General features: G+C 43.4%; 10 protein-coding genes, 2 long non-coding RNA genes and 1 pseudogene across 23 annotated transcripts; 6 read left to right on the top strand and 7 right to left on the bottom strand.

Moving 5' to 3' along the window:
• Positions 1-384: 384 nt before the first annotated feature.
• SRC (SRC proto-oncogene, non-receptor tyrosine kinase) lies at positions 385-90,781 on the bottom strand. Of its 2 annotated transcripts, XM_081867777.1 has the most exons (14): positions 87,355-90,781; positions 40,393-40,468; positions 32,972-33,217; positions 32,503-32,602; positions 29,652-29,669; positions 18,148-18,246; positions 15,561-15,664; positions 10,617-10,766; positions 8,893-9,048; positions 8,519-8,698; positions 7,265-7,341; positions 5,915-6,068; positions 5,439-5,570; positions 385-3,663 (listed from the first exon to the last, which is right to left on the bottom strand). In XM_081867777.1, the coding sequence occupies exons 3-14, from the start codon at positions 33,207-33,209 to the stop codon at positions 3,455-3,457; spliced, it is 1,617 nt and encodes a 538-aa protein (XP_081723903.1). In that variant the 5' UTR covers positions 33,210-33,217; positions 40,393-40,468; positions 87,355-90,781; the 3' UTR covers positions 385-3,454. The 2 variants fall into 2 exon arrangements, with proteins under 2 accessions (XP_081723903.1, XP_081723904.1); XM_081867778.1 differs by lacking the exon at positions 29,652-29,669 and having other exon boundaries at positions 87,355-90,780.
• LOC309344121 (ADP-ribosylation factor 6 pseudogene) lies at positions 66,219-67,200 on the bottom strand (annotated as a pseudogene). Its single transcript has one exon. The product of its transcript is annotated as an ADP-ribosylation factor 6 pseudogene (transcript).
• Positions 90,782-110,125: 19,344 nt separating the features above from the next.
• MANBAL (mannosidase beta like) lies at positions 110,126-464,092 on the bottom strand. The gene is made up of 3 exons (XM_081868205.1): positions 464,086-464,092; positions 116,203-116,390; positions 110,126-110,698 (listed from the first exon to the last, which is right to left on the bottom strand). The coding sequence occupies exons 2-3, from the start codon at positions 116,350-116,352 to the stop codon at positions 110,591-110,593; spliced, it is 258 nt and encodes an 85-aa protein (XP_081724331.1). The 5' UTR covers positions 116,353-116,390; positions 464,086-464,092; the 3' UTR covers positions 110,126-110,590.
• On the top strand, positions 124,311-131,895 carry GHRH (growth hormone releasing hormone). The gene is made up of 6 exons (XM_081868165.1): positions 124,311-125,118; positions 127,644-127,744; positions 128,315-128,446; positions 129,385-129,489; positions 131,169-131,300; positions 131,585-131,895. The coding sequence occupies exons 2-6, from the start codon at positions 127,665-127,667 to the stop codon at positions 131,652-131,654; spliced, it is 519 nt and encodes a 172-aa protein (XP_081724291.1). The 5' UTR covers positions 124,311-125,118; positions 127,644-127,664; the 3' UTR covers positions 131,655-131,895.
• Positions 132,617-161,772, bottom strand: RPN2 (ribophorin II). 2 transcript variants are annotated; one of them, XM_081867708.1, is made up of 18 exons: positions 161,538-161,772; positions 160,252-160,445; positions 156,962-157,057; positions 156,201-156,376; positions 155,005-155,080; positions 153,959-154,093; positions 150,688-150,864; positions 149,651-149,769; positions 148,316-148,421; positions 143,003-143,094; positions 142,182-142,296; positions 141,222-141,416; positions 139,695-139,781; positions 138,856-138,951; positions 138,107-138,182; positions 136,559-136,688; positions 135,449-135,535; positions 132,617-132,931 (listed from the first exon to the last, which is right to left on the bottom strand). In XM_081867708.1, exons 1-17 carry the CDS (start codon positions 161,629-161,631, stop codon positions 135,484-135,486), a joined length of 2,016 nt encoding a protein of 671 aa, XP_081723834.1. In that variant the 5' UTR covers positions 161,632-161,772; the 3' UTR covers positions 132,617-132,931; positions 135,449-135,483. The 2 variants fall into 2 exon arrangements, with proteins under 2 accessions (XP_081723834.1, XP_081723835.1); XM_081867709.1 differs by lacking the exon at positions 135,449-135,535 and having other exon boundaries at positions 161,538-161,766.
• Positions 336,475-360,529, top strand: EMILIN3 (elastin microfibril interfacer 3). Its single transcript, XM_081867646.1, has 4 exons — positions 336,475-337,032; positions 347,116-347,238; positions 354,043-354,290; positions 355,379-360,529. The coding sequence occupies exons 1-4, from the start codon at positions 336,833-336,835 to the stop codon at positions 357,271-357,273; spliced, it is 2,466 nt and encodes an 821-aa protein (XP_081723772.1). The 5' UTR covers positions 336,475-336,832; the 3' UTR covers positions 357,274-360,529.
• On the bottom strand, positions 363,113-402,893 carry LPIN3 (lipin 3). Of its 3 annotated transcripts, none has more exons than XM_081867618.1 (20): positions 402,741-402,893; positions 392,399-392,599; positions 388,494-388,589; positions 384,010-384,260; positions 382,968-383,075; positions 381,059-381,176; positions 379,572-380,022; positions 378,831-378,930; positions 376,696-376,886; positions 374,910-375,006; positions 374,175-374,244; positions 373,214-373,306; positions 372,054-372,103; positions 370,330-370,462; positions 368,271-368,419; positions 367,663-367,749; positions 366,679-366,831; positions 365,482-365,596; positions 365,269-365,372; positions 363,113-364,526 (listed from the first exon to the last, which is right to left on the bottom strand). In XM_081867618.1, the coding sequence occupies exons 2-20, from the start codon at positions 392,588-392,590 to the stop codon at positions 364,379-364,381; spliced, it is 2,706 nt and encodes a 901-aa protein (XP_081723744.1). In that variant the 5' UTR covers positions 392,591-392,599; positions 402,741-402,893; the 3' UTR covers positions 363,113-364,378. The 3 variants fall into 3 exon arrangements, with proteins under 3 accessions (XP_081723744.1, XP_081723745.1, XP_081723746.1); XM_081867619.1 differs by lacking the exon at positions 402,741-402,893 and adding an exon at positions 402,531-402,663; XM_081867620.1 differs by lacking the exons at positions 374,910-375,006; positions 376,696-376,886.
• Positions 419,159-464,785, top strand: ZHX3 (zinc fingers and homeoboxes 3). 3 transcript variants are annotated; one of them, XM_081867599.1, is made up of 4 exons: positions 419,159-419,458; positions 442,970-443,076; positions 457,739-460,682; positions 461,887-464,785. In XM_081867599.1, exons 3-4 carry the CDS (start codon positions 457,886-457,888, stop codon positions 461,895-461,897), a joined length of 2,808 nt encoding a protein of 935 aa, XP_081723725.1. In that variant the 5' UTR covers positions 419,159-419,458; positions 442,970-443,076; positions 457,739-457,885; the 3' UTR covers positions 461,898-464,785. The 3 variants fall into 3 exon arrangements, with proteins under 3 accessions (XP_081723725.1, XP_081723723.1, XP_081723724.1); XM_081867597.1 differs by having other exon boundaries at positions 419,159-419,365; XM_081867598.1 differs by lacking the exon at positions 419,159-419,458 and adding an exon at positions 438,380-438,558.
• Positions 430,323-781,205, top strand: LOC309345233. The gene is made up of 3 exons (XR_014158124.1): positions 430,323-430,888; positions 431,141-431,632; positions 781,183-781,205. It is a non-coding gene; the product is annotated as an uncharacterized lncRNA (long non-coding RNA).
• PLCG1 (phospholipase C gamma 1) lies at positions 470,163-561,823 on the bottom strand. 2 transcript variants are annotated; one of them, XM_081867515.1, is made up of 32 exons: positions 560,902-561,823; positions 520,523-520,675; positions 519,074-519,167; positions 517,528-517,575; positions 507,439-507,523; positions 506,903-506,986; positions 506,075-506,097; positions 505,297-505,366; positions 501,240-501,341; positions 499,627-499,745; positions 498,503-498,588; positions 497,251-497,371; positions 495,392-495,560; positions 494,455-494,577; positions 493,501-493,602; positions 492,133-492,320; positions 490,789-490,989; positions 489,248-489,367; positions 488,336-488,516; positions 486,829-486,906; positions 486,091-486,194; positions 485,092-485,188; positions 483,840-483,912; positions 481,924-482,081; positions 481,359-481,455; positions 480,364-480,588; positions 478,603-478,751; positions 476,690-476,804; positions 474,215-474,376; positions 473,547-473,635; positions 473,212-473,399; positions 470,163-471,695 (listed from the first exon to the last, which is right to left on the bottom strand). In XM_081867515.1, exons 1-32 carry the CDS (start codon positions 561,101-561,103, stop codon positions 471,653-471,655), a joined length of 3,849 nt encoding a protein of 1,282 aa, XP_081723641.1. In that variant the 5' UTR covers positions 561,104-561,823; the 3' UTR covers positions 470,163-471,652. The 2 variants fall into 2 exon arrangements, with proteins under 2 accessions (XP_081723641.1, XP_081723640.1); XM_081867514.1 differs by having other exon boundaries at positions 505,297-505,369.
• TOP1 (DNA topoisomerase I) lies at positions 580,685-657,152 on the bottom strand. Its single transcript, XM_081867660.1, has 21 exons — positions 656,973-657,152; positions 655,968-655,992; positions 621,666-621,768; positions 610,879-611,014; positions 610,076-610,131; positions 608,039-608,125; positions 606,930-607,005; positions 606,270-606,370; positions 602,168-602,283; positions 598,318-598,439; positions 596,222-596,344; positions 595,611-595,798; positions 594,235-594,379; positions 593,618-593,761; positions 592,710-592,895; positions 591,903-591,971; positions 589,972-590,086; positions 588,096-588,223; positions 584,211-584,305; positions 583,453-583,602; positions 580,685-583,248 (listed from the first exon to the last, which is right to left on the bottom strand). The coding sequence occupies exons 1-21, from the start codon at positions 657,003-657,005 to the stop codon at positions 583,146-583,148; spliced, it is 2,301 nt and encodes a 766-aa protein (XP_081723786.1). The 5' UTR covers positions 657,006-657,152; the 3' UTR covers positions 580,685-583,145.
• On the top strand, positions 602,291-604,400 carry LOC309345207. The gene is made up of 2 exons (XR_014158094.1): positions 602,291-603,777; positions 603,810-604,400. It is a non-coding gene; the product is annotated as an uncharacterized lncRNA (long non-coding RNA).
• Positions 781,206-956,036: 174,831 nt separating the features above from the next.
• On the top strand, positions 956,037-975,978 carry MAFB (MAF bZIP transcription factor B). 4 transcript variants are annotated; one of them, XM_081868036.1, is made up of 3 exons: positions 956,037-957,820; positions 972,564-972,625; positions 974,707-975,978. In XM_081868036.1, exons 1-2 carry the CDS (start codon positions 956,847-956,849, stop codon positions 972,574-972,576), a joined length of 987 nt encoding a protein of 328 aa, XP_081724162.1. In that variant the 5' UTR covers positions 956,037-956,846; the 3' UTR covers positions 972,577-972,625; positions 974,707-975,978. The 4 variants fall into 4 exon arrangements, with proteins under 4 accessions (XP_081724162.1, XP_081724160.1, XP_081724161.1 ...); XM_081868034.1 differs by lacking the exon at positions 972,564-972,625; XM_081868035.1 differs by lacking the exons at positions 972,564-972,625; positions 974,707-975,978 and adding an exon at positions 958,042-960,340.
• The last annotated feature ends 177,455 nt before the right edge of the window (positions 975,979-1,153,433 follow it).

Raw genomic sequence — 1,153,433 nt, forward strand, 5'->3', positions numbered from 1 at the left:
GGTTCAAACCTGGTCAAATGTTGCTGTATATATTTGCACAGAGGCACTTGGCTCTATTCTATTAATGTTTTGGTAGAAATCATGGAATGCCCAAACATAAGGGTTGTAGCCTATGCTAGTCCTACTCACAGCAAACCCACTGGAATTAAGGAATATGACTAACTTAGGTTCATTAATTCCATGTTCCTTAATTTCAATGGTTCTCCTCCAAGTAAGACTTACTTAGATAGACAAGCACACTGCATGTTGTTGAGGAAGCGACAGCTGAAAGCTTACCTTGACTGACAAGGAGATCCACCTTTCACTAGTGAGAGTTTTCTGACAAGATGCTACAGCAATCTTGTTGGTTTTAAAGAAGTTAAGATGCTGAAGCAATCTTGTTGGTTTTTAAAAAAATTAATCAGCCTCAACTCACGGCCCACACAACAGGCACTTTGGAAAAATCGCCCTTTCAGTCCCTTTGAGGCTGTGAGTCTGGGATGCAGTGTGTTGTCTGTAGAATTGCCCTAGTTAACAAATCAACGTGGCTCCAAGTCTGAACTCTCATGCCAGCTCCTGGAGTGCATCTCAGGTCTCCCCTAGCGTGATGTGCACAATTACTCCATCTGCCCTTGGGGTGCAGATTCCTTGGCCTAACAAGCGCTAATGTAACAGGCATGCTCCAGCCAAGTCCATTGCAGCTTTATATATTTTGCTCCTCCGTGTGAGTGAAGGTCATGGAGTAAGGTTGCTGCAGCACCAGCTGCTGATGGGACTAGGTACTGGTGCCCAAATCTCCATCTTGTTCGGTTCCTTGCTCTTTCCCAAGAAGGGGATGATTCTGGCATGCATTCAGAGATGCATCATCTTGATGATTTTAAAACAGACTGATAGTTGATTCTAAAAGCTTCCCACCTCCAACAGTGCAAAGATTGCCAAGTTGAATTCTGTTGCATATGCACAAGCTGAAATGTAAACTGCAACCAGCTGCTCAAATGCCAGCTGCTGTTAAAAACAGCTCCTGGTGTGCAGCAGGATGGATATGAGTATGGAAAGCTCTGCAGGATATGTGGAAAGTGACAAGTGATCAAGGAAGAGACTACACAGGGTGTGATCCAGCAGAAGCCTGAACATCCATTTTTAAGGACTTTTATGGCCAAACTATACACTGAATATAGTTGCGTATTTCTCTTCTCTGACATTTGCTTTTTTGAACTGAAAGCAGTTTATTGTGCTGTGAGTTTTTAGCAGAGTAACACCACATGATCTGTATCTACCTGCACTTCAACTTAACCATTTTCCTCCCAGTTTCCCCTCCACTCCGAATCAGCTCGGGAAGGGGTAATTTTAACTGAAAGACAGCCAGAAGGTACAAGTTTAAGCAGCCCTCCCCTCTAATGCTCCTTTGGTGAAACTCACAGCCTAGTGACTCAGCCTTTAGTTTACTAGAGGGGAAAATACAGGCAGTGGAATGTAATATGCAGTTTGCTCATTAGTACTTCACAGGGTTCAGCTACTGTCCTCACTTTCCCCCACTGCTTTAGCCAATAAGGCTTAAAAAGATGGAAGGAAGATAGAAGAGGCAAAACAAGGACATTTGGCATGATTTGTACCCTAGGAATAATTGGGACTAGTTTTAGGTCATAACCAAATCAGAAGCATAAACAGGGAGTTGCATTTCTTAAAGGATCGCTCTGTAGAAGGGGCCTGTGTGGAGATTGCAAGCTCTTATCAGTAGTTTTAGAACAGGGCTGGGTTAAACCCCTGACCTAAAATTCTCTCCAGCAAGGGGTCATCCTAGGGATCATATAGCACTGGGACGCAGGTTTAGTGAGGGAGGACAAAAATCAAGTTTTGCAGGGTTCTATGTATTTTGCTACTTTCTTTGTTGGATTTGTTCTTCCCCATGTGCATCACTTACTCATATACTGTATGGGAGAAGGGGGCTGCCCTCAGATGGCAGGGCAATGCAAGGCCTCTTTACCCTGTCTGAACCAGAAGTGCACCCACTGTGCTGATGCAGCACTGCAGAGCAACTTGTTCAGCTGAAGTTTGCCCAGCAGCAATATTATGCCCCTGAGGGACCAAGGAGCCTTGGAAATGGTTAAGATTAAGATGCACTGATGTGAAAAGAGAAGGAACCATGTACTTGATGAATTCTTAAAATGCCATGTGGAAGACTTTTATTCCCTGGGCTAACAGCTGGCATTTAGGGGACTTATGACCCAGGTAGAGTATATCCCTTCTTGCCAGTCTAAGACATTTCTGTTCATAATTTCACTTTATTAGGGTTGAAAGGCTAGGCTGGAAGACAAGCCTGCAGTCCAAGAACAAACACAGCTCTAAAAAAATGTGCAAGCCATCACTACCACAAGCATCAAAATTAAAATCCCTAATCAGTTGCAGAGTATGACCTCCTCAAGAAGTTCCTTCAATTCAACATCAAAGTAACCAATGTGGTGCCCTCCTAATATTGTTGGACTACATCTCCCGTCAGTTCCAACCAATACAGTCAATGATCAGGGATGATGGGAATCATAGTTCAATAAAATCTGGAGGGCACCATGTTTGCTATCGCTGTTCCAAGGCAAAGATGAACCAAACCCTACAACTGAACTGCAAACCCAGCACCCTGAGTCCTGTTTCTTCTATGGCTAAGAGCAAGTGCACCACACACACAACAAGACAAGACTGGGCAGACAGTGACACATCCTCAGTGGCCCAGAAGAGAACAGTGGCAGATTGTACATATATACACATATAAAAAAAGAGGACCATGAGTACATGGAAATGTGACATGTTCCAAATATAAGTGGGCTGCCATTTTTTCCTGGAGTGAAGCAGTCAATCCAATTCCACGCAGTGGGGTTTGGATGGGACAAGGAAAGGGGAAACTGTGCTGGTTTCAAACATAAAGGAGAACAGAAGCCATATGAATTTGAAAAGGCATAATGCTGTAGCATCACCACTAAGTCAATCAGAGATGACCCAAGTGCTTTGAAGCCATGCAGCCATGAAGTAGCCCACATCATCACCATCAGACGCAGCATTGCCATGTTCTTGCTGATGGATGTGAAGGATGGTTTGGAGGGAGGGCAGACTCCAGAGGGCAGGCGGCCCACAGGAATAGGATCCCTGGTTTTTATTTGGCCTCTTCTCTTCTGGAAGAACTTGGCTTTTCTGAAACCCTGTTTTTCTGCACCGTAGCCAACTTCATATCAAAAAGTAGAACCATGACACTGCTAATTTATGACCTATTGAGGCCTTAGGTAACCCATAACAGCCAAGGGCACCACATTTGTTTAACAAAGGGCCCCCTGTACCATCCTCAAAAGGAAGGGCAAATCAGCAGAACGAGGAAGAGACCCTGGCAGGTGCTCCAGACATGTTTCAAGTATGGCTCAAAGTCTCTCGCTTGAGCACATATGCAGTAGGAGCAGCATAGAGTCTTTGGCACTGAATTCTGTTCCCAGATCTATAGGTTCTCGCCTGGCTGATATTGAGGCTCTGTTGATGTGAAATAGTCCTCCAAGAAAGCTTGAAGGTACTCAAAGGTCGGCCTTTCCTCAGGATCCTTCCTCCAGCACTGACACATCAGATCATGCAGAGACTCTGGGCATTCTGGTGGGCAGGGCATCCGGTAGCCTCGCTCTACTTGATCAAGCACTTCCCGGTTCACCATACCTATTGGTACAAAAGCAGACAGGTGTTCAGTAAACACTGTGAGTACTGGTACTACTTGCATGTAAGTGTACATACATGCATACCACTCCTGGATCCCAGACATTATCACTTCTCAGAAAAGGAGTATGCAACCTGGCTCTTCAGTAGAACAGTTTAGCCAAAATATACAGAAGTGTCGCTAACAACGTATGCTCTTGTTTACCAAGTACAGTTCAATTTGCATTACAGTGGAGCGATTTAAGTAGTGTTCCTAAAGTCTGGCATCAAGCAGAGAGGGGGAGCCTGTGGCCCGACAGATAATGGACTCTTAACTCCCATCAGCCCCAGCCAGCAAGGACAACGTCCAGGGATGATGGGAGCCCAATAACACCTGGAGGGTCACAAACTTCCCATCTCTCACACAAAGCCTGTTACCTTTCTTCTTCTCCTGCCAGCAAACAGAGAACTAGACACTAGCTGGGTATGGGACACAGGGATTTTCCCCATAGCCCAATCCTGTAATGTGTTTGTAACATACGGATGTTTTTATTGTCTGTAGAAACAATTTTATTTTTTTATCAAACTTCTCTTGTATTTAATGTCATTTTTCTCATGCTGTACACCACTTCAGGGATTTGAGCCACCCATAATATTACTGATGTGGAACTGAACCATGAATAAAAGGGAGTGGTTTCCCCCCGTAGGCTATCATTTTGCAACAGTAATATATGAATGGGGCTTCAGAAGGAAAGCAGAAGTCTACAGAGGAATTAAAACTCTGGAGAAATCCATTTCCCATGAGACGCTTGCTGATTTTGTCTCCCATAATTGTGAAAGGTCTTATTGTTGGTGTATATCCTCCACAAATCATATATTAGCTTTCTTTTTCCAACGTTATTAATTAATTAAAATCTATCCCACCTGTCTAGCGCCCATGCACCACTCACAATGACGTACAACAATTAAAAATAAAAACAATCAAAATATATTAAAATGGAAAGAACAGGAAAAACCAAGGTGGTTGGGCGAACCCACAAGTCCATGGGCTGCATCTACTCTACCAAACCACCGGATGCAACCTCACAACTTTTATCTCCTGATCTAAACAGCATTAAAATGCTCTGCTTCCTCTTTAAAGATCCTCTGTAAAGAACAGGCAGAGGGATTTTTTTATCTCTAGTTTTGGAGCTAAGCAACACACCACATAGATCAGACATACATTTCCACAGAGTGTTGGAGGTGTGGGTGGGTAAATTGCTGACTTTCACTCTTAAAGAGCAGGCAGGCTTTATCTCTGATATTAGCACTGTAGGAGACAGTATTGTTCTGCTTTGGAGATCCCTGTCCCTTTCCATGAGTAGTGAATGAGTAGTTTGCTATAGCTGGTCTTGTGGCCCCTTTGAGCACCTGTAGAAAGGCCCACCGTATTTTTCGCTCTATTATAAGACACACTTTTTCCCTCCTAAAAAGTAAGGGGAAATGTGTGTGCATCTTATGGAGTGAATTCAGGCTGTGCAGCTATCCCAGAAGCCAGAACAGTGAGAGGGATTGCTGTATCAGTGACGGGCTGCCCTTCTCCCTCCTCGGGGAAAAGCCTGCAAGCGCCACACACACGCTCCACGCGGCTCATGAAAGGGAGTGCTGAGCAGAGCCTGGGGTGCATACAGGCTCTGCTCAGTGCTCCCTTTAAAGAATAGGTTTTTTTTCTTGCATTCCCCCTCTAAAAACTAGGTGCGTCTTATGGTCAGGTGCGTCTTATGGAGCGAAAAATATGGTATATAAAAAAACACACTTACCTGGATATGGTACTCGGCCCTTCGTGGCCAGTTCAGTCAGCAGTATTCCAAAGGACCATACATCTGACTTGATGGTGAATCGACCATAGAGAGCAGCTTCTGGGGCAGTCCACTTAATGGGGAATTTAGCACCTGAACAAGACAGACAAGCATATTGTAAAAAAACAAAACATGTCTTATTCAGCACACACAAAAGGAAGAAATGAAGGATGTTGGCAACCAAGTCTTCCACTACTTCTGCATCATTCACCAGCAGTAGCAAAAGTGCAGGAATCCAGGACATAGAATCATAGAAATATACTCAACAGTTTGTCATGTTGGCATGAAGGCTGCCTTTTCACGTTGTCTTGATAACGCTTCCTGCTTTTGGGCCGCGGGGCTTTTACTCTGCATTGCTACCCAGACTTCTTCCCGCTCTGAAGCACTAACTAGTTTGCAGCTGCTTATTTCTTCCAAGTGGAAAGTGCAGCTCATACCTTGCCTTGCTGTGTATTCATTGTCCTCAATCAGCCGGGCCAGTCCAAAGTCAGCTACCTTGCACACCAGATTTTCCCCCACAAGGATGTTGGCAGCTCGGAGATCTCTGTGTACGTAGTTCATCCTCTCCACATATGCCATGCCAGATGCAATCTGGAACAATCCCAAACACAAAAGAAAATCAGTGTGGTGGAATAGTTAAGGTAGAGCTTTCTAAACTGTGTTGTGACACATTAGTGTGTTGGTTGCAGTGTGTAGGTGTGTTGCACGAATGCTCCCCACTCTCCTCCTGGGCTGGAAAGGGTTAGTTTAACCGCCGGTTGGCTAGTAAAACTGAATTACCATGTCACAAAATGAATTACTGCGTCGTGAAAGGATCCATGTCCAAAAAGTGTGTCACCGACTTGAAAAGTTTGGAAAGCTCTGAGTTCAGGACTAGGACTTGGGACGCCAGGGTTCAAATCCCCACTCAGCTATGAAGCTCGCTGGGTGACCCTGGGCCAGTCACTGTCTCTCAGCCTAACCTACCTCACAGGGTTGTTCTGAGGATAAAACAGGGAGAAGGAAAACAATGTATACCAGTCTGAGGTCCTTGACGTTCAGGTGGGATATAAATGTAGTAAAAAATATACATTACAAATTTGCGTGAATGATTATTATGATCTATCAGAGCTTACCCGTAAAGCATTAGTCAAATCAGCCAGCTCTATTCAGCCCAGGGTTACCAGGATTCAGGTAACTTATGAAGATATAGACTAATGTAGTAAAGCCGTGTGTGTGTGTGTGTGTGTGTGTGTGTGTGTGTGTGTTAAATGTCAAACCAACCAGCAAAAGCAACGAACTTGGAGGCAAATGAGCCTACAGTTCTCTTGAAAGCAGAGGGGCTGAATAAAGCTAAACCTATGAAAAATGAAGTATTTGTCAGCCAATATCATGTGGGCTGCCTATCCTGCATAGCTGCTAATGTTGCACTGACTGAAACAGATGTTCACCAGCACTCTGTCTCAGCTGGCGCACACAGAAAATGAGATATGGGAAGAGGCTTGAATGCCAAAAAGGGAGAGAGACATGGTCAGAGATCTTATATTGGTTTAAAGGAAACCAAAGGGCCCTGGAAAATGCTTCCCCAATAAGACCCCCACCAACAGAAAAGCAGCATGTCAGGGAGACAGATTTTACAACAGCTAGTTGTCTTGCTAAATATTTGTATGCAGGGAGATACTATTATAGGCAAACATGCAAAATAGGCAATCCTCCACCAGCAGCCTAGAGTCATACAGATCTGGAAAAGCAGCATCCTTCAAGCCTACAGCATATGTAGATTGGCTCTTAAAGCATGCTACACTCACCTGAGCCGCCATATCTACCAGTTGGGGCAGCCTCAAGTACTTGCCCATCTCCCCTTTCAAGAAATCCAGGAGGCTCCCTAGAGCAGAACATACAATTGTCAGTAATTGAAGTTGGAGCAAACCCTAAACCCTTGCAGATGTTTTCCCTCTGCAGAATATGCAGCTGTTTCAATCTCACAGAGCAAACAATACAATTTAACTAAGCCAACGAGCTGTTTTTTACAGAGCGTAGAAAGAATTTAAGCCCCAACAAAAACCCTTTATTAGTTTTTTCTCACATCTTGATTGAACTGTAATTTACACTCCTCAAATGTTGCAGCAACATGGGAAGCAAGGGCTGAATTGTAAGTCAGTGGTTTGCCAAACAATCACCAGGCCTCTTCAGTGCTTATTCTTATTTATTAAATTTGTTAAAGTCACTTTTATCTTGCCTAGAGCAACCCAAAGCAACTTAAGGTAAAGGTAAAGGGACCCCTGACCATTAGGTCCAGTTGTGGCCAACTCTGGGGTTGCGGCACTCATCTCGCTTTATTGGCTGAGGGAGCCAGCGTACAGCTTCCGGGTCATGTGGCCAGCATGACTAAGCCGCTTCTGGTGAACCAGAGCAGCGCACGGAAATGCCGTTTACCTTCCCGCCGGAGCGGTACCTATTTATCTACTTGCACTTTGACGTGCTTTCGAACTGCTAGGTGGGCAGGAGCAGGGACCGAGCAACAGGAGATCACCCTGTCACGGGGATTCGAACCGCCAACCTTCTGATCGGCAAGTCCTAGGCTCTGTGGTTTAACCCACAGCGCCACCCGCATCCCTCAAAGCAACTTACAAACAGGTAATAAACCCCACACAGATACAATAAAACCACACAAACAACAATTCAGCCCACATCTGTAACACATCCATTTGGTTATGTCAGGCATGGCCAAACTTGGCCCTCCAGATGTTTTGGGTCTACAATTCCCATCATCCATGACCACTGGTCCTGTTGGCTAGGAATGATGGGAGTTGTAGTCCCAAAACATCTGGAGGGCCAAGTTTGGCTATGCCTGGGTTATGTGAATTGGTGCTTAGATGATGCCTAATTGACAAACTCATTTTCCAAATGCTGCCTATTCTGAATGACGGGGTAAAATGTTTCTGCTCCCAACATTAGATTTCTAGCCCATTTAATTTTGCCCTTTCAGTCTGAGGGAGAGAACATCCAAACAAGGCATCCTTAATGCCTGCCCTTAACACTGCCCTTAATACATTGCTCACCTTTACACATGTATTCTGTTACAATATAAATGGGTTCCTCCGAAACCACAGCATAGAGCTGCACCAGCTTCTCATGGCGCAGCTTCTTCATGACCTGTGCCTCCTGCAGAAATGCCTCTGGAGACATTGTCCCAGGTTTCAGAGTCTTTATTGCCACCCTGGTGGTGCCATTCCAGGTTCCTAGAGTAGAAATATAAGTAGATTAACAAGGCATCCTTTTCACTAATGAACACTTAAGCTGGTACCATGCCTCCTACGGTTTGTGCAGTCAGGGGCCTTGCCTAATTTCCCCTTGCTGAAAGACATGGCCTGAAATATGCCCATCAGACTAGAAGGCGAATTTTGTGGCTCAGGTACCTGCTAGAAATCCTTACCCATCCACACTTCTCCAAAACAGCCTTGCCCAAGCTTCACCTCTAACCGCAGCGACTCCCGGGGGATTTCCCAAGCATCCTTTGCCAGACCTTGTGTTTGAGGCTTGCTGGTTGGGCAGACATTGGTGAGACGATGACACAAGCCATCTGCATGTTCTGGGGAAGAGGAACATAGATATCACAATAAAGTATAAGAAACATCACTTTAAGTGAAACGTGTCTTAAGAATATGGAACTATTTATCGCCTTCTCAAACCCAGTTTAAATCTCCTTGAGTCTCTATTTCTTATACTCTCTCTCTCCCCCCCCCCTCTCTCTCTCTCTCTCTCTCTCTCTCTCTCTGTGTGTGTGTGTGTGTGATTTTTCTATATAAAATGTTCTTCAAATCCCAAGGAAACACTTAAATGGGACAAGCACGGGACAAGCACCAGAACACTTTCTAAGGTGTCTCAGACTGCATTTCCTATAAGGATTCATTGCCCTACTTAATTGTTCTACCTAACTCAGAGAAAAGAAATTGCAAAAAACAGTTATTTCCCAAAAAGTGCCTTCTTAGAACCAGGTTCCTAATGCCAGATACTGACTCCAATGTAAGAGAAAGAAACTTATCACAACTTCAGAAGCACTATCTATGATTCATCAAACATCTTACCATGCTAAGAAGTGATTTTAAAATCTTAAAATACAGTTATGAAAGGCAGATATCTATGTCTTGGTCTGATTTCATACTGATTGCCTACTAGAATTTCCAGGTTGCTGCTAGAATCTTATAACCATTTCATAATTGCCCACAATTCTACATTATCAGCTAGAAGTCCACATTGTTGGAAACAACTAATATCTTAAAGCTCTGAAGACTACTGAATGGTTGTTCAGTTGGGACTCAGAAAGTGGCAGGTCAGCTTAGGGCCAGTTCAAAGCAAACAGTGCTCCCATAATTCAATTAGGAACTGCACATTTTCTTGGATGCAGTGAAGTACTACCAACATGATCAGAACCATCTATGTCTGAAGACAGAACATCATCCAAGAAGCTGCCCAGCTTCTTTTCCCTACCATCTTGATTACCAAATGTAAACCGACTTTCTTTTTTCATCCCATCTCTCTCACTATTTACCATTCTTCACCATCACCTGACAATCACTTCCTGTCTCTAACACTGTGCCAGTATCTACCCAGGTCAGAAGTATCCAGAAAATATGTATCTTTCCAACTTATTCTCTTCTCCAGCAGAAACCTCTTGAAAGGGTGCACCTTGTTCAGTCTTGCCATCTTGCCATCCTGCTTGATGCCAGGCAGACTGAGATTTGCGGCTTTCTGGTGCAGTGGCAGCTTGACTATAATACCATTACAACCTTTCGATTTCATGAAATCATAGAACTCTGGAGTTGGAAGGGTCATCTAGTCCAACCCCCTGCAATGCAGGAAATTCTGCCTGGGTGGGCTCAAACCACCAACCTTCTGGTTACAAGCCAGACACACTGATGCTCAAGATCATGATGGATCAGTCTGCTTAATTATCATGGAATAATATACAGGGAGCCAATATAAGGAGCCAATATGCTGTTTTATGGTAGTGGGTGGCAATCTCTGTAAGTACTTATGGTGCCCATAAGATGCTGTCCAAGTATGTTCACTTTTGCTTTTTAGTTCAAGGTACCTTAGACAGAGCCTCTGTATTCTGCAATGAAATCCTGTATTATCTGAAGCCAAAATGGCACTTACTGGAGTAATAGGCCACCAGTTGCTGAAGGCTGCTGAACTGTGTGCGGGAAGTGATGTAGAAGCCACCGTTGTCCAGCTTGCGGATCTTGTAATGCTTCACGTTGAGTCCCTTGGCATTGTCAAAATCTGAGACAGAGAGGCAGTAGGCACCTACCAAGAAAAAGCGGACACAGCTCAGGATTGGGTTTAAGAGATACTTTGCAGCCACTGTTTAGCAGAACTTACTACCAGTTATTCATTATTATTAGACATTATTCATTATTTCAAAGGTTAGAATAATATTAGACGTAATAATATTAGAATAATATTATACGTTATTCATTATTTCAAAGGTTAGAATAAAATATTAACAACGCTGCAGAAGTTCAGATCAATGTTTCCCAAACTTGGGTCTCTAGTTGTTTTTGGATGACAACTCCCATCATCCCTAGCTAGCAGGACCAGAGGTCAGAGATGATGGGAGTTGTAGTCCAAAAACAACTGGAGACCGAAGTTTGGGAAACCCTGGTTTAGATGCCCAAGGAACGAAGAAGAGGTGAAAGACTGTAGCTCAGTGGTAGAGTCCCTGAATAATAATAATACCCTGCGCATCTGGCTGGGTTTCTCCAGCCACTCTGGGCGGCTTCCAACAAAAAGATTAAAAATACATTAAGACATCAGTCATTAAAAACTTCCCTAAACAGGGCTGCCTTCAGATGTCTTCTTTGCAAACCAAAGGTCCCAGGCTCAGTCTCTGGCATCTCCAGGTAGGTCTGGGAGAGACCCGCCTGAGATTCTAGAAGTATGTTGTCTATCGACATTGACAGTACAGTAGTGCCTCGCAAGACGAACGCCTCGCAAAACGAAAAACTCGCAAGACGAAAGAGTTTTCCGTTTTTGAGTCGTTCCGCAAGACGAATTTCCCTATGGGCTTGCTTCGCAAGAAGAAAGCCCATAGGAAAATCTCCGGGGACCTCTTTTAAATGCTGGCGGTGGGGAGCAAAGCCTTTCGCCCCCCTCCGGCCTTCAGAAGAGGTCCAGGAAGGCCGGAGGGGGCCGAAAGGCTTTGCCCCCCACCACCAGCATTTTAAAAGCGGTCCGGGATAGCAGGGAAGCCCCGGACCGCTTTTAAAATGCTGGCCGTCGGGAGCAAAGACTTTCGCCCACCGCCGGCCTTCAGAAGAGGTCCTGGACCTGAAGGCCGGCGGGGGGGCAAAAGTCTTTGCTCCCCCCCCCCGTCGGCCTTCCCGGGATAGCGGAGAAGCGCAGCGCGTTTCTCCGCTATCCCAGACGGCTTTTGAAGGCAGGCGGGGGGGAGCAAAGACTTTCGCCCACCGCCTGCCTTCAGAAGACCTCCGCTGTCCCGGGGGCTTTTAAAATGCTGTGGGTCGGCAGCGAAGGCTTCGCTGCCGCCCGCCAGCATTTTAAGATCGCCCCGGGACAGCAGAGAAGTCTCCACTGTCCTGGGGGCTTTTAAAATGCTGGCGGGCGGGCTTTTAATATGCTGGGGGTCGGCAGCAAAGCCCTCCTGTCCCCGGAGCTTGCAGGGCGGGAGGTGGGGAGAAGGGCTTTTCTTCCCACCGCCAGCCTTCAGAACAGCCTTCTGAAGGCTGGCGGTGGGAAGAAAAGCCCTTGTCCCCCCCCAGCCTTCAGAAGAGGTCGGGGGACAGACTGTCCCCGGACCTGGTCTGAAGGCGGTTTCCATAGGAACACATTGATTGATTTTCAATGCATTCCTATGGGAAACCGTGCTTCGCAAGACGAAAAACTCGCAAGAAGAAAAAACTTGCGGAACGAATTAATTTCGTCTTGCGAGGCACCACTGTACTCAGCTAGATGGACCTATCATTTGGCTCAATCATCTGGCTCAATAAAAAGCAGCTTCCCAAATTCCTATACCCGGATTCATATGCATATACCCTGATTCAGCCAGCACGGATGCGATATGGTCCATCTTGTAAAAAATGAGAACAAAGTACAGTATAGGAAAACTAATATATTAAAAACCTTATCTACTCATCATTTCCTTGTGGCACTTTAGGATGGGGGAAATGTTGAACACACAGGTTTTCAAGGAAGCCTCTCACATGTCTTCATGACATGTCCATGAAAGGAAGCTGGTGCTGCCGTCAGCAGGTTAGTAACTTCACAGCAGAATTCACATGAAGGGAGGGGGGCAGGATGCAGAGTAGATACCTTTGAAGAACAAAAGCAGCTGGCAAGGCCAGGTCTGTCTAATTATGGCCTCCAGCTGGCTCAGCCTCCACTCTGATCCTGTCAAACTTCAGCAGCTAATTTGTGCAGGGTTAACGTAAAGCTCAGAGACCTTTGCTGCAGCACCTCAAGGGAAGGGAAATAGGTACTGGCAGCAAATCTATAGGGAACTGTGCTTTCTTCCTGTATTGCTAATGCTATGCACCAATTATATGGGGAAACTGCTGTTGCATTAACACCCAAAAGCTGACACAAGTTCTGTGGAAGCTAGGATTATTGGGCAAAGGTTTTCAAAACACAGGACAGCAGCATTTTTGAAACTGGCTTTTTAAAAGAGCTCTTGTGTGTTACCCGCAACACATGACTGCAATTAATAATGTGAATGAACTATTTAGTACCTGAATGGGATATTAATGTTCTGTAAAGTTTAAGGCCATTAGTAAAGCATAGGTAAGGGTAAAGGACCCCTAACCGTTAGGTCCAGTGCGGACGACTCTGGGGTTGTGGTGCTCATCTCGCTTTATTGGCCGAGGGAGCCGGCGTACAGCTTCCGGATCATGTGGCCAGCATGACTAAGCCGCTTCTGGTGAACCAGAGCAGCGCACGGAAACGCCGTTTACCTTCCTGCCAGAGCGGTACCTATTTATCTACTTGCACTTTGACGTGCTTTCAAACTGCTGGGTTGGCAGTATTAACTCTTCCTCTTCTTTGGCTTCTTGTATGCTCCTAACATCTGCTCCAGAGGGTTGGGGGGAGCCTTCCAGAGCAGATGGGAACCCCCTCTGGAGGCTGGGGGGAGGGAGAAAAGAAACTGGAGCTTCTGTTGTGCAAATGATTTCCTTAGAGAGTGATCCCTGTTAGGAAGACAAATACCTAGCTAGGTACCAAAGACATCCTGGCCACATTGGCTACTGCTTTTGTCCTCAATGGAATCACCACCATCCCATTCCTTCTGCTCTGTGGCTAGCCACAGAGTGTCTCGCACATCACACATTATTTGTATGTCAGCTCTCAACTTTAGTTCCAGGCAAAAACATCTACAACATAATAAACCACCAGGTTACAGAGGTTGCATGAGCAAAACTTTCTATGTAGAGATAATTGGCAACAGAACCAGATACCCGGATTCTGAAGTGAGAAAAAGCTGAACTCTGCAACCTGCATGAATTATTCAAATTAAGCATGCTTTCCCTTATTTTGTTTAGATATTTATGCTTCTACTAATCATGAGGAGGAGCTAGGGATCATGCACAGCACAGAGGTCTTCCTCCAACATTTGGAAATCTTATTTAGCCATTTCTCCAGCTTACACAACTGAAGAGGCACTGCTTGCCTGTTCTCAAATCTATTCTCACATCCACAAGAACTAGAAGTTGGTTTCCTGGGCTGATCGCACACGAGGATTTTGTATATATGGCATTAGAGATATTTTCAGAGAAGAGCAGAGAAATCTTGAGTTGAATATATTGAACAGAATGTGGCTGGCAGACATTCTGTCACTGCTGAAGTAACCACACATTCCTACTATATCTCCAGTGCCTCTCTCCTCACTCTAATAAATATCTGACCTGTTCACAGCAATGATGCTTGATCCCTCCATGTGCTTATGCCCGTCTTGACATGCCAGTCACATAGGACAGAAATGGGAAGGGCAGGGCAAAGGACACCCACAGCTAAACTCTGCTCGCATGGCTTTTATTTCTGGCACACGTGTGTTGCTACTACCAACTGGTTCCTACAATGCCACTCACACCCAAGCACAAACTTCATTAAACCGCTCCTATAAACGCAACAACAAACTGCCCCTGGCAGCAAGGATAAGAGGGAACTGCAGAGTTCCTTGTTGCCATTGGTTACCCAGCTATTCCCAGCTCAGTGACCCAGTTTCAGCACCATTCCTTTGTAAAGAGGACAGGCACAGGACCAGAATCTCTGTTTACGTTAGATATTTAAATCCCATCCAGTTCTCCACCAATCAGATCAGAACAGGGCAGGAGTCAGAGAGAGTACTGCTTGGTTGACAGAACATACTATGGATAGCATACAAGGAGAGAGGGTGAGGAGGGGAACATGGACATAGCAATAACACAGACTCTTGGGTTAAGATACTTGATATTAAGAGCCTTGGGCCAGAACGAAAAAGGACCAGGGCTCTGGAATTGAAAACTTCCAATGCTGTAAACTTCCATTAAAAGTGAGTCCATGCACATTTGTGGCAGCTATAATGCTGAACTGCCAGCGCTACTCACCAATTATTATTGCTTGTTATTATCCTAGTTAAGTATCTCAAGATAAGAGCCCAGCTGGGGCAAGTTCATACTAGCACTCTGAACTTTCCCCAAGTAGTTTCAGCAGCCCAAGGCCGTCCATATCCTTGTGTCTGTAGGCCTCTCCTCACCCTCCCTTTGCAGCAGAAATACCTGCACTTGGAAGCAGTTCTTTAGTGCATCTCTGGTTGAGTCAAGACGCACATCCAGAATGGCGACTCGCCTAGAAACACACTTCATTGATCATCTGAGGCCACCTAATACTTACACCTGCTAAAGTAAGTCTTTTGGGCTTTACTTCCCAATTTAAATTCGGAAAGAAAGAATGCACTTTGGCTATCAGAAGTTTAGGAAGCGGTCTTTTAAGAACATGGAAAACCCAATACTGTCCCGGATGCAAGGGAAGTGAGCTCTGAACACCAGCTTGTTCTCATAGAAACTGCTATTTCGAGAGATGTTAACTTTCTCAATAAATTGCCATTACCTTTTGTTGTCTCACTCTCTCTTGCCAAGAATGTCCCCCGGGGATTCTCTGGATTGAGTAGTAACCGTTCTGACTCTCGGCGGGTTATCTTGCCAAAATACCACCTACAATAGTGGAATACACATGAGCATGGGAGAGATCCCATTTTGCCAAGTTCTTCCAGTCACTGTTAACTTTTTTAAATACTGAAGGATCAATCTTCTTATCAACGCACAGCTTCTACATGGCAAGTGCCTGGGCCAAGGGTTTTTGACCAACAGGAAGCAACACTACAAACTTTTCTTCTGAATGTTCAAACTGAAGTGCTAAGCCCTCATACTTTGGGTCAAGAGCTTGAAAGTAGGGCTCTATAAAATATAATAATAATTATGACCTCCCCAGGAATACCTTGCAACTCTGAAATTAATTAGTAGGTTCAGGACAGACAAAAAAAAAAAAAAAAAGAAGAAGAAGAAGAAGAAGTGCAACAAAGCATAACCCATATGTGAAAAATCACTGTCATAAGATGTGATGAAAACCACTGACTCACTTGGCTTTAAAAAAGGATTTTAGACAAATTCATGGAGTATAAAAGGCTACAATTCCTATTTCCAATGTTCAAGTATGAATGCCATTGCTTATGTTACCAAAATAGCACTGCCCACAAACAGAGGTATTGGTAGGCTTGGGGGAAGGTTTGTAGGAGCAACATATCATTGGGGGTGGGGGGAGAAATTAAATGGGGGAACCAAAAAATGTGCAAATAAGGATTAAGTACAGTCAATATAAAATGCTGACTGACTGTTGGGGGGGGGGACTGGAAAATGCAGGTTGTGGGAGAATAAGATTGCAGTTTTCTGGAGGAAGGCACTGGATAGGAACACTCCACACACTGCTTGTGGGTTTCCCAGAGGCATCTGACTAGCCTCATCCAAAAAAACAATACTAAAATAGATGGACATTTGTTCTGATCCAGCAGAGCTCTTTTTATGTTCTTACATAAATCACTTATCCCAGGATAAAAGACAACATTCTGAAATGCACTAAATTTTGCCAAGGGCTGCTAGATTCTTAACTCCTTAAAGCCTGATAAGTATGTGAACGCCAAGGCTGAAGGAAGCTCCTGTGTTTTCATGCCAGGAAAACATTGTCCTGATCCATAGTCCTGTGAGAGGCATCTATGGGCCAGACCAGGCCTCAGAAGTGTTAAATACTCATTCTACAGTGTTTCTCTAAGAAGGGCCTAATCATCTGCAGCTCCTTTTGTACACACTGTTTCTTACACGGGGGTAATATCAGTGGAGAGGGGAAGCATTTTGTATGAAGGAGTTCTCATTTACAGACTTTTATTCCATCTACAGATATTAAGTTAGATCACTGGAAAGTCGGGGGTTCGTCACCACAGTTTTCTAGATTCTCCTTGCCACAAAAGCTGCAATGTGAAAAACAAAACCTGTTCCAAGCACCAAAATGTCATCCGAGGATTGGAGAAACAGGCCACAAAGTTGGGAGGTGTTTCAAAATCCTGTGAAATTTTCCTGGATGGTGTGCAAAAATGTTGAAGATTCTGAACCCATTCTAAGAAGCACACCAATGTCATGGTAGCACTCATACATAAATGCTTATTCCACTCTAATGATCAAATGGTAACCTCCTTTATGGTTTTAACAAACTATAGAGCAAGCTCATATTTTTTATGGTCATAAACATTTCTGTCAAATGCTAAACTGCCCAGAAGTTCAAAAATTTAGTACCTACTAGTAAGGTGGAAATATCCAGTAGTGCACTATCCAAAAGTGACTTAGTTGGAAAGCAAACTTCAGTAATAAATAAACTGGATAGCTTCAGTAGGTACATGCAGGACATTAGGAACTGTACATCATAAACAGAACTGGATGGTATGAAAGGTTCACTGAGGGCAGGGCTAGGGGACCTGTCACCCTCTAGAGGTGGTTGGACTCTAGCTCCCATTAGCCTCAGCCAGCATGGTCAATGGTGAGGGATGATGGGAGTTGTAGTCAAACAACATCCTGAAGGCCAGAAGTTTCCCAAGCCAGGTGTAGGGAGTGAGAAACACATAGTAAACAGTTAGAGAATGGTTAGATCTCTCTCTGAGAGATGCATGTGATTTATACAATCATTGACATTATTTTTTTCAGATATTGTGGTATTCACTAGTGTTTTTTTCCTCACAGAAGAAACCAGTGTTTTTCAAAAATGGCGCTGAACATCTAATAGGAAGGCAAGACTAATCATATCTTAAAAGCCAGCAAGTTGCTATAGGACCAATTAGCCATACACATCACTCAGTTACTCCACGCTTGACCACTGAAGTTGGCTTAAAGATGTATGAGTGAACTGATTCAACCTCAGAGCATTGTGTCCAACCAAAGTGATACGAGAATTCTAGATACAGTGTTCAGTCTGAGACCACTCTTCCACACAGCAACTAAAGGATAAATACATGTGTGAACTATCCTACTGACACAAAGTCAGGAATTATCTGGGGAAATGAGGGGTGCCTCTGACTGTTATGGCTAGAAGGCTTGGGTTAAAAGCTAGAAGGCATTGCACTGTTTATCAAAACTATCTAAAATATTTCAATTACTCTTCAGCCTGGATGGAGTCTGAGGGTGCAACATAGTTACTGGGGATGTATCCTTTCTGGCCAGTTGTGAGCGAGTGAGCCAGCCACCAATCTCCTTCCCTGCAAAACACAAAGCAAAGAAATATATCAGTGAAGATAAAATAGGTCAGATTACCTTCCCAACTCACTGGCACCCCCAGACTCCCCTGCTGATTCCAATCCAGCTCCTCTTGACCCCACTGCTTAGACTAGGGCCTACTCTATGTTTGCTTGTGGGTCAGAATTCTGCAACCCCTTCGTGGATGGTGAAACTCAACAAAGTAGTTGGTGGTAACCAACAGGTGTTTGTGTGTGTGTGTGTGTGTGTGTGTGTGTGTGTGTGTACATGAAGGTACTTCCTGAACAATCTTGTCCCTCCCCTCGAAGCTGATCAGTAGGTAATCCCTTTGCTTTTCCAGAAGGTATAAGAGAAAGCAACATTACATGTACAGAAAATACATACAGTTTATGAAATGTTGTTATTATTTATGTTATTTATGTTAAGGCATTTATATCCCACCTTTCTGAATAAAAATTCTGCCAAGGTGGCTTAAGCATACATTGATTCAAATTTGGTAGGGCTGCTGGGAGCCAAATCTGATTTGCACTAGAGATGCTTGAGGAATTCAGCCTTTGTGAATTCCTGCACAAAAAACTTGGGGTCAATCTGCAGGTTGGAATTTTGCTATTCGTTGTATTTTGCACTTCTCCAAAAGTTGCAACACTGTTCTTGGACATGTAAATGTCTCAAAATACACTTTTAAATATCTATATTCTTTCAAAATACATTTACATATGTATTAAAATGCATACTTAAATAAATATTGAGAGGATTTAAAAAAAAAATTAAAAATCAGATTAATGTGGAAATGAATCAGAATGGAATTACAGGTGAAACCATGCAAAAAGGGACACAGACCAAAATAGACAGAAGTGCCCATCCCTATGCTTGCAGAACATGGATTGGCCATCCTGGCTTAGACAAAAAGAAGAGGATGTTGATTAAATAAAAACCTATTCACCCAACAAAAACAGTTTTGCATGATTTATGTGATATATTCCAATCAAACAATGCAGGATTTCTTTGCAGCGAGCTCTTCAACCCATGACTGGAGTGCCGGTAATGAGGATAACTCAAGCAAATAAGGTGGTCTCCATAGCAACTGAACTGTGTCATTATCTGAGATTCCACAGCTGGCACCTTATTAGTTTGGTTAAATGACAAATAACACAAGATCCTTTTAAATAAGGAATTTCCTTACTTAAAAAGGCATGTCAAGTACCCATTGAAAATACCTTTGGAGCCATTTGAATCTGAACCAAATCTGGCTGCTGTATGAAGCATTAGAAGTCCAAGAAAGCAGGGTTGGGAATGGGGAGGAAATAGGCACACAAAAACAAAACAAAACAAAAAAAGAAAAATTGTGATAATAAAAAGGGAACACACAGCTCAAAAGCAAAAGTTTTTTTAAAAAACGCACAAGAGCATAAAGCAATACTAGGAACATAACATTAGAGTACATACATGCAGCCCAGGGGTGGTGGTGGGAGAGAATAAGAAATGAAGGAGAAACTATATCCTAGAAAAGGACACAAACATGCTGCATCTGAAGTCGGTAGACAAAATGCTACTTGGTTGGATAAGCTAAACTATGCAGAATAGGTAAGGCAATGTAGTCTGGGGATGATGCAATCTTCTGAGTTGCACAGAACTCCTCCATCAAGCAGAAATGTAAAGGCAAAGAAATGTGAAACACACATTTAACAAACTTAGCTTTAGTCGCTCTCAATAGCTTTAGTCATGGGCATAGCCAAGGGGAGGGTGGTGGTGGGGGAGGCAGCTGCTCCCCAATCAAATAAATAAATAAAAATAATTAACTAACTAACCAATTGTGTTGCAGATAGCTTGGTTCTGCCCCACCCCCAACATTGATTCTGCTTCCCCCTTCCCACCCAACATAAATCCTGGCTATGCCCATGGGTTTAGCACAGGCAAAATGGGCCACTCTCTTAACAGTTTCGAGATCAGAAGCCAGTTGTGATCTCCTGCACTCCCCTCACCACAGGCAAACTGCACCCCTCCTACCTAAAATATCAACACCAACATTAACTAACATTAAGGTATGTGCTGGCAAGAAAGGGTGGAATCAATGCACAATTCTACAGCCCGCTCCAATTTTTAAAACCATGGTTGTAAGATTGGGGCCATTATGTCTATTAACCAACTGCTTATTGGAGAAGGATGTACAAGAGATCAGAACTGAGTAAAACAAGCTGTAAGGAAAAGTACCAGTATCTTACTTTGCAATTCTACTTGCAGCCTAGGATTCGCTGGGACACATGTTCATACCATGCTGGGTTTTATCCAACTACATTATACTTGCAGTAAGCAAGCATAGAAATCAATGGACCTAAGTAAGTCATATCTGTTCTGAGCAATGGCTACAACCCAGTGACTTCAGAAGCAGCGAGCTCAGGCTTTTACAGAAATTGTAGCTAGCAAGACTTGATTGAGAGGATGTTCAAAGCCACACTCCATCACTCTACCAAATTATGTAAAGCTGCTGTCTCTCCTAGAAGAAACTAAGTAATGCCAAACTGCAGAAGTGTTGAATTCTGAATGGTTTGTTGTGGATTTAGGAAAGCAGAATAAGTGCAATACCCACACAGGAATTTAATACACCAAATATGTTCTGGGCCCAGTAGTGTCAGGTAAGAAAACTGAGTCTCTATCTGCATCCCACACAGGACATAGCACTGTAAATGCAATATATCCTGGGGCAAAGCAGGTCAGAGGGTGAAGAATGCAGGCAGGACTACTCCCCCCCCCCCCGCATCCCAATCCCCAGGCTTGCATTCTTCTTTTCTGTGCTAAAATGACTAAGCCCCAAAGCACTCATGGAATGTCCAGGTGGCTTGGAATGTCTTTATCTTGCAGAATCACACAGAGACTGCCACTGGCAAGGAGGCAGCGGGTGGGAAATAGTTGGTCTAACTCTCCAAAATGCCTGGGAAGGGGGGGGAGGGGGGGACTGTACTCTCCAGTTAAGTGCCAACCTAATGTTTCTTCCTCCATAGGTTTCTGGATTTTACTGACTCCCCTGTCACGGAGTTATCGTATTTTTCGCTCTATAAGACACACCAGACCATAAGACGCACCTAGTTTTTGGAGGAGGAAAACAAGAAAAAAAATATTCTGAATCCCAGAAGCCAGAACAGCAAGAGGGATCGCTGTGCAGTGAGAGCAGCAATCCCTCTTGCTGTTCTGGCTTCTGGGATAGCTGCGCAGCCTGCATTCACTCCGTAAGATGCACACACATTTCCCCTTACTTTTTAGGAGGGAAAAAGTGAGTCTTATAGAGCACAAAATACGGTAACTTTCTAAACAAAAGGAAAAATCTTCCCCACATCCTGGGAAGGTATAGGAAGGATTGTATATAACCTCAAAAGCAAGCCACATTATGCATCACCACCAAAAGACAATCAAATGCTGTTTCTCACATTCTCTCATGGGTTTTTAAGAAGCATGAAGGAAGCTCCGCAAAGTGAGCAACATCTGAAACTGGACACATCATGAGACACTGAGTCGGACCACTGACCTATCTAGCAGCCAGCAACTGGCAGCAGCTTTCTCAAGGTCTAGTGGACAACTCCAGAAAAACTAGTTTGGGGGAGCCAAGTGGTGGCAAAGACAATTTTTATGCTAGCTATTTTATCAAACTTTAATGGCCATCTGCAGTTCACTCCAGGTATGTTGTATCTGCAATGTGATATGCAACTGCCATGAGTTTTCCTGGCATCATCCATACTCAGGGGCACATGGAATTGTACTGGTGCAGGATCCTTGACACAGTGCTCATGTTTACCTAGTTGAATAGGAACAAATTTCTAGCTTCCAGTGTCTGTCTCTGCAGGGACAGTCAACCAGAAACTCATGCAGATTGGAAATGATAAAGGAACCCATTCCCCCCACCTATATATTGGATTGATGCAACTGAAAATCAGACTGGTGAAATCATGGCACCAGCCTGGCCAACACAGGTACCATGAGGAAATGGGACAACAATACTCACTGCAACATGCACAGGTGACATCACCATTATCATAGGGGGAGGATGTGTGAAATAGTTCCTCTCCTCTGCAAAAACATAAAATTGCTCCATCATAGAAAACAAAATTGGTTCACATGATGATGCCAACCTTAAGCAATAAGGCAGCAGGTGACTGATTAAAGTGTAGCAAATAGTTTAGCATTTATTATCTCTGTATGGGCTCTTGGATACCCCATAAGGGGAAAAGGGCAGATTTTTGTTTACAACACTATAAAACACTGTTTGTGTTTTATATATGGGGCTATCATTTGGTTTTTCTGCCTCTGGCACTAAAAGCCATCTTTTTCATGCAAAACACCCTGCCCTGCCCACATGTGCAAATGAGTTAGTAAAGCCAGATGTGCATGCCGCAGAGAACTGCAAGGATCAATGCACACAAAACAGCTGCCGATGGAGGCTGTTTTAAATGATTCCCTGCAGAATCATGTACCACAGAGTGGTGTACACAGAAGTAGCCAACAAGGGGAGCTATTTAAAATGCTGCCTACACAGTGGGTGCACACCAACTTAATGTCTCAGTTCAGCAGGTTGTTTGATGGGAGATTCACAGTACTACGGATAGAAGTACAGTATGTAATCTGTGTATCAGGAAGATACCTCACCATGGAGAAGTTATATAAAACGATGGATTCAAGGTTACATCAATGCCCAAATGTTTGTTTGGGTTGGTAAATCTTGCATGCGATAAGCTTTCCCACCTACGTTGGGAGCATGGGTTGATAGCAGGCTTTTAGACAGAGGGGTCTTCTAAACCTCAGGCATGTTCCATCAGCACACCTGACACCTGCAGTCCCAACATGAACTGAGCAGAAACTAGTCCCTGGTGCAGATTTATACTAAATGGGGAAAGTGACAATATTCCCCCCCCCAAAAAAAATATTATCAGAGACCAAGGGCACATTCTAGCCAGGCAAAAACACTCATGGAATGAGTAGGAAAGATGGCCTGGGCAAAGCAGGTGTGGCTGGTGAGGGTTTGTGTCCTGGGGAGGCTCAGACAGATAAGCCTGGGGATTGCATTTTGGCCTGAAGGTTCCCCATCTCTCTGCTACCTGAAGGGTTGGAGGGGAAAACTCCTTATTCCTAGTGATTACATATTTTCTCACAATAGATTACCCAGCTATTGCCCAGAATGCAGACCATTATGTAAATGGGGGGGGGGGGAGCAGTATGTTGATATTGTTTACGTAACTTGTCCAAATTTTATTTGCTGTTAACAAACTGATTTATTAATTGTGACAATGCTTCGGTTACTGTTTTCGGCCTTATAGTGCCAGCACACTGAAACTGGATCCATTCCTATGGGAAAGAATACTTGGTTTGGAATGACAGGCAAAATAAGACAGTATGCCAGCCCGTTAAAAAGGGCTCCAAGATATCCCCCCCCCCCACACACACACATGGCTATTACCCAAGAGAATTATTGTAATTGGGGCAGAAGTGGGAAGAATGCCAGAGAACAGTAGGAATGTTATTCACTTGAGAAAGAGGCTGCAAGAGGCAGCCTGAATATTAGAAATGAGTGATGCTCCCCTTCTCTCCTGTGATATTTTGCTGTCCCTGTTTAATTTGCTGCGACCACAAGGGAAAACTGAGCTTTTCGTTCTTAACCCCTGCAATTTCTTCCAAGGCAGTCCTGAGAGAGACCTTCTGAAGATTATAAACTTTTCAGAACAACCTTCCTGACGAGTGAATAACTAAGCAGACACAAATTGTGAAGGATAAATCTTCCTGGTTTGGAGCCTGGCAAGACTTGGGTTCAAAGCTCTGTTCAGCCCCTATGAAAAGCGAGTGGCTCTCAACAAGCTGGTCTCTCTCTCTCCCTCTCAGCTTAACCTACCTATACAAGAGGCTGCCTCAACCCCTGTCTTCGCAGCTTGGGAATCCTTACTTGGGATCGATTTTACTGTACACCACTTAAATAAATGGTTTGAAGTGGCCTAAGCAAACAGAGTTGTTGGGATGATAAAAGGGGTAAGATAAAAATAGGAAGATATGCCACATTGCCCTGAGCTGATTGGAGGAAGAGTGGGATGCAAATAGGTGTGGAAGGAGTGGGGGGTTTACAAGGCTACAAAGCAAACCCTTTCAATGCAAAAACTCTCTCCTCATCACTGGTGACTCCACCTTGGATTCCTCAACACTCCCAGGGGCAGAGCTTTCTCTGAGTGGTGCCTTCCCTAAAGAATGCTCTGCCAACTGAAGTTTGCCAGGCTCAGTCTATTTATTGTTTCTGGAGGCTAGTAACATGATAGCACTGTACACAAAGAAGAGAGCAGAGGCTTGTTCTCTGTTGCTGCAGAGGGCAGGAGTAGATCCAGTGGGCTTAAGTTAGAGAGGGGTAGAATTTGACTGAACAGTAGAGGGAAAGGAAGAGCAGTTTGGCAAGGGAACTAATTACCCACGGGGTCGGTGGGCTCTCCCACGCTGGAGGTCTTCAAGCAGGGCCTGTCAACTGTCTGCTGAAGGTGCTCTAAGATAGCCTTCACCAAGCTGGGGTCCTCCAGGTGTTTTTGGCTACAACTCCCATCAGCCCCAGCCAGGACTCATGGGCGAAGGGCACAAAGTTGGCTAATAGAGTAGTACCTCAGGTTAAGTACTTTATTCGTTTCAGAGGTCAGTTCTTAACCCAAAACTGTTCTTAACCTGAAGCACCACTTTAGCTAATGGGGCATCCTGCTGCTGCCGTGCCGCCAGAGCACGATTTCTGTTCTTATCCTGAAGCAAAGTTCTTAACCCAAGGTAATATTTCTGGGTTAGCGGAGTCTGTAACCTGAAGCGTATGTAACCAGAGGTACCACTGTACTGCTCTGTCCACCCCTGCATAAAGGAGGGGGTTGATTTGATGGCTTATGAGATTGCCCTGCAGTTCTTGAAGGGAAGGTGGCTTCTGCAAGCAGTGCAATTCTTAAGCAGATTCTCCCCTCACCACCACATCCTCCCGACAGAACCGTAACAGCAAATAGGGTGAAGTGTAAAGAATGTGCATTTAGACCCATTCTGTCCCTGAAGTGTCCCAGTTAAAAATACAAACATTGGATGTATGGCCATAACCTAGGGTTGCCATATTTCAAAAAGTGAAAATCCGGGTTTCCCCAGACATTCCTCAGAAAATTTCTCTTGGATGCAATTTTCAACAGTCGAATCCCATCTATGTCTGGGAAATTCAAGATGTATGGCAGCTCTACCATAACCCCCACAACTAGGTTTATAGAGCCACACAGGCTAATGAAGTCCAAACACAGTGAGTTCTGGGCATGTTTGGGGCTACTCATGAATACAAACATTCCTAGGTGCATAGCAGTATATCAGGTGTGTGGAACTAATATCTGGCTGGCCTTGGCAGAGGGACAATGTATTATACTAGATCTGCAGGCTAAAGTCATCTGAAGTATGCCCGGCTAGCTGTTAATATGGCACTATTTTCACATAGCGCACAGCCAGAAAGCATCTAAACGCTGCCATGCAGTGATGCACGAGCTACCACTTCTAAAATAACAGGTACTCCTCACCCAGGCTCTGTTTCTTAAACTGTGTAAAACAGAAGGAAGATAATGAGGTACAAATGAGGAAGAGGAAGCTGCAAAAGGAAAAATCCAAGTAGAAGGAAAGCCCCAAATTCCCCGTCCTGAATAATGTCACAGGGAAGTACAGCTTGAGCAAGCACATGCCAGGAAAATCCATTGTAAGTAGGGAGATCATGCTATCTTCTCATCTTTAGGTGTCGGAATACTAATAACCACTCCCAATCTGGTGACTGCTTAGAGAGGTTCAGAAGTTCCCCAGGGTATATGTGCTTCCCCATCCACTTCAGAGGAAGGACATGCCAGCTCCTATGAGAGGGCTACAGATAGACCTCTCCATTGGAATGAATGGGGAAACCCAGAGTCAACTTCTGTCTGGGTCAATTTAATCCACACACTGCAAATCCATTGCTTGGGAAACCTCAATGAATTTTAAAACAGAATGTTTATTAAGATAAAACTTTTTTCCAGAGCCAAGCTGCTAGGTCAAGGCACTGCATGAGGCTGCTTTCTTTCGAAAGACATAAGCAACAAACTGAACGATTAGAACTTCTGAATCTATCTTGTACGGTACTAAGCGATTATCTATGTTCATCTATCTTTCAAGTAAAGGTATCCACTTCTACTAAAGGCAATCAAAAATGGCTTCCTCTCCTCTGCATACCTCTGACTCAGGTGGGGCGGACAACTACAGCCACAGCTATGGAATTATATGGCTGGGTCAGCACAACCTGCCAAATGCAGTGTGTATCTCTCAGAAACTTCCTCCCCTCGCAACATGTTGCTAGGCAGAAGGCCAGGCACCTTAGCTATTCAAAAGATTGCAGTTCATTACTGCTACAGTATCTCTGTGAGAAATACGCTCTTATCCTAAACTCCAACAGTGAAGCGATATTGGATATTGTGAAATACATAGCTTGAGACTCATTTCTCCTCTACATGCTTCAGTACAAAGCCTTTAAAAAACCACCTCATCTTCCTATGAGGGCCATTCTGTTCTCGGCGTTATTTATACCAGAGGCAGCTGTGAAGCTGCCAGCGTTCACAATATTGTATTTAGTTCATTTGAAGCGAAAGAATGCACACTTGCTTTGTACCTGGAAAGTATGCCAAATAGCCAAAGACCAGAGCTTTCAGTAATCAAAAATGTCTATTTTTGTTTCTGCTGTTTTAAAAATAAGGAAAATATTTATGTTATAAATACTTACCTGCGGAATTTAAGTTTGGATATCAGCAATACTTACGTTTTTTATAGTGAGAAGTTCAAGGAGGCAAACCTGTTCAAGGATAGTTCTACAACAATGGGCAGGCAAGCGGTTGCCATTTTGGCAGAGCTGGCCAAGACGTCATGATAATTTGGCCATACGAAGTGGCACTCTTCTTTTTAACACAGTTCACAGTCCACCCAGATGCTATCCAGTGGAAGACTCATTTTTGTGATAGGGAGAGCTAGGCAACAGCACTAATGTGCTTTTGTGCAACTCCTTTTGGCAGGTCTTGGTGGACAGATCCATCTCTCTCACTCTGCCAGCATAAATGGTGCTTTAAAAGCTGCCATCTGGTTTTGCCACATGAAAGTTCTATTCTTGCAATCTGAATGAAACGACTGATGCCCCACATGCACAAGGCTGAGCCACTTCTGACTACTGTGCCAAAACAGTAGGAGTGGCTGTAAGCCACCATAAAATGGAGAACCTCTATTGGGATACTTCCAGTCATAAGCTGCAGGGGTTCATTATATCACCATGTGCAAGCACCTGACTCTATACTGTCTGATGTATCCCTGAAATGTGGAGGCTAGTTGTGGTTGCTTGGTGGTACCAAGAAGAACATTTTCTAAAACTCTGCACACACTCAAACCATTTTTTGCTACTTCATATGTTCAAGGCCTAAGCCCTTGACAATGAAAATAGGTTCTAGCACCCTGACCTGGTCCAAATAAAAGTCCTCAGTCAGGGCTCCAAAGAAGAACAATGCAGAGCTCCATTTCCTTTGCACCATCCCAGGATTGTTTTAAAAGCCACAAATAGATTATTAGAACATTAATATTGCAAGAGAAACTTTAGCTGTGAACGTTTACTGGCCTGACCTTGACTAGGATTTTATATATATATATAATTACTTGGCTTAGAATTTAAGAAACGTTGTAGAGGAAAACAAGGAGGAAGTCAGAACCACTTGACTTGTTCAGAGCATATATTTTGGCCGGGCCAAACAGCAAGGTCTCAGGAAAAGCAGCTGTTTAATCTCTAGGTCTTAAGGTTCAACAGGTATATAATGCTTGCTGGCTACCCCTGCATGGGTAAATATGTTTAGACCAAATATAAAATCCTTCTGCTGCAGCATTTTCTCACCTCCTGTCATGAACTTCATGAATGCATATTGCATTCAGAGGCTAGTAACATGAAGTTGGGTCAGTGAAAAGAATCTCAACAGCAGATATGGAGAACAGAAAGAGGAATACACCCTTTGTCACCTTCATTTCCCCATGAGATAAAGAGAGAGGGGGGGGAAAACTTGCAGACTTATCTGCCTATATCCCATTACAGTTGATTTAAACAGACTAGGTATGTGTAGGATTATAGCCCTAGGCAAGTAAGCAATGAATGGGAGACGAGATAAATGAAATCATATAAGAGCTGGAATAATAAGCTTAAATGAATGGTGCTTGCACACTCATAATCTTTGCTGGATACAGCCAGCTCAGTTGACAACACAGGCAGTTCCTTCCCTGTATCACCACAATTCAACCAATAGTCCATAGTGCACCATTATTTTTCTCAAAGTCATCTGAATCTGAGTTATTTGGACATCTAAGGGGCCACAGGAGTCCCACTCCTGTTCCAATTCCTCCATGGTTTATTGTGCATTCAACTGGAGTGAAATCTACTTGTCTCCTTCCCAAGTTGCATTTGTCCCTCACAGGAAGAATGTCTACCCACATGGTTATAAGCAGAACAATAAGAAGTCTGGGATACACCTACATGATTTTAATGTTCTTCAGAGGAGGCAGAGCCAGCTTTATGTACTCAGTTCTTATTAAAGCATATGCAAACTTTACTCAAGTAAGGCATATGGTACTACTAGTGGGTCCCATTTCCCCCTATGAATTGAAAATTGCTGATGGTCTTGTTGAACCACTTGACTGTTTTGTTTGCCTGTTGTAGCAATTGTCATCTGCTGTGCAACATGCTGTATGATTTTTAATTGTCTTTTTACTGCTTCTTTTATTTCTTATATTGTATTTTATCGTATTTATTGAATTTGCATTCCAAAGTAAAATGAAATATAACAAAAGAGGCAGTCAAAACGCAATCAAAAATCAAAATCAATATGTAATGTGGACATGTAACAGACCCCCTGAATGAAGCTCATGGACTGCTGGTAGTGCACAGACCGCAGCCTGGAAACCCCTGAGCTACTGGACAAGTCATACAAAGGTACTTAATGATGCCTGTTTATGTTGCCCAGAACTCTGATTTTTCTCCTGTTAGAAGGTTGATCACCATGACTAAGAATTTATCTAACTCAGACACCTCCGCTCCCCACATTCCAGTTGGAAACAAAAAATAATAATGCATACATAACACTCCAAAATCTAAAATTCAGTTGAAACAACACTTCTAGAATATATCATCTGCTTGGTTACAAAAGTAAAAATGCTCAAAACCAATGTTAAAACTCCTGAGTCTGCAAATGAGAAGAACCATAAGGACTTTAAACTTAATGCATAACATTGCTCTCCCTCCCAGCCCCAAAGTGCAACCCACCCAATCCTTTCCCCCATAGTTCAGACATCAAAGATCAGGTTAGCTTTTATTGCTTATGCCAATCAAATAGAAGATACACACCTGACATCCACCTTTCTCCTAAATGAAAGCATGAGGAGCAGGATATAAGAGAGAAAGAGACAGGGCTTAGATTAAAAGAAATGCAGTTTTGAGATGCTTTTCAAAATGGGAAAGATGCATACACAAGTGCTAATAGCCATAATACGGTGGTTTTCAAAATGTATTCCTAGGAACTCTGGTGTTCCTAAAAAGCTTATCAGTGGTTCCCCAATAAGAACATATATTGAGGTAGAAAACTAGCCAGTGCGCTGCATGAACTAACCACCTCAAGTTTCTCTGAATACACAGAGGTTTCTTGGTGCACAAATGGATATGGGAATCAATGTAGAACATTTCTAACTGCCACCCTTTCCAGTGATTCTGTGATAGTAACAGGACAACCAACAGCTTCCAGTCCTCAAGACGGGTTTTTCCACTGAATGTGAAACAGTGAACTTGCAACATTCCATTCGCCAAGCCACAAACATTTCAAGTTATGATTTGAAGAGTGCAGGAACTCAATTCTGCTCACTCTAGAAGACTCCAGTCATCTCTTTAATTGAGGGGATTAAATGACAGGTGTCAAAATGACTTGTAGCTTGAGGTTGGCTAGGGCTTGCCGATCAGAAGGTCGGCAGTTCGAATCCCCGCGATGGGGTGAGCTCCCGTTGTTCAGTCCCTGCTCCTGCCAACCTTATCAGTTCGAAAGCACGTCAAAGTGCAAGTAGATAAATAGGTACCACTCTGGCGGGAAGGTAAATGGCACTGCTCTGGTTTGCCAGAAGTGGCTTAGTCATGTTGGCCACATGACCCGGAAGCTATACGCCGGCTCCCTCGGCCAATAAAGTGAGATGAGCGCCGCAACCCCACGATTGGACCTAACAGTCAGGGGTCCCTTTACCTTTACTCCTCTCCATATGAAAACTGCTGCATTGGAACAACCCAAAAGGTCCAGACCTATGTCTCTTAACGGGTTCCACAGGAAAGTTCACAAGTAGTTTATGATGATGAACCATCTCCCACATACTGTTTGCCCCCAGCATCTTGCACCAAGCCACCCATTGCCTGCTACAGGAAAGGGCAGCAGTTTAAATAAACATACCTTTAAAAGGAATAAAATAAAATTAACTAATCACAGCCTTTTCTAAAGGTCTCCCATTGTTCTGGGAAACTTTAAGGCAGGAGTGGGAGGACTCCAGAAGGCCAGAGAAGCCCAGACAGCCCACAGGGCAGAAGCAATATTTAGACAGCAGAGCAATGAGTGGAAAATGCGTTTGCTAGAAGGAAGCAGGGGGAGGTCCCAACATCTGCTATGAAGAGGCCACTTCCATCTGCCCAGTCATATGGCAATAATATCATTAATTGTTTACAATGTGCTTTTAATGTGCTAAGTGCTCTATTGTCTTCATCCCGTTTCCCTCCACAATGATCCTACGATGTAGGGCAATACTATCTCTCACCACCTAGGACAGAATGCAACCATTTACTCTCTTCTTTCATTAGACTGCTAAATGCTCCCAGGAAATATTCCCTCCCCCCCCCCCCCCGGCTGGGTAAAAATACCTTATTGCCATGTTTGCCAAGTATCCTATGAGCTGAATCTGGACTGGTGAAAAGTTACACTTTCACAATATCCCAACTGCATAAAGGACCCATGGCAGCAAGATGTAGATGCATACACACATGTGAGAATCACTCCAGAAGCCATCCCATAGATGCTCCCTTCTCCTCCTTCCATGCTGCAGAAGGATGCTGCAGTCCTCAGCAAAAACGTTTTACATTTGAAAAATGCCATAGGAAATGAGGAAATCAAGCAAACGTTTTACATGTGAAATCACAGTGGGATCTCAGCTGAGAATTCCAGTGAAGCCATTGTACCAACCTTGGAAACTGGGACTTGTGACTTCCTGTTACAACCCCAAACAGGCTTTGCTGTTGACCAATTGGACCTCCATGGCTTCCCTCTTATCTCCATCTTTCGGTAGAAACTCAAGCACAAGCTTATTCCACATGCTTAACATGCTGATCAAAGCACAAGGCTTGACCCATTTGGCGTGTGTGCCTTAGTGTGGTACACGTTGTTTGCTCCTGCCTTGTTTGATGATGTTGAATAAGTGGGTCAAGGCCTAATTACACGTTACAGGGGACATGTGGCTGCCACCTCCCCCCCCCCCCGCTCCCCTAGCCTCCCTGGTATTATTTAGTTAAACAAGGCACGCGACCACATTAGGCACAGCATTCTCCCCACTCCCACAAGCAGTAGCCAAAGAAGCGGAGTTTATGTATGGAAAGAAAGAATGGAGGAGGAAATGTGGAGAGTGGGCAGCCACATAATGCCCTGAAACACATAGCTGGGCTCTCAGTCCGGTGAGGACTGCTATGTGGAGAGTCCTTTCTGGAGGCTGAACCCTAAAGTCATTCTGGGGCAGCACTGAAAGCAAGAAGGAAAAGGAGGAACTAACTGCAAGTTTTCATTTACAGTGACTGTATGGCAGCCAGTGATTCCCTGCATGTACTGGGGAAACGAGCTGGAAGCTTATTTGAAGGGCAGAAGAGGAAATCAATATAAACCTAGGATCAGCACGGGATGCAACTTGGAACATCAGACGGTAGGACATCAAAACATGGATTTTGTCCCCCAAATGGTACCCCCTGCTCTCTAAGCCCAGGCATTTAAACTGACCCAACTTATCCTATTAACATCTAACAGAAAGAGCTGGAAACAAGAAAGCAAGAAAGGAGAAGGAAGAATTTGTCCTTTCTTATTTCCCAGCATGGGCATAGATGCTGTGCAGCAGCACAATGGAATAATATGTTTACTACAAAATTAAAATGCATCCCTTAGCTCAGCACCTGGGCAAAAGGTACTTACGTGTTGTTGAGGATTTGGAGGCGTTCCCCTTTCTTGAAAGAAAGATCTGATTCTGTTCGTGATTCATAGTCATAGAGGGCCACGAAGGTGGTGACTCCACCTGCAACAAGACAAGTTCAAGACTCTAGCTGAACACCACTGCATATCAAATTTAGTCAGGGCTCTTGTTGTAAGAGGGGGAATTAATATCTTGAAGCCCCTTTTGAGTACTTTTTACAGTACATACAATTACATGTAAGTAGGGAAGGGCAGCACTGAGGTCAACAGTCCCACCATGGTATATGAAAGTCTTACAAAGATCCCTGTGCAAAGAGTTGTGCATGGGATGGGACTGAAGACCCTGTGGGACTGAAGACACACATCTACTTTGGGGAACACAGCCTTCTTGCCACAACTCCAAAAGGATGTTCATTATACACGCTATAAAAAAGTCTGGAAAAGTTCTACTCATGGTAGGAATCATACTGACCAGCCAGAGGCCCACAGCGCTGAGGAGAGGTAACCATATCAGATGTATTTGAGCCACCAAAGAGTTTTGGTTCTGTGGTAGTTGTTCCAAATACACGACTGGGAGTCCGATGAGTATCTGACACTGTGGTTTTGCTGGGTGTCTGAGAGGCAGAGCAACCACCATGGATATTTTCTGTGGATTCCAGACTGCGCCTCCGTTGACTGGGGTCTTTGGGTTTGCTCTTACTGCTCCCCATGATTCAAGCTACAGGAGAAAAGGACAGCAAACATGAAGCTGTGGCCTGCTCTGAATGAGCAAGTTCTTGGATTCAGGAGGACACAAAACATTATCTCACTTTGTAGGGTTGCAAGATCAAAAACTGAACAATTAAGATTAGGCAGCTGCATTTGGAGAGGTGAACTCTGCTCTGTCAACACTGTTTCAGAACAATTAGATCTCACAACTGGCATGAGAAGATTTTCTTTGGTTGCAAATCCCACCTCTGGCACTACCCACAATGCTTTTTCTTTTTTAAAAAAATTCGTTAACTCATTCCATTCTAAATTTGTTGGAAGATCATTGGGGTGGAAGTTAAAAATTTTGTGGAATAAATAAGAATCCTTGGAAACAGACTGTGGCGGGGTAGACATGTTAGTCAGGTGCAGCAATAACTACATGGTCTTCCTGTTACACCTTAGTCATCACCATATTTGTATGCCGCCTTTCCATAGTTAAAACCATGATTCAAGGCGGCTTACAAGATGAAAAGATCTACATAATTGCAAACAGGACAAAAGTAGTAATAAACAATAAAACACAACAAAAAGTGCACAACCAAATTTCACAATTTCCGAACTAAAAATTAAGAAACGAATTTAAAGAGGAAGAAAAAAGAATATCAGTAATGCAACAAGACCCCCTAAACAATACTCCACCCAAATTAATCATTTTATTGTGGCAGGAGCTTTTTTAGGGGGGACTAGTCCACTGAAGAAGACTAGGGTCAAAATGTGTTTTTGTTCTGTGATACTTCGTGAGTTACATCCGTTCAGTTTCTTGATACTTTGGCAGAATACATTGTTGGTGTTTGCATTCTTTTGCAACTAGATCTTGGAAGATACATATTGTTTGCTTTTAATTGTAATCAGAATTCATAAAATATATTTTTATTTACCATACACATTCACATTGTCACACTGTGACAATTTTTGCTCCCTTTTTTTAAAAAAAATCAAATCTACAGTTGGTTGGGATTCGTTTCCCTTTTTGTACAGCTCAATACAATAAACCATGTATTACTCAAACATCAAATGGAGAGGGGGAATTCTGATCTTGCTCTCCACCTTCAAAGGCCTGTGCAAAGCGGTGCATCTTGACCCAGCACTGAAATGTATACAATGGCTTGGCCAGATGCACGTGTGGGTGTGGGTGTGGGGCTAGAAAAGCCCTCTCACACACAGGATTTACACAGGGCAAATTTCCCATGGTGGTATGACAGCCAACAGGACCGTTCCTGCAGTTCATAAAATCTAGACAGCTCTATAAAGAAGGATTTTTCAAAAGAAGTACAGTGGTACCTCAGGTTAAGTACTTAATTCAGTCTGGAGGTCCGTACTTAACTTGAAACTGTTCTTAACCTGAGGTACCACTTTGGCTAATGGGGCCTCCTGCTGCCGCCACGCCGCCGGAGCATGAATTCTGTTCTCATCCTGAAGCAAAGTTCTTAACCTGAAGCACTATTTCTGGGTTGGCGGAGTCTGTAACCTGAAGCGTATGTAACCTGAGGTACCACTGTATTCCTCTTAGTTTATTTTAAAAGGAACAGGGAATACAAACTGGGGGTGGTGACAGAAACGAATATTATGGTGAGCGTAACGTTTTCAAACTTGGTTGCAGAATTCTTTTTCGCCACAGGACTCTGAGGTCAAAGTGAGAGAGATAAGTTATAAGACCAATGAACCCAGCTAGACAGAGAAGACAGTTCTGTCTGGAGGATTTCAGTCAATAGGGAACGTGAGGCTCTTGATGCTTCATTACTTACACACTGGTTGGGCCGGGATCTCAGTTGCTGAGTGACATGACTACATGTCAGCCCGACTGAAGTAAGAGGGAGGAATTGTCACAGCAAGATTCATAAAGATTAGACCAGTTCCCTGTGTGTGAAGCCATCATCAGGAACGGATGGCAGCCATTTCCCCACTTCGAGATATTAAGGTATCATGTAGCTATTGCTAACCTGTTGTGAGATTTGGGAACTTTGACTTGAAAAGGCACTGTCATTTTCATTTAAGCTTTTCTTAGGCAGAAATAAAGGCTTCCATAAGCTCAGCATACACCACAATGATCACTTTTGTTTGATTAATCTTGGGGCAAGAAGGAGCGAGTCTAGCAAACGGCTTAAATATACAATCCTACACACACTTCTCTGGGAATAAGCTCCGCTGAACGTAGCGGGACAAATGTTGAACGAACACATTTGAGCTACTTGGAGCAAGCAATGAAGTTCAACCCTCACCTCAGCCATTATCTCACTAGAGTAATCATCTCAGATTCCCCTTCACACATTCAGTCAATGCGTGCAGAAGAGGAAAAACTGCAAAGTATAGCACAACCACTAAGAATGTAAGAAGAGACTGCTGGATCAGGCCAATGGCCCATGTAGTCCAACATCCTGTTCCCACAGTGGCTGACTAGATGCCTGTGAGAAACCAGCAAGTGGGACTTGAGCACAAGACCCCTCCCCGCTCCTGTGATTTCCAGCAACTGGTACAACATCGCTCAGCAACAGAGAACACAGTTTACAAAGGGAGGACCCATGTTCAGTTCCATCAACAACAGTAAATAATCTCAGACAAAAGTGCTAAGAGAGACCTTCTGTGCAAGACCCCAATGAACTGCTGGAGTAGTGAGTAAGGTGGACCAACAATCTGGTGTTGCACAGGGCAGCTTCAATATGTTCATACAGGTGGAATGCCAGACCTCTATGCATACCCATGTAGCAATGTAGTCGTGCCTTTCTCATGTTCTGCACAGTCCAGGAGCTGTATTTTTCACTCTATAAGATGCACTTTTTCCCTCCTAAAAAGTCAGGGGAAATGTGTGTGCGTCCTATGGAGCGAATGCAGGCTGCACGGCTATCACAGAAGCCAGAACAGCGAGAGGGATCGCTGCGCAGCGCTCCCTCTCGCTGTTCTAGCTTCTGGCTTAGCTGCGCGAAGCCTCTTCAGGGCACGGGGAGCCTTCATCCCGCTACCCTGAGGAGGCGTTGCGCGGCTATCCCAGAAGCCAGAACAGCGAGAGGGATAGCTGCACAGCGCTCTCACTTGCTGTTCTAGCTTCTGGCTTAGCCCCTCAGTCCCTTCCCCCACCTCCTGCAAGAGCCACGCTCCCTTTAAAGAGCTGCACAGAGTGTGTGTGTGTGGCTCTTGGGGGCTTCTCCCTCTTTGGATAGAAGCCTGCAAGCGCTGCACACACGCTCCACGCAGCTCTTTAAAGGGAGCACTGAGCAGAGCCTGGGATGCATACAGGCTCTGCTCAGCACTCCCTTTAAAGATTTTTTTTTCTTGCATTCCCCCTCTAAAAACTAGGTGTGTCTTATGGTCAGGTGTGTCTTATGGAGCAAAAATAGGGTATTTCTTTATCCAGAGCATTTATTTCTCACTCTTCAACCAGAAAAGTTCCCAGGCACTGGAGGAGGAAGAGGCATGCGGGGGGAGCACACCGCCCCCGGCAGCGCGATCCTGGTGGGGTACTATCACAGCTGCCCCTTCCCACGCTGGGCGCCACCCCCCCACAGGCGGCACACCACGGCCCTGGGATGTGCCCCAGCCCCACCTGCTCTCCACCCCACCCCCCAGTGCCAGAGCATGAAGGTCCACCACTGCTCCCAGGGCAGCTGACCTTTCAATAAAAATAACACAGCCCTTGCCTTCAGAATTACAATCTAAAATGATCAGCAACGCAAAAGGAAATGCAGATGGGGACAGAAGTGGGGGGGGGGAGCAAATTCTTGGATTACTAAAATAACGTGAAGTGTTTTGAACACTTGCAGATTGCCTTTGTTTGAGATTGAAGAAGAATAAACACAGAACTTTCTGCACTGTAAACAAATTATGGAGCGTTCATTCTTGGCTCCTCCAGTGCGTAACAGCCATCAATAGAGTTGTGATTTATTTCATGATTTTGAAAGGCACCTAAGCTAGTAGCTGCTTTCCATATCATGTGACAATTAGAGCTCCTGTGGTGAGCATATCTTAGGTTTTAAATCTGAAGGCACCAACTCAGTGGAAGGCGAGGGAAAGCTCTTGTCTTGAGGAGAAGAAAAAACACAGTGTTTTCAATCACAAAGATTGTACTCACACAGGGCCTTTTTCTGCAGTCTATTCAACACATGAAGGCTAGGGCAGGCCTTCCACTGTGATCCTGTCCTCACTCTTCATCCCTCAGCAAAATGTGTCCAGCCAGTGTCATTTGCAATTAATGGCTTGAGACTCTGGAAAGCCATTGCCAGTCAGAGTCGATAATCCTGGGCTAAAAGGACAATAAGACCTGGTAGCGTCTTGTGATCCTTGCAAAACGTCAACTCCCTTACAAAGTAAACTTTGATTAAAACTATGATTCTTTGAGGCAACCCAAGGTATTGATGGCCTTAGGCTCTGCGTACGCTGTATCTTTAAAGGACATTTGAAACCCGTTCTTTCCCTCAAAGAATTCTGTGCACTGTAATTTGTGAAGGGCTGCTGGGAATTGTAACCATGTGAGGGGTAAACTACACTGCCCAGAATTCTTTGCAGGAAAGACTGTGCTTTGTATGGAGAGTCTCCACCCCCATGTTCAGCCCAGACACTAAGGTCCCACGCCGAGGGCCTTCCAGCGGTTCCCTCACTGCGAGAAGCGAAATTACAGGGAACCAGGCAGAGGGCCTTCTTGGTAGTGGCTCCCACCCTGTGGAACAAGCTCCCATCAGATGTCAAGGAATAAACAGCTACCTGACTTTTAAAAGACTTCTGAAGGCAGCCCTGTTTAGGGAAGTTTTTAATGTTTGATGTTTTATTGTATTTTTAATATTTTGTTGGAAGCTGCCCAGAGTGGCTGGGGAAACCCAGCCAGATGGGCGGGGTATAAATTATATCTTGGATGCAGTTCTACAAAGTCTTGCTGCTGAGCTTTGAATAATAGTAAAGTGCCTTAATACTGATTTTTTAAAAAATGTGCATTTAAGAATATGATCTGGAGGAATATTTTCTTTCTTTCTTTCTCCTTGGTTTTCTTGGATTTATTTCCAGCTCAGGAAACAGACATAGGTGAGAGAAGAGGCTTCAAGGTCAGAGGAAACAACTTAAAGCTCGTTCCCTCAGATTTTCAAAACCTGTTCTGTTTAGCTCAATAATCAGTATATCTAGAATATCAGTCACTTTGGGTAAATGCCAATAGCGGGTTCAGACTTAGGCATGACTGAGGATCTTGCACTAAGCTTCTTTCTCAGATGGGTTACTGCCAAGCCTCAGTTGAAAATGCACTGCTCCGAGAAGACTGAACTCAGCCTTTCCCTCGCTCATGTTTTCAGGGCTCTTGGCACAAAAAATAGGATACAGGAACTGAAAATGAAGCACTGTAGGAATCAAGGAACAAAGGAACAAAAATGGAATCAAGGAACAAAGAATGCAAACTGTAAGAATAACTCTGCTACGTTAGACCAAAGGCACAAACAGCCCAGCATCCTAGTCTCACAGTGGCCAACCAAATTTCGTGAACAGTAACCTAACTACTATAACTCACAGCACTGGTGTGGTGGTAAATTTTAAAGTGCAGGAACACATCATGATGGTTTCCAATGCTATACCCTCTGTTTGTCCCCCCAATATATTCTCAAGGTATGTGTTATAAAAACAGTTTTAAAAATCCACCTTCATTTTGTTTAACATGCCTGCAATTGATTTCACACCTAGTTTGCCAGTGATGTGGATCAAACAAGACTATTAGGTTTTTTTTACACTCTCTCCCGCCATCGTCCCTGCATCTTTATGCCAAGGTGAAGTGGAGTGTAATTGGAAGCAGCCAGCATTCTCAAAAGGCTCGTTTCTGACTGATTAGACATGGCATAATAAGGGAGGCTTTCCTGCAACTGGATTAGTAATGAAGGCGAGCCCAGACTGGCAGAGGCCTCAGGGAAGAGAACTGCAAAGGGACAGAACTGTTTTGAGGCTATTGCTGGAACGGGCTCTGAATTTTCTGCTCTGTGCCCTGATAAACATGGAAATAGGGAAAGTACTAAAAGGCTGCCTAGTATAATCTCCTTCCATGGAGGCATGGCAAGTTATCTGCCACCAACTGACCAACGCTATCCAGGCCACAATATGTCATAAAGGCAGTGAAGGTATCATCTGGAAAAGTGCCTGAAGAAGAAAACATCCCAAAGGAACAAGGCTACATTCTACTGCGGGGGTAGGCAACCTAAGGCCCAGGGGCCAGAAGGCCTTCTCAATCTGGCCCGTGGATGGTCCGGGAATCAGCGTGTTTTTACATGAGTAGAATGTGTGGTTTTATTTAAAATGCATCTCTGGGTTATTTGTGGGGCATAGGAATTTGTTCCTCCTCCCCCCCCCCAAAAAAAATAGTCCGTGGACCGGCCAACAGCTGAAAAAGGTTGCCGACCCCTGTTCTACAGCAGCCTCTAGCCAATCTTACCTGGGGGAAAATTCATTCCTAGTCTCAGATATGAAGAATCAGTTAAGCTCGGAGTATGGACAAAGCACTTTTCCAGACTGAAGACACAGCAAGTAGAAGTTGGGCTGTTTTCTGGCACTCTCTCTCCCCCTCCCTCCCTCTCTCTCTCTGCAAACACCCACTATCCTTTCCTCAATTATGGAAATAGAACTCAAGATCATGCAGGTGTGAGAAAGAAATGTTTCCTGGCCCCAATAGGCCTAAAATGCAAGGCCCTTCACTCCCTATCAAGTTTTCAACAACTTTTAAAGTGTTGAACACTGAGGAGTAGTGGCTGGATAGTTCTGAATGGGCACTAGGAGAAGGGGGATTGGAGACTGACTTGGAAGAAGGGATCCAGTGATCTGGAGAAGCCTGAAACAGCCAGGAGTCAGAGGAAGGAGAAGATGCAGGACTGGACAGTGAAGGACAGTTACCGGAGGGAGACAGACAGAGAGGTCAGGCGGTGTAGAGTCAACGGCTTCCACATCTCCTCCTCCTGACCCCACCCCTCCTGCTCCACTGACTCCCAGGACCAAGAGGGGACTGAGAGGTGCCGGAACTGAGTTCCAGCTGGAAAAAAAGGCCTGTGTTTGGTGCTCCAAAATGCATGTCATTTAGTGTGTAAGCAACTCAAGGCTGATTTTTAAAAGCCATCATTATCATCATTTTTTAGAGGAGGGTCTCCATATTTTTGAACTGGCAGTATGAATTTAGAGAGAGAAAATACTCACATACGCTGTCACCTGACAGAGCTTTCTGTGGCGGACAGGGTGGCAGACAAATCAATCAGCGCAGCTCTCCTGGAATCTACAAAAGAGAAAAACATGGAATGTTGGCTAAGAATTCACAAAAAACAAACAACATCTGACTACATGACTTATAGCACCACCCTGAACGTGTGAGGTTGAAATTAAGTCAGAGTTATTTCAATGGGACTTACTTCCAAGCAAGTGCACCACTGTGTGTTGAAAGCAAGCCCCACTTGTCCAATGGGAGATTAAGGTCAAGGTCAAGGGATCCCTGACTCTGGGGTTGCAGTGCTCATCTCGCTTAATTGGCCAAGGGAGTCGGCGTACAGCTTCCGGGTCATGTGGCCAGCATGACTAAGCCGCTTCTGGCGAACCAGAGTAGTGCACGGAAACGCCGTTTACCTTCCCGCCGGAGTGGTTCCTATTTATCTACTTGCACTTTGATGTGCTTTCAAACTGCTAGGTGGGCAGGAGCTGGGACCGAGCAACAGGAGCTCACCCCGTCACGGGGATTCGAACCGCCGACCTTCTGATCGGCAAGTCCTAGGCTCTGTGGTTTAACCCACAGCGCCACCCACGTCCCTTTTATGGGGGATTACTCCCTAGTAAATGTACTTATTTATTTAATCAATTTATATTGTGCTTACTGGAACGAAATATCTTTAAGCCGTTTGCAAAAGACAATCTAAAATATTCACTAAAAACACACGCACAATAAAAGCAAACGTTAAAAAGCAAGGCTTGCATCTAAACCACGTTTCATTAATAGAATGTTGAAAGTAGTGTGCTTACACTTGGGTACATCTTTTTCTTAATGCCAAGAAGCTGTGGGGGAGCAATGCAGCTCACTGTATCTTAAGGTCCCTAAATTCACTGATTCCAATGAGCCTACTCAGAGTATGATAAATTTTAGATGTCATGCATTAAAACATGGTGAAATAAGTTGGGGGTTTTTTTAAGTGCACAAAATAATGATGGGGAAAAGACTTTTGCCGCTTATCAGGAGCGTTAACAATGCTATCATCCATTAAGATCCCCATGACACTCACACAACCTTGTTTCATTCAACGTTCATGACAGCAATAAAAATTATTCTCCTGTTTTATTTCAAATGTTTCTTAGCAGCCGTACGGGTCCCATTCGGAATGGAAAGGCAGGAAATGTTTTAGTCAAAAATATCTGGAAGTGATAGAAGCAATTTTTACTGGAAAAACATCGTGTCCATACATGAGCAGAACTATATGGAGGAAATACTTTGGGATGTCACACTATAAAATATCGCACTATTATTGCTCTCAATGTATCAAATAAATAGTCTTGAACGCCACTCCCATCCCCAAATTGTTCCCAAATTGGCCTAAATCTGCAATTTATATTAGTTTTAAAACAGCTGCCTGACACATTCCACTTTACAGCAACCTATTTATTGAACATTCAACCTGATTTGCTTGCACAAAGCTTACACAGAGGTTAGATTATATCCAGTCTTCGAGCATTTGTTCTGATTTATTTGTGGCGCAGTTGTAGGACAATGAGCATTTATCGTGATTTGCTTTTGGGATGGTTTCCCATTAATCATTTGTTGATCCCACACTTTTCAATGCATTTCTCTGTGGCTTTTTAAAAGTGGATTTGTTGCACCAGGGTGATAGAGCGCATTAATTCACTTTAATTGCAACAAACCTAAATCCCTCCTGCAAAACAAGGACAGTCTGGAGGCACCCTTAAAGGAAATCAGCATAGTACTAAATCTGGCATAAAAGCACAACACAGGCTCCTTGTGAGCCTTCTTTTGTAGATCGTTGAAAATGGGTGGAGGCAGCAGATTGCCTTTCTGATCTGTCATGTGTGAAGAAGGGACAATTCTCTGCTCCACTTCACCAAGTCAACGGGGCAAGAAAAAAGAGGTGGTGGCTGCTGGCAGCCCAAGGCTATCAACCAAGCTTATACTGCAGAGCACTTGATGAGGAAAGAATCCTATGTTTATCCAGAGCCCAGAGGGTATCCAGACAGACAGACAGACAAAATACACAGTTATAAAATATGGATACTAGCCAGGGCAACATTCTTAAAGTGCTTTTGCTGCATTTAATGGGTTCTTCCTTGTACATATCTACCTGCACCTGGGAATCAGAGTGTGTGCTTCTTGAACTGAGGAGTCCCCATCACACTCGTCAAACCCATCAAACCCCCTTACCCAGCCTGATAGCAAGAGTAAGGAATAGGGGAGATCTGTTGTCTTCATGCCCTCTTGTGGGTTTTCTAAAATCATCTGGCTGGCCACCAACTAAAGAACAACAGGATCACAGCACATGCTTTTATTAGTTACATACCTTACCATTTGCTAGATGGCATCTGCTAATCCTGTTTTTATTTTAAAACGGACTGTATGTTTGAAACCTTTTTCATCTTGCCGTGTCTGGAAAGTTATAATTGTTTGATTAACACTAATCTGAAATTTCGAAAAGTACCGTATTTTTCACTCCATAGTGTGCACTTTTTTCTACCTAAATAGTAAGGGGAAATGTCTGTGCATCTTATGGAGCGAATGCATGGTCCCTGGAGCCAAATTGCCCAGGGCGAAAAGCAGATCATGCTTTTTTTGTTTAGAAAGAGGGAAGTGTGTGTTGAAACAAATCCTCAGGCGATCGGGACCGAGATAAGGGACGCTAGCAATAAAGGAGGCTGCCTGGGAGGGGGGAGGTAAAGCCCATGGATCCTCAGGATTTTTGCATTGGGTCACCCCAAATTTACCATCAGATCACACAGCATGTCCATGACTATAGCCTGCACCAAAAAAATAACGCATCCACTGTTTCATGGGGCCGCAATAGTGCAAAAACATGGTTACAAAGCATGGATCCACATGGATTCTCAGGATTTTTGCATTGGGCTACCCCAAATTCACAGTCAAATCACATGTCTGTAGCTGCAGCATGAACCACAAAAATCATACATCCACAGTTTCGTTCAGAATATTTTTTTTCTTGTTTTCCTCCTCTAAAAACTAGGTGCGTCTTATGGTCAGGTGCGTCTTATGGAGTGAAAATTATGGTAACTAACATTAATCATCATCTTGACTGTATCAGCCACCTGAAGTCAACAGAGGGTTTTTTTTAACCCCACAAACCTTTAATAAGAAGCGATGAGAGGTTAGAGTTAGAAAAATTGCATCTTCTTTGGAATCTATAAAGCATAGTACCTAAAAAGACCTATACATCACAACAACTCTGGTTTGAATCTCGCCTCCATCATGAATTTACCACTTTCAGCCTCAGTCCCCCACCTGCAACAATATCTGCCTAACTTACAGGGCTATTGTAATTTTACTACAAGTTTACGATGTGCTTTGAACACCCACAAGTATTGTTAAAGCAGAAAGTTTCATGGCACAGACCTTGTCTTCACAGCACAAATGGTACCAAGTTTGTCTCTTCCGACTATCTTTCTAGGGATATTCAATGGAGCCCGTCCCTCAAAGTGGTGGCTGCTGGCCCACCTAATAATATCTGCCCTCAAACCTCCTTCTTAAGTCACCCTTCCCTCAGGACCAGTCAAGCTGGGTTGGCACACTGATTTTGCAAGGCCATAGGCCTAGAAGTGCAAAGAGAATGCAGAAGGGTTGCTAGGCAACTGCCCAGCTTAAAATTTCATCCCTTTCCTGGGCTTAAAGTCAGGCTTCATACTGGACTGAAGGCTTTGGCAGCCTTTTTCTTCCTCGATAGAATAGCAGGGAAGGAGGAAAGCATTTATTACAGTACCTTCCTGCCTGTCCAAACATGTCAAGGAAAACGGCAAAAAGACAGAGCATGAGGATAAGTAGAGAAAGAAGGGAAAGCCTTATCTGGGGCTGGGCTGCAAGCCCATTACCTTGAGGGGGGGGGGAATGAAGGTAAATTGAAGGTGGTTATGCAAACCTATTTCTCATATCCGTATGGAGTATCTAGATCTTGAGAAATTTGTTGAAGCCAGTCAGCCACAGAGCAGAACAAGCAACCTTCTGCAGTTGCTACCATAGGCAGCCCCTGAGGAAAAGAAAGCAGGAACCAATGCTTATACAGGAATTGTGGTTCTACCTCCTTCTGCAGAGTGCTCTCAAGACACCGCCAGCTTTTTTTGTTCCAGTCCCTGTTGTGGGAGATTAGAGCCAAATCTAACAAATGCATATTCTTGCTAGTTAGCATGAGAAGGGGTTAATACCACAGAGCTGTACTGCTGATAGGCAGGTACTCAGGCCACAGAATTACAATTGGTAGAGAGGGCTCTGTGTGGTGTCATTTCCCCTCCTCTTCTGGAAAGCAAGGAGCATATAGTACTTCCTTTTCTCTCTCTTCCTTTGACCATCGTTGGATGCAGACATGACTCTGTTCACTCCATCTTTAGGTACATGCCTGTAGCTGGTTATAATTAAATATAAGTATTGCTTATATTTGCTTATATATATCATTGTTGAGAACCAATACATGATTATAAAGTCAGTAAATCTTACTTTTAAACTTACTTTAGAAGTTGTTGCCTGATTCTTTCTTAAGCAGGGTAAGAACAGGGAGGCCAGCTTACTTTATAGCTGGACTTACTCAAAACAAGGCTTTTCAGCCTAATTCCTATGTTTTAAATTTTGCTGCAATGATAATATTTTAAAACTCTGCTCAGCACACACAGGTGGGGGAATGAGTGCAGCTGGTGGGATTTGCATGCCCCAAAACATAAGGGAATAAATGAGTTTGGTCTCCCGAGTGCCTAAAACAGAGGTGGGGAACTACATCTGGCTGAATTCTCAATTCCATCTTTCCCCACAGGTCAGGTTTGACAGGTGGCTGGGGCTGCTCACCTATCAATCCCCTCACAATGGTGTCAGGTGACCTATTTTGGCCCTGTGCAGTGTACAGTGCTTTGAAGCCCCGACAGTCGGGGCTTCAAAGCACCGTGCACCACTTTCTGTGAGCACTGCTGATCAGCTGATTGTCAGTACTTGCAAAGTACTGTGGGGTGCTGTGCACACAGCCTTGGAGGCACCACCAATTAGCAAATCCACAATTTTACCTGACCCACAACCGATGTCAGGTGTAGGGCAGGGTGGCCTGGCCTGGCCTAAACAGCCTCATGGGCCAAAAATGGATGCCTGGTGAGCCTAATTATGCCCCACCCTTGGCATAGAAGAACTGACGCTCGATTCTAAGGCTGGGAACAGTGACTACAGAGTATTTGTGTTCACACTTGTTAACAATTAATATACATACCTGCTAAACTGCCACATTTAGCTATAAAAATCACATTAGGCAGCTGGAATACTTTTAGTTTCTTCAGGCCCCTGTCTATAAGCTCTTTACATTTCTAATTTTTCCGAACAGATAACACCTTTATTTGGGGGAAGCGGAGGAAAATGAGGCCAGATATTAAGTTTGGATTTTGGCAGGAGAAGCAAGTACCCTTTTAATGAAATACCCTCCTATCAAAAACAACAACGGCGCAAATTATGAAGTGATACAGTATCCCAATAAAGGGCACTAATGAGATGGGCTACACTTTGCACAAATTGTTCCCAGGACACACACACAGCTGAATACTCCCGTGGGGAGCAAATAGCTAATATATTATACCCATTAGATGTGTCCTGGTGGGGGAAAAGAAATATTACACTCAGACATTTGTTTAAAACTGGTAACCTTGCACAATGATTATACACTGCAGTACTGCTTTAGTTTGTGATGTCAATCCTTCTTCCACCAGTGATTCCCTGCAATTTTAAAAGTGTGCTTGATTAGGAAAATAAGCAGTATTTGACTGACAGCACTTTAAGAGGATGGGTTATAATTTGTACTTGACTAATATTTCCCTAGAAATAATTGTACTGCATAAAGACAGGCATTTGAATTAAGTGTTTCCACTAAGGGCTGCAGTACATACAAATGAGGCCTTCCCTGTCCCCTTTTGTGCTATTGCAATTGACTTTTGAATAAAGGTCATGTCTTAAATATTTGGAGCTGGGGTTGTTGTTTTTTACCTGTGGTGCTGGGGGGAGGGCTACAACGTCAACTCCTGTTTTCATCTATATCACTGGCAAAATAGTTTGATTGTGAGTATCTAGAAAGTGGCACAATTTTTATGGATATTTAACCCCCAAAACGCTAAGACATGAGACTCCAACTCCCAGCTCTAGGCAGCAAAGTCCAACAATGTAGTATGGAGGGGACTACATTGGCCACCCCTTGCTTAGAATGTCAGACTAAGACAGGGGAGACCCCAATTCAAACCCTCATGCAGCCATGAGGCTCATTAGGGTGACCTTGTGCCAGTCACCAAATCTCAATCTAACCCATAATCACAAGAATCTTGTCTCTTGGAGGAAAGGATAAATATTGTTCAAATTAATAAATAAACATATAAAGTTCTAGTATTATGCCACTCTAAGGAACAGTGTGGACAAATGGATTTCCATCTTTTCATACTCTACATGGTTTATAATTGTATAAATCTCTATTACAATTTCATCAGCACCACAAAATACTAGCAGCAAGGAGGTGGGATTGTAAAACACGGTAAGCCTAGCAGCACCTTATTTTTAATGGGAAAGAGAGTGATTTCCTGCTTCTGCACCCTCCTGTTCTGATACTGAATAGCCAAGGATTTATTACAAATGTCCCAGTAAACTCATTATTTGAATTTTTAGAGCACAGCTGACCAGCTTACAGAAAGAGAGTTTGTGCTTGGAAAACCCAGGAGCTAACTATTTCCCCTCCCTATGGCAGTTTTTAAGCAGTGGGGGATGTTCTGCATAAGCTGAGACATGCATCTTCTCTCTCTCTGAAGGTAAAATAACAAGGCAGACCTTTGCAACTGGTCTCTCACTGCTGTCTGCTACCCACCCTCTACCAAAGCAATTAAAAACAAGACAGTCAGCTGTAAAATGCAGCTTAGACAGTACCAGAGCACAGACAATATCTCTTTCTCTCCCTCCTAACAATATCCTGGTTTGATCCAGGATAAGTCTTTGAAAGCTTTAGCACTCTTAATTTGGATGAGCCAATGGATGAGCAAACAGAGTGCCAACATGGAAAGAAAAAGAAGGGGGGGTACAAGGGAGTTAGACCCCTTGAAAGGGTCCAAGAAGTCTGTTCACATTCTGCTTATCATTACTGCGACAGTTGTCCCCAACCTAGTGCCTTCCAGATGTTTTGGACTACTACTCCCATCAACCCCAGCCACCATGAGATCTCCCTGAGATGATGGGAGTTGTAGTCCAAAACATCTGAAGGACTGAGGATGGCTGTTCTGTAGGAACTGTGTTGGGATCAAATCTGCAACCTTCCCATTATCAGCACCATGATCTAACCAGCTGAGCTGCTTTTCACGGGCAAATCGAGGAAATTGCTCCCAGGTTTCTTTGTCTGTTCTGTCTATGAAAATGGCTGGTTTCACCTCCTCTTTTCTCACACAACTGCAGGTCCAGCTGCCAAAAAGAGAAGAAGGTAGTGGGGGAAAGCCAAGGTGGTGCTTTCCTTGTTTCCTCAGACATGAAGCAGGTGGTTATGATGAAGTATGCTGGGTGAGTGAAACTGCAGGAGTCGTTTCTCCTCGCCCAGAGCACAGGTCAAAAGCCAGGGCTGCAAGGGGAATGTTCTGCTCCAAGTAACCTGCAGTTGCAGTCAGAACTGGAGTCCACTACAGATGCAAAGCATCTTTAAGGAAAACAGCACAAAAGCTAAAGCACTCAAAGGATTCATTAAACCAGTGATTTGCTAAACTGAGAGGCAGATCCCCATTGGAGGCACAGTCATGCTTTGGTTCTCGAACAGAATCCATTCTGGAAGTCTGTACTGCAGTGGTACCTATTTATCTACTTGCACTTTGACGTGCTTTTGAACTGCTAGGTTGGCAGGAGCAGGGACCAAGCAATGGGAGCTCACCCCGTCACAGGGATTCAAACCGCCGACCTTCTGATCGGCAAGTCCTAGGCTCTGTGGTTTAACCCACAGTGCCACCCATGTCCCACCTATTTTAAATGGAGTTATACGCAAATGCTACCAAACGCCACTAAAAAACCCCATGACATGATAATATGCTTCCTCCCATGCGGAAAGCTGAGCTAGCGCATTGCCTGCAATAAGGCTGGAAGATCACCCTCCCGCAATTTGTACATCTTACCACAATTTCCTGCCCTGGCCTTCCCGTGGGATACAAACCAAGAGAGCTGGCGAGAGGAGCAAAAAGCCAGCCCAGTCACTTAGCACCTCCCTTGATGCAGACAGACCACATCAATGGCTGCAGCCCAAGGACACCCAGCTGCAGTGAAGTGTTCATTCAGTTCTGTCTGGGAGACGCTCTTGATTGACTGTCGTCTGCTGCTAGCATATAAGAGAATGCTTGTTGCGCCCGAATATCTCAAGGCTAGATCGATATCAATGCAGTTTTAACAGTATGAGTTTATTTTTATTTTTTAAGCACACACACACACACCATGGAAGGGAGGAAGGGAAATAAAGCTAGCCTTTCATCTGTGTTTCACAATGGGAGACAGTGGTGGAAGGAGGGAGATACAAAAAAAGGGGGGGGGACGCCACACCAAAAATATGAGTTATTTGCACAAAGTCTTTAAGGAAATAAAGTCTACAAGGATGATTAATCAGTGGTCAGGAAGTCTGGCTCGTAACATAGCATAATTATCTTCACGGTGCTCTGAATTTTATAACATAATCCTCTGCCCCACGAAAACCATAAGGAACCCGAATGCATTTTTAAATGTGTGAAAGCTAAAATTCAGTGCCGCCCCCCACCTCTCGTGCCCCATTCTACAGCATTTTTGTGGCGGCGCTCAGTGCGACTGAACCAGTCACACTACCCTAAAACGGCCTGTGCCCCTCCTCCCATGTGTGCCCCATGACCTCTGCAAATCTGGAGGGAACCCCAGTACAGATTTAGGGGACACACAAGGGGAGGAGGGTGATAGCCCCTTTGCACTAGTGATAATCCTTGCACTGACAGGACCCTGACTTAGTGCTGCATTAGTTAGCCATGTTCAAATATATAAAAGGATGTCACATAGAGGAGGGAGAAAGGTTGTTTTCGCTGCTCCAGAGAAGCGGACACGGAGTAATGGTTCCAAACTACAAGAAAAAAGATTCCACCTAAACATTAGGAAGAACTTCCTGACAGTAAGAGCTGTTCGACAGTGGAATTTGCTGCCAAGGAGTGTGGTGGAGTCTCCTTCTTTGGAGGTCTTTAAGCAGAGGCTTGACAACCATCTGTCAGGAGTGCTCTGATGGTGTTTCTTGCTTGGCAGGGGGTTGGACTCGATGGCCCTTGTGGTCTCTTCCAATTCTATGATTCTATGATTCTATGATTCTATGCATTGAATACAATCCATAGTCCATAATAGTGCTTTTAATGTGTGAATGTGCCTAACTGGGGCCTATTTTGTGATATTTGCAGGCCAATCTTTCAATTCTGCCTGTAGACAGCCAGCCAACCTTGTCATCCTATAGAAGCAAGCACCATGATATACCTCTGCCAGAAAGTTTAAGATCACAGATGGCATTTGTTCAAGCACACGCAAGCATATTTGCATCCCCGTCCAAATCTCAGCAGCTTAATTTGAAGCGAGACCTTGCAGGTGAAAGATTACAGAGAGAAAGAATGGATGATTTAAAACAAATATCAGAGCATTGACTCCCTTACCACAGAGAGGAAAAAGACAAAAAAAAGCAAAGGAAAAGGCTTTTTTACTAGGAAAAAGACAGCAGACAGCCTTTCAAAAGAGCAAATCAACTTAGTTTGGCCAGGAAAGCCTTGAAGAAACAAACATCTTGAGGCCTGTCTCTACGATTAGATGGCAAACAGGAGTTTTGGATGTTACTGTACAAACCACCCATGGTCATTCTGGGGCATTAGAGAAACAATCCTGCTGTCACTACCGGTTGTATTTTGACTTGGTGAGCAAGACATGAGCTACTTGCTAAGACAGGAAACATTCCTTGCAAGAGATCTGTAAACAGACACACACACACTGGTACCTCGGTTTAAGAACAGCCCTGTTTAAGAACGATTTGGGTTACGAACTTCCACAAAACCAGAAGTTTACCTCAGTCTACGAACTTTACCTCAGTCTAAGAATGGAAACCCAATGGTGGAAGGGCACCAGTAGTGGGAGGCCTCATTAGGGAAAGCGTGCCTCAGTTTCAGAACAGTTTTGGTTTAAGAATGGACTTCCGGAACGGATTAAATTCGTAATCTAAGTTACCACTGTGTATATAAAATAAAATAAAAAACTAGGCCAGGACAGGACTATGAAGATAGGAGCAGAAGAAGGTAGAGCTGAAGCCGGTCTCTCCTCTAGAAAATATCAATATTGGGCATTCTATAACCATGGCACTCTCAGACACCTCCTTTGGTCAGCCCTATGTCTCCCACAGAAGCCAGCCAAATGGCCTTGGAAAACTGAACGGCAGGGCATGAGGTACACTGCTTTTGAACATGGAGGTTTTGATTCAGCTATCCCAGCTGACAGGAAGAGTTTCCGCACAGGCAGAGGTCCCAGTGGGTACAGCTCAGGGAAGAAGTGGCTGGAGCAGCTTAGTGGGACTTTCCAAAAGCAGCAAATTTCCCCACCCCTGCCCTCGGAAACTCAGCGTTCCCTATTTTAACCCACAAGTCAACTCCATGTTGGTGACATAACCTTGAGTGATCGAAAAATACCTGATCCTCTTCTCCGCCGCCAGCCTCACCTGCTTTCTAATCCGGCACTGTCTAGACATGTTACTTCCTTCTTCAATTCCATGCTGTCATCAACAGCTGTGTGCGTATGTATATGCTTGGAGTTTGTGTTTTTCCTTCATTAAGGGTTTGTGCCACAGAAAGCTGCTTCTCCTTAATTATCTTTAGCACCCTACTGACCCATTCCTGACCCCCTACGCAGAGCAGCAGCTTAAGTTTTGGGAAGAACCAATTACATTAAAAAAAATAAATAACCTGCCAGTGACAATGGCTGTCAAGCTCCACATTCCAACTCCCTAGTGCCCCACTGCGTGGGCATGAAACCCATTCCCACACTTCTGAGCCACAGTAAAAAAAAACCAGATACCACATTTTCTGCCTGCAGAAACTGCTGCACGCGAGGCAGTAGCCTGGAGTGCTTTGAGTCTGCCCAGATGCGACGCCAAAGGAAGTGAGGAGATGGGGCAGGTGGCAGAAGGGAAGGAATAAGGGAAGAACCCTTCCTTTCAGAGGAACTGCTTATATATTAACTTTCATTTGTGCTGTTCAGATAAATCACTGAAGCTGTCGTAACACCAAGGGCCTTTCCTGACTGTCACTCTTTTTGAGCGGGATTCAAACGTAGGCTTGCATATTTCACAAAGTGAAAATCTGGACATAAAAGTTGTTGAGCTTTGCTTTGAGGTGGGGTGGGCAAAGTTGTTGAGCTTTTTCTGTGAAATCTTGAGCTATTATAAAGAAAATCCTCCCAAAAAATCAACCCTTCCAACGTGGGTTGCCATACACCCAGGTTTCCCCAGACATTTTTACCAATCTTCGGAAATTCTGCCCAGATGCTGTTTCCAATGGACAAATCCCAGATACATCTGGGAAATCCCAGACATATGGCAGACCTATTCAAACACCAGCAAATTCAGGTTGCACAATTGTAGGAGGTAGGGTGGTCCTGCACAGAAAACCACCTTTTCCAAAGATCGTGGTGTGTTTTTATTTTTTTTGTAATAAGGAAAGTGACAGGGAAATGCAATGGATAGTGTAGGAGAACACTAGCTTTGATGCAACTGTCGTCTAACCTCCTCACAAACAAAGCAAAAGGAATGCTCATTAAAGTGCCAACATTGCCTACAAACAAAACAGGATGTATAATAGACAAGTTGTCTGGAAGCGCTCCGAAGTCAAACTAATTGCCTACCTAGCGCAGATATTCACTGCATACACACAGTACATTTAAAGTCCACTGGTTCCCCAAAATAATTACAGGAAATGTAGTTTGTTAATGGTGTTGGAAACTGTAGCTGCACGAGGGTAAACTACAGCTCTCAGTTGTCTTTGGAGAAAGTAATTTGCTTCACAGCTATTGCCTACTCTGACTGAAAGCAGTTCTCGAAGGTCTCAGGCAAAAAGGTTTTGCCAGAATGTCCTTTTTTACTGAAGATGGCAGGGTCTGACCCCAATATCTTCTACAATCAAAGCTTGTGTCCTCCGACTGGATTGCAGTCCCAAGGAACACATTTTTTGAAAAGGGAGATGCATTCATTGCTGTGCTCAGGATTCAGTGACCTAAAGCTAGGGGAACGGACAATATTTCTATCAGCTGAGCTGTGGGAATCATGCACAGGTTGGTGTCTCTCAGACTACTTTGCACATGACAAGAAGCATTTACCAATAGACTCAGGGCTTCCAAGCACACAAAGAAGGCATGCACTGAGCCACATGGAAGATTCATGTGCAAGGAACAAATATTTCCTGGAATCAAGAACCACAAAAGCATACATTTTGCTTAAGACAGCACATCAGGGAGAAGGTCAACTTTTTGTGTTCAGGGAGTTGTTTTGTTTTTCCCTGTGCACAAGGGAGCGGTTCAAGACGTGAGCTTTCTACCTGCTCTTTGAAGTGGTACAAGTAAAAAGAAACTGCAGCATGCTGATCTGTGTCTGAACCTGCTCTTGGGATTGCTGCATTTTTCAGTTGAAGAGGAATCAAGCAAATTTTAAGAAATTGCTTCTTGACTGACAATGATGCGGAAAATTCTGTGCCAGCTTACATACCAGGCAGGATGTAAGCTTGTGAAGCAGCGTTTCCCCCCTTTTCTTGACACATTTCTGAAGCTGGAAAACAAGGACTATGTATTGGGGAAAACATTTTGGTTTAAAGGTAGAAAGGCTCAGTCCCAACCACCTAAAATGGACACGACACAGAGTTATAAATGTTTGGATTCTCTGGGCAGAGTGGAATTTGTAGGAACCAGAAAATAAGGAAACGTGAACTGCAGCTGCAATAAAAATTTGAGGAACATTAATATCCCCTACCACATACAAGCACTTAGGCAAGAAGAATCCTTCAGAACACCTGCATTTTTGAAAGTCACCGGTGACACAAGGTATCAAATCTACTCGGTTTATTTATATAAATGCAAAATAAGAACTTTCACTGGATAGTGGACAAGCTCCCTCTCTTTGAAACGCTTCGTGGGTACATTTGCCAGTTTCCTACATTCTACATTTTCCAGTCGTGTAGTTTTGGTCTTGTGACGCAAGTTTTTACCACCCTTCTTCTTTTCTGGGCAGTCTGCCAAACAAGAGGCCTATATTTCCAATGTGGCAAGACAGCTGCCTGTATTACCAAACAACCCGCCCTCAAATTATGGCCTCTGACTTTTATACTATGATTAGGTGGCCATAGAGCTTGGACCTAACAAGCCTCTCTGGACTGGTGGTGTTTGCACATAATGCTAAAACCATAGTTTGGTGTTACAAGGACTAACCGCAAGAAGCCTTGGGGCTCCTGTACACCCTGCTTTTCCTTCCTCCTGCCAAATCTACTCTGGAAAGTTGGGGGGAACCTTCTGAACAGATTTAGGGCACATGGAGGGTGAGGAGAACGTTGCATTGCAGAAGCAGAAATCCTTGCGCTGACAGAACATTCACAGAGTGCAAAATTGGATGCAACCCAAAGATCCAAATCTGAGTGTACCAACATAGCAGATCTTCTTCTTCCTTCCCTCCACTCCTGCAGCAGATTCACAGCAATGAGGTGAGGTACTCACGTACCCAAGTTAGTTGGTAACATGTAACTCAATGCCAAATATTCATGTGTAACTTACATGCATGTGAGGCATGATGCATCCCTTCCACACTTACTCAGAGAGTTAACTTCTAGAGAACAAGGGGCAGGAAGGCAGGTGGGACCAATCCACAGGTAGGCATCAGGACAGCCAAAAATGTCACAAAAAAATTGAGACAGATCTGGGGGACTGCTGGGTTTTTAAATTTTCAGAAATGGCAGAACAGCCATTGTATGCTTCTTTGTTCCATCCAGCCTAAAGACGATGTGTGTCCCATCTAGCCTGATGGAAAGTTCTGAAGAAAGTTAGCTCCTTGTTTTGTCTTGTTTTTGTTAGTTATCATAGAAAGGTGTTGCCCAACTATGGATTTGGGGGGATTTCCTTCTGGAGCAACACAGTTTGCTTTCTCAGAGAGGAAAGAAACTCCACAGCAGTTTTAGCAAGTCACACTTCTGAAAACTGTGTTGCAAGAAAAAGAAAACAGTAATCTAACAGGTTTCCTTAAAAAAAAAATGTAGAAGGAAAAGCAGGCACAAAATAGGTAACAGATTATTAGGGAACACTAATAGGGAACACTCAGCAGCTGGGTAATTCCAGTGGAGGAAAGAGGGAGAGGAGGAGGAACAGAAGTCTGTAACTGCCCTGATGGAGGTACAAAAAGATGGTTTGAGCACATTAAAGGGGGTAACTGATCTTTTGCGAGCCATCTTGTGTATGAGCTCTGGAAGACAATCAAGTCACCTGACAGCACACTGGCCTTATTCCGACTCTTTGGTGCTGCTCAGATTCACTCCCCTTGATACAGGGTGTCTCCAATTCAATGATTAAAGCCCCCTTTTATATCCTCCACTCCCCTTTCATTTTAGTCTGAAGCAGAGCTTTGTCAGTAGAATGTGCTTCAAACCCATGGGGAGGGGGGAGAGAAAAACTCCCTTCATAGCTGCACTTGGGGGCCCTCACTCATGCAAAGCCAAGAATTCCTGCTGTGAGAAATCAAAGCAGCTCCTGTAGCTAAAGCACAGAACAATGCAGCTTTCTTGGCCCCTGTTTACTGCCAGAGCTGAAGAGAAGAGGCAACTATAGCCTTCCAATCTTCTTCCGCATTCCCTCCTCCCCTGAGCACGTATACTTTGATCTCCAAGCCAAAAAAAAAAAGGGTCCGCAAGCTATATTAATTGGAAAGATATTTTTTTTTAAGATATTCCACTTTAGAGAAAAACTTTCCCCATTTCCCCCATAACTTACAATGATCCCCAGATAGAGCAGGATTCCCTGTCTATCACACAGCGGCTTTGTTCCCTGCGCCAAGTAGACTTCAATAAATTCCCAAGTGTTGAGCTAGTCTAGTGAATGGCAGGCACCTGTGTGTGGATTGTGCCTTTACCAAGCCTTGGAAAATATTTTGGGGAAACATTAGCTGAATCCAGTGTGTTCAAGCACACCATTTCACCCATCAGTTCAACCATCAAAAATCCAAAATAGTCATTTTTAATCTATATATCGTATCAGGAACCTTCCCCCCCCCCAATAAAAAATTGAATAATTTTGTTTGGTGACCTGATTCTGAATCTCAAGTAGTTAGGAAATTCCTGAGACTACAAAGGGATTTTTAAAAAAAATACTTCAAGAGTTTTTTTAAATGATCTATTATTCAATTGAATCTAGCATCATTAACAACAATAACAGATCCTTGCTAGGTCAGGCCATATATCCATCTAGAACAGGGGTGGGCAACCTAAGGCCCCGGAGGGGGGGGGATCCGGCCCAATCACCTTCTCAATCTGGCCTGCAGACGGTCAGGGAATCAGCATGCTTTTACATGAGTAGAATGTGTGCTTTTATTTAAAATGAATCTCTGGGTTATTTGTGGGGCATAGGAACTCATTCATTTTTTTCCCCAAAATATAGTCCAGCCCACCACATGGTCTGAGGGACAGTGGACCGGCCCCCTGCTGAAAAAGGTTTCTGGCCCCTGATCTAGAATGACCACTTGCTCATCACTAAATAAAGGAAAGGATGGAAGTAAACATAAAATTGCTAAAATATTTGCACACACTGATTTATATGAACATCTGAATTCTGTAGTTTAAAATAAAAAATAAAAAAATTTCAAGACACCTGACCACAGTGGGGAAGGCTGTGACCAGGTTAACTTTGTGCCAGCTCAGTCTGCAGCCCAGATGTTAACTGTGGATATGCAACTTCAAAGCCTCTGTTCTCCTGTCTTCTGGTTCGTTATATTTAACCTGGACTTGGATCAGACAATCCATCAAACTGAGGATGCATTCCTTTAAAGTAGGACACATGGGCACTCTAATCTAGTCCAGCATCCCATTTCAAAAAATTGGTCCGCTATATAGGAACCATACTATAGGAACCATACATGCTATTTATCTATTTAACAACATGCAGGACATAAACTAACAGTCCTCTCTTATTCAGTCAATGAGAGATCTCAGATCTGGATAATTATATCTAGTGCTTTTTTCTAAAAAAAAAAATGTTTAGGGTATTCTCATTTTCCTACTCATATTGAAATACTGCCCCTTGGTGAGGCTAAACTTAGATTCACAAAATGTTTAGGGGTATGCGTCCCCCTGCGTCCCCCCAGGAAAAAAGCACTGATTATATCTCAGCTTAATCAGGTAAGATATGAATGAGCCTTGTGCTTTTAGACATAGCCGTTTACATGAGTGCACAAGTCTTCCATTAACTACTGTTTCCCGTTTGTATAAACCTGGAAACTATGGTTTACAATTGTCTCCACTTTTCCCACAGCTAACATGATATGTGGTTGGATCAGCTGGACTGAATTCCATGTGTGTGAACCGAGTACAATCTAGTTCAGTTCTCCACAGCACGGTTCGAAATTAGCAGGACACCAGGCGCATTTTGCACCTAAAGATTCTCCATTTGCGAGCACCTCAAGAAGTCTAGGTGCCATTTTTTTGTGCCTGGCTGACTCCCAAGGATTACTCAAATGTATGTGCTTTGAAGCCTCAAAGTATATATTAAGGATAGACAATATGTTAGGAGTTTAACAATAAAGGATAGAGTGTTTTGAAAACTGAAGTATGGCACGAATATTTTTTATCGTGAACACCAAATTAAACATGCATTAACAATTTCTGTTAAAATGTGATATTAACCATGTGTCACATGTGAATTGTGTATTATTATTATCAAAATAATAAATAAAAAGTGTTGCTGACTGCTCCTCAATAGTGACTAGACATTCTATTTTGGCACCCACAACCCAGGATCCCAGGAGCCATTTGGTTCCTAGCTTTTCTAACTCAGTTTCTAACACTGCTCCACAGCATACATTCATTTTATGCAGATCTTCTGTCTCTCCCCTTACTCCCCGTTTCCCCCCCCCCCCGGCCTAAAAAGCCCTGAACCTCGTAACCTTTCCACATAAGGGAGTTGTTCAACCCCTTGAACATTTTGCCCAGAAACACACCACAAATTTTAGAAATGAACTTCTGTGCCTGGTTAAGGAAGGCCTACAGCGCTTTTTTAAAAAAACAAATTGCCAATTTAATAAAAGGAATATGAAAGGTATCTGGGGTCAAACGGAGAACTTCATTGTCTTAAAAGAGAAAAGGGTCCTTCTCTTCCTGAAAGCTGCTGTTTTAGCACCAACCATTTCCTCAAATAAAATGCAAAGTTCGCTTTCTGTTGCTGTACTTTGGAAGCACCTCTACAAGGAAGGTTGATTGGGTCCACATACACACAAAGTGAGCTGACTAAGTAAGCAGAATCTTAGTAATGATGAGCAGATTGCTCCTGTTTGCTGTGCTCTGAGTTCATGTTTATTCCAAAAGCCCTTCTACCATCCACTGACTCACAGGCTGTTGGGAGAAGATCTACTTTTTAGGGCATGAACACAAAGCTCTAACCCCTTTGATTGCTGGTTAGCCTCAAAGGAGGAAAGAAACAAAAAACAGACCATGGATTCAGAGATGATGGCTGGAAAGTCAAGCAGATCCAAGGATGAGGCGACACAGAAGAATAAATTGTGGGTGATACCGTTAAAAAAATAAATTTAAAAATCCTGAACTAACAGCTAAGAACAGTAGCCACTAACCACACATTCACATGTTGCAAATCTAGTAGAAAAACCAAATAATTTCTCCCCCTAGGACACAAAGCCCTCCCTTTCTGATCCACAACACTAAACACAACTGGCTCCTACTCCCAGTCCCCTTTATTTGGTGTTCTGGTTATGGAATTCCTTTCCTTTCCCAAATTTGTCTGGCACCACCATCATCATTTTTTTGTATGCCAATTTCAGTTTCTCTTGTTTGCTAGGGCTTTTAGAAGCAATTATGGTTTACTGCCTGCAGTTGCTCCCTTTTCCCTGGCTGAATTGGTTTTTGTATGGTGTTTTAATTATTACTGTTGGGAGTTTTATATTCCTTTTATTGGTTTGTAAAGCTGCCTTGAGGGTTGGCTCTTTTCTTGTGTGTGTGTGTTTTTTTTGTGTGTGTGTGTAGAGGAAAGGTGGGGTAGACAGTATTCAAATAAATAAAATGCCTATGGCAAGGCCGCTGAAACCCTCTTTTACCACAAATTACGTCAAAATGGCACATAAGCCAAGGACAGAAGATATAATATTGATTTATCAAAATATTTATAAATCTGAGAGCAGCATTGCCACATGGGTAACCTTCCAGGGGTCACTTTCCAGCAAGGGGCAGAGGCAAAAGAAACAGATATGATTCTTATCTTTGTACAGTAGTCTACATTTTAGCCACTCAAAGGTCCGGTTTGCACCCACCCACCCCTCTTCATCCAGGCAAGCAGCGTGGTGTTATCACTACTCAAGGATACATTCCAAAAGCACTCAAAGAGGCTGTGAAGCAGAGCCAGCAAACACACGTTTCCAGATGCATTGTAATTTCTAAGAGTGTGTTTTGACAAAACTTGGTAGATCTCAGGTAGCAGAGGTGCTTTCAGTTGCGGCTGGCTCAAGACCTTTTACAGTCTGAAACGGAACAGGGAGAAAAGCAAAAGGGAACCTTCCCCCTAGTCGAAGAACGTACCACTCAAGGCCAGTCAAATTATTTTGGCAACTGGTGCAGAAAATACCACAAACACTTCTCCCTGGCAGCAAAAAAATAAAACAATAATAATAAAAGGTAACACTTGGCTGCATGAGGTGCCTGCCTCACCCTGTCTAATGGTAGGGCCAGGCCAGCATCTAGTCTTCTTTAAAGAAAATAATGGAACACAAGAAGCTGCCTTATGCAATTTCAGGCCATTGGTCCATCTAGCGCAGTACTGTTTGCACTGACTGGCAGCAGCTCTCAAGGGTTTCAAGCTAGAGTCTTTCAGAGCTCTACCTGGAGACTGAACCACTGAACCATGGTCATAGCTGTCATCTTACAGATTTGAATATAAGGGACCAGCAGCCTCGGAAATAAGGGATCAGCAGCCAAAATAAGGGATTTTAGTCAGCCAGCAGCCACACGAAGCCTCAAGCGGTGGTTCCCACAGCACAGCAACCCGGCAAAGGGGACGCAGCAAGGAAAACCACCGTCACCTCTCCGCTGGGAAGCGCTGAGCAAAGGCAATTCCCCAGGCAACGCGGCCGATTTGATCGGCACAAAGCATGCAAGCTCCCCCCCCCCCCAGTCGTTCTTAGACTCCTTACTGGGTGAGCAACGCAGCCAAGCAACACAGTTGGAGCCTCCCTCCTCCCTGGCCGGCAGGGAGGGAGGGAGAGGATCTGCTTCCTTTGAAACCTGGGAAATTTAAGGGACATCATCAATAAGGGACAGCAGCGGGAAATGGCGCTGGGATAAGGGAGTTTCCTGCCAAATAAGGGACGGTTGACAGCTATGACCATGGTCCTTCTGTGGAGAAGTGGCAGGGCATAAGAGGGAGGAAGGTAAAATTAGATGTGGAGTTTACAGAGCAGACATTCATACCTCAGGTCCATAACGCTTCATTTCAGCAAGGAAATATTCTCACACAACACAGCAAAGGTGTGTCATAAAATAAGTATTTTAGCCTATTGATCAATTCAGAACTATCCCTGGAAAAAATCAGAGAGGCACCTAAATGTCACCCCTTCGTACTTTGTAAGGGGGCATGTAATTGGGGAGGTAAATCAGGACCCATTTGTCTGAGACATACAGGTGGGGTTAAGGTTTTGACACAGATAAAAGAGGGGAAACACTGCAATGGCCAGATGCAAGCCATGATGGTAGGATCCTGTCCTTCTGGTAGTAGAAAAATTGGGAATCCGATGCTGGATCTGAAGTAATCAAACCAGGAGGCTTGTGCAGATGTTCTCAAAGCACAAATAGTCAACATGTGAGGCGGTGGGGAGATCAAGATCATGTCAATCCCAATCTCTACCACTTGATGACACCTTGGACACAGAACCTTGTATTTGTAAGCATGAAATGTACCTTGCAGAAAAGCACACACTCATGTGCCAACACAACATTGTCTGAGAGAGCCACACTTTCCTCCTTCTTTGTTTGCCTCAGGCAAACCTTTTAAGTAGTTTCATTAAATGAGGTTCAATGGAAAAGCAGAGCAGTACTGGGTCATTTTTGCTTTAATATTTCAGACTTTGCACTTCATCCCAGGGAACTCTGGGCAGGGTCCTCCTTCGGGGAGCGACTATAACTGACTTGTTATGCACTGGGATAGCTCAGTAGAGCCCGAGACTCTTAATCTCAGGGTTGTGAGTTTGAGCCGCACAATGGGCAAAAGATTCTTGAATTGCAGGGGGTTCAACTAGATGATGCTCAGGATCCCTTCCAACACTACAGTTCTATTATTTGCTTGCAGAAGGTTTCAGAATCAATCCTTGGTCTCTCCAGTTAAAAGGATTAGATGTGAATGGTCTCTGCCTGTGACGCTGGAGAGCTGTTGTCATTCAGAGCAAACAGGCAACAGTGGTGGGCTAGACTGACAGGTATTCTGACCTGATACAAGGCAGCTTCCTATGTGCAAGAGCACAGGAAGTTACCTGGGACAGCTCCAGACTATAAAGCTAAAGCACACCCAACACACATTTACTGTAAACCACATGACTTCCCCCAATGAATCCTGGGAACTGTAGCTTCCTTCTCACAGACCTATCATTTCCAGCACCTTTAACAAATTGCAGTTCCCAGGATTCTTGGGGGGTGGGGAGTGCCATGTGCTTTAAATGTGCATTGAATGGTGCCGAACTGCCCTATTAAATTCTGAAGAAATGCTCAAGCACCCTGAGAATGAGGCAATAAAACTGAAGCCTCTTTCTCAGAGGAGGAAAGCTTTCAAGAAAACAGAGGACAAATTTTGGCAGTGTTCAAGCCCAGTTCAAAGGTGCTGCTGGCTTGGTAGATCTGTTGCTTGATGGATAGATAAGAAGGCATAACCTGTTTGTAGAATTTGCTACCGTAAGATGTGACGATAGCTTAGATGGCTTCGAGAAAGATGAACGGAGCAAATTCATGGAGAACGTCTAGTAATTGCCACTAGACAGCATCTTAAAAAGCAGAGACATCACCTTGCCAACAAAGGTCCATATTGTTAAAGCTATGGTTTTCCCAGTAGTGACGTATGGAAGTGAGAGCTGGACCATAAAGAAGGCTGATCGCAGAAGAATTGATGCTTTTGAAGAAGAGAAGACTCCCTGGAAAAGATCCTGATGTTGGGAAAGTTTAAGGGCACAAGGAGAAGGGGACGACAGAGGACGAGATGGTTGGACAGTGTTCTCGAAGCTACCAGGATGAGTTTGACCAAACTGCGGGAGGCAGTGGAAGACAGGAGTGCCTGGCGTGCTTTGGTCCCTGGGGTCATGAAGAGTCGGACACGACTAAACGACTAAACAACAACAACAACAACAACAACAACAACTAGAAGAAGGCTAGATTCAAAAGATTCCAGCATTCACAGACTGGCTTCTTGTGAGGCAGCCAACACACTTTGCCACTTGGTAGGGCCTGGCTAACACAGGATGCCTCAGAATATCACTTGCTAGAGACAAACAACCAAGGAGGAGAGATTGTTGCCTTCACGTTCTGTTTGTGTGCTTCCCAGAGGCATTTGGCTGAGGAGCGAATAAATATATAAAGGGTGCAGAAATTATGATAAGAAAACACAGTCTACATATGCTTATCGGAGAGAAATGTTTAATTGGACTTGGGTTTTGTTTTTCTAGTGCAACACCATGTAAGAGAGAATAGAGATGCCAACATTCTGCTAGCTTTCCATGCACGCCTGAGGACCAGCTGTTCACTTCAAGACCATGTGGCAATCAGATTAGGGTGCAGCCGACACACAAACACACACAAACTCATTACAGATTGTCATAAGAAACTGATTTTCATAATCATCCAATATGTCAATCTGCTGTGTTCTGTACTACTAACCTTCTGCTTTTTTGTATATTTCAGCTCGAGTAAGCATTTTATTAAATTTAGCACCCACAAAAGATCAGCGCAGAAAAAGATTTCTGGTTCCTAAGCAGAGTTGCCACCCAGCAGCCTCAAAATCGTCTCACCAAGTATGTCTCTTTATGTATGAATGTACACGCATTTGAATCCACAGACAGCCAAATAAAAAGAAACTCAGCCAGCTGGCAACAGTTCTAGGTAATGGCCAGTTTAAAATTTTCATTTTTAAAAATATTGAAATACATCCATTATTATTTCTGTCACCCTATATAAAAGATACTACATAATTAACCAGTTTTAAATATTTTCCTTTTTTTATTTTAGCAGCTGCTCAGGAGTTACATGCTAAACATTGGAAGCAACTAAAAATACCAAAGATGAATGGATGGGGGCGGATTAATAAAATATGGGAGCAAGCTGTAATGGCTAAATTGGCAAACCATATAAGGCTGAGGAAAATGCACCAAACATTAGATATATTTATAAATAAGTCGAAACCATGCATAGGATTTGGTACCCAGAATGCTTTATTTCCAAGAAGGCTATATTGCTTTGATTTAATATGAGGAAACACAACGGCGATAAGGTACAACCTGGATTAATTAGAAATATGACGATTTCTAATAAATGCCCTAAGGCACATTTATTGTGGAATATAGAACGTTATGTATTTGTGCCTAGTTTCTGAAATTTTATTTTGTTTTAAAAGTCATATATGGCTTTGCAAGTATTTAAAAATAAATAAATTTAAGAGATTACCCTGTCTACAAGCAATGGACATTATGAAGTATCTCAAGAAGCAAAGACCGTCCTACATGCCACCCATTCTGCCCTGGATTCCCCACTTTGGATTCCACCCTCATCAATAAGCTGTAATGACAGCCGATCTGGCAAGCCCAAGAGTCTCCCTGGTTTAGACTACAGCGCCACCCTCGTCCCTTTTACCTTTTAATGACAGCTCTTTGTTAGCAGAAACAAGGCAAGGGGTACTTAATGCTGGTTTAATGTAGAACCCACACAGACAAAGAGGGCTTACTGACCATGCTTCAGATCGCTGTTTTAATTTAAAGAAAGGACAGAGGGCAAATGGTAAGATTAACCCTTGTGGGCAAAATCCTAGTTGAATGCAAATATTATCTTTCTGACAGCACCAATTTAACAGGGCGACTGCCTTCCTGAGGATTCCTGCTGGATGGTTTAGCCGCCCCCCCTTTGGCAATACCCTTATTGGGTTAATCCTTAGGATGTTCTGACCGACTCCCCCACCCCCCTTTAAAAGGAAAGGGATTAATCCATTTCAAGACATCTCCTATAAAAAGTGACTGGAAAGAAACGCTGAAATACAACAGCTTGCACAGAATGTCAGCGGGGTGAAGGATGGAGGGGTGTGTGTGTGTGTGTGTGTGTGTGTGTGTGTGTGTGGACTCCAGCACTTGCAAACAAGGGCACACCCACCTTTGTTACTCCAGCTGGAGGGAGATGCATGAAAAATGGCAACAGTGATGAGAAAGGATGCGGTGGTCTTCCAGGACAGAGAACCTGTCCAGAGATCGAGAGAAAGATAGAAAGAGGAACAGGAAGAGAAAGAGAAAGAGAGAAAGGAGGGGGAGATCTATAGGCTTAATTCCCCCCTCACAGATAAAAGATGGATGCGTGAACCCCATCCCCACACAGTTCCTTCATCCTTAAAAAGCAACAACAGGCTTGTCCTTAGGGTGAGAGGCAGAAAATGAAGAGGACCACCAGACACTCCCCTGCTCCATTGAATTCATTTGTTCTCCACCAGCAATCCTTCATAACAAGAGCCCCACCTTGATTCTCTCTTCATCTCTCCTTCTCTCCCCTACACATTAGTCACACCGCAGAGTAAGACCACAGGAAGTCAGGCCTGATTCTGACACAGAGAAGGCTGTCTGCAGCCTATTCATCACAGCTCGGTCACGGAGAAAAACACCCACCCACGGCGACACAGCTCTACCTGAATCTTGCCACAGTTACCCATAGCTGTGAACTTTCAGATTTGAAAATAAGGGATCAGCAGCCTCGAAAATAAGGGATCAACAGCCTCACCAGTCCCGGGGACATACGGGATATCTAACAATCTGGGATAGCAGCAGGAAGCAGCGGAAAACGGTGCTGGAATAAGGGAATTTCCTGCAAAAAAAGGGAAGGTTGACAGCTATGCAGTTATCACCAGTCGGCACTCTGGTACACAGACACATACTACCTTCAACACTGGCGGGTGAACACAGCCATTGCGACGAGTAGCATGGCCGGCCTACCCATGAGGCAAGCTGAGGAGAACGCCTCAGGCGGCAGAATCCAGAGGGGCAGCCGATCCAGCCTCCAAGGAATGCACTGTCCACTGCTGCACATTCCTTGGAGGCCGAATCTGCCCCCTCCTCAGCAGGTTCTCCTCCCACCCTTGTTCTCAATGTAGATAATTGTTCCCCCCTCACAGATCCTTTTTAGTATATTTTCTTTTCATTGAAAGAAATTTAAATGGTTCGCAAAAGCTTGGACACAACAGTAATAAAACATTATAAAACCAAAGTGGCAAAAAGAAATCAGGTAGGCTATAGGTATAAAATGAGAGGGGAGGAAGGGACCTTTCCAGTTCCCAAACAGAACAAGTGGGGATGTAGAAGGCAAAATGATAAACATGCGTTTACATTGCAGAAGCACTCAAATAGCCAAGGATCCAGAGATGATATTGGTGGGGCTGATTATTCAGGTTTTGAAGTCCATGAATTTTCTTTTTTTGATTATGTATTCTGGCTAACGATACGTTGAATAAAAAGCAAAAGCAGCAATATCGGCCCATAAGAGACCTTCCAAATTAGGCCGATGCCTTTATTGGTCCAAACTACATATCACAAAAGTCCTGTGAACTGTACACCAGATTCAGTGTCCAAGAAACAACAGCATGTGTGCCTTCTCCAAAATCCCATGGCAGCAGTTGGTAAACAGGATAGTGTTCCATATAGACCTTGTGCAGTTGAAGCAACCTTGGCAAGGGCATCTCAGCCAGAACAAGCAACCAAGAAGCAGGATCTTGTGTCCTCCATGCAAGAATCCAAGAAATTGGGATGGACCACAAAGGTAACCTAGTCCAACCGCCTGCAGTGTAATCTTTTGCCCAATGTGGGGCTCAAACCCACAACCCTGAGAGTAAGAGTCTCATGCTCTACTACAGGGGCTGGCAAACTAAGGCCTGGGGGCTGGCAAACTAAGGCCCGGGGGCCAGATGCGGCCCCCCAGGATCGTAAATCTGGCCCATGGACCCTGCCGCCCGCTCAGTTAGTCCCCATGCACTGCGGATACCTTGCCGCACAGGGAGTGATTTCCATGACACTAGCACGGCTTCTGGGTGGGCGGTGACGCTGGCGCCGCTGAGGTAAACCTGGCGCGGCCATGGACGGAGAGGTCAGTGGGCGGGTGGCAGGTCTGGGCCGTGCCATGGGCATTGTGAAGGGCGCGTCACGGGGCTTCAGCCAGAGCTTTGTGCGCCTGCTGCCACCATGCCTGGCTTGGTGCTGCTGCTGGTGGCGAGCTTGGCGGCCACACTGGAGCAGCTGGAGGGCAAGCTGTGTGCCACCTGCCCAGCGCTCTGCGTGCACGGCCTGCCCGGTGACCCAGCCTCGGACAATGGGTCGCAGCGCGTGGTGCACACCGCCTGGGAGCTATATTTTCAAAATATAGTCATGCCCCCTGATGAAAAAGTTTGCTGACCCCTGCTCTACTATATCTAGGAATCTTGATATGCCTCCCCAACTGACTTATGTGCCCTGGGCTTTGCAACGCAGCTTGACCATCTCGACCAGCTTCCCCATTGCCTCAGATATCCCTTCTCCAGTCAGGGCAGAGCAGCCCTGCACATGCCACCGGTGGCCTTGCAGTTTCCTCAGCCCCATTTTTTCTGCCACCTCCAGGGGGGGGCCACGCTCCAGGCAAGTCTTGCTTGTTGGCCAGCAGCACCACAGGCACCTCTTGAAAGAGCTCGTCACACAGCAGGACTTCCAGCTCAGACCTGGCCTCCTCAAAGCGAACGTAATCCACGCTGTCCACCACGAATACCAGCCCGTCTGTGTTGGGCTGGTAATGCCTCCAGAATGGCCTGACCCGTTCTTGACCACACACATCCCACATGATGAAAGAGACGTTGGTGATGGGCCTTATTGTTTCCACGTGGAAGCCAATGGTGGGAATAGTCATTATGGTTTCATTCAGCTTCAGCTTACAGAGGAGGGTTGTTTTGCCAGCTGCATCCAGGCCCAGCAGGAGAATACGAGCCTCCATCCCATAGAAACTCTGCAAAGCACTCTGAATCCGGCTGAGTAATTGTCCCATGGTGAAATGCTGTTGTACCTCCAATGCAGCCTCTGTGTAGCCCCGGGAAGGACTGCTTCCTGTATACATGTAGATAGTCGGGCGTTGTTCCATTGGCTCAGCCCTAGGGAGGCGTGGTGTGGAACTGTCATTACTGGCTTGCTGGCAGCTGACATGCTGGAAGTTTTGCAGACCGGCTCTCTGATGCAGGAAGTTTTGCTGGCTAAGAGGAGTGATTCAGCATTCTGACTGTACAAGTCATGGAGTGAGTTTTGCTGCTGCCTGAGATGCAAACAGTTTTTAATCCATATCAACAAATCTAGTTTGCTATGGTTATCTGTATTCACTGTGGAGCCTTTTGGCACTGTAATAATAATAATAGATGTTTTTCTTTTAATAATGTAAAAAACACCACTGGCAGTTTTTCAACATTTGAAAAGTGAAGTTTCTTAAGACCCACTAAGTTCTGGTTTGATTGGTTGGTATCTGCACATCTTTTAAGAAGACCAGCAAAATATAACAGATAAAAGCATTTAGAATACAGTCTTTTCATTTTATGTAGGATACAACCCATCCTGATCTGGTGACAAACAATGTAGCAGGACGAATAAATACAGATAATTTAAAATAAATTGAAATTGTATTGTCAATTGCAGTTATATTGACTATTCATGTTTCTACTTAAGATTCAGTAGGACTTATTCCTTTGGAAGTATGTTTACAATTGCATCCTAAGATTATTTCTCTCTCTTTTTAAATAAAATATCTGTTTTTATTGATACTTCTCCTAAGACCTACCCAATACAATGTATCTTTTAAATAAAATATCTGTTTTTACTGATACTTCTCCAAAGACCTACCCAATACAAAGTATCTTTTAAATAAAATATCTGTTTTTACTGATACTTCTGCAAAGACCTACCCAATACAAAGTATATTTTCATAATACACCAGAATAAAAGAAATACTTTAAAAATGTAATCTAAAAAGGGACAGAGGCAAGAAAGAAAAAAAGAGAAAAGAAAATTTAAAATGATTAAAAGACTCTGTCCTGCAGCTTAATATAGCATTTACTCATCATTAACATCCAACTATCCTATTTTCTATAAGCCAATATTTTTTTTCAATCTTCAAATTCAGATATTAAAAGTTCCCTGACATGAAAAAGAGACCCCACGTATTGCATACAGACTACAGATCAAGCCTGGCTTGGAAACTTTTATAGGAATCTCTCCTTGTCATGTGACCTTCTCTGTCCTTGCAGTATTCAATATGCTTGTGACCTGGCTAACCATGCTGTAGTTAACCTTCTGGGCCAGTATCCAGTGGGGGTACACAAAAGAAAATTATTGTCTCTAAGGCTCAAGACCCACAATAGGTTCAAACCCTGATGGAACAGTGAGATGCTCACACCTTATTGCTACCAAGCTGTATGAGTTGCCTGTAGTTTCAAAAAATTGGTTCCTAGAATTCCCCTGCTAAGAATGCTAGTCATCATAAGATATTTTCCTAGTGCTGCATTTATTTTCCTGGCTGCTGGAAATTCTTGCTAGATCGCTTTCAGAGTCATTTACACGATATCTTAAAGACATCTTAGGTGTTACTGTTGAGCCCTCTAGACTTCATGTAATTGTGTTTCCCAGTAGGAAGCTTGCCATTTACAATTAGATCAAATGTCTAAGCAAACACTAATTGGTCAATATCCAATCTGATATTATCAGGCCTTCCTGTGCTGCTCTCACAGTATCAGAAGAGATGGAACTGCCCTTTTATTTTGTCATTTTAAAGCTGTCATTGTCTGTGCTCAGTAATGATAGAGGGTAGGAAATCTCTCCCCGCCCCCCCCCGTCAAGGACCACATTGCTTGGAGATAATTTTTCAGAGGCCACATGCCATTGGTGGCCAGGGCAGAGCCAAATGTGAGTGAAGTTTGCAGCACTGCAGGATCGCACAGCTCCCTCTCTTTCTTCTGTGCCACCCTCTTGCTGGAACACTTCCTCAGCTGTGTGCCACCTCCCACCATGTGCCACCATCAGGAGAATCTCAAGAAATGAAGCCAGGGCCATGTTGCCCACAGAGTGCAGGTTCCCAACCACTGGGCTAGTTTGACACTCATAAAATCAAGAGATGTCTGGGTGAGAGCTCCCTAGAGCAGGAGTGGGAAACCCTTTTCCAGTTGGGGGGGGGTCTTTTTCCTTCTGGGCAACCTTGCACAGGCAATATGCCAGCAGTGGATGGGGCCATAGTTGAAAGTAGGCAGAACAGTAGATGTGAATTTTACCTTTGTACAGTAAGCTGGTTCCTTCCTTCCTTCCTTGTCTCCTCCATCATACAAACAAGGAAGCATTATCAAAACTCAAGGACACAGTCCAGCCAGGCCAAAAAAATGAAAGAAAGTGCAGATCAGAGCAGGGGAAGGGGGTGGTTTGGGGTGACTTGGAAGAGAGTGCCAAGGGTCAGATAGATACAGTGGTACCTCGGGGTGCGAACGGGATCCGTTCCGGAGCCCCGTTTGCATCCTGAACAGAACATAAGATGTGTCGGTGCGTCGCATTTTGCCACTTCCACACATGCGTGTGACGTCATTTTGAGCGCCTGCATATGCGCGAGCGGCGAAACCTGGAAGTAATGTGCTCCGTTACTTCCGGGTTGCCGTGGAGCGCAAGCTGAAAGCACTACTCAACTTGAAGCACATTCAACCCGAGGTATGACTGCACGTACAGTGGTACCTCGGGTGAAGAACTTAATTTGTTCTGGAGGTCGGTTCTTAACCTGAATCTGAAGCACCACTTTAGCTAATGAGGCCTCCCACTGCTGCTGCGCCGCCGTCGTGCAATTTCTGTTCTCATCCTGAAGCAGAGTTCTTAACCCGAGGTACTATTTCTGGGTTAGCGGAGTCTGTAACCTGAAGCATATGTAACCTGAAGCGTAGGTAACCCGAGGTACCACTGTATTCACTTTGTGGGCCTGGAACAAATTTATTGCTAAACAGGCTAACACTCAGGTACATAAGAAATTGGAAGCAACCAAGATAACAAACTAAAGCTTCAACCTGTAACAACTGGAGAAAATGTTTGCCATTACCCATTGCTACGTTCCCCATCTCTAGGGGTATAACATCGCATGCATGAATGTTTTTCTTGGGGAAGAGAGCACCTCTCCTATCTACCAACAGAATTGTGAGCTTTCTGTGACTTAATAAGTCTTTGCTGAAGATATCTAGCATAGCTATTAGTAGTCTACAGAAAGCAGTTGCTTTTATGCTCTGCTTTCTACGCCAAGGCTATCTAGCTCAAGTCTTAAAAACAAACATCTTTGTTTAGGCTGACTGTGTTTCCCCTGGACCTTCAAAGACTGCATGCATCGACACGCAACACATCTCTTATTCCGTCATGCTGTTTGGCTCATGCTCTACAAAGGAGCTTCGGCCTAGCAATTGGGAGATCTAAAGAGCCCTGGTCTGAAAGGGGCACTTTGTAGTTCATGGGCTCAGGAAGATGAAACCTACCATTTTCTTTAAGGTGTTCGTTTCCCCTGGCTGTGAAAAACAACACACAACTGGTCATGCCAGCAAAGTCTTCAGTAATACTAACAGACTGAAATTCTCAGCTGGTTTGGGCAACAGCTTCTGTTTTCCAGATAAGGCAGGTAGGTATTCTGTAGAACAGAGATAACCAACATGGTGCCCTCCACAAGTTGCTGATCCCTGATGATTGACTATGCTGCCTGGTGTTGATGGGGGTTGTAGTCCAACAACCTTTGGAGGGTACCATACATATTGGCTAGCATTAGATAGCTTGTTTGCTCTGCATGTTCTGAAAATGCTGGTGACTAATAGCATCATGCTGTACTATTAAAATCCTTATAGGTGCATTTGAGAGCCAGGTAGATTATAATAGTGAGTGGACTAGGGCCTATGAATCACCCACCCTCCCCTCCCCACCCCACCAAAAAATATTTTCCTAGGAGTTTGCAACTAGTGGTGAGTAGGTCTGCTTTGGAGATAAACAGATGGCTGCTGAACAAAGAGGCCCCAAGCCAGTTGGGATGAGTTTCTTACCTAACAGCTGCCCCACATGTGCTCATTTCTCTCACTTACCACCCACAAACATCTATCAAAATAGAACAGCCTTGTTCTTGCACATGCTGACTTCCTACTCACTGTGTGCTTTAAAACTCAATTGTCCATTATATTAATTAAAACATAGGAATAACGTTTTTTAACACTGATTTCCTGTGTGGCATTCCTATGCACACTTCTCTGGGAGAAAGCCTCATTGAACACAGCAGGACCTACTTCCCAGTAAACATGCACTGGATGCTCCAGCAGGCTCTCACAAGCTCCTTACAAGGAGTTAGACCATTGGTCCATCAAGCTCAGTATTGTTTACATGCTGTCTTACAATGACTCTCCAAGGTTTCACATAGGAGTCTTTCCCAGTCCTGTCTAAAGATGCTGGGAGTGCTCAAAATTAGCAAGGTCCCAGGTGCATTTAGCACCTGGCTATCAGTCACTTACAAGGGACACAGGTGGCGCAGTGGGTCAAACCACAGAGCCTAGGACTTGCCAATCAGAAGGTCGGCAGTTTGAATCCCTGTGACGGGGTGAGCTCCCGTTGCTCGGTCCCCGCTCCTGCCAACCTAGCATTTTGAAAGCATGTCAAAGTGCAAGTAGATAAATAGGAACCACTCCGGCGGGAAGGTAAATGGCATTTCCGTGCACTGCTCTGGTTCTCCAGAAGCGGCTTAGTCATGCTGGCCACATGACCCGGAAGCTGTACGCCAGCTCCCTCGGCCAATAAAGTGAGATGAGCGCCGCAACCCCAGAGTCGGTCATGACTGGACCTAATGGTCAGGGGTCCCCTTTACCTTAATCAGCCACTTACAGGTTTTAATATTTGGTTGGGAGCCACCCAGAATGACTGGGGAAAGCCAGCCAGATGGGCGGGGCATAAATAACAGTATTATTATTATTATTATTATTATTATTATTACTTAAAGCCTTACCCATGAAAGCTTACTCTACAGCACTACTGATTCACTGCTATGCCATACTCTCCCCACTCAGCCATAGACCTGCAGCTTTTCAATTTCCAAACCAATCCCGTCTTTGCAGCAAATCAATACGTTTGATAATTAGCTGCATATTGGACTTTTCCGTCCTGTGTTGCAACTAACAAAGCAGAATTACTGATGGCACAGAGGACAACTCCCAAGGTGGTCATATTAAACTTTCTTCATAATATAAATGTCCAATAAGCAGTGTATCAATCTGTCAAAATCACCAGCTGTGAATGAAATCTGCTCCCTGGGATGGTTCATTGTGAAAAATGTAATCAAGAATAAGTTTATAAAACTTATTGTGGGTAAAGGCCTAACAAAAACAAAAGGCTCACTAAAGATCCAACGTACCTAACACAGTGGGCTAGATTCTCCATTAAATAGCAACTTAGTTGTCCCACTATTTCAAGCATCCTGCATAAACAAAGATACAAATTACCCCTTCATTGTTTCTGTCTTTGGTACTAGAAAGAGATTAGAAATCTCTCCCGGTTCTCACCTTTTACCTCCTTGATTGGTTGCTGAAATTTGTCAATGACCCATCTGTGTCTGGGTGCTTCCACACTAGACTTTAGTGTGCAACAAGCATGTTTTGCTTAGTTACCTATCATGAGGTATCCACACAATGCCATCACCAGGTCATTGCCATCCTGTATTATCTTAAGACAAATGCACAATGTGCCAATCTAACCCTGCTCAAATTTGACTGGCAGTATTACCCTCAGACAGACAAAAGCTAGCTAACCAAGGGAACCCCTTGGCCCTAAGCCACCAGTTTAGAATCAAGGCTAATAGTTTCCATTTAGCGTTGTATCTGGACTCACTGCTGTGTGGGTGGCACCACGATATTACCCTGTCGCACAATTAATTACATACAATACAAATTCTTACTGGCAACCATGACAAGTACTTGTTGATTAGCTCTAAATGCAGAGGTAGGAATTGCCAAGGTCACCCAGGAACTGATGAAGAAATCAGAATCTACAGCTACAATCCAATGCACACTTACCTTGGAGAAAGCTCCATTGAATATGTGATTTACTTCTGAGTAAACATGCAAAGGACTGTGTTGTAGGTCTTCCAAGCAGAGCCTTGATTTGCATGACCAAACATTTAATAATATTTATTTATTTATACCTCACCCATCTGGTTCGGTTTCCTCAGCCACTCTGGGCAGCTTCCAATAGAATATTAAACATACGATAAAACATCAAACATTAAAAACTTCCCTACACAGATGTCTTCTAAATGTCAGATAGTTGTTTATTTCCTTGACATCTGATGGGAGGGCGTTCCACAGGGAGGGCACCACTATTGAAAAGGCCCTCTGCCTGGTTCCCTGTAACTTCGCTTCTCACAGTGAGGGAACCACCAGAAGGCCCTCAAAGCTGGACCTCAGTGTCCGGGCAGAACGTTGGCAAATTCACTTAATTTATGCTGCTAAATGAGTTGTTGAAGAAACAGTGTTTCTTTCCCTAATGAAGGGCCCCGGATACAAAATGCCTAGCTGTCACTTGATCCGGTCAGCAGTTCTGTACAAGTTGCTTACTTGTAAGGGAGCAGCATAATATTTTCCCCTAGTTCTTGCATCAAACCTCTATCCTTGTAAAGCAAAGGATTTCTCCTTGCTTTTGTACCTCGCAGGCTAAACACTCCAGAATGTTTAGTCTCAACTCTGAAAGGTAAATAGTGCAAGTCTGGAGTCAGAGCCAGACCAGTTTCCCCCACTGCAAGACAGCACAGCCAACCTTGATCCATGTTCCACTCTAGGACTTCCTTTCTTGAGCACTCCTATTAACCCCTGAATAAAATTGTTGACAATATGGAAAAGTTCGGCTCACACCTTTGCTATCCCCATATCAGCATTTGAATACTCTTCAATACAATCATACCTTGGAAGCCGAATGCCTTGGCACTCGGACGTTTTGGTTCCCGAACACCGCAAATCTGGAAGTGGGTGTTCCAGTCTGTGAACGTTCTTTTGAAATCCAAACGTCCAGCATGCCTTGGTTTCTGAATGTTTCGGAAGTCAAACGGATTTCCAGAATGGATTCTGTTCAACTTCCAAGGTATGACTGTACTGGCAAGTGCAATGATAGCCTTTCACTCTACCCAGGACATACCCTGAGGCTTTTGAAACTTCTTTTCTCATTCTTGGTGTGAGGGGCGATCTACCATCAGGCAGAGTGGAGTGGCTGCCTCAGGCGTCAGATGCCAGATGGCGGATGAGCAAACTGTTGGACGACTGAATTGTATGCATCACGTGGCCTGGTCTGCATCCCCTAAGCTAGCCTGCTACCCCTAGATGTGGGGTGTCACTGTCCCAAAACTAGTGTAACTAAAGCAGGGGTGGTGAACCCTGGCCTTTGGGCCACATTTGGGCCTCCCAGCCTTCCCATTTAGCCTGCAAGGTCATTTCCCAAAAAGCCACACCCACCTGCTCCACACCTGATGCCCTATGTGATACCAGGTGTGAGGCAGGTAGTGGTGCAGGCTGATCCCTGCCAAAAGCAGGATTGAACTCTCTGAGAATCAGCTGCAAGCCCATGAGCCAACTTTAATGATAGTTGATGCCACATGGATGTCCCTGCCCACCTGCCTAAGTTGGCCTACAGGGTGATGGGTGATAAAAGATTGGCCCACTGGTACAAAAATGTTCTATACCCCTGTATTAAAACTTTTTTTAAAAAAACAAAAAACTATTTGAAGGAACCTGAGAGTTGACCCTACCATTAGGGAGAGTTAGGCGGCTGCCTTGGGCAACTGACTTTAAAGAACATGAGAAGGTAGCAAAGTGTGAGCTGTTACTCTTGCATTTTCACTGCCGGGGGGGGGGCGGGGCGGGGATGTTTGTCAAGCTGCGTGCCTCAGCTAACAAGCCTGGTTTTGGGTACTATCCACCGTGACTTTGGGAGGGTTGCTGCCATTTTCTGCTCCATCTCAGGTAGCAAAATGGCTTTGGCTGACCCCAGTTGTATGGTTGCCCTGGGAGATTGCCAGGTGCCCAGTTTGAGGCTGTGCGGAGTTAAAATAATAAGCCCGCATATCCAACACAGAAAATAAAGTGTGGAAGGTTGGAAAGCCTGGGGTAGGGTGGAGTGGGAGCTTTAACCAAGAGTTATGAACATATGCCTTGCATGTAGATATGTGCCAAATCAGCGTTCAAAACTCCCATTGTCCTCCCCAAAAAATTATTGGAGTATTACAATATATCCAAAACAATGGGAGAAATTGGAAGGATCTCAAAAGAGAAGATAGACAGAGACTGGAAGGTGTTTAAAGGATACTTGCAAAACCATATTGAAAAATCAGAAACTCCTATTAGAATAAACAAGTTCCGTTTTAAATACTGGAATACTAAATAAGATGGATAACAATGTGTAATAGAAAAAGCAGCATGAAATTAGGTTAAGGGTGTGTGAAAGAAAGTAATAGAAGTGGAAAGAAATTGCAATTGAGTAGATTGGAAGTCTAACACAAAGGTGGGGTGAGGGGTGGTGGATAGTGATGGGAAAAGGAATTATCCGTGGGATTGAGTGTAGGTATGTTTGAACATTTTTAAGGATTGTATGAAATGTATGTTTGTATATTTGCAATATGTGTGTATTAATGCTGAATTATTTTAACAATAAAAACTTAAAACAAACAAACAAACAAAACAAAACTCCCATTGTTCTAGGCAACTTTTGCAACAGGGAATTTCATTAATGCAAGCTCTGGGTGCAGTACTGTGCCTAAGATTTCAGATTAAAACTGCCACTGCGAGAAGGAAATGAGGACCTTTTTCTGCCTCCCCACTTCCAGCCACTCTCTGAAGACAGGAGAAGGGACCCTCATAAGAATATTAGGGGCAGACAGGCAGGGGAAGTATGGCTTTGTTTTGGCAGTCTTCAGATGAGGACTAAACCATGTGAAAAATGACTGTAATATTTTAGCTACACTTCATTCATTTTCAGCTTTGTATTCTTGTTAAAAAAAAGCACGCCTAGACACTCCATTGCAGTGCCCATAATCTAGGCTGAAGGTGCCATTTAGTTCCTAGCTTTCATATCTCAGTTTCTAAATACTGTGCCAAATGCGACCCAAGACACCTCCACTCTTAGGCTCTTGACCAGTAGAGCAGACTTGGCTGCCCTCCATTGCAGTGCATGGTGCAAAGGTCCAGGCAGGGGAGCTCTTGAGCAGGAATTGGGGGGGGGGAGGGAGGGCACAAATCATACTATGTCACTTTCTGAAGCAGCAGCTGAGGGGGCACAATAACAAAAAGATATCCCTTCCTGTAATTCAAGAACTGCCTGAAGCTACCTGCTCATAGCAGAAGCACAGTTTAGACCAGGGGTAGGCAAGCTTACCGGATGATGGGTCAGTCCACACTCTGTCCATCAGAGGATGGGCCGGAGCATGTGCGCACACATGCTCTTCCAGGTTGGAGGAGTGCCCGTGCGCACATGTATTTCCGGTGCTCCTCCGACCAAGATGTGTGCTGGAAATACAGTGGTACCTCGGGTTACAGACACTTCAGGTTACAGACTCCACTAACCCAGAAATAGTACCTCGGGTTAAGAACTTTGCTTCAGGATGAGAACAGAAATTGCACGGCAGCGGTGCAGCAGCAGCGGGAGGCCCCATTAGCTAAAGTGGTACCTCAGGTTAAGAACAGTTTCAGGTTAAGAATGGACCTACAGAATGAATTAAGTTCTTAACCTGAGGTACCACTGTAGCATGTGCGCATGTGCATGGTGGGCTCTTCTCCATCCCGCACGTGTGTGCACACACTATTTCTGGTGCACATCTGGGTCGGAGAAGCACCCGTGTACAGGCACCATCAACCCAGAAGTCGGTCCGTGCGCTGCGCCAGTAAGGGCAGGGAGCGACAGGGTTCGCCATGGGCCGGATAGACAAGCCCTGTGGGCTGCTGCCGACCCATGGGCCTTAGGTTGCTGACCCCTGGTTTAGACTAGGGACTTCCCACTCTGTAGCTGAGATGCTAGCCCTACTCAGAACAGACCCATTGAAATTAATAGACACAACTAACTTATGGTACATTAACTTCATCTGGTCTAGATGAGACAACCCTCAGGCTCTTAGCCATTATGCTGAGAATCAGGTCCCGCAGCCACTCAAGATTTTGCCGCCGCCTCCCAGCAAGTGCACAGTGTTGCACTCAAAAGCTGGTGCTCAAGGAATATCCTTTCCCAGGTTTTCCTCGCAACTCCACCCTCTCTCCCTTGCCTCCCCACAATTCATCTGACTGGGGTGCCTCTCAAGCAACCCTGGCAGCAGCTTCCCAAGACCCAAGAGGCCACCCACCAAGCAGATGATGACTGCAGCAGCAATCTGCAGGCACCTGAAGCCTATGCACAATCTGGAAGACAGAAACGCAGAACAGAACTTCTCCAGGCGGTGATTAGAATGCATGCTGTTCTTTTTATTTGCAACTCCCTTCCAGCGTCACACCTAAGGCAGCCCAGATGGCTCTGATAAGAAATTTATACCCCTCTGCTTTGGGTTCTGCAACTCTTAAGGACATCCGTGTGCCATGCCCAAGGAAGGAAAGTGAGAGATTTAGGACTCCCACTGCTTCTGATATCCATTTCAGATCCAGCAACTCTGGCGTAATAACATAAGGAAAGTCTGCAGGATTAGGCCAATGGCCCATCTAGTCCAACATCCTGTTCTCACAATAGACGACGAGATGAAAAAAAAGTAGACTGAACCTCAACATCAGAATGACTAGCCCAAAGCAAACATTATTTGTATTTCATGAGTTAGCAACATAGTGGGGGGGGGGGGAAGTAGTTTGTCATGAGCAACATGGTGAGGCATAAGCCAGGTAAGGCCTCGCCTATTACTGGCATGCGCTACTGGCAATGCACAATAGGACTGGTTCAAACCACCATGAGGGCAAGGCTATAGCTGCAGGACCATAATGGTGCAGATTCGCCCAATGACTTGTGTAATCTGGTGATGAAGCTGGGTTTTTGATGCAAGGTCATCTGGTTAAGAACGAGAGAAAGAGAGGGGGGGGAAAGGGCTGTAGCTCATTTTCAGAGCATCTGCTTTGCACAGAGAAGGGCTTGGGTTCAACCCTCACCTTCGCCAGGTAGGGCTAGGAGAAACCATTGTCTGAAATCCTAGAGAGCCACTGCCAGTCATTATGGACCTGGATTAGCAGCATGATGCTCTTCAGATGCTGTTGGGTCTCCAGCTCCTTTAATTCCTGGCCATTGGCCGCACTGGCTGGGGCGAAGGGTGTTGGAAGTCCAACATCATCTGTAGGGCATCTTGTTGGCTAGCCCTGGTGTAGACAGTAGGGAGTTAGATGGACCAACTCTCTGGCTATGTATAAGGCTGCTGCTCCGATGTTCCTAAGAGTTTGATTACAATTTAGCACTCTGAACAGAAGATGAGAAAACTGTTTCCTTCAAAGTGTTATGAAATTAAGCTAATCTCAATCAGGCCTGACTTTCAAAAACCTGCTGCACTGCAACATTGTGCCCTTGAAATAATTTTAGTGGCCAGAGAATTACAGGAATCAATTCCTAAACACAGATACTTTTTTTTGCAAACTTTAGGGGAGGTCTGTGCAAGTATGTCCAGAAACTGGCCAATGAGCAAAAGGTAGCATTTACATTGTCTTGTTCCACTCACCTTTGCCTCTGACCTCACCCACTACTTGAACGTGGCCCTTGAAAGATTTTCCAGAAGGGAATGTGGCCCTTGGCTCCCCAACATTTTAAATGGCAATCTCAAATAAACAAAAACATTAAACTATCAGCCAAGGAGGCAGGATCAGCAATTAAAACTAAGGGGGGGGGGACATTATCTGCCACATACGATGAGAACCTGCTGAAATAATGCAGTATTTGACAACCAGCAAAAAAACAGCACAGGAGCCAACTGTACTTTGTGGAGCAGAATGTTCCATAATACAGGTGAAGCCACCAAGAAAGCTCACTCTCTCTTGTCTCATTCATATACGTTTTCATCCTAGGTGAGACAAGGAGATGAACCTCTCCTTCTGATCTTAGGGAGCAGGCAGGATGATCCCCAAGGTATCCTGGACCGAAGCTATTTAGGACTTCGATAAAAGATAGTCACCCAAACGTTGTGCCCAGAAGCAAACTGGTAATCAGTGCAGATGTTGGTGGAATGGGATAAGTGTGCATACCCAACCACGTCATTGTGGTTGCATTCTGGACCAGGTGAAGCTTTCTAAGGTTTTCAAAAGTAGCCCCATGTTAGAACATGTTGGAAGAACCCAGCTATGGCTTCCTTGTCGTGTTACCCAGGAGACTGTTGCTTGCTCCAGGTAACCAGGCAAATAGCTGTTTCCTAGTCTGGAAATAGTCCTACCAATAGCTGTACATTTGGAGCATCACAAACAGCACTCTCGGAAGCCAATTTTTCAAAAACATTTTCTCAGATTGAGATACACTAAATCTCAACTTCATATTACTAAAGGGGAAGTTGATGATAACAGAGGTTTGAATAAATTTCCTAAGGGGAATGCACATCACAGACAGAATTAGATCTCAAAACTTCCCACTTCCCTGTCTTGTGCTATGATCACACTTCAGATCACATGACCACAGTTTGATTTGTTTGTAGTTTTCCTCAAGTACATACCTCATTTACCAATGGATAGCAAGCACACTGGTGAGACTCTGAACGGCAACAATGGCCTGATCTTTAAGGTTGCTATGCAAAAAGATTAGGGGACATTATGAGTTGGGTGGCTTGCCATATGGTGCCATAATGCTTCAAAATGCAAGGCATTAATTGTGTTTAGAGCCAAGATGAATATGGATCATTATATTAATCCTTCAAAACAAAAGGACATCCATTACAGAAATGGACTAGGCAGAAGTCGAGAGCAGACCATTTCAAGACGCTCCCACAGAGCTAAGCATAGGATATGTGTCTATGCTCCTACATGGCAGGACCAGTTCAGCAAAGCATCTCCAAATCATCTGTGACATCCCAAATGGTGGACTACATTACATCACTTAGGCTAGGAAGTATTTGTGAACCAGCCCTAGCTGTGTGAATTAGCTCCTAGAACTAGCCTCTGCCCCCCCCCCTGGCAAAATCAATTGATTAGCAATGTGCATTTCAAGAGATGGAAGAAGCTAAAGCAGATCCTAATAGCTGGGGTCCCCTCCCTTGAAATGTTGCTTACAATTTACGAGTGGCTTTTCAAGTTGCTTCACAGTGTTAAACAGATCTCCTTACACACACCTAGGGTACAGTACTTCCAAAAGGTACCCCTGACTGTTAGGTCCAGTCGCGGATGACTCTGGGGTTGCTCATCTCGCTCTATACGCCAAGGGAGCCCGCGTTTGTCCGCAAATAGCTTCCAGGTCATGTGGCCAGCATGACTAAGCCGCCTCTGCAGCGCACGGAAATGCCGTTTACCCTCCTGCTGGAGCGGTAGCTATTTATCTACTTGCACTTGACGTGCTTTTGAACTGCTAGGTGGGCAGGAGCTGGGACTGAACAACAGGAGCTCACCCCATCGCAGGGATTCGAACTGCTGACCTTCCGATTGGCAAGCCCTAGGCTCTGTGGTTTAAACCACCTCCCTCGTGTGGAGTTGCCATGGTGGGGTTGGAGTGTGGGGGGGGGTCCATTAGATTTCCGGTTCTTTGAATGCTTTGAAGGTTGCATCATAGGGTTCCAAGTCTCCATTACCTGTAAATATGGAGTGCAGAACACACTGGTTGGAGTTGATGGGAGTTATAGCCCGAAACGTCTGCAGAATACCAGTTTAGAGAAGGCTGCTTTATTAATATCACTGACCATCAAATCATGAAAGGATGAAAAAAGAGTCACCTCCCCAGTCAGAAGCACCACCATATCTTCAGGCCTGAGCATCGCCAAGACCAATTTTTCAAACCAGCAACATAACATTGTGAATCTGCACCGCTCCAGTTCGAGGTACAAGTGAAGCGCTGCATGTCTGAAAGCTCCCCCAGTGCAAAAACACCCTGCATGTAATAAAAACTGAGTGTCAGGGAGATGGCTTCACACCCACAAGCTGCTTCCAGAAGTTCCGGGAAAGGCTTTCTGACTAACTCATTCTAGCAAGCAGTTCCAAATAGCTCATTTTAAATACACCCTCTGGACTACAGCCACTAGCTTAGAGGAATCAGAAGAGAGGTGCTGACTTTTCAAGGAAACTTCTGAAGGGTTTTAACACCAGCTGAAGCGAATCATCAGGAGGCTTTCCAGCAAGGCTATGCAACAGGAGGCCAGAAGCATTGAGGAAGTGAGGTCACCTGAGATTCTCCACCAGATATAAAAGCGCCAGCTACAAACTGAGCTGTAAAGTAGGCAGCGCAGGAAACAATAGATATTTGGATAGCCGTTCAAATTTCCTAAATTCATGCCAGAAATAAAATTTAAAGTGTAGTCATTAGTAGAAGTGGCTTTAAAAATAGCGTGTGTGTTCCTTTAGAAGTCTATCAAAGGAAAGAGAGGCAGCTGGATTAAATCAGGTCACTTCAGGGAACTCAGCCTGTGTACTCCTCCCAAAAAGACTGGTGCTCATTAGCAAACCAATAATAAGTACTCAACCTAGGGTTTCATGAATGACCAAGAAAGCTAATCTAATCTCCTCACACAAAATGCACCAGGGCAGTTTCCCAGCACAAATGAATGGGCACCGCACAACAGCACTTACTCCTACAGACTGCAGAAACTCAGGCAGGCAGAACTCAGAATCACCTCTCCCTCTGATAAATTAAAATCGCTGCAATTCCAGATGTTCTCCACTGCACTTCCTTCTCAGGCCCCTCCCCCCCAATTTTTTTTTGCACAAATATATGGCATTGGCACAATAATAGCACATTAATGGTGGGTTTAGGTAAGGTAAAGGACCCCTAGATGGTTAAGTCCAGTCAAAGGTGACTATGGGGTTGCAGCGCTCATCTCGCTTTCAGGCCGAGGGAGCTGGCTTTTGTCTACAGACAGCTTTCCGGGTCATGTGGCCAGAGTGCACGGAAATGCCGTTTACCTTCCTGCCACAGTGGTACCTATTTATCTACTTGCACGGGTGTGCTTTCGAACTGCTAGGTAAGCAGAAGCTGGGACAGAGCAATGGGAGCTCATTCCGTTGCGGAGATTCAAACCGCCGACCTTCCAGTCAGCAAGAGTCTCAGTGGTTTAGTCCACAACACGACCTGTGTCCCTATGGTGGGTTTATACTGGACCATCCACACATAATTCCTCTGTATTAGTTGTTCTGCAATGCTTTCCTAATGTTACTGCATCTGGAAGGGCACTCTTGCACTACGGTGCAACAAAGGCAGGACAAGAGAAAACCAGCCCAAGATTTCAGCAGGAAGCTATGGGACATGCACAGTCTGGAAATAAAACAGTTGTGACCTCCCCAAAACCTTTGGAGTATGGAAAGTGGGGTTGCACAGAACCATCCTGATGCCATCATGAATGTACAATAAAAAGGATGTCTGGAGGGGATCCCCAGACCCTTCTACCAGTAACAATAGATGAGCATAAAACTGAAAGACAGGAGAGTTGATCAGCAGGCTGCATTCTGGTCCAAAAGGATGCACAACATCTGGACTGGGTATGTTAGCTAGGAAGATGCTGAAAAGCTACATGTCAAACACAGCAAACTGCTCAGAGCCGCTCCCACAGACAGAGACAGACATTTAGGACTGAAGCATCATTTCAGACCTCATCTAGTCCTAGAACAATAGAACACACAAGCTGTTCATTTCCTTCTTTATCTAGGGAAATGTGTGCATTCCTTTTTGTACCTGTTCTTTCGAGCTGTGTTAGAAACATGGTCTAGTCCTTCCCCTGCCCACCCCCCTATTATTCTGATGAGGGTCTCTTCTCCAGTCTTCAGAGAGTAGCTGGAAGTGGGGAGGCAGAAAAAGGTCCTCCTTTTCTTCCACTCTGCAGTTTTAATCCGAAATCTTAGGTGCAGGACTGTGCCCAGAGCTCAGGAACTTCTCGCGCTAATGAAATTCCATGTCGCAAAATGCGCCTAGAACAATGGGAGTTTTGAATGCTGCTTTTGAGCCCCCAAATGATTTATATTTAATGCCCAGTGGTGTGTATGTGCGTATGCATTATCCCTTCCTGTTCAGGAGAAGATGTGAATAGTGATAACTAGGATATGTGATTCATTGTTTTCGATGGGTACCTCTAGGCAACTGACAGGTCATCCCTTGATGGAGGGGAATTCCAGACTTCACCCATGAGCCAGTCACCAGTGACTTTCCAATGACCTGTTACTTCCACGTTCCATGTCAGAATAATATTTCACTGGATTTTCAACCTCAAACAAGTGGTTTGCAACATATTTTATCATTCCTAAACAGCACCCAACTTTGTTACTGAAGAAACCGATGTTTCTAGAATGCTCAGAATGAAAACTGTTTTGACTGGGACAATTAACTTCCTGTTCCATGTGTTCCATGTTTGAAGAATCACTTTCACATCTATTCCAGACTGAAGATGCACATGCACTTAGGTGTGCACTCATCTCTGGGAAAGTATGGACCAGGAAGCATGCAATTATGCCAACCACTATCCATCATTAACCCGGCTTTCATTTTACATGACAGTTTTATGGGTCTAAGATGTACAGCTAGGATTCAGTCTACCAAAACAATAGTCAACATGCTTACAGAATTCTTCAGGGCAGAAAAAGTGAATCATTTCCCTGCTGTTAAGCCAGTTTCATTTCATATTAGATATCCATCTGTCTTCACTTCCCCCACCCAAAAATGGAAGAACCTGATCTCTAAATCTACTCAAAAGAGGCCAACTATGAATGCTTTCTAATGAAAGCAGCAAACATTTTCTAATTACAGCATTGCCTCTCAATCTAAGTTTTCCCCCTTTAAAACCAATCAGTTGAACAATGGAAGGGTTCACCTTGGAAGATGTTGATAAGCCTTATCCCACATGCTTTTGAAAGAAGAAAAATAATTTAAGTCAAGTGAAGAGTATCCTACCATGGCAGAACTCGCTCCAGATCAGGGATGGTGCCGATAATGCCAAGGTTGTAGGTCTGATCCTCATAAGGAACAGCTGCATATTCCTGCATTGCAGGGGGTTGGATTAGATGATCCTCAGAGTCCCTTCAATCTATACAATTGTATGATTTTGTATGACCTTAAAAAGGGACTACAGATTCATTGCAATGGGCAGTGTAAAAATTATAGGGGCTTAGCCTTATGCTACCCAAAAATGTGGGCATCTCCAAGGGGTCTTGTCACTCTAATTGTATGTTTATTCCTGTTCGTTTGTTTTAAAAAAGCACTCCTAGCTTTCAGTTCTTTCCCATATGCTGGATGTGGGGCAACTGACATTGCATCAGAAGTGGACTGGCAGGCAAAAAGGGAAAATATTCTACACACATTCCATAATTAGCTTGTGGAATTCACTGACATGGATGATGGCCATGGCCCTTGGGGAATACTGTGGCTCAGTGGTACAGCATCTGCTTTACATGCAGGTCCCAGGTTCAATCCCTGGCAATTCCCAGTAGGACTGGGAATGTCCCAAGTGATAACTCCACAGAGCGGCTGCCAATCAGTGTAGGCAATACTGATCAATGGTATAAGGCGGATTCCTATGTGCCACTTTAGATAGCTCGGGACGGGGGGTGGGGTGGAGGAACCTGTGACCTTCCAGATGATGCCAGGAACATCAATGAAAGTCTTAGCAGATGCCTTGGGCCCACGGGCACAGGGTTGGTGACCGCAGATCTATATGGCACAGTATGTTATGCCAATCTAGGCCCCCAACAATGAGAGGAGAGGAGCAACAGCCAGAAAGCCTGCAGAGCAGGCAAACTTTTGCCATCTCTCCCGGCTCTGCATTTACTGCTGCTCTCCTTGCAAGGAAAAGCACCAGAGCATCCTTGGAGGACCCATAACCCACTGATTGGCAGCTGCTGAACCTGTGGCCAAGACTTCTGGCTAGGGGTAGGGAGATTTTAAATATATATATATCCTGGGTTGACATGGCTGCCTTCTGGGCTAGGGAAGGGTGCATATCAGTGTTTGAGTTTTGTTTTTTATTTACTGGTAAGTGGGTGAGAATATCATTTTGTCTGGGTTTTTTGTTAGTGTGTTGTCAATGCTGTTATCCCTGTTATTGGAGAGCTGCTTTTTTTATAAGCTGTATGGAATGTCAATGATCTATACGTTTTTTTTTTAACTTTATAAAGTATTTCAATATATGTTCTTCAATGCTTAGTTACTTGGAGACCTTTCAGATGACAAGTGACTACTAGGTTTAATAAATAATGATGATGATTAATAGCGACAACAGTATTAACAATGTTATATATCACTGAATGCCAGGCTCTGCAGACACACAACAGGAGAGGATCTGTTGCCTTCATGCTCTGCTTCTAAGCTTCCCAGGGACATCTGTCTGACTGTTGTTGGAAGGAGGGTGTTGGATGACCGTAATCGGAGCAGAGATCCATCAAGACATTCTTCCTCCTTCCTATTGTGTATTGATGCACACATCAAGTACCAGCATGTAAGTCACCCAAAAATACTGGTTGGATTTGAGCTTGCTTGAGTGCATTTGCTTCCAACCAGGTTTTGCTATTCCCCACCACTCTTTCTGCTGCAGTTCTTCCCCACATGCCATCTCACATGCCAGGGGTTCCCTGGCCTTCAGGTGAGGCTTTACATGGGTTCCCAGAGGCTGCAAAGAGGAGGAGGTTGCACAAGCCTTAATCCAAAGGACCTTTCATTATATTCACCCTTCGCATTTATGCAGCACATTCCACGGGTGTGAAGCACTTCCCGTAACATCATGTTACAGCAGGACTTCAAACAAACCTTGTAAGCTTGGTCTAGGATCTTCTCCGTATGCCTGCTGAGACAAGCAAGGGACTTGACCAAGGCCACCCAGTGAGTTTGTGACAGAGATAAAACGGACAGAAAGACGTCCTGATTTGCACTGGACACTCCATGCATTGCACTCCAAGCAAGTTTGAAGGGAGAAGAAGATCCTGCAGTGGGAGAACACACAACTTTACTGGACACAAGAGCCCCCAAGAGAACAATGGCACCTGAAGCCTTGCTAGTGACACAAAAAAAAGGCACTCCTACAGAGGACATCCTCTCTCCACTGGCACAGAACATACCAGTTTGCTCTTTTCTCTGGCAGCTACTAAGGAGTTAACTCTGCTCCCCTCTCGAATTCTTTGCAATTTTTCAGAGTAGCGCGCGCGCACACACACACACCGTTTTGCCCTTCTCACTTAAAGGTCTTCGGGAAGATTGCCCAACCTCCGCTCCTGGAGAATGACGGACGTCGCCTTTATGTGACAATAAACTGGGTTGCCTCACATTGCATCCGCCGGCTTCACGCCGCGAGCGCGCGCGCGCGCACACACACACACACACACACACACACAATAAAAGCAGCAGCGAGAAGTTACGAGGCGGCGATCTCCCCATTTATTAGTTAATTAAGTAGCACCCCAATTTTGCACGAGATTAAATCCTGCCAGGCTGCCACCAGTTTTAAGGCGTGACCAGGTTAAAGAGAAGCGTTGTAGGCGTGCTCCTAGAACGATACTGCCACAACATAAACACAAACACTCGTACTCTCTCGCCCCCCTGAAAATGAATATTTTACCAGTCTCAAATTAAAAAATAAAAGGAGCTGGACTGGAAAAACCATCGAAGCGGGCATGATAAATATTTCATATTTTGGCCTAGATACAGCTCCCAGATTACCCCTCTCCCCCACCTTATTCCTTTGCCCAAGAGATTGGGTTGAATATATACTACGAGAGTGGGAGTGGGGTGGGGGAGAGAAAGTACAGTCCTAGATTAGGGAGCGAGCGGCGCATCATGCCCGCCGAAGCAGACGGAGAATCATAACAAAAGAAAGTGTATCGGAACCAAGTCGCGCACAACACGATCCGGGGAAAGACTCTTCGCTTCCTTTCCGGGCGGTTTCGACCTTCCACGCGCCCCTCCCCAAACAAAAGCCCAAACCGAGCAAGCAGAACCATCACAACAACTCGTATCAGGAGACACCTTTCGTTGCCTCCTTTAAAAAACAAAAGAGACCTCGGGACTTAATCCATCTGTGCCACTCGCAGGGAATGATTGCTGCCTTTATCAAAAGAAATCGAGGGGTTCAGGGGGAGCAGCAATAACGTTTGCTGGTCCTGCGGCTTTGATTTTCGCGTGCAGTCTCCCTCCTCCTCCTCCTCTCTCCAAGAACAGGATATTAACAAAGCTCGCTTAGTCAGTTGCAACCAAGGCTTAGTTAGTCAAGATCACGCCCGGCCGGAGACGCCGGGATATTAAGCACAGCAGTCCAATCCCCTCCCCGCAGCACCCGGCAGACACTTACCTTCCCTTTATTTCCTCTCTCTTTCAAGTCTCCTGGTGGCAAGAGAGACTCGCGGGGGCCAGACGGAGACGCCTGGCTTCCTTCCTTCGCCCCGTCTCCTCCTCCCAACCACGGGAACCGGCCAGATCTTCAGCGGGGACAAGCAGGGAGCAAACAAATGAATCGATGGCTCCGATTAAAAAAAAAAAAAGGCGGGCGGGGGGCGGGATCGCAGAGAGGCGAGACGGCGCGCAAAGGCAGGACCCGGAGAGCTCAGGCGCTGGCCAGCCGGCGCGCTCCGGAGTTCCTCTCGCACATATAGCTTGGAAAGAGCCGCGATGGAAGAGAAACCAAGGCGCTCGCTTTGTGTGGAGCGAGCTAGTAAATGGGAGGGAGGATGCGTGTGTGTGTGTGCGCGCCGGAAGCGCGTGCTCGCGCTCGCTCTCTCTTTCCAGAGAGGCGTGCGCCTTTACAGAGCCGGTCTCCTGATGCCTTTGCCCCACAGCAACCTTTCCCGGTGCGCAGAAGGCTGGAGATCGGCAAATGGCTGGAGAGGGATGGTGAACTTGGAGCGCTTTCGAGAAGTGAGGTCAGCAGCCGAGGTACACGCCCGCCTGCGCCTCCGACACCGTCTCCTCTCTCTCCGCCCCCACCAGAGATCCCTCAAGCTCTTCTCCGGCAGAAGCATCCAGCAAGGAATCCAAAGCTTCGTCGCCACCAGCGCCACTCCTTAGGCCCGTCCCCGTGGCACCGGGCGCCCTGGCGTCGACGCGCTACGCTATGAGAGTCTCTCCAAACGCCGCGGCTGCCACCACCGTCAGCCTCGACTGCCTTGTTTTATACAGTATTTCATTTCTCTCTCTCTCGGTTTCTTTTTCCTCCTCCCCCTTCCAAAAAAGGAATATGGCAGCGGGGCCGGAAGCGGCTTTTAAGGAGGGAGGGGAACTCCCCCGCCTTCCTTCGCTAGCTGCCGCCTCCTCCTCGCCTCCATCATCATCATCATCATCATCATCATCACCGGGGATCATCCACCCGCTTAGTTTTTCTAAAAGAGGCGACGGGAACAACAACAAAAAATGGAGCCCGCGGTGGCTCTGCCTGCCTGCCGGGGGAGTTGAGTTGGAGAGGGTATGGCGTAGTTGTGAGCAAAGGCGTGACGTCCGCAAGCAGCGAACTGACGTCGTGGGTGTCTTTTTTCGGCTCGGCCAGCGCTTGGAGAAGGCTTGGCTCGAGGGGGATGGTGGACTTTTAAGCAGGGAACTGAACAGGCTTCGAGGTTCCGCAGCGCCAAGAATTACGCAGACAAGATCTCAGCTTGCCTTGTGGGGTGGTCGGCCCTGGTTCCCAGTTGTTCCCCCTTCTTGCGCGCTGGGCTAAGCTGCAACCAAGCAGCCCAGGTCCGTTTACTCGGAAGTAAATCCCACTGATGGGTTTATTTCTAGGGAAGTATGCCTAGGATGGCAGCTGCGAAGCCTAACCACCCCCCATACTTGTTTATACTGAAGTCCCCATGCATGAGTGAAATAGAAGTTTTCTGCCATTTATGTGTGCATAGGACTCAGAGGTGCTGTGGTGAATTCATGCCTCCACAGCCACGCCTCTTTAAAAGTTTTCTAAAAGGTATAAGCAACCTGGGAACTTCCAGGTGTGATTGGACTACAACTCCTATGCTCCTTGACAGTTGCTGATACTATTGGGGATGCTGGGAGTTGGAGTTTAACAACTTCTGGAGAGCCATAGACTAGAATCATAGAATTGTAGAGTTGGAAGGGACCACAAGGTTCATTTAGTCCAACCCCCTGCAATGCAGGAATGCTCAAACCCACCCTGAGATTAAGAATCTAATGCTCTACCAACCAAGCTGTTCCCCATTTGATTTTTATAGTTCTGTAACTCTATAACAAAAATGACCATTCTAAATTAAAAAACAAACAAACCAATGCAAACGTTATTGCTTCAATAGCAAGCCGCCTTGCATAACACCCAGCCTGATGAAGATCTCTGGTGGACTCAAATGCTTGCTCACTGTGTTGTGATATTTTGGTTGGTGATAATAAAGGGACTGTGGCAGTTTAGCCCTTAGCCATGCATACCAATGTAGTGTACCTTTTCCTTTGCTCAGCTTATTTGATGTGCTTCTCTCTAAGAAAAGTGATCTCAGTGGGATGTATTTCAGAGATCTGGTATGACATTCACCCCAGAGACCAAACCACAAAGCTGCAAGTCCACAGTTTGAATCATGAACTCACTTAGAATGCCTTAGGCAGGTCACTTTTTCTTAGCCTTAAGCACCCCATCTGCGACATAGGAATAATAATATTGACCCACCTTGCAGGGCTGTTGCAAGAATTGCAGCAGCTTAATATCTGTGAAGCAACTTGCTTTTGCATTCAGTATAAATACTAAGTATTCTTAATTATAACCACACGTAGCATTTATAATTCTGATAAAGCCTTGGCTCCTTGCAAGTAAATTCTACTGAGTTCAAAGGGACTTACACCAGGGTAAGTGTGCATAGAATTGCAGTTTTAGCTTTACCCAGAGCCTCCCTAGTACAAAGTGCGAATGTGGCCTCCTTGATTTCAGCAGGGCTTGTACAAGAGGACTTCCTGATGGATTAGGGCTAAAGTTGTTGTGAGAGGAAAAGAGATTAAACATGGGGAACCACTTTACATGTGGGCACCTAGTATGCAATGATTTTATTTTGGTTTGTTGGTTTTTAAGTATGTTGTAACTCATCCAACGCCTTAAGGCTAATGCTGAATTGAAATCTAAACAGAGCAGTTGCTCTTAGGTTTCACGGAATGCAACTGAGCTATTGAGGCAGATCACAACCTTGTGTGAAATATTATAAATGCATGTTTTTCCTTCCAGCAAAGCCTGAATAATCTGTTGTATTATTATTTATTAATCCACGGTTTAAGGAGTTTCCAGCTGTCTTCCCCAGCCCCCTTTCCTCCCTGTGACTAGTGCTGTTTGCCTGCCTCAAGGATTCACATTTCCTATGTTCATAATGACAGGGCTTTGTTTTAACAATCTCTCTCAGTATGGTATTACATTGCCATTTGATTTCTGATCTAGTAACCTAGTTTGCATGTTGCCAGCATTAAATTCGTAAAAAATGAGATGATGGGACTCAAAGCCGCCTGGATTTAGAAGTCAAGCTTCCTGACCCAGAAACTGCGCCTTCTAATTCTAAGGTTGGACTCTGATGAATATTAACTTGGGAGAAATCGTCATTGAGCTCTGTGGGAGTTAATGTTCAAGTCAAGTAAGTGGCGCATAGGATAAGGCGCTATCTGTGCACACCGGCAGAAGGAAACACACCCTTTGCATACTTTAAATGTTTTATTTTATTCTTCGCTGATCAGTTGGTGCTAACCCTGCAAATGGGATGTATTTCAGAATGGGTAGCTATATTAGTCTGTGACAGCAAAAAGCAATAAAAGGAGTTAAGAGACACTAAGATGATTCGATTTATTGTTGTGTGAGCTTCCATGGAGTCTATGCATCTGATGAAATGGGCTCTAGTCCATTAAAGCTACAATACATCTATTAGGCTTTGAGAGGAGTGGGGAATCTTTTTCAGCTTGAGGGCTGTGTTTCCTTTTATTCAACCGGGGGCCACAGGCCAATGGTGAGCGGGGGCAGAGGCAAAAGTGTGCAGAGCAATGAATGTCAAGAAGACTCTGTGCTATCCTCATATGACAGATGCAGCCTTTAGATAGAATCATAGAATGGTAGAGTTGGAAGGGATCCTAAGGTTCTTCTACTCCAACCCCCTGCAAGGCAGGAATCTCAGCTAAAGCATCCATGACAGGTGGCCATCCAACCTCTGCTTAAAAACCTCCAAGGAAGGAGAGTCCACAATCTCCCAAGGGAGAATGTGTGCTGGGCCTGGGGGTAACCCGAGAACCATGGTCCAGGTCCGGTCCAGAATCCGTAGGTTCCACTAGGAGTCAGTCCGACAGGGACGAGGCAGGAAATCAGGCAAGGGCAGGTACAGGATCTCAGGCAGGGTCTGGCATACAGCAATGTTGCTCCCGCAACCTGGGGCGGGATTCAACAGCTTTTTATCTTTGTCGGGGTAACAGACGGTCCTGATCCCCCAGCGACTCACCTCCCTGTTTCACCCGAAGGCGAGCACTCCTCCTGCGAGTACTCAGTTCTCTCCTTCTCTCAGACCTGAGTCTCTGCAGCTCAGGAGACATCGGTGGGTTACTAGACCCAGGGGCCACCTCAGCCTCCCCTGACCAAACCGGTAGTGGAGCAGCTGTAAGTGATGGCCCAGCTGAAGGCAATGAGGTAATCCCTGCATCTGCAGTCAGGGCAGGCTCAGGCCCCTAACTCGACCTAGCTGGTGTTTGTTGCAGGGGAACCTGTGCAGACTGGGACTCTTCAGGATCAGGCCCCAGACTTGGTTCAGATGATGCCTGAGGCAAAGGATCCGGTACACACTGAGACTCCTCTGGTTCCGAGTCCGAGCCCAAGTCTCAGGCCATCACAGACTGTTCCACTGCTGAATAGCTGTTACTGTCAGAAAGTTCTTCTTGATGTTTAGTCGGAATCTCCTTTCCTGTAACTTGAATCCATTTTTTTGGGACCTACCTCGCAGAGCAGGAGAAAACAAGCTTGCTCCATCTTGAAGATGGTCATCATTTCTCCTCTTAGTCTCCTCTTTTCCACGCTGAACATACCCAGGTCCTTCAACCATTCCTCGTAAGACTTGGTTTTCAGACCCTCAATCATTTGGTTGCCCTCCTCCGCACACATTCCAGCTTGTCAATATCCTTCTAAAATTGTGGCACCCAGAACTGGACACAGTATTCCAGGTGTTGTTTGACCAAGGCAGAATAGAACGGTGCTATGCTTCAAGCAATGCTGTGATTCAAATCTATGCAGTTCATTTTTGCAGCAGCTCTAACTGGGGGCAGGAGCAGGAGGACACTGAGCTACTGAGATAGTCTTCCTCCCACCTTGAATACTTTTGCTACGGCTCTTGTGGCAAGGCCTTAGGGCAGCATACAGACCCTCATTCCTGGTGCGATATTGCTGCCGAGGACCCATTGGCACATATCCTCATTGTGTGCCCCCTGGTGATTTCAAAGATGAGTGCCATCTAAGATGAGAAGACATCTAAGGTTAAGGCATCTAAGATCTACTGTCAATCATTAACAGACCTTGTTCTTAATTGAACAGCGTGAGAGCTGGAATAAGGGTGCTGTCAGAGCGTTACTATTTTTAAGCGAGATTTAATCACATGCCAGAAAATTCAGGTTGCATAATAATAGTTGATGGGGTCATCTTGTGCATAAAACCCCCCAAAGATTGGGGGGGGGGTTGATGGGAAAGTGCACTGAAAAGTGTGGGGTAACACTTGCTTTGACACAATGTCATCTAACCTCCCTGCAAACAAATCAGAATAAGTGCTCCATAAACAGGTCATCTGGAAGTGCCCTAATTTGTAACAGCATCATACAGGAATGGGATTGCAAACCTATTTCTTCTTACAGGGTAACTCTGCTGCTCACCATGACACAGGAGAAACGAAGACCTATTTCCCCGCACAGCAAATTCTATGCTAGGCACTGCTACACCTGTTTATCTGCTGTCTTTTGTGGATGGTACCCAAGAGCCCTGGGGAAACAATGGCAGCAATCTGTTAAAACAACACTGGTCCCCATCCGTCACAGATTCTGCAGGCCTGATGCCAGCAGGTGGCATCCACAGGCAGCAGCCAAGGACCCACATCTGCTGCTGTCCTGAGTCCTCTTTTGGGGGACTCCGATGAGCACCAAATAGCCACAACAGCACTTGTTCCACAATTTGGTGACCATTGTTGTTGTCGTTTAACTTATTACCATCCCTTCTCCCTAAAATCCCAGGGCAGGTTGCAACACTGAAACACAACATGACAACACAATATTAAAAAAAGCTTAAAGCAACTTACAATTGTCCCACAATGATCCACAGTGGGTCTTGCAAATCAGCCTACCTCTCCCTCCCTGATTTTTTGGCATGTACTCTCTGTTCATAGTTTCCCACCATTATTTCCAATTGCGGCTTCCTAGTTCTCTAGACACGGAGGCAGTGTGATGCAGAAAATGATGCATGGTTTTTCTATTTCAGACCTGTCTTCCCTTTCTGGGGATTATGTATCCCTGTTAGTGTGCTATGACCGGTTGTGGAGTAGAGGAGAGTCAATCATTGGTTGATCCTTGAGTTGCACTAGCACAAGGGGATTTTGAAGTAATTAATCCCTGACCAATGAGTGAAGAATGGTGATAGGATCAGATGAAGTGTGAAGCTAGGTTGTTGTGTATTTAGCTTTGCAGGCTATTCATCTGCTATACCATCAACTTGTACATCTCTCTCTCTCTCTCTCTCTCTCTCTCTCTCTCTCTCTCTCTCTCTGTGTGTGTGTGTGTGTGTGTCTGTGTTTAAGGTAGTGTATCTTTAGATGGGCACATTTATAAGATACTGATCCATCATCTGAGAATCTATGCAACCCCTCCCTTTCCCTAACACATATGTTGCACAATCAACAACCAAGTCTTTGCTTACCATATTACTGTCCATTTCTTTTTTCAAGAAGAAATTGGGTGAACCAAGGAGTTATTAGATCCTCAGGACCCTTATTGGTTTTCTGTGAGCCATTACATCAGATAATAAAAAACCCAGTCTACTAACTGTGTACCTGGAGAAAACAACACCTTACATAGAGGCTCTCTTGAACTGTATTTGAGAAACATGCTGTTTCACACAAGAACCTGCCTTGAGCAACAGAAGGAAAGACACCCCCCCCCCCGGTGAATGACGTTGCTTCTCAACCCAACTGCCTGTCCCTTTTCATTTCATAATTTCCCATGATCGTGCAGAAAGCCAACACAACTGTGAGTCATGGGGAGCAAAGGAGTCACAAAGAAACCCAATTCCACTCTTATTATCACTGCCTGTGCACCCAGAGTTATTACATTGCCTGCCCCTGTGATATCGGTCTGTAGCTCTGTAGCCCAGACACAGCACACACCTGGCCAGGAACAGGTTAAAGCCCTGTCATCACCAGTTATAACAAGATCAGGTTGCAGGTGATGAAAATGGCCTCCAATTCAGACCCTGGAAAGCTGCTGCCAGATCAAGGGGACAATGCTGAGGTGTCGGGATGCCATATAAGGTGGAATCCTATGTTCTCTACTAATCACTGCAGAAAGGAGAACCTTTTGTTCAATAACATTTCTGGGCTGGATTCAACTAAATAGTTGCACTAGTAGAAATAATAAGTCCTGCTAGCGCAACAAGGTTTCCCCCCTCCTCCCCCATTTGCCTCTTAAATTGGCTGATGGGGGGAATTAGGAGAACTCCCCAAACTATGGTGGAGTAAAAAACGCTGTGAAAATGCTTTTTTAAAAAACGTTTTGAAAAATGCATTGAATTTGGCATGCCTCACTGTCGCCATCTAGTGTCACATTTGTATATTGCACCTTACAACACATTTAAAACATTTTATTTGCGGCTGTGTAGCTGAGTCCTATATGCAGGAAGAGGAAAGGAGAACCGAGAGTATTACCTTTATATTGTAAACCACTCTGTGGTCCTCAGATGAAGGGCGGTATAAAATTTTAAATAATAATTCCATAAGGCAAGCAGAAATGCTTGCACCTGACAGAACGACCATAACAGTCCAACACTGAATTCCTCATGTCTGCAGCCCCCCCCCAAGCCGTCCCGCATGTATAATTGTTGAATTTCCTCCTGCATTTCCTGGGTCTGTAAATGGAATGAAAAAGGCTACCTTAGGTGTGCATTTGAGGTGGAAATTAATATCCACTGCTCTCTGCCCACATACTAACAACATTCACAAGTATGGCCCTTCAAGTCTAAAAGTTCTTCACTGGGAAAACAACAACAGATAAAAATGTATTTATTAAACTGGTTAGTCACTTGTTACTCAACAGTCTCCAAGTGACTTGCAGCATATTAAAAGCATAATTATAAATACATAAGACCATAAAAACAGAACAAGCAAGCCCCATAACAGCTGCTGGAAGCTTGCCAGCACACTAATAACAAAACAGCATAATCTCTGTCTATAAAATGCTTGGGAAAAGCCTTTTGCCATGGGTGGACTTTGGTCCTCTTTGGTAATATTGCACCCTGAGTGAAGCTAAGATTTGGCACTCCCAAATGGATCTTCTCAATCATGGATCTTCTCAATTTTGTGCCCCTTCAGCTTAGCGCCTTGTGTAGGGGAACTGCTCACACTGCCCTAAATCTGACACTGCTCTATCTGGAATTGAAAATATATCAACAAAGGTACCAGGCTACCCTTGCTAGGGAGTGCATTCCACAGCTGAAAAGGCCGTCTCCCTCATCACCACCCTTTGAGCATCCCTCATCGAAAGGGGATGGAGAAGGGCCTCCAAAGAAGGTCTAATGGTCCACATCAATAGATTCATAGTGGGAAAGGTGACCCAGAAGATACTGAGGTCCTGAGTGTTGAAGAGCTTTATAGTTCAAATCCAGCATTTTGAGTTGGATTCAGAAGCATAATCAGCAGCCAGTGTAGTTGTAACAGAACTGATGCTATATTATATGATGCCTGTCATCCATTGAGTATCCACATTCTGCACTAACTGAAACTTCCAAACCGTTTTCAAAGGCAGCCCAGTGTAAAGGGCATTGTAATAGCACAACTGTGAGGTTTCCAAAGCATGGATTACTGTATCCTCTGGCCTGCCCACTACTGGCAGTGTGGCTTTTGGTAGGTTTCCCATAAGACAATGTGGCCCTCAGGCTAGAAAGCTCCCCCATCCCTGATGCATGTGAATTCTGATGCAGTTTGGTTGCATACAGGACAGAACAACATGCCCCTTTAACATCTTCAATGTGTAAGCAGAGCAATGTATCACTGGAATCAGCTCTCTGAGGATACTCTCACCAAGCAAAGATAACCATCAACAAATATTCACACATGCCCTGCTACACTATGAATCAATAAACAGCAGAGTTCAGCTGAAAAGCCAGCCCCTCAAGGGAAACAAAATTTGCCCTAATTGGCTCTAGGAGGCATGACTCAGCTCCCAAGATTGTACCTACTGCTGTCGCTGCTGCAAAAACACTGCTAAAACAGCAGAGAATGTTCAGTGTTGGGACTTGAACATAGCTTTTCTTTGCACAAGGAAGGAACTAAGAATGGGCTGGTCCTTGTGACTCTTTCTTAATCATTTTCTGGGATGCTTCCAATGTATAACTTTTGGCACTATGAGAAACATGAGTAACCAGAATGCTCTTTATGGAATGAGCAGAAAGTCTTATAAGAAAGCATCCCTGTAACATAGCCACACTACTAAATAGGAAACTAAATAGCTCAGCTGGTAGAACATGAGTCTCTTAATCTCAAGGTCACTGGTGCAAGGCCCATGTTGACCAAAAAGATTCCTGCATTACAGGGGGTTGAACTAGATAATGCTTTTGGTCTTTTCCAACTCTAAAATTCTATGATTCTACTATTACTGCTAATGATTTTTAAATGTTCAAGCTGCTTCCATTAATTATATCAGTAATACTTGTTGTAACAATGCTGTAAGGTCAATATAATTATCCCTGTACTGAAGATGGGACATTGAGGCTGAGATAGTGACATGCCTGAAGCTACAATCTTAAAAGATGCTGGATTTGATTCATACTAAGTTAAGTCACAAACACTTTAGTCCTATTGAAATCAATGGGGTCATGACCAGGGTATGCATCCAGCACAAAATCTGCTGAGTGGGGGCTATGGTTGGGGGCGGGGGGAGGAGACCACAGCAATCCCAGGACGGTGTGTATGGCCAGGTGAAAATGAGGCCCTAATCCTTTAATTGTTTGTTTGCTTATAGCATTTTTATCCTACCCTTGGGGGGGGGGGGGATGAAAACAAAGCTTTGCAAATTTCTTACGAATACAGTGGTACCTTGGGTTAAGTATTTAATTCATTCCGGAGGTCTGTACTTAACCTGAAACTGTTCTTAACCTGAAGCACCACTTTAGCTAATGGGACCTCCTGCTGCCGCCGCGCTGCCGGAGCACAATTTCTGTTCTCATCCTGAAGCAAAATTCTTAACCTGAAGCACTATTTCTGGGTTAGCGGAGTCTGTAACCTGAAGTGTAGGTAACCTGAAGCGTATGTAACCCGAGGTACCACTGTACAGTCATACTTTGGAAGCCAAACGCCCTGAGAGTTGAATATTTTGGCTCCTGAACGCCGCAAACCTGGAAGTGAGTATTCTGGTTTGTGAACATTCTTTGGAAGTCAAACATCTGACGTGGCTTCCACAGCTTTGGATTGCAATGCAGGAAGCTCCTGCAGCTAATCGGAAGCTGCACCTTGGTTGCCGAATGTTTTCAGAAGTCAAATGGACTTCTGGAATGGATTCTATTCGACAACCAAGGTATGACTGTATTGATGAACACATCCCTGCAACTATCTACAATATACCACAGAAAAGGAAAAGGGATTTGGAGAGAGGAGGAAATAAAAACCCAACTCAATCTCTTGTTTTTAAATTCAGAGTTCTTATAACGATCAGCCAGAACTGCAAGATTTCAAGAAGAAAAGGGAGGCAAAAGTTTCTGGCCTTTCATCAGAGCTGACAGAGAGTCCCTGCATTGCCACTTCTCTCTCCTAATAGCCTGGTGGAATAGTTGATGATAGATGAGGGAGGAGCCTGATGGGTGTGCAGTTTGTTCCGCAAGCTCAGATTCACTCTTTGACACATTAAAGGTGCAGAAACCCTGTCCTCGTTTTCAACTGGCCATCCTAATTCTGATGGCTGCTTTGAGCACACCTCTGCCCCCCCAAAAAAGGTATGAAGGGAAGAGCATTTATAAGTAGAAGCTACTAGATCAAGAACGAATGTCTGGTTTTAGCACACAGAGGGCCAGACAGTGGTGCTTAAGCCAAGCAACATTATTGCATACACCCAGGTGGAATGTACAGTCTCACGTGGCTGAGTGTGAGGCAGCCGTAATGAGAGAGTGGCCAGACTGGTTTGTACAAGTCGACAGAGATGTTCATTTCCTGGTATGGGGGCAGCTCTGATTGACACAACACAATAATGTGGGTCTTTTGATAAGGTTGGTTTCATGAAGATCAAAGGAGCACAGTTCACAAAAGAGGTGCAGTGGGTAAGATGCAATTTCTTATAGCTGCCAGGAGGACAGGGCTTTGTAAGGTGGAGGTAATAGTGTTGTTGTTTTTAACCTTAAAACCAAAGTTGCAATATTTTGTGCTTTCCTGAACTATGCTTTATAAAATCTTCATTTCAGCTACTTTATACTTTTTTTTTCCTGCCAGTGCAGGAAAAAAAAGTACAAAAGCACATGTGGATTGTCACATGTCACAATCACAAAAGCGTTTACTGTATGTTACAGCTTTGAGTTTTGTGGTTGTTTTTTTTTTTTTTAACAACCAAGCAGGAAATAAGTTTTATGGAATAAATAAATGTCTACATGGCATGCATCTACGATATATTTTGGAAAACGGTTTATCCATTTTCTATGCTTTCAAATGCCTCTTGTGACATTGATACCAAACTCATCACAGAGGTTTCCTGAGGTGGAGTGGCAGATTTCATCCATGTTTGGATGCCGGCCACCTTTTAAAATCAGATGGTGGACCAAAATGTGACTTTGGCATGACTTCATCTGTCGTTTGGCATAGGTTTGGCTGCTCCTTGAGATATCGGAGTCAAACTCGGCACAAGAGTTCCCAAGGTGGGGGTCTTCATTGATGTTTGGGTACCAAGCATGGTTTTGAATCAAGATGGTGGACCCAAATGTGACTTTGGTGTGACTATACCCAATTTTTGGTGCAGCTGGTTCAAACTCACCAATTACAGTGGTACCTCTGGTTACAAACTTAATTTGTTCCTGAAGTCTGTTCTGAAGTTGAAACCGTTCTTATCCTGAGGTGTGCTTTTGCTAATGGGGCCTCCCACTGTGCGCGCACCAGAGATGCGCTATTTCCATTCGCATCCTGGGGCAAAGTTCACAACCAGGAGCAGCTACTCCCGGGTTAGCGGAGCTCGTAACCTGAAACGTTTGTAACCAGAAGCATTCGTAACTAGTGGTACCACTGTACACTATCTGTTTAAAAATCACAGTATTTTTTTGCTTTCTAAAAATTCCCAGGCCAAGTACTCCCCAATAATATGTTATGAAGCCACATTTCCCAATCTATGTACATGTAGGAAAATATCCACTGGTTCAATAACCATGGGTAGCAATGTGTGTCTGGACTTCAGGGTTTATTTAATTATTCCTTACTTTATTATTACAGTAAGGTATCAGGAATCACAAGACAGAGAAACCAGTAGGAGAACACTTCAATCTCCCAGGACATTCTATACAAGATCTCAGAGTAGCTGTCTTATTACAAAAGAATTTCAGAAATAGACTGGAAAGAGAAGTTGCTGAATTGCAACTTATTACCAAACTTAAAACCATGGAGAGACCTGGTCTGAACAGAGACATTAGATTCTTATCTCATTATACATGATAAAGCTATTTTTAGCCATCTCACCCCTTCCTTTTTCCTATAAGACCAATTGCAGTCGCTAACAGCCAACAGGTTTACCATACCTATCAGCCAATCACCCATTCCCGCCACCCTTCTGAGTAATACCTCTCCCCACCCTCTCACTATATATAAGGGTGTGCTGACTTCTGTTTCAATGTGCATGCACACAAAAGCTCATAGCAATAACAAACTTAGTTGGTCTCTAAGGTGCTACTGGAAGTAATTTTTTAATTTTTTTATTACATTTATATTTCACCTTTCCTTCCAGGAGGTCAATTCTCTTTACGCACCTTCATTTTATCCTCACACCAACCCTTTGATACTGAGGTCTCAAATTTCAGCGGCACCCTGTGCAACACCAAAATTTGGCAACTCCCCCCAAGCTCCATTCTAAATAGTAGTGGAAGCATCTCCTGTAGTGCTCCTGAGGCTCCGTGTCCCGTGCGACCGAACTGGTTGTGCTCCCCTAAATCCACCTCTGTCTCTGAGGTAAAAAGGTAAAGGGACCCCTGACCATAGGTCCAGTTGTGACCAACTCTGGGGTTGCGGCGCTCATCTCGCTTTATTGGCCAAAGGAACCAGCATACAGCTTCCAGGTCATGTGACTAGCATGACTTAGCCGCTTCTGGCGAACCAGAGCAGCGCACGGAGACGCCATTTACCTTCCCACCAGAGTGGTACCTACTTATCTACTTGTACTTTGACGTGCTTTCAAACTGCTAGGTTGGCAGGAGCAGGGACCGAGCAATGGGAGCTCACCCCGTCACGGGGATTCGAACCGCCAACCTTCTGATCGGCAAGTCCTAGGCTCTGTGGTTTAACCCACAGCGCCACCCGCGTCAGTTAAGGCAAAAGACAATGACTGGGCCAAGGTCACTCAGTTTCATGGCAGAGTGGAAATTTGAATGCTGGTCTCCAAGCAATACCCTTCCCTTTATGACAGTGGTTTCCATGTAGGGAGAAAGTGCTGTTATGTTTGAATCCTGCTTGCTGGTTTCCCACAGGCATCTGGCTGGCCATGGTGAGAACAGGATGCTGGACTAGATGGGCCATTGGCCTGATCCAGCAAGCTCTTCTTCTTGTGTCCTTAACCTAACTGAACTGGTACTGTAAGTTGCAGAGGGAGGAATTCCAGCACTGCAGGAAGCATCAGAAAGCCATTCCACACATTTTTTTAAAAGAGGCAAACAGCCTCAACTAAACACTGTAAATCCAATATGGACAATTGCTCTTTTTCACTTGCTCGCATGAAGAGGCTCATTTCACTCTTGACAGTAGCTGTGTTCTCTGAGCATGTTACTAAGGGATGTGTGCTGGTGCATAAATCAAATGTAAAACTGCCCTGGACCAGCCAGGGGAGTGGGTGACCTTAAGCCACCCCTGCCCATCAGGGCTATAAATCCACTCCAGGACGAGAGATGCCTCGCTTCAGGTGTTTTTGAGGTGAAGGTTCTCAAGGTGAGACGTTTCCTTCGGTCTCTTGGCAAAGAGTCAGGACATATTTCTTCCAGTTTGACTAATCCTTCATCTCACACGGATGTCTGCGGCCAAGATCAAGACAGGTGACACTCAGGATAAAGGAAGGGGAGCTGGGGGAGTGAGGAAACATTGGTGGGTGATGATGAATGCATGATCTACAGCCTGTACACAAGTGATGAACAGTGGAAGTTGGAGTGTGATCTTGTAAACACTGCAAAGACTGAACAAATAATCTACTCTCCCAGCACACCAGGTCTGAGACAACAGTGTTTATGGAAGGAGTACACACGTGAAATGGATTTTATATTTATAAGAAATAACAAAGGTGCTGCTTGTGAGGAGGAAATAATGGCTTGCTGTAAAAATGGACAACAAGTAAAGGATGAAATGCATATTAAAGAAATGGGAAAGGTTGTGGACTACTGGACTGAATTTTACTGCATGTAATGCTTTGAAAGAAAATGTAATGAAAATGATATATAGATGGTACATGACCCCAGTCAAACTTGCAAAAATATACCACTTGTCTGATAATAAATGTTGGAAATGTAAGGAAAATGAAGGAACGTTCTTTCACCTTTGGTGGACTTGCCCTAAAGTGAAGGCTTTCTGGGAAATGATATATAATGAGCTGAAAAAGGTATTTAAGTATACCTTTCTTAATAAACCAGAGGCTTTTCTTTTGGGCATTGTCGGCCAAGGGGTGTCAAAGAAGGATCGAACATTCTTTATGTATGCAACAACAGCAGCAAGGATACTCGTCACTAAGCATTGGAAAACTCAAGATCTACCCACTCTGGAAGAATGGCAGATGCAACTGATAGACTATATGGAACTGGCCGAGATGACTGGCAGAATCCGAGATCTGGGAGAGGAGACGGTAGAAGAAGATTGGAAAAAATTCAAGATTTATTTGCAAAAATATTGTAAATTGTACGAATGCTAAGCAGGATGTTTGATCATAACCAATTCGGCACCATTGAATCAGACGAAGCGAAGTATGAAGATAAGTTAAATTTATGAAAAAAACAAATTTTTAGATAATTATTAGGCTAAGTTTAATGTTTTAAAGAGTGAATTAAATCTATCTAAAATTTAGGACATAATATTGGAAAATTAGATTTTAAGGTGGGGATAAGGGGATAAATTGCTGGTTAAATCTCTATAAACTTGGAATGCAGGAGCGGGAGATGTGAGGAAGTCCAAAGAAGATAAGAAAATATGTTATGATATGTAATATTTTAATATGTTTTTCTTTGTGCATCTTAAGCAAAAAAATCCTTATATATATATATATATATATATATATATATATATATATATATATATATATATATGCAGGTTTTGGTGTCCTCGGGTGTCTTCCCGTGTAAAAGTTGGGGTGTCTAGGCGACGTTTCGACGAGGTCTCACTCGTCATCTTCAGGCTGGTGCTTTCGGCTTCTTGTTACTGGAACAGAGCAGGATCTCAGTGTTTGAGTTCCTATAAATACTGTAGAGGGGGTGTGGTGTATAGCCTCCAATGTTCTGGGCAGAGAGGAAGTTCCCAGGCTAGTGTGCCTTTTCTTCTTTTGTTCCTTAATTACTTGAGAGATATCTTGAGTGATTTCTTGAGTGATATCCTGAGTACCACTTAGGTGGGTCATTAGGTGTGGATTAGTTGTTAAAGTCTTTGTGTCTTGACCTCTTGAACTTTGTGAAGAGTTTTCCTGAGAAGATGGCTGTACTGTACTTAGTTGTGCTCTGGCTTGGCTTCGTGTATAGGGGCGAGCTGTGGTTTTGTGGCTTGTGTCAGCCAGATCTGTGTAGGGATTGCAGGGGGGTGCAGCATCCGGAGGTGCCATATATAATAAAAAATAAATATATTTTTTTATATTATATAAATATATTTTATATATTATATAAAATATTTTATAAAATATTATATAAAATATTTTATATATTATATAAAATATATTTTATATATTATATATAAAAAAATAAAGAAATGATGTGGCTGTAGGAGAAATTGATGGACAGATGTTTGCAACAGGAGCAGGAAATCTAATTTTTTAAAAGAAATTGTATTAAATTAAAGCAATTTAGTTTGATTTGTAACAATTTGGAAAACTAATAAAAATAATTTGGAAAAAAGATAATGATTACATGCTAAAACAGTTACATTGGTGATAATAATAATACTTTGCATTTATATAGCATGGGGTTGAGAAGCGAGTGACCATCTAGAAATTGACTACGAATTCCATCATCCCCTGTCATTGGCCAAGCTGGCTGGGGTTGATGGGAGATGTAGTCCAATAGCCTCTGATGAGCCAAAGTTCCCCCAACCTGATATAGCACCTGCGTCTAAGTGCTGGAATGACTTTTGTGTGAATGGGATCTTTCCCCCTGAAGTCTACATGCTGTGTCTGGAGGCGGGTTTTAAAAAAAGAAGTGATAGGGGAGGGGGATTTTGAGAAGGGGGGTAGCGTCCCACAGTTTGCCAGAACTTGTGTTTCACCTGTCTAGAAGTCTTGAGGGAGGAGGAACACATTTGGCATGCCAACCTTTCTCTTGTTCCTGCCAGGTTGGGCAAGAAGACAGGAAGGCTATTTAAGTTGGGCAGAAGTAAAGCCTATAGGTGATGTGAAGGACACATGCCTGTCTCTTGCTGGGGCAAATGCCATGGAAAATGGTTGATTTTCAGTTAGAAAAAGGACAGAGCAACAGCATCAGATTTTCATTCTTGCGATCTCTGGGCCATCTAGCCTGACACAGAGTGTTGTGCAAAATGCCCAGCACGTCGTTCTCAAGCGAGTGAACGAGATCTAGGACAGTTAAGGAGACATGGGCATAATTACTGGAAGGAATAGGAGTGGCGGCTTTCTAAAAAGAGCTTGGCACATATTGTCTCCCTCTGCCCCCAGGGTGCATGTGGCCTGCTGTATTGTCTTTCAGACTGGCTGGTTATGTGAAAGCTCCTATACCATCGACATCCTGTGCATGGGATATTGGACAAGGGTTTAGATAGAAGATTCAGATTCCAGTGGTGCTTCAGATATGCTCTGCAGAAAACTCCATGGACTTAAGACTTGTAAGAGTGGCTAAGGATTTCTGTGAATTCTCAGCATTCTCTACAAATGAGAATCCCCAGAATTATATTGTGAAAGCTGTGTCAATTAAAATAGTATAGGAACCGCAAAGTTTAGTGTAGGTGTGTCCATAATGCCAAGAATTAGGTCAGGGATGGGGAACCTGGGGCTGGCTCTTCAGATTTTTTTTGGATTTGAAAGTAGGCTTAAAAGAAAGAGCTTAGCCTTGCTACCACCTTCCAAAATCCCCCTCCTGACACAGCAAGCAAGCTTCAGAAAAAAGCTTCCAATCCTGCAAAGAGCACTCAGCTACTTAGACCCAAGTGCTGTATCAAGGAAGTGGAACTTTTAAACCTCCAGATATTCATAGAATCATAGAGTTGTAGGGTTGGATGGGATTCTGGGGTCATGGACTACATCTCCCATCAGCCCCAGGCAGTGCGGTCAGTAGTCAGGAATGAAGGGGATTACAGTCCAACATTATCTAGAGGAGGTGTGAGGAACCATTAGACCCTCCAGATGTTGCTGAGCCAGACTAAACGTCTTTCCTTCTGCAGTGTTGGATGGCAGGTTGAGAGGAGTTCCCTACCAGGACAGACTTTGCTCGTGTGCTCAAGACATCGATTCCATAAAACATACTTTGTTGCACTGTGCAAAATATGAACAAGCCAGGGCTGAACTGATAACTACCCTTGCTGGTACCTTTCCCAGGAAAATCAGAGGCTCACTATGTCAGGTTCCTATTGGAAGACCGGACAAATGCTAGAAAATTAGCAGTGGCAAAGTTTTTATCGGTGGTTGCAAGAACCAATGATCCCTATATTCTGAACAAAATGCTTGTTTAACCTGGACGTAAAATTGTGTATTGCTTTGTAACGATTTGTTGGGTCTCTGGACCATAATAAAGATTGTTGTTGTTGTTGCTGCTGCTGAACCACAATTCCCATCAATCCTGGCCATTGACCCTGCTTGCTAGGACTGGTTGGATTGGGAGTTCAGCAACATCTGGAGGGCCAAAGGTTTCCTAGGTCTCATCTAGAGGACCCCAGGTTCCCTGAACCAGGTATTTTATGTAGAGATTATTACCAGATCTTAGATTTTAGAGATTATTAAATTAAGCAGCCAATTGCTTTTGAGACGTGCACTGCCTTCCTGATTGCTTAGGGCCACACATGTGACCAGACCAGGAATCACCACCCTTGCTCTAGTTTGGTTTTGCTTTCCCTCAGCCATGTTGTCTCCCCAACAACATGATCTGGTTGGGAATACCCAAGGAAGGAGAAATCACAGATGGGGTGTGTGTGTGTGTGTGACACAGAAGCAACAGCCCATGGAAACAGTGGCTGTGAAAAGTGCCACTGTTTGAGGGACTATTCCCTCCTGCTCTCTTGAAAACAGGGGTTGCTAACCTGTGGCTTCTCAGATGCTGTTGGACTCAGTCAACATGGCCAATGGTCAAGTATGACTGGAGAGTTGCAGTTGAGCAGCATGTGGAGGCAGTAGAGGCTGGTGTACTGGGGGAAATGGGGCAAGAGGTGGAAATACCTGCCAGCTTCCTCCTCCTCCTTAGTCTCAAAGTTTGCCCATGTACAGCATGGTTGGGAAGAAGATGGGGACAAAACTATAATTCCTTGGCTCTGCCTATCACTGGCTCTGGTCTCACCTACAGTTGCCTCTGGCACTGGCTTTCTACCAACCTACCAACCCCTATGGGCACCAGTCCCCAGTGTCTGGAGGGCCACCCCTGCCTTAAAATACACAGGTAAGAGGCTAGGTGCAATTGCACTTTAAAAATTGTTTTCCAGTTTAATGCTGACTATATCCAACAGCAAGTCTTCGAACCTTGCCTCCCTGCATGTAACTCTCCCAAGCTTACCCGAACCTGAAACACCACCTCTGGAAATAAAGAAGTGTGGCCCTTTCAGGTCCCAGGGAAGAGCTGTAGCTCAGTGGTAGAGCATAGACTTTGTATGCAGAAGGTCTCAGGTTCAAGCCCCACTGTCTCCAGGTCGGGCATTGAGAGGACCCTGTCCGACACCCTGGAGAGCTGCTGCCAGTCAATGCCAGTCAGACTATTGAGCTACATAGATCAGTGTTGTGGCTCAGTATAAGACAGCTTCTGTGTTCCAATGTTCCTAAGCGACTCGTTGGGGCTGTGTCCTGGTTTGCTTTCAGAGAGCATCCAGACAGCTGCTCAGAGACCTTGGGAAGGGGTGTGGTATATAAATCAAATGAATGAATGAATGAATGGACACTCCCAATCCCTTGCATTTGAACGTATATATGCCTGCGCCAGCAGGACATTCTCATTTCATGTACATTTTCAGCACCGGCATGTTGCTTCGAAAGAACCTGCTGAGAGGCAGCTTGAAGCCATCCATTTCTGACACAGAGTCGAGAAGAAATCAAGGCAGGCACCTGTCTGCTTCAAAGCAGCCCAGAGGCGTCTTCCGTTCCTCTTCCACACTGCATCCGAGTGAGTGCATTGGAATGAAAGTAAATGAGGTCTGAATAAGATTAATAGGGATTTAAATGAACTGTGCCCACCAGGATTTTTTTGGTCATGAGCTACTTATTACTGGGCCTCAGGGGATTGTTCCACCAGCGCAGGAGTCCCACAAAGGCACATTGTTAACATAATCACTTTCACTCGAAGGGACAATAAACGTAGCTAGGTCATAATGAAGAGCGGCTGATTTGCAGTGATGTGTTGCAAAGGGAGGGTGGGGAAGGAGGAAAAAGGAGGAGGGGAAAGCCCACCCCCACCTTACAATATGCAAATGTGTTTTCTGTTAACACAACACAACCTACCTGCATATTACTGAGAGGGAGAAAATGGGAGTCCTGGAGAGAGAATTCGCTGCAGGAATCTGGGGCATTATCCTCTGGGAACCTCCAAAGTAGGCCTGGCGAAAATGAGTTGGAAGGAAAGCAGCAGCACAACTGGGCTCAAGCAGCATTTTAATTATTGCTCCCTCCTCTCGGAGAAGAATCATCCCATGAGAAATAACTTAAATTAGGCTGCAATCCCAGATCCACTTACCTGAGAGTGAGCCCCATTGAACTTAATGGGACTTACTTCTGAGCAGGCATGTATAGTCTTAATATTCTCTTCCAAGATGGGAGGACAGGAGTTAGGTGCAACATGAAGATGGTAAATTCCAGCCCTCCAGCGTATTAGTGTTGGGGATTAAACTGAACCTGAGGCTCTTACCCAATACATTTTATGACAGCTCATGTTTAATCATCCCAAGGAACAGCTTTTTTTGCGCCTCTAATTAAAATTTTGTCTTACCATTGGATGGAATTTCCCCCCACTTTGCTGATTTGTACATGACTACATGACCTGGTATGTAGCCCTCCATGCTATTGCCGTGAAGAAAATTAAGGAGAAGGTATTTTTACGAAGATTGCTGTTAACTACACAGGACATTAGCTGACAGAACTATTTTGTTCTGGGCAGGAGTGGTGGCAATGAATGCTGGTGACATAATTTTAAAAAAAGCCTTTTCTTTTTTATACATTTCTACTGCTTGTATCATACATTTTGCAAAGGCCTTTTGCTAAAAGCAATAAATACAGCTGTGTGTGCTTTGTGTGGAGAACTAGATTCAATGGAGCCTGTGAGAACTTTCTATTGTTTCCATTATTAACTGTAAGGAGACAGAACTCCTAAAAAAAGAAAAGAAAAGAAAGAAAAGCCAATTCTAATTTCCATATAGATTATGCTAATTCTCTCAACTGTCATAGAAACTTCCAAGGGCAATAAAATGAGGAGTCAATGGGGGAAATCTGCCATTCACCTGAATATTTCTTATCAGTCTTGCAGTATTTAGGCTTCAGGAGTGCTTCTTATTACTAGAACATCAAAAAAAATATGGTGTAGTACTTATAGGTTACCAGGCATGGCCAAACTTGGCCCTCCAGCTGTTTTGGGACTACAATTCCCATCATCCCTGACAACTGGTCCTGTTAACTAGGGATGGTGGGAGTTGTAGTCCCGAAACAGCTGGAGGGCCAAGTTTGGCCATGCCTGGATTATACGAAGAGAGGTGGCTTTAAGGATGCAACGTGTGATATGACCTCATTTAATAATGAAGAATGGTAAATCAGGCCACCCACACTTATTATCCAGGAACAGCAACAGTGAGTGTTATTCACATGAAGCTGCTGGACAGGAATACTAAAAATACTAAAAATACCAGAAAGCTACTGACCCATAACAGAGACCTGTCTTTTATAGCACCCAGGAAGGAACTTTTGGCAACTTATCTTTATGACACCAGCAGATGATCCATTTCAGTGAGACTAAAATTCTGATATTCGTTTGTTACAAGTAGCCTTTAAGCTGCAGAACAGGTAATACTGGAGGTTCTAATATTCACAAAAGCAAAGTGTTTCTGGAGAAGTTCAAGCAGGTTGTCACCCAATTCAGAAAAGCCCATACATAAGAAAACACAGATAGAAGAAACGAACCTTAATCTCTTTGGATGGGTAGACAACTGAATTCCTAGTAACTCCCTACAGTAGACAAGATGGAAATTGTTGCCTCTTCCCAGAGGGACAATAAATACAGAAGGTGTGTAGCCATCAAGTACATTACTGGCGAGAGAAACAAAACGTGGTCAAAAATATGAGGACAGTATCAACTGAACCGCAGAATGTTCGTACAGTGGAACTTCGGTTCATGAACGTCTCCATTGACGAACAATTCGGAACCTGAATACCGAAAATCCGGAAGCAATTGCTTCCATTTTTGAATGCACCTTGGAAGTCGAACGGCTTCCGCTGCGTGTCTTTCCATTTTTCCCCAATGGATTTTGCTGACCACCCACTGATCCTCCTGTTTTCGAACATTTTGGAAGTCGAACTGTCTTCTGGAAAGGATTACATTCGAAAACCAAGGTTCCACCGTATGTTAATTTTGCTCTTTCAGGCTTTTCTCTGTGCTAAATCCAGAATGGAATTGACAACCACCCCATGCTCCAAGGTGGTTAGATCAGTCCCCAAAAACTTTGGTTAATACAGGATGCAAATATAATACATGAAATGTCAGCTAAGATAATGACATTTTTTAAAGGATAAAGCAGCAGTTGGTGTGCTCATAGACAGAGGAGGTGTACAACAGCAAGGAGTTTAGGGCATATTTTCTTCCAGAAGCCTGTTCCCCACCTTCCTGCTTCCCCCGTTCTGCAGGTTGTTGGGAGGTCTGAGTCCTTCCCCCTAGAGTTTTTTCCTAGGTTTGCCCAAGCACGCTGCCCAAGCAATCTTTTGTTTCTCAGTGGCTCCATTTTGGCTACACTGTCATCATAACTCGGTACAGCTATCAAAGGGAGTGACGAAGGCCATGTTACTTAACAGAACTGAAACCTGCATATTAGAGGAAATTTTAGAACTGCCCTACAGTTACCTCTACTGCAAGATTTCACTGCTACTCATCATTCGCGGCATATGAGTTATAGTTCCCATTCATTCAGCCCACCTGAACCTAAAAAAGAGAGTGCTCAAATACATCTCAATGCAGGAATGACAGAGGTGACTTACTCATGTAATTAGGCATGAACAATAGAGGGAAGACAGTTAAACCTGGCTGAGAACCAATTATCCAAGGGAAGCTATATTCACAGGGAGATAATTAGCAGCATTCTTTTTTAAAAAAAAAAAATGACATGAAAACACAACCATTCGGATATAAAATCAGGTATATTAAGCACATCAATGGCATACAAAATAAGAAGCTGTACAGCTGATCCCTTTCATCAATGACACACAAAATGAGCTGTAGTGAATGATCCCTCTGTCTTTTAGAAGTATGGAGAAATGCATTTTGTGGGGCCAAAATGGGACCTGCATTTCGAATCTTGAGCATCACAAAAGAGATGAACTGCTCCCTCCAGGCCCCAGTAATTGCTAAGATCTTCCATGCTACGTAGGTATGTCCAGTAAACCATACATGTATTTACAACAGATCAGATGAAACAATACTCCTCAAGCCATTTTAGGAAATACTTCCTCTTGACCAGAAACAAGAATATGCATAGCTTTCCCAAAACTGTGTTACATTTAAGTTGTACTTCATCAATGTAGTCTTGAAGAAAGCTCAATGGTCGATAGTAACCCTGTCTTGAAAGTTTCATCATTAAGCTGTTTTACCGCTTCTTCTTGGTTTCTTTCTTGGGTTTCTTGCTCAACGATGCTGTGGCAGCTTTGGGTTTCTTTACCACTTCTGAAGTTTTTGTCTCATAGTTTTCGGTGTCCTATTAAAAGTTTGTTAAGGGAAATAAAGTCAACAGAGATTTTGTTCATAGGGTGACAGCACACTAAAAGCGTTATGAGCCCCTCTTGTGTTATTTATTGGCATATCCCAAGGCTGTCATGGTGGGACAGAAAGTGGGAGAGCAGTTTTTAAAAAATCTAATATGCATTCAGTTGCTAAATCACTAGATACTTTACTTTCACATTACTTAAGCAAGAAATTCAAAAAAATGCTTATGTAGACTGATGCTATGCATATTTTCTTGGAAGCAGAATCACATACTGAGCAATTACTTCCAAGAAAGTGTGTGTAGGGTTGCAGGCTTAGAGAATGTAGGGTGGCGACAAGAGGGACTTCTTGGTGGTGATTCCTCAATTTATAGAACACACTCTCTGAACAGGGTCACTTGCCTCCAATTTTACTGTCTGTCGAAACCAGTCAAATATTTTCTTGTTCTCCCAGGTCTTTAAAGATTTTAATGTTGTTTCTACACCTCTAATTTTAGTCTCTGTTTAATCTGATCACAATTAGTTTTAACCTGCGTTTGGAGTTGTTCATGTGATTGTGTTGATGCTCATACCTGTTTTTTTCCTCTTGTTGAATGGCTGCATGCTTCTGAATGGTTTGCATTTTGTATGTTTTCATATTTTATATTGAATTGCATGTCACCTGGAGGATCATCACACGAGGCAACAGAAATATCTAACAAGCAACTACTAAATAGAGCTGTGTATGAAAAAACAACCTTTATTTTCAGAATAGGAGTGCTTGCTCCTAAGCTCTTTAAATTGAGTAGGAAAAAGAAAGAGCTGGGAAGGGTGAACTGCCAGCAGCCAGCCAAAGATGCAGAAAAAGAGAAAATAAAGACCATGCTAGCAATATGGGTTTTGAGGGAACTGGAGAATGAGGTGCCGCAAAAGGATGGAAATGGATGTTGTCCCAGAGAGAGAGAGAGAGAGAGAGAGAGAGAGAGAGAGATGGGGTGCAGGGAGGCAAAAGCTATGGGAAAAAAACAGGCAATCTCTGGTTAAAAGTAGTATCTCAGCTAGGTGGATTTTATTTTTTTGCACATGCCTGTAATACACCAAAGTATCTTTTCTTTGCTATTTTGTCAACACAAGCATAATGGCACATGCCTAAAGGGCTTTCTGTGATAAATACAGGAGGGACAGCTGTGTTAGTTTATTGTAGCAAAAACTGGACTCTAGTCCACAAACACTCATGCCATTTAAGGTGCTGCTGGACTCCATGTTGTTTATGTATAAAAGGATCATTCCTGTATATACTGTACATACAGAGGGCAATAAGACATGTAGATTTGGGCTTGGCAAGTTCTTTGGCATGGTAAGTGAGCATAGATGTCCATCCTTAGGACTGCTCATTTCTGTGAGTTTCAATGCATAGGAATTTCAAAACTTTAGTAGAAAAAACAAAACGTGGCTATTCAGGTCACCAAAGCAAATAGATGCAAATGAACATTTAAACTGGAAAGGCAACTGTAGAGAGTAATTTCAGATTTATTCATCTCAAATTAAAATAAAGAACTTGAAAATTTGTTAACAACACATTTCGCCCATTGATCTTGCTGTTGACTGGGAGAGACAATCGCAGAAAACATTTCTGCTATGGGAACCGACATCTCATCCTCTTGTTAAGAAAAGAAGAAAAAAGAATAGAGAAGAATCTCACAAAAGCATGGGAACAGAGCCAGGCTCCTGGAAGAAACCACACACAGACTGCTTCCCCTCATTAACCAAGCTTTGGTTTAAATATGTTTTAGGCTTCTAGAGCGTCTCAAAATCCATGTGTGCCAACTGGGAAAGGCCATAGAAAAATGGCAGAGAGATCTGTGGTAGCTTCCAGTTTCTAAGAAAGTGGTCCAAACGAGACAGGGGGAGGAGAACAGCTTGATAGAATCTTGATCATCAATGAGCTTGGCTTGAATCTTTCTCAAGTTACAGAGCTATTGCAATTCACACTCACGAGGCATTCCAAGAAGGGAGACTTGGCTTGCTTCCTAAGGGATGTGATTCACCCACAGGAAGCTGGCCAAAAGAGTTCAACACTCTAGGGAAATGGGGAAGGAGGCATGTATTATTCAGGGGCTCCAGGTTCATTGCAGCTGCAAGAAGATGACTGCTGCCTTCTAATCTTCAATCCAAAGAGTCTTTTCAAAAGCTGATTCCCCTACATGTATGGAGGTTGCCTGGAATAGGAAGCAGACTGGAGCAGGCAGAGTTGGGTGTCCTAAATAAGGAACATCCAGGCCTGCCTATTAGCTTATTGTTCAGAATCAATATAATTTGAATCAGAAATAAATACAACAGTGTATTGCAGAGGGTTCTATGTCTGGTTTCCCCCATAATGTACACTGCAATACAACCCTCATTCAAGTGATCCAATTATTCAATTCTCCAGCCATTTTAGGGAGGTAAAACTCATTTATTAAATAATTTACTAACCATACTTAGGGAAAGCACTGAAAACAACTGCGCAGTAATACCATTTTTTGGAAATAATTAGGAAAACCCATTCAGCACATGCAATGCTCTGGGCACTTCTCCTAAGACTGCACCCCATTGAACAAAGTAGGGTTTAGTTCCAACAAACACATGGCAAACTCTCAACAAGGAACCATAGCCAACCCTGGTCTATAATGAATGCGCTTTTTCAATCTTTCTTTTTCTTTATTAAATTTATACGATGCCTTTCCTCCCAAAGGAATCCACCTTCAGCTTTACAAACATGTTCAATGCATGTGTCAGTCATCAGGCGGTGCTGAGATTTTGCAGAATGTAAACTTCTAAACTGTCCAAAGTGAAGAGTTTCCTCCCACAAAAGCAAGACAGAACATGAGAGTCCTCTACATAAGCCATTTAAGAAGCACAAAGGGCTGCAGATCAACATTTGGCTCCATAGTGGCTAACCAGAGGCCAATGGGAAGCCCACAAGCTGGTCATTAGCACAACAGCACCCACTTGTGTTCCCTAGAAAATGGTATTCAAAAGTGTACTGCCTCTGATACTGGAGATAATGACTGTTGTGATACTATACTTTAAAGGCAATGGAGACCATCACTCTCAGGTTTCTGATCACTGTCCAGTACAGAATACTCAACAGGATGGTCCATTTTATCTGCTCTAGAATCATAGAACTGCAGAGTTAGAAGGGACCCTGTCCTGAGGTACTGGGTAATCATCAATATGCAACTGGCCCATACAGGGATCGAACCTGCAACCTTGGCGTTATCAGCACGACGCTCTAACCAACTCAGCTACCCACTGCATCTAGAGGATGTAAAAGCTGGTGATCCTCAAGGCTTCCTTGTGCACCACATTAGCTCTGTTAAATGCTCCAAGAATCCCAGCTTTTGTTCTCAGCCTGCACAGTTTTAGAGATTAGTTAGAATGCTCGATGGCAAAAGTGTCCTTTTTCATCCTAAAATGTATAGTATAGGAAAAAACTGCTGAATCCTTTCAGGTCAACCCACAGATTTCTCCCAGTCCCTGAACATTTTGTGATGCAGACCTACAGGAGCATGTATGAATCAGTCAGGTGTTCTGCTGATGCAGCAATATATACAGGTAGCTAAACTGCAGGTGCATCATTTGGGTGTGCATGGGGCAGGGCTGGATGATGGGGAAAAAGAGGTGATTCCTGTGTGATAGCTGTGGGGCTTGGGGAACATATTTCAATCACTTTGTAGACACTTCTCTTGCCATTTTATATGTTGTTTTGCTGTGAGGAATGCTCTCTAGGCCAAAGACAGGATAAATGTGGGCTGATGCGTCTGTTAAGTACTGGAAAGTTTATTTTTAGGCAACCTACAGAAGATGAAACAGCTCCCATCCAAGCCCTCCCCCAAAAAACAATCCAAATGCTGCCACACATATGGTCCACAGCTGGTTTTCTGACATATTACCCCCTCCCCCAAAGTAATACTATATCTACATTTATAAAACACCAGATGAAAGGCAGAAAAGATGAGTCATGTCAAAGGGACACCAGGGAAAAGGATGACCATCAGCAGACTGGAAAAAGAGGCCTAAACTTCTGTTTTGGGCAAAGGTTGCCAATGGTTACAAATGCAGCTGTAAGCGTCACCAGGCCCACAAAATTAAGTCCAGGCTGGTTAGAAAAACTATATTCAAAGCCAGAATCTTCCATTTGCAGTTTTATCTATTAATTGAGTAGATCAGAGAATGATCAAGTAGTCACTTCTGAAACAATCACAGGGCACCTGTTGGAGCTGCTGCTGGGTATTGCTCAGCTAGAACTTACCCACGATAGAGCCCTTCTTGGTGGTGATTCCCTGTTTGTAGAATTCCTTCCCTAGTGAAGTCTCTCTCTCTCTCTCTCTCTCTCCCATATTAACATTCAGGAGGAATTTTAAAATGCTCCTATTTACCTAGGCATTTGGTGGCTGAAAGATACTGTTCCCAGCAACCTTGAAATTTTCAGATGTGAGGGTATGTGGTTGTTTTAAAATGTTTTTAGATGGTCTTAATGTTTTATACCTTTTTTTAAAAATTAATTGTACTGTTTTATTACTTTGCTGCTTGCTGCCCTGAGATCCTTTGGAAGAAAGTACAGCATAGAAATTTAGTAAATAATAATAACACTCCAGAATACCATCAACACCAACTGTGCATTAGGTAATCATCAACCAACTCAGCCAGGAATTTGTATCCATCTCCAATCTAACCATAAATCTTGTGAGCCTTATTATTGTTAGATTAAACTAGTCTTTCAATAACCTTTAAATTTTTTTTTTTTAAAACCTAAAGAAAAGACAAGAGGCAAAAGGTAGCCATTTTCAACTATTCGAAGGGATGTCACAAATTTGATGGAGAAAATTCATTTTCTATTGCTCCAGAGGGTGGGAACAGAACCAATGGCTTCAAATGAAAAGGAAATTGGATTTAAACTAAATGCTAGTCTGATTTGAGATGCTTGACAGTGAGACAATGAGCCTCAGAAGGTATTGACAATCCTTAATTGGATATTTTTAATCAGAGACTGGATGGACAAAGAACAGGAGGGGATCTCAAAGGCCATTTGTCCTACTCCTTGAAAGAAGAAAATATGTTGCATCCCCAATAGGTGGACCTCCATCCTCTGCTTAAAAAAAATACCTTCCAAGGTAGTCTGTTTCAGTTGAAGAGCTAATGCCATCAGGAAGTTTTTCTTAATGCTAAGCAGAAATCCCGGATCTTGTAATTTTAAGTTTTTTGGTGATCTCCTTTCCTCTGGAGCAACATAAAAACAAATTTGCTCTACCATCTTGTGCAATACCCTTTCAAATATCTGAAGATGGCTTTCCAGTCCCCTTTTAAACACACCCAACTCCTTCAACCTTTCCACATGGCGTGACCTCCAGGGCCCTCACCATCTTTGTCACCCCCCTCTTCTGGACACCTTCCAGTTTGTCAATATCTTTCTTAAATTACCAGTTTGCAGAACGAGCAATTTCACTTTTTCGCTCTGCAGATAAGAACGCCTTACCATTCTGTGTGTCTTTGGAATGGGAAGGATAATGGCCAGTACGCAGATGAGTTGGAAAATGGCACCAAAGAAGAGGCCATAGTGCAGGATGTTCTCCATGAACGTAGGCTCTGGGATTTCAGGGGGTGAGAAGTCTAGCTCAGCAGCCATTGCACAAGTCCACAAGTCCACCTTCAACAATTTCCGTTCTGCTTTTGCAATGAAAAGAACAAACTTCATTTATTAATTGCTATTTATTGTCTGTAAGTGGCTTTGAGATTCATTTGAATGAAAAGCGGCACAGAAATACAATTAATCTGGGAAATTGCCGCCAGTCGGGAGTAGAATATACTGGGCATGATGAGCAAAAAGCCTGACCTGGTATAAGACAGGACCTCTATGTTCCTGTGTGTGTTTCTCTGCTAGCAGGATAGTTTCATTTCAAGTTAAGCTAGAAGGATGATTTTTATGTCTGAGTGGAAAAATCTGTGTGACTTCCTTCCCACCCACTTCAAACGCTACATTTGTTTGCTATCAGAACTGTCAAGTTGAAAACCCCATTTTGGAAAACGCTCCCACTGATCCCATGAAAGGTTCCAAGGGAAATATTTTTGATGCCTTGCCTGTGCCTCCTGGTGCAGCAGCACGTTTGCTTCCACTGTCCTAAACCCACTCCCCATTTCCAGAGGGTACATTTTTAAAAAGAAAGAACACAAGCAATAAAATAACACATCATGACCTACTTCCCCTCTTTCAGCCTCTGTGAAAGAACCAAACTAATTGCTAGTTATTCTGCGGACAGGGAAAGCGGCACTTTAAAGGCAGTTAGGAAAGAGAAAGAGGTAGGGATGGAAATAAATTATTATTAATAATAATATAGGTCAGTGGGTTAGAATAATAATAATAATAATAATAAGCTCAGTGGGTTAGAGCATGGTGCTGGTAACGCCAAGGGTGCAGGTTCGTTCGATCCCTGTATGGGACAATTGAAATTTCCTGCATTGCAGAGGGTTGCACTGACTAGATGATCCTCAGGGTCCATTCTATGACACCTGAGGTTGATTTAATGCAAGCCCAGCTTGGGTGCACGGTTTGCACCAAGCTGCATGCATCGCCTAAAAACAGAAGAGCTTTTCTTTTCTCCCCCACCCCCTTTCATCGCAGGCGTGGAGCTGGAAACCTCCCCCCGCCCCCCCATTCCCGTACAAAGCTCTCCTAGGCGCCCCCTAAGGCGCCTCGCCCCACTCCTTCTGCCCCACCAAAGCGCAACCCTTACCTGCCGCCCAGCCTCTGCCCCCGGAAGTGCTTCTGATCTCGCTAGGAAGCGCTTCCTGTTCCAGCGACCCTAGCAACCGCCGCCGGCGAGGCGTTGCCAAGGAGGCCGCGCCTCCCGTCCCACGGTTCAGGCTCGCTTCTCGACTGGGAAAATGCTAGCTCCTTAGGCCAAGAGCTTCTGAGCTGGTGCAGAGTGCAACTTTCGGGAACTGCAGCGCCTGATGCTTTCACTTGACCTGAAGCTGTTTAGCCGTCAAACCTAATGGGCAGAGGTTGCCTTTGCCCTGGGGCTGCACTGCCCCGAAATCTATACCTAGCGATGTGCAAATGTTTTAAATCTACAAACCGATCAATTAGCGAACCTAGAAGTGCAAAGATTGGGGGAGGGGGAGGAATCACTTGTCCTGGAAACTGGGACCGACCCACGTAGCAAAGCGGGATGCGCCCCTGCTAACTCAACTGACCTTGAAATCAAGTCAGGAGCCAGCCATTTTCTCTATTTGTCAGGTGATGCTTTTGTACCTGCGAGATGCCCCTATCCAGATTTATCACAGATTCGAGATTTATCACAGCTGCGTCAATGCACAAGCAGGCAGGGTGGCGTATAGACCATGTGCGAGCACTTCCCCATATATATATGTATACACACACACACACACACACACACGTGTGTGTGTGTGTCGTATTGCAATATGTTAATGGTGGTGGAAGCTAGCAAGAAGTGCACCGGGCCATTTTGAAAATTGTTTGGGAGAGGGGCAGAAAGCATTACTTGGCATCACCTTGCTGCAAAAGGACTTCTCCGTGAGCAGCTGGAAGAAACAGGATGCCAAAGGGAAGAGGCTGGCGGCATCAGGGGTTGAAGTCTGCCGCTGGTGCTATGTGGTGCCTAATGCAAATTCCTGGGAAGGTCCAGCTATCCCACAGCCACTTTGAAATATTGCTAAAAAACAAGGTGACAACATTTGTCTCAGCCACATATTGGCAAAATGTAAAGTAATAGTGATACAACTGGAATACCAACAAACTGTTAAACAGTGACATCTGCTGGTGAGTAGTGGTGGTCTTAAGATTTCAGAAAATGCTCACTCGGGTTTCCCTGCCTTCATTTGAGAAAGTGGTCTCTGGTCCATGAAAGCTTATGCTGAAATCACTTTGTTAGTGTTTAAAGTACTGTAAACCTTTGCTGGTTTCGTTCATTTATATTTCCAATCCATGCCAGGAAAGAGATGTGTGGCAGGTGACAAGATTCAAAACAACAATTTAACTACCCTACTAAATAAAATGCAAAATATTATAGTACAGTGGTACCTTAGGTTACATATGCTTCAGGTTACACACTCCGCTAACCCAGAAATAGTGCTTCAGGTTAAGAACTTTGCTTCAGGATAAGAACAGAAATTGGGCTCTGGCGGCACGGCAGCAGCAGGAGGCCCCATTAGCTGAAGTGGTGCTTCAGGTTAAGAACAGTTTCAGGTTAAGAACGGACCTCTGGAATGAATTAAGTTTTTAACCCGAGGTACCACTGTACTGAGTAAGAGTTGATTGTGTCATCCTCACTCAGGCTAATCCGATCTGCTTCCATACTAGACATTTTATCCTGAATTGGTATCATTCACTCTTAAAAACACCATGCAAGTGTAGCATACTAAGATACGTGTTCAAATAGTTTAAATGTGGGAGAGTATTTGAGGATCAGTGAATTCACAGCAAGCTGAAGTCTAGGATGGTTGTGATTAAGCATAGTAATATCCTAGACCTGTTCCATCCAGCTAATGGTATCAATTAGCACCAATTCCACCCCAGCTGCCATTTTATGCTCACTTTATTTATTTATTTTTATAAAATATTTATTTTGGTTTTATATAATGAAACAGATATTACAATCGAACAAAACAACAGAGAAATACAATAAAAAACAACATAAAAACACAGTATAAAAACATATAACAGAAAAAGTAAAAAAGAACAAAAATTAAAGAAAATTTAGTTTTTTAATTCTTATCTTTATAACCCTCTTTCCTGATTTCCTCACATCTCCCTTTCCTGCGTTCCCCTTTACTCAATCAAATTTAGCAGCTCCTTACCCTCTTTCAAATCTTAATCAATATTATACATTCCAACCAATTATGTCTTCTATTTTCCCCATTTTATGCTCACTTTAACCCACTTTGCTTCCCTTCACTTTCCATACTCCAAGCTCTCTCCACACCACTCAAAACACAAACACCAAGAATTGTTTTTTGCAAAATGCCTTCAGCTGACTATGTTTGCATTTCCTTTTTCCCAGCAGACCCCATTGAGCTTTGAAATGAGCAAGAGAAAGGCAATCTTAGATATTGTTTCAAACTAGAAAGCAGCTTAAGACCAGCTCTTTGTTCCACGAACCTTATTGAAATGACAACCCATATACTCCACAAACAGTGGAGTGGGTATAGCTATAGAGTATATGGGTTTGGGCCAAAAGCAGTACAGAAAACATTAAAGGGCCAGTTCCAGTAGTGCCAATGGCTAGGAGAAGCAGCCAGGAGCTGCTTAAATACGGTAACATTGTTGCATGCCACCCCAGTCTCTGAGCGGTGTAAGATTCCTAGGGTTCCAGGCACTTTCCCACAGTCCGTGTTTCCTTTGGAATGAGGCACAGCAGAGACTGTGGTGTCTTTATGATATACTGGTTTATTTACACATATATACAACCTGAATCTGTGATGGAGAGTTTCACAGCAATAACACCCCAAGAGGGTCTTGATCAGGCTTCCTCAACCTTGGCCCTCCTGATGTTTTTGGCCTACAACTCCCATGATCCCTAGCTAGCAGGACCAGTGGTTAGGGATGATGGGAATTGTAGTCTCAAAATATATGGAGGGCTGAGGTTGAAGAAGCCTGGTCTTGATTCTCCCATAGCCACAGCCTTGGATTTAAGCAGAAATCAGGTGTGTCTCTGACTACCTGGCTTTTACTAGTGCTGACAGGCTGGCTGCTATGACCACCAAAATTTGCAGATTATCTCCAGTGGAATGGAATCACCAGTGAAAATGGTCAGTGGGATACTCAATGACATAAGGCTAGGACAAAACAACAACAACAAAACTAAACACTCAACATTTATTGAATTTCATATCTTCAGAATAATTTCATAAACACACACAAAGAGCCAATCCGTTAGTTAGATGACATAAGGATAGGAAAACCAACCAACCAACCAACCTTAATAACACATTCAACATTCAATGAATTTCCTATCATATTACCATGCACAAAGGGTTGTAGAGGGTAAAATCAGGATTCAGAAATTGTTGTTATATTAAATTTATATACTGCTGTTTTTCGGACAATCTCAGAGTGGTTCACAAGATAAAAATAAAAATAAATGCAAGTTTCTTCATTAAAACCTATTACAATAAATTGAATGTTTTGGATGTATCCTAATTCATTCTTGTAAAAATCATGAAGGTCTATATTTTAACCATGTGTACATTGTGGAGTATATGATTTCCATTTTAATCTATTTGCCCATGTTAAGGAGGACCACAATAAATGATAAGAGTCTTTAATAGCATAAGCTAGGATACTAGATGATAATGTGGAATGAATGCTGAAGACGGGGGAAACTCCAGCTGAGAAGAGATTTGGGGATTTCGTTGTAGCTGCTGCTTGGAGATAAGAAGTGAGGAGCTGAAAATATTGCTAGCCTTCTGGATTGAAGCAAAGTATTATCGACCAGCATTTTATGTCCAGATTGGCTTATTGGAGTGTATAGGTGCAAGAGGAGCTCACAGGATTATTATTTTTAAAAACTCTTTAAAGCATTTTTTTAAAAAAATGCAGGAGAATGAAGGCATCAAGTCTAAGAGAAAATCAATATCTGAGAATTACAAGGTGTTTTCCTGGATTCTGTTCTGTGTTACTGGCTGGTTGATGTTTTGCTGTCTGCTTAGCCCCCTGGGTGAAATGCTGTTCGTGGTGTAAATTGAGGTAGCTCTAGCAACTGAGGTCTAACAGCCTCTCTCAACCTAGTGCATTCCAGATGTTTTGGGCTACAATTCCCATCAACCCTAGCCGGCATGGCCAATGGTCAAAGATGATGGGAGTTCTAGCCCAAAACATTTGGAGAGCACCAGGTTGGGGAAGGCTGGTCTAACAGCTAAGCCAGGTGCAGAAAGTAGTATAATGGAACAATTCACATGAGTTTAGGCTGCAATGTGGGACAAAGAGTGAACACTGAAAGGCATGATTAGATTCTGATTGAATCACATGCTACCAACACTAAGCCATGCACTGGCTTGCTTGATGTAAGCAGTTAGTATAAACCGAAAAAGCTCTGAGGCAGGGCAAATAACAACAACAACAACAACAACAACAACAACAACGATGATGATGATGCAGTGGTACCTCTGGTTACGTATTTAATTTGTTCCAGAGGTCCGTTCTTAAACTGAAACTGTTCTTAATCTGAAGCACCACTTTAGCTAAAGGGGCCTCCCGCTGCCGCCACACAACTTCTGTTCTCATCCTGAAGCAAAGTTCTTAACCCGAGGTACTATTTCTGGGTTAGCAGAGTCTGTAACCTGAAGCGTATGTAACCCGAGGTACCACTGTAATTTATTATTTATACCCCACCCATCTGGCTTTATACCCCGCCCCAGCCACTCTGGGTGGCTTCCAACAAAATATTAAAATACAGTAACGCATCAAACATTAAAAGCTTCCCTAAAGAGGGCTGCCTTCAGATGTCTTCTAAAAGTCTGGTAGTTGTTGTTCTCTTTGACATCTGGTGGGAGTGCGTTCCACAGGGCGGGTGCCACTACTGAGAAGGCCCTCTGCCTGGTTCCCTGTAACTTGGCTTCTCGCAGTGAGGGAACCGCCAGAAGGTCCTCGGCGCTGGACCTCAGTGTTCGGGTAGAACAATGGGGTGGAGATGCTCCTTCAGATCTGAATCTAGAGATCTGAACATCTTGCTGCAACTCAATAGTGTAGGCAATCTCATTTGTTACTATGGTGCTGCTGGGCACTGTCTGAACATGGCGCAAACCAGCACATTTGATTGCAACCTCCTGAAGACATGTATTGGGTTGTCTGACAGTGTTGAAACCTTGCTGGTTCTTAAGTATGACCTATTGAGCATGAGCTTTGTTTTATCTGTGGGTTTGTCCCCAGTGAGGAACTTTAGATGCATTATTTGCCTGGCATACGGCTGCTGGTGTTTGCAAAGGACCAAAGTGTAAAATACTCAGCTTATGCCAGCAGGCAACAGGGGAAAAAAAATCAATAAATAAAGGAGAACCAGTGTGGTGTAACAGGTTGAGTGTTGAACTATGACCTGGGAGACCGGGGTTCAAATTCCAACTCAGCAATAAAGCTCAGTGGGTGACTGTAGTAATGTTGTGGCACACCCACCTTCTTCACCCATCCTACAATCCAGCGGGACCCATTTCAGAGAGGGAAGGTGGTGCCACAGCATTTACTTTTCAGGACAAAACACAACAAAAGGGGTAGTTGCTGCCACCACTCCCTTGTCCAGGGATAGCCCAGAAGGTTAACCCAAGGGAGAAGGTTACTCTTCCTTGTTGCCAGCTGCCCCACCCTGCAATTGCTTCCACAAAATGCAGGCAGAAATTCAACAGGTTCCACAAATTACAGGCAGGAATTCACAGGTTCAGTAGGAGGCTAAGTGCTCAGACTTTGGATTCAGATTTTCCCCAGAAAGGCACACAGAACAAGATAGGAAAAACCTTTTTAAAAATTTATTTAAAAAACAAGATTAAACATACTTAAAAGTAGGCATATCTCTTATATGGTTCAGACAGGAAAATAACATTGTAAAGCATCGCTAGCTAAACGTACTTACAAAAAAAAACACCCGAGAACACAAGAAAAGTTAGAGCAGTTCGTAAAGTTCTCGGCTGAATCCGCATCTCAGGAAGACAATAGGAATTCTTCATCACAAAGAACACACATATGAATGTAGCAAGGCGACTGTCAGCATGGCGGTAAGCCTGACAGAAGGGTGGATGCACTGCACGCTTGCAGGCACCTTTCCTAAGTTTTTTATCCTTTAAAACCCCATGCATAATCGGAACCCCAAGGCCAATCAGAATTTCTGATTAATCCAAAATTTACCAATGGTCCTGAGCTGGGTAATAATTCAGCGGGTGACAGCTGAAGCTTGTTTGTCAAGACCAAAAGGTTCCTCCCAAACTTTTCAGAGACACAGCAGACCCTCCTTTCTCCTGTAATGAGGCTTGATAGCCCTTGTTCACACAGGGACGGCACTTAGTAACCAGGTGTTAAGGTAAAAGGTAAAGGGACCCCTGATCATTAGGTCCAGTCGTGGCCGACTCTGGGGTGCGGCGCTCATCTCACTTTATTGGCCGAGGGAGCCGGTGTACAGCTTCCGGTCACTAAGCTGCTTCTGGCAAACCAGAGCAGCGCAGGGAAACACCGTTTACCTTCCCGCCAGAGTGGTACCTATTTATCTACTTGCACTTTGATATGCTTTCGAACTGCTAGGTGGGCAAGAGCAGGGACTGAGCAACAGGAGCTCACCCCGTCAAGGGGATTCGAACGGCCGACCTACTGATCGGCAAGTCCTAGGCTCTGTGGTTTAACCCACAGCGCCACCCACATCCCTAGGTGTTAAATCACCACTAATCAAACCAGGTGTTAAATCACCACTAATCAACTAGAAGTTTTCCTTTCTGCAGATGCATGAGATAAGTATTCACACTCCCAGAGTCAGTCAGTCTACAGTTTAAAGCAACAAGGACACATTTCCCATAAATCCTTTGGCCTTTGGTTCTCCCACAGTGCTTCCTTCAGCTTGACCAAAGTTTGACTAACAAAAATCTCCTAACTTCACTACAGTGACCTTGGGCCAGTTACTATCTCTCAGCCTGACCTACCTCACAGGGTTGTTGAGAGGGGAAAATGTGGAGGGGAGAACTCTGTACACCACCTTGAGATCCAGGGAAGGAAAGACGGTGTATAAATGTGAAAAATGAATAAGAAGATAGCAATGCTGATAAAGAGAAAATAATAATATTTCATGAATCTTTTAACAAGAGAGACAGGAAGTAATATTAATGGTTAACCCTTGCTCATTGTTGATCTTAAGGTGGCCATGTGTCCTACTTTAGAGAGGACAGTCCTCTGTTAGAGGACGGTCCTGACAGCTCTTCAATTTGAAGTCTTTCCCACCACATTGTTTTTTCTCTCTTTAAAATACAGTAATTATTTCTGGATTTGTGCTTTTTATGCAAATCTGCACCCTCCTTTTTCCTTCTTTGGGTGACCTGTCAACAGTCATCCTAGTTGGCATTCAGATTGAAATGTTCATTTTAAAGAAATGCAAAGCTTATCTAATAAAGCAAATTTGTCTTTTAGTAAGCCCAGTTAGGATGCTAAACACAGCTATTTGAGTGACTGGAAGGTAATTGATTCTCTGACGTTCAGGAGCTTGCAGGTTTGATGAGGGAGTGAATATATAAAAGAGAGTGCGGCAATACCCACAACAGCTAGAGACTCGCCACTCTGGTTAGAAAAAGCTGGATAGGATTTTCTCTATTTCCTGGGACACAGCAAGAATCAGAAGTATTGTCAGGCAAGCAAGAAGGCCAAGAACAAGGTTGCAGACTTGAGAGGACCATTTTCCTGAAGGGAGCTGTAAGTTAACATTTTGTTTGTTTGTTAATGAATAGACGCTTCATGGTGGAAAAGTGAATTAACTATTCCTGTCTGCAGGATGCTTTGTATATTGATTAAGATTGCAGTCTTGCGCATGCATTCTTGGGAACAAATCTCACTGGACTCAACAGCATGTTTTTTAAAGCAAACATGCATAGGATTGGGTTGTAAATTACAGAGTTAAATATTCCTAACTGGACTCCAACTACGCAAATAATTCTAGGATATTTCAGATGATTTGCAAAAGCAATCTGGACGTATACTAGACAGGTACTTAATCTGGATATGAGTTGGAATTTATTAAGTGCTGGTAAAAAAAAAAAGAAAAGAAACCTGCTGTTTAAAGCTGCCATTTACATTTTATTTGTAATTCTTTGTCTCTGGAAAGTAAGTGGGTAAGTAATATTGTTCTAGCTACTCATTTGCTTATGGACAAAAAGAAAAGTGAGTTGCAGAGATATCTGGTTTATTAAAGATAGAAGGCACAAGAGGAGATGGCATTTTACTGAAAAAAACTTTCAATAGAGTAAACTTTTGAAATGTAGGCAAAAATCATAAAATCCAGTGGCAGCTAAACTTTTTTTAAAAAATTTTTAAACTATGCCTTTGGAATTTATTTCATTCTTAGGCAGCTATTTTGTGTATTTTGTGTTATGATGGTGTGTGCCAGGTCTTAGCCAAAGTTTACTCAGAAGCAAATTCCACTGATTTCAAATAGATTTTCTGACAAACTATGTCTAGGACTACAGTCTTCATCTGACATGCACAGCATTTTTTTTTAACCCTGAAAATACTACAAGGCTAAAGGAGTGCCTTACATATCTTAATCTCACAATGCTTGCATTGCTTACCAGACTGATTTAGTAAAATCCATGCCATAGTCAACAGCAGTTTATCTGCTTGTCTGCCTCTGCCTACCATTTCGTCATTATCTCTACAACTAGATTCTGCTAGGACTCACACCAATTACAGAAGTGCTAAAAAATTAACAGGAATAAATTTGTGTTTCAGGATTAAAGACTTTTGATTTGAAAGAGGATTTAAGCTACCATAGCATCTTCAGTTTCTCAAATGACATCTTGTTGGACTGTCAACTCTGCCCCATTCACTTAGGTAGAGAGAGATTGAAATCCTTTACCTTCTGAAACATCAGGATGCTTAGACTCAAACCTTGCCCTCCAACAGATGAGTAATGGTGATGAATAAAAGTGTTGTTACTGTTTCTACTGCTACTTCTGAAAACTTAAGAGTTTTCATGGCACCTTATGCACAGATTGGGTCCTGCCATCTTAAGTTCACCGGTACAAAATTAGGTGCTCCCAACCCATTCACAGGAAGATTAATGTGACCACAATTTTTGAACAGGGAATGTCGATGAACGGAAATAACTGGGATGGAAAGAAACAGAAGTCTATTAAGAGTTCAGCCATACAGCCCTGAAAATCTAAATGTTACATCCCCTGAAATGCTCACAATGGTTTTATTGTGTGAGGCTGCTTCCCCTGAGTCACTTATCTATTGGAAGCATCCGAGTTGGATGTTTCCAGACTACACAGGGTTGTAGATCAAAGGCGCAAAGAGTCATTTTGAAAATGGACTCTCTTGCCCTTTCTATTCCTCTCTACTATTGAAAGCTAGCTCAGTTGAAGTGACGGCAGTTCCAGAACAGTAGGCAAGAGATCTAGCTTGAGGCTGCACCTGTCTGCAGCTTTTCAGCTATACTGAGAAATAATAGCTCTGTATGCTTTTGTGTTTGTGTGGCAGCAACTCCCTCTATCTCTTATGTTCTGGTTGTAAGTGCTTATGTAGTCAAAACAACCACCATCACTTACAAAAGGGAGGTATCAGCCAAGTTTGCAGAAATATAAAACATTTTTTTTTTGGGCGGGGGGCGAGCCTAAGGCAGTGAAATATTGCAAAACAATTCAGGGGGACTGAGCATACTCAGTGCCCACACTGATTGTTGTAGGGTGAATACAGCGGCATCCTGCTGCAGGTCCCATTTGTATCAACATATTTCTGAAACAGGCATCCTTTTGGAACTTGTATTTTACTACAGGCTACAAGAGGCTCTACAATGGGGCTTTGATTCTTCCCACTCCCTTCGTCACACAAGGGTTGGAAGACTGAATATCAGCTCAGCAACTGTCCTTTAGGTCAGTTACTCCAAACTAAGGCTGCATATACACACAATAACTTCAAAACACATTTAGAGCGCATTTCCCCCCTTCACAGAATTTTGGGCACTGTCATTTTTTAAGGGTTGCTTGGAGTAGTAACTCTGTGAGAGGCAAACTATGGTGCCCAGCATTCTTTGAGGGAAAGAACATGCTTTTAAGATTTTGTGAGTACATAGCCTAAAGCACTATTCCTACTTTATTTACCGGGGGAAAAATGACTGCATAGCGGCTATGACTAAAATACTGCCATGAGGCTACTTATGCTACTCTAATGAAGCCAAGTGTTCTCTCTCTCTCCCCCCCTCTCCCTCTATATCTTTGCAGATTGCCCCAGAAGAGTGAAGAATGCTGGACAGGGCTGTTCTTCTTCTCTTCCTCCATTTCATCATGTGTTCCCTCTCGTCTCCTCTCTACCCAGCACTCAGGTGCGCATCTTCTCTCTCACCTTCCTGCCTATTGAAAACATGAGGTTTGACTTGACCTTTGTCATTCACAGTTAGTGGCCCTATCTATCTAAAAGGGCAGGTGAAGAATAGTTGAAAAGCATCTCGTAACAAATCTACTCTCCATCTTTCTCAAAGATTACAGGCCATCAGAATTTGGTGGCCACTGCATTTTCCGAAAAGGCCTGGGTTTTCTCTTACACCACCAATATAATTCCTGAAACAGAGGTTTTTCCCTGTGATTAGGGCTATACATATACTACCTTACAAACATTTAAGAACACAGGGAGCTAGCTGTCTTTGTTCATCTAGCCCAGCAGTCCACAATTTTAACTGCTGCCTTCATTTGTCTCACAAGCCTTACCAGCTTGTATATCAGGAGAAATTTCTCTGCCTGGCACAACAAGATGCATAGCTGGGTTTTTTTGTTTTGTTTTTGCTGCATGACCACCCCCTACCATTGTCTGCCAATTCTCGTCTCCATATACCATGCCATCAGAAACATGCGTATTGCAGTTTGGGTATTTTCTGCTTTCTCTTGATGTGTTTCAGATATAGTCCACTCCCCATTTCTGGCAAGGCAGTGAGCTTTCAACTGCAAGAAAGTGGTCCAGTGCAAAGCCACAACCTCTCAGTAGAGGAGCAGGAGGAGGAGAACTTCCTCACCGATCCTGCTGAGAAAAGGTGGGTATATCAGCACCCCACGTCCAGTAGTCAAAAGTGGCAAATTAGAATATAAGACCCCCCTCCTGGATTGAAAAGGCCCATCTAGTCCAGCATTCCCATTTCAGGCAAGCTCACAAGCAGGACATGGATATGACAACTTCCCCAAGCTGTTGCTTCCTAGAAAATGGTATATACTGGTATACTGTCTCCGAACATGAATGCTCTACAAAATAAATTTGCCTAACCTCAGCACTCAGGAGGGTGATATAGGTCAGTAGATAGACTGCTCAGTGAAAAGAACCTGCCCTGTTTATTTATTTCTTAAAATGTATATACATCTTGATTGTAAACAGACAAACACACCCCTCAAAGCTGTTTACAAAAAGAATAAACCAATGAAGTTAAAAACAATTTAAAACCTAAAAAACACTTTGAAATAAATAAGCTAAAAAACCCAATTAAAACATGTGTCAATATTGTGCATGTTTGGATAGACTTGGCTAAACAAAACCATTTTTTGCAGGCATGAAATAGTACAGTCAAGGCACCAGCCTGATGTCTATAGGAAAGTACTTCCAAATTTTGTGCGATGCCACACTAAAAGATTGATTTCTTACAAATGCAGAAAGAGTATTATGTGCCTGTGCCATTTCAAAGAGTGGGAGCTGCAACCAGTAAATCTGTGCCCTCATTCATAACCTATGTGCTGTTTCTCACTCTCTCACACAGTACACTTTGTGCTGCACCCCCAGTTCCTTCAAGCAATCTGCCAGTGCCAAGAAGCACATAGCTCCAACAGGAGTAGTTCTTAATCCACTTTAATAGCATGGGAAGCTTCCTGTTCTCAGGGACGATATATGTGAAACTGCTCTTGCCATCCAAGTAAAGGGAGGAAGCCATCATTTGCATGTTGTCCCAGGTAGGCGCGGATAAACAAAATGTCTGTGTTTTGTTAGGATGCAGCGCCATGCAGATGCAATATTTACTGATAGTTACCGCAAAGTTCGGGGTAAGATGTCAGCCCAGAAGTTATTGCAAGGCATCGTTGGGAAAAGACTCGGGTAAGTGGAACTTTATTACATATTACTTTAGTTGTAGCAGTCTGCTACATATAAGGCATAGGGTGCAAGCTCTGTGTGTTTCGATTAGGCACAGAACCTGTGATTGAAAAGCTCCTGCCTAGACATGTCCTGGCAACACAATTGGCAACAACAAGGCAGATTCATTCTTATAGTAATACGCCCATTATATTTTGAGCCACATTCAGCCCTGCACTGGAGGGAATCTCCTGTACATTTACAAAAATCTGGCAGCGTAGCCAATAGCATAAGCATAGAACTTAAGATGTAAGTCCTCCGAGTGATTTTTAACACACATGAACATTCAGTGCCAATTGCTAATGGCTTTTATTCTTGATTTGCCTCCTGCAGTTAGTAAATTCCCAATATGCCCCAAAGATATTAATTGGAAAGTACACACGGGTCCCACTAACTGAACACAATGCCTTCTCAGGAAATTGTTCATTATGTGAGTGCTTGTAATAATGAGTTGCCAATTTTCATTGATTCCTATGGGAAAATTTCTGATGTCTTCTTGACAATGGAAATTTGGCCCCAAAATGATGAAAAAACCTAGGAAAACTCTGAAACATTCCAAAAGGCAAAGAAACAAGGGAAAAAATGCTTTAATTTTTCCCATCTCCCTCCCTCCCACCCACCTAAGTTTTTGGCAAAACAGCTGCTGACGACTAGCAAAACACAAAAGCAAGGCTTGTTTGAGGCTGCCTGTTTGTTTACAGTACTACACGCAGGTCCAGCTGTTTGGATATCTTAATATTCAGTGTGTATAGTGAGGTTTGGGTACTAATTCCTTTTCTTATAATGAGCATTTGCATAGCGGGACCTGAGTGTATTATTCCTTCACAAGCCAGTAGTGCAAGTGGCCTTTCAGCTGTTGCTGGAGTCCAAGCCCCATCTATCCAAATAAGCAGAGCCAGCCCAAGACATTTTGGCACCTGAGGTGAACTACAAAATGGCACCCCCACCAAGGAAGAAGGGGTGAGTGAAGATCTATATTGGGAACAAGGGTGAGAGGAAACCAGCAGCACCTCTGATTTACCAAGAGGTCACTGTAGAGGCAGCACTGAGATCTGGTCAACAAGGGAGCATGCCATTGTTGTTGCTATTAGAAGCACCGGCAGGCAATATATGCCTTGGAAGCTCCTGTGGATCCTGCCACCTGAGGCAGTTGCCTTTTCTTGCCTTATGGTTGGGCTGGCCCTGCAAATCAGCATGACCAGTGATCAGGGATGATGGAAGTTGCAGTTTAGCTAGGTCTGGAGGGCTACAAGATCCCCATTCCTGCATTAGAGGAAGATATTGCTACACTTATTAAACTTTAAAGCAGGGGCAGAAAACCTGTGGCCTTCTAGATGTTGCTGCACTACACCTCCCATCAACCATGACCACTGGTCATGCTGGCTGGGGTGATGGGGGTTGGAATCCAACCATATGCAGATGGTCATGGGTTCCTTCTTTCTTGCTTAAAGCACTTTTAAATCATTCTAAATCACAGCCAATCTTTCAGCTGAAAGTGTTCTCACCCTTTATCTATGTTGGGTGGGTGTATATGAGGCATGTTATTGAAGACAGGTCAAACAACTTGTTCATGGTCAATCTGAAGTTCATAACTAAGCAGGGGCTTCAAGACCTTCCACTAATCTACATCGTGCTGATTACAGGGAAGGCAACCTGGGGGATGAGGAACACGAATTCATGACCCGGAGGCAGTCTGACAGCATCCTGATGGGCAGTCGCTATCACCAGCAGATGGTACTGAGGAATTTCTTGGGAGCCATGTTGCAGAATCAAAGGTTAGTATACAGATTCCCTTGGGTTCATGAGGTTGTAGGGAGAGTGGGAGAACAAGAGCTTTGCATGCCCAAAGAACAGGAGCTCCTAGGCCCAAAAGATCAGGTAGCAAGTGATGGAAAAGAACTCTGTCAAAAGCCTGTAAGGACATGTTACCAGTCAATAATGGTCAAGATGGGCAGGGAGTCTGAGAGCTTTGTATGCTCCTATGGCGTAATCCTGTCCCGCTGCAAACAAAATGGTTTACATTACATTAAGTTGTTTTATTTCTATTTCCCCACCTCAGGTCTCAAGATATCAATGATGACCACTTGGAAGATTTTGTCAGTGTCCTAACCAAGCTAATGGAACTGTAAATAAGCTTTGTCCTGCTTCATTCTGGTCAGTGCCACTCCCGGAGCACCCTGCTCTTCTTTCTGCTTCTGAAGCAGTACAAAGAAACAGACATATTACTATGTGCACCAATACTGTCCAGAATGCCATCAGGAAAACAAAGTGTGAGGGACTTCTGTTCCCTGTGCTTATTACAGTTTGACTGTTGAATATGTAGCCTCACTTCAGTTTGAAAATAAATGCCCCTAATGTATAGCAATCATATATATCCCAACTCTTTTTTTCCTATACAGAATTACTGCATAAAGGCACAGAGTTGTGTGGTATCAAATATTAGCCATGGGGGCCTCTGCCAATGAATTAATTGGGAACTGACCTTGGGATTCATTGGAAAGCATATGACTGACTTCTGATTTCAGGACCATGGACAGCTTTTACCCAGCACTATGTGCTGCTGCTAGAAATAAAGGGAACATCAACCAACCAAATGACTACAGCCAAAACAATTAGCCAAACCTTGGAATATAAGGAAAATTCACTGCACCATCAGAAATGATCAGGGAGGAAAGGCTTAGGAGACCAAAAAGGAACACACATGCAAGGAAAGTGGTAAAAAGTAGAAAAAGCACTTTCATCTAGATTGCCATGACTACTGCAAAGGCCAGGGCTGCTATCCGGAGAATTCTTTCAAATATGCACAAAAAGTGTGCCCAGATATAATAGGGCAGGGACTGGGAAACTTTTTGAACCTGAGGGCTGTGCATCAGTGGTAGGTGGAGCAACAAATGTGTATTTTACCTTTGCACAGAACTCTCTATTCTCCATACAGGCAAGCAAAAGGCATTATCAGAGTTCAAAAGGACACATTTCAGCCAGTGGCTTGGGGAGGGTGTGTGGGTGGGGAGAGTCCAAACAACCAAGTGGCCTGTACAGACACAAGTCATAAGCCAGGCTGCACATCTGCAAACCCCTCACAAATTTACAGTTCATTTTGTCTCATCCTCTTTATTCAATAAAGGAGACAATAGGAAAACAAATTCTTGGAGCCTGACAGTTTCTAAAATCCTTGGTGGCAGGCAGGTTTTTATGCCATAACTCAAAGCACTTAAACAGTCAGTTAAATACAAAATGTGGGGAATTTTTTTTTCTTAAAAAAACAAAAACAAAAAAATCCAACAAAATTCTTTTCCGTATTAGAGGCAATTCTTTTCCGTATTTTAAACTCTTCTTCGGCTCCTTCCCTCTGGAGCTCAAACTGGATTTCTTTCAAGTTTTTCTTTTCTTCTTGCATCAGTGAGTTCTGGAAGGACACACAGAAAACTTGCAAAATTAAAAATGCAGATGCAGAATAACAATTCCATGTATTAAGTAGATGCCCTCCTTTTTGGGCACAGTGAATATATAAATTTAGCATCGTAATGAAAATTATGAAGCCTGATTCAGGGATGGCCAAAAGCTTGAAGAATGCACAAAACATGCACTAAAATGGTGTTTACGGTAAAACATGTAAATTGTTATAGCCCAGTCTACGGATGCTTATTCAGATGTCAGCTCCTACTGTATTTAATGGGTATTCCAACTAAGTGTGCACAGAATGGCAGCCAATATTGAGTTATTAAAACTTAACTATTAGGACAAAATAAGGCAAAAACTGGTTTTTACTGATCAATATGAACTGACCATTATCTTTCTGAGCCCCAAGTGGTATAGTATAAAGTACATAAAGAACACCTGCATCTAAAGGATGAGGGTGATGGGTTACTAAGATAGCAAGGCTCTAAATTCTGAAATCCAACATGCAATGTGACTGGACAACGGAAATAGGAATAACACACATATAGATGCATTTCTGATGCATTAAAATGTTGCTGGCAAGAAAAAACACCCATGCAAATATCTGCTTTTAGCTATGGCCCAGAGCATAATACTGAAAGCAACACGGTTTCTTAGATATTCAGTAAGATTGGGATACTTCTCTCCTGGTAGCTTCATGTCTTTCCTTTGGCAAGTGAAGGGTGCTGCTTTCAGTATATTCAACAGAATGATAATAGTAACCCTAATTTTGTAATACAAGAGATTATCATCACCCCTCCTCAAAATATATACATGGAGGATTGTAGCTAAGGCCACGTAGCATATTTGGGCCCATACGTTCTTGAAAATTTAAGAAGGGACTTCTGTGAAACAACTTCTTAAGTATCTGTGCTTTCAGTATGCGGACCTAGGAGCAAAACCCAGAATTTACAAGAATATTTGCTTACATTATAAAACAAAGGAGAATAAATGGCCTGTACATTCCTAAGTTTTATATCCACAATGTAGATTGGCTTCAAAATATTTCATCCATGTTGGCACCCTGTGTTCACCACAGAATCTGAGAAGCAGTGCTGAATTTGGCATCTTGAAAAAATCTTTCATTCTCAAAGAAAAAACTTTCTAGCCCTCACTGCTGTATTAAAAAAAGAACTTTGAAATATGTGGGCAGTGGGCTGGTCAAAACATGGAAACTTATAAGACAGCTTTCAGTGCTCGAAGTTTCACTGCCCTGTACAGTTCTCACACTCTCTTCTATTACCCATTATCATTTCTATCTGATCTGCCTCCAGTCAACATACCATATTCTTTCAAAAACAAATCTGAGTAGCAAAATTAATACATTTACTTAACTGGTACAACATATTCTGATTGCAGAATGAGGAGGGGGTTTTTTTAAGCAAAGAGCATGAGTATTTTGGCACCTAGCTTTCAGCTTCTAAGCTATTATATGCTTAGAAGGCTCTCCAAGTTCCTTTTCTCAGACCAGGCAGAATGAATGGATAAAATATGAGAAATGAAGGTGTTACACACATGCAGAGGGGGGAAAAATCAAATAGTGTGCCAGCCAGCCCAATTTCACATAGTATCTCAGGGCAGAGATGGGATATATCCACCACATGAAAACAACAGTCGATTTGTGAGACTTTGTGGTCAATCCAGACTCAAGCTTCCAAGTGTCTCAACTGTTCAAAGCCACAGGTGTGCAATCTAAATAAATATGAATATTCTTTACTTCTGCGAAGTACTTTACTTCTGGCAGATGGAGCCACAGCCATCCTGATGGGAGATTGCCTGGGAACCACATGTACATCCCCCTGGGCTCCAGGATGGAAGAAAGGTGGAATATAAATACATGAAATTTAAATGAAATAATAAAATAAATCTGGTATCTGCCTGACTGGAAAAGTAGAAGGGGAAACAATATGTGGGATACTGGGCAGTTGTGTGTGTGTGGTGGAATCAAGGATGACTGTTCTGCAGACTTTTAGGTGAAATCCTGTGCTGCTGGACCTAGTTACTGATGCAACACACAGGTATGATACTAAAAAGGCAGTTTAAGTCAGATCTGCAATTCAGTAGATCACTTGAGCCTCCTCAGTCCATTAATGCAAGGAAAGCAGGATATTTAAAAAAAATTGGATTTTGAACAAGTATTTAATTTTTAACTGATTAATTAACAAGCAGAGGTTTAAATTAAAACTTTTTTAAAAATGGTAAAGAGCCTTACTAAGCAAGAATGCTTGTGTAAGATGGCCATTAAGACATTTACGCAGGCTTGGAACACAACCAAGGTATCAAGGAGGAATCTGAATGGTGAGATGATAACTTGTAAATGAAACTTAATTTAAAAAATGTGCCCCTTGCCAGGTTCAAAGGCATACAAGGTGGGTGGAAAGAGGTTTCAGGTGAGGTTATGTTGGCTCAGGGAGAGGCGGCTGACGAGCATGAAATGGAAGCAGCTAGTATGGCTGGGCAACAGGCAACATCCAAGGACCCTTACTTCTAGGAAGAGCTGGTCACTAGCACAACCCCCTTTTACCGCAGTGTTCTATACTTTGCCAACCTACTGCTCTGTTCTGCAGCGATCCTGCCAAAAGGAGAGATGGGGAAAAGGTTCAGAGAGGACAGTAAAGGCAAGGACAGCAACGTTGCTCAAGGAACAGACAACACAGAGAAAAGAGAAGCATGCAGGCAGCAAAACCAGGCCTTCCAGAAACTCTACTGAGATATGGGTGAGCATCGAGGACTGCCACCCTTTTGCGACATGTTTAAAGAGAATTCTTGCCCACAGACATGGGTTCAGGTGACGCTGGCCTGGGCAAAGCCATGTAGATAGCAGTTTTACTACATGGACTTTTATTAGACATTTGAGGATAAACTGAATTCTTTTATCTGTGTTGACAGCTAAATAACTATTTTAAGTTTTTAATAAAGAAAGGAATTGCAAACTTGATGCACCATCAAAACATGCCCAAAGCATTTTGATTATCCTTTCGAGCTACTAGAAGCCCTGGAAGAAACAAAACAGAAACTTAGGCCTGCTTTTACTTTTTTACTACCTTCACCACCACAGGAAGCCAACTGAAACTACATCTGCAAGCTGTTTTGTCTGTGTCAGCTTTGCTGTGCTGATTGACCTCAACTGGTTTCCCTCCGCACCATCCCTGACAACATTTGATGGCCACATGGAAGCCAAGCCGACATGTTGAAGTGGAAACACCCAGAATGGCTTACCAGGCTGAGAAGCAGTTTCTAGCTGACTCCATGCTTGCAGTGCAGAAAGGTCCCCTTCTGCATTTCTCTCAGTCTCCATAATAAATGCTTATAAGACAAGGTAGCAGTTCCTGGTTCATTTATACAACATTAGGATATCCTAAGTCAGAGGTGTCTACTCTGTGGCCCTGCAGAAGCCCTCCATTAATTACTGACATCACAAGCCAGTATGGCAGATAGGCATCTCTACCCGTATTCTATCACTTAAGAATGTCAGCTCAATGTTCAGCTCTGGACTTCTTCCTAACACCCCACATTTAAATGATTGGTCTGCTACTCAGCCAAGCTCTCTTCAAGGAGACAGGCTCTGTTGTAACCCCCACTTTGGTCGCCTTACCTTTTAACTGCTTTATGAGCCAACATTCTGTTGCCTGCTAGGAAAGTGAGGCTTCCCAGGATAGCCAGATACTTCAGGGTCTGAAACATGTTGAGTTGAGTCCAGTACACGTACATGAGCCCCAACATTGCTAGGAAAAGGCAAGGCATAGTGGGTGAGATTAAATTTGAAAAGGAGGTACATAATAAAAATCCACAGCAATGGGCAGCATACGATAACTGCATATTAATTCCCAGTGACTGGGTATTCCTGTCAATGTCTGGACCTTTGGAAAGGAAGACAATAATAAGCCTAAATATTGAGAAAAGTGCTAAGACCCCAAACCAACATCGCAAGCTGTCTAAACAACACTCTATGCTTCTTACAGTAGACAGGTAACCAACATCCCTGCATGTATATGGAAGAACCGAGAACTCTAGACTAGAAAAAATGAGTCAGACGCTATAATGAAACTTGCTACAGCTGATGCATAGACATATTGAAATTAATGGACCTAACTTAAGTCATGTTCATTAATTTCAATTGGTTTTACTCTTGAGTAATAATTAGTTGACTAGCACCCGCTGACTGACCAGGAGGAATTCAACACAGCACTATGGCAATTATTCCACAAGCGCCTGTAGTTCAGCTTGCCAGACAGAACAACCCCCCTTCTCCTCCCTCTGGAGGGTTCTTCTGACCCCACCCCGAGGCAATCGGGTGGGGGGTGGGGGAGCTCTGTTGCAGTAGCAGAAGCCCTTGCATGAGCTACCACTAACAGAATGAATCCAACCCAGAATTTCTAAAATAGTGGCACTGCTTTTTCATTTCACCAGAAAAATATGAAGTGATGTAGAATGTTAAAAGGAGTTTCCCCAGGATTTTAAAGGACAGTATGCCTCTCAGGAACACCAGGAATTACAAATACATGTTTCTTTATTTATTAATTACCCACCTTTCACCATAAGGTCTCAAGCGTGGGTTACAACAATTTTAAAATATAGTATTAAAACCAGTTTAAAACAAATTATAGTAAAGAGAAAAGGGTAGGTTCATATTTGTGTGTGTGTGTGTTTGTGTATCAGGTGCCAAAGCCATGTCCTGTAAAGGCAAAGCAATGTTCTCTGAAATAAGTTGCAAAGAGGCAACTGTCCTCTTTAGGCAAATAAGCGATGCTAGAAATTGGCTGCAGAGAACCTAAGCTTTGGCACTGAACAAGGAGCATAAAGATAACTTAATGTTTTAAATAAAGGGATATAAGGAGGCATCCCTCAAGCCTCTCTTGCCAGAATTGTGGGCAGACCAAAGGATAAACAACTGAAATGAAAACTCTGAACGCGCTGTGCTATCAAATGCATCTAAATGGAAGCAAGAGAAGCCCAGTCTAATGACAGCTGTTAAAAATGATGGGTGACATGTGTTTCTGAAAGATTGGAGAAAGGGGGGGAGGAATGAAGCGCTATTATGCCCATTATCGCTAATAGGTTGTGAGGCACTTTGTCATCAGGCTCCTGCCTGCAAAGCCTACGTGGAAAAGGATAAATAGGGAGGAATTTCTATAGCACTTACTTGCATGACCCAGGTGAAAGATAATGGTGCTTGGAGCAAAGCTGAAGTTGGAAATGTTGGCTCCGATCTTTATCCACTGAAAAGGTACAGAACATACTTTAGACAAAAAGCCCCGAGGACAACCAAATCCAGATCGTACCGACCTTTTCCGAAACAAAATTGACCTTCAGAAATGCTTCAAATTATATAGTGTGTGTGCAAATGCTCACCCTCCAACACATTAGATTTTTCAATTTCACTCAGAAAATAGCATTTGTTTAAGATATGTGGCCCAGCATTCAAACATCTAATTGATCGCCACGTAAGTCTGGGGTCTCCCATATGGAGGCAGAAATTTGGGAATGTAGAGATTTAGCTAGATGATCCTCAGGGTCCCTTTCCAACACTACAATTCTATGATTCCAACAGAGCTATATAAGGGGGATAGATTTACTGTAGATATGTTAAGGTGGTGATTTAGATATACAACCTGATGCTCTGCAGATCACTACACAGCCTGTCACTCCTGACTATTGGCCACGCTTGCTGAGTGTGATGGGAGCTGTAGCCCAAATAATACGGAGGGCACCAGATTGGGCAAGGCTGAGTTTGCAGCGTTACTGGGCAGCGAGCACTAGGACACACTGCAAAAAATGCTGGCACTGCCCCTTGAATATCTTGCCATAGAGTTGCACTACCTGTGCTAGAAGCTGAGGAGGTGGTATCAGTTGTCTGAAGGCTATACATTGGTCTGGATATGAGAAACTTACCAGAATAAAGAGCAAAAGCAGTGGGGAGAGTATCATGGCTGTGAATGTGTTGGACACCACGGTGGGAGGCCTCTTCTCAGGTTCTCTGAACAAGTGCTATAAAGAGGAGTTCATGGATAAAATGTGTAAGAAGGGTAACCCTGGAACCAGGACATCCACCCACATCAAAATGATACATTCTGGAATCTACACTGTTGCACATTAAAGCTGGGGCTTCTGTAGTTTGCTGAGTGACATAGGAGCCTCTCTTCCTCTTGAGGTGGCTCTTTCCTTTGTGTGTCATCTTCTGACAGGGACCTACTAGACATCATCCTAACGCACTTCCCAATGCAAATTTTGGAGGCTGTCCAGGAGATGAGTGTGCAAGACATTTCTGGATAAAATTAGTTTTCTTTTGCCTCTGCATGGCAGAGAAGAATGCGAGCTTAAAGCAAGTGGGAAGTGCCTCAGTGCCCCAGAAATGGATTATATGGACGTGTGTTAACACCTGAGGCAGGAGGGAGGACAAGAAGACAGACAGACAGCACAATTATGCCGACTCAGCATGAAAACCAAGTTCTACAAACACAACATTTAAAAGGGCAGATTCCTCTAAGGCTAGAGGACTTTTAAAACAACTGCTGGAACAGCTAAAAACAAAACATACAAGTAGAGCAGCAATGGGTCACCTGAGACCCTCCAGATGTTGCTGGACTATAATTTCCATCATCCCTGCTCACTGGCCATACTGGCTGGGGGTGATGGGACTTGGGAATCCAACAATACCTGAAGGGCCACAGGTTCCCCATCCTAGACAGAGAAATACAGCCAACTTATCACCTGGCTTCTAAATGCTGTACCTGTATCTCCGGCTTGGGAGTGAAAAGACTCTTTGACTGGACTGTGGCTGGAGCATCTTCTTCCGGGAACTTGATGACAACATCAGCCTATGCGCATATATAAGTGGAATTACTAGATGAAGATTTACAGCTCATGGAGAACATATGATACTAACGTAGCTTAATTTGCAAAAAAGAACTTTCCTTCACATTCTAAGTACAGTGGTACCTCTGGTTACGTACTTAATTCGTTCCGGAGGTCTGTTCTTAACCTGAAACTGTTCTTAACCTGAAGCACCACTTTAGCTAATGGGGCCTCCCGCTGCTGCTGCGCCACCGGAGCACGATTTCTGTTCTCATCCTGAAGCAAAGTTCTTAACCAGAGGTACTATTTCTGGGTTAGCGGAGTCTGTAACCTGAAGCGTATGTAATCTGAAGCGTATGTAACCCGAGGTACCACTGTAGATTAAAATAGTTCTTCCATAAACAATGAGATTGAATTATGAGTTCGCCGAACCCAACCCACCTGGTTACATTCATATACTTGTTAAAACTACACAAGTAAAAACATTCAATGTGTATTCATTGGGCAAATTTAAGGGCAAATTTAAAGAGAGAAACTTCTCATACAGTCTTGGAAGTTATTCTATTTTGTGTATGCAGATAAAACCAAAGGAAACAGGAAGTTCTGCATAAAGTTAAAACATTACAGCTTTCCAGCTCACATTGAAGGTGGCAACCTCTCTCAATAGAATTTAACCTGAGAGCGTTGGATCTGGCTAGATGCAATTTCATGATGAAGATTTGCACCAGACCAACTTTCAAGGCCGGAAGGAGTAACTCTTCAACAACTTCACAACAGGGAATATCATAACACTGTGATTTTTTAAAAGGGTCAGGACAGATTAGGTAACCAAGTGGTTACTAGGTGCACCAGGCTTCCTCAACCTCGGCCCTCCAGATGTTTTTGGTCTACCATGATCCCTAGCTAGCAGGACCAGTGGTCAGAGATGATGGGAATTGTAGTCGCAAAACATCTGGAGGGCCAAGGTTGAGGAAGCCTGGGGTACACAGTCAAAATACATTAACCTAAATGAAGTTACCTCATTGTATTTTTTTTAAAAAAATTTCTCTTTTGCATCCAAGCAAGTTAAAGCAAGGGAAAACACCTTTGTTTTTTGCGTGCAAAAGAAATAAAGGACAAGCTCAAGGCTTAGAATAGACCAGTAGTAACTTCCATTAGCAGCTGTGAGCAGACAACTGTGATTAGCTTTGGGGGATGAAATAAAGTATGCATATGGCAGAGACACCTCAAGTTACATCACTACACTATTTGAGGTAGCTTGTTAATAAGCACACTGCATCCCAACAGAGGAATGGTTTCAATTTCTGTTTGCCCGCCCTTTATATGCAGAAAAACCATGCAGCAATCTGTTTTATTTGTGTCTGAGACAAGCTGGTTCCTTGAAATTCCACCTGATTGCAGCTACTTCTCTCTGCATAACACTAAAACCAAAGGCAGGGCACAGTGCAAATGGAGCAACATACCACATTCCAGAGGATTGGGTTTTCCAAAGTAGCATCCCCAATGATCAAGTACAGGGTGTAGGTTCCAGAGGCTGAATCAAACTCCGTCTTTCTCTCTGAAGTGTCCAGTTCAAACTTGTAGATGTTTTTGCTGTCTGGTTCTGCAACAAACACCACCTCCTGCCCAGTCTTTTGATTGTGAAGTCGCACAAAGGTCTGAAGAGGAAGAGGCGATTTTAAACTCGTGCTAGCATTCATCTCCTAACATCCATCATAAGGCTTTGGGCACCACCTCATTTCTTTCAGAGCTTGGAATGAACTTTCCAAATGACTGCCCACTGCCGGAAACATCGCTAAAGAAGCCGTTGCAGATTATGCAGGGCTCAGGGGAGGAAAGTTGACCACCTCATTCTGTTTTACATTCTGCACCTTTACTATCATAATGTAATTAGAAGGCTGTATATTGTCACATGACACCCACTTTTCCAGAGAGGAATTTAGGACCTGGTTCTGGCTGGAAGCAAAGATCCTCACCGCAGGATATTTCCCAGAATGTTTTTAGTGGATCTCCAGTTGTGCCACGTTTTCTACCGCAAGAAAGGACAAGTGACTTTTGTAAAACTCCAATGCATTTTACTCTAGAATATGCACTTTTTGCACGCAGAATATGCATTCTTTGTACACACGTTGGTACGTTTTTAAGCTGAGAACTGTATCTCAAAGGATCTGGCTTGCTGACTGAATCCAGCCCCCCTCTGCTGCTCTAGAATACCGCAATCTCCCCCTGACCCTAATAAATTGCATCCCCTACTTCAAAACTGTTTATGGCAAGTTTGCGGAATTTCCCCTCCAACTTTTCTGTCACCATCTAATTCAGAATGAACTAGCCTTGGAAAAACCCCTTCCATAGGGCTTCCTTGCCAAAGTGATCTCTATGGGTAGCAAGCATGCACAACAAGGTAACTGTATGGACCAGCTAACCTGGTGGGGGATGAGTTCTGCTCCAGTGTTCACATCGACCAGCTGGAAGGACAAGGCAAAATTCTGATGGCTGTCAGCAGTGAAGGATCCTTTGGCTTTGGCTGGGTACGTGATCCTGAAAAGGAAAAAAATAAGATAAAATAACAAAGTGTCGCTGAGGAACTTGTACCAGTTGCAGCATACTGACAGGTGAGAGAGCCTGCCAAGTCGCAGAACAGAATGTTGCCCTTCCAGTAAATGAGTGAGACATGACAAGAAAGCTGTTTGTCTGGAGCTGGTTATGCTGCCCCCCCCCAATCTGCTAGAAAGGAGGATGGTGTGCCTATGTACATGTTGCTAATTGCCCACCTCTAGACTAATCATACAGTGTCAATTTCAGGGGTATTTGCTTTTGCAAATCTTGGGAACTGACCAGATTTTCCAAGGAGGGAAGGAAGGAGACTCAAGCACACCACTGAAAGATGACCATTTCCCCCAGCACGTTCAGAAAGGTTGGGGTGAAGATAGATGGGTGGAGACTGAATGGTTTGGGCTAGATCAGGACTGGAATGATGGAATGCCAATACTGCTTTAAATGTATCATAGGAATGTAGCCAAAGTCAGCGATGGCAATCTGGCACACCCAGATTTTACATGACTACTGTCTTGGAATGTGATAAAATTCTAATCATTTTTAGTATATAGGCATTTGTGTCTATCACAAACACTAGCTACCTAAAAAAACAAAAAACAACCAACCAAACAAAAACCCTTGCCATGAAAAAAGGTTAGCAAAGAGCCTGGATTCAAAGTCCTGCCCTTCTGAATTACTGGTATTTTACCTGGTAGTTTTTGGTGCAATACTCTGGTCTTTATCCACAGTGAAGAGATCCACATTTGAAATGCCAACTTCTGTGGAGACCTTGACTTTCAGCTGCAAATAAGTAAATTTAACTGTAAGGTGCAGATAAAGCAAGGTGCCGAATGCTGACATCATTACCTACTTTTATCCTGCCCTTCCTCCAAGGAACTCAGGGTGGCATCCATGCTTCCCCCATTCCCACCTCTTTTTATCTTTACAGCCACCATGTGATGTAGGTTAAGGATAGCAACCAGTCCCCCAGAATGTCAAGGTCATCAAGCAAGCTTTGTGGGGATTTGAACAGGGGTTTCCCACTATCTAAATCCATCTAGCACTTGAGCCACTATACCAAACTAGCTTTCTGATGACAAAATTCAGTTCCATTCTGATAAAGCTGCCTGCAAAAAGTACTATTTTAGTTATCATCACAATTTTTTAAAAAACTGCCTATATATTTCTCTCTTTTTAAAATGCTAATAATAGAAATGGGTCCCTTTTCTTAAAATTAATCATAGGGAAGCCAACTAAACACAAACAGGCGCATAGACAGGATTGTAAAACTAATCAGAACAGTACTAATCTGCAGGAATGAGCGTACAAAAGAGAGATTTGTAGACTGATTGGGTAACAGGCTCCCAGCACACTGCAAAACTTCAACATGTGCATTTTAAAAACAATCCATTTGTGATACTAATAATAAAGTCTTACAGAAAACTTTCTTCTGAATGACTGCAAAGGTTCTTATTAACAGAAAGGGGAAGATATTATAGCCATGGGAATGGTAGATGACCACTTATGCAAGCTTATCAGTGGTGAGAATAAAGTCAGAACAGCCTGCCAAATACCCTCACAACAAGTGCATCCACTTCTAGCACAGAGGCCCAGGGCACAGAAACGACGATGCAATCAGTGAGGATTGGGCCTGTTACATCTACCACCCTGAAGCTCAGCACTGGCACCCCACAGGGATGTGTGCTGAGTCCCTACCTGTACTTGTTGTATACATATGACTGTATTTCATCTGATCCATCCACTGTAATTATTAAGTTTGCAGATGATGCTACCATAATGGGTCTAATTACAGGTGGAAATGAATCAACGTACAGAGGGGAGGTTCAAAAAGTATTTACATAGTGCTTAGATAATAACTTGCACCTAAATATTAGCAAGACAAAGGAGATGGTGTTGGACTTTCAGAGGAAGAGAGGGGAATTAGCCCTGTTGTATATCCGGGGTGTGTGTGTGTGTGTGTGTGTGTGTGTGTGTGTGGAGAGAGTCTCTTCATTTAAATTCCTGGGAGTTTACCCTAGTGAAGATCTCACTTAGAAAAACAATATAACTCAGGAGGTTAGGAAGGCCCAACAGAGACTCCATTTCCTCAGGGTCTTGCAAAAGAACAATGTTAAACAACAACTGATGACCTACCAGTCCACAATAAAAATGTCCTCTCATATTGTATCACAGTGTGGTATGTTGGCTTGACAGCCACGGACAGAAAGTCTTTACAGAGGGTGGTGAACACAGCACATGATATCATGGGCTGTCCCCTGAGCCTGCTAGATGACATCGCAAGGGATCATTGCCTTAGGAGAGCAAGAAAAATACTCAGGGATGATTCACACCCCGGCCAGCACCTCTTTAATCTTCTACCCTCGGGCAGGAGATATAGAAGTATAATCAGGCTAAAAAACAGTTTCTATCCATGGGCTAGTAGGCTGCTGAACGGAAAATAATATAGTGCAACTGACTTTCGGGGTTGGTGTATTGTGCGACAAGCACACAGAGTGCAATGCGATCGAGTGTTTTTGTGTGTGTATGTGTGGAGGCTCGGTTAATTTCATTGTACAAAGGTTGTACATTGACAATAAAGGTATTATTATTATTAGTGTGAAGAAACACTCAGCAAAGGACCTGGTGATACCAGCATGCCCTGCATAAATGAAGTATGCATGCTGCATGAAGGCCAAGATGACATGGATGCCACTGCCCAAGATCAGCCGAAACAGAGCCAAGTGCCCACTGGAGACTTGAGTGGACTAATGGAGACACCAAATCCCTCCAGGAACAGGTACTTCATAACATTAATTGATGTCTACCCCAGATACAACACCACATACCTCATAAAGCACAAGAATGAGGTGCTGGAGAAACTTGTAGTGTTGACCAGCTACATGTTCCAGCAGAAACCAGACATAATTCACACTGGCAATGGGGAAAGAGCAAACGGGGAAAGAAATGGAAGAGTTCCTCAAGCAACAAACAGGGCACTGAGCACCAGACCACAGTACCATGTGCCCCCCAAAGAGAACCAAGTGGCAGAAAGAAAGAGGAAGACTCTGGTAGACATGGCGGGAGCCATGATGCTAGATGACAAACTTCCCAACTCATTTTGGTGAGATGCAATCATGGCGGCTACTTACCTACAGGACCAACTGCCACCAAAGGCCATTGAGATGACCCCACAAGAGATGTGGCATTGGCAAAACCAAATTTAGGCCAAAGTGACATCAGAGCTCATGTGTATGTCCCAAGTGAAAAGTGCTCGAAACAGGGAGACTGAGTGTCTAAAGATGTCTTGGTGGGGTACGGTAAAAAGTGCAAAGGGTACAGAACCCACCAGCCCAAGACGTGCAAGTTGCTAGTATGCCACTGTGTTTACTTTGATGAAAGATCCAGACCAGGCAACGTGGAACCAGCAAACACTGAATAAATCCTACCTGCAAGCATGAGCCAACACAAGGACCCAGACCAACCAACCAATCAAGAAGCAGAAATCTCAATGAGCGGGTCTGATACGAGTGTGTGTGCTGGCCCTGTTCAGGAACCGGAACCAGAGTTCAGAAGGACAAGCAGAACAACAAAGGGAATATCTCCCCGCACACTCTCCTATGCAGTAATAGCATGTAAAGTCCTCACCTAAGAGACTTACAGGAGCAAGGGATTGTAGAGCTAATGGATGCAGGTGCATTAACCAAGTTGCAGCTCAGGGATAACTACTGCAATCTCCTGAAAGGACAGGAACTCATGGAATGACGCATCTGCTGTTCAGAAGGAGTGATGGAAGCTTGACGGCCAAGATCACTCAGTTTCTAACCTAAGGGTTAATTGTCCTGCTTATAAGACAGTTAACCAAAGTGATGGTGGAGGTACTGCTTAGCATTATCTTTGCAGAGGTAGGATTGGTCAGGTAGTTCTCTGAGAGTTTCCATCTGTATGTTTGTTATGTCTCCCTGCTATGTACAAGGCCTGAAACTGATAAGAAAGACAAAACCTCTCTGTGTATTTCCCCCTCAAATTACCCAGGCTCATGTTCAGGATTTCTTTTCAACATCTTTCACAAGTGCAAGACACCCATTGGAGCCCACTGGCATCCTTTGTGTGTGTGTGTGGGGGGGGGGGGAATCAATTTCAGAGAAGAAGAAAACTCTTCGAAAACAGCTACCACCCACAACAATGAGAATGGACCAAAAAGAGAGTGCACAACTAAAAATATGCAATCCCTCCCCAAACAAAAAAAAGCACCCCCTAAACTTATTTAAATGAATAAATACTAGGATATACTGGGAGCCTTGCCAAGCACCAAGGGGGAGACAGGGTTCAAGGGCACCATGATACATGTGGACACTATTTGGGAAGCTCCAGCACTAGGAGAATGGCTGTTGATACTAAGTGGGGTTGACGCATAACGAACATAGGAAGGTAAACCTCTTCAAGCTCCAAGTGCAACGGTGTGTATGTGCACATGCATGTAGCTTCCTCTCTTGTTGTTCTGTATAGCACCAAGCACACTGTTGTACGAACAAGTAAGGATTAGGATTGCATAGCACCATTGGAAAAGCATGGCTGCTTTAAAGTGTGTGTGTGTGTGTGTGTGTGTGTGTGTGTGTGTGTGTTACTCATATAACACACACACTAATGTCAGGAAATGCTTAGCACGCTAGCCTCCAAGTTTAGATCATAATTGTCAAAAATTCTGGTGCACTAAGTAGAATTAATGCTAATGACAGCCTCTAAAAAGCAGCTCTCCCAACAGCTTTCTCCAGGAACAATGTGGCTTATTATGAGGCCGTGTTCGTACAAAGCCATCACCATTAATGCACGGCCACTAGCACTCGTCCATGCTTCCAGAGTGTTTAAGCAGCACCATCAATCCCCTTCTGATGCTTGAAGGGAGATTATTACTCCAATTACCACATTGATTTTGATATGTATGGCAGAGGTCAGCACTTGTAAACAAGTGCCTTCTTCGAGCTGCTCCACGCTGAGTGAGCAGCAAGACTTAAATGCTAATTTTTCAATTAAACAGTGAATTGAGGGCAAAAGAGCCCCAAACCAAAACATGTAGCGTAAGCAGCATTTGAAGGAACCTACACAAACACCAGTTGCTTGCAGTTACTGTAACTGCTGTGACTTTGGAAATAACATCTTTTTAAAGGGAAACTGGACAAAAAAAAAAGATGCATAAAAGAGATATACATAATGCACCTCTGGTTCTTACACAAAGATAAGCAGATACTTCTTGTTTTAACTTTATATTAAAAGCCAAATGTTAACAAGGAAAACACAGCTCCTCTCCACACCTATATCATTAAAACCTAAATGAGCAAGGATCAAATAGGATCATGATTTTAAAACCTGGTCTTTCAGCAAAGGTCACAAAAGTCAGGGAATGAGAGGTTAATGGTCAGCAAGCAGTACAAAATACAGCAAGTCTTTTCAGAAGAGGGAGGTTGCTTCCTACATGAGAGAGATAGCTTGCTTGAGAGGTGCCATTTTTTAAAAAAGTTTGAACCCTTGCCTGAAGTGTTGCTGGGCAGTTTCTCTATTCATTGTGCCTCCAAAATAGACTCCTGAGTAGCTGGACTTCAAACTGATACCAGCCCCAGCCAGCACGGCTAATGGTTCCAGATGAAGAGAGTTGTTGCCCAGCAATATCTGGAAGGTCATAAGTTCCCTCCCCTCTGCACTATAATTTTGCATAGGAAGATGCAGAGTCAAGGTCAGGGGTATTGAAATAGGATGCTAGGTGGGTCCTGCCCCAAAACGAATCATTTCAGGCTTTAAAATCCATGATGGAAATGTTTGGTTTTTTTTAAAAAAAATTGTCTCTCTTTATTTTTTATCTTTTCCATTTTTCCATATTTTATTATTTTGCTAAGTTGCCCTGACAATGTTTTTAACATTGCAGGGTGGGATACAAATTGGTAAGAGAAACGTTTCCAGCTAATGTAAATCAACTTGGCTCCAATCCATGATTACAAAGAGTCCAAATGCATTCAAAACATATACCCACCTCAACTTTGTTTGCAATAAAGCGACTGTCCCCATCGACACTGATCGCGAAATCGTAATACCCACTGGCAGGCTTGACACTCATGAAATTCAGCTCAAAGGCATTTCTGTTAAAAGAAGAACAGTGGTAAAATTGCAGGATATTGGTAGCCATGTGTCCAACAAAAAGTCATCAGAAGGTGAGATGATGCTTCTGGAACATATCGCTTCAAATAGCAAGCCAATGAAAAGAGAAGCAGCTAGATAAAATTGACAGAGGAAAGCTACACCGATTCAAATACAGTGGTACCTCTGGTTGTGAATGGGATCCGTTCCGGAGGCCTGTTCGCAACATGAAAGGAACGCAACCCACAGCGGTGCATCTGCGCACGTGCGGGTTGCCATTAGCCCTTCTGCGCATGTCATTTTGCGCGTCTGCGCATGTTCGAGCGGCAAAACCCGGAAGTAACCCTTTCCGGTACTTCCAGGTCGCCGCAGGACGCAACTTGAAAAAACGTATCATGAAGCAAACGTAACATGAGGTATGACTGTATTGTTGTTGCAGGCATCTACCTGTCTTGCAAGACAATGGAGTCTCTGGGGGTGAAGCAGCGCCAAAGTGACCAAAACAAACAAAGGTAGTCACCAACTAAGAACATAACAGCCACTGGATCAGGCCAATGGGCCATCTATTCCAGCATTCTGTTCTCATAGTGGTTGACTAGATGCCTGTGAGAAGCCTGCAAGCTGGATATGACCTCAACAGCACTCCAGCCCCTTGTGCTTCCCAGCAACTAGTATTCAGAGGTACAATACCTCTGAAGGTGAAGGTAGAACATAGCCAACATGGCTGGCAGTCACTGACAGGCTTCTCTTCAATGCATTTGTCCAATTATCTTTTAAAGCCATCCAAGTAGGTGGCCATCACTGCCTCCTGTGGAAGTGAGATCCGTAATTTAAACTATGTGCTTCATGAAGAAATACTTTCTTTTATTGGTCCTGAATCTTCCAACATTCAGTTTCATTGGATGTTCTGGTGTTATGAGAGGGGGAGAAAGAAATCACTAACCAAAAAAATCACACAGCTGGTTGATGCTTTTGGAACATGAACAAATAAACAAAGCACCTGAACATAGCCTACAGAATTGTTCTACTCTGAATTTGGAAACCCCCCCCCCAAAAAAACTAGTTAAGTAACAGTATGCTTGAGGAACGTGTGTATTTTCTACCTGCCCCAGTTTCTCTCAGTTCTTCCTAGGGTACCAGAAAATAGACAATTCAAAACAGACTGTCTTCTGTACACACCCTGAAAAAAATAAAACCGAAGCCAAAATAAAACAAAAATATATTTCCTTACCCAGACAGGGCAAAGGCAGACTGTTGAAGGACTGTGGCTTTAGTAGCAGCCGATTTTGCATGATCCAAGGTCACACTTGCCTGAGTCAGGGGCTGTGACATAACATTGGTCACTTGGAGCTAGAGAATGAGAAAGACTTGCAAGATTAGATTATTTCCCACAACCACAGCAACTGAAGTTTACCCGCTAAATTGCAGACCTGTTTTGTGTGCGTGTCTGCCAAAGACTAATATCAACTTTTACATAGCTTTTTACTGAAAGCCCATTCATGCATCTAACAAGAAGGTGTGAGGATAAGGAAGCACAGTCACACCAGTTCCATGCCTAATATCCACTGCATGGAGCAGGAAGGGCTGAAAGGGCTGGGAAGTGGGAAGCCCACTAACATAGATTTCCTGATTGGGGGCAGGCTTGTTAAGAGCCCTCAGGTGATTCAAGCCTCCTCAGTCCTCCTGCTCAGTGCAGAATGGTCAACGGTGGGGCATGCATACAGACTTCCCTCCATTGTTACCCTTTATGTGATTAAAAAACAACAACAACAACATGAGGGGCAATATTTTCATTTATGCATTTGTAATTCTATTTGTACGCCCCTTTTCCACAAAAAGAATCATGCTCAAGGCAGCTTGCAACAAAGAAAACAGGAATACTTCTCAAAGTCAACTATCGTAAGAACAATTCTGTAGCAACATAATAGCAATACAACAACATATCGAAACATTTCAGTACTACAAATATTACAAGATTACATCAACAACATTACACCTCTTGGCAACTGGAAAAACAACAAGGAAGCATTACAGTTTCAGCTGGATCCTAGAAACCCCATTCCTATTTCTGCAAGTTCCAAATTTATACTCTGCTCTATCACATAGCCCTCTCTATCTGACCCCTGAGTGCTTCATGACCCTGGGCATGTAGACTGTCCCTGATTTATGACACAGTTTCAGTGTTCTCTTCCCTAGGCTGTTTTAGTTCTCAGACTCAGGGGAATTATAGGTTGAAGTAACACAACTGATCACAGTCTAGCAACTCACCTTAAAAATGGGCTGGTGGTGGGAGACGGCAGCAGGCCCATCAGGGACTGCAATGACTGGCAAATGGTAACGATTCTGGGAAAGGGAAGCTGCAGCACAAGCCACACTAAAAGCTTCAGAAAGAACCTCGAAGTTCTTCTTGCTGAAAATTGCATTCACCAGCTGGATGATTTGATCCTGAAAAAGGAAAAATCATAAAACTATGATGCATGTGCAGACTAAAGGCCCTGGAAGCAATGGGTTGGAGGAGAGGAAGAAAGAGGGAGAAGCAATGCAATGTTCTCTTTTAATAGAGAGTAGGCAGTAGGAATTAAGACAAGAAATGGTTTTATTATAGAAGGAAGTACAGTGGAACCTCTACTTATGGACATAATCAGTTCTGGAGGTCCGTCCATAAGTTGATCCAGGTCGCTGGTAGAAGTGCCATTGTGCGCAGGCGCATTTGGCAGCAGCACACTTCTGCGCATGCGTGAATCACGGCAAACCCGGTATTTACTTCTGGGTCTGCTGCGGTCGCAACTTGGATTGGGCCCAAGTAGAGGCGGTCATAAGTAGAGGTTCTACTGTACAACAGGTTGTCTCTCCTTTAGCTTATTTCTCACTCTAGCCTTGCCTCCTGTTTGGGCCTAACTTCCTAAACTAGTTGTTCCCTTAATTATAGTCACATTTATCCTTACATACAACAAGGAAAAAAGTGTTTGGGCGATGATGGGCAGAATGAGCGGGGGTAGGGCTGTGGCTCAGTGGTTGAGCATCTGCCTTCTATGTACAAGGTCCCAGGTTCAATCCCCAGCTTCTCCGGGTAGAGCTGAGAGAGACTCCTGCCTGAAACTCTGGAGGGCCACTGCCAGTAAACAATACTGAGCTAGATGGATCAATGGTGTGAATCAGTATAAGGCAGCTTCCTATGTTCCTATTATTGGTTTGTGCACCCCATTTCCTCATGTTCCTGCGGCTCAGTAAACAGTCTTCAAACCCGTGAGATAGATCTTCGTTGGCCCAGATAATTCACCACTGCCATCACTGTTTCTAACGAAATGGCAAATTGCCATACCCTACCATGGGTTCAGGAATGCGGGTGGTGCTGTGGGTTAAACCACAGAGCCTAGGACTTGCTGATCAGAAGGTCAGCGGTTCAAATCCCCGCGATGGGGTGAGCTCCCATTGCTCGGTCCCTGCTCCTGCCAACCTAGCAGTTCGAAAGCACCTCAAAGTGCAAGTAGATAAATAGGGACTGCTTTGGTAGGAAGGTAAATGGCGTTTCCGTGCACTGCTCTGGTTCGCCAGAAGTGGCTTAGTCATGCTGGCCACATGACCCGGAAGCTGTACGCTGGCTCCCTCGGCCAATAAAGTGAGATGAGCACCGCAACCCCAGGGTCGGCCACGACTGGACCTAATGGTCAGGGGTCCCTTTACCTTTACCTTTACCTTACCATGGGTTCAAATAATTCCTGAAACTGACTTGAAAACTAGCATTGCCTCATTAAGTTAAAATGAAGTTGTTTTCTTTTAATATTGGTTATTATTTGAAACAAAAGAAAATTTATATGCAAAACAACAACAACAGTTTCTGACAACATAATTTTTAATCCATACTGAGTAATTATATTTAATAGGGCCAATTTTGGAATTATTATTTTTTAAACCATTGTTTGATGTCTGGCAGTCTATAATTTGTCATCTTAGATTTACCTGAATGATGGTGTCAAGCCACAATGGCAAAAAAGTGTTTCCACATCAAGTTTTTTTTTGCAGAAGAAGGGTGACTGAAAGCTCCCCATTCATAACCTGGGGCATTTTCAGCCTATTAGCATTTATACTAGAATTAGAGATGCTAGACATTAATTGTATTTTCAGTTCAGAGAAAGAGCTTGATGATTAGGATCTTAACCTACCATGGGGAAAAACATGTCCCAGGGACAGCACATAAGCTCTACAAGTCTGTCTCTACTTTATGAGGTCACCAATTAAGGCCCTGATCAATCATATTTTTTAAAAGCAGAAACTCATTTACAGTCTTTCCTGTTAAATTTATTTCCATCATGTCACTATGACATGCCCAAGCACGAGGCATTTTAAGAACCTAAATCTATTTGTTATTTTATGCCATAAAAATAACTCAGTTTGCCACTAAAGTTTAGAAAATGGATTCGCTTTAGATTAGAAGTTCTGGCTTTCTTTATTCCTGACCTCAAATCACCACGAAACGTTTCCTGCCCCAACTCAAACACACGTTAAAGTTAGCTTTGCATGCACTGAAATGTACAGGTTCTTTAGGAAAATTCTGCATATGCTCATAGCATATTTTTGATCTAGATTTTTCCAGGGGTGAGGAAGGACCGAAAACAAGAACAGACACACCTAATCCAAAACTGTCATTTTTTAAAGCTCTGCATGATTGAACAGACACAATGGGCACAATCTAGGTACACCCCTACACTGCTCAGTTGAGCCCCATCTCCTCTCTTGTCCCCTATGTCCATGCACAGGCATGAGAATATTGCACCAGGCAGAGAGAGAGAGAGAGAGAGAGAGAGAGAGAGAGAGAGAAGAGGTGGGAACGATTTTAGAAAGCAACCCCCCCCGACTCCCTATACATCATGATGCCTGTCCGTGTAGCCATGCACATTCACAAGTGGTAGAGGGTGGGGTGATGCACACCACAGAGCTCTACTGAGTTACATCAGAATCTTCTGAATGTGGGAGCTGCACCCTGGTGGGAGTGGATTGTGTCCACTGGATGCAGCCATTAGTGGGAAAACTCTAAACACTCTTGCTGTGCTCATCATCAGGATAATTCATGGGTGGATATGTCATAACCTTTCCAGGCACATCCATTAAAATACCAATGCCTTGTTTTCCTATTCCAATTATTTTTGGCCTGGGGACTGTTAAGAAGCCACTGGTACATGTGGACCAAAGGGTCATATGTGCTGCAAATGCACAGCCAACCCTTTTCAGTAAGATCAGCCGGTTGTTACGCTACCTCTGTGCTTTACATCCTCCCATTACTACAGATCAATACAGCTACTCTTCTGCTACAAGGCAATATTAACATTTATTTTGATAAATGAAAGAAAAGCTGTTCTGAGGTCTAGCTAAGAGAGTGGTTAAACGATGGCAGATATTACTTCACTCCTTCATGCATCAGTTCAAATTCTTCTACTTCAGGTTTGCAGTTTATGCCTGAATAAATAATTATTCACACATATCTTATCCAAAAAGTATATAGTACTGTTGATCAGGGAAAGAAGCAGCATTCAATGAGTACCTCTTTCATTGCTGGCTCTGTTCCTACATGGTCAGAGAGTTTGTATGTAGCAGCCAAAAACAATGCAGTTGCTTCAAGTCCTTCTTCAAACTGCAGATACACCCCTCCAAGGTCATCCAGTCGGGCAACAAGATCCTAGAACAGGATTATAACAAAGAACTTTGCAGCAGTTGAATGACAGCCACCAGGGCTGCATTCATACAACCGTTTATTCAGTTTTCCTGACATTTCCCTGATTCTTATACATTGTATTTGAACTTTCACATGATGCAAAAGCCACTTCCAGAAATATAGCAGAATTAGCACAAGTTTAGTGCTTATTTCTGTGTTATTTGCAAACGAATTTTTTCTGGAAGCAAATATGAAAATGAGCACCATGCAGTCTCTCTGCCACTACACAGGGTTGTTATTTATTGAGCAAGATTTATATGCCATTTGATCATCAAAGCCATTTAATTACTGTCTAGAGGATAAAGTTGCTTTTTGAAGGAAAGCTGGAGTGAAGTATGTGACTGTCAAGTTAGACAGTTAGGTCAAATGCACACAATATATTTAAAGCACATGGATTTTAAAGAATCCTGTAGTTTCTTAATGGTGCTTGGAACTGTAGCTTTGAGGGACAAACCACAGCTCCCAGAATATTTTTTGGGGGGCGGGGAGCATGACTGTTACAGTGGTATACATGCACTTTAAATGTATGGTGTGGATGTGTCATTCACAAATTCCATCATTTGTGGAACCTTGGTTATCTTTTAACAGGAACAGGAGATTCTCCGTATTGGCCCCAAATTATGGAATGCCGTTCCCTGACTGAGAGACGACTTGCCTGGTTGTGTTTTTGGAAAGCAGACTCTTCTTTCCATCAAGCATTTGGAATGGATGGAAGCTGAGTGCTGTTTGATCTTTCCTGTATCTTTGCATGGTTTTGTAATAAATTTAACTGTTTTACAGCATGGTTTTTAACTGATTTTATATTTTGGGTCATGTTGGGGCTTTCTGAGCTGAAGGGTGGGTCATAAAAATAAACAGACACCTGTAATAAATACCTCTATCTCTTCTACAATGCCTCTTAAGTCAGCTTGCTGGGACAAGTATGAAGCAGTCTGCAAAGCCTGAATTGTTCTGAAACAACAGAAACCAGAGTATGAGGAGGAGAAAAGACTAGATACAGATATAATTTTCACCAGTTAAGAGCAGACTACTGGCCTCATCAGAGGTGTCAAAGATATTCGCCAAGAACAGAAACATCAAATAAAAACCACGAACTATCACTGTCTGTTGAGTCAGGGAATGAAAGTGCCTTTGGCAGAGGGGATGCATGGAATGGTACAGACCTTTAGCTGACATCTTATTGAATTGGAAGAAATTCAGTATTATACCCTAAGCTAAAGATTTATTTATCTAACTAAGAAGATTTACACAACACTTAATTAAAAAAAAAAATCCAAGCTGCTTACAATAAGTGATACAAAATAGTCATAAAAATACCAATAAAATCTGTGGACTTTAAAAACAAGTAGACATAATAAACTACATGTCTGGTTGGGATCATCTAAAAATAAGAGTCCTAAGCAGGCATCAAAAACAGCACAATGAAAGAAGCCTACCTAAAATTAGTATTTTTATTAATAAAAATAAAATCAAGTCAAATAATGTTCAACTTTATTTGTATTGATACTGTACTGTAGATACAAAGCCTAAACTTCCTCTTATTGTCTCTCCCTGTACAATTTGTGCAATTTGATGGTGGAAACCAGTCTGTATGATGCGGGCCCATTTCTCTTTCTCTCCCCCACCCAGTAGGCTTGTCAGAGATATGAACAGAGTGCTTTTGAAACTAGGCCCTGCTTCAGTAGCCACTAAGAAAGCCAGCCCACTATTCTAAACTGGGCCATAGTCTCTACAATAATGTATCTTACTTGTGCCCCCACTCCTCTCTCTACACACAAACACAACTGAAATGTGTATAGCAAAGCCTCCCCTCCCCGCAAAAGTCGAGGAACTATTTCTTGCATTAATCCACAGTGCTGTTAACAGCTTATGCTAAAACAATAATGAAAACACGATAGCTTCAACCCTAGTCTTTTAACCACTGTACCAACTTGTTATCATTATACCTCCAAATATACAGATACATTTACCAGTGAATTACAAATGCAAACAGAGTGGCTGCATGCAAGTGGAATGACAGAAGGAACCCACAGGCAAGGAAGTTAACTATTACATTTCCTAAAAGACTTACGCCAAGACGTTCTCTTCCTTGCTGAGACGAGAAGTCAGGGCAGTCAGGGCTTCTTGGGAGGCAAGAGGGAGCCCAAAGCCACTCAGGGCTCCAACAGCATGGTAGATCTGGGTGACGGAGGAATCTTCACTGACAGCGGCAAGCAGCAGCTCCCTAGTTTCATTTGAAATGGCAATCTAAGAAAGATAAACATTGTCTCATTGTTAAACAGACCTCTTTCCCACCGTTAGTTTTGCAGTATTCATAAGCCATGGTCAGAAATGCTCAGCATTTCATCTCTGAATTGCAGGGCAAGGGATGCTTGTTTGCCAATCAAAAGGTTGGCCGTTCGAATCCCCATGACATGGTGAGCTCCAGTGGCTCTGTCCCAGCTCCTGCCAACCTAGCAGTTTGAAAGCACACCAGTACAAGTAGATAAATAGGTACCGCTGTGGCGGGAAGGTAAACGGCGTTTCTGTGTGTTCTGGTTTCTGTCATTGTGTTTCGTTGTGCCAGAAGCGGTTTAGTCATGCTGGGCACATGACCCAGAAAGCTTTCTGTGGACAAACGCCAGCTCCCTCGGCCTGAAAGTGAGATGAGCACTGCAACACTATAGTGGCCTTGGACTGGACTTAAATCATCCAGCGGTCCTTTACCTATTTACCTATGAATTGCAATTTGACGGTAAGGGTAAGGAGTTCTTCAGACTTGCCTGTCTCAGAAAGACGGATGTGCACAACAGGAGAATTAATACCATTTCCTCTACAAAGAATTAAACTCACCTCACATCCAGACAACGCCTGGCTGGCCTGTGCAGCATAGAAGAGGGAATCGACACTATTGGGGTCCACCTTTGATTTTATGAAGTTACAGGCAGCCTGCACATACACACACACAAAGAAATATAAAATCAACCACCCTGACTGTACACATGCAGGTATTACATTCAATCTACAGATATCTACTGATTCAAAAAGGAACACAAGTGTCACTTAAGAATATAAAGAGAAAAAACAATAACAAAATAGTAATGGTTATTAGATGCAGAATTTCTGAGGAATATATTCAATGTGACCAAACAACAAATGAAAGGCTTTAGCACAGAAGAATTCACAAATACATTTCCCAAGACTACAAACACTTGTGCAAACCATCAGATGCAACCACACCATCTGATTTCCCAAAGCCACATTCAAAACACAACGGAACTTTCTACCGTGCCAGTGTCCCCCGTCACCTGCAAAAGAGAGAGAGAGACCTAAACTGGTTCCTTTTTTAAACAACTGTGGTTTCTCTAGTAAAAGCCCAGAGTGCACAGAGTGGAAGGCCAGGGGCAAAGTGGCAGAGCATCTACTTTGAATGCAGAAGGTCCCAGGTACAAGCACCTGGTGGGGCTGAGAACGCCCATGTCTGAAACCTTAGATAGCTACCACCACTCATTGTAGATGTACTCAACTAAATGAGCCAATTATCTGATTCAATGTTTTAAGACTGCTTCCTATGTTCCTATGACAGTGCTCACAAATCTAAGTGCAAATCTAGGACCATCCGATACATTAACTGGCCTAGGGACCATACAGCTCATTAAAAGAGCACATGCTTTGTATGTGCAAGTTCCAGTTTCAGGGTTTTTTGGTGTCTGTGGGGTGGGGGCTTGGATAGCAGGTGATACTCCTGTTGCTTATTATCAGCTATTGCTCTTTTGCACCAGCACTGCCAAGGATGAGAATCAAGGGCCTGTCAACATGAAACGAGAATCCATCTTGCTCAGTGATGTACTTACTGAGCTACCTCTATTAGGAAGGCAGCATCATAGCAATTCCTCATGTGGCTGTTGGGTCTCAAGTGAAAGCAGGCATAAATGTAAGGGGTGGGCAGGTTCTCTTTTTCCTAGGATGAGGCTGTTCCCTCTTCAGGTTTGTGTGATTTTGGTGACAGCAGGCAGAAAGCAACTGGGAGGAGGTATCAAATGGGTGTATTTAAGTGGGGTAATTAAAGTAATTCCTATAATGTGCAAATCTGGCTACCCTACCCCCATTTGGGGAACTAGACTACATACATAAAGACAGAACAAAAAGGAAGCCTTGGCACCATCTACTGGTAGAACTCTGTTACAACACCCAAGAACTTCAGCACAAGATAAAATATTTTTTACAATGCAACAGAAAACAGCTACCTATTTGAAATAGCAAAAAGGAGGCAACAATTGGATTTTTAAAGTAGTCTGAAGAAGTGATAAGCAAAAGCAACAAAAAAGCAGCAGGAAAGGACCTTGGTTTAGGGCACTTGCTTGGCATGCATAAAAGTCCAGGTGCAAACTATCTCCAGCCCACAGCTTGAAACTCTAAAGAGCCACTGTCAATGTAAACATTACTGAGCAAAGTGGCTCAACAGTCTGATTCAATAAAAGGCAACTTCATTTGGAATGAATGGCCAGCAGTGGGGTGAACAATGGGAGCTGCATTATAACAACCTTGGTGGACTCTGTCTTGGGCTCAGGATGCTGTCAAAAACAGCACATTTTCTTTCACTTATGTCTAAGGAGCTCAAGACAGCAGACAAGAACCCAAGACAGTACACAAGATTATTCACCACTACATTATTCCCAAACAGATGCTTTGTAACAATTTGTTGGGTCTCTGGACCGTAATAAAGATTGTTGTTGTTCCCAAACAGATGAGACGACAGTGAGTGGCTCAAGGCCATCTGGTCAGTTTTGTGACCAAGTAGGAAAGTAGGGATCTAATTTTGCATTTTCCTATTTCTAACCCAATACTCTGTTCAAAGCCGCTTCCAGTTCCTGCATACTCTTGCTCTTGAAAGACTCATATGCAAGATCCTAGCAGTGCATATGAACAATACTAACTCCTGATCTTTCTGCGTCATGTGGTAGTAGTAAAATCTCCAAGCGCTGTCCAAATATCATTAACATTTTTTGTATCGTTGAAGAAGGGATTTACAGTGAATGCATTTTATCTATTGGTGTTGGACACTGAATTACTCCCACAGACAGTATTGTTATGGCTACACTAGTAAAATTTAAACTGGTCACAAAACAGTTACAGTATTCCTGATGAAATCTGGCTGCCTCTACAACATGTTGGTCATGTTTACTACAGTAAAATATTGTAGATGCAATTCTCTCAGCATATAACACCTCCTCTGCATTTTTTGAATTATTTGCTTTTTCATCCTATGCTTTAGGAGTGCACTGTGCCAATGATTTCAATAGGATTGTGTGTATAAATAACCGATTGCAACATAGGAAAGACTTCTGAATTTTGAATGTCACTGCTTCCCATGCCACCTGTATCTAGCTCCAATGGCTTGGATCCAAAGATCTGTAAGCAGAAGGAGAAAATGTTTATGTGTTTTTTATGAACTATTGCACAAGCTAGCTAGCGAAAGATTTCTCACAGTGCAGCACATTGATTGAGGGCAATGCCAGAATTTGGGAAACATGGTGAAGGCTGTAGCATACATACTTTCAAAGGCTATAGAGAGGTCTTGAGAATGTTTGTTCAAAAGCTTTTTCAAATGGAACAAGTATGTGCTGTTTTTGTCACAGAGAACTCTTTTCCAAGGAAGAGGCTTTCTGCTTGCAAAAGGGTATCTTTGGACCCAAGCCATTATGTACACACCCTCTCCTTCTGAAAGAGGGAACAAACCAAGGTGAGCAGCAATCAAAAAATTGCACTGTATTTCTAAAGCAGCATTATGGCAACTGTCTGTTTTAGTTCTCTTTCTCTCAATCTGTCTCTTTTGTGGTTATCTGCCAATCTCTGCTCTCTTCATGTCACACAAAGAGAGAGAAAATCACAACCACAGTATTGTACTACATTTCCCATCCTTGCTTTACATAAAACAGGATATGCTCTTAATATTACCACATAGCACTGTGATTCAGGAGCTCTGCAAATGCTCAGGCAGCAGAGAATGTCTTTAACAAACCAAGCAACTATTACCTGCCAGAGTTAAACAGATTCTATGCTGCTTTACCAATATACAGATACTTACAGCTCATTCTTCATAGCCTGATAACTTTCTGAACTCCACAATGACACATTCTTACCTTTTCATCAGCCACTTGCCCTCCTAATTTGTTCAGTCCTACAATGGAGTAATAACTTCCTTCCAGATCAGTAAAGGGACGCTCCAAAGAAGCTCGTAGCCTCTGAAGATCATGTTTTGTGAGATAATGGCTAGGAGTCAGAGCCTGTAAGCTGGCCACAAATATTAAGGCCAAGATGAAAATGGTGAGATATCCTGGAAATGAAGAAAAAAGAGGCAAGAACCTTAATAGGTGTTTCATTAATGTCTCCCTAGAGAATATAGTGTTCTGAATAGCTTTCTTTACTGAAGCATGTGATTATGCTATCTACCTAGCTATAATCAGACACCTTAGATAGAAGGTCTCACCACACGGCCACCAAACTGTGCAATCAACAAAACAATTTGATGCACATATCATGATTGTGCCTTACATTCCTTTTTATCAATCTTGACCTTTTTAATGTATAAGGGTTTATGTGTTCTCTATAACTGTATGATATTTGTGTATGTGTTCATGTAATGCCACTTTCATCCTGCCATTGTTTTCTACCAGTCTGTGGCAAGGGAGGTTAAGAGAAGCAAGGTCCCTTGGTCAGCTGACTGAAATGTCTGTGCCGCCACACTAAAGCAACCCAGATGCGGTGCAGGTATAATGCGGCACCTGTAATAAAAGTGCCAGTTCATCTGCTCGAAGCTGTTGCGAAATGGGTAAGGGCAATCCGGTAGGCAAACTGCCCCCAAGTTGTAAAGGGCTTCATATACCCATAGTTAACACTTTGGGCTTGGCCATGTGGCAGATGGGCCACCAGTGTAGACTTCCGAGAGCATGCATTCTATCCTGCCAGCGATTGTGCTGCAGCATAGAAATTATCCAGGGTTGGGGAAGAGGAGAGAGAGCCCATCGCTTGCATTTCAACGCGAGCCGGCTGCTTCCCTGCAAGGCTCATTTCGTCTTCGACAGGCAGAAATCCGGCATTTCCTACCACGCAACCGACGCGCCGGGCGAAGGCTTCACCGGCTGCATTTCTACCTGCTTACAGGAAGGCAAGGGAGCGCTGCAGTCTCCTCACCGGCCTTGCCCACCCCCGTGTGTGTATTGGGGACAATGAGAGGGTCGCAAGCCTAACGGCAAAGCGCCATAGCGGCCCTTCCGACCGTGCCCGGGCCCCTCCGGAGGCCTCCCTGAGGAGAACCCTGCGCCCCTCGGGGCCCAGCCCCTCCGCAAGCGCGAAGAGAAGCCGCTCTTTCGACAGGGCCGCAGCCCCTTCCCCACGCCGACGCCGCCACCTCAGCGCCGCTCCTTACCCGAGGCCGCCATTATTCTGCCGCCGCCGCCGCCTTCCGCACGCCAAGGTCCAAGGAGAGCCCCACTTCCGCCCGGAGCTGCGGAACGTACCATTTATCACGACAGCCGTTCACGGAGTACCCCGGCGTCCGATTACCTCGCTCCCTCCGCGCCTAGGAAACGGTACGGCAAATCACGGAGATTCGAACTTCGGGGAAAATAAGTGGAGCGAAAGCTCAGTTGCTTTCCTCTCCTTCTTTCTGTGTCCCCCCCTTCCCATTCCGTTCATGGTACGCCCCGACTACATTGCTTCCAATTAAAGGGAGGAGCGGCTGGGAGGATGTGTACTCCGCCGATTGGCTGAGGGTTCCGTCGTTCACATCGGAGGAGGCAGATTCAAAGAGAGCAGGAGGGAGGCTTTGGAACGGCATGAGCTGGAGGGGCGTGGCTCGGGTGTAGGGGGGCGGGGCGGAGCAGGAAAGCGCGTGGATGTCACGTTTTCCCGTCCCCAAAAGTTGGACGGTAGGTAAATATATGTAATGGAGGCAACAGGCGAGCCTCACTGGAGAGAGCATTCCACAAGCAAGGAGCCATTGCAGAAAAGGCATGTGCTCTTGTCGCCACCCGGCTTCTCCTACAAGGAATAATCAACATTAGTGCAAGATTATTTCTGCACGTGTAGGTATCTATGAGCTCCAAGGCTCTTCCTGTTTGGCTGTGTACACACGACATATTTAAAGCACATGACTCCCTCCCCAAAAAGAACAATGAGAACCGTAGTTCGTTAAAGGTGTTGGGAATTGTAGCTCTGCGAGGGGGGTCAACTACAGTTCCCAGGACTTCGGGGGGGGGGGGGACAGCCATGTTTGCAATGGACTTGAAATGTCTGAATGAACACAAATGCATAAACAAAACAAGGCCAAAAAAGAGCTTTTGGCTTGATTTTCTTTTTAAAGGCTTTCAGCTTACTTGGAACTGGGAATTCAAGCTGAAATTCCGGACCGAGCCGCTGATTGCTTTAATTCCATCCGATGCAATTTCTTGGCCTTAGTTTCACTCCCCACCACAGGGGGTTGTTAAGCCTGGAACATCATGTTAGATCATCAGCCGGAATTCCAGAATTCCTTGGAGTTACTGCATTTGTCATTCAGTTACTGTTAGCCAAACGTTCACTGCTTGCACTTGTATCCAGTTACAATTTTTTAAAGAGTTCTTTTCTTTATTTTTAAAACCAAAGCAATAATATTGTTTGTGGCCTGTGTAACAGATTTATATGTGCCTGGGCTAGAAAAAAAATACCACACAGGCTGTGTGCCTTGGGGTGGGGTGGGGGGAGTTTCCTGTAACGCCAACAAACGGGGGAACGTTTTCAGGACACCTGTTATTAACATCCTAACTTTATGTAAATATTCAGTGACTAATGGCAAAACTTTCTGGTTCATTCATGAGATAACATTCCTCAAGACAGCCGTAGAATCTACTTTCCAACGTTTAATGCTCTGTAGATGGAAAGTCCAATTCCCCCCTAAAATATGGACGAAACAACTGAATGTGATATACAGAAGGAAGGAAACTTTGGGTGCAGATTTCTGAGGCAGACAAAATCAGCTTGGTTTCCAGAAGATTCTGAAAGTTAGCAAGAACGCCTCCATTTTTAGCCAACCCTGACTAAAAACTGTGTCTTGAGACCCCAGAGTGCAGCTCTGGGGGGTGAAGTCAAACCGCTGCTGTTATGTACTGAGTTGAATAGGATCCAAAATGCAGCAGTCTGATTGGTCCTAGAACAATAGGGTTCAGAATACAGCAGTCTGATTGGTCCGCAAGAGCCACCCAGTCCAGCTCCAGATGGAAGTGAATCCACTACCTGATTGGCCTACAGGAGAATCCCATAATTAGCCAATCACGTGCAGCCCACTGTGTAAATAATGTATATAAAGCAGATACTTTGGGGGAACTTTCATTCTTCCTCACCACTATGAGCTGAATAAAGAGCATGAAATCTACTCTCAACTTCGAATATATTTCAGCTGCGTTAGCTACTGAAGTGACAGACATGGGGCGCAAGGCTGGTAAGTGAGCATGGAGGTCCTGGGCTGCTTAGATGACAAGGCCCCCTTCTTAGCCTTGCTGATGTGGTCCAAAGGAAAGCAGAGCAATATGTTTGCCATCAGATTGGCTACAGGACCTGCCAGAAGGAGGCATACAAGGCGCCATCCAACCGTCTTAGGGACTCCACTTCAGATTTATGTAGTGTTTACTCCTTAGCCTTCCCTTCTCCAAAATATATCCTGCAAGGCAGCAGGGGTTTGGGATCAGAGTTTCCCTTCTCCTAGATGGGATATCTTCCCAGGTAGATGAGCCCCACCTGTTCCTCACTTCCCTCTAAAGCAAGGGTCAGCAACCTTTTTCAGCCGGCCGTCCCTCAGACCATGTGGTGGGCCGGATTATATTTTGAAAAAAATAATGAACAAATTCCTGTGCCCCACAAATAACCCAGAGATGCATTATAAATAAAAGGACACATTCTACTCATGTAAAAACACGCTGATTCCTGGACTGTCCACGGGCCGGATTGAGATGGTGATAGGGCTGCATCCAGCCCCCGGGCCTTATGTTGCCTCCCCCTGCTCTACAGCACATGCAGAAACTTCCTTCTTGACCGTTGGATCCACTGTTGGTCTTGTCTGCTCAATCTTCCAGAGCCTGTCTTTGAATGCAGGGGAACTGTCTCTCTCACTTAAGGTTTTAAACCCATTGGCTTCCCTCAATCTGATAAGTTCAGCAACCTCCTCTGGTAGATTCTAAGAATCTAACCCCCAACTGGGCACAGGATCCCAAGAATTGGAAGGGGCTCAGGGCACCATCCAGATTGACACCCCACCAACCCACAACAGTATAGATGTAAAAAATAAATATGTATTATGTTTCTCCTGTTCAGCTTTTTCTGAGTTACTGTAGTTAGGCTAGCAGTCTTAGATTTTTAGTTCAGTACATTTTGACATCTGAGGATACGTAGCAGTACTTACAGCTACAATCCTATGCATTCACTCAGATGTTTACTCCACTATGTTCAATGCGGCTTACTCCATAGCAATTGTGTTTAGGATTGCAGCTTTAAAAATGGATAATATTATTATATATAATAACTATTTAAGACATTCCAGCAATAAACAAAGTTTTGAAATTCTCATCTGCCCTGCCAAACTTTAAACACTCACGCCCCACCAATCAGCAGGGGAATGAAATTCTTGATCTGTCCTGGAGAGGGTGCTGCAATTACATGCTCCTTGTTTTACCTGCAGCAATTTAAAAGAAGAGGAAAGTTCCAGCTCCATAAATATGTTTAGAAGGGCTGCTACCACAGCAGCCATCTACAATGAATATAGGTCACACTCGGCATATTTTCTTATCTGCAAAATAAATAAAAACCTTGCAATTTGTTTTAGAGTATGCAAATAATGTAATCCCTTAAAAAAAATAAAATGGCAAAGAGGAACACCGGAAAAGGATTTTGTGCCATCTTTTTTTTTAGGATCATCTTAGCACTGTAAGGGACCCTGAGGAACATCTAGTCCAACCCCCTGCAATGCAGAAATAGGGATCGAACCTGCAACCTTGGCATTATCAGCACCCTCGGGGTTCTAGTGAAAACCAAAGTTGATCCTGCAACACTGAAGTTTGCTGATAATATACAAACATGGTACAGTCTGAGAAGAAGAAAAAATGTCACCCTCTAACACACATACACTTATCAGTTACTGAAACCCAAATGCCAAATGAGTGAGTACCATGCAAACATGCTTCCTTTCCTGGCCTTAAAAAGCCAGGAGATGCAGCACATGCGTGTATGGTGCTGCTGCTTTTCTCTTCCCGCAGGTTGAAAAGAAAGTTGTAGGATGTTCCAGCAGTCTGTCATGGATTTACAGAATCAAGAACTGCAAGGCCCTAGCCCAGGGGTAGGCAAACTAAGGCCCGGGGGCCGGATGTGGTCCAATCGCCTTCTCAATCCGGCCCGCGGACAGTCCGGGAATCAGCGTGTTTTCACATGAGTAGAATGTGTGCTTTTATTTAAAATGCATCTCTGGGTTATTTGTGGGGCATAGGAATTAATTCATTCCCCCCCACCCAAATATAGTCCGGCCCACCACATGGTCTGAGGGATGGTGGACCAGCCCATGGCTGAAAAAGGTTGCTGACCCCTGCCCTAGCCTCATGGTACCCATTCTGATGCAAGGGGGGAAAGGTTACAGTGAGAAGATGGAATGACAGCTTCCACCACTCATCTGTTCACCTGGAAGGCAATGTCCATTCATCCCAGATGTGCTAAGGAGGCTGCTGGTCAATCAATCACCCTCTTCCCCAGTGGCATCCCTGCCCAAGCTGACTGAGGGAGTCTCTGGTGTTGTGTTGGGGGATCTCAAGGTGATACTGCTGAGTAACTTCCATATCTACTTGCAAGATGCCATTGACATCAGGCAGGCTCCTGTGCTGTATTCATTTTGGTGCCTGCTTAAAACATTTTTCTTGGTTTATATTTTGAATTTTTTAGTTACTTTTGTTTAAGTGCGCCTATCCAGTCATGTAGACGTTGCATGGGTTTTATCTCTCTGTGGTTACTATTGATTTTAATAATCTTTTGAGTGTTTTCGAACAGTTGTTTGTAACTTTTTAAAATCAATAGTGTTCATGTTTTGTTTTTGTCATCCACTTAGAAGTGTGTGTGTGTGTGTTTTATTTAAAAAATCAAGTGGTATATAAATTTTGTTAAATAAAAACAAACAAACAAACAAACAAACAAACAGCATAACAGAGTTGTGAGCTTGGTTTTTCTTCCCCCTCCCTCTGGAAATGAGGAGCTATGATTGTTTTTCCAGTAAGGCATGGCTTGGAGTCAACTAACCATACTGCTTCACAGCCCTAAAGAATGCCAAAGATGGATGCTGAGGGGAAAATATATTGGCAAACATCCAGCGCAGGCATCTTGCTGCATGCTGTGCTCAGTTGCCATGGCAACATGTGGTTGACAGATGTTTTGTGAGTAAATACGGAATGCCATCCGCAGGGGATGGGGAGAAAATTCAGTTTGGTTCACAGTTTAATGCAAGCCTACCTAATTCACACTTTCTGGAAGAATACACAAACTAAAAGGAAGTTATCCTTCAAAACTTGTGTGTACAAAAAAGCTGTATGTTAGAGGACAGTGCATATGAATTGCAAGCATTGTTGAAAATAGCACACACAAGGTATTGTATTGAGTGAAAATGCATGCAAAGATGTGTATTTAAAGAAAATGCACCGTAAAATGCTGACAAAGTTTCACGAGCACTTTGAAAACAATAACTCTCAAACTCGTGGAAATGTGGTGAATTGGAAAAATGAGAAAGTGAGAGAAACCTGAAATGGATAGTTTTGTCCATCAGCCTTCGGCCTGTTGTCTTTGTCCATGGAGTTTTCTTAGCAGGGATAGTGAAGTGGCTTGCCGGTTCCTGCTCCAGGTGGATTACGTTTAGTCAAAACTCTCCACTATGACCTGTCCATCTTGGGTGGCCCTGCACGGCATAGCTCATCTTCTCTGAGTTGTTCAAGCCCCTTCACCATGACAAGGGAGACTCTTGAGCGTCCCATGGACTGCAAGAAGATCAAACCTCTCCATTCTGAAGGAAATCAGCCCTGAGTGCTCACTGGAAGGACAGATCCTGAAGCTGAGGCTCCAATACTTTGGCCACCTCATGAGAAGAGAAGACTCCCTGGAAAAGACCCTGATGTTGGGAAAGATGGAGGGCACAAGGAGAAGGGGACGACAGAGGACAAGATGGTTGGACAGTGTTCTCAAAGCTACCAACATGAGTTTGACCAAACTGCAGGAGGCAGTGGAAGACAAGAGTGCCTGGCGTGTTCTGGTCCATGGGGTCATGAAGACTTGGACACAACTAAACGATTAAACAACAACAAACAGCAACAAGCCTTCAGCATCACTTTGGCCCTAAGGAGATGCAGAAGTATCCTTGATGGTTAGTCGGTTGGATAACAACAACATGGTAGAGAGCAGAGGAAAGATAAACAGCAGCATAGGCTGATAAGAGAGCATCAATAGCCAGATGTGGTCCATGAGTTGCCTACTGGGGAACAGGGAGGGGTGGCTAACACCCCAGAGGACAGGATCACACTTCAAAATGACCTTGACAGATTAGAGAACTGGGCCAAAACAAACAAGATGAATTTTAACAGGGAGAAATGTAAAGTATTGCACTTGGGCAAAAAAAATGAGAGGCACAAATACAAGATGGGTGACACCTGGCTTGAGAGCAGTACATGTGAAAAGGATCTAGGAGTCTTGGTTGACCACAAACTTGACATGAGCCAACAGTGTGACGCGGCAGCTAAAAAAGCCAATTCAATTCTGGGCTGCATCAATAGGAGTATAGCATCTAGATCAAGGGAAGTAATAGTGCCACTGTATTCTGCTCTGGTCAGACCTCACCTGGAGTACTGTGTCCAGTTCTGGGCACCACAGTTCAAGAAGGACACTGACAAACTGGAACGTGTCCAGAGGAGGGCAACCAAAATGGTCAAAGGCCTGGAAACGATGCCTTATGAGGAACGGCTAAGGGAGCTGGGCATGTTTAGCCTGGAGAAGAGGAGGTTAAGGGGTGATATGATAGCCATGTTCAAATATATAAAAGGATGTCACATAGAGGAGGGAGAAAGGTTGTTTTCTGCTGCTCCAGAGAAGTGGACACGGAGCAATGGCTCCAAACTACAAGAAAGAAGATTCCACCTAAACATTAGGAAGAACTTCCTGACAGTAAGAGCTGTTCGACAGTGGAATTTGCTGCCAAGGAGTGTGGTGGAGTCTCCTTCTTTGGAGGTCTTTAAGCAGAGGCTTGACAACCATATGTCAGGAGTGCTCTGATGGTGTTTCCTGCTTGGCAGGGGGTTGGACTCAATGGCCCTTGTGGTCTCTTCCAACTCTATGATTCTATGATTCTATGATTCAATAGTTTTGGAGCCAGAACTATAGGTAGAGAAGGTAGCATCTCATGGCCCCTCTTTTGAAGAGCTAGTGTGCATTTTAGGTAACGAAACACCCTTATACCAGATGTAGCATCTGACATATTGTGACGGGACTGCCAAGGAATGCCTTTGAGTCTGGGGAGGAGAAGAGTCAGAGCGGGAACAGTCAGAAGGAGACAGACAGGAAATGACGGAAGGGGGAGAGAGCAGGAGGGAGCCTGGCGGTGTCAAGGCTCACTGATGCTGAAGCAGAGCCCTAGCACCGCACAGGGAGCTCAGGGACAGACAGAGAGCCCATGCTCTCTATACATAGCTTTGCCTGAATGCATGGATGTCAGATGAGAGGAGGACAGTCTTAAGATGGCGCTGGTCTTTTTCAAAGTACCAGATAACTTCCTTTCCGCCCTTACAGCTTCTAAGGCTTCTGCTTTTGGCCATAAATCTAAAAAGTGATCCAATTTCCCTCACCCTTACTCCCTACACCACCAAACTCTCTTTTTTCCCTTCCCCTTGTGACTGAAGCATGTTTATTTATTTCCTTTATTATTATCAGATGAGAGAGAGTCAAAGCCAGAAAGCTGCTGGTGCCATTAAATACCCCGACTCTCGAATTTTAATTTCTTTTTAAAGGATGGCTATAACATATAAAATAAGTGCCAGATGACTACTAAAATCTTATTTACTACACTTTGATAACTGAGTGTGCTTGATCTGTATCCTATTACTGAGCTGCTAAAACACCATGTGAAATAGCAGGAGACCTCACCAGCAGAGAAATGGAGTTTTCCCATTGGTTTCTAATGATGTCATATTCCTGTCAGTAACATTCAGTAAACACAAGGGGCTGGGAGGTTGTGTGTGTGTGTGTGTGTTGTTGTTTTTATTAAAAAATGCTTAAATTCCAACTCCTAATAGCACCAACATTTCTCCATGCAGCAGGCATGACGGGAAAGATTTGGAGTAGAGAGAGCGATAAAAAGCCATTTTACTTCTCACCTTTAAACTCGTGCTCTCATTTTTCTAGCCAAGATGAGGGGTGGTCTAGCAGCCTGGAACTGAACTGATTAATACCCAGTCCACAGTTTCATGGGATCAGAAGGGGTACCTCTTGAAGCCTGCTTTCCATATGTAAATCAGAGCTTGCAGGGGATGCCTGTGAAATCAGCCAAGATGGCCAAATCAGCTCTTAATAGGCTGTGTAACCGTGATTTGGCTGATTTGCTTACCATTAATGGGCCTATCATCTGGAAGCTAAAAGGAAGTGGCGGGGGGGGGGGGGGGGGCTTTAAGAAAATAACACTGCTATGGTTGCTGACAGCTGGGAATCTCTCTCCCCTGCCTTTGGAATGTGACAGACTTCCACTAATTTGTCAGACCACAACTGATGGCAGCTGAAGTCAAAGAACATCTGGAGGGTCATATCTCTGGACCAAACAGAACCATGGGCTGGTTCAGCAAGATGCTCTTAGCTTGCTATTGTGCAGTGGTTTTTCATCTGTGGTAATATCAATGGGTAAGCTAGCTTGCCGTTTAACCCACTGGGTGGTCCCTTTGAGCATCTTCCATTCCCTCTCTCCCCTTGCCTCCCCAATTCCTCTTCCCCCATCCTCACCCTGCCAGGTGTTGCTTCTCCAGATATATCTATCCTTTATGTACATATATTGTTATAGCACCAGTGGAATACCTAACCCTAGACCACAGTCTGGCCTCTGAGAAAGAACAGCGGGATTCATCGGAGGGACATTTTGCATCTGGTTGGCTTTTAGGACTCCCCCTCTTCGCAGTTTCTCCCCTCCTTGTTTGTGTGTGTGGTGGGTCGCACGGCTTTCCTTCTTTGGTAAAAATTCTCTTAACAATGCCCTTTTTAGGATCAATATCTCTAGTTCTACCAGGAATGTCAGCTTGCTTCCCCCTCCTCACTTGATGCCCTTCCAAGCACTAATGGGGCTATGAAAAATACAGAACACACAGCAGGCAAACGCTCCTTGACATGGCTCCTGCAACAGCAGCAGCTAATGGGCTTCCACAAGCTGCTCTCTTTTAAAAGTACATTCTCAGGCTGTTTTGCAAATGAGTTTTCAAGATCGCCTTCTCCCCCTTCCTTCTTCCTCTATCCACTCCAACCCAACCTCCTTTTCCAGGGTGCTATCTCTTGTGGAATTTGCAGCAGCAACTATTCGGCGGCCTTCCTCAGCGTCCTAAGCAGCTGCCCGGAAAGCAGGGAGTGGGGTGGGGGAAGTGAAGGAAAACACACACAAAATGGTTTTCCCTGTAATGCAAGGGGTTATGAAAGACACCTTTTGTTCCAAGAGGTTTGAAGCAGCTTGTTGTTAACCCTGCCTGCCTGCTTGCCTGAGTAAGGCAATGGACCTTTTTGGCTGCCCTGCCAACAGAAATGTTAGGGTTATTATTATTATTATTATTATTATTATTATTATTAAGCACTGGCCCAAATCTGCTTTCCTTATTATATGGGGGGGGGATCTTGCAGTGATGAATTGCAGCTGGAATACTTTTTTGTGTTAAATTATATATGTATGTGTGTACACACACATTGTTCCTTCCCTTCCAGTTGAAAGTGGAGTTTGGGCTGGTGCCTGCAGAAGGCTTTGCTTGGAAAATGTCCTTTTGCTTGTACTAAGAAGGGATTACCTTACTTACAGTCATTTATTGGATAACGTTTTGCATGGGTATCTGCTCACAGGAGCCACACATACACAGACCCATTGAAAGTGCTACTTTCCCCTGTAAAATATGTAGAAGTGGGGAATGGGAAAGGAATAGGGACCCTTGTCCCTGTGTATTTTGTCCTGACACACACACACACACACACACACACACACACATACATACTGCCTTAAACGTGGAAGCAAGTTGTGCATAGGCTTTGTACTTGGCTATCCATATCTGCATGAGAATAGGCCTTTATCAACATGACACACTGAAGGAGAAAACGAGCCTGCCGCATCTGCTACAATAACCGCTGCTGGAAAATAGACATTGAGCAGCATCTTGAGTACATGGGTTGTTGTTCATACCACAAAAGACTCACAAGTAGCCATACATACATACCAACCAACCAACCAACCAACCAACCAACAAGAGTATTGTTGCAAAAGAAGAAAGAGCCCCCTCTTTGTATAGGCATGGACATCTGAAGAAAGAGCACTGATAACAAGTGTTCATTCATCTGTTAGTTAAACTGTGGTGCCCGTCTTACATCCATGAATTGCTCTTCCTAGGAAGTTGCCTTACAGGAAGTCAGATCATAGGTCTATGTATTCACTGTTGTCTACTGTCTGATAGCAGCTGCTTAGGGTTTCAGACAGGAATCTTTTCCAGCTCTGCCTGGAGATGCCAAGGATTGAATCTGGTGCCTTCTTTCTGCATGCAAACCATGTTCTCTGCTACTAAACTACAGCCCTCCACACAGGATTTTTTCTTGTTGAAATAGCCATTTATTTATTTTTCAAAGCGGATCTGTTTTAATTTGTGCTGTGAGCTGCCTTGGGCCCTGCACTGAGAGAAAGGTGAGATACTTAATGAATGAACGAACGAACGAATGAACGAATGATTGAATGAATAAAATAGGGGGGCAGCCCATATAATTGATCACATGACACGGTGCACACACACACCATTTGGATGGCAATGTCCATCAACTTGGGGGGGCCTCACATATTTTATGGGGGGACAAAGACCCCTTGGCCCCTAGGAGTTGGCTCCTATGCCATTGACATACACATTTTAAACCATCTATAAAAGACGTTGTGTCATATATATCTATGTATAACAAATTGTGTGTTTGAGTATTTGCAGACCAGATACTATTAACCTGTATGTTTTAAGAACACTAGAAGAGTGTTCTCTTCAAAGGTTCACATGCTACTGAACACAGGCTGTAAACCTTAGTTACAAAGTGGTGAAAGTTTTGAAATTATTGATATAGGAACTCAAGAGTGGCTGGTGGGAGCCATGCGGCCTGAGCTGGAGCAACCAGCTCAAGCCTTTTCACACATTAAGTTTCTGAGGTAGACTGGGGTGATGGACACTAGGCTTGATTACCTATTTCCTCCCAAGGTGAGGGGAAGTAGACATAGCTAAGCCTGGCAGGACAGCTTACTCTATTGTATTAACCCCTTCATGCATTAACCAGACTTAAGAATGTTGGTTATATGAGGCTGGTTATCCTACACTTACTAGGGGAAAGAGGAGAAAGGTGTTTTAGCCACCCCACCCTGCAGGATGATGAAAATGCACCCTATGCAACACAAAACCTACACTGCGGGAAGGTTGTAGCAGGGGTCGAGAAACATGGAGAGCCATGTTTGGCTCCTAGACTTGCATTTCTCCTTCCCTGTTCTTAGTAGCAGCTGTCCCTGTCCTTAGTTGCATGCAGAAGGACTCAGGTTCTTAGCATCTCTACTTGAAAGGATCCCAGTTAGCAGGGCAAGGGGAAACCTTGGCCTGAGACCTTGGAGAACCGCTGACAGTTGGACTTAGATGGATCAATGGTCTGACTCAGTATAAGGCAGCTTCAGTCATTCACTGCTAGATTGGATTCAGAAGAATTCAATCTGCATACAGTGAAGCATGTTTCGGTTGCTCTTCAGCCAGGTTCAGTTGTTGGTACAGGAGAACAAAGCTGCAGCACAGATGCATCCATTTCAACAGATAGTTAGTGCAGATGATGCAGGCCAGACACATCTCCTGCATGGTTCAGCTTGGCATTGGCCCACTGAAGGAGTGATGCTTTTGCTTTAACAGTCTTTTCAGAACTCCCCAAGGTCATTTCCTGTTCTTGGGCTGATATACAACTACCCTGAGAAAAGCCCATGCAAGGACTCCTGCTTGTGCAATGGGGCTTTCCCCTCTTTCCTTTGCCCACGTGTCCTTGCACCACTCTGGAAGGTTGGGAGAACTCCCAGAACAGGATGTAGAGGGAGGGGAGCGGAGATCTTTGCATTGGGCCAACAACATTGCTTGTGCTGACTTAACAGTCTCCTTAGTGTTATGTTGAATTCCACCTTAAGTGAAGTCCCATCGAAATGAATTTGCAGCACACACACACACACACACACACACACACACACTTTGAATATTTGAAACATGTCATAAAAATTTAAAAGCACATTGGAGATTTCCAGTGGATTGTCCTCTAAGGAACAAGTCCTAGGATATAAAAACTAGCAATTCTTTGCAAATGAGATTTCAGTTGCGTTATCCCAAAGCTGAAAGGAAGTGTCACAAGACCAATAACTCTGCTTTTTCTGAAGCCAAGCACCTCTTTTATATGCGAGTAACCATTAAGGACAGCACAACTGCCATGTTGTGAACAAAGCTCACACTAGCATTTTGCAAGTGGACATGGCCAGGAAAATAGCTTAGCACCTAATCAATAGACTATGAGCCAGGAAGAGAAGTCCATTTATATGTTCCACATGACAGGCCAGGAAGGCCTTAGCAATGAATCAACCCACCAACCTGGCACTGCTGTTGTTCCACTGACCATTAATGATGTATAAAGCACCCACTCTTTCAGGTTCTGCAATGCAGAACAGTAGAATCATTTGCTGTATATTTTAGAAAGTTATTTGTTGGTTTGCAGTGCCAGTTTGGACACCTTTTAAGATATCGTAGCCAACTTTCCATGATGGTTCCTGAGATGAAGCTGCAGGATTTTGTCTATGTTTGGATGCAATTGGATGCCATTTTGAACTAAGATGGTGGAGCAGGGATGCTAGGTCAGGATCATCTCAGACTCTCAGAGTTCAAGTCCCAATCTTGAGACCTGAGGATGTCACCGGGTGGTGATGTCATGGGAGGCAGGTTCTGGTGATGTCAAACCAGCTTATATTTGTAAATAAATGGTGTTCTAAAGTCACCTAGCTGTAGTGTCCATTCTATCTTTTTTCTAAAAAAAAAGTTTTGAAATTCATCCTCTGAAAAATAGTCGAGATGCCTCCCTGCTTTCTCAGCCTCCAACTGGTGCTGCAAAGTGGGTGTTGTTTTTTGCCGGCCCTTGGTGGAATCTAGACACATTAAAAACACTGTAAAAATGCTTCTTTAAAGCGTTTTGAAAAAAGATATTGAATTTGCCATAAGCTCACCATCACCATCTAAGTGTTGCATTTGTATAGTGAACTTAAAATGCACGTAAAACGTTCTATTTGCAGCTGTGTAGCTGTATAGCCAAGGCACTCTCAGCACAGAAATCTGGAACATTATTACAGAATATGAATTTCTCTAGTACAAGCTCTGGAGTTGCCACATTCTTGAGGATTTTGGGGTGGGCAAAGAGGCATGATCTGGTCTCATGTCTCTCGGATCTGCAGGAAAAGAACAACACTTGGGGGGCAGAGTAAATCAATCCCATTTGTTTGAGCTTCTCACCCTCTATGGTTCTTGTTTATGGTCCCAAACAGGGATGGGGAGGGTTGAAACTGGAAAAGATCACAGCTCGTTTCGCTGTCACTTACCACAGTGGGGAAATGCAAAACATTCAGATGGGTGTGATGCAGTGGCGTAGCGTGGGTTGTCAGCACCCGGGGCAAGGCAAGTAATTTGCGCCCCCTAACCCGTGGATTTGCGCCCCCTAACCCTAACCCCCAGATGTTGCGGCTGGTGCGGCCGGCCCCCCTGCACCCCCCACGCTACACCACTGCCACAAAGTAGTGCGAGGCTTAATCACATGGCGGGGAAGAAGGCAGCAACTGGGTCCCGGGGGCGTCTCTGATGTGACTTTACGGGCACCATTTGCAAGCGGGGAGCGGCACCCCATCCGCGCGAGCGCGCCCCCAGACGCAGGAGCCGCGCAGGCAGGGCTGGGGGCTGAGGCGCCAATGGAGGGCAGATGAAGGGCCTGCGAAGCCCTCGAGCACCAGAGAGCTGCTCCTGGTTTCGCGGGGGGGGGGGGCTCGGCCGGGGGCGGCAGCCCTTTTGTCCGCAGGATGGCAGCGGCGCCACCGGCCAGCCCCATTACCGGCCCGGCCAGCCTCCCGGGGCGCCAGGGCTCCGCCGCAACTAACACCTTCCCTCCAAAACTGGGCTGGTCGGATGTAGTTCTCTCCTGCGCTCAGCTCTGCGCTGGGCGGCCGCTGCATTTTCCCTCCCCCAGATAGTCCCTCCCTCGCTCTCTCTCCGCTCCGCAATGCACGCCTGGCACCCTCCCCCTCCACAGTGGGCGGCGACCCGGCAGCTCGGATCAGATTCGCACAGCCAGCACTGTGAGAGAGAGAGTGAGCCAGGACCAGGTAGGGGCAGAGAGCTCCGAGTGCGCCCCCAAAAATGTTGCGCCCGGTGCGGCTGGCACCCCTTGCACCCCCCACGCTACGCCACTGGTGTGATGAAAGGAAGTTTGCATTAAATCACTTTGCCTATCATGGGAACTTTGAGAGTCATTATCAAATCAAGCTCCCAAGCTCCCAAACTCTTATAATCTGAATGTCTGGGAATCTGAATGCCTAGTCGACTAAGGTTTCACAGAATTGACAGATAATGTAGCAAAACAAGAAAGCTGGTATGTATTAGGGGTGTGCATCGGCTCTGTGTGGGGACAAAACAAGTAGGCGAATCAGGATGATTTGGGGATCTCCCAGCACTCCCAAGTCAAAATGTGATGTCAGTATACTGAATTGGATTGCCTCCTTCCCCCACAAGCCTCCATTGAGTTGTTTCTGAATTTTCTGTACTGTATGTGCTCTATAGCTATATATTTTTCTAGGTCTGTGGGCTCTCCAAAAAGTGAGTCTGTTCAAAATGTAGGTTGTGCAACACTGAAGAAGTCTGGATTTACCGGTATTTATTTTTTGTAAAATCATAGCAGTGGAGGAGTTTTTTTAAAAAAGACACAACTTAAAAGCATCAGTTAACTTTTTCCCTTAATGCTGCATTGTTCTGCTTTAACAAAACAAACAAATGCACAAACAAACTTGACATTCTCCAGAACTTCACATGCAGCATTCTAGACTGTCTCCCATGGTAAGGACCCGTTGGGGACATGCCAAGGTCTTTATGGCTGTAAGGCCTATAGGAGAATGCAAACAACCACCAGGAAAAAAGGCTCCTGTGAAGCTGAAAACTTTTTTTAAAAAAACAGTACAAACAAGAATTTGCATTACCTGCCTACATCTTAACTATTTTAAGTGTGAAACAGACAAATCCTTGTTCCCACCCCATAAGGGACTGTGGAAGTAAGTGAAACCCTTTTACTTCCCCCACAGAAAGCCCCTGGACCTATTTGCCTGCAATTTGCCACTCTGGAGGGGCTTCTTTGACTGTAAATTTCCTTTCATGTCATAATGAATGAGGACCAGAGAGCTTTGTTTTCTACGGAGTGGATCAGAAAGCTGAAACATAGATTGAAGTGAAGACTGTACTTAACAACTCAGAAACAGATCAGAATTTACAAAACCACGCAGATAAAAGGTAAATCTTTGGGTCCAAACACACCCCTAGTACAGTGATACCTCTGGTTACGTACTTAATTCGTTCCAGATTAACCTGAAACTGTTCTTAATCTGAAGCACCACTTTAGCTAATGGGGCCTCCTGCTGCTGCTGCGCCACTGGAGCACAATTTCTGTTCTCATCCTGAAGCAAAGTTCTTAACCTGAAGCACTATTTCTGGGTTAGCGGAGTCTGTAACCTGAAGCGTATGTAACCTGAAGCGTATGTAACCCGAGGTAAACTGTACTTTTAAACATTCTGAAAGTCAGGTAGGCAGATTTGGGTTGAATATTAGGAAGAACAGCTGAAACTAATCACAGGAGCAAACTGCTTGACTGCTTTTGCCAGAGATGTCCACAAAAAGGAGTTGGAAGAAATATACACAGTTAATGTAAGGTGTATAGCACATCTGATTCCTGAAACCCACAGGACATTTTGATTTTACCCTGTGCTGGTCCTCTGACTCCATATATCCCAGAGTCCCATGCAATTGCTTAAAAGTGAGGACAGGGAGTCACAGAGCTGCATCACAGCTGTTTTAGCACGCAACAGTCAGAGGTGTTCTATATGCCTGAATTTATTTAAAATGCAAGTAGAGAACAGTTAAATTTTTTCATATTCATGGCAATGGAGCGGGTGATCTTGCATGAATTCTGTTTTCTGATGTTACACTGCTTATGCACGTAATCCACTTGCGTGAGCACTTCCTCACAAGGGGAAGCCAGCGATGTCTGAACTGGCTCTTTCTTTGAGAGCTTTATATATTTTGGGCCAAAACCTCTGCTTTGAACGTGCAGTTTGAAAGGGGAAATGGTGCGCAAGGGCAAGAATTCAGCTCCTCTGTTCACATTACATTTCTCTCCCTTCCAATTTCTTCAAAGGATTTCCCTGCTAAGAACCACCACCCCGTTTATTGCACATCCCCACCGACTCTCTGATAACCTGGGAACATCTGCTGCACATCTGTATCACTGACAAATGAAATGTGGCAGAGATGAAAGTGGGGAAGGTTGGGGTTCATTGCCCTATTACATGATAATTGCACACAAGTTTCTTTTAAGCCTCTTTCCCGCAGCAGTAGGTGCTTCATGTGGCCAAATGTGCCTGGCATGCTATGTCTGCCTCAAGAGATGAAAGGGACCCTGCAGACAGGTAGAGCATCCTTGGCTAGGCTTCCTTTCTGAAGGGCTCCTGTTTTTATCCTCTTTGCCAGGACAGAGGCCCTTTGGCATCCTCTCCCCTGCAAGCTTTGTGAAAGAATTTGCAAGGGGTGGTGGTGGAGGGGTGGAAATGGCTGGCTAGAAATAGAATTATTTATTGAATTTAGTTATTATTTATTGAATTTATAGCCCACCATTCCTCTCTAAAGAGCCCAGGGTGGCAAACATCCATCCATCCATCTATCTATCTATCTATCTGAGCAAAAACATATAAAATCACAATTGTTGTTGTTGTTTAGTCGTTTAGTCGTGTCCGACTCTTTGTGACCCCATGGACCAGAGCACGCCAGGCACTTCTGTCTTCCACTGCCTCCCGCAGTTTGGTCAAACTCATCCTGGTAGCTTCAAGAACACTATCCAACCATCTCGTCCTCTGTCGTCCCCTTCTCCTTGTGCCCTCCATCTTTCCCAACATCAGGGTCTTTTCCAGGGTGTCTTCTCTTCTCATGAGGTGGCCAAAGTATTGGAGCCTCAGCTTCACGATCTGTCCTTCCAGTGAGCACTCAGGGCTGATTTCCTTAAGAATGGATAGGTTTGTTCTTCTTGCAGTCCATGGGACTCTCAAGAGTCTCCTTCAGCACCATCATTCAAAAGCATCAATTCTTCGGCGATCAGCCTTATTGGTGGTCCAGCTGTCACTTCCATACATCACTACTGGGAAAACCGTACCTTTAACTATACGGACCTTTGTTGGCAAGGTGATGTCTCTACTTTTTAAGATGCTGTCTAGGTTTATCATCACTTTTCTCCCAAGAAGCAGGCGTATTTTAATTTCGTGGCTGCTCTCACCATCTGCAGTGATCATGGAGCCCAAGAAAGTAAAATATCTCACTGCCTCCATTTCTTCCCCTTCTATTTGCCAGGAGGTGATGGGATGGGACCAGTGGCCATGATCTTTGTTTTTTTGATGTTGAGCTTCAGACCATATTTTGCGCTCTCCTCTTTCACCCTCAATAAAAGGTTCTTTAATTGCTCCTCACTTTCTGCCATCAAGGTTGTGTCATCTGCATATCTGAGGTTGTTGATATTTCTTCCGGCAATCATAATTAAAAACATCTAAAACCAGTTACAGGGGAAAAAAACATTCTAAAAGCAGTTACAATTAAAACCACTCTTTCATTCAATGATTTGAAGGCTTCCAAGAACAGTATTCTTCAGCCACCAAATGCCTTGGAAAGTTTTTGCTTATACTTTGTCAAACCAGTAGTCCATCTAGCTCAATTTTGTCTACATTGGCAGCAGCTCCCCAGTGTTTCAGGCAGGAGTTTCTTCCAGCTCTAGTTGGAACCTGGGACCTTCTGCAGATGCTGTACCACTGAGTTACAGCCCTTTCTCATACAGACTTGCTTGTGGTGTCAGTTTGTGAACAAGTGATATGGATGAAAAGTGAGTATGAAGGTGAATTTACAGCAGTGTGGGACAGTGACATCAACATGTATAACAGAGGGTGGGGGACCTGTATGGTCCATAAGGTCAGATCTCTCTCCCTCCATCACCCGTGGGCAACTTTGTCAGTCACCTGACATCATAATGATGCCAGGTGACTGATAGGAAGGCATTCCCACCAGGAACATACTGGCAAATTCTCTACTCATTAGCTGCTAGGTGTAGATCTCTCTGTAGGGATCTGAGCAGAATGTAATTCTCTGCCCACCAGCTAACTGGCAGCAAAACAACTGATTGAAAAACTGAATAAACAGTTAATAATGGAAAAAGTCCAGTGTCACTGGCTGATTTCCACATTATTGTTCCCACTGCAATGTCATAAAAGAAAACCTCCTCAAAGTAACTGAGCACATGCAGCTTAAGAGAGGAGAAATATGCATTTCATACAAGTCAGGCTTTCACAATAGACTTGTCATCAGTTTCTTTTTTCAGAAGGTCTTCCAGATCTCTGTCTCCAAGTCCCATGGTTTTTCCAGTAAGGATGCCAACAGACAACAACAACATAGGAAACTGCCCTATTGTACAGTGGTTACAGACGCTTCAGGTTACAGACTCCGCTAACCCAGAAATAGTACCTCGGGTTAAGAACTTTGCTTCAGGATGAGAACAGAAATTGGGCAGCAGTGGCGCAGCGGCAGCGGGAGGCCCCATTGGCTCAAGTGGTGCCTCAGGTTAAGAACAGTTTCAGGTTAAGAATGGACCTCTGGAATGGATTAAGTTCTTAAGCCAAGGTACCACTGTACTGAGTCAAACCACTGGTCTATGTAGCTCAGTACTGTCTATGTTGAATGGCTCTCTGTGGCTTCAGATAGAGATCTTTCCCAGCCCAACTGGAGATATCAAGGATTAAACCTGAGACCTTCTGTATGTTGAGCAGATGCTGTACAACTAAGCTACTGCCCTTGCCCATGCAGCTGTGCTGGTCCCAGGGGTTAATCAAGAGGCAAGGTCCAAGTCCAGTCCGTGGTCAATGAAGAAATATGAAGGCAGTCCATAAAAGTCGAAGCTGGGTGCAGGGCAGGGGTCAGGCAGGAACTGACAACCACCAACGTTGCTTCCGCAACTTGGGACTGGGGCTGGCTGGCTTTTATCTGCCCTGAAGCATAGGGCGGCCCTGATCCTCAGGTGACTCGCCTCTCTTGGCCTGGAGGCGAGCACTCCTCCTGCGGGAACTTTGTTCCCTCCACCTCTCTGCCCTGAGCCTCTGCAGCCCAGGAGAGGCTGGAGGGTCATCGGACCCAGGGGCAACCTCAGCTTCCTATGACGGGGCTGAGAGTGGAGCACCTGCAGGCAATGGGTCCTCCATCCCCTCAGGAGCCAGAGCAGACTCAGCTGACCCTTCAGGCTCATGCCCCAGCCCCAGCTCAGCTGGTTCTGGAGGCGGGGAATCCTGTGCAGGCTGGGATTCCTCAGGTTCAGCATCCAACTCTGAATCCCAGGCCATCACAGCAGCTGATTTTCATCATCCAAGCATATGTCACAGTTGGAGCAAGGTATATGGGACATGTGCATTGACAGTGACCAAAAATAGATTCATAGAACTGTAGGGTTGGGTGGGGCACCAAGGGTCATCTCCTCCAGCCCCCACAATGCAGGAAACACAGCTGAAGACAAATGGCTATCCACCACCTGTTTAAAAAACCCCAATGAAGGAGTCTACCACCTTCTGGTTAGTCTGTTCCACTGTTCCACAGCTCTTACTGTCAGGGTGCTCTTCCTAATATTTAGAGGGAATCTCCCTTCTTGTAACTCGAATCCATTTGTTCAGGTCCCTCCAGAGCAGGAGAAAACAAGCTCACTTAATCTTCCATGTGGAAGCCCTTCAGATATTTGAAGATGGCTATTATATCACCTCTCAGTCTTCCCTTCTCCAAGTTTGCGTTTAACTGATATTGCTGGATGAAAGCTATCACAATTATGAGCCCGGGCAAACATCTCCCCCATCCCAGCCTAATTCAAAGCCTTTTGGGAATTCTGCTTTGCCAGCTCACATTTCTCTGCTCTTCTGCCAAACATCTCATAGCTGTCCAGCTACTGGGGAAGAAAACTCCTCCGTTAGATACGATTTATCTGCATTCATCTGTGTGATCTCCAACATTTGTTCTCACAAACCATATTTTAGTTAGGCAATTTTTTCAGGTGTGGGGTAAGCCAGAAGGAGATACTGAAAGCCTGTAAAGTAGAAAGGGTAGCTGATAAAGAAGTAAAGGTAGCAACGAAAAAACTGCCAACATATGAAAGGTCATCGAGTCCAATCTCCTGCAATGCAAGAATCTTTTGCCCAACGCGGGGCTTGAACCCATGATCCTGAGGTTAAGAGGGTCCTTGCACTGGCTTCCCCTGGTGGGACCAGATAGTTGAATTTGACCCAAAAAGCCCACCCGTTACTCAGCTCTGTCCCATATTTCTATGAAGATGCAAATGTACAAGTACAAGAATAAAGTGACTTATTCGCAACATCAGGTACTTGTGATGATATGGGATTCATTGCTATGTTTATTTACCACCTTAAGAGGAACTGCTACTTGCACGTTCACAATTGGGTCCATTACCTGCACCAACTCCAGGCTGGCACAGCTGTCAGATCTGGATCCAGCCCAAAGTTAGATGCTGATGCTGGATCCAGACCTGAGCCAACTCAGTGCTGCCTTCTCCCTGCCCTCACCCTATTTCAGAACTTCCTGCTGCCAGGGAGATTGCCAGTGGATCTCTCACCCACCTGCGCATAAGTGCACCTCCCACCCACTGAATGTCAGCCTATCATAAGGTTGGTGGTTGGGATTGCTCTGCTAGTTATCTAGAGCCGGTGTGGTGTAGTGGTTAAGAGTGGTGGACTCGTAATCTGGTGAACTGGGTTCGCGTCTCCGCTCCTTCACTTGCAGCTGCTGGGTGATCTTTGGCTAGTCACACTTCTCTGAAGTCTCTCAGCCTCACTCACCTCACGGAGTGTTTGTTGTGGGGGAGGAAGGAAAAAGGAGATTGTTAGCCGCTTTGAGACTCCTTAGGGTAGTGATAAAGTGGGATATCAAATCCAAACTCCTCCTCCTCCTCCTCTTCTTCTTTCACTAATGGTTGCAAAACTGGAAATGGTTTGACACTGAAAAGCTAAAGTATGGTTATGAAGCCCAGGTGGCAGCTAGCTCTGGAAGAACACATCAAAACAGATTGACAAGAAGGATGGTTAAACAGGATGATTTCCTCAAAATGTGATTTCCATTCTTCATCAGTGTTCAGAAAGAAGGTCCCAAACTGCACCTCTAGCAGCATGTGCCTCTTTCTGGAGTGACATTCTTACCTGAAAATTGTAGACTCTAACGCAATACAGCTATCGCCTGTAATTATTCCTTTCTATGCATGTGGGAAAATGGCAGACCACCCTTGTCATGGTGTCATGTTTTTATTATTTATTGTTTGTAGATCATATACATCTTTGAAGCACATGTTTGTAAAGTTTTATAAAAACACAGAAAGAACGAGTGTCATTGTTTCTCTTAGGGAACTATTTTGTGACTGTTCCCCAGGGAGTTGGTGACTGTGCTTATGCTAAGTTATATGCTAGAGACGGCAAGAGCTTCTGGAGTGTATGGTTCTGACTCTGCTTCATGGTAAAGGTAAAGGCACCCTGGACAGTTAAGTTCAGTCAAATTCGACTATGGGGTACAGCGCTCATCTCTGCTTTCAGGCCCAGGGAGCTGGGGTTTTCCACAGACAGCCTTTTCTGGGTCATGTAGCCAGCATGACTAAACTGCTTCTGGTGCAATGGAACACTGTGACAGAAGCCAGAGCGCATGGAAACTCTGTTTACCTTCTGGCTGCAGAATTTATCTACCCACACTGGTATGCTTCCAAACAGCTATGTTGGCATTGACTGCTTCATGAGTCAATGTTGAGTTCAGCATGCTTTCTTCCCTATTCCTCATACCCTCACCTCTGGAAGAATCAGTCAGGTAAGATGCACACTCAGTGGAAAGAGATTGACAGCGCCTGCATTCTTCAGAATTTCTCAAAGACCTAGGAAGAAAAGGACACCAGGTTGGGAAGAGGATTCCTATTCCTTAAGGAATTTGTACTCCTGCCCCATCCACCAGGAGCCAGCTGACTTCTGTCATGGCCTAGCAGGAGAGACAAAAATGTAACCAGGTTTTGTAGTATTTGTATTCATCTCCTCTGTCTGTAGAATGCAGCACTCAAAATTAACTAGTTCAATTTAATGAAGTTTACTGAATTAGTTCAAAAATCTCTGAACTACATCTTCAAGTAGTTCCCATAATTGCTGGGTGAAATGAACATTTTGTGGTAGAACTCTAATTTCTATTGAATCTTCAAGTTCATTCTCTCACGTGTTTTTTAAAAACAAACAAACAAAGTAACAAATAATACATGACTTAAAAAACACACACTTTAGGCTTTTTCTGCTGAGGTCCTTCTCACGAATGAGTATAACCACAAGGCAGCAGAGGTTTAGAATCACTTTTCCTTCTCTTAGATGGGCTACCTTCTTGACTGTCGGACCCACTGTTGGTCTCATCTGCTCAATCCACCAGAGCCTGTCTTTGTATGCAGGGGAAATCCCTAACTCAGGGGTTTGAGATCCATCAGCTACCCTCACCTGGCTTAGCCAGTCAGTCAAAACCATTTCCTGGGCTCTGGTGCTGCTGTTGCATGCGGACGGCCTCTAGGGTCCACAGGTGATTGCTGAGTGCATGGTGGGGACCAAAGGTGGACAAACTACCCCTGAAGGAGCACAATGTGTCCCCCACCAGAGGTACTACCCCTCCCCTAATACCCTGTACAACCCTTTCTTCATCGTCTTAAGTATATTTTATACTTCAGCACAGCAGCATGTAATGTTCTGAATGCTGGGTGGAGGGTAGGGAGGAAGATGAGCGATTATTTGGATGAACTTGAATTGAACAGTGGACTGAATGTAAAGAAATATGTTTGCTTTTGAAAGGGACAGATGTGAACTGGAACTACGGTAGTTCCTTCTTGGACATGTTGAACTAGTTCATTTTGAAAATGAACATTTCAAGCTCTGGTAGAAGGTAGATTTGGTGATAATTACTGATGGATTGATGGCTGAGGGTAAGAGTACAAAACAGGTAGGAAGCTGTTACCTTTTATATAATGTTTTCATTTGCCATTCCTGGAAGTCATGCATGTGATACAACTTGGACTGTACACACACACACACACACACACACACACACACACACACAGAGCCCAGATCTGATTCAGCAGTTTGGATTGGCTCTGACCACTTGACATTTTCAAGTGTATACAGTTTAAACATTGATGTATATACCTAACAACTCCTTGCAGTATATGAATCAGGTTTGTAAGATCTAGACAAGAAGATCCCGAAGGCTAGACATTGCAGTAGCCATTAATGAAGTGTAGCTGTCCACGGACAGAGCTTTCAGCATTCCTGTAGTAGCAAAACAACCCTGCGAGCTGTAGCTAAAGGGGAATCTGTTATAAATTATTCTAGTTCTGTTTCTCTCTCAAAAAGCTGTTTATTGCATTTGAGCTTCTTGAGCCATTAGGGGGTAGGAGCTTGAAAGCCACCAGATTCTGATCTAGCTCAAGGTCAAAATATGCCTTGTGGCTGGTTTTCCTACTTGGGATCCCCAGGGTTTTTGGCAGGTCTGCTTAGCATTTTGTTAAAGGTGGTTCTTGACAGCCTCAGGGATGCTCGGAATTATTCTGTTGATGTTAACCAGCGTGCTGAAGGTGCTTCACTTCCCACAACATTAACAAATTAGCAAAACAGCAGTGGCACATCTTTACCAGATGGAAAACGACACAAATTGCCAAATGTCACGGTTCCAACCACTTTGCAGGATCTCCTCCTTAGTCTACTCAAAACTGAGCATGGGCCAGAAGAATGAGAAGGGTCACACATGAAGCAGATCTCACATGTGCAAAGCAAAGCTGTGGCCAAGCCAGCTTGAGAATGCAGGGTGTTGCTATTGAGCTCAGACTGCAGACTGGCAGAGGTTTCCCACACAGCCTGCCAGAGGTTTCCCACACAGACTGGCAGAGGTTTCCCAGCTTTTCAAGCTGGAGTCTGTTTTCCTGCTCTCCCAGAAAATGCAGAGAATTAAGCCTAGGATAGCCAGCAAGCTGATCATGTGATCAAAAACTGCTAGGGGCCAAATTACATGCAACATCAAATGCAACTTACACTTGGCAGGCAGGTTTCCAAAAATGCAAAGTGCATCAGTGGCAGTAGTGTTGTAGCATGGTGGAGGCCAAGCTTTGGAGCCACCCTCCCAACACCAGCATTGGCTATAGCAGGGGTAGACTTTGGTAATCTTTTGTACCATGGCACTCTGTGTGAGGCCAAAATTTGGTGCACCCAAATGGACCTTCTTAATTATGGATCTTCTCAATTTTGTGCTCCCTCAGTTGCTGCCCTGTGCAGGGGAACTGCCTGCACTGCCCTAAATCTGGCACTGGCTGTAGATCTTTCCATTTAAAAAACAAACAAACATGGATGTCTAGTTGTCAGCCTGAGTTACAGCCCTTTCATTTTAGGCACAGTGAGATGTTCAGTACAAACCTACAATCCAGTATTCCTGAAGGAACGTCTCCACCCCCATCGTTCAACCCAGACACTGAGATCCAGCACCGAGGGCCTTCTGATGGTTCCCTCACTGCGAGAAGTGAAGTTACTGGGAACCAGGCTGTTATGTACTGAGTTGAATAGGATCCAAACTACAGCAATCTGATTGGTCCTAGAACAATAGGATTCAGAATGCAGCAGTCTGATTGGTCCTAGAACAATGCAGCAGTATGATTGGTTGGCAGGAACCACCCAATCATGCTCCAGATATAAGTGAATCCACAACCTGATTGGCTTACAGTAGAATTCCAGAATTAGCCAATCATGTGCAGCCCATTGTGTAAATAATGTATATAAAGCAGATACTTTGAGGGGACTTTCTTTCATTCCTCCTCACCACTATGAGCTGAATAAAGAGCATGAAATCACTTTGCGACTCTGAGTATATTTCACAGGCAGAGGGTCTTCTCCCACCCTGTGGAATGCCCTCCCATCAGATGTCAAGGAAATAAACAACTATCTGACTTTTAGAAGACATCTGAAGGCAATCCTGTTTAGGGAAGTTTATAATGTTTGATGTTTTATCGTGTTTTTAATATTCTGTTGGGAGCCACCCAGAGAGGCTGGGGAAACGCAGCCAGATGGTCGGGGTAGAAATAACAATAACAATAATAACAATAACAACAACAACAACAACAACAACAACAACAACAACAACAACAACAATAATAATAATTTACTCACTCAGAAGTAAATGACTTCAGTAAGGCTTATTCCCATCAAAGTGTATACAGGTTTGCAGCCCCAGTAAGTTACAGGATTTTATTAACAATGAATTAACAAGACCAACTCTGCCCGTAATTTTAAAAGACAATGCCATAAGGAAATACATCATCATAACCACCACCCATAACAGCCCAATAAGGACTGAGCATGCTCAGTGGCTGCAGAATTCTGAATGTCTTTTGGGCGGATGGCAACAGAAACCCAGTGCAGGGAAAGCATGCAGTGTCCTGAATGAAGGCAGGACTGCCTGGCTAGAACAGGACTGTTCCACTCTGCATTATTTCGCTAACAGGTGCCATTTGTGTTTATTGTAATCTCCAGTCAATGCAAGGCATTTCTGGGAATAACTAGGCTAAATCAAGGTGAAGTTGTGAGAGACTCATATCTAAAATGGAAAGGGTGACATCATGACGGCATTCCTCTTACGAGCTTCTTAATCTGTATAATGAGCTGACATTCCTCTCTGTAGAGGCAGCGGTGACCCAGTGTCCCAGCATGGAGGGAGAGAATTTTGGGTTAAGGTGCAAGGAACTGGGTTCCAGCAGCATGAGGTCACCCAAATTCCAGGCACTCGTTCCAAGAGAAGCTGCTGAGGGCCAAAGGAATGTGCAATTTCCCGCTATTATAATATTAATAAAAATACGTAACTTGGATTCTATTCTTCATTACTGATGGATACCTCCAAGCATTTGTGAGCTCCCCTGCCTCTTCCATGTATCCAGCAGAAGGCAGAAGTTAGGACAAACCTCAGGGAGTTATCAGGAAGGGACAACAAGAGAAGGTGGGAAATCATGTTATTTCAGTTAAGATTCAGCAACCCACAGCTGTAGAACTCCCCAAACTCCTCATAATTCAGCCGCATCAGACACAGCCCATTGCTACAGCTGTGTTGCACTTTTTGCAAACCTGAACGAACCCTCTGTTTCCCAAAGTTGCAAAATGGGAGGCAAACCAAACAGAAAAGCATGTGCAATTAGGATTTGTGATTCCTGCATTGCAAGGGGTTGGCAAGGTGACCTTTTGGTTCATTTCCCACTACAATTCTATGATTCTATGATCCTCAACACACTTCTTTCAATCTAGATAAATTTTAGAGCCTGCTGTCCACAAGGGTGGGTGTGGTCACAGGATATGTGTTTGAAAACTCACCCCTTGATAAGGTTACCCACACCTTTCCCTCCCTGCACATCATATGCTCCAGCACTTTGAAGTCAAAATCTGGGACGCCATCTTCCTGGATGCTATTCTGGTTGTCAAGATCTCGTGCGATTTCACATCATGGTTCCCCTTCCAAAAAAGCACTTTTGGGGGCATGGTGTCCTAAAACACGAGTTCTAGGACACTGCACAAGATTGTGACCATGAAAAAAGTGATGGCACCGTGAAATTGTGCAAGATCATGGCAACCAAAATGGCCACCGTTATCTCATGATAAAGAACAGGGATGTCCCAGTTTTTACAGGACACTTGCAGGATATGTGTACATGCCCCAGATGAATGAAGGACAAAGTGATGATTGGACAGGTGTGGATATCTCCACCTATATATCTTTTCAGGACCACCTATATCTGTTTCCAAATGGACACATTGCAGGGTAGTGCAGAAACTATCTGCAATGAGCTTTAATTTATGGGATGAAATCAGTTTCTCAAGAAGTGCTATTCAAGGGCAAAAAATTATATAATGCAATAGATCTAGATAATGTGTGGACTATGCAGGCAAAACAAATACTCAGTCTCCACTGATTCTAGAATAAAATGTTATGTGTATGCACCTAAAATGCTGCAATTTCTTCTTACAACTCCTTCAGCTTTGGGCCCACAAGACACAAGGTCTTCTGTGATTGCAGGTCATTGGCTGAACATGTCCTGACCCTTCTCTCCACTGGATTCTACGGCCCAGAGGACCTCTAAAGAGGAACAATGATTATTGTTCCTTGGCAAAAGAATCAGCCTTAGTACCACGGCACCACAGGGGATGCAGACTTGTTAATGTGTGAAAGTTTGTTTAAAAGTTCACCAAAGAGAGATGGGAGAGTTCATCAAAGTCGCTCCCTTGCTGAGGCGCCTATGCCAATAAATCCAGCTCCTTGCTGTAAAGGGCTAAATCACATCAAATCATCTTTAAATGTTTATTGTTTCTGGTTGTGCTCCAGGCCCACTGCTTTCTCAAATGAGATAGAAAACAGACCCCCAGACCCATTCAGCTGAAAGCATTTTTCACACTCACAACGGCTAACCATAAGAATAAAAAAGCAACCGCCTCCCCGGGAACAACCAAAGAAACAACATGGGAAAGGAATGCCTGTGGCAGTTGTTTGTTGGTCTGGCATTGTCCTTTTTGGTAAACAGGATAGGGCGGAGGTGATGTATCAGCCATCAGAAAAAAAAATCAGGGCATGATTTGAGGGGTGCAAAATCAATTCTTGTACAGATGTTTGCAACCTCATTGACCAATCCCCAATCCATCCCAGTGCTGTTCCAGGAGAGGGATCTGGTTACTTAGTCAAGATTTCATGGGAATTTGCCTTATAAAAAGCTTATATCATCTGTTGTTTAGTTGATTAGTCGTGTCCGACTCTTCATGACCCCATGGACCAGAGCATGCCAGGCACTCCTGTCTTCCGCTGCCTCCTGCAGTTTGGTCAAACTCATGTTTGGAGCTTCGAGAACACTGTCCAACCATCTCATCCTCTGTCGTCCCCTTCTCCTTGTGCCCTCCATCTTTCCCAACATCAGGGTCTTTTCCAGGGAGTCTTCTCTTCTCATGAGGTGGCCAAAGTATTGGAGCCTCAGCTTCAGGATCTGTCCTTCCAGTGAGCACTCAGGGCTGATTTCCTTCAGAATGGATAGGTTTGATATTCCTGCAGTACATGGGACTCTCAAGAGTCTCCTCCACCACCACAATTCTGACTGGCATAAGTACATGAGAACAGCTCTGCTGGATCAGGCCAGTGGCCCATCTAGTCCAGCATCCTGTTCACACCATGGCCAACCAGAAGCAGCTGCCTGCCAGGCAGAAGTCTTTCACAACCAGACCAGACCTGGAGACACCGATAATTGAACCTGGAATGTTTGGCAAGCTGAGTACCTGCTCTAGCACTTGACTCTGGCCCTTCCTGTTTTCTTTCTGCAGCTTGGAAGAATAGAGTCACCCTGCTGCCAAGGCAAGGAGGCAATTCTCCTTATCTTCTCAAGGTAGGGATGCAGCACAGTGCTAGGACACAAGGAAGTGCCTCTGAATTGCTTGCATTGGTCTCCATACTTGGATTTTGTTAGGGTCTGGTGCCTGGTGGTGGTATGGTCACATGGGATGAATGAACCTTGTAAGCATCATCAGGTGTGAACAGGCTTTATCTTTACAGTTTGTGCTTTCCAACTGGATGCGGGACTGTGTGTTGTGATTCTTGCATTGCAGAAAGTTGGACTAGTTGACCCTCTGAGTTCCTCCCAACTCTGCAATTATATGATTCTGTTATTCTTCTCCAAAGTTTTTGTTGCTGCTGCTGGCAGTAATGCTTTTCAGCTTTAATAATACCGATAGACGCATTTTCCCGCATTGCCTGTGGTTTGCACTTATAATGCCTCTTTTTGGTATCCTCTTGGTAGTTCCACCACCTTCAGAAATTTGGGGGAAGGCAGTTTGGGAGAGGGCATCTTTACGGCAGCCCTCACAGAGGCACATCTGGCACTTTCCTTGTATAGTTTTTGTCACATGCTGAAGCCTTGACCCTTGACCCCCGATATATATCTCTTATGGACCAGTCCTGCACTTAAGAGAGCCAGTGCACACAATATGCTCATGTCACGTGCACATGCTGCACAATGTGCTGCTGTGTCATGTGCATGCCATGTGCTAACATGTTGTGCGCATGTTGTGTAGCATGTGCAAGTGACGTGAGCACGGTGCATGGCAATTGTGTAATGTGTGCATGTTGCTGTGGAATATTGAGGAGGCCCGGGTCCTTTCTTGAAAATTTGGGGGCCCTCAGCTCCCCCCAGATGATGCTGCTGACCAATTAAGAACATAAGAATAGCCTGCTGGATCTGGCCAATGACCCATTTGGGCCAGCATCCTGTTCTTGATCAGATGCCTGGGGGAGCCCTGCCAGCAGGACCTGAAAACAACAGTGTTCTCCTCACCTGTGATTCTCAACAACTGGCATTCAGAAGTATTACTGCTTTGGACTGTGTTTTCACTTATTTTAATATTCTATTTTTACATTGTTTTAACCTGTCCAGGAACTGTAGCGGGAAGGTCAGATAAGAAATAAATAATAGTGATAAAATAAGAAATAAATGATACTGATAAAAATTCTGTGCATATTGGATCCCTAATTCACATTGTCATATCCAGGAAGTATGTGTGGTCCACCCTCTGTACATCACAAGATAACCAAAGGCCCATCTAATTCTGCATTTGGTTTTCAGCCCCAGCCAGCTGGGCACTCTAGAGATTCACAAGCAAGGCAAGAGTCTGATTCCTTCTCCGTGTTGTTTGTTCCCAGTATCCACTAATCAGAGATATACTCAAAACAAAATAAAAAAATCCTTCCAGTAGCACCTTGGAGACCAACTAACTTTGTTATTGGTACGAGCTTTCGTGTTCATGCACACTTCATCAGATGCATGCACACAAAAGCTCATACCAATAACAAACTTAGTTGGTCTCTAAGGTGCTACTGGAAGGAATTTTTTTATTTTGTTTCGACTACGGCAGACCAACACGGCTACCTACCTGTAACCAGAGATATACTGTTCTTAAATACAGAGGCTCCTTCAGTGAATCTGCCTCATGGACACTGACAGACCTATCTCCTATCTTGATGCATATTTCTGTATTTTACTTTCTGGGTAACTCTTAACCTTCATAAAGAAGCTGACTACTTTAACGCAAAGCAGGTTGAAGCAGTTACAATCCACTCCTGGATAAAAAACCCCAATCCTACCACAGGTGCTTCAGAGAAACATGAAAGAGAATTTTCCAGTGGGTTTCTGAGGAACAGCAGCAATGAAAGAGCAACATTCCTCCCTGCTAATCGCTGTCCTTACAAAATAAAAACAGGGCCGTGTGTTACACAGATGCACACACATGCGTACTCACACCTGGACATGCTGGATTTAGAGGGAAGTTCAAGAATTTCTTCGCAAAGGCCAGCACTGGTTTCTGGCTTTCATCAAACATGCTCTGATCTTCAGCCAATGAAATAATGGGAGACATAGTTAAACTTCAAGATACTACCAGCTTGCAAAAATGTGTAGGACTGTTCCATTTGATCCTCAGGGTACATGTATTCTTGCACTGATGCCTAAGTCCAGAAGATAAATATTCTGGAAGGCACAGAAAATGGCTCCATCTTATCTTCTGGAAACACAATGACCACCGATGGACTATTAAGGATGTGTCTGTGGAAAAGACAGATGTTGTTGTAATGTTGTTGTTTGAATTGGGAACAGTGAACTTCAGATCACTAATAAGTCAAGGAACTCCAGAGGTAGCAATGGAGGTCACCACTGCTTTGTGGTGAGGACAAAATGGGAGAACTCCATATTTAATGGCCTTGCTTTTTTGGAAGAATGTTGAGATATGTTCGTGCTCATTACTTGATGACTGAAACAGCCATTGCAGATGGAAAACCCACAATTAGTGTTTTCCTATCACCTGTCCTTTCCTCAAAACACAATACATTCACATGGAGGCATTCAAACCATGTTCTGGGGCTGACCCTTGAGTTATGTTTTAACAGGGCTGGAGTATTCTGTCACACCCGTTGAATATTTCTCAGCCATGCTGTTGTTCAAAGACAAGAGGAGCATCTTTTAAGGCCAGATGTTGGCAGAGTGTTACACATCGGCTCGCCAAGTAAAGCCATAGGATTTTAAGACCACATTGTACATTTGTGAACTGCTTTGTACACCAGCAATGCTGATGTGAAGCTGTGAGGTCCAACATGTCTAATGACCTGCTTGAAGTGTGTCCCAATCTGGCTTGGGACTATCTGATTTGCTATAAAGAAAAGTCAGTCACAGAAGGGTGAAATATAGGATGTATTCCGTGTTGGTCCTACCCAGAGTAAAGCCATTCAGGTTAATAGGCACCAGTAATTTAGGCTCATTAATTTCAATGAGTCTACTTGGAATAGCACTTAGCTGAAGTGTGATGGCCTAGGAATCTGATTCAGAATCTGAACCTGAGGAGTCCCAGCTTGCACAGGAGTCCCCGCCTCCGGGGCCGGCTGAATCTGAAGGGCCTGCACCTGTGCTGGATCCTCAGGAGCAGACATCAGATGTATCCACTCTGGCTCCGGAGGTGATTGAGGGCCCATTGCCTGCAGGTGCGCTTCTCCCAGCCCTGTCAGGAGAAGGTGAAGCTGCCCCTGGGTCCAATAACCCTCCAGCCTCTCCTGAGCTGCAGAGACTCAGGGCAGAGAGGTGGAGGGAACTAAGTTCTCTGAGGAGGAGTGCTTGCCTTAAGGCCAGGAGAGGCGGGTCACCTGTGGACTGGGACTGCCCCTGGCCTCAGAGGAGATAAAGGCCAGTCAGCCCAGTCCCAGGTTGCGGGAGCAACGACAGTGGAAACCTGTTTCTGCCAGCACCCAGACCTGTTTTTCCGGAAGTCGCGACCACGCCCAGCTTCTTGCTTTGGACCCCGCTTCCCCCTTGGTGGACAGTCTCCAGACCCTCGGCCCAGGACCGGACTTTGACCACGCCTCACGGTAGCCCCCCCCCCGAGACCAGCACATGAAGACTACCCTGTGTGACAAATGTCACTTCTAGTTTCACCTTTATTCTGGCATTCTAACTCCTTGACCTCCAGATGTTTTGACCCATCAGCCTCCTATCTAGGAAAAAATCCCAAGTACTGGATTTCCTGCATCAGCAGGGGGTTGGACTAGATAACTTTTGAGATCCCTCAGAACTTAGCTATTAGAAGATCTTAGAAACGAGATTATATCCAATTTATTTCTAGCAAAAATGCTTTTTTGGATTTCTTCCCAATCTGGCAGTCCTTTAATGCAACATGTCCCTGTTCTTGTCCTTCTGATGAGGCTGATGGCTAATCCACAGAAGCTTGATCCAACATCATTGCCTCATTGCACTGGATATTGTACAAACACACAGTGACCCAATGAGTCTGCAGCCTGCAAGAGGAGACAGATGAGGAGTGGAAAAGCAGGAAGACAGGGAGAGATGAGCAGCAGGCCAGTGGTAATCTAGAAACATATGTGCCAAAACAGAATTTGAAACAGATGGATTCACTGAATTAAAAAAAATCTCAGAATAGTTATGGATTAGCCAAAGCTGGGATTCACAGTTAACCCTTCTGTTAAATTACCAATTCACATTTTTGAAATATGGAATCACAAATATGCTGCACCTTACTACTCTGGAAGGGACGCGGGTGGTGCTGTGGGTTGAACCACAGAGCCTAGGGCTTGCCGATTGAAAGGTCGGTGGTTCGAATCCCCGCGACGGGGTGAGCTCCCGTTGCTCGGTCCCTGCTCCTGCCAACCTAGCAGTTCAAAAGCATGAAGTGCAAGTAGATAAATAGTTACCGCTCAGGCGGGAAGGTAAACGGCATTTCTGTGTGCTGCTCTGGTTCACCAGAAGCGGCTTAGTCATGCTGTCCACATGACCCGGAAGCTGTATGCCGGTTCCCTTGGCCAATAAAGCGAGATGAGCACCGCAACCCCAGAGTTGGCCACGACTGGACTTAATGGTCAGGGGTCCCTTTACCTTTACCTTACTACTCTGAAAAGTTAATTTTTGACAAGGCCAACCTCATTTATTGGATATGCATCCCACCTTTCATTCAATGAACTCAAGTTGACATATATGGGTTTGCCCTATTCTATATTTACAACCAGCCTGTGAGGTAGGTTTGACAGAGAGGGAACTAGGGGCTGCCAATGGGGTGGGGTTCTGTGGCACTGGGCTCCTGGTAACATCGTTGCTGCTGCTTCCTGAGATAGGGTGGGTATCATTAATTTCAGTGGGTCTGCTCTGAGAAAAACTTAGTTGAATACCACCCTATGTAACTTTAAGAACTTGTGTCCAAGTTGGCTTGCTTTCCTCTCCCCTCCACAACCCCTTTTCCTTTTGTGTTTTATATTGCAAGCCTGAGGCCTAGGATTGCCTTGTTTCTTACCGATCTTATATAAGGGGGCATTTTTGGCCGAAGAGTGTGTTGAAAAGCACATTAAGCGGAAAATGGCAACCCATATGCGATGTGAGAAACATAACCCCTCCATGAACATCCTTCACCCCTCTGTCCTATAACATGGGACTAAGGAGCAGAGCCAGATTGGGGGGCAGATTCTATGAAAGCTACCATGTGTGGAAGTGAATATCCCTACAGATATTCAGGCTGTACACACAAACATCATGAGTTGGCTTAGATGGAATGCAGGGCTGGGGACAGAGCTGCTCAGCGCAGCCCATCTTGAACACGGGAGCAAAGAACACCAGAACAGCGTGACCACCACAACATTTTCTGCATGTCGTTGAAAAGCAGGGATTCAAAACCCTTGGCTCTCCAGATGTTGTTGACCTACCACTCTCACCATCTCTAATGGAGTCCAGCAGCACCTGGAAGGTCAAACGTACCCTCATCCCTGTTTTGAAGCTATGAAGAAATAGCCAGGTGCCTTGTGGGACTGACTACCACCAGATGGCGGTGCAGACAAGTAACCTGCTTTCAAATTACCTTAGTAATTTAAAAGGACATTGCCAAGTACTTTGCATCCTTTCTGTTTATACTCTTCATTGTTTTAAGTGCTCTTTTTGAAAGCTTGAAGACGTTTCCCGCTGTTTATTGTTGCTTTCCCTGCAGGCCTAAGGATGATTTTACTTGGGCATTTTGGGGCTTCCCTGCCCTCTTTCCCAGACAAAGATATGGAAGATTAGGATTGCCACGATTTTATTGAGGCATGTTCTCATGTCTTTAATGTGTGGTAAGCAGCAATTAGGGACGCGGGTGGCGCTGTGGGTTAAACCACAGAGCCTAGGACTTGCCAATCAGAAGGTCGGCAGTTCAAATCCCCACGACGGGGTGAGCTTCCGTTGCTCGGTCCTGCTCCTGCCAACCTAGCAGTTCGAAAGCACGTCAAAGTGCAAGTAGATAAATAGGTACCACTCCGGTGGGAAGGTAAATAGTGTTTCCGTGTGCTGCTCTGGTCTTGCTGGCCACATGACCTGGAAGCTGTACGCTGGCTCCCTCAGCCAATAAAGCGAGATGAGTGCCGCAACCCCAGAGTCGGCCACGACTCAACCTAATGGCCAGGGGTCCCTTTACCTTTAAGCAGCAATTACATAGGTGAAAGCTTCTCCCTGCATTGCATCTCCCTGCTAGCAACAGATGATGATGATGATGATTTATATCTATCCCAACCTTCTTCAAAGGAATTCAAGACCGCATGCATGGTCGTCCCCCCCATTTATCTCACAACAACCTTGTGATGTAAGTTAAACCATGGCTTTTTCAGCCTGAGGGCCACTTTCCTTTCTGGGAAACCTTCCAAGGGCCATGTGCAAGTGGTAGGTAGGCCCAGAGGCAAAAAAGGGTGGAGGAATAAAAGCGGCTATAAATCTTTTCAGGGTTAGTTTTGCTTTGTGCATGTTGCAGTGGGCGGAGCAGTCAGTCAGTCAGACAGTCACTCACTCTCTCTCCGGTTTGAAGTTCAACTGGTGTTTTATTTTATTTTATTTTTAAGCAATGTGCCATACTGAAAAACCTTTGTTTGGATTTTAAGAAATTTACCAATTTTTTGTAGGATGTCTGTTTCCCTTCTCCTGCACGCATTTAGCCAGGGGTATTTGTTTATTTTCATTTTTTATTTATAAAGAAGGGAAACTTCAGCACAGTTATTCTCCGTATCAAAACAATTCACACCACCTATTTAGGATGAAGCCTTTTCATTGGCGTTCCCTTGTCATTAAAAAGGGTCTCACAAGACTATAATCACACTTGGAAAATGCCTGAGATTGTGAGTCGTTTTGATGTCAGGATCTTCTCTTTTGGTGTGTGAATGCCCACAGCATAGTTGGTATTTTGTGAAGACATGGATTTAATAAAGGAGGGTGACAATGGCCGCTGCTGCAGGAGACTCATGAACAAGGGTAGTCCAGCATTGCTGGCCTTGTGAACAACAGAAGTCCAGTTTGAACAAAGGCACCATCAGCGATGCTTCCTTCTTAAGACTTCCAGCTGGGCCAGTCAGATAAACAGGAAATGGAGAGGGATGCATTCTCTGATGTGTTGTCTTTGGGAATGTTTTACAACGAGGGCCAGACAAAATAAAAGAAAGGGCAAGCAGTAAACAAGCTAATTCGCGAGTCTCCCTGGGGTCTTGTCAGCGGGCGCTAGCTACAGTCAACACTTCTCATATCATCCAGAGGGCTGCCAAACTATTTTTCCAGAGATTGAGAGAGAGAGAGTGTGTGTTTTGGTGGCATCCTTGCCTGATCCGCTTCAGAACCTTTAAGTGCACCTCACTTAGGACAAAACAAGCTGGAGCCTGCTCATCTGTTCCTTCCTTCTGTCTTAGGAGTCAGCAACATGGTGTCCATGGTGTCTGTGAAAGGTCTCAGTAAATCCCTCAAAAAACCCTACAATATACGAGAGTCTATTTGCTCTTCCTTGGCCTCTGCTATATTGGCCCCTCCATTAAACATGTCCACATTTCATTGGATGCCAGGAGTGGACACCTGTCCTCCCGATGGATACATTAGTCAAAACTGTGTGTTTATTAGGAAAAATACAGTATGTAGAAAAATGCTGGAGAATTTTGATGCAGATTTTTATTTTATTTTATGCAGATTGCTGGAACTGAATTTAAGACAGGTAAAATGAAAAACAGAGAGAACCAAAATCATTCCACCCCTAGCAGCCACTAGGATGTGTTATGGGTGTCTTTAAGTTCTGCCTCCTGCCACAGTTAAAAGGCAGGAAAAACAAACGAAACAAAAGCCTCACAGCAGTTTTTCAAAACTACTCTAAGATGAATTTGAGCACAAATATGGAAGCAAAAGCTGAAATGGAATGGGATTTCACCAATTAAAGGGAACATGTTTTTTTCCCTGGTGCATCCTTACTAGCTATGGTGTTGCAGTTTGTGGGGGTTGGTGCTGGTGTTGCGATGGGGATGGTAACTGGTAGATGCAAAACACCATTTTAAGGCAAACGTCGTATCTGCTCAGTGAACGGAAAAGCCCCGTCAGAGCTGTTTGGCTTTAAATCTGGTGGAGGCGAATTTCCCCTCAGCTTTCTTAATGAAAGCACCTCCTGCAGTTCCAGGGTCCTTTTGATGGCACAGTGAAACCCTCAAGGTCAGAGCCTAGAAGAGGAGAAGGTGGAGGCAAAACAGCTTAGCAGTTGCGTTGCTGGGCACTGAGAGTAATACAAAATTTGAGGCTCAACTAGGTTTTTATTTCTGGCTCAGGATTAAGGTTGCGCTGGGAAGTGCTTCTCAAATGGAGACAAGGAAAAGAACCTGCCTTCCCCCCTTACTTGAATGGGTGCATCCCTTAATAAAAAGGTCACAAGCACAGCCCTCATTTACAGCAATATAATTTTTTGGCCGACCTAGATGATTATGTAATGTTGCGTTATAGGGGAAAAAGCATTTTGGGGGTGGGAATCTAAGTCTTGGCCTCAAACAAAGGAGCATAAAGGAGTCAATGCAAAAAAATAAATTGGGATTATTATTAGATTTCTAGTAGTACTTTTCTGCCAGGATTCCCTAATCCCGTTTCCGGTGCCTGCTTTTAGGCCTAGCACAGAGCTACCATCACCACCTGTTTCTAAACTTGAAATGCTTTTGCTTTATCTCCCAGTGGAATAATTGGAAAGGGGGGTGGGATAAAGGTCAGGAAAGAACTGTGCCAGGGCTTAAGAAACTGAGCTACAACTTGGAAGAGGTTTCCAGAAATAGGTTCATCCTTTCCAGCAAGAAAGCTTTTCTCTCCCAGAGGTGATGTTCTGCACTTAGCGTGCCAGCAAGTAAGAGAATTACTTTTGCTCGATAGGTTGAACATATCAGCTGCTGAGAGATTGATGTTCCCAAATGGGCGATTTGAGAGCAAAGCAAGGAAGGAGACCAAGAAACAGAAATGAATGACCTGCAATGAAAGGGAGAACAGCAAACACATATTGTGTATATAAATGGAGTAGAGGGAGGGGGATTGGGTAAGTACTGTCCTGGTTGGAAGGGTGCCATCAATCTTAGTAGGTTGGCTACTGGACAGAAGCAGAGAGCAGCGCTAACTTTCTGGAACAGCATCAAACTGGTTGTTGTAGCAATGCAGCAATAGGGAACCTATGACACTCCAGATGTTCCAGAACTCCAGGTGTCCAGATGTTCCAGGACATCAGTCATGACCATTGAGCTGTGCTGGTTCAGACTGATAGGAGTCCAACAACATCATCTGGACAGCAACAGGTTTTCCATTCCTGTAGTAAACACACACACACACACACACACACACACACACACACACACACAGATGTATATCTGTCTGTCTATCTATTTATAATTTATTTAATTAAAAACATAGAATTCAATAACATTAAAATAAAGAAATAAAGAGGAAACAATGCAACAAAATTAAGTACCCCCACACAAAAGGATCGGGTTGTCACATTTGCAATCAGTGGGGAAAATTCAGTGGGGTCGCATGGGGGAAGGTCACAGGGGCAGTTGCCCCAGGTGCAAAATTTTTAATGGGTGCTAAAATTTCAACACCCGGTGCTGCCTCAATACACCGGGCACTTCTGTCACTGGGCTCCGCTGAAAACAGCTTCTCCATGCAAACCAGGAAATAACCTCTCCAGACAATGGAACAACTCTTCTTTTCCTTTCTCTGCAGCTGCGATCTCCTGGGTGACATGAATGCTGTTAGACAGTTGAATGTGCATGTGTACTCCTTCGGTTTCCCTCCTTCCCACCCACCCCCTTCGTGCGGCCCCGGATGCTGGCAACCCATGCTATACCACTGGGGTAAATGAATGAATGAATGAATGAATGAATTGAATGAATGAATAAATATGTAAAAACTTGATCATTATAAGTCACACAGCAACCTAATGATATGCTGGCATCCATCTGTCTTGGGAGACAACAGAGGAGTGAATTCAAACTGTTACGGAGTTACAGCACCTGCTGTGGGTGTAGAGACCAATGCAGGAGAGACATGTTTTGTTGCAGCTGGGGCAGATGAAGGTGTCTGGTTTTGCTGCTGCAGATCCTTCATGGTGTTTCTTCTCTCTGTGCTCCTCCCAGCGGCCATTCATTGCCTGGTCACTGCTGTGGATGCATGGCCTGTCTGTCTCCAGACATAGCAGTCATCTACAAGGGATTCCCACATGGCAGGGTTGATGTTGTGAGCCTTCATGCCCGTTTTGCAGACATTTTTGTAATGTAGTCTGCCAGCAGGCCTGGTGCCTGAAGTGTGGAACCAGTTTTTCAGGGACAAATGTACTCCCACCAGTATCTGGTAGTGATACTACAATGCCCATGCACATGAGATCAGCAGCAAAATGCAGTAATTCCAGGAAAAGGCAGCATAATGCTAGTCTAAAATGTCTTTGCATAAAGAGCCAAAATGAGCAGTATCAACAAAACAGTCTGTCCTGTTTATCACAAACAAGGAAGAAGTGATACTACCAGCAAAAAAATTAGCAACCAAATGCGGAACAGCTCCAAACTATGAATGGAAAGGTCCTTGGTTCAACTTTTGCCTCTGCTGTGAATTCTCTAGGTGACCTTAGGCAAGTTGTTCTTTCTTAGCAACCCTTCCCATCTGTAGCATGCGGGTTATACTATTGGCCAACTTTACATGGTTGTTGTAAGGATTAAAGGGAATGAAGACTGCAAAGTGCTATGTAAATATATTTCTTTCCCCCTCCATCCTCCTGGAATATTCCTTTCTGATGTATCTCCCCCCTTTCCTAACTCTGAGCATGAATTGCGCTTCAGTTTTGGCTTCCTCTGCTCATTTTGCTCTTGATTCATCCTGGTTTTCTGGCCTTGACTTTTGCATGACCTTGGCCCTAGCTCATGATCTTGCTTGCCTTGGGTAACCTGAAACCATACAGCCAAGGGATCAAGACAAAAGGACACTGATGGACAGGAAAGCTATGAAACAGCTTGCTGGCAGATGCTTTCAATTAGCTTAACAGGCAATATCCAACCAAACTTCAAATTAGTCATCATGAAAACGACAATAGATTACTTGTTCTATCAAACAGCTGAGCTAATAATAAAAATGTGCAGCGAATGATCAGCCATAGCAGGGGAAAAGGGAGATGCTTCATAGGCCAATTAACTGAAGATTTGCAGAATGATGACCAACCATATCATTAAAGTTATGGTACATCAAAATTTATTATTAAATATACATCAAAATTTATTATTAAAAATAACAATTATCAGGCAATCATAGCCATATGCCCAAGCTTACAGTCCACCAACAGGTTACAGTTCCCTAGAATCAATTTTCAATTAACGTCTCAGGAGTTTTCCGCTCTTTAAAAAGCAATGGGAATAATTGCTCTTTGCTTTCTAAACACACTTGCTTCAAAGTGAATTTCACAAATGTTACCAAATTCCTGCAAGGGAGAAAGACACGTTAACATGACAATTCTGTACACTTTACCTAGAAGGAAGTCCCATTGAAGTCAATGGGGCTCACTCTCAGGTAAATAGGATTGCACACTTGTAACAGCCTGTGTGGGGGTTTAATTCTGTGTATGCACAATGATATGCCACAATTTGACTCAGGCTCCCCATAGCATGGAAGCCAGGTGTGCAGATGGGGCGGGCAGGAGAGCAACACAAAAGTTGTCGTGTATAAGACACACATGCAGCTTTAATGCTTGTGAATGACATCAAGGCCACATGTCCTTATGCTTAGAGAGTGCTCCTATGCACTTGATCCAGCAGAAATGGCTTGCAAGGAAGCAAGGTCTAGTGCTGGCAACATATTGCTGGGGGCACATATACACCCACAGAGCTTCCTGTGGGCATACAGGGGGTGGTAGTGTAAATGGTGCCCTATTGCTTGAGCTCCTTTTTGCTGAGAGAGAAGAAGAGGAAGAATAATTTGGATTTGGATTTGATATCCCGCCTTATCACTACCCAAAGGAGTCTCAAAGCGGCTAACAATCTCCTTTCCCTTCCTCCCCCACAACAAACACTCTGTGAGGTGAGTGGGGCTGAGAGACTTTAGAGAAGTGTGACTAGCCCAAGGTCACCCAGCAGCTGCATGTGGAGGAGCGGAGACGTGAACCCGGTTCACCAGATTACGAGTCCACTGCTCTTAACCACTACACCACACTGGCTTTCAAAACTTACAGCACACTTTAAGACCCCCTGGCTGGACTGTAACCTTTTCACCCCACGCCAAAATACAGGCCCAGAATTAAACATAAAATCAAACAGCACATGCCATTTTGAGGACTACCAGCTTTGGCTTAACATGGTTATTATTTGTCCATTGACACTGCAAAGCTACAAGGAAATTACATTTTCCAAAGAGACAAGTGTACAAAGTTACAACCGACTGTAGTTAGAAACCCACCCCTACCCCCCAGCATGTCTCTGACCTGTGATTCCAAACCACAGCATGGTCACAAAGCTAAATGTTTACAATTGGATGCTCAGCACATGCAAAGGAACTGTGGCTCATAGACTTTGCCATCCTCAGAATCATCTAACAGGTAGCTCTTGGAGCCAAAGTTGACAAGATATTGGAGACCTGTGGCCCAATCTCTTGCCTCTTTTAATTTTTTTAAAGCAGCTCTTGTGGCCCCCACATTGGATCAAGAGAACTGTTGGGATGGTATGCTTTCCCTAATGGGGTACATTACAGCTTGGGAAGGGTTAACCTTCTCTCTCCAGCTCTGTGGTCCCAATCCAATTGCCCTCAACAACAGCTGTTTTTAGCAGAGATAGGAGCTCCAGTTAAAGATCTCCAACCTCTCATCTGGTTTGGCTCCATGTTCAACATTTTAATGCAAAAAAAAGGAGACAAGCTTCAGGATTGGGGGAAGGTTGATTTCCCTAAACCTCCTGTGATATGTGCACTCCAGCTGAAGCTTTGCAAGTCAAGATTACTGCCGGAGGAGGAGCTTGGGAAAAGCCAGGCTCTTTGGAGGCACGAGGACAGGCTTCCAATTTCCCTGACAGAGTTTGTTTTCCATTCATAAGTCTAAGCAGGAAATCCACATCACATCCTACCTGGAGAACCAACACAATTCATAAGACTCTTGAGTGCTTAAAGCACAATTAGCCAGATGGTGAATGAGAGGAGTACTGAAGGGCTGCTTCAAAACAAGAAAAGATGGTTGGCATTCACTGAAAAAGGAGTGCTTTCAGACTATTACTGTTTTGGGGTGGGATTCAATCACATCCCAGCAAATTCAGGTTGTGCAATTGCAGTTGACTGGAAGCTCACTTAACAAACCTGCTTCCTCAAAAGAACCAGCTTTTTGCAGTAAGGAAGGTGTGGGGGAAATGAGCTGGAATGGGCCGAATAACACATGCTTTGATGCAATGTCATCTAACCTCCCCACAAACAAATCAGAACGAATATTCATTAGATAGCCAATGTCATCTAATCTCTCTGTAAACAGATCAGAATGAATGCTCAACAGATCATGATTAAGTGGGAGAGAGCTTAACCATGAACCTGGGTTTGGATGACATGCCAAGCCAGGTGTGGGGAACCTTTTTGGCTCCAGGATTTGGCTCCGACCTTTTATCAGGATTACGGTAACTTTGCAGGCCAGTTTCAGAAGGTGGACCACTCCTGCATTACATACTCTGGGGTTTGGCCCACGTTGTCAAAATATGGCAAGTCAGAATAAATATATCTCCAAAGGAAGGCCTTCTGTTCAGTCCCCATAACTGCCTAAAGATCAGGCCATTGTATCTTTCCGTCTTTCTTTTGTGAATCATTGCCGAACTACTAATCTTCCTTGTTGACATCCCAAAGGGCACGCGCCTGGAGTCATCTACAAATTTGTAATTGCTTCTGAATGTTGTCTGATTTATGAGCTTCTAAGTCACATGGGGTGAGAAAGTAGGCCATTAAATATTTCTTTAATTGAATACTCCCCCCCTCACATTTTCTCCTGCATATAATATTCACAGCCACCACTGCCAGCCAACAGACAAATGAATGCATCATTCTGTCATCCCTAATGGATCAGCAAATCCAATCATCAGTCATTTGCCAAATCACCAGCCAACTATTATTATGAAGAGTGTGTTGCAATTTGTCATGGTGGCAGATGTGCTGCTGTCCTCCTCCAAAGTGCCTCTGGGAAAGAATACTGACCCATTTTCTACTTCTGCTGTGGAGACATTCCAGTAGCAAAGGAGTGGTAGGATGAATGCTTCTTCCCTCCATCATATGCTGAAAAGAAAATGTGACCTAAGTATTTCACTCAAGTGACTCTAGCAGCTAAATGGGACCATCCATGGCTCTGCCTCCTCTTGAACTCTGTCAGTGCTTTGCAACTTCCTTTGTGTTTGGTTCCAGGTTTGAGGGGTTCCTTGTCAAAGGGCCTATAGACAGGAGCTCTCCTAAGTAAGTGAGCATGCCTGGCAGTGGCAGGTAGTCCTGCAAAGCCTCATTCATGTAGCCTCAATTCATGACATTGTGGGAATTTAAATGGTCGCTTCCAGACCAAGCCATTTTTTAAAAGGGGGCACTCTGGGGCCCTGGCAACTACCTCTTGGTATTGGTTACTAATGATGTCCCTAGGTGCCAATGTAGACAAACCTAGGACATGGTTGAATGGCAAATATCAGCATAGTGGTGCTAATTTCTAAATGGAATGGTTCATTCTCATGTGGGTCCATTTTGGACAGGACTCCAGGTCATTTGGGGTCCAGATCTTATGCCAAAATAAATCCATATTGGGTCCTATACAGTCATACCTTGGGTTAAATATGCTTCAGGTTGAGCGCTTTTGGGTTGCGCTCCACGGCGACCCAGAAGTAACAGAATGCGTTACTTCTGGATTTCACCACTCGTGCATGTGCAGATGGTCAAAATGATGCCACACACATGCGTGGAAGCAGCGAATCGCGACCCGCGCACGTGCAGACGTGCAGACGCAGTTTGCGTTCGCTTCAGGATGCGAACGGGGATCCGGAACGGATCCCGTTCATATCCAGAGGTACCACTGTATTGTGTCGTGCCACAGGCCATGTGCTGGTCTCGGGGGGATGTTACCATGAGGCGTGGTCAGAGTCCAGTCCTGGGTCGAGGGTCTGGAGACTGTCCACCAAGGGCGAGGTGGGGTCCAAAGCAAGAAGCCGAGCGTGGTCGGGAACTCTGGAAGAACAGGTCTGGGTGCTGGCAGAAACAGGTTTCCAACAACGTTGCTCCCGCAACCTGGGACTGGGCTGACTGGCCTTTATTTCCTTTGAGGCCAGGGGCGGTCCCGGCCCACAGGTGACCCGCCTCTCCTGGCCTTAAGGCGAGCACTCCTCCTCAGAGAACTTAGTTCCCTCCGCCTCTCTGCCCTGAGCCTCTGCAGCTCAGGAGAGGCTGGAGGGTTATTGGACCCAGGGGCAGCCTCAACTTCCCCTGACAGGGCTGGGAGAAGCGCACCTGCAGGCAATGGGCCCTCAATCACCTCCGGAGCCAGAGTGGATACATCTGGTGTCTGCTCCTGAGGATCCGGCACAGGTGAAGGCCCTTCAGATTCAGCCAGCCCTGGAGGTGGGGACTCCTGTGCAGGCTGGGACTCCTCAGGTTCAGATGCTGAATCAGATTCCCAGGCCATCACAGGCCAGGACCTGGAGGCCTCATGCTTTGCTGTGGCCCTCACTGTTACCCTCCACATTATGTAACTGAGCCAAGATGGTGTGTGGCTGTGTGAGCTGCACCCACAATTCTGAAGTGCAATTGTGGAAGGGGAAAGGCCACAGCTCAGTGGTAAAGCATCTGCTTGGCACAAAGAAGGTCCCACGTTCAATCTTCAGAATCTCCAGGTAGGACTAGGAGACAACCCAGTTTGAACCCCTGGAGAACTATTCCTGGGCAGTGTAGACGATTCTAAGCTAGTTGGATCAGTTTTTTACTTGGTATAGGGCTGCTTCCTCGCTATGTAAGTCCATCCGATACACTTCTTGCCAAGGGTGGTGCATCCAGGAAAGCTGGGAACCACAGGAGTCTAGATATACAGTATATATATTTTCCTGACACTTAGAGCACATTTGGGAAATTATTAACTTGTTTTGAAATATTTCCAGACTCAGTTGGTTTTGTTGGTTCACCCACTCCTATAGAGTCTCTGCCCCCAGGTGAAAAATAATCATTGGATTCCCAGGGTTACTTTCAAAGTACAGTCAGACCTTGGTTGTCAAACGTAATCCGTTCCAGAAGCCCATTTGGCTTCCAAAATATCCAACAACCGAGGCATGGCTTCTGATTGGTTGTAAGAGCTTCTTGCACTCAAGGGGAAGCCACGTTGGATGTTCAGGTTCCGAAAAACGTTTGAAAACCAGAGCATTCACTTCCAGTTTTTCAGCGTTCAGGAGCCGAAACATTGGAAAACGGAGCTGTTTGGGAACCGAGGTTTGACTGAACCAGATAAATTGTGGTCCTATCAGTGCAAGGATTTCCACTTGCATGACAGGATTGCTAACTGTTTTTATATATGTAACTGTTCTACTTGTCCTTATATTGTAAATTGCATTGAAGAGCCTCATGAAAATAATAATAATAATAATAATAATAATAATAATAATAATAATATTTTGAATGTTTGAAAAGAAGGTTGTTTTACACAATGGAAGCTGGTTTGGTTTTTTTTTTACTGTACTTTTGGGACTTCATCATAATTTCCTATGGGGATACATCACCATTTTTCAAACGGTTTTATACTACTAATGTATCTTCACACATTTCAACATCTAGCAGATACAACTGATTCTAAGTGCTTCTTTGGCCAAGTAAGCTGTAGTTGAACTCTTGCCCACTTTCCCAGTATGGATTGGATAGATAGAGACCTTGGACCAATGTTCACATAAAGATGTGGTTTGGGTCTCTTTGATTTTGGTTCTTGGTGGGGGTCATAGTCTACAATGCTGAACTCAGCATTCAGTCTTCTCAGCATTCAGCTTTTTGTGCATCTGTTTTATTTAGTTTTAATCTGCACAGTTTCTCATGCCACCCTATCTATGAATTTGGTTTTGAGTTTCGGGTTAACCCTCTGGGCCCTCTCAATCTCAAAGTTAAACACAGCTGAGAATGACAAGTTTCGCATCGCAATGAGCCAAAGCCATGAGCGGCACATTATTCCAATGCAAAACTGTAAATCAGAGCAGGGCTAGCTTGAAACCAGGCCAAGATTTGACTGAAAGGTTCATGAACCTGAAAGAATCTTTTGATGAGGCTTGATCTGAGAGCTGGAGTTGAAATGAAACCCAAAACCAATTGAGTTTTGTGGGTTTTATGTCATCTTAGATTTGGCTGCAAATATTTCACGTGGCCCTAGGGACTCAGCTACATCGGCAAAACTTCAGAATTATTCCTTGATGTCAATGGAACTGTTTTAAGATTTACAGTGGTGTAATGGGGATCAGCACTTGAATAGCAAAAAGTTTGTTTGTATACTTTGGCTTCCGTCTTGTTAGATCCAAGAAATGAATGTTTCCTCTGTCTCATTCAGACTGTAGACTGCTTTCACATGACTCACGCACTGCAAAGCCCCTCTTACAGCATTGCAAGTATATGTGGATGTCATAAAACTACAGAGAAAACTATAACAGTCTTTATATTCTAAGTCTAATGCAGTTTTTGCATTTGCAAATTGATGTAAAGGGGAGGGGGGAGGGTTGGGTCTACTTTTTCCAGAGATTATGCCTTTCGGTTTATCGAATGGAATGAATCCCACCAACTCAGCTCACTAGGGGGCACTGTTGGTTTACTCTGTGCCACTCATACGTACTTGATCCTAAAGGAGACCTGAAGGATGTTAAGGGTGAATTTGGTTTGCATGCCACTGACATTTCTGGTCAAAGATGGTGCACAACATCCCAAACCTTCCAACGTCAAGACCTAGTTCACAAGTGCCATTTTTACAGTGCAGTGACCATTAGGTGTCTTTCTCAGTCGACCCGGGCATGTGGCTCAAGTACCTTAACGATCTGTTTCCAGATTTCATCTGTTTTGTTTATTTAATAAAACTTTTAAGGACTGCCTTACAGGATAATGTCCTTCCTAGGCAGCTTATAAACATATAAGAGAATAAAAACAGCATTTGAATTCCTTTCAACTTTTCTTCAACAAATTTTAAAATGGAAAGTTAAGATAAACTATAAACACATTAAAAAAAGAGAAGAATTTCTAGTGGCTTTGGCAAAGCAGCAGCGACACAGGCACTCTCTTGGCCACCTTACCCAGATTGTGAGTCCTCCTTTTCCTCATGAAAATCTGCCAGTGTTTTAGTGTGAATTTCTCCGAACAAACATGTTTTTGTATGTAGTGTTGCCTAATACACACATCTTTTGCAAAGCAGTTTTCAATAATATTATATGTCCTTGTATCCTTTTTTACATAACAATTATATGCATTTTTATGCACACTTTACCTAGTATTTTTGAACACATTGCTTGGATGGGGAAGTGCTTTGCAAGATCTGCAGAAGTGCAAATTGTGGAAGATGGCTGTGTTTCAGCTGGCTGATTGTTTTAGGAAATGTCAGTCAGTCAGTCAGTCAGTCAGTCAAGTTTATCAGTCACTTTCCTCTCAGCCTGGTTCTGATAACACAAAGTGAGTCAGCTTTGGGAGAAAAGTACCTAAAAGTGATAAAAAGCAGCAAGCAAGAGGCAGGAGGCTACAACTCACCACACATCTGTGTACATTTCATTGTAAAAATGAGGCCCCTCCTCACACCTCACCCATTCATGTTTCTGCCCTGTTTACAGGGCGGAAACATGAATGAACAAACATGGCTGTATAGTTACATTGGATCATGGTTTCAGGACTGAATATGGGACATTATCAGTCAAAAGTTGCAGTCTTGATCATAAGGTCAAAGGTGTGGATGGCTGTTGTTCTCATGCTTCATCTATGCCAAGATCGTAGAAGTATGGTAGCAGGAGGCGGAGCTGAACTCCCAAAGGAAATGAAAGTGGTTAGGGGATCATAGGTCATGCCACCCGCTATCGCCTAGGAGAGAGGAATGCAAAGCCAGATGTTAGCGTGACAGACATTCATGCAGCCAAATAGTTGTGGCTAAAGCCAAGCGCAGAGGGGATGTAGATAATTTAAAACAACAAAATAGGAACTATCTTTAAAAAAAAAGTCAGAGGGGAGGGATGTCTATGTGTACAGTTTGGCCCAATGTCAGTGAAAGAATTATGGCTGTTACTGTATTCAGAAGAGTCTTTTGTGGAGGAAAAAGCACAGCCTATACAACACTTACCTACTGCAAAGAACATTACTTGCTTTGAAACATCTGGTGCTGGTTGCTAACAGATGAAGGATGGGTCAAATCCAAGATAGAAGCTCCCATGTTATTTCCCTGTGAGCTGTTGCCCTTCACTGCTCTCAGATGAAATATTGTCTTGAATCTGATGGAGAATTACAGGTCCCACTCATGCACTGATCTACCATTTATTTTTATTTTTATTTAAATAGAGTTCCATAGCCACAGTGAACTCTGGGGTTGGGATACACTTTATAGGTTTGCCATGTCAGGATGTACATTAAAGGTTCAGCTCAGGAGATCCTTTGTCAGCCTAAGCTCTGCATTCCATCATTTGACAACCTTTGGGGAAGGGCAGCTGCCCATGGTGGATGGATGAGGTAGGGGCCAAAGTGGGTGGAGCAACAGGTGTGCCTCTTACTTTTGCACAGTAAAAGGTAGAGGTTTCCACATACAGCCCCACACACTGCCCCACACACATTCCAGCTGGGCAAAAGCACCTGAGGAAAGTGCAGAGCAGGGCCATGGAAAGGTCTTGACTGGGAATAGAGGCTGTGGCCTGGGGGGAGTCTCAAGGGCCAGGTAGACCTGGTAGACTGCATTTGGCCTGAGGTTCACCATCACTGGTTTCTATTGGATTCCAGTCTCCATCAGCCCCAGCCAGCATGGCCAATGGGCAGTGTTTATGGGATTTATGCAAAATATCTGCAGGGTCCAAGGTTTTCCATCGCCAGGTTAGGAGACGCCCATTGTATGCATTCAGAAAAAGAACAGGAGAACCCTCTTGGTACCTCATCATTTCACAATGGAGGGTGGGGACTGCATGTTTCAATATTTTCATGTGTGTGTGGAGAGAGAGAGAGAGAGAGAGAGAGAGAGAGAGAGAGAGAGAGAGATGGGTATCTTTAGATGCCCACAAGTATAAATTAATGCATTTAAAATATTTGTTAGTCTCCCTTCACTGTTATGAACAATCCCAGAGCAGGGTACAGTTAAAAAACATTTTTTAAAAAACATATAAAATATGTAATAATCATTATTCACAATTTCAGCAGTCTCCAGCATTAATGCCCAGCAAATTCCTGAGTAAACAAGAACATCTTCAGTTTGATGACCACCCCCATTTGTCTGTCCCCAAGAATTGGAGCATAAGTGGTCAGGTGTTGGGAAATATTTATACACAGGGAGCTGCCTTATACCAGGCAGGCCATCGGTCCATCTAGCTCAGGATTACTGACGCTGCCTAGGAGAGGGTCTTCAAAATTTCGGGCAGGAGTCTCCCCCATCCCTACCTGGAGATGCTGAGAACTGCAGCTGGGACCTTCTACGTGCATTGCAGTTGCTCTGGCGCTGAACTACAACACAGGTGCTATACTACAACCCTTCCTCGTCTGCTGAAATGTTGCTAGTGTGATGGGCCTTTGTACCTCAGCAATGGTTCTGAGTCCCATCACGGACTGGGACTCCATAGCATAAGGTATTGCTCCTCAACCTGCTAGTAGTACACAGCTCTCCCCACTCCCACCTGTGCACAGAAAAACTGGCTAGTGTGGACCTGCTCATTGTACGCATGAGAGAGTGGGCTTGGAGAAGACCATGTTCAGTGTGGCTGGTTACTGGAGAGGGGAACACAATCCTGTTAACTAGTTTGGACACTAAGAATTCCTAACTGGCCTCCACTTCATTTTCAAGCCCTAATTACCTCAGGGCCGCAGGGACTAGGTTGGCACGGCTGGATTCAGGGGTCAGCCTGAGTGCTGAGGGCCAGCAGAGTTCCAAATACACTCCTGATGTGTTTTGACAGGTCTTAAGGACACCTGCTACTTTTGGAGACTTTTCTCTTTCACCAGCAGACTTTAGAACAAGTGTGTGTGTTGACAAGGAGTGGGGGGGGGGGAGATATCACTAGAGGGTGTTGAGGTGGGAGCAAGGGAGACATTTCCAGAGAATATGTCAGAAAGATTTTTCTTGGCCTCTTTGTTCCATAATGAAAGATGAACAACTTAGCTAAAGGTGCTAAGTCTTGCACAGCTGAATGCCAGGTCCTGGACTATGACTCTTGTCCAGGTTATTTATTTCTTCTTTTAATAGCAGTTTAATGCCAATTAATAAGCCTCCCTTGTGAAGACCACACATACATATCGTATCCTTGGATGAAGGGCAATATCATACCCTCCAACATTTCTCTGATGAAAATAGGGACGTCCCATTTCATAATGATAATTATACTATTTATACCTGACACATCTTTCTGGGTTGCCCCAGCAAAAATTTCCCTATACAGGATTGCCTTCAGAGGGTCAGATAACTCCATACCCTTTAACATTTCTCCAATGAAAATAGGGACATCCTAAGGAAAAGTGGGACATTCTGGGATCAAATCAGAAACCGGGACAGCTTCTTTAAATCAGGCACGTCCCTGGAAAATAGGGACACTTGGAGGGTCTGCAGTATAGAAATTCTTCTACATGAAACCACTGAGTGGAGCTATTCAGAATTTTGGAGCACATTGTTATTCTGATTACACACAACTCTACTCCTTTACACCTGCAGGCGAGGCAGTGAATGTGCTGGACTGATGTTTTGCCTCAGTAACGGACTGGATTAGAGTCAACAAACTGAAGCTCAATCCAGATAAGACTGAGGCACTGTTAGTGGACAGTTCCCTAGACCAGATGGATGGGAGGTTGCCTGCTCTTGATGGGGTTACACTTCCTTTGAAGGAGTGGGTTCGTAGCTTGGGGGTACTCCTGGATCCTTTGCTGTCACTTGAGGCTCGGGTGGCCTCAGTGGCGCAGAGTGCCTTTCATCAGCTTTAGCTGGTGGCCCAGCTGTGCTGATATATGGAGAGGAATCAGCTGTGCTGATAAGGCTATCAACTAGCCAAGATAATTCTGTTCTGCCTCCATAGTCAGAGGCAGCATGTTTCTGAATACTCATTGCAGGAGACTACTGCGGCAGTGGGGAATGCTCTTGCGTGTGGATCTTGCTTGTAGGTTTCCTACAGACATCTGGCTGGCTACTGTGAGAACAGGATGCTGGACTAGATGGGCCATTGGCCTGATCCACCAGGCTCTTCTTATCCCCTTATGTTCTTAAGTTGTGGAGTTACCAAGCCCTCTTTCTGCTGGTGAGGTCATTATGCATCCTGACAGATTTGTAGTTGATCCAGTCCTTCAGTGATGGATGTGTGTAGGTTTGAATTGACCATGAAATATTAGTAATGTGATTTGGGTTAAGCTGACATCCTCAAGTAATAGACTACCCCCCTAGGGCTCAGAAACGTGCCTCAGTCTATGAGCTATCATTTTCCTTCAGTATGATGTTTACACTACAGAGTTCTACTATATAATGTATGTGGAGGAACAGCTGGCTAAGGGAAAAGAAAAAGGGGGATAGAGGCCCTCAGGGCCCACAATGCCAGTTGTCATTCATTCATACACTATTTAACTTAACGTTTTCCCCCAAAGTTTTTCTGTAGAGAAACTTTGAAAAAGAAGAAGTTATGTTTCTACTATATATTTTGGAAAGTTGTTCATTTGCCATGCATTTGGATACCTCTTTATTTATGGTAATCAAATTCTGCACATAGTGCCTGGGATCAAGGAGGTGGTTTTTGACTACTTTCAGACACAATTGGTTGCCATTTTGAATCAAGATGGTGGAAAGAACTTTTCAAAACAGTACTGATTTTGGGTTTTTGTAGAATCCATGAGCAATGTTGGGTATGAACCAAAATTTAAATGTTTCCCAGTGCCTTTCAGAATTGGCAGAACTTGAGAATTTCTTAGGGTCTTATATTTGCAAAATACAGTTGTTACAAGTTGTGGCAGTAGTGGAAGAAGAAACAATAAATGCGCCAGGACCAGGAGCATATTGAAGAGTCAGGTACTGCAATAGCTTCCATGTAGGAAAAGTCATAGGTTGCTTGCACACATCTCACCAAACAAGAGTACATAAGTGGTTAAGCTGTTGCTCCACCAGTCCAGGTCTGAGCAGAAACCCGGGGAGGGGAAACCAGCTATTTAGTTGCCAGAAGTGTGTGTGCATGTTCTGTGCACCTTAGGTGCTGTGTAGGTCTGTGCTTTGCCAATAAAGAATTTAACTACTGGCCGTTTGTCCTCATTTTGCTCTGGACACTTCATCCCTTCATGGTTCTCAGCCAGACTCTGATCTTAGCAGGTACTTCCATGTGCTTCTCCCTCTTGCAGAGTAGCTTCATTGTCTAGTAGCTGAGCACTATGGCGGCAGCTCTGAAGTTCCTGCCTGGCTCACCATCTACTTTGTTCCTGTAGTCCCAAGGGAGATGAGACATGGCCAGGAACCCAGGCAGCAGGGGCAGGGATGTCCAGCTTCATTGGCTCTTCAGGGTGACTGGCAGTGTGGTCCCTTTCAGGTTCAAGGTCTAGGCAATCTTGTTTGTTCTGCCCAGTATTTAATGCTTTTATCATCTCCAATGGTTTCCAGCATTTGAGTTTCGTATTTTGGGGGACAACTTCCTTCTTTGCATCTCATGTCAAAGTTTCATTCAATACTCTGATGCAAAATATTAGTTTCATTTAATTCATCTTTAATCTTACTTTTCTTCTGGTGCTTGCCCAGTTCTATGTCACTCATCATGTAAGTGCAATTGCAGGCAAGGCAAAAAGTTGATACAGTGTTTTGAGAAATTCCATTCAGTAATATCTTTGCCTGGAACAGTGTTGGCATTAGGTTTTAGCCCTTTGAAAATCAGTATCTTGAATGCAATAGGTCCTTCACTATAAACACATCTAGCTATCCAAATTCACCGGTCTTATAAAAACAGCACTTCAGTCTATCTAAATATTTTGGATATCCTCTTGGTTATTGGGACTGGTGATGAGGTTGTATTGTAATTCATTTAAACAATCCTGATTTTGAAACACTCACTTCAACAATTCCTACATACTGTAATTCATTTTGACAGCTTTGACTTTAAAAAACCCCAACATGGACACTATGAAATGACATCGATCCAGATATGATATTTTTAAGTGCGATGACATCTGTAGCACAGTCAACCAGTGAAAATGGATGACATTAGATTGTGCCAAAATGCGTGAATGCCAAATGTCAGTTATGAACCTATCAATAGCAGACTGAGAAGCTTCTCTTCAGCTTTCACGTAAGAAGTTTGCAGTTGTAAGAATGTCTATGGAATGTGGGAAGACAGACTACATACATTCAAATTCTGGTTTGATTACTTAGTTCTCATAACTTAATATTTCTAAATGTGCACTGTACAGCTTTTAAAAATCAAGAAGGCCCGTAACCGCAATGAAACGAATTGATCATGTATTTTTCTTGATGCAGATAAAGCAGCAGATAAGAACCTGTCAGTAGTTGCCCTGATCTAACTAAAGCAAGACTAGGCAACCTCAGGCCTGGGGGTCAATTGCGGCCCTCCAGAACTTTATACCTGGCCCTTATAACTCTCCTCAAGCCACACACCCCTCACCAATTTTGCTTTGCACCCTCCTTGAGTATTTTTGCCTCGCTAGAATGCGCCTTTGCACTCTAATAATGCCTCTTGCCTGCCTGGATCGAGGACAGGGCGGGATGTGTGTATGAATTAACACTGATTCCCTCAATCACTTTTGCTTCTGGCCTTGCACACCAGTTCCATCTGGGCCTCAGAGGATTGCCCAGAAGGGAATGTGAGCCTCTGGCTGAAAAAGATAAAGCACCCATGTTTACAGTGCTGAGCTCTGTTGTGTTACCACACAGTGCACACCATTTTCTCCTCACAGGTTGATTTGGAATTGCTGGCCTTCTAGATTCTTCCACAGAACGACTGTGGGATGGTATGCACTCAATAGGCACCCATGGCTCCGCCATAGGTAAAGGTAAAGGGACTGACTCTGGGGTTGCGGCGCTCATCTCGCTTTATTGGCCAAGGGAGCTGGTGTACAGCTTCCGGGTCATGTGGCCAGCATGACTAAGCCGCTTCTGGCAAACCAGAGCAGTGCACGGGAATGCCGTTTACCTTCCCGCCTGACCTATTTATCTACTTGCACTTTGACGTGCTTTCGTACTGCTAGGCTGGCAGGAACAGGGACCGAGCAACGGGAGCTCACCCCGTAGCGGGGATTCGAACCGCTGACCTTCTGATCGGCAAGTCCTAGGCTCTGTGGTTTAACCCACAGCGCCACCTGTGTCCCCTCTGCCATACCATCTTCAAAAAAAGATGGTGGGGGGAAAAGAGAGAGACACAAAGGAGGGCCATTCTGTCTTGTTGGAAGTGTTCCTAGAAGCATCATCCCTTGGCACAACAACTTGGAAGACTAACTTAGAAAGGTCTAATTGACTACAGAGCCGTCAACTTGTCCCTAATGCCAAGTAACAGTAGTGTGTGTTATACCAAATCGTAAACAGGAACTCCTAGAATATAAACCCTCAAGGGCATAGAAAACAGGCCAGGAGGTGATAACAAAATCAGCCTAGCGCCCTGTTCCCAATGCCATTTCAAAAGCCGCTCCTGAGTTTCCTTTCATCCCTCTGCTTTGCTCGTAGCAGCATCCAGAAGATTATATGTGAATTCCTAGATATTCTGGTGACAGTTCTAGACAGTTGGCAATGGTGGCGGAGGAGGCTCATTGTTTCTCTTCACAGACGTGGCAGTCACTTCGTACTCATCAGCCTCGACTCCTGGCAGGAGCAGCTCAGCCTGTTTTTATGTTTCCTGCTTCTGCACAGAGGCCGCTCCAAGCCGAGCAAATACCAGACTTCAGTGACATGTGACCCAAGGCGCATCTCAGCCTTACTCTCCAGCCAGGAGAGGTCAGGAGCAGTGCCGAGACCTTGGTATTTCAGAGCCCCCTGAGGCACTGTACATTTTTCTGACATGAACGGGACATCTGTAAGTCCATAGCGATAGCACAGGGGAGTCCGAAGTGGGGGTTGAAAAAAAACCACACACCTAATAATCTGATTCTAACAACATTCAGAGAGCTCAGCATCCCTATGCTCTTTCAGACACTGGTCCAGTAGCACAAATCTCTCTCCTTGCCTCCCTCCTCTTCCTCTCCTCCTCAAAAAGGCTGGGGGGTGGGAGAGAAAGAAATAATGGTGATACCCTCAACTGAGAAAGTTCCTAGCAGAGTGACATTGCTCATTAAATTCACATCGTTTGTGTCAGTCTCGTGGCTGGTTGGTTTCACTCATAGCTCGATTTCATGCAGGGAACACACACACACACACACACACACACACACACACACGGTTGAATAAAAATTATATGCACATTCAGTCCTTTTTGGGGGGTACCTTTTTTGGAGGTGCTAGTACTCATATCTTGATAACAACGCTGTGGGTGTCAGCACAAAAAGGTTGCCAATGGCATAAAAAAAAGGAGATGATAGCATGCCATACTTTCTCTCTCACACATAAACACACAAACAAACCCACAAACAAATTGTGTGGTTTCCACTGTACATACCAGGGCCGGATTTAGGTTTGATGAGGCCCTCAGCTACTGAAGGTAATGGGGCCCTTTATATGTCCAGCTGTCCTTTGCCAACAACAAATTGTCACTGTTTTTTTGTGTCGAATATATGCTATATGGTAATTTATGGACCTAATAGGTAACAAAATATGTATTTTATCAAAGTAATTGTTGAACTTATCTTATATTTTGGAAATGTACATCCAGATTTTTTCCCCTTTAATTTTTTTTTTTTGCACCCCCAAGAGAGTGGGGCCTTAAGCTATAGCTTGTTTTGCTTATACATAAATCCAGCAGTGATGCATGCTGATGTTCAGCTGAAGGCTGGCTGAGACATATCCTCCAGCTGTCCCTATCAACCAGAGACAGATTTCTTGGTTGCTCTGGTAAAATCTTGCCCCGTTTTTGCCTTTCAGTAATGCAAATTCAGACGTTCAGTTTGGAACATAGGAAACCATCTTATACCAGTATTTAAGGTGGGGGAAGGGTTTAATAGATTTAATAGATGCTGATTTAATAGATGAGTATGAGTTCCTTCAAAAATCTAATTTCCTGTGACTTGATCAAAGTTACACATATAGGTATTGCAAGTGTCTGGTCCTCAGGATTTCTTTTGCCTAAAACCCATGAATCATTGTGTCACTGCTCCTTATCTGGGCCTTAGAAGACATTCCCTCCCTTTGGAATGTTAGTATGGTGCTTCTGCACAAAATCTTCAAAGCGCGGTTTTCATCAAGGTGATATTCAGCTTTGAAATTCTTAGTATGTGGAAATATCTAGGAATCCCCACCGAGTGGGCAAGAAATAAAATGGAATATCTTTGACATGTGTGCATCTAAAAATGGCCTCTGCTTTCCATTCTACACAACCCCATTTTAAATCTAAAGCATTTTCCTCTCTGTTTATAGCATTCATAGCACACTGGCCTAGTGCTCCAGTTTGCATCCAAGATGCTCCAGATGTTGGAGCAGAAGTGCGGAGCTGTGGGCCAAGAACTGTTAAATAAAAATGAATAGCTGTTTGTTTTTCTTTTGAGAAGACCCAGAAATTCTCTCCTTTGTCTTCTGTTTCAGTAAAAGCCCCGAACACACTGGACATAAAGGATGAAGATATAAAAATGTGCCTTCATGTTTCTGAACTTAAGGAGATGGAGATAGGAAGGAAAAAATATCAGCTGTTTGGTTTCTACATGCCAGGCTCCACAGTAGGAATGGGCTACCTGTCAATTTTTGGTTTTAATTAGTGTCTCATTTTTCTGAAGTTCAGTTTTTCACATTAGTTTGTGAATTCTTTCCCCCCCATATAAAATAAAATAAAACCCACACAGAAATTCATCAGTATCTTGAGTGAATTCCTCCCAACATACACAATTTTGTATACAATCTTGCCTAATAAACACATTTTTGCAAACCTAATACAGTGGTACCTCTGGTTACGTACTTAATTCGTTCCGGAGGTCCGTTCTTAACCTGAAACTGTTCTTAACCTGAAGCACCACTTTACCTAATGGGGCCTCCTGCTGCTGCCGCGCCGCCGGAGCACGATTTCTGTTCTTATCCTGAAGCAAAGTTCTTAACCCGAGGTAATATTTCTGGGTTAGTGGAGTCTGTAACCTGAAACGTATGTAACCTGAAGCGTATGTAACCCAAGGTACCACTTTATAATGTCTTGTATGTCGTTGTCACAGATATATGCATTTTCCTGCGCATTCCTTGGTTGGAAAACTGCACTGAAAGAAGTGTGAATTTTGAAGGATTGTTTGCATTTCATAGAATTGTAGATTTGGAAGGAACCTTGAGGGTCATCTAGTCCAAACCCCCTGCAATGCAGGAATCTTTTGCTCAATGTGGGGCTTAAACCCACTACCCTTAGATGAAGAGTTTTGCGCTCTACCGACTTGAGTTATTTTTCTGTTTGCGTATTGTTGGCGGAAGTGTGGTATGTAGAGTCTCCTTTAAACAGGAACCAAACAGAATTTTCCCCAGTAGTGATGTATGGAAGTGAGAGCTGGACCATAAAGAAGGCTGATCACCGAAGAATTGATGCTTTTGAATTATGGTGCTGGAGGAGACTCTTGAGAGTCCCATGGACTGCAAGAAGAACAAACCTATCCATTCTTAAGGAAATCAGCCCTGAGTGCTCACTGGAAGGACAGATCCTGAAGCTGAGGCTCCAATACTTTGGCCACCTCATGAGAAGAGAAGACTCCCTGGAAAAGACCCTGATGTTGGGAAAGATGGAGGGCACAAGGAGAAGGGGGCGGCAGAGGACGAGATGGTTGGACAGTGTTCTCAGAGCTACCAGCATGAGTTTGACCAAACTGCAGGAGGCAGTGGAAGACAGGAGTGCCTGGCATGCTCTGGTCCATGGGGTCACAAAGAGTCGGACACAACTAAACGACTAAACAACAACAAACAGAATTTCTCCCCCAACCCCCCACTGCAGAGCAGTGTAAAACAGCTGACAATCTCAATGTGGGCTGCTTTGAAACCAGCCTGCCCATTTTCTGGAAGGCTAGGTTGGGCCCTGGGTGGCCAGACAGAAAAGCCTGCTTTACACTTCAAGGCCCACTCTGCGATTCTCCTAGCTGGCTCAAGGAGAATTCCTGGCACACTGCACTGGCCCACTTAAACAGCACTCTGAAACACAGCATGCCCACTTAGCAGCAAGGAGTGCCAAAGGGCAGCTTGCTCCATGTGCTGCAGAACCTCCAAGCAGCAGATTAGCAGTGCCTCTAATCTCTTTTAAACGGGACATCTGGTTTGGCCTAGCAAGTACGTTGCATGCAATTTAGATATCACTGTGACAAATAAAAAAGGTACAGATAGGCATAGGGAAATGGCTGGCAAATGGATCTCTTAGTTATGTGAACTTTTAGATTTCAACCCAACTATCTGCCTCATTGCAGACATTTAATGAAGACATTATCCCAATATCTGGAGTTTTTAAGCTATAACTACATTTTTGGAACAAGGCTCTTTTATCATCATGTACTCACAGAACGAGTGACACAAAGCAGGTATTGATTCACAATCCAAGTTAAAAATGGCTTAACCACTTCAGCCTATGTGAAATCATTTGGACAAAGGCTACAATCCTAAGCATACTTCACTGGAAATAAATTTCTCTGGGATTAATTATTATGAATAAATATTATATTTGACTTTAAGTGTTCACAGGAGCACACACACAAACCTGGAACTTGTTCAGAAACTAAAGAGCAATAAAACACAACAGGACAGATTCAACTAATGGGTTGTCTCCACTGCTAGTCCTACTCAGAGTAGACCCACTGAAATCAATGGGCATGACTAATTTACATTTATTTATTTTAGTGGCTCTCCGCTGAGTAGTTGGATGCAACCCACTGGGAGGAGTTCAGCATAAGCGCTAAGGAGATTGCTCTGTCAGTACAAGCATTTGTGCTTGCCTGGTGGAATGATTTTCCCTCTCCCCCATCATGCATTCTTCTGAGGGTTCCCCTGACACATTTCCCCAAGCCAATGGGGGTGGGGAGGAACACACATGGGCAGAGAAGAGGGGAAATCCCATTGCACAAGCAAAAGTCCTTGTAGAGGGCCTCTGTTGATGGGGCAGGTTGGGCGAATCTTGCCCTTTGTCTCTCATGTATCTTTCAGTAGTCCAGCAAACATCTGGATGGTCTCAGCTTCACAATTTCTGTTTTAAAGGCTAGAGGAACTAGAGTCATTTTCAGACTATCTCTATTTTACAGAAGGTTTACAATTGCAAACAGACACATTTAGATTTACACAATTAAAGTGAATTGAAGTGCTCTGGGGCTCTGGCACAAAACCCTTCACTTTTTTTAAAAAAAGTCTTTTTGTATTAGGGAAAGTGAAGAGGAAATGCACTAGAAAGTGTAGGACAATGACTGATAGGAAGTCATAAAACATCCATGCAAATCTGGATGGATGCTCATTAAACAGCTTGTCTGGAAGCAGGCTAGCATTTCAGTACCAGCTGCAAAGTATATTTCAGCTCTGATATTTGCTCTTCTTGCAGAGTGACTTGATGAGCATTGCCAGCTCCTAGTTCACTAGGGAAAGGGAATTAAAAACCTCCTCTTGGAGACTGGAGGAAAAGGTGATGCTGTCACTCCCAAAGAGGCCTGTTTCCTCCTTGTTTCCCCCTGAAATGGTTTCTGCACTGACACTCCTAACGCCCCTTTTCCGCTGTAAATGAGCACAGTTCTTCCTGCACTCCCACTTCTATTCATTCCCAACTGTGTGTCTAATTTATCAGGACAATTCCCCCCTGCCTCGCTATGCCCATTCTCTGCTCTACATTCAGTGGGTAAGAAATGGGCAGACTTTCCCATTAAACCACACACGTTCCCTCCCCACTCCGCATTCTCAGCTGGAGAACTACCGGTAAATCAAAGCTGGTGACTGAAAACATGCAGCCTGTCAGTGCCCTCTGGGGTGGCAACTTAGATTCATGGATGTCCAAGCAAAAATCTCTCTGGATAATTTGGCAGCAACCTGGTTCTGAGCTGAGTGAGGAGCAGAACAACGAAGGATTCCCTTCACCAGCGTGTTTTCATTTTCAAAAACTGTAAATAGAAAATATAGGAACATCATCAGCTGACATTAACAATAAAAATATCCCAGCAATCCTGGCTGAAATGTATGAAACAATATAGACAGTCCATGTGTCCAAGCAAGTATCCAAACAATATTGATGATCGTAAGTTTTATGTTCAAATGTAGAAGGCAGTGAGTGGTGAGTGCCTTGCAGAATAAATCCCTTTGCAATCATAAGGGCTCACAGGTTTCACTTCTGTTGCCACACCACAGGAGAATAATTTTAAGAGTGAGTGGACATCCTCAAAGATCAAGGATTTTTGCAAAACAAAACTAATTAACTTTTATTTTTATGCGTGTGAGTTATGTGATCTGGTGAGCAGGAACTGCACATGATGATAGAGCTGAAGGAGGAACTTGCGGGGGGGGGGGGAGCCATGACAGCGTATGGGTTATGCACCCTTCTCCTGCTTGCTGTGTCCCTCCTTTAAACTGAATCCTCCCCTTGCTGTTTTTCAGATGGTCAGTGGAAACTTGGGTTCCCAGAACAGTGCTGACTCCAGGTTTTGTGGGACCCTTGGCCAAACGGGCTTCAGTAGACCTTCTCTCTGTGGTGCCCCTCCTCCTTTCCAAAGCACCACTGACCATTCACTTTCTCTCTCTCAGCCCAATATGCACGAGTGCCCAGAGGGAAGTATAGGATGTGTCTCCTCCATTTCAGCACTCCTGGCATTGATGGCATGCTTGGAGAAGGCAGGTGAACAGTTAGCAGCAACACAAAGGACCTCAAGATAGTGTCAGCGAGCCATAGGCATCAGCAAGTATCCAACGATGCCTACTTCTGGTGCCAACCCTGGCCCAGAACCGGGTCTCATAAGAACAACCTGCTGGATCTGTCTAATGGCCCATCTAGTCCAGCATTCTGTTTTTACGGTGGATCACCGGATAATTATGGGAAGCTTGCAAGCAGAACCTGAATGCAAGAGAACTCTTTCCTCCTGCAGTTTCTAGCAACTGGTATTCAGAAGCACTGTGGAGGCAGAATATAGCCTTCATGGCTCATAGCCATGGATAGCCTTATTGATTGTCTCAGGAGAACAGTGTAAAGTTAAGCGCATAGAGAATTTTGTTTCCAAGTCTACAGCCTGTCTCCAGACACATAATGAAGAAGGAAAACCCTCCAATTGCACCAAACCACAAGTGATAAGAATCCAAGTAAGTGGTAAGTAATGCTGTTAACAGGACAATATAAAACATGACTGCTCTTTCTCTGGCACCTCTCTACTGCATGAATTTACTATTATTATTTTTTACAGCATGCGATAAGCCACATAATTATTATTTTTTTGGATGTGTGTAATATATCCCTGGTAATATTGGTTTAAAATAAAAGATACTAGCACCAGCGTTTAAATCTGAATAATATCAGCCGGACGCAGCCTTAGAAATCTGAATGTGGGGTTTGTGTTGACACATTTTTGATTTATGCAATCTGCAGTCATTGGAAAGAAAATACAGGAAAACCCTACAAGATTTAGATGGGATTTTATTTAAAGATGGGATTATTCCACACTTTCTTTCCCCAAAGGGAGAGAGGAAAAGGGAAGGAAGTTGCTTTAAGGAGGGATTGCTACAGTCCCTTTTAATCCTCTACATCTAAAGAGAAGCTTTAACCAAAGAAGGATAGAACATTTTTCATGTATGCAACAACAGCAGCAAAAATACTCATCACAAAATATTGGAAGACACAAGATCTACCCACCTGGGAAGAATGGCAGATGAAGTTGATGGACTACATGGAATTGGCGGAATGACTGGCAGAATCCGAGACCAGGGAGAAGAGTCGGTGGAAGAAGACTGGAAAAAGTTTAAAGACTATTTACGGAAATACTGTAAAATTAATGAATGTTAGAAAAATGTTGGAATGAAGTTATATGGCTTTAGTAGAAATGTTATAAGGAATTAAGGATAAATAGATTAATAGAGTATTAAAGGGAAAATAAGGTTAGAATGTGTTAAGATAATTGTAGGATTAAAAATAGAGGAAGATGGAAAGGAATTGCTGAAAAAATTAATAGAAGTGGAATACAAAAAGAGAGGTGTGAGGAGGTCGCGGAAATAAGGGAATGAAAGATAAGATATTGAAATTATTTGTGTGTTTTAAATTGTGTTTGTTTTGTTTTGTTAGTTTAATGTTAGTGTTTTGTTAGTGTAATGTATAGTTTTTTTGTTTTTTTCTTCTTTTTTGTATTGTATTGTATTGTATTGTATTGTATTGTATTGTATTGTATGGTTTTTATTTTCTGTAGTGTATAAATTGTTGGAAAAGGTAATAAATATTATTTTTTTAAAAAGAGAGAAGCTTTAAAGCTGCCATGGGCCAATTTCCCTTAGTTTTATCTAGTTTTCAGAATGATATATTTTCAAGTAATTTGCAGGGCCCATTTTAGGATTTAATCTATTGGATTGTATTGGGCAGGAAAGGGGTTTTTTGTTTTGGTCCAAAGGCCAGGCTGGAAACATCATGGGAGATCTATAATGGGATCTTTTGGCATCTTTTTCTTTGGCTGCAAGCTGCCGCGTGGGAGCCTTGTTTGGACTGGGGCCATGGTGCTTGGGGAGGGGGTTAAAACCTTGTCCCCTGTACTTTTCCTAGAAATACCTCCCTAAAGCTGATATTAGCCAGAGCAGAGAAGGAAGATGAATATCTGCATTGTATCTGTTTTGTCCCCCAATCCCCAGAAACTAGTAGCAACTCTCAAAGGAGGAGGGCATTTTGATGGCGGAAATGCTGCAGGAAGAAAAGGTTAACCTCTTCCTCCCAACGCCGCAGACCCCCCCCCCTTTGGCGAGAATGGATCACACATATCCGCCAATTATAGCCGCCATTCATTTAAAGCACAATGGCTTCCCCCGAAGGATCCTGGGAACTGTAGTTTATGCTTCACAGAGCTACAGTTCCCAGCACTCTTAACAAAACAGGTCTAAGGAGTCTTGGGCTGGGGCTGGGGAAGTCGTGCATTTTAAATGCATGTTGTGGATGCAGCCTATTCCTTGTTTGGTGCTAAGGTCTTGGATCTGCCCCTTTCCTGGGGAAGTGGGGGCAGTGGGACTTAGAGAGCATTGAGATGAGACATTATGTTGGGCTGTAATAAAAGGTTTTCTCCTTGGACATGCTTGGTGGGTGCGTTTTGCTTTGCATTCAGGGCCTGCTAATCCCCATCTGTGGAATGAAGAATGGGGATTTCCTGCTAGATTACTTAGTGATTCAGTCTTATTGAAACTGAAAGTCATGGACCAGGTACGATCTGCCTGTGGGAACAAATAGCTCACTCATTCTTCCAATGTTAGTCCTTATATAGATGAGTAGGGTGTGTGCCCTTGCTCATCAACACCTCCTGCCATCCCTCACCACACTAATGCCTTAGAATTGCCCCTTCCCACCCCATGCAACTACTAAGCTCATTTTTCACTTTCCCAACCACATTTCACAAGGCGCTTCTTTCTTCCATTCCCCACCATTGCTTATGCCTGCAGTGAGTACAGTCTTGGGTACCCTTGGCAACCATTTATTTCACCAGCTACTCTAAAATTAACTCTCCTGCCCATTATCCAATGCACCTCATAGAGATTTCAGGCACAGCTAAGCTTGGGCAGAGGCAGGGAGAAGGAGGGGCTCCGGAATGGTAGGAGAAAGTCTTGAAAGCATCCGGGAGAAGCAAATAGTAAAAGTGCTTTCCCTTTTCTTGTCTTGCTCTGCAAGGCCTTGTATTTACATTTTGATTTTAAATATTTATTTAAAATTCAAGAGCCCGGCTAGAAAGCAGACAGCAGATGGCCTCCCACCCATATTTCAGAGGGGCAGGCTACACATGAGAAGCTGACTTCCTCAGCTGTATCCATCTACACATGGACAGGACCGGGGGGGGGGGGCTTGCTTGGCATGACTCCCCTTCTGTTTGGACCATTTATTTCACATCTGCCCTGCAGCTCAGAATCAGTGGTGGCGGTTGTGATAGTGGCAGTGATGGAATGCAGCTGCCCATGGGATCAGGGGCCTCAATGCCGTTATAGCATGACTTCTCTTTGTGGGATAATATATCAAAGGCTCCTTTCAGCTACCTGGGTTTAACCTCAACAAGAAGTTCCATTGCAGAAGGCTCTTCTTCCCCCAAACCACCCAAAATAAAGACACAATTTAATTTAAGGTTTTTGGCATAACTTAGGCCACAACTTTATTGATTGCAGCATGTGAGGGGTTGCTTAGGCATTGGTTCCAGACTACCTGAACCTGCACGGTGGCAGGGACAGGACTGACACTGGGCACCACCATATGTCAGTAAGGGAAAGCATCCTGGAGGAACTAGAAGTGGCTTCGATCTCACAGCTCACCCCAGATGCTCCCAGGGGCTCTGGCGTGGCCCTAGCCCCTTGACAGGTGTCAGGGAACTGCCCTCAGAGCTAGAGGCAGAGGGAAGGCTCCAGAGGGATGCCGGAGAGGGTCCCAGTAGGGAGAGAGGCAGCCCATCTGCTGGGGAAGGAAATCAGCGTAACACCAGTGGAGAAGGGGGGCAGATGGGGGATTTGGAGAGGAGGCTCCAAGACTCTTCGCCAGAAACCAGTGGGGAGAGCACGGGCACTCCGCTGCCCACTCCCTCCCTGCGCAGAAGACTTCCGTGCAGGGAGAGTAGGAGGAGACTTGGCGTCAAACAACTTCTTTGCTGGAAGAGATTCAAAAAACGCCCACTGACGGATTCTGCTAGCGACTGAACAGCCACGGGGTGAAGGGCTGTCTAGACAGGAAAGGTTTAACCAGGCAACCTAGCCAGGAGTGGCGGCAACTTACGCACGAGCAACCCCTATAACCATTACAACAGGGTTCAGACAAAAGCAAGGTGAGCCCCTGGATTCCTTTAACGGAATTCCCTAGCAGCAGCAATGGAGCGGCAGGCACAGCCAACCACTTCCCCTCCGAACAACATTGAACCAATGCCTAACCTTACAAAGTCGTGACGATTTGCTACACAGTAGGCAAAAACCAAGTGGCACCAGCCAATTGGCCAAATGGCAAAATTCCTACCGGGCCCCTGCTCCAAAAACAGATGACCCCTAGACAGGCATAGCAAGGCCAAAAGAACAGCCCAAACAAAAGGGAGGGGAGGGCGGGCGAACCGCTGCACGTCGCAAGAAAGTGAAACTCTCCAGCGATGTGCAGCAAACTATATAGCCCCTGGCAGCCAACAGCCATCCTGATTAGCCAAATACTGCCCCAGCAACCGAGGGGCAACAAATGGGGTGTTGCGGACAACCAAATGGTCCCGCCCCACCACAGAGAGACAGTTTACGGTGATCTCACCGCAGCACAATGGAGGACACGATATCTCAAAAACCAGTTCCTCCTCTGTGCATGCAATGTAATAAGACAACACTTAGCATCTCTATAGCAGTTCACATATTTGGATGTCTTTAAAAGAGGGCTAGATAAATTCATGGAAGAGGATAAGACCTTCAGTGGCTACTAGTCACAATGGCCATGATCTGCCTCTTCTGTTGAAGGCAGTATGCCTCTACAACATCCCTGATCTCCGGCCTCTTCACAGATCTATGGTTCTTTGAGGAGAGGGAATCACTTTTGGAAAGCCACTTTAATTCTGTGATGACAATATGTTTGGCGTGTGTCTGTGATGCAGCCTACTGTCCCTGGTACAATGATCTCAGAGACAGAGTCTGGTGCGTTGGACTATGATATGCTCTCCTTTCACCGATCCGTGTGATTTACAGAGAGTTGGCTTACTAGGGAGAGTTCAGCTTTTGGAAAGGAGCCAGGCCTCCAGCCGTCAAGCACCCAGGCAAGCACTTGAAGATCCATTAGGGCAGGAAGGGGGCTGGAGAAAGAAAGGAAGAGGGGAAGAGAAAGGGAGACAGACAAAATGAGTGCATTCCTTCCCCCTGCAATCTAGTAGTCCCACCTCTGTTTCAAGACATTGCTAGAAGGTATTCAGAGGAGCTGGTCACATGCTGATTGATTTAGCTTGCCTCTCTGCAGAATGCCTCCTTTGTTCCTCATTCTTCAAAAATCCTAGTTTCTCAGGGAAGGATTAATGCTTTGCTGAAATACATTTTGTGGAAGAGGGGGGAAGGGGACTCAGCCGAGAGGGAAATAGCAAGTACCCCAGAGCAGAATAAAAAGAGGAAAAAATGGTGGTTAAAGTGGTAGCATTCTACTTTCTTAGAAATGTTTCTTTCAACTCCAGGGGTGTTTCAGAAAGGCTTCAGCACACTTTGCCTCAGATCCTGCAATTATGGTGTTCTTAAGGCTCTGGCATTCTGTGGAGATGCAGCTTTGTTCTACCATGTAATGCAAGCCCCCTTTTAAAGTGGATAATTCCCCCCACTGGTTTCTGTTGAGCTCATGCAAGAATCACTTGTCCTCTTTCTGTTCCCTTCTTGCCCAGGGTAATTTTGGGATTGACAGCCACCACATCAAAGTCTTACTGGACTACATGGAAAGGAGTTTCAACCCTAAGCTGTTTAGGATCCAGATGCCCAAGGAAAGTCAGCTCTGTATGTGTAGCTTACCTCTCTGAAATAATGGGAGGAGGCCATCTGCTGTCTGCTTTCCAGCCGCGCTCTCAAATTTTAAATAAATATTTAAAATCAGAATATAAATACAAGACCTCGCAGAGCAAGACAAGAGAAAGGAAAGCACTTCCACTGTTTGCTTCCCCCGGATGCTTTATATTAGGGGAAATTGCTTGTAAAAGAAGTGTATATTGGGTAAAAATACATTAAAATGTGCATAGTATGGATACGGATATGCTCGTACCCCTTCCAATCTGCGCCCCATCCCGAGGGACGAGGGTAGGGTGAGCAAGGATAACTCACCTCCGTCACTGGTGTTGTGCAATGCCAGGTCTATAGGCAACAAAACCGCCACCCTGCGAGATTTCTTTATCTCGCAGGCGGTCGATCTGGCTTGTGTGACGGAGACCTGGGTGCGCGAAGGGGCAACAGTTACCTTACGAGAGATGGCGCCCCCGGGTTTCTCCGTCCTCCGCCAGTCACGGACTGTGGGCCAGGGGGGGAGGGGTGGCATTATTAATCCGGGAAGATTGTCCTTTCAGGGCTCTACCATCGCCATCGATCCCTGGCATTGAATGTGTTGGCCTAGTGTGGGGCTCCGAGGAGAGCTTGGCTGTCTGGCTGGTGTACCGGCCACCTAGCGCACCAGCAGCCACCCTGTCAGGCCTATTGGAGGCGGTGGCCGGCTGGGCCTTGGAGTTCCCTAACCTATTGGTATTGGGGGACTTCAACATCCATGCCGATACCACTCCCTCCTCACAGGCTCTGGACCTGGTGTCTTCCATGGCGACACTAGGGCTCTCCCAGTTTGTTTCGGGCCCCACACATCAAGCAGGCCACACGCTGGATTTGATCTTTGGCGTAGGTATAGATGTGATCATGTCTCCTTCGATGAAGGTGCCATGGTCTGATCACTACGCTCTGAAAGCTAGGATTGACTTTCCACCCCCACCCTGCTTAGGTGGCGAGCCGATTTGGGCTCGCCCGCAGAGGCTGATGGACCCTGATAGATTCCGCCAAGCCTTGTGGGACCTTTCTCCCTCTGGCGACTCATTGACTGAGCTTGTTGAGGGCTGGAATATCCAGCTCCTGGCAGCCATCGATGAGATCGCACCGAAGCGCCCTCTGCGACCCCGCAGAAACCGGGCTCCCTGGTTTACCGAGGAGCTCCGGAAAATGAAGCAGGACCTCAGATGGCTAGAGCGAGTATGGCGGAGTGCCCGTGACAGAGCCTCAAGAACATCTTATAGGGCTTTTATGAAAACCTACGAGATGGTGGTGAAGACTGCTAAGAAGTCTCACTTCTCGGCCTCCATTGCATCCGCTAGCTCTCGCCCGGCGCAATTATTTAGTATAATCAGGTCTTTAACGTCCCTTGAGGGACAGCCAAATTTAAATAACAATTTGACACACAGCTGTGAGGCATTTGCGAGCTTTTTTGCGGAGAAGGTCTTGTTGCTCTGCCATGACCTCCCTGCCAATTTGGATACAATAAAGGAACTGGAGGCCCCTCGACTGTCCTCGGGTCCAGTATTGGACCACTTCGACCGGATATCCCCAGCCGATGTGGACAGACTCCTCCGAGCTGGAAAGCCCACCACCTGTCCTCTCGACCCGTGCCCGTCTTGGCTGATTAGAGCGTGTCCAGACGAGGTGCAGGCCCTCCTGGGGGATATCATCAATTTGTTACTTGGCATGGGGACATTCCCAGGGGAACTGAAGGAGGCAGTGGTGCGCCCGCTCTTAAAGAAAACATCATTAGATCCTTTAGATCTATCCAATTACCGCCCGGTTTTGAATCTTCCATTCCTGGGTAAGGTGATTGAGAGAGCGGTTGCTGAACAGCTTGGTGGGTTTCTGGATGAAACATCGGCTCTGGATCCATTCCAGTCCGGCTTCCGCGCTAGTCATGGGACTGAGACGGCTCTGGTTGCCCTAACAGATGATCTTTGTAGACAGCTGGATCGAGGCGGGTCGGGGCTGATGATTCTTCTAGATCTGTCAGCAGCTTTCGACATGGTCGATCACGAACTTCTGGACCACTGCCTTGCCAACGTGGGGATCCAGGGCACAGTCCTTCAATGGCTGCGCTTGTTTCTCTCTGGTCGGGGACAGAGGGTGGCGCTTGGAGGGGAATTGTCATCGCGCCACTCCTTGGTGTGTGGAGTACCTCAGGGTGCGATACTCTCCCCGATGCTTTTCAACATCTTTATGCGCCCCCTCGCCCAGCTTGTCCGGAGTTTTGGGCTGGGTTGCCATCAGTATGCCGATGACACCCAACTCTATCTGTTGATGGATGGCCATCCTGACTCGGCCCCAGACACACTGACCAGATGTTTGGAAGCTGTGGCTGGATGGTTACGTGGGAGCCGGTTGAAGCTAAATCCTCCGAAGACAGAGGTCCTGTGGCTGGGACGGGACGATATGGGATTGGGGGGGCAACTCCCATCTCTTGCGGGGGCGCAATTAGTGCCAGCACTGTCCGTTAAGAGTTTGGGTGTAATCTTCGACACCTCCCTTTCCATGGAGGCGCAGATTGCAGCTATAACAAAGGCGGCATTTTTCCATCTCCGCCAAGCTAAGCAGTTGGCTCCTTACCTCTCTCGCCCTAACCTAGCCACTGTGATCCACGCGACGGTCACCTCCAGACTGGATTATTGTAACTCGCTCTATGTGGGGCTGCCCTTGAGACTGACCCAGAAACTCCAGTGGGTGCAGAATGCTGCAGCGAGACTCCTTACGGGGTCTTCGCTGCGAGATCACATTCACCCGGTGCTATACCAGCTGCACTGGCTCCCGGTGGAGTACAGGATCACGTTTAAGGTGTTGGTTTTAACCTTTAAAGCCCTATACGGCCTAGGACCCTCATACCTACGGGACTGCCTCTCCTGGTATGCCCCACAGAGAAACTTACGGTCTTCAAATAAAAACATCTTGAAGGTCCCAGGCCACAGAGAAGTTAGGCTGGCCTCAACTAGAGCCAGGGCTTTTTTGGCTGTGGCTCCGACCTGGTGGAACACTCTGCCACAAGAGACTAGGGCCCTGCGGGACTTGACATCTTTCTGCAGGGCCTGCAAGACAGAGCTGTTCCGCCAGGCCTTTGGCCAGGGCACAGCCTGACTCCCTCCCTTGGCAATCTTCGTGGAGCTCTGGCCCAATGGTGGCCAGTGGCTTGAATTTAATTAATTTTATAATGAATGATTTTAGAGTGTTGTTTGTGCTGTACTTTTGTACTGTTTTATTGTTGTTAGCCGCCCTGAGCCCGGCTTCGGCTGGGGAGGGCGGGATATAAATAAAATTTATTATTATTATTATTATTATTATTATTAGGAGAAATATGCAGTAAAATGTCAATAGTTTTTTTTCTGTAAGGATGTAGAAAAAAGGTAAACTAGTGCAAGACGGTGGATAATTGAATGTAAGATTGGAGAAATGAGAAACAGAGAGAACCCAAACATTGGCAATTTATCCATTCCTAGTTATGGCTCGTCCCCATCAATACACCTAATAAGCCATGATCCCTCTTTCCTGAAAACCATAATCAGTACCCCAACTTTATGTGACATGTGTGACTATAATAATGGCATTTCTTTACAGAGGACAACTTTCTATTTGAAGGAGGACTATCCAGTTCATGTCTGGTTTACAAATTGGGACTGCCATACTTCCAGAGATTACCAGGATTCCAAAGGCAGAACTGATGCCTGGGGGAAGGTGGTGCTTTGCCCTGGATCTTAGGCAAGTCAATTGAAAAAGCGTGTTTGTTTTGGCATCTACGTAGAAAAAAGTGCAACAACTTTCCTGCCCCCCCCCTCCGTTTTTACTTTTTGAAATATGGCAACCCTATTCACAGATGAAGAAACATAATTGTAGTTCTATTTAAATTATGGTCATGATTATTTCAAAACCTGCATCTATAAATATAAATTAGCACGTGTACAGCGGTCTTATTTTTTGCACATAACAAATTTCCTCTGTTTCTGTGGCGAGTGTGGGCGTTTTAATCAGGAAGATATGGATGGTGTAGTCATTTGTCCTCAAGAGCCAAATTTCCCAGTGAACTAGGGTATATAGAAGAAGATGCAGCCTTCCTTGCCATTCAGCCATTCAGGAAATGAAACATATCCTGATGGATTGGTGGGGGAAATCAGTTTCCCCTTTCTAGAAACTGATCTTGGGCTTTTGGGGGTGGGGATTCTCTCTGGAATTTGCCACCACTAGTATCCTGACTGTGTCAACAGGTGGTTGAAGTATCCTTTGCTTTGTGCATGGAGGATAAAAAAAGGGAAATAGATACATGCTTTGATCCTGGATAAGTATTTGCTTTAATTTCCCTGGCTTAGATATTAGCTTTGCACATGTTCATGGAAGACACCTGAGATGCAAGGAGAGAATTTGAGGAGATGTGCTTGGTTATTTAAAAAAATGAATTCCTCCACTCTTTCTCTCTCATCCTTCTTGTTTATTAAGTTCCTCGTTGCTCTGGCATCCACATGGGAAAGAACTACTGTCCCAGCATTAGATGCATTCCAGTAAGAAGTGTAGTGGGCATAGGCTAGAAGCACAGATTGCTAATACTGAAGATTTCCATGTGTTAGAACACGTTTGTCTTATAGGTAAAGGTAAAGGGGACATGGGTGGCGCTGTGGTCTGAACCACTGAGCCTCTTGGGCTTGCTGATCAGAAGGTCAGTGGTTCGAATCTGCATGAGGGGTGAGCTCCCATTGCTCTGTCTCAGCTTCTGCCAACCTAGCAGTTCGAAAGCATACTAGTCAATGCAAGTAGATAAACAGGTACCGCTGTAGCGGGAAGGTAAACGGCATTTCTGTGCACTCTGGCTTCCATCACGGTGTTCCATTGCACCAGAAGCGGTTTAGTTGTGCTGGCCACAAGCTGTCTGTCTTTGCCTGGTCCTGGCAAGGCTGATACAGTGGAGGAGTTTGGAGGAAATGGGACATGCAATGGTCTGGAGCAGTCACAAGAACAGGGGTCCCAATAGGCAGAATCTACTTAAAAGCAGAGAACCAGACTTGAAAAACAAGAAGATAAGTCCTTCAGAACCCTGGACAGGTCCTAGGGAGCAGATGGTTTGTATGGTCAAGTGGTTGGTGTTAACTCATAGGCTTTCTGAGTCTGACTTCCCCTTCCAGATCCAATCCCTTGCTAAGGAAAGGAGACCCTTAAAGGGGAAGTTCTCTAGCATGGTGTTTCACACTTCAACACCATTATCTCACACTGGGAACACTACCTGGAATGGCAAGTGGAGATTGGACTTGGTAGAGTATGAAACCCTTGGGTGAGGGTGAGATGCTGGCTCTGTTCTGATATTCCAGCTTGGGTGCTTCTGGCTCATGGGGTAGTGTTTGGCTGAGAAAGTCCCTGGATGCTGGGTTCAATGTCAGGAGCTGATCCAGTGCCTCAGTGGTCTGTGCTACCAGCCTTTCTGATGTCACACACCTGCCCTCTATCCCTTTATGTTTAGTGTCCAAGTCACTGGTTGGGATCTGGGTCAGAACAAAAGATGTGACACATTGTCGTTGCATTGTAAATTTCCTCTGCTCCACTCCTCTTAGAGCCAGCACAGTGTAGTGGCTAGAATTGTTGGATTAGTAGAATCTGCTAGAATTGCTGGATTAGTACTAGGGGCAAGAGTGGCAAGTATCAGAAGAGGTGTCATGGTCTGGGTTACAGGCAGTCCACGAGTCAGGAAACCAGGAGTCAGGAAGCCAAGGGTCCAAGAATCAGGATACCAGGAGTCAGGAAGCTGAAGCACAGCTAGGTGGGTAACTTGTTGCTGTGGCAAAGAGCCAGAGGGAAATGCTGGTCTTACATACCCCTCCCGGCCCTTGCCACCAGGTGCTACGAGTCTTCTGTCAAGCTTCACCTTCCAGGCCAAACTGAGGAAGGCCCCAGTCCTGCGAGGCCCTACCAGTCACAGGGCCTGGCTCCTGCACACACTCCTGACAAGAGGAGAAGGAGGATCTGGAGGTGGGGGAAGCCCAAGTAGTGAGTTGAGAGAGATCTCCACCCCATTAATGCTGGATGTCACAGAAGGGGATTGAGAACCTTGTGTGCCAGTGCTTGCCCCTCCTTCAGAGAGTTTTTTTTAATTTTTTTTTAATAAAATATTTATTAGGGTTTTTTATAAAAGAAATACAAAAATAATAAACAGCATTGCTTTGTTTTAACAAAATTTCATAACTTCTTTGGACTTCCTCACGTCTCCCGCTCCCACTTACATCGTTAATAAATTTTTTCAAGCAAATTATCATCTTATTTGCAAATTTATAACCGCTCAATTCAATATAATGTAACAATTCTCCAACAAATTTTTGTTTCTCTTAATCTCATTTATCGTCAATTTCCGATCCAATTTAGTGATGGCCAATTGTTTATAACCAAGCATCCTTATTAACATTCCTCTAAATCACAATACTTTTGTAGATAAATCTTAAATTTCTTCCAGTCTTCTTCAATCCTTTCTTCTCCCAGGTCTCGGATTCTGCCAGTCATCTCCGCCAATTGCATATAGTCCATCAGCTGCATCTGCCATTCTTCCAGTGTGGGTAGATCTTGAGTTTTCCAGTTCTTAGCGATGAGTATCCTTGCTGCCGTTGTTGCATACATAAAGAATGTTCTATCCTTCTTTAACACCTTCTGGCCGACAATACCCAGAAGGAAGGCCTCTGGTTTCTTAGTGAAGGTATACTTAAATACCTTTTTCAGCTCATTATATATCATTTCCCAGAAGACCTTCACTTTAGGGCAGGTCCACCAGAGGTGAAAGAATGTTCCTTCATTTTCTTTACATTTCCAACATTTATTATCAGACAAATGGTATATTTTGGCAAGTTTAACTGGGGTCATGTACCATCTGTATATCATTTTCATTACATTTTCCTTTAAAGCATTACATGCAGTAAAGTTCAGCCCAGTGGTCCACAACCTTTCCCAGTCCTCAAACATAATGTTATGCCCAATATCCTGTGCCCATTTTATCATAGCCGATTTAACCATTTCGTCTTGTGTATTCCATTTCAACAGCAAGTTATACATTCTTGAGAGTACCTTAGTCTTAGGTTCTAACAGCTCTGTTTCCAACTTCGATTTCTCCACCTGGAACCCTAACTTTTTGTCATTTTTAAACACTTCTTTAATCTGAGCGTAATGTAACCAGTCTCGCACTTTATCCTTCATTTTCTCCAAACTCTGCAATTTCCAATTATTTCCATCTTTTTCTAATATTTCCCAATATTTTGGCCAGTCGGCTTCCATATTGGGTCTTTTTCGGGCCTTAGCTTCCAGAGGTGAGAGCCACCTTGGAGTTTTATTTTCCAATAAGTCTTTGTATTTTGTCCAGACATTAAATACTGCTTTCCTGACAATATGGTTCTTAACAGAGAGTTGGGTTTCCATGGTTGTTGTAGAGATGGGAAGCCAATTGGCAGGGCCGGTTGAAGCAGAGGCTGAAGGGGACTCGGCAGGACAGATGCAAGTCCTGTTGCCAAAGGCATGTCACTGTCTATACTAGCATGAACAGCCCATCCTCTGGAACTTATGCCTGCAAACTAGTCTTCGTGCTTGGAAAAAGAACTGTACAAATGACTGGTCCTGGCTTGCTGTTTAAAAGTAGAGCGGGAGTTTCACATCAGGATCTTAGCTATCATCTAGTCATGAACCTAAAAGATCTGTTGTAGACTTAGCATTAGCTCAGAGCACAGGATTCCTAAGACTGTGTACTGGTTTATTGAATGGAGCTTTCTCGTTGTCTCAAGCCAAGAATTGCATCTGAGTGGGTGAGGTAGGACACACTCAGCCACAAAGTTTGCTTGGTGACATTGTACTTGTCACCTATCCCACAGAGTTGTTCTCAGGATAAAATGGGGGAGGAGAGAGAGTAATAAACACTACCTTAAGGAAAGGAAGGCAAATCAATAAACACAACAATCAAACAAATAGTGCATGGCGGATTGTGCCCAATCTCAGCATTATCACTGTGTAAATATTGTCATTCACATAATCTCACATAAAGGAATAATTTGAAGGTCAAAGACCCTCAAGAGATCAAAACTGGTGGCACTCAAGGGGTTTTAATCACAAAAATAAACACAGATCACAGTGGTTTGAGTTTGACATTTTTATATTGATGTAATCTGTCCTGTTTCTAGTTTCCAGTCTGACCCACAAGGCAGTTAAGCCAAAGTATTTGGAATTAAGCCAAGTTTTTCCTATCGACCGACTTCTGAAACTCACTCATGAGAAATAAGGCCAAGTCCCAAAACTTTCTCAGATGCTTTGTCTCTCCAATCTATCCACTGCCCATAAAACAATATTTAAAAAACCTCTAGATTCCAGAACTCTTGGCATTCTACTCACAGCTAAGTCCCTGCCCCCTTCTCCATCTCTGCTTGCAACATGAGGTGGGAGGTCTTGGCACCGTTGCTCCATATGCTTGTGAAGTGTTGTTGCTCATAATCCAAACCATGTTAAACTGCTCCCATATTCTGTGGCATTGGGCACTTTCTACAGACTTGCAGTGTTAATAATCATATATATGCAACCCCCCCTCTCTCTGTGTGTGTATGTATATATCCATCTTATGCATACTGCTGAGAGCAGGGCTGACCATAGATATTGTAATGTTCTGGGCAAGATATTAAAATGATGCCCTGTTGCTCTGAATAAGATCCTGCATTGGATCCTGAAACTTAGCTTCCCTTTCTTAGCCAGCTGTGTGCTTGTCAAATGCTGGCGGAACCTCTTTTGTTCACTTCTGTTTTTACCATTGTGTTTTGTCGGCAACCCTACACCCGCATACCACAGAGTAAGCCCCAAATGTTACCCATTTCTGAGTAGACATGAAGGATCACACTACAAGTCGCTCTTGCTGAAGTGTCCTGTTTCCCCTTTCTCCATCTATCTTTCAATAAGACCTGGCCTGCACTCCTCCCAATCCCCAGTATCTAACAGGCAGCTGCTGTTTTACCACCCAGACTGGATTTGGAAGCCTTAGGAAGAAGAGGCTTGTGAAGAGGATGCTCCAAGTGCAGATGTGCTGGATGCCAAAACAAGAAAGAGGGTAGGAAGTGGGCCTGGGCAGGCTAGAGGGATCCACAAGAGATGTGCAAAAATCCAGATTTTGTGTTTGTGTGTTGGGGGGGGGCGATACTTAGAATCCTTTAAACTGGAATTTGTCAGCCTAAATCAGATGTCCATCCCAGAACAGATCCTGTGTGTTTGCACTTTATTGCTTTCGGTGGAATGGACGTTTGCATGTGCATCCCGTTGTGGATGGAGACGTTTGCTAGGGTGCACATCCAAGTCCACGTTTCAGTCAAAGTCGTGTTGCACAGACAGTCTCTTTTCTGCATTTGGATGCTGCTATCTATCTATCTATCTATCTATCTATCTATCTATCTATCATCTATCTATCTATCATCTGTCATCTATCTATCTATCATCTATCTATCTATCATCTATCTATCTATCATCTATCTATCATCTATCTATCTATCTATCTATCTATCTATCTATCTATCTATCTATCTATCTATCATCTATCATCTATCTATCTATCTATCATCTATCTATCTATCTATCTATCTATCTATCTATCTATCTATCTATCATCTATCTATCTATCTATCTATCTATCTATCATCTATCTATCTATCTATCTATCTATCTATCTATCTATCTATCATCTATCTATCTATCTATCTATCTATCTATCTATCTATCATCTATCTACTGTATCTATCTATCTATCTATCATCTATATCTATCTATCTATCTATCTATCTATCATCTATCTATCTATCTATCAATTATCTATCTATTTATCTATCTATCTATCTATCTATCTATCTATCTATCATCTATCTATCATCTATCTATCATCTATCATCTATCTATCTATCTATCTATCTATCTATCATCTATCTATCTATCTATCTATCTATCTATCTATCATCTATCTATCTATCTATCTATCTATCATCTATCTATCTATCTATCTATCTATCTATCATCTATCTATCTATCTATCTATCTATCTATCTATCTATCATCTATCTACTGTATCTATCTATCTATCTATCATCTATATCTATCTATCTATCTATCTATCTATCTATCTATCTATCTATCTATCTATCATCTATCTCTCTCTCTCTCTCTCTCTCTCTATCTATCTATCTATTATCTATCTATCTATCTATCTATCTATCTATCTATCTATCTATCATCTATCTATCATCATCATCATCATCTATCTATCTATCTCTCTCTCTCTCTCTCTCTCTATCTATCTATCTATCTATCTATCATCTATCTATCATCTATCTATCTAATCTATCTATCATCTGTCTATCTATCTAGCTAGCTATATCTATCGTTATTGCATTTTTTATTTTACAAACAATAACAATAGCAACAACAAAAAAGAAACAAAGTACATGCATCTTATCTCCTTTGACTTCCCTCCCCCCTTATGGACCCTTATGCTGCAATCTTTTAAAGTGGAAGGAGACATTCCAAGTTCTTCATACATGAGACCACCATAGTTTATTCTCACCACAGTTAGCCTGAGAGGTAATGACTGGGACAAGGCAATGTTGTGCTCTTGGGGTGTGCAGGTGACAAGTAGTTGTGCAGATCTCCAAGATCCAAGTCCTGTACACCTATCCACTATACCATACTGCCTCAATGGATACCCTACTTATTTAATGTTTTGTCATGCATTCTTCTAAATCTGGTATCAGTTTTACACTCTTCTGAATTTTTGACCAGTCTTCTTCAAATGGGATGACCACAGCCAAATACATTGCTCCTCTCCTATGGCATGAAAAGCTGTATGGGAGACAGGAATGATTCATTGGAAGTATTATGTATGGTGCTTGATCTCTGAGCACCTTGTAAAACTGGCTGTTCTCTTGTGCCACTCCTCAGATCCGATTATAATTCCTTATGGAGACTGCTAGGAAGGAGGTGGGTGGAACGAAAACTCTTGCAGACTGAGAAAATACTTTCCATTGTTCACCCAGGCAATGGAAGAGCTCAGAAATGTCTCTCATGGACCTATGAGTTGCAGTTAATTATAAGGTAACAGTCACTCATAGGCCACAACAGTTCAGTATGCGCTGACTTTCGTGTTTGGACAGGGGGAGTGGGAAGATGGATCAAACAAAAGCAAAGGAGAATTGAAAGAGTAAGTGAATCTGATTGAAGCCCTTGTTCCCCCTTCCATTTATTCCTACCCTTTCTGAGTATAATAAGTAGAAAATTGGTGGTGACATAAGGTCAGTTTCCCAAATGTGAAACTAAAGCAAACTGGTGAATGTGAGACGTAATCTAGAGAGAGGGAAACCTTTCCATAATAAACCAAAGAAAGTCAATAATAATAAAAAAGGCTTTGCTCCACAGTAGACAGTGTCTCAGTTTCTATCTTTAAGACCCTGGCCCAGCCTGGCACATGTTCATTCAATGACAGGTTTTGTTTTCTCAATCTCCCATTAAAATAGACAATAAAAATAAACAAATAGAAGCCTCTTAGTTTGGCGAAGGGGCCTAGAAACAGCTGAAGAGCATATCGCTGAACCATGACTTCACAAAGCCACAACAGAAAACAAGCACCAATTTATTGCCAGGCACTGAACAAAGCTCTGAAAACACAGTTTTTCTTATCCTGTTTCCCTTTCTTTTACTGCTTTCTCCCATGCCCCCAGGCTCCCATTGTGCCCTGTCAGGGGCTAGCTAGGATGTGAGCAGCATTTGAAGATTTCAAGGTTGAGGAGATGGCTCCCTACAGGAAAAGTGAAACATCGTGCTTTCGTAACCTTAAGCTGGGGTAGGATCATTTTAAGGACAGAAGGCTGTACCACTTTTGAGCTGTGAGGTATTTTTGTTTGGAGGGATGGTTTAATTTAGATTGTTGAATGAGATGCCATTTTTAAGAAAAAGACTCAGGGTGTCTTATAGCAGATTTGGTCATACAACGGATTCTGAGGAACAGCATCCCTGTTGAGATATGCCAGTTGCCCACTATTTGTATTTTCCAGAAACAATTGAATATATTTTTGTTTCAACAAGCTTTTCCAAGGAGATAAAATGGTCTCTACTGGCCCAAGCATAGCAAAGGGAAAACAAGCCTTATACCATCCTTTCTGCTGGTGTAAGTTCTGTTGGGTTGCCAAGTCATGTGACTAGGCTGAATGATGTTAGGATCCAACTTAAGTCTTCCCTCCAATTTTGCCCCTTCCCTCTCTCAGAGACTTATGGGAGACTTATGTCAGCTCTAGATGCACCAGTCTTGACTCAGAGCATGGGAGTTGAGGAACATATTATCTTGGCACCCAAAAAGACAATGTTGGTGCCAGGTAAACCACACTGTGGAGAGCATTCCATATAGAGGAGACCACTACCTAAAAGGCCCTCTCCTTTGTCATCACCTTTTGAACATTTCTTGTGGGTTTCTTACCTTACCTTACTTCAGTTGTTATAGAGATCAGGCCTACCTGAACTTTAAAACCTAAAGTTTTATATATTACATTTATTGAATATATTACATTTAGCAAATTATGCAGGAAATGCAATTCTCTCAGGGTTGTTTTTTTTAAGTGTTCCTGCATTTCTTCCTTTTCCACATCCTACCTCCTTGTGCTACTGCTTTAAAGAATAAGAAGGACTTGTGTCTCTATAACACTATAATAGAATACATGAATAAAGAGTGATGACCTCTGGATAATGATTGCAAGAACACACACCTTATTGATATGGATATGAAAAGTAGAGATGGAGAAGAAATTCAATTCTGTTTGCATTTTAATGAGAATCTACCTAGTTCATACTTTTCAAGCCAAAATGCGTATCAAAACCCAGCTATCCTTTGAAATTTGGATTTCTCTAAATTTTGCAATGTAACTCTCCACACAAACGCTATGTACAAAAATGTATGTATTGGGGGTAATGTGCATGCACTGTAAATGTACTTGTCAGTGAAAATAACATCAAACATGCTTTATATCAGGGGGAAATGCTCGAAAAATGTGAATAATCCTCAAAACTGTATACAAAAGTATAAGGAGAAACCTGCACTAGAAGTTTGACAAATTTTCACTAGGATTCTTTTTTTAAAAAAACACCCCAAAACACATTGCAAATTGCTGTGGAAATACAGAGAACTGAATTTAAGAGTGGAAAAATAAGAAACAGAGAAACCAACACTGACAGATTTGTCTATCCCTAATGAAAAGCAGGGGAGCTGGCGTCGTACTTTTAGGTAGAGGTAGACGAAATGAAGTGGATTCAGAAGGTGGTAATGGAGATGGTCAGTGGTATGGAAAACAAGTCCGATCAGGTAAGGTTGAAGGGTCTGGGTATGTTTAGCCTGGAGACTGAGAGGAGACAGGATAGCCCTCTTCAAATACCTGAACGGCTCTCATGCAGAAGAGGGCAAAGATTTCCTAGAGGGCAGGACCGAATTTAATGGGACAAATTATAGGAGGGTGGGTTTCAGTTGGGTTTTAGGAGAAACTTCTTGACAGAGCCAATTACCTAGAGGAGTGGGGGGTGTCACTCTTCCTCAGTGGAGGCATTCAACCAGAATCTTGGATTGTTGGGATTGTTGTGGATTTCCAGTACTGAGCAGGGGGTTGGACTAGCTTGCCTATCGTAAGCATAGCCAACAAGGTTGTAGCTCCCATCACCCCTGACCATTGTCCATACTAGCCGGGGCTGATGGGAGTTAGAGACCAACAACATCTGGAGGGCTATCCTTGGCCTGTAAGAGCCTCTAAGCTTGTTTCCATATTAGTCCTTCTAGCTTGAATCCAGGGAGGAAATAAAGGAAGAGTACACCTTGAGATATCAAAACTTCAGCCTGGAAAGCCTAAGTGCACAGAGTGAATAGAAAGAAGGGGAACTCCGGTTTGAGATGGGACAAAGAACAGAAAAGCTTTCATTTCCCAGCAGGAACCAAGCAGAAAACACAGAGGCCTACACACCGTTCCTTGCACAGAGCAATGTCTACTGGGACGGATATATACTTCAGTCCAAAGAGGCAGTCTGCTTGCATTCGACATACTCAATCTCCCTAGATTTTGCAGGCTGCAAACCCAGCCAGGATTTGTCTCTGCGTACTGTGTGGGGAATGCATTTGGACACCTCTTCAGCTAGATGAGCTGCCGAAATTGCTTGAGCTGTTTTCTTGAGCCAGATGGCTACAACTGGTGATAAATAATGTACTACTATTTAGGGTTTTGTTATCATGCAAGTTAAACATAAGCAGGCAGCATTCCCACTGTAAACAACAGTATCTCAATTCTGGAGTGCTACTCTGTACTGCAGTCTACCATTGTGTGACTCACGGCTGCAGCCTCAAGGGGACCTTCAAAGGCCCAGCCTCCTCAATGAATTCCAGTCTGTCCTACTCCCCACCCCCCGAAATTCCAGTTTCCATTAAGAAATTCTCTTTAACCGTTTCATACTTGTGGAGATATAAGGGGAAATGTGTCAGCGGGATTCTACTCAACAGCTTACTAGGCAGTACAGTCAAAGAACTCTAAATAAACATTAAGCCTGCTCACCATAAAATTTCTAGCTATGGGCTTGCTACGAGTCTACATGGCCCTAGTCAGAAATGAATTTATAGTAAGGACTGTGCTTTAACTAAACAACTGGTCAAGGGCCAGAGATGTTTGTTCTGTCCATTCTGATGTGAAACAAAAGGCTCCTTTATAGCCCACCCTCCTTTCCTCAAACTATATAGCAACAGTGGTTTTGGCCAGGGGTCAGCAAACTTTTTGAGCAGGGGGCCAGTCCTTTTTTCCATATTTTTTATTGATTTTAATTCATTATATTACATCATACATTAAAACAAACAAAATAAACATACAAAACACAAACACGCAAAGAAGAAATACTTAAAAAAAGGAGATAATAATAAAGAAAATAAAAGAAATAGACTTCCCTTCATCTCGGTTTCGGAATGTGTTATAAAATTTTTCTATCTGCAGTTTCTTTTCCTCAGAGAACTCTTTACGTCCCAAGCGTTATATCGTACCTACTGTGATTTTTAGATTTTATACCTCTGTTTCCATATATGCCATAAATTTATACCATTCTTTATTAAACTTTATGCCTTTTTGGTTTCTTATTTTCTGTGTCATTTTTGCCAATTCTAAATAATCAAATAGTTTGGATTGCCACTCGTTTATAGTTGGGATTTTTGATGTCTTTCAATTCTGCGCTATTAGAGTTCTGGCAGCCACTGTTGCGTACTGGAAAAGTGTTTGATCTTCCTTTTTGATTTCCTCTCCAATTATCCCCAGCAAAAAGGCTTCAGGTTTTTTTATGAAGGTATATTTGAAGATTTTTTTAAAATTCATTATAAATAGATTCCCAGAATTTTCTAATTTCCTCACATGACCACCACATATGATAAAAACCGCCCTCCGTGATCTTACATTTCCAGCATAATTTATCACCACTTTTGTACATTTTTCCCAATTTTACAGGCGTGATGTACCACCTGTACATCATTTTATACATATTTTCCCTTAGTGTTGTACATGCCGAGAATCTCATACCTTTATTCCATAATGCCTTCCATTTATCAAACTCTATGTTATATCCGAAGTCCATTGCGAGCAGGGGGCCAGTCCAATGTCCCTCAGACCTTGTGGGGGGCCAGACTATATTTTGAAAAGAAAAATGAACAAATTCTTATGCCCCACAAATAACCCAGAGGTACATTTTAAATAAAAGGACACATTCTACTCATGTTAAAATGTGCTGATTCCTGGACTGTCCACGGGCCAGATTTAGAAGGTGATTGGGCTGGATCCAGTCCCTGGGCTGGTTTTGGCATTGTACTTACATGTTGCAGTATGGGAGTCTGTCTATTGGCTGATACACAGCTGAGATGGATAAGAGAACTCCAACAATGAGGAAAGAGTCCATAGAGCCTATAGAGCCTGTGTCCCATCCCAAAGGAAAGGAACAGAGGTGCAGGACAGTGTGGGGCGGGCATCCTTGCAATCAGATAATATGCCAAAGGACAGGTTGGAAGCCCACACAGGCTGGATGAGGCTCCATCAGTTGGCCATCAGTATCATCTGATGTTGGTTTGCTTCAAAACCAAGCATCCAGTTTGAAAATTATAACTTAATTAATTATGTATATGAAAGGGAAGCTGTCACAGGCTGAAACAATTCCCCCTGGTCTTTATCAGTATGATTTTTCTTCTGGCATTCCTGCTGAGGAGTTTGCACATCTGCCACTCTCATTGCTTGCCATATTTTTTCAAGGACTTGCTTCTATAGTGGTGTAGCCTGCATGACTCATAGGACCAAACAGTTTGCAATCACCAAACTGCAGGCCCATTCAGTTTTTGCATAAAAGGTGGTGGGGTTAGGGATGTAAGAAGGCAGCGATTTCTATTCTGAGCTGTAGTCATCAAAAGTGGTGCTGTTTCCATTTCACTGCGGTTTGGTTCCCACCAAATACTAAGGTAAATACTAAGGTGGGTACCTTGCTATCAGCTATCTAACCTAAGATATGGAACATATGTAACTTGGATTGATTCCAATGTAAAGGAAATGTCAAAACAATCCTAAAAAGTGATTAATTACGTTTCATTTGTGGACTTGAAAACAACAATTATGTGAATTGTATCCGCTTGACTGATTTCTGTTCTTGGCCACAGATGTACACACAAACTGCGGCAATTTCCACTTCCTTTTCTGTTTTCATTGAAATTCCGCAACATCCCTGGATGGGGACAGGCAAAGAAAATTGTTTAGAATAAACTTCTTTGCATTTTCCTCAATCTTTCATATTTCCTTCTGGGTGCGGTGAAAAAGTGAGATATACCATTGATTTCTGCAACCAGATTTCCCGGGACAAACTTCCTCTCGCTTTCAACTCACCCTGTCTAGTATAACAATCGTGATCCTGTACATTTCTTTGTGGTGACGGGCAGGGCACCTGCACAGGGCTCCAATGTGTGCTATGCTGATGTGTCCAGGATAGCAATTTTATTCATCTGCTTCTCCCGAGGCACACACAGAACTTGAACCCAAACGAGAAGAGCTTAGAATCCTTTAGCCTTGCTTCATTTGCTGCACCTGCCTTCACTTTGAAAACCTCCCTCGGGGTTTTGCATGCAATATATCTCTATCTCAATCTCCTCTCCATCTGTCCATCACTCTAGCATTGCTCTCTATGAGAGCAACCACAGAGGAATACTATGCTCATAGGTACATACAGATGCAATGAAGCAGATACAAAATTAAAGGATTCAGCAGGGGCAGGGGGAAAGGAAGTTGAATGAAAAACAATAGTTACTAGGAGTCTTAGAGGGTTTTGGCTCACAGGGGCCCATTGCCACATTCTCAGGATATATCATATTGATTATTTTCCTTTTTCTGCTAAAACTGTACTGGTAACAGGCTCCAGATGTCAATTGTTATGTAATAGAGTTTGTTTAAATACAGACAACTTCCAGATGTGGAGGTTGGAATCGGGGGTTCTGCCTGTTTCTCAGGGGAGCAGTTGAGAACAGCCGGCCCAATAAAGCCATTGTCTGCACTTAAGAGGAAGGGAGCAACTGGCTTTATTAAGGGCAGGATCACTTCTGGCTATGATAGATCTTTTTCTCTAAAATAAAACATTATTCATCATAGGCAGCAATTGCAAGACTTCTCTTTGGTTTTTGGAAGCGGTCATCAAAATGGGACATGAAACTAATCCTGGTGTATGTGTGTGTCACACACATCGAGAGAGAGAGAGAGAGAGAGAGAGAGAATGAATGAATTGAATTAACCAAAGGCTGCCCTGGAATGCAATCCTCAGCAAAGGTATCTTTTTAGAATACACATTCCAGGAGGATAGTGCAATCCGCTCTAGAATTGAACCGAGACAAGTAGAAGCTCAAATAATTTGTGGAAAGGCTTATTTGAATTGGTTTCTTCTATATTCAGTTCTTGACCAGTCTCCACAGTCTATTCTAGTATCAGCACACATGTGGGTGTGTTCAGACATTCTCTCAAATGAACATAGTGGCATAACTGGTGGGCAACTCCTCATCACTACTTACTGGCCTGATCTGAAATTGAATGGAGTGACTACTATGTATACCACCAGAAACTCACTCAGTCACTCACACACATATTCTGCAAATTCAGAGCTGCTGTGGGAAGTAGGATGGGGGGGGGGATTTCATTTGGTTCACATTTTAATATAAACATACCCATTTTTCACTTCATGAAAACAGTACACGAACCAAAATGCAGCTATCTCTTGAAATTCACACTTCTCCAAATTTGGCTAGTGCTTTATCAAACCTGTACTATCTTGAATAATCCTTACTCAGTGATTACTCAGACTCCATATCTGAACAGGTCAATAAAGCCAAGATGGACATGCCAAAAGGACAGATCTGACCAGTGCTAATGCACACACTGATACATTAAAGTGGTCTCTGAAAGATATCAGAATTATGGTATTTCTAGATACACAATACAGTTTGATATGAGCACAGACTAGAAAACAGAGATCTTGATGTGACTCATTTTTACACCAAGGAGCAGGTACAGTTAACCTGTGACCCTCCACATCTACAATTCCCACCAGTCCCAGCCAGCATGGTCAATGGCGAGGAATTATGGGAGCCATAGTTCCATGACATATGGAGGGTCACAGCTTAGTCACCAGTTCCATCGAACAAAACAGTAAAGACACAGGGGACATGAGAAGAGCCACCTCATGGAGATGTTGGAATATTGGAATGACATTTGAGACCATCGGGTAACCTAGGTCTGAAGTTCCAGGCAATTAAGATTCTGAACTGAAATCGCCAGCACTTCAAATTAAACTGCTTGTGGTTTAAATGATATAATTACTGCAAATGGTGGTAAATGCTAGCCTAAGTCCAGTTGAACATATGGACAGGCCAGGAGAACAGGAAAGGGAATGAAGTTCAGCATGGCACAGCTGGGATTTAAGGTAAGGGACTTAACCGCTTTCTCAGTGACATTAAAACTCATTCTTGTGGCTCAAGCAGCTGCAAATGGTCAGGAGGAAAAAAACTTACCAGGAGACTGCAAAGGATTGATTCCCCCCCCCCCCAGTTAAATGTGCACATCACCAGTTGTTTCTTGCAAAGGGAAATGGCCTGCACCTCTGCACAGGAAACAGCTGGAGATAATACCGGCCAGTAATAAGCTCCTTGGCATGTAGATGTTCCATCAGTGTGAAAGCACAAGTATGATTACCATAGAGCATTGGGGAAGGTTAAAGGGAAGAGAATAATGAAGGCTCTTGGAAACCTTGCAGCTGATTTTGACCTTGTTTACTCAGAAGTATGGTACCTTAAGAGCAAGCATAGGGTAGTGGTTAAGGTATCAGACTAGGGCCAGGGAGATCCAGGCTTACATGTTCACTCAGATATGAGGCCTGCTGGGGGACCTCGGGTCAGTCACTTTCTCTCAGCCTAACCTACCTCACAGGGCTGTTGTGAGGACACAATGGTGGGAAGTGGGGCATACATGCTGCCTTGACCTCCTTGGAGATAGGGTGGGATATAAATGGATATAGTATGTGGAGGACATCAAAATTTATGGGGCCTCACATAGGTTTGTAAATTGAGTTTACTTTTGACATTCCTCTACATGGAAATGGGACATGGAGAGCTTAATACTGTAAACAAATCTGGATGGACAAGTCTGTCAATTTTGGTTTCTCTCCATTTTTTATATTTCTACTCTTGAATTCAGTTCTTATTTCCAAGTCAGTTTGTGATATATATATACACGAAGCCAAGCCAGAGCACAACTAAGTACAGTACAGCCATCTTCTCAGGAAAACTCTTCACAAAGTTCAAGAGGTCAAGACACAAAGACTTTAACAACTAATCCACACCTAATGACCCACCTAAGTGGTACTCAGGATATCACTCAAGAAATCACTCAAGATATCTCTCAAGTAATTAAGGAACAAAAGAAGAAAAGGCACACTAGCCTGGGAACTTCCTCTCTGCCCAGAACATTGGAGGCTATACACCACACCCCCTCTACAGTATTTATAGGAACTCAAACACTGAGATCCTGCTCTGTTCCAGTAACAAGAAGCCGAAAGCACCAGCCTGAAGATGACGAGTGAGACCTCGTCGAAACGTCGCCTAGACACCCCAACTTTTACACGGGAAGACACCCGAGGACACCAAAACCTGCATATATATATATATATATATACTGACACCCTTGTGAAAATTCATTAGCATTTTAGTGTGCATTTCTCCTAATTTACACATTTTTTTTTTGCAGAGCAATTTCCCCATATATAATGCCCTGTTGGTATGTTATTTTCAGTAATATATGCGTCTATAAGCACACTGTGCCATAGTATAGGCATTTTTATACAAATGACTTGGTTGGAGAACTGCATTGCAACATTTGGAGAAGTGAGAATTTTGAATATTATTTTGGAAAGTACAAATGAGGTAGGTTTGCCTTTAAATAAGAACTGAATCAAAATTTTCTCACCATCCCTAAGTGTAAAGGGCCATTCAGGCATCACACATGGGCCATTATAGGCTATCAGCAACAGTTTCTTGTTGTTTAGGTTATCAGATTTTCCTGGAAATAGTAATCTGGATTAAATGGGTTTGGAAATACAGGGTGATATTTTGATGCTAAGAGTATTGTGTGGACCTGGCAACAAACATTTGCCTGCACATGTACCAGCCATCTCATAACAAACCCCCTTCTGGAACTGCTCTATAGAGAGTTTCAGGAAAAGAGAAAACCATTTGTTAATTTTATTTCAAGTTTGGCTCATACATACATGCATGCATACATAGTCAACCCTTGATTTCACATCACTTGATGATTCTGGGTTATGTGTGCTAACCAACATCACTGAAACATGGTTGTGTGTGAGGTGATGATGCAAAAGTATTTGTTCTGTCATGGCATATTGTGATATGTAAGGCACCCGTTTGATGCTGCAGTCTTCAAATGATCCACACATCTAGCAGACGTCCCCTTTATAGATATCAATATTCACAGAAAAATGAGAAGGCGCTGAAAGAGGAGGGTTATTTTTGTAAATGATTGATCAAATACATGAAGAGCACCTGAATACTGCATACTGCTTCTCAAAGGTCAGCCATCAGCCAGTATAGAGTACAGGAACCTAGAGCAGCCTAAGGGCCGAGCAGGGGTGGAAATATAAAACTCATGGTACAAAATGGCTGCAGCGTGTGTGGAAATACTAACGGCAAAGCCACACTTGGGAGAAATGGAAAAATGCAGGAGGAAGCTGTGCATAGTTTGGCTTCTGTTTTTAAAGCCCATGTAAGCAAGCGTGTGGAAAAACTATAGAGCTAGTGGAAATGTATGGCTTTAACAGAGCACATCCTCAAACAGCCCAGCTAATTAGATTTAATATAACTTCTGGCACACAGAAAACTCATTCTGTTTCTTGTTTCTTATTTATGACAGCTCTTTTGTTAGTTGCTCTATTTTAACTCATTCACAACCAACAGACAATCCAGGAATCTCAGAACAGAGACAATGGGCTGGCTAATATACTGTTACAAATGTTCTTCTTTTACTTGCTTATGTGCAAAGCAGAACCTCTGTTAATAATAATACAAAATATGAAAGAGGGGTGTGTTGTATGCAGCCAAATATCATAATGGTCACATTTTTACCAACCCTCCCACATGTTCTTGGAGAAGCAAGATAGAAAGCCAAAATTACAGACTCCTCTGGTCTTCCTTCTGCGGTTGCAAGGAATAATGGATTGCGTTCTGGAATATCAACCAGAAAATGGTGCCTAAACAGAGATGTCCTTAATGACAAACCACCAGAATATTAACTCCAGCTGAAGTAAATGCATGAAAGGTCAACCATCACTGGATTACCCTATTACTTTTTCCCTTCCAATTAAGCATGATGTATGACAGTACTCAAGCAATGTCATCCTATGAGCTGCTTTCACATACTCATGAATGACCACTCCCCACATCAAATGGGGGGGCGCGCCTTTTGCTTGGTCGCATGCAGCCCCCCCATCCCATGTGGCTCCCGGCAGTACTGCCTGGATCCCCCCCCAGCTGGACACCTGAAGGTAGCCGCCTACCTCTGCCAGTTACCCAATCCCAGATGGGAAGGCGTTGCCAGGAGAGTTGGCCAGGTAAGGGGAGGGATCAACCTGCCCACACAGTAGTGGGCAGAACTTACCTGGGGGTTCTCAGTAGGCTTCAGAGCTTCTCTCACCCTGCCCTCCCTCAGTTAAGCCCATTTTTCGCAGGCTAACCTCTTCTTCACATGTACACGGGCGCTACTATGTTATGGTCGCTGTTGAAGGGCCGGAAAGGAATTTCCCTGCATTGGCAGGTTTTGCCTTCCCCATAGCAAAACGTTACAACTTTGGCGGTTTCAGGCCTTGGGCAGAATCCTTTAGTCTATCTTCCCTAAATGGGGGGCTGGGTGAAGCAGTGACCCACACCCCCCTGTGGTGGCAATCCCAGGGTTCCCCGTTAAAGGGGTTGTTTTGAGGGGAGGCTTTGGCCATATGCCAGTAGATTGTCATTGCTCTCCCCTGTGGTGGTGGCGAAATGGGGGGCAGGCTCTCTGCTTGAACAGACGTTCTCCAGAGCCAGCCCAATCCCCACATGTTCTGGATAACCCTGATGTTCCCCAGATCCCTGGCCAGGGACTGGGAGGGATAAAGGTCCAATGCTTAAGCAAAGGTCTCCCTACATCTGAAGTTTTAATAAAGTTGTGGCCAAAATTTTAAACCTATAACATGTCGTCTTGAGTCATTATTCCATCCGGGTGTCACCCAAGGTTGGGGGGGTCTCCACCTGTCCTTGCAAAATACCCCATCACATTTATGGAGATACTTGCAAGGCTGATTAGTCGGATGGTAGAGATGTAAAGTTTGTTATGGATGGAAGGATCTGTTAATTTCAGTTTTCTCACTTTTTTATTTTCCCAGGCTTAAATTCAGCTTTCTCCACTTTTTCAGCAATTTGCAATTTGTCTTAAAAAAAAAAAAATCACCCTGAAAATTCTTTTAACATTTTAGCGTGAATTTCTCCCAATAAATACATTTTGTGTGAAGTTTTGACTAATGTCCACATTTTTTCAATCCCCCCCATATAATCATTTTTGTATGCTATTTTCATTAATATATTCATTCTTATGCACACTCCCCCCTAACATAAGCATGTTTGTAAACAATTTGGTTGGAGAACTGCATTCCAAAATTCAGATAAGTGTGAAATTTGAAGGCTGGCTGTGTTTTGGTTCTCATGTTGCTTCAGAAAATGTCTAGGTGATAGATTTGGCTTTAAATGTGAATTTAATCAAATTTCTCTCCTGTCCCCTAATGTTTGCCTACCCATCTACTAACCAAGCAATTGTGCCATATGAATGAATTCCATTGAAACATGCGGCATTTATCTTCATATACTGTATTTAAAAGTGGGATGTGAACACAGTATTAAAGGGATTTGACATTCCTACGGCTTAAATATATTTCACAGTGATTGGGCTGTTGTAGGGAAAAGTGATTATAGCAGGTTAAGAAAATCTGAGTAAAGAAAAATGTCAAGGGGTGTGTGAGAGAATTCGGGGCCCAGATTGCCCTTGGCATTTCATTCATCAGGCATTTATTTGAGTCCAAAGTCCAGAATGGAGCCATCAATTTAATACTGAGGAAATTGGAATTCCAATCTGAAGTCTGCTTAATGACTGTCTCTCATTTCTAATGCATGTCTGTACTCTGTGCAGTGGGAAAGGTGTGGGGGTAGGAAACAGGAGACCTGCTCAATGGTTGGGTGTTAAAGGATGCACCAGGTTTTTTTAGCACCTCGATCACTCATTAGAGTCTCAGACAAATCCACTATGGTGAGCTTTCATCTATGAAATCTGCAGTTGCTTTCTATGAGTAAGCATTTTTACTTTTGTTATCATTCAACTTATTGCTCGCTATTCACCAGCAAATACCTGGGGCAGGTTACAGCAATCTATAATCTGAAAAGCACATATCTCACATGTCAAAAGTCAGATAGATTCGCCCATCACTCATTGTACGTGTGCATGTGTGTATTATTGTGCAAACAACAGCATGTTGATAGTTGCAACAACACAGCATTTATCCTGGACACTTCATTGCCAACATGGCAGTTCCAAGGAACAGGCTGTGAGTGTTTGAACAGGTTTAAAGTGCAAAGTGGGGCAATCTGTGCTTATTTAATTTAGCCACTATAGCCAGTACTTTCCCAAAACTTTTTTTTAAAATCACAACCAGGGCAGATACTTCAAGTTGGGATGAGAGTAATTAGCCACTTAGAGATGACAGCAAACAGCAATAGTGAAGAGGAAGTGAATGCTTTCTTTCCTGCTCATTTTAAATGAAAGCAGAATTCAGACAGGGGGCAAAGGGATTAATAGAGTGATAATATTTGTATTATCAAGTTACTTCTGCTGGGTGTCCCCCACAATGGCAGAGCAGTGCTATTCTGCCTTGGTGAGGCCACACCTGGAGTACTGTGTCCTGTTCAGGGTTCCACAATTTAAGAAGGATGTTGAAAAGTTGGAACGTGTGTAGAGGAGGGCGACCAAGGTGATAAAGGGTCTGCAAACCAAGCCTTATAAGGAATGGTTGAGGGAATTGTGTATGTTTAGCCGGGGAAAGAGGAGTCTGAGAGGAGATATGATAGCCATCTTCAAATAGCTCAAGGGCTGTCACATGGAGGATGAAGCAAGCCTGATTTCTACTGCTCCAGAAGCTAGGACTCAAACCAATGGATTCAAGTTACAAGAAAGGTGATTCTGACTAAACATCAGGAACAACTTTCTGGTGATAAGAGCTGTTCAACAGTGGGCTGGACTCCCGTGAGAGGTGATGGACTCTCCTTCCTTGGAGGTTTTTAAGCAGAGGTAGGATGAGCATCTGTCATGTAAACTTGAGTTAAGATTCCTTCGTTGCAACATGATTCTATGATTCTGTGGGGTCATTCAGCTGCCATCATGCATTGACTGGTGCCTTCCATGCACCACTAATGTGGGAGGAGCACTATAGGTGCACAACTTCACAGTCACTGCGCAGCAGTGGAGGGTTCCCAGGAATACTGCAGAGGAGTTTCTGTGTGTTGTTACTTTTAGCACTTGCTTATGTGCTGTTGACTCCACAGCTGGTTGAGCATAGGACTGTGATTATATCATGCCAGCGTAGCCAATGTGGTGCCCTCCGTATGCTATTGAGAGGCAGTGTGGTGTAGTGGTTAAGAGCGGTAGACTCGTAATCTGGTGAACCGGGTTTGCATCTCTGCTCCTCCACATGCAGCTGCTGGGTGAGCTTGGGCTAGTCACACTTCTTTGAAGTCTCTCAGCCCCACTCACCTCACAGAGTGTTTGTTGTGGGGGAGGAAGGGAAAGGAGAACGTTAGCCGCTTTGAGACTCCTTCGGGTAGTGATAAAGCGGGATATCAAATCCAAACTCTTCTTCTTCTATTGGGTTGTATAATCAAACTTCCATTAACCCCAGCTAGCATGGCCAATATTCAGGGAGGATGGGAGTTGTAGTCCAACAACGTTTGAAGGACTAGCCCTGTATTATGCAGGTGTTAGCTCTGGCACTGTTGTAGCCCAGCAGAGCAGGAGCTTAGGATAGCCCTGCAGCTGTCAGACTGGGGTTTATTTTTATGTTATATCAGTAAAAGCATTTGGATTCTCCACATATCAGAAAGCTTTGGGAGAGATGGAGGAGGCATGTCTTTGGAAAGAGTGGAGTGCATTGAATTCACTGGAAATGTCTTAGGTTGTCTTAAAACTAGTTCTGTGGAAAACTGTAGAGTTGGTTAAACAGAGGACCGCATTGCTGCCTATGCTTTCTGTAATAAGAGGCAACACTGAGGCAGCAATGTTTTGGCAACTGGCCACACATGGCAGACATCGGAGGAATTCTGAGAAGTTCTCCATATTGCATCTAGGATTAGTATAAGATGTGTTTCACTTGTATTCCCATCTCCACACTGTAGCCTTTGAAGTATGCAAGGTTATTGAAGAGCACCATACCACAGAGAGCAAAGCAGATGGACAGGTTTTATAGGTCACCTTGACACCAGCATGCCTACACATATACATGCAACAGATATCAAACTCTGAGCCATATTATTTCTTCCTAGAAAGGTGGCAGTGCTTTGGCTATTGCTGGATCATTGGCAGCTTTCGGTCATGTTTGAAATGCTCTAAATTTGGGGCTGGGGAGTTGCCAGGGAATGCAATTACAGAGCTTGGGCCTTGGCCAGCTTTCCAGTTATTAAGCTATTATGTTCGTGAAATAACTGTGGCAATCTATTCAGTATGCTGCTAATTCTTTTTCTTTTCAGACAAGAGGCTTTTCCAACCGTTTAAGAGGTTTAACCAGGATGATACCAGTGTTGCAACCCTGTGTATCATTGTTTGGAAGAAAGTCCCAGTGAACTGAGTGAGATTTACTTCTGAGTAAAGAGACTTCAGATTGCACTGCATGGATGGATTTCAGACCCTAAACAGTCTGAAAAGCAACTTCCAACATGTCTAATTGCAATATAATCCAGTATTAACCACCATTAACATGCCATCACTGATTTTTTACTTTTAGTTGTTGTAATCATTCTTAGCATAAATAAATGGGCATACACTATATGGCTTGGCCCTGCTATCACAAGGGTTATCCACCTTCAGAAAATCAGCTGCTGAGGGCAGCAGTCCCATGCATGCTTACAGTCACAGATCTAATGGGACACACACACACTTTTAGCTCACCAGAAAACTTGATTTAGTAACCTCAGTATAGCCACTAATTAAAGAACCAAAAGACTGAAGAAGGCATGAAGACTCTATAGAATGGACAGGATCCTTCACACATCATGTCCTCATTGTACATGTTCCTGCTTTATAGATTCATTTTCTTAATTCAAATTACATCTACGTTTTAGACTATGTGCTGGGTCATTTACTTTCTCTTACTTTTTTTTTAACAATACCTCTGGAATGTTGCAAACACAAACAGCTGGGGAATAGTAAGCGAGGATGGATACCCCCTACATAGTTTAGACCCTGTGGGAATTTTTTTTTTGCAATCATGGTATATTTATTCCTTTACTGAATTGTGTTCCCATTCCGTATTTTACTATCCTAATAGTTTCATGGTCCCATTTTCAAGATATGCTCATGCCTGCCAATTTTTTTGTGTAATGTTGTCAAGGAATAGGACTTTCAGCCATTTTGGGTTGGGGTTTTGGGTTGTAAAATGGTTCCTTTAAAGGCTCTCCTACATAGAAGGTCAACAGTTTACAGGAAGGTTAAAAGCAGAAGCTGATATTTGCTCAGGACGTTGTTCACAGGAGGGTCAAAGGTTCATTATAGGAACCTGGCAATTAAGGGGGGGAACTTAGCCAAGACTTTCTTCTTGTACTGATTCACTAAAAGTTTGGGAGTGTATCTGGGTGAATGAGACTCGTCATCCCAGGGTTGTGGGTTTGAGCCTTACATTCAGCAAAATATTTCTGCATGGCAGAGGGTTGCCCTAGCTAGATGATCCCCTAGGTCTCTTCCACATCTCCAATTCTATGACTCCATAGTCAGGAGACTGTGGAGTCTGAAACTGGAACGGATGAAGCTGAAGAGTTGCAAGAGAGGAGGCAAAGGGCAGAAATGCTTTAAGACTGGCATCCAGGGCCCCCTAGCGTTGGTGCCAGTGGCACTGGTGGTTGGTAGGTTGAGCCAGAACTTATGACAAGATAGAGCAAATTTATTCTAGTTTGTCTGCTTCCTCTCCATCCCTCTCTGTGTTCCTCCATGCTGTGAAACACTGAAACTGAGAAGGAGGAAGCTGACAGCCAGTGCCACTGCTTGGAGTGGTTGTAAGAAGACTGGTATGTGGGGGCTGGCTGAGGGCAGACTGAGGTTGGCGGGGTAGTGCTATTGGTGGCCAGTGCCCAGTGTGATTCTTTGAGTGCAAGGCAGGGAGACCAACATCAGGCAGAGCCCAGAGCCAATGGCAAACCAGCCCACCCCCTAGATGTCAGGGGGTGGTTGGACGCAGAGGAATGGTGGGAGGAACCAGCTGTGGAACCACCAAGGGAAGAAGGGTTACTGCCTGGGGTGTGGTGGTGGGACAACGATGAATGGTCAGGGAGAAGCCTGGGAAGAGGAAGTGTTGGAAGCTGAGGAGGTAACAGGGCTTGGTAAGGAGGGAGAGTCTGTAGCACAGAAGCAGAAACTGAAGCAGGAGGGTGGGAGGAAAGAGGCTAAGAGGCAAAGATGAGTCAGACTGGTGAAGAGTCATGGGTGTCTCCCTCTCCTACTGCAACAAGCTCCCCTCCCTTTTGCCTCTCAGAACCAGAAGAGGCATGGAAAGGGTGGAGGCTATGAAGAGCTGCCCATTCTCATTGAAGATATCTTTTTTTGGTTCGATAGAAGAGGATTAGTTTTTTTTGAAGCTTAACCATCTGTTTGGGGACTTTGTCTGCTTTTGGCTGTGGCGGCTTGCAATTCTCATCAGTGTTAGACTTTACCGGTTTTGTTTTTAGTCTAACAAACTTGTGTGTTTCTATGAGCCGTGAAGGGTCACCGAAATCTTCAAAAAGATGGATCACCAACAGTCCAGCCCTTTGGAGCTTGTCTTTATTGGCTAAATCTGTTTGGTTGTAGACCAGTCCCTAAAGGTCACCATGCCTCTATTTTGGACCTTGTCAAATGGCTTTTGGTTTGAAATAGTATAGAAAGGGTGGAGGAGAGATTGGTGATGCTTGGAAAAAACCTTGGAGAGGAGGGGACTTAGCTGTGGTGGGTTGGGACCTTTAGTCTCAGCAACTGTTTCATGGGGGAAGACATACCGGAGATGAGATGATGTGCTCATTAGGTCTGATTCTCCTTTGCAGATCATGTTTTTACTTATAAAGAGTTAACTCCAACTTGCATGGTGTGATTTACTGCTGGCTCACTCCGGACACTAATCAACTGTAAGTAAGGCACACATGTGGGGGCTGGATGAGGCCAGGCTGAAGCTGGTGGGGCAGTGTCTCATTTGCCCTAATAGACTAGTCCCCACTACAATTAAAACGTGCGGTAATGATTTTAACAAAAGACGGCTAGTGTGTGTGTGGGGGGGGGGGAATCAATCATGCTTTATATATTTAGTCTGCTCTCCCCACGGTTTTTTTTTTTTTTTTTTTTTTTTTTGCTTTTTAGAACTCATTTTAAATTGCCAATTTCCCAAACAATTTTTAGTCCAATAAGGAGTTTCCATATTTCCCGTGGCTCTTTGGAAAAGAAATCTGTGCCAGTTACTCAGTTCTCATAGGATTGTAGGGTGAAAGATGTTTTATGATGGACACGGTGCAAATATCGTCAATGGAAATGCACTAGCATAAATCCAAGAAACACTGCACGGTTGCTGGAGATAACATAACAGAATCATGCATAAAACTCCATGCTGCTGGGTAGTAAAATGGTTCTGCTAATTACACAATGATTTCCTTATGGACTCTGGTAACATAATATGCAACAGGATCTTCAAGCCAAAGCATATTTTGGACCCAGGCAAGAAAAATACAGCACAATTCAAGTTCCTAGATTTGGTAAAAAAAAATTCAACTGGCATTTTTAGAGGCTTTTCTGTGGATTGGCTTTGCCAATGCACAGCAGAAAGCAATGAAACAATTATACTTAATCAGATACAAATGATGCACTCCTGTAAGTCACTTAATATAACCAAAGACATTTGTGTCACCACGTTGCACACTTGGCCCACAAAAGTTCTAGGATTATATTTCTCTAGCATCCCCCCCCAAAGTATTCTGTTTATTTATCTGCCTGTCCTTATACAAGTTACAACCATTTTGTGTGTGTCCAATTGACATGTGATGAAATATACTCAGAGTCGAGAGTGGATTTCATGCTCTTTATTCAGCTCATAGTGGTGAGGAGGAATGAATGTTACCCCAAAGTATCTGCTTTATATACATTATTTACACAATGGGCTGCATGTGATTGGCTAATTTCGCAATTCTCCTCTAGGCCAATCAGGTTGTGGATTCACTTCCATCTGGAGCTGGATTGGGTGGCTCCTGCAGACCAATCATACTGCTGCATTGTTCTAGGACCAATCAGACTGCTGCATTCTGAATCCTATTGTTCTAGGATCAATCAGACTGCTGCATTTTGGATCCTATTGTTCTAGGACCAATCAGACTGCTGCATTTTGGATCCTGTTCAACTCAGTACATAACATGTGACCACCAATGCACAGGTCCTTTTGGACCCAGAAGAGGGAAGAATGGGGTGTAATGGGGCAGAGCAGACTTATGTGTGCTTTGCCAACATGTGCAGGGGCCAAGAACGGAACCCTCATGCAAAATGGTCCCTGCCTGTAACCCATCTAATTTGCTGTATACTGTTTTTGGATATATTTGTTTTATGAGTATATGGATCTCTTGGCCAAGTCTAGTTCTGTGACTAGCAGTGTAGAGAGTCAAGTGCTGTTCTTGGACTTAGAGAACCCAAGTTTAAATCCCTACTCAGCACCAACCCTACCATTAGGCAGAGTGAAGTAGCTGTCCCAGGCAGCTGATTCGTAATGTCATGAAAGGACAGAACATTGTTAGTTCTTTAATTTATTGTTGTGCTTTTACTGCCAAGTAGGGGGAATGGCAGTTGTGGAGGTGCCTGTGCCAGATGCCAAAATAACTATTTGTTGTTTGCCTCGCATAGAAAAATGTCTTGGGCCAATGCCAGCCACACTACCCATTACATTGGAGTTCCATGATGTAATTCTTGTAAGACTCTTCAGGGACCTGGGAAATGCAGGCATGGAGTACCAGGTGTCCTCCAGATGTTGAAGGGCTCCAGCTGCCATCAACCTCAGCTGGCACGTCCAATGGTCAGGTATGATGGAAGTTATAACCTAGCAACATGTGAAGGACCACAGGCTCCCCATCCTTCAGTAAATGAGAGCATGCAAATATACATAATTTTACCATAATATGTACAGTGGTACCTTGGGTTACATACACTTCAGGTTACAGACTCCGGTAACCCAGAAATAGTACCTTGGGTTAAGAACTTTGCTTTAGGATGAGAACAGAAATCATGCTCTGGTGGCGCGGCGGCGGCAGCAGGCCCCATTAGCTAAAGTGGTGCTTCAGGTTAAGAACAGTTTCAGATTAAGAACGGACCTCTGGAACGAATTAAGTACTTAACCTGAGGTACCACTGTAGTTTAAACCTAAGGGTGGAATTCTTTGTCTAAAAACTTGTCTTCTGAATAAGCATGCCTAGGATTGCTCTGTTAAATCATCAGATCAATTGTTTGAGCCACTGTCGGTGTCTGTGATGGCTCATTTACACATGCATGTTGTCTCATCCAGTTTGCAAGAGAATGTCAAAGTGTGAACAAGTGCTCAGATGACAAGTTTCATGCCAGCAGGTTATGAGCCCAGATTGAAAACAAGCAGTTGACCAGAGGAACTGCTGCCATTTTGTATTCTCCACAATGCCCCAGACTCACCATTCCAGGGCTCTGTGAGGTGAAAATGACAACCACTACAAAATGGTGAAGAATATTCAGAGAAACAAAGTGGCCTTCTGTTTCTAGGGGGTTGATGAGAAAAAGAGGCATTCGACATTTTTTTCAGGAAAACATCATCTGAGAAGCTTCATTACCTGTACCCTCTTAAAGTTCTGCTGTATTAACCAGCCTACACTGGCAAGGAACTCATGAGATATGTTAAAGCTCTTATGTGACATTGGTTGTAATTAATGGGAAGAAAAAGATATGTCTCCATCTTCTTGATTCTGTTCTGTTCCCAATTTCAGGCCTTTTAGAGTGAGTTCCCAGAGGTGAGTTCCCAGAGGTGCTAACAGGAATTTGTAATGACAAGTAAACACAGTCTGGCGGCAAGACAGAATCTTCCTCTAGCCAATGAGGTATACTGTACTCTTCTTGCTCCTCTCTTTCCTTCATTGAACTCTAAAATTACCACTTCTGTCTTTCTAACCGAAACCGAAAGGTTCTGTCATTACTTAATGGATTATAAAGCAAGGGTGTAGATAGTGCAGTTTCCTTTCACCACAAAGAGATTCATATGGTTCCTCTGCTTGAATGGATTTTTTTTTTTTTTTAACGTGGCAAACTTTCCTCCCCTTTTTATCTTGAGGCAATCTCACTTCATATGTCCAGGTCTCAGAACAGTCCATGTTCCTGTCACAAACAACATGGAGAAAAGAGAAGAGGTTTGGCCTCTGTTAGCCTTTCTAGTGGCTTAGCAAGTAGCTGTGATTGTCCATCATGACCAGGAAAGAGAGAGCTATATACTGAAGGTTTCAGTGTAGAAATGGAGAAGAATTCCAGTTCAGTTCACATTTGAAGGCAAACCCACCACGCTTTCTGAAAAAATATGAGAACCAAAACACAACCATCTTTCAAAATTCGCACTACTCCAGATTTTGAAATGCAGCTCCCCAATCAAATAATATATGCAAAAATTCATAAAATGGCAATTAATAAATACATAAAATGCCAATAAAAAGACATACATTTATGAAAATAGCATATGAAAGCCCATTTTTTAAGGGAAGATTGCACCGTGAAAAAATCCCTACCAGAGAGTAGCTGAAACACCATTGATTTAGTCAATTGTGCATTTGCTGAGGATGACAAAGAACAGTGGCTTTGGCCAAATAAAATAAAACAATAAAATTAACTTTCCCAGGATATCTCCCCTCCAGTTCTATGATGGATGTGTTTACCATAAGTTGCCTGCATTTAAAAAGCTATTTCTTTTCAAAAGTGCGTGAAAGGCAAGTAACATGCAATCAACACGCTGGACAACTTTGGATTTGTAAGAGGGGGAGGGTTACTTTCCCTTCCGTTTATACCAACAGAGGATATAAATTTAGCATGCAGTCATTCTAAATTCCACCGGCATTTGAAGACTTTGGCGGCAGCAGCAGCAAGTAAGCAAAGTTCCTAAGACTAGGCCATGGAACTTTGCTGGAGAATCTCGCACTCCACCTTTCCTAGTTGCCTGCAATATAACAAGGTCTCTGTGCCTGCAGAAACACTGTAATACACCAGTATGGGAATGAGAAAGTATTGCTTGCCAAGCAAATTAAACTTCACTGAGCACTCCTCAGACACTCTTTAAACCCCCAGGCTGGTAGTTTCCAAATCCCAAAGCTTTTTAAAAGCTTTTTTTTTATTCCCTCTCTTTTTTCCCCACTCTCTTGCATTTCAGAAGGAACCAAATGCCTCAGGTTTGGCTGGATTTGCTTGGCTGACAAACTTAACAAGGAGTCAGTAACTCTCTCTCTCACTCTCATGCATATATGCATATGTAATATCCATCGGCACATATGGAAGCTAACCAGCACATAAACATTCTTTACTGTTTGGGTTATGGCCCAGTGCTCTGTGCGAGTTTTTGTGATGGGTTCTGAGCACAGAAATAGGAAACTTAAAAGACGGGGTGGGGAGAGAGAGAAGAGATGGGCACAAAACAACTGACAGAAGAGAAGAACAGAATGGAGGAAAATGTCTGAATGGTTTTCTTAGAAAGGCAGTTTTTGGAAAACTCAAGCAAAACTCTGATGATTTATTGAAGATGTCCAGAATACTCTGAAGGCTACTGTATGGAGTCTACTAAATAACCCATTGAGTTGAGTAAGCTGGAAGGACGAGATGGGAAATTTTATTTCGGAAAAGGAGGGGGGGAATGTCTATTCAGGGTTAAATAAGAAGGATTCCATTGCAAATCTCATTAGAGGGGCTTAAAATTATATTTGGGAATTAAGGGGAGTGAGGCGATTCTTGGAAGTATTTTGTTGTCAGCCAATTAAAATGACGGTTTCTGCAAAGTTAATGAGACCCATCTGGATCTCGGCTGCAGTCAAGAGTGTTGAATCAGAAACTATTCCATCAATAGCCAGTTTGGCCCAATATGAAACATTCACAGTGAATTGATGGCCAACACTGGGGATGCAGAAGCCAATTGCCTTGACTTCTTTTCCAGAGCTTCCAGAATACGTTCGTCATTTTTGCCTTAAAGGGACAGTCTGTCTTTTTCCAGGAATGACATGGCACTAGGCAAGAACCTGTTATTAAAAATAAAACAAAAAACAGATCCCAGAGGAAGAATGAGGATTGGATTTAATACAGTGACGAAAGGCACACGTTTGTTTTTAATCCACTGGTTAATATTCACAGAGCATTCAAAAAATGAGCTGTCAAAGAGTAGAACCAGGCAAATAGTTGTGGACATTTTCTGTCTAAAAAAATAGGCAATGAAGTTGCTTGCTTCAGGGTAGGAATGAGGGAGACATTTGGTTCACTTTGCATTGTAAAAAAACCTTACATGATTCCCCAAGATGGACAGGTTTGTCCATACCTACTTCAGAACTGATTAGCCTATTGAGCTAAAACCAGAATCTTGCATTCCTGCTTGCATGTCAAACCATTACAGTCTCTATTCATACAAATATGCACCATAAAGCCTAAAGAATATTTGTCTCTTTGGTATCAATATTTTCAAATCAGCCATTTTTTTCAAGCAGGAATTAAGAGATACAGCAACTAATGCATGTAGACTTACAAGGTCATTAGCTAGTGAGAACAAAACAAATTCCTTCCAGTAGCACCTTAAAGACCAACTAAGTCAGTTCTTGGTATGAGCTTTCGTGTGCATGCACACTTCTTCAGATACACACAGTGTGCATGCACACGAAAGCTCATACCAAGAACTGACTTAGTTGGTCTTTAAGGTGCTACTGGAAGGAATTTGTTTTGTTTTGACTATGGCAGACCAACACGGCTACCTATCTGTAACATTAGCTAGTGAGATAATTCTGGAAACAAACTTTGTTAATAAAATACCGCACTCAAGTTATTTTTCCAATATAAGGTCCTTTAAAAATTCACACACATCTTCTGGGTGAGAGATATTGGAACACCAATTTCAGAGATGATATAGTAAAAATATATAGGACAAATAAGCATTTTTTAAAAAAAAAAATTAGTACATCATTGAAAGAGACAGATTATATGGTATTTAGATAGTACATGGCACTCCAGGAATGAACAGGATATATTGTACTAATATGTGTGGGTGCTGGAAGCGTGTTAGGATTGGTGCAGCTTTGTATCATTTGTTATGGATTTGTCCAATCATTTAGAATTACTGGATTCAGGTATCACAGATAATTAACAAAGCAACAGGGGCCAGATTAAAATTTGATATATTAACAGGGTTGTTAATTTTTAAAATAATGTATTTAATGAAGAATGTATAAACTTGGTTGATAACCTTGCAACAGTCTCAATGACTGTGTTCCTGTCAATCAGTGTGAAAATACTTCAGTGCCCAATACAAGATAATGACTTTTTAAAGTACTGGAAATAGTTCATATGGGTAAATTAACCATTCTAGTTTATAGCAGGCAAGTTATGCAAACCGACCTCCACCATGAATCCCTTGTACTGTATACTGAAAACATTATTCTGAGTTACTTGTATTTTTAATAATATAAAATATTATTAATTTATTAATTGCATTTAAGGCCACCCATTCATTGTTCTCTTGTTCTCCATTACTAACAATGAAATGCAATTTCCAGCCAATGTGCATTGCTCTGTTTCCCATTTCTTAGTCACCCATAAGGTCCCCCCCCCCCCGGTTGCTGCTGAAAAGTGGTGAGGAGGATAAATTCACACCTGAATGTTCAGTACTCAGCTGCTAAAATATTGTGATGACTTGCATATTTGAAAAATAACATCATTTCAAACCTGGTGTGCTTCAGTGGGAGAGCTTACAGGTTTAGCTGTGAATCGAGCAATGTGCAATCTTAAAACCATTTTATTTACCTTTGAAATAAAACTACAGTGGTACCTTGGGTTAAGTACTTAATTCGTTCTGGAGGTCCGTTCTTAACCTGAAGCCATTCTTAACCTGAAGCACCACTTTAGCTAATGGGGCCTCCTGCTGCCGCCATGCTGCCGGAGCACGATTTCTGTTCTCATCCTGAAGCAAAGTTCTTAACCCGAGGTAATATTTCTGGGTTAGCAGAGTCTGTAACCTGAAGCGTATGTAACCTGAAGCCTATGTAACCCAAGGTACCACTGTAGTAAGCAATGCCACTTCATATGTGAATCAATTCCAATAAGTCGAATTGTATTGCAGGCTGAAACTGCACCATTCTCTTCAAAGCACTGCACAAATATTAACTAAGCGTCCTACCTATGGAGCCATACTTGAACACAGCTTGGCCAAAGCACATATGTCTCTTGTCTGAAGCCATGCAACAAATTGGTGATGGAGCCAGTCGTAAGGCTATGAAGCTGTTGGTCCAGATCCACCAGACCTTCTTGCCTTCTTTGCGGCTGACAACAGATAAGTGCCCATTGGCCTATTTTGCTTGGTTTCCCCCCACTATTTTTCCACTGAAACATCCAGCACGGAAAGTTCTATTTAAACCATTTCCCCCCTTTGTTTTTGGACGAAAACTCAGAGAGCTGTAAAATGCAGAAGTCGGCATCTCCCATCTAGTTTTCCTTGGAGGAAATGAGACTTAACAAAAATTTTATTGACTCCATCATGGAACCAGCAACAGACAAAATATGCATAGTGAGTGATATGGGGTTCAACTTGAAAGGAGGGGGCTATCTTGTTGCCAGATTGTCTTTTAAAGCTCTTAGATGGATACATACAACTATATGACTAAAGCTCTTCTCAATTGTGTCACTAGGATGGCATTCAAATGTGCTTGAAATAAAAGAAATACAATCAGTTATATTTTCACCCTGCATTCTGAGTACACCAAAAGTCCATATTTATTCTCCCTCTCCCTCTTCCACCCTGTTTTATATTACCATTTATATTTAACTATATAACATCTATATATAACAACTATATTAACACCCCATAACAGCCGTTCTCTGGGTGGGCTACAAGGTAAACAAATTCAGTGGCTTGTATCCAGTTGTGTTACTCCACTGACAATTCAAATTCCCTCCTTCCTTTGCACCCCAAATTCCCTCCTTTTTTGCAGCCTGCAGTTGGCTATGCTGCCTCCCACATTGTTCCAAAGGGTCCCCCAGCCATCTAGAGTAGATTGTGCATGTGCACAAGGGGCTTCAGAGAGAAGGGGCAGTTAGCAAATATTGCCCCCTTCCATTCAACCCATGGTCTTCCATCAATAGAGGAACACAAATGGATACAGCCCAATAAATATACAGTAAAGTGCGGCAAATGAAACACAACTATAGGATGAAATACACTCCTTCCTTCCTTCCTTCCTTCCTCCCTTCCTCCCTCCCTCCCTCCCTCCCTCCCTCCCTCTTATGCCCTGGGTTTAGCATATGGGCAAATATAAGATGTACCCTTCTCTTTCAACGGGTGGGCCCAAGAGTTCCCCACATCTCCTCACGGCAGGCCACCCAACCAAAATGCAACCCCCCAACCCAATGCATGCCTGGTTTAATTGTGTTTGACTTGGTCCTGTGTTCAGCAGGAATGTTAATGAGCCCCCCACAAGAAAAGAAATCTCTGGGAAAGCTAGGTAGGGGGAAAGCTGTAAAATATAATCCCTGGCATAATTATTTTTATTTTCATATTCTCCCTGCTGGCTCTGTCCAAAGAACTCACGTTAGAGGTCAGCGCCTTGTGGAGACAACACCAGGAAGTCACTGGGGTCCTTTGGTTCAGGGCGGCCAATTGACATGCCTGTCTGTCGGGGCCTCTAGTAAACTTGTTATGTAGTAGGTAGAGATATGGTAGAGAAGGAGCTAAGTGCTTACACAGGCAAATTAGACTTGACAAATGCTAAAGAATTCCTCCATTGTGGGAATTTTTCCAGCCTCTCTGGCATTCCAAGTTTAATGCATGCTGAAAGACCGAGCAATAACAAGCAGTGGCTTTATGGGTTGTTCCAATGAGTCCCATCTTCTGCCTATTCCAGTGTTATACATCCTCAACAGTAGCACAAAGGTAGGTGAAAAATAAGGAACATGTTGGTTTAAGATTCCTTTAGTAACTGGAGAGCCCCCAAAAATCACAAAAAGAGTTGGTTTATTGGCATCCAGGCCAAAGCACAGTAGAAGTTCTGTTGGAGGAAAGGAGCCTCTATGAAGGCCAAGGTAACCAATTTGTGGCGGCAGCTGGATTTCATATCATGAGGGAGCCTGTAAGCCTCTTCTTTTGGTCTTGGAGGAGACTATAATTGTATTTATAGGGTAAATTAATGGCTCATGGATATGACTGGATATGTCAAAAGCTGGCTCAAAATGTGCTGCTGAAGATGATTAATAAGGGTACACCATCAATACATGTGGCCTCATCAATCAGCAAGGAACTCAGTCCCATATAAAATCAAACAGCAACAATAATATTCAAAACTGCATGGAAGAAGGAAATAAAGATTTTTGGAAACAACTATCATGGAGAAATCTGATCTGGATTATGTTTGTCCCCAACCAAACACAGATGCCCATGTCTTAAGGAAATCCTGACACCCTGAACAGACCTGAAGTCCTATTCAGATGCCAGTGCTCCCATACAGAACAAGAAGAGAGCAGGCAGTGGATGCCAAGTAACCCCTTCCCTGGTGTCCATGCACTCTGTGTAAATATCTTTACACAGTAAAGTCACTACATGCAGTAGTCACTGGTGCTTACTGGGACTGATAGGGCAAAAGGCAAGGAGACCAATGCTAGGTGGAACCAGAGTCAGTGACAGGCCGACTTTACCCCACGCCCAGCTTGTTGTAGGTAAGAAGGCAGGCAAGTGGAGGAGGGCTTACAGCGGACAAAGGTTGATGAGACTGTGTCCCATTTGCCCTAACAGACAAACCCTAAACATAAACCTTTCCTCCCTGCACATATTTTTGCTTGCTGTTTGTAGGGCTGGTCTTACCACGAGGCAGAGTGACACAGCTGTCTCAGGCAGCAGATGACATGGTGTGGAGAGCAGTGCCAATGTATTAGAGTAGGGGTGGGGGAGCCTCTGGTCCACTGGTCTAATTAGGCACAGCATGTGCCCCAATTTGGCCCTGTGGCCTTGTTACCCAAACAATGTCCATTTGCCCCATACTGGAAGTCATATGGAAGTTGACAGGAATTGTAGTTCACAAAATCTGGAGGGGCACTGTATACAGGTTGGGCTGGAGGCAACTTGCAGCCATTTTAGAAGTGAGTGTGATGTGTTTTCAGTTTCTTTAGAACTCGTGTTTTAAAAATCTTAATTATTCCAAGGTTCTGACCACTCGCTATTCCCCTGTATTCATCTTTACCCCATGCCATTGTGTGGAGCTAGCACTCTTCTTCGTTACCATGCTTCTGATTATCCAAGAATTAATGATGTCCCAGGACAATTCTGAGAAATGACATTGTCTTAAAAGCTACAAGCACAAATTTTCTTGCAAAACATAAAGACAACAGCATATGGTGGTTTCCCCCCTCCCAAAAGACCTTCTGAAAACTGGGATAATGCTGGTGGATTTCCTGTAAACAGAGTATAAGGCAAGTTGTTTCTATTATAATCTGCCTTTTTTTGTGTCTCTTTTTATGTGTCTTCCAATCAAATCTGCTTATAGATCCAACCTACGGATCCAATTTCCATGCTTCAGTGTTGGCGTTGCATACGAAGTTGAAGAGTTCCTGTTCCGGGTGTCCGCTGGTCCCCTGCCCAGCAGTATGGCACAGCAGCTGGTAACCAGCTGTCCTATAACAATTCAGTTCCATAAGCCTGAGCCATAAATGATCCAGCTTGGCTCTCAGTTGCCTTTATACTAAGAGCACTTAGCAACCAACATGATACAGATGCTAACATCATATTTCTTTTGGTTTCTCTCTCTCACCTTCTCTAGTGCTTCCCTTGGTCTCTTTTTCCATTCTATTTTCCTTCCCAGTGAGATATCCAAGAAGAGAGTAATCCAGTCTTACTTTCTCTCTCTGACAAATGTACAGAGACGGAGAGAGGTGTTGAATTCATTCATTGCTATGTCAAAGCCACTGGCAATATCCTCCTTGAGCTGGGATGGGGCCGGTGGCCTCCTTGACCAGGGATGATCATTAATTACTCACCGTCTGTAGTCGTGGGAAGGGAAAGCAGCAGCCACGAGGCAAGAAAATTTTCACTCTCCCAAACAGCTGCAAATAAGGCAAACTGAACCTTCAACCTGCTGTTGATACGTACTCCCACAAGGCAATTATATATCAAATCCAATTATATATCCAATCTATTCTTCTAAGTATCAACCTTGAACAAACAAAAGAAGCACGAATGCATCTAAGAAGTCTGGGTCAGACAAAAGGGTCATCCATTCTTGCATCCTGTTTCCGAAGGGGTCACCAGATGCCTATGGGAAGTAGACCCAATGAAATGAATGAACCTTAGTCAGTCACGTCTGTTACATTCAACGGGTCTACTCTCTGAGTAGGACTGACACTGTATACCGCCCCATGTCTCAGCATAGGTAGTGGCAAGACTTTGGGCAGAAGACCAGGCCACTGCCCAAACACAGTAGGGTGGGTTTACCATATCGCCCCCCCCATAAAGGGAGATAGCTAAAGGTAAAGGGACCCCTGACCATTAGGTCCAGTCGTGGCCAACTCTAGGGTTGCGGCGCTCATCTCGCTTTAGTGGCCAAGGGAGCCGGCGTACAGCTTCCGGGTCATGTGGCCAGCATGACTAAGCCGCTTCTGGCGAACCAGAGCAGTGCACGGAAACACCGTTTATCTTCCCGCCGGAGCGGTACCTATTTATCTACTTCCACTTTGATGTGATTTTGAACTGCTAGGTTGGCAGGAGCAGAGACCGAGCAACAGGAGCTCACCCCGTCGCAGGGATTTGAACTGCTGACCTTCTGATCGGCAAGTCCAAGGCTCTGTGGTTTAACCCACAGCACCACCCACATCCCAATAAAGGGAGATAACCACCCCATAAAACCATTCAAGCCACACCTGGCAATTTTCCCCCCTTTTTCTTTTTCACAAAACTAATATTATGCAGGCTCCCTGTCTCTTTTGCATCTGGTGACCCTAGTCTAGAGTATAAAATTATCTTACTGCAGCATTGAATGTTGTTGTTGTTATTAAATTTTGAATATAAGCAGCACTGGAGGGGACAAGCACCAACACCTTGAAAAGGAGTTCTTTACCTCAATCTCACACCCCAGTTCATAGAACAGGCTTCCTCATACTTGGTCCTCCAGATGTTTTTGGCCTACAACTCCCATGATCCCTAGCTAGCAGGACCAGTGGTCAGGGATGATGGGAATTGTAGTCTCAAAACATCTGGAGGGCCAAGTTTGAGGAAGCCTGTCATAGAACCATAGAATCATAGCACTATTGACAGCTCTTACCCTCAAAAAGTCATTCCTGATGTTTAGTTGGAACCCCCTTTCTTGTAACCTGAAGCCATTGGTTTGGGTCTTACCCGCCGGAGCAGGGGAAAACAAGCTTGCTCTACCTGACTCCATTCACCATCCAATAATAAACATGTATTCCATTACTGCAGATGCCATCTCATTAGGCAGTCATTTCCATGCAATGAAGGAATTGGGCCTTTCGTGTGGCGACACTTACTCTTTGGAACTTTTCCCCATTGCATATTAGACAGGTACCACTTCTACAGTGGTACCTCGGTTCCCAAACACCTCCGTTGTCATACGTGTTGGTTCTCAAATGCCAAAAACCCAGAAGTAAATGCTTCTGTTTTCAAACATTTTTCAGAATTCAAACATGCAATGCAGCTTCTGCTGAATGCAAAAAGCTCTTGCAACCAATGTGAAGTCGTGCCTTGGTGTTCGAACGTTTCAGAAGCCAAATGGTCTCCCAGAACCGATTACATTCGAGAACTGAGGTACCACTGCATTATCTTTTTGGTGCCTGTTGAAGACCATCCTTTTCCAACAAGTCTTTTAAGTGGAGCTCTTCTTCTTCTTGTTCTTCGTCTTCTTCTTCTAGATTGAATCTGCATCAGACTTAGACTTATTTTATATATGCTTTTATTGGGATGTTTTATGGGAGGTGATTAATAAATTAAACGAACAAAAAAACACTTTTTATAGCGATACGCTGGTAGTGCAGCCAGAAACAACACAGAATTTCTGAGAGTCACAAGGAGAGTTTGTGATTCTTCTCACCTCACACATGCTACATACACATGAACAGCATTATAACGAAGAATTAAAGTCCTGCAGGGGCTGAACAGACCCAGTTAACAACATCATTAAACAGCCCATATAAAGCTGGGTCATGAATTGTTTTCAAATACAGGCAGCAATACCTCAGTATGAATGTTTGAGTCAGGGCCCCACAAACCGAAAACTATCCTGACTGATTCTAGAACATTCTATTCTGCCTTTTGCTAATGGGTGCTGAAGTCTTTGCTTTACAGCAGAGATGCAGGAGCCAGGCCTGTGGAGACGGCTTGAGGCAGCTTCTCATCTACCACAGAAACCAGACTTCTCTTTAAAGAAAAATTCCACACACACACCCTACATAGTTTCAAAAAGAAAATCTTTTTTAAACACACACACAAACACACACGTTTACATTAAACCATAATCAATATCAATACCTTTATGGGGTTCCCTGAACCCCCAGACTTCCCTCTCCCTCTCCCTTGGCTTCCAAAATTTATCTTCCTATTTTAACTGCATCTAATTGTATTTATCCAAATTATTGTACTTCGTTTTTATCCTTTGTTATTTTAAATTATTTTAAATTACAAGTGCTATGTCAATTCTGCTAACGTTTTTTAGATTTTTACAGTGTTCTTTAATATAGAAACCAGACTTCTCAGTGCAGAAGTTTAGTAATGAAAATCACAATACATATAACAACAATTTCCTAGAATATAATTTATGGAACTCCCTTTGTTTTTTAAACTCATCTTCGTCAGTTTCCCTGACGCTCCTCTTCAGTGTGTTTCTCCCTCTCTCTCTTCCCCTACTCCTACAGATGTATTTGGTGAAAATTTCAAGAAAACGAATTAGAGCAAGAACATTAGTACAAGAAGCATTAACGTGCAAATATAAGAACAGCATAAAAGCAGCCTGCCTGGGTGCAGGATGTTCAATCCAGGCCCTCATTTGGGTGCTGTGGGGTGCAACCATCTGGGAAGCAGTGGGTTATTACGAAAAAAAGGCTTAGTTAGTTGTGGCTCCCTATTCGTGGAATGCTACCCCCTGGGAGTCTTAATGTGATTTGGGCATCAGACAAATGGCTTTTTTATTCTCCTAGCTTCTTAAATCCTCTGTATGCTGCTTTGAAGATGCTTGCAGTTTGTTTAAATGCTGCTGGCAGCAGCCGGTCATAGCCCTTGGTCTCTTGGTACAGCCTCCTCCAGCCAGCAACAGATGGAGTTCTGCCCTCTTCCCGTCTTCTCCAGAGGAACCCCTGATCCAAGCAACTCTTCTCCATCTGTCTGCTCACCCCCGCACTTATCCACACCTCTGTTTTTTAAAAGAAGAACATTCTCCCCTTGTGACATCACACCCACATTACCCTGGCAACCTCCATTTCACAGACCCAAGCATCTTCCTTTGATGGTCCATCAACATCATGCTTAACGACTTCCATCCCAGGTGATGCCCTGGTCTGGCAGTCAAGCTCAACTTGCATTTTTTACATTGCAAAGCTGTCTCTCTCCCTGGTGAAGACTCCAAACATTTAGTAATTCCTAACATTTACGAACTCTGGTACCTCAAATCTATAACAATATTATTATTATTATTACTGATTTATTAATTGCCTTCTAAACAATCATCTCAATGCAGTTTGCACATCCTTAGTGGCTTTTAATTATCTTTAAAGCCATGAAAAGCACAAAAACAACAAACACTGTTAAAATAAGTGTAGCCCTAAACAAAATAGACGTTTGTGGTAAAGACCCATTTTCATTGTGAAAGTTGTGCTTTTAATTCATCCGTCCACCCCATTTCTGTAAAAACCTCCCAACTTCTGAGCGTGTTCTCTTTTCATGCTTCTTCATGGCCATTTTTCTGCTTCTTAGCCGCTTTATGGCTTCTTTCTCCTACATTGAGTGATCCCAGCCCATCAGGGACCACATAATGTTTTAAATGTTTTTAAGATGTTCCTAATTGTTCTTCAATGTCCCTAATTGCTTTTCAATGTTCTTAATTGTTTTTCAGTGTTTTCAATGTGTTTTTATTTTTTTAATTGCTTTGTTTTACTACTTCACTGTTTGCTGCCCTGGGCTCCTTTGGGAAGAAAGGGTGGAATGTACATTTTTAACATGGCAATAGTACTACAACACTACAGGCACTCCCCCCCCCCAACTTATGCTCATTGTACTCGCGCACAACCTCGTATATGCACAGCTTCAGGAAATAATTTAATAATTTTCATTCATACTCGGAAATAGCGGGCGAGAGCAAGAGAGTCCTCATGGCTCGCGAGGAGACCCTCCCCGGAGCCCAAAGAGGACACCAGTGAGGGCGGAGGAAGCAGAGACCAGAGCTGCAGCGGGGCTTTGTTTATGCTGCTCAGCCTACCTGCCAAACAGCTGATGTGTGGGGTAGTAAAAAAAAGGTAGTGCACCACCAGCAGTCACTTTCCTATGCATCCTCCAGCCTTCTGCCACTCCCAGAGCTTCCCTTCTAGGTAAAGGTAAAGGGACGCCTGATCATTAGGTCTAGTCATGGCTGACTCTGGGGTTGCAGCACTCATCTCGTTTTATTGGCCAAGGGAGCTGGCATACAGCTTCCGGGTCATGTGGCCAGCATGACTAAGCCACTTCTGGCGAACCAGAGCAGTGCACGGAAATGCCGCTTACCTTCCCGCCGGAGTGGTACCCATTTATCTACTTGCACTTTGATGTGCTTTCCAACTGCTAGGTTGGCAGGAGTAGGGAGCAACGGGAGCTCACCCGATCATGGGGATTCGAACCACCGACCTTTTGATCAGCAAGTCCTAGGCTCTGTGGTTTAACCCACAGCGCCACACACGTCCCTAGGTGTGGATGTTTTTGGATACAGTGTTTTTGGTATGGGTTGAAGACAGAGTGGCAGAGAGGGCATTTGAAGGGTGTTTAGAGGGTGTTTCTTATTTTACGCAATCTCACTTATGTGCACGGGGACCTGGAATGTAACCCCTGCATGATAACATGGAGCTGTATTCAATATGTGGGTTCTCTAAACAACTGAGCCTCTTGGGCTTGCTGATCAGAAGGTTGGCGGTTCGAATCCCTGCAAAGGAGTGAACTCCCGTTGCTCTGTCCCAGCTCCTGCCAACCTAGCAGTTCGAAAGCACACCAGTGCAAGTAGATAAATAGGTACCGCTCTGGCGGAAAGGTAAATGGCATTTCCATGTGCTCTGGTTTCTGTCACGGTGTTCTGTTGTGCCAGTAACAATTTAGTCATGCTGGCTACATGACCCAGAAAGCTGTCTGTGGACAAATGCCGGCTCCCTCAGCCTGAAAGTGAGATGAGCGCCGCAACCCCATAGTCACCTTTGACTGGACTTAACCATCCATGGGTCCTTTACCTTTACCTTTTACCTCTGAGTAGACCCACTGACATTAATGAACCCGACTAACTTAGGTTACTTAATGCAAATGGGTTTACTCTGAGCAGAACTGGTATCAGATACAAGCCATGCTGCTGCATTGCCAGTCAAATTTGTCCATATTTGAGCACCACTGAAGCCAAATAATGTTGATTTAGAGTGAGCTCAATATTCCTGGTCCAGTTGCATAGGATTGCTGTTAGTTGAGAGGGGAAAGGACACGACAGGCTTACAGTGCAGTAGATTTACTTTCAATTAAATACATATAGAATCACGGACTTAAACTGGTTTACAGGTATTAGCGTTTCTGTTATAGCATGGGAGGGGGAAACGTACGTATTTCCATTTCCTAAATGTAGGGAAATCACTTTATATTTTTACACCTAGCTTCAGACCTGGCTCAAGTTTTAATTCAGATACCTAACTGTGAAAATTCTGGCTGTTCCATTGTGTAATGGCTGTGGTTTTAGTTCATGATGGTTTAAAATTTAAAAAAGGAGGTGGAGGAGGGGAAAAATAAAATCCCACACTTTTTCTTCTTATTTACACGGATGCAACCCCAGTGAGGCCAGAGGGGTTTGGCAGCACTGAGAGCAGAAGTCCAGTCTAGAAACATCCACTAGCGCTTGATCTTTCTTGAATGTGATTAATCCTTGGAAAAGACTAACTGACACAGGCATCAATAACTACAGTAACTTGTTATGGCTGCCTCATTCCAGGAGGATTACATGCCTGAGCACTCCTTAAAACATCTAATGAATGTCATTTTGTTTTTATTTTCAGTGTTCATGCGAGTGAAGGGCTAATCGAGGTGTCTAGAATCGTGGTGTGAGCAGGCAGGCACAGTACATAGCTTCCCACAGGAAACCTGTGGCTGACATACCTCAGACTTGACCTGAAATACCCTCCTGCTGCTCCAGATCAGCACCCCACCCCCCTCCACAGGACATGTGGCGTACACCTGCACTTCACTAGGCATTCTCCATACACATCCAGGCATGGCTTTGCAAACATAAGGGCTAGAAACTTGGCCATTTATTTAAAATGCAAACTGAAATTTGCATTTCGTGTCCAGTTCCACATGTTGTTCAGAGCCCTTGCAAATGCTCCCGTCAAATGCTCACTAAGGTCACATCCACATGATAGTGTTATAGATGGGGGGAAGGACCCCCCCTTAAACCCTTGTTGTTGTTTAGTCATTTAGTTGTGTCCGACTCTTCGTGACCCCATGGACCAGAGCACGCCAGGCACTCCTGTCTTCCATTGACTCCCGCGGTTTGGTCAAACTCATGCTGGTAGCTTTGAGAACACTGTCCAACCATCTCGTCCTCTCCCTGCATGCAGACTGAAAGTGTAAATAGATGAAGCTATGACAGTCTCCACCATGTCTCACTTCTCCAAAGGAACACAGACCCTGGGTGAGTGCCTGGAACCCCCTGGGATCTTGCCATCACTTGGCAGAAAGTGAGGGTGTCACTCAACTTTTGTAACGATACATTTAAAACACACTTAAAGTTTCCCCCAAAGAATCCTGCATGGATATATTTGTTTCTGCATGGATCTGCCCCTTTCTCCAAGGTTCCAACCAGTACCAGCTGGTGAAATTTACAGAGCATGCACACAAACTACCCAGCAGAGTAGGACTGTTGTAATTGTCCAGTCACTAGGAATTTGATGCACAGTTGCTCAGTTGCTTATGCATTTGTTACACATCACTTTTGCTTCCCTTGCACTTTTTTTTCTTTTAAAAATAACAGCTAAGCAGGACTTGCAAGCCATCACCCCTCCATTTCCCCATTGCAGTGGGCCAAGCAGCGAGTTTGGGGCTGCTTGGAGGGAGAGCTGGCTTGGCTAGTGGTATCACAAAATATTGAGCCATACAGACTGGGAAAGGAGGGGAGAATTTTTCTCTTGGACAGCAAGCCTAGCTGCTGGTGAATGTGTATTTTATTTATTTAAGTATTTATAAACCTCATTTGCATATAACACATTGCAAGGTGGTATACAAACTAAAAACACATCGTGAGAGTAAAAAGACCCAAAAATGTCAAACGCATCAGCAAGGTATGGCTGGCAAAGGATCCCAGGTTTGGAAGGTCTGTCTGAAGAATACAGTTTTTGAAATACACTTAAAAGTGAGCAGGCATGGCTCTTGCCAAACCTCTACTGGCAAGGAGATCCACAAGGCAGGGCTTGCCACATGAAAGGTTCAGCTCCCAGTAAAGGTCAGTCAAACGTCAGGGACACATGGGGCTATCCAAGAGCACACCATCAAAAGACCTCAGCTATTGAGATGGTGCATAAGGAATTTGGCAGTCCTCCAGGTACTCTGGACCCAAGATGTTTATGGTTAACACACTCCATTCCCTTCTCCCACTGCCTTCTCACTTTTGCAAAGTTAATACCAGCAGATCCTTACAGGAGGTGGCAGTGGCATCCCACCAGTTGCTTGAGAGGAGCACAGCCAGTTCTTGTTTCTACAAGGTCCCTGGGAGGGAGGAGAAGGGGAGGAGAAGTTGCAGGGCCACCCTGTTTCATTCCAAGAGCATTTGATGCCTCATCTGTTTCATTATGAACTTCTCAAGTGACTCAGCAGGGATGTGAAACTGCCAGGGTTTGTTTTTTTTTAAAGCAGCTCTGAGACTTGCACACCAACAGAAAGCCCAGCAACAAATCCCAAGCAAGGTTTTCTGATGGTGTGCAAGTTCTGCTTGGTACTATGGGGGCTGGGTGGGTTTCCCATCAAAGCAAAAGCCACAACCTCCCCATTGCTGTTTCTGGAAATGAAATGCCTCTGGCATGCCCAGATGTGCTAAAACAAAACTAAAGGGGTAATGGTAGAACTGCACATCCCCAAGAAATGTCACATAACACAGATTTCAGGTGGAGTGGGCAGCGCAGGGTGCCAAGCCAAGGAGATGTAAAATCAAGAAAATGCATCATTTGCAGACATCAAATTTTGTGCCCAAATTTTGTGCCATATTACGAAAGATTACCGAAGTCCACCCCTGGATAACATATCAGAAACAAGCCATCTCCAAAAATTGAATAGTTCTGCTTTGAAACAGCCATACCTTTGGAGTTCGCACATCAATATTGGTCTCAAAAAGACTAGTTGGGTTTTTCCTAATAAGAGAAAATCTTCATTAACAAGATGGGAAAATTGGGATGTGTGCGACTCAAGCGCCATGTCTCCCCAAAAATGAGTGCCTGGGACACTGAAAATGTGGGTGAATGTCAGGTGTGGAAGTGCCTAGAGTATGTGTGAATTCCACAGGAAGCTGATATATTGTCATGTAGGATGTATTATTTAAGAAGCCTTTGCTTCCTTGTCCCTCTTGAATAGGACCGTTACTCTTTCTCGTTCAATTTGACATGGATCCAACAGTTCATAATACTCCAAAGCATCTCTCAGTCTTTGCTCGGGCATCCTATTTTAATAAACCAAGCCTAAAACCAACATATTCCACCCAGTGAGTCTGCTCTCATTGTCTCTGGTGCCACTCTGCTGTAGGCTGGATTTTTCAGGCTTCTTTGCCAAGATCATTCCTAGGCAGTCACACAGATATACTGCTAGTGCTTGGAAGCAGAATCTTGGTCAGCTCCAGAGGCCAGTTCTGTTAAGGATCACTTCCACATAGCTCAGATGGTGGAGATAGGAAGTCCTATTTCAGTCTGTTCCCAATCCATGCTGCACGGAAAGAGAATTCCCACTGCACTTCAAGATGCAGTCTGGGGGAGGGATCACAAGATCACCCAGAAAGGAGAAGTGGTACCGTAAATATTAGCCTGATGGATTCAACAAACTGGTGGATTCATCCATCCCTAATCATAAACATGTGTGTTCAGAGGGCTGGTTGGGGCTAGCATTTTCCCAGGTAATACAGTCTTCTCACAGGGCAGTACCACTTCCATATTTACCTGGGCAGTTGATTGTTTTAAAGCACCCTTTTGTGAAAATTTCAACCCCACACTCAAAATTAACACCCTGGAGACAATGTTTGTGTATTGGACTTCTCTTGGAGGTGTTAAGTTTTGATCCAAGGTGAAGCTTCCATGCAAAGGCTTTGTGTGTGCAAATGATACCTGGCAGTGCAGTTCTGTGAGTGGACTGAAGCATGCCATATGGTGAACATTTGAATTGGACATATGTGGAACTCACGTATGTGTGATCTGTGGCATCTAGTTGACATCTGAAAAACACTACTTTCATCCTTTTTCTGCATCATATAAGGTGGGATGCCACTGAGAAAATGAGTTCTCAAACTTGGTCATAGCTGAGCTACCCCCCTGCTCAAAGCAGTGCTGTGCCAAAAATTCCTCCAGTGTTTGTTTTGTAACCATTCTCCATCAGTTCATGAGAAAAGAAGACATAGTATAAAGATTGTCTGGCTCAACACAGAATACCGGAAGGAGCGTCTCCACCCTCATCATTCAGCCCGGACACTGCGATCCAGCGCTGAGGGCCTTCTGGCAGTTCCCTCACTGCGCGAAGTGAAGTTACAGGGAACCAGGCAGAGGGCATTCTCGGTAGTGGCGCCCGCCCTGTGGAACACCCTCCCATCAGATGTCAAGGAAATTAACAACTATCTGACTCTTAGAAGACATCTGAAGGCAGTCATATTTAGGGAAGTTTTTAATGTTTGATGTTTTATTGTATTTTTAATATCCCCAGAGTTGCTGGGGAAACCCAGCCAGATGGGCAGGGTATACGTGATGATGATGATGATTGATCAGGCCCATGCCCCATCTACTTCAGCATCCTGTTCTGACACTGGCCAACCGGCTGCCTATGGGAAGCCTGGGACCTGAGCACAACAGCACTCTCCCAGCTTGTGAGTCTCAGTAATGGGTGTTCAGAGGCATACTGCCTGACAGTGAAGATGGAACATAGTGATTGAGGCTAGTAGCCCTTGAAAAGGCATTCAGAATGAACAAGGGGTGGGGGTGGGGGCTCAGTGGAATTTTCTTGGGTGGATTGAAGGGCTTCTGCTGTGCTTACTTTGCTTTTGCAAAGGAAGAGAGCTTCTGAGAAATTTGCAGAAATAAATTGTCGCAGCATTGGTTTAAAGTTCCTGCAACTGTACCTTTGAGCATCTCCAGATGGAGGCATTTGCAAGCATTAGGAATGCTAATCTGGTACCCAAGGCAACCTCAGACCGTGACAGTGGCAATCCCAGTGCTGTTCACAGCTTCTCCAGGAGGAGTTCAACAGGTGTACAGCAGCTACTGCACAAAAAAAGCAATAGTAGCACTAACGTCCTGTGCCAGAAGTATGTATCTAGAAGTACATTTCCCCACTTCCTGTTTAGCCATTTGCATGTGGCGATTCAGGGAAAAGGCGGACAAATGATGTCATTCTTGTCCCAGGGACGGGGGGTGGGGGGGGAGCGCGATTCAAGATGGTACATGCTAAATATAGAAAGTAAGAAAATATGTTTTAAAATGACTGTCTGAGCATGCACATGCTATATAGGTGAGGCAAGAAAACAAGAGAAAAGGTTTTACAAAGCACCAGAGCTATTTGGATAATAAATATTGGAATTAATAATAATAATAATAATAATAATAATAATAATAATAATAATAATAAAATAAATAATTTTATGTACTATTCTCATAGTCTGTTTTTGTTTACTGTGTATATTATTTGCATCATTAATGTATCTCTCTTTAATTTTTTTGTTATTATACTTTGACTGGCTTGTACTTTGGCAGTAATGAGAATGCTATGCTGGGGCATAGCTGTCAACCTTCCCTTTTTTTGCGGGGAATTCCCTTATTTCAGCACCATTTCCTGCTGCTATCCCAGATTGTTAGATATCCTGTAGACTGCCTCCGGGACAGGTGAAGCTGCTGATCCCTTATTTTCAAATCTGAAAGTTGACAGCTATGTGCTGGGGGAGCACCTGATCTGATCAACAAGGGCTTTTAAGAGCGCTGGCAGAACTAACAAGAGCAGCACATGGAAGTTAGAGGCTAAAGTTCTTGGCTTGCTCTGTGGGAATGAAGGGCTAGATGGCCTGGGATGGGTGGCACAGAAGGATCAAATAGTTTCACAGTCAAGTCCAATTTGTGCAGCCCATTTGATTCTACTTTCTCCAAGTCCCTTACCCAACCCTCTAAAAGCTGTGCAGCAAGCAAGGCTTCTTTTTTATGTGTTTCCAGCTTCAGGCCACCTGAGTTCCAGCTGCCTCAAACAGCCTTTTAAATCTTTCCACTATATACCAAGTTGATTTTGTAGCGGAATATTTGAATAGCTTACGCTTTCCTGCCAAGATCATTCACCTGGCTTGCTTTTCTTAAGCCGATACTCAGCTCTACAGCCAATACTTGTTCATATTAGCTCTCTCTGGGCTCCTAGTCCTATGACCTGATCAGCAACATTTACTGTTTGTACAGTACAGAAAACATTACAAGCAGCTAGACAGTATAGATTATTAGTCCTCTGTTAAGCTATAGTGAACCTCAGTAAGTTTGCCACAGATGTTCAAGTTAATGTGAAGCATAGATGTCATCAACCTTTTTGGTCCTGCAAGTGCCAGTCACAAAATGGCTGCCACAGAGGCATGGCACAGCACAAAATGGCTGCTAGGTGCAGGACATAACATAAATCCATAGCTCTGCCCTCCCTGGACTTCTTTGTCCTCAAACAGCTAGAGGCTAGCTCTGATGTGGACTTTCTAGATCAACATTCTACAATAGAGGAAACATTATACCCATGATGTCCTGAAATGAAGAACAACAAGAACAACAAGAACAACATTATTACAGGATGCTGTAATGTGTTGTGTTAAGGGACCATGATGTTCTGGGAAAGAGGGGAATCCTGCTGGTTCAAATGTAATTAAACTGTCTCTTGATAATGATACCAACTCTGTGACCAGCAATGGAAAGAATGAAGCTAGCAGGTCGCACCATTTGGTATGCAAGTCTTTGCCATGAGGCACACAGTTTCCAAAGTGAACTTCCCTGAGAATTTCTAATCCCTTCTGTGGTCACTGCACTACTTCTGATAGAAGACATCATGCTGTGAGACCAAAGTGGACCAGACTCCTGTACAGACAGACCAATCCTATGCATTCAGATGGATTCCCACTTTGTTCAATGGGACTTGCTGCTCAAATGACTTGATAAAGTCCATGGCTAGGCACAGAGTGGGTATGCCTTTCAGATGAATTGCTCTTGAGCCAAGTAAATATGTATAGGTTCTCAGCCTTAGAAGAATGGTGCAGTGAGAAATATTCAAAGGATTCAGTACAAAACAAATGTTTGAATGAAGATCTTGACTAGAAGTCACAAGTGGCATGGAGCTGCCTTTCCACCCTCTTCCTTTGTAACATAAAGATAAAAGATTGGATCCCGATGGGTAAGTTAGTTGAACTTAGGTTCCATGGAACTCAGGCACATTAGTCAAAATGTGTACATTAGCTCACTTAGGTCCCATCCTGAACAAAGTCATAATGAAAACTAAATTCATTTAATTTACAGAGCAATCCATACCCTACACCTTACACCATGCTGCAGGGGGGCTGGATTAGGTACCCCTCCACCCCACTGTCCTGGCTTACCTGGCCATCTCTCAACCACCGAATGTGTGGGTGGCAGACCCATTGGGCCAACAACAGAAGCCAGTGAAAATCCCCAAAACAGGGTGGGGCCGAGCCAGCCTGAGATTTGCTGGGTCCCAAGCCAGTTTCATTGCCACTGCATGACAACATCTGGCCCAGTATAAACTCTGGGTGCAGCGATCAGGCCCAGATTGGTCCTGATCATCCTGTTGCCTTCTTCCACGGCTACCATGGGTGAAGATGCAAGAGTGTCCCTGTCACTCCACAAAACCCTACTGGAGGGGAGGCGGCACTGGATTGCATGCCTAGTCTGGACCCATTGGGTCATGGTATGTCACTTTCTGACTTTGCTTCCCATCCCTGGCTGTTGCACGTATAGGGGTAAGATAATGTGCAGCACAAAATTTATTGTAAGATCAAATTAAGCCCTAGGAGAACCTGTTTCTTAGTAGCTGTTTTAGGGGCATCACTATGAAGACCTCTCTCTCTCCAGATACTTGACCTGTATCCTTAAGTGTGAGGCTGCCTGCAAAGATTCTACCCAAACTATGCCCCATGGGGCAACTCCTTTCTGACCCTCATTTATTATAAAGCCCCAGAGTAGCTCCAGATTTTCCTATTAATCTGGAATCTCTTTGCTGCTGCTCAGCCTCATATTTCAAATTCCTCCTGAGCGTATCTGGTTCTCATTTAAACATATTGCACTTGCAGGGTTCTTTTGAAAGGGGGGGGGGAGCACAAAGTAGAAAAAAACAGGAATGGATTTTAAGCTAATAAATGGAACATGCAAGTCCAGTAATTCAGGCTCATCCAATGCACTTTAGTTAAGTCCAGACACTTGTTTACATTGGCTAGACATACGTAAAGTATCATTGGACATGGTCATCATTCTTGTACAATATGTATATAATGTACACATGCACTGTCAGGAACTACAGAGATTCCATGAGTTATAAAGTCTTCCTTGCTAAAGGGATAAACATGGTGGGCAGTAATCCTGGAAGCAATCAAAATGCCTCCAGTTCAGTGATTGTAAAGCCCCCATATACACTGGAGCAGAAAGTCAACCCAGAAACTTTGGGATTAGGTCACAATAAAAAACAGTTCCGATAAACAGTTTGGCCCACTATAAAACTATGGACAGAGTTCAGCAGGTGAACAGGAGGAGAAAGAGATATGATTCCTGGCATTTCAGACTGAATTATTGGAACTATCTATGAATGGTCTTTCTGGCTCCTGTGGGGAAATAAAACATAAAATGCTGGTTTTATTCCAGATGTGACTAGAGGACACAGGAAGCTGCTTTATACTGAATCAGACAATTGGCCCATAACTCATACACTGGCTGGCAGAAGTGCCCCAGGATTTCAGATAGGGATCTCTGCCAAATCTACGTGGAGACACCAGGGGTCGAACCTGGGAGCTCCTGCTTGTAAGGCTGCAAGACAGATGCTCTACCACTGAGCTGCATTCCTCCCCCTAAACTAAGGTGTAGATGTGTTCCAGACCTATTTCTCAGTCTGGACAAATGTATTAGGGCTGAAATGGACATTGCACAGAAGATCCGTGATCAGATCTCCCAACAAGTTTTAAACTTCTAAGACAGCCACAGGAGTATGACGTATCCCATGAACCAACATGTTCCATCATGCTATCACTAATAAACACATCAAAACACCAGAGAAGGAGGAAAACGGGGAGGGGAGCCTCTCCTTACTTCAGACATCTCTGTTGCTGCTTGCTCCACCACACCTAAGAAAAAGGGAAGGGGATATATTTGTAGGGGGTTGGGAACTACAAGGAATGTTAGAGCTGGGAAGGAATACTTCTAGGGGCAGGGGAGCATAGCAGGGATGGCAGGGGGATTCTTCTGCAGCTCATATTTTAATCCAAGCCAGTAAACAGTTTGGGTGTCAACCCCAGTAGATATCCACAAGGCAAGATGGTCCAGTGGGTTACAGCACCATGGAAAGCTCCTAGTGACAAAATCTGGAGGTAGGACTGAGGTCTTCAGAGCCTCTTCACCCAGCACAGCCTCCTAAGCTCCATCCTATCACCTGATGAGTGTGAATCATTAAAAGGTCATCACCCTGGCCTGAAGGGGACAACTACTTCCTGTATTTTCCTGCCTGGCATACTCCTTGTACAACTGTGTGAGTGGATGGTATGGGAAGTAGTAGACACCTCAGGTGAACTGGGCTCAAGTGAAGACATCATCTGAAGCAGAACCAGGCTAGTCCTTTCTCACTAACATACGGAGTTCTCTGAGAGTGTCAGTAAACATATAGATAGAAGTGATTCAGTTGATACGATGCAAAAAACTTCTGACAAAGTACCCAACCAAAACCTCCTGCAGAACCTTAACAGTTATGGAATAAGAGGAAAGGTCCAGTTGTGGATTAGTAACTGATTAAAAAAACACAAAAAGCAGAGAGTAAGAATAAATGGACAGTTCTCCAAATCAAGAAATGTAGAAAGTGAAGTTCCCCCAGGATCAGTATTGTGACCTGTGCTTTTTAACTTGTTCAGAAATTTTCTAGAGTTAGCAGCAAGCAATGCTTCTTCCCTACCATTCTTCCTCTCCTTGTAATCTTCATGAAATTAAGTTGAAATGGGTCTGCAGGTTGCCTGCCCCAGATTTACAGAGAGCAGGGAAGTTGTGGATGTGGATGTGGGTGAATACAAGTAGAAACCTTCGCTTGTGAGGATGGAGTTTGTGTGTCCGGGCCTAGTTAGCTACCACAGACAGGTGGCTCCCAGAAGGTTATTCACAAGGGAATGTGTTCCTTGAGAGGAAAAAAGCTCTGACCTAGGAGATGGCAGTCCAGTGGCTTTGTATGTGGAACAAAAATACCAAAGAGGCAAGAGGAAAGCATGGGCTGAAACCGTTGAAGGAAAATGGAAAAACAAAGATTGTGTTTAAGTGGCCTCCTGGAGGATATATTTCATGCTCTCAGACTTTAGGCCTGTGATTAAATCCCATCTAGCTAATGGGGAGACTAACATTTAACTACCCACACTCCCACCCACCATATTTCAGTCTGGGAAAAGCCTACAGCCCATCAAACACTCAGAAGGATAGTCTGAAGGAGGCCCAGCTATCTAATTTCTCAGCTCCAAAGCATGATGCATACTTTGGAACAGCTAATTTTAAAGAAGAAGTTGGGTGGGTGGGTGGGTGAGATAAAGAAAGCTCTAAGTGACAGATCTTCCATGAGGCCTGAAGTAAGAGGAGGTTTTATGAACAAAAAGCGTATCAAAGCTATATGTAAAACTGAAGCTGAATGAGGGGGGATTAGATTGGATTTATATGCTTACAGTGAGGAACGCTAATCATTTATTGATAGCTGGGTCACTGGCAAAAATTTGGGGCTGGGGATAAGAGAGCTATTTTGCTATATAGGGAAAGGTCATGGTTCAGTGGTAGAACACATTTTGCATGTAAAAACTTCCAAGTTCTGTCTCTGGCATCTCCAGGTAAGGCTGGAAGAGACCTCTGTCTGAAACCTTGGAGAGATGCAGCCAGTCAGTGTAGACTAGGGGTGAGAAGCTGTATCTGGCTGGCAACCACTTGCAAATCTGACATGGCGATAGGCCTGCCAGCACAATGACAACAGGTGATTGGGGCACTTTGAAGTCCCCACATCATTGGGGCTTCAAAGCACCATGCAGAACTCAGTGCTTCAGAGCAATACTGATCGGTGGGCAAGCAAACAAGAGCTTTGCTTGGCAGCTGATCCAATGGAACTTGAAGTCAGTGCCTAGCAACTGATGGTTCTGCCTTCTGCTAGGATCAGCTGTGCAAGAGTTCCCAGTGAGGAACTCCATAGTACATCTGATCCCAGCTGGCTTGCTCACCACCAATCACAGTAGCAGCAAGCCTTCTGTGGTATTGTGCAACCAGAAGCACACTTTAAGGTTCCTGGCAGTGCCTTGGCAGCCACATCTCCACCTGCCCCTCATTTGACATCACATGGTCAGGTGTAGGGGAGGCGGGCATTGCTTGCAGAAACTGGATTCATGGACCACATTGGAACCTGTGGCAGGTCTAATTAGGCTTGTGGGCTGGAGGTTCTCCACCCCGATGTAGACAATACTGAACTAGCTGGACCAAAGATTTTACTCAGTACAGAGCAGTTTCCTTTGTTCCCATGTGTATCTTCTCCTGCCCATCATTCCTTGCTTTTCTGTGTTCTGCTGGTTCTTGAACCTAATTCAAAATGCTGGTGTTTAAGCCATTAATGAGCTTGTTGGTCAAGGGTAGTAGTTCCCTAGGAATGCTGGGTTTCTTAGAAATGTATCCATGATTGCTCAGTGAGCTCAGTAGCGGTGGATAGTCTGTGCATTGCTGGGAAAAACAGACAGTTATAGGAGACTGTTGAGCATAGTCTTTGGTGTCTGGCAATTGGTAATAAGTATGCCCAAGAAAGCACCCTAGAATCTTCTGAAACGCAAATGGAAGCTATGCTTGGAAAATAAACGAATGGAATGACATGATGCACATGGAAGACATATGTATGGAAAATATGCAGGAGTCCTTGGCAGACAAATTTGTGGAAATGTGTGGTACCCTATGAATGGGAAGTTTGCGAGGCACTGGGATAACATATGCAAAAGACCTTGGATTCAAGAACTAGCAAGACCATGTCTTCAGGAGAAAGAGTATGCATCTGCTGCTGCTGCTATTACTGCAAGAAGTAAATGTAATAACAGCCAAGCTTTGATTAGATTAAAGTATGTCCCACATTGTTGAGAACTGTTGGGAGGCCCCAAAGACTTACAATTCCCTGTGATCCCTTGGAAGAGGGATCTGTTGTTTGATCACCCTGGGAACTGCCACCCTGTGAGGGGAATAGGGGGTTTCCTATCAACTCTCAGTACTCTTAACTAACTCAAAATTCTTTGGGGGAAGCCATACCTGTTTAGAGTGGTATGATGCATCTTTAAATGTATCGTGCAGATGGGGCCAAAATCCTTCCCATGCCACCTGTCAGTTTAATATCAATCAAACCTACTGAAAGCCTTTGTAACACATTGACCATATGTTGTTCACACAGAAAGACACACCTGCAAAGAACAACACAGCACTGAGTGAAAAAGGGGCCTTGACCTGCACCTCGCCTTTGCTTTATGCTGCTTTCAGTCTGCGTTTTCCATCTCAAGCCGTGTCTTTATTCATCATTTCTTCTCTTTCTTTCACACAGTTTCAAGGGTTGCTGACAAACTTTGTTTTCCCTCTAGCTTCCTGCGAAGGGGAGGTATTTTGATTGATGAGCTGAGGTTGCAGTCGACCAGTGACAAATTCAAACTACAGCGAAACTCTACTTCACAATTTGGTAATTAGTTTAGTGGAGAAAGGGCTGGAATGTTATTGTGGGAAATGGTTTCAAGAAGGCCTTCATGTAAATTCAAAGGGCCACGGCTGGGGAATGGAGTGGGTAGGAGGCTCAGAATGATGTCACTTGGACTTCTTTCTAGAAACTTCCATGGAAATATTAAGTTAGCACAGGACCTTTTTTGGATAGATCCAAAGGGATAAATTCAATGATGACTCAAATGTAAATTGAGGGGAAAGGGCTCTAATTTCTACTCAAAACTAGAAAGACACTTAAATCCAATTCATCCCTCCATCACAGCTTTTTACAGTCACTCTATGGACAAATGGGGTGTCCTTTAAATGACCCCCAACTTCCTCTACCAGTATTTATATCTGTTTACAGTGGCAAAGGATGATTAAACCTAACTTGCATTTCCAATAAAAGCTGGAAGTCTTGTAACTTTCTTACAAGCCTTGTCATTTCAAGTTTTTACAAGGCTCCCCCCACAAAATGGCATAACTTGCTATGAGAGCCTTAATGTTAGCCATGTTGACATCAGATGTTGTGATAAAAGAGCTTCAGGAATATACCAGTATTCTTGCAACAATCTGTTAGATAAGCTTTTGTTCAGGATACTTAAGTCTCTCACTGAGGAGAGCTCAGAAATATTCTTGCAGATTTTTATTCAGGGAAACAGCCCAAACCAAAGTCTAATTAAAATACCCCCCCATTTGAATATAGTTGCAGTTTTTGAAAATCCAGCCTGATTCTAGGAGCAGATTTCAGTGGAACTAATGCTAGGTACATAGGGTTCCAGCCATGCAATTGAAACCCCTCATTATGAAGGTCAGTGAAAATCCATTGAAGACTCACTATGTTTCATAAGGCTGGAGATACCCATCTCAAAATTAAAAATATGGGCTTTCAGATTATACAGTACTTTGAATGAACCACAAATATGTTCCATTTCATTTTCTTATCTTGCCTAAAAGGTGGTTGCATTTTGTGTATGGCTTTCTTTGAAAGCAAAAAGTCCCAGTTATTCAATGTAATGAGATTCAGAGTTGTGCAAATAAACAGGGAAAGATAAATAGTCAAAAGATAATTAGTCAAAGGTTTCCCTTTGACTAATCATTTACTAGCTGGAGAAACAAAAAACAGAATGTTGTTGATCTCAACTAAACAATAGGTTATTTTTTATCTATTAATAATATCACCCAAGTATGGATTGCTGAAGATGTTCAGAAATACTTGGGGGGGGGGCATTTATTTATTACATGTACATTGTGCTTTCAGATTACTTGGAAATGGTAAAACCTCGGGTTCCTCTCATAATTGGGTTCATAAAACTATTTCCTCAACCAACCTATCTGGTTATTCTAATCTCAGTTATGAATCATATTGAACCTTTCCATGCAATCTGTCTGATCCCTTTCCTAATTCCTCCCATGAATCTCCAAACCCTTCCCTCCCACTCACTTTCCTTGATTATGATTGATTTACTTGTGTGATTATTTATAATTATTTGTTTCTCATTTTATGTTGTGGATTTGCCTTGGGCATGGTGGGCTTTCCACCATTTGGAAAGGCAGATATAAGTACAAAAAATATAAACATGAATGAAATAATCCAGATTTCAGCATTTAAACAACAGGTGATTAATCAAAAGAGTGGGCACTTGGTCATCGCTATGTAGTTGTATATATGCTACATTTCTGTTCATTTAGTGATTCTATTTTTGTTTTATAGACAAAGTGCTTCTCTTGCTAGAATTATTTCAAGCGGCCATGAATGTTTCACCAGTAACTCTTTGTACTTAAAAAAATCAAATTATACTTTTTTATTAAAAAGGAGGAAAGACATCAGCAAAAAGTGGGGGGCACAGATTTACATAAAATTTACATAAGTATAGTTGCAGATTTTGGAAATAACTATTATAATTTAAATAAAAATACAGTGCATCTCACCATGGTGGGGAAGACTGTGACCAAGTGACTGGTTTGCCTGTTTTGTCTGCTACCAGGGACTAACCCCTGATGGGCCACTTCAAGGCCTCTGCTCTCTCTTATTATGTTTTTTAAAAATATTTTAACTGGCCCTTTAAAGAAAGAAAGGACTCCTTCAGTTAAAGGACTGTTCTCTAAAGTAGGACACATGGCCACTCTAGTAGCTTTTGTCATTTCCTCAGCAAGGTTTCACCAGTAAGTGATTTGCACTTCCGTTCTGAGAACCTGTAGTTTGACCACTGTGTTCTAACTTAAAACTATCTTGAAGATGAATGGCCCCACATCCAAATCCACTTCTCAGCAAAGCATTCTTGGGTTGTCTCAGTATCGCCCCTCTTATTGAGATGTATGGTTTTCATTTTGCAGCAAATAACCAAGGAATGGCATCTCCGCAGCTGTGGTCTGGTCTTGCTGAGCTGAGCTGACTCTGGTACCCATTTTAATAACTGGGGTAGCTGCTCAGCGCAGGCAACTGCAAAATGAAGGGCAGGGGGGAAGACAGCCCACCAAATTAAGTGAGGGGCAAGAATTGCTCCCCCATCCTGCCCCGGGAGGGTCCTCACAGGACCGGCAGTGCCTATAAGCCAGTCCATCTGGAGAGGAGAACACCAGGCCCCTCTGAAGGGCTAGGCGGATATAACAGCAATTTATACAGCAATGTTTCCAGATCTTTTTTTAATAGCCTCCAAATAATACCACACCAAAATGGGGAAACAGGAAAAGCAATATAGAACCCAGAGCATTTAATCCTCCGCCTCTTCCATGCCTCAGGAGGATCATGGGAATCTTTTCCCACTCTCTCACTTGCTGACATCCCTCGACATGAAAAGAACGGAGCCCTAGTTGGGAACAGCTGGTATATTTTTAAAACAGGCTGAGGCTGTGAGCAATGTGTACATTGGGACATTCCCTCTGTCTCTCCCTGCAGCACCAACAGTGTATCTGGTTCTTCGCAGAGTGATATAAAAAAGGTGTTACAAGACCTGTGTTTTGAGACAAGGAACAAGGAAGGGGAAAGGAGACACACAACTTGCAATAATGTTCAATAAAGCACTTTCAAGCGTTCAAGGTGCTTCACACGTTTTTTACCCTGTAAGTTAAATCAGTATTATTATCCCACACAGCTCCTGCTCCTGTGCCTACAACCATGACTTGCCTCTCGCCCCTTGCTCCTCTCCCTCTCAGAAAGCAGAAGCAACACTTGATGCTGGGAAGCAAGGCTCATCGCCCCACCCTGCCCGTGCTGCCCCATCCCTTCTGAGGGGGGTGGGGGTGGGACTGGGACTGAAAGAGACAGTGGCTTACCCAGGGATGGAGGAAGGGGGTGCGGTAGGTGCAGCTCACCCTGTGTGTCACCACTGAGGGGGGTGACAAAATGCCGGGCGGCACTCACTGCGGGGCCTGCAGCGCAACCGAGCCACGTGTCTCTCCTAGGAGAGATGTGGTGGCTTAGGCGCACGCAGGCTCTGTGCTGCCCACACTGTCTGCCTGCTGCCTCCCCCCCCCCCCAGCTGTAGGGCGGCTGAGTGGGAGGAGGCAGGCAAACTATGGAGGCCCCACAGTGCGCACTGCCCCTGGGCGCACCGCCCCAGGCGCCCGAGCAGCTTCCTCTGCCACTGGGCTTACCTTGGGTCACCTAAGCATATACAGTGGTACCTCGGGTTAAGTACTTAATTCGTTCCGGAGGTCCATACTTAACCTGAAACTGTTAACCTGAAGCACCACTTTAGCGTACAGTGGTACTTCAGGTTACAGATGCTTCAGGTTACAGACTCTGCTAACCCAGAAATAGTACCTCGGGTTAAGAACTTTGCTTCAGGATGAGAACAGAAATTGTGCAGCAGCGGTGCAGCAGCAGCAGTGGGAGGCCCCATTAACTAAAGTGGTACCTCCGGTTAAGAACCGTTTCAAGTTAAGAACGGACCTCCAGAACGAATTACGTTCTTAACCCAAGGTACCACTGTAATACTAAGCCAGTGTTTCCCAAAGTGTGGTAGGCATACCCCTAGGGGTAAGCAAAAGGATCTCAGAGGGTACAGGGCATAATTTTTTTAATTAACTTTATCGTAGTATAACATTCACTATGTCTTAGTAAATTGGTGCCATATATTGTATTGGCTCTAGTCTAGATAAAATAGCATCTTTAAAACCACCCCCAAATTACATTTGTCCGAGAAGGTGTATGCCAATAAGACGAAACTCTCAAAAGGGGCATAGGATTATTCTGAGTTCGGGGAAAACTGCACTAAGCCATTAAACGTTGGCTTATGGGCAGAGCAATACAGTGGTACCTTGGTTCTCAAACTTAATCCATTCTGGGAGTCCGTTCAACTCCCGAAACTGTTCAAAAACCAAGGCGCAGCTTTGGATTAGCTGCAGGAGCTTCCTGCACGCAAGTGGAAGCCGTGTTGGACGTTCGGCTTCTGAAAAGCATTCGCAAACCAGAACACTTACTTTCGGGTTTGCAATGTTCAGGAGCCAATTTCTTCGAGTACCAAGGTACCACTGTACTAAGAGTAGGAAGGCAGCATGCATTTTTAATTCCATTCAGGAGTGAGAGGCTACTGCCATCCCAGCTGGCCTGAGCACGGCAAAGGAAAAACAAGCCTTTAAAACAGAGTTTGACTTACACCACCCTTCTTTGCTGGCATACGTTCCGCTGTGTTGCCAGGCCATGTGACTGAGCTGCAAGCGTTGTTTTTTTAAAAATCTCTTCTTTCCCCCTCCTGCCCCCATCACACCACTGGGACACACTTTCAGGGGACATATGCTGGCAAACATTCTGCTGGCTGAAATCAAGGGGTGGGGACAAAACAAAACACTGCGGCTTTGTTTAACCCAGGAATGGAGAATCTGAGTCCCAGGTCCTGAATGTGATCCACCTGATCTCTCTATCTGGCCCATGTGACTCTTCCCAGGCCGCATCCCTCTCTAACCACACTCCTCACAGCCCCTGTCCCAGGTGGTTTTGCCGGGCTGGAATGTGTCCTTAAATTGATAATGTCTCTTGTTGCCTTGATGGAGGACGCAGAGGGGTGTGTACGTAGAAACAAGCCTAAGGTACAAAAGTAAGCTTTACATTAATTGTTCCACCCACACCACATTAGCCTTTGTCCCCACCCACCCCTGGCATGTGATGTGGCCCTTAGAAGGTTGTCCAGAATGGAATGTGGTTCTCAGGCTAAGAAGGATTTCCCTAGCCATATGTGTGTGTGCATGCATGCACATGCATGCATGGGGGGGGGGTTTCTTCTGGGTAGTTGGAGTGGAACCCCAGGTTCAGCTTGCCAACATATCTTATCTGATGCAAAATTTTAATTCATTTCTGGTGCTGAACATGCATTACTATACCCACATACCTGGAAGTCAACCCCACTGGCCTCAAGTGGGACTTGATGCTGAATTAGACGTGTGCAGGGTAGTGCTGTAAATCTCAGTTCCGAAAGTCCTGGGCTGTTCAGCAATGTGGTTTCGGGTATTCAAGAATGTCGATGTAAAAAACAAACAAGCCCCGGAGCACAACAAACCTCTTGTATATGCAATCTTGCTCAGTCAAATGGGTTCAGAGGGAAACTCACTGGGTTTATCGTTTTAATATATTTTCCCTGGGAGAGGGAGAAACATTCCTGAATGAATTGGTGTATATAGCGAGACGCCACACATGAAAATGCAATTGATGACTAAGTCTGTGCGCCTCTTCCAGGAGGCCGGTTAACTCAAAAGCAACACGTGCAGCTAGTGCCTTTGTTGCACAATAGCATGATGGAGCCTGTGTAAAAAAGCTATTTATACTCTCTGATTCAGTTAACGGGAGGCTTGCTCTGATGTGCTGCCAGGGACCTTTAAAGTAGCCCATCCAAACAGATAGAGGAGGGCCTTGATGATCTTGTTTATCTAACCCTCACACATCCAAAACCCTCTTGCCCCCAAACAGAGTCATATCCTCCTAAGGCATTCCCAGAAATGCGGTCTGGAGAAACAGCTGGCTGGATTTCTCCAAACTGGTTGGCTTAGTTTTTTGTTTGCTGGGCCTCCACTAGGGATGCATGCATGAACTGTGAGTGACATGCAAAGGAACAGACAGAGCTCCCGTTATTGAAACACTTTTAACAGTTGCACGGAACAGAGACTATTGGCAGGAACAGCCTTGTAAGGGAGACCCAAACCAGCCCTTACAAAGCTCTTTGCTGTGATTTGTTCTCAAGCCGAGAGATGGAGAGGCATATCCTGAAACATTTCAGAGGCTGCTTATTTTAATCTGCTTCAAGTAAGTGTTTGCTCTTCTCCTCCCAGAAGGTGATGGTGCAATGCCAAAAATGCACCGGTGTGCTGGACCCGGGGGAAAGGTACCGTGAGCGTAGTCTGAGTCCACACGAAGAGGGGCGAGGTCCGAGGCGGAGAGCCGGGCGGGGAACAGGAACGCTGGAACAGGAGGCCGAGCAGGGAACAGGAACACCGGATGGTCAGGAACAGGAGGCCGAGCAGGGAACAGGAGCACCGGGTGGTCAGGAACAGGAGGCCAAGCAGGGAACAGGAACACAGGAAGGTCCAAAGCCAACAACGACGTTGCTCCCGCAACCTGGGACCGGGCTGACTGGGCTTTTATCCTCTTCTAAGGCCAGGGGCGGTCCCGGCCCCCAGGAGCCCCGCCTCCTCTGGCCTTAAGGCGAGCACTCCTCCTGGGAGCAACCAGTTCCCTTCGCCTCTCTGCCCTAAGCCTCTGCAGATCAGGAGAGGCCGAAGGGTTACTGGGCCCTGGAGGAGGCTCACCTGTAGCCACTGAGTCCTCAAGCCCCTCTGGGGCCTGAAGGGTTTCACCTGGGGCCAGCTCCTGGTGCTCTGCCACAGGTGCAGGCTCTTCAGCATCTAGGCCTTGCCCCAGTTCAGCCGGCCCTGGAGGCGGGGACTCCTGTGCAGGCTGGGATTCCTCTGGTTCATCCTCTGAATCGGAATCCCAGGCCATCACACCATCCCCCCTCCCAGGCCCCCCCCTCAACCGAGGGTCCGGACCCGGCTTGCCGGGGTACGTCGCATGGAACTCTCGGAGGCAGGCAGGTGCGTGGACGTTGGCCGCTGGTTCCCAGGAACGGTCCTCCGGTCCGTACCCCTTCCAGTCAATGAGATACTGCAGCTTTCCCCTGCGGTATCGGGAGTCCAGGATGCGTTCCACCTCGTACTCAGGCTCTCCCTGAACCAACACTGGCTGCGGTCGGGGACGGTTCGGGTGGAACTCGTCGGGTGGGGCCACTGGACTCAGAAGGGACCTGTGGAAGACCGGGTGAACCTTCAGGGTTGCGGGTAACCGGAGACGGAATGCCACAGGAGAGACTTGGTCCACGATAGGGAACGGGCCGGTGAATCGGGCGTCCAACTTCCGCGAAGGTCGAGAGGGGTGGAGGTGGCGAGTGGAGAGCCAAACCAGGTCACCGACGCGAAGTTCCGGCCCCACCTGGCGGTGGCGGTCGGCCTGGGCTTTTTACGCTTCCTTGGCCTGGTGCAGTTGCTCCACCAAAAGCTGTTGCTGGGACTGGAGCTCTTGAAGCCACTCCGTCACCGCCGGGACCGCGGATGCCGGCAGCACATCTGGAAACAGCCGTGGATGATAACCGTAACTGGCCTGGAACGGGGTCTGCTGGGTGGACGCATTCACCGCGTTGTTGTAGGCGAACTCCGCCAATGCCAGGTGGTCGACCCAGTCATCCTGCTGGTAGCTGCAGTAACACCGGAGGTACTGCTCCAGCACCGCGTTCGCCCGTTCCGTCTGGCCATCGGTCTGTGGGTGGTAGGCTGACGAGAGGCAGACCTCTGTCCCGAGGGTCTGGTGTAATGCTCGCCAGAACCGGGATGTGAACTGAACGCCCCGGTCGGACACCACGCGCTCAGGTAGGCCATGCAGGCGGAAGACATGCTGAAGGTACAGCTGAGCGGTTTCCTTGGCTGTGGGTACAGATGGGCAGGGGGCGCAGTGCACCATCTTGGTGAAATGGTCGGAGAAAACTAGGAGGCAGGTACAACCACGAGACGGGGGTAAGTCCACTACAAAGTCCAACGAAACCGTGTGCCAAGGGCGCGGTGGAACTGGCAATGGCTGAAGTAGGCCGGGGGGTCGCCCGGTAGGGCCCTTGGCGCGCCGGCAGACATCACAACCAGCAACGTATCGAGCCACGTCAGCCTTCAGGCGGGGCCACCAAAACTCACGACTGACCAGATGGGTGGTCCGATACCGTCCAAAGTGCCCCGCTGCTGGGGCATCATGGGCCATCCGGAGAACCTCCAGCCGCAGTGGCCCTGGCGGGATGTACAGACGACCGTGGTGCAGCAGAAGGCCCTGATGCAGGACCAGCCCCGGATACTGTGGGCTGGACCCTTCAGCCAGCTCCTGGAGTCGTTCCTGGGCCCAAGCGTCGACCCGCTGCTGTTTCCGCACCCGAGCCTGCAGTGGCTCCGCCTCCTGGGTGGCCAGGAATGCAGCTGGAGGTAGGATCGTGGTGGGTTCTGCTTGCTGTACCGTGTCTGAGTTGTCTTCAGGTTTCCGGGACAGGGCATCCGCCTTCTGGTTCTGAGAGCTAGGGATGTAGCGGATCCGGAACTGGAACCGGGAAAAGAACAACGCCCACCGGATCTGTCTTTGGTTCAGCTTGCGGGTGGTCTGGAGGTACTCCAGGTTCCGGTGGTCGGTTCTCACCTCCACCGGATGTCGTGCCCCCTCAAGATGGTGGCGCCAGACCTCAAAGGCCACCTTGATGGCCAGTAGTTCCCGCTCCCACACAGTATAGTTACGCTCCGCTGGTAGGAGCTGGCGGGAATAGAAGGCACAGGGTAAGAGTGGCGCTTCAGGTCCATTCTGTTGAGACAAGACGGCACCGAGAGCCGTACTGGAGGCGTCGGTCTCCACCACAAAGGGTCGAGAGGGGTCAGGATGTTGTAAGATTGGCGCCCTCTGGAAACAGGCCTTCAACCCCTGAAACGCCTCCTCTGCCTCCTTGTCCCAGGAAAACGGCGTCTTTGGGCGCAGTAGCCGGGTCAACGGGGTGGTGCGATGAGCATAATCTGCGATGAAGGTCCGGTAGTAGTTGGCGAACCCCAGGAAACGCTGTAGGTCCTTGCGGTTCCGGGGTGCCGCCCATTCTCGAACCGCTGCCACCTTCCCAGGGTCCATCTGCACCCCATCTGGAGAGAGCCGGTGTCCAAGGAAGTCCACAGTCCGCTGATGGAACTCGCACTTGCTGAGCTTTGCGTACAAACGGTGCTCACGCAAGCGCTGCAGCACGGTCCGGACATGTCCCTCATGGTGAGCCGGGTCACGGGAGTAAACCAGTATGTCATCCAAGTACACCACCACGTACTTGTCTAACAAGTCCTGGAACACGTGGTTGATGTAGCGTTGGAACACAGCAGGCGCGTTGCACAAACCGAAAGGCATAACCAAGTATTCGAACTGCCCGTACCGGGTCCCAAATGCTGTCTTCCACTCATCCCCGGCTCGGATCCGAATCAAGTTGTAGGCCCCCCGGAGGTCCAGCTTGGTGAACACCTGTGCCCCTTGCACCCGCTCCAGCAACTCTGAGATAAGGGGCAAGGGGTACCGGTCTGGGATGGTAATTTTGTTCAGGGCTCGGTAATCATGGCAAGGGCGAAGTTCCCCACATTTCTTCTTAACAAAGAGCACTGGTGCCGCGGTAGGCGAGGTGGAAGGCCTAATGAACCCACGCTCCAGGTTCTTGCGCAAGAAGTCCTGCAAAGCCTCGCGCTCTGGCTCTGTTAGAGAATATAAGCGACTCACTGGTAAGGGTGCTCCGGGCTGGAGGTCTATGCCGCAGTCAAAAGGTCGATGCGGCGGCAGCTGGTCTGCCCCCCGTTCCTCGAACACGTCCTGGTAGTCCTGGTACACGGCTGGGAGCGTGGGTGCTGCCTCCTCCGTGGGCGCGGCCGCCAGCGTCTCGGATTGAGCATGGGAACATGGGTCTGGGAAGTGCACAGTCCGTTTGACCCAGTCAATCTGAACGTTGTGAGCTTCCAGCCAGTCCATCCCGAGCACGAGGGGGAACCGGGGCATAGAGGCAATGTCCAAAGTTCGCAACTCCCGGTGCTGCTGGAGACACAGGACCAGGGGCTGGGTCTCCTGAGTAACGGCTCCTGAACGTAGAAGCCGTCCGTCAATTGCTTCCACCTGGACCGGTTCTGGCTTGTTCCGAAGTGGCACCTGATGATGGGCAGCAAAAGCAGTGTCCATATAAGAACGGGTTGCTCCTGAATCCACCAAAGCATGGGTAAGAATCCAGGGCCCACCTGGAGGGTATAAACGTACCGGAACCATAAGATGTTGCAAGTCCATTGGTGCGGGCCCATTCTGCGCTGTTTGGGACCCCCGGTAGCTAGGGCCATCAGCTACTGGGGGTTGGCGGTTTCCCTGCGGCTGGCGTTTCTCAGGGCAGGACCGAGCGTAGTGTCCACTTCCGCCACAGTAGAGACATAGATTCCCCTCCCGACGCCGCACCTTCTCTGCGGGGGAAAGGCATGGCCGCACTGCCCCGAGCTGCATAGGCTCCTCCGATAACTCAGTTGTGACCGTGGGGCTGCCGGAAGAAACTGGTGCCGAGAACTGGAGGTGTCGTCGGCCCCGGGCCTGGCGACGATCCTCCAGCCGGTCGTCTATCTGTAGACTCCGTTGAATGAGAGTGTCTAGCGTGGTGGGGCGTTCCATTGTGGCCAGCTGGTCCAGTATCTCGTCCGAAAGCCCTTCGAGATACTGGTCCCGCAATGCCGAGTCGTTCCAGGTCAAGTCCTGTGCCAACAGCCGAAACTCCGTGGTATATGCGGCCACCGTGGACTCGCCCTGTTTCAACTGCCGAATCGCCCGGTTGGCTTGACTCCCTTTCTGGGGGTTGCCGAACGCGGCCTCCAAAAGATTGCAAAACCCCATATAGTCTGCCAGCAAGGGGGAGTCTTGCCTGAGTAGCGGCAACGCCCACTTGGCCGCCTGGTCCTTTAACAAACTAATCAAAAAGTGCACCTTGGTGCGGTCGTCAGGGAAGTTCCGGGCTCGCCCCTGAATATACAGCTTGGCTTGGGCGAGGAACATGGGAAAGCTGGCCGGGGCTCCATCAAATTTCTCGGGCAAAGCCACTGGGTACTTGCCAGGAGCCGGGGCGTCAGCCCCAGGAGCCGGTAGGGCTTCCAAGCGCTGCTGAAGTGCCGTAACCGCGTCGCTGAGCTGCTGCACGGTGTGAGTCAAGGCCTGGTTCTTCTGGGCCAAAGCCACCAGCGCAGCCGCCTGGTCAGCCATGGCCTCTGGCTCTTCCCGAACGCACCCCAACGAAGGGGGAGTGCGGGTGGGGCGGGAGCAAACTGTGCTGGACCCGGGGGAAAGGTACCGTGAGCGTAGTCTGAGTCCACACGAAGAGGGGCGAGGTCCGAGGCGGAGAGCCGGGCGGGGAACAGGAACGCTGGAACAGGAGGCCGAGCAGGGAACAGGAACACCGGATGGTCAGGAACAGGAGGCCGAGCAGGGAACAGGAGCACCGGGTGGTCAGGAACAGGAGGCCAAGCAGGGAACAGGAACACAGGAAGGTCCAAAGCCAACAACGACGTTGCTCCCGCAACCTGGGACCGGGCTGACTGGGCTTTTATCCTCTTCTAAGGCCAGGGGCGGTCCCGGCCCCCAGGAGCCCCGCCTCCTCTGGCCTTAAGGCGAGCACTCCTCCTGGGAGCAACCAGTTCCCTTCGCCTCTCTGCCCTAAGCCTCTGCAGATCAGGAGAGGCCGAAGGGTTACTGGGCCCTGGAGGAGGCTCACCTGTAGCCACTGAGTCCTCAAGCCCCTCTGGGGCCTGAAGGGTTTCACCTGGGGCCAGCTCCTGGTGCTCTGCCACAGGTGCAGGCTCTTCAGCATCTAGGCCTTGCCCCAGTTCAGCCGGCCCTGGAGGCGGGGACTCCTGTGCAGGCTGGGATTCCTCTGGTTCATCCTCTGAATCGGAATCCCAGGCCATCACAACCGGTTTGGAAACCGAATCGGTTCACTATTTTGGCCCACCCTTGACAGCTTGTCATGCAAAGCTGCACTTAGTGAAATCCCCTCTTCTCTATGACTGTTAAGGAACTGTGTCCTCCTTTCTATCTAGCTATGAAAAAGCACTCTAGGCCTGTCCCTCAGCTCACACCTAATAAAGTCTCAGATTGCCCTGAGAATCAGCTTTCACCTAAAAGCTGGAAATGATATCAACAGAGTCCCCTGAGATTGCACCCTCAGGCTTACTCTGCAGATGAAGTGCTAAGAGATGTGAACTGGCCAAAGTCTCTCATAAAGTTTGTGGCAGAGAAGAGAGATGAACAACACTGTGGATGAACAGGGTGGCCATATGTCCTATTTTACTCCAGACAATCCTCTACTTGAAGGGCTGTCCAGGCCAAAGTCTGGTTTGAATATATGTCTGGTTATCAAGGCCTTCCCCTTGAGGACGATAACACTTCATGCGTTTGGCAATATGGGCCCTAGTCTGTGAAAGCTTAGGTCATAACTCTGTAACTCTTGAAGGTGCCACAGGACTGTTGTTTTTGCTGCAACAATCTAGCATGGCTGTCCCTCTGAAAGATGTTGCCTCAGATATGCCAGTGTGCTTTCAGCTTTCTTAACTGATAACTTTTATGAATCAATTTATGCATTCATCTTTCACCACTCTAGGCATCCTCAAGGTGACATGCATCACAAAAATAACACCACTGAAGTACAATCCCCTCCCCAAAGCCAACAGCAATTAAACAGAGAGACTACGGCTGCAGGCACCCCATACATTTAGAGCACATTTAAAGCATATGACTTCCTCAAAAGAATCATGGGAACTGTAGTTTACCCCTCACAGAGCCAGCCCCCATGTCAAACTACAGCTCCCATTATCCTTTGGAGGAAGTTGTGTGCTTATAAATGTATGATGTGTATGCAGCCTATTGATTTCTATAGGAGCGGTTCAACCATTCTGATTTCTCTCTCACCGAGATAGCTCAGCTTTAGCTTATAGTCGTTCTTATTTTACTAATATGTTATGGAATAAAATGGGCAAAATTATAATACACCAGAGGGGGAAACATAGCTCCCTACCTTTTGGTTTTTTAATAAGACCTTGAGCCAATAAGGTCATTTAAATTTACATCCCTTTCCCCAAAGCTGGTCCCTAGAAACCGTTCTCCCCTGCCCCACATGAATATGCATGCCTACCTATAAGGCTTCTCTTTCTCTCCCCCCGCCCCCCCTTCTCTCAGACTTCCTGACAGAATTCCTACCCATCTGAGTGGCCTTCAAGAATGGACTGTAACTCTGCTCAGTCTAAAGTGGGGAAAGGGGGAGACAGGCTTTTCATTTAAACACCCTCCCCCCTCGATCAAGAGTAAACATTGTTCCTTTCACAAAGGAGCAGATTGTATTAGCTGGGAGATCAAGATAGAAGGAGAGACTCCTATGAGCAGAAGGCAAACGGGATGTGAATATAAATTCTGCAAATATTTTCTTTCAGCCGCTGTGCGTAATCCCAGGAAATGGATCCAGTTTCGTTGCTGGAGGTGGGGGAGTGGGGAGCACTCTGCATTCCAGTTGCCACAGGTTTCTTTGTGACAGTTTAAATATTTCATCCTGGGGGGGTGGGGGTGGGACTTTTCTTCAGACATTATTTAACCCTGCTCAGATCTGAAAAAAACACACAAAAGGAAGCAACAAGAAAAAATGGCGACAGGTAAAGGTTTTTGTAATGTGGGATAACAGAAGTGAAAATAGGGACACTTTTGTTTTCAGCACCCTCTTTTTTGCACAGGAAGATAGGAAGCCAGCCCTGTGTCAAGTCAAACCACTACTCCATCAACCTCCATCAACTGGAATATCTGGTTGGCCGCTGTAAGAACAGGATGCTGGAGGAGCCTTTTCTCTGATCCAGTAGGGCTTTTATTTTGTTCAGTATTGTCCACAGTGGCAGGCAGCTGCTGTCCAGTGTTTCAGATGAGGGAAATTCGCAGTTCTGCCTGGAATTGTCTGGGATTGAGTTCTGAATGCAAAGCAGATTCTCTATCACTGAGCTATGGCCTTTCCCCTCCAGAGATATAGAAAAATACAGAAATGCTGAAACACAGGAAGTATCAGTGCTTGGTCTCTCTCCACAAACCCCACCCTCAATCAGAACACGATTCCTACAAACCAGATGTTGCCACAGGTTTCAGAGAGCCTCTTAGTTGCTCTTTCAAAAAACCGGTGAGAGGCACGATCTCGTCTTTTATTCAGGTTTCCCAGAGTTTCTCTTGAGCTGGGTGGGCTCAATTGCATTAGACCACAATGTTTCTCGAGGCCCGCTATTCCATCTGACAGAAGCCATGAGGCAGCACTGTGGTGGTGTATGTGGTACACCACATCATTAAGATGCTCTCGCTGGATCCAGAAAAGGTTTCTATCATACACTTCAAGTTACAAACGCCAGCATCTGCCAGGTCCACCAGATGGCTTCCATTAGAGAGGCCCAAAGTGGTGCCAGTCTCAGGTCTATTTGGCACATGAAAGGGGTGCATTTTATGGGGCAATGTAGCAAATAGAGTCAGAACAAGAAGTAATTATAAAGGGCTGCCACCAATTTGAAGGTGACCCAGAAACTACAATTAATCCAGAATGCGGCAACTAGACTGGTGACAAAGTAGGTCCTGAAAGACCTACTTTGGCTTCTAGTAAGTTTCCGAGCACAATTCAAAGTGTTGGTGCTGACCTTTAAAGCCCTAAATGGCCTTGGCCCAGGATACATGAAAGAGCATCTCCACCTCCAGTGTTCAGCCTGGACACTGAGGTCCAGCTCCAAGGGCCTTCTGGTGGTTCCCTCACTCCGAGAAGTGAGGTTACAAGGAACCAGGCAGAGGGCCTTCTCGGTAGTGGCACCTGCCCTGTGGAACGCCCTCCCATCAAATGTCAAGGAAATAAACAACTATCTGACTTTTAGAAGACATCTGAAGGCAGCCCTATTTAAGGAAGTTTTTAATGTTTGATGTTTTATTGTGCTTTTAATATTCTGCTCGGAGCTGCCCAGAGTGGCTGGGGAAACCACTCTGATGGGCAAATATAAATAATATTATTTATAATAATATTTATTATTATTATTATTATTATTATTATTATTAGTCATTCATGAATTTGGATGCATGTTTCACCTTTATAAATAAAGACCGGGCATGGAGTGGGCTTATATTTACATTATAGGTTGCCTCAGGGGTCTCTGACAAGTGCAAATAGCTTTCCGTTCAGCTCCCATTGGTTATAGCCAGACTGCTGATCGACTGCATTTAGTTTCTGCAATGTAGAAGCAGATAAGAGGATGGGATGAAGCTCAAATCAACACTCTGATTTCTCGCAGCTATGCTATAACTAGGGATGGTCCATTTCAGTTTCTTTCTGCTTCTATTTTTCCAATCTTAAATTCAATGGCCCACATTTGTTCTTCAATCTGTATATTTTTTTAAAAAAATGTAATGGAAATTCACATTTTATTGCAAATTTCATGAACCGACATATGCATATGATGATGGTGATGATGATGATGATGCTATGCCTTACCTGGAGAGGAGTCTCAGATGATGACCACAGAGGTTTGGATGGGAAGAAGTAATCATGTAGGGAGATGCAAACATATGTGTAGTGAAATAAACAATAGATAGCTGCACTGGTGGAGGAAGAGGAGTGTGGGGGGAGAGCACCACCCCCAGCAGTGCGATCCTGGTGGGGTGCCATCACGACTGCCCCCCCGCCCTGGGCAGCAGGCCCCTGCAGGTGGTGTACCACGCCCCCAGGACGCACGCCAGCCCCGCCGCTGTCTGCTCTCCATCCCCCGGTGCCGGAGCATGAAGCTCTGCCACTGGTTAGCTGGCCTCACCTGTGGGCCAAAAAGTTGCTGTGACTTCTGCTTTAATGTTATTTCTCCCTGCAACCTGAACATGAATTAATAAAGACAATTAAATGGGCTTGTGTGAAAGAGGAACTAGATCAAGTGGTATGTTTGCTAAATGTTGTTAAGATCCACAGAGAAGCAAATCCCTACCATCACAAGAATTCACTATGCAAGAAAGATGACATCAGGTGACTGACAGGTGGGTTGCCCTGCCTACCTGTCAAGTTGCTTGTGCACCCAACAGTCAGCTGGTTGTTGGGTGACTGGGAACTGCAGTGCAAGGGGCTTTGTTGAGCATAAGGTTGGCAAATCTGCTTTCTGCAGGAATTGGCTGTGTGATCAAGTTACCCATTGCAGGTCTTCAAGCAGCAACTGGACAGCTTGGGGATATCTTAACACTGAATTTTCTGCATCATGCAGCGTGTGGTTGAACTCTAAAACTATATGTTTTAATTGGAAGGGGAAAAAACAGATGACTTCAGCTCCTGAGAGAGATGGGGAGCTGAGTGGTAGAGCATTTTAGACAAAACATTCAAGAATGTCCATAGAAACGTCATGATAAAAGGCTGTGTGACAGAACTCCATTGTTTACACTAATTCTCCCTTTGTTAGGGACCCCTCTGCTTTAAATTTTCCACCTTAACTTTGCTCCCAGGTTTTTCTATTATTGCCACCCTAGGTTTCCATAGAAATAACCAGGTCAGGGTAACAAAAGACTGTTGACGACGCAGAGCAAAGTGCAGAATGCAGAATGAGTTGCATCACAGCATCACCAGCGATGGGAGGATGGAATGGATGGACCACTGGTTTGTTCCAGTCTGACAGCCTCCCAGCTGTTATTCAGGAGCTGAGAAAAGGATTAAGAAAAATGCCCAATTACAATTTTCTTTCTGTCTGTTGCACATTCTTTTTAGTCTTTTGGCAACTAGTGAAGCAATTGTGTCTAGAATCCTCTTAATCACTCCTCCCACCCAGCAATAACACAATAGCTGGGATGATGCTCCTTTGCGCCTCCCCCCCCCTTCAGAGCTTAAGAATGCAGTTCTTTCACTTCACCACATCACTAGTAAATTGATTTGCAGGCCTCACCCAGAGGCATTTGCCTAGACTTTTCAATACCAGCATATTGCATACGTATTGTTCTGCCTGGGGCAGAATAGCAAAGGCCTCCCTGCAACCAGGTCAAGATGCAGAGTAACTGAGGTCAGTCAAATTTCTTTGGGATCCTACAAACCCCTCTTCCTTTCCCCAGCAATAGCTGCTTCTGCCGCTTCTCTTCTTGTTTTTTTGTTATTACTACTGCTACTATTTGGTGCAGTTACCTGAGGCAACCACTTAACTCTACCCAATGGTAGGGCCAGGTCTGCCTACAAGGAAAAGAACAGCGACCCCACTTCCAACTCAGAACCAGAAATTCCTTCTATATGGTTGGCACCCTGAGGTTAATTCTTAGACGAGTCTGAGATGGTGGCAATGGGCAGGGGAGTGAGCTTGAGCTGCGTTGGAAGAGCTGTGGCAAACTTTGAGGATGCTATTAAAATACTGTGCCTTGTCAATGGAAAGATTTCTACTTGCACGATGGGCCATCCCCCCATTCTCTCCTGTATGTCCCATGTTCTCCCCAAATCTGCTCCCAAGGGCTGGGGGAGCCTGTAGGACAGATTTAGTGGGCATGGGGGGGGAGGGAAGAGGGAGAACGTTCTCTGGTGCAAGCAGAAGTCTTTGCACAAATGAAACATTCATATAGAATCATAGAATTGCAGAATTGGAAGGGGCCATGGGGGTAATCAACATCATCATCATCATCATCATCATCATCATCATCATCATATATTATTTAAACCCCACCCATCCTGCTGGGTCTCCCCAGCCACTATGAGCAGCACCCAAAAGAATATTTAAAAGATGATAAATCTAGTTCATCCACCTGCAATGCAGGAATCTTTTGCCCAATATGGGCCTCAAACTCACGAACCCTGAGTTTAAGAGTCTCATGCTCTACTGACTGAGCTATACTGATACAGTGCTGCATAGGATACAAACCTTAAACTTTAACCCCTGTTGAGCTTCCAGTGATGCCATCAGGAGCATGATGTGGTACAGAGTCTTCTGTGAAGCCTGGGGCATCTCTTGGATGGGGTCTTCCTTGCCATAACCACTTGCATTGCTTCTGGGAACAAGGGTAATGGGCAGGGTTCAGTCCTGGTTGGAAAGGGTTGGAATAAGCTGTAGGGAGGCATCAGGCAGCCTGCACATATGTTTTTGAGATATCTGGCATCACAGAGACTACAAACAGAGTTGGATTCATTTTCAGATGTCTGCTGAATTAATCCTTTTATCTGATTAACTTAGAATCAGATGTAGGGAGTCCACCCGTCACCCATTATTGGAGGGCACATGGAAATTCTACATTACATTTGCTGCTGCTGCTTGTTGAGGGCAACTAGTACTGATATCTCACTATCTTTCCAAGTTCATTAACGTCAGGTCAAATTTCCTGGAACTAAAATTCAGTTTACTATAGTTGTATGGTGAACAGTCATTTTACACTGGCCTGGATGATTGCACTCGGATTTCTGAGAAAAATCGTAACTGAGTTATCCAGATCATTATGGAATAGATTATCCTGGTCCTTAGATGCATAGTTTGTCTAAGCGTTTGGCATTTTCATCTTCACAAGTGCTATTTGGTACTCACGAGAATGAGTTTATGTAACATGTTTTGTATAACTTGTGTTTGTTATAAGTATGTGCTGCATATGTCCTGGCAGTGGAAGGAAGTTGTCAAGAATTAACCAAAGCCAACATTGCGGAAACAAACAAGTTGGCTATATCAGTTAAATGACAATGGGTTTGGAGCTGGATAGGAGACAACAGTGTAAAAAAAGCCATTTAGGTTGCATAAACCCAAATGTAGGGCATGTAATTCATGGAAATTAAAAATATTACTCTAGTTGGCATGGGTTAAGCCTCTCTGCAGTGTTGTTGCTGGTTTTGATCATCGTCTGAATAAGGATGCAAGGAAACTGTTCCCCCCCCCCCAGCACAATATGGTATGAGGAAAGGAACTTCAAAATTATAGTGATGTGTCAAATGTTCTCCTGTTTCAGTTTTTGGATCGAAAGAAGTACTTTCAAGGGATGGAAATATTTCTTAGAATTTTTTTTGGGGGGGGGGAGAACACTCACTTGTTCTGATCATTTTCCCACTAGCTGTTATTTCTTTTTCTTTGGTGGTTCACTGGCACAGCAGTGGAGCTTGTCTTCAAGGGGCCCAGGGTGGGCAGCTGCCCTGGGTGTGTGTGTAGAGGGTGACATGAGGAGAATGCAGTAGAGCAGACACACATCCTTCCAAACAGTCGGATTGGGATGGTGGTGTTTCCTGCTTGGCAGGGGGTTGGACTCGATGGCCCTTGTGGTCTCTTCCAACTCTATGATTCTATGATTCTATGATTTTAAGGGTGCATGCCTGCTTTATCCTCCTGGAGTTGTCCTGCCAGCCCCATGCTGCTTTGCAAGGCTGGAATGTGGAATCAGACACACAAAGCAGCACAGAGATGGCAGGGGCAGCATGAGGAGCAAAATGCACCCTCAAAAAAACACAAAAAACCCTGTGTCTGACGCAATGTCCCCCTCCCCGGCTATGCTATACGATACAATAATCTTTATTGTCATTGTCCCATACAGAACAACGAAATTGAAAAAATCTACATCAGACATTCAAAAACCAACAAGCCTGCTATCCCAGCTATCCCAGCCTGGTTAGCCCCCTAAAAACTCTGATACCCCATAATTAAATACAATATACTCCCATAGAGTCTACCTTACACTGCATTTAAAACCAAAATCGCATTTGGATAGAAATTGTTTCTCAGGGGGCTAGTCCTAGACTTTATAACCCTGTACCTTCTTCCAGAAGGCAGAAGCTGAAAGAGATCATTTCCGGGGTGCGCACTATCCTGCACTATCTCTGCAGCTTTCTTATGGCACCTGGCAGCATAGATTTGATCTAAGGTGGGAAGAGTGCACCCAATTATTCTCTCTGCAGTCTTTACAACTCTGGACAGCATTGTTTTTCCCCTGACCATGCAGCTCCCAAACCACACACACAGACCATAAGTTAATACACTCTCAACAGTACAATGGTAGAATGCCATCAACAGGTCCTTTGAGAGATTATTTTTCTAGAGGTTTCTCGGAAAATATAATCTCTGCTGTACTCTCTTCATAAGGTCTTTACTGTTTTCTCCCCAGGTTAGGTCATCTCTCAACTCCATTCCCAACACTGGCATGCAGGGGCATATCTGCTATGAAACTATTCTACTTCAGGGCCCCTAAACCCAGAGGGGCCCCATAAACAACCTTAATACACATTGCTTAAAATTTTTGGGTCTAGTAGACCCAGGCTGAGTTGCACAACTCAAATTGCTATTTGTTGTTGTTGTATATATTTCAACAGTCTCAAAGCTTGAGAGCCAGTAGCACAAATGTTGTAAAGGTGTGGGGATCTGCCGTGGAACAACTCCATTGCAGAAGGTAACAGTGGTTACCCAGACCCCACTGCTGGTGGCGAAAGGATGGCAGTTCATGCTTCAGGGCCCCCCAAATGTAGGTCTGCCACTGCTGGCATGCACCATATATGAGTTATTTCAGTGGTGAGCCCGTCACTGTCTCTTAGCCTAACCTACCTCACAGGGTTGTTGTGAAGATAAAGTGGGGAGGAGGAAAACTGTGAAGGTCACTTTGAGCTCCTTGGAGAAGAGATGAGATGTCAAAGGAAAAGTAAATAAATAAATGGGCTTAAGGACAAAAATATAAGGCTGAATGGTCATGGAGAGTTTGAAAGCAAGGACAAAAAGTCTGTGCTAGATCTGGGAGCAGAGAGGAACATAGTGCAAGGATGTGTTCATTAGAAATGATCACGTAGATGTGCAAATGTTTTTGTGGGGGTTTTTTATATACAACTCCTACACAAGAGTGGTATCAGTGTAGGAAAATCAGGCCTCAAGCAGCCCCAAGAGGCTGAGAGGATTCAGATAACCATGTTTGCTGTTTTTGGAGCAGCGTATAAAACCCCATCGTCTGTGGAATAAGTTGAAACAAAACAGGTTTATTAAAATGTAGTGAAAACCAGAGCTTGTTTGTTTGCTTTAAAATATCAGATACATAGGAGCACTTTTTCGTTTGGCAAAAAATTAAAACGTACAACACTGGTTGACAAACCGTGGCCATAATTCAAATGAATGAGTTGGATGTCTTATAACTTTTAAAAAAGAAGATGGAATATTTATCTTCTCAATGGAATGAATCAACTGATAGTTTTGGATATAGTTTAATTATTCCATACCGGCATTATAGCTTCGCTAAAAGTTTCCAGCTGAGACCAAGGATGGTTTTTCCTTGAAGCTTTGAGCAGTTTAAAAATTATTTTGATGGGTTTGCAGCAAAGATGCCAAGACTTATGTCATTTGTTGTAGCTGCGATGTTATCCTCAATGCTTATTAAATCATAAACTCCTCTACTAATGTGTGCTACAGACTGAGAGGCCATAATGCATGTTCCATAATTGTGTAGAAGTATGAATGAAACAGAATCTCTGGATAATCTCTCACAGTTACAAATCAAGCCTGTGGGAAGTAGTAGCACAAACAGAAAAGGACACCTACCATTCCCAATGAATGTGCATTGAGAGTTAATTGCATGTTCACATTTGCATTCATGGTTTCCTCAGAATTTTTGCCTTTGCTTGTTTGTTTAACCCAAAACCACTACAGGAAGCCACTTTGAATCAGGACTGGAAGTTTGGGTAACAGATCTCCTGGGCATGGTCGGCCAATTGGTACCAAAGAAAGATAAGACCTTTTTTATGTACGCAACAACAGCAGCAAGAATCCTTTTGGCGAAGTATTGGAAGACTAAAGAACTACCTACTCTGGAAGAATGGCAGACCAAGGTGACTGAATTTATGGGACTGGCAGAGATGACCGGCAGAATCCGTGACCAGAGGAAAGAGACAGTGGAGGAGGACTGGAAAAAATTTAAAATCTATCTTAAAAATTGTTGTAAAATTTCGGAATGTTAAGATGTCAGGGGATTGGACACAAAGAATTACAGCTATAAATCGAAATTTATAAAGCAGAAACTCTTTTTAAAGAGAACTAAATATAAAAATGGGATGAAGAATTGCTAAAAATTTTGAAATTTGGATGCAGTGAAGGGGAGGTTTGGGGAAGTCGCATTATGTTTGTTCGTTTTTTGTTTATGTTGTAAAATCAATAAAAATTATTATAAAAAAAAAAAGGAAGTTTGGGTAACAGGAAGAGGATGCTTATTTCTATTGCTGTATGCCGTCTATCAAGTAATGGTCAAGCACTCTGCTACCAGGGTGAGGTGGGAATGCATGACCAGATCTCCCATTTTAATTTTAACTTGGAGTGGCCCCATACTATGCATTTACTGTGGAACAGCGACCCCTTCTTTTTCAATTTTTACAGGGCATCTATATATTATCATCAAACCCTTCCTGTGTTTTCCCTGAGCTCTTTCTGAGCTGAATCCAACAAAGTTTGTGTGTGTGTGTGTGTGTGTGTGTGTGTGTTTTACGTTGTAAATTGCCCTATGGTCTCTTGATGAAGGATGGCATATACATTTGATAAATAATAATAATAAAATAATAATAAGTCACTCTGCTAGCAGAACAATTTCCACTCACAGAACCCTCCTTCTCCTCCCACAGTGTATTGCCCTCCAAATCTCCTCCAGTGAGATTCTTCAAAGCAGAATTGAGGGGGAGTGCAAGGACTGAGCTGTGGGAGGAGAGGGAGGGAAAGTTTTGTTGCGCAAATGGACGTTGTTCCGCTTCTGCAATGTGTTAGTTGGACGTCTTGTTAAAGTCTGTGAGGAAAGAACTGAACAGTAGCACAATCTTTACAGGTGTAGCCAACCTTAGCATTTTCGTTCCATCTTTGTCGATTCATAGTTGTGAGTTTCCAAACAATAAAACACAGAGGAACCATGTACATGCGTGTGTGAATCAGACATAAGAAGCTGCTTTGTGCACCAGAGGCCTCCTGTCCTTCAGCAATGAACTATGGATTTGTATAACTGGTTGCTGTTCTATTTCAGCACTAGGTGAACATCCAGATGGATCCCATTCTTATTAATGGTTCAATACACATTTTGACCGCAGGCCAACAGGCGTTCAGCAGATGGGATTTTTTTTTTTGAGGCTTGCTGAACTTGTAGTGACCTGAGATTGAAACATGTATTGAGCCATTTACAAGATGAAAATATGTGTGGGGTTCCGTGATAAGGGGTGGCTACAGAATGCCACCTTATCTTGGAAAAATAACAATAACAAAGGTCATAGGAATCATTCTTCAAACAGTTGCTGATTGGGAGACTGTGTTAACATGGCTAAAACTAAGTTTGTGCCTACTGGAATAAAACACGCAAAGTTTTGTGTGACTTACATTTCGACAGGAGCAGGCAGCGTGGTGGGGCAGCACCATTTGCCTCCTGTCAGTCATGTTGCTGCTGCTTATTGGGATGGGGAGCAGTGAGGTGGTGGTGCTGTTAGTGCAGTGCAAACACACCAGCAGGAATGCTGGATTAGCTCCATCAGTGCATTCACACCACAGCAACCTTGCCACCAACTCATCCCTCTCCCTCAACTACCTGGTAAGCTGCAGCAGTGTGATTGGCCAGAAGTCTAGGATTTTATTTATTTTTTTGCGAAATTATTTGAATGTTCCTGCAACCACCTCTGTTCACTGATTGCCACAAAAAAAAAGCATCTTTGTAAACAACAGGCAAATTTATGATATATGTAGAATTGACAGGAAATCGGTCCTGTCAATTGGAATGTTCTTTTGCAAACTACACTGGGCTATTTACTTATGTAATGATGTCCCATCCAATTTGCATCAACTGAAGACTGGAGCCATGCAAGTTTCCCCCTCCCCTTGAAAATGCTGTAAAAAAATTGCTCTCTTCCTTTTGGCTGAATGCAATGAAACCAAATGAATTCAGCCCAAGAAAGAGGGCGAATGTTATAGACTGTAGCAAGCATCTTCGTCACCTGTGGTAAATGGTTACCACCAGAATTAGTGGTGGGATCAGGCTGGAACACAAGACGTTCTTTTTTTTGCAATACAGAACTAGAAGATTTATAATGCACAGCCTGTGATGCTAGATGTTGCTGGACTACATATCTCATCATCCTTAGCTATTTGCCATTCTGGATGGGAATGATGGAAGCTGGAGTCTGGCAACTTATAGAGAGGCACTGGTTCCCCTCACCTGATTCCAGTAGTGGCCATTATGGTGGGGCGAAGCTGCAGAGCCACCCTCCATACACAAGCATCCCTGCAAGTTATCTGGATAGAGTGGGGCAGAGCAGCAGTGAGGTCGGGGTTGTGAAGGTGCAATGGCAGGAGAGCTGATTTAGCTCCACCAATATACCATAAAAAAAACTAACATTTGTATGTTTTTATTGGCAGAGGTTTTTGTAGCTGAGTATCACATGCAGAGGGAGTTGGGATGAGTCGAGACAGAAGACTGATATAAAAAGCTCCCAGAAGCTGTAGCAGATGAGGATCAGGGCTGCCAGGAAACACTTTTTTGGGTAAGAAGAGCATCGTGAACGTGGAGAGCATGTTTTCAGGGTCTGTGTTTTGGAGCAGATTTGGGAAGGAGTGGATGGAGAAGCAGACAGCTTCCTGATCTGTAAACTGATAATTTTTGGAGTATAACTGAAGTTGGATTCTCTGATCTCTGTTTCGTTTCAGTTCTGGCCTATTGGGTTTGTTGGGTGGTTTGTGTAACAGGTACGCGGGTGGCGCTGTGGGTAAAACCTCAGCGCCTAGGGCTTGCCGATCGCATGGTCAGCGGTTCGAATCCCCGTGGCGGGGTGAGCTCCCATCTTTCGGTCCCAGCTCCTGCCCACCTAGCAGATCGAAAGCACTCCTAAGTGCAAATAGATAAATAGGTACCGCTTTATAGCGGGAAGGTAAACGGCGTTTCCGTGTGCTGCGCTGGTGCCAGCTTGCCAGAGCAGCTTCGTCACGCTGGCCACGTGACCCGGAAGTGTCTCCGGACAGCGCTGGCCCCCGGCCTCTTAAGTGAGATGGGCGCACAACCCTAGAGTCGGACATGACTGGCCCGTACGGGCAGGGGTACCTTTACCTTTACCTTGTGTAACAGGTATGAGGTTCGAGGCTGGAAAAGTGCTACACAAACCAGCAAACAGTCGTCTTTTAAAACAGGTTTGGACAACTGGGGTTCATGGGAGTTGTAGTTCAGCAACATCTGGAGGGGCAAAAGTTCCCCACCCATTTTTAGCAACATCTGCATGGCTGGCAGAGGTTCAGCAGGTGAAGCTTTGCCCATCATTGAGTTGCAACAATAAGGGGCATTTTATCTGTTGAAAATGTTCTGTCTCTGTCTGTGGAGGCCTCCTCTTTCTTTAAGGTTTTTGATGAAGATGGTGGCTTTTTTTGATGTGATGGCAGCAAAACGGTTACATATTGATTACATTGTCATAGCAACAGGTCTTGAGCCAATCAGAGGCTAACTGCATTACTTTATTAAATTAGGGACTAAGCATGCACGGGAAATTTTTCTACTCTTGTGCCTGGCCCCTCTAAATACCATACCAAATACTGCTCCCCTTCTAAATCATGGATGTGTTTCATATCACCAGTTGAATAAGACATCTGTTCGTATTTCTGAAAACTGTCAGAAATGGAGAGATTAAGAGAGAACATTCCCCTTGAGGAATATGTGCTTCCATGCTCCAAAGCTATTATGGATTTCAGCTGCAATATTCTCATTGACAAGAGTCAGTTGCTGTTTGCAAGGCATTCTTGGTGAAAAGGAGCACACAGGGTTTTGAAATATCTGTATCCCTTTTATTCATCTTCTGTGTTGTTTGTTTGTCTTACATTCTGTTTATGCATGATTGTGCAATTGCAGTCATCTGCATATAATCATATATGCTTGTGCGGGTATGTCTGTGCAGTTGAACTCTGGCAATGATATGCATTCCAGAAAGGATATGATTGTCTCTGTTGTTGTCGTTTTTTAAACAGAAGCATTTTTAACCTTCATAGCTGATAAGGAAAGTACACATTAAGATGATAAGCAGATGAAGGGAGGAGGACTGGGGCACTGAAATTATTTTTTCTTTTGAGAGTGCTGTGCAGCTCTGTAGACTCTGAGACATGCGGTGCACTCTTACAAGATTCCTATGAGTGAGGACCAAGCACGTTTCCCTTTGATGTAGCAGTGTCCAGACTGCAGCAGTTTGTGTTTCTCCAGAGGTGAAGGTAAAGGGACCCCTGACCATTAGGTCCAGTTGTGGATGACTCTGGGGTTGCAGTGCTCATCTCGCATTACTGGCCAAGGGAGCTGGCGTACAGCTTCCGGGTCATGTGGCCAGCATGACTAAGCTACTTCTGGTGAACCAGAGCAGCGCACGGAAACGCCGTTTACCTTCCCGCTGGAGCGGTACCTATTTATCTACTTGCACTTTGACGTGCTTTTGAACTGCTAGGTTGGCAGGAGCAGGGACCGAGCAACGGGAGCTCACCCCGTCGTGGGGATTCGAACCGCCGACCTTCTGATCGGCAAGCTTTAGGCTCTGTGGTTTAACCCACAGCGCCACCCGCGTCCCTCTTTCTCCATAGGACTGATTGACATATTTTCTCCATAGGAATGAATGGTGCACATTCATTCTCCATAAGAGTGAATGGCAAGAAACTCTTATGCGCGAGGACAGAGGTAGTTTCATCACAGCAAAAACCAAAAAACCCCAGCACTAACACTTTAAAGATGAACACATTAATTGTGACATTAGCTTTTGAGGGGCTCAAGCCCACTCCATCAGATGCAATTCATGGTAATCCATGAAAGCTTATGGGATAGCATATCTGCTCACCTCTAAAGTGCTACTTGAAAATTGTTTCATTTCTGCTGAAAGCTATGGCTAATTGGCTATCCCTTTGATTGAGATGGTGCCAGACTAATGTACACTGCACCACACAATGAGTCCATTAACAGGGAGGCGGATTTTAAAGTTAGGTCTCCAGATCCTTCGGTGTGCTTGTTTTTTTTAAAAGGTATAAAGGCAAGGAGGCTCTTACCAACTGGCTTAGTGAGAAAGAAAATGCGTAGGCAGTATTCTAAGCAAGCAAAGGGTAGTGCACTTTAAGTGCTTTAGCTATTCCTGGCAAAGCACAGACTCCTCTCTGACAAACTTGAGCAGAGGAGACAGATGAGTAGGAACTATGAGTCCCTGAAATGAATAGAGTATTCCATGTGCAGAGTATTCCAAAACAGGTATCCTTTCTATAAACAAGGCATCTTATAATCACCCTGGTAGAAAAGTCTGCTGGATCATGCCAAAGATCCAGCTAGTCCAGCATTCTGTTCTCACACCAAACACACACACACACACACACACAGCATGCGCAGTTTTTGAACCTAAAGTAAACCAGGAATGCGAACATCCCAACTTCTCTCAAACTTCGTCGCACATATATTTATGGTATCCAAAGCAAAAAAACCACCTTCAGTTCCAAAAACACACAGGCACCAAAAGTTCCAACACACAAAGAAGTCACCCACCATTTATCCTCCCAATACTCACCCCCCCCCATTAACAAAAATGAATGCAAATGATTAAGCAAAATACCAGATATTTATTATAAAAAGAGACTCACACACTGTGCCTACTATAGTCAAAAACTTTTGACTATGGCAGACCAACACGGCTACCTATCTGTAACTGTGCCTACTATCTCGCTCTTAAAAATTAATTTAAAAAACAAGCTGCTCAAACTAGCTACCACACCGTTTTGCTCGCTAGCTACAAATAATTTGTTTTGAACTGTTTGGAGGTGTTGTCTTCAAAGAAAACAAAACTCGGAGCATGCTCAAAAGGCAGGGAAGACTGCTCTTCAAGTACCTCTACCAAGTCTTGCTCAGACGTTGGAATTACCCTTAAAACAACAGGAGGGCATGGAAATCTGGACAACAGGGGCTGGAAAGCTGGCAATCCTAATGATCAAATTTCACATGGTTTTTCTACCCAGAAACACATGGGAAGGATCTCTTCACCACATCTATACTTTGGAATTAGGACTGAATGATTGGGGCAGAGATGCAGGAGTGACCCATCAATGCAGCAAGGTGAAGCCACTTGCAGTGGGCAGCTGATCCCAGCCCCACACCGCTGCTATTGCCAGCCCCACTCTTCACCACCATAGTGGTGAACTACCACCATAGTGCCATTGCTCTGAATGCTGCCCCCTTCCTGCTGCATTGTAGAGGCAGTGTGGACACAGCCACAGGCAAGGGTGCAGTTGCAGGATGGTGGCAGCTGGGCATGATGGGAGGGGCAGGGCAGAGCCCCAGATCTGCTGGGGGGCATTACCGTGGGGAAGAGGCAGCGCTAGGGCATTTTGCCTACAGCAGCAAAATGTCTTTGGCCAGCTCTGATTGGACAGAGAAAAAGAGATTGACAGAAGCGCCTGGCTAAGCCTCTGTAAATTCATAGAAGTATAAAATATATGTGGGACAGGGAAGTATGCATGGCTCTGGGGTTTTTAGGAGGAGGAGTTTAAACAATGGCTTAACATTCTCTTTGGGAGGGCTATGCCCTAGTAACCTAACTTGAAGAGCTTCCAATGTCTGTGTGTTCTTCCAGCTTCAAGTAAATGAATCTGCCTCTGTGCATGAATGCTGAAAGGGCAGAAAAGCACAGCTTATGTGTCTGAGATGCACGAGGTCCCAGAATACCATTCAACACAGAGCTCGCTACACTGAATTCTGGCACAAGGCCACGGTGACCTTTCATTCTACTTTTCCGTGCATATCCCAGAAACAGCATTTCCTAGTGGCGTAGTTGACATTTCCTGAACGGCCCAAAGGACCAATGAGTTCTGGCAGCAGAGGGTGGGAGCATGGGACGCAGATCAGAAGTGATGCGGCTTGGCACTTGGCAAAGCTTTCTGGGACAGTTTGTACAGTGCCTTCTCCTTGCACAATGGTTGTGTCTAGCCATCGCGGTCCAGCTCCCCTTTTTCATGAGCAAGCCGTTCAACCGAAAAGTAAACAGGAAAAACGTGACCATCTCAGATCTTATAAATATCTGATCGTACATTATTTATAACGCTACTTTCTCCGGCGTTCAGATTGCAACACAAAGCAGTACGTGACTGATTTTTACATTCTGCATTTTTGACATAATCTGTGTACAGGGTGAACAGTATGCTATCCCCCTTCAGAACAAGGAAGGCTCCATAGCTTTATCAAGCAATGGTTTCTACCAAGATGCAAGGTGAGCAGCAGAGACTGATTTCACCATGAAACGTTTTCTACACCTTTACTCAGCAGCACTGCGTAAGTCCACATGTAGTGTTGTAAGGTTGGGCATTTGGACAGGAGAGATTAATGGAGGCAGAAGAACTGTTGGAGACGGCCATAACAGCCCTGGAAACAGGGGCAGCCAGTGGAGAGGGGCACCATTACAAACTCGGCCTCCCATCATTGGCATCGCTGAGCTTTTGCTGCAACAGACTAACATGGGTTGGCTACCCATCTGGAAACTCCTTTGCTTGGAATGAACCAGTTCAGTTCAACAAAGTGTACTGAATTAGTTCAAAAATCTCAAAATTTCAAACTACACCCATAATTACTAGGTAAGCTGATGGCCCATCCACACTTAACTTTTGCCCCCTGCTTTCTAGGCACAGCCCACAGTGCTGTGTTTGAGTGCCTTTCTTCTTTTGCCCTGGAGCTTTTCCTGCAAAAACCCACTCTTTACTGCTAAATTGGAACAAGTGGCAATTTGGGCAAGCGCTGTACTGCTCAAGGAAGAGGGGTTTTGTTTTGTCTTTTTACATCAGAAGCTTCTACACAGAGACTGAAAGCCAACTATCGAGGATCCTGTTGCAGCAGATTTCCTGGGTTGTGTTACTACACAATCTACCAGTTCTCTGGCTCTGAGTTGGACAAGCGTAACAGTATCTTCTAATGCAGGATAATGTAATCTCCCATATGATTTTGAAATCCAGTAATCATTCTGTGCTAGTAGTTGTACTCTCTCATTTCATGCTGCAAGCTTCTGCATTCTGTGCTTCCTTTTCATGTCTGATTCACTTATTCAGAGCAATCCGCCACAGAACTGAGTGCTCATTGATCTCAGTGGTCTTAACCACAGCTAACTCTGTGCTGCTCATGGCCTTTTGGTGATGATATGGAGAGCTCATTAATGGATTTTGAGGTTTTCCTCCTGTCAGGGCATGGTGAGAGTGTTGATCATTCAGCCACTTTGCCATGTGCTCTGTTCTCAATTTTTCTACATCTTCCCGCAGTTTCCAAAGCTTTGTGGGGGTACAGTAAGTCAAGAAGGGGAGCAGTTGGTGAAACCAGTCCACAACCACATCACCACACCACCTTGGGGCAACCCTCCCCTCAAGTACGTTCATACAACACACATTTCATTATCTAAACATATCGATGCCAAGCAACTTGGCTCCCAGCTCCTGTAACACCTATAGGGGGGAAATTCAGCAAAGCGAGAGAATGGGCCCATTAGACAGCCCCAAATAAAGACCTTCCCTTGGAGGCAAAAGACCAAAGTCTTGGCCTGAGCATTATCCTAAGTGACGCTGACAGCTGATCAGGTTGGGCCTTTTAAACAATGTCTTAATTACAGGACATCCTCTGCTGTGACGTTTTCTAGGGACACTTTCAGCTCTTTTATAAAGGAGCCTTCTCTGCCCTCCCTCCAGATCGGCGGCCAGGGCTTGAGCAAGAGCTGCTGAAACAGTGAGGATATTGTTCGGTTCTCAGCCTGAGCAGCCTTGGCTTCATCAGCTGTGAAATTGCCTAGAGAATAACTAAACAAACTAGAGACAAACACTTCTTTAAAGCAGCAATTTCCCCTGCCTGGCATCTGCGTTCAAGCTGCATTTCTTGCTCTCCTTTCCCCGCTTCTCCTTTCCTCTCCTGCCTTTCAAAGGCTAAAAGTGTTCTGTGGTGCCCCCAGTAAAGAAAAGGGGGATCTTATCAGCTTGTTGGGAATGCTAAGCAATCATTGCATCAGCACCGTCTTTATTTCTCCCCAGGGATCCAGGAGCACTTCGAAACTTTGAAACTCTTTTCACGCCTTCGGTGAACTCACAGAGGGTGAATATGGATTGTGCCCATTTTCCACTGCTCAAAACTCTATGCAGTCAGCTACAGATCCAAATAGAGCCTGCCTGAGTGCAAATAGTGGGCACCTAGCTATAACCACATAATTGTTGCACAACTCCATGGACAAAAGTGTTTTTTAAGGTGTCTGCACACAGATAAACATAGACCTGTGTGCTGGTCCCGTGGGCTAACCGAGAGGCGAGGTCCGAGTCCAGTCTGAGGTCGATGGTGCAATATGGAGGCACTCCGTAGAAGTTGAAGCTGGGTGCAGGGCAGGGAGTTGGGTGAGGTCAGGAGCTCTGGCAGAGAAGCAGGTCAGGGATCAGGCTGGAACTGACAACCAACGATGTTGCTCCCACAGCTTCGGACTGGGGCTGGCTGGCTTTTATCTCCCCCAAGGCATAGGGCGGCCCCAATCCTCAGGTGACTTGCCTCTCCTGGCCTGGAGGCGAGCACTCCTTAGTTTCCTCCGCCTCTTTGCCCTGAGCCTCTGCAGCTCAGGAGAGGCTGGAGGGTTACCGGACCCAGAGGCAACCTCAGCCTCCTCTGACGGGGCTGAGAGTGGAGCACCTGCAGGCAATAGGTCCTCCATCACCTCAGGAGCCAGAGCAGACTCAGCTGGTGCCTGCACCTGAGGATCCAGCACAGGTGAGGACCCTTCAGGCTCAGGCCCCAGCCCCGACTCAGCTGGTTCTGGAGGCGGGGAATCCTGTGCAGGCTGAGATGCCTCAGGTTCAGCATCCGAATCCAATTCCCAGGCCATTACAACCTGCTTCCATGCCATCAGTTGCTTTCACAATTATTTGTGTTGTTTTTAATGCTGTTGGATGTTTTATAATTGTACAGCACACAGATATTTTGTGAGATGGTGGTCTAGAAATACTGCTATAAATAAACAAAGGACCTCAGGTTTCTGGAGCTTCCAGAGGGCAGGGAAATAGGAATTGAGGGGAGGGGACAACCGCGCACAGCACAAGTATTAAGATTCTGGAGGCATAAAACTGAAAGCACTTGTGCGTGAAAGACAGTGCACAAATGTTCACATCAAAAAAAGCAATCCACGTGCACATTAATAACCTAGTCTGACTAGGGATAAAGTAATCTGTCAATTTCAGTTTATCTCTTTCTAATTTCCTCAGTATTGAGTTCACTTCTCCACATTTAACTTGACCGACTCATGCCATTGTTTGCACTGGTATTGTATTGCAGTCTTTGCCAACCTGGCATCCTCCAGATATTTTCGACTCCAACTCCCAGTTATGTTACCAAACATCTGGTAAATGCCAGGTTGGCAGAAGTTGAAGTATAGTATTCTGGCATTATGGTAGGCATTATACTTCAATTTTCCATCCAATGTGACAAAACACAAAACAAAAATGGGCACACAGGTTGGGAAAAAAAGCCCTTAAAGTGGCCATGTAAACAACTAGCTCTTAATTCTTCTTCCCATTTCTGGCATTTAGACTGTAAGCTTTCAGTGGGAGATCTGAATTATTTATTTGTCCTTATTAACTACTTATATATAAACTTTTCAATGAGTTTTGCAATGTTCTAGCAACATGTGAATTTAATGTGTCAAGCTGGCAAAGGCCAAAATATTCTCTTAGGATGAAACTATGTATCTCATTATTTGTATATGTAAAATCGCACTTAAGTATATATGTAAAAACATACTTAGTTACATCTCAATCCTGTTCATGCCTACTCGTAAGTAATTTCCAGTGAGTTCAATAGGCCTTACTCCAGATAAATGGGTATAGGGTTGCACCCCTAAACTGGCCATTTTTATTTTGAAGAAAAAGTAAACACAGAACCTCAGTCTGGAATGTGGCACCTATTTCCTGACTAAAATCCACCCCAAGCTGCTATTTGCCCTGGCAGTGCTGCAAGGAGCACATTCAGGGGCAAATAGCAGCTGAAGGTGATCGTTTAGCGGGAAACTAGCTTCAGGTTGGAGGCCCTTGACTGTTTTCTTCTTCAAATCATAAATGTAACATATAGCTTTGCCCTCAATGGGAGCCCAGTGGCCAAAGAGTCTCCTTGTTTTTCAGAACTTTGCATAATCCTAGCTAGAGAACATTTATAGAAGTCAAGGAGTACCACATGACCCTCACTAGACTGTCAATACACTTCCTTGCTGGCCTGGCTGATTCCCCCATAATTCCCTCTTTGGGGCAGAGCTGAGTGATGTACACAGGATATACACACTCATCCGTCATCTCTCAAGCCCCCGGTTCTTGCTGGAGTCCTGACTCAACACCTTCCAATGTGTGACCATACTGTTCCGCTTTTGCAGAACATAAATATGTTGTTGTTGTTGTTGTTTAGTCGTTTAGTTGTGTCCGACTCTTCGTGACCCCATGGACCAGAGCACGCCAGGCACTCCTGTCTTCCACTGCCTCCTGCAGTTTGGTCAAACTCATGCTGGTAGCTTCGAGAACACTGTCCAACCATCTCGTCCTCTGTCGTCCCCTTCTCCTTGTGCCCTCCATCTTTCCCAACATCAGGGTCTTTTCCAGGGAGTCTTCTCTTCTCATGAGGTGGCCAAAGTATTGGAGCCTCAGCTTCAGGATCTGTCCTTCCAGTGAGCACTCAGGGCTGATTTCCTTAAGAATGGATAGGTTTGATCTTCTTGCAGTCCATGGGACTCTCAAGAGTCTCCTCCAGCCCCATAATTCAAATGCATCAATTCTTCGGTGATCAGCCTTCTTTATGGTCCAGCTCCCATTTCCACACATATCTATAAACGTAAATATAGGTATCTATTTTTCACTTAACCAGTACGTGAACCAGAATGCAGCTGTTTTCTGAATTTTGCGGTCCAGTACCCCAATTGGAAAATGGGTGCGAAATTTGCATACAGTAAGGGAATGTGCATACAAAAATTAGGGGAAATAGCATGCAAAACTGCTGGGAAATGCTTGCAGAAATGTGCCTATTAGAAGCAACATCCACAAAAATGCACATGGATTTTCATGCAAACTTTTTTTTAAAAAAAAAATTGCAGACTGATGGGGTGACTGAATTTAAGACTATGTAACCAAGATGTCATACATCCCAGTCTCTGGCAATAGTGATAAATTCACTGGAAATGAGCTTGTCGCTATATGTGCATAGTAAATACTATGAGGAATAGAAACCTTTCTCAAATGCAGGAGTCTTGGTCTGACTCCATATTATTGGGTACTTTGCAAAAGATTTGATTGGACTTTAGGGGAAGTTAAGGGACATCTCATGAGAGGCAGCCTGGTTTCTCCAATCCCCCCACACCCTAGAAAGCCAATAGGTAATTTCAGCCCTCCTATTGAAACTTCATTTCCTGTTCCAGTGACACAATCTGTAAACAGAACCTTTGGCACAGGAGAAATGAAAGGACATGTTTGAACTGCAAGGTGCTGAGATGGGGTTGAGCTATTTAAACGGTGTGGAAACGAGTGAATGATTTCTGAAGCAGATGACATCATATTTTCCTGCTGGAAGGCGCCCACTTTGCGGCCCTAACGTCTTACAGGAAAGCTTTGGCTGGAGGAACAGAACAGAGAGTGGGTCTGTGTAAAAATAAAAACAAACTACCCCACGTTGCACCTGGCTCGGGGACGACTGGTGTTTGCTTTGAGCAGGTAATTGCAGCAATAGAGAACCACTCTTTTATGGTTTGTATCCTTAAATCTCCAGCTCAATTTCCTGGACAACCTAGAGCTCTGCTTCATAAATGTTGGAGAAAGACGTACCAAAGAGCCATGCAGAAATGATGGTATATTTCAGACCCTCCAAGTGTCTATTTTCCAGGAACAGTCCTGGATTTACAGAAGTCGTCCTGGTTTATGATTTGATTCCAGAATGTCCTGCTTTTCCTTTGTTGTTGTTGTTTAGCCGTTTAGTCGTGTCCGACTCTTCATGACCCCATGGACCAGAGCACGCCAGGCACTCCTGTCTTCCACTCCCTTCCGCAGTTTGGTCAAACTCATGTTTGTAGCTTCGAGAACACTATCCAACCATCTCGTCCTCTGTTGTCCCCTTCTCCTTGTGCCCTCAATTTTTCCCAACATCAGGGTCTTTTCCAGGGAGTCTTCTCTTCTCATGAGGTGACCAAAGTATTGGAGTCTCAGCTTCAGGATCTGTCCTTCCAGTGAGCACTCAGGGCTGATTTCCTTAAGAATGGATAGGTTTGATCTTCTTGCAGACCATGGGACTCTCAAGATTCTCCTCCAGCACCATAATTCAAAAGCATTAATTCTTCGTCGATCAGCCTTCTTTATGGTCCACCTCTCACTTCCATACATCACTACTGGGAAAACCATGGCTTTAACTATATGGACCTTTGTTGGCAAGGTGATGTCTCTGCTTTTTAAGATGCTGTCTAGGTTTGTCATCGCCTTTCTCCCAAGAAGCAGGCATCTTTTAATTTCGTGACTGCTGTCACCATCTGCAGTGATCATGGAGCCCAAGAAAGTAAAATCTCTCACTGCCTCCATTTCTTCCCCTTCTATTTGCCAGGAGGTGATGAGCCCAGTGGCCATGATCTTTGTTTTTTTGATGTTGAACTTCAGACCATATTTTGCACTCTCCTCTTTCATCCTCATTAAAAGGTTCTTTAATTCCTCCTCACTTTTTGCTTTTCCTTAGTATGACCCCATTTTCATCAGAGAATTTTTGGAGGGTATGGAGTTATGTGACTCCCGAGTCAAGGAGATAAGTAACTATGCAACCTTTCAAAGACATCTGAAGGCAGTCCAGTATAGGGTTTTTTAAAAATAAAAATAAAATTTTAAAAATGTTTTAATATATATTAGAAGCCACCCAGAGAGGCTGGGGCAACTCAGATGGGTGGGGTATAAATAATAAAATTGTTGTTGTTGTTAATTATTATTCTTATTGAATATGACACCCCTATTTTCATTGGGGAAATGCTGGATGGTGCGATATTGATGCTGATCAAAATTAACAGGGATGCTTATAAGTAGGGATGGGTAAATCTGTCAAGTTTAGTTTCTTCTTTCTCCACTCTTTTCGGTTCTCCACTGGAGTTTGCAATTTTTTGGGTTGTTGTGTTTGTTAGTTTTTTAAAAAAAGAACTCCCTATGAAAATTCACCCAGCATTCTTCTACTATACAGATCTGTGCATGCAAATTTGCCTAACAGACACACCTTTCCCTTATATAATCCATTTTCGTATGCAGTTTTCACAGACACATGCATTACACACACTTTAGCCAGGCATATGTATTTGTGTACACCTCACTTGGCTACAGAACTGCATTGCAAAATTAGAAGAAAAGTGAACTTTGAAGGAAGGATGACTATGTTGCAGTTTGTATATTGTTTTAGAAAGTGCAAACTGGGTAAAGGTAAAGGTAAAAGGACCCCTGACCATTAGGTCCAGTCGTGACCGACTCTGGGGTTGCAGCTCTCATCTCGCTTTACTGGCCGAGGGAGCCGGTGTACAGCTTCCGGGTCATGTGGCTAGCATGACTAAGCAGCTTCTGGCAAACCAGAGCAGTGCACCCAAACACCGTTTCCTTCCTGCCAGAGTGGTACCTATTTATCTACTTGCACTTTGACGTGCTTTCGAACTGCTAGGTTGGCAGGAGCAGGGACCCAGCAATGGGAGCTCACTCCGTCGCGGGGATTCGAACCGCCGACCTTCTGATCGGCAAGTCCTAGGCTCTGTGGTTTAACCCACAGCACCACCTGCGTCCCCGCAAATTGGGTAGGTATGCCTATAAATGGGAACTGAATCAAATCCCACTCCCACCCACCCACCCCTACTCATAAGGAGAGTCCTGCTGGAGCCGGCTGAGGCCCATCTATTCCAGGATTCTCACAGTAGCCCATCAGTAGCCCATGCCTATGAGAAGCCTGCAATCAGAACTTGAGTGCAGCAGCTCTCTTCCGACTTGTGATTCCCAGAAACTGTTATCCAAAGGCATAGTGGCGCTGACAAAGGAGACAGAACATTTCCATAGTGGTTAGTAGCCATTGATAGTCTTATCTCCATGACTGATCACAAATGACAGGCTGATAAGCAAACTGTGTTGTGTAAGGAGTCTTCTCATTTGGGGCCTATTGACATGACCAAGCCAGCAAGCCCACAGGTTTAATGCACATGTAGTACATATGCTAAGCAGGTCAGCATCCTTTGGTCTTAGGTTATCTGGCACATTTCCCTATAACAAATGTGTCTGTATACATGCAGTCAATCAGACACTGCAGTTTGAGAGAGTTTCTGTCCACTCATATTTTTGTAGCACACAAGTGGGGGGCGGCAGAAGTATCCTTCAAACACATCATTTCCAGCAATGAGATGCATAGCAATAAAATATATTCACTTGCAGAGCAAAACAGAGCAAAACAATATCTATAAAAAAAAACCCTGCACTATAAAAATCCACAATATAAGAACCACCACATAAAGTACAGCCAGCCAAAATAAGGCTTTTGAATAGCAGTTCCCAGGATGTGAAAGTTCACTTCTGAAGCTATAAAAATTCTCTGAAGTGATGCAAAAATTATTTTGAGGCTGTAAGATTGCTCTGAAATAATGTAGAAATTAATGCGTGTCTCTGGTGGTATCTGGAAAAACTCAAGAGTCTCAGTCCAGTGGTTAGCTTGGCACTTGACCTATTTCAATTTATCTTCATGTGTTTTAATATAATATACACAGCCTCAGTGACCCATATCTTGTGTGTATTCCACAAATGGTTCAATAACCATTCTAGTATCCTTATTCTGGCAGTATAAGAGAACTTCACATCTTGAAAAGTCTGGACATGGTAATATTATGAAGGGTGATTAAAATATCATTTGAAAACATGATAAAGAGTAAGAGTGTACATGGGCCCCAAGATTCATTTTGTATCTGTAGCTATTTGTTCATTTTTATTAAATCTGTGATCTCTCTGCTCCTATCTGTGTTTCATTTTCCAAGCTACCCTATCTAGAATGAAGCTCTGTGGCTTCATTCACTATCATGGCCAATCTAAAAACAGTTTTAATTTGTCTCCCTTTTGGTGAAAATGGATGAAACTTACAGGCACTAGCACCAGTCCAGAGTGGATTACGTTTGCCAAAGAGCAGACAAATGCGCCAATGGGGTTTTGGGGGGAATTAAAATGGATTTCATTCTCCTCCTTAATCCATATTAGTTTCATAGGTTTTCTCTGCAGGTCTGCACAGGTTAGCTGAGAAGAGCTCTCTGTCTCTCTCTCTCTCACTCAGTGGCGTAGCGTGGGTTGTCAGCACCCAGGGCAAGGCAAGTAATTTGCACCCCCTAACCCGTGGATTTGCGCCCCCTAACCCGTGGATTTGCGCCCCCTAACCCTAACCCCCAGATGTTGCGCCCGGTGCGGCCGGCCCCCCCGCACCCCCCACGCTACGCCACTGCTCTCACTCACTCACACACACACACACAGAGAGAAAGAGATCTGCTTCGCGGGGGGGGGGGAGCCATATACCGTGGTACCTCAGTTTAATTACAATCCTGTTTACAAACAATTTGGTTTATGAACTCCGTAAAACCGGAAGTAGTGTCCCGGTTTGCGAACTTTACCTCGGTCTAAGAACGGAATCCAAACGCTAGAAGGGCACTGGTGGCAGGAGGCCTCATTAGGGAAAGCACGCCTCAGTTTAAGAACAGTTTCAGTTTAAGAATGGACCTCTGGAATGGATTAAGTTCGTAAACCGAAGTACCACTGTATATGTTCCACATCACTTACCACTGGCATCTGCCCACCCCCCAAAGGTTGGGCGACACTGGATGTAGACCCCTGCACTATAATATCAACACATTTTGCTAGAAGTCACTGCAATCCTCAAACCAACAGAAAAATGCACTCTTTTCACTCCCCCCCCCCAGAATTAAATACCAAGATAAAAAAAATCAACCATATATTTATTCAATGCTATTTTTGTAGAAAAAGAGGTGCCACAACTCCCCATGAACTCACCCTTGTTCTCTTTTAATGGCAATGGCACCCACTTAAGAGGTAAAAAAAGCCCTTTATGTATTTCTCATTGGTATAAACCGCCTCCTTATATTAATAATATAATATATTTTCAAGATAATTTATCGTTTTAGCTGGAAGACATATTGTGTGCTTTCTTTAACTGATAGCTTTTTATGATAATAATAATAATAATAATAATAATAATAATAATAATAATAATGCATATCCTTCACATATTAGCAGCTCTATGCAGCTGACCCAGGGAATGCTGGAGTTTGCTTTTTACCAGGTAATTCCAAGGACAGTGAGCCAGTATTTTATGGTTCTCATACTTAAAACTCCAGTGCAATTTCCTGAACATGTTGGCATGCCTCTTCATAAATGCTAGGGGAAAGTGGGGGGGGGGTGAGTAGGTTGTGCAGCTCTGTAATGCGTCCCTGAAAAATCACAACAGCCCATTAGATATCTTCATAACATAGGAAGCTGCCTCAGACCCTTGTTCCATCTAGTTCCTTATTGCTGGTTGACAATGATGGACAGTTGTTCCAGAGTCTTTCTCAATGCTGCTTAGAGATGCCAGGAACTGAACCTGGGACATTTAGCATGCAAAGTACATTTTCTCCCTGTGTGTGAGAGCCACGACCCTTCTCTTCATCTCTTGTGCAAGCAACAGAGGTCAGAGGTGCAAAGTGTCTGTGAAACCAGAACTGGCCCATAGCAAAACCTGAGGGCAAGAGACAGCCAAGGGTCAGTTTCCTGACACTTGGCCTCACTCTTTGTGATGGAAGAGAAGAATTTCATTGGGTTGACACTGCAACCATCCAGAAGGAGAAGATAACAGAGGTTTGTCAGCACCGGACCAATAAAATTAAAAAATGTTATTGTGGGCTGTAGAAGCTCTGTGGTTTTATGTTGTTTCTGTGACATGATGTGAGACTTGTACATGGTGTATTTTTGCCCTCTCCAAGAATGCTTCAGGAAAGCTTCACAAACACTGGGCTTTCCCCCACAGCCAAGCCATAGCCAGTGAAGCCAGAATATCCTCAGCAAGAATTTGTGGGGGTGAAACCAGGATATTATTCTTTACTGCAGCCGCAAAACCTAGGAGTTCTCTTTTGTACCTCTTCTCACTATCAGCTCCACTCTTTTTATCTCCTTTCATAATAAAAGCCTGTTGGATCAGGCCAATGGTCCATCTAATCCTGCATCCTGTTCTCGCAGCGGCCAACCAGATTCCTGTGGAAAACCTGCAAACAGGATTCGAGGACCAGCGCACTCTCCCCTCCTGTGGTTTCCAGCAACTGGCATTCAGAAGCATCGCAAGTGCAAGCAGTGCTTAGCTGGTGAGAGGCTGGCTCAGTCACCAGAGCTGAGTGGTGGGACATCTCTGCTCAATCCAAACCTCTCCAAGCTTGACATAAGGTGAGGGATATGGATTACTCAGTTACTGATAAAATTTTCTTCCATGTCACTCTGAAGTGCTGTGGTCTAAACCGCTGAGCCTCTTGGACTTGCTGGTCAGAAGGTTGGTGGTTCGAATCCCTGCGACAGGGTAAACTCCCATTGCTCTGTCCCAGCTCCTGCCGACCTAGCAGTTCGAAAGCATACCAGTGCAAGTAGATAAATAGGTACCACTGCAGCAGGAAGGTAAATGGCGTTTCCATGCACTCTGGTTTCCATCACGGTGTTCTGTTGTGCCAAAAGTGCTTTAGTCATGCTGGCCACATGACCCGGAAAGCTGTCTGTGGACAAACGCCGGCTCCCTCAGCCTGAAAGCAAGATGAGCGCCACAACCCCATAGTAGCCTTTGACTGGACTTAACTGTCCAGGGGTCCTTTGCCTTTTTACCTTTACCTAAGGACACTATTGCTTACATGGTCTTCTTTGCATTGCATCTATGCTATTATAACCTTCCAGTTCCAAAATTCATTTCCACTGATCCCATTCATGCCTTCTGCTAGCCTCACTTCCAACCCACCGCCTGGGATTTCATATTGCATTTGCCTTTTGCATCCACTTCATCCAATGTGCTGCTGCTTGCTGCTACCCTAGCAATTTTGTGAATGACCATGAGAACCGTGAATAGGTTTTAATGTGGATTTGGACAGGCTCCATCCTCACTAGGACATGCAGTTAATCTCGACAAATGATCACAAGAGGAAGGTTTGCCAAGCCAGCAATAAGGCTGTGTGACCACTTCAAGCAGGCATATTTTCCCCCACGAAGAAACAGGGGCAGGGGTGTCTTTCCTGAGGAGCTGAAATCTCTCCATCTTGAGACCCCCAGACAAACTCACATGCCTTCTGCGTGTGAGGGAGGGGGTGGCTGGCTACATATGACATGAGATGAATACTTCTCTTGTAGAGGGGTGAGCACCCATTGCATCCAGCTGCTCAGTCTTTATGGGTGTCTGTGTGTTTACATTCCTGAAAAGCGGGACTGGGCATCTATTCCAGGGTAAATCACAGAAAACCTCCCCCATTCCCTGCTTTTTTAAGCTTTCTGTTGCTTGGAATGTTAGGGAACATCCCCCAAGGCTTCAAGCCAGAGGGGCTGTTGGCCTGGGCCTCTCTTTCTGCCACCCACAAAGCACACAGATACCCATGAAAACAAGGCATTTATAAGGAGTATAAACTTATGCTCTGTCTGTCAACGAACACTCGATTTGCACAAATAACTTGGGCATCAGCTTTATTAACATTAACTAGCACTGTGTTCTCTGCCTGTACTGCTTAATGCCCCAGCTGTCCATTGAGAAGTCTGCACGGACAAAGTTATTTTCCCCAGATGCCACTTTTCATGAGAACATGGCATCCACATAAGGCTGAGAATAGGCTGCTGAATCAGACCAAAGGACTGTCTATTCCAGCATCATCATCCCTGAATGGCCAACCTGAAATGTCTTTGGGAAGCCTACAAGCAGGACATCAGCAAAACAGTCACCCTCCCATTGTTGTTCCTCAGCACCAGATATTTTATTTATTTATTCAGTGTTGTTAGTTGTTTTCTCTTGCCCAAAGCAACTCGAAGCAACTTGCAACCAAACAACAAAGAAGCCCACGTAGAAACATTAAAACCGAGGGGGGGGTGCATTTAAAAAATCCCACCCACTCTAAAGGGTGACAGATAGAGGCCAAAGGCCTGGTTACAGAGAATCATAGAAACACTGAATTGTAGAGTTGGAAGAGACCCCAAGGTTTGTCTAGTCCAACTCTCTCAATGCAGAAATCTCGACACATTTTTTCAGGAACAGAATATGAGAACAGGCAGTCCTTCAAGGTCACTGGTCCTAAGCCATGGTGGTAGGAAAAGTCAGAACCAGCACTTTGAACTCGGCCCTGGAATCAGTGCAGCTGACATAACCCATTTGTGATATGATCATAAAGCATTCTGCACTAACCGCAGTTCCTAAACAGTCGTCAAAGGCACCCCCAAGTGAAGTGCTTTACAGTACTTCATTTTCTGGCAAATAAGGAACGCTGTGGAGATTTTTTGGGAGGCGGGAAGATGGTGCTGGTATCTTTCATCGGCTCTACAGCCGATGCAAGATAAACAAATCAATTGCCCCTGCACACACTTCCAAGAAAATCTTTTACCCAGGTGGGAAGGGAGGTCAGAGCTTGCTGATTTGTTGACCCATGAAAAGAGGCAGTTATTCAGGTGATTACTCTGTACAGGTGCTAATTAAAAAGCAGATCAGGGAGAGGAGGTCACTGTTTGGTGTCAGTCTCTTGTGAAATTAGCCTCTAGGTGGCTTATATTGTGCCTCCTTGCACAGAAAATAACACCTTCTTGTCAAACCTCTGCAGCTGCCCTCTGTCAAACCACCAGTAGTTTATAGCTCTTCTATAGCAAGGACACAGCAGCAAGTAGTTTGGTGGCACCTAAGTCCATTTGATGTTCAGTTCTGCACAGAATCAGGCTGCCTATGTTCTGACTTAGGGGCAGGCAGCATATTCTGATGTCGAATATTAGAAGTAGGTCAGGCTATATGGCCATCTACATGTTTAGAGATGCTTGTTCTCTCCACTGCAGTTCATCAAATGCATGGAATGTTGTATTGAGTTGGCAGGCAGGTGGGCACAGGGGGTGGGGGGCAGATGGGTGGAGCAAGGTATCCATGAGGTCGGAGTGAAATGAAATGCAAGAAATACAGACACCATTGAATACATAAATTGTTCAGACTGTGGCAGGAATCCACCTAGCACTCATGGGAAAATGTGACTTGATCTTTTAGAGCAATCAAATGAAACTTTAACACATGGCACGATAAAAGTCTGTGATTTTATCAGGACAAGTTACTTGTTGTTTACTGTTGTAACAATTGTTTTCTCAAAATTTATCTTCTGCACTATGAAAACAAATAAAAACGGAAAGAAAGAAAGAAAGAAAGAAAGAAAGAAAGAAAGAAAGAAAGAAAGAAAGAGAGCCATTGATAATTGTGCGAAAGGTTAAATGCACGGAATATAATTAAAGCGACCATTCACAAAGCAGTGTTGATGACAGCACAAACATACGGGCATTTATGAATTAATAAATCAGCACATCAGGAAAAGCTTTCTGACAGTAAGAGTTGTTCGACAGTGGAACGGTCTCCCTGGGGAAGTTGTGAACTATCATTTTTCGGAGGTTTTTAAGCAGAGGTTGGATGGCCATCTGTCATGGATGCTTTAGCAGAGATTCCTGCATTGCAGTGGGTTGAACTAAATGGGCCTCAGGGTCCCTTCCAACTCTACAATTCTATGATACTCCATGATACCTGTTGGTGGAATAACAACCCATTATCCTGATTCAGGTCACAGGTGACAGAACTGAACTCCTTAGCATAACTTGAGTCACCCTTTGAAATCCCTTTCTTCATGAATGGCCACCATAGGTCACTAACAGTGTCCTGTGAAGTTGAAATGTTCTTCTACAGGTTTCTTAAAGGGCACCAAAAGCCTCGAGTTCCTAAGCAGTCTATGAGGTTTTGGGGAACCTGGTATCCAACCCCTACCCAAAATTTAGGAAATGATTGCATCACTATTCAAAGTTTGCTCACACCAGCTATTTTTCTGCAGCAGCCACATCAGATGAGGCTTCCATCGGCCCTGCTTCTGTCTGCACAAAGCTGGGTTAATGGCAGTGTTAGATAACTTTGCAAATGATAATGATACAATTTTAGGCCAGTTGTTTCATTCCATTGGAATAAGGAACATGTTTCTCCCCTGTTTTCATGTTGGGGAAGGAACTTTTATCTTGGTCACAGCCAAGGGAAGACTGCTGGATGCTATAGATTTGCATTATTTCTCTCCCCCCCCCCCAATTCTTGTTTAAAAGAGAATATTCTATAATTGGTGTGCCTCCTATTCCTTCACCTGGTGCTGCAGCTAAAGAGTGTTATCAGTTCTGGCACAGACACAGCCTTCGCCCCTGCTTTTCAAAATTACTCACCTTTCTGGTGATATGGAGTGACCTCTGCTGGACAAAGGAGGCGATGTTGTCCAGTGATGATTTATCCTGGGATAGCTCACTCAAAAGACCCCCTGATTGGCTGCCCTGGGGGCCATTCAAAAAAAAATTACATGAAGATGGCAATCAGGTACGAGAGAGGTCACGAAGGCCTCTCTGGATTTTTGTGGAGTAAACTTGACAGCCTTCCAAACACCTATAATCAACTTTAGATGTTGACTAAAAATAGGAGGAATAGATAGATGATTGTCCAGACACAAAGCTTTATCTGAATACTTTTATTTAATTTTTGTGTGCTTTTAGCAACTTGGCTAGAGTAGGCAGGACAAGTTTTCATTAATTTGTTTCAAAGCCGTCTCTGATCCTGAAGGCTCTTGGCTTGTAAATAATATCCGAAACCTGCAATCCCATGCACACTTACTAAGAAGTAAGCCCCAGTAAACTCAACAGAATTTACCTCTGCATAAGCATGCATAGGGTTGACTGTACAGCATATAAAACAGGCATTTTAAATCAGTGAAACAGATAAGCCACAATTCTTTGGCAGGTAACAGAATAAATAAGTCTACCATGTCTACTCAGAATGAAGTTGCATTGAATTCAATGAGGCTTACTCCCAGGTGCTAGGATTGCAGCCTAAATTCTCTTCATGCTGGGCGGGGGTGGGGGAGTCACTCACTGACTATACCAATGCTAGTAGAGAAAGAAGAAAGGCTGATCTTTCTTTTGAAAAATGTTACAGTTTGGAGTGAATTCTCTCCTTGTTGGATTGCCCTGGACCAGAGCCTCACTGGTAGGCCTCAAAATGGCTCAGTGTCTACCCCATGAGACAAAAAAAATCTAAACCAGTAGCTGCACAATTATGGGTAGGGGAGAAATTTGACCTCGAGCCTACATAATTCCCATTCCCTGAAACAATTTATGAGCTGAAATGCAACACACTTCTCCAATTTTCTGATGGCGTTCTCCAACCGAAAAAGTGCAGAAAAATGCATATATTAGGAGAAAGTGTGGATAAAAATGCATATATAAGTGAAAATAACATGCAAATTGCATGCAAAAAAGTGTGTGAAAGGCAAATATGCATACAAGAATGTGTATGTTAGGAGAAATTTAATTAAAACCCTAATGAATTTAGAAAAAGATAGAAATCAAAATTGACAAATTTATCAATCCAATTAGTGATTCAGTGGATACAGTACAGTTGTACCTCAGGTTAAGTACTTAATTCGTTCCGGAGGTCCGTTCTTAACCTGAAACTGTTCTTAACCTGAAGCACCACTTTAGCTAATGGGGCCTCCTGCTGCTGCCACGCTGCCAGAGCCCGATTTCTGTTCTCATCCTGAAGCAAAGTTCTTAACCTGAAGCACTATTTCTGGGTTAGCGGAGTGTGTAATCTGAAGCGTATGTAACCTGAAGCGTATGTAACCTGAGGTACCACTGTAGTTTGGGCCTGGCTTCATATGTCTACCTTGTGTGAGCAATCTTCTTCTTCTTCTTCTTCTTGGTTTATTATTATTATTGGTAGTGGCACCCTCCCTTCAGATGTCAAGGAAATAAACAACCATCTGACTTTTAGAAGACACCTGAAGGCAGCGCTGTTTAGGGGAGTTTTTTATGTTTGATGTTTTATCGTATTTTTATTATTCTGCTGGAAGCTGCCCAGAGTGGCTGGGGAAACCCAGCCAGATGGGCAGGGTACGAATAAATAATAATAATAATAATAATCATAATCATGATAATAGCTATGGTAGTTAAACCATTATAGAATTGTGTGTGGGAATAGCTGTCACTGTACCATTAGACCAACAGTAAATGATGACACACACACATTTCGCCAGGGTGATGGCAATGATGGGGATGTAGTTACTTAATCATCATGTCACTGAAAGGGACAACATTCCTGAGCAGCTGTGAGATCAGAAATACTCATGGTGCTTTGTGAGCATGTGGGGAGCATGAAGAAACATAGAGGGAAAGGTGGACTTCTGGGTTAGTTTAGCCCACACAGGGGACACTCAAATACTGCACAACTGGGCATAGTTCTTTATATATACATATATCTGCTGCTTTGCATAATTCTATCCTTCGAGCACATAAAGATGTTGTATAGGTATTGCTGAGAAAGATCACAGAGGGCCAAGAATGCTGGAACTGCTCGGCAGTAACTGTGACAAACCATAACAGGGCACAGGGTGAGATGGTGGTGTTTACCTGACCTCCTGGCAGTGGAGTCACTGCTGCTTACCAGGTGGGAGAGTGGGAGGGACAAGGTGGCATAGAAGTCAGCGCTGTGCAAACCCACCAGCAGAGCCAATGCAGTGCTCCTGCAGATGTGCTTGCACAGTGCCAGCCTCTCTACTGCCCTGCCCCTCCTACTCTCCCTCCTAGTAAGAAGCAGCAGCTTTGCAGCCAGGAGATCAGGTAAACACCACCACTCCATTGTTTACTACTGGTGACAAGTAACCCTTCCACTGACATGACCTGCTTATTGAGCATTCAACCTGATTCATTTACATGACATTGGCACTTCAGTTATGTGTTGTTGCTGTATAATGAGTATTAATTATGGTTGGTGTGTGCACAGGTTATATGGCATTTTCAGATGTTGCTATTATCTTACACTTTGGGCATGTATCTGTAGAAAGTAGAAGTAAGCATTATTTTCAATTGCTAGTGCTACTATGCCATTTCTGCAAACCTTACAGATGCAGGAAATGCAAAAGCCAAATTAAGTGCCCTGTCAACTTTCTCTAAGCCACATTTCAAGAAAGTTCCAAACCCCAGTATGATGTGATCTCAACATACAGAACAATCAGTCAGTATATGGCACTATTGCTTTAGTAGCCCTTTTAAGTGGTACAGTACATATTCTTACCTTGTTTATCTTCACAACTTACCTGAAAGGTGATCCCCATTGACAGCTGGGGAATTGAGGCTGAGTATTGGCCACGTTTACACATGAAAGAAGAAGCGTGATATCTACTTGCAAGAGCAAGTCCCAGTTTCTGAGGACAGTAGCCAATGCTAGTCTTACCAAGAGTGGATCCACTGAAATTAATGGACACGGACATCTTATGTTGATTCATTTTCAATTAGTCTGCTCTGGGTAGGGCTTAGCTGAATACAACCTTAAGACTGCGTATGCACTCCTGTTTATTCTACATCCAGTGTGCTACCATCACTGGTTTGGGAAAATGTGTACACATAACATAAGCCACAATCCATATCTACCCCATTGCTTCTTATTAAAAACTTCATTTTATATAATAATAATAATTTATTATTTATACCCCACCCATCTGGCTGAGTCTCCCCAGCCACTCTGGGCAGCTCCCAATCGAATGTTAAAAACAGTACAGCATTAAATATTAAAAACTTCCCTAAACAGGGCTGCCTTCAGATGTCTTTTAAAGATAGGATAACTGCTTATTTCCTTCACATCTGAAGGGAGGGTGTTCCACAGGGTGGGCGCCACTACCGAGAAGGCCCTCTGTCTGCTTCCCTGTAACCTCGCTTCTCGCAATGAGGGAACCGCCAGAAGGCCCTCGGCGCTGGATCTCAGTGTCCGGGCTGAACGATGGGGGTGGAGACACTCCTTCAGGTATACAGGACCGAGGCCATTTTGTTGCATTTTCCCGAAAACCAGCTTCAATCCAAATTGAGGGGGAAAATATCACCTACCTGCATCTTAAGCTGGTATTGTATACACAGTGAAGCAATTGTGTGTTCACCACTTACAAGAATCTATGGATGTATTGGAGAGGTACTGCAGGTCTGAGTAGCTGATGACTTGAACCCAGGTCTTTTAGGTCCAAAGTCAACAATATATCTAATGTTCCAAATGGACTGAGGGTGTCAAGGAAAGGGGAAAGTTCAAAAGATCAGGTCAGTATGCAAACAATTGTGATAATTTTACCACTTTGAACGTTTTGTGGCGACTAGATCCATGGGAATGAAAAACAACTGAGCTTCTTACTAACACTTAGTATCTTAAGATGAGATCTACCAGAGGTCCAGTCTGCCCAAACTGCACATCCATTCTAGAAGCTGTTCTATAAAAGCCACACACACCCCAAAATGCGTTAGTTGTGTTTATTTGCTCTTGGTGGGAAACAACATTGGAGAAGCTAAAAAAGAAAAATGCATGTTCTTCCTCATTGTCGCTTGTGTGACCTGGTCAATGGAAACAGGCCCTCCCCTAATCTGCCACACAGGTGACAGAAGGATGTAAGGTGTTGTTGTGTTCACTGAATCAGACAGTTGGCTCACCTGGCCCAGAATGCTCTCCCACTAACACTGACTGGTGGGGCTCTCAGGCTGTGCTACCTAAGAGCAGGTGATGGAACCAGGTGGTGCAGCATATGAGGTTGGAGGCATCGGATCCCTGGAATTACAACGGTGGCTTGTGCCCATTGGGAGAGGTAGGGCTGAAGATAGGATTACTGGCAGTAGGTGAAGCCACAGTCAATGACAGACAGAGCCATGCTCTGGCTGGTTGCCTGTAAGAAGCCTGGCAAGTAGGGACTGGGCAAGAGCTGTCTGAGACTGGTGTGTAGACCAGCCTCCACTGGCTATAGTGCCTTTCCCTTATGGCAGACTGGGGAACTTAGCCATCAAAGAGCAACCCATTTCCCTACTTTGATGCTTTGAAAAAGGAATAGATGGCAAAACCCCGAAAGAGCTCTGCGTCTCTTCCCAGTGTGATCTGTGACACATCGCTCCCAGAGGAGGCAATGATGACCAACAACCTGGAGGGCTTTAAAAAAGAGTTAGACAATTTCATGGAGGATTAGGTTGTCAACCTGTGGGTCCCCAGATGTTGTTGGACTACAACTCCCATCATCCCTGAGCTCTGGCCTTGCTAGCTAGGGGTGATGGGAGTTGTAGTTCAGCAACATCTGGGGACCCACAGGTTGAGGCTGGCAATCATTAGGCTATTAGCCATGATGGGGATGCTCTGCTTCCACAGCTGGAGGAGGCAGCAATGCTTCTGAATAGCAGTTCCTGGAAAGGCCAGGACAGGTGTCCTACTTGCAGGTTTACCACCAGCATCTGGGTGGCCATTGTAAAAACAGGATGCTTGACCAGACTGTGGGCTACTGGGGTGCCAGCTGCACATGGCAGTTTACGCGGCTCAGATGTGCTGGATCGGGGCACCAGAGGCCTAAGAAATGCACAGCCCCCGGCCAACATTCCCCGAAGCTGGCATCCTTGACTGGGGCATCCTCCTCTCCACTTTCTCTTGTCTCTCATCCCTGCCTTTGTTTCCCTCTTCCTCTCTCTCTCTTTTTAGAAGGCATTTGTTTGATGCTGCGCTGCGGGGGTTCGTCCCCCCGGATTGGTAGGGGTGCGCATTTCAAAGGCCCGCCGGCTGGAGGAGGAGACGGCTGGAGTATTATGCTAATCGGGAACGAGGGACCCGCCTCCCTCTCCCCGGCCGTACGAGGGGAGCCGGGGCTGAACTAGAGCGAGCCGAAGAGCGAGGAAAGGTACAAAAAGAGAGACTTGGCTGGCGAGCGCGGAGCTCCTGCAACAGCGGGCGGAGATCCTCGCCCTCGCTTGGCCAGTCTCGGTTTGGGGAGAGGATCTTTTCCCCGCGCGCCTTAGAAAACTGGATGAAGAACTTTGCGTAAAGGAGCAAAGCGCAGCTCATCTTCTCCCCTGAAGGGTCCCCCCCCCTCCTCCAGGTTTTTTGGAAAGCGAAGAGCAAACTGGCTCCAGCCAAACCTCCTTCGGCGGATCCTCGGTGAGGGGGAAAAGGGGAAGAGTTCGTCGGAGCCGCGCATCTCCCTCGCTCTCCCGGGAGAACATGAACAGGGCAAGGCGATTCTCGGCGGGAGCTTTCTCTGGCGCGTCCATCTCGCTGCTGTGCGCCCTGCTTGGCCTCGCCGATGCCAAAGGGACCTATTACCGCCACCCCGTGCCCATCCCTTACGGCAACCGATACAACCTCTACACCTCAGGATCGAGCCCCCAGCTCACGCCGGGAAAGCCCATGGGGAAGCACAAGTAAGCGCTGCGCCTCCTTCCGCGCTCCTTCGGCTCACCGAGCTTCCTCGCGCTCTCTCCCTCCTTCCTTCCGTTCCTCTCTCTTTTCTTCTTCTCAGAAAAGACCCGGGTGGGGAGAAAGGATGGCGAGGGTCTCTTCATCCGAGGGACGTTCCTAGCACAGTGGCATTACTGGCCAATTGCACCCGGTTTGTGGCAGTTTCACCCACGGGGCAATTCCTTGGAGGGATATACGTATGGGCGTGTATGCACAGATGTGCGCAAAGATAGATAGAAACAGACATATGCATGCCTATATAAATAGATATAATGCGGTATGTCCAACGTTAGTCTTACTCAGAGTAGACCACTGAAAATCGTGGGCATGACTAATATAGACCTATTAATTTCAGTAGGTTTGCTCTAACTTAGTTGGATACGACCTCCCACTCCCCACTTTAAGGCACAGCGATGTGGGACAAATGATGGAGGTTGCTTGTTTCTGCCTCTGGGTGTAAAGACTCGATCGAAATGCCTTTTTCTTCTGGTCAGTCGCGTATATAGCGTTGCCTTTCCCCCTCTCCCTCACACACCCCTTTCTTCCTTCCACGAAAAGCGGATCTGCCAAAAATTCATATGGATTTTAGCATTCTGGAATGCTCAGGGAAGGGGGTGGGTCGGTGGGGAGATACTGCATTGAATGGCGGGGAGGGTGCCCCTTTTCCGGAGAGTTTGCTTTGCTTTCTGCGCAGGAGAGCTTCTTTTGCAAAGAAAAGGAAGGATGCAGATTGCAGGACTGAAGGAGAGGTTTCTCTCTCCCCAACCGCGCCCTTCCACCCATGCATCCATCGCCGATGGTTTTTCTCTTCCTCTCTCGCACACATACCGGCAGCAAAGGGAGATTTTCCGTCTGCACGCCGTGAAAACACCGGGCCGAGCACTTTGGCGTCTAACTGCAAGCCGCAGGTGGGAAAGGGTGGTTTCTCCAGCCAGCGCTGCCCCGTAACCTTTTGCCTGACTGGCTAAGGACCTCTCTCTTTCTCAGAATTCCTCGGTCTGAATTCATCTCCTAGCTGGGTGGAGCCAGGCAAAGTTTGCACAAAGTTTGCTGGAGGAGGAGCGAGCGCGTTGGAGGGGGCATTTAGCCGGGATCAGGCCTCTCTGCCAAAGGCGGAGGGGATCCAGGCGGTCAAATCCTGGGGAGCAGCAAACCTTGTATTGGACTTACTTTTTTAGATATGGGAACAAGATAATTCCAAGGGAAGAATGCATTTGTTTCCTGGCGTCCCTGCCCCCCCCCCCTTACAGTGCTCAGAATTCTTGGAAGGGGAAAAAGGTGTTTCAAATGTGCTTTAAAAGTATAGTGTGCACTCAGCCCTAGTCCTGAAGGAAGGTCCCATTGATTGTTTAAGCAGAAGTCACCAACGTGGTGCTCATGGGATCCCCTCCTGCCACTCCCTCTCCTGATGAAATTAGGCATGAAAGCAGCATTATAGCATAGCAAATAGAATCGGTTGTGCTTGGTTTCAGTGTATCTGTGGCACCCACAACTATTTCTCTGGTTTGCAGTGCCCCAAAGGTTGGTGATTCTGACCTTACAGTTACTATAAGGGTAACTGAGTGAAGTCATAGATGGAGGACCAGTTCAATTCATCACTGATTTGGCAATTTTAAGCTGGAAAGTGCTTCAAAACTTCGTTGTTTTCCTCCTTGCAACTATGTGAGGTACAACATTATGTTTCTCATTTAATGGGGAACTGAGAGCACTTTCAGGGCTGAGTGGAATCAGAAGGAACAGGGAGTAGGGAGAGATTTCCAGCCTAGCTTAATAACCTACTGGTAGACATAGTCAAGATTAAATTGCAAGTGGCCGTTTATTTTGGGAGCATTTGCTGCTGTTGCTTTTTATGCCACACAGTAACTTCAGCAGCATTATCTATATCTGGACAGGACAGTCTCACACTGTCAAATCAAATCAAAGGAGTTTCACAGAATCATCAGCCTGGAAGAAACTTTGGAGATCATTTAGCCTCCAGATCATTTAGGATCTGTGATGCAGTGTACAAAGGTCACATCCCCAGCATACAGTACATTTAAAGCACATGGTTTCCCACTAAGAATCTTGGGAGCTGTAGTTTGACCTCCCCCTCCATAGAACTATAATTCCCAGTAGCACTCTTAACAGACTACAGATCCTATGAATCTTTGTGGGGGAGTCATGTGCTTTAAATGTCCTCTAAATGTATGGTGTGGATGTAACCTCAACATCCCTGACAGGTGGCCATCCAGCTTCTACTTAAATATCTCTGGCAAAGGAGATCCCATCGCATCCCGAGACTGCCAGGTGTGTAGTCACAGAAAAGCTGCCTTATGCTGAGTTGGACCATCAGTCCATTTGCTCAGTATTATTGCAATGGTGCTTCTCCCAGGTTTCAGACAGAAACCTGGCAATGCCAGGAACTGAACCCGGGGTTTTCTACAGACAAAAAAGGCACTGTACATTATCGCTGGCATGTAAACCCATGTAATAATTTGTAACAATTGCTGCTCATCGTGTAGAAAACTTGGCAGAAGTGCTGGTAGTCCTGACCAATAGTCACAAAGGGTCTGAAATGGAGTCAGAGGATAACCCCCTGCCCTCCTTAAACGTCCAGTGAACATCCTGGGATGGAGACTGAGAGGTATGGAGTTGTCTAAGAGGCCGGACAGTAAGTTCTTTGAAGGATATGAAATTGTGGTTTGGAAGAGGGCTGCTTCTTGCCTTCCTCTCTTCCTCTCCTCTTGCTCCCTCCCTCCCTCCCTCCCCCATAGTACATAGAATGTGGGGTCACCCAATGGCAAGGCATTCACCAAGTTAGGCAAACTGCACAGAATTAATTTATGGAATTTCCTGCCCTGAGATATGGTGGTAGCTTATATGGCTTGAAGGGGGATTAGAGAAAGCCATGGAGGATAGGCTAATCAATGAATACCCGTGTGCAGAGGCAGCATGTCAATGGACACCAGTTGCTGCTGGCAACTGCAAGAGTTGGGGGGGGGGAGGAAGCTGTGGGTTTCCTGGAAGTGTCTGCTTGGGCAGTGTGGGAAATGGGATGCTGATATAGGTCTGATGCAGCAGAGCTTTTCTTAAGACTTGAGCATGAATGGACGAATGGTTGTGGGGGCTGTTATGTGTGGATGGCGGGGGGTGGATGAGAGAGGGAGTGTGCATTTGGAGTGGCCCACCTCACTGCTGGGGCTTGATAAGATCAGGAATTAGATTTCACCCCGAGACTTCTGATTTTGACTCTGTCCTAGACTGCAGTAGTGGTCACTGAGACCGCACTTCCTCCCAGTGGTGTAGTGGCAAATTCGGAAATGCAGGGTCCATTCATGACGGTCAACAGCCACACCCCTTCTGAGAGTATACAGCCTAAGATTATATTCACTGCTATTTTTATAGAAAAAGTGGTGCTGGAACTCACCATGAACACCTCCCTTGTTCTCTTATAATGGCAATGGTGCCCACCTGAGAGGTGCTGGAACTGAGTTCCAGCAAGTTCCGGCTGAAAAAGAAGAAGCCCTGATCATATCATCATTTTACAAGTATACAACAATAATAATTGGGGATGCATTGCAACAATGGGTTCAGATCTCCATGTGTTGCTTTTCAACTAGATCTACTATTTTCTGTGCACATATGTGGGCAAATAATTTGGAGTGCTCTCATATCTTTCAGAATGACTTAAGCTGTGCTTTCCATTATGCATAACAGGACTTGCCCACCGTTCTCTTGAAACAGAAGCACCTTGTGTTTTCAGTGTTCCTGACTACTTAGGTCCGGAGCATATCGTGGCTAAAAGGCTCCCCATTAATTTTTATTAAATGGCTCTAGGATGCTGGAGACAGGAACCGCGCTGCAGATATGGAAACACATCTTCAACCTCTTGTGACCCTGGACCACGACACCACGACTTCCTCCCTGATCCTTTCAACACTGAGAAGTTTACATTGTATTTCAAACTGCAGCAGACAATATACTCATAGATGGGATATGAGCAGACTGTAGGCGTGTAAGCCGTGGGTAGGGCTGGGAACTGCATGAGGGTGTCCACTGGAATCCATGCCCTCCCTCTGTCCTACCCAACTATCATAATATTATTCTTGTGTTCATATTCCATTTCCAGCTGTACATCAAGTCTGCTGGTAAGCCTCACATCTTGTCTCCTGCTGTAACAGCTAACCTCCTAAAGGCTCAGAGTGTCTCGCCACAAAAAGTGTCACACTTAGACTGCAACAATCTCAAGCATGCTTTTGTGGAAGTAAGCCTCATTGCAGTAAGTGTGCAAAGGATTGGAATATTAAGTCCATGGTTTCAAGTAAGCATGACTTTCTATAAGAAAAGAAACAGCTGGCTATCCCCAGCCACAACTGAGGAGAAGCTGACCTTTGCAGAAACCATCAAAGCAGACAAAATGGCCAGACAGGTCAATGAATGATATGAGCTTTGTGTGCTCACCTTACCCGACTCTCCCCTTCCTATACAATGTGATATACACAGCCAAAGTAGCAGTACCAACAAGGAGAAAGCAGGGCCAAGTTGGATGAAATTTGATGTCCATTAGTCAAGTGGAGGACAAAGAGCAGAGCTCTTCTTGAGGTAGAAGAATAGGATATTGCTGCAAGGGGATTGGACATTTGTAGGTGTGTTACACATCCATGGTCTATATATGCCAGTATTATCTGCTCTGACCATCAGCAACTCACTGAGGTCATAGAACCAGGGCAGGGAGCCTGTGGTCCTCCATTTGTTGATGGACTATGGCTCCTAGCATATCCAAGTGTACTGCTGTTGATTACGTGGTTTGCTGTTACACGATCAGCATGCATGGTGCTTTACGGAATACAAGAGTACATTCACCCCAGGGCTGGATTCACCATGGTGCAGCATACAACACAATCAGGGGTTGTGTGCGTATTCAGCATTCCTACTGTGGGGTTTAGAAAAACCAAGAAGCCCTCAAGGAGCTGTGCAGAAGGATGTGAGGTGGCAAACTGGCCATACCTTGCATGCCAAGAAGCTTAACTTAAAGTTATGAAGCAAATATATGCAAATGGACTTGATTTGCATAATTTACACAGGTCAACAAATCCAGCTTTACCTAGCATAACATCCAAGCCTGGTTTAGCTCCAGACCCCTGGCATACTGAAGGTTGCCACTACTTCCTTTTGCATCTCTGAGAACTTAACATTGTGGAGTGCGGGGTTGTCCTACTCTTTGGTCTCCACTCCTCGGTTCAATTACTTATATATCTCATGTTACAAGAGCGGGAGAAAAAAGGAACTCTTAGCCATGTGGAAAGAACAGCCTGCACTGAAGGCCCACTGTCTGCATGTAAGCCTGGGCGATACATTGTCCAGCACAGGTTTGAGGGCTGAACCGCAATGGTGTCTCAAGGGGCAGGGGCCAACACTCCTTCCTCTGCCCACTGCATGCTGGGTCAGCGGCAGAGGAAGCCATTTGGGTGCCTGGGGGCAGGGCAAGCCGCCCATAGGGGTGGGGTGAGGACGGGGCAAGCTGCCCATAGGGGCAGGGCACACCGTGGGACCTCTGGAGTCTGCCTGCCTCCTCCCACTCAGCCACCCTACAGCTGGGGGAGAGGTAGCAGGCAGACTGTTTGGGCAGCATGGAGCCTGCACACACCCAAGCCACTGTGTCTCTCCCAGGAGAGACACATGGCTCAGGTGTGCTGCAGGCCCTGCGGTGAGTGCTGCCCAGTATTTTGTCACCCTGTCCCTCAGCGGTGACACCCAGGGTGGCCTGCACCCAACACCCCCCCTTCCTCCGCCCCTGCCTTGGGTGCCAACAAGAGTGGTGGGGGCTTCACGCCAGTGCTTTGTGCCTTTGTTTTCACGATGTTGAAAACCTGATATTTCCCAGCCCTGTCTACATGCTTTGGTGGACTATAGATTCTCTCTGTGTGTGTGTGTGTGTGTGCGCGCATACATGGAGCTTTCATAGGGGTCAGCTGTGACTGGTCTGTCAAACCATCATGTGCCCAACCAGTCCCTGGGTCTGCACTGCTCTTTTACCTATGAGGGAATCATAGTGAGTCCAGCATGACCCTTACCACTTATACGCCAAACTACATAAACTGGTGCAGGATGCTACTGTACTACAACACACTTAATTTTGAAAAATATAATTTCTGTGACAGGGCAGACTGTGTATGCCACCTACCCTGCCCTACCCTGCACCCCTTAAACTAACCTGCTGATCTCAGGTGCAGCCCGATCAGTCTGATCCGTTTTTGTATGTGGAACAGAGTGTATGATATCTTTGTTCCAGGCAGCAAAGTGCCTTGGGGTGGTTCCATTTCTCATGTCCTGCTTGTGAGCATCTCTTAGGCATGCCAGACTAGGCGGGTCTTTGGTCTGATCTGCCAGTCTCTCCTTATGTTCTTAGCAAATAATACCAGTCATTTTGGTTGGAGTGGGGTAAAATAGTGGAGGTGGGCTCCTGTCTTTCTGCACTGCTTGGGGGCTTTTGGGAAGAATTCAGTTGGTGACCAGTAGTCTGAACCAAACAGGGCTGCTCTTGTGTTCCCTGAAAGTCTTCCTTTACCCTGGGACACATGAGGTCTTATCTGCTGCCTGCCAGAGCTAAGGGCTACTTCCTACAGCTGGGATGGGGATCCTGGGACACCCCAGAAGTTACTGGATTCCAGCTCCTATCAACTCAAGCCAGCATGGCTAATAGCCATAATAATGTATAATAATTTTTATTAATACCCTGCCCATCTGGCTAGGTTGTGATGGGAGCTGTTTTCCAGCAGCATCTGGAGTGTACTTGGACATGGATGCAATTGTAAATTGGTTTATTTTTATTACACTGTACGTGGCAGCTTATACATTGTAGGGATAACTAACTAAATAAATAAAAATAGCACATGTGCTGCCCATGCACTTTTTGGCGTTTTCTCCTTTAAAATGCAAGTGATCCCAGCTCCAGCCATCGCTTGTGTGAAGTGGAATGCATCAACACACTCTTCCTTCTCGGCAGATGGTATTTGTGTTTTGTTTTGGGGCATTCATGCCTAGTATGCACACCCACGCTAAAAGGGCCCCTGAGTGCCCTGCTGCATCCTGTAACCATCCCCATCATGTCGTCTTTTACTCAGTGTCCCATCTTTCCTGTGGGTGGTGCTACGGAAGACAAAGATGCTCCCTTTGAGCCTGGCTGCGGATTGTATAGTTGACTGGAGCTATTTGTCACCTGTTGAGCCCAGCCACTCAAGGCATGTGCTCATTCGCTCTCATTCTCTCTCCACTGTTTCAGCTGAAAAGTGCCTGGACTACATAAAATGAAAAGTCCAGGCTCAGCATAAGCAGCATGAGAGCCTGACCTCTTTCTTTCTTTCTTTCTTTCTTTCTTTCTTTCTTTCTTTCTTTCCTTCTTTCCTTCTTTCCTTCTTTCCTTCTTTCCTTCTTTCCTTCTTTCCTCCTTCCTTCCTTCCTTCCTTCCTTCCTTCCTTCCTTCCTTCCTTCCTTCCTTCCTTCCTCTCTCTCTGCCTCTCTCTCCTTGGAAACTTTTATACTTGCAGTGTAATGAGTTGATTTGTGGAGAGATAAAAAGCACAAGTGAGCCTTCATTGTGGCAGTGAGCAGATGTGAAGATCGTTCATTCCATCTGTCTATTCTATCACTCCCTCTAACAGCAAGCTCAGGTGGTGAGCACTGACAGACATGGAGCCACAATGAGGTCACTGAGGAGAAAGCAGGCAGTATTGACAATGTTAAGAAACCCCAAGGTTTGCAAGAGTTAAGAAAACCCAAACCCAAACTCTCTCTCTCCACACACACATGGAGCAAAATCTTTCTCCCCAAACTAGCTCAATGAGGACTGAGCATGTTGAGTAACCACAGTGGCTTGAAGCACATTTTAAGCACATGACTTCTCCCAACGATTCCCAGGGACAGCAGTTTACCCCTAACACAGCTACGGTTAACACACTTGGGTTTGCTGGATTCTATGGGGGAAGCCATTTGCTCCAAATGTATGGTGAAAATGCAGTCAAGTTTGTTGGTTGTCTGTTGTGGGGTGGGAGGAAGCAGAAAATTGGAGTGAATAGAATACGGTGGTACCTCGGGTTAAGAACTTAATTCGTTCTGGAGGTCTGTTCTTAACCTGAAACTGTTCTTAACCGGAGGTACCACTTTAGCTAATGGGGCCTCCCGCTGCCGCCACATCACCGGAGGACAATTTCTGTTCTCATCCTGAAGCAAAGTTCTTAACCCAAGGTACTATTTCTGGCTTAGCGGAGTCTGTAACCTGAAACATCTGTAACCTGAAGTGTCTGTAACCCAAAGTACCACTGTACAATGTTTATCCTGCAGAAGGGAATAGCCGGTTTGCTGAAACCCTAAACAGTAAGACTCTTAATGGAGATGGGGATGCCCTTGTTCCATTCTTTTCCTGTCTTCAATCAGCATCCTTTTGTCCCCAGTACAGCAGCCTCCGCTATCCCACTCATAGTGGGCATCTTTCTTTGCAATGGCGTCGTTATATGAAGCCCACCACATTTCTTTGGTGAAGCCTGTAACTTACGCTTTTGTAAGAAATGCTGGGACCAATTTTAAATGGACTAGAGTTGGAAAAAATGTCAGGAGGGGAAAATCTCACCCAGACTCATTTTATATGGGTATCTTAAGAGTTCAACCTCTAAGCTTCAAATCTATTGTGTGGACTTTGGATTTGGGAGTATATTTTTTCCGTTTGGTGGATGCAGGTTTGTATAAGTGTGTAAGAACTGCCTTAGTGGATCTCATAAAAGGCCCATCTATTTTGGCAACAGTGGATGAACCCCGCTGGCATTTTTTTTATATATAAACTTTTAGCTAACTTCCCACACTCAATATTCCCCAATAAATCCACTAAAGATTTGCAGCACTTTCTAATGCCGAAGAGATGTTCAGGATTTTTTCCCCTTGTCCTTTGCTATGCATGCCAATTTTCCTTTCCTTTTTTTCTTTTTAAACTGAGTTTCGTTATTATCAAATTGCAAACACATGGCATTCCACTGGCAAATTGTTACAGCGGTTGCTCCAGTATTCCTAACTAGGATTCCAATGGATTTCAGAAGATAACATTGTATGTCAAACCCTCACATTTCAGATTTCCTGTATTTCAAATCCTCAGGTGTCAGATGCACTATGTATCAGGTCTGATAAGGACTATATTAGCATTTCCTTTCAAATGATGAGATCTCAAACAGGAGACCTGTCCCTTATTCTTACATCATTGCCTACTAGAAAGAAAACTACAACATTTGACATTTCCAGTGAGATCTTACACCTTCCTCTGAATAATATCTCCACTCTCAGCATCCTGAGCTTCATCTCTTCCCATCTGCCATGTCATAGGGACCTACTATCCCCATCTTTTCCCTTGATCCCTGAATTCTTTCTCCCCTCATGGTACCATCTGCTACAGCCCTGTGTCCTTAATCCTCCTTTGCAGTTTTGCCATCTTTTACTCACCGCATCCTGAATTTCTCATCATATCCCATATGTTTTCTGTTTGCATCCAAGAACGCTGGTTTGAAATACTGTCTCAAGTCTCCATCTGTCCAGCACTATACACCTGCAGTCTTCCCTCACAGTGACCTTTCATGCAGAATCTAGCCTGCCTTTGATTGCTTAAGCATAGAACCATAAAAAGCCAAAAGATGATTTAGCCCCATGCTTCTGCAGCTGGGTGTGACTTTCAATGCAACTCATCAACTAACAAGAACAAACATTATTTCTTTTTTTCCGTGGTGCGGTAGTCAGCTAAGTCTGTAGACAAAAAAATATTGGACCTAATTTAGTCATGCTCATTGATTACAGTTGGTCCTCTCTGAGTAAAACTTAGTTGAATAGCACCCATTCTCTTCCCTTTCTTTGGGTCAGTGGTATGGCATCAGTGAACTGGTTATTCCCAGAGAACCCTTTAGCTGGAGAGATCACCCGGCAAATAAATGGGCAATTGCAGGCAATGCCTGGCCTGGAGTTTTTGGAAGGGGTTTGGGAACCAGATCCAGCAACCAGATGTTTGACCAAATCTTGCTTTGTTTCAAATGCAGGAGCTACTGTGCGTATGTGGTGCAGAGGAATGTAACTTGCACCCTTCAGGATGGAGCAGAGAGCTACGTGAAAGCCGAATATCACAAGTGCAGCTGGGGACCCAAGTGTCCTGGGAAAGTCCTGTAAGTAAATGTTGGGTTGCAGTTGTAGCACGGTGGGGACTACAGAGGACTATTAGCATCTTCTGACATGGTTAGAGGAAGCGGTTGCCTCCATAGCAACTCCTGTGGATTAAACGTCATAATAAGTAGCAGCAGATGTCCGACATGCATGAACATATTTTTTCCATTTTCCTATCAAATCTCCTCCCCTTATTTCTCTGCCTGTCTGGCCATTGCTTTCTTTGCTGCCACAGGGGGGCCCTGTTGAGCAAATGTGCCACATGTAACCTTTCTAGGCACCATTGGCTTAGCTGCTATGATGTCACAGAAGTTAAATCTAGTAAACTAATTGCTAAGGGTGGACATGGGGGACCTTGGGAGTGGAATTCTCATCATTCAGTGCTTAAGAACTGCCTATGCGCCATTCTCATTGTGGTTGACAAGATTGATTGAGTGACTTTAGAGCTTGCAATGGAAAACCATTGAACAGAGACAGACAGCTGACACTTGCTGCTTGTGGTATGTGATGCTTTATTTAGGGCAAACCAGGCAGCAGCTTCCCATGCTCCCATTGGGAGTTTTGATTTCCCATGTCATATATTTAAGTGACAGAAGTGCTCTTGTATAGCACAAGCTTAAAAATTGGAAGGGTTCTTATGCTTGCCTGTTTCCAGCAAAAGGCCCATGCTAGCCAAGAGTCCAAAAACAGCTCAGCATGACCGTGTATTTCTTGGAAGTTCACCCAAATATAGCATAAATCCTTCGCATGCTGTGGAGTAGGTCCAAAGCACCGTGAGTGGAAGGAAAATAGCCGTCAGCACCATTCCACAAACACTTGCACAAGAGAGTTCATGCAGTGCTATCAGAGGTGGGTTCAATAGCAGTTCTTGTGCTTCTGCCTGCGCAAGAGAAAACACAGTTAGGAGAACATCTTAGGTGTTAACGTCACCATTTTTATGACCAGGTGGAATACAGTCCTTCATTGAGCAGGCAATGTCTTCCGTATGTAGAAAGGCACTTCTCGATTCTATATTTTTAGACAAAGGAATGGCAACTGAGCTGTGAATGTATCAACTCAGTACTGCATATTTAAGCCTGCAATCCTATACACACTTGCTTGGGAATAAGTCCCTTGGAACTTGGTGGGACTTACTTCCAAGCAAATTTGTTTAAGGCCAGGCTTCTAACAGATGCATTTCATTAGCAAGACTGAGGATAGGGGTAAAAAATGCCAAGCTCTGATAGGGACTTACCAAGCTCCAAATGGCTTTCAAAGTGTCTAGGGAGCATTCGTGGGATGTGGGTGGCCCTGTGGTCTAAACCACTGAGCCTAGGGCTTGCCGATCGGAAGGTTGGCAGTTCGAATCCCCATGACAGGATGAGCTCCCATTGCTCGGTCCCAGCTCCTGCCAACCTAGGAGTTCAAAAGCATGTCAAAGTGCAAGTAGATAAATACGTAGGTACCACTCCGGCGGGAAGGTAAATGGCATTTCTGGTTTTGCCAGAAGTGGCTTAGTCATGCTGGCCACATGACCTGGAAAAACTGTCTGTGGACAAACGTCGGCTCCCTCGGCCAGTAAAGCGAGATGAGCGCCGCAACCCCAGAGTCGTTCCTGACTGGACTTAACTGTCAGGGGTCCTTTACCTTTTTTTCTTAGGGAGAGTTTGGGACAAGATAGTTTCTGCCTGATTGTGTTAAAGATGGAGGGAGTTGATTGAGAAAAGCAGATCCAAGACAAGTTAAACACTTCTAGTTGCCCATCTGTACCACCTCTGGTTGGGCAGTTATATGTAAATATGGCATGCTTCCTAACCATTTGGCTATTATTATTATTACTGTTATTTATATCCCACCTTTTGGGGATAGAAGTTTGTCTACAATACATCCAATTAATTAACCCACTGAAGAAGGAAATGGCAGTCTTTCTACCCTGGCCAGTTAGGTAATTTTAGACTCTGGAGTCTTACAGAGAAGTGAGTCTCTCTAAAAGAAAACGTGTTCACTTACTTCAAGCCAGCCTTGCTGCATTTGAGCCCTCTTGCTCATTCTCCTGAGTGGGACCCTGGGCTCCTGCCCCAAAGTCCTACTACCATGGCACCGCCATCTCCACCCTTTCATAACAAGCACAGGGTATTTTTTAAAAGGATGTTTTTTCGAACCAAGCGAGTCCTGCCAATTGAACTTTCTACATAGCTTGGAAGACTGAGAAAGAGATGTAGCTTTTTCCAGCCACCAGGGCCACTGGTAACTGTTTATCCAGCTGCAATAAATACTTCCTGTTGCTGACATGTGGAGTGGAGTTTTTTGCACTTTGAAAGGACATTTTTTTCCTGAAAAGAAGCAGCCTCCTTTCTAAGTGAAAGCAGCACTTAAGGGCAACATGGCATGGCCGAGGCACCTCTATGCCAACTGCCTTCCCCCTTTAACCCGCAAAAGGTTCTGCTCTCTTTACAAGCCTGACTCCCTGCCAAGAGAAAGAGAGGGAGGTGGGCAGTGGCCCAGATGTCTGCAGAGAGCCAAGCCGATGGCTCGCGCCAATGTTGTTGTTGACAGTGGCTCAGCTGGGCAGCTTTCTCTGGACTCAGCAAGATTTCCAAGCGGGTTTATGCACACCAGAGTTGTTTTCTTTTTTAAACTACCGCTGTAATTTGGAGGCTTCTGCAGGGAGCCATAATCTGTAAAGGCCTGCATTCTCCAATCCCACTCATCTCAATCCATGACAGAGAGAACAAACAGACATTTACGGCAGGTTCTGGTACAGCCTGGAGTTCTGTGGCAGCTTCCCAAAAGAGGGCTGCCAGAGAAGGAGCCTCTTCCAATGTCCAGTGGCTCACCGGAAAAATAACGACTCATCCAGTCCTAAGCACATCACCGCAAACAGTTATCATAGGAACATTACATAAGAAGGGCCCTGCTGGATCAGGTGGAAGGGCTGTCTATTAAGCCAACAAACCTGTTTGACAACAGATGCCTATATGTAGGGCTGCCTCTGAAGACAGTTCAGAAACTTCAGCTAGTGTAGAACCAGGTTGCTCACTGGTGCAAGATGGTTTGAGCATATTACACCGGTCCTGGCCCAACTGCACTGGCTGCCAGTTAGTTTCTGGGCCCAATTCAAAGTGCTGGTTTTGACCTATAAAGCATTAAACAGCTCAGGACTGCAATACCTCAAGGACCACCTCTCTCCACATGAATCTACCTGGACCCTGAGATCATTACCTGGGGGCTTTCTTCATATGCCTCTTCCGCAAGAGATCCGGAAGGCAGCAACACAAGACCAGGCTTTTCCTGCAGTGGCTCCCCATTGGTGGAATGCTTTCCCCAGGGAGGTTCAGCTGGTGCCTTCAGTATACACCTTAGTGCACCAGGCGAAAATGTTCCTCTTTAACCAGGCCTTGGGCTGATTGACATCTGATACCCTTCTAAATGTGCTGTGGAACAGGAATATCTTGGGTTGTCTTTTTGATTTTATTATGTATTTTCTGTTTTTTATGTTGTGATTTTATGTTGTGAACTGCCCTGAGATCTACGGGTATAGGGCGGTATCCAAATTTAATAAATAAAACTAATTTTAAAAAATACAGTGGAACCTCGAACGTTCTGGCTCCCCAAAACCGGAAGTAATTGTTCTGGTTTTCAAATGTTCTTTGGAAGCCAAACACCCGGCTTCCGCAGCTTCTGATTGGCTGCAGGAAGCTGCTGCAGCCAATCAGAAGCTGCGCCTTAGTTCCCAAACTGTTTCAGGAATCGAACAGACTCCCGGAATGGATTAAGTTCAGGAACCAAGGTTTCACTGTATGGGAAACCCAAAAGCAGGACATGGGTCCAACAGCACTTTTTCATATGTTCTCCAGTGACTTGTCTTCAGACAGTGGTTTGGTGCCTCTGATTCTGGATGACTCGTGGCCATTAATAGCCTTATCCCACCCCTCCCACAAATTGGTCTAATAATCCCCTTTTAAAGTCATCAGATGGGGGGTGGGGCAGGGCGGTAATTCTTGTGACAAAATCAGCACTGAAATGTAGTGGGTTAAGCCAAGCCGTGATGCCTATGAGTGTGCGACAAAGTGGTCATATTTCCATCATGAACCAGCACCACTTAATTCCTGAAAAGAATGAAATGTTGTGCATCCGATCAGGGCTACATCCAACCTAATCCACAGCATTTTCTAGAGGATTACCATTAGCCTTACAGATATGTAAAAAATTAGCTTAATAGCATGAAATATGCATGTGTGACAACAAGGAGCGCGGTATAATCTGGCTCGAGGCATCTTGTCAAGGAACCACATAGCTGATTCGTTTTGTGTCCAGCCTGGAACCAATTGGATCAACTCACATTATTATTATTATTTTAGATTTCTTACCTGCCCTTCGCACCTCAAGGTTCCAGGGCAGGTTAGAACAACGTAAGGATACAATATCAAAATCGACTAAAACAATTTGCAAGCAGAACAACAGAGTGTTGGTCCTAAAAATATGCATCTTGGGGTCAAAGGGCTGAATAAACAGGTGCATGTTCAGCTGACAGCAAAAACTGCATAATGAAGAACTGACTTAGTTGGTCTTTAAGGTGCTACTGGAAGGAATTTGTTTTGTTTTGCATAATGAAGGTACCAGATGGACCTCTGTGAGGAGGAAATTCCACAGTTTAGGGGCTTCCACAGATAACAGGCTGCTCAGGCTGCAACCCCCCTAAAAAAACTTCTGAGATTGGTGGCACTTCCATGTGTCCTTGGCATATCAGAACCAGATATACAGTAATTGGTTCCAATCATATATCACAAGCACTTTTAGGGTCAGGAGACCCAGTCCTTCAGTATATATGCAATATGCATACACAGGTCCACAAATGTTACAATCTATGCATCTTCAAGGGCCGATTCTCACATGAATATAAATAATAAATGTGGTGATCCTAAACTGATTTATTGGCAGGTAACACTCACTGAAAGCAGTGGGGCTTCTCAGCTTAGGATGTCTCTGGCAGTGTCATGACACCTGGTGATCTATCACTCAAGGTCTGGCAGCTGAGCGCATGAGCTGCCTTCGCAGGAAAATATGACAGTGTTTTGAAGTCATGTTACATAGGATGAAAAGCTCTGCTTTGATGAGTGATAGCTGTTTCAAAGACAAAGCTCATCGCTTGTTATTACACTCATCAGGTGATGTGCTTGGATGCTTTCACTGTAATGTCCACTATAGTACATGATTGTGGAAGCCCACTGCATTTTAAAATACTTCATTTTATTTTATTTTTTATTTTTTAAATGTGTACGTGAGTAGGACTAAAACCCCAAACAACCCTAACTCATTTATTTGCTGCTGCTGCAGATTTTAAGTTCTGGTCGTTAGATTGGCCCTTGAAAGCTGGCCTGCAGCTTTTGAATAATCAGTGCAACTTAAATACCAAAATGGCTCTGGAGTGCTGATTAATGTTGCTTGATGCCTGAGCTCAGTGGGGTTTTTCATATTGGACTAAGTGTCATTTCTGCCTTTGTAAATCTCCAAATGAATCCGAACTTCAATATCTAAAATCCCTGGTAGAGGACAAGGATCCTGAGATCACGTTAAGGGTAGCCAAATTCTGCGCGATTGCCATAAAACTTAGGGAACAAGCTGTGTTATCATAATGATTAAGGCCTTAAATGATAATTTTAGGTTATATGTTAGCGACTAAGTTTTAATTTATATATTTTTTAACTGTTGCTATATCTGTATTGTCCCTGTTATACCTACTTGCAATTTCAAATGTATCCCTATCGTGTTTTATGACTTCCTTGATATTGTATGTGGGCTGGAACTGGTCCGTGACCGAAATAATAAAAATGCATTCTGCCTTTGTAGATCACATTCCTTTCCCTAAGCAGTGTAAAATGTGTTAGGCTTTATGTGTAAGCTACATGCACCTATGTAGCTGTGCAATTGAGTTCAGAGGACAAAATCAATAATTCAAAATCAATAAAATATTAAACACACATACACACACAATCCCTGCATTTAAAGACATATCTATGTACCTTTTATATATGTATCTTTTTATCTGGGGATTACATATTTCTCTTTAAGCTGCTTTCCCCAACCTCTGGTTTATGAATCCCAGATGATTAAGTACTACCTCTTAGAGTTGAGATTCTCCACTATAAATGCAAAAGATTATCATTACCATATTCCCTGGGCAAAGGATCAGACGAGTGATAGTACATGCAGGACATACAACTGCTGGGCAGCTGCTGCCCTCTAGTGCTAAAAGTCAGCACTTTTAAGATTTAATATTATAGGCGGCTGAGGGTGGAGAGGCAGATATATTTCCACCGCAGAGAATCCTAGAGGGTTTGAGAAGAGATCAGAAATAGATAGGGGTGAGTGCATCCATCAGTTTCAGTTTATCTCAGTTTCGCATTTCTCCATCCTTAAAATCAGTCCTCCACATTTCCACATCAGGTTGCATTTTTTTTCTTTAAAAAAAAATGCCCTCCTGAAAATTCATCAGTTTAAATTAAATTTAAACTAAATTTAAATTTAGTTTAAATTCCTCCTAATATACAAACAATTTCCCATAATATAATGCTGGGCCATTGATTTGATCCAGCAGGCTTATCTGATGCTTCCATGTGAGCAGAGATATCATTTTCCTATACTGTAATTATTTATAAATTTGCTCTATACATATAAATTACCAGGTGTGCACACTTTATGCATGTGTTACCTATCACTGATGCAAATTCTGCGTGAGTGCTGCCAAGATTTTCTTGACCTACAGATTACGGAAGCTGGGACACAGAGGTACAGCTCTTAATCTTGCTCTGCCTTCTTTCCTTCAGGTACCGCACATTCTTCAGACCCAGGTACAAGATTGGCTACAAGACAGTGACTGAGATTGTGTGGAGGTGCTGCCCAGGCCTCATGGGAGAAGGATGTCATGACAGTCCCACTGACCAGCCAGGGCTCCTTCCCCAGCACCCCAGTCCTAAGTTGCCTCCTACTCAGAAGATGTTCCCAGGTCCTAGAGTTCCCCCTCACCCCAAAATTCATGCGGACTCATTTCCAGGACCAAAAAAGAACCACTACGGTGAGTCATGGCTTCATTTAGGATTGTCTGTTGAGTTCCATTCACAGAATCCAATGGCATGTATGACACAGGAAGCTCATGGGCTAAAGATGCAGATAAAGATCACTTCTCACCCATCAAGAAGCTCCCTGCAGGGCAATGCTGTTTTTCTAGAAGAGGAGGTGCTGGAACTCACCATGAACACCTCTCTTGCTCTCTTCGAATGGCAATTGCACCCACTTGAAAGGTGCCAGAACTGAGTGCTGCCTGAAAAAAGCCATGCTGCAGGGGATGATTGAGGACCAAAGTTCATATTGCCTCAATAATAACCTTACTGGGGCTAAATTCCAATGATGGGCTGGGTGACTGGAGACAGTGAGCATATTGATGGAGGTGGTGCATATTTATCTACAGTAGGCAGTGGCGTAGCGTGGGGGGTGCAGGGGGGGCCGGCCGCACCGGGCGCAACATCTGGGGTTAGGGCAAATCCACGGGTTAGGGGGCGCAAATCCACAGGTTAGGGGGCGCAAATCCACGGGTTAGGGGGCGCAAATTACTTGCCTTGCCCCGGGTGCTGACAACCCACGCTACGCCACTGACAGTAGGCTACATTTCAAATGGAGAAGTCAGATTACCTTTATCCTCCATCCAGGCAAGCAGGATTGCAGTTCAAGGACACATTCCAGCATTTGAGGAGGACAACACTGTGTGGATGATGTGCAAAACTTGCTACTAGCTATGATGGCTATGGGTTGCCTCCATGGCTGGAGGCAGTGACGCTTCTGAATTTCTGGAAACTGCAGGAGGGAGAGTGCTCTTGTGCTCAGCTGCTGCTTGCAGGTTTCCCACAAGCATCTTGTTGGCCACTGTGAGAATAGGATGTCCGACTTGATGGGCCACTGACGTGATCCAGCAGAGCTGTTCATACATGTGCTTTACACACTAAGTGTGGGTCCAGCTTGATTCCAGTAGGTTTATAAGCATTTTGTAAGTAACTTTCTTCATTTGTGATGAACTGGAAAGTCTAGGCAGCCGCCACTTGAACATGCCCTCGGATAGGGAAATTGTGCCCCTGATTATAACTGAGGTTTGCTTCTTCTTGTTTATAGGTCGAAAAATGCCTAGTTTGTTTGGAGACCGACTAGATCGGCTAGAGGATGAAATCAGACGTCTCTCACAGTCCTATGACACCCTACACAACATGGTGAATGGCCTGGGGGACCATTTGCGGCTTGCCATCCAGGAGGACACCAGTAAGATGATTGGATCGCTGATGAACAGCCCAAGTGTGCCTGATTCAACCATGGGGTTTGGAGTCATTCCTGATGGGATTGTGGATGCCACAGACAAAGCAGACCTCTCCCCTTATCCACCAGTGGGTGAGATCCTAAGCAAAGTGACTGAGATGGGTGATTCACTGAAAACCAAGACTAACTTGCTGGACGAGGTGCATGGCATGGTGCTGGACCACGATGGACAGATCAAACACTTGCTGGAGTCAGCCCGGCCTTCTCCTCTCACCTCTATTGATATGCTAGAAGAATATGTGGACAGCAGGCTTAGCAATTTGCGGGTGGAGCTGCTGGATGGCTTTGAGAAGAAGCTGGTGAACATTCAGAGCACATGCGATTACCGGATCAAGGAAGTCCAGCAACAATGTGAGGAAGAGAAAGCTGCCAATCTCCGTCTTCAGCAGACCCTGGATGGAAAAGAACTGGAAATCAAGAAGGAGATCTCCCAGCTGGAAACCCAGATCCAAGGGCTGACGGTTGTGGAAAGCTGCTGTAGCAACTTAAACTACCTCACCAAGCGGATGGATATCCTAGAGAAGGGCTTGCACAGTATTTCTGAGTCTCAGAAGAATCTACACTCCAGGTTGGACAATGAACTTTCCACTGTTACCTTGGGGAACATAGTTGAAGGGCGCTTTGAGGACTTTGAAGCCAGGCTGAATTTTACAGAGAGGGAAATGGGAAGTTGTTGCTCCAGTGTAGAGGACAACATGAGAGGTCTGTTGGGGTCAGAGCTGGATGGCACAAGGACATTGTTTGAGGACAAAATGCGAACCTTGGAGGAGAGATTTATAACTATTGTAGGAGATGTGAACAATGTCAGCTCCACAGTGGCAATAGATGGGGCTGTAATGCCCCTCTTGGAAGGGGAGCTTGCTATCATAAGAAAGGGAACAGATGAGAAGTTGGAAGTACTCCAGAGTCGGCTGACTACCTTAGAAAGCACATGCTCATTGGGTTGCATGGCCACCTCCAAAGACGTAGAAATTTTTCGCACAGAAATTGAAGACTGCCAAAGCAAGAACCAGGATTTACTGCTCAGAATGGACAGCAACTCTGACCTGCTTCGGAAACTTAATGCTACTATCCTGGAAATCCAGAGGCGGATTGAAGAGGAAGCAGCTGAGTCCTTGCAAGGTGAGATCACTCTGTTGAAGATCAACCTGAACACCATGAGCAAGTCCTTAACTGGGCTGAAGGATTCTGTTTCTCAGTACTCAGACACGGTGCTCCACGTCAACTCCTCTCTGGATGAGCGCGAGCGCAAGATAGAAGACGAGGTCCACTCCATTCAAGAGAAGATCAACAACCAAGGCTCCCAGCTTCTGTTCAGCAACAAGCGAGTCCTCAACCTAAAAGGAGACCTTGAAAGGCTCAAGTCCAGAATCATCGGTGATTTGAGCAACTGCAAGAGTGTGGCTCATGGCCTGCAGAAGGAAGTGCTCCAGTTTGATGACCGTGTGGCCCAGGTGGAGGACATGTGTGGCAGACTGGGCATGGTAACGGGAAGCCTGGACCACATCAAAAGTGAGCTGGAAAATAATGCAGGAAGTATGTGGGGCTACATGGACCATATGAACGCAACCTTAGCTGCCCACTCTCAGGAAATAACTGTACTCAAAGATAACTTGTTGGACTGCCAGGCAAAAGTCACAGAACTAGCTGAAGACATCAGCCTCTTAGAAACCAAGCTGCAAGGCAACCAGCATTAGCTATGTCAAACCCAACTAACTTATATTATGCAGACTCCAATGTGATGATACCAGGATCTTGTTTTATTTTTGCGGGGTGGGGAGGTTACTAAATCTTAAAAGCTGCTATAATCCCATCTCTCATTCCGCCCCCGGAAGAATGACATTTTCCCGCTACAGTTTAAGCTGTACATTTGCCATTACTGTATTCTCTGTGGATAATTTAGCAGCTGCACGTATGTAGCAAAGTGCCTTCCCATAGAAGGGGTCACATTGGGTTACATTTCCAATATGTGGTTCAGTTCAGGAAGAAACTGGAGAGGAGACAGACCTATCTATAGGATTATTTGCTTTGGGAATAATGAAAAACCTGCTATTTAAGAGCTGGGGCAAAGAAAATCGGTTCTTGGCCATTATATCTATCTACTCGATGCAAAGGTCTGGTTCAGGGACCATTCTAAGCAATACTGCCAGCTATGAGAAACACTTTGGTTTTTGCTAAGACTTTCCCCCACTTCCGTATTATACATGTGTACAAAACCTGGACTGGAATTCTTCATGGCAGCATTGATTGATACAAGCATAAGGAACACTCAGTTCAGAAATCAACAGGTATTGTATGGGTGCATCCAGGAAGAGAACGCCCTATATTCACTATCTTCTCCTCCATTGCATTCATTGCTACAAATTTCAGGACAGTTTTCTGACAGTTGTTGTTCTCAAGCACTGTGGGTGCAGAATGCGCTTTGTATGAAAGAAGCGGGGGGGGGGGGCAGGCCGAATGCACCACCTGAATGCACCACCAAGGTAGCTCCATATCTGTGTCCATAAATGCATAGGACACGTGATCTGGATTCAGTCCCTGGGGGAGGCCATAGTTCTGTCTGATCCCCTAGCTAATCTGCAATGGGGAAATGCTCTCCCCTTGAAGCAAAAGGGGAGCAAACTGCTGACATGGGAAACTCGATCCTAACTGGAAGACAAAGGGTTAATACCTTCCCACTCCCACACGGAGGCACTGATCCTAGGGATTGTGCTAAATCATTGCATTAAACCTGCACTGAAGAACACAAATATGAAGCTAATGTACCATCAAGTCTGGCCCTTAGGTGGCTTCCTGTAAGCCTAGAGACTAGCAGAAGGAAGCACATGAACGTCTCCATATGGTGCTGTAGGAACGCTATGCTGTCACTCCCTGCCTTTGTAGAGAAGGAAGGAGGGAGACATGCAGGTCAAAAGATAAAAGACCAACCTGTTTTGAACAAAGTTCCTCTTCAGGGATACTCTTGAACACACAATGGCAGTCCTACAGTTGTATCCAACTAAGTTCTACTCAGATTAGCCCCACTGAAATTAATGGATGTGTTAGTCAGGTCCATTCATTCTTGTGAGTCTACTCTGCATATGACTAGCACTGGATGCAGCCCCCGGTGCTCTAGAAGCACTGTGAATCATTGCACGCACATCTGATGCAGTATTAAGGCAGTTTCTTATGTTCCCCTTACGGGATGGGCAAGAAAGTCGACTTCTAGCAGGTGGTCATATAAGTAGCAGCACATTGTGAGGGGCCTCCATCATTTGGATTCATTTCACCAGCTTGCCAGGTCCAACCTGCTTTAACTTGAGCTCCCTGTACCAAAGGGAGAATATCCTTGAAATGGCCAATGATCATTCATCTAGCCCAGTATGTGAGTGGCATGAGGGGGCGGGGTGAGGATCTCTTACTGGATCTGGAGTATGTTCAAGTGAAGCTATTCATATGTCACCATCTCAACTGCAGAGGTTTTTGTTTTTTGTTTTAAAGATGTCAGTATTTCTTTAGACAAAGCATTAAGCATTCAGAGGGTTCCTAATGCTACCCATTCTATTTCATAACCTCTACCCTCAAGCATGGCAGCTAGGTGGTAAACATGTCTACTTTGAAATGAATTCCATTGATGAAAATTCCATTCTCATTCAAGGAACTGAGGGTTTAGCCACACCTCCATTTTGCCCAGCTGACTTTCGCTGGGGAAACCCGATAATTAGTGCTGAAATGGAACAAATGGCAGTGGCAATCCAGGGATTGTTGTTTGTTCCGATTTAAATCTAAAAAGTGAGTTTTCCAAGGGAAAGGAGCAGGACGAAAGCTTCTCCAACCCAGTTCCTGCCCAGTATTCTGTTTTCAATTGTGGCCAACCTTATATCATAGGAAACTCACAAATTTTCCCCACATCCAGAGGCATCATGCTTCTAATAAGGGAAGCATCATTTGTTTTTTTCTAACCTCCCCCTTTATTCAAAAGTTCTATGAGCCAGTGGCCATCACTGAATGCTGCGACAATGGACTCTGCAATTGACTCATTTCACAAAGTGCTTTCTTATATCTATCCCAACCTCCTCAGAACCTCGGCTTGGGGTTCTTGCATGTTGAGAAATGGAGAAATAAAAGCTCTACTGAAATAACTTGCACCCGTAACCATCTCAGATGGTGAAGCAGTTTATCCATGGGAAGATTTCATATACACCCTGTCATGTTTCAATCCACTTACCATGTGCCCCACCCAAAACCCACATATTAGCAGAGCCATGTACAGCAGGTGGGGCTGGCTCAAGACATTATCCCCAGCATCCATTGTGTGCAACTGCCCCACTTTGCCTAATGGTAGCGCTGGCCCTATCAGGGGTGAGGAGAAAGACATTTGCCCCACTGCCATACTAATGCTATGGGCATACAGGGCAGCACAACAGCAGGTGCGTTTAAATGTGACAGGCTGTGCATTGGATGCCTACACTGGTGTTTCACCAATAGGCTCATATTACATATAAACTGGGCACCAGTTTGAAATGTGGGATAGAGATCAGACGGGCTATGCAAATCCTAAAAAAAGAAACTAATTTAAAATAGGAGTTTAAATAGTATCACAAAAATCAGAAACTATCCTAATCTGCAACCTATTTCTTGTAGACTTCTGGTTGGGAGTTTTCTGTGAGCAGAGTTTGAGAAATAATGGTTATGTGACTATCTCTCAGCAATGGTGCTAATGTCTGCATTTATTTCTTAGCCGGGAACTTGAATATTTCAACATTTTTCACAGTTATCTGTTTTCTTAGTTTAAAGACTAAATCACTCTGTGGTTGCTTTCAAGAAACAGGGCATTGTGTCACTTTTGAAGAAAGACTCTGACATTCATTTGCTGGTCTTGATGGGGTTTCTGCCAATGCTGGTAACAGATCCTGTTCAGTACAGTTTGTATTTTTTTTTTAAGATATTGTACATTTTGTTCAGATTGTAAAAGTTGAATGACTGTTTGTACTGTTGGGCAGGAGGGAGAAAGACTCTCACCAAGGTTTCCGAGATTGGATTACTGTATCTTCTAAACATAAAGAGCCACACACAAAAAACCCCACCTACAAAACATGAGGTTTGAGTTACTGAGAAAATCAAACAACACCTGTCTAGAGTTTGTTTTCCAGATTGCTGGTGGGATATGTGGGTTGCTATATATGGATAAACAGGTGTAGGTTCGAAACAGTTACAGTATCTACAGCTCTTTGCGTGCAACCACTGCCCAACATTTTCACCGCTTGTGAGAATGAAATCTTTGCTGCTCCTTGAAACCTGCAAGATGCCTCTTCCTGCAGCTTCTCAGACATTCCCATCTAGGGCTCAGTTCCTTAAGAACCAAAATCCAAATTAGCTGAATGCATGAGCATTGTTTTCAGTTGTGTAGACCCAGTACTGACCTCCATATTGGCCCAACAGAAGCATAGTTCAAATAATCTCAGCCTTTATCAGAGCAAGGATTGCAGAGGGGCTAAAGGCCAAGTTAGAGATGAAGAAGGAGATTATGTCTACCATCCTGGGGTTTTGGGTTTTTTTTGTTGGGCTAAAAGCAGCAGGGAGAAAAACCCATTTGGATCAGGTCTGTAGCATGGATGGGAAAGTGCTTTAATTGTTAGCAAAACAATACTGAGCTTGAATGCAAAGTTAAATATACATAGCCAAAAGTATTAGCCATGCAGAGGGAGAGATTAATTGCATGGCTAATGGAAGCTTTGGCAGGGTATTTGTGTGGGCAGATCAACCAGGGACATGGCAATTGGGGAAAACAGCATTATAGTGAATGGTTAGAGATGGTGGGATTTGTAATTCAGCAACATCTGGAGAGGACCACAGCAGGTTTCTCATCCCTCCCTTAAGAGATTTGACTTGTGAGTTAAGCAGAAAGACCCCACTACAAATCTCACAACCTGTTAGCCTTTGGCAAGTCACCCCTTCTCTCAGTTGCATTTTGTCTTCTCTCTACTACAACAGCCCTACATACGTCAGCAAAAAACAAACAAAAACACACCAAAAAAACCACACCCAACCACATATTGGGGGACAGAGCATGTGCTGAACACAAACTACCGCTCATGTCTGCTTGGAATGTGAAGGTTGGGAGGCATGCAAAAGGGCTTTGATGTTTCTTTCTACAACCAAGAGGTATATAAATTCCATGAAACAAACTATGAAATGAAAGGGGGAAATAATTTTGCAGATAACAGCATTTTCCTCATGCTTGTCGTGCCTGTTCTGTGCCCGCCTATAGCTAATTAAAGGGCCAAAGTGTTTGTTCATTGAAAAACAACCCTGAAATATTAGATTGTACAGATCTCAGGAAGGAAAGATGTCTTGCTGCTTTTTTTCTGAAGCAGAGGTAAATGCAACTTGGGGGAATGGGAGGCAGAAATATTTTCAATAGAAATATGGTGAAAGAATCAGTCTTCTGCTTCAAATTGTAGCCTCAGCGGCTTCAACATGTGAAAAAAGAAATGACATGGAACTATATATAATGTAGAGTTCCATTCATAGGCTGGAGGTAAAGCAAGTCAACCCATCAGATTTCCTCCAAATATGCTAGGATTTTGTGATCAAGGACAGGGCTATGTCTTTAAGATGGGTGGGTAGCAGCTGCTTATTATGAAAGCATCTGGAGTTTTAAGGCTAAGAGAGGTGGAAACCGAACACATTCTTTTCACATGACACTGGCAATGAATTAAATAGGGAGGCCATTGATGGGCTGTTACACCTGCCACCAATATGGACACACACACCCTTTGCTCTTTCTCCCAGAGGAAATTTCAAACCAAATAATCCATGCTGCACGTAATCTAGCTTTAAGATATGTTGGCCCTATAAATGAGGAAGCCATGGCTCTCCCAGACATTGATAAACTCCAACTCCCAGCAGCCCTAGGTACAACGGCCAATTACCAGGGATGATGGGAGTTGGCTCCTATTGGCACACTGAGAACCCCTAGGAGCCAAGATCCCTTCACCTACCCAATAAAATATTTGAGGGGGCCAGGTGCCCCCAAAGTTGATGAGATTTGCCATTCAAAATGGTGTATGTGCATTGATTATGGGAGGGTCCCACATCTAGAGGGCCAGAGGTCCCCCACTTCCCTGTTAATAAATAAATAAATAATTTATATGCTGCCCATGTGACTGGGTTGTCTCAGCCACTCTGGGCAGCTCCCAACACTCTGGGTGGCTCCTGTTACGGTGATAGAAACTATTTCAAAGGAGAATGAAGTTGCAACTAAGAAATGGAAATCTGTTGCTTGGGACAGCAGCAAATGGAAAGCCACTGGTGGTGGCAAACTGAATAGTTTTAAATATGGATCCAGGAAAATATTTTATAATAAAGTCAGAATATTGGTTCATCCAGCAGAGTAACATTGATTCAGATAGGCAGTGGCTCTGTGTAGTGTGTCTTGGGCAGAGGCCTTTCCCATCCGATGTTTCTCACTGGATGTGCCCAAAATTGGAGTCCCTCCCTCCTAGTTGGGTGGAAACACAGATTTGATGGAAACCATGAGAGATGCACAAGATATTTCAGACATGCAAAAAAACTTTATTGCTGCATCTGCACAGTAAAGTCCTTTGGCTCCAAATTATAATAGCTATAGTCTAATCCACCTCTTTGTGCACTGAAGTACCATCTAGTTTCACAAAAGGAGGTACATAAAGGTGAGGTAGAACAAGAATTTGTGCCTAAGGTTAGAGACTATCTTCACAGCAATGTTCAGGAGGGAGGGGAGTCCACAGAACTCCTCCAAAGTGCCCCAGAGAAACTTGATTACTTCTCCACTTCTTCATCATCTGTCCTTATGTGTTTCCTTCCACCTTTCCCCTCCCAACTGCTAATCCAAGTACTTTAAAATGCACATTATTTTGGGGTGGGAGTGGAGGAACGCATCATCATACATCTTTGGTGCCTTCCCATGCAAAACACACCCAGCAGCAAAAACAACAACAAAACAAAGAACCTCATAAGCTACACACAACTTGGGGTATGAAAACAATCACACCCAGTAGTTCAGGTATTATTATAACCAGCTAAAACATGGGGCTCATAGTAGCTGAGTTGTCTTTGTTTCTGTCCAACTTTCATTGCTGATCAAACTGGATTTGCTAATTTTTTGAAATGCTAAAATCAATACCTGAGAACCGAGATGGCAGTAGAAGTTGTGTACAATAGCAAAATTAGCACCTTCAGCTCTTTTGGGGGAGGGAGGGACACACAGCGAGACAGATAGACCACCCCATCAAGGATCATTAAGGCACTTAATGTCCAGGCACATATTGATGCCATTACTGAATACTGACCACAATCCAGAGAAGAGATATATGACAAAGCCAGAGGAATTCATTATCCCAACAAGCCGGAGCTCCTAAATGTCCATTAGGCGAGTATTCTTCTCCTGTTCTTCCATCCAAAGCTTGTGGTTTCTGCAGCCATCAACTATGCAAGTCATCAGGCAGAAACGGGAGGGGGGAGACTAGCAGCCATTATTAATATTCAGTCAACCCCACTATCACCAACTCTTAAATGCACCCAGGTTACAAGGTTGCAGGTAAAATGCATTCTGTCATACGGCATAAACACGTTTGTCAAACCCTGGGTTGGGAAATGTATCCCCCCCCACACACACACACAAATGGGAAATGGAGTCCTGGGTGTCCCCCCCTCTCCCTGCTATCTGAATGCGCAAGTATTGCACATTGTGGAAAAGATGCTACAAGAGGTATCTGCTGCCTGTCCGTCATATTAGAGGACCAACAGTGAAAGATGCTTTGGAATGTTGTTGGCTCTGCATCACAAGACAAAATCTTCAAAGTCAACAGTGGCCAATGGAGGTCTCCAGTAAGAGAACTGGCTGAATTCTGGGGAAGCCAATGAAATGCTCACATCCTTGCCAATAGGTGGAAACAGGAGCTCTACCACCTCACTCAGTCGGTCATATCTAGAAAAAAATAGAATATAAAGGATTAAAGACAGCAAGCCTCCTTCCTTGCACTCTCACCCACATCTCCCTTGAATTTCAGTAAGGCAGCACACACAGTTTTATCCACATACAGGGCAGATAAAAACAAGTTGTCACACTACCAGTTGGGGATCAGGACAAGCAAAAGGATGGGAGCAGACATTACATCCACACTGGGGATGCCATTTTCAGTGGCAAGTTCTTTCATCCACCTACAGTATTACTTTTAGTAGTGCTCACCAGGTGACGCAATGACATTGCAAGCTTCCATTGTCACCCTCACCCATCAATGACTGCTGTTGATCAAGAAAATAAAACCCAAACATCACACTATGCCATGTGGCATTTAAATGTTACTGGGGCAGGGGGAGAAACTGCTGTTCTGGCTGCAGAGTTTGCTTTTCCTGGTTTTTTAAATGCATACTGGTGTGCTACAGTGAGTAGCATGTCAGACTGGGACCTGGGGAACCAAGGCTCAAATTTTCACTCAATCATGAAGCTCTTTGGGCAATGAAAGGGCAGTCACCCTCTCTTAGTTTAACCTATTTCACAGAGTTGTTTCGAGGATATTAATGTGGAAAACCATGTATGCCACCTTCAATTCACTCGAGGAAAGGCAGGATATAAATGTAACAACAACGTTAAAAGCGCCATGTCTACATTCTTGCAAAGAACTTCAAATTCAATGCAGGAAATGCTCTGGATAAATTTGAAGGCTTACGTTGACTTGTGGATTTTTATGTGCTCCTGTGTCAATTCCCCCTTGGGGTTCACAGTGAATATACGAGTTTCTGGTAACGCCACTTCTTTGTAGGCATGGACATCCTGCTCAGGAGGAAATAGAGAAAGACCAAGGTCACGGGCAAGGCAGGAATTCTCCACAAGGAAGACCCCCCCCCCCCGCCCCCTTCACACACTAGGTGACCCCACTCACATTTGGTCTGTTCCCAAAAGCAGCGTGGAAAGGCTGCTTGTTGCAGCCAAAGAGGTTCCGGATGTCAGTCAAACAAGCAATTTTGAACACCTCTGGCTTCTTCTCAATCACTTCCCTGTAACAATGGCGGGCAGACATTTCATTAGTACCACGGCAGGGTGCTGTTCCCACCCATCCCCTGGCCAAATAAGGTAAGAATATAAGAGAAAAGAAGAAGAACCGACGCCAGCTTTCTCCAGCCTGGTACCCTCTAGATGTTTCGGACTGCAGGTCTCATAAGCCCAAGTTAGCACTGTAGCTTGTAACAGCTGGAAGGTGTCAGGCTGGCAGTAGCTGATGTACCCATTCCATAACAGAATCTAAGAAACCAAACCAAAGGGGGACGGGAGGTCAGACTGACTAGGTTTTAGCCTACATACACAATTGCTCCGCATTTTCTCCCAATAAATCAGTGGCTGCCAACAGTTATTTTGGGAACAAGTAAAAGTTCTTCAGTTCAAGATACTTGTAAGTATGGGTAAAACATTAGTTAAATGAAGGCCATACATTTTAACACCTTACAAAACAAATTTCAAGACTGGAGTGCCTGGCATGCTCTGGTCCATGGGGTCACGAAGAGTTGGACACAACTAAACAACAACAAAACAAATTGCACATTTACAGTTTGGATACTTTTGGAAATCCTCTCCCTTGCAAGATGTTGTCTCTCATATTTCATGCACATGATATTAAATGTCAAGGGGAGACCTTTGTGGCTTATTAAGGATCTATTATCTGAGTCTGGGTATGTATGGATAATTGTTTTATTGCAATAAAGAATTCTGTATTGTTAACACTTTCTTTTCTCTTTAACTTGGTTTTCAGTTGCAGTGTCTCTCTCTCTCTCTCTGTGTGTGTGTGTGTGTGTGTGTGTGTGTGTGTGCGCGCGCGCGCGCGCGCGCGTGTGTGTGTGTGTGTGTGTGTGTGTATCTTTGTTGGTTGAGCCTTATATTCCATGCATAAAAAAAAACCAGAAAACATTCCAATGCATAAAATGTTCCCCAAATATATCCCTATGTGCTTAATTAGCTGCCTGTCCTTCTCTACATTGGAAAAGACAAAGCAAGCAGAAAATGGTGAAACACCAAAGTCCTGCTGCATAAAGCAAACCAGCTGTGTCGCATCAACACATGGTGAGGGGTGGAAAAGGGAACTTACCTATGGAAGGCTGAGATGAGACTGCTGGGCGCCAACAGTATGGGACCTTTTGGGAGCACACAGCCCTGGTCATTGACGCATGTCAGGTATCCTTTGGTGATATGTGCCATGCCAATGGATCTGGCTGAACAGTAGAGAAACTTGTATCCATTCCTGGAACGAAGGTATAATTAATACAAAGAAAATATCTGCATAATGCCCAGACCCTTTGAGTCATATCCACACCATATAAAAACACTTTTATACCACTTTAACAGTCATGGTTTCTCCCAAAGAACTCTGGGAGTTGTAGTTTGTTAAGGTTCTCCTAGCAGCTCTTAGCACCCTTTACAAACTACAGTTCCCAAGATTCTTTGGGAGGTATGGTATGAATGAAAGTGAAAGTAGTCTCCACCTCCAGTTTCAATGGCTTGCTTTAATTACTCAGACCCATTCCTTACTCTTAGAGTAAAGCAAGGCTGTAGTTTATAGCGCTGAAATATTTCTCAAAGACCCCTCTAGTGTCAATAACATTTGCCTTTTAAAAGTCATTGTCACCCCTCTCCCATTCTGCTGCTGCTTCATTGCCCTTGTCATATGGGAAGAAAGGAGGGATATAAACAAAATAACATACATATTTTTAAAAAACAAAACAATGGTAGGGACATAGGAAAATAGTATTAGAAGAATACAGACATTGTTTAAAGGAGACTGGTTTTAAAAGAAATCACTTCCTAGGAGATGAGTTGTCATGGGTATCAAGAAGTATAAAACCTTTAACAAACTGACCAGGAGGAAAAGAAGAAAACAACATTTTCCCCTGACTTTCAGAATTTGATATGCTGAGCAGTTGCGAAACATATCTGAATAAAAAAGTATATCCTACTCTCCAGTGATTTTACATACTCGTACACATTAATTTGGCGAAGCCTGTAAGTAGACCCTGTTCTCACCTAAGGGACAAGTTTACCACCAAAGATGGACTACAAAGTAGCTACAACTTACAAGTGGATTTTGTGGAAGAGCTTTGCAATGCCTTGGTGGGTCCAGTCTTTCCCAAGGTGTGGCAAGATATGCCCTAGAGCATCAGATCTAATGGGAAGAGGAATAATGAGAAACACATATGCATATAAAACAACTATGAACTCCTAGCTCATGGTTCAGGGTCTACCTTATAGTGAAAATCTAGTGACCATTATATGTTGTTATGTGGGATTCACAGCAAATTGTTACAGAGCTTCCTCATTTCCTAAGGGAAGACCTTCTGTTTAGAGTTTCAGTCTGGCACTTAGCTATGCCATCCTCCAGGACAGCATTAGCTATAAAAGGCCCAAGCAATCGAGTCTAACCACCCACCTTCCACTAGTTTTCCATTTTTCTTTTCCAACCGATACTTAATATTCCATGGCTGCTGGAAACATGTGAGCCTGCACAGTCCTCATTAGGTTATTTTGGGTGGGAGCTTTCACTGCCCATTTCAGTATTGTGTTTTTGATTCCCAGTGCATGTTGACACTTTACTTTTGTTTCTCGGTGGCCCCATTTTGCCTCCAATCCTGCTGGCATGGTGGCACCATGTTCAGTGCTAATGGGAGTGATGCCAAAGGGACTTACCTGGTGATAGTTCCATCAATGTCAGAGATCACCACCTTGTCATCCCAGTTCCATAGATAGATGTTGGCTTCACAACGACATGTGCCCTGGTACTGAGTGGTCACGCTGAACACTACCTCATTGACACCGTCTCTCAGGTTCAGACTTTTCTACAGTAAAGAGAGAATTTAAACAAAAAAACAAAAAAAAACACACACCATGTTCAACATCTGTCCATTGCTGTTAGTGTAGATTAGCCATCATAGTGGATTATTATTATTATTTTATTTAAAAAATCAGTCAGGGGAAAAGGGATGCAATTGGTGGCAATGATGAAGGGTGATCTACACCATTCTTATACTGCTATATCTCTAAATGATGTATAGAAAACTGAAGCAACCACAGACAACATAAGCAAAAATATTACAAAAAATACATGAGGTTATAGGGAACCAGGCAGAGGGCCTTCTCGGTAGTGGTGCCTGCCCTGTGGAATGCCCTCCCATCAGATGTCAAAGAAATAAACAACTAACTGACTTTTAGAAGACGTCTGAAGGCAGCCCTGTTTAGGGAAGTTTTGAATGACTGATGTTTTAATGTATTTTTAATCTTTTGTTGGAAGCTGCCCAGAGTGGCTGGGGAAACCCAGCCAGATGGGCGGGGTATAAATAATAAATTATATTAATATATATATATATATATATATATATATATATATATCAGTATTAGTTCATTTTCCTTCTGATACACCCTCCCTCTCAGCCTCCAGGTTCTTACTCAAGGTCCAAACAAACTTTCAGACCCCCCCCCAAAAGTCTCATAACAAGAAGTGTTCCTAGTAACAGCAGACATCACCCTAGTCTCTCAGTCTAGACTTGCTTTTCACGGGCTGTCCCAAGGTGAATGGTATGTCCTCAGCCTGCCCACTGCTGTGTCTCATTCAACTGCACTCTCCACACCAAGTTCCAGATGCAGCAGATTTGTTGAATTTCCCAGGGGGTCCAAAGGCTGGGGGAAAGTATCCTCCTCTACTCATAGCTCTTTCTTCACCCTCTGTACTCTCCTCCTCCTCCTCCAGCTTGCAGTGATAATGGGAGCTTTTTTCTAAGGATGATTGCCATGTCCTGCCAATATTGCCATGTCCTTACCAGGACTCCTTGGACTACTGCAATGTGCTCTACGTGGGGCTACCTTTGAAGGTGACCCGGAAACTACATCTAATCCAGAATGCGGCAGCTAGACTGGTGACTGGGAGCGGCCGCTGAGACCATAACACCGGTCTTGAAAGATCTACATTGGCTCCCAGTACGTTTCCGAGCACAATTCAAAGTGTTGGTGCTGACCTTTAAAGCCCTAAACGGCCTCGGTCCAGTTTATCTGAAGGAGCGTCTCCTCCCCCATCATTCTGCCCGGACACTGAGGTCCAGCTCCGAGGGCCTTCTGGCGGTTCCCTCACTGCGAGAGGCCAAGTTACAGGGAACCAGGCAGAGGGCCTTCTCGGTAGTGGCGCCCGCCCTGTGGAACGCCCTCCCATCAGATGTCAAAGCGATAAACAACTACCTGACATTCAGAAGACATCTGAAGGCAGCCCTGTTCAGGGAAGTTTTTAATATGTGACATTTTAGTGTATTTTTCATCTTTGTTGGAAGCCGCCCAGAGTGGCTGGGGAAACCCAGCCAGATGGACGGGGTACAAATAATAAATTATTATTATTATTATTATTATTATTATTATTATTATTATATGGTGGGGAGCTGAGAAGGCTTTAAATTTATTGTCCTCACATGCTGCAGTTCCAATGACAATCACTCATAACCTCAGCCTAGTATTTAATTTTTTTAAAAAAAAACTACAGCTGCTCATCTTACGCCATTAATGTGATGTGTAGTTAGGCCCTTAACATCCAAAAGCCATTGGGATGTAACTCATAGTTAAGGGGTTTGAGCTGTAATTGGGAAGGACCATCCAGAAATTCCAGTGAGGCAAGCCTGTTTGGAGGGCCATCTCTCAAAGCAAAGAAGTCACATTAATACATACAAAAGGCAGCAAGGGGGGAAAAGAACCCCTTAAAACTACGTACAATTTGATCTGAAGAGAGCCTAAGGGATTTCTTGTAGGTTGGAAGAAACTTCTGCGTGAGAGCATCTGGTACGGGTCTCTCCCCTCGGCCTGAGGATATAGGCGCATCATCGCTGGATGAACCATCATCTCTTCTGCAGTACAAAGAAGCAGAATGAGAATTCAAGAGTGAAAATGGGGCAAAGATCAAGAATAGCAGCCAAATCCCAAAGAGTGGGGAAATGGCTATTCACTATTTGAGGGAAAACAGAGGTGTCACCCTACATAATTCTGGGGAATCTGAAATGAGTCAAGGTCATCACCTAAGCCACTTGTGGCCTTCTAGAAGGTGCTGGGTTCCCAGTTCCTGTTAGGATATTTCCGTTCCACCTTAAAAGGGAGCAGGCTTTGTGAGTCACAGAGTCTGCGTATTTCCTGTTCACAGGAAGTTTATGTTTTGTTATTGCTTTCGTTTCTCTCTCTCTGCCTGAACACGCAAGCAGGCAGTCATGTTTTTTCCTTTGTTCTGACCAACGCTGAATAAACTTCTAAATAATGTTCTCCTGCGTGCATTATTATTCTATATTATTTTAATGAATGTTGAATGTTATTTTATTTGCATATTGTATATTGTATTTATTTATATGATGTTAGCCGCTCTGAGCCTGGCTTTGGCTGGGGAGAGTGGGATACAAATAAAATTTATATTAATTATTATTATTATTATTATTATTATTCCTTCGCTGTGCGAATTCTGCTGATAGAGCGTGCATCAGCTCTGGAATGTGGCAAGCTATTTTCTGGAGCTCGTGTTGCTAATTGCTGATACTGTATCTAAGGGAGATCGATGGATCGTCCGGAGGCGACGTGGGGGCCATGATGGGCTTTATCTCCCTGGCAGTATCCCAACAGTTCCCACCGGTCCCAGCCAGCACTGCAAATGGTCATGGATAATCAACTCCCATGGATAGTAAGCTCTAGCAACATCTGGAGGGGGAAAAGTTCTCATTCCTGCCCTAAGCAGTTACCAGCAAGCATAGACTTGCCTAGATATTAAGTAGTAGATGCTACGTTAAAAAGTGTGACAAAATTCATGGAGGATGATGCGATCAATGACCATGATGGCTATACTCTGCCTCCATGGTCAGAGGCACTGATGATTCCAAATACCAATTGCTAGAAGCCACAGGAGAGAAGAGTGCTGTTGTGTTTGCGTCTTGCTTTGTGAGTTTTCCACTGTGAGAACAGGATACTGATGGGCTATTGGCCTGATCCAGCAGGCCCTTCTTACGTTCTTAAGCATTGTTCTCCAGAGGCTATAATACAATATCCAGAATAAACTTGGGTCTAGAAAACACAGCAATCTTCCTGAAGGAAGGAGAAACAAAGAGCAGAAGAATTTCATAGAACCATTGGCAGGCAAGTTTCCATGTTAAACAATGAAAGGGAAGGGAAGGGATGTTTGTAGCTCAATGATGCTTACAAAAGATCCCAGTTTCAATTCCCAGAATTTACAGGTAAGGCTGGGAAAGGCTCTCTGTCTGAAACCCTGGAAAATTACTGTCAGGAGATGCAGACAATACAGGCATATATGGCCCAATTGAGACAGGGATTGAGGGTTTTGCAAGATTTAAAAATAAATATGGTTTCCTCATTGTAACTTTTAAAAAGCAAAAAACAAAACCAGTAACTTTGTCCTTTGGTATCCTGAACATTGCTTCACCTCAGGGCATGCTGACATCTTACCTCGACAGTGAGGAATTTGCTCTCCTAGATTTCTGTGCACTGGATTCATGCTGTGGGCACAAGAGATTGAAAATCACTAATCTTCTTTAAGCAACAGTTCAAGCAGAAAACCAAGGTCTTAGGCACACCACAAAGAAGCAGGTGCAATGGCATCTCCAAGCACAGACAAAAATATACCAAAGAAAATATTCTTTCCTCAGGGGTGAAGGAACTTGTGGACCTCAAGCTATTGCTGGATTCTCAATAGCCTTAAAGAGGACTTTCAAGGAGCACAGGTCCCCTATAGTGTTCACAACGTGACACATTTTCATAGGCAATAATCCTAATTTTAACTCTGAGGAATCGGTGGGAGGAGGATCACCCAGCCAAGTGTGGCAATGTGAGCTTGGGTATAGGAGCATAGCATCTCCAACACACATGGAAGGAAAAAGTCTGAAATTGGGCCCTTAGCACTTTTTAATAATGCAAAAAGGTGAAAGTGAAAAGGTGACAACAGAGAGATTGCCTATCTATTTCTGGTAGACAGAATCATATTGGATTCAGAGTCAGCCCTCCTCTGCCGGAGGATGTTTGCAATTCTAGCAGCTAAGCTGTCATGTTGTGGAGAAGCTAGGCCTTTGTATCTGGTATTTTGATGTTGTAATGACACAGACATTTTATTTATCCGCTGATGTCTCACAGGGCTGGAGTCAGGAGGGGCTGTGAGCTATTTTGTGGGGGTGGGGAGGAAGGAATGCTAGTGAAGCTGGTGAAGAGACAGGGTGACTAAAGGACGTTGACCTGAGAAGCAGGAGCCTGAGGAAATAATGGCCAGTGGAGACAGCAAATTCCCAGAATTATTTGGTCGGGGGGGGGGGGGAGCCAAACCTGATTAAAGTGGTATATCAGCACTTTAAATGTAAGGTGTGAATGTGGCCTCCTCCAAATCTACCCCTGCAGCACTGAAGAGACTATCATATCTTTTTCCTGTGCTTGAGTAAATGTTAGAATTTTATCAAGAGGGAAAATATTCCACTTTCACATTCATGTTAGCTAATCCCAAGTTGAAGTTCAGCTCCAGATCAGTTGTCTACAGAAGTTCAGTCCAAAATGTTGCAATGCCACAGAGCAACATTTCCTTCTTGCAGCGTAACTTCATAGAATCATGGTGCACAAAGTACCTCCTCATGTGAAAGTTCTCTTCGCCGCCAGGAAAACCACCACCTGCCACCCTTCTTGGGCATCTTTTCCTTCATGAGCCTGTCGACAGTACTCTGATGACATAAAGAGAGAAGGAGTGGTGAATTAGGTTCAACCCCAAATGAGATCATCCACATACCATGACAGGATGTTCTTACTACCTTAATTAAAAACAGCAATTGATGAGTCATACAGATGTAGGATATGCCCTAGATTCCAGAGCAGCCAGTATCAAATGCTTGGGCCCCATCCGCATTGCACATTTAAAGCAGTATTATTCCACTTTGAAATAGTCGCAATTGTCCACAAAGAATCATGGGAGCTTCAGTTTGCTAAGGGAGCTGAAAGAAGACCCCTATTCCCCACACAGAGCAACAATTACTATCCCAAGAGAAGTAGTATGACCAAGCAGGCAGAGAGCCCCCAGAATGAACAGCTGATCAACAAGTGCTGGCACAGAACTAGCACTAGCTTGTCTTCCAGACCAGAAGTGCAGAGAACTATGATGTGTTGCAAAGTTTTGTGGGGTGAGAAGATGCAATTTAGCCAAAGAGAATTCCCATGCATATAGAGACAGGACATGTCAAAGTCAGCTTAGAAATTCTTGCTCTAGAATACAAGTACCAGCTTGTCAGTGATCTGGAATGCAGGAGGTAAGAAAAACTTCTGCTGTGTCAAGACTCCAGCTATCAAGGTGAAGTGAAAATAAAGGCTTTTAAAAGGCTGGTAAACCAACCAAAGTCAGAAATTGGTACTCATAGCCACTGTGGCCTGTGACAATGATGGATCCAGGAATAACCCCATGCTATACACTTGCTCCTTTCCATCTAGAGCTGGCTGTCTTCAGATATTAAACATCTGTGCCAAAGCATTCTTTGAGTTTTGAGACCTATGAGCTTAAGTAAGGTATTTCAGTTCTCCAACTTTGTTTAGACTACTTACCTTGGGAAGTTCCTTTTGGAAAGCTTGTAGGGAGAGGAGCATAGGGGCTGCAACTGCCCAGTTATAATATCTGCAAGCAAAGAGAGGGGAAGAAATTTCACTCTGCCTATACCCCCATTGATGTGGTAGCAAAGCAGTGAGTTATGGATGTACCAGTGAGGATGCAGCATGAAAAGACATGCATTCAGAACACTCCTACAGACACACCTGGGCTCACTGACACCTTACGGGGTACCCAAACTGTTATACTTCCACAACAGATAGAAAGCTGAAATTTGGCGTGCACTGCCCAAGACAACTCTAAAAATGGCTTATTGGTAAGGTTTTCCTCTGGACAGTGCAACATGAATTCTACCCCATAATTGCAGCCACCCACAAATGCACTACAAGCACTACAAGCCAAGCCCAGCACACCTTATTTTTACTGTTGTCAGTGACAGCGAGCTTATAATGAAGGGCTGTGGGACTTCATACATGTCAGCAAACTTTAGATTGCACAGGGAATATTTTCAGTGCAGACAGAACATAGCAGACACAGCAGAATAAGAGAGGAATGAAAGTCCCACCTTCATCTTTGATGGATGTGGGCTGTGGGAGGCAGATTTCTAAGAATAGCCAATAATTTATCTAGGCTCACCTAATGGAAGCTGGTTAATGTGTGCATGCATGTTTGCACCCGTAAAGCAGTTATTGGGGGCGGGGAGGAGCAGAGCAGAAAGTGCTCTTTCTACTAACTTCTTGCGGATCTGGATCACCAAATTTGGGTCCTCGAGTATTGCTGGGTTCTCCAAAAACTCTTGGTAGGAAACTATGTGCTTCATGAACTTCTCAGCTAGAAATGGAAGGGAGAGAGAAATATATGCCAGTTGGCCAGCAACCCTCCAGCAACTTGCAAAGCTAGTGGTGACTGCTAACTAGAGGATCATGACAAACAAGGAGCCCCTCCCCCTTGCCACAGGCAGGGTGGAGCCACCCTTTCAACTCCAGCATCACGGCAATTTACTGAGACAGTGCTGGGACAGCACTGAGGATGGAGATACACAGGCACACCCGTGAAGCCAATCGGGCACTGTTGACAGTGTCAGGAGGGGGGCTCTTCCCCATCACACCGGCCACTGCTGCCCAGGACTCCCATACAGACACGTCATCATGCTTAGTACTCTTAAGAACTTATCAACACACACAAACTTTTGTTGCTGTTATGCCAGTTATACTGCCATGGTTTCCCGCAAACTAAAGTTTGGGTGAGGGGGACAAGGATGCTTGTTCTCGTGATGGAAGAACAGTTCCCTGGGGAGGGGGACAGACACTTAGACCTAACAAGGTCTGTGGTGTAGATAAAGGTAAAGGTAAAGGTACCCCTGCCCGTACGGGCCACTCTTGACTCTGGGGTTGGTGCGCCCATCTCACTCAAGAGGCCGGGGGCCAGCGCTGTCCGGAGACACTTCTGGGTCACGTGGCCAGAGTGACAAAGCTGCATCTGGCGAGCCAGCGCAGCACACGGAAACACCGTTTACCTTCCCGCTAGTAAGCGGTCCCTATTTATCTACTTGCACCCAGGGGTGCTTTCGAGCTGCTAGGTTGGCAGGCGCTGGGACCGAGCAGCGGGAGCGCACCCCGCCGCGGGGATTCGAACGGCCGACCTTTCGATCGGCAAGCCCTAGGCGCTGAGGCTTTTACCCACAGTGCCACCCGCGTCCCCGTGGTGTAGATATGTTCCCCCAAATTCCCCTTTATTAGGGCTCTCGTTCCACACAAGCATATTTCCATTTTAAGACACAGCCTGGCAAGGAGTCATAGGGCAAATCAACTATGCCACCAGCTGGCCTGCCATTCAATTTCACTTTTCCAGCAGCTTGAAGCGGGTTTTGTTTTTTTTTAGCTCTGCATAACCAGCTGCAAGGAAGGTGGGTGGGTGGGGATGTACCATGCAGAAACAGAGTGTGCCACCCCTGCCTCCTGCAGTCACCACCCTCTCCTAGGAACAAGAACAGTAGTGTGGGGCAGACACTGCTCCCCACTCCAAACCAAAAACCGGGCAACATCAAACTCGGCTGCGGCTCCAATCTGGTGGAATGCTCTGTCACAAGAGACTAGGGCCCTGCGGGACCTGACATCCTTCCGCAGGGCCTGCAAGACAGAGTTGTTCCACCAGGCCTTTGGTCAAGGCGCAGCCTGACTCCCTCCTCTGGCAACCTGCACAGAATCTTGCTTAATCGGTTGCCATTAATTTGATTTTAATTAATTTTTATAATGAAATATTTTTAGAATGTGTGATTATTTGATTGTTTGATTATTTGATTATTGTTAGCCGCCCTGAGCCCAGCTTCGGCTGGGGAGGGCGGGATATAAATAAAATTTATTATTATTATTATAAACACGCCCCCCCCAGTCAACCAAGGAACAAAAAGTCCAAACCAATCTGTTATGATTGGCAGAAGGCCTTAGTGAGTGCAAAGATGTGCCTGAAGGCCTTGTGAGGCACCACATACTAGAATTATTCCCTCTCCTTCAGACCTACCATGAGATAATTCCCCATCATCCCCAAGACCTCCACAGACAGACAGCAGCATGTGAGGCACCCGGCTGCTTTCTGAAGGCTCCGAGAGATTATCTGCGCTGTTGTCAACAGTAGTAGCACCACCACCATGTGGGTGCTCAGAAGAGAAGCTGCCAGGGTCAGATTGTACTTGGCCACTCAGCTCAGCATCACTGACAACAGAAGAACAAAGCATCGATACCATGCAGGCCACTCAGTTACTACATTTCTTTCAACAATTGAACAAAAGTGAGAAAGGAGAAGGCAGCAGGACCCTGGTATTTTAGGAAGTTCTCCCTGGTTTTAATTATTGGGTTGGTAATATTAAGGTTCATTCTTATTTCAGAATGTTGCAGTTACACTCAAGCGCACAGCTTTCTCAAGAGCTGTCAAGCCGCCAACTCAAGAGAGCCACTTTGACCCATTTTGCTGCATCTGTGGGTGCTCCCATTTCAGCCCAGGTATCACACAGGCTTCTGCGCACGTGATACATTCCAACATCATGCGGATGCTGCTTATATGGTATGTAATCACATAATCACAGGGTGGATAAACATCCAATTAATATATATATAAATATTACTCTTGAAAAAAAGAAATGCAAATGCCACGTTTCCCTTAAAGAATAATTTGGCGAATATTAAATGATCAGAATATAAACTTGTTGGTAAAGAGCTGGTTTGCTCATAATGCTAAATCATAGTTTAGCATTATGTGCATGGCCACTGGGGTTCTGCCTTCTCCCTTCCTCTTCCCTCTTGCAGCACAGCCATGAGGAGACTGGAAGCATTTGATACAGTTTGTCATGATGTCCAAAGCAGGGCAAACTACAGTTGGTTTTTAACTATGGTTTGTCCAAACAAGCTAGGGCAGGGGTCAGCAAACTTTTATCTCTCTCCCCCAGCCCTTCCTCTCCCCCTGCTTTCCTACCGCCTCTGCCGCTCTGCCTGCGGTTGGGAGCCGGCAGTGGTGGCAGCGCCTCTCCTTTCCGAGCCAGCATTCCTGAGTGCCAGGCTCCAGCCAAAGCCCCATGACGCACCCGTAATGATGCCCACAGTGCAGCCATGGACGGAAAGGCCAGCAGGAGGGTGATGAGTCTGGGCTGTGCCTCAGCGCGCAGGCGGCGAGTCTTTGGATTGGCTGGCTGCTGGCATCAATCAAAGCCCAGCTCCCTTCCTATGCAGGGCGGGGAGAAGCCAGGAGGGAGGGAGGAAGGAGGTGCTGCTGCTGCTGCTGCTGCTGCTGCTGCTGTGTGTGTGTGTGTGTGTGTGTGTGTGTGTGTAAGGGTGGGGAAGAAATGGCACCCGGGGGGGGGGAAATGGCACAGCCCGAACGATCACACCAATCCAAGCAGCAATTCCAGGACTGTCCGCGTGCCAGATCCAGAGGGCAATTGGGCCTATCTGGCCCACGGACCTTAGTTTGCTGACCCCTGAGCTAGGATCATTAATGTTTTTTAAAAAAGAATTACATCCATGAGTTGGCACAAGACACTGTGCTACCTGAGTTGGGCGGGCCTCCCCTCCACCATAGTTTAGACCCCACACATAAACTGCTTTTGCCTCATGGCTTCCTGAGCTTGTTCTAAGAAAAGGGCCTTTCCTCAGAGGGAGGCACAGAGATAAGGCAGCATGGGACAGCTCCAGCATCACAGCTTTCTGCAATGGCAGGCAATAATGGTCAACTTACACCATGTGGCTCTCTGTGACTTATATTAGAGCTGACTCTCATGCAAATGAATAAAAATTATTTTGCAAACTTTTTTTTATTTAAGAAGGTTAAGATACCTTTTAAAGCGTTTCCAAAATTGCTTAGGAGAGGATGCTTTCTACTTGGTCTGGACACTATCCAATAAAATGTCCAAGACAGATGCAGCAGAATATACATATTTAGTGCTGGTCATGTTTGGTGGAGTCTTCTTTCAATTTTCCAAGAGAATAGTTTTAAGATACGTTAATTTCATTAGGAAACATGGTGAAGAACATACAGAAATGAATATACCAACTCAGGCATGACAGCTTGATGATGCAATAGCCGTCAAGCATCTTGAAAACAGGCTTCTTCATACATCCTTGCATATACTACGCAAGAATTATTGAACGAATCATGCTTCATACCTTTTAGGGAAATAAAGTGCTATTTGCTCTGCATCCAGGTTTGAGAGGTCCTCCAAGTAAATATCTGTGGGTCCCAGATGAGAGCTTCTCCTCATGGAACCTGATCCAAAAAGAATTATCATTTCAATAAGGAGACCTTGCTCAACAGCCATTTCTGCAATCATTCCCTCTAACAGCGGACTTTAGTGGTCAGAGCCTATCATTTAGGAACCAAAATGGGTGATCCAGAAATAAGTCAAGTGGTTTGTACATACTTCAGGGACTACCTAGATATGCAAAAAATTGTAAATTGAGAGAAATACTTTTTTTTAGTCCACAAAACAGATGAACAAGCCGCTATCCAGTTTCTTCATTGTTTCTGTGGATAGCTCACTAGCAGCTTACAATAGACTGGAGTTGAGCATTCAGGTTAAGGGAGGGAGGAGAAATGCACACCATTGTTTTTCTTTAAAAAAGCAAAAGTTCCCCTCCAGAACATTACACACAAAGAAAGCTATATGGTGGCAGAGTTAGTCCCAAGCTGTACTCAGTGATATAGCACAGCAGGGGACAGTTTTAGGAGCAGGAACAACAACAACAAAAAGTCCTGTCTGTGAACTTCAGGTAGAACTATGAACCTTTTGTTTCAGGCTAGCTGGAGCCATAAACAGAAACACTCTTTTAGGGGGTGGGGATAAGCTGCAACATTTTGTCGTAGCTCCCATTTTGCACACATTTTACATGTCTTCAAACTTGTCTTACCCCTTCTTTTCTCCTGTTTCAACTCTGGGCTGCTGCAGGGCTCTGGGCTTGTCAAAATAGCTTTCCTTAAGGATGGCATTTCCACATCCAAAACTGGTTCAATAATCTCCTCAACTGATGCTATTCCTTCATTCTCTGCAGCAGTTGCTAGGACTTGCATATCACTTGAAAGGCCGGGAGTAGTGCCAATGGGTTGAATGGAAGAACGGGTCTCTTCAATCACTGGGAGGCCATTTCCAGAAGGAAAGACAGGTGTCGGCCTAACTACAGGAGCAGCAGGAGAACACGATGCTTCGTCAGAGTCTTCCATGTCGAGGTCACTTTCTGAGTCTGGTGTAATGGCAGCAAAGTGAGTCGTCTCACCTACAGGAATGGTCGCTACTGGAGTAATGGCTGTCATGGAGACACTTGTGGCAGACTTTGCTGCTTCTACTCTGTCAGATTTGCTCACCTTAAAGGAGGAGAAATGTCTTGAGTTTGGATCACAAAACAGCACAAAAAGAGGAAATGTAGGATTGTTTTTAGAGGCTAGATATGTGACTGACAAATTATTTCTATGGCTTCCACAAGTGGGGGGGGGTAGGTGTAGGTTGGGATTTTTTGTTTGTAATAATAAAAAACAGTGTGCATAATCAATTTATGACATTTCAAAACAGATAACTCTTACTAGAACTCAAACAAAGGAGGACCCAAGGATATTAGAATATCTGAATAGCCACAGTGGAAGGAAAATGAGAAATTTATTCATCTCTAATAACCATCAGAAATAAGGGACTCCTGAGGAATAATCATGTGGTTTGCAAAAAAACACACACAATCAAAAGTGCATTCATTGCAAATGGTACCGTTTTGCTTAGATCACTTTGTAATAGAAGTCTTTTGAAGAATACCTCTTTTCCACTAAAAAGGTAAAGGTAAAGTTACCCCTGCCCGTACGGGCCAGTCGTGTCCGACTCTAGGGTTGTGCGCCCATCTCACTTAAGAGGCCGGGGACCAGCGCTGTCCGGAGACACTTTCGGGTCACGTGGCCAGCATGACGAAGCTGCTCTGGCGAGTCAGCACCAGCGCAGCACACGGAAATGCCATTTACCTTCTCGCTGAAGAAGTACCTATTTATCTACTTGCACTTAAGGGTGCTTTCGAACTGCTAGGTGGGCAGGAGCTGGGACCGAAAGACGGGAGCTCACCCCGCCATGGGGATTCAAACCGCCGACCATGCAATCGGCAAGCCCTAGGCGCTGAGGTTTTATCCACAGCACCACCCGCGTCCCACAGCACTTCCACTACATCAAAGTAAATACTGCATGCACAAAGCAGAGGGGCCCAAAAGGCACTCAAAGCATCTAAATATTGTTTCTAGAGTAGGAATTACACCTTCCCAGTTTGGCAAGGGCAATTTAGTTAGAAACAATATAGCTAATGCTAAAAGTAGCATATCAAATACACAAAGTAGCGCGCACCAGAGTTCCCTTTCGAACCACACTCACCTCAGGCAACCTTCCCCATGACCACTGCATGTGTGATTCAGAGCAAAGTGGCATTTCAGGATTTCGCATCTCCAATTCAGAGTCACTTTTCGGGGCTGATGCGCAGTTTGGAGGAAGGCTGTAAAAAGAAGATAAAAGCTGAAATATACTCAGAGTCGCAAAGTGATTTCATGCTCTTTATTCAGCTCATAGTGGTGAGGAGGAATGAATGAATGTCCCCTCAAAGTATCTGCTTTATATACATTATTTACACAGTGGACTGCACATGATTGGCTAATTCCGGAATTCTACTGTAAGCCAATCAGGTTGTGGATTCACTTCTATCTGGAGCATGATTGGGTGGTTCCTGCCAACCAATCATATTGTTGCATTGTTCTAGGACCAATCAGACTGCTGCATTCTGAATCCTATTGTTCTAGGACCAATCAGACTGCTGCAGTTTGGATCCTATTCAACTCAGTACATAACAAAAGCAAACACTTTTTACTAGCTGTTATGGAGAAGCCTACTGGGACGGGGCATCAGGCAAAAGGAAAAAGGGCTTAGCCCAAGGCATTTCTTGTCAAAAGCAGTTCTCCTGACCTGAAACTCATCAGGATAACATAAGGAGAGCCAGCAGGATCAGGCCAACAGTCCATCTCACCCAGCATCCTGCACTTGCAGTAGCTACAGGGCTATGTTTAACCAGGGGTGCCGAATGTATACCGGTCCTTCTCAATTGGCAGCAGTGAGAAGCAATGGAGTGAAAGTCCCTCTCCCCCCCCCCATCGCTTTGTTACTCCGTAGCGTCAAATATTCCCAATGAGTCAGGAAAGAAAAGCAGTTTTTTCTGCTGCGTCATTGTTACAGGTGAGTGATCCCCCCCCCAAAAAAAGCTCAACAAGTTTGAGTTCGCCCCCCCTAAAAAGGGTCAACAACTTTGGCTTCCCCAAAAAGCTCAATAAAAGTTAATAAGGGGGTGGCTAAACTAAATTTGGGACGCGGGTGGCGTTGTGGGTTAAACCACAGAGCCTAGGACTTCCCGATCAGAAGGCTGGTGGTTCGAATCCCCGTGAGGGGGTAGAAGAAGAAGAAGAAGAGTTTGGATTTGATATCCCGCCTTTCACTCCCCTTCAGGAGTCTCAAAGCGGCTAACATTCTCCTTTCCCTTCCTTCCCCTCAACAAACACTCTGTGAGGTGAGTGGGGCTGAGAGACTTCACAGAAGTGTGACTGGCCCAAGGTCACCCAGCAGCTGCATGTGGAGGAGTGGAGACGCGAACCCGGTTCCCCAGATTAGGAGACTACCGCTCTTAACCACTACATCACACTGGGTGTGCTCCCGTTGTTCAGTCCCTGCTCCTGCCAACTTAGCAGTTCAAAAGCACGTCAAAGTGCAAGCAGATAAATAGGTACCGCTCCAGTGGGAAGGTAAACGGCGTTTCCGTGTGCTGCCCTGGTTCGCCAGAAGCGGCTTAGTCACACTGGCTCCCTCGGCCAACAAAGCGAGATGAGCGCCGCAACCCCAGAGTCGGTCACGACTGGACCTAATGGTCAGGGGCCCCTTTACCTTTTAAACTAAATTTGGGGGCACTGGGTGGATCTTTGCACCCCAGCAGCACATATGTTAAAGACTGCCCTGAGTAGCTAACCATTACTGCCTTTGACCGTGGAAGCATAGCATAGTCATTGTGGCTAGAGAGATGTATCCTCCTTGAATTTATCTAACCCTCTTTTAAAGCTATCCAAGTTAGTGGCCATCAGTACCTCTTGTGGGAGTGTATAACATTTGGACTCCCATGCTTCTGGCCAGGCTAATGGAATATCTCACTCTACCACCAAAAAGCTTTTTCACATGTGCTCAAGGGGCTGTATTAACATGTGGGCTTTTGGACCTTTCTTTTTTAAACAGTTTAGCATCACATACTGACCTCTGTAGGGGAGCTAGCTCTCCATCAGAATAGGGATAAGCTTCTTTAGGTTGCAGAGCTCCAGCTCCTTCATTCTGAGTGTCAGTGAACGAGTAATACATTGTGTTGCTGGTAAGGAACATTACAAGGAAAATTAGGTACAATGACAAATAAATAGTTCTTAACCAAGTGTCTCCATAGGCCCTATTTGCACAGCTCTGTTTTACATTGACTTAACATTACTCCCACGGCAGACTGCAAACTCAGAGCATGTCATCTGCAAGTTTCTTGCATGTATTTCTTCTATGCAGCCATGACATGGGAAGTTCATGTTTTGCTTTCAAGCCACATTTCCAGTCCTCCAAATAATTACAGTGGTACCTCGGGTTAAGTACTTAATTTGTTCCGGAGGTTCGTTCTTAACCTGAAACTGTTCTTAACCTGAAGCACCACTTTAGCTAATGGGGCCTCCTGCTGCTGCGCCACCGCAGAACAATTTCTGTTCTCATCCTGAAGCAAAGTTCTTAACCTATTAACCGTTCTTAACCGTACTATTTCTCGGTTAGCGGAGTCTGTAACCTGAAGCGTATGTAACCTGAAGTGTATGTAACCTGAAGTGTATGTAACCCAAGGTGCCACTGTATGGGGAATTTGGATAGACCTGTAAAACAAAACCACATACCCTGTTATAGTTTCTTGACATTAATTTTGGATGATCACCCAGTAAAAAAGCACTGGTTATAATCAATTTTGTGCTGAGAGAGCACTTTCTCAGGTTACCCCTTATATACTGGCATTGCAGGGCTGTGCCACTCCGTTTCACTGTAATTTCCTAAAAAAGGGTGCATCTGCCCCACCTGACCTCTGACTATTAAGGAGCTTTAAACAGTCGTCTAGCCCAGTAAATGCTCTCCTGGCCAACCCCGGAACTCCCAGCAGCAAAACAGCAAAACAACAAAATGTATTGCACAGCTGCAAAGCTGGTGCAAATATCAATGATGGCTGGCATTTGCAGTAATTGAACACATGATGGCAATCCAAGTTTTGGTTACAACCTACTTACTTGGAAGTCAACAGCTTCCGCTTCTCCTCCAGAGATTTCTCACTTTCAGTCCCTCCTTCTTCTTCTTCTGAAGTGGAGTCTCCCAGTGACTCCCTCTTCTTTGGTTTCTTCTTGCGCCATCTTTTCTTGCGAAGGGCTGTTTCTGAGCCCAAGACTTCAGGGTTTCCATGCAAGCTGGACGATCTGGATACAGGCTCTGCATTTTTCTCCAGTGGGATGGGAGATGTGCACATGGAAGTGGGGATGCTCTCCTGGAACAAGGGGAGGGGCGCACACAAAAATGCTCAACCTCTGACCCAAGTTAGGAGCTGATTAATCTATAAAGCAGAAACGGGGAACCTGTGACTCTCAATGTTGTAGAACTTCACTCCCCATCAACCCCAGTCAGGAGTGGTGGGAGTTGTAGTTCAACAGCATCTGGAGGGCCACAGGTTCCTTGTGGCTACTATAAAACCAGGCAAATCAATACCTGGAATGGCAAACAGAAGAAGAGTACACTGTGGCCTCTGCAACTGGTCAGGAGAGAAAGGAATGCTGGCAGGTTGAACCCCCTCCCTCTTAGGAAAACAACATCACAGCAAGGGGAAGAACAGCCTGGCTCCATGCCTCATCAGCCAATGAAAGAATAGCTGTAGGGAGCCTTCTCCCCCACTCCTCCCCACCAGAAAGAACATTTGTCTTTAATGGTATGTTGCTCTGAGGCTATGCAGTAGAAATGAACACCACTCAGGATCCCCTATATTGACTTGAGGAGTAAGGGCTATTGATGTTAATCTGGTATTGCAATCTCTTGTAATATCATTGAATGCTAGGTATAAATCCACAGAAACAAACAAAGATAAACCTTGGATAAAATTGTAAATTTATGTGTTAGGGCTCATCCTGACTTTCTTTTGTGCTGTGCTTTCCAGTGCTTTTCCAAGCGCACAAAGGTCCGTATACAGTGGTGCCCCGCAAGACGAATGCCTCGCAAGACGGAAAACCCGCAAGACGAAAGGGTTTTCCATTTGTGAGTTGCTTCGCAAGACGAATTTCCCTATGGGCTTGCCTTCGCTGCCGCCCGCCAGCATTTTAAAAAACCCCGGGACAGCGGAGGACTTCTCCGCTGTCCGGGGCGATCTTAAAATGCTGGCGGGCGGCAGCGCTGCCACCCGCCAGCATTTTAAAAAATCCCGGGACAGCGGAGAAGTCCTCTGCTGTCCCGGGGTTTTTTAAAATGCTGGGGGTGGGAAGAAAAGCCCTTGTCCCCCCCCCAGCCTTCAGAAGAGGTCGGGGGACAGACTGTCCCCGGACCTGGTCTGAAGGCGGTTTCCATAGGAACGCATTGATTGATTTTCAATGCATTCCTATGGGAAACCGTGCTTCGCAAGACGAAAAACTCGCAAGACGAAAAAACTTGCGGAACAAATTAATTTCGTCTTGCGAGGCACCACTGTAGTTAAAGCTATGGTTTTCCCAGTGGTGATGTATGGAAGTGAGAGCTGGACCATAAAGAAGGCCAATCGCCAAAGAATTGATGTTGTGGTTCGAGGACTCGATCCCCGCTTTGTGGAATAAAGACACACGGAAGCAGTGTATAAGGTTAATGGGCAAGAAAAGGCCACAACTTCATTGATTACAGCAAGTGAGAAGGTATTGGCTTAGGCATTGGACCATGAAAGATTGACTCCACCCACTCGGAGAGGGGTGAGTCTAAAGAGGGGTTATTCACCAGTAGGAGGAGCCTGTTGATGCTAATACAACTATAAGCTCTCCCCTGATGTCACCGAGAGTTGTGCCATGGCCCCCTGCCACACAGGCATCAGACAGGATCCACGACCGACGGATTCCTTTAACGGAATACCCAAATTTGAAGGGGTAGGTGATGGCCACACCTTGCCCTTCCACACACCAACAACACATTCCAATGCCTAACTGCCATCCGAGCCCAAGAGGCTCGTCGCCAATACCCTCACAGCTATAACCAATCCCTAATACTGCTGATGATGCTACCTAACCAAATGTCATTCCCCAGATCTGAAACATGAACCCCGTCATCCCGGAACAAGGCCTGATCGCCTATCCGGATACCATCATGAGAGATAACTAGGCCATTCATAAAACGCACTTTGTGGGCAACCACACGATTTAAGAGTTTCCTGGATTTTTTAATGGCCATAATGTTCTGCGCACTGCGCCAAACTATTCTCTTTAGGAGTGAGGACCAGAACACAGTTGTTCCGGGACGTAAAGCAGCAAGCTCGTCCAAGTCTTTTTTCATGCTTCACAACAAGTCCGTGGTCTTTCTGCTGACGAGGTCATTCTCCCCCAGTTGAAGAATATGGATGTCAGGGGGGCCAAACGCAGCAACTCTTTCTTTCAGCAATAAGAAGTGAGGCAGAATGGCTGGCACGGCGGTATCTTAAACCGCAAACCAAGCCCCCACCAAGCCCCCCGGTTGGGCGCTTACCTGTGGACATGGTGCTCCAGCCAGGTGAGTGGGGCAGGGGGCATAATGCCCCCTGCGTGACGCAGAAATCGCGTCCTGCCCACAACACCTCCTCTTGAGAGTCCCATGGACTGCAAGAAGATCAAACCTATCCATTCTGAAGGAAATCAGCCCTGAGTGTTCACTAGAAGGACAGATCCTGAAGCTGAGGCTCCAATACTTTGGCCACCTCATGAGAAGAGAAGACTCCCAGGAAAAGACCCTGATGCTGGGAAGGATTGATGGCGCAAGGAGAATGGGAAAACAGAGGATGAGATGGTTGGACAGTGTTCTCGGAGCTACCAACATGAGTTTGACCAAACTACAGGAGGCCGTGGAAGACAAGAGTGCCTGGCGTGCTCTGGTCCATGGGGTCACGAAGAGTCGGACAACTAAACAACAACAACCTCTCAATTGGAACAGGTGTCAATCTGCAAAAAAACCTGATTGTTCTGATTCAGCAGTAATCAGCAGGTTTTCCCAGGGAAAGGTGTAAGGACACACACACAAAAAACACACCACTTGGACACAGACCTGGAAAGCACAGTGCAAAATAGAGACTAGATGAGCCAGTCAAATGCAAAGGATCAGCAGGCTTTATCATCTATCCGGGAGACCAATGCAGGAAGAATTTGGAATCCTATTCCTTGCTTTATCCCAGGGATTGAGGTGCACAGGCTATTAAGTCAGAATTGCTTCTCTCATTTGTTATGGTGAACTTTGGCATGATGAGAAGTTAGCAATGAAAAGGCAGGGGCATTTTAAGAAAGGCCCTTCCTTCCTTCCTTTTTTGGCCACTGTTGTAGGACCAAATTCTTGGACTTCTATTACTGCCAGAGAGTGGGAAAAGCCCAGGATATAGAAACAAGTAGTGAGGATAGCAAATGAATAGAGTGCGGAGCGAGGAAAAAAAGAGGATAACTCCAACTTTTTTCATGTATTCATTAGGAGGCAATGAACATACATGGGGGTGGGTCATTGCTTGAAAGCTGCCCCTCCTAGTTTACATTGTTGGTAATGAACAGCTGAAAGAAATCTATAAAATGCTTTATCAGCTGCTCCACCTCTCTGAGTGAGCTTAGAAATACAGGAAGTCTACTGTACAGTGCCACAAAGTCTGACTTTGGCACCCAGAAAATTTCAGCAGAGAATTATGATGGGCTTCAGAGCACGTTTCTCTGAGGATCCATTTAATAAATGAACTTTTTTCTCATGAACCTTTTCCCCTGAAGAGAAGCTTCTCTTTCATACAAAGCTTTGGACATCTATTGAAATGTGATCACTTCTTGTTGAAGAAGTACCTGGCAAAGTCTCAAAAGGTGGATAGAGTTGTCCAATTTCAAGAGAACAGGGCTTCAGAAACTAGCCAAAACAGACAAAATATATCTAAAATGAGTAAATATATGCAGATGGTCTTGATTTGCTATGCTCCAGAGAATCAGGGCCTTCCCAGTACCAACTTCACACACATTGTAGTGGTTTCGAGGAAGAGAACAGAAAAGCCCTGTCGCAGGAGGTTACCAAGATCACACCCGAAAATTTGCTTCCCCCCAAAATGTAATTTGTTAGAGGAATTGTAACTCTGATGGGTAAAGTTCCCAGGATCCTTTGGGGGAGGGAAAGCAATGTGTTTTCAATGTGACCCAAGAAAGGGCCAAGCACTGGACTAGCAAAAAAAATAAAAAGCAAGACAAGAAATCCAGTAGATTATGGTCTGAGATATAGGTGAATTTATCCAGATTGTTGAGAGGCATGGCCAAAGACTTGGGTAATCTTTTTATGATATGGTGCTCTGTGTGAGGCAAAAAAATGACACCTCTGAATGGATCTTCTCAATTTTGTGCCCCCTTGGCTTGTTGCCCTGTGCAGGAGGGGCACTACCCCCTAAAACCAGTGATGAGGACTTCAGGAGTGAGAAGTAAGGCAAAAGAGTATTGGGAAAACAACAAGCCTTCAGTGTAGTCCATTTGGAAGCTGAAAAGTTGAGGGGTAGTTTTTAATGTTAGTATCTTCCCACCTTGCATTCCTCTGACTCCTGGACAAAAAAGGCTTCTCCATTGTCACCCAGCTTCATATGCAGATTGACTGGCTCGCCATTAATTTCAATGTCAACCTACAAAAAAAGAAGGTTAATTGTTTTTAGCCTAGGAAGCAATCCCAGAAAAGGCAATGGTGAAGTTAACACAAAAAGCATTCTAACCACTTTCCATATCTGGGACTTAGAGATGTATGAGGAATTTGATCTTTGTGAATTCCAAGAACAAACTGACCTCATCCACATTGTGAGGAATAGTTATCCCCTGCCTTTCACACTTCCAAAATATTCCAGTGCTTCAGCTCAAAAAACAATAAACCACACAGGGAACTTTATGTATTGGGGTGACATGCAAATATAGTGCAGTTAATTAACAAACACATTAAAAATCATTTTAAAATGCACATTTTGAAAGACGATACAACAGAGAAATTTGTATTTTGATAGATGTGAATGAATGTTTTCATTTTTCATTTCTAAAAATGAATTTTCATGCAGGTTATTCATAAACACATATTAGATTAGTGCAGAAACAGCACAGCATGGAATTGTGTAATGTTACCTCACCAGCTTTGATACGAGTTGTTGCTTTTTATAGCAAGAGAATAAAATTAAACCAGGCACTGCTTAGTTTATAATCGCAGTCGAAACACATGCACATGTAAATTCATAATTGTACATGCTAGACTTTTTCAGGCTAAGAGAAAGAAAAACAGTCCGGCCTGGTTTTTTTTCTTTTTCTAAAAAAGATCAGCCTGGCTGCAGGCCTGGTTTTACTGTGAGAACATTTGACACAGCACATTCCAGTGATATAATTCTAATTTAAATGGGGGCTTGCTTTCCAAATGGACAACTGCCTCTAGCGTCCAAGAAAGCACCCCATCTCTCCATGCCATAAAACTAGCCTTTCTCCATCATGAACCCTCTTTAGCGGCCCATGCTTCCATTTTGTCCCCCACCCACTACATTAACAGGACTTTGGTCAGAGACAAGGAAGAAAATACACTTAGTCACATTTCCTTTCATAAATATTATGCTTCACTTAAACCCCATCGTCACGAATGAGCATAGCAGATTTGAAATTGCAGGAAGCCAGTGGAAAGGTTGAAGTACATGTTGTACCTCATTGTGTGTATATATATTTTTAAAAGGTCAGGAACAATGTGGCATGAGATAAAGCAACAAACAAGCTCGTCTCCCCACATAGCAGGCACATCTTTGTGCAATACGGATCACTTGGCTGTACTGTGCAGAACACAGGTCCAATTCAAAAATGGCCCTCAGCAGGATGCATGACAAGTACCCACCTCCACTGTAAAACTGGTAATAAATAAATAAATAAATAAATAAATAAATAAATAAATAAATAATTATTTCTACACCATCCATCTGGCTGGGTTTCCCCCGTCACTCTGGGCGGCTTTCAACAGAACATTAAAAACAGAATAAAACTTCAGACATTAAAAACTTCCCTAAACAGGGCTGGCTTCAGATGTCTTCTAAAAGTCGGATAATTGTTTATTTCCTTGACATCTGATGGGAGGGCGTTCCACAGGGCAGGCGCCACTACCGAGAAGGCCCTCTGCCTGGTTCCCTGTAACCTCACTTCTTGCAGGGAGGGAACTGCCAGAATGCCCTCGGAGCAGGTCCTTAGTGTCCAGGCAGAACGATAGGGGTGGAGACACTCCTTCAGGTATACTGGGCCGAGGCTGTTTGGGGCTTTAAAGGTCAGCACCAACACTTTGAATTGTGCTTGGAAATGTACTGGTTATGTTGTTTGAGCCAATGTGACCTTGGACCAGTGTGTTTCTAGATTGTGCTTTTGTGGCTTCCCATATGTCTCACAGGGGACGCGGGTGACGCTGTGGGTTAAAGCCTCAGCGCCTAGGACCAGTGGCGTAGCGTGGGGGGTGCAGGGGGGGCCGGCTGCACCGGGCGCAACATCTGGGGGTTAGGGTTAGGGGGCACAAATCCACGGGTTAGGGGGCGCAAATCCATGGGTTAGGGGGCGCAAATCCACGGGTTAGGGGGCGCAAATTACTTGCCTTGCCCTGGGTGCTGAAAACCCACGCTACGCCGCTGCCTAGGACCTGCCGATCGAAAGGTCGGCGGTTCGAATCCCCGCGGCAGGGTGTGCTCCCGTCTTTCGGTCCCAGCGCCTGCCAACCTAGCAGTTTGAAAGCACCCCCGGGTGCAAGTAGATAAATAGGGACCGTTTACTAGCGGGAAGGTAAACGGCGTTCCGTGTGCTGCGCTGGCTCGCCAGATGCAGCTTGTCACGCTGGCCACGTGACCAGTGTCTGCGGACAGTGCTGGCTCCCGGCCTCTAGAGTGAGATGAGCGCACAACCCTAGAGTCTGGCAAAACTGGCCCGTACGGGCAGGGGTACGTTTACCTTTATATGTCTCACAGGAGACGACTGGACAGGTAACAAATTTGGGCTCAAGGGTTAATGGAAGTTCAACTCTTTCCTATTTGGCAGGCATGTTTAGAGAATTTTTAACCAATCGTCAATGTATAATGTGAGATAAGTCTGAAGTTCTGAATGGCACTTGAAAAGTATGGCCCATTCACCTCATACGACCACCACATATGGTAGAAGTCGCCCTCCTTGCTCTTGCATTTCCAGCACATTTTGTCACCTGTTTTGTAAATTTTTTTCCAATTTTACTGGCATTAAATACCACGTGTGAGGTACTTAAAAAATTTTGGGAATCTATTTATAATGAATTAAAAAAAAAAATTTAAATACACCTTCAGTAAAAAACCCGAAGCCTTCCTGCTGGGGATAATTGGTGAGGAAATCAAAAAGGAAGATAAAATATTTTTTCAATACGCAACAGTGGCCGCCAGAACCCTCATAGCACAGTATTGGAAAACATCAAAAACCCCAACTATAAAAGAGTGGCAATCCAAATTACTTGATTATCTAGAACTGGCAAAATTGACACAGAAAATAAGAAATAAAAAAGCACAAAATTTAATAATGAATGGGATAAATTTAGGGTATATATGGAAACAGAGATAAAGGGAAAATAAAAACGTTAACAAAAAACACATATATATATGTAAAAATCACAGTAGGTATGAGACAACGCTTGCTACGCAAAAAGCATTTTTAAGGAAAAAATACTACAGATAGATAAATAAGACAATATTTTCTGAAATCGAAATAAAGGGAAGTCAATCAGTGTTACTGTTGAGTTAATGTAAGTTGATCTGTCTATGTTTTATGTATTTTATGTTTTCTTTTTCTTTTTTCTTTTCTTTTTGGTCGTGTATTTTGCATTTTGTATGTTTGTGGTATGTATGTCATAACTTAATAAAAAGGGGAAAAAAAGAAAAGAAAAGTATGGCCCATTCATACAATCTTTTTAGCATGGCAGTACTGTACACAGATTACTAAATTTGCTCAAATGTCACAAGACCAGTAATCCATATGGTTTTGTGCTGAGAAAACTATATGAATGGGCATCCCCCACACAAGTTACTCATTTTTTTATTTAGCAAAATAGTAAGTGATATATATATATCTAAGTGGTTTGCAATGCTGTCTAAAATACACATTTAAAATACCAATAAAAAGCAAATATTTTAAAGAGCTAAAAAAAATACATACAAAATAAAATTAGTAATTTAAAAACACTCACGGCTGCTAAAATCACCCGCCTGGATAGCCTTGCTGGGACTAAACAGTTGTTAGTAGATGCCAAAAACAAAATCAGCTTCCCAGCAATAATCCATAACCCACATCCTGCAACATTAAGGTTACTAAGCGTAACTTTGTGAGAATTGTCGATCGTGGTGGAATTTGGTAGTTTCCACATTTGACCTCCTTGATCTTCAAGCATATTAGTCCTTGTCAACACACATCGAGTGTCACTTACCACCTTCTCACTGGAATGCAGAACACGCAGCTTCCCAAAGCGCACATGGAAAGGTGAACAGAGGAAGGAGCCATCTGGTTGCCTCACCACAATGACATCAATGCAGCCTGTCAGGGTGGCTGGGTTCAGGCCCTTATACAGCTCCTTCACAGTGCCAAACACCGTTTCAGCGAGCTGCCCCACATAGTTCATTGTCCGAGACTACAAACAGAAAGAAGGAAGATTCAGATTTTTAAAAGTTTTCGAATAATCATGTAATACAGGGTCCCCAACCCATGGATCTAGGAATCCATCTAGGAATGCTTCCATTGGTATCACTGGGCAGGTCCCACAGACACTGAGCTTCCATTTTAAGAAAAAGAAGTAATGGCTTCTCCACACTTACCCTTCCTCTGTTCTTTCCAGGCACGGTCCACACTTCAAAGGTCTGTGTCTGTGCACCCTTTCCTTGGGAGCTCTCCCTGTGAAATCCTGCTCTTTAAAGCTCAATCAGAGCAAACGGCAATTTGTGGAAAACCTGAATTGATGTTTGCTCTGAGCAATAAAGAGAGGGTTTTTGCAGGGAAAGCTCTGGGGCAAAAACAAAAACAATGCCCTCAGACACAGAGCTTTTCAGTACAGACCTCTGCCAGGAAAGAGCAAGGCAGAAGGTAAGTGTGGATAAGCCCTTTGTCTCTAGCCTCCTAGAAAGAAAGCTATGGGGCAAAATGTGCACATACCTTCTAACTAATTTATGTGACATGAGAGTGACAGTGATGTATATTTTTCCAGTACTAAGGAATGCTCCCTGTTATTAACACCATCAGAGAGAGAAAGAGAGAGGATGAGGATAACCTGTATTCTGTAATCTCCCACAATCAGGGCATAACTGACTTCCTATGGCAAGGATGAAGTTGTCAGGGATAGTTGCCTCTCTAATTTTGTGTTATGCTATGCTCTCCATAATAGCCAATTTTGGGTTATGCTTTGCCCCCATGGCAGCCATTTTAGGACTGGCACCCCCAGCACTCTTCCAAAATTCAAAATGTACCCACAGATCCAAAAAGGTCAGCAACTTTTAGTATATGGCACCTTTAATCCAAAGGAGGTGTTATGCCATTTCTGGACTACTTTGTGTTCTATATGTTACTATCTGTTCTGAGAAGGATCTGGAAGTTCAGCCACGTCCCAGCTCTAATTTTATAAAGTTTGCAGTGTGGGCAGTTACCACTTGGTAAACAGTCATCTATAGTCAGCCATTGTGATATGACTCCTGAAGCCTAAGGACACCACCAATGAAAGCAGACATATTAGGTTTTCCTGCTTCCTAAACTCATTCTACGGAATGCATGGTGGATGATTTTACACATCAGAAGTTACTGATTCCAGGGTTCTGTGTCACCCAAGATAACTAGGAGATTCAGCTGGTAAGAAGGATATCATCAGTGACATATGAATAATGGCTTCCTGAAAACAAGAGGTTGCAAATGCCACAGAGCCAACAGATACATGACTATCATAGAGAAACCAAAATAATTTCCCCAAAGCCATCTTCCCGGACAGGCTAGTTTTCCATTTTAAGAGCCATTGGGTGTGTAGAGAGGTTTAAATCCAGTTGGGCCACACCTGCTGGGTAGAATGACTAGCTGAACAATATAACACAACACGATGGCCAATAACAATGGCACTAAACACTATTTATAAACTAATACAAATGATCAGAATGACTAGGTAGGAGAACATCTAAGCACCCGCTCTTACTCAATTCTCCCATGCAAGTATCTCCCACAAACATTTTGGTGTTAAGAGGCAAACTCAGGTTTCGGAATCTTGTGCTTCCCTTGTAATGTCTAGATCTGCTTTCAGGATACAGGACCAGCAAGTGGGCTAGAAATAATACATGTGTCCCTAACTAATATTCCTAGGTGTCTCTGAAGCATTGCAATGGAAGGAGACAGAATTAGAACCACTTGTGTGGCCCTTTGCTCCCTAAGGAGAATCAGCATGCCTGCTACTCAACAAAGTGAAGATTCATTGGCTAGGGGTAGTGGACTGATATACCTTTGCTAGCTTCTATTTTCTGCCTAGATCTAATGCCCTATCTCTAAGCATGAGATTTTTAACAGACACCGCAGAAATGAACATTCAGCAACTGTTTCGCCAGCCAATTAATTATATGGGTTTTAGCTGATAAATCAGTTTTATTGATGAAATTTACATATAGGTCAAACATTGGTTCTGAAGCAGCACAATTTGATTTTAGAGGATGCACACAAATGTCATAGCAGGTATCGCAGGAAAAGGCACGTCCACCTATGCAAGAGAAAGGGGAAATGCCCTTTGGCCTTCTAAGTTTTTTAATGTTTGTGAAATTTTAATCAAGGGCACCTTTCTAGTCAATTAAATTATATATATATATATTAATCCATTCAATTCAACCAATCTGACAGCCTTGCCCATTAGCTTAGTTTCCATCCTTGACATCCAAGAAATTAAGATCAGAACATACAGAATACTTGAAGAAACTTGCACCTCGGCAGAGCAAGCAATTCCAGTGTTGATCAACGTTACAACTTTGTTTTTTATATGAGTGCACTCGCATTATTCATGGGAAAGGCTTTGAACCTTATAATTAAGTCACGAGGAGTTATTAAGAAGACTTCAGATGTCTATAGTAACCATGCACTGATGCCCCTTGGCTGCGCCAGTACATTACACACCTACGCAAATTAAGTAATCATGATGCACTCTTCTTACACTGAAGATGTCATTACAAGCTTATTTTACATAAAACACATAATGGACAGCAATGGCAGAAGCCTTAGTTGTTATTACAGTCTATAACAAAATGGACAAAGAACTGCTTTGACCTTGACTGTGGAAGAGCTAAGGGGCAAGAAAATATGCGGCATCCTCCATGGGGCTCCCTGTAGAATCAGGAGTAAGTCAGCCCACCACCACTCTTACTCCAGGCACCCATTACACAGGAAACATAATGCTCTCTCTGATATGAGCAGCCATCTACAACAATTTAATTTCGTCTAAAAAGTAATGGGGGAACTAGTAAAAGGAGATGGTAGCAAAAAAGTCACTGGTACATAGGAAGTTGCCCACAAATGGAACCAGAGAGTTACCACTGCCAATTCATGCGGCAACATTAAGGTAAACCACCACTCCCAATTAATAGGTAATAAGATGTACAATTAAAATAATAATCCAGTGCTAAAATAAGGCATCATGTAGGAACAGAATCATCTTGGCAACTGATTTAATAACTCAACATCCAAACACAGTTCAAAAATACTTCAGTTATCCTTCAGTATGTGAAATGGCTTACTTTCTTTTTGGTTTGAAGTGGCCGCATGGAATTATTTTATAGGAACTGGCACAGTCAAATTAAGCATAGTGCTATTTGTACATCAAAGATGCAATACTCATCTTCATTTAAATCCTTGGGTCTCAGGTCACCCACTTGCGCACACAACTGTTTCCTCACGATGAGATATACTACAACAAAGCAGCCATTAAAGGCGTGATAACAGAGAGCAAGTTCAAGACCACTTGCCAAAAGGCTGAATAAGTTACCTACCAGGGATGCTGGAGCAGCGCATTTCCTGCATTGTGGAAAACTAGATGACCTTTGAGGTTTCCTTCAACTCTGCAATTCTATGACTAATTCTCAAGGATGTCATCTGGCAGCAGTTTCTTCCCCCAACAGTTACTAATGGACACCAAGGTCCTGACATTTCCATTTCTTATTAAAGAGCCTCATTGAAAGCAAACTCTAAATAATGTCTCTGTGTGTTTCTGCCCCTTTCGTGAGTTCATCTTTTTTCAAATGGCTCTCACTTGACAATCTATAAATGGTCACTGGGGAGGAAGTAACCTCACAGGGACTTGATTTATTTGGTACTCAATGTTATTTAGCAGTGCTCATTTAGACTTTTCAACCCTGCAACATTTCATAAAAGAAAATAAGAACAAGTGTGTATTTTGTAACATCCTGTGTGCTGTGCTCATTTGTTCAGCCACAGTCGGCAATGTACTGATGTAAAGAAAAAGCGGGTATTTGTTACCCACATTGTCCCATAATATTTAAAAATGAACACTGCTCCATTACACTACATAGAGCCTGGGTCTGATGTCCAAAGTTTTTCCAAATGGTCAAGGAGAAAGGAGAAATTGGGATTGTGCCTGTCATGGGCGTGGCCAGGATTTCTGTTGGGGGGGGCAGAACCTCAGTTTGCTATGTATTTTTATTGATTGGGGGCAGCAGCCCCCCCTGCCCCACCTTGGCTATGCCCATGGTGCCCAATTGCTCCATCCCTGACCTCCATTTTTGTGTAGGAGCTTACATGAGTGCTAACACAATGTGCTGGGCACATGACTTGTGTCCTGAAAAAATACAGAGTGTTCTAGTGTTACCCTAAATGCATGTCTCAAGAAGTAAGATATGCAAGAGTCCAACCAAGCTTGGTGCGGCTTACTTGGGAGGGTCAAGATAACCCCAGGACAGAATTCGGGGGGCGAAGAGGCGGTCATTCTATCAGCCAAATGCTTGCACTTGGAGATCTTTCTCCTTAATGCTACAATGAATTAAGTATATGCAGCGCTTCAGAAAGCAATAGCCACAGCAAGCAGAATACAAAAAGACACCCTCCAGCAGCGAAACTTTTGTATCCTTGAAAAACACCATTTACCTACAACAGTGATCCTCTATTGGGAAAAGAATGCTCCACTGCGACTATTGTACAATTACTGTATGTGAACACACACAAAATCCATGAACCCATGGAAATGCCCACAGCCATGTGCAGAGCATCTCAAACACACACACACACACACACACACACACACACACACACACAGCAAAGAAAGCTGCTTCTTACCCAGCAAATTTGGGGCAGTTTCACATTGCCTCCCTCCCTAGAAAGAAACCCACCTCTGCTGAGCAATTTGAGAGAGCCGATCTTGCTCCCAAGCATCTCATAAGGCCCTCTGGAATCTACACTGAGCCAAACTGAGCCAGCATGAGGACCAGACTTTTCTTTCTAAGCAGACAGCAGAAGAGCTGCAGGTGTTTACCTTTCCTATCCTGCAAATATCAAGGATAAAGTGATTCCTAGAGAGGCAGGGGGAAGGGGCCCTGGCTGACTCTGGAAACTTCATTGCCTCTGTCAGCTCCATGCTGTTCAGAGCTGAGAGAAGGTCATGAGACAGTCCCCTTGCCACAGTAACCTGCTGAGCTGAGCATTCTTTGGTGCAATTTAATTGGCAGCTACGCAGGCAAGCTCACAGCCCATAGCACAGAAACTGTTAGAGCTCCCCTCTCTGTCCTCAACAGTTATGTTCACCTAAAGTCTTGAGGGCAGCTTTGGAAAGCATTCATAAATAGTGTGCATGTGCACAACTGTGTAAAATCATACTTTGTTGACACAACATTGTTGTGGACAGGGTCCTGGGTTATAAGCAACTTCGGGACAAGCAAAAGTCAGCAGCAGGGGCTCTTTTCTCAGATCTCCATGCTGGACAAAGCCATCAGAGGCCTGGAGTTTGCATCCATAAAGAAAGCAACATGCATTTGTGGCAGAACCGTATATTTGTGAACTTCCAGCAGAGTACTCTAGAACAGTCATCTTCAACCTTTTCAGATCCAGGGCCCACTTTTAACCCAAACATGTATTTGAGGAACCATTTCTTAATCTTTTATCATATAATTGCATGGTGGTCGTGCTCCTGTTGTGACCCAGTTTAAGAGACACAGCTACAGTGGCCGGCTGAGAAGCTGGCAAGCCTAGCTGCAGGTTCAAGTTCAGCCATAGGTAGATCCCAGGCCTAAGGTTGTGGGAAGACTGTCAAATTACATGATCCAACACCAAGAGCTAAAAGGTAGAGGGAATACTCTTAAACCAGGGGCTGGTTGCCAATCTATTGCTCTCCAGATGTTGTTAGACTGAAATTCCCATCATTCCTGGCCATTGGCTGGAGATGATGGGAGTTGGAGTACAACATCATCTAGAAGACACCCCAATGAACTACCCCACTCTTAAAAAATGGTAGCGGTTCATTAGAGCAGAACACAGGAGCAGAGAGACTGTAGGCCTTGTGTTGCTGCAGATAGAAAGTGGTAGGAGTCAGAATAACAGGTCCCAAGGCCCACTGTAATTTCTCAATAAAGCCACCTCAACCTTCTGCATTTCTGACTTTTTACACAGGCAGCTGATGATGTTGTCATGAGCTCATCAGTGACTATAGTTCTGTATCAGCCTTTAGATAAAACAGGAAAGGAATGATTCCAGTGAGCCAGAGCTATGAAGTCAGTGAATCACATTAATAAATAATCTGCCTTCAGAGTCATGGAGTCTCGTGGAAGTCGAACTTTAGAACTCTATCCAGGCTCGAGAACTTAAGCTATATAAAAGGCTCAAAAGGAGGCCTAAATTTTAATAGGACCTGGCTATGAAATCTTACTAAGAGAAAGTTACATCTGTATGAGGGCATTCAAGACACATTGTAAGGCCCATCAGAAAACTGTAAAAACTTATCTGAAGGCTTGTAAAGCCTATTGGAAGAAGAAGAAGAAGAAGAAGAAGAAGAAGAAGAAGAAGAAGAAGAAGAAGAGGAGTTTGGACTTGATATCCCGCCTTTCACTCCCTTAAGGAGTCTCAAAGCAGCTAACAATCTCCTTTCCCTTCCTCCCCCCACAACAAACACTCTGAGGTGAGTGAGGCTGAGAGACTTCAGAGAAGTGTGACTAGCCCAAGGTCACCCAGCAGCTGTATGTGGAGGAGCAGAGATGCGAACCTGGTTCCCCAGATTACGAGATTACCGCTCTTAACCACTACACCACGCTGGCTCCCAAACAACCGCCAGAAAGGCTGACATGAAACTACAAAGTTTTTTTAAAAAACAAGGTACAAGCAAGAATACACACCATTTGGCTACTTCTTCATTATTTTAAGGTAAGAGAGCAAGAAACAAACTCCCAAGCCTCCCACAGTGGATGTTGCAACAAAAAGGCCCTGGACCAATTACCCTGCAATTTGGTATGTTTAAACCACTTTGAAGGGGCTCCTGTGCCCATAAATTTCATCTACTTTGGCCAAAAGGAGAAAAGGATATAACCTTTTTTAGATTTCCTGTTATACTGAATTGGGAAACACAGTGGTTTTATTTTATAAAGAGTTACACAGGAGCTGAATTGCAGATCAAAGGGATAGCACACAGAGTGACTCAAACAGGCTGCAAATGCACAGATAAACACACCTAGTATTTATCTCGGACTTGAGCACACTGAAACTTTACATTCATTGGAGCACACACTTTTCAGAGGTAATACCCAGGGCTCCAAATTTTAAAATTACCTGGTAGAAGAGACCAATAATTCAAATTCCTGAAAGCTGTTTGCAACAACACTCATAAGGGAACTTCAGAGCCACAAAGGTCATTGCTGCTTTCTAGTACAGCTCTACCAAAGAAAGCTTTCCCCGCTATTGCACCTCCATGTAGTAAAGGGAGAGACACACACACCAGCTGGGTTTCTGTCTGTCATTAGAAATTAAAGGCACAAGTGCCCTGCCGGAAAACAAAGCAGGAACTCTAAAGCCAGCCCCTGCTAACAAGAAATTCAGCCAAGGCTTGTTCTCCTTCCTGAACTGCTAAGTAGGCCAGGATGGCAAAGAAAACATCCTGTACCCTTATCGGTGTCAATGCTGTGAAAGCCATCATTATTTTCTTTATCCACACACTAAGTACCTGCAGGACAGCCACACAATAAACAAAGCTTTCTTCTCCTCAGCTAGAGTACACTGAGAACAACCACATTTTGTCATGAACATGCACCAGTATTTCTAAACTGCTCAGCCCTTTCTGCAGTCGAGTGTTTCACTCCTAGGCTACTGCTGTCCTTTGCATTTGTCACCCATCTTTCCTTCACCTGGTGATGGAAAGGCACACCTTAGAAAGAAGCTCTACTCCGATCTCCCTATCTCATAGAATCATAGAATCATAGAGTTGGAAGAGACCACAAGGGCCATCGAGTCCAACCCCCTGCCAAGCAGGAAACACCATCAGAGCACTCCTGACATATGGTTGTCAAGCCTCTGCTTAAAGACCTCCAAAGAAGGAGACTCCACCACACTCCTTGGCAGCAAATTCCACTGTTGAACAGCTCTTACTGTCAGGAAGTTCTTCCTAATGTTTAGGTGGAATCTTCTTTCTTGTAGTTTGGAACCATTGCTCCGTGTCCGCTTCTCTGGAGCAGCAGAAAACAACCTTTCTCCCTCCTCTATGTGACATCCTTTTATATACAGTATTTGAACATGGCTATCTCCACTTGCAACTTATTAAATTGGGTTTCCGTACATGCTCGGTGTATTTGACTCAGTTCTCCAACATTGCTCATAGGACATCTGTAGCAACTTCACACACCACCCAACAGCTGAGTGGTAACAACACAGCAGGTAGAAACATGCAATTTTTATCTGCTGTCTTTCAACAACTCCCACGGAAATGAGACTGGCCTGTCTCACTCATGATCTATCAAGCCAGGTGCAGGCCACAAGGAGCTTAACAGCCTTTCTGATTTTGCTGCCTGGCCATAGCACAAGAACAGGCTAGCTGTCAGGTAGTCGGCAAGCAACAATGCATAGCTTGTGAGCTGCTTGGTGAAGGGCGATAGGTCACTCATTGAGCTTCTGCTTTGCTTGCAGAAAGGTGCCAACTTCAACCCCTAGCAACTTAACTTAGAGCTGGGAGAGATCCCATCTGAATCTCTGGAGGGCTGCTGTCAGTGTAGGCCATATTGAATTAGACCAGGGATAGCCAATGTGGTGCCTGCCATACATTGGTCTCAGCAGTATGGCCAATGGTCAGGATTAATGGGAGGTCCACCACACCTGGATGACATTATATTGGCTACACCTGAGCTAGATGGACCAGTGGTCAGACTTCCCATGTTCCTATATTTGGATTCATAGGTCACAAGATGTGAACAGACCTTCATTAAGGGATGCCATACAGTTGTATTAGAAATTGCCCCATAAACTGCTTGTTAATCCCATATAAAACAGTCATAAAATACTGCTATAGATGGTTACATGCTGAAATAAGGATACAACATTGTGATTTATATTCTAATAGTAAAGTGAATTGTTCCCTTTAATATTGTTTGAAAACAATTATGAGAAAAGGGCTGCGGTTGAGACCCTGGGAGGCATTAAACTAATACAATGACTAGTGCAAGAGGATTTCCCCATCTTCTCCTGCCCATTACCAAATCTGCTCCAGAGGCTTGGAGGAATCACCAGACCAGATTTAGGGGGTACATGGGAAAGAAGATGGAAAATGCTTTTTACTACATTTTATTACATTTACTACATTCAGCTTAGTACTATGTTGAATACAACCCCATACATTTAAAGTACATGACTTCCCCCAGACAATCCTGGGAACTGTAGTTTGTTCACTGTGCTGGGAATTGTAGCACCGAACAGGTAAAGCCAAAGTTGTCAACCTGACATAGCAGAAGTGCTTTTTCGGAACGGAGGAGGCGCCTAGGCACAGCTGAAGCTGACATTAATATTGCACGAAGGGAACATAAGAGGATGCAGCCAGAAAGGCAGCTTCAGGTCAGGCCTGGAGCTAAAGGCAAGCCAACAAGGTTTAGATGCCATACAGAAATTAAGTTCTTCCCACAGACCAGAGCAGCAGGCAGAGGAGCACCAGGGAAAGGATTAACAGAATTCTTCAGGAGGACAGTACATAAAGACAACTTTATTTTTATATATCTATTTCACCCTTTCTCCAAGGAGCACGGGGCAGGCTTAAATGGTCCTTCTGTTCTCCATCCATTTTATTTTCACAACCACCTTGTGAGGCTGGTTAAACTAAGACAGTAAGCTGAAATTCTTTTGGCCATACAGTTCTTTAGCCCTACTGAATTTATCCCCCGCCAAAAGAACCTCAGCTTGCTGTCCAATTTGCAAGCTTCACTCCATTTATGCTATACACATAAAGAAAAAGAAAACAGCAAGCAACGTTTCCTCATTGTCCAGTATACAAGACAGTTCAGCGAGATACTTCCTGCACACCAAAATCCCCCACCCCAGGCTGTGTGCCACAAACTTCAAGCTGCAATCCTATACTCACTTACCTGGAAGTAAGATCCACTGAACTCAACTCTTATTTCTGAGTAGGCATTATAGGATTCCACTGTCTGACTGTTTCCAAACAGAGCACTACTTGCTTACATTCTCTGCCATAACAGCTCCCCAAATGTACACACACACACACACACACACACCAATAGTTTTCCTACCAGCTTACTTGCCAGCCAGCTTACTTGCCAGCCAGCTTACATTACCTGGATAGGACCTTCAACCTGACTTCAGTGGTTCTTGGACTTTGAAATGAGCAGAGTCTCAAGATTCCAACAGGTTGCTACCTACAGACACATCTTTTCTGTGCTCCACCTACTTACCTGGTGCTTCCTGTTTTCCTCACACCTGAATGAGGGGAGGAGTCTGTATAACAAGCATTACCAGGTTACTGCGGGCTGAGCCTATGGGGACATCAGAAATCTCTCCTGGGCTTCCTTGTATTAAGCCGCAGATGAGTGTTTGAGCTGCAGGTATTTGACAGTTCAGCCTGTCTCTCTCACCGGCTTATCAGACCTGACAGATTGCCACTAATTAGCAACAAGGAGCCCCCTGCTGTTTGATTGAGCATTCATTTTGCAGGCAATGGATTTTGCTATGTGATTTCCAAGAGCTGGATTTTCAAGGGGCTTAAGATTTTGCAGAACGACAGAAGTTGGACTCACTTGACTGTGAATGTTTTCGTGGAAGGACTAATTCCGTGTGAGTGTTGCAAGCAAGGTTTAAAAGCTCGGGATTGTGTTCAACTGGGCAACAGTGTGTGTCTCCTGTTGTGTTGCAAGGAAAGAGTGTGGACCTATGCTCTTGTAAAACGAAAGTGCTGAGAATGAGGGTTGCGTTTTGAGCACATGATACATGTAAAGCACATATCTACCTCCTCCCCAAATCCTGGGAATTGTAGTTTATTAAGGGTGCTGGGAATTGTAGCTGTGTGATGGGGAAAGTATAGTTCCCAGGATTCCTTTTGGGGGGAATGTTTCTTTAAATGTCTTTTGTGCATGCAGTCTGAAACAGAGAAATTAAGGAGGTGAAGCTTTTAAACCCATTTAGGACCATCTCAGAAAAAGCTCTGCTAAGGGAATTTCCACTAAGCATTAAGATAGTTACATCTGTCTGTCAGTAAAACAGATTGCCTTGGAAGGCAATTTATTCTCCTTTTTTAAAAGATGTTTTTAAACGGAAGCTGGACAGCCACCTATCAGAGATGCTGTAGTTTCAAGATTCCTTCAATGAGCAGGGGTTTGGACTATCAGATGGTTTTCAAGAGCCTCTCTAGACTGGTACTTTATTACAGGTGTATTCTGCAACATGTTCCTTGCCCAGTAATAGTGAATTAATTATGTTTTTGTTTTTTCTGCGATGCTTCCCCACATTGTTGATGTCTGGAGGGACTATAGTGCAGCAAAAGCAGGACAAAAATAAACAACATATGCACTGATTGGAAATGAAACAATGTGATCAGCCCAAAAGTTTTGCAAGCACAAACAACATTTTAAGTGGGGTCGCATGTGATCACACCAAGAGCATCATGAATGTGCAATAAAAACGAGGTCAGGAGGGTCCCCAAGATTCCTTCCCATTGTATTATTCTATCGCTTTCCTTCTAGTTTTACCTATCTAGGCCCATTAGGAGTAGATTAAAATCCACAGGCTTTTGGCTTTGGATAAACATTCACAAACTTTTTATTGATAATAATCAGCTAAATAGTTTGAGGATATATACAACTGTGTAACATGCAGAAAACAGCATTTTTAGAGAAATCAAAGACTGGAACTGAGGGAAGACGGGTGGGGGTGGGTGGGTTCTGTGGGGGAAGGGGGGGAGGGAGGAAAATGGGGGGATAAGGATGATATGTTTCTGGATAATATGTTTTGTTTTGATTTTGAATAAAAAAAGTTATTAAAAAAAATCCATAGGCTTCAGTTGGGATAGTTGTCCTGTTCCTGTTATTCTGTAATATATTAATTTTGTACTGCATGTGATGTCATAAAGCCACACTTTCTTCTTTTCCTACATTTATATAGCTGTTCTATAACAGGAGTTCTCCAGGTGGCTCACAAAGCATTCATGAATTAGCCCAACGCTTTGTCAAGTCCCGCTTGAGCGAAAAAGTAATGCACAGCCATCTACCAACAATGAACTCATCCTCCGAGTGTAGGATCCTTATGCTGTCCAAATGCACCTTCTGTGCACAGGGAGAAGATATCAGCACAGCAGTCTTGAGCAATTTTCACAGTTTGCAGACTTACAAAACAAAATCTTTGTATGAGAAATCATAGAAGGGACGAGAGAAGGAATTCCAAAAGAGCCCAATGAGGACTAAACACACTGACTGGCTCAAAGAGGCATGGGAAAGAAATGGAATGGTGCATTCTGGGAAAGAGGATGGCTGCCGGCTGCTTAGAACCTTTAACGTGAGCCTTCCACACTGCAACATTTAGTTGCAACGCCACCACTGAGGGAAAAGCAAGCATTTCATTTCACCACAAGATGGCAATGGTCTATCTCTACCAAGCTATATTGTGGCCTCAACTTTATTGGTTCTTCCCCTCAGTTATGAACATGCCTTCATTTCTGAAAGAAATCTGACACACACAGAGGAATGCTAAGTATAGGAAGCTGGCAGAGATGCCTGCTTGCACCACTGTCTGGCTTAGATTTCTAGCTTTCATTTTAAAAAGAGAGAGAGAAAGAAAGAGACCTTGTAGAACTGAACACACGAGGCAAAATGTGCAGACACTATTGTGCCCAGTGGTTTTATAAAAAAGGACCACATGCCTGCCTTTTAGTGTTTTTGCCCATGAGTGAAGTCTTACTTATAAATGGTTGCTATTTAGGGCAGTGGTAATAACCATAAAGATTTTTAAAGTGTACATACTCATTGCCCAAAGCAGGGACATACTGGTTCAGTTTGAATTCCTTTATTTGGTCTTCCCTGGTGGAGAAGGGAAAGGAGACATTCAGACATTTACAGCTCAGCCCTGTACATCAGGGATAGGTAATTATACTTTTCTGTCAAGGGTACATTTCTTCAAGGTAGAGATCAGGGAGAAATTTGGTTTCATTTACATTTAAAGTTATGCTTCCCAAGACGATAAATGAACAAACATGTATTTTGCAATATTTATGTACTGCTTAATCAACAAAACCCTCTTTGTGATTTAGATTTTAAAAAAACCCTCCACTAAACATTCATAAAAATACCAATAATATCAAACATAAAAAACACCTTGACCCGAAATAGAATCCAACTATAAATCAGCAGTTTTAAAAACAAATGCACAATAAATTATATGTTAAAAGTGACTTGTCTGGGTAGTCTTGCCTATGCAAAAGGGTTTTCAGAAGGCTCCAGAAGCAATGCAATGAAGGAACATGACAATATGCAAGGAGACAGGGTGGGTTGTGGCACTGATGCCTACCTGAAAGGGGGCTCAGCTGAGTCCCACCAGCTGAAAATGATGCTGATAGGTTTTGGTGATGCAAGGTTTGGATTTCCTACTGCTGGTTTTTGTTATTGAAAAAACGAATTAGCACCCCTACACTGCTGCTTTGCAGATTAGTAAAATGGTGCTCTACGGGACGCAGGTGGCGCTGTGGGTTAAAGCCTCAGCGCCTAGGACTTGCCAATCAAAAGGTTGGCGGTTCGAATCCCCGCGGCGGGGTGCTCTCCCGTTGCTCAGTCCCAGCGCCTGCCAACCTAGCAGTTCGAAAGCACCCCCGGGTGCAATTAGATAAATAGGGACCGCTTACTAGCAGGAAGGTAAACTGCGTTTCTGTGTGCTGCGCTGGCTTGCCAGATGCAGCTTGTCTCACTGGCCACGTGACCCGGAAGTGTCTGCAGACAGCGCTGGCTCCCGGCCTATAGAGTGAGATGAGCGCACAACCCTAGAGTCTGTCAAGACTGGCCCGTACGGGCAGGGGTACCTTTACCTTTACCTTTAAAATGGTGCTCTGGGAATCCTTCTGAAGTCTTTCTTCCTGTGTTTTTCCATATCCCGCCCCCCATGGAAACTTCCTCTCTATTAGTTGGGGGGGCAATATATATGCCATACCTGCCTCCCCCCTCCTTCCCCTACAGAACCAATAATAGCTCTAGGCAGTGCCTCTTTTCTGGGGGGACACAGGGGTACGCATACCCCTAAACATTTTGTGAATCTAAGTTTGGCTTCATTTAGGGGCAGAATTTCAATATGAGTAGGAAAATGAGAGTACCCCTAAACATTTATTTAGATTGCGGGGGGGGGCACTGGCTCTAGGAGAGGAGTGCAATTAAATTGTGGAAAGGGCAAGAGATGAAACAGCTGAACATTCAATCCCCAGCCCTTTAAAAAAACATTTTTTAAAAAATGAAATGTTTTCAGTATGACAAACTGGTAAGAAGTTTTCAGTATGAAAAGCCTGAGAGATTCCATTCGGGCATCATCCGTGTCATGTCCTGTTTGGCTGAAACTGAGGGAAGTTTTGTTAGGAGGAGGAGCCAGTGTCACATAGTGGTTAAGAGCAGTGGACTCTGGTGAACTGCATTCATGTCTTCGCTCCTCCACATGCAGCTGCTGGGTGACCCTGGGCTAGTCACACTTCTCTGAAGTCTCTCAGGCCCACTTACCTCACAGAGTGTTTGTTGTGGGAGAGGAAGGGAAAGGAGAATGTTAGCTGCTTTGAGACTCCTTTGGGTAGTGATAAAGTGGGATATCAAATCCAAACTACTCCTCCTCCTCCTACTCCTCCTCCTCTTCTTCAGAAAACAGAAGCAAGTAGCAGCTGAAATTTCCAGTCTAATCTACATGCCTAGGCACACCTAGGAGTTCTTTTTAAATGAACCAGTTCTAAGACAATGATACTTTCAGTTCCTCTCTTTATTATAGCGTCTTCCAAATAGATCCTCCTCCCAGTCTAAAGTCAGACAGATTGATCATCATCATCATCATCATATTTTTTTTATTATTTATACCCCGCCCACCTGGGTGGCTCCCAACAGAATATTAAAAACATGATAATACACCAAACATTAAAAACTTCCCTAAACAGGACTGCCTTCAGATATCTTCTAAAAGTCAGATAATTGTTTATTTCCTTGACATCTGATGGGAGGGCGTTCCACAGGGTGGGCGCCACTACCAAGAAGGCCCTCTGCCTGGTTCTCTGTAACCTCACTTTTAGCAGCAGAGGAGTCTAGGCACTGGTGTGGGTGACAGGGTGGAATGGAGGGAAAGGAGAGGAAGGGTGTTGCTGCACTGGAAATGGTTTCCTGTGGGGCGTCTCCACCCCCATCGTTCTGCCCAGACACTGAGGTCCAGCCCCGAGGGCCTTCTGGCAGTTCCCTCACTGCAAGAAGCCAAATTACAGGGAACTAGGCAGAGGGCCTTCTCAGTAGTGGCACCCACCCTGTGGAATGCCCTTCCACCAGATGTCAAAGAGAAGAACAACTACCAGACTTTTAGAAGACATCTGAAGGCAGCCCTCTTTAGGGCAGCTTTAAATGTTTAACAGACCACTGTATTTTAATACTTTGTTGGAAGCCGCCCAAAGTGGCTGGGGAACCCCAGCCAGATGGGTGGAGTATAAATAATAAATATTATTATTATTATTATTATTATTATTATTATTATTATTATTTCCTTCCCAGCTCTCTAACTCCATCCCCAGCCACCCCTAAGAGGCTGAAGTTGTTCCCAGCTCCTTATTTTCACAAAAATTCAAAACTGATCTGTTTGAGTGTAGCTCCCAGTAAGGAACTAAAGCTTCTATGTCCCCATCAGTGGCGTGTGGTCAGTCAACGAGGGGGATTAGGCTTGTCCTCTAAAGATTCCCCTGAAGCCTCCTTCCCAAAGTCTGGCTTAGGGTTGGGGGTGCAATGCTCCGATGGGTCCAAGAAGCCTCCGACCACCTTCACTAAGCCCGCCCGGCTTTGGGAAGGAGGCAGGAGGGCTCCAGCATCCTGTCATAGCCCTGGCATCTCCTTCACAAAGCCCAGGAAGCTTCTGCCCAGCTTAGGAAGGAAGGCGCATTGCTCAAGCACACAACATTGGGAGGTGGTGACATCACACATGTGACATCGGCCCCTCCCTATTGCCCTTGCAAGCTGGTGTTTCCGGCACTAACTGTTCCCCAGTGAAAAACTGGTCCCTTCACTCCCAAATAAATTTATGGCAAACCACGTGACCCGGAAGTGTCTGCGGACAGCGCTGGCTCCCGGCCTCTAGAGTGAGATGAGCGCACAACCCTAGAGTCTGTCAAGACTGGCCCGTACGGTCAGGGGTACCTTTACGTGGCACATAATGCACGTTATGATCCTAAAGTGACTTGGTCTACAAAGGGCACACACTAAAAATGTTGCATATCTTTCATTCCCCCTCCTCCAGCCTTCCTAGGGATTGCACAAATAGCCCACATGCAGGATTTTCCCATTCAATACAAGCTTGTGTGAACACTTTCATACCTTCCAAGTGTCCTGGAAAAAACGGGATTTCCCATTTTTCACACGAGATCTTGATGGCCCTTTCAGGGTGAGAGCGAGCTGGAGGTAATGTGACTCGCCCAAGAGTGCATCCCAGAAGACATGCATCCTGGTTTTGCATCAGAAAAAGTTGGACGGTATGCACTTCATGCTCAATTCTTTACAAAGCGGAACTTCCCATTCCAAAATAGGAAAACAACATACAGTACAACCTGTAGGGGGAAATGAAGCAGGAAGATCTGGATAAATCATTGTTTGTCAGTTATTCAATTTTCCTGTTTTGAATATTTAAAAAATCTTATTGTGCTTTTTAAAAAGCAACAACAGCAGCACACACACACACACACACACACACACACACACACACAGCTGCAGGGCTTGCCATAAATTGTCACCACCACTGCCAATACTGTTGTTGTTGGGATGTAGGGTGTATGGAAAGGGGAGAAACAAAAATGAATGCTTGATCTAACCCCAGGAAAAAACCGAGACAACCCACCCACTGTCTCGAGTGCCATGGCTTATAGTTGCATTTTTCAAAACCTATCCAATTATCCCTGGATCAAGTAAACACATTTACAGAGGGAAACGAGAGAGATAGAAACTCTTTAATGGGGGGTGTCATGTGGACAATGCAAAATAGGAACACAAACAGCTTCAAATACAGGTGTGGGCAAATCCTACACAAACGTGTCTGAGTTGCAGCTGTTCTGTAATTACAACAGGATGAGACTAAACAGTCTATGAAACAGTCTTCAATTTGAAAAAGGGAGACAGTTGCGTTCTGCGTTACTAACGCTCTCTATTTTCCAGACACTAGCTCAGCAGGAAAATCTACTTCAGAATACAAGAATTAAAGTGGAGAAGTGTCTGCCTAATGTAATGGCTAGGGATGGCTAATATATTCCCCCCAGATATGACTGGATTCCAAATCCCAACAGCTCCAGCCAGAATGGTTCAGGGATGATGAAAGCTGTAGTTCAATGACATCTAGACCACAGGTCTGCCAGCCCTTCTTTAGGAACTGGTGTGTCTGTGAGAGAGAAAGATGGGGTGGGGAATAGAGGTATCATAAGCAAAACTACTGAATCTAATTGGCTGGGGTGACCCACATGCTTTAGAGTCAATGACAGTGTGGGCCAATGAGGGCAAAGAAGGTGAAGAAAGAAAACTGCAGAGAGAACTGTGAGGTGTAGTCAATGTGATGTCCAGATGTCATGGACCTCCCATCATCCCGGACAACTGGCCATGCTACTAGGGCTGATGGGAGTTGCAGTCCAACAACATATAGAGGGCACCAGGTTGGTCATCCCTGATCTAATTCAGTATTGTCTATGCTGACTGGCAGCAGCCCTCCATGGTTTCAGGCAGGGGTCTCTTCCAGCCCTACCTAAAGGTGCCACGTGCCGAACCTGGAACCTTCTGCACACACGCAGATATTCTCCCACTGAGGCCAGTGCCCTTCAAATTGATACGGAAGCGGGGGCATGTCTTCTTCACCTTCTTCTTCGCTACAATATATCCATTTATTTCCAATTGTCAATGTCAAAAGGGACTAAAATCTATAAAATTCATAGAAACTCAACATGCCAATTTGCTCAATTTCTCTAAGACTCCCTGACACCTCCCCTGTCCTCCATAATCCCTCAAGCAAGGTGTCAAAACCCTAATCCTGTCAAATCACTCTGCCAAGCCTTTCCTCCGGGCAATGCCAGTATATGGACCATTGTCTTCTCATCACCGGTACTCAGGATGTGCTTATCTGTGCATATCTCCAGCTCTGCATATTCCCCCCTCCGTCCTCCATATGTTAATGTATTCATGATGTAATCTGTGTAACCCAACCTCTTCTTAATGTATTCATGATGTAACTGGGATGTATTTTGCACTGTATTCTGGGACATGGAGGGAAGTTTCAAAAGTTCATGTCACCCCTTTCTCGCTGTTCAATCTCACCTTGAACCTGTTGCACAATAAACTTGGATCTTCTGCAGCTTGCTCCTGTCTCTGGCTTAGCTCATTTTCCTCCGCAGGGACCCGCGGACTTAGTCCGACGAGCTGGGTGGCAGAGCAGCCTCGCACCCAGATTTTACCGTAACAAAATGAACACAAAACCATCTGGCTCAGCTCTAACTCCAGATTAATTTCCAGCACACACTTGGCAACCTATCTGGTTATACTAATGGCATTGCTAGCATAAGCTAAACTTGGGCACTTCAGTTCCTCGGTATTGTAAGAGTATTAGTAATGGGGGAAACCAAGGCGACACCTCTCAGGAACCTGTTGTCATTGCTGTTGCTGTATCCATTCCAAAGTGGCCCACAGTACAACAGAAAAATATCTAATAACATGGCAGTGCATGTCAAATGCTGGTTCCCTAGACAGATACATGGGATATAAACAAGAAGATGGCAAAATATATAGAAAGAAAGTGTGAGTGTAGCGACTGTGGGTTTATCCACACTTCCTCTTCTCCTGCTGCTCCCCCCCCCCGGGGGGGGGACACAAACACTTTAGTGCTCAATCTAAGCCATGGGTAGGCAAACTAAGGCCCGGGGGGCCAGATTCAGCCCAATCGTCTTCTAAATCCGGCCCACGGATGGTCTAGAAATCAGCGTGTTTTTACATGAGAAGAATGTGTCCTTTTATTTAAACTGCACCTCTGGATTATTTCTGGGGCATAGGAATTCATTCATTCCCCCCCAAAAAAGTACAGTACAGCCCCCCACAAGGTCTGAGGAACAGTGGACTGGCCCCCTGCTGAAAAAGTTTGCTGACCCCAATCTAAGCAAACGACAATTTGAGTTTACTCCAGACTGATGTTTGCTCTGATTCAGAGCTAAAGAGTGAGTTTTCCCAGGAAAAGGTGTGGGGCAAGGGCACAGCCGTTTGGAACTGTGCCTAGATAGTGCAGGGCAAGCAGAAAACATCTCAGACCCATGCTTCCTAGGCATGGGGCAAGTGGGAGCATGGATGAGCCCACCATGCTTCTTTAGCAGTCAGTCCAGGAATCCTGCTTTGGCAGACAAATAACAAGCAAAAATATTCAGTACTTGGGGAGGTGGGGAGTGAGACATTGTTCTGGGTTTGAGCAAGTTATTGCTGCTGCTGTTGCTTCCACATTGCATTGCTGTGGTCTAGAGGAGACACAGCAGTCCTCCCTTAGCAACTGGCTCTGTGACACCCTCTCCTTCTTCCTGCTTTACCACACTGCTTCAGGTCAGAGGGAATCCCCACTGAGAGGAGGAGGGACATTTAAAGGGATTTCCCAGCCTGCCCACTGTTCTCTCAGGAAGAGCGATAAAGAGCCATTTAAAGACACACAGAGAGACAGAGGGAGGAAGCCTGGCAAAGTATGCTGTTTCTTCTCTCTGCCTCCTCTCAGATGGTTCTCTGAAAAGGGGGGCTCTGGTTTTCCTCAGAAGATCAACAAAGAGGCTTTTCAAAAGCAAACAGTAACACAGGGATAGAAAAAAATAAAAATAAAGAATGACTGAAACTCGGTGTCAGTTTCCCTGAAGAATGTAAATTCCCATGCAGTGAAACAAAACCTTAGCCAAGCCTGGGTGGATTCACTTTCAGGGCTGACTGATTTCAAAATGCAGTGATCATGGATTGTGTGCTTTGGAAAACATCAGGCATTTGTCCACAGTTTTGTTGGGGGTGTCCGAGAACAGGGCAAAGATAAAAAATGTGCACTCAGGAGATGGCCAACTCAGTTTGCTTGGATGTATCAAATGTCATTTCTAGCGCTGGATAGAAAAATCAATTAAAACTCATTTAATTGGTGAAAAAGATAGCAATTAAATAATAATAATTATTATTTGTAATATATTTATAAAAACTGTGAATGGGAAGCAAACATGTCCATACTCTACAAAGTATGTTTTTGCTTCAGAAATATTGCTTTTACCAATATGTAAATATAATTTTTAGCTTAGTCTATTAATTGACATATGAATAACAATTTAAAATGTCTTTAATAAGTTTAAAAGCCTAGACATTTCACATATCATAAAATCTATCAAACCTAATTACTCTCTCACATGCATTTCCACAGAAATGTCTTCAAAACCAACAGAGACACTTGTGGCACCTTAAAGACTATAAAATCTATTATGACATACATTTCTGCAAACTATAATCAGAAGGCATGAAAAGCTTATCCTTTTGGCATGGTGGAATTATAAACAATGCTGTCAGAGGGAAATTAAATGCAGAAGGTGCAGACTAAATATAAAGTCACTCAGGGCACATGAGTGATCTCAACCAGTGGGTCATGGGATTTAATGGATGAGTCCTGTGGTTTCTGGTTTCAAGGCTTAGAATCAAATTAGCCTTCACCAGTCTAGTGTCTTTCAGTTGTTTCCAAGCTACAACTCCCATGCTGGTTGGGGTTGATCAGAGTTGTAGTCCAAAACATCTGGAGGGCACTAGGTGGTGGAGGCTTATTTAAATCAACACTTTTGTTTATATGGTCCTCCCATTCCGTGGGGACTGATATTGTCTGAGAAGGTTTGGTTGATGGTTCTGCCACTGTTTGAGCTATGAGCCTTCTCTTTCTTTCTTTCTTTTTAAAAATGTTTTTAATATAAATTTTATTAACATATAGAACACATACATATACATTTACACAATACACATACACAACACACTATCTTATTTTCATAACATAAAACATACCTACATTACTCTATATAATACCTACCTGTACTGTACATATCAACATACCTACACACCTACCCCACACAGACACCCAACAAGTGACTTGACTTCCAGCCGTTCTTGTTACACTACTTTATTTTTCCAACTAGCTTAAACACATTTCATTATTTCATAGAATCATAGAATCATAGAATCATAGAGTTGGAAGAGACCACAAGGGCCATCGAGTCCAACCCCCTGCCAAGCAGGAAACACCATCAGAGCACTCCTGACATATGGTTGTCAAGCCTCTGCTTAAAGACCTCCAAAGAAGGAGACTCCACCACATTCCTTGGCAGCAAATTCCACTGGAACAGCTCTTACTGTCAGGAAGTTCTTCCTAATGTTTAGGTGGAATCTTCTTTCTTGTAGTTTGGAACCATTGCTCCTTGTCCTCTTCTTTGGAGCAGCAGAAAACAACTTTTCTCCCTCCTCTATGTGACATCCTTTTATGTATTTGAACATGGCTATTTCTTTAATCTCTTCTTCTATCTTGACTTTACTCTCCTTTCACTCTAATCATTTTTTGGATTCACACAATATGTGTCAGAAATTCTACTTTTTCCACAAAATTTTTGATGTATTCCTTAAAGATAGCCCACTCCTTATTCACTTTTTGTACCATATCTCCTCTTATCCTCCCTGTTAGTTCAGCAATATGGAAGTAGTCCATCATTTTAGATAACCAAGCTATGAGCCTTCTCAGTGTTGGCTCTCTAACTTTGGAACTCCCGTAAAATGCTCACATCCCCAAGTTCAATGTCAATGTTTCAAATGACAGTGAAGACTATTCTGTTTGGAAAATGAGCCTTTTACTTTCCTGAGCTGGTGCTGAAATTTTAATATTTATTATTGTGTTACCATAAAGTTCTGGGATTGTGGCCAACCGGCAGATTCAATCTGCTACAATTCTCCCTCAAAGAACATAGAATTGTAGAGTTGGAAGGGACCATGGGGATCATCTAGTCCAACCCCCTGCAATGCAGGAATCTTTCACCCAACATGAGACTTGAACCCACAACCCTGAGATTGACAGTCTCATGCTTTACCAACTGAGCTATCCCTCAGCTCAGTAGCTACTTGGCACCATATTATTCAGCCAAAAAGCTGAATTCCTGTAGACTTGGGGTTGTATCCAATGTTAGTTTACTCAGAGTAGACCCAGTAAAATGAATGGACTTCATTAATTTCAATAAGTCTACTATGAGCCTAACTTAACTGGATACAACTCTTCCCCGAGAGATGGCTTACCCATCTGCTGACCCTGAGTGTTGTGTTCTCATCTCCCACTGCAGTTATGTTAAAAGGAGTCACCCTCCAGTTGCTGCTGCCATCTAAGCCAGAGGCTGCTTCTTTCCTGCTGGTGACAAAATTATTGTAATTTTTGAAAAATAAAAAAAGATTGTTGTTGCTTTATTACATACTTTTGTCATTATGACATTGTTTTGAGTGGTTTCATATGCAGTTTTTTTGTGGTCATGTTTTTGTTGTTTGAGTGCATACTAAAAGTGGCATAAAGTGAGTAGTGATTATGACCTGTTTGGTTTTATGATTCTGTTGCATCATCTGCTTATTGCCCTTTGGTGTTGAAGCGTGTATTGGCATTTATTGTATTTTTTTTTATGACTTTCCTTCCATAGGGTTCTTTGGAAGCTCTGCTGAGAAGTGGAGCAACAGAGGTCAAACATCCACACCATACATTTAATGCACATTGAAAGCACATGACTTCCCCCAAAGAACCCTGGGAACTGTAGTTTGTTAATGGGGCTTGGGAGTAGTAGCTCTGTGAGTGGCAAACCACAGTACCCATGATACTTTGGGGAAAGTCATGTGCTTTAAGTATATGGTGTAGAAGTTAAGTCTCAGTATTTATGTTATTAATTTTAAGTATGGTAGCACTGAATTGATATTTGACCCAACTCAAAAAGCTGAATACACACCATGGATTTAAAGTGCATCACTTCCCCCAAAGAATCATGGGAGTTGTAGTTTGTTAAGGGTGCGAGGAATTGTAGCTCTGTAAGGTTTCCAGGATTCTTTGGGGAAATTATGTGTGGTGTGCACACAGCCTAGGAATCTTAAAAGATATATATAAATATATAAAAGATGCCCTTTATATACTGAAAGCCCCTGGCAACCCCAGCTAAAGGGATCAGGTTATGGGACAAATCTTTGAGAGATGCTGTCAGTCAAAGTAGACAATATCAGGTAAGCTGACCTTGTATAAGGTCCTTTGTTCCTCCAGCCTCCATGCAGGTACAGCCCCACCTGTTAGGTGTGGTGGCACATGCTACTGTTTGCACCATCATCTAAAGCAGATCTTCAGGGTGAGGCAGTTAAATATTGTTGTCCCATTGAAATCAATAGGTGCCATTCCGGTGACTCAGTGCAGGGTGAAGACTGTAGTCAGGTGTGCACAAATACATCATTATCTAAACAGGCTGGGAAGCAATCCTGAAATAGAAATAGCAGGAGTGCAGGAAGTATATTGGCACCTATTTTTATTTATAAAGTCACACCTGCATGTATGAAACAAGTTTATGTTCTTTTTGGCCTGAACTCTGTAGGAGAGACAGCTTGAAGCCTGATAAATTGTACCTTTAAATTAAAAATGGTGAATACATTGTAACAAAAGTAACTGGTTGTAAACTGATGTGTTACTTTCTGAACCTACTATTTTCCCCCACTCCCAAGTGTTCTCAAGATAAACAGTGTCTGTTTTGGTTAGTGTCTATGTTTTGTTTCATAGACATCGTATTTATTTCAATAATTATAATACTATGTTGCAGTCCTATTCTCACTTGACTGGAACTAAGCACCATTACGCACAGTGGGGCTTACTTCTGAGTAAACATGCATGGTTTTTGCCCTACATTCATAGTTAATCCCTTCTTCTTGAACCTTGCCCCAATGAGAAAAGTTTGCATTTTTGAAGCCATTCTCTGGAATATGAATAAACTACAATACTGTCCCGTATTGTCACATTGCTTGGTCTCATTACACAAAAAACTGTCCCTGAAGGATGAAGTGCCTAAACTGCTGTCCTGTTGAAGTTAATAGAACTTACTTCTGAATAGACATGCATAGAATTGCACTGCTTAGGAAGCCACAAGCTCCTGTTCTCTGAAGGTTTTTTTTTAAAAAAAATCATTTGACAAGTACTCTATCTGGCAAACATATGCCTTGAGACAGTATACAGCACAAAACAAAACAAAACAAAAAACAGAGACCAACTATTTTGTGAACATTTCTGACAAATTATAATAGTTTCAGAAAATGACACAGTTGCTTACAACCAGCTACACTAATTACAAACAATCTAGCCATCTTTTTTAAAACAACAACACTACTACTTTTTGCTAGACTTCTCTAAATATCAGCTGTATCCAATTCTGGCTCTTTACAGAACTGTATGCACTCCATGTTCCTACAGAGACCAGAGTCTGCCTCCCAGTGCCCTATTTTCAAGGGGTCTTTCCGCTGGTTTGTGGCTTATCCAAAGTGGTGATGGAAGGGGACACAACTTGGCCAACCATGGCCCAGATGAGATAAGCAGGCACTCATACTTCCCCTTGCTTCTACCAGTTTATAGTGCAATCCTAACTTACTCCCAGGTTACATTTAATGTCAATTGAGTAGTTATATTTAAAAAGCCTTGTTGGACGGTGGGTTATATTGTCACACTGCAAGTCAACTAGGGGACAAGTAGTTGAGACCTGTGTGCTATGCTAATCCCTGCACTCATCCACATGGCAGCACACCCCAAAACTGTCCTTTCACAAATCCCCCTTTTCTTGCTCCCATGTGTCAGGTTTTAAGACCATGTGCTGTTTTTTACCCTATAAAGGTAAAAAGGGTTGTCGTCCTGTGCACTTCTGCTGTCTGAGGCAGCCACCTCAGGCTGCCTAATGGCAGAGCCGGCTCTAGGTCTATGGGCCTGGTTTGGAGGTTCCAACAGGTGTAAAACCCTGTATGGCTTTAAAAGGGTTTAGACCAATTTATGGTGACAGTGACCTGACGAGTAAGTTCTACCTCCACTGTTGAGCGAAAGTATGCCTCTGAGAATAAAAGTTGTTGGGAATCACAACTGGGGAGAATTCTGCTGTGCTCTGGTCCTGCTGGCCCACAGCTTGGCCACTGTGAGGACTGGAGGAGCCCTAGTCTTGCTCCAACCGGGCTCTTCAGATGTGCAGCATTGTGCCCCTTTTGCCAGGCAGGATCAGATCTACTATGAAACCAACAAAGCTTAAGCTTCAGGACCTCTAATCCCATAGGGGCCCCATAAGCAACTCTAGTCCACATTGTTTAAAAACACTGGGTTTAGTGGACCCAATTTGAGTCGCATGGCTCAAATTGATTTGTTGTTGTATGTATGTATTTCAACCACCTCAAGGTTTGAGTGTCAGCAGCACAGAGGTTGTAAAGGTGTGATCTGTCACGGAACAGCCCCATTGAAGAAGATAGCAGTGGTTACCCAGAGACCTCCTTGCTGGTCAGGGGTGCCAACTTGAATAAAATATTTGGGGGGCAGGTAAGCCCCACCCCACATAATTGATCACATGACATGGAGCACGCACACTATTTGAATGGCTATGAATGCCCAGAGACCTCCTTGCTGGTCAGGGGTGCCAACTTGAATAAAATATGGGGGGGGCAAAGACCCCTGGACCCCTATGTTGCTGGTCGTGAAGGGGTCTCCCAAATGTGGGTCCCTCCATTGCAAATTTCTGCTCTGCTGAGCTGAGGGCCACCAATCTTGCTTTCTTTTAATAAAAGGAGGATTTAAAGACTATTTAGCTAAATATGCTAAGATAACCTAAATAGAACTACTTGCAAGAACCAGATTGGCCTAGGGTTTAAATATGTGATGGTATAGAATAATATATCTAAAGTTAACATGAAAAGGAAGATGTTAATTGACTAAGTAAAATTTATGTGAAAATAGTTTTGGAAAACTGTTACAATGATATACATTGAAACTCAGCTAGGGGGAGTCGAGGAAGTCACCCAACAATGTAAACACAAGTGGTGGAATTAATACACTTAAGATTTATGTTTGTTTGTTTGTTTGTCTGCTTATGGAAAATCAATTAAAAAAAAAAGGAAAATGAAAATAAAAGGAGGAAACGTGGAAACAGCTGCTGAATTTGAGGGGGAGGGAAAAGGGGCGCAGAAAAATAAGACGCCGAGGGAGAGATCAAGAAGCAACGTCCCTTCTCGCCGGCTGAGCAAAGCAACGTAGCCCAACTCGACTTTAGCCAGCACGGCGCATGCGCACGCCCCGGCCCCGACTCCGGTGACGTCAGCCCTCCCCTCCAGGCCCCGCCCTCCCTCTCCCCCCGCCCTCCTCGCGGCCACTCCAGATTACAGTGTTGCCAATCGGCGCTGTTTGCTGCGCCCGCCCGCGCCGCGCTCCCCACTCCGCCCGCCCCCCGCGCTCCTTCCCACTTCCCAGCATTGCGAGCCCGCTGAAGTCCACTCCCTCCCCAGCCTTACGTCGGTTCGGCAGCCCCCCCCCCCACGCGCCGTCCCTCCTCCTCCTCCTCCCTCGCACAGGACGGAGCCGCCGTCGGGGCCTCGGCAGCTGGGCAGCAGGACGCGCCTCCTCCTCCTCCTCCTCCCGCCTCGCTCGGGACCCGGAGCCGGCGAAGCCGCGACGGCAGGAGGTAAGTCCCGCCCGGCGGCGACCCTTCGGGGGCTCGAACTCAGCCTCCCCCCCTCCCACGTCGGAGGTGCTGCCCATGGCTGGTCCCACTCCAGTACGTGCCACCTGGGGGGCTCGCACCCCCTTAACCCCCCCAAATTTCCTTCCCTCTCTCCATCAGTGGCCCCCACACGCCCCCTACTCCTCGCAGACCCTCCCCGTCCATCATGCCCTCTTCTGTCCCCTGGGACAAGCATAGGACCCCTCCAAAGTCCTCCCCCCACCACCACCTTACACCCCCTCGGTTCCCACTCATGCCCTGTCCCCCTGACCCTTTGCTTCCCCAGGACCCCCAACCTGGGCTCCCAGGCTGTCATTGCTTCCCCCACCCCTTTCCGGGAACTCCCACCCTGCGCTTGTGGACACATCAACACATCCCAGGATCCGTGTCCCTTTGTCTTCCCAGAACCACGGCTTCTCTCCCCCCAACCCCCCCCCCCCCGTCCTCAGGATTCTCACTCCCCACCCACCCTATCACTCCATGCTTCGAGCCTGCTGTCGTTGATCTTTGGCTCTCCTGACTCTCTTATTTACGCAACCCATACCTACACGTTCTTGTCATCCACACACACACACACACCCCCTGGCCCCTGGACTTTTTAGTAACTTGTCCAATCCATCCTTCAGTTTCCCACTCCTCCATCTCAGCCGGGAAGCCGCCTCTCAACTCCATTCCTTAAATAGCTTTGCTTTTGACAGCCTGGCCCTTGCCTTAAAGAGAATGGCAAGAATTAGAGACAGAGACTTGCTACCTTTGCTAAACTTTTCTAGGTTTCTGACTTCTATGCCCCTTTAGAAAGTTTTTTAAAAATATTCTCCATTGGTTTGTTTACTTTTCTTTCCAATCACTGCAAGGGCTACATTTATGGTGACTCTGGTTTCTTCCAGTGCAATCAATTTTAACTACAACTACTTAGAAGTAAGTCCTATTGAGTTCAATGGGGCTTACTTCCAGGTGAGTGAGGTTAGGGTTGATCATTGTTTCTCAGTCCCACCAGGATGTTCACTCCTACCCTCAAGTCTTGCTGGATAGCTCATTTTCTTTTGATTACCTGTACCTGGCTACGGGCTACCCAGCCATAATAACACTGACTAGCCTTACAGCAGGGGTGGGGGACCTAGGATGTTTTTAGATTGCAACTCCCATGAACCCCAGCTGGCATGGCCACTTATCAGGAATTGTGGGAATTGTAGTTGAACAACATTTAGAGGGCCACAGATTCGCCATACCTGCTTTACGGGATTTTAAAGGATTTCGTCTAGATAATGCTTATGAAGCACTTTGAACACTTCCATGAGACACCTGAAAGCACTATACAAATGTTGTTATTGATAATATTTCCTCCCCTTGTTGGGTTCTGTCACTGATCCTAGATCCCATTGCCTTCATATTTCCCCACTGACTTCTTTACTTCTCGCACTGTGTTATTTTGCTAGGAAGGAAAGGAAAGCCTTGAGAATTTTTTTTACCTGATCTCTGAGATTGCCATCCCTAGCTATGTTACTCTCCCCCTGTGTGTGTGTGTGTATGTGTGTGTGTGGCAGGGGAGACTGCGACAGAATGTTGTAGCACCTTGAAGACTACAAATTTAATGTGGCCTACGCTTTTGTGGCCTGGAATCTACTTAGATGCCTGGAGTATTTGTTCCCATTTGACAAGGGTGTGTGCATTTATCAGTGTTTATATAGCCACATGCACAAACAAGCATAGGGGGGAAATATAAACTGAGGTCAAATGACAATGAAATGCTAAAAAGTACAGGTCTGTGATGATTTTTAAAATATATAAATATACAGTGGACATTGTATATTTCCTGGTTTTATTGTACTGATTTTTATGAAGATTATTGTAAACTGCTTTTGAATTCCTAATGAAGGGTAATCTACTTTTTAAAATATATATATATATGTTTATATGTTTGTGTAAACACATACACACACATGTATGCATACACATATAAAATAATCAAGCATCATCTTTATTTGATGAAGTGGACTCTATTCTATGAAAGTGATTCCACAATAAATCTGTAAGTGTTTCAGGTGTCAAAATATTTTATTCGCTGTTTATACCAACAGGCATCTCTTAAGGTCAAAAAGCTGTTTATCCTGGAAGTTGCAATAGTAAGAAGGTGTTTTGAAAGTAGGAAAACATTATGCAGAAAAATATTTTTGCAATTTAAAGATTCACTGTGTTGACTCTTCTTAAAAACAACTACTCTATTTAGAAGTTGCCTGCATTACGTACAGTTAAAATATATTGTGTAAATTACCTTGTAAGACATCAGTTTAGTACCAAGTTTCTGGTTTTCATAGAATGTGGATGCCTTTCCCCTTCCACCCCAACACTACACACCCTCTCCCATATATTTGAGGACTAGAAATGTGGATTTAAAACATGGAAGCTAAGATTTCCTCAGTGTGTCAGAATTTGGTATTTGTTTATTGAGGTGCAGCCTGGAGGTGATACTCATGGTCAGTGGGCCGCAGTTGAGAGCAGTTGGTATGTGTGCCACAACCGCATCGAGTTGCATTGTGCATTGCACTTTTGCTTGGCCCTGATGTTGTGTTCATGCCAGCTTCTGGCAAACAGTGTATTTACCTGTGTCATTTCTCATTTATAATCCTGCGGCTCTATAACGAGCTGCCGCCAGCGCAGTCTGTTTTTGCAACGTGCTGCTAACTTCAAACCGGACACAGCATGGCAACTGCATTTGGTATATTAAAATAAACCACTGGCATTTTCTCTGGAGCCTTTTCTCCCTTTTTGAAAACAACACCACGTTAAATACTTAGCTTGACACTGATGCATAAACATAACAGGTTTGTGTTCTTTCAATTGGCTGTAGCAGCTGCCTAAAAAAGTTCATGACACACTTGGTCTTTGCTGCTTAGAAATTCAAGGAAAATGATTTTTTTAATGGTGTGGTCCGAGCTAGCCAAGAATTTTTAAATTTTTGTTCATTTAAAGCTTCTTTCCCCAATTCCTTATCTTTAGCCAAAAAATAAAGACTCCCAGAATGGCTTGCAAATCTCTACCACCCCAAATTAAATAATAATAATAATAATAATAATTAATTGTAATGACACAAAAAAGAAAAAATGACTGGGAGGGAGGAGGAAATAAGCGAATAAGCAAACTCAGGTTCAAGTTATTGGCTACAAGTTATCCTGATGACCAGCTGGAATGGAAAAGTTCAAGTAGAGGAGACACTAAAAGTTCCTGGGCTCTGAGTGATGCCAGTCAAAACTTAGCATAGCCACTCTTCCTTCTCTGTGTGCTATGGTTTTAGCACAAAATAACATTTTTTTTGAAGTGTAATTTTGTACAGAGTGAGTTCAGTTGCCTGTGGAAAATTTACGGACCAGTGGCAGTGTGCTTAAGCCTTTCCTCTTGAAGCGTGCTTCCACTCAAAATCTGCCCCAGCTTCTTTTTTCCCTTTGTGGAAGTGTATGGGAACTGGTATGGGAAGTGTATGGTTCACTTCAGGGGTAAAAGCAGGTGGGAGCAATTTTTAGGGAGAGAGGGAACAATGGGCAGGGACAGACTTAAACTCCCACAGGCCCTTCCACTGCTCCCAATTGTTGCTGCTTTTTCTTTTCTTTTTTTAAGGCAGAGAAAATTTATGCACAATTGCATATAATGAGTAGACTGGTTGCATCCGTCTGGATTCCTCATCTGTATATTAGGAATAATAGTTACTTGTCTTTTTTTGAATTACTGTGATGACAAGTAAGATATATATATATATATATATTTACAAAACACATTACAGGTTTTGTATAAATAACAGGGAACAGCAGTGATAAAAACCAACAGAAGCAACTGCTGTGAAATGATTTGAAGATGATCACTTGAAGAATTTGCAGCAATGATTGGAAGCAACACACATATCTTCCCATCCTAACATAAGACCTAGGTTTTTCTGCTTCTCCTGACACCAGGAACCAAAACTCATATGTCACTCATAGGAGTAGTGTTGTAATCAGGCCTTCTGCAAGACTTGCGTTGGCAGGCAAGACCTCTCTGGACTCAGGGACCTCTTATTTGCATTTAGCTAGCTGCAGAGGATCTTGGGAACTGGAAATGTTTGAGTGGGATGCCAATCCCAGATGGAAAGAGCGTGTGCTGGGGGGGTCTTGCGTCACTTTCACTTGGATAGTTAACATTTCTGGGAAATGACTGGTCTGGAATTATTATGTTTAAAAAAAAAATCCAGCAGGAGAGTTTTTAAAAAGAAAGGAAGAAATTCTGAAATCTAATGCTTTATGTACTCCCATAACATTTATCCTTCCCCCATCAAATCTTTATTTTTTAACCTTTTCTCAATCCCACCCATCAAGAGTTCTAATCCCAGGTGTTGGGAACAAACACAGTGTAACCATTTATTATTTTGGGCAATATTTTCCCCCATCTGCAATTTTAATTTAGATTTTAGTTTACTCCATGTTCTTTCCATGTAAGCACTTGTATTCTGTTAGTCCCAAACTTGGGATCATTGTGTCCTAAGAAACTTTGCTGGCTAATTCTCCATGGATAGGGAAGAGCCAAAAGTTTTCTCATGAACTGGAACTACTTATGGCGAATGAATTTGACCCCCCCCCCCCGTAAGAGCATGAAGGATTACAAAAGAGCAACAAAATCAAGTGGAGCAGAGAACCTGTGAGGAAGAGAAGGAAATGAACTGAAAGGAGAATTGTGTTTATAGCAGCAGAGAGGCCTTGCTTAATTGTTGTTATGTTAATTAAGTTGGCTGAGTGCTGAAGTGTTGCAATTCTAGTCCAGATCCGATGACGATAATTTTTAAAAATTCATATTCCCTGTTCCCTGACCATCAATTTTACAGTGCAATTGTATGCATGCTTACTCAGGAAAAAAACCCACTATAGCCAATGGAGCTTGTGCACAGCATGACTGCAGCATGAATGTGCAAAGTGCTTTAGGAAAATTTCTTTCGTAGCTAAATGTATGAACATTCCCATTGATACGTTTACAAATCTATATACATCAGTGCAGGATATTGCTTCAGTTTGTTTGTCATGGACTCCAGTCGAAGTAAACAAAAATGTATGTAAAGCTGCCTTATGGGGTTAGACTCAGGGCTTTTTTTCAGAGGGGGGGGGGCTCACAGGAACTCAATTCCGGCACCTTTCAGGTGGTTGCAATTGCCATTCTAAGAGAACGAGGGAGGTGTTCATGGTGAGGTCTGGCACCTCTTTTTCTAGAAAAAAAGCACTGGGTCAGACCATATCTAGCCCAGCTTCGTCAACTTAGACTGACAGTGGCTTCCCTAACTGGGAATGCATGGAACTAAACATGGGACTGTGTGATTGCAAATGCATAGCAGTGGCTCTCCAAGGTCGTCTAGTCGCAAAGGCTGGATTTATTGATTTATACTTTTATCTCTCACATTTTCTTCAAGAAGCTCAAAGTGAATTATTTGGTCGCGCCCCCCCCTACATTTATCCTGCACAACAACCCTGAAAGGTAGGTTAGATTGTGAAAGAGTGAATGGCTCAGGATCTCACAGTGAGCTTCATGGCTGAGTGAGGATTTGAACCCTAGGATGGTATTCAGCTAAGGGCAGTTCCACACCATACATTTAAAGCATGTCCAGTGCACATTTAAAACACAGAAATCCTGAGAATTCTAGTTTCCCCCACAGAGCTATAATTCCCAGTACTCTTAACAGGCTCCAGTCTCCAGGATTCTTTGGGGAAAGTCATTCATTTTAAATGTATACTGTTGTTGTTGTTTAGTCATTTAGTCGTGTCCGACTCTTCGTGACCCCATGGACCAGAGCACGCCAGGCACTCCTGTCTTCCACTGCCTCCCGCAGTTTGGTCAAACTCATGCTAATAGCTTCGAGAACACTGTCCAACCATCTCGTCCTCTGTTGTCCCCTGCCCCTTGTGCCCTCCATCTTTCCCAGAAATGTATACTGCATGCACTTTAAATGTATGGTGTTGCTCTGCCTTTTATTTTACTCAAGAGTATACCTAATGAAGTTAATGAAGATGACTAACGTAGATCCACTAATTTTGAAACTTGGCTGAATACCACTCCTGGCCTCCCGAGTCTTAGTTACTCTAGTCACTATCCTATGCTAGCTCTATATGCTGTCTCCAAAATAAGAGGTATTATAATGAACAGGAAGAGGAGCAGCGGCAGCAACAAGTTAGACATATTGCAAGCTCATGTCCTGCTTGTGAGTTTCCCACAGGCATCTGGTGGACCACTCTGGGAAGTGGGATGTTGGACTAGGCATGTTTCAGTCTAACCCAGCAAGACTCATATGTTCCTAAGGAACAGAACAAAATAATAACTCTCCCAGAGGGCCCTGAAATAGACACACAATTTGTCTTGTATTGTTCTTGCTAATAGCATATAAACATTATGTATCATTTACGTAAGAGCCCTGTGAAGAAGATATTCAATGTCTTTGTTATGCTCATTCTGGAACATAGGTGCCTTGGCACCTAAACCCATTTCTGCTATTTGGGTTTCTTCATCCGTACTGCATCTCATCTGTCAGCGAGAAATGAATTGTTAGAACCTATTGACGCCGCAAGACAAACAAGTATTTGCGTTAGGCATCTTATGAAATTTAAATATATTTTCCTGTTGGTTTAATGTCTTTATAACAGCATGGTGGGCCTCCTTTATCACAAATGAGGAGCTGAAGTGCACTGCATCCTGACAAACCTTGGAGTTGGTATTAGGATGCAGGTCTGAATACAGTTTTGCTGTTGGGTATTGCTGGCTGCCAGCAATCACCTTTCAGAAGATTGTAAACTGGGTATATGAGGTATTGCCAGCCTCTGAGGAGCTATATGAGCTTTGGTTCTCACTGTGCATTTAATGAATACTTAGAAATTCCTTTCGTGTTACTATGAGGTCAAAGGAAAGGAAGGGTGATTTCCTTGCTTGCCTCAATCACCCTTTGAAAATCTCTGTGAAGTCGGCTAGAATTAGTCCCTATTTGCAGATGAGCGACTAGAGCTAGAAGGGTAGATTCTCTCAAGGGATTTGAACCCTGATTCAAAGTGAACATTGTGCCCACATCTCGCATGGAAGTTCTCTGGATTAATTTTGTGCCCTGTAAACAAGCCAGTGTTGGATTCTGAAAGTAAGTAGTTATTGATATTTCCACAATGGTTGCCAACTGGTACATTTTTCTACAGTGACAATTGGTTGTGTTTAGTGTCTATTTAGAAGTGGCTACTTTTAATAGGTTGCCTGTTTTACAACAGGTTAGAGGCAACAGCTATATAATTTATTAGTAGCTCTTTTTAACTGTCCTTTATTGCTAACTTTAATATTGTTGGGTTTTTTGGTAAACCTCTTTAAGGTCTGTTAAATAAGCAAATCTATTTTACTTAGACTGGGAACAATTATACCCCTCATTTATTGGGTAAGGTTAGTTAGAACAGGAGCAGAAAAGTGAACCCAACACTTCAGAAAGTTTATTAAAAAATTTAGGATTGTGATTGATTGGAATGAGAATTTTCTTTATTGGACCAATGCTTCTATTGGGCTAAGAATATACAAAACCTTTTACCTGCTGAAGCACTGTGTTTAGTTAAAAAGTTGGTGAGAAACTCAACAAGAAAAATGTTTCTTGTAGAATATCAGGATGTTCATTCTTGCTTCATCAGTGTCAAGCACCTAGTAGGCTACATACACAACTGTTGGGCTGCAGTTGGTTTTGTGGATCCCATAGGTATTATTGAGAAGTTTAGAATCTCAGAACTCTCAGCATGAAATAAGCCCATTTTATTGAACACCAGATAGCCACTGTAGAAGTGTGAACCTTTAAGCGAGAGAGGTGCCTTTACTTTTCTCCAGCACAGTTGAAAGCAAGTGTGTTCAGGTAGACAATGAAATATTAAAGGCACCAGCTATGACAGCAATAAGGCCTGATTCAGAAAATCACTGGCGTGGGTCACCTACAGGCAGCACCACATGGAACAATATGTTTATTTGTGAAGCGGCCACATTTTCACCGTGACATTGCGAGCCTTCCATACATCTTGCTTTTAGTTACTTGTTCATTTCATTGTTGGCAAAAGCGTCTTCCCAAACAGAGTTACCTCATTTCTCGGAAATATGGGTTTGTTTTACTCCTCACATTGGAGTTAGTTTGCTCTGAAGATGTTTGTACACCTTTGTGGCAACACCAAAGCTTTGGTGGTACTGGAAAAATACTAGACACCAGAGAAAAGTGCGTAGGAAAGTTTTTTCCAGAAAAATTTCAGCCCAGCTAAAGGACAGATACCTAAAACTTGTCATCTAGCTCTTGTCATCTAAAACCAGGCATGACTTACTTATTTTAAGGAATAGAAAAAAACATTGTACTATGGGTCCATATGCACACTTATGGTGATGGATTTATATTCATTAGATTTTTCCCTTCCAGAAATATAAACAAAATCCAATAAGGTGAGTTGAAGTTGCCTGGAAGTATTTCTTATGCTCAACAATAATCATTGTGAGCACAGTAGAATATTACTATTGTTTATTAAATTTGTATACCACCTGAAGATCACAGGATTGTTCACAACATAAAAATACCAAATGAAAACACAAAATACATAAGAAAACAGAAACAAACCAGTAAGCCTCCCCCCCACACACATTTAAAAAGCCATAAAATGTTAAACAGCCAAAGGCCTGGTAATGGAGAAGAGTTTTCACCTGCTGCCTGAATATATGTAATGACGACTTCAGGAGCTCCTCACTGGGGAGAGCATTCCACAAGTGGGGAGCCACCACAGAAAAGGCCTGTTTGTGTGTTGCTGCCCTCTGGGCTTCTTGTGAATGGGGCACAAAAAGAAGGTCCCCGGTGTTGATCGCAGGGTCAGGTTCTGTTCATATGGGGAGAGGCGGTCCTTGAGGTAATGTTGCAAGATGCATTGACATCTGTTTCTGAATTCTTGTTTCTTTACATATTTGTGTTTGAAAATGGTTAACAAAATAGCCAATGTATTGAAAGAGGGCTAATTTGGAATGGGCTCTAGCAGTAGAGCATTTGCATTGCATGCAAAATATTGTGGTTTAATTCACAGCAGCTCCAGGTAGGTTTTGGGGGACCCTTGTCTAAAACTCTGGGTGGTGGTGCCAGTCGGTACTGAGCTGTATGAACTCAGCCACCTGAGTTATATGAAAGCAGCCACCTGTGTTCTCAGCCTTTTAGTTCTCTTATCAGTTTGTTGCTTTTTCTCCCTTTTTAAAAAAATCATCCTTTTGGTGCAGCCAAGAATGGTTGTGCTAGTCTGAATAGTTCATTAGCAGTAACCCTCTTTTTTTGTCCCTCCTCTTTCCATGTTTACTGAAAATGTGATGCCAATTTAACGTTCTCCTGCTGTGCAGGAGTTTGGGGCATTTTTTAATTGCAGCAGGAGCAGGTGTGGTCAGACCTAGGTTCAGAGGCTCTGTTTTAAGTTTCATTTTACTTGTGATCAGTCAAATTAACCGCACTGTTCTAGCTGTGGGAACAAGAAGCAAGCATTATCTCTAGTGTGATATTAATCTTCCTGCCTGCTATTTTGATATACAAGTCTAAACCACACTCTCTTTCTGTATTAACAGTGCTGCTTACTACTACTTCCTGGGCACTGTTTTTTTAAAAAATTATATAAAAAAAGTGATGTCTGTAGCTTGTCTTCTAAGTTCAAGGGGCAGAGCTGCTAATATTTGGGTTAAAGAATTTGTAAGAAAATGAAATCGCCTTGGGAAGCATGGAGGCAACATGGAATGTTTTATTTTCTTCTGAGTCAATAATGACTCAAATGTTCTAGCCCTGTGCTGCAGTCTTGGTGTGCTAATACTGAGCCATCTGGCTCATAACAAGCTTCAAAACTAAGATATTAAACACTTCCAGATTTGTTAGTTCTCTTTTGAGAATAGTCATTAGTAGGACTGATTTTCCTAACACTTTTGAATTTTGCGTACCTCATGAGATGGCTTGTATTTTGGGCTATCTTTTTGTTTACAGTCTAGTGTTTGAAAAGGAAGCAGATAAGATTTGCAAGAGTTCAGATGTAGACTGGATTGACTTGCCAGAGTTCAGAAGTTCAGCATTGGAAAAGGGAGTTATTGTTTTGTTGTTTCTGTTTTAACTATTTGTGTTTTTATATTGTGAACAGCCCTGAGAGCTTCTGATGAAGGGTGGAATGTCAGACTAATAAATAAAATAAATATATAAAAATAAGTGTTTCCTGACTATCTGGTTAGTTTATCTAAGGGCACGACAACATTTTATGATAGAGCTTCCACTGGGTACCTGTAAATCAATTTGCCAGCAGTAATTGGAGTGGATTCTATGGCCATTCCAATGTTAAGTCAAACCTAAACTGTCAGTTCACAGGTAGCTGCTGCCTTATGCTGAGTCAGACCACAGGTTGATCTAGCTCAAAATTGTCTACTGTGAGGCAGGAACTGTTTCCAACCAGGAGAGGCCAAGGATTGAACCAAAGACCTTACGCATGCAGAGTAGATCTCTACTACTGAATTGTTTGCTTGTGTTGCATTCACTAAAGATTAGTCTAGCATTCTGAAACATGCACGGATTCTGTCAGAAAGCTAAGACTCTAATGCTTCAGATTCATTATCATCATGACATGACAATTCTGTCACTGACAGATGTTGCTGAGATTACTTCCCGTATTTTCAAATATCAGGTTGTGGTCTAGGGGGCATATGCCGACAATTACCCTCAAGTTTCTTGCTGGCATCAGATTGCAAAACTCTTTTACGAATGCGGCATTAACAGAGGGCTGTGCACACACCAGGGCAATAATATGTATGTGGATTGCTGTTCCATTGTGTGCAGTTGTGCAACTTTGTTCACACACAAGTGCTTTCAATTTTATGCCTCTGAAATCGGTCTTGATGTTTCCTGACCACACTAGTGGGTGGTCCTTCATGGAATTTATTTGTTCTGTATTCTGTTGTCCTCTCCCATCAAGTAGTATTTTCCTGTCATCCATAAGTTCCGGAAACCTGTCCAGCTGTGGCCATGCACACACATATTTGCTTGTCCTTGCAACAGCACCTTTTACATTTTTTTAAATTTTTATTTTTGAAGAACAAGTTTTTTAGTACAGTGGTACCTCGGTTTACAAACTTAATCTGTTCCAGAAGTCCGTTCTTAAACCGAAACCGTTCTTAAACTGAGGTGCGCTTTCCCTAATGAGGCTTCCCGCCACCGGTGCCCTTCCACCATTCAGATTCCATTCTTAGACCGAGGTAATGTTCGCAAACCGGGACACTACTTCTGGTTTTGCGTAGTTCATAAACCGAATTGTTCATAAACAGGACTGTTCTTAAACCGAGGTACCACTATATGCCAGATTTGCACAAAAGAGCAGTCAGAAATAATGATAATAAATACACTTCCATCTCTCCAAGTGCCATGGACCCCTCGGCTCCATCAGAAGCAGGAATGCTTTGGCAGATTCAGATGGGCCGGTAGGAGAGCCAGTGTGGTGTGGTGTGGTGGTGAAGAGCGGTAGTCTCGTAATCTGGGGAACCAGGTTCGCGTCTCTGCTCCTCCACATGCAGCTGCTGGGTGACCTTGGGCCAGTCACACTTCTTTGAAGTCTCTCAGCCCCACTCACCTCACAGAGTGTTTGTTGTGAGGGAGGAAGGGAAAGGAGAATGTTAGCCGCTTTGAGACTCCTGAAGGGGAGTGAAAGGTGGGATATCAAATCCAAACGCTTCTTAGGAAGGCAGAGAAGATGGTGTGGTGCTGAAAAATTGAGACCCAGGGTTGGAGGAGAGAGGTCCTTCCCATGTGATTCTAGACGTCAGAGGATGGATGATGGGGGTGGAGATGCTCCTTCAGGTATACAAAACAACACCCTAATATTGACGGTGGGGGAGGAATCTGAGCAAGGAGGAGTGCCTGTGTGTATTCTAGGAGCTCTACTGAGCAATGAATTACTGCAGCCAACCTAGGAGCTTTTCACTTTATTGATGTTATGAATTCCCTTCTGTGTAGAGCCATACCCATTTAATTTATATGACAGTACAGTGAAATACAGACAGACGTCTTTGTATACCTGCTAGGATGGGAAATGCAAACCAAATATACAATACTTTATTTAGCATAGTTCAGCTGAAGTACACAAGTGATAATTGTTTGCAAGAGTGTAATACTCAAATTGCTTTTCAGTATTATTTTGTATTGAATTACAGTGGTACTTCAAGTTACATACGCTTCAGGTTACAGACTCCGCTAACCCAGAAATAGTGCTTCGGGTTAAGAACAGAAATCGTGCTCTGGCGGCGTGGTGGCAGCAGGAGGCCCCATTAGCTAAAGTGGTGCTTCAGGTTAAGAACAGTTTCAGGTTAAGAACGGACCTCCAGAACGAATTAAGTACTTAACCCGAGGTACCACTGTATTAGGAATTTTGATTACAGATCACTCACTCCCCCCACCCTGGTGAATAGGAACATCTTTTTTTCTCAGTTTTTCCAATTTTATTTCTACTTTTCAAGTTTATACATTTCACTAGTTTTATACATTTCACTAATTTTACAATCGTTTTAACATTTCAAAACTTGACATCCTTCCTCCTCTTTCTGCAGTTCCTTAAATTTATTTTTAATATCCTCTGCATATCCAAATTAACTTAATTTGCTCATTTATTCATCTACTTTAAATATATACTCTTATAAAACTGCAGGTTATTACAATAATCATGCCAATGATCTTATCTGTTTACAATTTATCTGTAAATATTCTATAAACCATTTCTATTCTTTCATAAAAAGTTTATAAAAGAAGGCAGAGGGCCTTCACAGTAGTGGCACCTGCCCTGTGGAATGCCCTCTCACTAGATGTCAAAGAAAAAACAACTGCCAAAGTTTTAGAAGACATCTGAAGGCAGCCCTGTTTTGGGAAGCTTTTAATATCTGAAGAACTATTGTATTTTAATATTTTGTTGGAAGCCGCCCAGAGTGGCTGGGGAAACCCAGCCAGATGGGCGGCGTATAAATAATAAATTATTGTTGTTATTGTTATTGTTTTATTGTTATCTTGATTTCTTATTCTTCTGGTGAATAGGAACTTCCATGACTGTGAATAACAGAAAGTTTCTCTAGGTTCTAAAATAAAGCTAGACATTTGACCGAGAGTGACTGCCTGCATTTGCTATCATCTTGTGCTTGATATTTGCTGAGGACCATCAAGCTAAACCAACTTATTCCCGAGACAGAATTGTGTTTAATAATCAGATTCCACGTACCTGTCCTTTTTAACCTCTTAAAAGTACTGGGGAACGAATACCCAAGAGTCACCCCCTGTAAAATACTTTATCTATTGCCTGGTAACCTTATGAGGGGGAACTGAATGCCACTTTCTCCCCCCCCATCACTGATTATGTCAGATGTACCCCATTCCAAAGGGCCCTGTACCCCAGAGCTGCTTCAAGACTGTCAGCGATGGTGGGCACTGTCTTTTTTTAGAAGACAAGCTAAATATAGATGTAACTAGCATACCACAGCACAGTGAACATCGGTCTTAAATTTGTATATGGGAAGCTGAATTTGGGCTTTTAAAATTATAAATTGATGAAGTACAGTGGTACCTCTGGTTGCGAATGGGATCCATTCCAGACGCCCGTTCGCAACATGAAAAGCCGGCAACGTCAAGCGCTGTATCTGCGCATGCGCTATTTAGCACTTCTGTGCATGTGCAAGTGGCGAAACCTGAAAGTAACCCTTTCCGGTGCTTCTGGGTTGCTGCCGGACGCAACCTGAAAAAACGTAACATGAAGCAAACGCAATATGAGGTATGACTGTATAGTTATGGTGTAATATATTAACATTGAAGAAGCTTATGTATTTCTTTTTTTGGGGGGGGGAGTAAATTCTCTTTGAACCTGTGAAGGAGACATGAGCAAATGGAGTGTGTGGTTTGTTCATAGGAAACCTCATGTAGATTAAGGCAGGTCATGTCCACATGAACATTTGCCTCAGGTTCACAGCCCTTTGACACATTTCAAATGTTGTTGCCACAAAGGGCACAACCAGGAAAGCCAGGAATATGAGATGCACCAAAGGTAGCAGCTGGCGTCGGTGTGTCCGCACAGCCAAATAACACCTAAAAGCAATAGGTGACTAAGCCTATTGCTCTTTAAAATAAGGGGGGAAACCAGGGGGAGGCAAGCTAAAAACACCTTCGTATTAGTGGTCAAGCAAGATCAGCTGAGGGGAGTAAACAAGGTGACTATTTTTTTATTAACAAAATAAGTCAGCTGTTTGAGATCATGTTGTGAACTGCCTTGCCTACAAAGTTTCCTTTACTTTCTGCAGTAACTCTTTCATGCAGTCCAAACACCTTTAGTAAGAAGCCTGTAATTATCTGCAGTTGCTTAGGTTTCTAGAACAAATAAAGGTGACCTTGCTCAGAATGGGTATGGGTGTGTGTGTGTAGAGTCCATAGCCAGAAAATATAAAGTGTCTCCTCTTAATGGAGAGTCAATTAAACTGACCTAGAGCCAGATTACTGATGTGAATACTTTAGGCTAGGGGCTATCACTTGAAGAGACTTACTGTCTACAGTGGTACCTCGGGTTAAGAACTTAATTCATTCTGGCGGTCCGTTCTTAACCTGAAACTGTTCTTAACCTGAGGTACCACTTTAGCTAATGGGGCCTCCTGCTGCTGCCGCGCCGCCGGAACACAATTTCTGTTCTCATCCTGAAGCAAAGTTCTTAACCCGAGGTACTATTTCTGGGTTAGCGGAGTCTGTAACCTGAAGCGTCTGTAACCTGAAGCATCTGTAACCCGAGGTACCACTGAACAACAAATTAGGAAACATAAGCATATTTATTGAACAAAAGCAGACCTTTGGCCAGGGCTCATTTGTGCATGTAGGTTTCCTCATATGTGGATCACTGCCTTTGGTTATATTTATGTAATACCCTGCCTTTTCAAGTATTTCGGCCTGTTTCACATGTAATGGTAAACCTAACCATGGCTTAGTATGAATTAGCAAACATGCAGGCTCTTGGAGAGGAGAACATGACAGCTTTTCTCCTCCCCAGTCATTCTGCTGTTGCACATAGCTAAACTATGGGTTGTTTAATCCAGGCTTCCTCAACCTCGGCCCTCCAGACTTTTTTTGGCCTACAACTCCCATGATCCCTAGCTAGCAGGACCAGTGGTCAGGGATGATGGGAATTGTAGTCTCAAAACATCTGGGGGGCCGAGGTTGAGGAAGCCTGCCTTAATCCACTTCTGGGTTTGTGGTTTAGCTCTCTCCAGACCAAACCATGAGCTGCAACTCAGGTTTGTGAAATAACTGCAGATCAGTTGCCTTTAAATATAGAGAGGAGATGCAGCCAGATCTGGGTGGACCATGTTACTAATGTTGCTAATTTCCCCCATAACTTTAGTCCAAAAAGCTGTCCAAGGGCAGGTCCACCATAGGTACCAATAAGTCCCTATGGCTCTACAGTGCCACCAGTAGGATGTATTCCTTGAGTTTTGAATAAGTATCATTCACTCAGGTGAAAATTCATGAACAATTTTCATGGACAAAACAAAACAAATTCCTTCCAGTAGCACCTTAAAGACCAACTAAGTCAGTTCTTGGTATGAGCTTTCGTGTGCATGCACACTTCTTCAGATACACCTTCTTCAGATACAATTTTCATGGAGTTTTCTTTTAGACTAAATAGAATGGTTTCATGGACCAGAGTTTATCAATGGGAAGCAACCCTGAAGTTCATTTGGGTGGGGAGGAATGAAGCTTACTAGAAACCTTATTTATTTATTTTTTTGTGCTAGGGCAGGTCCCAAATCATGTACACATTTATACAAATATGTAATTCATTATCCTCTTTTCAGCAGAAATGTTACTCTTGGATCCAAGTAAGCACAAACTTATTTCACAGTCCAGAATCTTCCTCTTCTGTCCTCCCCCTCAGTTTTTATTGGCACAATGCAAAATTTTATATTGTTGAAAATTACAAAGTAGTTTTCAAATTATGCTATTGGGTGCAAACTCTCTGGAACATTCCCTAGAGGGGATAGGATTGTGGAATGAAACATCTGCATGTTTTAAAGCTGTGGAGAAAAATAACTGTCCCCTCTTTCCCCATCCACACCCATTTCTTTAGAAAACAAATTTGGATAGATTTAAGCCATAGCCCTCAAAACAAAACTTTCCATATTTAAGATAAAATATTTCAAACAGCTTTCTTCTTGCATTTTCAAGAAAAGCTATTGATTTTTAAAATTTATTTTAATATTGCCATTTGTGGGCTATTATTTTAAAATGGAAATTTTCCCCTTCTTCCCAAAGTTCTTGTTTTTAGCCTGTAAATTTCTGAGTAGGGAAGAAATACTCTCTGCCTTGCCAGGCAAAAGAGTTTGGTCTGAAGTTATAAGATCAAGTGCAGGTCAAGTTTTCTGCCACACAAGCAAGAGTTTAAAGAGAAGGCAAAGTGATTGAATTTCCCACTGATGAGAACAAATGATATGTTAATTCTGAGACAAAAGGAATGTGGTGTACTTTGCTGCTGTATATGTGAATTGACCTTCCTTTCCACAGCTGTTCATCTGCCTCCCTTTGAAGCTAAGAAACTGCATTTCTAAGCCTAGTATCCAAAGGAAAACTGCTTGTTTTCTGAAAATTGCAAATGCAATTTCTGCTAAGTTTTACTTCACCAAATTAAAACAAAACAAATTCCTTCCAGTAGCACCTTAAAGACCAACTAAGTCAGTTCTTGGTATGAGCTTTCGTGTGCATGCACACTTCTTCAGATACACCAAATTAGATTTTAAAGGCATGTCTTTACAGTATGGCATTCTAACCAATCAATTAGATGTTTGTTTGTTTTTAAAAAATCCTTCCCTTGTAACTGTACACACAGTGTCTCAGTTGTAACCTTCATCTGTTGAGAAAGACCTATAATGGGACTGAGCCATTGTGCCAGAAAAATAATCTGGAATTTCAGTTTTCTTTATTTAATGCTCTGGCACTTAATTTAAACTTTCTGTATTTAACCTACAGTGGTACCTCAGGTTAAGTACTTAATTCGTTCCGGAGGTCCATACTTAACCTGAAACTGTTCTTAACCTGAAGCACCACTTTAGCTAATGGGGCCTCCTGCTGCTGCCGCACCTCTGGAGCACGATTTCTGTTCTCACCCTGAAGCAAAGTTTTTAACCCAAGGTAATATTTCTGGGTTAGCGGAGTCTGTAACCTGAAGCGTATGTAACCCGAGGTACCACTGTATTTGCCACTGAAAAACTTAAACTTGTATGGTTAAATAAAATAATACAGTTTCACAATATAATGAGTCATTCAACAATCCAAATTGTTACATCCAAACTAGATGATCACTTAATCTACTAATTCGGAAGATGCTAAATGAATTGGGCTGAACCAAAGTAAAGAAGCCAGTTCAAAAGGTATTTCAAGTAAGTGTCATAAGACACACAATATACAATTACAGGAGAACATTTTATGTGGCTATTATAAACTAGTCAAGTTGCTGAAAATACAGGCAGTAACTGTGCAATCCGGGCATGTCTACTCAGAAGTTAGTCACACTGAGTTCACTGGGCCTTCCTCCCAGATAACCTCATGGTGGCCTCATAAGCCTGCAGGCAATTAAATACACTATAGCAGATTTGGAATCCCGCATATTTGTTATTGCAAATTGATTTTGGTTTCCCTCTTGGTGGGGTGCTTAACATTGAATGGTGGTCTGTGAGGAGCCCCAATTTGAAATAACAGGTTGGGTGCCTTCATGTATTCTTCTTGCATTGGAATTCCATCCCAGATTTGTTCCAAGCAACTGAAGAAAAGTTTAAATGCAACTGTCCTGGTTATGATGGTTTCTGTCCATGGCTTCTGGCTGCAGATGGTTGACTTGCTCTGATCACAGAAATGTCAAGTTGGAAGGAACCCTGAGGATCATCTAGTTCAACCCCCTACAATGCAGGAATAGGTAGCTGTCCCATATGGCAATTGAACCTGCAACCTTGGCTTTAGCAGCACCATGCTACAACCAACAGAGCTATCCAGACAGTAAGAATGGATAGGTGAAGCAAGAGTCTAAGAGAACAGGGAAACAGGGCCAAGGGCCCGAGAAGGAAACATGCCAAGGGAAGTGAGTTGGGATACAAAGTGTTGACATTTAAGAGAGGAAGAAATTCAGGAGAGTAAGGGGGGGGGAGCTGGAGGGAGTGGGGAGAAAATGGGCAGAGGAGAGAGTTGTAGAATCGTATGGTGATTTGAAACAATCAGCCAGATATTTGGCTACAGGACCTTAGTCTACTCTAATTTCCCCTGTTGCATAACAAGAATTAACAATAACTAGCCCAGAAGAATGTAAGGCCAGGGCATAGTATGCTCCAGCAGAACTTTTGTGCAGCTTTTCAAAGCAAAGCACCCTCACTCAGCACTTTTCACCACTTGTTCTCTCATTACGTATTAAATTTTTCCTGGCAAATTCTTGGTAACTTCGCAGGTCAAAGACTTGGCATTCAGCTCTGATCGCTTTCCAAAGTGTGTTTGAAATCTTAACCCCATAAACAATAACAAGAATATATGTTTTGTAGACTCTTTTTACCGGGAAACTTTTAAGATGCAAGCTTCAAATAGTTATTGTCTTGTTGTGGGAGCCAGACTTTCTAGTATATCTCACCTTTGTTGTTGTTGTTGTTGTTTAGTCATTTAGTCGTGTCCGACTCTTCATGACCCCATGGACTAGAGCATGCCAGGCACTTCTGTCTTCCACATATGTATATATATCTCATCTTTATCTGCGAGCTAATACAGAAATGTGGGCTTGGGCGCCTTCTGATTAACCAAAACATGGAAGAATGACTGTGGGCTGGAAAACCTGAATGAGCCTTCATAGCGTCTGCTGTGACGTCACAAACCACATTCTGCTGTTATAGTTACCGAAAGGTATTGGAATCCTGCGTATGGAGCTGGGTTAAATATTGTGAGAGTCACAGCTGAGGTGGGGGGGGGGAAATCACAGGAATAGTGGCATCAGTACATTTGCTGCAGAGGTTTAATGCAGAAAGGCGTTTTGGCTTTTAAGGGTAGAAATTAAGACTAATAAAGGGGGGAAAGGGCCGAGTGAGTTTGTAAGCTGTTGAAACATACTCCTGAAAAAGTGGTAAGATGCATTTTCCCATCGACTCTGCTTTTAAAAACACTAATTTTTTTTGCTCTTGTTTGTGGAGACATGGGATAGCTGCTTAGATAAACTTGCTCTAAAATATCTGAGACTGCATTATGGCCTCTGTCCCTTCGGTCAAGACAACTGCTGCCATACTTTCATTTTACTGGCAACTTTGGAAGGGGGGCAATTTATAAATATTTACAAATAGGTTTATTATATTTTACAAATATTCTTATGCTGGTTTTAACCAAGGTTGTGTGTGAGAAAGCTTTGATTTTTATATCTTTTGTAAGCTTGTTGTGCATGCTAACCGGCTAGCATCTTGACCCATGCAGTAAGATTTGTAAGAAGCTTACCATGTGGCATTTGGCCATCAGAATCCACTCCATTTTTTTGTTCCTTTAATGCTTCACAAAAATTTTGTAAGAATAATCCTTGGTACTTCCAGGCCACTATACAATATATTGATTAACTAGCTTCCCTACAGTTGAATTTGACTGGACTTAACCATCCAGGTGTCCTTTAGCTAACTAGTTTCTGTCCTCATTCTGCCTCCCTCTTCCCCACCTCACAGTTAGTAAGCTGTTTCTGAAATGGATATTTATTGGAATACTTTTGTAGCATCATAACACCAGCACCTAAGCAGCAATTGAAATAATGGTAAAGGTAAAGGACCCCTGGATGGTTGAGTCCAGTCAAACTTGACTATAGGGTGCAACGCTCATCTTGCTTCAGGCCGAGGGAGCTGGCATTTGTTTGCAGAAGAGTAGTTATTATTCTATACAAAATGTTTCTGGTAATCCACCCGCGCTAAGGGTGCTGCTGTGTGTTAACACTGACACTGCCTCCTGCAACAAACACATGGCATAATATATGAATGTTCGGGTCTTTAAGCATCCATGTTCACACTTCATGGAATACTGAATGGGCCAGTGTTCCTTCAAACTTGAATAAAGTTGTACAATGTGCACATTTCACATGTTTGCTGTTGGAAACACTGGTATAATTTCAGTGTCTCAGAGCAATCATTATGTGTACCGCTATCCGGAAGACAGATATAGACAGCAGTAATTTGGGGAAATTAATTGGACTATTTGGATACATCTGATGCCTGGATTCCAGGCCTGGTTTGTAGGCCAATTTAGCCCACACGGGTTTCTTGTTGGTCCATGTGGCCTTTAGGACAGTGTATATATAGTACAGTACACAATCTGTGTGCCCTGATTTCTTAGGATTAGTGCAGGGGTCTCTCCTGGGGAAAGACATCTTTCTTGATCCCTTTCCAACCCCCTACTGCTTTTCACAATGTGTGTTCCAGTTACACAGTATAGCACATAGCTGGCAGCATGGGGAACTGTTGCCTGGATGTCTGTTCTTATTAGGGATGGGCAAATGTGTTGGTTTTGGTTTCTCTCCATTTGTCATTTTTCGAAACTTAAGTTCAGTTCTCTATTTTATTTTTTTATTTATTTATTTATTTATTTATTTATTTATTTATTTATTTATAAGAGGTGCTCATGATCATTTGTCTGCAAAATTTACCTAACGTGCACATTTTAAATGTAATTTTACCCAATATGCACGTTTTTGCAAGCACTTTTCATTAAAATGCATTTTTGTAAGTTGTTTTCACTAATAATGTGCATTTTATGCATGATTTACCCTAGCAGATGCATTTTTGAACATATTACTCCGGTGGTGAGCTGAGTTGCAAAATTCGAAGGACTGTTTTGTTTTGTTTTGCATATTGCCTTTGAACGTGAACTTCTTTGAATTTTTCCCTACCTTTTAGTGACACAACTGAGAACCTCTCATTTCCTACAAGGACATCTGGTGTCCCTTGTCAATTAAGAGGTTTAACTTTTAAAATTTGTGCAGATGTAGGTTTTATTACGGCAACTGCAGTTTGTGCTCAGTCACTAGAAGTACTTGAAACCTCTGCCACAGTCCTTTAGCCCATCAATTTTTCCAACAAGAGGCAAAGCATGAGTGTCATGTGTTGCTGTTTGAACATAAGCGACATGATGCTGAGAATAAGTAAGTCTGGGTGTGGTTGGTGCTTGGGTGGGAGGCTTCCTATAAAGTTGACTTATACTGAGTCTACAACAATAATAAACTAGGCAGACCAGTTTGCCTCGGGAATGAGAATCCTATGCAAACTTCCCCATGCTCTTGGACTCCAGCTCCCATCAGCCCCAGACATCATGGCCAGTAGTTAGGGATGATGGGGACTGTAGTCTAGGAACATCTGGAGAGCCATATATTCCCAGGATTGACTAGTGCAGTATGGGAAAATCATTGAGCTAGCTGACATGAGCTGGGGCAGGGCAGGGTTATAAAGAGGTTGGAGCTGCAAAGATGCTCCAGCAGAGCCAAGCCAATGCTCCTGCTGGTGAATTTGCACAGCCCTGACCTGACTGCCACCCTGCCGCAGCCCAGCCCAGCCCTGTCCAGATAAGCTGCAGGGACAGTGGTGCCGAGAGGGAAGCCCCTCCCCACAACTGACTGTCACTGCCGGTTCCTCATTCTTGGCAGCAAATAGCCAGGTTTTCAAACAAGAATCTTTCCCAGTCTCCTTTTTCAACCTTTAGAATGGACAAAAATCTCAATATTCTGGCAGGTGTATTAATTTTGGAAGTTTGAAGTAAAGCTGATTGTTTTCTTCTTTTCATTTTATTATATCGTGGATTTTTCTTTAAAGAAATGAATTATCTTAAAGGTTTCTTTCCCTGTATTGTGTGCATTCTTTTGTGTGTGAGAGTTTTACATTTGGGTATACATCTGTCTTTGACTTTAGCCTCAGTCTTTTAAAGGAAACTGTTTTAAGCAATTTACCAGTTCTGAACAGATAGAATTGACTTGCCGCTTTGAAGAGAGGAAGCCTATAGTGGAAAGCCAAGCAGAAGACCTATATATAGCCACTGGTTGTAACGGTGTTGGTTTGGTGGTTGTGATTGCTTCTCTAAACAATTTCCTGGCTAGTTGATTGTGGCATTTGGAACCTTTAGCACACAGATGACACGGTTCTGCTGCTGATCAGTATCTGAGTGATTAATGCTTATTCATTTAAATTTTTTCTGGATGCTCCCAAATGAATTATCTGTGAAACGTAATTGGCCATCATGGTAAAATGGAACTCCAGTAGCCTTCATTCACACATAATACTAAATCATAGTTTAGCACTACATGGATGAGATTCCATGAGGCTTGAGTGAAGTGTCAGGTTCACACATTCCCCCCACATAGGATAGGTAGCTGCCATGTACCAAGTCAGAACCGTTGGCCCATCTAGCTTAGAATTGTCTACACTGACTGGCAGCAGATCTTTATGGTTTCCAGTGGGACATTCCCAGCCCTACCTGGAGAAGACTCAGTATAAGTTTAGTTTTGCTTTCAAAGGATCTTGGCTTAGTGTTAGGGATTGCAGTTTACAACATGGATTATGAATATGGCCTGTTTAACCATTGATTGTTGTACTCAGGATTGCTTGCTGCTGTGGGTCTAAAGGTATTTACTAACAATATCATTTATAATGGATAAAGGTAAAGGTAAAGGGACCCCTGACCATTAGGTCCAGTTGTGACCGACTCTGGGGTTGCGGCACTCATCTCACTTTATTGGCCGAGGGAGCCGGCGTACAGTTTCCGGGTCATGTGGCCAGCATGACTAAGCCGCTTCTGGCAAACCAGAGCACGGAAATGCCGTTTACCTTCCCGCCAGGGTGGTACCTATTTATCTACTTGCACTTTGACGTGCTTTCGAACTGCTAGGTTGGCAGAGGCAGGGACCGAGCTCAACCCCTCGCGGGGATTCGAACTGCCAACCTTCTGATCGGCAAGTCCTAGGCTCTGTGGTTTAACCCACAGTGCCACCCATGTCCCTTATAATGGATAGTTACAGGGAAAAAAACTATTGGCCATGCCATGATAAAAAAGTGGATTCCTGGAGGCTGCAGTGGGGGAAAGAAGAGGAGGACAGAACTTCAGAACGGATGAAACAAACTCTGATTCTTAGGCTAGGATGCTTCTCTCTCTCTCCCTCCCTCTCTCTCTCTCTCTCTCTCTCTCTCTCACACACACACACACACACAAATATGCAGGGATTAGTGTTTTTTATTGAAGCATCCTTTCTTCTCCCACTTCCAGTATCCTGAAGTGATGCAATCCCAACCAGGAGGGCTAGACTGCATGCTTCTATGAAAAAAGAGATTTGTCTGCCTCAAAGTATCCTATGAATGAATATTCTAAGGGGCTGCAGAGATGTGCCTGATTTTTCAGACATATTGTATCCTGAGGGTCTTGGTGGTTCATTTCAGTTTCATTGAAACTGGCAGAACTTAGCGCATGCTTTTAAAAAGTTGCCTAGAAATTTATTAATGCAATAACGGTCTCTTTATTACTTCCAGGGCTAAATCGGGATTGCAGCTGTCAGGACAAAATATATTATGATGCCTAAAAGGAAAGAGAAGTAAATACAAAGTGATGCATTAAGAAAACATTGGCGATTTTTCAGGTATGCATTGGTCTTGGTATTTTTTTACTTGGCTCTCATACGTAGGGTCATTGCAGCTTTTAATGTAAAGGTCATGTATGCCAGTGATGCAGCTGTAAAGACTTTGGAGCATGAGCTCATTATGACACCAGCCCCATAGCCATGACCCTAAGGAGAGTTGAAAAATGTAGGCCACGGTGTATGCACACCCACATCCCAGCAGCACTATAGCACAATGCCCAGTCTTAGCTCACAGTCATAGACTTAGCATGAATATGTAAGCATCAAGGGTTCCCGGAGAGGCAATCACAGCCACTGTACTCCTTCCCCGGACCTTCTGCTGCTGCAGCACTGTAATCTCAGCCATGATTTGGCTTTTTATGTTGCCCAAACCTGGGCTCATGATTTGTCTCTTTCAGGCGAACAATGAGCTGTAAATCCAAAAATCAAACATGATTTGCTTAAGTGTTGTATCAGTTCATAGAAGAGAGCATAGGTGCCAACTCCCTGGGTGCCTGAGCATCAACAAAATTCCCAATGAAGGGGCTGGGCACCCACAAATTTTGGTGCCAGGGCCATGTTGCATGGCACCCAAGGCCCTCGGCACCCATGGTCGTGGGTCCTGGAAGAGAGAGATAGTGTTGTGTTTAGCACATTGGACTTCATCTAGGAGTGTGAGAGAAATTAGTTTCAGTTTGCATTTAAATGCAGTTCACAGTTTCTGAAACAATATGCAAACTGAAATACAGCCGTCCTTCAAAATTCACATTTTTCTGAATTTTGCAGTAGCTTTAAAAAAAGTGTACTAAAATGCACAAACCAGGGTAAAAATTGTCAGGAGCTTGTCCTACTCTCAAGTAGAACCTTGGCAGAGACACATGCCCGACTGGCATGTTCCCTCCCTCCTGGTCGATCGTTCAGGAGCTTCAAAAGCTTTCCTATGCCTGAACATCACAGTGACCGATGCCAACAGACACCGGCACACGTAGGGATCCGCAGAGTCTTTGCAGCTTGCGTAACAGACCTCAGCAATGCAGCATTTTGGCTAATCTGCTTTATTTACATATAAACACACACGGAGCACTGCAACATGGCTCCCTCTCTCTCTAGCCTCAGACAGCAAAGAGAATGAACAAAGGAAAATCATCCCACTTCACGGAACACAGTAACACAAACATCCTGTCTCCGTCACTTCCCACTCTGTGGAGTCAAAACATACACTGTCATGTGAAAGACAACAATCCCATGACTGAAATCACAGAGCTGGAATTCTAACAAAAATGTGCATAAAAATTAGTGGAAATAACATACAAAAAGACAGTGGAATCTCTATTTGCGACCATAATCCGTACCGGAGGTCCGTCCAGAGGTCAAAACGGGTTGCTGGGAGAGGCACTGTTGTGCGCAAGTGCAGGCAGCGATTGGCCACTTCTGTGCAAATGTGAATGGCAATTGTCCGCTTCTGCGCATGCGCGAATGGCGATCGCCGCTCCTGCGCATGTGTGAATGGTGGCAAACCTGCCAGTTACTTCCGGGTTTGCCACAGTTGCAACTTGGAATGACCACAAGAAGAGGCGGTGGTAAGTAGAGGTTCAACTGTACATTATATTGGGTAAAATTGGCTTTCAAAAATATGTATATTGAATAGAAAGATGTGTACATTAGGGAAATTTACTCAGAATGCTAAAGAGTTTTTCTGAGGATTTTTTAGAATTGCAAACTGATGTGGATTTGTGGCAAAGCAAATTTGAACTAGGGACAATGAGAAAGGGAGTGAACCAGAGCTATATATATATCAAGCGACCTACCTGCTCAACTGCTGGAGAACTGGAAAAAACATAAACACTAAAGTCCTGTCATGCACAAGCTGCCATTTCAGATGCCAGTGAGGCTCATTTGAACTGTTTAAAACAGACTGTTGTATAACTGTGTTAGTTTCTAACATAAATTTAATGTAAAGAACAGACCATTAAATGCCTTTTAAAACAGCACAGCAAAGGTTATTGCCAGTAAAGGAGTGAACACAGCATGTTCTATATTCCAACCTTCCCACCCTCAGCCAGACTCACAATGCTGGCAATTATAGTTCCTGCAGATGATAGCATCATTCCTTCTATGGAAAAAGTACAGGAGATGTCCTCCCCTTTGCTGCACCAGTGAAATATACTGTACTACACAAGTGAAATACGGTACACACAAATATTGCAGTACAGTGGTACCTCAGGTTACATACGCTTCAGGTTACATACGCTTCAGGTTACACACTCCACTAACCCAGAAATAGTGCTTCAGGTTAAGAACTTTGCTTCAGGATAAGAACAGAAATCGGGCTCCAGCAGTGTGGCAGCAGCAGGAAGCCCCATTAGCTAAAGTGGTGCTTCAGGTTAAGAACAGTTTCAGGTTAAGAACGGACCTCCAGAACGAATTAAGTACTTAACCTGAGGTACCACTATATATCAGCGTTCTTGTTATATGTGTCCCCCCTTTTTTATAGTCGCTATATTCCAATATTTGAAAATTATTATGTAATGAGAGAATCTCCACCTATTTCAACCAAACTTATCAACTAACTGAAAATTAAGCTGCTGCCTTTGCTGTTGATGTGCCCCTGTTGTGTCTCCTAGCCTTTAACTCTCCCTCAGACAAGCCATGGGACTGGTGGGAGGGGGGAGTTGCATGGAAAGGAGAGAAAGTATCTGAAACTGGTAAATGTGATTCTGCCTATTTCCCCTTCTTTCCTCTCCTGTACAAAGGTAATTTCTCCTTTTAAGATGCACTGGAGAAACCCCAGTTATTAAATTATCCTCCTAGGACAGTATGAACAGGCTCTGTCTCTCCCCCACCTCCCATTTTTGGTAGTATTTGAAGGTGTTTTTTTAAAAAAATAATCAGATTTTTTTGCACTTAGTAAAAGGTAAAGGTAAAGGACCCCTGACAGTTAAGTCCAGTTGCGAACGAATCTGGGGTTGCGGCGCTCATCTCGCTTTACTGGCCGAGGGAGCCGACGTTTGTCCACAGACAGTTTTTCCAGGTCATGTGGCCAGCATGACTAAGCCGCTTCTGGCGAAATCAGAGCAGCACATGGAAACACCATTTATCTTCCCGCCGGAGCGGTACCTGTTTATCTACTTGCACTTTGACATGCTTTCGAACTGCTAGGTTGACAGGAGCTGGGACCGAGCAATGGGAGCTCACCCCATTGCAGGGATTCGAACCGCCAACCTTCCAATCGGCAAGCTCTAGGCTCAGTGGTTTAGACCACAGCGCCACCCGTGTCCCGTTTTTATGCACTTACTTGAGAATAAATAACATTGAGTCCAGTGGGATTCACTTCTGAGTAAACAAGCTTAGAATTGCAGTGCATGCCTGCTGCTTTTGGGTGAGTGTATGTGATTTTTCATGCCCACTAAATGCTTCAAATGTGTTTATATTGTACTGTATATTGTACTGTATATTGTACTGTACTACACAAGTGAAATACCCCCCCCCTTTATCTTGGGTTTATTTTAATGGCTTTTTACTTGGGATTCTGGTTATAGTATTTCCAAGGGGAAAGCTCCGGTTTATCATTTAATCTACCACCTGTGTGAATCATCGGCTGAAAGACTGCTCAAGGTCATAGTGGTGGTGCAAAAATCAACTTAGTAGCTGCAGCTGCATTGTCTTCCAGCACGTATACCCTCTAGTGCTGGGGAAAATAGGCCCTGGGGCTTGATTGGCTAATGGGAAATCTAGCAATCTACCCTCCTGTGTCTAGGCCTTTTGGTATATAAAAAACCTGGCCATTGACTTGGTTCTGGGGCCGCATTCAGATGAAGGATCATGTTGCTATGTAACCATGTTTGTCTGGATGCAGTTTGCTGGTGCTCCTGTGACTCTAACGGTTGGTATTAGGATGAGGCAAGTAGTTTTGGTCTGTACCCAAAATGTCGGAAGGGTCTTTCATTGCTTAAACCACAACTTTAGTATAAAAGGGTTGTCTTTGCTGTCTCTTAATAAAGCATTTGTCTTTATTGGTGTGGTTTCTCTGGCACCTGCCTGCTTTGCTTGGTGATCGCTACTGAGTACCTTGGGGGCTTGGAAGGCAAGGGGTGGGTCATTGTCTCTTGCCTGGCTGAATCCCAAAGGGTGTCCAAAAACAGATCTGAGTGTTCCCTGACTCAGATATGGGGGGGCTTTTCAGGGCTGGTGTTGGTTTTCCCTGGGCATTATTTGGTTAGCTAACTCCCTCCCTAAGCAGCCTCCAAATCTTACAGATGCATTTTGGGATTCTGTATGGCTTGATATTGTACGGTATCTCTGCTAGACTCCCATCTGACACTTCCTGTCTTGTTGTGTATTTCTCTTCTGGGAAAAGAAATCCTTGCTTCAGGTGCAAACAGTCTTGGGTGACCTCCAGCTACACACCTGCACTTTCATTTGTTTTATATCAGTTGTTTGCATGCAGCATTAAGCCCTTCCAAGGATATGTCTGCTGTGGGAAGCAAAATTTCCTGGCAAAAGCTGCCAATCCCCAATTAGCCATGAAATGCACTGGGTGACTTTGGGCCAGTCACTGCCCCTCAGTCTAACCTTCCTCACAGGGTTGTTGTGAGGATAAAATGGAGAGGAGGAGAACTATATACGTACATCACCTTGAGCTCCATGGAGGAAAGGTGGTATATAAATGCAATAAGTCAATAACAACTTTTTTTTCCAGTAGACAAGTTGCTTGTTAGGAGAGGGAGCTTCTTCAGAGAGCATGCCTTCCATGCTTCATAAGAAATTAGGTACAGTGGTGCCTCGCAAGACGAAATTAATCCGTATAGCAGTTTTTTCGTCTTGCGAAGCAAGCCCATTGACAGTTTAGCGGATTAGCGCTATTAGCAGTTTAGCGGCTTTTAGCGGATCAGCTGTTAAGCGGCTTATCAGCGGATCAGCTGATAAGCGGCTTAGCGGCTTAGGAAAAGGGGGGGAGGGGAAAAACTCGCAAGACATTTCGTCTTGTGAAGCAAGCCCACAGGGAAATTCGTTTTGCGAAGCGCCTCCAAAATGGAAAACCCTTTCGTCTAGTGGGTTTTCCGTCTTGCGAGGCGTTCGTCTTGCGGGGCACCACTGTATTCTCACTTTACACTGAGTGAGCAAGGTAAGTCAGATAAATGAGATCACCTAGCAAAAGAAGGTTGTATTCAGTGCAGTGCTATGCGAACTTTACGTCAGTGGAAGGATTTCTGCTTGCACAGTGGACCTCTTCCACTGGTACAACCTCTAAAGCTGTTCTAGGGGTTTTCCCAACCCTCTGGAGCAGATTGGTAAAAGGTATAGTGGGAGGAGAGCGGGGAAGTCCCATTGCACAAGCAGAAATTATTGTTATCATGGGATATGGTAGTTGCATACTACCCAAAGACACTTACAACGATACCCTTTTCACACTTTAGATTAGATCAGATTTATTTCTGGTTCCAGAACCAGCCTTTACAACCTCCTTCAAGTGTGTTTATTCCGCCAACCAAAAAATACTACTACTTCTTTTTTGCATATACATGTAAATCTGTGCAATGCTTGTCCATCTATGCTGACTGTATAGCACACGTCCCTTCTATTCCCCTGATATTGGAAGCATGTGTCTACATGGTTTTCCTCTGAATGCAGTTGCTGTATGTTTACTATACTTTATAAAACCTGACTTAGTGTCACATTGATGCAATATCCGCTTCTCCCCCCCCCCCACCTTTGCTTTTCTCTTCCAGCTTAAAGGGGATGGGAGAACAACTGGTATCTTAGAAAAAACAGAGTTAATTTCATGTGCTGTTTTTATGTTTTTAAAAAACCAAGAAGCTGATAACTGAAGCACCCAAGCTATTCCTTTCCGGTGTTCAGCATGTTCTGAATAATGGAGCATGACTCTGAGCATCATCCCATATTCTCAGGACTTGAGTAAATGAACTTACTGTTGTACATGTTGAAAGTTGACTTTGTTTCTCGTAAGGTGATACTCAGTTTTATCTCTGCTTGTGATTTACGGAGAGTAGCTCATTGCCAGAGTTCATTAAGTCCCAAGCGGTAGATGAGAGCAATGGCAAAGAATATTTGGCCCCACTGAACAGAACCAATCCATTCAAAACTCTCTGGTTCCTTAAAATCTCCCCAGCTTGAGGGATCGACACATCTCAGCCCCAGAAAGAAGCATGTATAGCTGAAACTGGGAGTAAATTATCTTTTCTATGCCATTCTGATCTTCCGCAAACCAGCAAATGCTTTAAGGCTCACAGGTGATACTTTTCTTGTTCTGCCTCAATAGCTATTCTGGGGGGGGGGGGAATGGGGTACAGTTGCTCCCCCTCTCAATTCACTTTGCTGTCTGCAACACATGCTGTAGCATATACCCGTTGTTTGGCTTGACCCCTTCTGAACTTTTGTATCTTGGCACTGGAAATGCACTTGGTCTTTGGCAGAATGCTGTCAAAAGTAGAGGGGGGACTCTTTTGTTAACACAGTGCCAAATCCTGCTTCAACATGGAACAGTTTGTTCTGCTAAAAGAATGAGCCAGTTCAGTGAGCAGAACAACTCAGAGCTGCAAACCAGCATATTCAGAAAACTGAAAAAGTGTTCGGCTATAACGAAGTTGCTTTGAAACCAAGCTCTTAAGAAAAAGAGGGGAAAATAATTGATATTTTCTAAGGGGACAGTTCTCCCCCACCCCCATAGTCATTTCAGCTAACCGTAGCATGAAATACATCAGAAATAAGTTGTGCATGCATTCAGAATAAGAGCGGGCTCTTTTGTTACTCCCCATCTCAACATTTTGCAGAAAGCATTCAAACTTTTCTAACTTGGGTATACCAGACCTTCTGTTTCAAACCTCTGTGGTCTGATATATACAAAGCGCGTGCAGTTAATGAATGCCCACTAATAATTGGTATGTGTAATTTGCATTTAAAATGTGACTAATTTCCATGAATGTGGCGGATGCTAGGATCTGGCAATGAATGCGCCCGTTGCCTCATGTGAAATTTCTGGCATGGAGACTGCAAATTAAAAGATCTTAAGCTGGCTATGAAGTTCTAGCCCAGAATTCTTTCTTCTGAACTCACTAAGCTTCTTGTGCACCTCCACAGAAGGAATTAGTTTTAATGCTGCTATCAAGATTGTCCTCTCATTTGATCAGTGTTATAAAAGCCTGCCGCTACCTGAGTCACCTGGATTTTTGTTATTGCTTATCTTCAATGTTCTGAAACTTGAAACTGATTGTGAGCAAAAAAAAAAGTATCAGCAGATTTTTTTTAAGGGAGGGTGGGTGGGAGGCAGCAATAAGAGATGCAGAGCACTTGTTCAGAGAGTTTGTTAACCTAAGCTTTGTAACCCTGTTCCTGGTTGTAGTTTGGAAGGGCGAATTACTGAATCAAATGCCAATAGCAAAAGGTATAGAAAAAGGTATAGTGGTGAAGTTTTGAGATAAATGTTGGGTGGGGGGGAAGAATGTTGGGTCTACCCACAATTCCCGAGAGCCTCTGCATTAAAACAGTACTTAATTAAAACAGTACTTGTTCTAAGCCTGAAGTTGTGTCAGAGTTACCTTTTAGAAACCGCAGGAGGAAAGAGTGCTCTAGCACTCAGGTCCTGCTTGCATAGGCACCTGATTGGCCGGTGAGAACAGGATGCTGGACCACTGCACCAGTTGCATCCTCCCAACCAACCTCAAGGATAGTCCTACAGAGAGATGCAAATACAGATCTATGCAAATGGAAGAAAACTGAAATATAGCAGGAAATTTGCTACTTTCATATTGTGCTCTACAAATAATTGATTTAACAAGAGCAAATAGAGGCAAGCAGCTCCTAAATTTTTATGCTGCATGGCCCAGTTGGACAAAACGCATCTCTCAACAGTTTGATCCAGATTAAAAAAATAAACAAATCTCCGTTCTGCCCTGGTTTGGGAAATGAATGTGATCATTCACTCAACTGGTCTTTCTGTGCGTTTTGAAAGCCAGGCAACCTCTACAAAGCACAATTGAAGGATGGGCACAATAGAGCCATTCTTGATACTGATGCAAACTGCGTGGGGCTGTTTTACAGATTAAAATGGCAGCAGTTCCAGTGTTTACATTTTGATAGTACTATGCAAACATTTTCTTTCTTTCTTTCTTTCTTTCTTTCTTTCTTTCTTTCTTTCTTTCTTTCTTTCTTCTTAGTGGGTGATTTGTTTGTTTGGGGTGAGCCCCCTGATTTTAACATTACTAACATAGCAGCCAAATGCTAAGGGTTCTCACCATATTTTTCAGTAATCCTTAAAAAAGCAAAGATATGCTGATATTACTGCCCCCATTTCACAGAGAGAAGGCTGAGGGAGGCTAAGGGTACCATGAGTTCTTAGTAGAGCTGAGAGGAATTGCCTGCACACAGCAATTAAATGCATCTTTTGTTTTGTTTTTTAATCTGATCTGCTTCTGAGCCACTTTGTCCATTTCAACCTGTAATTCAGGTTCCGAGATGTTCTTTATGAACTGAAGGTTCATAACTTTATGAACTGTGTTCCGCACGGGGAATCTAAAAATTGCAGTTCAGTTAGGCTTGCCACTTGATTGCTTATTCCCCCTGCTTCTCTCCTGATGTAGTTTCTCGGTTCTTCAGACTGGAAGCCCTTAGCTCTCTGAAAGCAGATAAAATGTTTGAACAAGGAAGGAGCTACCTCCATATTGTCCAAGCTTGTATTGTGATGTCAGGCCTTAGTTTACTCGTCAACATTATTTTTCAATTTAGTTTTTGGCCTGAAACAACATTAAGATTTCAGCCCTTCATCACTTGATCACCCTGGCAACATGTTCAGTTGGTAGATCAAGGGATAATTAAGCTGAATGGTGGAACTACTGCGCAACACTTTGGCAAGAGCTGGTTACCAATGCAAGGGAAATGCTCTTGCCTTACTTACTAGAAGCATCCTCAGATGTCTGGATGTAAGTGTGCAAAGCTGCATCTCTTGCCTACGATTGGTCTCCCCTTCAGAGTACTTAACATTTGAGGACCAGAGCAAATCTTCAGGCATTGCAGAAATATTGCAATGAATAAGGACGCAGAAGCGGTCTCTTATTTAAAAGATTCAAGTCTTTGAAAGTGGCGCAGTCTGTGTAGAATTTCTGCAGTCTCCGTATTCTTAAAAACAAGAAAATGGATGAAGAAGCTTTGTGAAATGCAGTTGGATAAAAATCTGTTACCAATCTTCCCTCTGCAAAGCACAGTTTCAGAGGATTATTGGACGTGTTCTAGTATACTCAGTTTATATGGGTTGGCTCCAGGTAAACTGGAAGCTTCTCCTGAAGTGCACCCCAAATCTTTTTTGTAATACAAAGATTCATGAGCAGATAAATCAATGTGGAAATGGTTCTCTGCTGTTCATGGTTCTCTGTATTAGCAGACAGTGATCCAACCAGCTCGGAGACATGTTTATCAATGCTGTGATCTAAAGATGCCTGTGTGCCAAGTTTGCATGTGCACCAGGCCTTTCCACTTTCAAACCTGGGTGCAGGTGATAGGAAATGTCTGAGAACATTCCATGTCTTAGGGCTGCAGTTTGAAGCCTCAACCCGACCTCTTAAATTATGCCATTTCCCCACTTAATCTAGTTGTGCTGCTGTGTTTATCTTTGTTCTAGTCTGTGAATTTTGTTGGGGATTTTTGTGTAGGTTTTTTTAAATGTTATCATAAGTTGCCTTGGGGGTTTTTTTAATGACATGAAAACAAATACCTACAGCATTCATGTCAAAGTTATGGCTCATTTAGTGTCCCTTTAATTGGATGTTGTTTGAAAGCAGCACTTCATCATAGTTTGTTTTTAAAAATTAAGGTTACAAGGAATTTCTCAGCCCACATGCCTGCCTATATTTGTGTCTGTGGGTGTGTGCTACAGCTAATGTAATTATAACTTTAACCGGCTTAATACTGATAATTTATTTGATTTTATTTATTTAGATTTATTTATTTGATTTTATTTATTAGATTTATATTTATTAGATTTATATATTAGATTAGATTTATTAGATTTATATACCTTCATCATAAGATCTCAGGGTGGTTCACAAGATAAGGATACAAGGTAAAAGCACAAGTAAATAGTTAAAAGAAAAACAACAAAATAATAAACCCCCTCCCACAAATGCATTTAAAAGGCTGCAGAATGTGGCTTCTTTACCACCTCATGGGAGGGCACAATGCTGACCCACTCATACACAGTCTATATTTGGACGGGCCTTCCATATGGTCCCAGCAGAAATAAACTTTTCACAAGATATGGGTCCAGCTGCTTATGGGTGCTGCAGGGAATCTGCCTTTGCCATCTGTGCCAGTTGCTACTAGCATGGCAATGAGTGTGCTGAGCAAGCTGTCACCAAAAGCTACCTGTGGATGCTGTTGGCACTGTAGACCCTTAGCCTCTAGGGTTATTTAGTACACACACATCCGTATTCAGAGGTCAGAGGACTTGATCACTCATGTCTTAACTTCTCTTTTCTTAATATTCTCCCACCTTAGTTGTGTAGGTAAACTGGTACTGAAAGCTCATTAGAAGGAAAACCTTATTGAGTATTCAGTGATCTTAAGAATCTACGCTCAAACATGGCACATGTTCAGTTTTGGTTGCTAAGCAAGCCTTGGGTGAAGATCACACTTTTAATCTTCTAAATGTAGACTTTGGCATTGACCAGACTGAATGTTTTGCATTAACAACCCTGCCTTTATTAATTATATGAAAACAAGCCATTTACATGCCAGCCGAAAGGGACTGGGGCACTCTTACCTAGCGGTACTTATTTAAAACTTAATTACATTAATGTATAGATAACTTACACTTACCCAGAGTTGTGCTTTCCTTAATAAGTGTTCAAGGGCATCAAAATAACTTGGGTAGCATCAGCTGTAAGCAGCCATGAGCTCTGTAGGGATGGTACATCTTAGAGGACCTCTAATATTGTTTTTTAAAAGATCTTATGGTACTTTACTTATACCCTCCCCCTTTCAACTTAGCTGTCTCAAAGTGTAACAGTTAGTAGGTGTGATGTTAAGCGGGTTTTAAAAAAATGAAATTTCAACCTTCCTAGAATATAAATAAAATCAATGGCTAACACCATCTGAACATAACTGCTGCTGTTAAATAAGATTATTTTAGTGAGATTAGAATTTGGGACTAAAAGGGGCTGAAACTACCTGACTCCAATGCCTATATAAAAGTACAAACAACAGCATTAAAAATAAACTTTCTTTAAAACAAGGTAAAAATTGGAGGGGGGGGACTAGGTAAGGTAGAGGTAAAGGACCCCTGGATGATTAAGTTTAGTGAACAATTAGTGAAATTGCCAAACTTAAAAATAAAATAAGAAACTTTTGAAATATCCCTGAGCAACTGTGATGCTTTTACTGTAGGAAAACAATGTGTAATATAAATCGGCACTGGTTAAAGCAGTTTTAAGTTGTTTACTTTGGAGAAGAGGTCATAGGAAATGGGTACAGCATTTTTACATGTGAAAGGTCCCAGATTCCTCCCTACTGTGGAGGGTAGGGCCCAAACCAATGGATTTAAGATACAAGAAATGAGATTCTGAATAAACATCAGAAAGAACTTGCTGAATGTAAGAGCTGTTCAACAGTGGAATAGACTCCCTTGGAAGGTACTGGACTCTCCTCCCTTGGATGTTTTCAAGCAGAGGTTGAATGGCCATCTGTCATGGATGCTTTGGTGAAGATTCCTGCATTGTGGGGGGTTGGACTAGATGACCCTTGGGGTCCCTTCCAACTCTACAGTTCTATGATTCAACCCTTGGGACCTCCAGTTAAAAGGATCATAGCTTGCAAGTGATGATGAGGAGCTGTCTCCCCGATACACTGAGGAGCTGTTGTCAGACAAGACAGTGCTGGAACATATGGGCCAGAGAGGTTAGGCTGGCCTCAACTAGAGCCAGGGCTTTCTCGGCCGCGGCTCCAATCTGGTGGAACGCTCTGTCACAAGAGACTAGGGTCCTGCGGGACCTGACATCTTTCTGCAGGGCCTGTAAGACAGAGCTGTTCCACCAGGCCTTTGGTCAGGGCGCAGCCTGACCCCCTCCTCTGGCAATCTGCACAGAATTTTGCTTAATGGTTGCCATCAATTTGATTTTAATTAATTTTTATAATGAAAGGTTTTAGAATGTTGGGTTATTTTGATTGTTGTTAGCCGCCCTGAGCCCAGGTTCGGCAGGGGAGGGCGGGGTATAAATAAAATTTTTTATTATTATTATTATATGGTGGTCTTGGCTCATTGTATGACAGCGTCACGCACTCGTGCTTAAATGAACAAATTCTGAAAATTTAGAAATTGGACCTAACCTGTTGTGATGTGGAATAAGAAGTGTTGCTCCTGAGCTTGGCTCTTTTGCAACTTGTAAATACACGAGCCCCGTTTGCTTAGTAATCTAAAACATCCTGTGGTCTGCTCAGTACGCAACTCAAGTTGCAGATGCAAGTGTGCACCAGCCTTCTGCATAGTGCTTATATAACTGTTCTAGGGGGAAAAGAAATGTACAAACAGTCCCTTCGATTACATTTTGTCTGGTGTGCTGTCACTGTGCTTAAACTCCAGCTAACTTTACATGAGCGGGCCGAGCAAATATTAACTTTTTCCTCTGGGAATAAGGTCAGGCTGCCACAGTATTCCAGATCTGCCCTTTTTAGTGGTTCAGCCAAATCAAAACAGCTTTCCCTGCGGTTGTTCTGTAAATGACACACTCATCACTGCTTTTCATTTTGGAGATCCAGCCTTCATGGGGCGCTAAAGAACTTAAGGAATATTTAGTCAATCGGTAACTCTGGTTTAGCAAACCAGAATGTTATTTAACTCCTCTTTCTTTCTTTCTTTGCACCGTGGGGCTCTCTTAAACCTTGCCACATGGTTGCCACTTTACAACCCATACAGGGAAGACCCCTGTGCACATCACAGGGTTATTTAAATTGGGGGGTTCAGTCCCTTGCAATTCCAGTGAAAAAGAACCAAGTGGTAAGGGACACTGTCTGGGATCTTGGAAAACATTCCAAGTAGATAGTAGTGGGTCAGTTTCTGCACAAGGTAGATCTGTGTTTTTGTATATTTATCCCAACCACCAGAGTAATGGACCCTTTCAAAGTTGGAGTGATGTCTGAATTCCCGCACAGCTTGTTTGTGTGAAAGTGCCATAAGGGTTTGCTCTTTGCAAAGGTGCCTCTACCCACCACAAGGAGCATGGCTGATTGTCTTGCAGGAGGCGATGTTTGGGAGAAATCTGGGGTGTATCCATTTTGCATCACCAAAAGTGATCCTCTTAAGGGTATAGAAACTGCATTATGTCCTCCTGTTCTGAATACAGTCGAACCTCCATTTATGTAACCCTCTGGTTACGTAAACTTCGGGATGCGCGTGGGGCAAACCCCTCTTTAGTTATTCCTATATCCAGTGCAGTTTAATTATGTTCATGTGCAAACCTGTATGAAAAAGCGGTTAGGGAAACTTGCATAGAGAAGCCCTTTTTCTAATTTTCAGCTTCCATATGTTGACTTTGCTCAGCTGTCAACATCTCCCCCCACCCTCCATGTACTTATCCCCTCTAGTGTAAATTAGTTGTGGATTTTCTCTTTCACCCTCATAGGCATAAGATTCTATAAGTTTGCTTCTGCTAATGTTTGTGCGAGAAACCTGTAGCTTATCACCTAATTTGTCCTGCTTCGTTGAGTAATGTGTCAGACATGTATCAACAAAACAAGACATGTGTCAGACATGTATCAACAAAACAAGAAGTGTTTTCCTCCTTTTAAAATAAAGGTGTCTTTGTGACCTGCATTTGCTACAAAAACCGGCACGTATAATCTCTGCAACACCAGTTTCTGGAATTGTTTTTGGTTCCAGCATTGATGGTTCCTGCTTGCACACTTGGCTGGCCAGTCTTATAGTGATTTTTCATACATCTAATGCAATTCATTAGATGAATCGCACCCCATGGATGATATCCAATATTAGTCAAACTCAGAGTAGACCTACTGAAAATCAAACTTTGACTAGTATTCCATCTTTTATTTAGATTTAAAAACTGCATTGTACTTTAGTGAAAACAGATATAGTCATCATTACCTGGAGGGGTGGATAGAGGAGAATCAAAATTAGAAAACCTCCATGACAGCTTTAATTTGGGTCACTTTAAATCTTTCCTATATTATAGGTTGTGTTTTCTCCAAAATATCAGCTATGCCATGATGTGTGGCCATCATATCTCTCTCTCCTTAACTCTATAAAGAAAACTGCTTTCAGTTTCTCAGTTGAACAACAGAAATACTGTTTCTTAGTTAACTATCTTCTGATGTATATGCAACACAGTACAGTGGTGCCTTGGGTTAAGTACTTAATTCGTTCTGGAGGTCCGTACTTAACCTGAAACTGTTCTTAACCTGAAGCACCACTTTAGCTAATGGGGCCTCCTGCTGCTGCCACGCCGCCAGAGCACGTTTTCTGTTCTCATCCTGAAGCAAAGTTCTTAACCTGAAGCACTATTTCTGGGTTAGTGGAGTCTGTAACCTGAAGTGTATATAACCTCAAGAGTATGTAACCCGAGGTACCACTGTATATAACTGAGTAATAAACAGCCTGCAGTTGTGCTGGTGAAAATGTTTAGCATAATATTTTGCTGACATGCTATTCTTTTTGTTTCCTCAGATTCAATGGCCGACTTAAATGGTTGTCAAGACTCCTGACACACACATTTTTCTGGGCATCATGGATTTTCAGGAATATAGCCTGCAAAGCAGTCTCAAAAAGTAGCACCTGCCCTCTAATCTTTTATTATCTTCACTGATTGTAAAAATGGCCAGCAAAAGGAAATCCACAACGCCTTGCATGATACCACCAAAAACACTGGCACTGCAGGAGTCGCAACCAGACTCTGTTGGAGTTGATCGTGAAGGATCTCAACAGTCTGTTACTGCTGCAACTCTGCCTGTTAGTGACACTGTTGTTCACAATAATCACAAAAATGGGCTGTTGTCCAATGGACATAGTGGTATCTTAGATGGTGATACTTACAGATGTATGTATTGCAATTTTGGCTCTCGAGACATTAATCAGTTCCTTGGTCACCTTGATTCTGAGCACATAGACTTTAGCAAAGGCCCGTCCTTTGTGTGTGTGCAGTGCAGTTTCCTGGTCAAGAGTCACAAAGAACTTTCTTGCCACAACGCAGAGTGCCACATTGGGGAAACTGGCTTAATCTGGAATGTCGTCAAACAAGGCAAGCACGTGATTGTGGAGCAAACCATTGGAGATGCCAGCAGCAGCCAGGACCTTCTGGGGGACCTCCCTGAGGAAGGTCAAGACAGCCAAGCTGAAATTATCATTACCAAAACACCCATTATGAAGATAATGAAAACGAAACCAGAAGTGAAAAAAATCCACACGCTGAAAGAAAACGTATCTAGTAAACCAGTCAAGGATCTAGAGAAAAAAGTTGGCGAGCAGCCATTCACCAATGGACCGGTGCCAGTGAACCAATCATCAACAGGAACAGTTAAACCAACACATGTTGTCAATGGCTCAATAATAGGAAATGTACCTGTTTTGCAGGCAGGCCTCACTCAATTTGTGCAGCTGCAGCAGCAGCAGCAACAACAACAGCAGCAGCAGCAGCAACAACAACAACTTCACCAGCAGCTACCCACTTCAAAATCCCTTCCCAAGGTAATGATTCCCCTGAGCAGTATCCCGACATACAATGCAACAATGGACTCTAATAGCTTTCTGAAAAACTCTTTCCATAAGTTCCCTTACCCTACCAAAGCTGAGCTTTGCTATTTGACTGTTGTGACCAAGTACCCAGAAGAACAGCTGAAGATTTGGTTTACTGCCCAGAGGTTGAAGCAGGGTATTAGTTGGTCACCGGAGGAGATAGAAGATGCACGGAAGAAAATGTTTAACACTGTGATTCAGTCCATACCCCAGTCCACCATTACAGTGTTAAATACACCCCTAGTTGCAAGCCCCAGTAGTGTTCAGCATCTCATTCAGGCCAGTTTACCTGGCCATTCTGTTGGGAAACCCGAAGGAGCAGGTGGTGTATTGGTTACGCAACCAATAATATCAAATGGACTTCAAGGGACAACCTCATCTCTTGCAATAGCAGTCACATCTATTCCAAAGACTCAGATAGCAAAGCCGCCTGCCACTGTGTCAGTTTCTAGCACTTCGTCCCCTGTGAAAGTGGTGAGTGCTGCTCCATCACAGCTCACTGCTTGCCCAACTATAACTTCACAGGCCTTCTTAGATCCCAGTATATACAAAAATAAGAAGTCTTATGAGCAGCTCTCTGCATTGAAAGACAGCTTCTGTAGGAACCAGTTTCCTGGACATGCTGAAGTGGAGCGGCTTACAAAAATCACAGGCCTTAGTACAAGGGAAGTTCGAAAATGGTTTAGCGATAGGAGGTACCATTGCAGGAACATCAGAGGTGGCAAAGGTATACATGCTGGAGATAATACAATAATAATAGATTCTGTGCCTGAAATTACCTTCACCTCTTCTCCCAAAGCAACCCCAGAATTAACTTCCACGTTGGCAGCAACACCTGCTGTTCACACCCCAGTCCGTCGGCAATCCTGGCATCAGACACCCGATTTCTCTGCTACAAAATATAAAGAGAGGGCTCCTGAGCAGCTCAGAGCATTGGAAAGCAGCTTTGCACAAAATCCCTCTCCTCCAGAGGAGGAAGTGGACCGTTTGAGGAGCGAAACCAAAATGACGAGGAGAGAGATTGACAGCTGGTTCTCGGAGCGGAGAAAACGGCAGGTGATCAAAGACGCAGAGCGGCAGAGGGAGGATGATGCCGAAGACGACTCAGGGGAAGACGAGGGCTCCTCGGACGACTTGAAAGCTTCCAGTGAAAATGGGTCATTGGATGCAGCCACCAGCTCTCAAACGCCAGGAGAGCGCAAAGTAACCCCTATAAAAATCAACCTTAAGAACTTTAAGGTGACTGAGTCAAATGGCAAAAGTGAGGTGCTAGGCTTCAGTGAAGATGTCCAAAGAGAGAACCCCCGGAAGCCCAAGCTAAGTTCTAAAAAGACTGCTCAGCAGAGACATTTGCTCAAGCAGCTCTTTGTGCAGACCCAGCGGCCGACAAATGAACAATATGACCAAATATGTTCTCATACAGGACTTCCCAGGACTGAGGTGATTCGTTGGTTTGGAGATAGTCGCTATGGTTTAAAAAATGGAAATTTGAGGTGGTATGAGAACTACAAGCACGGTATCTTTCCTAAAGATCTATCGACCTCCAGTGAGGCCAGCAGGGTAGTCCTGCAGGACTATTTCCAAAAGAACAAGGTGCTTTGTGAAGATGACCTCCCAGGTCTGTGTGAGAGAACTCAGATGACTACTCAACAGATCAGGCTGTGGTTTGCCGAAAGGCTAGATGAAGAAAACAGGGGAGTGTCAGACACAGGAAGTGAAGATCAGTCCTCAAGTGTTGGTGAGCCAGCCGGCAGTCAAAAAGGGACAGTCGACGCCTTTTCTGAGGTTTCTGAGAACAGTGAATCTTGGGAGCCTGGAGGTCAAGATGGCAGCTCTGAGCTTGGAGATCCGGAGAGTCATCTGCCTGCCGTTCACGTTGGTAAGTGATTTCATCTTAACTGTTTCTGCTAACTTGGCCCTTCACATTTCAGCATTAAAAAGTGGTTTAAACAAACAAGTGTTGATGATTAGATGAAACTTCAGTAGGAAATCACTTCCCTCCCCCTTTTTAGAGGGGGTTAAAGATTTCACAGAAATGGAGGGCTGAGAGAGATTTTTTTGGGGGGGAATGATGGCACATCAATGTTCTGGAAGGGAATTTCAGTCATAATGTGCAGCAAGGGCCATTGTTCAGTGGTAGAGCATCTGCTCTGCATGCAGATGAGGTCTCTGATTCACTCCCCGGCATCTCCAAGGCATCTGAAACCCCGGAGAGCCACTGGCAGCAGTTCTCAACCTGTGGGTCCCCAGATGTTGTTGGATTACAACTCCCATCATCCCTGAGCTCTGGCCTTGCTAGCTAGGGGTGATGGGAATTGTAGTTCAACAACATCTGGGGACCCACAGGTTGAGAAAGGCTGGTTAGACAGTACTGAACTATGCAAGCAATGGTCTGGATAGGGCAGATTCCTATGTTCCGAAAGGGCAAAGGGGCCATAGCCCAGTGGTAGAGTGGAAGGCATCAGGGTCAACTCCTGTCATCTCCAGGTAGGGCTGTGGAGAGACTCCTGTCTGAAACCCCGGAGAGCTGCTGCCAGTGAGTTCAGACAGTATTGAGCTAGATCAGCCTTTCTCAACCTGTGGGTCCCCACAGATGTTGTTGAACTGCAACTCCCATCACCCCTAGCTAGCAAGGCCAGAGCTCAGGGATGATGGGAATTGTAGTCCAACAACATCTGGAGACCCACAGGTTGAAAACCACTAAGCTAGATGGTCCAGTGGCCCGACTCAGCTTCCTGTGTTTTAAGACTGCATCATTCAGGAGAGGGGAATTCTGGTCAGTTACAGATAGAAAAGTTAGAGGAGGGGAAATGAAAGGGAGCCACATAATACAGATAAGGTCAGAAGATAGGCAGGCAAAGAGCAACTTCTTAAGCACACAGACTGGTAGCATTGGGCAGGCATTCTAAAGCAGTTCTCAAAAAACAAACGAACACTTCCTTCTCAAAATAGCTGAGGTCATAATGACTTTGTAGGTCCGTCCGTCCCCCCCCCCCCTCCTCAAACTCACTCTTGGCCTTTCTGCCTGCTTATTCTTTCAGTATTGTAGAGTGCATTGTGACACGCCTGTGTGTTGTTTTCAGAAATGGAGTGAACCAGCCCTGCCTCCTCCGAAGGATCTGCTGCTAACTTTGTGAAGACTCAGCAGCTGTGGGCCTCATTCTGAAGGTCCTGAGGAAACACTGCCATAATGCCAAGATCATACTTTTGTAAAGCACATTGGGGAGTTAAGCAAGAGGGAACTGATTACTCAAGAAGACCTTATTTTTGTGTGTGGGAAGGGGCTCATTTTTGTATGTTTAGTTTTAGTCTAGCAGTCTGCTGCCTCGTCAAGCATAGGAGCAGAACTGCCACAGTGGCAAAAATTTCCTCTCTCTCAAATAGATTCTCCGTTTTTGTTTTCCAGTGGAAAATTTCTTCCTATTGGTATGGAAACGGTTTTTATTATATTACCGAGTGGCCTGCAAACAGGATCATGAATCTGGGGCATTGTGTTAAACGTTATTGTTTCATAGAACTGGACTATCATTGGCATAATACATTCATAATCTTTCAGTGTTTGTTCTCTGAAGGCTGAATCATTGCATATACAGAAAGAGAGAGACAGACATCCTTTCACCATTGAATCTCTAGGTATGGAAATAAAAGCTGCAACTGGCACCCACTCACCAGGGAGCAAGTCCCATTGAACTCTATGGAACTTCTGAGTTGACATAGGGTTGTGCTGCTAATCATGTGTGTGTGTTTTAGGGACAGCTCTGATGAGCAGTATTCCTAGTTTTTGTGCACAAAACAAGGATAATAAGAATATGGCAAATTACAGCTATTCTAATTGGGCATTTGATGCATGCTAGTAGGGTGGAAATCTGGGGGTCGGGGGGGGGGGTTCGGACAACAGCGACGACCCCGAACTCTGGCATCTGTCATTCATTCATCTTTTAATGACAAACAATGTGAGACTTTTCTGCAGCAGAATCTATTACTTGAATTAATCTGCAAGTATATGAATCAATGCACTTTTAAAACACATCTTAATCCAGATCCCTTGTTTAAAGCAAGCAAACTTAATTTTTTTTATTAAGAAGACTATAAGGGGGGGGCATGAAAACATTTAGTAGGTAATCATCATATTTTGCATACCCCTACCCTACCTCTGTGTTTGGACCAGAATTGTGTTTTATCCCATACCTTATTTCAGAGGGATGATCTGTTGGAAACTTTTGCCATTTCTCCCAGACTTCCTAGCCATTTATGAGCTGCTGCTCCCCCCCCTTTTTTTTTTTTGGTCAAGCAGCTTTGCGCTATCTTAATTGCACAATTAATCTTACATGGTTATAGTAGGTATGCTTCTCCCCCTACCTACCCAAGTCTTGGCCTCTTGTTGTTTTTTAAGTATTTTATTTAATTATTTTAATAGTATGGAAAAATTATAATTTAATGTGCTGGAGTTTATTTGTAGTGGCTGAAAACGTTTATTTAAGTGAGTCTGTTTGGTGGCACTAAGTAACTGTTATGCTGAGTGGTTATAGGGGAGTTTTCCCTTCCTTAGAACCACCTCAGGTATCTTCTCCAGAGGTAGCACTGGATCCAATCCCAGCTCTCTTACTGCACCTATGTTGCAGCCATCCCCAGCCTAGTGCCCCCAGATATTTTGGAATACTGTCTGCTCCAGATGGGCAGGGATCATCGGAATTGTCCTCTCAGAACATCTAGAGGGGCACTGTGTTGATTGAAGGCTGCTGTACTGAGTATATCTCAAGTCTCTGGTTCAGAAAGGTTGTCTTTGTGTGATACTTCGTTCCACCTAAATTTTGTTAGCTTGTGGATATCGTGTCCTCATGAATTCTTTCCCAAAAAGCATGACTGTATCTTGAGCCTTTAAATCACAAGTTTGTGTGTTTTGTCCAAGCCCCCTAAAGCACAACGTGGTATTTTTCAGTCTCAGAATGCACACATTGCGTGGAGTTCTTGGATTCTTAGTTTGGATCTTTTTCACAATGCAACCACTGATGCTACAATTTGAAGTGACAGCTCATCATGTGAGAAGGGGGACGGTCTCCTCTTAACCATTTCCCTTTGTATCATGTTTCTGTGAAAACCATGCCTTCCAGCCTGATTCTACAACTCCCCCCCATCCTGCCCCAGTTCTACCCTTCGCCATACAAAATATTTTTGCACACAATAGGAGATACTTTAGCACAGAAGGGGGGGGGGAATGTGCAGGTTCGCAAGCTCCGCTTATATTAAGCAGCAATCCACATATTAAAAGAAAAGGCCTCATCTTTCTGCTTCTGCTGTAAGGTCCAAAGTGGGCACTCATGGCTCTCCCCTTCAGTATCATACCTGAAGGCCATCTATGGCTCAAAGATATTTCCATGAAAGAGGTCTTGTGAATTCAGCTTCTGCTCTTCATGCTCAAGTAGGAAAAGGAGCCCAGCTAGCTTGCAATGTTAGAGCTTCAAACACAGGAACCTACTCTTAAGACGTAGATAGATTTGCTGGAGTTTCTTTCTGCTTTCACACGAGAGAAGCCTTATTAGCACTTCCATAGCTCTTTTGAGAAACAGTGTGGGATAGCTGCTAGAACCTACAGATGGCATGGCCAGGCCTGTTTATGGTTTACTTTAGAAGCAAGGGGCCTGGATCCAGGGAAAGTTTGTGCAATGAGCTTTGACTAAAATATTGTAGCTTCCTTTTACTGCAATGCCTTCATAGAACAAATGTGGGTAATTGTCTTGGGGTACAGTCTTCAAAGGAGATTGTAGGCCACTGCTATAGGAGTGAATGGGAATGAAGCCAAAGCTCTCAAATGAAAGAGCAACCTCATTCACTTCAGTGGGAGTGGCACAGGAACAGTTCTTGGCAGTCTATATCCTTGCTTTTCTATGTCTACATACATACAGGTTTGTTTTAAGTATGCACATATACATATATGCAGTTATTTTATGCATAGCATCAATATTAAAAATGTACATGTACAGATTGCTGTGTAATTGGAAATCTCACTCTGCTCTTAAGAAGGAAAAATAGTTCTGTGTGCAGTTAAAAGGACTTGGCATCAAATTTGAAGTGGGTGTTGAGGTCTACCTAAGGATGGCAGGGTGAAGGGATTCCTAAGGCTGCGAAAGCAGGATGTCAGAGAGACCAAGTTCCACGTAACTGGGTGTACAATTAGAGTAGCCAGGTTTAATAGCAAATCAGACATTTCTATGATGTACTTGGTTTGCAAGCCTTGAGTTCAGGTTTGTGGTTTGCAGACCTGAACTTCAGTGGACTCTGCGTTAGCTTGTAACTAAGTAGGTATTTAATTTAAATTGACTATCATTTAGGGTGGAACTGTGGCAGAGCATCCCTGGTGTATTCAACAGTCACACACCAACAACACTCCTAAAACATTGCAGGCACTAGCTGTGTGGCTGTACCAGTCTGCAGTGCAGTCAGATAGCATGGATCAGTTGAACGCAAAGTTCATGGTGGTTCCTACCACATTGGTGTCTGATCCAACGACTGACTAGCTTTGGGCATGTGGATTCCAATGGGGGCACACAACTCCCTCTCTCCAGAGCAAAGGTGGACAGAGGAGCATAATCGGGACTTGACTTGCTGACCTGTACCCAATTTAAAGCCATATTCAGTACCTTAATTTGAGTTTGCAAGACAGGACTGATTCCAAAGAGAGGATGCTATGAGCTAATGCATCCTCTTGCTTCCTCTCTCTCTAGCAAAACCGTAGAGTTTTAGTTGATCTCCCCAGTGGTTTCACAGCTGTGTTTCATGTCACAAGAAGCATCGCCACAATTTTGCACAGGTTTTCTAGTAAGACGTTCCAACTCTTGAACTATGTAGAAAATTTGGAAGAGGCTTTGCATACCGAAGGGACCCTGGAGAGCTGCTTAGATGAATCAGTGGTCTGACTCAGTATAAAACAGCTACCTAATTCAAAGAGGCTTGTCATTTTTGTGAGTCTTTGTCTGGAGAATGAGTTGTAGGTCTCTACTCCACCCCACAATACAAAAGCTAATTTTGACAGAGATTGGACGTTTGGTGGTAAAACAAGTCTTTTTTACATTGATTTATCAACATGAATCAGTCTCAGTTGTAGCTAGAAAATTAAGTACCATTGTAGAATTTACAGTGGAAAAAAGTTATCCTCACACCTCTCCTAAGGATATTGGAGCACTTTGGTTAGAAATGTGGCTGCTTAGCTAGTTGTAGACACTGTTACATGCTGGGCAGTTAGGCAAGGCACTTAGGAGCTGGGTTTCTTGGTGCACTGAGGATGTTTTATTTATGTGTTTCATTTTCTGAAAGCATTTATCTGCTTCTTCACATTGCATTCTGCTCCTGCCCCCACGTTTCACAAGCGCAGGAGGGAAAGTACTTGGGTAGGAACCAAAGTAGTCAAGCCCGTCAGTCAGCTTTGCAAACATAATTACATTAATTTATTTTGGCTCATTGGCTTATTTTTGAACTTGCATTATGACCTTACGTTTACTCTTCCTCCCCTGTCGAGTTAGTCCGTGTGCATGTGTGTCTCCCCTCCCGTCACAACCACCCTGTAAGGCAGACCTGGGGAACCAATATGTCTCCAGATGTTGCTGCACTACAACTCCCATCACCCTTGACCATTGGCAAGGGCTGATGGGAGCTGAAGTCCAACAGCATCTATTTGGCCACTAGTTCAGTCTTGGCATTGTTTGCTCACTCCAGGTCACCTCTTGGGCAGGAATTTGAACCCAAGCCTCCCTAGCCCCAACTCAATGTGGTGTTCACTACCCCACACTAGCTTTGAGTTGAACAGAGCCACACCATCATATTAACACAAACTTGGCGTCTGTATTGGCTTAGTGAAATCAGGATTAATACTAGTGGTACAGCTTTTGCATAAACAATAACTTGTTGACTGGCTCTCTTGGCATTGCTCAAGCTGTGAGATTAGGAGGTGCTCAGTAGATGCTTTGACTTGACAATGACACTCCATATGGCCATCTCATCAAATAAATCTTGACATAATGATGGCATAGCATTGCAGCTAGTGCCATTATTGACAGTTTCAGAGTTTGGAAATGGTGCCAGGCAAGATCATACATACACAAGGTCTTAGAAACCATTGTTCATAATTGAAACCTTTTTTTAAAAAATCTCCTCCCCCCTCCATTTATACAAAATAGGCAGATGACAGATGAAATGTGGAGATGCAAAGCATTCTGAACCAGAATGCAAAATGTTTTTAGATCAAGGGAAGGGATTGGAGTGTGTTCAGCTGCAAGCACACAGTGTCTCTTCATGTGGTATTTATTAGTCATACTTGAAATCTTAATTTCATCTGTTCCTGGTTCCTAGTGAAACTTCTGCTAGTTGTTGTTTTTAAAACTGAAAGCCAGTTGAACCACCCTTTGGAATGAGAATAGCACACTGTAAAATTCTTAATAATGGGCTGGTGTGCGTGAGGCTCACCAGTAGAATGAGCTCTGCTTGTGAAGGCGGCTTGTTTAGCCTCTTTGCAAAGAGGCAAGCCCTTGTGAGCTGCTAGGAATTTCTCCTGTGCGCCCTCTGTTGAACTGAATGAGATCTGTATGTATGAGAAGACCCACAGCTCATTGGTAGAGTGTATGCTTTGTCTTCAGATGGTCCAAGATTCATTCAACCCTTGCAATCTCAGATATGCAGCAGGTGCTGTCAAAGACCTTGGAGAGCTGCCACTGATGAGAATAGACCAAACTGAGCCAGATGAGGAAATCTACCTGATGAGGTATAAGGCAGCTTCCTTTGTGCAACTTTCTCTCTCTATGGGGCTAGCAGGAAAGCTTCTAGGTCAAGGAATGATGTAAACATACTGTCAGTGCATCTCTTCCATTAACTAGCGGTAAATGAATGGCTCCCTTATAGACCTAATGAAACCCCAACCCTGAAACCAGCTTTGAAAATGCACAAGCCTGTCAGAACTGGATTCATGTGTTAATAATTCAGTGTGTATAAAAGGGCTGGGCGGTAGATCAATAGATTACCCAAAACCAGTTTGAAGACCATATTGTGATATCAGTTTCATAATTCATGCAGAAGGCAGCGAATCACAACAGCAGGCACCAGCAAATATCACAATGCAGGAAAAATCATGAAGCCAGCCTATGCCTCTACAACTGTAACTGCATCCTTATTTCAGACATCATGATATATTGGTATATCGTGATGTGTAGCTGAAAACCAGATATCGCCCAGCCCTAGTGTATAAGCATTGTTTCGCTTGTCTCAGAAATCTAATGTTTGAACTGGCATGCACAATATGGAGAATGCATCCCCCCCCCCGAGCCTGTCCATAGTTTGCTCTCAATTTTCTCAACCTGTGCCCCTCCAGCTGCCATTGGGCTGCAACACCCATCATCCCTGCCCATTGGCCACACTGGCTGGGTACCTCTGAATCTGTAAAGCAAATTGGAAAGAGACAAATGGCAGCTGGCCTACTGGATGGTTGTGTGTGTGTGTGTAGAGGAAAGTCCATAAAAATTTAGGGTTCCTACTTTGACTTGATGCCATTTCACCCGTTTCTCATTTCCAGGTCTTCTAATGATGACAGATGATGTCTGGATCATGTTGATGAAGGATATGTTTTATTTAAAAAATGAAAGTTACTATAAGGGCATGCAAACAGTGGGGTTTTCTCAAGTGACAAAGACCTCTCAGCAATCTGTGCCAGAGCAAGAATTGTTGCTCTTCCTGAATTAGAGCTCCTTCCTTTCCCCACCTGTTGGTTTTATCCCTACCATGCTTTTCTTATTATGGAAAAATCCAAGCAGGTAACCTGAATGCCTGGAACAAATGAGTAAGAACATTTGCAGATGTTCCTGGATAGTTTCTATCTTTAGGATGTTTTTGCTATGTATACCCAGTCAGATGGGTGGGGTAATAACTTATTATCATCCATTTTTCTTCAACTTCGGTGAAATTATCTCATAAAGCAGACCGCAACACTTACTGACTTTCAAAGCTGATGGAAAACTGTTGTAAATTGCACCTTCTAATGCACCATAGAAATTTGGTTTATCCACAAGGTTGCTGTAATGTAGCTGAAAAGGGGCGCTTAGCACCAAGCTTTGGATGGGTGGTGGTCTGCTTTCATATTGGGGAAAGAGGGGGGGTGGGGCTAACTTACAAACTACGTGAAGAAAAATTGGATTCTTTTTGTACTTTTGGTAAAACTTTTTGAAGAGGAAAAAGCTGAAGGTGTTGGTGCGGGTGAATGCCAGTTCTCCTTTGGCCAGAGGGAACTGGCTCCTGGTATGATGGCACTCGCTCCTTTTCAGCAATGACGCCACTTCTGCGAAGTGAACTACAAGTTTCCCTTCATTTTGTATATGTGGCTATGAGGGTGGGAAGAGCTTGCTTGTACAGTTTGGTGATATGAGACCTTTTTGGTTGTTCCTAATAAACAACAAGGGGGAAAAGCACATTTGTAGCTTGTCAATCTTGGTGGGAGGGGAAGGGGTAGACAAGAAAAGCGATGCCTGTTGCATTGGGCTAATTTTCTCTGAATTTGTCTATTTCATTATATACCACCTTTGAGGAGTTCCAGTGTACATGGGCCTCACCCTCCAGTTTACCCTCACCAACAGCCCTGTGAGGTAGGTCCCAAGGTCATCCCATGAATTATATGTTGGGTGTGTACTTGAATCTGAGTCTCCCTGGCCCTAGTATGACAGTTTATTAACACTACAGCCACAGTGGTTCCTTCCGTAAAATTGTCACTATATTGTGGTTGGATTTGGAGTGTGATTTGGTGAGTGCAAAGTTCCAAACTCTGGTTATGAGATGAGAAAATGATTCTGTCCCCAACAGATGTATTGACATTTAAATAACTCACTATCCTGCTATATAGTTCCATACAACTGTCCTAAATTTCAATATAAGCTGCCACTTTTTGAACATTTTGGTTTATTTGCACATCTGCACTGGTGACAGTCCATTGTCCCATCCACTTTCCTGTCCATTATAAGCAGGCAGCTACAGTAAGCCACATACATTGTGGTTCTGTGTGCAGTTCCAGTGGCTGGGAACCACCGGAGGCAAGAATGCTCTTGTGGTCGAATCCTGCTTGCTGGTTTCCCACAGGCATCTGTGAGAGCAGGATGCTGGCCTAGGTGGGGCATTGCCCTGATCCAGCAGGCTCTTCTTCTGTTCCATTTTTTAAGCAAGCTTCCTTGCAATTGAATTTCCTTGAAACACTTGGGATCTTGAGCATCACCCAATTAGTGGGAAGGGTTGTCCAGGCTAGAAATTTGTCACATGTGAAAACAGCTCTTCATCTCAGTGAAGGCAGGGCTTTGGGGCTTCCACCAAACAAAAACACAAGGAAAGACTGAAATAAAGTTACTTGAGGATTTTTTATTGTGCAGTCTGATCCGTCCCAGCCAACAGCCAGCTGATCAGAATCCATAGGACAGGAGGAGTCAGGCAGGACTCTGCTCCTCATAAGAGAGTCAAACAATATATAGTAAAATACTGCCACAGAAAATGGAACTTGCCTTTGGAGACTGGAGCATGTTTGCCTCCTGCTCCTGTCTGGGAAGCCCAAATAAAAACAACTCAGTTCTGTTGGAAGGGTGGTATAGCTTCTCTAGTAAAGCACAGCAGCACAACTATCACTGCTGCCACGTCAACATGGAATGACTAGTTAAAGTTCCCCCCACCTGTTCAACCACAGCAGGAAGAAGATGGCCTAATTCCTGTGGCCTGAATCCATGGACAATGGTAGTGGCTGCCTCAGAAAGGGGGAGATGGTTTGGCAATATGCAGAAGTCTCCCCCTGCCCCAGCACCCTGCCCCATAAGGAGATACAACAGTGAAGTCACAGAGCAAGTGAAGATTGCCTTTTGTAGTATTCCTGGCCTGGAAACTTTGGCCACAGCCACAGTGCCTTTCTTCAGGGAGACCAGGTGCAAGAGCCCATAGCTTCTGCTGCACATACCTGCCCCATTAGTGATGGCTGGAATTCAACAGAACGGGAAGCAAATTTAAAAAAGTTTGTTTCAGTGGCAAGAGCTCTAACTTCTGCAGAGCTGCCTTTGGCTCAGGTTTCCCCTCCCCTCCTCAACCCTTTATATCTCAGTCACTTTTAAGCGGTAGAATGAAGTCTTCATGTGATTCTGCCTCACACTTTTCAATGAACAGGTCACCCAAAGGAAGATTATATAGGTGGCCACTTTGTGTGCCTAAAACCGTAGCTAATGCAATACATAATCCACTTTTAGTAACATTTTGTTTGGGAAAAGACAGACTCAAGGGCCTTGCATAGCTTGAGATGGCCACGGAGGCCGGGCCTGGTAGGTCCTACCAGGATTGTGCTTGACTACCACGAGAAACGCTCCTACTTCCTTCTGCCATGGAAATCACCTCACATTCTGTGCACAAGCTGTGATTAAGGAGTTTAATAACTATAATAATAATACGATAGATAGATCCAGGTCCTCTGGGCTCTGCTGGACAGCTCTGAGGGCATTATCCTCTCTATAAACTACAGTCTTGGGGAAGAAGGATGTTGATGAGAGGCCGCTGCATCCAGCCTTAGGTACTGACAAAGACATACACGTTCAGCACACCTAAGTTTACGGCTTGGTGCAGAGGGTCTTTTGTTGCTGTTGAGTTTTTGTTACAGGTCATGGTCAAGACAATGAAACCATTGATTCGTAGATTCTTTTTTAAAAAAAATTCTCCACTTGAACACCCTTCGGAAGAGAAACTCGAAAAGCTGCCTGAAAGTAGGCCAAAGCAGTGACGTTTCCATAGAAACCAGTTCACAGCAATCCGTGAGAATCACAAGCACTGGAGGGTGCTTTACATCAGGCAAAGGTTGGGTTAGAGGCGGTTGTCCCCATTCACCCGTGTCTTTCGCAGGACCCTGCAGGGAAGGGGAAAAGGGGTTGAAAAACAATACAGCTCTCCAGCAGACTATAAAAATGCAAGTTACATTTGGAAGTGCATTGAGGGATTTCTTCAAGAGCCACGTATCTAGTGACACTGTGCTGATTTTCTTGAGAGGAAAATGTAATGGCATTTTTGTTTTATTCACCTTTGTATCCTGTCCTTTTGCCAAGAAACTTCCAAGGTTTCCTCCTTTTTATCTTTACAACCATTTGTTAGGAAAGTGAGCTGGAGAGGCAGGGATCTGACCAGTCAGGGCCATCTTGTGCACCAGGATTTAATCCCAGGTCTCATCCAAACCAGCACATTGTCCACTACAACACACTGGCACCTACTAACCTTATGGGACGTTGCTGGGTGGGTACCAAAGTTTAGTCATGCATTTACTCTATAATAATCAGATAAATTTACACCATCTTCTATGACTGAAAAATGATCAATATGTGAACTGGCTGTTAGCAGTTAGCACCTGCCGTCTCTGAGGCTCGATTCTTACTTTTTGATGCTATGGTTTCTCATGAGGAGCTGTTGCCATGGCAATTTTGCACAGGGAATATTTTGCCTGGCAATCTGATTTTTCTTCCCACTTGAGGGGAAACCACTGAAAACTTCCCCATTCAATGATACATCTCTTGCATGCAGAATGAGACCCCCTAGGCCTGCGGTTCTCAACCTGTGGGCCCCCAGATGTTGTTGTACTACAACTCCCATCATCCCTGAACTCTGGCCTTGCTAACTATGGATGATGGGAGTTGTAGTCCAACAACATCTGGGGGCCCACAGGTTGAGAACTGCTGCCCTAGGCCATTGTTCCCACCCTCCCACTGCCACACATGGGAACAGTGCATCATGGCTATTCAGAGAATGAGAGGGGTTCCATTCAGCAGTTCCATTCAGTATGTGTAGTGCCATCACCATGAGGCATGCAATGGGAGCAGACCTCTATGTTCCCTGTTCCCATGGGACTAGCCAGCTCGTGGCTTTTGTGGGGGAGGTGGCCGAAAGCATGACATTTCCTCTTGCCCAACATATCCTTGCAGAACTCAGCAGCCCCCTGCCACAAATATTTGGGATGCTGGCAGCATTGCCGGCAGTGAGGGGGCTCGCTTTCCCTGTCAGGGAAGGCTGGCATTGCAGCAGAATCAACCCTCTTCCCAAAACAAAGAAAAATGATAATTCTCCTATCTGGGTGCATGCTTACTGGCCTTTGCAAGGGCAACCTTATAAAAGCAAAACATTTTTCCTTCTGCATGCATGGCTGAGTTGCAAGTCTAAGCTTCCCATGGGAAATAATACATCAAGACAAAGGCTGCTTATGCTATGCAACATTTCAAACTCCGCAAGACGTAAAGACAACCTGGCCCTGTAGAAGGGACTGAAGCTCACCACCATAAATGGTCAGTTCCCAAATGACTGACTAGGAGACATTACCTGACTTTAAGAATATCAGTCTACCTTGACTATCCAGAGCACCTAAACCCTACTGAACTCACCTTCTGTCTCGATTGTCAAAGTGGTCTGCTAGCTGCTCCTGTGACATCCGGAAATCTTCAAATGGTTGTTGATATCGGGCTTCAAAGGAGCCTTCTCTGGCTCTGCCTCCCGTCTGCTGGCTTGGAGAATCTGATGACCTGTCTCGGAAGGCCGAAGCTCCAAAGGGGCTAATCTCTCCATTCTCCTGCTTCAGAATCAAAAAGAGAAAAAAGTTGTGTTTTTTTAAATCGTGACAAGACAGTTGTCACATATTCAACTTTTTCAGCCTCAGCTTAGGGAGTCTTTTGCAGGATGCTGCACAGCTCTATCAATAGTTAAAGAGTGTAAGACTTACTTTGCCAGGGGTGATATCGATTTCCACCAGCAAGGCAGCCAGTTCCAGATCCTCACTGTAGTTGTTCTTCAAAGGCACGGCTCGGTACCCTAAAAGACAACAAAAGGAGCTACAATGGGAGCCAACTAACTGTAGTCACATAGTTTCACGGGCCCCATTCACACATAATGGAAAACCAAAGTTACTGTATTACTATGATTGTGTCTAAAGGGGCCTTTTCACTCCTTAGGCCAGTGATGGCCAAACTTGGCCCTCCAGCTGTTTTGGAACTACAGCTGCCATCATCCCTAGCTAACAGGACCAGTGGTCAGGGATGATGGGAATTGTAGTCCCCAAACAGCTGGAGGGCCAAGTTTGGCCATCACTGCCTTAGGCGCAAAGTAAGCAAACTACCACCCCTGGCTTATTTTATGTCAAACCACAATCAACAAACCAAAAACACATGTTGGCTACAGATTATACTTTGCAGGGAGTGACTCCCCAATTTGCTCCCAAGTTAAGTGTAGTTACGATTGCAGCCTTGCTTTTTTCACCCAGTTAACAATAGACGTTTGCAATGGATTACAAAGCAACTTTTCACTGATTGCACGACAACATCTATGCTCCCATGAATCTTATCAGCAGAAATGTGCTTCCAAAGATATTGGAAACACCTTTCAACCACATACCTGTCTTCAGGCCTTTAACCAGGAATGTGGCTTGAGCTAAGAAGTTCTGGTCGCTGAACATATCCTCTTCATACACAACAAACCGTAAGAAGGCAAACTCAGGGTTACTGACATGGAAGTGAAACGACTTATGAGCCCAGGCAGGATTCAGGCCATTGTCCACTATATTAAATAAATAAACAAACAAACATACAATGTCCATCATTTCCGGTATTTTAAAAAGAAAGTATTTCAATACTTTTAACAGTCATTTAGCTTAATCCATAGTAAGCTGCTAAGTCTCTAGTGTCGCAGAACTCCTTTGTCAACAACAGATTACAGAACTACTCTCTGGAAATTAACTTCCACAGCAGCACTTTTAAATGGGACACAGTTCTTCACATCCATTTATTAACCTTCCCAGTTTAAAGTTAGTGAACCCAGCCCTTAGTGCAAATCAGGTGAGAATTAAAAACAGCTACAAGCCACCTCTAACAATGCCCACCTCACCTTGATGCTGCTTCCATCTACCACCCTTCACAGCATGTAGAAGACCAGCCCATTGCTTTACATAAGGGGCTATTTTAAAATGAAGTTTGGGGGGGGGGAGCTGTATTCTCCATGGTTTTGTATAGGGTGTGGCTTGAAGGGTTGTTTCTGGGGAGTGGGGGCAACAGTCCTCTCAATGGAGCAGACCCTCATCCTGAATGCTCCCCCCTCCCAGAGCAACCTTTCAATTCGGGAGAGGGGAGTGACTGTTTTCTTGTATGTCTTCATTCAAGAAACCATGAAAGCCCTGTGATGGGAATGCTCACCTTCCTGCATCCCTAATCCTCAATTATCCATCTTTCAGAATCTCACAGCTGTTCCACAGCACCAAGCACCAACCTGTTTGCCTGGCATGGGGGTGCTGCCTCTAAGAGGAGTGTTCACATGTGTTTGTGGCACCAGCTTAATGGGATCTGTTGTTACCCATCATCAAGGAAGAGCAGGTGGTCACATCATAGACAGGTACATGGAAAAGGGTGCAATTTTTTCAGAGAGCTGTCCAAAATTTGTCACCACTTTAACTGCCTTCCACAATGAGGCTAAACTGAGACTTGCCCAAGTCCATGCAACCGGGTTCAGGGCAGAGCAGGGACCTGAGGCCAAGCTGTTCAACTCCAAATCCAATGCAATCAAACGGGCTCTCAAACTTAAGCTACCACAAACATGCATGTGTGGCACATTTATTGCTGCAGTTCACAGTTCACCTGCCATTTTCCCCACTTCCCTCCTAAGACAATGGTCTTGGACTCTTTCCTGTCTTACTGAGACACAACATTCTCCGAGACTCCTTAAGTGTTTCTTCATTAACACAGGACAAAATGCTCCAAGAACTTGCCAGGGCTGCACAAACCGGCTCCTTATTGATGACTAGACCAATCCGTACAATCATCTCCATGTCTCCATTTCTTTTCCAGCCACCTCAGTAATCTAATGCGTATCAAGCGATCTTCCCCCTCTTTTGCCTAGCATTTCTTGCATGTCAAGTGAGCAGGAAACACTCCTTGCCACATCACAGAATGTTTGGAACTGGCCAATGCTAGAACGAAGCTCAGAAAACCTTGCCTTCACACAATGATTTTGAGACATGAGAAAAAGCAGCGCAGGGGCCAGGGTAAGGCACGCAACAGGAAGAAACCCCAAATGTCAGGTCACCGAGTACACATATACTTCTGGCGATGAGAAGGAAGCTGGTTCAGTGAACAGGAAACACTTCTTGCCACCTCAAAGAGGCCGCAGTGAGCTTGGGACTGACTAGTGTTACAGCAAATCTTTGAAAATCTTGTCTTCACGTACTGAGCTGAAGGCATGAGGCAAGAGTAAGAGAGCAGCAGGAAGGGGACCCCTAATGTAAAGCGCACATGTACGTCTGGGGATGAGAAGGAAGTCAGTTTACAGGAGTGACAGGAGCGATGAATATTTTGAGGCCCTCTTCTTAGCTTGGACCAGTGCCAGATTTACGTACAAGCTAAACAAGCTATAGCTTAGGGCCCCACTCTCTTGGGGTCCCCCCAAAAAATTAAAGGAAAAAAACCTGGATGTACGTTTCCAAAATAGAAGATAAAAAACAAATAAAATAAAACCCACATGCAGCAACAGTGTTTTGTGTTGTGTAGGCTCCTATGCTGTAAGTAATGGGCCCCATCTGCTAGCCTGCTCCCTAAAATATCACTGATTTGCTCATTTCTATATATAGGGTGCCTACATTCTGCATGTGCAAATGGCTTTAGATACCTATTAGTAGGTCCATAAATTACCATATAGCATATATTCAACACAAAAAACAGTGACAATTTGTTGTTGACAAAGAACAACTGGACATATAAAGGGCCCCATTACCTTCAGTAGCTTAGGGCCTTATCAAACCTAAATCTGGCCCTGGCGTGGACTTACAAACAACACTGTCATGCCTTGCAACCCGTCTGAATTTTGGGTAGTTCAGATACTCACCCACCATCTCGGTCTTCTGCTTTGCATTATCATAATCAGCTCCAGACACCTCAACCTCTACGAAGGGGCAAACAATCCCTCTTCCATTTTTCGGAAGGTGTCGTGCCCCGAGGACCTATGCAGGGCAGGTAGGGAAGCCAAAATTAGGCCATTGCTTTGCACAGTTTGAGAAATGGCTATGCACACTGCAGCAGAGGCCGATTCCTCGATCTATTGAGGTAACTCCAGCACAGACAACGTTTTCAAAACAAACAAACAAAACATTTCACCCATTGAAACTAAATACAATTGGTTGTGGCCCCTGGACCGCTTTCTCCAACAAGACATAGTAAGTCTGTTGAGAGCCAACACCTAAATGATGCATGGGCAACCTGAAGAGCTGGGGATGAGTGTTTCATCCCATCCCCAGGAGGCTAAGGTTGCACAAACAAGAGGTTTACTCTCCTCACTTGGTGGGTACAGAACTGAAGTCTACACAGGGTCTGACTTGATGGCATTAAAAATGCAGAAATGGAGGGAAAACTTTTACAGGCACTTGCCCATCTGATATCTTATGAAAGAGCCTAAAATAATTGACCCTGATTCCATGTATACATGCCTGGGCGGAAGCCCCATCGGATACAGTTGGACTTACTTCCAAGCAAACATGCACAGGGACTACACTGAGAGTCTCACTGAAGCTGCTGGAACAAGTCAGTCATAACTAACTTAGTCCCATGCTTTCAGTGGCTGGTTGATCATGACTGAATCCCAATCAGCATGAACAACCCTAGACAGGATTTAGAAATCTTTTGTCCTGCCTCTCATATGCCCTTTTCATTCTATATAAAAGTAGAATGACAACAGAATGACAGAATTGGTGGTGTGTGCTGGGACAGGAGCGACAAACAAATCACCCTGCTCTTTGCTCCCCTGCTTTCCACTTGACTTAAATTATGAAGCCAGAGTCACAACAATGCTTTTACATTGAGCCCCAGCTAAATACAGAACCCTTGAGGTTTCTAAGTGGAGGGTGCCACCTATGGGTGGCAAAAGGTTGCATGATGCCCTTTTTCGGCCCCTATAGAATTCCCCTCCGCCCCCACACCGTGCAGTCCTGGTGTGCCTCTTCTCCCTTTTGTCATCTATTTCAATTCAATCTGCTTGGTTCTATCTCTAGAGGGCTACTCAGCACACTGATGTAAGATGGTCCATTGTTGTTCCAGCTGAGACAAAAGCACCTCAGGCTCAACATTTGGTAATTTCTTTGATAGGAGAGAAGAGCCTTAGCTTACAAAATTACTATTATTTATTAAATTTCTATACCGCCTTTCATCCAAAGATCTCAGGGTGCTTCGCAAGATAAAAATACAGGATAAAGAAAACCAAATAAATAATTAAAACAAAAACAAATCAAAACAATTACCCCTGCCCCCACCAAAACAAACACCTTGAAAGGGCCATAGAATATTAATCAGCCAAAGGCCTGGTTGAAGAGGAACATTTTTGCATGGCACTTAAAGGTATATAATGAAGGGACCAGATGCACATCCCTGGGGAGAGCATTCTGCAAGTGGGGGGCCACTGCAGAAAAGGCCCATTCTCGTGTTGCCACCCTCCGGACCTCTAGTGGAGGAGGCACTTCAGTGCATGGTATTTTTATGAAAAATGAAAAGTGGGGGAAATATTTTAGCCCAAGAGTTGCATTCCCTTGTGGGCAACTTTCTCAGGGCTCCATGCTGGTGGTGGGCAGGGCCAGAGGATCAGGTAGGTGGAGAAATAAATGTGCTACACGCACACAAAGTCTCTTCATGATGTAATGTAGCAGTATTCTGAAGCCTGGGGCTGTAGGAGAAGGGACATGTCCACGCAAACCAAAGTCAAAATAAGGCTTTGTTATAGCAGGCATGCAGAGAAGAGCATAACGCACCAACCTCAATGGAAATGGAAAGCGGCTCCACCCCCCGCAGAGTGCTCTTGTCAAATGGATCAAAGATGTCATCCCGCATGTTGCCCGGTTGCAGCATGAAGCCGCATCGGCCTCCAGACATAAACAGGGCCTGATTCATCTGCATTGGCTTATCTGCAAAAGCACAGGGGGCTTTGATGAGGAACAGCTCCAGTACTATGCAGTACAATTAAGGACAATTCAGGGCATAACACCCGTGTTCAAATGCAGCCCCTAAGGAAAGTCAGTGCTAGCTGGCCAGCTCACAAAATGCTGAACACCTCAGGTGCAGTTTCTTTTAGAAGGTAAATATAATTAACCATACTGATAATGCTGCTAGAAGGGCACAGTAAAGTATCTTCCGCCACTGAAAGGCTCGTTACAATTGACACCTGAATAGGATGAGGCAATACCGTGGTTACTTTCAGACTTCAACACCTGCATGCCCATTCTCACATTTTGCAGCAAGGGTAGCCAAAAGAAGAAGAAGAAGAAGAGTTTGGATTTGATATCCCGCTTTATCACTACCCTAAGGAGTCTCAAAGCAGCTAACATTCTCCTTTCCCTTCCTCCCTCACAACAAACACTCTGTGAGGTGAGTGGGGCTGAGAGACTTCAGAGAAGTGTGACCGGCCCAAGGTCACCCAGCAGCTGCATGTGGAGGAGCGGAGAAGCAAACCCAGTTCACTAGATTATGAGTCTACCGCTCTGGACCGTAGCTGGACACCAGACCATGCAGAAGCAATACACTACACCACACTGGCTCTCAAAACAGTTTCATCCAGGCTTCACTGGACTACAGTTCCCATCTGGGTCAGCATGATGGGAGTTGTAGTCCAACAACATCTGGAGGTTGCCATGTTGGCTACCCCCGGTTTTAAGGTTATATAAATTTGTTCTGAGACAGCATCCTAGCTACGCTGACATATGTACCAACCCAGCATAATCCATTTTTTTTAAAAAAACAGCTAACACTATTTATTTTTTTGATTTGTGCACCTCCCTTCACCCAAAGACCATAGGGCGATTCACAACATAAAAATACAATATGAAAAGACAAAATATATAATAAAACAAAAGCAGAAGCAAAGCAAAGCAACAACCCCCCTCTCCCAGACACATTTCAAAGTCCACAGAGTATCAGCCAAGCGCCTGGTTCAAACATTTTTGACTGCTGCCTTAAGACATGCAATGAAGGCACCAGGAGAGCCTCACTGAGGAAAGCATTCCAGAAACAGGGAGCCACTGCAGAAATGGCCCGTTCTCATGTTGCCCCCCTCCGGACCTCATGTGGGGGAGGCACAAGAAGAAGGGACTCAGATGATGATCTCAGGGTCTGGGTAGGTTCATATGGGGAGAGGCGGTCCTTGAGGTATTTTGGTCCTGAGCCATTTAAGGCTTTATAGGTAAACATTCAAATGAAGAAGAAAATATGGCCCAACTCCCAATCATAAGCAAGCACAAAAAGCTTTTGCCCATTGTAGTATAACAATGCAAGTAGCTGGACACCAGACCATGCAGAAGCAATACCTTTTTCCTGCAAAGTAGACATGCCCTAAGTTGAGCTAGCCAACCTTGTGTCGTCCAGCTGTTGTGGACCATAACTCCCAGCCAGCACGGCCAGTGATGGGCCTTGCAGTCCAACAACATATGGCAGGTACCATGTTGTATACTCTTGCCCTAAGCTATGTTCACCACAGAGAGGAACCATCACACCACTGCAACAACCCAGTGAAAAGGGTCTCACCTGGTGTCTGGAAGTTGAGTGCCACCAACTGGCTGCCACAGATCCACATAGGCAGAGGATCATAGTTGGAGGAGTCAAGGCGCTGTCCCTTTGGATAGATGCGGGAAAGCTGTAGCCGGTTATATTGCAGAAACTTCTTGCCTTTGATCTTGTTGACATACTTCTCTGCCTTGGTTTCGGGGAAGGAGGACATGTCTCTGTAGCAAGCCCTGTCTGTGCCAATCTCTGTACAGGAAACAGGGCAGACAATGATACAGTGTCAGAATGATCCCACCACAATATTTAACAGGAGAAGAAAGAGCAGTGGGGAGAGAAAGAACTTTTCAGTTCCTCAAATAGATATGCATATTTATAGTCATTTCTAAAAAAAACCCAAATCAATCAACTTCAGAAATCTAGAGTCAATTTTCACATCTATAAAAAATTAAGCCATAAGAATCTATGTCCACTTTTTCTTCCGTGGGATTATTCAAGTTGTGAATTAGATAAACCAGAGTCATGACTAAATAGTGTGCACCGATCCCTCTCGCTATCTCCTGTCTTCAGCGAAAGCAACGCAAAGCCTCCTGAACGCAGTGGAAGGAGCACTCCCACTGCACTCAGGAGGCTTTGCATGGCTATCCCTAAAGCCAGGAGAGCAAGACGCATGCACATTTCCCCTTACTTTTTAGGAGGGGAAAAAGTGCGTCTTATAGAGCGAAAAATACGGTATATCCAAGGATAATCAATTTGCAATGATTACAAATTAGGTTTTGAACCAATATAGAAAAGAAATACTATATTGCAACTACTGGTGTGTTTTTGACATGGTTGGCAAACACCTTTCAAATACCTACAAGTGTGAGCTTTACTAATCTACCCTGCCAGATTGGCAATGATTTAGAAGCTTCAACTAAAACATCACAAGGCTGAACTAATGCCAGTAATCAGCTCTAGCCGCGCAATGGGTCACTGCACAGCATTTGCAATATTTGCCTAATGGAATCTGCACATACTTTCTTCATCAAAGGGGACAGGACGACAGTAGATGACCAGCTCAGAAAGCTCCAGTGCTATCTTCTTCCTCCTCTCCATCATCTTGCCTTCCGAAAGCTGATAAAGAATAAAAGACAACAGGGTTTATTAATTGTATGGGCGGAAGCCCTGGCTCAGGTACACGCTAACAGAATCAACATTCAACGAGCAGAAAACAGGAACAGAAGGACAAGTGGATTTCACTATGGTTTGAAAAGTGTGTGGAATATTGTGAAAAGTGTGTGCTTTTCTACAAAGGCACATCTTCAAGACAGTCAGCAAACCTCTCCCCACTGCACTCAATCACTTAAATGCATATAGCTGGCAGAGACAGCAGGGAACCAACCACTTGCAGAGATACAAAACATGATGAGTGGAGCATCTCTATTCTGGTCTGTTACTCTTTGGGCATTCCTATATAACCCAGGAACCCAGATATTTAATTTTATTTTTACATTTCATGCAGTGATCACAAGAACCTTCATAACAAGTTCCTCAACTTTTGCATCTATGGCTTACAAAAGTTTAAGAGGCCATGTATTTTACCCTGGCATCAGCGGTTTGGGCGGCTTCACGGATCTTCTTCACCCAGTCCAACAGGTCTTCGTGTGTGTCAGCTGCTACATCCAAGGACCATCGTGTGATGGAAGCCATGCTGATAGAGAAGACAAACATGCGGTTGTTCTTGCCCTCTGGGCGGATGGCTGTGGATGAGGAATGAGCAGAAAAACAAGGATTAGACCAGTGCCTGCCTCAAGATCCTCACAGACATGATCTATACCAGAGTTATAGTTAAAAATTTCTCCATAGTATGTAGGTGGTATTGATAACTGATAAAATGAGAAAGAAGAAGAGATTGAAGAAGGGAGGCAAACATCCTAGTTGGACTGTTTCTGCACCCCACAAGGCCAGCTGCAGACAGACTGTTGCCCCTATAGACATCATCTGCCCTGTGAGAAGGAAGAAGGCAGGCTAACATCAGGGCCTTCTCAAGTTGGCTTGTCCCCTGGGTCAATTTTGCATGGTGTATCATCATTTGTTTTGGTATTTTAAAACTGTAAACTACTTTGGGTGCCTTGTCAGAAAGGCAGTACTGTATATAAAGGTAAAGGGACCCCTGGCCATTAGATCCTTTCGTGTCCGACTCTGGGGTTGCAGCACTCATCTCGCTTTACTGGCCGAGGGAGCCGGCGTACAGCTTCCGCGTCATGTGGCCAGCATGACTAAGCCACTTCTGGCGAACCAGAGCAGCGCACGGAAATGCCGTTTACCTTCCTGCTGGAGCGGTACCTATTTATCTACTTGCACTTTGACATGCTTTTGAATTACTAGGTTGGCAGGAGCAGGGACCGAGCAACGGGAGCTCACCCCGTTGCAGGGATTCAAACTGCCGACCTTCTGATCAGCAAGTCCTAGGCTCTGTGGTTTAACCCACAGCGCCACCCGCGTCCCTTGACTGTATATAAATGCAATAAATAATGTCTATTTGAAAGAAAGGGAGCAGCAATGGTATTTTTTAAGAGGTAGGTTCAGCGGATATCAACCTTCCCAAACCAAGGGCCTACATTTAATCCCCAGGCCCATATTTAAAATCTCTCTCTCTCTCTCTCTCTCTCTCTCTCTCTCTCTCTCTCTCTCTCACACACACACACACACACACACACTCACACACTCACACACACAGCCCTCTCTTTCCTCTTCCCCTCTTGCTTTGTCCATCAATGCAAGATGGTTATGTAGGAACACAGGAAGCAGAATTTTACCAGACCAGACTACTGGTCTAGCCCAGTACTGTCCACTCTGACAGGCAATGTCATCCCAAAGTCTCAGGCAGAGCTTTTCTGCAAAAACACTACCCAATTCTTATTTATTATATCTTGCCTTTCCCCAACAAGCCCAAGTCAGCTAAAAATGCAGGTTTAAACGCCAAATCAACAATCAGTATGTTTGAGAATTGGTGTTCAGCAGCAAAGAAGCAACTCAGCAGAATGGACAATGAGGTGTGTCACTTTGAACCAGACAATCCTGTTCCAGGTTTGATCTTCAGAACCAGGCATTGTAGATGAGCAGTCTATCCACTCTTCAATATTCCTGTAAGAATCTTATGTGTAAATCACTGGTGCACAGATCTTGCCTAATAGTCAGACCCACAAACTCCAGAATTCCGTTTTTGCATGACCATCTTCCCGCAGGGAGGCAAGACCCATGCATTTGAAAGGGGCTTGAAATGAGGCAAAACATTCTCGCATGCACAGCCCTTGCCAAATAGCAACCCAGAGAACTGGTCCTGCATGGCTGAGCACTTCGCCACACAAGGCCTTTATCCTGGAGCAAAGCCTTGGGAACAGAAAACCTGCAGATTATCAGGGAAAGGTGGGTTCTAAGGAAATAGTTGCAGCCGAAAATCAGCATCGGTTATCGCTTCTTGCCTCTCCCGCCCACCACACAAAGCATCCACTTACCAATCTGACAGGCTGGTACGTCTAGAACTCCTCCAAGTAGGTCTCCCAATGGACTGTTCTCATCTATCTGTTGCTGGAAGCAAGTCCATAGCTATTACTACATTTCTTCACATTTTAGAGTCTACCCTATCATGAGAACCTCAGGGAAGGCAATAGCACTCACCCACATAAATGCATTCTGTTTTAAAATAGCAAAGTATTCTAAAAATATTTAAAATGCCTATCCTTCCCTTGGCCTCCCCCTCCATTGCCAGCTGACTACCCTGCTTGGCAGCCTCCAACGTCCAATATTATTTGTGGATAGCAAATTAGAGATACTCAGTCCTTTGGGAAAGAACCATCTGACACTGAATAAATGCTAAAGAGTAATAAAATTAATTCTGGATAATATTTAGATTTGCCACATTTGAAGGGAAAGAATTTTATTACAGCAGAGCTTTCTTCTGAGATACCTGCCTGTGTGATTTCATCACACAGTCCTGGCATAGAGGTGTTAACTGTGAACAGAACCAGGAAGGAGAACTAACACAATCTTTCTCTTATCCACACACATCTTTGAATTGCAGAAGCTTGCAACCATGTATTATTAGTTATTGTTTTCATCATTGTGGCAGGTAACAAGACTTATTTTATTTCGTAACATTTATATACCGATTGTAAAACAAACAAAAACCCCTCAAATAAAGCACTTTAAAATGAATGAATTAAATTTTGGACTACAACTCTCAACATAACCTGACTATTGATCACACTGGCTGAGACTTACGGGAGTTGTAGTCTAAAACACATGAAGAACAACTAGATTGCAGAAGGCCAAATTGAAACTAATATACCAGGGAGATTTGATGCCTACAAAATGTCTGCCGGAAAGCAAATGTATTCAGGCAGCAACAGAAGGCTGTCGGCAATGGACTCTCCTTTCATGGAGTTTTGTAAGAAGAGGTTGGGGATCCCTTCCAACGCTGTGATTCTAAGTCTCACTGGGCAGAGAGACCCAGAGAATTTGCCACAACAACAGCAAAGGTCCTCTCCCACATCCCAGCTGAATGTAAACTAGGTGTTTGTGCGATGCATAGGACAGCCCATCTGGAAGATCTTATTGAGCAGGCAGGCTCACATGGAAGAAGGTGGCCCTTTGGGTATGTAGAAGGCCTTATTTCGAGACCAAATCTCAAGCTGAGCTTTCCCCAGAATCTGAAGCTGAAAAGACTCTGCAGCTCTCTTTCCATCTTTCTCCAAACTGAATGCTCACCTCCCTCTCAGGCTCCAAGCCTGTTGGACTAGCTATTTCTTCTACGTAGTTAGATGGAAACCACAGCTGCTTCTTACCACCACAATCTCCTCTCCACCTGGAAGAAATGAAAAGATGCATGTTCAAAGTCATACACGTTTGATGCAAAACTAGTGTTATTTTGTACCAAGGTGATCGAAATGCATTGATTAGAACGTAAATGTGTGGCATTAAGCAGACCAACAGAGCTAGCTAGCTGTGCACTAAGCTATAGACCTGCCAGTAGTGGAGTGCGCAGGAGGGCAAACGAGGATACTCTCTTGTTAATTTTGCCTTGATTCCAAGGAATGGAAATAAGTTACCAAATTCATGCCCCATTGTACCACTAGCAGAAACACTTCCCTGTGCCGAAGTGATCTTGACTAAGGGCTGATGCTGAAGTTCAGTAGCAGACCCTGTATCTGGAAACCCTAGTCCAGGCATCCCCAAACTCGGCCCTCCAGCTGTTTTGGGACTACAACTCCCATAATCCCTAGGTAACAGGACCAGTGGTCAGGGATGATGGGAACTGTAGTCCCAAAACAGCTGGAGGGCCGAGTCTGGGGATGCCTGTCCTAGTCATTCCCAAACAGCTGCAAAGCAGCATGGCGAGTTTATAATACAAGATGGAAAAGAGAGGGGTGGAGAAGTTGTCGGAAGGAGTTGTAAGGGGAAAGTGGTGGATGGGGGAAGGGTTAAGTCTCCCTTTCAAATCAACTCTACCAACTCTAGCTGCTTTTCAGCTGTTCAGGAGCAACCTAGGTTCCCACAGTCTGGGAACCAAATCGTTTGGCTCTAAAAGTGAGGCGGGTGTTCAGCTTCGCATTTTGCTTGTTTAAAACATATAAAAGGGGGAAGTTCTTTTCAAAAGGCATGACCAGGAATGGGAAAGTCAGCAAACACCCTGTTGCTACTTGGAGATGTGATCTCTGGGAGATCATTTTAAAAGGACCAATCATCTGGCGATTAAAGGAAACTCACCAGCCTCCTTCTTGCTTTTCCACATTCTGGATGATGGCATTTTTGGTGAAGGTGAGCTCGTCCTCCCGTTGAGCCTTATAGTCAAACAAGGCTTTGACAGCACACTGAAACACATACAAAATAATGAGGTTAGGTGATCCCGGCAGAAGTCACATACCACTCATTACCAAGCAATTCTGCAGGAATCCACTTACAATCAGGTATCAATACCTGCCTCTAAGTCTTTGTGACGTGCAAGACCACCGTGGGGGGAAATATACAGCGCAATCAATAGGAAAAACTAATGGTTGGCCAGGAATTTGCCTACCTTTCAGACTCCCATTACTAGAGTTCAGTTCTCTTTCCAATTGTATGTGAAAGTCAGAAGTTTCTATATGCAAATAACTTCATGAATATGCTAGTGCCTGGGGTTTAAAATTTAGTGTACTAATGTTTGCAGGGAGGGTAGGCATTTACATAAAGGTCCCAATGTGCTAATGGTTTGTTAAGAGCATTCTCCAGACTAAAGATTATGATTTATGATGGAGATATGCAAATGCAGCCAAGGCAAGGACTGATCCACAGGGACCACCACGGTGCTGGAGGGCAATATTAACCCTTCCCCTCTGCATAATTTCCCCAACGGAAGCCACCTCCTCAAAAGCTGCTACTTGCCCTGGTAGTGAAAACATATTGGCCACACAAGCAATTTATCAGCTGATCTCATCCCAGTCATATCTCGAGGTACAAGGAAAATACCTTGAAGGTTGGCATAGGATTGGCCTCCACATAAAATCCTGGATTCTGACCTTCGTAGAGTGAACCGTAATCTGGTTCCTGGTGAGCAAAGGAAAGAGGATGAGTCTATCTTTATGTTCAGGCATGGATCACAGGAGTTAGAAGAGGTGGCTAAAGCCACTCACTTATAAGGCGATTCCACAGCTTGGAAACAGGCTGCCGTCGTCGTCCCCCACGCTATAGAGTAGGGTAAGCAACTTTTTCTAGCCAACTTGCTAGATTCTTATCTCCCCAACCCTTGGTGGGACAAATTTGGTAGGCAGGTGAGGCTGTTTATCTGTCAATCACCAGGTGCTACAGTGACATCAGGCAAAGCTGTACAGCGGTATCTCGGGTTACATACGCTTCAGGTTACAGACTCCACTAACCCAGAAATAGTGCTTCAGGTTAAGAACCATTAGCTAAAGTGGTGCTTCAGGTTAAGAACAGTTTCAGGTTAAGTGCAGACCTCCGGAACGAATTAAGTACTTAACCCGAGGTACGACTGTACTTTGAAGCCCCAGTTGTTGGGATTTCAAGGCGCAGCACAGAGCTGTTTCCAAAAGGGCTTTCAAACAGCCATGTGCTGCTCCTTGAACCTCCAAAAACTAGAGATTTAAGAAGATCAGTGTGGGGTTGTTTACAAAAAGCTTTTTAACAGACTAGCACTGCACTTTGAAACTCCAGTTTTCAGAATTTCAAAGAACAGGGCTGTTAGAAAGCCCTTTTGCAAGCAGCCTCACACTGCTCTTTAAACACCCAAAAGCCAAAGGTCCAAGGAGCAGTGCAGGGCTGTTTGCAAAAGGAAAACTACTTCCTCCTTCCATCAGCTGGGTGGTAACAGCATACCTTAAGCTCTCAGTTGTTCCTTTGAAGCCATGCCAATACTTGTCCTGCACCTGACATCTCATATGACGTACAGTGTGATGTTAGTGGGGGTGGTTTGGGGGAAATGGCCTCACAGGTCAAATTTACACCACTAGAGGGCCAAGTCTGACCCATGGGACAGAGGTTCTCCATCCTTGCTCAAGAAGTGGACATCTCACTGAAGAGAGAATATTGTAGATACCAATAGGCTGGTTGACAAATGTAGGTCGGTCTTCTAGCTAGGCAGTACCAGAGATCCAACTATTCCATTTCCTTAGAGAAGGGATAGGGAACCTTTTTGGTCAGGTCAGGTCTCACCACCACACTACAAGCCAACTTTGACAGAGGGGTGGGGCTCGGAAAATGCTGTAAAAGCAACACCCAGTAGGATTGAAAGAAAAACCCTGCCCATCAGCTGACATAACCCAGTGATATCAGGTGATGGACAAGTGAGAGTGATTTTGAAGAATGACTTTGCAGGCTAAATTAGATCCCCTGGCAAGCAAAGACTGGGATTTGGAGATTCCCCATCCCATAGAGCCATATTCTAGAAAAACAAGAGCAGTTGCGACCAGAGTCCCAGGAAGAACGCACTGGATTCCATTTCTAACACCATACTCACCGCCGTCCCGATCTTCTCCAACATTTCCTCGTTAATCGGATACCTCAGCTTCATCTTGCGATACAGCGGGTGCTTCTCATAGTAGCTGATTAAATCCACCAGGCTCTCGAATTCCGAGTTACCCAAAATGACGGTCTGGCCATCCTGCTGGACTCGGCAGTGCTTTATCTTCCCTTCTGCCCTGGGGATCAAAACAGCAGCAGAACAAGTGATCAGTCATTTCCCAAACAAGCACTTAACAACGGCTGAAGAGAGTGTTTGTTGCATGATGATTGGGGAGGGGGGATTTACTTTCCTTCCCTACATTTCACAGCCACGACAACACATATATAAGGCTTCCTTTGAAGGTGACCCGGAAACTACAACTAAACCAGAATGCGGCAGCTACACTAGTGACTGGGAGCGGCTGCCGAGACCATATAACACCAGTCTTGAATGACCTACATTGGCTCCCAGTACATTTCCGAGCACAATTCAAAGTGTTGGTGCTGACCTTTAAAGCCCTAAACTGCCTCGGTCCTGTATACCTGAAGGAGCGTCTCCACCTCCATCGTTCTGCCCAGACAGAGGTCCAGCGCCAAGGGCTTTCTGGCGGTTCCCTCACTGCGAGAAGCTAAGTTACAGGGAACCAGGCAGAGGGCTTTCTCGGTAGTAGTGCCCGCCCTGTGTAACGCCCTCCCACCAGATGTCAAAGAGAACAAGAACTACCAGACTTTCAGAAGACATATGAAGGCAGTCCTGTTTAGGGAAGCTTTTAATGTTTGATGGATTACTGTATTTTAATATTTTGTTGGGAGCCACCCAGAGTGGCTGGGGTATAAATAATAAATTTATTATTATTATTATTATTATTATTATTATTATTATTATTATTAAAGGCAGTCCATGGTACCTGGGAGACAAACTACTCACCGAAAGGAGATTGCGTAGGAGTTTGGCTCGCTCCTCTTGCGCACCAGAAAGGCCCCATCCCGTGGCACCCGCATCAGCATGCGCTCTGCCAGAGGTCGGGTGAGATTAGCGTGATACCATCTGGGGGGGGGTGAAAATATTGCAATGTAAGTGAATGTAGCACAGCAGTACCTGATAAATGTCTGGACCCCAGGATGAATTCTGTTTCACAGAAGAATACCACTTGGCTGTATTGTTTCCTTTGGAGATTTAGAGCCATTGTGGTTTCGTTGCGGAAGCAGGAAACCAGCTAATGCAGCATCACAAGCCAAGTCTTTGTTTTCACTAGGGGCCAGTGCAGAAGCAATGTTTCCACTGTTAAGAGGTCAGAAACAGACCACATATGGTCTGTGGGTCCTTCTCTTACATACAAATCCAATCCTTCCCTGTGGCAAAGCCATGCTTAAAGGTGACCTCTGCACACGTCCCAACCATGGTGAATGCTAACTAAGGCTCCAAGCTGATCTGCACACACCAGTCAGGATAACCATGGTTAAGCTCCAAATGGATGTAGGCAGGTTTTATGCTTAGGGATTTTGTGGCACAATGGGATATTGCAGGCAAAAATCTCAAGAATGTTAATTCTCCTAGCTATTAAAGCAAACTGGAACAAAAGGAACAAAAGGAAAATGTGGTCCTTTGGCTTCCTCCTGAACTCTGTTCAGCTCCATTTCATTTCTCTGCATCTCTAAACTGGGGATCCATAATAGTTCAGAGGTAGATTTTTTATTAAAATTAAATGTGTGTCAGCAGGGAAGAAAGCTTTGCAGCTTTACATAAACAGTGCAGATGAGTTAAATGTAAGAGAATGGTTTGAGCATTCTAGAATACCATTCAGATTAGACTCTTTGGAAACTTCTGGGCAATTTGTCTTTTATGTTAACCAAGTTGTGGAGAATGGCCTGAAAGCACCAGTTGTGTGTCTGTCCTGCCTTTCCACTGAAATGTTCCAAGGGCCCACATAACAGGATGAAAATTCAATAGAAGACAATCACATAATAAGGAATAACAGCTAAAAAGAAGAGAGAGATAGCAGGTTAAATAGCATAAAACTATGTGGAAGACAGGAGTGCCTGGCGTGCTCTGGTCCATGGGGTCACAAAGAGTCAGACACGACTAAACGACTAAACAACAACAACATTGTAGTTCCTCTTCTGAAGCAAAGTAGGTTAGTAGGGCAAGGATGGGGAAGCGCTGGCTTTTCAGATATTTTGGAACTATAACTCCCATCAGCCCCAACCATCATGCCAATAGTCAGAGATGATGGGAACTGATGTCAAGGGACAGCCATAGGGCCACAGGTCCCCAACCCTGCAGTAGGACGAAAGAACTAACCAAAATAAAACCACTCCAATTAAGTGTGAGCTATATCCAAAATCATCACTTCAAGGTGCTAAATTCAGGCTACAATATTCTTGAGTGATCTCAGCCCTAACGCTTCATAGGCAACAATTCTTTTGGAATTCTGACATAAGCAAAAGGCCCAAAACGCGTTGGCTTACTCCTTGCTCTCATGAGCATTGGTCTGTGGCACAGGTTCAGTCAGCCTCATCTCAAATTCATTGCATCTGAGCGGCACCTGCTGATAATGAGTGATGAGGTCATAAAGACTGTTGAACACCAGGTTATCGGTGAGGAAGAATTTGGGGCTGCCAGCATCCTGCCGGGAATGGATCCGGCAGTGTTGCACTTTCCCATTGCGCCTGCATGCAAGAAAAACAAAGGTCAGCAGTGAAATCCCATGTGTGTTTACACAAAATAAGCCCCAGTCTACTCATTGTGGTCTAGTTCTTAGTAAATGCACTTAGAATGACAGCCTAAAATTTGTTTTTTAAAATAAAGAAATATTATTTTAGTTACATTTCCCCCAAAACAATAGCGGTCACACTGCCTGAAAACATGAGTGTCATGCGAAGAGTGAAAGTTGCTTATTCAGTAGGGTAGAATAGATAGGTTGGTAGACCTTGAGAGTATCCAACCAGCTCTTTGCATGGTTGTGCCTTAAAACAGGTGGTAAGCAAGAAAGGGGAGAAACAGCAGCACTCAGTTGACGAAAAGGATGAAGCAAAGGCTGCTTGGGGAAATTTCAAATTACACAAAAAGCTAAGACCAGGTATCCAGTAGTGTGTGGACTTCAAAAAAGCCTGACTTAAACTTCAGTCCTAATGCTACTTATCTTGGAGTAAGCCCCATTGAATTGTGGTTAGAATATATGGTTAGAATTGTGCTGTTAAAATGTTGGCATTAATGTGTGTGTATTAACAGGAACAAGTTTCTACCCCTCAACATTAAAACCTCAAAACACCTTCACAACTACTGCTAAAGCCTTAGAAATCCAAGATGTGGTATGCAACTATTCCAGTAATCAAACAGCAGGGTTCCTTCACACAGAAAAGCTTCCTGTTCAATCTAGTGACAAACTTCAAAAATGCAATGGACTCGGCATGCTGGCTTTGGATGTGAAAGACAGGTTCACATCCCTTCTCACAGCAATGCATCTCAATGTGTGGCCTTGGGCAAGCTACCATTGTTCTCACAGATGCGAGGTCCAATAATGTAAACACTGCATACAATTCAACAGCAAAGGTAAGCTAAATAGTAGTACACACACACACACTGCTTCTCAATCTGCCATTAGCCATCTTTTCCCAAGTCCTACATAAATTGAATGAATTATGTATCATCCAAGTATTTGCCTAACAGGCAAATTCCATGAATCTTCTGGCTAGAGGGAGAGAGAAAGAGATATTGTGCAATGCCTCATATCCATTAACCTGTGTCTTTCAGTTACACATCTAGTTACAGAGATACCTGAAGGGTGGATACCATGCCCAAGAGTTTCTTACCAGAAAGAAAGGGTGTAATCGCCAACAAAGGTCTCACTCTCTCGCACCAAGAAAGAACCGTCAGGGGCTCCCGTCTCTATGCAGTACTCTGTCAACAACCTTTCTGCTATGTGGCGCCCATCACGCCCAGCTCCCAGCTTGCCATGGAACCACTTTTCGGTGGAGTGGAGTTCAGTGCTGTTGCTCACCTAGTGTGGAAACCAAAGAAGGCTCACCAGCTTAGTTTCCTGTGGACAGGGCCAGCTCTGCATGAAAGCAGAGCCATATTACATTGTCTTGGAATTCAACTTCCTCTTCCCAGTAAATCTCCTTCCAGATTTCAGGAATCTAGATTCAGCGCAGGAGGAGACCAGTGTTCTTAGGAGCGTCAGAAATACTCCTCAATGTGCTATTATAGCATAAATGGCATACAGCATAAATGGACAAGCAAACTCGAGAGAGACCAAGGGGTTGGGGCATGCAACCTCTACATCTAACAATAGGCTATAACCAATTATTTGCGAAAACAATGCACTCATGTCAATGTGCAGGCAGCTGCAGGGTGCCATATAATCACAGCTTCACAGGGGATATTCAGTGGGGCCCTTTGTTTATATTTATTTTTGGTGGGAAGTCAATGCATGTTTATTTTGGGATTTAATTTGCTGTTTTTCCTTTTTTTATAGTGGCCTTCCTGTTCACCATTTTTTTCACTGCATTAAGATGGGCTTTTCTAATATGATGAGGAGTTCAGTGTTAAAGGGGCCACTGCTAATTAACAGAGGGGAAAGAAGACATGATTGGTCTGGCATGCTTTTAGCCCTTCCAAAAGCGAATCGCCATAGCACACTGTCATCAATAACTGGATCGAGGGTAATTGGTATAATAAGGGAAACCCACTTTCAGTCTTATTTGGTTTGTTCTTTAAGTTTCACACCAATAGGGCATCTTGCGTCCTTTATCACAATACAAAAAATACTGCAAATGCCCATAATGTTCATAGGTGTTTTTTTAAAAAAATCATGACTGTATTTAATGAATATTTATCTATGCTGCTCAAGGTACAGTGGTAGTATATACTTCTGAGGCAGCCAGCTACTGGAAAGTAGGGTGATGAGGCAGCAGGTAGATCAGTTCAATGCATGCTCCTATACCTGCACCACACTGACCTTTCCACCACCTCAACTCTCCAGGTAAGCACAGTAATATGGCTGGTGGGATGCTAAGTGCACAGTGGTGCCCACCTCCAGCTGCCACTGCTCCATATTTCGCACCCATACAAGCACCTTCTAATGTAGGAAGAGTCACTCCTTCCAGACCTGAATGGCTGAGAAGCCTGAAGATCTTCAGCAGCTCAGAAGAAAAATTGTGGCAAGTTGTTTCACGTACCTCCTTTTGCTCCTCCTCATCCTCATTTCCCAAATCACTGCTTCTCTCTCCAGAGTAATAGATTTTGCTACTAGTCAGGACAAAGTAATGCGGGTTCCAATCCTGCAAACACACATGTAGAAAAGATGTTCATCCTAGAATATTACCCTCAAGACATCAAGTCTATTGGGTTTAGGAAAGGATTGCGGGAAGACCAGAAGTGAAGGGGGGGGGCTTATCCTGAGACTAACATCAACCAACATGTTGAGGCAGCCTTTGGACAAGGACCTGTCTGCTTTGTAAGTGCCATACAAAGTAAAAAAAATAAATAAATAAAGATAAGCAGCACCTGCCTAAACTCTTCTCTCTTTTTTTAGTGTCAAATGCTTCCATTTGTAAAATGGAGTCCTATGAATATATTATACAGAGGGATTTGGCTTTGCTTTGTATTACAACATATTTTACTTACAGTCACTGCCCTGCAAAGGCCCATGTGATCATTTAAATAAATGTTCATGTTGGCCAGACCCAAGACACCACTTTTAGCCACATGCTGCCCCCCCCCACAAGGCCCCTGGCAGCCCTGCTCCAGTTGGCTTGTTTATTCGTTATAGGGTGGAGACATAGCATGTGGCAGTACCCAAATGTATTTACATGTTGAGCTTTCATTCATCGTTCCATTACCATGCATTCGTTTTAATCATTCTAAGGTGTCATTATGGTCAGGTCTAGGATGCTAGCAATCACTGGCTGTAGCAAGTGAGAAGTCTAGGTGTAACCAGAGTGTCAGTAGAAGTGAAAAGAGAAAGTTTTTGTGTGCATTAATTGGATCACAATACAACTATGGTCGAAAGAGGGGTTACAGCATCCCTTCTCAGTCAGCTTAATTGCTGTTTTGATCATACAGACCAACCAAGTCTAGGCAACTTAGTAGTGAAGCAGTTGAGTCAGAAGCAACAGCAACAAGAAGCTCACATGATTGATGGGGTCTTCGAGGTAGAGGATTCCATTCTTTATTGAGTTGCTAATATCATTCTCTGAATACACAGCTGTGGATGGCACTTCTTCATAAGCACTGCCCTCAGCCAGTTTCTTGTGCTGCAATGAGAGGTATACACCTCAGCTTCTCTAAAAAATGAACCCAAGAGAACAAGACCTGCCTTTTGGATATCTCTAGGGCACCCACAACTAATTATGGGGCACAACAGAGTTTGCACACTAAGGTAATGACCCTGAAGATTTCCTAGCTAAATCCTGCCTGAAGTTCAACTTTGAGAATATTACTAAGGTGAAGTCATTATAGTAGCGAACTTCCCAGTGTTGGCAGTAAGGGAGAGAATTCTGTAGATCTACAACTGTGGACCTATAGGGAACATTCAGTATCTAATGAGAGCTTTCCCCTGAGCTCTCATAAACACCCTAAGGCACAAGATAAATATTAGATTTGTTCCTAGCTCACTAAAGAAATCTAATCTTCATCTCATTTCATAGGCCGTTTATTTGCCTTCACAATGCAATAATTGTGATTCTATATTATTTGTCTAAATTCCCAGTACCAGAAAAAAGAATGATATACATTACATATCCAGTTAAACTGCAATAACTTAAACAGCAAGGATGCTATATTGGTTGGCACATATATAGGAATTCAGTGGGTCACAAAAACAGGGTTGTTGTTTTTTGCAAAAACAGGGGTTTTTTGTTGTTGTTTTTTTGCAAGATGCATCTTGTAGTTAACAGTATCCTTAGCCAGGCAGATGAATTGTTGTTAGATTTTACAAGCCAACTAGCCTTAGGCAACTTGCAGTAAAGTAGTGTGTTTGAAGCTGTAATGCCAAGAAACCATATGCCCCACTCCCCATTTTGAGTTCTAGTAGTTATCTCAGCAGCAAAGGCCATGGAAAAGACTTGCCTTTATGAGAATCTTCCTCTTCAGCTGGTTTGGAGATGGAAGTCCATCAGCAGAGATATCTACTGGTTTGGTTAGCAGCATGTCTCCAAAGATCTTCTTAAAGTTCTGAGCCATATTCCTCTGCTGGGCGATGCTGCAGTGATCCTCAATGGACAGAATAACAGGGAAGCTGAAAGCCAAACAAAAACAGCAAGTGATGGTCATTAAGCCAGAATAATGTGGACTGGATAGTCTAGCTGCTAGAGACTATTATTCTATGGTAATTCAGGAGGCACCCATCTCTCAGTATGATCAAGGCTGTGTATATACAAGTGACTCTGTGGGAGCATAGAGAAAACACAGAATGTAACGGCCAGAGTATTCAGCTTCTTCAAAATCTCAGCTTAAGGTTTTTAAAAGTTCAAGTTTTTCTTAAAAAAAATATGCTTGAAAGGGCACTAGCAGAGCCTGCTGAAATGTCTGGATCCACATTTCATGTCAAGTGAATTGCAGATTAAAACTTCCAGTAGCTGGAGATGAAGTTTCACTGCCTTGCATAGGTCCTACACCCTACCAAAGATGAGAAAAGGGACACATTATATAACTTTATTAAAAAATGCATGATGATTTATGCAAAATAAAATTAATTATGTAGCTTAAATCAGCATGTATGCCAGTTTTTTTCTTATTCCATTAAAAAAACAAAACAAAACATTTTTGTCCCAGAGTGATGCTTTGTTGATATGCAAGACCTGTGCTCAGAGACCTCCATTGGTTGTCGATAACCAACTAGATATAGTTTAAGGTGCTTTTATTAGTATACAGGGACATGGGTAGCGCTGTGGGTAAAACCTCAGTGCCTAGGACTTGCCGATCGTATGGTCAGCGGTTCGAATCCCCACGGCGGGGTGAGCTCCCGTCTTTCGGTCCCAGCTCCTGCCCACCTAGCAGTTCGAAAGCACCCCTAAGTGCAAGTAGATAAATAGGTACCACTTTATAGCGGGAAGGTAAACGGCGTTTCTGTGTGCTGCACTGGTGCTGGCTCGCCAGAGCAGCTTCATCACGCTGGCCACGTGACCCAGAAGTGTCTCCGGACAGTGCTGGCCTCCGGCCTCTTAAGTGAGATGGGCGCACAACCCTAGAGTTGGACACGACTGGCCCATACAGGCAGGGGTACCTTTACCTTTACCTTTATTAGTATACAAATCCCTTAACAACTTGAGACCAGTTTACCTTTGAGATCACCTTGCCCCATATGCCCACTCAAATGCTTCCATCGGGGAACTGGCACTCCTACAGGTGCATGTAATACCTGGTGCACATCTGTAAGAACTTGATCATTTAGTGCAGCAACACCTGGACTTTGGAACTCCCTGCTTATTCAACATCAGCTAAAAACATTCTTGCTTAAACATGCCTTCCCAGATGCCTAGAAAGTTGAGGTAATTTTGAACGGTTTTAGGATTTAAAACTTCTGCACGCTTTAAGGTAGGGTTGTAGATTTTTCTTGATTCTCCTGTTTTATTCTTTCATAATCCACTTTGAGGTTTCATACAATCAAGCAGTAAATACATTTTATGAAATAAATAAAAGTATGAGCCAAATGCACACTGAATCGTGAGTTGTTTATAGCCCAGTTTTAATATTTGTTACAGAAGGAAGACAATATTTAGGGTGGGGGTGTTTTTACCGACGACAATGCCAATGCATCATTGCAGACAGAAATACTGTGAGAGCGGTTCACATATATAAATTCTAGTACTGCACCCAGACAAGCTGCCACAAGCAATTTAGGGTTTGCATGTCAGAGGCCCTGGAATCCAAGTACATGAGCTGCAAGTTCCTGGAGGACAGAATGCCACAATCCCCACTTTACTTACTCAGAGGTCACAAAAGCATGTTCCTTGATGGTGGCTAGGACATCGGAAAACTTTATTTTGGTAGTTAACGTGTGCCCGTGATAAATCACTGGCATTCCATCGGGGCCATCCCAGCAGTCAACTAAAAAGGGGAATAATTAAGAAAAGGCATCTTACTCAAGAAATACAAGCAAAGAGTGTTATCATTACAAGGCGGCAAGGCATAGCTATGCAGGAAATCTCTAGTGAGCAAGGAATCTAGAGGCAGGCATCATGAGCACTCTGGCAGCCAGCAACCTGGCAGAACACACATTCTAGTGAACAATATCATTTCCTTTTCCTTCTTGATGTCAACATATGTGGAAGTGATGTGTGGAAGGGAAGGCAGGTCAAAGCAGTTTTGTGAATATACGTAGCATACAGCGCACTGGTGATGCTATTGGCACCAGAGCACAAGCTACAGGAAACTCTTGTAATTAAGTGTCCTGGCTTCCTTGAAAAGTTCCTGATGCAGAGAACTTTGGGCTGGGCCTGTGTAGCAGCATGTGGAACACAGGAAGCTGCCTTATAGCTGACAGGGCCGTCTTTACCCAGGGGTGCAAGGGGTGCGGGGCACCTGGGGGTACCAGGTGCCCACCGCTAAAGCCGCCTAAGCTCTTAACTAGCTACCTGTTATGAAATAAAAAATAATTTTGATCAAGCTAGAAAAACAAAATACTAATATACCTAGGTATTACCGAAATGTATACCTACTGTTTCACTAAAGGACTTTCAGCTTTGTGCGCTCATTTACCAAAGACACGCCGCACCAGCATCATTCACAACGGCACATTTTAATCTCATCACTTACAGTTCAAATTCGTTTAGAGAAATCATTAAAAAAAATAATGTTTATTTTTTTTCCGGCAATTGTCTGACATAAGCATAATAAAAGTTAATTTGGGGGCTAAACTAAATTTGGGGGTGCTGGGCAGATCTTTGCACCTCAGTGGCGCATATGCTAAAGATGGCTCTGATAGCAGGTCAGACTATTTGTTCATCTAGCCCAGGGCTGGCTACTCTGACAGGCAGAAGCACTCCAGGACTCTAAGCAGGAGTCTTTCACATCACCTGCTGCCAGTTCTCCTCAAGGGGAGACAGAAGCTGCAAACCTCAGTGTGCGAAAGCATGTGTTCTACCACTGAGCTGAAGCCCTGCTCCAAGGCGAAATCACTTCTAGTTGGCTGAAGAAAACAGCCTTGGAGACATCAATGGGGAAGAGGCCAGCACTCACGCTCAATACAGCGGCATCCCATGCGCAGGCATCGAGCATAAGCTTCCAGCGAAGACTCACTTGAGAACTGGTCTCCTGTCAGGTACCTATCCATGAGAAGAAGGCAGGAAAACTGCTTACATGACCAACAGTGAAGGTCCTATGAACACAGCGATGTTAAAAACAACACCACATACACATCAGTGACTCAAATGCAACAGAGAATTTAAGAGCAGGGTTTGGTGGGGGGTTGTACACTGTACAACTCAGTTTGCATCAGGATAGGCGTTAGGTTCATGGTGTCCCAGGCAAGAAGGGTTGGTTGATGTGCTGACATTTTCCTTCTCCCAGCAATGCACAAAATGAAATTAGTGAAGAGGGCTGAGTATAATTCCACCTCACCTGCTTCAGTGCCACAGCACCAAGGCAAAGAATTCCTAAAATTCTTTTAGCAAAAAGAATTCAACGGACTTTGCAAAATGCTGGTGAAGCTACAGAGGTCTATGCAAACGATCCAAACTAGAGGATTTCAGAGCCAGATTCACACTTTGTTCCTCCTCCCTCCAGTTTTCCACAAACAAGCAATGCAAGTGCCAATAGCTCAGGCATCTCCAACACAGGTTCAGGAAGCTCTGAGATGACAAAGATTACAAAATGCATATAACATTGCTGTGGGAAGTAGCTGCTGTTGAGGGGCAGGAGAGGAATCGGTACAGAAGTCATAGTGCTGGAGGGTGTGGCCCCAACCCAGATCACACACATGAAGCTGCCATTAACTGCACAAGGTATAACCTGCTCTAACCTGAGCAACTACCGGAAATTTCCAGTTGCAGAGGCAACCTGAACTGGGATTACAGGATAAGGGTATTAGACACCTCACTCATCCCCAGTGCCACAGCATCAATCCAAAAATGTCCCACTCTAATTACTTCTTTTAGCAAAAATATGGAAATCATTTAAGTAGATGGATTCATTTCAGGTCTTGTGTCATCCTGAGATCCCTTAACTGCTGTTGGCTAACATACTGACTTGCTGGTACAAATGGGAGACAGGTATGAAAGCGGGGGGAGAACCAGGCCAAACCCATCATGCAAATCAGGTTCTCAAAAGTAGAACAAAACAGGGAACATCCTTTATCTTCTTACGTGTTATGTGAGGAAGAAATCCAGTAGTGGGAGAGGGGATTGTTCATGTCCTCAGGACGTACAACGTCAAGCTCCGAGTTCCATATACTGTTCTCTTTGGAAAACAGGAAGGTAAGGAACTGCCCAGAGGGGGAAAAACAAGGGAGGGGAAAACCCACATAAAACACTAAAACAAGGGCAGTTTTTAAATAAGCTTTTAAAATTGTGTTTATTCCTTTACAGCATTTATGTGCCACCACTTCATCCCATAGGATCCAAAGGGCAGCAGCACAAAACAAGAATTAAAACCATAACAAAACTACAGTGGTACCTTGGTTTTTGAACATAATCCATTCCGGAAGACTGTTAGACTTCCGAAATGTTCAAAAACTGAAACTCAATAGCTGACAGCTAGGCTTCAGAGTCTTGCACTGTTTGACTTTTGAGGCGCATTTGAAAACTGAGGTATTATTATTATTATTATTATTATTATTATTATTTGAATTTATAAACTGCCCTATACCCAAAGGTCTCAGGGCAGATCACATAAAAAGATCACAATATATAAAATAAAAATAAAAACAATAACGCAATAATACCCCCCCCAAAAAGGAGCCACGTTTTAAAAGGGTATGGGATGTTGATCAGGTCAATCAAAGGCCTAGTTAAAAAGGAACATTTTTGCCTGGCACCTAAAGTTATATAATGAAGGCACCAGGTGAACTTCCCAGTTAAGAGCATTCCACAGACGGGGAGCCACTGCAGAGGAGACCCATTCTCATTTGCCCCCCTCCGGACCTCTTGGGGAATCGATCATATAAGGCAGGGATAGGGAAGCTCTTAACTGGGGACCAGATATGGCCCAAAAGGTTTTTGAACTTGGCCCACAGCATTCCCCCACTTGGCCTTGCTCCTTGCAGAGAAATTTGGGTTGTCAAAATGGGGTGGGACATCAGTGAAGTGGCGTAGCGTGGGGGGTGCAGGGGGGGCCGGCCGCACCGGGCGCAACATCTGGGGGTTAGGGTTAGGGGGCGCAAATCCATGGGTTAGGGGGCGCAAATTACTTGCCTTGCCCCGGGTGCTGACAACCCACGCTACGCCACTGCATCAGTGGGAGTTATCCCTCTTAAGCCTAAATGTGGGACCGAGGGTGGTGGGTAAGGAGGTTTGGCAGGAGAGAAGGATGTATATCAGAAGATAGATAAGGAGAAAAAGAGAGACAGAATGAAGGAGGGGGGGAGGCGAGAAAGTGTTGCACTATGCCGCATTGTAGTGTTAACTCACTACAGTGAGCAACAGTCAGGATAGCTACCTCCGGGCCTCCTTCTTCCTGAAGACTATAACCTGTCCACATGTGCAGTAACACAGGGAGACACAGCAGCCAGGACTGAGGTACCAGTGATCCCCCCCCCAGGAGCAGCAGAGAAATGGCAAGGGCAAGAGGAAGGAGGGAGGCCAAGTGTTCATTGGTTCCAGCGTGGCCGGCAGGCAGCCTATCAGAGAACAGGGAATTGTAAAGCATCCTACAGGAACTGTAAAAGGGGCTTGTGCAATGTTCCTTCTCACTTCACACACACACACACACACCAGCCCCGTTGCAGCCACCCACATCAGTAGATTCTTGGGAGTCTTACCTCATCCAGGGAAAAATAAGGCTCTTCAATTTCCCTCAATGGGTCCTTCAGAAAGTTGAACATGAAGTCCTGGACAAAGAGGAGGTTAGTAGCCCAAAGTTCCTGTAAACACAAGGAAGGAGGAAGACAAGGAAACTTTCAGAAGCCAGATTCTTCCAGCATACCCAAGCATTCAGTTCAATCCTAAGGTGCTTGACGTGTGTCACATCTATTGCTTCAGAAATCCTTAAAATAGCTCTGTAAGGTGGGTCAGTATTATCACCCCTGAATTGCAGATGAAGAGCGAAGGAAGGGTGATTGTGTTGGGCTTGAATTGGAATTGCCTAAGCTCAAATCCCTGCACAACCATGAAGCCTGGAGAAGGAGCTATTTCTCAGCTTAGCCTACATCTAGCAAGGTAGCTGGGATGTGGGTGGAGCAGTGGGTTAAACCACAGAGCCTAGGACCTGTCGATCAAAAGGTCGGTGGTTTGAATCCCCGCAACGAGGTGAGCTCCCGTTGCTCGGTCCCTGCTCCTGCCAACCTAGCAGTTTGAAAGCACATCAAAGTGCAAGTAGATAAATAGGTACCGCTCTGGTGGGAAGGTAAACAGTGTTTCCATGTGCTGCTCTGGTTCGCCAGAAGCAGCTTAGTCATGCTGGCCACATGACCCGGAAGCTGTACGCCGGCTCCCTCAGCCAATAAAGCGAGATGAGTGCCGCAACCCCAGAGTCGGCCATGACTGGACCTAACGGTCAGGGTCCTTCTAGCAAGGTAGCTACAAAGAGAAAATGGCAAACCACAGAGGAAGCTGCCCTGATCTTCTTGGGGAGTATGTGGAATGGTGAGTTTGTGGCCAAGCCAGAATTTCAACCAGGGACCTCAGAGCTCTTAACCATTATGCAGCACAAGATTTCACCCATCTCTGCTCAAAGCATCACTGAAACATGCCAACATCCAAGCGAGTGTGGCTTTCTGGACAACCACAACTTTAAGCACGTCATTTTTGCTAGATGAAAATGATCTCCATGCAGGGAAAAACAAAATTATAAAGAAAGAGAAATGGCAAGAGAAAATGCAAATCAAACCCAAACAACATAGCAGGGGTTCACTGTCAGAGAACAGTGCCCTTTCCGTATCATCATTACGGCCATTTGGTTCCCCTTGTGTGCATCCCAAAAACAATCTGTGCACACCACCAGGTACAAAGTGGGGCAGGAAAGTCTAATTCACCCTGAGCGTAATCGAGTTTGAGGCCCTGGGACACATCAGCTGCCCACTAAGTGTACTTGCAGGAAAATTAACAACCTTTCTGAGAATCAGTGATGCACAGAAATTAGCTTCATGTGGACAACAAATCACACATTCAAGAGGCCCTAAAAGTCAGGTAGACTTGTGAACCCCTGAAATGGGGTGTTTGGGGCCAAGGAAAGAGTAACAGGGCTTCAGACATGGCAGTGGTTCTGCTGCTGTTCCAAAGCCCAGAGCTTGGATTATGCCCTGTGCCAGATAATATCCCCAACTCCCATCAGAGTAATGAAGGAAAGAGCAAGGAGAGACATGGTTTATTTTGCTCTTTGACTTTATGGCTCCCTCTCCTTCATTATGTGCTCAGAAAACGGGCTGTTTTCTTTTTGTTTACTTCTCCAGTGGCATATCATCCTCATTCTACAATATCAGCAGGATGAAACAGAAATTGTGCTAGTTAGTGAATATCTTAATGCACTCCCGGGACCACTGCAAGCTGGCAGCCACATGCAACATGAAACAGCTCAGAGTGTTTTTCCAGTTTACCTGGTCTATTTAAATTTGAACCGGTGTTTTTCCCCCTAACATAGTTTTTATTCATCTCCATTTTCTTTGAACTGTTTAACATGGTTGCATTGAGATATATATCTTTGTTTACGTTAGAGCAAATGGCACACAATAATTACATAAAATTAAAACAACCATAAACACTCAGAAAGACATTTCTGAATATATTTTGTATCAGTAACAATTAGAATTTGTGGGAGGGGGGAGGGGAAATGAAATATTTACTTCACACATGCCATACTGTGTGGGTACTGTTCTACCGTATGCCTCATTGTTTGTGCAATCAATAAAGTCACACCAGGCAGAATAAAAATTGTTGTGTTTCTTTGGGCCTCTTACTACTTTTGATTTTTGTGTCAGTTTTTCCAGTAACGTCGTTTGCCAAATTGCATTGTACCATTGTGAACCAGGGTTATTGCAATAAATAATAATGGCGATAGCCATATTGCATTTCTACACCCATCCTTCTATTCTCCCAATCTCTTCCGAGAGCTCAGAGTGGCCTGACCATGATTCTCAGGCAGCCTCTCTGCCATCCTAGCAGCCCTCGTTCGCATCCAAAGTGTTCTACATCATGTGACGTCAGACTGTTCTCCAGCCGTACAGTTATCAGAAATATTTGCATCCCACTTCCCTTCTGTTTGAAGTGGCTTATGACAAAGAGAAAAGTCTATAAAACAATTAGAAATGCAGACTATTAAAACATAAAAATGAGACACAGCAGCACAGAGGGTTTTTTTTTTTTAAAAAAAACCCACCAACTCAGCAGATTCATGCTGCATTCCTACTAACCAGCTGTCAGGATTAGGACCATGGGAGGGGGGCCTCCTCAGAGGAAGAGAAATTGGATGTCATGGAAAATCCACTATAGTTCTAAGGCAGCCTAAAGCATCTAGTCTCATTGGCGCCTGGTCTCATCTGGTCTGCCCAGCTCCCCAACCACATCCTGAATCCTGCCTTAATCCCTCATCCCCCTTTCCTCAGGACCACAATAATGAAGGTTAGCAGCATGGTAGAAGTGCAACAGGAGGGTTAATTCAGTTTGTAACTTAAGAGTTATTTCTGTTAGTGTTAAAGTCTACTAGCCAAGAGGGGGAAGGGAGGCCTGCTTAGCAACCAGGCATAGTGGCAGGATCAACACCGAGGCAACATATGCTCTGATTGGCTGTGTGCTCCTGAGGGACCTTTTCCTCTGCATGTTGGGCTCAGTGTTTCCCTGCTATGGACAAGGACTCATGTAATGCCTCTCTGTTATTTTTGCCGCAAATTATATACCGTATTTTTCGCCCTATAGGACGCACCGTCCCATAAGGCACACCTAGTTTTTTGGGGGGGAAATAAAGGGGGAAAAATTATTTTTCCCCCAGGCGCGTGGCTGGGGCGGGGGAGGCCCAAGCTTCCCCCGACCCCAGTCCCCAAACAGGCAGCTCTCTGCAAGCCGTGGGAGCCCAGAGCTAGCTCCCGCTGCTTGCGGAGAGGTCCGCAAAGCCTGGACGCGCTGATCTCAGTGTGCCCAGGCTTCCGCATGCAGGCACCTCTCCACAAGCAGCGGGTGCGCTCCCGCCGCTTGCGGAGAGGTCCGTGAAGCCTGGACGCGCTGAGCTCAGCGCCCTCAGGCTTCGGCATGCAGGCACCTCTCCGCAAGCAGCGGGAGCGCTCTGCTGCTTGCGGAGAGGTCCGCGAAGCCTGGAGAGCGTGAGGGGTCAGTGCGCACCGACTCCTCTCGCTCTCCAGGCTTCAGCGAAAGCCTGCATTCGCCCCATAGGACGCACACACATTTCCCCTTCATTTTTTGAGGGGAAAAAGTGCGTCCTATAGGGCGAAAAATACGGTACACTGTTTTTGTTCACTTTTGCCCAGTAAAGTGTTATCAGGATTTATTTTCTCTCTAGACTCCATATGTGTTATTTAGGTGACTGCTAACACAGTAGAACTGATGAGAAGCCAGGTCTCCGAGTAAGAGCACTTGTTTGGTTATTATTTAATAGTAGTTACATGGGATTTAGATATTGTTTTCTTATGTGTCAGTGCAACTGTGAAATAAGGCACTGCTGTTCCACATTTTCTAATTGTTACTGTGGCTGAAAGATCCCACTTATTTCTCAGCACCTGTGAAAGGAACCCAACTTTATTTAAAGAACTCAGAATTCTCAATTGCCTGTGAGTGGTCACACTGTGTTGAGTGGTATCCCCCAAAAAAGCCATTGATTATCACATTGTGCTGCTTTCTTTCTCCATTTCCCTTTCTATTGCGCGGACTCACCTTTTGGTATTCTAGCAAAAACATCTGGAACTCCTTCAGTGATACCCTGCAGGGCTCAGATCTCTCTGCACTGCTGGAGGAGGAAGCACAGACAAGACACATTGGTTAGAAAGCATCACCCTACAGAACAAGCAGCTGCTGCACTGAGAAATCGGCTAAACAAGGAAGACAGTGTCAGAGCTGAGATGGATTACTAAAAGCAACTAGGGGGCCTCAACCATCCTCATGCATGACAGCCTTGCTCCTTGTCTCTGTTCCTCCCTCTCCCACAGGGCAATAACAAGTCAAAGAAATCAAAGGAAGAAATAGCAGTGGTAGAGGATCTCTACCACTGAGCAGGTATAATTCCAAATAATCAAAAGATAGTAACAGATCTAAAATGAAAAGCTGACTGGGTTTTGCATCAGCTAGTTTAATCTATCTGCAAAAATCCAAGTTTTGTGGTCACAGCAATGGGCATAAAAATCTCTCCAACTTGTTTGAATTTTGCAGTTTGCTGTGAAATAGATTTATTGCCATGCCAATGGTGAACTAAGAATGGGAAGAGAGAAACCTAGCCTCAGAGTCTGTTTTGAACACCCCTGATTTAGAAATTCCACCACCAAACAGCTCAGCCCAGCATTTTTATAACAAGGCCCTTCATTGAAGACATATTGAGAATAGGGTCCTATTGAGGAAACGAGCAGTCTGCAGTCAAATGTCAACATACATTCATAAACAAGTCTAATTTCCAACCCACTCAACCCTCCCACTGTATATAGGAAAGAGAGCAGTTTACCTTTCCAAGAATGGAATAGCCATCTGCAAAAGGGGGGAAATGCATACATCAGCTGATTCTGCTTGGTATATTCAGTGTCACACTTTACACTTCAGTAAAGATATGCAATGGCTTAATCACAGCCTATTATTTTCGGCTGTGCCGGCCATCATTATTTCAGTATACTCACACATGAAATGAATGAAATAAAAGAGGTGGGCTGGGGGGACAACTCAGTGATGACACTCATTCTCATCATTGTTTTACTATTATTGTTCCGTTGTTTTATTTGCAAGCTGCTCTAAAAATATTCTTACTGAAGAGTGCCATGTAGTTCTTACATAAAATAAGTTAGAGAGATGCTTGGGGTTTGGAGATGGACAAATGGTGAAAGCTCACATAACACTTTTTTCCGTAATAACAAAGACAAAATGGCAAGTAAACTTGAGACCTCTTCCTTTTCAGAACTCTACTGTCTGCCTTTGAGTCCCTTTCTCTCACACTAGCAGGTCAGCAGCACACATAGCAACAGCAAGTCCTGGTCTGTGTAGAGAACTGATGTGAGAGAGCTGGTGATCCTCACTTTTCTGATCAGGGTTACCTGTACACGGCACTAGAAACTAAACGGCAAAAGGAGCTTCCCATTTTCCACCTTCCATTTGTAGGCACAGATTTTTTTTCTAGTTAGGGTCATAAGTGCAGGTGAGGGAAATCATTTGCTATTTGAAATGTATTCAATTCACATGCTAGATAAAACAAAAGGGAAAGTAGGAAGGGAAACAGCACCAAAACAAAAGAGGAGGCATAGATTTTACAAAGTATCAAATGTTACGATTAGAAGCATCTCACCCCTTTTTGTGCATTGAACATCAGGCTCTGGTACAACTGGGCAAACTGTCCGTATGTGATATCACCATTTCTCTGCTCCACATCCTAAAATGAGAGATTGGGGAAGAGAAAATCCTCTTAATAAATAACACTCGTCCTCATGTATGACACCTCAGTTCTCTTATTTGTGGAAAACAGAGTGCTGAGATGACTGCGGTATTTTAACGCTACAATCCGTGCGATCCACCGATGTGTTTTTAAATATACAAAGTGGGAGTGCATGCCCAGAGTCTCTTAATAGTTTGATGAACAGTAGAGTATATGCTCTAGCATACGCTCATGCAGAAGGCTCTAGGTTCAATCTCTGGCATCTCCAGTTAAAAGGATCAGGTGAACAGAAGAAACATTTCTCTCTCTGAGACCCCACAGAGCTGGTGCTAGCCGGAGTAGACAATGCTGCGCTATGGCCCTTCCCCATTTGATGCTATGGTGCAGCTGATGGCAATGACTGCGAAGAGAATGCATGTTTAAAGGGGCAAAGAATATAGAGCACTTACCGTTAGCCTCTCGCGCAGAAACTTCATGTTAGGGACACGGTAGTTCACTTGTGACAGCATGTTTTTCAAATCCTTTGCAGAAATCCTAGGTGGTAAAGAATAAAAAAATAATTTGGGGGCATGTTCATGTGGAACATTTATATCCCTCACTAACCCCTAAGTCCAAGAGACTACCTAAAATACATTTAAAAGCTAAGAGCCAATAAGGAGGGGCAAAAGTACATATAGGTCCCTCCACCGCAGTTCCTGAGATGTTCTAACTGCCACCCTGATGGGTCACAGCTGGCCTCACAGGAAATGACCCTGGCCCAGAAATGGCTGCCAAAGCAGCCAGATGTTCGTTCCTCAGAGGGCAGGGCTTCCTCACTCAAAGTGCTGCTGATGCCTCTCACAACCTTCTTCTCCGGTGGCTAGCCCCAGAGTCACTGGGGGAGCTAACCTGTTTATAACCCCAGTCCTCAGATGCTGCAACTGCCACAGACAACCTGGTTGCTGTCAGGTTCCTAAAATCTGAGCTCTCGCTTTAAATCCAGAATAAGAGGCAAATACAATAAAAGCGAAGGCAACTCAATGAAAGGAGGGTGATAGGTCAAAACCACCTACAGTCCCTGCAGAAGTGGTGGTTACCTCTAAATATCTCCAAAATTACACACCTCAGAAAGCCTATTAAAGCTGCCACTTCTGCAGGATACTACTTGGGAAGGAACAAGGCCGTAATTCCTGTGGGCCTTTCCCAAACGGCAGATTGAAATGATTTCAAAAGAGCTTTAAAAAAACAAAACACAGCTTGAGAAAAACAGGTCTGTTTGCTTTCCCAGCCATCACTTGGACAGTTTTCAGAAATTGTTTGGGAAATGGTTTCTCTTCAAGCCGCATCAGGAAGAAGAGGAGAAAATAAAGGAAAAGGAGGCAGAGCACTGAGATGTAAGACGTGAGGATTTTTTTTTTAAAAGAGGAATGGGGAAAGTCATTTTTGAAAAAATCTATTTGTTTGCTGTTGGAAAGAAGTCCTCGTGGGTCTCATGGGTCTGCTTAAGAAAATGGGTTTCCAAACTGCGTTTCAGGTTCACTGGAAGCCTAGCCAGGGTTCCCAGATGAGAAAATAAGACTGCTCTGCCACATGGGGCCACAGGGGAACACATTCTAGGTTGCGCCAACTATTCATTCAGGGCAGCAGGGAGCCCATGCCCTGCATGCACTTGTGTGCCAAAAATATGACATTGCATTGGGGTTTTGTGGCAGATGTGTAGTGGTTCTGCCACCAATAATGTTAACAGAGTTCTGAAAAAAGTCAAACGTTTGAAAAATGTTGTCTTAAGGCATTGGGTTGTATTCAAAGCAGCACAAAGCAGAAATGTTCAAGCAGTGCTTGGATTTCTCCTTGCATAACAGAACATTTCACCCACTTCCTCAGCAGCCTCCCTAAATCTTCTGTTTAAGGTTTTCCCTCTGGAGCAGATTTGGGGGTGATGGAGGGGAAATCCCCTCACACAAGCATAATTCTTGAGCAATTATTTCACTGAATGCCATCCATAATCATACTGAAGTTCACCCCTCCTAACGCTTTTCAAGCCTTATTCTAGTTTACATACATACAAGAAGAGCTTGTTGAATGAAGAGAAAAGCCCATCTAGTTCATTGAAGCAGGTGTTTAAATGAAATAAAAAAACAGCAAAGCTGCTTTTAAACTGACTGGGGGCAAGGGGGGGGGAGTGGACAGCAGCTGAGGAAGATTTGGTGTGGCATATAACTTTCCCCCACAGATGAAGATGAAAAATGTTATGATCGTTTAAATTTCAGAGGGGTAAAGCTAGATCTTTTTGTCCTAACAAGCCAGATCTTTATTTTACCCTCCTGCACATATCAATGTCAAGTGACTGACAGGTGTGGCATATACCACCGCAGCAGCATCAAATTCTCTGCACATCAGCTGATTCAAATTCTGCTTTCTGCAAGCTTTGGACATGCAAGCCAGTTCCTTACAGGAACTCAGTGGTACATGTGGACTCCTGACACACCAGCTAATATGTGGGAAATTCAATCTGCCTTCTGCACCTCTGCCTCTGCCTACCCCACACTTATCATGACACCTGACATCCAGTGCACGGGAGGTGCATGTGGGTTTGAGGGAAATGGCCTGAGGAGCCTAGTTAGGTCCACGGCCCAGAGGTTATGACTTCAGGGACTACCTTCTTCCCAGCAATCTACATTTTGCTTCCAGGAGCTCATGACTACATTTCTCCATGTCATTGGTGCCAATATGCACCATGACCACCAATTCTGCCCCAGAACTATATACTGGGCTATACATTGGGCAACATTCACAACTTTTGCCCAAAGCAAGCAATTCACCATGGTGGTCTGCACCCCCAGTTAGCTATATTCCCAATTATAGACTCACCCACTCCCATAAGCAGGCATATGATGATCATTAAAGTGAAATTAGTTGCCACAGATTCAAAATAGGTTATGATCTCTGGATGACACACCATCCTTTTACTGAAGGCCTCTCCACGTATTATGTTAAAGCTATTTAAAAGCCTCCCATTTTCGATAAACTATATTGCCCATGGGTCATTGCTTGGCACTGCCAGGATCATTTGGATGTGACTGGGTATCTAAACCTGTGCCAATGTGCTATCCACTAAGGTTTCAAAACAGGAACAGTGATTAGTCAACCATTTTTGTCTGCTAGTTACAGATCATTCAGCAACATTTCATTATAAACTGCTGATGACTCTAGTGCAAGACCCGGTAGAGTAATACTGCTATTACCTCAAGAGAGACTCTGCTCCTACCTGGCAAGAAGATTCCAAAGTGTGGTGCATTTCTTCATTGAGTGCCCTCCATGCATACTGGGCTGTTAACTTAAATGAATTTCAATAACATGGGATAACTGACTGGTCCAATTACCAAACTAGGAAAGTAGAAAGCTGCCTTATAATAAGTCCATGGGTCCATCTAGGTCAGTAATGTCTACATTGACCACCGCTAGCTCTCCAGGTTGTCAGACAAGGGTCTCTCTTAACCCTACTTGGAGATGTGCAAGATTGAAGCTGGGACCTCCTGCTATTTGAGTTACAGCTTTTTTCCAACAGAGTAAGTTATCTGTCATTAAATGAGTTTGGCCTTCTCTGATTGTACAAGTTCAGTTTAGGGGCGCTACTGCCAGCGGCTCTATGTAATCAACATATTTTACCTTTTCTGCAGTGTGTAATCAAATCAAAGGGGCCTTCTCAACATTCTGATCTTGACCATTTGCTAATTAGCTGAGGTTTACGTTTGTCCAGGGATTCTCTCTGTTCCACAGAGCAAACTGATGTTGAGAGGAGAAACCTAACGATTCAGTACAGTTTGTCAGCCAAATGATGACTGATGAAATCCAAGCAAATCAGTTTCAGATGAGGATTTGCTGGCAAAGAAATCATGTGCTCCTGGCAACCCAGACACTATGGTCCCTTCTCCCCAGGAAGAGAGACTACAGAACTCCCTTCACAGCAGCACAGGAAAGCACTGGACTTAATCCAGTTAAAAAATCCTTCCCAGCTGAACTCCTGAGAGATGCATGTTGCAGACAGACAACCTTGCAGTTTGAGGATTAGCTCCAGTCATTAGGTCAGGAAATGGAACCCAGTAACTACCCATTTATTACTTCCAGATCTCAGTGGGTGAGAAAACAGTGTCTGCATTCCAAAAGGAGGAAGGGGAACTGAGAAACTGAACAAAGGACCAATGGCCACTAATCAGTTTTCCACACTGTAATCATGAGTTCATCTCCCCAACTCACCCCTCTCTCACAAACATACACTCACACACACATCAGTATACACTGATTTCTGGAACTATAACAGCTGCAAATTCAATGACTTTGTGCAACTCTCGTATTCAGATTATAGCAAAAACACTCCATGTTGCTGTGCATGTGCAGTGGCAAAGGTTGTATGAACATTCCAGCTCAGAACCCATCCAGGCTGTTTTACTGAAGGCATATTCTCCAGAGGGAAGTGAGGGGCAGATGGGGCTTGTAAACTTTAGCTGCCTTGTGGAGTATCTACACAAATCTTGACTGGAGTCCCTAAGATGGCACCTGGCACACCTCCTTCCAGCAACTCCTGCACCCAAGCTGGTGCCAAACATATTGCTTTGCTTTTATTTGGCTCAACTGTGAGGCCGAGAGAGGAATCTTGTTATCTGGGCATCCCAGGACCTCCATACACACTGCCTAGGCTTGCGCCCTGAGAAGATCACTTCAGGGCTGCTAACATAACAGTTTGACTTCACCCCCAGAGGCACACTCCATTGTCGCTCAAGAAAGATGGACGCCGGCAATAATTCTGCAGCATATTCTTGACTCAATTATAGTGCATTAGTGGTAGATTTATTCTGCTTTAGTTTGTTCTGCAGTGCTTCCCCAATGCTACCACATTACTGCTTTGAAGAGTGGCTATGGAAGTGGGACGAAGATAAAGCAGAACATTTGTAGTATACAAAGTTATGGGATTTCAGCGAGAGATTGGACTGGAAGTGGTGTGGTGTGGCCATTCCAAAACTTCTGCAGGTGCAAATAGTATTGAAAGTGGCATCATGTGTGACTGCTCCAATAGTATCATGAGCACAAATCATAATGAATGTGCAATGAAAGGGGTATCTAGAGGGGCCCTGAGAGCTTGCCAGACAAGCAATCCCACCTACTATTTCCTCACAGAATAAAACTTAAAAACATAAACACCCCCAAACCTCACAAAACACGTTAGTTTCACTTGCCACCACTGAAATTTTCAAGGCAACTAGGGATATTTCTCTCTTACAAAACCCAAAATATCTGCTTATCAGCAGAGTGTGCACACCAAAGCAGGCGATGTGGGTATGCTTAACCCAGCTAATTCCAGGAACTGTATTACTGAATGGTTTTATTCTGAAAGGAATCAAAAACACATGGCGCAAACAAGAAAAGGTAATTTACAATCTGTCTAAGAAGCAGGCTTTCCTCTGCCCGCCCCCCACGATGGTAAAAAGGGCATGTCTCTTACTTGCATAATTGCAGGAGTCAAGAAATTAAATGTACAGATTCCAAAACCATATCAAAGCCACTGAACACCCACCACTAGTCTCCATTATACTCTATAGCACATGTTCTCTGAGAACAAAGAGCAAGCAAGAAAGAAGTTCAATCAAGGCCAGGAAGTTCAAAGCAAGATGGACCTGCGAAAACATCCTTGAATTTCCGGAGTCCCACCTTTTAATAGGGAAAGCCTTGCTATTTGGAAGGTGTTCATCCACTTTTGGAATATGAACAAATGGATAGTTTACACAGACCCACTTAAGTGCCTTAAAGAGAGGTGTATATCAGGATATAAACCAGGGAGCTTCACTAGACAGAGAGTACCAGATGATACCACCAAGGAGCATCTATGTCAGACATAGGCAAACTCCAGCCCTCCAGATGTGACTACAATTCCCATCACCCCTAGCTAACAGGACCAGTGGTCAGTGATGATGGGATTTGTAGTCCCAAACATCTGGAGGGCCAGAGTTTGCCTATGCCTGATCTCTGCCAAACCTGGCAATTTGAGCCTCTCAACAAGGCTTAGTACCTAATGCAGAGCCTTCTTTGGTGATCTTTGCTAGAAGGAAGAACTTATGTGATAAAAAGCATTTCCTGAAGTATGCGAGGTCTAATTCCAGCTGCTGGCCTGGTGTGCATGCAACCCATGCTGCTTTGGCCCCAACACATGGGTTTACTGTGTGGATCGGGTGCGTATGGGAGGAAACTATACCGACAGCTCAGTTGTCAAGGAAGACTACTACCTCGAGCACGCCAGATTTCCCCAGCTGTCCTCAGCCTAAAGAACAGCTTGCAAACTCTGATTGTTCTTTATTTATAAAAATATATTTGCAGCACACCTAACAGCAAATGTGTTGGATCCAGCGTTTACTCAAAGAATCGAAGTACACATGCAGGTTTCAAATAGCAGGCCGACAAGCAAGCAAAAACATGTGAGCAATCCACTGCCAGGTATGTGTGAGCGGTGCCTTCTATGCAACCAGCTTAGCGTCAACATAGAGGACATTTCAGCGCTTGCGAAAATCTCATTTATTTTCCCAAGCTTTTTGCTGGCTATTAGTACCTGTTGGTTGTATTTATTTATTTTATGTCTACTTTGGTCTACTGGCTGCTTTTGCATTGTAATTTTAATGTATCTTTTTTATTGGACGCTGCCAAGCAGTGGCATAGCTGGGTGCCTGGGGTAAGTGGCGCCCAGTGCACCTCACCGCCGCCCCAGTCCTCCCTAGCTGCACCTCTGCTGCCAATAACAGCAGCAGTAGCAGAATGGATTGCACTTAAGCAAAAAGCAGAGTTTCAGTTCTCTCCTGAGGGGCACCCTCAATTATTACTGCCCTGGGGGCCCCCAAACAACTTCAATCTCATATCGCTTGCCAGCATGGCAAATCTTATTTGTTGTTCAGGTTGTAAAGATTCCCTTGATGAAGAGATGGTCAAACACACACACACACACACACACACACACAGCGAGAGAGCGCCAGTCAAATACACACAAAGAAGATAACTGCCATTCAGATTTCGAGAGACCTTGCTTTGACCATCTAGGTCTCTTGTACAAAAGAGCAGCTTATTTATTCCTCTGGCAACAATGGCTCTTGCTCAAAACACACCAGCCAGTTGCGTCTTTGTTTCTTCGCCCTCTCAGACAAGGGACTGTGGAAACAGGGAAACTCAGAAGACACATACAAACAAGAAGGCATGACAAAGGTTCATTTAGAACACCAGGCTGGCTTATTATATCCACTGAGAGCACTTAGCATTTTTCTGCTTTGCAGGCTGAACCATCCCCTCAAGTCCGCGGAGCAGAGTATTCAGAAAGCAGGTGGCAATAATCTCCTGAAGACACGACACAAACTCATCAATATGCAAATCATGCAAAAATGTACCCCGCCCTCCCTGACAGATGTTGCTCATTATTGGCCTCCACGCTGCGTTGGTGCTGTGGGCTGCCTCTGTCCCAGCTCCTGGTTAAATAACGATCAAGCCAAGGCCTTCTGCCAGAACAGGAAATAGGAAGACCGGCTGCACAAGGGAGAAAGGACACAAGCAAGCAGCAGAGGCGCCAGGCAGCCTTTGGCACTGGAGACACAAGGGAAATGCAACTTGTATTTATTTGCTAGGGAAAGAGATGCAAAGGGTTTCAAGTTGTGGTATCAAGCAAGTACAGTGGTACCTCTGGTTGCGAACGGAATTCGTTCTGGAGGTCCGGCCGCATGCTGCGGAATTCACAGCTGGAGGACTGCTTCTGTGCATGCGTGCGGCACGGTTTAGTGCTTCTGCGCATGGGGCAAAACCTGGAAAAATACTTCCAGGTTTGCCGCATTAGCATCCCAAAGTTTACATATCCAAAGGGATACATAAGCAGAGGTGCAACTGTACTACATTTGGCAGGTTTAATATACAAATGGGCTCTTGTGCTTTTAGTGGTTGGGCAGAGTAACTTTTGTGAGGTGTCTCCCAGCACATCAGTGCAGTAGTGGGAGAGGATGAACTCTCTAGCATTCCTCCTTCATGGCAGTGGCTTCCAAACCTATCTCAGAGAAGACTCTCCACATTGATTTACTTGCCATCTGTACTGCAAAGGATTCTGGAGGGCAATCTAGGGTGTAGACAGTGCTGGACTTAACTGTTCCCCTGTGCAGTCTAAGAGTGCACCTTAGAATACATCCAACTGTCCCCATTGTGGCTGCAGAACAAGATCAATACTAATGGGAAATGGTTACATTTCAGGAATGGAAGGTCTGAAAGCTGTAATGTAAGTGTGAGCAGAGATATTACCAGCAACATGTAACCCTTTTCCTGTTTGCAAAGGAGAAACGTCATGTCCTAACACAGTGAATTAATTGTGCATTATTCCCTTGGCCGAAAGAAACCCGACTCCCTTAAGAGATCTTTAAATATTAAACCATTCAGAAATGCTTTTAAATAAACAAACATAGGTGCTCAATCTCTGTCTCGCAGGAATACTTTTTTAAAAAATGAAACGGGCAAAACAGATGATCCTGCAGACTACCCAATCCATCAGATGCTCAGTCATCATGGCAACAATGGCATTATTCCTGGTTGCACATGCCCTTGTAAGGTGGAACCTTCGGAAAGTTTTCTTGCAGCATTTATTTTGCAGGCAGGTGGTTTTTGCTGCCGACACCATGTCTAGTTCAAAAGATCAGGTATCAAGGTGATGGGAAAGACCTTCACCTGAGACAATGGAGAGCCAGCGCCAGTCCAAAGAGACAATAATGGGTTAGATGAACTAACCGTCTGACCTAGTGCAAAGTAGCTTCCCGTGTTCCTATTGGCAGGGCCTGGGCTCCAACTCCCATTTTTGCACTCAGTGGTAATGGTTAAAACATTTCATTTCTCTAGGGGAAAAGTTCTTTTTAAAAAATCAATACTGAAAGGTTAATGTACTACTCTCTTAACATCATTAAAGGAAATCTGTGTTGAGTGGCGGAGTGGGGGGACCTAGAGGCAATAGAAGAGGACATTTAAGATGGAAGGGCAGATGGCAAGGCACACTGGCACTGACACCAAGAGCAGGCTTTTTAAAAAAGGGAGCATTTCGCTCTCTTCTAAACATGACAGCAAATGCACAGCACATTTTTTCTTCTCCATGGACTCAATATAAGCCAACATGCCAAAGGTATCCTATGTATTCACAGATCCTAAAATAAGTGGTTAATAGGGAGCAGCTTGCAAAGTAGAATCATTCTATGGGCTTTTAAATGTGTTTGTGAGAGGGGGAGTTACTGGTTGTTTTTGAATATTTACATTGTGAACCGCCCTATGATCTTTGGATTTAAGGCAGTATACAAATTTAAACAACAACAACAACAACAGCAACAGCAACAGCAACAGCAACAGCAACAACAGAAGAAGAAGAAGAAGAAGAAGAAGAAGAAGAAGAAGAAGTAGTTGTGAAGTTGTCTTGGGAATGTAAACTTATCATGCTGGCCCTACCGCGACCAGTTTTCAGATCCATCAAACCGACTGTTCTTCTCACTCAATGACCTCAGGCTGCTTGGAAAGTGGTAGAAAACCCCCAGCTTTTAAGTTACTTCAAGGATTTCTCATTTTGTGGCTGACACTCAGGATGGCCTTTGGTTGGCAAGGAAATCTCCATCAACATCCCATCTCCAGGCACAGACCTGCACATTCATTTTCTCACTTCCTGGCTTCAACTCTTTTTCTCCCACCTCCCTAGACCTATACGATCCTGCTTCACTTATCTTCAGCTTCCCAGCTCTCTTTTGTTTCCTTTCTCTGTGCCAGCCTTCCCCAACCAGGTGTTGTTGGACTACAACTCCAACATCCCCGACCATCATCAATACTGGCTGGGACAGATGAGAGTTGTAGACCAAAACATCTGGAGGGCACCAGGTTGAAGAAGGGTGCTCTCTGCTACTTCTGCCGATAGTACCTCCCCTTTACAGCTCTACACAGACTTCTTGATCACAACCATGGATTCAGATGGTTTACATATCCAAGAAAAGGTTGCACAATTAATCGATATATCTTTTTAATTAATTAAAGGTTGTCATTGTTTGATCTGATTAATTTATTAAATGCTGCAACCCTAGTTGGTCTAAAATATAATTCCCAATACAGTCAAACCTCAGTTGTCAAGCGTAATCTGTTCCGAAAGCACGTTTGGCTTCCAAAATGTTCAACAACCAAGGCGCGGCTTCTGATTGAGTGAATGAACTCAAGCAGAAGCCGCATCGGATGATCAGCTTCTGAAAAACATTAGAAAACCAGAGCATTTACTTCCGGGTTTTCGACATTCAGAAGCTGAAATGTTCCAAAACGGAGGAGTTCAGGATCCAAGGTTTGACTGTATTTGTTTAAAATTCAAATGTGTGTCTAGTCTTCTTAGTCTTCGGACTGAAGAATGTGCAAAAAGACTTCCCCACTTCCAATGCAATGGAACAGCCATAAAACAGAATTGCTGTTTACATAGTTTTCTGGATGCCCCCAATAAATGAGACCACACTGCAAACAAGAGAAATGTTTGCTCTATTTACCTGTCTTCTCTGTTGCGATCAACTGAGTAGAACTGCTTTCGGAGCCACCTGAAACAAGATAGGTTTTGAAATCTTAGTCATTCCAGTGCTGTGCTGACCTTTCGAAGCTCAGGTTATCCACAGGTTACCCACAGTTCACCAAAGAATAAATAGGTACAGTGGAAGTATACTCACTAAGCATGCTTGGATAAAGGGGGAAAAAAAGAGCTATACATGATTGGTTTCTACAGTATTGTACAAGGGTTGAATTACAAATAACCTACGTTGACCTCCAATGCTTCCCTACCCCATGTCTCTGAAAAGCAAAGTTAGAAAGGTTGTGCAACAAAATGGTCTGATAAATCCCTGCCACTTCTGACTAGACATGCATAGGATTGCATTGAATCCTGTAAAACTGGGATGGAGAACCTACATCTGACCTTGTGCTGACTTTTAAACCCCTAAACGGCCTCGGTCCTGTATACCCGAAGGAGTGTCTCCACCCCCATCGTTCAGCCCGGACACTGAGGTCCAGCTCCGAGGGCCTTCTGACAATTCCCTCACTGCGAGAAGTGAAATTACAGGGAACCAGACAGAGGGCCTTCTCAGTAGTGGCACCCGCCCTGGGGAACGCCCTCCCACCAGATGTCAACAACTATCTGACTTTTAGAAGACATCTGAAGGCAGCACTGATTAGGGAAGCTTTTAATATTTGATGAATTACTGTTTTGCATTTTAATATTGTGCTGGAAGCCACCTAGAGAGGCTGGGGAAACCCAGCCAGATGAGTGGGGTATAAATAATAAATTATTATTATTATTATTACTAATACTAATACTACTACAAAGTAGCTCTGATGGCTCAGCCCTTTGCTATGTGGATGTGCGACAGAACTGGCAATTATTCTATGCTCTGCTGGCCCTGCCCAGCTGTTGTGCCAAAGCCTTTGTGCTATTTTCCGCCATCCTATTACCCAGAAGAGGCTGGCTGGCTGTTTCCTGGTAGCTGCTAAGAAAGACTCTGCGGAAGAGGCAGGACTGATCTCCCCTCCCAAGTCCTGTCCCCATTGGAATGGATGCTTCCACAGACATAAAGAGACACCAGGTGTGGGTGGCAGGGAGAGGGGAAGAAAGAAGAGTGAAGGAACCCAGGCATCCTGCTGATGGGGGTGTCCAGCTTAGCTAAGTGCAACGACAGAGAGGTGGCTGAGCATCTGAGCTACATTACTGAGCAGCATTATTGTGCTTCCGGGAGTGAAAGATTTGGGAGTGCATTTGTTGATTGCCTGGTTGATTGAGAAGCTGTCATGGGGCACAGATCAAGGAAGACATGAAGACACATTTGTAATTCTCTCAGCTGTATGGTGGCTTCAGAATCAATCAATCAAGACAATTTCAGGATCTTTCACTCCCGGAAGCTGTAAATTATGGAACTGTACATAAATTTATTATGAAAAGGCAGTGCAGATTTTCTTTTTGGCATGCATAGTCTCAAATATGTTGGCGACGAGAGAGATTAAGTGAGAGCCACCTGCCTGTGTCTTCCTGCTCCCAATTTTTTGATTTACCTTTCAATCTGCAGCGGGGTAGCAGCCTTTAGGGTATCCGCCACGAGCCAGTTCAACCCTTTGATCCACATGCTGACTTCTTCTTCGGATGTGGCTGTGAAAATAAAGAACATGCCGGTCTTGTAAAGAAATGAGATACAGGCACTGACCCCTGTTTCCAAGAAGGAAGTCCCCGAGCAGCTGGCCTCCAGCAGGAGGAAGCTAATCCCACCGAGCTCGAGGTTTAATGGCTCTCTGCTTTCATTCATAAACCTCAAAAATATTCCCTGTGTTTCAAATGTTTGTGACTGAAAGCAGCTACCCTTTCTAAACAAACCAAGAATTTATTTTTAATACTCAATGGCAGACCTATAAATAGCTACTTCTCTGGTCGCCAGTGCCCTGGAAGAAGAAGAAGAAGAAGAAGAAGAAGAAGAAGAAGAAGAAGAAGAAGAAGAGTAGTAGTAGTAGTTTGGATTTGATATCCCGCTTTATCACTACCCGAAGGAGTCTCAAAGCGGCTAACATTCTCCTTTCCCTTCCTCCTCCACAACAAACACTCTGTGAGGTGAGTGAGGCTGAGAGACTTCAAAGAAGTGTGACTGGCCCAAGGTCACCCAGCAGCTGCATGTGGAGGAGCGGAGACACGAACTCAGTTCCCCAGATTACGAGTCTATCACTCCTAACCACTACACCACAAGGTCTGGGCAGTGAGGTGAAGGGGTTTTTCTAAATTGGGAGAAAGTTTGTCGTGGAGACATCCTTCATATCATACACTCTTAAATTATATCCCCATAGTACAGAGGGGACATACTGGCTGCAGCTGATGGGATAACATGAGAAAGGCTGGAGATTCCCTATCCCCAATTTAAATATATTAAAAACCAGATGATTAAGACATTTGAATTTTCTCAAAGCCCCAGTACATCTTTTAAACATTTTAGAAGTAGCAGATAATGATGATGATGATGATGATGAAATAACATTAAACAAAAACAAAACATCTCACAAATCAATGGTCGATCTTGCAAGCTCACATAGGCTCCCCAAAATGAGTATTGTAACTTAAGTAAACCAAACGTTATCCATTTTGATACTTGCTATGCATTAAACAGCATGAGCCTCACTCTCCAATAAGTATGACAGTTAATGGACACAAAGCAACAACAGGGCTGGCCACAGAGAAGATTCACAAGATAAGATTTGAACAAGCATCCATTTGCTCAGAAGCCTCGTGCTCCCTATAATAGCTATCTATTATGGCAGCTGCTACCAGCACCCGAGAACCTTCTTCCATCCTCTCGGTATCAGCGCCACCCCTTGCTCCCTTCTCTTCTGCTAGAAGCCAGGCTCTCCTGAAGGAAAAGTGGGTTGTGGGAGTGGTGCTGTGGGAGGAACAGGACAATCGTCGTGTATCATCTGAAGCTATATTTACCCAATAAAAATAGGAAAGTGGAAAAGAGATCCCACCTTGCAGGCTGAGTGTTTTCAGTCTGAATTCCATGCCATAAAGGATGACAAAACAGTGAGACGGATCTGGCCGGAAAGAGGGATCCTCCTGATACCGGTCAAAGTCTCGAGAGTTTCTTCCCAGACGAATCTCTTGGATTTCACGAATATCAACTGTAAGAGAAGAAAAGAAGGGATAAATTATAATGAAGCAAGATTAGGGTGCTTTAAGAAGGCGCCTGTGATGCAGGTTCCAGTATCATGTACTGTGTTAGCTAACAATATGCAATCTCTCAATATGGCTTGATCCTGGATTGCAATGCTAGTCTAGACCTCTGTCATTAAGAACATAAGAACAGCCCAGTTGTATCACGCCAACAGTCTATCTCAGTGGTTGTCAACCAGTGTGCCGTGGCACCCTGGGGTGCCTTGAATGGTCAGGGGTGCCCCAGGATACACTGACCTCTGTCCCTCCTTCCTTCCTTCCTTCCTTCCTTCCTTCCTTCCTTCCTTCCTTCCTTCCTTCCTTCCTCTGATGCCCTCTCACGTCTCTGCCTCCCAAAGACTTGCACAGCTGTTTATTGCAGCAACCCTGGCTATAAGCTCCACAGGCAAACAGTGCCTCTGGGAGGCACCTCTCTTTGGGGTACGGAGGGACCAGGGATGGCAACCAGGGATGTCTTAAGCATATGCGGCACCAGGGTACACAGATCTGCCCGGCGCCCCCCCCCCCGGTTGCCCAGAATTGTCAACCTTTTTTCAGCGCAACAAACAGCCCGAGGTGCACCGTCAAAGCGCACACGGCAGAGCTGGCTGGCCACCTCAGTGGCAACAGAGGCGCCCAAGGCGGCAGTGGCAGCAGAGCAAGGCCGGGACTGGGAGCCCTGGGGGGGGGGGCAGCCAGTGAGCAAGCAGAGCCCACAACAGTCAAGCCCGAGGTGGCGGTGGCAACTGAGCAAAGCCAGGTGCCTCATGTAAGCAGCGTACGTGCACTGGGTGGGTCTCTTGACGGCCCGCCAATCCCAGGCATACAGAAGGCCGGAGCTGGCTGGCTGCCTCAGCACCCGCAGCAGAAAAGCCTTCGGCGCTCCGATGGGCTCTGCTCCACTCGGCAGTGGCTGTCAGCTGGCCTGGCTCTCTTCAATCCCCGGACTCCAAATCTCTGCCCTGGACTCTCGGCCTGGTGCCCCTGAGAGCCCGGTGCCTGGGTGCCCCACACCCCTAGAGCCTATGGGTAAGACAGCCCTGGTGGCAACAACTGCTGTCCAGAGGACTCCCAGGGGACTCTAAAAGGTTGAAAACCTTTGGTCTACCTAGTCCAGCATCTTGTTCTCATAGTGCCTACAGGAAGCCCACAAGCAGCACTCTCCCCAGTTTTGATTCTCAGCAACTGGTACTCAGAGGCATACTGCCTCTAACAGTAGAAGAAAAACAAAGCCACTATGGCTAATAGCCATTGATATCCTCCCTGAATTTGTCTAATCCCTTTTTTAAACTATCCAGGTTTTTGGCCATCACTACATTATGTGTGGCAGTGGTTGGTGGGGCAAGTGATGGCAGGGTGGCACACCCAGCTTCTCAACAATGAGTGCCACCACTGCCACTTACTGATGGGGCGAGGCACTTAGCATGATGAGGCACAATGGCAGAGTCCATCTGATGATGATCCAACCACTATGCCTACACCACAGTGAGTTCCTGGCATCACCTGTTTCTCCATCTGCAATAATAAAGTCACAGTCACGTAAGAGATAGAGAAAGGAGGCACCGTAGCCAAAACAGTAGCAAACCAAGACAACCTGTGGTATGGATAGGGTGGCTAGTTGCAAAGGAGAACGGGGTGTAAAAGAGAGAATTTCAGCAGGTGTAGCTTGCATGACAAAAGCATGCCTGCCAAAATCCACTTATTAAAGCAACAATCATCCTGCCCCTTTTGCACCTGGTTACTCAAGGTGCAGGCACAGACTAACATCTGCTTGTATATCTTCAAAAGCCTTCTCCGGCTTAAAGGTGTAGCTTTTATTATTATTTCATGGAATAAATTCACGGAATTTATTAAAGCAAAACATCTTGCCAGTTTCACACTGGTCACTTCAAGCCCTGCCTGCATTCTAAGCAATTCTAGATTGCTCTGTGGGTCCACCTGGGACCACTAGAGGCCACTGTGACGCATCACAACCTGGTAGCAAATACAGTGGTACCTCAGGTTAAGTACTTACCGTATTTTTCGCCCTATAGGACGCACTTTCTCCCCTCCAAAAATGAAGGGGAAATGTGTGTGCGTCCTATGGGGCGAATGCAGGCTTTCGCTGAAGCCTGGAGAGTGAGAGGCGTCGGTGCTCCAGGTGCTCTCGCGCTCCAGGCTCCAGGAGGCTATCCACAAGCCTTGCGCGCCCGGGGGGAGTTCCCCCAGGCGCGGAAGGCTTGCAGGCGGCAGCCTGCAGCGCGGAGCATGGGGCGCCCTCTGGAGGATGCCCCGTGCTTCGCGCAGGTGTCCGCAGTCTGCCGCCCGGCGCATGGGGCGTCCTGAAGCAGAGCGCCCCCCCGCGCCGGGCAGACATCTGCAGCGTGGGGAGCCCTGCGGGAGTTCCCACAGGGCTCCCCACGCTGCGGATAGCAGCCTGCCGCCCAGCGCGCAGGGCGCCCTGAAGCATAGCGCCCCGCGCTTCGGGCAGACATCGGCCAGCCCCACAAGCTCAGGGGACAGCGCCGCCATCCCGCTGTTCCCCGACCTGGTTTGGGGGGGGGAATAAAGAATTTTTTTTTTTCTTTATTTCCCCCCCCCCCAAAAAAAATAAATTAGGTGCGTCCTATGGGACGGAGCGTCCAATGGGACGGAGCATCCAATGGGACAAAAAATACGGTAATTTGTTCCGGAGGTCCGTTCTTAACCTGAAGAACCACTTTAGCTAATAGGGCCTCCTGCTGCTGCCGCGCTACTGGAGCCTGATTTCTGTTCTAATCCTGAAGCAAAGTTTTTAACCTGAAGCACTATTTCTGCGTTAGCAGAGTGTGTAACCTGAAGCGCATGTAACCTGAAGCATATGTAACCCGAGGTACCACTGTAATGTCTTTGCACAAAGGGAAAATGCAGTCAACCAGACACTTCATAGAGCAGGGGTTGGCAAGGTTTAACCTCGCCTGGGCCGGTTCACTCCAGCGGAGATCCTTCTATGGGCTGGATTGCGCGTGCGCACCCACGATTTCCAACGTCTGTGTTGACGCAATTTTTGGCGCCTGTGCAGACGCAGCGAGTCCCCATGCTGTGCTGCGCCAGTTTAGCGCAGCACACAAGGACTCGCCAAGCAAGCAGCTCGGTTCAGGGGTGGCTCGTGGGCCGGTTAAATGACCCCCGTGGGCTTCTTGTGGTTGCTGATCCCCTTCTTAGAGGTTCCATAGGAGCAAATGTGAATGGATGTTTTTCTTTGGACAGCAAAAGTGAGCTGCTTGCCAGTGGCAGGTGAAGCCATATGCAAAAGTGGCTGGGGCGATGGATGTGGCTCTTACCTTTGTACAGTAGACTACAGAAGCCACCCAGAAGTCAGATGTTTCTACATTCCCTCCCGCCATGCACACCTCTCCATTCTCCACAAAGGTAAGCAAGAGGCATGATCACTGTTCAAGGCGCATTCTAGACAGGCAAATAGAATTGAGCAGTAAAGGGTGTGGCCGGGAGCAGTGGTGGCCGGGAGGGTGGGGCTGATAGGGAGGGAGACAGGGAGATGGGCACTAGGTGGAGCCAGAGCCAAGTTATAGGCAGTGCCACCTAGAATCATAGAATCATAGAGTTGGAAGAGACCACAAGGGCCATCGAGTCCAACCCCCTGCCAAGCAGGAAACACCATCAGAGCACTAATTTTGTCCCCATTAGAGATGACAGAAGAAGAAGCTGGCAAATACTACCCCCACACACACACTGGTTGTAGGTAAAACCCCAAAGGCACACTCCTCTACTGTCTCCCGAGACAGACAGATGCCAACATGTAAGGCAAGTAACTGAAGTTAATGCACCGCTCTCCATGTTTTGTTCCAGCCCTTGCTAAAGGGTTCCATTTGCTGCTGTTGAAACGTATACATTTATACCCGATGAGACCACAGGCTTGCCTAAATGCGGATCTAAGGTAGGGATCTTGTACAAACTGGGCAAAACAGTTGCACTCACCCACACATTTCTTTCTAATATTTTATTTCACTTTGCTTTGTTATATGCTTTATGCAAATACACACACGATCCAGTCAAACACCAGGATAAACTAAGCAGCTTTTATCGGTTGTTAAAACTCCAACAACTGTAAATTCCCTTCCCTCCTTCCTTCTTTCTCATAGGAACATTTTATCTGCCATCTTTTGGATCCTTGCTTCCAGGGATTTTCGCACACAGAGTGTCTCAGATAGAGCTGGATGACAGAAAACTGAAACCACAAACTGCCCTGGAGACTTCCATACAACAGGCCTCCCACTCTCTCCTGTCCCTCGCAGCTGCTCTGTCCCATGGTGATCATCAGGCAGGTTTCAAAACCCATCTACTGGCCATAGAGCTGGTTGGATGCCCACTTCAGAGAGAGAAAAACCTTCCTTATTCAAGCAGCTTTTCCCACACCCCTTTCTCCTTTTCCAACCATCCTTTTCCTTAGTGCCTTCTCCTACCTAGCAACTGTCTCCTAGCATCTGTTGCTGTGACTCTCCACACACCCATTTAGTCATCCCTAGCCCTGAATCCCCAAACTCGAGGACCTTGAGGAGCAGGCAGGGCCCCCTGAGCCCAAGGATTGCCTTGAGGGGCTTTGCAGATTGGTGCCTGATGAGAAAGTCCTGGAATTCTTGGAGGAACAGCTGGAGTGGTCCTTGAGAGCTTTGGTCCAGGCCAAAAAGCAACAGCAAGGTATGCGTTTAAAGGACCCGGGTCATCAGTCTTCTCATGAGTAGGGCTGGGCAATATCTGGTTTTCAATATCACAATATATCGCCAACTAAACATTGCGATATCTCACTATATCATGATGTCTGAAATAAGGCTGGAGCTTATAATAATCTGGGGAAAATATTGGAAAAAAATAAAAAAATCTAAATTTAATGTGCATAATTAAATGAAAATTTACTCAGTGATAGCATGCTTAACTATACCATTAAATATTTCTGGAGAATATATTACTGTTCTGTTAAGGGTGTTATATACCCATAGCAACACCTTGAACTTGGCCCTGTAACAAATTGGGAACTAGTGTAGATCAGTGTTAAAAAGTCTACCATCTAGGTGCCACTTGCCAACTGAAAACTAATTTACAGATGACAATTCAACCTCTGCTTAAAAACCTCCATGGAATGAGAGTACCACCTACCAAGGGAGTCTTTTCCACTGCTGAACAGCTCTTACTGTCAAACAGTTCTTCCTGTTGTTTACTCAGAATCTCCTTTTCTCATCACTTGAAGCCATTCATTTAGGTCCTTCCCCCTCCAGAGCAGGAGAAAACATGCTACCTCGATCTTCCATGTGACACCCCATCAGATATTTGAAGGTGGCTACCCTATCTCCTCTCAATCTCCTCTCTTCCAGGCTAAACACACCCAGCTCCTTCAACCATTCCTCATAAGGCTGGGTTTCCAGACCCTTGATTATCTTGGTTGCCCTCCAGCTTGTTAATATCCTTCTTAAATTGTAGACATATCATGCTTAGCCTGATATCAACCTGATATTGTGCTGGGTCTCCACTCTGCCTAGCAAGAGGCAAGGTGTGTGCCTTAAACCTGCATAACAGAAGCAAGAGAAAAGCCATGTGGATCTTATCTTTTGCTGATCTGAATCTCCCTGCTTTGGCAGGGAAGCTTATTTTTATGCAGACTCTGTCTCTAGCAAGAGGCACGGGGCTTGCACCTTGGGATTGTGCAGGCAGAAAGCAGCTTTTACTGCAAAGTAAAGCCCTTTACTCTGCAACCTACCGGGCAGGCAGGGGCTTATGCCTTGCAGATGGGCAGGCAGAAAATGGCTACTTACTCTGAAGTAAAGGCTTTACTTTGTAGTAAAGTGCTGCTTCCTGCCTGCCGGGTTTGCAAGGCTGAAAAAATATGAAACCTTTATCGTGGTTCATACCAACAAGAGACAAAGTATTGATATATCGCCCACCCCTACTCATGAGTAAGGAGACTATTCATGAGTCAGCCCTGATGCTTCTTCACTGCCAGCAGCTGTGGTTAGGCTACAGTTTAGCAGGCCAGAGTATTTAAGACCTTCTCCTTGAGCTTCTCAGCTGTTGTGATAGGCCATTAAACACCTTTGTGTTGCGGGCATCAACACAGGTCTCTGACTCCTCCTTCTTTGGCACTTAGTTCCTGATTCTAGTCTCCCTGCCTCGCTGCGTTGTCTGGCCTTGCCTGGCTTCCCTTCTTCTGTATCATGTTTGGGACCTAGGCTGATTCTCTGTGCTAGACCTCATTTTGTTTGAACTATACTGCATATGCAACCCTGCCTTCATTGGCGAATACTTTGGTGGAGGCTTATATATTCTATAACTCGAGCTTGATATCTTCCCAACAATTACCGTATTTTTCGCTCTATAACACGCACCCGACCATAACACGCACATAGTTTTTAGAGGAGGAAAATCCGTAGGCATGCCACCTGTAGTCATTCCCTCCTTAACACGCACAGACATTTCCCCTTACTTTCTAGGAGGAAAAAAGTGAGTGTTATGGTGCAAAAAATACGTTAATTTTCCTAGTCACTGTGATCTAGTACCAATGATCCTATTTACTCTATGGTTGGACACACAGATCCAATTTTTCCATGTGTGCTTTTGGAAATGTTTGTCCCTACATACGCACTTTCAATTAGTTCCCCATCCTCACCCATGGGCAGTATCCACATTGTGTGTTCTTGTTCATCCCCCATAATTTGCATTCCTCATCCTCCCCGATTTCCAGAAATCTGAGGTCCATCATGGGCCTGCATGCAGGTATTTCTTTACCTGTGTGTGTGTGGCTATCTTATATACATCTGCACAAAACAGTGGGTTTTAAAATGTGTGTGTCATGCCTAGGACCACGGGTAGACCACCCATCTTGAGTTTCAGAAACTTGAGGTTTCAAGTTTTGGACATGTGTGCAGATTTTTGTTTAGTTGGGCATGCAGCCAGTTTTTATTTTTGAGATAAAAGTTTTCAGATATAGCAGACTTGCACAAAATAGTGAGTTATTTCCCATCGCCCCTTTTAAAGTCCTATTTGTTGCATCCTAGTCCTGTTTCTGTTTCATGGAGTCTCACCAGCAGCCTGAGGAACACCTCACCAATGGAGGCAGGGGCTGTCGTGATAGATGGCATCCTGCAAAATGTCACCACATATCTGTAAAACATCAACAACAACCCCCATAACACAATGCGCTTTTGGATGTCTACCATTGGGTAACATGCAATTTCATATTGGATCTCCTTCCCCCCCCCAACTGCATTGTACGCAAAAAATCCAAATTAAATGGGGGGGGGATAAAGAGAGCAGGCTGCCACTTGGGTGAGGACATCATGTGAACAAACATAAAATATGCACATATAGGACGTACAGAGGTAGCTCTGGTTATGAACTTAATTCGTTCCAGAGGTCCATTCTTAAGCTGAAACTGTTCTTAACCTGTTCTTAACTTTAGCTAATAGGGCCTCCCACTGCTGCCATGCCGCCGGCGCATGATTTCTGTTCTCATCCTGAGGTAAAGTTCTTAACCCGAGGTACTACTTCCAGGTTAGCGGAGTCTGTAACCCGAAGTGTTTGTAACCTGACGTGTTTGTAACCCAAGGTAGCACTGTATACTGCATCTACTTTAAACTGCTGTGTGTGCACAGCCTATGTCACATGCTCAAGTTTTACCTCACTCACTTGCCACATGTGTGGTGAAATGTAATGTGCACCCACCCCAAGCTGACTGTGCTATGTTTCCTCAGACCAGACAGGGGGGAAAGCATAGGGAAGGTATAATGGTAAAGCAGAAGAAGAGGCAGAGGCAGGAAGGAGACAGGAAGAGGAAGCTTATGAAACAGTGTCCGGCTTTGCTGTGGAACAAGCTAACCATCTTTCCCTTCTCACAGAGCAATTCCATTCCCCCTCAGTCTTTCCAAACTTTCAGAGATCCCCAGCCTCTCCACCACCTGGAATGAGGCCATAAGCTGGTCCTGGTTCTGCTTCATAAAGTCTCACAAAAGAGAAATCCACCTGTTCCTTATAGGCTCAAAGGGATACATTCCCCTAGACGTGTAGGCACACACAGTGGTGTAGCTATGTAGGAAACATTTACTGTTCTGCATTTATCCAGCTGTGTTTCCAAGGCTATGTATTCTAAAATCTAGTATTAGGTATAATAAGCATGCACTTTTGCTTCTCAGGCCCACAAACGACTTGAGGGGAGGAAGAAGAAAAATAATTGGGGTGTGGGGGGAAGGAATAATGGAAGGGAACAGCAGAATTCAAAGACTGATGAGGACAACAGCATCTGGTGACAACAAAGATGATTACTGAAGCTCACATGGGTGTAAAAAAAAAGAGTGAGCAGAGGAGAGACCATTTATGATGCCGTCTCACTACTAACAGAGGTTCACGGGATCTTGTTTAACAAAACAAACACACAGAGAGTCAGGTCAATATCCTTCCTGGAAAATGACTGTGAAAACCCTCAGTGGAATCAATTAATGACATATGTGACTCACAGTTTTCCAGGCACAAAACATTTCCAAGCAGCACAGAGTAAAAACCCTTTTGCAGAGACCCAGGTGTAATGGAACCCCTACTGTAAAAATACAAAAACTGTGTTTTTTTCATCCACAACCTATCATATAAGCATATTTCAACCGGTCAGGCATTGTTTGCTCGTGTTTGTTTTACTTTTAAATGTGCCTTTAGAAGTAGAAACAGCTTTGGCAAAGATGCCTCTGCCCAAGACAGCAGGCAGGTATGTTTACCCATGAGCTAACTCTACAGTCAAGCCTAAAGAAGAGATGGAGAAGGGAAGAAGTGAGATGAGGCTACCATCTTTCTGAAGCTAAGCAGGTCCAGATCTGGATGGCAGACTTCCTGGGAGCCATATTTATATTGTGGCTTCAGGATGAGTCATGCGAAGTGATTCATAAAGGATAATAATAATAATAATAATCACTTCCTTGGATTCTATAATGGAAGGAAGGCAGGGTATAAATATAAGAAAATAAATACGTCAATTTTGATATATTAACTTATCCAGGGTGTTGACATATCTTTAAAGAACTTGCCATTGTGATGGATTTAACACAAGACTTAAGTTTATTCTGCGCCTTCCTTTTCAATAACACAATGAGTCCAACCTGTTAGGCCCAGCACCAAAAGGAACGTTTTACTTCCCAATACACACAAAATTATAGCAAACAAGATTTAGAACTACAAATATCAGAATGTGGAAGGAAGTGGAAGTTTTTTAAAAAATGAATAAAGCAATGTATTGTGCTTCGATGGGTATATATTAATATACATTTGAGCTGGATTAAATCTGAAATTTGCTGTTGGGCTGGCACTCCTATGCTAGCCACACGAGGGTTACTGCCATCTCTGAGCCCATATGTCCTTATGGCTTTCAGCAGGTGCGTGGAGCCCTTAGAAGATGGATAGGGTGTCCAATAGACTTAACCTTACCATGACTTTCTTTTCATTCAAATACTGAGAAAAGCAAAATGAAGCCCCCTCCCCATAAATCCACACATCCTCTGATCCCTGGAGTGAGTCGAAAACTGCCATCACAAATTGAAGGAGTCAGCCTGCCTGCCCCTCATGTCCTCAGCTACAGCTTTAGATGAAAAATGCAATAGGGATTTAGGAAGCTGCTGGGAAAACGGGCGCATTGAACAATTTCCTCAAGTCCTTTGGGTAAAACCAACGTGTTTTACTTCCAAAAACTCTGAAAGGGGGCTGATATCCAGACACTCAGCTGAACTCAAAGCTCTCGTGGCCCAATTCAAGCAAACCAAAGCTGCCCAGTTCCCTCTGAGAGCTTTGGTGGAATGCCAGGCACACCATAAGGGATTGATGAAGTGGCTGAACTGATCTCTAAGGAATTGGAGATGGCTGGGTGATAGAAGTAGTGCCAGAAAACTTCCAGCATATGACTCCCCTTTCTGATCCAACATTTAAACAAAGCTGAAATCCTGCCAACTGGCTGTTCAAAAGCAGGTGATGGGGTCTGAATTCAGCCCCCCTCCCCTTTGTTCCACACCACCCACTCCTCATTCCCCTACAATATATAATACTTTTTCAACAGGCTATATGCACACAGTCTCATGGAACACATAAAACTCAACACTAAGCGTCAATATATAAAACAAGCCATTCTAGGAACCATCACTACTCCATGATTACTAATGCATTTTTGAAATTCCCATTTAATTAGAATCAGAGTCTGAGGACTGCAACTTCCAATTCCAAAAGTCTGCAAGATGGGGAATTGCCTGAGAGGCATGGACAACTATATTATTTTAAGAATTACATCTTTACATTAAATTTTAAAGCTTATACAGGGACAAAGGATGCAATTGTACGTCCTTTTCTGTTTTGGGACATAAGGACATTAAAAAAGGACGTATACACACACACACACACACACACACACACACAGCCATCAGAGTTGCTACAGTGGTGCCTCGCAAGATGAAAAGAATCCGTTCTGCGAGTCTCTTTGTCTAGCGGTTTTTTCGTCTTGCGAAGCAAGCCCATTAGCAGATTAGCGGATTAGCACTATTAGCGGTTTAGCGGCTTTTAGCGGCTTAGCAGATAAGCGGCTTAGCGGCTTAGAAAAAGGGGGGGAAAGGGGGGAAAAGTTGGAAAAACTTGCAAGACATTTTCGTCTTGCGAAGCAAGCCCATAGGGAAATTCGTCTTGCGAAGCACCTCCAAAATGGAAAACCCTTTCGTCTAGCAGGTTTTTCGTCTTGCGAGGCATTCGTCTTGCGGGGCACCACTGTATTTTCTTCCCAGTCTTCCACATCTGTGTAGAGTGCGATTATAATGTGTTTCGGTGATAAACTAGCTCAGATGGAAAAGTTAGAAAGACAGAGAAAAATGAGACTGAGGGCAGGCAGACTGTCTCAAAGAAAAAGGTGGCATAGGAAAAAAAACCAAAATGAATGGAGTAGCAGTCAGCTAAGTTTTACTTAGAATAGAGACTTCCGGGTTAGCGCCTCCGGCAATGGCGGAGCTCCTCCGATCGGGAGGAACCGGCTCCGTGAAAAACAGGGTCTGACCGCCACGGCGAAGGCGGAGACCCTTAGAAATCACAGACGGAAGAAGTCTGTGAACCTGGGATTCGGCTGGCACCTTCTGCGTCCCCCCTACTCACGGGGAGACCCGGTATCGGGAATCCGGAGCGACGTGGGGTGAGAGGCATTTTGGGAACAAAAGTGGGTATCAGCATAGAAGTCGACAAGAACCCGGCACAGGAATCTTTCGTAATTGAACAAATTGATGAATTAGAGAAGGAGAAAGTTGCTGTTGTTGAGTACAAAGCAAAACAAGGGGGAGCCTTAACCCTAAAGAGGCAAATGGAAGATTACAACTTGAGGCCTTATATGACTGTAATTAGGAGAAGCCAGTTTTTGAAGATGGGTGCCTGGCCTGATCTGGAAAAGGAAAGGTGGAGAGATCCCCTTATGCAGGGATCAAATGACTTTTGGAATATGAATTTGAGCCAGGAGGAGATTGGAGCTTCGGGGGCCTTTGGACTTGGAAGAATTGTGAAACAAGATTCGGAATACTTTATGGGCCCTAGCTTTAACTATGGAAATCTGGCAGACCTGTCAAGAAGGAATATAAGCATTGTTGGGTTGGAGCTCCCCCGAGATCTGTTTTTTAGCACCAAAGATTATCAAGAAGATCGGCAAAAGGGAAGTGAAGAAGAGTTAAGAGCCTCGGATATAAGATCTCCAGGTTGATGGATGCTGGGAGGTTGATGGAACTGACGGCAGGGGCTGAGACCGGGGAGGGGAGACAGTGGGAGAAAATTGGGAATTTAAAGTGTATATATGGAGATTTAAAAAAAAAAAACAATTAATGAGAGATGGAAAAATCGTGGAATGAAATTTTTATGACCCTAGGGGAAATGTCTTAAGAGATTAAGTTCAAATATATTAGTTTTAAGGAGAAATAAGATTAAACAAAGTAAAAATGGATGATTAATTGGTGAAAGAAGAGAATGTTAAATTACAGTATATTAAGATAAATTAGTAGGATAAAAACAAAGATGAAGGATTTGCTGAAATATCTAACTGAATCAGAATACAAAGAGGGGAGGTGTGAGGAGGTCAAGGAAATAAGCTAAAGAAAGAAAGTTATGTAAAGGTTTGTTTTGTTCTTTTTTTTTAATTGTATGTATTATTATTTTTTCTCTCTTTTTTGTCCGTTTTCCTTTTTTTATCTTTTTTCTTTGATGGGACTTGTTTTTATGTATTGTTTTGCTTTCGTTTTTGGTTTAATTGGGTGCTTTTTTGCTGTTATTTTTTTATTACTCATGTAACCTTTAAAATTTTAATAAAAATCTATTTAAAAAAGTTTTACGTAGAATAGACCCATTTAAATTAGTGCACGTGACTAAGTGAGGCCCTCAGCAAAAAGAGGTCCCCTACCCCTAACAAACAGCACACCATTATTGACACAGGGTATCCCCTTCTCTTGTCACCTGTCCCACCCAGTTATTAGATTAGCCTTTGGGTATTTGAATGGCAGAAGATCGGGCACAAATGTTCAGCAGAAATAGAAGTCACAACCCTTGCACCTTGCCTCAGTAAGTGCAGAGTGCTCCCCTTCGCTGCCACCCTTGTGGTTCAAGCTTCCTTCCCTCCCCCTTCATTTACCAGCAGGAAAGGCACTTCTGCATGTCAAAGAAGCGAAGAATGGCTCTGCGGAAGCCACTACAGAATCAGATCAGCTACTCCCCCTCTGGTACACCAGGTGGTTTTTACCGCTCAACTCCACGTGCCTGGAAAGTTTGCTCATCCTCAAAGAAAAAAAAAGCCCTCAGGACCATTAATTTTCTCAGCCAAGAACATGGGTAGGCAAACTAAGGGCCGGGGGCCAAATCTGGCCCAAACACCTTCTAAATCCGGCCCGCGGACGGTCCAGGAAGCAGCATGAGTAGAATGTGTCCTTTTATTTAAAAGGCATCTCAGGGTTATTTGTGGGGCATAGGAATTCGTTCATTCCCCCCCCAAAAAAAATATATAGTCCGGCCCCCCCACAAGGTCTGAGGGGCAGTGGACCGGCCCCTTGCTGAAAAAGTTTGCTGACCCCTGGCCAAGAACAACCAGGTTCCTCGGGCTGCCAGCTCGCAACCCAGAGAATAATCTGTCACTTTCAAAATATACAGAGGTCAGGTGAGAGACCCCTTTAGGGAAAGGATCCAAGCTCAGTGGTACAGCATCTACTTTGCACCAGGTAGGGTTAGGAGAGAATTCCATCTGAAACCGTGGAGAAGTGCTACAGTTAGTGGATAAAATACTAGGCTACATAATGGGCCAGTGGTCTGACTCAATATAAGACAGGTGCCTAGGTTCCTAAGGTATCAGCCAACCCCAGCTTCTCCCAACCATATCATCTTGTTCTTTCTTCCACCATCACTCCTCATTGCACAGGTGGAATGGAAGGCTGTTCCCTGGGATAGCTCAATTGGTAGAGCATGAGGCATTTAACCTCAGGGTCATGGGTTCAAGCCCCATGTCGGGCAACAGTTTCCCTCGTGGTCCCTTCCAACTCAACAATTCTATGATCCAACTATGATTCTGTTAGGAAGGTAAGAAAGGCAGTGGAAAGAACCAGGTGAGGAATCACAGCTAGTTTATTCCTTACACAGAAACAAACATCTCTAGGTTGTAAGCGGTCATGAGGGCCACCTGTCAGGGATGCTTTAGCCGAGATTCCTGGATGACACTTGGGGTCCCTTCCAACTCTATGATTCTATTATCCCAAACAGTCAAATTTCCTGCATTAAAAGCAGAACCTCGAATAACATCCAAAATGAGATGCAACTGCCTTTCTCAGAAGAATACCCACATTTACGCCTTCTAAGTGAAGGTTCAAGCAGCCCCAACATGGAAGAAAGACCTCAGCTTCCTGATATATCCATAGAATGACAATACGCTAAGCGCTAGAGAACAGCAACATATAAAATTATCAGTTTTACTAGCCTGGGGTATCGGGACATGTATTCCTAGTGCATATTACAGTGGCACAGGTAACATACCCATAAGGGTTGTAATCCAGTTAAAGAACCCTTGCAGCCAAGACACAAAATTATTGTTTGTAGGATTTATGCAGATTGTTTTAATCTGCTTGCTTGAACGATCTTGGTTCGGGGCTTGCCCTGTGTTTTGTTTTTGCTTTTACAAAGCTGTCAGGAAATTCTTTGTTCAGTTCTTGGGCTGTGCAGAGGGTAACCTGTAGGAGGATGAATTGTGCCGGGCAGCGGTGGGGAAGAGAGGCGTCACAGGAGGGAAAACGGAAATCTGTGCTCAGTTGGGAGGAATATTTTCTCTAATAGAAGGCAAAGCAGCCCACGCATTCACCACACACAAACCCCCAAAGCAGGAAAACTGTACTTTTAAAGGATGGGAAAGAAAATAAAGCTCATATTGTCAGTAACTACCTGGACTTTACCAGAACAGAGCAATTACTGTTGACCTCTTTCTGGGGTGCCTTAGGGAACGAGACAAAATCCCTCGCTCAAATCAATCTGAGTGAGAAACTGGGGACATCTGGGATGAAGTGAAAGATTTACCAAAACTGCACCCCAGTTCACCTTTTTTTTTCTTCACCATCACTACCACCACCTCCTTGGTCCTGGTGTTGCTCCTGAGAGTCCTGGTGGCAGGCAGCTGGCAAGGTTTTCTTCCCAGCAGGAAAGTATTACGCTTGCCCTTCATAACAATGCTATGCTATGAAGCCAATTAAGAGTAAGGGCAATGCTTCTTGAAATGGGAAAATAAAAAGCCACCAGGACTCCTGGGAGGGCCACTACGGCTGGCAAAAGCTTGGCACCATTTCAACTCACCTCTCAACCACTCTAGAAAGCACAGGAGGTAGAAATTCAGGATTTGCTGAGGAAGTGGAGGAGAAATGAGAACATTAGCCCTGTACATGAAGAGGGCATGTGTGTACGAAATACTGAAGTTATTTCTGAATAAGCCAAAAAAAAAAAAAGTTTTTTTTAAAGAACTCTGCCCTAATTTCACCTAAATTCTCCCTCCCAATTGTTGCATGAGCTTCTGTGCTGGATTCTACTTACTACTCCTTGTGCTGCAACCCTTTCCTTCTGTCCAGGTCTAGCACACTGGATCCACAAATTTAAGATTGTGACAAAACAAACGCAAGCCTTCCCGACTCTTCCCAACCTGCGTAGCGTCATGCAAGTCACAAATAAACACCAAACACCTCGGCCAACACCAGCCACCCTCCTGAAGGTAAACAGGAAGCCCTTCCAGAGTGGAACTCCTCTTCAGTCTCCAGGCTTTACAGCACCCACTTGTCTCGAGTACAGCACTGCTCTTGTTCCAGCAAACAATGATTACTTTAGCCAGGGCCAGAGGTTACCAATCCCACGCACTGGGGTTTGGTTACATAAACATTCATTCTCCCTTGTCAATGCAATCATAGTTGAGTGGAATGAGACTTGAGCAGCTGGAGCAAGATGGCTGGCACGAAGGAGAACGCAGTAGCCCGGGGGTGGTAATTTATTCCTGTGGTCCAGAGACGAAGCGGGATGTACATCGGCCTCGACGGGCAACAGATGGACCCACTGCAGAGGTCTAGATATGTAGAACCAAGAGATGGGTGCACAGTGAAGGCCACGGAGCACGTTGCAATATTATACATCCGTATTATTCTCTCAAGTAGGGATGGGTGAATATTCATTTTCGGTTTGTCTCCCGTTTTCCATCTTAAATTATCCATATTTCTACATCAGCTCTCTCAACTGTAGGCAGTGACTTTTAGGTGCGTCTGATATGTGTGTGACCATGCATCACGCTGAACCCAGAAGCAAAAAATGTAACAAAAAGGGGCAGGGCAGGGCAGGACGGGGTATTTGCAGGCTTTTTAAATGGCGTTTCAAATACCGTATATATGATTTCACTTAAATGCACAGTGCCTTGGAACGTAACCCCCACACAAATTGGGAGTTGGCTGTAAAATATAAAATAAACGAACCTCATGAAAATTGGCAACACTGTGTGTGAATTTCTTACTGTGTATATTTTTATGGTGTGCCTAATATCCACATTTACCCTAATAGAATGCATTTTTGTATGTTATCTTCACTAATATATGGATGCTTTACCATAGCATATCATTATTATTTTTTAGCACATGACTTGGCAGGAGAACTGCACTGCGAAATGCAGATCACTGGGAATTTTGAAGGATAGATGTGTTTCAGCTCGCATATTGTTTCAAAAATGAGAATTTAGTAAGCTCGCCTTTAAATGTAGAGTGTGTCAAATTTCTCCCTACACCTACTCTCAATTTACACTTTGGAGTCCACATTCATGGCTTCAGAGGCATCATGGTGTAATGGGAATTTCAGTAGGTAATTACCAAGCCAAAGTCTTAACTTTTCACTTCTCTCATCCATTCCTCCCCCCAATTTCTGCCTTAAACATTCCTTTTGTTATTGCCAATTAGTGCAGCAATGAGATTTATACAAATCCTGCTTTTAAGGGAATAAGCAGTCACCCAGTTGCTCATTGCCGCAGAGGCTGTTGTGCCTAGGCAACATCCAACTCTGGGGATAATCTCCTCATCACTACCCCCAAAAATATCACAGCTACATTTAGTAATGTGACACTGAACAGGCCTTGTCTCTACAAATTATTAGAGTTGCCTTCTTTTAGGATGTTTTCTTCAATTACACCTAACATAACTATGGCTGGTGCTTCGGTTTTGTTTCAGTCAAGATGGTGATCTTGACAAAGTCTCCCAACATTAAAAACTATTACCTTATAATCAATGGGGAAGCATTTCCCTGGCCATTTGGTAAAGTCCTGAAAACTTCCATATTTTCAACAGAAATATTTCAAAGGGAAACTCCAGCAATTAAGATGAAGAGCTGAATTTCATTTGAAAGTTTGAGACAATCAGCCTTGGACCCAATAGAAACTGGGGGTGGCTAGCCCACAACAGAACATGTCTTTCTTTTTAGAGGTTTATGTACACTATTCAGTTTTCTTTGCCAATTCAATTGAGAGTAGTCACACTGACTCCTTTTATCTTTTACTCCTTTTATAATATCTCATCTTCATTTGTGCTCTGTGGCCTGCATTTTCTATCTCATTCTGTAAAAAAAATTTAAATCCCCTAGTATTTTGCCTACTGAGGTTTACCATCTCATGCAACTGAGGAACTGAGCTCAGACCCACAAAAGCTGATGCACCAATTAATTTGCTAGTCTTAAAATGGCAATATATATATATATATATATATTGCTGTTTTTGCTTAGCAATTTTTGGTAGCATCTAAGCCCAGTCATGACAAGAATCTGCCCTTCAGTTGTGATGCTTATGAACAGTTCTCTTTTTCTTCCTTGTTTCAAATACTTTTTACACAATAAACCTTGGGTGAGAGTTGATAGAATACTATTTGAAGTTTCCAGGAGGAATAGAATTGTCCTGGATTTAACTGACTTTAATAATAATAATAATAATAATAATAATAATAATAATAATACCAGTAACACTCCCCATTCCTGTAGGGATGTATCGAAGCCCTTTATCATCTGCTAGTGACTAATCTGGCCTCAGTCATGAGAATTACCACAGAACCACAAACCCCACCCAGCTGTCGGCCAAATACTCTCCAGGCCAGTGGAGTGAGCCACAAGCTGATAAAGGATGCTATGTAAATGGTTTTGCGATTCCAGTCAGCAGAAAGCAGCCAATTTCTTCCTCAGCATGAATTAAAAGACTGCCTGGATTAGACCATCTGGGTACCAAAACTCTTCAGTTGCGGTTCTTCATCTTCTGCAATGATGTACTTTTACTTACACACACACACACACACACACACACACACACTCAAACCCAAACATGGAGCAATAACCAGGACAGGTTGTAGCATGACAAGCAAGAATAATCACACTATTTGAGGTACATTAGGGCACAGATCCTATATAAAATTAGACTGCAGAAGCCTAGGCAAAAAAAAATGTTTAAGTCCACCCAGTAGTATTTGTCTGCAGTACTTTTGTATGGCTGCTTCCCACCCACTCCAAAAAGAACCGTTTGCTATCTATACTAGCTCTGCCACTTCCTGAAAGTGGCCCTTTCCCCACCTCACTCCAACAATGAGGATGTATCATGACGTGAATCTTGGGTATCAACAGCCATCTTGGAAATTCAAACACGCAATGAAATATAATGTCAACGTTTCCAAAAACCCAGTGCCATTTGGGCTCTCCAGTTCCCACAAGTTTGTTTTTCGCTCTTTCATATGCAACCCTCTGAATATGAACCATGGCAGATTTTTGCATTTAAAAGCAGCTTCAAGGGGGCAAATGTAGAGAGGGTGTTATATTGACCTACACCGTTCTCCAGGTCTAAATCACTCCACAAAGCTGGCGTGAGCCCCACAGCAATTAACTAACTAACTAACTATCAATGCAGGCATAATGCAGTTATTTCTATTGTTTCTGTGGGTGCAGAGAACTTATAGCAACTTGGAAGCAGGTTGTTTAAAACTGGAAAGCATAAAAGGGTTAACCCTCCCCTTCCCAATGCCACTATCCTGATCCGAATAAGGTTTTTTTTAGTGAGTGAACAAATCAATGGAAGGATAAGAGGACTAGCCATATTAGGCTGCTGCAGCAAAACCTGGTCTTAGTCTTATAACAACTTAAAGACTTCCTTCCCCGGGACAGCTGCCCAGTGAGGATCTGTAATCAATGTGTTCTGACATCCCGTCCACGAGCTGTAGTGTGGCGATGGAGGTTAAGCCAAATTGTCTTCCACCATCTGGCTGACCATGCACAGCTCTCTGGAGTACAGACAGCAATGTGGTGAGCCACCACCAACAAGGCTTTTCTTCAAAAAAGACAAAACTGAGTTCTATTTCAACTCCTAGGATGAATTAAAGACAAGTTATATAACTTGCAGCATGTAAGGAGTGGGGGGGGGGATAGACCCATTGGTAGAAGGCCCTTAGCTAGAAGGGGGCAACCTTGTTTAATTTTTTCAAACCTTCCACACTTGCTCCTCTTGCATATTTAAAAATGACATGGAAAAATAAAGCAGTCCCACGCTTGGAAAAAAAGAAAAGAAAAGTACGGTTTCATTTTAAGAACAGACTTTCAGAACGGTTCGTAAACCAAGGTTACCACTGTATATGCAGAGTAATGGGGGGAAAATGTTTCCAAATGGAAAAAAATGCAAAAAGCACAATTGAACCAATTCCATTGGAAATAGTCACAAATAACCTTTCCTCATTCCCCAGGGAGACTGCTTTGGATCCCTATTATGACTAAGGATCTGGGGGAACCAACCATAACCCCAATGCAGCCTGAAATGCCCCCTCTTATTGATTTCTTCCCTCCTCCAACCTATACCAATAACTCCTCTGATAATATCCCAAGCCCTGCCTTGATCCCTGATTCTTCCCCTTCACCCCCTGGACCTCAAGTGGCAGCAGTCACAGCAGAAAGTCCAGAATTGCCATACGAGTTTCTGTTTGGTTGTCAGAAGCCTCCGTGAACAAGGGTCTCCTTTAGTCTCCAGAATTCCCCTGGTCTAGCTCTGGCTCAGAGTCCAGCATCCCCACTAGGTGTGGTCATGAACACACAGTAATCCTTGATTTGCTATGTTAATTAACACGTGTTGTGGTGATAGGAAGCCATGGTCTTTATACAGGCCCAAAGTGACAGAATTACGCTTCCTGATAAACTGGAATTCCCCTTAGAAGTTTCCTTGCTGAAAAATGGCCACTTTCAAGTCAACAGCAGAGTCTCTTGGGTGATTTGAGCCCTTCCCCACAGGTTTCTGAACTCTGCCTTTTTTTGAAGTGAGATTTTTGTCCGTTCATTATTTTTGCATAGAGAATGGCCAATTATGACAAGAATGCAGGGACTGATGGGGAGCTGTCACATATATCATGTTGTAAGACGAGCAGGTAGAGAAACCCTTGATGTGGTGACTGATGATATTAGGCCCCTGAAAGATTGTTGCTTGAGCAGATACAGGTACGGAGCTGGCGTCTGGGTTTGTTGCAAGCTCTGGTCCCTGTTTTTGGATCTCTCTCATGTAGCCTGTTGCTGCTGGAGAATAACTCTTTTATAAGGGGCCTGTCATAAGCAGCCCAAGTCCTGTGAACGGGATTGCCCAAATCATTCATGATACAGTGGAATATTTTTAGCTGGGAGCTGTAGATGACAACAAATGAAACTGCATCACAGGGCTTAGCTATATATAACAGATCTTGTAGTATATTCTGGATGGAAGTGAGAAGCATGTGGCTGAGATGACTGGCAGAATCCGAGACCTGGGAGAGGAGACGGTAGAAGAAGACTGGAAGAAATTTAAGATTTATCTGCAAAAATATTGTAAATTGTATGAATGTTAAGCAGGATGCTAGATTATAAAGAATTCGGCACCATTAAAACAGATGAGGTGAATTATGAAGATAAGTTAAATTCAATTAGACAATGATTAGGCTAAACCAAATTTTTCAAGATATCAAACAAATTTATTTAAAATGTGTGATGTAATATTGGAAAATTAGTTAGTAAGAATGTAAACAAGGTGATAAATTGCTGGATTAAATTTTTTATAACTAGGAACGCAGGAACGGGAGATGCAAGGAAGTCCAAAGATGATAAGAAAATGTGTTATGATATATATTATTGTGTTTTATTTATTTGTATTGTAATTAAAAACTCTTAATAAATATCTAAAAAAAAAAAAAAGAAACTCAGAGAGATGGCTTTTCCATCTTACACAACTAAAAAAAAAAAAAAAAAGGAAGTGAGGAAGCATGTACAGCAGTCAGGCGCATCTGGTGTAAGGTGGTAAATATCTGTTGTGTACAGAACTGGCCACCAAGTGAGTCTGACCCAATACTTCACCAGCACTGCTGGTGCTTTCTCCTAGTACAATGGTACCTCTAGTTGCAAACACGATCCATTCTAGGGTGCTGTTTGTACCCCAAAAAAGTCCTCAACTAGAGCGACGCTTCTGCGCAAGTGCAATAAAGAGCTTCTGCGCATGTGTGAAGAGCACAGAACGCTTCTGCGCATGTGGCGAAACCCGGAAGTATACACTTCTGGGTTTGCTGGGTTTGCAAGCAGAAAAGATGCAACACGAACCTAACACAACACGAGGTGTGACTGTTCTTGCATTGATTATCATGCCAACAAAGAATGGAATTTCACTTCTACAATCCAATAACATTTTAAAAATCACTATAATTTTTGATGTTTTATATGTTTATGATGGTCACACATCAGGTGTGGTTTTTTTTCTGGTGACCTAATTTAGGATTTGGATGCACAGTAATCTAGCACGCCCTTAAAAATATAAATGTATTTTGCACCACCAGAAATCACACAAAATACATTGTGGAGCATTGAAGGAAAAAAAGGCCGCTAACAAGCTGAACATACGCTTTGTTGTTTCTGAAAAATCATTTCCGTTCAAAGCTTGCCATGCCGGCAGAATAATTTGCTGAAAGGAAGTCTCATGCGATCACCCTAGTATGTCATCCTATCTGAACTGCTGCTTTGGGAGCCAGATTATTTTATTCAAAGAGCAGCTAAGCAAGATATATGGGCTCATAATGCTCCCTGCTTCTCCCATCAATTTCAGAGCCACATCAATAAGCTTGAATTGCTGTCTGCTAATTACGCTGTTCTCTATTCTACTTCTTATTTTAAATATCAGCTTCAAACTGGAACAGTGCAGACCAGCTGAGAAATCTAATTGATTGAAAATATGCAACTTGTTTATTTTCTGACCAAGAAATCTGTTTGCAGACAAAGTGAGCCATCTCACCTAGTGTGATCGGTTTTGTTTTGTATTTATATTTTTGCAGTAGGATGTATTCTTGAGAAATTAACCTACAACTGTAGGTGGGTTGATGCACACCATGCAACTAGTTGTTAATTGTGCATTTAACATCAGAGGAGCAGAATACACACTATACTATTTCCCAAGAGATGCATGCAGCAACATACTACCACTGGAATGCTTATGGTAGCAAACAACCTCACCAGGTCCAAGACAGAGCTGGATAAATTCAGGGAGTGGGAAATAAGTTCCTCTCCAGTTGTCTCTGTTGTGGCCTTTTGTGCCAAGACATTTTTGCCACTTGCCACCTACTACCACAACAAAATAACACAATGGAACAAAATAACAGTAACAAAATAACAACCATCAGTCAGAACAGGACTCGGGCTAAATATTTCTTTTGCAACCCAAATCTGACTTTCCTTTTATGCAATGATCACACCTTGAGCCATTCTCCTCTTCCTCAACCCCAAATGCTAGAAGAAAAATTCAGAGTAGGAAAGGGTTGAGAGAAGATGCATCTGCCCCCACAAACTCTCTCACACCAGCAAAGCTTCTTAACAGCGTAACCTGTATAATTCTCTGAGCCGGATGCAACACTAACCACATATGAGAAAGGTGTCTCAGAGGACAAAGATCAATTGATAATGAGAAACTGACATAGCTCTTCCCCCTCGGCATCCAAGGCGTTTAAGAGCTGCAGTTGGGGGTGGGAGGCAATGGGGGATGAGAAAATGCAGGATCAAAAGCCGTTCTTTAAAAAGCAGGGCTGCTGTTTGAACCACAAACAGCTTTTTGGCTCAAACTAAAGTCTGGATATATCACAGGAATAAACTGTACACTCTCACACTGGCAAGGAAATTGTGTGGCGCAATATACTGGTAATGTGGATAGATATCTGCATCTAAACTAAATTAGTAATGCAAAGATGGAAAGGCCATACATCTACATTCAGAATGCTAGAAAAAGCCCGAAGGACCGTCCTCCTCGCCCATAAGCACAGAGCCTTTTTTTCTACATCTTCTGCCTTAGATCCTAGTGCCTAAATTTTAAAATATGTCCAATTGTTATATCTACTTTGAATGAGTAAATTTGTGATACAAGAAGAAGCTGCTGGTGTTTTCTTTTTGAAAAAAGGAAATAAAGTTAAGCATTTAACAAATAATCACACCCATTGTGCGCATAAACAGCAGAGAGCTGCTTCCCATGAAGCCAAGATGATTGCTTTTTCCTGGACCAGCTTTCAGTTCACAAGGAGCTCCTTTAGGTGGAGAGAAATACCTTTGCTACCAAGTACAGTATGTTTTCCCTCCCAAGCTGCAATGCAACGCACTGCCTAACAATTCGTTTGGTCCTTCTATACAAGTTTAAAAAGCTATTGGGAAGATTTGATACATTTGACAAAGATTGCATTAATGCAGGAGTATGTGCACATACTCTGGGACGCGGGTGGGCTGGGACGCGGGTGGCGCTGTGGGTTAAACCACAGAGCCTAGGGCTTGCTGATCAGAAGGTCGGCGGTTTGTATCCCTGCGACGGGGTGAGCTCCCGTTGCTCGGTCCCTGCTCCTGCCAACCTAGCAGTTCGAAAGCATGTCAAAGTGCAAGTAGATAAATAGGTACCACTCTGGCGGGAAGGTAAACGGCATTTCCGTGCACTGCTCTGGTTCGCCAGAAGCGGCTTACTCATGCTGGCCACATGACCTGGAAGCTGTACGCCGGCTCCCTCGGCCAGTAAAGCGAGATGAGCGCTGCAACCCCAGAGTCGGCCACGACTGGACCTAATGGTCAGGGGTCCCTTTACCTTTATGTGCACATACAAAAGCGAAGGTCCATCCAGCATTAAGAACTATTGCGTCCCACTGATTTAAACGGGAGAGTTCAGACTTGAATCTCACCCCTTTAAAAACAGTGGATTTTTTTATCTGTGCTTAGTTTTGCCTATATATATATATATTGCGTGTTTATTTCACTTGACACCTTTTAGCTGCTGTGATACTGTGGTCAGTTTAAAAGAACTAACAATAAACGATGGTTTATCCTTACAAGAGCAACCGCAGCTGAGCTTTACTGTTCCTGCCCCACCACAAAGAGATTTCACTTCAGTTTTCAGCAACCTCCCTCTATTTACAGGAGACTCAGCATAGACAAGTGGAAGCTTTCATACAATACACAATTAATTTAGAGAGTCTACAGCCACAAGATGTGATGACAGCTGCTGGCTTTATGTATTTTAAAATGGAGGTTTAAGATAAATGCATGAAGGACTGGTCTACCAATAGTTACTAGTCATGATGTGGCCAAATGGAACTTCTGTGTTCAGAGACCAGAGTGCCATTGAATACTACTTGATAGGAGGCAACTGTGAGAGTCAAATTTTGCCTTCACACCCTGCCTATAGGTTTCCCAGAAGAATCCACAGTAGACCCTCGGGTTACGTCACTCTCGAGTAATGTAAACTTCGGGTTGCGAAAGCGGCAAACCCAGAAGTATTTTTCCAGGTTTCGCTGCTCACACATGCACAGAAGCACATTGCATGCCACACGCATGCACAGGAGCGGCGCCTCTGGATACAGATTTTTTGGAATGTGCACAGACCCCCAGAACGAATTAAATTCGTATCCGGAGGGTCCATTGTAGTTAGGTTTAGGTTTATTAAATTTATATATTGCTTCTCCCCACCCTCAATGTCCCGAAGTGATATACAGTATAACCAAGTTTTAAAAGATGAAGATAAAGTCACATTAATATATTACAAACTATCTTAACAATGCAGTATCATATCATATCATTGGTTGATCAATGTGGGACATGATAAGACTAGACTATTGTATTTTGATATTTTGTTGGAAGCCGCCCAGAGTGGCTGGGGAAACCCAGCCAGATGGGCGGGGTATAAATAATAAATTATTATTATAGACAGACCCTTGGTCTGATTCAGGAAGACTCATTATGTTCTCATAGTTTCCACTTAAGTACTATATGAAATCAATATGTGGGAAATACACGGGAAAGGAGATGGTGTCTAATTCTAAAGAATTCTAAAGAAATGGTGATAAAATCTGCAATCTGGTGCACAGCACATGGTGAGGTCTTACGGAAACCCTGTATCAGTCCATGCAGATGACTAAACACTTGCAACCAGAAAAATTGTAAGCAACTTGTCCAAACAGCACAGAAATAAAGACAAAGGGAATGGAAGGAGCTTTACTGCTCTGTTTTTTCTCTCTCTCCACTGTGATTTTGTTTGTTTGTTTGTTTCAGAAACAGGTTAAAAGGTTTCATGATAATAGTACTGTTTATGCTTAACTTGAACTTCTTGCCCTTTCATTTAAAATGCACAAACAAATAAACAGAGCTCTAAAAATCTAAGTTTAAAATACTCCAGCTACGCCTCTCTACTTCTTCCTGTAATAGGTTCCAGCTCTCTGCTGGACCGTCTACCAAATGGCAGATGAAAGGTTCAAACTAAGTACACTCACAATGAAAGCTTTAAGATCTTAAGGGATGCTCCGGCAAGAAGAAACCAGAGAAAATCCTAGAGGTTAACTGGTATCTCTCCAGCACCGCCAAGTCCATTTTTTTTTATTACAAAACTTTTAGATCTTTACTGTTCCCGAAACAAACAAACAAAAACAGCATCCCGAAGCCGCAAGTACTTAGCACAAAAGCACCAGTCTGTCAAGTCATAATTAAACTGGCATGTTCACAGTACTCGGGCGGGCTCTTAGTGTGGTCTGCGTCCAAACAGGACAGAGGTGAACATGGGCACAATATCTCAATGTCAGCGAAAAATAATTCAAAGCATTGTTTGAGGCTTCCTGGGTGGTCCTGCACTTCCCTCCCCATTCCATGTCTTCTTTTGCTTTAGGATCACCTTCCTGACCTCAGATCTCTCTCCCCCCCCCCTTGGAAAACTACAGGCTGATCTAAGTTCAGTTTCATGGTTTTATCAGGCAAGTGTGTCATTATGACCCCTCTGGCACAATTTGTTAAAACAGATGACATCCTTTTGCCTGAGGATCACTGGAGCTATGGCCCCTTCCAAACAAACCAACTTGTAAGGTAGGCCAATGCTTATTATTCCCAGGTAAGTTACATTATAGTCCAAAGGCTATTCATCAGGAAATAAGGATTTATTTTAAGTTTTTCATGTGTGCTAAAATTCAGTCTAAGTCTTTTTAAAAAACAACAACAAAAAACACAAAACGTTTAACCATATCAGTTAACAAACATGGATACATATGCTATAATGTTATTGCTTTAGTTAAATAAATTGTTTAAATTGTTATTAAGGAAATTATCATTATTCGCCTTCCAATAAAGTACAGCAGAAAAGTTGTCCAAATATAAACAGTTAACTTATTAAACCTCACAATAATTTCATAATTATGTGTCTATGTATTTCTAAGAGTATAACCAAATCAGTAATTTTTGATATAACTGTAAAAACTACTCTGAAAATGTATTATTCCAAAAACATAACCTTCCTCTGGTTGTAAAGATTAAGATTATGCCAGCAAGAATGAGTCTGTTAAAAAAAATGATTTAAATCAAGTCTTACTGACTAGTGATTTAAATCAAATCCACCCTTCTTTTTGTCACCAGTTACTCCACCGTGTGGATTCACAGTAGACTTGAGTTGCAAACCAACCGCTTTCCAATGCTTATCTCCTTCTTCCTTAGCAACTATGTGGCACCAAGCCAAAAGGGACAACGGCAGGTATGTTACCAATGTACCTCCCTGGGGCAGATGACTTTCAAATGGATGGATGTGCAAAGATCCAAGCTTAATGCAGAAATAGAGATTGCTGGCATCATTCGAAGAATCACCTCTGATGCCTTACCTTGGGTGCCAGTAAAAAGTATTCTGTAATATACCAATGCTACAATCCCGTGAGACCATCAGGAATTACTTAGCAATTTAATCACTACAGTTTGGACTGAGGTGGGCAAGACCCACATATAAAAGACTGGCTGAACTGAGGCTGGAATACATTGAATATTATAAAACCCATGCACTAGTAAGGCTTAGAAAAGGTAGGGCAGAGGTAAATATATACCTTGGGTTACATACACTTCAGGTTACATACGCTTCAGGTTACAGACTCCGCTAACCCAGAAATAGTATCTTGGGTTAAGTACTTTGCTTCAGGATGAGAACAGAAATCGTGCTCCGGTGGCACGGCGGCAGCGGGAGGCCCCATTAGCTAAAGTGGTCTTCAGGTTAAGAACGGACCTCCGGAACGAATTAAGTACGTAACCAGAGGTACCACTGTATGTGGTGCCTTCTAGATGTTGTTGGACTGTAACTCCTATGATCCCTGGCCACGCTAGCTGAGGCTGATGGGAGTTGCAGTCTAACATCTGTAAGGCACAACACTGGCTACCCTTGTTTTATGGATTCTCCAAAGCTTACCGTATGTACTCGAGTATAAGCCGACTTTTTCAGCACATTTTTTAATGCTGAAAAAGCCCCCCTCGGCTTATACTTGAGTGAGGCGGGTGGCGGCGGCGGCGGAGGAATGAGCGGCCCGAAAGGAGCCCTTTTGGGCTGCTTGTTCTTCCTCCGCCACCGTTGCCACCACCACCAGGTTTGTGGTGTGGTGAACCAGCTTGTACTCAAGTCAATAAGTTTTCCCAGTTTTTTGTGCTAAAAGTAGGTGCCTAAGCTTATATTCAGGTCAGCTTATACTCAAGTACATACGGTATGTTGCTAGTACACAGCCTCTTGATTCTCTGGCACTATCTCTGCTAAAAGACCAACCCCTCCCATAAGAAGCAACCTACTGAAGACCTTCCTCAAGGACCTTCTTTGGTTTCTTGAAAATACTGGGGGGCGGGGGGAGAGACAATTTCATTCTCCTTTTTTCCTGCTAGCCTTCCAATGCCAGGTGAAGGCAGTGTTGTTTTTCAGAGGCCATTTGGGTGCTCTGGTTTGTAGAAGGCTTCCCTGGCTGTTTTACTGAGTTCTTTGTAAATGCAGGTTTTGTTCACTGTCCCTGCTGCTTAATTTGTTGTCTGTGTATTATGTTTTACTCTTATGTCTCTGGTTTTAATGCTATTGGCAGTTTCGCTGAAGCTTCGGTTCAAAAAGCGGGATATGCAGATATTCAGAAACAACAATGTCCTACACACTGGTAAGTGGGAAGATCTGTCCCAGTTGCAACTAAAAATCTCTTCCTTTTCCACTCCCTTTAGAAAAAGAAAAAACCCCAGAGCATTGTTCCACTGCAAAGCATTGCCACAGCAGAGCAGAGAATGGGTCGAACCATTGTTATGTCAATGCCAATGGTCCAAAGGGACAACAATGGGCCAGGTCCAATGAGCTGTCTGCTTCCCCTACCACCATGGCATCAGATCCTATGCACTACTGCATAGTTTTCACTGTTGTTAATCTCTCTTGTATCTCGCTGCTAGTGCCCCCACCCAAATGCCAGCGAGAGGACAGAGTGAACAATTTTCAGTTGCAGATGAAGCAACACTAATTCTGACACTTCCAGTCATTATGTCTGTAAGATGATTTCCATCATCATAGTGTGTGTGTGTGTGTGTGTGTGTGTGTGTGTGTGTGTGTTTAAAAAAGAGTGTGTGCGCATGCCACAATTGAAAGAGGTGGTTGTGGGATTTGAGCACTGTAATTACCAATCCCCACAAGTCCGCTGGCAGCAGAAAGTGCACGCAGGAATCCCACAGAGGGACAGCAAAGTGGCTTGCTCTGGACCAACAGGTGAAGAGCAATTTATCAAAAGGAAAGCTGCTCTGCTAAGCATCGTATCAGTGGTTGGCTGGGCAGGGGGGTGGGGGAAGACAAAAAATAATAAGTACGCATCGAAAAAAGACAGAAGCACTGCAGCTTTTGAGATTCCAAAAATCCTCAGCTCTCTTTCTGATAGGCACATGCTCTCCAAAAGATAAAGAAAAAAACCAAACAAATCACATACAAATGTGTATGCGCGTACACACACAGAGGCAATGGTAAAGCGGTTTTTTGGCTTTCCATCACCATTTGGCACCTCTCCCAGTATGTAAACAGGAAAAAAATCCATCCCAGCAGCTACCTTCAGCCTGTATCTTCCAACTGAGATAGAACCCACCTCCTCTCTTCCTCTCCAGTATCTGCACCACTTTCCATATTAGACAGAGATACTATTTACGCCTACATTTATGTAACCAACAGACATGACCATTTCCCAGAGAGAACACATGACTCTTAGTTGGTCTTATGAGGAATATATACACATTTTCATACTTCTTCATACATATTAGTAACAGGGAGAGCTGGGAAGAAATTATGGGACACCAAGTCACAAATCTTGCAATCTTCCTCACAGAATTTTAATTTGAGAGGAAGCCTTGTGCTGATCAGCAGGGCTGACTTCTGAGTCAGCAAGGGATTGGACTGTAAGGTTAGTAAAGAAGTAATATTGTCCACTGGCACAGAGTCAGATTTGAAAGGGTTATTCTGTTAGTCCCTATTTCACAACCTCGGCATCCCACAGAGAACAAGAGTCTTCTTCTAAGGAAGAACTATGCTGCAACCCACTTCACAAATTTAAAGAAGACTATAAGTCTTTTACCTGGCATTCTTCCAGAATTCAAAAAAGATTAGTGCAGGTTTGAAATCTGTAGTTAAAAGTTTTGAAAGATTCATTTCAATATCTTGATTCAAAATGGCAACCAACTAAATACAAGTGCAGATGAAAACCTGCTCTTTGATGTCAAAAACCACCACGCAAACTTTGTGTAAGGTATCTTAAGAGGTGCCAAAATGTGTGGAAAACAATTGACTTTCCAAAACTTACAGGTAAAGAACTGTTCAGTGCATTTTACGCTGCTTTCCCAAAGCTCAATGTGGAGTAAGATTCAATAATAATTTAAGCCACAAGAACAGGCATGTTATGAACATGTCCAAGAAATCTTAACACTCATCTAACAACCTCTTCAAAGGCCTGGAATTGGACATTTTCAATCAAATTGCAACCATTATTCAGTAGTGTGGGTGGGGTTGTACCAAATCCTGACACATTGCAAATGCAACCATATTGGGAACAAGCTTTGCTATCTTCTTCTTCAGTGAAATACACAAACTATGCTCCTTCAGACCACTGAAAGCAACCTCCAGGTTGAAGGAGTTCAGAAATGGGACAATGGATGGGGAAATTACTTGATGTGGCTAAAAAAAGAAAAAAACAAGAATCTAACAAAGGTATTGTGACTGGGTCATTGGGGGGGGGGGGAGCACCTTATCATTTTTTGAGTTAGTTTGCCATTTCTGCTCTTTTCAGCTATAGTCTTTCTTCAGATGCATTAACCAAAGGAAATATGGTCAACAGAAAACCCAAGAAAATTGATTAAATTACTGGCATCATTTTGTGTTAGGAGTCTGTGTTGAGCAGGCATTGCTCCTAACCCTAGGAGCTGAATGCATCCCTTGAGATCTCTCTGTCTGACCCTTGGACACCTTTCCTGGCCACACCTCTCATTGGCCTTGCTCCAAACCCTCCTTAAGTACTTTTGTATATTCTTGAACTATGATCATTCTTCCTGCTTGTTCAGATGGAGGATGGAGAGTGGGCATAGAAACATCTGTAGCATAAAGCTAAGAGTCACTTTGCCTCTGGTCCCACCCATCTTGAGCTTGCAAACCCCTGGAAGACTTCCTGAAAAGGTTCTCTAGGTAAAGGATAAAGGGACCCCTGACCGTTAGGTCCACTCGCGGATGACTCTGGGGTTGCGGCGCTCATCTCACTTTACTGGCTGAGGAAGCCGGCGTACAGCTTCTGAGTCATGTGGCCAGCATGACTAAGCTGCTTCTGGCAAACCAGAGCAGCCCACGGAAACGCCGTTTACCTTCCCACCAGAGCGGTACCTATTTATCTACTTGCACTTTGATGTGCTTTCGAACTGCTAGGTTGGCAGGAGCAGGGACCGAGCAACAGGAGCTCACCCCGTCGTCGGGATTCAAACTGCCGACCTTCTGATCAGCAAGCCCTAGGCTCTGTGGTTTAACCCACAGCACCACCTTGCATTAAAAAGTAGAGATATTCTTACAGGAACTATATTAGCAGCATCCAGAAAAGGGAGGAGGACTCAGATGACACTCAATACTAAGCTGCATTTTAAACGCTGCCTTAGTCTCAGATGCTGAAAAACAAAACAAATCAAAAACACCTCTGTTTTTAAAATATGTAAGAACACTTAAAAGCAACTTTCCTAATGCAGATTTTATTTGACCTGTAACTGATTACTGAACATCTGCTAAGAGGTTTCAGCCAGTCTCACAAAGAAGAAAGTTTCTGCTTTCTTAAGAGGTTTCCACAGCGTTTAGAGAAGAGCAACTTGAGACCACTCATCTGGCAGTCAGGACCCACAGCTGCCTACAGCAGCGTTTTATGGCTAAGATTATTTGGTCAGTCCAGGATTCATAGCTGCTTCATTTTAACTTTTGCGCTGGCTTTCTTTTGTACAGACTCAGCTGGAGGCTTGCATAATTCACCCAGTTTCCCACGATACAAGCACTCTGAGACTTCTTCCATCACCCACTCAATTCTCGCAAGCAGCAAAGACGTTTTTGCTCTGGGAGTGAAGAAAGGGAATGGTCACGTTTAGACAATTATCCAAACCATGGTTTGGAGGCCCAAGAACAAACAACAGTGAGCTTCAGGGTAACATGCTGCCTCCTTCCCTTCTCCACAGTTGTATCTTGCTGTGAGGACAAAATATGGTTGATGCAAACCATGGTTTACCACATACAGACAAAAAGGTATCTTGTTGCAAATTAGAAGCAGAATTGCTTAATCTCCTCCCTTGACATACAGCAGAAGGGGAGGAGGGAACGTACACACCTGCCACTCATACCCAATCCATCATCTCAATTCAGCCATGCTATTTTACATCACAGAAGATACAAATGGAAGATAACTTTAGCTCAGCAATGGGAAGCCTGTAGCCCTCCTGATGCAGCTGAACTCAGGCCAGCATACCCAATTGTGGGGGATCATGGGAGTTGTAGTTCAGCAGCATCTGGATGAACACAGGTTAACCACCCCTGTTTAGATGAACTACTGAAAATGGAAGCCTAGCATATTCTGTAAAGGACAGGACCAAAGGTCTCCACAATCTTCCAATGCAATCAACACAACCAGCAACTAAGCGCAAATGCAGTGACAAACTGGCCCAGCTACGCACACGAATAGTGTGGAAAAATAATACTCCTATTTTAAAATAAGTGGTGCTACTTCCACAGTCTGTTGCTATAGTGATGAAGGGCCCAGCAGAGCAGAGAATGGCTCAAAATGATCCAGCAATCAAGCAAGTGAGATGCACTGTTATCAGAGATATGGATTCTGCAGCCAGTTGCACAGCAAAGTGGCAATTGATTTATTAAAGAGAAGACCCCTCTCACTTGCTTTCTGCTCCTGTGCATCCTTTTCTCAGCTAAGTGCTTGGCTGGGGATCTTGCGTGGAGCAGCCCTACGAAAGGTTGTCTTAAGAGTAAGCACAGCACATGTAGACCTGTGATGGATGTTGATCATTAATGTGGGGCAGTCCTGCAGCCAAACAGGCCACAGCACTGCTTTTAATGATATATTTAATGAAGCATCATGAATACTCTGCAGGCCTCTTCCCTCAACTATGAGGGGAAGGAGGACAATACCTTGTGGGGTATCAAAATAGATACAGCTGCACTGGCCCTTGGACTGCTATCGCCCACAATGTATCCCTGAAGTCATTTATTCATTGCAGTACTTTAATGTATTTCCTATTATAGTGTCATCACACAAACAGAGCAGTTTGATGCTCTTCAGCAATGGAAACCCTGAAAAGAAGGGATAGGATATGCTGGATGAGTAGAAAGAGAGAATAGATCAAGCACTGGATCCCATGGATTAGCTTTCACTCCTCAGACAGAATCCAGAGCACTGGATAGTACGGCTTGAAAACAAAAAGACTAGACCAGGGGTCAGCAAACTTTTTCCACAGGGGGCCAGTCCACTGTCCCTCAGACCTTGTGGAGGGCCGGACTCCCTCACTCTCTCTCCCTCTCTCCATATATTTAAAAAATGAATTTCTATGCACACTGGGGGGGGGGCGAATAGTCCTCCCCCCCACACACACCCCAGCTCCGGCCGCCTTTTCAGTTTGCTGCCTGCCTCACTCGTCAAAGGGCTGGCAGCGGTGGCATGAAACACGCTTCCTCCCCGCCTAGAGAAAGAAGGTGCTGCACTTACCTCTCCAGGGATTGCCACCACCGCCACCACTGCCGCTGCTGCTTCTTGTGAAGTGGGTAGGCAGAGCGAGCTTGTCCACTCTGCTCTGTGGCCCACAGGAGCCCCAGGACAGTGGCAGTGGGAGGAACAGGCTGAGCGGCAGTGGCTCTGCCAATCAAACCAGGCACAGATTCTGATTGGCAGAGACGTCCCCATGCTGCGCTGAGGTAAACCAGGTGCGGTGTTTGATTGTCAGAGTTGCCGCCACTCAGCTTCTTCTTCCCGTCACCATCGCCAGGAGTCTCGGCTTCACGGCGGCTTCTGCCTTCACAGTGCAGGCCGGAATTGTGAGCCTGGGGGCCGCATCCAGCCCCCGGGCCTTAGTCTGCCAACCCCTGGACTAAACAAACAGCCTTTCAACAACAACAAAAGTATTCAGCTTAAGCACAAGACAGAACACACAGTATTCCTTAACGCCTCTGATAATACAAAGCTCATTCTTACATTCAGCCACTGATATTCATATCAATGCATTCTAGGGCCATCTTGGAAGAAGGCCTACTTTATTAAATCACTGCGAAAAGCAGAACAAGTGAAGATAGGACCTCAACTCACAAGAACGGCTGTTCCCAAGTTCAAGTACCCGAGCACAAAGTATACTAGCATCTGTCATCATTTACTAATTTTAGTATTCTTCCTTTTCTAGGTGTTACATCAAGCACACCCATCTACCACACCAGAAAAGGCAATGGGAATGTTTCCAATCTGGCCTTTTCCTTTCAAATACATGGAAGCTACAGGCAGGTGAGGATCAGGCTGTGATGCTTGAAACACACACACACACACACACACACACACACACACACACACGTGCCCTGCATTACTGACTGGCATGCTACGTAAGAGGAGTGGTGCTTAAGACCATAAGTAGGGGATGGCAGGATCACAGCAATGGCACAGCTAGTCCATCATCCTGTTCTCTTCCATGGCAGCCCACCACATGCCTATAGGAAACCTGCAAGCAGGACCAGAGTACAAGAGCATTTTCTCCCTTTGTGGCTTTCAGGAACTGGTATTCAGAAGCATTATTGCTTCTGGTTGTGGAGGCAGAGTAGAGCTATCATGGCTATTGGCCCCTGATAGGCTTCTCCTCCATGAATTTGTCTAATCCTCTTTCAAAGCCATCCAGGTTGGTGGACAGCACTGTCTCATGTTGAGTGGCAATTTGTGTGAACGAGCAGCCATCCCAGATGCAACCACTGGCAAGGTGGGGGAACCATTCTTATCATTTCAACCATAGCGCTTTCCGCTGCAATCAGTTAATACATTCACATATAAACTAGCCTCGAAACCACAGTTCACAGTTTCCTCCTTTAGAAGACCTCCCCTTACTCAGAAAGTTGCAGACCTATGGGCCACCCTCACGGATATTCCTCAAGCAATTCTTTGCAAGGGAAATCATTAATCTGACACACATCTTGAAAAGTTCCCTGTGACAAAATGCTAAAGACAACCATTGGATAGGTGGATAGCAATGCTTCTTGGCCTTTATTCAAGTTTCTTTGGCCACATTCACACATTAAGCCAGAAAACATTGTTCATTAAACCATACTCTGCATCCTGGTGCATACAGACCACAAACAGTGGTACCACGGGTTAAGAACTTAATTCGTTCTGGAGCTCCATTCTGAACCTGAACCTATTCTTAACCTGAGGTACCACTTTAGCTAATGGGGCCTCCTGCTGCCACCATAACACTGGCACGCAATTTCTGTTCTCATCCTGAAGCAAAGTTCTTAACCCGAGGTACTATTTCTGGGCTAGCGGAGTCTGTAACCTGAAGCGTCTGTAACCTGAAGCGTCTGTAACCCGAGGTACCACTGTACTTCCTTCCCCCCTTCCACAAGTGGGGGGGGGGTGGATCAGAAGCAACTAATTATGTCTGAACACAGAGTTTGTTCCACCCAAAAAATTTATGGTCACTAAGCCAACAGCAAGCCGTGGCTTCAAAACAGCTAGTGATCACAGTGGTTTGGGCAAAACAAACCATGGTCCTGGATTCGGAAATAATGCTAAACCAACCATTTCATGGTCATCTCACCTCTTCCCCATCCGCTCATGGAATTGAAAGCAAAACTATGAGAAAGAGAAATAGGACCCCATCAATCACAGCTCAATGCTGCAAAGAAGGAAAATTACTCCCCACAATGAAGCCTGCAAAAAACCCTCAATGACAATAGTGAAGAGGAGCAAAGGACACATCCCATTTTAAATCTCTTCCTCTGGAAATCTGCCCTGTTGACTGCTCCCTACCCCCACTCCCAAATTGATGCACATGAAGCTTGGGTAGAGATATTAAATTAGTATGATTAAAGGCCCAACTCACAGGGTTTACAAAAGGATTACAGCTAATCAATCCACCATCCTGCAGAGGAAAAAAAACATTTTCTTGCAAGGCTGATAAATTGGTGACTAATAGTTAATCTCTAGAGATTAGCATTTCTTATTTTGTCATTTCCAGGAGGGGTAGCTGTGATAGTCTACTTCAGAAACAAAAAAAGAGCAAGAGGAAAAGAGCACTTTAAAAATCAGCAAATTTATTGTGGCAGAGCCCACTGACTCAGATGCATGAACTGTTGTCTTTAATTGGTGAAGATTATGTATGTGTGTGTGTATATATATATATATATATATATATATATATATATTTAATCTCTCTCACTCACTCAAACAAACATGCACAAGTACAAAGGGGGAGGAATGTAAACAGTGAGGTCCAAAAGCATGAAATGTCATAAACTGTATTCTTATATTTCAGTGTCTTTCTACACACACTGCAATAAATAAATGTTATGCCACAATGTATTTATCTGTCTTGAAGGTGCAACAAGACCTTTTGCTGAGTGATATCTAGCTCAAGGAAAGGAGGAAACAGAGTGTGTTGCTATGTCAGTTGCTCACGACCTAGATTTTATCTGGCATGAGATTCAAGAACCCCAGACCTCCACATTTCATGTATGAAGAACCTCCCTGCAGGACAAACGGGGAACAAATTAGACTGAAGAGTTGTCAACTCTCTCTCTACATTCCAGAGAACATGGCAGCAGAAGGTACTGATAAAAAAGGCAGGTTCACAGAAAATAATATTTGTATTACATGGGATACTGCAGTCTTTAAGCACCTAACAATGAATGGAAGTTCACTGAGGAAGATCTATGAAGTAAGTTGGAAAATATACAGACAGTGTATCTGACAGAGGAACTTAGCCTTGAAAATAAATCCAAAAAAAGTTTCTGGTGCGGTGAACTTTATACTAGCCAATCTGCTTGTGCATACCTTACTCATTTATCGTGCAGTCACTGCAGAAAAAATACCTTCCATTTTACAAAATCTTCCTTGTCTTGTCACCTGGATACAAATATTACTCACCACAGAGAACCAGACAATTAGCTGTTCCCTGCCTGCAGGAATTACACAGTTCAAACTTGCACTGAAAGCTTTCAGAAGCTGTATTACATTGCTTCAAAAGCTATACTTTCCCCTTTACTTTTTTACAATTTACTTTTTTTACAATGTTACAATTTAAATTTTAGAATCTCCCCCCAAAAAAATAATTATAAAAACCTTTCAAGAGAATATTCAAACTTGAGAATGTGCAAGTCAAAAACCAGTTGCCATGAAATTATATATATATATATATATATATATATATATATATATAATCTCAATCACTTGAGAAAAACAGGAAATATCTTTTCCTCTTGCAGCTCTGATGTATCAACAGGGCAAGTGGGAAAATTGTGGAATGGTTAGGTGATCATGACTACTTATGTCATCAGGAAGGAGGGGAATGCTTACAACAGAATGCATTTTTTAAAAAAGTTATTCTTGCATTGGCAAGTATCTATACAAATCTGTGCACCATAGTCTGAGCTAACGGGATATTGGAATTATATGCATGCCAAACACTTGTACTACCCCTTGAGGGTGATACAAAATTCACCATCAGGCCAAGTAAGCTTGCTTTCGGTAAAACCTAAACACCTGCATTACCTTTTACAACAGCAATGGTTGGACCAGTTAAATAACGGCACCTTACAAATGTATGACTAGGGCCTTATCTATTTATTAATCATCAGGAAAGCATAATTGATTCCCCCCTTACACAGACATACACACCCCTACATTTCTTCTATCATACAAGTACCCTGCTGAATCTGACTAAAGGTCTCACCCATCTTCCTGTTCTTCAGTGTAGTTAACCAGATCTTTCTCAAAAGTCAACAAGCAGGGTATGAAGATAATAACCACCCATCACCATTTATGTATTTAATTTATTTGTAAAATTTATATCCTGCCCTTTATCAACAAGTGATCTCTGGGTGAGTGGCAACCATAAAAATACAGTACTTCATAAAATCAACCAAGGCATTAAAACAGAAGCAATATTGCACAGTTCAAACCATGCGACGTTCACCTCCTCCACTCAGTACACACCAGAACCTTTAGAGCAGCTTTTCTCAACCTGTAGGTCCCTAGTTGTTGTTGAACTACAACTCCCACCACCCCTAGCTAGCAAGGCCAGAGCTCAAGGATGATGGGAGTTGTAGTCCAACAACAACTGGGGACCCACAGGTTGACGTCCCCAAAGACTTGACAGAAAAGTTTTCAGATAGCGCTGAAAAATAACTAAAGTTGGTGGCAGCTATACATCAAGAAGGCTGTTCCATCACCAGGGTGCCATCACCAAGAAGGCTCTGTCCCAAAGATTTCACTTGACAATGCTATGACAAACAGCAGCTCTTAAGATCACAGCCAGGACAATACAGACAGGGAGGCACTCCTTCAGATAACTCAGTCCTAACCATTCAGGGCTTTGTGTGTCAGAATCTTGAATAAGGCTTGGCGGTATGAAGTATGGATCTTTAAGGACCAAGGTTATGTGATCCTGATGTGGTATTCAGCGTTCACTGCCCCTGAACCCGGAGGTTCTATTTACCCATTATAGATAACCACCACTGATAAACCATGAGTTTGTCTACTTTACAGTATATTGTAGAAAGGCTGTTCTCTATGCATTTGGACACCTCTTAAGAAATTTTGCATGATGGTTCCTGAGATCGAGGAGCAGGATATTGTCCATGTTTGGGATACAATTGGATGCTTTTAAAAATCAAGATGGCAGACAGAACCATTCAAATCTCCCCTGGATTTACCACTGATTTCTAAACTGATTTCCCCCCCTGTGTTTTATAATTCCACTGGGCATGAGACTCCTAGTCTCCTACAAAGTTAAGCCCACAAACATCTCCGCATTGTGGAGCAGGGAATGCCATAAATTATGTGTTGTAGGAAGAGAAGTATTTTCATATCCTCAGAACAATCCCATGGGATAAACTGGGCTGAGATATACTTACTGGCCCAAGATCGGCCAGTAACCTTTGTGCCAGAGGAAGAACACAGCAGAATTCAGCAGCCAGATTAAGAATATGAACTAGGCACTCAGAATAGATCACACCCATTATGGTGTGGCTGCACTGGTTGCTGAATCGCTCCCAAGTCCAATTTAGAGTGCTGGTTTTGACATATAAAGTTTTTCATGGCTAGGGACTTTTAGAAGACATCTGAAGGCAACCCTGTTTAGGGAAGCTTTTAATATTTGAAGGACTATTGTGTTTTAATATTTTGCTGGAAGCCGCCCAGAGTGCCTGGGGAAACCCAGCCAGATGGGTGGGGTATAAATAAATTATTATTATTATTATTATTATTATTATGACCCCAAAAGCTGACTGACGGCTGTTTCTGCAATAATGAGCCCTGAAATAGTTATCTGAGGCCATTCTCTGGGAGAAGAGAGACAGGGCCTTTTCAGTGGCAGACTCGCCTTGTGGAATGGTCACCTCAGGAAATCTCAGCAACATTTACACCCTCAGCCAAAGGCATTTTTGTTCTACCAGGTTTTTGGGTGCTAACATTGTCATGGTTCTTGCTGTTACTTGGGTTTGGGGGTGGTTATCCTTTTGGTGAATGGGAAGGATTTTTTAATTTTCTTTTTAAGGCAGTATAATTGTTGGTCACTTTTAATATATATTACCACTGTAAATAGGGACGTGGGTGGCGCTGTGGGTAAAACCTCAGTGCCTAGGACTTGCTGATCAGAAGGTTGGCGGTTCGAATCCCCGCGACGGGGTGAGCTCCCATCGTTCAGTCCCAGCTCCTGTCAACCTAGCAGTTCAAAAGCACCCTTAAGTGCAAGTAGATAAATAGGGACCGCTTTATAGCGGGAAGGTAAACGGCGTTTCCGTGTGCAGCGCTGGTGCTGGCTCGCCAGATGCAGCTTCGTCACGCTGGCCACGTGACCCAGAAGTGTCTTCGGACAGCGCCGGCTCCCGGCCTCTTGAGTGAGATGAGCGCGCAACCCTAGAGTCGGTCATGACTGGCCCTGATGGGCAGGGGTACCTTTTACCTTTTACTGTAAATGTTGTTGGATTTTTCTTTGTAAAAGCCACCATGGAGCAAGTTGCTCTGGGACGGTTCTTGCACAAAACAGCTCATAAAATAACCCAAGCCTATGTTATTCTAGGACCAGGATGGGGAAGCTGTGACCCTCCAGCTGTTGAGGCCCCAGATGTTGTTGGACTGCAACTCCCATCATCCCTGACTATTGACTATGCTGGCTGGGGCTGATGGGAGTTGGAGTCCAACAACAAGGTCGCAGGTTCACCATCTAAAAATCACCACTAGCCAGTCATCGCCATAGTGAGTAAGGATTTCCCCAGGTGACCAGATTTTTTAAAAGCCCATTTGTGTGCTAAACATTTGTGGATTTGCAAAACTAAGAAAGCATTACATGAGGGCAGGGGTGAATTAATATGCATGCATCCGTTAATTTATTAAGACCATCAGCTGCATCCCCTACATTAGAGGGAGAGTTCATTCAAGCAGGAGCTACGCCTTGCAAGTAATTTACTTGCAAGTAAGTCCAGTTGTGGCAAATGGACCTTCTTCCCTAGCTTTTTTCCCCACTCCAGGACTGCAGCCTCAACCCTCGAAGTACTATAAAGCGTCAAAAAAATGGATGAAAATGCTCATCACATTCCACTCAGACGCTGCTCCCTAAAATGTGTGTGTGTGTTTTCATACGCCAGACAACTTACTTGCGCCTTCGATTTTGTCCGATCCCCTGCTCCAAATGATCTGCCTGGTCTCCAGCTTCACCTGGAACGTTTTCCTTTCTGGCCTTTGGGACTTTTTGGAGTAAAACAAAGTCATCACGGTGCCCACTTCCAAGCTCCTGGAGAGGTGAACCACTTCGGCTTCGCTTGGGTTGCAGGGTCCATTGGTAAAAACAGACGCCATGGTGGCTTCCCGAGTCCTTTTTCTTCTCTCTTTCTCTCGCCCCCCCTCGGGTTCAGCAAACGCTGGGCGAATGAAGGGGGGGAAAGGGGGCAGAAAACTTCCCAAACAAAAGAAGGAGTTCAAACGCTTCTTCTACGCCAAAGCTGGAAGCAAAAGCGTGGAAAGGGGGGGACCGGGTTGTGGATTTATTTATTTTTTCAACTCCACACCAACATCCTCCGAGCCTTTTCCAACCGAGAAGCAACGAATTTCAAATCTTGGGAAGCCGTCCCTCCAGGGAAGGAGCCAGGATGCCACTACCGACCAGTGTTTATAATGCGAACGGGAGGGAAGAGGCGGACTCCTTAGCCCCGGTCGGTGGGCGCCCTCTTGGGAACCAGCAGCTCTTCGATCCCCCAAAACGAGAGAAAATCGCCCCTCTCCCCTTCGCGATCATGCACCATTTTCCCTCTGCTTGCTTTCTTTTCTTCCTTCGTTCCTTTTGGGGGTTTTATCCACACCCCCTCCGCGTCTTCTCGAGTCTTTTAAAACGAAAGCGAGCAAAAAGGGAATCGGGCCGGATAGTACGGTGGTGGCGGCGGCGCGGGAGGTAAGAGAAAACAAATATGCATAAAAATCTAAGTCCAAGTCGGTCTTCCCCAAGCGCAAGCGAGGCTGGCCGGGGGCTAGAAAGGGCTGGCTGCGATCGGGGGCGGAGAGGAGGGCTCTGGCAACCCCCGCAGCCTTGCTCCCTCCCCCTGCGACTGCCCCTCTTATCCCCGCCCCCCTTCCCTCTTCCTCCTCCTCCTCCTCTGCCAGCCCCCTTTGGCGCTGCCTCGACTCTGCAGGCAGATCTCTCTCTCTCGGAATCGATCAGAGACAGGCTGATAAAGATCTCCCTAGAGCTCAGCAAGTAATGGCTGGAAGTAGCGGGGGGAGGAAAATCTCCCGTAATCGGAGTCCATTGCACATTCTTAAATGACTCTCTTGTGTCATGCTTTGCAGCAACGTATGCAAGGTCGGAGTGAGGGGGGCGGGCGTTGTAGCAGGATTTTCTTTTTCGCATACCGCCCCCCCCCCGGTCCTACCACCCCCACCTTCCTTTCTTTGCACGTTATAACAAGGGAGGAGGAGGCTCAGGGTTGGATTCGGACGCCCTCGTCTCCAGATCCTCTCCCCAAAGTGAGCAGGCAGGACTAGTCCGCAGGGCCCAGCGAGAAGCGAAGATTTCCTTAATCCAGTTTTTCCTCCTTGCCTTTGCATGTGAAGGGCGGGGGGGGGGGGCAAAGAGATCAGGATACTTTGGGGTGGCGGGTGGGTTTTTCATCCCAGCACAAGTGAGGCAGTGGCACGTTTCTGTTGGGTCTTGTCTTCGCGCGCCCCCACCCCAAATCAAAAGGGAGCCCAGGAGAGGAGTGGTCGCGCTGGAAGGAAGATGGGAGGCGCCGGGCTTCGCAATGCAGGGCCCTTTTTGCGGCCTGCGAGTCTCGGGTCGACTCGCGTCCAGGTGGCGGGTTGGTTGGTTGGTTGGTTGGTTATTTTTTCGCCTTCTTCCCGAACACGTGACGGCGCCTAAGAGAAGAAGCAGGAAAAGGAAGCGGTGGGGTCGGGCGTCGAGATTGTCGCCGCTTGCATGGTGGAAGGCTGCACTTGGGACAGGCAGAAGAAGATGCAACAGAGGCAGACACACACGCCACTCCGCTGTGGAATTCGGATCAATGGCTACTGTGTTGTGGTGGCTCCAGTGTTGGACTGGGGAGAGCCGGGTTCACATGCCTGCTTAGCCCTGACGTTTCCCAGACGGTGTTAGGTCAGGCACCCGATCTCAGCTGCTGCTTCTTTCAATACTGTATACTTAATTTTCAAAATAAAAGCTGTTAAGTATGGTCTAGAAGTATTGGTTCCCAATAAACCAAGTACTGCAGACCCCCAACTTTGGAAATTTTTGGTATCTCTATGGTAGCTTTTGTTATGTGAATGGCGCCACAGATCCCCTGGGGTCCTCAGGCCACCAATTGGGAACCACTGGTGCAGAAAACACACAATAGGGCCTTGAGACAAAAACCTAAAACCAGTAACGCAGCGATATAAAAGCAGAAAAGCAACTGAAACGGAAATTCAAACATGTGCCACAGGGTCCATTCTTGTGAGTCAGGGAAAGCTTGGGCGGAAAGATCTCAAAAGCGACATACAGTTAAAATAAATTCTTCTGATTGGAAATCATCTTAACAGATTTTAATACAATCATACCTTGGATGTCGAACAGAATCCGTTCCGGGAGTCCGTTCAACTTCCAAAATGTTTGGAAACCAAAGCACGACTTCTAATTGGCTGCAGGAAGCTCCTGCAAACCGCTGAAGCCTCATCGGATGTTCAGGTTCCAAAGAACATTCGCGAACCGAAACACTCACTTCCAGGTTTGTGGTGTTCAGAACCAAAATGTCCGAGTACCAAGGCGTTCAGGATCCCAGGTACGACTGTATTGTATTTTTATAGAGCAGCCTGCCCTAGGATGCTATGGTGAAGTAATATCAATAATACATACCTCCCCTTCTCCCTAAGGTCCTGAGGTAGATTACAACACAACACAATACGGTTTAAGACCAAGTAAAGCCCTAGCGGAGGAGCCTCCTGGGATGTGCAGAGGCTGCATATGAGGCCTCTCCACGGCCCAGGAGTTTCCTTCGTCGGGTCCCCTGCTAACTGCTGTGGTGGGATGGGGGACCTAGAGAAACAGCCCCACAAGAGGAGCCCTTCTGTGCCCTGCCTGGCCAGCCTCTGGTCTCCTCCAAAGAAAAAACACAAATACTACAAAAACCAACCTACCTCACAGGGTCGTTGTAAAGAAAACATGGAGGGGGAGAACCTTCTACATTGTTCCTTCAATAGTACTTCCAGTTTCAGGGGTTGTATACTCCTGAATGTCACTTGTTGGGGGACAACCCTAGAAGACAGTTTTCACCTTTAGGCCTTCCTTGTGACCTTTCCAGAGGCATCCAGCTGGCCACTGTCAGAAGCAGAGGTATTTGACTGAGTTGACTTTCAGTCAAGTATATAACTCTCTATAGGTACACTCAGTTGAGAGAAAGCCCTATTTCCATTCTGAGTAGAAACACCTAGGGTTGAGCAGCTAGTGGAAAGGATACTGTTCAGGGAGAGAAACAGTGATTATTATAAAAGTGGCGTAAGAGTACTCTTTGAAGCAGAGAGGGAAAGAAGAATGTAAAGAGTGATGTTTGGTTTCTGTAATGAAAGAAACGAGGATCCAAACATGCTTAGAAGCCATGTCCTCTACCCTAGAGACCTTTTCCTCTAATATTAGGGGTTGAGATTTGGGGGGCTGTGTGTCCTACTTTGCGTAGGCCACTTCTCTAGCTGAATGGTTGTCAGAAGACAGTCTTCTGTTTGAAAGGCTGTCCAGTCCAACCCTAGTTTAACCCTAAGAATGGAGAGCAGATGCCTTGACGTTGCCCGTCCACCACACAGCTGCACACACTCTGTCCATTGAAAGCACACACACACCCCTCCTGGAAACTGCGGTGTAGACCTAACAGAGTTGCAGTTCCCAATGCCCTTAACAAACTACAGTTCCCAAGATTCTTTGGTGGGCAGGAGCAAGCAAAATGTTTCAAAAGTATAGTGTATACTATACAGAGCTGACGCACAAGTCGTCTTCCTCACTGTGGTGAGGCATTTCTGTTCAAATCATGTTGTTTAGTCGTGTCAGACTCTTTGTGACCCCATGGACCAGAGCCCGCCAGGCCCTTCTGTCTTCCACTGCCTCCCACAGTTTGGTCAAACTCATGTTTGTAGCTTCGAGAACACTGTCCAAGCATCTCTTCCTCTGTCGTCCCCTTCTCCTTGTGCCCTCCATCTTTCCCAATATCAGGGTCTTTTCAAGGGAGTCTTCTCTTCTCATGAGGTGGCCAAAGTACTGGAGCCTCAGCTTCACGATCTGTCCTTCCAGTGAGCATTCAGGGCTGATTTCCTTAAGAATCGATAGGTTTGATCTTTTTGCAGTCCATGGGACTCTCAAGAGTCTCCTCCAGCACCATAATTCAAAAGCATCAATTTTTTGGCGATCAGCCTTCTTTATGGTCCAGCTTTCACTTCCATACATCACTACTGGGAAAACCATGGCTTTAACTATACGGACCTTTGTTGGCAAGGTGATGTCTCTGCTTTTTAAGATGCTGTCTAGGTTTGTCATCACCTTTCTCCCAAGAAGCAGGCGTCTTTTAATTTCGTGACTGCTCTCACCATCTGCAGTGATCATGGAGCCCACGAAAGTAAAATCTCTCACTGCCTCCATTTCTTCCCCTTCTATTTGCCAGGAGGTGATGGGCCCAGTGGCCATGATCTTAGTTTCAAATCATAGTACAGTAATGATTTCAAAATGTGCATATAAATGAGCATGTGCACTTTTTATGCAGATCCATGTCCTCTTTTACCCACTTCTCTGGTCTTTTTTTTTTTTTACGGTGTCATAGAATTATAGAGTTGCAAATGTCCCTAAGGATCATCTAGTCCAACCCCCAGCAATGCAGGAATCCTGCCCAAAGCTTTTCCTAGGTGGACTCAAACCACCAACCTTCTGGTTAACAGCCAGATGCACTGACATGTTGCACCACCTGGACATCCTGCTGGGGACTGGTTGTGGTTATTAGCTAAAGGTTTTCCTCTTTCTAACTGGTCATCTCTGCCTTTAAGAGCTACAGTTGCAACTGAAATTGTTCGCACTCCCCCCCCCCCATTGCAATTAGGGTTTATTATCAAAATTGGCAGACTTTTCAGCTGTTTGCAATGAGCAAATCAAACAAAAGGCGTTCCAACTCAAGCACGCCTGGTGCAACTAATAAATCCCTTGATTATTTGCATCAGGTGTGCTTGAGACAACCCCAGTTGTATTTGTGCTATTGTGAGAGATTCTGTTTAGGGGGTTGAATAACAGTGAGACTGGAGAAACCAGTATAAGTTGCAAGTTCAGCTGAATTTGGGGGAACCACTTGAAGCATCCATTATGCTGAGCTATTTCAATTGCTTTTGTCTGATTTGCTCATTGCAAACAGCTGAAAGTCTGTAAATTTTGATGAAAAACCCCAATTTGCAATGGGGGCTTGAATAATTTTGATTGCAACTATATATGGAAAGCAGAAGCAAATGATGCTTTCTCTGGCAAAGCAAAAACAACAAAACAAAACAAGACCTTCCCCAGCTGTATTATTATCTCATAAGAATGGCCTATTTGATCAGAACAAGGTCCAGCTCTATTGGCCCCAATATTTTGCCTCCAATTACAACCAGCCATATATTTTTCCTCAAAGTACTTCAGGACTGAATCCTGGTGCACCTGTGTTAAGTGAAACTGTGGGTTGAAGGACTTTTGACTCATTTTAAAAATGTATTTTTATGATCTGAATGTTTATTAGCATGTGGCTTGGAGAGGGAGAGATCAGATTCTGTATTTAAGCTTTCCCCAACCCTGGGGCTGCAGAAGTAACACCAAGCTCAACCCATGTGGCCCCCTTGATCATCTGCATGACAGATGGGGGTTTAAAGGAGTCAGTGGGAGAAGCTGCCCTGTCTCAACAACCTCAGGTGTGATCTCAGCCTATGGCTCAACTTCATGTCCTCATACCCAGGCATGAAATGTTAAATGTGTGATTTTTGTATGCTTCCCGGCTGTCACTATTTTGGGGTGGGATTCAGTCACATACTGGTAAATTCAGCATTGCACAATTCTAGTTGGTTGGGTGGTCTTGTGCAACAAGACCACTTCCCCCAAAGATCGGGCTTTTTAAGATAAGGAAAGTGATGAGAAACTGCACTAAAAAGTGTGGGGTAACACTTGCTCTGACGCAACCTCATCTAACTTCCCTGCAAACCAATCAGGATGAGTGAGCGCTCAGTAAACAGTTTCTGTGGAAACACTAAGCTTGCCAAACGTCAGGAAAAGTCCTGACATGTCCTGGTTTTGGCGTGTAAAAATGGCATCGGGCGGGGGGGATTTTACCAAAGCGGCAAAGAAAACCTGAATGTATGTATGGCAATGCGATGGAAAAAGCAGCGGAAACAGCTTAAAAAGCTTTAAATCATTATTTTGGGGGAGGTCCCCCCCAAAAGCCCAACAATTTGGGTGGGGCCTTCCTAAAAAAATGCTCAAAGACTTCGCGGGTGTCAGGAATTTTAGTTTTTGAAATATGGCAACCCTTTGTGTATATTTGTTTTAAAGTTGCTGGTTTAAATTTATTTATTTTTTGACAATTTTTATGTCCTGTTGTTTTTAATGTTTGATTTTATTGGTATTTTCAATGAATATTTCATATTGCTTTATCCGGTGAACAGCAAGTGCTCTTTCTGCCTGTTCAAAACTGCCTTTTTTTTTGGTCACATACACAATTACACATCTACCCTTCTCCTTAGCGTTTTGTGTATATGTGTGTGTCTCTCCTCAACTCAGATGGGCATCTCATTCCCAACTGTCTCTTAATCATTGACTCCCATCAGCCAGCCACTCAGAGCTATTAGCTGGACATCTGCCTAGCAAATGGATGGCAGCTGTAACAAAATCAGGTGCTTCTGGTAAGGCATGGGTGAATCTGTCAGTTTCAGTTTCTCTCATTTCTCCAGTTCTCCACATTTCTTCATCAGTTTGTGGTTTATCTATTTAAATGGGGGGGAGGAAATCATCTTGAAAATTCACCAGCATTTTAATGATAATATACCATTTTTGGTAGGCAGTTTGGTCAAATATACACACATTTGCGAAACAATTGCCCCTATAATCATGTCTTTTTGTACGTTGTGTTCGCTGGTGTTTAAAATGTGTGGTAAAGGTAAAGGGACCCCTGACCATTAGGTCCAGTCGTGGCAGACTCTGGGGGTTGTGGCACTCATCTCGCTTTATTGGCCATGGGAGTCGGCGTTTGTCCGCAGATAGATTCCAGGCCATGTGGCCAGCATGACTAAGCTGCTTCTGGTGAACCAGAGCAGAGCACAGAAACGCCGTTTACCTTCCCGCTGGAGCGGTACCTATTTATCTACTTGCACTTTGTGCTTTCGAACTGCTAGGTTGGCAGGAGCAGGGACCGAGCAATGGGAGCTCACCCCATTGCGGGGATTCGAACCGCTGACCTTCTGATCGGCAAGTCCTAGGCTCAGTGGTTTAGACCACGGTGCCACCTGCGTCCCTGTTAAAAAAATGTGTGGTAAGGAACTGCCAAAAAAGGGGTTGACAAATGCCTGGCAGAACACGATATGTGACTTTGAGGTGGGGGGGCGGGGTGAGTAGTTTGGTGGGTCACAAGTTGTGGAGGCCTGCGCTACAAGCCCAACTGAGCCAATGGCAGAGGAAATGTGGTCAGGGATAGCAAGCCAGCCTTCTCCAACCTGGTGCCCTCCAGATGTTTCGTACTACAACTCCCATTAAGTTCCAGCCAGCAAAATCAAATGGTAGGGGTGGTAGTTAGTGTAATCCAAAGCATCTGGAGAGCGCCAGGTTGGGGAAGGCTGTAATGAGCCATCCGAAGAAACAGCCAGGTAAAGGGAGGCAGCTTCAAACTAAGTGTTAGTCTGTGCTCTTGTGCCTTGTTCTTACTATTGCAATTATCCCCGCCTTCCCTTTGACGTACATGCCCATTGCCTTATGTTTTCGTTGCCCTTAGGCCAGTTTGTTTCCTGCTTAATCTAGCCTTCATGGCCTCGTGGATTGGCTTTCAGACAATGCCAGCTCCTCGAAAACCCCCACTTCTTAATGAAATAATCAATCTCACACAAGAAGATCACTAGCAAGAGCTGGAACCGGGACAAAAAGAGGCAGCAGTTAAACGGTAACGATGATTCACGCTTGGTGTTCCTGCTCAAGACATGTTTGTGGACGTTGAAATATCCCTGATGTTGGCTCGGGAAAATCCTTTGCAAAAGCACCATCAAGTACCTCTTCTAGCACATTAAAGAACTCCCATGGTCCCACACTGACCTGCGTCCTTCTATGCTCCTGAATGGAAGTGATGCCATCAGATATAATCCCTTGCAATGGAACAAGGGTCTGATTCATAGCCAGAGTGGAACAGTGATAAAGGATTTTCACCTGGCAGCACCTGGGCCATAATGTTCCAGGAGAAGATAATCATGCCATTCAAGCAGAAAGAAGCAACAGGGAATTTTGGTTTGTGGCTAAGCTTTGGAGTGGCCTGGTCACTTGTGTAGTTGGTCCAGGAGTACTCCTGGGTGTCATTTTTTTGTAGTGCAAAGAATTGGAAGTGCAAGAATTGCCTGCTTTAGCACCAAGCCAAAACTGCAGGAAGAATTCTTCCAGAAAGCTGATTCTGACATTTCACGGTGGGCTTCCGATTGCTCCTTTGCTGAAAACAGGGTACGTTCACAATCATGCATCAGCTGATGGGCAGGAGGAGGGGGAAGCAGTTTCCATTCGAGGGGCACTCACACTTACAACCTCTAATGTCAGAGGCTGAAAGGATCAGCATGGAGCAAGCTTCCCCACCCCCCACCCCTTTCAACCTCCAATGTCTCTCACTTTTCTGCAAAATCCAGGGCGCTGCTGCTTTTCGTTTCCTCCTGTGCTATGCTGATTTACAGCAGTCCCTTGTAAGTACCCTTAAAGGTAATGGGACCCCTGACCGTTAGGTCCAGTCGTGACCGACTCTGGGGTTGCTGCACTCATCTCGCTTTATTGGCCGAGGGAGCCGGTGTACAGCTTCTGGGTCATGTGGCCAGCATGACGAAACCGCTTCTGGCAAACCAGAGCAGCGCATGGAAACGCCGTTTACCTTCCCGCCAGAGCGGTACCTATTTATCTATTTGCACTTTGTGCTTTCGAACTGCTAGGTTGGCAGGAGCAGGGACCGAGCAACGGGAGCTCACCCCATCACGGGGATTCGAACCGCCGACCTCCTGCTCGGCAAGTCCTAGGCTCTGTGGTTTAACCCACAGAGCCACCCGCGTCCCTTTTGTAAGTACCCTTAGTCGTGAATAACAAGACCCAGCTGTTGTGGCAGTTTTGTTTGCAATTTTTTATTTCAACTAATAAGGCTGGACCTGCTTCCAAATGAAGATGCACAAGGTTGAGCTGCACGTGTTTTATTGTTGATGCTTTTTATAAATGATTTCCAAGCAATAAAAGAGTGCCACAAAGTACCAAGAGTTGCATTTGCATGTTGAGAGTTACAGGCGTGTCAGACATCTTGCCCTTCACATGGACTTACCCAGGTTCAGAAAGGAAAGCTGTGGCAGAGAGAGGAAATGAATCTGCATTCCCCAGGACCTGAGCCAGAAGTTCATCCTTCTCCAGCCCGAAAAGAAGTCTTAGTGACCCTGTGTAAAAATAACTCAGAAAGTGCATCCTCCCCGTCCCATATAAAAATCAACTTGCATCTCAGACAGAGGATCCATTTCTTTTCCTATTAACACCAGGTTTACCATCGCTTTTGAAAGCACCAGGCCAATAGCAAAGCTGCATTGGAAACAGAACAAAGGGAAGTTTATGGGAATGAAGGGCTGATATGGAAAGTATTCCAGGGGGAGTTTGTGGCTCTCATTCTTTCCAAATCCCCTATTTCCCTTTGCCTCCCCAGTCTCAGAACCAGGCAAAGGAATCTGGATAAATAGAAAAAATTAAAACAAAAGGAGGGGGGGATTGCTCCATCATTGGGTTCAGCCATCCTGACTTTGCACCAGCTTAGTTATTTTATTAATTTTAATAAAAGTTCACCAGACATATTTACTAAGGACAAAAAAGAGACTAAACGGAATGAAAAGTTTAAGAAGCAGCCCTTGAAATAAGTAAAGCAATAAATAAATCTCTCGATGTGAAAACCAGACAGCCCTGTCTACCGCATGGTGATGTGGCTGGATGTAAAGTTTTGAAACGCTGAGAGCTCCAAGGTCTAAATCCGAGAAGGTAATTACTAAATGAAGCCATTGCTGTAACTCCTTAGTTCTCATGCCATAAGCATCCACCCAAACCTGTGTGCATGTAGCAACTATATTCCTTCCATTCATTTTTGCTCCTCTTCCCTCTCCTTCCTCTGTGGCTTCCCCATGTTGAGTTTTATATGCCAAACTCCTTGGAGCAGGGACCAGTCCTCTTCCATTCTGTATAGTAACACGAATACCGTTGGAGATATGTGTGCCTGTGTGTAGGATGGTAGCCTGTAGAAGCTTCTGCCATACCACCAGTGGTGGGTGTATTTTAACTGGATTTTGAATAAATGTACAATTAATCTTCACTGTTCTGAATTTTATTGTGTTGCTATATTCCTTAGTGCAGGGGTCAGCAACCTGCAGCCCACGGGGGTCATTTAAATGGCCCACGAGCTGCCCCCAAACCGAGCTGACAGCTTGGTGAGTCCTTACACGCTGCGCTAAACCAGCAGTGTGGAGCAGGGACTCACTTCCATGGTGCTGGGAATCACGTCTGTGCACACACAATCCAGCTCACGGAGCAATCTCTGTGGGAGTGAACCGGCCCAGGTGAGGTAAACCTTGCCGACCCCTTCCTTAGTGAGTCATACAAACCACCATTCTGAATAATGCTTTATATTGGGTAGGGGGCCTTAGGGATGGGTTTATGGAACCGGGGGGGGGGGAGGTGGCCCAAAAAGGTTTGGGAACCACTGATGTAAGCAAAGGTAAAGGACCCCTAGATGGTTAAGTCCAATCGAATTTGGCTGTGGGGTGTGGCTCTCATCTCTTCTTTCAGGCCAAGGGAGCCTGTCTGCAGACAGTTTTCTGGGTCATAGCGCACAGAAACACTGTTTACCTTCCCACCCCAGTGGTGCCTATTTATCTACTCACACTGGTATGCTTTTGAACTGCTAGGTTGGCAGAAGTTGGGACAAAGCAACGGGAGCTCACCCCATCACACAGATTAGAACAGCCGACGTTATGATCGGCAAGCGCAAGAGGCTCAGTGGTTTAGACCACAGCGCCACCCACATCCTCACCATTGATGTAGACAATACTGAGCTTGATAGGTCAATGCTTTCACTGTAAGTCAGTTTCCTATGTCCTGATCAATTAGAAGCCTCATGCCCCTTGGTGTCCTGTTCCTATGACTGAATCCTGCACCACAGTGCCAAATTTGCTAGAGATGTCTGAGGAAGCACTTGCCCACCAACACATCCGACGAATCTGCTCACCTGCAGCAGGCAGGCACATTTGAGGGAAGCTAGCTGGCAAGATATGATCTAGCAGCACAGGAAACAGTGCTTTTAAAAACACTCAAGTCGGAGGGTATCTCCGGAGAAATCGTACTCGACAGCAGGGCCCCATGAATTGTGCATAAAAGGCTTTGTCGCTTGCAACAGGAAAAGCCAACTCCATTAGCAGAATATATCACATCAATCTGGGAGCGTAGGAAGTTGCCAGTCAAGCCTGCCACAGATGAATACAGAGGATTTGGTACTGAAGTCAGATCTCCTCCTCCTGGCCAGGGATAAGCAGACATATACATAACATGCCATTGTGGGTTACACTGATCTGGTGATATGGCACCAGTACTGAAATGGACTCCAAGGAGGAGCCCTGCATAGATTGCCTGAAAGATCACCTACCTGAAAGATTGCCTTCCCTTGCATAAACCTGCAAGGCGCTGTGCCTTACAGAATTTCATGTAGGCTCTATGTAGCCTATGGTTTAAAGGTAAGAATCCTATCCATCACTTCACCCTCTTTTGCCGAATGACATGCAGCCCCCAGTAAGTTGCCCTGGGCTTAGAAATGTGCCTCCCCCACCCCTGCCCCATGTTGCATATACTGTGGTGTGTGAAGCAATGGAGGAAGTTGTGCATTTTGCACCCTTTGGACAACAGTCCAACATTTGCCAACTTTTAAATTGCAACAGAAGCGCCAGCTGCTTTTCACCTTGTGGAGATGCCCTTGTGGAAATTTATATCCATATCTGGTTTTCACTAGAGGCTCATCTTTCAGTCTCTGCAGTTTTGAAATAAACACAATCTACAGTGGGAGGTGGGGGTGGGGTGGGGGACAGAAGCAGGACAATTCCATCCCTCTCCTGAGAGACCAGTTGCCTCGCACCCTTGCTCAGCTCTGACCTAGCAGCAACCCTTTCTTCACATTACCTGAACTGTTCCCATCCCAGCTGGTCATGATGAGAACTATAACCTTTAAGAAGTGGTGCCTGAGCTTCCTTTTCCTTCCTCCCCATCTCCCACTTTCCTTCTTTCAGACTGGAATCCTGAAGTCAGAGGAAAATCTTGCTACTGATTTTTGTAAACTGCTATGGGAGCCTTTTTTGGTTTATAAATGAATGAGTGAATGAACAAAAGACTAACCAATCAGTCCAAGAGCTTTTGCTGGTGTGGTGATTCTTTGTTTCCTCTGTGAATCATCACATGGGAGCAATGACATTTAACTAAAGCCGTTTTATGGCTTTAGGTAGCAACCGAACACTCAGCCTAACAACATGAGGGGCCATTTCTCAAAGCAATCCAATGATGTTATTTGAAGGACTAATTGCACATCAGTAAACCTAGGTTTGCTACTATGCTACAACAGGGAGTTGTAACCAATCCTGGCTCAAGAATAGTGCACCAGAGTGACACTCATGTTTGTTGTTGCAGGCAGGCATTATTTTGGGGGTTATGCGTCACCCTGAAATATGCAATGTGTGACATGTATTGATCACCTTTAGTGATCTTTCATCCAAAGAACGAAAGGTGAGGATAGTTCTTATCTCCACAACATCCCTTGAAGTAGGTTGGGCTGAGAGGTAATGACCGGTCCAAGGTCACCCACAATGAACTTCCTAGCTGAGTGAGAATTCGAACCTGGTTCCTCCTTGTTCACCACTCTAATCACAACAACATATTGACACTTTCCCAAGTTTTGTTAAGCCTGGACCCTTTAAGTAATTCGTGGGGGATCACACATATTCACTGGCGTTTTCCCAGCTGGCTTTCCCAGTTGAACAAACAATCTTTACCACGAGTAGGGTTTTAGTCTTGTTTTAAATGAATTTGCTGTTTTTAATTGTTTTTATTATCTCATGTGTAAATCGCCTTGAGACGCTGGTTTAGAGAATGAGCAATAAACAAATTGTAATTAATAATATTATGTATGAGGACAGCAGAGCTTCTCATCTTTGCTAGTAACGGAACAGATCCAAATGACTTGAGGTTCATATTAGGCATAAGTCTGTGATCTCACATGTCTGATAGTGGAAAGTAGTATATTGTAAGTAAAAGGTAAAGGACCCCTGGACGGTTAAGTCCAGTCAAAGGCGACAATGGGGTTGCGGAACTCATCTTGCTTTCAGGCCGAGGGAGCCGGCGTTCATCCACAGACAACTTTCTGGGTCATGTGGCCAGCATGACTAAACCACTTCTGACACAATGGGACACTGTGATGGAAGCCAGAGCGCACGGAAACACTGTTTACCTTTCTGCCACAGTGGTACCCATTTATCTACTTGCACTGGTGTGCTTTTGAACTACTAGGTTGGAAGGAGCTGGGGCAGAGCAACGGGAGCTCACTCCGTCATGGGGATTCGAACCGCCAACCTTCTGATCGGCAAGCCCAAGAGGCTCAGTGGTTTAGACCACAGCACCACGTCCTGCAGTACCTCAAACATGAACGTTGGTGATGCTGCACCTGAAGGGAAATGGTTGCTACAGCATTTTTATCTGCACTGGCATGAACACATCATTTCAGTGAGGGAAAATCCCCCAGAACTGAACTCTAAGCAAAGCCTCTGACCTCAGAGGCAAAGCTGCTGACAACTGCATGTTTCTAGATATAAAGTTTTGGGGTACAATCATGGTGTCAAATCATGTGAAGCTTGGAAACAGCTTGCATTTTTTCACTTTACACGTCTCCAGCCATAGCTGGCCTGAAATTCTTTTCCGCAAACTACCACAGAAAACAATGGGAAGAGAAAGGCTGAAGCCCTCTCCCTCCAACATCAACTACAGTGGTACCTCGGGGGTTAAGTACTAAATTCGTTCTGGAGGTCTGTTCTTAACCTGAAACTGTTCTTAACCTGAAGTACCACTTTAGCTAATGGGGCTTCCTGCTGCCGCTGCGCCACAGCTGCACGATTTCTGTTCTCATCCTGAAGCAAAGTTCTTAACCTGAGGTACTATTTCTGAGTTAGCCGAGTCTGTAACCTGAAGTGTATGTAACCCGAGGTACCACTGTATTACTGTATTTCAATTTTTAAAAATGCAATTCCTTGTTTCTCCTCAACATATTCCTTAAAAGCTGCCTCGAGAGGGCTGTGGAGGGACGGCACTACTTCTCTCCAGGCAAGCAGAGCTCATCTTATGTCCTTATGAGAATTAGAGGTGAGACAGTAGGTGTTCAAACTGAGAAACGCATCAATCACCAGGCTTTTCAGAGTCCACATTCAGGCAACGCTTTTATCAGGACCAATCAAAATAACACAAAGTAGCAAGCAAGCACCTCAGTTTCCCAGAACTTTTAATCAGGCTGGATGTTAAGCAAAGCAGGGGTTGGGGTGAAGGGAAGGGAAAGGAAGGGGCCGGGGAAATAGTCTGACACTGAAGCCACAAAATTTCCATTTAGTCACAGGCCTCATTTGCCTGTAGGAGGTAGCAGATTTGACTAGACTGGGTGCTATGTAGGTTTCAGGTTACACCTAAAGCTATCTGAGACAAATACACCTAAAATGGTTCACTTTTTTTTTTTGAAAATATGAACCACCAGCTCCAACTAGGAACTGTCTCTTTGTTGTTGTCTAGTCGTTTAGGTGTGTCCAACTCACATAGGTTCCTCATTAGGTAGAGAAGTGTAACATGGCAGGTTTTTTTATATTAGCAAAACTGAAGATTAATTTTAGGTGTCATGCTATAGATTTTTTAAAAGCCAAGAACCCAGCTTGGGACCTTCCTTGTGTGCATATGCCTGTCTTGATGTGCAACAGTGTGCAGAAACTAGCGGACTCTACAAAGGTAAAAAATCACATTTGCTGTTCCACTCACTTTGCTTCTGGCTCTGCCCAGCACTGGCATGCGGTCCCTAGAAGATTGCTTAGCAAAGACCGTGGCCCTTTGAAAAGTGCTAGGGAATAGCCAGACAGTTAATTCTGCACCCACCGCTATAGTCCTGCAAGAACTCCAAAACACAGGCTTCATGGGTCCATGTGCAAGTAACCATTGTCACGTACAGACCAACCCAAGTAGTTTCCACATAATGGATCCTCCTTGGCATTGATGAATCACATAGGACTGGTCTCTGCAGTGCGTTGCTCCTAGAGTGCATTGCCCCTGTTGCAGTGCTGCTGCGGTGTGAAGAACATAAAAGCTCTGCTGCGTCAGTCTAGTCTTCTGCTCCCAGTGGCTGAGCAGGTGCCCCATATGGAACCCCAAAGAAGGATGGGAGCATGGCTGTACTCTCCCACTCTTGTTCCCGAGCAGGTGGTATTCAGAGGCATACCACCTCTTGACACTACACCAGTTGTAAGCATTAGCTTTGCTTTTGTTCCCTTTTTATAAAATTCAAGAATCAAAAGATATTTATTTTCACAATCTCCCTGCTTACCCTCTTCTGGGTTGCAGTCAATCACAGCTGATGCGCCTGCAGTTCATCACTGAACGCTGCAGTCGCCGAATGAACTCCTTGCCTCCACAATTATCTGCTGTCACTCGACCCAAGTTGTTCAGAGGAAGGCTAGAGCTGGTATTTCTCCCACTATGCAAGTGGTCAGGGGTTTGTGCAAGCTTGCTCCTTAGGGTTTTCAAAATGAGTCATGTGCAACCAGGAAGTAAGATGTTAAGATAGGCTAGAGAACCAACTTGATGCAGTAGTTAAAAGAGGGTTGGCACATCTGTAGCATCCCAGATTTTGTTGGGACTACATTTCCATCATCTGTGACCGTTGGCCTTGCAGGCTGGGGCTGATGGGAGTTGGAGTTCAACGGCTGGAGGGAAAGAGGTTCCTCATCTCTGCACTAGAGTGCCAAACTAGGACTGGCCATGGAACTCACTGGAGGACCTCAGGCCAGTCATCATCTCTCAACTTAACCTCCCTCACAGGGTTATTGTGAGGATAAAATGGGGACTGAGGACTATGCATACACAATGCACTCCTCAGAGGAAGCGCAAAAGTAAAATGTATTAGGTACATCAAACAGCTTAGAACATGAACACTGTGCTAGGGGAGACACTTCCATTGGTATTAGATGGTGGGAATGGAGAGAATAAAAATGGCTGTGACATCTACAGGACTTCTGGCACATTTCTCTGCTGCTCTAAACGTTTTTATGAAATAACTTCCATTTCCACCATCTCGTGACAGGAATTGGAGGACACGGCTATTGACCAGATGGATTCTAATCACAAGCATCTCTTTAGGTCCTTCTCCGGAAAGACTCAAAGCCACTCCTGCACTCTTTTCACATCCTTACACCCCTTCCTGGAGACACACAGGGAGTCAGATAGCAATGGCGTACAATGCCTTTTCTTCTTTTGTATTATTTACAGAGCATTATAAATAGAACGTTTTGTCCTCCCACATAGCTCTGGCATTGTCCAATGAAGTGCTTCTGGCATATTCTGGTCAGCATATCAGAGGTCAAATATTTAAGCTTTTTCTTACATTTATAGAACATCTTTCTTTCATTGTGAAACCCAATACACGCAGTCCAGGAAGTCTGCCTCCCAGCCAGGCACTGACCAGCCTGACCTGCTCAGCTCCAGCAAGGTGGTAGCATCACGCCATCTACAAACCACACCCCGGGACCATATTATCTCCTTGCTACAGGAGAATTTTGGAATGTTTAGCTATTAGACTCCATCAAACTGTTTTATGAATAGTCAACTGTGTGCGCACACAAAAATTATGAAGGTGCAGATACATGATGCCAACTAGAAGCACCATGAATGTCTGTATCACACCCCCATCTTATTGCGTACAACTGAAGCAGCAGCCTTTGCCAACATGGTACCCTCCAAATATTCTGGATTCTCAGCAGGCTGACCAAACAGACACTGGTTGGGAGTTGTGGTCCAAAAGAAACCTGGAGGACACATTGGTGAAGACTGAGCTACAGTGTCTTCAGGGATATGCTGGATATTCAAATGAATGGTGGTGAAGGCAGATTCAGCCCTCTTGCTGTACTTATCATCACAGGAACTCAAGGGTGCAGCAAGGGCACTGGAAAACCAAGTTCCTTACTCTCCTGTACCTACCATCATCAGGGCATCTGGATAGCTGCGGGTACTGAGCTGATCTGATCTTGGCTCCAATTTATTGCTCAAGGACAGGGTGAACTTCTGAAAGACTGCCTAAACAGCAGCTAAAGCATGTATACTTGTATTTTTCAAGGCTGCCAGGCCTGCATACACTTTCTCCATGCTCTCTCTCCCCTACTCCAAATTTAAGCTTAAGTTGGGCAAGAACTGTAGTTCAATGGTAGAGCACATGATTTGCCTACAGAAAGTCCCACGTTCAGTAGCCAGCTAGTCCAGGTAGGGATGGGAAAAAGTGGAACCTTGGACCACTGCTGTCAATTAGCCATCAAAGTGGCCTTCAGACCTTTGGTACATCTAGCTCACTGCCACCTCTAGTGACTGGCAGTGGTTTGCCTGGGGAATATTCCTAGTCCTGGAGAGGGTGGGGATTGAACAGTAGACTTCCCACATACAAAGCAGATGCTCTATCATGACTTGGCAGCCCTTCACCATGGGTGCAGAGTTTGAAGGTATAAGGCTGATTCCTATGCTCGTATGCAATGTAGGGACAGTGAACTCCATGTCTAAGCTGCGTTTGAGTGCTTGGGGCCAAATCCAACCCTGTTGACTCCACTGGATGCCAACTAGAAGTAGTGTAGGCCAGGCTAGGTGCATATTATGGAGTTTTTTTGTATGCTGTAGAAAGTGATTTTTGGTTTGTGGTCAGCTTTGACAAGGGAAATGTGTATGCATGTCAATACTCACCCCATTCTAATGGCAAAATATGTGCCTAACTAAAACATAATTATGGAAGCACTACAAAGCATACACACGCAAAACCAGATGCAGAAATGGCAAATGTCAACATGGAATGTTTAGATTCAGGATTTTTGTCAAATGTTAAGAGCCTGAGAAACTTTTGTTCACCACCCGAGTGCGCTCAGAAAACATCGCAAACAATGTCAAAAAACAACAAACGTATCTAAAAGACTGTTGATCACTTTGAACTGATTTAAATGACTGGATGAGAAGAGATGCATTTCTACACTGCAAAATGATGGGGAAACAACTTCACGGCTTAATTGGATCTGAAGCTAGAGAAGCTGCTGGTTCTTAACTATTTATGGAATAGATTCTCCAAGACTGTTGCTATCTCTCATTTGGCAGCATTGTTTCCACCAAGGGCCAATGCATCACTGTATCGAGAGGCCTTGAAACAGATGGATTTCCTACTTGCCTTAAATGCAGACAAAAGGAGGAGGGAACCCCTGGTGGGAAACACTCTCCCCTGGGATTACAGGCTTGTTCTGAGCTTCCTGTCAATAACTTCAGGCACAGAATAATCTAACGCATCTGATTAAGATGGGATGCGGTTGGAGTCAGTGGGGGAGAACATGTAAAAATAGAAAACATGTTTATAATAGGCAACATTGTTACAACTTCGGAGACATAAAGCTGTTTTCAGAGAACTTACATATTTGCTGCTCTCACCAATTTTATCACTAAAGTTAAAAAGAGGTGGGAAGGGGGATCTCCCAAAGGAGATTTTTGAAGGTATTATTGTAGGAAAGACACAGCTAGGCAGAAATGCTTCTAATGCAGTGGTTAGATGCAAGCTAACTGGGGAGAAATTCCCCATTAGAAACAGAGGGGTGAGCACAGCACCTTGGCTAAAGCTGTAGGAGTGATGGGGAGCTGATGCACTCCAACTCCATCCATCCCTGGACATTCACTATCGCTATTGAATTACCCAAATATAAACCATGTCAACAGCTCCATTCAGTCCAAATGTCCATGCCAGCAACTTGAGGTTGCTACTTGCACTGCATAAAGGTGCAATTCCACTTGCTAGCCCATTGGGCAATGTGATGAGTAACCACAGTGATAGAATATATTCGTCATGCTGTACCAAGTGAAATCTGGCACAGCAGTGGATAAGTGTGTGAGCTGTGAAGTCACTGGCTGAGTGGCTTGAGGCAAAGCACTATAGCCCTGTCCGGATGCCTCACAATTACAAAATGATTGAAAAGGACTTGCCCACACTTGCTGACCTCGCCACCTCTGCTGTGCCCCTTCTATGTGTTGGGAGGAGGAAGGTTTGAGCTATATGCATGTAAATTTCCTATGTGATTTGGAACCCTTGTTGTTTTGTGGGAGAACACCCCAATAAGGCTTAAAATAACTTCTCATCTACAACATGGAAGTATTGACCTACCTTATCCGAATGTTGTAAAGATTACTGCTAAGGAGAATATACTGAACCCTTTATTAAAAGGCATCAAAGCAAACCAGTTCCAGTGGTCAAGAGGTGGACAGATCTCCTGTCTATAGTTTCTCCTTATACCGCCTTCATTTGTCCTAGAGAAGGCTACTCTAGGCCTTTTATGAAATTCTGACTAACAAGCAAAATGATCAAACCGAGCATGCATGCATAAAAACACTTGTATAAAAAATTTATTCTGTTCACAGGGCCAATATTTTCTTGCTATGTAAATGGAATTTATAGGAAGGTGAGGCAGGTATACAGAATACATACGAGTCTCCTTACCTTTACCTGTTTACATTACCTGTGATTCTGAAACATTCATTTCAGGATCTGGTTTGAATGTGCAAATTTAAGATAAACCAACCTCAAACGGGGATTTAAAAAGGCCCTAGGGGCTGCTGTCATGCCTGATTCATTTGGAGTGGCAGTGCCAAACAGCAGCAAGGTCAATGGTCCTAAAATGCAGATTAGCACCTGTTATACAGCAAATTGAGTGCTACCCAAGATCCGACAGCTATATGTGGTTAGATGTGTATGGCTAGTGTTTCCAATTATCGATACCTTTGAATATTGGTGGTTTTGAGGCTCCAATTTCTTGTGGTTTCAAGCATACCCGATTCTTGATGCAGGCCATAAGTGCCAATTTAAGAAAAGTGAACACGTGTCCTGTCTTTTGTACAAAGGCACAAGATGACATACCAGTCAACTCTGTCAAAGCAGGTTGACTAGCGTTGAGTTCATGTTGGAGAATGCCTTAGCTCTCCAAACTCTTGAAAGCAAGACAATGGAAGATGCAGTATTCTGAGGCTCTCCAAGTCAAGAAAGCAAATGGTCTGATCTCTATAAAAAGTATAGCTATAGTCATCTTGAAGAATACAGCGCTTCCTTCCTAAACAATTGTCCTTGTTTGCTTCTAGAGAAGAGTGCCAAGAACCAGCCATGAAAAAATTGTTCTGGCTATGGATTGGAGCTAGAGGGAAATCCTCAGAACCGGGCTGCCCCTGGATAACTTGATATATATGTAGGATCCAACATGCAAGGCACTGTACAAAAATACCCAGAGAACTGGCAATCTACTATTTGGCTGCCAATGTCTATGGTGTAGAAGGCCACATGGAATCTTGACTGTGCCTCCGGTCCACAGTTCCTCGGGCATTTCATCCTAGAGAGCCTCCACACCCCACATCCTTCCCCAAAGCATCTCCTGACAGCTATTGGCCTGCAGCCAGCCATTCAGCTCTCTGGGTACAAGAACACACAGATGCTGGCATTGCGTTAAGTTGTAGGAATTTATTTTAAATAACCTACAGTTGATTAAAAGGGGATTCATGATAAAAATAGAAGATACTTGTTGAGGAAAGACTGCGGGAAACTTGTTTTTGCACCACACTAAGCTAACAATGCCTCTAAAACTAATGGATTATAGCAAAAAAGGTTTCACATTAAAATTCTGCTTTAATTTTTTTTAAAGTTTTTTGTACACAATTACAAAAGAAAAAAAATAAAAAGACCTAAGATCTTGATTATTTTTCCTTTTTTTTTTTTTTTTGGACCAAAGCTCGCTTCCCTCAAAATTTTATTGACCTGTGAAAGTTCTTTTTACACAATAAAATCTTTCAAGTAAAAGAGAGGAGGGTGGAGTTTTCTTTTTTTAAAAAAAGGAGGGAGAAAAGAAAAACAACCCTGCCAAAAAAAGCAAAACAAAACCCACAAATGTGGATATTCCTGATATATATATATCTATATATATATATATTATGTACTCAGAACAAAGTATGATGGGAAAACATTTTGTTACCAATTTATTTGTACTCATAATGCATCAACCCTCCCCAGCTCATTCCTTCCTACCCCCTGCAAATCTACATGATCTTTAAGATCAAGAAGAAAAAAAAGCTTAAATATTTTAAAATAATTAAAAGTAGTAAAAATTCACATTAACAAAAAAAGAAAGAAAAAGAAAATAACACTCAAGTCAGGAAGGATCTTCCCATCATGCTTTGCTTTGAAGAGATGTTGTATTTTTATTATAGGTTTTCAATACCATGATGGTGGCAAGTAAAAATGAAAACAACTGGGTGTTTCCATGATGACTGTTGTGGCCAGAGCCAGTGTGCTGAGAGGGCTTCAGTTGTGTTAAATTAATTGAAGGAGACGGGGCGGGAAATTAAGGGAATCCATTTTCTATTAAAATATAGAAGTTATTGCAAAACCCTAACTGTAAAAACACACCAATATCTCATTGGATTCTGTATACAGTAGCTAATGATTTCCAAGCTCCTCAGTGTAATGGTGAATTTGCCTGGCAGAAGGTTAACAAATTCCCCCATCCACTTGTCCTCCCCCTCCAGAGACAAAAACACAAACCATACAGCTAGAATTTGGGTTTCTGAAACAGGTTTAAATAAGTTGTCCATAGGACAACTGGCTCAGCAACTCTATAATATTTCCAGGCCTATCTTTTCTCAAAGATGTTGGGTATTTCATCAGACACTCGCTTTCCCCTCCCGACACCCCCCTCCCCTCCCCCAAATATAAAGGACAAGTAAGGCTCACAGTTTTATCAATCTCCCTAAAACCAGGCTATTCCCCTTCTCATTCATAAGATTCAGCCCATTAAAATCAGGTTAGAATTCAAAGTCTTCATCTGCCATGTCAATTGCCCAGGCAAATTTCTCCCGTTGGGTTTTGTTATAGATCTTCTCTATAGGTATTCCAAATTTCTTGCACCTGGAGGGAGGGAGGGAGGGAGGGAGGGAGGGAGAGAGAGAGAGAGAGAGAGAGGAATAAAAAGGATGAACATCAAGAGGTGTTTACAGCCAAACAACTACAAAAGTGCATCCCAGTAGAACCAAGGCCTCTTTTCCTTTCAAAGACTGAAGCAAGGCAATAGGATGGAGGCTGCTCTTTCTTCCCCAACAGGCAAGAGCTTACCAGGCAACAGAAATCCTAGGATCCAGGTAATTTAGTTTGGAGGTCCCCAAGGCAATCTGCTTGTTTTCCTCCCGGTCTGTAGCTTGGACCTCCAATTTCATCAGCTGTTCTGCAACCCTTTGTACTGCTTTCTTCTTACTTTCTACGGTCCTGCGAGGGGCAAGGAGATACTTTTTTTCAGGTGGGAACTATAAATGGCTTTTCTTTCTATGGGAATGAAGAACACCCAAACAGACCTGCTAGGTGAGACCAAAGGCTAATCTAGTCCAATATTCTGTTTCCCACAGTGCTCAGCCAGATGCCTCTGGGAAGCCCATAAGCAGGCCATGAACACAAAAGCCCTCTCCCTCTGTTGCTCCACAGTTACTGGTATTCAGAGGCATGTGGTCTCTGATCTTGAAGAAAGGCTGCAGCTATCATGACTAGCAGCCATTGATAGCTTTTTTTCGCAACAGGCATACATTTATTGATTCTCTTTTTAAAGCAGTCTAAAAGTTGGTGGCCATCACTACATACTGTGGTAGCCACTAGGCACTGTGTGATAAAGTTTTTTTTCTGACAAGTAAGGGGAGATATGGTAGAGGTATATAAAATTAGGCAGGAGGTAGAAATAAGGTTTTTTCTTCCCTTCACATAGTACCATCCCAGTGACAAGGTGAGCCATTTGAGCAGAAATCTCATTCTGAGCAAAGTTGGTTTCCCTGAGCGCCATGCAGAAGTGTTTGAATACACGTGAGTGTCACAGCAATGTGACTTACTTTTTAGATTTCTCATCCCTCCGGACCTTGGCATCGGCTTTGGCGCTTTTCAGTTCTCTTTTGGCATCAGCCAGCTGTTCCTTCTTGGCATCAATCTAGGGAAGGCAAAACACAAACAGAAAGCAGGAGATGGAAGGTGTGGAGCTGACAAGCTGCAAACGGCTAGTAGACTTTTGTCTCCATTGGAGTTCTAGATACCAAGGCAGCGTCTCTGTCTAACACACTTCACTGGGTGTCCAACAAGCCTTTTTTTACCTTGACTAAAGTTTCACAGAAGAGCTGGCTGGGATTTACATTTTCAGATAGGCATGCAAGGATCAAACTTGCAGAAGTGATTACCAGGACTTTAGATACCAAATTTATGGCACCGCACTTAGAAAGGAACATTGATTTACTTACTGTGAGTGGCATAAGAAGATATCCATTTAGAGGGCTGTCTCTATTGATTTGCCGAAAGCAGGGAAAAGTGACTTGAATAATCTCCTCACCCAAGCTCCTCTGTGTAGTTTGATCCATGACTAAGCTTGAAGCATAGAGCAGATCAGGCAGCCATCATGGCAGGCAATGGTGTGGCAGTAGCTGTCGCCCCGTACCAGCCTAGAAAGCCCATTCTTGGTATGTGAGCTATTATTTGTTTCTTAGGTTGCCACGGGAGATAGAGCAACATGGGGAGGCTAGGTGAGATCTAAGTGCAGGTTCTGAAGAAATATAAATGGTCCTCTAAGGTGGAGGCTGAATGTTCTGGAGAATGCTTCTTCTGAAGGAGGCCTTTACAAATGCATACAGCTCTAAATTGTAAAGCCGAGCGAGAATAAATGCAGACGACCATGTCGGTACAGCACCATCAATAATGTCAATGTTAGTGGATTCCTGGATACCCTAGTAACATTTGCTGTGATCTGCAGAGGAATGGGCAAATGCTGAGTTTCAAAGGAAAAGGGAGAAAAGTGTATGAAAGAAATAGAGTAAACCTGAGCCCAAAGCCAGAGAAGAGAAGGAAATGAGGGGGGAAAGTCATATTTGGGCAATGGCAGGGCCTAAACTGAAGGAGGCAATAGGGTGAGGATAGCCTATACAAATATTCAAGTCACATGTTACGCCTGGGAAAATCAGGAGACACAACTCATTGGTGGGGAACCTGTGCTCCTTTAGATGCTGATGGACTCCCAGCTCCCATCAACCCCAGCCAGCATGGCCAAAGTTCAGGTGTGATGGGATGGGGGAGCCTAAGTCCAGCAACATCTGGAGGCCCACATATCTCCCCCCTGGCCTAGATGGATGCTTCTCAGGCCAACCAGAGAAGACTCAAGGTTTTATCCAAGAAATATCTGATGTGTCACAAGTTCAACAGTATGCACTGTCAGACTAGAAGCCCTGGCTGGGGTGCCAAGTTTACTTCTGTTGGCAGGAGAATCCTCTGAGCAGAGCGCCCCTCAAAAGACCCTGCTGAGTTGCAGGTTTAGTAGATATTTTGGGGGGGGGGGACCTAGGGCTCCGGAAAAGTTTAAGGCAAAGATTTACATGTACAATTACACAAAACAGAGCTCGCAACCCTTCATATGAATAATGGAATTCAGGAAACAAAGTGTGCAATACAAAAGTCAATGGGCGACTGGGGACGAAGTGCATGAAGCCATACAGATGGAACCCTCCAAATAAAATTCCCATCATCCCCACTACCTATTTAAAGGTTCAGATGCACTGTGCTGGGTCACGTCAGGGAACTTTCTCAGCCCAAGCAATAATGGGTTTGTTCTAAAGCAGAGACAGGGAACCTATGGCTTTGCAGATGCTCTTGGATGCTAACTCCCATCAGTTCCAGCCCAGCAACATTTGTAGGGCCACAGGTCCCCCATCTCTGCTCTAAAGGAAAGAAAAGCAGAAGCTGTATGATCTGTGGCAAACTAAGTAAGATGATCTAAGATGAACTAAGTAAGCTGAAGGTTTGCAGCTCCATTCGCCTAAGCTGTGACTGACAGACTGTTCAGTTCAGCTAAGAATAATGGGACAGGTGAGTTGGGGGGGGGGGCGAGTTGAAGGCAAACAAGTCGTTATCATTCTGTCAAAGCTGTCAGTCCTAACAACTGAAGCAGCCAGGTTAGATATTATGAAAGCCAAAAAGAACACCCCACTGATTAATAAAACAGATTCAGGCTGTAAACCAACCTAACCAAAATGACCTCAGGGTTTTTGTCAGAAATAACCTGAAAAGTAAAAGGGTGGTTTAGACAAGTAAAATATAATCAAATACTCGATATAGATAGGCTTGCAATTCTGTGGCGGAGGAAGGTGGATAATTTTGTGTTAAACCACATCATTATCCTCAAGCCATGGACATGGAATAGTTATCTGTTTTGAACTTGCTTTAAGTTCACAAGATAATGAGAAAGTCATAGCCTTTATAGAAATCTGCACAGAATACTTTAGAAAAATAAGGCCTGAGCCACACAAATAATTCCTCACACGGTAAAATATTTTTTGGATCTGACCACTTCAGACTACAGGTAGGAGAAGAGTTGCGTGTTCAAGCTTTTCTCCAGGAATGTGGATACAGAAAATGAGCACATCAGAGAAACTACTACGATTGAAACTTTCTGCCTGCCTATTTAATTTTCTAAATGCAAGAAACTTGGAAAAAACATTCACTCAAATGATTTCTCCACCTGTGGGTCTCAAGTGGTACAGTCCAAATATAGCTTTGCCATGTGACTGGCAGTTTGTGCAGACAAGCTGGAAGTCTTCCCTGAGGTCAACTGGTCAAGAAGCTTTCAAATTCAACTATAAAACTTTTCTTCAGCATTGATATTTATGATGTCTCAGAGAAACCTCAGGAAAGCGCCCAAGCATATGTATCATTAGCTTAGTCTCTTGTTCTTTAAATCAAGTTATTCCTTTCCCCAAGAGTGTCTAAATACAGGTAGGATCCAGAAAACCAGGAGCAGAATTTTGCTCACACCTTCACCCTTCCTGAACAATCCCCAAAAAACTGTTCCTGGGAGTTGGTGGTCCCTCTCAAGCAGCATGGGAAATGGGCCAGGAGGTTAAGGAGACTGTCCTTACAGTGGTGCCCCGCAAGACGAACGCCTCGGAAGACGAAAAACTCGCTAGACGAAGGAGTTTTTCGTTTTCTTAGCCACTTCGCAAGACGCATCTCCCTATGGCCTTGCTTCGCAAAACGAAGCTTGCCCCTCAAGCTCCGGGGATAGCGGGGAAGCGCAGCGCGTCTTCCCCGCTGTCCCCGGACCTCTTTTGAAGCAAGGGGCGACGGGGAGAAGATCGCTTCTCCCCGTTGCCAGCCCTGCAATCTCCGGGGACAGAGGGGAAGGCGCGTGCGCCTTCCCCTCTGTCCCCGGACCCCTTTTGAACCAAGGGGCGACAGCGGGGAGAAGCGATTCTCCCCGCTGCCCCTTCCCTTGCTTTAAAACAGGTCTGCAAGAAGAAAAAACTTGCGGAACGAATTAATTTCGTCTTGCGAGGCACCACTGTATTTGAAAGACATGCTTTCTGGTCATGTAAGGGACTCTCTGGATTTTGCCCAGTGTCCTGTGAGTAAATCAGGATGGGAAAACGCATCATAACATCAGAGAGCTGCCAGGAGCAAAAAAATAATTATGGTACGCTTTGTGACCCCACTAGAGATGTTTTATAGACATTTCTCCTCCAGGACTAAAAGGCAACTTGCCAGATGTGCAATTCAGTCAGAAACAGGAAGGATTTGAAGAATGATTTTCTGTAATAAAATCAAGCAGGTTTGTCTTTCTAAAAATCAGAGAAACAAGCTTCACTAGTGAAGTTAGAGGAGAGTTTGACACAGGTCAGCTAAGTAACAGAGGTAGCCAAACTAAGTCTTGGTTTGGGTTTTAACGAAAGAAAGCAGTCAGTTACCTTGCTCTGTAAATTCATCATAGATTTCTCAAAGGTCTTTGGAGGCGCCCTCTGGTGGTTGCAGAGAATAGCAACAGCTCTATTGGCACGGTTATAAGACAGGATCTTTGCTGGGACATTATCATCCGCTAGAAAAGTTCAAAATGAACAAGTGAAATTTGCATTTCTGTATGGAAAAGTCTAGCTCTTTCTTGGATAATTTCACTTTTTCATGGGGAAGAGAAATTAGCAGCTTGGCTCTCAGCCATCTGTACCAAGCTTATAATGGGACTGGGGGTTGTAGCTTAATAGTAAATAACATGTTTTGCATGCAGAAGGTCTGAAGTTCAGCCCCCAGCATCTCTAGTTAAGGATCTCAGGCAACAGAGGGGAGAAATGGAGTTCAGAGGGATGACTGCATACAGAAAGACTTGCTCTTTTAAGGCGAGTCCACAGCTTAGTGGCAGAACATATACTTTGCATGTAAAGGATCTCAAGTTCAATCCCTGGCACCTCTGCTTAACAGAATCAGAGAGCATGTGATTGGAAAGGTTTCTGCCTGAGACCATGGAGTGAGTAATACTGGGGGTAGATGCAAAGCAGATTTCTACATTCCTCATGCAGGCTTGAACACCTTAAACTGCTATGAAAGTGCTAATGATTACAACGTGTATTCTAGTGTATCAGCTCCAGTATTCAGTTTAAACCCCTTGTATTTCAATAGTTATCTATGGTCTCTGATCTAACCATTATTTGCCTCTTGCATTCCTTCTCTGCAAACCTGGGCTTGCTGGATTTTAAAAAGGCACACCATCCATATGGACAACACAAACAGAACATCTTTATAAGGCAAAGCCTTGAAGCCCAGGGTCAAACCTGCCTTCATTGTGGACAGAACATCATCTGATTAAGGTGCATATTATAGACATCCACTGTGGTGGGAGATAGGTTATAATGGTTTTCTCGGGAACTAGGTAAAGTAAAGAGACCCCTGACCATTAGGTCCAGTCGTGGCCGACTCTGGGGTTGCGGCGCTCATCTCGCTTTATTGGCCGAGGGAGCCGGTGTACAGCTTCCAGGTCATGTGGCCAGCATGACTAAGCCGCTTCTGGCGAACCAGAGCAGTGCACGGAAACGCTGTTTACCTTCCCGCCGGAGCAGTACCTATTTATCTACTTGCACTTTGACATGCTTTCGAACTGCTAGGTTGGCAGGAGCTGGGACCGAGCAACGGGAGCTCACCCCGTCACGGGGATTCGAACCGCCGACCTTCTGGTTGGCAAGTCCTAGGCTCTGTGGCTTAACCCACAGTGACACCCACGTCCCTTGTCTAAGGGAACCAAATAAATCCTTGAAGGCTGTTAGAGATTTACCAAGTGTCCTGGCTAGCTGTCTTCTCTCTGGCCTGGCTAATTTAGGGCAGCCTTTGTCAACCTGGTGCCATCCAGATGTTCTGTATAGCTTCCTAGAAGTTGTAGTCCAAAACATTTGGCGGGCACCAGGTTAGCAAAGGCAAGTCACAGACACCATTCCTATACAGTAGTAACTTCCTATTTGAAATGTTTCAACACACCTTTGAAGATCTCTTGGAAACCACAGTTGTTTTAAGAATTCTGTGGTCTCCTTTTACATTCTTCGCCACTGATAAGCTGCCTCTGACCTAATTCAAGGTACTGCTGGACACATTTCAAATCCGAAATGGACTTGGAAAGGCACAATTTCAGTTCCTTCCTCTTCAGAAGGTCAGTTAGCCACAACAGCAACTTTGGAACTTTGTTCAATGTTGAGAAGCCCAAGTAATTTCCAGTCAGTGGCTCTTAAGCCTGCATTTGGATCGATGTTACAATCAACACAGAAACAGAAAAGTATGAGGTGTGTTAATCCAAAAAGTACTCACCAGTTGTGAGCTCCTTTAGCTGCTGCTGTAGCGTAATGGAGGCATTATACGTTCGAAATACCTTGGCTGTAAGTCCTTCCATAAGGTCTTGAAGATGCTTATTTAAGATGCTAGTCTAAGGGAAAGAAATAAAGGAAGCGGCTTAAATTAATTCCAGCATTCATCAGCAGAACACTTCAACCTGTGCACCCTCCTTACTCTCGTAATTTGAGGAGATGGAAAGTGGGAGGATAAGCCTATCAGTGGCTGGTAGCCACCATGGATATGTTCTACCTCTGCTGTCTAAGGAAGTATGCCTCTGAATACCAGTTGCTGCGAATCACAAGTGAGAAGGGCTCTGCTGCACTCAGACCCTGCACCTGGGCTTTCGATAGGCATCTGGCAGGTCACTTATGAGCTATATGACAATTCAGCAGAAGGGGCAGATACACTAACAGATGCAACTGGGGAAAATGGTTGTGGGCATGGCATGGAAGCAGATAATATTACTACTACTACTACTACTACTACTACTACTACTACTACTACTACAGCAACAGCAACAAAAAGGTAGAGTCTGCAGTTAGAGAGGCTGGGGTATTTTGTACAAGAAAGACACATTTCCTTTTCATGTGACACAGATACTCCAACTAAATTCCAAGAGGGACAAACTCATATATTCAAGCTAATCTTAAACCCTTTCCAGATTTCTTTTTTTTGGGGGGGGGGTGAAAGACCACCTCCAGCCTATGTGTCAAATTAAGCCCACAAGGTGAGCCAATTTGGTCCACATGGCCATCTTTGGCAGGTCACACCTCCTTGTCACTCCCCTGATGACACATGCGTATCAGAAGAGGCAGCTGCCAAGGAACAACTGGGAGTGCACGTTTTTTGGCAGCTTACCTTCAGCACTGTTTAAATTTGGCACTGCTGACATTGTTGCACTTAGGAGCTCTGGAACAGAACCAGATCCATGCTGCTTTCCGAAAGGCATGGATCCACCCAATGCCATATGATGTCAGGCATTTAACATGTGGTGAACCTTTTGGATTCCACCTCTTTCTCCAACTCTTACTTAGGGACTTATGAATGCTTGGTGGGTGGGGAGATCATGGGAAAGTGTTTCTGCCTCCATCTATATGCATTCATTAGAGCAGGCATCCCCAAACTTGGCCCTCCAGCTGTTTTGGGACTACAACTCCCATCACCCCTGACCACTGGTCCTGTTAACTAGTGATGATAGGAGTTGATGTCTCAAAACAGCTGGAGGGTCGAGTTTGGAGGTGCCTGCATTAGAGTGTTCTCTTCAGATGCATGTAGATCAGAAGTGGAGCCTGTCCTGTCTCGTCCCGTCCCCCTGCCAGCCCCACTAGTATACTCAGTGTCCCCAGAATGAATGCCTGAAAGCGGATTTAGTGAACTGGTAAGCTGGGAATAACAATCCTCTGGCCCTCTTTGGACTATAGCCAGCTGCCATCATCTCTGACCATGGGGCCGATAGGAGTGGAAGCCCAAAATCCCAATGGTAAACAATGGAGCTTGTGTTACACATTTTTTATGTGTTTTCAATCTTTACAGGGCACCCTATAACAAAAAGTTCTCAGGGCAGCTTATAGGATAAACAAAAGAGGAATGCAATCAATTGTGATGCAGCACTAAAACCAAACCCCAAATTAAAATAGAGAAACAGAAACAAGCCCGCAGTACTGTATCACACATCTTTCTCTCAAACTGCTGCTACATGACAGTTTCTACCAGGGCAGATTTCAGTTCCATGAACTCTTCTGTTAAATACAAAACTGCCTGCACCATAAGCAGCCTGTTAAAAATTGCACCCTTTTCCATGCCAGTGTAAAGGGAGCCATAAGCACAGCAAGAATTCCAATTTAAAAATCCAGCCAAGGTTATCATTTATGATTAACTCTCAAGTACCAGGTATGGAAGGCACTCACATTAAGTCTATCAAAGAGGTCATCTTCAGGCTGTTTGTTTTCCATGAACAACTGAAGATTCTTAAAAACCTACAAGGCAAACGGATGGGAGAGAAGAAGACCATTACAGCATGAAAAAAAGAAACTGGATGGACATCATTCCAACTTGATGGCGGTATAACGTGCTCCTCACTAATTCACATGTCCATGCTTCCATGTACACAATTCTGAAGGAGCACTGTTCTCTACTGGCCTACAGGAAGTGTGTTGGTGGATCCTGCAAACAAGGGATAGGAGTACGTAGATCACTATTCATCAGTTGTGTGGGGGGATGGAAGAAGCAACAAATATTTTCCTGACTGAAGAGGTATATTAAAGAACTGGGGTGCCTTCCCAATAAGAATAGGCTGAAAGCACTAAGGTAGAGATGATTTTGGGGGCGGGGAGAGCTACAGAACATTATAAAAACAATTAACACTATGGAGACAGTGAAGAAAAAGAAAATTAAAGAAGGATCCATTAACCATGAAGGTTAAATGGAACTTCCTTGTTTAGATGCAGTTGGTAAGAGCATGAGACTCTTAATTCTCAGGGTTGTGGGTCTTTGGGCAAAACAATTCCTGCATTGCAGGGGGTTGGACTAGATGACCATTGTGGTCCCATCCAAATCTACATTTCTATGACTCCAAGATGTGAAATATTTGTCCAGATGGACACTGAACTTACTCAAGGTAGATCTAAAGACTCACCAGAAGAAAGACGATTCAGTAAGAAGACTTTTCAGACTCCCTTTCATTAAATGTTAAGTGCACAAGAAAAAATTCTTACCCTTTTCTCAACAGGGACTTTGTTGTAGTATCGTATGGAATCCTTTCCAAGGAAGTCAAATTCTACCACATATTCCTGGCCATCCAACTCTGGATGCAAATTAATATGTTCTACACGGAGGGAGCAGCAGCCCACTGTGTCAGCCGTCTCCCCTTCCTCTTTCTCATTACCAGCTCTCAGAGCAAGCTGCAAGTATGAAACAATGAAAGAGAGCAGAGAGATGTCACAAATAGCATTCAAAACAGGAGGCATTTTTAACCCCATTGGTTAGCCAGTAAGAAGCTGTTTCAGGATTCCTTGTGCTAAGAAGCTATCAGTTTAAACTCCAGAGCTGAGATTATAGCATTTGTAAATGCAACTGAAAGAATACACTAGGCTTGGTCCCATGTTATCTATTTGCTTAGGTGACTGGGGGCCTGTCTGTGTGCTGTCTACATGCCTTACTGAGCTAACACGGGGCAGTGCTTATAGGTAAGTTAGTGCCAATTTTACCAATGATGTTGCAGCAAAATTCCATTTATCATCATTTGATTCCAGAATAGACCTGCCCACTTTGGCTGCCACCTCTTAACAGCATTGCAAAAAGTAAATTGTGTGTGCATGTATGTACATATGCAGAGGCGTCCCGAGGAAAGTGGGCAGAATTTTACCCGTACTCATTCAGCTCATAGTTAAGCAATCACAAAAAGCAGTGCATTTGCCAAGGAAAGCTTCCCATCTCTGCTTTAGAAATATTTCTGGATTATTCAATTCCATTGGCACCTACTTCAAACATCTCTCCAGCACATTTAGTACCGTTGTGCTTAGAAGCTTATCAGTTTCAAACCAATGCTTCAACAAGTCTAGGCCGAGGAGCCCTGTCTAGGCAATAAAAAAAGGAAGGAACTGGAAAAGTGACAGATTCTCACTTTGTCAATGAAGTACAGCGCAACCGCCCTCTGCCGCACTTTCATCTCTTTGGACTTCCAGTCTTCTCGATAATTATTTCGAATCTTATCTACACATTTCTTCAGTCTCCGAGCAGTCTCATATTTCTGCCAGTCCTTCTCACCCTGCAGAGGCAATCACAAGGAACAACATGAGGACCTGCTCCAAAGCATAAAGGCTCCAGTTTGGAGATGGAGCATATTTTAAGAACACTTTCCCAAGATTCCCTCATTGCTACCGTACAGACATTATTCGACTTGTACGTTACTGCCTATTTCAGAAGTGCCTAAAGGATTAAGAAGTTTTAAAGACCCACTAAGCTGGCAGCAGAGTCGCAAAAAAGTAATGAAGTACTCTTTGGATCTTCCATTTAATGACACATTGATTCCTTAGGAACGGTCAGTAGTTCAGTAGTCCCTAGTTCAATTCCAGCATCTCCAAGAAGGGCTGGGAAAGACTCCCATCTGAAATCCTGGAGAGCTGCTTGCAGTCAGTGTAGACGCTGCCAAACTAGATGGAGCAGTACAAGGCAGATTCCTATGATACAGAGCATTGGGCATGTCAGAAGTAGCTTGCAAGTTTTCAGACAAACTATCACCTTGATTCTAGAACTGGGATTCAACATGATGTACTTAATAGATCCTTGGATGTTCTCTGTCCATGACACCAACCAGGTCACCTTGTTATCATGCCGGACCTCTTTCCATTTATGTCCAGGGGGAGGGGGAGGAACTTTTGAATCTCTGTACAAGGGGGGGAGGGAACAAGAACACAACAATAATTTCAAAACTGAAAAGACTAAAAACCATGAATAACAGCAAAATACAACCAGGAAATAATTTATTCAGTTTAATTCATTGTAATCGAAGCTGGCACCATTAACTGAAATGAAAGTCACAATACGAACTGTCTAGATTCACCAGATTTTTATAGGCCTCAAGCCCGGCAATCAGAAAAACCAAGTGTGTAAATGTTTGCATCGATACCTGTATATATCTAATTTAAGATTCTTAAAGGTTTTAAAGCAAACAAGGCCAGTGCTATTCTTACAAATAAAAACAACAATTTTAAGCTTATTGGCATGTTAAAAACTACTATGCAATTTAGACACTGTAATGTTTTGAAACAGCCCTGTCGAGGTATGTTAAGAAGTCTTTCCCTCTGCAACCTTTACCCTGCACTCATGTTTCTACAAATCACTTTTGCAGAAATACCAAACTGCCTAAGCAGCTGAAATCTTAACTCACTCCATCAGCTCTCACCATCCAGTCCCACTTTCCCCAAACCTTGCTAACTGAATATAATATTATGCTCCTTAGGAAGACCAGGCTATCAATATTCTAAGGTCTTCTGAAACTGGGCAAATTGCTCTTTTGGCTTGAAATATAAGCTACCATGTCCTGAACTACAGATCTTTTTCAACAGGTCTGACATGGTAAACACTGGGTAAGAGAGATCCCATGTTATCACAGTATACCAGGGACCAAGTTGTGATGGGGCTATACCCTCCACAATCTATTAAAGTTAAAGAGATACGACGGCGTCTGTGAGCTAGGAAACTGGTCTGAAGTGACATAAGGCAAGTGATTTGTTAAAGTTAACCAAGTCTTAGGCTGAACAGCAGAATGCCTGTTTGTCTCAAAGTAAGCTACTTTGAGCTTCCCAAAGGAAAAAGGAGGGTGGAAATGCAACCACCACCACCTACTAATATTTAAAAATAAATAGATTCAAACATTTGAGTTTTGCCTGTTCACAACACTCTTTTTTTAAAGAAACAAACTAATGATTTGACAGTTGTTTGTGAACTACGGTGAAAAGTTCACAAGTGAAACTTAACGTGGTATGTACTGGACTTCATCTCTTGGGCTGCACTTATGTTAGAGAGGTTATCCGGAGTGAAAAGCCTGAACGCAGCTGCTACGCATTAGAACCAAAAGCCACTCCTAGCTAGTGTGTGAAATCTTCCATGCTCACTTGCTACAATTGATGATGATGTCTTCTGGCATTATCCGCCTCTTCAGCATGCCCATTTTAGGATGGTTTCCACGCCCTCTGAAGAGACCCGGAGGCTCAATCTTAAAGTTGGCAATTCTTTCCTTATGGTTATCCATGATACAATAGCCATATTCTTTTAATAACCGCTCGTTCTCCTCTTTAATTTTCTAGGGGAAAACCAAACACCCACAAAAAAGGAAAAAATTACAACACACTCCAAACCGCACTATAAATTATTCAGAACCAGAGTTACAAGAAATTCATTAGCTCCATCCAGGTTGTGCTGCAAGAGGCATTTTACAAGTACAGCAAAGCAGTGAAAGAAAGAGGTTGTGATCTTGAGAGTGTTAATAGTCACAGGCCTACTCAACACAATTTAGAAACAACTTGAAATATCCCCAGCATTTCAACAACCCATCCTTCCACCACGACTAGCCCATCTCAACCACACTTCTCATTTATCTGAAGTCTTATCTCTGGGCCAGCCTTTAATTCCTTCCTTAATTCACCATTTATCACCCATCATATTAGACTGTACCCTTTGTTTGCACCTTGAAACAACAACAACAACAAATTCTAAATCAAGTTACCTGTTTTTCCTCCTTGGTCATCTGTTTTCTGGCTTCTGACTGGGCTTTGAAATACTGACTCATATGGTTAAAGTCACACTTGCTGAGGCTGGTGATGGTACTCTTTTCTTCATGGGTCATTTCCTGCAAAAAAGAAATCTGAATCTGTAAAAGGCTTAAAAAGGAAACTGCACTCCACCTTGTTTTCAGTAAAGTCAGTTTGGATGCTGCAATCATATATAAGATCAGTGAAGTTACAACAAGAGCTATAAACCTATAAAAGGCCAAATGCAGAATGGAACAACATTATGGTTTCATCTTTGAGAGTTATTAACATCTAATTAAGAAAGAAGGCATCCTTCAGCAAACCATACTCAAGTGCTGAGAGATGAAACCTTATCAACATTCTACACCAAAGAAGCCTCTGAAGTTAGGGACTGTATGTCAAGTATATTCCTATAATTTCATGTTATTTCCAAGGGAGCTTGAAAATCCTGATTTTAAACCCCTTTCAGAATGGGGAGCGCAGAACCGAATGGAGGGAGGGAGACAAGGAAGAATTCCAGATTGCTGTGCAGAGTCACACGCCTGGACTCGGGAAGCTCTTCTTAGCTTTCCTCTAATTATTAAATTTTTCACCAGGCATTGCCCAGGATGGATTTGATATTCAAGCTTTTTAAAAGAATGCTAAGACTCTCAGGGTGCCAAATATTGCACTTGAACAATGCTCCTGCAGGCATTGTTTATTACAGAAGTATCCCTGTCTCCTAGGAGTCCAGAGTGAAATATAGGAAGCTCTCTCAGTTTATGTGAACAATGCTGTGAGGTATCTAGGCTGAGAAATCATTTCCTCCAAGCAGCTAAAGGCAGAATATGGTACTTCTCTCCAACCATTTCATCTTCACAACAACAGTGAAAGGTGGTTGAAAAACTGGTCTGATGTCATCCAATGATACTACACTAGCTAGTATACATTATTTTGATCATACTTGTTCCATGTTACATAAACAGAAGAGAACACAGCCAGCCTTGGTCACCTGTGACAGTCTATTTAATATGCTTCATCACTTGGCAGACTGATTTTAGGCAGGAAAGCTTTTAATAAAAGGTTCCTGGTCCACAGAGTTTAAGTAGAGCGTGCCTGTGAAACACAGACACATTTCACCATTTCAGACAGTTTGTGGCCATTCTAGGACAGTGCTTCACATAAAGTAAAAAAATAGTAATAATCAAGCCATTTCAACTTAACCAAAGCATTAAGCAGCACTGCTATCACCAGGCAAAAGGAGCTGTCTCTTCTTCGCATGACTGACACCTCTTGTAGTTCCCAACTTTAGGATACAGGTACAACAATGGATACCAGACAAGATGCCTCTAGTCTAAGGCATTATTTAAGCTCCAACTGCTTAAATCATGGCAACCATGAGCATACACAAGCATAATATAATTTTACTTGCAAAATATAGATTTATTTAAAAACCTAATTGCCTACTAGACAACACTGACTACAAACTGGGGGGCACAAAATTTCTTTGAATAAGCAACTTATCTGTGCATTCTAAATACCCCAAAATACAAAAGCTGAATGTAAACCTCACTTAGGAACAAATCAACCCTCCTGCTTAAACACTACAAGGAAATTCTCTATTTGCCAAATGGAGGAGGGTTGACTTCACGTCTCTGGCTTAGATTTCCTCTCGATTCTCCTCTTGCCCCCTTATAGCACAAGTAGGAATCTACTTTCTTTGCTTCTTTCTCTTCTTCTCCTTCCTGTTGTAGGAGTTTCTCTCTTTTCTCAGCCAAACAAAATGTAGCAAATCTGTTCTATTCCTCCCCAGAACATTTCATATTCTCTCTTACTCTCTCACTCAAAGTTGCACATGCAGTAACAGTGACTGGCTGTTGGGAAACAACGAAGGCAAACGCAAGCAAATTTCCTGCCCTTCCTCAAGCACAGAACCCCAAGTGTTCAATGAGGAAGCAAAGAAGCAATGAGCCATCTGCTCCTACCATAAAAGCAACAATTTAGCAGGTGTCCAGGCACGTGGCAAACTGCATGTTTACTTTAGCTACCTAAGAAACCAAACACTCCCACCCTTCCATAACCTTGACCATACCTTTCTCCAGTCTTTGAAGAAGTTTTTCCTGAAGATGTCCTTTGTAGTGTATTCGTGATCAAGCATTTTTGCAAAGAACGTTGCTACTTCTTCTGCTTTGGGACTGAGCTTCATAACTTTACCTACAACAGAGAAGGCAATCCATGAGGAAACAGGGAAAAACGAGGTGGCATCCTACAGACGCTCAACCCCTCAACCAGCCTACTCCTCTTACCTCAGAGAGAAGGGATCCAGGAACATCCCTCCCCAGCGTTGGCCCTCTGTGAATATACAATGCACAGCCAAAATAATGACCCTGCGAACAAGTTATTGAACATCCTCATGTTTCAGGGGAAGCCAGGGGTCAGGAGGAGGAGGGCTGTAACCAAAGTCACACACTGGGCTCCAAATTTTACTATGGGCAGTACAATTTTTACTTTACATTCACTAACCTAACCCAGCATCTTTACACCAGTTAGCATGAAAATAGTATTGGGTCTGATTCTATGTTTTTTCAGAAGCGAATGAAGTCAGGTACTCCAATTTTGGGTTTGTTTCGCTTTCAAAGAGGAAGAGCACAGGAATTTTTGCTCCTTTAAAGAGGTAGACTCTGGAACTGCGAAATGACAACATACTATGCGAAATGACAACATAATAACAAGTAGAGGAGGAATTAAGCTACCAAAACCACCATGGAAATAGGCCAACAGTAGAAAGAGAACATTGAAGAGGAAAAGGCTAAGTTAAGAAACCCAGCCATCGCAGACCATAGGCAGAGCCAGACTGGAAGGAGGGAAAATTTCCCCTGGAGAAGAGGTGAAAGGCCTTGAAGACGCTGCCTGTCTAATCCAGTAGGGGGAGCTATCCCACTCAGGAATGTGCTCCAGCTCTGTCCTTAGGAAGAAGTGCAATCTCCAACAAAGTATGGCATTAATGTTTTGAATTTGTCCATTGAGTTCTATTAGCTCTCACTTCCTTCTCTGGGGATACTTAAAAAAACAAAACACATTTCTTTTTATTTCTCTGAGTCTTTTCCACCATCCTCTTTACCCAGTCACACCACCCCATTCCTGCTCAACTGTCAGTCTGCAGGCATTGAGCACATTCAGGGTTTGTTTGGTATTATTGGAGAGGGGTGGAGTTATTCCTTCTTAGTTCCTCTGCCCAAGTCTTTTTGCACTTCTGCAAACCTCAAGGGTACCCCGAGTTTGCCAACGGCATCCTCCTGTGTGTGGCTTTCGCTATTTCCGGATAATTTGCAACAGCATTCAGATAACTGATTTGGAATTAGAATACAGGATGATGGAATCTCTTAACTCTTCCCCTGTGGATGTACAGTGAGACTCTTCTCTGACTACAGCGAGTTCAATCCTATTAGTCTTCAAGAGGTGAAGCAATCAAAGGATTCCCATGCATCATAGTAGTTCAGCTGTATGCTCCCACATAACAATATTGGCTTGCCTTTAGTCCTAGTGGGGCCGACCCCATTATATGCATGAAGCAAGGGATAAAGGCATCAGGCTCTCTTGGCAGAAAAAGTAATAGCTGACATGCCCATCATCAGACTGTCTTCCTCTTTATCCTGTTCTTGAGGATCATATAACTGGCACAAGAGTCCTCCATATTGGGCTGATTTTGTGCTGTGTGAGAGGACACTGGTGTTTCTAACTCCACTGGCTTAAAAAGTTGTTGTTAAAAGGCTGCCTGCTTGATATACCAGTGATTCGTGACTGTCCTCTTTCCCCTTGACTGAAGAATTGTAATAGAGGCTCAGCATGAAATAACTAGCTGCGCAGAAAGGCAGATTTTTCCCACAGCTCAAGGGGGAAGCAATTGCTGCATCAATGCGCTGCAGACCCAACATCTCCCCCTTTCTAACCAATGTGACTAATGTAGGCCCAGACAGTGTTAACGTCACACCAGTCTTCAGTGCACCCAGAGAAGGTACTTGCCAGCATTCCACAGCAATACCAAACAGGAACAAATATTTCACTTGCCAGCAGCCTAAAGAGTTGGCATTGTTTCAGAATAATGGATTCCTGTGAAATCCAATCCAGCCACTACTTGTACTGGTATAGTTAAGGCAGACAGAGAAGGCAATATGGAGTCTTCAAGATGCACAGGGTGTGCCCAGAGTGGGGGGAAAGAGGAATTTTCCACCTAGCTTGAAGGAAGTAAACTATAGAAAAGTGCTACAGAAAACTGCTAAGAAGAGTGCTTCTGAATGTTGTAAAAGATTTATGGCCATCTGATCTATTTTGTAACATCTATTTTGGAAGATTAGGAACATAGGAATGATGTTCACTTGACATTTTGTGCTCTGATAGGGATATCAAACTCACAAAGGCACAGAGGTACAATCTGAGGTTTGTCCTTTCAAATACTCAGAAGCACAATCAAGAAAGGGACTGGGTCCCTGCTTCTATCTTTGAGCACGAAGGAGGTAGAAAGTGGAGAATGAAGTGTACAGTCCAAGGCCTGTGGTCTCATAATGCTAAAACAAGGTTTCACGTAATTTCTGAATGACACCAGTAACTACATCAAGTGTTCATGTGCTATTAAGACAGTTTCTAGGATGATTTGGTAGGGAGACTGAATATAAACCATTTGAGGATTTTATACATTAGTGGCAGCTTGGTCAAACTGCATTCAACTGATTTCACTGTGATAGGGCCAGAGGTGTTTATTCCCCTGAAAATATAAATATCAAGTTAATTTAAATTGCTCACAAACTTTCTTGGGGAGATTACTTGGGCATAGATGCCATAAGCTTTCAACTAACTCATATGGGCCAATTAATCCTTCTCACATTTCATATTTTAAAGGAACTTGAAAACGTAGTTTATAATGATGGCAGCAATCTCCGGAGCCAGCCTAAATAGTCATGTCAACCTCCTTTTCAGTAAATTTAATCTCTCAGACACTGGAAAGGTTCCAACAGTCATTACAGATGAGTCAGAACCGGGAAATTCAACAGGGATAGGGTGGGAAGAAGATATGGATAATCTCTGAATTGACCTTTGGTCATTGGGCAGGGACAGTATGTTAAGTGGCAATACCTTCACTGGAAGCAAAGGACCCTCAACCAGCTTTAGCAAGACAGAACTAGAAGTGGTCCTCAATGAGAACATGCTTTGCATTCTAACTGGAAAGATGCATGTAGGCAATGAATGCACATCAGCTGCACATGAGGAATTCTGCTGCCAAAAACAACGGTACTGGGTCAGACTTGAGAAATAAAACCAATTTAAAGGAAAATATTATAACCAGACAGCACTCACTGTCATTAAAAAAAATGAAAGGGGAAAAAGCATTATCTCTGAACAACTTTCGCTATGAGAACCCACCACTGAAATACATTCCACTTTCTCAAAACAAACCTCATTTAATATAACTGGATACTTCACAAGTGTCTTCCTATGCAATTATGTATCTTTCATTCCTGCTACTAATGATTTAACATTTCTAAATGACACTGCATTCACAGCTCTGGGAATGATCCAGCACTTCTGTGCAGACATCAGGGAGCACAAGGGAACACTGTATTCTGTCTCTGCACCAGTCACAGTTCACTGTCCACACAGGGGGACAAGAGGGTTAAGGATTGTCACACCACAAGCCTTGAATGGAGGAGGAGGAAAGGGAGATGGACAGACCTGTACTCAGCAGCCTCCAGAATCCAGCACTGGTTGCATGGTTGTGCAGATGAAATTCCAACCATCTCCAGAGAATATATAAACCACCAGCCGCATTTTACCAGCATGGGATGACCCTCCCTACAAGGTCTCCCAGTATGGGCTTTTTCTGCCTTATGAATGCTCATTATAAAGACACCTATTTCTCCACCAAACACCAGCCTTTAGTAGCTTACCATCATAGTAGAATTTGACATTTTCAGGCACAGGTTCATATGGTGGTGCAAACACAGGGCCTTTGTGTTCCAAGAATTTCCACTTAATACCTTCAGGATAGCGCTCTTCCTCCCACCTTTAAAAAAAGGGGGGTGGGGGTGGGAGAGAGAAACATGTGCTCATTCAAATGCCATATGGATTCAGAATCTACAAACGGGGCATCATGAATGATAAAATTAGTCAATTCAGCAAATTCAACAATCCATCCTTTCATTTACTCCATTTACTTCTTTCATTTTTATAATGCCTTTCTGCCAAGACACTCAATAGCATATTAGAACAGGAAATAGTACAAAATTCAGCTTCCTTGCCTCTGACTTCCCTGAGAGGATATACCGTAGGTCTTTCTTAAGAAGCCCCAGGGAAGGCTGGGGTGGGGCTGCCCCAACAGTTCTCTTAGGACTTGGTGGTTATATTCTTCCTCGCCTGGGCTTCCTCGTTTCCACCTTCCCTCAGGGCACACAGGTTTTGTTTTATTTATTCACACAAACCTTCTACTATATTTTAATCTAGAAAGCCAACCCGTTGTGCTACACACATTACCCATGTCTGCATTTATCAGCCAGCACTTTCTGACCGCCTCACAAGCAAGACAATATATTCCAGGCTTCTTCACAAAGAAGCTAGCATTGTTTTTATGTCAGTTTAGATGCATGTCTTACTTGTATACACCACTTGGGGTGTTAGTAAAAGCAACAAGGAGAAGAAATCCCCAGAGTAACCTGCACTAGGGTCAGTGACCTCTCCTGTGGTCAGCAGAGGGAAATGATGATTAATGTTGCTTGAGGTACAGAAACGGCACAGGCCAAACTCATCCCCACTTAGAAGTCTGTTGGGTTGTACTGGCAGCAGGGGATGACACTTTTCTGCAATAACACTAAATCCAAACCTGAAAGGCTCAAATTCTCAGGTATTTGTCATGTCTCTACAGAAAAACCTGAAATAGGCATTTCCGGTACAGGGATTCACAACGTATCACCAGTGAGCCATATCTTTCTTCCTAGATTCACTCAGCAACTGACTTATGTGTTTGGTCTATCTGTATTGCAAGCGGCAGAACTGAAGGTCACATAGTATCTTACAGCAGAAGCAGGCCCTGGGTAAAGGGCGGTTAGATGCTATTTTAAAAAAAGTTTTGTTTTAATTGTGTGTAGAAACATACAGAGAGCAGAGATACTCCTCAACATTTTTCTATGGTGTATACCGGGCAGGAAGGGAGAGGATCTTTTAGCTTCCACTTTATTACCGTGTGGAAAGAGCTCTTAGCAACAGTTTTTAAGGTGTCCTGCAGCTATCACACTGTGTGAAGTAGCTCCAAAAGAAATAGTGGTTGGATGGGGATACAGAAAGATCCTAAAAGATAAAAAGAAACATTGGAAGCAGCCCAAAGTATCATAAATTACCTCCATGCTAGTTTCACCAGCTCTACCACTTGGAAAGAGTTGCTATGACTTAGACCTTAGCCATTTTCACCCCCTGGCTATGTGGGAATACAGAAAGACTTTATCTACCACTACAACTAGTGCTCAGAATAATAGCTTGATTCCTCATATTACTTATCTGATAGAAGGTTGGCATTACTCCTCTAAAATCTGATAGAAGGTTGGCATTACTCCTCTAAAACCCTAAACTCTAAAACCCAACCAAACAGGTTTCTTTTAAAACAACTGGCATCTTTCCACCCCCTCAATACCCCCTGGTCTTTCACTCTGTCAGATCCGCTTGAGGTGGGGGGGGGGCATCACCAGCTGAATAATTACAATTTTCTGGGAGTTAATTGGACAACGTGGGCTAACAGTTTTCATCTGAAAGCAGGATCACTTCAAAAGTGTAGTTGCTGTGCTCTACAGGGTGCAAGGGTGGGAGTGGGCAATGGTAAGAACCAGCAAGAAAGCATGGATGAACAACTCTACATTAAGCTTGAGATATCTGCTTGGCCATGTGTTTGTTTTTCCCCTAGAACTCTTGACATATATCAGCTGGTGTTAGGCTGCAAAACAGTGGTGGGGAGACATAGCAGCAATGGCCTATCGTGGCTCCCTGACATGTGCACATATTACAATACAATACAAAAAACTATTCCTTACATTCGTATTTTAAATTTTTAAGTACAGAAAAGTAAAGACAGAGTGCCCTGCATTGTAATGGGCATTGTGTTTCATGATGAAACACAGAAACAAGAAGCATAAAGCATAAAGCAAAGGAAAATTAAGGTGAATACCACAAGCTCTTCATCAGAACTATTTTCTATTGAAACTGCCAACAAATTCTCAGTGAAAACGATCCTCGGGTTTTGAAGCCATAAAGTATGTTTAAATATCTGCTGGAATGTTTTCACTTAATCAGTTTGTTGACACAGCCTCTCTCCAAGTAGTGTATCTTGAAACACTGGGAGTTGGTTAGCCAAAAGTACAGAACTAAAGAACAAACACCAAAAAGTTATTCAAAACACACTGCTGTACAAAGTGGATTGCAACGCAATACACCATTACAACACTGTTAGCACTGTGTCCATTTTAAGCAAAATTCAGGATCAAATCAGCCTTGATCCAGAAAAGCATGGAGGGATGCCATGCATGGAGTAAGGCCTTGAATTTTCAATCCTAGACAGTTGCTTTCATAGGCTTCTTTTAAAATTCCCTGTGGTATGGGGTAGGCTAATGCTCAGGAATGTTAGTAAAAAAAAAAAAAAAAAAAAGACTAGCTTTACATCCCTGCATATGCCTAAAAAAGGTTGGTTTAGTTTGTGGACTGCAGCCTGTAAGGGTTAACGTTTTGAAGGAAGGCTAAGCAGCATGTTCTTAACACAAAAGCAAGAGTCATGAAGTTTTATAAAGACTGATTCTCTTGCAAAAGGCATACTAGTTTGGAAAGTAAGAAAATAAGCAGAACTACAAATAGTATTATTATGGTTCAAAGGAGGTAAGCTTTCAACTGTTAGATTTGTCAACTAAAGCTTCAGCGGATAAATTAGTAGAGTCCAACTTTAAAATTAGGTGCCAAGCTATTTTTTGCGGGGCTGGTAAATAGGAATGTTTCAAAAACCTTCCTTGGAAGTTTTTAAGCAGGAGTTGGATGGCCATCTGTCATGGATGCTTTAGTTGAGATTCCTGCATTGCAAGGAGTTCAACAAAATGACCCTCAAGGTCCCTTCCAATTCTAAGATTCTATGATTTCACCTGTTCTAAAATGATGCAGCACTGTTTTCTATCCCTTGATAAAAAGGTGTAAACTGAGGGGGTCCATTTGCTAGTATAATTCAAGGGACCATTGGTCTGGCTACCTCAGCAACAGGGACACACTCCCTTAGTCTAAGCAACTGCTAACTGGAAGAACAAAATGAAGACAAGAGCCCTGCTAGATCAGATTAAAAGCACCAGCCTGTTCCAATCTATGGGAAACCCACAAGCAGAACCAGATTGCAGCAACACTGTTCACACTTGTGATTCCCAGCAACTGGTATAAATGAGACAGGGCTAATAGTCCTTGATAGACTGATGCTCTGTGAACAATAGCATCATGAATAATGAACAGTGGCTGTGAGCAGGTGTTTAAAAAATGTACTTAAGTGAAGGGTAGAGGGCTTTTTGAACGAACATTTTCACTGCTCCTAACTGGCAATTTTTGCTGAGCAAATATAACTTTATGAAATCAACAAAGTGCTAGTTGTAAACTTCACTTAATTTTTGTGATACTTTTGCTGCTAGTGAAATTGATATTAACAGAAAACAAAAAACTACCGCTAAACATTCTAATAACAGATAGACATGCCACCTAATAATAAGAGAAACAAAGGTTGTGACTTCAGTACCTCAGGACTTCTAATACCATGGATATTAAATTTTTGTTCCAATGATAAATCAGTTGGTTGAAAGCCAATTATTAACCTAACAAATCCTTAACTAGTTGAGAGCTCAAACTGGGGTTTTCCTTTTCCCTCTAAAATGGAAGATAATCCTGTCTGCAGCTTTGAAGTCCAACCACAAAGAGTTTTCAGTCAGCATTATTTCAGATGTAAGAGGAAGCAGCCAGCCACAGGCTGAAATATCAGAGATGTGTTACCATTTCCATTTCTGCTCCTCTTCTTTTTTTGTTTTCTTCTTCTTCATGTCTCCTTCAGGAGGCTTCTTATCTTTGCTCTTTATTTTCTTGGGTTTGATATCCTGAAAAGAGATTTTTTTAACGAGAGAGACGCTATACAGGGAGTAGTTTTACAAGATACTCTTACATTTAAAAACAAATAAATTTTGTAAGAAACCATTTGAAATGTGCTTCTCACAAAAATGGCCCTTGGTCTGAATCAAACTACTTATTCAGTTTCCTACCGGTGGCAAGGAATTATCATCAATTAACATGCAGAGTGTATCATGATATGACATAAGTAAATTGGTGACGCCATATACAGGAGGCAGAGAGAAGTGAAAGGGCATTATGTAGAGAAAAAAAGGAGATGAGGACCACTTAGCCTAAGGATGGAGGAGGAGTTGCAACTTTGTGGTGAGCAGAGCCCAGCTCTCTGCATGAATCTAGCCAAAAATCAGGATCTTTACATTCTGATCTTAACATGTACTCTAGATCGAGACATCATGTGTTTTTTTGGTTAATGTTTTCAGATGAATGCTAAATTGCATATTCTAAGCAAAATAAAGTGTTCTTTCTCCACAGTTGTCTCCATAACCTGTTATTACCCCAGAGATCCAGAAAATATAAATTCAACCAAACCTCCTCTTCTTCCTGTTTCCGCTTCTTTGATTTTTTTATATCTTCAGTTTTGATCTTCTTGGGTTTGTAGTCGACACTGAAACAGATCCAACAATTGTAAACAAATCATTTATTTCCAGTTCCGGATTTTATTACTCTCACCCTCCACACACAAATGTTGCCACTGTGCTGCTTGTAGCCTGCATTCCAAAAGCACCAACACCCCAATTCTTGTGGCTCAGATAAAACCTGCTGCTTGACTTTGTTATATGTTTCCTGAAGCCCCTTCCGTATGAACAGACACAGCTACTTTCCAGCATCTGTAGACAAATGCCAGTTCTCTACCTGTGCTGCACACACACTGACACCATATTATACATGGCTGCTGCAGAATACAATCAAGAAATAAAATCTGCTATTTTTGTATTTGACGCAACCTGTTTACCCTCATTTGCACTGATCACTTTTCTTCTCTTTGCTGTTGCAGGACCGGGGGAGGGGGGAGTTTAAAATCCCTCTGCAGCAGAAAGGGGTTACACTAGTAGGAGGATTGATACTGGCCCTGACCCAGTGTGAATCCCAGGGACCTAGTGGTCCCAGATGGGAGTAGCAGGATCCAGATGAGCACTGTGATACACACATCAGGTCCACAGTTGCTTCTATATTAACATCTCCCTTGCAGGATCAAGGCAATTCACTATAGAAGACAGCTGGGGTTCACAAAGCATTATTAACACTCACTATTCATTTGGTCCTTAACATTTTGTCTTACTCATTATTCTTTTGTTTTATAAAAGCATTTGTCAGCTACCTTTCAAAAGATCAAGGCCGCTTACATAAAATGAAAACAAACAAAAAACTGCGCTATTAGAAAAAAAGTAAACCCCCAGAATGTGGCCCTCCCTCACAGGTAATTAAAAGCATTCACTTTTCACTGAGTGGCATGATGATGTCTGAGTGACAACTGATATCTGGAATGGGCAAAAGAACTTAAGCCCTTAAATCCATTGATTTCAATGGGTCTACTCTGAGTTATGACTTAGCAAGATACTATATCTGCTTCCTATAACAGATCCAAATGTTCCATTATTCCCACTTTTCACTGTAGGTAATGTTCACAAGCTACTCACTCATCATCCTCTCGGGGTCTCTTTAGGGGCTTATAGTCTTCTTTGTAGTAGCCATCATCATCCATTTCTTCCTTAATACGAGGTGGGCTAGAGAGAAAAGGAAATGAGTTATTTAGTCAAGAACATGAATACTAAGCTTCAGCTTGTAGCCTGACTTCACCTACCACTTCAACCCACACGAGGAGAACTCTCTCATTATCCCTGCCATATTTAGAGTTGAACAGGATGTGTGACTTTCATATAGTTTCAGCTAAACTGAAAATGTAACACCATATTGCAGGGCTGGTGAGGTTCTGCCCCCCCCCCCATTTTGGTGTCAGCAAAAAAGAAAATTAAAATAAACATGCTGGAAAGTAGATCCCATCACCCTGGTGGGGATACAAATAACTGTGTATGGTTTCCTCCAAAATCTCCCCCATAACACCCTACTAGGTTTCTATATTCCTCCAGCTGTACCATTTTGGGAAGCTCTGATTTAAATTAAGGCTGCACAGAAAAAGGAGGGAAAAAATCCTACAACAATGGGACAATGGATTACAAGTGTTAAAGATGTGTCAGCTTCAAAGTACTTGATTGTTTTTTAGTTACAACAATTCAAGTTTTAAAATTGTTTTAATAAATCTACTCTCCCTACAACATCCACACACTGGATACTGGGATATTCCATAATACAAATTACTAGTTTGATTTTGTTTTACCTACAAGTATGCATGGCATTTTTGTACGGTGTGGGGGGGGAGGGGGGTATTCTTATTTAAAGAGAATTTGTGGCTTGCCCTTCCAGTGAAAATCATGGTGGGTCACAGCATATAAAACAATGTAACAAAAAGTGACTGTATTCAAACATCACATTGACCCAGACTTCCTACCTTATCATGGTTTATCAGGAATGAGCAGCATGCTAATGCACACTGCCTGATCTCACAGCTGGAAAAACTCAGCAGCGCTGGCAAATACACCTCTACAGTTACTGGGAACAAATGCATGCTGCTAAAGGAGCCATCTTGATGGAAGTCACTTTACAAAGCTACTCAGGAGACCACATTTCAGCCACTGAAAGCTAATTTATTGAGCTGACTCTAAAAATACTTTTTTTCCAAAGGCAAAAATTCTGCAGCTATTTCGCAATGAAGATTGTGTTCTGTGGAATACAAAAGATCTTAGAGCTGCAGTCTGCTTGGATGTTTCAGTGCAGTGCAAACTCCACAAAACCCAAAACACTGCAGGCAATGAGGTCACCTTCTGCAGTGCCATCTCTCTTCTAAAAAGATGTAGCCTGATCTGTTTTCCACTTCAAATATCTAACACTGATAAGATCAGCTGGTAATACAAGACAGCAGAGTAAAATACTTGTACAAGGAATGCTAGTATTTAAAAGTACAAAGGCACTGCAGATTTTAAAGGCTGTGTTTTAAATCAATCCACCATCGTGCCTCAAAATGCAGGAGATTGCTGGAAACAGGCTGCATGATAGTGGAAAAGTCTGGTGTCAGTTCCACGAGGTATTTATGCTGAGCATAATTGTTGCTGGCTTTTTGACAAGCGGGTTTTACATTCTTAAGATTGCAGTTCCTAGAAATACCAAGAGGGGTCCTTGCTTTCTTCTACTAAGAATCAAGCAGTTTATATATGCTTGAATACTGTTTTAGAAACAGTGCACAGGAGGAACAACTTTAGTTTGACCCTAAATTCCCAGTTCTTCTACCAAGCGTTTGATATTGATAGGGAACAACTTTAAAAGTCTATGTTATTTTAGAGTCTTTATCAGGGCCAAGAAGGTTCTATGTCTACATTGGATTAAAAAAGAGAAGTGCATAAGAGAATTCTTTACAATCTTATTCCTGTCCATATAGCTGGACTGGTTTTTAACATAAAAAAGCTTCCCCATCTTTGGTTTTAGGTTTTCTTTATGCCAACAGAAAAGAGGATCCCAGAACTCTCAGGGATCCCACTAAGAGAAAATCCACTCATCTTCTGGGTACAAGTCAAAACGAAAAATCTAGCAGTCTTCTTCACACAAGGCTTCCAGCTGCATACCTGGAGAAGCCATTTTCTTTTTCCTTCTTTATTTTCACTTCACCAGATGATTTACTCTGAAAACAGAAGTGAGAGCTGGTTAGTAAGCTATAAAAAGCACTGTCATATCTTCCCTGTGCATTCAAATGTAACTGACAAAAGACCCTTGTACCAGGAGCAAGTGCACCTCCAGCTATTCCTCAGAAACACTCTCAGCATTACTGGATCCGGCCAATCTCCAATACGTGCTTTGTCCTGCTGTTTTCCTATCTATCTAGATGTTCTCCGAAGTTTTTCCTTTTGTCTGGCCACAACTGCAGAATTTGCTATCAACTCCTTAGCTTATTTAGACAAGGCTTCTGCTTGTACTGTTACACTGCATAATTATGCACTCTGTCCAGACATGAACAGATGGGATAGGAAAATTATCAAGGTACTGTCTGTCCCTCTTCTGTCTGTCAAGGCTGGGCTAAGGTGTGCACCTGCATCAGTGCAATGTTTGTAATATCCTGCATCAAGTTACCTACAGAATCCCTCCTCATGTAGAACACAACGTGTGCTGAAGTTCGGCCTGTAGCTGCTATGAAGTTTAACATGACTTTTATTATGACAAGTTTACAACAGCCATTTAAACAGACGCACAGTGATGTCATCTAACACCTAATGCCACGGCTCTTATAGCCTTGAGTTTCTGTTGAAACTGTACGTGGGATTTGACTAGCAAAACAGCTTAAAAATGTCAAAAATGTGAAGCTGCTTGTTTCTTTATCCACAACAAAAGCCCAGTCCAAAGCAGTGCCATTCAGCCCACCACCATCCTGTACCTTTTCTTCCTTTCGTTTCTCCTTGTCTCTATCTTTGTGTTTGTCTTTGTGTTTGTCGTGTTTCTCTGAACTGCCATCTTTGTGTTTGGTTTTCTCCTTCTCTTTGTGTTTCTTCTCCGAGGAATCTTTGTGCTCACTGGAAGATACAAGAGTCAGTTGGGACAGGATCGGTAGCAACGACCAAGCGGATTGACACGCCAAGCCCTAGAAAGTTCTCTATTAATATGAAGAATCACACAACTGTAGCAATAAGAAACATAGTAAAGTCAAGATGCCTTGGGGACACCACAGACTAATGCATTTTCGCCTGAAGGAGTTTCAACAATATATGTGCACTGTTCAGTACACCTTAAGCCCAGTACTAACATCTTGGCATTTATGCTTTTAACAGCAGACATTAACTGGAACCTTCAGTGGATTTGTCCCCCTACTGAGACGGGGTAAAAAGAAGACAAACCCTGTAGTTATAACACCAAACATCGTATTTATGGCTCATATTGGTATTGATAAATTTATTAGGTGAGAGAAACAGAGGCACACAGCAATTAAGCAATGGGCTGTGGTTCACTCAATTCAGTCACTAGAAGAGCCAGAAACTGAGTTCAGGAGTTCTTTCATGTCTAGTTACATGCTTCTCCTGTTAGTGCATTTTAGAAACCAATGATGCTTGTGCCATATGACCTTCGCCAAGCCTCACTTCTTCCCTCTCCCCACCAGTGGCCTGTTTCACTTATGAGGGAGAGAACAAATAGAACGTATATTAAGGCTAAAAAAATGATGGGTTTTCATTACATCAGAAAGAAAATGGTATGTCTCTACAGTCATACCTCAGGATAAATACGCTTCAGGTTGAGCGCTTTCAGGTTGTGCTCTGTGGCGACCCGGAAGTAATGGAGCGTGTTACTTCCAGGTTTCGCTGCTCGCACAGACGGTCAAAATGACATCACGCGCATGTGCGGAAACGGCGAAATGCGACCTGCGCAGACGCCTCTTATGTTCTGTTCGGGATGTGACTGGGGCTCTGGAACGAATCCCATTTGCATCCTGAGGTACACTGTAATTCTATTCTAATGCCAAAATCAAAACAAAACCCAGTCTCTTTAGAAAGTGGTCTATTTCCCAATTAACTATTCAGTGGCTGCTTAGACCACAATAATCAGAATTAAACTTGTAGATTACAGAGATGAATTGTTGAAAAACCCTTGAAAATGTGGTATATCCTGCTAGGAAAAGATTTAAGGCTCATGTGTGATTACATTATATCCAAGCACATGATAAAGAAAGCAGCTCTTAGAGAACTCCAACATTGCATTTTGAGAAGTCAATTGCAGCCTTCTCCTATTACACTCATTAGGTTTCCTTACTTCATTATCCTGACCCTCTTGCCCCTCAATGACTCTGCAAGCTAAGTACTCTGGATTCCCCTTTCATTCCTCCCACTTGCTAGTGCCACTCTATTTCTTATGGTTTGATTCTCAGCTCCCACAAGCCCTTCCAATGTGACTTACTGCTTCTTGAATCTGGAAAATTCTCCGTCCCTAATGTAGAGACACATACCACAATAAAGTCAAATAAGCAACTATATTTATTACATTTTTATTCTGCCCATATCCTAATAATATTTTAATGTACTTTTTCTTGATTTTAATGAATGTATGGTATAGTTTGTTTTTTGTAAAGTTGATTTAAGTTGCCTGCGACAAGAAAAAGTATCTAATAAACTTAAATAACAACAACAATATAGAACAAGTGCCTCCCCATATTTCAGCTCACTACCACTCTGAAAAGGTTAGACTAAGCGATAGTGATCTCCTCTGCTCATCAAATTAACTTCATGACCAAGTGGGGATTCAAACCTGGGTCTCCCCAGGTCTGGTTAAACACTATATAATACCAGCCTTCAATGTCATATACCTTCTCCAAATGCCCATAAAACATTTAGTCCTTTTAAAAATGGGATGCAATTTTTGAGTCACTTCATCATTTAAGTATTTAAGGCAAGAACCACTACATATAAAGAAATCATATTTACCAAATACAAAAAGATGGAATTTCTAATACAATCTTCTGTTCCCCACAGTGGCCAACCTTTTTTGGTCCACATAATTTATTTCAACAATCCAACTTTCATAAAATGGAAAGCCCACTTGTTACAACATCTAACAAACTTAAACTGGCTAACAGTATTTTTATTTCACTTTTGTTTTATGCAGTTGTCATCCCCCCCCTTCATGAAAATGATGCTGAAAAGGTTAAGTTACATAACTTCATATCTAATAATCAGGTCTGACTTTTGCTGTCTGTTTGCCTGTTGCAAAGCTAGCAGATGCTGAATTAGGAATGCCTAAATGTCATCCGCTCCTTGCTTGGAGGACAGAGAATATACTTCTTTCTACCCATTCATGGTTTATTGTCTTGAGAAACTTGGGTTCCCAACCTCTATCGCTCCAAAAGAGAAAATAGGAGAGAGAAAAAGAAAAAGAAAAAGGGAAAATGTACAGGTGCTGTAAAGAATTAAGAGAGGATTAATACTAGCCTGGCTAAGTATGCTAGGTTATTAACCAATGTTAAGCCAGAGTTGTATGATGTAGTTTGGGTACAACAGGGAATAGGTTTAATAAAGTCAGGATTGTTGCACTGAACAGAGTGTTTGATAGTGAAAAGGGAAGAGACCTCTTAAAACCATGGTTTATAAAACAATGGATAATCATCAAAACCTGGCCACTATGATGGAGGTTAATTGCTACTATGATGTGCTCCAACAGACATGGACACCAGCAAAAAGTAACAGTTTTTAATTGCAGGAACACAACAATTTTTAGCCAGCTTTTAGTCATGGCACATTAAAGATTCTTCACATTTTTCTACTGCAAAAACATCCTCTGATCTTTTTTTCATTACTTCTACCTGGGTGTATTAAATACAACTGACACGAATTCTTGTCACCTGCAGCACTACAATCAGCTTCCCTACTTCAGTCACAAACACATGCACCCCACAGCTATACAAATTGACAAGTAAAAAAGACAGACACAGTAAGAACTTTCCTGGTAACAAATACCTATTTAGAGAACATACACGTATGAAATGTCACCACAAACAAACTTCTCAACAGGGAAAAAAAAGAGAGATTTAATTTGCATGACAGCAGAAAATAGGAAAAAACCACCAACAAATGGTATGTGTCTCTGAAGAAAAAACTCACAGACCAGTGCAGCTTCTAATAAATGAAGGTAAGCAAATGTGTCATTTAACTTAATATCGTTTTGTAAACAGACAAGAACTATTTGGAGCACCTCACATCAAGACATAAGCCCTCATTTTAAATGCCTGTTTGTTATGAATAAGATTGGTAAACTAGCTTATGTGCCAAAATAAAAAATAATAAAAAAAGATTGCCATCCTGTGAAAGAGAGAACATAATTCCCCCCATTTGACAGGTGGGAAATGGATGATATGGGGATGGCAACCTGGATCATACGTCAGCCTGAGATCAGGCAATACAATTGACTCAAATCTACACTGCAGTCCAGTCCTTACTTTAAAAAGCATGTTCAGCATGTGCAAACAATCTCCTGCTGGCACAGACAAAAACTGTTCACCTAACAACTAATAAGGTGGTGTTTTGCTGCCTGAGGCAAAAAGCCCCCGTTCTACATACAGAAGCCAAGGAGATTGGCAGCTGGATCTATCAGTGGTAATAGGCCAGTGTCTTCCATGGCTCTTGAGGGCAACGTGCTAATTGAGAGGATTCAGGACAGGCTGTTGGCACAAACAGCTCTATCCTCCAATACAGGGGAATGTTGTCCCTCAGCATCTACACCCGAAGCAGCAACCCCACTCTGCCTAATGGTAGGGCCAGCCCTGGCTCTCCTGCGCAAGCTCTGGAATTCCTTCTTCTACCAAGGTTCAGAATAAGTAGGGAAGCTTGCAGGGCAAGTTACTGTACAAAATGTTACTTTGGCCTTTTCCAAGAAGAGAACACTACAGCTGTATTCATTGCTTAATTCTCAACCTGGCCAACAGGCACAGACTACCATTTCAGAAAGCTTACCTTCTCTAGTAGGCAAAGCAACTGGTCCTAGTGCAGGCTTCCTCAAACTCGGCCCTCCAGATGTTTTTGGCCTACAACTCCCATGATCCCTAGCTAGCAGGACCAGTAGTCAGGGATGATGGGAATTGTAGTCTCAAAACATCTGGAGGGCAGAGGTTGGGGAAGCCTGCCCTAGTGAAGATAACACAGTTATCTTCCCAGATGTAGGACAGCAGTGTATTGCAGCTACTTTTACTCCTCAGCCTGGGGCAAGATGATAATGAATGGTTAGTTGCTTACTGACAGCCTCTCCTTCAGCTAGATCATAGTAAAGGACACTCTGCTCCCTTCAAATATCAGCTCACAGCTTGCCACCGAAAGCTGCATTACGTAGCTTCACCTCTGAATCATGAAGGATGGATCAAGTCTATGCACAAATCAGGTTTAGAGACTGTTGCATGAATCAGTCTTCACTCATAGCTGAGCTGGGATCACAACTTTTATTATTTTATATTTATATCCCACCTTTCCTCCAAGTTGTTCAAGGCAGCATACCTGGTCTCCCCTCCTTCATTTTATCCTCGAAACAACTCTATAAGGGCCTTAATAGCCTAATGTCTAATGACGTGGTTTTTAAGTGTTGTCTACAGAATTCTTATTCCGACAGAGTGCATAAGACAACATGCAACTGGTGTAAAGACTGAAAATTAGAGGTGGTTCTTTTTGCAGGGAGGCACTACTCTATTCTAGACACCTACTCGACCCCGAACACACTGACCAGATGCTTGGAAGCTGTGGCTGGATGGTTTTGTGGGAGCCGATTGAAACTAAATCCTTCGAAGACAGAGGTCCTATGGCTAGGTCGGGATGGCATGGGGATGAGGGACCAACTCCCTTCTCTTGCGGGGGCCCAGTTAGTGCCATTGCCTTCCGTTAAGAGTTTGGGTGTAATCCTTGACGCCTCCCTTTCCATGGAGGCGCAGGTTACAGCAACAGCCAAGGCGAAATTTTTCCACCTTCGCCGCATCAAGCAGTTGGTCCCTTACCTTTCCCGCCCCGACTTGGCCACAGTGATCCATGCGACGGTCATCTCCAGGCTTGACTACTGTAATTCGCTCTATGCGGGGCTGCCCTTGAAGCTGTCCCAGAAACTCCAGCGGGTACAGAATGCTGCAGCGAGGCTCCTCACGGGGTCTCTGCCATATTCACCCAGTGCTTTTCAAGCTGCACTGGCTCCCGGTGGAGTACAGGGTCAGATTTAAGGTGCTGCTTTTGACCTTTAAAGCCCTTCACGGCCTAGGACCCTCGTACCTATGGGACCGCCTCTCCTGGTATGCCCCACGGAGAGCCTCAAGGTCCATAAATAGCAACACCCTACTGGTCCCGGGCCCTAAGGAAGTTAGATTGGCTTCAAACAGAGCCAGGGCCTTTTCAACTCTGGCTCCGGCCTGGTGGAACGCTCTGCCTCATGAGACCAGGGCCCTGCAGGATCTGATTTCTTTCCGCAGGGCCTGTAAGACAGAGTTGTTCTGCCTGGCCTTTGGCTTGGAGCCAATTTGATTCCCTCCCTCCCACTCTCTCTCTCTCTTTTTTTTCCCTTTTCCTTCTCCTCCTGCGATGAGGCTACATTTTAATATTTTAATGTTCCATTATTTTAATGTTGTATTTTATTTTTGTTTTTAAGTTGTAATCATTCATCTTGTTTTTATTATTGTTTGTAAGCCGCTCTGAGCCCGGCCTTGGCTGGGGAGGGCGGGGTATAAAAAAATTATTATTATTATTATTATTATTATTATTATTATTATTATTATTATTATTATTATTATGTGGTCCACCAAAGTGGAGGACTCAGATTCAGCACAGGAATCTGAAAGGTTCTTTTGGCCAATTATGTATGGAGAAGCATGGTAGAGCTAGAAAACGATATTTTTGCTACTGTGAAGTGTTTTACTCAGTGTTTGAATCTGTTTCTGCTCCATGTTCCTTGTTTTCATAAAAGCTTTTGATTTGATTCATAGGAAGCAAAGTATTTTGATGATTTATTCTGAGATGTACTTAAAAAAAAACCTCTGCAAAAAGCACTTTACTTTATTAGTAGATTGATGCACAGCTATTCCTTCAGGAAGTGTTTCCTTCAAGTAGGCATCACTGTGCTCTCTAGAAATTGCTCACAACATTAATGGCATTGCTAGAGTTAAGACGTAGCTTCTTGTTTGGAGATGAACTAAACAACAAAAAAAACAAAAAAAAAACTGCACTTAATATGACATAGCAAGCCATTCTGAGCCTAATCCTTGTGGCACTTATGTATTGTACTGATTCAAATAAATACATTTATTTCTTATTTATTATCTTGAACCAGCACAGGACTTTCAGCAAGCTATATAAAGAACCATATAGACTGTAATAAACCAAAACTGATTACAATAGTTACAGGCCCTAGATAAAATACCAGCTAAAATTCTTTCTCCAAGTTAACACCAGCACCAGCACTCCAATGAGCTGAATTACATTACAGGATGTGGGTGGCGTTGTGGTCTAAACCACTGAGCCTCCTGGGCTTGCTGATCAGAAGGCTGGCGGTTCAAATCCCGTGGAGTGAGCTCCTGTTGCTCTGCCCCAGCTCCTGCCAACCTAGCAGTTCGAAAGCACACCAATGCAAGTAGATAAATAGGCACCACTGAGGCGGGAAGGTAAATGGCTTTTCCATGCACTCTGGTTTCCATCACGGTGTTCTGTTGCACCAGAAGTGGTTCACTCATGCTGGCCACATGACCTGGAAAGCTGTGGACGAACACCGGCTTCCTTGGCCTGAAAGCAAGATGAGCACCGCACACCACAGTCACCTTTGACTGGACTTAACTATCCAGGGGTCCTTTACCTTTTTACCCACAGGTAACTCTCAACTTACACATATTATACTTATGCTTTGTGCAGTGGTGTGTGTGTGTGTGTGTGTGATAAATAAATAAATAAATAAATAAATGGAAAGCAGAGGAAACCCACCATTCCCTCTGCTCCCTATTTATTTATTCTTCCCTGGCCACCTGTGCACAGCTACAATTGCAGGCTTACAAGATTTTGGGGAAGCAGTGGAAGGGCTCTGGGACGCTGCCAGAGCCCTTTCACTGCCTTCACAAAGCAGAGTAAGCAGCCCTCTACCTCACAGGAGGGGGTTGTTCCCGGCTTCATACGTTTCTGTGTTTACGCGTGGACTCCCAGAACTGAAAACTCAAGTAAGATGTGAGTTACCTGAATATTATGTCCTGCAACTTTATACTCTCTACTAAGAAGCCCTACATTTTTGCTACATTTACTTTGTACACCAGCCTGCTTTCCAAGTTGCCTCTGGGTTGAAAGATATTGGATGTTGGATCCAATATGTTGGATTTAAAAGCATGAAGATTAATCCAGAAACAATAATAAATTCAAGTAAACTTGAATGTAGGCTGGGCTCCTTTGGGAGGAAGGTTGCAGTATAATTGTAATAAATAAATTTTGCTCCCTTAATGGAATAACTTTATAAGTATGATAACAGCTATAGTCCCAAGGCAACTCCCACCCCACCAAAACTTCAATATGGCTAGCCCAAACACTCTGGTTTGCCCCTGATCATCTCTTACATGTCACCTTATGCAGGCCTAAACCATTCTACAGGAATTAGGCCCGTCCCTTTGGCCAGTTTTTCCACTTCCTGGATCCTATTAAATGTAATTCAGCAACCTGCCTCCCTAACATGGGTGTATGCTACAGAGTTCTATGTAAGCAGAGACACTGCTTGAGCACTGGAAGATTTGCTGCCGAGCCAAGTTTGAGGTTTTACTATTAGTATATAAAGCCTTTTATTTATACAGGTTCTAGTAATTCAACTCCTGACATACGAGTTCTGGTCTCTCTCTCTCTCTCCCTAGTGCAGGACTGAGCACAGGTATATTTATGAGATGAAACATGGGAGGCATGTGATTTCAAAACACAAAAGGAGTAAGAATGGAAAAAGTGACAGAATTTCTTCATTGATTTACCATATTCCTGTTATACAAAGTGGGGAATGTGCACCTCCCCTACTTGCCCTCTCAGCATGCCTGTCCCACCTCCTCAGACATCACCAGACAACTTCTAAATATGGTACATGAATCCAACCCTAAAGCACATGGACTAAGATTGCAAGAGCAATATCCTAGAAAAAATTCTGAATTCAATGCATGATCCAAGTTATGTAGTCAGTTCACGTTGAGCCCCCATATAGGCGATCTGAGGCATAAGAGGCAGGATACACTCATATACTTAATCCCCTCCACACACAGGGGAATCATCTCAGTATACACTTCCTGATCTGGCACATGAAGTGCTTCAAATTGCAAATATTATGTTCTCAATGAATCTATTATAATTAAATCATGCCCATTACACAGTGCTTGCTTGGATGGGACAAGGCAATTTATTGTGTCTACTCAGAAGTAAGTACTACTGAATTGAATAAGGTAAAGGGGCACAGCGTGCCTTCTAGAAAGAGCCAAAGTATTGTGTTAGTCAGTGCAGGAAATCATCATGAATAGGTAGCCAGATAAGGAATATAAGGTGATTGGTATATAAATATGCCCATTTAAAAAGCCTCTAAGGTTTAGGAAACAGTAAAATATGAATACAATTACTAAGCAATCATACTTGAAAAGCTCTACATACCATAATTAATTTGTCTGCATATAAATTCTAACCAAGAGCTCCTCACACAATTCATTGAATGGACACAAGTAAACAAGTGCATGATGAATAAGGTGCTACAGGTGCTACAGCCTGTGTCACTGTCTACCCTTTATCCACTGTGTTCTCACTAATAATAATAATAATAATAATAATAATAATAATAATTTATTATTTACACCCCGCCCATTTGGCTGAGTTTTTTGCTCCCCTTCTAAGGTATATATATTATCTTTTGGAATGCTGCAATGTGATTGAGATTACAGACAAGAAACACATCAGAGTAATGAGCCAAAAGCCAGGCAGGTTTTGCATTATGCCATGCAAAAAGTCCCTTTCTAAAAGGCTGTAAACACTACAGTGTGGGTGGAGGAGAGAAGGGAGTTTCACAACAATTTAGAAACATTTGGAAGCACAAGGTGAAATACCACCCCCATTGCCTGCAAAGTGTGTTAACTAGCATTGCCGGGATTTAAGAAACCAGTAAAGTGTGCAACAGCTTAGCCAAGACATTTAGAGCCTCTGCCTCCAAGGTCTATGAATGTTGTAAATTTTGGAGTCATGTTGGCTCAGAAATATCTCCCATCTATCACAAATTGGAAAATGAAATGGTTTATTAAAATGTATTCAAGTTTAGAAAAAAGCACAAAAGGGATTGAGGTGTTAAACTTGTTAAAAGGTTAAATTTGTGTAACTGTTTAGGTACAAAATACAGTGGTTCCTCGCAAGACGAAAAGAATCCGTTCCACGAGTCTCTTCGTCTTGCGGTTTTTTCGTCTTGCGAAGCAACCCTATTAGCGGCTTAGCGGATTAGCGCTATTAGTGGCTTAGCGGCTATTAGCGGCTTAGAAAAAAAGGGGGGGGGACGAAAAAAATTGCAAGACTCGCAAGACGTTTTCGTCTTGCGAAGCAAGCCCATAGGGAAATTCGTCTTGCGAAGCGCCTCGAAAAACGGAAAACCCTTTCGTCTAGCGGGTTTTTCGTCTTGCGAGGCATTCGTCTTGCGGGGCACCACTGTAAGACTATGTGAATGAAAGGGGGGGCAGTCATATATACCATAGAATGGCAGCCCCATAATTTGATATCTGGAAGCTATTCACAGGTTTTAACCTCAGTAACATTAACTTACATGTAACTTGGTTAACCCCCAAACAGTAAAAAAATAGCTGTCTTGAATTTACCATTTCAAGTGTCACTTTATGACTCAGGAAGATTATTAAAACAAGAGTTCCAATAAGAATGGCCACCAATTTATGTGGAGACCTTTGAAGTAGGGAAAGGAAGCCAGTACCAAAGCACTGCTATGCCTATCAAGAGCAAGCACTATTGGCTTTAATTTGTGGTGAACTAGCCTGCATCTCCTGCAAAGTTAAAGAGTATGTGAACAAAAGTGACTAAAGCAGGCTTCTTGCCTTGCACAATACTTAGGCCAGCCAATGTACTTATTGGCATAGTAGACACAATACTATCTGACCAACAACAGCCTGACTGGGCTAGCCAATCTCTGAGATTGCATCATGTCCACATCTCCCCCAACTATGGCTGGAAACAGCTGAGAAGTATGCCAATACAGTGGTGCCCCGCAAGACGAATGCCTCGCAAGACGAAAAACCCGCTAGACGAAAGGGTTTTCCGTTTTGGAGGTGCTTCGCAAAACGAATTTCCCTATGGGCTTGCTTCACAAGACGAAAATGTCTTGCGAGTTCCTGCGGTTCCCCCCCTTTTTCTAAGCTGCTAAGCCACTTATCCGCTAAGCTGATAAGCCGCTAAAAGCCGCTAAACCGCTAATAGCGCTAATCCGTCAATGGGCTTGCTTTGCAAGACGAAAAAACCGCTAGATGAAGAGAATCGCGGAACGGATTCTTTTCGTCTTGCGAGGCACCACTGTAGCCCAATCAGATGGGATCACATGAAGCAAGTTCAATGCGTGCCACCTCCCTACTAGCCAGCTGACAAGCACTCTGACTGTAATCTTGCAACCCCGTTCACATGTTTCCAGGCCTAGTTTGCATGTCAGGACAACAAACCTGCTGACAACAACCAGGAATCTCACCTGTTACTGTGCTTGGATTTCTCTCGATCTTTCTCTTTGTCCTTCTTGTGCTCTTTGTGTCTGTGTTCCCGGTCTTTGTGTTTATCTTTATGTTTGTGAGAATCTGAAAGCAAGAGAACAGAGAAACGACTTAAGAAATCGCTGAGAAGCTATGAAAATTTCAAGTAAGCAGCTTTGTATTGGCTGCCACGAATATGCAACCTAAACATCCCAGTAGCAGTGATGTACATCACTTCACTATATGTATGAAACTGGCATCAGGCAAACCCATGTGCATCCTCTACTGCAGGGGTCCTCAACTTTTGGGGGGGCAATGGGCCTTGGCAAGTGCCAAGAGAAGGGTTTTTAAAATAGTTTTTAATCCTGTTACCTGCCCTGGGACTTTCTGATGAAGGGCAGGAAATGAAATGAAATAAACAAATAGTCTGAGGACCTCACCCTACATGACTGTTTCTCTCTGCTTCTCTCTGAAAATAAGCCCAAATCTATTGTTATTATGTTCCCTGACATTTTACAGACAGGCACCTCTCCTCTCCTGGGAGAGACAAGTTAGTATTTCTGGTGCATGGAAAGTGACAAAAAAGTACAGGGGGAAAAGGTTTAAATGAAGTGTGCAGGTTCATCCATGTACCAACCTGTGGAAAAAAGAAGCAAAGGATCAACACAGTACAGTGGACGCTCAGGTTGCGAAAGTGATCCGTGCGGGAGGCACGTTCGCAACCCGCAGCGTTCACAACCCGCCGCACCGTGTCTGCGCCAAAACCCAGAAGTAATCTGTTCCGGTACTTCCAGCTTCGGCACGGTGCACAACCCAAAAACACGCAACCTGAAGTGTCTGTAACCCAAGGTATGACTGTACTCAGGACTTCCCTACTCAAGTAGATAAACCATATTGCCCCCAAGCGTAAAACCTTGCAAATATTAAAGGTATTGTGATGTCCTGTTCTCTTCCACATGACATTTAAAATAATTGGTGCTCCCTCCCTCCGCTACATACAAACACGAACACACAGCACCGCACAACAGATTATGTATTTTCTGCTTACTGCACAAGAAGAGTATTGTCTTTTTCTAGCCCAGATATACATGCAGCTAAAACAATTAATTTTTAATTTGGGGGAATGACGAAACTTAGACGGGTCTTTGGGCTGCAAAATAAAATAAAAAATAAAATAAAATTATTGGGTGTTCATATGTAACCTATGTGCTACAGGTTACCATCTTCTTATAGAAAAAGCAGAAAGGGCCACTAGTAAAACTGGCACGGAAGGAAAAATGTCTAGACTGGAAGCACTCCTAACTGGAAGTTAGCCCCTGAATCTAACCAATTATTTGATCAACTGCCTTTTACACATTGGATACTCAATATCAAGTTAACAAACAGTTCAATGGAGATTTTGATTGGAACATTTGATTCAAATTACCTAGAAATTCTGCTGATTAAGCAACTTTCTAAATGCAAGCAGTTTTATTTCTCCTAATATATGTTTCCTCCATAGCTGTTTGGAAAGCATCTCAATTTACTGGATCAACAAATGATGCAGTGACTATTTCCTAATGCCACTGAGGACCCGGCTAAAGGGAAGGTCCTCAAAATATTCCCATCTAGACTTGGTTCAACGTTATAGGCAAGCCAAGTTCACCTATGGTCTGTTTGCTTACAAGGTATGCCCAGATAAGTATCCTTAACAATTTGGTTTGTAATTCCACCCTAAATGTCATAGTTATAATGTACAAGCAGTAGGAAAACAAAACAAATTTTGGGGAAACAAGTCATGGTTTGATGGACTGTGGGGAAGCCTGTACTTAACTTGTGGTTTAACAAACCATGGCTGAGCATTATGTGCATACAGGGTTTTTCTTAAAACCAGCAGCCATGATATTCAGTGGTGAAGTATGGGAATAGACTTAAAACTAGATTATAACAGTTACTAAAGATCTTTAAAGCAACTTGCTTCAGTGAAAGCGATTATCTGGGAGCCTAACTGTAGAGCCAGCAATAAACTGTGTTTAATGGAAGTCTTGTAAACAAATTATTAGAGGAATCTCTTTAGACAGTTGCCTACATAAGCATAATGGAAAGTACAAGACCAATAAACAGCAAGGAGGAAGCGAATAGGAAAAGAATGTGAAAAAGAGAAAGGCTTGTGAAAATCTGAGATGTTTGGATTACAACTTGATGTGAAATACTTGACAGGAAATATAGTATATACAGTAAAGTTTACAACCAACGTTTGGATTATGGGGTCAGTAGGTGCACACTCTTTATCCACATCATACATAGGGCTGAAAGTGTATTCTGCCATACAAACCGAGGCCCTCACAACTGATCAGACTCCATAATAGAGTGTTGACATCATCTAGTAGTAATTTTGAGTTAGGCTAGACTGCTTGTACTACACTGCATACAAATATGTACATTTACATGTTATATACACACAGAGGGGAATCACTCACTTAAAAGTGGAATGACTCACCTTGAAATCAATTTCCACCCTTCATTTATTGTAGAAATCATTGCCATTTTTACCATACCTAGATTAAATTAGATACAACCACTTGAAGCAAAAAGAGTAAAGGTGGGGGTTAAATTCTTCTCCCTTTTGTAGTATCAAATACAATGTAAAATGTGGAGAAAATGACCACCACCCGTCACAGGTCTCAGTGAATCCTGTTATCCCTGAACAAAAAGTAAAACATGTCCTTCTCTTGACCTATATTCCAAAGTGCAATAGAAACAGGTAAGACACCCTGGAAACCTTTATTTCAACATTTTAAAATAAATAAAAATGAAGCACATAGAGATGCACAAATATGCAATTTATGCATTCTGTACAGACAGCACAATCAAATGATTGTATAATAAATGGGGAAATGGAAAGTAAAAGAAAGTTAAGCAAGCTGAAAATTATTGTAAAGACTCGGGTGGGTGGAAGGGGGGGCATATGAAGCAAATGCTACCAGTGAACACTTTTCAGAAAACCTTTTTGCAATTCCAAGCAAAGACCCCAAGCATTTCCTTCTTCCAGCTCTTTCTTATAATTGTTTTACTGGCCCAGTGCCCTATTAGGTATTAGAAACACTCATAGAATATTTTGAGAGTATTCTGGCACCTGTCATCAGAAAGTCTATGAAGGGAAACCATTTATGCTTATTTACAAAGATAAAAATCACTCTTGAGATCTAGAGACTTTGAACTCAGATTGGATTCCAAGGTATTTTGTAAAATGGGGAGAGGGATTAATGGAATTATGTGAACAAAGTTGGACTGAAGATATGGGTTTGTAGGCAGTAGCATTGCCCTCAAAGAGTTTATTTCATTTTATTGCAGTTTAGTGTAGAAAATAAGCTGAGCACCTATTCCCACAGAATTACACACTACACTGTACTTCACCACCTTGTAATTTCATAATTATCTCTCCAGAACAAAGAGTCAATTTTGCTAGTGTATTCTGGAAGCATTTGACCTTCTGTAATTTCACTTCATTGTTTCAAGGTTCCAAACTCCTGGCCGCCAGCACTATCTGGGGACACAGTTCATTTCCTCTAAATGTTAGCCACACATTTGCAAGAGTTTTAATCTGACCTCACCCCCAAAGGTGCACTCCTCCACTGTCTCCCAAGACAGATGGATGCCAACAATGAAGTTTAGATGCCGCACTGGTTGCAAAACCATAACTGAATGATCACTAGTGGATCAAAGGCTCACACACTTACCCCCTCCCTTGAAGCTCTGCCCATGCAAAGTTCATCATCCTTTCTTGTACTAATTATGCTTTAGAGCTACACTTGAACTGGCATAAATATAAGTTACCATAGCCTTTAAACCAGAGACTGAAAGCACTCTTGGAAACTGATTTGCTGATTTGGACAGCATGACAAACTAGAAGTAGTGTGAGACTAACCTTAAAAAGGTAAAGGTACCCCTGCCCGTTCGGGCCAGTTTTGCCAGACTCTAGGGTTGTGCGCTCATCTCACTCTAGAGGCCAGGAGCCAGCGCTGTCCGGAGACACTTCTGGGTCACGTGGCCAGCGTGACAAGCTGCATCTGGCGAGCCAGCGCAGCACACGAAACGCCGTTTACCTTCCCGCTGGTAAGCGGTCCCTATTTATCTACTTGCACCCAGGGGTGCTTTCAAACTGCTAGGTTGGCAGGCGCTGGGACCGAACGACGGGAGCGCACCCCGCCGTGGGGATTCGAACCGCCGACCATGCAATCGGCAAGTCCTAGGCGCTGAGGTTTTACCCACAGTGCCACCCGCGTCCCTCAAGACTAACCTTATAAGTCTATAAAAGCAACTAGCCTAAGAGGCTAGTAGCAGGTGTTTCCATGATAGATTCCCCTCCTCCCCAGTCAGGATGGAAAACAGGCTACAAGCTAAGCATTTGGTTTTTTACTCACCTACCATGCTCCTAATTTATTCTCTCTCAAACTTACTTGTCTGCCTATAAAGTGCAAATAACAGCAACTAGCTCAAGATGAGGCACTGCAATTAATTTGAAATCATCACATCAATGTTCTCTTTAGAAAGTATTCAAAGTGCAATTTGAACGTAAAATAAAAGCAAATTCCCAGAGGTATTGTGGCTTAGGAAATGTAAGATTGCAGTGACGTTTGTAAACCCAACTGGGATAAGACTGTAACGTAGAAAAATGGGAAGAGCTATCAATGATGACACTGAAGAAGTCTTGACCTTTGTTGAAAGATTTGTACAGAGAGAACAGTAGCCAAACCCAATTGGATGTATTTTTAAACAAATTTTGTTGGATTCCATATATATATATATATATATATATATATATATATATATATATATATATATGCTTTCGTAGATTTTCACGGGTACAGGAATGCAGGTTTTGGTGTCCTCGGGTGTCTTCCCGTGTAAAAGTTGGGGTGCCTAGGCGACGTTTCGACGAGGTCTCACTCGTCATCTTCAGGCTGGTGCTTTCGGCTTCTTGTTACTGGAACAGAGCAGGATCTCAGTGTTTGAGTTCCTATAAATACTGTAGAGGGGGTGTGGTGTATAGCCTCCAATGTTCTGGGCAGAGAGGAAGTTCCCAGGCTAGTGTGCCTTTTCTTCTTTTGTTCCTTAATTACTTGAGAGATATCTTGAGTGATTTCTTGAGTGATATCCTGAGTACCACTTAGGTGGGTCATTAGGTGTGGATTAGTTGTTAAAGTCTTTGTGTCTTGACCTCTTGAACTTTGTGAAGAGTTTTCCTGAGAAGATGGCTGTACTGTACTTAGTTGTGCTCTGGCTTGGCTTCGTGTATAGGGGCGAGCTGTGGTTTTGTGGCTTGTGTCAGCCAGATCTGTGTAGGGATTGCAGGGGGGTGCAGCATCCGGAGGTGCCACCATGGATTGGCTACTGGATGGTGTCTGTAATTCATCTGTGGAGAGGGTCTGGGTTTGGGTCTGGTGTGGTTGATTGGTGTTGGCGTTCTGTGTGCCTCTGGATCTGGTGTCAGTTTTTGTGGGGAGGGCTAATTTCCAGATGTCTCGTAAGGGGATGTGTCGTCACGCTTGTTCATGTTGTGAGGGTGTTTCTCTATCTCGATGGCTTCCATGATTATTCTCTTGTGGTGATGTTCCGTGTTAAAGAGCAATTTGGAATCTGCAAAATTAATTTCGTGTCCTGTTTCTTTCATGTGTTGGAAAAGAGAGGAAGTTTTTTCTTCTTTTTTGACGGCATTCTTGTGTTCTGCGATACGTGCATTTATTCGTCTGTTTGTTTGTCCAATGTACGTGGCTGGGCAGACTTTGCAGGGTATTTCATAGATCCCTTGGTTTTCCAACTGGATTTTATCCTTGGGGTTTCTGAGGATATTGGCTATTTTTTGGTTGGTGCAAAAGGCTGTTTTGATATTGTGTTTATGGAGGATTTTGCTAATTTTATCTGTAGTGCCCTTGATATAAGGAAGGAGGGCCATGCCATTGTTTTCTTCTGTGTCTTGGTTTTTGGGGGGTGTTTCCTTTTGAGCTTGTGAGCTTCGATGTTGTATCTTGGGGGTGTTTCCTTTTGAGCTTGTGAGCTTCGATGTTGTATTACTTGTGAGCTTCGATGTTGTATCTCTCTTCACACAAGTGCCCATTAATGAAGCCTTGACAGCTATTCAAAACAAATACAATCCCCCCGAATACATCTTGGACCTGACCAACCACTGCCTAACCAACACGTACTTCATCCACAATGGACAAAGATACAAACAGATAGAAGGAGCACCTATGGGATCACCCCTCTCACCGGTCATCGCAAACCTGTACATGGAACACTTTGAAACCAATGCTTTAAACAAGTCAGAACACAAACCCAAACTTTGGCTCAGATATGTTGACGACACCTTTGTAATTTGGCCACACGGGAAAGAAAAACTGGATAGCTTCCTCACACATCTCAACAACTTACACCCCAAAATACAATTCACTATGGAAATAGAAGCCAACAACCAACTTCCCTTCCTTGACGTCCTAATCTACAAAAAACCTGATGGCTCCCTAGGACACACTATCTACCGGAAAAAAACACACACCAACCGCTACTTACATGCACAATCACACCACCACCCTGCACAAATAAACTCCGTAGCCAAGACTCTCATCTCCAGAACCAAACGCCTGGCTGACAAAGACCACTTGACAACTGAGTTACAGAATCTCTCAAACGTGTTAATTGCCAATGGATACCAGCAAAACAGGATTACGAAGCTAATCCAAAAGGAAACACCCCCCAAAAACCAAGACACAGAAGAAAACAATGGCATGGCCCTCCTTCCTTATATCAAGGGCACTACAGATAAAATTAGCAAAATCCTCCATAAACACAATATCAAAACAGCCTTTTGCACCAACCAAAAAATAGCCAATATCCTCAGAAACCCCAAGGATAAAATCCAGTTGGAAAACCAAGGGATCTATGAAATACCCTGCAAAGTCTGCCCAGCCACGTACATTGGACAAACAAACAGACGAATAAATGCACGTATCGCAGAACACAAGAATGCCGTCAAAAAAGAAGAAAAAACTTCCTCTCTTTTCCAACACATGAAAGAAACAGGACACGAAATTAATTTTGCAGATTCCAAATTGCTCTTTAACACGGAACATCACCACAAGAGAATAATCATGGAAGCCATCGAGATAGAGAAACACCCTCACAACATGAACAAGCGTGACGACACATCCCGCTTACCAGACATCTGGAAATTAGCCCTCCCCACAAAAACTGACACCAGATCCAGAGGCACACAGAACGCCAACACCAATCAACCACACCAGACCCAAACCCAGACCCTCTCCACAGATGAATTACAGACACCATCCAGTAGCCAATCCATGGTGGCACCTCCGGATGCTGCACCCCCCTGCAATCCCTACACAGATCTGGCTGACACAAGCCACAAAACCACAGCTCGCCCCTATACACGAAGCCAAGCCAGAGCACAACTAAGTACAGTACAGCCATCTTCTCAGGAAAACTCTTCACAAAGTTCAAGAGGTCAAGACACAAAGACTTTAACAACTAATCCACACCTAATGACCCACCTAAGTGGTACTCAGGATATCACTCAAGAAATCACTCAAGATATCTCTCAAGTAATTAAGGAACAAAAGAAGAAAAGGCACACTAGCCTGGGAACTTCCTCTCTGCCCAGAACATTGGAGGCTATACACCACACCCCCTCTACAGTATTTATAGGAACTCAAACACTGAGATCCTGCTCTGTTCCAGTAACAAGAAGCCGAAAGCACCAGCCTGAAGATGACGAGTGAGACCTCGTCGAAACGTCGCCTAGACACCCCAACTTTTACACGGGAAGACACCCGAGGACACCAAAACCTGCATTCCTGTACCCGTGAAAATCTACGAAAGCATATATATATATATATATATATATATATATATATATATATATATATATATATAAAAGTACATTTAGGAAACTGCATGGAAATCAGTGGGATTGCCCTCATTTACTTGTGAGGCTAAGGAAGGCACATATGGGTTTGCCAGCCTCCCTCCCTCGTGCCTTAAGAGGATGTGGTGGAAGAGGTCAGCTCTATATTGATTTTTCCCATTATCTTGTAGCACTGCCATGGATTTCTCACAATGTAGAAAAGACAACCCTTTGACAGAGGATCACTAAAACATTCAGCAAGAGATGTTCTGCACCCAGCTAATTGTGCTAATATAGATGTACTTCTCATATAATACCAAAGTTCTATGCTATAGGCTAGAAATATTTTTAAGCTAGTTCCTGCAACCTGCCACTGCAATACTAAACAAAAGCTCTGTAATCTATCCTCCAAGTTCTCATAGCTTACATAAACTACATCTGTGTAATGCAACTACTCACAAAAGAGTTTTCTGTTTGAATTGCAAGACCTTCTACATGGCTCTTTTATTAAAAAAGAAAAAAATTCCAATAATTTCACTGTTAAAGGAGGCAAGATTATTTACACACATATTACAACCATCACTGAATGGTAGAAGAGTCCCTGGAGGAAGCCTACACATATTTCACATACTTTTCCCCTGCCTTGAGTCCTGTCAGGAGAAAAGGTGGGGTATAAATAAATAAAATAATAATACTTCAGCCAAATGGAGGTATTTGACAACTGTCATACAAAACAGTGGTGCCAGTAGTGAACTTGGCAAATGCTTTCATTCCCTAGTAGTGCAGCACAAATTGCTTTGTGAGGCACTGCTACTGCTGCAGATTACTGGCAAGCATCTTCTTAATGTACTCAGGAGCTGCCTGGCAACTTGTGTTTATCTACAGAGGCCTGTTGTGGGTTTCTTCTCCCCAATCAGGAATTCCAGTGAGACCAATATGATATTGCAAAACCTACTGAATAGAGAGCAACCGCCAGTTTTAATGGGACACAACGCTCAGGTGTCATTAATACTTGCTAATAATTCTCCCGGAGAGGACTGTATGTTGGAACTGGCTTTATTTAACAACACAGATTTAAGAGTGCTTTGAGCACTTAGAAAGAGTGCTATATAAATACTATATTCTTATTGTCTATAATCACCCTTCAACCTTCTATTCTTGAAGGCCTCAGCAGATAAGTAAATAATAATAATAATAATAATAATAATAATAATAATAATAATAAATTATTTATACTCCACCCATATATCTGGATGTTAAGGAGGAGGAAGTGCCACAGTCCTTTCCCCTGAAGAAAGACGTTTGTAGGCTGGAAGTCCACTTGGAGTCCAACTTATCACTGGCGTCTTAAGTGGCTTCTGTAGCTAAGAGTGTTTATGCCCAGCTCAAGCTGTCACCAGCTGTAATTGTTTCTAGATTGGGATAGCCTTACCTGAGTTGCCCATGCTCCTGTGTAAACCAATGTAAAAAACTATTATGTGGGGCTGCCCTTGAAGACAGTACCAAGTACTGAAGAGAACAACTCCCCCAATATCAACCAATAATGCGCAAGTGAGGCCCTGTTGGTGCCACCATCACTGGATCAGAAGCCCATCTAGTTCAACAACCTGTTCTCACACTGGCCAACCAGATGCTTTTAAGAAGCCTACAAGCAGGACGCAGTGCAACAACCCTCCTCCTGCTTATGATTCCAAACAACTGTATGCAGAGGCTTACTGTCTCTTATAGGGAAAGTAGCCATTTAAGAAAGCATAATTAAAGACCAGCTACAATTGAATTATTTTTAATATGCACTGCTGCACCCTAGTGGAGCAGCTGGTTATCGTCAACAGAGATTTATGGGTGGGGAGGGGACGGACGGACTCTACACTAGTGAATGTATGAAGCCTGCCCCATTTAATTTTAGTGAAAGCAACGGCCCTATTTTCTGGCTTTACAGAAAAGGGAGGAGGTAAATATTCTGAGGTCTAGAATACTTTTTGATTAGAAACCAGGAACCCAGATAACTTGGAGAAATAGATTCAATTTCCGAGGCTACTAACACCTTAAGCAAGTGCTGCCCAGCATTACAGTGCAATTATTTAGCAATCTAAGAAAAGCAATTTAATCATGTCAGTTGCCTCACTGCCTGAATCAGCTATACCCTGGGAAGAAAGAGGCAGAGGAAGTAAAATACTGATTTTCACTAAAGTAGACCTCACTTCACACTAGAATCTATCTTGCATCTTAAGTGTAAATAAAGGGCAAGCAGATGTTCAAACATCAAACAAAAATTTACGTCAGAAAGGATCATTCCAATATCACAAATCTCAAGGAAGATATTGCATTACAGTTATGGTTTATACTTTTTAACCCTCAGAAAACCGGAGGGAGTTCAAGCTTGAAACTCCAAATAGAGTTCAAAACATGCACACCAGCTTTCATCCAGATAACTGTCCTCAAGACAGACTGAAAACAGGTGTAGAGACCAAGGTAGTATCCAAACTTCAAATGCAGAAACAAACTAGAATACTTCTGTTATGGGGCAGCTATATAAATTAAGTAGGTAGCTAAATATGGTGAAAGCAAAATGTCACTTTAGAGAAGAATCTAAATATTGCCCTTGAAGCTTAAATTTGTTTTACTCTGAATTGTTTTATTTGATGTTTTAATGTGTTGTAAATTGCTTTGATTTTTTTCTTTAACATATAAAGCGGTACAGCAATGAAATTAATAACAATAACATTTAGATTTCCAGTCCAAATGGACTGTTGAGCAATTAAAGCCCTAAATGGCCTCGGTCCTGTATACCTGAAGGAGCATCTCCACCCCCATTGTTCAGCCACTGAGGTCCAGCGCTGAGGGCCTTCTGGCGGTTCCCTCATTGTGAGAAGTGAGGTTACAGGGAACCAGACAGAGGGGCTTCTCGGTAGTGGCGCCCGCCCTGTGGAACGCCCTCCCATCAGATGTCAAGGAAATAAGCAGCTATCCTATTTTTAAAAGACATCCGAAGGCAGCCCTGTTTAGGGAAGTTTATAATATTTAATGCTGTATTGTTTTTAACACTTGATTGGGAGCCGCCCAGAGTGGCTGGGGAAACTCAGCCAGATGGGCAGGGTAATAATAATAATAATAATAATAATAATAATAATAATAATAATAATAGTGACTGGTGCTCATTTCAAATAATGGCTTGTGCTGGACCAATTCTCTACTCTCCTGTGACACTGAAGAGAATAACCGCAGGATCACAGAGGCTGTGTAAAATGTGGTGGTGTATGTATACACATGCCTAGGCTTCTTCCACAAATAGTTCCTGCATTTGCAGTTGCACACTTAAGAGTACCAAACGTGCCTCTCATTTGTTGCCAATAGGACTCTGAGTCAAACTAACACAAAACAAATTACAATGTATCTGCTTATTATCAAAACCTCAATATGTATGTCTTTTTCTTATTGAAGAAAGTTTAGTAACAAAAGGGAATGTCAATGTTTTATTTCATTATTATTCCTATTACAGGGCTACATCAGGACCAAATTAGATTTTTTTAAAGTGCACTGATAAAAATAATCCAATGTCAGTTAATCAACTAAGACTGTTACTTTATTCATTCTTGCCTGGAATAAAGCCCCATTCCAAGTAAACATACAGAGGATTGGACTGTGAATCCCACTCAGATATAAGAATAGCAAAGTCACTGTCAGAAAAGGCTATATAAAATGAATATATATTCATTTTCATAACTCACTTCTCTCTGTCTCAGTTTCTCTCTCTCTTGAAACCTCATAACTTGATGACTCTCAGTCAAACAAGTGAACTCCTTTGATTACAGGTGTTAGCAGGTGACATGCAAATACTATTTGTAGAATTTGATGCAAGATAGGCAGTCTGCACAGGTTGAGCTGTTACTTTAACTGCAGCCATCAAACAATGAATTTTCATCTGTGAATTGAACTCGTCTCTGAGACGACCGAACAGGACAAGTTCACAAATCTGTGAGGTAACTTGCAACTTACACATATTTAACTTGTACACATTCAGGTTTACACATCTGACAAAAAATGTTTAAAAAATTAAAATGGAGGCAGAAAGGGGGGCATCCACGGGGGAAACTTAGGCAATCTCACCCACCAATGAATCAACTGTGTTTTGACTATACATGATTTTGGCTTTAGCACTATTCATGGAAACATCAGGAAGAACTTTCTGACTGTAAGAGCTGTTCAACAGAGGAACAGACTCCCATGTGTATCTAGTTGATATTCCTGCATTGCAGGCGGTTTGACAAGATGACTCTCAGTGTCCCTTCCAACTCTGCAATTCTATGATCCTATGAAACATAAACCCAGAGCCATACGCACCTGGTAAAAGCAATATTAGCAGCCAGTGGACCATCTGCATTTTTCCAACAAGCACAAGCTATTGCTTTTCCCCTTGTGCAGATTCCAATCTTCATCCTTCACAGTCAACTCCTGCTCAAGTGCTAACTCCTGTGTCAGATGCACTTGGACTTTGATTCAGGTTCAATACACACACACACACACCAGAATGCATGCAGCCATTCTAACCAAGTTCTCTTGTTATGTTTTGTCTACAAGCTCTTAAATGCCATGGTAAAGAAAGCTAGTAGTAGGAAGTGTTTTGCTGTCAGCAACAGTTTGTAGCAAGGTGGATTGTGATGCTGATCACACCATTTACTAGGAGCAATTTCAACAATCTACTTAAATCCTTTCACAGGCATTAGAAAGTGAAACCTTAATGGGCTTCTCAGCAGTTCTTTCCAGGGCCAAGATCAAGCACAAGACTAGCACAGCTGAAAGAAAAATGCTCTGACATTAAACAAAGCAATAGTAATTGAGCTTTCTAAATAACACTAATGTGTTAGTCTCAGCTCAGTTCAACACGCAATCTTTACTGAATGCAAAACAATGCTTTCTTGCTTTCCCCTCCACATTTTAAGAAGTGGCTTTATTTTTTTTAAATCTTCCTGGGAAGAGGAATCTTTCCTAACCTTTGAAAACCTTAAAATGGAAAATTAGCTATGCTGGCCATTAAGAAAAAAATCCACACGACGACAACAGCTTTATTAGATTTAACAAAATTCCACAAAATAGTGCACATACAAGTTTCAAGTTCCCAAACCCCTTTCATGAGGTGATATATTCTTTTACCCATCCTGGGAGGCCAGGGTGCCACCTGAAACCTGCAAAACACCTGAAGGGGCCCCTCCTCCAACATTCTGTCTTAAGGTTTTTAGGAGATGCAGGCACAGATGTCTCACACAACCTTTTTTCCTCTGTTCCAGCCCCTTGCTCTTCTTTACCCAGAGCAGAAAAGGCAGTCTCTGCAAAGGAGAAAGAGGAGGACAGCAATTCCAATGCAGGGATGCAGCAGGCAGCTTCTGCTGTGGATACTTGGGACTCAAAGGAACCTTTAATTATGGAACATATTTTCTTGATCCTACACAGTTTGTCATTAATCTGTTCTGCAAATTTCATGTTGTAACTACACTGATCATTTTGGGGGGGGGGCACAGAGAACCACATTCAATAGATTCATCAGTCAACAAATAAATCTACTGCACCCTATAGAAGCAACTTTACTATACAGAGGAATTTTAAAAGCAAACATTTCAATCTATACTGCATTGCTTGTGAGAGCAGGAAAAGACAACTGAGACCACTTCACAAGCAGTATGCCTCAGACTGGTGATGATTCCGTTATCTGCTGGTTTCATGCAGTCTGTCCTTACAAATGGTTGCTGAGTTTTATAAAACACACAGAGGAATACACTGGATATACACAACTCAAAAAGCTTTTTGATTCATTGCTTTCTCCACAGGACACCAGCATTTGCTGGATACCAATAAGAACAGCTTGCTAGAGAATGAACACAGCTTAATAATATTATCAAGTATTTATATAGCACTTCTGAGTGTTCAAAAGCACATAATGTTATCTCAGTAATTGTTAAAACAACCCTATAAACTACTCAAGTATTACTGTCCCCATACTACAGATGGCATGGGTGGGAGGATACCAAGGCTGAGAGAGAGAGGAATTTAAGGATTTGCTGAAATATTTAACTGAGCTAGAATACATAGAGGGGAGGTGTGAGGAGGTCAAGGAAATAAGCTAAAGAAAGTAAGTTTATGTAAAGGTTTGATTTGTTCTTTTTTTGATTGTATGTATTTTCCCCCTTTTTTATCTGTTTTCCTTTTTTATTTTTTCTTTGATGTGACTTGTTTTTATGTATTGTTTTGTTTTTTGTTTCTCTTTGTAACCTTTAAAATTTGAATAAATATCATTTAAAAGAGAGAGAGAGAGAGAGAGAGGAATTTGCCTAAGCCCATTTGAGCACCTAAATGCCACAAATGAAGGTAACAAAATTCCAAACATTCTCTTCCAAGGAAAAGCAGCTTCTTCAGAAACAGATGAGCAAGTGGGTTGAGAAAGGGGTAATAAGCAGGAAGGGAGGGCTCAATCCTTCCCTGTGCCACCCACCCAAGCATTCCAAGCATGTTTACGTGGTAAATGAATGCTTGGAACCAGTGCTTTCATTTTCCACAGAAAATTTCCCATTTTATAAGTTCACTAACCAGGTTCCACTTGTAAATATGTATTAGTCAAACTTGGCCATTTCAAAGTTGTTAGTTTGTTTAGTAAATATAAGTAAATTAAACATGCTAATTAGTTCATTCTCTAGGACATCAGAAAACTTTCCAGTGCAAACTGATACGTTTCTAATTCAAATTACCCTGATTTACATCAGAATGTTTTTAAAGAAAATTCACATTACTGTCTCAAACTCCATGGAAGAAGAAGCAACCTGTGAGGAAATGCTTACACTGGGAAAGTGAGTCAGGGAAAGTGTTGAGCCACTTCTCCATTTCAGACAGCCAACCAGCTGAAGCCATTTCCCCCCACTTCAACAACAGAGCCAATAGGCCTCTGATACACACATTTGTTTCCACAATGTAGTTTGGGCATTGGTGAGTTTATAAGGTGGGCTTCACAGCAAAGTCTATCATTATTACTTTACACTAGCTCTTACCAATACAGATTTGGAAGCAGAGGAGCAGAGTTGTTATTCACTCTGCTCTAGTCCCATGCCACTCTACTCAACTTTTGTGGGGTTGCCTAAATTAGAAACGAAGCCTACTGGGAGAGTTGGCTCTCACATGTTCTGTAGATCACAAATAAGTATCGTAAAAACTCAAACAAACTGGCAAGGACCACTGCAATAAATGGAGCAGCAGTTTCTCTAAGTAGAGCACTGTTATACCTCCCCTTCAAGAGGGGCAGACTGTTCAGTTCTCCAGCACTGTGAGTTAAGGCACTTAATGTTTGAAAGCTACACACTTTGTTATGGCATAAATAGATGCCTTTGTGTGTATTTGTTAAGTAAATCCTTATGTTTTAAGCTTTCTTGGAAATACATGTAACAATGGTGTGATTTATTGCATAAAAAGGTTATAACACTGGGTTTTTTAAAGATAACCAATTATTTTTAAATATACAGCGCTACCAACAAAGAATTATCACTGCAATGTTTCTGATTTGTTTGCATTTCAAGAAATTAAGTGTCGCTAAGAGGACAGCAGCAGGATGAACAAGATGATACATTGCCTCCCACTGCCCTGAGATGAAATATGTTATAGAAAGGTTTGCCAAGTTCTCACAGTGCATTCAGCCCTAGGACTGCCAGATCCTTGAATGGAGATTCATCCCATAATTAGGTTGCTAAGGTAGGATGAAAGGGTGCAGGTTTTCCACTGGTCCCTTTCTCCAAATCTCTTTCCTGCCTGCTTTACAACAGCAGGGATAACCTTGACTTTATCCTGCAACAACTGAGGAGGCTGGGTGGGATTTCCAGCAGCCCCAGCCTCTTCTGTTTCCTCCAATTATGGCAAGAGACAACTATACTCTCAAGGTACAAAACTGACAAAACAGGTATGTGACATGATTAAGAGACATATTTGAGTCACTATGAATAAGCGTTAGTCACTAGCCCTCTTTTGGCATTCAGCTCAACATGCAAGGGCAGAATGTGTGTAGTGGGACAGTGGCTTGCATAGCCCCATGCTACTCACCCTTTGCATGTTTGGTCTGAAGTTCTGAAGGGAGCTTACAAGCATGTTTGTCTGAATGTGCTTACAAGCATCCTTGCAGTCAAAAACACTGATAAATTATCAGGACACTGGGGACAGGGCAACATATACACTCGTTTTGCCCCCAGGTGACCAGGCTGGAAACAAGAAGACTACAAATTTAAGTTAATGCTATTGTTCTGCAGCTAAAACATTTCTCACTTTCTTGGTTTCTAGGAGAGATGCACATGTGTCATAATATGCATAAACGTGGAAGAGCCATCCCTTGTGTAAGAGAAATGGGAAAATTGTCTCTTAAGGCATTTGCCGTCTGCAATTTATCTTTCAACAGGTACAGTGGTATCTCTGGTTACATACGCTTCAGGTTACAGACTCCGCTAACCCAGAAATAGTACCTTGGGTTAAGAACTTTGCTTCAGGATGAGAACAGAAATCGTGCGGTGGCGGCACAGCAGCAGCAGAAGGCCCCATTAGCTAAAGTGGTGCTTCAGGTTAAGAACAGTTTCAGATTAAGAACGGACCTCCGGAACGAATAAAGTATGTAACCAGAGGTACCATTGTATGTCTATGTAATGATCATCACCATCTTTAACAAGTGGCATCTATTTTAGTACTGAAAATGTGATGAACTTCTAGGCCGTGTGCTAATCTTAGCCCATCAGGGGGTCCAATTTGGCCTTCAAAACCATTTCCCTCAAACCACACCCACTCATCAGCTGGCATCACCAGTGACATCAGCTGTTGAGCAGGAGGAAAAGGTTTAATGCTGCATTGGTTGTGTGCCCTGTTCCCAGTAGGGAACAGGATATGTATGGTCAAGGCAGCAGGATTTAATCCCTTATCAACCGATGAGGAGGGATTAAAGCCTTTTGCAAAAGTATTGTTTGAAGCAGCTCGTGCTTTTCTTTAAGCAAGTGGGTGAGCGAACAGTAGAACAGTCTCTCTCACACACCCCACTGCCACCTGCCAACTTAAAGAAGCACAAACAGCTTCAAGCTGCACTTTTAGGTAGCCCCCACAATCCACAATTGCCTAAAATGGGAGCAAGCAGTTTATCTTAAAGGCTTTGCAAGTATCACCACAATTCCCTTTTAAGCATCTCAGATTGGGGGCTTCAAGGGGAAGCGAGGGGTGAGGAGACTTGCAAAGCCGCAATGGGAATTTTTGGCAGGTGGATGGCCGCTTCCACCAGTAGAGTGTTGACAATAATTCTTCACCAGTTTTAAAATCTGTTAGTTTGTTATATTGAAGCACATCTGCAGGTGCGGCAGTGGATGTGCTGGACCATGGTCTTGCAGGTGGCAGCATAAGAACAGGCCTTTTCTGCAGCAGCTCCCAGTTTGTGGAATGCTCTTCCCAGGGAGATGCGGCTGATGCCTTCATTATATACCTTTCAGTGCCAGGCAAAAACATTCCTCCTCAACCAGGCCCTTAGTTAATTAACATCCTATACCCTTTTACACGTGTTTGTGGGTGGGGGAGTTATGTTTTGTTCTTATTATGTATTTTGTGTTTTTATCTTGTATTTTTATGCTGTGAACTGCCCTGAAATCTACGGATGGAAGGCGCATTACAAATTTAATTAATTAATTAATAAACACCCCACCCCTAAAGCAGATGGCAACAGAGAATCTGGAGGGGAAGGAAGCACATTCAATGTATGAAAACAGATACTGTGTGCGTGAAGATGCACATTCATGCTGCCTCTGAAGTTTATTTGCAAAGTTTGTAGACACAAGCATTTCTTTAACACTGACATGTATTGACTGCAGAAGGTTAATTCCACAGTCTGAGCCACTACACCACACGACTTTCAGTGTAGATATTTACACATAAAAAGGATTATGAACTTTCTAGGTTTTGAAGTCTAGATTTGAGAGGTCAGTCAATCCTCACTAAGCCTTGTATCTGCATTCAGCATGCAGGAAAGAAATTAGAGCCACAGGATCCCTGTGTATGATTATACAAGAACTGAAAGGCCGAGTAAGCTTCTAACTCCTCCAGGAATACCTCTATAAAAACTAGATCTACTGTTTTATACTGACTAATATTTATTTCCCCATACATAACCCACTAATCAGGAGTGTTCACTCATAAATCAACACTTACTGACAGTAAAGGCAAGTAAAATAAAGCAGAAAATAGTTTTGGTTCACCTATAATAGAGCAAATAAATGAAAGTGAAATTTACAATACGAATTTCATTTTAACAAGCTTAAACTACTCTTGCATATTGTTGGATATAGCTATTCTAATGAAAGGAAAAGCTCAAAAATAGACCCAAACAAAGTACAAAGTGAAGTGAAGATGGGGTACCTTCCATTCTACCCCTAGGCCTCAGAACAGAGGTGAGGTGTTGAACTATTTCCACTCCTCCTCCCCACATGCACACATGATACATATGTCTAGCAGGTGATGCAGAAACAAATCCTTACAGCATGGATAGGGAACCCATGGCCTCCACAAGTTGCTGCACTCCAAGCAATCCCAGCCAGCAAGGACTGCTAGAAGGCCACAGATTCCCTATCTATGCCCTGAAGGATACCTCAGAACATGTTGAGGTGGCAGGCAGCATGAAGTGGCAGGCAGCATGGATGCTGCTGCTGCTTTGATGTTCCTTTGAACTCTGGATTCTATAACATCAGACTATGGGAGGGAGCATAGCCCAGAGCAAGTCCCAGTCATCTCCAGTCAAAAGATCAGGTTATGCAGACAGTCCAGAGTACATTTTGAAACTACTCAGAGATACCACCTCCTCCTTATTAAGTCTTCCTACATGCTTCAAAAGTGGCCATTTGTTAATAGGCTGACCTAATGTAATACCCAATTATGAAATCCTGCATACAGTTACTTGAACAAAGTCCTATTGTGTTCAATTCGGTTTACTTCCAGGTAAGCCTGCACATGACTGCAGTCTTGAATGTGAGATTTCTCTCTTAGCCAACATTCCACGGCTACTGAGTCCTCACTGGGCTACCTCTCCCATTTTAGCATTATTTTCTCCCTAAAGACTTTTATGTACTTCTGAAAACCTTCCCTCACGTGTGTTAAGTGCTGCTGTTTAGGCTACATAGAAGCGGGTACTCAACCCTACATATGATTATTATATACAGCATAAACAACCCTATCAATATTACATTTAACAAATGAGCAGATCCCCAAGCCTGCCTTTCAAGAGAAGCACAATTCTCCCCATTTTGCACAAATAGCTTGTATTATAAAGTCTCATACCACCACCACCACATGGAGATCTCCAGGTTGTTCATGCTTAAAACTTCTAAGAATTTATAAAATCACCACCTGTCTTGAAATGAGCTTTTCTAGACACGTTAGAACTGGTACATGCCCAATTCCAGTTTTTCCACTATACTAGTCTAATGAGTTTATTACTGAATCATCAATGTGTAGCTTTAAAAATTTTCGACAGGCTACTAAACTGCGAGGCATTCAAACAATTCCAAGGCTAGTAAGCATTTCTCTGGCCACAATTCTTACCCTTAGTTATTCTGAACAGGCAACACTGCAAAAGCAAAAAAACCACCAGCACATAAGAAAGTGCCTTATGCTGAATCAGAACACTTGTCCATTTAGCTCATTCTTGTCTACACTGGCTGGTAGTGGTTCTCCAAGGTTTCAGACAGGGAACATTACAAGCCATACCTGGAGATGCCAAAGATTGAACCTGGGATCTTCTGCCTGCAAAAAAGATGCTCTCTCACTGAGCTGCAGCCATTCTTTCAATAACAACAAAGGGGTGAAGGAGATTCTTGGATGCATTAAAAATGTAATTGCCCCAAAGCAGAATATTTTAAGAGCATTTGCCATGCTTATTAACTAGACTTGTTATTGAAAAAATAGCAAGTAAACCTTTACACAGGGCACGAAAAAAGAGAACTACCTGTCCTGTCCTCCTGAGCAACTGATCCAGCATACCCTAGTTATGTACAAGACTACTTCTGACCAACATCACAAATTTCTTACTTTTTCGTGTCTTGCATTTATCTCCTGCCTTTCTTCCTAGGAATTTTACAGCAGCATATCTCATTCTCCTACTCACCCACATCTTAATCTCATGACAACTCTGCAAGGTAGGTTAGCTTAAAAGACAGGGGCAAGCCCAAGGAAACCCAGTGAGCTTCACAGCAAAATGGGGATTTAACCCCAAGTCTCCCTAGGCCCATTTAGTTAGCCTGTTTAAATTCTATTGACATCAATCAGATTTAGACCATTGATGTGAAGTTCTGCACATGATAGTGTGAAGCAGCACAGTTTGACTGGTATCGTATCCATTTCATTTCTCAAACAATGCATTCTTAAGGGGTGTGTTGAATTGGACAGTAGAAAAAATTACATCACAGCAAGTTTGCAATTGGATTTTCTATACTTTTGCATCATCACATCTTACTTTTACTTGTAAAACAAATGTTAGAAATGCAAGTAATGAAAACTAAGCAATATTCAGTATTTCTTTAGCTGCCATTTAAAAATTAACAAATCCCTGGAAAAATACAAGCTGCATTTACTGCACAACCTATCCTAAAGCCAATGTATGTTTGTCCAACATATGGGAACAGCCTCTCTCTAGAACAAGGAACTGCAACCTCAGAGGAAACCAAACAGCTGTTTCAACAAGTTTTGGCTGCTGTTCAAATACTGAAACGTAAGCTCTGACCAGGAATGCATATCCGTCAATGAAGAGCCCAATTTAAGCCATGCCAATTTCTTGTAGGGAAAGAAGTAATGAGCTTAAAGTGACATATTAAATTTGAGAAAGAATTGCTGTTCACTAGCATAGAAAGATATAAAATAAATGGCAAGTCCATACATTAGGTTTTCAAACAATGTGAGTCTCTACACATTACTTTTATGCCTCAAATCCTGAGACTGTCGGATTTTGTCCACCTGCTCACTTCTGAGACAAATTATGATCAATATGTTTGAATGGGTTGCTGTTCATAGTCCTCTTCAGAACTAAACCTTAAAGAGGGGAATGGGGAGACACCAGCTGACCCCACCACCTGTCAGGAATACTGTGTATTTATGCCAATAGATCAATAAATCATATGAACAGTTGCATCTTGCACTGTAGATTCTGCCTTGAACAGGGGGTTGAGCTAGATGACCTCCAAGATCCCATCCAACTCGACAGCTGTACGACACATTGTCACCAAGTTCACTTAATTCAACAAAATCTGCTGAAGAGGGCGCTTGTGCCTTTTTCATAGAAAAAGAAGCACGCCATATAGGCAGCTTTCCTCAGCATCAGCGAAAACCTACAAAGCTGGTTTATCAATGGTTCTTGAGTTCCTGCTCTGTATCAGTGGGACCAACGGGTTTATCATGAAAATAAATTCATGGTATACTGATGTTCTAGGCTTTAATTATCATTGTATGTCACTTTGGGAGCAAGGTATACACAGAACATGAAAGCAATAAAAATAGATAAATATCTATGCTTACCTTTCTACAGATGCTACCCCCACGCCAGGGTGCCGCAGTGTTAGGCCTTCCAATTCACAAACCTTTCCATATTACAAATTTGAGGCTCCAGAATGAGCTCTAGGAGTGCTCCCACACCTTACTATTATAAAGGGAGATAGAACCTCACCTGGTAACATTTCCATCTCTTCAGTTTCTTATATGAGAACACCATCTAGACATTAACAGTACAAGGAAAACTAAAAATTATAGGACTCCTTCAAAATGACAAATCATTTTGAATGATTTTAACTGATTTTATATCTACAGCTTTTTGTATTTTTACTGTTGCTACGATAACTGCTTTTGTTTCTGATATTTTTGATCTGTTTTATATTTGTTTTATGGTTCTCTTTTGTAGGCTATCTTGGAAATCTAGATTAATAAAATTACATTTTTTCAAAAGAAGACTAATCATTTTCACCATGCAATGCTACAAAACCCGTGCTCTCCCAGAGAATTCTCTGTATGCTCCGATGCACATATGACACTCCACTGCAAATGACTGTGCATGAGGATCAGTTCCAAAGGAAAGCCACTGCAGGAGCTCTGTTCATACAGGAGATTCCGGTTTTTCATCAAGTAATTTGCATTAGTAAAACTTAAGAATTGTTTCTGCCATAGGTTTCTGGTGCTTTGTTAATATGGCTGCTTACAAAAGCAGGAGTAGAGTTAAATTCCTACATGGATACAGTGGTATCTTGGTTTGCAACCGTTTTGGATTACAATCACGTCAAACCCGGAAGTGTGTGTCCCCTTTTTTGGATTACAACCAATTTTTTTGGGGGGGGGAGACCCCATTGGCGAAAGCACGCCTTGGGTTACAACCTGTTTTGGTTTACAACAGGACCTCCGGAACGGATTATGGTTGTAAACCAAGGTACCACTGTATAGGGAAATACAACTAGCTTTACTTTTGGTTTTGCAAACAGCAGTCAACTTAAAAGAAGCTGATTAACAACCAGAACAGATTCCAGGCAGAGTTGGCAAAACAATTTTTAAAAGCATTTTATCCACACTGCAGAGTCTAAAGTCTTTTTCTCACTTGTTATTTCCAACCTGTGATTCAACAACCTTCTGCTGGTGAGATTCCCAACTATTCTACGGAAACTACTTAAGATGCTAAACTATATCAAGAACCAGTGATTGAGAGGTGGGGATAATGACATAAAATGGGAAGAATTGGAGGATGTCTACTGAAGCTGATAGAGAAAGTCCATTGATCTTAAATACGAACATTATTGGATTTAACTATTTTAATGAAAGGAGAAAAGTACAAGGAATATCATACAGCCAAGAGTAATTATATTTAGCATAATGGTTAGATCCCCAAACTCGGCTACCCAGATGTTTTGGGACTAAAATTCCCATCATCACCCTGTTAGCTAGGGATGATGGGAGTTGTAGTCCCAAAAACATCTGGAGGGCAGAGTTTGAGGGTGCCTGGGTTAGATCTTTCCCAAGATCTTGCTAGTTCTTTAATAGCTAATGTCCTCTAATTCAACTGGTGGGTGTGGGTTATGGCATGATCTAAGGCATAACAACAAGCCTACCACGAAACCAATATAATGGTAAGAAAAAATGAAAATGTATGTTTGGGTCAATAGTGGATCCTGGGTCTGAAGAAGTTGAAGGCTCCTCCTCTAACTCTAAGAAGATAAGTGTGGGGGGGGGGGGAGCCAGCAACATGTCTTTAGCTAGGGCAATTCAAGTACACAGGCATCTCTTAGAAAGGGAGATCAGGTGTGATCTAGCAAGACATGTGATATACCTAAGTGAGATGCTTTGAGTGAGGCTGCAAGTACACTCTCTTTTCCTTGAGGCAGGAACTGGTCTATATTTAGTCATCTAGTAGCTCAAATCTGCGCAACACAGCAAATCTCTGGCAAATAATTTTAACAGCTTTGTAGCCTTAACAAGCATTCAATGTCATGACGACAGAAAAGTTCACACACCTCAATAAGGAACCGCAGACAACTTCTTTCTTAGGAGTTTGCTATTTAAAGAGAAAAGGTTGATTATATTCTCAAGGGCATGAATTAGGGAAATGAATTGCCTTGTCCTCTCATGAAAACAACGTACTATGCTGCAGAGACTGACAGATGGACAAGTTTATATTTTTTTAGTATTTGCAATACTGTTTTCTACCAGATGTACGTATCCATATAATTTTAACTAGATGAGCAAATGCTTTCCTTTGACAGGTGCTATGCAGTTCTGTAATGGTGGCCCCTCTTGCCTATAGTCAAGCTTGTGCCCCAACATGTGCTAACTCTAGTGAACATGCAACTCCAGATTTTCGTCCTGCCCAATTGTTTTCTGGTCAAAAAATTACTAGGCCATAAATGGGCAAACATCTGCAGGAGCGCCTCCTCTACTACCAGCCGGGGGGAGGAAAGGTGACTTGGTTTGCAGTCCCCACCAAGGTTCCTGGTTAAGGGGACAAAGGAAGAGCATTATCTGTTGTAGGGTCCCGACTCTGGAGTTATCTCCCACTAAAGGTACCTTCCTTCCTGCAGTGCCCCACCTCACCACCATTACTGGTTTTGATGTCAAATGAAGACATTTTTATTTACCCAGTCTTTGGCAGTTTGATAATGAAATGTTTAATTCTTTGCAGCAATACATGAGTCACTGCTTTGATGATATTCTACTTTAAAAACAAGGGTTGTATTCAATGTTGCACTAAGTAGTTCTGCTTGCACATAGTTTATGTTTGCACAACAGAACCTTGTCTGCTCCCCTTCCTCTGTGCAACCTCTTAATCTGTACTAGGGCTTACCCCAATCCTCTGGAGCAGATCTGGGGAGGGTGTGGAGCAAACACAGGGACAGGAGGGGCGAGTCCTACTGTGCTAGTGGTAACCCTTGTACTGACAGGATGAGTTAGTAGAATACTACTCTGCGTCTGCCTATTTTTTTCTATTTTGCTTTTACATTTGAGACCTTTTGAATGAAGGGCTAGTCACAAGTGCTCTACATTAGTAATAAAACCATCTTTTCAGGGAATTATTTCTGATACCATTTTTTAGCTCACCTCTCAAACTATGCAAGAGCTAATTACTTTTGGAAATAAAGCTATCAAGTCTCATGGAAATAAATGCATCAAAAACAGGCCCCAGCAAGGGTCTAATCATATTTCTTTGGCGAATACACAGATTATGCATGTTTTGTTCAAGTTTCTCTTTAGCTACATGCAGCTGTACATAAACAGTCCAAACATCTGTGACCAAAAATAAAAAAATTCACTACACCATACATGCGCTCCAATATATACACCATTTCAATATATACACTGTGCTTACAAGCCTATCAAAGGGGGAGGGAAAGAAGGGGGGGAAATGCAGATACAACTTAAATCTGAGATTACAACTTAAAAAGCTTAAAAGTAGGTGGTTCCTAGAATATACAATCTTCACAAGAGCATAGGGCAACTTGGCCTTTATCTAAGGAGTGTTTTGAGGAGACAAAATATTTTCACTGCATGTTTGTGATAAAGCTTTTAGAAGTTTCTGAAAGCCTCCTTACTGCCTCTTTGCTGTTTTTCTCTTGTGCTCCCTTGCATACCTTATCTTTGCTCTTTCATTTCCATCTGATGGGAAACCCTGACGCTGACATTTCACCGAACAGCACAAACTTTGCTTACTTGTTTCTCTGGGGTATCAGAACCACAAAGATTGTTCTCTTTACTCCACTACTCAATATATTCATAAAACCAAAAAGGTCTAGTTTTCAAAACAGCAAATATTGGATGTGAGCATTCTAGAGTACTAGTGGGGTTTTTTAAGTAGGTCCATTGTGATCAGGGGAGCCTCATTAGTGGAATTATGTGAATTTTCAAAGATCTTGAAAAGGGTTGCTTTATATGTTTTGTTTTTAAGTGTATTGCTTATAAAACTGCTTTGTATACTTGCCAATATCATATCTGAAGTGAATACGCATCTTCAAGTTCATTTGTCAAAACATGCAAGTTGGGCCAGTTGCAGCTCCCTGCATCATGTGTCACTGGTGCATCTTATTTGTCACCTTGTACAGAGGCTGAAAACATGTTCGTTTCAAAAGGCACATAAAGCAGGTCTGCAACAAGCACCCATTTAAATTGTGTTGCATTAAGTGACCCTCAAAATGACACAAAGAAAATTGAATGAGTTATAGAATTATGGGAGTGAAATGGGCTCTCATTTGTTAGGCAAAGGCCTGTTTCACACATTACACAGTAATAGACCTGGGTTTATAACCAAATGTGCCCTAAATCAAGGGTTGTAGCCTCTCCTAGTTCTTTGATGAGTGAGCCTACAAGATGCACATATTTTCAAGCACCACTTGTCATACTTGCACTTTACATTATCTAGTGTACAATGTGTATCTAGACAAACTTCTAATTTTGTCGAGACTCAAAATCTGTGAAACATCTAGTAATAAAATCAGAAGGTATCATGTTAATATGAATACAAGACACACAGTTCATGCATTACATTTCTATGTGTAAATCTGAGAGAAACACCCAATGCCTTGCCAAAGTTCAAAAAGTTGCTGGAAGGGAACCAGAACCAGGATACTTTAAATCACTATAAGTGTAGATAAATTATAGAACTCTTACGATAAGTTAATTCTAGGGTATTGTCTAGGTGGGAGTCACAGAAGTGCAACACCACCATTATAATGTAACGTAAGAGGCAGCCAAAGTTACACGTTTTGAAGAAGTTGGTAACTGCTCAGACCTTCCAGGTCCTACCAAGTCCAGATGAATCCACTGGTTGAAAATTACCCCCATCCAACAAACCACACATTCCTAACACAAATCATCAAGGATATGAGGAAGGAGCGTTTTCTGTCATTAATTCTGACTACCCAATTGTAAACAGTTTATCAGTCCATTGTTGCCTTTGGAAAATTTACAACAACGAAAAAGAAAAACCACTATCCCACCAAGCTGCAACCCTACACATGCTACCTTGGGAATTAAATTTCACCCAACTAACTGAAATGATGATGATGATGATGATGATGATGATGAACTACAGCAGTAGTTCCCACAACTGGAAGTCCATGAACCCCAGGAGGGCTGCGTAACCCACCCAGGGGTCCATGGCACCATTCACATAGCAACAACTATCACAGAAATGAACCCCTATATTACAGTATTATTATTTAAATGTATTACCCACTCTTCTACATTAAAAATAGTGTAAAACAACTTCTAGGTTGTACGTATCTTAATGAGGACAAGACACATTTCAACACTTACATAGCTAAATATCCCAACTAATCATCATGCCAAAAGAAAATTATGCTAGCTATGCTGCTGTTCCTGTCAAATCAAGTAGAATTAAAGTGTCATGATCTGAATGTGCAATTTAAAGCTCTCTTTAAGATATATGTAACACTCCATAAGAGATGGGGAGGGAGAGAAAAGATATATAACACTATATATTCATTTTTCATGACATAGGCTGTAAGAACCCTACTAAGGCAGCAGATTTAAAGTCTGTTAAGACAACAATCAGTTTCAGCCAAATTTGTAAAATGAATGAAAAAGACCTGTGCTGATCTTCATAAGACTTTCTTTTCAAAATACAAAATAGCTCTTCTCTTAGGAGCTTATGCTCTCATTAAAAAACAACTAAGAAGAGAGTGATGCAGATGCCAACAACACTGTAATTCACACGGTCTGGTTTGCACAATTATTCTGCAATGAAATTAATAGAACAGTTAACATGAATTACATGCCAAGTATATATTGTAATTTCTACTTCATGCTGACAGTGCAACTAGGAAAATGAACAAAATCCAGTGGGCTACCCCCCAAAAATGCCTGAAGGTACAAATGTACTCTTTGCTCTTATGCAAATACTTGAATTTGTATGTAGCTTTGTTTGAGCTAAAGATGGCTCTTGAAAACTCTGTAAATTCTGATTTACTGTTTAGACTGCAGTCTTCCTTGCGGGGTTTGGCCACTGAGATATTTATGTTCAGTTAGTTCCTCATTGACCCATTATAGTTGTGCATTTCTAAAAGTTTATCATTGAACAGTTGAAATTAACATATATTCTGATCTCACAAATATGGATTAAAGGGGGGGGGCAAACTGTTCTTATCACTAGCTGGCCGACTGCAGCTTACATCAAATCATGAGTCACTATGAAATGGCCTTGTATCACCTAAACACACTAGTCAGTAGCGGAAAGAAAGCTTGGAAGTGAGGGAAAGGGGAGATGAAATGTTACCTGTTAACAGCCATTATTTCCTTGAGCTGCTGCTTTGGCACCACTTTTGTTTATTTACTAAGCCCATCACATCTTTCTTTGCTGTGTGATCCCAGTCAATCAGGGATCATGTAATGAACATGACACTGCAGCATCAAATAGCCAATCAGATTTGGCTTCATGGCAACTTTATTGAGGGAAAACAAAGCCATGACCTTGCACTTTCTTTCTTTGGGGGGTGGGGAGAGAAGAGAGAGCACACTAACATTGCCAAGGCAACCAAACTAGAGCTGATGGTTTCACTGCCTGCTAGCGCTGAATGACTTGCATACTTACAATTCACTAGCTGGGGCAGGGTGCAGATGGCACCAAATCATCCCAATCAAGGTACTGCCCCAACCGGTTAACTATACATAACAGTAAACATCATCCTAAAACCATTTGCTCCATCCATCAGATGATCTCAGCCCACCTCAGTGAAAAATGCTACTTCCTCTCTACAAAGCAAAACAGAAAATACAGCAGAGAACCACTCACATGACTTTAAAAATACTTTCCCTTTTGATGATGAAGAGGCAAAAGTACTTGTGGACATACGCATGCATGACCCTGCATTATATAAACATTAAATAATACAAAACATTATTCCTTTATAAGCCCTCTCAGTAAGCAGGCAGGCATAGTTTTCAGTGGAGCAGTAGGTGAAACTGAACCAAACAAAAACTTGAGCATGCTTTCAGCAGCCACTGACCAGGAAGAAGCACTACCCAGTTAGCCAGAAGCACAAGAAGGACTGTGCACCAATATTTTTTATAGATGGAACAATAGCAGAACAAGGCAGATGAGCAAGGACTTATCTCCAAAATTGTACTGCATCTGAAGCACCTTCAAAGTTCAGCAGACCTGCAAAGATAAGTGCCCACACGCTGGGAGGAGGAGAGGGAATTATACCATAGTGGAACTGATTTGTGGATTCATACATTAATAAGCAATACATGAAGGCAACAAGATTCTGGAGGAGAGTGTTTATCATCCTTCTGTACCATTCACAATAATTCTATTAATTTTGCTTACGCATGACTCCAATTTCTATTAGTGACCAAGTGTCAATGACTATGGTCAATGATATCAAAAGGCACTAAGAGATCAAGTAACAGGACACAGCAACAACAGTTACTCAACAAATGTGAGACTCTTGGAAGCAAGCTGTACTCCCACAGCCCATCACCATTATTTACTGAGGATGAGGAGCACATTTCTGAGCCAACCTGAGTGTAATCAGTTCACTAAAGAAATGCCATCATTTGCAATGCAGAGCACAGAACTTTTTATAAAACGGTTAGATAATACCACACAGTAGGAGCTATAACTACTGCAGTACAGTGGTACCTCAGGTTAAGTACCGGTACTTAATTCGTTCTGGAGGTCCGTTCTTAACCTGAAGACCACTTTAGCTAATGGGGGCCTCTTGCTGCTGCCGCGCCGCCAGAGCACAATTTCTGTTCTTATCCTGAAGCAAAGTTCTTAACCTGAAACACTATTTCTGGATTAGCGGAGTCTGTAACCTGAAGCGTATGTAACCCGGGTACCACTGTAATACTATTGTAAACAAGTACATAATATCAAAGCCCAGATTTTCTTCAGTGTAAGGGCATGAAAATCTGACACTCAGTTTCAAAACTAATGCTTGCAACTGCATAAACTGCTGTTTGACATGCAAGTTCTGTATGGTCTTGTTGAGTGCTATTAATGCTACATTTTGAAACTTAATAGCACTATGGAAGAAATGGGAATGACTGAAGAACGGTTGGGTTCTCTTTAAGCATGGTACACAAATATTTACTTCAGAAAATGAAGGAAAATGTGTGGACAGTATCTCATTGAATTATACAAGATAATGAGAATATATATATACAATTCATAATCAGCTCAAGTAAATCATATCAAAGCTACCCAACAACAGGAAATAATGCAAACTTCTATCTCATCTTTGGAAATCTTTTTCAACAGGGAACTCTGACCAGAGAAGTTGCAACACTAGCCAGAATTAATAATAAAAAATGCTAATTCGGGCTACTGCCAAGCATTCAGCCAATGAGCTCTACAACAACTACCAAAGATCTTCAAGATCTGCAATATTTTTACTCACTTAGACTGCAGATTAAGCTTATCCACAATTTAAATGTGAAGAACTGAGGCAAAGAACTTAAGCAGCTTGCCAAAGGTCACATGCTAATTCATCTGCAAAGACAGATAAAAGGAAACTAAGGAGACCACACCTAGAGAGAGGGGAAGATCAGAATTGCAAACCCTATTATTCTTGAGTTTATTTGGCTTACCATACCTGGAGTTCACAGATCATATTAGAAAGGAACAGGTTTCCCAATAATTGGCTGATACAGGAAAATAAGAACAAGCTGACATTTCCCAAAGTCATTTGTTTCCTGACAACATTAAACAGACACTTGCTACCAGAACCATAGTCCTTGGAGGTTGATTGACTAATCTATGTGATCTTTTAGAATTTAAGTTTCTCCTTTTTTATTTAGCTATTGTTTACTACAAATCCCTAGTTCAAACAGCTTAAAACTTAATAAGCTATTTCATGCATCTAGTAGATTCTGCCATTTGTAAATGCTATTGGACTTGAATATTTAAAAGTCATTCTTCTACTTATTATGCCCTTTAGCATTTTGAGCAATAGAGTTGAACCAAAATTGTCATATAGAAACATTTTTGTGGTGTTACTGCAGATTCTATTACGACTCAAAACTTATTTCTGAGGAAGCAAATGTACTTCGGTGAGAAGTTCCCATCTAACAAGCCAGAGATTTGTAAAGTTGTCCTCAAGCCTACATAATATATTTCACTGCTCCACAGATGTAGGCCTCTAATCTCTCTTACTACCAATATACATTCTCACATTGACCAAAACAAAAGCTCACTCAATGATATATTTTACTGAAGATTTGTTATGCAAGCCTGTGAGGGAATGTTGAAAGCAAAATCCTATTCTACATGCTACAAAAAGTTTATTGTAAGGCACCAGGGTTTTTGTTTCTTAGTAATTACCCACCATAGCTAAAAATCTTTACTTGTATAAAAAGAAAAGAGCTATGTTTTGCATTGTCTAACATATACACTTTTTGGTAGTGGTGGGAGAACTAGCAAGTTGAAACAGAATTTAAGTCTTCAATACAGACACAACATCGTTCACACAATTTTCCTCTGCCAAACATACAAATTCATATTGAGAGCCTCAAACCCATAGAACTGTTGGAAAATATATGACACAAGTTCATTTCTTCATTAAACTAAGTTGCTTGCTTTCAGAAGCATGCAACGTGTTCATTTCTGTATCAGAGTAATATTACATGAGTTCAACCCTCCAAGCTATCAAGTCTTGGGATAAAATACAGCTACAAGATGACTAACGGGTCTGCATAAGGGGGGGAGCAAAGCCTGATGTAAAAAAATAAAAGTGAATATTGTAACTGAAAACTTTTTTTAAAAAATAAAAAGAACATTTTCTTAAAAGCAGTATGGGATTGCTAGTTCTGGTTACACTTTATACAGCAATTTCTGGATGGTTTACCCTGGAAAATTATTTTCCATCATGGGCAGATTCAAAAATCTGCAAAAGCACATGGTTACAACCCTATCTGAGCTGTACCATGCACCAGGCAGTTGGGTGAATGACATCTGAATGCACCCTCTGAATGTCAAAGAGAAGAACTAACCTTAACTGTGGCATGTTAATTTTCTATGTGGAACGTGGTGTGGTTGTTCTGATGAGAGCATATCAGCATGTACTACTACTGCTGCTGCATTCTGAAATAGTAAGCCATGGGATATACTTTACCTGAATGGTTAAACTGGCTCTTTGAATTGGCCCTATTCAATTGCTGCATTTGTGCAGGAGAATTATTTTGAAAATTATGAACAGGAGACCCTTCTACACATGGTGCTTAAGATAGTGCTTATAGATGGTGCTTAAGAAAGCACAGAAAAAATAAAAGAAAGTCACAAGTTTATAGAAAATAAAGTACCAAAATGAAGCATAAAGCAGATTTATTCTACAGAAGTACCTAAGCAGATGTTTACAAGGACAATCTGGTTAGGATAGGTATTGATACTTAACTGTCCATGGCAGGCCAAACTTGTGCTTGACAGCACTTTGTTTCCCAAACCATACTAATGCATGAATTTAGTTTTATTCACAGGAAACAATACTATGCATTAAACCAGTAGTGTTCACTGGGTGTCTCCCATCAACTTGAGAATTTCTACTATTCTTTCCTTAGCTTTTGAGATCTAAAACAGTTCACACATGGTGGCACAGCTGTACATTACCCCAAACTGGCTGCCTTCATCAAATACATATGGTCATTACATACTCAATAAACAGATATGTAGTTTTCATCAGTGCCTTTAAATAAATATGAATAGACAATAACAGTTCACTACTTTTCTGTTTAAACACTTTTTCACCTTTTTAGAACTGTGTGCTTGAAGCTACACGAATGGAAGATCTGGGAGACAAGAGGAACTAGCAAACTTTGTTAACTACAGTATAAAGAGATCTATTGAACTAAAGATGCTTTGTATGGGGTTAATTCTATGTCTTCTCCACTGCTTTACTTGGAATAAAAATGGATATTTAGGACTCTAACTTCAACATGCAATGATTCTGACTCAGAAGTCAGGAACACAACAGTGTAAGTAAAAAAAGGACATGAAGGCAAGTACAGTCTTAGTGGCAAGGTCAAAAAGGATGTGACTATTGACACTTATTTCTTGAAGAATAATCAAGAGCCTGTGGCTGATTGCAGTGAAATAACAACTAAAGAAAGGCTGGAGTCAACAAAAAGGGAGAAAAGCCATCCTCCAAAGCCATCTTCATACTTTACTTAGTCAGTGATAAACATTACTTGTTTGTGAAATAATAAATACCCAGGCTAGGAAAATGTTTCTAATTCCCAAGTATAAGACTGAAAATATTAGATACCACCACTATGTTAAGGCAGCATTTAAGTTTTAGGTACCCAAGGTAACCAGACACTTGAGATAGACCTGCTCAGTACACACTTCAAAAAGAAGTCACAATAGGGCAAGAAGCCAAAAGATTCAACACAATTACAGGTATATTGTGATTCAAACCCAAACCCCATCTTCAGCACAGTCTTAACACTGAACTGCTAACCCCTATAGAATACAACCACTGATATTTTTATTTTATGTATTTGTATTAGTCAATGGATGGCCATTACAGAGTGGTTAAAAATATTAGTGCTTATTTCTTACCAGCTGGGGAGGTTCTGCACATTTTGTGCATTTCTGAAAAATCTAAGGGTCTTAGCAGAAATATTTCAACATACAGGGAGAAATACCTGCATTACATCAACACATATTCTTAATCATAGATGACTTCATACTCGTTATACAGGAGCAGAAATTCAGAAGATAGAGAACCTGCTGTCAATCCAGTATGCAAACATGCTACGCAGAACACTGCAATGTTTCATGAAAGCAAGACAGCCAGTATCATAAAGCCCCCAGGAGTTAAAAGCCAAGGTGAAATCACCTTTCAAAAGGTTGGAGAAGCAATCTTGGCATTTTCTGACAGATATGCCATTCCAACTCTACATCCCCTTCCCCCAGAACCTATTTTCTCCTTTTAAAAGAAGAGGAAAGCTATGCAACAGTGACAAAGGCATATATAGCAGAATCATAATCCCCCCCACAACAGATTTTTTTAATTAAAAAAACCTCTCAATATATCCATCATCTATAGCTTTTATAAACTGAACACAAACATACACCATCAACTACCAAACTTTAGCAAAGTGATACCGAATACGATTCTAGAACTGCCTGTGCTGTTTTATTTTTGCTTGTTTTTAAAATCCAGGAATAAAATCCCTGTTCCTGCATCCAGATCTTAAAATATGCTGTGTATTCAAATGGATGGAGAATCAGTTTAAAAGCAACATGTTGCAACCACCTTTCTACAGGGGAAGGTTTTGAAAGAAACAGAACTGGGGGAGGAGAAAAAGAGGACGAGGTGGGAATAAAAAGGCAGGGAGGAAACTAAACCAAGCTTTGAAAGAACAAAACAAAAGCAAGCAAGCAAAAATGACGGTTTTCCCCTTTCGGGGAGAATATTTGGAGCGAGGGTGGTGATTATATCGCATGTTTTCACTGCAGGAGGCTTCTCATGGGCAGCTCGAGGGAGGAGGAAAAGGAGAAAGAGACACACACAGGGAAGAGACAGAAAAAGAAAATGGCGCAGAGACTAAGTCCCGACCGTCGACAAGGCGACTTTCCAGGGGGGAATCGGAGCCCAAGAGGGCCTCCGAAAAACCCAGCGAGACCGGATTTGGGGTCTCCACTGCCCTCACTACCGAGAAATGGGGTCGGATGGGCTGAGGGCCCTATGATTTCCGAGTATTAGGAAGCTCGATGGGAACAATGGGGCCGATGAGCGAGGAGACGGGACTTAGTCTCTGGGACGCCATGTCTGTCCTTTACCATCCTCAGCAATACAAGAGAAGGGGAAAGAGAGGGAGAAAGGAGAGAAAGCAGGGCAAATCCTACCCACTCCCCAGTACAGAGGGACAAGGCACTCACCATTCGCTCGGAAATCTGGATCGATCTATGGGGGGGAAAGGAAAAAATACATATATATTTTTTACGAAAACAGGACCTAGGTATGGTTTTATCACACACGCGTTTTTGCCCTGTTCAAGGCAAAACACGAGCCGAGCTGAGGAATCAACCCGGTGGCCCTTAAAAACTGATTCAGGGTTACCCTTAGCAAAAGCGAGGGGGCCAAATAGAGATCCCCCCTCACTTTCCCCACCCCACCAAAGTTTTCCCATCCTATTTTAATTGCCTTCTTTTTCCTCGTGCGTGGCTCAGTATTCCCAGTAGGATTTTTCCTCAACCTTCCCGCACCACCGCCCCCCCCCTCATTTAAGGGCCCTAGGTGCCCTCTAAGCGCTAGGGGAGAAAACGAGAATGAGGAGGGGGACCCCAAATTTCCCCTCCCCCAAACTCCCCCTTCTTTCTGGAACGAGTTGGGGAAGATGCGGGTTCAGAGAAATGACGAGGGTGGGGGGGGTAGGAGATGATTGATTATAGACACAGTGTCTACAGGAAATTTGAAGGAAGCCCTGCGAGAGATTAAGGTGTGACTCTCCGCAGGCAAAAGGGGTCACCCCTCAAAGGGGTCTGATGGGATGCGACGGTTTGGGGGAGCAGAGAGAGAGAGAATAAGGGGAAAGGCCTAACTACTATTAAAAGGCCGCAGCCAAATAATTCCGGTAGGAACTGAAAGCAATGAGGCTCTCTCCCTCAGAGAAAAGAAGCCCCCCCCCCCAAAAAAACCCCTCTTTATTTAGCGCCCCTCCACTATTATTAAGAAGGGAAATACCTGCTTTTGAGGAAGCTGAGGCAAAAAACACCTTCCCGATATTTATGGGAAGGGGCTAAGTTATGAGGCTGAAGGGTTCTCTTTCCCCTACACCTGAAGGGGGGGGTATCCTAATTTTCCCCCTCCCAAGGAACTTTAGGCCTCGGTCTCCATCCACGTCCCCTTAAGTACTGTAAGAGTAGGAGCCCCCCGCCCCTTACCTGGGAGTCGTTGTGCAGCTGATCCCCACTCATGCCTGTAAAGCAAGGGCGGGGGCGGGAAGGGGTAAGCCTCTCAAGAGAGCTTGGGGAGCAGGCAAAGTCTTGAGGCCGAAGGGAGAACGCAGCCCCCTCAAACAGCACAGTCAGTTGTGTAACAGACTAAGTCCTCGTTTCCCTTAACTGCGCAGGCGCCGCGACTTTTAAACCGAGGGGAGGGGCTTAGCGAACAGCGGGAGGAGGGAAGGCAAGTTCGGAGGAGAGAACGCCTTCGTTAACATGGCCCAACCCTTCCGTTGCCTCTCCTCCAATCAGCAGGCGCCGTGACTGAGATTTGCATGCTAGCCACGCCCGCCACCTCTTGGTTGGCCTCGCCTCCCCGCCCCGGCTACACTTTGCGCCTGATTTAGCCACGCCTCTTCCTTCTCCGCCGTTTACGAAAAATGCCGGTTGCTCCCCCCTCCCCCTCGCGCGTCTCTTCCTTCCTCCCCTCTTCAAAACGCCGGATTCTATTTACATATCCGGTCACGCCCCTTCCTCCGGCACCAATGAGGCGGCACGAGGCGGGCTTGCCTTATTAACATATACAGAGGCGAGTTCTCCCTGCTGCGAGAAAGGTACTTTTTCCGCAGCACGTTGTGCAAGACCCATGGACGCAGTGCGCCTGCGTGCCCTTTCAGCCTCCCCTTCCAATGGGGGGGTTTTCTATTAAAAACTCACCTCATCTAACCCTCACCCTGTTCTGGACACCTGTTAGCCGGTATGTAAGGTGGAGGAGCCTGCGTCGGAGCCAGACCGCTTCTCAGACGTCTCAATGCTGAATTATACCTGCAAAATATCTTTTGCAAAATTTATTCTGTCCTCTGTTGTGAACCACATTTTTTTCTCCCCCTCCCCCTTTTAGGCCCTTTCTATGAGCCGATTACTATGGTTTGTTTTATTATTGTTCCTGTTTTGATGATATATTTTGTGTTCTTATCTTGTATTTTTATGCTGTCAACCGCTCTTATTTCTTGACATGAAGGGTGGTATTCAAACTTAATAATAATAATATGGCCATATCCCCACGTTTCTTTTAAAGCACACTTAGAACAATTTAAAGCACTCTTATAACCCCTTGGCTTCCCGAAGAGAATTCTGGGACCTGATATTTGCTAAGGATGCTCTGAGAGTTGTCAGAAGTCCCCTATTCCCCTCACAAAGTGTTACAATTCCCAGAGACGCTTAACAACCTCTTCCCAGAGAATTGTAGCTTTTGTTGTCCAGCAGTATTTCACTTTCCATTCTTAAGTTGGGAATAGAGAATTTGCTTTGGAAAACAATAATCAGGCATCCAAACGACTTGACCAGTCCAACGATATTGAAGAATCATTGCTTCGACATCAGTGATCTTTGCTTCTTCCAGTACACTGACATTAGTTTGCCTGTCTTCCTAAGTTAAGTGTAATTTTTTTTTCTTATGAGGAGTTGGAGATGGCGTTTATAAGTGGTCCATGTTTCACAAGAGTACAGTAAAGTCCTTAAACACTTAGCGCTTCAGTTGGGAGGAAGCTGCACTCGCAGAGCTCAGACGATGCTGGATTTCGGCATCAGTGCCGGTCCTTGGGGAAAGATAACTGCCCAGGTAGGAGAAGTGATTGACATTTTCCAACATTACACCATTAAGTTGGATTTGTGATGCTGCAGAGGGGTTGTTTCGTGCTTGTTGGTGCAGCACTTTGTTTGTTTGTTTTTTGGCTATTGAGTGGTAGGCCAAGCTTTCCGTAAGCTTCTGCGAGGATATTTAGGATGGTTTGGAGGTTATCCTCTGAGGGTGTACACACTACATTGCCATCAACATAATAGTGCTTTAAATATATGGTGTGAATGTGGCCTTAGTTGTCTCCTTGGGCTTTAAATGGGCAAGAAAAGACAGCTGAGCATGCTGCAAACTGATGTAAAAAGGCAGTGTGGGGAAGCTTGCTCTCTAACATTAATTGATTAATCAATCAATCTAATAATTGTTATTCACCTTAGGGTCCAGGGTTTTATTACATATATACCTTACATTTCATCCAAGAAGCTCAGGTTGGCATACACAACAAGGTAGGTTAGGCTAAGAGATGGTTGCTGTCCTGGTAAGCTTCATGACTGAGAGGAGATTTTACTCTTGTCTCCCGGGTCCTAGTCCAACTACTAAACCACACTGACACTAGTCCTCCTGCAACCAACGTATATTTCCTGACCTGTGAGGAAAAGGAAGAGTATGAAGTAGGCAGGCAAAGAGATATTCAGGCCTGCTCCACCAGACTGTCCCCTCCCTGCCCCCTGCCCCTGCTCGACTTTAAATGAAACATCATTTGTTCTAGTCCTTTAACATTGTAAACTACATTGGGTGCCTTTGGCAGAAAAGTGGAATATAAATGCAATAACTAAGTAATAAATAAACAGAATACCTTAGCTGTCAAAGTCCAGAGTAGAGAGCTGTGTCTTCCAGCAAAGGTTGTGCAATGACAATCCTAGATGCATCTCTGTGGGGAGGGAGTTCCACAATTTAGGGGCTGCCACAGAGAAAGCCCTCTCCCAAGCCACCAGTCTCTGCACTTCTGAGTGCAGAAATTATCGTATTCTGCTTGCTGATGGCATTGTCTATAGTTACGTCCCCTTCATGGATCACTGCCTTGCCATGGCGAAGGGGGTTGAATAACTCAGAGAAGTTATGAACTATGCCGAGCAGGGCACCCAAGATGAACAGGTCATAGTGGAGAGTTTTGACCAAACGTGATCCACCTGGAGGAGGAACCGGCAAGCCACTCCAGTATCCCTGCCAAGAAAACTCCATAGGCAAAGACAACAGGCATATAAAAGTTATGACGCTGGAAGATGAGCCCCTCAGGTCGGAAGGCGTCCAACATGCTACTGAGGAAGAGCAGAGGACAAGTACAAGTAGATCCAGAGTTGATGAAGCGGCTGGGCCAAAGCCGAAAGGATGCTCAGTTGCGGATATGCCTGGAAGCGAAAGGAAAGTCCAATGCTGTAAAGAAAAATATTGCATAGGAACCTGGAATGTAAGAACCATGAACCTTGGTAAGTTGGATGTGGTCAAAAATGAGATGGCAAGAATAAATATTGATATCCTGGGCATCAGTGAACTAAAATGGACGGGAATGGGCGAATTCAGTTCGGATGACTATCATATCTACTACTGTGGGCAAGAAACCCGTAAAAGAAATGGAGTGGCCCTCATAGTCAACAAAAGAGTGGCGAAAGCTGTACTGGCATGCAATCTCAAAAATGATAGAATGATCTCGATACGAATCCAAGGCAGACCTTTTAACATCACAATAATCCAAGTTTATGCACCAATTACTGGTGCTGAAGAAACTGAAATTGACCAATTCTATGAAGACTTACAAGACCTTATAGAAGTGACACCAAAGAAGGATGTTCTTCTCATTATAGGGGATTGGAATGTTAAAGTAGGGAATCAAGAGATAAAAGGAACAACTGGCAAGTTTGGCCTTGGAGATCAAAACGAAGCAGGGCAAAGACTAATACAGTTCTGTCAAGAGAACAAGCTGGTCATCACAAACACTCTTTTCCAACAACACAAGAGACGACTCTACACATGGACATCACCAGATGGGCAGCATCGAAATCAGATTGATTATATTCTCTGCAGCCAAAGATTGAGAAGCTCTATACAGTCAGCAAAAACAAGACCTGGAGCTGACTGTGGCTCAGATCATCAGCTTCTTATAGCAAAATTCAAGCTTAAACTGAAGAAAGTAGGAAAAACCACTGGGCCGATAAGATACAATCTAAACCAAATCCCTTATGAATACACAGTGGAAGTGAGGAACAGGTTTAAGGATTTAGATTTGCTGGACAGAGTGCCTGAAGAACTATGGATGGAGGCTTGCAACATTATACAGGAGGCAGCAACGAAAACCATCCCAATGAAAAAGAAATGCAAGAAAGCAAAGTGGCTGTCCAATGAGGCCTTACAAATAGTGGGGGAGAGAAGGCAAGCAAAATGCGAGGGAGATAGTGTAAGATACAGGAAATTGAATGCAGATTTCCAAAAAATAGCAAGGAGAGACAAGAAGGCCTTCTTAAACGTTCTTAAACGAGCAATGCAAAGAAATAGAGGAAAACAACAGAATGGGAAGAACCAGAGATCTGTTCAAGAAAATTGGGAGTTATGAAAGGAACATTTCGTACAAAGATTACCATAATAAAGGACAAAAGTGGTAAGAACCTAACAGAAGCAGAAGACATCAAGAAGAGGTGGCAAGAATACACAGAGGAATTATACCAGAAAGATATGGATGGCTCGTACACCCCAGGTAGTGTGGTTGCTGACCTTGAGCCAGACATCCTGGAGAGTGAAGTCAAATGGGCCTTAGAAAGCACTGCAAATAACAAGGCCAGTGGAAGTGATGGTATTCCAGCTGAACTATTTAAAATTTTAAAAGATGATGCTGTTAAGGTGTTACACTCAATATGCCAGCAAGTTTGGAAAACTCAGCAGTGGCCAGAGGATTGGAGAAGATCAGTCTACATCCCAATCCCAAAGAAGGGCAGTGCCAAAGAATGCTCCAACTACCGCACAATTGCACTCATTTCGCACGCTAGCAAGGTTATGCTTAAAATTCTACAAGGAAGGCTTAAGCAGTATGTGGACCGAGAACTCCCAGAAGTGCAAGCTGGATTTCGAAAGGGCAGAGGAACCAGAGACCAAATTGCAAACTTGCGCTGGATTATGGAGAAAGCTAGAGAGTTCCAGAAAGACATCTACTTCTGCTTCATTGACTATGCAAAAGCCTTTGACTGTGTTGACCACAGCAAACTATGGCAAGTTCTTAAAGAATGGGAGTGCCTGATCACCTCATCTGTCTCCTGAGAAATCTCTATGTAGGACAAGAAGCTACAGTTAGAACTGGATATGGAACAACTGATTGGTTCAAAATTGGGAAAGGAGTACGACAAGGCTGTATATTGTCTCCCTGCTTATTTAACTTATATGCAGAATTCATCATGCAAAAGGCTGAGCTGGATGAATCCCTAGCCGGAATTAAGATTGCTGGAAGAAATATCAACAACCTCAGATATGCAGATGACACAACCTTGATGGCACAAAGTGAGGAGGAATTAAAGAACCTTTTATTGAGGGTGAAAGAGGAGAGCGCAAAATATGGTCTGAAGCTCAACATCAAAAAAACGAAGATCATGGCCACTGGTCCCATCACCTCCTGGCAAATAGAAGGGGAAGAAATGGAGGTAGTGAGAGATTTTACTTTCTTGGGCTCCATGATCACTGTAGATGTTGACAGCAGCCACGAAATTAAAAGACGCCTGCTTCTTGGGAGAAAAGCAATGACAAACCTAGACAGCATCTTAAAAAGTAGAGACATCACCTTGCCAACAAAGGTCCGGATAGTAAAAGCTATGGTTTTCCCAGTAGTGATGTATGGAAGTGAAAGCTGGACCATAAAGAAGGCTGATCGCCGAAGAATTGATGCTTTTGAATTATGGTGCTGGAGGAGACTCTTGAGAGTCCCATGGACTGCAAGAAGATCAAACCTATCCATTCTGAAGGAAATCAGCCCTGAGTGCTCACTGGAAGGACAGATCGTGAAGCTGAGGCTCCAATACTTTGGCCACCTGATGAGAAGAGAAGACTCCCTGGAAAAGACCCTGATGTTGGGAAAGATGGAGGGCACAAGGAGAAGGGGACGACAGAGGATGAGATGGTTGGATGGTGTTCTCGAAGCTACCAGCATGAGTTTGACCAAACTGCGGGAGACAGTGGAAGACAGAAGTGCCTGGCATTCTCTGGTCCATGGGGTCACGAAGAGTCGGACATGACTAAACGACTAAACAACAACAACATAGTTACTTATTGTATCTTAGATTTTTACGTGTTAGATTTTTGGGGTTGGGTGTTTCTTTAAGGTGTTTATATACAACTTTTCAGGTGGGCCTTACAATACAGTTTACATAGGATTATTTCCTATAGGATCAGCATGAACAATTGACAAAAGGAAAATGACACATTTACAGTGCATTTCCACACACACACACACACACAGAGAGAGAGAGAGAGAGAGAGAGAGAGATGTCTGATGGAGCTTACTCACAGTGTGTGTAAAATTGCAGCTTAACTGTGTAAACAGCAGGATGCCATGCACAGAAAAAAGTTCTGCTGATTTCAGCTCATTTTACTTCCATGTAAACATGCGTAAGATCACTGCTCATGTAAAGCTGAGTTAGCAATAGTATCTGAATTCATTCACTTGCTCCTTGACAGTTTAACATTGTAAACACTTCGAGTTATATGCTTCTCTTCTATTTGTATAAAGCCCTAGGCACGGTTTACAGCATTGTATAAATAATAGCAATATCTATACTGTAAACTGCTTGCTTCCCATTGTGTTATTTTCAGAACACTTCTTCTAAAATGTGACACATAATCTGAGCTGGTTTTTTCCACTCCATTTCTCTGATTTTATGCCAGAGCAGCTCTGCTGAAGTCAACTGTGCAGTGTTTAGCGCAAAAGTATTGTTAACACAGCAGAACAGAAGCCTCTCTGATTTCTGGTAATCCAGTTTTGAAAATTCTCTAACATCTATGATGGAGGCTCATCGCAATAGAGCATTTGTTCACAGAAAGGCCCAGCTTGCTGCAAAATGGCGCACTAGGCACTACTAGTGTTGGATGTATTAGAGACAGTGTGGAATGTCTGAATATGGAAGCCCATATTCTGAAGACTTGCAGAGCTCTGGCCCACATTTCTTTATCTCCTTACATTCACAGAGAAAGTGACATGTTTCCGAGCACTATTCAAAGTGTTGGTGCTGACCTTTAAAGCCCTAAACGGCTTCGGTCCAGTATACCTGAAGGAGCGTCTCCGCCCCCATCGTTCTGCCCGGACACTGAGGGCCAGCGCCAAGGGCCTTCTGCCGGTTCCCTCACTGCGAGAAGCCAAGTTACAGGGAACCAGGCAGAGGGCCTTCTTGGTAGTGACATCCACCCTGTGGAATGCCCTCCAATCAGATGTCACAGGGAAGAACAACTACCAGACTTTTAGAAAACATATGAAGGCAGCCCTGCTTAGGGAAGCTTTTAATGTTTAACAGACCACTGTATTTTAACACTTTGTTGGAAGCCGCCCAGAGTGGCTGGGGAAACCCAGCCAGATGGGCGGGGTAAAAATAAGTTGTTGTTGTTGTTTGTTTGTTTGTTTGTTTGTTTGTTTGTTTGTTTGTTTATTTTGTCTGTGAGGGAGAGAGCATGGCTATGTTCGTTGGTCCTGGCCCCTTCTTTGCATCTCTGATGGTCCTGCCCCCATCATCCATATTGTTTGAGGAATGGTCTGAAGGGAGACCACAGTATACATATAAGCTCCCCACTGCCTAATGGGTGGGCTGGGTTGAAACCAATTATGGCAAAGAGCAGACAGTTTCCAGTGCAAAACAGATGGGTAGACCTAATGGTGAGCTGAAAGAGCTGGTAGGTCTTCAGCAGGAAATATGGAGGCATAGTGAGAGAGCTTCTGCAGAAGCAATGAGATAAGGTCCCCATTTTAACAGCATGGCTGCAATGCCGCAAGGCTTAAGGCGACTATTGGAAGACAGCAGCATTCAGGTGGATTCATAATGGCCCCAGACAACATGGTGTGCACAGTCATTTGCTTCTTGTGTAGTGCCATCGGTCAGAGTTTAAAATATTCTTCACAACTGTGAGCATTTATTTCATTTCATGTGATGCCTTTGAGTTTAAAATCTCCCAGGGCAGCTCGCAGTGGTAAAACCCACACTCTTTTTCATCCTTTGTGGAGAGGGTAAATATTTTGTGCTGTTTTAGATTACCTTTTCTTCGGTTGAATGTTTTTGGATATTTTATTTTTATTTGTAATTCTGTATTGAATTTCTTAGCTATCTTGTATTTGATTATTGTGGATCACTTTGGGATGCCTCTGGGTCTGTGAAGCAATAAACTAGCTCAGTCGGTAGAGCATGAGGCTGTTAATCTCAAAGTCATAGGTTCAAGCAAAAAATTCCTGCATTGCAGGAGGTTGGACTAGATGACCCTCGCAGTCCCTTCCAATTCTATGATAAACTAAACTAAACTAAACTAAAAGAAGAAGAAGAAGAGTTTGGATTTGATATCCCGCTTTATCACTACCCGAAGGAGTCTCAAAGCGGCTAACATTCTCCTTTCCCTTCCTACCCCACAACAAACACTCTGTGAGGTGAGTGGGGCTGAGAGACTTCAAAGAAGTGTGCCTGGCCCAAGGTCACCCAGCAGCTGCATGTGGAGGAGTGGAGACGCGAACCCGGTTCACCAGATTACGAGTCTTCCGCTCTTAACCACTACACCACACTGGCTCACAAAACTACTACTAAGTTCCTTTTTACCTGTGAACTCATTCTGAATTAAGAGTGTTTCTAGTAATTATTTTTAAAAATAAATAATACTAAAAATAATTTTTAGAACAACTTACACACTGCTTGGTGCCTGTATGTTTCTTCATAACAAAGTTCAACTGTGTGAGAGAGAGAGGGGGAGGGAGGGAGGGAGGGAGAGAGAGAGAGAGAGAGAGAGAGAGAGAGAGAGAGCGCATACTCTTGTATACCCTTCAGGTGCAGGCACACAGTGGCTTTTAGTATACTTTATCTCAGCATCATTATGTTACAGATGTTTAGACTTAGGCTCGGAGAATCATTTCTTGCTTTAGGCTATCTAGTGAATTACGGCCTGGGTGTCACAGATCCAAGGTGTCCGTTCATGAGAATTACTTGACGTAATTCTAATACCTGTACCTGTAACTAACTGCAGGTACACAGTTCAGTTCATGTACAAAGATCAGTGGCTTCTACACAATGAATAGCTATAATTATGAGCCATAGGCCAATAAATACTTTTAATCATGAAGTATAGAAAAGAATTGCGATAGACGTGCTGCAAGAAAAACAACATGTGGTTTCTCTCAAGATAGCTAGCATTAATGTGAGGTGTTATCTCTAATGTTAATGACGGCAGAGTAATTTTTTAAAAAAATGATTTTTTGTTTGTTTTGATTTCTTTCTTTGTCCTGTTTGTATTTTGAAAATTTATAAATAAAAAAATAAACATAAAAGATAAAAATAAATTCCCCTGATTTTTTAATGCACGCAGTTATTTGTTTGCTATGCTGCTTGTGGAAACAGGAACTGTTGTACAAATAAATTATTTTTATTATTATTATTTCTCCAAATGCCCAGTGCCACATTAGTCTCGTGTGTTTAACATGGCCTACAACATGAACATGTGAAGGAGGGCAGTAGCAGGAACATGCCAAATAGTCCTGTTCCCCTCCAATCCCCATTACATTCAATCGGAGGCAGATTGAGGGGAGAGAGACTGGTACAGTCACACTGGGTGTGGAGCCTTGGAGGTGCTGCAACTATGATGTAGAATGGAAGGCAAGAGGTGGGGGCACACTGAATTTTGGTGTCACGCAGGGTGCCACTGAAATTTGAGACCCCAGGGTCTGCCGCTGATTCAACTGACTTCATTTGAAGAATCTACCTGCATGCATGTGAGGTTGTGTGATCTGTGTGAAGGTTGTGTCTAACCCCATTCCCTACTTGTGTTCAATATGAAAATGCCATATGAACAGAGCAATTGCTCTTCCTCCCTGATCAGACAAGCACATGTATTTCATTAAATATGGGGAAACGAGCATCATGTTTGGTAGCATCATCATCATCATCATCATCATCATCATCATCATCATCATCATGTTTCGTATACATGATGTTACAGAACTCTCATTTCATTCATTCTTGCAGTACCTTTATGACTGAGAGTGATTTGCCCAGGGTCTAGGGTGGCCACTCAACCTATGCATCACCAGAATAAAAAAGAAAGAAAAGAGGGCACAGGTTTCCATGAAATCTTTTGTAATGGTTCTAGGGGTTGCTTGTGTGTAAGTCGTCGCCACACCTGGCTGAGTTACCTGGGTGAACCCTTTCTGTCCGGACAGCCACTCATCCGTGGCTGTCTCAATCGCTGGCAGGATCCGTCAGTGGGCGTTTCTTGAACTTCTTCCGGCAAAGAAGTTCTTTGACGCCAAGTCTCCGCCTACTCTCCCTGCGTGGAAGTCTTCTGCGCAGGGAGGGTGTGGGCAGTGGAGGACCTGAGCTCTCCCCGCTGGTCTCCGGCGAGGAGTCATGGAGCCTCCTCACCGATTCCCCCATCTGCCCCCCTTCTCCACTGGTGCTACGCTGATTTCCTTCCCCCACAGATGGGCTGCCTCTCTCCCTCCTGGGACGCTCTCCGGCATCCCTCTGGAGTCCTCCCTCCTCCTCTGGCTCCGATGGCAGTTCCCTGACATCTGTATATGCTGATTTATATGATAACACAGTGGTACCTCGGTTTAGGGACATGGGTGGCGCTGTGGGTTAAACCACAGAGCCTAGGACTTGCTGATCAGAAGGTCGGTGGTTCAAATCCCCGCGACGGGGTGAGCTCCCGTTGCTCGGTCCCAGCTCCTGCCAACCTATCAGTTTGAAAGCATGTCAAAGTGCAAGTAGATAAATAGGTACTGCTGCAGCGGGAAGGTAAACGGCGTTTCTGTGCGCTGCTCTGGTTCGCCAGAAGCAACTTAGTCATGCTGGCCACATGACCTGGAAGCTGTACACCGGCTATCTTGGCCAATAAAGCGAGATGAGCACCGCAACCCCAGAGTCGGCCATGACTGGACCTAATGGTCAGGGGTCCCTTTACCTTTACCTTGGTTTAGGAACAGCCCTGTTTACGAATTATTCGGTATATGAACTCCGCAAAACCTGAAGTAATGTTCTGGTTAGCGAACTTTACCTCGGTTTAAGAACGGAAGCTGAACAGTGGAAGGGCACCCGCGGCTGGAGGCCTCATTAGGGAAAGCGCACCTCGGTTTAAGAACGGATTTGGTTTAAGAACAGACTTCTGGAACGGATTAAGTATACAGGTGCAAATGGGGGGGGGGGGGGAGAGAATACTATAATTTAAATAGAAACATATTTCACCATACTGAGGAAGGGTGTGACCAAGTGATCTGTGTGTCTACTCAGCCAGCTTTCCAGGTGCTTATTGTACATCAGTGGCATAGTGTGGATTGCCAGTGCCCGGGGCATGGCAAGTATTGTGTCCCCTAATCTGTGGACCGTTAGCACTCACTGAGTCTTTTCCACCAGTATATATGTTATAGTTATAGAAGTCTATTAACCCCTGTTTCAGTTTGCCTCACAATCCAGGCTCATATCTGACTCGGTGCCATGGGGGGGGGGGAGTGTGGTTTTATCGTTATAGGACACCCCAAGATATCGATGTTCCAGCTAAACTGGCTATTTCAATTACAAAGATCAGCAGAGAAGATAATAGTCTAGTGTGATTATGACTGCTTACATGCCAAGACTGCTAATGCCCATTAAGATAAAAGAGAACATCCACACATCATATTTCTACAACATTTCTGCCTTTGCTGACTCAACAAGGCAGCAGTGTAGCATGCTCATTTAATTAAGTCCAGGTGATAGCTTTGGGGGAAAAGGGGGAGGGAATTAAATCATAAATATAGTCCCACCTCAAAACTCACCTTTTCCAGGAACAGATTATACCCTATTGTAGCTAAGCAAGAGTGCATGTAATTGAAATAATTGCACATTTCCCTGCAATTTACCCATGCCTCTCTCTCCTCAACCCCCCTCTTGTTTTCTGTGTCTATTTTAAGATTGCAGTCCCCTTGGGTAGGAACCAGTATGTTTGTATATAATTATAAAAGTGAATTTATATAGTGAAAAATCCACTGCAATAGGGAGATCGGGATATTTTTATTAATTGCTTACATTTAAGATTTGGGTCCCCCCCCCAAAAAAATGTGGGTGACTTTTCAGCCCAAGTGCCACCATGGACAACCTTCTGGAGTCACATGCCAGTGGTGGGCAGGCCCAGAGGCAAAAGTGGGTGGAGCATTGGATCTTACTACATCCTTACTGCATTCCAGCAGTTGCTACTTACAGGCTCTCCACCCTGGAAGGAAGGGCTGTAGTGTAGAGGTAGCACATCTGCTTTGGATGCACAAGGTCCCAGCTTCCATCCCTGGCATCTCCAGGTAGGACTGGGAGAGATTCCTGCCTGAAACCCTGGAGAGCCACTACCAGGTCAATGTAGACAATTCTAAACAAGGTGGGCCAATGGTCTGACTCAGCTGAAGGCACTTTCCTATGTTCTTCCTATAGATTCTGATGTTAGAGCTTCAATAGCAAATAACCTGGACCCTGTAGGCTTGCAGGAGTGTGTATGTGCATGCATTCTTAGTGTCAGGAGTCAGGAGTCAGGAGTAGATCAGCAATGAAAATTACAGTGTCAGTGAAGTGAACTCTAAGAAATCAAAACAACAACAACAACAACAACAACAACAATATTTATACCCCGCCCATCTGACTAGGTTTCCCCAGCCACTCTGGGCAGCTCCCAATCACATATTAAAAACGCAATATAGCATTAAACATTAAAAACTTCCCTAAACTGGGCTGCCTTCAGATGCCTTTTAAAAGTAGGATAGTCGCTTATTGCCTTGACGGGTGCCACTACCGAGAAGGCCCTCTGCCTGGTTCCCTGTAACCTGACTTCTCGCAGTGAGGGAACCGCCAGAAGGCCCTCGGCGCAGGCCTAGTGATCACAGCAAGGAGGTCTTTTGCCCCAATGAGGCAGTTGCAAGGACAGAAGGTCCCTGCTTTCCCACCACTTTCTTAGGCTCCTCCCTGAGTTCCTTCCCCAGCAGCCTAGGGCTCCGCCCTCTTGTCTCTTGTTGCTCCGCCCTCTTCATTTCTGTGTGTTCTCTGGGATCAGGGGGAAGAGGAGCTGGCCGCAGCAGGAGGGGGAGGCTCCCTGGCTTCTTCAGCAGCCTGCCTCCACCCTGCCTCTTGACCCCCCTCTGATTCCGCCTCTGATTCTGGACCACTCTCTGCCCAGCCTCTTTCTGCTCACTAAACCCTGTTGCCTCTTCAGCTTCCAACACCTCCTCCTCCTAGTCTGCTCCTGCTTCTCCCTCTGAACACTCATCATCGTCCCACCACCAATCCCCTGGCTCTGAGTCTTCTCCTCCTGGGGGCTCCCTTGGGGTCTCTCCAGCTGGTGCCTCACACCACTCCTCTGCAACCAGCCAGTGCATGACACTTAGGCAGTAAGCGTTTATTGCAGGAGAGAGGAGCAATCGCTCTGGAATAATCTGAGGATTAAATCCTTTGTCAACTTCAGCATGGCGCCAGCTATCCTAACCGTGTTTACAGCATGCTGCCTTTGCTACAACTAGTAAGTAAGGTAGCCATGCGGTCCAACCCTTTGATAGCCCCATGCTTCACAGCAATTCTCAAAGGCCATCTTTTAATTACTGAGCCGTAGTCTAATATTACACAATTACAAGTTTGAGAGTACTAGCTAATATTGGCAAGGCTATACCAAACCTGTTGCAACAGCAGGCTAGCATCCCTTTCTGTGAGGATGACTCACAAAGAAGAAATGACTTTAAACATGGGAAGGGTGAAAACAAGAGCCGCTGATGTGTCCTCATCGAATTAAGCAGCATTTCATTAGGCCACATAAATCCCTCCCAGGTATTTTATAGCAAACTGGGTAGCACAATTATTGTCTAATAGGTGCAAATATCTTGGTATAATGGCTAGAACATCCAACTATGACTTGGGAGGCAGGTTCAAACCCCTGCCAGTGACTGCCAGCCTAACGTACCTCACAAGGTTGTTGTGAAAATAAAGTGTGGGGTGGAGGGAAGAACCCTATATACCAACCTTGAGGTCTGCAGAGGAAAGGCACAATCTAATGGGATGGATGTATGGATGGATAGATAAATAAATAAATAAATAAATAAATAAATAAATAAATAGGAATGCTTAATTGGGCCTTCTGTGTGTTGTTTCTCAGGAAGACATTTCTCAAAGTGAGAACAGGAAATTAAAAGTACTATTTTCCCCTAATATACACGTTTGTGTAATGTAGATTTTGCCTGAAAACACACGTTTTTACAAGCAATTTCCCCTAATATAATGCATGTTATAAACAGTTTTCACGAATATTTGCGTTTGTAGGCCCACTTTCCCCTAATACACACATTTTTGCACATGCAACTTTGTTGGAGAACTGGCTCACAAAATCTGGAGAAGTGCAAATTTTGATGAATACCTGTGTATTGTTTAACATATTGTTTCAAAAGGTGTCAATAGCTAGGTTTGCATTAAAATCAAAATCCTACCGGAACCAAATTACTCCTTTATCCCTAGGAATGGGACTTGGCTTACTTGGACAAAATATTACATTTTTAGTTTTCCTTCGTATCTGGTGGCATCAGGCTGCAGCAGTAGCGCTGAAATAAGGCACAGAACAGGAAGCACCAAAATAAATAATTAGTTCCTCTCGCAAGATTTAGAGCAGGGGTAGGGAACCTCGGTCCCAGGGGCTGAATATGGCTGTTCTCTATCTGGCCTCCAGACCAATTTATTTAGCCCTAGGCCAAGAACTGGGAACCTTAGATCCAGTGGACAAATGTTGCTGGACCCAAAGAGCTGGTCTTGGCCTTTAAAGCCCTGTATGACTTGGAACCATATGAATCTGCCCAGAGCCTGAAATCTGTATCTGAGATCATTATGCATCAGACTTCTGTAACTTCAAGCTGAACTTGGTGAATTTGGAGTGGAGACTTACCTTTAATCATTGTTCCTTGCTTGTTCATTTTAATTGCAAAATGCATTTTCACCCATCTCGTCACATGGATGCACTCACAAATGTTGAAGTGTGAAAGCTCACTAAAGGAAAAGGAGGGAAAATCATGTAGAAAAGAAACACCATGTGGAAAAGATATGGTACTGACCCCCAATAACTCGAATCAACTGACCAATTCTTGCTACCGTCTCCCAGTCCAAGCCCAGTATCTGAGAGCAGTTGTTACAGTGTCAGTCTAGGGCCTGGGATGCCAAGGTTGAAATTCCTGCTCAGCCATGAAGCTCACAGGTTGGAATTAGGTCGGACATTGTCTCTCAGCCTAACCAACCTCACAGGGTTGTTGTGATGATGAAATGGGGAAGGGGTGAACTACGTAGGCGAACTTGAGCTTGAAAATGTACAGTAAATCTGAACTAATTTTAAGATGTATCTTAATTAATTGATTGCCTGTTTTTATGTTCTTATGTTCTTTGTATACTGTGTTAGTTTTATGATGTTAGCCGCCCTGAGCCCGGCTCTGGCTGGGGAGGGTGGGGTACAAATAAAATGTTGTTGTTGTTGTTGTTGTTGTTGTTGTTGTTGTTGTTGTTGTTGTTGTTAAAAGTGCTAGGCAGGAATCTGCCCTCCAACGGCAACTATTTGCATCTCATTGGGGAGGCTAGCTTATGCTGTTAGAATCACTGCTCTTGTACTGTTAGGGCTACCACCTGAATTTCTGAGAGTCTCTGAATTAACATCTGTCAATTTCACTTCTCTTTTTTGGTCAGTTTCACTTAATCTGATGGGCTTGCACAGCCTTCTGCAACCTGGTGCCCCCTAGCTGTTTTGAACTACAGATCCTACCAGCTTCAGCCAGCATGTGGTGGCTGGGGTTGATGTGGGGTGTAGTCCAAAACAGAGGGCACCAGGTTGACAAAGACTGGGCTAGCATAATGTCCTTTGACACTGCCAAATACATTGTTTCAAATATCAAAAACTGGGTAGGATTCACATTTCTAAAAAAGGAGAGATGAAGACTCTAAAGCTGCCTAGAAACTACAACTTCTTGAAACCCCTAATACCAGATGTGTGTGGGCTGGAGGGAGTTATTCAGCGAGGAGGGAAGGAAGGAGAGAAAGACAAAACTTTTCACACATTTAAGGATATTATTATTATTATTATTATTATTATGGCACATCTTCCAAAGCAGAGTCCTGGCATTCATACCAGTCCAGACGGCAACTCTAGAAGTGGGTTTCCAAAATTAATGGTTTGGGAAAGATAGCTCTTCTCGTCTATTAAGCCTCTGACAGCCTGCCTAGAAACATAATTCATCTGAATCCATTTGGTGGGGATTAAGGAAGAGAGTGCAGAAATAAGAAACTTCAGGGTGCACCTGCATCAGCACAACCAGACGCCTTCATCTACCCCAGCTGCAATAAAACATGTCTCTTCTGCATTAGCCTCCACAGCCACAGTAGGCGCTGTAACTCTCCAACGGTATGACTTCATGCCAGAAGTTGCACTTTTCCATTGCCTCCTGAGACAAATGAATGCTGAGAGAGAGAGAAAAACTCAAGAGCTGATAGTACAAAACTAGTATTGCTTTATTGTTGCTGATCTAACAATCTCAAAGGTTATTGATTAGTTATACGATAGTTATACAGCAAGCATGCAAAGTACACACATTTAACTTGTGTGCATTCAGCTTTACATGCTTGACAAAATAATTTATTTATTTTTTAAAGGGGGCAGGAAGGGGCAGGCACCTGGGGGAAAAGACTTTGGCCATCCCACCCACCACTGAACCCAATGTGTTTTGACTATACCTGATTTTGGCTTTAGGCATGATCCCTGGAATATAACCTCTGCAAAACAAAACTCCCAGGTGGTTGTCACCAATGGAAGCAAAGGCTCTGAAAAAGCTCAATACGGAGGCCAACTGGCCGAAATATTGGGAAATATTGGAACAAGAAGGAGACAGATTAAAGCTGCAGAGTTTTGAAAAACTAAAAAACAAAGTACGGGATTGGCTTCATTATTATCAAATAATGGAAGCTTATAATTTGGATAAGAAAATTGGTTTTCAGGTGGAGAAATCAAAATTGGAAACAGAATTGTTAGATCCTAAAACTAAGAACTTATCAAGAATGTATAACTTGCTGTTGAAATGGAATACTCAGGATGAAACGGTGAAATCTGCTATGATAAAATGGGCACAAGATGTGGGACACAATATTTTGCTGGCTGACTGGGAACAGTTATGGACCACTGGTATGAAGTTCACGGCATGTAATGCCTTAAGAGAGAATATTATGAAAATGATATACAGGTGGCACATGACACCAGTCAAGTTCGCAAAAATATATCATTTGCCTGATAATAAATGTTGGAAATGTAAAGAGACTGAAGGTACATTCTTTCACCTTTGGTGGACGTGCCCAAGGATTAAGGCTTTCTGGGAGATGATCTATAATGAAATGAAAAAGGTATTATACCTTCCTGAAGAAACCAGAGGCCTTTCTCCTGGGCATGGTCAGCCAATTGGTGTTAAAGAAGGATAGAACTTTTTTTTATGTATGCCACAACAGCAGCAAGAATACTCATCGCAAAGTATTGGAAGACACAAGATCTACCCACCCGGGAAGAATGGCAGATGAAGGTGATGGAGTACATGATGGAGCAGGCGGAAATGACTGGCAGAATCCGAGACCAAGGTGAAGAGTTGGTGGAAGAAGATTGGAATAATTTAAAGTTTATCTACAGAAACATTGTAAAATCCAGGAATGTTAGAAGGATGTTGGAATGAAGTAATGTGGTTTTAGCAGAAATGATATAAAGGATTAGGTAAAAATTGATTTTTTAATTGGTGAAAGACAAGAATGTAAAATTACAGTATATTAAGATAAATTATTAGGATAAAAACAAAGCTGGAAAGGATTTGCTGGAATGTCTAATTGAACTAGAATACAAAAAAGGGAGGTGTGAGGAGGTCAAGGAAATAAGCAAAGGAAAGAAAGTTATGTAGAGGTTTGAGCTGTTTTTTCTTTTTTTTAATTGTTTGCATTTTTGTATTGTATTTTCTGTATTTTTTCTTTTTCTTGTTTTTTCTTTTTCTAATTTTCTTTTTGTAATCTTTAAAATTTGATTTGAATAAATATTATTTTTAAAAAAGGAATATAACCTCTGCATAAGTTGCAGACTTACTGTACAATACAGCAACAATGTTTTTGAAGCACAATCCAAGGCACAGTTATGCAGACATCGCACAGAGTTCAATCAGAGCTACTTTCAAGAAAACATACATATTCATTTTGGGAATATGGAATTTAAAATGTGGGTAGTCGCTCAGAGAACTCCATACTCCATACCTTACCTTCTGCAATATTCCATATTTGGACTGACCTGGGACTAGGGACCCCTTCATGGATCACTGCCTTGCCATGGCGAAGGGGGTTGAATAACTCAGAGAAGTTATGAGCTATGCCGAGTAGGGCACCCAAGATGAACAGGTCATAGTGGAGAGTTTTGACCAAACGTGATCCATCTGGAGGAGGAACCGGCAAGCCACTCCAGTATCCCTGCCAAGAAAACTCCATGGACAAAGACAACAGGCATATAAAAGTTATGACGCTTGAAGATGAGCCCCTCAGGTCGGAAGGTGTCCAACATGCTACTGAGGAAGAGCAGAGGACAAGTACAAGTAGATTCAGAGCTGATGAAGCGGCTGGGCCAAAGCCGAAAGGATGCTCAGTTGCGGATATGCCTGGAAACGAAAGGAAAGTCCAATGCTCTAAAGAAAAATATTGCATGGGACCAGCATGAGTTTGACCAAACTGTGGGAGGCAGTGGAAGACAGAAGTGCCTGGCGTGCTCTGGTCCATGGGGTCACGAAGAGTCGGACACGACTAAACGACTAAACAACAACAACAACAACAGGACTAGGGTAGGACACATTCACCTCATACATTTAAAGCCCTCCTATACCACTTTTAACAGCTATGGCTTGTTAGGAGTAGTTAGGGAGACCCATTACAGAGCTACAATTCCCAGCACCCTTAAACTACAGTTCCCGGGAAACTTCATGAGGCACCATGATGGTTAAAGTGGTATAAGAGTGTTTTAAATGTTCAGTGTGGATGTGACAATAGATTACTGCTCCATTCTTCTTCACGCAGTGCAGCTTGCCTTGGGTAGTTTTCACTGGCATTCTTGGGAACTAATAGAGGGGAATTTTGATTCATGGATTGTTTGCCTCCCAGGAGGTCAGCATGGGATCGTGGTGGCTTTAAAATATAAAGGAAGTTTGCATGATATGGAGCCCTCAGTAGAGACATTGGCTTGACTCACATATCTAACCCCTATCCAGAAAAGCTGTTTTGTTGAGGCTAAAATGGTTTACATTCCTCATCTAAATAGGGTAGCTACTACACTCCATTCCTTGTTCACCTACAGAATGCAGCAAGGGGCACTTGACTCCTCAGCTAGGTCCTCCAAGCCCTGTGTCATATGTTTGAGGACAAAACTGTTCATCTGTGGTGTTTTACTGCCATCGAGCTCGCCAAACCGAACAATTTCTAGTCGTTTGTCAGGGAGCACTGACATCACGGCCATGTGCTTTGATTTTTGATGAGCAAATTTATGCCAATATAGATGCAAACGGCTCTCCTGACAAGTTATCAACACAGCGACATGTCACAACCTACAGCGAACACAATGGAAAGGCTCCCACTGACTTCAAAGGGCAGTGGATCAAAATCATAGCATGCTCTGGACCTCTTGCCATGAAATATAGAGCGATCGCTGATGCTTGCTGAAATTCAAATTCTCGGCTAGGAGAGGCTTCAGCCAGGCTGTAGAAATGAGGCAAGGAGGAGCTAGAATGGCTGTATAAACCTTCAAAACAAAAGAAAACAGAATAGACATCAGTTTGATTGTATTTCAGCCATCAGCCAAAACAAAAAAGCAACAGATTGAAATAAGGGCAAAACCAATTAATAAAAGCAGACAACAAAGATTAAGCCAAGCCATTTGTGACAGAAGCATGTTAAGCATTCTAAGAGGACCTATCATATATCCTTGAAACAAGTACTTAAGTAATTGAGCTTGTAATCGGATAGTGCTCAAAAATAAGAACCCAAATTACCACTGACATGTAAATCAAAGCCAGTTTGCGGCTGTCAGAATGATCTCCTTGTGTGTGTAGCAATAATTTTCAATATAGGAAAAACTTATAATAAGACTGTAGCATACCCTCCAACATTTCTCCAATGAAAATAGGGACGTCCCATACCATAATGATAATTTTACTGTTTATACCCCACACATCTTACTGGGTTGCCCCAGCCACTCTGGGCAGCTTCTACCACATATAAAAACATAAAAAATATGAAACATTTTTTAAAAAAACCTTCCCTATACAGGATTGCCTTCAGACAGCTCAGGGGTTGGATAACTCCATACCATCCAACAATTCTCCAATAAAAATAAGGAAATCCTAAGGGAAAGTGGGACATTCCAGGATCAAATCAGAAATTAGGATAGCTTCTCTAAATCAGGGACGTCCTTAGGGACACTTGGAGGGTCTGCTATAGGCACAGAGCAAACACTCCATTTGGCTTTATAGGCTCTACTGACTGCATGCCACTGCCCAATCCATATGCCTTTTGGAATAAGGGTTAGTAGTCACCGATAGCTTTCTCCTCTGTGAATTTGTCTAATCCTCTTCTAAAGCTATCCAAGTTGGTCACCCTCACGGCCTCCTGTGGGAAGCATATATGCCATAGTTTAATCTGTAGGCTGTGGGAAGAAATACTTTGTTTTCTTGTTTGGAAGGTTGCCCAGAAGGAATGTGGCCCTCAATATGGGGGAAAAAATGGTTCCTTACTCCTGGCATAGACAATGGTGCGCTAGACAGAACAATGGCATGTGTGTTTGCATGTATTCATATATTTCACAGGGGGCCATAGCTCAGTGATAGACCACTTGCCTAGCATGCAGAAGGTCTCCAGATCAACCTCTGCTACATTCACTTACACCAAATTTGGAGAGCTGGTGCCTGGCCCGGTAGATGGACCAACCACCTGACTGAACAAAAGGCAGCCTTATGTGTTCGTAGTCCCCACTCGTCTAAGTAAACAGGGGCTCCACGCATATGCCGAAGCTGCTCTCTTTAAAGTCTTCCATCCATATCTTAATCCAGGGCAGCCGCCTTGATTTAATTCCCAGCCGTCTGGGGAAGGCCTGGACTTGTTGCTGAAACAGGGGAGACTCTCTGGCAAGTGATTTGTTAAATGGAAGCACTAGCCTGAATACAGATGCGAGGAGTGGCGAGAATGGCTTGCAGTCGGCTGGATTTATTGCCCGTGCTTCATCACCACCTTGGGAGGTGCACGTTCTAAATCTCTCTGGTCCCAGAGAAATCTGTGTGTGTTTCTGAGCGGCGTGTGAGCCTGACATTGGCTCTCCCCCGCTTTCAAACTATGGATTTAATCGTTCAGCTCCCAGACTTTTCTCCACTCGTCCATTGTTCCTTTTATGAGGTCAACGGCACACCCTCCCCCCCCCGCTTTCAACATTCAGCTAATTCTATGCACAACGCCCAAACCACCAACCAACCCCCTTTATGCCACTCAGACTGTGCACTGGGTAGCAGGGGAATGACCCTAACCTTTGAGCTCAAGGAGCGGAGGGAAGGGGGGGGGGGAAGGCTGCAGCATGCAGTCTGCTCTGTGTATGAATGTGCGGCAGGTTATTAATATTCAACAGGAATGAAAACTAGCTGGTGGAAGAAGATCAGGATAAATAGGTGTATTTATGTGAAGGCCAGACTGTGGGCTTTAGCTGGCATCCCACAGACCACTTAGGGAATTTCGGTCATAATCCTTCCTTGCCTCTCCATGAAAATCAGGAAGAAGGTTGTTGATGTTAAGCAGCCGCTCCAGGGTATAACACTAATAAGTAAATCCAATTCCATGTGCAGAAGGCTAAGGAGTTTGGATAGATTTGTCTGGCCTCCCACACAGCTTCTTCCTATGCCTGTTTCTGTCAACCAACAAATTCTTGCAAACCAGAGGATGACAGCATCGCTACACCTTTAAGTATGGCTAGGGGACAAATTCAATTTAGTTGGCATTTAAAAGCAAACTTACGGAATCCACTTTTCAGAAGAATATGTGAGCCGAAACACAGCCCTCCTTCAAAATTCACACTTCTCTGAATTTTGTCTTCAGCCAAGTAAAGCGTACAAAGTAAAGCCAAGTAAAGCCAAGTAAAGCGTATAAAGTGTGCATATAAATGCATATGTAAGTGAAAATAGCATATATTAGAATGCATTATATTTTGCTTTGCAAAAGTGTGTATTTGCATATAAAAAGGTGTACATATTGAAAGAAATGCTGTTAAAATTTCATGAAGTCATTGAAAGAAATGCATTTGCAAACTGATTTAGAAATGTGGAGAACTGTTCTTAAGGCTGGAAAAATGAGAAACTGAGGAAAACCGAAGCTGACAGATTTACCCATTCTTGCCTCTGACTTTGGAAGCACCTAAAGAAGGGGAAGCTCGGGGTTAACTTTGAACCTATTCAAAATGCAAAAGGTGGGTTGCTAATTTGAACTCTGACCAAAGCACTCTCTCGCTTGGCATGCATTTCTCAAATGCGGCAAGAGAATGAGCACTTGCACTCTGCAAAAAACAAACCCTCATGGCCAAGTTTACTGAAGTGAAAGTCCCTGGATCTGGTCGATTGCGGTCTGTACATTTCCCCTTCCTCCTACATAAATGAGATATGTTCCAGATTTCCTCCTAGAGTCAGCTCTATGCATGCTGACTTGGAAAGGTACATTTCATTATATGCGGTGGGGCTTTTTCCATAGCAAGTGTGCAGAAAATCAAGGCCTGCTTGCTAGATACAGTGGTACCTTGGTTCCCAAACTTAATCCATTCCGGAAGTCGGTTCCAAAACCAAAGTGTTCCAAAACCAAGACGTGCTTTCCCATAGAAAGTAATGCAAAATGAATTAATCCATTCCAGACTTTTAAAAACAACCCCCAAAACAGCAATTTAACATGAATTTTACTATCTAACAAGATCATTGATCCATAAAATGAAAGCAATGATCAGTGTACTGTACTATAAAATAAATAAGCCCGTATTATAGATGATAAAAATTAAAATTGAATTTTTTTCTTCCCTGCACTGATGATAGTCATTGTTTGGATGGGGGATTTTTATCCCTTTCTGCAGTCACACAATCAATCAATCAATCAATCAATCAATAGCTGCACTGGGTTCCACACAGTCACAAAAAAAATTAAACGAAAAAGCCTCAAAAAGAAAAACGCAAAATAAATAGCAAAAACAAAAGCACCAAACTTAATCTGTTCCAGAAGTCCGTTTGACTTCCAAAATGTTAAAAAACCAAGGCACAGCTTCTGATTGGTGCAGGTGCCCCGGAAACAATAGCCGACAACTGTATCGGATGTTTGGCTTCCAAAAATCGTTCGAGAACTGGAACACTTACTTCCGGGTTTTTGGAGTTTGAGAACCAAAGCATTTGAGAACCAAAGTACCACTGTAAAGAGCAACACTGACTGAAGTCTTACTGCATTCAGTGGGACACACTTCCTAGCAAGTGTGTTCAGATTGCAACCTAAATTCTGCAGTATTTCAGAGCAATTAAAATATTTTAAAAAATATAATAAAGATGCCTGGAGCTGATGACTGGAATTCCCCACCATGTGTTTCTCTAGGGGTGTCCCAGACATTTTGCTGCCTGGGGTGACGGACAAGATGGCGCCCTTTCATCGCACATAGGGAATCTCACTGGGCTGGCAGCTGAATTTTATTTTGACACCAGCAATGAGACAGCATCCTCCAGTGCATTCCATCAGCAGGATAGCTGAGAAGATATAGAACAAGCTAGCATAGGGAACTGGGGGAGAATGGATGAAGGACTGTTGCCACCCACCAGAATTTGCCACCTGAGGCAGCTGCCTCACTTTGCCTAATGGTAGGGCCAGGCCTGCATGTTCCCAATCAAAATCATGCCTCCCCAGCTGCTGTTTTTAAACTGTGCCCCCCCCCAATGCCCACCTTGAAGGGCAAACAGATGAGGAGGGGACTTTAAATCAGAAAAAACAACTCAGGATAAAGAGTTATCCATTCCACTGCAGTGGGAGAATGAATGGAGGTGCAAGCCAAAATTCAACAGGAGCAGATTTTCCTGAAATGGAGATGGAGTATGGGAAAGGCTGCACCTGGTGAATTTCTGTCTGCTAGGCAGCTCTTAAGAGCACAAGCAATTAAAGGTAAGCCTACCAATAAATGGAAAACGGCATCTGTGCAGCTATTTACATTAATGCTGCATAACTATGACTCCCCCCCCCCACTTTTATAGATGAGAGAGAGAAAGATAGGCCTTGTTTGCTGAAGAATCAGTAAAATTCTGTCTTTCTCAGTGGGAGGCTTAGAGATTCTGAAGCCAGCTCTATATTGACACATCTCCACAGATTGTCACCAGCTGACAGATGGCTTCGGAGACAAATGAGAAGAATCTCACCCTGCCATCCCTCTTGTTTGTACTCAGCTTGATTGTTCATAATGCAGCTCTAGAGGTTTTCAGCAAAAGAAGAAGAAGAAAACAGACAGTAAAATCTCAAATCCTCCCTCAAATGGCTCCAAGTTAATAATAAAAACATGTTTAGAACTGATGCAGCTCCTTCAGCGTCCTCAAAGCTCTTCATGTATATTAAGGCTATGTACACACCACACGTTCAAAACACAGTTAAAGCACACCGCTTCCCCCAGAGAATCTTGGGAACTGTCCTTTACCCCTCACAGAGCTGCAATTTCCAGTGTTGTAAACAAACTACAATTCCCTGGATTCTTGAGGGTGGGGGAAACTTGAAATGTGCTTTAAATGTAGGGTGTGCACGTAGCCAAAATCTGTAGGAGTCTCATGTATACTTAGAATCATAGAATCATAGAATCATAGAGTTGGAAGAGACCACAAGGGCCATCGAGTCCAACCCCCTGCCAAGCAGGAAACACCATCAGAGCACTCCTGACATATGGTTGTCAAGCCTCTGCTTAAAGACCTCCAAAGAAGGAGACTCCACCACACACCTTGGCAGCAAATTCCACTGCCGAACAGCTCTTACTGTCAGGAAGTTCTTCCTAATGTTTAGGTGGAATCTTTTTTCTTGTAGTTTGGAACCATTGCTCCGTGTCCGCTTCTCTGGAGAAGCAGAAAACAACCTTTCTCCCTCCTCTATGTGACATCCTTTTATATATTTGAACATGGCTATCATATCACCCCTTAACCTCCTCTTCTCCAGGCTAAACATGCCCAGCTCCCTTAGCCGTTCTTCATAAGGCATCATTTCCAGGCCTTTGACCATTTTGGTTGCCCTCCTCTGGACACGTTCCAGTTTGTCAGTGTCCTTCTTGAACTGTGGTGCCCAGAACTGGACACAGTACTCCAGGTGAGGTCTGACCAGAGCAGAATACAGTGGCACTATTACTTCCCTTGATCTAGATGCTATACTCCTATTGATGCAGCCCAGAATTGCATTGGCTTTTTTAGCTGCCGCGTCACACTGTTGGCTCATGTCAAGTTTGTGGTCAACCAAGACTCCTAGATCCTTTTCACATGTACTGCTCTCAAGCCAGGTGTCACCCATCTTGTATTTGTGCCTCTCATTTTTTTTGCCCAAGTGCAATACTTTACATTTCTCCCTATTAAAATTCATCTTGTTTGTTTTGGCCCAGTTCTCTAATCTGTCAAGGTCATTTTGAAGTGTGATCCTGTCCTCTGGGGTGTTAGCCACCCCTCCCAGTTTGGTGTCATCTGCAAATTTGATCAGGATGCCCTTGAGTCCATCATCCAAGTCGTTGATAAAGATGTTGAATAAGACCGGGCCCAAGACAGAACCCTGTGGCACCCCACTAGTCACTCTTCTCCAGGATGAAGAGGAACCATTGATGAGCACCAGCCTCCAGCTGGTGCTTGAGAGTCCCATGGACTACAAGAAGATCAAACCTATCCATTCTTAAGGAAATCAGCCCTGAGTGCTCACTGGAAGGACAGATCCTGAAGCTGAGGCTCCAATACTTTGGCCACCTCATGAGAAGAGAAGACTCCCTGGAAAAGACCCTGATGTTGGGAAAGATTGAGGGAACAAGGAGAAGGGGATGACAGAGGACAAGATGGTTGGACAGTGTTCTCGAAGCTACCAGCATGAGTTTGACCAAACTGCAGGAGGCAGTGGAAGACAGGAGTGCCTGGTGTGCTCTGGTCCATGGGGTCATGAAGAGTCGGACACAACTAAACGACTAAACAACAACAACAAGCCCCATTTCACTCAGTGGGACATCTTTACAAATACAGTGGTACCTCAGGTTACAGACGCTTCAGGTTACATACACTTCCGGTTACAGACTCCGTTAACCCAGAAATAGTACCTCGGGTTAAGAACTTTGCTTCAGGATGAGAACACAAATTGTGTGATGGCGGCAGCAGGAGACCCCATTAGCTAAAGTGGTACCTCAGGTTAAGAACAGTTTCAGCTTAAGAATGGACCTCCAGAATGAATTAAGTTCTTAACCTGAGGTACCACTGTAAACATGTATGGCAGTGGTGGGGAACCCTTTTTCAGTCTAGGCAAGGGCCCCATTCCTTTATGGACACTCTTTGAGGGGAGCACAGTAGGTGGGAGCCACAGGCAAACATGGGTGGAGCAACAGCTGTGAATTTTACACACATTCCTACACCATGGAGAGCATTTCGAAGAGCTTTGATGGCACACAGCAGTGTACCCTCCAACATTTCTCCGATGAAAATAGGTACGTCCTAAGGAAAAGCAGGATATTCCGGGATCAAATCAGAAACTGGGATGGCTTCTGTAAATCTGGGACTGTCCCTGGAAAATAGGGACATTTGGAGGGTTAGTGAACCAATTAAACACTTTGCTAGTGTGCAGCAAGTCTTCTCCACTGATGGTAGCTCTCTAAGTGCTAGGCCACAATCTCTGGTCTAGAAGGAAGAATTGCTTCCAGCTCCAAAACCCTAAATGGCTGCTCCCTGGCCAGTTCTTGCCCAGTCATCACCACCACCAGAGATGAAGCGGGTGATGCCCGGAGGACTGGCTAAAGGCGACCGCTCTTTTTCCTTGATTATCCTGCCGCCAGTGTTTGAAAAGGTGAGTCATACTTTTAAGTCAATCAACTACTCACTTAACATGAAAGGGGCAGAAAATGGAATTGCATCTTAAGAAACTGGCTGGTGAAAATCAGTAACAATTTGTTAGCACTTAGATAACGTTAAGTTAATCAACAGTTGTCAGATCATTTGTCTACAACTGAAGGCTGGAAATAACTTATAGGAAATGACTTGTAGGAAATAACTTACTCCTTTTCCATGTGCATAACGGAAATATTCTGCATTGTGTGAAATTTACACTCACTGTTAGGACTTCATGCATGAAGTAGCATTGGACCTGACTGCTGAAATATAGAAGTTGCTCACTGATGCTCACACTGGCCAAGGATGGAAGATTCTGTTGTTAAAGTAGTGTTCATAGGTTTATAGACTGACGGTTTAGCTTAACCATATACCTATATCAAAATACTTGTTTCTAATGTGAAGTATAAACCAGATTTTTAGACTAAATATACTTTAAGCATGTTCAAAGTGCAGTGGTGGTGGTGGCTTAGTGGAAATATGCAAATATTTCACCAGTATGCCTATTGGTCCAACACTGTTTAGCTGCCAGGTTTTCTCCCAAAAATAGAAAACCACCTGAAATGGAAGCCCTTAGAAAAACCACTGTACTACCTAAATTGCATTTATCATCTTTGAAAACAGACCATTTTATATAAAAAAGCCATCTCTAAAACTTTGTGAAATACTTTTACATCTTAATAATTTTGCTTTTGTGCACAGATTTTAGCATAGAGACAGCAATGTGGCTCCTATTTCAATATCTACAGTGCTTTTTTAAAAAAGGATATAAAGGCTTACATTTTGAAAACATACGGAGCTGAGTGACTTTCTCCTCAAGATGCGTGTTATGCTCAGGTTGTGCTTCTGAACTTGGACTCTGCTTGTGGGCATGTCACTGGCCGCCATGAGACTAGATGGGCCTTTGGCCTGTTCCAACCTTTGTCTCCTCCTATGTTCTTCTGACTGTGGCTACCTAGGAAAGAGATCCCTTGTGGAACGCTGAGTGAGAACATCCTGTTCTTACCAGGCCTCCGTGCATTTATAGCTGCGGCATGGAACATTTTCTAAGTGACAAGTGAACACTTGTAACCCACCTTCTCTCTGCTACTGCCACAGAACACGACATCCAACTGCAGTTGACAACTGGCCAGAATTTAGTGAGTCAGGCCGAAACAGAGCGTGCAAAGCCTAAAGATGTGCGTGCACATTCTTTCCACATCTACCTGCTTTCTACACGATGCAGTTTTAAAAAGAGAGAAAGAAAAGGAGACCTTGTATCCTTCAGACAATGACACACACATGATGAAAAGCGCTGTTCTTAACACTGATTTTTAAAGAGTGGAAAGAGAAAACACACTGGACGTACAGTACTTAGAAGCCCCTTTTGCCCTTAGATCCTTTTGGAAGCATAAATAGAATATTTGCTTTGCCTAGGTGCCCAGGAAGCCAGCACTCCGCACACACTGCGAGAAGGCTTCCGTCGGAGGTGCCCTTAAAATTCACAACAAAAGCTGCCAAGGCGTCCAGTTTAACAGACTGCTAAATGGGTTGGCGTCAATTGATTGCTTGGGAAGCAAGAGACCTCTAGTGGGCAAACGTGTTAACTGCAATGAAACAGCCAAAAAAGTTCCACAGTTATGGAAAGAGAGTTAACAGTGAAAGAGGGCCGAAATATTGAGAGCCGCAAGCCACTCTGCTTCAAACCTCTCCTTTCAACATGTGAGGGGGCCAGGGGTCATGACCAACCGGGGAGGTGAGAGGAGAGGCAGTTAGGAACAGTCTGGCAAAACAGGAGCAGTTGGAGCATATTAAACTCACCAAGCTTTAACACTGCAGATTAAATGTTGCCCTGTGATTATTCACTAGGGCTGGCAACACCAAAAATGCAGCGACTGGTGGTGACTTTCAGAGGATCTGCTCTCACTGTCCAGAATGTCTGAGGTTAGCTTACATTATGCATGCTTGAAACTTTTCAAATTAATTTTCCAAGCAAAACTGAGACTTCTCAGAGTTACTGATTTGTTTTGTTCTTATTATGTATTTTGTGTTTTTATCTTGTATTTTTCTGCTGTGAACTGCCCTGAAATCTATGGATGAAAGGTGGGTTTACAAATTTACTTAATTAGTTAGTTAGTTAATTAATTAATTATTAATATAAAAAACCCCACCCCCTAAAGCAGATGGCAACAGAGAACATGGAGGGGAAGGAGGCACATTCAGTGTATGAAAACAGATATGGTATATGTGAAGATGCACATTCACGCTGTCTCTGAAGTTTACAGTGGTACCTCGGGTGAAGTACTTAATTCGTTCCAGAAGTCCTTTCTTAACCTGAAACTGTTCTTAACCTGAAGCACCACTTTAGCTAATGGGGCCTCCCGCTGCCGCCGCGCCACCAGAGCACAATTTCTGTTCTCATCCTGAAGGAAAGTTCTTAACCCGAGGTACTATTTCTGGGTTAGCGGAGTCTGAAAACTGAAGCATCTGTAACCTGAAACGTCTGTAACCCAAGGTACCACTGTACATGGATGAAGACTGCAAATGTATTAGGTTGCTTTTACATGAAGGGAATTGTCATTTTTTATTTTTTTATTTGGTTTATATCAAGATTGTCACCATGCTTGCAATAATTAACTGGTATCTCTCAAAAATCTGTCTAATCATATTGTCTCTGTTGGGGATGTCATCATAGTAAATTTCCAGACCTGACCCAACCTTTCCCTAATCGTGGAAGATTCTACTGATCTCTGTATGGAAGCAACATGGATTTTTCCTTCTGTTATTGAATTAGAACCTGGCATTCTTATTCAACAGAGTGATTGCTGTGATCCTACAAAACAGGGTCATAAAGACTGTGGTGTCTTTATGATATACGGTTTATTTACACCAGGCATAGGCAAACTCGGCCCTCCAGATGTTTTTGGGACTACAACTCCCATCACTGCTGACCACTGGTCCTGTTAGCTAGGGATGATGGGAGTTGTAGTCCCAAAACATCTGGAGGGCCGAGTTTGCCTATGCCTGATTTACACATATATGCAACCTGAGCCTACAGTAGAAGAGTTCGCAATATTAACACCCCAAAAGGGTCATGTTTTTCTCATAGCTGCAGCATCAGATTCAAATAGAAATAAAACATTGTTCTCAAACTTCGCTCTGGCTCTCTCGTCAGCTTGCTGCTTTTCTTATAGGTCACATCACTGCAAAACTCTACTCCAAACGCTGGCTTTGTTTGTTGAGGGAGGGGATTGAAGGAGTCTGGAACACAGCTTGACACACCAAACTCACCCTCAAAGTCCTAGGTTTGATTCTTGGTATTTCTAGTTTTTCTTTTAAAGGGCCAGGTAGCCATGATGGGAAAAGACCCCTGCCAGAGATCCAGGAGATCTGATGCCCATCATTGAATGACAAAATTGTAGAGTTGGAAGGTACCTTGGAAGTCATCTAGTCCAATCTCCTGCTCAATGCAAAAATCTTGCAACTAAGGCATCCCTGAGAGATGGCCACCCTGCTGTTGTCTGGCAAAGGACAACCCACCACCTCCCAAGGGAGTCTGTTCCACAGCTCTTTTCATTAGGAGGTTTCTCTTAATGAAGGATGGGGAACTTGTTGTCTTCCATCATGGATGGATGTACCATTGGGGAATCATTGTAACAAAACAGTATTTCTAGCAAACTGACCATCACATTTTGGGCATGTGTCTGAAGTAGCCATACCCAACATGGTGGCCAATTTGCTATAAACAGAGCTTGCCCCTATGTGTCCATTCTCGATTCTTTGTTTCTAGGTTTTTCTGAGCATGGCAGTCTTTAGGCTTGTTCACACATAGCACTGAACACAGGTACAGTGGTACCTCTGGATGCGAATGGGATCCGTTCCGGAGCCCCGTTCGCATCATGAGCAGAACACAACCCATGTCTGTCCGTCTGCGTGTGCGCGGGTTGCGATTCGCCATGTCTGCACATGTGTGTGACGTCATTCTGAGCGTCTGCACATGCGCGAGCGGCGAAACCCAGAAGTAACCCATTCCGTTACTTCCGGGTCACCGTGGGACACAACCTGAAACCGTTCAACCTGAAGTGGCTTTAACCCGAGGTATGACTGTACAAGCTACTTGTTTGTGTGAAAGAGTGTACAGTTGTTGATCTGTTCAATTCAACTATTGTGTACACAGACTGAACACTCGGTATATGTGAATAACAGTAGAAGTATACAACTCAATTATTTGTGTACACATTATTTGTAGACACATTCAATGTAACATGTGTCTCTTTCTGTAGTGTGCTTATTAGGGCTGAGCACGCCATGTGGTCCTAATCCACCACTCGTCTCACACCCTGTTTCAACATACAGTTAAAATAAGATTTAAGAATATTGTTGGGAGAGGGTGGGTTCATGACTGGATCCTCTTGCTTACATAAGTGAGAGGATGCAATTCTGTGCAGTGCTGCTCTTCCACGAGCAGCTTCCTTGCATGCAAGCAACGCCACTCCTGAAGAAGCAGCACTGCTCAGGATCATATCCTCTCACTTATCAGCTGCTAAGCAGGAAGACCCAATCATGCGTGGCACTGATTCAGTGTGGCACTGATCCACAGACCCAAAGAAAGGCCTGTGCGAGTGGTTTGATGGAGGGACACTAAAGAAGGATGTCAAAAACGCATGAAGAAAGTGCAAACTTACAACATAGCCTGCAGAGTCTTGCCGCCGTTACAGACTCAGGATGGACACCGGAACAGCAAGCATTTGTCATGACTTGTCCACACCCGGGGAAACATTGATGCATTACCTATACAAAAAAACAGCATACATCAGTTGGGCCAGAACCTCCCATCTGTTCACCTGGCTGATGAAGGCAAAGGTGGCAGGCCTCCAAGTCTTACAGGTAGCTCCCTTCCCTAGGCCAATAACCAGAATAGCATGACATCAAAGCAAGCACATAAACATAGGTGAGCTCATTCTGGCAGCAGCTACCAATTTGTCCCACGGTTGACTACAAAGATGGCGTTTACAGGCCTTCCAGAACATTTTCACTGTTTGGTTCTGCACAGGGGGCAGGAAGGAGGAGATGCTTGGCAGGAAGATGGAGAGACCTAGCACTTTTCTTTTTTAGATAGATAAACTTTATTCGCATTAGCCAACGGCCATAGCAACATAAAACAAGCAATATATACAATTAAAAAGACAACAATGGGTAAAATGACCAAGATTATCATTCAGATAGTGGCCCTTAATTTCATTGCACCCTCAATAAACCTAGCAACCTTTGCTGTTGTCTGATCATTTTGGTCTGAGAAAAGAAAGAACAATGTGGCCGCAGATGGGTGGCCTGGGATGGTAAGTAAGAGTGGGGTGATGATCTCATTCCTCAGATCTTTATAAAGGGGACAGGGCAGGAGAACATGAGCCACTGCTTCCAGATTGCCATCTTTCTTCCACAAAGATGCAGCTGCCCAACAGGTCCCTCCTTCTTGCAGTTTCTCCTTCTTGCTCATGCCTACTTCTCTATCCTGCCTGACACCTGACACCTGCCCCCTGACAGCCCTGAATGACCTTGGGCTGCTCAACCCAACCTGTAGTGACCCAGGGCTGTCTCAGAATTACTCAAACAAGGCCTAGACCTGCCTGAATCAGCCTGATTTGGCTGGCAGTTTGGACCTCAACTGAAACCCTTGTGTTTATTGGTTTCTAGATATGCAAATAGATGTGAGATGAGGGTAGAGTAGGGTGCATCCAGTGGTTGCTAGTGTCTTTAGTGACTCCTGAAAGCATGGGAAACCAGTCATTTCACCCCTGCCCTGGGAGCACCTGGGGGATCTTTTTCCATCAATGACCCGAAAGGCTACTAGCTCCCCAAACATAGCCTACTACCTTTTACTCAACCCCATCACTATATTTCTAGAGAGGCTTTTATTATTATTATCATGCCCTCAAAATGGTTCAAGTAGAGATTTGGACAAGCTGGCAGACGGAGTCACAGACACATGGGACACTTTAAATAGACAACTGTATATGAAAGTCATTTGCATTTCTGTTAAGCTGGGGGAAAATCTATCTGGCTGCTCCTTTGGTAACCATCCACCTTGCAAAGATGCCCCTCTGACTCTCCCTTAAATCTGTCAGCCACTAAATATCTTGCAGATTAAACTCTTTCTGGGCAGCCCTTGCCTTCCCTCTCTCCATCATCACAATGTCCTCTGACAACACTATCATTCTCCTTAAGTGTGTATTATAGATGCTATATAAAAATAAAATGTGTCTTTACTGATGATACAAAATTCCAGTCTTAAAACGTAATTGATGACAATGCTGTAAATCGTGAACAGCCAGCATTGCTTTTTTTTGCTAACTCATGAGAAAAATCCATGGTTCAGAAATCTTGCCGATGGGGTTATTAGCTACGATCATTCTCCTGAAAACTGTGCGGTGAATTTTTCTTTCCTTAACTTGCTTGCTCGTAGTTATTGCTTTATTAATTATTTCCCCAGCCATCTGTATTATATTTCCAGCTGCCTTTTTGGGTGATCTGAAGTCACAAACGGCTCTGTTCCCTTACTCTAAACCTTACGCTCCTCTTTTTCATTTGATCTTAAGGTGTGATTGTTTGGTAGTTCTTCAGACTTTCTAGCTTCAGGGACCTCCTTACTGCATCAACTCGCCCAGTGAGCAACTTCTGCTTCTCTGCCAGGTGATCACAGAGGATGCTGTTAACACACCCATTTCATGCAGGATGTGGCCAGGGCTGTTGGCCCTCACCTTTGCTCTGTATAATTTGAGGTATGGCACACCCACAATACCTTTAAAGCACAATATTTTGCTCAAAGAATTCTGGGCACTGCCGTTTACCCCTCACAGAGTTCAAATTCCTGATGACACTTAACAAACATCAGTGCCCATAATTTTTTGAGCGAAACACTGTTCTTTGAAGGTTTAGTGTGTGCACAACTTGACAGTCCTCCCTAGAGTGCACCCACACTTCTCTGTGAGCTATGATGGCTTGCTTTTTAATGGGTTGAATTCAGCCAAGTCACTGCATGAGCAGAATGACTTCTGTCCATGCAACAGAACTTTATTCTATTGTCAGTTATGCTCTTTTAAAACTGAATTTTATATTTGACTTTCTTTAGTAATGTTTTCTTTTGAAATGGTTAAGATTTTTTTTTTGTTAACTTTGTGGCATGAAATGTGCCTTCTGTTGGCAACCTCCTTTGTAATGTTTTATTTTACAATTTTTAAGATAATAGTTTGGTTTCCTGTTAATTATGCTGCTTTGAATGTATACTTTATATCTGACTTTCTTCAAATGGTCAAATTGTCAAAAACGACTTTCTTCAGTAGTGTTTTATTGCAGATTGTCTAATTTGATGTTTTAATGTGTTTTAAACAGCTTTGAGATCCCCCCCCTTGAAAATATAAAGCAGTATCAAAATCAAACAAACAACAGCAACAATTTTCTCTCTCTCCACCTCCCCCACCCCCAGCATGCCCCTCCAAGGTTGAGAAAAACCTCTAGAACAGATTGGGGAGGGTATGCAGGTGTGCACAGAGGGATAAGTTGGAAGGAAAAATTATGTTGCACAAGTGGAAGTTGCTCTGCTCCCACAGTAACTTTGCTGGATTCAACCCAAAAAGGATTGTGTGCCTGAATGAAGGTCAGGGGTAAATCAGTTGGTAGAGCATAGGATTCTTAATCTCAGGGTTCAAGCCTCACCTTGGGCAAAAGGTTCCTGCATTGCAGGGGATCGGGGTCCCTTCCAACTCTACAATTCTATGATTCTATTTATTTATTTTTAAATGATATTTATTGGAGTTTCAGATAATACAAAAAAGAAAGACAAAAAACAAAAGAGAAAAAACAGAATTAAAAAGGAAAAAAAAGCATTCAACATTTACAATCCTTATTTTCGATACCTTTTTTCTACGACTTCCCCTCACCTCCCCTTCTTGTATTCCATGTCCAAATATTTATTCAACAAGTTCTTATCCTTAGTTTTTAACCCTAATTTGTTATTATACTTAATTCAATTTATGTATCAAATTTTAACTTATATGCATTGATCATTATACTTAAAGACTTTTTCTAAGGTCGACCCAATTTCCCTTACACAAATCCCCCATTTTTATACTAATAGCAATACAAAAAAAGAAACAATAGAAAGGATCAGAATATATTTGTACACCCTTCGGATTCCCAAACCCCACCCTCCCTTTCCCGGTTTCAATCCCCAAACCATTGTCCATTAGTCCATCTACTATCAGCCTGGATTCCTCACGTCAGAGGCTCTTAATTCTCTCTCAGTTCCTTTCTGCTGGTTTTTTTGATAGTCCTTTGTATTAACCACCAAATCTCGGAAGGGCTCTGTCCCAAAATTGTCCATGTTCCATCTGGCCGGGCCTCCAAATTTAAAGGTGGAGCTCAAAACTTGTTTCTTAATCCTTTTAGGTCCCAATGTCCCAAAATCTTCAGATCTCCACAAAGGGAGATCTTTCCATTCCTCCTTCTTCAGTTCAAACCAAATTTTCATCATCCAGTCCTTTTTTTCTTTTATATCCATCTTGACAGGCCTCCGGCTCTCTTTTGCCTTCTGCAACATTTCAGCCCCTCCTTCCTGGTGCTCCTGTTCAGCAAACATCTCTTTCTCCACTTCCTCAAGTTTCTCAAGTTTCTTGTCTTGTTCAGCTGCCTGGACTGTAGACAAAACATGACTCTGCTCTACCAGTTTTCTCACGAGAAAAGCAACCTCGTCCAGATCAGCTAATATTTTTTGACCTATTTCCATTCTTGTAGTGTCCCTGAGCCCCCTCTAGAGGGATTCTGGTTATTGAGTATTCCTTTCACTTCCAGCCCAAAAGTCCAGTTAACTTGTTTCAATTCTTCTTTATTTTCAACAATTTATCACTATATTGTAGCTAGTGTAACCAGCAAAAACATCAGAAACAAAGTTCTCTATTTTTCTCCACTTTGACAGCTAACTTTGACAGCTGTCAAAGTCTTCTATGTCTCCTCGGCAGGCTCCTCTCGTGGATCGCTCCCGGGTCTCGGGGGGGGGGGGGCACTTTGGCTCTCAAAGTTAGCTCTTATCCTCCAGCACAATTACTTATACTGTCAATCCGTGTAATTGATAGTTTTCCAATAAAAAGGAGATATTCTCTCGACCTTAATTATTTAGTCCTTGCTTCAGATTGTTTACAAGGCAGGGGAGACGGACTTCCTCTTTGCGTCTTCCCCGATCGTGCCAAATTCAGAAAAATTCTTTCTTTTATAAATCCAATTTCCGTATTACTCACGGGTTGTTGCTTTTAATCCGAATGTTCACTACAATTCTATGATTCTATTGTTGTTCAGGAGCCAGGGCAGAAAAAAAGTGCAATCTCCTTGATTCAGAGACACTGTTGGTACTATATAATGGGAGAGAAGCACAAGGAGGTAGATTTAGTGGTGCAGTGTGTCAGTGTGCCTGACTGTTAGCCAGAAGGTTGGTTGTTTGATTCTACCCAGGATGGCTGTGGGCAGAATTCCTGCATCGCAGGGGGTTGGACTAGATCAGTGTTTCCCAACCTTGGGCCTCCAGCTGTTTTTGGCCTACAACTCCCATCATCCCTAGCTAGCAAGACCAGTGGTCAGGGATGATGGGAATTGTAGTTCAAAAACAGCTGGAGGCCAAAGGTTGGGAAACACTGGACTAGATGATCCTTGGGGTTCCTTCCAGCTCTATGATTCTATGATTACCAACACACCGTGATAGACACGGGGAGCTGGGCAGCATACCAGTACAAATAATGCGATCTCTATCAAATAATCTGGGGTGTTATGGGCTGGTCTTGAGATAAGCACCATGCTAGTCATCCTAGTATGTTGCTCAACTAAGAACTCAGGTAAGCAAGGTTTGGTAGGGCAGGTTCTTCAAGGTAATAGGCATTAAGTTTCCCTACTTGTTTGGGGCCCTCAAGATCAACCACAATCAACCTTCCTGTGAAATAGGATACGGGACTAGATGAGCCCAGCCATCCCACACACATTCCATGTACTTTTGCCCCATTATTATTATTATTAATTATTATTATTAGTATTATTATTATTATTAGTATTATTATACCGCCCTATACCCGGAGGTCTTAGGGCGGTTCACAGAAAAGATCACAATATATAAAATAAAAATATATAAAATATATACAGAAAAGATCACAATATATAAAATAAAAATAATAACCCAATAACACCCCCCCCAAAAAAGAGCAACATATATTATGACAATCAGATTAACCAAAGGCCTAGTTAAAAAGGAACATTTTTGCCTGGTGCCTAAAAGTGTACAATGAAGGTGCCAGGCGAACTTCCCTGGTGAGAGCATTCCACAGATGGGGAGCCACTGCAGAGAAGGCCCGTTCTCGTGTTGCCACCATCTGGACCTCTTGAGGAGGATGCACACGAAGGAGGGCCTCAGAAGATGATCTCAGGGTCTGGGAAGGTTCATATGGAAAGAGGCAGTTCTTGAGGTATTGCATTCCTGAACCATGTAAAGCTTTATAGGTCAAAACCAGCACTTTGAATTGGGCCCAGAAACTAATTGGTAGCCAGTGTAGTTGCACCAGGATGGGTGTAATATGCTCAAACTGTCTTGCTCTGGTAAGCAACCTGGCCGCTGAATTCTGCACTAGCTGAAGTTTCTGAACCATCTTCAGAGGCAGCCCTACGTATAATACATTGCAGTAATCTAACCTTGAAGCTACCAGAGCATAAACAACGGTAGTTAGGCTATCCCTGTCCAGATAAGGGTGTAGCTGGGCAACCAGCCAAAGCTGATGGAAGGCACTCCGGGCCACTGAGGCCACCTGAGCCTCGAGCAACAGCAAAGGATCCAGGAGTACCCCCAAGCTGTGAACCTGCTCCTTCAGATGATGTGTAACCCCATCAAGAGTCGGCAACTGCCCAGCCACCTGGTTTAGGGAACCACCCACTAACAGTGCCTCAGTCTTATCTGGATTGTTGTTGTTCTTCTTGTTGTTTATTGTTGTTATTCTTTATTTTTTAAAAAATAATAGTGCCCTTAATCCGAAGATCACAGGGTGGTTTACAATATACAGTGGTACCTTGCTTCTCAAACTTAATCCATTCCGGAAGTTTGTTCCAAAACCAAAGCGTTCCAAAACTAAAGCACGCTTTCCCATAAAAAGTAAAGCAAAATGGATTAATCTGTTCCAGACTTTTAAAAACAACTCCTAAAAGAGCAATTTGACATGAATTTTACTATCTAACGAGACCATTTATCCATAAAATGAAAGTAATAAACAATGTACTGCAGTCACACAGTCAATCAATCAGTAGCTGAACTGGGTTCCACACAGTCACAGTCACAAAAACACAAAATAAATAGCAAAAACAGACAGACCTCAGCTTAACACTCAAAATGGAAGTGTGGCACTCAAATTGGAAGCATAACACTCAAAACAGAGCATGTTTGGCTTCCGAAAAAAGTCCGCAAACTGCCCGGGTTTGCAGTGTTTGGGTTCCAAGTTGTTCGAGTACCAAGGCGTTTCAGAACCAAGGTACCACTGTAAAACCACAAAATACATATTGTAATAGCAAACTGAAACTACAACATCCCACACTAGATGTGCAGCTACACACAAACATGGAGATCCAAACCACACCTTACATATTGGGAAGTATCTAACCAACGTGTCCAATCAGTGCAAGGATTTGCACTTGCAAAATGGAACTTACCTTCTCTCCTCCCCCTGAACTCCCTCTTAATCTGTTCTATGGGTTCCCCCAACTCTCCAGAGCAGATTGGGGGAGGGTGCAGGGTGCACAAAGATGCAGGCAGTTCTGCTGCGCAAGCTTAAATCCTTGCACTGATGAGACACATTAGTTGCATGCCATATATACTGAATGCAATCCGCATGTAGATCCCAGTCTTGAAATCTGGAAGAAGTAGCTGAAACCCCAAGTGCAGTCAGGGGGAACCTGTGGCCTTCCAGCTATTGCTGGGCTTCATGTCTCAGCCACACCAGCCAGCATGGCCAACAGCCAAGGATCATGGGAGATGTAGTCCAGCAATGTCTGAAGAGTCACAAGTTCCCTACCTCTGCTTTAGACCAACCTTCCCCTATCTGGTGCCCTCCAGAGGTTTCTGGACTACAATTCCCATCACCCCATACCATTGGCCTTGTTGACTGGGGCCAATGGGAGTTGTAGTCCAAAACATCTGGAGAGCACCAGGTTGGGGAAGGCAGGGATACACTAATAATGATTTAAATTGCTTTTCCAGTATCTCACCAAAACTGAAAATAGCAACTATATGAAGACAATATTGTTCCAAGGATAGATAAATAGGAATGGTACGAGTATATAGAAATAAACTTAGCACAGATAGAAAAAGGACAATAAACTGGAATTTTCCTGGAACATATCATGAAATTCTTTTGCACAAAGCAGGTAGATTTTTATTATTTAGCCAACTGGGATGTAGCAGGATAAAAAAGCAGAGCTGAGTCACTAATGATGCTTTTACATGTAGATTTTTAAATTGTAATTTGTATTTGATTTTTACATGAGCATATTTTGTTTTCCTGTTAATTGTGCTGCTTTAAAATGTGGACCATTTTTTGTATTTGTGGTTTTTTTTATTGGAATGAATTTTCATTTAATTCTGAAAATGTTAGAATATTTAGGAAGTTCTGCTTGAAGTTTGAAGACAGGTTGTAAACCACATAGCGATTTGGGGTTCAGCCAATGTTAGTTCTACCTAGAGCAGGCAAACTGAAATTAATGAACCTAAATTAGTTATGTCCATGAACTTCAGCTGGCATTACATATAACCCATGTTCCGAAATCTAAAGTGCATAGCTGTCAACTTACAGATTTGAAAATAAGGGACCAGCAGCCTTGAAAATAAGGGACCAGCAGCCAAAATAAGGGACCTGCAGCCTCACCTGTTCCAGGCACTCCAGTCTTCCTGTCCTCCTGCAGTCTGGTCAAACTCATGCTGGTAGCTGCGAGAACACTGTCCAACCAACTTTGTAACCAGAGGCTCAACTGAATAGAATCTGAATCACATGCACCACAAGGCCTATGCATCCTCAACTTAAGATGGCTCCCCGGCCTGGCTTTGCACTGCAAAGTTTGCAGCAGCACGTGCAACAACATGGCGTCCAGCATTCGAAAAACCCCTCAGCTTGCATTAACTAGCCACACACAAGGCATGCAAGCTCCACCCCCCCAGTCGTTCTTAGACTCCTTATTGGGTGAGCAACACAGCCAAGCAACACAGTTGGAGCCTCCCTCCTCCCTGGCCGGCAGGGAGGGAGGGAGAGGAGCTGCTTCCTTTGAAATTTAAGGGACATCCGTCAATAAGGGACAGCAGCGGGACATGGCGCTGGAATAAGGGACTGTCCCTTCAAATAAGGGACACTTGACAGCTATGAAAGTGAGATAGAAATGCTTTGAATAAACAGATAAATTTGGGATGCGTTGGAAAAGAAGTTTGAGTGCCATCTTGTGGCAAAATAATGAACCAAACCCATCAGATAAGTTTTGCATACAATATTATTATTATTATTATTATTATTATTATTATTATTATTATTATTATTATTCTGCTTGTCCCAGAAAATGGGATACATGAAATAAGGATACATCTTTTACTGAGTTTCACAGAGTTCTTCTGCATTCCTCTTGAAGATGAACTATTTGAACTTTGCACACCTGCTTCAGAGAAGTTGCTCCAATTCAAGCGATGGTGTTGTCTTCCCTTTACAACCCACGCATTGCCTGCTTCGGGTATTGAATGATACCACTGTGCGTCGGTTATTGGAATGGCAGCACGCTGCATGCAGAAAACCAAGTACAATGTGTTGAAACCACACGGTAAGCCAAGAGATCTACGTTTCAGCATCTCCACGCTGCAATTCCATTGCCATTAACATCTGCACAAAGCCTGTCCTTCATGTACATTAAACTATATTTATAAAGGCATTTCTTTTTGGCTCTAAAAAGAGCCCCCCAAGCAGGTTTCTATTCTATGGCTCCATCTGCACTGTACATTTAAATGGAATCATACCACTTTAAAACAATCATGGCATATCCCAAATCCTTTGGGAACTGTAGTTTGTTAAGGGTGCTGAGAGTTGAGAGGAGGCCTCAGTTCTCCTCCCAGAATTGCAATGCTCAACACAGTTTAACAGTCAGTCCCTCTTCCTGGGGAACTCTGGGAATTGGATCTCTGTGAGGGGAATAGGGATCTCCTTAACAACTCTCAACACCCTTAACAAAGAATTCTTTGGGGGAAGAAGCCATGCCTGTTTAAAGCAATAGCCATACTGCTTTAAATGTACAATGAACATAGGGCTTACAACACTAGGTAGTGTTCACTTGACACTTCACCCCGTTTGGAAAGTAGAACATCTCTCAATCAACCAAGTGAAGGGAGGTTGCTGCATGATAAGACTATCTGCCTTGCATGAAGAATGTCCCAGGTTCAATCCTTGGAATCCCCAGGAGATTTTTTTTTTAGAGTTCCCTGTGAAAAGGGATTGAGTGTTCAGCTTCTCTGGGAACAGTAGCTTTGTGAGGGGAACAGAGGTCTCTTAACAACCCTCAGCATCCTTAACAAACTACAGCTTCCAGAATTCTTTGGGGGGAAGTTGCGCGGGTGGCGCTGTGGGTTAAACCACAGAGCCTAGGACTTGCCGATCAGAAGGTCGGCGGTTCAAATCCCCGCGAAGGGGTGAGCTCCCATTGCTCGGTCCCTGCTCCTGCCATCCTAGCAGTTCGAAAGCACATCAAAGTGCAAGTAAATAAATAGGTACCGCTCTGGCAGGAAGGTAAACGGTGTTTCCGTGCGCTGCTCTGGTTCGCCAGAAGCGGCTTAGTCATGCTGGCCACATGACCTGGAAGCTGTACGCCGGCTCCCTCGGCCAGTAAAGCGAGATGAGCGCCGCAACCCCAGAGTCGGTCATGACTGGACCTAACGGTCAGGGGTCCCTTTACCTTTACTTTTTTATGACTGCTTAAAGTGGTATTATAGTGCTCGAAATGTACCGTATAAGGTGAATGCATCCCAAGTTCTTCTAGCCTGGATATTGTCACCAGCTCTGGTCCTGGGTTTGATCTGTGGAGAAGAGTGCTCCAGGGGAAGGGCTGCTTTTCATCAAGGGCAGGACAGCTAGCTAGCCTGGGCTATGGTGCTTGAGCAAGTTTCAGAACTGGTGTTTGAGCTTGCTTTCCCCTCATCCCTCCCATTCCATTTTTCCTCACATGCTGCATCTTTTTAGATCGTGATCCTGAGGGCAGGGCCTGTCATAGAACTGATTTGTATAAGCCACTCAAAGAGCCTTTCGGGCAAAAGGGTGAGGTATAAATACTGTAGATAAATTATATAGATACACACGCACACACGGCTTCTTTTGGGAGGGTGACAGTGAGATGCATAGCATCTCAGTTCTCATGGATGGCTACTTCCAGTCAGCAGCTGATGAGGCAATCCATTCATGTGGGGAATCAAAAGGTTGATGGATATAGCGATGGTCACATCACTCCCTTGTGTAGTGCTAGCTATAAACTGGCATTCTTTATGCATAATTACCAGCCTGATGGGGTGGGCATATATAGTTGGCTGCCTTCAGAAGGAAAAGTGGAGGGGGGGAGAGTTAGAAGGAGGAGAACTTTTCAGCAGGTGGCGCTGTTGTTCTTTATAACACCAATAACAACAAAAAGGACGCTTCAATTCTGCCTCTTCAAAGATGGCTTCTTGGTATGTTGATAAATAGCTCCCAAGTTGTCAGGTTCTGTGATTTAGGCTCCTCCAAATAGTGAGAATGTAGAGTTTTCTCAAAAACTTATGAAAAGAGAGAAAGATGAAGGTCTGCATTTTCTTTTCCCCTCTTAACAATCTTGGTTTGGGATGTGAGAACCGTTCGGTTCATCTTTAACTTGTCACTTCGTAGGAACCCCAGGCTCTTTCTTGATCTGATCTGGATCTGATCATCCCTTCAGCGTTGTTCGCAGTCAGGGCAAATAATTATTCCCACACAGTGGGCTATGTTTAACCCCCAAGGCCACATTCACACCATACTTATAAAGCACCGCGATACTACTTTAAACTGTCATGGCTTTCCGTCAAAGAATTCTGGGAGTTGTAGTTTGTTAAGGATGCTGACAGTTGTTAGGAGACTCCATTCCCCTCACAGAGCTAGAGTTTCAGAACAGTTGAACAATCAAACCCTCTTCATAGGGAACTCTGGAAACTGTAGCTCTGGGAAGGGAACAGGAGTCTCTCAACACCTTGAAGCAACCACAGCCCCCCCAAATTCCCTGCCACATCCCAATGGCAGCTGTGTGTCATTTCCAGTCCCCCCTCTATAATATCAGTCCCTCCAAGTGCCCCTATTTAGAGAAACTGTCCCATTTTCTGATTTGATCCTGGAAAGTCCCATTTCTCTTTAAAAGGTAAAGGGAACCCTGACCATTAGGTCCAGTTGCGAACGACTCTGGTGTTGCAGCGCTCATCTTGCTTTACTGGCCGAGGGAGCCGGCGTACAGCTTCTGGATCATGTGGCCAGCATGACTAAGCCACTTCTGGCGAACCAGAGCAGTGCACAAAACACCGTTTACCAGAGTGGTTACCTATTTATCTACTTGCACTTTGACGTGCTTTTAAACTGCTAGGTTGGCAGGAGCAGGGACTAAGCAACAGGAGCTCACCCCATCGCAGGGATTCGAACTGCCAACCTTCTGATCGGCAAGCCCTAGGCTCTGTGGTTTAGACCACAGCGCCACCTGCCACTTTCCCTCAGGATGTCCCTTTTTCCCTTGGAGAAATGTTGGAGGGTTTGGTGGGATGTCCCTATTTTTTACTGGAGAAATGTTGGAGGGTATGGAGTTATCTGACCCCTGAGCCATCTGAAGGCAATCCTTTATAAGCAAGGGTTTTTCTTATTAAAAAAAAGTTTAATATTTAATGATGCTTTCATATATGTTAGAAGCTGCCCAGTGAGGCTGAGACAACTCAGTAAGATGTGTGGGGTGTAAATAGTAAAATTATCATTATGGACTGGGACATCCCTATTTTTATTGGAGAAATGTTGGAGGGTATGTCACATCTATTGTGACTTCCCTTCTCCTTGATGTTCCACACTTCCATACTATCCACTATCAGAGGTCAATAGCTTGGAAAGGATGCCTTGATGTCAGGACACCTGGCTGGAAGGAGAGGGAGATACTAGACACACACAACTTCTGTTTTCAATGAAAGCACACTTCTAATAAAACCCGGGTATTCTAAATCTAGATACACGTTAGATAAATGAGTGGGATTGCAGGGGCAAGCATTCAATCTATGCCCTCCATGCATTCATCATGCCTCATGTGCAGAGAGTATGCTCTTCTATCTTTGGCGATCACTCATAGCCGAGTAAGATTGTCTTCCATAAATACGGTTTTAACAATGAGTCTGTAAGTGACCGTGGACTGGATCCACATGTCCTTCCACAGAGGGGACATTGGTTTCCAGGCAGGAGGTTGATCATGGTGTGGCTTTGCCAAGCGTTTCTTCCTCTTAGAACATTTCTCCCTTGCGTCCTGAGTTTGAGTGTCTTCAAAGCCCATGACACCTTTGGTAAAGGCTGTTCTCCAATTGCAGCGCTCACAGGCAAGTGTTTCCCAATTGTTGGTGTTTATACTGCATTTTAAAGATTTGCCTTGAGAGCGTCTTTAAACCTCTTTTGTTGACCACCAGCATGATGCTTTCCATTTTAAAGTTTGGAATAGAGTAGTTGCTTTGGAAGACGATAATCAGGCATCTGCACAACATGATCAGTCCAGCAAAGTTGATGTTGAAGAATCATTGCTTCAACACTGGTCAGCTTTGCATCTTTCTGTACACTGGTCTTAGTTCACCTGTCTTCCCAAGTGATGTGTAAAAATTTTCAGAGACACCGTCGATGGAATCTTTCAAGGAGCTGGAGATGGTGTTTATAAGTGGTCAATGTTTCACAAGCATACAGTAAGGTTGGTAGTACAATAGCTTTGTAAACAAGCATTTTGGTTTCCCTGTGAATGTCCCGGTCCTCTAACACTCTGCACTTCAATCAGAAGAAAGCTGCACTCACAGAGCTCAGGCGAACTCACAGACATACAGGGTTTTCATGTGCTCCCTTCCTTGACCACACAGACAGGAGCCACCTGTGTCCAAATATACATGTGCAAGCTTCATGCATGAGGGGATGTTGAATGCCCATGAGGTCTCATTTATTTATATTTATTGCATTTATATCCCACCTTGAGGAGCTCAAGGTAGTGTACTTAGTTCTCCTCCTCAATTAACCCCCACAACAACCCTGTAAGGAAGGTTAGGAGGAGAGGCAGTGGCTGGTTCAAGGTCACTCAGTGAGCTTGACCACTCATGGTCAAGTGGAGATTTGCACCCTGGTCTCCCAGATCCTAGTCCAGTACCCTAGCCACTACACGGGGGGTTTGGGGCTGTGATTCTACTTGCCCCTCTGTGTATTTAGATTGCTAGCACAGTGTTCTAGTAAATAACCCTCACAATTTCAGCTATGTGCCTGTATGTTTCTTTTCGTGAGGCAGAAGTATACCTTTGTAGTTTTGAAATGAAACACTTTAAAGGCTGCTCACCCATCCTTCTTGAATATCCATAACAATCTGATACAGACGCCCAAAGAGGACAACTGACACCATATAAAGCTATAGCAGGAGACTGGCATGGTGGCAGTCTAATCAGCTGAGCAGGGATGTAGCCAGTATACTAAATGCTTATGGAACGCAGGTAATTGAATACCTTTGGACCCTATGGCTTAAGAGGAAATTAAGTCACACTTCTGCTTTGGAGCCACTCAGACTATGCCGTACAATTTTAAAGCACCCAGCACAATAATTCTCAATGACTTTCCTTAGAAACCACCCTAGGTCCTAGCTGTAAGATTCTGGAACAAAATTAATACAGCAGTTGAGAGGATCAGGGGCTTACAATTACATTGAGAACCATTAATCTTCTTGTTAACTTATTTAAGGGATATACCATTTAACTATCGTGAATTAATTTCATACATGGGTTACTGCTGCATGAGTGTGCTATGCAAAAAAGAAAGAAAGAAAAAAGAGAGAATATTGTCCATCCCATTATGCAGTTGTGTCAAAATTGACAAGTTATACCAGAGTGAGAGGAGTGAGGCAAAGATATAACAATTTTGTTCAGATTGGACTTCCTTTGTTAATTACCGGCAGTTTCACAGTTCTACAGTTGTGAGACTCAAAGTTTAATTTACTGTAAAAATATTGCTATAGATGCATGTTTATCTTGTACAATTGGTGTATTTTGTTTCTTTTTATATTAAAAAAGTTGTCCATGTTGCTGTTGTTTATAAAAAAGAAACAATCCTAGGTCCCAGGACTTAAATCAGAATATTAGTCCAGCTCCTTTCCCTTTAGACCTGTAGCTCAGTTCTGGGCAACACAGTTTAAGAAGGATATTGACAAGCAGAAATGTGTGCAGAGGAGGGCAACCAAGATGATAAAGGACTTGGAAACGAAGCCTGATGAGGAACGGTTGAGGGAGGTGGGTATGTTTAGCCTGGAGAAGAGAAGATTGAGAGATGAGATGATAGTCATCTTCAAATATCTGAAGGCTGTCACATGGAAGAGGCAGCAAACTTGTTTCCTGCTGCTCCAGAGGGCAAGGCCCAAACCAAGAGATTTAAATAATGAGAGAAGAGATTCTGAATAAAAATTAAGAAGATCATCAGAAACATTTCCAATTGCATGGATCATGTCCCTGGTAAATTGCTGCCCTTATTTGTGCCCCAGTGTTTGACTTTAGGGGATGCTTTATTAAAACTCTGCTCATGGGAGATGCTGGATTTGCCACTTTTCACATTTCATCACACGTGTGTCAGTGCACAAGCAGGAACGAGAAGTAGTATGCAGTGTTACCATTTCACATGTTGGCAAGCAGGGGTGCCAACTTGAATAAAATGGGGGGGCAGTAAGGCCCCCCCCGCAAAATCAATCACATGACACGGCGTACCCACACCATTTGAATGTCAGTGCCCATTAACTTGGGCAGGGGTCGCCCTCTCAAATATTTTATTGGGGGAGCTGAAGTCTCCTTGGCCTCTAGAAGTTGGCTCCTATGTTGGCAAGAGTACACCCTGAACAGTTAATAACTGAGAGCAGGACAATAATGTTTCCTTAGACTATATTAAATCTAAAGTACAAATACCTTCTTGCTTTTAAAACAGGTAAATGAAATACCATAACTTCCAACAACGTGTAACAGGGCAGAGATGTGTGTATTTGTGTATGTGGGCCAGACAGTGGTTCTTGGGGTGAACATAGAGAAGTTACAAGCAGGTCCTTGTTTTCATTTGGGAAAAGTTGGAAGATATGCAATATTCTGCCTCTCCTCCCTGAACCACCTCTTTCACAACAGAGAGTGAAAAGGGAAAGGAGAGTAGCTAGCCATTCCACAGATGAATTTCTGGGGGTTTCTTATGGAAACTCTTTCCACCAAGCACATTTGACCCTACTTGAGTATGCTTCACATAAGGCTCTTATGGCACTTTAATAACACTTGTTCCTTAGGGTTCCTTCTCCCTCTCTCCATGACAAACAGAAGTGATGTTTAACTTATAGTAAGGACATGGAGTGTGTGGAATGGGTTCCCTCAGCCTATTGTACACATCCAGTGCTCTACCCAAATCTTCTTCTGGCTCTGCCCATCACTTGCATGTGGCCTGCAAAAAGTTCCCTGCATGGCAATGTGGCCCTAGAGCTGAAAAAAGCTTCCCACTCCTGCCCAAAACACTTTGTGACCCTATGCTGGATCCCTGAACCAGACAGAGGAGCTTCTCAGTAGTGGCACCCACCCTGTGGAATGCCCTCCCACCAGATGTCAAGGAGATAAATAACTACACAATTTTTAGAATACATCTGAAGGCAGCCCTGTACAAGCACTTACTGTTCCCAACCCTAACCCTGCGGAAAGCCATCTTATTAGATTTTAATTCGATTTTGACCTGTTTTTAGGAGGTAATTTAATTATTGTTTGATTTTATAAAAAGTAAAGGTACCCCTGACCATTAGGTCCAGTCGCGGACAACTCTGGGGTTGTGCGGTCACCAATGTTATATATCTGATGTTAGCCGCCCTGAGCCCGACTTCGGCCGAGGAGGGCAGGATATAAATAAAAGCTGCCTAGAGTGGCTGGGGCAACCCAGTCAGATGGGCATGGGAAGATGAAGATGAAGATGAAGATGAAGATGAAGATGAAGATGAAGATGAAGATGAAGATGAAGATGAAGATGAAGAAGAAGGACTGCTCCTCCCGGGGAGACTCACTTGGCACCTTCTTTGTTACATACGTATCTGTAAGCGCCAGACAAAAACATCCCTCTTCTTCCTGGCTAATTAAACAATCAATGACCTTTTAAACTGTGTGTGTAGGGTTATTGCTTTTGTTTGTCATTATGGTATGCATTTTTTGTTTTTATATTGTAAACTGCCCTGTGATCTTCAGATGAAGGGCGATAATTTTTTTTAATAAATAATAATGAGGAACAGGGTGATTCTCTAGTTCCAATTTTAGACGATACTTTTGAATACATGAGTGTACATTTCTTCTGAGCTGTCCTTTTCTCCTTGAGAATTACATGATTAGGCATAGTTATTTAATAGAGTCGCATCAAAATGCCTTTGAGCTAGACAAGGTGACTGACCACATATATTTGTGCCGCTAGGGGACATCTAGAAGTGTGCTTAGGCCAGTTTGCTGGATTGCAAACTTTATAAAGATATTTTGATGGATGGATGGAAGCTGAAACTAAGGAGAGATTTGGGGGCTCTGAAGTTTGCTTCTGTACCTTTGTTTTTCTGTCAATCAACACATACTTTACGGGACAGTGGAGAGTGGGTAGCATCATCCAGACAAGTTAAAACATTTTAAAATCCAGCTACTTTCAGTGGGAGAGTTAAAGCAGGGGTAGGCAACCTAAGGCCCGGGGGCCGGATGCGGCCCAATCGCCTTCTCAATCCCACCCACAGACGGTCCAGGAATCAGTGTGTTATTACATGAGTAGAATGTATCCTTTTATTTAAAATGCATCTCTGGGTTATTTGCGGGGAATAGGAATTCGTTCATTCCCCCCCCCCCAAAAAAAAAATATAGTCCGGCCTACCACATGGTCTGAGGGATGGTGGACCAGCCCATGGCTGAAAAAGGTTGCTGACCCCTGAGTTAAAGTATATGCTCAGTCTTCCTGCTGAAATCAAAGGAACTTAAATGTGTTCAACTCAGCTCATGTTCAGCCTTTTGGACTAAGGGCACAGCTTGAACAGATGGTGGAAGACCTGTGATGCAAGAGTAGATCTAAGCAAAAATAAATAGAATCACAAAATTGTAGAGTTGTGAGGGACCCTAAGGACCATCTAGCCCAGCCTCCTGCAGTACAGGAATATGCAGCTATCCCATTCGGGGATCAAACCTGCAACCTTGGCATTTATCAGCATTACACTCTAACCAAACTACTGGCTGCAGTTGTCAACAGAACACTATGAGTGATGCATGAGGAGAAGAGAGGATGATGGTGGAAGCCCTGCATGGTGTAGTTGTTAAAGTCTTGGATTAGGACCTGGGAGACATGAGTTCAAATCCCCACACAGCCTATGAAGCTCAGTGAGTGAGCTTTGTCCAAGTGTTAGCTCTCACCCCACACTGTTATTGAGATGATAAAATGAGAAGGTGAAGCTGTAGATGGTTCCTTGAGCTCATTTGAGGAGAGGCAGGATATAATAAGTATACAGTTTGTCTGTGCATCCCCCCCCTTTTTTAAAAAAGGACCAGTTTTAAAGAATTTTTTCTTTTTCTTTTAAAATAATAGCACAATATCTGATCTATCATACTCAGAGGACACTTATGGAACTTGATGGACCTGAGTTGCATAAATCCATTTATTTCAATAGGTGAGTATGAGTAACATTGGATCACACCCATGGTTAATTCTATTTTATATTCTATTTTATATATATAATATGGATGTCAGTGACCATTTCAAAACACTCCAACTTTCTAAAGCACTCTCCCCTCAAAAGTGTTCACTTTTCCCCAAGTGAAGTAGAAAGTTTTCTAAACTATGTTAGGAGCAAATAAGCTAAATTTGGTAGTTTCAGCCATTTCTGAGGGCGGGGGGTGGGGGGTGGGGGGTGGGGAACTAGGCTGTTCATAGAAGTTATACCCAGCGGCGTAGCGTGGGTTATCAGCACCCGGGGCAAGGCAAGTAATTTGCGCCCCCCAACCCGGGGCAAGGCAAATAATTTGCGCCCCCTAACCCGGGGCAAGGCAAGTACAGTAATTTACTCTCCCAAGCAGCAGCAGCAGCGAGGCTTCTCTCCTTAATTGATTCCCCCTCCACACCGCGTCGTTTCCTGGCTGCTCCCCCCCCCTTCCCCTCTCTCTCCTCCTCGCTCTGCTTGCCTTGCCCTGCCCTGCCTGAGGGCACCCTGAGGAGACTCCGCTCTCCTTTTTGACCAGGCGAGGTGGGAAAAAGGGGGGAAAGTCTCTTCCCGCCCCCTCGCCAGACTCCCTGCTCCGCTCGGCTCACTACCCAGGCGGCCAGTGGAAAGAGAGACGCAATTACCTCTCCCTCCGCTTCGCCAAGCTGTCAAAGCCCGGCAGCAGCGGCAACGGCAGCAGCAGGCGCAGCCAGACCCCCCGCGAGCCAGCCAGCCCGCCCGCCCGCCCGCCCGGCTTCCTCTCCTTTTTTTGCCAGCGGCAGAAGGCTTTGCTCTCCCCCTTCTGCGACCTCCTCGCCAAGCCGAGCGAGCGCGGGCTCCCTAACCAGTGGATTTTAGTAGGGGCAGAGAGCTGCTAGTGCGAGTGCGCCCCTGCCCAAGTTGCGCCCGGTGCGGCCGGCACCCCTGGCACCCCCCACGCTACGCCACTGGTTATACCCACCCTATATGGAATCTGTGGCTGAATTCCTTGACACAACATACAGTAAACTGTGTGAGAGATATATATATTCATTCTGTCTCTTGAATTCCTGACAAACAAAGCCATCTGGTTGCCTTAATCAAGGCAGCATATTATGGGCAGGTGCTCTGACTAAGTATTAAACATACTGTACAGTGGCATTATTTATGACTTGGACCACTACTATATCACTCTATTATCCATACTTATAGAAAAAGACCCACTGTAAGTATAATTAGTTAATAAATCACCATGAGTGATAAACAGAATGATGGATGCAGGTTTCAGCTGATCACTTTTTTATTAAGGAGAGATAAATCAGCATCATATTGTTGCCGTAAACCTCTCAAATTGGTCAAAAATCCGGCGTGCCAAAATGCAGCAAGGGAGGGTGATTAACGTGTCAATTGTGCAGCAACAAATTGTTCCCGATAATTGATATCAATCAATCCTTTTAATTTCGCCACAGTCTAATGGGTGTCATACGTCATGCCTCTCTTCCTTTGCCTGCAAGCCGGTGCCTTTTGTTTCGGTCTTCCTTGGAACCGTCAGAAAGTGCTCTTTCTGCACAGCCCAAATTAGTCCTATGTTTGATTAGCACAAGGCGAGCCAGGAAGCTGGTTCTTGCTACATGTAACGCTGGGGTAAAATGGTGATTGGTTGTCTAGGGAAGTCCTCTCCATTTTGTGGTGTTTCTGCTGCAGCTTCTGGGTTCTGCATGACTTTTTGTGTGTTCACCGTGAGTTCAAAGGTCTGCTCCCTGATATATTTGCAATGAATTCGCCTTGCGTTTTCCCACAATGTATACTTACGGTTACATTTTTATGTAACAGGAGACTTGCCCTTACAGGACAGTGGGACTGTCTCCCTCGGGAGGTGATGGACTCTCCTTCCTTGGAGCAGAGGTTGGATGCTTGAATTGAGATTCCTGTATCACAGGGCATTGGACCAGATTGACCCTCAGGGTCCCTTCCAACTCTACAATTCTATGTCCCGTCCCTGTTAGAATTCCTGATCTATGATTGCAGTCATGGGATTTTTGTCTTTCACATGACGGTATATGTTTTGACTCTACAGAGTGGGAAGTGATGGAGACAGGATGTTTGTGTTACTGTGTTCCGTGAAGTGGGACTATTGTCTTTTGTTCTTTTTCTCTTTGCTGCCTGATGCTAGAGAGAGAAGGAGCCATGTTGCAGTGCTCCGTGTATGTTTATATGTAAATAAAGTAGATTAGCCAAAATGCTGAGTTGCTGAGGTCTGTCACGCGCATGATGCACAAACTCTGCAGATCCCTAAGTGTGCCGGTGTCGGCTGGCACCGGTTGCTGTGATGTTTGGGCAGAAGAAAGCTTTTGAAGCTCCTGAACAATCAATCAACCAGGAGGGAGAGAACATGCCAGTCAGGCACGTGTCTCTGCCAGGGTCCTACTCGAGTGTAGGCTCAACTCCTGACAGTCCCACCCACCTTCAGTCAAGAAAAAGACCCAAATAATTCTCAAGCATAGGCATGGAAATCAAGTGACACACTCCCATTCCAAGTGACACACTTCCAGCAGTATCAGTTGGGAGGCAATGAAACTGGTACAGCTCAGGCAGAAGACCCAAAGTTGGCGCCAGAGCCAATGACAAGCACAGAGTTTGGTGAGGGTGGTGCACCATTCATTCTAATGGACCAGCCTCCATTGGCTTCTATTATGAAAGCACAAACGTGAACCAAAGTAACAAGGCAGAAGAAGGAGGAACAAGGCAAACTGTTGCACAGATACAGTATTTGAATGGAGCTTGAACACAGTTTTCGTTTATTCATATAAAGTGAAGGATAAGCTACAGTCTTTGTTTCATCGAAACCTAACACCCTTCCAACAATCGCCCACTGCCATGGCACCTCCATGCCGTCCTCCCTCAGAAGCATCACCATTCTTCTCCATGTACATCTTATCTGTCAGGTATAATATCCTGCTGACATAGCGTCCTTTGCTATTATACTCACCATAATATAGGGACGATGAATATCGCCCCATAAGTGCCTCTTAAGTTAATGTAAAACTACATCTCGCAACATCGTGCATTCAACAAGCTGTCATTTCCCTCGTAAATTCTGGAGAGCGTTTTTGCTTCCTGAAACGATTGGCTCGCAGATCCGCCTGAGAAATAATCACAACCCATGGCCTACCCTGAAAGCTGCAGCTGTAAATCAATCTCAAGGGTTTGTGACCGCTCGCATTCGCCCCCCCTCCCCGCATCTGTCACTCTAGTTTACAGGGATACACAGCACTATTTAAAGACCAGGCATCTGTGTAACAACCAAGCAGGTGCCAGCATGTATATGCACAAATTTCATCGCCGTCAGAAACCATGGTGGCAAGAATCAAGCTAAGAGCTGGGTTTGGGAATGTAAGAAGAACTCTGCTGTTTCAGACCAAGAGGTAGTGGCCAGCCAGAGGCTTCTTGGAAGTTTATTAGTGCTGTGCTGAAAATTTCTCCTGCATTAAAAAACAAAACAATTCTCCATCAGTTAATGAGAAAAGTAATTGCATTTGAAAATTAGCAATTGGAAGATGAAATTATCATGAATGCGTATGTGCACAGGGTTTTTGTTGTCCTTAGCTTCTTTTTAAGGAGGCAGAGAGATGTCTATGGCTGCCCTTGCTTTCACCATCTTACCAGTGGTTTGCACTCTGCAGTCCTTCCAGGTGCCCAGGGTTCAATGAAAGCCCAGAGGAATTCATACCAACGTAACTCTTCCCATGGGTCTTTTTTCAGATCAGGAAGTGCAGGCAGCTGGGGAGCCTGCAGTGGGCCGGAGCAATGCTTACTGAAAAGAAAAATGCACCCCCCAGCCTTTGCCATCTCACAATTAGGTGAGCTCAAAAGCTCCCAAAGTTCTAAGGAAATTCTCAAGGTTCCCCTGAGAATGAGGCAGAAAAATGAAAGCACCTCCCCACCCACCCGCTTTTTTGCTGGGGAAGAAATTTTTTGAGACATTGGAAGGGAGATTCTGATACAGCCCTAAAGTTTACAAGCAGGGCACAAAGGTAGCAAACCACTTCTGCTTGTTGTTTCCAACAGCTGCATTTCTTTGTGTACTGCCTCTAAACATGTACTGCCTTTAAACGTGGAGAAGTCATGCCGAGATATATCCAGGTTCATGGTTTTTAGGGACCAACAGTTGCTCAGTGGTACACATCATTCTTTGCCCACAGAAGCTTCTCATCATCATCATCATCACTTTTAATTTGTATAACGTCTTTCTATCTTACAATACCCAAGGCGGTTTACAAGATGAAGAAGCAAAGAATGTACACCTTATAACAATCTAATGCAATACAAAAATGTGATAATAAAACATAACTTTAAAGTAAGCAACTAGATCAAATAAAGTAACATTCAACAATCCTTGAATGTGCAGAATAATATTAAATATCACCATATAAAAATTAAACAGAAATACACTCTTAACAATTACAGTGGTACCTCGGGTTAAGAACTTAATTCGTTCCAGAGGTCCGTTTTTAACCTGAAACTGTTCTTAACCTGAAGCACCACTTTAGCTAATGGGGCCTCCAGCTGCCACTGCACCACCACCACACGATTTCTGTTCTCATCCTGAAGCAAAGTTCTTGACCTGAGGTACTATTTCTGGGTTATCGGAGTCTGTAACCTGAAGCATCTGTAACCTGAGGTACCACTGTACAATAAATAACTTCTAAACTACAATAAATAAAACAACAGCAAACCACAGTGCATAAAATAATACAATACAAATTAAGAAGCAGAGACTGGAGGGTGAAGCAAGGCAGGTGGAAGGAGGTCTTGCCTGATGAAATCTCTCCCCTCACCAGGTAACAGAGGCTACAAGTTCAATCCCTGTCCTCACCAGGTGATAGGCTCAGGTGATAGGAAAGACCTAGAATAGCAGGCAATATTGATCCAGATGGTCTGGTCTGTTATGAAACATCTTCCTTCACTTTTGCTCTGATAAACTCCCATTGCAGAAATATCCCATGCTATTGCTGCAGTAGATTCTTGCTAAGTTTCCTGGAAGACAAGACTTTCAATACCCATTGTCCTCCTCCCCCCTCAAAGTCTAGCATCCTTCATTTAGCCTGAGGGACCTTCCATAGTTCCAGTTACAGATAGGTAGCCGTGTTGGTCTGCCATAGTCAAAACAAAACAAGACCCTTCTCACTATATAGAAGGGTCTGGAAACTTCTGTTTCAGTGTATCTGAAGAAGTGTGCATGCACACGAAAGCTCATACCAAGAACTGACTTAGTTGGTCTTTAAGGTGCTACTGGAAGGAATTTGTTTTGTTTAGCCTGAGGGGTTTGTGATGGAAAGGTCTGCCTCCTACATGCACATGGACGTCATATGATTTCTCATTAGATTAAGGACTTAACCCATTGGGACATAGATTTTCCCATGCTAATTTATATGTAGATAAGTTTCAAGTTTAGAAATAAATACCATACTTTCAATAGAAATGCAATGCATCTCACCATAGTGAGAAGGTGATGATCAGGTGACCTGCTCATTTTGCTGTCCAGCTGCTAACTGATGATGGGCTAATAATAATAATAATAATCATACCCTGCCCATCTGGCTCGGTTTCCCCAGACATTCTGGGTGGCTTCCAGCAGAATATAAAAACATAACAAAACGTCAAACGTTAAAAACTTCCCTATATAGGGCTGCCTTCAGATGTCTTCTAAAAATGTAGTTCTTTATCTCCTTGATATCTGATGTGAGGGCATTCCACAGAATCATAGAATTGGAAGGGAACCAAGGGTCATCTAGTCCAACCCCTCTGTAATGCAGGAATCTCAGCTAAAGCATCCATGACAGATGGCCATCCAGCCTATGCTTAGAAAATTCCAACTTCAGGGACCCAGTCTCTTTTCCCATGGTTCTTTATCTTTCAACCAGACTTGGACTGGACAACCCTTCAAATAGAGAATGCTTCAAAATAGAGGGCTGCCCTATGTAAAGTAGGCCACATGGCCACCCTGTTTCTTATTGTTTGATTACTCTACACTTGATGACTGGCAGCTGAATGAACTAAGAGGATCCATTGAAAGCATTGTGTTCAAGGTAACATGAATGCGATGGCTCATTCATGTCTGTAGGTCATCATGAGATGTGGCAGTCAAAGTAGCCCTGCTTGAGAGTCCCCTTCACATGATTATAATGATGTGAAGATGAGCATGATCCTGCTTCCTGGCCCTGCCTCCTGTGTCACCTCTTCACTACTCAGTCTGCATGCCTCTCATAGGTTGCAAAGGAAACATATGCACAGTTTAGAACACTGATCTTCCAGGGTTCTAAATCACATGGGAAGTCTTCATGCTTAAAGTATTTTTCAAAACAACTTAAGGATAAGTACTACAGTGCTTTTAGTCTAACAACCAATCCAGTTTTAATGAATTGAGAATAACAGAAAATCAAACTCGTTTTCTGTTAATAAACTAAACAAACTTTAAAACAGCATCCTTTTAAATAATATTGCAGTTTTTAAAAAAGGATTCTAATTCTTATTATGTAAGCCTTGTAAATAGGGTTGATAAAGGTGGGTTGATAATAGCATAATGTAAGAAACAAATGAATAAATGGAGATGGAAAATGTATATGAGAACATAAGAAGCTGGATCAGACCAATGGGTCAATGCTGTTCCCACAGTGGCCAACCAGATGCCTATGAGAAGCCCACAAGCAGCAGCTGAGTGTGTGATCACTCTCCCTAGTTGTGATTCCCACTAGCCGTCATGCATACTGCCTCCAACAGGGCAGGTAGAACATAGCCATTGCAGCTAATAGCCACTGATAGCCTTTATCATTGGTGAAACTTGCTCATTCCTCTTTTAAAGCCATCCAAGTTGGTGGGCATCGCTGTCCCTTGTGGTGGCAAATGCCATAGACTAATTTTGCACTTTGTGAAGATGCCCTGAATCAGGGGTTAGCAAGGTTTACCTCGCCTGGGCTGGTTCACTCCCACGGAGATCCCTCTGTGGGCTGGATCGTGTGTGCACCCGTGATTTCCGGTGTCTGCGCATGCACAGATGCGAATTCTGGCACGTGGAAGCAAGTCCCCGTGCCATGCTATGCTGGTTTAGCGTAGCGCGCGGGGACTCACCAAGTGGGCAGCTCGGTTGGGGGGCAGCTCGTGGGCCGATTAAATGACCCCCGTGGGCCGCTTGTGGCCCATGGGCCTTAGGTTGCTGACCCCTGCCCTGAATCTTCCAACATTTAGCTTCCTTGGATGGCCCTATGTTCTCTAGGATCATGATGAGAGAAGGGTGGGGGGTGGAATACATTCAGCAAATATAGGCTTCCTAACCCCCATCTGGCAAGTGATACCTGCTGAAATTGCACATTGTAGAGGTGCTGATCCTCTGTCCTCCTGTATATGTGATCACCCTATTTATTTCTGCCATGATATAAACAGCTGCTGAAGACAAACCTGCCTGTGAGCTCTTTGGAAGGAAGAAAGGATTTCCCCTTTCCCTATCATCCCTGAAGCCATTTCTCCGCAGAGATGCCTTTGGGAGCCTTCAATAACACCAGCTCCCTTCTGCTTCCAAGTACCCCTGAACGAATGACCCTGCTAGTGGTGCAGTTTTTCCTCTCCCCCCTCTCTCCCTCCTTTGCCCTCCCCTCTCCCCTAACTTTGATTTGATCAGCCAAATCTGAAATGATGTGTGAAAGTAATGATATTTTGTAATTAAATCTCTGGTGATGGTGCCGCTAATTTGTGGTACATGCATTGTTCATAAGGAAAAAGGCATCAATTCATTTTCTGACTGGCTACTCCTGGGACTCATAATTAGACCAGGCTCATCTTTTGCTGCCTTGCATATTAAGGAGCTGCTGAGACGCAAAGAGGATTTGGGAAGCTTCTTCTTTTTTTCTTCCCTGAAAAGGGGCGGGGGAGAGAAAAAACAAGGTCTAATAATGTTAGCTCAGTTAGAACCATCAAGGGATTTAAAACACACACAGGACACAGAGATGGGCTACAATCCACAGGAAACTTCTCTTGAGCAAACCTCACTGAGATACACAGGAGTTGCAAAAGATGCCCATTTTTACAGCTTGCAGACATTTCAATTAATTCCTCGCGATGTGTACCTTTGTTGTGTCAATGATCCTTATGTTCTGTGAGTTCCCTTTTTGCCTTGCAAAACCAAATCCTTCATTTTCCCTTCCTTGATTCGTTTTTTTGTTCGATTCCTCCTTAGTTCTGGGGTGCTCTGCCCGCTGAGATCTGATCTATTCAGTCCTTCTCAGCATCTCACAACTTGTTTGTTTCAATTAGTTTATTCTTGATTGTGTCTGCTCATTTTCTCCTCCTCCAGTCACCACTTCCACTTCCCCCCTATTCTCTTGTCATACAATATTGCAGGCATTTTTGCTTAAGAAGGTGTCTCTGGAAGTGTGAACCAGGCATTTCATGGAATTACTGTACAATTGCAGAAATGAGGGGGTTTTTGCCTTTAGTTTACTTTTTGTTTTTTATTACTGATCAATTTATTGAATCTATATACCGCCCTTTATCCGAGGATCACAGGGTGGTTTATAATATAAAAACACAAAAAACACATAGCTTAATAACAAACAAAACCATACAACCCCCACCCCCTATTTAAAAGGCCATAGGTTGTTTAATTAGCCAATAGCCTGGGAGCAAAGGAATGTTTGTGCATGGCACCTAAAGATTTTAAAGTGGATAAAGGCTAAAAACTTCCCTTTGAAGGTGAAAAGGTGGATTGTGGGCATGTTTACAGGCGTGCAATATTCTGCAAGGTGCTTTGACAAATGCTGCTTTGTTTAGGTCAAATGTGTTGCCCCCAATAGAAATATTCCATTCATTTTAGGCTGATCCACACTATATGTTTTGAACCCGAATATGAAAAGGACCCAGCTTTAAATAGCAAAATGCACCTGCAATGCTGCAAATTGTGAAAGGTGCATGCATGTTTAAGAAGCCTGCTGTAATGCATACACACCACATATCACTGATGGCACCATGCAAAGATTTTGCCATCTAAACTCAGATTGACATTTCAAGGGTGTGGTGAACTAGATCTTTATGCTTGTAACTGCATTTTGAAGCATTGCTGAGTGGAAGCCATACTTTCGTTGCTGAACTCTTGTATACAACTCTAAAATAATATAACACACATTTTAAAGCTGTGAAACACTGGGTGAACGAGTGCAGATTTTTTGTTTCAGGGTTTCAGCTGGCAAAAGGACTTGCTCATGTATGTTTTCACTCGCTGCCCTTTGCCCACCCTTCCCAATGTATGCTTGACAGGTGACCCCGGCTAACCCTGCCTGCCTCTTTGATATACCCCGACTCTCACTACTGGGTGTTATTTGCAGACACAATGTGTCAAGTGAATATCAGAGACAACACAAAGCAGTACTGAGGATGCATCTATCTTCCTGAGCAGAGGGAGTTGATTCCAACAATAAATTCTGTAGGCAAGTACTCGTCTTATTTACTAACCAAGGCTTCATTATTTAAGTCAATCAATAGGAACAGGGCTGCAATCCTCCCCCACCCACCCTGTTATGTTGTTGGAAGTTTGGATGGACTCGATGCATTCCTCTGACAGCTCTGACAGCCTCATCTTGGTTGTGCTTACTGGTGCCCACTGGTGATGCTCCTGTGAGCAGAGACCAGCAGAAAGCCCCAAACTGGGGTGTTCTGAGGCCACCTTGGGGATGAGCCACTGAAACCCAAGCTGTTCTTACAGCCAGCAGCAGCCTGCATAGGTCCCTATCCAGATTCAATTTCTGTGCCAGGCTTGAGCTGGCAAGAGATTGGGCCCGAATCTGCCTCCCCACCACCTTCCTCTGCTGTGAGTGGTAGGCTGCAGATGTGGCAGCAGCAGCCTATTTAGATTGCTCTGTAGAGTAGCAGATTTTTTTTTGTTAAATGTTACAGTGACAAATATTAGTATAAGAAACAACAAATCATATGGACAGCTGGTGCCATCTAAGAAGATACATGCCCTCTGCTTCTAAGGCAGAGATGGTCCTCCAGTGGTGTAGTGGAGCCAGTGTGGTGTAGTTTTTAAGAGTGGTAGTCTCGTAATCTGGTGAACCGGGTTCGCTTCCCCGCTCCTCCACATGCAGCTGCTGGGTGACCTTGGGCCAGTCACACTTCTTTGAAGTCTCTCAGCCCCACTCACCTCACAGAGTGTTTGTTGTGGGGGAGGAAGGGAAAGGAGAATGTTAGCTGCTTTGAGACTCCTTTGGGGAGTGATAAAGCGGGATATAAAATCCAAACTCTTCTTCTCCAGCTGCTTCTGAACTCAACCTCCCATCAGCCCCAGCCAGCAAGGTAAAAGATCAGGGATGATGGGAGCTGTAGTCCAACAACATCTCAAGGGCCACAGGTTCCCCATCCCTTTTCAAAGACCATGTCTGCTCTGAGGGATGTCTGTGCCATTGATTTTTTTTTTAAAAGCACACACACCTGCTTTCACAAGTACACTTTTTAAAAAGTCAATTGCAGCTTGCTTTTGCAGAGTTTTGGCTACAGGTCTCTCTGTACACTTTCTTGGGATTGAGCTCCGGTGAACAGAGTGGAACTTCTCCCCAAAGAAACATTGGTTTCTTCCAATCTATTAATTAATTCAGACTCGTATTGACTTAATACTACTTTGATTGAATGACAGCCTTGGAATGGCCAGCTCTGCCAATGTAGTGGCAAACAAACTGCTCCTGATCACTTTAGTGAAGCTTCACCCCAAGAAATAAAAGCACTTTAGTGCTGAAATAAGCTCCTGTTGCTTGAGAGGGTAAGTGCAAGCTGACCCTCAGAGAGGATGGAAGAGATGTATCTCATCTGACTTTTTCATATCCATATGTGCCCTGTGAGCCAATGCATACCGCATCACAAGAAAGCTGCAAGCTGCAAGGTGTTACCCACACATGTTGAGGCAATTAAAGAGCAAAACACTGATGTACTTACATTGCAGAGTATTAGATGCAGCTTTCCAGGATTTGCTATGGGTTGGAGTTTTGTGTTGCTTGGCAGTAAGGGATGCACAAGGCTGTCAAAACTGTCAATTTCAGCACATCCTCTTGAAATTTTGTCAGCGTTTTAGTGCAAATTTATCCTAATATGCACATTTTTTATTCGATGCATACATTTGCTTTTGCAAACCAATGCCCTTCTGTCCATGTTAATGCACACTTAGTATACACATTTTTGTATCCAGTATACACATTTTTGATATTTCCTTGGCTGCAGAACCGAATTGCAAAATTCAGAAAGGGCGAATCTTGAAGGATGGGTGCTTTGCGGTCCACATATCATCTTGGAAAGGCCAAAAAATTAGGAAGGTTTGCCTTGAAATGCAAACTGAATCAAATTTATTCACCATCCATATTGGTGGTTGAGGACACTTTATTTTTTATATGCATTCCCATATATCTATACTATGGCATCTGGTTTGAAGGAAGCGCCATCACCTTCCCCCAATGAAAAGGGTAGTCCGGTAGAGGACTCCGGGAGGCGTTGCCTTGTCAGAAACCTAGGGAGGTAAGGGGCCCCGGCACGCCCCTGAGCGGTGACACCTGTGGGGTCCTAGTTGGCATACTTCAACAGGACTCCCATGGCTTGTGGATAACCCTTCCCGGTCTCCATGCCGGGTAGTCAACAGGAGCCAATGCCTAAGGCCAATACCTTTCAATTCTGTAATCAATAAAGTTGTGGCCTTTTTATGCCCATTAACCTTAAATAATGTGTCCAGTGTCTTCATTTCACATGGGGGAGGGGACCTGCCACGCAACAGGATGCTGGACTAGATGGGCCTTTGATCTGACCCAGCAGGCCTCTTCCAATGCTGTTATGTCACAGACACATGTATATGAGTTAAGGAAATGTACGGTGCCTCACACAACCATTGCTTGCCGCTTGGTCTCATTCTGTTGCTGATTGTCCTGCATGCTTTGCCCCCTTTAACAGCTAGGCACTCCTTGAAGACTTTTCCTAATGGGCTCAGGAATGGGCATCATTCCTAACGGAGGAAGGTATCAACATTTCAAAACAGTTTAATTATTCCGAAAATGCTTAGCTATTAGCAGAGACAAGAGAGCTTAGGGCTATTTTTCAGCATTAATTTTCCATTTGAAATGAATTCCTTTTGGTTACACTTTTTAAATGTTTCTTTTAATTAGACGCAATTACTTCAGAAGAATCGCTTTTATTTCCATGCCTGAAATCTCAATGATAAAGCTGTTAACTGGCCAGGCTGAATGCTGTGTATGCCTCATTTAGCTGGTACACTAAAGTATATTGAACTAGGAAATTATACAGTGAATCAGCTATTAATTCATTTTATGATCCTTTCACTCTAACATCTTGAATGAGCTCTTCAGGGGGAAATTTAGTCACAATACATATAATTGTCCAACTATATATGTGACACTCATTTACGACCGTAAGGTTACCGGCACTCTGAGCCTAATCGGAGTGCAACTGTGCAAGCAGAGTTGACTCCTGACTCTGGAAAATATTAACAGGATCATTAATGTTCTTTTGACCAGAGAGAACTGGACCACATATCATGTGTTTAGCAAAGGAAATGAGAAGTCAGAGAAGTTACACACAAGAATTTGAAGTGGGGCTTAATTTGAGCCAAGGGTCCACTGGTGTGGTTTTCACTGTCAGTTCTCAGTCCTAGAAACAAAGATGTAATACAAAAGGAGAGAGTGCCTCTGAGTTCGTACAGGGTTCATTTCCTCAGCTCTGAGTCAGGGTCTTCATGCATTGCAGCTCCTTGCCTTTCTCCATTGGCAAATGCTATTGGTATGCATATTACAGTGGGGAAATTCACTGAGTGGGTTAACGGAGGGATCACAGCTCAGTGAGAGAGCCCATGGTCCCAGAGTCTATCCCCTGGCCTTTCCAGTTCAAAAGGTCAGGTGGCAGGTGATGGGCAGAACAGCTGCCATAATCTTTTTCTATTATATCTTTTGGAAAGTGGTTTGCTTGTCTGTTTGCTGTGCATTTGGACACATCTTAAGGCACCACAACCAAATTTTGTTTGATGGTTCCTGAGATCAAGGAGTAGGTTTTAGCTATGATTTGGATACAATTGAGGGCCATTTTGAATAAAGATGGTGGGATGACTCTTCCATCCTCTCCCTCATTCTTTTTAATGTCTATATGAAGCCGCTGGGAGAGATCATCAGAGGGTATGGGCTGGGTGTTCATTAGTATGCAGATGACACCCAGCTCTACCTCTCTTTTAAATCAGAACCAGTGAAGGCAGTGAAGGTCCTGTGTGAGTGCCTGGAGGTGGATGGATGGCTGGCTAACAGATTGAGGTTGAATCCTGACAAGACAGAAGTACTGTTTTTTGGGGAAAGGGGGTGGGTGGGTGTGGGGGACTCCCTGGTCCTGAATGGGGTAAATGGGCCCCTGAAGGACCAGGTGCGCAGCCTGGGAGTCATTTTGGACTCACAGCTGTCCATGGAGGTGCAGGTTAATTCTGTGTCCAGGGCAGCTGTTTACCAGCTCCATCTGGTACGCAGGCTGAGACCCTATCTGCCCACAGACTGCCTCGCCAGAGTGGTGCATGATCTGGTTATCTCCCGCTTGGACTAGTGCAATGCGCTCTGTGTGGGGCTACCTTTGAAAGTGACCCAGAAACTACAACTAATCCAGAATGCAGCAGCTAGACTGGTGACTGGGAGTGGCCGCCAGGACCATATAACACTGGTCCTGAGAGATCTGCATTGGCTCCCAGTAAGTTTCCGGGCACAATTCAAAGTGTTGGTGCTGACCTTTAAAGCCCTAAATGGCCTCAGTCCAGTATACCTGAAGGAGCGTCTCTACCCCCATCATTCAGCCCGGACACTGAGATCCAGTGCTGAGGGCCTTCTGGCTGTTCCCTCATTGCAAGAAGTGAGGTTACAGGGAACCAGACAGAGGGGCTTCTCGGTAGTGGCGCCCGCCCTGTGGAACGCCCTCCCACCAGATGTCAAGGAAATAAGCAGCTATCCTATTTTTAAAAGACATCTGAAGGCAGCCTTGTTTAGGGAAGTTTTTAATATTTAATGCTGCATTGTTTTTAGCACTTGATTGGGAGCTGCCCAGAGTGGCTGGGGAAACTTAGCCAGATGTGCGGGGTATAAATAATAAATTATTATTAATAATAATTAATTACAAACTGAACAGTTTTTACCACTTGTTGCATAGAATTCTTTATGCAAGCTGCTAGCAGATGATATTGGGCTAGGTGGACAATCTGATGTGGTATAAGGCAGATTCCTATATCCTGCAACACTCTCAGAGTAATGGGGAGGATCTTGAAGAGCTCTGTGAGACTAGTTCAGAAACTAGGAAGTAGGAAACCTCTGGTTCCAGAGTCACTTCAGATATGAATTCAGTATGCATTTATGTAAGCTGCTCGGCTCACCCTTAGAGTGGATGCATATCTTAGACTCAAGTAAAGGTGAGCAGCCTGCAGCCCTGCACTTCCTTCAGTATGCTCTCCCTGAAGCGGGGAGAGAGAAAGAGAAAGAATGAAAGAAAATCACTGGATGGAGGATGAATGGAAGGGAAAGAAGGGGAGCTTATGTGCTTGCTTGTACAGTCAAACCTTGGCTTCATTTTTTGCCCCAAACCCAGAAGTAACTGCTCTGGTTTTTTAATATTTTCAGAAGCCGAACATGCTACACGGCTTCTGTTTTGAGTTTCCCTATTGTATTGAGGCTTCCACTTTCAGTTTTTGGTTGTCGAATGTTTGGGAAGTCAAACGGTCTTCCAGAACGGATTATGTTCAACAACCGAGGTTTGACTATATGAATAGGTGTAAGTGAGAGACATAATTAATGGGTGGTGGAGGAGTGAGTGAGAGAGAGAGAGAGAGATGGAGACAGAGACAGAGAGAAGTGTTCCATCTGATTTTTGCATTGGCCCTTCCCACTTTGTTTTGGCTCTGCCCAACAACACAGGTACATGGCCCCTGATGACTTTCTTCCAGGTGAGCATGGCTGTTTACTCTGCAGATGTTGCTCATCCCTGCCTTAGAAGATTATTCACCATGCATTGGCTTGCAGGTCATCTTTAAGGACTCTGCTCCAAACTGGCGAGCAGAGTGAGCTAGCAGGGCGTCTTCTTCGCCAATGGCCTTGAACATCTGAATGGCACCAGGTTCAGTTAGAGAAGCCTTTCTCAACCTGTAGGTCCCCAGATGTTGTTGAACTACAACTCCCATCATCCCTAGCTAGCCAGGCCAGAGCTCAGGGATGATTGGAGTTGTAGTCCACCAACATCTGGGGACCCACAGGTTGAGAATCGCTGTGTTAGAGCATCAGACTTTGATCAGAGAGACCTGGGATCAAAAATCACTGCATAAAGCTCACAGAGTGATTTTAAGCCAGTCACTCACCATCACTCAGCCCTACATACCCCCAAGATTTCTGTGAAGATAAAGGAGCAGCAGTGGGCATGCATTCCACCCTTACTTCTTGAAGGAAGGGAAAGATAAAAGTGTATTAAATAATATTACCATTTGTGAATTGCTTACCCAAACTTTCCAAAAATCAGCTGGGGCAGAAAGCAACTTTGTGTGCACTTCAAGTTGTTTTTGTGACCCTAATTAAGATTTTCCGTCTGCTTGTGTTTATCTGCATATGGGGCAGGGGGGAAACTTTCCATCTATATTTTCCCTGTTAAGTTTGTGATGAAAGGTGATAGATGGCAACTCTCCAGGGTTTTATTTAATTTGTTTTTTTTAAAAAAACCTGATATACTTTTTAATAACACGAAACCTAGTAAAAGTTCAGAAAAAGCCAAGTTTTTAAAATGAGAAGACTATAAACAGAAGGGTGAAGACAAATGTAACATTATTTTGTAGAGGTCTGGAAATGAGCTCATACTGAATCCAAATGCACATTTCCTTTCTTGAAGTGAGTTTCGAAAAAGCTCCAGCAGCAGCCTTTCAGAATGTTTAGTCTGAATGGAGAAAACCTAACTGAATGGCATTGATTGGACACTGCCTGTGACATCACCAATCCATCAGCCCTGTTAATCCTTGGGGCAGTTTTTTTTTTAAAAAATAAAGAGTATTTGGGACTGTTGTTTAGATAAGATAGAGGTTAAATAAATGTACATGGGATAAATGTACACAAGTTGCTTAAAAAAAGAAGTGAATAGACTGTTTTGAATATGCAGGCAAATGGAAGAATGAATCAACATTCGACATGTTGGTGGTGTGCAAGAATTTGGGTTCCAAGTCAGGCTCGCTCACACTGCGGCTGAAGCATTGCTACAATGCTATGCTCATGTTTATCGTAAGACACCAGCATTACACCATCAGAAGAAGTCAAAGTAACCATTGCAAATGGTTTGAACGCAGGGTGTCCACAGGATAGGTGGATGCAAGGGAGAGAGCACGGCTTTCTCGTAACACTTCACTATGCTTTACTATAGTCCAGGGAATCTGCAAACTTTCTATCCCTAAGGCTCACTTGAGAGGGGTGGAAATTACAGTGGCTCACTGCAAGGCCAGAGCTAGTCACCAAATGGTGTCAGGTTCAAGGTGGAGTCTGTCATAATCTGCTGGCAATTACTGACATCATTTCCCACCGCAATTTAATCTGTCTTTGAAAATTGTGAGACACCAGTATATTAAAATGTCTTCCTGGAAAGATACCAGGATAATAAATAGACATTTATCAGTCTGCCGTGCTGGATCACTTTCCAATACATAGCCACCTCTTATGGCAGATTCCACACTGCATGCTTACTGCAGAATAGCCATGCTTTGCCCCATCACCTTTTATGGGGTATCTGCATGACATCGTAAGCAAAGCATGATCCTCCACTGATATTTTCCCTCTTCAGCTTCTTCTCCCAACCTGCCTTGCCATAAGCAGAAAATCTGGCCTTTTTTTTATATATGCAATGGAATAGCTTCACAATTACCCCAGGTGTAGATGACCCATCACACAGCAATTCAATAGCTTTTCCATCCAGTTATGGCCTGTACATATTGCTTTAGTCATTCCCTTCTTTATGGCCCATTTCTCCTTTATAGGAATCAATTCTATCACTTTCCTTCCTGGACAGCATTGTGTTTATAACGCAGCATGGAGGCAATCATGATCAGGAGTGCAGCAAGGGAGTTGGGGGCATATTTATTTATTTATTTATTTATTTATTTATTAAATAATATTTATTGAAGTTTTTTTCAATCAAACCAAATTATATATTCCAAATTATACAAATTATCCAATAATCAAACAAATCCCAATGTTATGCCTAATTATGAATTATTATTATTTTTTAGCTGACTTCCCATGCTTCAAGATCAGAGGGAATCCTAATCTCATAGTTCTACTGCATTTCGAAATATTACAATAATTCCCTTAGTACATTCTGATGTTAATCCTTCATTATTTTCAACAGCCTCTGCGTTCATTCTGCAAGTGAGTTTAAGTCCAAATAAAATGTTTCTGTTTGGACTTTATGTCTTTACTCTTCTTCTTTATAGTCCAAATCTGTAGTCCAAGATTCCCCAATGTAAATTCACACCCTCTCTTCACAAACTGGTATTTCTGCCGAATCAGTCCAGGAGCCTTCCACTGCAGGTAGCTGCCATATCGACACACAGTCCAGATCTAATCCCTAACCATTTCTGAATTCAACAAACGGTTTGCTATCCGGGATTACTAGAAGACTGGAATAGGCTGGAGCGGCTGAAATCATGCTGTCAAGGAAATCTCTTTTATACACCTCTTGGGCTCAACATACAGTTCTGTGGCTCAGTGGTTGAGCATTTGCTTGACACGCAGAAGGTCCCAGGTTCATACATTGGCAGCTCCAGATAGGACTGGAAACATTCTTTGAAACCTTAGTGAGCCATTGCCAGCCAGTGTAGACAACCTTGAACTCAATGGACCAATGGTCTAACTCAGAACAAGGCAGCTCCCAAACATTTTCATGGTTTACAGTGCTGCATACAGTGACATGGATGAGGGGAAGCATTCAAAATGAAGTGTTGCTGTAACTGCACATAGTAATTGGTAATTATTAACTAATTATGTGCAGGATGGTGCACTGAGGATAGATCACTTTCATTAGCAAGCTAAATGGTGTTTGAATATATGTTTATCAAGGAAATATATACATGTTGCTTTGTTACAGTAACCAGAAGGAACAAAGGTAAGTTATAATATGTGCTTGGGCATGAGAATAGATTGGTGTAGAGGCAATTTATACCATAGGTCAAACATGGGGTGGGAGAAAAGTTTGCCATTGGGAGACAGGAACAACTTGGAAATCCTAAGTAACAGCTCAAGCGATCCTAATCTGGGCCTAACCTCACCACTGGGAGAATCGGAGCAGGCAATTCACTGTTGCATCTATCAGTTCTCACTCATAAAAGTTGGGTGGATTTTTCCCCTGCATCAGGTTCAGGGTGGCCTTTCAGGGCCTCCCAAATTGGACCCCTCTCCTGTTAATGGTTTGGCTGAGAGACAGTGACTGGTCCTAAGTCACCCATTTAGCTTCATAGCTGAGTAAAGATTTGAACCTTGACAGGGGCGCCAACTTGGGCCCTAGGTTATGGGTGCCCAGTACACATGATGTGGCCTTGGACAGCAACTCTGAGGTCTCATGAGGCCTTTGACATGACTTCTGGTGCTTTGCGAGGCACTGGAAGTTGTGTCGGGGGCCCTGTGGTGTGGGTGCTAAGCACCCACAATTTTTTTTGGTGGGTGTTTGGGCCCCTGGGACCCTCTATAGTTGGCGCCTCTGAACCTTGATCCTCCCAACCTTCTTAACCACTACAACTACATTGGTCCTCGTGTACCTATGTAAATAAATGACTTACTAATGTGTATAACATATAACCACATAATAAAGCTAGCTATCTCCACCTGTACCAGCAAGAAGGCTCTTTTAACTTTTGGTAGCTTGGTCAGCTCTATAGCCTTGCAAATGCATCTGAGAAATTTCCCCAAATATCAGATGCAGAGCAGGGGCCCACCCCACCATCGTATTTAGCCAGGAGGAAAAGCAAGAATTGGGTGAGACACATTTGGTCTCTGTGTTCAGATGCTTACCACTATGGCTTAGACCCTTGCTATTGCGAAAGAACTCTTACAGTAGTAAATATCTCTGGGGTCAGGGAGTGTATATGCCAGGGAGGGGGAACTTCAGGCCCTCCAGATGTTGTTGGACTTCCATCAGTCCCAGTCAGCTTGGCCATCCCAGGGACTTCAACACCTAGGGACGATGGGACTAATAGCCCAGCAATAACTAGAGAGCCACATAATCTCCATCCCTGGTATATGCATTCATTCATTTACGTAAAAGCATTTCTGAAACCATTTGGTATCTTTTTAAAGAAAAATCTAAGCTGTATACAAAAATAGCATTAAAACCAATAATACAAGATTATATATTTAAAAAGCAGGAATTCAGAAAAAACAGGGACTAACCCTATGGGTCAGGGAAAGCCTGGGCAAATAGATTGTTTCCACAAGACATGTGCCCTTCATATTTCTTTAATTATTTACTTTGCCCACCTTTCCATATTCATAAGCTGGCATACCAAGCAATGAAATAATAAAATAATTGCAATGACAACAGCAGAAAAAGAAACAAAACAAAACACCCTACCCCAATACTTAGTACTTAGTTGAGTGGAAAGGGATGGGTTTTGTACCTTCTCTGGAAGGTCAATTGTGAGTGGGAATTAGGAGCCTGGGGGGGGGGGGGAGTTCACTCCACAGCCTTGGGGCAATTAACACCCAGTCTCTGCTTCTTGCCATCACTTTCTTATCTTGGTACTCAAAGCAGGCCCTGAGAAGAGGATCAAAGCTAATATAGGAGACAATACACTGCTTGCTTTCAATATAATTCAGTTCCCCTTAATTTATTGTTCTTTATGGCTTCCTATAAAATGGACTGTAGGGTTTTCTTTAAAAACAAAACAAGATCAAGAACAAAACACCAGCTCTTCAGCAGGAGAAGGTGAATGACCTTTCAAAGGAAGCAGGCCTGCCCCCTTTTCCTCCTGTTCATACCAGGAAGGCTTGAAAAATATGATTCAGTAAAGTTATTGAGTGCTGGGTCTTCCCATTTGTCTTCAAATGGCCCTTAAGCCTTCTTCTTTTTTCCCTCCTATTGAGTTCCATCTCATTGACTTCCTATAAAGACTAATATAGAGCCACAAGCACAGAGGCATGCCTGGAATGTGATACGTGCAACCTTCAAAAGAGGCCACCAAGATCAAAGTTGGAGTCGTTCGGATGACAGGCAACAGGGAGTTACTGTGAAGAATCGCTTGGTGAAAGTCAAAAGGCCGATACCCAGCAGATACAGGCTCACAGTCAGTCGGTGAACACGAAGCTGGATCTCTCTTCTTCCTCATTCATATACTTTGGTTTGGCACCCACCCTTGAAATATTGGGGAATCCCATTTTCATGGAAGTAACAAAGTTTGCCACTAGTGAGTATTTATTTTTATTGCGTTCATACCCCACATTTTCCTTCCTACTGCTCTCCCACTCATTTAATCTCCATGACAACTCTGTGAGGTAGGTTAGGCTGAGAGGCAGTGAATCTGTATTAGCTACTGTCAATTAGTTCAGCTGTCTTCAGGCTGACATCCATCTGTCTTGGGAGACAGTGGAAGAGTGCGCCTTTGGAAGTGAAGTCAAACAATAGAAGAGTTACAGCACCTGCTGTGGCTGTTGAGACTGATATGAGACATGCTTTGCTGCAGCTGAGGCAGATGAAGGCATCCAGTTGTGCTGATGTTTGTGTACCATGGTGTTCCTTCTCTCTGCACTCCCCTCAGTGGCTGTTCCTCCTCTGGTCACTGCTGTAGATACATGACCTGAATGATTGTCTCCAGGTGCTGTGGTCATCTGCAAGGGATTCCCACACCAAGGAGTTAATGCTGCTAGCCTTCATGTCATGTTTGTAGACATGACCAATGGGCCTGGTGCCTGAAGCCAGCTCCCCAGAGAGCAAGTCATTCCTACCATTTTCCATTCTGTGGACATGACCAAGCCAGCACAGAATGTTAGGATTCTTGCTCCATGTTTGCAGTCATGGGATTGTTGTCTATCACATGACGGTGCATGTTTTCATTCCACAGTGTGGGAAGTGACGGAGACAGGATGTTTTGGTATTACTGTGTTCCGTGATGTGGGTCTATTGTCCTTTGTTTCTTTCTCTTTGCTGTCTGATGAGAAAGAGGAAGGAGCTAAGTCAGAATGCTCCAAGTGTATTATATGTAAATAAAAGTAGATTAGCCAAAATGCTGTGCTACTGAGTTCTGTTACGCAAACTGCAAATACTCTGCAGGATCCCTAAGTGTGCTGATGCCTCTTGGTATCAGTCACTGTGATATTTGGGCTGGAGAAAGCTTTAGAAGCTCCTGGACGACCAACCAAGAGGGAGAGAACATGCCAACTGGACATGTGTCTCTACCATAATCCTACATGCAAGTAGGATGATCCTAACACAGATGTCACTGAGACAGAAGTGTGAACGTACTGGGAATGTGGATTTGAGAATGTGGGCACATCTTCGTTTGAGACTCTGTCCTGCCATGTGATGCCCAAAATCTTCCTGATGCAATGCATGTGGAAGGCGTTGACGTGGTGCTCCTGGCAGGTGTCAGTTCCCCACGTCTCACTACCATAAAGCAGTGTGCTCAGCATGCAAGCCTGGTAGACCTTCATCTTGGTATTGGATGTTAGCATCACATTCTCCCATACCCTTTTGAAGAGGTGGGCCATTGCCATACCTGCCTTGGCAAGGGTCCAGCTCAGGTCCAGCTCAGCGTTGATGGCGAGGTTGCTGGTTATGGTGAAACCCTGGTAGACACAATCATCTACCACTTCAAGCTTGTGGTCACCAGTGCTGAGGCTTGGAGTGCTGGCAACATTCTGACCCAGGATGTTGGTCTCCATCATGCAGATAGTAAAAGCAAACTCCATACAGGCTTGGGCAAAACGGTTGATGAGACTCTGCAGAGCTTCCTTGGATTGCACTGTTAAGACAGCACCATTAGATCACTGGAAACACTATCAATCTTCTGCAAATTTGTTGGAAATAAGCCCCATTAAGTTGTACAGGATTATTAAAAGCTACCTTATACTGAGACAGACCATTGGTTCATGCAGCTCCATATTGTCTACATTGACTGGTAGTGGTTCTCCAGGATTTCAGACAAGCAACGTTCACACTTCTACCTGGAGATGCCAAGGATCAAATTCAGGACCTTCTACACAAAAAACATGTGCTGCACCATTGAGCTACAATGCTACTTCTGTTCAATGAGGCCTGCTCCCAGATAAGCGGGTACAGAATTGTAGCCCCAAAGACCAATATTTTATTTTGTAATATTATATATACTGAAGTTTTCAAAGTCTGCCACTTTTACTGCTTCTGTGTTTTGAGTAACATTCTGCCATCACTGTGTGGAAGGCATATAGGGAAATAATAATTGTAATTTTAAAAAAGTCTAGTTCTCCATTAATTGATTAATGTAATAAGGGAAAGATAATACATTAGCATCTGTTTATATGGCTAATTAGCTATATTCATTAATTCATTGTAGCTTTCACAACTATGCTACAAATGCCAACTGTAGCAAATCCCCCATGACTGTGTGTTAGTATACCTTGTCCATGTTGTTCTAACACGTACACCCAACCATGTAACCCAACAATAACATCTAATGATGTTCATTATCACAAAGGTGAACATTAGAAAGTGGGATAGCCAAATCACTGTACATCAAATGTATGTAGCTCTGCTTTTGTGGTCTGCAGCATATACTTTTAATTATTAATTTCACGCTATTTGCAATTATTTAACCCTCCAGACACTTTCACTCTCTATGGCTTCATTACTATTTTTAACAACTTCTTTGGTCACTAACCCAGAGCTGCAGAAATAGCAGGTTACATCCTTTGTGCAAGATGTCCACCTTTTCTTTCTTTCTTTTTAAAAGCAGCATGCATATATTCATGAGAATGAATGCTTATTCTTTATTTATTTTAAAGATTTTGGCTCTGGAACTTGAGTTGGAAGATGTCAAAAGCAGGGTTCGTGTGTTGAAAGCACATGTAGAGGGGCTGTGGGCAGGGGCGAACGAAGGCTAACCAACACCTGGGGCGGGGCAAACTGCCGGCTGCGCATGTGGTGTGCCGCTATGTACGATGCATGTGTGGCATCACTACGTACGACGAATGTGCGGCATTGCTACGTACAATGCATGCTTGCGACACCGTGCATGCATTGTACGTAGCAGTTTGCTGCCGGCGTTGCTTGGCCGCTGTACGGACGGTGGTGGGATCCTCTGATCGCAGCTACAGTCGCGAATGCAATATCCTCCACATGTGGCATGATGGCTGATCCTGCCCCCGCGCCCAGGGGTGGCAGGGCGAACACCCAGCGGGGTGCCTTCTTGTCACCTCCCCACATAGCACCCTGGGCGAACCACCCCTCACCCCCTGCCCCCCCTTGTGATGCCACTGGCTGTGGGGGCCATGGGACTCACTGCCACCCTCACATTCATGTGTCCAACTGACTTTGGAGGAAGCTCTGCATGAAAACAGGGTCCTTACTTACATAGAGCTCCACGTAAATGCATATGTATGACAGTAGAACTTCTAACATCCACTGAATGCATGGATAAAGGGGGAGGCCTGGGCAGGGCTCTTCCCTAACTCCCGAGAGGGCCAGCTGTTTGAAGCTGTACCTACTTACCTGGGAGCAAGCCCATTTGAACTGGCAGGACTTATTCAGAGGTTCTGAGTAGGCATAGAATAGAATCATAGAGTTGGAAGAGACCACAAGGGCCATCGAGTCCAACCCCCTGCCAAGCAGGAAACACCATCAGAGCACTCCTGACATATGGTTGTCAAGCCTCTGCTTAAAGACCTCCAAAGAAGGAGACTCCACCATACTCCTTGGCAGCAAATTCCACTGGAACAGCTCTTACTGTCAGGAAGTTCTTCCTAATGTTTAGGTGGAATCTTCTTTCTTGTAGTTTGGAACCATTGCTCCGTGTCCGCTTCTCTGGAGCAGCAGAAAACAACCTTTTCCCCTCATCTATGTGACATCCTTTTATATATTTGAACATGGCTATCATATCACACCCTTAACCCCCTCTTCTCCAGGCTAAACATGCCTTAGCCATTCCTCATAAGGCATCGTTTCCAGGCCTTTGACCATTTTGGTTGCCCTCCTCTGGACACGTTCCAGTTTGTCAGTGTCCTTCTTGAACTGTGGTGTCCAGAACTGGACACAGTAGTCCAGGTGGGGTCTGACCAGAGCAGAATACAGTGGCACAATTACTTCCCTTGATCTAGATGCTATACTCCTATTGATGCAGCCCAGAATTGCATTGGCTTTTTTAGCTGCCGCGTCACACTGTTGGCTCATGTCAAGTTTGTGGTCAACCAAGACTCCTAGATCCTTTTCAGATGTACTGCTCTCAAGCCAGGTGTCACCCATCTTGTATTTGTGCCTCTCTTTTTTTTTTTGCCGAAGTGCAATACTTTACATTTCTCACTGTTAAAATTCATCTTGTTTGTTTTGGCCCAGTTCTCTAATCTGTCAAGGTCGTTTTGAAGTGTGATCCATGTCTCGAATGCTAAAGTATCAAAGGAAGCACACACACAATGGTCAGAAACTTGCAGGCAGTTCCAAGGAGTAGCTGTTTTTAAATTACGAAACTATTTTGTCACTATTTTTGATTTTACAGCTTTCTCCTTGCAAGCATCATGTTCCTCCTGGCTTGCATGATGTTGAACTTGATGCCAAACTAAGTATCAACTCTGGATGGAACTGCTGTAGTCACCTGTGATTTTCACACCTTCTCAAGCTCCCACACTGTCCTCAGCTTTGCTTTCAAACTGCTCTGTGCGGTATTATTATTTCTTTTTTAAAAAATGAAAAATACATATGTGATAAAAACATCTGATGCTGCAGGTGCCACCATCTGCTCCATCTCCAGCTGCTGCGACTACTTCTGTATATCAAACCTTTCCTGAATTTTCTTCAAAATCTCTAAAATCAACCAAGAGCATCTGATTAGCAATGCCATCCATTTGCCATGTTTAAACAGATAAAATTCATATAGTGGGGATCTTGGGCTCTGTCCCATGAATGCAGAATTACAGAGTTGCAGAGAGGAACCTTGCAAGCCAAGCTTGCTTTTCGCCTGCCCTTGAACACTATTGCCCACAGAGATTGCCCTCTATTGCATGGCTTTTTGGGTGGTTTACCCAGCCTCTTGACACATCATTCATCTAGAAGTGTGTTCTCTGAACTGGTTTTTTTTAATAAGAATAAGAATAAGAATAAGAATAAGAATAAGAATAAGAAATAAAAATAATTTCTGCACCCAGATGACTCACATGGTTTGCCAAGAAAAGCAGAATCCTATGACTTTCATACATTATGCAAATTGATTCTATTTTGCATAATTCCCTCTTTGTTTTGCATAATTTATCATGCAATTTCTACCATTTTGCATATTTTATTCTGGTTTTGCTAAGTGTGGGGAAGAGTAAGGAACTATGCAGGCAGGGGCTGAAGCCAGATCTCAGTGGCAGAACAAGAGCTTTGCATTCTGAAGTTCCCATTTTTCAATCCCTAGACTGACCTGGAAAAGACTGCTGCCTGAAACCTAGACAGGCATGGCCAGTCATGCTGGCAGGTTTTGAGCTAGATGGAACAATGGCCTGACTTGGTATAAGATCTTATCTTCTTATCACATAGCAGGACAGAGTTTAAAACAAAGATGCACTCTCCCAAGTCAACAACTACCGTATATACTCTCTCCAGAAACTAAAATTGTATCTGTTCAGCTCTCTGGCCTCGAAGCTTTCAGCAAGTATTGTTCAAACACTTCCAAGTATCTATAACCATGAGGGCTAGAAACATGTTTTGCATAAGAAGAGAAAGTTGAAGTTCTCCAGAAGCTGAAGACTGCAACCAATACCACATTCTGTACATTTCTCTGTATTGCCTGAAGGATTTGTAGCAGACATATATCCTTGCACTCTTCTTATACAACCTTGCTTTTTGTCCTCTGCTGTCCTATAGCTTGGGACACGGGTGGTGCTGTGGGTTAAACCACAGAGCCTAGGACTTGCTGATCAGAAGGTCGGGAGTTCGAATCCCAGCGACTGGGTGAGCTCCCGTTGCTCAGTCCCAGCTCCTGCCAACATAGCAGTTCAAAAGCACGTCAAAGTGCAAGTAGATAAATAGGTACCACTCCAGCGGGAAGGTAAACGGCGTTTCCGTGTGCTGCTCTGGTTCGCTAGAAGCGGCTTAGTCATGCTGGCCACATGACCCAGAAGCTGTACGCTGGCTCCCTCGGCCAATAAAGCGAGATGAGCGCTGCAACCCCAGAATCGTTCACAACTGGACCTAATGGTCAGGGGCCCCTTTACCTTTACCTTTACCTTTACACCTTCATGGGCAAAATGCAAGTAGATAAATAGGTACTGCTCCAGCGGTAAGGTAAACGACGTTTCTGTGTGCTGCTCTGGTTCGTCATAAGCGGCTTAGTCATGCTGGCCACATGACCCGGAAGCTGTACGCCAGCTCCCTCAGCCAGTAAAGCAAGATGAGCGCCGCAACCCCAGAGTCGGTCATAACTGGACCTAACAGTCAGGGGTCCTTTTACCTTTATCCTATAGCTCAATCACCTCAAGAAGAACAATTTCTTTTTATTTCCTTGGGACCAAACAGCAGTCAGAAAGAGAAGTGAAGCTGAAGGAGAATCCTCACTGGTAACCTGTAGCATCCAGTGCAAAAAGGCACACCCTCTTCTCTCTTCTTTCCTTCCACTATGCACCAATTGGTGTCAACTTCACTTTGGAGAGATAGAGAAAAACCACCTCACACACATTGTAGCAGCAGATGCAAGGATCATTTGTAAGCCTAGCTCTTTCCCAAATTTTCATACAACTCACAGAAATCAAGAGGGTTTTCCCCCTCAGATGGAGTAATCTGCCTTTCTCATCCGGCAACTTAATACAGAGCAGGCATTGGTAGAAATATAGCAAACTCTGATAGTAATGTGCTACTGGAATCAATATCTTTATCTTCTGTGCTTCCATATAAAGTATCTTGAGACAGACCATTTAAAAGAATGCCATCAAACACAGAAAACCCAGCACTTGCAGATCTCTGAAAGAAAGAACTCGAGATTGACTTCTTTAATGGCTGGTTGTGACATCACCGAAAATTTTCCAATACAATGAAACAAATCTTGCAGCACATTAAACTAGAAGTGATATCTAAGACAGTGCCTGGGTTTTTGTTGGTGCCTATATATCCAAGGTCAGAGGATTTTATATCCATTGTTAGATGGCAACTGGTAATGGTTCAGAGGTAAGCATTATTTCAATGAGAAAATATGGATGGTGTCAAATGAGTCATTTGGTGATTACACCAAATCAATTTGGTCCTTTGCTAAGAAATGATCATGTAATATTTTTCCAATAAGCTGATCAAGATTAGAAGCATAGCCCCCACATAAACGCCCCTGCTTTAGGGGGAAGAGAAGTAATCACATTCCTGGCTCATGGTATACGAGGAATGCTTTTATTTAACAATGTATATTTTGTCTTTTTCTTTCACTTGAATATTTGATTTAAGCCACAGAGTTCTTTGCTAACCACCATCCATTTCAGGAGCATTTGATGGCTAGACTGATGGATGGGAAAGGCAGGCTTTTAACAGAAGTTGTAAACAGGGACAAGAGGAGGCATTCCACCAACTACTGTATGCATTTTCCAAATGCAACTTAGGGATTCACATCAGAGCTTACTGTATGTTGGCAGATGTTTTCATCCCTATTTAATTTGCATAGGCCACATGGCATTACCATTACAAAACACCAATGCTGATGCTTCCTTGTTGTAAATTTGGGTTTACCCAATACAGGGATAATCCAAACCACTAAAGTAGGTGAAATATACTCGGAGTCAAGTTTGGATTTCATGCTCTTTATTCAGCTCATAGTAGCGAGGAATGAAAGTCCCCCCCCCCCCACTATCTGCTTTATATACACTATTTACACTATGGGCTGCACGTGATTGGATAATTCCAGGATTCTCCTGTAGGCCAATCAGGTTGCGGATTCACTTCCACCTGGAGCTGGATTGGGTGGCTCCTGCGGACCAATCATACTGCTGCATTGTTCTAGGACCAATCAGACTGCTGCATTTTGGATCCTATTGTTCTAGGACCAATCAGACTGCTGCATTTTGGATCCTATTCATCTCAGTACATAACAGTAGGGGTCACAAAGGATTTGTTTCGGTGTTTTGGGGGTGGGTGATCAATCAACACTTTCTACTTACTGCCTACTACTTCCTCAAGGCTTTCATTTCCTTGCTGGCCATGCTCATAACTATTTCTGGTGTGCTACGGAAAGGAGGAGCATAATCTATCTACCTATATCTGTCTGTCTGTCTGTCTGTCTGTCTATCTATCTATGCTATCTGGGGGTCCAGGGGGGCCCAAGGACCCCCAAATTTTCAACCAGGAGGCTGGACCTGTCCCAAAATCCGCAGCGATCTTGCATGCACACCACATGACATGCTCAACTTAACCATGCAGTCAGCATGGCATGCAAGCGTCACTCACACATGCCCCAGGAGTGCGCACGATATGTCAGCATCTCATGCGACGTGCATGACTGACGTCTGCACAATGTGTGCACATGGCACCAGCACATTGCATGGCATGCTGATGTCATTTGTGCATGTCATTGCATGGTGCCTGCCCCCTCACTTGTGAGGGAAAGGTGGTGTGCTTCTATCTATCTATCTAGCCATCCCTCGACCTACTCACCTATCTCTTTTGATCCCTCATATTTCCACAAAACCAGAGAAAGGCACAAGGAAACCACACCAAACATTTCTACACCAGATATTGTAGCAATCTGAAAAGTGATTGCTGAGAATTTACAATTGCTTTTGTTTCTTTTCCATCCCTGCTCATGACTCGTCCCCCCCCCAGCTCTATTAGCTCATAGTTTAAATGAATAATAGAAACTCACCCCTCCTTTCATGTCTAGAGGTTCTGCCTGGTTCTGCCTCTCCTCTTGGCCTGATCTAGTTGAAGTTTCCACACACTGAAAAACTGTTCCACATGTACAAAGATCCTGTCATTCAGGTAGGATGGTCACTTGGGCTGCTTATCTTTCTTATTATCAGTTCCCTAGCTCAATTATTTAGAAGAGGGGGTGGGTACCTTGATTTATTGTTGCCTAGAGGAAAGACCTGCCAAATCAATCACTGTGGAATCTACTTGTATTTGCTGGATATTATTTAATATTGTATTAAGTTATAAAAGCAGGGGATTTTCCTTGCCAGTTGGTTGTAATGTTATTGACTGCCCTGTCAACTAAATCACACCCAGGGCCAAGTTTTCAAAAGCAGCTTAAATTTATGGCTGCCATTTTGCACAGACAATTTGTAACAAAAGACAAACTCTGATTCTGCATGGAGAAATCAAGACTGCACACCCATCAAAAGCAACAACCACACTAGCAGCACAACTTGAGAGCCCTGGCTAAAGCTGTTTGTGAAAGTTGATTGATATATAGCTTAAGCACAACACTAAGGGTGGAACTTGAATTGCAACTTACAAATTACACTCCTGTTTCTCATTCTGTGTCCCCTCAATAATGCGTATGGGACATTCAGAGCATAATGTGATGTGATGTCATAGCCATCATTTATTTCATGTACAAATCGCTTCCTATGAAACACCTTGAAGCATTTCAGAGTCTGTCTGTAATATTTTGTCCCATATGGGACACATAGCTGTAAACTTTTCCCTTTTTAAAAGGGAAAATCCCTTATTCCAAATAGGATTCCTCGCAAGAAAAGGGGAAAGTTGACAGCTATGGTGGGACATGGACCCATGACCTTTAGATTAAGGGTGCCATGCTCTACCAACTGAGCTACTCTCACCTATGGTATCACACCGTTGTAGTTTTTGAAGATACCCCCAGGGTTCATCTATTCCAAACCTGTGCAGATGCTGAATCACATTAAAGCATCCCTGACAGACAATTTCAAATAAGTAGATAGGAAAAAAAATTAAAACAACTACATGCATGCAAAAAATGGCATATTCTATACAAAAACTCTTCATGACAAACTCAGATACTGACTGGGATAGATAAAAACAAAAAATTCCACTGTAGCAGGTGCTAAAAAGACATTAAATAAGGCACCTGCCTTTAGTGCGGCATGGTGTGGAATGGAACTCCTGATAAGATGGTATCTACAGATTGCCGTCTCCTACAAAGCACAGTGATTGGTTCAGTGCAAAAAGATGAGACAATGTACAGAGATGAGACCATCTTTGAGGTCGCCATCACACTGTGAATAAAGATCCATTTACTTATTTAACTTTCCATATCCATTTCTTTCTTTGGTGGCGGCTGCTGAAAGTATACCTAGCCACTGCCGTTGATGTTTATGCAATGCTGCAACTCACCTCTCAGTGGATTTTAGAGTTCTAGAAAGCAGTGTTATTCCCAAGGCATCGTTTACAAAAAGAGGAAGTTCCCTGTTTCAATCTGGAGTGAGGAATAGGGTCCCTTGCTGGGATGCTGTTTGCTTCATCAAGTTACCTGCCAGAATACTGTGAAAACAATGGAGTGTAGAGGCCAATTCATCACATGTGGCGAAATGACATTTTGAAGGCTTGGAAGGTCCTACTTTGGATTGCCCATCCTTCTCAGTTGGCTTCCTCTGTCCTTCTCCCCCTCCTCTTCACTCAGTGGTTAACAATTAACCCTCGGTTAATGCACAGGTTTGCTGACGGTGGCAGGAGGAAGTCCCCATGTTGCCATGTTCAGGAAGCTGTCCACAGTCGCAGATAACAATGCATGCCTGTTCTGTCATTGAGAAGCCAGACTGCCACCTGCCTCCACTGCCTGATGCACAACTGTTCAAAGTCTTCCTTTCAAAAGCTACTCTTTCCAAGGCGATGCGTTGTTCTAATACTTGCTGACACAGTGGGCTGTGGATGGGTGGGTGGGAGTCCTTTGAAGCTCATAGAGAGTTCTGATCACTTTTGATGTCGTTGACACACTCATTGTTAGCACTAGCGAAGAAGAATCTTGTATCCAAACTTCTTCTCCATCCCCAAATGTTGGAGCCTAATCCAAGCCAACTGGACTCTTGGACATTGGTGTTGAACAGTCAAACTTCAAGATGCTTTTTACTTCTTTGCCCCTCTATCCTTTACAAACTGGCAAGAAGGTAGATGTTCTCCTTCTCACCAACCTAACTGCAACTCCACCACGGTATTCCAAATGCACTTACGCCATAGATGTGTAAAATGGCTTCATATTGACAGTCATTGTGCGATGACAGCCGGTGGAGGATCCTGCTATAGGTCAGAGGGCTGAGTTATCTTTTAACTTTAATACAACTCCTTTTAGAGATCAGGCCTCCCACAACTGTAACCCACCAATCTGAATGCAGCCCACCAAACTGAAAGCATTTGATTTTCATTATGTCCATTGTCTCAATTTAATTTACTCTTGCTTAGTATTGCACAGAATTGTTGTGAGGTTTGATTTTTGTTACAAAAAGTGCAATTTCAGAGGCAGGAAATGCTTGCTCAAAAGCCCCACCTTCCCCTCTTTTCCACATTTGGGCAGCTGTTTGCAGCTGTTGCCCCCTATCTAGGAATGTTGGAGAATTCCAATGAGAGCATGAAGAGGAGCAGAAATGGTCATTGTTTGCTTACTTTTCTCATGTCAGGAATGGAAAGAAATCCAGCAAATATGGTAGGTATTCACGGTTGTCCTTGCTTTCAGTCTTTCAGTAATTGATTACATTTCCCTCCCATTTGCAGTGAAATGAATGCAGTGGAACAATTTGATGACAACTTCATTTACGGAAGCTGCACAATACATTAGTAAGTTATGTAATTCTATCACAAGGAAAAGCAAGATGCATAACAGTTTTTCTTGGAAGGTGAACTGCAGCAGAATAGAAACACTGCTGCATGCAATGTATACAGGGCAGAACAGAAAGTGTTATAGTCTCTCTCGGTATATCTTCACAGCATGAACTCATCCAGTCAGGGATCACATAGTGAACATGGCAATGTGATGGATCTTGTGGTGCGACATAGCCAGTCAGACTTGGCTTTGTGATCCCATCACTGAAGATGAATGAATCCCCTTGTTGCCCTCACTTTGAAGGTCTATGTCCTCATTACTCGGGCTCCCCAGGCTGATGTTCCCTGACTTGCTATATTATTCTGGCAGATTCATTGTCCACAGGAACTTCAAAGCAAGAGTCCATTCCCTATCCCATGGAACCAGGATGTCACTTGTAATTGGGGCATTTACAAATGGGACAGAATGGGGATGGAGATGTGCATTCAGATATGCATCCAATTGTGCATCTCATTGAAAGTAATGGAGTGTGGATGGATGACATGTTCCTTCAGATGTTCCTTCAGATGCATATTTCATCCTTCTCCCCCATGTTACTTTCAACAAGCTAATTGAGTGAATCTGCATTCCCATTCCCATACTGCCTCAACTAGCCAGCTACACAGGAATAGATCAGAGTAATGTAGTACTGGCCTCTGTGGCAAGAGCAATTCATTTCCCTTTTCCAACATTCACACAAACAATTCTGTATCCTTTTGCAGAAGGAGAAAAAAAATGCCCAAAGGGAAGAGGGGGAATTTTTGTCAGAGGGAGTCTGTTTGTGTGAACTTGTCACAAAATGCCATCTCCTGCTTTTGGTTCATTACATTTTGCTGCACTGTCCGATTACCATGGCCAACCTTCCTGGAAGCCATGCCCCATGATTCCAGAGTTATGATGCCTGCTTCAGGCTAATGAACAGGGATGCAAATACACTATGTGAAAGCTATGGAGCAGGGGTCGGCAATCTAAGGCCCATGGGCCACAAACGGCCCATGGGGGTCATTTAACTGGCCCATGGACCCCCACCACCTGCTTGGTCGGCTCCCATGCACTGTGCTAAACCGGTGCGGAGCAGAGCGGGGACCGCCTTCCGCAATGCTGGCCGGCTTCCCATTGGCTGCAGGAAGCTCCGGCAGCCAATGGGAAGCTGCACACACCTCCTCCGCACTGGAAGGAGCACCAGAAATAGCATTTGCGCATGCGTGCGTGCACACTCCGGCCCACCATGGCGTCTGCGGGACCGTGAACCGGCCCAAGCTACAAAAACTTTGCTATCCCATGCTATGGAGCCTTTTTCTCTTCTCGATATGTTCTCACTGGGGTTGATCCCAATACATTTTGCTGCCTGAAGGACTAGATGCCATCTTCCCCCAATTCCACGTATAGAAGTCAATTAGACTGGCTGCTGAATCTTGCTTTCCAGTGACAATTGCACTTCCATGTCAGGCTTTTTGATGGGGTGCCGAACAGGCTGTGTCCTCCAATAGAGGGAAATGCTGCTCCTTAGCATATGCCACCTGAGGCAGTTGCTTCACTTTGCTTAATGGTAGGGTTAATCCCCATAGAGACCTGGCTCAAAATATACCTTACTTTCCATTCATCTCAAAGCTCTATCAAGAATTCCCTGGGAATCAGTGAAATCCCTCAGGGAGAGCACACAATTCAAAGAATTTGCTTTACTAATTTTCCCCAAGCACCCTCTTGGAGGGCTCTGACCCTAAAACCACCCCATTTCACTGACACAGCCAGATGGCATGAATCCTATAGTTCCTGACATGACAGCTATATCACTTTTACAGTGCATAATTTTAGGAGATGCAGTGAGATGATGAGAGCCTGGAGGGGGAGCTGGATGTGACACCATGATCTCTTTAGCTGCAAGTTTCTCACTTCATTTCTTAAATACCAGACTAATGACTTGCTGGATCTGCCAAAAATTACCCTCCATAAAATCCCAAGCATCTTGGCATCCCACAGTTACTGAATAACTTACCGGCACAGTTCTGTGTTAAAGTTCTTATCTGCCAGACAGGAGCAGGAGGATCACGCCAGTCCAGATTTCTACAGGGCTATTTGATTTTTTCTTTTGCATGAATAGTCCACCCCCCCCCAATCTTAAAAGGAGGGCATTTCATGTGTGGTTCCGCCTCCTGTGCAGCTGTTCAGATAGAGCTAATCTGTAAACCATTTTCACCTGCAGGGCAGGCTAGTGGCTCTCTTGCAAAATATTAGCCAATGCTGAGTAGGAATGGATGCAGACAAATTCATGGAGGGCAAGTCTATCAAAGGCTACTAGTCATGATGGCTGTTTTCTACTCCCATTGTCTGAAGCAGTATGCCTTTGAATATTTGGTTGTTTAATTGGTGCTAATATTGACATAGTGAGGAGGAGGCTTAAACTTGTCATTAGTTTTTCAACTTTGGTTGGGAAAGTGCTGTTGCACTCAGGTTCTTCCTACAGGCATCTGGTTGGTCACTGTGAGTAAAGGAAGCTGGACTAGATGAGTCACTGGATCCATCAGGACTCTCCTTATGTTCTTATGCTTAGGATATGATTTATTTATATTGCCTGTATTTTTGTTGTTGTTTGATGATTGCAAATCACCTTGATACCTCACTGTAGAAGGTTATAAATACATAAAGTTGTAGTAGTAGTAGTAGTAATAATAATAATAATAATAATAATAATAATGTAAGACGATTTCATTGAGTATCCAAACCCTTAAACTTCTTTGAAGTTCTAGGCACCATATTCTTAGGAGTCTTCTGTTTCACCATTCAGACTAGGGGTGGAAGACACTAGGCCCAGTCACTGTGCTTGTCTCCAAATGCCATGCCTTCATGGAAAGCCACAACGTCTGTCTGTCAGCAAAATGAATTCAGTGACCACTAGTTAATAATTGAACTAACAGGATGAGGACACCCAGGGTCTGTGCTTCAAGAACAACAAGCCTAAGACACAAGAGTGGGAGGGAAATGGGGTGGGGGAAGCTGGGAGGAGTTCCTTGTGCTATTCGGAAACAAAAGAAACAAGACTGAAAGCAGGAGTGATGGAGCTGCTTGAGCTGATTATGGCTAGATAAGGGTCCTAAAATGCTGGCTTGGCGGTTTCTGTTCCTCTGCCAAAATAACAGACAAGGGCATAAAATTTTAGATCAATCAAATGAGCATTCGAAGACATGCCAGAGACTTGTGACTTCCATGAAGCTTGAGATTTACTGAAAACTACCTTAATCCATTTCCTTCTGTGAGAAGGTAGCATTGGTATCTAGACCAGATATGCCAATAAAGGTTTGAGATTGAGCTACCGCCAACATCTAGACCCATGCACTGAAGTAGAATGGAAGAAAAAATAAATAATTAAAATGGTGATAATAAGTTATGGATACACAACTGTATTCCTTCTGATGGTCCCATTCTTTCTGGCTAGTAGATAAAAATATCCTGTTCTTGCAGTGGCCAACCAGAAGCCTGTGAGAAACCCTCAAGCTGGCCATGAGCACAACTGCACTCTGCCCATCTGTGATACCCAGCATTTGCTATCCAGTATCTGACAGTGAGACAGAGCATAGCCATTGCGGCTAGCAGCCATTAGACTTACCGTCTAATCCTCTTCTAAAGCCACCCAAGTTGGTGGCCAACACTGCTTCCCTTGGGAACACGTTCCACAGTTCAGCTAAGTGCTGAATAGAGAAGTGCTTTCTTTCAATGCAAAATATATACATTCATTACCTCTGTAAGATTCCAGATCCAATCTCCAGCTTCTTTCCAGCTAAAGGATCTCAACCCTGGAGTGCCACTGCTTGTTGGAGGGCTGGGCAGACCACCAAAGTGAGTCAGTACAAAGTGTGGCCACATATGGATGTTTACGCTCTCCTGAAACATGGCGTGCCATCCTAGCTTGCCAACTGGTATCTCAACCAGGCACTCAGAATTTCAAAGATGAAATACACAGAAAACAAACTTGTAACATGCACATACACACAGAGAGAGCTATAAACACACTATGGGGTTTCTTTTAATTTTCAGTTCAGTCAGAGCTGCAGGGTTGAGCCCCTCTGAAAATGAGGCCAACAGCAACTTCAAAACATATTTCAACACGAGCGGGTACCTTTTATCCTTTAAATATCCAAATGGCCACTTTTGCAGGCCTGTAGCCTTGGCTCGAACTTCACTTATTTTGCTTCCTTTCATCCCAGCTGCAGCTCTTCAGGATTTATCTCTATGGTTAACTTCCCCTTTCATAATATTAGCACAGTTGAAGCACTTGCTTTTCCTGTTGCAGGCAGTGATTATATAGCAAATTAACCACAAGCTGTTCAGTCCAAGTCCAGCAGTTGGAAAGATGCTCTTCTGAGTAATGGCTTGTGTAGTTGATGCTTTCATCTGTAATTTGCATGTGTAATAAATGCAGAAATTAAAAAGAAAAAAACCACCCATATTCCTGGATCTATATGTGCAAGAAAAGGCTTGAATGGGAAAGATAGGCTGCAAGAGAGAACACAAGGACCTTAGAAGTTAAACAGGCTGCCGGAGGCCAACATAACTTGGTTTCTACCTAAACTGTAATGTACTTGACTATAGATAGCTGTTTTCTTTACCTCCCTGCCCAAGCTGACTATGGAGATAAAATGGTGGGTCTACAGAAGATTTTGAAGGCAGATAGTACTCAGCAGGAAGACAGGAAGCTGTCTTATAGCAAGTCAGACAATGGGGCCATCTTGCTTAATATTGTCAACACTGACTTGTGGGGGTTCCCCACAGATTCAGGTCTTACCTAGTCCTACCTGGAGATGATGGGGATTGAACCAAGACCTTCTACTTAAAAAGCAGGTGCTCTACAGAACAGCTACAACCCTTCTCCCACAGTCCACCCAACTTTGGAGGTGTCCGGAGTGTGCATGTGATGTCACAAGGTGAGAAGAGGCTCCAAGGTCTGCTGCAGGTAGGCCCAGTGAGGCCTTCACAGTTTACTGCTTATTTGAAACAAGCGTAAATCCACAGAAAACCCAGTTGATTCAACAGTAAAGCACAGGCTTTCCCAAAGAAAGTAGGTGGACAAAAGAAAAACATCTGAGACACAGGAAATTACAGGACAAATGGATGCATAGATGACCCAATGTTTCCATTTAACTATATACCAAAACCCCAATATCCCTTTCCTGGTCAGTCACCAACAGTTCAGACTGCATCAGTGTGAGTACGGTTAGGATTTTGGCTCTTGAAACTTAAAAAGTGACCAATAAACTTAGTTATTATGAGAAATGAAAGCTTAGTCAAATCCTATTGACTTTATGCAGTGGCAGAGTGGGTGGAGAGCAGGCGGGGCTGGTGTGTGTCCTGGGGGCGTGGAGCCCAGCATGGGGGGGGGCAGCCGCAATGGCACCCCACCGGGATTGTGCTGCCGGGGCGGTGCGCTCCCTCCGCACCCCTCTTCCTCCGCCAGTGCCTTTATAGTTTGAGACTGGGAGTCGGACTATTGAATATAAGTGAGACTTACAAACTGGAGGAAAGTGCTAAAATCAGAAGAAATGAGTTAGGATGGAGAATGCTGCAGAGGAACCAGACTCCAGAGACAAAAGAAACTGAACTGAAAGCAAGGAGGCTGGAAGCTGTGGTGCCAATGGACTAGGATTGCTTTACTGCTAGCTTTTTGGCTCATGTAGCTAAACAGTCTGTCTAGGCTAGGTTCAGATAAATGTGTTTTTGCATGCTCTTCTGATATTTGCTCTTATGGCTAACTGCTAAAACTGTTTTAAAATCTGGTTTTCTCCTAGAAAGAGTAACTGATGCTTTTCATAACTTTTAGCACTCTCTAAATTTGTTGTTGGTTTGGCCTTCATCTATTGCCTTGTTTTCCATTCTGTGCCCTTTTTTTATCATACCACCCAGTGCTGTGAGTTGGTTAACAGAGGTTATAGGGCTGTTTTAGCAGAGGCAGCAAGGAAATAAAGGCTTCCACTTGGTGTCAGTCATCAGGATGACAGGAGGGGCTACATTAGCTGGTTTGCTTTCCTCCCCTCCTTCTCCCAGTGCAGGCTACAGCCTGTGCTGTCACAATATCCATTTAAATCTATGTGCCCCAGCAACAAGATGTACCATCCCACAATGGGGAGACCTAACTTCTATAGACCTGAGGCAGGGGGCTGACACTTGAAGAATGACACACCTAGCAGCCAATCACACAAGCTGCAGAAAGGATCTTCCTAAACCGTACATGTAAGGACACTGATTTAGCAGGGTCAGAAACCAGAAAATAAGGACTTGTTCCTGGTAAACAGAGACCATTGGAGGCTATGACTACCATCTCTGAATTCTACTGCTGTGTTGCACTGAAGGTGTAGTTTGCAACTGTAGCAGAATCTGATGTTTTCTTGGCATAGGTGATAGTTCAGACAGGTTTATGCAAGTCGATTGGGTGGCTATGACAGCAGTGTGAGACTATAACAACTGTATCAAGTTTAGCTGGAGTACTGCAGGTGAGCATGTACACACACACACACACACACACACACACGGAGGAGGAGGAGGAGGAGGGCAAAAAAGATTGAATCTTACTGGAGACTAGTGAGATTCTATAAACATAATCAAAATGTAATAGAAACTTTTTGGAAATGCTGTTAGAAGGAGAAAGCATCAATCTTCATGGAACTCCACTCAACAGGCTTTCTCCAGCTAATCAATCATGGTCAAGACATGGGCTGTCCCATCTGTCTGTGCAAGGGACCAGGAGGAGATTGCTAAGTCCCTGGGCTGAAGCTACCATCTCAATGCGAGGCAATTCATCATGCAGGAAGGGGAGGGAAAATAATGTAACACTAATAAAGTAGTCCCCCTCCCCTCCGCACGGTTTCCAATGAATTTTTAGTAAATGAGCCCAAACTGTAGGGAGGGAAGGAAGGAGAAGGAAGGAAGCTAGCTAGCTAGAGAATGCTGTTTATAAGATGCACATGGCTAAACAGCAACAATAACTGTCATCTGCATACAAGTTCTTGTAGCAAAGATTGAACTCGCCACTTCATCAGGTCACATTCAGGCGAGGAACAAATATATACTAAAGAGATAATGTCTTCCCACTGTCATCCTGCCACAGACAAGGGGGTGGAAGTTTTGAGTGTTTTCACATGCCAGATTTGTATGGCAAACACCACAGAGTAAACAAGCTTGGTGCAATATTATCAGCACAAACCCCCTCAAAAATATTAATAATTCTCGGCTATCTGCCCCTGTTCTCTTTCCTGCTGGTGGTCAGCCACTAATAGTATGTGCATATGAAAAGGATATTTGAATCTTTTTTTGCTTTTAGTTCCACCAGGCAAAATGCCCAATTCTACTTCCTGGTTCTGGTCCCTTCAGGGGCAGATATAGGGCAGTTACAGATAGGTAGCCGTGTTGGTCTGCCATAGTCAAAACAAAAAATTCCTTCCAGTAGCACCTTAAAGACCAACTAAGTTAGTTCTAGGTATGAGCTTTCGTATCTGAAGAAGTGTGCATGCACACGAAAGCTCATACCTAGAACTAACTTAGTTGGTCTTTAAGGTGCTACTGGAAGGAATTTTTTGTTTAGATATAGGGCAGTGTGACTGGCACTGCAGTACTGGGGGCCGAGTCTAGGGGGCGCCACAGGGCATTACAACTATGATGTGGTGAACTGAGCAGAATAGGTGAGAGGTGGGTGGGCAGGGTATGTGTGCCAAAATTTGGGATTGCACAGGGCACCAGAGAAAATGGACAGACCAAAGTCTGTCCCTGGTCCCTTTGGCCTGATGTGGGCAGGTTTGCAGGATCTGGTTTGATTTTTTGGTAGAACACCAAGATCCACCAACTAGAGCCAGGTGCTTTGGGGCTTGGCTATGGGGGCAAAGCCTGATGTGGCTTGGGGTGAACACAATTACTGTCTGCAACTTGTGAGCCACACAACTGGTAGTCCGCTCCCCTTCCCTGGGGGTTGGTGTTGTGGACCGGCATCCAGCCCCACCCCAGTGACCCGGTTGGAGGGCGGAGGGCTGCTGTCTGCGTCATGGGGACTCCTGGCCATGTCATGCCCCCAGCCGTCCAATCGGCACAGCCAGGGGCATGGCCGAAGACTGTTTAAACTGTGGTGCGGCTGGGGGGGGGGGACCTCCTTTTCCCTTTTCGCTGGATTTCCCAGCCCACCCACCCTCTTTTTATGCGTTGCTATAACAGCGACCTTGCTATGCACATATGTTGGCCACCATATTGATGGGGTCGGGTAGGAATTTTTCCACTTGGCAAATCGGTACCAGCCACTTGGTTTTCGCCTACCTTGTAGCAATCATCACAACTTTGTAAGGTTAGGCATTGGGTAAAGCTTTGTTTATGCGATGGGTGGTTGTAGCCTTCGCCTGCCCCTCCTCGATAATCGTATCCTGTGAAAGGGGTCTAAGGGTGTGGATCCTGTCTGAAGCTTGGGCATGGGCTAGCGCCATGCCACGACCAATCAGGGACACTGGGGGGGGGGGTGCCCCGATGTGACATATGTCATAGGGTTCCCCCTACTAGTGGTTTACCCTTAGTGAGACTCCCTGCAGATGGACAGAAGTAGGGATATAGTCTGGTTTCACCCAATGCCTAAGCCAAACTGCTTACATCTGTAACCAATAAAGTTGTGGCCTATTTTATCCCATTAACCTAAAATATTTGTGTCTGTGTGTTTATTATATAAGGGAACTGTGGGGCCCGGGGCCTTGGCACACAATAACTTGCATAAAGGTAAAGGTAAAGGTACCCCTGCCCGTACGGGCCAGTCGTGTCCGACTCTAGGGTTGTGCGCCCATCTCACTTAAGAGGCCGGGGGCCAGCGCTGTCCGGAGACACTTCCGGGTCACATTGCCAGCGTGACGAAGCTGCTCTGGTGAGCCAGCATCAGCGCAGCACACGGAAACGCCGTTTACCTTCCCGCTATAAAGCGGTACCTATTTATCTACTTGCACTTAGGGGTGCTTTTGAACTGCTAGGTGGGCAGAAGCTGGGACCGAAAGACAGGAGCTCACCCCGCCGCGGGGATTCGAACCGCCAACCATGTGATCGGCAAGCCCTAGGCACTGAGGTTTTACCCACAGCGCCACCCGCGTCCCTAAAAACTTGCATGCACAAGTGCAAATATGCATCTGAATTACTCTCTCTCAGCTTGAGTCTGCCCATCTTACAACTAGAGAAATCTTACAAAATGTTTTGAACACTTGAAAGCACTATACAAATATATATACAATGACATTAATAAGAACTTGCTGGACTAGACCAATGGCCCATCTATTCCAGCCTCCTGTTCTCACAGGGACCCCTGACTGTTAAGTCCAGTCATGAACGACTCTGGGGTTGCGGTGCTCATCTCGCTTTACTGGCTGAGCCACAATTTGCTGCTGGGTCAGAATCAAGCCAGAGTCTGTTGAAAGGTAATTACAGTGATTGTTGGGTAACAACAAGGTTGTTGGGTAATGTAGTCACTTGCTTCAGCTTGAGGACCTGTGTAAAATTATTAAATTTAAATAATCTACATCTTTGCTTAATCCACTGCTAACTGGGCTAAACTAAATCAACCAGCAAACCAACAACTTGCCCTGCTTTTGCGTGTTAGACCTGCAGAAATCAGCAGTTGAAGCTTTCCACTTCATGGATGGAGAGAAATATCACCACCTGATAACTGCTGCAGATCAAATGGCTGTTAGAAGCACCACAAAGAACAGAGCCAGTTCAAAAGCAGCCAGCCCTATGTAGACAGACTTGCCAGAACACATCTCTATATAGGTCAGTATAAAATGGTGCTGTCAAAAGACTGTTTTGAAAAAAAGAAAGAAACTGAATGGCATTGCCAGTGAGATGAAAGACTGATAGCGAGCACATCTTGTCCTCACAATATTGTGCTTTCTTCACCCAGAATTATTTTAAAGTATTTTAATCTGCATTGGTTTCCATGGGACAATTATGCCGGTACATAGCTCTTTCCTACTGATACAAAGCAGAGGGTAAAAGTGTTTCATTTTTTGGATCTTGTCATCTATTTCTATCCCTGCAATAACAGGCAATTTGAATCTCCAGTGTAATTATTATCGACAGTATCTGATGGTATGGATCCCAACATTCAAGTACTTCATTATTAAATAGTTATTGATATAGCACCTTAAGAACCTACATGCCTTCCACAATGACTCTCAACACAGTCTACATGTGATCTTTCATTGAAGCACTGGTGAATTTTGACATATCGGAGCTCAGATACGCATTGTTTCCAAGGAGCAAGAACCACTGAATTCAATAGTCCTGACTGCTGACTACAGGTACATCCCTAACATACAGTTAAAGCACTCTTATATCACTTTAATCGTCATGGCTATCCCCAAAGAATCCTGGGAACTGTAGTTTATTAAAAATGCTGGGTATTGTGGCTCTCTAACAACTCTCAGCACCCTTAACAAATGATAGGTTTGCAGGATGGTATACAATGTGGCAGGGCTGGCCCAAGAGGTGTTCCTACATGTGATGTGTTCCTTAGAGACTGGATCTGCTGCCCATGTGTATTCTGCTGCCCGAGGCACTTGCCTCACCTTGCCTCATGGGTGGGCCAGCCCTGGAATGTGGTACAGGTTGTATGGTGTGGATGTGACTAACATAAGTTCAACTTGTAAAGCACAATAAAGCTTTAACAAAGTATCTTCAGCCAGCTGATACACAACTTTTTGCTTTTCAATGATGCAAAAGACATATCTATAGAATTCGGTCAGACTGGCCGCTGAATCTTATTTCAACTCCAGTGATGGGACAGCATCCTTTACCAACCTTGAGGGCAGCAGGCTAGCTTACCGGGTGCAGAGCAGGTGACGTGTGGCACACACTGTTCTCTCCAACACTCCATGACCATTCTCCACCCTTCAGCATCTGCCGCATGAGACAGAAGCTTCACTCTGTCCAAGGGTAGGCAAAACACTTGTTTTCTGACCCACCATCCTCTAGAGAGCATAGGAAGATGTCTTAAACCAAGTTGGGCCATTGGCTAGATAGCTTAGTGCTTACTCCAGGCTAGCTTAGTATTTACTCGAGTCTAATGCGCCATCGAATCTAATGCATGCTTCAATTTTCAGAACCTTGAAAGCAAAAAAGTATTTGCTGGTGAATGTAAATGTGCCATGGAATCTAATGCACACCTTAACTTCCATGATGCAATTTGGCCAAAAATGGTGAGCATTAGATCTGAGTAAATACAATATTATCACTGGCTGATAGCAGCTCCTCGTGATTTCAGGTAGGGGATAGTCTCAGTCCTACCTGGAGATGCTAATGATCGATTCTAGAGATGCTGACATTCTACATGCAGAGCAGATCTCACCAGCGAGGATGCGGTGGTTTGTGAGGAGGAAGTGGCGCTTGTGGACTTTCTACCTGTCTAGCATCACATACTTATCTCCAGCAACATTGCTAGAGGAACATGTTCCTTCAGGCCAGACCCTGGATCATTCCAAAACAGGGGTGGGGTCAGTTCTGGAAATTCAGTGGTTCATTCCAGCTTCAACCCTATAGATGTTTGCTTGGGAGCAAGTACCAGGTTTGGATTATTATGTGCTTATTGGAATGACAGTCAAAGACAAGTGTAATGCTATCAGCTGGTTTGCTTTGTCATTTCCATGTTTTATATTCTGGTGTTCCTGGATATTGTCTTGCTTTGAAGTTTATAATAAACTGATGGGCCAGGGCAAAAGAAGTATAAAAGGAAACATAATCCTCAGGGGTAAGGAGGTGGAGTAGCAGGGGGCGGGGGGAGTCAAGCTGCTGTTCAGATCAAGATGTATCCTGACAGATCAAGTTGGTGAAACCCATTAATTAGCACTTTTGGAAACAGTTGCTAAGTTAATTATTCCTTTTTCAGATGAAAGAAAGCTAATTTCTGGCATTTACATTGACAGTGACGAGCGCTAATGTTTTTAGAGTTGACATCCCTCAAGATAAATGATGTTCTGAAATGCACATCCAAACATTTTGACGGAAAGCAATTGCAGTGAGGATCCTGGAACGCTGAGGAACATTTCTAAGGCTGCAATCTTATGCACACTTGCTTGGGAAGTAAGCATCGTTGGACTGGATAGGGACTTATTTCTGAGTAAAGGCCCTAATCCCAAATTATATGGCGAGAGACCCATTTGTCATCCCTAAGCCCAAGAAAAGCATGAAAATGTCATGTTATGCATGTCTAGCTCCCTGCCAAACCTGTGAACTTTAAAACTCCAGGCAGAGTTCAGCTGTTCGTGATTCTGTATGAGGGATGTCACAGGACGCAGCTGCGGGAAAAGGATTGCTTGGTTGACTTCCAGCCTGTACCAATATGGTCATGTCATTTATTGTGCATTTATTGTAAAATGTATATCCTGCTGTTCTATCACAAAGGGCATTCACGGCAGCCAGCAAGCCAAATATAAACATTTAGGCATATAAAAATAATATGAAGAGCAAGGGGCACAATCTAGCCAAAGGGAAACATTTTTCTAATCCTGCATGACTTTTTTTTTTAGGTGGGTGGTGCTGGTGTAGAAATGTAAGTATATGCTGAAGTCTGCAAATCCTATTCACACAGCACACTTCACCTGGGAGTAAACTCTATGAAACTTTATTTCCTTAATGAATCTCTTCCAATGAATGTCTCTGTGGAGATGGCCGTACCAAATCAGTGACGCATATCCTTCTGGCTTGTACTCTTTAAAAAGACTTGAGGAATGAGGTTATCACCCCTCTTTTATTGTCCATTCTGGGTTGCCCAGCACTGCCACACTGTCCTTTCTCTTGGCAGATCAAGAGAATGAGCAGGTGACAGCAAAGGTTGCAGAGTTTTTAGCTGGGGCAGTTAGAGTAAGATCCACTACTTTACTATTGATTCAAAACCCTAAAATGTATTTTATATAATCAACTTTTTATTTGCATTTCTTTGTATATTGTATTGTTGTTTTATTGCTATGGCCGATGGCTGATGCAAATAAAGATTCATTCATTCATTCTTCCTATGAAGCGCCTCAAAGTGATTTAACAGTAAAAGCATCAGCAATCAAAACATATATGAAACAATTCCATATATAAAAACAGTTTTGAATCCAATGCAGGAGCCCAGATCTGCAAACTGATACAACAAAGGAGGACAGGATGGCAAACTGATACACAACTTAAAAATGAAATCAAAACAAAAACATCCTAAAACAGTTAAAGCATTCTAAGAACAGTTAAAACATCTAAAAGCAGTTATGGTTAGAAGCTTTCCAATAGCAGTTAAAAACAGTTTTTAAAAATCTTCCATCCAATGGTCTTAGCATCCTTCACCTACCCTATACCTGAGTAAATGGGAACATTTTAAAATTCCATCTGAAAGTTAATAATGATGGAGACAGGCACACCTTGTTACTCAGGGCATTGCACAACTGGGAAAGGGCCACTGGAAAGGCCTTGTCATGGGTCAGCACCAGCCAGGCAGCCACTGGAGGCAGCAGTAAGACCCCATGAGCTGACACAAGATTATTAGGAGATGTTCAAGATAGCAAAATCTGTGATGGCAAAGACTGGTGACAGTATGTTAAAATGAAGTCTGAGGTTCGCAGAAGAAGAAGAAGAAGAAGAAGAGGAGGAGGAGGAGGAGTTTGGATTTGATATCCCGCTTTATCACTACCCTAAGGAGTCTCAAAGCAGCTAACAATCTCCTGTCCTTTCCTCCCCCACAACAAACACTCTCTGAGGTGAGTGGGGATGAGAGACTTCAGAGAAGTGTGACTAGCCCAAGGTCACCCAGCAGCTGCATGTGGAGGAGCGGGGACGCGAACCCAGTTCACCAGATTACTAGTCTACCGCTCTTAACCACTACACCACACTGGCTCTATGGGACCTACTCCCATATGTGCTTAAGATTGTTGCCGAAATAAATCGTGTTGATGAGCTGGGCAAGCTAGTAATCCTCTGCTCATATGACTTCACCTGGACTCTGCAATGATCATCTGAGGCCTTTCTTCAGGTGCCTCCTCCACCAGAGGTCTAGAGGGTGGCAACATGGAAATGGGCCTTTTTTGCGATGGCTCTCTGTTTGTGGAATGCTCTCCCCAAGGAGGTTGACATGGCACCTTCTTTACATATCCTTAGGCACCAGACGAAAATGCTTCTCTTCAACCAATTGTTCAGCTGATTAACATTCTATGACTTTTTAAAATGTGTTTGTGGGAGGCGGGGTTATTGGTTTATTTTTGTTTTATTATGTACTTTGTATTCTCATATTGTATTTTCCTGTTGTGAACTGTCCTGGGAACTTTGGATGAAGGGCAGTATACACATTTTAATAATAATAGTAATAGTAATAGTAATAATAATAATAATAATAATAATAATAATGATGTTGCTGAAAATGAATAAAAGCACTATATCTTGGTTTCAATTCAGGAGTGAGACGTTACTGGTATATGAATTTTGATATTAAGCATTTTCTTACCTCAGGCTCCTGTTGTGTGTTTGATATATCTTTCCTGAAATAAAAAGTGTAAGGTGAATTAGTGGAGAATGGAGGTGGGTGGGAATGGAAGCATTTCATTTGTTTTTCAATCAGAGTATGTAGAAGAAGTAAGACATTAGCAAGGTGACCTAAAGGACAGGATAGATGAGGGGATTCAGCCTATGGAAGACAGAATGTTAAAAATGCCAAGACTGGTCCCATAGACAAATCTTTTGTGGTGGGTGGCCTATGCTCATCTGGAGTGGTGGTGTTATAAGGGCATGAGAAGCAGCAAATACCTAAATACAAGCAGTCAGTGAAAAGCCTTAAATGTAAGTAGCTGAGTATGACTAAAGCCATGGTCTTTATTAAATAGTTTTACTGAAATAAAATAATGGAAACGTGCTTATTTCTTATTGAGCCATGGGGCAGATTATTGCCAGCACATATTTTTCCCTACTCACATCTTCATAAGCCTTATGACACATGTGTGAGAATATATGAGAACATCTCCTCCCTGGAAAACTCAGAAATGGTCTACTGCTTGCCTGAGGAAGTTAGACTCCTAGCTGTATTTCCGCTTAAAATCTTTAAGTTTTGCAGATTGTTACTTAAATGCCCTATTCACTTCCTCAGGCAATTTGTAAGGGGTTTAACTTGGCTGTATAACTATGGCTACTAGGGTTGTGCTCAGGCACCAAGATTTGCCATGTATCTGTGCATCAAAAAATAAAATTAAATATAATAAAATCTGATCTGATCTGTTTGTGATCCATTCTGTGCTTCAGGTTCTGAGCAACTCTGTAAAAAATGAAGCTCTGTCATCTCCATTCACTATAATGGGAGATCTAAAAAAGAACTATGACTTCTCTGCCTTTTGGCCAAAGTGGGTGGAATTTACAGGCAGAAGAACCCCTCTACAGTCGATCAAGCCTGCCAAATTGCAGACAAACAGGTCCAGGAGCCTTTCATGGGGAAAGTAACAGGGACTCAGTTTTCTCCACAATCCAGATTAGTTTCATATTTTTGATGAGGTAGTAGGGAATTGTCTTCCACTCCCTTATCTTAAAGTAATTAAGAGATGGCTGAGTGGTGTGTACTGATGCTTGTGTGTTTTGAACAACTTTATGTCATGTTTTGCAGGCCTCTGGTATGCGTTAAAATTTGAGAGTGTCTGGAACATTGCCTATCATAGGGGCTGGCTCCCCGGGGCTCTGCATGGCCCATGAAATTGCCCATGAAGGTGTAAAGGTAAAGGTAAAGGTAAAGGTAAAGGGACCCCTGACCATTAGGTCCAGTTGTGAACGATTCTGGGGTTGCGGCGCTCATCTCGCTTTACTGGCCGAGGGAGCCGGCGTACAGCTTCCGGGTCATGTGGCCAGCATGACTAAGCTGCTTCTAGCGAACCAGAGCAGCACACGGAAACGCCGTTTACCTTCCCACCGGAGTGGTACCTATTTATCTACTTGCATTTTGACGTGCTTTCGAACTGCTAGGTTGGGAGGAGCTGGGACCGAGTAACGGGAGCTCACCCCGTCGCAGGGATTCGAACCGCTGACCTTCTGATCGGCAAGTCCTAGGCTCTGTGGTTTAACCCACAGCACCACCTGCGTCCCTTATGAAGGTGTAAGGCACCCACAAATTTCAGTGGCAGGACCATGCATGCCTCATGGCACCCACAGCCCTGGGCACCCACGGTCGCGGGGCCAAGCTGACACTCCTGTTGCCTATGGACTTCTGAAGAGCTTTGTTTAAAGCAGAGCAATATAAGAGTTTTTAAAAAATAGAACTTAGCTTTTATTTTTAAAGAAATCATCTGCTGAGTGATGGGATAATGAGCTGCTTGTGCGTAAAAGCTTGATCCCTCTGGGGTTTGGCTGGTCATCCAAACCGATGCACTAACGGAGCCCCCAAAGCATGACTCCGTCAGTCGCTGGTAGAATCTGACAGTGGGCGTCTACGGAATTTACGCCAACATAAAAGCTGTTTGACGGACATGCGCCTTCGTGACTCTCTGCGTGACAGTTTCCGGCGAAGGGTGGGAGTTCCCAACGGGGGTCCCGTTACCTCTCCACTACTCTCACTGGAAGCATCCCAGAGCCTCCCCTCCGCTGTGACTCCTGCACTCCCCCTGCTGGTTCCCTCTTCTGCTGCAGATTCTCTCCTATTCTCCTGGAGCCTGTCCACCACCTGTCTCTCCGATGGCAGTTCCCTGACATCCTGCTTTGCTTTAGAAAACACAGAAAGTTCAGTACTCTACAGGCAACATTTTGGACCACACCAGTTTTTGCCCATGGCACTGTAGACATATAGGAAAACATATAGAACTATTCTTTACAGAAAAGTGCAAAAAACTACAGAGTGGCGTGAGACTTTGAATGCACTCAGATGTGGGGATTATTGTGTTAGTTTTCCTGGTTATAATGCCAGTGCTTTGGTCTTAGTTTCTAATGTTCCTTTTATAGTGTGTTACCTGTTGCATTATGGAACTGTAGTTAAAATAAATAAATCTTTTTTTTTTTTTTTTAATTTTTTATTGAGTTTTGCATAAGTATATTTCACAAACATACAAAAGACAAAAGACAAAAGTAAATAAAACAAACATAAAAAAGAAAAAAGACATACAATGCATACTACCTAAACAACACAACTTAACATTAATTTTACAACAACATTAATCGACTTCCCTTTATCTCGATTTCGGATAATGTTATCTTAGTTGTCTATCTGCTGTATCTATTCCAAAATGACATTTGTAACGTAGTAAGCGTTATCTCATGCCTACTGTGATTTTTTATTTTTTTTGATACATATATATTTCTGATTAACACTTTGATGTACCCCTTGTCTCTATTTCCATATATGTTTTAAATTTATCCCATTCATTACTAAATTTTGTACGTTTTTGATTTCTTATTTTTTGTGTCAATTTTGCCAATTCTAAATAATCCAATAATTTAAGTTGCCACTCCTTTAATGTTGGGATTTTTGGTGTTTTCCAGCACTGTGCTATGAGGGTTCTAGCGGCAGCTGTTGCGTATTGGAAAAAGGTCCTATCTTCTTCTTTGATATCCTTGCCAATTATCCCCAACAGGAAAGCTTCAGGCTTTTTGACAAACGTATATTTGAGAATTTTTTTTAATTCATTATAAATAGATTCCCAAAATTTCTTGAGAATCTCGCACGTCCACCACATATGGAAGAATTCGCCCTCCTTGTTCTTGCATTTCCAACACAATTTATCACCTGTTCTATAAATTTTATGCAATTTTATCGGCGTTATGTACCATCTGTACATCATCTTGTACATGTTTTCTTTGAGTGTCGTGCATGCTGAATAGTTCATATCTTTGCGCCATAAAGTTTCCCATTTATCAAATTCTATGTTATACCCTAGATCTACCGCCCACTTCACCATCACCTCCTTTACTTCCTCGTCCTTGGTGTCCCACTCAAGCAACTGGTTGTACATTTTTGATAGTAATTTTGTTTTACTTTCTATTATTTCAATCTGGAATCTGGATTTTTTCTCACTTATTCCAATCTTTTTGTCTTCCGTCCATATTGAATTTATTTGATGATATTGAATCCAACCAGTCAACTTATTTTTTATTTCTTCATATGGTCTAATCCTCCACCCGGATTCTGTTTTGGTTAGTAGGTCCTCATATGTCCACCGTTCCCCCTCAAGATTTGATTTTTTAATTGTTAAAATATCAATTGGTGATAGCCACCAGGGTGTTTTCTGCTCCAGCAATTTTTTATTCCTTTCCCAGACTTCCAGTAGCGGCCCTCTGAAGATATGGTTGGAAAAACCTTTATGGACCCTTCCCTTGTCTCGCCATAAATAGGCATGCCATCCAAATCTTAAGTTGAACCCCTCTAGGTCTAACAACTCTTTATTTTTAATAACGATCCAATCTTTTACCCAACAAAGGCATGCGGCCTCATAATATAACCTCAGATTTGGAACCGCAAACCCCCCCTATCTCTTAGATCTGTAAGCAATTTGAATTTAATTCTGGGTCTTTTCCCCCGCCAAATAAATTTGGATAGTAATCTGTGCCATTCTTTAAATATTGCAATTCCCCTAATTATAGGAATGTTCTGGAATAGGAAGAGTAATTTGGGTAGTAAGCTCATTTTAATCGCCGCCATTCTGCCCATCCACGAAAGATGTAATCTGTTCCATGTATCTAAGTCCTTCATTATTTCTTTCCATGTTTTCTTATAATTGTTTTCCATCAAATTTATATTTTTCATAGTTATCCAAATTCCAAGATATTTAACTTTTTTGACTATTTTAATTCCAGTTTGTATCTCAAGCTCATTTTTGGTGTCTTCTTTCATATTTTTAGTCATTATTTTTGTTTTTTCCTTGTTCAGTTTAAATCCCGATAGTTTTCCAAATTCTTCCAGTAATTTTATAACTTTACCGATGCTCTCCTTTGGTTCTTCCAATGACAACATGAGATCGTCTGCATATGTTTTCAATTTGTATTCTTGCACGCCGATTTTTATGCCGCGGATCTCTGGGGTATTCCTTATCTTATTTGTTATTGTCTCTAAAACCATAATAAACAACAGCGGTGATAGAGGACATCCCTGTCGGGTACCTTTTGCTATTTCAAACTGTTCTGTCAAGTTATTATTTATTATTAATCTAGCTTTTTGTTGTGTATATATTGCTCTAACTCCTTCTAGGAATGTGCCCTGTATCCCTGTTTTTTCCAAGCATTTTATTAGGAAACCCCAAGAGACATTGTCGAAAGCCTTCTCGGCATCAACGAACAGTAAAGCAGCAGGAATTTCATTATGAACTTCTAGGTATTCAATGATATCTATTGTGTGTCTGATGTTGTCTTTTATTTGTCTATTAGGAAGAAAACCGGCCTGATCACAATGAATAAGATTAATTAAACATTTTTTGAGTCTGTGGGCCATTATGTCAGCAAAAATTTTGTAATCGTTGTTCAATAGAGAAATCGGTCTGTAATTCTTAATGTTAAGTTTATCTGAATCTGGTTTCGGGATCAGCGTAATGTAGGCTTCTTTCCAGGATGTTGGCATTTTTCCTCCTCTTAATATCTCGTTCATAACGTCACATAGCACTGGTGTTATGTATTCCTCTAAGACTTTGTAATATTTAGCTGATAACCCATCTGGACCTGGTGCTTTTCCAATTTTCATTCTTTTAATTGCTTCTCGAATTTCCTCTATTTTTATGGGTCTGTTTAAAGCGGTTCTTTCTTCTTCTGTTATTTTTTTAGGGCTATTTTCTTCTAGATATTTTATAATGTTCGTTAAGTCTTCTTCTTCTCTTTTGTATAAGTTCTCATAAAATTTAAAAAAGTTCTTTTTTATTACAATAGGATCTTCCAGAACTTGCTCTTCTACTTTTATTTTGTTTATGATACTATTTTTTCTTCTTTTTCTCAGTTGCCACGCCAAAAGTTTTCCAATTTTATTTGCCGATTCAAAAAACTTTTGTTTCATTAGCTTTATTCCCCATTCAACCTCTTGGCTTATTAATGTTGAATATTGTGTTTGAAGCATTTTGTATTGTTGCTTATGGCTGTCATCTTTTGGATTTTTTATCATATTTTTCTCACATTCTTTCAGTTGAAGGATTAAATCTTCTTTCTTCCTTTCCTTAGCCTTCTTTCTTTGAGAATTTTGTTGTATCAGGAGACCTCTTAACACTGCCTTACTAGCGTCCCATACTGTATCTATTCCAATCTCTTTAGTAATATTTAAGGCAAAATAATCTTTTATAGTGGTTTTTGCTTTTTCGATCACTTCTTCTTTTTCGAATAGGTAATCGTTCATTCTCCATCTGTATAAACCTTGAGTCTTCCATTTTAATTGTAGTGTTATCGGGCTGTGATCCGATAAGGTTCTGGGTAAAATTTCACATCTCTCCGTTCTTGTTATTAATTCTCTCGAGATCCATATTTGATCCAGTCTGCTCCAGCTCTGGTGTGGTTCAGAGAAATGAGTAAATTGTTTCGTTGTGGGGTTTCTATATCTCCATATATCTATTAAGTCCAAATTTTCTTCCAGATCATTGAACGATTTTGGTAATTTCCCTTGGTTTAAATTTTTTTTCCTTGTATTTCTATCTAGTTCTGGTGTCGGTACCGCATTTAAATCTCCAAGTAGAACTAATTTATTGTTATCTAGATCTAATAGAAGTTGTTCCAATTTTTCAAAAAACTCCATTCTATTTGAGTTTGGGGCGTAAACTGTAACCACATTTATTTTCTCTCCCTGGTAATTAATTTGAATCCCTAGGATTCTTCCTTCCTCATCCTTACATATTTGTTTGGGTTCTAGTTTCTCTTTCGCATAGATTACTACTCCTCTCTTTTTATTGGCGTCAGAATTGATAAATTCTATTCCCAGCCTTTTATTTATTAAAATATGCTTGTGTTTTTTGGCAACATGGGTTTCTTGGCAACAAATGACATCAATGTTTTTTTTCTTTATAATCTTTTCAAATTTATTTCTCTTGGACTTGTCGTTAAAGCCATTCACATTCCATGAAAAAAATTTAAGAGACATTTCGGGTTATTACTAAATTCACTTTATCCTTATTTCTGCTTTATAATCTGGTATTATTCTTTCTTTTAGATTCTCTGCTTTCTCCTTCTTCTTCTTCCTCCGACCCTGAGTCCTCCGTCTCCCCCCCCGACCCCCCGTCCCCAACCCCGTGTCCCCCCGCCCCCCCCGCAACCACATCACCTGCTCGCTGTCCTGCCTCCTCTCTACCTAAATCTTTTTCGTATCTTCTCAGGAACTTTTCTGCTTCAAGTGTATCTGTCAACTTGAATTTTTTGTTCTTGTAATAAAACGAAACCCCTTCTGGAAATTCCCATTTATATTGGATTCAATATAAAAATAAATAAATCAATACACTGCCACGTCCTAAATTTCATTCACACCATTGAGAGTGGTGTGACACAACAGCAGACATCAGTGAACATTTTGCTGCCATTCATGAACTTCCGTTCACCCAGGATTCACCCATAAAAATTGTGGAAAAGAACTGTATGCCAGAATGCCACTTCAAATTATGTCACATGGTATGATCCATGAAAACCATGGGGAAATTACAGTGCAAAACTCCCATGATTTTCCAGGTTAATGGGGTTGTAAATGGATTATTTTCTGGAAGCAATTGACATGGAAATGAGTGCTAAACCTTTGCAAGATTCTGCTAGATTACCAGCAGTGGCTTTTAACATTGTGGGAAAGATAACATAAAATTCAGAAAGTATCAGGTAAAGAAACATGGAGAAAATTGAATGAGGTGCTGTCTGAAGGCAGCCTTTGTGGGGGCCCAGATCCCACTGGATGGGGTATTGAGAATGACCCTGAACCACACTGATGCACCTTGTTATTGATCCCACACAAGAACCAAGACATACCCATAATGGCTACCACATATGTCTCACAATCACACCTATGGATACAGCTAAAGACTAGATTCAGGACCTCTAATTCGGTCCCTACCACTGCAAATGTTTGGCAACACAATGCCATATCTAGATCTACATTCAGACGCGTACTTAATTATCTGCATGCTTAACCCAGTTTGGCAAAAAGACGGTACTACCTTAACAGAACAGAAGCATCAACCAAAGCATTTCTACATTGAGTCCCGGGAAATTATCAGTCTCTGTAGAAACTCTCCACTTTGCCGAGAACAGGGAGGTGGCACTCCTGAGCTAAGAGTCTTGCTGTGTGCTATGGAATGTAGATGAAACTGCATTCCACTCACAGACAATTCCTGCTGTCGTATATAATACTTATTGCTTTGCAAATTGCAAGGATTATTTTCTCTTAACTGCTAGTAGTTTTAGAGGATGTAATTGGAAATAACATATTCTAACTGAATCCCAGAATGAGACACCTTATACGGAAATGCTGTGTGTGTGAGAGAGGGGGGGGGGGAAGGTTCTAAGTGGAAGAATGCTTCCAGCCAAATATTTTCATGTGGACAGCCGATTTTAGTTTTGGCTGCCTTCTCACATTCATCAAAGGTGGTCTTTAATTTTTTAAATAGCAGGTGTTTTTTTTTTTTAAGTAAATAATAATCTGAGAAAAATTCAAAATCCCTCTTTCTCATCTGTCTCTTTTGTTTACATCCTGGGAAAACAGGGTCTGCCTTGAGCACTCTCTGACTCATCTATCCATGTTTTAAAGGACTGAATCAAGGATTGAAGAAAGCTGGAAAAAATCAGACCAATCCCTAGTACAGAGGTATCCAAGATGGTACCCACAAGTTGATGCTGGACTGCAGCCGCCATTATTCCTGGCCATTGTTATGCTAACTTGATTTGATGAGAATTGAAGGGCACTCTATTGGCTATCCTTGCAAAATCAGTGGAGGCGATCCTAATTATGAGCTCTGCTTTTGCTAGGGCAGGAGTTGCCAAAGTGGTACCCTGCAGATGTTGCTGGACTATAGCTCCAACCATCCCTGACCCTTGGTCATGCTGGATTCTGTTGATGGAAGTTGTAGTCCAATAGCATCAGGAGTTTCACCCTGGACAGCACCTTGACTACCTTTGTGCTAGAGTTTGTGATGCAGCAGCCACACAAATTTATTCACCTGTCTGCCCCATTTATGTATAAGGCAGTGATAGTGAGTGAACATTTTTGTGGGCTGCACTGGGCATGATTTACCATGAAAAAGGCTGCATACAAATAAACGGATGATGGTGATGTGGACTTGGGAACTCACAGCAGTGGTGGGGAACCTGTGGCCTTTCAGATTATGTTGGACTCCAATTTCCCTCATCCCTGCCTATTGACCAAGCTGTCTGGATCTCATGGGATCTGATGGGAGCTGGAGTTGAAACATCTAGAGGACCACAGGGTCCCCACCCTTGGTAGCAGCTAGGATGTCAAATGGAAATCAATAAAACAGCATGTTACACATTATAGAACTAAAAAGAAAGAAAATTGGGAAATGGGCATTGCTCAGGTTGACATAATCCACAATACACATTATTATTAATTACCTTTTGGATTGAGAAATTCCAAGATAACATCCTGTCCTGCTTTCGTTCTTACACTATAAAGCACATCAAAACAGCTTAAGATGGGATTAGATATAAGTAGTTCCAATGAGGCTGCAAATCTGCTTTTTGCTTCCTTGCATTTATATGAATGTGTGAAATAAAAAACTATTAATATAAATGTGTATATATATTTTGAAATGTATGTGTTGACCTTTGTAAATGAGAAAATGCTTTAAAAACACACACAAATACGTGAGTATTTAAATGTGAAAAAGAGGTAAGGAGCATGAAGACAAGAAGACGGTGTCCAGACTTCTATGTTGATGGATGAGCCTGATGGGGATATGGGAGCAAGGCCAGTGGGTGTGGCCCTACCCACTGATTTCATTCTGTTGGAGACATGTGCTCTGATTAGGGCTCACAGTGCTGTGATAACACCTCTGCAATAAGAACCTCTAAACTCAGATTGCAAAAAAACAAAACAAAAAACCAACAACCCCAAACATTTGTGATCATGACTGCCATTGATTTTCCAGTGATTCCTCTCTATTGTGAACAATAGAAATGGGTACTATCACATGGTTCCATTTTTAGGGCAAGTCTCTGATTACTTGCCCATGCCCATCTGAAATCAGAGCATGCACCAGCCCTGCCCCAGTACAGTGGTATCTCGGGTTACAGACTCCACTAACCCAGAAACAGTACCTCGGGTTAAGAACTTTGCTTCAGGATGAGAACAGAAATTGTGCGGTAGTGGCAGTGGCAGCGGGAAGCCCCATTAGTTAAAGTGGTACCTTGGGTTAAGAACAGTTTCACGTTAAGAACGGACCTCCAGAATGAATAAAGTTCTTTACCCGAGGTACCACTGTATATAAGAAAACTGAAAGCTGTCCTAAGCCATCAGATGATTAGTTTGTCTAGCTCAGTATTGTCTTCACTGACTGACAGCTGCTGTCAGACAGCAGTCCTTCCAAGACCTTCTTGGCGATGCATTCTACCACCGAGCTACAGCTCAGCCTTTATTATCATGACTTGATTTATTGTCATGCACATCAGCTTTCAGAGTAGATGCACACTGGATGGGTACTGCAACCCTAAGCATGTTTAATGTTGCTTGCTCTCTGGTAAGTGTTGAGGATTGCCACCCTCAGAGGAGCTATTCCAGAGTAGGTGGTTGGAGGATTGCAGCATTATTTACTTTCTCATTAATCTATGACTTTGGCCAAGAGTTAAGTGCTGTGATCCATCATCAGCTAAAGCAAAATCCAGGACATCTATGCCCAGAGAATGAATATATATATATATATATATATATATATATATATATATATACACACAACCGATATTGCAGTGCTGTAGCAATATTATGAAATCCTATGAAGCAATTTACCCGAGTCCTACAACTCGCCACTAAGAGAGCATCCTGTAACAAATGACTCGAGGACTGCTGCCAAACAATGCATTTTTATATCTTATTAGGCAAATTAATTGTTGTTAACTACTGGGATAAAGGAGCGTCTGTAAAATACTTACCATGTACTATTTTAGCATCAGAAAGGAGGAATGAAACGGAGGCTTGACAAAATGGCCTACAGAGTCCATGTTTATAGCAGTGAGAAAGAACCACTTACACCTAGACATAGCTTACAGTAGGTCCCAGTTACAGGTAGGTAGCCGTGTTGGTCTGCCGTAGTCGAAACAAAATGAAAAAAAATCCTTCCAGTAGCACCTTAGAGACCAATGAAGTTTGTTATTGGTATGAGCTTTCGTGTGCATGCAGACTTCTTCAGATACTAGTAGGTCCCAGGTTGACCTGAAAACCATTCCACACCAACCATGCTCATCTTCCCCACACTTGATGTTATATTCTATAAAGTTTATAGAAACCATGTATATTTGTATCCGGACAAACATTTTGTGACCAGGGAGGAAAAGGTACTTTAACTGGTGTTGTTGTTGAGAAGCATTTTGAAAATTTGATTGTGTGTGTTTTTAAGAGGTTATTATGTACACTGAACCTTTATGTTTAAAATGGATTAAAAGCATTTGAGCACATTTATTGATTGGGCAGATTTATATCCTGCCCTTCAAAACATGTATTTCCAGGTTGGCTAATAGTCATAATCACACAAATGTAACAAACAGGTCGTGTAGGACTTTTTTCTGCCTGTTCCCCAGCATCTGCCACCTAAAGCAGTAGTTTCATTCTGTTTTATGGAAAAGCTAGCTCTGGAAACTAAATATGCAGTTTTGGCGTCTAGATACTCAACTTTCTTCTCTATGTGAGATGTCAGTACACCATGTTTCCCTGCCATGTCATTCATTACTCCTAGGAAAATTATAACTTCTCATGTTCCTGCTTCATTTCCCTTTGTTTTACTGGTGTGGGAACACAAGGAACTGGGATCTGGCAGAAGACCTATCAGTATCTTCAGCTGGAAGTGGTAGAAAGTGGTAGGAAGTGGTAGAAGGAGCTTTGTTCTTCATTAAAGAAGAATGCCTTGATGCTGAATTACCCAACTCCACCTCCATTTTACCCTTAAGAAGAAGAAGAGTTTGGATTTGATATCCCGCCTTTCACTCCCTTTAAGGAGTCTCAAAGCGGCTAACATTCTCCTTTCCCTTCCTCTCCCACAACAAACACTCTGTGAGGTGAGTGGGGCTGAGAGACTTCAAAGAAGTGTGACTGGCCCAAGGTCACCCAGCAGCTGCATGTGGAGGAGCGGGGACGCGAACCCGGTTCCCCAGATTAGGAGACTACCGCTCTTAACCACTACACCACACTGGCTCCAATCTCTTAAATACAGATGGCGGCCAAATATCAGACCAGAGATAGAATCTGGTTGCCTTCTGGCTCCTCATTTTGCAGCATGCACACCATGATTTAAACATGACATTACTATATGACACACTGGGAGCCAGTGTGGTGTAGTGGTTAAGAGCGATAGACTCGTAATCTGGGGAACCGGGTTTGCGTTTACACTCCTCCACATGCAGCTGCTGGGTGACCTTGGGCTAGTCACACTTCTTTGAAGTCTCTCAGCCCCACTCACCTCACAGAGCATTTGTTGTGAGGGAGGAAGGGAAAGGAGAATGTTAGCCGCTTTGAGACTTCTTCGGGTAGTGATAAAGCGGGATATCAAATCCAAACTCTTCTTCTATAAATGTAAAAGGCTCGGCAGAAGTGGCACAACTACCATTGCCTTCAATGACTCTAAAAGGTAAAGGTAAAGGGACCCCTGGGTCTAGTTTACACTAAACTCTTAAAAACAACAACCCAAAAACCTCTTCTAATTTGGTGTGAGTGGCAAGCTATCTGGAATTACTTTATTACTTTGATATAAATGGGTTATTATTTTCTGTTCCCAGGTAATCTGCTGGCAGGCCACAACTGTGTTGTCAATCACTCATTTTCAGTTCCACCCCCGTAAATATATACATATGGGTTTTCCAGAAATGAATGAAAGAAAAATGGGTGGAACAGTATTGACAGCAGTGAATCCACGGCAGTAACCGAAGGAGGAATGACTGCTGGGAGGAGCACAGAGAGAAGGAACGCCATTGTACACCCACATCAGCACAACTGAACACCTTCATCTGCCCCAGCTGAAACAAAACAGGTGTCTCCCATATTGTCTCTGCAGTCACAGCAGGTGCTACAGCCTTACAACAGTTTGACTTCAGCCCCTCTGCCAAATGTGCACTCCTCTATTGTCTGCCAAGAGAGACGGAGGCCAACAAAGTATTTACATGGATGGTGTGCTGGGCCAGGAGGTAACCCGAGTAATGCGGTCCAGATCTGGTCCCAAAACCAAGGGTTCCGCGAGGAGTCAGTCTGACAGGGCCAAGGCAGGACACGAGGCAGCAAACCAGGCAAAGTCAGGCACAGGATCTCAGGCAGGTTCTGGGAAACAGCAACGTTGCTCCCACAACCTGGGGTGGGGTCCAACAGACTTTTATCTCTTTTGGGGTAACGGCCAGTCCTGATCCCCCGGTGACTCACCATCCTGTCTCGCCCAAAGGCGAGCACTCCTCCTGCGAGTACTCAGGTATCTCCTTCTCTCAGACCTTAGTCTCTGTGGCTTGGGAGATGTCGGTGGGTTACTAGACCCAGAGGCCGCCTCAGTCTCTCCTGATCCAACCGGTAGCGGAGCAGCTCTAAGTGATTGCCCGGCTGAAGGCAATGAGGTAATCCCTGCATCTGGAGCCAGGGCAGGCTCAGGCCCCTGACTCGGCCCAGCTGGTGCTTGTTGCAGGGGAACCTGTGTAGACTGGGGCTCTCCAGAATCAGGCCTCAAACTTGGTTTGGATGCCACCTGAGGCAAAGCATCTGGTGTGGACTGAGACTCCTCTGGTTCCGAGCCCGAGTCCCAGGCCATCACAGATGGCCTATTGTAATGAATGCATTATAGTACACCAGTCCTGTTCTAGTGTTCATAACTGGGGTCAACTGAACACGTGAAGTGGGAGAAGAGGCATTAATGCACTAGCATCCCCATGCCATTGATAGCTGTATGTTCCAAGGAGACTATCTTCAGCAGGTAATTGTCCTTCACCCACAGAAGAAGATCTAATGCACAGGGAAGCCTTTGGAAGTACAGAAGGCACCCCCATTGCTCTGAAGTACTGTCAGGCTTCAGAGAATCAGAGCCCTCCCCCGGTGGCAGCCCAGAATCAGAGAAACTATAAAAGTTATTACCAAGCAATTAATTCAATTATTCACAGAGAACGATGAAGGAATGCAGCTGCCCCTAATAATGGTGTTGCTCCAAGTCTCACCCCCCTACGTCTCCCCTATTCAACGTCACTCCTGCGTTGGTTAATCTGAGCTTTCTGCCTGCTCGCCTAGTACGGGGGGGGGGGTGTTTAGGAATGCTTTCCAAGGACACTGAATCTGTCAGCTGTCTCTCCCCTGGTGCTTCTTCTTCTTCCTGCTGTTCCTCTTCCAATATTTCCCAGCTTCTGCCCTCTGCAGCCTCTGAATTATGCCCTTCTGCAAACCACTGTTCTAAATCTATACTGTCCTCCTTTTCTCGGGAAAGTTCAGGAGAAGGGGGCAGGGCGGGGCGGTCTCCACCATTCCTCCTCAGTCCAGACTCTGACAAGAGCACACAAAAGGAACATGGATGGGACAGAGCAAGCACTTTTGTTTAGTTACCTCCAATTTCAAAAGCTTGAACAGGCTTGCAGTATGAACTGCACGGTATATATCTTGTTGGGGTTCTGACAGGTCATAAACAGAAGAAAAATCATTGGAAGAATGGTAATAAGATATAAGAGAAGTATATAAAACACACACACACACACACATGCACACACACACACACACACACACACACTGTCCTGCATCATCCGAAGATCACAGGGTGGTTCACAACATAAAAATACAAAATGAGAACACAAGGTACATAATAAAAACAAACACAAACCAATAATCCATATATATATATATATATGTGTGTGTGTGTGTGTGTGTGTCTGTGTATGGCTTTGGTTTTGCCTATGGATCCCGAGCACATATTACTAGGCATTGACAAGTTAATTAGGCAGCCTTAGCAGTGACCATTCATTATTAGAATTATTAGTGTTAGAATGTTCTGGTCCATAGATTATTGTCTGGATAATATATGGCTCCTGGGGATCCTGGGGATACCAAGGTTGGCTCTTTATTTAATTTAGTTTTTTTAATAAGGTTTATATACCGCTTAATAAACAAACCTTAGTAGTTTTCATAAAATAGTATAAAAAATAATTAAAAATAGGAATAAAAGCAGACTTTAAAAATAGCAAAGACAAAATATAGATGTAATCAACAGATTTTAGAAACAAATGTGCAGAATAAAATCACGTGTCTGGGTAGCCATGCCTTAACAAAAATGTTTTAGCAGGCAATTGAAAGCAGTACAACAAAGGTGCTTACCTAATATCAATAATTATCTCTTCTCTGCTCTGCTGAGGTACCTTACTTGATGATACCAAATTCAAAACCAGTGCTAAAAGGCTGTCCTTCTAATAGCATGAATGTATATATTGAATGGGCTCTAATTTCCTAGCCTTCCCTCCAGACTGGTTTAACAGTCTTCTTACTTTCCTCATTTAACTCTGCATCCCACCCACCACTTGCTTCAGAAAGCCTCAGGGCAGCTCACAGTGATGAAGAACAATAAAACCCTATCGGTACCATGCAATAAAACTGATTAAAAGTAAAACAACACCCTCCAAAAGTAATATTCACAAATCTGTACTCGCAACGGATTCCAGCAAAATATTGTTTCCCGCCTGGAGTAAAATCCACCACACCCAAAATGCTCGTTAGGACATTGAGATCTTAACCAACCTCCTGTCTGACATTTAGCGGGGCACTTTGGGTATATGTTTGTACTGGAAGGTATCACATCTACAAAACGACTTGGACACCAGCATGCTGAGCATAGATCTGAGGACAGCATCAGGGAAGCTCACTGTGACAAAGCTGGAGAACTTTGGTCTTGGGGGAACCAGGCCTGTTAGATGTACCGATCTGGCAACAAAGTGAGCATCAGCATTACACCTCAGAAAACAGGCTTTTCAGTGTCAGACTTAAAGCTGACATAGGAGGCTTGGCCACTGTCCCAGACTAAGCAGCCCAGGAGACTATGGCAAATGGGATCCCCTTGCTAGCCTGTAACATTTATTGAAAGGCCATTAGATGGTGGTGCATTGATCAGCCCACCTGCGGAGAGCTGTCAAACCCTTAAATGTGCTCTGTTTACAAACACCATCATTCTAAAGGGGATTGTATCTCCTTTTTTTTACAAATTGTATCTTCTCCTAGTGTTGGGCTCAGAAGCAAACAGGAAAGCGCAAGCCATGATGGGGTGCAAGTTCTGAAAGGTCATTCCTCTTTCTGCACAGGGAAAAGGGCCACAGTGGAGTTGCCAGAAAATGGCATGGTATAATAATAATAATAATAATAATAATAATAATAATAATAATACAGTGGTACCTCAGGTTACATACGCTTCAAGTTACAGACTCCGCTAACCCAGAAATTGTACCTCGGGTTAAGAATTTTGCTTCAAAATGAGAACAGAAATCGTGCAGCAACAGCGTGGCAGCAGCAGGAGGCCCCATTAGCTAAAGTGGTACTTCAGGTTAAGAACAGTTTCAGGTTAAGAATAGACCTCCAGAACGAATTAAGTACTTAACCCGAAGTACCACTGTACTTACATCATAGGAGCCTACACAGCACAAAACGAAACACTGTTGCTGTATGTAGGTTTTATTTTATTTGTTTTTTTCTCTTATACTTTAAAATGTATATCCATCCCCCCCCTTTAATTTTTTTTGGGCACCCCAAGAGAGTGGGGCCCTAAGCTATAGCTTGTTTAGCTTAGAAGTAAATCCAGCATTGGTGGAGAGTGCTGAGGTTTAGAGGGCTAGAGGATTCCTGTCCCAATACAAGGCGTATTTCAAGCTTACTAACGGGATACAGCTCAGGGATGTAGGTCTGACGTGGTTATGCTTGAAGAAGGTCTTACTTTTCTCAGTGAGTATCTTGTGCAGCACATGGTTGCTTCTGAATGAGATCAGCTGTACTCTCTGAATCATGTTTTCCCCTGATGAGAAGCTAATTCAAGCTTGACACACGTTGGGTTTGCTGTTTTCGTTCTTGGTACTGCTGAGGCAAAGTCAAGCCAAGCCACAAGGGAAAACAGATGCAATATGTAAGCCCCCATATAAAGTGTAGCAAAGGAGTGTGATTGTAAAACAGGGAATATTTTTTTTCCAGCTCTCCTAAAATCTGATCTCAGTTACATCAGCATGTCAGGAATAATTCTACAAATATATATTAAATTCTTCCAGTGGAAAAGGATATGGAATTCAGCAAATCACACAAGTTGCCATTTTGGGTTTTGGGTTTTTTTTTTTGGCTAGTGGACACCTCTGCAATTTTGAGAAAGTATCATGGGTGCGAGTCACAAAACAGCTGCTGTGGGGTGTGGCATAACACAAAATGGCTGCCATAGAGGTATGGCACCTCTTCTTTGTTCAGATTGGAATGGAGGTGATTTTCCAGTCCTGGTATCTAATGAAATATGGGCTAATAATAATAGCAGTGTATGAGGTGGCATGTTTAGTGGAGGAGAGGCTGAGCCAGTAGCAAACCAGAACTGAGCAGAGAGTGCAAACAGTCTCTTGTGCATTGTGGACTTTTGAAGGGAAATATATACCAAGATGTTCTATGGGCATCATAGGAGGTTCTGGTGAATACAATAGTGCACAATGACATCATGCTGGTGAACACTGGTGAACATCTTATGGAAAACAGGAAGTGGATGCATTTAGCGTGAAAGACGAATGGGTCTTTGTGATGAACTTACTTGATCTTCGTGTCCTGAATTAATGTAAAGATTAGACTAATGTGGGGAATGCATCGTATTTCACCCTTCTCCCAATGTTGTAATGCTGCCTCCCCCTCAAAAATGTATTTAAAATGCATATTGAAATGTGTTTCTGCTTTTTGAGAGAAAACACATTTAGAAATAATAATATATGGAGAAAAAATGATTAAATTACATATTTCAAATGTGAATGATTATGCATGTTAATTTTTCTTGCTTGCTTGCTTATTAATGCAGAAACAGTATAGAATGGACTTAAGAGTGAAGATGTGTGAAAGGGGCACAGACAGGAAACAAATCGATCTGTCCATCCCTGTCCTCTGGTTTCTGTGATTTTACTGGTTATACACTTTCCATGCTTATCTTGCTAGCCAAAAGAACAAGTTTTCCATGAAAACTGAGATGATCAGACTGCCGAATTCCCTCCCCATTACCAAATTTCTGTATTCCCTCCACACTTCGACGGAACTGCAGAATACACATGGCCCTGCACATGAGATCACAGAATCACAGAGTTCTTAACAAGCTGTGGGAGGCATCCAGTGCATGAAAAGATTTATGCTAGTGAAACAATACTTTCTACAAATATGCTCTGGAGGGTTGGTGGTGGGGGGAGTACCCCAGGGAGCAGAAGTGAGAGGAGGGGAAGTCCTTCCCCGCAGCTGTAAATCCTTGTGCTAACAGGAGTTCCTAAGCACTACATGGGATAAAAGCCTCTAGTTTGTTAAGGGTAACTGGTAATTGTAGCTCTGGAAGGGCTAAACTACAGTCCCCAGGATTCTGTGCTCTCCTAACAGAGGTTCAGACCTTTTGTACAGTGGTACCTCAGGTTACATAAGCTTCAGGTTACATACGCTTCAGGTTACAGACTCCGCTAACCCAGAAATAGTGCTTCAGGTTAAGAACTTTGCTTCAGGGTGAGTACAGAAATCGTGCAGTCGTGGCGCGCAGCAGCAGGCCCCCTTAGCTAAAGTGGTGCTTCAGGTTAAGAACAGTTTCAGGTTAAGAACAGTCCTCCGGAACGAATTAAGTACTTAACCTGAGGTATCACTGTACTAACTTTCAAATATTTCTTTAATAAATTTCTTTGCCACCAAGCTTATTCAGACAATTAAGAAAAACATTTTCTGTAACAGTCATCTGATGATCTGTTTTAATTTTGTGTGTGGTGTATACCGTTTTGGTATTTTTACTAAATTGGGATACAGTGTATACCAAATATTTCTCTCTCTCTCTCTCTCTCTCTCTCTCTCTCTCTCTCACACACACACACACACACACACGCACACACACACACACACACACACACACACACACACACACAGATGCCAGGCTTGTTGAAAGAGCAGAAGATTGGATAGATGAAACCACAGCTGCATCTTCTCCATTTTTGCCCATGAATGTAAAAAGCGATGCTTTTTCAGGATGCAAAATGGCAACCATGGCTAGCGAGCCACTGCTCCACTAAATTTATCTTTTTGCATGATATTTCCACAGATGATCAAATGTTCTCTTTGGGAAAAGAATGGCTTTTAAATTTACCCTGTTCTTAAGAGACTAGAGGATAAAGGCTGGAGCTGATCACATTTCCTGGTAACTGGAGCTTCATATCTGTAACTGAATTGGCTTCTGCTATGCTGAAATGATCAACCGGACAGAAAAGAGCAAGGGGAAGAAACATGAGCTTCCAAATGTACTTGGGATGGCTGTACCTTGGAAAGCGAAATCAGAAACTGTTCAAATGCATTTAATATGGTCATAATTCCAGGTCCTATGTATGATCTGTTGCAGCGATGCAGAAGTTTGCTTAAATTCTTTGTGGGGAGAAGAATGAAGAAGGGGGCTGGTGGGAAATGAACTGGCTGGTGCGGAACATCTAATTGTTTTAATCATGCTTGATACTAAACTGTGAAAGTGTAATTAACTTAAGAAGTCAGTCAAGAACAATTAATAACTGCAGTGCTACTGGAGTAATTTAAATAGGAGCTGGGAGGACATAAGAATGACCGACACACCAGGCTGCTGGAGAATGCGAGGGGTGGGTGGGTAGTTAGCTGACAAAATTTTGGGAGTTTTTTTAGTTTTGGGCAGTTTTTGAACTTTCATTTCAGTTCAAACTGATATGTTTTTGGGTGTTTTTAAATTTAATTTAATTTAGCTGATACAGCTAACCCCCCAATCAATTATAGATATTGAACAAAAAGCACAAGTAGCTTACTATATTAAAAAATAGCTTACTGGATCAAAATAACTCAAACCCATTAAAAAACCCAACTATTGCATTCCTGTTCAGCTTCATGCTCCAAGAATATGTAGGGCAGAAAAGGGAAGGTGGGCTGGCAAAGGAGACTGAAAAAACTTCTGGACACTAAAGGATGCAAGGACTGTACTCAAACAAAGGCAGCTAAAATTTCATCCTGGTTTGCATGTAATGCTAAGTGAGGAACCAAAGTGGACAATTTTCCTCATCTGTATGTGCAAACCAGGTCACTATTCTGCCCATCAGATTCATCAGTTATATCTGTTATTATTATTATTATTCTATACCACTTTACATTTTTAAGAAAATCCTCAAAGCAGTTTACAGCATATTAAACATCAATAAAACAATGCAGAATCAAACATTTCTGAAGAAAGTCAAATATAAAGTACACAGTCAAAGCAACACAATTAACAGGAAACCAAAATACCATCTCAAAGATTTCAAAATAAAACATTACAAAGGAGGTCAACTACAGAATACATATTTAACACAAACAAAGTTAACAACAACAAAAAATCTTAAACATTTCAAAATAAATCATTGCTAAGTGAAGTCAAATATAAAATGCACATTTAAAACAGCATAATTAACAAGAGAATAAAATATAAGCATGACACGGCTGTTTGGCAGGAACAAAAAGATCGGGCAAAAGAATCCAATTATTAGGATTTGTTGTCAGGCATAACAATATCTACTGCAGATTTCTTCGCTCAGTGTGAGCCGACATGGCCAGCTGTAGATTTCCACTAGAGTTTCGATCTATAGTGATGAAGTAACAATAACAACAACAATAACAATAACCCACTAGCACATTTGCAAAGCTAAGCAGGGTCCAGTGTAGTTTCAAATTGGATGGGGGGACTGTGTGTTGAGATTCCTGCATTGCAAGGGGTTGGAATAGATGACCCTCAGGAACCTTCCAATGCTACAATTCTATGATATGAACCAATTACATTACTTATTATCTGTGCATACTTTGCACACCATAGTCAGGTTACCTCATGGGATCCCCCCCCCCCTTAATAATGCAGAACTTTGGAAAAGCAGTTACAACGTATATTTGTTGAACGTGCATTTTTGATCAGTGTCACACTGCAACATGGGATTTGCAGCAATTATAGTCCGGAACAACCGAATGGTTTTGCAGCCCAGAGGGAAACAGAAGCTGAAGAGCTGCTGGTGTTAAGTGCATGTCTGAGCAAGAGGCCTGTGGGAGCTCTGTGTGTGAATGGGTCATAAGTACCATACATATAAATCTAACAGCTGGAACTGATGTAGGATGGATTCATTTGCATGCGCCCTAAAAAATAATGAGAACACAGATACAGAAGGAGTGTTGCTGCAAAATGAAAGCATGGAACTTCCCAAATGAATGTGCAGCCTTTGATTAAAATATAAGGATAGCAAACTTTGGGCGGTCGTCTTTGATCAGGATGCATTCACAAGAAAGAACATATGATGAGTCTGTTCAATTAGGCCAATGGCCCATCTAGTCCAATGTCCTGTTCTCATCGTGGCCAACCCAGATATCTATAGGCAGTGCTTTTCCCCCCAAAATAGAAAAAAGTTTAGGGGTACAGTGGTACCTCGGGTTACATACGCTTCAGGTTACAGACTCCGCTAACCCAGAAATAGTGCTTCAGGTTAAGAACTTTGCTTCAGGATGAGAACAGAAATCATGCTCCGGCGGTGTGGCGGCAGCAGGAGGCCCCATTAGCTAAAGTGGTGCTTCAGGTTAAGAACAGTTTCAGGTTAAGTACGGACCTCCGGAACGAATTAAGTACTTAACCCGAGGTACCACTGTACTCTCATTTTCCTACTCATATTGAAATACCGCCCCTCAATGAGGCCAAACTTAGATTCACAAAATGTTTAGGGGTATGCGTACCCCTGCATACCCCAGAAAAAGCACTGCTTATAGGAGATATGGAAGCAGGCCCTGGGATCCCCACTTGTGATTCCAAGCATTCAGAAGCATCCTGTCTCCATCAATGTAGGTAGAACATAGGCAATGTAGCTAGTAATCATTCATAACTTTATCTTTCAAGGATCTTTTGAAGCTATCCAAGTTGCTCACCATCATTAATTCTTGTGCGAGAAACTCCGGCACCTTATTTCTTCAATTACATTTATATACCACCTTTTCCTCCAAGGAGTTTGGGATGGTGTGCAAACTTTATCCTCACAACAACCCTGTGAGGTGGGTTAGGCTGGGAGAAAGTGACAGGCCCAAGGTCACCAGTGAGCTTCGTTGCCGAGTGGAGATTTGAACCCAGGCCTTCCAGGTCCTAGCCCATCCCTTTAACCACTACACCATACTGGTTCTCATGACAGAATAGAAGAAAGGTGTATTCATATAGGAAGTACTCAGAAGCAATTTATGGCATCGGGGGGGGGGGGGGCAGCACATACAATCCTCATGCTCAAGCCAATGCATTCAGTCAACAAGGCTGGTCTTCACCATCTCCTCTTCCTCCTCCTCCATGACCTCCCATTGCCGCTGCATCTTCTATTTGTCCTAGCAGGAAGAGGGAAGAATAAGAGTTGCAAGTCCCCTTATAACTCTTATTTGCCCCTCCTCTCTCACAAACTTCCTTTCCCACACACCCCACATGCCACGGTTTCCCCCCTCTTCCTGGATAGGCTGCCTCTGTTCCCTCTTTGCAGTGCTCTGAACCATGAAATGAAACAAAACAGCAAGCCCCAGCCACAAGAAAACAACCAGTTCATAACCAAAACCCTGACAAATGGAATCCTCCACACCCGTCACGGGCTGCACAGAAGCTTCAAAATGTTCCTTCCTTCAGTCTCCTGCTCCAAATAATGACTCTTTACAATTCTGCTCTGAAGATCAAGAGATGCCATCAAGCTATTCTGGAAAACGGCAGACAGAAACCAAACAAAAACAGACTCCAGATGGAAGATTCTTATACCCTGACGCTCTGAATATCTCTGGGGTATCAGTGCAATAGATGACCATTCTTCAAAAGGTTATCTATTGCAGCTATAATTTTACATGGAAAGCTTGCCAAATTCTCCATGACTGATTTACATCCCTTCCTTTGGGGCCTTGTCATTTATCTGTGGGGTGGCTTAAAATATACGAAACACTTCCTTGCACATGCTACCTTGCACATAAGTATTGCGCATGTATTACCTCATATTCTTATTTTATTTAACAAAATTTGCATACCACTTGATTGCAGTAGAAATTCACTGATCAGACTCGGGTCAACCTCAAAGGGTTGTTGTTACCAGGTCTTGGACCAGGGTGGGGGGCAGAAGAGTTGTTGCACTGAGTTCCTTGAAGGATGGGCACAATATAAAAAAATGATTCTCTCTGGTACAAGATATGTCATCTTGATCGTTCTCACATTTTCTAGAGACGTTTCTCAGCAAAAAGCGGGAAGGATTGTTTTCAAACAACAAAGATGCTCTTCTCTGTCGCTGAGTCTTCTCTCCCTCAACCTCTCTCTCTTTCGCCCCACAATTTTTGATTTTGATTCTCCCTCACTGACAGCTCCTGCCTGGAAGCCTACGCCGGGGGGGTGGGTGGGTTGGTGGGAGGGAAGACAGGACAGAAGGACGAGGCAAAGTGGAAACATTCTTTGACTAAGTGGGCATTAAATGTAGTCTAACAAGCAAGTGATGCCGTGTGACTGGAGAGAGGCCGAAAGTTAAAAAGAAAGAAAGAAGCTTTTTTCAATATGAGCATTCATGTAGTTTTGACAGGAGCAATTTATCACCACCATGAATGGAGGGCTTTTGCTTCCACCGCTGAAAGGCAGGCTGGTTAAACTTTTACCTGCCTCTCCGAATGGGGTGGATGAAGAAGGGCTGACCACTCAATCCTGTGATGTGCCTTTTTGAGGAGGCAGGCAGGCAAGCAGGGGGGACTGTGGAGGAGGAAGGGCGCTCCGTCCCTGAAACAGCTTGTGCCCATCCGTTCTGGACAGAAAGAAACTGTGACAAGGGGCAAGAGGAGGAGGGGAAAGGGAGCACATTTCCTGAGGCCTGGAATGCTGTTGGCATTCTGTGGGAGGGCAGTAGAATTTGATTGAATGTAGATAGCTGCAGCGAACAGAGCTCACCAGGGATGGGTAGAAAGCAGCGAATCTCCCTGGAGTTTCAGAAACGTATTTGGCAGGAATATGGCTGGGGATGTGGGCTGAAGGCGCATAAATAATCTTCAGTCAGCTGCATAAAGTTCTGTTTGTGTGCATGTGTGCTGGAGGAAAAACCCAACCATTCGTTAGTTCATTTACAGGTGTACGGTGAAAAAAGGTAAAAGGAAAAGGACCCCTGGATGGTCAAAGGTGACTATGGGGTTGCAGCGCTCATCTTGCTTTCAGGCTGAGGGAGCCAGCATTTGTCCACAGACAGCTTTCCAGCTCACGTGGCCGGCATGACTAAATCACTTTTGGCACAACAGAACACCATGACAGAAACCAGAGCGCACGGAAACGCCGTTTACCTTCCCGCCGCAGCGCTACCTATTTATCTACATGTACTGGTGTGCTTTCGAACTGCTAGGTTGGCAGGAGCTGGGACAGAGCAACGGGAGCTCACCCGGTCACAGAGATTCGAACCGCCGACCTTCTGATCGGCAAGCCCAAGAGGCTCAGTAGCTTACTTCCTTACAGCATTTCTACCTCACTTTCCCCAAAATGTCCCCGTGTGGCAAACAAAGAGAATGAAGCGCAACATATGAATAGAGAGAGCCATGTGGTGTAGTAGTTAGCGTGCCAAACTAGGGCCTGGGAAACCAGGGTTCAGATCTCCACTCAGCCATGGGAAGCTCAATGGGTGCCTTGGGCCAGTCACAGCCTCTCAGCCTGACCTACTGCACAGGGTTGTTGTGAAGATAAACTTGGCAAGGGAGAGAACTATGTATGTCACTTAGAGCACCTTGAAGGGGTATAAATGCAATTATCCCTGCTGTATGGATCCTCTTATTCCTGCCTTTTTCCTTCCTACCGCCCACCATTGGAGTTCATCTAGCCCAGGGCTTTCCAACTTTTCATACCAAGTGGGGCATAAGAGTACACAGAATATGCGGGCCACACACTGACTTGTCATGTGGGGAAGGGGAGTGAGGAAAAAAATTGATGTCCCCTCCCCAGCCTTCACTGGGCTTTGGGAAGGAGGGACGAGGCTCTGGCAGGGTCCTAGAGCCTTCCCACCTCCTTCCCAAAGCTGGGAAAGCACCAATTAGTTTTGGGAAGGAGACAAGAGGACTCTAGGATCTTGTCCGAACCCTCACAACTCTTCCCCAAAGCTCAGCACCTCACTTACCCAGCTTTGGGAAAGCAGTGCAAGGGTTGGGAGGGGTGTCAAATGTTGCTGAGGGCCACCAAAAATGCCTCAAGGGCCACATGGACCATTCTGATTTTAGCCCCTACTTCCCTTCAGTACATTCCTCTGCCAGCTGGCAAAGACATCCTAAAACCCACTTAGCTTTCCACACCTCCTCCTCCTGCTTTCTCTCAAGATTTTTTTTTATTGTGACTTGCATTCCTCTTCCTGTTCCAGATTTTGACACCCCACTTTTAAATTTTTCATTTGTCTACATAATATCTAGCCAAACAGTTGACATTTTAGGAATAAATGAAATAAAAATGATTCTATGGGGAAGGATTTTCTTTTTTCTTTTTAATGTGGATGACTCGATTGCAGATTATACCACTTAAATTCTGTCAGGGAACTGCCATCGGAGCCAGAGGGAGAGGGAGGGCTCCAGAGGGATTACGGAGAGTGTCCCAGGAGGGAGAGAAGCAGCCCATCTTTTGGGGAGGGAAATCAGCGTAGCACCAGTGGAGAAGGGGGGCAGATGGGGGAATCGGCGAGGTGGCTCCATGACTCCTCACCGGAGACCAGCGGGGAGAGCACGGATCCTGCGCTGCCCACACCCTCCCAGCGCAGGGAGAGTAGGTGAAGACTAGGCGTCAAAGAGCTTCTTTGCTGGAAGAAGTTCAAGAAACGCCCACTGACGGATTCTGCCAGCGATTGAGACAGCCACGGGTGAGTGGCTGTCCAGACAGAATAGGGTTCACCCAGGTAACTCAGCCAGGTGTGGCGACGACTTATGCACGAGCAACCCCTAGAACCATTACAAATTCATTAAGTTTTTTTGTATTTGTCTTTAAATGTTTTATTCTTAGAAACAACTCTGGAATATGATTGAAAGGTGGTATAATTTTTTTCCAAATAAACAAACAGCCAACTAGGCTGATTGTTGACATTTTGGAATAAATAAAATTATAATCTTAGAGAGGAGAATTTGGGGGGAATCTTCTGGAAAAGGTTCTAAAGAAAGTGTGAATACAGATCAGTGTATATATTTGTGTAATATTGTATGGCTTTTGCTGTCCTAGGAAGCATCTCACAGACCATCAAGAGTTGTCTTACCCCAGTGAAATTTAGACCAAGAAGAGGTATTGAACTTTGGCCATGGTTTTCAGTATGTAATCTTCAAAAAGATGTTCTGAGTCACCATCATGGCTGAAATTTCATCCTCCTGAGCAAGTCACATGAAGACCAGAGGGAGCAGGACACTTTCATCCTTCTGAACCAGTAGTAGCAGCCTAAGAGGACCAGGTTTGACTTCCTTATCCTCATAATTTGTCACATCATAGTCCCTTGGGACTATAGCATGGGGTTACCCAAGCCTGATGCCCTCCAAAACATCAACCTTAGCAAACACAATGGGCTGGATATTTGCTGTTAACTTGACAAATACTATTATTTATTTTCAGACCTTTTAAAAAATTTAGAAGAGCATCAGATTATACTGGGAAACCTCTTTGGAAATGTAGATGGCTCTAAATAACGTTCCCCGTGACCCAGCCCTCAAATCCTATGGTGCATTATAAGTCTATAGGAAGGTTTCCCCCCCTGCCATTAATTGGTGATCTTCAGAGTCTGAAATAGCATTTCTCTTTCCCTTTCCCCATTCTTTATTTCATTATCCCCAGTTCAGTACACATCACTGCAATAGGAAGCAGACTGGTTAGCTATGTTAAAAATTATTTAAATTAGGGAGGGATATATGGGTAGTTAAAGACCCAGTCTTCTATTCTTCTCTAATTATGTATCAAATTGCGGTCAAATTATACCCAAATGTAAAAGTAGGGGTCAACCTTGAATTTTGCATAGGGAATTGGTAGGAGGGAGGTGGAACAGAACAGGTGGCACTAGTGGACTTGAACTAATGCAATATGAAAGCCAACCACTATTAAGAGGGGGAAAAACCCCTCCTGTGTGCCACTTTGTTCTGACAAAGTGTCTCAGGCAGCAATTTTATACAGCCTTACCTGGGAGTAAGCCCCATTGAACTCAACTGGGTTTCCTTCTGAGTAGACATCTATAGGATTACACTGTGAGACTCCCAGGTTGTTATTATGTTTCTGATGTCCTTCTGGCTCTTCATTATAGATGCATGTTTAACAGAAATGAAAGGCATATAGTGAAACAATATTCGTGTGGAAAAGAGTCGGGGATGTGTGAGTTTTCATCCCCAGTGTCCAATGCATGCATTCAGTGCAAAGGGAAAAAATGTATGTACTTATCTTATTTTAATTATCAGGGGGGATAAAAAGAAAATCAGGCACAGACAATGCCTCTGAAACACAAGAAGATAAATTTGTGGAAGACTAACGAAGGAGAACTAGGCTACATAGTGGAACTTTTACAGCTGGCTGGCCTACAGCAATGGCATTGGGAACCTTGGTGAGAATTATTTTTGATATGAGCTGAATGGGTGAAAGTTGGGTTGGGTTGGATCAAGCAACATGTTGGGAGTTCAGCACTACATGTGCACCGTATATTTAAAGCGCCATCCAAATCTCTATCTACATGAGGGAGGCACATATTTCACCTTGTATCTGTACCTATTTTTTTAGCTAGTGTATTTTTGGAGAGTTGAAGTCACAGAGCTCCTTGAATAATAATAATAATAATAATAATAATAATAATAATAATAATAATAATAATAATTTATACCCCGCCCAATGGGACGTACCTGACGTGCAATCTCATCTCGAAATATGAGAAGCTTCCTTGAATCATTCCAGATTCAGGTAGGTAGCTGTGTTGGTCTGACACAGTAGAAATATATATACAGTGGTACCTCAGGTTACATATGCTTCAGGTTACATATGCTTCAGGTTACAGACTCCACTAACTCAGAAATAGTGCTTCAGGTTAAGAACTTTGCTTCAGGATGAGAAAAAAAATCATGTTCTGGCAGCGCGGCGGCAGCAGGAGGCCCCATTAGCTAAAGTGGTGCTTCAGGTTAAGAACAGTTTCAGGTTAAGAATTGACCTCTGGAAAGTATAAAGTACTGGACTTTTTTTTTTTTTAAATTAAAATATATTTCTATTGAATCATTCCAGTTCACCTTGTAATTCAAGGTACACACAGAGTCAGTGCTAAAGAGAGAGAGTGCACATTGCATCACTGCTGTTGTGCACAATTGTTTGAAATATTGAAGGTTTTGTCTGAAATTTGAAAGAGATCATTCCCCCCCCCATTAACATTTTTACCCTAGATTTGTTTCTCTTTCTTTTCTTCCTAGGGATGTGTGTGGATGTACAACAGAACCAGCTCTCAATTGAATTAAACTTGCCGTACAGCATTGTATGAGGTGCCCTGTGTGTTTCTCAGATTGATAAAACTTAAAGAAGCTGCAGTGGAAGATGGACAGGGAGACATGGTGAGACTCAAATGAGACGTCTATATGGCTAAAAAGTGCAGTTCACTTGAAGAGTATGGGATGCATCAAAAGGCTCAGTCTATTTCATACAAAATATTGAGCTTTCTCAGGACCTCTGCAGCCTACAAACATGCACATGCAATGTTAATAATTTCTTTGCAGAACAGGGTGTGATAACAGCAGCTCTGAAAGTGGGACAGGCAAACTCTCACCACACTTCTGGGGTGTTCATCATAATGAACTGCCGGTGGTGAGAATTATGTTGATTTATTCCTAGGCGTGGGACATGAACCCAGCTCCTATCTTCCCACTGAATCTCTTTATAGCAAGTCGACATGAAAAGCTTAATGCAACGGACCAAATCTGGCATCTTTTCCATTTCTACTTGAATCCCTTCAACTTTCTTAGCCTCCTTATTTCTTAGTCCTTACCTTGTCTTCAGCTTTTGAAATCTTGAACAAAATGGTCAAGTTTTAAAAACGCACCGGTCCAAATTTTGCAGCCTTGCACCACTAAATGTATGTGCAATGGCCACAGAATCATTAAGTCAGAGGATTGTAGAGTTGGAAGGGACCCCAAGGGTGATTCAGTACAACTCCCTGCAATGCAGGAATCTCAGCTAAAGCATCCATGACAGATGGCTCTCACGACTCTGCTTGAAAACCTCCAAGGAAGTGTTGGAAGCGCCGTGGGGCACCTCACAGCCCCCAGATTGAGACAAACCTCTCTGGGAGTCTTCCTCAGGAATGCAGCACAGGACGGTCATAACTCTTCAGTTCCGTTGCACAGCAGTGACACATATCTGAAAGTACGTGCACACTCAAACAGGAGAGTAAAGCTGGAAGCTTTATGAGGTGTGGCATCTAAGTACCATAATTTATTAAGCAATATATACAGGACAAAGCAATCATGGCATCCTCTCACATCTTCTTCTTCTTCAAGAGAGAGTAAAAGTACAAAAGTACAATACAACGGAAGGGATAGGGCTGCCTTCCGTTTCCCACACTTTCCAATTATGAAATGTAAACACAGACATGTGATGTAACAATCACACATCCAGCAACAGGAGAATGAAAATGCTGACATCAAGGAGAGTCCACCACCTCTCTTGGAAGTCTGCTCTGTTCCACTGTCAAAAGTGCTCTTACTGTCAGAAAGTTCTTCCTGTTGCTTAGTTGGAATCTCCTTCCTTGTAACTTGAATCCATTGGTTTGGGTCCTATTTTATCCTTTCTGAGAGAAGGCCCAGCCGGCACTGATTGGCCAGTTGAGCCCTCCACCAGGAGGAGGCCCACCCAAAAGTCCACCGGACTGGCCAATCACCGCAGGCAGTCAACCAGACCCCTGTCCCCTCACTGGATTGCTCCAAGGCCCATGGTCAGACCACAAAACTTCCCACCATCAAGCTAAGCTGACTATACAAATACCTGCAAAAATGGGAGTAAAATAAGAGAACAGATGTGCTCTTAAACACATCAGATCTCACACAATCTGTACCTAAGAAAGTGGGAGCAACACCAAAATGTTACGGGTACACTCTCTTGAGAGCCAAGGTTGGCTGGAGTACCTTGTGGCATGTTCACTGCTGTAGGGTCTTGACTCACAGGTACCCAGAGGTAGAAAACAGAAAGTAATGCAGTTTTAATTATGCCTGTGATTTATCAGGTGCAAAACTGATCTGAAAGTGTTTTTGTTTTGTCTTTGGCTAGGTACATATGACCTCCTTCCATTAAGAATAATGGGAACTGTGCTTTACCATTCACAGGGCCACAATTTTGAACACCTTTAACAAACTACAATTTCCAGGATTATTTGGAGGAAGTCACGTGTTTGAAAAGCCCTTTAAATGTATGGTGTGTACACCATATTTGCCCTGTGGTGCACCGAGAGTCAATTTGAAAAGCCTCCTGGTCTTTCAGAATTTGGGGTCTGGGCTTGACTCTCTTTTCTTATGCTACCAAAGCAGAGGTTCCAGAGGGGGAGAGGGGGGAAAATCCATTTGCATCCAATCCACTGAGCATTTTTAACTGCTGAAACTAGTAGACCAAATGAGTTTATTAGATTATCATTGCGGAAGTTAATAAAGAATTAATTTCTCTTCGTGTGACATCCAGAGGCAGTTATTTCAGTGCCCTGTCCATTTACACAAAGCCAAGTATTTGTCAAGTGTCAAACTCAATTCCCATGACCCATGCCTCTTCAATAATTCTGGATTAGGGGTAGCCTTAAATGACATTACAAAAATTTTATTCCAAGATGCATTGACCTCCCGGGACTACTCAGGAATTTCAGGTTCGTGAAGGTTATACAGTCAGCAAAAGCATGCTGGATAAAAGATCTGAAATGAAGGAGACTTCTTACATGCAGTATATTTTGGGCAGTGGAAAAGATCATATAGGAAGACAAAGACAGAGACTTCTCTTAGGATGTATTTAGATCTCTTTTCCTCCTTGGAAAATGCTGCAGTTAATGCCATCTGCATTGCAAAAACTCCACTTGGCTTTATGGAGTTTCCATGTTCTCCGACAAAGCAAATGCATTTATGCAGCATCTCATTCTGGCTGATGGAAGGAAAAAAGGGGGGAATGGATGTATTAGGGAAAAGAGAGAAAAGGCAGAATGAAGCCATCAATATCTGTCATGGGAACTAAGTGCTGTAAAACATCACTACTCTTGGGAGATGGGGGGGGGGGAATGGAGTTGGAATTCCCCCTTCTAAAATGCAGATAAACAATAAGAGTTTTTCTAAGAACTTTTAAAACTTATCCATATGCACAGGTGAAAGATGCTCTACTGATGACTTTAAAGCCGGTGGTCAGTAGATTTCTGATAGGGTTAAAGTGGCATTTCCTCTTCCCTACCTCCACATCTTGGAACTAGCTCATCTCTTTCTCTGGGATATCCTAGATCGGGGAAAGGGAGACACCTGCAGCCTGGGGGGCCTTATTACCTTCTGGTCAACTTTATGGGGGGCCATAGGACAGAGGTGGCCATAGTCAGTGTCAAAAGTGGGCAGAAAAACTCATGTAAGTTTTGCCTTTGCTGGTTTTGACAGGCACTCACCTCCTCTCTCTATCCTCCATCTAGATGAGGAAGTGGCACTGCCCGTATTCAAAGACAAATTACAGTCAATCAAAAACACTTGGGGCACAGAGGAGGGCCAGTGAGGGATGTGGCTTTCAGAGAGTTCCAAGCATTCTGAAGGGGAGCAACCAAGCTCCCCCACGAAGGTCCCAGCTTCCTCAGGGATCCCCACCCCACCCTAGTGAAGGCGGCTGAGCAGCCCAGGCTCATGGTGAGTGGGCACAGATGGAGGGAGGTAGGCAAGAGGCGACTCCAGCATGGGCCCCGGCCGGCGCTCCTCTCCATTGGCATCAGGGGGATTCACTTGCCAAAGGACATGCCGGCGAGCCAGCCTTCCCCTGTGTGGGCAGGCAGGCAGGCGGGCAGGCAGGCAGCACAGCACAGCCCTGCTTGGCTCCAGCAGTGTCAGTGGCTTGCCCAACCCAGGTGCCAGCAACCCATGCTAGGCCACTGATTCCAAGGGTCACATAGTGAGGTCTGTGTTGGTTTTTGTTGTTGTTAAAGAATAAAAGGAAAAAATGGATCACTGCCTTCCCGTGGCGAAGGGGCTTGAATAACTCAGAGAAGCTATGAGCTATGCTGTGCAGGGCCACACAAGATGGACAGGTCATAGTGGAGAGTTTTGACCAAACGTGATCCACCTGGAGCAGGAACCGGCAAGCCAATCCAGTATCCCTGCCAAGAAAACTCCATGGACAAAGACAACAGGCATATAAAAGTTATGACACTGGAAGATGAGCCCCTCAGGTTGGACGGTATCCAACATGCTACTGAGGAAGAGCGGAGGACAAGTACAAGTACGATCATGACTTTGACCAAACTGCAGGAGGCAGTGGAAGACAGGAGTGCCTGGCGTGCTCTGGTCCATGGGGTCACGAAGAGTTGGACACAACTAAACGACTAAACAAAACAACAACAAAAGGAAAATTCCCTGCATGCCTAGATGCAGGTTTGGAGCAGTACTCTATGGTGAGAGAGTCCCAGAAGAGATTTAAAATCACAGAGCATGCATCAAAGTAATATGTTGAAATATAGGCTGTTTGACCTTCAAAATGTCCCCTTCTAAGTTTCTTCCAAAGTCACCCACTTCCTTAGCATAGAAAGATACAAACATTTGCTAAGTTAAACATTGTTTACTTGCAGATTCATGTGCTTTTCCATACAGCAGCTAGAAAAAAACAGGCAGTTTAACTTAGGTTACAAAAAGTGGCAAATGTTTCTTTAGATGGCTTGCTAAAACCATATGGTCTGGCCTTGGAGCAACCAGCCTAGACATCCTTACTAGTTGCTTTATACGGTGGAAATCCCTTCATGCATTGATTAGAGTTAAGCATGTTGGCTCTATGAGGCTGATTTATCCCACAGCCTGGAGAGCTTCACTTGTCTCTTAGGACTGAGGTTCCTCAACCTTGTCCTAGATGGTCACAACTTCAGATAAGTTATTGTGTGAGTATTGATGTAAGTAAAATAGTCTCAATGTAGGAGAAAAAAAGGGAGTGGGTGGTTAGGCCAGACTCAGACATATCCACTTGAAAAAAGAAGTGGGATGGTTATAGGTCCAGCTGAAAAGAAGCAGGGTACCATCCCAACCATCCCATTTGAGCACTGGATGGGAAAGTTTGGCACTAAAGGGTTTAGAGTAATGCCAGCATGTTCGTAGTCTGGCAATTAGAGGCTGAGTGCCTTTGATGTCACCACGGGGCTTGGCAGGCAGAAAGATTCAGCCCCTCCATCTGCCATTGGTTTAGCTGCTCCGATGTCAGTGGGGCTTTGAAAGCAGGAAGGTCAGGTCTGTCTATCTTACCACTGGTTTAACTGCTCTGTACCAGTATAGCTGTTCATTGTAGGTCTAAGCAAATGAGAGTATGGTAGTAAGAGTGGCTTGAGTCCTTAGGAAACGTCGATGCAGAATGAGCAATTAAAAAAACCACATAAAACAGAATCATGTAAGGCAGGACCTTGGTAGCACAATCTAATTTATTCCATGCACCCCTCCTGCACTGGGCTCATTCTGAGGCAGAACATATTTATTTATTTATTAAATTTATATGCCACACCTTCCTCCAATAGAGCACGGTATCTTCAGAATGGTTAAAAACCCAAGGAGTCTATTAAGATACCATTCACCAGTAATTGAGCATCCAAAGTCCATTGAGGGACAAACCCTTTCCATCCCAGTACCCTCTCATAGTGGAGTAAGTCTAAACACTATTCAGTACCTCATAATATGCAAGGTAGCAAAATTTCCTTACTATACAGCTCTGTGTATCTCTCTAAGTCTGTTCTGTGGTTTCCCCAATCCCTCTGGAACAGATCTGGTGAGGATTGTGGGGGGAGAGAGGAGAGAGAAGGAGAAGTCCTGCTATGCAAGTGGAAATCCTTGCTCTGACAGGACAAGGGAGTTGGATACTGATTTTGCAAACCAACAGTGCCACATAACTATAGTAGTAGATTCTATTTGCTGTGCCATACACTTCCCACAACAGGTAAGCAAAGCTCTCTAGGAAGTCCTTTGCACTCTCTGAATGCTACACACCATATCTCCTCATGGATATAACATGATTCTTGTAATAGGAAGATGTGCACTTCGATCCCTGCCAAAGAGAGATCCTTGGACCTTTTAATGCGCTCATTTACATGATACTGCTATACATTTAAATACTTCCATGTGCATACATTGACATTATTTTATTTCAAGGTTATATGAAAATGTGAAATAAGATTGTAATGTGTACGAACAGGTGCTAAGCAACAGACCCCTTCAAGTGGGGTAGTGCTGAATTAAGATTTAAATGGACACTGTCAAGCAATTTTTTTATCGCTATTAATTTTTCATTCCAGCAAATTATTTTCTTTCACTCACACGGATGTTTCTCCTTCTCAGGCAGGTAATATGAGCTTCTCTTGAATTGTGAATGATGTTAACACGGCTGAGATTTTAGGGGTCAATGATATACACTAAAAGTACGTGGGCAAGAATCTTTTATTTGAAAATTACAGAGATCTTCTCTCCTAGAACTTCTGGTACTTCCTAGCACCCACAGCAAAATCAAACATGTTTTCAATGTGTTGGATAGTTAGGATGACTAAGAAATGTATGCCCAGGGAAGACTTTGTAGACCTAAAAGGAGAGAGTGACTCGGCATTGCAAACTGGGAACATGTGTGAGAGTGCGTGGGTGTTCTGCTTGTATTGGCCTAATAATTTATCCAGAGACAAGACTGAAATCCTCTTTGACTGGTGCAAAGTGCTAGTGAGTTTCATGGTGAAAAAGAGCACCACACTGACTTGAGGCCAGACAGACTCAACGATAAAATAATGTGTTGGGACTGTATCCAACTATTGGGTCCCACCAGTGCAAGCATTTATGTTTCCACTATGGAACTTCTCCACCTGTACTCACCTTGTACTGACTCCCCCAATCTGCTCCCAATGGTTTGGAAAACTCCTAGAATAACTTTTGGAGGTGCTGAGCCTGGATAGCTCAGTTGGTTAGACCATGGTGCTGATAACGCCAAGGTTGCAGGTTCGATCCCTGTATGGACCAGCTGGATATTCCTGCATTGCAGGGGGTTGGACTAGATGATCCTCAGGGTCCCTTCCAACTCTACAGTGCTATGCTATGATGGGGTGTGTTAATTGGATACCCCCCCCATGGATTCAGGGGTGACTGCTTGATAGGGCAGTGCCACAGAGTCACCCTCCTGACAGAAGTGTCACTACCACTTACCTGGACTGTGTAGGGGTGAGTCATGGTGGTGATGAAATTGGGACTACATGAATGCAGCGTCAGCGTCAATCTGTTGCTTCTGCTTCTGCAGCATCATAGTCCTGCCCTTGTCCCTGTCCCCTGTCCCCTGCCCCATTCAGGTATGCTATAGACATTTTCACAAAATAATGCTGTTTACCGGAGGTATTATGTGCATTTGTTCACACACTAGCAACATGAACAGGCACCACTTTATGCATTCAGGTTTACTGCAACAACAACAACAACAACAACAACACCCCACACATCTAACTGTGTTTCCCCAACCACTCTGGGTGGCTTACAGCACTTATAAAAACAGAATAAAACGTCAAACATTAAAAGCTGGCATCCTCATGCATATATTTATGGAGGAACATTGCAGACATTGGAATGAATATGTGCAGAGCTATCCAAAGCCCTTCATATGGTCATTGAATGCACAGAGCACTGATGGACTGAATAGAAAATGTGCATAGAATCAAATGGAGAGCAGCAGGGGATGAGGGATGGGAATGTGCCCAGCTGTTGCACACTGACTTCCATTTGTTGACTGGATCTTCTGAACAGGCTCCAAAAATGTAGAGTATAGATTATCTAGCTAGAGCCTCTATAAGCAGAGTTTTTATGCAGATAGGCTGTAGTCAGAAGGCCCAGTCAACACACAGAAGTCAAGGGTGAGGCCAGTGGGTTCGATCCCACCCCCCTCAGTCCATTAATTCTGCATGCATTTGCTGTGTAAAAAAAGACTTCTGCAGGCTTTCTTTGCCAAATGTCTTCAGCAAAAAAAAGTTTGCTTCCTCCGTGTAAACATTACACAGGGGACTGCAGGTCTTCTGAATGATTTCCTTCTGAAAACGGGCAAAGTGGAACTCACACACTAACCTTTTCCCTTCACCCATGGGAGAGATACAAGGCATTTCACCTTTGTGATTTATAACCCAGTTAAGCCTTCTCTATTCTGGTTTCTTTGTCTCTTTTGTCTCACCAGAAAACGATCTGTTAGTGAGTGCCATTTTCTTAAGTGGACTGGAGCATAGAAGTAGATCTAGGGTTCCCTCAAGTTTAACGGATTTCGAAACTGATTCTGGAGACAGGATACAATCAGGACCTGTGTATGATGGTGGGACTGGAGTTCAAATTTCTGCAATGCTAGTGCCTGGGTTGGGAATGGCTTCATTTTCTTCTGCCTCTGGGTTGGGCCTTGCCACTGCCTGCTGCAAGACAGCCTGACTCATCATAGAATCATAGAGTTGGAAGGGACCCAAGCGTCATCTAGTCTAACCCCCTGCAATGCAGAAATCCTGTCCACAGCCATCCCTGGGTGAGCTTAAACCAGCAACCTTCTGGTTAACAGCCAGGCCCTCCAACCCATTGCATTAGGAGGCTTCTGCGTCTTTGCTGCCATTGGCATTTCTGAACCGACAGTGAAATAAACTTAAATATGAAAGTAATGATTGTACCAGTGGATGGAAGCATTCCTTTTCAGGTAATCATAGAGCAATGCTTCTTAGAGATAATACCAGTCCCATTTGTAGCAATAAAACAGCTAGCACATTTGCAAAGCTAAGCAGGATCCGGTATGGTTTCAGATTGGATGGGGCACTGCATGTTGAGCTTCCTGCATTGCAGGGAGCTGGACTAGAGGACCCTTCCAACTCTACAATTCTATGATTCTATGAAAACCAGAATGGGTGGGTGACATTTCCTTCATTGTCACTTCCTGATGGAGCACAGCAGGGTGGAAAAAGACATGGATGAGGAGGGCTGACATCTAAGTTGATGCATCTGCAAAGAGGGAAGCCTCTTGAGAGCCACTGTGTTGTGTTACAGGCCCCCATGGAGTATGTATCCTGTGTAGCAGTTAAACATTAACAAGTTCTAGTTGAGCCTGAAGGCAATGGACAGAATTTGGAAGGCAGATCAATCTGCTTAGGTTGTGTGTGTGAAAATGCTGGAAAAGACTATGGTGAAAGACTAAAAGATCTTAAATCTCAAGATCTTTGCTACAGATGGTGTTTTCATCATGGCGTGTCTCTTATTGTTTTTGGCACCCCGCTTTTCCATTGCTGTTTGAGCTATGGATTCATCCCAAGTTTGGAATGACCCAATGGAGAATATTTGTCTCTGGTCATCTTCTTCCTGTCTCTAGAGGCTGAGTCTCTGATGAATGGTTCTCATAGCCTAATAAAAAAAAAAATCTACTTAACAGTTTTAGTGTGTTTGTATGGTTCTCCCCCCCCCACCGTTAAGATAAATTAGACAAGCTAATGAGACTGATTAGTCCTTAGCTATGACCTTTGGCCTTTAGGATGTACTTTGAGCTAATAGAGAGAATGGGGATTATGAGCTGCGATAATGTGCTTGTGTTGGCCTTTTAAAGGAAAACACATTTATTGCTACTTAGAGGAAATTGATCTAATTGTGCTGGAAGCATTTCTGCAGACAGAACATGGAAATTTTATTAAGTAGGTGACTCAAGTTCAGCCAAGATAGCTGGACTTGAAATAGGACCAAGATATTTTTAAAAGATTTCATATGGAAATCTTCCTTTCCAACTGCTAACGAGCTTCTCTTGATCACTCTTTGATATGATCCTCGCTATGTGGCACATTCTGCTTTGTGCTTCTTTCTTCAGCAGGAAAAGCCAGCTGCCTGGTGACTTCGGCTAATAGGCTTTTAAAATGCAAACATCATACTAAGAAAATTAACCTTTTAATTCTTCTTTGAGACTGAAAAGCAACGTCATGCTGTTTTAAAGAAATGCTGAATTATGAACATAACTGTAACTAGGAATGAGCACATAACATAAGCAGCACACAAAGGAAACAGAGCCAATAAACTATTCTGCAGCCTTATAAGCTATCAGACCACTTTGTCAAGAGTTCCTGAATTTCCTGATGCGATGGTGGGGTCACTGGCATTGGCCAGACCCTGCTTTACAGTTGGGTTTATAGAGAATCAAAGGTGTCCTGCCTCCAGGGGGAAAGACTCTCTTTACATGGGCACTTCCTGCAAAATCCTTTGCTAATTTTGACCTCATTCTACCTGAGGCCACCACACGTATGTAGCTGAGCCACAGTCTACTGCTTTGTTGGCAGCGGCAACTGGGAATATCCTTTTCACTTTCTTCTTCTCACCAGGGATTCCTGAGTCCTTACTGCTTGCTGATCCTGGCACACAAGGCCAATAACTTACCCAGGCATATCAGCATGTTGGTTTGACGGCTTCGTGCTGTGAAGCAATCTATAAATAAATAAATAAATAAATAAATAAATAAATAAATAAATAAATAAATAAATTTGTTGTTTATTAAACAAATAAACCAAAGCAAAAGATATTGGGACATCCCAATCAGTGTTTTCCACGTCATATCTACTTTGTCCCAAAGTCTCTTTGTGATGTCACCTTAATTTATATTTACTCTTTATAAGGAAACCACGACACTGAAAAAGTGCAATATATCACCCCTCTCATATTGATCAAATAAGGATTTGTTATATGTTTGTTCAGCCAACAGCCAATATCTGCAGATTCCATATGTGCCGCTATAGAAGTACCCAGGTCTGAGAAGGAGACGGCAGCGGGGATGGAGGGGTGTGTGGAGTGAGAGACCACAATTGGGCACAAAGGCAATCAAAAATAAACTATAAAATACATGAATCGGAGAACATTAGGACAAATTAATGGACTACATGAAAAGTGATTCCTTAAGGATATTTTCAAAGTTTTATTAAATGCTTCAAAGCTCCCAAAGGACTGTAATTGCACACAGAGAGGAATGGTCTGGATGGCCGCAATAAATAGTGCTAGGATTTCTTTCAGCATCATGGAGGCAGATGCTGTAACAAGCCGTGCTCAGTAATTTTTCTGGTACGCCGTTTTGTTCAAGAACAAATCAGAATTAGGTACAGGGTTGTCTGCATCATACAAGGATTTTGCAGTGGAGGGTTTCTCTGTGTGCAGAAGATTCAATATTTTATTTATATGTTCCTTTCTGCAAGGGACGGGGTGCTTAGGTAGGGTTCAAAAAGTGAAAATCCGGACACAATGCTAGTTCCTCTGCCAACAGAGACAAAATAGATTTTAGACCCCAGCCTGGCGAATAAGTGTGGTTCAATGTATATTCCAGATGCTTATTCCATTTATTTCACAAGATTTATAGACCACTTGACTGTAATAAAACATCCTGCTGTAGACCATGGATAGCTAACAACCAGTTGCCCCCTCCCCAAGTAATAATAGTAGTGGTAGTAGTAGTAGTAGTAGTAATAATAATAATAGTAATAATAATTACAATAATAATAGTAATAGTAATAATAATAATAATAATAATAATAATAATAATAATAATTACTAATAATAGTAATAATAAATAATAATAATTACTCACCCCAGAAGTCTCACAATGAGAACATGTGCTGTGCCTCCATAGTCAGTTTCTGGGAATCACTGGAGGGAAAATAACAACAACAAAATGTGCCAAGAAGTTTTTCTATATGATAGCTGCTGTGTGTCTCAGCCCCTGTGGCTGTCTTAGCTTATGACTTTGCAAATACACATATATGTGTGATTGGGGCGCCATCAACCAATTATGCAGTGGAAAAAGAAATGGAGACGCAATAGGAAGAGTTTGAGGTCCACTGAATAGCCTTGAAGGTTCTCCGAAGCAGAGATGGGGATATGAGTTGAGTGATGGGATCAAAGAAAGTAGAGTTAGATTGACTTTATGTTGTCAGGGATGTTTCCTTGCTCAGCCAAGATATGGTTATCTGTTGACATAGATACCCATTCACAAGTTTTGTGTCAATCCTCCTCCCCCGATCTGCAACTACTACTAATACCACTAGAACAACAACAAAACACACACAGTCATTTCATACAAGCATCAGAGTACACTGATAAAACCTTTGTTTTGTCCAGGTGGAAGGTCTTTCATATCTCCCCCCCTCCCCTTTACTCAACTATCTTGAGTCCTCCATGACCTTTAGCTTTAACTTGAGATATTTCAGGAAAGACATTATAAGCCTTCACATTATCTAACCTTCTCCTCTGAGCCTAACTAGGCAGAAGATACCCTCTGGATGGCAGTAAATCAAGTGGACTTACATCAGGCAGGGTTGATGTTGCTTGAAATTCTTGCATCAGTGCTCAAGAGAGCCAGAATGAAAGAATGATATGGGCAAGACCTGGTCAGTGTTCTGGTCCTCAAGGTACCATTTGAGTTGCAAAATTATCACTCAGCATGGATTGAACTAGAGATTTCAAAGGAAGACAGTAGACATCTTTTGGTAAGATACTTGGAGTTTGCTTGGTTTGAAGTAGAATGCAAAAGAGGTTCTGATTCTGACTATCCACATCTGTTGAGGACTTCAGCCCCTGCAGATTCCGTCCCTGCTTCACGTGGTTGAGAGACGGGTCTGAGGTACCATTTCAAGGTGTGAGTGAATGGAGGGGACCAGTGTTCAGTGGTAAAGCACATACTCTGCACAGAGATGGTCTTAGGCTTCATCTTCAGCGTCTTTACCATGCAGCCATATCAACATCAGCTATGTGCTCTGATCTTCCTTGCTGAATTGGAGCAAATACTTTAAAGTGAAGTTCTGGCAAATATTTTCAACGGAAGGTTAAGGGCAGTCCCAGTAAATGCCAGGTGATTGCTGAGTCATTCCAAAAAAGTGCCATAAGGCTTGCTGGTGCTCATGGTAAGCAAGACTCTATAAGGGGTACCTAGGCTATGGAGACTACTTTTGCATCACCAATAAAGAAGGAATGCATCACTGCCCTCCAAAATACAAAAATACAGTAGGCAGATGTGCATATAATTGTGTGTGTGTGTGTGTGTACATACACACTATAGCATTTGATTAATTTGATCCAGTGTCAGTTATTTGCTCTGCATTTTATGATTTTATAATTTTATGATGTTTTAATGATTTTACTGTTCACCATCATTTTTGTATGAGTTGGCAGTTAATAAATACTCTTGAATAAAATATGTATAGATGCAAATTTGGTGGGAAGGACTATGACCAGGCCAACTTCAAGCCCCTTGCTGCTTTCCCTTGTTATGGCTCTTGATCTTTAGACCAGTCTCGGGACAGATCCACACCATACATTGAAAGCCCATCCAACATTCATTGAAAGCATGCGACTTCCCCCAAAGAACTGTGGGAGCTGTAGTTTGTTAAGGAAATTGTAGCTCTGCGATGGGGCTACTACAGTTCCCAGGATTCTTTTACAGGGTGGCAGTGGGAATTGTGTGCTTTAAACATTTATTGGGGGGTGATTTAAATACATGGCGTGGATCTGCCCATGGGCTGGGCAGCCCTTCAAATGGAGATCTGTCCCTTGCAAAGTAGGTCACACAACCCCACCTTATCAATAAAGTCCAGCATGCTATAACCTTTTAACATTGTCTATGCTTATAGAACACTGGAGCCCTGGGACAGGGAGAGGGGAACTTTGAAAAAGATAAATATCTGAAAGCACCAACTGCTGCAGTCATTGCTGGTCTGCCTAAGAGCTTCCTGTGTGCAAGGAGGGATCAATCTGCAGAGACAGGTTTACTGATGGGAAGTAAAAACAAATGTGGTTGCCGCTGGGATCACAAAGAACAGAGCAAACATCGAGCAACTACTTCCTCTCATGAGTGGCGGAAGCAAGGGCTGCATTGTTAGGCTCAAATCCAGCACTAAACCCCAGCTTTTGTCACAGCAGGAACTACTCCATGGCAGGAACATTCTTCTCAACTGCATGTTCCATTTCGCTGGGATCTTTACACAAAGAGTAAAGGCCAGCGTAACAGACTATGACCCATTCAGCTCCTAGGATTATGTGGGGTTTATATCTAGCTAGCCAGAAAGTCTAGTTTTCCCACCCACCTCCCTCTGCAAGCTATATGATTGACCATTTATTTATGGACTAGAAATAATGCTAATACGAAAACAACATAAAATCATACTCTGTTGCCATATTGGTTGGATTTTTTGCTCTTAGTGTCTAGTGGCTCTGGTTCTTTCCAGGACTGTCTGGAATTTAAGCACTCTTAATCCTAGAAAAGGAAGCAACCCTAATTTTTAGAGAGCAAGGGGCCCCTAGTAATAAGGGCAAACCACACTTCAGTTACCTTGTCAAGCTAACATTTTTATTCCTCCCTTTTTTCTGATTTCACCAAATACAGTCTATCTTCCTCCCTTTCCGCCCAACTTCCTCATCCCCCCAGTTTCCTAATGAATTGAATTCTAGAGCATATACCCAAGTCAGATGTGATAAAGCACTGGGCCTTTCCGCAGTGCTGTAAATGCTAGCATGGCCTCCAATGGGTTAATTCATTACGGTCCATTGTCCAGTCGACTTTGTAGCTGGCAGCAGATTGGAGCCGACTGGAACGGATGAAGTGGGGATGAAAAATGAGCAGAGCCTTGGTTTGCATTAAATATTTAATATTCTCTCAGTGGGAGGTGTCAGGGAAAGGACCATATAATAAATACGACGAGAGACAATTCCATCATTGAACTCGTCTGTTAATGACCTCATTTGCTTTGACAGAAACATTACAAATGCAGAGTCTCCCCCCCCCCTCCCCAGGCCTGTTCAGGAGACTGCATTCCAATTTTAAAGCTCGGCCAGTTCTTCAGCCATGTGGAATTCCACTAATTCTCTCATCTTTTCATGGTCTTTGGATGGCTCAAAGAGAGCTGGTCAGGGCAAGGGGGTAAAAGTCAGCAGCAGAAGTAGGTTCAGGATTGTGCTGGAACGCCCCTTTCTAGTTCTGCTTGTGTACCTACCATTTTGGGCATCGATAGCACAAGAAGTCTACTTAGGCCACAATTCTCACCATGTCTTCTAAGACGCAAGCCCCACTAAATTCAGTGGGGCTCACTCCCAGGTAAGGAACTCCTCTTCAGATTTAGAACAGTGCCAGAAGAGGACTTGATAGTCCCGCTTCTATACTCTTGTGAACACAACTCTTGAGGGGTTGTTGGGTGAGTTGGAAGGTTACTGGCAAGGTTCAGGGTCAGAAGAGACAGCGATAGGGGAACAAACCCCCCACCCACCCCACGAGATGATGAGTACATAAAGGATGGGGAAACATGGATGCAGCAGGTAACTAGATCAGCCTCTCTGTATTTATTTGTCTGTATCAGGAGTAAATGGTGTGGTGGCGTGATGGTGGTCATCTGAGCTCTGCTTGGTAACATTGCTGCTGCGTACCAGAAGGTACAGAGGGAGGGGTAAGGTGATGGAAGGGTTGGTGTAGGACAAACACACCTGTGGAGTCAGTCTGGCTTTCCTGACAGTGCATTTGCACTACACTGACCTTTCTGCCTTTCCACCCTTTTACTCTATCTCCTCATAAGCAGCAGTGACACAACATACTGAAAGCCAAGCGAGAGTCTCTCTCCCTCTGTGTATGTATATTTGTGCCCAGCACTCCATTTCAAGGGCTTCGGGCAGCTGAGAACTACTTTAAAATGCATGTTTTACAGGGAAATGTCTGAAATCTGGTGAATACCAATATTCATGTGTATTTTGTGTATCATAAATATCTTGATATAGACAAAAGACACACCTTAGGTTACTGATCCAAATGCTTCTGAATGACACATCCACAAATGCACAAATTTCCTTCAAATGTTACAGAAATAATCCACAATGGCTATGTAGGCATTCATATTTTGTATAATGCACAAAGAAGCCCCAAGTGTTTTTGTGATGTCCTGCATGGCCCATTAATTTTTGTTTTTTTAATAATGTTTTTATTTATTTTTCATGGTACAAAAGATCCATTTTGAGAAAATGTTGCAACAGTAAACAACAAACAACTTGTCCTGATATAATTACAGATTTTTTTGTCATGCTATGTAATACAGTTTCATTTGATTACTCCAAAAGATCACACCACATTTTCCCATGAGTGTAGGGTGGATTCCTGCTACAGCCTGAACAATTTATGTATTCAATAAACATTTGTCATATGTTACGAAAGGAAAAGGGATTGTGTTTGCCCTTTGCTGCTCTGACCTGATATGTTAATTTCTCAGCCAATGCTATTGACCATACTCTGGTGTACCAAGAATCAATGTTAAGCCAGACGCCAGTTTCCCAACATCTGGCTATCTCCATATGGGCAGCTGTCAATAGAAAGCATGGTCCATTTGATGACATGCTTTCAGTTTCTGGAAAGAAGCCTGAATGAAGTGTATAGGTGTCTTTTATGACAGTTATTGTCATTCATATAAAAGGTACAGATTGTCTCCAGGCTGTCACTATGCTCTGGGAGGGATTCAGTTGCATACCAGAAATGTAGGTTTCAACAATTAAAGTGGATTAAAGTGCTCTGTCATCCTAGTGCAATAAATACACACACACACACACACACACACACACACACACCCCAACACTCTTTTTGCAGTTAGGAAAGTATAATGGGGAAATACAATGTAAAGTGTGATATGAATTGTTAAGGGCAAGGCATATATGTCAGCATCGCCCTTGAGCCAGTGTCACCAACTGGGCTCATGCACTTCAACCCCGACTGGACTAGGCGAGCTGGGTAGCACTTCCAGAGACCACCAGGTCAAAGTGCTGTGGACTCACAGCTTAGAGTTGTGAGCACCGGATTCACTTCCACAATACAGTCGTCGCACAGCAGAGTATAGCAGAGTCTGGCAGTGTATAAACAACTCGGAGAGCAGCTCTGTAGAATATCTTCTTTTATTCTATAACTACAGCTATAATACAAAACTATACACAGAGCTAAATAGGTCTAAGCATAAATGAATGCTACACTGAGTGTCTGCAGCTGCTCTTAGCAGTAACCTTATCTCTACACACGATCTCTAACACTCAGTCTCTCTCTCTCTCCGACACACTGACTGACTGACTTGGTGTTGGAGCTTAATAAGTAGAAAGCAAAACACTGCTCCTCCTCTCTGGAGAATCAGCAGACTCGTTAGGAGATTCTTGGATATGGGAGGGGTGAAATCTCCTCAATATAAACACCCCACAAAAGAAATCAGGATAAATGCTCAATAGCAACTGAACACTGTCAAACCTCTGCATAAGTTTTGTGCAAACAAATCAGGCTGAATGCTCAATCAATAGGTTATTTGGAGGAGCCTAGTATTATACACTCCAAGGCTTCAGGAGAAAGTGGGCTATCAATTTAAATAACTGTTAAGTTTTAGAAAACATTTTCTGCCTCGTTGATTTTACAGCATCTTCCAACCCTAGAATTAAGCTTGGTTAACTCAAATGTTGAGGTTTCATAAATTCAAAAGTTTGAAATGAGAGTGTGACAAATTTCATCCTTTGTCCCTTTCTGAGAAGCAGATCTGGTTGGAGACAGAGAAAGAACAAAGCAATCCATGCAGATCAAAGAGACAGCAGAAAAGTCAGGAACAAAGAGAAGGAGATGAAAAAGGCCTAGAGCTCTGACTGCACTTCTAGAAAGGGAATCCTCATCCTGTTGCACTGACTATAATTTGTAGTCATGAATGACTGCAGTAACTGCTATAAGAGGGCTTCTGAGGATCTAGTCATCTTCATGGTATTTAATCTCAACGGGCCACTTCTATGGATTTAAGAAGCCATTGCGTTCTCTTCCAACCCCTGTTTGTTACATGCAGCACTGTTTCTGTTCCACTGCAGTCCAGTTTCTGATTAAAACTAGCTTATTCATCTCACTGACCACTGTGGCAGAATTTCACAGAATTACGTAATTCCATAGCATTCATTTCAGTGCAAAGGAAGCACAGCGCAAATGCGGGGCAGAGAATACTGTCAATTATGAATCACTTGAGCACTGAAAACAACAGCAGCAGCAGATACCAGTTGTATTCACTAGATTGATTTCCATTCCAGTGTGGGGCAGATAGTTCTTTCAGCTCCCATTTCTGACATCCCTTGTCACTTCACACTCCTGTGTATATCATCACTGTCTTATGATGTGAACAGTCATAGGCCCAAATCACACAAAATCTGCACCTCTTTTTCCTGCCCTTTGGTCCCAAGTTGTATTCTTAACCTCAACTGGGTTCTTCAAAATAACAGAGCATTTCAAGCATCGAAATGTCATGGAAAACAACATCATTATCATAACATTTCCACAAGGTGAGATGCTGGTGTGCATTAAAGCCCACCTGGGGGAAAACCTCAGGTCCTACAAAAGATTTGGGAGACTATCATGTTATATGAGGTACAAGGCGTGCTTTTTAACAAAGGGAGGTTGTTCAATAACAAGAAAACAGGGTGATAAAGTAACCATTATTGGATCTTGCCAATGCAAAAACAGATGTTGAAACTGGGTCATATTGATATATCACAGAATCCTTAAAACCACACACACACAAACACGCACACACACACACACACACACACACACACACACACACACTATAAATCCCTTGCTTTGTATAAGGAAGTGAAGGGCTGAAGTCCTTCAGAATCTTGACCGACAGGACAAGAAAACGTGAGGTGAAAATGATCCCTTTTGTTGTCTCCTCTTTGGTAAAAGCCCTCCTCCTTTCCTCTGCCTGAACTGAGGTACTGAGATGTACAACTAATTTATATTAATTTAACTCTATTAATGATGAGATATCATCTCTTCACTCTGCAGGAGGACAATCAAAAGGATTTAATGCTGTGCTGCTCCTTTCATGACCCTGCAATTTGGGACACAGCCACAGCAAAAGCTCCAACCAAGTCAGCCACCAGATAGCTTGCAACCTTCCCCCTATTCCTCCAGTTTTTCTGGCTGATGGTAACAAGGGGTTACACATTTATACCCTGCACAGCTTTTGCAAAAGGATACACATTTCAATCACATTGTTGTGCCAGATAAATCAGGACGGCACACATTGCCTTCATGTTATCATCGTAACAACCATGTGAGGCAGAAGAAGTTTAGGAGTCAGTCCCCTCTGTTTGCTGGGACCTGGAACTCTCTCACTTTTTCATTCCCAAATAGAAATGAATGAGAAATAAATCAAATAAAACAAATTGGAGTGGGGGGGGGGGGGAGAGCAGAAGCAAGGAATGAATTTTCACGCCGAACTCATTTGCTTGGATTCCTGATGCTTTTCATAACTAAAAAGAATTAAATGAATGGGGCTCATTTGTTTCATTTCCCATTCATTTTAAAAAATGAATTAACACCTCTGCCCAACTCTCCTTTGTCTAAGTCCAGCAGTTTCTACTCCATCACACTGGTTTCTCCGTGCAGTGGAAGAAGTTCTGGAAATAAACCAATGAGAAAAAAAATATTTGGGCAGGGGGTGGGTGGGCAGGGGGAATGAAACATTTGGAGGAAACATTAAAATAAGCCTTTCCATTGAGGCCTGCAGTTGCTGTTTAGGAGCCCCAAGTGCTGCTTTTTTTTTGTAAGATTAGGGGGACATTAGCTCTTATGCCCTGGCCAAATGCCCACTTGGGAAATTAATTCGGTTATTGCCTCTGAGGTCTCAGCTGGATATTTTTGTGTTCCTCACATTCCATTCTCTAATCCTGTGTGGTATCCCTATGTGCTTCGAAGAAAGCTCCCAGGCTCGGCATTAAGAGGTGGCCACATCTCAGTGGTAGACAACATGATTAACTTTTATATATTGAGCAAAGTATTTTGAACTTAGCTAGCTGTTGTGACCACTAATGATGCCGGGTAAAAGGTGGTTGGATTTAAAAAAATAAAAGTATCAGGATGGAAGAGAGCTCTCCTGTAAACGTTAGATTCACACCCTTTGCTCAGCAATGAATGACTCTTCGAAGTTTCACCCCGCTGACATATTGTGTTCATTTGAAATAACCACACAGTCCTATTCCTTGAAGTGGTTGATCTAGTCAAAAATGAATGGGCATCCATGGGCCACATCTTCTGTTAGACAAATGGACAGAGGGAATGTTCCACTCAATGACTTCTATTAGGTATTAGGAGTTACAGCACACTCTAAATACTCCAGTCCATGTCAGTGAATGCTGCTCAAGAGCTCTTCTGCAAACAGTAAGTGCAGTCCTTGCTTTACTTAGAAAGCAAGGCAGTCCCTTTCCTGGCAGCTCAGCCTTTCTCCTAGGCCAGGCATAAAGAAGGGAAGAAAACCTCTTGGATTTCCTGTACATGTCATCCCCACACTTCCATGTAAGCAAATGCTGAAGTAAAAGGGTCCACTGAATAAGGTCTGCTTCCCTGTTTGGATTTGCCTCTTTCAGGGGTTCAGGAAGTCTCCTTTCTTCACATAAAAGTTGCAACTCTCTGGACACCCAGGACATTTCTCTTAGCCTCTCTCTTGCTTTAGAGGAACACCTACCAGCCCCTCTGGTGTTACCCTCCTTCATTCCTCCAGAGCTCCTTTTATAGAAAGATCTAAAGCATTTTCAAGGCTGTTCCCCACAGCTGCAGCCAACTCCAGCTGTTTCCTATCTGCAGCCTCTGTGGAACGGCGCCCTGCTTGAGCTTCTGCATTATATTTGGAAGGAAGTACCACTGCTATCGAGAGATTTATTCTTTAGCACACAGGACTGAAGGATTCATCAGCTTACTTTTTTTTTTGCATATCAGGCTGCTCTACATTGACAGGAGCAATTCTGGTAATGCCATGTAGTCTAGAGTAATGCCACAGGTTTTTTGTATAACTGCAGGGACAAATAGGGTTGTGATCAGGCCCTGATCATGACTGTTTTGAAAGTGAAGTGGGGAAGTCTCTAATCCTCACCCGCTTCAGAAAGTTAATGCAGGTAAGAAGCATTAAGAGGTTTGGAAGTGAACTTATGAAATAGTATAATTATTTGATTTGAAGGTTATTGTGAAAATATTTGGAAAATTACACACACACACACACACACACACACACACAGCATTCAGTATCTTGTGGGCTGCAAGTACTATGGAAAATATTAATGAAAATAACCTCTTGTGCTCCTCAAATTGTATACTGATCTGACATGTAGAGAGGACCTCCTCCATCATTTGCAATAGTGTTTTCAAAACAAATCGCCACATTATCCTCTGAACAAGGAATGGTTTCCAGCATTAACTCTGAGATTTCTTGAGGCTTTCTCTGGTTTGGTGGATCACAAGTTGAACAGGGCAGCACATTACTGAATGACTCCCTCCCAAAAAACAACAACAATACTCAGTTTCTACAATGAATTACGAATCCTACTAGTCTGTGAAAGATTGCCCTGTTCTTCCTGGAACTCACACAGTGTGTGGATTGAAGATATATGCTTTCAGTTCAGGAAAGAAACACCACTCATTTAGCAAAGCTATTACACAAATTTTAGCTCTGCCAGAATACATCTCAGTGGTCTCACAAAATTAGACTGCGTCGTCATATAATTTAATTTCTTGATTTGCCTCTGGCTGGTGGTTTAACGACTGGTTTCTGAAATGCACGTAGAAATATATATATATATATATGTGTGTGTGTGTGTGTGTGTGTGTGTGTGTATTAACATATTTTCTTTTGAAACTGTATGAGGCTTTTCTAAAAAGTAATGGATTTTTCTCCCCTTGCACCCCCCGCCCCCAATTCTGGGCCAAACGTATTCAAATTGTAACTCAGTTAAGTTAGAAGATCCCTATCGTCTCAGCAGGGAATCCCACCCCTTTATTCCACAAATCAGCATCCTTTTTATTTGACTTTCTGATGTCCAAAGTAAAAGGGATCCTTTTTTCCTTAAGTTTAACTCTGACGCTGATGTTGCATTGCTCTTTGATAGCTAAGAACACAAGGGCTGGTTTCAGGAGCGACTGAAAACTTCATCAGGAAGGGAAAAAGGAGGGAGGAGGAGGGGAACTGGCAGAAAGTGATACTGTTGAAACAACTCTTTGAAATTTTCCAAATGATGTTTGATGTGCCAGTTCCTTAAAGCTGAAGCAATACCTTTAGCATCAAACGTGTCTTTTTAGGGGCTCTGGGCACAAGCAAGGAAGCAAGGAAATGTAATAGCAATTTGTGTGTGTTTGTGATGTGCAAAAGGAATGAGTTTAATATTAGCCTTGTAATGGTTCCGACGGTAACATCTTTTAAAATGTATTTATCCGGATTTAGACGAGATGCTTTAATACTTTTTTCTGGTTTGGGTGAGCACTCTGTTTTTATATTTCAAAAGAACAGCGGAGACGAAAGAAAAAGAAAAGAACCGACAGATCAAAATAGATGGATTACTTTAAAAAACAAACAAAAAACCTCCATATATACCTCTGTTTGTGGAAGGGCACAGTCGAAGTGTGAATTATAAACACAAGTTCAAGCCCATTCTGCACCATATCTCTGTTCATTAGGCTGCTATGCACAACATCTTTTATATAGGAATGAGGCGAAATGTTAGGTCCACTTACTTTGATTTTTTTTACCTAATAGCTTAAGCCTCCATTTTGAGGTCATAAGAAGTTCTCATAGGCTCTGAAACTGAGTGAGAGACGAAAGTTCAGCCCTGCTTCTCAAATCTCTCTCTTCCTCCCTCTCACTCCCTCTCACTCTCTGGTGAATATGACCATTTTGGGCACGTGCTTCCCCTGTGTTAAACTGAAAGTTCAACAAATCCTGCACTAAACATTTGGTGCGCCTGCTGAATAAAGTGAGTCAGGTAAGCACAAGGGGCAGGGCCTTTTTGTGGTAGCGCCCTGGCTGTGGAGCTGTTTTCCCTGGGAGACTTGCCTAGAACAATCTCTGAGGTTTTTTCCACGCTAGTCTGTTCACTCAGACTTTTTAAATAACTTATCTGGTAAGGGGCTCCCATTTTACTTTTTTTTTAAGAACCACAAATCTGTGGTTTCAGTAATTGGGATTGTGGTGAGCTCTGTTTGGGCTCACATTCTTCTTCTTATTACTATTTATTTATCATTTATTGAATTTATATACTGCTCTATACCCGAAGGTCTCAGGGTGGTTCACAGAATAAAATCAAAATATAAAACCACAAAATAAAAACAACAAGCCAATAACCTCCCCAAATCCCCCCAAACCCCACATTTTAAAAGGGCATAGGATGTCAATCAAATTAATCAAAGGGCTGGTTAAAAAGGAATGTTTAAAAGGTGTGTAATGAAGGCACCAGGCGAACTTCCCTAGGGAGAGCATTCCACAGATGGGGAGCTGCTGCAGAGATGTCCCGTTCTTGTGTTGCCACATCAGAGCTCTGATATCAGTAGATGCACATAGAAGTTGCTTTTCACTTCCACGACATGCTTCTGAAAGTAGAGTGGCTAAGAAGGAATATCTGCCTGTTCTAGTGCATATCTGTCTGTCTATCTTCCCCGTTTCATTGGAAACAATGGGAGGGAAATTGTTAAAAACAAAGGGAGTAGGAAATTGTAAAGAAGGTAAAATGAAGGTTCTACTGCCTTGCTTCCTTTGGGCCTCATAGAGTTTTGGATTTGTTAGCTTGTCCACCTTCATTCCCCTCCCCCTGATTTGGTTTGCTCTACTGATTGTGTGCAGCAGCTCTGATGTCCTTTGGTGGTCACCACCCACTTAGTCTCTGATGGTTAAAGTGTCCAGAGATGCCCTGCAACTTGACTTATGTTTGAGGGTAACCTCTAGCAAAAGTCCTCTGGTGAGCACCCTCATATGCTGGATGCCTTCTTCTGCTTGGGTTAGCCCAGTAGCTGCACCACTCACTCACTCACCACTGAACTTGGAGCTACCATGTTAGTTTTCCTCACATTGAGGAGCAAAGCTTCACTGGGGGCATTGTGAGAAGTTAAAATGGCGGCTCTCAAGGGACCTCAGGAGGCCCTGTTAGGGTGCTGGGGCCCAGGTAACTATCTATGGGTGCCACATCATGATACTAGAGCATTAATGGGCCAAACTTAGACCTGTGACTGTCTTTCTGCATTTTTCATAACAGCTTGTATGCTGTAATGGAAGACTAACACTTTCTTGACTTCTTAGATGCCTGGGCACCAATGCTGTGCAGCAAATTATAATAATAAATATGCTTTCTGATAATAAATACGATTTTTTTTTAAAGGCCTCCTGTAATTTACTGGGCTACCCTTTCAAAGTGTTAAACCATTCATAGCTTTATGACTACATATTAATCTGCTCATTTATTGCTTTGTAAGGCTATTTTGACAAAAGTTCATTATCAAGACTGCTAAATGCTTTTAAAGCATTGATTGGAGAAATTATTGCATCATCGTGATAGACACAGTGTGTGAAGATGGATAGCGTGGCCTGGACTGGCTGAAATTTCCCCCCTTTTAATTGGATCGATCCCCAGAATAAACGAAGTTTAATTGAATTTAGAGGAAAATTGAGCAGTTGTTTTCAAGTCTCTGTCAATAGGCATTATTTCAATTACATGATGATGTGCAGTGCAGAGAGTTTGCAAACAGACAAGAGTGGACACAGAGGCTGCCCGCTAAACATGATCTTCACACTGAGTGTGTTTTACTTGACCTTTCCAGGATGGTATCAGTTTCCCAAAAGCAGATCGTTAAGAGAAAATGCTGGCCACTCAAATGATTTTGCTAATGCTGGGATAGCAAGGGAGAGCTGCATTTATGACTGAAGCCGGAAGAAGGAAATGGAATGGAAATGGGCAGCAGTTGCTCAGTTGCCCCAGTTTTCTCCCCCAGTCCCTTATTGTAAGCTCTTAGCAACTTAAATCTTAGGTTTGTGAGCCCAATGTTTGTAAACAACAGCCATTTTGCAAGCAATGCAGGAGGCAGCCACATGACCAGAGTCATGACCAAACCACATGACCAGGCTGTTACAAAACCTAGGCACCACCTTGTAGAGAAGGAGAGATAGAAACCTGATTATTAGAGAGAGAGAGAGAAACCATTGCCCATTCCAGATGTTATTATCTGCATATGATCAATAACCATATGGCAAGGGGATTAATATCAGTGAATGGGACCCAGCTAGTTTTGCCACAACCTGATGATTACTGGATTGTGGTAACACAGTAGCAGGTTTTTTCACTGGTTGTGCCAGTGTTATGGAATACTCTTCTTGGTGAAATATGAAAGGTCCCATCAGTATTGGCATCCCGCCGGCTCTGAAGACACACCTGTTTAGACAAGTGACCTGAAACTCCTGCTCTAAATTTTTCAATTTCTATTTTAATTATGATGCTTTTTTACAGCTTTGTGTTAATGTACGTTTTAATTACGGGTGTTTAAAATATTTTGATATTGTATGCAGATATATATTTTTATACTCAGTTTTACAACTTAGAAGCTATTTCGGCAGGTACAGTAGAAGATGATGGTGAAGATGAAAGGGGGATGACATCACAGAGGCAGGCTCCATTTCTGCCTGGCCCTACCATTAGGCAAAGTAAATTAGGCAAAGCTGGGAGTGACGATATGATATATAGGATGTGAGAGCTATGCATAAACTGCCCTACACCCCTAAGCTAGCCTGCTGACCCTAGGTGTGGTAGTGGTGGATGCTGTCTCAATGCCAGTGCTGAAGTGAGACTTCTATACATGGAGGGAGAAGTGGCGGAGGATATGCACCATTTTCTCCTTTGCCTCAGGTAGCAAAATGTCTTTGACCAGCCCTGGGGCCATCTGTAGTGCCATGTAGAGATGACTGCCTTACAAAAAAATCTCTCTCTGTGTTTGTGTGTGAATCCATTAGCATTCATCAAAGAGAAGGCCACAGTCACTTCCTTTAGTGCTGGAGACTTCAGCACGCAGGCAAATGCCGCTGAGTCCCCATTGTTACAGATTTGTTAGTTATTCGTTTTAACTGCACTGATCCTAATGAATTCATTTGGTATTCATTGCCTGTCACACGCACTTCTGTAAGTCTTCAGCTCTAATTTGGGACAATTAAAATGAAGTGTTAGTGAGCAATATTTCCCCTGCATTGCACAGGCTATAACATCCTCCTCCTGACACACACACACACACCCCCCACACACAAACAGAGAGGAAAGTGGGGAGCTTGGAGGTTTACTCGCTACATACTGCTGATGCTTGGGAACTGATCTTGCAGCATGATATGAGGAGTTTAAGGAATTAATACAGCAGAGATAATTTTCATGGGTCAGTGTGCCATGCTGGCCTGTAGATTTGTCTAGATTAGGTCCTGGGAGCAGCTAATTGAAAAAAGTACCTGTATCAGCTTCGCTTTAAAACAATAAGCAGATATTTGCCTTGAGGGTGAAGTGGACGAAGAAGCTGTGTAAATGTAAGCGAGACATTTGTCACACACATCACAGTCCCTGTTGTAAATGAGATAATCTTTCATAATTTCTGAGGTGTGGTGGAAAGCAAATTATTTAAATAACTAAATCCATGCGTATGTGTGAAGGGGAAAAAATTATGTCCTTTGAAAAGCACAAATGAAACATAATTCCTCAGTGTGTTCCAGTTAATTATCGTTTGCTGTGTGTCTGGCATCAAAGCTTTAGTAGCATGGAGGGGAACATTTCTTCATCACAATACCACTTTCAGGATTCATTTATCTTGTCTTTTAGACTAATTATCCCTGAATTCACCAGTAGGCTGTCACACTTGCATTCTACAATAAATGTAGTTTTAAATCAGCGGCTTACTGTGTTGCAATTGGTACAAGCCATCCTCGCATTGTATCTAACTGGAGCTATTCATCTGTGATCACAACACTAAAGGGAGAACAACAACATTGCCGTTTGTATGAATGATCATGCTTATTTATATGCAAATACGTCTGACAAATCAATAATGTATGATTTAGCTGTTCAGCGTGCATTAGTGGAAGTGCTGGCAGTCCTGGGTGGCCGTCGTAAGCGGAATGCCGGCCACCTCCTTCCCTCCTCCCATTTCTACACATTCCCCCAGTCAAGGGTTTGAAAAATGGACAGTGTCCTCTAGAGCCAAATGCCTGCACAGAATGACCTCGAGTTCCTTTGTCAGCCACGTGGACACTAGAGGCTGGCAAGGTGGCAGTTTTCTGCACTGGGAGAAGGGAGGCAGGGGAGAACGCCAGACTCGTTGGAAAGAAGGCTGCTTGGCATGAAACTTTGGAGCTGAGATGGAACAGGGAATATCCCCTGCCAAGAAGCATCTTGATGATAAATGGCCTGAGATGTCGGCACAACGCTGAGAGCTGTGTGAGTGACAACGACTGCGAAGAGAAACAGCTCAAGCGCCAGGGGAGGGTGGATTAATTGTGGGAAGAAGGAGCAGTTCCTGGCTTTCTGAATCTGCAGCACTTACTTGCTGGTTGGGACCAGACTAAGGATGTATTTGCACATGGCAGTTTGTTCCATTTCCCTGTTTCCCTGTTGCAGTAATGTTGAGGTTTCTCACAACGCAAAAGCTGCTTCTGGAAAACCAATGGAATGCAATGCCGGTTTAGTGCTGATTTCAATGTTGTTTGATTCGAGAAAAAAGATCTGTTTGTAGCCCCCTTAACCTGGAAAATAGTAGGAGTAAAGTGATAAAATTTGGGGCGGTTTATTGGCACATAGTTCTTCCCTGCTGTTTGTGTGTGGGAATCAGGGGCAAACAGAAGCACCCATGTGCAGAAAGGGTGGGGCAGTATGATTATTAATATTGTATTTATTTATATCCCAACTTTTCCCCAGACAGCTTACAGATAAAATAGAAACAGCTAAAAACATTGGGGGGACACACACACCAATAATTATAAAGCAATTAAACACTAATAGAATTAAAACTGTGTGTATCTGTGTAATAGGATACAAACAGCAGCAGCAGCAGCAACAACAACAACAACAACAACACAGCACCAGGCCTTTTCTTTAAAAAAGTCCATTCCCCAAAGCCTGTTGGAACAAGAAAGTCTTCACCTGATGATGGAAGGACAAGCCAGTCTCACTTTTCTAGGAAGGGGGTTCTAGAATCAGAGCAGCCACCGAGATGGCCTTTTCTCCACCAACCATACCTGTGAAGGTGGCGAGACTGAGAGAAGGGTTCTGGGAAGGTTCATTCGAACAATGTTTTTCCCCCCAAATGATGCTTTTTGTTGTCTCACACTAAACCCACTGGTGGGAATGAAATTAAGCACGACCTACTGGTATATCAGACCAAAAGCTACAGTTTCATGACACAGCAGGTACCGTAGTGTGAAAGGAACATGAGAGACAGAAACAGGACAGAATCTCTAGTGTTAAGCTCAGGAAAACTCACACAATATTCCCCACATCTGAATGCAGCCTAAAGTATTTTGCTGCCTGAGGCTGAACAGCAAATTGGATCCCACTCCTGCCCCCCCAAGTCAAGGTACATATCAGTAGCCGAGACTGGCTTCGTTATTGTAGCTCCAGTTTTCCTGCCGGGGGGTTGGGATTTGAAACAAAAGAAAAAGAGAATCTTCAGGAATTGCCAACCAGAGAAGAGGGGAAAGTATTTTCAATGTGTGGATTTGACTGCGGGGGAGAAGGAGTATGAACACTGCTGTAACCTGGAAAAGATGGGATTACATTGTTTTGGCACCTAAGATACAGTATCTCGCAAGCACCTCTCCCCAGGAGTACAAATACTGTAGTAATAAATAGCATACATTTTGCCCTTTCATAAAGCTCAAAATTAGTGCTGTGGAAAAATGTAGAAAAAAAGTTGTATCATAAAATTATCAAAGGGGAGATAAAAATTTGGTGAAATCCTAATGGGTGGCGTACAGGATTGGAACTTTGGGGGACTTACCTTACTTTTGAGGTGACCAAGACTATTGGTAGTGCCCTTTCTTTGCCCATATCTGCAAGACTCTTTTGCCCAATGTGGGGCTTAAACCCACAACCCTGAGATTAAGAGTCTCATACTGTACCATGGCCACTGGGCCCATCACCTCCTGGCAAATAGAATGGGAAGAAATGGAGGCAGTGAGAGATTTTACTTTCTTGGGCTCCTTGATCACTGCAGATGGTGACTGCAGTCATGAAATTAAAAGACGCCTGCTTCTTGGGAGAAAAGCAATGACAAACCTAGACAGCATCTTAAAAAGCAGAGACATCACCTTGCCAACAAAGCTATAGTTAAAGCTATGGTTTTCCCAGTAGTGATGTATGGAAGTGAGAGCTGGACCATAAAGAAGGCTGATCACCAAAGAATTGATGCTTTTGAATTATGGTGCTGGAGGAGACTCTTAAGAGTCCCATGGACTGCAAGAAGATCAAACCTATCCATTCTTAAGGAAATCAGCCCTGAGTGCTCACTGGAAGGACAGATCCTGAAGCTGAGGCTCCAATACTTTGGCCACCTCATGAGAAGAGAAGACTCTCTGGAAAAGACCCTGATGTTGGGAAAGATGGAGGGCACAAGGAGAAGGGGACGACAGAGGACGAGATGGTTGGACAGTGTTCTCGAAGCTACGAACATGAGTTTGACCAAGCTGCGGGAGGCAGTGGAAGACGTGCCTGGGGTGCTCTGGTCCATGGGGTCACGAAGAGTTGGACACGACTAAACGACTAAACAACAACAACAACAACTCTACCAACTGAGCTATCTCAGCAATTAGAGAGAGAAAGAGAGAAAACAGTACAGGGCTGACCCCACTATCAGTGTTTGCGTGTGTGTGTGTGTGTGTGTGTGTGTGAGAGAGAGAGAGAGAGAGAGAGAGAGATATCACACCCCATTAGAATATAAACCAGTGCTATATAAATCTGGCTGTCCCTAACTGTAGAGAATCCAGCGCCTGCAGTTTGCGAACTCATCCGGAGTGCAGCCAAAGCAAAAGCAATAATCTTGGCATAAAGGGTGATGGGTAAGGGCTCAGGCACAGGCAGAAGCAGCAGAGAGGGTGGGGGAAGATAGAGAAACTTTAATGACCTGTGTGTGAATTGTCAAGGAAACCCTCTGCAGACTTCAGCATCTTGGCTCCGTCTCCCTCTGACACAGGAGCGACATTTATAGGTCATAACTCTGAGAAGCAGTCGGTCTCACTGGCACTATTATGCTTAAATGTGAAGAGCTTCATCTGCTGACTATCACAGTGGAAAAGGCAACTTGAGCAGTTAAAGTACCACTTCAGGAGGATCCCTGTGGAGAGAATGAAATGAGTGAGAAAGAGGGAAAGAATAATGAAGCATTCTCAGGCCTCGGTTCTTTCGCTGGATTAGGTCCCCCACCCCACCCCCAGTTTAACATTCATCTCATTTTTATTTCTGCTCTGTATCTGTGCAGTCAGATGGCGTAATTGAATCCACAAATATGTTCATAACTACCTAGAGGCATAGACCCTCGAAGTTGGCATCCTCCCTCCTGAAAGATAAAGCTACCAGTGGTTACTCGCAATGTTCTCTCTCTGCTGCCGGAGGCTGCATGTTTCTGGATCCCAGGTGCTGGGAATTGCAAGGGGGAGGGGAGAGTGCAAGTGCACTCAGATCTTCTTTGTGGGCTTCCTGTGGACATCTGGTGGACCACAGTGAGGCCAGGCTGCTGTTTCAGAAATCAAGTTTGGCTTCAAGAAAACTCAAATCTGTGTGTCTAGAATAGATGGTGCAGTTCAGTAGGGCATGGGGCTTAGATTGCAGGAAGGAACTAGAAACGATAGAAGCTGTTACTATATGATGTAGTAATGTCCGCCACCAACTTAGTTGGCCTGAAAAGGAAATGAGACAAATTCCCATGGTCATCTGCTAGACTACTGTCGTAGGGTAACAGAATTCTCAACTAAATAGGCATTTGGTCTGATCCAACAACACTCTTCTGTCGACCATTTCATTTATCAATTGCTTCCCATGAGGCATCCCAATATAACAAGAACACAGAAAACATATATGAAATCTATTTAAACAACTGGATATATGAAAACAAATATATTATACTCTCTCACACACACTTTAAAACACACAATATTAAATTCACAGCCGGACATAAATAAAATCAGTTCACCTATTGGGATAAAGATCTGCATTTAGGAAGCTTGCTGAAAGAGGAATGTTGAAACAACATGTTCTTTACAGGCTTATCGTGATCCTGCCATGTTTCCTTCTCAGTGGGTGGGTAAAGGGTTAAGCACCCCCTCCCATCTGATATTTTTCTTCTCCACATCATGCCTTCCCTCCAGCTATTTGGAGAAATTGTGCTCTGAGAATCAGTCTGACCCTCTGCATGTTTACTCAGAAGAGAGACTCAATGGTTTCCATGGGTCTTACTTCCAGCTAAGTGTCCATAGGGCTGCAGCTTCAGTACAGCAGAGCTGAACACCACCCTATCACATTGGCATGGCAGTGCCATCCAAACACCCTTTTGTAACTACCTATCTGTAACTGAACCCTTTTCTTGGTGGCTGATTCCATTCTCTGCTGTGTCCTCTCCACTATAATGTACTAGTCATTACATGGATCAGGATTATCACGCTGTGAGTCTCCAAACAAACATATAAAGCTCAAATCCTGTGAACTTTAGTTTATCCCCCTCACAGAGCTACAGTTCCCAGCACACTCAGCAAACTACAGAGCAAACTACAGAGCCCAGGATTCCTTGGGAGAAATGATATGCTTTAAATGTATGTTGTGTGCATCATATCCTTTGGAACCTTGCTCAGTGGGACTTCTGAGCAGGCATGCACAGGTTGCATTGCAAGCCATATTTGCACTATTTTGCCACCTCTACAGCTTGTGCTCTGCCCTGTTTGTGGAGATGACTTAGGCATTTCCATTTCCATTTCATTTGCTTCCCCCACTTTTTTGAAAAAAACTATACTGCCTTGCCCATATGTCAGTTACAGACAACCAAGACTACATATCCCAGCATGCTCAATAAAAGTCCTCCCACTCCTCTCCGTGATCATAGGAAAGGAATTTGTTTCCATTCGTTAATAAAATGCAGCTTCAGACAAGAAGTCCTGCGCAGTTTGTTTTTATTAGTGGTGACAAAGCACCTAGGAATGGGGAAATGTGTATACATTACCCTGGCTTTGGGAAGGGTTTTGCTGAGCTCATGCATGCGCATAATTTTCCAGCCTTGTGCATATAAACAGATAGGAAGTTCAGCAAAAACCTCAGTTTAGGGATCTGGCTTCTGCAGGGTGCTTTGCAGTATGAAATATTAAAAGTGCAATGTCCTTTCCTGTTCATATTTCTTCATATTCACTACGGCTGCTCAATTGATATGTAAATAAAGCGGGCCACCAGTCTACAAACTGCAGCTACCCTGCATTATTTAAACATTGGAGGCGATGTTTCATCCGTTATGTGGCTCATTGGTGGAGTCCTGCTGAGTATTTGGCAATAAAGCCTCAGAGTGCCTCATCAGAAACAGCAGTTGGTCCAGGGGAAGTTCATTTATGCATGAAATATTCACAGAGCAACAATGCAAACCTTAAACATCAGTAATTGTTGGGTTTCTATTGCCGCTAACGAGTGTCTCTAAATTATTGTAAAAGATGGGCCAATTTACAAATTACATATATTTGTCATGCTTTTGTACCTTTAGTGATCTAACCGTAATGCTGATAGCAGTTTTCTTTTTCTCAAATGTACACATATTTGCTGAGCCTACAGGCTGCAGAATGGTGGGTGCTGGGCTGGCTTGCGAGGGAAAGGATGGGTAGCACATTAAAAGGTTTGTTGACACGGTGACTTAGCCGTGAACAGAGTTGGTACCTGGTCGCAGCCAAAATGTCAGCCCAGCCGCTCAGAGATAATGGAAGATTAATCTCTCAGAAATAAATTATCCTTGCTATCGTGATTCCTTAATTGTATGATTTTTCCTAGGCCCCACTTCTAGTCTTCCTGGATTATAGTGGTGGAGCTAGGAGGTTTGCTTCTTTAATCCGAATGCTTGCTATATAGTATAAGAGGGGAAACTGTCAGCTACGTGTATCAATCTCCCCACTGGGGAAAAGAATTAAATCCATTGATCAGAAGGTACTAGCAGTCATTATGCCACTTTTAAAAAAGAGAATGGTAGCATCATAGAATTGTAGAATTGGAAGGGACACCAATGGCCACCCATTCTATCCCCCTGCATTGCATTGAATCTTACTAAAGAACACTGGGATGAATGGTCTTTGCCAGATTCCTAAGGAGATACATACCTATTCTGTTTTTCTGTATGACAGTAAACAAGAACACATCAATTTTGCAGAGGCTCCACCTTGGGCCAAAGATGGGGGGGGCAGAGTTGTGTCACACATGTGATGTCATGGGTGCAACATGTGTCACGTGCATCATCGGGTGGAGGTCTTGCCTAACACTGCATAGCTTCAATGGCCATGGCTCCTCCCCTCTTGCACTTACGAAGAGCCTGCATTTGTTGCTGTGCCATGCTCAGTTTGGTGGTTTGGCCTCTACCCCCCCCCCCAGTATTTGGGGGGACGGAGCCCCCTGCTAAAGAATATTGAGGGAGCTGATGACACCTCCAACCCCTGGAGTTGGTGCAGCTGCTATTTTGTCTGTATCCATCTGTTCACACTGGAAAGAAAAACATGCCAGAAGAACCTGAGAAATTGTCATGGTTTGCCACACTGAAGAAGGTAGCAATGCTTTTTCCAACCCTATGTTTTGGACTGACACTTGTTCCTTCTCTTCTGTTCTAAATTTCAGGTGGGAATTCTATTGCCCTCTGGCATTGCATACTTTTCTACGTGTGACAATACTGAATGGTGGCAGCAGATGACAACTTCAGTTGCTTGTGGGGTAGGCAACAGGGAGTTTCACCATTTGGGATGAACACTGTTTGTTGAAACTATCTTTGTAGATCTGCTTGGTGGAGAGAGGGAAAATACAGTTGTCTGCAGGTTGGTAGGTAGCTATGTATTCATTTATTGAAGTATTTACAATCCACACTTTAATAAATGGATAGCAAGGCAGTATACAAGATTATATTAACATCAGTAAAAATGTCAATAGAAAACCAGCAAATTCTGTTTGGGTAAAATGAAAAAAAGAGATCATATTGCAAAGGCCAGTCTAAACAATACAGTTTTCAGAAAATGTCTAAAAGAAGACAGGGGCAATTCCTGCCAAATATTTACCGTGTTGCAAAATTACTGACCACTGGCCACACGGAAGTAATTCAATAATCATAACAGGCTGTATCCAACTAACACTCATAGTTAGAGTAAGCCCACTGAAATCAATAGACTTGACTGACTTTGGTCCATTGATTTTAGTGAGTTTACTCTCAGTATTACTTAGCTGGATAAAACCCAAATACTTTTTTCATTAGCCAGAAGTGTGTTTGCAGGGTTGGGGTGGCTGGTTATGCATTGTCAGAAAAGAGGACACCTATTGCCAAACACAAGAGATCAATAAGGACATGAATTTGCATATGGTTTGCATGCACACACATAGACATTTAGAAGCAATTACCATGATTTAAATAGAAATGCAATACATCTCACCCTAGGTTCTCAGGCATCGCGTGATACTGTTGGTTTGTTTATTTAGTTGTTTGTTTGCTTGCTTGTTTATTACTGGAGATGCCAGGTAATGAATCTGAGATCTTTGATGTGTAACCCATGCACTCTACCTCTGAGCTATGGTTTTGGGTACAGCCAGCTACAACCACAGTCTGATCACAACAACAGACAGAAGGCAACAGCTTGGATTAAGGAGAAAGAACAAACGAATGAAGTCTTACCAACAGCATGCAATTGTTACCCAGACATTAATGACAATAAAAATAAGCTACTCCAAACAAGCCTCTCCCCCACTTTTCATTAACAAAATTAATTCTGTTAGCAAATTCTGAAGCCATTCTCTTTCTGTTTTTGAGCATTTGCCCTGGCTCCAGGTTTCTATATGACTTGTTTTATGATGTTTTCTTGAAAGTTCAGAAAATTAAATCTTTTCCAGTTTCTGAAATGCACATGATGGATGTGTTTTGGGATTCAAATCAAAGGTAGGAGAAGGCTTCTTTAAATTATTAGCTTGGCTTCTCTCCACCATCCAGCCGCTCTGTTAATTAAACAGCGGACATATGTTAAGGCTGTTTTACAAGCATCTGGAAAGAAAAATTAACATTTTTTATCACTGTCAGAGTAATTTCTTAACTGTATGTATATGTGGACAATATGAAAATTGGGTTCATTAAAAAGTTAGGGGAGCTTACATTAATTATAAAGCCAGCCTCGTAACATGAGAGATTGGGACCATGACTGTGCTGTGGGTTATCTTGCCTTTTCAACAGGGCAGAGTCTGGCCATATAGATAACAGCACAGCTAGTTGTGTGATGCACAGCACCATCAATTCATTCAGGGGGGCTTACTGAAAAATAAGTGTTCTGAGGATTGTAGCCCCCGTGCTAAGCCAGAATTTTGGGAAGTAGTAGAAAGAATTAGGCAGTGTCAAGTTTAAATTAATTGCGATTCACTCTGAAAAAATACTGAAGTAAATTAAAATGCAGTTCACACTAAAATATTTAAATACTTAAATCAGTCAGTCAGTCAGTCAATCAATCAATCAATCAATCATGAAGCAAATAGCAAAAAGCACAGCAACAAACCAACTAAAAGCAGCATAGAACACAGTGGACTGATTGATTAAACAGAGCGTTCAAAGCCCTACAAGACCGAAAGGAAGAAACTGGTGCAAAAACTGAGGCACCCAATAGATTGTAATCAAACAGCCTGAGAGAACAAGAAGTGCTTTACCTGGTGCCTTAAAAAGCCTACAGACACCCAGCCAATCTTTCTGCGGAGGGCATTCCATAAGTGGAGTGCCATCACCAAAAAGGCCCTTTCTTGTTTAGCCACCAATCTCACTTCATTAACTGGAGAAGGGCATCCAAAGAAGATCTCAAGGTCCAGGCAGGCGAAGACAAGCCTTCAGGTGATGCACCTCCAAGTTGTTTAGAGCTTTAAAGACTAAAATCTGGACCTTGAATTGGGCACAGACATGGACTGCAAGCTTGTTGTTGTTGTTTAGTTGTTTAGTCGTGTCTGACTCTTCATGACCTCATGGACCAGAGCACGCCAGGCACTCCTGTCTTCCACTGCCTCCCGCAGTTTGGTCAAACTCATGCTGGTAGCTTCAAGAACACTGTCCAACCATCTCGTCCTCTGGAATGAGCTACTGGAAGCTACTCCCAGCTTATTCTCTCGGACTAACTGCTGGGACTTAAACCATCTACCCCAGAAGGGTGCTGCAGTGATGAATGAGAGACTTATTCTATGCCCAAGCAACTGAGGTGGGCTACTGCCCTCATATCCTGCTTGTATGTTACCCAGAGGCCACTGTTTTGAAGATGAACTAGATGGACTTTCCAATCCAGCAGAGTTTTTCCAATGTGTTTCATCATCAGTGGGTGCACTCTCAAGTGATAACACTATAATGAAATGACGTTAGTAGCCTTCCTTCCCCAAATGACCATCGAAAAAATAAATAGTTAGGAGTGGCATGCCCTGATAGACTGTATGGTGCATTTTCTCATATCGGCATTCTCAAACTGATGTATTAGGCCCATTCATACTTTCCAGAACTCCCCATGTGCGGCTGCTAATCATGACAATATGTTATATATCAGTGAGGCAATATCCAGTTCCTAATTTTCTTGAGTGATGAGACATACCTGCTTCTCCAGCTGGAGAGAATCATGTTCACAGTCCCTAATGAAAGAACTGAATGGAGCTTAGAGCCTCTGCACAGTATTGCTCTGTAATGGGCTGTGAAATTTCAAGACTTAGTGCCAAATCCTGCTTGACGTGAGTCACACATAGAATCCAACCACAGTCAACAAGGCTGTGCGTGTCAAAAAGAGCGATGACCTAAAGGAGACTGGAGGTAATTTTGACTCTTTTCTGTTGACACCAGGCAACTATTGGCTGTGCCTGAGGAGAGTGCTTATTGAGTCCATCGGCATTATGCAAAGGGAGCGAGATTAAAGAATCATTAAGGACAATGGTTCTTGGTTTCCTTCCCTATACATAGTACCAAAATAGCTGTAATAAAAAACAAAACAAAGCAATTTAACACTGTTACAGAACTCTGTGTTAGATGATCCCTTGCTATATGAAGACCAGAGCCAGCTTGAGACACTTTGCTGAGTACAGTGGTACCTCGGGTTAAGAACTTAATTCATTCTGGAGGTTCGTTCTTAATCTGAAACTGTTCTTAACCTGAGGTACCACTTTAGCTAATGGGGTCTCCCACTGCTGCTGCGCCGCTGCTGCGTGATTTCTGTTCTCATCCTGAAGCAAAGTTCTTAACCTGAGGTACTATTTCTGGGTTAACGGAGTCTGTAACCTGAAGTGTATGTAACCTGAAGCGTCTGTAACCTGAGGTACCACTGTATGTCTGTTGGCTCTGCTCTGCCTCTGCAGTTGGAGGCACTAATGCATGGGTAGGCAAACTAAGGCCCAGGGGCTGGATCCAGCCCAATCACCTTCTAAATCCAGTCCGCAGATGGTCTGGGAATCTGTGTGTTTTGACATGAGTAGAATGTGTCCTTTTATTTAAAATGCATCTCTGGGTTATTTGTGGGGCCTGCCTGCTGTTTTGACATGAGTAGAATGTGTGCTTTTATTTAAAATGCATCTCTGGGTTATTTGTGGGACATAGGAATTTGTTCATTCCCCCCCAAAAAAAAAATATATATAGTCCGGCGCCCCACAAGGTCTGAGGGACAGTAGAGAGGCCCCCTGCTGAAAAAGTTCGCTGACCCCTGCACTAATGCTTCTGAATACCAGTTGATGGAAACCACAGGAAGGGAGAGAGCTGTTTCTGCTGACATCCTGCTTGTGGGTTCCCTAAGGGCATTTGGTTGGCCACTGTGACAACAGGATGCTGGATTTAGATGGGTCATTGTCCTGATCCAGCAGGCTCTTCTTATGTTCTTATGGATGGAATTTGTTCCCTGACTTCATAGCACAGCATAGGAGCAGGTGCGGGATTGGGCCCTACACGAACATAAACATTGACCAAGCTTGGTTAAACATGATGCGTAATGGTGCCCAAGTGCAAGCTGTTAAAATAATGAATGCCCAAAGATAGATTGTTCCATGAATTAATCTAGGGCCCTTGGTGATATCACAAAGCATTGGGGCTCTAGTCTCCCAGTTTGCAATTTCATCAGACTTGCCCTCCCACCCCCACCCCCAATACAATCCATCCTTCTCCCTATCAATTATCTTAAATGCGATGCTAAATTATCAGAGAAAATCTATGTAAGTCATTTCAACATTTTATGCTTGCAAATTAATGTTTTTTAAAAGATGTCTTAATCAGACACTTTTTTTTTCATTTAAAGAAATTATTACAAGACTAAAGCTTCAGCCCCTGAGATTTAAGCTGCCATATTAAATTTTGGTTCCCATAGACTGGATTTTTTTTTAATAGCCATGTGAATGAGATTCAAGCCATGCCTCACCTCATAGAGTTAACTGATTAACATGGGTAATTTATTTAATGAAGTGATACCATGGGCTTTGAAAGGGCTGCTCTCTTCCAATCAACTGCAAAAGTACAATATCTATCACTCTGGTGGATTATTCTGAGATTACGGATGTTTATGTGTTATGCTGCCATGAGCAGAGTGTTTCTTTGGAAAAGATCATTGTACGTTTCTCAGAAGTGTTGCTTTTGCTTTTGTCTTCGCTAGGATGAAGGGCAGCATACAAATTTTAATAATAATAATAATAATAATAATAATAATAATAATAATAATAATAATAAATGATTATGAGAGTTGTACTCAAACAACCTCTGGACAGCACCATGTTGGCTACCCCTGTGTGAGAGTGATAGTACAAGTTTGCAGGGGATCTTTTTAGCATGCAAATTTATCTAAAACTATACATGCCCTATTCTCCAATTAGCTTTTAAAGTTGTTTTCTTCTTCTTCTTCACTTATTATCCATAAATTGGTGGTACTGTGAAGGTACTGGTCTGTAATACAACATGCTTTGCAGAGGAGCTTGGCATTTTTAAAGTAATACTACACCTTTGAATTTTAACATGTAAGCAGCATTGGAATAATATTACATTGAAAGGCAGGATATACATTTTTAAAAAATATTCAACTCTCTTATGTATAAGTTTGGAAAATATATGGGTTGTTTCCCAGCAAAAGCTTACTCTGAAATGAATACCAGCACCCATAGCTCGTTTCCTTTTGGTGGTCAATGTATCATGAAAACGGCTCTTTGTGGCTCCTGGGGTGTGTCTGTGCACTAAAGTCTGCAAAGGAGAAAAGCATGGATGTAGCTAATGTGCAATTGCTCCGTAGCGAATGGGTAACATGAGAACATAATGCTGGATCAGACCAAGGCTCCATCTAGTCCAGCATTCTGTTTCAATCTGTACCCAACCAGATGCTTCCAGGAAACCCACAAGCTGGCCATATAGACAATATCCATAGCTCAGTGATAGTGCAAGCTTTGCATGGAGAAGGTTCCAGGTTTGGTCCCTGGCAACTCCAGACAAGGCTGGGAAATTCTCCTTTTCTGAAACCCTAGGGTGCCGCTGCCAATAAATGTAGTCAGTACTGAGGTAGATGGCCTGACTTAGTATAAGGCAGTTTTCTAGACCTCTCCTGATGCTGCCCGTCCCCCTCCAGCAGCTGATACCCAAGAGGCATAATGCTTTAGACCTAGGGTTACATTTAGCTATCATGTCTAGTAGCCACTGATAGACCCAATCCTTTCTCTAAACCCCTTTTCAAGCCATCAGAGTGTGTGACATATTGCGGCATTGAACCCATAAGTTAATTGTTGGTTGGGTGAAAAGCACTTCCCTCCAACCTTTCTGGGAATCACAAAGGAAGAGAGTCATCTTGCACTCAGGTCCTCCTTGCAGCATCCCTTGGGCATCTAGTTGGTCACTATGGGAACAAGAGGTAGGACTGGATGGGTCTTTGGCCTGATTTAGCAGGCCTCTTATCTTCTTATGGTAATCAGAATGCCTGCAGAGGGCTTAGAATATGTTCATTTCCTCCCTCTACATTCCCAAAGTTCCCAAAGGCCCAACCTCCTCTTCGTGTGTGAATTCTGTTTGATATATCGTTTTGATTTCTTTGGTGTTGCACTTTAACCTATACTTCTTATATTGTTTTGAGATTCCTTTATACTCTGTTTATTTCCATATTGTATATTTATTTGTTTCTGTACTCTATTTGATCTCTAACTTGTACATGGTTTTGATATTCTTTTGTATGGTGCTAGACCTCTACATTGTACAATGTTCCAGCATTCTTTTCCACTGTTTTTCTTCCCCCTACGTTCTGTACATCACTTTGAGATTCTTCTGAATACAAAGCAATTAAGAACTTTTCTAAATAAATAAATAAATTCAGTTTCCCTCTCCTGCACCCTCTCCAGCTGTGCAAAATTCATTCTGAAATGGGACTTCACACAGTATTACAAATGTTACTGTATTTCAGATTTATAAAAATGCATTATGACGCAGGCCATATTGTAGAATGTTCAGCCTCTTCTACAATAGAGGACAGGAAGAAAGTATGAGAATATATATATATATATGGTATGGCTTAGAAAATACTTTCTCTGTCACACTCTTTGACTTTTTGTGTTAATGAAACCATCCGTCACACCTCCTGATGACAGATGTCTTAATGTCCAAATCATACACACCATAGAGAAGTATGCGTTTTGACAGCCTGAATCAAGTGTCTTAAGAGACTAAGAGGACTTCAGAAGTGAGTGGAATGAACAGATGTTGCAAGCCTGTCCTCCTGATTCAGTCTGCTGCAATGCAGGAGGTAGAAATGTGTTTGCAAATGTTTGGAGGGCCATGGGAAATGAAGGGCTGCTTTCTAGCACCCAACACTTGTGAATCCCAGGATAATTCTGATTTTAAGTACACCTTTTATAGATCAATTTAGCTGAATGGTACTACAAGCTAAATGAAGCAAAAGAGCAATTGAAGAATCCTTGCAAACAATATAATGTGTCACTTAAACAGCTATAACCCACCAAGTGGAAAGTGGAACTCTTGTTGAAAATTGGAAGCTGGCTATAGTTCATGCCATATTTAGCATTTTGTTTGGCTAAACAAAAGGAAATTTCAATAGCAATACAAGCTGCATAGAAAAACCTGCTGCAAGCACAGTTTTAGATGACACCCATGCATTCTGGAAGCATAAGTGACACCTGTTCAGAGTGTGTGGATGCACATGCATGGCTGCATGTGCTGTGAACCCGTTTACAAAAGTTCCACCTGCACTAGGCTGGGAAGGGTTATAGATAAATGGTAGGGCATATTCATTGCATACAGATAACCCTAGATTCAGTTGCATAATAAGCTGCTTTTGAGCCAGACCACTGGTTCAAGAGGAGGAGGAGGAGTTTGGGCTTGATATCCCACCTTTTACTCCCCTTATGGAGTCTCAAAGCGGCTAACAATCTCCTTTCCCTTCGTCCCCGACAACAAACACTCTGTGAGGTGAGTGAGGCTGAGAGACTTCAGAGAAGTGTGACTAGCCCAAGGTCACCCAGCAGCTGCATGTGGAGGAGTGGGGAACTGAACCCGGTTCACCAGATTACGAGTCTACCGCTCTTAACCACTACACCACGCTGGCTCTCATTACTGACAATGGCTTTCCAATGTTTCCTAGCCCTACCTGAAGATGCTAAGGGCTGGACCTGAGAGCTTCTGTGGGCAGAACAGATGCTCTGCCACTGAACTATGATTAATATTTCAAGTGGCTCCTTATAAATGGGCAGTTGCATCTAACATGGTGCCATTCATATACTGAGGATACAACTTACATGACTGACCATTGACCACACTGGCTGGAGCTGATGGGTGCTGCAGTGCAGCAACATCTGGAGGGCAAAGTTTTGGCTGCCCCACACTTTACTCTGATTTTTACAGGCTGTTTCAGGTTGTTAGTCGTTTAGTCATGTCTGACTCTTCGTGACCCCATGGACCAGAGCATGCCAGGCATTCCTGTCTTCCACTGCCTTCCACAGTTAGGTCAAACTCATGTTGGTAGCTTCGAGAACACTGTCCAGCCATCTCGTCTTCTGTCGTGCCCTTCTCCTTGTGCCCTCCATCTTTCCCAACATCAGGTCTTTTCAAGGGAGACTTCTCTTCTCATGAGGTGGCCAAAGTATTGGAGCCTCAGCTTCAGGATCTGTCCTTCCAGTGAGCACTCAGGGCTGATTTCCTTAAGAATGGAGAGGTTTGATCTTCTTGCAATCCATAGGACTCTCAAGAGTCTCCTCCAGCACCATAATTCAAAAGCATCAATTCTTTGGTGATCAGCCTTCTTTATGGTCCAACTCTCACTTCCATACATCACTACTGGGAAAACCATAGCTTTAACTACACAGACCTTTGTTGTTTCAGGTTACTTAAGGTAAACAGCCTTCTATCCAGCACTAGACACAACCCTTTCTCTGCCCCCCTTCTTTTTTCCCTTCCAGGATAATAAAATGTTTCTGTGATGCCTCTTGAAAGTGAGTAAAAATAGCCAGCCATTACTCCAACAGCCTTACTGCTGGCGAAGGAAAAATGTCATCTCTGCGTTTGTTGTCAAGGAATGGAAGAATTGTTTTGGGTCTTTCCCAGGCTTAATTGGAAATATCAGGGATTGAACCTGGGACATTGTGAATGCAAAGCAGATGCTCTGCCTCTAAGCTGTATCTGTGCAGCCAAAAGAATGTCAGTTGGGGGACCTGGAGACCTTGTTGTCCGAGATCATGAAGAGCCTTTGTCAACTGGGATAAGCGAGATGGGATTTGAGGTCTGGCTCAGATGTAACTATCTTGGAATGTAAGGAGTACAGGAACACAAGAAGCAGACTAATACTGAGTCAGACCAGTGGTCCATCTTTCCCAGTATTGCCTTGTCCAACTGACAGTGGCTCTCCGGGGCTTCTGACTGGAATCTTCCTACCCAGTGCTTTTTTTCTGGGAGGACGCAGGGGTACGCATACCTCTAAACATTTTGTGAATCTAAGTTTGGCCTCATTGAGGGGCATTATTTCAATATGAGTAGGAAAATGAGAGTACCCCTAAACTTTTTTTTAATGAAAAAAAGCACTGTTCCTACCCAACCTGAAGTTGCTGAATTCAAGACCTTCTGCATGCATGTTCTAACACTGAGCTCTGACTCTTCCAATTATTTCCATTGTTAAGTTGTGGGGGAACATATCAGACGACACAGCGATTCTTCCAAAGCAGCTCTTTATTTGTTAGCTGGAACAGAACTGAACTGAGGAGCTCAGTCAGCCTGCTTATATAGAGCTCCACTAGAATGCAACAGTAACCATTTTCTGTAACTAGCCAATCACTGAACATCACTTTCAATCCTTCATTTGCATACAAACTATCCAATCACTGAATGTCACTTTCAATCCTTCATTTGCATAACTATCTACAGTATCCCCCTGCTGGCCCAGGGTGAGAACTTCAGTACATAACATCCATGGCAGTGAAGTATTTTCAGGGTGTGGTGTCATTCACTCAGGCTGATCAGTGGTCATTTTGGGACTGGAAGAACTATTAAAATCTTCTGGTGTGGTGGATTTAGGGGAGAACGATTAGTTCGGTTGCACAGGACATGGAACCTCAGAGTCACTGTAGGGGGCTCCGCAACTATTATGCAGCATGGAAGGCACAAAGCTGGGGCGCCGAATTTTGGCATCGCACAAAGTGCTGCTGAAATTGGAGGCCCCAAGGTTCACCACTGGGTCTGGGACCTTACCTGAACAGTCTTCCCAACTTTGCTTCTGCATAATCCTCAGATGACTCCCTCACTTGGTCCCTTTCTCTAACTTCTGAGCTCACCTCGGACCAACATCATTGACAGGCGTCAAGAACAAGGGCTTGATTTAAAGAGTGCTGAGTGGTGATGAAAGAGAAGATTAACTGCTGAAGAAAAAGGTTCAGGCCACAGTGATTTGAAGAGTGATTATTCTCGGCTGGGGAAATGCTAATCATTAAGGCAGGTGGGATCCGTGTGGAGGGTCCGTTGCAAGGATCCCTGAGATTACGATGCACAAAGAGATTAATTGCATCCTCCTGCATGATCTCTGTCAATTGCGTGTCTATTCCCGCCCCCTCCCACTGAATGGAATGAATAAAGACACAAGACACAGAATTTTAGGTTAATGGGCGAAAAATGGCCACAACTTTATTGATTACAGGTAAGAGCGGTATTGGCTTTAGGCATTGGCCCTATCATACTAACCGGTAAACTGGGAAGGGTTAAGCACCAACAGGGGGAGCCCCCGAGATGCACATCCCTGGGCGCTCCCCGAGGGGTTACCGCTCGGGGGCGCGCTTTAGGCCCTAGCCTCCATAGGTTTTGGACGAGGCGACGCCCCCCGGAGTCCTTTAACAAACTACCCTTCAGCATTTTGGGGGAGGTGATGGCATTCCTCCCCCCATCTCATTTGCATAACAATACCCCTGCCAATGCCTAACCGCCAAAACCAAAGAGTTGTGACGATTTGCTACGAGGTAGGCGAAAAAACCAAGTGGCTTCCAAATATAGCCAATTAGCCAAATGGAAAAACTCCTACCAGGCCCCTTGTGGCGACCAGCCAAGGCCCATAGCAAAAGTCCAGATTATAACCCCAAGGGAGGGAGGGAGGGAAACCGCAGCTGCTAGCGGGAAAAGAAAGGGGCGAGTATGGGCTTCCCCGACCTTAAATGCCCCATACTCGCCCCGCCCCTGCCGCCAGCCGATTGGCTGGCCCGATGAATAATGCCTAGAAATGATCCCGAGATTTCCCCTGTTCCCGCGGGGCTGCAGCCGGCCCCGCGAGAGTGTGATTGGGGCGTGAGACCGCAAAACCCCCTCCTCCTGATGTCGGAAGTGGCATTGTCGGAAGCCTCCCATGGCAGGTGTGGAGTGCAGTTGTGGTAACATGGAAATAGAATTTCAAAGTGAGTTTTAGGGGAAATTATTGGGCTAGGTGCTAAATTTGATCCTGGTGACCCTGTTGATGAGGACTGGGTGTGCTCCCTCCCAACTGTGTCCCAGAAGGCAAATCTTTCACTTTGCTGACATATGTTAGAACCACTAGAACCAAGCCTGCCCCTATCTGCATATCCCATCTTAGGCTCTGAATCTTGGTCATGCTAAAGTGTGATGGAATCTCAGTATTATTTTTCTTTATTACCTAGTACAATGGATCCTTGATTGGAACTTTCTCTCTTACTGGATTCTTTTCGATACTGACATAATTAAAATAATACAATATATCTAGGGATAATTTCCTTAAAAAGAAAGAGAGTCACCAGAATATAGAGTTAATCACTTTAATATCTGAAGTATTCATCTGCAATCTCAATTTGCTTCGAGTCCAGCAGCTGCATTAGTTGAGATAATTCTGTCAGTGAATGCTGTTTGTACCCAGAACATGCCTACTAAATTTGTTAAAGAATACCCCAGACTAACGCATCATTACACTCACAAAGTCATCTATCTTTTACTTCAGATTAATTCTTTTTTCTCTCTCTCTCTCTTCACCTCCTCCATAAATCCTGGTGCACTTAATTAATTTCAGTTCCAGTGTAAGGTCCATAATACAGAATTGTTCAAGCAAACACAAAATTAATTATTCTATTTACGGCCTTCTCATTGAAAGGAGCATTTCATCTTTCATAATTACATTTTGGAACGTCCAATTATGAATTCAGGCTTCTGCTATTTTGCATAGCGTGATTGTACACAAGTGTCTCAATGCCGATGAGAACCAAGATTTGGTCCTTACATTTCATTCCAATTAGGCTAAAATCACATACAGTTTCAGTCTTTTCTTTCTTTTCTTTTCTTTATTTTTTAAAAAACCTTTTTCAGAAGGCTTTCAGGAGAGGCTTTATTAGACTCAAGTTATGGAAATGTATAAGCAAAGGTGAGTTCATATTCCTCCAAATATCTTTATTGCTAGCATGAAAAAGAAGTATTTGGCTGGTGTTACAGTATCTCCTAGAGTCACAATATATTGGTCAACTTCTCTTGACTTATACACTATTCTGAAGGATTATATTAGTACAAAGATGACATTGTCCTTAACCATTGCCCATGGGTAGGGCAGTGGGAATCCAAGAAAATTTAGAGGGCTGTACTTTACCTATCCCTGCATTTAGTCATACATCCAGATTGAGCTAGAAGGCAGCTGGCTACAGAGCCTGTATGCTATAGTCCTGATAGAGATTAGTGATTCAATGGATGACTGTCCTCCGATCTCTAAAATAGGACACATGGCTACCTTAGCTACAGTGCAGTGTAAAGTTAATATAAATGTTATATATTTCCTCAGTAAATTATTTTGGACATGCACATGTACATGCGTGCAAATAGATGGAATATGATAGGGTGCGGATCGATTTATGCAACAAAAGGATAGCTATTTAGATCTACAGCCATACAATAGGCAATGATTACAAACTAATCCTACCAAAAATGAAAAAAACAGTAGCCAGCTTTATGCAAAAACATTTCATACCGGAATCATGCCAAAGATGATAGGTGTTTAGAGATACTCGTATTAGGCAAATGTTAAACAGAATCTATGATGTGCTTGTAAGAATACCCAGCCTTCTAAGGGAACAAGGTATCTTGTGCAATTCCTTCATCAGCTTCTTAGTGTGGAATTCTCTGCAGAGGCCCCAAACGACATGTTTGCATTCCTTCAGAAAGGCTCACATGTGTATATGATGTGTATATGATGTGTATATGATGTGTCATCTTCTAAATCTCTGCAGAGGAGAGTGAAGCAAGTGGTGCAGTTTTTGTCAGCCAGGTCATGGAGTCGATGCCATTCATTTGGCAAGAAGGCCCAATATAGGGGAGCTGCTTGCAATCTAGATGAAGATCTGAGTCTAATCCCTGGTGTTCCAGTGAAACAATGCAAAAGCCAGATAAATACATTTTATTGCACTAGCTAGACACTAGCCCTTTTGGTCAGGAATGATTGGAGTTGCTGTCCAGCACCATCTGACCAAAGATCACCATCCCGGTTACAGCCAGGGCCGTAGCTAGGGGGTGGCGAGGTGGGCCCCCACCAGGGGTGCAGGCGATGGCCCCCTCCCCCAAATCAGCTAAAATATGTCCATAAATATCAATATCAATTATTACCTCATAAAATGGTTTTAAATAGAGGGTGAATTGAATGGTGGAGGGGGGAGTTGGAGGAAAGGCAGAAAGAAGAGCTAATTTTTCTGTGACTAGGAGGGACAATCTGGGCAGTTCTGCTAGAGGTGCAAGATCACCTAATAATGGCTCTGGTTACAGCAGCATATCACTTAGGTAGCCCCTTTGTTTCACAATATGCAGATACAGTGGTACCTCGGGTTAAGTAATTAATTCGTTCTGGAGGTCTGTTCTTAACCTGAAGCACCACTTTAGCTAATGGGGCCTCCTGCTGCTGCCGCACCACCAGAGCACGATTTCTGTTCTCATCCTGAAGCAAAGTTCTTAACCCAAGGTAGTATTTCTGGGTTAGCGGAGTCTGTAGCCTGAAGCGTATGTAACCTGAAGTGTATGTAACCCAAGGTACCACTGTACATAGAAAATCCTGCTCATATTAAAGACATTTGAAAAAGAAAAGAAAGAGCTACAAAATACAATTCTTTAACCGGTTTTCTCAGCGTGCCCTCACACACAGCCTGAGTGGCATGCGCTCAAAGAGGATAATTGCTTAATTTTGTCCATGTTGGAATCTTTGCCCTGTTCCACCTGGCAGGTTTGCTTTTATTTACTGATTTACTGTTAATTGAAGAGGCTGTTGGGGATTTGGAGGTGAACAGGGAGCTTGTAGGTTGGAGCAACCAGAAAATGAACAGAATGGACCTTTGAATGGTTACAATGTAGACCTTGTAGCCTTGTTAATTTATTAGAAGCAAATGTCACGTCCTCCTGGTCAACAGAAGAGGAGCATTGAAGAGAGGTCTTGCTGATTAGTTCTCTGAACACGTAAGGTGCCTTGAAGTTAGCTAGGAAAGATTTAGAGGAGAATAAACCACAAATCAAGTTAGGAAATATTAAGGCAAAGTGTTAGACGCATGAGCCCTGTTCAAAAACATTATGCGAATGGTGGGTGTGTATTTGTGATGATCCTACGTGTTCATTCCAAGTTCTGAAAGAGTAACCACACATATCAACTGTATGCATGGAGGGTTTTCTCCATGCAACCAGGATCCCTGGAAAAGCACAACTCCCAATGACATAAAATCCTCAGTGTATACCGTGCTGCCCCCCACATTGAGATTATTAATATATTTTCTTTGCATTTCCAAAAAGCTGAGTGTAGCTTCTTATATTCCTCAGTAACTGCTGAGGGTTCATTTTAATTGGGGAAGGCATATAAATACCCGTTAAGCACATCAGGAGAAATGCAAGATATATGCTCATTGCCATTTAAGCTTCCCACAAACATATCGGAATGAATGCTCAGTAAAGACCGGATACAATCGAACCTCTGCATAAGATTTGTGCAAGCCAATCAGGATGGAATGCTCAATAAAAAGGTCATCTCTGGAGGAGCCCAGAGAGGGCTGATGGAGACCAAGGAATTGTTAACTGGCTTGGCTTCTAATCTGAGAAGAATACTGCCTCTCCCCTTAAGGCTTTTACGAACCCTTAGAGTTTGTTTCTGAGTCTGCACCCAGATAACTTTGCCACCATCTCTCATGTTGATATTCCCTACAAGCAGACTAACTAAGCTTAGTGTACCCTGCCACAAAGATCATTGCAATGCAAGCATTTTTCAGCAGTCTTTCTGGGTGGAAAATAAGACTTAAAGTGAACCAACCCGTGCTCCTCCCAACCAATTTTGAAGAAGCCATGCCTCCAGACTTTGAGAATAACCCATTTCAGCAATTCTGTTCTACTTGTCTATATGACTAATCTCTGCTGTGCACAGGTAGAACTGTGCCTAAGAGCAGTTTGCAAAATTCCAGAGAGAAATGTTGCATTGCTGATTTTTTTAAAAAACAACAACACTGGGTTTTCATGTTTTTAAAAGTTTGTTGTTTGGTTGAGAAATCCCCAAGGGGCACCTTATTATTTGTCATATAAGGATAATATTTCAATTAAAGGAAACCTGCAGCAGCCACTGAGATATACAATGCAATGCATTGGGCTTTGGGGGGGGGGAGAGAATGCCAAGAAATCATAAGGATAGAGTGCCAATATGAAGTACTGCATAATAAATAGTAGTTAGGCAAGAATCGCCTGGCTTTTACCTTTTAACTTGAGAGGAAAGAAGAAACTTGAGATGCAAAACAAATGATATATACCTGGTACAATGTGTGCTTTGAACCTTGTTGTTCAAGCCATATCCACATTTGAAAGTCAGTCCCATTGAATAGGAATGGGGCTTTGGGTTGATTCACACCAAAAATCTGCTCAGAATGCAGTGGGTCATATAATTGCTTTACTGCTTCACCATCTCAGGGTTTTCAAGGCACATGGAGAAATTTAGCAGGTCACAGCAAAGGATTTCAATGATGGCGTCCTAAGACATTCACCTCCACTGAAAACTCAGGTACAACAAGTGTAAACATTGTTTCCCTTACTGGGTGTCCTCAGAATGGGTTCCCCAGTACAACAACAACAATGGAACCAACAACATTGGTTCCTACTTCAACTCACTACTACTGCTGCTTTTAGGATGATATTTTCCATCAACAGGTGCAAGACATGAATGACCGGGGGGGGGGGGATGAGAGAGAACACAGCCTTCCAATTAAGGCATTCTGTTTAATTGCATTGGGGAGGGGATCAGGTCCATGCTTGGGTTCCCCACTATCACCACCAACTTCCATTGTATTCCTGTTTCCCCCTTCCGTGTGTTGGAGGCCAAATGTCAGAAACAGGAAGCCTGCTGGACTCATGTTGGCACCTCTCTACAATTCAGAACCCAGATCACACAGATTTCTCCCCTGAAGATGTTCATCCTCCAACCTGTAGGTGGTAATGATGGAAGTGTGATGGAATGGTGAGGTCAGTGAACATGATTGGAATCAAATGTGACCAAGCGCTGTAACAGGACGAGAGAATGCCTTCATAATGGTCACACTTTCTATTGTTCCTGCACCAAATATTCCTTAACAGCCAAGAGAGTACAGAGACCACCTACAGTTGGTACCCCAATGAAGGGGGAAAGGTCTTGTCTAAGTCCTGTGTTGATGTTGAGTTCTTCTAAGCAAGATGCTTCAGGGACTGCACCGATCTTGCTTTATGAAAATATCATTCATTTTGTACCTGTATGAAAATGAGCATCTCAACCATCACCCCAGAGTGGTATCCAATATCAAAATTAGATTGGGGAACTTGAAGTCTATGAATATTTGCCTTGTCAGTAAGAGTTATCTATAGACAAAACCCTTTACTTGTCTGCTTTCTCTACCATGTTTCCCTCTTAATTCATTTTCAGTCTTTAATGTACTGTTGTTTAGCTTCCTCTCCCATTAGGCCCTGTAATGTGCTCCGATTGCCTTCAGCTTGACTGCACTTAATAGCCAGCGTAAATAGAACTTAGTGTAGCATGCACTAACATCTCTATCCATTGTCCGGAGATTAAATACATGCCACAAATGGTTTACGCATCATCAGCTCCGAGCCCTGGTTTCATAGCTACCAACCAAAAGAGGATATTAAATTAATTTGCAGGTTGCTTTAGCAAATCCTAACAAAAGGGGGGGGGGCAAAAGAAATCCTGGAGGTCATTATGCATATAATAGCCATCAATCACAGAGAGGGGTGGGAAATGATAATGGCGGGCCATTATAGTCAGACAGGTGTGCACAGGAGTTAGTTCTTCTATGACTAACACAGGCCAAAGCTTAATGGGGTTAACTAGAGAGGAATGCGATTTACCATTCACATATGCTTAAGAGAAAGGCAAAAGAGCAGTGGTATGGCATAACAGATGTGCCTGGTCCAGAGTCTTTGTGCTTAACCCTTTATGATACTTGAACTGGATGGGGGAGATAGATACAGGTGAGCACAAAAAGGAGCGGGGGATGAGTAGACTTAGAGAAAGTTACAGTATCAGTCTCCAAAAGCTAATCAGTGTTTTAATCAGGTTTTAAACCCCATGCACGCCTACTCAAAAGTGAGGCCTACCAGTGTTCGGTGAGGGTTACTCCCAGAAAAGTATGTTTCGGGGTTGTTTTTATTATTTAAATATATTTCTTTCACACCTCTGTGGGGTGAGTCCTCACATGGCCTCTTACAATAAAAATGCTGAAAACTGGACAAATACACAACAGCAGAGAAGCAACATATACAGTGGTACATCCGCTTCAGGTTACAAACTCTGCTAACCCAGAAATAGTACCTCGGGTTAAGAACTTTGCTTCAGGATAAGAACAGAAATCATGCTCCGGCAGTGTGGCGGCAGCAGCAGGAGGCCCCATTAGCTAAAGTGGTGCTTCAGGTTAAGAACAGTTTCAGGTTAAGAACGGACCTCCGGAACGAGTTAAGTACTTAACCTGAGGTACCACTGTATAGGAAGGAGCAAGAAGCTCAAATGCACTCTGTGAGATTGCACTTTATGCGGGTGAGTCGTGTGCTGTGAAATCGTCCCTGGTTCAAATTTTACCATCTCCAAGGGGTCTTAGATGACCACTATTTGGATAATAATGCTATGCTATCTTACAGGATTCTTATTTTTCAGGTACTGCAGGGGAACATAGAAAGCATTTTGATTGTTCTAATCTAAAATATTCTTTAAAAGTTAAATATTTATTGCTAACAACTTGGGAAACATAAAAAATAAAAAAATCAGTGATGTTTTGAAATAAGTGGTTAAAATCTGAAAATTTGAATGTTCCAGTCTGCCATCTTGATTCAAAATGGCATCCAGTTGTATCCAAATATAGACAGAAACTCATTTTCTCATGAACCTTCCTGCACAATTTGGTTTTATTTTACCCACCCACCTCTTCTAACAGCAAAGAAACCATTCTCCACCTTAGTGATGAAAATAATCCATGCCACTTTGCCATATACTGTGCTCTGCTACATAGCCAGTATCTCTAGCTTTAATGCCTATTACTGTAGAATTCTGTTAATGCTTATTCAGGCAAATTTGTGATGCTTCCTGAGTAGCAAGAATTGTCTTACAGCCTACCTTGTGCTTTTGATGTGTGTCTTCTTCCCCTTTCCATCCAGTCATCTATATAGAGCTTTCCATAGGTGATCTTTTTTCCATAGATGACTATTAATAATAATAGTAGTAGTAGTAGTTTATTATTTATACCCTGCCCATCTGGCTGGGCTTCCCCAGCCACTCTGGGCAGCTTCCAAAAAAATATTAAAATAAAGTAATGCATCAAACATTAAAAGCTTCCCATGACTGAGGGGACACACACACACACACACACACACACACACACACACCACAATCCTGGAGCAGTACTCTGTGTGTTTGCTTGCTTTTGTATGTCTTTCTGTGTGTGTCAGAGACACACACAGAGAAAATTAACTTCCATCATGCTAATGTGTTGTCATTCTTGAAAGCTACTTGTTGTTGTTGTTGTTGTTGTTTAAAAAGTTCCTCCTGGGAGGCTGTCTCTTCTGTGTTGGAAGTTGCCACCGCCACTAGATTTGGATTTATGCCTTTTATGCCAAAGCGCCATAAATCCAGTTCTCATTTCAGGGTCGTCTTCGTCTTCTTCTTCTTCTTCTTCTTCTTCTTCTTCTTCTTCTTCTTCTTCTTCTTCTTCTTCGCAAATGGTTTTGTGGGCAAAGGGAGGGCTTGACATGGAGTGGTCTGAGGGAAGTGAAGGCGGCAAGAGGAAATAGTGTGGAGGGGACATGTTGGCAATCAATCCCTCTGGCTGACTGTTGCACACTCCGGAACAATAGATGATCACTCTTCATTATAGCAGTCTGAATGTGTGTTACTCTGCTGGTTCCTTTCCTTACATTATCAGATCAATAGAGCCTTAATTGCTGAAGAAAGGGAGTATCGCACACAATCACAACACAATGGTTTAATCACTCGGACGCTTGAAGTTAATTTCAGGCAGTTAATTTTTCACTGATGTTCTCATTCCACCAGGGCTGGCTTGCCTTCTTGAGCCAAACAGGTGGCACACAGGACCTTCAGATAAAAGCTATTAATAAACCGCCTTTAACAAAATCACTCGGGCCAATTGCCAGTGGGGGACACATACATGTACACAAACACACACTCAAGGACCAAAAGGGTCTCATACTCTGCCCACTGATGTTTTGTGGAGCTCTGGATTCAGGTTGTGATGACTCTATTCCCATACCATAAAAAAAAAGATGTCAAACGGAATCTAAATCTTCCCCACAGGAAAATGTCTACCCATTGTGTACCATAACATCTTATTCCAATTAGCTGGCTGTCACAGTAAGGCAAAGTGCTGCTCAGGGGAAGGGAAGGGAATAATTGGACATTTTAGGAAGAGAATGGACAGCAAATTGTTGTGTGAAATACCTCCTGTCATCATAAATAAATAAATAAATAAATAAATAATAAATTCCAGACATGCCATTTTAGGAGGAGAGGGAAAAATCCCTTGTATAATTAGTGCTGCACACCACCCCAATCTCTGAGCAATGCAAAATTCCAGGGGTTCCAGGAATGAGGCACAGTGGGGACTGTGGTGTCTTTATGATATACTGGTTTATTTACACATATATACAACCTGAGCCTATGACAGAACAAATCACAAGATTTGTTCTGAGTACCAGAGCTGAGTTGAGCTCACTGTCCTTCCATGTAAAAATGTATTCCTGGTTTCCCTACAATTTCTTAATTTCAGCAGACTAATTGGTGTGTGTGTCATTTTGTTGCTACTATTGTTAAACTATTGGGAACCAGACATTCTTGCCCATCTAATGCAAAACACCCAGACATTTACCAATAGATGCAGGCCTACCATCTGCCCACCCCTAGTGTACATGGTTGCAGTTTTAGCCTGTTAAGTTGTGGGTGAACATATCAGACGACACAGCGATTCTTCAAACAGCTCTTGTTTATTCACAGGCCAGAACTGAACTGAACTGAAGGGTTCAGTCAGCCTGCTTATATAGAACTCCAGTACAACGTAACTGTAACAATTTTATAAAACTATCCAATCACTGAACGTCACTTTCGACCCCTTATTTGCATAACTATCTACAGTATCCCCCTGCTGGCCCAGGGTGAGAACTTCAGTACATAACATAGCCTTCTACTATAAATGGGGCAGCAGAGGAGAATTCCTATATTCATTCATATGCACATTTACCTGGGAATAAGTCCCACTGAACATAATGGGATTTACTTCAAAGTAGTCATGCCTAGGATTGCACTGCTGGGCAGCAATCCTTCGCACATTTAACAGGCACAGGAATCAACCCAGTTGTTACCCTGACTTACTCCTAAGTAAGCATGGTTAGGATTGAACTGCATGGGTTTGCTAGAGCCCTTTGTTTCAGTCTGTATGCCCCTCTCTCCCCAAATTGGGAGAAAGAGTAACCAAGATCAAGAGAGGGTCAGAGAGAAAAGAAGTCAGGATGAAAGCTTCTGCTCAAAAGAAGAGGCTTGGAGGGAAACACAATTTCTTTGTTGTGATGCTTTAGGCTAACCATTATTCACCACTTCCCCCCCATATTGCATCTTTCATGATTTGCTTAAGTGATTTTAAATTGCTTTTGCAATGCAGTTTAACAGAGACTGCAAAAAAAGTGACCCCCAAAGTCTATGAAATGAAACAGGCTGCACAAAGCCATCAAAGGCCTCAACTCCTCCGCAATGAGGTTATGAGCACCGCTGCCGCCGCTGCTCACGGGGTGCCCTCCGAGTATGAAAGAAAGGAAAGGAAGAGAGAGGAAAGCAGCCTTGATTAATGGGCGCAGGCAGAGGAGCATTAATACTTGTGGCTGTGCAGAATGGTTTATGTTAAATCTATACTGGCTTGCATTTGCCACACAAGTGCAATTAAGAGCTGTTGGAAAGAAAACCACACCGATCCTTCCCAGCTATATTTTCATATATCAGCAGTGCAGGGTGCAGAAACAATAATCCTTATAGCTGGGCAGGTGATAGAGGAGGATGAGACAACAAACTTTATCCAAAAGGAAACACTGTGGAAATTTACTCCTTTAAGATCCAATAAAGCAAAACTAGAACGGTGACAATCTTTCTTTCTTGAGCTGCTGAATACATTAACCCAGGCAGCTGCCAGAGCATTGGTGGGAGGGTGGAGTGTCAGCATTTGATCTGAATTTGGCATGCAACTTGAAATCAAGTTATTAATACGTTAAGAGTCTCTAGGGGTCAGGCTAATAGTTATAGCAATGCTATATCAATTACGTTCAATCAATGTCATTTCCAGTGCACCAGAATTTTGTTGCACAACATGAAAAAATAATTGATGTACAGGCCCCACTCCACACTTCCCTTGGAGGGGGCACTCAATGAAGGTACCTTCCTGCTGAGAGAGTGGCACCAACAGGTGCATGCAAATCAGAGAAATGTCTACTCCACTCTTAAACAGTACTGGAAGCCACCATTTGCGGAGGATAAAGTAAAAGGTAAAGGGACCCCTGACTATTATGTCCAGTTGTGACCGACTCTGGGGTTGTGGCGCTCAACTCGCTTTATTGGCCGAGGGAACCGGCATATAGCTTCCGGGTCATGTGGCCAGCATGACTAAGCCACTTCTGGTGAACCAGAGCAGCACACGGAAACGCCATTTACCTTCCTGCTGGAGCAGTACCTATTTATCAACTTGCACTTTGACGTGCTTTCAAAGTGCTAGGTTGGCAGGAGCAGGGACCGAGCAACGGGAGCTCACCACGTCGTGGGGTTTCGAACCGCTGACCACCCGCTGCCCCTTTTGCAGAGGATACCACATGGTAAAATACTTTGCTGTGAGTTGCAACCCTCGCTGCAAAGGGATCTCTGCAATGAGGCTTTGAAATGCTTTGAAGCGAATGAACTTCCAAACTGAGCATTTCACAGGCTCAGAGCTGCTCATAGCATACTGACCTCCTGTTATGTTCCTGGAAATCCACCCCGGAAATGGAAAAAGCTGAGTATTAGCATAGGACATGCAGTGACCAACTTTTCTATGAAAGCAGTGAGGGATGTGGGAAAAACCAAATTCTTTTTAAAGGAACTAGTAGTTGCAACTTCAAATTCATTGCATGGAAACCTAGTACCACATCAGGCCTGGTGAATCCAATTCAGCCATTCTTCCGGGTCTTCTTATTTCTTTCATTTCCTCTGCTATAAGAAGACATAGCAAGTAAAGCCAGAAGGAGCCCTGACAAGAGTTGTACAAGAGTGGTACCTTGGTTCTCAAACGCCTTGGTACTCAAACAACTTAGAACCCAAACACTGTCAACACTGTAAACCCGGAAAAAAGTCTTCCGGTTTGAGAACTTTCTTTGGAAGCTGAACGTGCTCCGTTTTTAGTGTTATACTTCTGATTTGAGTACCACACTTCCATTTTGAGTGTTACGCTGAGGTCTGTTTTCGCTATTTATTTTGCGTTTTTGTTTTTGCGGCTCTTTTTTGTTTAGTTTTTGTGACTGTGTGGAACCTAGTTCAGCTACTGATTGATTGATTGTGTGACTGCAGTACATTGATTATTGCTTTCATTTTATGGACCAATGATCTCGTTAGATAGTAAAATTCATGTTAAATTGCTGTTTTAGGGGTTGTTTTTAAAAGTCTGGAACCGATTAATCTGTTTTGCATTACTTTCTATGGGAAAGAGTGTCTTGGCTTTGGAATGCTTTGATTTTGGAATGGACTTCTGGAATGGATTAAGTTTGAAAACCAAGGTACCACTGTATTGTTGTGATCGAACAAATGTCATCCTATTCTCCCAACAGCAGACTGACAGATGCCTCAAGGAGGCTCAGAAGGAGCAGACTCTGAAGTAGGATTGGGCAAATGCATCAGTTTTGGTTTCTCTCAGTTGCTCATTTCCCCAGCCTTATGTTCAGTTCTTCACAGTTCCACATCAGTTTGTGAATGTTGAAAAATGGTCCTAATAGATCATAGAATTGTAGAGTTGGAAGGGGGCATGAGGGTCATCTAGTCCAACCATCTGCAATGCAGGATTTTTTTTCTGCCCAACGTGGGGCTTGAACCCGGGACCCTGAGAATAAGAATCTCATGCTCTACTGACACCAGCATTTTAAAGCATATTCCTTTTGTACACATTTGTACAAAGAAATTTACCTAATATGATGCATTTGTGTATGTTATTTTCACCGATAAATGCATTTTTATGCACAATACACCCCAGTATATGCATTTTTGTACACACAGCTTGGCCAGAGAACTGCATTGCAAAGTTCAGAGAAGTGTGAATTTCAAAGAATGGTTTCAATTCACATACTATTTCAGAAAGTGCAAATTGGGTAGGTTTGTCTTTAAATGTGGTTTGAATTGGATTTTTCTCCCATTCCAAGTGTGAGGGCAACTGCCCTCTCCAATATAGCTCCAGCAATGTTTGTATTTTTATGTTGTGATCTTCAGATGAAGGATGACATACCACTTCATGTGGGAGTCAGTTCATCAATTAATTGTGCATGTGAATATTGTTAAAATTTTGCCTAATGGTGGTTCCTGGGGTGCAATGTCAAATGCTCCAACTGAATTGGGTAACAATGCCCTAACATATCAACAAGCTCAGAGCCATCGAAGGTGTTTGTCAGATAAATAATGCAAGCATTGAGGTTACATTAAAATCCTCAGCATGAAACCTGAATCCCCCAATATATGGAATTGGTGTGACTGAGGTAAGGAGGGTAAGACAGAGGAAAGAACAACAACAACAACAACAACAACAACAACAACAACAACAACAACAATTTATACCCCACCCTCCCCAGCCAAACCAGGCTCAGAGTGGCTAACATCAACACATTAACATAAAATCAGGCAATCAATTAAAATACATCCTAAAATCAGATCAGGATCAGAATAAAATCCAATCAGATGGCAATCCGCAGATTAGGGTTGGGGATGTTGAGAAGCGATGGATTCCTTTTATAATTTATATCATGAACCTGAAATTTAAGATGGATAGTAATGTCGATATATTTTACACTGCTAATATACATAATGCTGAAACATAATGGATTATTTTCCTTAGCAGTACATGAGGAAAAGGACTCTCTCTCTCTCTCTCTCTCTCTCTCTCTCTCTCTCTCTCTGTGTGTGTGTGCGTGCGTGCGTGCAAAACACCACACATATACAGACTAGATTCCCCTTTTCAGCACCTCCCTACTTACGATGAGGTGCTGGAGGGGAAATCAAAGTGAGACGGAGGCATTGCATGCCTTTCTAAAGAAATCTGATTTTGAGGTTTTTGTCGTTACTGTGGCACAATCTACTTTGCTGCAGCTGTGTAATGAGTTCACATCTGTTAGCACCACATGTTGCTCTGCATTACGCAGATGCAAAGTCTCAATTTTTCTAATTAGCAACAACACCAAGTATATCTTAATTTTCTTTCCCTCTGCCTCAACTAAACGTGATATTAACAAGGTTACACGTCTACATCCTTGGTGTTTAATTGAATAAGATCCAAGATTGGATTAGACCGCTCTGTCCTCTTAATCTGGTGTCTGTCCAGATCTAAAACCAGGTGTTTGTAATGTTATGTGGCAGGCAAGGGGCAGGAGGTGGGGGGCATTTTACTTTGTTTAGCACAGATATTAGTGGTTGGGTGTTTTCCAGATATGGTCCCTTTCTGATTCCCTGGCTTTACTTTTTAGAGTAAACCATGTTTGTGCATATTTGTGCCATTTGTAGAGACATATAGATGCACGCAGGTAGATACTAATCTGTATTTTCAGAGAATATGCAAGTACGTTCTTTCTCCCCCATCAACTTGAAACATCACAGCAGGTCAACCTATGTCAGAGGGATAGTCTATTCCACAAATGTGAGTCCCTTCTGCACTCATTCTCCTCCATCAGCCCTTCCTTTTGCTTCCTGCTTACTCCTTCCATCCTTCTTCCCTGTGTTCAAAACTTGCTGAAGTTTCGAAAACAATAAGCACCGCAAGGCTGGTCTTCTGGCTGAGAATCCATTCTCCATATGCCAAAGTATCTGCAAACCATTTGTAGTTATTGATTTGAGAAGAGGAAGAACCCTGGACTTTTTCACTTCTTTATTGCTTCACAAGATCCTAACTAGAGCGCTGGTACAGAAGACATGTATTCGGCTTCAAATTAAGCCCTGTTTTCGGGTCACCTTGCAGGTCTCTATCGTTCCCTATGTACCTTGCCACCATGCCTTCCTTAGGTTTTTGCCAGCTTCTGAGAAGCAACAGCAGAGGAGGGCTGTTGCCTGCATTTTCTGCTCATGGGCTTCCAAGAGGCAGCATATTGACCACTGTCAGAAATGGGATACTGGGCTATACGGACCACTGGTCTGACACTACTTCTTATTTTGTGCAATGTGCTCTCTCTCATCTTACAGCAATTTAGAACAGTTGGGCATTTGCGGTGCAAATGATGTGCAACTTACTGCATATCAGCGCATATCTGATGTGCACTCAGCCAGTGGATTTGCGCTACTGCAGGGTCACGGCATATCTGTCCCCACAAAAACAGCTAGAATGTGAAAAGGGGCAACACTGTGGCATGTAGCAGCTAGAGTTTGGGAGTTAGAATGGAGAAACCCTCAGCCCAGCCCAGGGGGTTGGACTACTAGACCATGGGAAGGCAAACTAAGGCCCGGGGGCAAAATCTGACCCAATTGCCTTCCAAATCTGGCCCATGGACAGTTCGGTAATCAGCTTGTTTTTACATGAGTAGAATGTGTCCTTTTATTTAAAATACATCTCTGGGTTATTTGTGGGGCCTGCCTGGTGTTTTTACATGAGTAGAATGTGTGCTTTTATTTAAAAGGCATCTCTGGGATATTTGTGGGGCATAGGAATTCATTTGTTGTCCCCCCCCCAAAAAAAATATAATCCAGTGCGCCCACAAGGTCTGAGGGACAGTGGACTGGCCCCCTGCTGAAAAAGTTTGCTGACCCCTGGACTAGGCGATCCTTAGGGTCCCTTCCAACTCTGCAATTCTATAATTCAGCCTAACATATCTCTGAGAGATGGAGATAATGGGATAATAGGCTGTCCTGAGTTCTTGGAGGAAGGATGGGATGTGTATGGGCAACAACTGAGTGATGCACATCTGAGTGACGCACGATCATGCACACGACGCTGAATCCGGAAGTGACCTGAAAATATCACTAAAACATCACTAAAAGGGCAGAACAGGGGCAGAACAGGGGCAGGGCAGGGTGGAATGGGGGTGGGGCAGACGTAACACATTACAAGGACCCGCCAATGCGTCTGGGGGTCTGGAAAGTCAGCACTGCCTGTATCTAAGATATCTATGCATGCTGCATAGATATCAGCATCAGTTTTACTGACTGAGGTCACATCCACAGCATATATGTGAAGCATATTCAGCACACATTCAAAGCCCATGACTTCCCACGAAGTAGGGTTTTCTACCCTTCACAGATCTACACTTGCCAGCACCCTGAACAAACCACGGTTCCCTGGAATCTTTTGGGGGAAGCCATGTACTTTAAATGTGTGCTGAATGTGCTTTAAATGCATGGTGCGAATGTGACCTGAGCATATCTAATCCCACCTATGCCCCTAAAAAAAATCCTGTGCAGATGCACCTTTGCCAGTCAAGCTGTCTTTTGCAAAGAGAGAGAGTGGGGGGGGGGGAAATATCCCCCCTTAATATCAAACACTCTCCTCTGGCCATCCTTCATTCATATTCCACCTGAATATGCAGGGGGAATTCCTCTGGGATACAACAGCAATTATTTGTGTGATTTAATTGGCATTATCATTTTACTGGCTTGACAGAGACAAATCACTCGACTGGATAGGAATGCAGTAGTGACAGCACTGCAGAAGGAGAGAGCCTTCCTTCCTACAGCTGGAAAAGGAGATGACTACCAGTGCATCTTAATAATTAGCTGTGTTATAATTAATTGGACTATTTGAGAGCCAGTTTAACAAACAAATGGAGGGCTTGATCGTTCAGTAATTGACAATTTGTTTCCAAGATGGTTTCTCTTTGTACCCAATGCAACACAGAGCCAGCCCCATGGGGCTGTCCTGAGGGGGCATGCAAAACAAATGAGCCCAGGAGACAAAGAAGAAGGAAGGGTTCCTCACCCACTCCAGATTGCAAGGATCCCAAAGATATATTTTTGTCTTGGATAAAAGAGGGATTGCCGCCAGCTTTTTCTTATAGGCATAAAGCAGCTGCTGCAAAATTGCACCAAGGGCTCTGCTGGACAAATAGCGACACACTTCCAGGCTTCAGCTTTCCTGTGCTGTGTGTATCTTCAGATACAGTGGTTGTGAACAGGATCTGTTCCGGAGGCCTGTTTGCAACATGAGCAGAACGCAGTCCGCGTCTGCGTGTGCGTGGGTTGCGATTTGTCGCTTCTGCACATGCACGTGACATCATTTTGTGCATCTGTGCATGCGCGAGCGGCGAAACCCAGAAGTAACCCTTTGCGGTACTTCCAGGTTACCACGGGACGCAACCTGAAAATGCGCAACCTGAAGCAAACGTAACATGAGGTATGACTGTAATTTGGTGCACATTTGTGTCGGGGGGTAGAAGGCAGAGCGGCCAACCATAGGAGGATAGAAAGAATCAACTTGTTCTACTTTTGTCCCCTCCTTCCCCCTCCTGACTTCTGCAAGGGCAACACTGACAATTAAGGAGGAAACTCACAGCTAGTGCCCACCCTCTTGACTGGCCGTGTAAGTAAGCAGACAGTCAGGTGGTGGGCTGGCTGAAGGCAAAGTGGTTCCTCCCAGCTGTTCCTCTGCATCTAACCAGACCATGACAACACCAGTCACTGGGGTACCACAATTAGAAGAGTGCTCCTCTGCCCATATCCTGCTTGTAGGCTTTGCACATGCATCTGATAGACCAGCGGTGGAAATCGCCAGAGGTAAAAAGTGGATCGAGGAACAAATGTGATGTTTACCTTTGTAAAGTAGGCAGCATTCAAGTTATGCAGAAGTCTGAGGTCTCTGTACACACACCTCGCCATCTTGGTGAGCAAGAGGACACATTCCAGCCAGGCGAAAGCACTCAAGGAGGGGGCAGAACATGGCCATTGAAGGGTGTGACCTGAGAGAGTCCTGAGGGTCAGACAGAGAGAGAGAGAAGCCCAGAGTGTGAGCCACATTGGGCCTCTTGGACTGAGGTACCTCTTCCTGTTCTAATCCAGTGCTCTAACCACTTTACTGCTCTGTGCATCGGACAATTTAAATTAAATAGAAAGGCAACTTACATGGCATAGCTGAGACGATGCTGTGATTCTTCTGTGTTTCGTCATTAAAGGTAAAAGGTACCCCTGCCCGTACGGGCCAGTCTTGCCAGACTCTAGGGTTGTGCGCTCATTTCACTCTATAGGCCGGGAGCCAGCGCTGTCCGCAGACACTTCCGGGTCACGTGGCCAGCGTGACAAGCTGCATCTGGTGAGCCAGCGCAGCACACGGAACGCCGTTTACCTTCCCGCTGGTAAGCGGTCCCTATTTATCTACTTGCAACCGGGGGTGCTTTCAAACTGCTAGGTTGGCAGGCGCTGGGACCGAACGGCAGGAGCGCACCCCGCCACGGGGATTCAAACCGCCGACCATGCGATCGGCAAGTCCTAGGCACTGAGGATTTATCCACAGTGCCACTCGTGTCATTAAACCACCTTTATCTTTAGGTTCGAGGTACCTGCATGATCCTAGCATCTCCAGAGTTGAAAGGCTAATAAACTGCAGGTTGAATTATTAAATGATAGTAGTACATAATTGGGGCAGTCTCTGGAGCACATCTTATTTGTTGAACGTTCTTGGCATTTGACCCCATGGGTTGCGTTTCCTTCTGTGAATAATGGCCACCTGGAAGATCAGTCCTCGGCAACCAAAAAACCAGAAACTAAACTGAAAACAAAATCCGCCTCAGCTGGGCTGCTGCCGTGACAGAGTCCTCACCGTATTAGAAGACACTGGAAACACTTCTGTCAACTGACTACGTTATTCTCTCTCTCTCCCCCCCCCCTTTTCGTTTAAATGAGATATGAATAATTGATTCATCTCCTGAATAATTAATAGGATATTCAATAATGAAAGTAATTGTTTGGCACATCCCCCATTGATAATCAACCTAATCTTAGCCTTTCAATATGTGAGGAATATGCATATGTAAAGGAGCCAGAGACTTTATTGGCCAATAATATAGCTAATGTGCACTCTAGGAGGTCACCTTGTCCAAATATCTCCCTGAGTCACTCATGTGGCTTGATGCTCTATGGGTTTTGCATGTGTCTATGTGTGTGTCCATGCTGTGTGCATGCCGCAAGGGTTTTGATCCTTGTAACAATTCCCCTCAGAACAGGGTTCCTTTTGCACAACAAACAAAAAAACCTTCTGTCGCCAATTAATGCTTGCAAGTGGTTTTCTCCCTTTCCCTCTTCCAAGTCAATAGTGCACGTATTAAAGAAAGCAAACCCATCTCCGAATTTCCAGGGGATGTTCATTTCAAGAGCGATTAAAGCACAACTCCGCAGAGATGACACCAATCCTCTGGCTCTTTGCTTGAGGCAATAAGCCCCTTTGTGCAGGAAGTTTGTGTGTGTGTGTGTGTGTGTATGTGTGTGTGTGTTGTGGGACGGGGGCGGGGGCGGGGGGAACACCCAAATGCAACATTTTCAATATTGCTTTTCTGCTTTCTTTACAGTCTCTTGATCATAAAACCTAGCTGAGCCTTGGAGACCAAACATCCTGCAAAGGGGGAAACAGTTTCTGCCTAGGAAAAGCCTTAGAGAATAAGAGTTACAGACTGCAGCATATTAACTATGGGGTAATGCGGGGAGGGGGAAGAACCATAGCTCAGTGGCAGAACCATTGCTTTGTGTGTGGAAGGCCGCAAGTTCAAACCTCAGCATCTCCAGGTATTGGGAGAGACCTGTGTCTGAAATCCTGGAGTACATAGATCTTTATCTTAATTCTTCTCAACCTCTCAGTGGCATCAACCATGGCATCCTTCTGGAGCGACTGTCCGAACTAGGGATGGGTGGCACTGCTTTGTGGTGGTTCCAGTCCTACTTGGATGGTCATTCCCAGAGGGTATTGCTTGGGGAATGCTTTTCAGCCCCATGGAGTCTTCAGTGTGGGGTTCCGCAAGGCTCAGTCCTATTCCCCACATTGATTGACATGTACATGAAACCACTGGGTGGGGTTATCCAGAGGTTTGGAGTAGGTTGTCAGCAGTATGCTGATGACACTCAGCTCTATTTCTCCTTTACATCTGCAGGTTGATGCAGTGGAAGTGCTGGACCAGTAATGGACTGGATGAGAGCCAACAAACTGAAACTCAATCCAGATAAGATTGAAGCACTGTTAGTTGGTAGTTCCCTAGGCCAGATGGCTGGGAGATCGCCTGCCCTTGATAGGGTTACACGCCATCTGAAGGAGCAGGTTCATAGCTTCAGTGGCATAGCGTGGGTTGTCAGCACGCGGGGCAAGGCAAGTAATTTGCACCCCCAAACCCGTGGATTTGCGCCCCCGAACCCGTGGATTTGCGCCCCCTAACCCTAACCCCCAGATGTTGCGCCCGGTGCGGCCGGCCCCCCCTGCACCCCCCACGCTACGCCACTGCATAGCTTGGCGGTACTCCTGGATCCTTTGCAGTCACTTGAGGCTCAGGCGGCCTCGGTGGCCCAGGGTGGCTTCCATCAGCTTTGGCTGGTGGCCCAGCTATGCCCCTTTCTGGACAGGGATAGCCTAACTACTGTTGTCTACGCTCTGGTAACATCAAGGTTAGATTATTGCAATGCGTTATACAAAGGGCTGCCTCTGAAGTTGGTTCAGAAACTTCAGCTAGTGCAGAATTCAGCAGCTCACCGATCCTGGTCTGACTGCACTGGCTACCAATTAGTTTTCAGGCCCAATTCAAAGTGCTGGTTTTGACCTATAAAGCCTTAAATCGCTCAGGAACGCAATACCTCAAGGATCACCTCTTTCCATATGAACCTACCTGGACTCTAAGATCAAACAAACAACTATTTGCTATGTCATTTTTTCCAAGAAAGCTAATTGCCCCACCATCCCTCCAAGCACCCACTGTTTCTAAGACATAACCTGTACTGGTTCGAGGGGTTGCTTATGCGTAAGTCGCCGCCACTCTTGGCTTGGTTGTCTGGTTGAACCCTTTCTGCCTGGACAGCCCTTCACTTCGTGGCTGTCTCAGTCGCTGGCAGAATCCGTCAGTGGGCGTTTTTTGAATCTCTTCCAGCAAAGAAGTTCTTTGACGCCAAGTCTCCTCCTACTCTCCCTGCGCAGAAGTCTTCTGCGCAGGGAGGGAGTGGGCAGCGGAGTACCCGTGCTCTCCCCGCTGGTTTCTGGCGAAGAGTCTTGGAGCCTCCTCTCCAAATCCCCTCTCTGCCTCCCTTCTCCACTGGTGTTACGTTGATTTCCTTCCCCAGCAGATGGGCTGCCTCTCTCCCTACTGGGACCCTCTCCGGCATCCCTCTGGAGCCTTCCCTCCGCCTCCAGCTCTGATGGCAGTTCCCTGACATAACCCCTGTGCACATTTACATCAGTTCCTGGGGCCAAAAGGCCACATTATTATTATATGATAAGTTTCTCATGAAATTAAAGGGCAAAAAACTGACAAAAGCATTTCTATTCAGGGTAGAGAATGTTAGACCTTTTAGATGTTACTGAACTACAGCTCCCATGGTTGCTGTCCATTTACTCTGTGGGGCAGGGCTGCTGGGAGTTGGGATGAAATCTCAACAACACCTAGAAAGTCACAGATTCCCTTACCTTCACAATGCAGGTACTCATTTTGTGCCACTCTTGCTGTATGAACTTTCCACCTTAAGCTGATCTTGTCCTCACCGCTGTGGCATATATAAGCAGGAGAGCTTTGTAGGATGAAAGCATCACACTTGCCATGCAAAGTAAGGATGGATTTGTTCAGTCACACTTTCTGAGCTGAAATACAACTATTCTTTATATCCACACTTCTCTGAATTTCCTGATGCAGTTCTGCAACCATGAAAATTAGGGCAAAAGTTGTATACTAGGGAGAAAGCTGTGCAAGAAAAAAAAGCATATTAGTAAAAATTTTGTACAAAAATATTTGTCCGTCATAAACCATAAGAAATGGATATCTCCTGGATGTACATCTGTCCCCCTTCAAGCACTCAACTGGAAGTGCTGTGAGGAAGGATTCGGGAGGAAGAGGCAGACAGAGGGAGAATTTGATCTAAATTCTTCGCAAACAAATACCAGTTCCAAGCGACGATCACTTAATTTTATATGCACAGACATTAGAGGGTCTCATATATGCTACCGAAATCTGTTATCTGTCAAGTGAGTCCTTCCCCCCCCCTTGCTTGGCTTTAGCTAACATTTACAGTAAATCTCTTGCAGTGACCATTAAATCTGAAGCTGCCTTGAGCGATAGTTTCAATGGGTGTGTTGACAGCCTGAGTGTTAATAATGATGCAAACACTAACCTGTTTATTGATTTGCTTTTTGTACCCTTCAGCCTAACTCACTTCTTCTCACTCTGGGAGGAGAAATCTTAGAATCAGTAATCAGGTGACAGCTCCGAGGCCCTTTTTGTTCCCAGCATTGTCATCTAACCCAAACTCCCAGAGATAAATTACAGGTACCTTATTCTGCCTGTGCCAGCCACTCAATATACTGTTACTCAAAGCGAGATGTAGTATTTGTCACTGGTGCCAGCAGACAGAGGGAGGGGTGGTGGTGGCAACTACTACAGACAGAAAAAGCTTTTAACGTTTGACAAGAGATGCATAGGAGAGTTTTAAATTTAGCCCTTCAGTGAAGGTTGCTGCCTATCCATTAAAGTAGCTTGTCAGAGGTCTGGAGAGGTAGGAACAGGTCTGAAATCCAGACAGCTTTTAAGATGCTTGAGAACCCGCATGGAAACTCACAGTGTGGGTGTGCATAAGAAGAACCCTGCTGGATCTTCTAGTCCAGCAGCCTGTTCTTACAGTGGCCAACCAGTGGCCTACAGGAAGCCAGCAAACAGGGCCTTCCTCTACTCTCCTCACTTGCTGTTCCCAAAACTAGTACAGTCATACCTCGGGTTGAATGTGCTTCGGGTTGAGCGCATTTGAGTTGTGCTCCGCAGCAACCCGGAAGTAACAGAGCATGTTACTTCTGGGTTTCACCGCTCGCGCATGCGCAGACGCTCAAAATGACGTCACACACATGCACAGAAGCGGCAAAACGCGACCCACGCATGCACAGAGGCGCCGCTGTGGCTTACATTGCATTCAGGATGCGAACAGGGCTCCGGAACAGATCCCGTTCACATCCCGAGGTACCACTGTATTCAGAAGCACACTGGGTTGTATCCACAAGAGTTCTAATTGTAACAACAGACCTCCACCTGCCTCTTCTCTCACAATGCACCCTCAAAATATACTCTGGAAGGTCCTCCAATCCTCTGGAGCAAAATTTGAGGGGGCGTGGGGAGGCTTTGGGGCAGAGGAGGCAAAAGTTCCATTGAACAAGTGGATATCTGCTGTGCTGGCGTAAAAGCAGCATTGGATACAATGCTCATTGCTTTCAACAGTGGACATAGAACATAGGCATTGTGGCTAGTGGCCATTTTTATTTGTAGAATTCCAAAATGTGTCAGACGTTATTTTCTCTCTCTCCACCCCTTTGCTTCCTTCTCTCCCTGCCTCCTGTAGCCACTGACAGTCTTATCCTCCATGCATTTGCCTAATCTTCTTTTAAGCTTTTTGAAATATTTTATCATCCAAGTTAGTGGTCATCACCATACCTTATGGGAACAAATACCATAGTTTAACTACATGCGTTGACCTTTCCCCCCCCTGTTGTTCTGTTTGAAAGACCCATATCTTGAATCTTTTGAGTGTCTTTATGAGTTGATATAAGCAAGGTTATATAGCCCAGATTTGTAAGAAGAAAGCTCCACTCTACAACTACCTGCACTTGAGGACATTTCAGGATATGGCTGGCCAAGCAGCAGTAGGTGTGCCAGATGTGGTACAGGCAGCTAAAGTTTATGGCACTCTTGAACAGAAGCAGGAGAACCAGGCCTATACTCATGCTGGCCTCTAACTCTTCCTCGTCTCAGTAAAACAGGGAAACCGTAACAGGGAAACCATATCAAGACATTGTGGTGGGATGGGGAGGGAGGCATGTATTCTTGTAAAGAAAACGTTGTCCACTCAGCTGCTGTATAGAAAACAAGCTGTCCATTTAGAGGCAGTTTATATAAAAATGGTGGGCTGGTTCCAGCCAACATAGGTAGGAGAAGTCTGGTCTCACTCACAGCAGAACTATTGTCTTATTTTTAGAACAAAGCCACCAGTGAATTGAAGTCTTGCTCCAGTTTATTTATGATGGAAATTTATATCCTTCCCTTCAAACAGTGTTCCAGGGTGGCTTACAGCAGTAAATCAAAAGTACAATAAAAGCACTTAGGTAATAGTGAGCCTCCCCAAGGAGAGCATCTCTGTCCATGACCAGCATCTTGTGAAGGAGCTGTAGCTGGAAGGGAAGCTGAACCCAGATGTTGTGGAGCGGAGTGAATGAACTGGACACTAGGCAGCTCAATAGGGAACACTTGATCAACAAAGGGGATTCAGAGGAAACTGAAAGGATTAGATCCTCACTGTCAGTGTCTCCTCTTCCTGATCATCTGCAATTGTTCTTTCTGAGTGTAAGCCAAAGATGGAGAAACTTTGGCTATCCAGGTGTTGCTAGACTGCAGCTGCCATCTTCCTTAGCCATTGGCCACGCTGGTTGGGACTTCTGGGAGTTGGAATCCAACAACGTCTGGAGGGTTGCAGGTTCTCCACTGCTGATGCAGACCCTTGTACCCCAAGAGACTCTGGGCAATAGAGTCATCTGAAAGTCAATTGGGAACTCCTGTTCCAGCTCCCAACTTCGACCGGATTTACTGCCACCTTCACTCTTGGGGCTTCTGTAATGAAGGGTGAGAACTGGGGATCAAGACAGGGCTTAGGCAGCAGTTGGAAGGATTTAACAAAGGGTGACACATCCATGAGCCAAAGCATTTCAGTCTGGTTTGCAATTTTTGTAGGTTCTTCCAGATCCTCAGTTGTACTGGTTCTTTTCCATGGAGTCCCACGCTGTTGCTTAGAATCATAGAATCATAGAGTTGGAAGAGACCACAAGGGCCATCAAGTCCAACTCCCTGCCAAGCAGGAAACACAGAGGAGGCAGGAAACCTCAGAGGAGGCTAGCCAGGGGTCTGGCTTAGGGAGGATCCTGACAATTCTGTACTTAGGGCATCTGTAGTTATTTTCCCCTGTAATCAAACTGACTTAAGTAGAATGTAATAACTGCTAAAGAGACTCTCTATTTTTTGAGCCAGCATCAAGTAGATGCTGACATCCTTCTAACACTGATGGGTCTGAAAGATTGGCCAGACCACTGGCTATGAACTTCCTAGGTAAAAATCCTGAACTTTCTGCTTTTCATCTGCTTATTTTACACAAGGTCACACCCAGCATATGTGGAAAAGGAACATGGGCTTAACCAATTCACTTTCACTCAAGTGTCAACGCTCAAATTTAATAGTGTGAGTAATCCAGGAAGAGATATAGTGTAGGTTTAGTGTCCAGATCCAATCAATCTGAAATTATGTAGGACTGTTTGCGTATTGGACCTCTCTGCATTTTCCTGCACTTGGCCAACCACCAGAGTGATGGCTGTCCAGATTCAGTGGCCAGGAAACCTCTGGACACATTCTAATTCCTGATGCCTTGTTAGGAGAGCATTTGTTTCAGTGACTTTGCAGAGACTCCTCTGATTTAGCCCTTATATTAAGCAGAGTTGTATTTCAGCCATGAAAATGTAGAGAATTGCATTCGATCAATACTTCTACCCTTATCAGTCTCCAAAGATACCCAACCTCTCCTCCCATTACTCCCTGCTCAAAATATAATACACCCATCTTTACTTTCTCTTTCCGTTCTTATCAGAAAGTGGCTGGTTCACAACCCCATCCTCAAAGGCCAGGGTTATTCTCACCTGGGGGTGGGGGGAAGTGCATGGCAGTAACTGTTCTTTTAAGGAACAAATCCAATAACTTCCATATAAATTGTCTGGAGAGAAAACTTCTTTGCTTTTGGTCTTTGTAGCTGTTTCAGCATTTTTTCCCTGTGGAAGATGAAAAACTTTTGCATTGAGCAAAACACAGATTTATGGTCAATAAAGTGAAGTTTAACAGTTTATAGGAGCTATACATTCTTTTTTTTACAAACTGTTATTAAAAACAGGGTGTTCTCTCCCCCACCAAATTGTGTGGAAGGAATGTACTTCAGGGCCCATCGCATCGGTATTTCAGAGCTCCAAAGAGACAACCAGAGCCTTAGGAATAATAGTGGGCCAGAGCAGACTTTTCACTTTCACCACTTGGTGACTGCTGCTCATGCAAACCAGTGAAACTCATAAAGTTGTCACTTTTTTTGATCAGGATTGCAATGAATGCAGAGAACTGCACTGCAAACTAGAATTCCCACACACATGCAAAAAAGGGGGGGTTCAAAAGGGGGTTAGGGTAGAAGAGCTATAGTAAAAAATATCAGTAATGATCACATTGTCCTCTGCAAATTTGGTCCATATACAGTCAAACCTCGGAACTCGGACGTACCGTATTTTTCGCTCTATAAGACGCACCAGACCACAAGACGCACCTAGTTTTTGGAGGAGGAAAACAAGAAAAAAAATATTCTGAATCTCAGAAGCCAGAACAGCAAGAGGGGTCGCTGCACAGTGAAAGCAGCGATCCCTCTTGCTGTTCTGGCTTCTGGTATAGCTGTGCAGCCTGCGTTTGCTCCATAAGACGCACACACATTTCCCCTTACTTTTTAGGAGGGGAAAAGTGAGTCTTATAGAGCAAAAAATACGATAATTCATTCCGGAAGACCGCTCAACTGCCTAAACACCCAAGTTCTGAGACACGGCTTCCAACTGGTTGCAAGGGCTTCTTGCACTAAAGCGGAAGCCGCGTCGGACGTTTGAGTTCTGAGGAATGTTTGCAAACCAGAACACTTACTTCCGTGTTTTCGGCGTTCAGGAACTGAAACATTTGGCAGCAGAGCTGTTTGAGTTCTGAGGTTTGACTGTCTATCTCTTTACGTGGTTATTTTCAAGCACAAAATGCTTTATACAGTGAAAAACTGCTTAAATTGAGAGGAAGTGGACTGAGGCTACTTGGTGAACTTCATGACCAATTTTGTCCTGGTTCTTGCTGGATTAACCATTCATCAGGTGGGAATAGAATGCAGCCCTCTCAAAAGATGGTGTGGCAAGCAAGAAATTCCTCTGGCTCTTTAAGAAAGGAGTTGCAACTTCCCTTATGAAGTGACCAATAGTTTCCCTGTTTTTCTTGTTTTATAATTTTGTTTTAAAGCCTTGCCTTGCTCATTGTGGCACAAGGCTCTCCCTACATCTTCCTGAAATGCCTTGGGAATGATGATACCTCATGATGGATCATGAGGCTCTCTCCATAGGTTCTCACTGGCTACATTTTCTGGCAAGCCCCAGTAACAAATGCAGCAAATCATTCCCAAATTTTTTGGAAGAATTTATCCCACGCACAAGAAAACAAGCCCCCATTTTCATAGGAGAGAGTATTTTCAGAAATTTCGGGGAATGGGGAGTTCATTTGATTCCAGGATTAAGAGATAAGAGCCTGGTTTTCCCCCCATGATGTCTGCTGTGGCAAAATCTGAGAATACTCTGAGAATATTTTATGGCAGGCACAGCCTAGCCTCCTACTGAGATTGTTTCTGCTCACAGCATACAGGACACCCTTGAAAAATGCCTTCAGACTATACGTTAAGCACAGATCTATCATCAGCTCAGTCTCTTGGAACACAGTCCTTCCAACTGTGATCAGTGGAAGGACTCCCTTTGATCAGTGGTAACATTCTGTGAGACTCCATGCACCTACAAACATATGAACATAAGAAGAGCCTGCTGAATCAGGCCAATGGCCCATCTAGTCCAACATCCTGTTCTCATAGTTAGTTGCCTGTGGGGAACCCACAAGCAGGATCCAAGACAAGCACAAGAGCTCTCCTCCCTGCTGTGGTTTCCAGCAACTGGCATAAACAGAATCATGGAATTGTAGAGTTGGAAGGGACGCCCAGGCTCCAACCCCCTTCAATGCAGGAATCCTGCCCACAGCCATCTCTGGGTGGGCTCGAACCACCAACCTTCTGGTTAACAGCCAGATGCACCGAGCCATTGTGCCATTGATGATGGACATTGCTGAGCTTGAACTATTACTCTCATCCACAGCATATAATGAAGAAAGGTACTTTTATTGGTTAGCATGGAGAGTCAACGCTCAACTTAGAAAACAAAAAGTCAACTTTGAACATTTAAAGAAACAGCCTTAAAAATATATTCAGCAGACTAAAAGGCAGTATACTCACAATTGGTTTAGATTTATGATGGAAAGCATCATCCTTGAATAAGCCATTTCTGACTCCACTATCATGGAGGAAAACCTCGACCAGCACAGAATATTTTTAAGGCATTTGAACTTTTAGCCAATCAGGGCTTAGATCTACATCAAAATGTATCCCAAAAAAGAGGTGTGTGTGTGTGTCCCCCGTGACAGTGCCTCCCAGCTCATGCTCCTTCTTCAACCATGTCTGCTGGCATGTTTGTTAATTTAACTTAGACTCTAGAAACAGCCTCCATAAAGTTATTGATTATGGTCCCAGTCCCACTCTGAACAAAATCAATGGCAAAATTATTTTTATAATTTGTATTGTGATAACAGGGATCACTGTGATTAGATCCACATACAGGATAGATAGGCTTTATATTCCTAGATTTTCCCACCTCCATTGGTCTTCTTAAGGGTAATTTCATGTAGCATCACTAACACTTCAATATTTCTCTTTCTGCATTTAGTCCGCCTTAAACTATCTCAGCTCTGTAATTGGGTATCTTTTTACTGATACAATAATGTACTATTGTCCTACAGACTATTCCATTAAGCTGTTATGTTTGTTGGGGAGAAAATCCTTTACTAAGTAATACACAAGATATGCACCAATAGTTCTGCATCATAGTCTGTCAATTTAGGGAAGGGAAATCTTTTTTTCTTTTTCTTTTTTTGGTCTAGTGATCAGACAGAAGATTTTGTGCTGGATTGCATCTGCAGCTCCACACAATGCTTACATTAAGTTTGGAGGATTAAAGCATTGTTTTGCTGCATGCAACTAATGGACCTGAATGTGGGTGCATGCTTCTGCTCTTATTAGATGCATCTAAACAGAGATCAGCATCAGCTGCTCATGTGATTTCATTTATCAGATGAGGACATTTGCTGATAGCTAACACAGTGTAATATGGCTACTCACCCACAGCTATTTATTTGTTATATTTGCATATATTGTCCTTCTTTCCAAAGGAGCCTAGGACAACAAACAAGTGATAAAACGACAGAGACTGTGCCAGCCTAATATTCCTAATATTGGAATGCTCAGCAATTTGGGAATGGCTACCATCACCTCCTGGCAAATAGAAGGGGAAGAAATGGAGGCAGTGAGAGATTTTACTTTCTTGGGCTCCATGATCACTGCAGATGGTGACAGCAGCCACGAAATTAAAAGACGCCTGCTTCTTGAGAGAAAAAGGATGACAAACCTAGACAGCATCTTAAAAAGCAGAGACATCACCTTGCCGACAAAGGTCCGTATAGTTAAAGCTGTGGTTTTCCCAGTAGTGATGTATGGAAGTGAGAGCTGGATCATAAAGAAGGCTGATCGCCAAAGAATTGATGCTTTTGAATTATGGTGCTGGAGGAGACTCTTGAGAGTCCCATGGACTGCAAGAAGATCAAACCTCTCCATTCTTAAGGAAATCAGCCCAGGGTGCTCACTGGAAGGACAGATCCTGAAGCTGAGGCTCCAATACTTTGGCCACCTCATGAGAAGAGAAGACTCCCTGGAAAAGACCCTGATGTTGGGAAAGAAGGGGACGACAGAGGACGAAATGGTTGGACAGTGTTCTCGAAGCTACCAACATGAGTTTGACCAAACTGCGGGAGGCAGTGAAAGCCAGGAGTGCCTGGCGTGCTCTGGTCCATGGGGTTACGAAGAGTCAGACACAACTAAACAACTAAACAACAAAACCATTCCTTTTGGTGCTTATGGAGCGGCATCAGTGTATCTAAAAGTCCAGCTCTGGTTTTGGTGCTGAGGCCTTGAGCAATCTGACTTGCAGTCTGCAATGCTATGAATACTGGGGAATATACTCCTGAGTAAACCACCACAGGATTCTACTGCCAAATTCAGTTTCATAGTTTCAATGAACCAGGGGGCCTGCTGAGCACTAAGAAAAACTGAACAAGGCGTTTTGAAACCTTCAAGTTTCTCATCTCTGGAAAGTTATATATGCAAATGTGGAATTCCGCAAGGCAGTATTTTCCAAAGCAAATGCTGACATTACAGCCAGCTCCTTAAGTACTTGTATAGCTGATTTGTGCTAAACTGCTTTGTCTGACTGGCAAAGCTGTCTCTTTGCCAAAAGTAACGGTTATAAAATTATGACTTGTGCATATATAATGTTTGTGTTTAACAAGATGACAGAAATGCCACCTTAGTAAAAACTGATTGTGGTTACAGCTGCACAATTCACATCAGGCAAGATTTATTGTATTAAGGTTATGCAATCATCTCATCGTAGAGACAAGGCTCGGGTAATAATATGGGAGGCATGTACTTCAATCTGCAATGCTAGATTCATTGCCACTTTCTTATTAGCTTGTGGAAACATTAGACCTGCATTATCCATTTCGCTAGAGCCTCATTCAGCATTTCCACCAGGAAACAGATGCAGAAAAATTGGGGTATACTAAATACGCAGTGAGGCAAAGTTATCTGAGTAACCATATTGGTGTAAAAATGTGTGCACAAAGATAGGTTTTTGTATGTTGGGGGTGGCTAACCTGTGGCTTTTCTGCTGCTATTGGACTACAACTCCCAGCAGCCCAAGCTGGCATGACAGTAGTGGAGGGCAAGGTTGGGTGGTGGCACTCGCCTAATCTCTGGTTGCTTGTATCACTGCTGCATTCCAGAGGTGGAGAGGTCAGCATGGTGCATACACATTAGGACAGCCAATCTGTTACACCTGCTATTGCATATGCACTGTGCTGACCTCCCCTCTCCTTACTATGTAGCAGCAGTGCAGGCAACTGGCAGTCAGGTGAGCACTGCTGTCCCCTCCCGCTGTCCCCTCCTGCTATGCCAGCTGAGGCTCATGGGAATTGGAATTGAACAATATCTAGTCATAGGTTAGCCATCCCTGCTGTATGCATGTATGTGCCTGACTCTGCACCTTTATCAGCTCTGTATTAAAACCATGGATTCAGAAGCAAATATCCCTGCTTTCAATGAGACTTATTAGTGTATATTGCTCCACTGGTTTTAAAGTGCTTTCAGGACTTTCTAGAGGATTGTGCCTTTAGGTTGGCCAGGGAACCTTATTGTGCTTTATTCAATTTGCACGTTGATCTTTGTTAGGCACGAAGTGAAAAATGTAACAGCTCTTGTTTGAGGAAAACAAATGTACATACTGGCATAGTCCCCTTGATGCGGCAAAGTTGTCTAGGGACAAGGAAGACTTCTAAAAATACCATCAAGAGTGCATGTTGATTATTATGAGACTGACACATACCTACAAATCTGCAACACACACACACACACACACACACACACACACACACACACACACAAAATCCCATGCACAATCTACCTCATCAACTGTTCCAAATCCACATCCAGCTTCTCCTCTCTTTCCTCTCTTCCCTTTTGAGCACGGCCAGTCCAAGACTTTTACCTAATCCAGTGCTAAGGATTTCCACTTGTGCAAAGGGACATTCCCCACTCTCTTCCCATGTGTGCACCCCACACCAACCCTAAATTTTCTCCAGATGGTGCAGAACAGATTTGGGTGGGTGTGTGGGGGGGGGGAGAGAGGGACTGTCCTATTGCAGAAGCAGAAATCCTTGCGCTGACAGAACACTTACACTGGATACATGACCAGGTGATTTTGCTGCCTTAGGTGAATATTCTGCCTTAGCTGAATATCACTTCAACATGTGTGACCGGACAATGGCTAGCTTTTTTATTACATGAATCTATGGTGCCATCTCCTTTGGAATCCTTTGTGCTGTTCTGATTGCCTCACCTAAAAAATGTTGTTAGTAGAGTTGGAGAAGGTTCAGAAAAGGGCAACCAAAATGATCAGAGGAATGGAGCAATTCCCTATTGGGCCTTGTGACTAACATAATCTAAAATATAGTTTAGAGTATATAATGTAACATTATGTATGGCATGGAGGAAATGGATACAGAAAGGTTTTTCTCCCTTTCTCACTACATTAGAGCATGTGGACAATCAATGAAGCTGAATATTGGAAGATTCAGAACAGATAGTTCTTCTTTATGCAGCACTTGGTTAAACTAAGGAACTTGTTCCCACAGGAGGCAGTGATGGCCAACAACTTTGATAGCTTTAAAAGAGGATTAGACAAATTCATGGAGCTTCTGGCTATCAGTGGCCTCCCTGGTTGAAGGCAGTAATGCTTCTGAATGCCAGTTGCTGCTAAGAGTGAGTGCTCTTGTGCTCAGGTGCTGCTTGCGGGTTTCCCACAGACATCTGCTTGGCGACTGTGAGAACATGATGCTAGACTAGGTGGGCTGTTGGCTTGATCCAGCAGGCTCTTCTCATGTCCTTAGCCATTATTTCAATTTCTATTCCACCCTCCTTCAAGCTCATGAGCCCAGAATGAGTCACAATAGAAAGCACAATCAACAATAACACTGCATTAAATATTCAACTAAAACTGTAACCTTCATAGAAAAAATCACACAGATAGACAATATATCAGTGCACAGCTGGCTCATTACCTCCATCCCTTGGAAAGGCAAAGAGGCAGGTCTTCCAATGGCGTCAAAAGGCAACCAACGTTGATGACAGCCGCACCACTGAGGTCTTCATAAACAGGGTGCCATCACAGAGAGATGCATAGCACAGACTGCGGGGCACACACAGCTCAGCTCTCCAATCCCTCGACACAGCTCCCCACCCCATGGCATCTTCTACCTGAGGTGGCTGCCAAATTAAAGCCAGGCCTGCCACCCATCTGAAAACACCCTTAGTAAACATGCCTAGGTTATCCCAGTACTCAAAGAGACCATAAATTCCTCCTTAGTTCCGTAATCCATCATTGCTTTTGTCTAGATGACGAGCTGTTGCTCCTCTATTTAAAATAGCTGTGGATTTTGCTGTGTGCCTTTCAGGAGTGAGGATGCTCAGTTCTGTCAATGATTACAAGAAGGGAAAGTTTAGGAGTAGAAAGAACACCGGAATCACCTTACCTCAGCAAAGTCGGATGAAAAGACACCTCTGCATTGACAGTTGTGGGTATGTGGGTGTCCTTTTATAAGATGTCCAATGCTGATTGGTCATCCAGTGTTAGAGTAGGGGCCAGGATCTGCCAGCTGCATCCAGGAACCAAGTAGGCTTAAAAGACAAAAGACAGCTTTAACTTCATTCACACCCTCCCCATCGTATTCTATTGTTTTAGTGCCCGATTAGGTGAGGCTGCTTAGTTATGGAATGCCCTCTTCAGAGAGACTTGCTTGGCAGCCACTTTAATGTGTTTTCAGCCCTGGACAAATACCATTTTATTTTCATAGTCCTCTTTAAACTCTGTACTTTTAATCTTTGGTATTATGCTGTGGTTTTGCAACAACGATTCCAACTCTGGATTCTTTCTAGATTTTTATATTAGATGGTGTTTACTAAGATCTTAGACACTTCTTTTGATTCAGGAGTGCTGTTCTTCATTTTGTAATGATTTAAGTATAGAATATTTTTGGAACATGTGGTTTTGTGTGTGTGTGTGTGTGTGTGTGTGTGTGTGTGTGTGTGTTTGTATGCTGCCCCCCAAACTATTATTGGGCATCTGTTTCACAGATAAATGTAGGAAGTCACTCAATCAATCAATCAGTTTAGCTTTGCTACTTACCAGATGTACTGTGTCTAAAGTACTAAATTATTAAAGACCCATGTTACAGAGATTAAAATTCCAAATACTGAACATTAAAGGGAGGGTGGTAAAAAACACACACCTGCTTTATGATTTAAAGAAAAGTATTAATGATCTTGACAAGGAAAGGCAATGGCAAGGAATGTGTTTTCCAGGAATTTGGAAGTCTGCAACATTACTTTATGTAATTAATTGCATAATTTCCTTTGCATGTGGCCTTTCTCTCTCTCAAAAAAATGTTATTAATGCCTGCAAGATGCAAGACCAATCTAAATATAAAACGTGAATACACAAAACATATAATGACCTACAAAACATTTTCCCGCATTTTAAAAAATAATTCCTATTATATAAGGAATCTGATAGATTGGGATTAGTTTGGGGCTGCAGCATTCCAACCCAAATCTAAGCATCAATGACAATCTTACGAGTTTTGCTTTGCTTTTAAACATATGGCTGAGGAGAGAAGAATAGATCCGGCATAAAATGAGCTTTGGGGAATAAATGAATATATCTTTTTAAAAACTCAAGAACCTTACATCTAATTATCACTAAATGTGAAGTGTGCAATCACATTTTAGTAGACGGAACTGGCAGGGCCTCCTCCCAACCTCCTTTTTTTTTTTTAATATAACTGACCTTGTCTTTGACATTTTCTTAATTTTCTCACATACAATTTGGAATTCTGTTCCCTTCATTTACTCTCTGGTTTTAATTAGCTACAGTTTTTATGTCACCAGCGCTCCGTGAATGTGCCTGTGTACAGCTTTATTTATTTATTTTTGTTCTCTGTACATTGGTGTCTTTTGCATCTGTACAAAAGCTTGCAGTCAGCTGATTCCAGCCAATAAAGAAAAATGTACCACAGCGAGATTACTGTTTCGTTTCACATCTCCTCCCTGAACATTAGTGTGAGGGGTTCTTGGGGTATGCTTGTACTAGTGCCCGTCCATTGACCTCTTTGAATTTTTTTAGTTCCTAAATCCGTTTGGTGTGCTCAGCTGGGGCATTGAGACATGCTTATCCATAAATGATCCTGCTCTGACATTCACTGTCAAGTAACTAACTATGCACAGAATTGCAGCTTCAGGTTGCAACCCTAAACCCTGAACTGGGGAGCAAATCCCATTGAATTCAGCAGGATTTACATCTCAGTAAACATGCTTACACAATCTTAAAATGTTGCCGTAACTGCCTTCAGCTTAACACAATGGTGATCCATTTCAGTGTGATCCTTCCCACTTCTACACAGAATTCAATGGAGCTTACTCTCAGGTAAGTAGGGCTAGGAGTGCAGGTTTCATTGAAATGGCAGCATGGGAAAGATTTGGAATGTGGATTTGAAATTTACGGCGTGTTATGTGATAAAAGGAAATTATATGAAAGTGATGGATAGATGGTATATGACTCCTAGTAAATTAGCAAAATGTATAAGTCGAAATCAGATATCTGCTGGAAGTGTAACGAGAAGGAGGGTACCTTTATCCACATGTGGTGGTCATGTAAAGTTACAAAAGCTTTCTGGGAAATGATTTATAATGAGTTGAATATAAATATATATAACCTTCATCAAAAAAACCAGAAGCTTTTCTTTTAGGTATAATCGGTAGAGAGGCACCCAAAGAACAGAAAAAAACTATTTATGTATGCCACTACAGCTGCCCAAACGATTTATGCCCAGAGATGGAAATAATAAAAAGCTCCAAAAAGGGAGGACTGGCAATTAAAATTGATGGAATACCCTTAAATGGCAAAACTTACCAGAAGAATAAGAAATCAAGAAGAGAGACTTTTTAACATAGAATGGGGAAAATTTGTGGACTATTTGAAGATGTATTGTAAACAACTTAAAACGTTAGCAGGATTGATATAAAAATGTGCAGTAAGAATAAGTTAAAGGGAATACAAAAGGAAGATTAGTAAATAGGTTTGAATTGGATAAAAGATATAAATGAAGTAGCCACAAAAAAGGAGGTTGTGGGTCGAGGAGGATATGGTATTGTAGACTGATTGTGTAAAAACTTTTTCCGTGCAAATATTGTAAAATGGCAAAATAAAAAATAAAATTTATATTTAAAAAGGAGTGCATGTTTCGTTAAACTAAAGGTAACATCTCTTACTCCTTTAAATATCTTGAAAAGACACCTAAGTCATCCAAGTGAGTTTTTTCATAATAGGCAAAGTGACTTAAACTTGCTGAATTAACTAATAAATAAATTGATTAAATCAAATCAGCTAAAACTTTCTTCATGGAATCTTTCTGTTAATTTTGAAAAATAACATCAAAAACAAATAATCTAATCGTAGGAGGTCTCTCTTTCTAATTCTTTAAAAGCAGAACAGAGGGAGAAAAGATTGTCATAAAACAAAGCAAACATTGATGGAGGTTCCAAAACAGCTGGGGGAAAATAAAATACTTTGTTGTTTCTGCATGTGTATCATCTATTTTTTTGTCTGAGGTAATCCACAGCTCAGGAGGAGGGGAGAGTTTTGCTGCCTGTGTCACTGGCTCTCTTGACAGGTTGTTTTAAAGGGTGGGTCACAATAAGAACTCACACTGTTAGGAGAAAATCAGCATTTTTAATATTTTACTGAGTTGCCTTCAGCTGGCACCTTTTAATACACTTCAAAGTAGTGATTTTAATAATCTGTAGTAGAGATGGGGACCATGAGGTCCTGTTAGATAATATTGGACTCCAACTCCCATTATCCCCAGCCAGCATGGCCAATGGTCATGGATGATGGGAGTTGTGCTCCAACAACATTTGTAGGGCAGCATTTTCACCATCCCTGCTCTATAGCTTGACCCTTCCTGTTGGCAAGTATTGTGTTGGAGCATGTAGGAATTGGAATTCAACATCTTTCAGAACGCTCTGCCAGCCCTACCAAGTGAGCACACCAACATGGAGATGCGTGCGGTGAGCATAAATTTACACACAATCGAGGACTGGCACACTGAAGAAACAGGCCTTTTCCGCAGTGGTTCCCCACTTGTGGAATGGAGGTGCGGCTGGCATCTTTGTAATACACCTTTAGGCACCAGGCAGGCATAAACATTCCTCTTAAACCAGACCTTTGGCTGAGTGACATCCTATATTCTTTAAAAAGTATTTGTGGGATGGGACAGGGGCTTGTTGTTGTTGTGTTGTTCTTTTTTATTATGTTTTTATCTTGTATTTTTTTGTTGTGAATTGCCCTGAGATCTATGGATAAAGGATAGGACATATATGTTAACAACCACCACCACCCTTGCCTGTTAAGGCAGTAAATTGACCTGCTTCAGGTAGTACCATGAAATGAAGTTGGGTGGAGGAGAGAGAGGACTAGATGAAGGCAGGAACTGGCGTCCAAATGGTACAGCAAGGTTTGTTACTGGCCCAGCAGCAGCAGTTGTGAGTTTCCATTTGGGTAACTCACGTAGCGAAATGTTTTAGGATGGCACTTTAGTGTTGGCAGGGGCACAATTGGGGCTTAAATGGCAAATGAGAAGAAGCAGTTTACCTCAGGAGAGCAGTAGAAGCACTTTGATCTGAGGCTAGCTTAATAACCTTGTAACTTGCTCTTTCAGGAGGTGTTGGAAGAAGACCCAGTTGGCAGAAGACCCAGCAGTGAAGCCCAAACATCCACCCTGGCCCCTCACTCACTCATGAATGCCGCTGGAACAATACTACATCATGAAAAGGCTTCGTTCCAGAGGCATTCTGGTAGGGGGAAATGGCAGGAAGCCAGTAGGTGGTATTCTCCAGGAGAGGCTTTCCTGCTGCTATTGCCAAAAGCAGTGGCAAAAATGCAATTTATTAAAGTTCAAAGGGCAGGAAAATGAGATAGGAACCTTTAACTGAAAATGGTAAGTAGCACCCTCAGATCTGCAAAATACTCCGGTACTCAAAAGAATCAATGAATTAACCTCCCCCCGCCCCCCCCCCCCAAAATAATCAACCTGTGAACAGTCTAGCAAATTTGAAGGGGTTAATTCCATCCAAACCTTATTGGCAATCATTCAGGGCAGACACATTTCTTCACACGATGCATAATGAACTCATGGAATTCACTGCTCCAAAATACAGCGATGGCTTTTAGCTCAGATGGCTTTTAGATTGCTTTTAACAAGAATTAGACAAACTTATGGAGGATGGGTCTGTCAATGGATATTAGCCAGGGCAGCTAAGTGTACCCTCCATGTTCAAAGGCACCATGCCTCTGAATTCCAATTACTTGGAACAGACAACAAGGATGAGCTGTTGACTTCATGGCTTTCTTGAAGGCTTCCCAGAGGCTGGCTGGGAGCTGCTGGAAATGGAATACTTGATTGGATGAATCTTTGGTCCGATCTTGTACATAGAATTTGCATTCCATTGGTATTCTTTCAGAAAGGAAAACATCATCAACTTCATCTCTCCATGAGATTAAATTCACGTTAAGGCTTAAGTCAGTCACTCTTTTCTTTCTTTCTTTCTTTCTTTCTTTCTTTCTTTCTTTCTTTCTTTCTTTCTTCTTCCTCTCTCTCTCTCTCTCTCACACACACACACATACCACACATCCCTTTCATGATGATATATACTCATAAGAATATAAACATAACAACAGCCTGCTGGACCAGGCCAATGGCCCATCTAATCCAGCTTCCTGTTCTTGCAATGGTCACCCAGATGTCTGTGGGAAACCCTCAAGCAAAACATTTTATCATAGAAGAAACAAACTGCCTAGAAGAAACCTAAAGCATCTAAATATAACATGTTTGGCCTTCATCACTAATTTATTCAAGGTCCACTTTTTAGATGTACTTGACAAAATCCATTTTTTGTTCTGTGGCAACTCTGACAGAGAATATCAATATTTATGCTTAAGCCCTTTATATCATATTCAATTTTGCAATAGTATGGTGTTGGGATGTTTTCCCTTCCAATTTTTATGGATTGGTATTTTTTTTACTTTTTGATACAAACTGGAGGCAAGGCAGAAAAAAACCCTGGTGGTCTGTAAAGAGCACATTATATACATATTATGGTGCTAGATGTGCTCTCTGATCTTTAAGCATGGGTTGTGCTCTCTGTTCAGTGTATGTTCCAGGCACACATGTCCATGCTACAGGGTGCTCTTCTCAGAGGATGTAAGACCATAATCATTGCATTGCGAGATAATGCCTGAGCTAGCTCTCCACTTAGTGTTTTGTGAATTAACCATCAGCTCAGCTGATGAGGCCTTCTTCCCTTATTTATTTGATGCCACACAAGAGTACAAGGCAACATCTTGGTTTTCAAACTGGTTGTGGGAAGCTAGTGGTTAAGCAGAAATGAGAAACTGGGAGTGAAAGAAATAAGGGTCTATTCCCAAGAGACTGCAAAACAAATAAACAAAATGAAACTAAGTCCTTCTTTAGGAAGGAGTGTTTTCTTGCATGATGGGGCTGTCCAGAAAGATACGGGCCTGTGGTTTCTTTTCATGGGAGGGGGACGATTTATAATTCATCAGAGACATGGTGCATCTCCCCCCTCCAGTTGATTATCAAAGCAGAGTATACAACTACAATGAAAGCAATAGCTTCCTCATTTGCATACAGCACGCAAAAATAAGCAAATAAAAAGAGTTTAAACAAAATGAACCAGAATTAGAATGGGGTAAACACTTTCCCATGAAATGGATTTTAGGACGGACTCTTGAACTCTTCAACGGCAAGACAGATCCATTTTCAATGGGGGGTTGCTCTTGCTCTCTTCAGCTTCATTTGTAAGACCAATTACAGAGCATTCTGTACAACAATTACTGGCATTAAAACCACTCTGTTCCGTTTGATGAATTTTAGTAGTAATTGAACACAAGAACCCATCAACTGAAAGACTGTCCAATCAAGTCTGCCCACATGCTGAACTGTAATTTCCACTCCTCAAATTCAGAATGCTGTGCTAAACCATCAAACCCTCCTTCAGCTGGGTCAGACTTTCAGAGACTCATTTCCAAACAACTTTAATTTTATTTTTAAAGTTCCAACTCTAGTGAAATCTAACCAGCCATACTGCCTTGTTGCAACAAGATACAGGCAGCTCTTTCCAAAGAGAGAGAGAGAGATAGAGAGACAGAGAGAGAGAGAGGAGCTACCTGGTGTGATATCTTTTATTAGACCAACATCTGTTGATAAGAGAATGTTAAACTGAATTTTTTTTAAAAAAGAACTCAGTACCAGGTAGAAGGGAAAGCTGTCAATTTGTCCAAAATAGATTCATACCAGGATGATATATACTAATGTGAACTTTGTGTTTCCTCAGATAGATAGCAGGCTAATTTTATCTCACCCATTCTCCCTGCCAGAACCATTTTTTCCTGGCAGATATTTTAAAGTGTATCTTGTCTTCCTCTGTGTGTGTTGACTGGGATATACATGTGTGTACAGAAAGCATAATAGTAAACCTATTGTAAGGGGTGCTTGCACCACCGAGTTGGAAAGGCAAGACTATTCATCCCAAAACGTATGATCTTGTCAAGTAGGAAAAGAAATATCTCATCAAAGTAACACCTCTTAAGAAGAAGAAGAAGAAGAGTTTGGATTTGATATCCCGCCTTTCACTCCCCTTCAGGAGTCTCAAAGCGGCTCACATTCTCCTTTCCCTTCCTCCCCCACAACAAACACTCTGTGGGGTGAGTGGGGCTGAGAGACTTCAAAGAAGTGTGACTGGCCCAAGGTCACCCAGCAGCTGCATGTGGAGGAGCGGGGAATCAAACCTGGTTCCCCAGATTAGAGACTACCACTCTTAACCACTACACCACACTGGCTCTCCAGTGGATACTTCTGTGGGCTATACTAGGAGTAGTATGTATGATGCTCCTCCAGATGTTCTGGACCACAACTCCCACCATCCCCTGCTATTGGCCATGCTGGCTGCGGCTGATGGAAGCTGTAGTCCAAAACATCTGGAGGGCACCAGGTTGGGCACCCTTGGATTAAACAATGTGCTAAGCATCACCATCCTGTGCATATCTGAAACCTAAGAAAGCTCAGGAATCAAACTGATTAGTCGCTTGCTTCCCCTCATCCCTTGTCTATCATAGTCCTTGGAACACACCATAACAAAAAATAATTTTGAACATACTTTGTCTTCATTTTACTGGCAAGGCTTTGCCTGCTACGTTCTGGAATGAAACCCATGTCACTGGCTTGAAGAAAGATGCTACAGTTGTGCCTGCAAGTTACTAGAGCTCATTTTAGGGTCTTTATCGAGCGCAAGGGTTGTTTATTTTTATTTCAACACCAATGTTCTGTTTTATTCCAATCATTTTTATTGTGTAGCTTTAATAAAATTAGAACTTTGGGATTTAGAAAGTGTTTTTTTCTCACCCACTTGCCCAACCCATTTGTCAGTGTTATTTATTTAAATTTGTATTTGAATTTTATATTTCCAGAGCTAGCATTCCTACCTCCACCTCATGCACTAGAACAAACTTTTCTTGACCCCCTGCTCTCGGTCCTTCTTTGCTTGTCTGCAGGTGAATGAAGAAGTGGAATAAGAAAGGAGGCTGAATTTAGTACTGCATCGAAAGCTGCCCTCCACTTTCTCAAAACCTTCCTTTCCCCATGACAGAGGCTTCTGTTTAGTCTGCCTCACTGAGAATTTATTCACTTGTATTAAAGATTTCTCCAGCACTCTGTAACTCCCACCTGTATTTCCCAATATGAAAATGCCCCATTGGAGAAGTTACCTTGAAACACCTTCCTCGGTAAAGCTACAGGGCAGCAGTGGAGCAAGCCGATTGGGCACCTGGGGTGGCATGTGTGCCTTGTGACTGGGGTTGGGCCCAGCAAGCCATGGGGTGGGGCGAGCCGGGGCAGGACGCTCTGTGGGGCCTCCGAGGAGTCTGCCTGCCTCCTCTCACTCAGCCTCCCTACAGCTGATGTGGAGGCGGTGGGCAGACCGTTTGGGGCAGCACAGAGCCTGCGGGTGCCCAAGCCACTGTGTTACTCCCAGGAGAGACACGTGGCTTGGGCACACTGCAGGCCCCACAGTGAGTGCCGCCTGGCATTTTGTCACCCCCCTCAGCGGTGACACCCAGGGTGGACCACCCCCTTCCTCCGCCCCTGCTACCGGGTGCCTGATATCAGTGGAATAGTTGATTTTGTTTGAAATGCAAGACCTTTCTTTAACCTTTAAAAAAATCCACTCTGATTTCTTTAGAAGTAAAAATACAGCACTTAAAAAACAAACAGATGTCAGGTGCACCTTCCTCTTGCTCTTACCAGTTTTCAGGAAATGGAGGCAGCTGGAAAGGCTGCAGAGCAAAGACTACTGGAGAGAAGATTTGTAGAAGGAAAGAAAGGATACAGTGGTACCTCAGGTTACATATGCTTCAGGTTACATACGCTTCAGGTTACAGACTCCGCTAACCCAGAAATTGTGCTTCAGGTTAAGAACTTTCCTTCAGGATGCAAACAGAAATCGTGCTCCGGTGGCACGGCGGCAGCAGGAGGCCCCATTAGCTAAAGTGGTGCTTCAGGTTAAGAACAGCTTCAGGTTAAGTGCGGACCTCCGGAACGAATTAAGTACTTAACCCGAGGTACCACTGTACAAGCAAACATCCCTCGGCCACCTCAAGAGTAAGATAAGTGCAACAAAACCCCCATGGAAATTTCGCTCAGATTGTCACTTCTCTTTGGTATTTTATAAACACAATTTAGTGTCTCAGTCCCTGATAGGGAATGGTTGGGGAAAATACAGAAGTGTTCACCACAGCATTAGCTAAATTTGAGCAGTGGAGCCTAGCCAAACGAATGGTAATTATTGAAATATCTGCCTACAATTAGAGACAGAATAATGTGTCCACTTCCATTCTCTTTGTTTCTTTGTCCCCCCCCCCTCATTTTTCCATTCATAAAATCAGTTCACTCCATTTGTGCAGCAGTTTGTGGGGGTTTTTTTTTTTAAGTAAACACAAACTTTACTCATTTCTACAAATATATACATTGTTGTTTGCAATTTTCTTTAATATAATACATTTTGGGGTGAACTTTCCCCTAGCAAATGCTTTTGGGGGTGCATATTTTCCTTAGATAACTTCATTGCAAAGTTCATAGGCGTGAGAATTTTGAAGGATAGTTGTGTTTCAGCTTGCAAATTGATTTATGAAGCACAAATTAGGTTTGCATTAAAATGTGAAATGAACAAATTCCTTCCCCCTACCTACAGTGGCCCTTTTTTGTTTTTTAAATAGAAGAAATGCATTTCTGTTTTTCCTTTGCAAATGGAAGTAATCATGCCCCCGCAACTACAAGCCCCAGAGAGGAATTGAAAGGATTAATTAGTTAATGTATATATGGAACTAGAAAAGACACTCAAGTATTATTAATAAACCTGTAAAGGACCTGGACCCAGGATAAAATCTATTGAAGCTTTGGTGATATGGATGAATGCATTTGACAGCCTGTAAATCATCTTCTCAAGGTTGATGAGATGGGAAGCTAGAAAACACCTCCCTTCCCAGCAGAACAAGCTCCAAAATGAAGAATAGGCAGAAGAAACGTTTTTGTTGTTGCATAAATGTACTTTTACACGCACACAAAGTTTGTGGACAACTGTGTAAATAGATACAATTTTGTACAAAATTACTTAGCAAGTTAACAAGCAAGGAATCCCCATCTTAAAGAGAATGCAATGGCACCATTGATTCCATTTATCTGTGTTGGAACCCTTCATGCCTCTGATCACATTCTGATCAATTGTAGATGCATATTTGTTTCTGATTATGATTTGGTTACATAACTCGCATATATATACTCTGAATAGTTAGTGAGGTTCTCTATGCTGTTTCATGCTCATTGTCTCACCACTACAGTTTGCAATCAACCTTAATTAGTCATCTTGTTTTATTATACTGTATGTTCTTCCTTCTCCCGTTTTTTGCCTCTGTTTCAAACTTTATTTCAAAATATTCTTCTTACGAATCTGTTTGTCCCAGACGCCCAAAGCTCCTTCTGAGCTCTGTATTGTTGAAATAACTCACAAACGACCTATAATTCATTGTTCGTTTGTGTTGAATTTTGTTGTGCATCTATGCGCAAAATCCACGCTGGAAAAGTTTTGCTTGCAAAATAGCCCTCACATGTTTTCCTAGTGTTTTTCTACACTGGAGACTGAGATCCATTCATGCCCCATTCAGCTTTGTAACAGACAAGTAAGAGCCTCATCACCCAGAATGCTAATTTGCATCACAAACACTGCCTCCCCTTCTTCTCACAAAGTAGGAAAAGAGATGCTCAAAGATCATTTAAAACTTGTATGTGAAAAAATTGCCTTTGTGAGATGTCCATTGTCTAGATAGTATTGTACCCTAACCCCCTCTCACTATGCCTGTTAGGGTTCCAAAATTATTATACCTGAAACAAAAGTTCAAAATCACACATCTTAATTTGACATCACTTTTTACTGGACTTTTCTTTCAACAATGGTAGTTGGAGGCATGGGGTAATGCTTCATTTTGTTGCTCACCGTTTTTCTTTATCCCCCTGAGGTCTAGAAACATGCTTCATTTTTATTTCCCCCCTAAAAAATCTCATTTTTTTCTCTCTGGTGGGTAAAATACTCTGTTCAAAAACCACACTTGCTTTTTTGCAGCAGACATAGCTGTACAGATTTCTACGTTCCCTGGTTGTGAGCTGTTGTGGTTTGGTCACACTCCGTTACAAAGTGCTTTTTTGAAAACATAGTATTTGCTATTATTATAATAATAAAAAGTGTGGGTTTGGTTTTAATTTGTGGACTTTTTTTATAAAAAAAAGCACTGCAATTAGGAAAGGCGTTAAATGGTAGCAATTCCAACATAATTCTATTAAATTCTGCCTTTAAAGTTAATGTTACAGACTTTTTAACAGATGTTTTAATTAGACATTGTTATTAAAGGGAACACTGTAGAAATTAAAACCAGCCCTAAAATGTGTTAACACAGACATTTTTCCCGTGTTGTGTAGATGGCAGCAGCAGCCTTAGCAGAAGCATTTCGGCAGCCGGCTGGGAGAAGTGTATTAAAATGCAGCTCACTAAAAGATATGCATTGCTCAGCTTATAGCATGCGAAGGAAGTTGCTATAGAATTTCACATCCGGCACCACCTCAGGCCGTTGTTTGAACTGGAAATGAAGGCCGCAATTGCATTCTAGGATACCAAGCATATTTTAGCACAGCTACATTATCATAAGATAGGCACAATTAGTCAGCCTCACCGCTGTACTTGAAGAGGGGATATTTTGCAAGGCCAAAAAGAGAGAGAGCTCATACTTTAAGGAGGAAAAGTCCTCGATTAATAGCATTGCAGGGCAGGGTGATGTTTCTAGATTATGAGCAATGGCACTGTAAAACTGCTCCCTTCCATGTCAACTGCTTTTTAGCTGAAGTAAAGTGAATGTATGGGTAAGTAGGGGTTGCCCAGTCAATTTTCAAAGGCACTTCACTGAAGTAGCAGGTCCTATTCTTATTTTCTTAGCAAATAGTTTGCAGTTGCTTGTTCTGCAAACTGCAATTGACTGGTTTTTTTATAATCCTCTGACTGGTGTTTTTGTTGTGCAGTGTTTTTCTTCACATGCAAAGCAGCCCAGGATAGTTTCATACTGAGTGGAAGGATAGGATGCTGAGGGAGGGGAGAAGAGAAGAGAAGAGAAGAGCAAAGCAAAGCAAAGCAAAGCAAAGCAAAGCAAAGTGTTTAACTCTTTGCTTGGCAGCCGTTTTTCTACCCAATCCTAAATTGTTTTTCTCTGAGGGAGGGAGGAAAAGAGATTGCAGGGTGGGAGGGGGAGACAATATTCAGGATTTCAAAATGGTAAAACAGCAAATCCTCCACTGGTTCTTTAAAAAAAACACACCCTAAAACAAAGCAATGGTTTTCACTCTCCTTAGCAGAAAAATGGAGACTCAGCTGTGTTATATTTCTTCAGGAAAGGTTAGCGTCTGTGTGGCCACCTAAAAAATGTTAGTGTGTGAACCTCAGTATGGCGAATAGTCCTCGGAAGGACGGACGGGAAACCGTGACTTGCAAAGCCCTAGTGCATATCCTGGGCTTTGGGTGATATTATAAATCACTAATCAGGCCCCCATATTTTGATATCCCTATAGTCCTAACATTATCACCAGGACCTTACTTTTCAGAGGCATAATAGATGGATCTGACATTTTAAGACTCATTTCAAGTCACCTGCCCTCTGATTGCAGAGATCAGCATATTACAAAATGCCTCTTAATAATATGTAGCAGCCGGAGAGTCCTTCTCCCTATCAAGTGAGGGTTGGTGGGAAATAACAACAGAAGCATGCTTGGAAATGCACAGAACTGAGGGACAAACACCCAAGAGTTGGAAACCTTCTTTCAGTTCTGACACACCTTCTGTTTTTCTAAGATCAGTGAATCTCAACATTAACATTTCAGAGTCCCGAGATAAAGAGGAGCCTTCCCCAACATGGTGCCCTCCAGATGTTTTAGACTTCGGTCCCCATCAGCCCTGCCAGCTGTGCTGTAGACCTAAACATCTGGACAGTGTCAGGTTTGGGAAGGCTGATCTACAATTCTTTCAGTGGTGATTGTCGAAGCCACTCTGGGTGGCTTCCGACAGAATATAAAAAGCGCATGATGCATGAGACATTAGAAAGCTTCCCCATACAGGTCTGCCTTCAGATGTCTATGGGGGGGGGGTTGTATAATTGTTTATCTCTTTGACATCTGACGGGAGGGCTCTTTGACATCTAGTGCCAGATTTACGTATAAGCTAAACAAGCTATAGCTTAGGGCCCCACTCTCTTGGGGCCCCCCAAAAAAAATTAAAGGGAAAAAACTGGATGTACATTTCCAAAATATAAGATAAAAAAACAACAACCTACATACAGCAACAGTGATTTGTGTTGTGTAGGCTCCTATGATGTAAGTAATGGGCCCTGCCTGCTAGCCTGCTCTGTAAAATATCACTGGTTTGCTCATTTTAAAAATACTTCTTCTTAATTGTATTTCAGTTCCACAATTACTTTGATAAAATACATATTCTGTTTTTGTGCAAATGGTTTTAGATACCTATTAGGTCTATAAATTACCATATAGCATATATTCAACACACAAAAACAGCGACAATTTGTTGTTGACAAAGGACAGCTGAACATATAAAGGGCCCCATTACCTTCAGTAGCTTAGGGCCTCATCAAACCTAAATCTGGCCCTGTTGACATCATTCCACAGGGCAGGAGCTACTACTGAGAAGGCCCTCTGTCTGCTTCCCTGTAACTTTATTTCTTCCAAGGAGGGAACTGCCAGAAGGCCCTGGGAGCTGGATTTCAGTTTCCAGGGTGGATGATGGGGGTGGAAATGCTCCTTCAGGTATACAGAACTGAAGACATTTAGGGATTTACAGGTCAGCACCAACACTTTGAATTATGCCCTTCCCTATGCCAAAGGACTTGGCTGAACAGATGCAGATGCAAGGGAAAGGACTCCTGGATAAGCACCAGGCAATATTTTTATTATACAATAACAACTTGTTTATTTCTTTAAAAAGGCTCAGTAAAAATATTTGCATCATTAATTATAAATTATAATAGCATGTATATTCCATGACAAAAAAATGCAGCAAAAATAATTACACCATAAATTAAAATAATTTGTTTTTACCATATTGCGTTCTTACGATTACCTATCTTTTACCTAGCTATAAATTATATAGCTATTAATAAGTCCAAATTCCCTATCTTTAAAACAAATACAAGCCAAAAAAAGGTAAATTAGAAAAAAATATTATGTATAAATCACACATAAAAACAGCATGGTAAAAGTATATACAGGTAAAGTACAAATTGTACATAAATGGATATATCAGCCAATTTGTTTTCAAAGAAACAGTTGAATTGGTTTTTTCTTGAAGTCCGCTCTTAAAAGTTAAAAATTCAAACTGTCTCCTCTTCTCTTTTAAAGCTGCTCAAAGTGAAGTTAAATGAAATTATAGTTTTCAGAGTTAGGTTTTGTTGTGTTGAACCCATAGTAGTTAAGCTCACGTGGTCAATAAAATTTAAACTGTGTGAGATTACAAATACCTTTTGATTATTTTGTTGAATAATTGCACTTCTTCATTCAGTACTTTGGAAAGAGTGAAAAAATGAAGGTCCTATCAACACACAAGCAATTATGAGTGGATATGTTAAAATAAATATAGGACATGTTATGTTGCAGCATGAGAGTGTCCAAGCAAGTGCAGAATTTATCCTTACCTTAACACAGGTAACAAGTAATCTGGACACTCAAGGACAGGGAAAGTGGGAGGCATTGGGAGGAAGAGATTACCAGTTTAAGTATTGCATTTTTATATACACTAAATTCTTGAAAATCAGTAAATAAATGCAGAAAGAATACCAACCATCATGTTGATTTCCAGTATCTGGGGGAGAGATTCTTTCCTCAGTGTCACCACCAAGGCAGGTTACCACTGAAAGAGAAATAATGAGTGACATGAAAATGCAATTTTTATAAATTGACATAATAGAATAGCCTGTGCAAAGTTAGGCATGCCTAACACCATTGATTTTTCAGTGATCTTTGACACACCAAACTCCTCACAGAACTAGGTTATTCAGAGTTAAGGGCTGAACTATAATTGACATTAATCAAGTTTTTGCATTTTATGTACAGGTTTTGTTTTTTTAATGTTAATAGCATATGTGGGAGAGGGTTGATAATTATCTGGGTTGCAACAGACATGAAGTGGAAATTTAATCCTTTCCTCCCCTGCTCTGGTCCTCAGGAAACCTCTTCTGTTGCTTATAACTTCACTTATGGGTAACATATGCAGAATATCATCTGAAGTAGGGATGAGGGAAAATTCAATTTGGTTCACAACTTAATAGGAATATGCCTAATTTTCAGTTCCCAAAACAGTGCACAAATACACAAAGTACTTGTGCAGCTTTCTGGCTTTGTGCAAATCTGATGCGCTTACTAGCAGGATGGAAAAGGAACAAAAGCAGTTGTAAATTTTCAGTGCATTCTTTTCAGATATCTGCCCGATATAACTGGTGTAGAAACTGTTGGTGCAGTTTGCCTGTGTAATTTTCTGGTTTTGTGCAAAAGTCAATAATAATAATAATAATAATAATAATAATAATAATAATAATAATAAAAAATCTAACCCTAACCCTAATAAATCTTCCATTGAGAAGTTTGCCATAGCCAGAGAAGAAATGAAAGCATTAAGGAAATCCTAGGCATGGAGAAGTGTATAGCAGCAAGTGATGATTGACCCACCCTCTCCAAAACACACACAGACAAATAATCTGTTCCCCCAAGTTTGGTGGCTTGGAACCTGATCTGTCCCAAATTATCAGATTATCCCTGTATTGGGTATACCTGAATTTACAGAGAGAAAGCATCAAGACTGTTGTTGTTTGAAGAAAACATCATGTGGACCCTTATGGACCCTTCCAACTCTACGATCCTATGACTTTGCAAACATAAACAGTTGCAAACAGACAGTAAACTCCAGTGTGGACAACTTCTCTGATACTATTAACTGAATGGAAACTTTGAAACCCCAACCCATTAGCTTTTATGTTCTTTGGCGATCACTCGTAGCTGAGTAAGTTTGTCTTCCATAAACACGGTTTTAACAATGAGTCCATAAGTGACTATGGAAGCCAATTCTGAATCCACATGTCCTTCCACAGTGGGACCATTGGTTTCTGGGCGGGAGTTGATCACGGTGTGGATTTGCCAAGAGTGCTTTCTCCTAGCATGTTTCTCCCTTGCATCCTGAGTTCAAGCGTCTTCAAAACCCAAGACACCTTTGGTAACGGCTGTTCTCCAATTGGAGTGCTCGCAGGCCAATGTTTCCCAGTTGTCAGTGTTTATACTACATTTTTAAAGATTTGCCTTGAGACAGTCATTAAACCATTTTTGTTGACCACCAGCATTACGCTTTCCATTTTTAAGTTCGGAATAGAGTAGTTGCTTTGGAAGATGATCATCAGGCATCCACACAACATGACCAGTCCAATGAAGTTGATGTTGAAGAATCATTGCTTCAACACTGGTGATCTTTGCTTCTGCCGGTATACTGATATTAGTCCGCCTGTCTTCCCAAGTGATGTGTAAAATTTTTCAGAGACACCGTTGATAGAATCTTTCGAGGAGCTGGAGATGGTGTTTATAAGTGGTTCATGTTTCACAAACATATAGTAAGGTTGGTAGTACAATAGCTTTGCAAACAAGCATTTTGGTTTCCCTGCGAATGTCCTGCTCCTCAAACACTCTGCACTTCAGTCTGGAGAAAGCCGCACTCGCAGAGCTCAGGCGATGCTGGATTTCGGCATCAATGTTGACCCTTCTGGAAACATAACTGCCTAGGTAGGAGAACTGATTGACATTTTCCAATGTTACCCCATTGAGTTGGATTTGTGGTGCTGCAGAGGGGTTATTTTGTACTTGTTGGTGCTGCACTTTGGTTTTTTGGATGTTAAGTGATAGGCCAAGCTTTTCGTAAGCTTCTGCAAAGATATTTAGGATGGTTTGGAGGTCATCTTCTGAGCGTGTGCACACTACGTTGTCATCAGCATACTGAAGCTCTATGACAGAAGTTAAGGTAACCTTACTCTTTGCTTTCAGCCTGCTCAGATTGAAGAGCTTTTATGTACAGCACTTGGAGCACAGTTGGAGAAAGTGACTAATATAGCACCATAAATTAATTTAGATTGGGAGAGTGGCTCAAGGGGCAAGAGTTGCTACTCTCATGCTAGTGTATGCGGCTTTGCAATTGTTGCAACTTTTCTCTGACTCCTCAGCTACTTCTGTCTTCTCTCCTCCTGAGCTCTTTAAAGTTTAAAAGTGGCAGAAGATCTAAATGAATGGAGGCGTTCAAGCTTTTAATGATCATCAGAGTCAAACAAAATAGGAAATCATCTCGGAGCAACAATTAAGGATAAAAGGGGAGGAAAAATACCAGGAACAGAGACAAGTGGCTAATTAACTGATGTAAAACTGATACAAAACAACAGAATCTGGAAGCCAGATGAGAACCTGCGTGGCAATTACTTACAAAAAGGTAACACTTTCCCAATTAAAGCAGTTCCAAGAAGTTGCATTAATTATATAGGTTTCCTTCTCTCTCTCTCTCTCTCTCTCTCTCTCTCTCTTTTATTAAAGTCACTCAGTGCTCATGATCTGTGGGAAAAGTGCTAACATTTGCAAATTGCTAGTTTATGATAAATGAATCGTGGAAATTCAGCCGCCTCGTTGGGGCCCGGCTAGATTGCGAAGTGCCTGCATCTCCCGCTGCTGCAGCCCTGACCCTGACTTCACACTCATTGATCACAAGTGGTGCATAGCTGTGACCACCAAATGCATACACTGTTGCTGTGGGACTTGCTTTTTTCCCATAGTATTTCATCACGGTTCCACATCACAAGTGCCACAGTGACCTTTGGCACTTCTTACGATAAGACTAATACCTGCAGGAGATTTCCCCTTACCTCAGTAATCACTGCTTCTGTCACTCCAGTGGAAATTCTCCCTTAAGAGAAACCATTCCTTTCAAATGCCCTTCTTTAAATCAGCAGCAGCATGGGCGTGATTTCTCAGAATCCATGCTTCTTTGTGTACATGAAAATCATGCCTAATATCACTGGCACATCTCTCAAGAAGCAGGTCCCACTGAGATAAAGAAACTGCCAAGGAATGCTCTTAATGCATTTTTAACACACTTAGAAGTATGATTATAGTAAACACAGTACAGGGTTGAAAGGTAAGGCTGAATTCAATCATCATCATCATATTTTATATTGCATTTTAATGTTTTTTATTTTCAATGTCCTTTTTAAACATTTTATAAGCTTCAAGAAGGCAGTTTCAGCATGTGCTACAGAAGAAGAAGAGTTTGGATTTGATACCCCTCTTTATCACTACCCTAAGGAGTCTCAAAGCAGCTAACATTCTCCTTTCCCTTCCTCCCCCACAGCAAACACTCTGTGAGGTGAGTGGGGCTGAGAGACTTCAGAGAAGTGTGACTAGCCCAAGGTCACCCAGCAGCTGCATGTGGAGGAGCGGAGACGCGAACCCAGTTCCCCAGATTACGAGACTACCGCTCTTAACCACTACACCACACTGGCTCCCAGGGGGAAATGGGGGAAATGAGGGAGCAATGGGGTCCATCAAGAAATGAATAGCACTTTCCTCATTCAGTCCTGCCTGGGTTTGCCCTTTCCTTTGGTCTCTCTTGGAGCAGTGATGCTGCATTCCCCATACAACCCAATACACAAGGGAGGTGACGGGTATCAAAAGTTTCCTCCTTCGTGTTTCTCAGAGCCTGTGAATGTCCACAGAGATCGATGACAATGGTGTGGAATGGTTTGCCCCTTTCCTCATTCTATCCCCCCTTCCCTTTCATTCACATCTTTTCCCATCTTCGTTTTTGTAGCTGCAGTGCCCTGCTGCCCCTGCCATGTTGGGTGCCAGCTACAAAATGTTCAGCCATCACTACAGTGGTACCTCGGGTTAAGAACTTAATTCGTTCTGGAGGTCTGTTCTTAACCTGGAACTGTTCTTAACCTGAAGCATCACTTTAGCTAATGGGGCCTCCTGCTGCCACCACGCCGCCAGAGCACGATTTCTGTTCTCATTCTGAAGCAAAGTTCTTAGCCCGAGGTAATACTTCTGGGTTAGCGGAGTCTGTAACCTGAAGCGTATGTAACCTGGAGTGTATGTAACCCGAGGTACCACTGTACTTCCAAAAAAACAGCCTGACCACTGATGAGACTGGATTACTGCAACATGCTCTGTGTGGGGCTGCCCTTGGGCCTGGTTCGGAAGCTCCAACTGGTGCAGAATGCAGTGGCCAGATTGCTGGTGGGGGCACGTGGCTGGCAACATGTGCCACTATTGTTAAAACATCTGCTTTAGTTGCCTGCTCCTTTGACAGCAACAAGAAATGGAACCTTTAATGTCATCTGCCCAGTCTTTTAAAAGAACCTTCTGTTCTAACCTTTAAGCACCTCTTGAAAACCTTTTGATGCCACCAAGCTTAAGCTGGCAATTAAAAAAAAAAATCATTCTGTAATAGTTGAAATTCACTGGGTGACCTTGGACTTGTTGCTGTCTGAACCCATCCAACAAAGTGTTTGTGTGCCAGGCCAGACCTGTCCTCCAATCCTCCAACTTTGGCAAATGCCACTTCTGTAGATTATTGCTTCTTCTGTAAAAAGAAAGTACCAGAGATGTGTTCCTGTTTCACTAGATCACTAGATAAACTGACAGTGCCAGTTTAATAAGGCACTAATATTTCTGTGACAGAATATTGGAAATGGAGCTTAGATTGGCGGCACCCCCAGGTGTATCAGTCAGATTGTCCCAGCTATATGCCTTATGAGGCCTTAAAACATGAAAACATCTGGTGTAAAGCAAACCATCAGAGGGAAGCAGAGACCCACGCAAACATTTCTGGGAATGCATGTAGGTGCACATGCATAGAAAGAAATCTTGGCCAGTGCTAATACACATGAAATTCACCATCCATGAAAGACTCTGGATAAGAAACTACAGTGTCCCATAGAGACCCAGAGTAATGAAGTTATGGAGAGCTTGAAAATGTTGGTATTACTTTATTACAGAGTATTGAAGAGAGCTTGAGAGCTCATGCTCTGAGGATCATATTCAATAAAAAATAATATCTCCAGTTTCCACTCATGGCCACTCAAGTACCAAAAAATCAATTCTCGTCATTGAATTGGGCCCTAAGGTGCAACAAAACGGGTAAGATTCACAACAGTACAGTAAGGGAAGTGAAAAGATGTACAGCCCATGGTCAAGGACCATTTTCCCTCGCCTTTTCTTTCTTTTAGTATCGGTGCAGAAGCAGGACAAAGCTCAGCAAACCCAAAGCAAAGATGTGTGCTGTGTAAAGTGTGAACTGACCCAGAGCGGATTGCAAGAGCAAACACACCACAGACAGAATGGCTGCTTGTATATGTAGGAAGCAGAGCCAAGAACATACTGGTCCATCTTGACTTTGCTGAATAGGTTCCTTATAGAGGAGAAATAGCATTATATACTCTCATTCTTAAAACGTATGCAAAGAGTATGGAGGGTAACCCCTACAGAATATCAGGACTTGGACCATGCAGTGGATCCCAAACCAGGTTGATATTAAGTGAGGAATCTGCTTGTGCACTAACCCAAAGCTGTGATCAAATGAGAGATGCTGCGGGAGAGATTTCCCTAGTTCACACTGAATTCCCAGTTGGTCAGACTTTATTCAGTAATGCATTACAAGACAGAGTCTGAAGAGTCTGCAAGAGCTTTTCATTAGGACACACTCTATATAGGAGATATATATGTCATCTTAGCTGTTTCATTCTCTGGCCAGCTACCTTCTGCCACTCCATCGCCCCACCATCTCTCATCTAACCACAGTCCTTGAAATGCAACTTCACTCAGTCCATTTTTACTGTATGTACAAAGCCCTCCTTGTACCTTATTTAGAGTTGTTTTTCACTCTAGCAGTCAGCGTTAGGTTCCTCCTTAACTGGTTCTTACCAGAATATGGTCAGGCCATGTTCTTACATGGTGACACTGGCCTCAAGGATAATGGGTTTTACAGAATTTCTGCCTCAAAGTGCAGGGAGATCAACCAGATCGGATCAGAAGCTTCTTATCATCAGTGGGACTAATCAATGGGAAACAGCAAGGACTCCTCTCCTGCTGGCTGTAGACTTCCTGTGGGCCTACCATTATATGATTCATTTTGCACATTCTTATTAGGAAGTACCCACTTGGGATACACCATTTCTGTTGTTGTTGTTGCTGCTGCCATTTTATTTATACCCTGCCCTTTCCCCAGACTGGACTCAAGGCAGCTAACAGATAAAAACAAAACCCACTAAAAACATTTTTTAAGAAAAAACAATTAAACATTGTTAAAATTAAAACTATATACGTCTTAAAAAATATGTTTACAACATACCAATAATTACAATCACAGCAGCACAGCACCAGACCTTTAATTAAAAGCAGTCAATTCCCCAAAGCCAGTTGGAACAAGAAAGTATTCACCTGCCGTGGAAGGATAACGAGGCGGGAGCCAGTCTAGCTTCTCTGGGGAGACAGTTCCAAAGTCTGGGAGCAGCCACCAAGAAGGCCCTCTCCTGTGTCTCCACCAAGGGTGCCTGTGAGGGTGGCAGCATTGAGAGAAGAGCCTCTCCTGAAGATCTCAAAACTCAGGCTGGTTCATATGAGGGAATATGGTCTTTCAGATAGCTTGGACCACAACTTTATAGGTGACAATCAGCACTTTGAATTGGGCCCAGGATGGTTTACTGAGAAGCTTTTGCACGTTTCAGATGGTTGGGTAGTATGCTTGAGTACTGACAGTTCATACAGAATACCTTGGATTTTTATTGCTGAAAGACTAATAAAAGTGCACTTTTAATACATCTTAAAAGTGCTGCTCCCTAATTGCTAGCAGATGTTTTATGAACATTATTAAACACACACACAACAGTGTGCCATACTTCAAACCAGGGGGGAAAGCAAGACCTAAGTCTACACGCTAGAGCTTCCAAAAACAACACCTTTCTGTGCCAATAATTGTTTATCAAACTGCATTCCAAATTAAGTTGAAAATCAATGTTAGCCCCCATGGAACATGTCAAAATAACACTGATGGTGTTTTGAAGTGAAACCTGGTCTAGCTAGTGTTGTGGGAGAACAGGAGGTAAGTGACTAAGCCAATCCCCAATTCTCCCCATTTCCTCCCCATTTCCCCCCATTGCTAACATTATCCAACCTGGTCTCCTGCAGAAAAAGGATGAGAGTCCTTTTGTTCTAGGGATATCTGACATGTCTGTCCAAGTGTCAGACACAACAGGGCAACTTGCAGGATCATAAACTGTTAAGTCCCTGTGGAAGAAAATATATGAATTTCAGATGCTCATGAAAAATTCATCCAAACAGCAGAACCTTTTAATCCACATTTCGGTTTGTGTTAATCATATACTCAACACAGCAGGGGTTGCCAACCTTTTTAGGCCGGTGGGAACATTTGGATTGTTGAATGAGTGTTGTGGGTAACAGACCCCACTTTCCCCCTTCTTTCCCCCGATCAGTCCTTCCCCCACAGAGACACTGCAAGAGAAAGTGTGTGCATGCACACACACACACATACACACACACCCTTTCAAGTAATGTGGGGAGGGGGAGTGATGTGTGGAAAAGTCAGGTCCAGTACTTTTAATCTGAGCTTTGAAAATAATAATACAGTCGTACCTTGGAAGTTGAACAGAATCTGTTCCGGAAGTCCGACTTTCAAAATGTTCGAAAACCAAATTGCAGCTTCTGATTGGCTGCAGGAAGCTCCTGCAGCCAATCAGAAGCCGCGGAAGCACTATCGGACGTTCGGGTTCCAAAAGAACGCTCGCAAACCAGAACAATCACTTCCGGGTTTGCAGCGTTCAAGAGCCAAAACATTTGAGTTCCAGGGCATTTGGGATCTAAGGTACGAGTGTAATTTATTACTTATACCCCGCCCATCTGACTGGGCCTCCCCAACCACTCTGGGCAGCTCCCAACAGAATATTAAAAATGTGATAAAACATCAAACATTGAAAACTTCCCTAAACAAGGCTGCCTTCAGATGTTTTGTAAAACTCAGGTAGTTGTTTATTTCCTTGACATCTGATGGGAGGGCGTTCCACAGGGCAGGTGCCACTACTGAGAAGGCCCTCTGCCTGGTTGTCTGTAACTTGGCTTCTTGCAGTGAGGGAACTGCCAGAAAGCCCTCAGTGCAAAGCATAGACCTGAAAGAGGAAGTGGAAAATTGGGAAGTCACTCTTGCAACTTCCTCTAGCTTCTCAAGGGAGGAAAAGACAACACGATGACGGAGAGGGAATGTGTGTTGGTTGGGGGGGAGGGGAGAGAGTTTCAGGGGTTTTGCTGGAAGAAGACCACCAGAGTGCTATTGTGCCCATGGGCACCATGCTGTCAACTCCTGCTCTACAGAGGTTCTATGACACTGAAAAAACCTGGTAGCTGCTTGCTTATTGGAAGACTCAAAAGCTGTGATTCTGGTCTCAAAGGAAAGGGTGTTTACAATATTGCTATGCATATCTGTGCTGGTCACAAGGTATCTGCATAAGGAAGTAAGAGGGATCGTTTAAAAAAAATGCAGAATGAGTTGGATAGTAGGGTTGTTTTTGTTTTTATTATGTATTTTGTATTTTGATATTGTGGTGTTTTGTTGCAACTGACCTGAGACCTGTGGGGAGGGTGGTATACAAATTTTCTAAATAATAATAATAGTAGCTGGTCTGCTGAGCAACTAATATCAGACATGGACAAAGGGCTCAAGGGCAATTAGCACTACGTTCATGAGCAAAAAGAGGCAAAGGGCTCTTTAACCTCTTTCTTATCCTGATAAACTGATGGCTGGTAAAACGAGGTTTTGGCAGCATCACACTTGCCTTTCTCTTTGCATCTTGGCCCTTGGCCAGTGTCTCAAGACTGCTGGGGGTTGAAGGAAGCCTTTATGAAAGCTAACCTGTAACAGCCAAAACAACACATTTAAAGAATGATGTACAGCTTAAACCTTGATCATTAAAACCTTATAAAAACTATAGTTCAGAAGGAGTTGGTGGTGCACAGGAAGCCCAGACCCTCTAAGTGTCCCAATTTTCCAGGGAATTCCCCTGATTTAGAGAAGCCATCCCGGTTTCCCAATTTATCCCATAATGTCCCGCTTTTCCTTAGGATGTCCCTGTTTTCATTGGAGAAATGTTGGAGGGTATGAAGTTATCCAACTCCCAAGCCATCTGAAGGCAATCCTGTATAGGGAAGTTTTCTTTAATGATTAGTGTTTTATTATATATAATGTTGGGAACTGCCCAGAGTGCTGGGGCAACCCAGTAAGATGTGTGGGGCATAAATAGTAATATTATCATTATGGAATCAGACGTGTCTATTTTCATCAGAGAAATGTTGGAGGGTATGGAAGCTTCTTTTCCCAGTAGTGATGTACGGAAGTGAGAGCTGGACCATAAAGAAGGCTGATCGCCAAAGAATTGATGCTTTTGAATTATGGTGCTGGAGGAGACTCTTGAGAGTCCCATGGACTGCAAGAAGATCAAACCTATCCATTCTTAAGGAAATCAGCCCTGAGTGCTCACTGGAAGGACGGATCTTGAAGCTGAGGCTCCAATACATTGGCCACCTCATGAGAAGAGAAGACTCCCTGGAAAAGACCCTGATGTTGGGAGAGATGGAGGGCACAAGGAGAAGGGGACGACAGAGGACGAGATGGTTGGATAGTGTTCTGTCTTCAGTGGAAGACAGAAGTGCCTGGCGTGCTCTGGTCCATGGGGTCATGAAGAGTCGGACACGACTAAATGACTAAACAAGAACAACAACAACATGGAACCTCTAGCAGTGATTAGCTGGGGAACAATCTGCTCAGAAAGGGAGGGCCTCTGGTAGCCTCAGCAAGGCTGGGGGACCTGTGCCCCCCTGATGTTACTGGGCTAAATCTCCCATTAGCCCCAGCCAGCCAGCATGGCCAGTGGTCAGGAATGATGGGAAGATATAGTCCAACAACACTGCAAGGGGCACAGAATCTCAATCCATGACCTATAGTTCAACCCAGCAAATACTGGGTTTTCTCAGAGGCCCTATACACTTGCCAGAGCAAAGCTTGCAAAATCAGGTCTGTATTAATTCAGCCAGAAGCCCCATTTTATTTCACTGTGCTTGTTTTATTTTGCATTATGACCCGTGCCAAAGACTGAAACATTTCACTGTGCTATGCTTAGGATTGTAGCGCTCCAGGTTCCCCAAATCACGCTGAGCGATTTGATTCCTGCTAACAAATGACATCAAATTTAAATCCACCCAGCCTGCGCCCATAGTTTGTTTATTTCCATTATGTAAACAATCTGTGGCTTGCAATATTAGAGCAAAGAGCTTGAGGCCACTCGAAAATTCAAAATCACTTGCTGTTAGCAGATTTTACTTTGAAAAATAATCTTTTTCTTAAAAAAGAAAGAAAAAAAGGAGCAGCATAGACTTTTTCTGTTGTTCTCCTCCTTATCCTCCCTATAAAACACAAAATTGTTCGGGCAATAAATATTATTCATTTAGAACTGATGTGAACCAAATGTTCTTCTGCCTGAAAATATCCATAAAAGTGGGGTTTTTATCTTCCATCTGGCAGGGCCCCTTGTGCCAAGACGTAGCAATGGAGGCTGCAGGAGTAAGAAGACGTTAAGCAAAATCACACTGCGTCCTTTTAATACGCATCTGTAAACGGAGCTACCCATTAGCCTTTTCATCAGCCAAGATCTAGCCCTGCCAGTTTGGGTTGTGGGATTTTGGGGGGGGGGGTGGATGGGGGAAGAGAGCGATTAACAAAGAGGAACCATTATGGGATGAAAGCACATGACATGCTGGGGGGGAAATGAAATCAAAGTGCACAAATGCAAACACTTCCTTCCAGGATAATATTTAGATTTTAATTTCTTCTTCTTTGCATTTAATTTTTTCCCCCTTTCCTTTTTTTTTAAAGAAACCCCAAAGATGGCTGAGCCAGTTTTAGATAGCACACACATCTGTACAGCAATAAGGCTACTTTCAAAAGTACAGCTCTCAGCGGGATATTTATTTAATTTGTATTGGTTTTGGACCGCTGCCTATAATGAGAAAAGATACAGGCAGTTGCTGAGGAGATGGCTGCTGGAACGCGGACCTTTTTGAACATTAAAGTACAAAAAAAAGCCTTTGCGTGTATTAAGGTTTTAGTGAAAATTCAATAACTTTTGCTTTAGACACTTTGCTTCTGATGCTTATAAAGACAAGAGAGGCTTGACACAGGCAGCAAATTAGGAATTAAATCAGGGTAGGCTATGGTAAAGAATTTCTGCCAAAAAAATAAATAAAAGTGTTTTCCATTTTCTTTCGGCTTGTTCTTGCCCTCTCTCTCCCTATTTGGGCATTATTCTGCCCCCCCATTCCTCATTTAAGATTATGTAGAAAGAAAACAGATCCTCATATGCCCTGGTGCCACTCCCACCATCACATTCCCTGTTGGCTTTGGCCGTATGCTGCATACCCGTCAACATTCCTCAGATGAAAAGAGGGACATCCTATTCCATGCCCTCCAACATTTCTCTAATGAAAATAGGGATGTCCTAAGAGAAAGGGGACACAGATGGCACTGTGGGTTAAACCACAGAGCCTAGGACTTGCCGATCAGAAGGTCGGCGGTTCAAATCCCCGCAACGGGGTGAGCTCCTGTTGCTCAGTCCCTGCTCCTGCCAACCTAGCAGTTTGAAAGCACGTCAAAGTGGAAGTAGATAAATAGGTACCGCTCAGGCGGGGAGGTAAACGGCGTTTCCATGCACTGCTCTGGTTCGCCAGAAGTGGCTTAGTCATGCTGGCCACATGACCCGGAAGCTGTACGCCGGCTCCCTCGGCCAATAAAGTGAGATGAGCGTTGCAACCCCAGAGTCGGCCATGACTGGACCTATGGTCAGGGGTCCCTTTACCTAAGGGAAAGTGGGACAAACCGGGATGGCTTCTGTAAATCAAGGACTGTCCCTGGAAAAGGGGGCATCCAGAGGGTCTGTATGCTGTTCATTTGAAGCGGTTTTGCCTGTAGCTTGTCCCTGGAGACAACCATGACACAATTCAGGAGGCATCCCCATTATAGAAAAGCATAGATCAGCCTGGGACTTGATGGCTGGCGTGGAACCAGTAGGCGTGCCTCTACTCTCTCTCCAAGTGACTCTAATCTGTCTTTGCTGGCCATTTTTACATTTGAACAAAGGCTTCCAATATGCCGTACACCATGGGTGGAGGAAGTCATGCTTGCCGGCCAAATACAGACATCTCCATGTGGCCCATGGAAGTCTATGCAGGCCACCCCCCCCCCTGTTTTCTAAGGCCATATCATTCTCTGAAATGATTTATAGTGATTTATAGTGGGGGGGGCGATATTTACTAAATAGAATAGCATTTGGTTCTAATTACTGCATCTTTGTTGAATTAGTCAGGTATTATTTTCTGATTTCTGCTTGGCAGGGGGTTGGACTCGATGGCCCTTGTGGTCTCTTCCAACTCTATGATTCTATGATTCTATGATTTTCGGAGCTGCATTGCAGGTCATCTAGAATGAAAATGCAGTCGAAAAAGTGGAAAAAATGTACAAATAAATAGGTTTGCCAGACAACAACATCTGCTATCTTCTAGGACTGCAAGGTTGCAGTCCTAGGGACACTTAGGCCTGAGCTACATGAGTCAAATTACAATATAAATGCATTATAACACTGTGACACTAGACAGCGCTGTAGAGCTGAAATTGCAACTCAATTATATTTTCCATTGTGAGCTTTACAACGGTTTTTCAGGAGTGTTTTTTAATAGTTCTGTAGATCTAGCCTGCGTGTGTGCGTGTGTGTTCAAAACTAAAATCATTGCCTATAGTTGGAGCATCCGTGAATTTAGAGTATATCATTTGCTTTGAAATTTAGACGTTCAGACTTGTTTCTTAAATTTTTGAATAACAAGCTCAGGATTTTAAATGGGATACTGAACTTGCATGATGCAAAGCAACAGTATGGATTTTTGCACAGAATGCACCCTTTGAAGGCATACACGGCATATACTGAAACCACATTGGAAAATTTCAGTTACTTGGTGCAGAATATGAGTGCTCTTTAAAACAGTGATGAATAAGAGGCATGAATCTTCACATAAATTTAGGATTTTGATGCAGATTTACTTTCAGCAAATATATAGAGATATCGGGGTCAGTCTTTCTTCATACAACCAAACATTGTAAGCCAATGGAAGGTCATTAGTTAATGAATTTTAGGAGTGTCTAGTGGAACAGTGTGTACTTTATAAAGCTTGAAGATGCTTATTTCCACCCTAGTCTTCAATCTGGACTGCAGCAGATCTTCCATTTTAAGGTTACAATTCCCCCCTCCACCTTTTTTTTTTGTAAACTGTACCCTGCCATCTAAAATGGACAAGAATATATATCCTTTTGGCCTCAGAAATTTGTTAGTTTAGATTTGTAGCCAATTTCTCTATAAAATTTAAAGTGAATTGGACAAGGAATCCTGAATTATGGCACTCTAAAAATGAAAGGGTGAAAGCTGCCAGGTTTTTCATCTGGCAAAGTTCGTATAGTTAAAAGTGAGGTCAATAAATCTATGACGGTTTGCACCAGCCAAGAGCATGGCCCGGAGATCTTACTTGCTATTCCAGAAAGTCTCCTTATTCCAGAATACTAAAACCAAAAACAAATCGTGAACAAATGTAAAAGACGACTCTGAAAACCTGCTTTTGGAGGGAGTCTGCAAAATGCATACCTCATGAAGAGGATCCAGTTTAAAAAATAATGAATCTTAGCCAAGGAATTCAGTAGAGATAAACTCCACTCACTCCTACTATTCAAAGTCAATAATAATTTGAAATGACAAAGGTAGAGATGGTGTCCAGAAACTCACTGAGGGAGCGTAAGCCAGACTAGAGTTATATCTAGAAATGGAGGGCTCAACATACAACATCTCCAGGTAAAGCTTTGGAAGACCCCTATCTGAAACCTGGAGACCCATCTGAAACCATCAGTGCTAGTCAGTATAGACAATACTGGAGAGGTCTCTTACATGTTACTCCCCACCCCCACCTCAAAAAAGAGAACAGAAGAAGAGCCTGCTGGATCAGGCCAATGGCCCACCTAGTCCAACATCCTGCTCTCACAGAGGTAAACCAGATGCCTTTGGGAAACTAGCAGGCAGGATCCTAGCAAAGGAGGACTCTCCCATCCTGCAGCTTCTTGCAGCTGATACTCAGAAGCATTACTGCCTATAACAGAGCATAGCTGTCATAACTAGTAGCCTTAACCTTTGTCCAATTCTCTTTTAAAGTCATCCAAGTAACGAGATCTAAAGATTTGAAAATGCTTATTTATTTGTGTAAATACAAATTTAGAAACGATCACTTTGATAGAAATAGAAATGCAACACATCTCACTATAAAGGGGAAGAGTGTGGGCAGGTGGCCTCTGTGCCTGCTCAGTCTTCTGTCCAAGAGCTAATGGACAGCTTCTAGAAAGATCTCTGTTCATCCTTTAGGTTCCTTATTTTTAACCTGGACTTGGACTGGACAGCCCTAGAAACAGAGGATTCCTTCAGACATAGGACACATGACTATCCTATAGATGGGCCAATTATCTGACTCAATATATAGCTTCCTGTGTTCCTATGTTTTGGGCTGGAGCTCAGTTGACCAGGCACCAAGAGGAGGCCTAGCTTGTATTTACATCAAGTCTGGCCATTTCAGAGAGGAAGGGCCATAGATCAATGGTTGAGTGCATGCTTTACATGCAAAAAACCACCCCTTGAATTCAATTCTTGGCATCTCCAGCTAAGAGGATCAGACAGCAAGTGCAGTGAAAGATCTATCAGTGCAAGGATTATTTGCTTCTGCAATAGGACTCTCCCCCACTCCTTCTTCCCCTGCATGAACCCACATCCTCCCCAAATCTTATCTGCAGGGCTGGGGGAATCCCAGTAATGGATTTAGAAGGTGTATGGAGAGGGGGAAAATATCATTGCACAAGCATAAATCCTGATGGGATGCTAAATCTTCGCACTGCATCAGATACAAGCCTTGGGTTCCCAGACCTTGCAGGAGGGTCTTCACATTCCTAACACTCTTTTCCTTTCTGTATGCAGGAATGTGCACATAGAATCTAGGGCCCATTGTGTGTTGCTCCACTCATGTTGAATACCATTTAATTATGAAAACGAAGAGTCTCTGTCTGTGCTTGTGGCACCATTCCTATTGGTGAAGATTAAAAATTGCCCCAGCATTTCTGAATTACATTTTTAAACCTATTATTTCAATGTGATTAACTTCACTTCTTTTCATTTAGCTGTAAGCAAAATCTTGTTTACAAGGCAAAAAAAAAAAAAGGCATTTGCTGTAATATTGGCAATAATAATAAAAATGAACATTGTGGAGAAATAATTTATGTGTAAACCAGCATAAACTTGTCATTGATGCATGAGTTTCCTCTTCAATTAATAAAAAGGAGGAAATGTTTAAAAACAATTTATCAAAGAAATACATACAGTTCATACATCATACACTTACAAAGGAGGTACTAATATCCATTCTGTAAATAGCGGTGAAACCCTGGGTGTTATGCAGATGCTGGATTCTTCAGTGAGGCCTAATTAAAGATGTGGTTGGTACAAGGCAGGCCTGGTTCACTGGGCAGAGGGAAATGTTGTTGCATGTAGGAATCTAATGATCACCTAAATGACTGTGGAGCTATACTGGAGGCAGTTAGGTAATACTGCAAACCTGAGGAACCTTTGGGCCTCCAGATACTGTTGGACTGAAAGCGAGTAAGAGGTTTTGTGGCACTTTGCTGGTCCTCAGAACCAATTCATTATGGGTGCATGGAGCTAAATTTCATGTGGCTGTAATATAGCCAATGGTCATAAAAGCTGACCCTTATTTTGGTCTGTCAGAGATGACTTGGAGTAGCTCTGAGCCAGGGATTCCAGAAGCACCTAACAGATGCACTTCTGCAAGAAGATCACATGAAGCCAAAACTTCTCCAGCTCAAGGACATCACATTGCTCTTCTCCAACTCAGAGGACTCCATCTCTGAAGCCCCAGTGCAACCCAAGTGTCCCCTGCTCTATCATAGTAAATGTCTGCTTGCATCCTTCAAATGAATCTTTTCTTCTCAGTAAAGGTGGAAGAGACAGAGGTGCAGCTCATTTATAAGATTCGCTTCGAGAGTTTCAGCTGCTGAAGCAACATCTGAGTTCTGAAGTTAATACAGTGGTACCTCAGGTTACATATGCTTCAGGTTAAATACGCTTCAGTTTACAGACTCCGCTAACCCAGAAATAGTGCTTCAGGTTAAGAACTTTGCTTCAGGATGAGAACAGAAATCGTGCTCTGGCGGCATGGCAGCAGCAGGAGGCCCCATTAGCTAAAGTGGTGCTTCAGGTTAAGAACAGTTTCAGGTTCTCCGGAACGAATTAAATACGTAACCCGAGGTACCACTGTACAGTATTCAGCCTGAACCCTGGAGGGAGCTGTCCAGGGTTCCCTTGCCTCAGCAGTGCTTACATCAGAACACTTAGCCCTAATATACACTATTTTATACACATTGCTGCTGCTGTTGGAGAAATGCATTGCAAAATGTGTTAATTTCAAAGGATGGCTGCATTTCAGTTCATATCTTGCTTCAAGAAGTGCAAATTAGGTAGTTTCACATTAAAATGAGAACTAGAGCAATTTTCTCTCTAAACCCATGAAATCCCATGCTGAGTCTGCCAGTCAACTTGGAGAAAGTAGACAGTTGGGAGCCCCCTGAAAACTGTTGTGTCAAGCTCCATATGCCCACCAGTGATAAGTTGTCATTTAAACAAATGAGGTTCTAGCACCCATTGAATGTAGGAAACACCAAAAAATATAACGTTCTCAGCTATGACATCCAGCAAGCAAGCTTCCTCAATTTGGTGTTCTCCATATATTTTGATCTGCAATTCCCATCAGCCCCAGCCAGCATAGCCTAAAATATCCAGAGGGCTCCTGGTCCAGCAAGGCTGCATCCAAGTGCCGAGATCCAGATCTCTTTACCTCTTAGTACTCATTTGCCATATTAGGTATCCCTCCAAAATGCAGCTTATCCATTTAAAAGTGACTTTTCTAGTTTCACTACATTTAGTCTGTTTGAAATGCACCCACAACATTTCTTTCCCAGATTCCCTTTGCCCCAAGAAACCAGATAAATAAGAGGAGCCCGGTTTTAATCTTGCTCTTTGCAGGAGGCTTTCTCTGATGAAAAGTGTAATTTTCAGAAAATGCTACCTTTCATGGATTAGAGGCTAATTCCCCCCCTCCTATTTTGTCTTAGACACATTGAACTTCTTCTGTGACAAAAAGGAAAAATACCCAGATAAATGTAGGAGTTAAAGGTAGCTTGCCGCCGCTGTCACTTTTCTACTAAAAAACTGATAACAATGCCAAGTTCTAAAAATGCAACCTGAAAGGAGAATAATTTAGATTTCAGAGTTTGTGGTGCGCAGGCTGCAACATCAAAACCTAAACTTCACAGCTATCCTCGGCATTTGTCAGACAAAATAAATAGGCCGCGCAGGCTTTTTCCTCCAGGTACCCAATCAGAGTTCAGTTTCAGTCCAGGGACTGAAAATGCAAAAGCAACTTTATTGTTGATGTGCAGGAGTCCCACACCTCCCTGTGTAGTTCTTTAATGGTTTCCCAATTTGGTTTGCTTCAGAACAAAATTGTTTGTAGCCATAACATTCGAGATGTCTGGAACAGTGACATATAGGGGATTTGATCAGTGCTGACTCCAGATTTTGAGGGGCCCTTTTGAGTAGATCAGCCCTACCACTAGGCAAATTGAAGCACGAAGTGGTGGCAACAGGCTTGAGGACCAAGCCGTGTGTGTCATGTGGGCTGGCTTATATACCTCTCCCCAAAGCTAACTGCCTTCAGGTAGAGTGAAGGATAGTGTCCCATTGCTGGGGTTGAAGTAAGATTCAATGGCCACAATGTCCAACTTCTGTATATGTGAGGAAGCCATCTTATCCTTAGCTGCAGGCAGCAAAATGTCTTGGACTGGCTCTGATGGAGTTGACTCACCTCCTTCTCACTGCATGCCCATTCTCCATTGAACCCAATGCACAGAACCAGAGGGCAAGGAAAGTGGAGGCCTCTTGCAATTTCACCTTGTTCCTGCCAGTGCTCACTTTCTTCAAGAGGACAAGTGAAAAAACAGCAGTAGCCAACATAAGCAGGAAAAGCAACAACAGGCCAGAGAATGATAACATAGCTCCTACTGATGTGTAGGCCTAGGCATGTGTTCAGAGATGCCACCTCCTGAAGTCAACCTCATGTGTGCTCGTCACTTGATGACGGCAGTCTCGGGAGGGGACTTGAATGAGCACCACAGGCCAAATGCCACAAATCAGATTTTTACATCACCTCTTGCCATCTAAAACAAAATGCCTTCGAATGGAGTCAGTTACAACATTCATCAAACGGGTGTCATCAAATGCAGAGTGATTCAGGGATGAGAAATCAAGTGTTGCTTATACAGTGGTACCTCGGGTTAAGTACTTAATTCGTTCTGGAGGTCCGTTCTTAACCTGAAACTGTTCTTAACCTGAAGCACCACTTTAGCTAATGGGGCCTCCTGCTGCCACCGTGCCGCTGGAGCACAATTTCTGTTCTCATCCTGAAGCAAAGTTCTTAACCCAAGGTACTATTTCTGGGTTAGCAGAGTCTGTAACCTGCAGCATATGTAACCTGAAGCGTATGTAACCCAAGATACCACTGTACATGTGAGAACCAGTTCTTAGATACAGATGCTGGTGGTTTTTTTCTAAAGATGTGGTTCTTTCCATTCGACTCTCTAGCAAGATCTGGGATGCATACACAAAACACCGTGTGGTGATGGCCACTAGTGCTGATAGGAAGATGATAGATGGATAGAGAGATGATAGAGAGATGATAGATAGATAGATAGATAGATAGATAGATAGAGATAGATTAGAAGCAGTAAAATAAACTAGACCTCTTATTTGTTATTAGCGCTGAGAACTGAAATGGAACCTCACTGTATGAAAGCAGTATACCTATACATCCCACATATTACAGATAATCAAAAGCCCATACTGACTCTCCAAATCCTAATATGGGCATTGGCATATTAAGGGAGACATTGAGTCTGCCTCTTTTCCATGCCAACCTGGAGTCAGTTCTGCTTTGGAGTTTCCAATTTCCCATCCCTCAACAGGGTATGATCCATTTTACCACTGCAAACTCTGTGATTGTGCCCTCTTTGCGGCATTAGAAACATGCAGCTCATTTAGCGCAATGCTAAATACTTATAAAGGCTTGATGGAACAATACTGTTATAATAGCATGGGGCTTAAAACCTCTAGGTGCCACTGCAGTACAAATGTTAAAGAGCTAGAACTGGGGTTTAATAATATGATTTATTGGGTTTGTGTGCAAGTAAAAACATGTGCATCCCAAACAAAACCTCTAAAAGGTTAGGGCAAAGAAGATCCTTTTCTTCGCTAAGGTCATAAGCTCATGTTTTAAAGGTGATAATAACATTTGAACATTTTGCCTTAGCAGCAGCACCTCATTGTCTCTGATTTTTTTTTACCCCATTTCACTATTAAGGGCGACTGAATTTTCTTCCACCTTCTGCATTTTAGCCTTGAGAAACATTATAGGGGAAAGAGTAATCCATGTTTATTTTAACAATAAAAACTCCACTCTGCTGAGAACTCTTTCCAATTGATTGATTTTTTTACTACCCTGTTTCCAGCTGTTTCTGATAAGTCAACTGAAAACTGTACTCTAGTAAATTTCACTTGCAGTGGATTCCTGTTTTCTGCCAGCACAGAGACCAGGCAAACACAACTGGCTACAGCAAGAACCACTAATTTCCACTAACTATACTTGCTGCATGGCTGGTCTCTCTGTAGACTTTATGGTTATGTAACATTGACCAGAGCTGTCTCAGTTTCATACGTGATGGCTGCCAGGGATGGCCTGGGGCAGCTGAATATCACTCCAGCACTAGCAGGGCTGGCCCACACAAGGCATGGGGTGAAGCAGTTGCCTCAGGTGTCAGAACCCCCCAAGGTGATGCCTCTATGGGCTCCCCACCTGCCCCACCCCCTCCACCACTGGCAGAAATTGGCGATGGTATCAGCACGGATTTCCGACAAGCTCTCATGAGATCTTGCCACAAATTGGTGCCAGTGCCAGCATGGCTGCTCCATCAGTAGTCAAGGCAGCATGACTGATGGCACTGCAGAGGTGCTGGTTGAGGTGGGTGGCACAGTGCTGGTCGCAGAGGTGGTGGGACAGGCAGGGAGGCAGAGTGGGATAGCACTTTCCATTTTGCCTCAAGCTGCAAAATGGGACCCACTGCTGTCAACGCTGGTGATGAAGGAGCAGACTAGCTTGTGTGAGTGAAGGGGGACTGTTCCCAGAATCTACTGCCTGAGGCAAGTAAGTGTGTTGCAGCTGCTGAAGAAGAAATAAGTACAGTGGTACCTCAGGTTAAGTACTTAATTTGTTCTGGAGGTCCGTTCTTAACCTGAAACTGTTCTTAACCTGAAGCACCACTTTAGCTAATGGGGCCTCCCACTGCCACCGCACCCCTGGAGCACGATTTCTGTTCTCATCCTGAAGGAAAGTTCTTAACCCGAGGTACTATTTCTGGGTTAGTGGAGTCTGTAACCTGAAGTGTTTCTAACATACTACTGTAAAGGTATGTTGTGTTATGTACAATCTTGGCCACCTCACCATGGTCTAATCCAGCTGTTCAGAGACACACTCCCCCCCGATACCCATATCTGCAGTTTGAACTGGCAAGACAGAGCACTGCTATTAGTGTTATTCTAAAGCAGCAATGCTGCAGCAAGCAAAGGCTCTAGCAGCTCAGTCAGCTGCTTGTGGCTGCAAAGCCAAACAGGATGTTTGTGACTGTTGCCATGGAAACAAAGGGGCAGTCCATTCTCCTTATTGAGCACAGGATGTGAGCTCAGTGTGTGTCATATGACCTGTACAGGATGTACATGGGTGGAGTCTGGAGTTTCTCTCTGTTTGTTGAAGAGAGCAGACATCTTTGACTGTATGACTGCTAAAGACAGGAATAAAGACATGTAGATACATTTCTGTCTGAGTCTGATTCCCCTCCCTGGGGATATGCAGGGAGGAGGAGAAGGAGGAGAAGCAGTTGGTGTGTTTTTCTCACAGCCTGAGGAAAATCGCCGGAACAGACCTCATGTGTTGTTCCTGCCGGGAGTCGCCGGAGGGAGGTCAAAGGAATTCAGCCGGTGCCTGAACAGATAGGCACACACCTCTGACCGAGGCAGAATTCCAACAATTAGCTCACTGCACCTGAGGTCAGCCCACTAGGATAGGTGGCACACAGCAGGCCTGTCGTCCATCATTATCCCCACCCCCATCATCACTTCTTAGTTTTAGGTGTCTTTTTCAGACTCTCTTGTATCAACAGGAATGAATTTTATGTGATTGGCCAGTTTCTTCTGATCAGAAATGGAAGAGAAATCAAATTTTGTTTGCATTTTAATATTTTAATCCGCACTTCTCAAACCAATATGTGAACCGAAACACAGTTATCCTTCAAAATTTGCATTATACTGATGCAGATATCCAATGAAAGAATATATACAAATAGGCACTTATTAGGGGGAAATGTGCATTAAAATGGGTGAGAAATGCATTCAAAATCCATTAGGGTTGCATTTTGAGAGTGAAATTGTTTGCAAAATTGTGTACATTCATTAATACTGCATAAAAATGTGATCATTAGGAGAAATTCACAATAAAATACTGACAAATTTTCCTCTCTCTATATTTTTAATCTGGAAATTTCTGTGAAAAAATGGAAATCAACAGATTTTTTTCTATCCCTTCTTATTATGTTGGCTGCTTTCATATTTTTCTTATATTTGTTGCAATTGTATATTTGTTATACAGCACTTACTGTAGGTGTTTTCTGTATGAATTAGCCATATATAGAATCATAAAACTGTGCAGTTGCTAAGGACCCTGAGGATCATCTGCAATGCCGGAATTGCAGCTGCCCCATATGGGGATCAAACTTGCGATCTTGGTGTTTTCAGCACCTTGATCTAACAAACTGAGCTACCCAGTGTGTGTGTGTGTGTGTGTGTGTGTGTGTGTGTGTGTGTGTAAAATTGATTGCTTGATTAAATTTTATTGGCCACTTCTTTTGCCACAGCAGCTGAAAGTGACTTACAATATTTTAACTATAAATATAAGCTAAAAATCACCTGAGGTGTCCACCCCACTCTACCTAATGGCAGAGCCGGCCCGGATCATGTTGTGTCAGAGGGTTAAACAAACAAACAAACGGCATCAGTCCCTGCCTGAAGGAGTTTGCTATCTAAATCTGGTGGTAGTGGGAAAAGTGCGGGGCTAAATCTGGTGGTAGTGGGAAAAGTGTGGGGCTGTGGTGGTTGTGCGAGTTTAGCAAGAGAGGAATGTGAGCAAATGCAGTTGCACATGCTTAAGAACCCATTAGCATGCATAATGAAACCCCGCAGCACTGTGGATTCTATACTGTTTTGCTCACCTTTAGCTGACACACATGTTCAAGATTTCACAGGTTCTCATTGTGTAGGGAGAGTGCCAAGAGGTGCTCTCCTTCCCCACCCCCTCCGTCCCCACTGTCACGGCCTCTTCCTGGCAATGAAATCTGTTTGGTTTTGCCGACCTCTTTCATTAACAATCTCCAGTCCCTGCCAAGGAGAAGATGGAGAGGGGAGCTCTGCACAGCTGCTAAATAACACTGTCTAAACAGCGCATGGGTTTCCGAAGTGCTAAAACGAAAGGTGTGTTTGCCACTGCCTCCCGCCACCCCCAAAACACACACTTCTGCTCCCAAAAGCAGCTGTGCAAGATGTGAATCATAAAATCGGAGGTAAGAGCCCAGTTGCTGGCTCAGGATCAGAGAGTGGGACAAGGGTATAATCTAAGTAAAAACATTGGATCTGTCTGTTTATGGATCTAATAAATTATGTGAGAATGGTGCTGTTATAAATCCAGCCTGTCCAGTAAACCCAACAACTAATACATCAGTCGCTTGTCTAGCGATCTGACTATCCATTCCAATTGTTCAGCATGCAGATAACAAGGTACTGTACAAATCTCTTAGTTAAATGTCATTTGTTTCAGTGCTATAACATGCTATGGATCATTGCTCATACACAGTAACCCAATTATATTAACCTGCACAGCAATACGGTGTAATGACATGACATTAATGCGAGCACTTCAGAGGTTTTCGAGAATTTGGTCTTTCCTTCTGCAGCGGGGGCTTGGGTTTTTTTTGCCTTCTGTTTTTTCTCCCTACCGTTTAAACCAAAAGCAAATGAATGTGGGAAATCAGATAACGGGTAGGCTATAAATGCAATAAATATTTATTCCCAAGTGGCCTGCTTCATTTCTCTCCCCCCGCCCTTTAAAAACTGCAGTACATTCACAGGCCTTTTACCACAGGCAGCCATCTTCATCAAAGGTGATGCTGCAGGGAGAATTTTTGTCTCCTTTCTTTAGGGCCTGCTGAAATTTCTCTTGCAGGTTTCTGTTTTTGAGGCGGTACCTTTAGCAGTGGCCCAGGCAGTTCCTTTTAGCCAATGTGGTGCCCTCCAAATGTTATTGGACTACAACTCCCATCATCCCTGGCCCTTGCTGTTGCTATCTGGGTCTGATGGGAACTGTAGTCCCCACACCATTAGGAGGGCACCACATCGGCTACTTAAATTATACTGAGAGCCACCTGGCTGTAGTGCACTGTTTCTCAAACTTGAGTCTCCAGCTGCCGTTGGACTACAACTCCCATCATCCTTGACCAATGGTCCTGCTAGCTAGGGGTGATGGGAGCTGTAGTCCAATGACAGCCAGAGACCCAAGTTTGAGAAACACTGGTGTAGTTCTTAGAGTGCTGAACTCTATGACCCAGGAAACCTGGGTCACTCAGCCATGAAGCTCACTGGGTGACCTTGGGCCAGTCACTGCCTCTCAGCCAAACCTACCTCACAGAGTTGTTGTGTGGAGAAAATGGAGAGAAGGGGGTATGTACACAACCTTGAGCGCCTTGGAGGGAATTGTGAGATATGAATTCAATCAATCAACCAACCAACCAACCAACCAACCAACCAACCAACCAACCAACCAATGGCTGTCGCCTGCAGCAGCATCAGAACTTCTTGCAGTGCCTGGTGACCACAAGCTACGGTTATCTTCCCTCCACAGTGCCTCTGCACATAATGTAGCATCGTTCTGAAATGTCTTGGGGGAGGCAAGGAGCAAGGGATGGCATCTGCTGGAAACGGATCTAGTAAAGGGGCATTCTTTTTTGTTTTTTACCCCTAAACCCCTTGGAACATAAGACGCTGCCTTATATTGAGTTGGATTATTGGTCCATTTGACTCAGTGTTGTCTATGTTGTCTACACTCACAGGTAGTGGTTTCTCCAGGGTTTCAGGTAGGGCTCACTCCCTGCCCTATGTGGAGAGATTGAACCTGGGACCTTCTGCCATTGAGCCACAGGCCTTCCTCACGCTACATCATGGTACAGCACCAATCCAGGGCACTCTGGAGGGAAGGATATGATGCGCAGAAGGAAATGGTGTCCAGAAGATTCTGGAGACTGATAAAAGGCTGCATTCACACAGCAGTTTATTCCATTTCCCTAACTGTTAAGTTCCATATTATATGTGAGCTTTCGCACAACGTAAAAGCCACTTCTGGATCTTGCATAGTGCGAGCTGGGTGCTCATTCCTGTGTTTTTTGCCTTCAGAAAAGATCTGTTTGCAAATAATATAGAAATGAGTGCTAAACATTTGCTATATTCCACTATAGTTCCAGAGGTGGCTTTCACATTGTATGAAAGTTCAGATATAATGTGAAATTAACAGGGAAATGTCATGAAGATGGAATAAACTGCCATGTGAATGCAGCCCAAGTTGGACTTCTAAAAAAATCCCTCTCTCCCTCTTCCTGTGCCTCTGCCTCTGTTGTTACCCAGCCTAAATTCTGGAGTCAAAGTTTCTCTGAAGAGAAGAGAAATTCTGAAGAGATTTTTTTTCCTCAGTTTTACAGGGATATACAGTATCAGAATAAACCATCCTGGCACATTTACAAGCCTTTTTTCTAGATCTCTGCAGAAAAAAAAGATGTAAACCAATCTTTCAAATCAAGGTAAACCTGCTGATATCAGTTAAAAATCAGTTTCCCACTCTATGGAATGTTCTAGCATGGGAAAAAATGGTTAAAAATAAAACCTTGTGCCTACAGTTCCTTTTATCTGTTACAATGAACCTCCTTTGATCACCTAGCCTCTTTCTTTATTAGGGTGTCTAAATATTATGAGGAAATCTGTGACGATTGGTTGCAAATACAAGGCATGTGATATATACTCACTAAATTCTTTCCGCTGTGCTGTTAAATGCCTCCAGCTGTCCCTACATTGAAGTTAAATATACTATGCTGTAAGATTGAGGCATAAGTAGAAACTGTTAAAATAAACCCAGCCATTTTCTTCCCACTGAATTTATTATGGTTGGGGAGGTAAAAAACTTCATAGGGATTGTTGGATGAAAACTACAGCAAGAGCAGATGAAAGGGACATAGGTAGAAATGAATTGAAGAAGTGTTTTGCAGATATGTCAGAAGAGGCAGCCAAAAATTTACTTAACCCCCTCCTACTGAATGGGTTAGCTAGGGAGACAATGAAACAGACATCATCTGTTAGAGGCGCAATTTGAAAAAGGAGAACGCCGTGGTTTGGCATAATAAACTGAAAGGCAATTCTGTATATAAAGACTAGGATGAAGAAAAGGAGAATAAGGTCCAAGGGTAGACATCTGGGTGCCCTTATTCTGAATCTTGTGTTGCTTGATCCTGGTGGCCCATCTCTTCTGCCCCCATTGCTCATTACAACCTTGATAAAGGCTTCATTGTGCATTTATTGGGATCCTAAGTTGCTTTACTGTCCAAACATGTTATGTTAAGTTATGATAAATGTCACTGTATATTGACAGTGGGCAATTTTAAATGTTTTACAAGCTACGTGGGAAACGGTATCCACCCAAGTATTACAGAAAGGTGGCTTTTCCTCTTCTGTTCAGAAAGGGGGCAATCCACCCACTCCCCCCCCCCCAAAAAAAATATCTGGCAAAGCATAAGAGCAATGCAATTGCACATCCATTAGCTTTGCACTGAGGAAAGCAAGCCAGTGTAAGCAAGTAGCTTTGGCAGCCAATATGGCGTCCTCCAGATGTAATTGGAGGGGTAGAAACTCTCAGATTTTGCATGCAGCCACTTTCAAGGCCTTGCTGCTACTCAGGTCTCTTTGTACACCAGGAAATGGCCTAGTAGCTTTCCCCCCTCCCACTGTTCTTGGCTAAGAAGCTTGAAAAGCAATTTTTCTCCTCCCCTACAATATTTTAAGCTGCTGTGGGGTCTGTCCCATTTGCAACTTGAATGATCCTTTAGGGCAACAAATAAGAATCAAGGAAAAAGTGGTTCCTTCTTCCTAATTAATTGCACAGAGAGCATCCAGGTGTATAGCAGGCTTCGCGGCACAAAAGTCTGTCCTCCAGGGCAGGGATGCCATCTGGATTTCCTGGACCCAAAACACCTCATGTGCATTATTCCCCTCTAACAATTGCTGACAAGAACTGCTACTTGCGTACGTTTATTGCCAGAGCCTAATCTACCTAACAGGATGCAAGTGGCACTGTGGGTTAAACCACAGAGCCTAGGACTTGCCGATCAGAAGGTCGGTGGTTCGAATCCCTGCGACGGGGTGAGCTCCCGTTGCTCGGTCCCTGCTCCTGCCAACCTAGCAGTTCGAAAGCACATCAAAGTGCAAGTAGATAAATAGGTACCGCTCCGGCGGGAAGGTAAACGGCGTTTCCGTGCGCTGCTCTGGTTCGCCAGAAGCGGCTTAGTCATGCTGGCCACATGAGCCGGAAGCTGTACGCCGGCTCCCTTGGCCAATAAAGCAACCCCAGAGTCGTCCGCAACTGGACCTAACGGTCAGGGGTCCCTTTACCTTTACCTTTAATCCACCTAACAGGGATGCTGTGAAGTTGCAAATGGGGAGGCCTTGTACACAGGCCTGACCTCCTGAGAGGAAAAACAAGATACATATATAATGTAGCTTTCAAAGGCTATGTAGAGACCAATAAACATGAACCAAGGCAGGACAACAGCCTCTCCTCACTTTAGCTCAGAAGCGGTTGGGCGTAGGGTGGGAAACAGCACTTACCAGTGTTGCTACAGCTTACCAAGAGGAGGAGGCAGTGGGCTTGCAGTGAAGTTGGCACAGTGGAGAGCACCAGATTGGTTCTGCCAGTGCATTTGCACTGCACCAGCATAACCACAGCCTCAGCCCTCCCTCTCACCCTCCTAGTAAGCTGCAGCAATGCTGGTGGCAGGAGGTCAGGTAAGGGTTCCCGGCACAGTGACTGCTATCACTTTAGCTACAACATTACACAGCCCTAACATTTTATAGCAGCCCTCCCCACACAAAAATACCACCCACAGTTTGTCGACCTTAATAAACAAATTGATGAAATTCAGGAGGAGAATGCCTCAACAGGACTCTTATGCCATGTCATCCTGGCACATTGTCCCTCTCTGTTGGCTGGCTGGCTGGCAGCTCCAACTGACAGGTTAAGGAACATCATAATCTGATACTTTTAGTTGTTTGATTGATTTTTAACTGAATATTGTGTATCCATTTTGGATCTGATTGTTACCTGCCCTCCAGCCTTTGCGAAGGGGCCTGTCTACAGATTCAAAGAAACCAATCCTCCCAGCTTCGTTAACTATTGAGTGGAAAGTAATCTTAAAGCAATACTTTCAAAGACAAATGCCGCACATTGACCAGTTAAACGTTTTCTTTTATGACTTCAAAAAGCACTGAGCTATCAGAAGGCCCCACCAAGACATTAGGCAGCCAAAGGAGATGAAGTACTTCTACCCAAAGGCAATTGTTTTCCCTCCCCTCCCCACCCCCCACATATTGCCCCACTTCATTGGTCACTGTCACTTTCATTTCATGGTAAATTGGCTATATTTTTAATTATGCATGATCATAGTTGTCATTCAAAGATGCAGAGCTAAGACAAAACTCGGAATCTAGTAGAAAATAAAAATACAGGGAGCGTGTTGGGATCAACAGAGTTAGGCTGCGTGGCAAAGGCACTTTTGCATTCTTTGTATGACTACTCTGGAAAGAAGAAGCTACCGGCTCCATTAACTATATTTATTTGCACCTCCTATTTTAAAGAGTTCTGAACAGGAGTAATTTGCAGTCTCCTTTATGGTATTAGCTGGTGTGTGTCCAGGTAAGTCCAGTTAAAGGCAACTATGGGGTGTGGTCTCCTTTTCAGGCTGAGGGTCCTGGAGTTTGTCTCTTTCTTTCTTTCTTTCTTTCTTTCTTTCTTTCTTTCTTTCTTTCTTTCTTTCTTTCTTTCGAGTTCCTCTTGAACTATTGCAGCATTTCAGTCCTCACTTGAAAAGTATTCAGCAAAATGAATACCCTTTCCAATTTCACCTTCCATGAATTCTCCGTTCAACCGTGGATCCAGTTTTGATATTGTTTAATATTATTAAAGCCTATTGCTTATTTCATCCACCAGTATGAACCAAGAATTTCATTCAGCATTTTCTGAGGGGAAAGTGTTGGAAAATTTCAAAGGTATTATGTTGCTCCCTCTATAGTTTGCACTGCAACCAGTCATAGTTCTCAATACCACACAGAAACAGCCTTTAATTCTTATCTGGTTACATCCTCAGGTGCCTTGGTTACAGCTCCTTGCTGTTTCAGAGAGCTCTGAGAAGCATTTTGTTTCTTCAGGGTCTCCTGCCATGAACAATATGGTTAGCCATTGCTACCCTCGGATATTTGGTGCAATAGAGTAGTTTCCATGTTTCTGTTTCCTCAGCCAGATCTTTTGCTGCTCTCCCCCCAAAAAAACATGCCTTTAAACATTTCTGTGGTGATCAACTGTTCCAGCAGTTTGAACACCAGGAAAGAAAATTAGGTCATCAAAGCATACCTGTCAAACAAAAGAACAAGTCAGCTAAGAGAGGGATAAATTTGTCTGTGTGAAAGCAATAAGTAAGCCTTGTTGAGAGTTTCAGCAGTGACAAAAAATGGCGGTGATGAGTAACAATGAAAGGATCTGTCAATTTGGGGTCTCTCAATTTCTCACTTTTCCAATCTTAAATTCTGCTCTTGGCATTATTATTATTTTTAAAAAGGCTCATAAAAATTAATCAATATCTTTGTACAAATTTTCCCTAATAAACACAGAGTTACAAGCAGTTTTGCCAGCATAATGCATTTTGCATGTTATTTTCAACAACATATTCAATTTTAGGCATGTTTTCCTCTGATATTTACATTTTGGTAAACATTGCTTGGTGGGAGACTTGCAACGCAAAATTCAGAGAAGTATGAATTTCAAAGGCTAGCTGGGTTCCAGTTAACGTATCGTTTCAAAAACTGCAAATTTGGTAGTTTCACCTTTAAATGTGAACTGAGTTTAATTCCACCCCCGCAATACTAGTGATGAGATCCATTCAGATGTTTCCAGTGAGAATATATAGATGTTATGAGTCTCGTTAGGTGATATCTGTAACATACATAATTGAACCTTGGCATCTTTTAAAAATAGATGTTCCCTTCTGTCACACTTACTCACACATTTAGAAGGTACAGGAATAGCATACAAAAGCAACACAAAGCTGTGAAAAACGTCCTCGGTAGCGTACAAGCAATACTTTCCGTTCTTCCAGAGGCTGCTACTACTACTTTTGCCCATATCATTCAGTTGCAATGGGAGTTTAATGGGCTGCCCATTGGGTGTTGGCTTTCAGGGATATTAGGTGTCAGCTTAAGGCTGTCCAAGGACCAGTAAAAAGGATGAAATGTGCTAGCTTCCAGTTTCCCCTCTCTCTTTTCCCCCCTCTTCCCCCCACCCTCCAGTTTTGATCAAAAATAGATTTTAAAAGCCATCTCCGTTACTCGCTGGAGAGACGGTTCAGGTTTCCGTCCTGCCGCACGTCAACCACTTCAGCACAATTTAGGAGACTTGGGTTTGGATTGATTCAAAAGCGGGGGTGGGGGAAGGAAAGGAGAATTGTGTGTACCTTGGAAAGCATTACTTCACCCGGGAGCTTTTCAAACCAAATCAATGAAGAATAGCCCTGATCAGGGCCAAACTACATAGGATGTTAAATGTATCTTTGCAAATGACAGGTTTTTAATATGTGGGTTGCATTATTGGGGGGGGGTGATTAATGGCAACACAGCAGGTGCGCAGGGGAGATTTAACCTATTCCTCCCTGCTGCAGCCCTCCGTAACATCCCTCCTCTGAAGTTGCTATATTCATGAAGCATGGATGAAATCCCATCCATAGGCGCCAATGCGGGGGTAGTTTCCTCCCATGAAAACATTAGCTTCAGAGGAAGATTTTCCTCAGCAGGGGAGAAAAGGGTTGAATCTTCCCCTCCATATCTGCTGTGATCCTATTACCATATTTTTCGCCCTATAGGATGCACTTTCCCCCCTCCAAAAATGAAGGGGAAATGTGTGTGCGTCCTATGGGGCAAATGCAGGCTTTCGCTGAAGCCTGGACAGCAAGAGGGGTCGGTGCGCACCGACCCCTCTCGCTCTCCAGGCTTCAGGAAGCTATCTGCAAGCCTTGCAAGCCCGTCGGGAGGTCCCGTGGGCTCACAAGGCTTGTGGGCAGCAGTCTGCAGCCCACAAGCTCGGGGGACAGTGGGGAGGTGCAGCGCCACCACCCCGCTATTCCCCGACCTGGTCTGGAGGCTGGCGGGGGGTGGGGGGAGAAGCAAGCTTACTTCTTCCCATCGCCAGCCCCACAAGCTCGGGGGATAGTGGGGAGGCAGAGCGCTGCCACCCCGCTATTCCCGGACCTGATCTGGAGGCTGGCGGGGGGGGAGAAACAAGCTTGCTTCTCCCCATCGCCAGCCCCACAAGCTCGGGGGACAGCGGGGCAAGCCGCTACCCCACAGAGGCTAGAGAGGCTGTCCCTGAAGACAGAAGAGGGAGACGGAGCGCTCTGTCTCCCTCTTCTAGCTTGGGGATGGCTGCGCAAAGCCTCTGCAGGGCAGGGGAGTGCGCTGCCCCACAGAGGCTAGGGAGGCTGTCCCTGAAGGCAGAAGAGGGAGACGGAGCGCTCCGTCTCCCTCTTCTAGCCTGGGGATGGCTGCGCAAACCTGGGGGGGGGGAATAAATTTTTTCCCCTTGATTCCCCCCCAAAAAACTAGGTGCGTCCTATGGGCCGGTGCGTCCTATAGGGCGAAAAATACGGTAGTTGTCAGTCCCACAGGTGATTGTTTCTTTATTTAGTTCAATGAATGAAGTGCTTCCTATAAAACATCTCTAACCTGCTTAACAATAAAAATATACGTTCTCTTTTAAAAAGTATCTCTCTCTCTCTAATAACTCTCTCTGTGTGTGTGTGTGTGTGTGTTGATAGATAGATAGATAGATAGATAGATAGATAGATGATAGATAGATAGATAGATGATAGATAGATAGATGATACATACATAGATAGATGATAGATAGATAGATGATAGATAGATAGATAGATAGATAGATAGATAGATAGATGATAGATAGATAGATAGATAGATAGATAGATAGATAGATAGATAGATATAGATAGATAGATGATAGATAGAGATAGATAGATAGATAGATAGATAGATAGATAGATAGATGATAGATAGATGATAGATAGATAGATAGATAGATAGATAGATAGATAGATAGATGATAGATAGATGATAGATAGATAGATAGATAGATAGATAGATAGATAGATAGATAGATGACAGATAGATGATAGATAGATGATAGATAGATAGATAGATAGATAGATAGATAGATAGATGATAGATAGATAGATGATAGAGATATAATTTCAAATCCAGTATAGATACAGGCTGAGAGAGAAAAATCTCCCCTTATTGAAAAAGAAAGGTCTTCAGTAGGTGCAGTATAATTTGCAAAAACACATATAAGCAGTTGAGGTTGGTGAGGCAGTGCAGGCAGCATGGTCAGCCAACAGCAACATAATCATAAGCCAGTTTACTTGGTACTAATATGTTTTACTGTCTCTAATGGGCCTTACTCCCTAGTGTAAATGTGCATAGGATTGCTGTCGAAGCCTCGCTGAAATGTTTATCCCTTTGTGGATGAATGTCAGGCATTGGGAGGTTGAGGTGGGGAGAGAACACAGAGAGATCTGCTCCTTTTCTCGGGGGCCCTGTGCATCTACACTGTTTGTGCAGGATCACTGAGCTATAGCAGGCATCCAATATAAAATGCAAAAAGTGCTATTCAGATGCATCTCCCGTCAAGTAAGATTAACTTTTCACTACACAGCAGCACTTGAAAGATTCCCAAGATGCAAGCAAAGTTGCAGGAATGGAGAACTCCCTCCCCCTGCTTTAAGCCTTAGCTGCCTGGCGAATATTTCAGACAGAGTTCCGTTAAGTAGAGATCAGCACTGCCAACAAATATTGATGATTGATATAGACTTGTCTCACATCCTACCTTAGTTTTAAACATTATTAATATGCCCTTGGCAGATACAGAACAAGAGCTAGTATTTTGCTGTGGGCACTCTCTGGAAAATTACTCAAATTAGTTATTGCAAGCCTTGAGACTGGAATTTTGTGCTGCTTTGCTGCTGCCCATATGAGAGAGTAAGAGACCGGGAGAGAAAATAGGTTGTTGGGGAGAAATTGAGCATATGGAACCAGCTGTCCACCATGCTTCTCTGCTCAACAACAGCACCCCAGAGCAAATGGCTTCCTCTTTTTTTAGGTCACCTTCCACAAAATGCCAGGTTCTTACTTTGCTTCTCACGATGCTGGCTGTTGTTCTGTAGCCAGATCCTACACACATTACTTAGATTATGCCCCATTGCTTTCCAGAGGTGTTACTTCCAAACAATGCATTTAGGATCAGAGTGTTTGATGGGGCGATGAAATGTGATTGTATCATCACATTCTTAGATGCAATTCAAAGCCTTCTGTTAAATCCCATATGGTCTCAGAATCCAGGGCTGGTTCTTATGGGACTTTTCCCATTGCACAGATTCATTCTTTTGGGTTCATCACATAATGCTTTTGTTTTGGTCGGAGCCCGTGGAGTTGCATTATATTTAACCAATGAGTATTTCTCAGATATCTGAATGAGGTGTGGCTGTGCAAGCCCAGAACCAAAGTCTGAATACAGCGGTGGGCTGGATGGGGGGGGGGCATTAACAAACTGAAGCTGTATCCTGTAAAGCAGAGGCTATGTGGATGGGTGGTTCTACTCTATAGGATACAGGTCAGTTACCTGTTCCTGACAAGGTTGCAATCCTTCTGAAGGAACAGGTACATAGACAGGGAATACTTATTGATCCCTCACTGTCACTGGAGGGCCAAGTGGTCTCTGTGGCTAGCATTGCTTTTTACAACAGCTGTGTATGACCCCCACCAGCCACCAGATCTGATTCAGGCCCATGGAGGCTTGTAAGTAGAAATCAAATGGCATGCGCACATACATACACACAGGCACCATTCAGGCAGCAATTCTTGTCTTTACTCTCTGCCCCCTCTCATGGTGTTGTCTGAAACAGATTTCAGATTTTATGCATGGCAGGGCTGGACTTAGATAGATGGCATTGGTAAAGGTAAAGGACCCCTGGACAATTAAGTCCAGTCAAAGGCGACTATGAAGTTGTGGCGCTCATCTCGCTTTGAGGCCGAGGGACCTGGCATTTGTCCACAGGCAGCTTTCCGGGTCATGTGGCCAGCATGACTAAACTGATTCTGGCACAATGGAATACCGTGACAGAAACCAGAGCACACGGAAATGCCATTTACCTTCCTGCCACATTGGTATCTATTTATCTACTTGCACTGGCATGCTTTCGAACTGCAAGGTTGGCAGAAGCTGAGACAGAACAAAGGGAGCTCACCCCATCACGGGGATTTGAACTGCCGACCTTCTGATTGGCAAGCCCAAGAGGCTCAGTGGTTTGGACCACAGCACCACCTGCGTTCCATAGACTGCATATGCACCGCTATGAGAACAGAATGCTGGACTAGATGAGCCTTTGGTATTATCCAGCAAGCTGCTTCTTATGTTCTGTGCTATAACTCCTGCTGAAAACTTTTTTTTTGTACCATCAGGTTTATGCAGGCAGTTAGGAATGCATCTTTCCGCAACAGTTGATTTCTTCTTCCAACCTTTTTATAAGGCTTTTATTGTATGGTTTTATGTACAGTTGTAGCAAACTGTTTTGATATTTTTGACATGAACTAACAGTATAGAAATCTTATTTTATAAATAAAATAAAATGAATGAATGAAGCAGCTTCCTTGGTTCCCCTTAATGCATCAATGTGGAAGGGGCCACAGGTTGAGAAGGAGCAGCTGCTTTGCATGCAGAAGTTCTTTGGCTCATTCTCTGGAGCTTCCAGGTACGAGGCTCAGTTGACAAGTGGTAAGACAGATCCTGAAGAATTGATGCTTTTGAATTATGTTGCTGGAGGAGACTCTTGAGAGTCCCATGGACTGCAAGAAGATCAAACCTCTCCATTCTGAAGGAAATCAGCCCTGAGTGCTCACTGGGAGGATAGATCCTGAAGCTGAGGCTCCAATACTTTGGCCACCTCAGGAGAAGAGAAGACTCCCTGGAAAAGATCCTGATGTTGGGAAAGATGGAGGGCACAAGGAGAAGGGGACGACAGAGGACGAGATGGATGGATACTGTTCTTGAGGCTACCAGCATGAGTTTGACTAAACTGCGGGAGGCAGTGGAAGACAGAAGTGCCTGGTGTGCTCTGGTCCATGGGGTCACGAAGAGTCGGACACGACTAAACAACTAAACAATGACAATGAAGCCAGATCCTTGTCTGAAGCTGCCACCAGTCAGAACAGATGATTCTGTGCTAGATGACTCAATGGTCTGACAGCTTCGTATGTTTGTATGACTTCACTGAGTAAGTGGAATCAAGCAATTAGGCTTTGCTATACTTCGAATAATGTCCTGATCTCACTGAAGTGAGTCGTGTGGGGTCTCAACAACTCTGTCCAAATCACATGATTAGGACCAGAATGTAAATAACTCATACAGAATTTTCATTCTCTACTTAATTCCACATCCATTTGTTTTAAGACCCTCTGTTCCCGCAACAACGATGGCCTGATGAAAAGATCCCTTGCCCTTATTTTAAAGCATGCATCAGGAAATAAGGCTTATTAAAAAAACATAAATACTTTTCTTTCTTTTTTAAAAAGTGCTCCAGCTTTGGCATTAACACTACAAAAGAGAAGTGAAATCTAGCTGTGAGGAGGTAATGACTGAGAGCTAATGCCCTTAAATCAGAGAACTAGTTATACAGGCAAAGACCGAAATCAACAAATGTGTGCCACAGCCTAGCAACAGCCTACCTAGATATAAAAATAATAATTTTTTTTCCAAAAAAAAGTCAAAAGGAAAAAAGAGCAATTTTTCATATTTTAATAGCTTTCATTCTGTGTCTTAATAAATGCATGTTTGTAGATTTGTATAAGCATGATGTAGGAAGTCTGCGAATAAATGTAATTTGCAACAGGGGGATAGCTAACCACTAGCAAACACTTTTGAATAATGAATCCCTACTGTATCAGATGGACGCTATTCATAATAATTCCTTGCTTTTCTCATTTTGTCGTGTACAGTAGCGATTAATCAATTTGCAATGTTATGTCACCCACAACAAATTGCTAGCACCAAGACAAATTTATTGCTTTATGATAAAAGAACTTGTTTGGGTAGAAATAAATTAAATTTTGGGGTTGTTATTCGACTAGGATGTTTACATATATGACCCATGCCGCGTAGGCCAGCCGAGGTGAGGATATCCAATTATTACTCCTGTGTTTTGAGAATAGTTCAAAGACATGCAAAAAGCAAATGATATGTTTGTACAACTAACTAGTCCTTGAAGAGAGCAGGGCCTCCTGGGGAACAGGAGAACATGAACAAAAGACTGTAAAAAGTTAGATCACATGATCTGGGGGCATATCCTCATGTCCTGCAGTTCACTGGTTCTCTCATATGCTTTTGAAGCATTACTTTGTATTATACCATCTGTGGAGAATGATTGGCTTACAGAAGCAAATGCTAGCTGTGTGGATTGGCTACAGGATTTGACTTGCATTTATGTCTGTAGGTTTGGGAAGCAGCAAGTTCTGTTTCAGAGCTGTTCTGTCTCTTTCCATTCTACTTGTTATTTGGGACTCATCTGCTAAAAAAAGGAAGCTCTGCTTGCTTCCATTCACTATAATGGGGGATCTAAAAATGGCTAGAGTCTTTTCACATTTCACAGAACTGGGTGGAATTTGCAGGCACAATAACCTCTCCAGAGTGGATTAAGCCTGACAATTTATAGGCAAATATAACCGCATTTTTTTTCCTTCAGGGCACGTTTACAATTAGGTGTGTGTGTGTTTTTAAAAAAGACCAAACAAACAAACAAACAAACAAAAACCAAAGGAAAGGTCTATAACTTTTTCCATTTTCTTCCAGATTTGGATTCAGTTTGCTCCCCATCTGAGCGGATGAAGTCTGCCTAATTTCAGAGTGACTACTGAAGTGGTTCTCTTGCAAGGGCAAACATTACCATTTTGGAATGAATTAAATATGACTTACTTAGGCAAATTCTAAGCAAATTTACTAAGAAATAACCCCAACCATGCTCAGTGGGTCTTACTCCTCACTGAGGGAAGGATAATGACAGCTGAAGAAACTCAGGAAACCCCACCACCACCATTAAGAAGTCAACTTCTAACCAGCAAAAATGATCTCTCTGCTATTCAACCAAGGGTCAAGGGCTGGCTCTAGAACAATGTAGCAAAACCTTACAAGATCCCTTGGTAGAGATTATTACTGAGAAAATACATTCCACCGCTCACCTTATTTGCTTTTTAAATTCTCTGTGCCTTCCAGGACCTCAGATCTTGCAAAATCAGAGGATGATCACAAAGAGGGTCAGTGATGTGAAGAACAAGTCCTGTGAGGAAAGGTTGAAGAAACTGGATATGTTTAGCCTGGAGAAGAGAAGGCCAAGAAGGTACATGAATGTCACCTAGGAAGGGGGAAAGACTTTCTCTGCTGCCTCCAAGGGTAGGAATAGATTGAATGGGCTTAATTACAGTAACAGGAGAATGGATGTTAGGATAAATTACTTGTGGGTGAACAGTTTGACAATGGAATGAATTATCTTGGGGGGGGGGCACAATCTCTCTTGCTGGAGTTCCTCAAGCAGAAGTTACACATCTTTGGCAATGTTCTAACTCTAGAATTCCTGCAATGGGCAAGGAGTTGGACTAGATCCATAGTCTTCAGCCTCTGCAGAACTAGGACCCACCTTTAAACTAAAGAACCCAATCCTATTCCCACAAAATTGCTTGCCTTCTTTTAGTTTCTACACCATCACTCTTTACATCTGGGTGTTTCTTTGCCTGTTTGCTTTCTACAGTTTCCATGATATTTCCTGTTAAATGTGTGTCTAATATGCAACCACAATTTTAACAGTCCCACCACATGTGTAACAGTAACACCTTTATAAAACAGGCAGTCCAACAGTGTGTGTGTGTGTGTGTGTGTGTGTGTGTGTGTGTGTGTGTGTACACATACACAACCACATACACATGATAATAGAATGGAGTTTTGATAGGATTTGATACTATTTTTTGCTCTGACTTTTGTCTGTTGTCAATCTCTTCTGTTCAGTGTAATGGTGTGATATTTGTGGCACACTTGCCTTTTGTGGAAGATGAAAATAGAGATGAATAAAGCAAAACAAAAATATGGTTTTTGCCTCTTAAGTAGGCCCAGCAAATTTCCCTTTTCAGAAATTAGCCATTGCAGATCTTCGTGGAGATTCCCTTCTCTATTTACAGAAACACTTTCCAGATCTTGAGTTATGCTTTTAGAGAGTTGCATATTTCTTTTTTCAACTTAGGAAACATGTATCACTAAAACAAACCCAGCATGTAGTCCCTTTTCAAGCAAGTAAGCAAATGTCTTAAAAATCAACAAAGCATATTTCCCAATTAAACATGAAAGCATTTGAGAGCAGGCAAGCCATTTCTGCTAGTGCAAACACAGATTAATCGTAGAAGGCAATTCAAAATCCCCAGAATCCATCATGATACATAGAGTAGCACCAGTTTGTGATGTGTACTGGTTGCTTGAAAGGATTAAAAGAGCTTTCAATGGCACCCAAGTAGAAAGAAAAGCATGCAACATAATTACAAGTTCCTTTATTGCTTCTTTACAAGTGACAGAAGAAAAGGGGGGAGGGGGAATGGAAGGAAGACCAAAGGCGCAGCAGCTCGACTATTGGACTAGGACCTGGCAGACCAGGGTTCAAATGTGCTTATTCAAAAATTTAATGTGTCTCTAGTAATTATGTTGCATGCTTTTCTTGTTACTTGGGTGCCTTGATACGTGTAACTGTTTTACAAGGGCTTGGACCCATAGAGGAATTAAGGCCATTGAAAGCTCTTTTAATCCTTTCAAGCAACCAGTACACATCACAAGCTGGTGCTACTCTATGTATCATGATGGGTTCTAGTGTATCTGAGGGATGCAGGTGGCGCTGTGGGTTAAACCACAGAGCCTAGGACTTGCCGATGAGAAGGTCAGTGGTTCGAATCCCCGCGACGGGGTGAGCTCCCATTGCTTGGTCCCTGCTCCTGCCAACCTAGCAGTTCGAAAGCACGTCAAAGTGCAAGTAGATAAATAGGTACTGCTCTGGCGGGAAGGTAAACGGTGTTTCCGTGCGCTGCTCTGGTTCGCCAGAAGTGGCTTAGTTATGCTGGCCACATGACCTGGAAGCTGTACGCCGGCTCCCTCGGCCAATAAAGCGAGATGAGCCCCAAACCCCAGAGTTGGCCACGACTGGACCTAATGGTCAGGGGTCCCTTTACCCCTTTACTTTTAGTGTATCTGAATGATAGGCCTCTCCTTGACTCTCCAGCAATTGGTATTCAAAGGCATACTGCCTCTGATCCTGGAGAAAATATACAGGCATTGTGACTGGTACCTGGTTGTTGTTTTTTTTAAATCATTTTTATTGATTTTCCAATAAAAACAGCCAATCAACATATCCACATCATAATCCAATTTTAAAAAATAAACTAAAATAAAAAACACCAAATTACAGTCCAAATTGTTAATTATTAATTCTTCGGGGCTCCCCATAGTCTGCACCTCTGAAGAATATCTCCAATATCTTCATTCCTGCCTCTCCTGTGACTGGTACCTGTTGATGCTTCTTCATGAATTTGTCTTATTCCCTTTAAAGCTATCTCAGTTGGCAATCATCTCCACATATCGTGGTAGTTTAAGTATGTGCTCTGTAAATAAGTGCTTTCTTTTGTCTGTCCTGAATCCCTCATCATTCGGCTTCAGATTCTATTATGGTTTGAACCATTTGAAGGTACACAACTCAGCAAGCTTGCTGAAGCCAAGCAGGTCCGGATCTGGTCACTGTCCATATGGGATAATACTTTGAATCCCATGACCAAAGGCTCATGGGATCTAATTGTGGAACAAGCATGACAGCAGCATGGCTTGGTAGAAGGGATTTCTGCAGTAGTTTTAATAATTGTTGTTGTTGTTTAGTTGTTTAGTCGTGTCAGCCTCTTCGTGACCCCCTGGAGCAGAGCACGCCAGGCACTCCTGTCTTCCACTGCCTCCCGCAGTTTGGTCAAACTCATGCTGGTAGCTTCGAGAACACTGCCCAACCATCTCGTCCTCTATCATCCCCTTCTCCTTGTGCCCCTAGTCTTTCCCAACATCAGGTTCTTTTCCAGGGAGTCTTCTCTTCTCATGAGGTGGCCAAAGTATTGGAGCCTCAGCTTCATGTTTTCAACCCATTTTCTAATTTAGGAAGAAGCAATGTCCTTATTTGTTCTAGTTGCCTTGGTGGTTCATCTCTGGAAATGTATGCCGTTAGATCAGGCTTCCTCAATCTCTGCCCGTCAAATGTTTTGAGACTACAATTCCCATCATCCCTGACCACTGGTCCTGCTAGCTAGGGATCATGGGAGTTGTAGGCCAAAAACATCTGGAGGGCCGAGGTTGAGGAAGCCTATGTTAGATCATTTTTAGATTGTGTTGACAGCTCTTTAGTTCTTTAGTGTGGTGCCAGAGGTTGTCCACTGTCCTTGCTAAGACCCAGATTGACTAAAACTGCAATCCGGTGCATTATCTTGGAGTAAACTCACTGAACTTAATGGGACTTACTTCGGATGAAATAGACATGGGATTGGGTTGCACACCAAGACTGTTCTCAGCTGCCTCGGCCTCAGTGGCATTGTTCCAGGCTGATGCCAGCATGACAAGCAGAATTAAACCCAAAGGTTGTGTTATGGGTCAATGGCATCGTAAGTAATGCTCTATTAATCAGGCAGTTCCTTTGACACCTGCTCTCCCACTTTATTACCCGTGACAGCAGCCCATTGCCAATAGCAATCAGCACTCAGAATCTGATAAGGAAGTTCCCATGCCTGCTGAATACCCATCGTCTATGCGTGTGATGAAATCTGAGGGTATTTTGCAATTATTTTGCCTGTCAAATTCTCCTTAATCAACATGTTTAAAGCTAAACAAATCAGGGCCTCTGTGACTCTGCACTAAAGAAATAAAGAAATCCCAATATCAATGAATTATGTACAGGTTACAGAATTATGTAGAGGTTACAGAATATTTTAATTCCAGCTTTTTGGAGTGATGACCCACTGTAGGGTGGCTGGGGTTCCCGGTGAACTGGAGTGAAAATAAATAATCAAACTATAATCAAATAATCTCAGTCTCACGCCCTGAGATGATGATGGTGGTGATAAAAGCTAGGCTCTTCAAGAACACTGAAGTCAGTTCTTCAAGTACCAGGAGTGCTGCAGATACCACAAAAGCCCTTCCACACACCCTGAAAAAATGCTGATGAACATTAAAAGCCCTCCCTTTCAGCATCTGGCAGAGTTTGCGGTGGTATAGCTGGAAGCCAAACTTGACACAACTCCACACATGCACAGAAACACTTTCTCTACTAACTATACCAGTATTAATTAATTCAACCATTAACATGAGCTGGGCTTTTCTGATTCATTATGCATTGCTTCTGGGCCCTCATGAGGAACATCAGAAGATCCTGCTGAAAAAGTCCAGCCACCTATCTAGTCCAGCATCCTGTTCCTGGTGTGGCCAACCAGATGCCTGTGGGAAACCTGCGAGCAGGATTCGAACACAAGAGCGCTCTCCCCTCCTGTGGTTCTCAGCAGCTGGTATTCAGAAGCATTGCTGCCTCCAACTGTGGAGGCCCAGTCCAGCCACCATAACTAGTATCCCTTGATAGCCCTCTCCTCCATGAACTTGTTAAGGCCATCCAAGTGTGGGGCCATTATTCCCATGTGAGGGAATCAGTTCCTTGGCTTAACAATGTACTGCATGAAGAAGAACCTGGTTTTAGCTGTTCTCAGTGTTCCAATATCCATCTTCAGTGGAAATCCACAAGTCCTGTTGTTATGAAGGTGTGTGTGTGGGTGGGGGACTTTTCTCTATCCACTTTCTCCATGCCATGCCATACAACATGGGAGCCAACTCCTAAGAGCTGAGGTCCCTTAGCCTCCCCAGTAAAATATATGAGAGGGCCAGAGACCCCCAAAGTTGATAGGCATTGCCATTCAAATAGTGTATGCACACTGTGTCTTGTGATTGATTAAGGGGCAGGGATTACCTGGCCCCTGAAATATTTTATTCAAGCTGGCATCCCTGCCCTGCATAATTTTATAAATTTCTGTCATGTTGCCTCTTACTTGCCTATTATTATTATTATTATTATTATTATTATTATTATTAGAATTTATATAACGCCCTATACCCAGGAGTCTCAGGGTGGTTCACAGAATAAAATCAAGATATAAAACCACTAAATACATAATAATAATAATAATAATAATAATAATAATAATAACAACAACAACAACAACAACAACCCAATAGCCCCCCCCAAAACACACACACACACACACACACACATTTTAAAAGGGCATAGGATGTCAATCAGTTCAACCAAAGGCCTGGTTAAAAAGGAATGCATCTGCCTGGCACCTAAGAATGTATGATGAAGGCGCCAGGTGAACTTCCCTGGGGAGAGCATTCCATGAATGGGGAGCCACTGCAGAGAAAGCCCATTCTCATGTTGCCACCCTCTGGACCTCTCGAGGAGGAGGCACACGAAGAAGGGCCTCAGAAGATGATCTCAAGGTCCATGTAGGTTCATATGGAAAGAGACAGTCCTTGAGGTATTGTGGTCCTGAGCTGTTTGGCACTGTGGTATTGGCAGTTTTATATTCATTTTCTCAGGGATTTTTTTTCCCAGCCGGAACTCATTGGAACTTGGGTCAGCACAGAGCTTGGGGTGGCGCGGCATAGTGATCACGGATGTGTGATTATTGTGTTGGCGCTACGATTGTGTTGGCGCTATGCTCGTACCTGCATGAAGGAGGTGGAGGTCAGTGTCAGTGGGGGCTAGTGGTGAAGAAGAGAAGGTGCTTCCCTAAAAAAAGCTCAGCAAGTTCCACCACCTCTTTTTCTAGGAAAAAAAATCTCTGCATTTCCTAAGGATTCTTAGCATGGAATTTGCCTTTTTTACAGCTGCCACACATTGACTGAGTCAACATCTTCATCAAGGAACAATGTGTCCATTGTTCAATATATAAATGACAGATATTCTAGGAACTCCTGTGGCCATATGAGATCAGAAGACTCCTAGATTGCCTCCTGCTGCAACTGTTTAAAGTAGAGACATTTATGCCTTTTGTATATAAGTATTGCTTGAGAAAACTCTCAGTTCCGGATAGGTTGAGCAACTGGATAGCCACTGTGCCTTGTTTGTGGGGAGAGCAAGAGCAGAATAATGTCATTAGAAAACAAACAGACATTGGGGTTGGATTAGTTGACCCTCGAGATCCCTTCTGACTCTACCAGTCTATGATCCCTTATCACATCTGAAAATTGGTCTTTTCATAAGACAAAAACAGGAATAAAAGAGCTACACTAATTCCTGCCCCCCCAATTCAAAAAGAATACTTACACAGGTACCGTAAATCAGTTTATTACTTCAGATTTACCTGGTGCACTTTGAGTGCCGTGCCAATGGAATATAACTAATTTTTTACTTAAAAAATTGGCAAAAAAAGGTATTAAGTTTACGGCGTGTAGTGCCTTAAAAGAGAACATAATGAAAATGATCTACAGGTGGTACATGACCCCAGTCAAGCTCGCAAAAATTTACCATTTGCCCAATAATAAATGCTGGAAATGTAATGAGTCTGAAGGAAGCTTCTACCACCTTTGGTGGACCTGCCCAAAGATTAAAGCCTTTTGGGAAATGATCTATAATGAAATTAAGAAAGTCCTTAAGTGGACTTTTTCAAAGAAACCGGAGGCTTTTCTCCTGGGCATGGTTGGCCAATTGGTGCCAAGGAAGGATAGGACATTCTTTATGTATGCAACTACAGCAGCAAGAATTCTTTTGGCAAAGTATTGGAAGATGCAAGAACTACCTACTCTGGAAGAATGGCAGACAAAGGTGACAGAATTCATGGGATTGGCAGAGATGACCGGCAGAATCCGCGACCAGGGGAGAGAGACAGTGGAAGAGGACTGGAAGAAATTCAAAATATATCTCAAAGACTCTTGTAAAATTGAGGATCGTTAAGATGTCAAGGGGTATGAATTAGAGAATTACAGCTGTAAACAATAATTTTAAGTAAATCTAAAGAGAATTAATAAGGAAATTGATTAAAGGGTTGCTAAAGAATTGTGAAATAAGGATGCAGGGAAAGGGAGGTAAGGGGAAGTCATGTTTTATATGTTTTTGTTCTGTGTTCTGTTTGTTTTGTTTTTGTTGTGATGTGTCAGAAAACTTAATAAAAATTATTTTAAAAATAAAAAATAAAATAAAAATTGGCAAAAAAATAGATTTGATAAAGACATAAATCCATGTTCTACGGCACCTGCAGAAGTTTCTTTTTGTTTCTATCCACCCATTCACACCCAGCTGCATGATGGCTTTGCCATAACATAACTTAGATTCCCCGCACACTTGAGGTCATGTGAACATCAGTGCTCATTGTAACATGACTCTCTCTCCATGTGTGTTTGGAACAACACTGTATGGTTTTCCTTCCTCGTAAAAACAGTTTTCCAAATCCACATGTGTTAAAACTTGCAGTTAAATCGTCTCTCTGTTTTTTAAAACCGACTACTTTGGATTCATTTATTGCGAAGACGCCCCAAGTGAGAAAAGCGACACATTTCAGTCATGCTTTCGAAAGATCTTTCCGTCTGCTGGAGCAGAGACAGCCACCAAACAAACCTCTCTATGCGAGAGGCAGGGGCGCTGTGTCTCTTGAGCCAAATTGGGGGAGAAAGATGCATATTAGGAGGATGGAGGGCTTTCTTTTTTTCATTCATTACTGCCACTTTAATCACTTAGAAGTCCAATTAGGTATAAATCATTAGTATTAAGTTACTTTCTCCAAGTCTCTTTATAACACACATGGCTGGCTTTGGAGACTAGATTTAGCGCACAGCTGAAAAGGCAGGCATATGGAGCTCCCCCCTCCTTCTCCTGCTGCTATGAAATTGATAAATGAAGCCAACATTCTAGGTGCCGCAGTAATTTCTGTAGTGCAGTCAAGTGCTGGCTCCCTTGCCTCCTTTCAGCAATGAGGGCATGGTTCCCTTTAATACTTCAGCCTTCCCCTGGGCTGCCAAAAGGGCATCCCAGTGCCAGGAACAGTTTCATTTCTATGCGGAAATTCCCAGTGCATGGAGGAGGGACCCTTTCGATTCATTAGCAGCGGTGAGAGCCTTCCTTTAGAGCAGCCACAAAGAAGAGAGAGGCACAGCTTTCAATCTCTTCCTGGTTTCCAGCCCTTGATACTTTCATCATATCTCCCCAACAGCCTGGGAGGTATGTAAAAGTAACAGTGCTCTTGTCATCCTTTAAATTCCACATTCCTCCTCTTTCTTTCTTTCTTTCTTTCTTTCTTTCTTTCTTTCTTTGCTCCTTCCCATGGATAAAATTTCCCCAGCGGCCAGAATCGCTGTCTGGGAAGCATATTTCCTTCTAATCGGTTTTACAGCTCTTTTAAAGTAATATGTCAGATCATTTTCTCCATATACATAGTTAATGAAAGTAACCCTACAAATTCATTTTGAATAGATGGAAGTTGTTATAACCCTGATCTGGAATTTATTATGTTCATTACAATCTTGCTGAAGTAGGTAATGTAATGGACTATTACTTTTATTATCTTTTTTAATCCCTCAAAATTATTAGGAACTGACTAATATTTGGCATCACCTATTCATGTTTAAACAGAAATTGATACCGCCATTCATCTAACAAATGATGGAGTGCTTCCCCTGCCCCCCCTCCATCAAAGGGGGGGGGGGGAAATAACTTGGAAAGGTTTTTCAATCTGGATCGGTCCCAAAGTTTCCAAAAGAAAACTATAAGAATGTGATAAATCAGTGCTCTTAAGTTGTTTGAAGCATTTAAAGGATAGGATTTTAGTGGCTTCATATCCCCTGGCTATGACATTGTTGCTCCTTAATTTTAAAAGCCAATAAACCAGAAGCCTTGCATTTCTCTCTGGGTCAAACCACTTGCTTAATAACCAATTGTGCACTTAAATATAGGTGGCCTACACTATTGGTTTAATTGCAGAAAAAGGAAAAAAAGGGGGGGGGACACCAGATGCTTTTGTTTTAAAGTAAGCTCCTCTACTGAAGAGGCTAGAACAGCTCGGTTGGTTAGAGCATGATGCTGATAACACCAACCTTGCAGTGTCAAGCCCCATAAGGGACAGCTGCATATTCTTGCATTGTAGGGGACTGGACTGGATGATCCTTGGGGTTCACACCAGCTCTGCAATTCTGATTCTACATAGTTTATATGGGACACAGGTGGTGCTGTGGGTTAAACCACTGAGCCTAGGGCTTGCCGATCAGAAGGTCGGTGGTTCGAATCCCCGCGACGGGGTGAGCTCCTGTTGCTCGGTCCCTGCTCCTGCAGTTTGAAAGCACGTCAAAGTGCAAGTAGATAAATAGGTACCGCTCCAGCGGGAAGGTAAACAGCATTTCCGTGCACTGCTCTGGTTTGCCAGAAGCAGCTTAGTCATGCTGGCCACATGACCCGGAAGCTGTACGCCGGCTCCCTCGGCCAATAAAGCGAGATGAGCGCCGCAACCTCAGAGTCAGTCACGACTGGACCTAATGGTCAGGGGTCTCTTCACCTTTACCTAGGGGCCTGGACTGGATGATCCTTGGGGTTTCCACCAGCTCTGCAATTCTGATTCTACATAGTTTATAGCTGCAGGGAGTTGGTCAGATGGGCAGGGTACAAATAAATTATTATTATTATTGTTGTTGTTGTTGTTGTTATTAATTTGTTTTGCAAGAGACAATCAAAAGGCTTCTTAAATGCATAGGCCTTGCATACTCAACTTGTTTTGTCAGATGCATACCATTGTAGTCTAATTTCCTTGTACAGTGGTACCTCTGGTTACAGAAGCTTCAGGTTACAAACTCCGCTAACCCAGAAATAGTACCTTGGGTTAAGAACTTTGCTTCAGGATGAGAACAGATATCACGCGGCAGTGGGAGGCCCCATCAGCTAAAGTGGTACCTCAGGTTAAGAACAGTTTCAGGTTAAGATCGGACCTCCAGAACAAATTAAGTTCTTAACCCGAGGTACCACTGTATATAGCAAGGGGAGCACAAAATGATCTTGATAAATGTTTCAAGTGGGAGAACCCCCGTGTTTTTACATCAGAAGTACATGACGTAAAACTGCATGAAATAAACCCAAATGCACTCTTCCATTCCGTACAGCACCATCTTCAAAATATATCTTATTTATTTGTTGACTTAAAAAACAAACCAACAACAGCTTTCCCAATCTCTCCAGGCAATTCGCAATAAAAACTAATATGCATTTATACTTAAAATCAAATGAATATTTAAAACAATACATTGCAGTGTTCTGGCTTTGCAAACAGCTAGAAATTAAAAAATATCTGGAGGGACCACAAAGCATTGCTGGAGAGCATCTTTTGCATCCAGGAAGTCCCAGGTTCAATCCCAGGCACCCCCAGTTAAAAAGAGCAAGTGATAGGGAAATATCCCTGCTTTAGGTCCTGGAGAACCTCTGTCAGTATGAAAGTATACAGTGGTGGTCTAGACTGGGATGGGGAACCTTTTTCAGTCAGAGAGCTGCATTCCTTCTCAGGGTCACAAGCCAAGGGTGGGTGGAGCCATAAATAATAATAATATAATAATAATAATAATTTATTATTTATACTCCACCAATCGGGCTGGGTTTCTCTAGCCACTCTGGGTGGCTCCCAACAGAATTAAAAGCACAATAAAAACCTCCCTAAACAGGGCTGCCTTCAGATGTCTTCTAAAAGTCAGATAGTTGTTTATTTCCTTGACATCTAATGGGAGGGTGTTCCATAGGGCAGGCACCACCACCAAGAAGGACCTGTGCCTGGTTCCCTGCAACCTCACTTCTCGCAGTGAGGGAACCACCAGAAGGCCCTCAGAGCTGGATCTCAGTGTCTGGGCAGAACAATAGGAGTGGAGACGCTCCTTCAGGTATACTGGGCTGAGGTCATTTAGGGCTTTCAAGGTCAGTACCAACACTTTGAATTGTGCTCAGAAACCTACTGGGAACCAATGTAGGTCTTTCAAGACCAGTATTACATGAAACAAACATTGGCAGGGCTAGGGGCAAAAGTAGGCAGAGCAACAGATGTGATTCTAACCCAGGGGTCAGCAAATTTTTCCAGCAGGGGGCCGGTCCACTGTCTCTCAGACCTTGTGGGGGGTCGGACTATATTTTGAAAAAAATAATGAATGAATTCCTATGCCCCACAAATAACCCAGAGATGCATTTTAAATAAAAGCGCACATTCTACTCATGTAAAAACACCAGGCAGGCCCCACAAATAACCCAGAGATGCCTTTTAAATAAAAGGACACATTCTACTCATGTAAAAACAGACTGATTCCCGGACCATCTGTGGGCCAGATTTAGAAAGCGATTGGGCGGGATCCGGTCCCCGGGCCTTAGTCTGCCTACCCATGCTCTAACCTATACACACTAGGCTATACAGTATTTCAGCCATGCAGAAAGCAGTGGCAGACTTTGGGCTCTCAAATTTCAGCGGCGCCCTGTGCAACACTAAAATTCACCCCTTCACCTCTCACACTGTTCTACAGCATTGTTGTGGTGCCCCCTGCAGTGCAGCCAAACTGGTCGCACTCTCCTAAAACGGCCTCTGCAAAAGTCATGGGGTACAAATTGTAGTACAACAGAATGCAATGTAACAACCAGAAGAAGTAAGGTCAATGCAATTAAAAACCGCGCAGCACCTAGCACAGTGCATTGCAAGGGCTGCTGCAGGAAGAAAAACCATTAAGTGATCCGCCAAGATCATCGGCAATTTTCAGGTGGTCTGTGGAGAAAAAGTTTAGGAACCACTGGACTAGGGAGTTGGTTTTTCTGGGCAGGGAAGGCTCTCAAGGAGCAATAAGAATCAGAACTGGCCTGACTGTGTAAGCAAGACAAGTGGCCTCTTGGAGGAACATACTTATAGAGAGGTCAATGCAGTGTCATGTGATCCAAAGATTGCATTCAGCCTTAGAGTCACCCCCAGCATTCTCTGTGACATTGTATGGGGTCCTCCTGGGATGTCCTTCCAAGCAACGTATCTTGTTCCAGTCCTGGTGAAAGATGGAATATGATGGAAGCTATGCTATTATTATTATTATTATTATTATTATTATTATTATTACCCCACCCATCTGGCTGGGTTTCCCCAGCCACTTCCAACAAAATATTAAAATACAATAGTCCATTAAACATTAAAAGCTTCCCTAAACAGAACTGCCTTCAGATGTATTCTAAAAGTCTGGTGGTTGTTCTTCTCTTTGACATCTGGTGGAAGGGCATTCCACTGGGTGGGTGTCACTACCAAGAAGGCCCTCTGCCTGGTTCCCTGTAACTTGGCTTCTCACAGCGAGGGAACTGCCAGAAGGCCCTCAGTGCTGGACCTCAGTGTCCGGGCAGAACAACTGGGGTGGAGATGCTCCTTCAGGTATAGTGGAGCGAGACCGTTTAGCACTTTAAAGGTCAGCACCAACACTTTGAATTCTGCTTGGAAACGTACTGGGTCTCAGATATCATTGCACATCTCTCCTAAACACTGAAGAAAAGCAATAGGTTTGCTACCAAACACAAGAAATCATCTTTCAGCAGTATATGACAGGACCTCTCCTTTCTAGTCCTGCCATAATGATATTCACATCTTATGATCTGTAACGAAGATAAAAAATAAAAAGAGCCAAGGGGGGGGGGGAATCAGAATTCCAAACACTGCTTTAATAAGAGCAAAAGCTTTTTCTCTCATCCTAGCCCTGAGGCAAATAAATGAAAGTGTCTGCCCAATATTCTTGTAGGTTTAAACTGAATGGAAGTGTTCCTTTTGAAAAGCTCGTTCTGTCTGACAGTCGTGAATGTGTTCCTATTTCAGTCTCTCTTTGGACACCCATCTTGTCTGTGCTGACTTGGCTTTTCATTTAGCTAAAGATTAACAGGATGCAACAGAATGAGAGGAATCCAGGACAACTTCACTGCACAGAACGCAATTGTTCCTATGCGTGTGTGTGTGTGTGATTGGGTACCAAAAATAGTGCTGAAAGCACTATTGCTTGCAATATCCCTGACACAAAAGTACTATTATTATCTCCATATTGTTGAAATGAGAGAAAGACACTTGCCTAAGACCATTTAATTGAATTCATAACACAGCTGACATCTGAGTCAGGGACTGAATCAACTTCTTCAGCACCATGCTACCCTTCCAGCTGCAAACCCATACATACTTACCAGGGAGTAAGCCCCTTTCAACTCAGTGATGTTTACTTCAGAGTAGAGATGTACAGAGTTTCATTGCAAATCTCAAAAATTATCACCTATCTGTTTTTTTTAATACACGCAAGTGTGTGTGTGTATCTTCAGTTCTGTCTATAACTTTGCACATATATCTTTCGATTTCTTTTGCTGAGGTGTGTTAAATATAACGCCCCAAAAACTCCAGAGAACCATTTATTTCAAAAGTATTTCAACTGTCTGCATTGGAATAAATACGGCAATGCAAGTGTTGTTATAGTGATGGCTTTATAAAGTACAAAATGCAGTGAACAATGCGCCTTTTAGAGGGCCCTGGATAGTTGCAAGCCATGGCAGAACAGCGTAGAAATTCATTTCCTCTCTTTTATGATTAGTTTTCTGTAAAAACCATGCCATGTACAATCAAATGCACACTCTAATATTGCCAAACATACATCCTATGAACAGTGTGAATGGAGTGAGGTGGGTTGGGGATGGATGTGTTATCGCCAAAGCAATTGCAGCAGAACAATTATTCCCGTTTTGAATAAAAGTGCACTGTGAACTTCTCAACTGATTACAGTTCTTCCGTTCTTTCTGAAACAACTCCCGGTTCGATTAATTAGCTAGTTAAGCTAAGTATTACAGCATCTCTGTGCCATTAGCAATTTGAGGTTCTTTGCTGAAGGTCACTTTGCTAATATGCCGGAGACGCATGGAGCCTGTTGCACATATCATGGTTAAAACCTGAATGTAGGCATCCGCTTCAATTAAGATCGGATCAAAATCTACATTTTAATATCGGATTAATCAGTGGGTGCTTTAATCATGCCCGTGCATCTATTAATGCTCTCTTCGTCCCTAATTGCTTGGGAACAAGAGGACTACTAGAGAAGGGGGTTCTACAACTGTAACAACTGTGCAGCGCAGTCAAGGAAACTATTAGAAGCCAGGAGGTAAATCTTCTTGTTCCTGTCAGCAGGCTGCGTGAACAGGACCTGTGTGCATCTCCCCTTTCCACAGTTACACGACAGACACTTTACACTCTTGGAATCCTTAAGTACAGCAGAATGGAAATGGCACTGGAGAGCCGAACTGTAAGTGGGAAGGGCGGAGAGTCTCTTGAAATGAACTGCACACAGTCCGTTGTGTTGGCATGATTGATACTGGAGCATGTAGGTGTAATGAAACTGATGCTGTCTCCTCTGCACCTGTGATTTATTGAGTACAAATTTAAGATGAGAAAAGGCCCCATACCAGGAGCTGCATCTTCCCCCTCAAAGGGAGGCTGCTCATCCATCACCGACCATTGCAAGAGGCCCAATAGCGAGCTGCTCATCAGATGAGGCAATAGTCTCTTTGTTGGGATTCCTAACAAGTGTTGGATCAGCAAAAGTCTATTTAGACTTGTGGACCTTTCAGGACCAATTTGTAGTGGGTCACTGATTCTGCTTGTGTATTATCTTCTTTACTTACTTGTACCAGTTGGGCAAGCAGCAGAGATTAATGGTTTTAGCTGCTGACTGTTTGTGGCAATCTACCACATCTGGAGCCAAAGATTAAGATTTGTGTAAGAGTGTGTGCTTGTGTGCTTGTGCATGTATGGCTTACCACTGTGGCTGAGTTAATGGACAGAGGGCCTTTGTGCTGCTGAACATCATATTCTTACTATGTCACTGAAAACCACACATTTTTATCCTGTTCACTTTTTTCAGTATTTTGATGGCCATGTTTAGGGAGTCATCATAGAGTTTTATTTTTTGGAAATCCAATTTAAATACAGATATCCATGTTGTAGCTGTCATGGTGAGGCCATTGTAAATCGCTCCATATAACGAACAGTGTTATTAAATTATTACCCTTATATCCCACCTTATTCTGCAAGGAACTCAAGGAGTGTAGTTATTCCCAGCTCTCTTTTCTCATCACAGCATCCCTGTGAGGTAGGGCTAGTCTGAGAGACAGCCAAAGAATATTGAGCAAGGATTTAAATCAGGGGTTTCCCTGACCCACAGCTCTAATGACCAATCCCACACTGGTTCTTTCTGGTTTGTGTTAACCATGAAAATTGGGTGACTTTTTCCACTCCACTACCAACCTTTTCTGAGATGTTTGCACCGATATGAAGAAAACAGACTGATCCACATGATGAGGCAGTAGAAAAGACATACAATTTCTGGAAATGTTGAAGCCATGGGCGGGGGGACAACTGTTTTTTATTTTTAATGGAAATTTTTGAGGAAATTGAAATCCATTGATTTCAGGATCTCATCCAAAACTGGCACAATCTTGTCTGAAATTGGCACCAGTGGTGGCAGTGCTTCTCTTCCATCAGTCAGTGTGGCAGGGTGCATGGCAGTGGCACAGCAGGGGGTGGCAATAGCAGGTAGGTCATGGGTAGGCAAACTAAGGCCTGGGGGCCAGATCTGGCCCAATCACCTTCTAAATCCGGCCCGCGGACAGTCCGGGAATCAGCGTGTTTTGACATGAGTAGAATGTGTCCTTTTATTTAAAATGCATCTCTGGGTTATTTGTGTAGCATAGGAATTCGTAATTATTATTTTTTTTTCAAAATATAGTCCAGCCCCCCACAAGGTCTGAGGGACAGTGGACCAGCCCCCTGCTGAAAAATTTTCTGACCCCTGAGGTAGGTGGTAGCAGCAGTGGCAGCACAAAGTGGCACTCCCTGTTCTGCCTCAAGCAGTGGGACAAGAAGTGGACCCGAAAGACTTCGAAATAAGGACAAAAAATCATTTCAGGAAGATTGGGAACTTCTCTGCCCTACTTTACAAAAGAACATAATTTACCTAGATAGTGTGCACATTTTAAAATTTAAAAAGCTTAAAGCAGCTGAGCTTAGGAACAAGGAAGAAATATTAATGTGATTATACTGGACCTTGTTTGCAGTTTCCAAACCAATACATTAACAAAAATACACCTTTGAAATCCACAAATCTCTGAATTTTGCAATTCATTTCTGCAATAATAAATGTGTACATTGAGCAAAGATGCACGCAGAAATATATTATATTGGGGAAAGCTGTTTGCAAAAATGCATATATTGGTCAAAGTTACATCTAAATTCATGTACTGGGGAAATTATTAAAAATTTGCTATGCAGTTTTTTTTAAAAAAATAATAAACACAAACTGAAGGGGAAATGGAGAAAACTGAATTCAGGACTGGAAAATGAGGTATGGAGAGAAAGCAGATTTCATGGATTTGTCCAACCCTAGCTTAGGACAGAATTTCTGCATCTTCCAAGTAAACTTTAAAAAGTTCTTAAACATTTAGGGTAAATTGAAAAGAACAGTAAATCAAGCAAATGTGAAAATGAATACAAAACATCGTGCTTATCAACTACAAAACAGGTACGAAGTTTTATAAATTGCCACTAGCCAATTTCAGTTAAATGCAGTTACTCTCCACTGCCCTAGAGTGCAAAGTCAGTTTTCTTTATCACCGTACCAGCATGGACACACTGTAGTCCCCAAACTCCTATAACAGACAGAATCATACGAGTGTCAAAATACAGAGGTTAATGTCTGCTTGTTAGGAAGTCTGCTGAAAATATAACCTTGTTTGTTCGTTCATTTGCTCAAATCAATTTTACTTTTCAACGTAAAATTCTCAAGGCTGCTTACAACATATTTTAAAATCAATAACAATAAAACCATCAAAACAAAACAACAGTAATTGTTTTCTTCAGGTGGGGAATCCCAAAGAGCATTGAAAGCTACTAAACTGCCTGACCAGCCCTCATGTCTGAGCCCATTAAATGTTTGAGAAATCAAACTATTTTTACCTGGAATCTGATAAGTGATCAGATTTGTTGCCAGATGACCACATAAATGAGGAAGAGAGACAGAGAGAGATCTGTTATTAAGGTGCCACAATCAAGGAGGCCCTACTTCTAGCTGCAAGATATATCACCTTAGATGAAATGGCTTTTGTGTCAAAAAAGATAAAACAGAATTATTAACTGATTCTAACTGGTGCTGTGGTCTAAACCACTGAGCCTCTAGGGCTTGCCGATTGGAAGGTTGGCAGTTCGAATCCTTGCAATGGGGTGAGCTCCCATTGCTGTGTCCCAGCTCCTGCCAACCTAGCAGTTCGAAAGCACGCCAGTGCAAGTAGATAAATAAGTACTGCTATGGCAGGAAGATAAACGGTGTTTACCTTCACGGCATCCGTCACGGTATTCCATTGCACCAGAATCAGTTTAGTCATGCTGGCCACATGACCCAGAAAGCTGTCTGTGGACAAATGCTGGCTCCCTCAGCCTGAAAGCGAGATGAGCACCGCAACCCCATAGTCACCTTTGACTGGACTTAACCATCCAGGGGGCTTTACCTTTACCTTTACCTTAAAGCAATAGTCAAGGGAAAAATCTCAACAGCTAAGAGAAGGGCAGTTTGGTGAATGGAATACAATCAAGTTTTGTTATGCTTGGCACTGCACTCCATACCCTGGCTGGGGAGTGGCAGGCAAATTGTTTCACCAGCTCCGGGCAAGACCAGCTCTTGATCCTCTGGCAGAACTTCCATTTGCCTCCATGGGTCAGCTAGGATGAGGAGTTCCACATTGGCAGAGTGATACTGGCCTCACTCTGTGGGCCAAGGTTGGTGGAAGCTGGTAGGGTTGGAAAGATGGGCATCTCCACCTATTCAAACCCTCCCCAAGTCCAGTGTGAAGAAGGTTTGGATTGCAGCCTTAATATTTTTTTTTGTTTTGTTAACAAGTTCTAAACCAGACATAGGCAAACTTGGCCCTCCAGATGTTTTTGGGACTACAACTCCCATCATCCCTGACCACTGGTCCTGTTAGCTAGGGATGATGGGAGTTGTAGTCCCAAAACATCTGGAGGGCCAAGTTTGCCTATGCCTGTTCTAAACTGTATTGGCAATGTAAAGAGAAAGAGGGCACTTTTTACCATATGTGGTGGCATGTACATTAGTAAAGGCTTTCTGGGAAATGATATATAATGAACTTAAGAAAATGATTAAAAATAGATTTGTTAAAAAAACCAAAAGCCTTTTTACTAGGTATTATAGGTGAAGAGTTTCCAAGAGAAGATAAAAGACTTTTTATGTATGCAACAACAGCAGCGAGAATGCTACTAGCCCAGAGATGGAAGGAAGGAGAAATACCAACAAAAGAAGACTGGCAGATGAAACTGATGGATATTGCAGAAATGGCAAAACTGATGGGGAAGATCTGAAACCAGGAAGATCAAGTATTTTCTAAAGACTGGAGTGAATTTGTAATTTACTTAAATGACCACTGTAAACAGTTAAAATATTTGGCAAGGATGTAAAGACATTTATAATGTGGAATTGTTGTAATGGTAATTATGGTTATATAATAGTAATATAATAATATAATAGTAATATAATAATATAATAATTGTGGTTATATAAGGGTAAAAGATGCAGTAAATTTAATGTTAAAGATGGAACCCATGGAGGGAGGGAAGGAGATCTAAGGGTTCAAAAGAACTCTGTATTTTAATGTTTGAAATCGCTACGTTTTATATGTATTGAAAATTTTCAAAAACTTAATTAAAAATTATAATAATATTTTTTTGTTTTGTTTTAAAAGAAGACAATAAGGGTGAGCATGCTGGCAATGCATAAAACTACACATGCTTTGAAGAAAGTGGTCAGAAAATGTTTTGCTCCCTCTCCCATTATGCTTGAACCCACGCCACACATTACTTAATTGTATAGTTTAGCTCTGTGTGTTTATTTTCATTTTATGAGGGAGGCATAGGGGCACGATTAAGATTAGGGCTATGGTAGGGGTGAAGTGTTTCTTTGATCCTTTATTCCCATACCACAGTCAAAACAAAAGATGCCCCTATTCCCAAATCCCTATTTGCATTAGGAAAGAAGCTGCCCTACTGGGGACAATTTTTGTCATAATCATGGCACAGGCATAAAGGGTTAAAAAGTGCTACCTTTTCAAGTCCTGATCCTCCTGCTCGTCCACTTTCTATAGTGTGTACAGACTGAAAAAAGTAAATATACAGCGCCAAACTATTTGTTTGCTCTATAACTGAGAGTCACTCAAAAGCATTGATTGGCAGCAGATTCAGGATAGGCCAGAGAAAATATTTCTACACACAGTGCATAATAAATTTATGGATTTCAACACCATCTAACATAACATACAGACCATAAATTGCAATCCAATACACACAACAATCTGGTAAGCAAAATCTAGCACAGTTTTCCCCCTGACTCAAACCTCTTTAGATGTTTTTTATTTCTTATTTTGCTTTTCTATCCCAAGGAGGAGGATTTTTGCTTTTTTTCCTCCAAGGAGACCACAAACAGAACCTCAGAGCAACACCATTCTCCCCACCTGCAGTTCTGGGCAACTGTCATTCAAACACATGCCAAAATCATGCAACAGCAATGGAAGACAAGGAGTAAAGGCCAGTGAATGTGAGTAATTTTAATTACAATCATAGAACTGGAGAGTTGGAATGGAGTTAGCAGTCCTTTAACCCAACCTTTAACCCAACCTTATGTATGGAAGTGAAAGCTAGACCATAAAGAAGGCTGGTCGCTGAAGAATTGATGCTTTTGAATTATGGTGCTGGAGGAGACTCTTGAGAGTCCCGTGGACTGCAAGAAGATCAAACCTATCCATTCTTAAGGAAATCAGCCCTGAGTGCTCACTGGGAGGACAGATCCTGAAGCTGAGGTTCCAGTACTTTGGCCACCTCATGAGAAGAGAAGACTCTCTGGAAAAGACCCTGATGTTGGGAAAGATGGAGGGCACAAGAAGAAGGGGATGACAGAGGATGAGATGGTTGGACAGTGTTCTCGAAGCTACCAGCATGAGTTTGACCAAACTGCAGGAGGCAGTGGAAGACAGGAGTGCCTGGCGTGCTCTGGTCCATGGGGTCACGAAGAGTCGGACACGACTAAACGACTAAACGACTAAACAACAACAACCAACCCAACCTTGCTTCAGCAGCTTTGGTATTCCTGAGAGGTGACTATCCAGCTTCTATTGAAATATCTCCAGTGAAGGCCAGCCCATTCCCCTGAGGCAGGTGGTTCCCCTGTTGAGCAGTTATTTTCATTAGCGCGTTTCTCCTGATGCTTCCCTGCCATTCCCACCCAAATAGTCATTTTAATAACAAAAGCAATTGGGATTTCCATTTTTATATTTTCAGAACATTTGACAGGACACTCAAGGATGGTCTGTTTTCATTTCTGCATATGTTTCTCTCATTCACTTAAAGGTGCTGCACAAAATCGAAAAGAAAGGATAGGTATCAAGACAATCCCTTCACTGGGAATCCTTTTATTAGGACAGAGCAGCTCAGTGGGTGAGGAATGCATGCACTCAACAATCCCATTTTTAAAGAAAAGAATGCGATCATTTCTTAATAAAAATGATCTAATTATCTCAATAATTCTCTTTTTTAGTTGCAGAAAAAAGGTCTTTTCTATTCTAGCTGCCCTGTTTCAAGGATCATCAATCACAGTCATTGGGGTCATCCAACCCTACCACGATACCAGTTGTATGCACACTACTATACAGGATTTCATTTTGTGTGGCTGAGCTCAAGGACGAGATGCTGTTTAACCAGCTGATGAGACTGGGAAGACAGAAATCAGGATGATGTGAAACATTACATTACACTGTGGATTCCAAGAGGTAACGGAAGACCCAAATGTTGGGTTTTGTACAATAAAGACAGACCAACCTCAAACACTACAGTCAGCCAGGTATAGGCCCACTCATCAAGGGTAAAATAATAATAATAATAATAATAATAATAATAATAATAATAATATACTGAAAACAGGCATTGCTATAGTTCAAAATGCATCATTCATTTTAACCACAATGTCCTATTTGAGATTTACTTATTTATTAAATCTATATAGCCACCACCTCCTTCCTTGGTGACTTGCATCAGAACAGTATTCAAATGCAACATATAAGGACATGAAAATCTGACTTTTTTGGGTTTCTCTCCATTTCTCATTGTCTCCCAGGCTTAAATTCATATTTCTACATTTCCACATCAGTCTGCATTTTTCAAAAAGCCTTCATGAGAGTTCATCAGCATAGTATAAAAAAATTAATCCTGAAACACACACACTTGTATGCAATTTTGCCTAAATATACACATTATTTTTGCAAAGCAACGTCTCCTCATATGATGCTTTTGTGTGTGCTGTTTTCGCTAATATATTTACTGTTACTCATGCTTTGCCCTAGCATATGCATTTTTTTGTACACATTACCTAGCTAGCGAACTGCATTGCAAAAGTCAGAGAAGTGCAGACATCAAAAGCTGGCTGTGTTTTAGTTCATGTATTGCTTCACAAAGTGCAAAATAAGTAGATTGCCTTGAAATGCAAACTGAATCAAATTTCTCCCCATCCCATGGAATCTACAGCCATTAAAAGCAACCATAAACAGCAGCAAAACTCTTCCTTTTAGCAGAAGAATTGTGAATGCAGTTGCAGTGTTGTGATCAGTGTCCTGATCAGTGTTCGAAACTCCAGTTGTTCTAGGTGCAGTTTGTGACAGGGAATTTCATTAGCGTGAGCAGTTTCTGAGCTCTGGACCAGTGCTGAATTTACATATAAGATAAACAAGCTATAGCTTAGGGCCCCACTCTCTTGAGGGCCCCCAAAAAATTTAAAGGGGAAAAAACCTGAATGTACGTTTTCAAATTATAAGATAACAAACAAACAAATAAAATAAAACCTACATACAGCAACAGTGTTTTGTGTTGTGTATGGACCTATTAGGTCCATAAATTACCACATAGCATGTATTCAACACACAAAACAGTGACAATTTGTTGTTGACAAAGGACAGCTGGACATATAAAGGGTCCCATTACCTTCAGTAGCGTAGGGCCTCACCAAACCTAAATCCAACCCTGGTCTGGACACAGTACTGAGCCTAAGATTTCAGATTAAAACTGCAGTGGAAGGAAAAGAGGGCCTTTTTCTGCCTCCCCACTTCCAGCTACTCTCTGGAGAAGAGACCCTCTTAAGAAAATTAGGGATAGGTGGGCAGGGGAAGGACTAGACGATGTGAAAAATGAACATAATATTTTAGCTGCAGTTCACTCATTTTCAGCTTTGTATTCTTGTTATAAAGAAAAAGTGTGCCTAGACATTCCATTGCTGCCCCCATTACCAGGTTTAAGGTGCCATTTAGCTCCTAGCTTTCATATCTCCATTTTGAACACTGCTCCTAATTACAGGTTTCACTATTATCCCTCTGCCAGTGAGGTGTAGTGGTTAAGAGCGGTAGACTCGTAATCTGGTGAACAGGGTTCGCGCCTCCGCTCCTCTACATGCAGCTGCTGGGTGACCTTGGGCTAGTCACACTTCTTTGAAGTCTCTCAGCCCCACTCACCTCACAGAGTGTTTGTTGTGGGCAAGGAAGAGAAAGGAGAATGTTAGCAGCTTTGAGACTCCTTCGGGTAGTGATAAAGCAGGATATCAAATCCAAACTCCTCTTCTTCTCTTCTTCTCTGCTTCTGATGTTCAGGCTATGAATGCCATTGCTTATGATGCCCAAATGCTGGAAGATGAGAATGGAAAGCAAGGGGAATGTGGGTAGGGGACATGGAATAGATTGGCTGGACTCTGAAACACCTGCATTCCATGTTGCAAGTCCCACTAGTGGACAGTGACAGAGCTTCATGCTCTGGCACCGGGGGGGGGCGGAGAGCAGATGGGGGTGGAGCTGGCACATGTCCTGGGGGCGGGCCACACCACCTGCAGGGATGTGGCACCCAGCGCGGGCAGGGGGGCAGCCATGATGGCACCCCACCGGGATTGCGCTGCCAGGGGCGGTCCGCTCCCCACACACTCCTCTTCCTCTGCCAGTGCTTGTGGAATTATTTACATATGTTCCTGTATGTCCTTTCCCCCCACTAGTTCCACTTTTATATTATCTCACTACTGGGAGGTCTGAGGAATAGGTGGCAACATTGCTGCTATATATAGAGAGAGGTTGTTTTTTTTAACCCACCTGTAAACTACAATATTCCCACAAAAAGAGTGATTGCAAGGTGGGGCTTGGGGAGCATTAAATGAGACCGATAAAAGCAAGTGATAACCTGTGCAGCTAATCCAAGCTGTACACTGCAGCCTGCAAAGATCGATATGAACAGGCTTAGTGGACCATCTGCAGCTGAAACCCATTTTATGCCTCCATTTCTCCGAGAAACCACCAACCCTAACCCCATAACACTTCTGGTTTAGCACTAAAAACAGCATGCACTAAACAAGGGATAGTCAACTCGATGCCCTCCAGATGTTCATAGACTCCCATCAGCCCTAGTCAGAATGCCCAATAGGCAGGAATGATGGGAGTTGTTGTAGTAGGACTTGGAGGCTTCCATGTCCACTCCCAGGCAAGGCTCTATATTATGACAGGTGGTAGGATGGGCGGGTGTACATTGTCCCCTTAGCCATATGCTAAGTTGCCATTCAGGTGCTACCTAAACTACAAACCCACATCCATAAGAATATAAGAAGGGCCCCGCTAGATCAGACCAAAGGCCCATCTTGTCTAGCATCCTGTTCTCACAGTGGCTAACCAGACGCCTATGGAAACCCCACAAGAAGGGCCTGACTGCAAAAGTAGCCTCTTCATGGCCCCAGCAACTGGTATTCAGGGCCATACTGTCTCTGACATGTAGGTAGAATATAGTCTTATCCTCCACAAATTTGTTTTATTTTCCCTTAGCTGCTGGGAAATCTTCTATTTGTAATTCAATGGCAGACCAGAGTGTCAGCTGGCAATGGTGGTTGCTCGCCGGTAACCAGACAGGTACAGAACCACAAGTTCATGTCTGCCTCAATTGCTAGCAGAATCCGGGAGTAGTCCCTTCTGGGTCCTCCCCCAACATAAGAACTTAGTCACCCCCAGCCGTTTCCTTCCTTCTTTGCGTTTTACCCCTCTGCGCAAGGTATGCGACAGAAGAGACATGTTTCCCTCCTGGCCGGCTTGGCAAGGAACGGTGCTGAGGCTCCCAGCAGCATCCTCTAGCCCTTTCCCCTCCTTTACCCTGGAGGTGTGGCTTTCCCCACCCTCAGACTGAGTAGGTGTGGCGCTGGGGCTCCCAGCAGCACCCTGTGGTCCCTTCCCCTCTTCCCCACTGGGGGTGTGGCTTTCCCCACTGCAGGAAGAGGAACTGCTTTGCAAAATTTTGGGAGGTTCCCTGTATCCCAATGACCCCTCTGCCTCCCTTCCCTGTTCCGATGGCAGTCCCCTGACACAGAGGAAGAGGGCTTTGTCATGGAAAAATCTCATTGAAAAATCCTAGGAAAGGGGGAAAGTCCAGAAATGACATTAGAGTAGGTACCAGGTGGGTCTTTCTCTGGCATGAGTGTTCCATAACCCCAAAAGGGCAACTCCTGAAAAAGCCCTTTCTCTTCTAACCCACCACAGCCACCAGATTCTGTTGTTCAGCCACTGTGGATTAGGACCAGCATAGAAATTCATGCAAATCTACCTAATTTGCATTATCTGAAACAATATGCAAACCAAACCAAAACTGCCCTTTAAAGTTTGCCCTTCTCTGAATTTTGTTATGCCATTCTTCAACTGAATAATGTGTGCAAATAAATTATGCAAAGCAGTGCAAAAAAAATTGCATCATATTGGTGAAAAATCATTGCCGAATTGTGCATATCAGGCAAAATTGCATTAAAAATGTGTACATTAGGAGAAATTGACACTAAAGTACTGACAAGTTTTCATGCTTTTTTTTTTTTTAAAAAAAATCAACTGAAACTAAAATAGAAATATGAGAGATGAAGTTTAAGACTGGAAAATATGAGCAACAGAGAGAAACCAACAGGAGAAAGAGAAGGGAATGGGGAGAGAATAATGGTACATTTTGTAGTGGGCCCAGAAGAATCCTTGACTGTGTTCATATGAATTACTGGGCTGGGCACAGATAGAAGCTCTCCCAGTGTTTGAACCAATCCTCTAGAGGCCCAAACTTAACTCAGGGTGTAGAACCAAAGAGCCAGATGTAGGTGCGCATGAGAATAAACACAGGCAGCCTGAAAAACAGAGTTCAGCCATCTTGATCTCTCAGACTCCAAATGGTTCCCCTTGATCATAGAGTGTAGACTGGGAAGGTAAATGTGCCCACTTTCCTTTGGAACATCCATGGCAGCTTCTCTCTTGGGGCAATAACAGGTTTAAGAAGAGGGTATGAGGACTACCACACAGAAGAGAAAGTTTCAACCCTCCATTGGGTCATTGTTCCATCATAGCCTTTTCTTTAATCTCCCCCACCCCTTAAAAATAACACCACCACAGAACATAAATTACACTGGTTTTCTGCATATCCACCCATCCATAAGAATACCTCACCTGTTTATTCTTGCACAGCCTTGACTATTTCTCAGTTTCATAAAGGCATCTCAAAGGGTTTTCCCCTTTTGGACATCATATTTCCATGATAGGTTATTGCAAGCACAGCTGTATGTCTGAGGGTATGTCTACAACCACTGGTGCAGGCAGGTAATGGTAGATTCTGGACTTTAGATGATAATATGTATTGCTACACTTCAGGGCCGGCCCAATACATTTTGGCACCTGAGGCAAACCAAAACTGGTGCCTTCCCCACATCAGGTACAAGGCGGAAAGAAAGATTTACATCAGGATCTGCTGCCCCTGTAGATTCTGATGCCTGAGGTGGTCACCTCTCTTGGCCTCACTTCCTTAAATAGGTGCATTTGGGGGCCCTGAAGCTCATTCTACTGCATGGGGGCTCTGGACATCTGCCCCCAAATCCTGACCTAGTGGCACCAGTGTCTACCAGTGGCTAAGCATGGGGGGACACAGGGGCCATTACCCTGGGCACAAAATTCTTAGGGATGCAAAATTTCAATACCTGGTGCTGCCTCAATAGAGCTATGTGCTTCCTTTGCTGAGCTCTGTTGAAAATAGCTTCTCTATCTGAACCAGGAAGTGATCTTTCTGGACAATGGGACAACTCTTCTTATCTCTACAATGTCCTGAGTGACATGGATATTGTTTGGCAGTTGAATGTGCATGCAAACTCCATTCCCCCTCCCCCCCTCCACACAGCCCTGGGTGCTATCAACCCATGCTATGCCACTAAATGCTTGGAAAAAAGTGGTCTGTGAGCCCCTAATGAGTACTATAAATACCTAAGAAATGAGGGCCAAATCGACACATTTGGTTGTCTTGTCTGAACACATCCTGAATCAGCACTGTACTTCCAGTGCAGCCGCAGTCTCTTCCTCCTAGATATCATTTAACAATGCCCATAATTTATGTGCCCAACAAATTCAAGGTCTCCTTTTGCAAAAAATAAAATAAAATAATCTGACCCACTTTTCCTTCTCATTTAGGCTCCTTCCTAAATATATACTGGGAGGAAATGAAGCAGAGTCAGGAGAACTGTGCTTCATTAGGTGAAAAGGGAGCTATGTGAGAGTATAAGGTGGGCACCCCCTCCCTCTTTGCCCCATTGGGGACAATAAATCTGATCCAATGTTCTCTGATCAAAAGCAATGTGAAAATTGCAAACCTGACCAGTACATCAAACAGGAGTTTGAAAAACACTTTGTGGGAGGGGGTGGGATGCTAACTGTGCATCCTTCTCCTGTGACTGCACTGATATTAAATCTGGAAATAGCACAGGACAACAACCACCACAAACACAAAGACACAGAAGCTGTCAAAACAGAAACCAAACAAAATCCCTAATGGGGACTTTGGGTGAAAAGAGCAAAATAAGAAGAGTATGCAGCATAGGTTTATGATTATATTTAAATCTTTAGGCAGCATATAAGGGGATTCCAAAATTCTCTCTGTCTAAGCAATTTTTGCAACCAATGAAAGGGAATTGTTAATCAGGCTGAGTGCAAAGGCAATTTCCAGAGGACACTATACAATATGATATGGACTTGCCATTTGTTCTATGAGCAGCCTGCAGGATCTCTGAGTTGCCCTCTGCTTTGATTTCTATGTACTGTGAAATGATATAGAAAAGCTTGTTTGAGATCCTATAGAAAGCTTGCCAACTTCTTCCAGAAGGCTTCTTGGCAACCTCTGGTCAAAGACTTGGAATGATACAGCAAAGCATCTAATGAAGTTCTCTTTTGCTTCTAACACAGGACAAAATGGGGAATCAGCACAGAAGGGCCGTCTTTCCCATAGGGTTTAGTAGTGCTTTGCGCCAGGGCACCGGCTTCTCAGGGGCTCCCCAGCAAGTGGGGGAACTGCACGGCTTTGCTGATGGCCTCTCCTTTCCCTGCACGCCTGCCAGCTGCGCCTCGCCAACCATATGACTGGCGGGCGTGCAGCTTCCCTCCCAAGCTTCTGCGGGGATTGGTCTCCTCCTTAGGAGGCTTGGGAGGGAAGCTGTCTCTCCACCCACGGAGACTTGGGAGGGGCACATCTTCACTCCCAAGGCTCTATGAGGATCGCTCTCCTGCAGTGGCATGGGGGAGAGTTGCGTGCCCCCGCCCCGATGGCTGGCAGTGTGCAGCTACGGCCACCCCAACACTATCCGTGGTAATTTGGGGGCGCTGGGCGAATATTTGCACCCCGGTGCTGCATCTGCTAAAGACAGCCCTGGATGCTGAACAAATTAATGGAGCACCGATCTAGCAATGGCTTTTGCTAGTCATAACAGCTGAGACAGAAACTCCCTTGATCAGAGTTGAGCTCCATGGTTCTGGTGGTCAGATGCTGGGCAAACAAAAGGTGGTACCATTCTCAGGCCATCTTTGTCTGCCTCACGGATCCCCCTCCCCAGCCCACAAAGCTGGCAAGAATTAGTTCAGGACTGCAGCTGAAATGAATTTGCGTGGAGCAAGTTGGAATTCTCTCTTTTAAAAAAAATAATAATATTTATTAGCAGTTTAAAGATTACAAAAGAAAAGAAAAAGAATTAAACAATACAATACAATACAAAAACAAAACAAAAACACTACACAACCCAAACCCTAAAACATTGAATCAATCAAACGAAACAAAAACAATTAAAAACACATCCAATAATTTTGATATAACTTTCGTTCACTTGTTTCAGTGACCTCCTCACACCTCCCTTTTTTGTATTCCACTTCAATTAGCTGTTTCAGCAATTCCTTTCCATCTTCCTCTGTTTTCTGTCCTGTAATTTATCTTAACATATTCTAACCTTGTTTTTTCCCTTTAATACATTTACAATCTGTCTGTACCTAATTCCTTATAACATTTCTGCTAAAGCCATATAACTTCATTCCATCATTTTTCTAACATTCATTAATTTTACAATATTTCTGTAAATAATCTTTAAACTTTTTCCAGTCTTCTTCCACCGACTCTTCTCCCTGGTCTTGGATTCTGCCAGTCATTTCCGCCAGTTCCATATAGTCCATCAACTTCATCTGCCATTCTTCCCGGGTGGGTAAATCTTGTGTCTTCCAATACTTCGCGATGAATATTCTTGCTGCTGTTGTTGCATACATAAAGAAAGTTCTGTCCTTCTTTGGCACCAAATGCCCAGGAGAAAGGCCTCTGGTTTCTTCAGGAAGGTATATTTGAATACCTTTTTCATTTCATTATAAATCATCTCCCAGAATGTCTTAATCCTTGGGCATGTCCACCAAAGGTGAAAGAATGTACCTTCAATCTCATTACATTTCCAACATTTATTTTCAGGCAAATGGTAAATTTTTGCAAGCTTGACTGGTGTCATGTACCACCTATAAATCATTTTCATTAAATTCTCTCTTAGGGCATTACATGCCGTAAATTTCTTACCTGTGGTCCATAACTGTTTGTGAAAGACTGTGGCTTGATAGTGTGTTCACATTTTCACTGCTCTTTAAATAAGCCACTAAATTTGCCTTCACTGTTAGAAAATTATGGACGAAGTAAGACAGAGATATAACCAAGCCTGTTTTCCTTTTGTGCATCACCAGCTTCTTTTTCCTCCTGCCCAGATTCCACATTTCGGTACACAGGCAGCCCAGACAGCACATTTCGGTACACAGTCAGCCATCAGAATGTTATGTCCAACATCTTGTGCCCATTTAATCATAGCAGATTTCACCGTTTCATCCTGAGTGTTCCATTTCAACAGCAAGTTATACATTCGTGACAAATCTTAATTTTGGGATCTAGCAATTCTGTTTCCAATTTTGATTTTTCCACCTGGAAGCCAACTTTTTTGTCCAAATTATATGCCTCCATTATTTGGTAATAATGGAGCCAATCTCGCACTTTGTTTTTTAATTTTTCAAAGCTCTGCAGCTTTACTCTGTTCCAAAATTTCCCAATATTTCGGCCATTTGGCCTCCATATTGAGTTTTTTCTGTGCCTTCGCTTCCATTGGTGACAACCATCTTGGGGTTTTATTTTCTAACAAATCCTTATATCTTATCCAAACATTAAACAGTGCTTTTCTAACAATATGGTTTTTAAACGCTTTATGTGCTTTTACCTTATCATACCACAAATATGCATGCCAACCAAATACATTGTTAAAACCTTCTAAATCCAGCACATCAGTGTTTTCAAGAAGCAGCCATTCTTTCAGCCAGCAAAAAGCAGCTGATTCATAGTAAAGTTTAAGGTCTGGCAGGGCAAATCCACCTCTTTCTTTAGCATCAGTTAATATCTTAAATTTTATTCGAGGCTTCTTGCCCTGCCAGACAAATCTGGAAATATCTCTCTGCCACTTCTTGAAACAATCCATCTTGTCTATAATTTGCAATGTTTGAAACAAGAACAACATCCTTGGCAATACATTCATTTTTATCGCAGCAATTCGACCTAGCAATGATAGCTTCAAATTTGACCATATTTCTAAGTCCTTTTCACTTCAGTCCAACATTTTTCATAATTATCCTTAAACAGGTTCACATTCTTGGCAGTCATGTTAACCCCTAAATATTTCACTTTCTTGACCAATGTTAATCCTGTCTCCTCCTGGAACTTCTCTCTCTCATTCACAGTTAAATTTTTCTCTAAGACCTTAGTTTTCATTTTATTCAACTTGAAGCCTGCTACCTGTCCAAATTCTTGAATCAGTTCCAGTACCCTTTTGGTACTAGATTCTGGCTCCTGTAAAGTCAATACTAAGTCATCAGCAAATGCTTTCAGTTTGTACTGTTTAGCTCCCACTTGTATACCTTTAACCTCTTGGTCCTTTCTAATCATATTTAACGATACCTCCAGGACCGATATGAAAAGCAATGGAGAGATTGGGCAGCCTTGTCGTGTTCCTTTCTCAATCTTAAACTCTTCTGTCACTACATTGTTCACAATTAATTTTGCCTTTTGTTCTGAATAAATTGCACCTATACCATTTTCAAAGCCTTGACCTACCCCCATCCCCTGTAAATTCTTCTTCATAAAATTCCAAGAAATATTATCGAAAGCTTTCTCCGCGTCCACAAATATCAAAACTGCCTTGGTATTGATATTCACTTGTAATTTTTCTAGAATATTAATTATATTCCTCATATTGTCAGACAAATGTCTGCCCGGGAGAAAGCCCGCTTGGTCTTTATCAATTTCTTCTACTAGAACCTTTTTTAATCTTTTAGCCAAAATGTCTGCAAAAATTTTACAATCCACATTAAGCAGCGATATGGGGCGGTAGTTCTTAAGCTGTGTCTTTTCAGTCTCTGTTTTTGGTATAAGTGTAATGTAAGCTTCCTTCCACAACTCTGGTGCCTTTCTCCCTTCCAAAATTTCATTACAGACTTCCTTCAATGGTTGTATTAACCATTCTTTCAAAGATCTGTAGTATCTTGAACTCAAACCATCTGGTCCTGGAGATTTACCTAATTGCATATTCTGGATGGCCCCTTCCACCTCCTGATCCATTATTTTATAGTTCAACATTAACTTATTTTCCTGAGAGATTTTCTGTAGTCCATTTATTTTCAAAAATCGATCAATGTCCATTTATTTCTGCTTCTCCTGTGTATAAAGTTGTTTAAAGTACCTCTGGAAGTACTTCCTGATCTCCACTGGGTTCTGTACATTCTTTCCTTCCACTTCCAAATTCGTAATAGTATTAAGTTTTTGTCTTTTTTTCATTTGCCAAGCCAACAATTTTCCACACTTATTTGCCAATTCAAATGTCTTTTGTCTCATCTGTTTAATCTTCCATTCTATTTCCTGATTCATCATTTTCATATATTGTACTTGGTATAACTTTATCTCTTTCAGGATCTCCTGTAACTTTGGTTTTGCTCTCAGTTTCTTCTCTCCTTCCTTTATTTTCTCCAGGATTTTATCTTTTTTTTCATTTTGGGTTCTCTTCTTAACTGCATTCTGTTGTATCAAAAATCCTCTCATAACCGCTTTACTTGCGTGCCAGATTACACTTTTTTCCACTGTAGTATTCATATTTATCTCAAAATAATCTCTCAAGGTTTTTGGGGCCTTCTTGGTCACTTCTTCATTCCTAAATAAAGTATCATTCATCCTCCATCTAAAAGAACCAATTGGCATCAATTTCAATTCCATCTTCACAGCATTATGGTCAGAACAAGTTTTGGGGCAAATCTCCACTTTGCTGGTCTTCGGAGCCAGTCCTCTAGTTACCCATATTTGGTCAATTCTTGTCCATGTCATTTTAGCCTCAGAGAAGAAAGTTCCTTCTCTTCCCAGAGGATTCTTCATTCTCCAGATATCAACTAAATCCATATTTTCAGTCATGTCAAAGAAGGTTTTTGGTAGTCTACCATCTTTGGTAATTACCTGTCTCTGTGCCTTATCCATATTTGTAGACACCACTCCATTCATATCTCCCATCAAATCATATTGTAATCCATATAATCCAACAGAGTCTCATGTAACTTCTTAAAAAAATCCTATTTTCCTTCATTTGGTGCTTAAGTGCCTACTATCAAGAATTTCTCTCCTTGTTATTGGATTTCAATTGCAACAAATCTTCCTTGGTCATCTTTGAATATAAATTTCGGTGATAGGCTCTCCTTTGCATAAAGAACTACACCTCTTTTTTTAACTTTATCTGATGAAATAAATTCATGGCCCAATCTTTTATTACTCAATATCTTCCTGTGTAGCCTTATCACATGTGTTTCTTGTAGGCAAATCAAGTCCAATTGTTCTTTTTTCAATAAATGAAAGACTCTCCGTCTTTTTTCCAGGGAGTTCAGTCCATTCACATTCCAACTCAATACTTGCAACGCCATGATATAATTACTCTGATTTTCCTCCAACTGCACCCAATGCTTGCTCTTCTTCTGTTAGTAGTGTTGGTGTCACATTCACTGGGGGGTCCAGTCCAAAGGATAATGTTGCTATATCCACTATTCCTCTATTTGATGATCTTCTGACCAATGCTCTTTGCTCTAGTCCTCTATCTGGTGATCTTCTATCCGATGCTCTTGGGTCTTTTCCAAGTTCCTTCTGCAGATCTTCTTCGTGATTATACAAGAACTTTACTTTGTCTTCTACTGATCTTATTTTTATTTTCCTTCCTTTGAAACTGAAAGATAGACCTTGGGGAAATTCCCACCTGAAGACGATTTTATTCCTTCTCAATAGGGCCACCAAATCTCCATAGTTAGATCTGAGAACCAAAAGATATTTCGGGACGTCTTTAAAAATTTCCACTCTTGACTGTTGTACTTCCAAGGTCTTCTGGTAGTGCCAACCCAAAATTCTGTCTCTCTCTTCTTTAGTTCAGAGGGTGATCAAACAGTCTCTTATTCTATTCTTCTCTTTTTCCCCTCCTCTTCCAAGTCTGAAGGCTCTCACAATTCTGAACTCCTCTTGCTCCAAGTCCAAGTCCCAAAAATCAGCAAATTCCTGCGTAAGAAAGTCTATCAGACTATCCTTCTCCAATTCAGGTAAAGCTCTGATCCTCAGATTCATCTGTTTTTCTTTAAGTTCAATCATAGAAAGCGTCAATTTATGGTCATCAAGTTGCCTCTGTAGGGCTGGGACTCTCTCTCTCTCCAGTTGTGTTACTTTACATTCCACAGCAACAGCTTTTTCCCTAGCTTCTTCCGCAGTCTGCCGTATCAAGGTAGATTCCTGAATCAATTTCTGGATTGTTTCTGTATTGGTATTCACCTTTTGTCCCAGATTATTTATACTTTCTGTATTTAAATCGATTTTAGTAGTTGCCACATCCACTTTCTTGTTAAGCTGTTCCAATGAGTCATTTATCTTACTTAATGCCAGCGCTAAAGTCTCTTCTGTTGACATTCCTCTTGATTTAGAATGTACAGGTACAGCCGCAGAGGAAGCAGGGGGGCCCGATGTTGAGGCCCTCCTAGGTTGCTGCCAGGTCTTCCCAGACCTTGTTGTTTTTTCAGGAATTGACTGGTCTATTTTTTCGTTTCCATCTGCCATAACACTTAAGAAATTCAAGGTCAATCCCACAGTCACACAATTTTTATCTTGCAGCTGGAAATTCCCCCAATCCAACACTTGTAACAGTTTCAAAAGCTTCCTCTAGGGGGAAACAGTTGCTATTTGTGTCAATCCATAATGTTCCCTTTTAGAACACAGTTCAAACAATAAAGGCCCTTTCTCTTCTAACCCACCACAGCCACCAGATTCTGTTGTTCAGCCACTGTGGATTAGGACCAGCATAGAAATGCATGCAAATCTACCTAATTTGCATTATCTGAAACAATATGCAAACCAAACCAAAACTGCTCTTTAAAGTTTGCCCTTCTCTGAATTTTGTTATGCCATTCTTCAACTGAATAATGTTTGCAAATAAATTATGCAAAGGAGTGCAAAAAAAAATTGCATCATATTGGTGAAAAATCATTGCCGAATTGTGCATATCAGGCAAAATTGCATTAAAAATGTGTACATTAGGAGAAATTGACACTAAAGTACTGACAAGTTTTCATGCTTTAAAAAAAATATATTTCAACTGAAACTAAAATAGAAATATGAGAGATGAAGTTTAAGACTGGAAAATATGAGCAACAGAGAGAAACCAAAAGGAGAAAGAGAAGGGAATGGGGAGAGAACAATGGTACATTTTGAAGTGGGCCCAGAAGAATCCTTGACTGTGTTCATATGAATTACTGGGCTGGGCACAGATAGAAGCTCTCCCAGTGTTTGAACCAATCCTCTAGAGGCCCAAACTTAACTCAGGGTGTAGAACCAAAGAGCCAGGTGTAGGTGCGCATGAGAATAAACACAGGCAGCCTGAAAAACAGAGTTCAGCCATCTTGATCTCTCAGACTCCAAATGGTTCCCCTTGATCATAGAGTGTAGACTGGGAAGGTAAATGTGCCCACTTTCCTTTGGAACATACATGGCAGCTTCTCTCTTGGGGCAATAGCAGGTTTAAGAAGAGGGTATGAGGACTACCACACAGAAGAGAAAGTTTCAACCCTCCATTGGGTCCAGCAAAACACCTCAGTTTGTGTCTGCTCAAAAATCAGAGTAAAATAAAAATAAAAATCAGACATATTCTCCAAAGCTTAATGTTCTCAGCATTACCAGTTTTAAATTGTGCATTATATATGATTGTTTTTAAAAAGGCATGTTAGCATGGTTAGCTCAGTTAGTTAGAGTGTGGTGCTTATAATGCCAAGGTTGCAGGTTCGATCCCCATATGGGACAGTTGCATATTCCTGCATTGCAGGGAGTTGGACTAGATGATCCTCAGGGTCGCTTCCAACTCTACAATCTATGATTCTATGTGTAAGAGGACCATGTTTGTGCCAGAAGCAGGTTAGTCATGCTGGCCACATGACCTGGAAAGCTGTCTGTGGACAAATGTTGGCTCCCTCGGCCTGAAGCGAGAAGAGCATTGCACTCCATAGTCGCCTTTGACTGGACTTAATTGTCCAGGGGTCCTTTACCTTTTTTACCTTTTTACCAGTATTCTTAAAATTGACTAAGATTTAAAAGATTGAAGTGGTTTTTTAAACGGAGTATTCCAAAAAGGAAAGTCTCTGAAGTGAAACTTGAAAATGCTCAAAATTCAAAATATCACTTTTAAAAAATCATTTTATAAGCAGAACACACGTCAGACAAGCACCTGAGAAAGCAAAAAGTCTTTATTAACATTTAACATGCAATTAAAGCTTCCAAATAATCCTGGGAGTTGTAATTTATCCCCTGAAGTGCCTAGTGTCCTTCATAAACTACAGTTCCCAAGAGTCTTTGAAGGGAGGAATGCGACTTAAATGTGCGGTACATTCACAGCCTAGATAAACTATATTTCAAATGGAATAATTCCGGTGGCCTGGAGGGCTTCACTGGAGAAGCAGTTCCATAGCTGTAGCACAAACATTGAGAAAGCACCAGCCTGGTTACCAAGAGAACTCACCACAAGGAATTTAGTAAAGGTTCTTGAGATGTCTATTATTGGGCCGATTCTAGTTTAAAGTTGCAAGCTGTAATGTCACCCTGGAATCTTCTGCAGAAATAAAAAATATTTCCTCATGGGTGGCCAGCTTTTCATGGACACCTACCATGAAAATGTGTCTACATGAAAAGTTCAGCTTCTGTTGTGTTGCTTCAAATGTCCTTCTCCAACATTGGCTAACTGGAATCAGCATGCAGCTTCAGACAAATATAGCTGTCCTTGTTACAGACTTTCCACACACCATAAATCAGAAAGTCTTGTGAAGAGGCAATCTTCACTTAGTTAGACTTCCTTACTGCGCAAAGAGTTGGAGAGGTGTGTGAGAGAGAAAGAGAGAAACTCTCCGTCATAGACTTTCTGCTGTTGGACATACAGCATTAGAATGCTAGAATACAAAGAAAAACTCATTTGGTGGATCATTCCTCTGCACAGATGGAAATACAGAGTTTGTAGTCAAGTCAATAAACTGTAGTCAAGTGGAAACTGTTGTTATAGTTGTAGCTGCTGGTTCTAATGGTGGCAATGTCACACAACTTTTCTCATCAGTGATATGAACTATATTGATATTCAAGTGCCTTAAGAATCTCAGGTGCAAAATGTGTGCAGACAGCCCCATCCACACTGCCCAACTAAAGGATTTGGGTGTAAGCTGCTACAGCCCCAGTGCTTTCAAGGGGAATTGAAGCCCTCAAATCCAAAGCCTTTCACTTAAAAAGGATTGTGGATAAGGACAAGAATATAAAGGTGTATGCTTACCCCTCCATATCCATCTATATTCAGAGGCACTGACTAGCATTTTTCTCTCACTGGGGATCTACTACAGCTGAATTTTTAAAAAAATGTTAAAGATTTTCCCCTAAATGTTAAGGAGATGGAACCATGAGGACTAGAACCAGTTTTTTTAATAAAAAATATTCCTCGTTTCCCTGATTTCATTTGCAAGATTCACAGGTGTGTGTTGTGTGGTGCCTTAAATGGCTGTGGTGCCATTATCCACCTTCAGCCTTTTGAGAAAGGTGGGTCACAATAATCTAAGCAAATGCAGAAATAATGTTGTGCATGCCTTAGCTTGTGGCAGCTCCTTGAGTGAGTGCAAAGCTAATATTTCTGCCTAAGTACGGGTGGAGGAAGAAGGACAGAGGAAGAAAAAACTGTGGGGAGATGTTTCTGATCATAACTTAGTTCACTCAGGGAGAGCCCAAAACAGTTGACACTTGCAGAGAAGCCTCCTGGAGGCAACCCAGACTCCCAAATGAACATATATGCCTGAACAAACAAACAAACAAACAAAACCAACGGCAAATCTGGGGATTTAAGGTGCACTTTCTAATTAAGCTTAAGCGCATTACACTAATGAATTCATCAGTTACACACAAGCGATATTGCTGTGTTTTTAAATACCTGTTTGTGGGAGGGGGGAGCTGTAGAAGCGGAATACCTTTCATTCTCTGTTCATTCTGGACAATGAAAACACCTCGGGATACCAGGCCTTTGCTTCTTCCCTCTCTTCCCATAGAGATGCTCCACCTGCAGCGCTTGCAGATGGAGAGCTGGTACTGGGTCAGTAAAAAAAATAATCAAAATTTTAAAAAAGCACATGGAGGATTCGTTTACCCCGAGACATGACAGATCCTACGCTGGTTGAAAGGGTTCTGTCGGATCTCAACACTTCCAAGGATGCCGTCGGGCTGGGAGTGTCAGTAGGCCAAATCAAGGAGGAGTAGGGGGAGAGAGAGAGAGAGAGAGAGAGAGAGAGAGAGAGAGAGAGAGAGAGAGAGAGATTTCATACCTAAATTCATGGGCCATGCAGCCGAAACGTGCAAACCTCCACATTCCCACCCACCCCGTCTTATGTACGCACAACACACACTCTGATCTACAATTGATTATTAACCAGAGCTGTTTTTACTTTACACGGGAAGCTTGGGGTGTGTGGGTAGGTGGAGATACAAGCACAGCAGAACACGTCGGTTGCTTTCACAGGTTTTGAAATGTACAAAGGCAGCAAAAAGTGAAACCTTCCTTCCTGCCCTGAGATCCCCTCCCCCCCCCACTTTTTTTTTTCCTTCTCCCCTTTCCCCACCTCCCACTATCAGATCTTGGGCGACGCAAAAATGTCTCTTTGGGAACAAGTTCCTGTTCCAATCAGAACACACGATACACTGCAGACTCTCTCTCTCTCTCTCTCTCTCTCTCTCTCTCTCTCTCTCTCTCTCTCTGTGTGTGTGTGTGTGTTCTCTAAATGGAATGCGTGTAGGTAGGTAACAGGTTAGTAAATGCAGAGCTGTGCAAGGAGGGAGGGCGCGATAAGTACTGAGTTTCATCATCAACACATTTCAAACCACGTTCCACTCAGCTGAAGGAAACAGATCCCCCCTCCCTCGACGTGATTTTCAGGTTCGGGGTGTTCTTAGTTGTTCCTTTATTTTTATAGACTTTCACCTCGATCCTGACTCAGCACGTGGGCACTGAAATGAGCTTCCCAGTTATCCTTGTTAAGCACCTCTGCAAAATACGGTAAGCTGCTCCGTCAACGCACCGAGATCTACAGGTACGTCTCGGCTGGAACTAATGTGGGATACAACTTTGCGCGTTAGGAGCTGACCGGTTGCACAGGAACGGAGAACGTACTGAGTCAGACAACTGACCTATTATCAAGCTCAGTATTGTCCACACGGACCGGCAGAGGCTCTCCGGGGTTTCGGGCAAGGGGAGATGCCGGGAGTTGAACACTGGACCTTCTCCAAGCAGATGCTCTGCCGCTGAGCCACGTCTCCTCCCCAACTTACTGCGACACGATTGCCATGTCCCTCCGAATTTTCAAAGGGGTGGGGAGTCAGAATAGGAAGCTGAAGCAGCAGGGAGACGTTTTGCATTCAACCTGAACACTTTTTTTTCCCTAAATAAAGGGGAGGGTTCGAGGGGCTCCTGAACACTTGCCAGTCTGTGCTCATTCCCACAGCCTCTTTCTCCTTACGCGCACCCGCAAGCGCAGCCACGCACACGGATCCAAGCGATGAAATCCATTAGCCTTTTTTGACCTTTCCAGAGTGAAACCAAAGTGGTGGTTTCAAGATCTGTACACTTCCCTTAGGAATTCAAAAATTAAAATAAAATAAAAGTCAGCCTTTACTAATGTGAGATTTGGACTTAGTCTCAAATTCGCTGGGTTTAACCTGGACGGTGCCCTACAGAAGATTTAGATAGAATCATAGAACTGTGGAGTTGGAAGAGATCCCAATGGTCATTTAGTCCAAACCCCTCCATGCAGGAATCTCAACTAAAGCATAGATAGATAGATAGATAGATAGATAGATAGATAGATAGAGATAGTCCGGAATTTAATCACCATCAACTGGGACTCATTTGAGGCATCATTTGAACCAGGGGCGCTTTAATCTCTTTTTTGCTCTCTTTTAGAATTGCCTGCGTTTCTTTCTCGAAGACCAGGCGCTCGTTTACTTCGGAGTCTCGCCTGCTTAATTGTTTATTGAACCTCTTTACTGTCTTGCGAAACCAGCGGCTGCTACTCCCGCAGCTGTTGTCGTCCAGTGTAAGGAGACGTGTGCGGAGACCAGAGTACCACGCACGCACGCACACCTTTCCTGCATCCCTGCCACGTCGGCAGCTAGAGCATCCACAGATGGTCCCGCTGCGTTACTTAGGCGCAAGCTCTTTCGCGGGAACTTTCTGGCCAGCAAGTGAAGCTGAGGATGGGAGCCTTGCCTATCCCACATCGCATTCTCACTCGCATCCGGCTTCGCTCTTCGCCACCGCCAGTGAACCGGATTCAAACCAGGGTCATTTCGTGCGCTTTCACGATGAAACTCGGACGGGTTTCACATTTCAGTCGAACAGGGCTGTGGATCAGGTCGCTAAGCGAAAGGCTTCTGGTAGCGCCCAATGCACAGCTCCAACCTCGTAAAAGGGATTTAGACTGCAATCCTTAATCCACTACTAAATCCTTAATCCATTTACTGAATCCACTACTGAATCCTTAATCCACTTCTCAAGGTAGTGGGACTTACTTCCGAGGAAACATGCACACCCTTGTTTTTCAGGGCAGCTCCCCAATTTTATACAGAGCACAGGGAAGCAAATCTTTCTTATCTCAGTGATATCAGTGGGGTTTGCTTCCACCAGATCTATTATTTTCCATCTGTGTGCTCTTTTCAAGTAAGGGCAATACTTGCTGAGAAATTCTCCTGCGCAGGCACCTTTACAATGGATTTGCTCCTGCTTTCCTGCAGCTTCCATGGGGGTGAATCGAGCAGCCGGGAAGAGGGAGAGGACTAGATGTCTTAAGTACTTTGTATGTTTATTATAGGATGCGTTTTACCATGCTTAACTTCGAATAAAGCCCAGGGAACTCTTTCTCATCTGGAGTTCAGATCCTAAACTTATTCCACTTGGAAGTAAATCTCAAGTGTGTGTAGAAATCCCAAGAGTCCACGTTCACAATCGGGGTGAAATCCCCACTACATTAAATTCTGCGGCCAAACTCCCCCTCCTTCTCTCTCTCGCGCCCGCTCTCTCTCTCTCATTGTAAATAGTTCTGGATCGCCCAGAGTGAGCACCAGCGGATCGCTTCGAAGCGATTGCATCACCATGGATCTTAAGCTCGCGCCTGACTCTCCCATTGACACCCCATTCAAAGTGCTTAATTTTGACCGGCTGGATTGTGCGCGACGTATTTAGGATTCCAAGGTTCCCTTAAATTCGGGCACTTCTGCTTAAGTGGTTTATGGCGACTCTGCATGCCCTGTCCGTCTCTATTTGTAACCAGAGAATAGCCCTTCCTGCTCGTTACTTATACTACATAATCCTGCTACTGATGAAAACTTTGGCGACCTTAAATAAATAAATAAACAAACAAACTCGCCACTAAACTAAACCAGCCTTTAAATACGAAAAATCGGCGGAGCGCCCGAGCTCCGGTTTTTAACAAACCCGCTCTTTTTGCTTTGATTTTGTCGCAGATGATAGCACGTTTTGTAGGATGTCTCTTAAACTGTTAATGGGGAGAGATAAAAATGGCTATTAAAGGGGGGAAACCGGGGCGGGGTGGTGGTGGTAAAGGAAAGACTCCTTTACAGCTGCCTGGATAGTTTATGAGGAGCGAGAAGGGCTCAGAGAAATGCCCACGGAGGCGCGCTCGTTCGGGGGTAGAAAGAAAAGACAGGAAAGAAAGGGATCGCTGGGGGTGGGTGGATGGACTGGGGGCAGGAATCAAAGATGAAGCAAAGCAGTAAAATTTTCTCGTAGGGAAACATCCGCTCAGCCTTTCCTTTCCTTTCAGAGTCTCCACCTCGCAAAAGGATTAAGGAACATATTTTTATTGTTAAAGAAGAGCAAGTGAATGCGAGGATCGCGCTCTGAGATTAGCTTGCACAGGGATAGAAAAGAGGTTGGATGAGGGAAATGGGGTGTCGGGGGAAGAGGCTCTCCTCCCATGGACCCTTGGGTCAACAGGATCCTTGCTGAGGGAGGTTACCCCACATCCCAAAAACCCCCACAACCCTGTTTCTGGGGGCTCAGGCTCTTCTGCCCCCCTATGCAAGGGAATGGAGCGCGCGCGCGCCTTGCACTGTATTCCACATAATGCGTATTCCATATAAAGTGCCGCGTGAGCGAAAACGGCAGAGCATCCGCGATGCCTTGCCAACGAAAGGGGCTTCGGTGGGGATTGCAACCCGCCCTTCCTTCTCCAGAAACGTGCGGCGAGGTGCGTTGAATTATAAATGCTTAAACCGGATGCAGGAGAGAGGGAGAGAGAGAGAGAGAGAGAGAGAGAGCCACTCTCACTCTCTCCATCATCATAATCATAATCATCTCCATAGAAAGTGTGGATAAAATAACTCAGCAATCTGCAAGGGATGCGGTGGGGGGGTCCTATGCGGAAGGGCCGCGTGGGGAGGGGACAGCAGCTTCCTTCAGGTAAGGAGAAGGGATCAGTTGACTTCTTCTTCGGGGTAAGGAGCTGCTTCAAGGAGCAGTTGCACCTTCGTTTAGTCTCCTCTTTCTGCTCTCCCCACAAACTGCTTACACTGGAGTAGACACCTGGCTCTTTGTATCCCCCCCCCAAAAAAAAGGCTGTGTGTGTGTGTACAAACCCACCCACCAAAATACTGGTGTGACTGGTGTAGGCCGCAGCTCAGTGGCCCCGATCCAGCGGCCCCGGCTGACGTGGCAAGCCTAAACAGAGATAAACACGATAGGTTAGGAAGGAAAGCAGTCCCCAGAGTCTCAGTGGGACTTGCTTTTGAGTAAGCAGAGTTGGGGATCGCGCTGTGGAAGCCAAACGGTGAAGAAAGATCAGACAGAAATTTTACTTTGGCTTTTTTTTTAAGCCACAAAATTCAACAACGTCAATATTTCCAAAGGGTCGATCCTAAGCAAACCAGCGCGATCCTAACCATGATGTCAATGACGTCTGTGATTTACTCTTCAGTAAGCGTGGGTGCGGTCCTGTTTACACTTCAACGCCACTGAAATAAGGGCGATCGGACTTACTTTGAAGTAAACTTGCTAAGTAGAACGATGCCAGGCTGCTATAGCGAGCCTGCTAGTGGTTTATCTTAAACCAAAGGCCCCGATTCTAAAGACACCGTTTTACAAACAAGTCCACCTGGTTTCTGCGGCTTTTACTTCCAGGTAGAGATGTTTTACTTAGATATGCTTAAAATCGGAGGACGGCGGAAAAGACTATCCTGGTTGCGCCGAACTCAAAGGCATTCGCTATGAATTAATTTACAGAGCCAACCTATTACACGTCTGCTCAGAAGCCCATTGAGTTGAATGGGGCTTTGTCAATTATAGTTGCAGCCAGAAGCGCGCCTTAGTGCTGGATTGTGGTAATAATGTAACAGCCCGCATTGATTCTATTGCGCTCTACTTTCACGAAATGAATTTGGGCAGGGGGGGTGGCCTCAACCCGCTTCTCCCACCCTTCTTCTGTGATTTGAGTAGACCCGGGGATTGAGGCGACTCAGGTCAACCGCCCGGCCCCAGCGGAATCCGAACTCAGGACCTCCCGGTGCTTTTAAACCGAGAACAGTCCATTCATCAGAAAGCAGCATGAGCGATTTCCCTCGGTGCTTGCGCTCTCTTCTGGTTAATGTGCACGTCCTTGTTGATTGCGGGGGGGAGGGGGCGGCGTGGAGAGATTTCTCTCTCTCTCTCTCTCTCTCTCTCTTCCTGGATACGATTAAACGGAACAGGAAAGCAAATCTCAGAGAATTTCAAAAACAGGGAAGGGGAGCCGCGGTTCAAACCTGCATCCCTCTAATTGCCTGGGCGACTAAGTCCGGATGAATTCTGTTTTACCAGTTACGAGTAACGAGGCAGAGGATGTTTACCGAGGGCTCTTGGGCCAGGCACGTGGAAAGATGCAAAGCAGTATTGATTTTGCCTGGGTGTGTATGTTTTAGGGAGAATTGCATGTTCTGCAGATGTCCATGGAAGAAAAGACCCTCGTTGGTCTAATTTTCCCTCCACACACTTCAGATAGCAAGGAGAGGAGTATCCCCAAATTCTGAAAAACAAACAAACAAACAAAAAACCCCATCACAATTCAGCTGCTGCTGTTTGACTTGGGCTACCATAGCACGCCGAAAGCTTCTAACTTTACGCTGTCTCTATTTAACTCCTCGTCCGCCTGCATCTCTCTCTATCTGACACCCGCCCCTCTTCCTTCCTGGAGAAACAGGTAGAGTTTATATAGGTGGACACAGTATCCTTCTAGCAGGGGCTAGTGGTCACCTGGTCACCTGGTCCACGGAAGCCTCTGTCCTAGCTTTCGAGGGGTCTTTCTCCCCCCGTGCCCTCATCTCCCAGCCTCAGGAGGTTCTTGCAACACACTCCCCTCAAATCCCACCACCCTCGAGTTCCAGCCGATTGCAGTCGAAGAACCCCAGTTCCAAGCGAGCACGTTCAAGGCAATGAGGTCCGTTGGCATGCCCTGAAATTCCTTTTGGAAGAGGCCTGCGCGGAAGGCGGAGGTAATATACAGCCACCGACGGTTACCCTCGTGTTCCTGTAGTGCCTGGGCATCGCATCATGACACCTGGAGATTTCTGGGCTAGGATAAACTGAAATGGAAACTGCACTGAGCTACTATTCTATTCAAAGTTTTGATCGCATCTTTAAAAGAAATTGGGGGGGGGGCGAGGAGAGGGTAAAACCTGTGTGCATCAATAACTAGCATATATCCTCTTCCCTCTCTGAATGAAAAAGATCAGAGGTCATAGAACATTTGATCAATCAGAGGGGTGGGTGGCTGTGAAATACCCTTTCTGTGAGAAGACGGCAAGTGGGTGAAGAAATAACCCAACAGTCTCTGGTGGAAAAGGATCACTTGGATTTAAAACGCCGTGCCGGTGTAGGAAGCCGAGGTCCTCCCGATACAGATTTCACTTCGGTTGCTCCTGCCGTTTCTATTCCTCATCCATAGATGCTTCCGTCAATTTCGCCTCCTGCTCTGATCATTTCCCCCTCTCCTTTACAGATGGATGCTTTACTCCATGTGGCCACTTGGGGTCGCGCTTTATGCCTGTTTGGGGCAGAGCTGCTGAAAAGAGAAATAAGAGCGAGCGAGCGAGCACCTTAATCTCTCTTAATCGTTACAAAATGTTCAAACAAAAACAGTGGTCCAAAAAAAAGAAAGAAGAAATCTTGCAAAATGTGATCTTTGCATGCAGTTACTCGCGGAGAAGAGGAAATCACAGGCCTGCCCCAGGTGTGAAATGGAGAGGTCTAGTTCCTCCCTGCCCACCCGTCCTGTTGAACTCATCCACCACTGCTAGGATGCTCTTTTTAAAAATGATCTCTAACTTGGGACCTCGCTCCCCCGCTCCATATAATAAAAGGCCGTGCAAAACATGTGTACAACCCGCTTCCTTCCCATCCTGCAATCTGCATGCACGCGCACACACCTCACCCGCGTTTTGCCCTAACTTTCTTGTGCAATAAACCCCATCTCCTTCCCAGGCACCATAAAACACAGGGGGGAGGAGAGAGTTACAGCCCTTTATTGGCACTTTCTCTTATTCCCCCTCCCCCTCGAAGCAATTCTTTTTTGCTCCCTTTCCTATAATGGGGACGGTGTGTGTGTGTGTGTGTGTGTGTGAGACGGGCTGGTGGGGGATTTAATTAAGGATAATTAATAAAGGTGTGGGCGGGGGAGGGTGACTCGCAAAGCCATAGACAGGCGCGGGAAGAAGAACCTGGTGGCGAGATGAAAACATGAAACGCCCCCCCCCCCTCCCCAACAAGCCCGGCCGGGAGCTGGGCTGCGCGAGCTGCTTCTCCAGCTGCGAGTCAGCTGACTGGCTGCGAGCTGTCAGCCGGGCTTGGGAGCGCGGGCCCCGCCCCCCGGCTACCCCAGGAACTCCGCGCCCGGGCCGCGGTTGGTCGGCGCGCCCCCGCCGGCCCCGCCCCTCGCGCATATAAGTAGAGAAGGGCAAAGGCACGCCGAATCACAGCTGTTCAATCGGCGCTGGAGGCAGCGGCCGCGAGCCGAGCGCAGCTTGCCGAGGAGTGGGCTGCGCGCGTGTGAGAGAGAGAGTGAGAGAGAGAGGGTGCTGTTCTTTTTTTCCCTTTCCCCTCCTCTTCCTCCTCCTCCTCCTCCTGCTGCTGCGCTCTCTCCTTCCCGGCCTCCCTCCCATTTCCCAGCGCGATCGCAACTCTGCACACAAAAAGCAGCAACTGCAACCAGCCGCCCTTCTCTGCTGAGCAGCAAAGCGAGCGAAAAGTTGCTCCAGGTCGCGAAGGGAAGCCGGACTTACAAACCAGAGACTGAATCTGAATCCTTGCAGATCGCTCGTTCCCCCGTCTCTCCCTGCGAGGGGAAGCAGCGCGCGCACGTACGAAGAAGCTCCGAAGGATTTTCCTCCCCCCTGCATTCTTCCTTTTCAAAAAAAAATCTGCTCTTTTTTTGCCAGCGGGTTTCTGGCAAGCAGGAGAAACTGACAGCTCTCTCTCTCCTTGCATTGCATCGCCGGCACCGTTAGGGCGAAGGAGAACGAAGAGCCGCGGCCCCTCGAGGGAGAGAGAGAGAGTGAGTGTGTCTCTCTCTGGCTCTGGCTGTCTCCGGGACTTGGCTTGGCTGCGGCGAAGCGGCGGAGAAAGTTTCTTCCGGGCTGGCTGGCAGCGCGGAGGGTTGGAGCGTGGAGTGAGCCGACGAGGCGGTGAGATCCGTCCTCCTCCTCGTCGTCGCCGTCGTGGTCCCCTCTCCTCTCTCCGGCGGGAGAGGAGGCTCTTCCCCCCCGCGTAGCCCAGCGCGATGGCTGGCGAGCTGAGCATCGGCCCCGAGCTGCCCACCAGCCCCCTGGCCATGGAGTACGTCAATGACTTCGACCTGATGAAATTCGACGTGAAGAAGGAGCCCCTGGGCCGAGCCGACCGCTCGGGCCGCCACTGCACGCGCCTGCAGCCCGCCGGCTCGGTGTCGTCCACCCCGATCAGCACCCCCTGCAGCTCGGTGCCGTCGTCGCCCAGCTTCAGCCCCACCGAACAGAAGACGCACCTGGAGGACCTCTACTGGATGGCCAACAGCTACCAGCAGATGAACCCCGAGACGCTCAACCTCACTCCGGAGGACGCGGTGGAAGCCCTCATCGGGTCCCACCAGGTGCCCCAGCAGCTCCAGGGCTTCGAGAGCTTCCGGGCCGCTGCCGCTCACCACCACCACCACCATCACCACCAGCATCACCATCACCAGTACACCGGGGTCCCCCACGAAGACCTGTCGGGCAACGGGCACCCTCACCATCACCACCACCACCACCCTCACCATCACCAGGCGTCGCCCACCCCTTCCAACGCCTCCAGCTCCTCCCAGCAGCTCCAGAACACTCACCAGCCTCACCCATCGTCCTCGTCTTCGTCCTCCTCGTCCTCCAGCAGCGTGGAAGACCGGTTCTCCGACGACCAGCTGGTGTCCATGTCCGTGCGGGAGCTCAACCGGCACCTGAGGGGCTTCACCAAGGACGAGGTGATCCGCCTCAAGCAGAAGAGGAGGACCTTGAAGAACAGAGGCTATGCCCAGTCTTGCAGGTACAAGCGGGTCCAGCAGAAGCATCACCTGGAGAACGAGAAGACCCAGCTCATCCAACAGGTGGAACAGCTCAAGCAAGAGGTCAACCGGCTGGCCAGAGAAAGAGACGCCTACAAGCTCAAGTGCGAGAAACTGGCCAGCAATGGCTTCCGAGAGGCCGGATCCACCAGTGACAACCCGTCTTCTCCCGAGTTCTTCATGTGAGTCCTTAAAAAAAACAAAAAACCCCACCAGCCAACCGAGATATGTTTCTCCCCCTACCCACCCCCCACCTGCTCCCCAGTTGTCGTCCCCCCTCTCCCATCCTCTGACATCTCCATCCATCCTACCCTCTTGAGCTGAGTCAGAAGAGCAACCGAGGGGCCTGGGAAGGGGGTGATGCGTTGGCCTGTGTAATCCGTGACTCTGCTAATCTTTGCAGATCCTTGTCTTCCTCTAGATGAGCTGCGAAGATCCAAGCGGGAGGGGAAGGGTCGCAACTTTTTCATCTTAATTGGCCAGAGAGAGACAGAGATGTGTAGAAGAAAGAGAGAGAAAGAGACAGAGAGAGAGAGAGATGGGGCGGAGGGGGTGGGATGGGGAGAGAAAAGTAGGTGGGGAGGAGGAGAAAAGGACTGTTTTAAACAAACACACACACAAAAAAATGTTTTATACGAATCGGTTGCTTGCTTGTAGAACTTTAACCTGGACTTTGCAAAGCAAAACGATGGGCACTGGACAAGCCATCTAGAATTACCTGCTTTGGAGTGGTTGTTGTTTTATAAACGGAAGGAAGAAAACAAGAGAGAGGGGAGGAAAATACCCAATTTACCTGGAAAAAGAGGAGAGGACAATATATGCAGACTCCTCATATATTGCCTGCCTATGAGAAAGTGACAGAATTCAGATGGGACGTTGCCATGCGAGAGAGAAGGGAGGGAGAGGAAAGAAAATGAAAACTCCTCGGTTTTATTGCCTGCTTGATCATATAGGGGATAAAAATACGGAAAAAATCTGCATTAAAAATATTAATCCTGCATGCTGGACATGTATGGTAACTTCTATTTTGTACCATTTTTCTTGTTTAAACTTTTCGCATGTTGTTGATCATCGATCATATCTTCTTTTTCTGTCCCTGTTCGGTTTTTCCCCCCTTTTCTTTTCAATGAGTGAGGAAATGTCACGAGTATATATATATATAAAGCCCTCTTTTTTAACTGCTCATGCAACTGTTTCTCTATATTTCTTTTAAAAATAAATAAATCTGGGCTCATTCCACCAGGAACGTCTCCTGGGCATGTCCCTTTGGAATGAACAGGGCTGCTCTTGGTGGATTGGGCCCCCTGTTAGCTTGTAAATATATATCAGCCATATCAACCGGCGCAGGGGGCAAATCACAATAACATTTCAGCAGGCTGGCTTTTGATGGTTTTGGTCGTTCTTTAGGGAAATAATAAATTTACACACACACACACACGAGAGAAAAGAGAAATTCTGGGCATTTTGCATTCAGAAAGCAACTCTGTATATTTGGTGCACTTTGAAAAGTTGTAACTTTAAAAAAATGTTTTTAGTTTTCATTTTGATTTTTGTTGGGGCAGAGAAAATGACAAACCTAACCTCCACCCCAATGATCTTAAATATACTCTAGAAGTTAACTCTTCCGAAATCAGCGGAGTTGACCTCCCGATCTGTGCGGTTAGAAAGGGCCAAGTTCCCCCTGAATTAAATTGGATTTTTACTTCCAAGTATGTGTCGTGGTGTGTCCTTCAGAGAGCGAAAAGGAAAACAAGTAGCCCAGGCAGAATATTATTAATGTGTGACAACGCTTGGATCCCGTCCTGGGTCTTCACCGCAGTCCCCAGTAATCTTCCGTTTGGGCTACCTGAATTTATCAGACACTCAGGAAAAGTAAGAGATTTTACAACTTGGCGATTACTTCTCCCCGCCCTCGCAAGCCCCTAGCAACAATTGGCCGCTTCACTTCTTAACGCTGAGAGATGCGAGTCAGTTTCAGTGGCTGCGTCCCGCGCAACTCACGTGCTCGCGCTCTGATTGGAGTTAAGTTAATCAGTGTAAGAGTAGGAATACATTCTGAATGCATAAAAAAAACCACACCTCTTTTATTTTTTTAAAAAAATATTGTTTTGGAGGCAGACACTTCGCTTTTTCAAGTATATTCTTTTTTGCAATGTTTAACCTGCTTCTTCATGCAGCCAGTGAGAGTTTAGCCAAATTTCTTCGCAAATGCTAATACTGTAGTTAATAATCTGGAGTCTTATGGGTGTGTTTATTACTTTTTTCTTCTTCTGGTGTTTTTTTTTCCTCCTGCAGGTCAGTAAAAGGATTTTATGTTGCACTGACAAAAATACCAAAATGAAAACCTTTATTTTTTAGTTTTCTTTTAGGGTTTGCTGGCACTGCTGGCCGGATGCATTTTAAGTTTGTATTAGTTTATAAATTAACAGTAATACCAAGAATCGTGAAAAATGAAGAGCATGGTGCTTGCCGTTTTAAATATTGTGGATATTAATAGTCATGCATCAGAAAAAAAAAAATACCCCTCTGAGCTTTTTGGGTTTTTACGGATTCAACTGTGTTGAAGTCGCAACATTGCAGCAGCAGAGAGAGAAAAAATATTGTTTTTATTTCATGTAAACGTTCTGAAGGGATCAATTTAAAATCCTGCTTATGATATGAAAAATATTAAAAAAACACCTCTTGGTCTTATTGTAGTTTTATTCAGACTGGTTTCTGGTTTTTGTTTGTTTATTAAATTGTTTCATATTTTTGCTTACTAATATCATTGAAATGGCATTTTCTTTGGAGGGGGTACTTCTTTCACTACTTGGGGGTTGAATTCTCTCACTACTTGGGGGAAGAAGACATTTGTGACTGTTATTATTATTTGGGTCCAGATTCACCAAATCAGGGGACTCTGTACTTCCAGCCCGATCCATTATCAAAATTCTTCTTTAAAAAAACCTAACAACAATAACATCCTGCAGTCTGAGAAAAGATGTATTTTCTTGGAAGTAAGTTTTAACGTGTTAAAAGGGGATCTCTTCCACATAAATGCCCTAAAATGGTAGTCTTAGTCCCAGACACTTAATTTCAGAGGCAGCATATATATATCACTGTGTTTTAACCTGTATATGATAGATCAAGTTGAGGTCAAATGATGATTTCAGCAATATCGTTGCACCAAGTTGTGCTTTGGTCTTCATAATATTCTAGTTTGTCTGGAACTGAAATTCTCATTTCTTATTCTAAAAGCATTTAACTTGGAAGCGAGCATCTTTTATTTTAATGAGAGCTTCCATGGAAAAAGTGTTCCGGATCAGGATAGAACATGGAAGTTTTCTGGCTTGCTTTAGTCCAACCTTTCAGCGTCCTTAAATGAAGGGGCCACAGCATTAAGGGGGGGGGGAGAGAAAGATGCCAAGACCACGTCCTTCTGTAAAATGGACAGGCCTCGATAGAACTTTGGCCTGAGCTCAGCCGTACATCACCCTGGTCTCGAACCACCCAGGGATTGGGAACTTTTCACTCTCTGCAAAGATCTGTTTGCCTGTGCTGTTTCCAAAGAGCCCCAAACTCTCTATGCGGCTGGAAATAGTTGCTTTTTTTCAATTGGACTGAAATCCTTCGGCCTGTCTTACTGCCCCTACACACACACACACACACACACACACACACACACACACACACACACACAGTTTACCCCCGTCCAATGACACAAAACGTCGAAAGGGTTAAACGCCAACACACACACACACAGAGAGAGAGAGAGAGAGAGAGAGAGAGAGAGAGAGAGAGAGCGCCAGCTTCCACACATCTCCAGTTTCACACCTAAGAGAGGCTGAACCGAGTCTGAACTGAAATGCTCGGGCCTGACAGCAAGGCAGCTCCGAGGGGTGGCGAAGGAAAGGCTTGCAAGCTTCATCACATCAGGCTTGTGGGGGGGGGGGTGTCTCTCAGGTGTGGGAAAGGGACCTGCGGCGATCGTGCTGAAACACAGGCCCAAGAGCTTAACAAAACGTACGGGATGGGCCTTGTGTATCTGTGTGTACATACAGAGCGCCATTCCGGTTCCCCGGGGAGGAATGGGGGGGGGGCGGAGAGAACCTCTTTGCTGTTATTATTATTTATTATTATTTATTCAACAACCCGCACGCCCCCTCCCTCCCAGGCAAAACCATTCGTGAAACTGAAATCGCCTAGCGGAGCAACGCTGACCCAGAGAGCCCCGGGGGGCTACCCCTTGGAAGCACCCCGCCCCCCGGATTTGAACCGTCCTTCTCTGCGTCCTCATTGCCCCACAAGCCAAAGTCAGAGTTGTGCCATTCCTGATCTAGCCAGCTTCACCTGCCTCCCACAGACCCGTCCCTCGGTTCCCAAGAGGTGATCTTCGCCTCCGCCACTCGCCACCGCAGCTGATTCATGCTTTCACTACTCCTCTGTTAATTCACTAAGTTTAGGCTGGTGGTGGAGGTGACTAGAAGAAAAGCCAGCGGCAGCGGTCGATGTCCCCCTCCTTCCTGATACAAACAGCTGAGTCGCTCCACGCTCAGAATCAGCGCAAGAGTGTAAACTTTTTAAAAAACAAAAACCCAGCCATACAGAATTTAATTTGAACTGATTTAGGTACGCTCGAGGTGAGCCGAACCTTCCACCTTACTTCCATGGAAAGTGTAGGAAGAAAGGGAGGTACATTTACGCGGAGGTAAGCTCTGTGGGTTTCTGGGGAACACGATAAAAAAAGAAAAACCAGTCTGTAACTCAGAAGCGAAGCCTCGCTTAGTTGAGCTGGGCCTGGTTTCCTGGTACGCGCCGTCGGGCTTGCAAGCCTCAGCAGGCTGACTAGGGAGTCAGTTTCCTTGACCAGCGTGAGACAGAGAAGCAGGAAACTTGAAATACACTTCCAAGAGAACGTATGTAGGATCCGGATGGCAATAGCTTTCGGGTCTATGCCTTCTGCTCTCAAATGACGGGCAAGTTGCGCAGGTAGGGAACTCTCTTTGTGTGTGCTTTGGTTTTTAAACAACTTTCCACTCCTTTTCAGAACTCAAAGTGAGAAATACCTATTTCTGTTATTCCTCCCGAAACTGTCGTCTTGGAAGGAAGGCCGAGATGGGGGGAAGGATCATTATAATAAGGCGTGCATGAGAGAAGGGGGTCGGGGATCAGTTAAACCTGTGAGGAGGAGACTCCCACACCGACCGCACTTGCAAGCGGAAGACAAATGCGAAGCTTTGCCTGCGGGTCGATCATCCCCACCAGGCAGCGAGGGTTGTCAGTATTCGTAAGAAAAATTCCAACCCCGCACTGGCTGCTAGAGAAGGCGGAGAAGAGCCGCTGCCAGCCCGAAGGAGCAGCATGGAGGAGGGGGCTAGCGAGGGCTTCATTTTTCTCCCCCTCCCCACTTGCCAAGGGAGGCACGCTCGGCCTGTCGGAAGGCCTGAGCGGAATATTGTTCGTGGGAACTGCCATCGCATATTAATGTTCTCTCATGCATGCACGGAATAAATCACTGCAGCTAATTGAGCAACAATTTTTCCCCCTCCAGGAAAACAGGCCTCAGAGAAGTACAAGGAGGTTCCTTTTGAGGCGCCCGGATTCCCATCAAATAACTGTGTCAGTGGGAAGGTTCAAGGGCAGAGGTCCGCTGCTGTAGGAAGTGTCCTGGCAGCAGCACTCGGCGCTCTTAATAAATGTTAATTTAGCGGACTTTTAAAATTTGATAAAAATCAAAGTATCAACCTCCTGTAGTTAGGCTTGTGGGATTAAAAAATGAGTGGTGCCGAGGGGGTAGGACTTTCGAGCAGAAGTCAAGGGTCCCGCTCGGGAGAACGAGCAGGAGGACCTCCTAACGTAGCGCGAAGTCATAGACATTATTATACCATCCAAGAAGGAAGGCTGGTGCAAGGACGTTAAAGTCAGAGTGTTTGAATTGCCTAACCGTAGGAGGGCTAGGAACATGGGCAGCCGCATTATATGCCAAGCCAGATCTCTGGTCCATCTACATCAGGTTTATCCTGGGATCACCTGGGATCTCTGGCATGCAAAGTGCGTGGCACTAAGGCACAGTCCTGCTAAGATCGCTTTGTTTTTGGTGGTGTTCCCCCTCTTTCTTTCTTTCTTTCTTTCTTTTTTTTGAGGGGCACTCAGTTTTGGGCCTATGGCAGTGGGCGCAAGTTGTCTACTTGCTGACAAACGGAACCGTGAGAAAGCAGGCACATCTTGCAGAGATACAGTTACAGTATAACTCCGACCTCTGCAAATGGGACAGAGGGCGAGTTTCTCAGGCTACAAACCTTGAGGTTCCAATGCTATCAGGCTATCGTTGATGTACGCAAAACAGCGACTCTCTCTCTCCCTCTCGCTCTCATCCCCCGCCCCCCGTTTATGTAGAGGAGGCTAAACAGGCACGCACGCGCACACATACCCCGACTGCAACCCTATGCACCATTGCTCGGAAATCAGGCTTACTTCGGAGTAAGCATGCATAGAATTGAAGCGAGGCGCACATTCTCTAGGGGGCTGTTTCAAAACAGACGCCCCAACAAGGCTGTTTTGAGATCAAAGGGGAAGTGAAACTTCATGCTGAAAAGGACGGAGGAGGATTCCCCCCCCCAGCTGCTCTACAAATTTCACAAGCTTTGTTGCTATAAAATCACATACAAAACACACCATGAACACTTGTGGAAATTGGGGAAGTGACCCTTAAAAAGGAATTTAAACATTCGCATTTTATGGAGACGACCTGGTAGCTTTAGCAGGAAAGAAGGAAACCCAACGCAGCGAATGTGAAATGCTTGTGTGTGTTTGTGTTACTGGATAGAAAGTGCACCAGAAGTAATTGCAGAAAGATGGGGTGGTGGTGGGGAAGAGAGCGCACTAGTAGAATGGATGTCTGATCACAGGGACCGGATGAAATAGATAAGATGCAGCCCCCAACCTGGGCATGTTTAACTTAGAAGTAAGCCCTACCTTATCTAATGGAGCTGACGCGCTATTAAACAAGGCCACTGAATTCAACCGGGCTTGCTTCTCTGAGTAGGCATGGTGAGGTTTGCGCGGGATGTATATATGCCAAATGGCAGCCTAAGGTTTCTAGCGGCGCAGCTATGGCATGGGAAGAGACATACAGACTCAAATAGACAGACTGTAGCTGACACAAGATAGGCAGACGCCGCTGTGTACAGATAGACAGGCTCACAACTCGGAATGCAGACACGATTAGGGTGGGAAAGATATAGTTGAATAAAACTAGGGTGGTTTGAAAGCGGCGGGGAGGTGTTATCCAATCTGAGGTTTCTCTCTTCCCCCCACCCCACCCGATTTTCCTTGTGTGTGATTTTCCTCTGCACAGAAGAGAAGCAGATGAATTCACTAGCAGAGCAAAACTGCAGGCCGCCTCTTCTCGTCCCCTATAGAAAAAAACAACAACACAGATTTCCTGCATCGGGAGAAGTTCGGCCTTTTCTCTCGTTGCCTGGCCTGGAGTCTCTAGCTGGGTTGTCCACCGTCTTTTCACTCAGCCATTTCGCCTTCTCCACAATTTATTCTCTCTCTCCCTTTCCCTTTCTCTTTCTCAGACTGGCCTAAGGGCATTCCCGAATACAGTATTTTCTTTCAGTATGTCTCGATAGGTTCTCAGTTCAGAAGAACAGTTGACACAAGCATCAGCTGGAAAGAGGAAAGCGCAATTCTTTCTCTCTCTCTCTCTCTCTCTCTCTGTGTGTGTGAGAGAGAGAGAGAGAGAGAGAGGGAGAGGGAGAGGGAGAGAGAGAGAGGGAGAGAGAGAGAGAGAGAGAGAGAGAGAGAGAGAGAGAGAGAGAAAGAAAATGTATGCACACCCACCCACACAAGGGTTGCCCTTGGGCCCAGTGCTTGCTTTTATATTATTAAAAACCAAACAACTACGATACGTTCCGGATTAAGCTCAAGCTTTCAACACCCACTGCTGAAACTCCACGCATGTGATGGAAGCTAGAGATGGTAACTGAGGACTGAGGGGAAGGCGCTTTTTGCACAAGCTCGGGAACGCACGGCAGGAATACGCAATCTGAGCATAAGCCTCGGGGACGATTCCCATTAGCTTGTTAGCCTCTCACACAAAACCCCCGCCAATATTGCCAAGCAGCTTGCTTCCACCTTAGACGGGCTGCTGATCTCGATGAACTCTCGGTCGGAGGCATCAGATCTCTCCTTGCGGACTTCTTAGCCCCCTGTTCCCTGCGCAGCTTGACCCACGCGCGCGTTCATTTCCTCTTGGCTATTGATTGACAACAAAAATAGGAAGTGTTGTGCAGAGAGGAAGAAAGTGGAGTAGACAGGGAAGCGTTGGCCAGGGAAAGTAAGATGCAAGGGGCGCCATGCGGTAGGGGTGGGAGGGAAGAGAAGGGCCCAGTCACCCCCTCCTTTGTTTCAGATCACGCCTAGTGGTGATATCTCAAGAGCACTTGCTCCCCGGTTATTCTTATGCGGCACACTAAAGTAACCTTCCCCAAGGGAAGATCAAGGAACTTTGCTATGAATTTTGTTTCTCTCTTCCGCCTCTTGCAACCTAAAAGGGGACCTCTGAGAGGAGGAGATCTACAATCCTTCGAATACAGAAGTCCTGTGGCTGGGACGGGAGGATATGGGATTGGGGGGGCAACTCCCATCTCTTGCGGGGCGCAATTAGTGCCAGCACCGTCCGTTAAGAGTTTGGGTGTAATCTTCGACACCTCCCTTTCCATGGAGGCGCAGATTGCAGCTATAACTAAGGCGGCATTTTTCCATCTCCGCCAAGCTAAGCAGTTGGCTCCTTACCTCTCTCGCCCTGACCTAGCCACTGTGATCCACCCGACGGTCACCTCCAGACTGGATTATTGTAACTCGCTCTAGGTGGGGCTGCCCTTGAGACTGACCCAGAAACTCCAGCGGGTGCAGGATGCTGCAGCGAGACTCCTTGCTGGGTCTTCGCTGCGAGATCACATTCACCCGGTGCTATACTAGCTGCACAGGCTCCCGGTGGTGTACAGGATCAGGTTTAAGGTGCTGGTTTTAACCTTTAAAGCCCTATACGGCCTAGGACCCTCGTACCTACGGGACCGCCTCTCCTGGTATGCCCCACAGAGAAACTTACCGTCTTCAAATAAAAACATCTTGAAGGTCCCAGGCCACAGAGAAGTTCGGCTGGCCTCAACTAGAGCCAGGGCTTTTTCGGCTGTGGCTCCAACCTGGTGGAACACTCTGTCACAAGAGACTAGGGCCCTGTGGGACTTGACATCTTTCCTTCCGCAGGGCCTGCAAGACAGAGCTGTTCCGCCAGGCCTTTGGCCAGGGCACAGCCTGACTCCCTCCCTTGGCAATCTTCGCAGAGCTCTGGCCCAATGGTGGCCAGTGGCTTGAATTTAATTAATTTTATAATGAATGATTTTAGAGTGTTGTTTGTGCTGTACTTTTGTACTGTTTTATTGTTGTTAGCCGCCCTGAGCCCGGCTTCGGCTGGGGAGGGCGGGAAATGAATAATATTTAATATTATTATTATTATTATTATTATGAGTCGCGCCAGAATCTTTATTTTGAAGAACTGATGTAGGAACATAGGATGTCAGACCACTGGTCTCTACCCTGACCGGCAGCAGCTCTCCAGGGTTTCAGACAGGGGCCTCCTCAGAGTCTTATCTGGAGATGCCGGGGATTGAACCTGGTACCTTCTGCATGCGAAGCAGACGCTCTGCCACTGAGCCACTGCCGTTCCCTTTAGCCCTTTCCCTAGATCCAGGAAGGCAACGTCACCAGTCCACAGAAGGCGGAATAGAATGTCCCAAACATTCTGTAGGAGACGCATTGTATAATGGTCTGGAATTATGATTCAGGACCCATAAATTAAAGGGGGATAAGGCCTCAGCCAAGCTCTTACTCCTATATGCAGTGTCAGACCTGCTCCAACGCTGCAATTTAACAATAACATATACGAAGAGCGAGAGCGAACCTTGGCCCATGTGCAGAGTTCCGCCAATAACCGTAGCCAAGCCTTTCTGGGGATTAATAGTAAGGCTCAAGTTTCGGCGAGCAGCATATGTAACTTCCAGGCAGACTTCAATCTACGAAAGACACACACACACACACACACACACACACACACACACACCCTTCTCGGTGTAGAGATTAAATGCTGCCGCCCTGATATGGCTAACAGGCAAGCCATATTTTGCTGTTTTTATAGAAGCCTTCTTTGCGCAGAGAAAAGAGCAATCATGGTTATTACTGTTCTCCTTTTCTATATCAGAAACTGGGGCCAAAGAAAGCAAATTTTCCTCTGGTCCGAGGTGTGAGGAGCAATGAGTGGTGCAAAGGCTTGTGTTGTATTAGCCTATTGCATCTACAAAGGCATTGACTATGCAGTGGAAGACAAGCCTAGTAAACGTGTTTGTTTACTAGGAAGTACGGTATGTCCTGCTGTTTTCAATGGAGCCAGCTCCCAAGCAAGGGTGCACAGGATGGCGGTCTTACAGCCCCAATCCTTTTACTCAGAAGTAAGTCCTACTCATTTTAAGCGTTTATCCTTATTTCCCAGGGCTGCTAGCCTCTGCGCGCTTTTCTTAGGAGGACATCAGCGGTTACTATCTCTGAGTAAGAGCACATATGACCGGGCTACGTAACTGGGAATCTGGATCAGCGCCCCTCGTCTTTCACGTCGCCTTTGGAGACGAAATATAGCCAAACTATTCCACATTAGGAACTAAGCCCTATAGATCTCAGTGGAGTGTTACTCTTGAGTAAGCATGCATGTGGCTCAGGCTGCACACAGGAAGCATTACAGGACCCGATCCCGGAGTCAGTGCAACCTTCCCCCATCCCGAGGTGGGGTTGGGGTATATAGTTCCTGGCAGAAATACAGCCAAGCTCATACTGATGCCCCACCTCTTTCTTAAGGCGCTTGATTTCACTACCGTTTTGCAACGAACACGTGTCTTCCACTGACTCGAGTTCGAATCCCACCAACAGTTGTCACTTAGTTCCATTCATTTGCATCATGGTCCGAGATTCCTCCCCTCACCCTAGGAAAGCTTGATTGTCCCTAATCCAATTTGCCTGTGACCTTTTCTTTTTCTTTTAAGATATTGTCATTGCAGTGAGAGCTGCATGCATAAAAAAAAAAGGACAGGAGGTTTGAAGGCCGTTCAGGATTTGCAGCCTCTTCCAAATGTGGCGTCTCATTCTGCTCCTCCTGCATTCTCGAGGTGTGGTGCAGCCGCCACTGCCGAGACCCCTTCAGTGCAAATCAGATTATTTTGTTTGATCTTCCAGTTTTGCTGGAGCTATTGCTAACCGCTGTAGAGAGATTTGCATTGCTCCGGGTTTGCTCTCCCTGCAGGGCAGAGAAGGGAACGACTAACAAGGTTTTGCCCCAGAATTAAACAAGACGAGCAGGAAACGCAACGGGGGATCGCGATGGAAGGGAGGGTGTAGCAGATGATGCTTGCGCCTGGGACTAGAGAGGATCCCACTGGAATCATTTAAGACAGGCCTGGCTCAAAGTCAGATCACTTTTGGAATTGGGGCTTAGCAAATATATATACACAGAGAGAGACTTGTGAATGAGCTCCACTGGACTGAGTGTGACTTAAGTCCAAGCAAGCCAGAATTGGATCGGGCCGCAAGTATATGCGCTCCTCCTTGGAAGTAACCTCTATTCTGAACCCAGTGGGGCTGCCTTCTACATATGCACAAAAACCTGCTTTATGGCTGCAATCGTTTTGTACACTTACAGTCTGCATAATATTTATTTTATACGCAAGGAAATCTCACATAGAATGATTGGAAGGGACCATGAGGGTCATCTAATTTAACTCCCTGCAATGCTGGAATTTTTTTCTCCCAACGTGGAGCTCGAACCCACGACCCTGAAATTAAGAGTCTCATGCTTTTACCGACTGAACTATCTTGTTGCAGTTAATGGGACTTAGTCCCTGAGAAGTGTGTGCAAGATCGCAGACTTACTTGGCAGTAACCGCATTAAATTCAGTGGGACTTCCGAGCAAACGGGCTTTAGATGTGCACGAATGGGTTTGCGTGTGTGCAAATAAACTTAGTCCAACATGACTGATACTCAGAGTGGATCCACTGAAATCAAAGGACCTGACGTTAGTCATAGCCAGAGCAGACCTATTGCAACCATTGATTTCAAAGGGTCTACTCTGAGCAAGACTCAGTCGGATCTTACCCCCGATTTTCGGTGTGCGTGTGTGTGTGTTCACCATAAAAACTCCGCAGGAAAACCTCTCCCCGCCCTAGAGATGCCCGTCTGATCAACTTTTGCAATCCAGTAGATCGGCCACGACTGGTCAGGGGTCCCTTTACCTTTACCTTAGTTCATGCACAGTACTGGTTAGCTTTGAAGGAGCCAGGTTGGCAACATTATTAGGATGAGCTGGGGATTGCGAGATAACCGCTCCCAGCTGTGTTTTAGGTTTTAATGTGATTTTTTAAAAAACATTTTTTTTAAAAAAAATATATTTTAACTTGGCGAAACGCCCGCACGTCGCTCGAGCAAGCTGGTTCCGCGGGTTGATTGACAGCGCAAGGTCACCAAGCTCTTCTGGGCGATGGGTGTCAAGTTTCAAGAGCAGACAGATAAAGCTGCCGGAAAGCTCTTTTCTGCCCCCCCCCCGCCCTTTCCCTGCTTCTTTTCGCCTTGTTCTTTTTGGCATGGCGGAAGAACCCTCTTCAGACCCAGAAAGCAAGCACAACGGGCACTCTGCCCTACCTGCGCAGTTTATTCGTAGACATTGCTTTTTTCCTGCTTAGCTGCGACGCTGCGAAAAGAAGGCTTTGGTCGGGTTGACCAAATCCCAGCCGAGCTGTAAAGCTCAGGAATTTTGTCTCCCACCTTTTAGAACCAGGGGCTTGCAAAGTTTCTGCTGCTTTCAAACAACAGTGGTAAATGTTTCAAACACAGCAGGTAAGGTTTAAAAAGTTCAGGTCCATTTTGTATATTTAAGGGACGGATTTACACCCTCCCTTAAATATATTAAGGGTTCAATCCTATATAGATGTCTGCTCAAAACCATGTCTGACTACATTCAGTAAGGGAGCATATTCAGATAAGGGGGTTTATAATTGCAGCCCATCTCCAATAAATGAAAGAAGAAACTTAACCTTTATTATTATTTTTACTACATTTGCTCCTCTCTCCCCCCTTTATGGTTAAGGGTAGGCTTAGGCTGTGTGTGTGTAAGTGTCACTGAACTCAGTGCAACTTACTACTAAGTAGGTAAGCATGCAGTGGGATGCAGCAGAAACGCGCCCCCCCCCCTTTGGGAGGGGACAGAAAGGGCAAGACATATGGGCAAATAGTGTCTGGGGGGGGGGGAAATATTAATGACAGGAGTTCATTATAACAGGGGAGGGTACATTGGGGGAGAGCTTCTTGTTGGGGGGGTGTGGTTGCCCCCTGGCCTCCCTGCATGGTCCATGCATGCATAAGTTTGCACTGCACAATTTTTGCTTTCCCTTTGACTATATGCCTCCATGAATTAGTCTCTCTCTCTCCCCCGCCCCTCCATTCCAATATGTTCTGTAAGGTGGACTTCTAGAATGCAACACTGGCTGGCTGTTTTATATAAGGCAGAGGGAAGGCTTCTGTGCTTGCTTTCCTCGCCGTTTAGAACAGCACCTTAAATAAATGATACGCTTCTTGGACCAAGGCAGGAGCAAACCTTCTGCACAGCTGTGCTCTTGGAATGGAGGAACCCTTTTCTATGCTGCATGCTTTCCTCTGCACAGTGGCAATTCAGAAGTGTTAAAGGAATAGCAGAAGGATATACAGCGAACCCATGCTTGACAATGATTTCCTGATGTTTCTGCTTCGCACGGCCATAATTAGAATAAGTGTATTGCAATTACAGAAGAGGAACTCATATGTAAGGCAAAAGGTACTGACACAGACTCCCCTCTCCTTTCTCTCATCGCTTTGCTCAAGCAGTTAGGAGCAGCTTTTAGCGAGAAAGATCTGCCCTTTGAATGTATTTTATTCCCCCTTTTAAAGTTTCATTACTTCTCTCAAGCTCCCCCCCCCATGCGAAATGCGATGTTTCCACGCTCTGTACATGTGCTCCCTTAAAAGATTTGTTTAGCTAAGGAAACCGCTGCTAAGCGGTGAGAAAGGAATTAAATGTATAGAATGATAAGCTGCTGCTAAGACGTATAAGAACACTTAAATTAATAATAAGGACTTGTTCTGAGGCAAAATTCAATTTTGCTTCCTATTATGCAATCTTTGCATGTAAAGTTGCTTTAATGCAAAATAGCAGCTCATCAAAAATTCTGTTTTATTGGTATCAAAAATTTATGATATCCCGAGGCATGAGGGGCCAGGGTGCAAGGTAGGCAAGCCACGTCCTTTTAGCAAGTTTAGTGCTTTCTGAAAAGCAATGTATTTCAAACTTGGGGGGAAATTATTCCTGAGATGAAGGTATGGTGGTGGGGAAGTTTCGGTTGTGGTAAGGCTGCTTGCACGAGAAAGCCACTGAATACTGGCAGTCAGTAAGCCAAATATATTCTTTTGGCAGAGTTCAGAGATGTCACAGGCAGCTGCTATTATTGGTTGGAGAAGGAAGAAAGGGGTCTTCTGAAATATTACTTGGAAATCTTCAGTTTCCCAGCCTATATCAACAATTGTATATGCTCTCTGACCCATTTATCAGCAAATATGAATGTCTGTAGAAATGTAGAAATGCAAGGGGCCAGACCTAGACTTGCTCATGCTTAGAATGGGCCCACTAAAAATCAACGCGACTTCTTAGTCATAACTAATTTGTCCTATTCATTTAAATGGGTCTACCTGAAGCACAATTAAGTCTGGTTCCAACCCAAGCTGTCCAAAAATGAATCTGATTTTTATTTATTTATCTTTATAAAAAAAGCTTCACGTGCTTTTCTGTGCTATCTTTATTCCTCTCTTAGTACCATGCTGTAAAGCACTGTGCAAGAAAACCTCACAACACACTCTCAACAGCCTCATGAGGGTAGGTAATCAATATAAGAATCTAATCGTTATGTTGGTAGATTTAAGCTGATAGTGGCTCCTTCTGGCTGCAGGGGGATCCATGGAAAAAGTGAGCCTGGAACCCTGGTTTCCCATGTAGTGGAGCAAAATGAGTTGGGGGAAGGCCTGCAATGTTCTCCAAAACAGTAGGCTAGTTTCTACACACACTCACACACCCCTCACTGTCCTCCAGACAAAAGGCATTATCAGATTCCAAGGACACATTCCTGCCTGGCGAAAACAGTCAAGGACTGTCGCCTGGTGCAAGATGTTGTGGCTAAGGATGGTTGTGCATGTGATGTGGGGAGAGTCCTGAAGGCCAGGATCCTCAACTCTGGTCTAATGTGAGAGATGCTGATTCAGAAGTCTGTCTAGAAGCCAAGCTTTCTGATCAATGTCCTCCCACCAGATGTCAAAGAGAACAGCAACTACCAGACTTTTAGAAGACATCTGAAGGCAGCCCTGTTTAGGGAAGCTTTTAATGTTTGACAGACTGCTGTATTTTAATATTTTGTTGGAAGCCGCCCAGAGTGATGGGCGGGGTATAAATACAAAATTATTATTATTATTATTATTATTATTATTATTATTATTATTACAGTGGTACCTCAGGTTAAGTACTTAATTCGTTCCGGAGGTCCGTACTTAACCTGAAATTGTTCTTAACCTGAAGCACCACTTTAGCTAATGGGGCCTCCTGCTGCTGCTGTGCCACCGGAGCACGATTTCTGTTCTCATCCTGAAGCAAAGTTCTTAACCTGAAGCACTATTTCTGGGTTAGCGGAGTCTGTAACCTGAAGCGTATGTAACCTGAAGCGTATGTAACCCAAGGTACCACTGTATTATTATTATTATCTAAGAGGCACATGGAAGGGCTGGTTGTCAACACCCTGTGGCAAGGAAACACAGTCTGTGTATGCCCAGAGATAGTTCCATCTTTATTGCTTCCTCCAGTGAGCCATGGGGATTGGAAACAGTATCTGATGCTCAGCTCAGAAAGGTGGCCTTCCATTCTGGACTGCACTCACCGTAATAGCAGAATTAGTGCCCACGTACTGGTGGAAATGGAGCTGAGTTTGGGCTGCTGAGAAACAAGAGGAAGGCATCCTGATGTTTACAGATTTGGTTTTTTTAATCAAACCCTGCCACAAATAAAACAGAAAGAGACATCCCCATGCATCCTAAGAGCCAAATAGCACTGAGCATGCTCAGTGGATACAGGCACCAATGAATGCCAGCTAGATAAGAAAAACTGAAGGCAGGGTGGGGTGGGGAAAATGAAAGGGCAGTTGGGCTGCTGGAACTCCCAACAGCTTTGTGTCCCGGAGGGTGGCATGGCTGGCTGGCTGGCACAAACAGGAGTGCTCTATTTAGTGGAGGGTGTTATACGGCAACATTTTGTTCTACTTTTAGCACTGGGTGTAATGAAAGACTTCTTTCTGTTGCTCTTTTTGTCTGACAGTTCTAAGTAAAGACTCCTTTAACGGCAGACTTACAAACACCACACATTTGTACTGGGCATCTGCTGCCCAGTCAGCTGACCTGCGTATCAGTGGTGCTGATCAGTGGTTTGGAGTGCCTGCATCCAGTTATGGGTCCAGGGACCCCTTAATTGACCCGGGTGCTTTGTTTGCTGGGAGTGTTCCTAGGCAGAACATGCATATTTGTAGACAGGTTGCTTGGGGACTTTGCGGCACATCAACAGTTAAATTGTATTCTGCCACATGCAGATAGAAGTAGAAATTTCAGAGCTAAGAAACTCCTAAGTGATTCACACATGGTCTGGGATATCAGCTTTCTGTGCATTGTTGCTATGACTATATTATATAATATATATATAATAATAAAGGGTATAATAAATATATAAATATTATTCTGGAGATACAAGTCTAAGCAAGGACACACTAAGCAGAATCAAGCCTTCACTATGTTTGTTTCTAACCTACTGACTGTCTTATTTCTTCTTTATCATTCAGAGCTCAGTTTAAAAATTGCTTTATACACTGTCTTGTCCACACAACAACCCCCATGAGAAAGGTTACTATTGTTCTTATTTTGCAGATGGAGAAACTTGCAGAAGGCCATCCAGTGAAACCATTGCTGCATTGGGGAGAGTGTTTTGGATGAACTTGGCCCATGGGATTGCACTAATTTCCTCTTTACAGCATGTGGCTATTAGGACTCTACTAGTGCCCTGCACATCATGGTGACCAAGAACCAGGAGAAGAAGCTAAATGGATTGCAAACCTACTTGAAGAGCATGATGAAAAATGGCTGAATCATCAGCCGTGTCTTCCTCACTTTGGATCCTTCTCCCATTTTGGGGTTTCTCCATTTGCCCCCCCCCTCAAGGTACAATGTTATTTTCAAGGGCAAGTTCATTTCAGACTCTGGATGGGGGTACCTTTTGTAAATTTCTCCCATGTTAAAAAAAACCAATAATCAAATATTTGCCTCCCTTCTCTCCACCAAAAAAAGCACATCAGGGACAAAGATTGTAGACCAGCCTGCTGCTGGCAGTGCTAGTTTTGTATGTCCAGAGGTTTCTTTCATTTTTTTTAAAGAAAAAGAATACAAGGGAACATTGTTTATAACTGTGATTCCCCCATTTGTATTTGAAGTGGTACACTCCATTCTACCACCTCATTATACCACCATCTCATTCGGCTACATGGGCAGACCAGGCCTTAGGCAAGTTACCTTCTCTCAGACTCAGTGTCTCCCCTCAATTCTGTAATATGGGGATAATGCTTGGTTGTTAGGCAGGATTGCTGAGCTGATGAATGTGTAGTGCTTTGAACTCTCTAAGCACTATATAAATGCTATTATTAGCACAAAACACAAAGACACGATGTGCCATTCTGTCCACTCCAAAATATATTTGATTCACAATCTCTAATAAAGGTGAATCACAGGTAAGAATTGTGCGTCATTTATAAAATGAAAAGAGCCAGAGTTGAAGCCTTTCTTGAAGCCAGATTGTATGACTGGAATCAATTCTATTGTTAGAAAGTTTAATGATAGTAACGGTGAATGGAAGGCACTTTGTACGTGTTTCAGTGTGCTCTTGTCTTGATTATTTATGAATGTCTATGATGCAGGTATAAGTCCTGACATTGAAAACAGGTTCTGAAACTATGCCTGGTGAGTCTTAACTAAAATTAAACCCGGAATAAGAGTTAAATTTGCACTCAGAAGAAGGCTGTGTAGTAATGTCACCCAGTTCCATAATTTATGAAGCAATTTGGATCACACTTAAACATAGCAGACTTATCATCTTGTCTCTGGAATAGAATTTAAAGACATTGTTTATAATAAATCATTGCAACTCTACATCTTTTGTCTCTTCTTTAATCTGTATCCAGTTGTACTTTACTGTAAATACATCATAATTACCGGTGTCTGGTGTTTATGCATGCAATAGCTGATAGGTGACACTCTTTTGTTTAATCGTCTGCACAGTAAGCAAAGGGTTCTCTGCTGCAAATAAAAAATCAAATCAAATCAAAGATAAATGTGGTACTTGGAGGGTTAAACAAGGTCTCAGAATCTGAGTAAATATTTATATGAAGTGCTCAAAGAAGGGAAAGGAGGGGCAAAAAGCCCCTCTCAATATAACTAAATATAAATTACAGAGCTTTATATTAGCTGTCAAATTATTCTAGCTCTTGTATTCAAGTACTTGTTCCACTGGTAATGCTACATGCGACATGCAGGTTTATGCCTTGTTGCAAGGCTTGGCAAGTAATTAAACTAAATTGTTTGGAGGTTTGCACCGATTTATTCAGTCCGTGGAAGAGACAAGCAACCTGTTAACTTGACGGTTACTACGAGGGCATCATTCTCCATTACCACTTAAAGGCAGGAATGAAAGCAAGCAAGAAAATGGTTCTTCTGTACTGAACTGCGCATGTAACTTCAGATCCTTCATCAATGGCCTATTTGGGACAGAGACCATTTCCTTTGGTTTGAAAAGAAGGAACAAGATACAGTGTACTTGTGGAAATTGTTAATAAAGCTGAAACAAATTTGACACTCTCTGAATGTAGATGTCAAATTTTCATCCAATGAGTGGGACCTACCAAAAAAAGAGAGAAAGTGGAGTGCTATTGTTCAGGATTCCAGCTATAAGAAGAGCTTGCTGGATCAGGCCAATGGGCCATCAAGAGGGTCCATTCCTAAATTTTATCAACAAAACAACTATGTGAAGTAGATTAATCTGTGGGAGAGTCATAGGTCCACAGTCACTGAGCAAGCTTCATGACTTAGCAGAGGGCTGAAGAACCAGGCTCCATACTACGGCTTCCCAATGACAGACTTTTTTCTTCATGTGGGAAAGTTCCAGAACCCATAATTCCCCCATAATTCCCACCCATAATTCCCAGAAGCATGGCACAATGCTGGTCAGACTCCAGGCTTGAGGGATCTACTTTGGATGGCTTGCTGTGATTGAATCTGTAAGGTCCAGGTACAAAATAATGTCTGGGGTTGGGGTTGGGGAAGCTCAGCTTATGAATTGGTTTTTAGAACCAGAACTGATCTCATAGTCTTCTCAACTCCAGTGTGGTGTAGTGGTTAAGAGCGGTGGACTCGTAATCTGGTGAATTGGGTTTGCGTCCCCGCTCCTCCACATGCAGCTGCTGGGTGACCTTGGGCCAGTCACACTTCCCTGAAGTCTCTCAGCCTCACTCACCTCACAGAGTGTTTGTTGTGGGGGAGGAAGGGAAAGGAGATTGTTAGCCGCTTTGAGACTCCTTAAGGGGAGTGAAAGGCGGGATATCAAATCCAAACCCTTCTTCTTGTTCTCCCTAAACAGGATCAGAGCTTTTATAGAATCATAGAATTATAGAGTTCGAAGACACACCAAGGGTTGAACCCTCTGCAATCATGGCTAGAGAATCCCAGACAGATGGCCATCCAACCTCTGAACCTCCAATGAAAGAGAGTCTGCCACTTTTGGAGGGAGTCCATGAACAGCTCTTACTGCCAGAACGTTCTTCCTGATGTTTAGTCGGAATCTCCTTTCTTGTAACTTGAAGCCATTGGTTCAGGTCCTACCCTCCGGAGCAGCAGAAAACAAGCTACCTCCATCTTCCATGTGTTGGCTGTTTGAAGATGGCTATGATATCATGAGCCAAGTTGAGGTAATCGTTTTAATCAGGGAGTGTGTGTGTGTGTGTGTGTGTGTGTGTGACTAATTGCCCCAGCTCCTCTGTCTGCTTACCTCCCACTTCCTTGCCCTGGCTACCCACTCAGCTACCACTGGCTACCCACTCAGCAAGGCTCTCCATCCCCTCCTCCTCCCTGCCTTGCTCAGTGAAAGGCTTCAGTGAGTTCCAACAAAGTGGCTAGGCCAGGTTCTCTGCTGCCATGGTTCACCTTTACAAGTAGAAATGCTGTTGAATCATAGTAAAAAGCAAACTTTTTTTTTTTTTTTAAAAAAAGAAGTTTACTTTTAACTAAGTATGCCTGGAAAAACTTTCCCCTGATCAATTTTGAGATGTGGTAAAATTGTTTTAAAAACCCCAACAAAAGCTCTATTCAGAAGGAAGTTGGCAACTCTATGTAGTCAACTCAAAGTTGTTCTGTGAACCGCTTGAGACCTCTGGGTACAGGGCGGTATATAAATTCAAAAAACAACAACAACAACAATAACAATTATAATAGTCCCTAAACTGAGCCCAGAGCATAATGTGAAGACAATCTTTTAGTCTTCACTTTTGGACAAACACACACACACACAAACATACATATATAAATTTTGGACAAATAAATCTATTTCCTGGGATATTACGATTTTTCTCACTTATCTCAGAAGCTGTGTTATACTGTGTCAGACCATTGGCCAATCTAACTCAGTATTGTATACACCAGGGATAGGCAACCTAAGGCCCGAGGGCCGGATGCGGCCCAATCGCTATCTCAATCCAGCCCACAGACAGTCTGGGAATCCGTGTGTTTTTATATGAGTAGAATGTGTCCTTTTATTTAAAATGCATCTCTGGATTATTTGTGGGGCATAGGAATTCATTCATTATTTTTTTCAAAATATAGTCCGGCCCACTGCATGGTCTGAGGGACAGTGGACCAACCCACAGCTGAAAAAGGTTGCTGACCCCTGGTATACACTGACTGGAGGCAGGTCTCCAGGCCAGCTCTACCTAGAGATGCCAGGGCTTGAGCCAGAGACCTTTTTCATGCTGAGCAGTGGCTCTGCCACCGAGTTTGATACAGCTTCATTCACCTAGTCCATATGCCAAATTAACAGGGAGTTGTGCAATGCCCAGCCAGCCTTTCAAAATCATCTGGGAGGCACTGATCTGTCAAGGACTGAAGACAGACGATCCAACCAACAGGATGGGGTTAATTAAATTGCAACCACCATCTGCCTCTGCTTTGCCCCACCCATGCTGTACATACTGCATGGCAGAGCGGAAAGAGCCTTTTAGCCAAAAAAATCTTTAGCCCCCGAGGAAAGGGTGTGTTTGTTTCTCTTCTGAACTAACAACTCAACAGCTTCATTTCAGGAGCAGCCTGGGTTTTGTTGAGCTACCGTGGTTAATGGAATGGCTGTACCCTTTGCAAATAAAGAGATGCTTAGTGTTGGGATGGCTTGATGAAGATGATGCTTTTCTGTTAATTAACTGCTGGGCCTGTTGAATTAATGGGATTCCTTGTAGTCTCAGCTGATGTCTTTAATTGCTTTATTTCCCCTCCCTTGCTCTGGTACTGCAAGGTTTTGTTTCTTCCATATTGTATTTGCTTTTCCCTCTGAGTTCCTCAGGCCGGAATTTCTTATGTTCTCTTACAGTGCTAAGTTGCCCTCTGTGTGAACAGTTAAAATAGCAAAGAGTTCACTTCCCCTTGTTTGCTAACTTTTTCACAGGCCAAGGCCTTCTTTCTCTCCCAAAGGGCATGCCTGCTAGGGGAAGCCAATTTTAAGTATACATTGCGGAGCAGGGGTGGGGAAGTTCAGGCTCAGAGGGGGGCGGCGGCAGATATGCGGCCCTCCAGTCCTCTACATCTGGCCCTTCAGACTCTCTGCTGGTTACATTTCTGCATCAGCTATACCCTCTCTTTCCCCAGACCACTTTACTTTGTATCACCCTTGAGTGTTGTTGCCTGTCTGGAATGTGTCCTTAAAACAACAACAACAACAAAACAATTGTATGTAACTGTGATTATAAACATCGAGGATGGGTGAGTGGGAAGTCATTAGCATTATAGAATAAAGATTATAACTGTTGAGTGATACAATGTAGCTTTGAATCTTGAAATAAAAGAATCTTGAAAAAGAAAAAAAGGAAAAGGAAAAGGAAACCTGAAGAAATCATAACCCCCTTTCATCCCCTCCATCCTGCAGACATACAGAGATTAAAGCAATAAGAAATGAAATCACTTGATTCTGGCAAGAACTTGTTGATCTGAAGGCATAGCTTCTTCTTTTTTAAAAAAATAATTTTTATTAAATTTTCCATTTTAACAATCCAATCAAATCACATTAAATATTCCAAATTATACAAATACATATAATATAGTCCGAATATTCTGAATTATAATTTTTTATTGTGACTTCCCATGCTTCAAGTTCGGTGGGGCTCTGATCATCTTATATCTCTACTGCCTTGAATTTCTAGGCAGCACCAGCATCTCTCATATATGGGGTAAGGCGATCTTGCAGGTAAAATGGTCCCAAGTTGTCTGTTTACATCTCGCAGGAACTATATGGTCATAACATAGGCCAGTGGCCTCATGGTTTTGGTTCCATCTCATTAGGCTCCCAGTTTCTGCAAAACCTGAAGCTGATTGGCTGTGATCCCTTGAAAACCACCTTGGAGTCAAAGCTTGCTCCTCCCCTGCCGTGATTCAAAACTGAAGGGCAGCAGTGACATTGCAAAAGGGTAGACAACAGCTTTAAAAATACCATGCCAGCCTGTATGGGGAGTTAATGGGCATAGGAAAGTCCTGGTAACCATTCTGAAATCTAAAACTTCTGTAATAGATTGCATTTGGTTCAGCAGGAGCTTCACCACTCTTATATATCTCCCCACATTTAATTTAAAGTGGCAATTCCCTTTTCTCAGCCCCTTTCTCACTTGGTAGCTGTGTAGATTAAATCTAAAATAGAAAATGCTATGGAATAGATCTGTGGATGTTCAGGGATGGAGGACAACTTAATGAAGCAGCAATTGAAATACCATAAGTATCCAATAGCTTTAATTTATACAAATATTATCTTTTACAACTTTCATAACACGATGCAGTGGAATTTCAAGGGCGCAAGTATAGAGAGATTCTGCTTTCCAATATTATTTCATCCAGTTTAATGTTGAGGTTTGAATCCAGACCAATTCAAACCTGAAAGGCTACAAAGAACTGTGCTCTAATTGTTGGAATGGGCTAGCACACGTGAAAATCACACTTGTTCTGTGTATCACTCAGAAGGAGATGGTCAAATTCTGGATTTTACCACTTCAGACTGTAGGTGAGGGGTATATTTTTGTTTTCCCACATAGAAAGCTTTGATTCCAGAATAAGTGAAGGAGTCTAGGTTAATCTTCCCCAACCTGGTGGCCTCCAGATGTTTTGGAATACAATTTTCATCTTCCATGATCATTGGCCATGTTGGCTGGGGCTCATGGAAGTTGTAGTCTGTATGGGAAATCCAACCGGAAGACCAACTGTATATCAAGGAGGTAGTGATTCTAACAAGGGTACCCTTCCTGCCTCTGTTCCTTCCCCCTCCTTGGCAGCTGTTAAGTTTTTGAAGGTGTGAGAACCTTCTCTGATGTCCTAATCAGTTGTGAGGAGGTGAAGCCCCCAACATAGCTGCCTTAATCAGTCTAGGAGGTTAGTGCTGGGAACCCTCTTTAATGCTGGAAATTGTTATTGGAAAGGAAGGCATTGGGAGGAGGTGGCTACCTATAATATCAGATCATTTGTGATTTAGAAGCTTGCGCGTGGACTGGTCGGCCACAGGGCTGTACAATCTACACTAAGGCTACCTGGGGGAGTCACTTCACCACTTCTTGAGAGCTTCCAAGTGGCAAATAGGAGTGCATGTCTGGTATGCATATATATTGCTTGTTGTTTAGGAGTAAAATCTTCTCACTCACTTGTGTTTTGTATTGCTTCTGAATCATTTTAAAAAGAACCACCTTGTATTTGGCAAGACATGGTCCAACAACATCTGGAGGTTGCCAGGCTGGGGAAGACTTGGCTATACTTATTTCTCATTTGCAAAATGGAACTTCCAAGATAGTATATATCTGAGTAGCATGCATACATCTCACCACAGTAGAGAAGAAAGAGAGGTAGGACCACAAAGCACCATATTTCAGGCAAACTTTGTCCAACATTTGTCACCCCAATATTTTGCTGCCTGAGAAGGGAAGCCCTACTTCCATCCTATGAGTGGGTTGGTTTGGTGCATAATAAGCACTATTTTTGTCTCCTGTAGTATTTGGGTAAAGGAAGGCTCACATACAGTGTCTGCACAGCTTGTGGTCCATCAAGCCAAATGCAGCCTATCAGCAATGGATGGAGGTTCACAATGGACTTAGTAAGAGAAAATGGAAGTCCCTCTAAGGTCTTCTAGTCCCATCACCTGCCAGTTTGGAAAATCCAGTGCTGCAGGTCTCCAATTGGTCATCTAACTTCTGCTTCAAAACCCCCTAATGAAGTCCACCAACTTCCAAGGTACACTCTTCTTGTGGTGAATAACTCATAGCACCAGAAAGTTAATTTCAAACCCCTTTGTTGGAATTTGATGTTATTCATTCAAGCCCTCCCCTCTGTAGAAACAGAGAACAAATGAGTTTCACATCATCTGCGATAGCCTATCAAACATTTAAAGATGGATATTATGTTACCTCTTAATTGTCTCTTCTCTAGGCTCAACATACCCAACTCCTTCAACATTTCCTTATCAGACTTGGTAAACCTTCCATTGTATCTGCCTGTCTAGGCATGGAAAAACAAGGAGGAGGCTATCAAGCTTCTGGTAGGCTTTCATACACGGCTGCTGGCTAAAGTTCCATTCACAATTAGAGTAGGTCTGGTTATGGAAATACAAATTTTTGGCATGAGCTAAAGTGCCTTCAAGGGAGTGCAGTTCAGTGGTAGAGTACCTGCTTTGCATGCAGTGTTTTCCAGGTTCAATCCCAGGTATCTCAAGTTGGGTCTTGAAAACCCTGGAGAGTTACTGCTGGTCAGTGTAGGCAGTGTTGAACTACCTACAAACAGTCTGACTCAGTAGAAGGCAGCTTCCTATGTGCCTGAATCACAGCATGGCCTTGATCCCACCCCCAGGAGTGTTTTAGTCTCCCAAGAGATGTGTGGGTTCAAATCACACGCCTGACAGTCTTTTAAAAACCTTCACCTATCAAGAGGCGGCTATCAACTGGTATTAGCAGTGACAGCTGAATGAAACCTCCATGCTAGAGGCAGCATTCCTTTGATTTTGTGCACGTGGGCAAAAAACAGCCAATGGTTTTTGTTTGCATTCCCAGATGCAGGCTTCTCAGTTGGCTACCGGGGAAAACAGGATGCTGAGCTAGACAGAGCCTTGGGCTCTTCTTATGTTCTTATATTAGACCAGCAGAAAGCATTTGAAGATAGCTGTGTTGTGCTTCGTAGCTGCTGCCTGGAGAAATAGTCATACTATAAGAGACGCACTATAAGAAAGTATGTGGATTCTGTTGAACTCTCTGTACTTTGGCTCAGTTCCGTTGACGTTACTCGGAGCATTACAGAGGTGGGATTTAGGAAATTGTAGCATTTATATTATGTTTTGTCCAAGAGTCCAGAATTTCTTCTCCAGATTTTTATTTTGCAAAGCACATTAGACTTTCTGGGGGAAATGAGATGCCAGAAGGCTTCCTTGTTCTGAATAAAAGCATGGTCTGTTAGTTAGAAAAGGAGATGGCTTTTCTTTATACTTCATCCATTTTCATGATTTGTTATAGGCCTGGAATCACTTGTTTCTTCATAGACTGCCAAACATTTGGTCTGATTTTAACCCTCACCTTCAATATACACAGACTATAAAAATCTCACTCTGCCATGGGCGTTCTCTGTAAAATTCTACTCAGCTGTTAGCTTCCCTCCAACAATTAGAGTTGTGTGACAGAAAGTGGGGATTAGGGATGTAAGAAAGTATTGGGTTTTTTTGTTTTGTTTCACCCTGTATTCATTTCATGCAGCGCTGCTTACATTCCACTGCAGTCCACCTTTCCCACAAAATACATTATTCATCCCGCTGTCTGCTGTGTAATTTATGTTATTAATTACGTAAATTATATTGTCATAACCCCAACCCTTTGTAATTATAGACCACACACCCTTTTCCTCTTGGTATGTTTATTGTTGGCATCCATCTGTCTTGAGAGACAATGGAATGTATTTCCAGGGGTGAAGTCAAACTACTGTGTTAGCAGCACTGTGTTAGCAGCACTCCTGAGCTGCCCAGACATCAAGACCCACCTCTCGGCCTCACTGATGTGGTCCAAAGGAAAGCAGAGCAAGGTATTTGGTACCAGCTTGGCCATGGAAATTGCTGCAAGGAAGTGTACAAGATGCCATTCGACTGGATTTGTGTAGAGTTTACTCCTTAGTCATTTTTTCTCCCGAAGATATCCCACAAGGCAGGAGAGGTTTAGGATCAGAGTTTTACTTCTCCTAGATGGACTACTTTCTCAGGTTAATGAGGTCCATCTGTTCCTCACTCTCCTCTACAGCACATGTGGAAACCACCTTCTTGACCATTGGACTCACTATTGGTCTTGTCCATTCTATCCACTGGAGCCTGTCCTTGCATTCAGACAATGTGCCTCACTCACCGAGCGTTTGAGACCCATCACCTGGTTTAGCCAGCCAGTCAAAGCCATTCCTGGGGGTGTGGCCACTGTCACATGTTGACAGCTTCTAGGAGCCACAGGTGAGAGCTCAGTGCAGGGTGGGGACCAAAGATCAACAAACTACAGTACCCCAGAAAGAGCATGATGTGTCAGTGTGGTGTAGTGGTTAAGAGCGGTAGACTCGTAATCTGGTGAACCGGGTTTGTGTCTCCGCTCCTCCACATGCAGCTGTTGGGTGACCTTGGGCTAGTCACACTTCTTTGAAGTCTCTCAGCCCCACTCACCTCACAGAGTGTTTGTTGTGGGGGAGGAAGGGAAAGGAGAATGTTAGCCGCTTTGAGACTCCTTCGGGTAGTGATGAAGCGGGATATCAAATCCAAACTCCTCTTCTTCTTTTTCTCTCACCAGAGATACTACCTTCCCCTAATACCCCCCCCCCATGTTTTATTATTGTTTCAGTAAATTGCATAGCTGTACGGGTAGGACTTGCCGATCAGAAGGTCAGTGGTTCGAATCCCCGCGATGGGGTGAGCTCCCATTGCTTGGTCCCTGCTCCTGCCAACCTAGCAGTTCGAAACACATCAAAGTGCAAGTAGATAAATAGGTACCTCTCCTGCGGGAAGGTAAACGGCGTTTCCGTGTGCTGCCTCTGGTTTGCCAGAAGCGGCTTAGTCATGCTGGCCACATGACCCGGAAGCTGTACGCCGGCTCCCTCGGCCAATAAAGTGAGATGAGCACCACAACCCCAGAGTCGGTCATGATTGGACTTAATGGTCAGGGGTCCCTTTACCTTATCCTATACTTTGTTGGTAATTGTGACAACTTACCTTTTTTAAAAGTATTTTTTCTTTCATTTCTTTTTTCTGTAACTTGTTTGTTGTTATTTAAATTTAATAAAAACTATTTGTTCCTCATTTATGGAAGGCCCTCCTTGGTGAGGTGCACCTGTCTCATAATTCACCTTCTAGAGGAATTTTAAAAAAATCCTGTTTACCCATGTATTTGATGGCTGAAGATCCAACCGTTTTAGATCCATTGGATGAAGAGCCAATGTTTTATTTTCAATGTGTTTATTTTCAGTGTGTTTGCTCCTATGATCTCCTTCGGGAGAAAGGGTGAGACTACTACTAATGAAATAAATACTCCCAGAAGTTAGCTGTCTACCCAGCTATTTGCCATTGAAAGCTTCACAACCCTCCCACATCCATCTTCTGCAGGTGTCAAGATATCTTTTCTTCAAAAATATAGATGAGAAAAACCATCACTTCTCAACAAGAAAAACTGAGTATTGCACTAAAACAATTGACAGCCCGGGAGTTGCCAAACCATTTCAATCCTATAAAATGCATGGCTTTTCCAATAATAAGCTCACGATGCAAAGGGTTCCTCTTCATGACAACGACAATCTCCTAATTTCTGTTAAGCAGCCACCTGAATTCCTTTCGACTCCAGGCTTGCCGTCCTTCAAACTATTGCTAATCCAGTCACTTATTTCATGAATAAACGAGTTATGAATATGCATATGAGCCAGAGTAGAGCAGAGGCTGTGCTGTCACCTTACATCCAGAAGGTCATGGACATAAATCTTCCCTGATGCTAATATTCCATCTACCTCGGCTACATATTGAGCTCCTTTCCAGCTTCCAAGCACAGTGAGAAAGCGAGAGATCATAATTGGGTAGAAGCTTTCACGTCCTCATTCCCAGGTGGTTCTTTTTGAATGAAGTATGGAAGAAAGGGAGAGGCTAAAGTTAAAGAATGGGGTTAGAAAGAAATTAATATGCCAGACAATCACTGGTAGCTCATCAGTCACTTATGTGGATGGAAATGTGATGTCTTTTCCAGGAGGCTGACAAACTGGAGGCCTGATGTGGGGAGTTTTGCTGCTTCATATATGACCAGTTTGACTTGTCTTGCAATAAGACACCCCCTGCTCCCTCTCCCCCCTCAACCTCACTTCTGTACTCTGCACCCAGAGAATACATGCAACAAACTGGCAATTAACTGAGATTATTGGATTGGGTTTACCAGCTATTTGTCTTCCCCTTAAATGGCTGGCTAAGTACGGCAGGATATCCACTTGGAAAGGTCAGTGAGGCTTGAGTTACAACCCAGCTTGTCCCAATGGTGCTTTTCTCATTCACTCCTCAGTTTCCACTCTCTTCCTCTCTTCTCTCTTAGCAAATTTAAATCAATGGGATCTCCCCCTTCTCTGCCTCTCCTGGACCTAGGCTGGAACATGCTGGAACATAGATCTCTTCATTTGTTTACTCTTCAGCTTCTTCTCTGGAACAATCCCAGACCTACCTTATCAACTCGGAGATTAAAATCTGTGTATCTATCCATGTGTCTATCTTTGTCATGTTAACTAAATCAAGAAGAACTCTTGGAGCTTTACAGGCACCAAACATTTCAGAAAGACAACTCTTCCCTATTTTGCTTTAAAAAAAGCCTTTCCATTATTTTTTTTAAGCCCAGGGAGTGTCAAGAACTACAGCTAACACTTAATTTCCCCCCAGACTGGAGTGTTTTAGAGAAGAATATCATCTGCATTGAATATTTGATTATGTTCCTAATAAAAGCACACATTTGCTTTAAGCATCTGTACAGATGTTTCCATTGAGCTTCAGAAGCAGATCTTGCCTGAATATTAACTTTAGTGCGAGTGAGGAGAGGAAATGCAGTATCCTTCTACCAAAGTTCATCTTTCAGTGCAATAGGATTTGTCATAGGAAGGAGCTGAGGCATCTGTTGGAATAGATAGGCCTTGAGTCTGCTCCAGCAGGGCTCCTTATATTTTAATTCATTTTCATTTTAAATTTGTATACCATCTACATTATTTTACAACCCACAGAAATGTCAAATGGTACAACAAGAGCAGAAACATCTTGATACCTTGTAACAATTCAAACCATAACTAGAAATTATAACCTAAATTCAAGAATCCATTATATACAAAAGCACTAGCAAACTTGTACCTGGCATAAAAAAACCCATTGCAGTTTTGAAACCAGTGCCATCTTGGTTCAAAATGGCATCCAAATGTTTCCAGACATAATTGAAAATATGATTCGAACCATTTCCCTCTATATTTCCAACATCTACCTTGACTACCTTTCAGAATTTGACGTCAGCTCCACCTTCTATAGGGACGCTGGTGGTGCTGTGGGTTCAACCACAGAGCCTAGGACTTGCCAATCAGAAGGTCAGTGGTTCGAATCCCCGCAACGGGGTGAGCTCCCATTGCTTGGTCCCTGCTCCTGCCAACCTAGCAGTTCGAAAGCACGTCAAAGTGCAAGTAGATAAATAGGTACCGCTCCAGCAGGAAGGTAAACGGTGTTTCCGTGCGCTGCTCTGGTTCACCAGAAGTGGCTTAGTCATGCTGGCCACATGACCCAGAAGCTGTACACCAGCTCCCTCGGCCAATAAAGTGAGATGAGTGCCGCAACCCCAGAGTCGGCCAAGACTGGACCTAATGGTCAGCAGTCCCTTTACCTTTACCTTTACCACCTTCTAGTTTCACCTCACTCTTTTGACAGACAATTCAGCCAAAACATCTCTCTGAAAAACACCTAACCCTGCAAAGATCCAGACCCATCATCCCCTGGGAGGCAAAGATGTCATATGGTGGTGGTGAGGACCCTTTTCACCAGGGCAGCCAGTAGCAGCCAGTGGGGCAGCATGGGTGGAACTGTGTTGCTGTCTTGGAAATTGCCACATCATGTGTCTCTATCAAGAGGAGGGCAAGGTAGTGTGGAGTTCAGCAGGTGCAGTGGCACAGCCAACCCAACACTCCTGCCACAGTGCCCACACTATGCCAAACTACCACTGCCTTGCACCTCCCAGTAAGAGGCAGCAACACACAGCATTCAGAAGCCAAGAGAGCAATGCAGCTTCACTTGTGTTGCCCACCCACAATGGCGGCCAGAGGCCGAGGCAAAGGTAAGCAGAGAAACAAATGTGCATTTTACTTTTGTACAGGCGGCTAATTTCTACATGCACTCACCCGCCCTACTATCTTGCATCCAGGCAACCCAGAAGCATTATCAGAGTTCAAGGCCGCATTCCAGCCAGTCCAAAACACTCAAGGGGGGGTATGAAGAAGGGCTGCTGAGCCGTGTGGCCTGGGTGTGTGACAGAGGAGGAGGGAAGTGGCTGGGGACAGTCCCAAGGGCCAGGCAGAGAAGCCTGTGGGACATATTTGGCCCCTAGCCCTGTGTTTCCTCACCCCTGCCAGAAAGAGTGGACACAATAGTTTTTCATTTACAATTCCAGCACTGAATTGAGATAAAAGTTTGACTGCTGAATATGCTTTTTGACTTAAGCACATATTGCCTTGCTTGGGAGTGAGGATGGAGGAGAAATGGTGACCTTCACTAATTCACATTTCCTTTAAAAAAATAATAATTGCATTTCTGATAGATTTCAATTCAAGCAAAAAACAAAACAACCCCCTCCCCCCCAAAAAAACGGTGGTGGAAAATGAAAATTACAATGAAAGAAAAAAGAATACAGTCATTGATGGACTTCCCTTCTTCTCCTTCCTCTCCTTCCATGGTTCCTTTTATCTTCCACTTCCTCTTGCATTTTCCTAGTTTCCCCAATCTTTTTCTCCTCCTCCTGTGAACTCTGGTTCTAACTTAAGCTGCTGAAAATATTATCACCCTGCTAGTCTAATTGTCTATTTATAATAATTTTTCAGATAATCAATAAATATTATCCAGTCTTCCTTATATTTTTTATCCCATTTGTTTCTTATTCTAGTGGTCATACCTGCTAACTCCCCAAATTCTAACAGTTTGAGATGCCACTCTTCTTTTATCGGTACATTATAAGCTTTCCATTTTTGTGCTAATAGTACACGTGTGGCAGTTGTCGCATACAGGAACAAATTTATCTGGGTTTTTTTGGGTTTTTTGGTAACTTCTGTTGTGATTTTTCCTAACAGAAAGGATTCTGGGTTTTTGGGAAAGGTTTTTTGAACATATTTAAAAGTTCATTATAAATCATTTCCCAGTAGTCCTTAATTATACTGCAAGACCACCACACGTGGTAGAATGTTCCTTCTGCCTCCTTACATTTCTAACAGTTACCCCTTATTGATTTTGACATCTTTGCTAATCTGTTTGGCATTAAATACCACCTATGCATCATCCTCACAAACTTTTCCTTCAGTGTTTAGCATGCAGTAAACATTTGAGTAATTTTCCACAATTGCACCCATAAAGCAAAGTCAATATTGTGTCCCACATCTCTAGCCCAACTTTTCATTGATGATTTCACGGTTTCCTGAAACAATATGCAACAAGCTGCAGCTACCCTTCAAAATTCTCATGTCTTCAAATTTTGCGATGCATTCGCCAACACAGAACTGTGTACAAAAATGTGCCTGTTAGGAAACAGTGTGCATATTAGATGCATATATTCATGAAAATATCATACAGAAGTGTGATGCATTATGGGCTTGCAAAAATGTGTATACGAAGAAATGTATAAAGCACACTAAAATGCTAGCAAACTTTTCTGAGGGAAAGATAGATATAGATAGATAGATAGATAGATAGATAGATGATAGATAGATACACAGATAGATATCTCAAAGTGATATGGAAATCACAGAATCATGGAACTGTAGAGTTGGAAGGGACACCAAGGGCTGAATCCCTTGCAATATGGGAATCACAGCTGAAGAATATTTGACAGATGGCAATCCAACCTCCAAAGAAGGAGAATCCAACACCTTCTGAGGCAGTCCATTCCACAGCTCTTAGTGTCAGAGGGTTTTTCCCCTAAAGTTTAGTCGGAATCTCATTTCTTGTCATCTGACTCCATTGGTTTGGGTCCTACCCTCTGGAGCAGCAGAAATTTGGTATGTGGAACCTCAAACTGAAATGAACAGAATTGTCCATCCCTACAGGAGTTGTGTGTGCAAGTGGGTACCAAAAGGCTGTCCTGCCTGTCCCTTGAATAGCAGGACTCAGGTGTGCAGCAGGTAGGATGGAGGGCTACTCTGATACTATGCAACATTGAGTGAGTGAGGCACATTTTCAGAATCTGTGGCACAACTTATCCCACAGTCCAATAAAATATTTTCAATTCAGGACCAATCTTGGGTATGCAATTTGAAATTGCTCTCGGAAAAAGCTGGCAAACTGGGCTTGCAATGCAGGAAATAAGCACAGGCAAGTTAAGTTAGCCCCCTTTTCCCCCACCCCATCACTGACTTATGAAGCCTGTGTCAAATATTTCCTCATACTCATTTCAGAGGGAAAAAAATGGTATCCCAATCCACTTTTGGCTTATATTACATATTATAGCTGACACATCAGAGTAATTCACAGCCAATGCTACTGTCGTTTTTCAAGAGTGTGAATAGCAAAGTCTCAGATCTGAAAGCTACTGGCTATATTACAGAATTAGCTGCTAGATTGTCTTGGATCTGCCAAGCAATTATGGTAACTGCTTGGTTCCTTTGAAAAGGCTGCTTGACAATGTGTTTAGGACCAACAGTTGAACTGACTTGAGATGACATACTAACAAGCAAAGGAGGCCCCTTCATTTTAAATGAATACATAGCTTCTGCTTGCTTGCTTCTTTCAAGTCTACTTAACAGTAAGAAATAGAATTTAAACCACACATGTGGTTGATTAATGTCTCTGCAATGCAACCACCTGGCCAGCAAAGCAGGCACAGGCCACATTCACACCATGCACTTAAAGCACTACAGTAGCACTTTAAACAGCCATGGTTTCTCCCAAAGAATTCTGGGAGCTGTAGTTTGTTAAAGGCATAGAGCAGGCATAGGCAAACTCGGCCCTTCAGATGTTTTGAGACTACAATTCCCATCATCCCTGACCGCTGGTCCTGTTAGCTAGGGATGATGGGAGTTGTAGTCCCAAAACATCTGGAGGGCCGAGTTTGCCTGTGCCTGGCATAGTGCGTGCTTAGGAAGCTTCCTATTCCCCTCATAGAGCTACAATTCTCAGAAGAGGGATTGGTTGTTAAACCACTTTGTGAAACTGTAGCTCTCAGATGAGGGGAATTGGGGTCTCCTAGCACTCTTAACAAACTACATCTCCCAGAATTCTCTCTTTTTTTATAATAATATTTATTCAGATTTTTTAAAGATTACAAAGAAAACATAAGAGAAACAAAAAAACAAAACCCAAAATACACACAATACAACACAAAACAGAAAAATACAAAGAAAAAATGCAATCATTAAAAAAGAAAAAAGAAAAGAGCAATTTAAATCCTTTACATAATAACTTCCCTTTTACTTATTTTCTTGACCTCCCCACACCTCCCATTTCTGTATTCAAATTCAAATTTTTATTTCAGCAAGTCCTTTCAACCTTATTTTTTTAACTTAATAATTTATTTTAATATATTATTATTTTACTTTCTCTCTTTCATCCATTTCCTCGATTCATTTTTGCTTAATCTTCTATCTAATCATTTCCCCTATATATCCTTCCAACCTTATTTTCATTTAATTTAATTCATTTTAAAAACCACTTTTACTTTATCCAATCTTAACTCTCATCCAAACTTATACATCAATACTTATTCTTAAACCATTTCTCTAAGGTCGACCAAAATTCCCTTCCACGAATTTCCCAATTTTCATACAGATCACAAGACAAAAAGAAAAACAAGTTATAATTATATACCCTTTGAGTTCCCAATTTCTATTCCACCCATGCCCCTTTCCCGGTTTCAGTCCCCAACATGTGTCTATCAGTCTCAGTATACAATCAGCCTGGAGATCTTACGTCCGAGGCTCTTAATTCTCTCTCACTTCCTCTCTGCCGGTCTTTTTGATAGTCCTTAATATTGAAAACCAAATCTCGGGGAAGCTCCGGCCCAACAGGATCCACTTTTCTTCCATCCAGGCCTTCATACTTAAAGATAGAGCCTATGGGGTATTCCAGATCCTGTTTCATACTCCTTTCAAATCCAAATAACCCCAAAGCTCCAACTTCCACCTTGATCAAATTTGTAATCCTTAGGTCTTCAGATCTCCACATAAGGAGATCTCTCCATTTTTCACTCTCCAATTCAGGCCGGACTTTCCACATCAGGTTTTTATTTTCCTTTATTACCATCATGTCAGGCCTCAAATTACAGCTCTCCTTTGACATCTGCAAAGTTATGGCTCCCCCTTCCTTTTCTTCAGAGACAACATATATCTCCTTCTCCAAATTCTCAAAGCTCTCAGATTTCTCTATTTGTCCAGTTAAGTAGGCTTCCTGCGTCAGATCCTTGTCCTTATCAAATTCAATGAAGGTATTCACTGTTAAGTCCAAAGTTGTGGCATTTGTAGCCAAAACATCAATTTGACCTTGCAACTTTCCCAAGAGAACAAATGCTCTGTTCAGTTCAGCCTGTATTTTTCCTCCTCCAGCCATTCTTTGTAATGTCCCAAAGCCCCCTCTAGGGGAGTTTTAGTTCCTTGATGTTCCTTTCAGCACAAATCCAAAAGTCCAGTTAGTTTGTATCAGCCCTTCCTTTTTCAGGAGCAGATTATAACAAAATGTAACCAGCAGAAGCAACAGAAACAAAGTCCTCTTTTTGCATCTTGACAGCTAACTTGACAGCTGTCAAGATCTTCTATACCTTGTCACCAGGCTCTCGCAGGAACACTCCCAGGTCCGGGGGGCGGGGCGGGTGGCGCTTCAGCTCCCAGATTTAGTTTTTTTCCCCTTGCTGGCTCCCCTGCTTCCAATAAAATTCTTATAGTGCCAAACTGTGAAATTAAAGTCTTTTACAAGAAAAAAAAGAAAAATTCTCCTCGACCTTAGTTAACAGGTCCTTTGCTTTAAATTGTTTACAGAGAGGGAAGGCGGACTTCCTGTTTAGACCTTCCCCGATTGTGCCGAATTTAAGAAATTTTCTTTTAAGGTTCCAATTTCCGTACTACTCACGGGTTGTTGCTTTAAAGTCCAATTGTTCACAAGAAGAAGTCAGCGCTCTCTGACAAACGGCTGTGCGGCTTCACTCTGCGGAAGAAGCAATCGACTCTCAGCACTGAGCCGCTCACCCCGTCCCATTCCGGAACCTTTAAAAAGGCTCCTTCACGGCTTGGGGGGGCGCAAATGGTGCCCGCCGAGTCCCCACGCTCACAGGCTTCACCCGCCTGTGATTTTTTGAGGGTCCCCGCTTCGCCGCAGCGGTAACTATGTTGGTGTTATGAATATGGGAGAAGTAGGCCAAGGCCAAGCTAGCTGGGATAATAGTAGACTTTTGTGAAGAATTTGGTCTGCTAGCTATAAAGCAACTAAAACATCCATGGCAGATGGCCATCCAATCTCTGCTTAAAACCTCCAAGGAAGGAGAGTCAACAACCTCCTGAGGGAGTCCATTCCACTGTTGAACAGCTCCTACCATCAGAAAGTTCTTCCTGAAGTTTAATTAGAATCACCTTTCTTGTATTGAAACCATTGGTTCGGGTCCAACCCTCCGGAGCAGGAAAAAAACAATCTTGTTCCATCTTTCATGTGATACCCCTTTAGATATTTGAAGATGGCTATCATATCTCCACTGGATCATGGCCACTGGTCCCATCACCTCCTGGCAAATAGAAGGGGAAGAAATGGAGGCAGTGAGAAATTTTACTTTCTTGGGCTCCATGATCACTGCAGATGGTGACAGCAGTCACAAAATTAAAAGACGCCTGCTTCTTGGCAGAAAAGCAATGACAAACCTAGACAGCATCTTATGAAGCGGAGACATCACCTTGCCAACAAAGGTCTGTATAGTTAAAGCTATGGTTTTCCCAGTAGTGATGTATGGAAGTGAGAGCTGGACCATAAAGAAGGCTGATTGCCGAAGAATTGATGCTTTTGAATTATGGTGCTGGAGGAGACTCTTGAGAGTCCCATGGACTGCAAGAAGATCAAAACCTATCGATTCTTAAAGAAATCAGCCCTGAGTGCTCATTGGAAGGACAGATCTTGAAGCTGAGGCTCCAGTACTTTGGCCACCTCATGAGAAGAGAAGACTCCCTGGAAAAGACCCTGATGTTGGGAAAGATTGAGGGCACAAGGAGAAGGGGACGACAGAGGACGAGATGGTTGGACAGTGTTCTCGAAGCTACCAACATGAGTTTGACCAAACTGCGGGAGGCAGTGGAAGACAGGCATGCCTGGCATGCGCTTATCCATGGGGTCATTAAGAGTTGGACACAACTAATTGACTAAACAACAAAATCATATCTCCTCTCAGCCTCCTCTTTTCCAGGCTAAACATACCTAACTCCCTCCGCCTTACCTCATAATGCTTGCTTTCCAGATCCATGATCATTTTGGTCACCCTCCTCTGCACACATTTCAGCTTGTCAATATCCTTCTTAAAATTGTGGTGCCCAGAACTGGACACAGTACTCCAGGCCTTCCCTTGATAAGGCCACTGTACTTTCATTGATGCAGCCAAGAGCAGCATTAGCCTTTTTTTTGTTGCTGCATCACACTGTTAAGTGTGTGATCTACTAAGATCCCTAGATTCAGGAACTGATGACAAGTAATGGGAGGAGGAAGTGATGGGCTAAGGTACAATTAGGATAGTTCAGTGAATGTTTTCTTTTCTTTTTAAAAAGGATCTTGATAAAGTAGGGGTTGTCTATGTAGATGCTGCTGAACATGTCTTATGGTTGGATAATCAGGACTTCTCTCATATGAACGGCTTCTGTTCAGAGAAAAATAGCCACTCTTGTAGAAACTTAAGACTCACACATCTATTTTTTCATAAGGTTTGGTGAACTCGAGTCCACTCCTTCAGGTGCATGAAGTGAAATCTTACATGGCAGATATCTAAAGGAGAAAACTGTAAGATGGAAGTTTAATGGCAATGAGATACAGGAATTGTTGTATAATTAGTGCATAGATATATAATTAGAGTATAAATGTAGGTTAAATAGGAAGACTTTTAACCCACTGCAGTAGCAGATTGGTGATAATTGCTGAGATTATTGTATTAGCACCTGTGGTGAGGAACAGAAATATTTGCAAGGAACAGTTATAGATAGCACAGATATACACAGATATACTGGCATTGGTCTCCTTATTAACACATGTTGGGCGATTAAAAACTATGAAACTATGATAATGCTTTTGGGTGGCATGCATATTTGTGGTATGACAAGGTTAAAGTTCACAAATTGTTTAAAAACCACATTGTCAGAAGAGCAATTTTGATGGTCTGGACAAAATATAAAGACTTATTGGAGAGTAAGACTCCGAGGTGGCTCTCACCGGTGGAGGCTAAGGCACGTAAGAGACTTAACATGGAGGCCTACTGGCCTAAATATTGGGAAATAATTGAAAAAATTGGAGACAATTGGAGGTTGCTGAGCTTGGAAAAACTAAAAAACAAGGTGCGAGATTGGTTGCACTATGCTCAAATCCAGGAGGTTTTTAAAGTGGACAAAAAGGTTGGATTCCAGGTGGAAAAATCGAAACTAGAGACGGGACTGTTAGAGCCAAAAAATAAATTACTTTCGAGAATGTATAACTTGCTGCTTAAATGGAATACACAGGATGAGACAGTCAAATCCGCCATGATAAAATGGGCACAACATTATGTTTGAAGACTGGGAAAGGTTATGGAACACCGGAATGAAATTTACGGCATGTAGTGCCTTGAAGGAAAATATTATGAAAATGATATACCGGTGGTACATGACCCCAGTCAAGCTTGCTAAGATATATCACCTGTCTGACAATAAATGTTGGAAATGTAAAGAGGCGGAAGGGACATTCTTTCACCTCTGGTGGACTTGCCCGAAAGTGAAGGCCTTTTGGGAGATGATTCATAATGAACTAAAAAGGGTACTTAGATTTACCTTACCTAAGAAACCGGAGGCCTTTCTTCTCGGCATTGTGGACCAGAGAGTGCTTAAGAAAGATAGAACTTTTTTTATGTATGCTACCACAGCAGCAAGGATCCTGATTGCAAAGCATTGGAAGACACAAGATTTACCCACGCTGGAGGAATGGCAGACGCAGTTGATGGACTATATGGAACTGGCCGAAATGACTGGCAGAATCCGAGACTTGGGGGAAGAAACAATTGAGGAGGACTGGAAAAAATTTAAGGACTATTTGAAAAAACATTATAAGTTGTATGAATGTTAAAAAATGCACTTTTTAGGAAATTCTAGCTTCAGCAATTGTAAATTAATGAAATGAAAATTAAGGTACAAGAAGTCAGAGGTGGAATAATGAAATAACTTTATTGTGTTTAAGCTAAAATGTATAAGATTTGGGTTACAACATTTTTGAAACTAGGTAACATGATAAAATGAAAGATGCAATAAGCTTTGAAATAAGTTAACAAATTGCTGATGTTTTGTATCACAGAGAACGCAGGGTTTGGAGGTTGTGGGGAAGTCCATTAGATTTGTTGAAAAAAAAGAATATGGAAATTTGCAACTTTTTTATTCTATTTCTTATATCTGTCTTCTATTCTTTTTTTTCTGTATTTCATAAACTCAATAAAAATATTATATAAAAAAAACAAAAACTATGAAACTCTTTAAAGAATTTGTGATGAGTTTTAATGGTTTCATTAAATTGCTTTTAATGACATTATATGTTTTATTGTTGTGCAATGCCCTGATGTTTTATATGACAATATATAAATACTTTTATAAAAACAAACAAACACACAAACAAACAAGCTTTGGTCTCAAATTAGCCTTCACTTGATGACAATGAACTTCTTAATGAGGTCCTCTTTTTGGAGGTTAACCTTCATGAGGTTGCCACCATTGTCAGAGATAAGACTGCCTCCTACAAGAAACATATCTTTCTGCTGGTGGTGCTGTCTGTAGAACTCTCTTGCATGTGAAATAGGCCCTCAGTAGGCCCTGTTAGGAGAGCTGTAAGGACTTCAGCCAGTAAGCAATCTTGGAACTTTATTATCATCTTGTATTCAGTTGGTTTATTAATCATATAATGCTTAATGTTTTGTTCTCTGCACAGTCTACTCTGCACTGTCCTTCTCTGCCTGAGACTCAGTTGCAAAGTAGTCTGAGTCTCTTGATCCCTAAGTCAGTGTTCTTCAAGCTGCCAGGGGGCTACAGCTCCCATCACCCCCAACCATTTTTCTGCACAGCTACCATATTGGTCCTGTATGTACAGTATCTGTGTGCATGTGTTTGGTCTTTGATCCTTGAGTTAGAACAACTTCATGTTGCTCCCCCTCAATTGGCAAATGCCCAAACATTGTTCTGTTAGTACCTGAAAACTTGGCCAGACCAAACAGGGAAACATGAAGTGAACTTGCTGCAAGTTCTCCTTTCTCCTTGACGTAATCATTGTTCCAGATGGCATCTCCATCAATGTTCCTTAGGGGACAAGGAATCCATTTTATCCATTATTAAGTTCAATCCAAAAGTTTTATAATAAAAAGGCTTAAAGCTCAGCCCAGTGAGAACTCCTACTGGGACGATTCATTAAAATACACGTTTGTCACCAAAAATGCACTCGTGCATCTCACTTCTCCTTCTAATTAAGGAAACAGGTGATATGGCATCATCCTGAAGTGTGTTTTTCTGCCTTCACCAATGGCAGCCAGTCAATAATGCAGATCAGGGCTGGGAAAACACATAACGTGGCAACATTACACAGGTTTCCTTAACTCTGAGAGGCAGGGAAATGAGACTCGTGGGTGCAATTTCTGGAAGCAAAACTGCATCTATGGTAATGTCTGGCTTGAGCTTAACTCTGAATCTCTATGGAAATAAGTTCTGAGGATAATAGGGATGGGGTGAAGATTGCATTAATAGGAAGGAAGAACTAAACAATTCACATGCACCTTGGAAAAGATCACTTCCAATTTAAGTTGGGCACAGCTCCCCTTCAAGCAGAGCCCAATTTAAACTGCGGCTTCCATCCCATTTCCATTGCTGCCATGCTTTCCCTGCCAGTCCCTCCTTCCTTAAGGTGGAAAAACAAATGTTCTTGGACGATAAAACTTCACACGCTTTTGTTAGGATTCCCCCCTCTTACATTCAGAAATAGTGTAACAGCATTCTGACTTTTCAGCTGTCCGCTATATTTCACAACACAGTGTGAGTCTGCTTCACCTGCCAATGGCTGGAGCTATGAAACAGAATTTTCAGTTGAGATCAGTGTTATTTTGGAGCATAATGTTGGCTTGATCTGTAACACAGTTAAAGGGAAGAAGCAAGAATTGATTTAACTGTTTCATTTTCCCCAAGATGAGTCCCACTTGTTTGGATGAAACTTACTTCCAAGTTTGGACCTTAGCACTGGAGTAGAATTCAATTCTTCGGTTGGGGAGGGAAAGGGGGAAAAAACCATTTTTATTATTTTTTGCATCTTGCATAACTTTGCTTTGTTGAGTGTACAAATTCTTTTTTTCTATGAAAGGAAGGGGAAAAAACCAGAAAGACCAGTCTGCAACTAGAAAGCAAAATGGTTTCTGTTTTTGTTTCAAGGAATACAGTGAATTCAAGAACAGGTTCTGTAACTTTCCAATAGGTGTGATATCTCACCTACCACAACCAGCTTTTGGAGGAGGCTATTATTACAAAACTGGGAAAAGAAGCACACAGTTTTAAAATATGTGTAAAGAGTGAACTGAAAATGCATGAGCATATCAACACTTTCATTGAGGCAGAAGCACATTGTGCAGTGTGTATTCTGCCATTCTGACCCCTAGCTAGCGCTAAACAGAAGATAAAGAGCAGTAGCTGGTGATATATGGAACTGTGGTCTCTGTTAACTGAAGCATTAGGATCACATACCTGCCCCATCTCTATCACAGTTCAGAAAATGACTTGGCTGAAATGCATGCCAGTTTTAAATTAGACAATTGCTCCAAACAAAGCTTTGAAAAGTTATCAGGAATTATCACAGAACATTTCCTCAGGAAAATACGGGAAATGAAAACTGATTAATACTATAGTAATTTGACAGTAAATGCTTAGAAGGATAATTTAAAAGGACCCTAATATTTATGTTTGACACAAAACATCAGTTAATTTTTTTTCTCTCTCTCTCTGATTTTTTTAAACCACACACCATTCAAAAATATCCTAGCTGTGTACGCGAAAATAAATAGAAAGGAAAATCAAAGTTAAAATAACAAGAAATACATTAAACCCATCTGTAAAACCAGCATGAACAGTATCCTAGAATAGTTTCCTGAAAAAAACCCTGGATGAATAATAAATTCTTAAGGAGATGCCTCAAGAACAAATTTTAGGGGCTGTTCTAATTTCCAGAGGGAGTTTGTTCATTCAGTGGAGTTCCAGGGCATGTGATTCCTGCAAGAAGCCCTTACTTGAAGACCTCAAGGCTTAGAATCGTAGAGTTGGAAGGGACTGCCAAGGGTCATCTAGTCCAACCCCCTGCAATGCAGGAATCTCAACTACAGCATCCATGACCGATGGCCATCCAACCTCTGTTGAAAAACCTCCAAGGAAGGAGAGTCAACAACCTCCTGAGGGAGACCGTTCCACTGTTAAACAGCTCTTACCGTCAGAATGTTCTTCCTGAAGTTTAGTTGGAATCTCATTTCATGTAAATTGAAGCCATTGGTTCGAGTCCTACTCTCCAGAGCTTGAGAAAATGAGCTTGCTCCTGCTTCCACATGACAGCCCTTTAGATATTTGAAGATGGCTATAATATCTGCTTAGTCTCCTCTTTTCCAGGCCAAACATACCCAGCTCCCTCAACTGTTCCACATAAGGCCTGATTTCTAGACCTCTTTACCATCTTGGTTGCCCTCCTCTGCACATGTTCCAGCTTATCAATGTCCTTCTTAAATTGTGGCACCCAGAACTGGACAAAGTATTTCAGGGGTGGTCTGACCAAGGCAGAATAGGTGATAAGGAGAAAAATACATCTCTCAGGTCAGGTGGTCCTAGGCTGCTCAGGTCTTTATCTAACACCACTAAAACCTTAAATTTGGTCCGATAGCTAAATTGCAGCCAGTGCAGATATGTTATCAGTGGTGGCAGTTAGTCACTCACAACAGCAGCCTAGCTGTAGCTTTCTCCTCCAGCTGCAACTTCCAGACCAGCCTTAACAGAAGCCCCATATAGAGCATGTTGCAGTAATCCTATGTTGCAAGCATACCCAATTTTAATAAGGTTATGGCATAGAAAACCTATGGATATAAATAGTTGCTGAAGATGCAGGGCTAATCAAGCATCACTGAGGCTTATGTTATGAGTCTGCTGCCTGATTTTTCACCTTTCACGCAGCAGGTTTCCAACAACGGTAATATAATGTTAAATGTTAGATGTACGTTTTCATTAAAGTAAGCCCTTTTCCTGGAATATTTCCAGCAGCTTGAAAACTTGATTTAAAACAAGGAGTTTGGCTCAAGTATGGTTTTTAGAAGCTAAATAGAGATACAGTTGGCTGGCTGGAAGCGGGACCTGCAGAAAAATGTTGCAATCTCAAATGCTGTCCTCCACAATTCCATCTCTATCTCACCCCTCTTTCTATGGGTTATATTCCATGCTAATCCTAACTCCGGGATGTGGGTGGCACTGTGGGTTAAACCACAGATCCTAGGACTTGCCGATCAGAAGGTTGGCGGTTCGAATCCCTGTGATGGGGTGAGCTCCCCGTCGGTCCCTGCTCCTGCCAACCTAGCAGTTCGAAAGCACGTTAAAGTGCAAGTAGATAAATAGGTACCGCTCTGGTGGGAAGGTAAATGGTGTTTCCGTGCGCTGCTCTGGTTCGCCAGAAGCGGCTTAGTCATGCTGGCCACATGACCCAGAAGCTGTACGCCGGCTCCCTCGGCCAAAAAAGTGAGATGAGCGCCGCAACTCCAGAGTCGGTCATGACTGGACCTAATGGTCAGGGTTCCCTTACCTAATCCTAACTCAGAGCAGGGAATATTGACATGAATGGACATGATTTACTGAGATTCATTAAATCCAGTAGGTCTACTTTGAGTCTACTCATTGTGTTTCTCTCTCTCTCTCTCTCTCTCTCTCTCTCTCTCTCTCTCTCTCTCTCTCTCCCTTTTCTAGCTGATCCATTCCATTTTCCTCATTGGGATGTTTTGGGGACCCTGCCATTAGGATCCCCCTCCTTAAGATTGGTTGTACTTCTGAAAACCTTGGGCTTCCTCCAAGTCTGCTGCTGCCTCTCATGTGTTTGTCAAGTCAAACACTCACTTCTGAGCGGACAGATTAAAAGTACTGTATTTCCATATATGTACACAGAGAGAGGGAAGAACCAGACATTTGTTGTTAGGTTTCTTTTTAAGACCAGGGGCTTCCACTCCTGCTTGCTCAGCTCACTAATCCTGCCTACCTGTCAACCCTTTGCCAACCCCCTGGCCAAGCAATGCCTCTGGTCTTTATACCCCTCCCTTTACACCTTACTCTCTCCTTCCATATCCTCTTGCAGCTCACCCTAAGTACCTACCTTCTGACGGCTCAGCCCAGGGGACTGGGAGGCACTTTGGATAGTGGTTTATGAGAAGGAGGTGCTTGGAGAACAGTTTGCCAAATAACAGTAGCTATTTGGTTGGGGAAACCAGACTGCTGAAGCAGTTCCTGGGAAGCCCTTCGCCTGGGTACTTGCAAGGAAGAGTTTCTGGACTTGAACTGAATTGGGCCTCTTCCCTTTGTTCCTCCCTGCTGTATGTACACCAGTGATTCCCTCCAGATACTTGTTTCCAGTGAAGCCACATATTTCTTTGTCAGTTCTGAGTGGGTCGTTGGCATCCCAGGGTTACACTGCGCCAATGGCGTGATAGAAAGTGCTGAGTCGGCAAATGCTCACTTCTGGCTGGACCCTATCTCCCTGCAAGAATATATTGTGCTCTCATCATGCTGGCAAAATGTGATATCCCCTCAACAGAAGAATTAGCCTGAGCAAAGATATCGAGATCACTTCCCCAACATATAACTCACAAATGCTCATGCATTGCATGCTCACACAGTGAGGAGGAGAGTCCTAGAGTCCAGCAGCTCTGGTGTACATGTGAGGGCTGTGATGATCACTCAGAGTACGGGAGGCTCAGAGAACCAGCATCAGGGAGTGCTGCTTGTTCAATGCACCTAAGCATTTAAATAAATATTAAAGGAAGCGTTCTGGACTGCAGCCACAAATGTGCGGGCATACGTAGTAATTATCTGACTGATAATTATTTGTTGTTATGATGCAGAAAAAAAGAGGAACTGCTAAAAACGCTCTAGAAAACCCCTCCATAACTACCAAACATCCCCTTTTGGAAATACTGTAATACTTACTGAAACAGTTGAAAATAAGACGAAATATAAACTGGGAAAGCTTTGTGGGGAAATCCCAATGAAACTATGATGAAAGGCCATTCTTAAGAAGCTGGCGCATGGCTGCAACTACATGCAATAATAAAAACATCAACATAATTCTGCTAATGATAATTGATAACACATATGTTGAAACGGCAGGGTGATTAATTTGGACAGCAGGCGTGCAGGCAGACTTGTTACAAAAGAGCTACCCTAATTGTAGCTAATAATTTTCAACTCATTCTCTGAAGCCTGGTTTGGGGTTCAAATGGTAGGTATGGGGGCACAAAGTATGTGCGGGCTGTGGGCCTATGCACATTGCACCTGCTCTGACATCCCCACAGGCACCTGGTTCTTCACAATGTTGTGTGACGTCGCATCCCCCTGCCCCATTTTTCTGGAGAAGCCAGTGTCTCTAATCTGTGTATGAGCCAGTGGCGTAGCATGGGTTGTCAGCACCCGGGGCAAGGCAAGTAATTTGCGCCCCCTAACCCGTGGATTTGCGCCCCCTAACCCGTGGATTTGCGCCCCCTAACCCGTGGATTTGCCCTAACCCCAGATGTTGCGCTCGGTGCGGCTGGCCCCCCCTGCACCCCCCACGCTACGCCACTGGTATGAGCTGTGTATAAGCTGTACAGTGGTACCTCAGGTTAAGTACTTAATTCCTTCTGGAGGTCCGTACTTAACCTGAAACTGTTCTTAACCTGAAACACCACTTTAGCTAATGGGGCCTCCTGCTGCTGCTGCGCCGCTGGAGCACGCTTTCTGTTCTCATCCTGAAGCAAATTTCTTAACCTGAAGCACTATTTCTGGGTTAGCGGAGTATGTAACCTGAAGCGTATGTAACTTGAAGTGTATGTAACCTGAGGTACCACTGTATAAGCTCATAGCTGTGAAGTGTCCCTTATTTGAAGGGACAGTCCCTTATTCCAGCGCCATGTCCCGCTGCTGTCCCTTATTGGGTTGCTCACCCAATAAGAAGTTCTTAATTGACTGGGGGGTGGAGCTTGCATGCCTTGTGTGTGGCTAGTTAATGCAAGGTGAGGGGTTTTTTGAATGCTGGACGCCATTTTGTTGCACATGCTGCTGCAAACTTTGCAGTGCAAAGCCAGGCCGGGGAGCCATCTTAAGTTGAGGCTGCATAGGCCTTGTGGTTCATGTGATTCAGATTCTATTCAGTTGAGCCTCTGGTTACAAAGTTGGTTGGACAGTGTTCTCGAAGCTACCAGCATGAGTTTGACCAGACTGCAAGAGGACAGGAAGACTGCAGTGCCTGGAACAGGTGAGGCTGCAGGTCCCTTATTTTGGCTGCTGGTCCCTTATTTTCAAGGCTGCTGGTCTCTTATTTTCAAATCTGTAAGTTGACAGCTATGTATAAGCTTCTGGAAATTTTGAAGCCATGAGAAAAAAACGCCCCCCCCCCCCGTTTTTTTCTGGGAAAAATGGAAATTTTGGAAAAATTGAAAAAAAAGTTCAGTGTGGAGTAGTTTTACAACTTGCGTGAAATGCAGTGTAGGTAAAAGTATTGTGCTTGCAATAAAACAGGTAACCACCCCTCTTTCCCTCAAAAGCAACAAAAAAAGCAAGAACCCATCAACACAAAAAATAGTCAGATTAGCCTCTTAGCATTAACAGGAAATAAAGTTAAGATCCACCTCAATATTTAAGCTCCATAGAAAGTCTACTCTTTGAGTAGTGCTTTTTAAAAACAAACAAACAGAAGACACAACATATACATGCAGTTTACTCTATTTCATTTTCTGAACTACTGCTATTATTTTCCATTTCTTCTTCCTCTTCCTCTTTGTCATTTTTGTCATGGACTTCTAAAAAACGGCTTTGGGGAAAAACAGGGGAAAAACTGTTTTGCCCCCAGTTTTTCCAGTTTTTTTCCCAGGCCTTCCCATTTCTACTTGAGGACAGCAGGGGCAAAGCATAAGGCAATTTTTTTGCATGCCAGGCCCAGAAGGAACCAACATCCAGTTACTGAAAAGTATGTTGCACTAAGGCTCAAACTCTGTTTGAAAGGAAAAGGAGTGTGTGTGTTTTTAAAATTGAATTTGTTACTCTATATTATAAACCACATGATGGTAAGAGAGCTTTCTAAACAGTTTACAAAAATATACAACAGAACATTAAAATGATTGATAAAACACAGTTAAAAGCAGGTATTTAAGAGTATTCAAAAGATGATTAAAGTCAGCAGTGGTTAAAAGAAGGTAAATTGCATGCAGCTTCTACATGTTCACATGGTCTGGCCCTAACTAAAATGTTTTGAGCAGTTGCCAGAAAGAGTACAGTGCATAGCTGTCAGAGTTTTCCTTTTTTAAAAGGGAAATTCCATTATTCCAAATAGGATTCCTCACAAGAAAAGGGGAAAGTTGGCAGCTATGGTACAGTGAGAGCACCTGCCTGGTTTCTGTTTTTCCCGAAAGCCATATTTTTCATGAAAAAATGAAGAAAAAAATAGTTTGTGGAATATTCAAAGTATATCAAACTATTTTTTTCCTTAAAAAAAAAATGCTTCGGAAAACCCCCAGAAAAACCCTGTTTTTCTTCTTCTTCCAATTTTCCAATTTTTTCACAGGCTTTCCCATCTCTAGTCCCAACACTATGTCCATGAGTGGAAGCATGGACACCTGCTCCCCTTTCATAGGGTTATTTAGCTTTGGGCTCAACTTGAACTTTCAGATTGAGGCTTCCCCCCCAAATATCAATAGTAACTTTGGGCACAATCCGTTGGAAAACTTTCCTGTGCATGAGCCCCACTCCTGCTGTGCTTGCTCACTCAATGGAGCTTGCAGAGTTAAACTGTAGAATTCACTCTCACAATATGTAGTAATTGCTATCAACCTGCATGGCTTTAAAGGCAGATTAGATCAATTTATGAAGGATAAGTCTCTTAATAGCTACTATTCATGGCAGCTATGTTTTCCTTCCAGGATCAGAAGCAGTATGTCTCTGCATGCCAGTTCCTGGGAATCACAGGTGGAGAGGGTGCTGTTGTGCTTAGGACTTGCTTGTGGACTTTGTGGGGGCATCTGGCTGTCCCCTGAGAAGAGAATGTTGGACTCGATGGGCTTTTGGTCTGATCACACTCTTCTTACGGCGTACAGAAAAACCTAATGGTGTGTTTTGCCCTTTGAGACTCTCGCCATTCCATGAAACCATTTTTGTTAGGACAATGGTTTCTTCATCAGGAAAGGAAATGTAGTAACTTATCTGGGAACTGGGGAGGGGAGAAACTTCTTGAAGTTCAAGACTTTCTTAAAGTACCCTATTTTACTTGTGCAGGAATCAATGTGCTTATACAAAGGAGACCTGCATAAGCAAGTCAGCCTGTGGCAAAGGAGTAATCCATTTTACGTTGGGTGGTTTCTGTGGTGCAATAGACTGTTGGGCAAGGCTTTCCCTTTGGCAGTCCGCGCTAAAATCTAGGTCACGTTGTAAGTAAAACAAGTTTGTGAACCTCAGACAATAGAGGCCACCTTGCAAAGTGGCTTTGTGATGTGCAAGCTTGAAGAACATTAAAAAATAATAATAATGTAACGACGCGACAAGGAGACGAGGAGTGTCTCTGTCTTTGTTGCATCGAACTGATTGGAGGCAGGGCATGATGTAACTCTAACACTTATAGATGATGTAAATTACACTGTATATCTGATGTTTCCCCACATGGCCGTTTCTAGCCTCCTGCAGTGTAAACAGTGCACCTATAATTATTTAGCACAGCTGCTAGTTCCTTTTAAGATGAGAGAGTTTCATAAGGGACACTAGGCAGTAGAAAACCAATTTACTACTAATCCGTTCTTTTGATGCTTGCTACAAATAGAGTTTGCGAAGCTCACTCCAGTCTTCATTGTCGGGCTGGTGCACATCGACAGACGTGTATCCGTCCATCTCTCAGCACTTAATTACTCATTGCTTTATGCATTCCCAGTGAAATGTCTACACTCCCTCCATTGGCAAGTACTGAATTTTGGATCATGGTCAAGCTGCGATGGCTCAGTCATACGTGCAAGTCATCACTTGATGCTACTTGTCAAGGAGCAGACATTCGGGAAATGGCACTTAGCCTCACATCAACCCTGGGAAACAGTTATGAATACTTTGGAGCTCTAGACTGAAGGTGCAGGATGCAGCAATGCTAAAGCTGAGTAGGTCTAGCTTGGGTCAAAATCTGGATAGGAAATTATTTCAGCTGGATACATCTATCAACAGATATGAACACCGATGGCTATATGGATCTGTTGAAACCAGAGGTTAATACACTACCAAATAACTGTTGCTGGGAGCCAACATCACTGGGGGACTACTGCCTTTCAAGTCCTGACTGTGGACTTCCCAGAGGCACCTGGTGGTTAGCCATTAGGAGAAGCAGGACAGTAAACTAGATATTTTGATTTGATCTAATCTGCTATGGCTTTTATGTGTGTATCCCTTCCTATGCCACCTTGAGTTACATTGAAGAAAGGCGTACCTGCAATAATAAAGAAAGAAAGCAGCACATTGTTGTACTCTACTCTCCCCCGCTTTAATAGGTGCAGGATAGCTTTGGCAGCAATTGGCCCCCAAAGTGTTAGGCATATAAATAAACACTGAACACGACAGAGATTAGATTGTGGGCCTTTGATCTGGAAGATGTGGCTGATGACCTCCATGTGCCTGCTGTCGCTGCATATCCTGGGAGGAGTCACCCTATGCCACCTAAGTTCCCTATCTGAAAATCTAAGCAACCTTAAGGTTGGTGTGAGCTCAAAAAAATTATGAAGTTTGTAAAGCATTTACAAAGGTCTTTGTGTGCAAGGAGTGGTGGGAGTATTAGATGAAAAGGGCACAAGTGGGAAGTCTTGCCCTAAATTAATCTAGTTTAGAAGTCAATCAATTGATTTAAATTACCTTGAGTGCAAGGAAGAATATCTAAGAATGGAGTGCAAGGAATTGCAACTTGTCACTCAGCCATTCAGTGAAACAATGGACAGAGAGGATTATGAATTTGTACCTTTCAACAGCACCAAGTCTAGCACACTGTGTTTTGTGCAATGCATGGGCCAGAATAATGCTTAAATGATGTGCAACATGCAGCCTTGGGACCCCTTGCAATTCTGCAAGGCTCCTTGAATCTTCATTCACTTTGAGTTGAGAATATCCTGCAATTTTCCTGAAATGCATATCATCTCCTAGCTCCTGTTAACGTGCAAGTTAATTTCCAGGAAGAGGCATCTGCTATGCAAATCATCCAAGCTACTGCAGTTCTGACATGCCTGACCTACAACACACCCATCCCGCCAGCGCCTGCTTGGCAGTATCTATAAATTTGGTGTGCACATGAAGAAAACATTATATCTAGGCCCTTTCTGGTATAGGGAGGGTTCATTGAGAAAGCTGCAACCCTATGTTGCATTTTTCACAAAATGGGTGTCTAAAAGCCCCCTATTTGTGCTTCGTCTCCACATGGAGATTGTGTGTGTGTGTGTGTAACCTGTAGCCCTCCAGGTTTTGCAGAGCTACAGGGATAATCACAATGAGTGTGCAATCTGTGTGCCTGTATATAAACTGCATGAACCGCTGGCTGTGTGAGAAGGGAATGCTGGACTAGATGGGCCCTTGGTCTGATCCAGTAGACTCTTCTTATGTACACTCATACAATTATTTGCATGTAGTGTTCAATGAGTGTGCAGTCTGTATGCAAAATAGTTGAGTTGTACCAATCTTCATGTGTATGCTGTCTCACACAAACACTAGCATGTGTGTAGAGACTGCTTGCATGTATGTTCAGAGTAATATGTGAGCAAGCCTTACAGCTCCCCGTTTGTGGGATGCTGTTCCCAGGGAAGCTCACCTGGCACCTTCGTTACATATCTTCAGGTGCCTATAGTCTATAACTGGACTTTTGGCTGCTTAACATTCTATGGCTCTTTAAATGTGTTTGTGGGAGTGGGGAGATTGGTTTGCTTTTGTTTTGTTATGCAGTTTGTGTTCTCATTTTGTATTTTTATGTTGTGAATCGCCCTGATCTTCAGGTGAAGGGTGGTATAAAAATTTAATAGACAAACAAACAAACAAACAAACAAACAATGGTTTTGATTGCAAACAAATCCACATAACTGGAAAGGAGCACACTGTGAAAATCAAGGATACTGAAAACAGATTAAAGTCATCTGCACTGCTGCTGTCTACTATGCTGTGAGGCAACAGGGAGGTTGATGCAGTGCAAATGCATTGGCAGGAGTGCTGGACTGGCTAAGGTAAAGGTAAAGGGACCCCTGAACATTAGGTCCAGTTGTGGCCGACTCTGGGGTTGCGGCGCTCATCTCGCTTTATTGGCTGAGGGAGCCAGCGTACAGCTTCCGGGTCATGTGGCCAGCATGACTAAGCTGCTTCTGGCGAACCAGAGCAGCGCACGGAAACGCCGTTTACCTTCCCGCTGGAGTGGTACCTATTTATCTACTTGCACTTTGACGTGCTTTCAAACTGCTAGGTTGGCAGGAGCAGGGACCGAAGAATGGGAGCTCACCCCGTCGCGGGGATTCGAACTGCTGACCTTCTGATCAGCAAGTCCTAGGCTCTGTCGTTTAACCCACAGCGCCACCCGTGTCCCTCCACTGGACTGGGTACACTAGTTCATTTGCATCACCATGACCTTCCCACCACCTCACCCCTCTCTCTCTTGGTACGCAACAGCAACTCAGCTGTGGGGAGGTCCGGTGAGCTCTGTTGCCCCACTCTGCTATCTGCTACTGCTTAAAGTTTCTTAAGTTCAAATGAGGAATGTCTCTGACAGCATGGGGTACTTAAGGAAACTGTACAACAATTATGAATGCAGGGATGGGAGTTATAGCCTCTGAGCATATTAAAACTGCTCACTTGTCTATTTTTAATTTGCATAAATTATCCTGAGTGAAGAATTAGAGTTGTACTGTATGTGTGTGTGCACAAATTCTATAACAGATACACACAATATAAGTTTCCTGTTCAGCTATTGACATTTCCTCCCCTTTCCCCCCTCTCTTAGCATTATTAGGAAAATATGAAAAGCAGTATTTTCATGTGCCTTTTAAGGAAAGTGGAATTTTCTAAAAAAAAGAAAGAAAAAAGAGCAATGAAGCATTGAGAAAGAAATGTGTCAAAAATATTTCATGTTAAGCATTTTAATATATCACGCTTTATTGAGACATTTGGCATATTTTCTCTAGCAATATTCCCCCAAAGACTTTGGCATGCCAACTCTTTTCCTTCTCCCAAAGTACTGCTGTGAGCGTTAATTAATCGCTTTTTAGATTTTAAGGTAGCTGGAGGCAAACTTGCTTTAACTGGGGGAAGGAAGGGGGGGAAAAACCAACCTCGTATATATTGACACACCTTCAAGGCAGCCAACTTAGCTTCATATTAATATTGATAAGAGACTCATTAATTAGGCAGTTGCCAAAAGAGGGTGGGGTGGGGAGAAGACAAGTTTTATGAAATTAAAAAAAAGAAATAGTGCCATGAAAGTTGCACATTGTTCAGGACAGGGGGATGCCCGGGGCAAAAGCTATGAAGTTAATTCTGGGTATTAACTCTGGCAGTCTCTAGCCACTGGAGTAAGAACATCCTGCCAGGCCGAGAGTTCCATTTGATCAGGTAGCAAACAAATTAGCATACCCGCTTACCTTGGCTATAACGCTTGCCATCCTTTTAATTAATGTTTTATGGGACTCCCTGGCCCAGTAACTGCTTATTTTACCACACATCTGTAGTCCCACCCAGTGGGGGCCACCCCCATGTTTCTTCCTGTGCCAGCTTTAGTTTCTGCTGCTGCCTCTCCCTCTCTCTTGGAAGCATTTATAGGTTGTCCTCACCTGAATCTCTTCAGCCAAATAAAGGTTCAGTTGCCTACAGTGAGACATCAGTGTCAGGTACGTAGCTACAAGGGAGGGGAGAATAAAAGGATACAATCCCCTAAGTTTAAAGTGTATATCTGTGTCAGGAGGGTTGATTAGCTTTCCTTGCTTCTTCTTCAGGGGAAATTCATAGTCTGAGATAGCCAATCAGAGATCACAGTGATTATATCATGGGGGTGGGATCGTATACAGGGCAATGCTTATTGAACAGGTAAACATTATCATTCCCTTTTATAGCAATTCCTCCCAAAATTGCCCAAAGGGGAGCAGGCACCGTTTGGGCTTAGGGAAATGTTCACAACACACACACCCTTTTCATCTGAGCCCCAAAATATAACTGTTACAGAACCCTGCTGCTGTAGACTGCAGGTGGTGGGAAAAGGACTGTTTGAATGAATACCTGAATACAAAACTCCCTGTAGCTACAAAATCAGTATGTCCCAAAGAATGTTCTAGCCCAGGGATAGCCAATGGGCTGCCCTCTAGATGCTCCCATTATTTCAGACCATTGGCCATGCTGGCAACGTGAGAGATAGGATGAGACAACATCTGCAGGGCACCATGTTGGTTCCATCTGCTACAATCACTCAGTTTATTTGGGAAGCAAAAAATGAAGTTGCTGGTAGAGGAACAACCCTCCTTCCTTCCTTCCTTCCTTCCTTCCTTCCTTCCTTCCTTCCGCAGTATCAAACCTGAGGAATAATTCACCACAATGCACAAACTCATTCACTCATTTGTGATTATTTAGTTGGTCCTAATAAAAGCAGAATTTTCTCTTTCTCTGACATGCCTGTCTGCATCTTTTTTTGGGCCTTGTGTGTGCATATGGCACACTCAACCACTCGGCCGAGGATGGTGTTCCATACCATGGAGAGAAAAAGGTTTCTATATGTCAGCATTGCCCTCATTTCTGTTCCACAGTCATATCTGTTCAATGGGGCATTTGTCTTCATGAGCTAATGAAGAGGCTTGTAAAAAGATTAGCTTTCTAGCACCAATTTCAAAAGCAGGCAGAGTGGTGAGTCTCTGCTTCAGGTGCTCAGTGTGCCTCCTTTGAAGATGCTGGTTTGACTTCTACTCAGTGGGTGTTTTCTGGTTGACTCAGCTGCACATGGGCACCTGAACTGTCCAGCCAAATAAATTAAAAGGCATTCCTGTGGGTTGCCTATAGGGCCATAGCAAGAGTTTACTTTGCCTCTGCTGTGCATACAGTCCTTAATATCAATTTTCGTTAATGTAAAAACACCTATTTTTAGCCTGGGCTGAGGAGAAACACATGGGCGATGTCTGCTGAAGGCTCTGAGCCTGAATGGAGGAAGACCCTATTGGAAGTTGCAGACTTGCAATCTAACCTGCCCCTCTGTGTTCCCCCCCTCTCCTGAAAACGTCTCATGTTCTGTTTTCCCTAGTGTTATGCCACAAATTTCTTCCCCTTAAAAAAACCATTCTCCATCAGTTAATAAGAAAATAAAATAATTTGAAAACAATCAAATGGGAGAAATAACTTCAGTATCATTCTGATGGGTGAGGTCTTTGTGTCATTCTTACCTTACATTCCACATAGGTGAAAGTTATTTGTGTGTGTGTGTGTGTGTGTGTGTGTGTGTGTGTCCTTTCATTCCACAAAATCATGTTCTCTGGTCCTCTCTTTCCTGGGTGCTTGTGCATCCTATAAACCCCATGATATCATCAGCTGGGCTTTCGTGTAAATGCAAGGAGCTTCAACAGCACTGCAGAAAGTGAACTAATGTGGAGGGAAGTGGACAGGAGAGAATGAGGCAGCTGATTGAGTTGGAAGGCCAGAAGAGGGTCAAGGCTCTGCTGTGGTCAGCAGTTAGAGGTTAGCTGGGAACTGTGGAGCAAAGCCAGCTGTTTGGGCCAAAAATGATGTCAGAGCCAAAGGACAGGGACAAGGATCAAGGCCAAAGTCAGAACCAAAGAAGGATTTGGTGGGCCACTGTGGGAACAGAATGCTAGCCTAGATGAACCTCTGGCCTAATATGGCAGGGCCTTTTCCCAAAGGACAACCAAAGATACAGGAGCATATCAGTGCTCAGGAATACCTTGGTGCTAAACTGCAGCCCCAACTGGAAGAGGAAACTCTCATATATTACTTCTAGTCTAGCAGGATTCGTTGGCTGGACTTGGTAGGCAGAGTTAGTCCGAAGCCTGAGGGTACATTTTCTGCAGAAGCTGCCCTCTGTAGTTCAGTGGTTCACTATGAGGCAGCTGTCCACAGACACAAGCAGGAAAGTAACAATAGGACAGAATGTCAGCAAAGGAGGATCACATATTTCAATTCTGCTGAAGAATGGAGGGATATAAACCTAAGTAACTGCAGGGGTGGCTGAGTTTTTGTCAATAGTATCATTTAGAGTTGTGAATGGCACTATTTAGCGGGAAGAAATCCCAATGAAAATCCTCATTATTATGTATTTTACATGGCTGCATATTTGCATATATTTTAAAATTTTATATATGGATGTTTTATGATGTTTTATGATGGCCTATACTTGTAATGCCTAATAAAGGTTTGGTGAAGTAAATAAACATAGTAAATAGTAAAAATGTGGCTGTAGATGTGCTGGATTGTTGTCTTGCCACAGTAGTGGACTTTATGTGAGCCAAGAAACTGAAGCTCAACCTTTCTCTAATCCCTTTCTTGTAGATTTTACTGTGAAATCCCTTTAAGATACTTTTAAAGAAGTGATTCATAAATGGAAGCAAATCAATCAATCAATGATAGCTCATAAAAATACCAAAGGATGCCAAAATATCAATATTGTACAATGATTTCTAGGTATACTGTAGGCAAAAGGGACAACTTCACTTTTATTTTCTTAGCGATTCAGCTAATTGCAATCTGATAGTTGCATAGTCTTGAAAAGAATAAACAAAAGCCTAACTAGAAAATATATTCCCAGGATATTAGCACCATCCTGCTTCTTCAGCTGATGACTGAAGACGGGAGGAGACTGGAGAGGTTTAACTTATGAGCCTGTTGGGGACTTGGTAGGACTTGCCTCTTTCGCTTCCTGTCCTCTCCCACAGGAAGAGACAGGTGGCAGAACAGGCAAGAAATGTTTGACTTCAAACTTGCAGCAGGACTTGCTTGCATCTAGTTAAGGATAGTATGATTTTCAGTTAAGTTCTATTGGACTTTCCTAATTTTCCACTGAAAGGACTCCTTTGGGAGATGGTGGACTATCTTTCAATGGAGGTTTTTATGAAGCAGTTGGATGGCCGTCTGTCATGGATGATTTAATTGAGATCCCTGCATTGCAGGAGGTTGGTCTAGATGACCCTCAGGGTCCCTTCCAACTCTACAATTGTATGATTCTATGAATGGTTACAGAAAAAGATGGGGAAAGGGACCCTAACATGGTGGGAGAACACATGTGTTCTCTGCAGATGGCCTTAGATTTATTTTAGATACCTATACAGTGGTACCTCGGGTTAAGTACTTAATTCGTTCTGGAGGTCTGTTCTTAACTTGAAACTGTTCTTTTTTTTTTTTTTAAATATTTTTATTAGTTTTACAGAATAAGAAAAAGAAAAAAGATAAAGTACAAAAGTTTCATAATTCATATTTCTTTTACAGAATCTTTTGGACTTCCCCACATCTTCCCGAATCTGCATTATTTATAATACCAACTTCAGCATTTTGTTATCTTATTTCATCACTTATTGTATCTTTCATTTTGTCATGTTACCCATTTCAATATATTTATAACCCAGTGTTCATAATACAAAATCTTCAGCTATTTATTATCTTATTTCATTACTTATTGTATCTTTCAATTCATCATGTTACCAAAGTCGAAATTATTATAACCGTAATCTTATGTATTTTAATTAAAACATAATGCAATAAAAGTTTTTCTTGATTCCACCTCTAACTTCTTGTGCCTTAGTTTTCATTTCACCTAATTACAATTGCTGGGGCTAATATTTCCTAAAAAGTGCATTTTCTTAACATTCATACAACTTGTAATATTTTTGCAAATAGTCCTTGAATTTTTTCCAGTCCTCTTCCATTGTTTCTTCTCCCAAGTCTCGGATTCTGCCAGTCATTTCAGCCAGTTCCATGTAGTCCATCAACTGCGTCTGCCATTCCTCCAGTGTGGGTAAATCTTGTGTCTTCCAACACTTTGCGATGAGAATTCTTGCTGCTGTTGTAGCATACATAAAAAAAGTTCTATCCTTCTTTAACACATTCTGGTCTACAATGCCCAGAAGGAAGGCCTCCGGTTTCTTGGGTAAGGTATATCTAAATACCTTTTTTAACTCATTATAGATCATTTCCCAAAAGGCCTTCACTTTCGGACATGTCCACCAGAGGTGAAAGAATGTCCCTTCCGCCTCTTTACACTTCCAACATTTATTATCAGACAGGTGGTATATCTTAGCAAGCTTGACTGGGGTCATGTACCACCGGTATATCATTTTCATAATATTTTCTTTCAGGGCACTACATGCCGTGAATTTCATTCCGGTGGTCCATAACCTTTCCCAGTCATCAAACATAATGTTATGTCCAATATCCTGTGCCCACTTTATCATGGCGGATTTGACTGTCTCATCCTGTGTATTCCATTTAAGCAGCAAGTTATACATTCTTGAAAGTAATTTGTCTTTAGGTTCTAACAATTCTGTCTCTAATTTCGATTTTTCCACCTGGAACCCAACCTTTTTATCTGTTTTAAAAATTTCCCGAATTTGAGCATAATGCAACCAGTCTCGCACCTTGCTTTTTACACTTTCAAAACTCTGCAGCTTCCAATTGTCACCAACTTTTTCGATTAGTTCCCAATATTTTGGCCAGTAGGCCTCCATGTTAAGTCTCTTACGTGCCTTGGCCTCCGCCGGTGAAAGCCACCTTGGTGTTTTACTCTCCAATAAGTCTTTATATTTTGTCCAGACCATAAAAATTGCTCTTCTAACAATATGGTTTTTGAACATTTTATGAACTTTAACCTTGTCATACCACAAATACGCATGCCACCCAAAAGCGTTATCAAACCCTTCCAGATCTAGGACATCGGTGTTCTCTAACAAGAACCAATCTTTCATCCAGCAGAAGGCTGTAGATTCATAATATAACCTCAAGTCTGGCAGGGCAAATCCCCCCCTTTCTTTCGCATCTGTTAGTATTTTAAACTTAATTCGGGGCTTTTTGCCCTGCCAAACAAACTTAGAAATATCCTTCTGCCACTTTCCAAAACATTCCACTTTGTCCACAATCTGCAGGGTCTGAAACAAGAATAACATTTTCGGCAAAACATTCATCTTTATAGCTGCTATTCGGCCTAACAAGGAAAGTTTTAGTCTTGTCCAAATTTCCAAATCCCTTTTAATTTCTGACCAACATTTCTCATAGTTATCCTTAAACAAATTCAAGTTTTTAGAAGTCAGATACACCCCTAGGTATTTCACCTTTTTAACCACATTTAATCCTGTCTCTTTCAAAAACTCATCTGCTTCTGTAGATGTTAAATTCTTTACTAAAACCTTAGTTTTTTGCTTATTCAACTTAAATCCCGCCACCCGACCATAATCAGAGATTAAATCTAAAACTCTTTTTGTGCTAGGGACTGGCTCCTGTAATGTTAATACCAAGTCATCTGCAAATGCTTTCAATTTGTATTGTTTCACTCCGACCTCAATACCCCGAACTGACCGGTCCTTTCTAATCATGTTCAAAAGCACCTCCAGGACCGAGATAAACAATAATGGGGATAGGGGGCACCCTTGTCGTGTCCCTTTTTCAATATTAAATTCCTCCGTCACCACATTGTTTACTATCAATTTAGCTTTTTGTTCTGAATATATTGCTTCTATACCATTTTCAAACCCCCGTCCCACTCCCATCCCTTCCAAATTTTTCTTCATGAACATCCAAGAAATGTTGTCAAAGGCTTTCTCCGCATCAATAAAAATTAACACCGCTCTAGTGTTAATATTTGTTCGTAAGAGTTCCAAAATGTCAATAATGTTTCTCGTATTGTCAAACAAATGCCTACCCGGGAGAAAGCCTGCTTGATCTTTATGAATCACTTCATTCGATACTTTTTTAAATCTATTAGCCAAAATATCTGCAAAAAAATTGTAATCCACATTTAGGAGTGAGATGGGACGGTAGTTCTTAAGTTGAGTCTTTTCAGTTTCTGTTTTGGGAATCAATGTGATGAAAGCTTCTTTCCACGTTTCTGGTGCCTTCTTACCCTCCATGATCTGGTTGCATACCTCCATCAAGGGTTGTATCAAATAGTCCTTCAAAACCTTATAATATTTGGAGGTAAGTCCATCAGGGCCTGGAGATTTGCCTAGTTGGAGGTTCTGTATGGCACTCTCGATTTCCTGCTGTGAAACTTTAAAATTCAGGATTGTTCTCATTTCCTGGGAAATTTTTTGTAATCCGTTAGTTTTAATAAATTGATCCATCTCAGATTCTTTCTGCGGCCCTTGTGCATAAAGATCTTTGAAATATCTCTGGAAACATTTTCTGATTTCTTCAGGTTTCTGAACCATTCTCCCTTCAATCTCTAGATTTGTAACTGTATTTAGTTTTTGTCTTTTTTTCAACTGCCATGCTAGCAGTTTCCCACACTTGTTAGCTGATTCGAAAGATCTTTGTCTCATTTATTTAATTTTCCACTCCACTTCTTGATTTATCAGTTTCATGTATTGGGCCTGGAAAAATTTCACTTCTCTCAGCACTTCCTTAGACTTGGGCCTGGATCTTAATTTCCTTTCTCCTTCACTTATTCTCTCCAGTATCTTCTGCTTCTTTTCATTCCAGAGTCTTTTCTTTACAGTGTTTTGTTGTATTAGAAAACCTCTCATGACCGCTTTACTTGCGTCCCAGATTGTTCTTTTTTCCACCGTAGTGTTTAGATTTATCTCAAAGTAATCTTTTAAAGTTTTTTGGGCCTTCTTCACAATCTCCTGATCTCTGAATAAGGTGTCATTCATTTTCCATCGGAAGGATCCGGTTATGTTTAGTCTCAATTCCATTTTCAAAGCATTATGGTCGGAGCAAGTTTTTGGGCAAATTTCCACTTTTCTAGTTTTAGGTGCCAGTCCTTTAGTTGTCCATATTTGGTCGATTCGTGTCCATGACAGATGAGCTTCAGAAAAGAAAGTTCCTTCTTTTCCTAAGGGGTTCTTGACTCTCCATATATCAATCAAATCCATATTGTCCGTCATTTCAAAAAAAGTTTTAGGTAGTCTGCCATCTTTTGTTATATTTGCACTCTGCGACTTATCCATGTTTACAGAAACAACCCCGTTCATATCTCCCAACATAATGATGTTGTTATAGTCTAGATAGTCCAGTAAAGTCTCATGCAGCTTCTTAAAAAATTCCGATTTTCCATCATTTGGTGCATAGATTCCTAATATCAGAAATTTTTCTCCGTGTGTGTGAATTTCAATAGCCAAGATTCTGCCTTGTTCATCTTTAAATAGAAATTTCGGTGACAGGCTCTCCTTTGCATATATCACTACTCCTCTTTTCTTGACTCTGTCCGAAGAAATAAATTCTTGGCCTAGCCTTTTATTAATTAGCACTTTCCGATGGAGCCTTGTCACAAAACTGTTCTTAACCTGAAGCACTACTTTAGCTAATGGAGCCTCCTGCTGCCGCCGGAGCATGATTTCTGTTCTCATCCTGAAGCAAAGTTCTTAACCCGAGGTAATATTTCTGGGTTAGTGGAGTCTGTAACCTGAAGCATATGTAACCTGAAGTGTATGTAACCCGAGGTACAACTGTAATATCATTTCATCCTTTATATACCTGACTAATCACTGTGCTATGCAGGAGAGGATCTCCTGCAGATACCATCTCATCAAGAGGTCAATTCTGTATGCTATCAGAATCGGGCCTTTCGAGTGGTGGCACATACCCCTTGGAACTCCCTCCCATTACCTATCAGGAAAGCACTGCCCCTATTGTATTTTCGGAACCTCTTTCCTCTTTCAATAAGCCTTTCAAATGCAGGGATCCCCCCCCCCCCCCGTTGAGCAATTGTTTTATATATGTTTTAATTGTTTTGTGAAATTGCTTTGAAATGCTTTATAAGCAGCAATTCATCAATGAATCATCATGAATCAGTTACACTTTTATTCTGCCTCTCCTCCAAGGAGTTCAAGGAAGCACACAAGGTTTTTCCTTCCACCCTTCATTTTATCATCCCGAAAACTAGGCCCATGTGGAGCTTGTCTGAAGCCTGGGGCATGGCAGCGTAAGTCCAACAAGCTCCTGGCGCTCCCTCCCCACAGCTGGCTTAGCCCTCTGAGGCCCAGAGCAAGTTGCACCCTGCCGCTCTGTAAGGGTCTGACAAAAGCCCTTTCAGATAGCTACAGCTGAATGAGAGATAGACTGGCCCAAGGTCACCTAGTGGGTTTCATGACTGCAGTGGGCATTTAAAGCCATGCCTTTCAGATCTCAGTTGAACATTTCCTTGGAAGAATGAAGCCTTGCTTTTTATGACACACCCAGGTAATGGTGTTTGAGACCATGGTGCATAGGTATAAGTAACTTTAAATACAGATCCTCCAGCTTTAGTGTCTCTTTAAACATAGCATAGCCAATCAGGAATAATTTAATCAGGGTAACTCTACTGTATTCTGAGTTCCCCCAGGCCTTTCAGTGGTGCGTGAGAGAAGGGCAGGCAGTAGGTGTGCCTTTCTAGCTTTCCTCTTCTCTGTAAAAGTTATGCCTCCCACTCCTTGTTTGCTTTAAGTCTGTCTAGTCCTCGTCAAATATGTATTGCCGCCAGAATAAATTGTGTTTAACATAACATTAAACACGCTCATTTTCTATTTTGCAAAATTTATTCAAGCACAACATTTTGAATTCATTGGAGACAGTCACTGAATTCAGTGGGGCTTACTGTCAGCAAGTGGGGATGAGATTACAGCCTTAGCTGATCTTCCAGAATTGCTTAGTAGTTGTCCAGAACTGCCTGGTAGTTTCATAAGTAAGCAGGATTTAATTGCTGCTGCATAGCATGGTGAGGAAAGACCCTTGCTTGAGACCTAAGGGAGCTTCTGTCCGTCAAAGCAAACAATGCAATGCTAGTTGGACCAATGGTCTGGCACATAATGAGACAGTTCTCATGCTTGTATATGGGTATGAGTGAGAGTTAGTGAGGAGACAAGATGTGAGTCAGCATTATGTGTATATTACTCTCTCTCCAACATAGGTATCCTGGCCACACTCTTTCCCTTAGGAAATAAGCAGCTAAACTAGTCCAACCAGTCTTCTAGCCCAAAGCAACAAATTGCTTTCTGTCCATAATATTGTAGCGAATGAATCACTAATCAAGCACTGTGCTCACTATGTGCTTTCAGCTTTAATTTCTAACAGCAGCTGTATTGCCCATTAAAAACCACAATGCCCTTTGCAGTGGTGCCAAAAAGGGACATTAGCTCACAGTTAATTTCCAGACATAAACCAAGGTGATGGCTTTCATTTGGGGTATGCACTGGCCACAAGGTTCAGTTTGGAGCTGAAATTTGCATTTCAGGACACAGCCTAACATGGTTTGAGGTGTTTTGCAGGCTGCCTGACTCAGTTCAGGGCCTGCCGAAATGCACTCATATCCCCACTTCATGATTTGTTGACGACGACAATAGCTATAGAGCCTTTTTCTTTTGACAAAAGGGGGCTTTCTTAGTATTAGTGCCCAGTCAATGGGAAAGCTCATCGGACTGGTTACATATACACCTTTGACAATATTGTTTTATTTCTGCAGGCATTTGAGATCAGAGGTGGATTTTATCTGCACTGACTGTTCTAGTTATTTCCAACGCTATCTTGTAATCTGTTATTTTATTAGTTGTAACTTTAATTAATTATTGGAAACACTGTGTTTTACAAGTTGATTTTTACCCTTTTAATCATGTAAACTTCCTTGATGTTCCATTTGAACCATTTGATGGGGCTATACTGTATGTAGAATAACTTCTTAGAATGCATTCAGTTCTGATTAAATCAGTGGGATTTTGTCACTTGATGTCAACAGATTCCATCCTTCTGTTTCAATTAGTGGTGGGCAAATCTGTCAGTTTTGATTTCTCATTCTGCCTGATTTTAAGTTCAGTTCTGTTCTTTCCATATCCATTTGCAATTTTCTTTTGAAATTTTGCATTTTTGTGCAAATTTGCATTTTTGTGCAAATTCCTCCTAATATACACAGGCTTCTATGCAATTTGGCTAGTATAATCCTTCCACCAATCAGTTATACCTAATATAATTTACTTTTGTGTTATTTTCACTAATATATGCATTTTATACACACCTTACCTTCATATATATATATATATATATATATATATATATATGCAGGTTTTGGTGTCCTCGGGTGTCTTCCCGTGTAAAAGTTGGGGTGTCTAGGCGACGTTTCGACGAGGTCTCACTCGTCATCTTCAGGCTGGTGCTTTCGGCTTCTTGTTACTGGAACAGAGCAGGATCTCAGTGTTTGAGTTCCTATAAATACTGTAGAGGGGGTGTGGTGTATAGCCTCCAATGTTCTGGGCAGAGAGGAAGTTCCCAGGCTAGTGTGCCTTTTCTTCTTTTGTTCCTTAATTACTTGAGAGATATCTTGAGTGATTTCTTGAGTGATATCCTGAGTACCACTTAGGTGGGTCATTAGGTGTGGATTAGTTGTTAAAGTCTTTGTGTCTTGACCTCTTGAACTTTGTGAAGAGTTTTCCTGAGAAGATGGCTGTACTGTACTTAGTTGTGCTCTGGCTTGGCTTCGTGTATAGGGGCGAGCTGTGGTTTTGTGGCTTGTGTCAGCCAGATCTGTGTAGGGATTGCAGGGGGGTGCAGCATCCGGAGGTGCCACCATGGATTGGCTACTGGATGGTGTCTGTAATTCATCTGTGGAGAGGGTCTGGGTTTGGGTCTGGTGTGGTTGATTGGTGTTGGCGTTCTGTGTGCCTCTGGATCTGGTGTCAGTTTTTGTGGGGAGGGCTAATTTCCAGATGTCTGGCAAGCGGGATGTGTCGTCACGCTTGTTCATGTTGTGAGGGTGTTTCTCTATCTCGATGGCTTCCATGATTATTCTCTTGTGGTGATGTTCCGTGTTAAAGAGCAATTTGGAATCTGCAAAATTAATTTCGTGTCCTGTTTCTTTCATGTGTTGGAAAAGAGAGGAAGTTTTTTCTTCTTTTTTGACGGCATTCTTGTGTTCTGCGATACGTGCATTTATTCGTCTGTTTGTTTGTCCAATGTACGTGGCTGGGCAGACTTTGCAGGGTATTTCATAGATCCCTTGGTTTTCCAACTGGATTTTATCCTTGGGGTTTCTGAGGATATTGGCTATTTTTTGGTTGGTGCAAAAGGCTGTTTTGATATTGTGTTTATGGAGGATTTTGCTAATTTTATCTGTAGTGCCCTTGATATAAGGGAGGAGGGCCATGCCATTGTTTTCTTCTGTGTCTTGGTTTTTGGGGGGTGTTTCCTTTTGGATTAGCTTCGTAATCCTGTTTTGCTGGTATCCATTGGCAATTAACACGTTTGAGAGATTCTGTAACTCAGTTGTCAAGTGGTCTTTGTCAGCCAGGCGTTTGGTTCTGGAGATGAGAGTCTTGGCTACGGAGTTTATTATCCAGTAGCCAATCCATGGTGGCACCTCCGGATGCTGCACCCCCCTGCAATCCCTACACAGATCTGGCTGACACAAGCCACAAAACCACAGCTCGCCCCTATACACGAAGCCAAGCCAGAGCACAACTAAGTACAGTACAGCCATCTTCTCAGGAAAACTCTTCACAAAGTTCAAGAGGTCAAGACACAAAGACTTTAACAACTAATCCACACCTAATGACCCACCTAAGTGGTACTCAGGATATCACTCAAGAAATCACTCAAGATATCTCTCAAGTAATTAAGGAACAAAAGAAGAAAAGGCACACTAGCCTGGGAACTTCCTCTCTGCCCAGAACATTGGAGGCTATACACCACACCCCCTCTACAGTATTTATAGGAACTCAAACACTGAGATCCTGCTCTGTTCCAGTAACAAGAAGCCGAAAGCACCAGCCTGAAGATGACGAGTGAGACCTCGTCGAAACGTCGCCTAGACACCCCAACTTTTACACGGGAAGACACCCGAGGACACCAAAACCTGCATTCCTGTACCCGTGAAAATCTACGAAAGCATATATATATATATATATATATATATGCAGGTTTTGGTGTCCTCGGGTGTCTTCCCGTGTAAAAGTTGGGGTGTCTAGGCGACGTTTCGACGAGGTCTCACTCGTCATCTTCAGGCTGGTGCTTTCGGCTTCTTGTTACTGGAACAGAGCAGGATCTCAGTGTTTGAGTTCCTATAAATACTGTAGAGGGGGTGTGGTGTATAGCCTCCAATGTTCTGGGCAGAGAGGAAGTTCCCAGGCTAGTGTGCCTTTTCTTCTTTTGTTTTGTTCCTTAATTACTTGAGAGATATCTTGAGCGATTTCTTGAGTGATATCCTGAGTACCACTTAGGTGGGTCATTAGGTGTGGATTAGTTGTTAAAGTCGAACAACTAAAGTCGAAACGTCGCCTAGACACCCCAACTTTTACACGGGAAGACACCCGAGGACACCAAAACCTGCATTCCTGTACCCGTGAAAATCTACGAAAGCATATATATATATATATATATATATATGAGTACACACCAGTTCTCTGGAGAACTGCATTGCAAAATTCAGACAACTCCGAATCTTGAAGGAGGGCAGCAGTTCGATCCATGAATTATTTTGGAAAATGCAATTTAGGACGGTTCATCTTTAAACGTGAAGTGAATCAAATCTCCACCCCCCCCATCCCTAGCTCTGATATAATGAAGTATAACAGTTTCTGATTTTTGATAAAGTCAGCCAACAACCTTTCCTTGCGTAGCCCCCATTGTGATGAATAGGAATTACTTAAGAGTGTAAATGACTGTTTGTATCTGTTATATCCATCGTGCCTGCAGCAACCTCCAACGGTGCCCCATTTTAATATGCATTAGCAATCACTTTTAGTCTTGATTTATGCATTATTATGTACCAGTGCCATTAATAATGATAATAGTAATAGCATTGTCATTGATACCATGGGACTGAATAATTTTCATTTTCAAAGTACATTTTTATTCTAGTTTCCCCCCCCCCAGTGAGGAAATCAGCACCCAAATAGAGCAGCAAAGAGAGATGTCATTATCCAAATTAATACATAATGCCTGCATTCCAGAGCACTGTAAGCAGATCAGTCAAACTTAGACGGCTGGCCATGGCAGATGGAACTCTGCCAATGCACAGGCTACACTTCCTTGCTACTGCCAGTAAATTTAAATCCTACAGAAGCATCAGCGGAGATAAGGAGGACCTGATCCTCACCAGGCTGGCCACTACATCTCTGAGCTCCTTTCAACATTAAGAGAAATGTTCCTAAGAAATTAATGACAAATGGAGGGGGAAACCCAGTTATTGCAACTGCCTAGCAGATTGACATATTAATTACAGATCATTATTGTTTCATAACTGATGATTGATTAGCAAGATGGATCTCAGGTGAAATTGCAAACCCAATATCCTTGAGGCTATACAAAAGAAACTCAAGTCTATTGTCCTACACACACATATTTGGGGGGCACATTCTAAATAGCTCACTGGGATTAGGTTCCACTATTCATGCCTAGAGCTGGGCTGGGTGCAGTGCTTTTTTCTGGTGGAACGTGCTGGAATGCAGTTCTGGGACCTTTTTTAAAAAATTATTAGCAGTTTAAAGATTACAAAAGAAAAGAAAAAGAATTAAACAAGACAATACAATACAATACAAAAATAAAAACAAAAACAAAAACACCCCAAACCCCAAACCCTAAAACATTTAATCAACCAGACAAAACAAAAACAATTAAAAACACATCCATTAATTTCAATATCATAACTTTCATTCACTTGTTTCAGTGACCTCCTCACACCTCCCTTTTTGTATTCCATTTCAATTAACTGTTTCAGCAATTCCTTTCCATCTTCCTCTGGTTTTCTGTCCTGTAATTTATCTTAACATATTTTAACCTTGTTTTTTACCTTTAATACATTTACAATCTGTCTGTACCTAATTCCTTATAACATTTCTGCTAAAGCCATATAACTTCATTCCATCATTTTTCTAACATTCATTAATTTTACAATATTTCTGTAAATAATGTTTAAACTTTTTCCAATCTTCTTCCACCGACTCTTCTCCCTGGTCTCGGATTCTGCCAGTCATTTCTGCCAGTTCCATATAGTCCATCAACTTCATCTGCCATTCTTCCCGGGTGGGTAAATCTTGTGTCTTCCAATACTTCGCGATGAGTATTCTTGCTGCTGTTGTTGCATACATAAAGAAAGTTCTGTCCTTTTTTGGCACCAATTGGCCGACCATGCCCAGGATAAAGACCTCTGGTTTCTTCAGGAAGGTATATTTAAATACCTTTTTCATTTCATTATAAATCGTCTCCCAGAATGTCTTAATCCTTGGGCATGTCCACCAAAGGTGGAAGAATGTACCTTCAGTCTCATTACATTTCCAACATTTATTTTCGGGCAAATGGTAAATTTTTGCAAGCTTGACTGGTGTCATGTACCACCTATAAATCATTTTCATTAAATTCTCTCTTAGGGCATTACATGCCGTAAATTTCATACCAGTGGTCCATAACTGTTCCCAGTCAGCCATCATAATGTTATGTCCAACAACTTGTGCCCATTTAATTATAGCAGATTTCACCGTTTCATCCTGAGTGTTCCATTTCAACAGCAAGTTATACATTCTTGACAAATTCTTAATTTTGGGATCTAGCAATTCTGTTTCCAACTTTGATTTTTCCACCTGGAAGCCAACTTTTTTGTCCAAATTATATGTCTCCATTATTTGGTAATAATGGAGCCAATCTCACACTTTGTTTTTTAATTTTTCAAAAATCTTGTTCCAAAATTTCCCAATATTTCGGCCATTTGGCCTCCATATTGAGTTTTTTCTGTGCCTTCACTTCCATTGGTGACAACCATCTTGGGGTTTTATTTTCTAACAAATCCTTATATCTTATCCAAACATTAAACAGTGCTTTTCTAACAATATGGTTTTTAAACGCTTTATGTGCTTTTACCTTATCATAGCACAAATATGCATGCCAACCAAATACATTATTAAAACCTTCTAAATCCAGCACATCAGTGTTTTCTTGAAAATTCTGGGACCTTTTTTTGGTCAGATCTGCTAACTTTCTCTGGTGGACGCATCTATGTTTCTGAGCCAAACCCTTTTCTTCCAGCCTCTCAGGTGGATCGGGGGCAAATCCACACACCAGAGCAAGTGCAAAGTGAGAGCTGAGATGCTGCTGCTGAGCTTGGCCATCCAGCTCAACTCTCAGTGCCCCCTAAACCGTGCTGGAACTAAGTTCCAGTGAGTTCCATCTGAAAAAATCCCTATCTGTCTGTCTGTCTATCTATCTATCTATCTATCTAACCGTTAAGCACACCCTCAAGGAAGCAAGTCTTATTGAACCCAGTATGATTTACATGTTTAAATTAGGCTGAAAATGCTAGTCTGGGTTATTAAAAAATAATAATCTTCTCATTTGACTGACAAGATGAATAATGGGTGAGGCCTATGTATCCCAACCCCTCTGTTTTCAGTTCATAGTTAATGGCAACTACCTCACTGTGACGACCTGCAGCCTCTGCCATTCTGTGCCCTTCCATGTGATAAGCCTGTCCCCACTCGTCCTCATGCTTGGAAAGAAGGCACAACCTTCAAAGAGTCATGTCTTTTGGAACATACATATTTAAAAGAGTCAGGCCATACTAATGCTCTACCAGAGCCACACTTCTATTAGCATGGAAATAGGGTTTCAAACCTCATGTATGACACACCTGCAGTCTATGGCAAAACAGCTATTGACTTTAATGGAGCTCAGCTGCGCCCTTTCACTGATCACCATGATCGCCAAGATGCCTGAAGTCAGATAAAATAAATTTTAAATGCTATTAAATGACAAATGATAGAGTGGGCAGTGGGGCAGCGGGGGAGGGGACCTACATGAAAACCAAAGCAGGCAAGCAAGCAAAAATCTGATATGAACTTTTAATTAGGGTAAACCAAAGTGTGGGTTGGCAGACTGGCAAACAGATCTTATGCATATGAACACAGAATGAACTTAGAGTTCTTCATGTACGCAACCATGTATAAAACCAATAAAGTGGTAGCTTGGAATGATATAACAGGGGTGGGGACACTCTGGCCCCCAGGTGTGCTTCTGGGTCCTAGATGTACCATGTTCCAACAAGGATCTTTATTGGACTTGCACAATGCTATCTCAGATCTATGGGCTTAATATAACCTTGCCACCTTCTTTGTGCCTAAAAAGGAGATGTGAGTACACGTGGCCATGAGTTCATCATAGGCTTCATGAACCCTGATGATTCTAGGGTTAATAACATTCAAGGGAGATACAGAGCACTAAAGACAGACTATCTGACTGAGAGGGGGTTAGCAGTCTAGCTCCTGGCCTAATCCAGATGAACACATACATCTGGCTGTTAAAAATGGTGTATAGTGTTCACCCCTGTCCTACCTTTCACAGGTGGGGAGGATCGATATCGCAGTTTGACTACCGTGGTTCTGCTGGCAGAGCTGCAGCTATGCAGATGATTTTATGGCTTCCTCCAAATTTACCACACCTAAAAATAGTAATTGAAACCCTGGGAGAACATATTTCCTAACAGGACTTCCTGATTTTCTCTTGGTTTGTCATTACTGTGAGAAGTCTGTGTGGTTGTTATCTCCATACTTCTGCTTCTGGGACCTCCAGAACTAGGAAGTCAAGAACTTTGTGAACTTGCAAACAGTAAAAGGAATCTCTGAACTCCTCGTTAGATTTTTTATGCATTTAAGGTGCTGTTTATTTAAGCTTCCCAAGGCCACTCTTGCTGTGAACAATATCCTAGCGAAGAACATAAGCTTCTAGGTTTGTCAATGCCATGTATCACCCACCCAACAATTAGAAGCAAATGAGCTTGGCACTCTTGAATCACACGACAAAGTCAACCCCTTTTGCCAAAATCCGGGATCAAGGACCTATTGGACCTTCTTGGCCTGAAGAAATGTAGGTTAGGGAAGAGATTTGACCCAATTCTTCCACGGACAAGTTAAGGAGGTTCCTGCACCATTGCCTGAGCACCTAGGTGTTCACTCTTCCAGCAGAGGCCACAAGGGAGAGATACTGAAATCATAATGTTGAAGGGGAGCTAGGAGGTCATCTGGTTCGATCCTCTAGATGTTGAGATTCCATTATTCCTGGCAGATGACTGTCCACCTCTGCTTAAACACCTCCATTGAAGAAGATCCCACCACCACCTTGTGACCCAATCTATTCCACTGTCAAATAGTTCTTAACGTTACAAAGTCCCACCTCCTTGGGATTAAATGGAAGGATGCTTCCCTGCAATTTACACCCATTACTTCTAGTCCTGCCCTTCAGAGCAACAGCGAACAAGTCAGATACTTGAAGGTAGCTTTCACGTCTCCCTTTAATCTTCTCTCATCCAGGCTGGAGGACAGAATCCAGCATTTTCAACTGCTCTTCTCGAGCCTTAGTTTCCAGACCCTTCACCATCCTGGTCACTTGGACAGTTTGTGACACATCACACTATTTGCATTTTCCAGACAACCTCTGAGCATTCATACTGATTTACTTGCACATGATTTAGGCTGAGGATAGACTATGAGTCTTTATTGCACATTCGTTCTGATTTGTTTGTGGCCAGTTATATATCAAAGAACATTCACCCTGGTTTGCACATTTTTGTCTTCCTGTTAATCATTTGTTCATCCCACACTTTTGAGTACATTGACCCACCACTTTTCTAACTGCAAAAGTCTGTTTTTGTTTTAAAAAAAGTAAATGTAAAAAGCACCAGAAAAGCAGCAGAGCTCTTTAATGCACTTTAACTGCACAAAATTGAATCCCTCCTACAAAATACTGACAGTCTGGAGGTGACCCAACACAAAATAAAGTGGAACATCTTCTTCCATCTGAGACCTGCTAAGGAAGCCTACCTGCTAATAGCATTGAATATATAAATAAAAGCTGATAACAATTATCACACACACACACACACACACACACACACACACACACACTCCTACTCCCTGCACTCCTGCATTTATTTGCTTATCTACATTTTGCTGTTATGTTGCAATCAGGCTAGGGATGCTAGAAATGTCTCTAGCTTCACATTTTCTACAGCGCTCTTCTACCTTTTTTGTGGTTTAATCTGATTTGGCTTCTCCGAAGAACCCTTCCTTTCATTTAATAATTGTCTTAAGAGGAAATGCAGTTGCTGTGCATTTCCCCTTTTGTGGTCTCACTTAAATCTTACAAGCCTCACTAGGCTATGGGTTTCCGTTGCTTAAATGCTATCTCCTCTTTATAGCTCATTGCTTGATTTATTATTGATTCCACTTACAGCCCACTTCTGGCAACAAGTCTTTGAGGTGTTTCCAGTTTACGGCTTGCACAGTTGAAGTCTCTGATTACCCGCATTTGTTCCCTTGCACCTTACTGACTCCTTATTAATGTGGACTCTTGCCTTGCTTTTATTTGATTTGCATTTCTGCTACAGTGTGTCCATAACTTCAGTTCACTCTTTAAAGGCAACAACAATGTAAGCAGGATCTAGAGGTGCAAAAAGGAAAATCAAAATATAGAAAGCCGTTTGCTCAAAATGTATATATGTTAGAAATTTGAAAAATCTCTATAGAAAGCTCACCATCCTTCCCAAACCTGATACGCCCATACATTTTGGACCACAATAAGCATCAGTCCAGGAAGGCTGAGAAATATACACAGTGTAGGTCTTCTTTAAACTTCTTCCTGGGATTTCTTGTTATGGATGATGCTGAATATAGATGCTTTAGAGAAAGCAGTATATTGATATCACCACCACCAAATACAAATATCCCTGAAAATAGATAAGGGCCAAAGTGCCTCCTTATCTTTACAGGCCCATTCTCTCACTGCAGATGTAGGTTGTCAACTTTTGAAGTTCTTGGGAGCTGGTCAGAAAGGGGACATGTTTCAAAGTGCTGGTAGCAGATGCTTCTCTCCCCTATTTTTCTTTATATTTATTTATTGGTATTCCTAGTATGTTCCAGTATGCTACCCACTACAGTGGTACCTCTGGTTACATACTTAATTCGTTCCGGAGGTCCGTTCTTAAACGGAAACTGTTCTTAACCTGAGGTACCACTTTAGCTAATGGGGCCTCCAGCTGCCGCACGATTTCTGTTCTCATCCTGAGGTAAAGTTCTTAACCCGAGGTACTACTTCTGGATTAGCGGAGTCTGTAACCTGAAGTGTTTGTAACCCGAGGTACCACTGTATAAGGCTTTTGTGGAAGAACACCAAATCAGTTCCACAGGCACTAGTTTATTGATTGACTGGTGATACCATAACATAGTACAGCAAGCAAAAATGCCTGGAAAAAATAGGATGCCGTTCCAGGCTGTGTTTCACTGATTGCGAAAGGGAGGAGCTTGATGTGTGAGGATTCGTGAAGCAACACCTCGCTCAACGCTCACTGAGTTAATTGATGCATAGGTGTTGTGGGCTGTTTCGTATTGTTATCAATGTTTATTTTTAATATTGCCCATCATTTCTGGCCCTGTCTTGTTATCATTTAGTTATTGTGTCTTTTGCTCTGGGATTATACATGACCTGCTGTGAGTTGTCCCAGCAGGCAGCCCTCTGGCAAATTGCTTGAAATTGTGTCGCCCGGTGCAGTTTGATCTTCCCTAACACCCACGTCAGGTGTGGAATGAAGCTGCATCTTTGCAAATCTCCATCAAAGCCAGAAGAAAAGAAAAGAAGGCACACCCAGTAAAGGGAGGCAATGAGTAACAGACTCACCTAAGGTGAGGGCATTGGCCTTAGCTTTTTTCTTTTCTTTTCTGGAAACAGCTGCATTCAAGAAATGGATCTTGTGAGAAGAGAGACTGGAGACTCCTATGGGGCCCTCATTGCAAGGGTGTGAGGAGAACACAAAAATAAATAAATATGAGGGGTGTGTGGTAGAAAAAGCTAGTGATTTAGTGTGGCATCTGAGGGAATGGGAAAAGGGCATGAGTGTCTGAAGCTGGCTCCAAACCCATCCAAGACACATGGGTAGTGTGGGGTCAGAAAAAGAAAATGGCTGAAAGGCGGAAAAACATTTTCTGTGAACCACTATGACTGCTTCCAGATGACCTGCTTAGTGAACATTTATCCTAATTTGTTGGCACAAAGTTTATGGGGAGGTTAAACAATACTGAAAATGTATTAAGCATTCATTCTGATTTGTTTGCAAGGTTGCATCAAACAATTGTTACCCCACACTGCCCGCTGCATTTTCATGTGACTTGCCTCATTGCAAAAGAGCACCAAATCAACCTTAGTTGTATGACTTGATTTTGCCAGGATATAATTGAATCCCACCTGAAAATAGCAACTGCCTGGACATACCTTACTCTGATAACATGCATGGGCAAACTGAGTGGGAGCAGGGAGATGGGGGTTGGAAACAAGCCCAGCTTGTATGCAGAAAGTAGGCATAGCCAGTGACGAAGCTACCTGCTCCAGCACCAGGAGCGGTGTACATCCGGGGGCATGGCTGGCGTGTGTGTCAGGGGGCGTGACACGCATGTTGGGGGGCGCCGCCTGCGGGGTGTGTGGTGCACATCGGGAGGGTGTGTAGCGAGCACCGAGCATCCCGGGGATGCATGGCAAGTGCCGAGCGTCCTGGGGGGCAGGGGTGGCCACAATGTCACCCGGGGTGGACCACCCCCACCCCACCCCACCTTTGTCTGCCAGTGGGCATAGCATGCCAATGTTGACTCAGCTGTAAAGGGTGTAGTTGAGGGCACTGGAAGTTCTTCAAAGAAATATGGAGGAGGCTTAGAAGAGCAAATTGCATCTTTTTGTGTGTGCCATTCCTTCAATTGAGTACAGAGGTCAAGCAATCAGACTGGGCTCTGAGGCATTGGAGATAACGATGATGGCAACTGCATCTGCTTAGCCTGGCACTTCTTTTTATAACACCAACCCATTTAAAAATTATTACAGAGTGGGTGGCTGGCTCAGCTTTCAGAGCCAGCATGCTAGTACCTGCTATTGCTCCTTGATGCCTATCCCCCAGTAACCAGGGTCCCTGCCCTCCTCCTGCCAAACCTGGTGTCAGTTTTGATTGATTCTTTTTTGGGAGGGGCAGGTTAGCCATATCAAACTTTGTTGTGTGGTGCTTAAACCCAATCCTTTAATGCAGAGATGAGGAACCCTTGTCCTTCCAGACATTGTTGGACTCTTAACTTTCATCAGCCCGAGCCAACATGGCCAATGGTCAGGGAAGATGGGAGTTACAGGACACATTCACACCACACATGAAAAGCACTGTGAAACCATTTTAAACAGCCATGGTTTCCCCCAAGGAATTATGGGAGCTGTACTTTGTAAAGGGTGCCGAGAGCTGTTAGGGGTGCTACAATTCCCAGAGTGGCTGAATAATCCATCCCTCTTCACAGGGAATTTTGGAAACTGTAGATCTGTGAGGGGAACAGGGGTCTTCTAACAACTCTCAGCACCCTTAACAAACTACACCTCCCATGAGGCTTTGGGGTTTAAATTGGCATCATAGTGCTGTAATTGCATGGTGCGAATATGTCCATAGTTCAACAACATTTGGAAGGCCACATGTTTCTCATCCCTCCCTGTGGAACGCCCTCCCACCAGATGTCAAAGAGAACAACAACTACCAGACTTTTAGAAGACATCTGAAGGCAGCTCTGTTTAGGGAAGCTTTTAATATTTGATGTATCACAGTATTTTAATATTCTTTTGGAAGCTGCAGGGTATAAAAAATTTATTATTATTATTATTATTATTATTAATAATAATAATAATGTTTCAGGTTGAAGTCTATTTCTAGCTCTGCAATCCAAAATTGCGTAAGTGGAGATGTTGGAAGTCAAACCATGGGTTGGATAAATGACAATTCAATGTGATGCCCCTAAGCTTCTACTGTGGCCCCTTTGGCAATTGGCTAGCATTCAAAATTTCTCAAAACCCAATTTGCTGCAAAACCAGTCCCAGTTTGGGGCAAACTACTGCCCACTCATTTGAGAGTATCTGCAGGTGTTTACAATCTGGGGTGTGTGCATGGATTGTGTTCTACAAAGTACATAATGTTTTTTGTGTGTGCAGCAGATAATTTGTACCCTTCCCAAATTCACAGGGTACTTTGTGTAGGGTGGACTCATTGGGATTGCCTTAAATCACTCATTCTGCAAATTTCCTTAGCTTCTTCCTGCCAAAAAAGCAAACCATTTCCTAGCAAAAAAACAAAACAGGTGTAAGGGCTTAAGGAACAATGACATATTTTTGGAGAGCAGACGTAAACCATCCTAACTCTTCACACACATGACAAGCATGCTCGAAACACACCCACTCAGTTTATATAAGCCAGCTGCTATGTTAATGATATAATCACTCAATTGTTGTCTCCAGCAGCTTAATTAAAATGAACAAGGGAGCATGCTGAAGCACTGTTTGGTGCAAATCACCAACAAATTTACTCCAGAGTAATTGTACTCCAGTCAATGAAGCAAATAAATTATGGTATAAAGCTCCCAAACCTTTAAGAAGTACCATTTCCGAGTGAAAGTCCTCCTCCTAAAAATAACTGATAAAATGTGTGTGTGTGTAAAAGACAAGGGAACTGATCTAAAATTTTCAAAAGATGGGGGGGGGGGAATTATCCAGCTTTTTCAATCTCTGGACTCATGGATTTTGCCTCCTTTAAACTTGGTCTGTTTACTTTAGATGTAGGTATCATGGATTCAACAGGACTTCTTCCCAATAAAGTGTTCATAGAAATGTATTCTTTATCTACGACATTAGGGACAGGGAACCAGTGTCCCTCCATATGTCATTGGACTCCAGCTTCTATCAGTCCCAATGAAGATGGCCAATCGTCAGGGAATATATGCACACAAACTACTTTTGGTGGGTCACAGGTTCCTTATTCTTGAATTTAATGACTAACTGCAATGATTGTACCATGTGTCCAAGAAGAAATTATTTTTGAAAAATGAATGATATCTCCAAAATTTGACATAATAGTGATGGATTTGTGAGCCATCACACATTGGTCATTCAATATAGAAAAGTTCATATATATCATGCATGGTGTGGTTACCTTTCTTACTTCCCGTTTTCAAATGGTTGGATTGAGGTGTCTTCCACTGATTCCATTCAATCTTCATCAGCTTGTAAAGAACAAATATGTTGCCATGTTTCCCCGAACACTTAGCAACTGTAAAATATGCAGCAATTCAACCAGTGCAGATTTCTCCATAACCACCTCCCATGCCAAGAAATGCAGACTTGTTGAATTTCTCCTTGTACAAAGGCACAGATTGCAGGCATGCTAAGCAAACGCTTTGCATTGCTCTTAACTGTGGAAGATTCTGTAGCGAGATCTACCTGTGGACTAAATGCCGTTGGCCACGTTGACTGGAGCTGCTGGGAGTCACAGCATTGGTAAGGCCATAGGTTCTGTATCCCTGCTCTAACCTCTACACCACACTGGACGTTGTTCTAGAAGGCGAAATCCTAGAGCCAGAATCTAGTACTAAAAGAGTATTGGAATTGATTCAAGAATTTGGTCAGGTTGCTGGATTTAAGCTGAACAAGCTGAAAACTAAGGTTTTAGAGAAAAATTTAACAGAAATTGAGAGAGAGAGGTTCCAGAAGGAGACAGGACTAACATTGGTCAAGAAGGTGAAATACCTAGGGGTTAATATGACGGCTAAGAATGTGAATCTATTTAAAGATAATTATGAAAAATGTTGGACGGAAGTGAAAAAGGATTTAGAAATATGGTCAAATTTGAAGTTATCATTGCTAGGCCGCATTGCTGTGATAAAGATGAATGTGTTGCCAAGGATGTTATTTTTGTTTCAAACATTGCAAATTTTGGATAAAGTGGACTGTTTCAAGAAGTGGCAGAAAGATAACTCTAGATTTGTCTGGCAGGGCAAGAAGCCTCGAATAAAATTTAAGATATTAACCAATGTTAAAGAAAGAGGTGGATTTGCCCTGCCAGACCTTAGGCTTTATTATGAATCGGCTGCATTTTGCTGGCTGAAAGAATGGCTGCTTCTTGAAAACACGGACATTTTGGATTTGGAAGGTTTCAATAATGTTTTTGGTTGGCATGCATACTTGTGGTATGATAAGGTCAAAGCACATAAAGCGTTTAAAAACCATATTGTCAGGAAAGCACTGTTCAATGTTTGGATAAGATATAAGGAGTTGCTTGAAAATAAAACTCCAAGGTGGTTGTCACCAATGGAAGCGAAGGCTCAGAAAAAGCTCAATATGGAGGCCAAATGGCCGAAATATTGGGAAATTTTGGAACAAGAGGGAGACAGATTAAAATTGCAGAGTTATGAAAAACTAAAAAACAAAGTGTGAGATTGGCTTCATTATTACCAAATAATGGAGGCCTATAATTTGGACAATAAAATTGGATTTCAGGTGGAAAAATCAAAACTGGAAACAGAATTGTTAGAACCCAAAACTAAGAATTTGTCGAGAATGTATAACTTGCTGTTGAAATGGAATACTCAGGATGAAACGGTTAAATCTGCAATGATTAAATGGGCACAAGATGTTGGACATAATATCATGATGGCTGACTGGGAACAGTTATGGACCACAGGTATGAAGTTTACGGCATGCAATGCCTTAAGAGAGAATATAATGAAAATGATATACAGGTGGTACATGACCCCAGTCAAGCTTGCAAAAATCTATCATTTGCCTGATAATAAATGTTGGAAATGTAGAGACTGAAGGTACATTCTTTCACCTTTGGTGGACATGCCCAAGGATTAAGACTTTCTGGGAGATGATCTATAATGAAATGAAAAGGGTATTTAAATATACCTTTCAGAAGAAACCAGAGGCCTTTCTCCTGGGCATGGTTGGCCAATTGGTGCCAAAGAAGGACAGAACTTTTTTTATGTATGCAACAACAGCAGCAAGAATACTCATCGCGAAGTATTGGAAGACACAAGATTTACCCACCCGGGAAGAATGGCAGATGAAAGTGATGGACTATATGGAACTGGCGGAAATGACTGGCAGAATCCGAGACCAAGGTGAAGAGTTGGTGGAAGAAGATTGGAAAAAATTCAAAGTTTATTTACAGAAACATTGTAAAATTAAGGAATGTTAGAAGGTTGTTGGAATGAAGTAATGTGGTTTTAGCAGAAATGAGATAAAGGATTAGGTTAAAATTGATTTATTAATTGGTGAAAGACGAGAATTACAATATATTAAGATAAATTATTAGGATAAAAACAAAGCTGGAAAGGATTTGCTGAAACAGCTAATTGAACTAGAATACAAAAAAGGGAGGCGTGAGGAGGTCAAGGAAATAAGCAAAGGAAAGAAAGCTATGTAAAGGTCTGATTTGTTCTTTTTTAATTGTTTGTGTGTATTTTTTATGTCTTTGTTATTTTTCTTTTTTATTGTTCTTTTTTGTAACTTTCAAAATCTGAATGAATAATATATATATATATATATATATATATATAAGGCGAAATCCTAAACTGCATCTTACAGCTGGTGGTGCTCCCCCAGAAGACAGAAAAAGTGGTTGAATACACAACGTTGAAGCATGGTTTCAAATACATGAGTAATGTAGGGGAGAACTGAGCAGCTCTACCAACTGCTTTACTTCATGCCTGAGAAATGTGCTTTTTGGTGATTAAGTGATTGCAGCCTGCTTTTCTAACAAAGCAAAATGGTTGCTTTGCATGGAGCCAATACCTGGATGATGACTCCAACAATTAGGGAAGGGATGGGCAAATATGTCAAATTCAGTTTCTCCCAGTTTCTCAGTTTTCCAATCTTAATTTTACTTCTCCGTGTTTCCACATCAGTTTGCAGTTTATAAAAAAAGTCTTCATGAAAATTCACCAGAATTTTACTCTGAATTTCTCATAATATACAATTTTAAAATTATATTTCCCCTAATGTACAGATTTTTCAAAAATATATATCCCCATATATGATAATTCTATATGCTGCTTTTACATTTGGATGCACACTTTACCCTAGTCTGTGCATTTTTCTACACAGCACTTGATTGGAGAAATGCATTGCAAAATTCAGTGAGGAGCGAATTTCAAAGGATGGCTGTTTTTCAGTTCACATATTGCTTTGAAAAGAGTGAATTCGGAGATACGAACTGAATCAAATTTATTCTCCCATACCTAGATCAGGTGTGGCAGTCCTCTCTGAAGTGCATAGGTAGGGCCTGGTCACGCTCAAGGATAATGTTTGGGTAAAATTTCTTTTGTAATGTTTATTGAAAACAATTAGATCATGTACTGCATCTCCTGGAGGGATTTTAGAACACTGCTTCATGTGCCTTTTTGTGCATGTGCCACCAGCACCGACTCTGATGAACCCAGTAGCCTGTCTGAATTTCCAGCAAATTACAGGTGTTTTAAGCAGGCCTTTGCTGAAAGACGGGGGGAGAGATAATTGGCATTTTCTATCCCTCCAGGTTCTTTTGTGGCTGTAGTGACTCCTCCTTAAACTTGTCTGCCGAACCTGTCGGCTGATGCTATAATTTGTAGGACTGGGTCACCCCCCCCTTCCCCAAGCTTGTTAGGCAGGTTTAGTAACCGAGCCGAAGCGGAGATGATATACCTGTTCAAAGGCTGTTCAAAAGTGATGCAAGATTAATCGTGTTAGTGTATTTCCCTTGCAGCCTCCAATCTATGTTGCGGCCCTTACATCAGTGTAAATTGAGAATTACCACTGTAAGGAAGAGAACAATTAAAACTGGTTTTTGAGAGTATCTAGTATAAATCACACACAAATGTCTAAGGCTGCCTCTTCTAGTATCCCATAAGCGAAAAGCACAAGAGATGGCTTTCAGTGGGCCTTGGGCAATGCTGTTTGGCTTCTGACTTTCTTCTTCCCTTCAGGAGGTTCTGCTTCAGGTATAGCTAACATGTTACCATCATGATGTTTTGGACTACAAAACATCCTTGTATCATCCCTGACTGTTGGCCATGCTTGCTGGGGCTGATGGGAGTTGTAGTCCGCAGAATCCAGACCTGTTACCACCTTGGCTGGTAATCTGTGTCATCCCATCTGCTGCGATAATGATTGTGGTCTCAGAAATGAGGACCATGCCTCTAAAAGGGGCCTGTGTGCCATTCCCATTCAAGTCTCTCCTGGTGGTTCCTGAGGACCTTCTGCAATTTGATTCTATGGTGGTGGAGGATCCTGATTGTGGCACTGGAGTGGTGGCGAGTTGGAAATCTCTCCATCCACCCTAGTGTCACAATCAGCATTGAGATCGCTTCCTCTCCCTGCTCACTAGATTGACCATCTGTTGCAAGGACAGAGAGAGTTTCTGTATTGCATGGGAGTGTCTCTGTGTATCTCTATGTGGTGGTTTTGTGGTGTGTGTGCGTGCACACACATGCCAGCTGTGGGATGGCTACACTCACTTTGGTCATGCCTGTCGCTGGTGTGCGGTCTCTAGAGTGGTTGGAAGGTGCTGGTATGTCCCTCAAAGCTCATAGAGGTTGTAAGAAGCAGCTTGATGAGGGACAATTATCTGCTTGATATGTGGGGAACTTGTAGCCCTCCAGATATTGCTGGACTACAACTCCCATCAACCCCAGCCAGCATGGCCAAGGAGCAGTAATGAAGTGAATTATAGTCCCAAAACATCTATAGGGCACCTGGTTGAGGAATGCTGCCCTAGACTGTGAATCTGTCTGGGAGAATCTATCAGTTTCTCATTTTTTTTTTTCAATCTCTCTCCCCCACCCATCTGTGATATTTTTTTTAAAGTCCTCATAAAAATTCATCAGTATTTTAGTGCAAATTGCTCCTGATATGTGCATTTTTGTCTAATATACATATTTTTTGCAAAGCAATTCCCCTAACATAATGCATTGTGTGGAATGCCATTTTCATGAATATATGCATGTTTTAAAATTTACACTTTAGTAGATGCATTTTTCTAGATAATACTGGAGAACTGCATTGCAAAATGTGGAGAGCTGCGAATTCTGAAGGATTGCTGTTTTTTGGTTCACATATTATTTTGGAAAGTTTAAATTAGGTAGGCTCACCTTCATCTGCTGCCTGAATCAGAATCCTTCTTCTTTGCTATCGTGACACCAACCCCTGCTCATAAATAGTTGTAACCCTTATTCCAGACAGTGATGTGTTCTTCCCTGCCCCTCACCTTTGTTTTATGTTTCAGACTCATGATTCCATTTGTTAAAACTTTACTGAAAAATTAAGCAAGCTGAAGCGTGACAGGACCTTAGAGGCCTGATACAAAGAGAAGGGAAATCGATGGTAGGAAAGACTCCGATTGACTTCTGGACCCCAGTGGGTTAGCTCTTTAATGCCTCGACTGCACTCTCTCAACTCTGCCCGAGCCAATGCAACATGGCAGCAAGGGGTGTTTCACAGAGGAGAGAGGAGGTTACAAATTGAAGGCAAAATCACGGCTGCAGGCAATTTTTATATATGGGAAAGCAATCTGATTCATGGGCTGCCTCTTAAGGCTTAAGAAAACAACAATAAGGACTGTGCAAAAGAAAAAGGAATGAATCTGCCCGATTCAGGTTTTGTATACACCACACAAGATGATTCACTGTCTGGTTTTCACTTTGTTCGGCTCTGCTAGCAGACACAACTCTGCTGTGCAGCTGTGCGGCAGTGACTATAGACTTGCCCGTGCCACTCCTCCCTTTACTGTGAGGCTTTTCACTCTGGTCATTGTCTCCCAATTTCCTCTTGATGACAGGAGCTCACTTCCATCGCACATAACAAAAGTGACATTCTCTTATGTGTCAAAGAGCAAATCACCCTGGCCAGATCAAATAGTTTTCCTTTTGCAGTTGGTTCAGAGGGATTCCCCTGGTATCAGCATGGACCACCGGTGCTGGAAATTCTGGAGCACATAGTGTTTCTGTATCATTGCTCCAGACAACAGGTATCCAGAAGTGGCTTGTTGGGTGTGGCGGAGCTGCTACATTAGCTTCACAGCAGGATGCATTAATTGTAATTGCTCACAGTGCCCCAGAGTGACATAGCATCACTGCGGGACTTTATTGGCAATTACTCTCTCTCTCCTGCATTGGAACACGAGAAAAGATAAAGCAGAGAATTCAATCTGAGAAAATTTCCTGGCTCTGTCATGAGTTCCTTATTTAGCCTCTGAGAAGCCACTAATTCTCAGCCTCAGTTTCCCTTTTCTAAAATGGGAATGATAATGAGCTATCTCACAGGGTTATTGTGAGAGTGAACATGGTAGTGGACATTTTTTTAAAAAAGAAAGTATTAGACACATTTGCAAAGGATATGCCTATCAGTGCCTGTTAGCCACTGGAGGAGAGGCAGATGGTGACTGAAGAGAAGGCATTCTTTGTTCGGGCCCTCTGCTTCTGTTGTTGTTGTTGTTTAGTCGTTTAGTCGTGTCTGACTCTTCGTGACCCCATGGACCAGAGCACGCCAGGCACTCCTGTCTTCCACTGCCTCCCGCAGTTTGGTCAAACTCATGCTGGTAGCTTCGAGAACACTATCCAACCATCTCATCCTCATGTCGTCCCCTACTCATGCTGGTAGCTTCGAGAACACTATCTAACCATCTCATCCTCATGTCGTCCCCTTCTCCTTGTGCCCTCCATCTTTCCCAACATCAGGGTCTTTTCCAGGGAGTCTTCTCTTCTCATGAGGTGGCAAAAGTATTGGCGTCTCAGCTTCAGGATCTGTCCTTCCAGTGAGCACTCAGGGCTGATTTCCTTAAGAATGGAGAGGTTTGATCTTCTTGCAGTCCATGGGACTCTCAAGAGTCTCCTCCAGCACCATAATTCAAAAGCATCAATTCTTCGGCAAACAGCCTTCTTTATGGTCCGGCTCTCACTTCCATACATCGCTACTGGGAAAACCATAGCTTTAACTATACGGACCTTTGTTGGCAAGGTGATGTCTCTGCTTTTTAAGATGCTGTCTAAGTTTGTCATTGCTTTTCTCCCAAGAAGCAGGCGTCTTTTAATTTCGTGGCTGCTGTCACCATCTGCAGTGATCATGGAGCCCAAGTAAGTAAAATCTCTCACTGCCTCCATTTCTTCTCCTAGGAAATATTGCCTGGTACCTACATTGTTATCTCTTTGATGACAGGCAAGCTGGAACATGTGCAGAAGAAGGTGACAAAGATGACCAAGGGTTTGGAAACCAAACCTCATGAGGAATGGTTGAAGGAGCTGGGTATGTTTAGCTTGGAAAAGAGAAAAGAGGAGATATGATAACCATCTTGAAATATCCAAGGGCTGTCATATGGAGGATGGAGGAAGCTTATTTTTTCAAGCTCTGGAAGGCAGGACCCGAACCAATGGATTCAATTTACAAGGAAGGAGATTGATTAATCATCAGGAAGAGGTTTCTGACAGTAAGAGCTGTTCAACAGTGGAACAGACTTTCACAAAAGGTTGTGGACTCTCCTTCCTTACAGGTTTTTAAACAGAGATTGTATGGCCATCTGCCATGGATGCTTTAGTTTTGATTCCTGCATTGCAGGGGGTTGAATTCAATGACTCTTGAGGTCCCTTCCAACTCCACAAATCTATGATTCTATGTAGTATTTTCCTAGGCAGTCCTTCTTCCTGCTTTCAGAAATGAGCCCGTCATCTCTAAAGGGCACCCATGCATCAATCCGAGTGGTCCTGAGGCTGCTTGAGACCCCAGGGAACAAAAGAACTCTCAGCAGTGACGTAGTTTGACTTTCTCTTTGCTCCATTCCAAGAAGGGCTTGGCCAGCCTGAGGATGTGGCACTCGGTGTTCTTGCTTCCCTAAGGCCAGATCATTAAATTGAATTATTTATGAATTCACAATTTGCCATTCATCTCATTCCTAAGCCAGTCTGGCAGTCAAGTTCTTAGAGTGTGGACCGGAATTTAGAGACTTCCTACACTGTTCACCGGAGACCACAAAACACCTTTCACTTCCTCTGAAGAGGTTACTTGTTGAGCCGCAGCTGTCATAGGCTTAATGGCTGTACTATTCAGAAGCAAAAGCAGATAATCTCCATAGTGCCTGATAAAGTGGGGTTTGTGGATTGCTGTGACTCAGTGCACTCTTCAATCTCTTATACCAGAACATAATGCATTGTCACTTGTTATAGACAAAATAATAATAATAATAATAATAATAATAATAATAATAATAATAATGCTTTAAAATGTTGCAGCATGGAATGCTTCTTTTCATCTGATGTCTGCTGCCATCACATGACATGTGGTTCTCAGAAGCTGATACTGAAGGCTGCATGGCAGGGGTAGAAAACCTCAGGCCTGGGGGCCAAGCGTGGAACCCTCACCAGCCCAAACCTCTCGCTTTTCACCCTCCTTGAGTATTTATGCCTGGCTGGGACTCTGAAAATGCCCTTTTTCTTGTCTGGATGGAGAGCAGAAAGAGGTGTGGGAGTATGTGCAGAAACAAAGGTAAAATTCACTTTCATGTGGGAATCCCTGCATTCAACCATACTGCCTGGAGACAGACAGTCAGGTCATGTATCCACAACAGTGACCAGAGGAGGAATGACCACTGGGAGGAACGCAGAAAGATGAAACACCATGGTGCATCTGCAATAGCACAGCTGCATACCTTCATCAGCCCCCAGCTGCAACAAAACATGTCTTTCCTGCATCAGTCTCTACGGCCACAGCAGGTGCTGCAACCTTCAGTTTGACTTCAGTCTGATTCTCCTGCTTAATTTTAAGCTGTTAAATTAGCTCAGTTTATTCCTATTGTTTTTGTGTGGATTTATTTTCAGTATTTAATGAGATGATTCTTTCTAAGGGTTCTTTTTTTATTGGTTCGTTTTTATATGTTGTGAGCAACTTTGTGTAAAAGTGGCTTACAATAAACCAATGATGAGGATCCATAGAGTACACGGGAAACTAGAAATTTCAATCAGTTGCTTTATTTTGGATGAATGTCAATACATGACCATTCTCTCACTAAATAAGCAGATTTTTTTAAGAGAAAAGAAAGGGGATTTCTCTCCCCCCTTTAAAATGTTGCTCACATAAGGAGCTAGGGAAATCCGGGGCGTGCAGGCCAAGGCAGATAAGTACACCCTACTGAGATTTAATGCCGGATCACAAATTAGTCCAAGCGAGGAAGGCATTGTTTAAGAGAGTAGCTCCCACTCCAGCTTGCTAATTAATCAAGCACAAAAGGCTCATCAAGGAACAGTCCAACGACAAGAGGCAGATTAAGACAAGGTTGCCTTGAAGGTTAAAGATACACAGGTTTTAAAAATTAAATAATGAACGTTTTAAAAAATTCTGGCATCTACCTGCTTTTATATGTAATACTGAAAGTTTGAATGACACCAGCAGAAGTTGGGAGTTGCAGGAGGGTTGTTTGATACTTTGTCTGTCATTCATCCTGGTGCAGAAAGATGAAAGTGCACTGATAGTTCTTCAGGGTGGAGTATCAGTTTTAAGTTTTGTTGACAAATCTTCCACACCTATAAGAACAAAGGGTTCTTTCCGATGATGCTGAAAAATTACTTAAGGGCCACTAAATGCTGCCAAGAGCTTGCCTAATTTGAGATAGGGTTTAGTCCCGCTGTCTACTTCAATGACATTATTCAGACCTGGCACAGTGATAGTAGAGTATTTCTGAGCTTGTAAAGAGTACGTTTTGCTACCGATGAATTATGACTACCACCCATCTGGAATGATGGAGAAGGATTTCCAGACACAAAGGAGGAAATCGAAAGGCAGACTGGAGACCTGGCAACTCTTCATTTAAAAATTAATGGCTATTCCAGAGTGTCATTAGGGATAAATGGCTACCTCTGCATGTTCTCAGTGCAGTGCCTTTTAAGTCCCAAATTCATAAATCTAGGTCCAGTCATTCCACTTATGTAGATGGAAGCAGTGGTGCCATCATGGTTGGACCTGGAGCCTAGGTCGAGGGCTCCACTCAGGAGAAGCTCAATGGACCCCAATCAGCAGAATCAGCAGGAAAGTCCCACTTAAATAAGTGAAGCAATGCCCATTACTATCTAAACAGCTACTCTAAAGAAGGTGATCATGATAGAACCATAGAGTTATAGAGTTAGAGGAGATGAGGGTAATCTAGTCCTTTGAAATGTATGAATCTTTTGCCCAATTGGGAGCTCAAACCCATGACCCTGAGATTAAGAGACTCATACTCTAACTGAATGAGCTATTTCAGTAGAGGTTGAATGGCTATCTGTCATGTATGCTCTAGTTGAGATTCCCACATTATTGGGGCTGGACTAGATGACCCCTGGGGTCTGTGCCAACTCTATAATTCTATGATTCCATGAAATGGTTGGGTAAGGCTGATTTGTTCCCCCCAGATGTAGATCTTCATTCACCTCTTCTTCCCTGGTGGGAGGGGGCATTTTGTGGCTCACCTCAGGTGCCAAAATGTCTTGGGCCAGCCCTGCTTGCCTGTTTGCTATGACTGAAACTCAAAACCATCCTGCTAGGGATGTGCAAATTTGTCAGTTCTGCAATCTTTGCCCCCTCCCCGCGAAGTCCAGAGCTACCATGCCACACACAGAATGACCTATAATTTAGTGGAGACATTGGCAAGTGTAAGATGAGGGTAGGGAAATTGAAGCCTCTGGGTAAAATGTGTCCCTCTAAACCTTGCAACTGTCTCTTCACCTTTTGCTTGCAGAGACTGGAGTTGTGATAATGACGATGGTTAGAATTATTTTTATTACAATTTATTACCCACTGTGGGTTACAAGTAAAATGCAACATTAACGTGTATATCTCCCATAGCCTGCCTCCTATATTTGAGCCCTTAATGGTGTGTATTTAGCAAATGCTGTTTGCTAAAAATGGGAGAGGAACTGATTCTTAGAGTATGATTCCTGTGCCAGAAAAAAGAGACCGGTGAAGATGAAAGCAGATTAAAAGTGGTCTGAGAAAAGGTCTAGTAACAAAGGTGAGTGTGGCATCATAGCTGGGGAAAGTTACATATAATAGAGGTCTTACCAAGAATGGAGGTAACCCAAGGTAAATATAGCAGTAAGTGAAAGAGTTCAAAGGTGTATCTAGAGTATTGAAACAATAAGAGATTTTAAACTCCACACAGTCTTGGTTTAAAATGGAGTATATTTACAGTCTTGAACTCTGAACTCCCTTGAAAGAGGTTGCTTCCATACCTGTCATTTCACTCTCAGCTCAGCTTGACTCGATCAATGGACAGCTCTGTAGTTTTTGTTTTGCAGGAGAGACAGAGAGGCTTCTACAGATACTTTTGGATATCACTCATTGATGCCATACCACTCATCATGGGCCAGACATGATGCCAGTGTTGTAACACTGGGGCTATCTCACTGCCATGTTATGCTGGAGAATGTCGCTTTGAAAATATTGTCAGAGTCAAGCTCTTCTTTGGAGAGAACATGAGCTCTCTGGACCTGACAGCTAATTGGTAATAATGGGCAATTGATATTCCAAGCAGGTCACACCTTATTGCTAAGGTAAAACCTGATGTAGCAGAAGGGTCAAGGCAGATCTAGAAAAAGGTAGTTTGCAGCTGGCTGCCTAAAACAACTTTTAGGATTTGGGAACTGTGAGGTTACTGGAACAGTGTGCAGAGTGCCTGTTTCTGCACCCCTATAATGCCTGCTTTATTTGTGCATCTGTAACTGAAAGATCCTTACACAGATACTCAAAGTTTCTAGTGCTATTCTGAAAAACAGCTTATTATTATTATTCTGAAGAGAAAAAAAATTCTGAAAAAATGCTGCAGGATCCATCACCTGAGTATGAAATCCTTAAGACTTTGCAGCTAAAGCAGGCTACTGTAACAACTTTGTAAGGCACTTTGGGGACAAAATCACTCAGATTTGGGCAGAGTTGGGTGCCACAGTTAGAGCAAGTCTTCATATATGAAGCAAGAATTAAATGAAAGGGATGAAAACATTGATAATGAGGGGCCACTTGCCTGCAGTGGGTTAAGAAGTGTGTGTGTGTGTGGGGGGGGGACAATATATGGAATAAACAGTGGGTTGAAAGAGGAAACAAGCCCAACATGAACAGTTTATAGCCTGCTGTGGAGAAAATGCATTTAGTGAGGAAAACCAAAATACTGAATGTTGTAGAGTTAAAACCTAGGTAGACTACAGACTACTAAAAACATTTCAAGGCATGAATTCAAACACACCATTTTTTTCTTCTCTAAGCCACTGGTATTCAACTAGTGGGGCATGACAAGGTGGGTTGCAATAGGAACACTGCCACCATGCAAATATATGGTAAAAGGTTAAGTAATGGGTTCCCAAACTATTCCTTGTAGTAGCTTCACACAAACAATTTTCTCCCTAGAAGTTTGTTTGTTTTTAAAGAAAGAAGAAAAATGTTTAGGTCTCTGTGTTGTCCTTTGCAGCAAAGCCATTTTGGGAAGTGTGAGGTCTTCTGGGGGTAAAAAAACCCCCATCCTTCGTACAGCAAAACAGAGATCCTTCATCCTCTCTTGGAAACTTCCTTGCAGTGTGATGTAATGTGTCATGTGCTCCATGAACCTCCTTGTGTCTTGGCAGATTGAACAGAGAGATAATCTACAGGGATATGTGGAACCCAGCTTGCCACCTGCCACTTGCCAACTGAGAAATAGCAATGCCTAGAAATCAGCTGGGTTGGCGCAGGAAGTAGATCTTAACAATTCACGTAGGCAGAAGTTAGGCTGAGAGACAGTGATTGGCCTAAGGTCACTTAGTGAGCTTTGTGGCCAAATCTGGCTTTATGCAACCAAAGCTGCAACATAAACAATGATGGGTATAAACTGTGTACATTGTTTCTGTCTATGCAGTGTTCACTGAGCAGTTATCAATGCTATATGATATAATTTCATCATATTTCCCCCAGAAAATAACTTGGAGATCTATTTCATTGCAGATGACGGGCTTAATGAGGGACTACAACAACAACTACTACTACTAGTTGTTTTCAGCTGGGGAGGGATAAAAAAATAAAGCCTCATTCTTCAGTTTCAATTTTCTTTCCAACCAGTGAACCAGAAGGATTGTAGGAGGCCCTCCTACTTTTCTTCAGCAGACCTATATTTATAGCAGAAGCAGCTGTAAACAGAGGTGGGGAATGAAATGGCAATTGTGACATATGCATCAGTGCAATACCCCCCTGCCCTACTATATATTACCTAGCCCACCTGGTAAGCCCTGCTCCAATACATATTGGTTGTCTTGTGACAACAAATATGCTTAATGTTATGATGGTTGCAGAGCAGTTATAGAGCACATGCGTTTTCACAAAGGGATTAGGCATCTTGCTCTAACATGGCAGGTTTTAACATTTGCTACTAGTTGTTGGTTTTTAACATATCTCAGTAGGATTTAAGTCTTAGGTTTAATGTTCATGGTAAGTTGTTTACCATATTACTACAAGATCACCAGATAAAATCTGACATAAACTTGGCAAATTGTGTTGTGCTTTCCCTGTTTTTGAGAGCGAGTGAGCACAACAATTTTTAAAATCAAATTAAGACACTTGGAAACTTACCTGAGGGGACAGAGATCCAGTCCAACACCATCGAAGTCATAAGTGACCTCTGCAACAACAAAACAAAACAAAAGAATCCAGTTGTGCAACATATAGATTTGAGCAAGTTTTACACAGTGACAATGTACCTTCATTCCAAGAAAGGACCTCTCAAACTATGGGTTCCAGCGTGTTTGAGGGCAGGCTGTGCAATGAAATACATATCTATAACATGCTTAAATTTTATTCAAATACATACTGCCTGTGCACATAAAATGAAGTATAAAATATAAACTACATCAGTAGTGCAAACAGTGATGTTCTGGCACCTTTTGTTGGGAGAGAGTAGGACATGAAAGGAGTAGCAAGTTTACAGAAGGACAGAAGAAAAGCCCTCTTGGTACTCCTACAGTGGGCAGCCAAATGCCTATGAGGAAGCTCATGTGTGTCCAATTTTAAAACATATGAGAAACACAGATTTAAGAATAAAAATATCCACATAGTTTATACCAATAGAGCATCTTCAGGCAGAACTGGCATATTGAGTCAGTTTGGGTGTAATGCTAAAGCATGAATGAGCTACATTGAGCTGCAGGCTCAGCACACTCCTTTTCTTCCTCTTTCACACACAAGTGAAGGTGCTAAAGAGCTTCCATCTGTCAGGGATTCTTTAGTTGTGATTCCTGCATTGCATGGGATTGGACTAGATGACCCTTGGTGTCCTTCCAACTCTACAGTTTTATGATTCTATGGTCCTACTAAGCTAGAGTCCATAGATTGAAGGAAATAGCTTATCAGATTGGCCAGACCAGCCACGATTCTGGGGAGAGCATTTTATTGATGTTGATCTCTTAGCACAACCCTTAAAATTATGATGGCATCTGAGCAGTAAGCAAATGAATCCTTGCTGAAAGCTCGCAATCTATGACAACAGAAAAGAGAAAAATGAGGAAGGGGAGAAGACACTGCATAACCTTTCACTGCATCACCCTTGTGGAATGCCAAAAGTCCAAACAAAAGGAGATATTTGACCTTTATGGAATTATCTGGTCTAGTCTTTTGAACGCCATGCTTCAGTAGAGGAGCTGAGGGAGTAATAATTAAGCAATAAGCTCATCCACATGACAAGTTTGCTTCCCATTGACAGGCGCTGTGCTCATGTGATAAGGAAGCTTAGTCTCTGATGGCTTGATCTGAGATGTCTGTTTCATATATAACCAAATTCTATTGTAATATTTGGCAGTTTGTCATTCCCCACTTTTTACTGTAAACTAAAAACATACTGTCAGGGATGCAGCGGGAGCGCAGGGAGGGGAGGAGATGGAGAGCGAGGGGGAGCAATCCGAGGGCAGTGTAGGAGAAGAAGACAGTAGCCCGAGAGATTCCATGAGCCTCTCCAGCGAATAGGAAGATTCACAGAAGGGGGCGCCGGTGGCCAGGGCATGGGGCCAGAAGCAAGGGGCCAGCGGGGACTCCCAGAGCAGCAGTTGGAAATCAGGACCAGCTTCCCCACCAGAGCGCAGTGGGGGGGGGGAGGAGTCCCAGGTATCAGGACCAGCGTATTCACCACCAGCGAGAGGAGATGAGTCGGGATTGACCACGCCTCCATCGGAGAGCGGGGGAACGGTCAAGAGGAAGGTTGCCGGCTGGGCGCGCGCCAAGTTCAAATGTACAGGCGAGCGGCACAGCAGGTAGCCCGGATAGGGAACCAGGTCCTAAAGCCCGCCGGAAGGAGGGGGAAGAATCAGGGGGGTCAGCGTCAGAAGAGTCCAGAAAGGATGAAACCCCAGCGGGCAGGAGGGCCCAGAGGAGGAAGGAACTTAGAAAGAGGTGGAGCACGGCTAGAGTCTTAAACTGGTGTGGAAGGGGAGGAGACTCAGATGGAGCTTTGCCGGTCTAGGGGTTAAGACGTAGAGTTGCACGCTGCAGCTTTGAAATGGAAACCAAACTTCAATAAAGACTTTTGTACATAATGACAGCCTGGCGTTGGTCCTCTGTGAGCTGGGACCTAGGGGCAGCTCTGACACATACCATATAGACTGTTAATAGAAAAAAAAGCTATTCATTTTGCCAATAATCATTAACTTTACCCAATAATGTATCCAACAAGGAAGTGATTTAATAGAACTGTTGTCATACCTAATTAATTGGCATCCTATAATCTATATGTTTACCAGAAAGGAATTACATCAATTAGAATAAAGAATGAGATTTGAATATTTTCAACTTGTATAGTCCACAAAACTATTGAAGGTATAAAAACACCTTATTTCCCCCCCAATAAATTTACTATATCATCAATCTCATCTGTTAGACTGCAATCCTACGCACACTTACCTGGGTGTAAGGACCTGTCAATTCTGGTTTCTTCCAGTTTCTATATTTTCCTGCATTAAGTTTGTGCTTAAAAGAAGAAGAAGAAAAAAGACCTCAGAACAATTTACCAGCATTTTGTGCACATTTCCTCTAATATATACACACCTCAATGTCCAGAGGCCACTTGAGCTTTCAGTAATGATGGCTCTGCAGAGGGGAGGTTCTGCTAGAACTCCAAGCCTCACTAAAAAGGAAAAGAAAAAGGTGTGATCATGACAATGGGAGTTATAGAACCACTACTTCATGTTCCAGGCAAAGATAAGCCCTGTTGGATCTGGCCCAGTGACCCATCTAGTCCACAAGCAGGAAAAGAGCACTCTCCCCTCTGTGGTTTCCAGAAACTGGTGTCCAGTACTGCGCTTACTGTGGAGGCAGAACATAGCCATCATGGCTAGTAGCCATTGATAGCTTTACCTTCAATGAGAAGCCATCTGAGACAACCTCCAAAAGCTCGTACAGGGATATTGCTGGGCGGGCCACACACTAACAACGCCCCCCTCTTGTCTTTGATAAAGGATGTTGTCCAGAGCCTTTAAAACTCACCACCTAGTTTTCTAGTGACTGCAATGTGATGACCCACATGGTAGTGAAGGCTGTGGATGAAAACTATAATACAGTGGTACCTCGGTTTAAGAACAGCCCTGTTTACGAGCTATTCAGTTTACAAACTCCGCAAAACCGGAAGTAGTGTCCCGGTTAACAAACTTTAACTCGGTCTACAAATGGAAGGCGAATGGTGGAAGGGTGGCAGGAGGCCTCATTAGGGAAAGCATGCCTCGTTTTAAGAACTGTTTCGGTTTAAGAACGGACTTCTGGAACTGATTAAGTTCGTAAACATGGGTACCACTGTATGCCATTTGGCCACACTTTGGCCTGCTGATGGTAATTCAGTCCCATGGAGGGATCACCACATTCAGAACTGCTTTTTTAGTTTAAATGTGGCAGCAGGTGATCCCATTTTTAGCAGTTTCAGTGGGGGAGGGCTCATATCTGATCAGGATAAGAGAATCCCCCCCCCCTTTGAGGCTGCTATTTGTTTCCCCTCTTGGGTCCATTGTGGTTCTGGTGTGGCATTTCAATGCTCATTTATAGTGGTTTGCAGTGGTGGTATAAAAGCCCCATCTTGTTGTCTCAATGGAAAGGCGGCTGTTGCATCAAGCAATTCATCATCATTCATTATTTACGCTGCCACTATAACTGTACTAGGCACCATGCAAGAATTTAAAAGACATAGTCCTGCCCGCAGACTTATAATCTAATTTTGGGCAGATTTCCAAAGTCTACTAGGAGCTCAAGACTTGAGCACATTATCCCTCAGTGTGGAAAGTTTTCTAGCTTGTCAGGTAGATGGTCAGAATATGGGACTACCTGTTTCTTTCTGTACAAGTTAGATTCAATTTCTTATTTATGTTATGTAGAGAAGGAAGTGTATTCATCTGTGCTGCTCTGAGTTCCATACAATTCCCTGCATGTTCATTCAGGATTAGGAACATAGAAAGCTGTCTTATACTGAATTAGACCATTGGCTCATCTAGATCAGTATTGATTACACTGACTGACAGCAGCTCTCAATGATTTCACATTGGGTCTCCCACCTGCAAATGCTGGGGATTGAATCTGGGACCTTCTGCATGCAAATAAGATGCTCCACCACTGAGCCACAGCCCTTCCCCAATTAATAAATTTATTTGAACTTACCTTCAGGTAACTTTGTCAAGTACCACTGCCTTAAAGTATAGTGCAAAGGTGACAAAACCAATAAACAGTCAGTTTGCATTTCTTAGTGCAGAAAGTATTGATTTGATGTGTAGAGATCTTTCCTATTCTACTTAATTCAAGAGGGTTCTGGAAGCTTCTCTATGTGAAAGAAACAAGCAGAAGGTTCATGATGTTTGGGTTATTCCTCCAGAGAAGCTGAGTACAGCTGGTTTAAACTGGTTCTCTTATCTCTTTCAGTCAAGGTCATGCGGACTATAAAAGTAAGGCTGGAAGGAGCCTGGGTTTCACTTTCTCTTTCCATCTCTCTTCCTTCTGGTGTGGTCTTCCTTCTGGTGTGCCTTTCAACCGATGTCAGTGACTGGGCTTAATAACTGGTTCTGCCCAGACTGGGCTAGGCGACTGGAGCACTTTCAGAGACCTTCCAATCCTGGAAAGCAGGTCTCAGTGCCCTGGACTCACAACTGTGCATTGTGAGCACCAGACTCAGCAGAGTATAAATAACGCGGAAGCTAGCTTTTATTTCTAATAGCTACTACAACCAAAAGAACTACTGGCTTGCATGAGTGTTACATCTCCCACTCAGCCATCTAGTCACTACATAGATAAGACTCTCTCCACACACAGAGTCAGGCAGTCAGTCAGGAGCGGAAGAGTAGAAGACCAGTTTCCACCCCCTCCTTTCTCAAAACATCAGATCAGGAGATTCTTGCAATGAAAGGGGGTGAAAATATCAACAATAAGTTTAAGTTAAGTCTGTGGCAACTGGATTTCTTATGGACAGTGCCAGTCCTGAATCATAGAATCATAGAGTTGGAAGAGACCACAAGGGCCATCGAGTCCAACCCCCTGCCAAGCAGGAAACACCATCAGAGCACTCCTGACATATGGTTGTCAAGCCTCTGCTTAAAGACCTCCAAAGAAGGAGACTCCACCACACTCCTTGGCAGCAAATTCCACTGTTGAACAGCTCTTACTGTCAGGAAGTTCTTCCCAATGTTTAGGCGGAATCTTCTTTCTTGTAGTTTGGAACCATTGCTCCGTGTCCGCTTCTCTGGAGCAGCAGAAAACAACCTTTCTCCCTCCTCTATGTGACATCCTTTTATATATTTGAACATGGCTATCATATCACCCCTTAAGCTCCTCTTCTCCAGGCTAAACATGCCCGCTCCCTTAGTCGTTCCTCATAAGGCATCGTTTCCAGGCCTTTGACCATTTTGGTTGCCCTCCTCTGGACACGTTCCAGTTTGTCAGTGTCCTTCTTGAACTGTGGTGCCCAGAACTGGACACAGTACTCCAGGTGAGGTCTGACCAGAGCAGAATACAGTGGCACTATTACTTCCCTTGATCTAGATGCTATACTCCTATTGATGCAGCCCAGAATTGCATTGGCTTTTTTAGCTGCCGCGTCACGCTGTTGGCTCATGTCAAGTTTGTGGTCAACCAAGACTCCTAGATCCTTTTCACATGTACTGCTCTCAAGCCAGGTGTCACCCATCTTGTATTTGTGCCTCTCATTTTTTTTGCCCAAGTGCAATACTTTACATTTCTCCCTATTAAAATTCATCTTGTTTGTTTTGGCCCAGTTCTCTAATCTGTCAAGGTCGTTTTGAAGTGTGATCCTGTCCTCTGGGGTGTTAGCCACCCCTCCCAGTTTGGTGTCATCTGCAAATTTGATCAGGATGCCCTTGAGTCCATCATCCAAGTCGTTGATAAAGATGTTGAATAAGACCGGGCCCAAGACAGAACCCTGTGGCACCCCACTAGTCACTCTTCTCCAGGATGAAGAGGAACCATTGATGAGCACCCTTTGGGTTCGGTCAGTCAGCCAGTTACAAATCCACTGAGTGGTAGCATAATCAAGACCACATTTTACCAGCTTCTTTACAAGAATATCATGGGGCACCTTGTCAAATGCCTTGCTGAAATCAAGGTAGGCTACATCCACTGTGTTCCCTTCATCTACCAGGCTTGTAATTCTGTCAAAAAACAAGATCAGGTTAGTCTGACATGACTTATTTTTCAGAAATCCATGCTGACTATTGGTGATCACAGCATTCCTTTCTAGGTGCTCACAGACTGTTTGCTTAATGATCTGCTCCAGAATCTTCCCTAGTATTGATGTCAGACTGACTGGGCGGTAATTATTTGGGTCCTCTCTTTCCCCCCTTTTTGAAAATAGGGACTACATTTGCCCTCCTCCAGTCTGCTGGGACTTTGCCTGTTCTCCAGGAATTCTCAAAGATGACTGCCAGTGGTTCTGAGATCACATCTGCCAGTTCTTTTAATACTCTTGGATGCAGTTCATCTGGCCCTGGAGACTTGAATACATCTAAACTAGCCAAGTATTCTTGTACTATCTCCTTAGTTATTCTGGGCTGTGTTTCCTCTGCTGAATCATTTGCTCCAAATTCTTCAGGTCGGGCATTGTTTTCTTTATCGGAGAAGACTGAGGCAAAGAAGGCATTGAGGAGTCCAGCCCTTTCTGTGTCCCCTGTTTGCATTTCACCATCTTCTCCTCTGAGTGACCCCACTGTTTCTTTGTTCTTCCTTTTGCTACGAACATACCCATAAAAGCCTTTTTTGTTGCTTTTAACCTCTCTAGCAAGCCTGAGTTCATTCTGTGCTTTAGCTTTTCTGACTTTGTGTCTATACGTGCTGGCTATTTGTTTGAATTCCTCTTTGGTGGTTTCCCCCCTTTTCCATTTTTTGTACACATCCTTTTTTAATCTTAACTCAGTTAAAAGTTCTTTAGATAGCCACCCTGGCTTCTTTAGGCACGTTCCATGTTTCCGTCTCATTGGTATTGCCTGAAGTTGTGCTCTTACTATCTCCCTCTTAACAAACTCCCAGCCATCATGAACTCCCTTTCCTTTTAGTATTACTGTCCATGGGATCTCACCCAGCACTTCCCTAAGTTTTATGAAGTTGGCTTTCTTAAAGTCAAGAAATTGAGTCCTAGTATGCTTGGCTGCTCCTTTCCGCTGTATAGTAAACTTCAGAAGAGCATGATCACTCGCGCCTAATGATCCTTCCACTTCTACCCCACTAACCAGGTCATCAACATTGGTTAGGACCAGATCTAAAATGGCTGTTCCTCTTGTTGCTTCTCCCACTTTCTGGACAATGAAGTTGTCTGCAAGGCCAGTGAGGAATCTGTTTGACCTTATGCTCTTGGCTGAGTTTGACATCCAACAAATATCCGGGTAATTGAAGTCCCCCATTACTACTATCTCCCTTCCTTTTGCATGCTTGACCATCTGTTCCAGGAAGGCATCATCTATGTCCTCCGTTTGGCTTGGGGATCTATAGTAAACTCCCACAATGAGGTCCCTGTTATTCTTCTCTCCCTTAATTTTGACCCATATGCTCTCACTTTGGCTTTGAGGTTCTAAATCTTGGATCTCTTCACAGGTATACACATCTCTGACATATAACGCCACTCCTCCTCCTTTCTTGTCTGGTCTGTTTCTCTGAAATAGATTGTATCCCTCCATTATTACATTCCAGTCGTGGGACTTATCCCACCAGGTTTCAGTGATGCCTATTATGTCATATTTAGTTTGCTGTACCAAGAGCTCAAGCTCATCTTGTTTATTTTCCATGCTTTGTGCATTAGTATACAGACATTGAAGTCCATTAATCATTCCCCCGTGTCTCTTATTTAAGGATTCCCCCCCCCCCGAATGTATTGGATTTTTGACCATTATGCTCATTTGCCTTTAGTAGCAGCAAAGCTCTGCTGGGTGAAATACAATTGCCTCTGGTCTATTTTTTGGGAATCCTGCAATGTTGTTACTCTGCTAACTATACATTGAGGTTCTGCTCTGGATCAATATTGAGTAGAATTCCATGACATATACATCAATTGCACAACTTCATTCACAAGCAATATGATTTCTCATAGGCAAGCGTCCACAAAAACTCAGTGAATCAGAGCCATTTTTAATGTCCAGGAGTTTGTATAGTGTTTCTAGAAAATTATAAATTTGATTGCTCCCCCATGTAGCAAAACGAGGAAAATGCTGTTGGCCAGGCCTATTAGATTTTTGACATGTGGGAGGGGGGATATTGAACTATATGGTGTCCATAAACTTGACCCATGCACCAAGTTTTGTAATAAAAGAAGAAGGAGGAGAATTCTATCTCAATAGGGGCCTCTCTGGGCAGTGTTCAGTAGTGGAGTGTGTGATGGCTCAGATAGTTAGAGCGTGCTAGGGAAAAATAAAAATAAAAATGATAACTTTAATGAGGAGTCTCTTGATTTCCATTCCCAGTCTTTCCTTTAAACCCCAGGAAGATTATCCCAAATGCTCATGTTGGGTTAGGAAGCAAATGTTTTCTGTCAGGGAAAGAACAGGGATATTGTGCAGACCCTAAAGTTTCGGAAGAACAAGTGACCTTAAATCCTTAAGGTCTTTTCTACCCACATTAGTTTCTCATTGCACTGATAATTCTTATCTACAAAAACACATAATGAGAGTGATTATGATGGGAGAAATACTTTCATAATCCATGAATGACTAGAAGTACTACCATGCCACAAGATGAACTGAAGGGAAGCAGGAAGCTGAAGTTGACAAATCAAAATTGGAAAGAAAATGAATATTCCCCTCACTCCAGACAATCCATTCATAATACACGTGTGTGTGTGTTTGTGTGTGTGTGTGTGTATTTGTGATGCTACTCAGAGTACAGAGTCCTGGCACCTCTTCTTTTTTTGCTGCTCATGGCAGCTATTTTAGCTGGCACCCACAGCACTTTTATAATATATGAGTACCAGCACTTCATTTTTTACCTCCCCTACATAACAGAAACACACAATAGCTATCCTCTCTCCCTCCTCTCTACCCTCTCATCTCCAGAGAGCATTAGGGCCAATCTACACATGTAGAAAAAAAAGCATTGGCGATGAATTACCGCAAACTGTGCCATTCAGCCTGCAGATATGGGCACTACAAATGTGGAGATCTTCAACAGTTATGTCACTTTCTATGGAAAACATGTTAGGGGAGATGTGCAACCTAGCCTTCTGCCAGAGGTGCTCATTTTCTGTGTACAACAAATTACTTCCTGTTTGCCACTGTTTAGTCACTCTCTTTCACTTGCAGTCTACAATGGACAGGGCCAGCCCAAGACATTTTGCTGCCTGAGGACAATATCGTGCTCACCCATTACCTGCACAGAATCCAATCAGAGGGAAATTTATTTGAATCTTTCTTCGACATTGGTGACAAATAAATACCCTCCACCACTCCAGAGGACAACAGGTTAGCATAGATGTGACCCTTTAGCAGAAAAATCTTCCCATTATGGTTTCACAGGTCCTGACAACCGTTTTTATCCAAGTGTAACTTGACTAATTGAGAAGGAAAGGATGGGCCTGTATACTGTATACTGGGGGTATACTATTCCATTCCACAGTAGCCAAATGAATATTTTCTGGGGTGCTCCTCTCACAAGCAATATCTTCATCTTAAACTAAGCAGATAATTGCTTGTCAGACTGATTGATGTTCTGTAGAAGTGTCTTTTCCAGGAATCACCCCCTGCCTGTAAAAGACAATTTGATTTTGTACTAGACTTTTCTCTGTTTCCCCCCTCTTTCCTTCTCCTTCTACAAGAGCTGTAACTTTTTCCTCTGCTTAGAAGTAGTAATTATTTAATGAATAGCCATCCACATTTCCTTGTCAGTTGTTCGCTGCAACAATCAGCTGGTTTTGTCTGCCTCGGGTAGCAACAAAAAATATTAAAATAATAATAACAATAAAAAGAATGTTCTTTACTCTAACAGATACTACACCACATGTCCTGCGGAGTTCATTGTTTGGATAAGTAGACTTTTTAAAAATGCAGGCAGCCATGTTAGTCCATAGAAAGAAATCCAAGGAGAAAAGGGGATTATATTTAACTGTTTTATACTATATCATAGTTTTGCACATTTCACTGGAGTTTTGCTTATCCTTCTTCATCTTGCTACTTTCTCCATGTGCTGTCCCCAAGCACAGAAACTGAGAATATTTTAAAGGGGAGTAGGTTGGTGGGGGGGGGGAATACCCTTGTTTGTTTCCTCCTCTGCAAAGACTCGCCCCTCCACAAAAGCCAAATCTATAAACCTCTGTTGAGCTCTCAGAATTGAGGTCAGGGCTTTTACAAGCTTGAGTTTGCATCATGAACCAGTGCCCAGAGTTAATTGTACACAAAGAGACATTGTTGTTTCCATTAGGGGCTGCAATACGACTGCATTTTAATTATTTGGTAACATTTCACCCATTATGTTACTCACTCCTCTTCTCCCTTTTTCACCAAGGAAGAAAATTTCAGCCTCACAATGTGCCACAACCAACACTCAGGGAGGCCATGTGTCCTTTTTATTTTTCAACAGATGGCAGTCATCTGTCTGAAGGGCTGTGAGTGGAAAGTCCTCTGTTTGAAGGAGGCATCTCTTGGAAGGGCGTTCTGAAGAAAGAAAGAAAGAAAGAAAGAAAGAAAGAAAGAAAGAAAGGAAGGAAGGAAGGAAGGAAGGAAGGAAGGAAGGAAGGAAAAGGGTGATCAGGGGCCATGGCATAAGAATGTAAGAAGAGCTCTGCTGGATTAGGCCAAAGGCCCATCCAGTCCAGCACTCTGTACACATGGTGGCCAACCAGATGCCCACAATAAGTCCACAAAGACTCTCCTCCTGCAAGAGAGGGGAGTGGTTGTGGTCGGGAGCCGGACTCTGCCTCAAGCAGGGGGCGTTAGCCCCCTGCCTCCCACTCACCTGGCTGGCGGCCACACCCACAGGCAGGCACCCAACCAGGTGCCTGCGAGGGGGCGTGTTTAGCAGCCTAAATTGCTGCGGCACCAGCCTTCCGGCCTCACTTTTCGTCGTCCCATCGCAAATCACCCACCCTCCACTCCCTTAGAGCTCAGGGTCTCAGTTTTCTTTTGGCCTTGCTATGGACCTTAGGTTGATCGCCCTGGTTGTCCCCCCCTGTTTTAGACTCACCCCTCTCTGAGGGGGTGGAGTCAGCTGACTTAATCCAATGCCTAAGCCAATACCTTTTCACTTGCTGTAATCAATAAAGTTGTGGCCTTTTCTTGCCCATTAACCTTATATCACGTGTCCTTCTGTTTTCATTCCACTACGCGGGGATTGGATCCTCAAACCACAAACAAAATTTGAGGGCAAATGACACCAGTGTAGGATAGGATTTATGCACCAGCTAAGTAAACTATAGTGCAGAACCTCAAAGTATGAGGGACTGCTAAATGCAAAAAACAAACAAAGCACCAAATTTCAATTTTTACAAACTGGTTGCAAGATATATGCTTCCATCAGGGTGTTAGTTTTTAGTTGCATCATCTCCTGTGTGCCTGTATATATGCAAATATAACAATTTTTATTTTGTTTTTACTGTACTTTCTGTAGAATAATGCACATATTTTTTAGTACAGTGGTACCTCGGGTTACAGATGCTTCAGGTTACAGACACTTCAGGTTACAGACTCCACTAACCCAGAAATAGTACCTCGGGTTAAGAACTTTGCTTCAGGATGAGAACAGAAATTGCGCAGTGGTGGTGTGGTGGCAGCAGGAGGCCTCATTAGCTAAAGTGGTACCTCAGGTTAAGAACAGTTTCAGGTTAAGAACGGACCTCCAGAATGAATTAAGTTCTTAAACCGAGGTACCACGGTAAATTCTATGAGGCCTCTGAAGCTTAACATAGATAAGGGCTTCAGCATATCTTAACCCAGCCCACAACAACACTTTCCCTAACTATGATTCCCAGCAAATGGTGTTCAGAGTTTTACTGCCTCCAACAGGGGAGATAGAACATAGCTATTTTGACTAGTGGCCATTGATAGGAATTGGCATTGTCCATCAACAGTTAGCACCAGGACAGAAGAAAATGGGCATCTAGCACCTTCAAAATGGCTGCCTTGGTGCCACTGATGCTCCTGGAAGTGGAGGGTGTTGACAACCTTTGGTGCCTCTGGCGTTATAAAAGAAAAGAAAGCAGTGACTATTGCCAGGGTCACTACTACCGATAGGCAAATCTGCCAATTTTGTGTTCTGTCAGTTTCACACCCCCCCCCCCCATTTTCAGTTCTCCACATTTCCACAACAGTTTATGATTTTTTTAATAAGTCTTCCTGAAAATTCATTTGCATTTTAGTGCATTTTCTTCTAATATACATATATTTTATACAGTTTTGCCTAATATACCCATTTTTGCAGAGCAATTCCCCCCTACAATGCATTTTTAGGTTCTTTTCACCAATATTTTCATTTTTTATGCACACTTGACTTCAGTATTTACTTTTCTGTACATCTTATTTGGCTGAAGAACAGTATTGCAAAATTCAGAAATATGTTGGTGGCTGGCCATGCTTCAGTTCTCATATTGCTTTGGACAGTGTGAATTAGGTAGGTTCACCTTTAAATGTGAACCAAATTTCTTAATCATCCTTAGTCACTACCACCTTTCCCCCCTACAACCATCCTCTCTCTATCTCTAAAAATATCATCAAGATAGGAGTCTTGGTATGATGTTCTGTACTGGGAAGCCCCTGGGCAGCTGTTCATCTTATACTGAAATTCCCTCTGCTGTGCAACAATGAAAGGAATAGAAGCCCTCTTCACTTTTTTACCTGGCCAGTTCCACTAACTAAAGGAATGCCTCTGATTAATCAATTTAGAACTTTTGACTGATTATCAGCCCACGAAACAGATTAAAGTTTGGAGACCTAGTTGTCACACCCTTCATGGTTTGAACCAGGAGCTCTGTTTGAAAGAAGCAGAAAATGTAATATGGGCAGAGCATGTCCATATTTTTTTGTGTGGAGACAGAATATAGTTTCTGAGAAAACTCATGACTCCTACCTATGTTCTGTTCAGCATACATAACTTGAATTAGTTTGGGATGATTTAAATAGACCTAAGGTGCAATGGGGAAAATGATGCATGCAGTCAATATTTTTAAAATTCAATTAATGATATTAATAGTTTGGTATGGTGATATGCCTTTAAGAGAACTCAGAGAACTTAATCACATCACAGAAATGCATTAACTTAGGATTTGGAAGGAACTTGTAAGATGGGAATATGGAGTTGGAGGAAGCAGTTAGCAAGGAGGAATATATGTTTTGCTGTTGCCAAAGCTTGCAGTTCCTTGGTTTGAAATCTGAATGTCAGTGACTCATAATGCTTTGTTACAGAGTAAGCTTTATGGTCCTGAAAGCTCTGTCCTAACTACTTACTTACTTACTTAGAACACAGATTAGACAAGCTGTATAAGGGACAGTGAGGAGCTGAGGTAAAGTTGTTAAAAATGATTAGGGGCTATATGCCGCTTCTCCTCCAACTCAAAGTTAGAAGCAGTGGCTAGTTGCATTTCTCTTTTTCTTCTCTGTCACCACAGGTGCAAAAGCAGAGTTCTTTTGTTGATTTGTCAAACATTTTGTTTCCCTCATAATGCCCTGGACATAATTTTGTTCTGGGGTGTTGAGGAAATTAAAAATAGCCACAAACAAAAGAAGTAAATGAGGAATCGGAGAAGGGCCATAGCTCAGTGGTAGAGCAACATCATGGAGCTCAACTTCAGGGCCATGCTCTTCAAAAACTGGATGAGAAGATTGAAAGAAAGAAAAAAGTTGAAGAAAAGTGCATTTTATCATTTTTCCATGTAAACCAAGGATAACCACAAACATATGAATAATTTTGGTTCAGCCCTAGTTTCCTTTGTATACAAGTTCCAGCCCTTCAAAGTCCTTAATCATAACAAACGATATGTCAGGCTTCCCTTTTCTGGCTGCTCTTCCTCATCCTTCTAAGATGGTTGTTTCTTTGCTCCCTTTGTTCTTTGGAGAGGCCACCACATGAAAAGAGAAAAAGCTTACTGTGACACCTTGTCAAGATATATTCCTGCAAGAGATTATTTACTGAAATAAGTCATCTTCAGTCTAAGCCAGCCTTTCTCAAACTGTGGGTCCCCAGATGTTGTTGAACTACAACTCCCATCACCTCTAGCTAGCAAGGCCAGAGCTCAGGGATGATGGGAGTTGTAGTCCAACAACATCTGGGGACCCACAGGTTGAGAACCGCTGGTACTAAGCCATTCTAGCCATGATAACCCTGACATGACAAAATGACATGAGATCACTGCGCAATCTTCTCCTGTTGCCCTGCATTCATTTGTGCTGCTTGTTTTCCCTGTGCTTCCCATAGGTATAGAAAGAAGCAAAACATGGAATGCAACCAATTTTTTCTATGTTCTTTGAGGAACTGTAAAAATGTGAAGACTTCTTTTGTTCAAATAAACATATTGTGGGAGACAGAGAAAACATCTCAGGGTAGATATAGTAGTGTGCAGCAGCAGTAGCTTGTGAGGGTGTGGTCAGAGGCAATGGCATCTTCCTGGTGGCAGCAGTTCTGTGCTGATTAGGATGGGCTACAGTGAGATGGTAGTAGGAAGGTTGGGGGAGCCCCAGGCTGGCAGTGGTGGACCCTCTGGGCTGCTACCACCACCTATACAGGACTTGCCTGACCCATCACCCAACCCTTCTCATAGCCACCTCTTCTAAGTATTTGGCTGAACTCTGAACTCCTTATCAATGAAAACAAAACTTGAAGATGTGTATCTGCATTTGCCCTGCCTCTCTTCTCCTGAATTTGGATTGTAATTACTTTAGGGACAGGGACCGGTCTTTTTACCAATAATATCCTATAAAGACAATAATGACACTATAAGGCTACAAGCCCATGCACACTTAATTTGGAGTAAACTCTATTGCCCTTTGCATGTTAGGCATTTGGCAGAACTCAGATGTTCCACCCAGAGGTTTTAAAGATTATTTATGAAATTCTACATGAAGAAAGGGGATTCATAAAACTTCATGAAATCCACTTTGCTTGCAAAAAGGTGTGTGTGTGTGGAATATTAAGATTATGTATGTAAAATGTGTGGACCTAATTTGTACAAACACAATTGCTGCAAATATTTCTAAAATAGTTTTTATTAAACATTTTCTTGGATTACAAATGTACGTGCATTGTCTCTATTTTCAGATCATAGGGTTCTTTTCTACAGATTAGTTACATTCTAGGTGAGACATTAATGTTGCAATTGCTGCAAATGTTTAGCTTCTAGCCCTTTTTGATAGGAAATGAAAACCAGGATCCTAATCTGATAAACTACCATGAAGAAAAGAGACTTGGTTTACTTTGGCATTGAGATTAAATGCTATGCATATGACACAGTTAGATTCTCAAATATGCCAGAGGGGCTAATCCAAGATCCAAGTCAGTTGATTTTTGTTTTGTTTTTTTCATTCATTGACTGCAATAGACCATGTCTTTCATTCATTGCTACTCTGGACGGAACAGAGAAAACAGCAAAGAAACACAGCTCAGTGGCACAGTATCTGCTTTGCATGCAGAAGGCCGCAGGTTCACTCACTGGTATCTCCAGATAGGGCTGGGAACACCTCCTGTCTGAACCTCCAGGAGTCAGTGTAAACAATAGAAGAAGAAGAGGAGTTTGGATTTGATGTCCTGCTTTATCACTACCCTAAGGAGTCTCAAAGCGGCTAACATTCTCCTTTCCCTTCCTCCCCCACAACAAACACTCTGTGAGGTGAGTGGGGCTGAGAGACTTCAAAGAAGTGTGACTAGCCCAAGGTCACCCAGCAGCTGCATGTGGAGGAGTGGAGATGCGAACCCGGTTCCCCAGATTGCGAGACTACTGCTCTTAACCACTACACCACACTGGCTGAATTAGGTTGGCCAAAGGCGGCTACATTGCACATTGCATATAGCAGGGGCAGCCAAAATGACATTGGACTTCAGCTTCCATCAAATATCCTATTAAGGGAAAACCCATCACTGCTTAAATCTGCTCATTTTATAGGTTATTATTCAGACAGACTTTTAAGGAATACTTTGGTATTATTGGGGACTGGCTTCTATTGGATAGTTTTATTAGCTTTTCTGTTTATCCCTCCCCCCTTTACATTTAGATGTGTGTTGTGAGTTGGCTTGAACTGTATGTTCAGGAAAGAGGGGATAAAATCTATAAAGTGGCAACAATAAAAGAAACCCATCAATATAATTCCACTGGATGGCCTGGTCTTTCTTAATACCAAACTTTTTTTTAATGAAAAGAAGTATACAAACACCTGAATAAATAAATAACCCATCTCAAAATGCAGTGGTTTACTGCTTTAATGAAGGCTCCAATAAAGTGTGGTGACACCTCAAAGACTGTCTCCTTTATTGTGGTAATGGCTCCCTTTGTCAGATATCTGAAGAGGAATGAGGAAATCTACATACGTGTAGGTAAATATATCATAGAAGAGAAATGAAATTAATAAGGAGAAGAGGAATACAAGAATGACAGGATCCAAGTGCCTTTTGTGTTTTCTTTTCTTTTCTTTTATCATTTTATTTCATCAAACATTAAAACAAACAAAAAAACATACATAATACATACGCACAGAAAAGACATACATAAAGAAAGACAAATAATAACAAGAGAAAACAAAAAGAAAAAAAATAGAAAGAAATCTCCTAACATACGATACAAATTAGCTAACATTTACTAAATAGCACACAACACCAACTGACTTCCCTTCATCTCTGTTTCAGAATATATTATATGATTTTTTTATCTGCAGTTTCTTTTCCTCAGAAAACTCTTTACATCACAAGTGTTACATCGCACCTACTGTGATTTTTAGATTTTTTACCTCTGTTTCCATATATGTCATAAATTTATTCCAATCTTTGTTAAACTCTATGTCTTTTTGATTTCTTATTTTCTGTGTCATTTTTGCCAATTCTGAATAATCAGATAATTTATATTGCCACTCGTTTATAGTTGGGATTTTTGATGTCTTCCAATTCTGCGCTATTAGAGTTCTGGCAGCCACTGTCGCGTACTGAAAGAGTGTTTGATCTTCCTTTTTGATTTCCTCTCCAATTATTCCAAGCAGAAAGGCTTCAGGTTTTTTTTATAAAGGTATATTTGAGGATTTTTTTTAGTTCATTGTAGATAGATTCCCAGAATTTTTTGATAGACTCACACAACCACCACATATGATAAAAATCGCCCTCCTTGATCTTGCATTTCCAGCATAATTTATCACCAGTTTTATATATTTTTTCCAATTTTACGGGCGTTACGTACCACCTGTACATCATTTTATACATATTTTCCCTGAGTGTTGTCTTTTCTTTTATTGATAGTTCTTGATAGCAAATCTACACAACCCCCAAACCCACACATTTGTAAATATTTCTTTGCTTAGTCTCATTTTGTCTGCATTTGCCGATCATACTGAGAGGAAATATTCAAGGCATTCCTTCCCATCCGTTGACCATTATATTAACATGAAAATCAAGGAAGTTTGCAGTGAAAGACTATCCAGTACAGAAGATCATGGTGACTTAAGAGACCTGGAAAGGCCAAGGGGTGCATTACTTCTTCCATTTCCTCTTTGTATATTTTATCAAGTGCACAGGACCGGCTGTGTTGGAAAGACTGGTGCCCCTAATTAGAGTAATAATATAACAAAGGATAAATCAGCATGTCCGGTGAAATCCCCAGGGTCCTCGAGGCCTATGCACGGCATAGATGTAAGACAAGGGGAAGGAAGGCAGGGAAGTCCTACAGATTAATCAGATAATAAAGGAAATTCCTTCACTCTCAGGCCTTCAGTCCTTCCCCACAACTTGCCTCTTCAGAATGCACAGAAGCTGTGTGGATTCCTCAGACTTGAGGTGGAGATAACATTGATGCCTTGGCCATGGTAAGTCATACAACAAACACAACTTTATCTCTCATCGCCACATGGAGCCCCAGAATCAATAAGCACTCATCACTCTGACATTGTGCAGGAAAGAGTTGTAAGTGGCTCATCCTCCTGCCCCCCTTTCCCTTTTCTACGAGTTCAAAGTTCATGCAAACATGGCCTTGGCAGAAACAGGAAATACATGAATATTGGTAGAAGTGTAGGTTTTGGCAGCTGCAGTGTTGCAAAAGGCAGAAAAGGAAAATGCTTTGTAGGGTGTTTGTTTTTTTCTTATTTGTTGGGGCATCCCTCTGTGAAGATACACATCTCTCTCTCTCTCTCTCTCTCTCTCTCTCTCTCTCTCTGTGTGTGTGTGTGTGTGTAGGGGGGAGGTGTGTTTTCCTGTAGGCCTGGCAGGAAAGAGCAAGACGAAAGAAAAGAGAAGAAATCCTGGTACTGGAAACATCTGGATTTTTATATGTGCCTAGCATCTCTAGAGAGCTTGCTTTGTTTGTCCTTCTTGCCAACAAATTCAATAGTTTTCACTGAAATATACGGGAGCAGGAAATATATATATATTAAAGGTTAAGTATTCCTATTTTAGCTCAGTCTTGGGCTATTAAGAATGCCATCAATATGAGCAGACAATGGACTATGTACATCTCCAAAACAGAACAAAATTAATTCTGACTTACACAGGTCCAGAATAATTAAATAATACTAAAAATCAGAGTGAGTGACCAATTAAGCAGAATTATTAGTGGTTAGATCTTTCTCATAGGCAGGGGTTATGCTGCTACTATGTCTCAGACTGGAATCAGCCCTACTCTTTATGCTGCCTGTATTATTTTACAGCATGGGCGTGTGTCTTCTTCACAAACCTCCCAAGAAATATTTCAGCAGACCAACACTTATTGTTGTCTTCAAAAGTGTCAACAGGCTCTCCACCTACCTTGTGTGATGCCCTGGAACTGTGCAAGTTACCTAATTTGTGGCCAAACCCATCAGTCCATTGTATGTTCTCCTGCAAAGTAGCTTGAGATGGTGAGGTGAAGAAGGCATTGAGGAGAGTTGTGACACTGTCTCTTGAATAGTTTAAAGATGGCAGTATTCCAGTTCAGTTGCCATATTATTTCACATATCGGGTCTACTTCCTGGTGGGGCCGGGTTGCGGTCTGGCCATCTAACCGCTCCCCTTAGTGTCAGGGCGGGACAGCATCCTGCATCAGGCTGAGGGAGACCCCAGCTATGTCAGGTTGCCAGATGGCCAATCAGGTTGCTTGGAGGCGTGGCCGGGGACAATTTAAGCCATGGCGCGACTCTGAGGCTTCCTCTTTCAGCCTCGCGCCACGGATCTCCCACCCCCACCCCTTTTCAGGTTGTGTCATTGGCCTTGCTATGAACTTTGGTTAGTCACATTTGAGGGGCCTGGTAGGACTTTTTCCACTTGGCAAATTGGCACCAGCCACTTGGTTTTCACCTACCTTGTAGCAATCGTGACAACTTTGTAAGGTTTTGGCGGTTAGGCATTGGAATAGTGTTGTGAGGGGGGGGGATGTGCAACCATCACCTGGCCCTCCATTATTAAGGGTATTCCGTTAAAGGAATCCGGGGGTGTGGATCTCATCTGAAGCCCGGGGAGGGGCTAGGGCCATGTCATGACCCCAGCGGGAACCCAGGGGTGCTTGAGTCGATCCACATCAGTGGGTCTCCCCCTACTGGTGGTTTACCCTTTCTTGCAAGGCAGGCAGGAGTCAGATATAGTCTGTGGATGCCAATGCCTAAGTCAATACCGCTCACATTCTGTAACCAATAAAGTTGTGGCCTAAATTCTGTCCATTAACATTAACCTAAAATCTGTATCTTTGTGTCTTTATTCTCCTGGGGTGGCTTGGGGGCCTTGACATGCAATAGGAGAACAATTTATAAGCACTAACTGGTGCTGCAGTTGTTTGAAACCTGATGGCTTTTCTGCTCCTCCCATTTTAGACTGCCTATGCCAGGGGTCAGCAAACTTTTTCAGCAGGGGGCCAGTCCACTGTCCCTCAGACCTTGTGGGGGTGGCCGGACTATGTTTTGAAAAATAATATATGAACGAATTCCTATGCCCCACAAATAACCCAGAGATGCATTTTAAATAAAAGGACACATTCTACTCATGTAAAAACATGCTGATTCCCAGACCGCCCACGGGCTGGATTTAGAAGGCGATTGGGCCGGATCCGATCCCCGAGCCTTAGTTTGCCTACCCATGGACTATGCTCATTTAAATGGAGGTGTGCATACCTGGATTTCAGGGACATAGGCAATTTGGCAATTACCTCCATGTGTACAAACAACCCAGGATGGGGTGAAACAACAAGTGGGCCTAGATCAAACTAGGAGGGCACAGGACATAATTCATCATTTATCTAGCTTCTAAATCAAATCTGCTTTTCAGTTCTGGAAAAGGTAATTATTCTCCATGAGTTGATGTACTGTAGAGATCCCAGTTCTAAATCCAATCAGACTTTTTCATGTTATAAAGATTTCTGAGTTTTCCCAGATGGAATTTACAAAAGATCTTCTTGGTCATTCGAATAGTTCAATCACTACTTTTCAACTGGAAACAAACAATTTTGTTTTGAAAGAGAGTTAAAAGTGGCATAACAGAAGATGGCATAACAGGAGGAAGGGGAGGAAACTGAATTAGAACTGAAGCACAATTGAATTGAAGCACAACCCACCTTTGAAATTTCTATTTATCTGAATTTTGCAATGCAATTCGCCAACCAAACTATGTTTACAAAATACATTTATAGGGGAAAGTGTGCAACCAAAGGAAGATATTTGTGAAAATAACAAATAAAACCACATTATATTAGGGGAAAATTCTTGAAAAAATGTGTACATTGGTCAGAACTGAATGTAAAAATGTGTTATTAAAAGAAATTCATACGAAAATGCTGATTAATTTTCATGATTTTTTTTTTAAATTGCACATTGCTGCATAAATGTGGAGAACTGAATTTAAGATTGGAAAAATAAGAAACTCAGAGAACAAAATCTGACAGATTCTTTCATCCCTAATGCTGTTTCTTTGGTCTCACTGTTGCCTCTCATTGGGCAGGCTTTTCAGTTATCTGAAGCACTAAACAAAAAACACACAGAAACTATCTACTCAAGAATATGAACTGAGATGAGTATATGACCCAAAAGTGATGATGACAACTTTTTAGAACACCTTCAGGTCTGTCGCTGTTGTCATTTATCATAGACCTTTGTGTGTGAGAGAGTATCCAAAAACTGCACAGCCAAAATGGTTATTCATGCTTACATTCTGTCTAGCTAGCATAGGTTGACTCAGAAGTCATTTCTACAAGGATAGAGGTAAAAAATTTCTGGAAATAGACTGGGCGCTGAGCCATAAAAATCATGTCTCATGGGTCAAGGGGTTACTGTCAAATAGTTCAAAGTGTGTCGCCCCAGCATAGCTAAACATGTAGATTCTAGAAGTTCTGGTCCTTATCCAAAGTTTATTATCTTGTCTTCCTTAGTCACTAATGCTTTAATCTGATTCATGGGCAACTGAAAGTCATGGGAACTTCACCATTGATTTGAGATAATCTATGCTCACATATTCATACATCACTCTTTAGACATCTGGCAACTGGGGTTTGTAAGCAATGTGTAAGCTTGAAATGTACATTCAAATGTTAACAAAAATCCTGCTGATTTGAGATCAGGGTTAAGGCTGTTCCATGTTGCCTCAAGTTCTACAAATGCCTACCCAGAAAGTTGAGGTAACTTTTATCTGTTTTAGTAATTTAACTATTTTATGTTTAAAAGTTTGGTTATAGATGTTTCCTGATTTTATTGCTTTATCTTTATTGTAAACTGCTTTGAGCCCCCCCCCCCAAATCAAGTGTTGTATCAATTTTATGAAATAAATAAATACAAAACCAAGAAACTGGAAATGAAGGCTGATGCCTTCAAATATTCTTTTAACAGCAATGATGTTGTGTGATGTCACAAATTGTGCTTGCATACAATTTATCTCAGTGTCCCTGACCTATTTCCTGCCAACCTAGCAGTTCGAAAGCACGTCAAAGTGCAAGTAGATAAATAGGTACCACTCTGGCGGGAAGGTAAACGGTGTTTCCATGCGCTGTTCTGGTTCACCAGAAGCAGCTTAGTCATGCTGGCCACATGACCCGGAAGGTGTACGCTGGCTCCCTCGGCCAGTAAAGCGAGATGAGCACCGCAACCCCAGAGTCGGTCATGACTGGACCTAATGTTCAGGGGTCCCTTTACCTTTACCTGACCTTTTAAAGGTCCAGATGCAGATGGGAGGATGGAGTGCCTGGGACTAGTAAAGATGCTCTATGTTGTCTTCATTTTGTATTTCATCATGAAGCACTGGAGCCTTACTGTCAGGAGCTGGTTAGACAAAGAGGACTGGTGGGAGGCACCAGCTGGGGAACCCCCAAGGGAAATCTCAGAGGAAGAAGTCTCAGAGCCTGGGGATTAGTGGTGGGACACTGCAGAGAGGTCAGAGGGAGAAGACTGGGAGGAGGTACTCAATGTCAAAGGAGCAGCAAGGAGCAGCAGGGTTTAGTGAGTAGGAAGAGCCTGTGAGAGGGAGCAGTTCAGACTCTGCGACTGAAGCAGAGGAGAGGGGCCAAGAGGATGCTGAAAATTCCCAGGAGTCTCTTTCTCTCACTGCAACAAGCTTCCCTTCCCTCTGGTCTCCAAGAACGTGCAGAATAATGAGAGCAGAACAGAAGCCAGAGGTGTGCAGACACAGTTTGAGACTGCTTGGAAAACATCCAGGAGAGGAAGAGCCTTAGCAGGGGTGGAAGGCAGGGGCCTTCAGTCCTGGAAACTGCTCCATAGGGGCAAGACTTGCCGGGAAGTATTGATGAGTTGTATGCCATTTCCTTGAATAAAGAGTCAATTTCACTGACAATAGAGCTCTGCTTCTTTTGTGCTGACCTGCGGCTGACTCCAGCCCTGACACTTACTATGTGTTGGGTATTTGTGTGTGTATGTGTTCAGTGTGTGGCCATGTCTTGTGAGGGGCTACTTTAATACATACATACAAACAAAATTTTATATGTATGCCACAGCCCAAACCATGTTCAGGGTGGCTTAAAACATAAAAAATACATAACTACATAACTACAACATAACATAAACAATAAGTAAAACATTTTTTAAAAAAAAATACCATGAACAAACTGAACATTTTAAATCACAAGATTTAAAATATATAAAAACCCAACAACAACAACCCATCTCAAACAACACCCCCGGCCCCAGCTTTTGTAGCTGGAGTCAGTTAGGGCCCCACCCTCCCAGGCCAGGTGGAAAATGGTCTTCAAGGTAGGGAACAGGTATTCCAGGACTCACAGCCAAGATGGCCTTTTTGGAATAACTTTTGAACTGCTGCTCAGTACTTCACCAACTCAGTGAAAGTGTGTGTGTGGTCCTCAGCAAGCAAGAACAAAGTATACCCGTGGTTTTCATCAAACTTAGAAAGGATTATACAATATCCCTGCATAAAAATTGCAATAAAAGGGGTCAATGTGTCAATTTTCAGCACATTTTCACTTGTGCCAATTTCCATTGGATTAGTTTGAAATTTGGTACATTTGTAGACCCCATCAACTAGACCATGTGTGCCAAGTTTCGTGTTATTAGCTCAGCAGGTGTCTTTTTATAAGCTATAGAATTATGAGCCTTATAAAGGTGGGATTTTTCTTCTTGCTACACACTTAACTAAGTACATGTGTAAACTTCATTTCCTTGATTTGCAATGCTTAGGCTGCCATGACTCATGCACAAAAGGGAGGTGGCAGCACACACAGGGAAACCCCAAGTAGTGCAGTAGTAAAGAAAAAACATTTAGGTAAAACACCTGGGGAGGACACCACAAAACTGCTCAGTGAGGCTTCAACCTGCTCAGTGGTCATGGGATGCTGACTGACTATTGAAGGGTAAATCCTCAGGAAACTGGATGGGTGGAAGAATGGGATGGAGGAAGGTTGCTGGAACCATGAACAGGAGCACTACATCCTTCAACTATTTCGTTGCAGATTGCATTTGTACTTTCTATTATCAGACTTCGAGTTTATGAGTTTTCCCTGACGGTTTCTGATGCACTCCATTCTGCCTGGCAAATGCTAGAAATTAGAAGTCATTTTGGGTGTCCCAAGCAAGACAACTAGGTACCATAGAGCTTGCAGAAATAAAGCTATCTGGCCTGAGCCAGCTGTTATTCCAGGCCTTTACAAATGTAACAGGCTAATTGGAGCTCAGTCTCATAGTCAGTAGCAGTCAGTGTGGTGGAATAGGGTCATGGAACCAACTTCCTGCACGTGCATTGATGCAATTTATCTGGGTGGGACTGGGGTGGAGCAGGGCGAGGATCGGGGTGTGCAGAGCCAATCTGGCACTCCCACCAGTGCACCTATGCCAATCTGACACTCCCGCCAGCAGATCCAGCCCTGTCTAAGCAGGTAGTGGTGATACTGATGATTGAAAGACAGTTTCATCAGTCTGTACCACCATACTCCCCACTACTGTCCTCAGTCAGTTAATGTCATGGGGTTGAGCCAAAATGCCCTCACAATTTTGTGACTGTGATTTGCAGGTGGAGAAGACAGCAGATAATTTTGGTAAGCTGAGAGGTGGATGTGAAAGCGAGTAAGGGAAGCAACAAACTTATTCCCAGTGGGCAACTGTACACCCTTAAGCTTTTGCAGCTTTTCAGGGTTCCGTAGAGTGACAGCAGAAAACATTGCCTTCATGCTGACTGGAAAACCCTACAGTCAACAACTGCCACCCCACCCACACTGAACCTCTAAATTTTGTGTGACAGTTTTTTGGCTCCATCTTAATTAATGCTGTCTGTAAGTGCTTGACAATCCACAAACAAACATTTGTGGTCTTAAGCAGGCAACAAAAATGGAAGTGTTATCAACTTCCTTGCTGGTGGACTGAATTCAATTCATTGGTTACGGGTAATTCTTCTTTCTTTCCTTCATTCCTCTTTTAGATGGTATGGGATCCAGGGAACTGCAAACAAGCATTTTAATGGGTTCTGCCTCAACCATGGATGATAAATCCTCTAACAAGGTGATGGATCTCCCAGTGAAGACCTGGGTGAGCAGACAGAGTTCTCCAACACCAAAACTGGAGACCCTGGTATTCTGGGAGGGACCTCCCCAGGCCTGTTTCCAGAGGGCACCCTGGAAAAGGTGGGTTCATGACCCACCATTGGAAGAGGAGCTCTTGGCCAGAGAACAGTCAGCTGGAGATGGTGACCTTTGAAAAGTTGATGGGCAGAGGATATCTGGTGTCGAGGAGGAAGGAATTCATCACCAGGCTGGAGGGGTGTTGCACTTGAAATTTTGTGTTGCTTTGATGCATTGAAATGGAGTCACCTGGGGACTCCGACCTAGGGTCATTGCATAAAGGAAGATCAGAGACATGAATAAAGCATCAGTCATTAGTGAGTTAATTTAGGAGGAGCCTTACTCCTTTGACCTTTCATGTATCACTGGGGACTGGTTAAATGACTAATCTGTGATAGCGTTGTTTCAGAGGTTTCCAGACAGGAATTTTGTGGAGCATCAGACCTGGATCAAGTGAAGCAGCCATTTGTAAAGACTCTACGACCTTTCAACAATATTTGTTACTTGACTCGTAATCCATGCTGCTTTGTTAGTGTTGGAGACCCACAACACACTAGCGATATGCAAAGTTCACAATGCCTGTGCTTTTCAGGGGCAGGAAGAACTCAGTGGGCCTTTACAGCCCTAGTTACATTTCTCAGAACCTAAATCCTCCAATTTCTTGCAGGGAGGAATGAGGGTGCCTATTCTCACCATTATATGCTATGAACCTTGCAGATAACAAGGTTTCCTAAATAAATTGAAATAATACAGGAGCACTAACATAAGAAGAGCACTGCTGGATCAGGCTAACGGCCCAGCTAGTCCAGCACCTTGTTCTCACAGTTGCCAACCAGATGCCTATGGGAAGCACGCAAGCTGCAGGTGAGTGAAACAGCACTCTTGCCTCCTGCAGGTTCCAGCAACTGATATGCAGAAGCATACTGCCTTTGACATTGGGGGTGGAACATAGTCATCAGTAGAACATAGAACATAGCAGCAAGATTCCCTTTCTGAGGGATCTGCACAGGCATCTGAAAATTAAAAGTACAAACAAAACTTATTCAACAGCCTAGTTTCCCCAAAATATTCTTCCCCCCCTCATAGAATCATAGAATCATAGAATCATAGAGTTGGAAGAGACCACAAGGGCCATCGAGTCCAACCCCCTGCCAAGCAGGAAACACCATCAGAGTACTCCTGACATATGGTTGTCAAGCCTCTGCTTAAAGACCTCCAAAGAAGGAGACTCCACTACACTCCTTGGCAGCAAATTCCACTGTTGAACAGCTCTCACCGTCAGGAAGTTCCTCCTAATGTTTAGGTGGAATCTTTTTTCTTGTACTTTGGAACCATTGCTCCATGTCCGCTTCTCTGGAGCAGCAGAAAACAACCTTTCTCCCTCCTCTATGTGACATCCTTTTATATATTTGAACATGGCTATCATATCACCCCTTAACCTCCTCTTCTCCAGGCTAAACATGCCCAGCTCCCTTAGCCGTTCCTCATAAGGCATCGTTTCCAGGCCTTTGACCATTTTGGTTGCCCTCCTCTGGACACGTTCCAGTTTGTCAGTGTCCTTCTTGAACTGTGGTGCCCTGTTCATGAGAACAGGGACTTTCTTCCACACTGCTTTTAATCAAAAGGAGGACACATCCCTCCCCCATTTGGGGGGGGGGTGTTGTTGCTTTCCTAGCTGCAGGGATGGGGATCCTTTTTCAGCCCCAAGGCCACAGTCTTTTCTGAGTCAACTTTTGAGGTTAGAAATCAAATTCCCTCCCCTAACTTTCTTTTTTTGGGGGGGGGGGGACTGGATCGGTTTGAAAACTGAGGTCCTGAGATAGGTGCACCTGGGGAACCATCCTACCAAAGTTCAAAGTACCAAATTGGTCCAGGAGCTTTTGTGCTAGGTGGTTCTACCCTTGCTATAAAAAATCGGAAAAGTCATCTTTATTTTTAGCTGCTCCACCCCTTTCTGGAAGCACTCGCTGCAATGACAAAGGAAGTGAGAGAGAGCTATATATTTTTTTTAAAAAACTGTTTCTTAGGGAAAATAACAATTGGCAAAGAAGTGAGGAACTCTGGTAAAAAGACTGAACATGGACTCAGATTGGCCAAAATATTGTGAAATTATAGAATATGATGGTGAAAAGCTGAAACTACAGAGTTTTGAGAAATTGAAACCTAAAGTCTGAGACTGGTTACATTATTACCAGATTAATGAAACCTTTAAGCAGGACAGGAAACTAGGACTCCAGAAGGAGAGGTCAAAGTTAGAAACAGAATTGCTAGAACCCAATACTAAGAATTTGTCTAGAATGTATAATCTGCTGCTAAAATGGAACACACAGGATGAAACGGTTAAATCAGCTATGATTAAGTGGGCACAAGATATTGGCCATGATATTATGTTTGCTGACTGGGAGCAGTTATGGACCACAGGTATTAAATTTACGGCATGTAGTGCCTTGAAAGAGAATATAATGAAAATGATCTATAGGTGGTACATGACCCCAGTCAAGCTTGCAAAGATATATCATCTGCCCAATAACAATTGCTGGAAGTGTAATGAATGCGAAGGAACTTTTTATCATCTTTGGTGGACCTGCCCGAAGATTAAGGCCTACTGGGAAATGATCTATAATGAAATTAAGAAAATTCTTAAGTGGACATTTGTAAAGAAACCAGAGGCTTTTCTCCTGGGCATGGTAGGCCAAATGGTTCCAAAGAAAGATAGAACATTTTTTATGTACGCAACAACAGCAGCAAGAATTCTTTTGGCGAAGTATTGGAAGACTAAAGAATTACCTACTCTGGAAGAATGGCAGAGCAAGGTGACTGAATTTATGGGACTGGCAGAGATGACCGGCAGAATCCGTGACCAGAGGAGTGAGACAGTGGAAGAAGATTGGAAAAAATTCAAAATCTATCTTAAAAATTGTTGTAAAATTTCGGAATGTTAAGATGTCAAGGGATTGGATATAAAGAATTACAGCTGTAAAAATTGAATTTTTTTAAAAAAAACTTTAAAGAGAATTAAATATAAAAAGGGATGAAGGATTGCTAAAAAATTTTAAAATAAGGATGCAGTGAAGGGGAGGTTTGGGGAAGTCGTGTTATGTTTGTCTGTTTTTTTGTTTATGTTGTAAAATTAATAAAAAAATTTTTTTTTAAAAAAAAAAGAAGTGAGGAACTCTGATAGTCTAACTCAACAGCTTATGCCCTGCTCTCACTGCTAAAAATCATGTCTGCTTCAACACCCTGCCCCCAAATCCCTGTGACTGGACTGCTCTGGGGAAATAATTCACTATGATTAAAGTTATACGTGCCTATCAAAATGAAAGTACCTCTCTGAATACCTCAACACGTCTCCCTTCTCCATGGCTCCCATCTTGAATTCTGGGCATTTCCTCAGTTATCTTGCTTTGTTTCTCTGAAAATAAGGGGGGGGGGCTGCGTACTTAGCTTTATGGAAAAACCAAGGCATCAGAAGTGGTCACTCCCTGACTTGCCTCGACATGCCTTGTTAACAGCAGAATCTGACTTGGTAATGTGAAAGACTGCCTCACATCAACCCTATTCACTTTGTTATTTGTGGTTCATGCTGCTGATGCAGACTCCCTAGTAGCTTAATAATAGAGCAAGACTACACACCACACTTCAGTTGTGTTCAACATTAGCCTGATGATACCTTCTATATTGCAAAGCTCTGGTGGGAGTGGGGAGAAAGAGGAAACAGCAGGGGGAGGGCTGAAGGCCAGCTGCTTTCCATCTGATCCCACTCCCCATGACATCTGTCCCACATGGGCTTCCCATAAGCTATTCATGGGTCTGATGGGGAAAAGGCATCAGAAGGGGGAGTGGCAGTGGAAATATATAGCTGAAGGAACTGGGTTAAGTGCCCCTCTCCATTACCTTTCTCATTTGCAATGCACTCAGCAGCGGAGCTTCATGCTCCGGCACTGGGGGACGGAGAGCAGGTGGGGGTGTGGCGCACATCCTGGGGGCATGGCACACCACCTGCAGAGGTGTGGTGTGCCTCCCAGGGGCGTGGCGCATGTCCTGGGGGGAGTGACTCACCACCTGGGGTGTGTGGTGCCTAGTGTGGGCGGGGGGGGGGCAGCAGCAATGACACCCCACCGGGGTTGTGCTGCTGGGGGTGGTGTGCTCCCTCCACCCCCTTTTCCTCTGCCAGTGAATACACTCACTCCTCAGAGCTAGAGCAAAATGTGCAGTTTCACCCAGGTATATAGGAAGGCTTGCAAAAAAGAAAGAAGAAGGATTTGTTTCAATTGATGCATCCTTGATCTTCCTGCCAAGAGAGAGAAAAATACTTGTGTTGAGGTGCAGAGGATTTTTCTGGACTGTAGACATCTAAATTGGGCAGAACTATCTCCTAGCAGTGAATGAGTCAAAAAGGTTTCTATTGCGAAGCACCCATTTCCTCATCTTCCATGAAATCTCAAACAGTGAATATAAAATAAACACTGGCAAGTTTTTTATTATTATTATTCAATATAATAAAAGGGAAGGTTGGCCAAGGAAGGCAGTAGTCCAGGCAAGTCCACAGGGCAAGTCTCAACTGTGTATATGTGTGTGAGAATTTGTAGTCATCTGGGTGCTGCCAAAAGAACTGCCAAACCCTCTCTGGTTCCTGCTGCCTGCTCAAGTCTTTTCTTTAGAGCTTATAGTGCAGCCAATCCCTATGGTTAGACTGGAAAGGGGTTGTGAGGAAAGTAGAAACGATATGAGGAATACTAGAGAGGCATGAGCTCCTCAAGCTCAATTTGTGCTGGGTCCAGGAATTATTAGCAAAACTGGAAATGCTTGGAACTCAAAAAGTTCTAAATAGTCTTGTAATTGTGATGAAATTTGCCAGATACCCTTGGAAAATGTCGTTTCCCAGGGCTCCCAGTAAATATCAACACAACACTGTTTGGTAGACTGGAGAGAAGGTGAACATTAATTAATTAATTTTTATATCACTATATGCCAAAGTGCCAAAACAGCAAGGTAAGCCAGTGAGTCAGTGGGAATGGGAGTGAGATACACGTTCTTCCTTGGCTCAGGTTAAAATCTGGGCCAGAAAATAGCACACAGCCATAGGACTTGCCCTCCTATTGAAGATGAAATTATGAGACTCCAGAGTTCTTATTCCAAGTTCAACTTTTGAGTGGCAACTTGGAAAAAAAAATGTCTGAAAAAGTATATAAAACATGACTTCTCTTCATAGCTTGGAATAAATAATGTTATCCGCCACCAACAAGACACTAAATGTTCATTTTATATTTCCTAAATTTGTAATTAGTATGTCACATCTGCATTGGCTCAGTCCTCTTGCCCATGGAGGCATATACAGAAAAAATGTCATTGTCGTTGTCATTTTAGGATGATTTGTTAAAATGCCCTAAAAGTACCCCAACTATTTTTTTTAAAAATAATTCATTTACATCCTGCCCAGCATCTCAGATGTGTACAATCAAAACAGTAAAATGATTTTTTAAAAAAGCAAATCTCCAAACTCACAGCATTCAAAATATGTAGGCTCTAAATTGAGAACTGTAAATACTTTAGAGCAGCCAAGAACTTTAGTTACTTGGGCATTTCTATACTGTACTGTGGTTGTTATCTGAACTTGCCTTAAACAATGGCCTTAAGTTACTCATGAGTTTATTAAGTCCATTGATTCTAATAGGCTACTCTGAGAATGACTTAGTTGGACACCACCCCATATCCTTAAATGGTGTTATTCATTATTCCTGCTGGGTTTCCTGTAGTTTATTTTGAGGAAAACCAAAGCAGAGTGGTACAACATCAATATAACTTTGTAAGGCAAATATGTTCTGTTTCTGAAACTGGCACTCTCATGAATTCTTACAGAAAAAAAGGGAAACTAGTTTGAAGATTTCAACCTGTATCACTTTCAGATAAATCAGCAGTCCCTCTGTGGTGCTTTGAAAATAGTTAGGATGGTTGCAGTAAATGACTTCCAGGCTTGAAAAATATATAACTCACCAATCTGAATTCCTGTTCTGTTGAATCAGCTAGTATGCCACTGTGCATGGCACCTGTTTGCTAGATCAATTACTTGGCATGGAATGGCTGTACAGCCAAATGAAATATATCTATAGGCTCATAAGTCAGGCTGCTGATAAATAATATTATTGTCTATGAAAGTTTTTACTATTGTAAACCTGATGAAATTCAAGATGCTAAGATGCTTATTGCTACTAAAACAAAGACTGCTGCTGAAATTTCAAGAACTATATTAAGGGGATACACTAAACACAGGGCCCTTATATTTAGGACTGTAATAATTCAGCCCCCATGTGATTCAGTTCTGTCCTTTCTACTCTTTCGTGTTAAGTTTGGTGGGTACCAGCTATGAGATAAATTTCATATACTGAAACTTGGTTACATTGGTGAGCTATTACTATATCCAAGGCATCACACTATGTTCCATGTATGCTGAACAAGGAAGATGTAAACTTTCCTTTTGAATTTCGGTCTGGCTTCCAAATAATCCTCTGTTTTAAACTCTTCTGATTTTTCCACTAAACAATAAAACGTTGTTGTGTGCAGCGCTCCTGTTCAGGATGCTCCATTCCATTCCCCACCCACCCACTTTTACATTCCCATCCACAGCTACAGTCAGTCAGCATTTTGTCACCACTATCTGTCCAAAGTTAGTTTATATATAGATATATATAATATTTTGCAAACCTTCATATTTCCTGAAGTCTTCTGATACCTTGTTCTTTTGCATAGACGGTGCTGCTTTGGCTATATAAGGATCTACACTTGGAGAATTGTGTTCACTATTAGTATATATGATCTTTCATTTCTTATTGTATGTTACGATGAATGCGTACTGAATGAAGACAATCACGGAGTTTTTTTAATGTTTGAGAGGTCAGGTATGCATCTGTGACTGATGGAAGTCACTTAATCATATTTAAGTGGTCAACGGTCACTGCTATGAGTTCAGAAGTGGAGGGAAATGGCAGACATTAACACAATTTCCCCAGGACTGTTAGGATTCACTTGTGAACGTCAACATTAAAAAAAGTTTCACATTCTCTATAAACTTTGTTGCTCCAAAAATGTTCCTTTGATTTCTTGAAAATTTCAAATAAAATGTATGTATGGCAGAAGCTGGAAGGTATGTGATATTTATCACATTTTGTTCAACTCCCTTAAAAATGTAATCACCTTTCATTCCGTTCATGAAAAGTTTGACTTCAGAGGATCACCAGACATCCAAGAATAACAATTCTACCTGGTCTTATAATGTGCTGTGATTATTTGGCTTTGCTTATATGTCTCAGGAATCCTAGGCTATAAGATTCATAATTGTCCTTTGAGATATCCTATTCCCTTTTGCTCTGTCTGGATTAGGTTTTTAAAATATACAAATTAATTTGGTGTCTGAGTCTTTTTCTATTCATTGATGCTGCCCCTTTAACCAACACACACACACTCACTCACTCATCTGTCTTCAGGATAAAGCTGTTCTCATCAACATGCAGGGAGCCTGCTTGTCTGTCACATCGCCCACATCTTCTCAATCACTCCCTTTCATTTATCCTTTTATGCCCCTATTTTAACTTATGCTGCTGCTGATACTTGGTGACAGGAGGGATCCAGCTGAGCATTAATCCCTCTATGCCATAGAGTCTATGTCTGCGTAAGACCAGTCCAACTTGATCAGAAGAACATAACAGCACAGCAGCTTTCTAACAGAAGGGAAGGCTGTTGTGATGCAAGCAAAAGGATAAACCTGTAATTGGAGCTAATCATGAGTGCAAGGTGTTTTTTTTAAAAAGAAAATACTGACTTTCTAATAGTCAAATGGTAATTTTTGACACTGATAATGTTTGCACATTTAAATTCATCTCTATTCTCCTTGAGAAGCATTTTAGATGAATAAGCTCTATAAACTTAAGGCAATAATACTACTGTTGGTTATACAGCGAACACAGTTGCTGCAGGCACACCTGTTTCTCAGCGGTGTTTTCTACAACAGCATGGGTAACATATAGGGATGTGTGTGCTTTTTAAAGCATCTGTGTACATCTGTCAGGGAAGCCTAGCATAATCAGGGCTCCCAGGCACCTGAATGCAGGTGTTTAAAGCACATCTATATGTTAATGCGATGCATGTATATTGTCCACTTTACTGTGGACAACACAGGTAGGACACATCTGTGAACCTAATAATAATGATAATGACAACAACAATTTACAATATGGAAGTTGGTAGCAGTTGCATTCACTAAAACCCCAACTGGCTTTTGAGGTAAGCCAAAAGGGACTCCCAAATATTTACTTCTCCATATCTGAGCAAAGCAAATTTGACCCTACTCTTTAAAGGAAATGCCTTGGCAAGTAATCTGCGATGTTACTAACACACTTCTTGTTGTGTCTTAAAGATAACATTGATAATGCAGGGGGAGGGCTGAAATTAACACATCAATTGCATCCTATATTGAGTAATGCAGTTACCAGACGGAAGCATGCAGAAGGAGCAACTGGGCTGATTTTTAACACGTGTAAGTGTTGCATCGAGGAATCTGTCTATCAGTCCGTAATTGGGCAATTACAAGTCTCTGCTCAAGTGACATGCTACTGGCTGGCTGCCACATCCTTTATTGGTGGCTGCCCTATTATGGTGAGGGGTAGAATGCCTTTGTCTCTCCAGCTGCCCCTCAGAGATGCACCCTTGGGATAGCACAAAATAATAATAATAATAATAATAATAATAATAATAATAATAATAATAATAATAATAATAATTTATTTATACCCCGCCCATCTGTCTGGGCTTCCCCAGCCACTCTGGGTGGCTTCCAACAAAATATTAAAATATAGTAATGCATCAAACATTAAAAGCTTTCATAAACAGGGCTGCCTTCAGATGTCTTCTAAAAGTCTGGTAGTTGTTCTCTTTGACATCTGGTGGGAGGGCGTTCCACCAAGCGGGTGCCACTACCAAGAACGCCCTCTGCCTGGTTCCCTGTAGCTTAGCTTCTTGCATTGTGGGAACCGCCAGAAGGCCCTTGGCGCTGGACCTCAGTGTCCGGGTAGAATGATGGGGGTGGAGATACTCCTTCAGATATACTGGACCAAGGCCATTTAGGGCTTTAAAGGTCAGCACCAACACTCTGAATTGTGCTCGGAAATGTACTGGGAGCCAATGTAGGTCTTTCAAGATCGGCGGCCACTCCCAGTCACCAGTCTAGCTGCTGCATTCTGGATTAATTGTAGTTTTTGGGTCACCTTCAAAGGTAGCCCCACATAAAGCGCATTGCAGTAGTTCGAGCGAGAGATAACCAGAGCATGCACAACCATGTCACTTTGAATGGATTACAGGTGCAACACATGCATCTTCATAACAGAAGACAGACAGCTGCCTGAATAAGAATCCAGATCTCCTTCTTACCTCCCACACACGGGAGTCCCCACCTCCACCCCCATGCATCCTTAGGGCCTGAGTAGGACAAAGTAATTTGGATACAGCCCTTAGTGTTTACGATGCTGTTGTAAATGTGAGGGTGCAGTCACACATGGTATTGTGGGGTGACTCAGGATATTGCCGAAATATGTCAGGATGAAGTGATCCTGGATCCATTTCTGTCAGCCTTGAGTGACAACATCTTAGGTCCATGGCCTAGGAAGAAAACTGACTTTGTATTGCAACATGAAGGATAAATCCACATTTCAGAGCCCCAACCTTTCTGTCCTTTCTATTTTTTAAAAAATAGAAAAGCCACTTTAAGAGTTAGCAATTGACGAGACCAAAGTGGTCCTCTGGGGAGTTTCAAATACAAAGGTTTCCTCCCTCCACTCTTTATGCACCCTTCATTTCTTACTCCAGAGCTGATTTCAACACTTTGCATTTAACCTGCCATTTGTCCTTAGACTCTTGAACTGGGTGCCAGGGATTCAACCAGGGTCTTAAAACCATTTCACATATTATGAGCTTCATGTAAAGCTGTTCGTTCTCCTATGAGAATGGCCTTTATATATCTTTCCTCTGTTGATGTGGTTGAGTTAAGCATGTATATCTCCCTGTCTCTCCAAGGTATTCCATATAACCATGGCAGGCATCCAATCCATGTGTAGACCATTGTTGCTGCTATCATCGTTTTATAAAGCAACTAAAATTTGCTCTGATACATCCGCATTGTATTTGTCCTCTATATTCAGCAGTATCTGGTTACAACATTTCATGCTACTTGTCATTTGGCTTCACTGGGGCTGCAGATCTTGTGCTTCTTGTTCAAGTTCCACTAATTCTGCACAAAGCTGAAAAGAGTATTGTCACAGCTCACCTCAGCAGTGAGTTTGAAGCCACTCTACAGGGAAGGGCCTTCTCCAGACTCAGTTGGGAAGCCTGGAGAATGTCATGCCATTGTCAAGCGCGCACGCACACACCTTGCAACCTTTGAGATGCTCAACATCCAAAAATAGTGAGCAACCCTGCAAAGAGCAATGGTGTGTCTCTATGTGAAATTGACACAATTCTTCCTGTAGCTTTCCACGACTCAGGAGGAACCCCATAACCTCAGAGGTGAACCTTGCAACTTTGAGGTCATTGCCTTAATGATACATTTTAAGGAAAGGTGGGATACAAATGTTTTTAATAAATACATCAATAAATTTCACCTTTAGACTGAAGTGTCTTCACAGGCTCTGCTGCAGTCTGATCAGTTTTATAATCTATCCAACAATGATTTTGACCTCTCTCATTCCTCCCCCCCCCCTTTAGTGGATTGTGGAAAAGAGTGATTAATTTTTGAGGAAATAGAGGAAATGAAGGAGGCAAAAAAGAAGAAGCTGCAGTTAGTAAAAATCAATATATTACATTGCAAAAACATGGAAGTGGTTTTGCTTTCAATGTCTCACGGCTGAAGTGGGCAACGGCAGGATCGCAGTAGCGGATGACACTGCCATCATGCTACTGGCGAAAGCTCAAGAGGACTCTCTGAACCAAACGGCCTTGAGGGATGTTGAGATTTGCTGACAGGAAGTTCGAATAGACCAAAACAAAAGGTGATTGACAGGAAAAGGGGAAGAAACAGAACACAATCTCCAGGGAAAGCAGACAGGGCAGTAACATAAATGCATAGCTATTTTTGAATGATGTGTGCAGAACATGCACATACGGTGTAGGAATGCATGCCTTTCTCCTTGCAAGCCATGGAAACTTTCCACTGTATCTACTCCTCTAGATACAGCATTCCTTCACTTAGGAGCCTCTGGTCTTGCACTCATGGTGCATATCATGCTCAAAAGCTAACAGGCAGGCTCTACCATCATTTCCCCTTCTTTTTCTTTATAATGCGACACCTTACAGAACTAGACTTGAGTGATTGCCTTTAAAAAGTTATTTTTGTGTGGGAGGGGGGGAATGAATGAATTTTCTTTCATTCTCCCTGCAATCTCAAATTTCATTTCAGCAGCAATTTTCATGTAAAAAAACAACCCTCCCCAAAATATTATCCTAATATATGCAAATTTGCAAGCAATCTCCTGCCATATAATTCATTTTTGTATGTTATTTTCACTAATGTATACATTTCCGTGAATACCTCCCCCCTGATTTATGCATTTTTGTGCACATTGGTTTGAGAAATGCATCTCAAAATCTGGATAAGTGCATATTTCAATGGATAATTTTGTTTCAGCTTGGATATTAGTTACAAAATAGAGAATCAGATAGCTTCTCATTAAAATGCAAACAAAATTTAATTTCTTCTCCATCTCTAGTTATAGCTCAGATCTTTTTATCTAAAAACTGTCTTACAGTATCTTTAACTTTGGGAGGGGGCAACCCTCTTTGGTTCTGATCTTTTCATCTGTGGTCTCAAAGCTAGCTGCAATGGAACAGATACAATTGTGAGAAAGAACCATCCCAAAGGAAGCATTAGATCAACAGGACAGTGAAGGAAAACAAGGAACAAATGCATGAATGGAGTAAATCAAAATACAAGCCCTTATTCCTTGATGCTTTATCAGGCATGGCCAAACTTGGCCCTGCAGCTGTTTTGGAACTACAACTCCCATCATCCCTAGCTAACAGGACCAGTGGTCAGGGATGATGGGAATTGTAGTCCCAAAACAGCTGGAGGGCCAAGTTTGGCCATGCCTGCTTTAAATAAAGGAAAATACTTGAATAGGGATGTTATTCTGTACACACCTGGGAATAAGCCTCAATGAACACAATAGGGCAGGGATAGCAAACATGTTGCTTTCCAGATGTTGTTGGATTCAAACTCCCACCATCACTGACATTGGCCGTGCTGGCTGGGGCTGATGGGAATTGGAGTCCAACATCTGGAGGGCACCATGTTGGCTGCTTCCAGTTCACGGAACTGGGGTGCCTGATGCATAAGGCCGGAGGGGAAGAATGAATGGAAGAGGAATGTCCTGGTTAAGGCAGCAAGAAAAGTGGCGGAGTTGAGTAAAGTTGGGCAAGTAAGGTTGGAAAATGGAGCAAGGCTGGGCAAGTAATTCCCCCTGAACAATTGGCCACATTTGATGCTAGTAACTAGATGAGAGTGCAATGATAGTAAAGGAAGAAAACTGAGAAGAGATGAAGCAAAGTAGAAGCTGATTCTACATGAAAAGAAAAAAAGAGAAAGTTAACGTTTGTAAAACTTATTGTTCTATACTTCAATCTGCAGTCATGAAGGTGGGGACCTATAAGTTATTACGCTGAGGTTGCAACCCTATTCATGGCTGAAAGCCCCACTGAGCTCAGTGGGGCTGACTTCTAAGTGAGCATGTCTAGGAATGCATTGCTAATGTATTACCCCCCAAAATACAACATTTTCCATTACATCACTGTCCTCAGCCAGTCTATCATTTCAGAGGGCCCAAGCAAAAGCAAATGATAATCTGCATAAAATCAAAATGCAGGTTATAGATAAAAAAGTTGAATCTATGGAGCTCTCCTCAGACAGCCTGTCATGCTTCCCTGCTATACTTCCATCACTGCCGACAACATAATGCTGCCACACCATTCATGTTCCAAGGAACACCTCAAGTCAGGTAGACACATAGTAGGTTAATTAGGGGGCTTGGTAAATTGAATCCACGGACTGTAATTACCGGCACTCAAGACCTGCAATTTCTGTTTTAATTAAAATAAACAGTGTGAAGAAGCTGACATCACAGCAGAGTAACCAGCGTGTAAGTCACAGTTAATTATATTGAACTATGACCTCCACTGTTGGAGAAGGAGGCGTTGGTGGGGGCTTGATTTGAATACACAAGTACTGGACCTGATCGGTCACCTCAGTTGAGTGGATGCACACCACAAATTCGCTATTTGGGAGTGAGCCACTCCATTGCTAAGAATCTTGCATAAATGAAATCTATCAGAGCTGGTTTTTGCTTTAACCAAAAATTAGGTAGGATTTTGCTGCCATCATTTCAGAGTCCTGGTCTTTTCTTCCATTCATTCCCCCAATTCTGAACAACTAGGGGCAGCTAGCGCCACCAATTGATTAGGTGGAGCACTAGACCTATCTCAGAAAATGTCCACAGGTTCCAGCAGGACTAAATCAGCTTAAAGCCTGCAACTCTGCCGTCATTGACTAGAAGACAAAATATGAAAATATAACAAGATCTGCTGCAGAAAATATGCAAGATCGTGAACAAAGTCATGCATAGCTGGGGCGGATTTACGGCAGTGTGTGCTGTTGCACTGGGCTTGCAGTCAAGGAGGGTGCCTTCTCAAAGCCCAGTAAGCGCTTGCCCAATTTCAAGAATGTGGCATGAGGGCTCTGACAGGGTTCTAGAGTCCTCCTACTTCTTTCCCAAAACTGGGCAAGTGTTTACCAGGCTTTGGGAAGAAGGTAGGAGGGTTCTAGGAGCCTGGCAGAGCCTTGTGCCTCCTTCTCAAAGCCTGGCTTAAACCAGTACCACAAGGACTGGAGGGAGGAAGTCAGATGGCCTAGCACAGGGCAGCATATTATTAAGGTCTGCTCGTGTGCATAGGCTCTAACATGAACCACACCCATACTACAGAATCATTAATATTCACTTACCTCAGTAAAGGATGGTTTTAGGATGAAATATTGTACAGAGGAAATTTCAGAGAAATAGAACTGGGTGACCATCCTGTACCTTGTGACATAACACTGATAAACTGCCAGGAATTCAAAGCACAGTCATACAATACTTTCTGGAACCAATCCCATAAATATGCCTGAAGCCACAGAGAATAGCATGGACAACAGTATGCTGAAGATTCACCTATTCTGCCAAATTTATACTGTTCTGTTCCATTTGGGACCATTTCACTTGTTTTATATTTATAGTGGCTTATCTGTTAACCGTATGCTGTTATAACTTGGCCTGTGAACTTATGGTGATGGGCAGAAAAGAAATCTTAGAGTTCAATCAACCGAAACCTGCTGAGAGATCCAGGAGCATCAACAAGATCACACTTTCCCTGCCCCTCACCCAAAGAAGGTCATCTATTTAAAACTGATTCTGTCCCTCAACTGGGCCTGAACCCAGACTGGAATGGATCAAGAGGATTATAATTATCTTCAAGCCAACACAAGTAAAAGCCACCAGCAGACCTTTCCTGCTTAACATGGGGAGGGACAGAGACAGAACAGGTGGGGTGACATGTGTGGAGATGCTGAGGGGTGGGGTGGGGGCTGCATATGCCCTCCTGCCCCCACCCCTGGTTTTATAGCTCCCATGTTTAGATGAATGTCTGAATGTAGCATATATAATACAATTCCAAGATGGGTCTTCTCTAAGCTGGTTATTCTACAAAATGAATAGGAATCATTAGATTCATTTCCCTATAAACTCAAGCAGTTAAGATAAAAGAGAATCCACATCAAACCAATTCTCCCAGATCAATTTCTACAGCTGTGGTTTCTCCACAGTTTGATCTTTGGTCTGTGTTCATGCTCAGAATAAAATTGCATCACATTTGGGCATTAAATGAATGCTGTCCATTAAAAAAAAACCCTCCTAAAACTTGCTTTATAAATTCATTTGACTCCACCATGCCTATTAGCCTCTGTGGCAAATTCAAAGTTTTGTTGATATTCAAGCCCTAAACAACTTTGGACCAGGATTTCTAACAGTCTGCCTCCACTGGTGCAGCCAAGCTAGTTGGTAGATTCTTCCAAGGAGACCATGCTGGTTGACCAACAGATTGTCACTTTTAGATGAAATGGAAGCAGACCTTGTTGGTGATAGCACCCACCTTCTGAAATAACCTCCTCCAGATTATTTGCGAAGCAGAGGCAATGGTGATCTTGAAATGTTTCTTTGAAATTTATATGTGCAATCAAATCTTCCCGGACTCTGACTCTTCATTTTTTAGTTCCTTGTTCTGCTTGGCTTTATATAGTTCTGCATTGTTTTTATCTACCTTTTAGGAAATTTTGTTTTGTATAATCATTGCTTTTATGTAAACTGGTATACACACACACACACATTTCATAAATAAATAAGAAATAGACAAATTAGGGACAGATTGGGTAGGGCCAGACTGCACAGCATGAACAGCTCTATGCCTTCTGCTCACAGAAGGTTTCCTGTTCAGGACTATAATCTCTTCCAAAACATATTTTCTTATAGGAACCTCAAAGAACACTGCTAGCCTAGGCAGCATTAATGCCCTACATCCATCCTGCATTTTGCACTCCACCCAGGCTTCTCTTCCAGCCACTCCCTTCACCCACTTCCAAATTCACATCATCGTTGATAGCATCTGACATGCTAGGAACATCTTCTCAGTGAATGCATGCTGCTCATCTTTCTTTACAAATGCTCAGCAGTTCATAATGGTGCTCTCCTATATGTTATAAATACCCAAGACTCCACTCATAGCTGTGAAGCGCTCGGACAACAAACAAACATCTATTATCTGTGCTCGCTCTTTCACAGAATCACAACAGTCTACAGCAGGTACTGCTTCTGTTTCCAAAACAGCCTCCAAGTTTGAAAAACTTAAAATAGTACATCTGGATAAAACAGCAACTGCGGAGACTGACATGTCAAAATCCATACTGATGTAATGTTCTAGAAACTGCAATGGAATCATGGAAACAGTTAACAGAAAAATCACAAGTGGGGACTGCATCATAAAGTTTCAGGGACTAGGCCTGAGAGCAACTTCACCTGTCAAGGATATCTTCTTGCATCAGCTATCCAGAGCAAGTCAGAGGACTGACCTTGACACATACCAAAAGCTTAAGGAGTAGGTGGGTTTGAAACTTGTTGTATGGTAAGCCACCACAAAGGCCATTGGTTTGGAAAGTCAAAGTATATGTAAACATTTCTGTTTCAGCTAATGGATTGTCATCGCCATTTACCCTCAACTGCACAGGTTCTATCACTAGTGATCACTAGTGCACCTCTGGAAAGGGTTTTTCTGAGGAACCCCAATGAATCTGATTTATTAGGCGGCATCTGCCCTATATTAGCCATATGTCAATGTGAAAACTTCCTCATTTCATCCAGACTGAACTTGCAGTGGATTTGAAAAAGGCATTACAGATTTCAAGATGGTCAATAGGATTTTTTAAAAAGAAAAGTGCAATTCCATATTTTTGGAGCCACAGTGTTGGATCTGAATTCTTCTTTGAGTTCAGTAGCAGGCACTAAATGCAATTAAGGGTGGAGTGTACCAGAACCCTATTCCCTGCAAAACTTGGAAGGAAGGGTGCTTTCTCCCTAAATTGCCATAACTTTTCATGGAGTTCCACTTATTGCTTATCCTATTTTCTAGGAGAGAATGGCTTTCCCAGATTCTCCAATGAATCATGACTCAGATGGGATTTCCAGTTATCCTCACCAGACTGTATTTACAGAGCAATCCTAAGGCCCTGTTTTGAATACTATGTCAGGGCTAAGGTAGTTGTGATAATATTTACTCTCAGCAGCAATCTTCAAGCCACAAGAACAGAACAGAAACTGGCAGACAATCTAATCCCTCTTGCTTCAGATATCATTTTGCCCAGCCAACATATCCAGTCCAGTCTCCCCGATGTTCACATGGTTGTGTGTCACTGATTATAGTCCCTGGAAGATATAATCCAAAACCTTCACACTCCATTTTAAGATACATGACTGGTTTATCATGAGAGGAGCAACCAGGCAGGACAATGAGCTGCATTGCAATATGGACACCTATCACCATTGTGGGTATTCTAGTAGCAAGACTATGGGCATGATAGCCTTAGTGGTGGCTGTGGTGAACCCACTGCCTCCCTCTCACTGTATGCCTCTCATGAGGACCTCTAAGCTTAGCTACCACATGGGAAATGGAGCAAGCTTGTTTTCTCCTGCTCTGGAGGGTAGGCCCCAAACCAATGGATTCAAGTTACGAGAACGAAGATCAGGAAGAACTTTCTGACAGTAAGAGCTGTTTGACAGTGGAATGGGCTCCCCTTCCTTGGAGGTTTGTAAGCAGAGGTTGGATGGCCATCTGTCATGGATGCTTTAGTTGAGATTCTTGCATCTTAGGGAGTTGAACCAGATGACCCCCAAGGTCCAACTCTACAATTGTATGACTCTACGATTCTATTATTTGGATGCATCTTCTGGATTTTGACAGGTGCCCCTAGAACAAAATAAGTAAATGACTATGTACTTTCAATACCTCTGTTGCTTTACTGGATTGCCTTTTGGACTTTGTTCTGCCCCTCCTCAATGGACATAAGGAGTAGTTAGTGTGGGTGTGGGTGTGGGTGAGGGTGTGTATGCATGCCAATGAGTGTGACTACAGCTGATGGTGGTTGTGCCATTCACACACCCATTCACAATCACACATACATGTACACATACAAATGCATTTACAAACAAACGTGCACACATACTCATTTGGAGGACACATGCAAACCCTCTCCTCTGAATCCGCCTTCCTTCCTATTGCATATCCTGATCCTGGTCTCATCCACAGCACACATTTAAAGCAAGCTTCCCCCAAAGAATCCTGGGAACATTTGTCTGTTAAAGGTGATGTGAAATGAAGCTCTGTGTCCCAAGATTATTGGGGAGAGGGAGCCATGTGCATTAAATGTGCCCTAAATATATGGTGTGGATGTGGCCCTTATTCTTCTCTGCAGAAGGAACACAATGTACAATGGAAGGATGCAGCGCAAGGATGGTCCTCCCCACATGCCATCCTTCCCTCTCACAATTTCATTATCCCAGTAGCTGTTTAGCATGCCATGGTGAGCAGCACACAGGAATGGCCCTTTCGATGCACCCTCCTTTTCATCACAACTCTATCTCCCCCAGTGAGTGGGAGCATGAATTACAGCCGGATGATGGCAGGCAGGCTTGCAGGTGCATGAGCTTGGCATGGGAGGAGTCAGCAGTGGAGGAGTGGCTTGGCACCAGCACAGGATGCAGTAAAGGCATTTGAAGGTCTCCTGTCCCTGGAACGCAGGTTGCCCAGGTGTGTTGGAATCTTAAAACTTTATTATTGTGCCAGATTGGTCCATACTGACAATGTCATAGACAAATTTGGTCTCCCTGCTCTAGTTATGCATTACTTACATCAAATCACTTGCAACTTATTCATAAAAAGACAAAGATACCAAGGAGGCAATTTTGGCTGCATTTGTGAGCATTGCCAGTGCAGAACAGTACTTGGAGAACATGTATTTTACATTCAAATGATAGTCTCTTTATATGTGGGTGTATGATTTGAATAAATCCATGGCCATGAAAAAGCATTGTTTTTCTTAGGTGCAGTGCTAGTCTGTCAATCTCCATCATTACAACAGAGGTAAACTTGCGACTTGCCTTTTTTTATGGACACATTGAATCTCTCTCCCCCTCCCCTGGATAGACTCAATGGTCCCTAAAACCACATGCCTGTGTGCAACTGAAAGGGGGTGACATCTGTGATGAAAAAAATACTGCTGCCTTCCCCAGCGCTTCTAATACAGTGCTACCTCAGGTTACACATACTTCAGGTTACATATGCTTCAGGTTACATATGCTTCAGGTTACAGACTCCGCTAACCCAGAAATAGTGCTTCAGGTTAAGAACTTTGCTTCAGGATGAGAACAGAAATTGTGCTCTGGTGGCGCGGCGGCAGCAGGAGGCCCCATTAGCTAAAGTGGTGCTTCAGGTTAAGAACAGTTTCAGGTTAAGAACGGACCTCCAGAACGAATTAAGTACTAAACCTGAGGTACCACTGTATTGGATACTTTTAGCATACTCAGGAATAAAAAGCTTTGTGCCCCTTCTGTAGGAATGTATATTTTTTTGAGCATTTTGCAATTTCTAGTATCTATGCCACCTTTGCACCAAAAAGCACCCCCAACGTGGCATACAAAGGTTAATGCACAAATACAAAATTCAAGTAAAAGAAAGGGAAAAATCCTAACATTGTTTTTAAAAAGCTAAAAACCAAATACTTTCATGTTCCTGCTGAAAGGCAAAGGGCTGATCCCCCCAAAATGTCACAGAGAGAGCAGAAGTAAATCCTTTAGAAGCACCTTCACCCTTGTAAGATTTCTAAGCAAGAAAGTGAGGCAGAGCAGGTGGCAATGCTTGCCCTTTGATGGTCCAGCACAGTGACTCTTCCCTGCAGCAACGGAAAGGGCATGAGAATTTGAGCATCTCATCAACCAATATCATTTCACACATGCGTAAAATATGTAAAAACCAAATGCATTTTGCAAGGAGGTTATCTGGCTACATAAAATTGTCACCCACAGCTCCTAGGTGGGTTGCACTCCCCAATGATGCTGTCTCTTCTAGCTTCGTCTTCGTTATTTCTTAGATCTCTTCCTTGCTGTTGAGAGACAATTACTGAATATTTTGGAACTGGTGTTTTGGGGGAAAACCACCTTCCGATGACTTGCTGCTTACCTGAGACCCCCTGTCTGACCAGACATATGACAGATTGCCATGTGTGCTAAACCAGAAGTCAGATTTTCATCCTGTGAACGAAAATAACCCCCAAAAGGCATTCATAGGAGTCACGCTGCAGCTGACTTATTTCCTTAGCAAGAAAGAGTGCCAAAAGGCAGGATCACGCCCCGTTTTGCTGAGCAGACCATTTCCTTTTCTCATATCCTCCTTTCCATGAACTAGGTTGAGCAAGAACCTTTGATGTTAAAGTGGCACATAAAGGAGTCCATGTTGGCTCCAGGAGGGTTGGGAGGGGGGGAAATCAGTTTGGTTTACATTTTAAGGTGAACCTGCCTAATTTGCACTCCCTGAAGCAACATAGAAACCAAACTACAGCTGTCCTTTGAAACTTGTACTTCTCCAAATTTTGTAATGCATGCAAATTAATTTATTAGAGGAAAGTACATAAAAGTGCAAGTTAGTGAAAGCAACATATAAAATGTATTGCACTGGGGGAATCTGATTGCAAAAAAAGTTGTATTTTAGGCAAAATGGCCTATAAGACTATATATGCATACTTAAAAAAACAACCCTGATGATTTTTTGTTTTTGTTTTAGACCACCTGACAGACAGTTATGAAGGTGATGTAGAAATATGGCGAACTGAGCTTCAGGTTGGAAAAACAAGAACCCAAGAGAAACTTGATGAGAAGCAGAATTTGACAGATTCTTCCATCCTTATCCAAAACACCCTGGAAACATCCCTATGCATTTCAACAACCCTTAATGATAATTTGGAATTGTTGGGTGGTATTCTACTACATTTTAATCAGAGTAGATCCACTGAAATTAATGAACATGTCTTGGTTATGTTTATTAGTTTAAATGGGTCTACTTTGAATAAAACTTAGTTGAATACTACCTGTTGCTTTGAACTTTAGAATTTTGTAATTGGTACAAGGAGGGTACAAACATTACCATTTCATATGTCCTTTCACCATTTTCATGAGGATTTGTTGTTGTTTTGCAAATTTCTGCAGAAATGTAGAGAAGCAAATTCTAGACTGGAAAAGTTGAGAGAACCAAAGTTGACAGAATCATATAACCCTATTCTCTCATAATATTGGAATTTGCTCATATATCAAAGCTGGGTGGTGAGAGATTCAGGTCAGACAATAAGAAGTTCTTCCCATAACCCATAGTTAAATTATTGAATTTGTTACCACAAAACGTAGAGGTGATTGCCAATCTGAATAAGTTTAAAAGGGGGCTAGGGCAGTTCTATACGATGCATTTAAAGCACATGACTCTCCTCAAAGTATCATGGGAACTGAAGTCCCCACCACCACCACATATCCAGCACCCTTAGCAAACCACAACTCTCAGGATTGTTTTGTGGAAGCCATGTGATTTTAATGTATCATGTACATCTGCCCATAGTCAAATTCATGGAGGATAAGGCTGTTAAGAGTTACTAGCCTTGATGGCATCCAGGATTTGGATGAAACTGAATATCAGCTGCTGGGGGACAAGAGTAGAAGAAGGGCATTGCCCTCATGTTGAGAACAAGCATCCCCAACCATTACCCCTGCAGATTGGGACTGATGGGAGTTGTAGTTCAATAACATTTGGAGGGTCGCAGGCTCCCCATCCCAGATGTGCATAAGCTGGACCAATGGTCTGATGCAATATAAAGCAGTTCCATATATCCTACATACACAAATTTGCCATCCTCCTTGGGAGATTGAAGAAAGGGCCTTCTCAGTTGCCTTATTTTACTCTTGCCAAGAGGCCAAAACACTTCCATTTATTCATTTATTTTTTGGAAAAGAATAAAAACTGTTTCAGAGGGAATTCACAGTATTTTCTCTCAGCTCAGAAACACGAGGGCACAAGCGAATTAATAAATATAAAACTTATTTTAACCTGCCTCTTCAGTGCTGAAAGTGGCTTTCAACAGAACATAAATAATAAAAATAATTTTAAAAATCAACAGAAATATAGATAGAATCAACAGCAGTGGTAATGTAGGGCCACGGTGTCCACTCAGGAGCCACAGAGCTTTCGAGGAAGAGGTATATTCCCCTCAAAGAAGACTAAGCAACTTCAGAATTCAGCAGAGAGGTTGCCCCACAGCCTTGGAGCAATTTCCATAATTTGAGTTAATCTAGGGGTGTCAGTTTTGATGTTAATTACAGAGCCTGTGTGAGGATTATTCCTTCCCCTCAGCATGTGTGGAATACTGAACACACACACACACACACACACACACACACACACACCTCTCTCTCTCTCTCTCTCTCTCTGTGTGTGTGTGTGTGTGTGTGTGTGTGTAGGGGGGCTGCCTGTACAATTTATAGCCGCAATGTGCTTTTTTATTATTATTGTAAAAGTATTTTTTTCTTCCCCCTTTTTCCCAATTTGGAAGTAATTTCAGGCAGAGTGTTTGTGTGACATCGAGCAGTTTGCAGTAATTGGATGGCTGCAGTCTGCCTCCCCTCAAAAATTCTCATAAACGCTCTCAGGAACTCATATAACGAGGTTGGCGTTCGCCTTTCCAGGCCTCGGAATGAAGCTGAGCACTACTGCTGCTGAAGATTTGCTTTAGTTAAAGGAAAAGAACAAGACAGCTATTAAAACTTATGAGTGGTGGGAGGAACAGCTTTGAGTCTAAGTAACCTCTTAGCAATGTCAGTAGAAGGATCTGATTGACGTTAGTGGGTGCTGAAGTGAGTCTTTAAGAGCGCTATGCATTAGGTTTGAAAGATCTAGACTTCCTGGAACCACAGGTTCGATTCCTGACAAGGTGACTGGGCTCTTCATTGCACTATGGCAGATAAATGGATTTTTCTGCATTTAGTGGTATGTGTGTTGGGGAGGGGGGGAGTACTTTGGTGACACCTAAAGCAAATCACTGTTTTCTCATTAAATGGGAAACTGTTCTGTTGGTGTGATCATGGGATTATTCACGTGGAAATATATACACATTTCCCTTTCTTTGACTTTGTCTGCAAACAGTGGGGTTTTGTCGAGTTGGCTGGCTTCTGCTCAGGTCTACAACTGTTTATTAGTCCAAAGAGTATCAGTTTAGGATCCTCTGGAAATAAAGTTATGCCCTGTGAATTTGCTATGACTTTTGAAGGACTAGACACTAGCTATGAAGTTATCCTGTTCTCTGCTTATCCAAAACATTCCACTTTATGTGTTTATACTGCATGCAAACCTTTAGTTGGATATATTGAGAAGACGACGGGGAAAGCATGTGTGATCCCTTCCCTGTCAATATGCATGTGGATTTTTGAACAGGACACCTGTAAGGTCTGAACTGTCCATGGCATTCATGACTTGATTAATAATCCTTTTAAGAATAACTAAATAAATGAATAAAATCAAACAACTCAATCATTCAAATACATACATACATACCAGGCGTAGGGATTGGATTTCCATCAGCAGGCAGGATGGGGAAGTTAACTCTTCCCACCCTGGCTGTGATCTCTGTGAATTTCTCCCACCTTGCATGCTAATTAGCATTGGGAAAAGAACTCTCATTGGCACCAATGAGAGCTTTTTATTCTAATCTTGTTTTCTGCACATGTAGCAGTGTGTGTATGTGATTTTACAGAGGCTATGGCTGGATAGAGAAGACATACCATCCACGTCCAGCATGCTGTATCTTGATAACAATCACCCCATGCCTGTAATTCATTTGTTTATTTAAACACACACACACACACCTTGATGGTTATGCCATGTCCTAAGATAGGTTAGCTGGGTGGATTTGGTACTAATTTCCCTAATCGAACTCCAACACCGTAGCCATATATTGCCTTGGGTTTCTCTGCATAATTGAGTTAATACTTAAAAAAAAAAACTTTTATAATTAAGTGTATAATTATGTAGCTGTGTAATTTAGATATTATATTTTATGTAGGGAATCATTGGGAATTTTGGTTATTATATATATATGTTGAGTTTCAATAAAGATCTTTGAAAAAAAATACTAAGAAAAAAACTTAGTTGATTTTGAACATTTTAGTCATATGATATATGTGATGATAGATTCATAAAGGTGATGATAGATTCATTCTGCTTTATCTGCAGGGGGAGGGGTTGCTTAAGATCAATGTTGTATACGCCCATTTCTCAGAAGAAGAAGCCAAAGAGTGGTTTAATTTAGGTTACACCAGCACCCTGCAATGATATCACATTATGGAATTTGGGTGGTACTTGCTGCTACTGTGTCAAAAAGGCTATATTGCATTACACACACACACACACACACACACACACACACACACACACAGTTTCAGCAGCACACTCCACATTATGACATTACCAAAACATGCAACATTGTGTGTTTGTGTGAGTGAGTGGGGATTTCCAGAGCTGATATGGTGGTTCTGCTCCTACCATCAGTTCCTTTGGGGTTTTTGACTTGACCCTATGACTTCTGTGCTAGGGGATGCCGCAGGACTCCAGCGTATTTTCCTCTGCTTTTTAAAGATCTATATAATTTTTCTGGGCGTGGCAATCTGAGCATTTGGAGTGAGGTGCCACCACCATGCACAATTTAGAAACCTATGAGATTTAAAAGAAGTCAAAAGCAATTCATCCCAAGTTGTGCTGCTATGAAATGCCTCCTCCAGTTTTGACCCCTCATTCACATGTGAGGAAAACTGGGAATTATTTATAAGGACTTCTGGGAAAAGCAACAACAGTGTGATCTCAAGTGAAACCGGTGGCAATGATAAAGCCTGGTAAGCAAAAGTGGTGGTTTGGGGATACCTTTTGGGGGGTACTTCCCTCCACAATATTGAGACAAGTTGCAGCCCAGCCATAAAAAAACAGCAGCAAGCCATTAAATGCAGCAACAAATATGAATCAACTTCACATTCCAACAACCTACAGGCTATTATACCCTTGGCCACACACCCAAAGGACAGCAGGAAGGGAGGAAAATGTATACTCCCCTCCTCAGAAGTGCATTCATGTAATGGGTCAGGGTGATGTGGTGCAACACCCCATCCCAAACAGATGCGATCACAGGGTACCCCATTAGAGGGATCTAGTGGGAAGATGAAGACAGGAGTGCCTGGCGTGCTCTGGTCCATGGGGTCACGAAGAGTTGGACATGACTAAATGACTAAACAACAACAGTGGGAAGATTCTGTCCAGAAGCCAAGCATGGGGCAGATGGGACATAGAGCTTCCAGCGGCAGCCTTGGAGGACCACCTAGGTAGACCCTTGTCTTCAGAAGGTCCTCCAGTTCCAGGTTTGATGATGCTCAAGTGTGTGTGGAGGGGGCAAGAATGCCAAAAGCCTAAAGTTGTGGTCAATTTTAAATCTCAGCATGTTATTCCTTCACAGTTGGTTATACCCATTATAGCCCAGGCCTTTGTTCCCTGGGGGCGGGGGTCACTGCAATTGGGTCTGCAATCTTGACTAAACTTCTTTAAAGCATTGTACAAAAAGACTGGCTATAAAAGAAGAAAATTCCTGTTAGGACTTTTACCAGACTATACTTGGTTGTTCTAATTCTTCATATTTGTGCAACATCCTGGGTGTGGGCTTAGGGGCTTTGGGCTAAGGCAGTAGAGCCAACATAAACTGTTGCTCTGGAAATTTCGGTCCCGAATTAAGCAACAGGGACGCAGATCTAACTCATAAACTCAAAGGAGGTCTCCTTACCCTGAACACAGGCACTGACTTTTCCAAAGACTTGCAGACTTCTTCTACCGCTGTATCCTGGATGGTGGCCTTAGTCATTTCCCTGGCTCACAGCAGAGTAGCAATGTTTCTATACAATTCAGATCTAGATAGCATTTTAACTGTGCCTAGAGCTTTACAATGCTAACCTTCGCCTCCAAGGAATCATGTGGAGAAGGTCAATAATAGTAGTATTCTGGAGACTTGGAGACAGTATGGGTTGCCCAGGGTGGCATGAGGCATCCATAGCTGAAATGAGTGCTGGTTCTGGTGTGTGTGTGGAAAGACCGACAGACAGGGAGGGAGATAAAAATAGCAGAAGAGAGCTATTACTGACAATGCCTCTGGGAAGTCTTCGTAATCTTCTCAGAGGCATCTGCTTGGCCTTTGAAGGAAACAGGTTTCTGGACTTACAAGGACATTTAGTCTCTAGACCAAGGGTAGCCAATGTGGTGACTTCCAGATGCTGACAAATTACAACTCCAAATGCCCCAGCCAACAAGGCCAATGGTCAGGGATGAAGGGATTGGTAGTTGGAAAGCATGTGGTGGGCAGCATCATGTTGGCTGCCCCGGTCCAGTCCAGCAAGGATGCTCTTCTAAGCACGTCCCTCTATTGAGCAACAGCCAAAGGGAGGAATCTACAGAAGCCTTACTGGTTACTATCTCTGAGAAGCACAGGTGGCAATGTGGGCAGCAGGCTGGTGGCATAGTTGGCTATGCTGGGTGCTGCTATGGTCCATGTCTTGCAGTGAAGGCTATGCATTGTTCAATGGTGGCTGCTATCTGCCTCATGAATGTGCCACATCCTCAGGAGGAATTCTGCAGTCAATTTCATTTTCCTGAAATAGGCAGGTACATTCCCAGAGAAAATACATATCACCTTGGATTTTATTCTTCCTCATTAGTGTTGTCTTACTTCAGTTATATTTTATATTTAAAAAAAATATACTGCTGAATATTATAAAAAGTCTCTTAAGTCATTTACATTAAAAACCAGTGGTCAATCAAAGTGACTAAGGACGTTATGTATGTAAAACAAATTGTCATTATTAAGTAAAATAGATTTTTTAAAAAAAATATATTAAAAAACCAGTGGTTTGTATCCACTGCCAGTCTCACTCTGAGAAGGCCCATTGAAAATAATGAATGTGAGTAATTTAGGGTCATTAATTTCAGTGGGTCTACTCTGAGTAAAACTTAGCTGGATATGACCTGAACAACAAAAAAAGACAATAAAACTTCCAAAACCTAAGTGAAAACTGAAATGAAGACAAAACGCAACTGTATATTACAAATAAAACCGAGCAGTACATGCACAAGAAAGTTAAAAATAAAAATAAAGAGTCAGAGTCCAGGAAAGTTATAAGTATGGGCACATGCCAAGAAAAATATAAGCCAAATTTCTGGATGTTTTCACACTTGCATATTGAGAAATAGCCCTAATAAGCTGTATACATGCAGGCTCTTTATACATGCAGCTCTTTATACATTCAGTGAATGTGGTTGAAGGCAAGAGCTATAGTCACCAGCTCTGAACCCTTGGATGCAGCAAAGTTCACACACACATACACACACAACCTCTTTACCGCACCAAATAATTATGGAACCTATCACAGAATGCAGATATTTAATTGCATTGTTGCACAGGGTCCAGTTTGCATGAGACCTATGTAGCAAATTAGATAACCCAGCCCTAACAGTGTAATATGTATATGTTACACAAGTGATCATGGCTGACACTTAAAGCATTTAAAGCATTTGGTTGTGAAAATATTGATTAAAAATGTTTGTAAGAGCACCATCGAGGTTTCCCTGCCTGCCCCGCCCCCCTCTCTTTCAAGTTCAGTGAGTAACTGTTTGGATTACAGGTTAAAGCCCCACATGATCCGGTGAAATACTTTCTATTGTATTTAGCTTCTCACTGACATCTATGGATTATTCGGCTTTTGAAAGTCTCTTTCCTGAACTTTTGTTTTTGTTTCTCACCTGGAACAGAAGGTGAAAAGGAACAGCTTTGCCCACAATCAGAAGACTGCCTTTTCTTTCTTCACTGTGTGTGTGCGCTTTGCCTCATGACTGTCGGTGGAAAGATTTCAGATTTCTTGCTCAGCTGTTAGTCACTATGCTTTTAGGAGGAGGTGCAGAAGATGGGTCAGAACCAGGGAGGAGCTCCCTTGCAGAGACAAGGTCATGGCTAGGTAGGTCATTGGGGGTGGGGTTGTACTTTGGTCTGGAGTAGTGGGAGGGGCATGGTTGGAGTTTCTGTGCGGGGGAGATACTACTCAGTAGAGATCTGCACCAGATTTGACTGACGCCCAAGCCAAATTGGGTCTATTCAGAGTGACTTGGGTGTCAGATGTGTCAGGTCCAGACAGTCGTGGATCACTACAGATCAGATTGGTTGACCTTGCGTGATCAGTGGCTGTCAAAGGGCAGGGCATCTAGCAAGTAGGAGAGGCGGTCATGGCAGGAAAATGCAATGGAGAAGGAAAACCTATCTTTGATCACTGGCTGTGTCTTCTGGGAGAAGGCAGGCCCAATATTCTGCTTGCCTGGTGCTCTCCTTCCTGCCTGATGCCTCTCTCCACTGGGATCATGACCTCCACTCAATAGCTGTTTAGTGAGGGGTCAGTCTGGAGGGTTTAGGTCCTGTGGGGTGGGTTTCAGCTGGGATGGGGGAAAGGAGATACTAGGTCTTCTTCCCCTGCCCTTCTTTTGGCTATATGATTAATTAGGGTTTTATTTTATTTATTATTTATTATTTATTATTTATTTAACATAATTGTTGCAACATAAAAGCAAAATATTGCAGATACATACATATATATTTCAAATAAACACATATATATGAAAAAAGAAAAAAAGAGAGAGAAAAGAATAACAGAAAAAAAGAAGAGAGAGAAAATAAAGAGAAAAGAAGAAGCAGAAAAGTTGGAAGAATTGCTTCCAAGTTTATTCTACAAATATCTCAATATGAAAATAATAAAATTTCATTGATTGACTTCCATTGCTTCCACTGCACTTCCTATATACATTTTAATTTAAGCAAGGTTGTATCTGTTATTCCGTATTTTCCCCATACAATCTCACACAAATATTCTAATCAATAAGTTTTCTAAATCTTTCATAAATCTATTCTAAACACAACCAATACCTTAATCCTTGTCTACATAAATAATCATTTAGACATTTCCATTGTTTCTGGATTATATTTTTTGGTTTTTGTCTTCAAATCAGTCAGCTTTGCTAATTCCAAGTATTTGCATAATTTATTCAACCTAATTAGGGTTTTAAAACTGTCCTTAAACATTAGCCTTCCAGGACTGGATCCAGGGTGGGTGGGTGGTGGTCTCCAGGTTGATCCAAGGTGGGTCAACATGATGCCCCATGGTGCTGCACGGGAGAAGATTCTGCATAGTCCCACTACTCAAGCAATTTGGCAGGTGGAATTTTTTTCAAATTGCTATTCAATTGAAGCTCTTGAATTTGGTTTTAAACAATCTAAAATCTCAGCACTTTTTATTGGGCATTGCATTTGCATTATTGAATCATTGCTACTGTACCACTCATTCATTTTCAAGGGATTTGTTTTCTACTGTAGTCTTTTCCATACCATGTCTGGTCCAAATTATCATAACCCACTTCCTATTTTTCTAACTTATTAAATTATCGTTATCTATTTTTCTACATTCCTATCTAGCTTTGTTCCCAACACAGAAACCAATTTCCCTCAGACATTTCACCTAACTAGGAAGTTACTTGAAAAGTTCTGATGATGAAATCCCAAAGCAATAGTAGCATAAAACCTTTATTAGGACCAACTAAAAAAGTCACCAAGATGTTCTGCCTCTAGCAGTAATTGGAACATATGGGTCCCTTGTAAGATACGGAACGGTAGTAAGAAAAAAAGAGGTGATCCTTATGTTAGCAAAACGGAATATTAATTTTTGGCAATGCATTATGTGTAAACTCAACAGAAATTGAATTAGAACATGCTAATCCTCTCCATAGGCAAAATCTCATCCCTAGTTAGCAGAAAGTTATTTTCTTCCAGTTCTAAGATCTGTTCCTAGCTTGATAAATTCACTCATATGGGTTATATCCAACGCTTGTCTCAGTAGGCCCTGTTGACATCAGTGAACCCAAGTGAGTAATGCCCTAACTTGTGTCTACTCTGCGTAAAACTAGCATTGGCTGCAACCCTATAGTTTATATGATGATCACAAGCTAGAAAGTATGGTCTGAGACAGTATGGTCTGAGAAACTGAATAGTGGCATATCTAATCTATGTACACTGATAAAAAATGGTGGTTATAAAGATAATACCATCAAGATAACACACCAATTTCAGCTAGTTAGGGCAGCACTGTGTTGGGTTGAAATTTCCACCTAGGATGAACTTGGCTCAACTGGTCCCAGGTTGCTTCCAGGAAGATTTGTCATCAGGTTTCAATCCATCTTTGCCCACATACATCCCAATTTTCCATTCATGGCTGTCCCATCTTATTCTAAGTAATCTCTTTAAACAAGAATGAATGCTCTGATCCTCTGAGCCCCTTCCATGGGTGAAACTTGTAGCATCAGGCCCTAGACTGGTTTATTTCTGACAGCTATTAATCTTGTTGACACATCATGGCTGACACCAGACATGAGAGTATTTTATTCATCGGCTGGTGAGAAAGTTCTGCCTTTGTGTGTGGGATATGCACGCACACCTCTTAACTGTTTAGCCTGGGCTCAGAATTCATCTCCTCATTAACCAGATATAATTACACCTGACAAACATACTGAATGCACCAAAGCATGAAAGTAAAAGACAGAAGGATTAAATTGATACAAGTCTGTCACCCTGGCAAATAGAGCCCCAGAAAGCTTAAGAAGGAGCAGGATGAATAATTGTTTAAGGATCATCGGCATGATTACAGGGTGTGATCTCACACACTGCACCTGAAGAGTCAGATAATTATGGAAATTACAAAGGAAAATCAATTGGAGTGCCAAGATATGGGGAAAGTTCTGTATTGGTGCACAGTGCCTGAATTGCTATCTAACAGAGCCACTTTATGTTATTTTAAAGGGTGGGATTTTCGATGCATCGCAGGGCAGAATAAAATAACTTTCTTTTTTAAAATAATAAATAAATAAATGAGTTTTTAATACAATACAAAACAGTGAGAGATAACTTTCATACAATACAATCTGTAGACATTTAAGTGAAGATGAAAAGTGGATGTGAAATTGGCATATTTAAATATGAAACAATGTCAAAGGTAGTTCATTGCCATTTTACATCACAAGAATTGGGTGCCCTTAAATCTATTGAAATAAATGGGCTTAAGGACTCCTAACTCTGTGCCAGATCATAGAATCATAGTCTTGTAGAGCTGGAAGGGACCACATGGGTCATCTAAACCAACCCCCCTTTTTACATTTATACCCCACCTTTCTTTCCCATACCCCATTTTTACCCTCACAACAACCCTTTTGTTTGCTAATATTTTTGCCTGGTCTCTCCATCTAAGACTGACACTCTAACCCAGGCATAGGCAAACTCCGCCCTCCAGTTGTTTTGAGACTACAATTCCCATCATCCCTGACCATTGGTCCTGTTAGGTAGGGATGATGGGAGTTGTAGTCCCAAAACATCTAGAGGGCCAAGTTTGCCTATGCCTGCTCTAACCATTACACCACACTGTGGTAGGCCTATTAGAACAAATGAACTGGCAGATAAAGCAGCATGGAGGCAAGGGTTGCAGAGTGGTTTCCAAAAAACAAGGTAATGTAAAAACAGGATAAACAGAAACATGAAAATAATCAACATAAGTTGAATAATTAACAACCTCATAAAAATTATTTGACACATCCGTCTGTATAGGCTTGACAAAAAGGTGGGTTTTTAAACTGGCATCGAAATGAACATAAGATTGTGATGAAACTCACTTCATCAGGATGGTCGCTCCAGAGACATGAAGACACCATCAAAAATGCTTTCTATGAGTCCCAGAGCAATGCCCTTCATTTACCGCAAGGGCAGGTTCGTACAGGAAAAGGCTTTCTCTCAGATATTTGGGCTCCAGGGCATTCAGGGTTTTAAATGTCAACACAGACACATTGAAGTGATCCCAGAATATATGTGGCGATCACACTGTTGAGGCAATCAGCTGTTTTAAAATCAGAGTTACATGGCAGCTTCACTATGTTATGGTAAATGTCTGACATTTGGCAAATGCTGACAATCAGTAATCCACTGACCTGTTTCAGAGAAGTCTGGGTTGCCAGAAAATTCAAATATTTTTGGTAAATCCTCAAGAACTAGTGCTAACTGTCAACATTCATTGTAATTTTGGAACTGACTAGCATTATAACATGGAGCTCAGAGCTGAATTTTTAGCCAGATTAAGAAAACTGTGAGTTAATTTAGACTGCCAAAAATGCCAGTCCCTTGCCAAATCCCTTCTCCCTCATTCATATCATTTAACTTAACTCTGTGTTCTGATGTCCTGACATTCTTCATTTTGCTAGAACACTTCTGCTGTCAATGGTGCATTAGGACATGGTTAGGTTGTGCTAGACATTACAGAAGGTGAAGGAGGATGAGAAATGTGCCTACCATTTTCCATTTAATTTGACTTTGAGAAGCAATGATATGACCCAGGCTACCCATCTTCATACCTAAGCCGGGACTAGAACCTATAATTTCCACTTTGAAGCTTGACATACTAGTCACTCTGCTCCAAGGGCTCCCATTGCAACATCTAAATCTGAATTTGCCCACTAACTCAAATACTCAAATATATTTTGGGCTCATTCAGTTTTCCTTAGACCATGGGTATCCATTGTGGTGCTCTCCAAATGTTGTGGGACTACAACTCCCATCAGCCCTAGCAACTTTAACAAATGGGCCAGGATTATGGGACTTGTAGTCCAAAAACATCTGGAGAGCACCATCTTGGCTGTCTCTGCATTAGGCTAGAAAATCACACAGGGACACTCCAATACTGTCTTTTTAGATCACTTGACTGTCAACCAGCAAATATAGCCTTTGTTGTCTCTTGTTTAGATGGTGCATTTCTTACAAAGGAAGTTGAGATGCTGACGCTTGGAACTCTGGCAAAATGTGGAACCTCTTCTTGCAAGTATTGCTTCTCTAATTTCTTTTAGTTTATCTCTAAAAAACTGACATACCAATTCAATGATTTATTTGGATCTTATTGAACGGGCACAGAAGGCACCAACACCCATATTTCCAACATGGAAGGGACAGTTGTAGTTTTGGAATTCTCTGAATTAAGCACTTAATATGGACACACTGCTAAGCCAACAATTATTTCTTTCATGTATTGCCCAAATTGGATGTTCCTTATGTGCTGCCTTGACTTTTCTTTTGTCTTCAGGTTAAACAGGTTTATAATTCTGAAGAGCAAAATGATAATATGTTGTATAAGCCTTTCACCTGAATGGAGGGACCTACAGTGAAAGGATGCATTTCCTATCATATAGGTCAGAGCTGCACAACTTGCCTGAAGAAGATGTGACTGCACAGTCTCCTCCAGGGGAAAAAAAGTACCCCTTTGTTGTTTAGTTATTTATTCGTGTCCGACTCTTCGTGACCCCATGGACCAGAGCATGCGAGGCACTTCTGTCTTCCACTGCCTCCTGCAGTTTGGTTAAACTCATGCTGGTAGCTTCGAGAACACTGTCCAACCATCTCGTCCTCTGTCGTCCCCTTCTCCTTGTGCCCTCCATCTTTCCCAACATCAGGGTCTTTTCCAGGGAGTCTTCTCTTCTCATGAGGTGGCCAAAGTATTGGAGCCTCAGCTTCACAATCTGTCCTTCCGGTGAGCACTCAGGGCTGATTTCCCCTATGACAGCATAATAGCATTTTGTACTTAAAACTTCATTTTGTCCAATTATTAGCCTCTAGTAGGGTTCTTATCATTTTTATTCATAGATGGCTTCTTGATCTCCTGGTTCCAAAAGCCAGTTTCTTCTTTATAAGTTATCAATCTTTTTCAGTTATCAGCTGTGCACAGACTCAGTGGTGTAGTGTTGGTTGCCGGTGCCCAGGGTGGGCATGCACACATGTGCTAGGTGGAAATGGGGGCGCACCCTTGCTCTGATACTGCTAGAGGAACCCCAACCTCACCAGAGCAAAGCATGGCTGCACTGAGCCACCTGTCCACCCATGGATGGGGGAGCCTAGCCAGCTGTCATGGCCCTTGGCGGGCGAAGAGGAGCCCTGGGTCAGGCTGGGCTGGGGGCACCTAGTTCGCTCCCTCTCAAAAATAGTGTGCCCAAGGTCATGGCCCCTCTGGCACCCCCCTCACTACACCTCTGCACAGACTGAATGTGCATGAGATATGTTCTCTTTTATTTTGGGTGGGGAAAGGAATCAGGTGGAACCGGAGCAAATGGATGATGGCTTCAGAATTAATTCCTTCCAGTAGCACCTTAAAGACCAACTAAGTCAGTTCTTGGTATGAGCTTTCGTGTGCATGCACACTTCTTCAGATACACTGAAACAGAAGTTTCCAGACCCTTCTATATGTGAGGTTGATGGACTTCCATTTCATGCGGCTCAATGTGGTGCCTTCCATAGTTCCAGTTACAGATAGGTAGCCGTGTTGGTCTGCCATAGTCAAAACAAAACAAATTCCTTCCAGTAGCACCTTAAAGACCAACTAAGTCAGTTCTTGGTATGAGCTTTCGTGTGCATGCACACTTCTTCAGATACACTGAAACAGAAGGGTCTGGAAACTTCTGTTTCAGTGTATCTGAAGAAGTGTGCATGCACACGAAAGCTCATACCAAGAACTGACTTAGTTGGTCTTTAAGGTGCTACTGGAAGGAATTTGTTTTGTTTTGACTATGGCAGACCAACACGGCTACCTATCTGTATTCAGAATTAATGATAGGCAGATCCAAGTAATTATGGTTTTGTTCCCATCATCCTACCTGCTGAGTTCTACAAAGGTGACAATGAGGAGGCAGCAGCAGTAGCAGCATAAGACTATTAAATCCAGAGTCTAAAATTACCTAACTGCACATGTACGAAAGCATTTTGGATTGCTTTTCCTTCTACTGGTCCATGGAAGGAAAATTTAGTGAGCCAACTCATATCACTCCAAAGGCTGTGAATATTCCCCATTTTTACCATTGGGGCAGTTTTCTTAAAAACTCATTACAGCGGTACCTCGGGTTACAGGCGTTTCAGGTTACAGACGCTTCAGGTTACAGACGCCGATAACCCAGAAATAGTACCTCGGGTTAAGAACTTTGCTTCAGGATGAGAACAGAAATCGTGCAGCGGTGGCAGTGGGAGGCTCCATTAGCTAAAGTGGTACCTCAGGTTAAGAACAGTTTCATGTTAAGAATGGACCTCCAGAACGAATTAAGTTCTTAACCTGAGGGACCACTGTAAAGGCCTCCTAAAGTGAAAATGAGGCCCTTCTCAGATCCTTTGCAAAACCCAAGTACATCAAAGGAAGGGCATAAGCATAAGTGTATTAATCACATTCATCTATCATCATAATGCAACTTATATTGCAACAAAGCAAGCTTAATGCTTCCTGGCAACATCAAAGATGTATTTCAATCTCAAACTATATCAATGCAAAACCAGTTTGGGGGGGAAGCAAAAATGACATGACTAATATTATCTGTGCTGCTGCACATAAGCACCCACACTAGCACAATTTCATCATAAAATAAACCATTTGTATTTCTCATAAAACTATATATAGATAAAGTAATACAACCAAGAAACTGTGTCAGAGGGTGTGCCAAAGGCTCTTCAGAAAAAGTGGGCATTAAGGAGGGATTTGGTAGACTAGGAAAAGAGGTGGCACCATGAAGGTGCTCTTGATATCACTTCCAAGCATAAGAAGCAATAAGGGTGGAAAAGGAGAGACCTTTGGGCATACAGTTTGAGAGTGTAGGAGTTGGAGGAGTGAAGATCACAGAGTTGTGAATGAATAAGCAGATAAAGCCATGGATGGCACTGGGCCCAGGAGTGAACTGGGTGGGTGCTGGATTAATGATTTATGGAGGCACATTGTGTAAGAACATAAGAACAGTCCTACTGGATTAGGCCAAAGTCTCATCCATTCTCATCATCAAGACCTATGGGAAGCCTGCCAGCAGGACATGAGTGCCATAGTGCTCTCCCCACTTGTGATTCTATGAGAAGGTGCAGATGATCCAATGTGGACTGAAAGAATGGATAAAAGGAGCTGCAAGACTGCAAAGGCAGGCTCTACTCCCACTGGTGATTCAAACAGTGGTCATCACTTGCCATCTCCGGTATAGGCTCAGAGAGCACAAGCGGAACAGGAAACTGGAACATATTAATGTACCTGGGACTGATTTTAAAAGGAAATCTAAGAGAACCAAACTTTATATCATAGAAGCTCAGTGTTGAACAGATTGGCAAGCCAGCTCTAGTTCCACATTTGCAACATGAGAACACGGAATGTATGCATAGTTTTATTTTCTCTGTTAGTTGCAACATTAAAGTTGCTATGAGCAAGAAAGCTTGGGCACCCTGAGCATACCACTGGACTGGGCTGATGACATGCAAGATTGGTGCTACCCAACCTTATCCATAATTCTCCAGATTTTCCTTCTCTCCATACCAAGGTAGGAATTCTCAAGCACTATCAGTGGACTATGCATTTCAGAGGAGTAGCTATTAGGACTGTCACTTGTAAATCTGATCAAAGTAAAAGAGAGTTGATTTCTTTTCAGGCACAGGGAGGGGATATATCCCTGAGGTAACTCCATTATTTCAACTGTTAGGGCAAATTTGTCTTAGTGTTTTTAACTAAAGTCACTTTGTCTCCAGTTCCCAGAATGCTTGTGTATTTGACATATCAAGACATTCTTAGCTTTTTCCCAGTTGGTTTTTCCAATGTCAGATCAATGGACTGAGAGTTTTTGATGTAAAAGAGAATTGATTTATGATTTTCAAAAGGCTGCACAGGTTCAGCTGTTTATTGCGACTGTATCCTAAACAATTTAAAGATACTACCAAGAGAGTGATTCTCTGCCTGCTTACAGTGAAGCCATCCCAGTTAATTTGATGAGTTGACACCAGAAGTAGTTCACTGGGTAGGAGGGATTTGCTATGCTAGCTTCTTGGCAGTTGGGTCCCTGCTGCTGACCAGAAGGGAGATGAGGAGGGGTGAGGTGGCAGGGAGGATGTCACAGTGTGAACTGGTAGAAGCACCAGATTGGCTCGGCCATTGTGTTTGCACCATGCCGACATCCCCACCACCTCACTCTTCTCCCTCCCAGCAAGCAACAGAAAGCTAGTATGGTGGTTCTGCCACACCCAGGGAGCTACTTCTGGCTGACACTACTGTACCTGGATAGTGAGTATGCTGGGGATTCTGTCATCCCATGCAAGACATGTAGTAGGCCTATATTTATTTTATATTAACTTCCTATTTTAAAAAAGTCCAATTGAGATTTCTTCTTAGAAGAAAATTTATCAAACTTTTCTGAAGCTCAATTATTTGGCTTTTGAAAAAGAAAATTAGATAATGGTTTTGTCAGTGGTCTTGTTATTCTCCCCATTTGAAGAATGCCCTCCCTAGTGAAACTTATTTGTCTTTCTCATTAACATTCAGTAGAAATGGGGGGAGGGAATCCAGTTCACCCATGCATTTGATGGTTGAAAGGTGAAGGTATATGACTGTTTTTATATGAATATGGATGTTCTTTGGGATGAATGGTGGGATAGAAAATTCAAAGATGTTGAGGATAATAACAGTAACAATATTTAAAATATCATCTCCATCATCTTAAGGTAAAAGCTCTGTACTGTGTCAGAAGACCCTACTTTAAAAAATAAATGAAATAATGATCATTAATGTTTTTGGGTGGCATGCATATCTGTGGTATGACAAGGTTAAAGCACATAAAGCATTTAAAAATCATATTGTCAGAAAAGCATTGTTCAATGTCTGGACAAGATATAAAGACTTACTTGAAAATAAAACCCCAAGGTGGCTATCACCCATGGAAGCGAAGGCTCTGAAAAAACTCAATATGGAGGCCAACTGGCCAAAATATTGGGAGATTTTGGAACAGGAGGGTGACAAATTGAAATTGCAGAGTTTCGAGAAACTAAAGGATAAAGTGCGAGATTGGCTTCATTATTTTCAAATAAGGAGGCCTACAACTTAGGGGAAAAAAATTGGCTTCCAGGTGGAAAAATCAAAATTAGATTCTATCAAGAATGTATAACTTGCTGTTGAAATGGAATACTGAGGATGAAACGGTAAAATCTGCTATGATAAAATGGGCACAAGATATCGGACATGACATTATGTTTGCTGACTGGGAACAGTTGTGGACCACAGGTATGAAATTTACGGCATGTAATGCCTTAAGAGAGAATATTATGAAAATGATATACAGGTGGTACATGACTCCAGTCAAGCTTGCAAAAATCTATCATTTGCCCGATGATAAATGTTGGAAATGTAAAGAGACTGAAGGTACATTCTTTCACCTTTGGTGGACGTGCCCAAGGATTAAGGCTTTCTGGGAGATGATCTATAATGAAATGAAAAAGGTATTTAAATATACTTTCTTGAAGAAACCAAAGGCCTTTCTCCTGGGTATGGTCAGCCAATTGGTGCCAAAGAAGGATAGAACTTTCTTTATGTACGCTACAGCAGCAGCAAGAATACTTATTGTAAAGCATTGGAAGACACAAGACCTACCCACCTTGGAAGAATGGCAGATGCAAGTAATGGACTATATGGAACTGGCGGAAATGACTGGCAGAATCCGAGACCAGGGAGAAGAGTTGGTGGAAGAAGATTGGAAGAAATTTAAAATTTATCTACAGAAACACTGTAAAATTATTGAATGTTAATGACGTTGGAAGGAAACAAAGTGGTTCTAGTAATAAGGCAAAATAAGAATCTGCAAGAATGGATTGATATTAGATGAAAATTTGAAGTAATAATATGTGAGGATAAACAATTAAGGGTAAATTAAGAGGGTATGAATCTGCTGAACAAATTTTTAAATGGAATACAAAAAAGGGAGGTGTGAGGAAGTCACGAAAATAAGTAAATGAGTGGTAAGATATTAGAAAGAGGGATTTTTATTTTTTATTTTTTATTTTTATGTTAAATTCTGGTTTTTGTATTTTTCTTGTGTTTTTTGTTTACTGTTTTGTAACTCTTTTCTTGTTAAAAACTTAATAAATATTATTTTTTAAAAAAGAAATAATGATCATGTTGGGGTCAACAAAGGCCCATTGGCCACATGCCCAAGGCAAGAGTCGGGGGCAGGGGAAACTGCAGAGCTGGTGGGTGGAGCGCAGAGGAAGAAGCAGAAAAGGAAGAAGAGGAAGCAGGTCAGACAAGTAAAGGGCCAGGTGCTTTCCCATCCTCTCCTGCACTACTGTCTCCCAGAACCAGGAGGGGACTGAAAGGGGGATGAGCAGAGGAATTTCCATGCAGGCATAGTCTTTGGCTACATGTGCACAGTCCGTTGGGGGAAGGTACATAAACTGGTGAAGGAAGAGTGGTCTCCTGTTGCTGCAACTGCTCCATAGAATGCAGACTGGGAATAGCTATTTAGATGCTAGATTGGTGTGTGTAGGTATCCAAAGCTTTAGAAGTGACTGTAAGTGTTATCTTTGACAGTATAGAGTCAAGTATCTGAGGTGTGCATTCCTTTGGCTGGGGAGCACCCTTGACAGCGGTCCAGTTCTGCTCCTATTTGCATAGGGATATCCTAACTTCTTTTGTCCGTGCTCTGGTAACCTCTAGGTTAGATTACTACAATGCATTATACATGGGACTGCCTTTGAAGATGGTTCAGAACTTTCAGCTGGTGCAGAAATGGTTTGATTAGTGGTTGGAGAGATTAAATAAAGAAGGTTCTTTTCCTGAATCATCACAGGTCCACAACCTCATGTGGTTTGTGACTTTTGCAATCTCACATTCTACTGAAACCAAAGGAGTTCTGTTTTTTATGCAATACTGCTGTAAAAAATTCACTGGCAACTCCACCTTTTGGAGTCGAATTGTATGTGCCTATGGCAGAGGTAACTATCTATTTGTTCTATGTAAAAAAAAGATGATCTTTAATCACAGCATGTGATTGACATGCTGGAAGGAAGCATAACTGATGCCATTTTAGAATGATTCACTTAGCTTTGCTCTTGAAAGCACACCCTAATAGTATTTATATAAGAGACACTGACTAAAACAATATTGACACCTGCCAATCATGGCGATGATGAGTCATTTTGCATGGCTCGGGCTTTCCCTTACTTAGGTACTGCAAGTTCATTTGTAATCTATTTAGTGTAGAGCACATAATACTTTTCCTGCTTGTTACAGATATAATCTTGCTTGGCTTATTTGATTTGGGTCACATCCACGACATCTGCTTTCGTGCAAAGACACCATCCATGCTGAGTATGTAACTGGCACCCTGTGCGGCTATTCACATCTTATTCCCTTAATGAAAGAGACACTGGAGACTGTTCCATGGCAGAAACCACAGAAAATGGCTTAACATTGTCAATATGCAGGAGAATCTACAGAGTAAACAGAGCGCTGTCAGCTGTTTCAGAGAGCAGCAAAGCTAAATATACCAGAAAAGAGGGTCCCCCCCCCAACAAAGCAAAACAAAATTCTAGCTTCCCGGGGAATTCCTGGCAGACATGTGAAAGGTCTTCCAGAGCAGCGATTAAAGCAAAGCAGAAAATATTCCCCTTGCCAACTCTCACTTGCTAAACATGCTTCTCGGCTAATGTTTTTCATTGATTTACAGAGCTCTTCCAGACTCTTTTTTGTTGTAACAATTTATGAGCCTTGGAAGAGAAACTATGGGCTTTGCCAGATTTTCTACACCAGAGTGGACAAGTTCAGTAGCCAGCGAGCCTAATTGAGTCGTTGTTTAAATTTTGTTTTGGCTCTTAGTGCATTTCTCCTTCTGATCTTGCTTTAGCATCCGCAGCTCGTCTACTCACAACTGCCGATGCAAAAAAAATCTCCCTTGTTGCTGATGCCATCTGGAACTGCCATTCTATATTTACCCAGCTCGTCAATTATTCTGATTAAAAAGCTCAAAATAACAGAATTTCTTAAAAAAACAGTCAGAAGCACAAGTGCTCTCCTCACTTGTTCAAAGTGTTCTTTGAGCTTCGAGCCTGCAAATCTTCAACCCTCCTCTCTGTTTACCATACCCATATTCACTCCTCTTTTGCATCTTGTCTCAAGTCCTCACCAAAACTTTTTCTAAACCATCTTAAACAGATATGGGGCAGTGGTGGACCTTGGCATCTCAGATTTCAGTGGCACCCTTATGCAACGCCAAAATCCAGTGGCCTCCTGCTTCTCATCTTCCATTGGATGTCATAGTTATGGCACCTGCTGTAGCACCCCAGAAGCTCCATGCCTGGTATGACCAAACCAGTCACACTCTCTTATATCTGCCTTTACATGGAGAACCTGTGTCTTTTCAGATGTTGCGGGACTATAAGTCCCATCATTTCTGCCCATTGGCCATTCTGTCTGTGACTGATGGGATCTGGAGTCCAATAATATTTGGAGGGCTGCAGGTTCCATCTCCCTGACCTCATTTTCTCTTATCTGCACATCTGCTGCCAAGGCCAGTGGGCACTCAATGCCTGATCCCTCCATTACTCATCTCTTTTAAGATCCTGCTCTATCCCTTTCCCTACATGCACTTTACTTCATATTTAATGGCTTGATATTGACTTTATGTGTGAATCAATTCCATTGAAAACTAGCTTTCAATGTGATGCAAAAGCTGTACCTGTGGTTTGTTCCTGTGATGGCTTTGGAAAGTCACTCCTGGGCACTGCAGCGATGATCCTTCATGCATTAACCAGCCTGAAATAATTTTGTAATAATTTCCCTCTGTGCATGGATTATGACACCTCCATTAAAAGAAGGACTGTGACTCAGAGGTAGAACATCTACTTTGCATGCAAAAGTCTCTGGGTTCAATCCCCTGCATCTTCAGGTGGGTCTGGAACCCTGGAGAATCACTGCCAGTTACTGTAGAGTAGACAGTACTGATGGATGAATGCTATGACTCAGTATAAGTCAACTTCCTATGATCTGTACTGTACCTGTAATGTACCTGTTGATACAAAATGTTAAGTGGCAGTGGTGGCGGCAGTGGCAACTTCATTCTGTGGAGAACACAATATCTCTCTTTTTTGTGCTTAATTATGACACACGATTTCTTGAAAATCAAGGCCTCCTCCGCCCCCTGACTTTTTTGGACATGGCGGCCCCCAGCCCTCTCTCCAGAAACATTGGGTGCCCCCCAAAGTGCTCAGCCCCCAGAAGGTGGCACCCCTGAGAATTAAAGATGCTTGCACGAAGCCAAGTGAGAAGTGAAGAAAATGAACATAAGCATCCAACAGAGTAGTGCAACAATTCAGCAAAATATTTGTTGTAGCTCAAAGGAAGCTTTCTCTTTTTCCACTTGAAAACTGTATTTTTCCAATGGAAATTTTTCACTGAAAACAACCTCAATTTTTTTTGGGGGGGGGGTGAGGCAGGACTGCTTTCTCCCACAAAGTTATATTTTTCCACAGCGGTTTTCTGCAGTATTTTCTTACCTGCTCTGCCTTCTTCAGATCTGGTGTTCAAAGTGGATCTGTGTTTTGCAAAGCTTAGATTCACTGGTTAAATCATTTCACTGTCAATACTGACGAAGAGATAGCAAATATTTGGTCTACCTTTTTCAGGTGAAGGAGAATCTGTTTCCATGAACAGATAATTCATCCCCTATTGGATCTGTGCCAGCATAAAAGCACAAGCTGTAGGCTAGGTTACAAATTCTGATCCCTTTCTCTGATGGCCTTTCAAAAGACCTTCCTGTTTAAACTGGCCTTTGACCCCATATATTGATTATTTGCCTGCAATTGGCAGGTTATAGTTTTAATTAGTGAGTGGTTTCACCTACTTTTTTCACTTTGGGGGTAAGTTTTTGATATCTGTGTCTGCATTGCATTCCACTTTATGTATTATTGCTAGCCATCTTAGACACGTAGTGCAGAAAGGTGGGATAGAAATGCAGGTAACTAATACATGACAAAATAATACAGTAAGAAGTGAACTGAATTCATTTCTTTATTGGCCCATCCTACTGGAGAAAGAAGGTACATAGCAGACAGCTTGGGCATAGTTCATGTCTTTTCAGATTAAAAAAAGAAGACATAAAATGTGATTTGAGTATTTTAGGGTACTCTCAGAGGTAGGTGACTGGCTACAGCCCAGGTCAAATTGACACAGGCTATAATCCAACCTGGTGGGTGTAGGAGAACTGTGTACATAGAGGGCGTCATTCTGACATTTTCTCCATAGTCAAGGTTAACTAGGTCCATTCAGGACTTGGCCGCTGTGCACTGTGGCCATAAACAGTGCATTGAGGTTTGTCCGGTTTTAAGGGGACAGCACGGCTCAGGACTCAACTAACCTTTTCTCCCCTCTCTCTTACTCTTTTCCTCCCCTTCCAAACATGGATGGAAGTGGCCAGTTTGGCCAGAGTCACTATTCAGCTGACTTCACATGCCAAGAACTTCTCTTTTGGGGTGTATAACAGGTTGGAAGGGTGTTATTAATGGACATCTTGTGTGGATGAAAGGGTTTCGAACACTCTCAACATATTATGCCCCCCAGAGGCTATTGGGGTGCATTTTTGTGTGAGTGTTATGCGGAGGAAAGTAGGATAAATTTGATTATGTTTGCATTTAAAGGTGAACATACTTAATTCAAACATTCGGGGGGGTGGAGCGGGAGTGAACCAAAACCAAGGCATCCTTTAAAATTTTGCACTCATTTGAATTTTGCAATGCAGTTCTCCTGCCAACTAATGCATATGGAAATGTGTGCATAGGCAATGCATACATCTGTGAAAAAGATACACAAAATTACATTATATTAGGGGAAATTGCATATAAGAATGAGTATACTAGAAGAAAATGCCACAAAATTGCTGACAGACTTTTAAAAAATTCATGAACTGATGGGGAAATGGGGAAAACTGAACTTAAAGTTGGAACAATGAGCAACAGAAACAGCAGCTGACATATTCACCCTTCCCTAGTTGTGCAAGATGCTATGCCAGAAGTAAAGTCTCACATACTATCTAGCATCTTGTGTGGCACCGTTTATGGCCTGGAAGCCAAGCTGTGTGGACCGGAAGCCCCAGAAGGCTCTGTGGTAATCCTGAAGCCTCTGGGCATCCTCTCATTTATCACCGGGAAAGATGGGAGGTGACTTTGCTGCCTGTAATCTGTCATAGAATCTATACAACCTAGAACATTTTGTACCCTCTACTCCATGGTGGTGCATTCAATGAAGAAAGGCGCTTGCTGCAAAGCAAACCATTCCTGATGACTCAAGCAAATGGGCAGAGACACATTCTGCCTACAGATAACTGCAATAAATCAAATGAAACCAACATGGTTATTAACCAATCTACCTGGGAAACCATCCCATTTCCACCTTGATAGGCCTTGTTCAAGTGCATTCATGAACATTATGAAATTATACTGTGAAGTATACTGTGAAATGTCATGCGGTCCCTATAAAGCAGGGATGGGGAACAGGGGTAGTGGGCTGGATCCTGAGCTCACCCACCCTAGTAAGCCAGGTGCCCCAACTCTAAGTATGTCTGCCACTCTGCCGAAAGCATAGGTCAGATGCACTTAGGAGTTCCCAACTGAGAACTCTGCTGTAGTGCTTACTGTAAGTGCCAGTCAGCTGAATGGTGCCTGCAGCAAGCCTCACCTGCCAAGAAACAGTTGGGAGTGCACTTAAATTTAGTTGTTCCCTTGCAGCTGCAGCTTTACCTGCCCCAAAGCTGATGTCTCTCATGAAGACATCAAGTAGAAGTGATCTGGGTGAAATGGCCTCTGGGATAAAATAGGAAAACATGCAGCTATCTGACCATCGGTCCATCTATCTTAGTATTGTCTACACAGACTGGCACCAACTTTTCAGGGTTCAGGAAGGTGTCTCTCACAGCTAGTACCTGGAGATGCCAGGATTTGAACCTTGGACTTTCTGTGTGCTCTACCAATGTACTGCAGTTCTTCTGCTACTGAGCTACAGCACCGCCCAGCCACAGGGAGGCTCCAGCAGAGTCATGTGCTGCTTTTTCCTTTACAGGATGTGAGAAACTGATCCATCCTCTGGAGAGGACATATGATAGCCATCTTCAAATATCTAAAGAGCTGTCACGTGGAAGATGGAGCAAGCTTGTTTCCTCTTGCTCCATAGGGTAGGACCTGAACTGATAGCTTCAAGTTACTAAGAAATTCCAACTAAACATTAGGAAGAGCTTTCTGATGGTAAGAGCTGCTCAACAGCGGAACAGACTCCCTCGGAAGGTGGTGGACTCTCTTTTATTGGAAATTTTAAAGGAGAGATTGGGTGACCATCTGTCAAATATGCCTTAGCTAAGATTCTTGCATTGCAGGGAGGGTTGGATGAGATCACCCTCGAGGTACCTTCAAAGGGGCACACCTATCAGATGGCTAGGTTAGCCTCCACCAAGCGTGCAGGCCCAGCGGGTCACAAAAAGCACGCCTCTCTACTTTGGCTAAGAGTGGCTAGGAAGCAGAGCAGAGGGCAGGGGAGGGAGGCAGGGAGGGAGGCAGAAAATGAGACAGTTGGACTGATGGAGGAGGAGGAGGAGGAGGAGGAGGGAAGGAGAGGAGAAGAGAAGCAGCAGAGCAGACCTAACCCTGATGGCCATGGAGGAATGGCTCAGGACAACAATACCTCAAGGACCACCTCTCTCCATATGAACCTACCCAAACCCTGAGATCATCCTCAGAAGCCCTCTTTTCTGTGCCTCCTCCACAAGAGGTCAACAGGGTGGCAATAATGATAACCTTTCCTGTAGTGGCTCCACATTTGTGGAATGCTGTTTCCAGGGAGATTCAGGTGGCGTCTTCATTAAACACCTTGAGGCTCCAGGTGAAAAATTTCCTTTCAGTGATGCCTGATGCCCTTTTAAATGTGCTGCGGGGGGGGGATTATGGGTGTGTTGTTTTTTCTTATTTTTTGTGGTTTGTATATTGTAATTGTATGTTGTGAACCACCCTGAGATCTACAGATGAAGATCTACGGTATACAAATTTAACGAAGAAGAAGAAGAAGAAGAAGAAGAAGAAGAAGAAGAAGAAGAAGAAGAAGAAGAAGTAGTAGAAGTAGTTGTCACTGGTGGAGGATGAAAGGCAATGAAAAGCAGACATTTTGAGTTTCTCGTCCGGGTCTTTCCCAGCTTCAGAGACGCCAATATGATGATACATCTCTGCCAATGGCACAAGGGATGGGGGTGGGAGGCATCAATACAGCTTCTTGCCTGGGGATCCTAGGTACACCTCTCTGTATAATTCCATGATTCTATCACTTTGAATTCTCTCTTTGATGCCCATGAAAGAGAGGGGTCCCTTCAAAATGGGAAGGGCATGTAACTGTTCTGGTCCCACATTTCACATTTCAGGCACCTCTTTTTGAGTCTGGGGGAGTGGTGATTCAAGATGTTTGGAGGGTGGTGAAAAAAGAGGTCCTTCTCCGTGGTGGCCCCTAGTTTAGAATGCTTTTCCCAAAGAGACAAGCTGAAGACTTACTCTCTCTCCCTCTAAGGCATCTAATTGTTTGTATTTCAACACTGATGATGCAGACTACGCTTGCTGATTAATTTAATGGTGATTATACTTACGTTGCTGAGTGGATGTGGTTTTTTTTATTACTGTATTGAGATTATTGCTTGAATAATTATAGTGTTTTTAGACAGCATTTATTTTAAAAAAAAATGTTATGCAATTGTGATATTTCTTTAATGGTCAAATTACCTTGAGACGTTTTGTAAAATTAAGTGAGGGGTGTCATGGGCAAGTGGGTGGAGGAATATGACCACACACACACAAAAACGTGTGTGCATGTTTGAAAGAAAGAGTGAAACACAGAAAACTTGGGACTTGGAACTATGAAAGCACAGCACATTTATCCTTGGCCATGCAAAGTAATCAAAAGACAAAAGGATTCCCCATTTGCCTGCCATTTTAATTGCTTTTAATTATCCACTGCTGTTTTTCCCCTTTATTGAAATATCAATGCAAAGCTGTGTTACTCAATACACCCTAATGCCCTTTAAAATCATTAACATATCATGAAATGGATGGCAGACACCTGCTATACTACTAAAAATACAGAGGGGGGAGAGCTCTTTATTAATGGAAAAACCAATCATACCAAAATTGAATTATTTTAACAGCTCTGTTCCTATCGTGGGAACTCATTTAAAGCAGACTTGGACAGCATAAAATGTAATGAGAGCCGACTCTAATAGGGAAGATGTTACTATAGCATTTAGGGGAAATGTAAGCTGATTCCATTATCTGTGTGGAGCAAAACCTCTGACATTTCAGCCACTACTGTGCTATTCCAAGACTTTCCTATGACATAGTAAGAGGAAGATCAGAACAGACTGACTTCTCTGATCCATAACCCAAACGCCAAATGAGGTTACCTAGAGACATCATAATGAATTATGCAGTGCGGTGAACATGGCAATCATAAGTCCAAAACAAATGAGCAGTCCCTTGGGACAATAGACTCAGTCTTTCAGACCTTCAAATATATGTTGCTTTAATGACAAACTGGGGCTAATGCTTAAAGTTGCATTGCATTACTCTTATAAGTTCCTCACTAGATCAGACCAGCAGCCTATCAAGTCCGGCAACTTTTTCCACACAGTGGCCAACCAGCTGCCTATGGGAAGGCTTAAAGCAGGATAGCAGGGCAATAGTCCACCCCTGCTCTTGTTTTATAAGGCTTGTGAACCACTGAATTGCACTTGCCATGTGTATTCATTCTGAATTGAAATTTGGGATGTCAGAGAATGCTCCAGTCCTTGAATTTTTCAGGTGGGAAATGCTGCTCTCTAGGACTCTGAAGCACTGCTGCCAGGCAGTGTGGATGATAATGGTTTAGATATACCAGTGGTCGGATCCAGTATAAGCAGCTTCTTGGCAGTGGTCAGCAGGGCAGGGCAGGGTGGGGCTGTGCTGCTTACCTGCTGAGCCAACTTTGGGGTTGCTGCTGGTGAGCAAGAAGGAGACAGAGAGGAATGAGATATCAGGGAGAGTGGTGTGGTATGGATGCAGGGGTGCAGTGGTGAAGCTAATCCACTGCCACTGCCACTGCCTCTGCACCAACCTCTCTTGTTGCTTTGCTCCCTTCCCGCTTAGTAATCTGTAGTTGGCAAGTCAGGTGAACAAAGCGGCCCCACACGGTCTTCCCTCCCTACAACTACTGTTCCTTGCCGACTTTCCTAAGTGCTTCCAAAGTCTCTCCCATCAGATGTCAGAGATAAACAACTACCTGACATTTAGAAGACATCTGAAGGCAGCCCTGTTCAGGGAAGTTTTTAATGTGTGACATTTTAATGTATTTCTAATATTTGTTGGAAGCCACCCAGAGTGGCTGGGGAGGCCCAGCCAGATGGGCGGGGTACAAATAATAAATTACTATTACTATTACAGATGGAATCATTGGAATTACTGCGAACCTATTCTAAGTGGGGTGTCACCATTTCTGCACACCAGTGTTCACCACTGAAAGTGTTGGCTTGGGTAGTGAAACACTCTAAATTACACGAGGATGAATGTGTTTCCCTGTTTTAATTTCATTCATCCTTGTGGTTTATGGTTCGAAGGGTTTAAATAGTTGCATTACAAAACCTTTAGTAAAAAATTGAATTTGTTTCGCTATACCTAACATGTTTGGCTTATTCATTCGCTCCACACTTAAATGCCTTACCCAGTACAGAGTTGGCTGGGCCAGTAAGTAAGTTGCAGAGGCAACAAATGGGAGAGGAGCCAGGAAACAAAGATATCCATGTGATGGCTGAAGTGAAGACCAAAAACGTGAGAAGGTGGTGTTAGTTGTTTGCCTGTCTCCCTTCTCTTTCATGGTGCAGGCTACAGCTTGTGCCATCATGCCTGACAAGGTCAAAAGCAAGTCTATGGTTGAGCAGAAATGATTTCTCACTGTTTCTCTAACATGTTTGGGTCTGAGTATGAGAATTTTTTTTTTTTCAGACAACAACCATTTGCATGGTACAAAATTTGAAACTTTTTTTGTACTCTATTCAAGCAATGCAGTTCAGAGAGATAAATGTGAGAAGTAATTAATAAAAAAGCCAACTTAAATAGTTCTTGGAGGTAACTCTGCCATATTATGCATTATGGGATAGCATAAAAATTGAAATCGCTATAATTCATATGATCTATAGTATATTTAAAGGAAAGCTATTCACTAGCTGAGATGCATGGCCAACACATTATTCTCAAAATTCCCCTGTCTTTATTTAAGTTGTAGGCTTCTGTGACATCGTGTGATTTATTTTAATGATATGCAGTGCCTCACTTTGCATTTTGTGATTTCAAGACTCCTATAAGCTTATGTAAATTCCAGCTGCTAGGCCACAAGATAAAATCATGGCTCTTACTTACTCTCTTTATGTCACATAAATGTGAAAAATTGAAGAGTTGCTCCAGGCCAGTGTGTTACATTTTACATTGTGGTGATCTCTGTAGGCTGCCTTTTCAGCTCAGATCAGGGATAATGCTTTAAACAGCATGAACAGGGGGGAAAAAGGGGAGTAAGGGGAAGATCAGCTGAACATTTTGAATTTTGTACACTACTGGTCCTTTTCCCTCCCAACCCAGAATTCTTCATTTTCTTGAGATTTTGGTGCTACTGGAAGTGAAGTTGTGAAACACACACGTAAACATATAGCAGACATGAAATAAAAAATTAAAAAATAGTCCAGTAGCACCTTAGAGACCAACTAAGTTAGTTTTGGGTATAAGCCTTTGTGTGCATGCACACCTCTTCAGATAGACATGAAAGACATTTCTACTGAAAATTCAGGGTTGGTCCATGCAATTTGCTTTGACATTTAGATACTTCAAGCATTTATAAATGTTGTAACACAGCCATTTGTCAAATATTTTTCAGGATTTGTATGGCTGAGCATGTGTAGCATGCACGAGACTTGGGTATTATGTCAATTTGCCAAAAAGCTCAACTTGCAGCAGCCATAAAGGACAATGTTATGTGAATTGGCCTTATGTTCCCAGCAGCTGAGAAAAGTATTTCTCTAACCATAAAGAATAATTGATTTGTCCAGGAAATAATTGATAACTTTTCTAATTGTTGCACAGCTAGTAATTGTTTTGACACAAACATGTTGGAAAATGTGCTACTTGCAGGTCTGGAACATTGTTCTGTTAGAAAGATTGACCAAAATAACCAAAAGACACAGAAGAAAAGGAAATATGCAAACATTTCAGATGACAAAAGACTTCCTGTTACCCAAGGCCCCATGTGGAGATATGTTTTTACATATGGGGACATTGGGAACTACATGATATTTCTTGTACATCTACTAGTCATGATGAATATACTCAGCCTCCACTGTATAGTGTTTGGGGGGGGCACAGAGGTGGTTGCCCCAATTGCAAAATTGTTAGGGGTGCAAAATTTCAACACCCAGTGCTGCCTCAAAACAGCTGCTCATTTCCGTTGCTGGGCTCCATTGAAGATGACTTCTCCATGCAAACCAGGAAGTAACATCTCCAGACAATGGAACAACTCTACTTTTCTGATCTCTGTGGATGCAATCTCCTGGGTGATGTGGACACCGTTAGGCAGTTGAGTACGCATGCATACTCTGTCCATTACCCTCCCTTCCACCCACTCACCTCTGCAGGGCCCCAGGTGCTGGCAACCCATGTTACGCCACTGACATATGTGCATCCTAGGTAATAATTGTCTCTGATGCACCACCTGGGGAAGATTTTAACTGTGATGTGGCTCTTAGCTATTAGTAATTATTTAATAAAAGCCCAATTTCCACCCACATATGCCTACCCAAACCTTAAGATCTTCTTTGGAGGTCTTTGTGTGATTCCTATTGATATGTTCTTTTTATGGTTACGTACATTTTTGTATGCATTGGCTGGAGTATCACATCACAGAATTCGGAGAAGTGCAATTTTTCAAGGAGAAATGTGTTCATTTCCCTACCCCACCCCTAGGCACCCTTCTACTTTCACCCTCATCACATGAAGGTCTTTGTCTGAATATTTCTCTAAACAACAAGCATTTGGAATTCTTCCTGAGAGGCAAAACTAGCAAGGGAAGGGGACACAGTTGGAGCATTGGCCTTTTGTTGTGCAACAATATGATTTAAGTCACAATTCTTACTCAGTGGCACAACTCATGTTAAGTTTGAGGCTCTCCTGCTTCCAGCCAGCAAGTTTTTGTGAAATTAGTCAACAGGGGAGCTGCCACAGTGCTTAGTAATCTAGATGGGAGTTGCCAGTGGGATCCATTGTGAAGTGTTGTAGAAAATTGTTATGCAGAAATAACCAGTATCCCAATATTGTTACATGAGTAACAATAAAACCTCTCTTAGTGCAAAGTATAAACTATTGTGATTGTCACTGTCTTCTTTTGTACCTTTGCCTATTGGGAAACCCCAATTTATGGGGATCCCAATCAGTGAGAACATTTGCTTTCTTTTAAATTCAGCAAGTTTCACTTTAGTTTTCTGATGTGAATCAACCACAATGCTTACTCAATAGCCATTCAGTTTCACTTAGGTTTCACACTGCAACATTCTGCAGTGCCTGAGTTCCTTCTGGTTTTGATGCAAAGATGAAACAGAAACAAATCATGTGTGCTGAAAGATATATGCTGAATTTTATGAGTGCTTTTCCAAATAGATAACCCATGTTACTTTTGTAGTCTATAATGGATATAATCTATCTGCTTTCCAAATAGAAAACAGATATATAAGTAAGGGAAGTTTCAACTTCAGCAGTGTCACTTATACTCATCACACTTTCACAGACATTTTATTTTATGTACTACTAATGCATCATAGCCATTGGCAAATGCAAAGTGGTGCTCTGCATGTTTAAAAAACAGCCAGGAGGTAGAGAGAGCGAGAGCGCACAAACACATGCTGGAGGTGTGGGGTGTGTGGAGTGTGTAGGGGAAAGAAATGTGATTATGAAGCATCAGAGTAGATCTGATCATGTCAAATTCCTCTGGAGGAAAAGACAAAGAGAAAAATTACTGGCACGCAGTTCTTGAAGTCAATAAATGAAATCTACCCAATTCAGCATAGGCATCGGGGAAATCACTCTTGATTTGTCTTTGATAGATTGACAAAATCTTAGTTAAAGCCATTTTAATGCTTTTGTGGCTAAGCTTCCAAATACACTGAACTCAAGCCAGATCTCACTTAATAGAACCAACCCTCCCTATCAATCAAATGAAAAACTGATGAGAACAAGACAGCTTTGCCGTCTTTTATATTTTCCTTCTCTTGAGTTGGGCAGCAACAAAGCCAAATGCCTGGCTTTCTGTGGCTAGGAAATAGAGCCCCGCACCTTTCTTCAGAAGAATTAAATGCAACCAATTTAAAATTGGTCCCTGGATGTTGTGATCTTAGGTTAGCCACTCTCTGGCTATGCAAGTTGTTTTTCTGGAGCGTTTTGTGTCTGGATACACTTTGTTCCTTGAGAAATGCAAGGAGTTCTTCTCTAAGAGCCACCACAATGATTTGGAGCAATTCCCAGGTGGCGATGTTGCTAAACCTGAGACTTTACTTGAGTGAAGGCTTAATAGGGCTTGCAGACACCCCTTGAGCAGCCAGACACAGATGGAGACAATCCATGTGCATGGAAACGAGGGAACACCATAATAGTGTCAAAATTAACACATTATACCCACCAAACATAAGCTGCCAAGAAACAAAGACACCCTCCACAGCAGCAACCACTATAGCATAGGCATCAGGAACCAAGAAACTGAGAGACTCCAGGGATGCCTGTATATTGTGGAACAGATCCCCTTTTACCACTCACACACAGAGGTTGTGTATAACCAGAGCTTTGACTGTTGACACTCAGGAAAGGAAGGGCAAGCGGTTCAGTTCAACAGCTGGCCAGCTTCCTTCATGGGGGGGGGGGGAGAGAGAGACTGAAAAAACAAATGTGTAAGCATCCCTGAGATAATATTTTTAGTGGTCCAATGCCCAACCCAATAGTTCCCATAGAAAACTTTCTAATGATGCTTCCTCCTGTGTATGCCAAATGTATGTATCATGAGGCCTGAGATAAGCACTCATACTGCCATCTGAGCAACAAATTTACTGCAGGGGTCATATACTGATATGGGTATATTAAGGTTGAATGCAGTTGGGCAGAATACATTGTAACAGTGAGTGGTCTCCACTAAGGTTTACCCAGAGTAGAGCCATTAAAATTAATAGACCTAAGAGAGCCATGTCTTAATTTGAATGGCTGTACAATGAATGACTAAATGAAGAATACTAGGTATATGAAAACAAATGCGGTTTTTAACAAAAGGGTTTTTTTTTGTAACACAGCAATTTTAAATGGTTTGAACTGTTAACCATAAGAATGAATGAAGAATTAGCATTGGATTCAACCCATGAGTGCTGAAGGGAAAGATATGCTTTGGATCATTACTGAGTGCTCCAATTTACATATAAGACCTGTCCTCCTTTTACAGAAGATAACCCTCTGTTTAAACAGTTGTGATCCAGGTCTGGCTTACAGATAAAGAAGCACAAGAAAGTTGATCAGGGGCCTTGAAGTTGCCATCAGTACTTAGCATCTGCAAAGCAGACTGAGCAAGGATAAAGGCCACCTGCTCTGAGTGTTCCCTGTTGTGTTCAGATGAACTGTATTTCTATTTAAATTCTTAATATTACTTTTAAATTTGCATCTTTAAATATAAACTAGCATGTGCAAATTCTATGTGGAACTTGCCTCCTCTTCTGTCCATTTTTTGGATACTGTATTTCTCTCCCCCTCTCTTTTACATTACTTTCTTTTTTTGCCATCACATTATTACACTGGTATTTTAACAATTGATTGATTGGATTTATATCCCTTCCTTCTTTCCAAAGACTTCAGGAAGGCAAGCACATCCATAATGGGAGAGGAAAAAAGCATTCTAAAACAGTTAAAACATTCTATAAACAGTTACACTTAAAGGCATCAAAAAAACTCTACAATTGAAAACATTTCATCCAGTGATCTCAGATTTATTAGGAACAGTATTCTTTATGAACATTTTCAAATTCCTCCTGGAATTTAATAATGACAAAAAGAGACACACCTCACTATGGAGGGTAGCTAGCTAGCATAATTAGATTTTAGGATTGCAACCCAAACCTTTCTGGGGAATTTTTGAATAAAAATTCTAACAAATCTAACAAATTCTAACAAAAGAGCCTAACAAATCTGCAAATTGTCACAGGTGCTGCACTGGAAACCAGATTCATAGAATCATAGAACTGTAGAGTTGGAAGGCTCCATGAGGGACACCTAGTTCAACCTCCTGCAATTCAGGAATCTTTTGCCAACATGGAGCTCAAACCCATGATTCTGAGATTAAGAGTTTCATGCTCTACTGACTGAGCTACCCAGAGCATGCTATGTTGTTGTTCCTGTCTGTGCTAACAATATGTGCTACCTTCCCCTAAAATATAAGCAGTTCCGTTCCTGTCTTCCATATGTGATGCTGCTGTTTGTCCAGGAACTTTGATAGTGGGACCACCTCCCACAGCCACACAGATTTAATATTTAGCATCCTGTACATGTGTATTATATTTATCTACTTATGTTGGGTTCTGCTTTTTTCTTTCTTTAGAAATGAAATTTCCACCAGAAATTTAGCTTTCATTATCTGTTTTGAGAATGAATTAAGCAATCCATATGGAAACTAAACTGACCCATTGTCAACTGCATTGACTTCTCTATTCCTTTTAGTTACTGATTAAGTAGTACAATATCTTCACTTTCTGTTCTTAAGAAAACAGATGATACGATGCTGACCCTTTCAGCAACATTAGCATCTAGCACTCTGCATTTGAAGTGCATTGCAGAACAAAATAAACCATTCTTCATGACCACTGAACCTCTATAACTGCTCCAAGGTTTCTGCCTTTCTTGTTCTCATTGCCCCAGCAGTTTTATTAGTGGCTTGCAATATAGCTGGTACTTCAGCCCAAGTTACCACAATCATGTCCAGTGGGGAAGGGTGCTTTTTGCAGATGACCTCCTGATGACAGTGAGGCTACAGCTTACTGGAAGAGAGGATGGAGACGTTGATGACATCAGTGCTGTGTGGGCATGGTGGATTGGCTCCATTAGTGTGTCTACACAGCAGCAGCAACATCCTTGGCACATCCTCTTCCTCCTGGTAAGCTGTACCAATGCTGCTGCTGGGAGGTCAAGTGTGAGGCACCGCCGTTCCCTGTCAGCTGCTTCTGGGCCGCCATCTTTCTTCATTGGATTGCAAAAAAGAGGATATCATAGAGTTTGAGAAGAGGCTGAAAGGGGAAAACAAAGGGCTGCAGCATCTCCTCTGTGGCAAAAGGTTACAACATTTGGGGCTTTTTAGCTTAGGGTGACAAAAAGGAGAAATAAGGAACTACCTGACATTCAGAAGACATCTGAAGGCAGCCCTGTTCAGGGAAGTTTTTAATATGTGACATTTTAGTGTATTTTTTATCTCTGTTGGAAGCCGCCCAGAGTGGCTGGGGAAACCCAGCCAGATGGGCGGGGTACAAATAATAAATTATTATTATTATTATATAAGGAATGATATAACAGAGGTGTATAAAATTGTGTGCAGCACAAAGAAAGTGAACAGAGAGAAGTTTTCTTCCTCTTTCATAATAGCACAACTGGAGTTCATCCAGTGGCAAGCAGTGGCGGAGCAAGCCAATCAGGTGCCTGGGGCGGTCCGGGTGCCCTGCACCTGCAGGGGTGGAGCCAACCGCCCACAGGGCAGGGCAAGCCGGGGCAGGATGCTCTGTGGGGCCTCCAAGGAGTCTGCCTGCCTCCTCTCACTCAGCTGCCCTACAGCTGAGGGGGAAGCGGCGGGCAGACCATTTGGTTCAGTGCAGAGCCTGCTGGCGCCCAAGCCACTGTGCCACTCCCAGAAGAGACACATGGCTCGGGCACACTGCAGGCCCCGCGGTGAGTGCTGCCTGGCATTTTGTCACCCCCCTCAGTGGTGACACCCGGAGTGACCCACCCACACTGTACCCCTTTCCTCTGCCCCTGGTGGCAAGATGAATTATAGGAAATTCAGGATAGATGAAAGGAAGTACTTTTCCACACAGCACACTGCTAAACTGTGATATTCACTATCACAAGATGTGACAATGGTTGCCAACTACAAAGCTTTAGAAGACTGACTAATTTATGGAAGCTAAGTCTATCAATGGCTACTAGTCATGCATACCTTCCAATTTTCCTCTGATGAAAATTACGATATTCTACATCAGTATCACTGTTTGAGCATTTCCTTCTGGTCAAATACAAACGTTATTAGAGGAAACACACAAATCAACAGTATTTTAAGCACAGAAATCTTTGACTTCTTTGTATTGCATTTAGGGAAGCCTTAAGACTTTCAAAAGTACCATAATGTGATGGTCTGGGATTCGGACTCGGAGGCTGAACCTGAGGAATCCCAGCCTGCACAGGAGTCCCCGCCTCCAGAACCAGCTGAGCCGGACCTTAAACTTTATTATGAATCAGCCGCTTTTTGCTGGCTGAGAGAATGGTTGCTTCTTGAAAACACTGACGTATTGGATCTAGAAGGTTTTAACAACGTATTTGGCTGGCATGCATATTTGTGGTATGATAAGGTCAAAGCACATAAAGCGTTTAAAAATCATATTGTCAGAAAAGCACTGTTTAATGTCTGGATAAGATATAAGGACTTGCTTGAAAATAAAACCCCAAGGTGGTTGTCACCAATGGAAGCGAAGGCTCAGAAAAAGCTCAATATGGAAGCCAAATGGCCGAAATATTGGGAAATTCTGGAACAAGAGGTAGACAGATTAAAACTACAGAGTTTTGAAAAATTAAAAAATAGAGTGCGGAATTGGCTCCATTATTATCAAATAATGGAGGCATATAATCTGGACAAAAAAATTGGCTTCCAGGTGGAAAAATCAAAATTGGAAATAGAGCTGTTAGATCCTAAAAGTAAGAACTTGTCAAGAATGTATAACTTGCTGTTGAAATAGAACACTCAGGATGAAACGGTAAAATCAGCTATGATTAAATGGGCACAAGATGTTGGACATAATATTGTGATGGCTGACTGGGAACAGTTATGGACCACAGGTATGAAATTTACGGCATATAATGCCTTAAGTGAGAATATAATGAAAATGATTTACAGGTGGTACATGACACCAGTCAAGCTTCCAAAAATTTATCATTTGCCCGATAATAAATGCTGGAAATGCAAAGAGACCGAAGGCACATTCTTTCACCTTTGGTGGACATGCCCAAGGATTAAGACTTTCTGGGAAATGATTTATAATGAAATGAAAAAGGTATTTAAATATACTTTTCTGAAGAAACCAGAGGCCTTTCTCCTGGGCATGGTCGGCCACTTGGTGCCAAAGAAGGATAGAACTTTCTTTATGTATGCTACAACAGCAGCAAGAATACTTATCACAAAGTATTGGAAGACACAAGATCTACCCACCCGGGAAGAATGGCAGATGAAGGTGATGGACTACATGGAACTGGTGGAAATGACTGGCAGAATCCGAGACCAGGGAGAAGAGTTGGTGGAAGAAGATTGGAAGAAATTTAAAGATTATTTACAGAAATATTGTAAAATTAAGGAATGTTAGAAAGATGTTGGAATGAAGTTACATGGCTTTAGCAGAAATGTTATAAAGAATTAAGTATAATAGATTGTAATTGGATTAAAGGAAAAAAAATATTAGAATTTGTTAAGTTAAATGATAGGACAGAAGTTTGAGGAAGATGGAAAGGATTTGCTGAAACAATTAATCGAAGTGGAATACAATAAAGGGAGGTGTGAGGAGGTCGCTGAAACAAGTAAAGGAAAGTTAATAACATTGAAAGTATAGGTTGTGTTTCTTTTTTCTTTTTTAATTGCTTTTGTTTTATTTTTGTTATGTATATGTAATATTTTTGTTTTTGTATTGTATTGTATGGTTTTGTTATGTTTAATTCTTTTTCTTTTTCCTTTCTGTAACTTTCAAAACTTTAATAAATATCTTTTTTTTAAAAAAAAAAAGAACCAGCTGAGCCGGGGCTGGGGCTTGAGCCTGAAGGGTCCTCACCTGTGCTGGATCCTCAGGTGCAAGCACCAGCTTAGTCTGCTCTGGCTCCTGAGGTGATGGAAGACCCATTGCCTGCAGGTGCTCCACTCTCAGTCCCGTCAGGGGAAGCTGAGGTTGCCTCTGGGTCCGGTAACCCTCCAGCCTCTCCTGAGCTGCAGAGGCTCAGGGCAGAGAGGCGGAGGGAACTAAGTTTCCGCAGGAGGAGTGCTCGCCTCCAGGCCAGGAGAGGCAAGTCACCTGTGGATCGAGGCCGCCCTATGCCTCGGGGCAGATAAAAGCCAGCCATCCCCAATCCCAGGTTGCAGGAGCAACATTGTTGGTAGCCTGTTCCTGCCTGCACCCTGTCCTGCTCTTCTGCCAGAGTTCCTGACCTCATCCAACTCCCTGCCTTGGACCCCTCTTCAGCTTTGATAGCCTCCATACCACACCCTCGACCTCGGACTGGACTCGGACCTCGCCGCATGGTTAACCCTCGGGACCAGCACACATAAGGATATAATCTACCTGACAATAAGGGCTTAGCAGTCAGTTGTCCGTGTTGGCAGTAAAGAGGGGTATGTGGGATAAGACAGTCCTTAGGACAGCAGTAGACTAAAATGTGGGGTGGCCCATTCTGACCCACTCTGCATTTTAATTGAGCACTATTGAGAGCACTCGATTTTCTGTCTTGAAAATTTTCCCTCATGGAGAGTCTATTTTCTTGCTGTCTCCCGTCTCACAGAGACAGGCTTTAGGAACTGAACCAGAGCAGTGAGAGATAATGTGTAACAGTGAACCACAAACAGGCCAATACAAAGGCCATCACATACCTCCATAATCGGTCCTGCACGGTTAAGTAGTTGTCTGGGAGGCTTGTGTCATGTCTCTGGCAAAGGCTGGAACTGTCCAGAGCTGACATTTAGCTAAAAGACATCTCCATTAACTTAGAGCAGTGAGACCCTCTGTTCTTTTTAATTCAGGCTTCTTCATACGCTAAACTAGACATTTACTGGAAGGCTTTGCAGTAATGCTAGTAGGTTACTAAGTGCAGAGACGTCTAGGAGGGTAGAGAGGCTTCAGGTGGGGGGAAAAATGAAGCCATAGACTCTGGAAACCTTATTTTTAAATGATGGGGCAGGGTGTGTGCATTGGAAGAGGGGGCAGAACACCTTCCCCTGAATTTTTCATCAGAAAACATTCTGGGTGAAAATAAAATCTAACCCAGCTCAATTAAATAAAGGGAGAACCCTTGCCATATAAACTGCTAATCACAATGTCTTTCTTATCACCTCTCACTACTATGTTTGACAGGTGTCAGTTCACCGAGATTATAATAGTATTCTGGATAATGGAATTTCCAGTTAAGTTAGGATAGGTTAAACAGAAAGTTGATTTAGACAAATGACCAGTGCTTCTTCACTGTGGAATATCACACGTGCACGCACACACACACACACACACACACACACACACACACCATCCCTTGTGAGTGAGAACTAATTAAGCAATGACTAAGAATAGTTTATTCACTGATTTGCTTTGAGGAGTGTGGCAGATTTGGACAAATCCTGAGTTGGGCTTGTCAAAGGTGAAATGGGATCTGTAAGAGGAGCCCTGAATCAAAATGAGTCCTCCTCTGCAAGTACTTTGTGGTGCCTTGGTGACTCAAATGACCAAATAAAAATAAAATACTGCAGACAGGTTGTCTGCTAAAATACTACTACTGATCTTGCATGGAACAAAGGACAGTGGTACCTCGGGTTACAGACACTTCAGGTTACAGACTCCGCTAACCCAGAAATAGTACCTCGGGTTAAGAACTTTGCTTCAGGATGAGAACAGAAATTGTTCAGCTGCAGCACAGCAGCAGTGGGAGGCCCCATTAGCTAAAGTGGTACCTCGGGTTAAGAACAGTTTCAGGTTAAGAACGCACCTCCGGAACGAATTAAGTTCTTAACCCAAGGTACCACTGTATTGCCAGCCAAAGATCAATCAATTGCTGAAAAACCTGCAGTAACTTAACTGGTTTACAACTCATGAAGCTTGCATACATTGTATGGTTTAGTGTTGGCATTGAGGGAGAGTCGGCTTCCTGTGCTTTGACGAGTTGGAAGTTTTCAATGCGCACACCAGCCTGTTCCTCAAATGAAAGCACTTTCCTCACTCTGCAGCATCAGCTAGGGGCAGCTATGTAATGCCCATGAATTGGTGCCCATAAACAAAAACACACAGTGAAAAGCAAATCTCTGTTAATTCTTTCCTACAACAACCTTTAAAGTTACCCCGTCCCCTCCTCCAGAATATACACAAACAACACACACAAAAAACCATGGACCTATTTTGCACCTCTTTTACACCTGTTATTTTTGATAGCCAATAGCCCACATAACATAAATGGGACGCGGGTGGCGCTGTGGGTTAAACCACAGAGCCTAGGACTTGCTGATCAGAAGGTCGGCGGTTCGAATCCCCGCCACGGGGTGAGCTCCCGTTGCTCAGTCCCAGCTCCTGCCAACCTAGCAGTTCGAAAGTACACCAGTGCAAGTAGATAAATAGGTACCGCTCCGGCGGGAAGATAAACGGCGTTTCTGTGCGCTACTCTGGTTCGCCAGAAGTGGCTTTGTCATCCTGGCCACATGATCCGGAAGCTGTACGCCAGCTCCCTGGGCCAATAAAGCGAGATGAGCACCACAACCCCAGAGTCGGTCACGACTGGACCTAATGGTCAGGGGTCCCTTTACCTTTACAAGCCCACATAACAACAGGAGAAATTATGCAATTCTTGTATTTTTACCTACACTAAAACCACTACAGCTATCCTTTTGGTTTGGAAGGATTCATCCCCTCAAGAGTGTCCATCACGCTGGGATGTTTCATTAAATTCTTCCAAAAATCTAAAGAAGCTATTGTTTTACTCTATGTATTATTTATTAAACTTGCAGCAAGAAAAAAAATCATTGAATACCTCAAAGCTACCTAACAACAACAACACCAACAAAACCCACTCATTTGTTAAAAACATGGGAGGAAATAATATTTTTTAAATAAATAAAAATAAAATAAAAGAGAAATCAAACTCTAAAGGTGTTCAGCACAAAATTCCTAATCTGCATTTATTCCATCTTGAAGGACTACGAAACCTGTGAATTTCACTTACTTTCATCATTCTTTGATTTCCCCACAATGAAGGGAGGTTTCATTGTTTTCCCCATACTAAATGGTAGTGATGGGAAACAAAGTGTCATTTTTTCCTGAAGTGTCAAGGGTGTCAACAGAATTTTCAGAGCCCAGAGCATTGCCCAGAAAATGATATGTATCATTTGAAAATTGCATCCTCTGTTAACAGTTGTAGTGGAGGGCCCCTGAGAGGTACAATGTCAGCAGGTGAAACCTTTAATACAATTGTATTTCCATAGCAGAAAAGGCACAGCCCTAACCTGTTGAACTAAAAGCTTAACCTGTTGATTGCCATGCAGGTCTTAAAGTGAGTGTGGCTGGCAACAGGTGAGAACCATGCTTCCTGTGAGCCAGCCCCAAACCAATTCAAGTTTCCTGAATTGTAAACAAGTTATATTTCTGTAGACTGTCTATCAAATGCTGGGACCTTACAATGAAGGGGAGATTAAAAAAATTATTATTATTTTTAAATCTTTTATTCAGTGCAATATCAGAGGGGAAATTTCAGGTGGCTGTGTGGAGAGCAGTCAAATGAGATTTAAGATTCATAGGAACCAAGGTTCAGATGTCCATGCTAGGATAAATTCAACAATGAATTGTTAAAGAGAAAGCAGTGTATTCTAAGAACATTTGTTGTGGTTATTTTAAACGTAAAGGGACCCCTGACCATTAGGTCCAGTCGTGACTGACTCTGGGGTTGCAGCACTCATCTCGCTTTATTGGCCGAGGGAGCCAGCGTACAGCTTCCGGGTCATGTGGCCAGAATGACTAAGCCGCTTCTGGAGAACCAGAGCAGCACACGGAAACGCCGCTTACCTTCCCGCCAGAGCGGTACCTATTTATCTACTTTCACTTTGACGTGCTTTCGAACTGCTAGGTTGGCAGGAGCAGGGACTGAGCAACGGGAGGTCACCCCGTCATGGGGATTCGAACCGCCGACCTTTTGATCGGCAAGTACTAGGCTCTGTGGTTTAACCCACAGTGCCACCCACGTCCCTGTGGTTATTTACTGATACCTTATAAATAATAACATCTTATTGGCACGTTTTTCTTTGGTTTTTGAGCAAAATGGATTGGAGCTTCTGTTAATACTAGACCCATGTGTTTTTATACCAGCAGCAATAGCCCACTGCCAAGAATCCCAATTTTCCCCAAGGGGTGGGAAGTAATTAATCACACACCCCTCCATGTTGCTATTAATATTCCAACAATACTGCAGGGTTGTCATATACAACTCTCTCTCATCCTGCCTGCTCCAGCAATATTAGTATAGCAAGACAATGTTTTGGGGCAGGGTTGCCATAACAAACACTTTCTTAACATCAGTACCTCATCTCTGCAACAGCGATACACCAATTATATTCTTTGCATTAATGTTAGCAAGATTTTTTTTAGTGATGTGTACATACACATAAAAATCAATCAATCCCCACCCTTCCAAAATTAAAGATGAGTTATAAAGAGCACAAACTCCTTCCTGTCTTTGCTGCTACATTATACATTTGAATGGACCCGCTACTGTCCAGGCACACTAAGATACTGGATTTCTCAATTACAATTCTGGACAACATTCCTTTCTTGGCCAGGTATGATGAAAACTAGCTTCAAAATGAACCAGACAGTCCTTATTCATTGTCTGCTTCTAGAGAAAGTCTAGACACAGGCACCAAGAAGGACAAAAAACCCGTTTCAAAATGACACAGCGTTTCCTCATTTGGATGTTTCCTTGATTTGATTCTCCATCTCAAGATAGCCCTATTTTGATCAGTGAGATGATAACAAGGCCCACATACTAAATTAATCTTGGGGCCTAGTATGGTTCTATGGTGGAGGCTTGGCTTTCAACAGCCTACCTAGCAGTCTAAATTTTGCTGCTTGGTTATCATATTTACATTTACCAACATCATTAGTAGCAAAATGCACCATGACCACTGTCTCTTCCCCAGCACTGTCTACCAAGCTAACTGATCTATGTACAACATCCACAACCTTCATACCAGGCAAGCAAGTCGCCAGGCAGTCTGCACACCCACCAGATACCCAGAAATCTATGACCCTAATGATCAAATCAACCACTAGCAGGATACCCCCACAGCCCTTAGGGGGTGCCCTATTCAGTCTATAGCCTTTTGCTGGTATTGAGCTGAAGTTTGCATTAATTACCATGTCTAGCCAGTGCCCTTGCCCCATTTGACTTTGTTACAGTTATTATGAAGAACCTCTTCTGTACTGCCCATAATAATGTCATGAGAAAAACAATTGCAATTTCTAATGTTCTAGGATTTATAATAGAATACTGCTATAAGGTGAACTGATAGCTTAGGCAGGTTCCAGGAAGGAGAAGAAAGCTGTGGTCCAATCAAGTTAGTTCACATTTTGAAGAGTTTTGTGGTGACTGCCTCTGAACTGTAGTTCCACCCACATTACACAATACTTGTTTATTCAGAATTCCTTGTGTACTTCTATACATTACAAATCTTGGGTCAGAATGACCCAAGATGGGTCATGTGGAGAAGTCCTGAGCCAACTCCCATAGCAATGTATGTCATAAATATGATTTGCAAACTGTTGCTGTTTGATGTACCACTGGTTAAGTTCACTTTGTAAAATGTCTGCGGTGAACATAAATCTGATTGCCTTCTTTCCTTGTGGTTTAGTGAATGCACATGTTTCAAAATTAAGCCAGTGTTTTGTGGCAGTCCCGGTCAAATTATATCACGTTTGAAAAGTCTAACTTTTTCCAGTAGCCTAGTGTCAACATGATACTATTAATAATGCTCCCATATGCACATCCTTGTGCTGCATCAACACGTTATTTCTGCATTTTCACCAGAGTACTCTGTATCCACCACTTGGTACAATTCCTTTGTGTCTTCCTTGCCCACTTGGCAATGCACATCTGCACACTGATTTAAAATAAGAAGCAGTCATGACATGATCATATATTTAAACATGATTGAATCAAAATTGTGGCTGAGTGAAGTTTTACCAGTATGCAGGTGCTTGCGTACTGATAAAATCTGTGGGTTTTTGTGCACTGGTAAAACACCATGAAAAGAAGCATAATTGAGATCTACATACCAATATTCTTTGGAGTAGTGTTTCACCAGTGTTTTGTACATAAGCAAAACAGTGCACCAAATAATCTCAATGCATACAATTATACATGCTGTGTTTTGATATATATATATATATATATTTCCTGGTTAAACCCAGAATTCAGGAGAAATGGTAAGGAGGGCAGAGCAAAGTGAACCAGATAAAATGGAAATCAAGTAACAGGAGGAAGGAAATCCTCTCAGCTGCAATTGTGGCTGTCCCCAGCTAATTTGAAGAACTGCAGTTGCACAATGTAGCATGTGAGCTTTCAGATTATGCAGAATTTTTTTCCACCAGCTCTATACCTAAGAATATTTTTTTTAAGGTGGGGGAAAGCTGAAATTTCTGGCTCATGATGGTTTGCCCTCTCTCTCAACCATCCTCTATTTCTTCTCTTTCCCCTTTTTCTTTTTCTAAAAATAGAACTACCCATGCACAAGGAGGAGGCTTGGAAGTCCCCCCCCCCCAAGTCCGTCCCCCCAGAATAAGTTAAAAAAACCCACAAGCCTAAAACCTCTAATGTGGATTGAGCATGCTCAGTGAGCATGAAATGCTGGCTGGTTACATGGCTGTTTCTGGACGACTTGTCTATTAAGCATCCGTCCTGATTTGCTTGCCCCATGTTTGCCAGGATATAATACCACATTGGCTGTTTATGGGCCACTCTTCCTGATTTGTTTGCAATGGGGCTATATGACAACTTTGTGGCAAGCAATTGTTATCTCATACTTTCCAGTGCATTTCCCCACTACTTCCCTTATTATTAAAAATAAAAATAAAAGTCTAGGGTGGTTTTTGTTCCTTTGTTTTTTGGAAGCAGGTCTATTGGGCAAGAGTTCTAAATTCACTTTAATTGTGCAACGTGTATTTTCCACTCCCCAAACCGGGTCAGTCTGTAGGAACCCTGGATGGTAGCCAACTAATTTTTACATGGAGTAGACATCTACCACCATCTCTGACCCTTGACTATGCTGTCTAGGACTGAAGATAGTTAAAGACCAACACAATCTGGAGGACAACGAGTTCCCCATCCTTAGTCTTGGTGGACTGTTTCGTAAGTTGCACTGGCATAGTGGACCCAATCCAACATACCTAGTTATGGATTTTAGATCCACTGATCTGATACTGACATCTTTTTGTGTCATTTTAGGAAAGTTTGTTCACTAGCAAAATAGCTCACATTACAGGGAATTGGTTGTCTGTGGAGAACTTGTGCATTGCAAACAACTCTATAAGGAATAAAGAATCCAAAGGCTTACATTACCCCAACTCAGCACCCAAAAAGATATATATATATATATATATATATATATATATATATATATATATATATGAAAGATCTGCATATTGTTAATAATTTATTATTATATATTTTTTATTTCACATAGGGCTACATTTTGGATTTTCAGCCCCAGATGTTTTGAAAAAATGACTTTGGTAATCTCTGAAGACTGCTGCCCAGGTAGCTTGGAAGGAACTATTTCTTTTGACACTGCTGCTAATAAGCCTCAGACACCACCTGCCACAGCATTTATATTCTACCTTAGCCTCTCTTTTCCTAAATCATTATTATAAGGCATGGGTCGTAAAATGAATGGTACACATTATCCCTTCCAGATAACATTGCTATTTCCATGCATTAGTTCTTTCTTTCTTTCTTTCTTTCTTTCTTTCTTTCTTTCTTTCTTTCTTTCCTTCCTTCCTTCCTTCCTTCCTTCCTTCCTTCCTTCCTTCCTTCCTTCTCTCTCTCTCTCTCTCTCTCTCTCTCTCTCTCTCTCTCATCTATCTCTGGGTGGCATCAAGTCAGTGATTAGCTGTTGAACCTCTCCTTGAATATGCATGTCATCAAAACCATATAATACATGTCTACACATCACTTCTCAATTAATTTTCCATTTATATCCTCCTGTAGCTGCCTCATTCTGTTTGCATTTTGAATTAATATTTGCAGGATAAATGGAACCATCTTGGGCACCAAGGATGGATGATTGGGGCGAGGTGGGGGCAGGGAGGAGAGAAAATCAAGGCAGAGAGAGAAAATGTTCCTTGAACTCTTTATTCAGCCAGTTTGTATTCTACAGCTATGCTGATAAATTTAACACAACACTAGAAGTTGTGCAGGAGAGGGAATTTTAGCAGGTGCTGGTGATTTTTTCCCCTTCCAATTTTTGGCTCAGCGGCTTAGATTAGTCTTCTCCAACATGGTGCTCTCTAGGTGTATTGGACTGCAACTTCCATTCGCCCCAGGCTTCGCAAGTATGTCTTAGCTTTAAAAAGTGTCACTTTTATGCAGATTCCATATCTTCAGGAGGTCTGTTCTGTATGATACAAGAACTGGGCCTTTAGTGTGGTGGCACCTACCCTTTAGAACTCCTTCCTAGTATATATCAGACTTGCACATTCTCTGTTGTCTTTCTGGTGCCTATTAAAGAGCTCCCTTTTCAAACAAGGCTTTTAAGTGGTGATTGTGTCATTGTTTTTATTACCAATGTTTTCTTGTGAGGTCACTTTGAGAAATGTTATGGGGAGCAATCTACAAATGAAATAAATAAATAAAACGGTCCTTTAAAAAAAATTAAAATTAAATAAACAATTTGAATGCAAGCTGGTGACCTCGAGTTCCACTTCACCCAGCTTCTTCAAATAGTTTAGTAATACTTGACTTCATGACATCACGCAAACATTTTCCAATCTAGACGTGACTGGAATCAGCCATATTAGGCTCTTCTGGCCTACAGCGTTCTGTGCTCCCATCCTGCAGCAACAGGGGGAAAGGAAAAATGAGTCTCCTCATGACTAGCATGTAGGGGGAACAGAAAATGAGACGGGAAGTTTGAAGCTGAGCCAAGGAATTCAGAAATTGGCTATTAATGAGCTCAGGAGAGAGTTGTAATCCAGAAAATGTCCAGAGGGGATCAAGAGAGGGTGTATACACACTTACCTTTGCAAACAACAACTTGGGTTTTCAGTGGATTGCTGTTTGCTCTGAATCAGCGCTAAATAGCAGGGTTTGTTGCGGAAAGTACTGGAACAACAACAAAAAGGGTGTTTGGACATGGAGCTTTAATAATAATAATAATAATAATAATAATAATAATAATAATAATTTATTACCCACCCATATGGCTGGGTTTCCCCAGCCACTCTGGGAGGCTTCCAACAAAATATTAAAAATACAATAGAACATCAAATATTAAAAACTTCCCTAAACAGGGCTGTCTTCAGATGTCTTCTAAAAGTCGGATAGTTGTTTATTTCATTGACATCTGATGGGAGGGTGTTCCACAGGGCAGGCGCCACCACCGAGAAGGCCCTCTGCCTGGTTCCCTGTAACCTCACTTCTCGCAGGAAGGGAACCTCCAGAAGGCCCTCAAAGCTGTTGGAAGACACAGGATCTACCCACGCTGGAAGAATGGCAGATGAAGATGATAGACTATATGGGACTGGCAGAAATGACCGGCAGAATTCGAGACCAGGGAACAGAGTCGGCGGAAGAAGATTGGAAGAAGTTCAAAGACTATTTGCAGAAATATTGTAAAATTAAGGAATGTTAGAATGATGTTGGATAGAAACTAAGTGGTTTCCAGCTGTAATGCCTTAAGAGATATGGAAAAAAAGGTTTTGAAATAAGCAAAAATTAATGCTGAGGACTTGCTGAACCAACAATTTGAACTAGAATATAAGAAAGGGAGGTATGAGGAGGTCCGGAAAATAAGTTAAAAGAAAATAAGTTAATGGGAAGTTTATGTGTGTTTTTTATTTTTTCTGTTTTTGTATTGTTTGTATTATGTATTTTGGTTTTTTCTTTTTTTTCGTTTTACTATGTATTATTTTGAAAATTTTAATAAATATCTATAAAAAAAAAACACCAGAAGGCCCTCAAAGCTGGACCTCAGTGTCCGGGCTGAATGATGTGGATAAAGATGCTCCTTCAGGTATACTGGGCTGAGGCCATTTAGGGCTTTAAAGGTCAGCGCCAACACTTTGAATTGTGCTCAGAAACGTAAAATGTGGATTGTGCCTGGTAAGTGTGGAGGAAAGGTAAGTATGGATAAGGTCACTGCCAGAGCCTCCTTCCTTTCCTCTTCCTCCTGAGTCCACCCATTTCGCAGTCACTTGGCTGTGAAATGGGCACTCATCTGGTAACTTTGGGCTTCCTGCCACTATCACTCCTAAGGCCCAGAAAGAGGAGGGAGAATTGGAGATCAAGATAGGGTTTGGGATGTGTTCAGAGGGGTTTGGGCCAGGAGAGACATCCTTAAAATGAGGTTCTTTAGGATGCCTTTGGATTACCATGGGTTCCTCCAGGTTTTCAATCAGAGTGCGGTTCTTCACAGGGCTGTAAACTCTTCTTCCAAAAGGTCTCTCCATGGTGAGGGGGAGCTGAGATAGGGAAAGACTTGGAGAATTGAATGCCACCCACAGCCCACAGGTTTTCAATGGACTTTGTGGTGCTTAACTTCTGAATCCATCTCCTACTGAACAATAGCAGAACCTTTGGTGATGGATTGTAGCTAGTTAAATTATTATGATATTGACAAGAGAACTTCTAAGGTGAACCTTTTGGATTCTGTTGATTGTGTCACTTGACTGGGCACTGGAAATGCTGGGCTCTCATTTAAATTAAGCCTACTTTTTAAGAGGGTTGAGTTATTCCTCCCTCCCTTTCTGTTTTGCAAGGAAAAAATCCTTTCAGATTATGCTAGGTCTTAAAAAAAACACAGTAATAAATAGCTGATAGTTTTGGAGGTGTGATTTATTTGTTTTATGAATCACAGAAGAGCCCATAACTCAAGAGAGATTAAGGTTGAAGCAGGTTGTATGGCTCTTGCATTACAAGTGGAGATTAATGTCTTATCTCATGAAGCACTGTCATTAACCACTCTACACTGTGATAGTTTAATGTTAGTGACAGGGGAAAAATGGACTTTTAACGTTTTGAAAACATTCTCGATTCCTATTTCCCTTTACCAGGATACTGAGCCTGAAAATCAGTATGCCAAGAATATCCGGGGGGAGGAGGATACACAGAATAGGTAGAAAATGTCTCAAATGTCTCTGCAAGTCATTGGCATTTATTTTGTGTTGATTAATGTGACACATCTCAGGGTTGTGTAGGCCCTCCATAAAATCTCAATGTTGCTATTCAAGGGTTGTTGTTGTTGTTGTTGTTTGTGTGCACGTTTCTGAGAAATAAAAATCCTAGGATAGCCCAGGTCACAGGTGGGCACAGGTGGACCTCCATCTTCTTCACTGTTTTCTGAACCAACCACAAAATATGTGGTGTCAAGAGGGAGTTGGGTGGAAAAGACTAGGTGGTGATGTGTGAATGAAGGTGTGAGAGAGTAGGTCCTTGTATGTTTACACTTGTGTGGATTTGACTAGGGTGTGCGAGAGAGAGAGTGCGTGAGAGAATGGATGATGGATGAAGTTAAAACAGGAATTGAAGATGATGTTTTGGCCCTGCACACAACACAACCAGTATTTGGTCCCCAACCACTTTCTTCCAAGGGAATGTGGCCCCTGACCTAAAAGAGTTGCCCACCCAGGGTGTAGGCAAAGCCAAGAGGACTAGATAAAGATGGTTATTTTACATTCTACCAAACAGTTTTATATGCACATGTTTGGGAAATATCACCCTTTCCCTTTAACAGATGAATAAGAGACTCCTAAATTACAGGTCTCATATTTCTTGTGTGTGTCTTTTATTATTGGTTATTGGTATATTATGAAGTAGAATGTTTGGACAGTTAAACAAAAGCTGAAAGGTGGAGTTGAAACAGTCCCCACCTGTTCAGCCAAAGTCCATTTAAGGGAGTGTGATTGGTTCGGTCGCACTGGGCATGGAGCCTCAGGGATGCTGCAGTGGGTGACACAACTATGATGTAGAATAGAAAGCAAGAGGCAGGGGAGCACACTGATTTTTGGCATCACACAGGGTGCCACTGAGATTTGAGACCCCAAGATTCACCACTGGGTTCAGCACAGCCATATATTCACTGCAACCCAGCCCATTGGTTAATCTAGATTAGTATTGTTTGCACTGACTGGCAGCAGCTCTCGGGGGGTTCAGGCATGACTGTCTCTTAGCCCTACCTGCAGATGCCAGGGATCAAAACTGAGACTTTCTGCATAAAAAGCAAATGCTCTACCACTGAGCTAAATCGCCTTCTTGGGACAGAGGGCTCATTGTTCAGTCCTACAAGGCCTGTTCTCATATCCCTCTGTGTGTGTGTAAACCTTTCTAAAGGTCTTGCATTGCCCATCTCCCCTCCTACTGGTTTCCTTTATTTTCCAGGCCCATTTGCTGGTCCTTATTTGTGGTAAGCAATTACTGCACTTTAAAACAAACTCCATGAAAAAGGTTTCTCTCTCTCTCTTCCAAGTGGAGATCAAAGAGCAATGCAAACTTAAAAGCACTCATATAAAAAAGCTGTATATTAAATAAACGAAGTGATATCCATATGACTTTTTACATCCAAACCTCATGGTTCCATCTCTAGAAGGCTGTTTATTGCCAGTAGGAATGTTAACGTGTTATAGAAAAGGCATGTGTTATACAACAGGGATGTATTGCACAGCTGGCAACTGGCGTGGAGTTACCTTAGAGCTTATTAAGGGTACAGCAGTTTTTGAGGATATGATCAGTGCCTTAATTTTATTTATTTATTTTAAGGAGATGTAAAATCATGAAGTATTTTTGGCCCTTCTGGAGTTCCAGATGTGATCTGAAAAAACCAACGCTACTTAATTTAGCAGAACCAGTTGAACTGCTTTCCAGTAAATGTCAAGTCCCTTTCATTGGCTTTTCTTTCCTGTCCTTAGTCATTTAATTAGTCATTTCTATGCTTAGTTTGGTCAGAATCAAGTATACACTTCTAGAGTTAATGATAAATACGTTACTTCTGGTAACTGAGCCACCAAAGCTGCTAAAGGGCTTTTTAGAGTCATCTACTCATGTACTATCTGAAATCAAAGGGGCACATTGGTTGCCAGATGTGAAATATTTGGCATTATTTTCAGCTCTCCTACCTCACTAGAAGAAGGAATGGTCTCCTTTAAATGTGAACCAAACTGAATTTCTCCCTTTTGCGTATGACCTCTTCAGTCTGATGTCCTATGACCTGGATTGTCACTTGTTCCACTGGCAATATTCAATGGCTGGGTGTGATTTACTGTGGGTGCTTCCAGACTGACACACTGCTGTTAGGAAAGTGACAAGGAAATGCATTGAAAAGTGTGGAATGGATGTACAAACACTTTGCAGGCAAATCAGGATGAATGCTGAATAAGCAGGTAATCTGGAGGAGCTCTGTGGTAGACTATAGACATGTGAGAAGCTATGGCAGTACTGTACCCTATTTCTATCCTTTGACACCACTACAAGTTTTATCATTCATATATAGGATGGGTGAGGAACCTCAGAGCATGCAGAGTCAGTGATGGATGTGTCCAGGGGAGAATTCTGAGGACCTGAATTTGGACCCTGGGCCTCTATCTGGCCCTTGGAAATCTCCCCAGGCCACAGCCACCATTGCCTCTGTGTGTGGATGGAAGATACAGAGGGGTGTATGAGTGTCTGTAGAAATTAGTCTATTGCACAAAGGGAAAATTTACATGCCCACCACTGGCATGTGGCCGCTGGAAAGTTGTGTGGATGGGACTGTGCCCCTCAGGCTGAAAAAGGTTTTCTCCTCACTGATATAATTAATGGTATTGGCCAGCTGAAGCCATGAAACCTTACCTCTTTGCTTGGTGTGCAACTCTGATGACAACAGGCCCAGTTGTAGCTTCTGTTATAAATGTATGGCTCCAACCTTGCCTTCACAAGAGTAGCCTTCTTGCCTCCAAGGCAAGCGTTTGGCTTCAACTGATTTGTTATTGCTTCTGTACACATGGCGAACACAGCATGTACTCTCAGCAAATAAACAAGCAGTTCTTTAAGGAACCAGGACAAAGACAAATGTGGAGCAGGCTCTGAAGTTCTGTTTGATTTTGATTCCCCCCCCCCATTGCTTTTCTTATAATGATCAAAACCATTCCTACCACTGAACCACATGAAAAATAAAGCCAGCATTTGTATCTGTGCCAAAAAGGTGGAAAACCCTTTTGGCCCATGGAATAAAGGAAGAGAGAGACATAAATTAGAAACTGGTAACAAGTATCCTTATTTACTTTTGGAGGGGCAAAGCTCTGCAAATGCTACTTGAATTCAATGATTTCCTTTATGAACATGAAGCAGAGGCTATACCAAGCTTGATCATTCTTCTGTCCATTCTCACTGGCAGTAGCTGCCCACAGTCTCCTTTGAAGTCTTCTCCATCCATCTTACCCAAGGAACTTTGAGCTAGGGAGGGTGGCAAGGATCAAACTTTGGGTCCTACAAACACCAGCATTTTCTCTTATCATTGTGTGGTGGCTCCAGCCAACATGGCCAGTAGTTGAGGATTATGGGAGTTGTAGTCTAAAACATCTGGAAAGTGCCTTGTTGTTCCCCTTGTTGGGGAAGACTGGTGAAGAAGAAGAAGAAGAAGAAGAAGAAGAAGAAGAAGAAGAAGAAGAAGAAGAAGAAGAATTATTATTATTTATACCCCACCCATCTGGCTGGGTTTCCCCAGCCACTCTAGGCAGCTCCTAACAGAATATTAGAAACACAGTAAAATGTCAAACATTAAAAGCTTCCCTTCAGGTGTCTTCTAAAAGTCAGATAGTTGTTTATTTCCTTGACATCAGATGGGAGGGCGTTCCACAGGGCGGGCGCTACTATCAAGAAGGCCCTCTGCCTTGTTCACTGTAACTTCCCTTCTCACAGTGAGGGAACCACCAGAAGGCCCTCAGCACTGGACCTCAGTGTCTGGGCTGAATGATGGGGGTGGTGAAGTACCTTTATGGTACCTTCAGGTAGTGTGAAGAACCTTTATGACCTCTCCACACCTCAGCTGGTGCTAACTTTAATTTGATTACTGCTGGAAGACCTCTGAGCAAGTAATCATAGAACTGTGTAAACAACAGTTGGAAGAAACCTATCAAACATCTATGCCAGGAATGGGTAGCCATTTTCAGACTGAGGACCACATTCCTTTCTAGACAATCTTCCAGAGGCTCTGTGCCATTTGTGGGGAGGGCTAGAAACAAAAGTGTGTGGAGCAACAAATGTTAATTTACTCAAACATCCCCCTCTATCCTCTTTTGAGGCAACCAAGAAGCTTTATCAGAGTTCAAGGAAACACTTGAGGCAGGCTTGTGGCCTGGGAAGAAGGGGTGTGAGCTGGGAGAGTCTTGAGGGCCAGACATTTTGTCTCCTGGGTCTGAGGTTCCCCATCCCACCTCAAAGTCTATCTCTTGCCATAGCAACATGAAAACCTGTATCTTAAGTAGCATGACTGACAAGAGCCTGTCCAGGTTTACTTGATAACTTCTGAGGAAGGAAATCATGGAAATAGACAGCTAATTTTACTACTTTGCTTCAGTTGCATATCTTTCTGGAGAGCAGGAACACTGAGCTTGATGGAAGGCAGACAAAAAATACCAAGGGGAAAGGATTACTGGAAGAGGGAGAACATTTAAGTATTTCAGAATGATCTAGGAAGCAAGGGAGGGATTTCTTTCACCTGCTGAAATAATGATAGAGGCACCATCCAATAGGTCTGCCCCAAGCATAGCTGTGCACACATCATGACAGCAGTTGCAAAGTTGGAAAGACAATTGCTGGTGGCCCTTGAAGCAGCAGCAGCAGTAGCCCTTATTGCAAAGGGATGGTGCTGTAGATGTGCATTGCAAGCAGAAGGTCCCAGATTCAAGTTCCAGTATCTTCAGGCATGTCTAGGAGAAACTCCTATCTGAAACTGAAGAAAGCTGCAGTACTAAACTCAGTATAAGGCAGATTAATATGTTTCTGAAATTGCACTCACAATAAATTGTTGGGAGCTTCTATTTCCCCTGAAGAAATCGGGTAAAATATCTGCCCCCCCTCCACACACAAACAGAGTAGAGAATTTTGGGAAGCAATTTATAAGCAGCTGTAGAATTCGCTGGAGTTTGTCATCTAGATTACCCACAACAAAAGGATAACATAGAGACCATCTTTTTAAAAAAACAAACAAACAAACCACCCTGATGCTTCTTGAAATAGCTTCAAACGAAAACAGAAATTACTTTACATTTATCTCACTCAGTACAAAATGCCACCTGGAATCAAAATATTGAATTGGACTGGGTTATTTTAGCAATGGAACAGCTTGATAACAACATCTGCTGGCAATGTCACCAAAGATACAGATGGTTAGGAAAATTCAAACCAGTGGGGTGACTCAGCAACAGAACCCAAAGGCGGTTATCATCACCAAAGCCTGTCTTCCAAAGGCAATGTTTAAATCCAAGAATTGAAACCATGCAACGTAAATAGTGCCATCAAGATCCTATAAACAATGGCAGAGTGACAAAGAAGTTCCTTAACCTGGGTTTCAACTTGGAGTGTACGCACAAATATAAGGAGGAGGGGGGTCTCTTCTATGTTTGCTAAACAAGTCATTATTTTGAGCATTCATGAGAAGTGAGCTGAAGTTTCTCAAAGTAATTTTTCCTCTGAGTTACTTTTTTAAAACTGTAACCCCTAATAGAAAAAACATATTTTGCATCAAAATGGGATTCTGAGAAGATTCATTTAGTTCCAGTGCTCAACCAAATGGTGAGTCAATCTTTGATGTAAATCTTCACCCCACTGAGAGATGAATCACCCTTTTTGGAACCTGAAATTTAGAGAAACAATGTTCACTATTCATAGTGAGTTAATGTGGTACAGTGGTTAGAGTACTGGAAGACCAGGGTTCAAATCCCCACTCAGCCATGAAGCTCACAGGGTGACCTTGAACCAGTCACTGTCTCTCATGGTTGTGGTTCGAGGACCCGACCACCGCGACGTGAAAAGAAGACACAGGGACACGTGATATAAGGTTAATGGGCTAGAAAAGGCCACAACTTTATTGATTACAGCAATGAAAAGGTATTGGCTTAGGCATTGGATCGCGAAACAAGTGGGTTTATTCACCAGGGGTTCATCACCTGTTGATGCTAATCCAACTATAGGCTCACCCCTGCTGTCACCGAGGGTCGTGCCATGGCCTCCCGCCAAGCAGGCATCGGACAGAATACACGACCGCCAGATTCCTTTAACAGAATACCCCTAAACATTGAAGGCATAGGCGATGGCCACACCTAGCACTTCGACACACCACAGCACATTATTCCAATGCCTAACCTACCCACCAATACCACAAAAGTTGTGACGATTGCTACGAGGTAGGCGAAAAAACCAAAAAGCCTAATGCCAAATGGAAAAACTCCTACCAGGCCCCCCGTGCAACCGGGGCGACCAACCTAAGGTCCATAGCAAGGCCAATGACCTAAGCCCTAACTCAATGGGAGTGGAGGGTGGGTGACTCGCACAGGACGACGAAGAGAAATGAGGCCGGGGAGAGGCTGACGCTGCAGCATCAAGGCTGCTGGACACCCCCCCCCACGGCACCTGGTTGGATGGCCACCGGGGGGGCGTGAGCGCCAGCCAGGTGAGCTGGAGGCAGGGGGCTACGCCCCCTGCTAGGGGCGGTGTTCAGGCTCCCGCCCACAACCACTCCCCTCTCTTTCAGGGAGGAGAGTCTTTGTTAGAGAGATTAACTAAGAAGGAGATAACCATGTAACTTAAGCTCCTTGGGGGGGGGGAGGTGGGATATAAATACAAAAAATAAATGAGATAAATAATAGTGAAGGCAGGAATCATTTCCCACAATCAGGCTTGGGTTTTGTGGTATCAAGTTGCCTGATTGATTAGATGAACTGTAAACACATGTTTAATTCAGCATGTATACAATATATGTACCTGTGTCAGCAATAGCTGACCTGTATGCTCATACACTTATTCATATGTAACATTCAACTGGGTAAGTAGGAGGATTTGATCTGTGTAGAATATGTTCTTATGTACATGCAAATGATATTTTTTACAAATTAGAGTGATTAAGGGGCATGGTGGTGCTTCAGTAGCTAAGGAAAAGTAGAGGGACAGCCTCTTAACCACTTAGTCCCACTATCTTTCGCCAAGATGTAGCCACTGAGTAGGTCCCTCCTTTTCATAGTTTCTCCTTTCCACCCACACCTGCCTTTCCTTCTTGCCTGATGCCCTACCCCCTGACAGCCTCAGATTACTCTGGACCACTCAACCCAACACATGGTGATCTGGGGCTGTCTCAGTCCAACTCAGCCAAAATCCAGATTCCTCCAAGTCTTTTTCTTTGGCAACCACTTGTAGCTGAGTAAGAACGCAGTATTAACAGTGAGTCCGTAAGTGACTGTGGAGGCCAATTCTGGATCCACACGTCCTTCCACAGTGGGGACATAGGTTTCTGGGTGGGAGTTGATCAAGGTGAGGGTTTGCCAAATGTGCCTTCCTCTTAGCACGTTCTCCCTTTCATCCAAGTAGGCCTGATTTGGCTCAGTATTCAGTCGAATCTGGTTCAAAGTCCTAGTGAAAAGCCTGGGCTTTGTCAGTTCCCCTTCACCCAGTGCTAAGGAGGAACCAAAAGAATCATGCCCATGTCATCTTATTGCCACATCACAAGAATGAGTCAGTGAAAGCCAAAGAGAAACATACAAAAAAACCTATATGAAATCTATACGAAACTTCTAACTGTTTTGGTTGTTGTCTATTTCCACCCTTTCTTGGTTCTCAGCTGGGCCCTGATCTGGGGAAGTTCTTCTTTAAACTCCCCTTCCCTCCCTTTTTAATAAAGATTTTTATTGGTTTTACATAAATTTATACACAATAACTATAACCATTCCACAACATAAAAATAAAAAGTTTCTACCGAACTTTTGGACCTCCTCCCCTCCCTCCATGGGCATCATTTCAAAAAAAAAAAAATCTTTTTCTTTTTTCCTGCATCTTTTGCCATTATCCATCTATTATACAATCATAGTAATCAAAGTTCAGTTCACACCACAAGTGTCATTGTATCCCTGCCAATGATTTTAACTGTCTACAGTGGTCTTTTAAATATATTAAAAAGTTATTCCAATCTTTTAAGAATACTTGGTCTTCCTGGTTTCTGATCTGTCCCGTCAGTCTTGCCATTTCTGCATATTCCAACAGCTTGGTCTCCTCTCTGGTCTAAACTACCCTTTCCTCCTGCACAGCTTAACATGCAGCTAGCAGAAACTCCTGGCTCATCATCTTCTCTGGTCCTTTGTCCCTGGGGGAGATGGAGATGGGTCTGAGATCTAAACGAAGGGGTTGGAACGAGCCCTACCCTTCTTTTCAGGATCAAGTATCAGGGTACTCCAGGAAAGGGGTCTGGGGGAAGGTTTCTGTCCCAATGCCCAGATGGAGGCTAATGGGTCACAGAACTCCCCAGATGGCATCCTGGAGGGATTGCTCCATTGGATGTGTGTCATGGTGAAATTCTTAACCCAGGATTGACCCTGATGTGATCATCAACCAGCAGTTGGGTTGGTTGATTCAGGATACATACCCAATACCTAAGCCAAAGCTTACTTACATCTGTAATCAATGAAGTTGTGGCCATTTCAATCCCGAAATGTTGTCATGTCATTTTTACCCCAGGCTTACTGTGGATGAAGAGCAATATGCAAATAAATTTTTAAAAAATGTTTTCCTTACTAGAAAAGGGTTTCACTTATCAAATTTCTGCCTGCTGCACAGCTGTTGAAGCAAGCAAGTAAACAAACAAACAAACAAACAAACAGTAAATAAAAGTCACCCTTAAATGCACACTGGAGACCTCAGCCTTTATCAATATGGGCTAATCAGTTATTGTGTACTTATGAAGATTACATTCTAGCGTCTCTCGTTTGGCTTGGAAGACAAGTATAATGTACAGCATTCACTTCCTGTGTCCATTTGAAAGCTGTCAGCTGAGTCTCAGCATCATGTTGATGGAAACATTCCTATTTCCGAGGGCATTTGGATCTCTGGCAGTTAAGTTGCCCGTGCCATTATCTGCTGTTGCCTGCCTATGCAGTTTGGCTGCTGATCTTTATTGCTTTATGTTGTTTAGCTACTCCTTTTTTCAATTTGAATCATTTTAACATGTTAATTTTAGGACTTTTTCATTTTTCGTATCTTGCTCCTGTTGACTGCCTTGGATTTTCTGAAACAGAAAGGCAGGATAAAAGAGAAAGTTTTAAACAAATAAATACCACCACCCCTTTTCAATGGGGCAACACTCTATTTGCTGCCATTGATCTTCACCCAAATGGCTGTGTTCAACTGGAAACACGAAATGACTATCAAACCACATGGCAGCAGGGAACCCTGGCTTAAGTTTTGGCCTACTGCATTTGTCACATTGGCACTCTATGGCATGTCTTTTCTGGTGAATTATGGGGTGACATGCAGGATATTAACAAGCATCTTTCCTTTTGACGTATGTCAATAATGTAGAAGGAAACGGGTTCATTTTGGACTTCACATGCAGGCCAGTCATTGTTTGACTAATTTGCCATGACCACAGTAAAAGCATCAACCTTCATTTTGAAGCCATGACCTCAAGGCAGATGTGTGCATATCAATTGGACTGAGCAGTCAACCCCCCATTTGGCTAAGGGAAGCAGAAGTAACTTAGAGCAGGGCCTTCCCTGTGGCTGCCCCTGTTCCATGGAATAGCATTCCTCTTGAGGTACAGCAGGAGCCTAATATCTGTACCTCATTTTTGTTTCAATAGGCTTTTCCAGCTAGATGGGGGGAAAGAACTTGCCTTAAATATTCCTTTTGTGTTTTCTTAAAACTCATTTTTAACCATTTTTTTATTATGTTTGTAAATGGTCTTGAGACATATATGTAAAAGGAGATTAAAAAATGAATCTATAATAATAGTAATGCATATCTGAACACCAAATGTGGAAGAGAAAAATATTGTTTTTATTATACTGGCTTTCCTTAGAATCTGACTCGTCATTCTCAAGTTAGGATTTATTAATTTAACAAAATTTATATACTGCGTAATTGTAACAAAGATGCTAAGCACTCCACAATTTAAAACATTGACAAATTATTAAAATTAATGTTAAAAGAGATAATAATAATAATAATAATAATAATAATAATAATAATAATAATTTATACCCCGCCCATCTGGATGGGTTTCCCCAGCCACTCGGGGCAGCTTCCAGCACAATATTAAAATACAGTAATGCATCAAACATTAAAAGCAGGGCTGCCTTCAGATACACCAACATTTATGTGCCTGGATAAGGCTGCCTAAACAGAAATGTTTCAAGTAGGCACTGAGGAGTTTAGTGATTATTCTTTCAATCACAGTAATTGGATATGAAAATAAGAAGAAAAAAATTAAAGGTCTTTTGCATCAAGGTCTTTTGCACCTCCTGCCTGATGTCGATAAGCAGGGAGTTCCAAAGTGTAAGGGCCACCACACTAACATATTGATTTTTATGTCACACCAAAGGCTGATTTAGGGAGCGCAACCAGTTTGGTCAAACTGGGCATGGAGCTTAAGGGTTGTTGCTGGGGGTGCCACAACTATTATGTAGAATGGAAGGTGAGAGGCCTTCCCTCTCAAATTCTGCCATTGCACAGGGAGCCATGGAAATTTGAGACCCCCAAAGTTTGCCACTCGTGGCATCTGTAACAGTGTCTGTTACACAGATCAAAGCAGACAGATGGACATATATAGGGAAGCTGATCCTGCAAATATATTGGTCCCAAGCTGTTAAGGGCTTTATATTCCAATATAAATACCTTGAACTTGGTCCAGTCACAAATTGGCAACCAGTACAGTCGTACCTTGGTTTTGGAACAGCTTAGTTCCTGAACGTTTTGGCTCCCAAACACCGCAAACCCGGAAATGACTGTTCCGGTTTGCGAACTATTTTTGGAACCTGAACATCTGACAGGGCTTCTGCAGCTTCCAATTGGCTGCAGGCGCTTCCTACAGTCAATCAGAAGCCGCGCTTTGGTTTTCGAATGTTTTGGAAGTCAAATGGACTTCCAACAGAACGGATTCTGTTCGACTTCCAAGGTACAATTGTACAGATCTTTGAGCAGAGGTATTATTTGCTGACAGGGTCTTCTACACAATCTTATAAAACTGAAAATACAACAATCTTTGGCTGCTTTTCGATATTTCCACTTTTCCATTTCTAATTCCTGTGACTTCGTAGCAGTCCTTATAGTGAGAGAGGGGAGGGGGATGCTTGAGTTTTCAGAGCTGCATCCAACAAATATCCACTTGAGTTACTAGTGACTGATTGTTTGTATGCACCCTCAGTTAAAGGAATGAAATCCAAGGAATCACACACAAATTGATTTGATTTCGAAGTTATTTGAAACTTTTTTGTTTATTTATTATTGCTCATGCAATTACCTCATCTCTGCGAACAGCTGATGAGGGGTGCCTTTTAGCCATTGCCCGGGATAATCTTGATGCAAAAGACCTGTAATTTTTTCTCCTTATTTTCATATCCAAGTACTGTGATTGAGAGAGTAATCACAGCAAGAGCACAAGCAAATTACAGGCCTGATTTCCCCTGCTTTAGATCTGCTTGCAGCCACTATGAGTTGACTGAAGCCACAATGATGCAAAGGAGAATCGCCATTAGCTCATCAGGCTTGTGGTGCAACAGCCAACAGCATCTATTTCTCTTGCTCAATATTAGGGTGCTCTCTCTGCGTGAGTGTCACAAAAGTAAATGTCATGCTGCTGTATTTTTTTTTTTTTAAAAAAACCCCAAACCAGAGGACAACTCTGAAATAAACATTCGTCATTTGACTTTTTGAATAACCTTTGAAGACTGGTGTATCTCAAATCAATGCTTTTTGAATTAAGCACCCCTATCAGTTTGATGGAGGTTCATCAGGGAGCTTTCACAGCAGTTTATTGTGGACCTGGTGGACTACAGTTTCTGCGGGGAAACCAGGGAAAAGAGGATTGTACACATTTGTGAATGATAAAGTGATCCATGGCTATGC

Source organism: Podarcis erhardii, assembly GCF_964252035.2.
Source record: "Podarcis erhardii genome assembly, chromosome: 6".
Lineage (NCBI taxonomy): Eukaryota > Metazoa > Chordata > Lepidosauria > Squamata > Lacertidae > Podarcis > Podarcis erhardii.

What these genes read in the sequence shown, in the direction of transcription:
- SRC (XM_081867777.1), bottom strand. Translation starts at nt 33,209, where the DNA reads ATGGGGAGCAGTAAGAGCAAACCCAAAGACCCCAGTCAACGGAGGCGC. An exon ending in AGAGAGTGAGACAACAAAAG is followed by an intron (nt 10,767 to 15,560) that starts GTAATGGCAATT and finishes TTTTCTTGGTAG; the next exon opens with GTGCCTACTGCCTCTCTGTC. An exon ending in AACAGAATACATGTGTAAAG is followed by an intron (nt 7,342 to 8,518) that starts GTGAGCAATGTA and finishes GTTCTGCTCTAG; the next exon opens with GGAGCCTCCTGGATTTCTTG.
- MANBAL (XM_081868205.1), bottom strand. Translation starts at nt 116,352, where the DNA reads ATGGCTGCTGAGCTAGACTTCTCACCCCCTGAAATCCCAGAGCCTACG. An exon ending in TTCCAAAGACACACAGAATG is followed by an intron (nt 110,699 to 116,202) that starts GTAAGGCGTTCT and finishes AACTTTTAATAG; the next exon opens with GACACCGAAAACTATGAGAC.
- GHRH (XM_081868165.1), top strand. Translation starts at nt 127,665, where the DNA reads ATGCTGGACAGGGCTGTTCTTCTTCTCTTCCTCCATTTCATCATGTGT. An exon ending in CCTCTCTACCCAGCACTCAG is followed by an intron (nt 127,745 to 128,314) that starts GTGCGCATCTTC and finishes GATGTGTTTCAG; the next exon opens with ATATAGTCCACTCCCCATTT. An exon ending in ATCGTTGGGAAAAGACTCGG is followed by an intron (nt 129,490 to 131,168) that starts GTAAGTGGAACT and finishes TGCTGATTACAG; the next exon opens with GGAAGGCAACCTGGGGGATG.
- RPN2 (XM_081867708.1), bottom strand. Translation starts at nt 161,631, where the DNA reads ATGGTACGTTCCGCAGCTCCGGGCGGAAGTGGGGCTCTCCTTGGACCT. An exon ending in CTCCCAAGCCGGAGATACAG is followed by an intron (nt 138,952 to 139,694) that starts GTACAGCATTTA and finishes TCCTCTTTATAG; the next exon opens with CACTTGTTCAGAGAACCTGA. An exon ending in TGCTTTTGCTCTTTATTCTG is followed by an intron (nt 138,183 to 138,855) that starts GTAAGTTTCTCA and finishes GTACCTTTTCAG; the next exon opens with TGGATAAAGATCGGAGCCAA.
- EMILIN3 (XM_081867646.1), top strand. Translation starts at nt 336,833, where the DNA reads ATGAACAGGGCAAGGCGATTCTCGGCGGGAGCTTTCTCTGGCGCGTCC. An exon ending in AAGCCCATGGGGAAGCACAA is followed by an intron (nt 337,033 to 347,115) that starts GTAAGCGCTGCG and finishes TTTCAAATGCAG; the next exon opens with GAGCTACTGTGCGTATGTGG. An exon ending in AAGTGTCCTGGGAAAGTCCT is followed by an intron (nt 347,239 to 354,042) that starts GTAAGTAAATGT and finishes TCTTTCCTTCAG; the next exon opens with GTACCGCACATTCTTCAGAC.
- LPIN3 (XM_081867618.1), bottom strand. Translation starts at nt 392,590, where the DNA reads ATGAACTATGTGGGGCAGCTCGCTGAAACGGTGTTTGGCACTGTGAAG. An exon ending in GCACTTTATTTCCCTAAAAG is followed by an intron (nt 376,887 to 378,830) that starts GTATGAAGCATG and finishes TTCTGTTGTCAG; the next exon opens with TGATGCTGAGCTGAGTGGCC. An exon ending in TGATGGGGAATTATCTCATG is followed by an intron (nt 375,007 to 376,695) that starts GTAGGTCTGAAG and finishes TTCCATTTCTAG; the next exon opens with CTGAGAAGTTCATGAAGCAC.
- ZHX3 (XM_081867599.1), top strand. Translation starts at nt 457,886, where the DNA reads ATGGCCAGCAAAAGGAAATCCACAACGCCTTGCATGATACCACCAAAA.
- PLCG1 (XM_081867514.1), bottom strand. Translation starts at nt 561,103, where the DNA reads ATGGCGTCTGTTTTTACCAATGGACCCTGCAACCCAAGCGAAGCCGAA. An exon ending in AATGCTCATGAGAGCAAGGA is followed by an intron (nt 489,368 to 490,788) that starts GTAAGCCAACGC and finishes ACCCCCCCCCAG; the next exon opens with ATGGTATCACGCTAATCTCA. An exon ending in CCCAAACCGCTGATGCCAGG is followed by an intron (nt 481,456 to 481,923) that starts GTAAAATACATG and finishes ATTCTTTATCAG; the next exon opens with CTTTCGGAAGGCAAGATGAT.
- TOP1 (XM_081867660.1), bottom strand. Translation starts at nt 657,005, where the DNA reads ATGAGTGGGGATCAGCTGCACAACGACTCCCAG. An exon ending in AGACCCCGAGAGGATGATGA is followed by an intron (nt 607,006 to 608,038) that starts GTGAGTAGCTTG and finishes GATCTGTTTCAG; the next exon opens with TGTCGACTACAAACCCAAGA. An exon ending in AAGTCCCTGTTGAGAAAAGG is followed by an intron (nt 591,972 to 592,709) that starts GTAAGAATTTTT and finishes TTTGCCTTGTAG; the next exon opens with GTTTTTAAGAATCTTCAGTT.
- MAFB (XM_081868037.1), top strand. Translation starts at nt 956,847, where the DNA reads ATGGCTGGCGAGCTGAGCATCGGCCCCGAGCTGCCCACCAGCCCCCTG. An exon ending in TCTTCTCCCGAGTTCTTCAT is followed by an intron (nt 957,821 to 958,295) that starts GTGAGTCCTTAA and finishes GCTTGCTTGTAG; the next exon opens with AACTTTAACCTGGACTTTGC.